Raw genomic sequence first — 1088281 nt, 5'->3', positions numbered from 1 at the left:
ATTGATTTTTATTCATCCTGGGCACAACCAACTACACACAATGCTAATCAAACAACCTGGCAACAGAAATATTACACAATGAAAGTGATAAGTAGACAGATGGTTCCATATTGGGTGTCTCAGGCAAACTTTTTTACTCAAATATAATATGTTTGTCCAACATACCACTCCTCGTATGACACTTGACCTGCTACTTCATTAAAATTAAGTCTGAATGAGGGTGTCCTGGAACTTGTGGGTCACAGACAGTTTACAAAGCTGTTTCTGTCAGTGTCCTGGATCATTCACCATTGAAATGAAATAGGCATGTCATCTTCAGAAGTTTCAGCTGCATATGCACCTATCTTTAAGCAGTGCTTCTTTGAGTATCTGTTCAGTGTAAATTAAATCATAATAAAGTATGCTGACAACACTCCATTTTGGTGATTAAAAGACAGGAGGATATAATCAAAAAGCAAAAAATTACCTGGATCGGAGCAGTCAGGACGATAGACAACAAGGCAAGATTCAGCAATAATTCATAAATTCATCGATTCCAAGGCCAGAAGGAACCACTGTGATCATCTAGTCTGACTCCTGTATTACACAGGCAATAGAACTTCCCCAAAACAATTTTAGAGCATAGCTTTTAGAAAAATAGCCAATCTCGATTTAAAAATTGCTATTGCTGGATAATCCACCACAATCCTTAACCAATTGTTCTAATGCAGGGGTTCCCAAACTTGGTTCGCAGCTTGTTCAGGGTAAGCCCCTGGTGGGCTGTGAGACACTTCGTGTACCTGAGTGTCCGCAAGTAGGGCCACTCGCAGCTCCCTGTGACCGCAGTTCGCCGTTCCCGGCCAATGGGAGCTGCAGGAAGCCGCAAGGGGAGCTAAGGGGATCCGCCGTGGCAAAGGTGCCCCTCAACAAGGCAGACAAGATCATCCAGCAGCTGGTGAAGAAGTGGCTGTTCCTTCCCCAGAGAGCCAGCAACAAGCTGGTCTGCATCGCCCACAGGCATGGCGGCGCCAAATTCCCCCGCATGGGCGACCTGTGTGACATCGCAGTGATCACCCACGCCTTCCGCCTGCTGGCGTGACCCAACGCCACGGTAAGGAACATCACAGTGAATGCCCCGCATGACGCGACAAAGAAGCGGATCCGCAGAGCCCCCTCCAATCAAGACATCGCCACCTTCCTGAGCAGCTCCCTGGATGGCGAAATCGCTTCACTCTGGTTCTGCGCTTCCAATGCCACTCGTCGCCTGGGGAAGCGCATCGGCTGCCGCTGGAAGTGGTGCGAGGAGCGCCAGGAGCTGGGAGTCCTGGTGCCGCAGATCAGGTCCAATGACAACACCATCGTCACCCCGAGCGCCAGGAGCATGCTGGAGAGGACCCTGAAGGCTGCATCCACTCGCTCTGTGTGGAAACCCTGAAGAGTAAACTGGACCAGGGTAAAGCCTTCGAGCTGACAAGCAAGTGGGACACCAGAAATCACTTCCGCACCGGGGGCAACTTCAGCCGTTTTGCTGATTGGTGGTTCATCCACTGTGCCCGGCTCAACTGCGTCCCACTTAATTATTTGCTCCATTATCTTTCCGAGTACAGAAGTTGACCGGTCTGTAATTCCCCGGGTTGTCTTTATTTCCCTTTTTATAGATGGGCACTATATTTGCCCTTTTCCAGTCTTCTGGAATCTCTCCCATCTTCCATGACTTCTCAGTGATAATTGCTAATGGCTCAGATATCTCCTTAGTCAGCTCCTTGAGTATTCTAGGATGCATTTCATCAGGCTCTGGTGACTTGAAGACCTCTAATTTGTCCAAGTAATTTTTAACTTGTTCTTTCACTCTTTTAGCCTCTTCTGATCCTACCTCATTTTCACTGTCATTCACTATTTTAGACGTCCAAGCACCACCAACCTTCTTGGTGAAAGCCAAAACAAAGAAGTCATTAAGCACCTCTGCCATTTCCACATTTTCTGTTATTATTTTTCCCCCCTCATTGAGTAATGGGCCTACCCTGTCCATGGTATTCCTCCTGCTTCTAATGTATTTGTAGAAAGTTTTTTTTGTTACCCTTTATGTCTCTAGCTAGATTGATCTCATTTTGTGCCTTGTCCTTTCTAATTTTTTCCCTACATACTTGTGTTATTTGTTTATATTTATCCTTTGTAATTTGACCTAGTTTCCACTTTTTGTAGGACTCTTTTTTGATTTTTAGATCATTGAAGTTCTCCTGGTTAAGCCAGGGTGGTCTCTTTCCATACTTCCTATCTTTCCTGTGCAGTGGATAGTTTCCTCTTGTGCCCTTAATAATGTCTGTTTGAAAAACTGCCAACTGTCTTTTATTGTTTTTCCCCTAAGACTTGCTTCCCATGGGATCTTAGCTACCAACTCCCTGAGTTAGTCATCCTTCTTGAAATCCATTGTCTTTATTTTGCTTTCTCCTTCCTACTATTCATTAGAATCATGAACTCTATCATTTCATGATCACTTTCACCCAAGCTGCCTTCCACTTTCAAATTCTCAGCCAGTTCAAACTAAATGGAAGGATAAACAAAAACAGATCTGTGACTAGGGTTTTTTATTTCAAAAGGGCTAACTTTAAAAAATTAAGGAAATTAGTTAGGGAAGTGGATTGGACTGAAGAACTTGTTAATCTAAAGGTGGAGGAGGCCTGGAATTTCTTCAAGTCAAGGTTGCAGAAACTATCAGAAGCCTGCATCCCAAGAAAGGGGGAAAAACTCCTGGGTAGGAGTTGTAGACCAAGCTGGATGAGCGAGCATCTCAGAGAGGTGATTAAGAGAAAGCAGAAAGCCTACAAGGAGTGGAAGATGGGAGGGATCAGCAAGGAAAGCTACCTTATTGAGGTCAGAACATGTAGGGATAAAGTGAGAAAGGCTAAAAGTCAAATAGAGTTGGACCTTGCAAAGAGAATTAAAACCAATAGTAAAAGGTTCTATAGCCATATAAATAAAAAGAAAACAAAGAAAGAAGAAGTGGGACCGCTAAATACTGAGGATGGAGTGGAGGTTAAGGATAATTTAGGCATGGCCCAATATCTAAACAAATACTTTGCCTCAGTCTTTAATGAGGAACTTAGGGATAATGGTAGGACAACAAATGGGAATGAGGATATGGAGGTAGATAGTACCACATCAGAGGTAGAAGCCAAACTCGAACAGCTTAATGGGACTAAATCGGGGGGCCCAGATAATGTTCATCCAAGAATATTAAAGGAACTGGCACATGAAATTGCAAGCCCATTAGCAAGAATTTTTAATGAATCTGTAAACCGTATGACTGGAGAATTGCTAACATAGTTCCTATTTTTAAGAAAGGGGGAAAAAAATGATCCGGGTAACTACAGGCCTGTTAGTTTGACATCTGTAGTATGCAAAGTCTTGGAAAAAATTTTGAAGGAGAAAGTAATTAAGGACATTGAGATCAATGGTAATTGGGACAAAATACAACATGGTTTTACAAAAGGTAGATCGTGCCAAGCCAACCTGATCTCCTTCTTTGAGAAGGTAACAGATTTTGTAGACAAAGGAAACGCAGTGGATCTAATTAACTTGATTTCAGTAAGGCATTTGATACAGTTCCACATGGGGAATTATTAGCTAAATTGGAAAAGATGGGGATCAATATGAAAATTGAAAGGTGGATAAGGAACTGGTTACAGGGGAGACTACAATGGGTCACAGCAAAAGGTGAACTGTCAGGCTGGGAGGAGGTTACTAGTGGAGTTCCTCAGGGATCGGTTTTGGGACCAATCTTATTTAATCTTTTTATTACTGACCTTGGCATAAAAAGTGGGAATGTGCTAATAAAGTTTGCGGATGACGTGAAGCTGGGAGATATTGCCAATATAGAGAGGGACCGGGCTATCATACAGGAAGATCTGGATGACCTTGTAAACTGGAGTAATAGTAATAGGATAAAATTTAGTGAGAATAGTGCAAGGTCATGCATTTAGGGATTAATAGCAAGAATTTTTGTTATAAACTGGGGACACATCACTTGGAAGTAATAGAGGAGGAGAAGGATCTCAGAGTATTAGTTGATCACAGGATGACTATGAGCCGCCAACGTGATATGGCCGTGAAAAAAGCTAATGCAGTCTTGGGATGTATCAGGCGAGGTATTTCCAGTAGAGATAAGGAGGTGTTAGTACCGTTATACAAGGCACTGGTGAGACCTCACCTGGAATACCATGTGCAGCTCTGGTCTCCCATGTTTAAGAAGGATGCATTCAAACTGGAACAGGTTCAGAGAAGGGCTACTAGGATGATTCAAGGAATGGAAAACCTGTCTTATGAAAAGAGACTTAAAGAGCTTGGCTTGTTTAGCCTAACCAAAAGAAGGCTGAGGGGAGATATGATTGCTCTCTATAAATATATCAGAGGGATAAATACCAGGGAAGGAAAGAAATTATTTAAGCTCAGTACAGATGTGGACACAAAAACAAATGGATATAAACTGGCCATCAGGAAGTTTAGACTTAACATTAGACGAAGGTTTCTAACCATCAGAGGAGTGAAGTTCTGGAATAGCCTTCCAAGGGGAGCAATGGAGGCAAAAGACATATCTGACTTCAAGACTAAGCTTGATAAGTTTATGGAGGGGGTGGTATGATGGGATAGCCTAATTTTGACAATTAATTGATCTTTGACTATTTGTGGTAAATATGCCCAATGGCCTGTGATGGGACACTAGATAGAGTGGGATCTGAGTTACTACAGAGAGTTCTTCCTGGGTGTCTGGCTGGTGAGTCTTGCCCAGGGTTTAGCTGATTGCCATATTTGGGGTCGGGAATGAATTTTCCTCCAGGGCAGATTGGCAGAGGCCCTGGGCGTTTTTCGCCTTCCTCTGCAGCGTGGAGCACGGGTCACTTGCTGGAGGATTCGCTGCGCCTTGAATTCTTTAAACCATGATTTGAGGACTTCATTAGCTCAGACATAGGTCAGGGGTTTGTTACAGGAGTGGGTGGGTGAGATTCTGTGGCCTGCGTTGTGCAGCAGGTCAGACTAGATGATCATAATGGTCCCTTGTGACCTTAAAGTCTATGAGTCTATTTGTCCCTTTATTTTTTTTTTTCCACATCCGCTCATTTAGATTGTAAGCTCTCTAAGGGCATGAACTGTGGCGAGTTGTACAGTGCCTGGCACATTTTGGATGCTATGTAATATAATCAGAAAACCTAGAAAACATATAATGCTGATATCTTTCAGTTACACTGATTGCAAAACATGGACTAATCTACATGGAAACAAACCATTTAAACTAGGCACCTATGTAGATATACTTTTCTCAAACTATTAATATATTTACAAGAGGAAATAACCATATATTAGTTACATATTTGATAAATTAATATTTGCCTTCACTCCTTAGAATCCCTTGAGATTAATGGAATTTTTTGCTTGTGTAGGATTGGGTCCTATGGAATCAGGTGACTCCTAGATAAATGCAGTATTTTTCTTCACTCATCAAGGACTTCTATGAAGAAAAAGCAAATTTAAAATAAAATTAGTAAAATTCTACCTAGGTCCACATACCTAGAGGAAATTTCTTTTGAATCATGGAAAGAATCCGTGGCTTAAATTATGAACATAATACAAGCATTCTACATTTTTGTTTTTTGGTTTTGTTTTTCCAGTAAGGAGAAACACTTATTTCCAAAATATGGTACTGTTTGAAGTTTCATTTCCATCTGTGAGACAAAGTAAAACAGCTGAAGAAAATCTTTAAACTGTCATGGAATATTTTTTTTAAAGGATATTGAATACGGACTTGGCCAGGCAAATTTCCCCTTGTTAAACTCATGACTTGATCAAGAAAATATGTTCTACTCAGCGCTGACACATACTGAGTTTTTCAATTACTCAGAGCTCTAGGTACAAAATACAGAATACTCCATAAAATATCATGCTTAAATGAAGCCAGCTACGATTTGCTTTTTAACAAGTCCCTGAGTTAATTTATTGATGTCCTCTTATTCATACAAATCAAAAACAAGAAATAAACACCAGGTGCATAAACATAATTTCTTTTCAATTTCTTTCCCATAGATAGCTTCAAATCTGGGGGATATTCAACAACTGAGCTGAACAACTCCACCATTTTTCCACATTAGGGGATAAGTGCCTTTACCTGGCATATAGTGCCAGGTTCTGTTTCCTCTGAATTATGGAGTGTTCCCTCATTTACCTAAAGCAGTATCAAGGACTTAAGGGCCACTCCTGCATGCCTTACTTAAGCAGAACTCCCAATTTTGCCTGAGCAAGGACTTCAGGATCAAGCACTTGAAATGGCTTTTCAGAAGTCTAAAGGATTTGAGTAGTTATTAATAAGCACTAGTATGTTAAGCCATTCTCTTAGCAGAAACAAATATTTATACTACTTTGTGTTTTCCTTATGTTCCAGATATTTCCTCTGGCTAAAGCTTTATGGAAATTTCACTGGAGAAGAAAACTGACTAATCCACAAAAATAAAACAGGAACTTTCCACTGTGAAAAGCCTAAAGGGTTGATCCTGCTCCCAGCGAAATCCATGGTAAAACTTCCATTGAATTCAGCAGGAATAGGATGTGGCCCCAAAATTTGAAACTGCAAATTCCACATCTGCACTGTTGGCATCAGTTATTATTATAATGCTCTTTAAAACTTGATTTTTCCTGACAAAGCCGTTGTCTTGTTTTCAAACTGTAGAATGAGAATAATTATTGGCACAAAAATCTTGGCAGTCTTTCTTCACGCCAGCTGCATGAATATGTAGAAACCTGGAACACACATTATTGTTTGGACAATTACATAGTACCTTATTGCATTAAACTTCAGAAGCTGCTCTTTTCCTAGTTATTAAACCCTTTAAGAATTTCTAAAGAATAAAAACAGTAAATGACAACAGATTACCATTTTTAAATTTCTTAGCTTCAAAATAGCCACCTTAGAGATACTGTACCATGAGTAGCGTTAAACTTGTAAAACAACACACAGTTTTGTTTTGTTTTGTTTCTTTCAAACCAAACATTGTCATAGCAAATCTGACAATTGCTAAAATTAAGGGTATATCACAATGAAGCCCAGCTGGTGTGTCTTAATCTAAAATCTCAAGTTGCTTTGGTACATTTCAAGGAAAATAAATACACAAGTATTTTTCAAACATTTTGTAGCCAGGATTCTGACCCTTTTAAAAAAAAATCATTTAGCTTTTAAGAGCCACATGCTTATATAGTATGGAGCTATCCTCCAGTTTTCTGTCTACAATTTTTCCCCCTCATAGAACTGGGGGCACAATCAAGCATAGATGCAAAGGACTGGATTTCTAGTAGATGTCTAATGTGAGTCTAATAGGTATCTGTGGGATTGCCAGTTCTCACAAATTTGTGGTGAATGTGAGGATGTATACCATTTCTTTTTCTGTAGTAGGAAGCCTGGCAGAATAGGGCTAAAAACTGCATTACCTTTATGACAGGTTTCAGAGTAGCAGGTGTGTTAGACTATATCCATAAAAAGAAAAGGAGTACTTGTGGCACCTTAGACACTAACAAATTTATTACAGCATAAGCTTTCGTGAGCTACAGCTCACTTCATCGGATGCATACAGTGGAAAATATAGTGGGGAAATTTTATATACACAGAGAACATGAAACAATGGGTGTTACCGTACAGACTGTAACAAGAGTGATCGGGAAAGGTGAGCTATTACTAGCAGGAGAGCGGGGGTGGGGGGAACCTTTTGTAGTGATAAGCAAGGTGGGCCATTTCCAGCACTTTACAAGAACAGGAGGAGGGGAAATAAACAAGGGGAAATAGTTTTACTTGGAGTAATGACACATCCACTCCCAGTCTTTATTCAAGCCTAAATTAATTGTATCCAGTTTGCAAATTAATTCCAATTCAGCAGTCTCTCATTGGAGTCTGTATCTGAAGTTTTTTTGTTCAAGAATTGCCACTTTTAGGTCTGTAATCAAGTGACCAAAGAGACTGAAGTGTTCTCCGACTGGTTTTTGAATGTTATAATTCTTAACCTCTGATTTGTGTCCATTTATTCTTTTACGTAGAGACTGTCCAGTTTGGCCAATGTACATGGCAGAGGGGCATTGCTGGCACATGATGGCATATATCACATTGGTAGATGCGCAGGTGAATGAGCCTCTGATAGTGTGGCTGATGTGATTAGGCCCTATGATGGTGTCCCCTGAATAGATACGTGGACACAGTTGAAAACGGGCTTTGTTGCAAGGATAGGTTCCCGGATTAGTGTTTTTGTTGTGTGGTGTGTGGTTGCTGGTGGGTATTTGCTTCAGGTTGGGAGGCTGTCTGTAAGCAAGGACTGGCCTGTCTCCCAAGATCTGTGAGAGTGATGGGTCATCCCTCAGCATAGGTTGTAGATCCTTGATGATGCGTTGGAGAGGTTTTAGTTGGGGGCTGAAGGTGATAGCTAGTGACATTCTGTTATTTTCTTTGTTGGGCCTGTCCTGTAGTAGGTGACTTCTGGGTACTCTTCTGGCTCTGTCAATCTGTTTCTGCACTTCAGCAGGTGGGTATTGTAGTTGTAAGAACGCTTGATAGAGATCTTGTAAGTGTTTGTCTTTGTCTGAGAGGTTGGAGCAAATGTAGTTGTATCGTGGAGCTTGCTTCTAGACAGTGGATCCTGTGGTGTGGTCTGGATGAAAGCTGGAGGCATGTAGGTAGGAATAAGGGTCAGTAGGTTTCCGATATAGGGTGGTGTTTATGTGACCATCGCTTATTAGCACCATAGTGTCCAGGAAGTGGATCTCTTTCGTGGACTGGTCCAGGCTGAGGTTGATGGTGGGATGGAAATTGTTGAAATCATGGTGGAATTCCTCAAGAGCTTCTTTTCCATGGGTCCAGATGATGAAGATGTCATCAATGTAGCGCAAGTAGAGTAGGGGCATTAGGGGACGAGAGCTGAGGAAGTGTTGTTCTAAATCAGCCATAAAAATGTTGGCATGCTGTGGGGCCATGCGGGTACCCATAGCAGTGCCGCTGATTTGAAGGTATACATTGTCCCCAAATGTGAAATAGTTATGGGTGAGGACAAAGTCATAAAGTCACCAGGTTTGCCATGACATTATCGGGGATACTGTTCCTGACAGCTTGTAGTCCCTCTTTGTGTGGAATGTTGGTGTAGAGGGCTTCTACATCCATAGTGGCCAGGATGGTGTTTTCAGGAAGATCACCGATGGATTGTAGTTTCCTCAGGAAGTCAGTGGTGTCTCGAAGATAGCTGGGAGTGCTGGTAGCGTAGGGCCTGAGGAGGGAGTCTACATAGCCAGACAATCCTGCTGTCAGCGTGCCAATGCCTGAGATGATGGGGCATCCAGGATTTCCAGGTTTATGGATCTTGGGTAGCAGATAGAATACCCCTGGTCGGGGTTCCAGGGGGTATGTCTGTGCGGATTTGTTCTTGTGCTTTTTCAGGGAGTTTCTTGAGCAAATGGTGTAGTTTCTTTTGGTAACCCTCAGTGGGATCAGAGGGTAATGGCTTGTAGAAAGTGGTGTTGGAGAGCTGCCTAGCAGCCTCTTGTTCATATTCCGACCTAGTCATGATGACGACAGCACCTCCTTTGTCAGCCTTTTTGATTATGATGTCAGAGTTGTTTCTGAGGCTGTGGATGGCATTGTGTTCTGCACGGCTGAGGTTATGGGGCAAGTGATGGGACTTTTCCACAATTTCAGCCCGTGCACGTCAGCGGAAGCACTCTATGTAGAAGTCCAGTCTGTTGTTTCGACCTTCAGGAGGAGTCCACCTAGAATCCTTCTTTTTGTAGTGTTGGTAGGAAGGTCTCTGTGGATTAGTCCTCTTGATAGGTATGATCAACTTTATTGCCTTCATCTTGATGAGCAAAACTAGCTGTGTTTTTTATCTCTTGACATGTACATTATGTCCAGCTGTGTTGCTTTCTTCTTTTAATGTTGTCGTCAGTAGCATTTCTTATATCTTGACAGGTATACCCAGCTGCTTTCCTTACCCCTTCACAGCTATGGCCAGCTGCATTTCTTGACCTTCAAAATATTTGACAAAATGTATATTTCTCCTTGAACATTGTAAACAGCTGGATTGCTTATCTGACAGGTATGAACAGCCACACTGCCGTAAGTAAAACAGAGTCTTCTTTCTTGACAATTTTCAGTCAGCTGCTTCCCTTGACAGATATAAACAGATAGTTTTTCTTACTCCTTGACCATTGTGACCAGCTATATTGTACAACCATTGACAGAAAAAAACAGGTGCATCACTTCACCTGTACAAACCCCCATTTTCTGCACCTCATACATGTATGATTAGATTATTTCTTGGCAGGTACAACTAATGGATTTCAGTATCATTTCACAGTAGAACAGTTGCAGTGTTTAAGTTTTCACAAACAGTTGCACCCTGTCTAGCTACAACAAATTGCACTGCATACTGATGGATTGGATACTGCAGAGACCTCAATTACGTATCCATTGACAGGTGAAATTGTTTCCCTACATATATACAGCCAAACTGCAGCACTCAACTTTTAAAAGATACAGCCACCTGCATTTAGGTGCAAAAAGCTGCACTGTTTTTTTCAAAATTATACAGGCTTTATGATATAACTTGATAAGTGCAACAATTGTGGGTTTTTTCATTTTGTGTGCTTGGTTCTGTAAGTTAAGGAGAGTCAACCCAACATCTTCAAGAATTTGAGATAACTGAGTAAAATTAAAATATCCTGCATTACAACAAATAATATAAGAAGCTTTATTGATTTTAGGTTTGTGTGGCAGGGGGCTTGGAGGGGCTAGTGGTTAGAGTCCTTGGCTTTCAGCCCCCTGCTCTGTAGAAGAGCCTCAGTCTTTAAGGCTGGGGGAGGGCAGGATAGAAGGACCTAGCCCTTCTTCCCTCTCCACCAGGTCCTAGTCCAGGGCACTGTGTGCGTCAACCCCTGAACAGAGGCAGCCCTCCCAGTAGGGAGTCTAAAGCCACTGTCCTGGGCTACTTCCTACCAGTGTCTGTTCAGTTTGGGGCATGGCACCTCTAGTCCAATTTGCTGGGTGGCTCGCTTGCCTCCCTTAGTGCCCTCCTGTGGATCTTGGGTGGCATCTTGCCACGGTCCCAGGCTTCCTCAGGCAGGGCAGCTGCAAGTTGGACCCCCCCAATATCTCTGGGCTTTGCTCACTCAGTTACCTCAGGTACCAGAGGCTCCTAGGTCTCCTGTGCAATCTCCCTTGGCTGGAGAGACAGTGCTTCCTCCCAGGTGGATGCCTTGGCTGGCAGGCTAGTGATCCTTCTCTTTGCCAGTCAGCCCTGAGGTGAGCCAGCTTCCCTCCTTTTCTCCACCCTCCAGACCTGGCGTTGGCTGCAGGTATAACAGGGTGGGGCTAGCTGGGCCCAAAGGCTCTCTTTAACCCTTGGTGTGCTGGTGGGTAGTTTCTCTGCTTCATCACAGTTTGTTTGCTTGTTTTGGATTGTGATGGCTGTGAGTTAGGTGTTTGTTTGTTTGTTAATTTTTAAGTGGCAGGTGTAGGGCTCCAGCAAGGCCTAGGCATAACTAAGAGTATGAACCACAGTAGGCGTTGGCAGAACAGTAACACCCTAGGTGTCAGCTAACCAAGTAAGCATATGCCTGACCAGAGAGAATGGTACAAGAACACACTGACCCCTCTTAAAGATAAGGAGGGGATGACAGGATAATGGATGAGGATATTTTGTTTGAACTAGCGGGAACAAGATACGAGGTGTAACATTTGTAATGTAATAAGTACACCTGTTTACATCAGTGTTTAAAAGGAGAAGTCATAAATCTGGCCAGGTGCCTTTGCCAACAAACTAAGCCTGTGGTCTTTCCTTATGAAAAACATGGAGGTCTGCTGAATCAACACGCTGCACTATCTGCTAGTTCAGCTAACACCAACGCTCCGAGAACAGCAGCATTAACAGCATTAACAACTCTGCAGCACTAGCAACGCTCCGCAGCCCTAACAACACTGGTGACCTCGAACATTGATTTGGTAAGAGGCAAGCTGTTCGTGCTTAGGGTCACAACCCGAGATGGCAGAAAACTTGGAGCTAGGGAATCCCTTCATCCCACCCTCAGCAAATTCCCACAGAGTTTGATAAAGGGTAACAAGTAAAGGCAGTCCATGTGAGTTCTAAAAAGAAAGTGGGGAGACATGGACTGAAATTTGTAAGGCAATGGCAGAGACGATAGCAAAGAAGAAGAGGGAAAAGAGGAAGAAGAAGAAATGTAAAATATTACAAACTGTGGCCATGGCTGTTAGATGGGTAAGACAACACCACAAAATTGGCAGGGCGAATAACAGAAACAAAAATAGTTAGAAGAAGCAACAGAAGCAACAGAGCACTGAAAAGCAGCCCAGACACAAGATATGTTACAGCAGGCACTGGAATAGAATAGAAAATTCGAAACCACTGTAGAGAATCTGCAAAAAAGAAATGCCAACCTCTGCTGTAAAGCTTGGTGGATAACAATAAGCTTCAGGTACTTAAATAGTGCCTGAAGGATGGGGACAGAAATGGAAAAAGGTGGCTCTAGCAAAATGGAGTAACTCAAACCAACAATCAGCAAGCAGTTCATGGGCAGGGGCCACCACACTGCAACCACCACCATATGATGAGAACCAGGTTCTGGAAAAACTTAAGCTGAAACCTAGAGAGGTACCTGTAAGAACAGAGAAAGTAAGTGCATAGGGAGAAATCAAATAATGTGACTAGATTAGTAGATAAGATGGACGAGGAAACAGTATAGTTAACAGAGCACCTCAAGAGAAAGGCCGTGACTTCTTTGCGGGTGGTTGGAGGAAAGAGGATATAGAAATAATAAACCGAATGCGAGCAGGTTAGAATAGATGCATTAACATATGGAATTAGGGTTCACAACCCTCCAGGATTGTCCTGGAGTCTCCAGGAATTAAAAATTAATTTTAAATTAAAGATTATGTCATGTGCATGGGTGGTGAGTTCTATGGGCACCACAGGCCCGGCTCCAACACTGGTCTCTCCCTCGGCCCCGCCTTCTCCCCCACCTGGGGCAATTTAAAATGGCCCAGGGCCCCCACTCACCACCGGCAGCACAGCGGAGCTGAGTGGCTTCCTGCCTGCTCTCTCCACATGGCTGCCAGCCCCTCCCTGCAGCCCCTGGGTAGGGTAGGTCTGTGTCCCGCCCCAAGCACCCCTGCAGCCAATAGGAAGCTGCGGGGGCAATGCCTGGGTGTAGCAGCACACGGAGGCCCCCAGCCCGCCCTGCCTAGGAGCCCCAGGTAAGTGCTGCACCCCCACCCCTTTTCCACACATCCCTTCTGGCCCCAAAATCCTTCCCAGAGCCTGCACCCACTCCCTCTGCACCCCCTCCCACCCACAAACTCCGTCTCAGAGCCTGCACCTCCTCCCCCTTCCCACACACCCCATCCCGCTCCCAAACTCCCTCCCAGAGCCTGCATCCCCACCCCTTTCCCACACACCCCCTCTGCCCCCAAACTTCCTCCCAGAGCCTGCACTCCCTCCTTCCGCACTGTCTCCCATCCCCAAACTCCCTCCCAGAGCGTGCACCCCTCACCCCCCTCCTGCACCCAAACTCGCTCCCAGAGCCCCCAGCACCCCCACCCCCTGCCCCACCTGGAGCCTGCACCCAGTACCCAAACTCCATCCCAGAGCCTGCACCCCAGACCCCCTCCCCCACCCAAACTCCCTCCCAGAGCCCAACCTCTCACCCGTCCTGCACCCCAATCCTCTGCCTCAGCTCAGGGCCTGCACCCCAGACCTCCTCCCCCCAGCCAAATTCCCTCCCAGAGCCTTAGGCAGGTGGGGGTGAAGTATGGGGGGGTTGCAGTTTGGGGGACGGGCTCTGGGTGTTCTGGGCACCACCAAAATTTCTACAAACCTGCTGCCCCGGTCATGTGATGAAATCTCCAGGAATTCATCCAACCAACGTTGGCAACTGTACATGGAATTGCCCAGAAATGGTTAACTGCAAAAGAGAAGGGCACTTCTGTAATCCATTTGACATGCAGACAAAAGCAACAGGCAGTGAGAGAACAAATTCAGTTTTGCGGGAGCAGGTAGCAACCCCTGTTCTCTTCCCAGAGACAGGATAAAAACCATCGGTCCAGGTTTCAAAACCCTCTGCTCCAACCCACAGAACCCCACTCACCTCTCAGAGCTAATAATACAACCTCCTTTCTCAAATATTATATCCTCTATGTTTTCTAAACTCATTGCTGCTGCTGCCCGTACTTTAAATTGACCTCACAGAGTTAGTCACTCTCTCTTGGCTCATGTCTCCCTCCCTTCTTAGGTTGCTCTACCCCTCAGCCCCACTCCTTCTGCCCTCTTTATTTTAAAAGTTAGAAGTTATAGTTATTACAGAAACACCCATTGCAGAAAGAGCTAAAGCAACTGAAAAAAAATATAAAACAAAGAAATCAAACAAAGTAAAAGCTTAAGATAAAAACATTACCTTTAAATTAGTCCAGTAAATTAACTATTTTAACCCTTCAGGAACAAAACAGCTGAAGAGACTGTTGAAGATATGGTTGCTAAACAACAGAAATGCTAGCTCTGCTTCTAACCCTAGCCATTAAATAATATCTGAACATGGGTTTCCCTTATTTCTAAATAGTAGCATTTCTAAGATTAAAGTAAAGTAACATAAAGGAATTAAATTAAAACAACAAAGCAGGCAAACAATTTAATAAGAATTGATAAAAAATCCTATTAAAAGTTTTAAATAAAAAGGTAATAACTTGCTTACTTGAAAGTTTAACTCTTTTGTTCACGTGTTTGTTTTCTAAAATGCATTACCTTAATAACTTGTATAGTTATAAATGCAATTCTGGCACCATTAGTCTTTAATTGTAAGTTTGTCATGTATGTTGTCCTGTGTTATGTGTTGTGTGTGTCACATGAATATTTTTTATATTGTTTTAATTTTGTTGCATCAAACGCCAATTTTATACTCATTTTTTAAAAATATAAGTGGTATCACACTATTTTAAAATTTTGGTTGTGTGATAACCATCATATACCCAATTAATTTTTTTTGCAAAGCTCAAAAAGGCATCAGTCATAAGTATATGTACATATATATCTGCATCAACAAACAATGCAATTGCAAACAAAAAGGGTTTTCTTTTATTAGTCACAGGCTTATTATTCAAAGGGAAAAAAACAGCTGACAACAGACAATATCAGAGCATGATAAAGAAAACCCTAGGCATCATAAGAAGAAAATATTAAGTGCTTTTAAATAACAAACTGGCCAATGATACATTATTCTACCCTATATGAACAATTAAGTATGCAATAAACTATAAAAATTAGCCAGGCCTGGTCCAACTGTTATTTAAATTGTATATTATTAAGCAAAGTGGCTTCATGTACCTGTGCTTTTAAATCTTTCTTACTGAAACATGGCTGAATTTGGTTATGGTGTAAAGGCAATGTCTCATTACTCTTCTTCTGCTTGCATGGCAAATGTGTAACTACTAAGGATGACGGGCTTCTAAACAATGATGCAGTATACTTTGTTTCTACCATTTGCATCATAAAGTTTTGAACCTTTAGAGTAGAATGTTTTCTACTTGTTTTTCCTTCCCTAGTGTTAGCTAGATAATACTTAGCCCTTCCATGAGTGCAGGGGACTGGACAAGATGACTTCTCAAGGTCAGTCCTATGATTGTTGCAGAGTTTATGGAGGAACACCACCCTTGCCACCATGGGTGTATAGGGATGTCAGCTCTCTATACACCGAAATCTCTCAAAACGGCATAGCTGCCTGCCTCAAATATTTACAAGACAATGGACAACCCTCAGATATCCACCCGAACACAGCATCAAATTCATCCATTTCATCCTCACCCATAACACTTTTATATTAAACAATAAACACTTTGGCTAAACTATAGGAACAGCCAAGGGTACTAGGATGGCTCCCCAATATGCCAATCTCTTCATGGGCCACACTGAAGAATAGTCTCTGGACAAATGCTGCACAAAACCAATGATATATGTGAGATACATCAATGATATTTTCATCCTCTGGACAGCCACTTTAAACTCCCTCATAAATTTCCACCACTAATTCAACAACAACCACTCATGTGTTACACTCTTTCTGGAACACTCCCCCACCACCATCATCTTCTTGGACACCACAATCAGCTTCAACAATGGAACCTTACAGACAACTATGTACAAGAAACGCACAGCTTGCCACATGTGCCTTGAGATCCAGTAACCACCCCAAACACACAGCCAGGCACTAAGAGACCACAGAATATGCTGCAAGGAAAAAGTCCATGATATACATCTTAACACATTCAAAACTGCCTTCACCAAGCAAGGACACTCCACCAGAGAAGTAGATCACGTCATGTAAAGTGTCACCCAAATACCCCGAGACAACCTGCTTCAGTTCAGAAATAAAACCCCTTCCAACCACACACCTCTAGTTGTCACCTACTATCCCAAACTGGAACCCATATGGGGTATCATCAAACAACTACAACCCATACTTGGTGGGGAATCCCATCCTGAAACAAATCTTTCCTGAACTGCTCTTCTGACCTTCAAACAATGCCCTCAACCTCTCCAAGCTCATCATCAGAAGCAAGCTCCCCAGAGATCAGGACACACCAACTCAAAGGGTCAGGACTTCTACAGTTACAACATCATGAAATTTCAGATTTAAATATCTGAAATCATTAAATTTATTATTTTTTAAATCTTATGACCATGAAATTGACCAAAATGGACTATGAATTTGGTAGGGCCCTGTCTATAACCCACTAACAACTCCCCCGCAGCTTCTTCCCCCAGCTTCTTTTCCTCCTTATGACTGGAGGGGTGTTAATGGGCCACTTCACCTTGAATGGTCCCTTGATATATGTGTTACCTACTTATGCTAAACAATCTGTTCCATCTTGTACTTGGCTGTGACACTCTGAATTAGTTTCCCAAACCTGAAGAGCTCTGTGTAAGCTTGAAAGCTTTTCTCTCGCACCACAGAAATTGATCCAATAAAAGATTTTACTTCACTCTTCTCGCTAATATCCTGGGACCAACATGGCTACAACAATCCTGTGTATTACAAAAGCAAATTACAAACAGGACAATCTCTGTGGAGCCATGTTGGAAGTTTTCCTTTGAACAACCAAACCTTACTTGTACTTAACTTGTACTGATATAGTTAATATTTTGCTGAAGTTTAAAGTTTAGAAGTGGAAAATTAATAGTTTTGTTTGCCTTTACTGCAGGAAATCCATTAGCTCCCTATCCTCTCACTGTTGGTTTGATTAATACATTTTTAGAACATCTAGTCTGACCTTCTGCATATTATATTCTACCAAATTTTCAGTTAGCCCCTCTGTTGAGACCAATAACTTGTGTTTGACTAAACCCAGAAAGAATTCAATCTTGATTTGAAGACTTCAAGGCATGAAGAATCCACCACTTCCCTTGGTAGTTTGTTCCCACAGTTAATCACACTCAATCACACTCACTGTTAAAATTTTGTGACTTATTTTTAATTTGAATTTGTCTGGCTTTAACTTCCAGCCCTGGCTAGTGATGACCATAGGCCCAGTCCTTCAAATTGAGGGATAAAGTAAAGGGGAGCATGAACTCACTTCCCTCCCTCCCTTAGATAAACAGCCTTTCCTTCAGCATCCCCCTGCTATATGGCTGGTGTGGTGAGAACACCAGACCCCATTGCAATCTATTTTAAACACTGCTTCAAACCTTGACTAACACAGACAGACCCACTGAAATCAGTGGATCAGATTCTGATCTCAGTTGTTCTGGTATAAATCTGAGGTAACGCCTCTGAAATGGATAGAGATCAGAGACTCCAGATTTGGGCCCTTATGCTACAACTTGTTGCACACAAGCAGAGACCTTCATGCAACAGAGCTACACTTACTTTACTGGGTAACTGCATATGAACAAGTAACAGGACTGGGGCCTTACACTGGAATACCCAAGAGCAGAAACTTGTCCCATGGGACTAGATGAACAAAAGATATTTCTCTATTTAAACAGATTATCAAGGGCACTGAGGGCCACTTTTATTAGTTGTAGGACAGAATGAGATTTTAAAATGCCTATTTCTTAGAAGACATTAAAATCTATAGGTCTTCATTTAGTTTATACTCAAAAAAACCTTACATTGAGGTGAATGGGAGTTTTGCCTGGGCAAGGACTTAATAAGGCCCAAGGATATTGCCCCAAGACAATACTTTGGAAGACTTTAAATTTCTGAAATTCTCAGCAAGAGCTTTTGTATATTGTCCTTGAAACTAATTTTTATTGGTGCAAAATCTACCTCAATTACGGTAGACTTGGATCTGAATATTTCAGTACTCCATTTTCTTGTACCGAAAATACTGCAGAATTTAGTTTTATTCCTATAGATCAGCTATCACTTCTAATACCTTCAAATTATGTTATCCTGCTACTTTAAATTGAGGATGGCTTTTCTTAAATTAAATTACTCTCCTCTTCTGCTTGCATGGTAAATGTGCAAGTACCAAGGATGGATGGCTTCTAAACAATGATGCAGGATACTTTATGTCTGCCATCTTCATCTAAAAGTTCCAAAACTTTAAGAAGTGACTATGTTTTCTACTTGTTTTCCTTTCCCTAGTATTAGCTAGCTCAAAGTTTCCTGCCTTTTTTTCTTTATGGGTGTGAACCTGGATCTGGTTTCCATGTCTGCAATGACTTGACCTCAGTCTGACAGCACATTATGAGAAGTTGCAAGATTTATTGGCAGGAGAGAATCCATTGGAAAAAAAGAAGCAGGCTAGTGGTAATTGGAGACTGAGTCTGTGTCTGGAGTCCAGCTGTGCCTTACCCACAGGGTTCCCTATAGATGACTAATTCCAAATTGTTCAACTATCCAAAGCTGACTTTTTTTAAATTATAGAAGAATAGACTGAACGTATGCTGGATAACTTTTCATTTAACAACACAACTAGATATTCTTCTTTAATACAACTGAGTTTAGTTGTACATAAAGCAGTAGAAAGTAATTATTATTCTTAATTTGTACTGCAGTAGCAGGTAGGAGCCTGAGTCATGACCAGGACTCTGTTGTGCTAGGCACTATACAAATGTAACCCTTCTGCCCATCAGAGTTGGCAGCAACAAGGGCTGGGTTCAGTATCTAGGGTTTCAGTTTCAATAACACAATGCAAAACCGGCTCGAGCCCCCACCCAGTGACCTGGGACAATTACATACCACCCCCCTGGGCGCCTCTTAGAGGCAATACTTCCCGTCTCGCAAGCACAGAGTCTGAGAGTAGCAAAAGCCTTCTAATAAAGGAGGGAAACAATGCGGCATTATGTTGAGGAAACACCACAAACAAGATTCATAACACCAACCATGAGCAACCGACCCACCCCCAAGTAAGTTTGGCAGTGTCCTTTTCCCCTCAGGATCTTAAGTCCAGCAACCCAATAGTCACCGTCAACCCCACACACACACAGTTTCTGTCCTTGGTCAGTGCAGCCCCCCAGAGTTCAGAAGTTCATCTGCAGAGTTTACCTCCCAGCCTGGATGGAAGAGAAGGGAAGTATGGGAGGCATCTTACATGCTCCACTGCTCAACAGCCAAGTGCCATGCCTCTCCATGGGGTTCTGCTGCAGTCTTCACCGCCAGCTGCACCTCTCTACCAGCTGTCCTGCTAGCCGCTCCTCTCCAACAGCCCCCCTGCTATTCACTGTGCTCCACTCTCCCCACCTTTCTGCTAGCCATCCTGCTGTCCGCTCATCAACTTGTCTTCAGGGCCTTCCCCACTTAACACAGCTTTCAGTGATCTCAGTTCTTAGTAACTTCAGTTCTTTAGTGATTTCAGCTCTCAGTGATTTTTATCTGGTAGTAGGGGAGCCTCAGTACTGGTACACCACTAGCCCAAAGAAAGCCTAATGCTTAGACCTAGATATTAGTGATTTCAGCTCTGCTATATGTAACAAGACTCCTAATGGAGCCAAAATTAGCTCTGTTATTACACAGTGAAAAGATCAAAGTAGTATTTCAGACCCTCAGAAGGGGACCCACGCTACCAGGTATACATGCCTACCTCCAACCTCTCACAATTCACTGGCTTTTGGAACCCATGTCCCTTGCCTAGCGAGTGCTACTTAGTTGAGGGCAAGTCCCTCCATCAGAAAATGCCAAATACAGTTCTATGTCCTTGATTCACATAACCAGGATAACAACGCTTTATTACTCCTGCCCCAATACCAAAGAGACTGGGGATCCCACAGCAGCCAAAGTGACCATTTGGGCAAGCAGTCCATCATGCTAGGCAGGGTGGGTGTGGCCATGCAAACGAGATCAGCCCCTGAAGTCCTTTTCCACAGCTCACCAACCAAATGTCAGAGTAGAGCTCATTCTGACTCTGCTTACACAAAAACATAACAAACAGACAGTCCCTGCCCAAAACAGCCTATAATCTGTTTGACCTAACCATCAGCTATGGTTCAGTTCTGTGACCTCTAATGTAGAAGACCTACAGCCTGATCCTATGGGGGTAATGAGTGCCTCCTGCAAAGGGCTAAGAATCCTCAATTCCTATTGCATTTGCGGGTAGTTCCAGATGCTTAGCAACTTTGAGAGCAGGCCCCAAGTCAATATTGTTATACTTGACAACATAAGACAAATCATAAGGCCTACTTCATCAATATTATAAAAATTACAATTGCAACCTACAGAATTCATAGTACTTTAAGCCAAAATACTTTTAAAGTCTTTAAAGGAGTATTACCAACTTGAATTTTGATATGTTGTAAAATCAAGCTCTTATCAAGCCAGAGATCAAAAGGTTTCCATGGTGCTTTTTTCTTTTAACATTCTAGTGGAAACATTTGTTTCTAAACAAATAAAACAAGCACCTGCAGTTTTTGCAATCCAAGCATGGCAGCACTGTGAACCTGCAAGTGAAACTCTGTCTGTAAACAAAAGTGAAATTGTCTTAATTTCATTGTCCCAAACTGAGAGAAAGCAAAAAGTAAATAAACAGTATAAATAGTGAAAAGTAGGTTGGACTTCTAAATTTATTTTCATTTTAATGATTTAAGGCACAGTTTCTCAAACCATGGTTTGCAATCCAAAATTGGGTCACCAGAATATGTCAAAGGGGCATGTGGGAGGCCCTAGCCTTGGTGCGGGGTAGGAGATGGGGGAAAGAGACGCATCCTGCCCTGGGGAGAAGGATGGAAGGTCCTGGTGGAATGGTTGCAGACCTCCCCCACACTCCCTCTGCAGTGGCAGTTTCTGAGGCTCTTGTCCCACAGGGTTGGCTGGGCTCAGCTCCCTGCTCTGGGCATTGCAACCTGTTGCATGGGGTCGCAGCACCACTCAGGTTTGGCCCAGCTGCTCCTCCAGTGAGTGGTGCTGCAACCCTATGCACCTGGTCACAATGCCACTCACACAAATTTGGCCTGGCTGGCCTGGCATTGGGGGGCCGGGCCAAACCTAAGTGGCCCTACAACCCTAGATGTTCCAATGCTCAGAGCAGGGAGCTGATCCCTGCCAGCCCCATAGGACAAGAGCTACCACTATGGTATGTACGATGTGTGTCATATGTACAGCTTTGGGTGCTACTGGTCCACAACAACCAGTGATTGTAAAGCCTGGTTCACAGTTTGTCTTGACTGGGGAATAATTACAAAGGCCATTCACTGAATTCATATGGTTAGCATAGCAGTTGCTGTGGAACATCGACAATTTAGAACCTGAAGTTCTTGCAACAAAAGCTCTATAATACAGTTATTTGAGCAGAAGCAGGTGTCAGTGATTAGCCAATCAAATGCAACATTCTGTCATTTTACTTGCAGTGGAGAGTTTGGAGCGTATTTTAGTCAGAGAAGTGAGTCGTCTAATCAATGAAATGGAGACATTTTTAAACTGTCCTGTTGCACATAGCAGTGATAGTGAGAATTCTTCACAGTGTGAAAGGAAAGTAATCAGAGGTAAGATCCTGCTTAAGTTTGGGGTTTTGTTTATTGAGGACTGAAAAGGTGAACCTAGACCGCAGTGCATGATCTGCAGTGACCATTAACTAACGAAAGCCTAAAACCGTCAGAATTATGCAGGCATTTGGAGACAAAGTACCCAAGCTATAAAGCCAAGGCAGTTGATGTTTTTCAACTAAAAAGAAAAACTAAAAAGATTTGGAAATGTCAAAAAAATTCTTGAATGTGGGTATGCCCTCCAGGCATACTGCATGCCTCTTACCTTGTTGCACACCACACTGCCAAATGTTTGAGCTTTTTTACAATTGCTAAGGAGTTACAAATGGATCCTGAGCCCTCAAAGGGTGAGACCCACTGATCTAAGGTAGTATTAGCAATAAGAAATTTGCTTATAAGATATGGTTTTTAAAGATGTGTCCCTTTAAACAAACAAAAAAAATCCAATTGCAATTTTGCGCTGCATAAGACTGGGCCAAGGAGGCTGCAGCAGTGCTGGATAAACCAGAAAAAGTTCACAATTAAATTTCAAAGTACAATGGATGAAGTGGTTGAGCTCTCATGAGATGCAGAAAAAGAATTTATAGAGTCAGCTGGGATTATCTGTTCTGGGAGAGCATTTTGAGGCTTCACACAGATATTCAGGCTCATGTAACTGCTAATGGGATGGAATATGAGTCATTTTCAGTTTGCAAAAGTGCAAGCCATGGGTGCCTACTTTCTTCTTTTACTTTTTGGTTTGGCCATGGAATCTGTCACTGTAGCACCATGTCAGAAGAATAGAATTAAAATTGGGGACCATGAGATTGAAGAACTGTGGTATGCTATATTTGTTACAGGCCCAAATTAACACCATTTCTGGAATTTTAGACCTAATTGATAATTGTAATAAATAAAACCAGAGGGTAAAGAAAAAAACAAAGATAATGAGTCCAGTCATCTCCAACCACCTTGTACCCCTCATATGGTGCAAAGTGGTCAGATTCTAGCTGTATGTAGCCACTGGAGAATTTTCATCAAAGAGCAAGTACCCACAGGTGCAAAGCCTCTGTAGACAAAGGGCCAGAAGAGATCTCAGTGCCGGAGAAAAGGGACCATCACCAAGACTCCTGTTACCCACACAAAAACTTGCCACCAGATAAAAAGTGGAAGAATTAGTTCCTCTAATCATCCTCCTATCACCTATGTTTTGAAATGTCCCCTCTCTGAGGGGAGGGTTCTAAACTACCCTTTCCTCAACTTGCTAAATAATTTAGTTAGAGTTCAGTTCTAGCCTGGATTTGGCCAAGTTTCAGTGCAGGAATCTGTCTTGATTTGAATCAAGCTGGTTTGCCCATTCCCAGTGGACACAACATGGACATTATATAGCACTCTCAATTGTATAAGAGTATGTCTGGGAGAGAACACACGCACACAAGAGGGTCAAATTCTTCCCTCAGGTAAACAATTGGAACACTCTTGATGTGAAGTGAGAGCGATTGCACAGATGTGATTAAGGGCAGAATTTCAGACAGACAGTAGGCTTCACACAAACACAAGTTCTCACGTCACCATACCCACCCTAGACTGAGCATAATGGCAGCTTTAATTATTCCAAATTCACACCAACAAGGGAAATGTGAAATGAGTGAATTCTTTTATTCAGTGACAAAAATGTATCCTCACATTTCTCTCTCTAAAAACCAGAGCAATACTGTGTTTTAGGAGAGAAATCAGTGCTGTATGTTGTTAGAGAATGAGCAGGGGGACCCAGAGGCGGATTGAGTAAATGGGCTTCTTTATTGCGGTACTTGTTCCCCTCGATCCAATTGTCGAGTAAGCACTGAGTTAATTACATCACACTCTTTTATCTAAGTTAATTTGTAAATATTTACATTCACTACAACACCCCCAAAACCCTTCTTGAGTAATATGAATGCTCATATAATGAATATTAATAGCTATATACTGAATATAATTATCCCCACCCCTGATTACTCTTTACAGCATTAGCATATTCTACAGATAATTGGACCTTGAAGATACATTTCTTTGCAGTAATTGCAGTCTCAAATTCCCTTGATCAGCAGTTTGCAGGGAAGGGAGGAAGGGGCCATGACCCCAAGCTCATTTATATGGCTGGGAAAGGAAAGGAAGGGGAGATATCACTGCTTTACATAAAGAGTATTCTTTAGATCCCCATATTCCTTATGCAGCTGCAACACTTATCAATCCTCAACAAGGGGCCTCGGGCGGAAGGGACAGGGCTGGGGGGTCAGAGCCAGCCCCGGCCCACCCTGTACCGGCAAGTGCCTCCTTCTCCCTCCCCGGGATAACAGCGGCAGCCGGGGGGGTCTGGCAGCGGTTTAAAGGGCTCAGGGCCGTAGCGGCGGCCGGAGCCCTGGGCCCTTTAAATCGTCCCCGGAGCCCCGCCGCCGCTTCCCCAGGGCTCCGGCAGCAGGGCTCCGGGGACAGGGCTCCAACCGCCCACTACCACCCTGGGCCCTTTAAATCGTCCCTGGAGCCCTGGGGAAGCGGCAGTGGGGCTCCGGGGATGATTTAAAGGGCCCAGGGCTCGGCCACCGCTACCGCCCCGGGCCCTTTAAATCGCCGCCCCAGCCCCGCCGCCGCTAGCCCAGGGCTCCAGCAGTGGGGCTCCAGCTGCTGCTGGGAGCCACAGGCCCGTTAAATTGTGCCTGGGGAAACCGATCCACCCCGGCACGGCGCACCGGCTCTTGCCGGTACACCGTACCAGGGCATACCGGCTTACTTTCACCTCTGCTAATACCATGTTAGCGGTTACCCAGGTTTTAATTAACCCTTACATACCCCAACATATATTGCTCAAGGATAGGAGAGGCACGCTTCAAAAAGAAAGACAACATAATAAATCAGAGGATAAAAATAAACTTATACCAATCTTAAGATAACAATCAGTTACCTAGGCAAGGAAACAACACAGAAAAGAAACCTAAAATGCATTCTACAGGGGCTACAGCACTAAACGTTAATCTGAGATAAGGAGGTCTCCAAGCACTAGCCTCACAAGTAAGACGTTGCATGAAAATAGCAACTGTCACCAAGGACATCGTAATTATGTAAAAAAACCGCAAAGAAACACAGATACCTCAAAAGGGAGTGAAGCAGCATTGTTTTCCCATTGCAACACTGACGTATAAAGTACCGAGCCAAATGGTGACGGCCATCACAAACCACTGACACATCCTCCACAAACCTCCTCCGACATCTGATATTTACCGTTCCATGACCGTGATACTGACAGAGCAGGTGCCAGCTCATGCCAAGGCCCCTAGGTTTCCACAGAACACTGAGAAATACATAGCTGGAACCAGTCTTGCTCACCTGTGCGTTGGTATTGTTAAACTAGATATTAGAGTTCTACAAATGTGTTTAGTGTTTAGAGTTTATGAAATGCTTGTATGTTGCTGCTGCATTAATCTCACTTATAATATCTGTATCTCATTATATAAGGTTATATTTAAGTGTTTGAATTATAATCCTCTGTATCTGTGTAAATCACCAAACAGAAGAAAGACATTAGCTAGTGTGAAACGCTAGCTCCCAGCAGAAGGTGTTACCTCCTGCCCAGTAAAGAAAGCTCATCAACACCAGATGAACTATTGTGGACACCAGAAGACAAAAGTCTTTGTTGATTGCTCCCCCACCCATGAAGAGGAGATGTGCAAATGAATTCCTCCCATCAGCTGAACTGACAGCTCAGTGAAGGGGGAAAGGGAATAAAAATCCTTGACAAGGAGAAACTGGATCTTTATGCTGCTTGGCCTCTCAAGGGCAAGGTTTTCTAGGCATAAGCAAGAGATCTCCAGTGTTTAGCCTGTGTTAGCCCTAAAGGACATATAAAACTTGACTATTATAGAAGCTTCTATTGCCTTTTGAAACTTCAGACTTCATGTTTTGTGTGTTTACCTGCTTTAACCTTGTAAATAACTCTATTTCCTTTTCCTATTAATAAATCTATATATAGTTTATTATAGGATTAGCTATAAGCATTGTCTTTGGTGTGAGTTCTAAGGTACAATTGACCTGGGGTAAGTGATTGGTTCTTTGGGACTGGGGGTAACCTGAATATTGTTGTGATTTTTGGTGTAAGGGACCATCTATCACAAAGGCAAACTTACCTAGTTGACAAGATAGATCAGAGTACCCAAGGGGACTCTCTGCGACTCCATAATTAGACTGTTAGCGTGCCTGAGGAGTTTACACTTGATACTTGACTGGTGAAATCTAAGTATAGAACTCACAGCCATTTTGGGGTTTTTGCTGTGCCCCTTAGCAGCCTGCCCTCGGGTTGGTACTCACGCTCTTGAGCCACTGCAGGACCGCTTGACAATGACATCCATAACATTGTACCTGATGAAGTACCAGCAAGCAAAGTTATTTATCTATTTGTTATTAATCTGCTTTAGAGCAACATACGTTTTATTTACAGTGGGTTTGGGTTGTTGGTTTTTTTGCTAATCATATTTTCAAAGTGTAGAACTACAACACTCTAGTTAGGAGTGGATTATTATAGGGAACTATTGTGATGGGGTATAAGGGAAATGGGTGAAAAAGTGTGAGGAAAAAGAGGCATCCTCTCTCACCTCCTCCCCATTTTAGAATAAAACATTGTAGCACTTTACCATAAAGGACAGCATGGCAGAAAATAAAATTTTTCCCTATGTGAATCCTTTACTGTTTTCTCGTAGTCCCAACTGCTCCCTTGCCAACCTAGTTTTTACCTCACAGTTCTTCTACCTCCCCCAAACACACACCTACCACATGACTCCATTTTCCCCTGCACTTAACCCTGCCCACCAGCTCAGAACGTCCCCAAGTCCTTTCATCTCCCTCGAAGTCAACCTTCACCAGCTCAGAAACAGCCCCCACACACTGATTAATTTATAAACTGAAAACTCTTCCTCTTCCTATCTAACCTCTCTACACCTCAGAATCACTTAATGAGCTTTGAGCTTTCTGCTACCCAACACCCCAGAGGGACAGAACACTGCTTCCTGCCCATCCCCAACACACAGGTTTAGGGCAGGGCTGACTTCATTGTCTACAAAGAAGTCTGTATTCCATGTTCTGTGTCTCCTTCATGTGATGCAATAATTCCAAGGGACGAAGGCTATAGGAAGCATGTGCTGAGAGCTTTGTACTCGGCCTTTGTGAGACAAGCGTGAATTAGGCCTATAGAAGCCTCTGTATTCTGCTCTGTGCTTCCTCACTATGCTATGTGCAGTCCACGTGCTGCACAATCAGATTCCTCCAGTGGTAGCCAAGTCTGCTGGGTCAGCTGCAATACCACTGATATCTACGATATTATCAGTTGAGCTTAGCCCCCTTTGTCCCCGTTGACCAGCAGCTCCCAATTAATCCAATACAGGGAACATTAAATTGCATATTCTGCACTGGTATTACCTCTGTTCCCATCCATCACCACTCAAGGGTATTCACTACAGCCCATTAATTTCTGTTATGTGACCAGAATGGCATGTAAGCATAGGCTTTTCTGAAGACTTGGAAATACTGCAATTGCAGGGAAGTGCAGTTATAGTTAACAGGCATAAAAATGCTTCCTCATCACCCAACAAGGGACACTATTTCATAGGCATAAATCAAGGAAGCACTAGCCTAAATTGGGAAGCTCAGTAATATCATTTTTAATAACAGGCAGCTGATACATTTCCTGCATGTTTGGAGTTTCAGTGTGTTAATTTTTGGTTTCTTGGCATGCCACAAGAGTGTATGACAAGCTGTATCCAAAATAAGGTATGAGGGGGAGGAAGAGGGAAGAAATGAAGAGCTGTGTGTTTTCTTTGCCAGTCATTTCATGCTATCTTCTCCATTTGTGTCTATTCAGTTGTATGCTTTTCAGGGCAGGAACTGTGTTCATTTTGTATCTTGTACAGCACTGAGCATACTATTGGTCCTTAAATAATAACAGTCACTCAACAGGAAACATGAAAAAGGGACAAAGAATCTTGGGTATCATGTATTAATCATTATCATGTATCAATCATTCTGATTAATGGTTTTGTTTTTTTCTTGAATTCATCCAAACAAAATAAATTAATTGTTCAACTTTTTTTTAAGAGTTGGAAAAAGAGAAGAGACAGTTATTTCTAGCAATGGGTTTCCCACCAAATAAGCCATGCTAGGCCAGAGAATGAAATAATCAAAGTTCATGGGGGACAGCTCAGATTTGGAAACATCTCTTTACTTGGAATTTGTCCTTGGCAGGCACAGACTTGCACTTCGGGGAGGTGCCGAGAGTATTGGGAGAGTTAGGGCCATGACTTGCCTGCTCTTCATCTTTCCCTTCCCTGTTGGAGAGACAGTTTGCACCTACAGAATGCATCTTGAGCAGTGCAGGGACTCCACTGCTGAACAGACAGCATAAAATTCTTCAACCCTGCCACCATTAAGTACCTATGAAGTGGTTATGTACAATGTGGCTCCCTATGCGCCAATAAGTTAATTCTCCTTCAGTCTGTGACAAAGACCATTCAGTGTCTTCCAAATTTGTTTTAATGTGTAGCTGCATCATAAGAAACATTACTGAGTTTAAAAAATATTACCATCAGTACTCAAATTTAAAGACTAAATAACAGATGGCAAGGGAGAGAAATTAGTTAAGCTTCAAAATCTTGACAGGTTGGCATATGAATAAAGCGTATCCAATCGAAAACATTTCATATGTAAAGAGCTAAACCAGAACAAGAACAGCCCACAAAGCTGAGATGCCTCTTCAGATTATCATGTTATGAGCTGTTGAATGGCCAGATCCTATGCACATGAAGATCCTGGCCTGTACTGTAGCTGTTTAATGGCTTGATTCTATTAGCATAGTTTTGCCTCCATTAAGATTGAAGGATCAGGATGGTCAGGATAAACAAGCCATAGCTAAGGCTATTTCCCCCATCCCCATTCCACAGCTAACCATGTAAGGGTTTACTCTTTCTAAGGAAGGATACCAAAATTAGCCCCAAAGCTTTGCCTACACAGAGAAATCCCACCAGTTTAAGTAAAATCGGGGTCATACTTTATAGGTACATTTAGAAATAGTTTATAAAAGGTTCATGAACTATTAATACATGTTTTAATAAATGATTACTAACAACTGATTGATTGGCTTATAACCATCTATAATATTTTGCTGATGTGCTTATAGCCATCATTGTCACACACAACTTATATCTATAACATGTTTATAGCATCTATTAATCGTTTACCAGTCCTCTTCATAAACAATTTGTAAATGTGCCCTTAATACAAAGTGCAACCACAATCCGTTCAAAATCCAATTTAAACGGGTGCAACATTCTATGTAGACACACTTACATCATGTAAGTGGCACAAAGTGGTCTCAAAACAGATGCAGATGGCCAGCAGAGAATTCCCCCTGCACGATGTCTATCTCTTCCAGCAAAAGGCTGGCACAGTTGGTTCTGCCACTTCATGTGCTAGCCAACTTTCACCTCCAGTTTAAGGAGAAGGAAGGGATGTGTCAGATGTGGGGTCTGGGAGGGACAGGGAGAGAAGATGCGTGGCAGAGCAGAATGGAGATACACCTAATTCTCCACTGATGCAAAGTCCATTGGAGAGTTCACATCACTGGCATAAGCCTTTCTTTTTCTTTTTTGTTTCAAAATTTGTGTGAGTCATTAAATTGCACCTAAAACACTGCATTGGCACAGCTGTATTACACTTAAGTGAAGACACCCCTAGACCAATGGGACACCTCCCATCGGTGTAGTTAATCCACCTCTGCGAGAGGCAGTAGCAATGTCGACGGGAGAAGCTCTCCCACAAACATAGTGCTGTCTACATTGGAGGTTAGGTTGGTATAACTGGATGTTTCACACCCCTGAGCAACAAAGTTATACTGAATTAAGTCTGTAGTGTAGACCTGGCCTAAGAAGCAAAGTCAAGAACATAATTTTTTTTTCTTCTATATACCATGTATCACAAAACTATTCTAACCATTATGTACCCTCACCTTCCTCTAGGTCAGCAGTTCTCAAACTTCATTGCACCATGACCCTCTTCTGACCAGAAAAATTGCTACACGACCCCAGTGCCCTGTGTTACTCAGAATAGTTAGTATTTTAAATAAAAAAATGCATTACAAGGCTGTATCCACAAAAAGTAGCCACTTAAATATTTTAATTCACAATATGCTTGCAAGACAATCTTTATAGCCATCAGTAAAAAATAAATATGCACCTAAAGGGAGGAGTGAGCTTGTGTGGATGAACACAAATCCTTGAAGCGGGGCTCTGTGTGGCTGAGATAAAGAGGGAGGTCATCTTCAACAGCGAGATGGGCCCTGTATTTGTTTTTCAGTAAAATCAGTATTGAAAATCCAGCTTCACACAGGTAGGTGGATGAAAATGGCATGAGCGCTTTCAGTGCTGCAGATGACAGCTCTGGATATTCTTCTTGCACAGAAATCCAGAAATTAGCAAGAGGTTGCTCAGAAAATCTCAGCATCAATGTCTCATCATAGGAAAAGTTAATTAATGTTTCTTTCACTGTCAGCAACATACTAGCGCTTGCCGTCATTTCTGCATTAAAGGGATTTCTAATCCATGCCTCTGTTTTCAGGGAAGTATTCCTGAAACTGCTTTCCAGGTGGTTGATGATAAAGGGTTGCCAGTAATGCTTTGGCAAGGCATTTTCATTCAAAAAGTCAACTAGTAAAAAAAATGCTTCAAAACTGCCACTGTCCACACGAGCATCCCACAAGGAATGGCTGCTAAGTAAGCTTGCAAAGCAAGTCCCTTGATAACTGCAAACTTTTCAGCCAGCGGGGAATCTTTGTCTGAAAGAAAAATTCTCACTTCCACTCTGGGCTCAAACGAATGATTGAGAACCTTTCCCCGAGACAGCCACCGAACTTCTGTGTGGTAAAGTAACTGATGGCACTCAGCTCTGATCTCATCACACAAAACTCCAAACAGACATACACTTGTTGAGCTACTCTTGATGAAGTTGACTGTGCAAACAGCTTCATTGAGAACTTGTTTTAGAATGGGTGGCAGGGTGGGTTTTTGGTTGTGGGGTTTTTTTTGGCAACTAGAGCTTGCCAGTGTATAATACAGGGAGTCCCAACTGCTTGTGGTGCAACAGCCTGCACTTGGGTGACTAGCCCGCTGTTTCTTCCAGTCATTGCACTGCAAATTTCTACACAGCGCTGCCTTTCCAAGCCAAAATCAGAGACAAAAGCATCCAAAAGTGGCAAGAGCTGTTCCCCTGTAGCACGCGGTGGTAATGGCCAGCAGAACAGAAATTCCTCTTGGAGGGGGGAAAAAAGGACTTTGCTTGATTTTGGCAATCACTTGTTCAGTCCAGTCATTTGCCATACTGTGAATGTGCCTGGTAATAGTGTCATTAGAGACAGGAATCAAATCAAATTGAGTTGCTCTTACTTTGCCCCAACATAATGAAAACCATTTTCTTGGCACATGGCAGAAAAAAGAATCTGCAATAGTGTGCGGTTTCCCAGTTTTAGCTATCCAGTATGACACAGCAAAAGATGCCTCAAGGGCTTTCTCATTTGCTGTAGCTGCCATTCTCCGTACTGTTTTCTGGCCCTTTAGCTCTCCCAGCTTTCACTGAAAAAAACAAACAATTTTGTTTGGAGGACTGTGCCATGGCTGCAAGTGCTACAGCATGCTTTTAAAGCTCTCCTTTGCCAGAACTTCACCACACACTGTGGCCATGGGTCCTCCTGAAATCCAACTGAATTAAAAAAAGAATAGCATATGTTCCTGGAGGATAGGTCCATCAATGGCTATTAGCCAGGATGATCGGGGATGCAACCTCATGCTCTGGATGTCCTAAGCCTCTTAAGTGCCAGAAGCTGGGAATGAATGAGAGCTTTTAATACTGTCTCTCACATGACCTTCTCATAAACTAACTAGGGAAATGCAACCTAGACAGAGCTACTGTAAGGTGAGTGCAAAACCATTTCCAGAGAGTAGTTATCAGTGGTTCACAGTCATGCTTGAAGGGCATAATGAGTGGGGTCCGGCAGAGATCAGTTCTGTGTCCAATTTGTTCAATATCTTCATCAATGATTTAGATAATGGCATACAGAGTACACTTATAAAGTTTGCAGATGATACCAAGCTGGGAGAGGTTGCAAGTGCTTTGGAGGACAGGATTATAATTCAAAATGATCTGGACAAACTGGAGAAATGGTCTGAAGTAAATAGGATGAAATTCAATAAGGACAAATGCAAAGTACTCCACTTAGGGAGGAACAATCAGTTGCACACATATAAAATGTGAAATGAGTGCCTAGGAAGGAGTACTGCGGAAAGGAATCTGGGGATCAGAGTGGACCACAAACTAAATATGAGTCAACAGTGTAACGCTGTTGTAAAAAAAGTGAACATCATTTTCGGATGTATTAGCAGGAGTGTTGTAAGCAAGACACGAGAAGTAATTCTTCCGCTCTACTCCATGCTGATTAGGCCTCAACTGGAGTATTGTGTCCAGTTCTGGGCACCACATTTAAAGAAGGATGTGGACAAATTGGAGAGAGTCCAGAGAAGAGCAACAAAGATGATTAAAAATGATTAAATGATTAAAGGTCTAGAAAACAGGAACTATGAGGGAAGATTGAAAAAATTGGGTTTGTTTAGCCTGGAAAGGAAAAGATTGAGAGGGGACATGATAACAGATTTCAAGTCTGTAAAAGGAGGAGAAAGAAAAATTGTTTTTCTTAACCTCTGAGGATGCGACAAGAAGCAGTGGGCTTAAATTGCAGCAAGGGAGGTTTAGGTTGGACATTAGGAAAAGTCTGGGTGGTTAAGCACTGGAATAAATTGCCCAGGGAGGTTGTGGAGTCTCCATCATTGGAGATTTTTAAGAGCAGGTTAGACAAACACCTGTCAGAAATGGTCTCGAAAATTAGTCTAGAAAAATCCTGCCATGAGTGCAGGGGACTGGACTAGATGACCTCTCGAGGTCCCTTCCAGTTCTATGATTTTATTATTCCATGACAGGAGTTGGATCATTTGATAATTTCCCTGTTCTGTTCATTCCCTCTGAAGCACCGGGCATTGACCAGTGTCAGAAAACAGGATACTGGGCTAGATGGACCATTGGTCTGACCCAGTGTGCCTTTTTATGTTCTTATTCTTATGTTTTTTATGGGAGGGGAGCTTTAACTTTAACAATGCTACACAGTGGCCCCAACACTAGTGGCTGTCCAGGACATGCACTAATTGAATTCAGTGGATCCCTACCCATGCAGTCCTGCCTACACTGGAGGCTGCGTTGACCAGGTCCATTTTCCCAGTGGAAAGGAGGTTGAGGATGGCTTGTGCTGCTTACCAATGTCCTGCCCAATCTGCAAGCTTTTCAGTCTCAGGGATGCTCTGCAAAAATGCAAAAAGAATAAAATGTCAATGGTTGGTACTGAAAAGGAACTACCCCAGATTCCCAATGATGTTTGATCCTGGCATAGGAAAGCCTTTCTAGTTTGCCTTGAATCCCTATTGTGACTCAGTGGCTATGTCTAAATTGCACACTTTTTTCAGTGGCATGTAGAGTATGTACCTAGCACAGGTTTAAGAGACAGTGTAGGTGGCTTAAGCGAGTAGAGTACAGACACGCCTGCCTTCCCATCTACAGCTCCCTGCTGCTAGAGCAGTGGTTCTCAAACTTTTGTACTGGTGACCCCTTTCACATAGCAAGCCTCTGAGTGTGACCCTCCCCCCCTTAAAATTAAAAACACTTTAAAATATATTTCACACCATTATAAATGCTAGAGGCAAAACAGGGTTTGGGGTGGATGCTGACAGCTCGTGACCCCTCCCCATGTAATAACCTTGCGACCCCCTGAGGGGTCCCGACCCCCAGTTTGAGAACCCCTGTGCTAGAGCCTTCCCCCACTGCAGGTAAGGACTCAGACAGCAGGGAGGCAGCAGGGAACGGCTCTGCCAGATCCCCATTGCTAGAGTCCCCTTTCCCCTGGCTCCTCCCAGCCAGAGCCTTTCGCTGACCCATGTAGCTACACGCTGCAGTGTGGATGCAGCTTGCTTTCACTGTGGTATATAGCTGCACATTTCCTACACACCGCCAAACCTGGTGTGTAGTGTAGATGTAGCCCGAGTGGCTAACTAAAAAAAATGCACGTATTAAATGATACTCGTTATAGCCAGCACCCTGAGGATGGGGATAAACTCCATTGTAGTCAGTGGGAATATTCCCATGAGTAAAAGCTGAAGGATCAGGTCATTAAATCTTTCTCGACAAAAAGCCCAAATGAAACACATTTGGAAATTCCATGATTGGGCTCGTGGTCTCTGACCTGAAAAGCTACCCAGAGCAAGGACAGTGGGAAAAACACCTTTGTTTTTGGACTCTTACCCTCTAATATAATTTTATTCAGTGTTTAGTACCACAGTGACAAGTGCTTTGTAAATACCTAATATTAGACAATTTTTTCTTACAGCTTTAATATTCTTTAGAGTATATTTAGTTAACTGCACTGCAGTGCTTCACCAGGAGTTCTCCATTCTTTCTATGGTAGTCTATGCTACAGCCACTATTTCCAACTGAGGAGCTTGCCATCACAGTTCAGGGCAACCACACCTGTATTCTCCCTCCGTAGGCCATGAATGAAACCCACTCTAGGCTCCCAGCTCCTCAGCCGTCACCTCTCTTAGGCACAGACCTATGTCTCTCTCCCTCCTCACCAGGGTTTTTCCAGGCTGCACAGTTCCCTGCTTACGCAAGAGTTCCCTGAAAGCCAGACTGTCTAAACAGGCCCACATCTGTGCTTTGCTTTCTCCTCAGAGGGTATAAACAGCATAATTGCCCGCAGTTATAAGTTATCACATAGCCCTGTCTAAACAAGTACATTTATTCTTAAGGTGAAAACATTACAGAGAAAACATATTAAAAACAATAAAAGCACCTACATGCATGCTCATAAGCTTATCAGAGATTGTTCCCCCTCCCGACTCCAGAAGGGGCTCTGGTCAATGTCAGTCCTTCCAACCCTTCCTCAAAACAGACTGGAGCCCCTCCTTGGACAGAAGGTCTTGTCCGTTTAATGAATCAGAAAGAAGGCCCTGCGTCAGATTCAATTCAGGCTATTTATCCAAAAGTCCTTTCTTTGTCTGTTGGTCTCTGGAGAATCCAGTCTGAACCAGTATACGCGAGCTTCTCCAGGTGGTGGTACCTCTCTGGAGGTGTTACAACCTGAGTGAATTTGCCTTATTACTGTTCTTAGTTCCTGGAGGACTGTGGTCACCCTCCCACATGGAATTACACACAATCCCCGGCCCACAATGGTACATAAATTTAATACAGTAAGATTCCCCAAAGATATTGGAGGATATTGCCATATCTGTCACACTTGCATTCTTAGGAATACCCCTCCCAACCAAAGCTGCTGGTAGATATAATACACTCCTTTTCCTCCAGGTTTGGGAGTATCTCCTCTTCAGTACTTCACTTCATGTTGGCTCAGGAGCAAGATATAAACCCAGCTCCCCTCACTGCAGCTCAAGATGATGAAATTCATCCTGATGCACTGGTCTGTGTTAGGGTTGCCAATTTTCTACTTGCAGAAAACAGAACACCCTTGCCCCCCACCCATCCCCCTCCCATCTGTTTCTCGCTCTCCCCCACCCTCGTTCACTTGCTCATTTTCACCAGGCTGGGGCAGGGGTTGGGGGGCAGGGCGGGTGGTGGTGAGAGCTCCGGCTGTGGGTATGGGCTCTGGGGTGGGGCCAGAGATGAGGGGTAGGGGTGCAGGAGGGGGCTCCAGGCTGAGGCAGGGGGTTGGGGTGTGGGAGGGGGCTCTGGGCTGAGGCAAGAGGTTGGGGTGTGGGAGGGGATATGGGCTCTGGGCTGGGGGGTGTGCTCCAGGGTGGGGCCAGAAATGAGGGGTTCAGGGTGTGGGAGGGGGATCTGGAATGAGGTAGGGGGTTAGGGTGCAGGAGGGGGTGAGGGCTCTGGGGTGAGTCTGGGGATGAGGGGTTTGGGGTGCAGGAGGGGGATCCAGGATGGGACAGGAGGTTGGGGGGAGTGAGGGCTGGGGGTGTGGGCTCTGTGGTGTGGCTGGGGTTTGGGGTGCAGGAGGGGACTCCGGGCTGGGGTCAGGGGTTGGGGTACTGGAGGGGGTGGAGGGGAGGGCTCCGGGTGGCACTTACCTCAGGCAGCTCCCGGGAAGCTGCCAGCATTTCCCTCTGGCTCCTAAGCAGAGGCGTGACCACGTAGCTCTGTGCGCTGCCCATGCCTGTAGGCACCACCCCCTGAGCTCTCACTGGCCACGGTTCCTGGCTAATGGGAGCAGTTGAGCTGGCGCTGGGGCTGGGGACAGTGTGCAGAGCCTCCGTGGCCATCCCTCTGCCTAGGAGCTACAGGAGATGCCGACAGCTTCCTGGGAGTCATGCAGAGCCGGGTAGGAAGCCTGCCTGCACCGCCAACTGGACTTTTAATGACACTGTCAGCAGTGCTGACCGGAGCCGCCTGGATCCCTTTTCGACTGGGCTTTCTGGTCAAAAACCAGACACCTGGCAACCCTAGTCTGTGTAGGCCTTCATGGCACTACTTTAACCTCATGAATGGGCTGTGCTGTGAGGTCTATGGGAAGAACAGCCCTGTGGGGAGCAATTGCAACCCCTGTGCACTATGAAGGGAGGTCTCTCTATAGGTTCTGTACAATATCTCTGCATGGGGCAGCGCAGAGGGTGGACTGTGGGCAGGGTGAACTTTGGCCTGGCTATGGGTGTATGGATTTTGTCCACCCCTCACAACCCTTGCACAATTCATTTATTACTTCTAGTTCAGCTTGTACAGCTTCTCTTCACTCTTCAGTATTTCTTGTGTAAAGTAAAATAGCACAGATATTTTTCACTTTTAGAGTTTTGTTCTGCCCTGTACCAGCCAAAAAAAATCAATCATCAATTTAAAATGTAACTGCTTCAGTGGTTCAGCTCCTTCATGACTCTCAAAGCACCATAAAGCTTGCTCTAATGAGCAGGTAGATATGGACAGTCAGGACAATGTCTGCCAGATTTTATCCACATCATCTCACTCCTCATGATCACTGCATGATTCCATGCATTTATTTGCAGCTTGTACATTTTCTGCAGCTACGGAATGTATAGAAAGAGCAGGCGTTTTCTCATCCATGTGTGTGATATCTCCTTTCTAACTTTCACTTCTCAAATTAGGGCCACCACTAAGCATTGGCCCAATCCTGGCATTTGCAAATGCCTTTCACCTGTGCTACCCCTCAAGAAAGCTTTAAGGGCCATATCATCCACCTTCCTTTCTTACCTAAGTAGTCCCACTGACCACAGTGGAGTTCAGATCCTGAGTTTCCCTTAGATAGATGTGCTAGGCAAATTGGGTGCTGTTTTCTTTACTGTAAGTGGGTTCTTGCCCCTTAAAATTCTGTTGCTATAATACAAACTTTCAGTAGTTCGCCTTTGCCTTACATATTTGGAAAAGGAAAGTAACGTTGTTGGTGGAACAAGGTTAATTACTTGAAAGGAAGGGAAATGGCCTGTTCATAGTTCTATCGAAAGGAAAATGTTACTGTTGTAACTTCAGCCATATTTTCCGTGGCAAGAGACTGACTAGCACGTACAAAAATATCACAAATATATGTACAATGGGGTATTTAAATGCTCACATATTCATTTGCATATGCAGTTCTGCTTAAGGTGCACATGGGTGCAGCCATGCAAATGCACAGATTTTGCGCATGGACCTCAACCAGCCCTCTTTGAGAAGAGTAGCTCTCAAGGTTCTGCTCATACTTGAGCCATATGCACAGTCTCTGTTTAAAGTGAGTAATAAGGGAAAGAATGTGGGTATTAGCAATCTCATAAACATTCTGATATTAATTCAGTCATTAAGGATCACTGCTCTGCAAACAATGTGGATGGTTATTGTGATCATTATAACTATTCAGTTTTCTTTCATATTTGATACCATGTTGTGGTTTTTCGGCAGGACAAGTCAAATATTCAAGGAAAAATATGCTTTTAGTTTTACAAATAGTAATAATGTCCTTGTACTATAAATTGTGCTAGTTTGCAAAAAAAAAATAGCTGTAGTTTATAAAGAAATTATCTGTTTTGATGCATTTCATAATCTGAAAGTAAAAATAGGCAGAGAATTTATAACTGTGTATGAATCATTAATTTCACTGTGAATAAAGGAAGACATGTAGTCCATTTAATTTCTCTCCTAAGCCTTCACCCCTCTTTTCAAAATATGACATTTGCCTTCAGTGATTTAGCTTCTTGATGAAGAAGTGGCAGATCAAGATATATGTGAATGTGTCCTACATTGTGTCTCTACATTGTCCATCTTCCTATTTCATAACTTCTCTATCTTTATTCTCTTTGACTCTCTTCTTTAAAGCGTTGCTATGACTGTCGGCTATAAAAACCTGGTAGATGAAGCGCTTCATTATCCCTCTATTAATTCAGCTACTGAGAACATTTAACAGAGACATTTTCTTTTTTCTCCTGCCACTCCTCAAGAAAAATAGACTCTTTATTTTCCCAATCATCTTCTCTGAGACCAAAATAATGAGGGAGAGATTTATCTGACTCTTATTCTCACAATTAGCTAGTATATTTCCCTATTATTTTTTCTCCTGGGGTAGTCAGAGATATGCAGTAGAAAAAAATCATTTAAATATTTTCAGTGTTGCCTATTTTAAAAGATTTTATTTAAGAATATTTCACTGACTTATTAAAATAATGTTTTATTTATGGTCCATACTGTATCATTTCCTATGCTGCTAATGTAATCTTTTACCAGGTTGTGCAGCCACTGATACAATTAAAGACTAAAACAGAAAGTAGACCAGTTGCCCCACCTACTTCAACCCTGGCACCGAGGCTCCAGACCCACTTAGGATCTATGGACCATATAAGCAAGAACCTCCACAAGCTCCTCCCATGGTGAGGACATCTTATAAAATGACCCCAGAAGGAAGAGACCCTGGGCAGCTCCAGGTGCAGCAGCAGCAATAGGATGTGAGGCAGGAAATGAGAAAGAATGAGCAATGAGGCCCTTCTTTCTTCTCTGGTCCCAGACCTAGCTACCCAGGCACCATGTAGGGTAGAAACCTAGTCAACACCTCCTCGGGTTTGGCCTATGAAAGACCCCTGCTGGGAGGAAGAGGCTGCTGGTGGTAACAGCATAAGAAGGATTTGAAGCACAATATGGTTCCCAAGAGCCTGTTCTCTCCAGTTGATATCACTAGAACTTAGCTCAGAAAGGTAAATTTCTCAGTCCTGAAGTAAAGGAAATAAGTTGAATAAGCCCCAGATGTTGTGCACCTATGTTCCCACAAGAAGGGTAGAAAATTTAATGTGCCCAAAACATTTAAATCAACAACACAAAAGAAAGCTGGGTTCCAGAAGAAAATCAGGATTTGGATTTAGATTTGGATTTTGAACACCTCAAAATTCAGGGGGTTTAGTTCATGCTCATCTCTAATAAAAATAGTAACAAAATTTCCAAGCAGTTAAATCCTTCTGTATAAGCACATATAGATGGTAACTAAATGTCTAAAGATGTGGATATCCAGTTCAAAGGCTAGGTATGCAACTGGCTACTAAATTAATTGGGATACTGTAATTTTTCTTATCTTGTAAAAAAAAATCATGTAGTTATAATTGGCCAAATTCAAAGCTGTTTGAACTCAGCTGAATGTCAGTTGAGGGAGAGAGGATTGGCTCCATGGATTTCAATGCATCAGTAAAATGTGGATTTTCACAGACACTTTCTCTACAAGTGTTTGAAGACACAGCATAGTTATTTAGCAGAAATTCAATGACTCGTGCTATTAAGAATTCAAGCACTCAATTGTATTCATTTCATCAAAGCTAGTTTCAAGGAAAGCCAATCCCTATGTTGATAGGTACTTTTTAGACAACCCTTTTCTATAGACAAGCTGGCGAACTATACTGCATTACCACATCTCTAGATAAAGGGCTGTGCAATAGTTTCCTCCTCTGTTCATTGACATTTTTAGTTGACAGCATATGAATTTTAGTCATGTATCCTTCCCTTTTGAAGGATAAGTTACACACTGTGCCTAACAGAGTTTGTGGGAAAATACTGTGAATTTGCTCTAGATTTACAGAAAGGTCTCAAATTATATGCATGCTACAGGAAAATAAGGAGACAAGATCTCTGACAAGACAAGCTTACAATATAGACAGTGTACAGATGATGGATAGGAAGAAACAAAAGTAAGTGATTGAGCATTGCTGTTCAGCGGTGACTTGCAGTTTCTTGGGATTTTTTGTTAGTTTGCTTTCATTTCCCTAATACCAGTTCCTTGAACAGATATTTTCACAAGTGGTAAGAGTTTCACTCCATTGGTATGCCACTTGTTTTCTAATTATTTTTATTATTATTTACTGAGCTCACCTGGGTAAATATGATCCCAGTTCCAGTCCCAAAGAGTTTACAATCTAGTTCAGACACACACACACACAAAAACCAACATTCAGGCAAAAAATTGTTTACATACATATACAGTACTACATTAGGAGAGGGTAAAAGTCTGAAGTTGCAGAGAAATCCAGCACTGGTCATTGCTGCACACTGTTATTGTAGCCATGTTGGTCCCAGGATACTGACCTCTGCAAGACTTCTCCACTACCTCTATTTTGTATCCTCCCTGATGTATTACATGTTCCATAGTCAGTTCCCTTTTCTAAATTTTGAATAATGGACAGGCTCTGCATATAAACTAGACCTCAAGTGTAGTATAACTCATTTATCTTGTTGTGGTTATGTGTCGGGCTAGGTGCAGACCTAGTATAAGTCATAATGAGACACATGCAAAACTGGATACCATAACCACCCAATATAGCATCCGAGGGGAGGTTGCAGGCACTTAATGACATGGCAGTAGAGTTTTCTCCAAAGTGAAAAGCAGTCAGAAGGAAAAGCTATATGTGGATCAGGTGTCCGAGGTGGAATATGGCCAGAGATGTATGTTGCAGACACTGTATGACATTAATTTTGAAATTTGTTTTTGTTCCAAATTGAAACAAAAACAAAAGTTCCAGTGAAACAACGTTTTTGAAAACATTTCATTTCAGGTCCACTGAAATGTTGCATTTCACCTGTTTATTATAATTTGCAAAATAATATACATTTTTTTTAAAGTTGTTTCGAAACAAAATTCAAAGCGTTCCATTCTGAAAATGTTGAAAGAAGAAGTTTCAATATTATCAAAACACTTCCATTCAGTTTTTTTCTAAACAAAATTGTGTTGAAATCAACACGTTCCTTCAGGAAGTTTTTATTTTGCCAAAATTGCATTTTCCAATGGAAAAACATTTAATTTGAAAATTTTCAACCAGCTCTAATATATATAATATATATTAAATATAAATCTTCCCCAAAACTCACCGTGTTATTTAACAGTAAAGGTTGTTCAAGAACAACCACCACCAACCCAAATATAAAAAGCCCTGGAGGAAATCCATGTCAAACGCAATACAGCAACCAATCAACAATTCATGGAAAACACAATGTTCGTCCAGCCACATTCAAAACATGTCTCTTCATCCATCACTCCCCTCTGATACACAGAACAGCCATCAGGACAATTCTACCAGGTAACTATGTCTGATGTTCAACCTCTACCAGGTAACTATGTTTGATGTTCTTTTCGGTGGTCACATAATATCGGTTTCACAGTATATTAAGGCATAAACCATAATAGTATAAATAGTAATAGACATAACTACATAGGTACAGGGAGGCACAGCTACAATTGCTGTAGGAAGCATCTTGGAATTTCATGTCTGTTGTGCAGTTATAGCTTCAACCATAATTTTGCATTAATACTGTTTTTTTGCAAAGAATACTAAACAAGCCAATGGAGAAACTTTAGCCATTCCTAATTAACACACTAAATCAAACATGTCAGAAAACAAATTACTAAAATACACTATTATTACAGTAAAATTAATGACGCTGTGCTTATTGTAGCAATATTTCAACTGTTACAATATGGAGCTTTAAGACCCAAATAAATTCTTTCTATACAATTTCCTAAGCTTGAAGTACATTGGCAATGATTCAGCTGAAATTAATATCATCCGTTGAATTTTTTCCCATTTATATAGTTTTCTATTAAAATTTAAAATGTTCCTATGAACAAAGAAGCTTGGACTAGACAATGTGGAACCTTTGTATTTAATCTGTATGCTATCATGGGCCTACCCTTCAGTTATGTTTAAACTGGAGAAAGCAACAAACTTTTATAAGTTCTAGTACAAGTGAGAATGAAAATGGTTCACTTGATAGACAAGAGAAATGTCCCAAAAAACCCAAACCAAAACCTGCTGAGTTCTGTAAAATGTGCATACATTTACTCTGGGAAAACTATAAAGATCTCTTCCTCTCTACTTGTTACGTCATAGTTTACACATGCAATATGAAGTATTGTATGTGAACTTTCTCACTGGGTACTCAGCTAAACAGTGCCCAGTCTGTGCACTACCAAGGGACATACTTGTAACTAGTGAGGAGTTCAAAAGACCTACTTAAATTGCATGTGTTATTCACATAAATTGTTCTCATATTTAAGTGCACACATCCACAATATGTGTTTGTGCCTTCCTTGGTAAACAAAGACAAATTGTTTGTTGATTGAGTTCACCTACAATAAAAACCTGCCATTCTTGTCCTGACCTAGTAGTTACAGGTATAGGGCTGGGGGAGGCCATGTGTTATGGCTTTGTGGGCTGCTTTCGACCTTTGTTCCACATGACAGATCCATGCATGGAATAATGGATGGCTCAGGGGACTGATAACAGATGAGTTAATAAATTTGTCCCCAAAGAGTCTGACAAAATTATGGCTATATAGCAGTTTGATAAAATCACAGATAATCAAGATTTGTTAATTGCATTATTTTCTTAACACTTTCCAGGTTCTGCATTTTCACTCCTGTAGAGATACAAGACAGTCTATCTATCTAGAGTCGTACAATATGCACATCACACGCACATCCTGGAAGCAGTGGCTGCGGGGGAAACCAAACTCCTGGGAGTAATTTCATCACCATAGGAGAATAGGAATGCCCTAACACAAGGCTGTCTCTTAAAGTGTGACCAAGATTTGATACTATCTGGTAACTGCTCGATGCCATGTGAGAAAGAAGTTAGTGGAGTTTAATTCAGTTGCTCTTTTGGATAGGAGAGGACATCATAACTGGCACAAATTAGAGCCTATATTGATAGCCTCCACAGAGAAGTAGAAGACTGAAAAAGCATGGAGAATAAATTACCCGCTCAGTTCTAGATGAGGGTTCTTTGGGGCACGGTTGAATCAGTGGTGTGCAAATGTGCACTGCTAATGTTTGTAATACATTAGTTCTGCAGATAGAGAGCTTCACTCTCCAACACTCAGTCTGGAACTCTTTATAAGCACTAAATTCAGTATGGGATTGATCATGACCCCTCTTATGCACCCATCCAGGAGAGTAAGGAACACTCTTATGCTCCACCATGAGCTACTCACATCAGTGGAGGCTGCTGGCCTGGGGAAGAGACCAGCTGCTGCCAGACATCTATTGTCTCTCTGCAGGTGAGTGGGTAGTGGAGCCTTGGTTCTAACCTCCAGTGTTCCAGACTACACACTGGAGCCAGCAGAGCGGAAGAAACAAAAGTGCTGGGGCAGGTATTTCCCCCTGCGACAAAGCAGAGCAGAAACCAGATTGTGATTCAGAGCCAAGCTACATGATGCCCTTTACCTGAGCTGGAATGTAAGATATTGGAATGAAGCTACTTCCCTCAGTCATTACTGTGCATCTTCCTTCCACCCTGGCTAAGCAGGAGGGATAGAATCCAGTCAGTGGAATCAATGGATGGCATTGTGTTACCTAGTTTGACATCCAGACAGGAGAGGGCTCCATAATCCCCTGAGTACAGGAAAAAAGATGTAACATCTTAGGGTTAGAGAGACCCTGATCAGGAGAGAGCCAGAGGCTGCAGGTGAGAAGGAGCAGCAGCTTGAAAGCTGGCTGCAGAGGGAAGGCTGGGTTGCAAGGAGCCTGAGAACTGGGACTGAAAGCTGGACGGGGAACCTCCTGTTGCTGATGGAGCAAGCAGTAGTTGTAGCAGGGGGATACAGAAGTGTGGCCTACAAACAGAAGGTGTAAGGGGGTGACTGCACATATATAGCAGTCATCAGTGTGGAGGAGACCGCAATGAGACTGTTACCTCTAAATGTCTGGGTTGGACTGGCCCTAGGGTCTGGGTTAGGAACCCTTAGGAGGATTTTTAATTATTTTGCCCACTGTAACACAACATTTGGTCTCATTTGCCAAAAGTATTTAAATTTTAGTAAATAAATGAGAATAAAAGTAATTACATATAAATAATTGCAAAAGGCTCCAATGTGATTCAGTTGCTGCTCTATCCCTACTGTGAACGGCACAATACCCTACTTGAAAGCTTTTTGATAATTATTATAAAGACTTATGCAATTTGCCCTGCACCACCAAGTATTTGTTTTAGCATAATCATTTACATCTGACTGTACTGGATCTGTCTGAGCAGTGCGAAGGGGGAAAAAGTAGAATTCAATTCCTTGAAATAGACAGGTTTTTGTATTTTTACTTATGTATAAAAAATATGTCTACAAATCAGTCTAAACCAAGTTTGAGGGCGCAGACACAACTTTGTGCATAACTTCTGGAAGTTTTATACTACTGAAAAGATGACACATGGCTGCAGGCAGTTTCTCTTACTCAACCCTGAGGAACAGAAAATCCAAAGTCCTAACATTGCCCGTCGCTGACTGGATTCTTTCCCTCCAGCTCAGCCAGGGTGGGAGGAAGATGTCCAGTAATGTTTCTGTAAAAACTTGAGAAGCACACTTTCATGACTCTGTCACTGGCATATGTGCTTAATGGTTGCCATGTGGTCCACATTCCGATCTCTATTTGTATTCAGTTTAAGAATTTGATAGAGCAGGATATTCTGAATCTCATAAATAAATTAAATAGTACAAAATATCAGTTTTGTACATAAGTCAAGTGCGCATAGTGATAAGAAGGCAAGGATGGGGAAGTAGGATATGTGGTTTCTATTCCTGGCTCTACTAAAGACGTCCTGAGGTGTTAGGGAAGTCAGTACTTCACATTCTTCATCTATCTCATGGGTCATTGTGGGGCTTAAGTCATTAATGGATGGAGAGTGCGCTGACTGATAAAAGATGCTGTAAGTTCAAAGTATTACTAAGTCTCTGAGAGAGGAAGTGGTGTTTCCATAGAATCTAATAAAGACTAGTCACTGCACCAAGAATAGCTTACAATTCTCTTTAACCAACAATATCAGTGTGATGGGTTACCTCCCTTAAGGTGCCATCTGATGTGCTGAGATACCACCGAGCCTGCCTGTTCTGCCAGCCTGGGCACCCCTCTTACCTGTCTTGCTGAGCCAAGCTATTAAGCCTCCTTCAGCACACACACAGGCAGGGCCACACCCAACTGCAGAACAAAACAGACACTGAGATCAGGTCTGGGAAGACTCAGCTTAAGGGACTTGCCCCAGCACTCAGGTGTCCACCTCCCTTGGAGTGCAGACCCAAAGGTATATTATGAAATCCGCCTCCGCCCTCAATGTAGAAGAAGGTATGCGCAGCCTTTTACCCCTTCCCCCCAATTATTAATTGTACAAATGGGGTTATAGTGTAAATAAGAAATAAGTTTATTAACTACTTAAAGTAAATTTTAAGTGAATATAAGAGATAACAGACAGAACAAAGCAGATTACTGAGTAAATAAAACAAAATATGCAAGCTAAATGCAATATACTTAAGAAACAGGTTACAAAATGTAATTTCGTACCCTAAATGTTATTTTAGGCAGATTGCAAAGTTTCTGTGGTTTAGAGTACAGTTATATTTCTTTTCAGACTGGACCCCTGTCTCAGTCTGGACTCCCCCCTTGCCTTCCCTTCAGGTGTCTTTAGCGGTCTTTCTTCTCGGGCAGACAGGCCATGGAAAGGAGGAGTCCCATTAACCTTCCTCCCCACCCTTAAATAAGATTTACATAAGGCGGGAATCCTTTGTTTCCCAAACTTTGTTTCCCAAACTTGACCCCCCCACACACCCCCCGTTCCCTCATTGAATCTCATTTGTATTCTTTGGCCTTTTTTTCTCCGAGTCAAAGCAGAACCAAAAAGCAACATGGAATTTTTACTCCTAAAATACATGGAAAATGAGAAGCTCCCCCATACAATGCATTATGACCAATATTTTCAAATGGAAGTGCCTAAAATTAGGCCTCTAAACAGAAATACCCTGAATTTTCTGGGTACTGAGCATCTGCAGCTCCCGCTGGCTTCAAGTCGGGCCGCAAGTGCCTATATACGGATTTAGTTGCCTATATTTAGAGTAAAAGTTTTGGCTGTAATTTCTGTCATCCCAAATCTTGAAAATCCAGTTTTACAGATCCAATCAGCCATGCTCCCTATAGAACTCAGTATAAATAAAGCCAATCTTTTGCTCTAAGGTTATAAACTCTGTGTCTTTCACTATGTTTTGTATATCATTAAGCACACATGGAAATGGAGACAGAGGCCAGGTTATCTATAGACTTATAGTGATATAACTACATTGCTCAGGGGTGTGAAAAATCCATACCCCTGAGCAACGTAGTTATATTGACCTAGCCACTGGTGTAGACAATGCTATGACAGCAGGAGAGCTTCTCCTGTCAACATGGCTACTGCCTCTTGTGGAGGTGGATTAACTATGCTGACAAGAGAACCTGTCCAGTTGGTGTGGGAACATCTTCATTTAAGCACTACAGTGACATAGCTGCATCAGTGTGGATGCACCAGTGCGGCGTTTTAAGTGAAGACCTACCCACCAGACATTAAAAAAACAACGGTCCCAGCCCTCTGTTCATCATCTGTGTATCTCCCCAGTTACCTTCTGGCTGTAAAGACTGGTCACAAATGTATTTGGTTTGATTCCTTGTCCAGAAAGAATTCTGTTTCCAGTTCTTCTTATTTCATCTTGAAACTCTGATTCAGAGATGCACTGTCCCATAAATTGATCTTCCTCGATAGAACTATTCAAAATCTGCTTTCCTGGAGGATGAACTGATAATACTATAATGTCCTTCCAAATACTTCATTTTAAGGTCTTTATTGATAGATTCAAAGTTACTTGGTGCCTCCCTTCTTTGTTAATTACATCACTCCAGCCTTGTTGTTTGTCAAATGTTAAACAAGAGTTTTCCAGGAGTTATCTGGAATTTTAGGAGACATTCCCTAATTGTTAATAAATTATTTTTATACTCAGTTTCTTCTTCTCAAATGGCCAATGCTTGAGATGATGGGGTGTCCAGGATTTCCAGGTTTATGGATCTTGGGTAGCAGATAGAATACCCCTGGTCGGAGTTATAGGGGTGTGTCTGTGCAGATTTGTTCTTGGGCTTTTTCAGGGAGTTTCTTGAGCAGATGGTGTAGTTTCTTTTGATAACCCTCAGTGGGATCAGAGGGTAATGGCCTGTAGAATGTGGAGTTAGAGAGATGCCTAGCAGCCTCTCGTTCATATTCCGACCTACCATTACACTAACTAAAAAACTATTTCCCCATGCTAATTTTTCCCCTACTGTTACTCACACGTTCTTAACTGAAATGGGCCATCCTAATTATCACTTTAAACTTTTTTTTCTCCTGCTGATAATAGCCCATCTTAATCGATTGGCCTCATTAAGTGTTGGTATGGCAACTCCCATTTCTTCATGTTCTCTGTATATCTATCTATCTATCTATAGATATATACATATATCTTCCTACTGTATTTTCCACTATATGCATCTGATGAAGTGGGCTTTAGCCCATGAAAGCTTATGCTCAAATAAATTTGTTAGTCTCTAAGGTGCCACAACTACTTCTCGTCCTTTCTCAAGCAGACTCTCATTGGATGCATCAGTACTCAACATCATTGGAGGCAGAGCAATAGCAGGAGGGTCTGAGAATATTGCATAAATCCCTGCTATACGAGATGTTTCAGTACCTCTGTAGACATACCTGTCTTTATGGACCATTCTTTCAGCACCTTCCTCATTTTCTTTCAACATACATGTTTGTGTCTGAAGTACACGGTAGCCAATGCTAAAGCTGGAAGCAAAGATTTCAATAACCCTAACCAAATTGGTTAATTTCTATTATGTCAGTTCTAATGCTGCCTTTACATGCTGCCACATCTCTGCTATTTTCATTTTCAGCCCTCAAGAGATATACACTGCATAGAACATGTATTTTGAATCCTAAATTTTCTATTGCCCTCACTAGAGTTAACAAAGATCTCTGCATATTTATAATAAATACTACTTTTATCAGTAAATGACTGATTGCCTGTACTTGATAACGCAACAGCTCCTCTGAATGAGCTGCTATCAGCATGTCATCCAGTTGTATTTACATCCTTTCTACCTAAGAATAGGAGCACAGAAACTACTGCCTTCAGCAGAATGAGAAATATTTTTGGAGCTGCCGACAACCCAAAAGTTATTACTTTCCACTGATAAATCATATCCTTCTTTTTGAATCCAAATTATTTTTTAAAAGAGCTGTGTACTGATACCCTAAAGACCGCAGTTTGAACATCTACAATATCTTTTTCTGAAAATCCAGTCTCTCTCTCATATATATAACAAGCACATTTACAGAGTTACCATAGTATTCACGGAAGACACAATTATTCCACGCTCAAGCTATTGGTAAGAGTGTGGCTGCCAATGCACCTCTATCTTGACCTTCACTGCTCCTGATATTCTAATCCTGGCCCTGACAGACAATAATATCAAATTGTACCATATGATCAGGTGGGTTAGGGAGTTGTGTTCCATTTTATGAGGACAAAGGGACATTATTATGAAGCTCCAAAACTCATTTTTATTCACAAACCTGTGACTCTGGCCTCCAGAGGTGAACAATTCTTATACTTCAACAATACCTTCTATCTTGCAATAACTACCCTTTAAGCCCTTTAAATTGTCCATCCTATAAAAAGACATTTCATTTTCTTTCTGTCTTCCCAGCAAGGTCAGGGAAGGCACATAAGTCCTTCTTCCCCTCTCTTGCATAGCCAGGCAGAAGGAGATGTCTCAACAGCATTATAACAAAGCTGGGAAAACACTAGTATAAAAATGTGTTAATAAAACAATAACAATACTTTGCACATCAAGAGCACCTTCCTTCAGGGGATTGCAAAACACTTAACAAATATTAATAGGCTAAACCTCACAACCTGCCCTCTAAAATTAATTAGGTTTATTACCCTATTTTATAGATGGGAAAACGGAAGCACAGATTGACTTGCCCAACACAGGAAGACCCTGGCAAAAGTCAGTAATAGAACTCAGATGTGAAGGACCTGGAAGACACCTGTAATATTTATGAATATTATATGTTCCATTTGCTCACTTATTGTGTTGTTGGCAGTGTGATTACCAAGGGTTAATTCCAACAGGAGCTGTCTTGCCCACAGGACTGGAAGGGAGACAATAAGTATCAGATAGTATCATTCACTGGGACTTAAAAGCACAATGCAGATGCCAATTCCTTTTAAGTTTACCTTTCACCATGCTGGGTTCAACACCACTGGCTTTGCACAGGGAGGGGGAAATCCAGGTGGGAAACTGAGACCAGATCTCCACTAAAAAGTTAACACAACCCAGCTTCAGTGCTCAGGGGTATGAAAAATCCACACCCCTGAATGACATAGTTAAGCCAACCTAAGCCCTGGTGTAAACAGATCTAGGTTGATGGAAGAATTCTTCCATTGGCCTAGGCCTTGTCTATACTATGAGGGTAAGTTGACCTAAGTTACGCAACTCCAACCACATGAATAACATAGCTGGAGTCGACGTAGCTTAGGTCGACTTACTGTGGTGTCTAGTCCATGCTGGGTCAATGGGAGACACTCTCTCGTCGACTTACCTTACGCTTCTCATTCCAGTGGAGTACCGGAGTCGAAGGAAGAGCAACCTGTGGTCGATTTAGTGGGTCTTCACTGGACCCACTAAATCGACCCCTGGTGCATTGATTGCTGCAGCATCGATCCCCGGTAAGTGCAGACATGTCCTTAGCTACCACTTCTTGATAAGGTGGATTAACTACAGTTATAGGAAAACCCCTCCCATCATTGTAGTGAGTGTCTACACTGAAGTGCTGCAGCAGTACAGCTGTGCCACTGTAGAAGTTTAATGCAGACATACCATGAGGCAAAGAGCTTTGGAACTGCTAACTAGACAACTCCTGAAAGCACAGGGAAGAAAGACATAAGTACAGACTGTCCTCCCAGACCTAGAAATGGGGTGGATGGAAAAGTTAAACCTACCTACATTTTAGGTAAGACAAATGCATGTAAACTATTGGGTTGTGTTAAACCCTCCTTACTTATACTTTGTTCCTTCTGTTGAGATTAAGTAATATTTTGTTTGGCAAGGCTGTTTTACGTCAATGCATTGTGTCACAGCTCTCAAAGGGAAGTCTTGCAGGGCAGCCAAATCCAGCTCACCCTGCAAAACAATGACAGTGGGTACACAGGGGTTGCTGCACCTGCAGCCCTGTCCAGAGGTGCTGACTTTCTACTGTGCCCAGCTGGGGAGGGGGGGGGGGGAATGCTCAACCCTCTGCTCTGCCCTGGGCCCTGCCCCCACTCCACCCCTTCCCCCAAGGCCCCACCTGTGCCCTGACTCTTCTTGCCCCTGCCCCGCGTCTTCCCACCCCTGCTGCATCCCCACTCCACCTCTTCCCACCCCATTCTGCCCCTTCTTGGTGAGCACACCCCACCCTTGCTTCTCCCCCTCTCCCTCAGCACCTCCTGCACGTCACAGAACAGCTGATCTGTGGCAGGCAGGAGGTCCTGGAGGGAGGGAGAGGCGCTGATTGGCAGGGCCGCCAGTGGGTGCTCAGCACCCACCATTTTTTTCCCCATGGGAGCTCCAGTCCCGGAGCAGTCACAGAGTTGGCACCTGTGGCCCTGTCAAAAGACAAGGTGAATGGCAGAATTCTGTCCCAGAGGGTAAAGCTCAGTGCCTATCCCCTGAAGGGGATGCCCTCAGCAACACTTTAAGGAATCAAAGGTGCAGCCAGCCTTGAACTGTGACATCAGGTCTCCTGATTTCCAATCCTTTCCATTAGTCATGAGACCATCCTTGTTCTCTCTGTTCTTAAGCTGAATCTACACTACAAAGTTTGGTCAACTGAAATTTTTTTGGTGAACAGCTGCTGGCTTTTGTTTGCTCAAGCGTGTGCAGACTTGGCTGCTTGCCTCAGTGCTATGCATCCTCACCACAAGTAGTTGTGTCAACAGAAGATGTGCTGTTCCATGGGGAGATATCTCAGTGTGCCAAGCACCACCATCTAGCCCAATGACTTGTGAGATATTTTTGCAATGCTTTGTGTTATACCAGCAATTCACCCAGAGATTTCTGTGAATGAGGAGTTAAGTTCCCACAATGCCATTTTCCCCATCCCATAATGTTTATTCCAGCCCATAACTTTCACGCCTTTTCAAAAATTCCCTGTGTTCAGAGTACCACTTTTCAGTCTCCACCATATCTGTAGCAGAAGCATGGACCCTGCACAGCTCAGCGCAGTTCTCATGTCCATTGCTAATGCAGGATGCAGGATTCTCCTGTTTCTGTAGGACTTCAATGACTTCTCCTACAACTGATGGTGCAGTGATGAAGATGAGATACCCAAGGATAGGGAATGGATTACAGAGACAGCAGATAAAAATGTCAGTTTGCTGCTGGCTTTCACAGAGTAGCTCCACACAGGGGATAGGCAGTTCTGGGTCCAAAAAACGAATACTGAATGGTGGGATCGCATTGAAATGCAGATGATGAGCAGTGGCTTCAGAACTTTCAGCTGTAAAAGGCAATAATCCTGGATCTGTGTACTTTACTCACCCCAGCCGTCCAGCACAGGGACCCCAAAATAAAAGCTGCATTGACAGTGGAAAAGCCAGTGGTGATCACACTCGGAAGCTTGCAGTGCCAGATAGCTATTGGTCAGTGGGCAATAAGTTCAGTTGGAAAACACACAGTAGGGACCACTGTCCTCCACGTATGCAAGGCCATTAAGCGTCTGTACAGGACTGTGAATATTAGCAGTGTGCAAGAAATAGTAGCTGGTTTTGAAGCAAATGGGGTTCCTGAACTGTGGTGGGACAATAGATGAGATGCATAACCCTATTCTGGCACCACCAGTGAATACATAAACCGAAAGGGATATTTTTCCATGTTTATGCAAGAGCTAGTGGATCACTAGGGACTTCACTTCACTACATTAATGTAGGGTGGTCAAGGAAGGTGCATGATGCTTGCATCTATAAGAACAGAGGACTCTTCCAGGAGCTACAAGCAGGGACATTCTTCCTTGACCAGCACATTCACACTGGTGAGGTTGAAATGCCTGTAGTGAATCTGAAGGACCCAGCCTACCCCTTGCTCATAAAACTGTATACTAGCTACCTAACATTGTGACCAGAGACCTCTTTATGCCAACTGTCAGAAGGCACAGGGGATACACAGAGTTTTACAGCAATCTCCTGGGTCAGAAATATGCATAATAGTTCACCAAAGGGTGGCATGCGAATCTCTACCAAGAGACTTTAGCCCACTAGTCATCATAATCATTGCAAAATGTCTGGATGGATAATAATTAAGGAGTTATGTATCTATACTGCAAATTATGTTCTTAAGATCTTGGAATTAAGGCCGGTCACCAGCAGATGACATGGCTAGGACATGTTCCTTTCAGGCAGGAGATAACAGATGCTTATTTCCCTTCTGGTCATTTGTATATTGTATGCTTCACAAGGAAGGCATATTTGCACACTGAGCTAAGTGCCAATAGAAAGATACAAAATCTACAAGCAAGAAAATCTACAGGAAGAAATAAAAAGGCGGTGATGTGTCCTGTTTTTAAATGAAGACAAAGGCTGGAACTGATATATCTTGGGGAGAAAAGAGACACACTGGATCTTTAATCTAGGAGGCAAGCTGTCAGTGTATCTGTCTCATAAAAGAAGGATCACAGCCAAGCCAGCAAAGTGCTGCAAGGATTTTGGGTTAGCATTATGTTACAAAACATGAGAGTATCTAGTTAATTAAGTCTAGGTTCTAGAATGCATATTATGATTTTATTTTATATGTAACCATGTGTTTCCAATATTTCCACTCACTGTTTCTTGAATCTCTGTGCTTTGCTGAATATTCTTATACTTGATTTCACTTTAAATATATTAAAATGCTGTGTGTTAAGCAGAGCGGTAGCTGACTGAAGTGACAACTATATATGCATTCCAAAACATTCATTTTAATTGTATTTTAAAAAGGCAACAAATCAAAAGTAAATTCTTTTGTGCTCTAAGTAGGCAGATGGGCGCCACTTTTAAATAAGGGAGAAGGTTGGGGTAGAGGTGGTTTTAGGCACAGAAAAGAGAAACAAATGTGCTTATAGGAACAGGTATAATGCGTAAAGTCAGTTGATATGCATGCAACAGTTTCACTGGTTGTCTTGGGAGATTAGTGTTGATTTCTGCAGGTGGTGAATGGAGGAGGGGTGTGCTGTGGTGGGGGCTATATGAGTTTGCAGTTATTATGTGTGCTGATTACGTTGTTGTGTGGGTGATTTGAAGAAATGTGGCAGTTGTGCCGTATAATCCAGCATCCAGTCTCCCTCATACTATTAGGGGAAACATTGAGATTGCAGCAAAATGCCCAGGCCACTGCCAATAACTGGAATATCAATTGCTACACTTATTGCCAAAAGCAGCGAAGCTCATAGGCCTTTGTAGCAGGCCTTACCATAACTAGGCAGGCCAGGAGGGGAGGGGAAGTGACAAGAATTGCACAGGACCCTGTGCCATCCTGTCGGGCTTTCTTTTAAACTGCTGAAGTATGAGGTATTGAAAGACAGGAAGTTTATCTACATTTGACTTCTGGTGTGTGTTTGTCAGAGACCATGAGACTGTAGACTCTGCAAAAACACATCTGTATAACAGCTTGAAACTTCTTAACAAACTGTTTGCTCCATGGTTATTGGTGATTGACAAGCAATGTGACGCTTTGAGCGTAAAAAGGAGAAAGAGGTCAAGCATTCACTTTGCTGTGAATCCATCTTAAGGTTCCAGATGGAAGGCTGGACACCAGAAAGCTGTCGTTGACCACTCCAGACTTTGGGGTAACTATTGATTTGGGGTTCTCGATAACCTATTGCATTTGTATATGCTTGAGACTAAATAAAGTAGAAGCTTTAAGTGAAAGCACTCTTGTTTGTGTTGTTTATATCAATCATGTTTCAGACTGATGTGCTGTGTCCCCATTGATTTATTCCCTGACAGCGCCTCGCAACAAGTAAAGTTACCCAAAGCTTTGGGTTCAGAAAAACCCTAAGTAACACTACAATCAATGAAACTGTTGCATGCAAATTTCATGTAAGGGTGGTGATTGGTTGAATTACCTCTGATATCATAATGATCGTAGACTCTTGGCACGGTACAGATACATGCCTATAGATGAAAGCCCATGCTCTCACAGGGTGTAATTCATAAAGTCAAAATGGTCGAGAATGTAAAAATTGGACAGTAAAAGGCCATGAATCTCAGTGATGATTGAATTTAGTGGTATTCTAAACAAAAAGAGCTCTCAACCATGCTTGCAGCAGTTTCCATTGCTTCACACTGGCTCAGTAGACATTCTAGGCTTCAGAGTGACACACAGACAGAGTGAAAATCTTGGAACCTTATTTTATATATATTATATAAATAATGCATCAATACACTTACTTTAGCTTCTTTCCCTTTCATCACCAGACTCATACAGTGCTCACCTGGCAGGACTTGCTCAATTCCAGTAAAGTTTCAAAAAGCTCCAGGATTGCACCCCCCTCTGCATTCCCTCCCCCATCTTCCTCTTTGCTTTGCACTGCAGGGGTTTCCACACCCAGCTCTCACAAAGAGTTCACAGTCATATTTGGGGTGCTGGTGGGGTCTCCACCAAGTATGGCATGCTTGGCATATTTCTCTGTAGAGGCAGCAGGTCTGTGGGGCAGCCCCATATTTCTTGTTGCCCTCCCTTGCCTTCTGATATGCCTGCCAAAGTCCCTTGGCTTTCACTTGGCTTTGCTGCTCATCCTTCTTGTGCCCCATGCTTAGCATCCTGTGACGGGTTGGACCCCCCTTCTGGGATGCCACCTGATGTACTAGGATTTCACTGAGCCTCTCCCGCTCAACCAGCCTGGGTTCCCTTTCCCTGCTTTGCTGAATTAGGCTCTCCAGGCTCTTGCAGCACACACATACAAGTAGGGCCACACCCCACTGCAGACAGAGACTGAAGCCAGCTCTGTGTGAGAGGACTCCCCCAGCACTCACGTGCACACCCCTTTTGGGAGATAAACCCAAAATAATACGGTCTTGCGCTGTATTGAAAAATCTGCACAGTGCAAGCTCATAAAAATTTGCCCTCTTCCTCAATGTGAAGAGAGATGTGCATGACTTCTTGCCCTCCCCCCAGTTAGAAATTACATAAACTGGGTTATATTATAAACAAGAAATAAGTATATTAACTACAAAAGGTGGATTTTAAGTGGTTAAAGATATAGCAAACAGAACAAAGCAGATTATTAAGCAAATAAAAACAAACATGCATACTAAGCTTGTTTCACTAAAGAAATTGGTTACAAATAGTAATTTCTCACCCTGATATTATAGCAGGTAGATTACAGAAATTCTTGAAAAGGCAGCTGCACTGGTCTCCAGCTTAAGACCTCAGGTATTATTACTCACAAGCTAGACACCCTTCCAGCTTGGGCTCAAACCTTCTCCCCCCCAGTTCAGTTTTTGCTTCTAGGTATGTTTCAGTATCTCTTTGGGTGGAGAGTCAGAGGAGAGAACCATGAAGATGTCACTCCCCTGCTTTATATAACTCTTGTGTAAGGCGGGAACCCTTTGTCTCCCAGTGGAAGAACACTGGCATTCCAAGGGGTGAGTCCAGTACCAGGTGACTCAGCCCCATGTCTCTGTAGGGCTGTGGCAGCCATTACTTGTAGGCTGTCTGGAGCATCTACAGGAAGACTAAGCACTTTTACAGTCCACTGTCTCTTCTAATGGCCCATTAGGCTGTCTGGCCTTTCCATTGTTGTACCTGAAGAGTTGGTTGGGGTGACACCCAAAGTAACATATTTGAAATACAGATGTACATAGATGTACAGATATTAACATAGTTAATATTCCTAACGTCAGATACAGATATGATACAGGCATACAAACTGGATAATCACATTCAGTAAATCCTAACTTTTCCAATGATACCTCACATGAGACATCTTGCATAAAGTATATTTCAGTTATGTCATATTCATATCATAAGCATATTTTCATAAAGAATATGGAATGAAACATCACACATCCCTTGCACAACATGTGTGTACATATCTGTATTCCTTCTGTTGCTCCATAGTTGGGTTTGCACAGCCTCTTTTCCCCACAGGCCAAGGAGATCCAGGTGGAAGGTCTAGGTGGAACTCTCTTTGTGCAATGAGTCAGCATGGCTGAATGCTTGCCCAGGTGGGCAACCAGGAAAAGGCATTTCCAAAGCTCCTTGAGATTTTTAAAGGGGAGAAGGGGACTTCTGGTCTATGTGACTCCACCCTGAGCAATGGAGTTAGAAAGTGTGATCACAGTAGCCACTGTCATGGAGATGAGCCATTGTGGGACAGCTGCTAGAGGACTGTTAGAGTCAACACAGATAATGTAGTGTAACGTAATGTCTACATTAGTACTACTGTCGTGGGTGACTTTGACCTACTTGTTTGGGGAAGTGGTGTTATTGTGTTGGTGTAACAGGGTACCTATGTTAGTAGGAGACAAATTTAGATGTGGATGCATGCAAAACTAAGTTGAAACAAGTCAAATTATGTTGACATAACTGTGTAGGGTACTACTCCTACTCAAGATTCTCCTGTTTATGCATCTCAAGACTGCATTAGCTCTTTTTGTCACAGCTTACCAGTGGGAGCTCATGTTTAGTTGATTATCTACCACAATCCCCAAATCTTTTTCAGTCACTGCTTCCCAGGATAATCTCCCCTTTACAGTAAGTACGGCCTTCTTTCTTTGTTCCTAGATATATATAGTTACATTTAGTCATATTCAAACACAGATTGTTTGCTTGTGCCCCATTCACCAAACTATCTAGACTGCTCTCAATCAGTGACGTGTCCTCTTCATATTTACCACTTCCCCAATTTTTGTATCATCTGCAAACTTTATCAGTGATGATTTTATATTTTCTTCCAGGTGATTGATAAAAATGTTAATTAGCGAAAGGCCAAGAACCAATCCCTGCAGGACACCACCAAAAACACACCCACTCAATGAAAATTCCCCATTAACAATTACATTTTGAGACCTATCAGCCAGTTTTTAATCAATTTAGTGTGTGCCATGTTAATTTTATATTGTTCTAGTGTTTTAATCAAAATGTTGTGCTGAGAACTAACAATGACAATTGGAATCACAATGTGAGTGTTGTTCTTTACATAATAAGTGCTATATAACATATAGTCTGAAAACTCAGGCCCTAGCTATCTCAAATTGGGCACCCAACATTAACAGACTCTTGACTTTAATCTCTCTGTACTTTGGTTCCCCATCTGTAAAAGATGCATAATAATACCACCTTACTTCATGTGTTGTGAAAATAGATTCATTTGTATCTGTACAGAACTGCAATCCTACAGTAATGAGCACCATAAAAAACATGAAGAAATTAATAATTGTGATTTCAAAGCAGGGTTTGTATAGTGTGCAAATAAGGCTGAGGGTCACACACCAAACAATGTGGATAATCACACATTTTAATAGCATAACTACACAATTCTTCACTTGTCTCTATGTTCAGAAATTAGCACATTTGAGATTTTAGTCATAAAACAGTTTCTCTCCCCTTGTCTGGTATTTTTTAAGGGTCATGAGAATGAGCGGGTTCAATATGATTCTCCATATTGTTTACTCTGGAGCCAGAAAGCATCACAGGGTTTATATCTACTAGACTTTTGAGGGGCCCTAGACTGGTCCTTACATTTCACACATGTGAAGCCTAGAAGGAAGGAGTCTCAGTGTCCAGATTAGCCTCTACAAACGCATTAGGTGGCTTGAGTTCACTGATAAGAGGATGGAGCTCAGCTGTTTTCAGTGCTGGCAGATGACAGAACAAGGAGCATTGGTCTCAAGTTGCAGTGGGGGAGATCTAGGTTGGATATTAGGATCCACTATTTAACTAGGAGGGTGGTGAAGCACTGGAATTGGTTACCTAGGGAGGTGGTGGAATTGCCATCCTTAGATGTTTTTAAGGCCTGGCTTGACAGAGCCCTGGCTGGGATGATTTAGTTGGTCCTTCTTTGAGCAGGAGGTTGGATGGACTAGATGACCTCCTGAGGTCTCTTCCAACCCTAATCTTCCATGATAATCCATTAATTCAAGTCACAAAGTCTAGTGAGTGCAACCCCATGCAGGCCAGGCCAGTCCACCTATACCGTCTCACTCTTTTGGATGGTGAGGTAGAGTCGGGAGACCACTAGACTGGGGATTAGGCAGGGCTCACTCTGACTCTACCTCTGGCATTTGGGGAGGATTCATCTATCTTTGGGAGAGTTTTCAAGCATTCAGATCAGCTCTCTCCATGCCCCAAATACCCAGCTGTGAGCAGCGCCCGCCCACCTACTCTCCTCCATTACTTTAGGGGCTGTTGTAGTTTAATGCCACACTCCACAGCCGGTTCTAGTTTATATAACGGGCCTGCACCAGAACCCTGGAGCCAACCTCCTCCGGAGCCACAACCCAGGTCCACCTCAGGGGCTGACCACAGCGAGGGAAGCCCAGGGGCCCTGCTCCACTTTACTCCCTGCGGAGCGGCCGCAGGGGCCGCCGCTGTCGCGGGATGCAGCCGCTCCGGGAGGCGGAGGCAACGGGCGGGGACCCCTCCGCGCCGAGCCCGCGGCCCTGACGGTGTTTCCGGGTGCGGGAGCCGGGATGTGCGTCCGGGTTGGGTTGGCTCCGCTGCGCGGCTTCCTCCCGCCTCCGGGTCTCCGAGACTGAGCCGCAGCCGCTCAGCCTGCAGCGGCCCCCCCGCTTCCCACGGCCAGCGCCTCCGAGCGGGTCGGTGAGCCACGGGGGCGGGGGGCGCGGCTGGGGTGCAGCACCGGAGGGGCGCGGAGCCGGGTTTGGGGGAGCGGGGTCGGGGCTGGATTTGAGGGGGAGAGCGGGGCTGGGATGCGGGGAGCCGGGAGCGGGGTCGGGGCTGGATTTGAGGGGGAGAGCGGGGCTGGGATGCGGGGAGCCGGGAGCGGGGTCGGGGCTGGATTTGAGGGGGAGAGCGGGGCTGGGATGCGGGGAGCCGGGTTCGGGGGAGCGGGGTCGGGCCCCCTGGGATGCCGTGGGGAGCGCGGAGCCGGGTGCGGAGGAGCGGGGTGACGCTCTCGGGTGCGGGGTCGGGGCGGGGATGGGACGGGAACCGGACTGGGCGCGCACAGCTTGGGAACTCCTGGGTGGAGGTGGTGGCGGTGCTGTTGCTGCCGCCTGTCGGGGTTGGCAGGCAGCCCCTGCGGGGACGGGTTGCCCTGCTCTGGGAGGATGCTACACGGCGCTGGGGATGGGCGCTGGTCGCCGTGGGGTCGCACTGTGCCTGATGGGCAGGGCCCTGCCTGCCATGCAGTTTGGGCGGACGGGGCGCGGCGTACGCTGGCTGGCTTGCCCTGGACTCGGTAGGGAACGAAAGTGGCTTGTGTGGGGTGCTTGATTTACCTAGGGAAGGGGAGCAAGTGAGTGTGGAAATGCCCTGAAAAGAACAACATAGGGAGGGGTTAAGGAGGCAGCATGTATTAGACCGGCTGCGATCATCCTGTTCCCGTAAGAGCGGTATTGCTGCAATGGGGAAGCGTAGGATTTATCACAGTTACACTTGGGACCAGCCTAAGCATCCTCTAGAAAGCCAATAGTACAAGCGTTTGGACGCTACAGTTTTGTTTGTGCAGATACCTTGATAGTTCTCCCAGATAAATGTCTTTCTGTATAGAGTATAAGCAGTGACTGAAAATGACAAGACAGCTTCCAATGTCTTCAATTTACTTGGAATTTTAGTTATTCTTTGTGATTATTCCCTAAAAATGTATACATGTGTCATAACTATATTTACTACAGTAAGAGATAGTACAGTGGTACTTAAATACTGCTTACATGCAGGGGTGCTGGAGATGGAAGAACTAAAGAGCCATCCCTTAACACTTTTTAGATGTGGGGCATGCCCCCTATTTTGAGAACCTGAACTCAGAAGCAGCACAATGGGGCGGAGGCCAGGGGTCCTGCCCCTGTCCCTTAGCCCCTGACCAGAGCTGGGTGGTGTAACAACTGACCCTTTCCCTTGGCCTGGCCACCTTTCTGTCATGTCAAGGGGGCGGGCGCTGGGCCAGTTTTGAGTGGCGTTGCAAACCTGTGCACCAGGTCACGATACCACTCACTGAAATTTGGCCAAGCTGCCTTATGGTCATGATGGAGGGGGGGAGGAAGGGGGCAGCCAGGCCAAGTTTGGCCCCCACACTTTTGCAATCCTTGTGGCACCACTGCTTACATGGATGAGAAAAGGGGAGGGGATCAGGCATTCCAGCTCTGCCAGTGTGTGGCCTTGGACAAGTCCCTTTATCACTCTATTTTCCCTTCTTTAAAAATGGGGAAATACTTTTCTCACAAAAGGTACTTAATATTATAGAAATGCTAGTTATTCATTTTATAATATCCAAATACTGCAATAAGCAGTGCTTTCATTACTCATAGGAGACTTTGCATTTTATGGGTGTAAATTCAGATTTGTTCATCACCACCCACTGCTAATTTCAAGTGTATGTGAAGTACTTGTTGCCACCTCAGAATGAAGCATGTTCAGAACATGTTTAACTTTAAATTTTTCTGTGCTTTCACATTAGAAATTTAGTTCATGCAAGAGCTGCACGTTACTAAAAATCTGTCTCTGAGCTTTGCCCATTTACACTAGTAATTTGGTCCTGTTTACAGTTATGGAAATTTGCATCATTGCCATTATGCTGCTGTAAACTCGTAATGAAGAGATGCTGCCCCAGAGCAAAGCTGATTTTGCAGTGGTGCAGCTTATTTTGGTAACATACCAAAGTTACCTTGATTTTTTTATAACTTTCTAAAGGGGCAATCTGTGTATAGTGGGCAACGCCTAGCTCAGTGTGGGTGCTAACAGAATATAAACAATAACTTTCACATGGGTTTGCATGGTAATTATTCCTTAATCACTTCACTTTTGATTTGAACTTTGTGGAGAGGACATTCTTTAAATTCAAGTCTGACTTCAGTTATTTTCTTGATATAAAATAATTCAGAATTCCCTAATATTTTAAAGGAAGAAAATACAAAATTGAGAAAGCATAGAAGCTATTGTGAAGTAAGTGCGGTATCATGATAACATTATAAAAATTGTTTGATAGAAAATTCTGCTTAATATAAAACTGCTATACAAACATGACAACACAATCCCACACATTATTTTTAAATATACTATAATAAATAACTTGAGTCTTGGTGAATGCTTATTACCATGTCAAAGGATAAGTAAACCATTTCAGTGCCTGAACTTGCCTGAAAATGGTATTTGTTCATTCCCTGGGAAAGAATTGCTGTTCAGACTGATTAACAAGAATCAGTATAAGGCATATGGCTTTGAATCAAAAACTTACTAATTGTATAGTCAAACATTTCCTGAGGAATCCGTATGAGATACATATGTGGGTATTAGAAGCAGAGATAGGGGAAATAGGTGTGAATTTAGGTCCTAATCCTGTTCTTATTGAGGTCAAAGGCAAAAGTCTAAATGAGTTTAGTGGAAGCAGTAGCAGGCCTGGTATACCTATTAGAAATGGAATCTGAGGAGTATAAGCTAAATACATCTCTTGTAACCAAAATGCAGGTATTTGCATAATAGAAGAATATGGTTTCCCCATTTACACAACCTGCTGAGACCAAAAGATCTTTTTTTTTCCGTAAACTCTCATTTTAGGCAGCTGTTGGCTTGGAGGCTGCCAAGGAGAAATTCTGTCAATAGGATACCACAAATTCAGTTAAGTTTCTAACTGTAAGAACAAAAGACACCAAAAACTCATGTATTTGCCTTTGTTTATTTTGGATGCATATTTCTTCCTTTTCATAAGGTAATACATTGTAGATTGTGTATTTGCCAAATAGCAGATTTGTAAAGTTCCTTAAGACTAATAGTAGCTCTAGCGTCATAAGCAACTTGTGGCACATAGCAACATAACTTATTTTTAGACTTTACACAAAGTACATGTTAGAATAGAAATAATGCTAAACTTTTATCATCTTTTGTAAAAACTGTGTGCTTTCAGCTCTGCCCTGTTGTTACTACGGCTATGTATTATTTGTATCATGGTAGTGCTTAGAAACCCAAACAGAGATAGGAACCCGTTGTACTGGGCTCTGTACAAACATAGTAAGAAACCATCCCCGCCCTTAACAGTTCAATCTAAATAAGCAAGACAAACAAAAGAAGTGTTTTTTATTAGGGTTGTCAAGTGATTAAAAAAATAATCATGATTAATTTCACAATCATGCTGCTAAACAATAATAGAATACCATTTATTTAAATATTTTTGGATATTTTCTACATTTTCAAATATGTTGATTTTAATTATAACACAGAATACAAAGTATAAAGTGCTCACTTTCTATTTATTTTTGATTAAAATATTTGCACTGTAAAAAACAAAAGAAATAGTAGTTTTCAATTCACCTAATACAAGTACTGTAGTGCAATCTCTTTATCATGAAAGTTGAACTTACAAAAGTAGAATTTTATATACAAAAAAACCCTGCATTCAGAAATAAAACAGTGTAAAACTTTAGAGCCTACAACTCCACTCAGTCCTACTTCTTGCTCAGCCAATCACTCAGACAAACAAGTTTGTTTATCTCCTGCAAATTGTAATGTTTCCTGCTTCTTGTTTACAAAGTCACCTGAAAGTGAGAACAGGCATTCACATGGCACTGTTGTAGCTGGCGTCGCAAGTTATTTATGTGCCAGATGCGCTAAAGATTCATATGTCCCTTCATGCTTCAACCACCATTCCAGAGGACATTCGTCCATGCTGATGATGGGTTCTGTTCGATAACTATCTAAAGCAGAGTGGACTGATGCATGTTCATTTTCATCATCTGAGTCAGATGCCACCAGCTGAAGGTTGATTTTGTTTTTTGGTGGTTCGGGTTCTGTAGTTTCCACATTGGAGTGTTGCTCTTTTAAGATTTTTGAAAGCATGCTCCACACCTTGTCCCTCTCAGATTTTGGACAGCACTTCAGATTCTTAAATCTTGGGTCGAGTGCTGTAGCTATTTTTGGAAATCTCACATTGGTACCTTCTTTGCGTTTTGTCAAATCTGCTATGAAAGTGTTCTTAAAACGAACATGTGCTGGGTCATCATCCAAGACTGCTATAACATGAAATGTGGGTAAAACAGAGCAGGAGACATACAATTCTTCCCCTAGGAGTTCATTCACAAAGTTAATTAACAGTATTTATTTTTTTAACGAGCATCATCAGCATGGAAACATGTCCTCTGAAATGGTGGCCGAAACATGAAGGGGCATACGAATATTTAGCATATGTGGCACGTAAATACCTTGCAATGTTGGCTACAAAAGTGCTATGCAAACGCCTTTTCTTGCTTTCAGGTGATGTAAATAAGCGGCAAGTAACAGTATCTCCCATAAATGTAAACAAACCTGTTTATCTTAGCGATTGGCTGAACAAGAAGCAGGACTGAGTGGACTTGTAGGCTCTAAAGTTTCACATTATTTTTTTTTTTTTAGTGCAGTTATGTAACACAAAAAAATCTACATTTGTAAGTTCTACTTTCACGATAAAGAGACTGAATTACAGTACTTGTATGAGGTGAATTGAAAAATACAATTTCTTTTATCATTTTTACAGTGCAAATATTTGTAATCCAAAATAATAATATAAAGTGAGCACTGTATACTTTGTATTCTGTGTTGTAATAGAAGTCAATATATTAAAATATTTTAAAAATCCAAAAATATTTAATACATTTCAATTGGTATTCTATTGTTTAACAGTGCGATTTAATGGTGTTTAATTTTTTTAATCATGATTAACTCAAAAAAAAATTAATCACGTGAGTTAGCTGTGATTAATTTACAGCACTAATTTTTAGCCCTATTTTATAGATGGAGAACTGAGGCACAGAGATACAAAGTGATTTTCCCAAAGTCACACAAGTCTGTAGAAGAACTGAAAATTGAAACCAGATCTTGAGAGTCCAGCCCAGTGCCTATTTACAAGACCTCTTTCTATTTATGATATTTTTATTAACATAATATTTACTTCAATTACAGATCTGGGAGATAAAATTCATGCTCCTGAAGTAACTAGAGGTTCTCAGCTGCAGAGATGTTGGAGGAGGATATGGAGGTGGCCATCAAGGTGGTGGTGGTAGGAAATGGAGCAGTTGGGAAGTCCAGTATGATTCAGAGATATTGCAAAGGAATTTTTACAAAAGACTACAAGAAAACTATTGGAGTAGATTTTCTGGAGAGACAAATTCAGTATGTATTCAGCAGATGTCATGCTACTTCTGCCTTTATTTTCTTAGTGCTGTTGTGTTTAGCAGGCATGTGGAGATTTGGAACTCAAACCATCTCCCAGACTAAAGCCTGGGGGATTTTTTGTTTTAACGTCTTGTTCAGAGGGCTAAAAGTGAAGCATATGCACAGTAATTGGATCACTCAGTTTTCCACGCAAATACAAGATTTATAATTTGAAATAAAAAATAAAACTCAACCTTTCAGACATACTTGATGACTTGTCTAAGAAGGTTTGTTTGTATATGTGGAACTACTGATTTTTATTTGCATTCCTTGTTTAAGTACAAGGAAACATTTGTTATAAGTTATGTGGTTAAAAATGAAAGCAGGAGTTTAGTATCTAAAATGGTTTCAAATAGCTGTTTCAGAGTCTTACACTATTGATAGTGTAAGCAGATGATATCTAATCATATTTAAAGGAGGGAAAGGTATTAAGGTAATGAAAAACATAAGTTCACAGATCACCTAAGTAGATAAAATAAATAAATGTGTTGAAGGAGCACTGTCCAGGAGCATAAGTTTTCTTTTGACACTGGATTTATAAAACCCAGTATGAATTTTAAAAAACATGATTTTTTGTCTTTGTTTTTTGTCTTTGAACATTTTCTGTACTATTGGAAATTTGAGCTCAACAGCATTGCACTATTCCACTCCATGCATCTGAAGTGGGGTTTTTACCAACGAAAGCTTATGCCCAAATAAATCTGTTAGTCTTTAAGGTGCCACCGGACTCCTCTGAGTCTCTCTATGGCTCATATGATTTAGTGCAATGCTAACGAGACTCGTCCTTTTTTCTCTGTCCAAGCAGAATGAAGTGCAAAAAAGTAAACAGTATCAATGATGAAAAATAAATTTTTATTTTCCATTCTCATCCAAAATACATTATAAAGAAGAGAAATATTTTAATACATGTGTGCTTTATTCTGAGTGTCTCTTCCGTCTTGAGTCTCTGTATTCAGTGTGTTGATGAAACATTTATTCCATTTATTTCAGAGTAAATGATGAAGATGTCAGGCTGATGTTGTGGGATACAGCAGGTCAAGAGGAGTTTGATGCAATAACTAAGGCCTATTATAGAGGTAAAAAACCCTATATTTTACATCTTGGTCTTTATTTATTTTTATAGGTAACTTGAGAAAAATGTAATACAGTTGACCTAATCAACTTGCTTTTTTGAGTAGTAGGGATGTTTTATATTTAACGGCAATGCAAAAACCAGTTCAGTTATCCACACCATTCCTCTTTTTTTCAAATGGGAGGGAACCTTTTCAGATTCTTGAGCATTTATTCCCAGACATGCAGTATATCAGACTTCATTAAGTGCCATTGAATGCAAAATTCAGAGCTCCCATTTAAATAGGATAGAATATAATTAGTCTAATGGCTGGATAGATTTCTGAAGCCGGAAGGATAAGGTGGGGGGGTGGGGAAGGGAGGATTTGGTGTCAGAACCTTTTTGTGTATGTGTAATTAAACAAGTCCTTCCAACACCAGAATTTATCATGGATAAAAAAAGAAAAACTAAAGTGGAAATAATATAGCTTGCTCCTATATCCCACTCATTTAAAAAATAAGTCACTCTAAAAGTACTTAGTGTATAGCGATTTAAATGGACTTCGAAAAGAATTCTGGTGAGCCATAGCACTCAGCGGAAAAATTGAAAGACATTGGCATAGACGCTTGTTTGATTCTATAGCCATCTTTCTGCATTATCCTGCTATGTGGCTGTTATTGGTGTCGTGTCATATGGCAGTTTGTTCAGGGGCATCAAAATGGATGATGATCTGCCTTGAGATGTGTGAGTGAGGAGTTAATTCATCTATATCTACCTACTTGTAATTTGTATTTGGTGAGCAGCTCTGTACTGTCTTTTCTTTATAAGGATTATATAGCATTTTGTATACCTTGGGGAGAAATTCTAAGGGTCTCTACTTAATTTTTATTCCAGCCAGCTCTTTTTGATATTAATAGGAATTTGCCTGAGTAAGGACTATATCTGGCCTTTTGAAGTTTTCAGTTAACTCTGATGCCAAGTTAAACTTTAGGCTGTATTTCAGCAATCTTAAAGAAAAATCACGTCTTCACTTGAGGACCCTTCCCTCCCACGTTCTCCCTTCAAAAACCTGTTGCAAGTCACCTCTGTGCTGTAACATTCAGAAGGAAATGGTGCAGGGGTCTCCCAGGAGTCCAATCTGGATGTGGGGATATCTTAAAAGGCTTCTGTAGCCACAGTAACTGTGTTAAAACTGAGCAAGATGTGGCTTCCACAAGGCGGTGCCTGCCCTGTAGCATTTCTGAGCTTCAGAGACCCCTAACTAAGGTAGGTGAATGGGCAACAAGGCAGATGAAATTCAGTGTTGACAAATACAAGGTAATGACACATTAGAGGGAATAATTTGATCTACACAAAGAAATAATTTAGAATCAAAAAAGTGTATCAGCTCAGGAAAAAGACCTGGACATCACTGTGGATACCTCAATTAAGACCACTGCCCAATATGTAGCTGTGGTCAAATAAGCAAACGAGATGATGTATACATAAGGAATAGGATAGGGAATAATATGGAAAATAATATAATGTCATTATATCTCTCAGTGGAATGCCCTTACCTGGTATACTGTGTGGAGTTTTTGTCGCTGTATAGGAAAAAAGATATAGCAGAAATAGAGGGGTGTTGAAGATGGGTGATGAGGATAATTAGGGTCATGGAAAAATCCTCAGGTGAAGATTAGACTGGAAAACTTGTGCCTGTTTCACCTTAGTGAGAAAATGAATAAGGAGGGACCTGAGAAAAGTATACACAGTAATGAATGGTTTAGAAAAACTAGATTGAGACATTCTACTTGCTCTCATACAATAACAAAGGGATATTCAATGAAGCTGAAACTTGGAAAAGTCACATTGATTAAAGGAAATATTTTTCCACAAAGTGTCCAGTTAGATATCTGCCACAGGGTATCCTGGAGGCCAAGCAGAATTCACAAAAATATTAAATATTTATGTGGATAACAAGTATCCAGCATTATAATCGTAACTATTAAACAGAATTTTTGAAAGGAATATAAATCCTCAAGGTTCCCTATGTGTTCAAGCTTGCTGATGCCTTTGGGCCACTGGATAATCAAAAGACCATTGACTCATATTTTCAGTAATGATTGTCAGCCACTTTACCAGTAACACATTCATTAGCCCATTGACAATCTATTGGCAGTACCATCACAATAGCAAAAGAGTTGCTGGCACTGTGTATAAATGTTGTAAAATTTTGGTCATTTCCTTCCAAATGACATGAGGGAAATGTGCATGAATTAGAAATTAACTTTTTTTAAAGCTCTTTGGGAAAAAATATTTGTTCATAAAACAAAACAGAATCCTGAAAATTTTAACTTTTCAAGCAAAAAACCTCCAAAAAACAAATTGCTACAGCATTTTTTCACCTGAATTTGTAATCTAAATGTAACAATCTCAGAAGTAGATGGCATACTTACAGTATGAAGTATCTTTACAGATATTAAAGATTACCTAGGTACTTATATGACTCTTACTGTAGTATCTGAGAAGCCTCCCATACTAGTAAAAATGAGCAACAGACAGACCTTTTTCCCCCCCCCCCCCTTCTCTGCCTGCTGGAGTAGCTTGAAAGGTAGCAGAATGACAACTATCTTGAAGAACAGTATTAATGACAAAATAAGATGACAGTCTATTAATCTTATTTTGAGGCTCCCTAACCATCATTTTGACACAATACAGTAATAAAACTCTGCCCTTCTGAAATGAAATGAAAAGCCACCATATCCCAAATATCTTTTTATAGGTTTGTCTTTATTTTTCTCTTTCTTAATTGATAATTGTCTTTGTTTTTAGGAGCCCAGGCTTGTGTGCTTGTATTTTCTACCACTGACAGGGACTCTTTTGAAACAATCCCCACCTGGAAGGAGAAAGTAGTGGCTGAAGTTGGAGACATTCCCACGGTGCTTGTGCAGAATAAGATTGACCTCCTGGATGATTCTTGTATAAAGAAGTAGGAGTTTCATCATATTGTCTTTTTAAATCAGAGGATTTATTGCAGTCTTTTATTTTTCAAAATCTATGGGAGTTGATGGTGAAGACTAATGTAATCATATGTTTACTAAATTTCCAAACCAAGGGCCTAATTCTGCAACCACGCTTGGATAATTCCACAAACCTTAGTGGTGCTACTCCCAGGAGTAACGTTACTCATGCACTTATGTGTTTGCCAGATTGGCGACATAGTGCTCACTTCAAGTTTTTTTTTTTTTTTCTGTTGTCTTTTAAGCACCTTCAAAAATGAGCAGGAAACCCCATAAATAGTCTGGTTGGGCCACAATGAGAAATTATTCCATTTTGTACTCAGGCAACTGTAAAATATGCCTTCTCTGCAGCCCAAATTTTACAATAGTTGTTAAACTCAGTTGTAGCCCAACCACGTTATATACTCTAGTTTGGTTAGTGAATGCACACAGTGGCCAAACTGTGTTAAACAGATTTTAAAATGTGCCTTTATATGTTTGCTTTTGTTTTCTCTTGAAATTGTTCTTTCATATACTCATGTTTTATCAAAGTACTGTATTTCCATATTCTAGAAATTTACAACCCATTAACATCCACAAACTCAGTCACTCTCCGCTCCCTCTTCCCTGCTCTCTCCTCCATAGACTGAGTTGTCAATTCATCCTGTTCCACTCTCTCCCTCGCCCTGGAATCAAACTCAGAAACTGCAACTCTCATTCCACCCAGCATCCACTTCCTCTACTCTTATTTGTGCCTGTGGAGAAAGTTGGATGACCACGCTGAATAATTCTACTATTAATTCAGTCTCCCCTCCTTTAGTTCTGCAGTTTTCCTGGTCTAGCTAAACTAGTTCTCCCTCTCATTGTTTCCTACACTGACTGTCCTCGCTTCCTGTTCTCCCCCTTTGATATCCTCCTAAAGCTCAACTTCCCCTTCCTTCACCCACACAGGATATTACTGATTTTCAAAGAGAAAATAAACAAGATCAAATGTGACCTCCTCTTTCATCCGTGTCACCAACACTGAGATTTCTCACTTCTTTTACTTCTGTAAACCTTCCTTCTCATCTCTTCCCACCTCATGACATCCCTTGTCCCAGTTTTCATGCCCTCTCTCAACTCCTTAAAATTTCACTCTCAAGTTTTCCCCTCACAATACAAGCATACTATGGTCTCCCCTTATTTTAACAAACCAAAAAACCCACCCTCATCCCTTTCCAGCTACTGCCCTGTCTTCTGCCTTTCCTCTCTAAACTCATTGAAATGTACCCTGTGTAACCTTGCCTCAGGTTTATTTTTTCCAGCTCTTTGGTCCCTTCCAATCTGCTTCCCCCCCAGCCTCTACTCCAGTAAGACCATCTCTAAGATCTTACTTGTCTCTGTCCATATTACTAAAATTTTCATTCAGGCCATCCTGATCTGTTTTCTTGATTAGTTGCAACCTCCTGCCCTTTGGCTTTTATGACACCCATCTCACTACTGCCAGGGAGGTTTTTTTAAAACACAATCAAATAGACATGAAAATGTAACAACTCTTAATTGAAAAGGAATGCTCCAGCAAAACATCTCATTGTTTAAAGTGGACAGGTCATAAAATAATTAAAGAGCAGCTACCTCCTCACCTGATCTTCTGACTAAATTAATTCCAAATAATTTTGTGTACAGTATTGATAAACACTGGTATAATATACAAATCAGTATTTACAAGTTTTTTCTGTTGTGCAGTGAAGAGGCAGAAGCATTGGCAAAAAAGTTAAAGTTAAGATTCTACCGAGTGTCCGTGAAAGAGGACCTAAATGTAACTGAAGGTAAGAGATGGCAAATATAGGATTCTATCCTGTCCTCTGCCATGTAGCATTGCACATCTGTGTAGCCTGGAAACTAATCTACTGGTTTTATAATGTTTTTGGCCAGTCTCATTTCCTAGCACTGCACTATAGTCACAGTAGGAATGACATCTTAAATTTGATTGTCACTTGATACAGTTATGTAACATTTTTTTCTTTACTTGTAGTTCTCTTCTGTTTTTCTTCCACACTTAAGGTAAAAGTAAAATTTTCAAAACTGCTTAAGTGATTTAGGTATCTAAATCCTATTGGCTTTCAATGGGAATTAGGCTCTTTGAAAATTTTACTGATAAAGATTAAGTATTTATGGATTCCAAGTTGTTCAACAGTGTACAGTTGAACGTAATTGCTGAAACACTTTGAACATGGATGCAGCTGTCTGTTAGTAATGTCGTACCAACTTCTATAATACTGCTATTTTTATGCATAAATTCAGTTTCATAATAGTAATATATTCCAGGCAGTGCCTTTCTGGCATTTATAGGGCATTCTGTCATTCTCATTTAATCTCATTTCTTATATCACCACACAAGATCCAGAAGTGCACTATCTATTTCTCCTTTTCACTTAGATTTTCATCCTGGTAAACAAATTTGCAAGGGAAAAATAAACAAATTTAAAAATCCACCTATTTGTGCATTATTAAAGTACATTACTAAACAACTGCAGATAATTGTTGATACTGTGTATGGCTTCTGAAAATTCCCACATATAGTAGACTACTCACAGTCCTATCCTCATCAATGTAGCAACAGTTAAATTAGTACTGAGAATACTCATTGCCCAATTTTTTTAAAATTCTCTTTAGATCTTGTTTTACATGATTGCTGTTATATTATAACACTTGCTGTAAGACCTATGTGTAGTAAATGCTTAAAGATGCTACCTTATTTTAACAGTATCTACAAGTTGTAATCTTTATGACAACATGTATGTACCCGTGCACTGTGGTATAAAGCATAACAAACTATATATGACCCTGATCTTGCAAGTGACTCCAGGTAGACCCATGTGGAAGTTAGTGATGCTCTGTACTGGTACAGCGATCTGCCTACATGGAATCTGGGACTGGGACCCGTAGTATCAAATCAGGTGCTTATAACTCAGCTTTGTTATCAAAATGAATCTGTAATACTAAGATGAGCTCATCTATTATGAAGCTTTGCAGAGATGTCCATGTGGAGATCCCTATCTTGGATCTCACACTCTAAGTATCTTTTTTTTTTTGTATTTCAGTTTTTAAATATTTGGCTGAAAAATATCTTCAAAAGCTCAAACAACAAACAGCTGAAGATCCAGAAGTAGTACATACAAGTAGTAACAAAATTGGTAAGTATGCAACAATAAACTGCAGCAAGTCAGTATTTTATGCTGACGAAGCCTGCTATTAATTACCTACGGAGCTGATCCATCTTCCATTGGAGTCACAGGGAGTTGATTCAGGCTCCTAATTAGCTTTTTTCTACCTTACTATGTTGTCTATTATCCTTTTGTAATATAGTCAAACTAATGTACTAACAATGCTGGCCAATGTTTGTGAACTACCCTTTTTATTCAATTCTTGGGAAAAACATTGTAAGGACTTGAGAATGGATGTTTCCCTGACACTTGCCTTTTTTTTTTTTAAATGTAATTAGTATTAGTGTTAGTCATGCTGGAGCAGATATACAAGAGACTCACTGTGGAAAGTTCTGGCATTTAATGAGAAGGGCTTTGTAAACTTTGCCTTTTGTGAAGAAACCTTGAACTTTAGTTCTTTAAAGGACTTTTGAGTCCACTGATTTTTTTTCTCCTTAACGCACTCTTTTTATACTACCCTTTTCCTCTCCTTTATCCCAACAAAGTTGCTAATTTAAAAGCTCTGTCATGTTTGTTTGTTATATTACTCAACTAAACATAAGTTTGTTGCCATGTGATTAGCATCTGAGTAAGTATGCTACTGTCCAGTTCCTTAGCTGTAAATTTTATGCTGGTATTAAACCTCACAGTGGCATGTATTTAACTCCAGCTGGCTCTTGTTCAGAAACATAGCTTATTGAACTCTAACTGCAAGTGACCACAAGAATAAATAACTGTTCAGGAAGAGCTTGTGTTTGAGATGTATTACTATGCATTAGTAAATGCTTTTGCTTAAGATTCAACATATAAAAGGTATAAAGAGATTCACAGAAATAGCTGCTTTTTTTCTTTAAATTATATAGGTGTGTTTAATACAGCTGGTGGAAGTCATTCGGGCCACAATTCTAGCACACTTAATGGTGGAGATGTCATCAACCTTAGACCAAACAAACAGAGGACCAAGAAAAACAGAAGTCCTTTTAGCAATTGCAGCATACCTTAGAACCACTTTCGGAAGGAAAACGACTGACAGTCATTTGGATGAAGTTGTGCAATTAAATACGGAATACAGCCAGCTATAGAGGTATTTTACCATTGCTCTTGCAAACCTTGCACCTACAGGATCCTTGATAGATGGTGGATTTAAATAATATTGCTGTTGCAATGTTTATTTTGTATGTAAAGTGAGACCCCGGTGGCAAAAAATATATATATATATATCGAACCATTGTTGCCCCTGTGCATTTTGTTTAAATTGGATGAGCTTTTCCTGTTTGAAGGACTGTACAAAACTATGTAATAGGTTTGGCTGAATTGTTAAGCATATTAAAAATGTAAGCATAGTGCTTACAAGTATTGGTACATACTAATATGACCCAAGGTGAAGTAGCTTCCTTCCAATTAAATTTACCAGAAAATCTGATAGAAGAGTGGTAGTCAACCAGGACTCTGAAAAGTAAAATGAGAAGCAAAAGCCAGACATCATATTTGTCAGATTACACTAATACATATTCTGGCAATTTTACTGGTGCAATAAGTTTTGTATATTATATGAATGTTAAGTAAGGTGTACACGTAGATATTTGGTACGAATACTCAGACCACACAAGAGGATACAGTATTGGATTAAAATAGCACCCTTAAAATTATTTTCACTTCTTAAAATTTTGCATTTCAAATAAGACTTTTTCCAAAGCAGTTCTGTTCATTAATTAATTAACTCACTACACTTTGGGCCTTAAAGCTTAGGTTTAAGAAGAGGTGTGCTAAAAACGTTTTTTCCTTTTTATCTTGTAATGCACTACAGATATTTTTGTAAAGTTTGTGTCAGTCATAAAAGGGTAAACAGTTAGTATTGTTTCTGATACTATCAGTCCTCTAAATGGAACCCATAAAATTTCAGTTGTATTCCTGTCTAAAAATATATTGCTGACATCTAATATGTTCATGCTACATGAACTATGAAAAGTATGTTGAATTTGCAGAGTGGGGTGTCAACAAAATGTCTTAGGTTCTATTGAGAAATAGGTGTAAACTGAGTTCTGGAGGATCCAACAAGTTGTAGCTGAAGACTAAATCATACATTAAACTAATGAGACCCTCTTTAATGCTGTCTCATATTCAGAGTTATGCCGGGGGTTAAAAATCTAATTCTGCAATATCAGATCTAAGGGGTAAAGTTTTCAGAAGTGACTTAGGGCTTGCCTACACAGCGCACCAATGCACATTAGAGGGGTATGATTCCTAAAGCACACCATGTTGCACCTAAGTGACCCATATTCCTGCTAGCATGAACTAAAAATTCCCTAGTGCACATTAAGATAGACGTGCAGTAGGGAACTTTTAGTTCATGTCAGCAGGGTTAGCATGCGCAAGTTAGTGCACAACACATTGGTGCACTTTTGGAAATGACATCACTCTAGTGTGCATTGCCATGCTATGTGGACATTCAGGCATCTAAGTCTAATTGAAAGTCAATATAACTTAGGCTTCTAAATCACTAAGATGCTTTTGAAAATTTTCACCCAGTTCTCTCCAAGCATGCATTTTAAAAATATCCATTTTGTTTGTTTTTGTATGGCGTTGTATAATTTTAATTTTCTAGGATTTTCTACAACAAAGCTCTGCCAGCAACAAATGCAAAAATATTCTGCTTTAAGATATTCAGAATTTTAATAGTTTTTAAACAGATGTATTAGAGTGAAAATTACATGACCTGGAGCTGTAAGTATTCAATATAGATTGCTACACAATTCCTATTAGTAACTGATTTTCATTATACATTAATGGGTTGGTTTAATAGTTATACTTTCAGTTTAGTCCATCATTTTTCTACTTTTTCCCAATACCATGGGAGAATTTCTTGTCAAGTAAACATATAATGCAGTAAGTCTGCACTCTTGTTAGTACTTTGTATATATGTTGGAGAAGGGACTTACCTTTTCATTAATTCATATAATAAGCGTAACTTGTTAATTTCTGAGACCTTGAGCATGAAAACTGAAATGTACTCTTGGTACCAGTCTGATATGTGGGTAAACTGTGTGCGTGGTGATACTTACAGACACTAAAATAATCTGAAGTGCTGCATTGTATGTTCATATAGTCTATTTCCTGTGAAGTATCTTGTTTCTGTGACAAGCTATTGCTGCATCTCCCATTGCTGGCAATGAGATGGGCATTGAGGCACTCAATCCCTCTTCTATTATTAAAAAAAAAAAATGGTTCTTACTGCAGTGTTTCTTACATACTCTGTTAGATAAAGGCCTTTATTTTTTAAAAGTGCATTTAATCATTGTATGGATGTATAAATGGGGCCAAATTTTACCTCTTGTCAATTTCATGAGTAAGATAGCAGGATTTGGTAAGGAAGAGAATCAATCTCATACATAATGTGACATCTCAACATTTTAGGATTTAAGTAGAGTGTATATTTGTGCAGAATTTTGTCAAACTTTTTTAATGTTGAAATTTTTACATTATGCCAGTAGCCTGCCAGTTTTACAGTTTTAAAAAAAACAGAACTGTCTATAACTTGAGTTTTTGCCTTATTTCACTTTGTACAAAGTACTGAAGAATAAGAGCCTTTATTACACCTAATTGCCATTTGTACTGTTATGTTTACGGTCTGTTATTATAAACCACTTTTTTCAGGATTGAAAACTTGACAAAAGGTTCTATACCAGGCTGAAACTTCTCAGACTTACCAAATATGAGGGAAGCTTAAATGTATTACAAGGAGACTACTTTCATGCTTAAAGTTAAGCACATGTGTAAGTGGTTGCAAAGTCAGGTAGTAAGTAGTATGGTTATTTTCCTTCCCACCTCTCACTGTAAAGTGGCTCTTCATTTTATGTTTTAACGTTGTGGAGAATCAGTTTGCAATATGGCTGGAAGTGATGCAGAATGCAACAAATTGACATTAGGATGATAGTCTATTGTGCATTTGTGCTAATTAAAAATTTAAAGGATTTTAACATGCAGATATGCAGCAGCAGACTAGCAAGTTGCAGAGTTCCTTGGGCACTCAACTCTCAGATGTAGTTTCTAACTCTGAAACCAGACATATTTAAATTATTAGTACTCATACAGCTCCATATGATTAGTTTTTAATATAAACTAATGTTACAAAAAAAGAAACACATTAATGTGCACTCTCAATTAAAATATTTTGGAGAGACAGTGTGGTTTACTTTCCAAAACTAAGACATACAGAGCTGGTAACAAAATGCTATCAGTGCATCTCATTGTGACAGTGTTGTAGAAAAGGATGTGGTCCTCTGTTAGAAACCTGCAGCAGTGGGTATCCTTACGTACTGTATCATGAACAACTGTTCCCATCTCAACAAATGAAGTTCTGTTCTATAGGTACAGTAGGAACTAGGCTAACTGCATTCCAATTACGTCTGGTGACCTCTCTTGAATCTCTGCACTGGGTGTATTACTTGGACCCTATCACAACTATTTGTGCTGCTATCGACTGATGATGAGGCCATTAAAGGAAAACTTCAGTAATTAGTTATGCCTTAGCTAAGTGAGTGTTTACTAAACTAGTCTATACACTACAGGAGCAATTTTTAGAAACATCTGTTACTATTTCATTGTATCCATTCAGCGAATGGGTTTGCTTCATTAGTAAGGCCTGCCTTTTTAATGATACTTTTCAGTAGGGGATGCTATTTGATGCGAAGTAGGATGGCTATGATTCATTTTCCTTTGGAAATAACAAAGCTCTGAGTTACAAGTTCAGTCATTTTAAATTTTCTCTTGGTTAACCCAACTTAACTTCTTAAAAATTATAGAATTTATAGCTCCAGAGCTTTCTGATTTTTCATTGTTTCCTAAAGGCAAAGCTTATCCTTTCAGTCCAAATGTGCATCACCATATTTTCAAGCTGATTTCCTGGTTTTTGTTTTATTACACTTAAACTTGTTTTACTCTTCTTTGTAATTAGTGATTAGACTATAGCTTATATTACACTGTAGCTTTTTTGGTCACTTCTACAGATTGTATCTTTAAAGGGAATTCAGCAGTTGAACACATTGTACTGCTAAGAGCTTGTGCCTATATACAGTGCATAATGCTCAGTGAACATGCACTTTGAACATGTTAATTCATAAGTCTGATGGTTATCAGTTAATCAGTAATATGAGAATTCATTATTTGCACTGGTGAACCTGCTTGTGGGTACTCTCGCTTACAACTACACAATATATAAGTTTATTGTATTCCAATGATAATACCAAAAACTGCATTAGGTTTCTAAATGCCTCTATAAAATTTTGCTCAGTAACATGAAGAGCAATTATGGTCCAGTTAGCTAGCTTCATTAAATTGCCTTACTATATTGCTATAAGGAAAAATCACTTGTACTGATCATTAATGTGTTCAGTAAAATCTGAGGCTCATAAATTCAAGCTGTACTGTATTGACAAATAGTATGTATTGTACTCCTAATACCTAATCAGAATGGGTAAGAAGAATTAACAGTGAGTCTTGCAAGAGTAATAAATTTAAGACTTTGCACATTATTACAGAAAGATGAGAAGTCTTTCAAACAATTAAAATTCAAAGGTTAATTCCTCTGTGTCTGATGGGAGAGACCATGACCTAAAAGCCAAGTGAACCTTATTTAGGTAATACTAAAAATAGTCTCAGGTTACCAGTAGAATTAGGGTAATAGTGATATAATATATCTAGTGAGCATTCCTTCTCTCTCATTTGAAACAATAGGCTGCTGACTAAACTTGGTCAAAATATATTAAACAAAAAATTAGTTTGCGCCAAAAGGGATATTGCTCTTATCACTAAAATAAAAATCCACTGTTACTAATAAGTGACTTATCTAAGTTGCATATTTCTATGAATCTGAATGGTTAAAACAAATCAAATGTATAACCTTTTATCACCATCATGTACCCAAGTAAATGGAATATACTTATTTTTTTAGAAATTCATGTCAACATGACCTATAGTTCATACTCAAACAAGTGGAAAAATAAATGTTTCAAAATGAATACTTTGTGTGTGCTATTTCTATAAAAACACTGAAAGTTAATTTTAACCTGTTTTAAGTGACATTTAGCTGTGTCACAGCAGTTTGTAAACATTATTTACTTGAATAGTGTTTGGGCTGCATAGCATGTTGCTGCTTCTGTAGGTACATTAAATAGTTGAGGCATCAAATTGCTAGAAACTGCTATACCCCTGTGGCTGTGTAACCAAGTCTGCATCTCCCTAACAGTCCCATGTGAAGCAATGCACTCCAGAGTCTGGTGTGACTGATTCAAATTAATATGCTGTCAACAGTGGAGAAAAAAGGTAGTTATCATAACTATCTTAACGAACAAGTTTAGGAAGAAAATCCAATAGAACCACCACTTGCCCTTGTTTTTAGATAGTGGAAGTTCTATGATTAGACTGGGATAAGACAATCGGCACAATGGAGGGGCTTAAATCACCATTTTAGATCTAGAAGCCTGTGACTGATAGATGTTTAGGGATAAGAAATGTTAGAAATAGAACAGAAGGATGTTTGATTCACTGAAAAGATACCTCCAGACTGATATGAGGTGAGCTAGCTGCTGAATCTCTGCTTGTTTTGAGCCTCCACAGACTGAATAGGGTCCAGGCACTGCTGCTGTCTTAGGGTACAGATCTCCTGTCAGGCACCCCCTCTGAGAGTTGCAATCAAGAGGACTGTGGTCAGGCCCTAGAACAGGGGTGGGCAAACTACAGCCCGGGGGCCGCATCTGGCCCTTCAGATGTTTTAATCCGGCCCTTGAGCTCCTGCTGGGGAGCGGGGTCTGGGCTTACCCTACTCCATACATGTCCCCTCTCCATCTCCTACATGTAGGGGTAGCCAGGGGCCTCTGCATGCTGCCCCTGCCCCAAGTGCACCCCCACCCCACAGTTCCCATTGGCCAGCAACTGGCCAATGGCGTCTCTCTCTCCCGCCACAACCAAGACAGGCTGAGTAAATCGGGGTGGAGGTGGCGCTGCCTCCCTGGACCTGCCATATGGAGCTGGCTTGAGCCCTGCTGGCCCCTGCCACCAAAATAGAAATCATACTATGCCTATGCCCGAAGCCCCTCCTCCCCTGGTGGGCCCTGGAGTTTTTATAGCATGTGGGGGGCTACTGCATAGTTCTGATTGCCATTGAACTGGCTTGAACTTGAGCAATTTTACCAGGTGTCCCATATTCAGCATAGGGAAATATGGTCACCCTGAAGACAAAGAGCTGCAGCTTCAAAATGGAATTTATGGCTTGGTAAAGGTACACAGAGTTCATAATCTCACTTAGAGTTCACAAGTTGTACAGACATATTCCACAAATTGTCACAGAGGCTCACTACTTTAAGAAAGATAGCTGTGCTGAGTTCTAGGCCTGGTTTCACCCTGACAACCTGAGCATAGGGTTGCCAACTTTCTACACGCACACAACTGAACACCCTCGGCCGGCCCCTCCCCGCAAGGCTCTGCCTCTTCTTTGTGGCCCCGCCTCTGCTCGCTCTGTCCCTCACTCTTCCCCACCCTCACTCACTTTCACCAGGCTGGGGTAGGGGTTGGGGTGCAGGAGGGAGCTGAGGGCTCTGGCTGCAGGTGTGGGCTCTCGGGTGGGGATGGAGATGAGGGGTTTGGGTTGTGGGAGAGGCTTTGGGGCTGTGGTAGTGGGTTAGGCTGTCGAGGGAGGTGGTGGTGAGGGCTCCAGCTGGGGATGTGGGCTCTGGGGTGGGGCCAGGGATGAGGGGTTTGAAGTGTAAGAGGGGGCTCAGGGCTGGGACAGAGATTTGGGGTGCAGGGTGCTGGGGAGGGAGTTGGGGTTTGGGTGCAGGGTCCTAGTGGCGCTTACCGTGGCTCCCAGGTCCCTAGAGTCCCTAAGCATATAGGCAGCCAGGGAGGGTCCACGCACTGCCCCTGCCCCCTTGTCCTTCTCCAGAGTTAGCCTTTCTCATAAAATCAATAGGTACATTGCATGATGTACAAAACACCTTTCCTCCACTTCCATGGAATGTTTTAGGGTACTGCTCTGCTTGCTGCTTAGCACTTAATGTTGCCACTTGGCTCATTTTTTTGTTTGCTGCTGTTCTCTTGGTCTTACTTCAAATAAATTGCTGTAACCCCTTCTTGTAGGAGATGTGTGACTCTTTTTTGTGAAATTCCACATTGCTCAGGGCCCTGGTTAGACTCCCTGGGCCAAGCAGAAACTGAGGAGTGAACCCTTAGAGAAGGCACCGTGACCTTTCTGGGGCAGAGCCACCGCTAGGCAGGAAAGTTTGACCCACAAACTGGATGGTGAGTCAGGAGGTGTAGAGGGTGCTCCCTCCCCAAGCCCCAACTCCAGGGGCCTGCCAGCCTCAGTTCCCCCACCCCCGAGAGAGCAGACAACTCCCACCTGCCAGGCGGCTGGCGGGCAACTCCTCTAGCAGTGGACTTGCAGCTCCTACCCCCTCCCCCCACAGCGGCTAAGAGCTGCAGGGGCCATGCAGCAGCTGCAGATGAGAGCAGCGGGCTGTGCCACAGGTGGCAGATGAGAGCAGCAGGGTTCCTGCCACCCACCACTACTCAGATTTGTGGGGCCCCCACTGGCTACCAGCAATGAGCCCACCCCCTGCCCCAGCTGAAAGCAGCAGCTAAGAGCTGCGGGCCCTACTGCCTGCCACGCTCTCAGAGCTGCAGGCCTCCCACCACCAGCCCCAGCTCACAGCAACAGGGCCCCCACCGTCCACCTGCCCTGGCTGATAGCAGCGGGGCCCCCGCCCATGGTGGCTAGGAGCTAAGGAGTCCGAGGGCTGGCAGCAGCAGGGCCCCACCAGTGCCATCAACTTTAGAGCTACCACCCCCCGCTGGCAGCTGAGAGCTGCTGCCCCTTCATGACTGCTGAGAGGTCTGGGACCCCAGCCGCCTGCAGCAGCTGAAACCTCCAGGGCCCCCTGCATCCTCCAGCCTCTGATGGCTTTGGCCCCACTGCCCCAGGCACAGGGCTGAAGCTGAAGAAGACAATGTCACAGAGGTATCTGCAAGAGCCAGAATCCATGACTTCCGTTACAAAATCTTATCCTTAGTGATAAGGTCACTGTCCTTGTGAGCAAAACCACAAACTGTGTATTATACCAATAACTGGGGTAACAATGGAACTTAGTTCTTTATTTCATTCCCCACCTCAAACTAGTGCTATACAGAGATGTTATTGAATATTTTACAAGCCCTGTTACATATGTTCTTGCTGATGGACATTTCTAAAAAAATCAAATACAGAATGCATTACAAACATTATAACCTCAGTGCATAAAAGAGATTAATTATGTTAACTTATCTGTAAGTGGGAGTTTTGGGAACAAACCTATGTGCTGCAGACCATCATTAGCAGTGGGTTTAGCTATTAGCTATTTAAAAAAGCTGGACCAGCACAAGTCCATGGGGCCGGATGCGCTGCATCCGAGAGTGCTAAAGGAGTTGGCAGATGTGATTGCAGAGCCATTGGCCATTAGCTTCGAAAACTCATGGCGATTGGGGGAGGTCCCGGATGACTGGAAAAAGCCTAATGTAGTGCCCATCTTTAAAAAAGGGAAGGAGGAGGATCCTGGGAACTACAGGCCAGTCAGTCTCACCTCAGTCCCTGGAAAAATCATGGAGCAGGTCCTCAAGGAATCCATTCTGAAGCACTTAGAGGAGAGGAAAGTGATCAGGAACAGTCAGCATGGATTCACCAAGGGCAAGTCATGCCCAACTAACCTAATTGCCTTCTATGACAAGATAACTGGCTCTGTGAATAAGGGGAAAGCAGTGCACATGTTATTCTTCGACTTTAGCAAAGCTTTTGACACGGTCTCCCACAGTATTCTTGCCAGCAAGTTAAAGAAGTATGGTCTGGATGAATGGCCTATAAGGTGGATAGAAAGTTGGCTAGATCATCGGGCTCAACTGGTAGTGATCAATGGCTCCATGTCTCGTTGGCAGGCGGTATCAAGTGAAGTGCCCCAGTGGTCAGTCCTGGGGCCGGTTTTGTTCAATATCTTCATTTATGATCTGGAGGATGGCGTGGATTGCACCCTCAGCAAGTTTGCAGATGACACTAAACTGGGAGGAGTGGTAGATACGCTGGAGGGTAGGGATAGGATACAGAGGGACCTAGACAAATTAGAGGATTGGGCCAAAAGAAATCTGATGAGGTTCAACAAAGACAAGTGCAGAGTCCTGCACTTAGGACAGAAGAATCCCATGCACTGTTACAGACTAGGGACTGAATGGCTCGACAGCAGTTCTGCAGAAAAGGACTTAGGGGTTACAGTGGACGAGAAGCTGGATATGAGTCAACAGTGTGCCCTTGTTGCCAAGAAGGCCAATGGCATTTTGGGCTGTATAAGTAGGGGCATTGCCAGCAAATCGAGGGACGTGATCGTTCCCCTCTAGTCGACATTGGTGAGGCCTCATCTGGAGTACTGTGTCCAGATTTGGGCCCCACACTACAAGAAGGATGTGAAAAAATTGGAAAGAGTCCAGCGGAGGGCAACAAAAATGATTAGGGGACTGGAAGACATGACTTATGAGGAGAGGCTGAGGGAACTGGGATTGTTTGGTCTGCGGAAGAGAAGAATGAGGGGGGATTTGATAGCTGCTTTCAACGACCTGACAGGGGGTCCAAAGATGATGGATCTAGACTGTTCTCAGTGGCAGCAGATGACAGAACGAGGAGTAATGGTCTCAAGTTGCAGTGGGGGAGGTTTAGGTTGGATATTAGGAAAAACTTTTTCACTCGGAGGGTGGTGAAGCACTGGAATGCGTTACCTAGGGAAGTGGTGGAATCTCCCTCCTGAGAGGTTTTTAAGATCAGGCTTGACAAAGCCCTGGCTGGGATGATTTAATTGGGGATTGGTCCTGCTTTGAGCAGGGGGTTGGACTAGATGATCTCCTGAGTTTCCTTCCAACCCTGATATTCTATGATTCTAGTGCATCTTACTGAACTATTGCTTCACTCAAACTTCAGAATGAATGCATTTAACAAACTCATTGAAGCATTTGATTTTTCTTGTTATTAAAATTTCATTTAATAATCAACTTCACCCAGCGTTTGACATTATGAAATAGGGTGTACAAATAGGAAGATCTATAAAAGCTTTCTCCTTTATAACAAACACCAGTGATGAACACGAAAAAGATGTCTGTGTTTTGGGAAAACAGGGTCTAACCTCCACTTTGGCATGAGCAGGAGCAATTTACATTGACTTTAATGAGAGCGGCATCTGCTTACATCAGAACTGAATATAATCCATTTTAAAATGTTTGTGGATCCAGCTGTTTCGCTTTGTTATGCTTCATAGAGGATTAATAGGAAAAAAAGTATCTTTGATTTGCAGGACATGAAAGCATTTCTGCATAACTCCTCTTTTAAGTTACTCTGAAATCATTAGCCCACAGTAGCCCCAAACTGAGCATTACTTAATAAACAGGCTAGAAGGCAGCAGCATCCAGTGGACAGAGCATGGAACTGTTAGTCGGAAGACCTGGGTTCTATTCCCAGCCTGCTGTGTGACCTTGTGCGAGTTATTTTACCACAATGTCTGTAAAATGGGGACAATTCTTATCCTTTTCTGTAAAGCATTTTAAGCTATAGTGCCAAGTACTAATTATCACTAACAAAAGTTACTCATTACTGAAAATAGAGTGTGGTATGTCCATTTTTTCTTCTTGTTTATTGCGTGACTTGTCTTTTTCTCATAAGTCTGTTTCATACAAAGTATTCACCAAAGGAAAAAAAATTTTCTAGGTGAAATCTTAGTACATGACACATCAGCTTAAGTTTTCAAAAATTTAAGAGAAAGAAATTAGATTCTGACTAGCTTTAAGAGTGCAGCAGAAATACATTAATTACAATTTGCAGCAGCAGTACCAATAAAGTTTAAGTCTAGAGGAGCAAACCTGATAGCAGTCTTAGATCACATCTTCATTGTGAAAGAAAATATCTATGTTCTTTCTGATACCTAAGGCAGTGCTATCCGTATTTATTTAATATTTGCACCCAGCACTCTAAAGTATTATTAGTTTAGTGCTAAAAAGTAACATTTTTCTTTGCATTCCGTGCAATCTTTATGGAGACTTAACTTTGATCTGCCCAAATAGCTATCACTACTTTAATCCCGTTCGTTGTTGCAAAGCTGTTGGACAGTTGATTTTGGATGTTCTAACAACGTGATTGACTTTTCAGAGTTTTCTGTATTTCTAAGCAGAGTCTCTAGTCTCCTTTTGATTTTCTTTTGATCTTCAATAGCGCATCCAATTACAACAGACTGAAATTTCTGATCAATGGGTCCAGATGGTACCTCAGACGTGCATGCACAATAAAGTGACATTAAACGGCTTTTGGAATCTTCCAGATTGTCAAGGAGTTTATTGACTACTTCATCAATCATCCTTGTGGCATGCAAAAGGGATTCCTGCTGCTGTGGGTTTCGTATTGTTTCTACAGAAACCTCAACAGTGAGGGTTCGGCCCATCAGACGACTGGCAGTCAGGCAAAGTTCTTCTCTTTCACCTACATTTAAAAATAAAATGTTCTGATTTACAAACCAGCCCTTTTAGGTATGAACAATTTCACACATACAATCAAATTACCCTAGTGTACGTAGTAGATACATATCTCTGCTGTTGGTTTGCAATAAAAATATTTTTAAAGCAGATCAGAAAGTTAAATTGGTGATTCTATTTTGAACAGTAACTAAAAATAAAGGAGTCCTAAATTTGTCTCTCAACGTTAGACCAAATGTGCTCAGTTTACAGGTGCAATCTAACTGCCGGCCTTTCTATCGCAGCCTGGTCCTTGAAAGTCAAACTCGGTTCCTCCATCTCGTGCATTATCTCCAATAATAATGGTTCTGCATGCTAAATTGGACCCTCATTGACACCTGGCCAACCTCATTCTTTCAGCTGGCTTGCATGCATATAACTGACTGGAACTTATTAGACAAGTCTGTTGATGATGCACAACATGGAATAGAATCCTGCTTCTTAATATTAGCTGTGTTGGCTCTGCAGTGTAAACAGCAGTAAAAAAAGCAGTAAAAGGTTATGTGTTACTGCAATGAGGCAGTATACTGCTTTTGTTCACTGAATAAGAGTGTGCCACTTTCACAGTCACTTTCCCGAGCTGAATTACACTTCAGTGCTTCTTTTTCTTCATGATAGGAAAACGTGAACTAAGCCACTAGTCACAGCATCTACGTAAGCTTCTAGCAGAGCTGCAAAAAAAAAAAAAAAAAAATAAAAAAAAAATAAAATTAAATTAAATAAGTATTTTGCTACATAAAATAGAACTGGATAAAGAGCACTTTACTGGAATTATTGCTTTAGTTCTTGCATGCTATGCAGTAGTGCAACTAAGTGTGGAGAGAAGGGGTAGATTGGTTTCTTAACTTATTAATGTTTGTTAATAAAATGAAATTTCAGGAAGGGGATATGATCTGACCTTACGGTGGCTGAGTGAACTGTATTTTTAGAGCACTACTCACAGGAATAACATAATAGATCCTTGTGGAACCCTACATGAGAGATTTATCAGGGCAGATAAATAACTGAGGCTTTGTCTACACAAGGAACTTATGTCGGCATAACTACGTTGCTCAGGGGTGTGGAAAAGCACTACGTGTCTACATTGTGTAGACAGCACTATGTCGACAGGAGGGCTTCTCCCATCGACATAGCTGCTGCATCTCAGGGAGGTGGTGTATCCACGTAGACAGGAGAAGCTCTCCCATCTAGCATCTTCACTAAATGCTACAGCTGCACCAATGCAGTGCTGTAAGTGTAGACAAGCCCTGACTCAGCATCACCCTCTGCAATCCTTCAATAAAAAGAATGGTACCACTAATAAGCCAGCCAGTTGGCCCCAGTTAGTGTCTGTTAGTTAGATAATATCACCTCATCAGCCGCTGTTTAGATTTTTTCAGAAGTCTTTAGACTCCTGACTTTTCCTTTTGGCTACAGTGGAAGCAGATGAAATATTTTCTTCTAATGGTATACAGCATATTTTAAGTTTGAGAAGCTATTCCCTGTACTTATAATGGGGAATACTGCTAGCACCAAAAATATCTTACTTTATGTTTTTTACTAATAGGTACATGCACCCATTGTATGAGTGGGTATCTAGTACAGTTTCCATGCCAAATTCTGTTTAAAAAAACAAATAAAATTAAAGTAACCAGGAAACCAAAGGACGATGTCCAGATGATATCAGCCTTGCTGTGTCACAACCTTCTTGATACTATTACATAAAAGAAGATGGTTAAAAACAGGGTGACAATCAGCAAGATCACCCCGGCAAGAGATTTGTTTCTTTAGCTGTCTGCTTAACAACTGCTTGTTTGACAGAAGTTGGTACCCTTTCTGATACTGGGGGACAGTATAGATTGTAACCAATGATTATCAGAATACTGTCCTGCTTGACTTTTAATGAACATAGCAGGCAAGGTCCCATTCATCCAATGGATGGTCACCTGAATATCAAGGTAGGTCACCTGAATATCAAGGTAACCTGTGAGTATTACATACAGGAAGAGACTGCTAAGAAACCTCTGTAATAGGAGAAAGGATAAATATGACTGCCTAATAGGCCAATTCTCCCCTTTCGAGACAGCTGAAACTCAATTGTGTCCATCACTTTCTATATGTCTAAATAAAGTCTTCCCCCACCAGGAGCACAGGTGAGCTGACCCTGACTTTGAAAAGGTGGTGATGGGCTGGGCATGCCAAAAGGGTAATTTTCACATATGCAATAATGCTTACAGTAGTCCTCTACACTGAACTAGGATATGAATTTGAATAGTCCGGTGTAAAAAGCTACTAAGGTAACAGGATCCATCTAACTAACACTACATTAGCTCAAACAGATTTACATTTATTCTGTTGCCTCACCACTTTCAAACAGTTCAACTGAGCTGCATGTAAAACAGATATACTAACTGTAATTTAGGATTGTGTCCACTGATTTCTCCAAAACAAGTTTCAAATGAGAATCTAGGAAAAGGCAGGCTCTCACCTTCACTGATGTGCCTCATATCTTGGCTGTTCTGTATACCATGAATCATTTCTAGCAGAGTTTCTTTTTCTTGTTCCATAGCAGATGCTGCATCACGCAAGGCTTCAACCCTGAGTAAAGTTGAACCAAGCAGAAGAAAAAAAAAAATCTATAAATAATAAAGTCATTTCAGCCACATAACATGCTCTCAGTGTTTCCTTGTTTTTTTCAATCAGCCTTGTGAGTTAGTTTTAGCAACACTGCAGTGTTGTTGGACAAGTCACATGTCTGCCAATTCAGGGCAATATCAGGTACACCTATACCATGATAAAAGACCCACAGCACACCCACTGCTAACCTCGGTCAGCTGACTCGGGCTTAGGCTGTGGGGCTGTAAAATTGCAATGTAGACGCACAGGCTTGTGCTGGAGCTGAAGATATGAGGTTTGCGATGCGGGAGGGTCTCAGAGCCTGGGTTCCAACCTGAGCCCAAATGTCTACGCTGCAATTTTTAGCCTGCAGCCTGAGCCCAGGTCAGCTGACCTGGGCTCTGCAAGTTGGAGCCACAGTTATTTTATCACAGTGTAGATGTGATAAAAGGACCATCAAGTCCTTCTATGTAAAAATTTGCTAAGAGAAAAACTAGGATTGCCAACCCTCCAGGAATTAAATATTAATCTTTAATTAAAGATTATGTCATGTGATGAAATCTCCAGGAATTCATCCAACCAAAGTTGCAACCCTAAGAAAAGCTAGAGAGCTCTCTTCAATTCCCTGTGCAGAAATCCCAGGGTACTACGGGGATAAGGAGTTAGCAGCTGCATGGAACATAAGGATTCCTGGGGCATCTTGGTTCCTCCACAGTTCTCAAGGCATCAGTGTAGAGTCACTGTCAATCACAGCATGGCTCTCTCATGAATATTGTAATCCTTGGTATCTCAACTACAGCAATACACCAACCAATCTCTCACCCCTCTCAAGAAAGAGAAAGAAACTATAGAGCCTAAGTTAATGCTGTTCAGCTTGGTATTAACTTCAGATGGAATTTCCTTCTGGATAACACACCTTTTAATAGGGGAGCATGCTGCACTAAATGTTTGCACCCCAGCTCTCCACATTGCCTCCACAATCACTGTTTCCTTAGCAGTAGGTGATGCAGAAGGCGATGCAGAAGGCAAGCAGTTGTAGGAAATGCATAGAGGCCTGTATTTGCCCAGTAGCAGCTTAGGCACGAGCTCACATTCCTAAACTCCAAATGATGCAGCAAACTAGGTTCCTCCTAAAAAAAAGGAGTACTTGTGGCACCTTAGAGACTAACAAATTTATTTGAGCACAAGCTTTCGTGAGCTACAGCTCACTTCATCGGATGCATGTAGTGGAAAATACAGTGGGGAGATTTTATATACATTGAGAACATGAAACAATGGGTGTTACCATACACACTGTAACAAGAGTGATCAGTAAGGTGAGCTATTACCAGCAGGAGAGCTGTGGGGGGAGGGGGGAAGGAAACTTTTGTAGTGATAATCAAGGTGGGCCAGTTCCAACAGTTGACAAGAATGTGTGAGGAACAGAAGGGGGAGGGGAATAAACATGGGGAAATAGTTTTACTTTGTGTAATGACACATCCACTCCCAGTCTTTATTCAAGCCTAAGTTAATTGTATCCAGTTTGCAAATTAATTCCAATTCAGCAGTCTCTCGTTGGAGTCTGTTTTTGAAGGTTTTTTTGTTGAAGAATTGCCACTTTTAGGTCTGTAATCGAGTGACCAAAGAGATTGAAGTGTTCTCCGACTGGTTTTTGAATGTTATAATTCTTGACCTCTGATTTGTGTCCATTTATTCTTTTACATAGAGACTGTTCAGTTTGGCCAATGTACATGGCAGAGGGGCATTGCTGGCACATGATGGCATATATCACATTGGTAGATGTGCAGGTGAACGAGCCTCTGATAGTGTGGCTGATGTGATTAGGCCCTATGATGGAGTCCCCAGAATAGATAGTTGGAAATGGGCTTTGTTGCAAGGATAGGTTCCTGGGTTAGTGGTTTTGTTGTGTGGTGTGTGGTTGCTGGTGAGTATTTGCTTCAGGTTGGGGGGGCTGTCTGTAAGCAAGGACTGGCCTGTCTCCCAAGATCTGTGAGAGTGATGGGTCATCCTTCAGCATAGGTTGTAGATCCTTGATGATGCGTTGGAGAGGTTTTAGCTGGGGACTGAAGGTGATGGCTAGTGGCGTTCTGTTATTTTCTTTGTTGGGCCTGTCCTGTAGTAGGTGACTTCTGGGTACTCTTCTGGCTCTGTCAATCTGTTTCTTCACTTCAGCAGGTGGGTACTGTAGTTGTAAGAACGCTTGATAGAGATCTTGTAGGTGTTTGTCTCTGTCTGAGGGGTTGGAGCAAATGCGGTTGTATCGTACAGCTTGGCTGTAGACAATGGATCGTGTGGTGTGGTCTGGATGAAAGCTGGAGGCATGTAGGTAAGTATAGTGGTCAGTAGGTTTCCGGTATACAGTGGTGTTTATGTGACCATCGCTTATTAGCACCATAGTGTCCAGGAAGTGGATCTCTTGTGTGGACTGGTCCAAGCTGAGGTTGATGGTGGGATGGAAATTATTGAAATCATGGTGGAATTCCTCAAGGGCTTCTTTTGCATGGGTCCAGATGATGAAGATGTCATCAATGTAGCGCAAGTAGAGTAGGGGCATTAGGGGACGAGAGCTGAGGAAGCGTTGTTCTAACCCGACCCTCTTTCTCTGGTAATCATCATCATACTACACACAAAATGTGTAACATCCTTCTATTTGGGGGACGCGCATGTCACATAAGCTTTGCTCTGTGTGCTCTATGTTTAGTCATATTTGGCCATTATTTGTGCTCCTTTATTCTCCGCTCCCCCTTTTGCTGTGTACAAGAGAGCTTGATCTGGCCTTCAGATTTGGAAATACTATACTGGAAACCTGGGTTTCAATCCTTCAGTTAATTTCCCAATCCTTCACCATGCCCTGAAGGTTAGGAGTTTCGAATTGATTAAAGTAATTGGGGAACACCACAAATAGACAGAAAATGCACAGTAGAGAATCATTAGCACTGGAGATAAGTGCCAGAAGATAAAATTTTCCCCACTCAGTCCTCCAGTTTCTGCACTTGCCTGAGTAATATTAATGTCATGGTGAAGAGCAGTGGTGGGCAACTCACAGCCTGCAGGCCACATACAGCCCACCAGGGTAATCCGCTAGCAGGCAGCCAGACAGTGTGTTTACATTTGCACGGCCGCCCGCAGCTCCCAGTGGCCGCAGTTCTCCATTCCCAGCCAGTGGGAGCTGTGGGAAGCGGCGGACAGCATGTCCCTGTGGCCCAGGCCGCTTCCTGCAGCTCCCATTGGCCGGGAATAGCAAACTGCAGCCATAGGGAGCTGCGGGTGGCCATGCAAATGTAAACAAACTGTCTGGCAGCCTGCCAGTGGATTACCCTGACGGGCTGTGTGCACTCCGCAGGCTGCCCACCACTGGTGCAGTGGGTTTGTTGAGATTTAACTGGCTGCTAGGATTGTGCAAGAATGACACAAACTCTGCTTTCCCAGTTCCCCCACCTGTCGTATGATGACCATCACATGAATGTGTTGACAGTTCTAGACTCTTCCAACAGACAAGGCAGAAATTTTAGACAATTCCCAAATTGAGGTCAGTTTCATTGTGTCTATGGAACTCTTTGTAAAAATCAAGAGAATCCAGCTATCCTGCAATGTTTATTAAACATACTGAAAAAATGTGATCTATTCTCTCTGACATTCACTTGGATATTAGCTACAACCAGAGTGCCAATACCATTAATATTTTTACCTAAAAAAATTCCTATCCCCTGGAAAATAAATACAAAGTAATTTATGATAGAATACAACAAATGGGCAGGATTGCTTGGGCCACATAGCTCTGCATAAATGACCACACAAGTACAATAGGGACAGGTTCTTTTACTTTCCCCCTTATGTAACTGCTTTATATTTCTAATTCTTCCATCTCAACTAAAGGTGGCAAAGGTAGACAGATAGATTTTGCTTCGTGGCACTGAGTAACCATTTAGGTTCCAATAATATCTTGACCAAATTCCCTTTACATAGTCCATTTTGCACAAACATGTGGCTGCAATTTTTCTGTCTTCTTTTCCTCAAAGTCTAAGTTTTTATTTGTTCTGTTTTTTTTTTTATTGGGTGTGGGAATTAAAATGGCCTCCCATGTATATCCCCATACTACTCTTGAGCCTAACTTCATTTCAACTCACCCTTCCAACTAAAGGCAGACAATGCCTGGGGAAAGGATGATGGGAGGATTACTTAATAGCAACATGATACATGCCTTTCCAAGAGAGATCAAATACACTATTTCTACAGATTTCCCAGACTAGGAACTTCAGCTACGAAATTAAATCCCTGATGTTCCCTGGCCTTACATCTCTGAGGTTGCAGAGCATTGTACTAAAATTACACCACTAAATTGTCCTAACTGCTATACATTTGTGGCATTCCAGTAGTACTGCTGTTTTTATAAATCAACCTTCAGTTGTAATTTTACTGACAAATTTTTCTCATCTATCCCAGTGTTCATTAACGATAGTACCAAGCACAGTCAGAACACAGCTCACTCTCTCTTTCTGACAGAATCCACCAAGCAGTCAAAATACTTTGTACTCTAGAGCATTACAGGTTGTAGCCACAAGATGGTGATCACTATTCACTGTTTATATGTGTCTGCAGTAAAAAAAGTTACACTGGTTTAACTCAAGTGATTTAAAATGGAGTTAAATCAGTGCAACCTCCTAATGCAGATACATTTAAACTGGTTTAACCTTTGCTCAAAAGGGTTTGATCTGCATTTAATCAATTTTAAATTTAAGTTTAGTTAAAATAGTACAACTTTTCTAACACGCAAGACATTAAGTATATTTATCTTGATAAACCTGTCATAGTACTAGAAGATGATATACAAATCACTCTTTTTACATCTTTGTAAGTTAAAGCTAGGTTGTGTGTGTGTGTTTGGGAGAGGGAGGCAGGATTATGATACTGTCCATCAAAAGAAGCTTACTCAAAAAAAGCAATTTTTCAACATTATTCCCAGGACCATTGTGCAGATGATGAATTCAATCTGGATGTGAGTACATAGGTGCTGGAACTAGGGGTGCTGCTGCACCCCCTGGCTTGAAGTGGGTTTCATCACACACAGGGTTTACAGTTTTGCTCAATGGCACTCAGCACCTCCCCTATACAAACTGTTCCAGCGCCCCAGTTAGTATACATTGGGAGAACTGGAAGCTCTTCAGGGCAGAGATTGTCTGTTTGTATCCAATACAGTGTGGAAACTGGTGATGGTATTAAACAAACACTTTATTTTCTTAAGTTTCCTGTACAGCGAATTCAAAGATGAAGGCATTTATGGTCGTCTCTGAGATAAACATGCATCTACATCACTGCCCCAAAGATTTCAGCCAGAAAATGAGTTGAGAGCAAAAGATGGCTGGAAAAAAGATAGCTTAGATAAAGGAATAAGCAAAAATTCATTTAGATTTTTTTTTCACTCTTAAGAGGAGACAATAATAAAATAATCCTGCTATGATGAAAATGCAGAAATATTTAGATACAAATCTAACCATTGTAAGTGAAAGCATATGTTTAAGACGTACTTAAACTTATTTTATTTATGTTTATTGTAACTGGTGAAGGGAAAATAATTTAATATAAATTCTTGACAAAGGCGTGGATTTTGGGGGGAGGGTGAGGAAAGTATTGTAAAGTGACTCATTTTCATCATAATAATAAAGATAGTAAAGCAGTGAATTGATTTTGTATCTGAGTTAGTTCCCTTTTTACGGCACTTTTACAAGGCCGTTTTAATGATTATATTAAATAACTCAACTATGCCTCTTTTAAAAAGACATTGGTTAAAGTATTTTTCAGAACTTTTGTTAAAAAGTATCCCTTCATTGTTGTTCCCCTGGAAACTTGAAACTAAAATTAAGAAATTTGGAGAGTTTTTAACAGATTTTTATAGTAATTCAATTGCACGCATACATTGATTCAACACACTCAATAAGAGCCTGATACAATTCCATCAAAGCCAATGGGATCCTTTTCAATTATGTCAGTGGTTTTTGGATCAAGTCCTACCATCTGACATTGAAAAACAGTGAACTGCATTACAGAAATGCATCTTGAATCAGTATAATTCTAAAGAGGATTTCTAAAATACCACTTCCTTAAAATACTGAGTGATTGTTATGTGATTAGAAGCTGACAGCTTAGTTTAGCAAGATTTTGTAGAATATCAGGATAATTATAAACATTTCATATTATCCAGTTGATAAAAATGCTCTTTAAAAAGTAATGCCTTGATAAGTGTTAATATCTTATGTCAAATCTGATAACTAGATGTTGAGAATTATTTTATTTGCAATAATTGCTGTTTAGTGGCTACTCTAGACATTTGTGTCTACTACAGTATGTTGCATCACCACAAAGTGGCACTTGTCAGCGAGATTTTTTTTTTTTTTTGGTATTATCTGCAAAATGCAAGGAATGCATGGTCCTGCAGAGTAATTCATGGCCTTCTCACCCGAGAGGTGACCTCTTGGGGTCAGGACTGAGACATGTTGTGATATTCAACATGGTACACTGCTGCTGCTGTTCATGCATTTATTCTTTGGATAAACAGAAGACTTCAGTCTCCAGAGCTATTAATCTGGAATGGCACAGCTAAGTATAGGCCTGTCAGCCTTACATCGATTCTGGACAAGATAATGGAACTGCTGATATCGGAATCATTTAATAAAGAATAAATGTGGGACTCGATTAGTAAAGAATTAAAGGAGGGTAATGTAATTAATGCAAATCAACATGGGTTTATTGAAAATGGATCCTGTAAAACTAACTATATCCTTTTTTTTTTATGAGATTACAAGTTTGGTTGATACAGGTAATAGCGTTGACATAATATACTTAGGCTTCTGTAAGGCACTCGATTTGGTTCCACACCACATTTTGATTAAAAAGAACAATATAAAATTAATACGAGACACAAGGTGGATGAGATAATATCTTCTATTGGACCAACCTCTGTTGATGAAAGAGACGAGCTTTTGAGCTACACAGAACTTTTCTGACCTGAAGAATATATTACCTCACCCACCTTGTCTCTCAAATATCCTGGGACCAAAACTGCTACAATGACACCGCAAACATAAAATTAACACAGCACATATTAAATGGATTAAAAACTGGCTGACTGATAGATCTCAAAAAGTAACTGTAAATGGGGAATCGTCATAGAGTGTTTCCAGTGGGTCCTGCAGGAATTGGTTCTTGGCCCTATGCTATTTAACATTTTTATAAACAAAATCATCACTGATAAAGTTAGCAGATGACACTAAAATTGGGAAAGTGGCAAATAGTGAAGAGTACATGTCTCTGATTCAGAGCAATCTGGATCGCATAGTAAAACAGGTGCACGCAAACAATATGCATTTTAATACTGCTAAATATAAATAGCTATATCTAGGAACAAAGAATGTAGGCCATACTTATAAGGTGGGAGATGCTATACTGGAAAGCAGTGACTGAAAAAAAAATTGGGGGTAGTGGTGAATAATCAGCTGAAATGGGCTCTCAGTGTGATGCTGTACCCAAAGCAGCTAAAGCAATCCTTGGATACATAAACAGGAGAATCTCAAGTAGGAGTAGAGAGGTTATTTTACCTCTATATTTGGCACTGGTGGAATACTGTGTCCAGTTCTGGAACTCAAAATTCAAGAATGATGTTGGTAGATTTGAGAGGGCTCAGAGAAGAGCCACAAGAATGACTGAATGATTAGAAAACATGCCTTATAGTGACTGAATTCTTTGAGTCTATCTATTTAGCTTAGCAAAGAGAAGGTTAAGGGGTGACTTGATTACACTCTACAAATACCTACAATTTGTAACAAATATTTAATAGTGGGCTCTTTAATCTAGCAGAGAAAGTTATAACATTATCCAATGGCTGGAAGTTGAAGCTAGGAAAATTCAGACTGGAAATAAGGTGTAAATTTTTCACAGTGAGGGTAAACAACCACTGGAACAATTTACAAAGGGCTGTGGTGAAGTCTCCATTACTGAATATTTTAAAATCGAGATTAGATGTTTTCCTAAAATATATGATCTAGGAATTATTTTGGGAAAGTTCTCTGGCCAGTGTTATGCAGGAGTTCAGACTCTATGATCACAGTGGTCCCTTCTGGCCTTGAAATGTATGAATCTATGAGCTCTAAAATATGCAACTTCTCATCCTCACCTTCAAGGCCCTGCACAACTTTGATCCTAACTTTGCTCCATGTACTTTTTATGATGAATTTCCCTTCCTGCATTAGTGAAAGGACGGGACATCAAAACCTGTTAAAATTCATTCGAACACAAGGCACGGCTAATTTTTTCAATGCAGTGGAAATAGCAGCATCTCAACCTTATGTAACAAGTGCACCGACTTTCATATTCAACTTGGAGAAGGGTGTGAATGTGTCTGGGAAGGAGGTTCAAAAAGGGAGACAGAAGCATGGAGAAAATGACTGCCCGCAAGTGGGAGGGACCTCAGTCTGACATGTAACCAGGCCAATACGAAATAAATCTTTCTAGCTTACTTAGGTGCATACATCTGGAATATCACACATTCAAAAAAATACATTATATCTACTAATCTAATACTTTTATTTATTTGGCAGAGGAGCAGATTCTCCCTGTAGTGCAATATAATCACTGTCAGGGATCATGGGATACTAACTTATCTTTTCCCACAATTCCACTGATGCTCCATGAATTGGTCCCAAAAAGAAGTATGGTAGTGAAAATTAACTTTTTTTTTTTTAAACAGATAAGGTATTAGATTTCTTTTCTCTCACAACATCTTCATAATCTTACAATTCTAATTTTCCTTTCCTGTGTAGTATTTAATGTAAATCAACCATAAAAAGAATTGTGTTAATAAAACAATTCCCTTGACATAAATTAAGTACTGTAACAACACATTAATGCTGATTTGCTAACACACCCAGAAGAGCTCAACTAAGCAAATACATTTTTAATCAAATTGAATATTTGGTACAGTACTAAGAGTGAAAATATTAAGCTTTAACACGTTTGAAAGGGTTCTGATTAGACCTTTGCCACTCAACCAAAACCCAATGGCACCCGACTACTAGTGTTGGGTCTGGGTCTGGTCAGGTGTAATCTGACTAGCATACATTCTGAGTAGTCACTTATCACTGACTGTGCCAACTATGCTATTCATCGGCAGTGAAAGCTAACTTTGAATGTGTGTGCTAAGGTGCACATGGGGGAAGAAGGGGCAGTGGGAGGCCCCAGTTGGAAGCAGAGAGGAGCAGAGGGAGTTAAGGGGTCGTTGGGGTGGGGGGGGAAAGCTGGGAGATATAAAAGGACAGTGGGAGAGCTCAGGAAGGCCTAGGAGCAGAAATGACACCTGCCTGGAAGAGCCCTTCCAGTCCCTACCTCCCACCTACTTGTGCCCAGTTCCTCAGGGGAACAACTCTGTCTGGGTGGCCCTGCTTTCCTGCCCAGTCCTGGCTGTAGCCTCCCCAGCTCCCTCTGTGCTGACCGCCACTGAGTGCCCATTGTCCAGGCCTGTTACCAGCACCTGACATCTCAGAGGACTCTCTGCAGCTGGGGAAAGAAAAGGCCTACCTGGAGCAGGACCAGCTCCCCACTACAGGCACTGGCATCAGGGCCCCGCTTAGCTCAGTTCCTACTCCCTGGTCTGATCCTGGGCATGGCTCCAGTCCCTCCGGTCCTGCTCTTGCCTCTGCCCTCATGGATGTGATGCATTGAGGCAGAAACACAGTTCAACCCCCACAATATTTCAACTGCAGGGAGCTAGCCCCCTCACCCCCCCCAAGTTCTGTTGCCCCAGTGCTATTATTTGCAATTTTAAGCCAGTGAGTCCTTCCTTCTTCATTATTTTCTCAGGCCAGGTATGAAAACAACTTGACGGTCTTGGGATCAGGTCAGATTGGCTGTGGTCTAGTTGGGTTTAGTTCAGGATTTAACATTAGGCCTGAGCAGACCTTTGCTATTCATTGGTTCCTGATCCTCCAGTGAAGGACATCTCAGTCAAAATAAAAAGGCTGCATAGAGTTCTCAAGACTTCTTTTCTGATCATCAGCTCATTAGAGATATAATAAAATCTTCCACTACGGAGCAGGAATCTAACCAGACTGTAAATCTATAAAAATACAAACTTGAACCCACTCTTTTTACATATATAAATTATTAAACAAAGTATTATACAGAAATGCCATTATACAAACTATAATAATATAAAGGTCAATAGTATACAAAATATTTTTATGCAGAATGAATATATATATGGATATATACACTATCATATTATTCCACTTACTTGTATATTCCATGATCATTTTTGTATAGCATCACTTATTCAAATATCAGTTTTTCACAACACTATAGAATGTAAATTAAAATATAAGTAAACTATGTAGATTGCAATAGTACCTGTAGGTTTAGTGGCTTGGGGATTCAAGAGCCAAGTATTGGGAAGAATGAGAGAGGACAAGGAAAAGGGAAAGCACACAAAACAATACCACTAGTTAGTTTTTGAGAGGTCTGAGTCGAAACACCTCACTTCACTGTCACCTGCTGTCAAGTATTTCATTTTGTATTTACTTGTTTGAGGAGCCATGGATTTTTTTCTGAATTTCACCCATCGTTCCCCCATATCCTGCTAGTATTTTCAGAAAGGTAACTTGGGCCCCCAATCCTGCAAATACTTATACACTTGTTAAAAATGTATGCATGTGAACAGCCCCACATGTGTAATGTCAAACAGATACATACGTGTTTGCAGCATTGGGGCTTTGATGTTGATTAACAATTTCAAGCAAATTCTTGTAGTTACAACAGTGACATAGTGTTTTTCTTTCTGTATTTTGCACTCTGACTTCCAATTTATTCATTGTTTTGAATATCAATTAAGAACACTACATAAAGAAACCCAGTTCTCCTTATTTCTGCTTTTTACTTGGCCTACAAATGATTGAAAGCAAGTGCAGTGTCTTCCTCTAGTACAGGGATGGGCAAACTTTTTGGCCTGAGGGCCACATCTGGGTATGGAATTGTATGGCGGGCCATGAATACTCACGAAATTGGGGTGAGGGCTCCGGCTGGGGTGCGGGCTCTGGGGTGGTGCCAGAAATGAGGAGTTCAGGGTTTGGGAAGGGGCTCTGGTTTGGGGCAGGGAGTTGGGGGGTGGGGGTGAGGGTTCTGGCTGGGGTGCAGGCTCTGGGATGGGGCTGGGGATGAGGGTTGGGGGTGCAGGAGAGTGCTCCGGGCTGGGACCGAGGGGTTCAGAGGGCGGGAAGGGGATCAGGGCTGGGTCAGGGGTTAGGGCACAGGAAGGGGTCAGGAGTGCAGGATCTGGGCAGTGCTTACCTCAAGCAGCTCCTGGAAGCAGCAGCACGTCCCCCCTCAGGCTCCTATGCGGAGGTATGGCCGGAGGGGGGACATGCCGCTGCTTCTGGGAGCCATGGCACATGCGGATGCAGCCCCCGGGCCATAGTTTGCCCATCCCTTCTCTAGTGCATGTCACTTATCTGACCACAACATTCCCCCATGGAACAGATAGGTCAGTCTGCACTTTTGTTTCCAGATGAGTAATTTGACACTTGCTTTTTTACTGGAGCTGTAACACTTATCTGTATTTTAAAGCATTTTGACTTATTCGAATTGCTCTATATAAAGGTTATGCAGCAAAATAAACTTTTAAATTAGTTAATAATTGTTGGTAGGTTTTGTGTGGTTCACTGTGCAGCCTCTTTTGAAACAGTGATAAACACAATGCAGCAACACAAAGTGAAGCTTTTTCAATGTAATATGATGAACTATTTAGCATCTCTGTTCTGAGGTATCCTACTTAATAAACACCTACTTAAGAAAAAAATTTCCCCTGTAGTTTCAGAAGGACAGAGACACACTTTAAGGGAAGCAATAGGGTACTGTAGGGAATGTGATTAAATTCTTAGCTTGCATATATTTTTAGAGAGCTCTTAATTCACTTACTTATGGACACCAGAATACCATGACCTATATATAGATGCAGATGAGCTTTTTTGGAGAAAAATGGAAGTCATGGCAATGGAAAACCTCCAAGCCTGTAGAAATAACAAATATCCAATTTTCTGGGTGGAACAATTCCTTGACAATCAAGCTAGCAAATCTAAGGCCTCGGATCGGCAGGTAGAGATCAATCTATCGGGGATCGATTTATCGTGTCTAGTGTAGACGCGATAAATCGATCCCCGATCCCTCTGCCGTCGATTCCGGAACTCCACCACGGCGAGAGGCGGAAGCAGAGTTGATGGGGGAGCGGCGGCCATCGATTCCATGCCGCGAGGACGCGAAGTAAGTGATTCTAAGTCGATCTAAGATACGTCGACTTCAGCTACGCTATTCTCATAGCTGAAGTTGCGTATCTTAGATCGATCCCCCCTCACTAGCGTAGACCAGGCCTAAACAACTTCTACCAATGGAGCCCAATTCCAACATATCCTCTCCCCTTTATCTCAGATTTACTAGCTTTTACTTTTGAAGCCTACCCTCAGAACTGGGGTTGGAATAAATTGGAAAAACTAGTTATGGGTTAAGAATTATATGATTAAGCTAATAATTTTATAGTTCTGTGTCCCCAATGTCATCACTTCAGTGAGAATGGTAGATTTGTACTGTGTTCAACTGCATTTCACCATTTATATTACCAAGAATAATCCAACAAATAGTTTTATTTCACTCAGTGCAATATGATGTATATTAAATTACACTCCCCAGCCACACTAACACCATTCAAAGAAAGATTGTTGGTGTTGCTGCCTAGAAGCAGCACTTCATTCTTTAAAGCAGTGACTTTTTTTTTTTTTTAATCCACTGACTACTCTTGTATGCAGAAACCCTACTGTTCTCACAGATTGGTGGGACGGGGGATAATCCCTAGTTGTAACAAAAGATGAACTAGTCAACAGTTTCATTTGTGGAACAGATTTTCTTGAACGCAGCAGGGAAGATGAGGAAACTGATATCACAGCAGGGTACTGTCTTTGGGGATGCGGGAGGCCAAGGAAAGAAATCAGTTGAAAACCGTATTCCTGTCTGACAATTTTCACTCCTGTAATTACAAGTAACATCTAAAATTACTACAACTAAAACAAATTGTGAAGTAATGCACACTGGAGGCAAAAACACAAACTACGCCTACACCTTGTACAGTTCTCTTAACTGGATCAGCTCAGGAAAGGGACTTGGTAATCATTGTGGACAGCTAAACAAAAACCTCTGCTCAATGTGCAGCTGTAGTCAAAAAAGCTAACAAGCTGTTATATGAATAAAAAATGGGATGAAGAACAATAGGGAAAATATATTATAATGTCGTATACCCTCATAATCAATGGTATACCCTCATTTAGAATACTATGTGCTGTTCTGATCACCCCACCTCTAAAAAGGATACAGCAGAATTAGAGGGGATTCAGGGACGTGGAAAAACTCATTTGAAGAGAGACTGAAAAGATTGGGACTGTTCAATGGAGCTGCCACTGGCCAAACTGCTCAGGACTGGGAGCTGCCTCCTGATCTGCTGCACAGAGGCAGGCAGGGGCTGGTGTCCCCCTCCTCCCGCCCATGTACCCTGTCTCCACTGACCTGGGGTGGGGGGGACACGGAGACTCTGTCTGTGCTGATGCCTCTGGCTCAGGAGCAGGAGCTGGGGCTGAACTGAGTGTTTGACTTAAAGCGACAGTGCACTCACACACACACACTTGTATTATAATTATTGTTGTTGATGGTGTTACTTTTTGATACTTCCTGTCGAAATGCACAATGCACATATATTCTCTAATATTATTCTTTCACAGTTCATTAAGGATTGCAGTACTGTTATTTTAGTTTTTTGACTGGTCTGTGCATTTCATAATTTTATTTCTCTCTTATGCTTAAATTTAATTATTTGAATAGTGAGTTCTAAAACACCTAACCTGTCTTGGCTGCAGTAATTATCTTTATTACTTTTATTACCATATTGTGCTTTGTCATTCTTTATTTAAAGTGGTGTAATCAAATAATAGTATCCTTCTAGAACATAAATCCAGCCCCAGAGCACCCACAGAGTCAGCGCCTATGAACATATATGCCAAAGTAAAGAGAAAAAAATGTAATGACATATGTTAAAGTAAATATGTTTTTAGTGGAGTGAACAACAATGGACTAAAATAGAGTAGATAATGGCAGCAACACAGAGTGTGTCTGTTAGAGAAAGTATGCAGATTTTAAGCAGATGTTACTTATTTTTATTTCTCTCCACTAAAGATAGTGTACAAAGGATCAAACTTATGTTTTGATATCTTTGTTAAGGCTCCAAAACTGATACCTCAGGGATTGGGAATATCTTGCTGTATTATCTCCTGATCGTACATATGAACTTAAAATATGGCTTTAACTAGTGTTTGTATATCTTTTTCTTTACATAGGAATTAGACACAGTGCTCCTGACAGCTAATTTCTAAATTATCTGAAAAGAAAAAAAACAACAAAAAAACCCAACCCCATAATCCTAGAGTTTTCATGTGCCTAACTAGCCCCTGCAATCAGTTAAATTTGCCCTCTCCTACTAAAACCTGAAATGGCACCTTGGCTCCACTGGATTATTGTATCTTCTGTGAAACAAGACGATTCTCTAAGGAAAATGGAGCTCCCCTTATAAAGCAAAGGGCTCCCCTGCTGCCTAACCCTCCAAAATTCAAATATGCTGTGTTCAGTAAGAAGTGTGACCACATGTTTCAGAGTAGCAGCTGTGTTAGTCTGTATCTGCAAAAAGAACAGGAGTACTTGTGGCACCTTAGAGACTAACAAATTTATTAGAGCATAAGCTTTCGTGGGCTACAGCCTACTTCATCGGATGCATAGAATGGAACATAAAGTAAGAAGATAGATATATAGATATATATACACACATATAGATAAGTTGGAAGTTACCTTACAAACTGTGAGAGGCTAATTAGTTAAGATGAGCTGTTATCAGAAGAAAAAAACTTTTGTAGTGATAATCAAGATAGCCCATTTAGACAGTTGACAAGAAGGTGTGAGGATACTTAACTTAGGGAAATAGATTCAATATGTGTAATGACCCAGCCACTCCCAGTCTCTATTCAAACCCAAGTTAATGGTATCTAGTTTGCATATTAATTCAAGCTCAGCAGTTTCTCACTGGAGTCTGTTTCTGAAGCTTTGCTGTTGCAAAATTGCCACCCTTAAATCTTTAATAAGTGGCCAGAGAGGTTGAAGTGTTCTCCTACCGGTTTTTGAATGTTATGATTCCTGATGTCAGATTTGTGTCCATTTATTCTTTTGTGTAGAGACTGTCCAGTTTGACCAATGTACATGGGAGAGGGGCATTGCTGGCACATGATGGCATATATCACACTGATAGATGTGCAGATGAACAAGCCCCTGATGGTGTGGCTAATGTGATTAGATCCTATGATGGTATCATCTGAATAAATGTGTGTGACCACAGGGTCTCTATAATGACAACTTTCAGAGTAGCAGCCATGTTAGTCTGTATCCTCAAAAAGAAAAGGAGTACTTGTGGCACCTTAGAGACTAAAAAATTTATTTGAGCATAAGCTTTCGTGAGCTACAGCTCACTTCATCAGATGCAACTGAGCATCCGATGAAGTGAGCTGTAGCTCACGAAAGCTTATGCTCAAATAAATTTTTTAGTCTCTAAGGTGCCACAAGTACTCCTTTTCATTATAATGACAACTGTGTTTTTCTACCCCCATGAGCCTGGAAACTATATTTAGGTCTCTCCCCAGTCCCCCCCTCCCGCCCGCACTGCAGTGGAAGCAGCTGTGCTCTTCACTCACAGCCTGTTTAAATTCCAGCAGGAGCAAACTTCTTTTTCATTCAAGTCCGGTGGCAGGAATAGACGCACAGATGGGAGACAAGAAATCAGCAACAGCATCAAACTACTGAGGCTTCCAATACACACACTCCACCGCCACTGGCTGAGCACATCTCTAGCAGGGCTCCTCTCCAATTGCAGAAACACACTTCAACAGTCCTTACTGGAGCATTAGCAAGACCCCTCAAAAAATGCCCTGCGCACTAGCAGGACACCTTCCCCCGCCCCGCCCCGCCCCCATACCCTGCCGCACTAGCAGGACGCCCCCCCCGCCCCAATATGCTCCCCCCCCCACAAAAAAATGCCCTACCGCACTAGCAGGACACCTTCTCCCCTCCCCCCCCAAAATACCCTGCCGCACTAGCAGGAGCCCCCAGCCCCCTCTGCACTGCCAGAACCCCGGCCGCGCGCCGGGCCCCGACCCCAGCCGGGCCGTACCTGAGCTCCAGCTCGTCCAGGTTCTGCAGCAGGCGGCCGGAGCAGGCGGCCATGGAGGTGGAGCGGAAGAAGCGCCCGCGGAGCTGCCCCGCCGTCTGTCCCTCGCTGGCCTTAGAGCTGACCCTGGCCTGGGCCATGGCGCTCCCGGGCCTGAGGAGCCGGGGCTGCGGCTGCGGCTCCGCCTCCCGCTCCCCCCAGAGCGGACCCCGCGCAGCGCCAAAGGAGGAGACCGGCCGCCGCCTCCCGCCGGCGTCTGGCCCCTGCCCCACTGGGGCGACCCCTCACAGGGATGGGGCGGAGACTCGCCTCCCACCACGGGGAGATGGGGCTGAGACTCGCCCCTCACCCCGCAGTGATGTGAGCCGGTAGCCAGTCACCTAATGGGGGTTGCCTGCCTGCTCCCTGCCAGGGGGATGGGAGAGACAGACTCAGAGTCGCCCCTCCATCGCATCCACACCCCGTGGGGCCGGGCGGGGGCGTGGCCCACAGCACCCCTCCCCAGCCATGGGGCAGGACTCCTTCTGCTGGGGAAAGTGACAGACTCTCCACCCGGCCTCCTGTAGAAGCCCAGGGCAGGTACCCTGCTAGGCGGAGTCTCCCACTGCCCCCCTGGAATAACTCTACCCACTGGGTGACCGAGGATAATCCCACCGCCTGCCCTTGGGACTAGGCAGAGACTCACTCCAGGGGATGAGCTCTAACCCAGCAATGCACTTCGCGCTGGGAGGGCAGATATCGGTTCACCCTGCTGCTCCTTTTGCTGCAGAGAGTTGGGGGCAGACCAGTGCTTAATTTACAATGAAAGGGGTGCTGGGGCTCAAGCAATTTTTTCACATTTGTAACCCTTCTGTCAGTCAGAAGTGGCAGCAAGAAGGGCTGGGTTCAGTATCTAGGGATTCCTTTCTGACAATACAACACAAAAGTGACTGGAGGCCACACCTAGTGACCTGAGAATTACACACCACCCCCTGGGCACCTCTAAGAGGTAATACTTCCCCTCTCACAAGCACAGAGTCTGAGTGTAGAAAAAAAAACTATAAAAAGAGGGAAATAACTTAGCATTAATTTGGGAAAACACCACAAACAGGGTTCATAAACAGAAACCATGAACTAAAGCCTCACCCCCAAGGAGGTTGGGCAGTATTCTTTTCTCTCAGGTTCTTAAGTCCAGCGACCAAAAGTCCCTTTAACATGCCTGTCCCTTCTCTGCACCCCACTCACAGTTACTGTCCTCGGTCAGCACAGACCCAGACTTAAGAGGTGCATCTGCAGAGTTCACCTCCCACCCTGGGTGGAGAGGTGTACCAAGGCACCTTATTCACTCTGCTACCCTGGCACTCGCTCCCCGCTCCTCTTTGCCAGCTACCAGATTGACACTCCATGCCTCTTTGCCAGCCGCCCTGCTGGTCAAAGGCCGATTACCACACCTCTCTGTTGGGCTCTGCTCCAGTCCTCTCTGCCAGCCGATTGCTAACCCATCAGAACGTCTTCAGGTCCCACCACTTAACACAGCTCTCAGTGATTTCAGTTGTTAGTAGAGGAGCCTCACTGCTGGTACAGTGCACACTACTCAGTCTCTTGTATTAGAGACACTATCCCAAAGCAGGTCTAATGCTTAGACCTAGATATCAGAGATTTCAGCTCTACAGTGTGTAATAAAACTCTCAATTGAATCTAACTTAGCTCTTTTATTATGCAGTGGAGAGAGGAAAAATCAGATTATGTCTAAAACCCTGATGCTGGCATCTCTCCCTGTGGCTTTTGGAACCCATGTCCCCTACCTAGCAAGTGCCATTTAGTTGAGGGTAAGTCTCTCAATCAGGGTATGCCAAGTACAATTCTGTTGCCCTTGATTCACATAACAAAGATAACAGCCCTTTATTACTCCTGCCCCAATAACAAGGAGACAGGATCCAACACCAGCCAAAAGTGATAATTTTGGCAAGCAATCCCATCATGCTAATGAGCACCTAGGTGTGCCCATGCAAATGAGATCAGCTCCTGAAGTCCTCTTCCACAACTCATTACTAGATGTCAGGGGAGAGCTCATTCAGACTCTGTATCAAGCCCATAGGTGCTGAGGCTATGAACTGCTAAGCCTAGAGATGCTGGGGCTTAGCCCTGGTAAGCCCTGGCACAAATTAAGCACTGGAGCAAACTGGTCCCTCTGCTGGTGTGTGTGGGGTGGGGGAGCATAATAAGCCAGACTCATGGCACTGGCGCACAGGGAGAAGACTGTCCCATATTCCCTAGTCCTGGAGGATCCCTCCAACCATACGCACCACCTCCATGGGTGCTCCAGGGCTGGAGAACCCACGGGGAAAAAATGGTGGGTGCTCTGCACCTACCGGCAGCCAAGCGCCCCACCCCCCGCTGCCCCATCTCACCTCACCTCCACTTCCTTCCCTGAGTGCGTCGCTTCCCCACTTCTCCTCCCAGCGCTTGCCACCGCAAAACAGCTGTTTCATGGCGTAACAAGCTCTGGGAGGGAGAGGGGAGAAGCGGGGATGCGGCGCAGTCAGGGGAGGAGGTGGGGAAGAGGCGGGGCTGGGGCAGGGATTTGGGGAAGGGGTTGGAATAGGGGCAGGGAAGGGGTGGAGTTGGGGCGGGGACTTTGGGGAAGGGGTTGGAATGGGAGTGGGGCAGGGGCAGGCGGGGCAGGGGTGGAGTCAGGGTGGGGCTGGGGGAAGGGGGGGTTGAGCACCCACTGGCGTCTGTAAAAGTCGGCGCCTATGCCTCCAACCCCCAAAAGGGACAATACATTTTACCCCCTGTGAAAGCAGCAGTTTCCACTTTGAGTCCTGTCTGCAGCAGAAACATAGAGCTCACTATCCTCTGCAGTTACTGCTCCAGGAAGGGGTGGGAAGCAAAGTGTCTGGTGATTATTACTAAGGTGAGAGAAGCATATCTCTGTCTGCTCAGATGAAGTTCTTTCTGCCATTGCAGGTACCTCTTTGTCCAGCTAGTGTTAGGCCTGACTCTGACACATCTTAATGTGACTCTTGCTGCTTACCCTACAAAAATGCTCTCTGCACTAAGCACTTCAGGTCCTCTTAGCTCCCTCCCAAGGCCCAGAGGTGGCCAGGCCAAGTTGACACAGCACATTGCCAAAGGAGGAGGCTGCTGCCTCCCCTGCAGCACCAGCCAGCCCCTCCTCAGTGACCCACTGGGACAAACTCCCATGAGAAATGAGCCAGAGTCACCCACCACCTCTGTCCCCAAAGGAGATGGGACAGATACTCACCTCACTTCCCCAGAAACTCTCTTTCCCGTAGCTTCAGTGCAGAAACTTCTCAACTCTGCTCTTGCTATCTCTACTCACCTCCATGCCTGAAGCAGCAAGAACCAGATACCAAAGGACCAAATCCTGGTCCCACTGAAGTCAGTGGGAACTTGCTCATGGACTTCTGGTGGACCAGAATTTGATGCAGAGTAGTATAAGGCTTTTAGTGACATCCTTAAAACCTTTGCTGCTTGTGTTGGGCTGAGTCAGGACTAGAGAGGGGAGCTATCTTCACAATAACATACTGGCCTTCCCAGACCAATTTTAAATTATTTTACCAAGGACCTGAATGAGTTATGGAGATAAAAAAAAAGCCCTGCCAAAAGGAGAAACAAGATCAGGCATCTGAGGGAGCAGAGGAGAAATAAGGGAGCGGGGGGGGCGGGGGGAGGGGAGGGAAGACTTTAAAAACCTCAAATTCTGATGCAAGAGAGGAAGCTTGGAGGGAGAAGAAGAAACAAAGAAAAGCACCAGTTTGGTGCCAACCAAGAAACAACCTCAAACTGTACTCCAGAAATAGACTTTATACTGGCTTGAAGCACTTTTACTGACATAAGTCTTTCTGATTCTAATTCTTAAGGGTCATGTCACCCTGTTAGTTAGCCACAAAGGAGAAGCATTATAATTACTAAATATTTCAGTCCAAGGGCCTGGGAAAGCCACCATCCTTAAAGAAGCTATTATGTAGTAGCATGCATAGTTTGGTAGATTGGGAGCCAAGGATCCTGAGTCCTACTCCCAGCTACACCACTGGTAAACTCTGAGACTTTGATTTAACTTCTGTGAGTTTCCCCATCTGTAAAGTGTGGGGACTCCAAAATGCTTATCTACTTCACAGAGACAGTGTGGATTAATATTTGTAAGTCATAAGAAGATAAGAACGGCCATACTGGGTCAGACCAAAGGTCCACCTAGCCCAGTATCCTGTCTTCCGACAGTGGCCAATGTCAGGTGCCCCAGAGGGAATGAACAGAACAGGTAATCATCAAATGATCCATCCCATCGTCCATTCCCAGCTTCTGGCAAACAAAGGCTAGAGCCACCATCCCCGCCCATCCTGGCTAATAGTCATTGATGGACCTATCCTCTATGAATTTATCTAGTTCTTTTTTGAACCCTGTTATAGTTGTGGCCTTCACAACATCCTCTGGCAAAGAGTTCCACAGGTTGACCATGTGTTGTGTGAAGAAATACTTTCTTTGGTGTGTTTTAAACCTGCTGCCTATTATTACACCATACACCACAAAGCCACAATTAGGCTCCACTGCAGCACTTACATGACAGGTGGCAGCTGAAGTGGGCAGGAGTCAGGGAAAACCACTTGTGGTAAATTAATATTGACTAAGGAAACTAACTTCCAAAGACCAGTTTGTACACTTGGGTTCTACAGTAACAGTGGTGCTGGTAGGTCAAGCCACGTGCAGGGCTCATTTGCCATCACTTTGTGTCTATGGAATATCTAGGGCAACAAGGGCTTGAAAACAAAGCCATCAGTAGGGGAACCCATCTAATCATTACTAAAAGCAGATTTGGGCAGATACTACTTAGCATTCCCTGCCAGACCAACTTTTGGCATTCAATCAATGGGTCTTGTGTTGCACATGGGTGATGTTTTCAGTATTCACAGTAGAATGAGCCAAAATAACTGTTCTCTCAGGCTTGTCCTTTCAGAAAGACATCATGTCCCAAGCTGTCTTGATTTAAAGTAAAATTATTGAGACATTTCTTTCACTACTTTTTGTCCTATGTTAAACTAATTGTGCTAGTTTTCTCTATACAACAGGACCACTAAGACTCTTTGTCTCCTTCTTTTCTGCTACTTACTTATTGAGATTTGTACTAACTAAATAAAAGAGCGCTCATCTCAGGTGGTAGGTGCCTTTGACACACACACTTAAAATACAACTCATACATAAAGTCAGCAATTAATTCTCTGAGAGTATACTCTGGCAGAGTAAAAATAACCACAATCTCCACCAAATCCTTGTTGGAGTGCTCACTGGTCTCCCAACTCCCTACTAGTCACCTACCCTAAAGGTTAAAATCCAACTGTTGCAGACTAGGGTCAAGGGGAGTGGCGAGTTCCACAGTTGTGTGGCTCTAGCAGTAAATACCAGCAACTCTTTTTTCTTTTTATACCAATGGAATTTCAGCTCAGATGCCTGCTCTGATCACAGCAGTGGCCTTGTCTCATGAGGAAAGAGGCAGTATCTCAGTTGTCCCAAGTCCTATAGTCCTTTATATGACAAACCAACCTTAAAATCAGTCCAAAAACCAACTGTTCAGATCATAGAGCACAGGTTCTATATGTTCAGCCAAATGACATGCTGAGTAACAATTGAGCTGCTGAATTCTGCACCAGCTGCATTTGCCAGATAGATTTAAGATGCAGGCCCAAGTACAGTGCATTGCAGAACTCCACGGAAACTTGCAGAGGGTATTTTTACACCCTCTTTATTGTTTTTCCTACCTCTTTTGTTATTTTAACATTCTCCTTCTGTCTACTGAGAATGTAAGTTACACTCATTTTGCACAGATACCGATTAAGAACATAAGAATAGCCATACTGAGTGAGACCATTGGTCCCTTTAGCCCAGTATCCTGTCTTCCAACAGTAGCCAATACCAGGCACTTAAAGAATGAACAGAACAGGCAATTGTCAAGTGATCCATCCCGTCGTCCACTCCAAGCTTCTGGCAATCAGAGTCTAAAGACATTCAGAACATGGGGTTGCATCCCTGTCCATCTCGGCTAATCACCACTGATGTACCTATTTTCCATGAACTTATCTAGTTCTTTTTTGAACCCTGTTACAGTTTTGGCCTTCACACCATCCCCTGGCAATGAGTTCCATGGATTGACTGTGTGTTGTGTGAAGTAGTACTTCCTTTTGTTTGTTTTAAACCTGCTGCCTATTAATTTGAGTGACCCCAGGTGGTTGTGTTATGTGAAGGAGTAAACAACAATTCCTTATTCACTTTCTACACAAGTCACAATTTTACAGACCTCTATCATAACCCATCTTAGTCATCCCTTTTCCAAGCTGAAAAGTCCCAGTCTTTTTAATCGCTTCCCATATGGAAGCTGTTCCATAACCTTCATCATTTTTGTTCCCCTTCTCTGTACCTTTTACATTTCCAATGTATTTTTTTTTTGAGCTGGGGTGACCAGAAGGGCAAACAGTATTCCAGGTGTGGGTGCACCATATTTATGTAGTGGCATTATGATATTTTCTGTCTTCCATCCATTTCCTAATGGTTCCTAAAGTTTGCTTTTTTGACTGCCACTACACATTAAGCGGTTGTTTTCACAGAATTATCCACGAGTCCAAGATCTCTTTCTTGAATGGTGACAGCTAATTTAACCCCACTGTCCACCTCACTGTTTATCCCTTTTTCCAGATCATTTATGAATATGTTGAACAGTACAGGTCCCAGTACAGAACCCTGGGGGACACCACAATTTAACTCTCTCATTCTGAAAACTATCAGGGAGTAGCCATGTTAGTCTGTATCCACAAAAACAACAAGGAGTCCGGTGGCACCTTAAAGACTAACATTTATTTAAGCATAAGCTTTTGTGGGTAAAACCCCCCACAACTTCAGATGCAGCTGAAGAAGTGGGTTTTTACCCACAAAAGCTTATGCTCAAATAAATCTGTTAGTCTTTAAGGTGCCACCGGACTCCTTATTCTGAAAACTGACCATTTATTCCTATCCTTTGTTTCCGATCTTTTAACCAGTTACCAATCCATGAGAGAACCTTCCCTCCTATCCCATGACTGCTTACTTTGCTTAAGAGCTTTTGGTAAGGGGACTTATCAAAGGTTCTCTGAAAGTCCAAGTACATGACATTCACTGGATCACTCTTATCCACATTTGTAACCCCCTCAAAGAATTCTAGTAGATGGGTGAGGGATGATTTCCCTTTACAAAAGCCATGCTGACTCTTAGATAAACATGATTTGTTGGGTATCTATGTGTCTGATAATTCTGTTCTTTACTATAGTTTCAGCCAATTTGCCAGGTACTGAAGTTTGGTTAATAATCTAATTGGCAGGATTGCCTCTGCAGACTTTTTAAAAATTGGTGTCACATTAGATAGCCTCCAGTCATCAGGTACAGAAGCAGATTTAAATGATAGGTTACAGGGTGCTGTTAGTAGTTCTGCATTTTCATATTTGATTTCCTTCAGAACTGTTGGATGAATACCATCTGGTCCTGGTGACTTATTACTGTTTATCAATTTGTTCCAAAACCTCCTCTATTGACACCTCAATACGGGACAATTCCTCACATTTGTCACCTAAACAGAAGGGCCCAAGTGTAGGAATCTCCCTCGCAGCCTCTGCAGTGAAGACTGATGCAAAGAATTCATTTAGTTTCTCTGCACTGGCAATGACCTTATCTTCTTTGAGTGCTCTCTTATTGTCCATAGATTGCCAAACTAATTCAAAACACAACATTTTCTCACACCTTCACCCCTGGATCTTACCAGGATGTTATAACTGAATTTTAATTTCTGCAAGAAATATTTAAGAAAACTAGAATCAGTTCAAAGATGCCAAGGAAAAGTAGATAAGGTAGATTAAGAACAGACTCTCTTGATTAACTTAGAGCTTGTCTATATGAAGTTAGTTCGTGGCATGCTGGGATTTCAATCTACCTCGCCCTAGCATGCCACATACTGCATGTCCATGTACAGCCTGCTGACGCACCTTAGATGTTCCTTAGTGTGCTTTTACTGAGCCCAACTTGAAACAGGGCAGATCAAAGCATGCTAAGGAACTGTTGTGCACATCAGCAAGGTCCACACCAATAGTTACTGCACAGCCGCTTCTGGGGGGTAGATTTGCGGTAAATACACAGTAGCTATTCATGTAGAGAAGCTGTTAGTGAAAAAGAGCCTTTGTGTCAGGTTCAGCTCCATCTGTTCTGTTTCTGTGTTAAATGAATTGTAAAACAGAGATAGCAGTTATTGTAAATATCTCTCAGATAGCATGCAAGGGTGATGGAAGACTTTCCTTTTATGAAAGAAAGTATGTTGTGACCTCATTAGTTCTGTAAACTTAACCATATTTGGTAAAGATTAGAAGGGCCTACATGTCACACAGTATTTACCACATAGAGCCATCTATAGGGATTTCCTCAGACTCCAAAAGGATCTGACCCCTATAAGTAGCTATAGTACTTGAGCATTAAGAAGTTGATACAAATAACCCTGTTTGTTACCTAGTCTACACAGCTATTACATATGAGACAAATAATTCACAGTTAAAAAAAATCCACAGAGGAGAGGCAGTGATCTTAGTTTAATCTTTACAAAAGCAGCCAGAAAGGGATCAAGCTTTAGTGGCCATAACAAGTTTCATAACAATTATTATAACTTATTTCTTATTTTCTCTATGCACCTGGCAGACAGAGAAATGCGTATGACCAAAGAAAAGTGTGCAACAAACAAAAATTGAGCATCAAAAGGTAAAGAACCAGTGGCAGGGATTTTAAAGTCATAGAACTAAGTTAATACTCAGCAGAGCAAATGTAGTTTTGCAAAATATCTGGAGTCACTAAATTCTTTTGGACATTATATACCATATCTATTCAAATGCTGTAACAACATTCAATTGGAAGGCAGAGAACACCTATTTGAATGTTACAACATTAAAATGAAAGGTAGGAATTGGCAAGGCAGAGTGGGGCAGTTTTTCCTTTTAAATAGCTATGTGAAAAAGCAAACAAAAGGACTTATTACAAGTATTCTGAGGGGGTGAGAAATGAATTCTAACAATCTTGTAAGTAAATGTCTAATGAACAAGTCACTTGTACTGCTTTATGTTACAAAGGGAAAGGGGCAGTCAAAATTCTTTCACCACATGAATTGCCACCACAATTGCAGATCCAGACCCTTCAATGCTGGGTGTCCGCATTGAGTCTGAGTCAGCTACCTAAGATTTATCAAACAATCTACTAGAAGCAATAAATTCTGAATCAGGTAGATTACAGAACACCTTGTTCTGATTGAAGAATAAAGCAGAGTCCCTTGATATGAAAGTGAATAATCTGGACACACACATTTTGTTGTTTTGAGACAACATACTTGTGAGAATGGAAGAGCTGGAAGATTATGCTGAAGGATGCAGTAACTGAGAAAGCTTTGGAGTGAGGCAGGCAGTCGAGAACTGTTTAGTGATCTTGGAAACCATGGGCAGAAATCAGGATAACCATACTTCTTGACATTCTTTATAACATACATGGCTGCCCTAATTATTAGAGCCTAATTGACTAGGTAGAGAATAGAACCACATGTAGCTAATGAGAGGAAAGACTGTCCCGAGGTTAGGACACTAGCCTAGGAGATGACACAAGAGGGTTCAATTGCCAACTATACTACAGATATTCTGTGTGACCCTGGGCAAGTCACTTAACCTTTCTGTGTCTTAGGTCCCATCTGTAAAATGGGGATAATAGCACTTACCTACTCATAGGCAAACAGGTATAGTCAGTCTTTATATTTACTGCAGCATTTGCTGGTGTGAGGGATAAAGAATGCAAGTTGGCAGCTGCTCAGAAACCAAGGTACCCGACTCTAGAGGGGAATAAACAGCTTATGTACTTAGGCTTACCCATCACTACGGCCCAGAAGAACAAAGTGCATCAGGTGAAGTAAGCTTTCATAATACTCCTCTATACAGTATACTCCCATGTATCTGAAACCCAAATGTACCAAATATCCGAATCCCTTCCTTGTCCCAAGTGTATCTCATGCTGGGGGAAAAGGAAGGGATACAGATAACATGAAACTTTGGACAACAGGGCAGAGACCCCTGGCCAAGAATTGGAGGAGGAAGAGGACAAGCCCCTGGCTGTAGGGGAGGCCACCCTGCTGCTGAATGACTCCTACAGCAGTACAGGAAGCCTCTGCAGTCCTGCTGTCACAGAAGTGTGAGAGGAGGCCATTACAGCAGAGCTGCGGAGGGCTCCCTGTGCTGCCAATCCCCACAGATGCAATGTACAGAGAAGGCTATAATCCTGGTGGTGCACAGCAGAGTCCTGTTCAGGGGTCTCTCTTTTGGCCCACATGGATGAGGTGTCACCAGCCCTGCAGCAGTGCAGGGAGCCCTCTGCAGCAGTGCTGTCATGGGACTGAGTGAATGGGGCAGAGCAGACACCCCAGCCAGGAATGCAAGAAGGACGACGAATCCCTGGCCAGGGGAGAGGCCCCCCGCTGCTGAATGTCTCCTGCCCCTTTGGTACTCTGAACTCCCGATTATCCAAATAAAATCTATGTGCCCCATGTTATCTGGATACTCAGGAATACACTATGGTTAGAATAGGACTTTCAGCCTAAAATAATTTTACAACCCATTATCTTTTTAGTTTGAAAAGCTCTTTGGGATGAAAGACCTCCTTTGAATGTATTTTATTCCGAAAGCTTGTTTAGTAAGACCACTTGTTCTTCTGGTGACTGAGTCTGGTGTTCAGGAGGTTGAAGAGCAGTGTCCTGAACCAGCTTCAAGACTCAAGTGGCACTTCCCTCAGATGGGAGCTGCAGGTGCAGATTTAAATGAGACTACAGTAAAATAAATCTTACCTCTGCTTTCCTAGTAACAGGGCTAATAGAGTAGCAATGTTCTACTTACATTACTGTCACATTCAGAAATTTTTTTCCCCCCAACAGCAGTGAAAACCCTTTCCAAAATGTTTACCAGGATTCAAATGAGTTGCATCTTTCAGCTACTTGTTTGATTGTTAAAGAGCTGTGAGATTCCTCTCTAGATGAGTGGCTTCAGGTCAGCTTTATTTGCAACAGAGATATCAGATAGCAAACACTGTAGTCCATGTCGCTATTTCATAGCACATTTTTGAAGTTTAAGGAATTACAGCAGTGTGTTATTTTTACTTTTTGTAAGGGTTTACATTCAGTAAAATGTTGTGTTCCTTTTTAATACATCTGGCTCATTTTTAGAGAACAGGTATTTCTGTATATGATGTACTTTAGAGTTACACCAGTTACAGACAAGCTGTCAAGTGCTTATGCAAAAATAAAATGCGGAGATGTCACTAAACTTTCCTTCATCTACAATCAACAGAAGCGAGATAAACTGGGTAAAGCCAGCTGGCATGCACAGGTATTTTTTTGTGGAGGAAAGGGGATCGAAAAGCTTGAGAAGGGAAAGGTAGAGGCATTTCTCTTAAAAAATTAAGGACAGCATACAAAAACAGTAATGTTTTTAATTATTGTCAAATATTGAAACACCACCTCTTTAAAAACCAACAAATGCATATTATAAAGAGGATGGAATACAGGAAGGACTTGCCTGCTTAAATTATTTCACTTGTACCTCAAACCAAGAGGGATTTTGAAAACAAACAATTTTTGCTTCAGTGTTTTTATTTACAAACTTTGCTTCAGCCTTAAACAAGACAGGGTATTCAGCTGACGAGATTTTTAAACCAACAGGAATAACAAGCTCTCATACTCAAATTAAAATATGCACACTCCTAAAAAATAAAAGTAAAGATAGCAGTAAACAACTGTACATTCTAGGACACCGACCCTGCAATTTACAACTTGTGGGCATACCTCTGTGCTCATGTGGAGTAAAGCTTTGTGCAGGCATAGGGGTGAGCCCATGAATCGTAAACTGCAGGCCTGGAGACTAAGCTTCTCTTTATAAAATTATCAGTAAGGCAAGGTGGTCTGAGATTAACTGAGGTTTACTATTTTTATCTGTTGCAAAGGGTACACTGAAAAAGTAAAATGAGACAATGACATTTTTACAATGGAAGAATTAAATGAACGACCCTTTAAAGACACCACAACATGTATAGGATCAACCTACCTCAAGTTACATGACTAGATCAGAACAAGAATTGAGCTTAAAGTTAGTCATGAATCATTAGAAAAGGAATGTGTAACGCTTTTAACAATTTATTTTCCTTTGTCATATACAGAATGTTGCAACACATACGTCCATAAGCTCCATTTGTCAATTTAGTTGCATGACACAATCAGCAACATATTAATTACAAGTTTAACCATTAAAGGAATAAGCACATTTTTAAAGCAGTATTTTCTGACCCTTTGTTAAAGGATGAACAAGCTTCCGCTTCTGTAAGCAGCTTTGATAGCATGCTATTTGCATACAGGAGTATCTTCATTTACATTTCCTCCAGGCTTCTTTTGATAGCTTCTTGTAATTCCACATCTTCCTCTAAGTAAAAAAGATTAGAGTTTCAAATTGTGGTTGGCAACCAACAAATAATGTACATACTCTATGCAACTGAGGAGTAGTTACATCTTTAAAATTGTTGTGTTCAATCATTGTCAATCAAGGATAGAGTACAAAAAGGTGAGCAAGCTAGAAGATACATCATTTTCTTGTTATGCCTCTTGCTATCTATTCATAATTCCAAAATATGAAAACAGCCTTTCACTGGATCAAACTAATCCTCATGTCAGGACATCTTTGGTTCAGGTGACAAGTACAAATATAACTATCTAGGTATTTGTTATAAATCATAGAATCACAGAACAACAGAGTTGGAAGGGACCTCTGGAGGCCATCTAGTCCAACCCCCTGCCCAGAGCAGGACCAATCCCAACTAAATCATCCCAGCCACGGCTTTGTCAAGCCTGACCTCAAAAACTTCCAAGGAAGGGGATTCCACCACCTCCCTAGGTAACGCATTCCAGTGCTTCACTACCCTCCGAGTGAAAAAGTTTTTCCTAATATCCAACCTAAATCTCCCCGACTGCAACTTGAGACCATTACTCCTTGTCCTGTCATCTGCTATCACTGAGAATAGTCCATCCTCTTTGGATCCACCTTTCAGGTAGTTAAAAGCAGCTATCAAATCCCCCCTCATTCTTCTCTTCCGTAGACTAAACAATCCCAGTTCCCTCAGCCTATCCTCATAAGTCACGTGTTCCAGACCCCTAATCATTTTTGTTGCCCTTCGCTGGACTCTCTCCAATTTCTCCACATCCTTCTTGTAGTGTGGGGCCCAAAACTGGACACAGTACTCCAGATGAGGCCTCACCAATGTCGAATAGAGGGGAATGATCACGTCCCTCGATCTGCTGGCAATGCCCCTACTTATACACCCCAAAATGCCACTGGCCTTCTTGGCAACAAGGGCACACTGTTGACTCATATTCAGCTTCTCGTCCACTGTCACCCCTAGGTTCTTCTCTGCAGAACTGCTGCCTAGCCATTCGATCCCTGGTCTGTAGCGGTGCATTGGATTCTTCCGTCCTAAGTGCAGGACTCTGCACTTGTCCTTGTTGAACCTCATCAGATTTCTTTTGGCCCAATCCTCCAATTTGTCTAGGTCCCTCTGTATCCTATCCCTACTCTTCAGCGTATCTACCATTCCTCCCAGTTTAGTGTCATCCGCAAACTTGCTGAGGGTGCAATCCACACCATCCTCCAGATCATTAATGAAGATAGATACCAGACAAAGTGTATAGAGAGGAAACTAAAAAGGAAATATTGTTTTTAAAATTTAAAGTTCCATAAAATAGACAAGCTTTCATATGGTTCAGCCCAGTTCTTAGTCAACAAGTATTGTAATCACAAGACATATAATCTAAGTTGGCACCATTGTTACAAGCCTCATTAGAGAGGCACAGGGATGAGTGGGGATGGAGACTGAACTAACTCTCTTGCTCCTAATGTAGTTCATCCAAATCCATCTCAGAACTTAACCACATTGGCAGGGCAGAATGAGAAAAAAAATGGTTACCCACCTTTTTCACAACTGTTGTTCTTCGAGATGTTGTTGCTCATGTCCATTCCATTCTAGGTGTGCGCGCGCCCACGTGCACGATTGTTGGAGATTTTTGCCTTAACGGTATCCATAGGGCCAGCCGTGGCACCCCCTTGAGTGCCGCGCTCATGCGTCTGTATATCAGGCACCGCCAGCCTTACGGCCTCTCAGTGCCTTCTTGCCGACAACCCCAACGGAGGGGCAGGAGGCCAGGTAATGGAATGGACATGAGCAGCACATCTCAAAGAACAACAGTTACGTGGGTAACCATTTTTTCCTTCTGCGAGTGCTTGCTCATGTTGATTCCATTCTAGGTGACTCACAAGCAGTATCAATGCAGGTGGACTCAGAGTTCACGGTCTTGCAGCTTGCAGCACTGCTCTGCCAAAGCCAGCATCGTCTCGAGCTTGCTGGGAAGCGCATAATGAGACATGAGCATGTGGACAGATGACCAAGTAGCAGCCCTGCAGATCTCTTGGATTGGTACCCGTGCCAGGAAGGCCGCTGACAATGCTTGTGCCCTACTCGAGTGTGCAATCACAATCGCCGGCAGAGGCATTTTTGCCAGCTCACAGTAGTAGCGAATGCAGACCGTGATCCAGGATGAAATCCTCTGAGCAGACGCTGGGTGACCTTTCATTCTGTCTGCCACCACAACAAACAACTGCGTTGACTTAGGGAACGGCTTTGTTCTATCTATGTTGAAGACCAGCACCCTCCTGATGTCCAGGGTGTGTAGCCTACGCTCCTCATCTGATACATGAGGCTTTGGAAAGAAGACTGGTAAGTATATGTCCTGGCCAGTACAAAACTGGGAAATGACCTTGGACAGAAATGCTGGGTGCAGTCACAGCTGGATCTTATCCTTGTAGAAGACCATATAGGGAGGCTCCGAAGTAAGCACCCTGATTTCGGACACCTTGTGGGCTGATGTTATTGCGACCAGGAACAAGACCCTCCAGGAGAGAAGCAGAAGAGAGCAGGAAGCCAGAGGCTCAAAGGGAGAGACCTCATGAGTCTCAACAGCATGACATTCAGGTACGGGGGGAGACGGGATCCCAGACGTGCGTGTAGAAATGCTCCAGACCTTTCAAAAAACACGCCATCATGTTGTGAGCAAAGATGGACCTGCCTTGGAATGGAGGATGGAAAGCCGAGACAGCAGCCAGGTGGACCTTGTTCCATGACAGGGACAAACCTTGGAGTTTTAGGTGCAGCAGATATTCCAGGATCTCCTGCTCGGCGTGAATATGCCATTCCAAGGCCCAAAACATGAACCTGTTCCATTTGGCCAAGTAAGTTGCTCTGGTGGAAAGTTTCCTGCTACCCAGCAAGACCTGCTGGACACAGGCCAAGCAGGCCCGTTTGTCCGTGCTTAGCCATGCAGTAGCCAAGCTGTCAAGTGCAGCGCCGCCAGGTTTGGATGTAAAAGACTGCTGTTGTTCTGTGACAGCAGATCCAGCCAGAGGGGCAGCTGGAGCAGGGCGGCTACCGAAAGGCTCAACGTGCCGAACCACTGCTGGTTAGGCCACTTGGGGGCTATAAGAATAACTCTTGCCCTATCTTGCTTGATCTCCACCAGGACCCTGTGAATCAACAGCACTGGTGGGAAGGAGTACATCAGTGCCCCCGTCTGACAAGGAGCCTCTGTCCATTTCCCAGATCTAAGAGAACACGTTGCATTTTCTGTTCTGTCTGGACGCAAGCAGGTCCACCTGGAGAATCCCCCATCTCTGGAAGATTATGCTGACCACCTCCAAATGGAGCAACCACTCATGACGAGATGAGAAAGTCCTGCTGAGGTGATCTGCCAGCACATTCCTGGTTCCAGGCAGGTGTGCAGCTATCAGATGAATGGCATGCCGCACACAAAAATCCCAAAGGCAGAGAGCTTCTTAACAAAGTGCCAAAGACCTGGCACTGCCCTGTCTGTTGATGTAATACAGTGGCAGTGTTGTCTGTCAGGACCTGCACCACCCTGCCCTTCAGATGGCGCAAGAAAGCCTGGCAGGCCAAGTGAACTGCTCTGAGCAACCTGACGCTGACATGGAGAGCCAGATTGTCCTGCAATCAGTGGCCCTGGGTGCTCAGCTCACCCAGGTGGGCTCCCCAGCCCAGGTCTGAAGCATCGGAGACTAGGGTCAGGGACAGGGTTGCGAAGAGGACTCCCTCCAGCACCGACCAATTCAGGAATGACCTGATGTGGTCCAGACCCTGACTACTCGATCTAGGTCATGGCCTGTTGGGGATGTAGATCGATGGCAGCCACGCTTGCAGGCACCAGAGATGGAGCAGAGCATGGCTGACCACATATGTACATGCGGCCATGTGGCCCAACAGCCCCAGGCAGGTGTGAGGCATGGTGAACGGATTGTTCTTTACAAGGGAGATCAGGTCCGATACAGCCTGAAAACGCGCTTCCAGAAGGAAGGCTCTGGCTCATGTGGAGTCAAGAACCGCCCCGAGGAACTCTATTCGCTGGATGGCCGTTAAGGTGGATTTTTTCTCATTTATTAACAGGCCCAGGTTGCAGCAGGTGCAATGCACCACATTGAGACTCCTCTGCACTTGCTCCTGAGACCTGCCTTTGATGAGCCAGTTATCAAGATATGGGAAGACCTGGACCCCTCGATGTCTCAGGTAAGCAGCCACTGGCACAATACATTTTGTGAACATCCTTGGGGACGATGAGAGGCCAAAGGGTAGCACTGTGAATTGAAAATGGCACCCGCCCATTATGAAACGGAGGAAGCGCCTGTGACCTGAGAATATGGAAATATGGAAATAAGCATCTTGTAAGTTGAGGGCAGCATACCAGTCTCCCGGATCCAAGGAGGGGATGATGGAGGCCAGAGAGACCATGAGAAACTTCAACTTTTTGAGAGACTTGTTGAGGCGATGCAGGTCCAGCATGGGTTTGAGGCTCCCTTTTACCTTTGGGATTAGGAAGTAGAAAGAATAGAACCCTTTTCCTTTTATGTCCCAAGGGACCTCCTCCATCACCCCCAGGTGCGGGAGGTTCTCGACCCCTTAAACGAGGAGTTGCTCGTGGGAATGGTCCCTGAAAAGGGTTGGGAAAGATTGGGGGGTGGGAGAGAGGGGCGGACAAAAATTGCAGGGTATAGTCCCAAGATACTATGTCCAGCACCCATCAGTCCGAGGTGACCTGCAACCAGGCCAAATGCTAGGGATGTAGACAGCCGAGGAAAGAACAAGTTGGTTCCTGGAAATTCATTGGCGTGTTGCTCTCGAGCCCACCTTCAAAATGAGTGCTTCTAACCCCTGGGATGCTTCGCCAGGCCAGGCTGCGCGGGTGAGCGGGAGGAGGAAGGGCGGCGATGACTAAAACATGCGTCTCTATCCCTTCTGCTTGCAGACCCCTGATGAGGCTGCCAAAGCCTTGGCAGTGGGGGCAGCCGGAATTGCTTCCATGCAGATTGTGGCGTATGCATGCCCAGTGGGCAAAGGGTGGCCCAAGTGTCCTTTAACTCATGCAGCCTTGCATCCATCTGTTCAGAGAAGAGTCCACTCCCATCGAATGGGAGGTCCTGGATCAAGGTCTGCATCTATTGGGAAAGGCCGGTGGTTTGAAGCCAGAAGGTGCGCCTCATAACCACCGCCGACATGATCACCCTTGCTACTGAGTCCGACGCATCCCATGCCATTTGGAGGGAGCACCTAGCTGCCGCGGTGCCCTCCTCTACCAGGGCGCCGAATTCTTGGGCCAAACCGTGCATGAGGGACTCCTTGAACTTACGGAAGGAGTCCCATAAGTTAAAATTGTATCTGCCCAAGAGGCCTGATGGCTTGCCACCCAGAACTGCAGGCTGCCAGTGGAATACATCTTTCTCCCAGAAAGATCTAGTTTTTTGGCCTCTATTTTTGGGAATTGAGCTAGTCTTGTATTTTTCGTTGGCTGCAGAGACAACCAGCGAGCCCGGAGGTGGGTGGGTATAAAGGTACTCGAATGCTTTGGCTGGGAGAAAATACTTCTTTTCGGCCCTTTTGGGGAGGGGGGGGAAGGGATGGATGACGGGGTTTGCCGGAGGGCGTTGGCAATTTTGAGGACCCTATCGTGCACTGGTAGTGCAACACAGGCAGGGGTTGAGAGGATTCTGAACAAGGCGTCCGCCTGCTTGGCCATCTCCTCCACCTCTAGGCCCAAGTTCTTGGCCACCCGTCAAAGCAGGGCCTGGTGTTCTTTAAAATCATCAGGCAGGCTGGACCTCGAGGGTCCCACGACTGCCTCGTCCTGGGATGAAGATGACTGTACCACCAGGGGAGGCCCCGGAGCATCATCCCCCATCGGGGAGGGAGGTTTAAGGGTGGGTTCAGTCTCCTCTACCCTGACCTCTGAACGCGACTCATGCACTGAGCCTGGTGCTGTTGTTGCCGCCAACTGTTGCTCCAAGTCAGTGGCAGTTGAGCGGTGTGAAGGGGGCACTGTCATGACCAGCATGTCCCATGCACTACAATAAGACCACTGTGCTGGTCATTGGCCAGGCTTCCAAGGCAGCTTCGGGTGCCCAGTCGTGCTGGTGGAGTCTGGGCAAGGGGCAGAACTGCCCTTCCATTCCAGAAGAATCCCCTTCCGGTGACCATGATGGGGCCGTCAACACCTGTGTCTGCCTGCTGACCGTTGATGCCTGGAGTAAGAGGACTGGCGCCAGTATTGAGGGGACTGGTGCCAGGGGGACCAGAGTCATGACGGGGAGCGCTCACACGGGGCAGGCGACCGAGAGCTGCGCTGAGAGGACAACTGGCGGGAGGGCGAACAGTACTGGTAGCATGGCACTGGCGCCTCCCCCTAGGTAATCCGCATCGAGTTGGCGGGGACCACGATCACAGTGCCGGTGACCAAGGGTGAGTCCAGAGAATCAGGGCTGTGACTCCGGAGATCTGCGGCGCGGAGGAGGAGAGCGCTGCCTTGTCTTGGGTGATAAGTGGTGTTCCACTGCCCCCTGAGGGGTATTAGTGATTGGCTTGCCCTTGTAGGGAACCTTTGCTGTTTCCTGTGGCATGTGCAGTGCCAGCGGTGCAGGTGCAGGCCTCTGCTCTCTTGGCACCAGGGAAGCTAGGGAAGGTGTCGATGCCGTCAGGAATCTGGATCCCCTACCACTCCCGGGAGTCGTTGGTGGATCCTTTAAGGGGTTAAGGACCCCATCTGGGGAGGTACGTACACGTGGCTCCAGAGTGGCCGGGCGGCCCAAACTGGGTCCTTTGCTCAATGTACCATTGCCCTTCTTGCCCAGTACTGGGGAGCTGTGCTTCTTTGTTTTCTTTTTGGGCACTGGCAATGGGGAGCGGTAATGGGCGGAGCCGGATGCCGGGGGGTGTGCGGAGCACCAAGGCCGATGTATTAGGTGAGTCTTGGCAGGACAGCTCAGAAGCCGGACGAAGGGCAGCCTCCATGAGGAGAGCCCGCAAACGAATATCCCATACTTTCTGAGTCCTGGGTCAAAAAATTTCACAAATACAACACTTGTCCTTCACATGTGATTCCCCCAAGCACTTGAGGCAGCTGCTCTGGGTGTCACTTACAGGCATAGGCCTGTTACAGTCTGGACAGGACTTAAACCCTGGAGACCGGGGCATGCCCCAACTGAGGCAAAGTCCCCACTGGGACTCTAACTTCTAACTACAATTAACAACTACTTAACATAACTACTATAGATAAGCTATTTACAAGGCCCTAAGGCTCGAAGTCAGAAGAGACAAAACCGCTAGCCCTAATCACCACAGGTGGTAAGAAGGAACTGAGAGGGCATAGGGCCGGTGGCGCTTGATATACCGACGCATGAGTGTGGCACTCAAGGGGGCGCTACAGATGGCCCTACGGATACCGTTGAGGCAAAACTCTCCGACGACCATGTATGTGAGCATGCGCACACCTAGAATGGAATCGACATGATCAAGCACTCAAAGAACAACTTAAATTCCTGTGGCCTGTGATTTGGATAAGGAGAAGACATTAGTTTCCAATGCTGCCACTGCAGCACAAAATTCACTAACAGAAAAACTGTGCTTGAGGTAACCCAAGGCAGTTTTAGTACTTGTTAAGATCATAGGTTAATGAAATAAACGACAATTTAATTTCTCCTCTGTTTAAGGAGGCCAGTCAGATTCACAAGCACATAAAAAATGGGACAAAGGTTGAATAATTTTTCACAGTGATGGAAATCTGATTATTGCCACAAAAGAAGAGGTATTTGAATTACTATAATACAAGTTTAAAATGTTTTCATTTTTATTCAGTCAGGTTCAGGTTCTAACTAAATCTAATATCCTAGACCCAGCACAGTAGAGAGTCAGGCCAGGCCATGGAGCTGAAACCGCTTTAGTGTCATAGATGGATGATCTCCTGCTGTCAATGGATAGAGGACAGACATCCACTCTCATCCTCCTGGACCTCCCTGCAGCACTCAACACTGTCACCCATATGATACTGCTGTCTCATCTGAGAAAGGTACCCGGGGTCCCGGTCAATGTGCTAAAATGGGTCCTGATGGAAAACTGTACCTCTACTACTAGGCCACTCATTTGTGGAATCCCACAAGGATCATTTCTTTCCCTGGTCCTAGTCAATATCTACAAGCAGCCAGTTGGTGAACTGGTCAGACTTACTGGTAAACCCTGATCATTCTCAGTCATTTTTCTAGTCATTCTTTATAGTGTGCCCTACAAATAAAGAATTGTTGACTATAGGAAAACAAAATCACTCCTCAGGGGATTTTACAATCTGTTTAAATAAAAAGAGCCTATTTCTTGTTCTATCACATCCCTAAGATCCACAATCATTTTCCTATCAATTTTATCTTGCTCTTAAGTATTGTCTACATGGCAAGCCAGAGTACGACTCTACAGCGCACCAGCTTGCCGTGAAGTACACTAAGCTGCGCTGGACTTCCAGTGCACTGTAGCAGTGCCTACATGGTGAGTTACTGCACAGAAAGCTGGTGCACTCACCCTGGCTTGCTGTGCACTAACCAGCCGTTTACACAAGCCCCTAGTTTCTCAAAGGGAACCAGTACAAAGCCAGTGAGCAACAAAGTGCAGAATGAACACACATATTCTGGAACTAAGTTAAGAGGAAAACGAGCTTTACAACCAACTGACTCCTACAACTCCATATGCATTTAAATAAGTGATGCTAATATAAGTATTTTTAAAAACAAGTCTAGAATGCTGACCAAGTTAGACTTTAGTAACAACACTTGGTAATATCTGGTAAATCTAATTAAACTATATGTACATTAGATTCAATTACATCTTGACTTTGTTCAAGTCTCAATTACAAAGCGGTCTTATGTTACTGTGTTGTTTTAACTTTCAATCCTCTTGCCTCCAACATACATGTATCAAACCTTTATGCAACATAGCACTTTGACAGTACATAAGTAATCAACAAAAATGAATAAGTAAAGTACAGCATGCGATGAACAGCAACAATAAGCATGATAGGGAAAGTATCAGAATTATTTACCAATAGGTAAGGTAAGATATATTAATTCAACCTGTTCATGTGTAACTGTGTGAGAGTTTACAGCTCCCCTTCCGGAGACTAGAGTGCCAAGCTGAGATATAGCAACTAACCCTGAACTGACTTATTAAGCCTGTGTAAATCAGTGGAAATAGATTCTTAGCCTGACACATACTTTTCTGGCTGGCATGAAGTTTTTTCTTTATACCTCAACACTATACTCACTACTCATGAGTGTTCAATAAAGCAAAAACAGATACAGTAACTCTTCGCTTAACGTTGTAGTTATGTTCCTGAAAAATATGACTTTAAGTGAAACGATGTTAAGCGAATCCAATTTCCCCATAAGAATTAATGTAAATTAGGGTGGTTAGGTTTCAGGGAATTTTTTTTCACCAGACAAAAGACTATATTATATTGACAGTATAAGTTTTAAACAAACAAATTTAATACTATACACAGCAATGATGATTTGTGAAGCTTGGTTGAGATGGTGAAATAAGAGGGTGGGCTATTTCCCAGGGAATGCCTTACTGCTAAATGATGAACTAGCACTCAACTGAGCCCTAAAGGGTTAACAAGTTGTTAATGTAGTCCCACACTCTACAGGGCAGCACAAATGGAGGGAGGGGAGACAGCATGGCGGACAGAGACACACACCGTGTGTGTGTGTGTGTGTGTGTGTGTGTGTGAGAGAGAGAGAGAGAGAGAGAAATGCGCATTGCCCCTTTAAATATGCTGACTCCACTCTAAGTAGATCAGCAAGTCGAGACAGCAGCTGCTGCCAGCAAGCTCCCTCCATTGACCCTGTTGTATCCCCCCCTGCTCTATAGAGATGGGGTAAGCGGGGGACAGAAGCAGGGGGACACCCTGACATTAGCTCCCCTTTTCCCCCCGCACAGCAAGCAGGAAGCTCCTGGGAGCAGCTCCAAGGCAGAGGGCAGGAGCAGCACATGGCACTGGGGGAAGGGACAGCTGAACTGCTGGGAACTGACAGCCTGCTGGGCAGCTGCCGCACAGGGAACTTAGGGGAGCGGGAAGCTAATAGGGGGGCTGCTGGTCCACCCTGGTCCCAAGCCCCAGTCAGCTAGCTGTAGCGGGCTGTTGTTTCTGCAAGCAGTGGACAGAGCACGCAGCTCCCAAACAACGTTACAAGGGAACATTGCGCAACTTTAAATGAGCGTGTTCTCTAATTGACCAGCAACGAAACAACGTTAACTGGGACAACTTTAAGTGAGGAATTACTGTACTTAGAACATTTTGGACAGTATTCTTTATAGGACATGTCACATAAAATTAAGTTACAGTTTAGTTTCTTGTACATTCTCTGTCAAAAGGTACTCACAAACACAGAAGAAAAATTAAAATTAAGACTACCTTCCTGTTTCTTTGTTTCTTGAAAACTCATTTGCACTGTTTTAATATCATCATCCTCTTCACTGTCTGAAACTTAAATACACAAATCAAACACATTATATAGTGCTTCTGAGAAAAATCTTTCTAGCAAGCTAAAGAAAAGCAAACACAGGAACTCTACATAGTGTTCTGTGCTACATTCTCCATGTTTTCCTATGTTCATTCATTTAAATACTTGATATTATACTCACTGCAAACTGTACTACAAAAAATTGATCACAATGGGTTGAACAGACTAGATATGCATATACAAGCACATGCTGGTTAAGAAGGATATTTGCTGCCTCTGTTTCCCAGTGATTTTGAACTGTAACCTATTATAATTCAATCTGCTAAAATGGAGCAAAGTGTTATCCTGCATTTAAACTATGAAAAGTGGTTGAGTTTAGCTAAGCCCAGTTAGGACAGGTTCTACGCAAATAACCTTCAAATTGCAAATGCACTGTAGGTGGTTTTCTTCAAAATTTGGGTCATTCAAGAGTGCATGTGCATCTTTTAAAATGTGACCCTAAGTGTCTAACACATATCATCATATACCTGGTTTGAATAACAACATGACAGATCCTTTCCTAATTAGGAACAGCGGCTTCAACAGACCCGGATCAGGAGCCCAAAGTGATGGCTGAAATACTTTGCTGCATTTATGCATCAGGTACTTGGGGATGGAATGGTCTCTTGCTCAAGACACTTGGCAGACTTAATGGGCAGCCCTGGAAAGGATCCAGAATATCTCTAGGTGGTGTCAAGAACGACTACCCAAAGTACAGCCCATTCCTGAGAAACTCATTAAATTCTTTATAAATGAGAGCTAGAGAAATAGGAGGCATTGCAAACTCTATAGTGGCTTCTCATTTACCAAACAACTCTTCTCTCTCAGACTGCATTGCATCCTTACCCATGCAATGTTTTTGGCACCTGCAAAATGATGAAAGAGTGGAATCAATTTCCCTCTTCAGTTCTTAGGATGAGTGTTACATTAGAATGGAGATGCTGAAGGCCTTGGTTCACAACTGAGATACATAAGTAACTACTAGATCAACATCTTCTATTTTAAGTCAAAATTGCTTTATGATAGCTTTTGTGTGTGCGCGCGGGCGGGCGGGCAGATTTTGCTTGGGAAACTTGACACAAGATCCTGGTGTATGAATAGGGCCAATTCATGATCATAGGATTTTAAAAGTTGCAAATTTCATGATTTTAGCTATTTAAATCTGAAATTTCACGGTGTTGTAATTGTAGGGGTCACAAGGTTATTGTAGGGGGGTCGCGTGGAGCACCGCTACCCTTACTTCTGCACTGCTGCTGTTGGTGGAGCTGCCTTCAGAGTTGGGCAGCTGGAGAGTGGCGGCTGCTGGTTGGGAGCCCAGCTCTGAAGGCAGAGCCACCACCAGCAGCAGTGCAGAAGTAAGGATGGCAGGTATGGTATGGTCACCCTTACTTTTGCACTGCTGCCTGCAGAGCTAGGCCCTCAGTCAGCACCCTCCACTCTCCAGCTGCCTAACTCTGAAGGCAGCAGAGCACAAATAAGGGTGGCATGGTATGGTATGGTATGGTATTGCCACCCTTACTTACACTTGGTTGGATGCTGCCTTCAAAGCTGGGTGCCTGGCCAACACGTGCCGCTCTCCAACAGTCCAGCTCCGAAGACAGCGCAGAAATAAGGGAGGCAATACCATGACTCCCCTTCAACTTCCTTGTGTGTCACGACCCCCATTTTGGGAAACTCTGGTCTCCCCCATGAAATCTGTATAGGATAGGGTAAAAGCACGCAAAAAAACAGATTGTGTGACGTGTTTTTCATGGCCGTGAATTTGGTAGAGCCCTATGTATGGGTGAAGCCAAAGATTTCAGACTGGTGACCTAAATGTAGGACAAAGGAGCAAGAAGCAGTACCAGTGATATTACAAAATGGTTCAGGGATTCGGTAGTCCCCTTTAGATACTAGCTGAAAGAGTAGGCTTGACGGGGCTGGCAGTGGAGTCATAGCTACCATTCCACCCCATAAGGAAGAGCCTTTAGTTCTTGTGTTGGAATGGCAATCCACTGACATTATCAGATCATGGCTAACCTTTGCAAAATCCTGGCTTTCCATGGTCTTCCCGTGGGCAAATGGGAAATTTGCTTCTTTCAGAGGAATGCTACAGAATCAGTGACTAAATGGGCTTTATTGATGATCAGTTGCAATAGAGGAGGAGAAGGTGGTACTTGGACTATTCCCATTCATATGTGCTGTCCACTGGCCTGGTAACAGTGTCTGATGTCAAGCGCCTAATGCTGTCCTGTTAAGTCCATCTTAAATAACAAGTTATCAAGACTAGGTAAATGCACCAATTGTGCATTGATATTTGCAGGCATAGGATTATATTCTGGAATATGAATTGGGTCATGCTAAGGAGAGACAGAGTTCATCTGTGGTTTTGTTTGGACATGACACATTTAGAACTTGTCTACATGAGAAAGCTTGACTAGTTATACCCATTTAGTTATACTGCCCTACGAGGACACTCATTTTGGTATAAAAGTGGCTTTTAGCTTAGTTTAACTAAACCCCTTCCCAAGCAACAAACTAAACCAAATAAAGCCACTCATATCAGAATAAGTGTGTCCACACTGGGGGCTATACTGGTGTAACTATGTTGGTTTAAATTCACACCTTAGATTATACTGAAAATTTTTTCCCATTTAGGAAAGGCCTTCCTTATGAAGGCCTCACGGGCACAAGATAGGGTCAGTAACATTTGGAAAAAACTTGTATTCTCTTGGAGCAAATCAGTAGTTCAAAATCTGTCTGATGGTGATTCCCACATATTCTGCAAATAGTCTTCCAAAGAATCATGTTCCTCCTGGTATGAATTGTTGAACTATGCGGGGAAAGGAGAAACCTAGACCCAAATGCATCAAGTATCTTGGCATGATTACTAATCCAGACTACTTCAAGGAAACAAAAGGCTGCCCTCCCCCAAAAATGGCAAACCCTGGCATGTGAGCTTCCAGCAAGCTCATTGATGAAAGTGTGCCTCAACTTCTCAGTGCATTCAGCACCTGTACAGTCCCATCAGCCATAAGACACACATTCCATAGACCACATATCAGTGAAAAGGTATTCTGAACTTGGTTTGACACATTGACTATGACAGGTCAATGGTGTCTGAAAAGCTCTAAGAAACTGGGACAGGTTGAGGACAGTCAAGATGTGCAAGGTAATCTCCAGTTTAGTGGGAGGGGAGTCGGGGTGAAACCAAACCTAATCTCCAAATCAGAGTCAAATGTGACATGGGACATGTTAAACTCTGCCATTCCCAGAGATTCCATCTCTGACACTGATGATCTGAAGTTCAGTTACCACTTGCAAGACATCTAACCAGCACTGTGGTGCTGAACTTCATGGAAGCAGACTGTTCTGGTGCAGGATTCCACCTCCCAGCAGGGCAGTCATTTGATCCTTTCAAATCTATGAGGCCTATACAGTCAACTTCTGAGGAGGCCAGGACACACCTAAGGTGCTTTGCCTGGGAACTGGTGGCTCTCAGTGATATCCTGGCACTGACCTCAAATTGCATCTTCCCTGGTGCAAATAAACTGCAAAGGGCCTTTTCCAAGCATAACCAATGCAGGGGTTAAAGCAGTTGAGTCAGGTATTTGGTAAAGAACAAGAATGGAAAAGTGCAGATTCTGAAAGGTCATCACAGAGGAAATCCTGAGACAGGACAGACAGACAGGGTTTCTCCCATGAGCAGAAGGAATGGAGAGTTCTCTGTGTTAGAAATACATCAATGAATAGCAGTAGGTAAGGAACAACAACAAAGTACAAACAAAAAAAAATTTCCATGAGGGGCAAGAAAAAATTGCAGAATGGAGCTCATCACTTGTCAGAGTAAAGGAAATGACAGTTGGTTCCATGGATTCCAAGATTTTAAGGCCAGAAGGGACCATTCTGACTTCCTGCATGATAGAGGCCATATTTCACCCACTACCTCCTGCACTGAGCCCAGTAATTTGCAGCTGACCTAGGCCATAGCTATTAGAAGGGTACAGTCTTGATATAAAAGCCTCTAACAATAAAAAAATCCATCTCATGCCTTGATAAATACACTGTGGTGCCATTACTATCTTCTCCCATCATTTGATGGCAAATGATACCTTTTTGATGAGGAGGTTTAACTTGAGAAATTCAGGAACGTCCTGTGTTTGTCTTATTTTAAATATGCATATTCCAAAAGGACCATTCTGATCCTCTAGTCTGACCTCCTGTATAACGCAGGCCAGAGAACTTCCCGAAAATGATTCCCAGAGCTTACCTTTTAGAAAAACCAGAGCTCCAAGAATAGAAGCACTGAGCAGCTGTAACCCTTTAGCAGCCTGGATAACGTTACCGCAGCAATGACATTCCAGCCCTCCCTTACAGGCCTTCCATCAATAATGTGGATGAAGCAGCCCAAAATAATTCCTCCTGGAAGAGTTACTGAGACTTACTCAATTCAGGAAGCGTTATAAGACAAGGAAAGGGAGACTTTTTGGGGGGTTTCTTTGGTGGGGAAGTTTTTTTTTTTTTTTGTTATTTTACACTTTTGTATCTAAACTGGTGTTTCCTAATTTATGTACAGAGCACCCACATGCTAGAAACGTTTAAACAGGTTGTGTTCTCTGGAGCAGGGAATATATCTTTCCCTGTGAGTGCAATGGACGTTACTGCACAACATAAGTTATTTTTAACATAAATAATAAAAGTCATATGATGAACATGAATCCAGAAGTATGGCTCGATTACACATCACTCACCTTTAGAGACAGGTATTTAAACAGGTAAATCAGGGATAGTTCAGACTTCTAAAAAGCGAGAGCACTCTCTCTCAATGTCATTAAACCTTTTAGCTTTTGAAAATTAACTAGTTAAATATAGGTTTCAGAGTAGCAGCCATGTTAGTCTGTATTCGCAAAAAGAAAAGGAGTACTTGTGGCTCCTTAGAGACTAACCAATTTATTTGAGCATAAGCTTTCGTGAGCTACAGGTAGCTCACAAAAGCTTATGCTCAAATAAATTGGTTAGTTTCTAAGGTGCCACAAGTACTCCTTTTCTTTTTAGTTATATATATGGAATTAGTTATTTCAGCAGACAATTAAAGTATAATCTTTTGACAACAGTTTTCAACCCTCACCCCCCAGCATTTTCTAGATTTCGAAATGCAGGAGATGAAGCTGCATAGCTATCTGAAGGACAAAGGCCTTCAGTCTTTAGTCATTTAAGCATTTACATGAGTTTAGGAGCCAACACATCCCTTGTTTCCCTCAACTCCCCACCCTTCAAGGAAAATTTGCTTTGGCAGCTGCTAACCCTGGCTGATGAAAAACAAGATAATTATAAAATATGAACAGCCCAGACTTAGGAAGGTAGAACTCTATTACTCACATCAATAAACACTTTAAACAGGTACATTTGAGCAGTACAACAAAGAAGCTACTGTATGAAAAATATTCAGGTTACTTTGGATGTGTAAGATTTCTTGTGGATTCAATTCTTTGAACAAGTTTATAACAGGGTTATAGAATTACAACACACATTGAGGCTATTATTCTTAGCTGTCTGTTACTCCCCTATAATTATGCAAATTGTATAATACACAATCAAAGGAACAGAATGAGAATATTTTTGTATTAGTGTCTTAATAACCCAGCTAGTTACTAAAAGATTTTTTTCATGTTTGAAAGAGAAATTATAAGTCACGAGGAGGTTTTCTAGAAAACTGTAGGTGTTTGATTTGATTAAACTGGATGTTCTGAAGTTAGTTAGCAAGACTTTCTGTTGCTAAGCATTGTTGGAAATCCCTACTATTAGTGCCAAAAAGTTAAATTATAAAGACAAACTAAAAAGAAAGCTGGCACCACATTTGTTCTCTCCTTTTTAGCCACCCTCCCCATTGATGCACCTCTCCTCAAAATTTCTATCTCCTGTGATACAACCCTACCTAGTGTTCCAAGGGGAAGCAATCATAGAATATCAGGGTTGGAAGGGACCTCAGGAGGTCATCTAGTCCAACCCCCTGCTCAAAGCAGGACCAATCCCCAACTAAATCATCCCAGCCAGGGCTTTCTCAAGCCTGACCTTAAAAACTTCAAAGGAAGGAGATTCCACCACCTCCCTAGGTAACGCATTCCAGTGCTTCACTACCCTCCGAGTGAAAAAGTTTTTCCTAATATCCTACCTAAACCTCCCCCACTGCAACTTGAGACCATTACTCCTTGTTCTGTCATCAGCTACCACAGAGAACAGTCTAGATCCATCCTCTTTGGAACCCCCTTTCAGGTAGTTGAAAGCAGCTATCAAATCCCCCCTCATTCTTCTCTTCCGCAGACTAAATAATCCCAGTTCCCTCAGCCTCTCCTCATAAGTCATGTGTTCCAGTCCCCTAATCATTTTTGTTGCCCTTCACTGGACGCTTTCCAATTTTCGCACATCCTTCTTGTAGTGTGGGGCCCAAAACTGGACACACTACTCCAGATGAGGCCTCACCAATGCCGAACAGAGGGGAATGATCACGTCCCTTGATCCTCTGGCAATGCTCCTACTTATACAGCCCAAAATGCCATTAGCCTTCTTGGCAACAAGGGTACACTATTGACTCATATCCAGCTTCTTGTCCACTGTAACCCCTACGTCCTTTTCTGCAGAACTGCTGCCTAGTTGCTCGGTCCCTAGACTATATCAGTGCATGGGATTCTTCCGTCCTAAGTGCAGGACTCTGCATTTGTCCTTGTTGAACCTCATCAGATTTCTTTTGGCCCAATCCTCTAATTTGTCTAGGGCCCTCTGTATCCTATCCGTACCCTCCAGAGTATCTACCACTCCTCCCAATGTCACTGGGTATTGAAATGTGGGGCCTCAGAGAAAGGAGGTGTGGGACAAATGTATTCGTGAGTCCACGGCTTTTTCTTCTCAAAACATCACACACACAAAAACCTCATTACTTCAGCAATACTCCAGTTGAGCCACCAGATGTCACTGTAGAGTGACAGACAGCTGATTACTAGGTATCCTCCTGCACCAGCTAGAAATTGTTACAGCAGGAGGGTTTTCTTGTTAGTGTTTATTGCTACCTTGATTTAACTGGGAGGAAAAATGTAGACAGAAAACTGTGAATGAAAATTGAGTTATTTAAGGAGAGTTTATTAGATGGTCAAAGAGCCAAAATTCCACAACCAAGAGAACAACTTTGGCTAAAAGCCCATCCTAGTTCAGTAGCAAAGTGAAGGCAGCAATTAGAAATAAAGGAATATTTAATAACAAATGGAAAAAGAGGGAAGATAACTTCTCATTTATATCAACTGTTTTGAACTGCAAAAAAATTGAGAAGTGAAGCTCAAGACGTCAGGGCAAATATCTCTGGATGGCAGAGCTAAAGCCAATAAGCTGTTTTTAAAAGTACATTGTGATGAACAAAAGAAATCATAGCAATGGTATAGAACCATTATTAGAGGAAGACAGTAAAATTGTTAATAATGATGAGAAGATGCAGAAATGTTCGATAAATATTTCTGTTCTGTAGTTGAAAAGAAGTAGGATGATGTACCTGTATTACATGAGGGTGAAGTACTTTCCAGTCCATTAGACATCATCTATTAGAAGTAAACATTTTAAAATAAGCAGGTACAGATAGCTTGTACCCAAGAATCCTAGAAGAGATGGCTGAGGAGATCTCTGACTTACTGATGTTAATTTTTAATAATGAATGCTGCATATTCATTCTGTTTAGCACTAGTGCTGTGAGAGGACCAAGTGAATCTTTGGAAACCAGAGGTGATAAAAGTCTACTGATCATGTGCCAACTGAGATTTTTTCAAAGGCTCATAACTTGGCCAAATTTGGATGGATTTTCACATGGACAGTTAAAGGCACATTCTTAATCACAATGGCCACTCCCCGGCCAAATTTCAAGTCTCTGCTCAAAAGCATTTCAAAGAAAAGGTCTCAAGAAATTTTTTTTTTTTTTTTTTTTTTTTTTAAAACACAGGAAAAATATTTTCCCCTAATTTCATTCTTGCAAACAGCTGAATTGTTTCGGCTGAAATTTTCCAGAAGCATTCTGCCTGCAGCCTACACCCAGAACGAATGTAGGCCCAAATGGTTAAAGTTTGGCAAAGTAATATGCAACTGAAAATAGGGTCTTATAATGGGAAGCATTGGGTAACCTTAATAATAGGCAGTGTTACCAGTCTGTCTGTTATCTGTATCCCAGACCATTTCCCTCCAGATGTATTAGTGTGTGTTTTTCCAATTTGAATCTCATTTTATTTTCTGTCCATAATTCCAATCTCTAGGATATGTTGAACTATTTCCTTCCTCATTGTTCACGCCTCCCAGTTAAGAATCATATTAGTAAAAAGTGCAATTTTAGCTGTAGATCAATTCATTAAATAAGAACGCTAATTAAAGAAACACTGGGTAACTGTATAACTGTTACTATCAGCAGCGATGTCTTTCTTTTATTGGTTGGATTCTAATTGTTTATGTACTACCTTTTGTAGTATCTGAAATGCTGTTTAGTAAGGCACACATCATATCTCCATCGATGTCATGAGGGTTTAGGATGTGAGCTGTCCGCTGAGTCTTCTTAAACTGATCCTCCAGTTCTAGAAAGCTTTTGTCTCCAGAGAGAATGGTGAAAGGAATTTGTTTGGGCAGGTGCTCATCCAGACGGCCAGCCTATGTGGGGGTGAGGGAGACATTAATCTAAATATTCAGTTACCAGGTAGCCTTTTGAAACAGAAAACTCCTCTGTAGAAGAAATTTTCCTTTAAGCATTATATTTATAAACCATTTCCCTTTTTCTCTGGTCAGATCCACTATCTGTTCTTCCCATCTGAAGTTTTATTACAGCAATTTTCATCATGACTGTTTTATAATGTACTGTACTGCACACAAATATACCATCCCCATGCACCTTATCACCAACAAAAAAAGTAAACCACAAAAATAGATAGAGCAATGACTTACATGCATGCAGAGTGCGAAGTCTGCTGCTTCCCTTCTGGTACCACAGCGTGGATGAAGGAAGAAACATCCAATCTTATTAAGGTAATTAAAGATTTTGCACTGTTCTGGAGGCTTCCAATTGCTGTGTCCTCCTAAGCAACAAAGGATAAAAGCTGTATAACACCACACCATCATAAGCAACAATCAAACAGCTCAAGGAGAGGAAAATGACAAAACAAATGAATAGGTCTGAAAAATGGAGCATCTTATTTTTGACTAAACTTTATATAAAACTAAATACTATTCTCTATTCTAAAAGAGGTTGATGTAGGGGGTAAACTGTGTCTGTGTGGTGCCTCTAATATTAATTTTTGTAAGAGTTATCTTCTCAGGATCAGAAGTGAAGAAAGTCTGAATATTGTTTCCATCAGCATAAATAGGTACATCTTGCATCAAAGGCTGCCTTCCACCACAGAAAGCGTTTAACACAACTTATCTGAGGGTCATAATCAGAGGTTTCCAAAAGAAAATATTAATATATTTGATACATTATTTATATAGGGGACCTCACTACAGTTACTATATAATGCGTACAGTCTGTTTCAACATATGTCTAATATAATTAAGGTATCTATTGGATATTAGTTTATGTCTCACATAAATCCACACATTCTGGAGTTTTCACAACCACTAGCTTGAGTACAAGAAAAGTTTTAATATTTTAAATAAGTTACAAGTATGCAATGCTGTGAGTCAAGAAATCCCTTATTGGTAAGTGTGAATTGTGGAAATGACCAAGAGGGATCCTACAAACCATTTTTCTTTACCTTCCTTTCACAGCTCTCAGCTACACATTTAAGTCAAGTCAAACTTCCAGTATGAGAGGGTTAGCTCAGTGGTTCTCAAAGCTGGTCCACCACTTGTTCAGGGAAAGCCCCTGGCAGGCTGGACCAGCTTGTTTACCTGCCACGTCCGCAGGGTCAGCCAATCGCAGCTCCCACTGCCCGTGGTCCACCGCTCCAGGCCAATGGGGGCTGCGGGAAGCGGTGCGGGCCAAGGGACGTGCTGGCTGCCCTTCCCGCAGCCCCCACTGTCCTGGAGCGGTGAACCACAGGCAGTGTGAGCTGCGATCGGCTGAACCTGCGGACGCGGCAGGTAAACAAACTGGTCCGGCACGCCAGGGGTTTTCCCTGAACAAGCAGCGGACCAGCTTTGAGAACCACTGGGTTAGCTAACATTTACGTTTTCTCTTAAGGAAGTTCTCTAGCTAACAGGCAGCAATGCTCTTTATTAAGTGGGTTTGTGTGTTAGTATTTTAGAACCCATCATCTTAGTTTTCTATAGGTGGCTGCCTGGGAAACACTATGTTGATGCAATAGAAGGTCCACTTTGGAATACAACGAGGATCCTGTTCTTTGCCCAGTCTGGTTCTACGATGTTGTTAGTGAATTTCTTTGGGTTTCTGTTAAGCCCTTCATGCTATTTTCTTAGATAACTTTTACCTTGAAAGCCCCAGACAAATGTCCCTTGGTTCAGGTTGGCTGGCAGATGAATGAAAAACCTTCCCCAGTTGTCTAAGTCCACCAGCACGATGTGAGTCATGGTGCGCAGATAGTCAAAATCTGGCAGTTCACTGTCTTCAAATGGATAAAAATATATATTTTAAATTTACCTCCATTTTTATCCAGCCTGTACATCTCCCAATTCAATTGTGCTTTCAAAAGAAATCCATATAATTTGCTATTCTGTAAGAAATTCTAAGCAATAACTCTTAAAAACTATAAAATATAGTATGATCACTAAATGTAATTATTTTCATAGCAATTTTTTTAACCACTTGAGGTAACTTTTAGTAATCTGTAAATTTACTAGGCAGAGAACCACACTCAGGATTATATATTTGATGCATGTAATAACCATTTGTTCGAGATGGAACTGTGTTCACAAAGCATAAAAGATGCCCTTTTTATGCTCTATCAAACTTCCTACAAGACATTCAAGCTGTTGATCATCCATTTAGTTTTAGAATTTACAACACATTAAAACAAAGTTAATTTTTAACAACTGGTCAACCCCATGACCAGCAAAGACATGGCATATAAACAGGGAGTGTTGGTCATATTATAACAAAATATCTAACATGCATTTACAGAATGCATTTTTTAGTGGGCAAAGAAAAATCCATGCAGTTAATAATGTAAGCTGTGTCAAGTTATTACACACACAAAACTATGTTAAAGGATCATTATTAAGATTGGAAAGTCAAGCACAGTGTGTGATCATGTAATAAAGGACCTTATCATAATGAACACACATAAGCGGGCCCAATGAAGGTTACAATAGTCTTAATTCTAGCATTTCCTAACGTTTCCGTGCTTAACTTTGCAACCTTAATACTGTCCCTTTAACGTAAGAAATCACCGACAAAAATTAAAAACTAATTAAAAACCTGCAAAACCAAATTCCATCATGTGGCTTCATCCTGACACCCACATGGGCCATCAGGTTGGAACCTTAAAATCCACTGCACAGACTTCTGCCACGTGAGTTAACAGAGTAACTGCCAGCTACAGTAGGTTTTCATTCTCTGTGTGGATCAGCTATTAGAGGGAGAGAACACAGACTTTGCTAACAGGTTTCTCTGATGTTTGCTGACAAGATGAGGAAAGGAGAAACTCTGGAATTCTGGGTTCCACGCCAGGCGGCACAGACTCTCGTACCTCTTTCCCTTAAGCTTGACCCTTTCTGCCCAGTCCCCTCCACATTGCTCCTGTCCCTTCCCACCCGACTCCTTGTCTCAGGCCCATTCTCCTCACCTAGCCAATCCTACTCTCTACTCCTCAGGCTTCTCATCCCAGGCCCAGTCTCCTACCCTCCCATCCTACTTTCACCATCTGGACTCTGCATCCCAGTCTCCTTGCCAAGCCACACCCAGTCCCCACCAATCCAGATCTTTTTGTTCCCCACCCTCTCTCCTTGCCCAGCCAGTCCCAGGTCACCTATCTTGGCTCCTCATCTGATCTCTCTCTTCCCTGACCCACTGCCAGTCCCTAGTCACCGCCATACCCACGTCCCTGTCCCCACTGGCTTCCACTCCCAGTTTCCCCCCATAAACTCTTCATCCAGTTTCAGCGTCCCCCACTCGCACTGTGCACTTGTTCTAATCTCTTAGCCCAGCCAGTCCCAGCTCCCTCTCCACATTATGGCTCCTGCTTGTGTCTCACCCCACTGGTTCCTAGTTCCAGCCTTCTTGGCCAGCCAGTCCCAAATTTCCCCTTTTTCTTCATCCAATCACGATCTCCTATCCCTCTATTTCCCTCCCTAGCTCCCAATATCAGTCTTCTTTTCCCCAGAGGCTTCTTGTCTCATTTACTATTTTTCATCTTCAGATCCAGCTCTTGTCCCCTCTGCATTTGATTCAGGTAACTTCCTCCTCCACACTCCATGGGCCCAGCAAGGGAGTCTCCTGCTCTTAGTTCAAGTGCCAGGACATGGACCCATCATGGACTGAAGCAGCCAGGAAATGCTGTTACTGAAGGGAAAGTCCTGCTCATCCTTCTTTAGCTCTGTGCTGGAGCATGCTCAGTGCAAACAATCTCTGGGGATTTTAGCTGTGACCCAGGATTAAGTGTCGACTGAGCACGTGCAATGGCTTATAAATTGGTTTTATTAGGATAGATTTTCATGGGGACAGCAAAAGGCACATTCCTGACACAAAGAACACCCCTTGCTACATTTCAAGTCTCTGCTCAAAAGCATGGGGGCATTTTAAAGAAAAGGTTGCCAGAATTTTTTAATAGGGCCATATTTCATTGCTTCATTCTCAGAAATAGTTACAGAATAATTTTTCAGAAAACTTCAGCGTGAGGCACACAACCTGTATAGAAAATTTCAGTGAAAGTGATTATAGTCTGGCAAAAGTTATAAGCAAATGAAACCAGTCTTATAATAGAAAGCATCAGGCAACCTTAATAATAGGCTGGGATACCCTGCATCACTGTGTGTGTGTGTGTGTGTGTGTGTGTGTGTGTGTGTGTGTGTGTGTGTGTGTGTGTGTGTGTGTGTGTGTGTGTGTGTGTGTGTGTGTAAATAGAAAAATCTCACTTATGTATGTACACACACACTTTGTATTCTCATAGGAGACCTTTCTTTACCCACCCTGGTCTTACAAGGACTTCTATTCCCTGTGAGGACTTCACATTGCAACCATTTGCCTTGGCCAAAGGGAGGGGTTTGGATAGGAATCTGTTTGGATCTCTTTACTGTTGGTCCTTTCATTATGACAGTGAATTTTTAAGTGATACCAAATGTTCCCAAGTCCTTTTTTATCTGATGAGCGATTCTGGGCTCAAGTCTCTCAAAGGGCATCTCCCACTGGGACACCAGCTGTTTGCTCGTTTTTAAACACCACTTAATAGTAGGCAGGGTAGAGCAGTGGTGCAGGTTACAAGTAGTTGCTTACGTACACCAAGTTGGGTAGAAGGAATGCTTTCCCTGAATGGCATCCATTTTGGAGTCAAAAACTACCCCCTCTCTCTATGTGGTTCTCACAGCTTCCTTGTGATTTTCCCTAACTTTGACTTAACCTACTACTGAAGTGTCTTCTCCCTTCATAGAAAGGGTGATTGAGAAAAGAAAAAGAGGACGAAGAGCAGCATCTGAAGTTTGCTGTCCAATTTCCAGCTAATTCCTGTGGTCAGTACAGAATTCCATGTTAAGCATGGTCCACAGAGTCTTGGTAAATTATTTGTATTGTACAAACAAGAAACAGATTTGATAAAGCACTTAGTAATACAAAGTTCAACTTTAGTTCTCGGGATTTGGCACCAGAAACTTACTAAAATTACAGCTTTAAACATATAACTGAGTTTACATTATTTCATATGTACAGACTGGATATAGGTGCATGGTATATTTACATGTTCTGTTGAACAATTTCTATATGAGCATATTACAACCGTATTTTTTTCCTACTGTGCATTAAAAAACAAACTAAAGACATAATTTCTACATACCTTCTTCACCATGCTCTTCAGAATATGCTTTATTCTCACTTCTTTCTTTCCTTCTATCTTCTTCTCTCTTTAGAGAAGGAGATTCTGACTTTTTTTGAACCTTAGTTACATTTGCTGGAAACTTTAGTTTATCAGGCTTCTTGTCCACACAAGCACCAGTGGCTGTAAAGTTGAAGACTTTGCTTTCTGATTCTGATCCGAAATGTTTTATATTAGGCTTTTGCAAGAAGCAGTGTTTATCATGATAGTGTTGATGGGCACTCACAATATCGTGGAAATTTTTGTTGCATGCACCACATCTCACAACATACATCTCTTCATGGCTTTTCCTTGGAGTGTGACTTTTGCTGAGATGATCATTCAAGTCTGTGAAATTTTGTGCCGTTGCTGAACAGAAGCAGCAGCGAAACCACAGATTGCCTTTTTCCAGTAGGGCTTTCTGACAATTCCGGTGATCTTCCTTTCTATTTACTCTGGAGATATACTCTTCCCGGCAGCCGCAGGTTAGAAAGTCACCTTTTTCTAATAGTGTAAGGTCGTCTTTATTTTTTATTGACTCTTCAGACACAAACATGTAATCTGTGCTATGGAAACCCTTATAGTGGACTAGAAATTCTTCCTCAACATCGAAAAAGAGATCACCACAAAGGCCACAAAAATATTTAACCTGTATCTCTTGGCTGTGCTGCTCTTGGCAGTGTCGGTATAGTGTTTCTGCTTTGTGAAAATGCTTTTTGCACAAGCCACAGCAATACCTGTGAAACTGATGGCTTCCTAAAGACATACAATGTTGTTTAACGCTGTCTTCAGACTCAAACATTTCCTCACAAATGCAGCATTGCCATTTTCCTAAAATAGGACTTCTCTCAAGGGACTGATCCACAGGGCTAGGAAGATGCTCTTCCCGTTTGGAGATATTGCACAGTGTGTCAGAAGAGGATGCCATAGGTTCATTCTCTAGAGCTTCCTGTTCATAATAGTAAGAATGTCCACCATGAAATTCAGTGACATGTGCCATAATGTTCTCTTCTCTCAGTAGGTCTGTATTGCATGCCCGGCACCAGAAAATGAAGTTAGTTAAGTGTGCCCCTCCATGGAACCGACTCATATGCAGACGGATGATGCTTGAGTTTTCAGCAAGCTTCCCACATACAGCACACTTGTGACAGATTCTATTTGCTGACAGAACGTGCTTTTCAACTGACTCTTCAGTAGAAAACTTCAGAAGGCATTCACAGAACCAGGCTTTTATTTTGCCTGTGTTGTCTTGACGTAGGCTTACTCCAGCCTCTTGATTTTTTTCTTCTAAATCCTTTTTCCGTTTTGAAATGGCAGACTCATTTTCACAGACAGGCTCACTCAAAGTCAATGGTCTCTTAAGGAGTGAAGACCTTGACTGATTTATAATCTGCCTCAGCTGACATGGGTTTTTATTTCTTTCATTAATATGGCAAAACATCAAGATGGACTCTTCCATTGTGGTAATAATTTTAACTTTGTGTTGAGTTGCATGGCTATGCTGGTTGATCTGGCTTTCATCTACAAAGAGTCTGTCACAGTTTTGACAGTGACCTCTTGCTTTAAATATTTCTGCAACCTGGGAGATGCTCTTTTCCGACAGTGATACAGGACCAGCATTACGACAACGAGTTCTAAATTGGATATAAAAATGACATGTTCACAGGTTTAATTATTCCAAACTTCACAGATGTAGCTACAAAGTGATCCTTAACCCTTGGATCTGAGAACAATGAAAAAGCATTCAGTTTTCTTACAAGAAGACTTTTAATAGAAATAGAAGTAAATAAGAGTAAAGGAATCACCCCTGTAAAATCAGGATGGTAGATACCTTACAGGGTAATTAGATTCAAAACATAGAGAATCCCTCTAGGCAAAACCTTAAGTTACAAAAAAGACACACAGACAGAAATAGTCATTCTATTCAGCACAATTCTTTTCTCAGCCATTTAAAGAAATCATAATCTAACGCATACCTAGCTAGATTACTTACTAAAAGTTTTAAGACTCCATTCCTGTTCTATCCCCGGCAAAGCAGCATATAGACAGACACACAGACCCTTTGTTTCTCTCCTTCCTCCCAGCTTTTGAAAGTATCTTGTCTCCTCATTGGTCATTTTGGTCAGGTGCCAGTGAGGTTACCTTTAGCTTCTTAACCCTTTACAGGTGAGAGGATTTTTCCTCTGGCCAGGAGAGATTTTAAAGGGGTTTACCCTTCCCTTTATATTTATGACACGCCCCCCAAATCTCAGCTAGGGTGAAACACTGGCTAGGATTTCTTCCTGGAGCTCTAGGAAAACAGAGTTAATAAGACACATGCATCTCTAAATATACTACCAAGTACATAAAGACTAACAATATTTTCCACATCTCAAGGACGATTTTAACCAGTTGATTCTGGGAAACTTTCACGGGAGAGTGCATCAGCCACTTTGTTAGAAGCTCCTGAGATGTGTTGGATGTCGAAATCAAAATCTTGGAGAGCTGAACTCCACCGAAGAAGTTTTTTGTTATTTTCTTTGATGGTGTGAAGCCACTTCAGTGCAGCATGGTCGGTTTGCAGGTGGAAACGCCGTCCCCAAACATATGGGCGTAGCTTTTCCACAGTGTAGACAATGGCGTAACATTCTTTTTCACTGACTGACCAGTTGCTTTCCCTCTCAGACAGTTTTTTGCTGAGAAACACTACAGGGTGGAATTCTTGATCAGGTCCTTTCTGCATTAAAACTGCTCCCACACCACGCTCGGACGCATCTGTGGTTACTAGGAACGGTTTGTCAAAGTCTGGGGCCCTTAGTACAGCGTCAGACATGAGTGTCGCTTTAAGCTTGTTAAAGGCCTTCTGACACTTTTCGGTCCACTGAACGGCATTTGGCTGTTTCTTTTTGGTTAGGTCTGTCAGTGGGGCGGCGATTTGGCTGTATTGCGGTACGAATCGTCTGTAATAACCGGCCAAGCCTAAGAAGGATTGAACCTGTTTCTTTGACTTTGGGACAGGCCACTTTTGGATAGCATCCACTTTGGCCTGTAGGGGGCTGATAGTTCCTTGACCCACCTGGTGTCCAAGGTAAGTCACTCTGTTTAGGCCTATTTGACACTTCTTAGCCTTAACAGTTAGTCCTGCCTCCCTTTATGCGCTCAAGGACTTTTTGTAGATGTTCCAGGTGGTCTGCCCAGGAATCCGAAAATATGGCCACATCGTCAAGGTAGGCGACTGCATATTCTCCTAATCCCGCTAGGAGACCATCTACAAGTCTTTGGAAGGTGGCGGGTGCATTTCGCAGCCCGAAAGGGAGTACATTAAATTCATACAGCCCGAGATGTGTGGTGAAGGCTGACCTTTCCTTGGCAGATTCATCTAGCGGTACCTGCCAGTACCCCTTGGTTAAGTCCAAGGTAGAGATGAACTGGGCCCGTCCCAGTTTCTCTAATAGTTCATCTGTGCGTGGCATTGGATAGTTGTCTAGGCGAGTTACAGCATTTAGTTCACGCAAAAACGTATTTCCCCATCTGGTTTGGGAACTAGAACCACTGGAGAAGCCCATGCACTTCCAGAGGGGCGGATTACACCCATCTGTAACATATCCTGGATCTCCTGTTCTATAGCAGTTTTAGCTTGAGGAGACATACGGTAAGGTTGGACCCTAATTGGGCGAGCATTACCTGTGTCAATGGAGTGGTATGCCCGTTCGGTCAGTCCTGGGGTGGCTGAGAACGTTGGCGCATAGCTAGTGCACAGCTCCTTGATCTGCTGTCGCTGCATACGCCCAAGGGTCATGGAGAGGTTCACCTCTTCCACACCACCAGCACTTTTCCCTTCGTAGTAGACACCTTCAGGCCACTCAGCGCCATCTCCTCCCTGGGCTGTAAACTGACAAACCTTTAATTCTCTGGAATAAAAGGGCTTTAGAGAATTAATATGGTACACCTTAGGCTTTCGGTTGGACGTGGGGAATGCTATGAGATAATTAACAGCTCCCAGGCGTTCCTGGACCGTGAATGGCCCTTCCCACCATGCTTCCATTTTATGGGCCTGGAGCACCTTTAAGACCATGACCTGGTTCCCTACTTTGAAGGAACGCTCTCTGGCATGTTTATCATACCAGGCTTTTTGCTCTTTTTGAGCATCCTGTAAGTTTTCTTTAGCAAGGGCTAAAGAGGTTCGGAGGGTGTTTTGTAGGTTGGTTACAAAGTCCAGAATGTTAGTTCCTGGAGAAGATGTAAATCCCTCCCATTGCTGCTTCACCAACTGTAATGGCCCCTTAACCTCACGGCCGTATACAAGTTCAAATGGGGAAAACCCTAAACTGGGATGTGGTACAGCTCTGTAGGCAAAGAGCAACTGCTGCAACACTAGGTCCCAATCATTGGAGTGCTCATTTACGAATTTACGTATCATGGCCCCCAAAGTTCCATTAAACTTCTTCACCATGCCATTTGTTTGATGGTGGTAAGGAGTGGCAACCAAGTGATTTACCCCATGAGCTTCCCAAAGGTTTTCCATAGTTCCTGCCAGGAAATTAGTCCCTGCATCTGTGAGGATGTCGGAGGGCCAACCTACCCTGGCAAAAATGTCTGCTAGTGCCTGGCACACACTTTTAGCCCTGGTGTTGCTTAGAGCTACTGCTTCCGGCCATCGGGTGGCAAAATCCATGAAAGTCAGCATGTACTGCTTTCCTCTGGGTGTCTTTTTCGGAAAAGGACCCAGAATATCCACAGCTACTCGCTGAAATGGAACTTCAATGATGGGGAGTAGCTGGAGAGGGGCTTTGACCTGGTCTTGGGGTTTTACCACTCTTTGGCATTCTTCACAAGACCGGACACAGACAGAAACATCCTTGCCCATTCCCTCCCAGTGGAATGACCCCCCCAAACGGTCTTTGGTCCTGTTCACCCCAGCATGGCCACTAGGGTGATCGTGGGCTAAGCTCAAGAGCTTGGCCCGATATTTAGTTGGAACTACCAACTGTCTCTGAGGATGCCAGTCTTCCTGGTGTCCACCAGAAAGAGTTTCCTTGTATAAAAGTCCTCTTTCTACAACAAACCTGGATCGATTAGAAGAGCTGAGAGGCGGTGGGTTGCTCCGTGCCGCCATCCAAGCTCTCTGGAGGCTTTCATCTGCTTCCTGTTCGGTCTGGAACTGTTCCCTTGATGCTGGAGACATCAGTTCCTCATTGGATTGTGGACCTATGCTTGGTCCCTCTGGAAGCGATGTAGGGGATGGGGCTGTTTCCGTTGACTGTGAACCGCTTTCTGCTGGTGCACTATGTTGGGATTCAGGCTCCGGCTGAGCCTCTTGTGTAGGGTTATCGGCTGCTGCCGGTTCAGATTCGGTGGGGCCCTCTGGTGTTGAGGTTGCAAGTACTGGATTCAGTGCTGGCAAATGGTCTGGTGCTGGTTGTTCCGCTGGTTCCGGTTCTGGGACTGGTTCTGTCTGGGTCTCTGGGACTGGATCCACTACTGCTGTTGCAGACATTGGCCTGGGGTCCGGGTCCATCACCTCTGACTGGGTCCTGATAGAAGTTTCCGGAATAGAGCTAGGCCTCACGGCTTGTTTAGCCTGGCTACGGGTGACCATTCCCTCCCTCTTGGCCCGCTTCACATGATTGGCCAAGTCTTCCCCCAACAGCATGGGGATGGGATAATCATCAGACTGCAAAAGTCCACGTTCCTGACCAGCCCTGGTACTGGACAGGCAACTTGGCTGTAGGCAAACTGAAAGAGTTGGACTTGAAGGGTTGAATCGTCACTTGGATCTCTGGGTTGATTAAATTGGGGTCCACTAAGGAAGCATGGATAGCTGACACTTGTGCTCCGGTGTCCCTCCACGCGGTGACCACCTTCCCACCCACACTCACAGTTTCCCTCCGCTCCAAGGGTATCTGGGAGGTATCTGGGCCTGCGGACCTCTGGTGTGATCCCGGTGCAATGAACTGAAATCTGTTGGGGTTCTTGGGGCAGTTGGCCTTTACATGCCCCAGCTCATTACATTTAAAACATTGTCCAGCTGACGGGTCACTGGGGCGAGGTGGGTTGCTGGAGAACGGGGTGGTGGGACGATAAGGAGTCTGGAGGGTTCTTTGGGAGGTAGGTGGGGGTTTGGGCGGCCCCCGGTGATAGGGTGTGGTCTGGGGTTGTCCCTTCTGGTCTCCGCTCCAACTGCAACCAGTTTTCTTCTTTTCGGCCACCTCCACCCATCAGGCTCCAATCTCTCCTGCCTCGATTACAGTTTTGGGCTTCCCATCTAGGATGTATCTTTCTATTTCCTCAGGAACACCCTCTAAGAATTGTTCCATTTGCATTAGGAAGGGCAAATTTACTGGAGATTCAACACTTGCTCCTGATATCCAGGCATCCCAATGTTTCACAATGTGGTAGGCATGTCGGGTAAATGACACGTCTGGTTTCCACCTTAGGGCTCTGAACCTCCAACGAGACTGCTCGGGTGTTATCCCCATTATGACTCTCGCCTTGGATTTAAACAGTTCATACTTGTTCATGTGTTCTTTAGGCATTTCAGCTGCCACCTCAGCTAAGGGTCCACTGAGCTGCGGCCTCAGCTCTACCATGTATTGGTCAGTAGAGATGTTGTACCCAAGGCAGGCCCTTTCAAAGTTTTCTAGGAAGGCCGCAGTATCATCGCCTGCCTTGTAGGTGGGGAACTTTCTGGGATGGGGAGTGGTACCTGGAGAAGGATTGCTAGGGTTTGTTGGTATATTCTGCTGAGCCTTTACCTTCTCCATCTCCAGTGCATGCTTCCTCTCTTTTTCCCTCTCCTTCTCCACATGCTTCCTCTCTTCTTCCTTCTCCTCCTTCTTCAGCCGCATGAGTTCTATCTGTCTTTCATGTTCCCTTTGTTTTTCCTTAGCCTGAAATCTGGCTAATTCCAGCTTTTGTTGAGCCGTGGATTTTGTCATCCTAACCTCTCTGTTTTTTAGCTAACTTTAACACCCGAGGTTTAGAAATAAACAAACAAAACTTGGCTGTAAAATTTTGCTGTGCTGGAGTAGAATACCTATTCTCTGATAGTGATTGTCAGCCTACAGAAAAAGACAATTCCCTTGTCTCTGCTCTGGCCCCAAATCAAAGCAAAAAACCTCCAACTACTTAGAAACCTGCTTACCAGCAGGCCAAAGGAAAAAAAAAATTCCTTTTCAAACTTGTGCTCCTTGTAAAAAAAAAATCAAAATCCTAAAGAAAACCTGGATTTGTGTTGGAAATGGCCCACCTTGATCATCATACACATTGTAAGGAGAGTGATCACTTTAGATAAGCTATTACCAGCAGGAGAGTGGGGTGGGAGGAGGTATTTTTTCATGCTTTGTGTGTATATAATAAGATCTTCTACACTTTCCACAGTAGGCATCCGATGAAGTGAGCTGTAGCTCACGAAAGCTTATGCTCAAATAAATTGGTTAGTCTCTAAGGTGCCACAAGTACTCCTTTTCGTTTTTTAAAATACTCCACAGACATCTCCCGCCACTAACTACATAAATTACTAAGGAAATACTAGAGAGACAAGGTGGGTGAGGTAATATCTTTTATTGGACCAACCTGTTGGCGAGAGAGAGAAGCTTTCGAGCCACACAGAGCTCTTCTTCAGGTCTGGGAAAGGTACTCCCAGTTTCACAGCAAAAGGTAAGGTGGAACAGATTGTTTAGTGAACATAATTAGCTCATATGCTAAGGCAGTGGCTCTCAACCTTTCCTGACTACTGTACCCCTTTCAGGAGTCTGATTTGTCTTGCGTACCCCCAAGTTTCACCTCACTTAAAAACTACTGACTCACAGCACACTATTACTGACAAATTGCTTACTTTCTCATTTTTACGATATAGTTATAAAATGAATCAATTTGAATATAAATATTGTACTTATATTTCAGGGTATAGTATATAAAGCAATATAAACAATTAATTGTCAGTATGAAATTTTAGTTTTTACTGACTTCGCCAGTGCTTTTTATGTAACCTGTTGTAAAACTAGGCAAATATCTAGATGAGTTGATGTACCCCCTGGAAGACGTCTGCATACCTCAGGGGTACACATACACCTGGGTGAGAACCACTGTTGTAAGGGACCATTCAAGGTAGAGTGGCCCGTTAACATCTCTGCAGTCATAGCACAAAAGTAGGGGTTAGTGGGTTACAGACTGTTTGTAATAAGCCATAAATCCAATGTCTTTCTTCAGCACATAATTTTTAGCGTCTAGCAAAGTAATGAATTTAAGTTCCCAGGCTCATTTTTTGAAAAGCGCTGTGTAAGTTTCCTTTGAGGATGACGCTAGGAATACCTTTCCCGGACCTGAAGAAGAACTCTGTGTGGCTCAAAAGCTTGTCTCAATCACCAACAGAAGTTGGTCCAATAAAAGATATCACCTCACCCATCTAGACTCTCTAATATCCTGGAAATGACACAGATACAACTACACTGCATAGGGAAATACTGCCCTTTTAAAATGCATAGTAACAGGCCCAGTAGATTGTCAAACTGTACAATGCCTACCAGTTATTTATGTAAAAGTCACTACACATTATAGAAAACGAAGTGCTCATTCCAGACAAGCGCCTTTGCCAGTGGTGGCAAAGAAAAGTCTTACCGTGGGCTAAAAACCCAGTTTTGTGAGATAGCTTTGTGGATTTCACACAGCCCTCATCTAAGGTGTTGGGAGGGATAGAAGACAGACGGTGGACTCTGTAGTGAAGGGCTAAGACATTTCCGAGAACTCCTGCAGCAAGATAGCTGTTTAGACTGTAGAAGATACACCAAAATCCATTCTACGCACCACTAGAACTCTTGTTTATTTATGCCTTATTCTTGTCTCACTTTTAGACTACTGTAACCTTTATCTTTCAGGCCTTTCTTTTTCTGAACACTTTCTCTCATAATGTATCCAAAATGCCTCAGCTAAAATCCTTCCTTTTAAGTAATTCTGACCCTCTTACATGTCTTCCCACACAGAATCCTTCCATTAGCTTCTCCTCTTCTAACCCAAATTCAAGCACCTTGTCCTCCCCACCATCAATGTCCTGTACAGTCTTGTTCTCACTTACATCACTGTTCTCCTTTCCTCCAACTGCTCCATGTGTCCCCTATGCTCTTTCAAATCCTCTCTTCTTACTGCTCCCTTGCTCTCTTTCATGACTTCAGCTATGCCACCCTCTGTGCTTCGAACAGCCTTCCATTTGCTGTCAAACAAGTCCCCTCCTTAAAACCCACTTTTCCAGGAACACTTCCTTTCCACTTCTCCCTCACTAATAACCCTCTTTTGCTTCTCCTTTCTTGAAAGGCATCCCATCTTGTAACTGTATCTTGTGTATGCTTTCTGGCTGGGAACACGTATTACTTAGTAAGGTTGTGGCACTATATATATATGATTTGAATTTAAATTATACATAATAATTAGCTTTTGACCCATTTCAAAAACAGAGTATGTATTTTCCAGATCTAAAACTATTAGAATCACAACCTCAAATACTTGCAGCCTTTTAATGGCCCTATGGTGCTCCCTGCCTATCCCCCGGCATTAGCAGTGACTGAAATACAATCCACCATCACCCCATTCAATTATCTGGGGAAAATGAGGAAAAAGGTGCAACTTGTGAGGAGTTTGATGCTTAACTTCTGTACTGGGCTACTAAGTATTTAAAAATCTCAGAGAAATAATACACACCTATGCAGTCAAGTTCACTGTATATAGACAATAGACTCTCACAAACCTGAAGTGAGCTGTTAGCTCCATATGCGAACGCAACTTCTGGTGGCAGGATGTGCACTTCACTTGGAATGGGACCTCTTTACATAAAGCTATCAGAAGTTTCTTTGCATAAGATGGGAAAGATAAAGGAAGTGGTGTCCCAGTTTCACCTGCAACATGAGATGGTGTAAAATGAAGCCACATATCTCAAAGTCAACATGTAGTATTTTATCTCTTAGAACACAACTATTAACAATATGTTCCTTGCCGACCATTATGATCATGTCACCTCTTCCCATTTAAATTCCACCACTTGCTCCCTCTCCAACCCTTTTCAAATTCAAAACTTCTTGTTGCTATCATCAAGGGCCTTATCAATTCCCCTCCTGCTCTTATTAATGTGTTTTAACCAAAAAAGGTATATAATGTGTAGAAAAAAAATAGGCCATATTACATTTAACAAGCGTTTACATGTTTTGATTGTCTCCATCTCTCCCATCTTTCATAATATTTCCTTCTTAGATGGTAAACGTTATGGGGCAGGAGGATTGGTGGGTATGTGCACAAAGTCTAACATGTTGCTGGCGTAGAGAATGAAAATAATAGTTTTTAATGTAAAACAAGTAGGAATAGTTTATGAAAATCTTTGTGGCCATCATTATACATCAAAGAGGCAACAAAAGTAATCATTTTCCCCCTTTCAGTTCAGCTTTCACATATGTAAGTAGTAACAACCAATGGGAAGAGCATTTCATGGAAGTTGACGCCAGGCCCAGAAGCATTAACTGCCCAGCATGGAGGCCAATATTACTATTATTAACTACAAAGATATATACATTCAAAGAAAGAAGCTGGAGTATTCAACCATTTATGTACCAAAATGTTTAAAATTGGATTGTATCTGATGAAGGATACTGTCTCCTCTTTACATTATTGGTCTTTTCATGGCAGTTAAAGAACAGTAAAACAACAGATTTGAAGATGGGTTTTCAGAGGTGATAAGCACCTGCAGCTCTCATGAGCCTCAAACAGGCCATTAATTTCCAAGGGCCCATTAGATTTAGAATACATATAAGAGATTAGTCAGTCAACAGCTTCATTGTTGAGTAGTAAGATTATATAACAGGTGACTGTACCAAATCACAATGGATTCCTTGTGACCATATGAACCTTAAAGTGCAATTCTACCATGAAAAATAACTATATTAATGTGGCTACTTCTTATTCAACTAGTCAACTGTCCATGTGTGTATTCAGAATCTTATTCATTTACTTTTGTCACAAAATAAGCGTTTACTGCTTATTCCTTGTGTTAGAACTCTGAAACCAACATAGCCCACATTCAATGAATGACCAAATCATTTCTTGTACATCAACATAACCGATGTCTAAGTTCCAATCTTTACACCTACGCAAGCCTACCTAAGACAATGGAGTTGCACAGATATCACGGAGGGTCTGATATTGCCTGCTAACCTTTGTTACTGGTGGTGTGTGACTAGGACAAAATCCAACTTGACTTTTAGAGACCAGCCTTATTTTCGAAGGTCTGGCAGTTAGAAAAAAAGCTATATTTGAAAATGGAGCACACTTGATATGGGAATCAGGGAGACACAGAGAAATATGGACTTCTAAAACACCTTTTTATACAATCTCTGTCAGAATAGAACAACATATTAACAAAATATTAATCTCAAATGAAGATAACCTGGTAAATGTACACAGTTCGTGTATCTTTTCCCCAATTTCAGACATCTTAAAAGAAATACACGTTTTTTCTCTAATTCACAGCTGAAAACATATTCTCCCACATAGCGCAGATGCATTATCAGAAGGATCTAAAAGATGCTAAACTCAAATTACAACATACCACTCAATTTAAAAACCTGAAGGAAGTGATTCTTTCCAGACATATGCTGCAGGCATTCATCTCTTATGCTGAAAAGGAGGAAGCAGTATGGACATGCAAAGCACTGAATAAGCTGTGGAGGAAGATTTCTTTTATGCCCATCATTTTCATTTATCTGAAAAATAAAACAAATCTGGTTAGTAAAAGGATCAACCTGATTATAAAAATATTTATTTTTCATTTAATAAACACACACATTTTAATGCATATTAGAGATTCTTTATAATTTTATTAGACTTTCTAAAAAACTTTGGACAGAGTTATAGTCACCATAATATAGTCCAGGTGAGATTACTAATTCAATGGAAATTTCAGAGGGCAATGAATTAAAAGTTTGCTTTGACTTTACTTTTTTTTTTGTGAAGTCATATTATTGTGTAAATACAATATGAATTATATATTAAAAAAAAAATCTATGTTGAAAGAAAGAAAGTTAAGGTTACAAACTCAAGCATTCAAAAGTTAGGAAGTACCAGAATTAAGGTTGGTCACTCAGACTTAATTCTGCCCCATTGTGCATTATAACAGAGCCTCTAATTACATGATCATATTATTTCCGCTCCCCCAGGACAGGCCCCCACCCCCAGGACCTATCCAGGACATTCAGTGCACAGGATAGAGGGTGCTCACTGAAAGCTATACAACATTTTGTTTTATCCTCATTGTTCAATTTTTATTGCACACTATTCAAACCTAGTACTCACTCCAGAATTATTAATTTCCTCATGGTCTTTTCCATGGCACTCATTAACCACAACATGGGTGTTTCACTAACATTAATGAATTTGCCTTCAAGAAATACTTGTGAGTTAGGAAGATATTATTCCCATTCCACAGATGGGGTGGGGTGCTAAAACACAGAGATTGAAGCCAAAATTGTCTGAAATTACTACTAATTTTGGATGCTCACTTTGAGATGCACAGGGCTTGCTTTTTCACTACTTAGCATTTTTATAGCTTTTTATGTATTTAAGATATAGCTCCCTTTAATTTAGTTGACATTGTGAGCTAAATTGACCCCAGAATCTCATGTTGGTCACTCAGAAAATAAGAAACACACAATTAGTGGCCACCTTATGAAAACTTTGGTGTGGCAGACAGGGAAAATATCCAATTCTCCCAGGTAGCATGCATCTGTATAAACCACAAGTCCACCCTGTCTCTTTCCAGAATCCCTTGCCTCATTAAGTACACATCTTCCAACTTTTGCAACAAATAAAAGAGGAGTTCTACAAAAAGCCTCATTCACTACACAACCCAGATTGACTCCCTAAGCACCACCGGAGCGATCGATCCGGGGGGTGTGGGGGGGGTGTGTGTGGAGGGAAGAGAGTTGTGTGGCTTCTGGAAAAACACTGGTAGATGGATAGATTTGTTAGAGTGGAACTCCAAGAGAGCCTTGGGTAATAATTTAGGATGTGGGCATAAAGAAACATTATTCTCGACGCATACTGTACAAGGGAGGAAGGGATGGAAAACTGGAATCAGACACTTATCTCCCAAACTCTACAGCTGACATGATGGCTATTGAAAAGGCTGGATTCATAGACAAATGGGAGTAGAGAACACGTTGCCATACGTTTGAATGGATGTTTCACAAAAGATAGTTGAGTGCCAGATGGAGGTCCCAGGTCAGGGTGGGATCTCTAGTCTGGGGGTAGATTCCTGAAATCCTTAACAACTCTAGACGATACAGGATGAGCAAATACGGAAAACCCCTCTATATCAGATGAAAGGCTGATATTGCAGCCAAATGGACCTTAATTGAGCTAATAACCCCAATTCCTTCAGATTCATCGGACAATCCAGGATGACTGAAAGAGGCACAGATCCAGGCAGGAAGTGGCAATGACAGCACCAATGGGAGAATCTCTTATTTCTGAAGGGAAGTAGTACAGGCTGACTTCTTTTTAGTATTCAATAACTCCTGTTGCACCTCCTCAGAGGAAGAGGATTTTAACCCTGCAAACTACCAAGGAACCACATCCAACAGTAGAGAAGTCCTAGATTGGGGTGAAGCACATGACCCACATCCTGTGAGAAGTGATAAGCAGTGGTCTTGAGAGGTGGATGTACACATAGCTGAAGCAGGTAAGGGTATCAAGCTTATCTCAGCTAGCTTGGATCTACAAGCAGAGTTGGAGGGAACGCAAAGAACACACCCTACTTCCAGGACAGAAGTAAGGAACCTCCTCACAAAAATAGTGCGTCAGACCTTCTCTTGAGCTGAAAAGAGGACACTTCTTGTTCCTGCAGATTGCAAAGAGACCCAGCTCAGTAAACCCCTCTCTTTGAAGGACTTGAGCCTAGCTCCAATTTGTTGTCCAGTGAGAAGTGCCTGCTGAGCACACTGGCTGTGGTATTCTGAATGCCTGGGAGGTAGACTGCTGAAATTTGGATTTGATGAGCTGTGCACCAGTTCCATAGGTTCGGCGCAGAGAGGGGAATATCCTCCCTGTTTTTGATACACAACACGCAGGACATTTTGTCTGTCATGACCCTGATTGATTCGCCACGATGAGGTAGGAAATGGAGGCAGGTGTTCCTGACAGCCCTGAGCTCAAAAAGATTGATGCGGAGATGTCCTGAGTTGTCCATCTGCCCTAAGACATGAAAGCACTGAGATGAGCTCCCCACCCCAACAGTGATGCATCTGTTGTTCAAGTTAGTGATAGAAGGCGGCAGGAGGGAACACCCGCACAGATGTTGAGTTGATATTTCCACCAATCCAGGGAGTTCCTCACCTGTAGAAGAACTGTCGCTTGTCTGTCCAAGATATCTCTGACAGGAGAATAGATCATTCTGAGCCAAAAAGCAGCAAAGGTGTACCCTTGCATGATTGGTCATGTGTCCCAGGAGCTGAAGATATTTCCTTATAGTGGTCCGAGGATTCCCCTGAATTATCTGTATCAAATCTGACAAGGTTACAAACCTGTCTAAGAGGAGATAGTCCCTGTCTGTCGAAGAGTCCAAAGAAACCCCTTTATATCTTCTTTATGGGGTCAACATGGATTTTGTCACATTTAGCTGAAGACCCAACTCTCGGAACAGAGCAAGGGCCGTCCAAGCAAAAGATAGAATTGCTTCGTAAAAATGGCCAGAATCTCTACCTGGCAGGGGCAAAATCAGCCAAAGCCAGGACTATTTGTCCTTGGAGAACTTTCTCCAGCTTTCTCCAGTTTTGATTGGACTTCCTTTGTCCTGTGTTGACTGGCTCTTGGCTCCAACCCTCCCCTCCCTCACAGTCGCATCATCTCAGCTTCACTCTGCCCATGTCACCTTCTCCTCTCCTCCCCTTCCTTTTCCATTTTTCTGATCCCCTCCTAAAAAAATAAAATATTGTGGAACTAACATGACCTTTGGCACCTTCACACTGTTCACTCTGCTGGTGTGTCACACCCCCTCCCCCCCAATTCCATGGGCTGGATTGTGTTTTTTCTGTTTGTACAGTACCTAGCACAAACGGCTCCTGATCTATGACTAGGGCTCTTGAGTGCTAAGATAATATGAATAAATGAATACATCAATAAAAGGAGTGTGGGAGATAGACTGGGACAAATGGCTTGCTTAGTTTTTTCTCATGTACCAAGCCAATTGACTTACATTCAGTAATAAATTAATACTCATGAATTCTTTGGAATTCCCTTCCTTCCACAGACCAAACTGAGTTCCAGGCCCAATCTAGTGGGATACAAAGATCAATTAGTGGTGGTCCATGGAGGTATCAGTGGAGTAAGGATAATGTCAGAATCACCATAGTTGCTTCTCTTTTCCATTGTTTTCTCTCCTTTTTAGCAGTCTGCTTCTTCCCCTTCTCCCATTAGTCTTTACTGCCAGCATCAGAAGAGATGGGGCAGGAAGGAAGGTTTCAAACCAGGTGAACTAACTTTCACATCACACTTGGAATACAAATCACAACTTAACTGTTAAGTTTTATGGCAATATTTACAGAAATGTTTTCAGGATAATTTGAACTCTAAGAGACACCACCACAATAAAAATTCTGTAAGTTAGGAAGGCTTAGTGAACTAGGGGCAAATATAGGTTAACATACAAGATTATCTGTAGCTATAGCTTTTGGAAATTCTACATTATATTCAGTCAGGTGAATACCTATCCATGAGTTCTTGCCTTAGATAAAAGGTGATCACTATACTGCTGTGAGGTGACAAATCTTTTGCAGCACACCACACAGGCAACAGCATTAGTTGGAGGTCCACGTAGTGTAATTGCTGGGTCACATGGAGAATGATCAAACCTATAAAGAAAATAATTACCAACATAATTAGCCCACTCTGTAAGTAACAGAGCAGGGGGTTTTGAGAGAAAAGTGTGTAATCTGAAGAATCAGGCAAAACCACAACCCAACACTACTGACTTTCCATTAAAACAGTGAACATGACAAGACTTTTTAATGTATAGCTTCATTTAATATTGGCTATGTCAATTCAAATATTTGTCAAAGACGTGGTCACAATGGAAGAATATTCACTTTAGGGCCAACTGGAGAGGGAAAAAACAAAAGTGCTTAACCAGGGGAAGAAACCCCCATTTTGAATTTTAATACAACTACAGAAAAATATTGGAAAGTTCCTAGCATCAAGTCTGCATAATATCTGTAATAATACACTGACATCCTCTCTTCCCAAGGAACATTGGGATTAAGGGACAGGATGATAGAAACTTGATGCAACATAAAGCACAGTGCTCTAGGATTAAGATGGATCAGTGGCGTTCTTTATTCTGATCTACAATAAATGTCCTTACCTTTTCAGGTGACCTAACAGAAGATGACCATTATCAAACTTCCTGTTGCAGTGCATTACAGGACATAAAATGGGATTGCTGTTGATTGGTGTTTGGCCGGTTCTGTGGGACACAGCTTTTCTTCCCATGTTAATGGTGCCTGGTTTGAGACCTACATTGTAGAACAAAATACCTAAGTACATACAATTTTGATTATATTTCAGAAGCCTTTTTTTTTTTTTTTAAATCAAACATCCAAGGACCAGATTATACTGGCAATACAATACAAAGTAGCCAAGCTGCACAAGAGGAAGCTCGATCTCTTTAGGGCTTTTTTAATTCCACTACTTAGATTAGTTTTACAGTTTTCAATTTTGTGAGAAAAATGTGATTTGTACACTGTACTGTATAAAGCGAACCTCTCTATTCAATATACACCATATGATTTAGTAGTGTTGCTCTTTGAAATCTTCTTTGAACTTCCTTGTGTCTGAAGTGTACTTACCAACACTTACATTTATATAGAGACAAATATTTCTCTTCTGGGTCTCTTACTAGTGACAGTGTCACAATACAAAGATTTCCATGCAACAATTCTGCCTTTGCAAGTAGCTATGTTACTGCAGTATTTTTACCACTGGGAATATCATACTCAAGTTAATTGTCTACAAAAACATTTTTAGCAACCACTGTGTGGAAAATTTTAAATGCCACACTGCACAAAATTGATTTTGGGGGATCTCTTGGGAGTCATGTATCTGTTCATTGCTGACATTGTTAATGCAATTACTGGGTGATTTATTGTGTAATGTAACATTTAAAAATAACCAATATTGACTGAAATAAAAGTGGTGTAAAACACGTTGCTGATAGTTATTTGACTTCATATTACTGGAGCAATGTTCACTGCTCTTATGAGTATTTGCTGTTCAACAGTTGTGAGTGCCATATTTTAAATCCCCACCTTTTCTAATTAAATACCTGGCATTTTTAGCCACTGGTCTACACACAATCTTGCTGCTTCTGTGTCACTATGTCCCCGGATAAATTCCAACTCCTGCAATCCATGAGCATGCTGGGAGTCCACTTTTTCCTAAAGGGTGAACATATTAGATAAAAAGACAATGAATGGTCTTTATTCCGATTAGACACATTGAATTAGCTCAAGTTAACACTCAGTACTCAAATGTGGATGAAAGTTTCTGATTTACAAGGAAGAGCCTAGAATAACTACAGTCCACTGACAATTATACAATAGACTATAGGTGCTCATACCAAGGTAAGTGAATGACTTATGGTTAATTTCCATGTCCTCAGCAAGATAGGCTCTTGAAATCTGACACACTCATTCATTACTGGCTACTGAATACAGGAAAAATGACCTCAGTTTGACTGCCATCCTTTCCATCATCTATCAACACAGCCACCATCTGTGGTACACTCACCATATGGAATTTTCTCACCTAAAATCCATTATAGACAACTTGTGACTTCAAATGACCTTCATTTCTTCTGAGAGACAGACATGTTAGTTATGAAACTTTCAATTTGGAGAAATTAAGATCAGAAGTCAAAAACTCCATTTCACGGTTCTTAGCTAAGAAAATTTAAGGTACGTGAATACACTGCAGGTGCCAATGCTGAAGAATACAATCCTGCTATGGAATTGGCTGTTTAGGTTTTTATATAACACTTATCACTGTGTTGGAGCGCTCTACAGAGGAGAAGAAACGTAAAACGTATAAATAACCTAGTGATGGTATACTGCTCTTCCTCAGTGATAGAATTACATCTACAATTATTTGAAAGGTGTAAACACCAAGGAGAGAGCAGAATTATTTGGGGTTGGATGGCGGGGGTATAACTAACAGTAATGGGATATAAGAAAGAAGGAAAGGGAAAACTCAGGCTGTTGGTAAATATTAGGAGAATCTTCCTGGCATCAAACGCCTGAGGTTGTTTACACCAGAAAGTTGCACTGGAAACATTTCCCCTCCAGGAAGACACTGCCTTGTGTCCACACACTAATTGTCTTGTGTCAGTTAATCTCACCACTCCATCTGAATCTACTTGCTTCTGTTTCTGTGGGAGTTACGCTGGTGCAAAAGCAATGTGGCTGCATTGCCATTCTGATATAACTACACTGATTAATTTAGTCTTCCCCATTGCTATGTGATACTGCATTGGTTCAGATCCAAAGTGATCTGTCTGGTCACGTGTCTGTACTCCATTGCTTCAGGGTAATCTGGACTGGATGTTCCCCTTCTATTTAAATGACACATCTGGGAGTCCAAAAGTCTCTATTTTGGACTTGCTTTTTGGTGCAAGTGCACAGATCCTGAAGCTGCTGCCACCACTACGGTTTGTGTTTCTGTGCAGTCCCATAGAGAGGTCCAGGATTCTCTTGTCCTCTTGGGAGAGGAGCACATCCAGACTCCTCTCTCCAAGAGCGCTAAGATTTAACTGCAGTCATCACAACAAATGAAGGACTTGGGTTACTCCCAGGACAATTTCCTGTGCTGAAGCAAAGCCAACGAGCTGTGACAAAAACCTGTAAAATAGAAAGGAACGCTACCTTTGGCACAAACACTACATGGGCCTATTCTGAAGAGCAGGATACGATTTTGCCTAGAAGGGCACCACTAATCCCTGGTTATACTGAACAGTCTCACGTGGGGCTGCAAGCAAGCCAAAATGGTAGGGGTCTGAACACCCCCTGGACTAGAGAGGATGTCACGTCCCCTAAATAATTAGGGCCTCCTTGAGACATCAGACAGCTCAGCAGCAACAGACAATGCTGACGAGGGGAACTCATCCTGTAAATGTCATTTTAATCAATATGCCCCATTGGTGTGGGTTTTGAGGGGTCCCGGGCACCTTCTTCTAGATTCTGACTGAGTAATGCCATACCTTTATAATCAGGTGAATTTAGCTACAGGAAAGGGCAGAAATAGAGTTCTGCTCAGTTGCTATTTTCCCTGCCTCCATCCTTCCCCCTCCCCAATAGATTGTTTGTTTTTGTTTTAGAGACCAAACAAAACAACCACCCTCATCACCATTATCCACTACACTCCCACATCGGTTAGGCTCCTCACGCCCCACAAACACCACGTGGCCGGGCACAAAATGGCATGAAAGCAGCAGGAAACATATGGTAAAACACACAACACATCAGAATCCTGTTTATCATGATCTCTCACTGGCCAAGGCATTTCATCACAATTTGGACATTGCCCTGAGCAGACATGGGATTTACAGGATTCAATACATTTATCATAGATAAAAAGACATCTGAATTTATACAGGTTATAAAAGGCAACTGAGGGTATGTAGTTGTAATGCATAAATCAGTTATTGAAAACATACCAAGCAGTAGTATGGTGCACGTAATAGGCTACTTGTTAAGGTAGCTCTTGTATCCCACACGCCACACCAGGACCACGTGTTGGACCCAGAGGATGTTCCTTCTTTTTAAAGAAATGTATTACTTGGTCGCTTCCTTATAAGCGCTCTTGGACTTGTAAAAAAAGTATATGCCTGTATCATGAGCACCTTGGATACTGTGCAGTATCTTTTGAAGGGTGGAGGTTCTTCTGGTTGATTTTGTTTGAGTATTATCAACAAATGCTTCTTTTCTTGGGAAGCCTGGAAATGTTGGCTTCCAAACTTGTAGATAATTTTCAAAGACATTTCAATAGCTTTGAAAAAACTCACATTAGTCTCACCACAAAAGGTTCACGTATTCCCATTATACAATTCAGCAAATTCCACGCTGGCTGACAAATGTTGGAAAATGGCAAGGATTAGCAAGAACCAAGCAATGTCCATTCTGCCTGTTATTCTCTTGTAACTATTAAAACTCCATATCCTTCCTCCCACTACTTCTATGATTCACTGCTTCCCGTTAGTGATGAATGAGGAGAGAAGCTGTGCAGCAGAATGAGACATTTCTTACCTCATCATTTTCTGCTAGCATGCTCTGACCTCATTCAACCTACCCTTGTAGTCTGGGAAATGACCAGAATATAATTGAACAAATTGAATTTTTTTCTAAAGATGACATGGACACACAATTGCCTAAAGGCTAATTAATATAGCGTATCACTTTGTTGTCTTAACGCTAAGAACTGGTTGCTTGAGAGTTAGTATAGCTTTGAAGAACTCGCCTGGTGGCCTGAGCTGAAAAGTGAGACTCTAGTTCTGGAGCCTCCAGTGTTGCTGGAGGCGCTAGAACTAGAGTCCCACTTTTCAGCTCAGGCAGAATGGACACTGCCCTACATAAAACAAGAGCTTTTTAAGGAATATTGTGAGAACCAGCCCATTAGCACCTTTCTACCGAAGGACGTCTCTGCAGAGAAATAGAAACAAACGAATTGCTATGCTGGCTTTGGAAGTGAGCATCAAGACACCTCAGCAATCTCAGCTGCTAATTCTCTAATGTTTCCCAGAACAGTTCTTTGCCTGTAAATTTAGATGCACAAGATATCTACTTACGATGACTGATTGGTATTCATGGGTGTGATTCCTTGTAGACACAGAGTTCTGAGCCACTGCTCTTGTCTCAGATCAGTTTGACCAGGACAGAACTCGAGACATCTCACTTCAAGCAAGGATCAGACCCCTCCATGAAGAGGCATTTATTTGCGATATAATAGGCTCTCTTTAATGAAGTACAGGAAAAACTTTTGGACTGAATGGCTATAGCTGCGGCTTTGAAATTGCTGTGCAGTGTGTCTACATTTTCATGGTTCCTGGGATCTTTTGGAAGCAAGTCCTCTTCTGAAGGTGTGACTGTATTTCAATGGTGGAGCTACTGCTTCACCAATCTTAGGCTTCCAAAATTTATCAAATTTCATTTTTTTAAATGCAACATTTTAATTTAACAATAGTTTTAACCAGAAGACCTCATTTAGATTGAATGATATCACCAAAAGAGGAGTCTATGGGAAACCAAGTATCCAATAAAGTTTGAAGGGGAATATATTTTATTAATATTAATGAGTTCCTTGTAAGCCACAGGCCTCCTGTCCTGGAAAAGTCCTACACTTTTTGTTTTTGTGGGTTTGTGTGTTAGGGTTGGGATTTTTGTTGGGGTGGGTTTTTTTTTTTGGTCAGGGGAGTGCATAAGGTACAGCTGAACCTCAGAATTATAAACACCTCAGGAGTGGAGACTGTTCGTAACTGAACAATATGTTATGGTTGTTCTTTCAAAAATTTACAATGGAGCATTGACTTCATGCAACTTTGAAACTTTACGAGACAGAAGAAAAATGTGCTGAACAGTATTTGCTTTTATTCTTTTGGGTCACTGCTGCGTGATTGCCTACTTCTGGTTACAAATGAGGTGTATGGTTGACTGGTCAGTTCATAACTCTAGTGTTCGTAACTCTGAGGTTCTACTGTACTTCTCCTGGATGTTTACAGGAGGAGGTAATAAGCTGGTCTGGGGACCACTCAACCAAGGAGGGGTGCTGGGACAAATACCTCAATTGTGAGAATAGTCTGCTAGATAGCCCCAGGAGCCTGAAAGAGTACATTTCTTCTCCTCCAGGTTGGCACGTAAATATATTAGGAGTGACCTAATAGCACGTGGGGCTTCACTCTGTAAAGCAGGAGCCATTTTGAACACCGGAAGGGATTTTTCACCTCCCTGTGATCCCATGATAGTGCAACTGCATGGGAAATGGAATTTCCATGTGCCTCTTCCCTGGTCATAGACTGCCTGAAGTATTCCTTAGGCTCTCATGTGGAGGTAGCCCATAGAGAAGGGAAGGGTTGGAGAGAGACCCCCTTTCAGATTCTGAGCTCTTTTCCCTGGCACAGTGAAGGGCCACAGGGAGGTACAATTCTGATTATACTGCAGCCTGGTGCAGGGCATCATAGGAGCAACAGAAAGAGCTGGGCAGGAACTGGATTTTCTGTTTTGCAGGAAATTCCACAATTTAATTTTTTCCCCTCATTCTGCAACAAAATAAAAAATTTAAAAATTTTTCATGAAATAAAATTGTTTGTTGATTGAAACATTTTTTTTGATAAAATAGAAAACATTTTGTTCTGATTTTTACTTTAAAATGTAAAAATTTGTGATGAAGTGCCATTTCAAGGTAGAAAATTGATATATTACATTACAAAAAAGTTCCACAACAGAATGTTTCAACTTTACTGGAAAGCTCCATTGCATTTTTTTGCCTAAATGAAATTTTGCTGAAGTCGACTAATTTCTGTGAAACAGTTCACTTTTGACAAATCAGCATTTTCTAACCAGCTCCAGTGACAGGCTTATCTCCATGTACAGACAAGCTTCAAGGTCAGGCTGGGGGTGGTGTGCCTGCTACAAAGCACTGTCAGGGAGCCTCTGTGAGGAGAAAAGCCCCAGCAAACACTCCCTCAGGGTGGGATGGCAAAGAAGAATTTAAACCTTGATTTTATTCCACTATCTCATTAACAATATAAATTGCTGCCTTATTTTTGTCTTTTTTGGGACTTGAAGTCTCTGGAGTTTGTCAGACTGTGAGGGGTTCTCCTCTGTGGGAATCCTCAGATTCCTGATCCAACTTCCCACAGTGGAGTCATGGCTTTAAGAGAGAACCAAATCCCAATGTGCCTTTTCAACTCAAAGCCCTGACAGAACAAAGACTGGTGGCTTTCTGAAGTAGGCCAATGATATGTCAATTTAAAATATACTTTTAAGTTTCTTTAAAATATTTAATAGATAAATATGGAACACACACTTGGGGCTCAAACTGTGCAGCAAATGTCTCTATTCAAACAAAATATCCACTGTACCTTGAAAGCTTTGTTTTTCTCTTCTTTTTGTTGTTTCTCTACCTCCACGTGGCGTGCTAGGCGATCTAGGGTTGAAGCAACCCTTTCCTTCTGATAGTCAATGTGGTCTTTACGCTTTACATTTCTCTACAATTAAAAAGCAAGCTTTTATTTTGTAATCTCTAGACAGTAAAAAGCTATAAGTGCAGTCACGCAGAGGTGGTATCCAGGCACAAGACGTAATTCAGTGCAGACACACCAATTTAAGTTTCTATGAGATACCTTGTGACTGGTCTTATCAACTTAGGAGCACCTGTAATGTCTGTAAAAGAAAGAGAGTTTACCCGAAATTAGTATTGGTGGTGCTTGCCCTCCCCTAAACTGGCCAGAGCACTGGAAAAGACAGTAGTTTCCAACCGGTGGCAATTTTAGCTTGAGAGAACTGTTGCCAACACCCCAGTAGAACGAAGTCAACCAGAAACAGAAGTTCAGACGTGATACAGTGAAGAGGCAACAGGGTCTCTGGCTTCTCCTTAAGAGGTCAATTCCTTCATCTTTTTACTTCATTATACTGGTTAAAAAAAAAAAAAAAAAACTAACAACAAAGACTAAAGCAAATCAGAAGCTTGAAGTAAATGCTTCCCATTTCAAGAAGGTGAAAATCATCCACAGAAGAAGCGAGTAGGATACTTTTGCCTTCAGCTCAACACTAAGAGGAATTGTAAGTGATTTTAGAGAGCTAGTTTAAACATTACTTGTCCAAAAACAAGATAATATCTATATGTTTTATGGAGTGTTGTAATCATTTTGGTCCCAAGATTTCAGAGACACAACGTGGATGAGGTAATATCTTTTATTGGTCGGTCCAAAACTCTCTGGACCCCACCTACTAATAAAAACCTCAGAGAAGACTCCACACCACTATTCACAGAGGAATTTAAGGGTATCATCAAATCCTTCTCCAAACAACTTCAGGAGAAACTCTACAACCTTACCCCTCTCCGCCCCCAATGAACCCGCCCCAAGGACCTTTCTACTTGCTTCCCAAGATACCCAAACAAGGGAACCCAGGAAGACCCACCACATCTGATCATGGCAGTCACACTGTAGGAATATCAGGACTCTTAGAAACCATCCTCAAACCACTCACCACACAAAAGGCCAGTTTCCTCCAGGACACAACCGACTTCCTCCAGAAAAGCCGCAACATTAACAACCTCCTTCAAAAAAACCACCCTTACACCATGGATGTCAACTCCCTATACACCAATATCTCTCTCTGTAATGGCATTGCTGACTGCCTCAAATACCTACAAGACAATGGACCACACTCCTATATCCACCCCAAACATCGCCATTTTATCCTAACCCTAACACTTTGTCTAAACCCTGGGAACAGCCATGGGTACTAAAGGATGGCTCCCTGACATACCAGCCACTTCATGGCCCACATTGAGGAAGAATTTCTGGAAATATGCACCATTAAACCAATGATATGACAGATACATCAATGAGATGTCCATCCTCTGGAGAGCTGACCTAAACTCCCTCACATATTTCTATCACATCTTCAACAACCAACACCCCCACACCAGCATCAACTTCCTGAATACCACGTTCAGCTTCAACAATGGAACCCTACAGACTATATACAAGAAACCCACGTGTAAGTGGGGGATTTGTTCCACCATAGTAGGGGAATTTCTCTATTCACACAGTACCACAGCTAACTGAGTGACCAAAAGATCTGAGTCTCTGCCCCAATTAACTTTATCCTGGTACCCGCCCACCTTGACTTTCCCTCTCAGTCCCTGTGTGAGCAGGACTCGCACCACACAGGGAAGGCTGAGCCTAGGAGTCCCTGGCTGTTTACCTTAGTCTCTCCATGGGCAACTCTGAGCAGGGACGAGAATGCCCCTACTCACTTGTTACCCTTTTAACCCATAATCAGTGTGTGACACATGGCCAGAAAGGATTAAGCAACTTGCAGACGAATTGACCCAGATTCAACCTTTAAAGACATGTTAGAAAAGTATGTGAATAGTAATTAGGGCCATTCCATGTTAAATAGGTTAGAGCTTTAAAATGTAAACTTGCATTGTTAAAGAATTTTAAGAAGATAGACTACTACAATTACTATGTTTACCTATATCTTTTTAAAATTTAACAATGTAACCAAACAATTCCTGTCTAGGGCTGTACTCTGTTAATTCAGAGATCAAAAGGAAATATTAACATTTAGATGAAACTTGGGTGAAATAATGTCATTGTCTATATGTCTCTTTAAAGTTTGTGTTAAAAGGTCTATAAACCGCTTAATTGATAATTACCTTGTGTTAATCCATGTAGTTAATTACCAGTGATGTTTAGGAAACAGGAGGTTACTTCAAAAGCCTTCACCAAGGACTTTGTATTGCCCGGGAACTGTATCAAGGACTCTTGGGACCTGATCCTTTCATCTCAAATCTGTATATGCTTCATCGGGGGAGCATGAGTTGCAAAATCGAGGTCTCCAACTTCACTTAGATCACTCTGGTATTGGACATTGAACTAAACCTATGGACTAATTAAGGTTGCCAACCCTCCAGGATTGTCATGTGATGAAATCTCCAGGAATTTGTCCAACCAAAGTTGGAAACCCTAAAACTAATTCTAAGAACTCTTTGCGACTCCAAAGCTCAGCATCATTACTATGAAACTGATCTCAGAACTGTACTTATGTCTGGATGTATAATGATCTTTTAACCAATATTCTCCCTCTTTTTAAATAAATTTTAGTTTAATTAAAAATTGGCTGTAAGGATGTATTCGGGTAAAATCTGAATTATTCATAAACCTGGGAGGTAGTGTGTCTAATCCTTTGGGATTGGTAGAGCTTTTCAAATGATGAACAAGATTTTCAATAATCTCCATCATATTTGGCTGGGCTGTCTGGGTGGGTACCTAAGGCTGGGTCGCTTTAAGGCAGCTGTGTTTTGGCTTCTGTGTAACCAGTAAGATCTTGTAGAAGCTGTTTTGTCACTGGCTTGAATTTAAGTATTAAAATAACCACCAGTTTTGAGGGATTGTCTGTCCCATTCTTTGCAGTTTGCCCTAATTGAGCATTCCCTCCCACCCCCCAGGACCCTGGTCACACACTGCAATTCACTTAAACATATATACAATTTATTTACACCAAAAACTACCTCTCTGGGGATTAAAGAGCACTTCACAGCATAAGCACTGCAAGGAGATGGCTTGGGTAAGGTTCAGTGCAGCAGTCCCTAAAGTGCAATAGACTTTACATGAACAACAAATTTTCAAGTCTGGTGTCCTCTTCCTAGACCTGGATGTGCTGCTGTGATGCTGCTGGTGTGGCACTCGCCCAGGATGGGTTTGGGCTCTGCAAAAGAACCTCTTCTCCACCTTTGGTTCTGGCCACATTCCCCTCTGGGTCTGGTGCTTATGCTCTCTCAACAAATTTTGGGAAAGGGCCTGTCTCCTCCTCCTCTCCGGCCCCCCAATACACAAGTACACATAAACCTGCCACAAGAGCGAGAGACTCAACCCAGCACTATCACTCCAATGCTGCTTCATCTTCAGTTACTGCTCTGGTTCCTTGGCTCTGGGCTGCTCCTCTGGCTGTTATACCCTCCCTGGTTCTGTTCTGGGCTGCAGCTCTGACTCTGGCCTGCTATGCTCTCCTTGGCTCTGTCTTACTCTGTCCTGGCAGCCCCAGCTCACACAGAGGACAGGCCCTGGGCTCTTGACTCCCTGCTTGGCCTGCCTACCCTCTCCATCCAGCTGACTTGGAGTGCTGGCCTCTCTCCACCGGTTCTGGCCTGGGGACCTGTCAGTCTCAAGATCCTGATTCCTCTTTGACCCTTCTCCTTGCTCCTAGTATTGGGAGAGGAGCAACCAAAAAACCCCGCTAAGTTTCAGTAAGGGGCCAAAAGCTCCCTTCCACATGGATCACCATACTTACCTGCACAGGTGCAGTAACCACCCTATGCACACCAAGAAATTTGTTGTCTACAGCCAGGCACTCAAGATACCACAAAATAGGCTCCAAGCAGAAAGTCTGGGATATACATCTTGACATACTCGAAACCGCCATCACCAAACAAGGACACTCCACCAGAGCAGTAGACTGTATCATGGAATGGGCTACCCAGATATCCTGAGAGAACCTACTTCAATACAGAAAAAAAATCCCACCAACTGCAAACCACCAGTTGTCACCAATCACCCCACAATGGAATCCATACAGGGTATCATCTAATATATACAACTCCTACTTGGTGGGGTCCACACACTGAAAAAACCTTCCCAACCGCCCTCTTTTGACTTTCAAACAACCTTGCCAACGTCATCAGCAGAAGCAAGTTCCCCACAGACCAGAACATACCAACTCAAAGCAGCACCAGACCATGTCAGACCAACAGATGCAAAACTTGCAGATGTATCTCCACCATTAGGTGGATCAACACCCCGCAAAACACACCTTTCAATGTCCCTGGGTCCTACACATGCCTAGCACAACATGTGGTGTACCTTATCCAGAGCATCAGATGCCCAAACAATAATTATGTGGGTGAAACAAGACAATCACTATGCTCTAAAATGCACTCTCACAGAAAAACGATAAGACAAAAATACCCTGTCACCCATGAGCAAGCACTTTTCACACAAGGATCACTCTGTATCTGACCTCTGAGTCCTCATCACAAAAGGAAACCTATACAACACCTTCAAAAGATGAGTCTGGGAGCTGAAATTCATAACTTTGTTAGACACTAAAAACCATGGACTGAACAGACGCTCTCATTACGACAAGCCATGATCCACTAACTGTCCTTTGTCATGTGATTGCAAAGGTGTTAGTTGCCCACTTCATCTTGAACAGTCTCTTGCAACCTATGTTAACTCCTTATGCTTAATTGTAGGTTCCACCATGTATTTAGCTATAAACACTCTGAGTACCTTTCCCAGATATGAAGAAGACTTCTGTGTAGCTCAAATGCTTGTGTCTTTCACCAGCAGAAGTTGGTCTAATAAAAGGTTATTACCTCACCCACCATGTCTATCCTATGATATGTTTTAGTCTGTGCATTTTGGGAATGCAGCACTGAAACATCAATAGGAATAAAACTGAGGATAAAAAGTTATTCCCATTCAAAAAAATCAAGCAGAAGAACATTTTACCCCCTGCCCATAAACATTTTCCAAAAGTGTAATGTACTAAATTGCAAACTTAAGTGTTGAAACTGAAATGTATTAACAAAGTTAATTGACAATTTAACTTTAGAATCTGTTACAGTACAACCATTTTCCTTTCCCCTAGTAATATTTTTATTTACACAAACATTAAACAAGCTGTAAATTTGCCATGTGCAAAGTCTTTTATGGATGTAGACTTCACAAAATTTCATTCTCTTTACAGCATGTTGCCTAAAATACAGTCAAATGAGATTCACAGTATATTACAATTCTACAAACCACTTCACTTAAATATGTCAATCTGAGCCAGAAGCTACAGTGTATTTAGCATTTTTGGAGATGCTTCAGCTATTCATGCTGCTTGTGCTAATGGACTTGCCCTTCTGTCTCTCAAACATACCATCTACTCAGTTTCTACAGAGTTGTAGATGGAGATTTCAGTAATTCAGGGTACGTCTACACTACAACTGGTCGGGTGCCATTGTAGAACTGTAGTGTAGATGATTGCTACATGAACAGAAAGACTTTTTCCATTTATGCAGTTAATCCATGCCTCTGAGATGTGGCAGTTAGGTTGATGGAAGAATTCCTCCATTGACCTAGCCACACTGAGGATTAAGTCATCCTAACTACAGTGCTCAGGGCATGAAATTTTTCACAGGCAACATAGCTAGCTTGATCTAATTTTTAAGTATAGATGAGGCCTCGCTTTGCTCCTTGACTAAGCACTAAAAAAGGAGATCAAAGCTAATCAACCATGTCCTCCCCACAGAGAGTAGGTGCCCCAACTCACCTGTCAAGCTTAATATGAATTGAAGGAAAACAATTTCCACATTAGAGAGACCATCTCTGCACTAAGACATGGGAAAAAAACATCGCTTTTCAGCAAAGCCTTTTCTTGTACTTTTTCTAAACTTCCCTTCCTTTTATTACTGATCACACTAACACACTTTTGCAAACAAAAGGTTCATCCTTATAATCAATTTTTACTTCCTGTTCAGTTTGTTAAAAGTCATACTTCAGGATTTGAGAAAATATTCCCATATAAGGAATTGATGCTGCAAAAACGACTGTGGACCAGTTGAATAAATCAAGAAATTAGGTATAGAAAGATGGGATTTATTCCATTTTGCACATAAGTATCTTGGAACAGTAGTAATGATGGCAAAGGAAATTTAGATAAAACACAAACAAAATTTTTTTCTGCTTGTTTTTAAACTAGCAAATTATATTTAAAAAAACAAATAAGCAGCACCTCTTTTTAAAGAAAATATCAGCAACCATGGGGGAAGGATGATCAGGTTGCTTTACAATGGGGTTCTATAAATGAGTTACAGAAGACACAGTATTTTTATTTGCACAGCACCAGCATACCAGGCCTACAACCAGTCGGGAGAAAATAGTGCAGTCTGGACTATGGAGTAAAAACATTTTCATACAGGGAATGACCATATATTAGCACAAACTACTAAAATTAATGTGATTCACAATACTCCTGCAGTTAGCTGAGTGAAACGGCATCCCCAAGATTAGTATTTATTAACTAGACAAAAGACAGCTGTGACTGCAAATCACCTTACATGTCTTTACTTTGGTTTATACGCAAACACTGAGTCTAAACTATTAAAATTCTACATAAAGAAAAATACAAAATCAGTTCTGAGTTTGTTTTGGAAGAATCATTTCAACTGATAATGCCCAAGAATGAAATATTATAACATACTCACATGAACATTGGAGCTGCTGCTAGGTTCTTCATCATCACTACTGACAAGGTCAATGCAGTCAAGCACAGGTCTTGAAGGCCCTTCCTAAAAGAGGTTTAAAAAAACACTGTTGTTTTTCTTTAAGTTAAATTTCTATAGACTAATATATTGGATCCAGTATATCACATATATGGATATACTGGCCAGTCATTTCATGGCATATTCAGAAATGCCATTAATGGGCTTCTCAAGCACATGCTGTAATATAATCTTTTTACTTAGCACCCAGAAGCCCGCAATTGGTCTTGGTCTTCCTCTTCTCCATTGCTTCTTCTGTATATAAAAGTCAAATGGTGTAATCAACTTGAAATTGTTCATTTTATTTATCACTCTTCTATTTGTCCCCTCACCACCTCACTTTCTATTACATTCCTTTTCATTGGTTTTTAGTTTACCATGTTCACATGCTTTAAGGAATACCATGTCAGTGAAACGAACATCCCACCCTATTTCTCCAACTGTACTCAGGCATCAGTCTATTATCAAGAGATGGAACGCTAGATCTCACTATACAAAGTGATACTCAGCCCACAAAACAAAGACTTCTATCAGAAAAGTTAAGAGTTCAACACTCAGAGAACAAAGCATTACCACAGATTAAACACGTAACACAGGAAATAGTACAGTATCACACAGTTGCCCTGCAACAGTTTTTTCAGAAGTCCCCATAACCATCTTCTGGAAGTGATATACTTCTTACATAATAAGCACTATATATTATTTCTGTCTACATGACCTGTACCCTGACATATGTTTATGTACACAAAAGGCATTACATAAGCCAATGAATAGAAAAAGTTTTCTTCATTTGTTTTATTAAACCTTTATCAGATGTAAGAAGGAATTGGATGAGACACCAGTATGTTATTACAGTCATAAGTGAGGATTCTGGAAAGAATGGCACTTGCCGATTGCCCACCATGGTAGATCTCTATCCCACAAAGAAAACTGACATGCCACTTGTGGCACCTTAGAGACTAACCAATTTATTTGAGCATAAGCCTTCGTGAGCTACAGCTCACTTCATCGGATGCATTCAGTGGAATGCATCCGATGAAGTGAGCTGTAGTTCACGAAAGCTTATGCTCAAATAAATTGGTTAGTCTCTAAGGTGCCACAAGTACTCCTCTTCTTTTTGCGAACACAGACTAACATGGCTGCTACTCTGAAACATGACATGCCACTGTGAGTCTGCACAATGTCAGCGTAACACAAACCAGCACAGAGATGAGGACTGCCAAGGAATGATATAAGTGAACTAACAAAGAGGACAGGAACAAAATTCCAAAGTACAATGCGGGAACAGCAATCAGTATCTTAAATAAAGGGAGTACGTCATTGTTTGGGGGGGGAAAAAAAAAAAAAAAAAAAAAAGGTCATCCAAAGTTAAGTCTTGAGCTCCAGGTCTTCCTTGTGACAAAACATTCATAGATTTTAAGGGAAAAGGACCATTATGATCATGTAGTCTGACCTTCTGAACAACAGACATAAGTACTGTGGTCTACAGTATCCCATATTGTTAGAATCATGCCAAAATAGGATAAGTAAACTTATATATGTAGCACATCAAACATTAATTTCTGCAGAATCTACAATCATTTTTTTAAAAAACGTCTAGAGCGTCTATATCTGAAATGATGCAAGATTGTCTTTTCAGTCTCCAGGCAGCTCTAGTGTGTCTGTAGCTATTAATAACTTGTCCCAGAACATTAGAATTTAATTAACAAAAAACTAATTAGTTTAACTGCTACTATTCAGAACCTTATTAGTGAAAAAAAACTCAGCTGCACTTTGCTTAGCCAGAAGGTGGTTAGAAAGACGCAGCCCTGGAGCAGCCTCTAAGAACTCCAGGGTACCTCCTTTTCAAGATGCTTTTGGAATAGTGGGGTTGGGCTTCACATCATCATTGCCTAAAACTTTAGAGGTGCACTTCTGCCCCTCCTGTTTTCTATCAGCCTCCGGCTAGCAGGTGTCTATTATAATTTTTCAAACCTTTTTGAAAATGTATCTATGTATGCATTTACGTACGTCATCAAATTAATACCTCAGAAACAGCCAGGGTGGATAAAAATCAATGATTTAAAAAATAAATAAATAAATAAAAGTTAGATTTTTTTTTTTTATTTAAATCTGATTTCTTTTTTAATAAAATGCTTTTTGAGGAAAAAAAACCTACCTAAAGATAGTTTTAATTAAGATACATTGTAGCTCAAAGATATCTCATCATGGAATAGGGATTATAAATTCTAATTATATAGTATGAGACAATATAGCACCTTATTTCAATGTGACTAGTTTGGAATGTGAGGGGGTGACCGGTCGCTTCCCAGCTTATAGCTGCCTCTGTCGCTTAGCCAAAGGCCTTAGCCTAAGAACAGGGCCTCAGACTGTCATAACAGAAGGACCTTACATCGGCAGACAGTGATTTTGATTCTCTCTTTTATACCTCTATAATTAGCCAAGTGATAAGAATACACCTAAATTCTTAGAGTACAGGCCTTTACAGCCAGGCCTGAATATCTATGTGTGATTGGAATAACAGAGACTTGGTGGGATAACTCACATGACTGGAGCACTGTCATGGATGGATATAAGCTGTTCAGGAAGGACAGGAAGGGCAGAAAAGGTGGGGGAGTTGCACTGTATGTAAGAGAGCAGTATGACTGCTCAGAGCTCAAGTATGAAACTGCAGAAAAACCTGAGAGTCTCTGGATTAAGTTTAGAAGTGTGAGCAACAAGGGTGATGTCGTGGTGGGAGTCTACTATAGACCACCAGACCAGGGGGATGAGGTGGACGAGGCTTTCTTCCGGCAACTCGCAGAAGTTACTAGATCGCAGGCCCTGGTTCTCAGGGGAGTCTTCAATCACCCTGATATCTTCTGGGAAAGCAATACAGCGGTGCACAGGCAATCCAGGAAGTTTTTGGAAAATGTAGGGGACAATTTCCTGGTGCAAGTGCTGGAGGAACCAACTAGGGGCAGAGCTCTTCTTGACCTGCTGATCACAAACTGGGAAGAATTAGTAGGGGAAGCAAAAGTGGATGGGAACCTGGGAGGCAGTGACCATGAAATGGTCGAGTTCAGGATCCTAACACAAGGAAGAAAGGAGAGCAGCAGAATACAGACCCTGGACTTCAAAAAAGCAGACTTTGACAACCTCAGGGAACTGATGGGCAAGATCCGCTGGGAGAACAACATGAGGGGGAAAGGAGTCCAGGAGAGCTGGCTGTATTTTAAAGAATCCTTATTGAGGTTACAGGGACAAACCATCCCGATGTGTGGAAAGAATAGTAAATACGGCAGGCGACCAGCTTGGCTTCACAGTGAAATCCTTGCTGATCTTAAACACAAAAAAGAAGCTTACAAGAAGTGGAACATTGGACAAATGACCACGGAAGAGTATAAAAATATTGCTCGGGCTTGCAGGAGTGAAATCAGGAAGGCCAAATCACACCTGGAGTTGCAGCTAGCAAGAGATGTTAAGAGTAACAAGAAGGGTTTCTTCAGGTATGTTAGCAACAAGAAGAAAGTCAAGGGAAGTGTGGGCCCCTTATTGAATGAGGGAGGCAACCTAGTGACAGAGGATGTGGAAAAAGCTAATGTACTCAATGCTTTTTTGCCTCTGTCTTCACGAACAAGGTTAGCTCCCAGACTACTGCACTGGGCAGCACAGCATGGGGAGGAGGTGACCAGCCCTCTGTGGAGAAAGAAGTGGTTTGGGACTATTTAGAAAAGCTGGACGAGCACAAGTCCATGGGGCCGGATGCGTTGCATCCGAGAGTGCTAAAGGAGTTGGCGGATGTGATTGCAGAGCCATTGGCCATTATCTTTGAAAACTCATGGCGATCAGGGGAGGTCCCAGATGACTGGAAAAAGGCTAATGTAGTGCCCATCTTTAAAAAAGGGAAGGAGGAGGATCCTGGGAACTACAGGCCAGTCAGCCTCACCTCAGTCCCTGGAAAAATCATGGAGCAGGTCCTCAAGGAATCCATTCTGAAGCACTTAGAGGAGAGGAAAGTGATCAGGAACAGTCAGCATGGATTCACCAAGGGCAAGTCATGCCTGACTAATCTAATTGCCTTCTATGACAAGATAACTGGCTCTGTGGATGAAGGGAAAGCAGTGGATGTGTTGTTCCTTGACTTTAGCAAAGCTTTTGACATGGTCTCCCACAGTATTCTTGCCAGCAAGTTAAAGAAGTATGGGCTGGATGAATGTACTATAAGGTGGATAGAAAGCTGGCTAGATTGTCGGGCTCAACGGGTAGTGATCAATGGCTCCATGTCCAGTTGGCAGCCGGTATCAAGTGGAGTGCCCCAGGGGTCGGTCCTGGGGCCGGTTTTGTTCAATATCTTCATAAATGATCTGGAGGATGGTGTGGACATTGCACCCTCAGCAAGTTTACAGATGACACTAAACTGGGAGGAGTGGTAGATACGCTGGAGGGTAGGGATAGGATACAGAGGGACCTAGACAAATTAGAGGATTGGGCCAAAAGAAATCTGATGAGGTTCAACTAGGACAAGTGCAGAGTCCTGCACTTAGGACAGAAGAATCAAATGCACCGCTACAGACTAGGGACCGAATGGCTCGGCAGCAGTTCTGCAGAAAAGGACCTAGGGCTTACAGTGGACGAGAAGTTGGATATGAGTCAACAGTGTGCCCTTGTTGCCAAGAAGACCAATGGCATTTTGGGACGTATAAGTAGGGGCATTGCCAGCAGATCGAGGGACGTGATCGTTCCCCTCTATTCGACATTGGTGAGGCCTCATCTGGAGTATTGCGTCCAGTTTTGGGCCCCACACTACAAGAAGGATGTGCAAAAATTGGAAAGAGTCCAGTGGAGGGCAACAAAAATGATTAGGGGACTGGAACACATGACTGAGGCTGAGGGAACTGGGGATGTTTAGTCTTCAGAAGAGAAGAATGAGGGGGGATTTGATAGCTGCTTTCAACTACCTGAAAGGGGGTTCCAAAGAGGATGGCTCTAGACTGTTCTCAGTGGTAGCAGATGACAGAACAAGGAGTAATGGTCTCAAGTTGCAGTGGGGGAGGTTTAGGTTGGATATTAGGAAAAACTTTTTCACTAGGAGGGTGGTGAAACACTGGAATGCGTTACCTAGGGAGGTGGTGGAATCTCCTTCCTTTGAAGTTTTTAAGGTCAGGCTTGAGAAAGCCCTGGCTGGGATGCTTTAGTTGGGGATTGGTCCTGCTTTGAGCAGGGGGTCGGACTAGATGACCTCCTGAGGTCCCTTCCAACCCTGATATTCTATGATTCTATGATCTATATCCTAACAAGGTGTACTATGATCTATATCCTAATCTAACTTAGCAGATTCACTAACTCTCAAGGACCTACTACTTGAGGTACTTTTTAAAGAAATAATTATCTTTATATATTTCAGCTATTCATTCTTCATATTCTTAGTTTCCCATCTTATAAATACTGAGTCCAGTAGGACTATCCCCAGAAGTGAGTGTTTGCAGGTTCTTTATGTCACTATCCTATTAGCATGACTTCGGATAGAGTTCCATTTTTAAAAGAATACTACATCCTGAATAACCTATTTTACTTTGCCATTCAAACAGTGTTCATGAGTTAACATATTAGTTCTACAGCACAATGAGTATGCAAGATGCTTTACAGACAAATGAAGGTAATTTCTTGCCCAGGGAAACTGACAGTGAGAATTAGACATCGCACTGTAAGGGCAGGTCTTCACTACCCGCCGGATAGTGATCGATCTATCGGGGATCCCCGAACGCGCCCCCGTCGACTCCGGAACTCCAGCTCGCGAGAGGCAGAAGCGGAGTCGACGGGGGAGCGGCAGCAGTCAACTCACCGCGGCCTCACGGCCAGGTAAGTCAACCTAAGATATGCAACTTCAGCTACATGAATAGCATAGCTGAAGTCGGTGTATCTTAGGTCACATCCCCGCCCCGCCGCCCCCCCCTCCCCCCGCAGTGTATACCAGGGCTTGGAGATAAATAATTGTTACGGAATTGTTACAGAACAAATTCTCTTTTGTGAGATACACACCCTGTTGATTCCTTTTTATTTTTCTTCTAATATATTATTTTTTGAGGGGGAGATTTTCAAAGGCCCAAGTGGCAGTTAGACCTCAATTCCCATTTGTCAACAAGAGCTGGGTGCCTCACTCTGTGCTTTCGAAAAAGCTCACTGAAGAAGCAAAATCAGACAGTTCAGAAGACTTGAGTAGAGGTCACCACAAGCCAGCTCAATTAAGTTAATAAAGCTTGAGGAGGAATTTGAAAGAGAGTACCAAGGTCAACCTCACTGTTGTTCTGGAGTACACAAGTTTCCTGTGATTCTGGAAAACCTCCATGTAAATTCTATGTATTCTGTCTTTGAGTTTTCATTCAGATTCTATACAACAGTTCCATCTACCGTACTGTAGAGCAAAGAACAAAGAAAGAATGGGAGAGAACCCAATGCCCCACAGAAGAGTTACAGTGTGCATTGTACAAATTCAGACAATTTCTTTCAGATAGGATCATATAGTGTCATAATTTAACGTCATATAGATATTAATTATATGTGGTGCTGCACAAGACGCAAAGGCCACAATCCTGCCAAGACTGACACACAATCTCAACTTTAAGCTGAGCTTCATAGGAGTACTTAGAAAATTAAACAGGTTCATAAGTCCTTGCAGGATCAACACCAAACTAAGGCCTGTACTTGCTCAAAGAACTTCTAAACTAAAAGGTAAAGATTAAACCGATAGGATTCTAGAAGATGGAATAATTAAGCTGTGTAATTTTTTACTGTGTTTACCCTTTGCAAAGATAGTTTTTGTCAAGAAGCCCTTAAGAGGAGTCCAAAGTTTTTTATTCCTTTTTCAATAATTTAGATATAATTGGTTTCATCAACTAAAAAGAAATAAAAAACAAAACCTTCATAAATCAAACTGCACTTCATTATTTGCTTTAAGCAGAGCAAACAATGTGAAAGAGACTGGGGATATGTCTAAGTCAAAGTTTCAACTCCATTTTGTTCCATGAATGACATTTTTAATTGTAACCTTAATGGTGCCCTTCACTTTGCATTGCAACTTCCATGTTGGACTAAGACATCCAGTTTGCGTTGAAAAAACTAACTTGGTTGTGACAAAGCTATCGTAGACCCTATCCTCTTCATGCTAAGGCATGGGATATCTCAGAGAGGTCTAACAACGAGAGCACCATCAGGGGCCATCAGTGTTGAATGACTTTCCCCAAGTCGAACAGTGGGTTTTCTATCTGTAGAGCCACTGACTTTGAATGACTCTCTGCAAGCCTGAGGGGGGCAGGACTGTAGCCTGGCATGTCCCCAGCTGAAATGCATGGGCAAAAAGGGGCAGAGACTTTTAAAACAGGGGTGTTTTCAGACCAAGGGGCCAGACCATCACAACATGCAAGACAACCAGCCTCAGGACACAAAAAGAAGGAAGAACTACCTAGTCTAAAAACACTGACCAAACCCAGGACTCACAGGAGGGATGAAAGTAAACTAAGGAAGGGTGTCCGTTCAAGATTTTGTTGTTTTCCCAAGATCAGTAGCTCTCTAATATGCTTTATTGATAGTAAAGTGTCTCTGGTTAAGAAATTCCTTTCCTAAACCTGTGCTCTTCACCCTGCTGTGACACTGTCCCTGATGGGTTGAAGAAACCAGAGCTTCCACAGCCAGGGTGACTCTAGAGGAACATGCCTAAGCAACTGCTGGCCCATGGGGGGCTAGGGCACTAATTTGGAGATCTAAGGCAGCCAGATCACAGGGTCCCACTGCCCAAGAATATGGATACGGAGTCTACACCTGGGTCTATGGATATGGAGTCTACACCTGGGAGTGCACTTGAGACACCCAGAGCTAGGAACAGTGACTGGTAACGACCAGACCCTGGGGTAGCTTAGAAGCACAAGGGGCCCAGGATTCAGGTCCGTTTACAAAAGACTGGTGACCGTTCAGAAGAGAGGAGTGGGCCAGGTTGTAATTATTGTAAATGGGTAAAAATCAATTATTACAAAAATAAAAGTTGGATTTTTTTTAATTGAAATTAAATACATTATCTTTTTAAAAGGCGATTTAAAAATTAAATTTGAAATTATGACCACGTGTACTAAAGCCTGAAATCACCATAATTATTAAAATTACGTGACAGGGTCGGGCCAGATGGCTACAGGAGAGTAACAGAAGGCAGATATATTAGCCCCAGGCTCAGTAGGTCCCTTTTCCCTGCGTAAGGTAACAAGGAAGGTTTCAGAACAATCAGGAACCTTTTGGAGACAATTAAGACAGGCTGATTAAAACACCTGCAGCCAATCAAGAAGCTGCTAGAATCAATTAAGGCAGGCTAATCAGGGAACTTGGGTTTTAAAAAGGAGCTCACTTCAGTTTGTGGTGTGTGTGAGAGGAGCTGGAAGCAAGAGGCACTAGGAGCTGAGAGTGAGAACGTGGACTGTTGGAGGACTGAGGTGTGCAAGCATTATCAGACACCAGGAGGAAGGTCCTATGGTGAGGATAAAGAAGGTGTTGGGAGGAGGCCATGGGGAAGTAGCCTGGGGAGTTGTAGCTGTTGCACAGCTGTTCCAGGAGGCACTCTAGACAGCTGCATTCCACAGGGCCCTGGGCTGGAACCCGGAGTAGAGGGCGGGCCCGGGTTCCCCCCAAATCCTCCCAACTCCTGGTTAGACACACAAGTAGCTGACCTGGACTGTGGGTTCAGAAAAACGGCCAAGCTGAGGGTTGCCGTGAAGCTCCAAGGCGAGCAAACCCACCAATAAGCGCAAGACCCACCAAGGTAGAGGAGGAACTTTGTCACAATTATTTAAATAAGAATTAGTACTAAATGTTTAAATATTTAAATAATAATATAAATTAATAGTTAAAAGTTTAAATGCAAAATCTGTTTTGCTCAAGACAACTATTTATTAAGCAAAGGATGTATTAGCTGTAGTTAATTGAACTGATTGTTTTGGGTCCTTCAAATTTTTAAAACTAGTGGATCTCATCCTCTCACACTCTTTTTTTTTATTCATAGCTTGGAAAAGTAAAACAAGCATTCCTACTTCTTCAGTTCCCAATTGGTTTCTTAACTTTGAATGAACTAGTCATTGAACTGAACAAACTGAAATGAAGAAAACTTCTTTCTATACATGCAGATGAGACTACTGCTGCTAAAGGCTCGTTTTGAACTTCAACAAATTCTGGTTGCAGGAGTTCAGCCAGTGACTTCCACCAGTTCAATGGTTTGACTTTCTTTGAAACTTCAGAGAAAAAAAGTACGCAGGAAAAACAAGATTCAAAATCAATTATTTAAATCAAGGTTCCCTACTTGCTGGTTTAAATTATGATTTAATTTGGTGATTGATTTGATTTAAATCAAAGCAATTTAAATCAATCCACCCTGATGTACACATGATTTTGTATTAGTTCAGTGCTCTGGGCATTAGGAAGAGTTTCCACACAAATGCATACAGTATGATTTCAGAAACTGTGCTTAAAACTTTTAAAGTACTTTACATTTATTCAGCAGGCGACAACCCCACATTTACACATTAAGTCTCTGATGAGCAGCCAATCTAAGTCAAGGCCAATGAAAATATAGGGTAACATCCTATATTTTAAAAGGACTGCTGTCACCACCCCTATTTTTCATATTCTATAGTCCTTTTAAAATTAACCCCAAATCTGTTTGGTTTTGTTTTTACTTGTTGTCCACTGACTATTTAAGTTTTTAGATCAAGTTTGGAGTTTGTGAAGCTGTCCATCACTTCCTGACAGAGAGCGAGGTTTGCCTGAGCACCTACTCATGATGACTGGAGCAGGAGAAAGAAGCACCTGCAGACAGGTCAACACCTGCTTACCAAGCTGATAACCTATTTTAGAAAAACAAAACAAACAGTCCTCCTCCCCACCCCATTCATGGATCAGCTTGTGTAAGCTCAAACAGGAGGGGGTGAGCACTTCCACTAAACACAAATGCAGATTAGGTATGTGAAACCTGGGCCCGTTGCTGGAGAATGGGCCAAGGTTAAAGTCTTTGATCCACCACTAGTGTGTAAAGGGAAAGTAAATGCTCTTCTCACAGCTAGTAGTAGCGCTTGCCCTCTCTGGGAGAAAGACAGGAGGAAAGATGTTGCACTAATAGTAGAGTTGCCAGGTACCTCCCCAGCCTGACAGAGAGAAATGCCTGGCTCCCAGACTGGGCTCCAAAGTATGTACTGGTGCCATCCAGGGGTGGGTGGGTAACAGCACAGGCAAAAAATAACATTCACTCTTTACAGAAGACACCCAGTGTGGTACCTCAGACCCTGCCTATCTGTTCCAAGTTACAGCTTCCTTCAGTACCAAATATCATTACTAGGTGTACACAGAGACCATGTCCTCAAACAACTGAGGACAAGAGTCACTAAAGAGGAGACTCATTAAAATCTACACCAGGGTTCTCAAACTTCATTGCACTGTGACCCCCTTCCGACAACAAAAATTACAACCCCAGGAGGGGGGGGATCAAAACCTGTGCTTGCCTGAGCCCTGCTGCCCCAGGTGGGGGCCAAAGCCCAAGTCCAACTGCCCAGGCAGTGGGGGGTGGAGGGAAGGGGCCAAAGCCCAAGGGCTGCAGCCCCAGGGAGTCTGTAATCTGAGCCTCACCACCCAGGGCTGGAGTCCTCGGGCTTCGGCTTTGGCCCCAGGCAGTAAGGCTCGGGCTTAGGCTTTGGCCCCGGCAAGTCTAAGCCAGCCCTGGCAACCCCATTAAAATGGGGTCCCGACCCACAGTTTGAGAACTGCTGATCTACACTATCCACTTTAGAATGTTGCGTATTACTGTTTTATTTAGAGTTTCCTCACACAGTCCTTGAATCTTCTGCCTACCCAAATCTGTACTCTATTTCCTTATTCGCAAAAAGAAAAGGAGTACTTGTGGCACCTTAGAGACTAACCAATTTATTTGAGCATAATTTTCCACAGTATGCATCCGATGAAGTGAGCTGTAGCTCACGAAAGCTTATGCTCAAATAAATTGGTTAGTCTCTAAGGTGCCACAAGTACTCCTTTTCTTTTTGCGAATACAGACTAACACAGCTGTTACTCTGAAACCTATTTCCTTATTGTGTGTGCGCAAGACTGGTCATAAGCTGTTGTCCTGTAAAGAAAAGTTGTCCCTCCATTCTTTCATATTTCCTTCCATCAAAGCATTGCTTCTTTGACAAAGGATTGAGGCCCACTGCCATGTAGTATTATACATGTCCCACTTTCCTCATAAGTTTAGCAATGCATGTTTCTAAAAGTTGTAGTCGGGCTCTGACAGCCTTAAGTAATATGCACACACAAACTACATCAGTGGTTCTCAACAAGGAGTCTGAGGCCCACTGGGGGCCGCAAACAGGTTTCAGGGGGTCTGCCAAACAGGGCCAGAATTAGACTCACTTGGGTCCAGGGCAGAAAGCCACCGCCCCACTGCATGGGGCTGAAGCCAAAGCCTGAGCAATGTAGCTTTGCAGGGCCCCCATAACATGGTGCCCCAGCCAACTGCCCTGCTTGCTACCCCCTAACGCGGCCCCTGGCTTTTATATACAGAAAACCAGTTATTGTGGCACAGTTGGGCCCCTGTGCAAAATTTGATGTCACAGGAAGGATTCAGAGTCAGAAGCCACACGACAGCATTCTATAATCCATTCTGCACTGTGTGTGTTAAACAGTACTCCACATCTTAACTAAACTGATATTAGGCTTCTACCCCTATTTGTCTCCCTTATCTCTATCAGGTAACACAGGGTGAGATTCTGGTGCCATTACACAATGAGCTGTACACCTTACTTCACAAGTAGTCTCATTGACTTCAGTGGATTACTCTTGGAGTAATATGCCATTCTACTACATTAAGGGTATCAGAATATGAACCACAGTCTATCCATATGCATGTCTGACCAAAACTAGCTTTGTTCCCTGACTCTCCTATTCAGCTCTAGTTGAGATGGGTAATTCATTAGGGCCCCAACCTGTAATGAGGTGTGCTAAGGCTCACTGTCTCAGCAGAGCCCACTGAAGCCACCCTTGCCCACCCAGACCCATATCATTGTAGGACTGGGGCCTCAAATCCAACCCCCTTTTTAATACAGATTCTCTTGACACAGGCATGTCAGCTCAGGTTGAGAATTAAACTGCTTTTTGAAAGCGAAAACTAAACTAGTATTTTCTTCTGCTTTGAAAAGCTAAGTTTTTAATGTAACACCAATATTTTATTTAACATTCAGTAAAGATAATCAACACTGCATATTCAAACCCTAGAACATTTTATATATTTAACTGGCAAAAGTATTTGCGGTTATTGAGCCAACATCTACTTACACAGATAAACTCAATGTCATCTTCACTTTCATCCTGCGTTGCTGATTCACACTTATGAGCCTTAGCGGAGCTGAGAGACTCCATTATCTGGACAAAAATAAACCAAAATATGCTTCATCATCGACTTCATTTTCTTCACTGCATAACCATACAGTTCTATAACATTTTGAATAGCTTTTCCCCCCCATCCAATCTGTATCCCAAAACAAAAACACTTCACATTGTTAAGTGGTAATAATTAAAGATAAACAACAAAAATAGAAAGTAGCAAGTGAACAAGAGAAAAGACATTCTTTGAGCTAAAATTTGAACTAAGTGTCTATTAATATCCGCATCTTCCAAGAACTGTGTAAAATATGGCCTTTTCTACATAAGAAAAATAGTAACTGGTACCTGTATTCCAGTGATAGCAATGCTGTAAGCTCTATGACAGACAGGGCTCGGGCATTTCTACTACCATGTTATGAAAACTCACTCAGTTGTGTTTTCATAACATGGTGGTATAGAAGACTGAGCTCTATCTCTACTAGCAACAGCATCAGTGCAGTTGCATCCTTGCTACAATACAGGTACCAAATTTTATAGTATCAATGCATCCTACAAGAGCGAAGTTATAACAAGTTGACAGCTACCTAGGGACTTCATGTTTCTCAGTATGACCACAGCCATTGTGAACTTTATGGCAACCGTAATTAACTTAGATAGCGACTCTTTTTGAAAAAATACAGGGTCTGGCCAGTTGAGCTAAAGGAAAAATTTCTCTATGAGCTTTTAACAGTAGAGGCCTGGGTCACAAAGGTGAGCAGCTTTGATACTAACAGAACAGAAAGAAAAGGAGTACTTGTGGCACCTTAGAGACTAACCAATTTATTTGAGCATAAACTTCCGTGAGCTACAGCTACAGCTCACAGAAGCTTATGCTCAAATAAATTGATTAGTCTCTAAGGTGCCACAAGTACTCCTTTTCTTTTTGCGAATACAGACTAACACGGCTGCTACTCTGAAACCTAACAGAACAGAGGTACAGATTAACCAGTGCACTGGACTATTAAACAGCTATAGTGGAGTTTGTAATTTACAATCACTTACCTGCAAGAAAGTATTAGCCTAGAGGGGACAGAGGAAACAATATGATGTGACACAAACTAACAAGGCACCAATAGTTCCATTCCAGTTCTATCAAAACACCTAACATGCTTAATGGGAGGATAAGCAGAGGGAGGGAAGGAAGAGGACAGGGGCAGCAGTGGGAAAGGAAAGCATGAGCCTCTCGCTGCCAGTTAGACAGACCCCAAACTGGTGACCAGGGCAGGTTGCTAAGAAACTGCCCCAGAGTTCATAATGCCGGACCCTCTCACCACAATGCTACGGATGCACTTGGCTGCTGATCGCCAGGCCCTGTCCACAGCTCAGCAGCAGATACGCGGAGACCGGTGGCTGCTGTGCTACAACTACAGGGGACTTTGCAGCAGCCAAGGCTCAGAGAGAGATCACGGGCCCCTTAAGCCATCGCTCACCAAGGAACGGTAGCGCCGCCAGGGCCCGCCCCGCCGCCGGACGCACCAGCTTCCTTAACTGCAAGCCCGCGCGCGCCTCGGCTCCCAAGCGGCCCACACACCCCAGCAGGCAGCACCTCCGCTTGAGCACCGGCCAGCACGCGCTCCGCTTCCTCCGAACCCCGGGCGGCGGAGAGCCGCGCTGCCTGCTGGGAGTTGTAGTTCCCAGCGCATCCCCGCCCCTCCCCACGCTGGAGCGGCGGCTGTCAGTTGCGGTCCTTAGCAGGAGTGGCGGGGCGGGGGCGCTGCCTGCCACTCGCAGCTAGGGCTCCAAACAGCCTGCTCCGCTCCTCCCTCCCTCCCTCCCTCCCTCCCTGGCCCGGCCCTCTTCCCTGCTGCTGGGACTTTTCCTTTCATAACGTGTCTCCTGTGAAGAGGCAGGCGCCAAGCCGCGGCCGGGAGCATCCTGCCTCCCTGCTGGGCGGGCGCTGCCCGCTCTGTGAGGCGCGTGGGCGGGGACCTGCTCTCCCAGCGGGCGCAGACACCCCGCTGAGAGCCTCGTCGCCTACGTGTGTACAGCACAGACGTCACAATGTGAGCGGACAGGTGCATCGGACCACCCTGCCCCGTGAGCTGTATTAACCTAGCCCTGAGGTGCACCGCATAAGGTGAGAGGTGCATCCGAAGTCAGAACCCGTCCCCAGCTCTTAGCTGTTGGTGCCGCTGCAGGATGTAAGCTCTCCAGTGTAGCCATGGATGTTTCTCTTTTGCTTACTACTCTGGCTCTGTCCCATTCTCTTCCCCGGAAAGTTTCACACTGTGGCCAGCAGACACTTTCTGTTCCCCACTATTATTCTACCAAACTCAGAATACATGGCAGTGTGTCCACAATTGTTCCACACACCACTGAAGTTTCACAGATGCAGATTCTAGATCCATAGGATTAGAAAGGCTTGCACGAGTCATCTAGTCTAACCCCCTGTCAAGATGTAGGATTTGTTATGTCTAAACTAGCAGTTCTCAACCCCCAGCCTGCGGGCTGCATGCAGCCTAATGGGCCCCAGCTGTGTGCTAAAGGCCACCAGGCCAGGGGGAGTCTGGATTCCCAGATGCGTGGCCACCCAGTGCAGCGTCGTCCGGGCTGCCTGGCCCAGCGTGGCAGGGTCTGGGGCTGCCGGCCGGCCCTGCAGAGTTCAGGGTCCGGGGCTGCCGGCCAGCCCCGCAGAGTCTGGGGTCCAGGGACTGGGCTCTGGAGCGGCCAGCCAGCCGGCCCCGCAGTCTCTGGAGCCTGGAGCTGCCAGCTGGCCCTACGGGATCTGGGGCCCAGGGGCTGCCCCATGTAGTAAACGGAGGCCCTGAAACATAAATTTTGTATCAGAGGCCCAGTCTGAGGCCTGAAGCCTGAACTAAAGAAAGCCTGAACCAAAGTACCTCCAGGCAGTGATAAGCAAAGCTGGGCTGTGAGCCAGAGGCAGGTCCCACTCACAGAAGTTGGCAAGAAAAGGTTGTTAGAGGCACGTGCACACACACACATAAGGGCTAATGAGAGAAACTTGTGCCAAGATGGCGGCAAGACACTCTGTAGACATAACAAGGAACAGGCAGGTGCATCTTAAAGACAGGGTCAAAAGGACAACATGATGGATAGATTTGTTTGAACTATGATGAGTAATTGGTCCTGCAACGGTATAAAAGTAGGTCCCGGAGCGCATATCTTTGACCAGCCTAGGGGGCAGTGGAGTGTCCCGCCGCTGACTGAGCTGTGTCCATTGCCAGGGAGCACAAATTCGTAGTATGCCCTGTAGAGTCTATAGGGAACTATTACTGTGCTTCATTTGACAATAAACCTGTGTGACAAAGTTCCTGCTCTACCTTGGTGGGTCTTGCGCTTATTGGCGGATTTGCTCACCTTGGAGCTTCATGGGAGCCCTCAGCTTGGCTGTTTTTCTGAACCCACAGTCCAGGTCAACTCCTGTGTCTGACCAGGAGTTGGGAGGATTTGGGGGGAACCCAGGGCCGCCGTCTGCTCCGGGTTCCAGCCCAGGGCCCTGTGGAATGCAGCTGTCTAGAGTGCCTCCTGGAACAGCTGTGCGACAGCTACAACTCCCTGGGCTACTTCCCCACGGCCTCCTCCCAACACCTTCTTTATCCTCACCATAGGACCTTCCTCCTGGTGTCTGATAATGCTTGTACACCTCAGTCCTCCAACAGTCCGCGTTCTCACTCTCAGCTCCTAGTGCCTCTTGTTTCCAGCTCCTCACACGCACACCACAAACTGAAGTGAGCTCCTTTTTAAAACGCAAGTTCCCTGATTAGCCTGCCTTAATTGATTCTAGCTCCTTCATGCCTTACTAGAGTCTGTGGTTTTGGGGAGTTCTCTTGGGGTCTGCTGTGTTAGCTATCTGTGCAGAGGTGGGGCAGCACACAAGGGGAACACGCACGCAGCCGACTGTTATCATCATTGAACAAGAGTGGAGCACCAAACCGGTAGCTACCAACAACACACCACGGGGTTGGGGGTTGAAGTCGGTGTCAGGGCTGCCGGCCAGCCCCGCGGGGTTGGGGTCCAGGCTGCCATCCGACTGCCCTGCCACCTGGCCTTGCATGGCTGGGTCCAGGGTCGGGGCCGCTGTCTTGCCCTGCACAGCAGGATCTGGGGTCCCTGCCACCCAGCTCCCACCCAGGGCTCCACTTCTGGCCCCACTCTGTGGAGGGGTCTTTGGGCAGGAGGCGCTGGGCATAGGGGTCTGTGGGGGAGGGAGGTTCAGAGGGGCGTGCTGTGATTCTCAAACTGCAGCCAGTTAACATATTGTGGGCCACATATGTGGCCCACAGTGATAAATAGGTTGAGAACCACTGGTCTAAACCATCCACAATAGATGGCTATCCAGCCTCCTTTTGAAAATCTCCAGTGAAGGAGATTCCATGATTTCCCTAGGCAGTCTGCTCCATTGTCCTACTGTTATTACAGTTAGGAAGTTTTTCCTGAGATTTAATCTAAATCTGCTATGCTGTAATTTGAACCCATTGCCTCTTGTCCTGCCTTCTGCGGCAAGAGAGAACAACTTTTCTCCATCTTTTTATGGCAGCCTGTCAAGTATTTGAAGACTAATATCATGTCCCCCTTAATCTCTGCTTTTCCAAACTTAAACATATGTAATTTCTTCAATCTTTGCTCATATGGCTTGCATTCCATCCCTTTGCTCATCTTTGTCACTCACCTCTGGATCCTTTCCAGTTTCTCTATATCCTTTCTATACATCGGTGACCAAAATTGAACACAAGATATTGGGCTTTCTGAGACAAGATGATTGAGGTGCCCATGTAACACTTAGCCTCCCATACAAGTCCCCCCTGTTTCCAGGGCTAGCTCCACTCTGCCAGGTTTCCAAACAGAGCAGCTGGGGCTGAGGAATGATATATGGGGAGGCACTAAGCCTCTACAACTGCTCCCCAGCAGATGGTGGGTACTATCTAGAACTGGTTGGAAAATGATGGGTTTTCTATTGAAAATGTTGATGAAAATGGAAAAAATGTTTTTGTCAAAATTTTCTATCAGAAATTTCAATGCTTAAATAAAAATTCAAATACAGAAATATTTTGCCAAAACAAAAATATTCTTGGAATTGCTGCTTGTCCCCATCCTCTATAAGTTAAATTTCCTGGTCAGACTGCATCTCCTGTGATTCACCACAATATCCTCTTTTGGAGGATTAGAGGCAGTGCATCATGGGAATCACTGGGCATGCTGCAGCATGGGACTTACCCAAAAGTGAATTTGTGATTGTAACTGTGAATTTTAAGAAGATGAAATAAAGAAGGGAACCCATATTTTGGAAAAAGAATCCAAAATCTCAGTGTTTCCAAAATTTCCAAGTTCATCTTTGTAAAAGTCCTGGAGCTGCTCTGTAATAATTTATAAATACTGCATATGAGCTGATTATTGGAATGTTTACTGTATGAATATGTTGAATTAGTTTATTAGCAGACTGTTGGGGAAAAAAAGCAGGAAGGTAAGACAATGGCTCCACGTAAGACACCTCCAAGTAAACACGACCGGGGAGGATTAAGAGACAATGCTTGAGCTATTCTAGCAAAGTTACACAGCATGTTTTTCAGATGCAGGGAACCAACAGATGAAAATGACTATAAATATTTACAATATCCAGAGGGGGGTGCTGTTGTTTGGGAGCTGCTCATGGGGAACAGACTGACAGACACAAACGCCCATGTGGAGTCTAAAAGAACTAGGCTTTCCTCAGTTTCCAGGAGGATGGTAAGCCTCAGGTGAGGGAGACGTGCATATAGATCATTTGTTGTTTTAAAAATCCTTTTTCTCTTTTGTTATCCCTTGTTTCTAACGTTAAGATTGAATTATACCTTGTTTTAAGAAGTCTGCTTTGGGTCATTGTATTTATCACTGGTCACATGCTCCCAAATGGATGAATCACAGGTATTCAAAACAGTTGAACCTGTTGGGAGTAAACACAACTGATCCATAGGGTACTGTAACCCAGGACCTGGTCTAAGAGTGGGAGAACTGTAGCATTCCACCCCAGGAAAGGCAAAGGCATGAAGTCTGATGTGAGTGGGTGCAGTCAGAGATCGCAGAGAAGGGGTCAGAGGTAAAGCTAGCTCTGTACCCATGATAATCATTATTGCCCACATCTGAGGAAATTGGAGGGGAGAGACTTTTCTACAATGGGAGACTTTTCTACAATGCATGAATGTATATTTTTTTCACTGGTCAATGAATACTACATATTATTGTCAGCAGTTTGTAACTCTACAATCTACAAAGTTAAGGAAAAAAATCCAAAGAATTTGAATCTTATATCTTAATAATTGTAAACAAACCTGTGAAAGTCTGAATGGTATTGTGGTAGTGCCTGAAAGCCCCATTATAGACCGGGACTAGGTGCTGTACAAACACAGAACAAAAAGATAGTCCTTGTCCCAAAACTGTTTACAATCTAAGTATAAGAAAAGAGAAAAGAGATGGATACAGAAAGACATGATTATTATTATTATGGGAGAGTACAAGGAAACATTGATAATATTGGTTAGCATGATAGGCTGCGGTATCAGCACACCACCTCGCTATTTGTTGTCAAGTTTTTTGTAGCTATCATGGCAAAGGAGAGTTTTAGGTAGAAATTTTAAGATTTTGTAAATATTTATAAATGAAGTGTTTGTTTACAAAATCAGCTACTGTTACTGAAACTATAGAAACAGGATGACAGAGTTAATACTAGTTGTTCGTATGGGCGTTTCATTATCTATTTCCTTTTAGGTGTGTATTGTTGCTGCCTATTAAAATGCTTTGTTAAATTGTTCTACTTCTCCCAGTCCTATTGTCCTGACCTCCTGCTTCACCCTATTGTGTTGGTGGTTACTCTTAAACACAAAGTAAACTTTGGTGTTTATGAGCACTAAACTTGCTCCAACAGGAGGTACTGACTACTAGGTAGAACTTCACCCTCCATCTGGCTGAATGACTCCTTGGATAATTCATAACCAGTAATGACCTTGCAATGCTTTTTCTCTTAACTGAAGTGCAAGATGAATGTGATATGCTGCTAAAGGCCTGATCTAAAGCCCACTGAAGTCAGTGACTTTAGGTGAGGCCCAAACTGCAGAGTGATATACAATCAGAGTTTCATTTACTGATCCAATTAGGAAAAAGGAACAAAACTGAAAAGGTGATTCTACAATGGTAGATATCTTCTATCTGAGAGTGTGTTGCGGGGGGGAGGGTTGCGAAATCCAAATGTCAGTGTGAGTTAGCAGTAGCGTGCAAAGGCTTCCAATTACCCCCGGGCCAATTCTGCATTGAAAACCACACACCATGTTGCATTGTGGAAGAGATCTTTTCTTCCTATGTTTGGTTTTTTTCCTCCTCTATAATAGTAGTTGCTGTGTCACAACAAGGTGATATTTAATCCAGTACCTGTCAAGTTAGTATGAGTTTCAAATACCCAACCTGAATATTTAGATACAACTGCTAGAGCAGATTCTACACATACACACAAAGGCAATCGGTTTTCAGCTACATAGGTGGATATTTATATTGTGGACTATCTCTGGTTGAGAACTGTAAGTAAGATGCCCTCCCTCAAAGTGTGACATATTCCTTTTAACAATTTCCTTAAATTCTAATAAAGATGTTTTGTAATTACTTCCACACCTATCTGGTAGGGTTACCATATTTCAAGTTCCCAAATAGAGAACATTGGTGGAGGGCAGGGGGGCTGAAGGAGGGGTAAAGTTTCTACTGTACAGTTTCTTTCTGCTTTGAATATCTAACATTTATAAATAACAACTGTAATAGCCTCAAAAATAAAGGTAAATCACATTTTAATGTACCTTTTTACATGCAGTCAGTCCTTTCCTACTGCACTTCTTCCTGTTGTGCTAATGCATATTTCTCTGTAAAGCATATCTTTCTCAGCAGTGGTTGATTGCTCATCAGGCAGCCATGCAAGTCTCTGCAAGATGTGTGCCTGAAGTTGTATTGTACAAGCAGGATCCCTTTCAAAGATTCAACAGTCAATACCGTGCTACCTTTACTTCTGCACTGCTGCTGGTGGCGGCGCTGCCTTCAGAGCTGGGCTGCTGGCCAGCAGCCACTGCTCTCTGGCCACTCAGCTCTGAAGGCAGCACTGCCACCACGCTGCACAGAAGTAAGGGTGGCAAACCAGTAAACACATACGCCCCTATTAGGGCACGCCAGGAATTGCAGATCTTCCAAAATCAATGTTGGAAAAAGGATGAGCAAGGAAAAATCATGGACATATGCTCATATTTCAAAAATCCACTCGGACAGAGATCAGAGGACCGAAATAGTATATCCGTATTAGACTTCTAAAATGTATTTACATAAATATCTAGAGCCTAGTACACAAACAACAACTTTGCCACGTTCATGTACCAAACAGTGAACTTGTAAGTATAACCCACACGCCTCCTGTGTGTGATGTTCTGTCCCATCTAGTGGCACCGAGACCACTTAGAGTGAGAGAGATTAATTACCATATGTAGCCCAAACACCTCCTGGGTGTGGTATTCTGTCCCATCTAGTGACACTGAGGCCACGTAGAGAGAGAGAGAGAGTTAATGAGTCTGCTCCACAGCCTGAGCTAAGAGCCATATGGCTTTTATCTCATGCAGTAGAGGCTCATGCATTTAGCTCCAGAGGTCCCGGGTGAGCCCCCACTTGTAACACCAACAGACCCCGGTCGTCGTCGGGTGGGATTGAACCTGGGACCTCTGGAGCTATAGTAATTGTATAGTAATTATAAAGTTTTTTCTTTTTTATTTAAAGTTGTGCATGTGCGACTAGTGTGGATGCTGAAACAACTGGTTATGTAGTACACTTAAATATTTTATTTAATTGTCAATGTAATACCCAGGGTGAGCCTATGTGAAAGCAGAAGATCTCAGAAGTCCCAAAGCCTATTTTGATTTTGTAAGGTATTATAAATATATACTGGGGGTTTAGGCCCTGTGTTATGTTCTTCATTTTAAAGGAAAAATAACAAATCTCTACTTAGTGATGTTAGTCTAGCTAGGGTGCATTGTAACTGCTGTGCTCTAACGGTTCATACTTAGAGTGTTGTACATAAAAAGGAATTTGAAATTTATTAATTCTGTGTGTGTGTAACTGTCTTATGGTGAAGACTGGTACTGGATTCCTAATAAGAGAAAGAAAGTCAATCCTGTTATAATTTCCACTTTAGTTTTTGAAAAGATTCCTATAAAAAATCCAGCTGTAGTCTCTTGCAAGGATAAGAATTCATGGTCTGCGCAAATACTTTGTCAGAGAAAGAAACTATGTAGCACAGAATTGGAAAATAAATTGATTTTCCTCCCCTCTACATAGGTTACATGAAGTGAACATGCTGTGAGATAAGAATTGCTTCTCAGAAGGAGGGTATGTATTTTCGTATTCTATTGCTTGGTCTTTAGACAATAAATGTAGCTAAGTTTGGTTACTGAGAATTAACTGTGAGTGTACTCAAACAATCTTTTCCTCAACAACTGTAACAGACAACAGCTAATTTGTGGCATTGCAATTATTATGGCATGAGCTGCTGATTCATGCTGTTTGGTGATGGAATATGACCTTGGCAAGATGTGTGAGCACACTGAGGTCATAGTAAAAAAGGATTAGCCTCCATATTCTGCAGTGCCACCAGCCTCTTTTGTCATTGGTTGCTTTGCGTGGAAAGTGGGGGCATATTCAAAAAATGTTACTTTTGGGAGTATGATGAGGACTGTGTGGGGCTAACAGGGGGTGCACTCTGCCCAGTGACAACCAGTCAGAGGGGCTGCTGGAGCGACCAATCAGGGACCAGAAGGGCCACCTAAAAGGAAGCAGCAGCACCAGAGCAGTCAGTTGCTGCCTGGAGCTGGAGAAGAGAGAACTGTGTTCCTGGTTGGCTGAAAGAGGAGCAGGACCACGGACAGCTCAGTGCTGGCAGGGACCGGGGGAGCAATGGAGCTCTTGGCTGGTTGCTGGGACTTAGCCTCAGACAGTTGCTGGCAGGGACCTGGGGAACAATGAAGGAGCTCCTGGCTGGCTGCTGGGACTGAGTAAGAACTGCGCCCAGGGAGGGACACAGGAAGGTAGTGTCTCCAGGGAGGAAGTCCTGGGAGTTTGGCCCCATGCCAGGGCTGGGACTACTTAAAGATTGAGTCTGGGAAGGGCTAGAGAAACACCAACCGAGGGGTACTGAGATAGGCCCCTGGTGGACTGTACACGCTGGAAGGGGTCTCTTCTGATTCACATACAGACAGTATGTGTGACTTGCCTGAAGGGCTTAGTCACTGAAAAAACACCTGAGAAACCACTGACAGGGGTCACTGCAGACAAACCCAACTAGAAGGGGGCGCTCATGAGAGATTGGTGCCACCCCATTAATCAGATTATGAATGAATATATTAAATAACACTGGTTCTAATGCAAATGCTTGGAGGCCCTAGAGCTAACAACTTTTGCCATGATGAAAATTGACCACCTATGCCTGCTTTTTGTTTTCAGTCGCTTAGACAGTTTCTAATCCATGACTATTTAGTTTTTTAATCATCTAGTGTAAGGAACTTTCTCAAGGGCTTGTTGGAAGACCAAATAAATTATAGCAAAAAGTTCTTCTTTATTCACAGTTTTGTTGTCATACTCAAACAATCATAGTAGATGGGAAAACACGTTTTGTTTTTTTCCTCATATAATACCTAGATGGCCATAATTTAAATATCATTTCACCAATTTTTCTAGTACTGAAGGCTCAGTAGTCTGTAATTCCCAGAGTCACCCCAACATCTTTTAAAAAATAGTTATAATACTTGCAACTGCCCAGTTCTTTTCTAGTGTAAGATGATTAATATGAGCATACTTTCATTAGCAGCTCAGCCACTACATTTTCAAATTTCTTCAGAACACTTTGTCTACCATTCATTCCTGTTGATGTTGCCATTTAGTATGTAGGTTTGTTCTAGAACCTCCTCTTTTCGCACGACGGTGTGATGTCACCTCATCTTTATAATTTGAAATGAGCATGTTTCTCAACATCCGCTCCATCAATTATCCTCCTGCCCCCCAGGAAAAGCATGTGAGAAGGGTGCCTGTGTCTTTCAGTTTGCCCTGAAGATCAGCAAATCTGGGTTGTTGTGGAGTGAGGAAGTCCTCCTGGATTCCCAGACCCCCTTCCCCATCATTATTACAAGGGGAACAATGAAGAAATGTGAATAATAAAAATGTACTAACCATGAAGTTGTGTATGTTCAGAGGAGTATCTCTGGCCCTTTATTTGAGAGGGAAAAGGAGTTGGCTCCACACATTACTTTGTTCCCTCCTAACCCCAGCGTGGAACCAAGAATTTCCCTGTTCTTCCAGCTCTCTCCCTCTGTATCCCAGCATCCTCACTCTCTCGCCACGGCCCTCCAAGTTTTCCAGCTCTCTTCCCTCTGCATTGCATCATTATCTCTTCCTTTGCTGCCCACTAGGCTTCTGGATTAGAAGAGCCCTTGGAAATAATCTTGTAGGAGTGTAGCATCTGAAGCATCTGTAACATCTTTCAGAGCTGTTATCTGCTTGTGCCAAGAGAAAGTCAGAGCACAGCTATTTGTGTTTGACTCCATCTGTTGTGCTTACTGCCTTCAGATTTGTAAAGCTCCTTGGCTGAACTGCTGCTGCCCATGTCCAGAAACCTGGCTGGCAGCTCAGCGAACAAAATGCACCACAGCCACAGGCAGCCTTTCAGGTCAGGGAGCCTTTATAATCCAGGCTAAGCCCTCCACTGGCCATGGATTTTGTGGGCCTCTAGTTTTGGGGCTTAGTAAGAACTACAGCAAATAGATGAGAGGAGTGTAGAGGACATAGAAAGAGACTGATGAAAGGAAATGGCCAGATGTAAAAGGAGAATGCAGAAGAAGAACAAAATATGACCGTAAGAACATAGTACGTTTTCATTTTTTTATTTTTATAGAAAGTTGCTTCAAAAATATGATTAAGTATATACATTAATAATGCAATACATACAGGTTCATGTACAATATATACACAGTAGCAAAACATCCTTTCACCTATATTTTATCTCTGGTGGTTAACACCATGAGTCAGAGCCTTCTGGCATGTTGTTTTATCTGCTTTCATCTTAGACCTATCTACAAGGAAAAGCATAGATGTTAAAGATGGAAAAGATCTATTAGAACACCTAGTCCATTCCCCTGCATATGCAAAAATCTTCTTTACAGTGTATTTATTCGTGCATTGTCATATAAACTGGGCTTTCAGCACTTTCCTTGGGAGACCCCAGTTCACAGCCTAATACATCTTACTGTCAGGACATTTTTTTTTTTTGATGTTCACCCTAAATATTTTCTTTCTTAACTTCATCCTGTTACTTATATTTATATCCCCTTAAACCAATCTAAATAACTTCTCTATCTCCACATTTAGACCCTAACATTTGTAGATTATTAGTATATGCTCTGATCCTTAGTCACTGCTTAGACAGGAAAAAATATATAGCTCTGTTAGTTTTTTCCACTGTAAATGAGTTCTTCAATAACTTTGTTTCTCTTCTATGAACTCCCTCCAATTTGTCAATATCTTTCTGGGAATGAGATGCTCAAAATTAAAAGCAATATTTCTGATGCTTCCTGCACCCAACCTTGCACTGGCCCATATGTCACTAACAGATTTCTTGGGAAGCCAGGAGTCAACAACAACAACAACAAAAACCCTGCAAAGAATTTTGGGAAAAGTCTGTCTCTAAGGTTTTCAAAGACAGAGGTCCCTCTCAATCCTACTACCCCTCCCTATCCTTTCCAAAGTCAAGCTGGCCTGCTGGCTGCTTCTCTTTGATCAGCCACAGTGGAACACTCATAATTCAGTGGACCAGGCTAAAGGGGGTGGTCAGCTCTCGAAGACAGGTACCATGTTTACTGAGGGGCTACAGCACCCACAGCAGGAACATACTTCCTGTTGTACTGTCTCTCCAAGTCAGACTCTATGGGCAGCAGCTGGTATCTTTGTCCTCCACAGTGCCTTCATCAAGAGAACTGCCCTCCAGGTCAAGAGAAGCAGGAGCCCCCCATGCCCCACCCCCATAACCCGCTTTCTAGTCCCTGGAGAGAAAGAGAAGGGACTCCTCATGTTCAGTAAAAAAAGGGATATTTGGGATTTGTGAACCAACTAAACTTTGTAAAGCCAGGGCACTGGCAGAAAGGAGCCCTGAAGAGGAGGTCATCCGGTGTCCATCTCCTGCACCTCCTCTCATGAGGTAAAACGGAATAGGGCAGGTGCAGAGAGAAGAGCCAAAGAGCCAGAGGGGGCTAGGTGAACAGAGTGGGAGTTGTGGGAAATGTAGTGGAGAAAGACACACAACTTTGTTGAAGTGACAGTTTTTCACCTGAGTGGTGCCAGGTGATTTTATCGGCCTTCGGGTTACTGTAATTTGCCTTTTCTCTCACACCCTTCGAAGAAATAATCTAAAATTCACCAGACCACATATAGAACCCGGTGGGGGCTAATATGGAGAACTGCCCTGGCAAAATGCTTACATGCTGGCAACCACACCCCTACTGTCTCCAGAGGAAAAAAGATGCTCCTGGTCCCCCATGCATCTAGGCCAAAAGAAACCTGAGTCTCCTCCCAACCCCTTAGAGATAAAAGTGAGCCTTAGCTCCTTCTTCTCCCTGACTCCCCTTAATAGGGCAAAAGAGCAGCAGCTCCTGAGGGAACCACTCCTGCTGATCCAATATAGTATCCTTAGCCTGGATCAACAAAGGGAACCCCTTTGGGGTTTAGGTGCCTAAATCTCTGTAGATCTGGGCCTTTGAGTCCCTGTTTTTTCATCCCTCTGAAGGCTAACACTATCTGCATCCTAACATTGCATTGTCTGTCCTTGTTTTAAACCACTCAGGGTCCCTTGGATTATAGTAAAAAACCTTCTTCTGTCTGGAAGACTAAAGATCTTTCTCTCATATACATAGATGGGTGTTTGGTCTGGGCTGTGAAGCTCCTCTTGGTTTTATTTTTGGCATTATCTTAAATAGTGTGTCCATTATCTGGTTATAGAGAACATTTGTATTATTTTGGAACAAGTTTTAATCCATTCTGAACTACAGTAGGACATGCATATATTTTATAATATCTTAAATCTGAAGATATTGAAGCATTTTGAATTTTTTTTCTATACTGTGGGATTTTCATTACAAATCAGAAAATTGGCCCCAGACCTCTATTCCTCTTCCAGTATCTTTGCCAACTGTTGCTAGGGTCTGAACACACTATTAAGTGTCACTTCTGTCTGCCCATTTTCTACTGTCCCTATCCTCCAGTGTCTGCCTGAACTGCTATGAAGGGTCCACTTTTACTTCTTGTCGGAGCTCCTGAAATCCTGTCTGGAGCCCTGGTTGGAAGTAGGAGCTGGTGAGTTTCTGCCTTGATGAGACTCCATGCTGAAAGAAGTTGGTGTGACACCACTTTGCTGAGCTTTTGTGCTGTGGGGAGGAGGAGCCAGAGAGCTGTCACCATGCTGAACTGGTGTGGGAGAAGCCAGTGAGTCATCATCCTGCTGCTCTTTTGCACTGGAAACAGGAGCTGATGGGATGGTGTCCTGAGTACTGGGAGGAGGAGCTGGCGAACCACTGTTGAGACAATTAATATCTAAACAAGGGGTTACTGAAAATAGTTTTGAGACTCCTACTGCAGCAGAGTCTGTTTGTTTATTTAACTTTAGCTCATGTCCTCCCCGGCACTGTCTCTTTTTCCTTGTGTCTCCTCAGCCTGATGGTTTTCAGATGAAGTTTTTTTCTCTCTGCTTAGGACCCAGTAGTGAAGCATTTGTAGATCTGAATTGTGGCCTGGATTTTGATGTGGTTTTTTTTTATTTGCTCCCTGCTGTGCCACCAGAATGAATTGGTTATTGGCCTGTGCATGAGTTGTTACTGTAGCATTACATTATCTGCTCTATTTTTCTTGGACTCCCTTCCCGGCACTTAATTTTGGGGACGTGTACTGAAGGGGCTACAGATCTACTGAGAACTTTTAAATCCCTCTTTTCTAATTCTGGAGTATGGTTTTACAGTCTCAATTGATCATTTTGGAAATAATTATCCTGAAAATATTTTTTCCCTTTGGGTAAGCAAATTTTACATTAGTGGAAATCTGGACAGGACAATGGCCTATATATATATATAATAGGAGAATTCAGAGGTTCATCTTGTCCCTACTGCCCAAATATAATATTACTGGAAACTGGTATCCAATCTTTAGTTCTCAGAGGACACCTCAACTAGCACTGTTATTTTATTTATGGCTTCTTCCTTCGTTGTTGTAACTGAATCAGTATAGATTTGTGTTTGACCATACAGATGTTGGAAGTACTTTTAAATCAGTGTTGATACAGCTGTTTTAGGGCCAGAAGACTTTAGGAACGAGTGATCAAAGAATAAAAAAAGACATGTTTGTCTTTAATTTTGTGTATGGCCCAATCCATGTAGGATATTAAGTACTTTTTAAAGGAAAAATAATCTCCATTATAAAGATACTGTGATTCTTAATTATATAATACTCTTTTTTGTTAATAAAATAAAAATAACAGTACTTAGCTCTTATACATTCTGATCAGCATCCACTGGATTAGTGGAAATTTTACCATTGGTTTCAGTGAGCATTGTATTGGATATAAATGCATTTTTTAAAAGAGATGGTAAGTATTATTGAAAAATACTTACTGCCAAAAGATCTTCCCTTTTAATTATTAAAAAACAATTGGGAAAGTTATGATGGTATTATATCTAGCACCATCTGCCATAGTTTCAGGAATACTTGTATTTTTACCGCAGCAGAGGAAGCAAGAAAGCAGCAAAGTTTGTGGATCATCAGGCCAGAAAAAAGAGATGGATATAAAAGAATCAATTCCCTGCCATTGCAGGGGCCTTGGGCATTGGTGCACTTTGATCCCTCCTATTCCCTGCCTGTGGCATGTGATAGATTAGTATTCTGTGGGCTGTAATACTTTGGTCTATTTTCAGTTCTTGGGTTTAGTGTACTGGTCTGGGTGGTGTTGGTGACCTGTGATATTCAGGAGATCAGACTTGATGATTTGGTGGTCCCTTCTGGTGTTAAACTCTATGAGCATTCAGTACTCACAATGGAGACCAAGTGTGTCTCCTTTTCTTATAATGTATATAGTGTTTATATTATTTTTCACAACCTGTGTGAATTTTTTAAAAATATACTTTCCAATTTTCATTTAGTTTTATAACATTGTTTGAGGCTACTGCTGCTTTCATGAAACAAAACAGAATATTATAGTGAACTGACACATGGTTTGTAATACAGCTAACAAAGGGCTAATCTACACATGAAGATTAATCCAGAATAAAGTAGTGTGTGAGTTTAAAACAGATAAACTATTTCTGATTATCTCCATGTGTAGATGCTAATATTCCAGAATAAGAGTGTTTTATCCCAAATTAACGTAACCCACTGTGAATCCATTTTGGAAGTGGATTAAGTTTATTTGCAATAAGGCACTATTATTATTCTCCATCCACAAATGGAGTTAATCAGGAATAACTTCCCGTGTAGACAAGCATAATGATTGTTTTAAGGGGCCTTCTCATCCTTGGGAGAAATAGCAAAAATATACAATACAGTAAGTTATATTCTATCCTTGCTGGTGTATTTATATTTTTTGGGTTACGTGTTGCCTTATTGGTTATCCAGTGAGGAAAAAACAAATATGGAAATTCTTTCACTTGCTATTGTCTCAGTGGTTCTCAAGTAGTAAACTGGTGGTCAGTGGAGCACTTCCATGTGGCTTGGTGAGTAATAGGTATCATAATAGATTAGTGCAGTGTCTGTTAGTTTTCAAGCTTCTTACAATTTATAGTGCAGTCACATACTGTAATAGGATTTGGATTATTATTGGACCAATTAAACTACAAAATATAGAGTACATCTTTTTATCCTATATGGCTGCTTCATCTCTTTCTTTGTTGGATATTTCTTTTAGCATAAATTCAACAGTGATCATATTTATAGAGGACACCAAAACTGTAGGGGCAGCAAATACATTATCCATACAGCTGATACTGCTAAACTCAAGCCTCCCTTCCTGGGGTTAATCTTTATTCATAATTAAAGTAACAAAACCTTAAGGCAAGACTGTAGTTACCAGTCTAGTCCTGAGAACTGTGTGAGTAAACCCCTATGACCAGTCACAGAATTGCAGGATCAGGGTCACAAGCCTAAGTCCCAAACCCTCCTGAATGGGGAGTATGGTCTGTCTCTGCTCGAAGTCCTGCTCCTCTGTGGATCCCCTCTTTTGTCTCAGAGAGACTCTGGCCTTTTCCATTCCTTAGTGAAGCTAATGAAATCCACTTGTTCTGGATAAAGAGCAGTCAGCAGATCAGCTCTACACTTCCGTGCATGGTTTTACAGCCAGACAACAGATTACAGTTAGATTGCCTCAGAATTCTATCTTCTACCTGACTGGAACATTGTAGGGTGAGATCCTTACCTCCTCTCCAGCCCCTTTACACCAGATACAAGGATCAGTGCAGCATAAAGCGTTCCTAAGGCTATGTCTACACAGCAGTGTAAACCTGGGCTTGAGCCTGGGCGCAAGACTAATCCTCCTTGCACCCACCCACTAATTGTATTAACTTAGAGCTCCCAGGTCCCACTGGATGGTCCGAGCCAGTGTTAAACTGGGACCTAAGGTCTGAGTCCTATTGCTTTCCTGTGTGCTTGACTCAGGTCCCGGAAGTCCTCCGGGTGTATCCCAGAGTTCCCTGTGGCAGAACAGCAGCACTGCAGGCAGCCAGAGCAGCGACTGAAGTGCCATTATTGCCTGGCCAAGCGCGCTCCTCATTCCTGCTCCTCTCGTGGTGGTAGCTCCAGCTCCTCCTGGCTGCTGTGCAGAACTTGCCCTGAGCAGGGAGCAAAGCTGACAAGTGGGAGGCAACTCCCAGCTGCTAGGACGTTGGGGTCCATCCCTTCTTTGGCTGTGCCGAGCCAAAAGCTCCGCTGCTTCCCCCTCCCTGCAGGGTAGCCACCTGGTTCCTGCTCCACTCTGTCCCTTGCTCCCGGACCCCCCTGGGGCTGTGTGTGCAGAAGGACCTGGACTGTATGCACTGTCAGGGTGCTGAGTGGGAGCCAGCCCCAAAACCTCCCCACAGCCTCCCCTGGTGGTGGCTCTGGCTCCTCCTTGCTGTGGGGAAATTTGGGGGCTGGCTCTCACTCGCCTCCCTGGCAGTGCATGCAGCCCGGGTGCTCCTGCACACACAGCCCCATGGAGGGCAAGAGGGGGGCCAGAGAGCGGAGCAGGGACCAAGCGGCTGCCCTGCAGGGAGTGGGAGCAGCCAGGATGTTGGGGCTCGCCCTCCTCCCGTGCTGAGCTGGGAGCTCTTCTCCCTCTCTGTGGAGGGCAGCTGCTTGGTCCCACTCCATTCTCTGGCCCTTGCTCCTGGCCCACCCTGGGGCTATGTGTGCAGAGGTGTCTGGGCAGCATGCACTGTAAGGGCAGAGAGTGGGAGCCAGCCCCAAAACTTCCCTGCAGCCTCCCTGGGAATCCTTTATCCCTGCCTGCCGGGGTGCAGCAGGAGCAGGTATAAGGTTCCCTGGGGTGTGCGGGAGCACACTGTACTGCACCAGACTGGTGTGTGTGTTTTTCCTCCTTTTTCCTCCTTTTTCCATGTTTACTTTGACTCATGCCTGTGCACTGCAGTGTGGACAACAGAGCCCTAGGTTCGAGCACGGGTCAGAAAATTCTTAACTGAGGGTTAAAATGCAATGTAGATGATCAAGCCCAGGGTTCCCTGACCTGACTTGAGTCCCACTTACCCTAGGCTTACATTGCTGTGTAGCATATCCTAAAAGTCTTGTATTTGGTTGCTGGAGTTCCCCTGGTGCAGATCAAAGACAGCTGTACGGCTGCTTTCTAAGGGCCCATTTGTAAGCCCTGGTGTAAAGGGCATGCCAGGGGTAGGACTGGTGAATGTAGAGATGTGTTAGAGGTGAGGCCATAATGTACAGTATTGCTCAGATAAGATTCTGAACAGCACTGTGGTTCACACAGCAGCGTGGGGATGCTGCTGTAACATAGACAATCTTCCAAGGTGGTCTAAATTATGCTGGGGGCCACTCCACTGGAGCAGCCCTGGATCAGGCAAGTCCTGGGCTGTGAATTCTGTGCTGCCCCTCTTAGAGGCGCAGCACAAAATCTCACCTTTAGTGTTTATTCATAGATAGGAGTTGACAATAGACTATATGTACTTTACTGTTAATGCTTTTATTTTTTCTCTGGGACCAGTGAGAATTTTGTATCTGTGAGTTTTTGGTGACTATGGATTGTGTAGTTTTGTTTGTACTACATTGTATGTAATCTCGGTTTTACTACCACACAGAATGTCTTGTAAAATATTCAGATCAGTAAAAAGTAAAAAGCCCAAACCCTCGATTGTTTGCCGCTTTGATCAATGTAATATGCAAACTGGGCTACAGAGGATGAAGGTCTGAAAGAATGACTTAAGACTCAGCGATGGAAAGGTTTCAGAGTAACAGCCGTGTTAGTCTTTATTTGCAAAAAGAAAAGGAGTACTTGTGGCACCTTAGAGACTAACCAATTTATTTGAGCATGAGCTTTCATGAGCTCCGATGAAGTGAGCTGTAGCTCACGAAAGCTCATGCTCAAATAAATTAGAGATGGAAAGCTGAATTTTGAAGTGGTAGCTACAGAAGAAACAATTGAAACCCCTCTCCCAGATCGAAATATGCCCCCTCCAGCGCTACACTTAAGTGAATAAAAATAAATTTTCTTATTATGTTTCAGATGTATTTACTGCCTGCTCACCTGCAGCCCCACTGTGATTCCCCAGAATCCCCTATCCAAGGCCAGAATTTTCATGGCATGGTGCTTCTGTCTAAGTTGAATATCTGTGAAACCCTGATTTTGTTTAGTGATACAAGTTATTAACATGTGCTGGGTATCTCATGTTTGCCAGTATTTGGGACTGAAGCTGGTTGATATGATATTGAATTAGTTTCCAAGGTATCTGTTAGATTGTAAACTCTTTGGAGCAGGACCCATTGTTTGGTTATAGTCTTAGCATTATATATTATCTAGTACAGATGGCCCTTCCAGTCCATAAATAGGGCCTCTTGGCACCACTGCAATACAAATAATGAATAACAATTGAATAATATATTCAGCAAAGCATTTCTGATAAACTTTAGAACTATTTGAATAGAGCAAAATACACCTGGAGAATAAATTATGTGACAAAAACCAGTAAATTTGTCAATACCTTTCATTAATATTGTATGACTAACTCTATTTGGTAAGGGGTTGCTTCTAATAATGAAACATAAATTTGGCTCATGGTGAACTTTCAGTCTGTGAAAACATATAACAGTGTTTCTGTCACTTTCTGAAAGGTTTATAGATAATGCTTTGTAGACTGTGATAGTTTGTAACTACATATAGTTTTTGTTACACAGTATCTAGATTTATGTAGATACTACTGTTCTTGCATTGTTAAGGCATACATTGTAATTAAGTTAGGGAGAAGAAAGCAGCTAACAGAAGACTGAATTCTGCAATAATCTACTAGATCTGAAAATGAAAAACATCTAAAGCAGAGGTGGGCAAACTATGGCCCACAGGACCCTCCTGCCTGGCCCCTGAGCTCCTGGCCCAGGAGGCTAGACCCTGGCTCCTCCCCTGCTGTCCTCCCTCCCCTGCAGCTTCAGCTCACTGCGCCACCGGCGCAATGCTCTGGGAGGCAGGGCTGCGAGCTCCTGGGGCAGTGCAGCTGCAGAGCCCGGCCTGACCCGGTGCTGTGCGGTGGCGTGGCTGGTTCCAGCCGGGCAGCGCGGCTGTAGCACCGCCAGCCACCGGTGTTCCATGCAGCGCGGTAAGAGGGCAGGGAGCAGGGGGGGTTGGATAGAGAGCAGGGGAGTTTGGGGTGGTGGTCAGGGGGCGGGGGTGTGGACAGGGGTTGCGGAGGTTAGAGGGTGGGGAACAGGGGGGTTGAATGGGGGCAGGGGTCCCGGGGGGGCAGTCAGGAAGGAGAGGGGGGTTGGATGGGGTGATGGGGGGCAGTCAGGGGCAGGGGTTCTTGGGGCGGTCAGGGGACAGGGAGAAGGGGTGGTTGGATGGGGCAAGGGTTCTGGGGGGCCTTCAGGAATGAGAGAAGGGATTGAATGGGGGCAGCAGGGGGCAATCATGGGCGGAGGTTCCGGGGGCGGTCAGGGGACAGGGAGCGGGGGGGTGGATGGGGCAGGGGTCCCGGGGGGGCTGTCAGAGAACGGGGAGGGTTGGATGGGGCAGGAGTCCGGGGGCGGGGCACGTCAGGGCAAGAAGCAGCGGGGGGGGAGGGGGCAGGCCATGCCTGGCTGTTTGGGGAGGCACAGCCTCCCCTAACCGGCCCGCTATACAATTTCCAAAATCCGATGTGGCCCTCAGGCCAAAAAGTTTGCCCGCTCCTGATCTAAAGTGAAGTAGGGACCCCATAGGTTGCTCTCAGAAGGTGGCTGGAAACATAGTGAGTTTGCACTTGGTTTGGTATGCCCTATGGTTTTGGAGTGTGGTGATGCCCTGGTGAGCAGCTGTCCTCCCAGCCCTCTCCCTGGCTCCCTAGTCATGGATCCAGTTCCTCATGGAGCTCTCACAAGAAGAGCTTCCATGAGGCTGGAGGAGAATGCTGAGGAGCCAGTTTCCCATGCCTGTGGAAAGTGAGAGGAGAATTTTGACCTACAGATTTTATTACTCGGGTACTTTGTGGCAATCCTACTCTATCACTTTTAACCCAACTGTAACAAGGACAGTTACAGTGCTAAAACAAAAATCCTTATACCACAATGCATCCCAGTTAAAAATAAAATATTCCAGCATTAGTAACATATTTTTTTAATTGAATGCAAAATGCCATGCAAATAAACATGGCCACTCAGTTTATGATAGTGCTTTGAAGACTGCTTGAGGCATCAAGAAGGCCTAGTGGCTTGAAACACTGGGGTGTGAATCTTTGATACAATTCATCTTGTCACTGCAATAACAAGATCGTTGGCACAATATAACAGCTCTGATAATGCCTAATCAATATTTCACATAAATTTAAAAGGTGGTGTGAGTCACAGATATGTAGTATTGATGCCGAAAAACAAGAGGAGTCTGACAGAAGTACTGTATGCAACACAGATGTGTCTGTTCCATTGGGCGTTTATGTGAATTGACTGTTTAGTGGTTGACAGTGATGTAGGAGAATGTGGACCTTTGGGAGGATATTTCTTTCCAAAAGTCCTAACGTAAGGTCAATAGTTTTGTCCCTCATTAAAGAGATTTTCTCCAAAAATCTCCACTCTTATTGACTTACATAGTGTCATATAGGTCTCACTTTCTATTAAACTCTATTTTTTTTGAATGACACCTGAAAACATTGTAATAGAAATTGGTGACTTCATTAAAAACAGGGACAGGTTTATTATTTTTAGACCATACCTATATATATATTAACTGAGAATAATGCTAATTATTATTAATAGCGCCTATATGGCATTTTTATCAGTAGATCTCAAATTGCTTTATGAAAGAAGTCTGTGGAGTGGGCTAAGAGCAGGAGAAACTACACCTGGAAGGATGGTGTTTCTCCATGACATAATCCCCTCCTCAAAAACACGGGTCTTTAACAGGTAAATTAATGCAAATCCTGTCAGTATTATCTTATCCAAGTAGCAGGGGTTTCCCTATCATAGCACTAGAAAATCTTGTTGAAGCACAGAACTTCTGACCCTGTGTCTTTTGGATGTCCTGAGATCTGTGCAGAACTTGAGATCCACTGATGTTGGGGGCTGAACCTTGTGGAAGTTCAAGTCTTATGCATTTAATTCATATGAAGAGGACAAAATGGCTTTGTAATAGGAAGACTAAATAATATAGACCCTATAATAGACATATTCATCAAATTAGTCTGTTACTGATTTTGAGGATGTTAAATCTTCTCTCTTTTCTTCCCTTAACTTACTTGCCCTGTGTGGTCTGTCTAGAATGAGAAGTCTGGTTGTGCTGCTATGTAAATAAAGAGTACTTTTGTATTTTGTAAAATTTATACAAGGATATGAAAGGATCTCCATATTGGGCAACTGTATCAATATGAACATATATATGAAAGATAATTTTGAGATGACTTTAGTTTCTGTTACTGCAATGACAGAGACACATATTGAAATACATTTGGGAGGCAGGCTTGATTTTTTTTTAAAGACTTACCAAAAGCTATGCTTCTGAAAAACAACTGAATTAAGATCTTTGCTTAAAATTGGCTTCTTGGTGCAATTGTTTAGCTTTTGCCCCATCATTCTCCTAATTAAAGCATCATCTGTATTTGGAAATAACTGTTTTGTGATTCCTGCAAAATAAAGAGATGACATTTATGAGACCTTCAAATCAGGGCCAAATCAGGGAAAATATTAAGTGTATGATCCAAGTTACATTATTTGGGCTTATGAAATTTAAACATCCAAAAGAGACTTATTCTACTCTTTTCTGTATTTGGCCTCTTTGCTCCCCTTTCCTGGTTTACCAATTTCCGGTCTGGTTTTCTCCTTCCATATTGCCAGTCCTGCTCTAACTTTGTTGGGCAACTCAGAAGGAAGTCCCATGACCTTGATGACTTCCTGTACTATATACTTCCTATATATACTCTGCCTTTCTTCCTTTATCTCTGTTCTCTTCCTGGCCAATTAATCCTAATCCTATCCTCTTATCCACTCTCATGACAGCTCTTCACCACCTTTGTCTCTACTTACTTCTTCCTCTTCCATTTCTGTTCCTCCTGTGTGCTCAGGAGCTGACTGACTTCTCTGAATGCAGCACTCACATGACCCAGCAGGAGCTCTCTACTTCCTGCTCCCCTGACTACCTCATCATCCTTATGTCTGCCTTTGATTTTATCTTCTTTTAACCATGTGTCCCACTATGAAATCTTCTAGCTTCTATTTTCCTGAAAACTCTTTGATTGGCCAGCTTGTTCCTATCTCCTCACACATCCTAAAACATCTGACTTGCTCCTCGTTCCTTCTCTGTCTCTTATCAGTTGCTCTCGCTATTTTGACTCCTTCCCATCTGCATTCAGTCATATTGTTTCCCCTCACCTAACGAAATCCTCCTTTGACTCCCGGTCTCTTTCTATAGTCTCCCCTTTATTTTTGAGCTGCTTGTCATCATCTTTCTTGCCACTTCCCTATTTGGGGTCAGTGACTTTATAATCTTCTTCCAAAGTTCATGATTTTATGCCAGGCTGTCAGGCAGATTGATCTCTCTGAGGTACATTGATATTCAGTCCACATACTGAGTCTTTGTTCTCCCCCTTGGTCACCTTCCAGCCACAATTATTTCAGGAGCCATCCTACTGATATAACTCTCCGGGCTCTGCTGGATATGCCCATACTAAAATAGCCTAGTCTCCCTCAACTTGTCTTCAACTGGAGCAACTCACATTAAGCCCCTTCTAAGTTCATTTTGTTTCCTATCACAGTGTTCAACCATTTGACCATCTCAACATCTTCATTTCCGTGGTGGGGAGCATGCTAATTTTCTTTTCTGTGGCTGTCCAAGTCTCTGTTCTGTACATTAAGGTGGGTTGAATTACATTTTATACACTCTACCTTTTACGTAAGAACAGCCATACTGGGTCAGACCAAAGGTCCATCTAGCCCAGTATCCTGTCTTCCGACAGTGGCCAATGCCAGGTGCCCCAGTGGGAATGAACAGAACAAGTGATCCATCCCATCGCCCATTCCCAGCTTCTGGCAAATAGAGGCTTAGGGACACCATCCCTGCTCATCCAGGCTCATAGCCATTGATGGACCTATCCTCCATGAATTTATCTAGTTCTTTTTTGAACGCTGTTATAGTCTTGGCCTTCACAACAACCTTTGGCAAAGAATTCCTTTTAACTTTATTGGCATCTTTTTGTCATAGAGAACTGGGGTCAGTGCCTGCCATTTGCAACATGCAGCTTTAGTACAATGCCTAGCATCTTTCAGGAAAGAACCAGAGTCAGCCATTGATCCTAGGAATTTAAATTTTTTCACCCTTCTAAGCTCTCTGCCTGTGATATCCTTTAAGGTGGGTCCTCCCTCCTCAGTCATTCTCTACTGTAGCTCTATTTAGCTTTGACTCTGGAACTCATTCCATCATACGTATCCTGGATAAGATGGACATATCCTTCTGGCACACTTCTCCATGATTGTACACTTTTTCTAGGTTCACAAAGACCTTACCCAGTGACCATCTCTTTTCTCTGAACTTCTCCATGAGGATTCATAGTGCAAATATAACATTAATTGCGCTCTTTCCCAGCATGTATCCATGCTGACTCATCCAAACCATTCCACATATCTTCAAGCTGCTTGTATAGCTGTCTATTCCCAGTGCCTTCATTCCCTCTCCTCCAGCCCTCTTTAGAATTCCCTCCTGTTTGACTTCTGCCCACTCCATTCCACTGAACCTGCCCTCACAACAGTCACTAATAATCTTTCCCATTCCAAGTCCAAGGTCTGTTCTTCAAACTCACTCTGCTCAACCTTTGCTGCTTTTAACATAATCAAATACCCACCTTTTCGTAACACACTCTCTTCCTTGGGCATGCTTAGCTGTCATTTTCTTCTTACCTGTTTGACTGCTCCTTCGGTGCTGCATTTGGTAGGTCCCCCATCTCCTCTCCCCAATATGCTGGTGATTCTTAGGGGTCTATCCTTTGTCCTCTCCCCTCCTGGCCCTCTCCCCCCCCCCACTGGCACTTGGAAAATGGATGAGGTCACCAAGACCTCTCCTCTTACCTCTGTTGATGGCTTCTCAATCTACCCACCCTATCTGTCCAGGCTTGCATCTCTTCCTAGCTCTTTGATACTTCAAGAATGGCCTCATGTTTTTTAAAAACAAAACATGGAAAAGACCTTCTAAATCTTTCCTCCTACAAACACACTTTCTCTATCACTTTTGACAACTCCAACTTCCCTGTCACCGAGTGCTAAAATCAAATAAACAAACAAACTTTGGAGTTATCTTTAGCTGCTCTTTTCTTCTTCTCAACTAAAACTAGGCAATTCCCTTATCTTGTCATTCCTCCCTCTATAACACTTCTAAAATTTACCCTTTCCTCTCCACATGTGCTGCCAAAATGCTCATTCATGCCATGACTCTATCTCACCTACGCTACTATAACCTCTTTCTCTCTTCCCAGATTGCTTCTCTCTACTTCAGTCTAGCCACCACTTGACAGCTAAAATAACCTTCCTCTCCTGCTATTAGAACTAGGTCACTCCCTCAAGTCTCTTCACTACCTCCCTCTCTCTTTTGGCATACATTTCACACTCCTTGTCCTCCCTTTTTAAAATGACAACCAGCTCTGCCCTGCCTACATCTCACTGCCTGTTGCTAACCATCTTTCCATCCTACACTTAAAAGAAACAAGGTAGGACAAATAGTTAATCTCCTGCTCCCTCTCTCACATTTGGGTCTTTTTTTTCCACATTACTCCTTAAACCTGAAATGAGCACCCTTTCATGGGCACCAACCATCTTCTGTCTTTAAACCCTTCTATTAAGCCCTACTTTGTTTGTCTTGCTTTCCATTCCTGTGCCTCACCCAATCCTAACCTCTTTCAAAATATCAGAACTTATCACGTTCATTCACTAAAGAATATAGCTGACACTATTTATATTTATATACACTCTTGTCCTCTCTTTGCCTACCCTTTCCTTTGTCCATTATCTTCAGTCTATGTTTGACTACTTTAGGTGGTATTTTTAGTTTCTGTAGAGCACCATGTAATATTACAGTGCTATATAAATGTTTAATAATAAATATTAATAATCCAAAATCCACATAATAGGAACAAAAGATATTTTGCTTTTTACTGATTCTTCATTTTTAACAGTAATGAGATAAATGTGAAAAGACCAAAACAAATAAAAATGAATTAGTAACATGAATGTGGCAGTTGAAAGTGTGATGAAAAATGAGACACAGTGCCATATCAAGTAATATAAACTAGTCATCACCTATGATTTCCTGAACTTCATTCTGATTCATTGCTGGTTTTGCTGCTTTATCCTTCGAAGAGGAGGATTTTGCACCTGTCAGACTATGCGTGGCCATGTATTCGTGTGTATAAAGGGCTTGCATCAAATCATTTATAAACTTTTGAGGCTTGCTCTTGTTACAAAGGGCAATCTGCCATTTTTCAATCTTGAACTGAAAAATACAATAGTCATAGACATGACTGTTCTAATCCTCACAAAATACAACCAAATATAATCATACTTTTCTTAAATTTTTCCCCCAACATTTTAACATTTTCAAAAGCAGCATCTACACCAGTGCGCTCAAAACTGGGTGCCCAGTTGTGTGCCCATCTAATTTTGGAACTGCACATATAAAATACATTTTGCAGATACAAGGGAGGGGCCAGATTGTGGCGCCTTACTCATGCTGGTGAACGTTTTCTCGAGCAGGCTCATTGGTTTCAATGGAACTACTTGCCTCCGTAAATGCTCACCAATGTTAGCAAGAGCTCCAAAATCTGGACCTAGGCTATTAGCTATCTAATGCACCTGCTGTTTACATGTAGAAATCAGAGTACCCTGAGCATGTGGGCAAGATTCACCAGCCAGATACCCAGGAAAGAATTCTCTGTAGTAACTCAGATCCCACCCCATTTAACATCCCATCACAGGCCATTGGGCCTATTTACCATGAATAGTTAAAGATCAATTAATTGCCAAAATCATGTTATCCCATCATACCATCTCTTCTATAAATTTATAGAATTTAATCTTGAAGTCAGATAGGTCTTTTGCCCCCACTGCTTCCCTTGGAAGGCTGTTCCAGAACTTCCCTCCTCTGATGCTTAGAAACCTTCATCTAATTTCAAGTCTAAACTTCCCGATGGCCAGTTTATATCCATTTGTTCTTGTGTCCACATTGGTACTGAGCTTAAATACCTCCCTGGTATTTATCCCTCTGATATATTTATAGAGAGCAATCATATCTCCCCTCAGCCTTCTTTTGGTTAGGCTAAACAAGCCAAGCTCCTTGAGTCTCCTTTCATAGGGCAGGTTTTCCATTCCTCGGATCATCCTAGTAGCCCTTCTCTGTACCTGTTCCAGTTTGAATTCATCCTTCTTAAAAATGGGAGACCAGAACTGCACACAGTATTCCAGGTGAGGTCTCACCAGTGCCTTGTATAACGGTACTAACACCTCCTTATCCCTACTGGAAATACCTCGCCTGATGCATCCCAAGACCGCATTAGCTTTTTTCACGGCCATATCACACTGGCGGCTCATAGTCATCCTGTGGTCAACCCATACTCCAAGGTCCTTCTCATCCTCTGTTACTTCTAATTGATGCGTTCCCAGCTATAACTAAAATTCTTGTTATTAATCCCTAAATGCATGACCTTACACTTCTCACTATTAAATTTCATCCTATTACTATTACTCCAGTTTACAAGGTCATCCAGATCCTCCTGTATGATATCCCGGTCCTTTTCTAAATTGGCAATACTTCCCAGCTTTGTATCTGCAGATTTTATTAGCACACTCCCACTTTTTGTGCCGAGATCAGTAATAAAATGATTAAATAAGATTGGTCCCAAAACCGATCCCCGAGGAACTCCATTGGTAACCTCCCTCCAGCCTGACGGTTCACCTTTCAGTATGACCCGCTGTAGTCTCCCCTTTAACCAATTCCTTATCCACCTTTCAATTTTCATATTGATCCCCATCTTTTCCAATTTAACTAATAATTCCCCATGTGGCACCGTATCAAACACATTACTGAAATCTAGGTAAATTAGATCCACTGCATTTCCTTTGTCTAAAAAATCTGTTACTTTCTCAAAGAAGGAGATCAGGTTAGTTTGGCACGATCTATTTTTTGTAAAACCATGTTGTATTTTGTCCCATTTACCATTGACCTCAATGTCCTTAACTACTTTCTCCTTCAAATTTTTTTCCAAGACCTTGTATACTACAGATGTCAAACTAACAGGCCTGTAGTTACCCGAATCACTTTTTTTTCCTTTCTTAAAAATAGGAACTATGTTAGCAATTCTCCAGTCATACGGTACAACTCCTGAGTTTACAGACTCATTAAAAATTCTTGCTAATGGGCTTGCAATTTCATGTGCCAATTCCTTTAATATTCTTGGATGAAGATTATCTGGGCCCCCCCGATTTAGTCCCATTAAGCTGTTCGGGAGTTTTGCTTCTACCTCAGATATGGTAATATCTACCTCCATATCCTCATTCCCATTTGTCATGCTACCATTATCCCTAAGATCCTCATTAGCCTCATTAAAGACTAAGGCAAAGTATTTATTCAGATATTGGGCCATGCCTAGATTATCCTTAACCGCCACTCCATCCTCAGTGTTTAGCAGTCCCACTTTTTCTTTCTTTGTTTTCTTCTTATTTATGTGGCTATAGAACCTTTTACTATTGGTTTTAATTCTCTTTGCAAGGTCCAACTCTACTTGACTTTTAGCCTTTCTCACTTTATCCCTACATGTTCTGACCTCAATAAGGTAGCTTTCTTTGCTGATTTCTCCCATCTTCCACTCCCTGTATGCTTTCTGCTTTTTCTTAATCACCTCTCTGAGATGCTTGCTCATCCAGCTTGGTCTACAACTCCTGCCTATGAATTTTTTCCCCTTTCTTGGGATATAGGCTTCTGATAGCTTCTGCAGTTTTGACTTGAAGTAATTCCAGGCCTCCTCTGCCTTTAGATCCATAAATTCTTCAGTCCAATCCACTTCCCTAACTAATTTCCTTAATTTTTGAAAATCAGCCCTTTTGAAATAAAAAACCCTAGTCGCAGATTTATTTTTGTTTATCCTTCCGTTCAGTTTGAACTGAATTAGCTCATGATCACTTGAACCAAGGTTGTCCCCTACAACCATTTATTCTATGAGGTCCTCACTACTCACCAAAATCAAATCTAAAATGGCATCCCCTCTTGTCAGTTCAGCAACTACTTGATGAAGGAATCATCAGCTATCGCATCTAGGAAAATCTGAGCCCTATTATTATTACTAGCACTTGTCCTCCAGTCTATATCTAGGAAGTTAAAGTCTCCCATGATCATACAGTTTCCATTTGTATTTACTTCATTAAAAACATTAAAGAGGGCTCTGTCCATATCCAAATTAGGTCCTGGCGGTCTATAGCACACCCCAAGCACTATCACAGGGGAGGTGCTAGTAGTTTTCTTCCCCAATGTGATTTTTGCCCAGATGGACTTGGTCTTATCCATTCCATTGCTTCTTATTTCTTTACATTCTACCTCATCATTGATATATAATGCTACTCCACCACCTTTACCTTTATTTCTGTCTTTCCTAAACAGCACATACCCTTCAATACCTGTAGTCCAGTCGTGACTACTATTCCACCATGTTTCTGTTATCCCTGTAATATCTGGTTTCACTTCCTGCACCAGTAGCTCTAGTTCCTCCAGTTTACCTAGGCTCCTCACATTGGTGTACAAACATCTTAATTTTTGCTGTTTGGCCTCGCTCACATTCTTTACACAATTAGGCACAGACATTCTACAGCCAGTATGACCTATTAGACTGGTATCCACACTGCCCTTCCTCCTTATGTCCATTCTCCTACCCACGGCTGTATCCTTTCTTACTTTGTTTTCTTCCCTCTTCATGCTAAAATACGGCGTGGAGATCACCTGGACATCTCCCAACCATCTCTTCCAAATTCCTAGTTTAAAACTCTCTTAATCAGTTGTGCCAGCCTCCATCCTAGAAGTCTATTTCCTTCCCTACTCAGATGAAGTCTATCCTGAGAGAACTGTCCTCTGTCCATGAATGCCTCCCAGTGGCCATACATCCCAAAGCCCTTCTTATAGCACCACTGCCTGAGCCATCTGTTGATAGTCATAATCTTGTCACACCTTTGTTGCCCTTCTCTAGGAACAGGCAGAATCCCACTGAAGATCACCTGAGCCTTGATTTCCTTAAGCGTCTTCCCCAACCTGGCATAGTCTCCCTTGATATGTTCCAGCGAGAATCTAACGGTATAATTTGTTCCCACATGAAGGACGATCAGTGGATTCTTTCCCACTTTCTTTAGGATCCTCTTCAACCTCAGGTCCACATCCCGTATCTTAGCACCTGGAAGACAGCACACCCTTCTATTCTCTGGATCAGCTCTGGTTACAGGCCTGTCCATTTTTCTCAGTAAGGAGTCCCCGATCACGTAGACCTGCCTTTTCCTGGTAACGGTGCAATTCTCTGGTCTATCCCCTGTTCCCTCTGGCTGCAAGTTCTTTCCATTCCTATTCTCCCTTGTAATCCTCTTCAACACATCCTGTATCCTCCAGGGGCTGATATTTGGCGTAGTCTCCATTGACTCTTCCCCTTTTCCTGTAGGACTAGCTGCTCTTCTCTTCTTCCTTGCCCTTCCACCTTCAGTGACCACCTGCTGAGCCCCTTCTTCATTTTCCAACTTTGCAAACCTGTTCTTGAGCTCTATTTCTCCTTCACTAGCCTGTCTTTTCCTCTGCCTGGTTCTCTTAGTCACATGCTTCCACTGTCCATTTTCTTCACCCAGCAGTATTCCCTCAGAGTTCTTCAGTCCTGCTTCCATCTGCAAGGCTGAGCTTTTCCCTTCAGCCTCCTCATGTCTTTGCTCCAGATTCCGCTCGGACCCCCTTCTAAACTCAACCAGACTTTCCACCTGCATCTCCAATCCTCTGATCTTTTCTTCCATCAGCTCTATCAGGCAGCACTTCATGCAGATGAAACTCTTTCCAGGTACCCCCTCCAGGATCATGTACATACCGCAGCTTCCACATCCAGTCATCTTCATTGTGTCTTCCACTACATGGGTCACCCCCACTGCTGCCTCTGTATCTGTCATAGCTTTCTCACCTAAATCCTGTTAATCTGGGAAACACAAACCACACCAAAATACCAGCACCAACAGCAAAAACAAACCCCAAACAAGCACCGCAATGCAAACTCCCCTTTCAAACTCCCCTGTTTACCGCTCTGTTTGCTGGCTCCCGTGCCGCTGCAGCTGTCTGTGCCACTGCCTGACTGGCTGGCTACCTTTATAGGACCCCTAGTCAGAGAAGCCCCACTCCCTAATCAGGGCTCAGCTTCTCTCCCAGCACATTTTGTACATAACAGTTGTCATATTTAATAAAATCATCATCTCTTAATAGTTTTGAATGGATTTTTCCTGATTTAGGGACATGTGAAATACAATCCGTACAACTGATCTGTATGGATTGGCATGACTCAGTACATAGAAACGTTTATGTAAATTATGAATGCAGAAACTAATGGAGTTATTCTTTAATTAAATCTTTAAATTGATATTTTTCCTGTACAGATTCTGTGCCTGTGATCTCTTGATAATGCTCTATTACTATAATGGAACATCTGGGACCCAGGTCGCTCCATCCAAAATCAGAGTAACTCCAATTAACTTCTGGCCAATCTCTTTAACGTGGACAGAAAGACACCCTTTCCCCCTCATTTATTTATTTATTATTTAAAAAAGAAAGATTTAGACCTTCTTTCATAACTTTAAGGTCATATTTTCCCCTCAGCTGTTTGAAGTCAATCAAAGTCCCTCATGCACAGCCAAGCATAGGATTTATTGAAATTGAATGAAAAGCATTTCATACTGATCCATGCTCTCCTCACCCAAAGACATGAAAATCTAATGAAGTCAAGGGAGTTGCAAAATTGCACCTGAGGGCTCACTGTGATTCACTGTGTCTAATGGGAAACCTCTCGCACACAAAAGGATAATGATTATTTATTAATAAATTCCTCAACTTTCCTAATTACTGTCTGATAATAAAATTATCATTACTGAGGTTTACTTTTCTTTACATAGTCTCAATAAATGTTGCAATATATCAACTTTTATTTCACTCTTATTGCTGAAATAAGCTTTCAGCTAACCTGTTTCTCAGGCTGTTGCTCCTCTTCCTCCATGTTCAATGCTATCGGTGAATTGGAGTTACTGTGGATAGTTGCATATGAATCTGATAAAGAACTGTTTGATGCTTTCCAGACAGTGTGTGAATGAATACTGGAGGCAGATGTGGTCACTCCCCCTTTGAGCAGGGCCTCAGCCATACCTACCAGTTCCTCAAAATGTGTGACTGCCTGTGGCAACACTGAAATTAGAAAGAGTAATCACTAAGAATAGCCACTGATGCTACTAAACTTTGGTTTAGTTTCATGTATACAGGTATTTTTGTAACCAGACTCTTGTCACAGTAGTCAAAAGAACAGGACTTGCAGTCTCCTTCTAGACCAACCCCAGCAATCAGCAGAGATATCATTAGAATGCTGCTTCCTTTTTTTAAAATTCCTTCCCTGCCCTGTCATCAAATGAACCCCACAATGGAGATCAGGCTTCCAGCATAAGCAATGTGCTAGCTGTCTGCGGATTGATAAAAGGAGCCATTGGTTAACACATGCCCACCGTAATGCTGACCTGGCTGTTTTTCTTACACTGTTTTCTCAAAATATGTACAGCACTACAAGATTGAAGAGTATGGGCGAAATTCAGAATAGTTAGAAGCAGGTCCAATTCTATTCACTAGAATGGAGGTATGTCTGGCTCCATCTGACCTTTTATTTCTTGTTATAAGAAATCCTTTAAAATGTCCCCTTATTTGGTCAACATATTATTTACACAGATGAGCTTTTCTGGAGTGAGTCCATTACAGAGATTACATTCAGCGGAGTGGCAAAGCATGATCTAATGAAACGCTGTAAGAGATAAAGAGGAAGCAAAAAGCACAGTAATTAAACTAATAGAAATTATACAGCAAAGGGGAAATGTAAGCATTCAAGAGGAAAGTAGAAATTGACCTAGCAATTTAAATGAAATGGACAGATATTAACAGTCTTTTACTGGACCAATTTCTGTTGGAGAGAGAGTAAGCTCTCTCTGGGTAAGCGCAAAACTTGTCTCTCTCACCAACAGAAGTTGGTCCAATAAAAGATATTACCTCACCCACTTTGTCTCTCTACTATCCTGGGACCAATACGGCTACACCACTCTATTAACAATATCCGATTCAACCTGAAATATTAACAATATCAGATATTAACAATATCAGATTCAACCTGAAAAAATCCTACTGATACATTTAGAGAAAAACAATCCAGAACACAAAGGTCAAATAGGTGAGGGAAGACTGAAACAAAGTAACAATGAGAGAGGACTAGGCAGACAATGAACTGAATTGAATATGTGCTTGCAGCATCATATGGTGACCAAGGGGGAAAAAAAGCAATGTTATACTGGGTTGTACATTCGGTGGCATCATGTTACTGATAAGGCAGGTCACAGACCCTATTTAAGGGACATTTGTTCATTTACATTTTGAATGCTGCATACAGTTTTGGCTGCCCATATTAAGAAAACAACAATGAATTGGAGAGGGATCTAGAGAAGGCCAACTAAGGTGACTAAAGGCTTGGTTAAAAGAGCTAAATGGATATAAATTGGTTAAAAGATTACAAGGCATCTCTTAGAAATAACTGATGATTTTCAAAAGGAAGAAATTATTTGGTTCAGGGATGAATAATTAGAAGTTAAGGGATAGAACTAAGTAGGGGAAATTTTAGAATATCAATAATTGCCGAACAATAACATCAGTTAGACTTTGGTCAGTGGAGTCCCAGTTGCTGGAGTTATTCAAACTTGACCTACACCTATACAAAGCACATGAAAATGTTCTCTGAGGAACAATCCAGCTGATTTAACCAGTTTTTTTTCCATCTTTAAACTCAATGATCTCACAGTCTCTTTTTAAGTTGATTTCATCTATGGGCCAACTGGAATTAAATGCTGTAGTAATACAGAAATGACTTTTTTTTACTAATTTGGGGCTAGATATTGACAGATGCTTCAGCACTCACAATTCTCACGTAAGTGTCCTCACAACAATCAGGACTTTATGTGCTTGCAGTTCGCCTCTTCATCAAAAAGTGTCCATTTCCCCACAGTTTACCTTGAAGCATGACCAGTGACTGCCGTAGGCGACAGTTTTCTCTCATGGTGTCTGTCAGTTTCCTTTTCAGACTTTTTATTTTGGCACGTAGTTCCACTTTGGATAACTGAAACAAGGGCTCCTCATCATCACTACTGCTTTCGCTGTACAGAAAGGCATTTCCAGAATACGGTTCTCTCTGAAAAAAATAAATTAGGCTAAAAAGCAACAACAGAAAATAAAAGTATCTACTATTAAACTGTTTGGCTAAAGGAGGATATTCTCTTTACAAAGACACACAAAATATAAATATGAGTTCACCTTAATAATCAACTTAACTAACATTGATACTGTAATTCAACTAACTGGTTGACTACAATATTAACAATACTTAGCTCTAATACACTACTTTATATCTCCCAAGCACTATATGAACATATACAAAGATAGCATCTTTCATTGGCACTAATTCACTTAAAATTTTAAATAAATTAATTTTTTTTAAATGTGAACCTCAGCTTTGTTGTGCTGCACAGCTGCAAATTACTGATGACAAGATGTTTTACCTGTTTGTTAATTAAAGATGTTTCAAGTTGACTCAGGATGTTGGCAGAGGCAGAGGCCTGTAATGATTTCTTTCTTTTTATACTCTTCATCATTTTCCCCTGAAAATAACCACATGATAACACATTTTCACTCACATAGTGTTTTCTATCAGAAGATTTCATTGTACACTACAAACATTTATTCATTTTGGCCTTACTATGTCCTTTGAGTAGAAAAAATATGTCTGTATCTTTTGTCAGTTCTGAGATCCATGGATTCTCCTGAGTAATTTGCAGATCTTACTCCATGGCAGACTTCAGAAGCCATGACCCTTGCCCACTTTATGGTGTTATCAGAGCCCTTTCTCATTGGGGATGATGCAGTGTAGGTGCACAACACCCAAAGCTGTGAAGATTCTACATACATTTTATCCTTCTGCAACTTCTGATAAGGATGGAGGGAAGATCTGGACCCGTGTTATCAATTACCCCAACATGTCATTGAGCTAAGGCATGATGTGAAGATTGCCTTTGTCTCCACTGCCAACATACACATACTGTGTACCCAGAAAAGTCACGAGCAATGCACTGGAACATTATATTAGGCATAAAAGTAACAGGTTCACACTTGGGAAAACAACAGAGACTGAAAACCCACCTGCTCTTTGTCCAGGTCACTATCTTCACTCTCTGAGAATATCATCTCAATCCTCTTCCTCTTGCCTTTTCCAACAACTTGTATTTTTGTAATTTCATCCGCCTGCAATATCTTCTGCATCATCTCAACTAGCTCTTGAGGGTCATCTGAAGTGGAGAAAAGAGAAGTCCAAGCAGATGATACTATTCTGCTAGTCAGCTAGCGACATCTGAAATTGTTATAAATGGGCTGCTTTGCAGATGGACTCACCACTCATGTACACTACTTTTACTAAATGTTTCTCTGTCTTCCTTTCTCCCACAGGCCAGTTAACTAGCACCTGCTCATTTGGTTTCAGGAGTCCTTCTAGTTCACTGTCATCATTGGGAAGATCCTGAATCCATGAAGTCTCTCCAATTTGTAACGAATTATCATTTACAAAATCGAACAGCGTGAACTTTTTCATTTTTAAGGGATTTCCTTGTCACACAGCCACAGCCTGAAGAATTTCATAGGAAAAATAATTGTTATTTCATCATGTCACTGGTGTACATGAAGTTTTATAAACAGATTTTTTTAAAAAATCCAGCCCTCTGCTCCTAGAATCTTACAATCTGAGGGCCTCTCTGTGTGAAAATAACCTGTATAGGGGAAGAGAAAACTAGCCCAGTCTCCTGTGAACTCTTCCTTCAAAAGGGGAGAGGGGAAGAGTTTGCCCAGCATACATACAGCCACAGAAGTGGAAAGAGATTTGGTCTCAATGTGCAGCAGCAATCAAAAAAGCAAACAGAATGGAAGGAACCATAGGGAAAGGGATAGATAATGAGAGACAAAATATCATATTGTCTCCATATAAATCCATGGTACACCCACACCTTGAATTCTGCATGCAGATGTGGTCGCCCCATCTCAAAAAGATATATTAGAATTGGAAAAGGTTCAGTAAAGGGCAACAAAAATTATTAGGGGTATGGAACGGCTTCCATAAGAAGAGAGATTAATAAGACTGGGACTTTTCAGCTTAGAAAAGAGACGACTAAGAGGAGAAATGATAGAGGTCTATAAAATCATGACTGTGTGGAGAAAGTAAATAAGGAAGTGTTATTTACCCCTTCTCATAACACAAGAACATGGGGTCATGAAATGAAATTAATAGGCAGCAGGTTTAAAACAAACAAAAGGAAATATTTCTTCACACCATGCACAGTCAACTTGTGGAACTCTTTGCCAGAGGATGTTTTGAAGGCCAACAGGGTTCAAAAAAGAACAAGGTAAGTTCATGGAGGATAGGTCCATCAATGGCTATTAGCCAGGACGGGCAGGGATGGTGTCCCTAGCCTCTGTTTGCCAGAAGCTGGGAATGAGCGATAGGGAATGGATCACTTGATGATTACCTGTTCATTCCCTCTGGGGTACCTGGCATTAGCCGCTGTCGGAAGACAGGATACTGGGCTAGACGGACCTTTGGTCTGACACAGTATGGCCGTTCTTATGTTCTCCAAACCTATACACTACAGAGGATCCACTGAAGAAAAGGGGCATTCACACAGAGGATCTCTGCCTCCCCACTACTACCTGGTCTCCTTATCTGTCTGCCGCAGCCTGACTATTATGCCTGGAGTTTGCCTCACCTTATAGTGTCCTGAATGCAGAGGTAAAACCTCTGTGAGATAATACAGACTCAGAAGGCTTAAAGGTACAAAGATGATAAAAACTTCAGACAGTAGTTTACCCTTGCAACTTGAGGTGTATGTATTGTGTATGCTATTTAAAGGGATGTATGACTAAAAGACTATTAATCATCCTTTGGGCAACAAGATGTACAGTACAATTACAGTCATATAGGAGCAACCCAGAACACCAAGGATAAGTGAGTGGATGAAGTCTGACACATCCTGGCAATGGAAAAGTTGACATATATAAGAATTGACAGTCTCAGGACTATTAGACAGTTGGGCTGCCTTTTATGAACTACAGAATAAAAGCTATAAGGAGAACACAGAACCAACATTTGCATTCCCCCCCCCCTTTTTTTTACACTAGACTCTTAAAGCAAAGGAAGGAAAGGACTATTTTAATCCTCTTGGCAGTACTGAAAATTCATGGGCAGGGGGAAGGGAAGGAACAAAATGCAAACTGAAGTAGTTTGTATTTTAGTTTGTTCTGTTAAAAACAATGTGACATCTAGGCTGAGAAATGGAATAAGAATTATCATCAGTACTCTGTGAAGAGTTTGTTGGGTATGATATCAGTAGTACTGTATAGGACTGGGTTGTATTTCTATTTTACATTTTTTCAAGGAAGTGCAATTTCATGAGATTATATTTTCTTTAATATGAATGCAAAGTACTCCACTTAGGAAGGAACAATCAATTGCACACACACAAAATGGGAAATGATTGCCTAGGAGGGAGTACTGCAGAAAGGGATCTGGGAGTCATAGTGGATCACAAGCTATATATGTGTAACAGTGTAACACTGTTGCCAAAAAAAAAAAAAAAAAAAAAAAAAAAAGCAAACATCATTCTGGGATGTATCAGCTAAAATGTTGTAAGCAGGACACAAGAAGTAATTCTTCCACTCTTCTCTGCACGATAAGGCCTCAGCTGGAGCATTGTGTCCAGTTCTGGGTGCAACATTTCAGGAAAGATTTGGACCAATTGGAGAAAGTCAAGAGGAGAGCAACAAAAATGATCAAAGGTCTAGAAAACATGACCTATGAGGGAAGATTGAAAAAATTGGGCGTGTTTAGTCTGGAGAAGAGGAGACAGACAGTTTTCAAGTACATAAAAGGTTGTTATAAGGAGGAGGGTGAAAAATTATTCTCCTTAACCTCTGAGAATAGGACAAGAAGCAGTGGGGTTAAATTGCACCAAGGGAGGTTTAGGTTGGATATTAGGAAAAACTTCCCCATTGTCAGGATTTGTTAAGCACTGGAACAAATTGCCTAGGGAGTTTATGGAATCTTCGTCATTGGAGGATTTTAAGAACAAGTTAAACACTCCTCAGGAATGGTCTAATTATCAGGTAGTCCTGCCTTGAGAGAAGGGGACTGGACTAGATGACCTATTGAGGTCCCTTCCAGCCCTATACGTCTATGATTCTCAGAGCAAATACAAAGCCCCAGATTATCTGAAAACACCCAAAACTTTACACGTAAAGTCTGGGGAAAAGGAATCCCCAAGTCATGAATCACTAGGATCCTGATTCTGCCACCCTTACACACGCTGAGTAGTTCTTTAGTCCACAAGAAGGAATCACTCAACATTGGTGTAGGTGGCAGAATTGAGCCCTCAGGTTGTGCTCCTGCTCCCAGTGAAGTTTTGCCATTGACTTCAATAGGAACAGATGAAGTCCAAAATTCACACTAAAATCAGGCCAATGGAATAGAAATTTGGTCAAAGTGAGATATACGAAGTGCAGGGTTTAAAAGAGGTCTGAGTACATGTGCATGCTCTGACAAACCCACCCTGCCTGACAGGGATAATTAGAGCTTTATCACAGCAGTCATGGACTCTGTAATTTATCATTATTTTTAAAAAATCTGTGACTTCTGAGGATTTTTGCAAGTGGTGGGTGGATATGAGAGTAAACAACTGAACCTATTTCACTGAGAGCCTGCCAACTTAAAAACATGGGACTCTGACAGAAATTAGAAAATAATATTCAGGGCTAGAGATTTGTCACACAGTCATGGATTGCATGACTCCTCTGGTTTTGGGGGGAGAAGTCACAAAGCTTTCACGGCTGCTTTAAAAGGCATCTGTGCTGTGCTGCTGCTCCTGCTGCTTTTGCAGAGGCTGAGGCAAGAAAGCAGTGCTGAAGAGGTGGCAGAGGCTCTCTAGCATCCCTCTGCTGCTACTGCAGCACTGAATCAGCATGCAGTCCAGCTGTTTTAAATATATTAGACATGAAATGGTTTAAATCAGTCTTATTGCAACATAAAGGACACGGAGTAAAATAACACAACCTTGGATTTCTTTGGTATTTTTCTTTCCCCCCACTGATTTCTTCACACAATTTACTGTGACAAGCTAGAGACCCTCAGGGATAAATACCTACCTGTCTGTTGGCATCTTCTTGAGAAAGTAATTAAAGTGGTTGGAAAGGTAGAACGAAATGTCTGTAATGAAGAAAAGAAAAAGTCCAAGATCCTCCACCTATAGAAGGAAACATCAGGGCCAGTCTTGCAGTTCTTTCACGTGCAAAATTCTCACTGGGGTCAGTAAAAACAACAAGGAGTCCGTTGGCACCTTAAAGACTAACAGATTTATTTGGGCATAAGCTTTCGTGGGTAAAAAACCCACTTCTTCCGATGGAGTCAGTGGGTGTCTTGCTTGAGTAAGGACTGGATGATAGGATGCATCATCTCCAGGAGATGTTCTCTGACAAAACAGATCACCACAAATGTAAAACAAATGTGTACACACCCTGATTAGGGCATCTAGTTGCTGCTTGGGCAGAATAAGACAGAATAATAGTAAAAACTGCCAAAATTTTTCATTTTAAAAAAATGCTGAAATGTGACATTTTGACAATTTATAAACTTTTTTTTCCTCAAAACCTTTTCTAAATGGGAGATTTGTTGAAATGGATCTTTTCCAGCAAACAGTTTTAGTTTCAATGGATCAGCATTATCCAATGAAAAAATGTTTAGTCAATAAACTCCAACCAGCTCAACTCATAAGCCTGCACTGTAGAAGAGGGCAGCTTTATAATCTGATCCAGCCTCCAGTAGCTCCACGGGTATAGAGCTCCAGAAAGAGGCTATTTAGGCATCTCCCAGCTGACTTAGACCTGTGGTTCTCAAACTTTTGTATTGGTGACCCCTTTCACACAGCCAGCCTCTGAGTGCAACCCCCCTTATAAATTAAAAACACATTTTTTTTATATTTAACACGACAGGCAGTCCTCGACTTTATGATGTTCGAGTTATGACAAACAGCACTTACGGCGTTTATAAATTGTCATTGTGGTTTGACTTTACAACGTTGGTTTTGACTTCACAATGCTCAATCTGACACTGTTCCTCTGGGAAATGACATTTTCGACTTAAGACGTGATTTTCAGGAACCAATTGTGTCATAAGTCTGAGGACTGCCTGCTGGAGGTGAAGCGAGGTTTGGGAGTGGAGCCTGACAGCTTGCGACCCCCACGTAATAACCTCATGACTCCCTGAGGGGTCACAACTGCCAGTTTTAGAACCCCTGCCTTAGACTGTCCCATCCTGACAGGGTCCTGGCCACTTTTGAGGCTGTACCAGCTAAGTCCAGTGCCCCCATTTCTGCTGGACTTTCTGCTTTTGGAGCCTGGCGTTTAGAATTTATCAGTGTAGAATGAATCTGGTCTTGTGTTCTCAATCTTTTTTTTCTCTGCTTTGGGAGGCTTTATGTCAGAGTCCTGACATTGAGAGTTTTGGTGGATTAAATCATTTTAACTGGGAGAGATGTAATTGTTCACTAATATTACAGTGTGGAGTTACTAACTACAGAAGGGGGTTTTGTACCATTTATTAAAATCCACACTTGCAGGCTTTTGTAAGCAAGATACTTTACAACTGCCAGATTCTCCATCTGAAAACACAAGCTACCCATTTCAGATCTATTGTTCCTTACATTTATTGTTTATTTCTCTTGAGAGACCCACATCTATCCCTAGTTTCTCTGAAATCAGATAGCCTGTAGAAGAAGAAAAAAGGTGGAAGCAGCCATTTACATGCTGTGTGGAGGAAACATATATTAATTGGATCCCTAATTTTTGCAAACATGCTCACATCTCACATCCTGAACAGATATTAAATATACAATTTTGCACATAGGATACTGTTACTAAGCAACCAGGAAAGCCAGAATAAGAAAAATAAATACAAAAGTCTTTGTAAAGACATCTCCCTCCCTGTGGCTGACACAGTCTGGTCCAGCTCCATTCAGCAGGAGAGCTGGCAGATACCACGATGAGATCACTACTTCTCTTTCCTCTCAGTAAACGTAAAGTATTACAAATTTACAACATGAGATTTTAGCCACTCACTTAATCTGAGTCTGTTCTCCCTGAAGTCAGTGAGAGCTCTGCTATTGATTTCAACAGAAACAAGATCAGGCCCACAATATACAATCCTATACCGTATACCTGTTTCCTATATTTCCAGGATTAATGCCTAGAAAGAAAAGACTAAAATCTTGGTATTGTAGTGAAACGTGATCATTCTGAAATTCATACATACTACAATTGTTAACATTTTATATTCACTGCCTTCTGGGTCCAGCCTTTACTAATCCCAGTTCTCACTGGAAAGTCCCTCTGCTAACCAGTTATCAGCAGAAAGGGAGGAAGCTGGGTCTGCTGCAGCCAAAACCACTTCACTCCACACTAGGACACTGGTCCTATTTACAGAGTTTGGTTTCCATTGCTTTTTAAACTGAATTTCCCAAGAAAATTAAAGATATGGGTGCAAAATACCTTGGACTAAAATAAAAACTCAAGAGAATTTAAATGGTCTCATAACAAATTTATAATTAAAAATAAGGCCTTATTAACTATTTTATTTTTCCAGTTCTATGGTCTAATTCTGTTCCCACTGAAGTCAGTGTGAGATTTTATCATTGACTTCAGAGGGAGAAGAATTAGGCCTTTCATGAGGAATGCAGAAGTGCAGTTATTGCTCAAGAGCTTTATAGAGTGATATCATAGTCATTTTATGGGAAAGAATGACTTATGTAGAAGCAAAATCCACAGCTCTCAGGAAAGGTTTACAGAGCCCAGACTTCCCAGAAAAAACAGAGATATTGTGTTGCATGTTTAGCTGTAAAATTAGGGGGAAATCTTTCAGAATATCACTACAGAACTTTAAAGATTGTGTAGATACATTTAAAATTACCCCATATCCACTATCCCAGGGGTTCTCAAACTGGGGGTCGGAACCCCTCAGGGGGTCGCGAGGGTATTACCTCGGGGGTCACAAGCTGTCAGTCTCCACCCCAAACCCCACTTTGCCTCCAGCATTTATAATGGTGTTAAATATATAAAAAAGTGTTTTTAATTTATAAGTGGGGTCGCACTCAGGCTTCCTATGGGAAAGGGGTCACCAGTACAAAAGTTTTAGAACTACCGCACTACCCCATATCCACTTTCTTTACATAAAAGAATAAATGGACACAAATCAGACATCAGAAATTGTAACATACAGAAGCCAGTAGGAGAACACTTTAATCTCCTTGGACATTCTATAATAGATTTAAAAGTAGTCATTCTTCAACAAAAAAACTTCAAAAACAGACTTCAAAGAGAAACTGCAGAGCTACAATTCATTTGCAAATTTAACATTATAAATTTGGGCTTGAATAGGGACTGGGAGTAGCTGGCTCGCTACAAAAGCAATTTTCTCTCTCTTGGTGTTGACACCTCCTCATCAATTATTGGGAGTGGTCCACATCCACCCTGATTGAACTGGCCCTGTCAGCACTGGTTCTCCACTTGTACGGTAACTCCCTTCTCTTCATGTGCCGGTATATTTATGGCTGCATCTGTAATTTTCATTTCATGCATCTGAAGAAGTGGGTTTTTTACCCACGAAAGCTTATGCCCAAATAAATCTGTTAGTCTTTAAGGTGCCACCGGACTCCTCGTTGTTTTTATGGATACAGACTAACACGGCTACCCCTCTGATATTTAGCAGGGGGTATAACAGTGAAGTAAATTTTCAGGGCAATGTGTGAGGGAATTTAGCTACACAATTCTTACTATCAGTATCTATCAGCTGTACTTCTCCATAACTTAATTATAATGGATGGTTAGCCTGGTATAACTGGCTGTGAAATATTTTGAGATACTTCTGTGTGAACTGATGCTATTCTCAGTAAGCCATATTATCTTATTTACACAGGTAGTCTCACTGATTTCAGAGTCCCATTGGCATTTGAAGTCTGCAGGGTTTGGCCTATACCTTGTACTGGGTGTCAAAAATCTCCTTGAGGAATCTGTGCGATGATTATTATTTTTCACTGGAGTTTCCTGCATGCTGTGGGCTTCAGCAACCTAGAAATACCTTGAAATATTAATAACTCCTAAGTATATTAATGTCCACCACAAGTACAATTCTGTTTTTAATTATAAGGTTGAAGGATTTTCTTTGAAAATGCTCTAGTTCCTTCACCAAACCATCTATCTTCTTTTGTAATCCTGAGAGATGACAAAGGAAAAATAATGGATTTACTAAGCAGAACTATTTAGTAGCTCAAGGATTATAAAAATATTTTAAAATTACTAATTCATTTAGCTAACAGCTCAATATGTTGTGCAGACTCACAGAGACTGTGGAGATGCCTTTACTGAACTCAGAGGTTTACTTTCATTAGTCGACTTTCAAAGAAACTATCAAGCAAAACTAGTAACACTACAAAGAAAGGGATGTGGTACATTATCTTAGTTCTGCATACTGGATAAATATCTTAAATAAATAGATATTTGACAGCTCTATGATGGTATGTCTACAGTCATGTCTACAAGTTCAACATGTATTTGCTCAGGCACAAATTGACAAGGCCATCACAAATACCGCATGGCAATGGGTACAGACAGGCAACCAGAGTAACACTGTGAATAGGAGTGTGCAGATGTTCCTTCCAAAGTTCTTCCAGTGGAAGGGCAATGTCACCAGGAGAAGTTTAACCACAGCCAAAATCAGGCACAAGATATAAACTTAGCACTTGCTCTGAAAAATGGCCAATCAAGAGCCATTTCTCTAAACTACCTGTTATAGAATCTGTTCTGGAAAGATGAATAAAAGGCTGAAGAAAACATCAAAACATCTTTCCACACCCTACTAACATACTTTAAAATTTGTCTGGTAAGAACCTATGATGAGACTTTCTGAGGGAGTTTAAAGCTGGTACAGACTAAATACAGTGCTTACCTCCATCTTTCATATCCCACTACAAAATATAGGTGCTCAAATAGTATGGTGATGACTGCAGTACAAGAATATACATAGAACAGAATAGAATATTCTAAATGGCCCAGCCCTGTTTTTACATGACAACAGACGTTATCCTATTTTGCTGAGCTACTCCATTTTAAAGCTTTATTAATAGTGACCTACTCCCTTCAATTATAAGAGCACTGCAGCAAAATAGGGGCTAGCATATTCAAGGGTGTGCTCATGTCAATATCAACAGTCCAATGGCACTTTGACTGCCTACACTTATGCATTATTTTTTTGGCTTCCCTTGGTAAGTGATTATACATTTAGAAAGGCTGCCTGGTTAATACTTCCAGTGTCTTCTCTTCTATTCCAAATCCCCTGTCCAAAAGTCCTCTTCGTGGCACAATACCAGCAGTAAGGGATTGGTTAACTGGTGGTGATCAAGCCTAAGAAAAAAATATTCTGTCCCAGTACCTAGAAGTAGCAAACTTTTTACATGTATCCAAGTCAAAAAATAAAACATAAAAGTGGTCACACTTTTGTTTTGCGTGACCAGAATCCTGCTTTTGTGGTGCATACATGGAGCAGACGCAGCAACGATCATCACTGTAACTTGATGGAACATAAAGGAGCCATATCCTGGAAAGTGTCATTGTAACAGGGTGGCTTGCCTTTAAGAGCTGGAGGGCCTAGGCCTACTAACCCTGATTACAGTGGAGTCACACCTGGCTATAAGAGTAGCAGAAAGCTACAATGAAGAAGCTACAGAGCGAGAAAGAAAGAGAAGATGCAGTGAAGGGAATTTTTGTGAGAGTTTTTGAGATTACCAGAGGTGGGAGGCGTGGCAGTATGCTGTGGAAGAGACACTTCTTAGGTCATAGATCACGACTTGCAGTGTAATTGCTTTGTTGTTGTTTTCAATTGTGTGTTGCTGTATTGGGAACATGAAAAAGGAATAAAAGTCTAGCCAGAAGGGCCTGGAGACTGAAGTCTGGCCAGATATGGCTGACTGTTTGGTGGGCATGTAATGGGAAAGCCCTGGAGAAGGGAGAAATTGTTAGCAAAGTACTGCAATGGCACCTCTGGTCATGGGGCGTGCTGAGTAAACGGCAACCCTCTACCACTAGTGTAGCTGGCAAGATTCGCAACTCCCCTCCCACCAAAAAGGAAAGTGGAAACTGAAGGGGTAACAATAAAAAAAGAGATGAAGGACACTGTCCCATTATTCACAGAACAGCAGCAAAAGACTCAGACCCTGCTGCTGACTTTTGCCAAGTGAACAAAAGGTACAATTTTCCACTCAGCAGCAGTGGCAGGAGTCTCAGTGCCAAAAAGAAGAGCAGTTTCTGCAGTAACTGGAGACATTTACAGGGATGAGGTCAGGGCAGGCCTGGCCCGACATTGGCAAAGCTGGGGTTGGAGGACAATATTGAGGCCTTTCTCTGTACCTTTGAGCGGGTTCCTTGCCTTGCTGGCTGAGAAGACTCCACTTGGGTGGCGAGGGTGGTACCATTTTTGACTGGACAGGCTCAAACCACATTTAGAGCTTTCAGTGACACAGTCAACTCATACCCTGAATGGAAAGCAGCCATCTTAGATTAGGACTGACACTAGAAGCGTATTGGCATAAATTCTGTATCGAGCCATTTCAGCGGAAAGCCCAGCCCCATGTGGTAGCTCACAGGTTGCAGGACCTGGCTGATTGATAGCTGCCAGAGAACTCTCTGGGGAAAGTCATGGACCTAATTGTTTTAGAGCATTTCTTGCAGGTTCTGCCCATGGGAGCTCAAACGTGGGAGAAGCAGTTTAAAAGCTAGCATCAGTGGCAGAAGCAGTGGAAAAGGCAGAGATCCTAGAAAAAAAGAGATTGCCTGTGTACTATGTTGAACAAACTGGAAGGGGAGAGAGCCTGGACAATGCATTCACATGGTTGGCAACACACATAAATTGCAGGAAGATGGGGAAGTTCTCTTCAGGTAGACTTTGCCCTGGCAAGGCTTTAATGGGGTTGGAGTGGGGAGTGTAACATGGTGGCTAGATCTTAAGGGCTGGAGGGCCTAGGCCTAGTCAACCCTGATTACAGAGGAGTCACACATGGGTTGGATCAGGTGGTTCCACTATAAGAGCAGCAGGAAGTTGCAACAAGGAAGAAGTTGGAGTGCGGGAGGGCAGGCTACAGTGAGGGGGCTTTTGTGAGACTGCTAGAGGCAGGAGGCCTGCCAGTAAGCTATGGAAGGGATACCCTGGAGGACAGAGCTCAAGACCAGCAGAGTAATTGCTATGTTGTTGTTTTCAATTTTGGTTTGGCGTATTGGGAAAGTGACAAAGGAATAAAAGCCTGACCAGAAGGGCCTGGAGGCTGAAGCCTGGTCAAAAGAGCCTGTGAGAGACTGTTTGGTGGGAATGTCATGGGAGAGCCTCAAAGGGGAGTAATTGTTAGTAGGGCATGGCAGACACACCCCTGGCCACGAGGGGGTGTCCAGTAAATGGCAATCCTGCTACAGTCATCAAGCAATACTTGGGTTTCCTTCTGAAGGTGATCAGCTTGTTGTCATGTTGTCACTCAGTCTCTTAGAGCCTCATGTGTGTTGAAATCACTTTTTTCTTATCAACTACCTACTTAGTAGCATGTTGCAGTAACTGACAAACTTCCACATTTACAGATTTGGTGGAGGCATTATTCCATGCTGTGGGCTTAGTTTACGGAGCATTATCAGTGTCTTCTGCATTTCAGGAATTTTGCAAGAGGCCAGCACTCCACTCACTAGTGACTACCGTACAGCTTTAAACCTTGCCACTCCTATCTAACAATTAAAAATCCTTTTTTAATATACCTCATTAAATCTAATTCAAATCAGTAAAATGGTATATGTATTTTATATTTGCTGTATGTAACTCCTTTAATGCTAAAGGATCCCAAAGCATTTTACCATTACATACATACGGTACTTCTGAAGTCCAGTTGCCTTGGGGCAGACAATTGCGACAAATGAACATAGCACAATAACGTAGAGAGTGGACAAATTTTAACCAAGGACACAGACACACACAACTCTAATAAAAAAACAGCATAGTATCTTTAGTGGTATATTTTCTGCAGGGCTTAGACCAGCTTCTCCGTGTGGAAGCTTAACTTGTATCAGCATTTTTGCAGTCAGAAAATGAATTGTGGGTGCACAACTGTATAAATGCACCTTTATCTGATTTGCACCCATGATCAGGTTGTTAGAGGTGCTGCCTTTTAGATCTGCACCAACAACTGAACTGTGGGCATAAAAATTCTGGTACAAGTTCGGTGTGAGCAAATGGAACTTGCAACATAAGGCCACCTGTCTGAAAAGCTACCCTGTCATGTCCATGGAGAGTAGACAGGACCCTGTTTTTTAAAGTGTCATCTGGAAGGCCTACACATTGTACTGATGGTTTTCCAGAGGCGCAGTGGTCTGGAGGGATGAGCAAATGTATGGTGTTCAGATTATGTGGCCTGGGGCAAGTCACCTAACCTCTCTGGTTTAGCTTCTCTGGCTGTAAACTGGGGCTGGCAATACTCATTTACCTACTTCACAGGGATATTCAGAGAGTTACTTAATGATTGATTAATTAATTAAGTAATGTGCTCTTTAAACATATAAAAACACTGCACTGAACCCTCAATTTAATTGTCTTGAAAGAATGAAGTGTTGAGGTGACCCTGCTGAGATTTGAACCTATAGTTTCACATAGCATAATTTTTAAAACGTTAAGGACATTATTCAGTAATGTGAATGTTGGAAGAATCCACACAGAATAGCACTTTCCTTTTTTGTTTTTGTTGTTTGTGACTTCAGGTTTTCTAGAAGAAAGAAATGAGATTTTATTTAAATGATTAGATAATAATTCTACCAGGTAAGGAATCTTTTAAACAGGATATAGTACAGTTAAGGGTATGTTAATGTTTACTGCTTCTGATAATAAATTACATTTTAGGCTTTGTATTTTTATTTCTTATCTGTTCAGCAGAAGTTGAATAATCAGAACTCAGAGAATTTCAAATTTTGGCAGTGTAGTTTTTATCAGGTCCTTTAAATAAAACTCCAAACACTCCCCCAGAGACTTACTATACAACAAATAAAGTCACAGTAATATATATGAAAGAAAAGGATTGTACTTTTTCACTTACTCAGGTTTACAGTAATCTTAAACATATCAGTTTCATACATCCAGGTCACCAGATCAGCCAATTATGTGACTTTTTTTTTTTTTTAGCAGGGAGTCTTATTACTGCAAACTGAAATATACAGGGCCTGAATCTGTAAGATGCTAAGTGCCTCTTGTGAAATGCTGAGTGCCCTTATCTCTCATTGATCTACCTCTATGATGATCTTTGAAGGCACATGCATCCCTTCATCTATGTATAAATTATCAAGGAACACAGGCTAGACTGTGCCTTGGACTTACAGGCCATCATGTGGGGCCAAACGGGCAGGGAAAAGGGTGGAAACTTGATCCCAACTTGTCAGCCAGTACTGCCCAGCCAGCAGAAGGGTGTGGGGGGGGGGGGGCAGGAGAGGGGTAATAAATTGCAGCTGTTTAGGTCAGCAGCAAATTACTACATGTCTGGAGGCAGGAGGATGCAGGGAAGGAATCGTGCCCCAGCATCCCATGCTCAGGGCTGTACTTAAAGGCCCAATCTTCCCATATAACTTTTTTCCCCTTTTTCTTTTGCAAAGAAAACCAACTTTTGGATAAACCAACTGTGTGAAATTATCTAATGAGAATGATTCCAATGAGGGGACCTCCTCCACCACCACCCCATCTCCCTCCTCCATTAAGAACTTCCGTTTGCCTTTATTACCCATAATAACCATGGAGTCCCTGGCTGGAACTTGTCTTGTCCTCCCACACTGCCAACATGAGTAAAACTTTTATTGCCATGCATACCCCACTACTTCCGAACACCTCTGCTGAAATCTTCCCCCATGCCTTTGTTTCCTGTCACCTTGGCCGTTGCAGTTTCCTTTCTCTAGGACCCGCACTAGATGCCAGCTGTCTAGATTCCAGCATGTGCACAATGCTACCTCCAACCTTATACATATAAAGAAGTGCAGCCACATCATGCACATCCTAAAACACCAGCTCTTCCCTCCCTTCGTTCCAATTCAAAATTGTTCCCTTGTTCATAAAACCTTTCACAGATTTGCTTCAGCCTCTCTCAAGGGACTTGTTTCTCAGTACTTCTTGTCCCTGCCCCCTCAGCACTGGCCTCTGTCATTCCACACACTGTTGCTACAGTTGGCCCGAGAGACCTTACCCTGCATCTCCTGTTCTGAAACAGCTTTCAGTATCCCTCCACGTAAAGCACTCTCCCTCTGATGTCGAATCTCACCTGAAAGTACAGCTTTTCTCTTGATTTCTTCCCTTTATTTCTGCCTCTTTTCTCCTATCCGATTCTAAAACTCTGTAATTGTATTAAGACTACCTCTCTGAAAAGCATTTTTGAGAAGAAGTTTGTATCAAAGCTGCTGTACAAATAAATATGTTCTTTTTATCTTTCAGATACACACAGGAAATAAAATGGTATATTTTCCAAATAACTAATAACCTTGTTTCAATTTTTTTTTAAAGTGAAATCCCTTCAATGACTTAATTCTTATTGACCATTATAAGTAATGGTAATAATGTTTTAACTCCTGTACAGAAAAGGAAAATGCTTAGCAAAAACAGAATAATGATGTAATATAAATATTGACAGAGGCAGAGCAGAGGCTAATGTAAATGAGGGGAATGACCCAGTTTGCTGGGGCTCAGAAGCCGACAGCCGTCACTATCTGACATTTGTGCAGATATTTCTTGAAATAAACTATTCTCTTTTGCATTTTTCAAATGCAAATGCAAAAGAGAAGTAGATGTAATGAAATTCATCATGCCTCTTTGGCAAAATAATATCCTAATGTGAGGATTGTGCAATAACCCTTAGGAAAAAAATTATAGCTTTTGCCTTCTAAATGAGCCAATATTACAGATTTACTTGCAGCCAGATGCCTTACTTGCAGCCAAATGCCATTTCTATCCAGAGATAACGAGAAAATACCAACATTCCATGGCTCTTATTCACATCAAGGCATTGTGTGGTCATTGTTACAGTACACTTCCAAGGATCTCCCAAGATCTTTCAATAAATCAATACAGAGTGAAAGGAAAAGTTTTTTTGTGACAGCAACATAGTGCAACAAGACATAACAGTAGGGCAGTGTGCTGTAATGGAGAATACATCAAGTTGTCTCGTGCAAGTGAAGCAACGTGGACCTTTTTAATAATCTCCAAGTAATCTGCATTAATACAGCCTTACTGCAGTGTACTGCGGTATCAGGAAACATTTCACTGTTGCATCATGATGCAATGCAACCTGATCGCATCTGTTATTTCGCAGATAATGAAGAATGTACTCATGTACTCTCAGATAATGCCTGTACCCTATGCTGTTAAACTTTCTATTTATAATGTAATACTACAGAATAATTCTATCACATTATTAAAAAGGTGGGATGAAATATCTCATAACTAAAAAACCACCACCACCACTATTCTTTTTCTGGGTTAGACACACTACCCACCATCAGTTTTATCCAGGAAAAAAAACCTAGATCAACTAAAAATGGATTTCCACAATCTTAAAAGTCTACTAAGGAGTTATACAACAATTTAGTGATAAATAGGCTGAATTCCATATATTATTTTACCCATACTTACTCAAGGAATCACAATTAGGTTTCTCTCTATAAACTTAGATGGTCTTGTAGTGTATTTTAAATCTAGGCACACACTTGTATCCATACCTTTTGTATCCATACCTTTCCTATATAAAAGCATAAACAGCACTGCAATTTGATTTACATAAAGTGCATTTGATTATTAATAAAAAGTTTGTAAAATATTTCTCTGAATTGTGTGTGTGCATGTAAGCCACATAAAATGAACATGAATTTATTTACCAATGAATCCTAACTTTTTAGGATCATACTGGTAAATATTATTGCATAATATTACCTAAATGTACATGTACTTTTCATGGTGTATTTTTACAATTTATAAGAGATTTGTATTGTACTTGTGCATAATTTCTGAAAGATAATTCTTAAAGTATTATGCCTTCAGTTACAAATACTGAAACATAGTTGTTATATACATTAACAGTACATAGGATCCATTTGGTTTCTTCATCCCAACGTAACAGTGTGCAGTGAAGCTCACTGGAGGTGACATTTGCTGCAGCATATTGCAGTTTACTGCAGGAAGCCAGCATATATGGTATTCTGATATAATTGATTTTGCTGCAGCACCCCACAGCACCAGGGAATTTCCCAACGGGCTTTAATAGCTAAAATATTTTAGCTAACTATGTAAATTATACCTCTCTTACAATATACGCTGCATGTATTTTATAACACTAAAACCCGATATTCTGTATGAATGACAGCTACACAATCTCTTCAGTACTCAGTCAGTTATTGCACTAAACCAGGCAACGGAAATAAACCTCCCTGCAAAAGATGAGGTATCAAAATGCAGTAATATACATAACAATTATTAATTTAAAATATTTTTTCAATTCCGTGTATATCGTTATAGACCTTTCAGGAAACTGGTTTTGACTTGTGTCCCTGCGTTTGCTCTGTACCCTGCACAGCAAACCTTGTAGCAGTGAAAAGAATACCAGACACTTAGTGAGGCTCTCCCCTCCCCCCAACATTTGCTTAAAACAGAATTGACTCTGAATCCAAATCGAAGTTCTTGGGAATGAAGCTCACACACCAGCACCCTTGAAACCTGCGAACACAGAGAGGGCAAGTGCAGACAAGCTATTTTTTTTGTTTTGTTTTAGGATGACACTAAGATAAATCTGCCCCTACCAAAAGGAACTTCTCTTAACGCGTGCCAAAGGCAGAGAGTGGGAGACAAGCGGTCGTAGTGGATTTACTAGAGCAAGCAATGCTTTCGCTGAGCGAAGGGGGGAAAGGAATGAAGGGCGATACGCTACTTCACCGTGTTACTTTCTTGCTTGTGGTTCCGCTTCCCAGCGTCTTGTCTCCTCTTCCGAAGCCGCAAGTGGAAAGATTTTCACCTCCAGAGGGAAGGAAGCAGCCTGCGGGCAGATGCTTTGTCTGGCTGTTTCTCTCTCCACGCCTGGCCGTGGTTCCGCTCGCGGGGCTCTCCGGCTCCGGACACTGCCCCCACACCGTGCAGCGCGCTCTGCCCGGCTCCCGGGAGACACTCCTCCTTGCACCTCCTCTTCATTCCTTACTGTACCTCGCCGCAGCCATGTTCGCTCTCCCCTCTGCAGCAGCTGCAGCTCGTGTGATGTCATCAGCCACCAGCCAGCCAAGTCCAAACCAAAAAAACAAAATCCCCTTGATGAGCAGCCAGAAGCAGCAGCAGCAAACTTTGGGATTCAGCCCCCTTCCTCCTCCTCCCGCCCCTGCTGTAAACTGCCAACCGATGGGCAGCCATCGCCTCAGTGTCAGCACCAGCATTAAAACAGGGCATTTCTGGGATGCAGGAGCTGGAGGTGCACAGCACGGTGCAATGCCGCGAGACCAGCACAAGCGGGGCCCCCCCTCCATGTTCCAGGGCAGGACTGCGGCTGAGGGCTGCTGATCCATCTGCATCGCCTCGCTCCGCTCGCCCGCTGCTCTCACTTGTGTACAAGCCAGCGGAAAAATCCCCGTTGCTGCTGCGGCTGCTGCCGCCGCCTCCCTCTCGTCTGCTGAGTCATGGACTGAAGCCCTCTCCCCGCTAACTCACTAGCACATCGCAGCAGCGCTGTGTCTGTCTGCTGCAGCCATTCCGGATCCTGATTTCAGGAGCGCGCGGACCAGGAATCATGCAGCTCCTGCTGCCTCGATAAGCAGCCTGCCCGGCGTTCCCCTCCGGGCTGCTCTGCGCTCCAGGCTCAGCCCCGCACACACGCGCTGGAACCATGATCGCCGCAGCGTTCCTGGTTTTGCTGCGCCCTTACAGCATCCAGTGTGCCCTCTTCTTGCTCCTGCTCCTGCTGGGGACCATTGCTACGATTTTATTCTTCTGCTGCTGGCACCGCAAGCTCCAGAAAGGGAGGCATCCTATCAAATCCGTCCTTTCAGGGCGCTCAAGGAGCCGAGGTAAGAGATGCAGCGCCTTCCTTTCCAAGGCAGGAGGAATCTAGTCTCTTTAAATACAAATAAATCCCTATCTCCCTTCCCAGGTGGGCTCATTTTCTACCTTGGATTTTGTTTCTAAAACGACCGCATAGAGCGCCTTAGCCTCAGTTTATTAGGGCAAAGGCTTTAGAGAATTCAAGCTGAGTCCAGGACTGCGGCAGCCTAGTCTCCACCCATCCCTTAACGAAATCTCAGCTGGTGGGAGGAAAGTAAGGGACTCGAACCTCCTGATTTCTCAAGTACACCAGAACTTCGCCATCCACTGCTAGCAGATGAATTAAATATAAACGCCTGAGACTGCTGCAAGTTGGGCTTGGAGACTCAGATCTCACTAAAGAATCTGCACAAAACAACAAGCACTGAAATCAAACTCGTTAATTTAAGTGAATCTGAAACTAAGCCAGATGCAGTCCTATGTCTTTCTCTTTTCCTTCCAGATGCTGTAATGAGAACTCATCACTGTCGCTCCGAGGTAATTTATTTAGCACGCAATTTCAAGGTCAGAAGAAGTTCTCTTACATGAGTACAAATTGTTAAAGTCTTTATATAAAATCACTTGTTCACTTTTTATTTTGCACGAAAATCCCTATTTCGCATGAAAATCCCTATTTTGCACTGAAGCCTTTCACAGAATGTGCCAGTGGTTTATTTAATATTAATTGATATTAATTAATATGAATTGGCCTATTTAATGATCCCTAAGCAATTGCTTACTTAAATAAGAGCATTGTTTGTTTCATGTACCTGTAATAAGAATGATAGGTAAATACATAAAAAACAGTTGATGGAGGCAATATAAGAGATATGCGTGGCTGGTACATATTGACATAGCAGAGCTTCCATTACTTTGCTGTATTGTCAGTGGTCACCTGTGTTTTGCTGACTTGATATTTCAGAGCTGCCCCCTTCACCTGAAAACTCAGATGGAGCTGAAGATCAGTACTTCAAGTTAGGAATAAGACTTGACAAAATTTTATTTTCAGTCACCATAATTGTATATTAATAGGTCAAGGGTCTCCCAGCTCTCCTGTTTTAATGGTACAGAAATTCAGAAAGAGTTGATTTCCTCTAGCCTGCTGGCACCTATTCATATACATCTTGCGGGAGGGAAGGAAATTCTGTTTCTGGCCCACCTCCCCATAGAGAACCTTGCATCTCCCTCAGACAGAGAGTTTCCACTCTCTTTTCTCCATACAGTGCATGAGCCAGTGCTGCCGGCAGCTGAGTTCTCAGCAGAGTCCCCTGTTCTCTGCTTTACAGGAACAAACTCCCTGTGTGCTAGGTTGCAACTCCAGTTGGCCCAACTACCCATCTGGATAAGAGGGGCAATCAGGCCAAATTTGAGTGGTCTTGCAACCTTGTTCATCAGATCACATCGCTACTCATGGAAATTTGGCCTGGCTGCCCTTTGGTTTGTACAAAGGGACAGTCAGGTCACATTTCAGTGGCGCTGTGTCCATGCAGCCGCAGTGACACTCCAGATTATTCCAACAGCAGCCATACTGGTTCACTATGAAACTACTGTTTAAAAGTGGTCAGGCCATGGCCCCTCTGGCTCCGCGGCCTAGAGAACATTGAGCAGGCACTCCTCCACACCCCAGTTGGTGCCAGGGCTCTAACCACAAACAAGGAACATTTTTAGAAGAAGGAAAATAGTATTATCCCTAAAGCTGCTCTCTCTGTGCTTCACTGTAAGGCTTCTGCCTAGAATCTTCCCCAGTCCCTCTCCTGCCTGACTTACTGCTACAGATTTAAAGAAACAGTAGACATAAGTTCATACCCACTTCTGAAGGTACTTGTTGGTTTGGAGCCCCAGAAAGAGTTTTGCATGGACGGACCTATTTTGGTGTTTGCATCCCCCTCAACCTCCCCAACACACATTAAAAACATGGGTAAAATTTTCAAAAGCACCTAGGTCTCTTTTTCATGAGGCTTGGATTTCTAATTCATATAGGCCTGGTCTACACTTAAAAGTTAGATCGACCTAGCTGTATCACTCAGGGCTGTGAAAAGTATAGCACCCTGAGCACTGTCCTTAGGCTGGTTTACCCCTGTGGCAATGCGGCTAGGTCGACAGAAGAATTCTTCTGTCAACCTAGCTATCACCTCTTCATCCAGTGAAATAATTGGTCTCCATGTTTAAGTATGTCTCCCAGCTAAGACTGGAGAGTGGGTAGGAACTCCTTTAATGTCTTACATTGAATTGAGAGACATCTTTTCAGCTTACTATCTTCTCTGTTACAATGGAAATATGTAGGTATTCAAGGGGTTGTAAGCACTACAGTAATACAAATAATCATAATAATTCACAGTGTAAAGTCAAAACAACAAGGAGTCCTTCTGGCACCTTAGAGACTAACAAATTTATCTGGGCATAAGCTTTCGTGGGCTATAACCCACTTCATCAGATTGTTAGTCTCTAAGGTGCCACAAGGACTCCTCCTTGTTTTTGCTGATACAGACTAACATGGCTACCCCTCTGAAACCTGTAACAGTGTAAAGTGTTTAATGCTATTATATTAACCCTGCTGTGTCTATTTGCATTTTACCTAGTGCACAAACTGCATATTTTAAAATTTCCTCTAACTTTTTACTTTACTGGAATCTTATGAGCTGGAATATGAAAAGCTGTATTTTGTTTTTTTACCCCTTTCCATATATGTTATAATTCAATATCCCCATCACTACTGTTGAACATTATGTTTGTCAGTAGAAATGCAGTTGTTTTTCCTCTTGATCAGATTAAATTGACCTGAGATTTTGTAAACTGAATTAAATTTAAGATTCTTAGAGAAATAAATTGATTAATTTGACATCATGAAATGGCACTATTTTAAAAATGTTTGAAAATAAATATTTATTTTAAAGAATATTAAAAATTGCTGAATTACAAAATATAATAAGGATCCTTGCACAAACGTTAGCAATGCCATATAAAACAAAGTTTAGCATTCTCATTAGTTTAGCAAAGTTTAGCATTTTGTACTATAGCACAAAATATTATGGACTGTACAGATCAATTCACATAAAATCTGACAAAAGACAAAGAATTGTATTTCGAAAGTTGGAGTTTGTAGTTTCTTGCCCAAAAAGTGAATGTAAAGTCATACTACTATGGTTATAATTTTCTACGGCTGTTGCTGGCTGGTTCTAGTTGTGATTAGTTATATATTAAACATAGCTATATATGCCTTAATAAATGAGGATGAAAGACAGGATCTGTGGTAAATAGCAGAATGGGTTTACGCATTAGTTATTCACCTTCTGACATTTACATTCAAATGTGACTTACGTCAGACATGAACATGCATTTGGTGGTCTGATTGTAGTCCTTAGAAAATAATGATTACCATAATCACAGAACTACTGGCAAATTTTGAATGATTGGCAGTCTTCCAGGAGAGACTCAGATTTGGAAAAATGGGTGTTGCAAATCAGTATTGAAGTTCATTGTCAGGACTATAGCTTGCATGGTACATGCCTATTATGACTGTCTCTAGTGAGCACTATTAATCCCTTGCTCTCTTTAGTACTAAAACATCCCCAAATTAAAAATTAATGAGGATAGCACACTGTAAAGCAATATAATCACATCTCTGATGAGGTAATAGAAGGGTAGATACTAACTTTGAACAGTTACTTATACTTCATAACTCATCCTATGCTGAATTTTGTGTTCTGCTGATAAATTTCATGAGAGTACCGTGCTCCTTTTGGGGGGTAAAATTACCTCCAAGTTTTGAAAGTCTTTGCAAAACACATATCTCAGCAGTATATTATAAGCACTACACAGATATTTCAGATTTTTGTTGTTGGAAAAAAATTACATATTAGGTCAAAGTAAGACGTAAATTGGCGTAAGTCCTCGTGAAGGTAAATTGGTATGACATACTCCCTAGGGGGTTAAAAGGAAGGATTGCAGCAGGAAAAGCAACCAGCTGGAAGATAGGAGTAGTTGTAAGATACAACAGATTCCTCTCTCCCCACCTGCCCTGCTGACACTCATTTACAACCAATTTAAGCTGATTTTCAGTTGTGCAACTTTCACTGAGCCCGATTGGCTGTTTTGGCCTTGATAGTTATTGGAACACCAGTTCTTTAAAGCTGTTGTTACTGAGGTTGCCCTTAACAGTTTCACTCCGTTTTGAAGCTTCTACCAGTTTGAGTTGGACTCTCTGTTCTTAACGTGGGAAACACCACTGGAACTGGAAATGGAATAAACTTGTAAATTGCCTCCTCTAGTCACAAGATCACGAGAGACCAGCTAATTTCCAAGGGTCTGTATACTCTGCATGAGTACAAAAATCAGGCTTTGCTTGATGCAGTTATCCTATCTATATGTTTTAAGAAAATTTCAGAGAAACAGCTAGAGAAGCAAATATTTTGGGTTTCATCCCTGCATTCCTTACTGACCCAAACTGCCAACAAAGCTCAATGGGAGTTTTACCCAAGTAAGTATTGAGAGGCATTGTTTGTTTGTTTATTCATTCATTCAAAACTCCAAATGACAAACCATTCACTTATTTAAGCCGGTTCTGTATTCAGTGGGAGTTTTGGGATCTCTCTCTAAGTAAATACCTCAAGATTGGGCCCATCAAGCCAGTCCATTTTATGCTAGCTTATTTTTTAAAGTTAGATTGGATATGGTAACCATATATTCAAGGATCTAAAATCGATCATTTAAAGGTTTACATTTGACTTGGTAGTGTTGCCAGCTCTTGAGATTTTATGCCAAGTTGTGAGGTATTTGGGTTTTTCTGATAGCTTCAGCTCCTGGAGTCATGAGATCGTGTGAGAATCCCACCTTTCATTTTTGAAAAAGTAAGCATCTGCCTCTCATGGTTGTGGAGAAAAGCTTGAAAACATGAATCCCAAAGGCTCAAAAACAAGAAGGCAAATAAAATGAAACCAAATTTATTATTTTAAAAATCTTCTGATTTTTAGGCCACTGAGGATGTGTCTGGGTGGCTGGCTCTTGATTTTTGAATATGTGTGGTTGGCAATACGGCAAAGGGAAAACAATCTTTGTGATAAATGCTACAGTACTGCTTGATGTTTTTCAAATATAGAGCAAAAAGAATACCATAGATTTAAATCTTTTCTCTGAATATTTTCCCATTTTCTCCACCACTGAATTAGAAAACATGTGGCCTCCAAAATCCGTAGTAGGGATAAATGTACTTGTGCCAGAAATTTCTGCATATAGGTAGCAATGCACTGGGTAGTATCATCAGTTATTTATTTATGATGAACCATCTATCATAAAATATTTGGGACCACTGGCCAGGGAGTAGTGCCACTGAAGTTGATAGGCCTGATCCTGGTCCCATACAAATCCTTTGGAGTTTTGTAATTCATGGGGAGTTTTGAGTTCAGTGGGATAAGGTGCAGGTCCAATAGAACTAGTCACAGGAGTAAGACAAGTAAGATTTGATCCTTTATTAAGAGCCTGTTTATGGAAGAAGGCAGCATATGTTAACCACAGCTTTAGCAACTGAATAACAATTTGAAGTTTTGATTTCACAGACCTTATATTTTCAGCTTAGAATACTGAATAGTCACTGTCGCTGCAGGATAATATATATTCAGTCTGTCATTTAGATAAGACACATGTGTCTGGTGCTAAAAATAGGTCAGCCAAGTCTAATGGAAATTTTTGTAAGAAAAAAAACAAACAGAAATGTTAAAAATGCTTTTTAGTATTATGAATACATATTATACCAAAACAGTGAGTCCTCAGCAAATCTGTACATTACCTTTGCCAGCAACTGTTGTCTTCTTCATTCACATAAAGAAATCATTACTGTGTTTAAACATTTTTTTTTTTAATCACAATCATCCCACTGCTGAGTCTACTTGCAAGACAACTAGCTAAAAATACAGTTCTGGATATTCTTAAAAACGATAATGAATAGTCTTTGAACACTTGTGCTATAATTCATCACAAGAGTTCTACAGCTATTTATAAGCTGCTGAAGATACACACTGCTCCAGTGAAGAGAAAAATCCGCAGAGCCTCCAAGGTGAATTACAGTCTTGTATTTGATTGGAGGGAGTATATTCAAGGATAGACAGAAGCATACAATAATAGAGAAATGGATGGATTCACCTATTCAAAGAATGTCTCTTATCCTCGGAGAGCTGAATCAATTTGAAAATATTTTTTCTGTTGTATTTGACATGTTTTCCCCCCAGGATATTTAAACTATTTTATATTAACTGTTGAAGAGTCAAGGAATAGTGTGATGGGAAAACAAAATCAGAGACAAAAATAAAACATTTTCATACGCATGCATAAAAACATTTGTAGGTGGGAAGATGACAGTGAGCAAATAACTAGCAAATTATGTACCATTGACAATATGCATGTATCTTGTATGTCCATTTTTGTTTGTCTGTCTTGTATAGATAGATTGTAAATAGTATTTGTATAGTGCCTATCACAATGGGGCCCTGATTTTGACTAGACCCTTCGGACACTATCATAATAATTATAGTAATGATTAATAGCATACAGTCAGAGGGTTTTCTTATGTGAAGAATCCCACATAGAGGCCAGGAAAATTTGCAAGGTTCCATTTATGGAGTTTCCTCTGAAGGTTCCCATGGGGGAGGATGAAGTTTGCCTTCCTTTGGAAAAAGTAGGCAGTTCTGTGTCTCTGTGCTGGCTTCTAGCCTCCTTGCCTCCTGGAGTGCTCTCCTGGAATGCTGCTAGTGTGGCAGCCTGACCACAGCACACTGAAATGCCGGAGGGGGTCTCTCAGTTGGCCCTTGTTAAAGTATTGACATTGCATCACTGCAGCAGCAGCCCCCACAGGTCTGCACCTCCCACCCTTTGAAAGACGATTGCACTAGAGATGCCTGAACCTCCGTCATGAGTTCATACAGCCCCAGGATCCTTGCAGGTAAGGGATACAATGCCTGAATAAGGAGAAAAGAATCTGGCCCTTAATTAGCTGCTGTCCCTGTTACTTCATTTTCCATACATGCAGCTTTATAAGTGCCCTCTCAGGTTTTGTAGATGTTTTTACAAAGTCACGTACATTCCTCTAGTAAATCCCATTGTTTCCTTTGCTAGAAAGATATAATTTTGATGAAGTCACAACCTAAGTTATACTGCACACCAGTTGATAATACACACTGAGCTCCTAATACCACAGGTAGACCCTTGTAACACAGTGGCTACCACCCAAGCACTGCCTCATGGCCAGAGGTGCCTCTGCAGTGTCCTGCCTCTGTTTCCCCCTTCATCAGGGCTCCTTAAACAAACCTCCACATGGCATTGCTCATCCAATCACAGCCTTTCTGGCGGGTTGGTTTCTTTATTATCAGAGAGTTCCTAAAACCAAACACAGAAATCAAATCTACCACCCAGCCTTAAGCTGGGTACAGCCCCTCCTCCCTAGGGTAGTGTCCCTTCCTGCTGTCTGGGCTGCTGGAGAAGATGGAAGGCCTGATCTGCCTTTCCCCAAATGAAAAACAAAACTTTCAGCTGGGTCTTCTTAGCTAATCCCAACTCCCTTCTTCAGGGACCACTGCAGGAGACCTTCTCTTCCTATACCTTCAGTCTGCAGTTCCCCTTTTAGCTCTGCATATCTTTTGGAAAAACATGCAATCTTGATTTAAAAATTGCCGATGACTGAGAATCCACCACCACTCTTGGTAAATTGTTCAGTGGTTAATTACTCTCACTGTAGAAAATTTGCTCCTTATTTCCAGTCTGAATTTGGAACTTCCAACCATTGGATTGGGTTATACATTTCTCTGCTAGATTGAGGAGTCCAATATCCAATATTTGTTCCCCATGTAGATCCTTATAGACTATAATCAAGTCACTCCTTATTCTTCTCTTTGGTAAAAGAACTGGATTGAGTTCCTGGAATCTATCACTATAAGGCATGTTCACTACTCCTCGGGGCTCTTCTCTAAACCGTCTCCAAATTATTAACATTCTTCTTGAATTGTTGACACCAGAACTGGACACATTATTCTAGTAGTGGTCACACCAGTGCCAAATACAGAGGTAAAATAATCTGTTTACTCCTACTTGAGATTCCCCTGTTTATGTATCCAAGGATCACATTAGCCCTTTTGGCCACAGTGTAACACTGGGAGCGCATGTTCAGCTGATTATCCATCCTTTCCTGAAATCCTTTTCAGAGTCACTGGTTCCCAGGATAGAGTTCCCCATCCTGCAAATATGGCCTACATTCTTTGTTCCTAGATGCATACATTTACATTTAACCATTCTAAAACATATATTGTTTGCTTGTACCCAGCAAACCAAGTGATCCAAATCACTCTGTATCAGTGACCTGTCATCTTCATTATTTACCACTCCCCCAATTTTTGTGTTATTTGCAAACTTTATCAGTGATTTTATCTTTTCTTCCCAGTCATTAATAAAAACATCACATAACAAAGGGCCAAGAAACAATCCCTCCAGGAGAGGGACACACCCGCTTGATTATTCCCCATTTACAATTACATTTTCAGATTTATCAGTTAGCCAGCTTTTAATCCACTTAATGTGTGCCATGTTAAATTTTATATTGTTGGAGTTTTTCAGACAAAGTGTCTCCCCCGACTATTCACTTACAATTAGGTGACTCCTCATATTTCTGTTAAATCTCGGGTGAGTTTTCTAGCCATTTTAGTCATAGCAGGGTTATGAGAGGCCACCCATATTTGCAAACTGGGGCATGATGAAGCTCCTCCCTCACCAATAACCTTTCAAAAGGCAAGTACTGGACAGAAGTGTTCCAGACTAGCCTGTTGGATGTGGGTAGCTAGCGCAGTAGCTATGTATTATTACATAGCTATGTAGCGCAGTAGCTATGTCTTTCATTCTGTGTTACATCTGAAATGTTTCCTTGGTCCCTTCAGTGCTGTATTTTTAACACTTAAAATTCCAAGTTTAATTTATAAAAGGACAAGTTTGCTAGTGAATCCCTCACTCCTGTTTCATGATGCGTACCAGGAATCTCTCAACACTAGGAGAAAAAAGAAAAGGGCAGTAACAGAGGACTGAAAGGCCACATTATAAGGGCCTGTGCAGGGCCAGCCAGTAGGCAGCCTACGTGCAGAGGCCACATACCAAATTGTGGTCAGGAGATGTGTAGTGGAGTCAGGGTTGAGGTGGGTCAAGATACCAGAAAGTCAGGGTCAGGCACAGACTTACAGACAGGGCGCAAGTAGTGGAATCAGGAACAAGCTGGGTCAGGATGCCAAGAAATCAGGGTCAGGTGCTGAGTTGCAGACATGAGACAAGTAGTTAAGCTGGGAATGAGCCAGAGTCAGGAGCTGGAATTTAGGGCTCACAGCAAGTTCTGCAGCAGAGCAAGCAGGCCGCCTGCACTGTTGCAGAGACAGCTTCCTATGCTGTCTTCCTGGTTAATATACCAGCATGGGCCAATCAGTGGGCTGCTCAGTCCCCACTGGGCAGTACTTCCTGCAAGGTCTAGCTTCCCAGGGTCCCCCAGCAGAAACCCAGCCTCAGCATCCCATGGCAATGCAGAAACGTTAGCAGCCTGGAATCCTCATGAGAACAGGTTCTTACAGCACTTCCGTCTTCAGGTCCCCCTCTTGGGGTGATGCCTGCTTAGGCTTGTTGGGGTGAGTCCTATTGAACAACCTGACTAGATCAGGGAGATGAACATGGGAAGCCGGAGCCCTCCAGTCTATGAACTAATACAGGCAACCATGTCTCTGTTGGGAATCAAGGATGGCATGCTCCTCATAACCCTGGATTTTGACTAGTGAAGGCAGGGGTGTGGTTTGGTCGGGAAAGATGCTCTCAGTATAGAGCTACCAAAAGGAAACATAAAAAAGTGGGTGTATTTTGAGGTATTGGGGAAGCTGTAGTTTAAAGGTAACTGGGTTGATCTGTTGGCATATCTAGAAGGGTCCCAGGAACTGGTGGCCCAGTTTCCAGAAAGGTTGACTGGTCTGGAGATGCTTTGTGGCGAACCTTACCTTCTGGCCTATTCTGAACACCAGAGCTTCCTACATGTCTCTACATGGTCTACATGTCTCTTGTAAGCCTTCTTCACCTCTTCTAGGTGGTTCTTGAGCTCCTCCTGTATGAGATGGATGGCTCTGTTGGACCCAGTTGGTGGCGGCTGGGTTTGGGGAGGTTGCTTGTAGTGCCCAGTGAAAATGGGAGTGGAATCTGAGGAATGGGCTCTGACCTGTAGAGGCATGGTTGGCATCGTTATATGAAAATTTTGCATATAGCAGGAGTGTGGACCAGTTATCTTGGTGATAGTTCACGAAATGTCTCAAGTATTGTTCCAGTACTTGGTTCACCCTTTAGGTTGCCCATCTGTTTGGGGGTGGTATGTGGTGGAAGTTGATAGGCAGACATGCAGTAACCAGAATGCTTAGCACCAAAAGTGAAAGGTAAACTGTGGGGCTTGGTCTGAAATTGTGTATTCTGGAAGTCTGTGAAGATGAACCAGCTCCTGGAGTTTGGCAGTAGCCTCGACAGAGGGTAGGTAGTTGCAGGGGATGAAGTGGGTCTTTTTAGTCAGACTGTCCACAGCAATTGCTGGGAGTTCCACAGTGAAGTCTAAGAGGATGGCAGACCAAGGCCTAGTTGGAGTTTCTCGTATACGAAGGTGATGAGTGGTCTAGTCTGGAGCATCTTGCTGTGTGCACAGTACTCACAGGAGTCCATGTAAGTTTGGACTTCAGACTGCCAACAGAAAAAATGGGCAAACTGACCCGCCAATGGAGTGTCATGGCATAGCTGTAGCACCTCCAGTCAGGGGCACTATGGGGGGGACATCTATGTGCTTGTCAAAGTATGTTACCCCATCCCACATGGAGCAGAGCATCTTAGTCTCTAATGGCATAGACTAGATTCCTTGGATGAGTGGGTCTTCTTTCAGGGTGGACTGGATGGGGGAGCTCAGGTCTTGATGAATTGTGGCATTGACAAATTTACTAGGCTTGAGGGGGCAGGGGACTCAGAAATAGGTTCCTCGTTTCCACCACCCTCTCTGGAGCGAACGTGATGTGGGTTGTCAAAGATGGTCAAGAAGGCTTGCAAGAAGGTGTCCCAGTCAGGGAGCACTGGGCTGCTCTGTGCTAATGTTGGGGGAGCCCAGTTGAGCTCTTAGCTGGTGAGAAGGCTAACTACCAGTCCCACCCTTGTGTGGTCTGTGGGGTACATTCTGTGGTGGAGCTGGAAGGACAGCCTGCATTGACTCAGATACCCCTGGAATTTCCAAAGGTTCCTGTCAAGCCGTTTGGGCAGTGGGACCACGGGAGCCTGTTCAGGCGATGCTGGTTTGCTCAGGTACCTAGTGTAGCTGCTTCTCCCTGGGAGCAGGGTAGTTGCTCATGCAGGGTCTGTGCTTCTGTTGCAGACTGTGTAGCTTGGCTCTGTAGTTCGAGGTTCTGTCTGCAGATTGGTGACTTGGTCTTGCAGGTTCTAGGCCCACGGGGAACTGCTGGTCAGAGGGCAGCCCACCCCTTCCATCTTCTATGAAGGATAGGGTTGCCAGGTGTCTGGTTTTTGCCTGGAATGTCTGGTCAAAAAGGGACCCTGGCAGCTCCAGCACTGCTGACTGGGCTGTTAAAAGTCCAGTTGGCGGCAGGGGGATGAGGAGGGAACCTGCAGCAGCTCTCTCTGTGGAACTCGAGGGTGGTGCGAGCCCTGGCGGGCAGGGGGTGGATCCCAGTGAAGGGGCTGGGAAAAGCATTCGGCTGCAGGCTGGGGCTGGCAGGCAGTGGCTGGGGGTTCCTTGCAGAGTGGGCATGGTGGCCTTTAGGAAGTGCCTTCAGCCCCCTCCCTGCCTGGCCCACTGCTCCCCGGGCACTGCTGCACTAGGCTCATCTCAGGACCATGCAACTAGCAGATAAGGGGCTGTGGGCTTGTCAGACTCCTCGCAGAGATGAATGAGCTGCACGGAAGCATGGGACTAAAGTTGGACTGCTCTCCCTGGGAATGGGTCCGAGCAGAGTTGGACAGCAGCTGGGTGCGGAGGCTCCAGCCAGCGGCTGGCCTGGGGGGGATGAAGGAGAGGGGCTGCTGGTCATTGCAAATGATGCGGGGATGAGGAGGGAGCCTGCTGCAGCTCTCTCCCTGGAGCTGTTGTGATTTGGGCTACACAGCGAGCCAGGGGCAGCAGTGGGGTATGTATGTGTGTGTCACTTGTGTGGAATTCTCTCCCTGTCTTCCTCCCGCCCTCCCCCCCGCATTCCAGAGAACAGGAAAAAAACTTGCCCTCAGTGTGCTGGCCGAGCCATGTGTCCAGGATTCATGGCAGACAGAACAGCCTCTGAGGCCTGGGAAATGGCAGGGCAGCACTGGTGTGGCTGCTGTTTAAGGAGCTACCTGACATCAGCACCTCCCGGAGCCCCCGTGAACTGCACTAGCCAGAGCTGCCCGGAGCCCGAACCCCATCCCGCACCCAAACTCCCTCCTGGAGTCCTCACCCCCTCCCACACCCCAACCCCTTGCCCCAGTCCTGAGCCCCTCCCACACTCTGAACCCCTTGGCCCCAGTCTGGAGGTCCCTCCTACACCCCAAACCCCTCATCCCCAGCCCCACCCCAGAGCCCACTCCCCCAGCAGGAACCCTCACCACCTCCCACACCCCAACCCTCTGCCTCAGCCCGGAGCCCCCTCCCACACTCCAAAACCCTTGGCCCCAGCCCCACCCCAGAGCCCACACCCCCAGCCGGAGCCCTCACCCCTTCCCATGCCCCAACCCTCTGCCCCAAGCCAGTGAAAATGAGTGAGTGAGCGATGGAGGGAGGGGGAATGGAGTGAGTGGGGGTGGGGCTTGGAGAATGGGCAAGGCCTTGGGGAAGGGGGCAGGACTAGGGTGTTCGGTTTCCCTCAGTTAGAAAGTTGGCAACCCTAGTGAAGGAGTTGGAGGGGCAAAGGGGGTCTGAGCAAACTGTCAGGCCCAGAGTCAGGGCTGGGCCGTGGGTGACCTTGGCCAGTTACAATGTTGCAGTCAGGAGATAAGCTTCCTGCAGTTTGTAGCTTCCCAGTGTACCCCAGAAAAAAACAAGCCTGAGCTTCTGGTTGCACTGCAAAAGTATGAGTGGCCTGGAGCCCCATGGTCCCAGCTTCTCATCCAGCAAATTCTGACTGATTTGGCTCAGGAAATATTCTAAGCTACTTAAATTCATTCTAGCTCATCAGTGGCCATTGCATCAACCAGATCTGACTCTTTGCTTTGTAATTTTTTAAAAAGATTGTACTGAGGGTATCAGTCCCTCATGTAGGTTTTGAATGCACCAGGGAAAGGGGGAAGACACTTGGACAAACTGTAACAAAGTCAGTGAAGAAATAGGGGACAGGACACCCTCTCACCTCTGAGATTTTTTTAGGAATAACTTGAGAACAGGCAAGCTTCTAAAATGGCCATACATAGGTAGCTGCCTGATTATTATTAGGATAATTTTAAGTTACTTAGGAAGTATGCAAAAGGTGTGACTACCTGGTATTTTACCACCTGCTTACTCATCTCAATTTAAAGTAAAATTCCACTTCACTAGTTTTATATATCATGCTTGTAAGGAATTTGAAATAGAAATGATCGTATCCTTAGTGATTCACGTTTTCAGATCACATCTCTTACTGAAGAGTTTTGGGGTCACGAGGCCGAATCTCATCTCACCCACTTTTTGCTCACTAAACTCCCTTGATTTAAATGGACTTCTTATTTACATCTCTGCAAATGCAATCTCAATAAGGACCATCAGCTCTACTTAAATACACATGTACTGTTCTGTACCTGAAAAATTCATTCATATCCCATTTAAACTTCTTGGCTTGAAGTGTACATGCGTCACCTCAGGAACTGGAGTCCTGATTTTCTAATAACAAATATACTAAGTGCTTCAAAAGCATAATGCAGTTAAGCATCACTTCATATAAAGCACCTATAGGTGCCTGTACTTCAGTGTGGTTATTAAATAAGATATCCTAATCCAACAGTTAGATCCTCAAAGTATCCCATACCTATGTGTTTTGTTTTTATTCGCCCTGCAGACCCAGTATAAGTAAGCACATCTTCACTGCCAAAAAAGGTGTGTTCTTAAATAGCAGTGAAGACAGGGCAACTCACCTTTTAACTTGTGTTAGCCGCTTAAGTTAAAGCCAATCGGGGAGCCTGGGGATGAACTTTGGCTGCTAACCCGAGTTAAAAACTGAGTTGCTATATCTTCACTGCTCTTTTAATCCAAGTTAGCTAACACACATTACCTAACCTGAGTTAAGAGCATATATTTTTTGCAGTGCAGAGAGTGAGCTGGTTTCTCTTCCATAAATAGAATTATGTACTAAGTTGCAATGTGCAAGCCTCCAAGCAATAGTATGGCCACTGGTGTCACTAAAGGCCTGATTTGGTTTGCAGCACCTTCATTATGAGTGACCATGCATGAGAAAGAAAGAATTCAGTTTGAATCCCAGATCATAGGTTGAGTTTGCAGGGCTGAAAGTTAGATACAATATCTTTCTATTTGTAAACCAAGCACATTCAATGTGTAAATCACTGAGGAACAATAAAGTGGGAAACCCAGAATGATATTTTTACAGTCACTTTTCAGAGTTGAACAGCTCTTTAAAATACACAAATGCACAAAAACTGTATATATAATGATAACTTCCTATGCACTTGAATGAATAGCAGGAAGGCTCTTCAAACTTTCAGTTGGCTGCAGAATATGGTACATTGGAGTTATTTAATAAGACTCCTGCCTTGTTAAGTAGTTACTTCAAGAAAAGTATTTAATTCCATTTTTGCCCATATTCAAGGTTGTTCAGAACTCTGGCGTCTTGAGAATTTTTATTATGGTATGCACATTAGTGTTTCTGGGTCTTAAGAGTTTTTAGATTGCATACACATGAAAGTTTCTAGGCCTTAAATAGGCAATAACTGACAATTCAAAGACTGTTTTTGAGGCCATTAGTTGACAGTAATAATAGATAACAGTTCTCATTTGTGCATAACCACTGTCAAAAAGGGAAATCGCACTGTGCTGGGTATTCCATTTGACTTCCTTTGATTCAGATATTCATTAGTGCTATTGCAAAAGTGGCTTAAGTCTGATGGGCTCACTCTGATGTCTGGAAAAGTATTTGCAAACACAACTGAGGTCTGTTGCCATTCTTCTTAGTGCCCTCAATGGGCCTGATACTAACCAGCCGTTTTCCTGTAGACTACTGAAGCTCTGCCATAAGGCTTGGGCCCTGATCCAATGCTCATTGATGTCAGCGCAGAGACTTCCAGTTACTTCAATGGATGTTGGATAATGCTCTTAGCGACTCTCCTAGAGTTAATGTTTAGTGCCACTGCAAACACACACAAGCTTAAAGTCAAGCATGTGTTAAATCAGGTTATATTTGTCTCCCATCCAGAATACTCCCCATGGAAAACCCAGGTACTCCCTGGAAAAATCTAGGAAAACAGTATAATTTGTTTTCAAGCCCAGAAATAACCAATAGCCTAAAATGAAGGAAAAGGAAATGGCTGAGAGAGAGAAAGCCAAAGTAAATAAATAAGATGGCACATTGAAACTATGGAACAGACAAAGATGCAATTCACTAAAGCTACCAAATGAATTGGTGTTAGTGGTACATAGTCATCCTTACTTCTTATGAAAGTGTTATTTAGAATGTCAGAAGATAAGAAAAAACATATAGTAGAAATGAAGGAGAGGGGGGAAAGGTACAATGCAATATCCAAAACGTCCTCATATGTAAAATATTAACATGACAGCAAAAAGTAAGATAGTTATGAGTCTGTCCACCAAGGTTTAGTGTTGTTTATTATATTTATTAATGATCTAGAAAGGGGGATGATAAGAGAGGGACCAAAATCTGTAGATGTATGAAATATGTGTCACTGGCTACTGAGACACTTCTGAGCTACTACGTCTTTAAGAAAGAAAGACTGTGCAGGTCCTTGTGCCCGTTCAGCCACTATATTAGTGTTTAGAAGAAAACTGATCTTTTTTTTCTCTTGTTTTAAAATACCCTGATACTGCTGTGCTTAATGCAAAAAGGCTTCTTTGTTAAGAAACTAAGGAAGAAGCTGTTTGAAACACTACAACTGCTAGCTATTTCCCTCTATCTCAATAATGCAATAAACAGGCCTCCTGTGTGTCAGAAATACATTATTTAACCTGAAATATAAGGCTTGCCCTTCTGGAAGGGAAATCACAGTGGAAAAATGAGAATCGCACAGGAATTAGTATATTAAAGACAACATGATTCTAGATGTTAAATCAGAGCTCTTGGGAATGTAGCAAAATGTCCCACAGCCTTCAGTGAGTTCATGGCAGAGGATGTCCTTATGTGTATGTGTCTGAGACCAAATCACCAGGGAAAAACAGAGATGCTAAGGTTCATCCATGCAATGTAAGTCAGTTGCACTCTCATTGATTAGCACTTTGCAACTCCCTCTAGCATGTCTGTTTCGGTTCCACTGTGCATCTTTTCTTGTTCTTTGGGATGAGCTGTAGTTGCAGATTCCTAGACAAAACCTCTACTTGTTTTTGTTTTTTTTTTTACCCTGTACATAGGAGGCCTGTTTATTGCATTATTGAGATAGAGGGAAATAGCTAGCAGTTTTAATTTTCAAACAGCTTCTTCCTTAGTTTCTTGACAAACAAGCCTTTTTTTGCTATAAGCACAGCAATATCAGCTACATGAAAAAATATGCTGACACTAAAGCCGGTATATTGCATTTTTTCTTTCTTCATTTTTTTATAACTAACGAGCCAAATCTTGCAGTTCTTATCCCTTACTCTAGCAAAGTTTCCACTGCAGGACTGAGTAGGCACTGAAGGTTTTGGCTCAAGGACATCTCCTGTCTTTCACTCTCTTTTTTGATAAGGAATTCATTTCCCCCCTGCTTCGTACTTCCCACCTGAAATCATAGTCCTTTGCATTTATCACATCATAATCCTCTCGAGAGCAAGCAGTTGTGATACTGCAAACAGAAGATTATGACTTTAAGTGGAGAATAAGCTCAGAAGCAGATGAGGTCTTAAAGTGACAAAGATCCTGTTTTCTTGCTAATATCCCTACCAATAAACAAGGGAAGATACATATGAGCAGCATTGCCCATAAACAAAATATATTATAGCGTTTTCCAAGAGGCATCAGTGGGTCTTTAATATTTAAACAAAATATTTAGTTATTAAACCTAGAAGCTCTTTTGACATGAAGTCATTCAGTGAGAGAGAGCCACACACTTAAATCCCTCTTTGGCACGCATCTCTAAGCACTTTTTGAGCTGCTTAGCTTTTACCAAATATTTGTGTTACATAAATATGCAATCCTGGAGAATTGTATCCGGCTCTGAGGGGACTGGGGGAATGGCTAATGTGCCCTGCATATGACCAGGATTCAACCAGTAGCCAGTCCTGAATCTGTAGCTAAAATTTAGCATATATTTGGAGTTCAAACTCATTCAGAACTCAGAATGGGTTCACTAGTCATATCATCTTTAAAGATTACTTTCCTGATAGTGGATTAAAATTGCTGATGCATATTCCTGTTTTTACAGAAAGAGAAGGTCCTCACCTGGAAACTAAAGATTTGAACAACTGTATAAATAGTTCTGTTTGTACTATATTATTTTTCCTTAATTCATTTAATTTTCACTTTGATTAATTTGACTAGATATCGTAAATTGTTTATATTTGTTATTTATTTCATAGTGCAGGTGAACAGAAACTGGGGCAAAAAGATTTTTCCCTTGCAATAGTATGACATAGCCTTATGGATTTATATCTTTTAATATTTGTGGATCACACAAAATCCACAAGCTGCATTACCTTACATTAGGCTGTTTTTTGCTAGCCACTATGGATATGATCCCTCTCGTGTTGAAGGAGTTGGGGATCAGATTCTGCTGTAACTTACACCCTGTACAATTGGAATTGGATAGGGTATAATTAAGAGCAGAATTTGGCCAAAGAGTTTTGCCTTTGACTTCAGAGGGAGCAAAATCAAGATCAGTGATTTTTATAAACACCCTGCCTACTCCACAGAAATGAATGTTCTTTAAAGGAAGGTTCCACAGTTTAGTTATAAAAAATCTCTCTTTCTCTCACATGCAAAAACTATATTAAAAGAATGTCAGGGTGGCTATGTCAAGTATCTAAAAATCAGGAAATGTCAGAATTAAGGTTAGCCATGGGACCTCATTTCAGCTCCTTTCGCACATGTATTATGATAGTCTTGTTCCACATCAGATACGAAGTCTGAGGTTGAACCAAGAATAGAGCCCAACTCTCAAGTGTCCCAGTGGAGTGACTGAAACACAAGTGTAATTCCTTTCTCTTCTTTACAACTCTCTGCTTCATTCACTGACCATCCTGTGCATTGAATGAGGCGTGGGTAAGGGAAAACAAATAATATGTGATCATGTAATGAAAGACTGTATCAGAATGCATAGGAACAAAGGGAGCAAATTAAGGTTGCATAGGGATCCGTAATTCTGGTCTTCCCTAACTTTGCTTGAATTTGCCACCTAAATAACATTTTTAACATCATTTTTGTATGTAATAAACTTGGTTTTTAAAAAATAAAATTGAAAAACCAGAAATTACACCCTATGGAACTTTATTCCCCACTCAGCCCTGCATGGGACAAAAGCAGGGTTGGAATCCAGGACCACAGTACAGACTTGCTGGTAGCAATGTTGTTTTCTACATGGGCCAGCCATTACAGGGTGATGAAGCACACACACTGGCATTAGCTCACACAGCTATTTTCTAGACATGTTAAGAATGTTGGGAATTAGGAATTCTTGGTTTTATTTTTGGCTGTGAAATGGAACATGGTCTTTTGGTTACAGATAACACAGCCAAGGATGCATATGACACATGCATTGTGAAAAGCAGTGTGACTAGGTGGATGAGATGATAAATTAGGGACCTGGGTTCTATTCCCAGGCTCAGTAAGAGCTGGGAACATACTCAGTGCTGTTGGTGTGTGTTGGGTTGGAGCACGGTCGGTGTGATTGGCTTGTAGGAGCTTCATGATACTGGGAGCATGCTTAATGCAGTTGGCATGTAGGGTTTGGGGTGTCAGCCTGGGGGGTGTAGTTGGCCTGTGGGAATGAAGCTTCATAGGGCTGGAAGCATGTTCAGAGATTTGCACAGCAAGCCTCTAATAAGCTTTACTGAGCATGTCAAACAACAACTTTCAGAGGCCCATAACTTGAACAAATCTGGGTGGATTTGTGTTGTGACAGCATATACCCCTTGACCTGAGGAATATTCTGCTGCCAAATTTCAAGTTCTTCCGCCAAACCCTGGAAGTGGTAGAGCTCTTAAAAGAAATGGTTGGCAACAAATTAACATTGGCAAATACTGAACTATTTTTGCTGGAATTCTCCAAAACAATTCAGCCTGAGGCAGAGAGCAGGTATAGAAAATTTTAATCTGAATAGAGTTTGGCAAAGATACAAGCAACTGAAAACATAGGCTTATAATGAAAAATGTTAAGCAACCTTAATTAAAGATGTAACGACCAGCTCTGCCTATAATAGTTATAATCTATATCTATATATAGAGAGAGAAAGTGATGCCTAAACTACTTAACAATGTTCCTTTACTGCTGCATGCTAATTTTATTATTACAATATTTGTAAACCTTCATCGTCAGTGTGTTTTCTCTCTAATCCTAATAATTAATAAAATCCTCTACGATATTTCTTTTTGTTACGTTCCTGCATTCTGAGAATTGTCAAACATTGCTATTGCCTTTTCTATGTCATAGGGTTTTAGACCAAGTCCTCGTCATGCTAGAAGACGTGTAGCACCTCGCCTTGAAGAAACACAGCCTCTAGCAGAAGTACATCACTTGAGTGAACAAGAAACTTCCATAAGGAAAAGAAAAATCAAGAAAAACAGCAGAGTTCAGCCAGAATTTTACCATTCTGTTCAAGTCACACCAACTCGAAAACCTGTGAGTATTCTACTTTTGTAGTATAATGACACACAAAATGTCAGATTGAAGCATGGAATATATTTTTATTTTGTGAGATGTGTATGGGCATTACTCTGTTTATCACTTCAGAAAACCCCCAAATCTCATGACCAACAACTGCATATATAAATTTGTTAGTGTTTTTAATGTCAATGCTTAACTGATTGTTTTAACCCAGCTGTGAAGGTTTTTATTTAGAATTTTGACTCTTAGTCAAAAATTAAGTACTGAAATCATCCTAACATAATTTTTGCATGTATTTTTTGACACATGACATATATTCTGATGAAATGCCTCACAGGATTAGACCTGTCAAAGATTCTAGGTAACTGTGCTGAAATTTTGTTTGGTCTCAACACCAGCTACATTTGTACAAAGACAATTTAGAGGTCTCTTCAGCTCTATGCTACGGTTGCCACTTTTCTGTTATGCAAAATTTGGATCGAGCCCCACCTTTCTTCACTCCAAGGTCTGGCCTACACACTTTTTTGTACCAGTGTAACTATTTTGGTTAGGGATGATTTTTTACTGGAATACTTATGCAGGCACAACTCCTAGTGTGGACATGATAGACCAGTATAAAGGTTCTTTATACAGATACAGCTTATTTCCCTTCCTGTATGGGAATGAGCTGTACTGGTGTAAGCACCTTTATATGAATATGACCTGCATCCACAATATGGGGAATTGTACTTTTTTAACTAGACTGGTATTGTTAAAGCAGTACAACTTTGGTGTGTAGACAAGCCCTAATAAAGCCCCTGTCCTTGTTCCTCTTACTAAACTGCATCCCCTAGAACAAGCTATATACTTCTAACACAGAGCCGAGATGGGCAGGAATGGTATCCCTAGCCTCTGTTTGCCAGAAGCTGGGAATGAGCAACAGGGGATGGATCACTTGATGATTACCTGTTCTGTTCATTCCCTCTGGGGCACCTGGCACTGGCCACTGTCGGAAAACAGGATACTGGGCTAGATGGACCTTTGGTCTGACCCAGTAGGGCCATTCTTATATTCTTATGTTCTTAATCGTTATTAAGCATGATAATCAGTGTGAGATCTTCTAGCAGATCTCTTAGTCCCTTCTATCCTCTCCCTTTTACCTTCCCCCAGTTAACTCTCTTATCCCCACTTGTTTCTCTTATCCCCTTACTATTCTCTCTTTTCATACCATTTTAGTACCCCTCTTTTCCACTGTCCTGTATTCCTTTTCCTCTACTTTCTATTTACCCGAGTCCTTTTTGCTCCGAACACCATCTTGTTCTCACTCTCCTATGCCATACTCCCTTTGTCATTTGGTCTCCCTTGATTTACAGTCCTTTCCCCTTTGCCAGCTCTACCATTCTCTTCTCTTCCCCTGCTCTGTCCTCTTTTAGTCCTTTCCCCCCTTGTTCTCAGCCCTTCCTTCCTTCCCTCCCTCTCTTTCCCCTTTCATCTGCCCCCGCTCCACTTTTCTCCCTTTTCCAGATTCCCCTTTCTGCTGCATCATTCTTTACCTCCTCCTAACCCGCATGGTATGCTTGTGCTGAAGGAGCACTTAACTATGGTGCTACTACATTTCTGGGACTATTGATTGACTACCTCTGATTGCCTGCATGGAGAGCAGAGCACCAGAAGTGCTGGATGAGTGAGTGCCCAAATAAATTTGTTAGTCTGTAAGGTGCCACAAGTACTCCTCATTGTTTTTGGACTAGCAGTGTGAACTTGCATGAGCAGCAAGCTCATATTGCAAGAAAGAGTTTTCTATGCAAAACCAGCAACACACCATGGAGACCTGGGAACCAGACAAAGGGATACAACAAGACAAAAAACCAGACGGAGGGTAATCTTACCATGTGTCTTTGCCATCCATCTTATTTTAGTGGGTCTGTGCAATATTCTGTAAAACCAGCCATTATGACATTAATACTGTAAATCCCAACTTTAGAGAATATTTCCCTAGGTGCTGTTATGGTTATAGGATTAATTTGATATTATTTTTGTACCCTATAGCCAGTGCTGTGTCTTTGAACTGTGTCCGGTTCCATGTTTTCAGTAAGAACACATGATATAAACATAAATTAGCCCTTTAACTTTATTAAACTGCATGCTACAAGGAAAATTTAACTGACAAAATCAGCTTTTTCTCTTTCATCTTAAATTATGATGAAATTGTTAATAAGTTCCTAATGACATTATGAATAGGGTTGTTGCCATGACATTGCATTGCAGTTTTGTGGTGTTTTATGGAATCCCAAAAATTACTTACGGAGATGGAAAGGCTTGTTATGCCATCCTGTCATGCATTTCCCTGTCAGTTCAGGCTTGTTCCCTACAGTACATTTTCTAATACTTTGTTGAGTCTAGTTTTTATGTCTCAAATACTGATGCTTCTACCACTTCTCTTTGGATACTATTCCACATTCTAATATACAGTAATACTGCCAGGAGTTTTCTTGATCTTCAGCCTCCAGTTTTCTTTCTGTATTTTTATGTTGTCGCTCCTAGTTATACCTACTTGTACTGCCCTTAAATAATTTTTCTGCCTTCTTCGTGTTTACACACTATAAATATTTGTAGACTCTTGTCATGTCCCCGCTCTTCCCGCTAGTCATCACTTGGACATCTTATACATATTTACTGTTTTAATCTCTCCTCAAAAATGGTTTCCTCCAGCCCTCTGATCATTTTTATTGCTTTTCTCTTAACTTCCTCTACTTTGTCAATATGTTTCTGTCAATGAGGTGCTTTGCTATGTGCACAGCATTTCAAGTGTGGTCACGCCAGAACCAAATAGAAAGAAACCACCCTAGAACTTTATAGAAAGAGATTACCAGGGCAGAAAAGGTCGGGGAGCTGCATTGTATGTAAGAGAGCAGTCTGACTGCTCAGAGCTCCGGTATGAAACTGCAGAAAAACCTGAGTGTCTCTGGATTAAGTTTAGAAGCGTGAGCAACAAGAGTGATGTCATGGTGGGAGTCTTCTATAAACCACTGGACCAGGGGGATGAGGTGGACGAGCCTTTCTTCCGGTATCTGACGGAAGTTACTAGATCGCAGGCCCTGGTTCTTATGGGAGACTTCAATCACCCTGATATCTGCTGGGAGAGCAATACAGCGGTGCACAGACAATCCAGGAAGTTTTTGGAAAGTGTAGGGGACAATTTCCTGGTGCAAGTGCTGGAGGAACCAATTAGGGGCAGAGCTCTTCTTGACCTGCTGCTCACAAACCGGGAAGAATTAGTAGGGGAAACAAAAGTGGATGGGAACCTGGGAGGCCATGACCATGAAATGGTAGAATTCAGGATCCTGACACAGTGAAGAAAGGAGAGCAGCAGAATACAACCCTGGACTTCAGAAAAGCAGACTTTGGCTCCCTCAGGGAACTGATGGGCAGGATCCCCTGGGAGAATAACATGAGGGGGAAAGGAATCCAGGAGAGCTGGCTGTATTTTAAAGAATCCTTATTGAGGTTACCAGAACAAACCATCCTGATGTGTAGAAAGAATAGTAAATATGGCAGGCAACCAGCTTGGCTTCACAGTGAAATCCTTGCTGATCTTAAACACAAAAAAGAAGCTTACAAGAAGTGGAAGATTGGACAAATGACCAGGGAAGAGTATAAAAATATTGCTCGGGCATACAGGAGTGGAATCAGGAAGGCCAAATCACACCTGGAGTTGCAGCTAGCAAGAGATGTTAAGAGTAACAAGAAGGGTTTCGTCAGGTATGTTTGCAACAAGAAGAAAGTCAAGGAAAACGTGGGCCCCTTCCTGAATGAGGGAGGCAACCTAGTGACAGAGGATGTGGAAAAAGCTAATGTACTCAATGCTTTTTTGCCTCTGTCTTCACGAACAAGGTCAGCTCCCAGACTACTGCATTGGGCAGCACAGCATGGGGAGGAGGTGACCAGCCCTCTGTGAAGAAAGAAGTGGTTTGGGACTATTTAGAAAAGCTGGACGTGCACAAGTCCATGGGGCCGGATGCGTTGCATCCGAGAGTGCTAAAGGAGTTGGCGGATGTGATTGCAGAGCCGTTGGCCATTATCTTTGAAAACTCATGGTGATCGGGGGAGGTCCCAGACGACTGGAAAAAGGCTAATGTAGTGCCCATCTTTAAAAAAGGGAAGAAGGAGGATCCTGGGAACTACAGGCCAGTCAGCCTCACCTCAGTCCCTGGAAAAATCATGGAGCAGGTCCTCAAGGAATCAATTCTGAAGCATTTAGAGGAGAGGAAAGTGATCAGGAACAGTTAGCATGGATTCACTAAGGGAAAGTCATGCCTGACTAATCTAATTGCCTTCTGTGATGAGATAACCGGCTCTGTGGATGAGGGGAAAGCAGTGGACGTGTTGTTCCTTGACTTTAGCAAAGCTTTTGACACTGTCTCCCACAGCATTCTTGCCAGCAAGTTAAAGAAGTATGGGCTGGATGAATGGACAATAAGGTGGATAGAAAGCTGGCTAGATTGTCGGGCTCAAAGGGTAGTGATCAATGGCTCCATGTCTAGTTGGCAGCCGATATCAAGTGGAGTGCCCCAAGGGTCGGTCCTGGGGCCAGTTTTGTTCAGTATCTTCATTAATGATCTGGAGGATGGCATGGATTGCACCCTCAGCAAGTTTGCAGATGACACTAAACTGGGAGGAGAGGTAGATACACTGGAGGGTAGGGATAGGATACAGAGGGCCCTAGACAAATTAGAGGATTGGGCCAAAAGAAATCTGATGAGGTTCAACAAGGACAAATGCAGAGTCCTGCATTTAGGATGGAAGAATCCCATGCACCGCTACAGACTAGGGACCGAATGGCTAGGCAGCTGTTCTGCAGAAAAGGACCTAGGGGTTACAGTGGACGAGAAGCTGGATATGAGTCAGTAGTGTGTCCTTGTTGCCAAGAAGGCCAATGGCATTTTGGGATGTATAAGTAGGGGCATGGCCAGGAGATCAAGGTACGTGATCGTTCCCCTCTATTCGACATTGGTGAGGCCTCATCTGGAGTAGTGTGTCCAGTTTTGGGCCCCACACTACAAAAAGGATGTGAAAAAATTGGAAAATGTCCAGCGAAGGGCAACAAAAATGATTAGGGGACTGGAACACATGACTTATGAGGAGAGGCTGAGGGAACTGGGATTGTTTAGTATGCAGAAGAGAAGAATGAGAGGGGATTTGATAGCTGCTTTCAATGACCTGAAAGGGGGTTCCAAAGAGGATGGATCTAGACTGTTCTCAGTGGTCGCAGATGACAGAACGAGGAGTAATGGTTGCAGTGGAGGAGGTTTAGGTTGGCTATTAGGAAAAACTTTTTCACTAGGAGGGTGGTGAAACAATGGAATGCATTACCTAGGGAGGTGGTGGAATCTCCTTCCTGAGAGGTTTTTAAGGTCAGGCTTGACAAAGCCCTGGCTGGGACGATTTAATTGGGGATCGGTCCTGCTTTGAGCAGGGGGTTGGACTAGATGACCTCCTGAGGTCCCTTCCAACCCTGATATTCTATGATTTATTAATTCCTCCTTGTTCCATGATATTTCTGCATATTCAGCCCTAAATTGGATTGGCCTGTTTTGCTGTCATATTTCAGTACATGCTCAGGTGCATTACTGTCCACTATCCCCGATAGGAGTCTTGCACTATTATTGCATTCCAGGTTTCTTGTTTTTGTTGAAAACCAGTATTGTGCATTATTTTCACCCAGATGTATTAGCTTTCATTTTTCCTAGTCAAATCTTGCTTTTGCTGTTTCCTGCCCTCGATCTAATCTCTTTAGGTTCACTTGGATTACTTCTCTCTTCTTGTTAGTAGTCTTAGCACCCTCCAGTTTAGGCTTTGATCCTAAGCACTTATGAATATGCTTAATTTTGCGACTGTGAGAAGTCCCGTTGAAGGCAGTAGGACTGCTTCTATGTGTAAAATTAAGAATGTACAAGTATTTGCAGGATTAGAGCCTCTGCAAGGTCCACGCATATATTGTTTATTCCTTCTTCAAGATAAATAATGAAGATAAATAAATGTAAATCAAACACTGATGCCTGCAGTACTCAGATTCACAAATGGACTTAGGTGCCTAACTGCCATGTTAGGCATTTAAATCCCAGATTTAGGTGACGCTGGTATTCACAAAACCCCTGCTCAGCTTCCGCTGAATGCTGTAGGCACCTAATCTCACTCAGTGCCTTAAGTTTTCAGGATAAAAGTTCTCTAGGTGCCTATGGTTCTGCCTCTGAGCATGCTCACCGCTCCCTCACTATACGTGTCCAGACACCTATCTCCCATCCAACCCTGGGGGAAAAGAGGCATTCGTTCACCTAACTCACCTTCAGGGCTTGATCTACTAGGTGTTCTCAGAACACGCCTACCTTCACACAAATCAGTTGGAGTGAGGGGGAAAGAATGACTCTATAGTTTGGTGGTAAGCGTACTCGCCCAGGATGTGGGAGACCCAGGATCCAGTCCCCTAGTTCCAGTGACCCTCTAGTTATTTATCAAAAGTGAAATGCCTTCAACAGGAAAGATTGAGGGAGCCCCACATCAGAATATCCCACAACTCAGTAGTTAGGACACTCACCTGAGAGGTGGGAGACCCCTATTCAAATGCCTTCTCATTAGACAGAGGAGGAATTGAACATGAGTCTCCTGCATCTTGGGTAAGTACCCTAAACACTGGGCTAACAGTTATAAGGAATGTCCTCTTCCCCTGGCCTCTTGCAACAAGTGCCTGAATCCAGGAGAGGTTTCATAGCTGAAACTCCCAGGCAGAGATAGGCACCTCCCTCTTTCCTGGATATAGGCACCGAACTCCCTGAGTTGGGCAGGGCTTAGGGAACACCCCTCTCCTCTACATCCCCCATGGGCTAGGTTAGGTGGTTCCTTGCACAGCATGCTGGCTTTTGTGAATCCCACACTTGGGTTCCTGTCTCCGCTTGTAGTATAGGGAGTCTGAGCATCTAATTCAGGCTTTGTGAAGCTCAGTGGTTTTCTAGGCACATAAAAGTTAGGTGTTGTGATACTCAGTGTCACAATTCCTAAGTCCCTTTGTGAATCTAGCTCCAGATACATTACAACATTGTGTTGGAGGTTGGTTAACGTGCTTCTGTTATGGTGTAAGACAAACAATAACTTTTGTGTCCAGTGTGACCCTTAATGGCATCAGTATTACCTTGTGGAGACATTCCCTAAAGGTGGCAGTATTATCTTATGTAGGCTTTAGGCCATGGAAAGCAAACATACATTTTGTTGAAGTGAGCCTTTAGTGAGGTTTTGGACAGAATGTAGAAATCTTGAAGAGAAGTGGGACCTTATTCTCAGGTAGTGTAAACTGGTATAGCTCCTTGGAAGTCAACTGAGCTATGATAATTTACATCTCCTGAGAATATGGTCTGTGATAGACAAGTTTTAAAAATGTAGGTACCTAAGTAAGGGGCCTGATTTTCTGAGGGAATTAAGATCATGCAAGAAGATGAAAAAGCCTGGCTGCTACTGTGGATTTACTTCTCCTAGGGAGGTCTTTTTCCTGGCTACTTTGTTAGTGTTTTAAAATCTTTGTTTTTCAATTACAAGGGGTTTTGTGAATCTTACCTACACTTGTAATGTTGGTATAACCCCATCCTATGATTTAAAACGCTTTAAAAAGTTGAGATTTGCTTCTTTGTTGGTATGGATCCAAGATAGTATAGGTAATGAAGAGATTTCATGGCTACTGTGCTATGGGGCCAGCTGGATGTGCAGGTCTCTCAAATCATAGTTTCGTCTACATCACCAAACACTTCCCCAGAGATGGATCTCTTGGCTTCTACAGGCAATGGGAAGTGCTTACAAGATGGCTGACTCACATAAACCTAATCAAGCAGTCACCAGGCTCATTTGAAATCTAAAAGCATTGAAACAACACAAAAATGCATGCTAACATTTATCATAACAGGATAATTACAAGACCAAATACTATACAAAGGATGCTACACAAATAACAGTGCAGGCAGCGATCCTCCAAACTCTTAAGCATGTGCAGAAATTTACGGATGTGAAGAGCCCTACTGGGCATCAGTGAGGCTGCTCGGAATAGCAGAGTTATATACGTGTTTAAGGATCATAGCCTAAAGCAAAGCTCACACCCAAAGGAGTATAGTGATTATGGTAGGGATCCTGACAGCAAGGCTTACCTGGTTGTGGTGTCTGTAGAACCATGAGCTATGCATGCACATCTTTATTCAGATACCCTATGGTTTTGTTTTTATGTGTGAATTCAAGAAAAAAATTTGTAGATATTACATGAGGAAAAAAGTGTATGGAGTTTTTTAAACACATTGTTTGATGTCAAGAAATTTATGGAAGTGCTCAGTGTGTTAGTATACAGCTGACTTGTCTTTAATTTATTCATACATTGCAATCTTATTAAGTTATTGTAAAAGTTGGCACCTATCTGAATCTTTAGGTTCCTGAATACCTTTTGAAAATCTGGCCCCAAGTGCTTAATCCAAAGACTGCCCTTGACTTTAGTGGGCCAATTGGATCAGCCGCTAAGACCTCCATGTACTTACTGAGAGACTCGTTATGTCAGTTTTCTTAGGTTGTATTGTTTTTCACAACTAATGACTCCACACTCAAAGTCTCCTCTCCTGACACTCTGTTTGCTCCAAGACTTTTGTTTTCCTGCTGCTCCGCCAATGTCTGCAACCTCTTTCCTTGTTGCTTGTCCCTGACTTCCTCTCCAGCTGCTCTTTCCTCTCTGCCCTGGAGTTCATTTATTGCTACTCTAACTATTTCTCTGCCATTCTTCCTGCTTTATACATTGCCCCACATTATCTCATCTCCTATTCCTGGGCAGTTTTAATTTTTTGAAGATACCTTTTTTTTTTTAAAACGTGCACATGACTGTGGACTTTACTAGGCCAGGACTGTGGCAGTTTCTAGATATTGCTCTGTGATTATTTTTTTTAAATAAAAAAGAAGAAGAACAAAAAGTCACATTTTGATTTCACTATCATTTATGGCTCCTTCCAGTATAAGCATTCCATGGGTGGGATATCAAAGCCACAAAATATAATGAAATAATAATAAATATGTTATACAGCTCGGAGGTCGGCTTCTGATCTCAATTCTATGAGTAATGCATCTGGAGTAACTATTGACTCCAGAGCACTGGGGCCTACTCTACTAATGCAAGGTACAAATAACTCCTTTTGAGATCAGTGGAGTTATCTATATCTTGTGGTGGGACAATCAGACTTTAGTGGATTTACTCCTCATTTACAGTGGTGGAAGTGAAATCAGAATCTGATCCATATTGTCTTTCATGCATAATAGCCTTAGTTGATCCCACACCTGTGAATAACAGAGAGGAAGTACAAAAGAATATGTTTTGTCCTCAGGAATTAAACTGGTTCCTTAGTTTCCATTGCTGTCTTTATCAGTTTTCCTTCTGATTATGGTCATGTATTTACTGAAAATGTGCTAAAATTTTCATCTAGAATTAACTGTGTGTGACCTAAGATGCTGAAATTGGGCCAGGCTGTCTGGCCCAAAGTTCCATCACCTTGAAGCTAATACTGTTTAGGGAATTAAGGCTGCAGTATGCTCTGCAGGACATGACCTTGCGCTTCCATCATTACTTTGTTCTGCCATAGGTACTTCAGTCTTCAAAAGAGAGAGCTGGGTGCATTTTGACCTCAGTTACATTTCTGTAAGTTGTAGAGCAGTGTTTCATCTGAGTTGCACAGCTTTGATATCACATCCCAATGTAGGGTGATCAGATGTCCTGATTTTATAGGGACCGTCCCGATATTTGGGGCTTTTTCTTATATAGGCACCTATTACCCCGCATTCCCTGTCCCGATTTTTCACACTTGCTATCTGGTTACCCTATCCCAATGTAATGGTTTGCCATTTTAAAACTGCTGATTACGTTATAGTTCAGGTTGCAACTTTGGCTGTGTACACTGTCCTGCAGATCAGTCTAGCGGGGTGCGAATATCAGCACTCACCAAAGAGCTGTACTGTAATTCCCCCAGGTGGATGCTATGGATGTGAACTAATGGTTTCTAATTTGCATTAATGTAGACTCTGAACTAGGAACCTTTTAGTTCACATCCACAGCATCCACACGGGGGTGTTACAGCACAGCACTTTGGTGCATCCTACTATTCACACCCCCATAGTCTGAACCGTGGGGGCAGTATAGACATAGCCTTAGGGCATGGCTACACTTGCAGATGTAGAGCGCTATGAGTTAAACCAGCCCTCGCAGAGCACAGTAGGGAAAGCGCTGTAGTGTGTTCACACTGTCAGCTGCAAGTGCACTGGCGTGGCCACATTTGCGACACTTGCAGCGGCATTGGGAGCGGTGCATTATGGGCAGCTATCCCACAGAGCACCTCTTCCCACAAGCCACAGCACCAGAATGGGAAGGGGGTTGGGGGTGCGGGGCATTGTGGGTCCTGTCCCAATGCCCCGTGATGCATCGGTTCACATCCCAGCAATCCCTCTGCTTCTGTCCACATTTGGCACCATCTTTCAAAGTTTTTTTGTACTGTGTGCTCTGTCTTCCCTTTCGTTCGGCGGGAATGGAGCCCGAAGTGCTGAGGAATATGCTGATGGGTCTCACCAGCTCATCACGTTTGGCAGTTGAGTTACTCCTTAAGATACAAACTGACAGTGAGGAATCCGATGATGATGTCGACTCGCGTAACACATATGACACGAGATTGCTTGTGGCATTCATGGACATGCTCACCACCGTGGAACGCTGCTTTTGGGCTTGGGAAACAAGCACTGAGTGGTGGGATCACATCGTCATGCAAGTCTGGGATGACGAGCATGGCTGCAGAACTTTCGGATGAGAAAAGCCACTTTCATGGGACTGTGTGAGGAGCTTACCCCCACCCTGCGGTGCAAGGACACGAGATTGAGAGCTGCCCTGATGGTGGAGAAGTGGGTGGCTATTGCAATCAGGAAGCTGGCAACTCCAGACAGCTACTGATCAGTCGCTAACCAGTTTGGAGTGGGAAAGTCGACCGTTGGAATCGTGCTGATACAAGTTTGCAGGGCCATTAATCGCATCCTGCTCAGAAGAACTGTGACTCCGGGTAATGTGCATGACATTGTGGATGGCTTTGCACAAATGGGTTTCCCTAACTGCGGAGGGGCGATAGATGGGACGCATATTCCAATGCTGGCACCAGCCCACCTAGCCTCCGAGTATGTTAATCGGAAGGGATATTTCTCCATGGTTCTCCAGGTGCTTGTGGATCACGGTGGGCATTTCACTGACATTAACGCAGGCTGGCCCGGAAAGGTGCATGATGAATGCATCTTTCGGAACACTGGCCTGTTCAGGAAGCTGCAAGCCGGGATTTTCTTCCCAGACCAGATCACCGTAGGGGAAGTCAAAATGCTCATTGTGATCCTTCGAGACCCTGCTGACCCTTTAATGCCATGGCTCATGAAACCCTACACAGGGAGCCTTGACAGCAGCAAGGAGCGGTTCAACAACAGGCTGAGTCAGTGCAGAATGACTGTGGAGTGTGCTTTTGGCCATTTAAAAGGCCGCTGGCACTCTCTGTATGGGAAGCTGGACCTGGTCAATGACAACATTCCCGCGGTTATATCCGCATGCTGTACTCTCCATAACATTTGTGAATGGAAGGGTGAAAGATTCACTCAGGCGTGGAACTCGGAGGTTCAACACCTGGAGGCTGAATTTGAACAGCCAGAGAGCAGGGCTATTAGAGGGCCCAGCGCAGGGCTGCAAGGATTAGGGATGCCTTGAGGGAGCAATTTGAGCCTGAAAGCCACCACTAATGTTTGGTGCCCTGCACGGGAGTGAAGTGCAGTGGTTCCAATGTTAGTAGGAATCTGTGTTTGCTACACTGACTTGCAGTGCCTGTTGCTTTCCTGGGCTAAGGTATCTTTTACTTAATGCAATAATAAAGAATGTTTTCAAAGCTAAAAAAGCCATTTATTTAAAAGAAAATTCATTTATTGAAAAGAAACACAAGTGCTTGTGAAACAGAGAGGGCAAGGGGGTGGGGTGGGGAACGATTCAATCACAGATTTGCATATGTCCTGTTCTCATATTCAGCCTTCCTGTCTGGAGTGCTGTATAATGAGTGCTGCACTTCAGGCTGGCTAAAGTGCATGATGATAGGGGTTGAGTGCAGTGGGTAAGGGTCGTAGTTTTCAGGGCTGGGTGGTGAAGCTACAGGTGTTGGAGGCAGCTGATGGCGATAAGAACCCGGATGTTGGGAAAAGTGGGTTGGAGGTGACATGGGGGCACAAGGGAAAGAGTTTTGGGACAAGGGCTGCAGGGCAGGGGGGTGGGCGCGGTAGTGCTCCGTCTGCATGGCTACGAGTGCCTGGATCGAGTCCGCTTGGCACTCCATAATGCTTAGCAGCCGCTCCATGCTTTGGTGCTGGCGCGCTGCTCTTTGGTGCCGGTGCTCCGCATTCTGCTTGCAGAGCCTCCTTTCACTCTCCCTCCTCTCTTGCGCTTTTTGATTTTCATTAAGGGACTGCTGCATTACTTCATGCAGCGTGTCCTCTTTGCTTCTACGTGGCCTCTTCCTAATTCTTTGGAGTCTTTTGGCCGGTGATAACACAGACAGCTGAGATCTCAAGGTTGCAGCTGTAAAGGCAAAATGCAACACTTAACAGAGGCAGATTGTTCACACCAGACAGAGCAATGATTCGCCCGTACTTAAAGACAAGCACAGTCTACACAATAGCAGAAATTGCCATTACCAAAGTGAGCACACATAACCCACAGGAGCCCCAAAATGGTGAGTAAGCACAGGGCCAAGCGTGACTGATTGTTTCACAGCTGTACTGTCCTCTGGGGTTCTGTGCCTTGGGGAGAGCCAACAGCTTCAGCGGGCCCCTATACTGAACACTGTCCCCACATTTTCCACAGGAGTTTGTCCTGGAAGATATCTCACTGCTGAGGGTGACCTGGGAACCAAGGGAGAGTCTTCTACTACAATGCGGCTTCCGCCCTGGCCCATATACAGCTTGCCTGTGTGCAGCAATGGTCCCCCTGCCCCCCACGGCACAGTGGTGTGGACATGTTAGCCTGACTGGGACAAGGAGTACAATAGTGCTCCCAAGGAACCTGCGCAAGCACATTGCACAGCTTCTGCATGAGACCTTTTAAGAGATCACTGAGGCTGATTACCACGATGTGAGGGAGCACATCAACACCCTATTCCACATCTAGGCATGCATGCAGCCCTAACCCTCCTTGCCCCAAGAGCCCGCACCGAATAACTTCCTTCCCAAAATAAAAGCCGCTTACCAGGCACCTCCTCTGGTATTTGTCCTTCTCCAAGCACCGGCCGCTGCGACGAGCTACCTTCTTCCTGGCTTGAGAACAGCTCCTGGCTGCATGCATCTAGGGATGTTGGGGTGTCTTCCTGCTCCTCAGCACCCTCGCTCCCGCTTTCTTCCTCCTCCTCGTGCCTTGTTGAACTGGGCTTTGAAGTATCCATGGTGGTCCTTGGAGTGGAGGTGGGGGTCGCCCCCAAGTATTGCATCCAGCTCTTTGTAGAAATGGCAGGTCGCGGGGGCAGCACTGGAGTGGCGGTTTGCCTCGCGAGCTTTGCGGTAGGCATTCCGCAGCTCCTTCACTTTAATCCTGCACTGCAGTGCGTCCCAGTCATGGCCCCTTTCCATCATGTCTCTTGATATCTGCCTGAAGGTATTGTAATTCCTACGGCTGGAGTGCAGCTGGGACTGGACAGCTTCCTCCCCCCAAACACTGATGAGGTCCAGCACCTTGCCACTGCTCCATACTGGGGATCGCCTGGTGCGTGGAGGCATGGTCACCTGGAAAGATTTGCTGAGAGCACTGCACACCTTGCTGAGCAAATAGGAAGGGGATTTTCAAAATTCCCAGAGAATTTAAAGGGTGGATCTGACGGTTGGTCACCGGAGGGCAGGGCAGTAGAGTTCAAAGTGATGACCAGAGAGGCTAGAACAAGCATTGTGGGACACTTCTGGAGGCTGATCAGAGTTCATTAACAGACCAGGGCGTCCACACTGGCGACACGGCACTCCAAGCCAGCCAAGGCGCACCAAGCGTTATGCCTCTCGTCGAGGTGGATTACTAGGAGCACTCCAGCCACGGAGTCCGGGCGCTCTACGTGCCTTGCCAGTGTGGATGCATTGTGAGTTAGGGCGCCCAGGGCTGCTTCAATGTGCTCTAACTCGCAAGTGTAGCCATGCTCTAAGTTTCTATTATAAACCTGATTTTATGTCATCCTCTCTAAAATCCACATTGAAAATCATATTGGTGTCAAAATTGGTAGGTTAGATCAGGGGCCGTGGTAGAAATTTTCTACAAAATTAGATGTGACTGGGACAAGGTGCTCCTGAATTGTGACTCCACAAAAATAGAGATGCTAAACTCAGTTCCAAAAGACTTCTATTACTTTTCTGCCACTTTGTAGTAATGATTTCTAACAATTAGGCTGTTGTGCTCACTCAAAAATGAAACTATGCATTATGGATGGATAAAGTATTATGTTCTGATTTTCTCTGGATGTTGCTGTGATGGGGAGATGGAAGATAATTGGAAAGCCTTGTTGAGAGATGCAATTTTAACTCTGCATTTCCTGGATTCTTAAGGTTTTGTTTTCTTTTTTTCTAACTCTGATGTTCTTAAAAGATAATAGTATGCATTCAGACCACTGATATGTGCTTGCAATCTTATCATCTTGAAGTTTATTTTGTTTCAGGGTGTCTTGGTGTAAATAATCATCAGAGGATGATAAATGCCTTTCAGCAATAGAAGCCACAAACATGAATACAAAAATCTCACATCAGTTTTGATCATATTGTTATGTTTAATGTTTTCTCAGCACACAATGGATGGTAATTGTTTTGCAGATGCAAAGTGACTACAGAGTCTAATTGCAGACGTTTCCTCTTCCTTGATTGCCATTGGCATCATTCTTTAGGAGTGGACTGTATAACATCCTATTGTAGCTTTTGAACAGTATCTCTTTAAACAGCAAAGAGAACACTTCATACTACCCACCCACGTATATTACATAATTAAAAATAATAATATTTACAAATGGTTAAACATTAATTAATACTAATATTAAAGGCTCCAATCGTGCAACTTTTTTGTGCTTTGTAAAACTGGTTTGGAACAACTTCAGAGGAAAAAATAAATGTATAATTACAAAGGTAAAGCATCAGGTTTTGAAACCTTAAAATCCATCACTGAAAAGACCTGTTCAGGGTTTTCATTGTATTATTGCATCAGTTTCTTCAGTCTGCATTAAATTGTATTTATTATTTAAGCTACACATATTCTGCACACTTAAGAGTTTCAAACAACATTCTAAGACCTATTTTGTGCTTTTGTGTCCTATTATGATTTGATGTACTGGAATACACCTTTTATGGCAGAAACTATTAAGTTTACTGTTTAAAAAACCCACAGTTGTTTATTCTTTGGAGATGAACTGCTCTAGTGGGTTGAGAAAAAACCTGGAAGCTAGATGATTTCTGTTCCAGGCCCTTGCGCTGTCCCTTGATCAAGTCACTTATATTTCTCTTTTGTAGTTGCCTCATACGTAAAATTACAGAGTACTAGGGAAGACTGTGTGAGACATTTGGGCTGAGTATATGAAACTCAGTTCTGTGTCCTCTGCTCGAACCTGGGTTATACAGTTTCATTACCTTTCTAGCACCTGAGGGCTCGTCTGCACTTACAGCATTGCTGTGGCACAGCTGCACTAGTGCACAGGGAAGAGACTACCTATGGGACAGCTTCTCCCAGCAGCATAGGTACTCTGCCTCCCCAAGAGGTAGTAACTGTGTCAACAGGAGAAGGCCTCCCATCCGCAACGCACTGTCTACACGTGGTGTTAGGTCAGTATAAGTACATTGCTCTGTATTTATACTGACATAAGTTTGTAGTTTAGATCAGGGCTCAGATAGAGATCTGCATGGAAACAAATTGACTGCAGTTCAAGAATAAGACAGAAATGATATTTGTTGGCAGTGGGAAGCATTTGCAACTGTAGGTGGAGATGGTGCGTGCACCATCTGTTTATGGTATGTGCCTGCCTTTTTGCAAAATGGTTCAAAGTTTTGGGGTCCTATGAGATCTATCACTGATTCAGAATTTTTAGATCCTTCCCCCATTCATATCAAAACGATATATTAATGCTGAAACCTAATAAGAGTAAATGAAATGACAGTGTTATTGCTAACTGTGTTGCTGAGGATTTTAGCACAAATATCCCCCAGATGTTCCTATTCCACAATGCAAAATCACCTCCTACACTTTCCCAGGTGCTAAAAGCTCTGAATATTGTTTACCCATCTTCAAAACCTACAGTTTCTCCCAGGCAGCTTCTATAATGTAATTAGGCAATTTCAGCACCGCATTCCGCAAGTGCATTGAAAAACAGTATTTAGGGGCCGCATAAAATAAACTGAATTTGATATTGAATTAATTAACATAGATGACACTATATTAATTATTCATTTTCAGATTTAATTTAATGACTTAATGACCTATTAAAAAAAGTAAGGCTGTTGCACAACATATAAAGGGCAAAAAAAGAGAAAGCTGGAGGAAATACTGTGGGAAAGTAAATAAAGATATCAATACTTCAGAAGTATACAAGAAACTTAGGAAAATAAATTGAATAAGGACTAAGAGCAACAAATGCCAAGTGTTGCAGTGGAAGACCATGGAGTAATAAGCTCCAACAAAGAAAAAACAGAAATTCTGGCTGTCATGTTTCAAAAAGTCAGTTATGCTGAGGATTGGAGGATAGAAACTAGGGAAAGGAAAAGAACATTCCTTAATGATAATTATGAGATGATGAAGAGGTTGAAGGAGGATGTGGATCTTAAATGAACACTTTGGTATGAGGAAATTTCAAAAAGTGATGATAAGAAGCAAAAGTACTGCACCAGACCAGGATGAAATAATATTTGATATATGCAAACACCCAGGTGACAAAACCCTGAGGTTAATACTAAAATAATACAATAGCATATGCAGGAAAGGGAAAATTACCTAGGGACTGAAAACATGCAGTCATTGTTCCAGTGAGGAAACCAGGCAAGATGCGCTCTAGGTCTGAGCAATACAGCCCTGAAAGCACATTTTGGTAAAACTATGGAAAAAACTGGTGACAGAGAGATTAGTACAGGGGTGGGCAAACTACAGCCCGCGGGCCACATCCAACCTGCCAGCTGATTTTATCCGGCCCTCGAACTCCTGCTGGGGAGCAGGATCTGGGGCTTGCCGTGCTCCAGCCGGGGAGCGCGGTTGGGAGGCACTCGGCACGGCTCCCAGAAGCAGCGGCATGTCCCCCTTCCAGCTCCTACACGTAAGGGTAGCTAGGGGGCTCCACACGCTGTCCCCAACCCAAGCGCCACACCCACAGTTCCCATTGGCTGGGAACTGTGGCCAATGGGAGCTGCAGGGGTGGCGCCTGTGGATGGGGCAGCACGCAGAGCCGCCTGGCCATGCCTCCACGTAGGAGCTGGAGAGGGGACATGCTGCTGCTTGCGGGAGCTGCTTGAGGTAGGCGCCAGCCAGAGACTGCACCCCGACCCCCTCTTGGGCCCCAACCCTCTGCCCCAGCCCTGATCCCCCTCCTTCCCTTAGAACCCCTTGATCCCAGCCCTGAGCATCCTCCTGCACCCCAAACTCCTGCCCCACCCCAGAGCCCACACCCCCAACTGGAGACCTCACCTCCTCCTGCACCCCAGCCCAGATCCCCCTCCTGCAAACCCCTCGGTCCCAGCCTGGAGCACCCTCCTACACCCCAAACCCTTCATCCTCAGCCCCACCCCAAAGCCCGCACCTCCAGCCAGAGCTGTCACCCCCCCACACACCCCAACCCCCAGCCCCCAGCCCAGATCCCCCTCCTGCACCCTGAATGCCCACATCCCAGCCAGAGCCCTCACCCCATCCTGCACCCCAACCCCAATTTCATGAACATACATGGCCCATCATACAATTTTCATACCCAGATATGGCCCTTGGGCCAAAAAGTTTGCCCACCCCCAGATTAGTAGCACACTTAGTAGGCTCAAAGATAGAACACAAAGTGGATTCTGAAGAGGTCGGAGCGTGACTGACCACATTGTATGCATAGAGACAAAAGCACAAAAAAGCTTGAGAACTGAAGAGTACATGATCGTAACCTTCCTGGATGTAGAAAAAGCTTAAGATGTGTTATGGAGAGAGGGACAGTTATATCAAGTGGCAGTCACGGGTACTGCAGGACGAATGTACAGATGGATAAGGGATTTCCTAAACAAAAGAACTGTACAAGTCTGGGTAGGGAAGACCTTTTCCACTGTATATTCCATTATAAATGGAACTCACAGGAGAGTGTCATTAGCCCAACCTCTGTTAACATCATGAACAATCACCTTCCAAAGAAGATGAGTGCAGGAATAGGCTTCACATTATTTGCTGATGACTGTGACATATGCACCTGTGACGGGGCAGGGTGATAACACTAAGCTAATATATACTGATTGTTGGGAATTCAGTGGAGACTGGGTAGGACAAAATCTCAAAGTTCCTCATGTAAAGAAATGGATAAAGTTTCTCAGTGAAAAGAAAGGCTTAAAAGAGGACAAAATGTATAGCTATGGGAAAATACTCTATCACTGGAAAACCACCCCCCCGAGACAGACATGGAATTATATAATAAAATAAACAAAAGGAGAAGAATGATAAATATAATGATAAATGATAAATACAAAATACAGCAAATCAATATATCTGCTATAAATGGCAACACTGTTGTCAAATGTGCTCCAAAGGGGAAGGAACAGGTTGAGTGGGAACAGCTTTCTGTGTGCCCACATTTGGACTCAAGAAAGTAGCAAGTAACTAACTTTATCTCTGACTTCATGGCTGAGCTAACAGGGATATTGCTGGCCCTAATTTGGGCCTGAGATGTGCGGCCAGCTGCTGTGGCCATTCAGTCTGATTCCTTATCAGGATTGCAGGCACTGTAAAATGGCGAGTCTGACAGCAGAAATTATATACGTAATGAAATACTATTGCTAACAGCCGAATTGGTACAACTGGATATGATCATACGAATAGCATGGATCCATGCACATTCTGGGATAGCTGGAAATGAATTTGTAGACAAAGAGGCAACGATGCCATTCAGCATCAACAGGTTGATCTTAAGCAAACTAGAATTCAAACACTTAATCAAAAATGAGCTAAGGAAGGAATGGCAAGAACTGTAGGCACATGCAACGAAGGGGAAAAATTCCATGAAGTATGCCCAATAGTTGAAAATGCTGATATAATGCAAGGCCCTGAAAAGAAGAGCGGAGTGGTTCTATTCAGAATTTTAACAGGTCATTGTGGATTAAATAGTAATCTATTTCTAGTAAACAGCATAAGGATGATAGATAATCTCTTACGTAATTGTAAAGCCTGTGCCAGGGAAAGGAGCTATTTCTGTGGAAAACTCAGAATCCTTGGAGTAACAAAATTTTCTTTGCAACTCCTGTCCAGAATAGAAGGAAAATGAGGCCCACTTAAAAAAGCTGTTCTTTAAGAATACTGGGAAGGGTGACAGACTTTAAGTCATAACCTATATACCAAATTTAGTGAATGGTGGTCATCGACTCAGGAACTGAGTCTGCTGCACCACAAAACCCAAGAAGGAAGAGAATGGTGGGAGTTTGCCCAGTAGCAGGAAGGCTGCTAGGGACTACTAGTGAGCTCCAGTAGCAAGGGGAGCACAGCCCAAGGCAGTGGCCAACCTTTCCTTCAACCCTCTGCCTCCCCACACACACTTCAGTTAGGGCAGACTGATACTATGAGCTTCATATGGGCAAGTGGCCCTGGAGGGCTGCTTCACTCCAGCAACCTAGAATGGGACTTGGGGAGCATCTCCAGTTACTCCAGACAAGTGAACTATAGATGAAGTCTAAAAAGACCCTGGGAGTGAGCTGAATTCCCTCTGGGAACAGTTACATTGTGTAGGAGTGGGGCTCCCATAGGGAACCCAGGGTAAGAGACTCAACATGACTAGGGCCGAGCCCACGCTGAGGGTCGGCCAACTACAATTGGTGGAGAATGCGAGCAGGAAGCCTTACACCTGATACAAGGCCTGGAGACAGAAACAGTCCTTTGAGAGGGCTTGTGACGGGGTGTATAAACCCCTCATTGGCCAGGAAGGGGTTAAGGAGGCCCCGTAAGCATGCTCGGACTGAAGCGGGGTTTAAAAGCCAGCTAGGCAGCTCAGGTTGGGGCTGACCAGCCAGAGAGGAGGACGTACCCTGGGAGCTCCCAGGGAGGACTGGAGCGGACCCTGCTTTGTGCCAGTGAGCAGGAGAGACTCAGTACTGGGAAGCAGGGCACCCAGATGTTCCCCAGAGTCAGGCGGTGGCCAGATGGGACCCGGATTGGAGTAGGAAGTGACCCAGGGAAGCTGATGAGGGGCTGGACACCCTATGGAACAGGTTAACAGCTGAGTCAGCCTCCCAAGGCCCTGGGTCGGAACCCGGTGGAGTAGGGTGGGCCTGGGTTGTCCTATTCCCGCTGAACTCTTGTCATTGGGTGGGCCTGCTGCCCACCAACTCTTGCCATTGGGTGGGACTGTTGCCAACTATACTATCGCCATTGGGCAGGACTACCGAGAAGTGAACTATTGCCATTAGGCAGGACTGCTGCCAATGGAACTCTATCCACTAAGCGGAATTGCCACCACTGTAACTATAAGCACTAGGCAGGGGATCCCTGCACCAACACCCCCACGCTCAAAGGGGGCTTCAGCCAAGATTGACCCTGAGCACTGGTGTAAGTGGATGGCGGAATGGCAACAACAGTAGCCCAAGCAGAAACAGCAATTCCAGCAGCAGGTGTTGCAGCAGTGGACAGCCTAGCGACAGGCCAAGCAGTGCAGCAGCAGCAACTGCCAAAGAAGATTGTGTCCCAGCAGCAAGAACTCCAGAAGGACTTTCTGCAACTGTTAAGACCCCCCAGCCACTGCACAGGGATGCCCTGCAGGCCCAAGCCACCAGGGGGAGCCCTGCCACCTGTGCTGGTGAAGGTAGCTAAGATGGGCCCCAAGAATGATCTGGAGGTGTTCCTCATCACCTTTGAGAGAACAGCGCTAGCCTCTCAGTGGCCTCCAGAGCATTGGGCCAAGCGCAGCTGGCCTACTGCAACTTTGATCCAGAGCAAGTTAGAGACTACAGTCAGGTGAAGGCTATTTTAGATTACCTGGATATCAGTGAAGAGACAAATCAGCAGTGCTTTAGAGCTGAGATGTACCCCAAATGGGCATGCTCCAGAGGGTGATGCAATGATTAAAAAGCATCGCTGGCAGTGGTTTTGCCCTGAGGAGTGCTCTGGGGCCTAAGTTGCAAAGTTGGTCCAAACAGAGCAGTTTGTATCCATATTTCCATTATGGAGCTGGGAATGGGTGCTCTGGTATTGCCTGTAGTCATTCTCAAACATGGAGAATTTTCTCATGCCTGATGGGTTGCTAAAGATAGGACCCACACGGCACCTGCCCACTCACCAACTAGGGCTACTGACAATGCCAGATGTCCGCTAGGGGATGATGAACCCTGGGTACGACAGAAAACATGCAATCCAGAGACCCAAGCTACCTGCATAGAGAGAGAAAGGCCATGCAAGACACAGGGCTGAGAGGAGGTATTGCCTGGATAGCTGCTTGATGATACAAACAACAGGGCTGGAGCCCTTGAGCCGAGACACTCATAATTTAAACCCACTCCCCACCAGGAAAGAGCCGTTGGGATACTACTCCTGTGACCCACTACTCCTGTGGGTGAAAGGAGCATATGAGGAAAGAGTGCCCATTGATGAGCAAATATGCACAGTCTTGGATGGCAGGAGAGAGGGCACGCAGGAGCATTCCCCCCAAGTTGACATTCCCAGTAAGGGTCCAGTGGAAGGAGTTACTGGGGCTTGTAGATTCAGAGTAGAGTGAAACAGTGATGCAGGTTGGCTTAGCAGGCTAGATGATCAACCCAGATAGGACGATTGGCTTGCATTGTGTACATGAAGATGTAAAGCCCTATCCCAGTAGACAACTGGAGCAGATAGTGCAGACCCACACCAATTCGAATTACAGTAGCACTAGCCAATAAATTAGCATACCTAGTGATAATAGGGCAAGATTAGCCCTCCCTTTGGCAAATCATTAATGAACTGACCAGTGCCACAGCCGAGCCCTGTGTGAGGCCCTGGTCTGCGAACACCATGGACCTAGCAGGCCTGGGCAACTCTGATGACCTCTAGAAGGGGACATCATGGGGACAGGGCCAGCCAGAGATGTCTGAACATCTGGCACCTATCGTGGACCTCAAGGCCCTACTGCAGGTGGGAAGCTTCATCCAAAAGCAGCATGATGAGGGGACGCTTTGCTGTGCCTATAAACAGGTGGTGTCCATGGAGCAGCTGGAACAGTACCCCCACTTTGTGCTAGAGAAGCTGCGGCTATATCATGTAGAGCAGAACCTGCAGTTGGAGGTAATAAGAATGCAGCTGCTGGTACCCCATAAGTACTGCTGGGCTGCAATCCAGCTGGCACACGATATTCCCTGCATGGGGCATCAAGGGCAGAAGACAACCCTGGACCAGTTACTGGACTGCTTTTTCTGGCCAGGGGTGCACCATGAGATTAGAGAGTATTGTTCTTCCTGCTCCAAGTATCAGTATTCAGCAGCTAAGAATGTCTTGAAAGCCTCCTTAGGCCTAGTGCCATTAGTGGAATCCCCATTTGAAAGAACAGGGATAGACACGGTTGGGCTTTTAAAAAAGAGCTCCTTGGAAAACCAATATATACTTGTAGTGAAGACTATACCACTTGCTGTCCCAAAGCCATCCCCTTACATTTAGTTATGGCGAAAGCCAGTGCCCCTGAGATTTATGAAACCCTTTGCCAGTGTAGGGTTCCTGTGGGAAATATTGAATGCTCAGTTCTCCAATTGTACCTCACATGTGATGCACAAGCTATGCTCCCTCTTAAAATCAAGGCACTTGGAACATTAGTGTACCAGCCACAAAGGGACAGTCTTGGGGAAAGATTTAACAAGATGTTGAAGGAGCTGTTGAAGTGGTTGTTTGGACTGAGCCTAGGCACTACGACAACTCTTCCTGCTGCAGCTGTTTGCTGTGTGAGAGGTACTCCACACCTCGGTGGGATTTTTGCTCTTCGAACTGCTCGATGGATGCTAGCCCTGGGGAATCTAGGAAGAAGATTGAGAGAAGACTGGGAGGACCAACATGCAAACATACTCGGTACAACCCTGTATATCATCTGCCTACAGGAGCATCTTAGAAAGTTGAGCATTTTCACAAAAGAGAACCTCGTCTGCACTCAATAGAGGCAAGAATTGGGGTATAACCAAGGGGCAAGCCTACAAACTTTCTACCCTGGAGACAGTATTTTCTTACTATTACTATCCTTGGTGTCAAAATTGATGGCCCACTGGCAGGGCCCATTTGAGATGCTTAGACAAATGAGCCCAGTAGATAATGAGATCAAGCTACCTGTCAGGAGAAAGAAGGAGAAGGTTTACCATGTATATTTTCTCAAGCCATGGAAGCCCCAGGAAGTCCTTCTGATACATCCCTGGCTCACGAGCCCTGAGCTAAGACTAAGGTAGCTACTTGCCTGGAACTGGGGCCTGTAATATTAAGTGAGGACCTTTCATTGGATCAGAAGATTCAGTTAGTGCAAATGAGATTTTGCTATGGTCTTCTCCACAAGTCCAAGAAGAACAAATGTGATACAATATAATCTGGAGACAGCACCACGGTGACAGGTTAGGGAGGAGTCCAAGAGCAACTGGAGGAACCCAATAGTCCTGGTCCCCAAAGTGGATGGCATGGTACAATTTGATATTGACTTTCATAAGGTTAATTCCACCAGAAAGTTTGACACTTACCCAATGCCAAGGGTGGACGAGCTGTTAAAGTGAATGGCCCCGGGGCAATACCTCAGCACGCATGACCTTACAAAAGGCTATTGGCAGATCCCCCTGTTTCTGTCCTCCCAGAAGAAAACCTTGTTCTCGACCCCATTTAGCCATTTCCATGTAAAAGCATGCCATTTGGCCTGCAAAGGGTGGCAACAACTCTCCAGAGCCTTATGAGTTGAATCATTAGATCCTACCAGCAATATGTTGCAGCTTACCCTGATGACATCTTAGTCTATAGTCATATATAGGAAGACCACCTATGTCACCGAAGAGCAGCACTGATTTCCCTACAGGATGCTGGCCTTACAGCTAACCTTGCCAAGTGTAAATTGGCTGTGACATAAGTGACATGGGGTACCAGGCAAGAGGACGACTTGTGAAAACCATGCTAGATAAAGTCCATGCCTTAAACTCATGCCCCACATGTCAGACCAGAAGACAGATATGCTACTTTGTGAGCCTGGCGGGATATTATTGCCAGTTCATCCCTAACTTTACATCAATCACAGCTCCCTTGACTGATCTACTAAAAGGCAAAGACACCAAAAAGTTCAGTGGTTCAACAGGTGTGATGAAGCTTTTGATACCCTGGAGGCATGGCTGGGCCAGCTGCTTGTCCTTGCCAACCTGGACTTCTCCCGGGAATGCCTTCTCTATATGGAGGCATCCAATTTGGCCAGGGAGTAGGCTGTTCCAGGACTTTGAGGGTGAAGAGCACCCAATCCTACGTATAAGCAGAAAGTTGGTCCCCAGGAAGAGAACATATTCTATTATTGAGAAGGAAGCACTGGCTATCAAGTGGGCTGAACTCCTGATTGCCTAGGAGTGGAGACCAAGGGGCAAGAGACTTAACAAGATTACGGCTGAGCCCAGATTGAGGGTTGGCTGACTGCAATATGGAATACGAGGAATAAGATCTCTCACTCTTCTGCTCCTTAAACACATTTCAGTGCAATTTGAGCTACATAAAGTGGAAAGCCTGTTGGCCCTTGCTATACCTCCTATTTTTTTATTTAGCCTTCAAGCCACAAGAGGATGGTGCCACTACAAACCGATAAGTATTTCAGGTTTGACATATCCAGTAGAGGGAAGTGGTACAAAAGCTATTACAATACGTTATATAGTGCACTTCCTGCTACCTCCACTATAATTGTCTTTCATCTTTTTATGTATTTCTGTTGTGTGTCTCATTGCCGTGACTTGCAGGTCTGTTCTGGGATAACATGATGGATGGTCTGTTGTCCCTTATATTTAAGTTAAGGACTGAAAATACATAGTAATTAGGGGGGAACCCTTCCCCCCAAACTAGTGACGTATAAAAACTAGGGCAGTTAACTCACACGCTTAACTCAAAAAAATTAATCATGATTAAAAAAATTAATCGCGATAGATCAGAGTTTTAATTGCACTGTTAAACAATAGAATACCAATTGAAATTTATGAAATATTTTGGATGTTTTTCTATATTTTCATATAGGATTCTGTGTTGTAATTGAAATCAAAGTGTATATTATTTTTATTACAAATATTTGCACTGTAAAAATGATTAAAAATAGTATTTTTCAATTCACTTCATACAAGTGCTGTAGTGCAATCTCTTAGTTGTGAAAGTACAACTTACAAATATAGATTTTTTTTGTTTGTTACATAACTGCACTCAAAACCAAAACAATGTAAAACTTCAGAGCCTACAAGTCCACTGAATCTTACTTCTTGTTCAGCCAATCACTAAGACAAACAAGTTTATTTGTATTTACAGGAGATAATGCTGCCCTCTTCTTATTTACAGTGTCACCAGAAAGTGAGAACAGGCATTTGCATGGCACTTTTGTAGCCGGAATTGCAAGGTATTTATGTGCCAGATATGCTAAACATTCATAGGCCCCTTCATGCTTTGGCCATCAAGACATGCTTCCATGCTGATGACGCTCGTTAAAAAAAAATGTGTTAATTAAATTTGTGATAGAACACCTTGTGGGAGAATTGTATATCCCCTGTTTTGTTTTACCCACATTCTGCCATATTGCAGTCTTGGATGATGACCCAGCACGTCGTTCATTTTAAGAACACTTTCACTGCAGATTTTACAAAACGCAAAGAAGGTACCAATGTGAGATTTCTAAAGATAGCTACAGCACTCGACCCAAGGTTTAAGAATCTGAAATGCCTTCCAAAATCTGAGAGGGACGAGGTGTGGAGCATGCTTTCAGAAGTCTTAAAAGAGCAATACTCTGATGCGGAAACTACAGAACCCGAACCACCAAAAAAGAAAATCAACCTTCTGCTGATGGCATCTGACTCAGATAATGAAAATGAAAATGCGTCAGTCCGCACTGCTTTGGACTGTTATTGAGCAGAACCTGTCATCAGCATGGACGCATGTCCCCTGGAATGGTGGTTGAAGCAGGAAGGGACATATGAATCTCTAGCACATCTGGCATGTAAATATCTTGCGACGCTGACTAAAACATTGCCATGAGAACACCTGTTCTTACTTTCAGGTGACACTGTAAACAAGAAGTGGGCAGCATTATCTTCTGCAAATGTAAACAAACTTGTTTGTCTTAGTGATTGGCTGAACAAGAAGTAGGACTGAGTGAACTTGCAGGCTCTAAAATTTTACATTGTTTTATTTTTGAATGCAGTTTCTTTTACATAATTCTACATTTGTAAGTTCACCTTTCATGATAAAGAGATTGCAGTACAGTACTTGTATGAAGTGAATTGAAAAATACTATTTATTTTGTTTTTATACAGTGCCAATACTTGTAATAAAAAATAAATATAAAGTGAGCACTGTATACTTTGTATTCCGTGTTGTAATTAAAATCAATATATTTGAAAATGTAGAAAACATCCAAAAATATTTAAATAAATGGTATTCTATTATTGTTTAACAGTGCAATTAATCGCAAGTAATTTTTTAATTGCGCGATAGCCCTAGTAAAAACAATGAAATAGTCAAAAGCAATAAAATTTTAAAATAGGCAAAATATAACAAGAACAAAAGGAATAGGGAAGGGCATTTAATAAACTAAAAATATACTATATTGCTGGAATTAACATCCTAGATCTGTTGTCACCTTGATCGCTGTACTTGTATGTTGTATCTCTTTACCCTGCCCTTTGCCTGTCTTGTCTACTTAAACTGAAAGCAGTATGGGACAAGGACTTCCTTTTCCTATGTGTTTTTATTGTGCCTAATACAATGGGGTCCCTGATCCTAACTGGGGCCTTGGGCACTGCCATAATAGAAACAAATAGGAAATTATTATTAATGATTATTATATACTCTTCATTCCCACATTATCTGCCTCCCTCCTCTTCCTTTTCCTCCTTCTGCCTTTGTCCTTTCAACTCCCTCTTCTTGCTGCAAGATCACTGCTGGATGGTGATGCTGTGATTAAAGGTAAATCAGTCACTCATACCTCTCTCACTTCTTCTTCTTCTTCTTCTCTTTTAAGTTCATTTGCACAGCACAATCCTATTGGTTAAATCTTATTTTATTTAAAAACCTTTGATCAATGTTTTGCTGATGGCTGCACATTGACAAGCAAAATGTCAGATTTAAATAACCATTTTTAATCCAGACTACAACTAAACACAATACAAGAGGCAGCATCAACCACTGCATAAAGCACAGGAATGGGAGCTAAGAGGCTTGGGCCCTGCTGTTTCCAATACTGACTGGACAAGTTCAAGGCTTAACTTTGCAATAACATCCACTAATTTTGGGTGCCTCAGTTTCAGAGTGCCTGAGAAGGTCCTGATTTTTAGAGGTATTTCACAGCTGCTGCTTTGATTGGAATTGTGAATGCCATTGGTATCTATAGCTGGACACATCAAAATTGAGGCACCTGAAATTAGAGACTACTTTTGAAAATTTGGGCCTCAGTTTCTTCATTTGCACAATATTATTACTCTGTGGCTCCATCTATAAAGCATGGACATCCTTCGCTGCTCGCAGATTTTGTCCCCATCTCTTTATGTCAAGGGTATATTTTCCCCATTGCTGGTAATTCATATTAAGAGCTCTTAGATCTTGCTCCTTATTATCCTCCATCTTCTTCTCCTTGACCAGCCACAAGGCTAGACACCATAAGGAAGTTCTTCCAAGAGATGCTTGGCTGGTCTGTCTCCTATCATCCTAACCACATGACCTGCCCACTGAAGTCATTGGGATATCACTACATTTACTAAATTTGGTTTTCCACAGATCTCCTGCAGTTCCCTATTTAGGTCTTCTTCTCCACACATTTTTCCCTTACTGGCCCAAAAATTCAGCTCAACACTTTATTTTCAAGGGTATCTAGCTAATTCTCACATCCATTTAAAGCACTAGGCCTTGTAATGGTCTTCTATATCTGAAGATTGGCCTTTCTCAGTAGTTGGCTGGGGCTGAGAATTCTATAGCGAGAAAAGTAACAAGCATTCCTGCTTTGTAACCATGCCTTAAGTTCATCCCTCACCAAATTGTTATTGGTAATTAATGCTTCTAGGTATTTAAGATGTCTAGCTTGTTGATATCCATGGTTATTGATTGCTAGGTAAGCTTGTCCCAGATCTGCTTGTTGGTTTACAACCATATATTTGGTTTTATTTTCATTGATCTTAAGTCCCATTTTTCTTGCCACTTCTTGCCTTCCTTCCCTCAGTCATTTTTTGAACCATATCATCTGTCTCTCCTACATATCATGTCATCTGCACATCCAAAAAGTTGGTGCAGGCCATTTAAATTCACCGCATCCTGAGAATTTCAGAATGATCATATCACCTTTTTCATAGCCACATTAAAGAATTTCAGGAACAGTACGCCTCCCTGCCTTAGTTCAGAATTGAGGTCAAATGGGGCAGAGATTTCACTCCCTACATGGGAATCACTCACAGTTGTACCATCCCAATTTTGTCAGGGATTCCAAATTCTTTCATTGCAGCCCAGATGCCATCTCACAATATCCTATCATATGCTTTCTTAAAAGTTTACAAAAATTAGGTGTGTATTCTGATCATATTCCCATGTTTTCTTGAGTTGACACACTTAAATATTTGATCTACAGTGGACCTATCCTTCTGGAATCCACACTGATAATCTCTACTATCTCTTCTGTGTAAGGATTGCCAAAAAGAGGATTTTACAAGATGTAATGAGGAGGGAGATGCCATGATAGTGTGTCATCCTTTATTTAAAATTGGGTATCTGACCACCTCCTTCCATTCCTGTGGACTTTTTTCATACCTCCAAACTAACAAAATTAATGTATAAAGTCTCTGACATAACTTATACCCTCCTGTTTTAATAATTCAATGGGAATGTGGTAAAGATTTGTGGTTTGTTATTCCTGACCATTGTGATTGCCCCCTGGGATCTCTTCAAAGCTAGGTTCTTTCACAAGTGGCTCACCTGTCTGGCAAATGGCCATTTGTGATTCGCCTTTATCAACCTGCTCAGTAAGGGGTTCATTAAAACATTCCTTCCATCTTTCTATAATTACATTTTGTGACTAAAAGACTTCCGTCTTTCTGCTTTATCAGACTCTCTTGAGGTTGAGGACCTTTCTTTCCTCCATTACCTTGATGGGGCGGAAGGGTTTATGCACGGCACTGAGAGCTATGTCAGCAGTAGTTTTGCTACCAGTAGGCTCTCCCGAGCTCAACAGGTTGTAGGATAGAGCTCATTATAAGGAGCAATCCACTGGTCCTCCAGGTTCAGCAGAAAGTTAACACCCTTATCCCATAAAAAGTACAGTTGGTAAGAAACTCTCAGATCAGCCTTGGAAAAGCACAAATGATGCATCTGCAGTATAGTATTAAGTAATATTCACATACCTCTCCCAAGTGTTGTGACACTTAATTCATTCATGTTTGCCACAAACTGAGATCCTTAGAAGGAAGGCAGAAAAAATGCAAAGTATTGTCATAGAAGCATTCAGATGGGCCATTGATCATTATCGTGTAGCATAATTTTATCATTGAACACCCCATAGATTTGCTTATCAGCAGCAAGCAATATGTCTTCATTCTTCTATATGTGTAATTTTCATGAAATTTAATTGGTCAGATTTTATTTTGTTTTTGCTGTGTGCAATGATGTAAACATTTTTGGCAATATCCTCTGTTAGAAAGCTGTGCATGCATATTTCACAATTACCAGAGCACCTTCCTATTTAATCAGGGTATGTATCAATTTGAATTCCCTCTGTTTGGAAGGCAGAATTAGGTGCCCTGGGTCAGGGTGTGTCAAGGTTCCTTCCCCACTCTGAACTCTAGGGTACAGATGTGGGGACTTGCATGAAAAACCCCCTAAGCTTATTTTTACCAGCTTAGGTTAAAACTTCCCCAAGGTACAAACTATTTTACCTTTTGCCCTTGGACTTTATTGCTGCCACCACCAAGCGTCTAACAAATATATAACAGGGAAAGAGCCCGCTTGGAAACGTCTTTCCCCCCAAATCCTCCCAAACCCTACACCCCCTTTCCTGGGGAAGGCTTGATAAAAATCCTCACCAATTTGCATAGGTGAACACAGACCCAAACCCTTGGATCTTAAGAACAATGAAAAAGCAATCAGCAATCTTCTTAAAAGAAGAATTTTAATTGAAGAAAAAGTAAAAGAATCACCTCTGTGAGATCAGGATGGTAAATACCTTACAGGGTAATCAGATTCAAAACATAGAGAATCCCTCTAGGCAAAACCTTAAGTTACAAAAAGACACAAAAACAGGAATATACATTCCATTCAGCACAACTTATTTTATCAGCCATTTAAACAAGACAGAATCTAACGCATATCTAACTAGATTGCTTATTAACCCTTTACAGGAGTTCTGACCTGCATTCCTGCTTTGGTCCCGGCAACACACACACACACACACACACACACACACACACACACACACACACACCTTTGTCCCCCCCAGCTTTGAAAGTATCTTATCTCCTCATTGGTCATTTTGGTCAGGTGCCAGCGAGGTTATCTTAGCTTCTTAACCCTTTACAGGTGAAAGGGTTTTTTTCCTCTGGCCAGGAGGGATTTAAAGGTGGTTAGCCTTCTCTTTATTTTTATGACAGGGTGTGGGAAGAGTTTTTGGATCTTCTCATCTAAAACCATGTTAGCATGGAACCATTTTCCTAGGATGTTGAAAACAGCTGCTCCTCCCCTAAGTACATGGAGTGCTTATCATTTTTTCTTGTTCAAAGTATCAAAGTAAAAAACTGTTTTGTAACAACATAAACAGGAGGCAGTTTGATCTAGAACAGTAGTTTTCAACCTTTTTTCATTTGCAGACCCCTAAAAAATTCCAAATGGAGGTGTGGACCCCTTTGAAAATCTTAGACACAATCTGGGGACCCCAGGTTGAAATTCAGTGTTCTATGGTAACAACAACCTTTCGCAGATCCCTTAGACATAGTCTGCAGATCCCCAGGGGTCTGCAGACCACAGGTTGAAAACCACTGATCTAGAAAATAAGATATTTTAGTAAGTATTAAGTGGTAGCTATCCTTAATGATTTAAAAATAATATACAATAAAAATAAAAATATATGTAAAATAACATAAAATAAATTAATATTTTGAGTATTATACGTCATTATATGATGTAATATTATTATGTCGGTAGCAGTGAATTATAACACATGTCCATATTATGACAGCTTGACGTAATGTTACATGTCTTCAGATGCATTACTACTGATGTGTCATGAAATACTGTAAAAATAATAAAACTATTCCAAAATTAAGTTTTTTAAATGTAATTAAATTTAAATTTAATTTAATTAATTTTTAAAATAACATTTTCCAAAACAAAAAATGTTCAAATTAAATTTTGGGGAGCAAATTTTGTTGAAAGGGATACGATTTCATGAAACATTCTTATTCAATCCAAGTAGCATTTTTTGATGGAAAACAGCTTTGTTTAAAACTTTTGGAGCAGCTCTACTGTGCTCTTGACAGAAGATGCCATATTTCATCTTAAATCTGCTTTAATCAATTATGCCATTTGTTTACTTTTTGTATTTTATTCAGATTGGACAGTGAAAATAGATTAGTCACTTTCATTTTTGCTGTTAGGGTATTTCATTTTCTGGCTGCCATTTACCAGCAAAATGCTACAGTGTTTCAGCTGCAAACATTTCAGGGAAACATTCAAATCCAAACCAAACTGTTTCATAATTTTTTTTTAAAATCCTGTAAATATTTCTATTAAAATTTGATTTTTTTAAATATATATTTTTTAAAATCTAAATGGTGGCTCTAAAAGTATCTAAAATTTTCCCTTTTACATCAATTATTTTAGAAGAATTATAATTGAGAGCAATATAAATCTAGTACCTGAAACACTGTCACACTGGTGTAGTTTGTAAAGTCATGTGTTAAATAAGCCGAAAATGACTGACAACTCAAAAATTGGATCCTTGAATCCCAGGGCTGATTAAACCTGGTGAAATTCTAAACAAAAAGAGGTCTCCATTATGTTTGTAGCTGTTTCCAGCACTTCATACTCAACAGGCATTCTAGCTTCAGAGTGACGCGCAGGCAGAGTGACAACCCTGAAATCTTACTGGAGAGATTATCTGGGACATAAGTAATTTATTTTTATAGGCCTTTTTTTCCTTTTACAAGTAATTCTTACATCTCGTATTGGCTGTAGGCAACTGCTTATTTGGGTACACATTGTTCAAAACTCTGACACCCATGTGTCATGTGGCTCTTAGCCACTCACCAGACTGGCTGCTGGACCCAGTGTGTTTTAACCCTCCAGAGTCTAAACAGAGTTGAGTCACTGTCCCAGGCTTGGGGTCCCTGGGCACACTCTTGGGGTGCAGATCTTCTATCTGGCACCTCTTCCTGAGAGTTTAGATCCCATAGCCCACTGCCCAGTCCCTGGAATCAGTGCTGACCCCTCATATTATCCTGTATCTGAAACACACCTTCACCTAGAATCCCACTGAAGATGTGAGCCTTCTGGATTATAGTTTAACTTTCTCAAGGACTGTGCAATAAGGTGGTGCATATAGCCAGATAGACTTTTCCCTGGATTCTACAATGCTATTTGCTCTTTTCTTAATCACATGAGAAATACACAGCTCTAAAATAATAAACCCTACATGCATTTCCTATGTCAGTTTCCTCACCACTCCAGAGCATTCTTTGGGATTGGGTCAGTATTGAATGGCATGTAAATACAAGAGTGGCAGCCAAAACAATTACATTAATAAACTGGAAGAGTGAGACAATTCTCTGCATTGATTTGCAGATTACTGTCCTTCTGGATGTAGTGAAATGTTTGAGAACTATCTTCATTCCATTCTCACTAATAACATAGCATTACAATCTCATCTGGATTTCTGGACTTCATATGAATGCTGCTTGGATCAGCATTAGCTCTGAAATGGATTTCCACTAGGAAAACCCCTACTGCTCCCTGGCCCTGAAACACCCTTTCCCAAACCTTGGTTGCTCTGATATGATTGTTCTAAGAGAAGAAACAGAGAGAGATAGAGTCTTTGTCTATTGTAAAAAGAAAAGGAGTACTTGTGGCACCTTAGAGACTAACAAATTTATTTGAGCATAAGCTTTCATGAGCTACAGCTCACTCACGAAAGCTTATGCTCAAATAAATTTGTTAGTCTCTAAGGTGCCACAAGTACTCCTTGTCTTCTTGCGGATACAGACTAACGTGGCTGCTACTCTGAAATATGTCTATTGTAGGCTTTATATCCTCAAGTGCCCTTTTACTCTTTTAAATAGTTGCCTCTTTAAGACCATTTCCTGGGTGACTGACCTGATGCCATCTAATAACGACCCTATATTTTCATGAAGAGGCCTGTGGAATTCTTTGAGCTTGCTTGGTGGTGTCTTTATGACAACAATTATAGTATAAAACTCCATGTTTGTTGTGGTGGAATAAGGTATAGAATATTAGGGTTCAAAGAGACCTCAGGAGGTCATCTAGTCCAATCCTCTGCTCAAAGCTGGACCAACACCAACTAAATCATCCCAGCCAAGGTTTTGTCAAGCCGGGCCTTAAAAACCTCTAAGGATGGAGATTCCACCACCTCCCTCGGTAACCCATTCCAGTGCTTCGCTACCCTCCTAGTAAAATAGTTTTTCCTAATATCCAACCGAGACTTCCCCCACTGCAACTTGAGACCATTGCTCCTTGTTCTGTCATCTGCCACCACTGAGAACAGCCTCACTCCATCCTCTTTGGAACCTCCCTTCAGATAGTTGAAGGCTGCTATCAGATCCCCCCTCACTCTTCTCTTCTGCAGACTAAATAACCCCAGTTCCCTCAGCTTCTCCTCGTAAGTCATGTGCCACAGTCCTGTTGCCATTAGAAAAGGAGACAGTAAATTCCCTCTACTGAACAGTAATTTGCCCATATGGTTGGTGAGCCTAAGTGGACATGAAGGTAATTTAATGTTGAATTAGGCCATTGATGTTTATGAATTTTAATTTTAGCATTTTTTCCTTCTGTCTTTCTGCTTGTTGCTTTATTGAATAAAATGGAAAAATCTGTAGACAGATCTATGTGGCCTGATCCTGAGCCACTCTGTGTCTGGATGTCCGTTACAGTGATCAGGACACACATACGGAAGAAAAATAGATGGATATTCATATAACATGATTGGGTCTCTAATATGTGAAGTTTTTCTACTCAGTGTTCTTATTATGCTTTTTTGAGAATAAGACCATTGGTTTTACATTGCCCCTGTTTGTAGCCCTTGTTTGCACTGTAATTATTCCTGACACCAGGCATTCCCAGGTGGTTCACAAGAGCTGATCATACACCTTTGCTGTTTTGTACTTTGCATCCGCCTCTCACAACCAGGATTTATGTGGTAAATATTTAACATCAGGAACACTCAGCTTGGTCTCATCTTATATTTATTAAGCTACTTTAGCAGACATTTCTCAGTTTGAGATCTCAATTAAAATAAAATGGACAAAAGTAACTTATCGAATGCTAACAGACTCACTATTCTCCAAACAGGAGCCTTATGAAAATATATTAATTTCCTAAAATTATTATTCAAATATTAATTTTTATTTCACAATTCCTTTTATCTGTTTCATTCCTTTATTTCTGGTCACATTTATCTGTTGCCCTTAAAGAACTTGACAAAATAAAGGCAAAATAAAAAAAAAGTGTTAGTGATTCCCCGTTAGTTCAATATTACTGAAATATAAATAATACAGGACTAGATTAAAGTTTTAGCCTCAGCCCGGAGTGAAGGGCAGCGTATAGTTGTGCTTTCAGCTGATAACCGACAGCCTCACGCTGCATGAAGGGTCCCCCAGTGGTGGAAAGTCTGTTCGGAGGGAGGCTGTGAAGGTGCAAAATGCATACAGTAACTGCTCCATAATGAGCCTTGAGCCAGCACAACTCCAGAAGTAGTGACACTCCCAAAGGATGGGGTGCTTGCATTGATTCAATACAGTCCCTGGACAGCTTCAGTCAGCCAGAATTAAAAGCTGCTCTCCCCTAACAGAATCCCCACTGGAATAGCAGTACATAACCCACCTTCTTTTTGGAAGGCTAATCATTGAGTGTGCAGTTTCTCTCTCTAACATCTGGTGCTACTGTGCCTCAGTTTCTCTGTGGCTGGTTAAATGGATTTTGGTAATTTTGATGCTTTGGATCTCCCTTCCAGAGGGAAAAAAAGAGCCCAGATGAAGGCAAATCCAAATGAAACAAGTTCTTCTACCTTCAGGGGCTTTCTCAATTGGCTTGTCCTCCTTTAGCAAATAGCTTTTTTGACCCTCAGGGCAGAGGTTTCTGCACTACCTGCCTGTGAGCATTATGAGGCATCGATCTACAAGCTGCAGCCCTGGACCCTAAATCTTGGGGTCTGTCCTAAACCCAAGATTACCTTGCTGTATAGTTTCCCTAGAGCCACTTGCAACAGTACCCCTCTATGGTTAGACCTTTTATCTGGCCTTTCTCAAGCAGTCCTCTGTGAGGCCTTGCCCAGGCTCTGTCTCATTCTTCCTCCCCACAGGGAGCCTTTCCCCAAACCCTGGTTACAGGAAAACTCCTTACAGCCCTCTCCCTTGCTGAAAACAGGCTTCCTTTTATATGTCCCAGCAGACCTGGCTCTCAGTCAGTTGTTCTTAGTCACATGGTTTCAGAGAAAAACTCAGGCACAGCTCAGAGTTGAGAATTGAATGCTTAAATGCTTGTTAGCCCCGAGACAGTCCCACATGGGAAGCAGCTGCCCAGAATTTGTGTGTGCAGTTTGCATCCACCTGTGGTAGTGAAGGTGTATGGACCCACTGAGATCAACCATGCGCTTCTAATGCAAGCGGAACTCCTATTAGATTTGCCTGTGCATGGACTACAGAATTGGATGTGTAAGGAGTTAGATATATAATGAGAGCTATGCTAATTCAGTATTTCACCACTGTTCAACAGTAGACACCACAAATAAGCCTTCAGTCTAATGAGCAGAATGAATGCATAATCAGAGGCATAGAATAAAGCAGCAGTATCATCTTGATCTGTGACCCCATCAGCTCTCAAGCTAAGCAGGGTCAGGCCCTGGTCCTCATTAAATCTCTAAAACTAAGTTGAGCAGGGATGTTCCTCGTCAATATTTTAATGGAAATCCTAAGGTTCTTCACTCACCTGCCTAAAATATTGTGTATTATTATAATTATTGTTTCTCAGTTGTATAGAGCAAGGTGTTTTACAGATACATAATAACTAAAGTGACTATATATTTTGGTTTGATAGGACATCCTGATTTTTCATATGCTGTTCTGATGTCCAAGTAACTTCTTTCAGGACACCTGAAATGTCCTGTTTTTTTTATTGTATCACTTTTTCATCATACCTACAAAATGTTTATTTAAGACTTATTGCTATGCCAAGGGGAATGTGCTTGCTGGGACAAACAGTCCAGTGGAATGACTTTTGAGTGTGATGAACAGTGGCTGGGGTGAAGGGAAAAGTTGAATGAGTGTAGACTCCTATCAAACCTGTTCTTTTTCTCAAAGAAAATGTTAGACACTTGGTCAGTGTTTCATGATAAACTCACTCAGAAAACCAAGGTACTGGAAAAAAATTCTCCATACTGAGAAATAAGCATAGGTTGTGTTGAGTCAGAAACTAGCAGTAGCAATACCAGTCCAGCACACATTTATAGGTGTACATTTGTAGGACTGTTTTAATACCTAGACAAATCCTTTCCCCCAGTCATCCCAGTTTTATTTTGAAAATATGGTCACTTCAGTAATAGGACAGTTGTCCTGAAGAGTTTATACACTAATGAGATAAAATACATGCACTTGCTGAAAGACAGCTAATCAGAAGACATGCAAAGGGTGCCATGCCCCCACCTGTTCATCTCCATAGCTGAAAGGGTTGGACCCTCCTTACATGGGTGGTCTGCCTCCACTGTAGGGTTACCAGTGCAGGATGACTGCCATGTTTCACCCCAGGAGTGGCTACGTTTCAGTGACATGGGGGGAGGGAGCAACATTTCTAATCTCTCAGGATGGAAGGAACTCTAAAAGTATTATTACTATTATTTAGGGCCTTAAGCGTGGGGTTTTGAAGCAGAGAAAAACTGAAAAGTTTGTCAGGGCTCAGTCTAGGAAACAGAGAACCCCGTGGGATTAGCAGGAAGACAGTAACTCAGCGATGAGTTAGAGCTTTTTTTTCCAGAAAGCAGCTATAATAATAATTAATATAATAAAATAATAATAAATATTCATAGCACCTATATTTCAAGCGCTGTACAAACAGTAACAAAAATACTATAATCCTTACAACACACTTGAGATTATAAATGAGAAATAAGGACTATGAAGCAGAGAAATTAAGAGTGAAATCAGGATGATAAAAACCGATGATCTAAAAAAATTTGACTTTTTTTAATATAAATTGGGGATTTTGTAATTTAAATTGGATTTTTAAAAATTTAAGTATTTAAAATTAAATGTGAAGTTCCAACCTATGTTAAGGTCTAAACTTTTAAAAATCTTTTAAAATAATTTACATTAATGTTGGGATTCCCTCCAAAACTTCTTTCCAGTTGGCTTCCCAAAAACTCCAGTTCAACTCCACGTTTCATCACACAGGTATTTTTATTTGGCATACAGCAAAGCTATGCTGTGTTGCTCAGACTCAAGTGTAGGAGGTGGGTATAGGGCATACCACACATCCAAAGTTACACAGAAAACCTCTTCCTTTATATACATGTACACATCACATTGCATTTACTATACTGTGCATCACATTTTGGGATTGACTTGGTTACTTTGTAGAAACCAATCCCTGTACAGCATGCTCTTTCCATGCATTCATGCATGATCTGACCTCTACCTTATCTTACATTTAGGCTCGTTTATTAATACCAGGATGTTCCTGCTGATCTTAGCTAGCTATCCTGACTCCAGCATAATGATTGTTATGGCAACTTAACCTTCCCAATGATGCCCACTAAGAAGTGAAGCAAGATACTTATGTCAAGTCAGGCCTGCAATTAAATGTGAAAATAATATTGATCAGTACACGTTTGCTGTCAAGTTTTGAAGAAATACAACACACTGAACTGGTGGAAATCATTGGTTAAGAACCTGGAACCACAGGTTTTTGAAGTACTGAACCTGTTTTTGACAGTAAGTGTAGAGAAAATATTTTAAACATTTCAGTTTATTCATCTGGTTCAATTCAATTACGTGTTCACTAAGAACGTAAGAATGGCCATACTAAGGTCAGGCCAATGGTCCATCTAGCCCAGTATCCTGTCTTCTGACAGTGGCTAGTGCCAGATGCTTCAGAGGGACTGAATAGAACAGGGCAGTTATTGAGGGATTGATCCATCCCCTGTCATCCAGTTCCAGCTTCTGGCAGTCAGAAGTTTAGGGATACCCAGAGCATGCAGTTGCATCCCTGACCATCTTGGCTAGTAGCCATTGATGGACTTATCCTCTGTGAGCTTATCTAATTTTTTTAACCCAGTTATACTTTTAGCTCTATAGGAATGTGTGGCCATCCCTTCCCGTCAGTCTTGGAAAGAGGCCACACCCCCTCGGGCTCGGGTCCCTACCAAGGCAAGGGTTATTGGGGCAATTAACAGTCTCTAAGACCCCGGGTGTCTAGCCAGGGTCAGGTGACAAACAGTCCAGGGCCATGGTCTCAGGTGGGACAGGGCAGAAAGTCTAATGAGCTCAGGTCGTCAGGCAGGGTGGGGCACCAAACAGTCAAGGGGGCTCAGGCCCTCAGGCAGAGCAGAGTACAAAACACACGTCCTGATGTTCTGGCTCTTGCGGACAGCAGACAAACACAGGCCTCTTGGCCTAGAGTGGGGAGGCTGCCACCCCAAGGGTGGGATTGGGAGCAGAGGGGTAGGGGAATCTGGGCCCAGCCCAGGGCCCTAACAGTGGCGTAGTGTTCAGCCACTGGATCAGTGGGGATTCAGCTGAAACATGCTGACCTGGATTCAGGCAACGACACAACCAGACGATAGTCTAGTGTTCCAGGGCTACTTCCTACATGCCCTTAAAGTGTATCTGTGGCTCGGGGTCGTCCGCAATCTCCCTGGGGTATACTGCTAATGGCAGTCCTAGCAGCTCCTTGGTGTCCCTGGCGGCAGACAGCTCTGGCAACTTCTCCAGGTCCTCGGCACTGTAGCAGTCTCTGTCTGGCTCGATACACAGCAATGGACGAGAGACATCCATCACCTCCAGCGGATCCAACCCAACTGAGCTTCAGGCCCCACCATTTATACTTCCTGTCCTTACCCCTCTGCTTCCGGAGGAGTGGAAGGGGGTTCCTCCCTGTCAGTCTCGGAGAGGGGCCGTGCCCTCTCACTATAGGCCCTGAAAACATCCTCTGGCAACGATTTCCACAGGTTGACAGTGCATTGTGTGAAGAAGTACTTCCTTATGTTAGTTTTAGGGCTGTGAAATTATTAAAAAAATGAATTGCTATTAATCACGAGATGAAAAAAATAGTTGCAGTTAATTGCAGTTTTAATCGCACTGTTAAACAGTGTGATTAAGTGGATGTTTTCTACATTTTCAAATATACTGATTTCAGTTACAACACAGAATACAAAGTGTACAGTGCTTACTTTATATTACTATTTTTGATTACAAATATTTGCACTGTAAAAAAGATAAACAAAAGAAGTAGTATTTTTCAGTTCACCTCATATAAGTACTGTAGTGCAATCTCTTTATTGCGAAAATGTATAATTATTTTTTTACATAACTACACTCAAAAATAAAACAATGTAAAACTTTAGAGCCTACAAGTCCACCCAGTCCTACTTCTTGTTCAGCCAATCGCTAAGACAAACAAGTTTGTTTACATTTACGGGTGATAATGCTGCCCACTTCTTATTTACAATGTCACCTGAAAGTGAGAACAGGCGTTCACATGGCACTGCTGTAGCCGGTGTTGCAAGGTATTTACGTGCCAAATATGCTAAATGTTCGTATGCCCCTTCATGCTTCGACCACCATTCCAGAGGACATGTTTCCATGCTGATGACAGGTTCTGCTCGATAACGATCCAAAGCAGTGCAGACTGATGCATGCTCATTTTCATCATCTGCCACCAATGGAAGGTTGATTTTCTTTTTTGGTGGTTCAGGTTCTGTAGTTTCCGCATTGGAGTGTTGCTCTTTTAAGACTTCTGACAGAATGTTCCAAACCTCATCCCTTTCAGATTTTGGAAGGCACTTCAGATGCTTAAACCTTGGGTCAAGTGCTGTAGCTATCTTTAGAAATCTCATATTGGTACCTTCTTTGTGTTTTATCAGATCTGCAGTGAAAGTGTTCTTAAACTGAATAACATATTCTGGGTCGTCATCTGAGACTTCCATAACACTAAATATATGGCAGAATGCGGGTAGAACCACAGAGCAGGAGACATACAATTCTCCCCCAAGGAGTTCAGTCACAAACCTGCAGGGCTCAAGTAGTGTTTCTAGCTTTTGCAGTTTTTCGAAATCCTTACTTGTTGGCACTGATAGTTTTTGCTTTTGAAGAGCTAATGTGGCTGTGATAGCAGCTTTATTGCAAAGCAGGTGCTGAACCATACCCAATGTGGAGTTCCATCTGGATGAAATATCTTGAACAAGAGGTTCTTGTTTCTGTCCCTTTGCAGCTTGTTGTATTCCTAGCTCTGTACTGTTAATTGGACTGTGTTTGAAATGGCCCACAAGTTTTCTACATTTTTCCAGTATGTTTTCAAAACCACCATCACTGAGTGCGACTGTAATGGATCGTTGCAGACTATGAGCGATACATGTCATGTGTTCAAAAGGCAAACAATTGTCTGCTGCTATCATATTATGTGCACTGTCAGTGCTAATTGTTGTTACTTTTTCCTGAATATTCCATTCTTTTGCAACATCCAAGAAACACTCTGCACATGATTCAGCATGTCTCTCTTCAGTATGCATTACTGTTAAAGCAAATGACTGCAGTGTCCATGAAGCATCAATCAGGTGTGCCGTGACTCCAAGATAGTTGTGATTGCTCAAGGATGTCCAGTGATCACCAGTCAAAGCAACAGCTAGTGCATTTTTCAAAAGCTCCAACTTGGTAGTCTTCTCGTTGTTATATAGATCATGTATTCGTGATGCAATGGTTCCTTCAGAGGGCAAGGTGTATAACTGATTGGAAGATGCAATTTGAATAACATCTCTTAGCCCTCTGTCATTTACAATGTTGAGTGGTCTGCAGTCCATAGCTATCCACTTTGCAATAGCATTGGTTAAGGTGTTGTACTTTGTTTGGTCCATGGGCTTGTAGCGATCCTGAAACTCTGCAAGCGTACTCTGTTGCGGCTGGATGGATTCATTTGCTGTTGGTGGGTTATCTGTAGCACAAGAACTGGAGGCAAAAGCATGTTTAGCACGTAGGTGATACTGCAGACTTGAAGTACTTCGATGGTATTGGAACTCAGCCTTGCAATAGCTACAGATAACCGTTCTTTTATCCAGAGAACCATCCGAAAATTTTTTAAAAATAAACCTCCCATTCAAAAGACCTGATCTTTTGCTGCTTTGCTCCATTAACTTTTTCTGATATTTAATCACTCTGGAGCACAAGAACACAGTAGAACTGTGCCAATTTCTGGAATAATTCAATAAATTCTGTATAATCAATATATATTTGTGTCTTTGCTGTTGATATGGAAAGATTTTACCTCAGGATTTTAGCATTCAGTAGGGGAGTGAATTGTGCAGGAGGCTTTTTTCCCCTGCTGCTGCTGGATTAGCCTTTATTATTTATATACACTATTTTGTATGTGTCTCCTTTACAGGAGTCTTGGCTCCTTGAAGGGGTAAGATTTTTATCTGAGAAAGTCAGTATTCTGGAGCTGGGAGAGGTGTGAGTTGTGCAGGAGAAGGGTGGATTCTTGATGCTGCTCCTGTTGGGTTGGGTTTCTTCTGAGCTTGTCAGGCTCACCTCCTGTCCAAAGAGGAAGAGTTTCATCTTAGAAATCTGCATTCATTGTTCGGGGGGACAGGGAGGGTGGACTGGGGAGGAGGAGAAGAGGACAGGGAGGAAGCAAGTAATCGCTTGTGCAGGAGGAGGAGGAGGGAGGTGTCCTGCTGCTGCTTCTGGAAGGGTGGTTTCTGGTACTGGGCTCATCAGGCTTCCCTGCTTTTAGAGAACTAGGTAGACTCCGTTCAGCTGAGTGAGCCCTTGTCTGCAAGGGAGGGTGGATTTTACTGCAGGAACTTGGCATGTGCCAGGGGAGGAGAGGCTGATGCAGGGAGGCTGAGCTCACCAGGCCCCTGTTCTCTATGTGGTACTCCTCACTTCCCCCTCTCAGGAGTCCTGAGCAATCCCCTTCAGCAGCAGGGCCGGCCTTAGGGAAAATGGCATCCTGGGTGTACTTGTATTTTGGTGCCCCTGGCCGCCATGGGCATCCCCCCATTACCCTGGCACCCATGGGCTCCCCATCCCTCCATTACCCCTGGTCCGCAGGGGTTCTCCAACCCCCCATTACCTGCAGGCCCTGCTGCCTCCCCCCAGTGCTTAATTTGTATTGAAAGAGGTGCCAGGGCTCAGTCCCGGACCAAATTAAGCACTGGCTGGGCGGCAGGTGCTGGCTGGGCACCCAGCTCTGAAGACAATGCTGCTGCCAGCAGCAGCCCAGAAGTAAGGGTGGCATGGTATATGGTGTATTGCCACCATTACTTCTGCACTTCTGCTGTGGCTCGTGGTGCCTGGCACTCAGCCTGCAGCTCAAGGTGGGTTCCATATTGTTACCCATGGCCATCTCGCAGCCCTGTAGTCACTCCTGCCTCACCGGGGGTGCCATTTCAAATTCTGCTTTGGCATGAGTGTGTGTGTGTGTGTTGGGGGAGGAGGGGAAAATGTGTGTTAGGGGAGCCCTGTCTCTTTAAGCAGAGCACTCAGGAGCCTGAACGCTTTTTCAGCCAGCCGCAGCTAGTGTCAGCAGCACTCACTCCTGAGCCAGCAGCGGCAGCAGACAGACTCACCCTGTTCCCGGACCCCAGCTCAGCAGCAACTGGGTAAATGGGGGGGTATACCCTGACATCAGCCCCTTCCACCTCCTGCTCCCACTCTACGGAGCAGACAGGAGGCAGACTCTTGGTCTGGAGCAGCTTGGCCAGGGGCGGCTCCATGTGGGGCGGGGAGGAGGCAAAGCAGCAATGGAGCAGGGCGGTGGGAGAAGAGGCACCTCTGCCCCAGAGGAGAGGCAGCAGTGGCGCTCCCCGGGTGGTGGCCCCCCACACCCACACCTAAGCCCAGCCGTGTCCAGCAGGGAGGGGATGGTGCAGGTGGCGGGGGGCCGGTCTCCTCTCTCCCCCCTGGAAGGCTTTTAACTGACTCTCCCAAATCACCCACAGACTAGAGGACCGGGTCATGATTGATAAGTGCAGCAGGAAGAGGGGGAGATGGCTGGAGACACAGAGGGATGGGGTCCTGTGGCAATAGTTCTAAAGTGCCTTTTCCCTGCTTTGCGACCTTGTGTCTGCTGGCTATTGCCCGTACCCCTCCCCTCATATCAATAGATCGTTGTGGGGGGAGGGAGCGCATCTGGTCTGCATATTATGGAGTCTCTTGTGTCCGGCTGCCTCCTGCTGGCTGCCACAACCAGTGCCTCTCTCCCCACCGGGCCGCCGCCAAGTCCCATCTCCAGAGGTGTGTCAGTAACTCTTGTTAAAAAAAAATGCGTTAATTTGTTTTGAGTTAATTTCATCCGTTAATTGACAGCCCTAGTTAGTTTTAAACCTGCTGCCTATTAATTTCATTGGGTGATCCCTGGTTCTCATGTTATGCAAAGGGGTGAATAACACTTCCTTCTTAACTTTTTCCACACCATTCGAAACTTTATAGATCTCTATCATAGTCCCCCTTAATCGTCTCTTTTCTGAGATGAACAGTCCCAGTCTTTTTAATCTCTCCTCACATGGAAGCTGTTCCACACCCCTATCATTTTTGTTACCTTTCTCTGTACCTTTTCCAATTTTAATCTTTTTTGAGCTGGGACGACCAGACCTGAATGCAGTGTTAAAGGTGTGGGCATACCATGGATTTATATAGTGGCATTATGGTATTTTTTGGTTTTATTATCTCTCTCTCTTCTAATGGTTCCTAACATTCTGTTAGCTTTTTTGACTGCTGCTGCACACTGAGCAGATGTTTTCAGAGAACTATCAAAGATGACTCCAAGATCTCCTTCTTAAGTGGTAATAGCTAATTTAGACCCCATCATTTTGTAAGAAAATTTGGGATTATTTTTTCCAGTGTGCATTACTTTGCATTTATCAACATTAAATTTAATCTGCCATTTTCATAGAATCATAGAAATTTAGGACTGGAAGGGACCTCAAGAGGTCTTCCAGTATAGTCCCCTGCACTCAAGGCAGGACTAAGTATTCTAGACTATCCTTGACAGCAGTGGAGGATTATCACATAGGCCAATAGGGCCAGTGCCCAGGGTTCCCTGCCAATTTAGGGCACCTGGAAAAGTCTCCCCCTCCTGCAGCCCTGGAGTTGCAGTGGGGTCGCTGAGCTTCTTTCGTCTCGGGGCTGCAGCGATGGGGGCTGGAAAGGAGTGAGTGGGGGAAGGGGCGGAACAGGGTGGGGTCATGGCTGCGGGGGAAGGAGTAGAAGGGGGTGGGGCTGTAGGTGAAAGTGGGCGGAATAGGAGCAGGACCACAGACCCAAGGGGTGGGACGAGGCCACAGTTCTGGTGCCAAGGCCCCCACTTGCTCCGGATCAGGGCCCCAGGAGACCTTAATCAGTCTCTGCATGACAGGTATTTGTATAACCTGCTGTTAAAAACTTCCAATGACGGAGATTCCACAGCCTCCCTAAGCAAGTTATTCCAGTGCTTAACCACCCTGACAGTTAGGAAGTTTTTCCTAATGTCCAATCTAAACCTCCTGTGCCACAATTAAACCCCATTGCTTGTTGTCCTATCCTCAGAGGTTAATGCCAAAAAATTTTCTCCTTCCTCCTTCTAACAATCTTTTATGTACTTGAAAACTGTTACCATGTTCTCTCTGTCTTCTCTTCTGCAAACTAAACAAACTCAAGTTTTTTCAATCTTTCCTCATAGTCATGTTTTCTAGACCTTTAATAATTTTTTGTTGCTCTCCTCTGGACTTTCTCCAGTTTGTTCACATCTTTCCTGAAATGTGGTGCCCAAAACTGGACAAAATACTCCAGTTGAGCCCTTATCCGTGCAGACTAGAGCAGAAAAATTACTTCTTGTGTCTTGCTTACAGCACTCCTGCTAATACATCCCAGAATGATATTTGTTGTTTTTGCAATAGTATTACATGCTGACTCATATTTAGCTTGTGATCTATTGTGACCCCCTGATCCCTTTCCACAGAACTCCTTCCTAAGCAGTCATTTCCCCTTTTGTGTGCAATTGATTGTTCCTTCCTAAGTGGAGTATTTTGCATTTGTCCATATTGAATTTCATCATATTTACTTAAGACCATTTCTCCAGTTTGTCCAGATCATTTTGAATTTTAATCCTATCCTCCAAAGCACTTGCAACCCCTCCCTGCTTGGTATTGTCTGCAAACTTTATAAGCGTGCTCTGTATGCCATTATCTAAATCATTGATGAAGATATTGAACAGAACTGGATTCAGGACCAATCCCTGCAGGACCCTACTTGATATGCCCTTCCAGCTTGACTGTGAACCACTGATAAGTACTTTCTGGGACCAGTTTTGTTGCCCGTTCACCCTATTTTGTGAGATCCCTTTGTAACTCTTCACGGGCAGTTTTGTAGTTAACTATCATGAGTAATTTTTAGGGCTGTCAAACGATTAATCACCGTTTTAATTGCACTGTTAAACAATAATAGAATACCATTTATTTAAGTATTTTTGGATGTTTCCTACATTTTCAAATATATTGATTTCAGTTACAACACAGAATTCTAAGTGTACAGTACTGACTTCATATTATTTTTTAATTCAAATATTTGCACGTAAAAAAGGTAAAACAGTATGAAGTGAATTGAAAAACACAAGTATTATAGTCCAATCTCTTTATCATGATGTTCTGTCTCTTGCGGACAGCAGACAAACGTATGCCTCTTGGCCTAGAGTGGGGAGGCTGCCACCCCAGGGGTGGGATTGGAAGCAGAGGAATAGGTGAACCTGGGCCCACCCTACTACACCAGGACCCAGCACAAGGCCCTTACAGCGGCAGAGTGTTCTGCCACTGGGTCAGCGGGGATTTAGCCGAAACATGCTGACCTGGATTCAGGCAACGACAGCCAGACGATAGTCTACTGTCCCTGGGCTATTTCCTACATTCCCCTTAAGGTATACCTGTGGCTCAGGGTCATCGTCTGTCTTCAGTGTACAGTGCTCACTTTATATTATTATTTTTGATTACAACTAACTGTAAAAAAGATAAACAAAATAAATAGTATTTTTCAGTTCACCTCATACAAGTATTGTCGTGCAATCTCTTTATCGTGAAAGTGCAACTTACAAATGTAGAATTAATTTGTTTTACATAATACTGCACTCAAAAATAAAACAATGTAAAACTTTAGAGTCCACAAGCCCACTCAGTCCTACTTCATGTTCAGCCAATCGTTAAGACAAACAAGTTTGTTTACATTTACAGGAGTTAATGCTGCCTGTTTATTTACAATGTCACCTGAAAGTGAGAATAGGCGTTCACATGGCATTGCTGTAGCCGGCGTTGCAAGGTATTTATGTATGCCCTTTCATGCTTCGACCACCATTCCAGAGGACATGCTTCCATGCTGATGATGGATTATGCTCGATAATGATCCAAAGCAGTGTGGACCGATGCGTGTTCTTTTTCATCATCTCAGTCAGATGTCAGCAACAGAAGGTTGATTTTCTTTTTTAGTGGTTCAGGTTCTATAGTTTCCGAATTGGAGTGTTGCTCTTTTAAGACTTCTGACAGCATATTTCACACCTCATCCCTTTCAGATTTTGGAAGGCACTAGAGATGCTTAAACCTTGGGTCGAGTGCTGTAGCTATCTTTAGTCATCCCATATTGATACCTTCTTTGTGTTGTCAGATCTTTAATGAAAGTGTTCTGAAATCAAACGACATGCTGGGTTGTCATCTGAGACTCCCGTAACACAAAATATATGGCAGAATGCAGGTAAAACCACGGAGCAGGAAACATACAATTCTCCCCCAAGTTCAGTCACAAATTTTATTAATGCATTGTTTTTCTGATGAGCATCGTCAGGATGGAAGCATGTCCTCTGGAATGATGGCTGAAGCATTAAGGGGCATATGAATGTTTAGTATATCTGGCACTGAGTGGACCTGTAGGCTCTAAAGTTTTACATTGTTTTGTTTTTGAGTGCAGTTATGTAACAACAACAAAATCTAAATTTGTAAGTTGCACTTTCACAATAAAGAGATTGCATTACAGCACTTGTATGAGATGAATTGAAAAATACTATTTCTTTTATCATTTTTACAGTGCAAATAGTTGTAATAAAATAATAATATAAAGTGAGCACTGTACACTTTGTATTGTGTGTTGTAATTGAAATCATAGAATCATAGAATCATAGAATATCAGGGTTGGAAGGGACCCCAGAAGGTCATCTAGTCCAACCCCCTGCTCGAAGCAGGACCAATTCCCAGTTAAATCATCCCAGCCAGGGCTTTGTCAAGCCTGACCTTAAAAACGTCTAAGGAAGGAGATTCTACCACCTCCCTAGGTAACGCATTCCAGTGTTTCACCACCCTCTTAGTGAAAAAGTTTTTCCTAATATCCAATCTAAACCTCCCCCATTGCAACTTGAATCAATATATTTGAACACATAAAAACATCCAAAATATTTAAATAAATGGCATTCTGTTATTGTTTAACAGTGTGATTAAAACTGTGATTAATTTTTAAATCAGGTTAATTTGTTTTGAGTTAATTGCTTGAATTAACTGAAATTAATTTACAGCCCTAGTAATTTTGTACTATCTGCACCCCTTTTCCAGATCATTTATGAATATGCTGAACAGCACTGACCCCAATACAGATCCTTGGGGGACCCCACTATTTACCTTTCACCATTCTGGAAATTAGCCATTTATTCCTACCCTTTGTTTCCTATCTTTTAACCAGTTACTGATCCATGAGAGGACCTTCCCTCTTATCCCATGACTCGTTACTTTGCTTAAGAGCCTTTGGTGTGGGACCTTGTCAGAGGCTTTCTGAAAGTCCAGGTACACTATATCAACTGGATGACCCTTGTCCACATGCTTGTTAGCCCCTGGAAGAACTGTAATAGATTGTATCAGAGGGGTAGCCATGTTAGTCTGGATCTGTAAAAGCGGCAAAGAGTCCTGTGGTGTCACAGGACTCTTTGCTGCTTGTAATAGATCGGTGAGGCATGATTTCCCTTTACAAAAGCCATATTGACTCTTCGTCAACATATCATGTTAATCTATGTGTCTGATAATTCTGTTCTTTACTATAGTTTCAACCAATTTGCCTGGTACTGAAATAAGGTTTACCAGCCTGTAATTGGCAGGATTGCATCTGGAGCCTTTAAAAAAAAATTGTGTTATACTAGCTATCCTCCAGTCCTCTGATTCATGCAATAGTAGTTCGCAGTTAGTAGTTCTGCAATTTTATATTTGAGTTCCTTCAGAACTCGTGGGTGAATATCATCTGGTCCTGGTGACATATTACTGCTTAATTTATCAATTTGTTCCAAAACTTCCTCTACTGGCACTTCAGTCTGGGACAGTTCCTCAGATTTGTCACCTAAAAAGAATGGCTCAGGTGTGGGAATTTCCCTCACATCCTCTGCAGTGAAGACTGATGTTAAGAATTAATTTACTTTCTCTGCAATGGCCTTATCTTCCTTGAATGTTCCTTGAGGGTGCAGTGGGTCCACTGATTGTTTGGGAAACTTCCTGCTTCTGGCATATTTTAAATAAACTGTTTTTGTTAGTTTTTGTTGTCTTTTGCTAATAGCTTTTCAAATACTTTTTTTGGCCTGGATAATTATGCTTTTACACTTGACTTGCCAGAATTTATGCTCCTTTCTATTGTCCTCGGTATGATTTGACTTCCAATTTTTAAAGGATGCCTTTTTGCCTTCTCACTGCCTCTTTTACTCTTTTATTTAGCTATGGTGGCATTTTAAAAAATCTTCTTACTTTTTTTTTAATCTGAGGTATAAATTTAGTTTGTGCCTCTATTATGGTATTTTCAAATAGTTTCTGTGCAGTTTGCAGGCATTTCGCTCTTGTACTGTTCCTTTTAATTTCTGTTTAACTAGCTTCCCCATTTTTGTGTAGTTCCCCTTTCATAGTTAAGAAACCAATTGGAAGTTGAGAAAGCGGGAAGGCTTGTTTTCCTCTTCCAGTCTATGAGAGGATGAGATATACTAGTTCTAAAATCTTGAAGCACATGGTGACCAGAAACAATCTTTTCAATTCACTAATTACAGATAATATTTCCTTTGGTTAATAACTCAGGTTTAAACGCAAATCATATTCTGAGAAAAAAAGTTTATATATTCAGCACATTTAGGATAGTTTATTTAATTTAAAAATTAAAGTGCACAAAAACAGCAATTTAAAGTGAATTTGAATTTCTAGCCAAATAAAACTTGACAAAAATTACAGATAATAATTGTCATCTGGGACACAAAAAATTAATCATTCACCATTTTGTAACATCATCAAAATGTAAAAATTAAGCATCTGAATAAATGCTGATGAAGTGAGCTGTAGCTCAAATAAATTTGTTAGTCTCTAAGGTGCCACAAGTACTCCATTTCTTTTTGCGAATACAGACTAACACGGCTGCTACTCTTGAAACCTTAAATACATGTTTATCCTCCTGGTTATCAAAGAGAAGTACCAAATTTAGTGTAAATGTTATATTTAGTTGCAAATCGACATGTTTTAGTGGTTAACAACCAATGAGAATCAACCTTTCATTTGCAATATAACTAAAAAGTACAAATGTACAATATGATTACAATCAGAGATCAAAATCAAGATTTCCTGCTTTTTGATTTAATTAATTATTAAAATAGGTGATTTAAGTCTATCCAGCCTGGGGTCAATCCTCTCCCCTTCTCCACAGCTGTGTGAGGAAGCTGAAACCGCTGCAGAAACTGGTGAAGGCCCAATGTGTGTAGGGGGAATGGGATATATGGACCCCATGCATGATGGACGTGGCTAGTTGGAAACCATGGAGCTGAGGCCCTTGAGGACTTCTTTTCATGTTAGTTTCAGAAAAGTCTTTGAAGCTAAGGTCAGGCCAGGAGAAACTGAACTCATGTCAACACAAAATTATCTATTAAACCTCTTGTCTGCCAGGAATTGACTAAACTTCCTTACCCCTGCAAGGGGTGCACATAAACGGTAGGGATAGGGCACCCGTACCTCTACTCTGTGTCCTTTTGGGAAGAATTCCATTTTCCATCAGTACTACAGGATTTCCCCTGCACCAACACCAGTTAGACAGAGAATCATAGCTCTGATTAGATCTTTGAAGCTTTCTGACTCCCAGCACTGTTCAATCTCCTACACCATCATGTTTTAGTGAACAATGCAAGCATTTAGTGAGAGAACTGTTCAAAATTATTGTTTTGAATTCAGTATTTTTTCTGTAAGTTAACAGATGGACCTGTACAATGATAGAAAAGGGAACTAGAGTACACTTAAATATGACCACCCACTAATGTTTGTTCACCCTTTATTTAGAGGATTATTTAACTGTGTAGGATTGCAATTTAGGCTGCAGCATAAAATTTTCATTGCATTATTCAATCATTTATGATTCTGGGTTGTGCAGTTTTGATTTTTAAAAAATACCTAAAATGCCAATCTAATAATAATATATCTCGTCAACCAATGCATGATTACAGTGAAAACTATCGAAAAACATTTAAGAACGTGAAAGAAAAATTATCACCAATAATAATTGAGCCGCAATAAATTATGTTTTAATTCAATAGGGGCACATCTCAAGCCCTTCTAGAGGAGGCAGGCGTCCAAAAAACCCCAAGTTGAAAATATTAGCAGGCATTTGTATCGTCACAGTTTCCTGATCCAAGAAACAGTGGAGTCTAGAAGGGCTGAAAATGGACTCTACAAAATAAAGAATACTAATATATAAGAAACCAGATTGAGAATAACATGCCACGAAAAATTATTGCCACTAAAATCATACCCTGGGTTGGAGCCAGATTACACAGCGCAAGGACTATTGTAAATCTCCATCTTGAATCAGCAAGTATAGCCATTGTTTTCCAACCAGGTGCACTGGCAAAGCCCCAAACATCCTCAAGTAGGAAATGCAGAGAAACAAATAGGAAGGCACACGATCCCGCATCAGCTCCCCAGCACTTGTGTGCGAGGGTCGATCCTGAAGATTTGTTTACCAAATCACCAAGTGTAGACTAAACTGCCACCATTTAAGCATCTCATTTTCCCACTTCCTCTAACAGGGTAGGGAATCCAGAAATGGCACCGCCGGTTCATGTCCCTGCACTGCATCATTTTTATTCCCGGCAGTGATCCGGTTCTGCGTAGCTGCTGTCTGCTCTGTTTATTAGGAAAGATAAACAGGCATAAAGGATATAAACGGAGATCAAACGTTTGTTTACTGAAGCTGTCTCAGCGAAGAGCTGCTGAAAACCGCCATTTGTGCACCCAATGATTGGAGACGAGGCCGTTCGGAGAAACACACATCCTCTCTCCTTCCCTCCTAATCAATGCATTTTATGTGGGAATTGGCTACTCTGATTAGAAAACTAGGGCTAGAAAAGGGAGTCCCGGAAGATCGCGGGTACCGGAGACTTACCAGGGTGTGGTTTCGGAAACCTACTTGCAGTAACAAAGGCTCAGCATCCTGCGTTTGTTGGTGGGGTTTTTTTTTTTAGACAGAGTTACATTAATGATTTAACCAGCAGCCTGGGGATGGTAAATCTCTTCCTTGGCCTGGCGGGGGAGCCAAATGCTATCAGTTTGTAACCGGGAAGCTTTTTGTTGCTGCTGGGTTTATTGTTGGGCAAGTCCGAGATCATTTGTGAGCTGGTTGCCTGACCGCAGGCCACACTTCTTCCGCATAAACCCTCCTAAATGCAGTGTCACTAAATCAGGATATTTTGGGAGTACCATCTGTGGAGTTACACACACATACCCATATAAATATACAACGATGGTGAGCGACCTATTTTGTTCAGTGTTTTTATTTCTCTGTGGGGTGTTTGTAAAACACTCCAGGCGGACTGGGCTGGCTGTATGGCGACCACACTATATGTTGTATATCCATGCAGTCTCTGTGTATCTCTCTTTCTGTAGAGCTCCGGAAACGCCTCCTACCGATGCTCCATGTCTTCCTCTGCGGATTTCTCCGATGAAGATGATTTCAGCCAGAAATCTGGCTCCGTGTCTCCGGCACCAGGGGACACGCTGCCCTGGAACCTGCCGAAACATGAGAGATCCAAGCGGAAAATTCAAGGCGGCTCCGTGCTGGACCCAGCCGAGAGAGCAGTGCTTAGGATAGCCGGTAAGACCAGGCTCTAGGCAGCCAGTGAGACCCACCAACCCGCATGTGCCCACACCATGGGCTTGCATGAAAGAGATCATGGCAATTATTTATGCCGAGGGGGTTGTTCATTGGCGTTGTGAATATAGCCTTTAAAAATCCTGCAGGGCCGTGGAGAAGTGACTGAGCTATTTGGCCATGTTTTCCGGTTGGGTGAATTAATGCTTGTGGGAAAGGAAAAAAAAAGGATGAAAAATGTGCAGGTGCTCCCATTAAACTTTCATGTGAAAACGCATTAGCAGTGAGCGGCTCGTTCGCAATAACTCTGATTTCACATTGTGTCTACATCTTGATCGGTGTACACAGAGGCACACTTAATTGTCTTTTGTATCTTAATGGCAGAGAGGCCACATTAAATCAATGGAGAGGCTGGGATCATCCAGCTGGGCTCTAAATATGCTTTTAGGCGGTGTATGTGGTAACAGTGTCTGTGTAGAACAGCTCTTTGTCCATGTAGGCACATTGGGGGCCGTGCCGCTTAGGAGCCCCTCGATTGAATAATGTAGGAAAGGCACTAATGTGTTCTGATATGTAGATGGTCACTTACAGTGGCAACGAATGGCATTGAAACAGGGCAGATGCCTTGTTCTCCCCAGCTGAAAATTGACAACACCGTGTAAATTAATTCTGGGGAAAGGCAGTGGCCATCTGTGTTATCCACAGAGGTTTTTTTTTGTCTCTCATCCCTTCCCTCTTCGGGGTTTATTTCAAAGATGTTTTCACCTAATGGGGCGATTGTGAGGATGCAGGGTCTCGGACCCTGTGTGGGGATGGTTGGTATAGCAGCCAAAGGTCTTTGCTCCCCATCCCGCTGGGTAATCGCTGCCCTTAGCCGGTGTAGTGTGAAAAACTGCTCTGTCTTCATTTGCACCGGCACAGTGCAGAGCCACGGTTTCTCCAGACCTTGTGTCTGGCGGAGAGGTCTCGTAGGATCCCTGCTGCTGGTACCCGGAGATGGGAGGGGCAGGCAGCAGGGAGCTGGGAATCGGGCAGACAGACAGACATCCGCGTGGGTCTCATAGGAGTCCTCGGAAATTCAACCGACTACGCCCTACCACGCGGCTGCCCCCTCCCCCCGGCCATGGGGGCAGAGCACCCAGGGGCTTGCGCTCGGCCTGGGTGAGGGAGGTAGCAGGGGGTAGGGCCGGACTACGGGCTCTGAGTTGATGGCGAGGCGGGGATGGTTTGGGCACCACGCAGCTGCCCAGCCCGGCTGTACATTTCTGCGAGGCGGGGGGGGGGGGGAGGCGGTCTGGAGCCTGGGTCCTGCGCCGCTCACTAGGGGCCGGGAAAGCCGCCTGCGTGTCGGGGGTGTTGCACGGCGGGGTTAGGGAGCCCGGGATGCGGCGCGGCACAGACGCCCCCGTGAGGCTTTGCAATGGGCAGGGCAGAAGGGCCCACCCCGCGCGGACAGGCGCGAGGATCCGGGGCTTGGGGAGAGGGAGGCGGGGGAGAGAGGCCGGCCGGAGGCGCAGGCGCAGTTGGCGCTCCCTGACACGGCGGCGCGTGTGAGCGGCGGGGACACCTGCTGCAGCAGCCGCGAGCCCCTGGCCCCGCTGTCCCCCGGGCAGTAGGGGTGGGAGGGGGAAATGGGCGCTGCTGCTGAGCATCCCTAACACGGGGGTCCCGGCCGCGGGATTCCCCACCCCCGGCGCTGCGGCGGGGGAGGCATCGCGGGCTGTGCCAGCCTCTCTAGTCCTGCGCAGCCCACGGTGGTTCAAAATAGAAACCCCCCACCCCCGCGTGGCACGTCTCGGGGGACGGGGCCCTCTGGCAGAGCAGAGGGGCGGGCGGGCGGGCGGAGGTGGCAGCTTGCTGCTGTCCTCAGGCTGTCCGGGCTGGGGCGGAGGGGGAAAGCGGCTTCCCGGGGGTTTGTATGGCAACCGAGACTCGGGAAAGGTCCTGGCCCGAGAAGGGTGCGCGGAGGGAGGGACCCCGGGCAGCTGGCGGGTTCTTAGCGGCACCCTACTGAGCTTTGGAGAGAAAAGCCGGGCCAGGGCCGCCGAGCCACGCACAACACGACAGCTAAACCAGAGCCAGACAGGGAGCCAGACGCCCGGGGAAGGGAGGGCACACGGAGCAATCTCCGGGAAGGGCTCCTGCTGCAGCTCTTATTCCGGCAAAACCCTCAGTGCACTTGCACAAACGGGGCCAGCAGCAGAATCGGGCCCTGCGTGATCACCCAGGAGCGATTTAACTGTCAAGAGGGGTAGAAATGTCTTCATGAAGAAGGATCCGGAGGTCACCTCCATGGCCGGGCTGTGGCGCCCATGGTGTCCTGGAGCTGCTGCAGCCCTGGCTGCCTTCCTGCTCTCAGGCCGTTAGCCGAGCGCAGGGATTTGCTGCTAATGAAATCCGAGAGGAAGCCCTTGCTATTGGAGCCACACACATGCTCACACACCGCTCGGGAGGGGGCATGGGCGTTTCCTCGGCCAGCTTGCACAGCACCCCTCCTTCCTCCCCCTAGCCTTTTTTTTTGCAGTTCCCAAGGCTTCGTGCTGTCTGCAGCCTTGGAGTGAACTGGTCAGTGTTACCCTCTAGCCATGGCTGGTTACCTCTCCCCTGGTGCTTACCACTATACCGAAGAACAGGAGTACCTACAGGCTTACGAAGATGTCCTGGAGAGATACAAAGGTACAGTAGATTAGCGCTGCAGCATGGGCCATGGGTTTATTGGGTATATGCTAATAGTGTAGGGCTTACTTTAAATAGCACTGGTGGTTGCAAGTAAACAAGGGTCAGAATCAGATCCTCTGGATATCTGCTATTCCAGTCCCCTACCAACAAGAGTTTGAAGTCGAAGGTACTGAAACGTCCTTAGACAAGAGCCATTGCCTCCTGGAGCGGGCCATTTCTTATGGAGCAGTCTGTTGATTTCTTTCACTAAAGCTCTTAAGTGACACTGTCCTTTTCTTGCTGAGTGTGAGGACACCACTGACATTTCAATGAGATTATTCTAAGACTACTGATTGATGCTTGTCTGGGGTGAGAACTAGTAAATAAAACTGTATCCTATGGTCCTAATAAATCCAGTAAAACGCACCACACCGTTTTTTGAAAGATCCTTTTGTGCTTAAAGCTCTAATATATGTTGTTCTTTTCTATAATTATGTAAGAATGACTGCTTCGTGCAACATTATGAAGCTTTTTCATTTAGTATAGGAAGAAAGATCTTTCTAATGTACATAAGATATAGACAATTCATTTTATTCTATTAGAAATGTTGCTTGTATTATTTTCTTATCCTTGATGGTATGGAAAAGGTACATAGGACACAATTCATTATTTTATATTTTAGTGCATTGTTAATATTAAACCTTAATTAAGATCAGATCTTAAACATTGCTTTGATCTAGTTTTTAACAAGAGATGGAATTAAACATACTGAATCTTCATCCTGAAAATAGTCCCTGTGTGTACATTGCAGCATATTTGGTATTTGCTGTTTGGAATGCTTTTGCAATACCTCGGGCCCTGATGGGCTAGGTGATTTCAGTTTTATAACAGAAAGTCTTGACTTTGTGATTTTAAGATACCCAACAATAAATTTCCAAAAAGTTGTAAGGGTGTTAGCTACTGAATTCCCACTTAGTTTAATGGGAGTGGCATAGTTAAAGCAGTTTTATTTGGAGATGTGTTAATTTTATTCTATCCTGATTGTTAATGGTAAAATTAAAAACAAAAATTAATTATCTTCAAATGAGATTTATTAGGTCTGAGAGTGCCTGATTCAGTTGTAGGTCGTGTATCATTAACACTATTGACAAATGACTCCTTTGTGTCTATTGTGTCAATGTACCTAGGGAGCATGTATGCTATTTCTGTAATAAAATTCATTAGAACATTTTAAAGGAGAAATAATTATTATGTTTATTAGATCCTTTAAAAAAGGAAATGCTTGTTCCACTCTATTTTTCATCATCAAAAGTGATTTATACACATTTCTGACTAATTTTTTTCCAAATGTTGATTTTTAAAGCAAGCAGGCTGTGTTCAGATTATCAGATCAAAAGTGCTGAAAACCCTCAAGTGTATTTATTTTTTGCTGCTGTGATTTAAAATTTAGCTGAACAGATTTAAATTAATTTTAAAAAACAACAACAACAACAGCAAAAAAACCCCACCAAATTTGCTCCCAGAGACAGATCTGTAGGTTTCAGTCTAGTTTATATAGTCACTTGATAAACACAGGACAATTCATAATGGATATATTATTTTAGGGCTTGATCCTACCGACCTAAGTCCCCTGATTTCAATGGTAGTTTTGCCTGACAAAGGGCTACAAGGTTGGGCTACCTATTTATTTTTTTAGTGTATTCTGTAATTGTTGAAGTTTGCTACCTTATCTGTGGGGAGGGGGATTGGACACATTCATATTGTATTTTAAAATATGGAAAACTCCTTAAAATGTTTTAGTAAGCATCCAGTTTCTTTTGCTTTCATTTTTTGGTGGTGTACTTAGCTCATCAATATACTGTACTTGGCAGCTTGTTACATTCAATCACTAGGAAAAACGGTAAAGATTTTAGCTTGTTTTAATGATGAAACATTGAAAAACTGGAAAATACATTATTTTCCAATGTGTTTTCAAGCCGGTTATGATTTCCCATCAGAGTCCCAGTAGTATGACTTCACTACAGTGATTGTTATCCTGATGACTTGCTATGGGAGCTGATCTAATCAGAAAAGAATGGCTGCAATATATGCTTTAAACAGGGAGTGCCATTTCACAAAACTTTGAAAGAAACTGCATTTGTTGATTTTTTTAAAAAAACCTAACAGAGAAGGTAATAACTTCCGTTTTTGCTTTTTCAAGGTGAAAAGTCTTAATCACTTTAATTCAAACATTTTTTTTTGCTTACAGAATATGCTTGTGTTCATTTTGGACGTTATCAGGGTGCCAAATTATCTATGCCCCAGCTGTTGAATACTGTAACTAGCAGAGTCAGCTGTAGAAAATTCATTGCCTCTCTTGGAAGGCATGGAATCATATGATGCCGTATCATTAAGAAATTCTGGCTATTTGATTTAGAAAAAAGAGGAATCGAAAAATAAGTCCTGTTAAAGTGTAACTGCAAAGTTTTGATCTTCACCTTTTTATATAACCAGGATAGACCACAGTTGTGGAAGACCTTACATAAACAAGAGCTTGATTGCTTTAACAGTTGAAACCAAGGTATCTTGTGTGCCTTGCAAATGCTGCTGTTGACCATGTCTTTAGCTGCGATAGTAAATAATTGGGCAACTGTTCACTAAATCCGAGGTAGCACAGAAGAGCTGTTTGCTGTGGGAGAAAAGGGTGTTGTGTCCTGATTCTTGGTCAGTTCAGTCTCTGAGTAGTCAGTTGTCTCTGACCATCCTTTTTTCCCCATTGATCCTTTTAAAGCTGACTCACAGCAGAATTTCTAAAGCCTTCTGATGAAAAGTAAAAAATCACCTTACCTCAGCTGATACAGAAATCATATTGAATAAAGCCACTTATTCATGGGAAACATTGCTTCTTTGTTCGTAGTTCCTCTAGAAATGGTCAAAGGCAATGCCTTTGTTGTGATGGTGGATATAAAGTATCCAGTACATTTTATACAGAAACATACAACATATTTGTCTTGTTTGTGATTTAGCATGGAAGATGCAAAATGATACAGTATAGGTACTGATTAGCATAATTACTAATAGCTATGGGTTTTGTCCTTCAATCCAGCACTGACGTTAGTGGGTGTTCCGTGTGCAGAGAAGTTGCAAAAGTGGTCTGTTTTTACCCTTTAAATTATCTTATCAACATGTCTGAAAATGAAGACTGATCAAATCAATCATCTAGTACATCAGTCCTAACCATATATAGTTAATTTGCCATGATGGTGATTAACCTGTTTTTCCATTATCATTTTGTTTTTAATGAGAATCATTTCAATCTATACCAGTGGTTCTCAAACTTCTTTTTTCGCAGACCACTTGAAAATTGCTGAGGGTCTCGGCGGACCACTTAATGATCTTTCCAGATGTTGTTTGTACCATTAGCTAACTATTGTAAAGTGCTTTGGATAAAAGCGCTATATAAAAAAAACGCTTAATAATTTATTTTTTTTGTTCTACAAATAAAAGCACACAACTCACATTTTAATCTCAGTATTCTTATCTTCCTAATGCAATGGATGTTTCCTCTCTCCCCCGCCTCAGAAGTCCCATAGCTAGGGCCGGGAAGGAGGGGGGTCTCTCCCCCGCCTCAGCAGCCAGAGCTGCTGAGGCTGGGAAGGAGGGTAGTCTCTCCCTGGCAGCTGCAGCCCTGGGGCTGGTGAAAGTCACTTCTTTCTCTAGCCGCTGCAGACCTTCACGTCCCAAATTCCCTGACCCCCTCTTCTCACCCCACTGCCCCCTCCCACCTGGCTCCTGTTTCCCCCAAGGCCACCACCTCACCTTACATGTGCGTCTTCTCCAGGGTCCAGGCACCTATTTGGGTGGGTGGCCCTTCATTCTCTCATGTGCAGCTGCCCAGGTGTGCACCTTAGAGGGAACTATTCACGGACCACCTGAATGGAGCTCGCGGACCACAGTTTGAGAACCTCTAATCTGTACATCCTATGTATATCATTTTAATTTACCAGACACTATCACTGTGAATTACTGGGATGGATTGTTCCATCTAACAAAAGTAGTTTAAATGGGGTCTATGTCTTTAAATGCATAGCTTTTGAGAAGAGTTACTTTGGTGTAAAACTGGAGTAATGCAACAGGGAATCAGGCCCTACATTTGTAATCCGTCATATTTTATTATCTTTTCTTCTCCCTCTCTTTTATGGTATGTTAATTATAAATAATTGTTTCATAAAAATGAATTTAGTTTAGTTTTTACAACTATGTAGGAAAGTTTCCTCCCTTATATCACTGTTGAGGTTGTGTCATCTAACAGCTAGTGTGTGTGTCTATTCTGAAACAAAGAGAAAATTCTTAAAACGTTTATAAATACATAGTAATTATAAAGGAACATTCTCAAAAAGATATGTTTTTTTAAATAAATGTACACAGCTTCCTGGGCCATGCAGACTCCAGAATGCCGTGGATCTTGGCTGGAAAGGAAGCTGCTCTATGTGACAGAAAATTCAGCTTGACAAGGCCATCCATAGAAAAACAGTCCTGCTGCTCTGGGGCTGGAATTTGCTGGGTGATGGTGGTGTCATGTAAATAAGTTCTCAAAACCTTCAACATTTGATTACTGCTTCCTTTAAAGTCCATATGAATGGCTGTGGAGCAAATAGATTTTTCCCATTTTAAACTGCAGTGTCTGTTCAGGGGAGGAGGATCATGGATGGGGAGAGGATGGCAGAATTTAGTACACCATCCTACACCGTCAAAGACATCTAGCATCTAATCAACTGCTTTCCTAGATCTAGATTTGGACTCTATCAGCCTCAAGAAAACTGAAGTGTTTTACTGGCCTGCTCCAGGAAAAATGTTTTTTGCCCCCTAAATTGCAATTGATGATACATTGCTAAATGTGATAAGAAAAATTTTGCTATCTTGACAGCACTTCCGTAATGCCATGATCGATGAAGAAATCACTCAGTGCATTTCTAAAACCAGTTCTGCCTGTGGTCGATTTTGTCACTGCCTGTAGTGTGTGAGAAGCGTTCAACTTCACACCAAGATTAATGCACGCCTACCATGCAATCCTGCTAAGCACTCTTCTCTATGGCTGTAAAAATGGCACTTGAAGCAACTAGAAGATTTTCACATGCATTGTCTGTGTCTCATCTGTAACATCAAGTGGTTGGATAGGATACCAAACACAGGAGTCCTGGACCAGTGCTGTATGACGAGAGTTAAATCCCTAATCATACAGGCTCAACTTTGTTGGTCTGGTCACCTTGTATGTATGTATGATACGCAACTTCCCAATTAAAAATGGAAGCACATACGGTGGAAGGCCAATGAAAATGATACAAGGACACTCTCAAAGCTCACCTAAAAGCTGGGCGCTTTGACCCAAGCACATGGGAAGCTGCTGCTGCTGACAGGTCAGGTTGGCCACAGACCTGTTGGTCTGTGGCTAAACCTATGTAGAATAGCAGAACAGAAAAAGCTAAAGAGAAATGTGAGCAAAGAAAGCAGGCTCTGGCACGAATATGTGGCCATGTCTGCCTGATGTGCGGGATGCATCTGCGGATTCCTCACTGGTTTATATTCGTACAAGAAGATGTGCTGAAACAAACTGACTCCTGTATGTCGACTATGTTGGAAGGCGCCAATACTTCTGTGGGTCTCCATGTATGAGAAAAGTAATCAGAGTTTGGCTCTTTATTTGGAAAACTAATAAAAGTCTCTCATAGATTTTCTGGTACTTCCCAATTCCAACTGGCTCAAAAATACTAAAAGTATTTCATCCTGTCGTGTGCTTATGGTCAGAAAGAGGAGATGGAACGGCATATGAAAAATTATAATTATAATTTCTCTTAAAAGGCTTGGTTTGGGCTCAGTGCACATTTTGGGTGACGATTTTGGCTGGTTCCTATATAGCTAATTCACTGGTCCCTAATGATAACATTTATTTCTTTTTCATACAGACTTTGATTAGGATTATTTTCTTGCCATTTCCATTAGTTAAAGCACACACTTAAATTTAAGTATGAGCTTAAGTTCCATTGATTTTTATCGTGCTTAAAGTTATGCACATGCTTAAGTACTTTGCTGAATAAGAATGCTTAAAGTTAAGTTTAACTACTTTGTTGAATTGAGGCCTTAAAGAATAATTTTTTTGTAAATGTCAGACATGAATGCAGCCTTATTGCTGCATGCCTGAAATGTTTCTTGAAAAGAATCATTAGAGGCTTATAATTTAACAAAGCCTTGATTTTTCTGTAGTGGGTGAAAATATTCATCTACTGAATGCTTGTAGTCAACCAAGCTTTCAGACAGGTGAAATAATGCTTACAAAGACATTACAGTTCTCAAGTAAAATCTTGAAGTCCGTATGAAGAGCCAGATCCTGCAAGTAGATGGGTGTAGGCGGACTCTTGTATCTGTGTGATGACCCAGGGACTTCAGAAGTCCATCTGTGCAGATCAGTTTGTAGGATTGGGGTCTAAGTTATTACTCAAGTCCTTATTCATGAAAACTCACTTTGAAATTACTTGTCCTCAGGACATTGGAATATGACCCTAACTGAACTGAAAATGTATTAAAATAGCTCTACATTTCTTATAATATTATTTAATAATTAATAGCATTTGTGCACAAGTCATTTTATCGGTTGATAAGTAATGTCGCAATTTTTAAAATCCTTGCATGTTAAGTACAAATACAGTTTTACTGATAATAATTAGAAATAATTTATTGAAAGGAAAAACATGTTAAGGATTATATTCTGCTCACTGCAGTCACACAAGTAGTTCCATCAATGATATTGAAACTGTGGGAATAAGATGAGCAGGTGTAGGCTTCTGATGGGTCATATCTATATCTATATATTCTATCAAATATGGCATTTCAAAAGAGTGGGCCAAAATCTGCTGTTAGTTGTTGAACTTGAAATGTCAGTATATTATAAGTGTAATTTCATAATTTATATGCAAAAGTAACTATTTTTCACTCATGTAATGTACCATATGCATTGAAATAGGACAGCAATCAGCTATCCTTCGGGTTTAGTACTCTAATTGTGTCAGAAAAATTCATTGCTCTAGACTCAGATTCAGGTAGCCAGTAATCTGCCAGCTGACACTTTATACCACTTGGGTCTAAAATTAGTAGATGTCCTCTGTATTAGGATTAGCAGAAGTGTATATGTTATAGTTCACAAAATGGGTAAAAGCCAGATTCCTTTGTACATGTGTTTGAATTGCCTCTCCAAACAAATGCCATTTGAACATTTAGTGGGATAGAAAAGGGCATAAAAGCCGTGGAAGTGAAATGGGTATTCTTTCATCCCATTTGTGATCTTTTGCTCCAGCTGATCTGGTTACAGTCTAAATGTTCCTCATGTGATCAGATCTATTCAGCAGAGTAGAAGCAGCTAAAGATTGACAAGTGTCTGTGATATTTTGGACAGACATTTTGAAATAATAATACAACCCACAAAGTGCTACTAAAACAACTTTGGTGAAGCAAATGACAGTCCTGATCCTGCAGTCTGTAGTCAGGCAAAACTCCCATTGACTTCAGTGGGAGTCAGGATTGTAGGACTGGGCCCCTGATGTTTTTTAATCTAGAGATTGGCAATTCACATATATACTGAAAATTAGGTGTGCCTAAAGCATTCATTTTAGAAGCCACTGCAGTAGAGTCACCCATTACTTATGGGGGTAGAGTATTTTTATCAAGATAACTCTTGTAACAGAGGTGGATATTTTCAAATGCACAAATAGCAGTTAAGGGCCTACTTTCATTTACTTTCAGTAGGAGTCAGGCTCTTAACTGCCATTTGTGCCTTGAAAAATCTCCAGAGAGTATAGTTCAGATTAGAGCTTGATTCCTGAAAACATATTATATTCTGCTTTGCTGATTAATTGTGCAGTTAAGGCTAAGTTTGTTGGAGGGTTTTTAATCTTAAATTTCCTTTGGAGGAACATTCAAGATCATCTCCAGAAGGATGGTAGGTTTCATAAGGAAAAAGGGTATCAGAGTTCTCTTTGGTGTTTTAGAGCAAACATTTTTCTCATTACATGGCTTTATGAATTCTACCCGCTTGCTGAAATTTTCAACAAAATAATTAACTGTGGAGAAACATATTTTTGTTTAGATGTAGTTTCACTGACATAGTTATGTTAGGGTGAGGATAGGATTTGGCTGTGTGTAGGAGGGAGGGAGGAATGGGCAAAGCTAATTTTATTGGAAGACGGTCAAAATGGATTAGGTTCCTTGATAAAATTATCTGATCATAAAATAATAATTGTTGTCATCATAATGACATTTTGGCACAGTGTTCTCTAGTTCCATTTTTTAATAGTTAACCTTTAATATACAAAAATTCATGTTTGAGATTTTCAAATCTGTCTACACAACTGTTATTAATTTCAGCATGTGGCCAAATCACCTAGCCATCTTTGAAAATCTCAACCCATATGCATCTTCAGTACTGTTTTTTGTTAAGAGTTCCATTAATGAGAAACAGTTCACTTTTTCTACATATCCGGTTTCTTCATGTAATCCTTATATATTTATATTTAAATTGTATTGTATTTTTTGCTTCTACAGCAATAGGCATGGCTGTGCTTCAAGGCTTATATTAAATTGAAAGATATAAACTATTGTAGTTCTAAAGAAAGCCAGAGGTCTGATGTGTTGATTCAGAGTGGGTTTAGAATCATGTGTTGAACGATTGATTCTTGCTGCACGTATCATGAGTTCTTTTCATTTGTAAAGATTACATTAGCGTGCCTAAAACAATGCATTGTTTATATGTCCTGACATTTACAGTGTCAAATTGAAACATTTGTTAGACTTTGGTAACCAAGTAGTACCCAAGGGAGCTTAAGGAATGCAGTATTTTTACTGAGGAGTAAATTTGTGTCCACATTGACTTGGAATCTGATATCAAATGTATGGATTAAATTAAATAGCATGAGAAAATAAGAGAGATTCCTTATATTAACCATGAAAGCTTTCTGAATTTGGGGGATTGCATATTAGAAATGTACTGCTGAGGCTCCCCTGGCTTTAGGCAATAACTTCAGTGTACAATATTATAAAGAGCCTTTTGAAGATTTAGGCATCTAACTTTAAAATGTCAATGGATCTTTTCATATTTTAAGGACAGTGACGTTTTTGCTTATATCTCCACCAAACAATGTATGCTTCTCCCTGACTGACTCTGACATGTCTCCATCCTCTTGTCCTTCACTTCCCTCCTCAAAACTTATTCATGAAGCTTTCAAACTGTAGTCTTCTCTTCTTAGAAATCGTATAAATGAAATGTGGAAGAACAATAACAACAATATAATAAAAAAAACCCAAACAGAAAAAACCCTGAAAAGCAAGACTCTGAACCTTGATAATGTGTATTTAAGATACAGTGTGACAATTTATTACTGTTACCCTTGTCCTCCACTCCCCCTTCCACCCAGGTTTGAGATCATTACTTTCAAGTTATATTTGGGGGAGATTTTGCACTGGCTTTCTCAGGTGCTTCAAAAGAGGCAAACTCAGCCAGGATTCCTCTTGGGAGCTTTCAGTTAGTGCACACTCACTAAGCCACTGTTGGGAACTGGTATCACGAATAAGGATCTGGGAATAAGGAACCAACCTCCCATCTGTTGGAGAGGGAGTAGCATATTTTCCCTCTGCACTAGTGGTTGGTTGGGAAAGGGGCAGACCCATATTCCTACCCTCACCCTGCCTTTTCCTGCCCCTCATAAAACACAGAGTGGGGTTGGAAGGAGGGAGCAGAAACCACAGATCTTTTGGCATTCTGGACAGTGAATCAAGCAGCTTGAGAAGCATTTAACCTCTTCCCTGTGCCTTGTGCCTCTGCAGAAGGGCTGGCCACAATCCAGTAAACTCAGCAGTTCAAGTTCCTTAGATCAGATTCTGATCTCCGTTACGTGGGTGTAAAGCTGGAGTAACTCCACAGACTTAAGTGAAATTGTGCCACCTCCACTCTTATCTACTTGGATCAAAATCTGGTTTGTCTGTTAAATAAAATTTTCTGGAACTATATAAAGAATTACATTAAAAACACAAAAAAAACCTGTTAGAAGAATGTTAAGGTAGTAAAGTCAAGCACTCAAAAGTTAGAAAATGCCAGATTTAAGGATGCCTGTGCAACTTTAATTTGGACCTCTTGTGTGTTTGGATTATGATACAGTTTTTAAACGTGAACACACGCTGTTTTGTTCTACAGAGCCCCTGCCTCTCTCAGTGAATGAGTAATTATTAAATATTACTTTTTATTATCATTCAGTGTGTGGCCACATGCCTTATTTACTGCACACAATACAAACTGTACACTGAATACAAAATTATTAACCTCCTGGGGTATTTATGGTGGTTTTCAGCATAGTATATGGGAATACAGGCACGGAGAAATTAAGGCCAGAATTATCAAAAAGCATCCACTAATTTTGGGTGCCCAACTTGAGACAGCTATGGCCTGATTTTCCAGAGTACTTGCATATTTATAGAACATTATATGTTCAAATCACAGCTCCAGATGTCTTCAGCTGCAGTTGTGAGTGCTCAGCACTTCTGCAAAACTGTCTCTTGACCTCAATGGACACCCAGAAAATGAGGAACTCACAACTAGTGATTAACTGAACACTTTCAGTGAGTTGCCAATTATCACACAGAAGCAGAGATAGAATTCAGTTCTCCAGTATGGCACTCAACTGCCTTAACCCTGGTTAATGAGGTAGGAGATTGCAGTAAGAGAAAGTTGTTATTGTTATTTTGCTCTTAAAGACATTGTCATCAGTCACTCCTCACATACCAGATGATTACTTGTAAATACATTCCATTACAACCGTTAAAACTATCTTCCTGTAAGTATTCCCTGCTTCATTCACTACACATCTTCCAATTTCTGTAGCTCAGTGGTTCTTAAACTTTTGTACTGGTGATGCCTTTCACATAGCAAGCCTCTGAGTACAACACCCCTTATAAATTAAAAACACTTTTAAATATATTTAACACCATTATAAATGCTGGAGGCAAAGCGGGGTTTGGGGTGGAGGCTGACAGCTCATGACCCCCAATGTAATAACCTCACAACCCCCTGAGGAGTCTCGACCTGCAGTTTGAGAACCCTGCTCTAGCTAATGAGATAGGGGTCTTACAGACAACAGCCTTATTCAGAGCACAGCCTGGATTCATTCCCAGAGCACTGTCCATCTATATATTGAATGAGGCAGGGGTCCTGTAGAAAAAATAGTATGGGATCATGTAATGAAACAGTCATAATGTGCAAATTCAAGGTGTCCAAATCAAGGTTGCAAGGGCTAATTATCACAGCTGTTGTGCTCCTATCTGGATGATATAATGAAGGATAGCAGAGGGTCCTCATTGTTTGAGCCATATATTGGCCTGCATGTGATCTGATTATAAAAGACATTTTCTAGTAGCAAACTCAACAAGCAGTTTCCACTCTTCAAAAAATACAGAATGAGTAAAATCTAATATAGTGACTTTTTTTATGTGTATGCATGTGGCCTTGAGGCTCCAATCAAGTTGCTGATGTGTTTCTGCAATAATAAATAAAGTCACATTCTGAAGAGTCAATCCCTGCAGAGTTTAATTCAGTTCAATGAAAGCTGCAACGGAGCAAAGTGTTAACGATGCAGAAACTTAAGGCAGGGAACTTGTTGTTCTTGCTCTCCCTTCTTTTTTAAAAGATCACAGTTCTCCCAATCAGAGCTTTAGTACTGTAACTCATATATAGGAACATAGGGGTTGCCATAAAGAATCAGACAGTTGGTCTGTATCGTCCGATATCTTGAATTACTTGTACCTGACACAGCAGATGACAGAAAACATCCCCACTGAACTTGGCCAAGTGTCCAATGCTCTGTAGAAATATATCCTGCTGAGGTATATAAGGCATCAGCATAAGCCTCAAAGACGTGATTTTCTGTGTATTATCTTAGTAACTGAACATGTTAATACTGGTAAAATTACTTATTCATTAAAAAAATCCTGTTACAGTATTTATCTCAATGATCTCCCCATCCTGGCAATAAGTAGCACAGGTTGATTACATGCTGTGTTAAGAAGTATATTTTGTTTGCAGTTTACTATTTTATTATGGCACAAAGTAAGAAAAATAGTCTGATTTATGTTTTCTGCAGCTTCATTATTTTGTGTATTTGACTGAGGAGCCCTTTGGTTCTTCTCCACTAAAGGTTTAATAATCCCAGCTTTTGCAGTCTCTTCGCATATGTAAATCCCCTTGCACCATGAAGCTGATAATCATTTTACTTACACTTCTGTGCACTTTTTAATCTCAGTGATATCTATTGCTTGAGATGAGGCAACCAAATTGAACACAATACTCCAGGAATTATTATTATTTTATAATGTAATACAACAATATTGTCTTTAGTATTTTTAAATCCTTTTGAAATATAGTCAAGCATTTTATTTGCTTTTTGCATCTTTGGAATGAATTAGGTAATCAGCTTTACTGATCTACGTGCAATGACTAGACACTGTTCCTATCAGGACACTATTAGTTCAGACTATCAGTTTGCCTGAGTCACAAATTGAATGAGGTAATATCTTTTATTGGATCAACTTCTGTTTTTGAGCTTAGATTCTGCAAAAGGTACTGAGAGTGTTACTGCTAAATACAAGGTGAAACAGATCATTAAGCATAAGAAGTTAACACATGTTGCATGAGACCATTCAAGGTGAAGTAGGCAGTTAACATCTCTGCAGTCCTAGGACAAAGGAGAGTTAGTGGATTACAGATTGTTGTAAAGAGCCATAAATCCAGTGTCTTTACTGAGCCTGTGATTTTTAGTGTCTAGCAAAGTTATGAATTTTAGCTCCCAAGCTCAGCTTTTGAAGGTGTTTCCTTTCAGGGTGAAGACTGAGAAGTCAGTTATGGAGTGATCGTTTTGTGAAAAGTATTTGCCCATGGTTGATATGGTATTTTTATCTTCTCCGTTTTTCTTGGTGAGCTCATTCAGGAGATTGTCTGGTTTCACCCACATAGTAGTTATTGGGGCATTTAGTGCACTGGATGAGGTATACCACATGTTGTGATAGGCTTGTGTAGGACTCATAGATCTTAAAAGGTGTGTTGTGCAGGATATTGATCATTGTAGCAGTGAGATAATGTCTGCAGGTTTTACATCTGTTGTTCTGGCAGGATCTGGTGCCGTTTTGAGTTGGTGTGTTGGGAGTTTGCTTCTGATGAGCTTGGCAAGGTTGCAAAAGAAGGGGTTGGGAAATATGTCTTTCAGGATGTGGTTCCCACTGAGTCTGGGTTGTAATTGTTTGATGATATCCTTTATGGGTATGTGTTCATATGAGTAATTTAGATTTTTATTTCCAAGACTTGTTAATTTGCATTTAAATTAAATTTCATCTGCTGCCTTGCTGCCCTATCCTCCAGTGTGAGCAGGTCCTTTTCAGAGTCTTACCGGTTCTTCGCAAATTTTCCCAATATGAATTGTTTTCTGTCACGAGCAAATTTTACCACTTCATTGTTTACTTCCTTCACATCATTAATATAGATAGTAGCTCTGGTGTCAGTGCTGCTGTCTGGGATACCTCAGCTTTCTTTCCATACTGAGAAACAGCCATGGTTTTGCTTTCTGTCCTGTGAATTAGTTTTCAGTCCATAACAGGATTTCACCCTACCCTTTTGTTACTTATTTTTATTGATAACGTTTTGTGAAGAACCTTGTCAAAGCTTTTAGAAATCCAAGTAAATTATATATAGTGAAAACAACGAGGAGTCCTTGTGGCACCTTAGAGACGAACAAATTTATTTGGGCATAAGCTTTTGTGGGCTAGAACCCACTTCATCAGATGTGTGGAGTTGAAAATATAAGAGCAGGTATAAATACATGAAAAGATGTGAGTTGCCTTACCAAGTGTGAAGTCAGCGTATATATAGTGAGTTTTTCCTTCAGCCATTATTTTTAACTCTTTCAAAAAAGTCTAAATGGTTAGAGAAGCTTGATTTACCTTCACAGAAACTGTGAGGATTTGATTTTATAATAATATTTGTCCAAATGTTTTATTGTTCTGTCATTAACTACACTTTCAAAACAAAACAGAGTGCCTGTTTCTTATAAAACATAGTTTCCCTTGTTACCCAGATTGAGTGCATTCCAAATGTTCCATATAATGTACAAATAAGATATATATGGGAGCACAGTTGTTTTACTTTTAGTTTCTATTGCTTATTTTGTGAGCGATGCACTTCATTTATACTATATTTTATGCTGTTGTACTTGAGTGTATCTATTTTGGCTTAGTTTTAAAATAAGCAATTTATAGACAAAAAAGCTTGTCCTTTTGAAATTAAGCACCATTCTTTTCTCTTTGGTAGCTAGTTCCGTTAAGGTTTTCAACTAAATTGCCCTGTGGTCATTGGTGCCCAGTGGCTGTCTCTTACACAGCCTCCTGAACCAATTCTTAGATTCCGTCCAAAATGAAGACAAGAACACCCTTTTTACTGTGCTCCAAAATGAGCTAATCCAAAATCAGTCATTTTAGATATGAACTATAAAAAATGGCTATGTTAAAGTAAATCATTATTGTTTTGGTAAGTTTTGCTACATTAATAATTTTTGTGGGACACATCTTGAAGTAGTTTGACTCTGTAAAGTCTGAATAACAACTGAGTAAGGATCTCAAGATTTGGCCCATTAAGATTAGTAACATTATTTATTACTCTTCTGATTTGGAAGCCTATAGGGTAGTGTAACACACTATTTGCATTTTTATTGCATGCAATGACTATACATGCTGATTTTCCTTCACAGTTCCCCATGCTGAATAGCATACTTCATTAAAAATGACATTCTCTCATGTCCTAACCTGTACACCAGTCTTGAAAATAATGACAGTATTTGATTTCTTATGCACAAACCAAGTTTTCTACCTCACCAATTTGGGTATTTAAGCTTGTGACATTAGTGTAAAGACATCTGAACATTTTATTCCAATTGGTATGGCTGTTCTGTGGCTATTAGGTTCATTTTGTGTGGTCCCAATTTGGCTTCATCTAGTTCCTGAATGTCTTCTTTAAATTACCCTTCAGCTACTAATTATTTCCTTTCTTTGGCCTCTCATTTCATGCACAGTAGCCTTTAGCATTAGAGTGCATTTCAGCACCTGCTGGCTTTCTGCCAACTCCTAGTTTGAAGGCATACCTTCCTTTAGCACCAGTTGTCCCTGATCAGCTCCTGTTTAAAGTCAGCCATCTGATGAAGCTATTCTTTTCTTCTGTTGAAAGACTGTTTTCTGCAAACACAGTATCCATTTTGGATCAGGTGAGAAGAATATATCATTTGAGGCAGTTTCTGTAAATATGAAATGCAGTGAATTTTGAGATACCTTGATTGAAATTTTCTTATAAACAACTGGATAGTATCTTCTGGATTAGATTATGGAAAGCTTTCAATTTGGGGGAAAAATTAGGCCTTTTTCCTTCTCTGGTCTTTTAATTTCAGGAAGCAGTATTAGAGATCTTAGTCATAGGACTGGACAGATTATATTCATAGATAATATACTTAAGGACATTTTTCTTGTTAGTCCCTGGAGAAAATGTATGAACAAATAACTTTTTCATCATTTGACCAGCTTTGTAGATCAGATAATATTAATCAGATAAACTAATCACAATGTTTTTGTTTGTCAAATAAATTTATGCGTATGCTTTTGCATTGCTTAGCCATCTCTAGTTAGTATGCTTATCTACATATGACCTCACAAAGGCTGGATACAATAAAAATTTGGCATGTTAAACAAACTGATTTTTCTTCTAAAAGCATACTGGACAGCTGTTCCCCTTTTCTTGTCTGGTGGGAAGCGCAGTTGCATAAAACCGCTCTTGTGTTTTTTTTAATTTTTAGGTCTTATGGGCACAGTTATGCAGTTGATGAAGAGTTTCCTGAATGCTAAACCTGATGAGCTAAACTACCTCGATTTTTGTGTGTATGTTGTACAGAGTGAAAAAACACAACAACATTAATGAAGTGTTTCATTCAGGAAGCTTAGATCTGTGGAGAGGTACTAAGAATATGTGTAAGGCAATCAAAGTCTAGGAGGAAATGTCAAAAACTTGAGATAAAGCACTGCCTGCAGGACATAAAAAACCTGTGTGTGGGAGCTTAACAGAAAGATCAAGTGAAGATATAGTTGAAAGTAATGGATGTTGTTGTTATTAGTGGAGATTAATTGCTTCAGACTAAGACAGTTACAGAGATGCAGCAGCTATAAATTTGAACAAGTCCATTCTATCTTGTGTCGTAAGACTAATTTTAACGGAAAGATGTGTAAAACTCAGGAAGCTAGACAGCTCCCTCTCCAAGCAGCCTCATACATGTTCATTAGCAATTGGCAAAACAATTAGTTAATGTTTAGAGAACACTGAAACCCCTGGAAGAAAGGCAAAATATAAGTCCAGTGTTTTATTATGCTAATTTCAAGCCCAATACTCACACGCCATCCCAGGCATTGGCAATTCTTCCCTTGAATGGAGGGCTCTGAGGGTTGGTATGCCTCACAGAACTGTTGAGGCTCCTCTTCCGGGACATTATTCATGGTGCTGTGGCACCAGGCTTCAAAACCAGAGCTGAGACGTGACACTTCTGCATTGCCATTCAAGGAATAATACTCCTCATCACAGTCACCAGAGTAAGCCTTCTCCACAGTGTTGAGCAGGGATACTTCCCCACTACTATCTGAGAGTGACCTTAGATCCCGTACCAGAGCTACATTTGAATGTCCTGGAGCTCAGGGCTCTCAGATTGGCCTGTGTGGCGTTCCTACCAGTCCTTCAAAATTAAGTTCCAAGACGACACAACATCTGTGCATTATATAAACAAACAAGGGGGCACCTGCCTCTCTCTCCTCACTCTCATGTCGGGAGGCCATTATGTTTTGGGCTTGGTACCATCAGAATGGGGGTGATTCTGATAGCCCTTCACATTCTGGGAGACAGCAACAATCCAGCAGACTTCCTGAGCAGACAATCTGTGACCAACCGTGAATGGTCTCTGCACATATCTGTTGTGCAGGTAATATTCAATCATTGGGGATTCCGCTTGATAGACTTGTTTGCCACCAAGGACAAAGCCAAATGTCAGAACATTTGCTCCAGATGTGAACTGAGCTCAGGATCATAGATGCCTTCCTCCTTGAGTGGAATAGAGGCCTTCCCACCTATTCTCCTGGTTCCATGGTCATCACCCAGATCAGGAGAAACAAGGCCGTAGTCATTGCCCCATATTGGCAGAGACAGTTTTAGCTGATAGAGCTCTTACAAATATTAATTCAGCTTGTGACCTAGCTCCCAAACTGTCTGGACCTGATCTCACACAGCTTCATGACCAGATACATCAGATTCATGTCAGAGTAGCTGCTCCGACAGCATGGTGGTTTGCTAGTTAAGTACCACTGCTAGCAACTGCTCCCCATTGTCCAGGAAATTCTAGTTCAGAGAATGAAAATATCTACCGGATGGATGTATTCATCTAAATGGAAGAGGTTCTTGATATAGTTACTAGCATGGTCTGGCCTCAGCTCAGGCCTTGATAGAGAAGATCCTTGAATGCCTTTTACTCTTGAAGCAGGCTGGACTTAAGTTCAGCTCTACTGAAGTCCACCTTGCGGTGATTTCAGCTTGCACCCACTTGTACAGTCCATCTTTTCTCACACCACAGTGTTGAAATTTCTCAGGGGACTCTTAGATGCCTACCTACAGTCAGAGGACCTGCTCCTGCATAAGACTTCAATTCAGACCTCCTGAGCCATATGGAACTTCCATTTGAGCCTTTCAGAATGTTCCCTTCCCCTTCTCACTCTGCACTCTGTCTTCCTGGTGGCTGTCACTTCAGCCAGCAGAATGAATGAACTTCAGGTGTGTATGGCTGAACCCCCCTACATGATATTTCATAGGGACAAGGTAATGCTGAGACCTCCCCTGAAGTTCATTCCCAAGATGGTCTCAGACTTCCCGCTTACACAGTCAATCTACCTTGTCTTCTTCCCAAAATCAGACTTGGCTTTGGGAGAAAAGAAATGACACACACTCAGTGTTTCCAAGGTTTTGGTTTGTTATTGATAGTACCAAAACATTCAGACTGTCATCCTATCTCTTTCTAGTCATAACTGGACATTCTAAAAGCCAAGCCAGCTCCTCACAAAGAATATAAAAAGGGATAACAATGTCTTTTTCTGTGTTACCAGCTGGCATATGTACCTCTGCCACTGAATCCAAGGCTCACTGGATCAGAGAGCAAGCAACATCCTTTGCTTGTTTCAGGAATGTGCCAGTATCAGAAATCTGTAAAGTAGCAACTTGAAGTAATCCATTAACTTTTTTTAAGCACTATGGCGTAGACTTACTTGCCAGATGAGATGCCACATTCAGGAGAGCAGTACTACAATCACAGTTCAACTGATGCAGCTGGACCTTCTCATTCCCACCTGAGAGGATATTGCTTGCCATTCACCTATAGTGGGATCCACACTAACATGTACTTGAAGGAGAATGAACAGTTACTTATCTTACACTACCTATAGTACTTTGAGACAGGCAGTGTGGATCCTGCAATCTGCCCTCTGTCTCCACTTTTCAGAATCCTCAGCTGCCATGGGCTTTGAATTGTGAGGGAACCAAGGGAGGGTCGCAGCTACTCTGCACTTCATGCCCTTGTACAGGAGCATGAGGAGGCACAGGGTGCATTTGTGTGTGGCCCCAGTTGCTAATGCTACTCAGAATATGCTCTTGTTCTCCTGAGGTGCATGTGTGCCTATGTTGGGATCCACATTGACTATATCATCTCAAAGAACCACTGAAGGGTAAGGAATAGTTTTTTACTGTTTTAGAAAATATTAGACATATTTGAAACTGGCAAAGGGTAGAATCATGGAGTATGTGAAAGTCTTCATTGTGTTTTGAAAGCTGAATTACAAGGCGTGGAACAGAAGCTGGTCATGTATAGCTTTTTCTTGCGAGGAAAATACCACTATTAGGATATCATAGGGATTAGAGTTGGACATTTAGTTTTTATTCTGATTAAGTAATCAGTTTAAATGTTAATATTGAAACTGAGAGTTCCTGATTTCTAGATTGGGGAAAAGTATATTGTCAGATACAAAAAGAACTAAAAGTTTCTATTTTGGAAACTAAGTTTTGAAAAAATATTTCCAAGTCAATAAAATGCTTTTTATTTATTGTGTATAACTCAAAAAACACCCCATTCTTCTCACTTCTGAGGCATAGGAGATCTCTGTATAAGTTGGTTTTCATACCTTTGACTTTGGTCTAGCTATAGATATGATCTCATACCTGAGGATATTTTAATGCAAGGCTGTAGCAAACTCAGTACAAAATGAGATGATGGGAAGTATTGCAGTAAGAACATGATATAAATAATGGGTGTCATGCCATTACTAAGTACTCTAAGTAATACATAAATAATAAAGAAATCAATATGTAATCATTTGGAAGAAAACAGCTTGATGAATAAGAATTAGCCTGGGATCATAAAACGTATTGTCAAACTCATGTCAAACAAAGGTGATGACTTTCTTTGATGAAGTTTCAGGTTTAATGGGCAACGGAGATGCATCAGACATAGTTATATAGATTTTAATAAGACTTTTCTATTGTCAGTAATATGAAATCTACAGGGAATTCGAAATAATGATGGCTATATGTGGTACAAAATTGGTTAGCAAGCCAAAAGTAGAGAGAAATAATTAATGATCTAGCTGAGTTCCCACAGAGATCAGTACTAAGAGCAATACAATTTAGTAGCAATTTGGGAGAAAACACAAAATGGTTATCAGTCAGATATACATGTCCCACTAAGGTCTGTATCCTTTAGTGACTTCCACAGGGTAAATGCTAATGAAGCAACAGATAAGTTTACTTATCTTGATTGTGATGCAGAAATGTAACTTCTTCACATGCTGACAATAAGAGGATTTTGCAGTCCGCAGAACACATATGCCATGGCCCAAGCCGATCTCCAAATAGGGCAATGGTGTTGGAAGTAAGAGAAGATTTTAGTCCACTGCCTAATTGATACAGATCCTGCTTTTCCAAAATTGGTGAGAATGGCGTGTTAATCCTATACCATTAAAGCAGAGTAACTGCTGATCACAGAGGCAGAGAAACTAGGCACTTGATCACATGGCTACATACCCAGTCACCCTCCCACCCATAGATGTGCCATATTAAAGTCAGTAAGTAAACATTGTCATCTTCAAACCTAATTAATTTAACTAAGTGCAAAAAGTAATCTCAGGTACTTGTCTTTAACCCTCCTTTTCGCTTCTGCAAAATGTTTTTCTCTCTCTGGTTGCTGTGTGGAGGGGAAACTTTGTAACTAATTGACTGTACAGGGAAGTAGTGAAAATGACTATGCTCAAAGTGCTGTCAAATGCATAATGTAAATACATATATTCTATATGTTATACGTAAATCTTCCAGGTATAGTATCTTAGAAGTTACTTGCAACAGTAGAAGGTTAAAAAAATCAGACGGAAGTGTGATTTTTAATTTGATAGTGACCCATGAACAGTGAAGAATATTAAACTGATTACTTGTGGCACCTTAGAGACTAACCAATTTATTTGAGCATAAGCTTTCGTGAGCTACAGTTCACTTGAAGTGAGCTATAGCTCACGAAAGCTTATGCTCAAATAAATTGGTTAGTCTCTAAGGTGCCACAAGTACTCCTTTTCTTTTTGCGAATACAGACTAACACGGCTGTTACTCTGAAACCTGTCATTAAATTGATTGTGGACACTCCCTATTCTCCAGCAGCTTTCCCCTCTTCCTTCCCTTCCCTTCCTCCCCAAAATCATTTTGGTTGTCTGAGAAAATACAGTTCCAGTTCTCATTTATCTCATGCTAACCTGCTGTAAAATACACTTGTGTCTCTGTCACTGGCACTCAGAAATACCGAGTTATTTACCTCTCAGCTTGCAGAGATGCAGAACCGTAGATGAAAATGACTGTGCATCATGAGTGAAATATTCACACCCTAGTGAGGAGCCAAATAGGGACAGTCGCCTGTAACTATTTTCAGCCACTGCGTCTGAGGGAACCCCATGTTATCACAAATATTATCAGTAATATGACAGTTTCTGGGGGGAATGTGCCATGCATGCCAGTGAGCACAAAAAAATATGTGGCTTTCCTTGCACTGTAAACTGTTACATTCACCAACTCACGTTCAACTCATGGAATATAAAATCTTTGTCAGCATATTGCAAACTGAAATCACACGTTTCCAGTCAGTGATATGCCACATAATGCATATTACTATTCTTAGAGGAAGACACATAGATTGTTTTATAAACTACAATAAGTTTGTGTTTGGAAGCATTGTAACCATCTGAAAGTATCAAATGTTCAAATGTTTGCTAGGAAATATCCTGAGACATATTCAAAGAGAACAGTGTATCTTCTAAAGCAGTGAGAATGACCCTGTCATTTTAAAGAGACATACAGGGATACTGTTTTCAGCTATGGGCTGAAAAATATCTGGTGAGAGTTTTGGATAGACTCTGAATTCCAGAAGAATTTCAAGTAGCTCTAACAAACTGCAGAAATGGCGTGACTCACACTTCGTTGTATTTGTAACAATTGATATCTTTGAGGAGCATGTTTACTGCCAAATTAATATTTCTTTAAGTTAATGAAGTAGCACTGTGTGGAGCATGTGTGTTTGCATGTGTGTGAGGACCCATACATAATTGAAGAATGAATTAGAAGAGGCCATTTTCTTTGGCACAGAGCCTTGCTGATATGTGTTGGGGCAAAGGTTTGCTTCCTGTTATGGTGGGTATTAGTTCATATGATCAGTGTTACTTAGTTTATGAGATGCACAATATGTTTGATCTTATTGCTGAAATTTACTCTTTTTGTTTTAATTATGCACAATAATTAGTGTGTGCAAGGTTTTCAGCGACTGGATCTAAATATTTAATACCAGTGACTATACCTGATATACAGTACTGTATATTTGTATCATATTTGCCTAATCTGGGATAAAAGATGTGTAGGTCTTCTTTATAATGACATCACACTATTTATATCTAACTGTACTTGCTGACTCTTTTATTTAACCACAGGTAACTTGTGCTAGGTGTACGCAGGCTATGTCTTCACTGTGGCATTAACTTATCTGTACTCAAGTTAACTCCTGTTGAGTTAACCTAGTTCAAATGAAAGTGGCCACTTCACTTGAGTGACACAGAATTCACAGTCATTGTGTTAGCAGCTGAGGAATTGTGCTAACTCCTGAAGCCATACCTCCTTAACAGACCAATCAACTCGAGTTAAACGTACCCATCACATTTGAGTACCACCACGTTTGTGAGTTTGGATGGGACTACAGTTAGGGGCAACACTTGAGTTAGAACTCAAGTTAACCCTGCAGTGAAGAGAAGCCATCCGTTGAGAGTGGGGGAGTGGTAACTAAAGAGTACATAATATATATGTGTGTCAACCAAAATACAGTACCTTATCAGAAACATATGTTAAAGATGATTTCCAGATTGTAGGCTAACTGTGGTTTGAATTCTGATCACCAGGCAGGCCAGGAAAGACATGGATTCACTTCCCCAGCCCTGCTGCTACACAGTTATTTCACTAACTTTTGGAAGATTTGTAGGCTTTTCTTCCTGAGAGGAGGCTATAGCCCAGGGGTGGGCAAACTTTTTGGCCTGAGGGCTACATCGGGGTTCTGAAACTGGATGGAGGGCTGTGCCGTCCCCATCCGCCTTCTCCCACTTCCCGCCCCCTGACTGCCCCTCTCAGAACCTCTGACCCATCCAACCCCCTCCTGCTCCTTGTCCCCTGACCACCCCCTCCCGGGACCCCCGCCCCAACTTCCCCCCCAGGACTCCCCCAATCCAACCGCCCCCCCCCCCCATTCTCTGTCCCCTGATTGCCCCGACACCCTATCCACACCCCCACCCCCTGACAGGCCACCTGGGACTCCCACACCTATCCAATCACCCCCTATTCCCTGACTGCCCCCCTGGACCCGACTGCCCCTTATCCAATCCCCCGCTCCCTGCACCCTTTCCATACCGCTCAGAGCACCAGGACTGACAGCCGCACCACCCGCCTGGCCAGAGCAAGTCACACCACCGCACAGTCTAGAGCACTGGGGCAGACTGGCAGCTCTCGCAGCCACGCTTCCCTGCAGGAGCTCGCAGCTCTGCCGCCCAGAGCACTGGCAGCACAGCGAGCTGAGGCTGCGGGGGAGGGCGACAGCAGGGAAGAACATAAGAACAGACATACTGGGTCAGACAAAAGGTCCATCAAGCCCAGTATCCTGTCCTCTGACAGTGGCCAATGGCAGGGGCTGGGAGCTAGCTTCCTTGGCTGGGAGCTCAAGGACTGGGCAGAATGGTCCCGCGGGCCGTAGTTTGCCCACCTCTACTATAGCCCTAAATTAGAAGGAATTGCCAAAATGGGCAAGAGATCCAATTTAGATAAATGTTAAATTAATACTCTTGAGAAGAATAAACATGAAGCAGGAGTTCAAAATGGGAGAATGCATTTAAGAGGGCAGCAGAGAAGAGAAGGGTCTGAGAGTTGTAGTGAATATGGAGATATGAACTCAAAGTACCATGCTGCACAAAAAAGGCTAATATCATTCAGGTATGTATTTATAGAAGTGTATGTAGTAGGAGCAGGGAAATATTTTACTAGAGCTCTGTTACAGTTGTATTTGTAGTACTGCAGACAATAATATAGAAAAATCCCCAAAAAAGGGTAAAAACACAGTGTAGCTCAGCTTTAGGCTTTGATGGATTTTCTGTTTCAACATTAGTTAATTTTTTCATCAGTAGTTCTGTATTTTCAGAAATGACATTAAATGACATTCTTTGAGAACTGTGACAGAGAGGGCATCCCCTTGTAGAAATGCTGTGATCACACAAGTGTTTAGTTCCTCTTTTGCCCAGAATAGTACTCCAGAACTACACAGTTAATAGAGTTAATAACAGATATGCACCAAATCCTTAAAGAATCCTTATTGAGGTTGCAGGAAAAAAACATCCCGATGTGTAGAAAGAATAGTAAATATGGCAGGCGACCAGCTTGGCTTAACAGTGAAATCCTTGCTGATCTTAAACACAAAAAAGAAGCTTACAAGAAGTGGAAGATTGGACAAATGACCACGGAAGAGTATAAAAATATTGCTCGGGCATGCAGGAGTGAAATCAGGAAGGCCAAATCACACTTGGAGTTGCAGCTAGCAAGGGATGTTAAGAGTAACAAGAAGGGTTTCTTCAGGTATGTTTGCAACAAGAAGAAGGTCAAGGAAAGTGTGGGCCCCTTCCTGAATGAGGGAGGCAACCTAGTGACAGAGGATGTGGAAAAAGCTAATGTACTCAATGCTTTTTTTGCCTCTATGTTCACGAACAAGGTGAACTCCCAGACTATTGCACTGGGCAGCATAGTATGGGGAGGAGGTAACCAGCCCCCTGTGGAGAAAGAAGTAGTTCAGGACTATTTAGAAAAGCTGGACGAGCACAAGTCCATGGGGCTGGATGCACTGCATCTGAGGGTGCTAAAGGAGTTGGCGGATGTGATTGCAGAGTCATTGGCCATTATCTTTGAAAACTCATGGCAATCAGGGGAGGTCCTGGATGACTGGAAAAAAGCTAATGTGGTGCCCATCTTGGGGGAAAAAAAGGGAAGAAGGAGGATCCGGGGAACTACAGGCCAGTCAGCCTCACCTCAGTCCCTGGAAAAATCATAGCAGGTCCTCAAGGAATCAATTTTGAAGCACTTAGTGGACAAGAAAGTGATCAGGAACAGTCAGCACGGATTCACCAGCGGCAAGTCATGCCTGACTAACCTAATTGCCTTCTATGATGAGATAATTGGCTCTGTGGAAGAGGGGAAAGCAGTGGATGTGTTGTTCGTTGACTTTAGAAAACTTGTTAAATAAGCAGTTTCAATAGTCAAGCAACAGGCTCCTTCTGATTATCGATTAACCAGGTGTGGGTTTTTCCAGAGTTTGCAGCCTTGAGGCCCCAATAGACATTCCTGGGGCACATCCTGCTCTTCTAAGATGCATGTATCAGCAACTTCAACATAATTCTTATCAGGAAGGACGCGGGGTCAAGCTGCCCTCTCTGTGGCACCCAAAAACCCCCCTCCCTTCCTACCTTGGTTAAACTAAGCCTGCTGACTTGGCTAATTGTTTCAGGCACTTTGGTTTGCCAAAGTCTCCCCGTACAAGGGGGCTGGAACACATGACTTATGATGCAAGGCTGAGGGGACTGGGATTATTTAGTCTGCAGAAGAGAAGAATGGGGAGGGGGGAGGGATAGCTCAGTGGTTTGAGCTTTGGCCTGCTAAACCCAGGGTTGTGAGTTCAATCCTTGCGAGGGCCATTTAGGGATCTGGGGCAAAAATTGGGGATGGGTCCTGCTTTGAGCAGGGGGTTGGTCTGGATGACCTCCTGAGGTCCTTTCCAACCCTGATATTCTATGATTCTATGAAATGAGATGTCTTCACTTTAGAGAGGTCACAATAATTTCTAGCATGTTGCTTCTGTTTTGTCGGTTAGGATTATAATTCTAAATATGAATAATGTGCTCACTGATCAGTTAATACCTGCTTCTGAAAAAAAATCTCTGAAAAAAATGTTATGTACGGAATGTATGTAACAATAACAGGAAGCCAGTAGAACAAATGAAGCATAAAAATTCATGCAGTTGATTCTGTGAAAGGACTTAAACCCCCTTCTATATAAGTTACTGTAGTTGAGTAGACATATCCAGTCATTTCTGTCTCACTCTGCTTTTGCAGTTACACACAGCATAACTGAGAAATCCCCACGTTGTGTTGAGTGCATGTTGTAGATAGAGGCTCATTGAACTATGGAAAAATAGGCTGAACATTACTTGATACTTATGCACTGAGATTTATTGTTCGAAAAAGAAACAAATGCCTATATGTGCATCTAGGAGCCTTTAACATAGTAAAACACATTCAACTAATACAATATAATGAAACACAACAGCTTTTTAGAAAAAGGAGTAAAACATGAGAAATATGCAGAAGTTCATTTTTGTTTTAGAATTAGAAATTGAGTTTTAGTCTCATAGTCCAATGGTTTACATTAGAAATGGAGCGTTTATCTTATTGCGGTATCAACCTTATCATAAGCAATACTTTTTTTATTCCTAGATGTGATATCACAGTGAGCAGATATACAAAAAATATACAAGTATTTCCTTTATAATGTAAACCGCTGATTTTATATATATATATATATATATATATATATATATATATGCAAGGTCCTGGCACTGAGGAACTTCCATTATAACATTAGACAAGAGACAGAACTGGTGACAGACATGGAGGAATGTGGGTAGGACAGCAGATAATAAGAGGAGGTGGGTACAGAACTTGATGGCATAGTTATCAGCAGAATTGAATGAGAGGCAACTTGCTGGCAGCTTGGATTTTACATTAGTTAATGTTATTGTATTGTGGTATTTTAGAATAAAACATGAGGGAATCATCTATATGACAGTGGATGATTTGAGTTGATAGGCATGGCAGAAGTTGTTAATTTTAAAGAGAATTGTACATTGTACTAGGCAACAGTTTTCATGCACTTGTTGAATGCAAGTCTAATTTACTTTATTTCTTAAGAGCATTTTAATGAATGTACAGAGCTTTTAAATTGAGGATCCTGAAAAGGATTGGAATATTTGCCCTATTATTAATTATTCTTGTTGTTGTAATGCTTAGAAGCTCGATCAGAATCATAGTCGTGTCATGCAAGGTGCTGTACAAACAGAGGTAAACATGGTCCCTGCCCTACAGAGCTTGCAATCTAATCTAGATGAGCAACAATCAAATAATTGGAGAGAGGGAGACTATCATACCCATATAGACAGATATAGTTAAAACACTTTTGGTTATATGAATAGATAACTATCAGCATTTCCCAACTGCCCGTTTCAACTGCTCCCATCCTAGCTATTGAAATATTGGCTGATTTCTCATAGTCATTATGGCAGCAGTGGATTTTGAAGTGAACATTCATAGTTAATGTTTGAGCTTGAGAAGTATATTTGTCTTTGATATTTCTTTGCAGTAAGTTACTATAGTATGTGCCTAAATGTCCAATCTGTTTTCAGAGTTGTTATTGGAATATTTCATAACAAACATCTATTGTCAATTCAGTTTTGTTTATGGATGGAGGGTTCCTCCACATCTATGCACAGGTTTTCTGGGGCAAAGTATGTAAAGAGCTGTGTTTTGTACAAGTGAATTTCAAAGACATGTATGCTAGAGTACAGGTGAGATATACAAGTCTTTTAAAGGTCTTTACTCATAATAAATAAAACATTAGTGAGCACTATTTCAGACATAGATTTTTAAACTGTCTTGTTGCTACTTGTTTTAGAAAAATCAATTATAAATAATTCCACTGCACATTCTCTTCTCCCCACCGCCAACAACTGGGTTTATTTTTATATTGCCCTTTGGAATAAACCTGGATATATGGGGATTGTCTTTTTGGTCAAGTTTACTTGGCAGTTTTGCTGGTTTCATTTAAGAAACATGCAAGGAGTAGCAAGGATAAAAGGTCAAATCCCACATGAAAACAATATTAAGGTGGAAAATTCCAACACATTTAGGTTAAAAAATTCCAAAACCTGAAGATTTTCCTCAGAACATCCCATGGGGTGGATTGGTTTGTCCCCTATCCCACTGAGCAGATGAGGTATATGGCCTGTTTAATCTATGGCTGTTTTGAGTACCATGGGGAAATCATAAAGATGTCAGGGCATATGCAGAGGGCTAGGGTATTTGCATAGGGGCCCAGTGCCTCCAAGTTATTCCCCAAGCCTCCTATAATATTTAGGATCTTATGAGAGCCACGAGCTTGCTGATTTTCCATGCATGGTTAGATCCATGCTCCTCCTTCAAGGGATTTGTGTTTAAGAGGATGGAGGATAGTACAGACAGAGATGGCATAACATCATAGTGGGAAATAGCATGGGTTTGGAGCTGGATGATGTCACAAAGAGCAACACTCCTTTTTTCATCTTCCTCCAGGGGTCTGCCCCCAAAGTGGTGGTGCCTCAAACACAGATTTTAGAATTTGTTTCTTTACAAAAATCCCTTGCATCACCAATGGGCTTAGTGCTTTAATGGTTGTCAAAGAATACTTGGTTTCATTGTGCTGGTAACCATATGAAATAACAGCATATATTTGCAACAAATGATATAATGTGGTGGTTATTTATCTCACAAAAACATGGTTATAAAGCAGAAAGGAAGATCAAAACCAGATGTTTTCACAATTCATCACCCCAGGATCATAAATTTAGAGAGTTGGACTCCAGGGATAGGAGATGAGGGTGGCATTAAATTTTAAGCACAGGAAGCAGCTTATATTCTAAAAGCTTCTAGATATTTATTATAGAAACATAATATCGGAGAAAGCAGACTGTTAACCCATCAAGCTCCGACCCTAAAAGCCTCAGGATACCTTCCATCATCCCTGCTGTCCTAAAGGAGTAGATTCAGTCCCTTCCTTAGAAGCAACTTTCTCTCACCACTGAATTCTCTACCCACTTATAGGAGCTTTTTCTGGTATGCTTTTCTGCTAGCAGGTCATTTAAACCTGGGGGAGAAAAGCAGTTGCAGCCCTTCGATGGCCATTTTACAACTGACTGCTGTGGACTGCAGCTCCCTCCCTCCCAACTGCCAAGTGTTTTTAGCTGCACTTATGTTTTTGATTTTCATTTTCCCTTCTTCCTGAGAAAATATCACATCCTCACAAGGCTTATCAGTGAGGTTTTTTATTCACATTATTATATTATCTTTTTAAAGCATCCATGGTAATTAAGGTGCTCTAACCAACTGTCTGTCTGACTTTGTCTATCAAATATTATTGCAGTATGTTAAATAAGGCTTGAAAATTCACTGTTGTTCTCTCAAAATATCTCAGAAATTCCTACAAAAAACATGGAGAAATATTAATCTTTGAGAGGTGGTGAGTTTTCATTCAGTGGAGCAATTTTACCTTTATTACATACATACTGTCACTTTGAAGCCTTGACATTGTACTGATGTAACTGGTCGTAGAAATTGGCCCCATATCTTTGGGCACATACCGTGCCATCCATTAAAAATAGTGGCAGCTTGCAGAAGAATGTGTGGGATACCCTAGTCTCACAATCACTGTCAATCCAAAAATTACATGACATGCAAAATTTGTACTTTTTTTTTTTTTTTAACAAGCTCCCTTCACTTTTAATTGGTTGCTCTGTATGTTTAAGATAGTCTGCACTGAAAAACAACTTCAGGCTTAGCACACACAGGATTGGTCATTAGTTTGGAGAACTCTGTTTTGGCGAAGACCTCCTCGTTCTCCCCCTGTGTCTGACTAGAGTTGTCTGCAATATTTACTGCCAATTGTTTGTGCCCCTTCATCAGTAGAAGAAAAAATGGGTTGTGGAAAATAACCTTGCATAAAATTGGCTTCAGCAAGTGCAATATTTTCCATTTGGAAGCAAGGTATTGTAATTCATGCAAAAGCTTATGAGGAATTTTACAACTGGAAATTTTCCTTGTGGTGTGAGAAAGTGTGCTTCCAAAGGAAAGGCTTTTTCATTCTGAGATTTTCCACTGCCTTCTGAGATCATGGCACCTCAAGAGAATTTAGGAGGGAAATAGCTGAAGTGGACCAAGATGCTTCCCTCTGATAATGATGTGTCAGGAATATTTTAAGAAGGAGCTCCCACAACATTTTTTTTTAATAACTTGTTATTAAATTATGTCTGTCCACCTGCCTGTACTCTCAGAGAGGTGGCATAGGAGACTGGGGGAAGTGGGAATCTACTTGGTTGTTTTCCCCTTTGAACAAAATCTGTTTCCCATAACCATAGTCAAGGAAGAAGACGGCACTGTCAGATAAACAAATGTGTGGTAAGTGCACTTGGTTGGGAAAATTGATACTTTTGGTGTATCTGTTCAGGAAAGCACCTAAGTATCTGCTTACTTTTAAGTACATGCTTGAGACCCATTGAAGTTCCAGTCGAACTTAAGAACATTCATGCAAGGACTGTCTTTTTTTCTGTGTTTGTATAATGCCTTGCACAGTGGGGTCCTGGGCTATGACTAAGGCTTCTGGCGTTACTGCAATACAAGTAAATAATAGTCATTAATAAACATTCTCCCGAATAGGAATGGTTTCCCTGAAAATGGAGCTGGAGGCACATTACAGGAAAATATTTAAGCAAATGCCTAACTTTAAGCATATGAGTAGGGCTACTCACATGTTTAAATGCTTTATTGGATTGGGGCTGGAATGCTGAGCAGCTTGCAGGATCAAGGCCTAAGTAATTAGTGTCTACAGTATTATTAATGTTCAGGACAGATATCTTTACAGAACCAGAAGAAGAAAATGTAAGTGTCATACATAATAAAAACACACCACCGAGTAACTTACATTCAATAGTGAAAAACCTTTTTATTAGGATATTGATAATACAGTACTGTCAGCGTTATTGAGAGCTTCACTATTTTTTGTTTCCCTCAGTTTTCCTGGAATTTTGTTTCCTTTTTATGAAGATGACAAAAGAAACAGTGCCTCAAGAATATTTATAACTTTATCCTGACTAGGTCATGCCAATTAAACATTCTAATATTGGTTCTGAGGGATCCCAGAAATCAGAGGTCAGTTTCTTACCCTAAATTTTCCATGGAAGCACATTTTGCTTTGCCTTGTTTTTAATCTCTTCTTTCCTCCTAGCTGTCTACAATGGCTAGAATACCAGCGTTGAATCTTCCCTAAGGTTCTAAGATGATTTTGTTTTGTATCTGTGACTTCACTAATAGTGATAACCACTATCCTATTTATAATTATAAGAAAGAAGCAGGATATTTACTAATTCCTTGCTTTGCACAGATTTCCGCTGTCAGTATGGAAGACAGCAGCCTTACATTCTTCTCTTCTGCTTCACTGCTTTGACTTCATACAGAGCTCTCTGACTTGATTCAGTGAGAAAGACCTTTTGACACCCACTACATGTAACTTAAGCTAATGCTCATTCAGCAAATATGAAACCACTTGTCTCATATTGAGTTTCAGTTTCAACTGGTAGCGGACATTACTTTTCTTAATAACCAGTCTTTGATTAAAAGTTTACATATTTCAGTCGCAGAACTTGAAAATGTTTAGCTGTTTGAAGTGTACACTTGACAGCCAAAAGCATGTAGTCAGAAAATATATCTTGAGCATTACAGAGCAGTTAAACAAGCACATCTTCAACATTTGTCTTCTCTATTACATTTGATAAAAAATAATTATTTAAAAATTGTAATATTTGATGTTATGAATTGCAGTATGCTGCTGGCAGAATTTCAGAGAAGCAGCTGGCAGCATTCTAGCCATAATATAACATAAGTTGATTACATATTGTACTAAGAAAGAGAGGATTGCTTTTTGTGTAGGAGACTGTTCTCACTGAGTCAGTGAAAGTAATATCAGGCCATAACAGGAAAACATAAAGGTCAAGAAGAGGGAGAAAGATTGAGGGAGTTTGAAACTGTGTACATCATTGGATTTATGTGGTGTGTGGAAGTATACTGTATTTTAGGACTGTTTCCAAACTTAAATTATAGCATTTACACGTAGCACCTGGATAATAGAAGATTGCATTTTTCAACTCTTTAATGGAATTAATGTTTCATCCTTTCTATTTATGCCCCATTTAAATTCAAAGGGCCTTATTCTCCACTCAGGAAATTAGGAAAGCCATCTTATCTTCCCCCTGAGAATTACTTCTGTTCAGGGGACTCCCCAGATGGCACCAAGTTACATTGATGACTTTATGCCATTCTCCAATGGCACCCAACATAGAGGCTTTGTTCTGGAAAAGTGGGCATGGCTCTGATCTCCCATTTCTGGAATGGCTCCTAGTTTATGCCAAGGTCTCGGCTGGTCCCTATATTCAGAGAGTTTAAAGTCACATTTGCTTCCCACCCTCTGGTCCTCCACAGCGTGTAGCTGAACTGGAAGTTTTGCAGTGGCTTCAGTTAAGATTAAGAAACTAGCACTTTTCCTCTAAATACATGAATGTTTAATAAGCAGTGTTTATATTGGACTTTGAGATTTTACAAGTCCACAGACACTTTTTCACCTTTCATAGAAGTGCGCTTCAGGAAGTTAGGACAGCTGCTAACTTCACCTGACAAAAATAAACTTTATTCTGTAGTCAAAGAGATACAATATAAATTACGGTTAATAAGTGAAGAAAACTTACTAACTAACAAGACTTTCACCAATCTCAACTGACAGTCTTTTGAAATACGCTGGTGTAAATCAATGACCAAAGTCCTGCTATATGCAGGACCTGTGGCAAAGCCACAACAAAATATTTGTGGTTTTTTAAAGTATGTCTTTAATTACATTTCAATGCTATAGTCAGGATTTTGAGAAATATTCTTGTTTTGAAAAAAAATCTATAGAGCGAATCACTTTGTGATGGAGTATACAAAGCTCACACTGGGCCCGAAGGGTAGCCCCGCTCCTCCAGACCTGCAGAGCATGCTCCAACCGGAGAGGAAGCTTAAAAGGGAGCAACTCAGCTTAGAAGGGAGAGGAAGACAGACTTACCCTGAGGACTGCTGAACTAGGGTGCTGAAGAAGCCTCCTTGTGCAGAAGAAGACTGCCTGCTGAGCCTGATTGGGGATGAAGTTGTCTTTTCTTTTGTTATCTTATATTGGGCTTGAATCAGTGGGAAGAGATGGATGGTAGGAAGTGACCCAGGTAGGTAACTCCTAGGGCACTCCAAGGTGCTGGACACTGTTAGGCCCCAAGATGGAGTACGTTGGAGTGGGAGGGCCCGGGCTCCCCTACTAGCTGCCCTGGATGCAGGAGAGGTATAAGCCTAACTTCCACCCAACTCCTATTCTAGCAAGGAGAGGAAAGGACATTGAAAACCTGAGGTGAAGCTAAGCCCATACAAGGGTTAGGAACTGGATTGAAAGCCCTTCCTGCTGGGAGTTGAAGCTGGAAAGTGAGTATGCTACCCACTAGGCCACCTGGCCCTCCAAGGACTCTATTACACATTTTATAAACTAATTGTGGAAGGATTTATGTAATGCTCTTGAAGTGGAAGAATAATTGCATGTCTAGATCCAGGCATAATGACCTGACTGGCACTGACAGTGCTTCCTGTTCCTGACACACTACACCTTTGCCGTTCTAACTCTGAAGCTCTCATTAATGGATGCTGCCAATCATGCAGAGTTGTGTGTTGCTTTTCAGGAGGACAGGTGACCACTGGAGACTAGGATGAGACCACCAACCACACCTTCACATCATTCATGTGATCTGATTAGAATAAAAACAAATTTCTCCATGTGAGAGAGTCAATTCACTTCACCAACTATTCTCTGTTCTCCCTCTCCTCACTGATGGTGAGATATTTCTAGTTTATTTTTCTACATACATTCATATTTTAATGATGAGTATTTAAAAATAGAAAATACTAGAAGCTTCATTTAGAGAAACTGCTGTGTGATGGTTCAGTAATTTTACTGATCGCTGTTAATAATCCAATTCCCAAATCCATTTATTTCCATTGTAAACTTCCTTCTTGGGTAAGTATTCCTAAAAACTTGGGAACTCTTTAGTTCCCAAGTTCTGCTTAACAGAGATAAATTGGTGAATATCTTGTGAGAAATGTCACATTTAAAAAAATGTATCTTTTTTTCTTTCCCCTTGTGGCAGAAGATGGTTTGTTTAATTCTGGATTCCATTTAACTGCCAGAGCAAAATGATAAAGATCACTATCAGCATATGTCCTCTGCTGAATACGTAACAGAGGTACTAAATGGACTGAACATTTTGTGGGCAAAGAGGAAGGACATTGAAACTCTATATTCCTATTGTGCTTTCCTGGGGTAGTGAATTCCCAGTACACTCACGAATAAATTAGGAAAATTGGAAGGCAGAAGCTGGCAGATAAATATAAAGACAAATATATTTTGGCCTTACACATGGCTAAAAGAGAGATCCTTAAAACTGGAAAGCAGAGAGACATACCCCTGGGGAAAACCACTCTATATGACTAGATGCAAGATAGAGGATTTTTACTGTATCTGGGAAATCATTTATAGTCTATTACCATCGATCTGAGGATTCAAATGTTCTATCGCCTGCACCTAATTTCCATCTCAGCCAACAAACAATAAATGAGACTCACATAGAAAGCCATGATCAATATTCATTTCTTTTATGCTGTGTTTAAAAATAGCATACTAATCTATACAGGTTTTTATACCATGATCATCACCATAGCATCTGAGTTCCTTCCAGTAGTACATAGAGTGCTACTGGGGGAATTCTGCTCCAAAAAGTTAAAAGTTCTGCATACAATATTTTAAAATTCTGCCTAATTTTGCATATTTTATTTGTCAAAACAACACAATATAACCACACCAGTTTCAGCTATTTTGGTAATTTATTTCAAAGTATGTAACAACAGACAACTAAAAAGATTTCCCCGGGAGTAGAGAGTTACAGAAGCCCATACGACAACCCAGTTTCTATATCTCCATTATGTTTTTGTTGGGCACCTCAGTCTGGGTATGTCACATGTGCCAGCTGGGCAAGTCTTGGGGAAAAACTCTGCCCCTCTGGTTTCAGATACTTATGCCCCCTCCCACCCAGAGCCCAGATGCGTGCCCCCCGCCCCAGGCCAGACAGTCACACCCTCTACCTCATAGAGCCCAGATGCAGGACACTCTCATCCTAGACACCCACACCCCCTACCCTCCAGAGCCCAGCTGTGGGGCACCCCCCTTCCTGGACACATGCATCCCCTCCCCACAGTGGTGAGACACCCCACCAGCCCAGACACCCGCATCTCCAATCTCCCAGAGCCCAGGGCACCTCCCCAGCACAGACATCGGCACCCTCTACCCCCACAGCCCAGCCGCGGAGCACTCCCCCAGCCCAGACACCAGCACTCCCTATCCCCTAGAGCCAGGAACCCTCCACCCTCCTCCTGCTTCCTCCCAGAAGTGAGCTGAAGAGTTGGGTCCTGCTGGGTCCAGCGCCCCTTAGTGGTGGCCAGCAGCTCTGAAGAACCAATTCTGCGGGGGCAAATGAAATTCTGTACAGAACATTCGTTCTGTACAAATTCTGCATTTTGCAGTGGTGCAGAATTCTCACAGGAGTAATTAAGCAGAATTATTATAGGCCTGAGAGCACATCCGTCTGTGGTGTTGTTTGTTCTCTGGTACACAGAGTTAAAATGGAGCCTGAAGTATTTCTGTTGAAGTTAACCTTCTCTTGATATTATTTATTTTTATCACAGCAGTCCATAGAGGATTAAACCCAGATTAGGGCCCCATTGTGCTTGGTTCTGTACAAACACAATAAGAGACAGTCCCTTCTTGAAGTGGGTTTTCTCAAACAGATTTTGAAAGAACAGCACAAGCTGAAATGGAGAATTCAGTTTTTGAAATTCCCATTTTCAAAAGAGAACCCGTACCTTTCTAGGAGGAGGTATCTCTTACCTTATAGCCTGCTTTTTTGTGAGTAAGTGTAAGGGACTGCGGAAGACTCTGTGACGGCCTAGCTAGTGAAGAACGCTTTCTCATGCAGACGGTTACTATCGGTCAGTGTTGGACACGAGGAACCGGTCGAAACCGGTCCTCAACCGGCCTTGACTGCCTCGTGGGGCCCCTTGCCAGTAAAGGAGCATAATCCCTTAGTAATTATACATGAGCTAATAATGTTAAGTGTATAATGCCTGCTATCCGCCCCTTCATTGGACTCCGTCCCAGGCATTGCTCCGGTGCGCTGGGCTCTCTGCCTCCATGACAGCAAAGCTTGGAGTCCCCGTTGTGGGTGTGTCACTTACCTTCAGTAAAGCCAATAATTCGCTGCTTTGCCGCGTTTGAGCCTCGCTTTTTCGGAGCACCCCTGCCAGGCCTCCCGGGTCTAGAACAGAACAGTAAGGCTGTATGCAAAGTCATTTTATTAATCAATCTTGTTGTTATACCACCTTCTGCAGTCTCTGGAATCTATTAATGAAATGCACAAAGGGTGTGATCTTGTGGCCATTGAAGTGATTCTCTTATTATTTTAATTGTAGCTTGGCCATTTTATTTGAATGGCACAAGATCAGGCCCAGAGTAAAACATTATAGACCATTGGATGAAGCCACATTACTCTCCAGATAGTATTAGATCACATATTCAGAAAAACAGAAGCATAAAAATGTTTGACTACTGGATCATAATATGCTACTTTATAGTGATCTGTTATTCAGATAAAGTAACTAGGGAAAACTGCTCTGATATATTTTCATGATGGTTTGTTGGGATTTATACGTTTTTGCACCCTTGTATGCATGAAAGCATATTGATTTCATTAACCTTGCTGTGCGTATATTTCTGAACACACAGTACTGGGCAATTTCAGTTAGTCTAGAACAAAAGTATTTTTCATCATCTGTACTTTTATCCTGCAAGCCATACATTTTTACCCTCTTTATATTAATTGTATTCTAAGTATTATTTATATGGCTATTTGAGTGTTCAGCGTATAGCTTTGGGAACTCATAAAGGTCAAAGGATTTGCAGCTGTAGTTTTGTTTTACCCACAGCTGAGGTACAGTAGAGAAACCGTCCTCTGGCAGCCTATATTAGGGTGCGTTCCCACTCGAGAGGTAATATTTAATTGTCTGGTGAGGCTAGCTGAACTGTCATTTTGCTTAACCAACCTGACCATATGGAGCATATTTGTCATGACTAGGACGTGGGCAGTCTGACTTAGTGTCAGAGTGGGAGTGGGGCGCCAAGAGGCAGGCTGGGTCTGGATACCAGGAGACTGGAATCTGAGATGGGCCACAGGGCAGACTGAGAGTCAGGTGTCAGGAATTAGAGTCAGGTTACTGGGAGATCAGAGTCCAAGACAGGCCAGAGAGCAGACTGGGAGTCAGGGCCAATAGGCAGGCCAGGTCAGGATACCAGGTCAGAGTCAGGCAGCAGGTAGCACAGGGGAGGCAATCCTAAGTAGGGAAAAACCCAGTTGCACAGACAACTTCCTGCTCCTTTGCTTGGTTTAAATAGAAGCAGGGGACCAATCAGGGCCATTGGAGTTTTGCCAGTTAGATCCCAGGACTGGAGTCTTCTGCCAAAGCTGAGCTTTGAATTCTGTCAACAGGTCACTGAGTGGTGCGTTGGAACATACTGGCTCCAAAGAGCCCTGTGGAATAAGGTTTGAGACCCAGGCCCTCTGAGCTTTAATAGTCCAAAGATTGCACAGGCTTTCGCAAAAAGAAAAGGAGTACTTGTGGCACCTTAGAGACTAACAAATTTATTTGAGCATAAGCTTTCGTGAGCTACAGCTCACTTCCAGGTGCCACACCAAGTGTTGATCTTTAAAACCTTATGTGATTTAGATGATAGTTACCCGAGATATTGCCTCTTTCTCTGTGCACCATCATGACATTTGAGTTCAGCCGATCTGCTTGTGGTTACAGTCCCTAGATTTGAATGTATGGGGGCTGCTGGCCGGGAATTCTTCTGGCAGGTCTTTGGAAATTGCTTCCTCCCAATTCTGACAGATCCGGAGTCTGTTGACCTTCTGGGTATAGTGTAAAGCCCAACTATTTCCTTAGACTTTTGTGTGAGGGGGTGAAGATGGGTTATATGTATGCTTCAAAGCTAAATTATGCAGATGAACCTATTTTGGTTTTTGTTAACATTGTTCAATATTTATCTGTGTTGTATTGTGGCTAAAGCTTTATTAATAGTTACCCACAAAGGATTTTTTTCAAGTGTGTTTGTGTCCTTTCTTTATGCTGTGTAAATAAGGTCTCAAAGATTATTTCCTGTTTGCATTTTTATTTAGAGACATCAGGAATGTCAAGTCTGGTCATCCCTAGTTTTGCTGGAAGACTTCTTGTAGGTCTCAGAGATGCTCATCATGAGATCGAATTCCTTAGAGAGAAGGAACCAGAGGTGCTATATCTCTAACAAAGACATCCCTTCTCCCAAGGCAAACAAAAGAACAAAGAGTTGTAAAGTATCTGACTGAAAATCCCTTCTCCTTTTAGAAGATCAACTTTCAGTCAATTGTAATGCCACTTCATTAGTTCTTTGGCACAGTAGAGATTTCCATGATAGACAAGATCTGAATTTCTAATGGAAATATAAGCAGAAACTGCATATTTCCCTTGGCCTTCCCACTGCCTTTTTTTCCTGCTTCCATGACACCAACCATAGGGTTTTTTGGAAGGAGGGGACTGTGTGGAATTTAGAGGTCAGGGATGGAGGTTTTTGGAGTGTGGAGAATGCGAACTGCCAAGTTGCTAACAGATATCCGAGCAGTTCTCTCCACTGCTGCTACTGTGGAGCCATGCGGCTTCTGCCAGTGACAGCGTGGCTCATTTAGGACTTGTGCTGCCTTCTGCCAATTCTGTCGTCCTTCAAGCCCCTCCCCTTTGATGGGAGGCATCTTAGAAAACTGTGTTAGGTAACTAGACAGTCCATTTCAACTGTTTTTTCAAGGGAGTGAGTGAACTGGGTCACATTGACTTCTTTGTACAGTTGTGTATATCTATTGCATTCATTACATGTTGTATCTTCTTCACTGAATCCACTTTTCTGGTGATACTGCTTCACATATGACTCAAACTGCTCAGATCAGGTTCTTGAACAAGGGATCATTCCCATTCCTGGCTATTTCTTTATCCCTTTCATTAGCATGTACTATGTCAGACCAGTGCCAGATTTCCACTAGACTAAAACTTTTACAATTTATAATATTAACCCCCCCACCCCACCTGAACTTTCTACATTAAAAATACTCAGCAGCATTTCTTGTATTTCATTTACAAAAATCTAAATAAAAGGCAGTGAACTGAATATAAATTTTGTAGATGGTAGAAGGCTGTGCTTTCCTTTGTAAATGTTCTTGTTGTTTTTATTTTTTCACTAAGGCATGAAATTACTGTGAAATAGATTTGGTGCACAGTAACAAAAAGTCTGCTATAAATATAAACCTTGTGAGAAGGCAGTGGGAGGAGGACTGAGTTTTTTTGTCCATGATTAGTAGCTTGAAACATTTGAAAGATGAACAGTATTAAAGTTAAAAAAGAGAGGATGATTTCATATAGTGAGAATATTGTTGGTCACTATTTCACAAGAATGCTTTAAACTCAGGAAATTCTACTTAAAGACCAATTTCTAAGATTTAAATATTACTTTAAGATATGATTTTTCCATTGGGTTTCAGCTGCCTAATTCATTGTTTTCCTAGCAGACCATACGCCTTGTTCTGCTTTCCTTTTGCACCCAAAAATACTGTTGCAGACAATGGGAGTTTTAGGTGTCCAAGCATTGAACCCCAAATGAAAAGTACAAAGAATGCAGAATTAAAAACGAACCCATTCAAGATTGCTTTGAAATATATTTTATCTTTCTTTACCACCACAGTAGGTTTTGTCTGTGTGCTATTTGTTTATTAAATAATTTATGTGCATTTATGTAAAGATAACATGGATAAGGTGCCATCAATTAGGCGGATCAGATTCAGGTATTCTTTGCCTATTGGCTACCAGCCAACAAATAAAAGGTAGGTAGAGTGACTTTAATAGTCAGTCTGAAACTTTAATAGTCAGTGCTCCACTGTACCCAATCCTCCCCTAGCCTAAAGTCCTCGAGGCTGTGGCTGTGTCTACACTTGAAGGGTTTTTGTGCTGTCAGTTTCACCAGAGATAGTGAGCTGGTGAAAGAAAAGCACTGGTTTGTGTACTCACTTACTTCCACAGGCATCAGAGAGTGTTTACATTTGCAGCACTTCCATCGCTGATGAGAGCAGCGCACTGAGGGCAGCGATCCCACTGTGCAGCTCTCTCCATTTTGAGGATTGGTCTTGTGGGAAGGGGGTGTGCGATTGCGGGGCATCCCCGGTCCGTGCACAGCCTCCTCTCCCCAAACACTGATCAGCTCCAGTAGCTCAGCATTGCTCCAGGCAGTGAATCGTTTGCTACCTGGAACAACCATTGTCACCTGGCCACATGATAAGTGAGCACTTGCCAAGAAAACAGGAAGGGGAGTTTCAAAGTTCCTGGGGCTTTACAAAGGAGGAAGTTGATGTCTGTTTACCTGGCATCAGAGCAGCAGAGCTGCTGGCCAGAGTGGTCACCTAGGCACTGTGGGATGTCCTGTGGAGGCTAAAAGCTGTGTAAACAGGAAGAACGTGTCTTCGCTTGCACATCACCGCAAAAGCATCACTGGTAAGAGCTGTACGCCTCTCATGGAGGTGGTTTTCTTTTTGCGGTGAAACTCCTGAGTTTCACTGCAAAAAGTCATTGGCAAGTGTAGACGCTCCCACAGTTTTTGCGCAAAAAAGGGACTTTTTCCGCTTTAAATGACAAGTGTAGACATGCCCTGTAACTTCCCTCCCTGCAGCTCTAACTTCCACAAGGGCTGGGTGGTTCAAGATCAGAGAGCCATAACTTGCTCCCTACATTCTCCCCCCCCCCCCCCCCCCCGATTGGGTGGGGTGGAGAATCTGCCTCATAAAGATCAGTGGTAATATAAAAGGTGTTGTCATTTTCACCTTCCTTATTTGATTATAAAAAACATACTTGTAATAAACATGCTATTTAAATATAGATTTGAATGTCATTGCTGGGTTGTACACTTGTCACTACTCTTCTTCTCTGAATCATAACCTCATTTTCCAGCTGCTACAAAAAGGCTTATTGTGTGCCCATCACTAAAAATATAATCAGTGCTATTATCCTTCACTTCATAAGTGATTGCTGTTCTAAGAGAGACAAGGTAAGTGAGGTAATATCTTTTATTGGACCAACTTCTGTTGGTGAGAGAGACAAGCTTCTGAGCTACAGAGAGCTTTTTTTCAGGTTTGGGAGAGCGTCACAGCTAAATACAAGGTAGAACAGATTGTTTAGCATAAGTTTCAGCGTAACAGCCGTGTTAGTCTGTATTCGTAAAAAGAAAAGGAGTACTTGTGGCACCTTAGAGACTAACCAGTTTATTTGAGCATGAGCTTTCCTGAGCGACAGCTCACTTCATCTTTAGCATAAGTAGTTAACACATATTCTAAGGGACCATTCAAGGTGAAGTGGCCCATTAACACCTCTGTAGTCATAGGACAAAAAAAGAGGGTTAGTGGGTTACAGATTGTTGTAATACGCCGTAAATCTTTATTAAGACCATGATTTTCAGAGTCTAGCAAAGTTATAAATTTAAGCTCCCAGGCTCGATCTAAAACCGTTAATAATTGACACAATATGCTTTTTCTAGTCACTGTTACTAAAAGGATACTTTTCTGTCTTCTATGGGATATTTTATTCTGACACAACAGCAGAATTGTTAGAGTGTGATATTGAGCTTCCGCTCATGTTGGAAAGTTCCTTCTGTTCCTCTCTCTCCCAGCACCTTTCATTCAACAGGGTCAGGTCCTTTCAAAGGGCAGTAGGACACCAGTATCTTTGGCCCATTTGAAAATAGTGACATTCAGTCAGCAGGGACAGAATTTGCCTCAGTGTCATTCCTATCATACCAATGGCCATATAAGCCTGGAATTTACCCCTGGGCAAGATTCAGTCTCTGTGGTTATGCAGCTGTTGTCACTGTTAATGGTAACTATGTCTGATGAATAATGAGCAGCTTCCATGAGGTGATATTTTTCTAAATAGAACAGTTAGGGCCTGATCCAAATCCTAATAAAGTCAATAGAACCCTTTCCAGGGCCGTCCCTAGACATTTTGGTGCCCTATGCAGCTCCCCCCCCTGTGAGGGTGGGGATGTGTGGCTCCAGGCCTCCGTGGGGGGGGAGGGGGGAGGAGCAGGCTTGGGGGGCAGGGAGGAAACTGCCCCCCAGGATGAGCTGGCGGAGCGGAGTGGGTTGGGGCCGGGTTGCTCCACTTCCTGCCGTCTGGTGAGTGCAGGGCAGGCCCGACCCCACACTCATGGGGTGGTGGGAAGTGGAGTGACCCGACCCCAGCCTGCTTTGCTCTGCTCCCCTGGCTTGGGATTTGGGGGGGGCAGGGAGAACCGCCCCCCAGCACTCACCAGTGGTGCGGCTGGCGGCGTGGAGTGGGCTGAGGCCAGGTTGCTGCACTTACTGCTGCCCGGTGAGTGCGCTTAGGGGAAGGGGTGGAGTGGGGGTGGGGTGGGAAAAGGCAGGGTGGGGACATGGGAAAGAGGTGGAGCAGGGGCCGGGGACAGCTTTCCTGGGTCGATCAGGCTGGCCGTTGGAGCAGCATGCAGCTGCGTTGGGCACAAGGAAATTTGGGGCAATTTGGTGCCCCAAATTTCCTGGTGCCCTACGCAGTTTTGTACTTTGCGTATGGGTAGGAACGGCCCTGACCCTTTCCATTGACTTTAGTAGGCTGTGCATCAAAGGCTCTTATTATTTTAAGGAAATAGTCATAGAAGGGGTTTTTTCTCCGTATCAGGGTTTAGTGACAACTGTTGATAATAGAGATGGTATGAATGCTACTGTTCAGCATTCAGCCAGATACTGAGGAATGATCTCCACAATGTTACAATTGTTTTACATGAGCGTGACTCCACTGAAGAAGCTCCTAATTCCTGCTCCACCCTTTTGGCTTTCTCAGAATTTAATGGCAAAGCCTTCCAAACATAGACCCTGGTCCTTAGACCCTCCCTGTCCTCTTTCTCTAACTCTCTAAGTTCCCTTGTCTACCCCCACCCCACCTTCACCCTGTTTCTCCTTCACACTTCCTCTCCTCCCATTTTCCACTCATGCAGTAGCAGCAGCTGCTTTTGCTGGGGCCCACTTCTGCAACTCCATTCAAACACTCCAGTTCTCTGAAGCCCTCAGAGTATTTTGCTTTAGCATTTCATAACCATGTTAGATTGTGCAGCACTATCCGCCGCAAGCATTCAAACATCATCAGGCAGGCCCTGAAAATCATGAAATTGGCTTACAAATCATAAGGTTTTAAAAATAATACCTTTGGGATTCTTTTTATTTGCCTTCTGGTATTTGAGCCTGTAGAATTCATGTTTTCAGGCTTTTCTCTGCAACCATGAGGGCTAGAAACTTAGTTTTTAAAAAACATAAGCTGAGATTCTCATGTAATCACATCACTCTAGGAGTTCAAGCTTTAAGAAAAACACCAAATATTGTGAGACTTGTAATAAAACTGTAAAAGTTGGCAGTGCCAGTATAGCTTATACTTATAGTTCTTCTGAGCAAAATAAGCTTTACCCGCAAAACTGCCTCTACACTTGGGGCTTTTGCCAGCACAGTTGTGTTGGTTAGGGATCACACCTCATCACAGCCCAGTTGATACAGTTTTTCTGGCAAAAGTTTGTAATGTAGACCTGGCCTGAGAGAGTGCCTGTGTGTCCGTGGAGTCTGAGGGTATCTGAGAAGCTACCTTATTGTCTCCCGCAACTTTGGGGCCAGATATTAGCCCACCGCATTTCCCCACACATAATAAAGAACTAAAAGAGTTGGCATTGGAAATGAATATAAACAGCAAAATGATTTCACACTCACTGTTATTACTCATTCCTAAAGTGAGAAGGACTATTTAAAACTGCAATGAATGTACAAAATATCAGACTCTGAGCAAACTTAGGTTAAAAAAAATAGTTTAAATTTATATAATTACACAATTGTTTAATTTAGAAACATTATATGAAAAACATTACACATTTTAGAAACATGCTGGTGACGATGGGGAGACTCTTGTTTATTTTAGTGAGAGCATGATGGGCCCATTATCTAGGCCCTAGATTTTCTGGGTGAAGTAGAAAATGGTCAAGTTATTAAGCAAAATTAAGGGAAATCAAAGTTTCACCCAGCTATTAAAACAGGTGCCTATTAGTTTAAGTTCTGGAATAACATAAAGGCACACTGCCTAAACCTGCAGCAATAAGTTTGTGACTAGCTCTTCAGCCCTATTGATTGATACTAAAAGCTGCATTAAACCTGCCCTTGCTGCTGATGCCCACCACTAGACCTCAGTAGGCTGGATTAATAGTTGTCACGCATAAGAAATTTCTGCAGTGCTTTAAAATCTATAATATTATCTTACATGTACATATACTACCATGTACCCAGCACACCTCAGGCCAATCTCTGCATGCACCAACAATACAATACATGAGTCATTAGAGCTTATATGTGCCCTTCCTTTAGGTTGTATGGAGGGGAGTAAATGGGCCCAGCCAAAACGAATAAAGGGCTAAGGAAGAACAGACTGAGGATAAAAACAGCAAGATGGCGTCATCCCATGTATTATGTAGCCACCACCAGCTGCTTCTTTTTTGGCCTGCCTAATTATATTTCCACACTTGACTTGCCAGGGTTTATGCTTCTTTCAGTTTTCCTCAGTAGAACTGAACTTCCAATTTTTAAAGGATACCTTTTTGCTTCTTTCCCCCCTTCTTTTATTCTGTTGTTGAGCCATGGTAGCATTTTTTTTTGACCCCTTACTGGTTTTTTTTGGGGGGGGGCGGGGGGGTCAGTTGGTTTTATTTGGAGTATACATTTTAGTTTGAGCCTCTATTATGGTGTTTTTAAATAGTTTCCATGCAGCTTGCAGGCATGTCACGCTTGTGATTTCCTTTTAATTTCCTTTTTACTAGCTTCTTCTTTTTTGTGTAGTTCTCCTTTTAGAAGTTACATGCAAAGGCAGTTGGTTTCTTTGACATTATCCCCTCTACAAGGATGTTAAATTTAATTACATTGTGGTCACTGTTACTGAGCAGTGCAGCTATATTCATCTCTTGGACCAGATCCTGTGCTCCACTTAGGACTAAATCAAGAATTGCCTCTCCCCTAGTGGATTCCAGGACAAGCTGGTCTAAGAAGCAGTCATGAAGGGTGTCTAGAAATTTTATCTGTGCATGCTGTCCTGAGGTGACATGTACCCAGTCAATATGGGGATAGTTGAAATCCCCCCCACCCCTATTATTGGGTTTTCTGTTTTTGTAGCTTCCCTCACGTCCCTGAGCATTTCACAGTCACCGTCACCATCCTGGTCAGATGGTCAGCGGTATAATCCTACTGCTATACTCTTATTGTTCAAGCATGGAATTTCTGTTCATACAGATTCTTTGGTGCAGTTTGATTCATCTAACACTGTTACTGTGTTTTACTCTATGCTTTCTTTTATATAGTGCCACTCCCCCACCAGCATAGTCTACTCTGTTATTCCTAAATTTCAGAGTAGCAGCCGTGTTAGTCTGTATCCGTAAAAAGAAAAGGAGTACTTGTGGCACCTTAGAGTTTTTTTGTTGAAGAATTGCCACTTTTAGTTCTGTAATCGAGTGACCTATACCAGAAACCTACTGACCGCTATACTTACCTACATGCCTCCAGCTTTCATCCAGACCACACCACACAATCCATTGTCTACAGCCAAGCTCTATGATACAACCACATTTACTCCAACCCCTCAGACAGAGACAAACACCTACAAGATCTCTATCAAGTGATCTTACAACTACAATACACACCTGCTGAAGTGAAGAAACAGATTGACAGAGCCAGAAGAGTACGCAGAAGTTACCTACTACAGGACAGGCCCAACAAAGAAAATAACAGAACGCCACTAGCCATCACCTTCAGCCCCCAACTAAAACCTCTCCAACGCATCATCAAGGATCTACAACCTATCCTGAAGGATGACCCATCACTCTCACAGATCTTGGGAGACAGGCCAGTCCTTGCTTACAGACAGCCCCCCAACCTGAAGCAAATACTCACCAGCAACCACACACCACACAACAAAAACACTAACTCAGGAACCTACCCTTACAACAAAGCCTGTTGCCAAGTGTGTCCACATATCTATTCAGGGGACACCATCATAGGGCCTAATCACATCAGCCACACTATCAGAGGCTCGTTCACCTGCGCATCTACCAATGTGATATATGCCATCATGTGCCAGCAATCCTCTTCTGCCATGTACATTGGCCAAACTGGACAGTCTCTACATAAAAGAATAAATGGACGCAAATCAGACGTCAAGAATTATAACATTCAAAAACCAGTCGGAGAACACTTCCATCTCTTTGGTCACTCGATTACAGACCTAAAAGTGGCAGTTCTTCAACAAAAAAACTTCAAAAACAGACTCCAACGAGAGACTGCTGAATTGGGATTAACTTGCAAACTGGATACAATTAACTTAGGCTTGAATAAAGACTGGGAGTGGATGTGTCAGTACACAAAGTAAAACTATTTCCCCTTGTTTATTTCCCCTCCTACTGTTCTTGTAAAGTGCTGGAAATGGCCCACCTTGATTATCACTACAAAAGGTCCCCCGCTTCCTTCTCCTGCTGGTAATAGCTCACCTTTCCTGGTCACTCTTGTTACAGTCTGTACGGTAACACCCATTGTTTCATGTTCTCTGTGTATAGAATCATAGAATATCAGAGTTGGAAGGAACCTCAGGAGGTCATCTAGTCCAACCCCCTGCTCAAAGCAGGACCAATCCCCAAATAAATCATCCCAGCCAGGGCTTGGTCAAGCCTGACCTTAAAAACTTCTAAGGACTTGGTCAAGCCTGACTTAAAAACTTCCACCACCTCCCTCCCCTATTATTGGGTTTTATAAGGTAACACATTCCAGTGTTTCACCACCCTCCTAGTGAAAAAGCTTTTCCTAATATCCAACCTAAACCTCCCCCACTGCAACTTGAGACCATTACTCCTTGTTCTGTCATCTTCTACCACTGAGAATAGTCTAGAACCATCCTCTTTGGAACCACCTCTCAGGTAGTTGAAAGCAGCTATCAAATCCCCCCTCATTCTTCTCTTCTGCAGACTAAACATTCCCAGTTCCCTCAGCCTCTCCTCATAAGTCATGTGTTCCAGACCCTAATCATTTTTGTTGCCCTTCGCTGGACTCTCTCCAATTTTTCCACATCCTTCTTGTAGTGTGGGGCCCAAAACTGGACACAGTACTCCAGATGAGGCCTCACTAATGTCGAATAGAGGGGAACGATCACGTCCCTCGATCTGCTGGCTATGCCCCTACTTATATATCCCAAAATGCCATTGGCCTTCTTGGCAACAAGGGCACACTGTTGACTCATATCCAGCTTCTCGTCCACTGTAACCCCTAGGTCCTTTTCCACAGAACTGCTGCCTAGCCATTCAGTCCCTAGTCTGTAGCGGTGCATTTCCAGCAGATTGAGGGATGTGATCGTTCCCCTCTGTTCGGCACAGGTGAGGCCTCATCTGGAGTACTGTGTCCAATTTTGGGCCGCACGCTACATGAAGGATGTGAAAAAATTGGAAAACATCCAGCGGAGGGCAACAAAAATGATTAGGGGACTGGAACACATGACTTATGAGGAGAGGCTGAGGGAACTGCAGAAGAGAAGAATGAGGGGGGATTTGATAGCTGCTTTCAATGACCTGAAAGGGGGTTCCAAAGAGGATGGATCTAGACTGTTCTCAGTGGTAGCAGATGACAGAACAAGGAGTAATGGTCTCAAGTTGCAGTGGGGGAGGTGTAGGTTGGATATTAGGAAAAACTTTTTCACTAGGAGAGTGGTGAAGCACTGGAATGTGTTACCTAGGGAGGTGGTGGAATCTCCTTCCTTTGAAGTTTTTAAGGTCAGGCTTGACAAAGCCCTGGCTGGGATGATTTAATTGGGGATTGGTCCTGCTTTGAGCAGTGGGTTGGACTAGATGACCTCCTGAGGTCCCTTCCAACCCTGATATTCTATGATTCTATGAACAAATACTAATTCCTATGAAAGATTTTTCCTTAATATTTGCAGAATTGTTTTGATGAATAATTTGCAGTCTGTGGGTTGTTCACAAATGGTTTGCTTTGAATATTTGGTGTTCATTATTTGGGTCATGTGACTGGTCATCCAGGGCCCATGTTATTTCTGCTCCCTATTTGGACACTGTTTTTAATCAGGAGAATGATGAGTAGTTGACAACACACTTGCAGTACGCATTTTGGATGGATAGTTATTTGTGCTACAATTCATGACGCTTTCTGGATTCATTGAAAGGTTGAGGAATGCCCATTGGTTGTCTGAGTACCATGACTCCACAAATCATAGCAAAATAAACTTGGTGATTTTATTTGAAAAAATATTTGAATCTGTTTTTTTTATTCTGTTCATAGGAATGTCATTTAAGAGCTTAGGCCCCAATCCTGCAAACTACTCATCTTGGGTGGCCAGATGATGCCCCACTGGCTTTTTAAAATTTATGTTTTTCTGTCATTCCCCTGAAAAAGCACAGGATAAGGTATGAGTCCCCTGCATGTTTTGTTCGGGGCAGAATTAGCACCCGAATATACTAACTGAGGCTTTCTCCATGAATCTTTGAAAAGAAAAGGAAGCTGTTCCCTTATGGTTTTATTTGGATTCTATAGTAAAACATGCCTTTAGGTTATCCCCTCTTACGGGGCTCTCCTTCAAAGTGATGGTCAGGTAGGCAAAAATGTGCCTTTTGGTTGATCTGTTTTGTTTTGTTTTGTTAGTAACAAGTGTAATTGACCAGAGTAAGTTGCAGTAAAACAGACTAAGTTGATTGCTATATATAGCCCTCTTCTGTCTTGCAAACCACATAATCAATATTTAGGCTGCAAATGAAGCAGTTTTAAGGTTTAACAGATATCGGGAATATGTTTAATTCTCTGAGGAGGTGAATAGAGAAGCCAGTACTTCATACCAGTCGTTGTGAAACAGATTTGTGTTCTAAGTGAAGCATAGATTTTTTTAAAAAACTAGTTTTGGGTTTAGTACTTTTGATAATGTGACAGCATAAGGACAGATTCTGCCAGCCTTACTTACACTGAGTAGTGCCTTACTCTGTAGATTGTCCCATGGAAATTAAAGGGACTATTAGAAGAGTAAAATACTACTCAACTTGAGCAAGGCTGGCAGAATCAGACCCTGTGTGAAGACCTCTTTCATGAATGGAATTGTGCAAACTAATAATTTGCATTTACAGAGCATCTTGTGTTCAGTATCAGAGTACTTTACAGAGGTGGGTAAGTATTATTGCCCCATTTTACAGAGAGGGAATCTGTAACAGAGAAGTAAATGAATTGATCCAGGTCATGGAGACTACCAATAAAGCTACTGTCACTAAGAAATAACATAAACTAGCTCCTTATGCCATTAGAAGCCTGGTGTTGCTGCCCTATTCACTAATAGCAGTGTGTCAGGAATTCCCAATTGATGTTTTGTTACAAGAAGTTACATCCAATGAATCAAACAAATGAGCTTCCAGGAAACATTACTTAAACCATCCACAGGAAATAGAAAAGAAGGAGAGTGAACAGATCTCAAAATGATTAAAAAAATAAGCTTAAAATTGCTTGATGCAATCTAAGGATGCATTGGAACAATACAAATTGTGCTATTGCTGGATATAATAATACTAGGTATATTTATATAATTAGGCATATTTGTAACTTGACTGCTGACTGTTTGCACAGTGCTGTAAAACCTGGACAAAGACACAGTGTCTACCTTCAAGAGCTTCCAATTAGAATTTGACATGAATGGGACAGTTTACACACAGACTATACAAAGATTAAAGATACAGAGACTGCATTTTAAAAAAAAAAATTCTCTTAGAAGCAGAGCTCTTGGTCTCATTGACAGTTAAAGTTGCCTGACACTTTGCATTATAAGATCCCGTTTTCAGTTGTTTATAATTTTTCCAGACTTTAACCATTTGGGCTGAAATTTTCCAAGCTACAAATCTATTTTGGGTTGAATTTTGAAAAATGTCAGATAAAAAGTTTCAACTGTTTTCCAAGAATGAGATTAGGGAAAATTACATTGCTTTGTTTCTATGAAAAATAATCTCACAACTGTTTTATTGAGATGCTCTAGTACAGTCGTTCCCAACCTATTTATCATTGTGGGCCGCATATTCAACCCACAATGTGTTACGTGGACCGCAGGTTGAGAACCACAGTGCCCCCCCACCATCCTCACACAGTCCCCTATGCCAAGTGCTCCCCACCCAGAGACCCCTCCAGAGCGAGGCCAGGAGCGGTGATCTGGGCATGGGGCCGGGCAGCTGGGACCTGAGGTGTGGGGCCAGGAGTGGAGCCCCATGCAGAACCTGGGGGTACTGCAGCACCCCCACAAACCCCTAGTTCTCACCCCTCACCCCTTCACTGACCAGAGCACCCCCCCCCAAAAAAAACCTTCCCAGAGACCCACTCTCCCACATCCTCCCTCCTGTGGCACTCATCAGCCCCCTCCTGGCAGAAGTGCTCCAGCAGTCTGCTAGACGCTGTCTCCCCCTGAGCCAGCCCGGCCCCCTTTCAGACCAGAGCAGCAAATTTTGATTTATTTATTTTTTTTTTAAGCATACAGCTGAGCTGCAGCTGTGTGCTAATTGGGCCGCCTGCGGGCTGCAGGTGGAGAACCACTGCTCTAATACTTCTCTGTGTTAGAGGAAGGTCTAGAAATATGACAGCGAGGTTGCCCTGTTGTCAGCGATGTGCCTTTTGCCGTCCCCATGAAAATTTGTCCAAATATGGCTAATATATAAGCCTCTGAAAAATCTCAGTTAGCACATGACCAGTAGAGATTTGTCAGAGTTTGGCAGCTAAAGTCGCCCAAGATTCCATCTGCACTGAGCATGGTGCAGCCCAGGGTGACAGTGGCTGAGTAGGACTTTCCCTGTAATTGCTGGGGGATGCTGGGGCACAGGAACTGATATCACGGAGACAGTTTCTCCTGGGCTCTCAGTGCTCCTCCAGCTGATGCCCAGGCAGCATGGAGGAGAAGAAAGAAGAATCCTGATTGGAATGCAGAAGGGTGAGCAATGATGCCGTGGTGGTGTGTGTGTGTGTGTGGGAGGGGAGGGGCGTTGGAGAAGACAGAAGGTGGGGAGGAGCAGGGGGCATGGAAGGATGCAGAGGATCCAGAGACAGACCGGAGCTTGGGAAGGTGCAGCAGAGGGTGAGGAGGTCAGGAGCTGGTGAGAGTGGTAGTGTATAGGAGCATAATGGGAGGGGCTTGGAAGCTATATAGGTGCAGAGGCAAGGGGGCAGGAACCAGGAGATGTGGAGGTAGACAAGAATGTGGAGGGTAGGAAAGGTGGACAAGAAAACAGGAGAAGGGGTGGCATGAGCCAGGACTTGGGGGTTGGTGGGTGGATAGGTGCAAAGGAGCCATGGGATGGGCGGTACTACATTATTGTAAATTCGTGACCTTTAAGTTCATGTCTGCAGCCTCCACATGGGGTGTTACAGTGCAGCACTGTGGTATGCACTGCCGTTCAGACCCCCTTAGTCCATACAGCAGGGCAGTGTAGATATGCCCTATGTAAGAGTCTCACTGTCCCATAGGCTTGTTCCAGGGCATTTTTCTGCTGTATCAGACACTGGAGATGGGTGAAGCTTGAGAAATTGCAAGCGGGTAAACTGCAAAACTGGGAGGGCATATCTAGTGGGGTCCCACAGGGGTTGCTCCTGGGTCCAGTGCTAGTCAATATTTTCATTACTGACTTGGATTATGGAGTGGAGAGTATGCTTATAAAATCTGCCACAGACCGCAAGATAGGAGGGGTTGCAAGCACTTTGAAAGAGAGGATTAGAATTCAGAATGACCTTGACAAATAGGAGAAGTGGTGTGAAATCAACAAGATAAAATTCAGGAAAGACAAGTGCATAGTACTATACTTAGGAAGGAAAAATGAAATGCCCAGCTACACAATGGGGAATAACTGGGGAGGTGGTAGTACTGTTGAAAAGGATCTGGGGATCACAAAAATGAATATGAATCAACAATGTGATGGAGCTGCAAAAAAGGCTAATATCATTCTGGGGTGTATTAACAGGAGTATCCTATGTAAGACACAGGAGGTAACTGTCCCAATCTACTTGACATGGTGAGGCCTCATCTGGAGTATTGTGTCTAGTTCTGTGCACTTTAAGAAAGATGTGGACAAGCTGGAGAGAGTTTAGAGGAGAGCAATAAAAATAATAAAAGGTTTAGAAAACCTGACCTATGAGAAAAAGGTTAAAAATATTGGACATGTTTAGTCTTGAGAAAAGAAGACTGAGAGGGACCTGATAAGTCTTTTAATATGTTTAGGGCTGTTATAAAGAGGATTGTGATCAATTGTTCAGCAATCTGCAGCAAGGGAGATTTAGGTTAGATATTAGGAAAAGCTTTCTAACTATAAGGGTAATTAAGCTCTGGAATAGACTTTCAAGGGAGGTTTAGAATCCCCATCACTGGATGATTTTAAGAGCAGGTTAGACAAACACCAGTCACGGCTAATGTCTAGGTTTACTTGGTCCTGTCTCTGCACAGGGGGCTGGACCTGATGACCTCTCGAAGTCCCTTCCAGCTCTATATTTCTGTGATTCTATGAAATTGCAAACAGGACACTGAGCAGACGCTGATTGATTGTCCATGTCTAGTCAAGGTCAGAGCAAAAGTAGATGGCAAGATAGTACACATAGGAATTGGTGCTCTGGGGCTTATGGCCCCAGCTGCACGCCCAAGGCGCCTCCCCCCCGAGACTGTCACTGGTCACTCGAACCCTGCCGGCCCCCCACTGGAGGCTGTTGCTGGTCACTTGAACCCTGCTGGCCCCCCACTGGGGTTTGTTGCTGGTCACTTGAACCCTGTCGGCCCTCCAGTTTATATCCATTTGTTCTTGTGCCACCGTTGGCCCATAACTTAAATAACTCCTCTCCCTCTGAAATATTTATAGAGAGCAATCATATCTCCATTCATCTTTCCTTTTGTTAGGCTAAACAAGCTAAGCTCTTTAACTCTACTCTCATAAGGTAAATTCTCCATTCCTCTGATCATACTAGTAACCCTTCTCTGCACTTGTTCCAGTTTGAATTCATCTTTCTGAAACATGGGAGACCAGAACTGCATGCACTATTCCAGATGAGGTCTCACCAGTGCTTGTATATTGATGATAATAACCCTTTCCAGTATCACGTGGAGTGTGTGAAGGAGAAAACCCACAGTTGAGCTCAAGTTAAGTCTTCAGTGAAGACAAGCCCACAGCCTGTGTGGGCAGATCATGGCCACATTCTGGGGACACCAGCAAGTCATAAATAAATGTGGGACAGTGTCATGCTGTCTGGAGTGGTTCATGGCTGTGAGTGCCAACCTCAGGTAAACTGTCAAGTAGCAGGGCAGAGACCCCAGACTGATTGTGTTCTGCAATTAGATTGCACCAACACAGTAACAAATGTCCCTGGAGCATTCCAGTCTATCTTGTCCCACAGACAAGCTGAACTTAGTGATGGTTGGTTGGTCACAAAGTATTCAAGTTGCTCCCAGTCCCAAGAGACCAGTCACTTACCCCAGGTCAATCTGTACCTTAGATCTCTCCCTAAAGACAACCCTTGTAGCGAATCCTATAGCAAACTAACTCGAGATTTATTAACTTGGAAAAAGAAATGGGGGAGTTACTACAAAATTAAACCAGGCAAACATACATACACAAATGAGTTACAATCTATGGTTTGAAAAGGTGACCGAGTTGTAGTAATCTGTCAGCACTGAATGTATTTTACGGATAACCCAGGTTGACTCTCTGGATTTCTGCTTCTCTTTCATAGCTTCAGCCCAGTGAGAGTCCAAACAGCAAAAGAGAGATCACAGATTTTCTTGTCAGCTATTTTTATTTCTTTCTTCCAGAATTCAAGCTGATGGGATGAGTCCTTTTGCATGGGAGCCTCTTCATGGGTATAAAGGGGCAGTTAACAAAGTCTTTGTATTGTGATGTCCCATAATGGCTCATTTAGTTTTGATGGGCCTTTGATGAGCAAGAGAGGATTCCTCCTGACTGGTTTCAGAGTAACAGCCATGTTAGTCTGTATTCGCAAAAAGAAAGGGAGTACTTGTGGCACCTTAGAGACTAACCAATTTATATGAGCATAAGCTTTCGTGAGCTACAGCTCACTTCATCGGATGCATACTGTGGAAAGTGTAGAAGATCTTTTTATACACACAAAGCATGAAAAAATACCTCCCCCCACCCCACTCTCCTGCTGGTAATAGCTTATCCAAAGTGATCACTCTCCTTACAATGTGTACGATAATCAAGTTGGGCCATTTCCAGCACAAATCCAGATTTTCTCAACCCCCCCCCCCCCCCCCAACACACAAACCCACTTTCCTGCTGGTAATAGCTTATCTAAAGTGACCACTCTCCTTACAATGTGTGTGATAATCAAGGTGGGCCATTTCCAGCACAAATCCAGGGTTTAACAAGAATGTGGGGGGGGGGGGGGAGGGTAGGAAAAAACAAGGGGAAATAGGTTACCTTGCATAATGACCCAGCCACTCCCAGTCTCCATTCAAGCCTAAGTTAATTGTATCCAATTTGCAAATGAATTCCAATTCAACAGTTTCTCTCTGGAGTCTGGATTTGAAGTTTTTTTGTTGTAATATCGAGTTTCAGAGCAAATTTTTTTTACAATTATAAAGGTATAATTATTACCTTATAGCATGTGATAAAGATATTATAAGTGAGCCTTTAGGGTGCAGTGCTTAATGTTTTCAAGCTATTCTCAACCATAAGAGCTAGGAACTTCCTTTTAAAAACAATGAAAGCTGAGATTTTCATACAGTCTCTCGATTCTTGTAGCTGGGAGTTCTAGAAAAACATCAAATATTGTGAGACCTGGAATGGGGATTTGCAATACTGCTATTGTGATCTGATCCAAAGGAGCAGGGTAGAGGTTGATGAAAGAAAATGTTACATTTTTAACTTTGTTCTAGGGACAATAAAAATAGCTAAAATGAGTCCCTTTGTTTTGTTTTACCTGGTAGAAAGTCCCCTGAATGTAATGGAAATAATAGATACATTTTTCAAGGCAGATGCACCAACAGCCAGATTTCTAAAGCACTGGGAGTTTTTTTATAAAGGTACGTCCACTGTTCAGTGTCAGGCAAGCATTCTTGCTGAGCTGATGTAAAACTGTGGATGGAAACATCGTCAGAGCAATAAACCTGTAGATCTTCGGCATAACACTTCCATCAGAGAACATAACATGAAATAATTCCTGCTAATAGGGTCATATATATATATATATAGAGAGAGAGAGAGAGAGAGAGATCAGTACAGGGTTCATGATGAAGTTATGTGAAATAGTAACTGCAAGCTATGAAGGTTTGCATCAGGAATTGGTATAATTGATATTAAGGCCTCTGTTGTTATTTTACAGCCAGAACTACGATGTATGAGTCTGTGGCTGAGACAGACCAGCAGCAGTTGCTGAAGGCATTCTGCCTGCTGACAGCTGAGGTGGTCAGAATACCTCCAGGAATACTTGGTGCTCCTCCAGTAGCAGTGTACAACTGTCATCAAGTTCACAGGACACAGGGCTTTGGGTATGGAGCTCCTCTGGCCACATGGGCTTGTTTGCCCTTTCTCCTCAACCAGCAGTGGCATTCGGAAGGGAAAGGAGGCCAAACTCACACTGGCTTTAAAAGGGCCTGTGTGTTCAGCATCTCTGAAAATCAGGCTAGTTTCTATAGGGGCCAGATTTAAAAATCTTGGGTTTTCGGTCTAATGCTGTATTTCTTAGGCAAGCAAACCCGTCACTGCTTGCCATAGATCTTCAGGAAAAGGCACGCTGCAATCATAGGTTTGCTTTATATCTCTCTCTCTGATTTCACTGGGTAGTGCCAAGATGTTAAAATATACATCTTGTTTTATGCTGTGTCGCCTTGTCTAGTATTATTTCATGATATTCCTTTTTATTATTTGGCAGATTGTGTGGTAGTTTGAGGATGAGTACAAATGGAGGCTAGGAGATTTATTGTCATCTTTATTGTAACCTTTCCTGGTTAGAGGACGTGGCTTAAAGAATTATGGTTTGTGAACTTATTTGTCCAAAGGTAAAAAACTCACTGGGGTAGGAACAGTCTTGTTCTGTTTGCACACTGTCCCTAGCATAATAGGGTACTATTGTATGACTGGGGCTCCTAGACACTACTGCAGTACATAACTAAAAGTAAAAACGAGGAGTACTTGTGGCACCTTAGAGACCGACAAATTTATTTGGGCATAAGCTTTTGTGGGCTAGAACCCACTTCATCAGATGCATGGAGTGGGAAAAAAAACAGTAGGCACGTAAGATGGGAGTTGCCTTACCAAGTGGGGCGGGGTCAGTACTATCGAGACAATTCAATTAAAGTAGAAGTGGGCTATTCTCAGCCGTAGAATACCAAGGGAGGAAAAATCACTTTTGTAGTGGTAATGAGGCCAATGTAAACAGGGTGGCCTATTTCAAAACATTGACAAGAAGGTGTGAGTAACAGTAGGGGGAAATTAGTTTTTGTAAAAAGAAAAGGAGAACTTGTGGCACCTTAGAGACTAACAAATGTATTTGAGCATAAGCTTTCGTGAGCTACAGCTCACTCCATCAGATGCATCAGATGCATCTGATGGAGTGAGCTGTAGCTCACGAAAGCTTATGCTCAAATACATTTGTTAGTCTCTAAGGTGCCACAAGTTCTCCTTTTCTTTTTGCGGATACAGACTAACATGGCTGCTACTCTGAAACCTTAGTTTTTGTAGTGAGCCATCCACTCCCACTCTTTAGTCAGGCCTAATTTGATGGTGTCCAGTTTTCAAATTAATTCCAGTACTCCTCGTTGTTTTTGCTGATACAGACTAACACGGCTACCACGCTGAAACCTGTAATAAAGCAGTATCTTACTCTGCTATCTATGCTCATCCTTCTCCCCTAACTTAAAAAAATCACCCTAATTAAGTTACATGAAAACAAGTGTTAAAAGAAATACATACTATAGTGTTCCATAGGACTGAGCCTAACAATGAAGCAACAGATGTAGACAAATCAAAGTTACCATAAAAGAACAATAACAAATACAGCCAGGCATAAATATAGCAATCATGGTTTCCAGGAAAATGTTCAATGAATGAGAGAGAGAGAGAGAGAGTGAGTGTGTGTGTGTGTGTGTGTGTGCGCGCGCGCGCATGCTCTTGCTTCATTTAATATCCAGCTAATAATAATAAATGAATATTTGTATGAGCCTATCATAAGTTGTATGAAAGAAAACAAGAGAGGATCTCTACATGTTTGCTTTCCTCAGTTGTTTGAGAAATAACTTGTCCTGAAGGGGTTAGTTTAACTTTCAGTGTTTTTTGGCTCAACCTTGGCAATATTAGACAAACACTTTTAGACAAAAACTGTAGCTCACGAAAGCTTATGCTCAAATAAATTTGTTAGTCTCTAAGGTGCCACAAGTCCTCCTTTTCTTTTTGCAGATACAGACTAATACGGCTGCTACTCTGAAACTTTTTATTCTGTTGACAAAATATTGTAAAATCATTTATCATAGCCACTAATTTGCGCTGTTGTATCAGTAGTTTCATACATATTTACTACTGATGACCGGTAGGATATTTGTTCAGTAAATTGCAATTTTCCTGCAAAATAGTAGATTGATAGCTAGGTTACACTCAACACTTCATTCCTGTTCCTCTTCTGACCCCCTCACCTCAATTTTCTGTGTTTATTTTGGGTCAAATTATGGGTCCTTTTTAGGATTATATTAGATATATTTTATATTTATATATATTATATTTAGGATTATAACATGATTATAAATCATCCTTCTGTCTATATATATCTCTTCCTTGAATGTGATCTCTTTGAATTCTCATCATCGAAAGACCTGAATTCCCAGTGAGTGTAAGAGGTTGTTAGCGACCTCTGATTCTTCTCCAGAATTTTTAACATTGCAAAAATGATAAATTTCAGGTCATTTCAAAGTGTCTAGTCTATAAAATGCTATTCTCAATTTTTTTGCTTCAGTAGAGTTTCATATTGTTTAACCTAAATCTGTAAACCCTCTTGATTATTTTAACCCTTAGTTTGTTACTGGAGCTGTTAACACAGTACAACATTTTCACGCTATATAAGTAAGGAGGCTTTATGCAGCTGTCCTGTGTGGGATTTGATCACACCTACAGTGACCATGTTCCCCTGAAAGCCAGGTATGTGAGCATTACAGGCTAAACAACAACAAGGCACATCTCTGGAATTTGTGAACAGAAAGTTCCACTGTCTGAAAATGCATCCACAGTCACACAGACTGCTTCAGATTCTGGAAGTGTCTTCCCCCAAATCACTACAAACTAAAGGATTAAATAAATAAATAAATAATTGGGTCTCCTGGCCTTACCTTCCATGAAAGACTGTCAGGACAGCTTGGCTACCTAAAGGTGTCTCCAAATATTGTGCAAAAGACAATATTTATAGGCTTCTCACACTATAAATCATGCTTTCCCAGAAGCTAGGAATACTAACATGGCTGCCATTGTAAACTGCATTTCCCAGCCTGCCCTGCTTTCCAGGGTCTCAGGACAGTTTCCATGAAGTGTGTTCCTCTCCCCCAGCATTGGCACCCTGTGTCCCACAGGGATTTTTGAGGCAGCCCTGGCACAAAGTATAATTGCCAGGGAAAGGTTTTCCTGATAAGTCTCAAGGGACTTGTACACCCTGTCACAGTTCTTGTTCTTCTGACCTGCTCTTTAAACAGTGTTAGTTTTACAAAAACAGTGTTTTTTGCCTGCCCTTGCTGACTGGCCACCTGAAAGCCTGGAAATATGGTGTAAGTTTTTAACTGCAAGAGTATGTCGATGCAGCAAAACAAAAAGCAAAAACCCCCCGTGGCAGCAGGTCTCAGAGCTGGATCAACTGACTCAGGCTCATGGGGTTCACAGTAGGGTCAACTCAGTTAATTCAAAAATCATGAGTCGCACTCCCCAAAGCCTATGAAATTGTCTTAAAAATCATGTGATTCTTATAAAAGATTAAATCATGATTTTTTAACCCACATTCTGCCTTTTGATCTCCCCATCTGTTCCCAGTGTGTGTGACTAGCACAGTACTGCCTATTCAAACATATTTATTGAGAGGAAGAGGATTTTGACTCCTGCTGCAGGAGCTCTCAGAATAATGCAAAGAGCTCTTACCTTTATGCAGTTATGATCTCAGGGCCTGCAGGTCCCACTCCATATTTCTTGCCCTTCGTGGCCTGGGCAGTCACCTGGTCCAATAGCTGCCAAAGTTTGTGCAGCTTCATGCACAGTGTGAAGAAGTCACTAGCCTCCCCTAAATGGTCCCTGTCACTGTTTATGGGGAGGGGGGCAGGGCAACTACACGAGGAACATTAAAGACTTGCTCACTCATGAGGAGCTTCATGCATGGAGCTGCAAAAAGCTTTACTTCCCCCCCAGAAGTCAATGAATGCCCCATACCTTTTGTGGCCCTACAGTTGCCTCATATCTGCTGCTCTCCTGCAGAAAGCCCTCACAATTGGGGGATGCAGAGGAAGGTGATGGAATCTTAACTCTGCCTTGCTCCTGATCAGAAGCAGCAGCAGTGCTCAGAGCCGGAAGGAAAACTTGGGGGAAATGAGGAGGCGGTGTTTGTGAAAGCTGAACAATTTTGGCTTCCAGGAGAGGTAATGTGCAACCATGGCAGAGGAGGTGTATTAAAGTGGCTCTCCAAAACTGCGCCTCAGGGCAGTGGAAAGAGGTGGGGGTTGGAGGGTTGAGCCAGGGCAGTGGGGTGAGGTGGGAAGGGGCAGAGAAGCTTACCTGAAAGTGGGAGCCCTGCGGCTGGAAAAAAAACACCTGACATTTGAGAGTTCTATCGTGAGAGCATGAGTCAGGCTTAATTTTACTTAGAAATCTTGTCTCTCGGGATTAATTTGCAAGAATTGGCATGTCTGGATTCAGGGGTCGGGGCTAAAGATAGCCGTGTAGATGTTCAGGCTTGGGTTCTAGCCTGGGCTATGAGACCCATCCCCCTCACTGCGTTTCAGAGCTGCCAGGGATTTTTTTTTTTCTTTTTTTCTGTGCGGACATACCTAGTGAGCGCAATTAACCATTGGAACAACTTATCAAAGGTTGTGGTGGATTAGCCATCCCTGGCAATGTTTAAGTAAAGACTGGATGTTTTTCTATAAAATATACTGTGTCGTTCACGCAGGAATTGTTTCAGGGAGTTTTGTGGCCTGTGGTATCCAGGAGAGCAAACGAGATGATCACAGTGGTCTCTTTGGGCTTAGAATCTATTAAAATAGACAATTGTTCTCAAAAATGTTGCTATCCTGCCCTCCTTGAAGTCTCCCAGTCAGACCAGGCCTGCCTAACCTCCAGTGTGTGGAGAGGAGTGGGCACCCTTTTCTCTCTTCCCCTACTCAGCTGCTAAAACCTGCCTATATGCACCTCTCCGATCAAACACAACCCCTGTTCCAAAAATCTGACTCCAGTACATGTGTCCTAGTTTTTCACTTGGAAAATCTGGTCACCCTAATCACACTTCAACACAGCAGCAGGGCATGGGGCACTGTTGTAGCCGTTGCTCCTACATGCTCTCTTTTCAGAGTCTCAGAAATGCCATGCATAAGTGTGGATAAAACATTCTCTTTCCTGACTCATGCCAAATACTTTCCTGCTCAGCGGCATATGTGGAACTAGCGCGGAATCCACCTCTTCAGCTCCAGGGTGTAAAATCTCCCTGTGCATGGGCTCTGCCCAAACTGATTCCATCCCTGGTTCATGGGCTATCTCTGACAATGGGCAAATTTCACTTATCAAATATTTTTATTAGTATTAGCAGAAAACCCCTGTGATGCATACTAAAGCTGTGATATTGAAACTACCGCTTCCATGCTGTGAGCTACCTAGGAGCATAAAGGGGCAAAAGTTCATCAATGTGAATCTGACCCAGATCAGTTTTCCTACTTGTTGATTACAAAATCTCATTTTGTTGCCATTATTTTTTTCAGTCTTAATGGTAAAGTTTTGGATGTATCTGATATGTTCTCTGCACAAAGGTAACAACGTTGTAAAATTAGCCAATTCATAACTTGTCAACAATTTGTAGCTCAGCAGACTAGCTTCTTTGGTTACAATAATTTCAGATTAATTAATTTGATCCTTTTTTTTCATACAGTAACTATTTGAGGCATACAAGCCAAAGTTTGGGTCTTTTGCCAACTCATTATGTAATATCGTCTCTTCCCTTTTTTAGAGGAAGAACCATAGATTCATTGGGCACAATCCTGAATCTCTTTCTCGTGTGCATAATCTCACTGAAATCAGTCGGACTGATTAAGGGCTAGATCGTGCCTATAGCTACAGCATTGCATAGGGGACAGAGTGAGGCTGCACCACCTCAGTGGTACATTTGGAAACACTGCCTAGGGGAGTTCCTGGTGTGCATGAGAGCCACATGCTGCTTCATACCTTTAAGAGGTTGTGTGTACATCCCCCAGCACATTGCTGCCTGGCATGTATCGGTTGCAGACATGGTTCCATCTATTCCATATCCCTCCCCATCCTCTGCTGGCTGTATTGTTCCTGAGCAGCACCATAAGTGCAGGAGCTGCACTTCTGGCCTTATAGAGGCTGTGCATGGGTTGTGAGGCTCCTGACACCCTCTCCACACTGCCTGGCTACAGGTGGGTCCATAATCAGGCCTTAAATGAAGATGAGCTGCAGATCTGGGACCACAGGAAATAGTTAGAAAAGACCTGTGAGCCCAGACCTGCTGCCATTAACATCAGTGGAAGTTTTGCTACTGATTTCAGTGCGGGGGAAGGGGGAATCAGGCTCTGTCACTGAAGATCATCTTGTCCATCTCTTTGCCCCATGATTGCTGGTACAGCTTATAAAAACTTTAGTTTTGTGCACTGGAATATTGTTGAATATTGGTCCTGTCTAATTTTAAATGACCTTAGCAGTGAGATCTCCACCACTTTCTTTGGGAGTCAGGTCCACAGGCTACTAGACCATATTATTAAGATGTTCTCCATGATTTTTAACCTATATTTTCACAAGATGATTTTTGCCCCCTTGCTCCTTGTTCTACCTCCTTATCATCTTACACAATTGTTGTTCTTTACACCCATCAAATACTTGTAGACAGTTACTAAATCCTTGCCTTTTAAACCAGCTGTATGTGTTTTCCCCTCATCTTCCCCACATCTTCCCCTCATAAGTCTAGACCTCCACCACCATAATTATTTGTATTGCTCTTTTTTGAAGTCCCCACACTGGTCAACTTCTTTCTGGTACTAACAGACTCAGAACTTCTGTAGGACTTTGTGTTTGGAACTTCATCTGTGTGTAGTACCCAGTGTCCCACAAAACCCACCTCCTGGTTGCAGGACACCTTTAAGCATCCTCCTAAAGATGGCCCAACAGCTCAATTGTACTTGCAGTTTCTTCTCTTCGCTAGACTTCTGGAGTCAGTCTATATTCACAGCAATATAATTATACTCCAGATGTGGTTTTGTTCCATCAGGCACTACCTTCAGGTATACTACTGTTTTCCAAGTGGGAAGATCACATAGACATCCACCCCAAAATGTGGCTATTTTCTGTTGCTGCACTTATCTTTTCAATGGGTATCTTCCCTTTAAATCTCATTGCTAAGTGGACACTGCTTTGGATTTTACTGATGAACGAATACAAGTTTTTACAAACTTAAGGCCAAATCCCACTTTCATTGAAGTCTATTAACACTTTACTGTAGACTTCAATGGGAACAAGCTCTTTGTTTAAGATTTCATTTTTCTTAAATCCACATTAATGTGTCTGTTCAGTGTTACAGTAATAATAAAAAGCTGTTAGAACAAAATCTACGTGTAATTCAGTAGTAGATGCAAAGACTAAAATATATATCCTAACTTGGACAGAGATTCAATTTCGGTCTGACAACCCTATTCTCAATCAACTCCTCTCTCTGAAATAGATTAGTTGCATGTATGTGAGTGAATCTGAACTTGGGCTTTTACCCTATTTCTTTCACTTTCTCTCTGTCTTAGAGTACATTGGCTTGTGAGGGTTGTATTTCATGCTTGCTAATATGGGAAATGTCCTTTGTGTTATAGGTCTCTAATGATTTACAGAAAGCCAAGAGTAGCACAAAATAACTGCATTATTATGGTAATACCGATAGTGATGTCTGTATTCAATGTTAAAGAAGAATTTCCATTCTACCACTGTTGCTATATGCGCATAACTTTCTGAAATAGTCACCTTTTCAGCTGTTTGTTCTCTGTCCAAAAAGTGTGTTAAGTTCCTATAGCTTTTATGGAGTTGTAAAAGAGTTACAAAACATTTGTCCACCTTATAATTTTTTTCTGACCACGCTTTCTCCCATAAGGATAATTCAAATAAAATCTGAAGTTTGACATTTCAAAGTTGGGGCACAGTTCTGCTCCCATTGAAGTCAATTGCAGATTTTCTGTTAATTTTGTGGGAGCAGAAGTTGGCCCTTGGCATGTAACTATTCTAATGAGCACTATATATTTCTCTAAGTTTATTAGTATTACTTTTAAAACACATGACTGAGTATGTGGAGCAGGAAAAAAATTGGGTACAGGAATCTACAAGCTCAGCTGCTGAAGCAGGAGACTATAGGCTCATGCTGCTTAATAGATTCAGAGCAAGAGGAGGTGGAGCTTGAAATTGCAAACAGTCACTTAACCTCCAAACAAAAAAAGAGGCTTACCTTTGTGCTCTACTAGCTGTGCAAAAAGGGCCGGGTAACATCTGCCAGTCAAACCATTGGAACTTATTAGCTGTGCAGCCAAATAGCTGTACAAAAGAGATGGTGTTAGTTGTGTATGCAGAAATTGTGTACAGGTAAACCTTTGGCCAGCTAGCTCTAAAGTAGGAGCCGTCAGGGTATACTGGAGAAGCTACAGAAGATATTACTTGAGAAACACAATTTGGTGCAATGAGCTGATTTTTTTTTTTTAACCGATTGAGCTGATGCAGTTTGTGAACATTGCCAGCTGATTAATGCTATGCTAAGGATATCATAAGATATGCAAGACTTCTTCTGAAGTTTCAGTCCTATGGAACTAAGAAGTTCTGCATGATCTGAGCTTCTGTCAAACCTTGGGGACATACATAGCCTTTGGATACCAGAGTTTTGGTTAACCAGGGTTCACATAATTGAGGTTTGTCTGTAGCTGCAGTTTAGGGAACTTACAGGGTCCCTTGGTTAAGTTTTAAAAAGCTACATTTTTCCTTTGATTTTAAAAAATAAATCAAACAATAGCCAGAGAAATAAAAGAAAAACACTGGTATTAATGTAACATTAAGCTTGCAAAATCAAACATTCAGAAGTCAGAAAATTCCCTGAGTTTCTGTTTCTCCTGCAAATTAACATGGCCTCCTTACACAGATGCAGTGTTTCATATCTTTATCTTTGTTAAATGCAAACAGTAAATTATTGGCATGTTATTAATGCATGCCATGAAATATGTAAGTTGGGCATTGCTAGGAAGTGGAGGGACTGGTGATGCAGAATCAACATGGAGGCACAGAGCCTCCATGAAGATAGTCTTAGTGTCCTACTCAACCTGAACGTGATCTTTGGGGTTTGTGAATGGACTTCATGCTCTCTGGCACAGGAATTAAAACCCTGCCTTCCCTGGAACCGTTAAGGACAACTCTTCAGGGGGAGCACTTTCTTGAAGAGTCCTCCTCTTTAGACTGTTTCTGCAGGAGAAAACAATTGGGGTCTAGGTTATTAAAATGTGAAGGTAAAGCCACCTTCAAGAGGATTTTAGATATGTGACTACATACCTTAATTATTGCACTGCAGTTACAGTAGCTCTTAAGTGACCCAGAGTTCCCCTGTTACATTGCAGAGTATAGAGTGCCATCCTGGCACCTGCTTTTTGCAGACTCATTTGGTCATATACCAGAACAAGGATTAGCTTGGTATGAAAACAGTGGCCGTATATGAAGGGATATCATATAAAGAAATGCACATCGTTTATTGTTCATTTAAAATTGTTTTAGGTTCCAAACTTTCTTGAACTTGTAAACAAACTGTAAGAACCTGCAGTTATTCTTGTAACGTTAAAACTGTTTAAATGTAGTTTATCCCAATTCATCATACCTTTTTAATAGTGGTGCTTCTGTATGGTACAGTGTGTGTGACTTATACACTTCAACATTAACCATGTCAAACCTATGGGTATTCAAAGATTAAATGAAAAAAGGGTTATTTAGAACATCATAAACATATCTTCTGCTGTGTTCATATTCTCCGTCCCATAATTTGCTGACATATAGGGTGAAATCCTGGGCCCAATGACATCAATGGGAGTTTTGCCATCAACATCAATTGGGCCATATAATACAGAGTCAGTCTGGATGGTTTAGAAACTTCTTTTATGAGATTTCTGGCATTGTCCACACATTCTTTTTCATTACATGCCTCAGAAAGTGTTTGTGGCATGATCCATCATATATTTTTGGTTTAAAATGATACACTCTTTAAAAAAGTATAGGAAATAGTCTAGTTTTGCAACGACACTCAGACCCGTTAGAAAAATCTAGGAGCTTGACCCAAAGCCATTAGACATCAGTAGAAAGCTTCTGAACCTCCCAAGTATATTAGAGTGTTCAGAATTCTATTTGTTGGTTGAGTATTTGCCTATTAAGTTCTGATGTATTTTCTTCGCTCAACATCCCCAGAACTTGCATGAATAAATATGCCTCTTCCGGTACACTTATACTGTCATTAAGTCATTAGGTATTTATTTGCATAGTAACATGTGGATGAATGCATTTGAGAATCCAGGTGAGTCTGTTTGCTCCTCAAAGCAGGGTAAAGAAGCTTAGTCATGAGTAAAATGGGGAACATTTTAGGTGCTGTAATAATGAATTGCCTTTTTTTTTTTTTTTTGGTATAGACATGACCTCTGTTTCCCTTCCCTACATTTCAAGTATTAGATTACCTGCTCTGTGTTTGTTTTTGCACTATGATAGGTAGAGGGTATTTTGATTCTAGCACTTAGCTATTGATGACTGCTTTCCACATGAAATGTATAGTAGGTATTTTGTTTTATAACTGAATTAGCACATTTTGTGAATGTTTGCTGTATCTATGTGAATCACTAGTATATTTGCATATTTTGAAATGAGCTGTTTTATACTTTTCTGATCAGGCTTCCAACTGCTTTATTTGAAATAGACCAGAGAAATATCATAGTGAGTTATACACAGACCACAGGAAAGAAACCAGTACATTACACAGCTGGACTGTTTACGTAAGACATGGATTTTATTTTATTTTCCATCCATTTTTTGCACTGTTGCTTAGGAAATTACTGTGGTCTTGTATTTTTATTCAATAATTTGAGGAAACATACATTAAGGCTGGCGACAAAATTGATATAAGAAAGGAATAACATTTATTTTGTCTTGTTTTTTATTAGCTCTATGCAATAACTAATAATAATGATTTCTGTGTGGAATTATAAAACATTTGGGGAGGGAATTGCTGTAGTTAGGTCTTGCTGTGGTGTACATAAAGTACTTACAAAAGCAAAGGTTCTGTATCTTGAAAAGAAATTTAGGTTCATCTTTCCAGACTGTGCTTTATCTTTACGTCAGTGCTCAGTCAGCCATAGTATTACCAGAAAGATCTGGATCTTTGGAGGGTAATTTTGTTGGTTGAGAAGTAGCAATACAAAAATATCAGTCAGAATGACAGTAGTGACATTTACCATAGCTACAATTTTATGACTCCTCAATTGTAATATACACAGCTTATTCCAGTGAATGACAGCTTGGTTTTATTGCTGGCACTGGGAAATGTACAAGTCCAGGAAGTGCTATTGTATATGTCCTTGTTTTAAACCCATTTCAGTATTTCAAGTGTAACTGTTTCTCTGTTTTAGAAGTTGCTACTATTAGTCAAATATGGCGGTGATGGGTAAACACTGAGCTCACTGTGCAGGGGGTTTGGTCTTTCAACATTTACATCTCAGCAGTTTAATCAAAAATATTAAACAAATTAAATGTGTTCTTACTCATCAGTTTTTTTGTTTAAAAACATTAAAATATATCTTTAGAAAACTTAAGGCTTAGATGTAATTTTCTGTGTGTATTCTGTTTAAAGTCATCAAATATTTTGGCATGTGATGATACGTGTCACTTTCAAAACTGAACTCCACATCAGATTTTTCCTTCTAACTCAGGATTCCTCCTCATTTTTCCTATTCTCTTGTCACTGCTGACACTGCCTTTCCATCATGGAAATCATCTTTGACTCCTCCCTTTCTCTTGTCCCACAATTCCAAGTTGCATCCGTATGTTAGAGCTACATAATGCATCTAAGATCTCACCTTTTCTTTCTGTCCACACAGCTAAAACTCTTACCCAAGGCCCTTCTCTTCTCTTGTACTTACTACTATGGCCTCCTTCTTTATGGCGTCCCAAACACCCATGTAATTGCCCTCCAGTCAATTCAGCTGTAGCTACTAAAGTCATCTTATTTGTCTGTTGTTGTGACTATTTCACCCTCTCCTCTTCTACCATAGCAGGTTCAAACTTCTTGTCCTTACCTTCAAAAATCTTCACAACCCTGTCCCTCACTACTTATCAGGTCTTATTTAACTACTCCCCCTCTCTTCCAGCAATGCCATTCTTGAACCCTGTGTTGTCTAACATCAATGTTCACCTCTGAGTGATGTAGTTATACCAGTGTAAACTTATAGTGTAGACCTGGCCTCAGTGCCAAGTCAGTTTTTAAAAGGCTTTTTCCTATTTTCTTCTCTCAGTCCATGGTAAAGCATGGTTATTCAGAGTGGGGAGATTCCCTCTTGGCTAGATAGCCTGGGTATCTTCAATATCTTCCCATTAACTGTAATGGTCTATCACTGTCTTTTCCTGGGCTGGATAACGGATGGTTACTTGGAGCCCATTTTGTGTAAATAATTGGCTTTGGAGGTTTTCTTTCCTGCTGTGAGGTATAGTTGAAATTTTAGTGCAGGGTTTGAGCACAGTTTTCTATATACAGTCTATATGCATATCTCATAATGACCATCAAGTCCAAAACATTACAAGCTTTTATAAAATACTTTACTTAATATACTTCTATAGTACAAGAATGCTGTATGCAATCAGTTGGTTCTGCTGCTCATTTTGGGGATTGAAATCTTTTGCTCCCCCCATGGGGTGTCTGAATCCTGATTGTCACGCTTCCCAAGATCCACTTTTACTGGGCACCTGCAAGAAATTACAAATGGCTCAGTAGAGGGACTGTTACAGATAGTTTATTTATATGTTGTGTTTTATCCCGGTGTGTCATTCCCCAGGGTACAATTTGGACTGCTCAGCAGCTCTGTCCCCTCAATTCTCCAACCTGGAGTACCCTTTACACTGCTTCGCTGTGAGAGCAAACATTCCTGGCCTGCTCACACACAGCCTCTAGCATATAAATTACTTCCAGTTCAGTTATATGAGTACTTTTAGCCAGCCGCTCCTGAATTATATTGCAGAGTGACACCAGCAAATTCCCAGTCCGAGATTTGTCCCCTGAAATCTGTATCTCGTACTTTCCTCCTGGACAATACAAGCTCATAGAAAGTCCGTCATTTTAGTAATTAAAAATGATATGCACAAACCTTGTTATCTCAAATGGAGTTTCCCAAACACTTCCATCCAAACCCATGCTGGTTTAGATAAAACAATAGAACAAGTTTATTAACTACAGAAAGATAGATTTAAAGTCATTGCAAGTAATAAGGAATAAAAGTCAGAATTGGTTACAAAGAGAAAAGGTAAAATGCGAACTAATACCTAACATAAGCTAAATGAATTCAAAGCAAAGTGTCTCATCACATGATTCTGCAGTCTTAGGGACTGCATGCCTTTCAGCCAGGATCCCTCCCCCAGTACAATGCTTCTTTCATTGTGCTTCAGACGTTATGGATGTCTTGATGGAGATGAGGGGAGAGAGGTGATTTGGGGTCTTTATTCCTCATTTTTATGTATTTTCCTTCTCTTTGAGGGGCATCTCCTGCTGGGATCCCAGCACTAGCAAGTCTGTTTGCAGTCTCTAAGGTGGCACAAGTACTCCTGTTCTTTTTGTGGATACAGACTGACAGGGCTGCTACTCTGAAACCTGTCATTGTCAAGATGTAAATTTCTCGCTCACTTCTTTCTGACAAAGATAGTCCCTTTGGTTATGCTGACACCTGGCTGTTGTGCTGGCTAGCCTTTGTCTCCGGGGAACTGGTTTGAAGCTGTTTCTCTAGACTTGGAACATACCTTATGCAGTGGAATTTTATAAGTTTACATACAATGTTGCCACACATATTTTACCAGGACAATAATGATCAGCAAATTTTGAATTTTCAAATGATATTTTCAAGGCATACTTTGCACAAAATTTATCATAGTCTTATAAAAGTGGTAAACATAAGGCTACAGACTATATCATTCATATATTAGTTTTCTTCTTAGATTGCAAACTCTTTAGGGCAGAAAATATGTGGATAACATCTAACATACTGTGATAGCTACTTTGGTACAAACATAGTAATGGTAATAATAATGTGAATGATTTTGGAGTAAAAGATTCCGGAAGCTAAATTACATCCTTAGGTATATCTGTACAATCTGTTTGTGTTCACCTGGCACTTGTTAAAATTTCTGTTGATGAATCCCAGGTCAGAAAATAATCTAATACACCCATCCATGGCTGTATTGGCTTTCACAGAATCATAGAATATCGGGGTTGGAAGGGACCTCAGGAGGTCATCTAGTCCAACCCCCTGCTCAAAGCAGGACCGATCCCCAATTAAATCATCCCAGCCAGGGCTTGGTCAAGCCTGACCTTAAAAACTTCAAAGGAAGGAGATTCCACCACCTCCCTAGATAACGCATTCCAGTGTTTCACCACCCTCCTAGTGAAAAAGCTTTTCCTAATAGCCAACCTAAATCTCCCCCACTGCAACTTGAGACCATTACTCCTTGTTCTGTCATCTGCTATCACTGAGAACAGTCTAGAGCCATCCCCTTTGGAACCCCCTGTCAGGTCGTTGAAAGCAGCTATCAAATCCCCCCTCATTCTTCTCTTCTGCAGAGTAAACATCCCCAGTTCCCTCAGCTTCTCCTCATAAGTCATGTGTTCCAGTCCCCTAATCATTTTTGTTGCCTTCCGCTGGACTCTTTCCAATTTTTGCACATCCTTCTTGTAGTGTGGGGCCCAAAACTGGACCCAGTACTCCAGATGAGGCCTCACCAGTGTCGAATAGAGGGGAACAATCACGTCCCTTGATCTGCTGGAAATGCCCCTACTTATACATCCCAAAATGCCATTGGCCTTCTTAGCAACAAGGGCACACTGTTGACTGATATCCAGCTTCTCGTCCACTGTAACCCCTAGGTCCTTTTCCACAGAACTGCTGCCTAGCCACTCGGTTCCTAGTCTGTAGCGGTGCATTGGATTCTTCCGTCCTAACTGCAGGACTCTGCACTTGTCCTTGTTGAACCTCATCAGATTTCTTTTGGCCCAATCCTCCAATTTGTCTAGGTCCCTCTGTATCCTATCCCTACCCTCCAGCATATCTACCTCTCCTCCCAGTTTAGTGTCATCTGCAAATTTGCTGAGGGTGCAATCCACACCATCCTCCAGATCATTTATGAAGATATTGAACAAAACTGGCCCCAGGACCGACCCTTGGGGCACTCCACTTGATACCGGCTGCCAACTAGACATGGAGCCATTGGTCACTTCCCGTTGAGCCCAACAATCTAGCCAGCTTTCTATCCACCTTGTAGTCCATTCATCCAGCCCATACTTCTTTAACTTGCTGGCAAGAATATTGTGGGAGACAGTGTCAAAAGCTTTGCTAAAGTCAAGGAACAACACGTCCGCTGCTTTCCCTTCATCCACAGAACCAGTTATCTTGTCATAGAAGGCAATTAGATTAGTCAGGCATGACTTTCCCTTGGTGAATCCATGCTGACTGTTCCTGAACACTTTCCTCTCGTCTAAGTGCTTCAGAATGGATTCCTTGAGGACCTGCTCCATGATTTTTCCAGGGACTGAGGTGAGGCTGACTGGCCTGTAGTTCCTAGGATCCTCCTTCTTCCCTTTCCAGGCATCTGCAGTACTAAAAATTTGTTAGCCCATAATCTAAACATATAAAGCTCTGAATACACAAAGGAAACAGATCTGAGGAGTAAGACAGAACCCTTTTTATATAGTCCTTTTCAGAGTAGAAAAACATTTGGTACTATCTTAAAATAATTGTATTAGTGTCTTCAGATGTAAGTGAATAAATGTACAGTATTTTTCCTGTCTCTTCATATTGAATTTTCATCGTGTGCTCCTAATTAATTACAGCAGCAACACAGCTACACACAGAAATTAAGTTATCTGCCTCTTCTATTAGGGCATATAGTGTGTTGGTTTCATAGAGACCAGGAATTCTGTGATCATACAAAGTCTCACGTGTCAGCTAGCTGTGAATGTTAATGGCAGCGGTACATTTTCACTTAGACTCTGACAAAGGGGTGGCCATTCCTGTGGTACTAGTTAAAAAGGGTGATCGGGAAGCTGGAAAATTGCTCAGCAACTTACACATATTGGAATTCTTGAATCACAGAATGGAAAGGAAAAATGGAAAAGATCATTGGGTCCACCTGCTTGCTAGCGTAAGGTTTTTCCCTAGAGCATGTTTGTAGTGCTGCGACTTTAATTATGTTGATTTATATTTGTTTAATTCTGTAAAAGCTTTCTAGTGGTTTGGCTCAAGGAATCTGTATGACTATATACTGTCTGAGCAGACTCGCTGATTGGTGGCAATAGTGGTTCCGCTGAAATGTCTCTAAGTCAGTACCGTAACACTCCGTGCTTATGCCATAACTAGTATGAGATCATTCCTCAGTCCTCTAGTTAATAATTCACATAGTTGTCCATTCAGCAGAGGCATTTTGCCCATTGCCTCAGGGCGACTCAATTAGCTGGTTCCTGTTTAGTGACAGGAGCTGATAAATAATGGATCTGTTCTTTGCGCTTTGTAAAGTGGATTAAGAATGTGTAAATACTTTTAGTGAAATAAAAAATGTGTTTGAAACATTTCAGATCGGTGACACTGTTCACTTTAGTTCTGTGTGGGAATCAAGAGTAAATTGGACAGGAATACTTTCTATGTGAACTGGCAATAAATCTTTATAATCCATGTGGTTCTGATGATAATTTCAGGCTGTATGGTGTTCTTTGTCTGCCTCTTATACTGAGAAAGTCCTAGTATTTATTTTTACATTTCTTTGTTATACAGCAGAATCTTTGATTGTTCATGAAGCTGAAAGAACAAAGAGTGAAGTGGGTTGATGAAGATTAGTGCAGCAGGAATAATAAAATATGTATCTGTGGGATAAATGTCAGCTAGGATGTCTGATTTGTGTCCTAATTATCTTGATACTATATTTTGAAAATAAGTAAATCTGAATTACATTGACTGCTGCCTTAGGGCCATATCATCTCTCTTTTAATGTCAGCAGATCAGGGAGAGATGCAGTGAGTGGAGGAGAGCAAGGATCCACTGATTTAGCCAGTGCCCACACCAGGGATGTATGGCCTGACCCCTTCTCTTTCAGTCCTGTCACTTCCTTGCCCCTACTTGCCACACTGATATACTCTGCATGTGGCATAAGTGTCTCACTGTGGTAGCTGTTGCTCTGAGAAAATAACACTGTAATCTATGCTCTTTTAAGAGGGCAAAGTGCCAAATTGGATCATGGCTGTTCTCCATCTCCTCCCTCCGTGCCTGAAGGATGCTTGGAGATGAACAAATTCACCACAGACATGGAAGATCAAAAGGTGGCTATGCATTTGATGTGCGGAATACTACTGTGTAGATATTTTTCTTCTCTCATGAGCTTTCCATTGATTTCTTGGAATTTAGTTCCCTTCTGTATGGTAAATAAAGGAGAATGTGAAAAATGTGCCATGGCATGATGTAAGGGGATGAAAAAAGGTCAGAAATCATTATTTGAAGTAAAAGGAGAGAGAACAATATGAAGAAGGAAGAGAAAAAAGAGGCTGAATAAAGAAACACAATTAGAAAAGTGTCTCAGAAAGAAGGAAAGATGAGAGAAGGAATCCTTTAGGAATAAATACATGGAGAAGAAGCAAAGTGGAATGAAAAAGCAAAAGAGTATGAACAAACACACCAGAAATATTGGGCTTGATTCAAAGTCACTTGAAAAGCATCCATTGACTTGACTACCGGTTATTGTGTGTTGGGTTTGCACCAGAATGGTTGAACAGAATATGGCCGAATAAATTACACTATCTGATTGTTTATGTGTAGTTTAAATTCAAGTGATTCTAGTGGAGAATTTTAGGTAAATAGGATCACTTGTTTATTGTTTGCATAAAATATTTTTAAAATATGTTTAGTTTTTAAAAATACATAAAATATCATCTGGAATTTCAAAATGGTCAGGGGGAGATTCCCTCAACTTGTCAACTGATTTTGTAGATTCCAGTAACCTACCCCAAATTTCTTCTAGTCAACTCTTAAGTGTTGGCCTGTGTGGTTATTTGACAAGGGGCTATAGGTATAGGTCAAAAGAAGCAGTAATATGCACCCCCATATCAGAGAACAGTGTTGAGTCCATAGCTATTTTTTGTTCCTTTAGATCAGGCTTGAGGACCATGATTTTACACCAGTACTACAGTGGTGCTACTCCATTGACTTCAGTGGAGTTATACTGTTGTGAATCTGGTGTAAAGGAGCAGAGAGTCAGGCCTGTTATGCCAAGGAAAAAGGTCAGAGCCAAACAAAAGGAGATACAGATACCTTAAAGTCTATGAGCTTTAGTAATTTTGCTTACAGAGTATTATGCTAATACAGCAATTATGTTGTTGTTGTAGTTCTCTAAAGTTAGGGTTTGTCTACACCAGGGATTGGCAACCTTTGGCACGCGGCCCATCAGGGAAAGCCCCTGGCGGGCTGGGACGGTTTGTTTACCTGAAGCATCTGCAGGTTTGGCCAACTGTAGCTCCCACTGGCCGCGGTTCGCTGTTCCAGGCCAATGGGGGCTGCGGGAAGCAGTGGCCAGCACGTTCCTTGGCCCACGCCACTTCCCACAGCCCCCATTGGCCAGGGACAGCGAACTGCGGCCAGTGGGAGCTGTGATCAGCCAAACCTGCGGACGCTGCAGGTAAACAAACAATCCCGGACTGCCAGCAGCTTTCCCTGACGGGCTATGTGCCAAAGGTTGCCGATCCCTGGTCTACACTCTTACTCTCAATCCCCCCTTCCTCACCCACCTCACCTTTCTGTGGCTTAGGCCTCCCCCCACTCACCTTTCTGTGACTAGTTTTTTTTTAACTACACCTCTGACATGAAATTTCTGTACTTTATGATTAGATGGCAGTTTGCTACCTAGCACGGTAGCATTGCAGTTTGCACAAATGCATCTGTCTAGCTGGTAGACTTGGACCAGCTTCCAATGCATATAAACTTTCTGAGGAGTTCCCTGCACAGCCCGACAGCAAGAGTTCTCACGTATGAGCACGGAAATGCCAAAGTTGCACCCATGTGATTCAGATCAGTATTTGGCCTGTCCCTAAATATAAAGGGAAGGCTAACCACCTTTAAATCCCTCCTGGCCAGAGGAAAAACCCTTTCACCTGTAAAGGGTTAAGAAGCTAAGATAACCTCACTGGCACCTGACCAGAATGAGCAATGAGGAGACAAGATACTTTCGGGGGGGGGGGGGGGGGGAGGACACAAAGGGTCTCTCTGTCTGTGTGATGCTTTTGCCGGGACCAGAGCAGGAATGTAGGTCAGAACTCCTGTAAAGAGTTAGTACGCAATCTAGTTAGATATGTGTTAGATTCTGTTTTGTTTAAATGGCTGATAAAATAAGTTGTGCTGAATGGAATGTATATTCCTGTTTTTGTGTCTTTTTGTAACTTAAGGTTTTGCCTAGAGGGATTCTCTATGTTTTGAATCTGATTACCCTGTAAGGTATTTACCATCCTGATCTTACAGAGGTGATTCTTTTACTTTTTCTTTAATTAAAATTCTTCTTTTAAGAACCTGATTGTTTTTTCCATTGTTCTTAAGATCCAAGGGTTTGGGTCTGTGTTCACCTATTCAAATTGGTGAGGATTTTTATCAAGCCTTCCCCAGGAAAGGGGGTATAGTATTTGGGAGGCGGGGGGAGACATTTCCAAGTGGGCACTTCCCCTGTTCTTTGTGTAACACTTTGGTGGTGGCAGTTTTTAACCTAAGCTGTTAAGAATAAGCTTAGGGGGTCTTTCATGCAGGTCCCCACATCAGTACCCTAGAGTTCAGAGTGGGGAAGGAACCTTGACAGGCCCATTGGTTGTAGCTCTGTTCACTGAAGATCCAGGTAGAATATTTTCCCTGGAATTTATAGGTCTTGCCCTTTTCACACTACGTGCATAATAAGGATCAGTTACTGTAAACCTATGCATGCTCAATGCAGATCCTGTTCTCTTTATTCCCACGAGTAGTCCCATTGAAGCCTATTTATTTGCACATAGGACCTGATCCCACAAATAATTTTCATAGTAGGTGAGAATTTGGTCCAAAATGCATAAATAGAGATACGTGCAGTTTCATTTTGGGCGAGCTGGGTGTGCAATTAGCAAATATTTTGGAGAGCTTGAATGATTTCAGGGCACAAAGCATCTATTTATCTTGTCCCTGAACTGTGGTTTTATTTCTACCTTTCACACTTGTGACATGGAATACAGTGCACTATATCCCATCAAATGCCTAATAGTAAATTGGTCACTTTGTGTTTTTTGTTTGTTGCACTTCTTTTCTCTACAATTTGTCCCTCTGTTTGTTTTGTCTTTTGAGAGTAAGAGTGAAATGCTGGCTCTACTGAAGTCAATGGGAGTTCACCCTAAGTTCTTTGGAGGAAGGACTGTGTATTCTTTTGATTGTACAGTGCCTAGCACATTGTGGGGGCAATAGAGAAAAAATAATAAGAATATTCCATTGTATGCAAACACTCCTCTGTTCATACAAATACGTATCCCCAGTGAATGTCAGACAGAAGTGTAAGTCTGCACTGACAGTAGGCTAGACTCTACAATATGTAATTTAGGACAGGTCTGGGTAATATGGAGGTCTAAATTATAATCAATGTGCTAGATGCGTAACTGGTGTACATGTAGTGAAACTGTGCTGATCTACATCTAGAATCTGGCCCTCTGTTTAAGAATTAATCTGTGAGTAATGAGGGTATATACAGCTGGTGGGAATGTATGACTAATCTTGCATGTCTTTGTGACTTGTACTTGCTACATTGACTAAATGCTTGAATCCTAATAAGCGCATCCAGTCATTTAACAAATATTTTGTGGTTATATAGATGAAAGTGTTACATTATATTTTATTGTATAGCTCAGCAACAAAATTGCATACAGACCATAGTCTGTATTTTACATAGTATTTTACAAGACGTGCTACCGTGAACAGGAGGGTTTATATAACTCAGGACACCATCTTATAAACAGTGCTTTTTTTTTTTTCTGTTGCAAGGATATTGTTAAAATGTGGAAGCAATTAATTTCATATGTGTATTCCACCAGGTGAGGAAGCCTTTTTAATAATAGGGTTGAAGTCTTTGGACCACCAAGGATTACATTTTTGAAAAGTTAAATACTATGATAGCAAAATAAAAACATTTAAACTTTGATCATAAATTAATCTTCTCTCTCTGCAAGTTAAACTGCAATAGAATTCCACTACTGCAGTGGCTCTGCTGGGAAGCTGCTGAAGTCAATCATTGCACTCCAGAAAGCAAGAGGACAAATAGATACTAAATAAAACTGTGATGAAAGAATAATACCTTTGGGCCCCTTTTGCAGCTGCTTCAGTCCCATTGACTTGATCGGTGGCCCAATACAAGGAGGGACTGCAAAATAGGGATCTATGAAAGTAAAACATAATAGGAAACTCAAATTGTCCAACTTGTTTGCAGCCCACACATTCCCTTAAAATTACGTTTTCTGGTATTGTAGCTACTTTATATGACACCCCATTGCCAAAAACCAGGGATCACCTGATGAAATTAATAGACAGCAGGTTTAATACAAATAAGGGGACATACTTTTTCACACAATACACGTCTGACCTGTGGAACTCATTACCATGGGATGTTGTGATGGCCAAAAGTATAACTAGGTTCAAAAAAGAATTGGATAAGTTCATGGAGGATAGGTCCATCAATGGCTATTAGCTAAGATGGTCTGGGACATGTCCCCATGGTTGGAGCAACATGATAACTTTTGACCACCCGAAGCCAGGAGTGGAAGGCAAAGTTGGGTCATTCCATAATTACCCTGTTCTGTACACTCCACCTGAAGTTCTGGTATGGGCCACTGTCGGAGACAGGATATTAGGCCAGATGGACCATGATGTGGTAAGTATGGCAGCTCTTATATTCTTATAAAATATGAGTACCTCAGAGTCTTTAATGTATTGATCTTCACAACAAATTGTTTTCCTGTTTTGCACATGGGGAACTGAGGCACAAAGAGAGTGACTTGTCCAGGGTCACACAGGAAGTCTGTGGCGAAGTAAGGAATTAAACCCATGTCTACCAGGTCCCATACTTGTACCCAAGGCATTGACTGGATGTTTTCGTTCTGGAGCTTCTCTAGACCAGGTTTTCTTTCCCTACGCTGCTTTTAAAATCATGTATAGGAGTTCTACTGTGTGGATTGCAAGTTACAGCAAATCTCTCTCCCTAACATTTTTCAGTTCAATACACCTTCTAACAGCAAATGAAACCAGTCATTATGCTAAGGAAAAGGGATATGGATTTTTTAAAATATTTAAATGGTCATAGCTAGATATACTTTCATAAAAATAATATGATTTAGAGAATGCAAACATAGCACAATAATCTATGAATGGCAGAGAGGCTATAGAAATATATTATTTGAAGAATTTTTTGTAGATCATAAATATCCATTGGGTTTTTGTAGTAGAGGCCAAATCCAAGTCCCTTAGAGGTCAATGGGAGTTTTGCCATTCACTTTAATGAGCTCAAAATTGGTCCTGTATGACATTACCTTTAATTCCTGGAACAAATAAGGAATTGTCATTTCTAATTAACTTAATAAAGTTCTTCTTCAACCACAGATGGTTAACTATACAGTTTTACATAAGTATAGTGTAACAGAGTGTCAGTTTCTAGGATACAGATGCAGAGCTTTTCTGCAGACTCATCCCTAGAGCCAGAACTCATGGGTACATCTACACAACAATTAAACTCCCAAAGCTGGCTGAGGTCAGCTGACAGGGGCTTGCGGGGCTCAGGCAGCTGGTCTGTAAAATTGCTGTTTAGACATTTGGGCTCAAGCTGAAGCCCGAGCTCTGGGACCCCACGATGGAGGAGGCTCCAAGAGTCTGGGCTCCAGCCCGAGCCCGAACTTCTACACTGCAACTTTTAGCCCTGCAGCCTGAGCCCTGTAAGCCCGAGTTAGCTGACCCCATCCCAGTGTAGATGTACCCCATGTGTTTGTTAGCTTTCACTCTATAGTATATACAGTTTTGATGGTTTCTCTGGCTCAGAGGGAACTAGGGAAGAGGGACAGTAAGATCTTTCAAGGAACAATCTGAGGAACAGGCAAACTCAGGAAAAACTTGCGTGGAGGTTTGTGTTCTGTTGCTTTTGAAGCTAACAATGAAAGCAAACCCCAGGAAGGCAGTAAGGTTGAATCATCTCCAGTACCTGTACTGTGTTACTCAGTAGTATAAAGCTGTAGAATTTGTTTAGATTCACTAATAAAAGACAGGAGTCTATCAAGTGACACATAGATTCATGAGAATAATTTTCTTCTAAAAGTAATTTTCAGATACTTCCTCTCACACAATTTTGGGTGTATATGATCATGGTTACACATAAAATGAAGTCCAGTGAGATGTGGCAGCGCATCTAGCTACACAAGAATGCACTGGGAGCCACCCTTTAACCCAGCAATGAAGAATCAATGCATACTTCAGTATTTAGAGACAATAAATGGCTAAGATGCCTTTTCTGGGAGGGTACATGCCAGATCTTGGCAATTGCCAAATATGCCCCATTTATGGTGGTAGCTGTTGGCTGTGGTACTTGAAAAGAAGAGAAGTCAAGAGGTTCAAGACTGCAATGTAAGAAATTCTCCTAACATTTATATATAAAGGGTGTATATTTCTGGTTTGAGAACAATTCCATTAGTCTTCCCAGTTTTTGATGGGAGGTCTTCATATGTTGCATACATTTCCTTTATGTCATTACATTCACTGCCGTTTTAGACGTTTTGAGTAGCTTGAGGCTGTTTTCCAACTGGCCTACTTAGAGAAACAATTTGTGACACTTCTTTCTTTCTCTGAAAGGGTCCATTTCTATTTGTGTTCTGGTATAGTTATTGACACAATACTACGGGTGTGTGTTGCACTTCGCAGAAAAATAAAAAGGCCAGGTCCCTGCCCCAAAGAATTTAAACTAGACATAAAAGAGGAAGAAATGGCAATCGAGAAAGAGTGAGGAGAAGTGTAATGGAGGAGGTTTATCTAACTGATATATAAATTTAAAATGTGAGTTAGATCACCTTTCTTTATTAAGAAATGTACCTAAATCAGGTGGTACATTTTCATATTCTGCCTGCTAGTTGTTAGCATTCATTTTTGCATGCACATCTGTGCTTAGTAAGGCAGCCCCTTTGCCTTCATGGGCTCTGTTTAGTCCTACATCTCTCCATGACTTTCGGATAGTTCCTCCTGGAGGTCTCATCTCTCTTCAAAATCAATATACATACCCTCAACATTAAAGTTCTTCCCATCACATAAACTCATCATCTTGTTGTCATCTCTGACACTTCACTTAGCCTCTGCCCCTCACATCCACACCATCACCTTCCTCCTTGCCCTATTTTTTCCTCTTCATTTTCCAAAATGTATTCCTTCCAGTCTGCCTCTGATGCAAAGACATTACTCCATATTCTGCTAATTTTCTGTTTGGCAAATGAGACCTTCTTCCCAACAGCCTTCTCCAGTTAATCCAAGTCTTTCTCCTCCATTCAGTCCTTGTAAAAAAGAAGTAATGAGGTGCAGTCTTCACGCTGTGCTGTGCTAACAATGTTGGAACATAAGGAAAAAACAAACAACCTTGTGAATTTCAACTCGATAAAGTGGGAGGTGGGGGGAGGAAAACAGCTCAGGTGAAAGAGGAAAATGTGGTAGGAAATAAAATGTTATTTTGAAGTTCCAAGACCTCCTCTTGTACTGCAAGAACAGCAGAGTTTATAGTGTGTGTGTATATATATATACAGGATACACCCGTGTTCGAAGAACCCGTCACAGAATAGAAAACTGGACTGTCAGATTGGATAATTACGTGTTGTTTTTTGGAACATAACAAAAGGAACTGGCTGCTGATGTTCTTCAGAGGAGAATCCAGTCTTTCCTGACAAACGTTGCATTTGTATAGACTTGTTTATTACTTTTGAATGACTGTTGAATATTTTATAGAGGCTTATTTTCTTTAAAGATAGAAACTAATTTGAAAGTGTCATGTGGTTCTGTGTTTTCCTATAACACTTCTCTCTAAAAATACTTCATTCCGTATAGCAAATGTTAATCCTACCTACATAGGGCACAGTCCTGCAGCCCTTACATGTGCAATGCTTCTTTCAGTTTTGATGAGGGCATTGGATGTGCAGGGATCACCACATCAGGCCCCTAATTTATTTTCAGAAAATAGTTTTGAGCTTTTCCCGCAAAATCTCCAGGGCACTGATAGTTTGTTAGGTGTGTGAATCCCAGTTTATTTCAGATTTTACTAGTGAGCAAGTATACAATATGGATTTTGATTGTTGCAAAAATATACAGGATTTGGTCCATATGTGGATTAGAATAACAGATAATATCTCAGAGCTGCATTGCACAGATATGTATTTATTTACTTTACCATTCAGTGTGTGTTTGAGTTTTAATTTGATTCAAGTTTGTCCAGTTTAAAATAGCAGATGGGAACTAATGTGATTCCAGTACTTCATAACTATGGTAAGTTCAATTGAATCACTGTTTCAGATAGGTAGTAAATTTCCAGTCCAAGGAGTTGACATACAAGGCATGTAGAAAGACTGTACATAATAAAACTCATCCTAGAATTGAGAGTACTCAGCAAGGGATAATAGGCAGGGATAGTAGTGCCACCTATTAAGGTTTCCCAACATAAAACCCTGTGTTCAGTAGCTTATAAATATCCCTAACTTTAACTGGTCAAACTTTAACTGGCGCATAGGGTCGCAGTGCCACTCCTTCAGATTTGGCATGCCCTCCACCCAGGGGCTTGGATCAATCCTAAATGGCACTGAGAACCAATGCCCAGAACGGGGAGCCAAGCCCAGCCTTCAGGACAGGAGCCACTTCAACCAGGATGGGGGTTTTGTGGGACAAAGCAGGACAGTCCTGCAAAACTTGGAACTGTTTGACAGGAAGAAGGCAGTTGGTGGGGGGAGAAAGTGATGCTGGGACTGGTTGGGCAAAGAGCCTGGGGCTGGGAAGTCATGAGGAAATGGTGGGGACTGGCAGGACCAGGATACAAGGACTAGAAACCATTGGGGCGGGGGGGCAATGGAGGCAGGATCGTGGGGAGACAGATCTGACCAAGGAGTTGGTGTGCAGGGGAAGAACAGGGACTGACTGGGCAAAGAGACTGAGACGTGATCAGATAAGGGACCAGAACTAGCCCCACAGTTCTCTATAACTTATCTGATCAGTCCCAACCAGCTTCCTCTTCCTGGTATGATGGATGGCCATCTTGGCCAGCACCAGGAGGAAGTTGATGAGGCAGTCCCATGACTTCCTGGGGGCCATGGATAGGGTGTGCATAAATGAGGACATGGGGGAGAAGTGCAGCCAAAATCTCAGTAAGAGGTTCCGGAGGAAGGGAAGAGGGGCTGCAATCTGATGCACCCTATGTAGATGTGTACCAGGGTCTATTTCTCACTGCAGAATGGACAGGTGTCATGGGAGTTTATGAACCACGCCAGGTACATACCCATGCTCACTGCTCCATGGAGGAGCCACCAACTAATATCCCTGGCAGGTTGTGGAACCAGGATGGAGTACAGACTAGCCCATAGGGGTTCCTCACCCTCCTTAGGTGACAGGAGGTCCTGTCACTTAGTGTTGGGGAAGGAACCATGGCGAGGAAGTGGATGGTATGAAGCACAAATATACAGATGCTCTCTAGGGTCATTTTGGAGGCAGACTGGATGGATGTCGCTCAGCCAACTCAGGCAAGTGCCAGATTATGAGCTCCAAGGATGAGGGGTGGGTGAGGAGCCTCCTCCAACAGGACTCACTCATGGAAGGCAAGGGAAGTAAGAAGCAAGGCTGCCCTCACCTCCTGGAGCACATGACAGGTGACATGCAGGATAGACAGCCCCATGCATTGGTCAAACGCAACAGGGTCCACCTAGTCCCTCCGATTGCAGTCAAAGAGGTCTCCAAGTCTGGTGGCACCAACCAGGGCCATCCTCTGATACATCAAGGTTAAGGCCATTGAATGCTGCTGTGGAGAATTGGATTCTACCCCTGGTTCTGCCATGGAGTTCCTGAGTAATGCTAATCAAATCACTTAAACCAAACTTTTCACAGGTGGTCACTAATTTTGTGTTACTCATTTTCTGGTGCCCAAGTTGATACTCTGAGGTCTGATTTGAAGAACTGCTGAGCATTCACAGCTGCTGTTGAAGTCAATGAGAGCTGTGCTTTGAAAGTATAAAGTGATAAATAATGAGAAATATTCAGAAATACCAGGTGGTGGGTATCTCAAATTGGGCACCCCAAAAGAGTGGATACTTTTGACTGTAATCTCTTGTACTTTAGCTCCCTACCTGTAAAACGGTAACAATACCTCCTCACCACTCAGGAGTGTTGTGAAGATAAATTAATGTTTGTGAAGCATTCAGATACTACAGTGATGAGCACCCTAGAAAAATCTATGCGGAAATTAATAATTCTGTCTTCAGAGCAGAGCCCTGAATGAGGCAGGGGGTACTATGCCCCTTGCACAGGCAACGTTAATTCTGGAATTTCCTCGCTTCTGAGTGCTTGAATTTGCAACTTTAATAATGTTCTTTTAATATTTTTGTGTATCTATCTATCTATCTATCTATCTATCTATCTATCTATCTATCTATCTATGTAATTAGAAATTAAGGTTGTATATGCAGAAAAAATGGGTGATGTCATACACAAATAAGGGAGAAAGGGGAATCAGAACTCTTTACATCACTTGGATGAATGCAGAAGCTCCTGTCCTCAATCTGAGCATTCTTACAGGTGAGAAGAAATCCGTACAGCAGCAGAATGGTTGAGCGAAGCAAGGAGATGTCCCGGAAGTGATTGGGTTCTGTGACTGGTGGGGGTACACTGACTTTCAATCTCTCTTCATCAGTAGAATGAAGAAAGAGGTAGAGAAAGTCTTTAGTCAGTGTTGAAAAATAGAGATAAGGGGCACTTTTTAGCTATGCCCTCCTCACTTCCTAATTACAAAGTCTCTAGAAAATCTAAGACTGATCATACTTATTTACCCTGATCAGACCTGGTTCACAAACCCTCTGTCCAACTCTTTCAAGCTGTTGTCCAGGTTGCCTCAGATTCTGGGTCAGTTTGTTATTTGGCCTGTCATTCAAAGCTCGGTGGATAAATTATCACAGCCTGCCAGAAAGCTTGGCCCGGCATGCTGAATATGTTATATCTTAAGAAAAGCTACCTCCTGGATTAACTCAGAATCTTCCTCTGAGAGGGAAATTTGGTCTTTTTCTATAGCAGACCCTATGGGTCTCATTGTGGATGCATTCTTGGATGTGACTGGGAAATAGTACAGAGTGCTGTGATATTTTATGCCTTGCCAATTAGTTCAGTTCTGCGGCTCTCCCACCGTGTTTCTCATACAGAATATTAATTTAGGGTCAGATACTTGATTTCTGGTAAGCCCTTTACACTACTGCCTTGTCTTAACACATAGCGGAATCCTCAGCTGTTTCTCCCTATGCTGGCATCAGGGATATTCTGGGAAGTGTCAGGTGGGGGTGATCCTTGCTTGTGGGATAGCTTCTTGGGAAGTTGTTCTAACTTTCAGCAGTGGCTATTTAAGTCCTAGGCCGCTCCCGTGACAGTTGGAATGGAGCAGAGAGATGGCAGAAAGCTGCACTGGTGTACCTGGGGATAGCGTCATAGAATCATAGGACTGGAAAAAATGTCGAGAGGTCATCTAGTCCAGTCCCCTGCACTCATGACAGGACTAAGTATTCTCTAGACCATCTCTGACAGATATTTGACTAACATGCTCTTAAAAATCTCCAATGATGGAGATTCCACAACCTCCCTAGGCTATTTATTCCAGTGGTTAACCACCCTGACAGGATATTTTTCCTAATGTCCAACCTAAACTGCCCTTGCTGCAATTTAAGCCCACTGCTTCTTGTCCTGTCCTCAGAGGTTAATGAGAACAATTTTTCTCCCTCCTCCTCATAACAATTTTTTATGTACTCGAAAACTGTTATCATGTCCCCTCTCAACCTTCTCTTCTCCAGACTAAACAAACCCACATTTTTCAATCTTCCTTTATAGATCATGTTTTCTAGACCTTTAATCATTTTTGTTGCTCTTCTTTGGACTTATTCCAGTTTGTCCACATCTTTCCTGAAATGTGGTGCCCAGAAGTGGACACAATACTTGAGCTGAACCCTTATGAGAGCGGAATAGAGCAGAAGAATTACTTCTTGTGTCTGGCTTACAACACTCTGGCTAATACACCCCAGAATGATGTTTACTTTTTTTGCAACAGTGTTACACAGTTGACTCATATTTAGCTTGTGATCCACTATGACCCCCACATCCCTTTCTGCAGTACGCCTTCCTAGGCAGTCATTTCCCATTTTGTATGTGTGCAACTAATTGTTCCTTCCTAAGTGGAGTACTTTGCATTTGTCCTCATTGAATTTCATCCTGTTTACTTCAGACCATTTCTCCAGTTTGTCCAGATCCTTTTGAATTTGAGTCCTATCCTCCAAAGCACTTGCAACCCTTCCCAGTTTGGTATCATCTGCAAACTTTATAAGTGTACTCTCTGTGCCATTATCTAAATCATTGATGAAGGTATTGAACAGAACCAGACCCAGAACTGAGCCCTGCAGGACCCCACTTCATATGCCCTTCCAGCTTGACTGTGAACCACTGATAACTACTCTCTCAGAATGCTTTTCCAACCAGTTTTGCACCCTCCTTATTGTAGCTCCATCTAGGTTCTATTTCCCTAGTTTGTTTATGAACAAACTAAGGGATCTGGCCCTTTGAGTTTATCTGCATGGATTAGTGGATTTGATGATCAGATGCATCTTAACTGCAAAATCTGTGGTTTTTACAGATCTCCTGATATGAAATCTATGCAAAATGCTAGTATATTGTAGCTTGGGATAGTTAAGGTGGATGTTGGATGGATCATTCTATAGAAATTTTTCCTGGAATTTGTGGAGAGAGAAACTGAGGAGCCTTTCAGGCATAGAAACTCATCCGGTGCTGTGGATCTGTATGCCTAGTTATTGGGGGGACACGGAAAAGTCTGTCCACTAGAACTGGTGAATTTGTAGAAACTCAGTTTAATTTAATGAATTATTATTTATTTATCTATATTATGGTAGATTCCACAAGTGGCTAGGTACTGTTCATATGTACAGGAAGACACAGCCCCTGCTTTGAAGAGCTTGCAAACTGAACTCTCATTTGTAATTACAAATTTAAAGTTAAAATAAGAAAAATATATTTAATGTAATATATTTCATTTTCTTATGAATGAAATTCATAGGGCTAGTATTCTGCCTGCTCTAACAGCAGTCAGGACGGATGTTTGTTATGTTTGTTTAAAAAAGGGGAGTTGCTATGTTTCCGTCTGCCAGGAGTAGCCTCAGTCGTCACTCAGACTTCTCTTTCCTGCAAAGAAAATACAGAAACCCTTTGACGTTTGAAAGTGAAGTTTCGGGAACTTATCTGCAAGTTTTTGTAAAGAATGATGGGACAGCTCTTTAAACATGGGGAGGAATGGAATACAAAACTGTTGGAACTAATGTGCTGTATGGGTTAGTAGTACAGTATATATGATGGTTTGCATTTTCCAGACTTATAGTACTATGTTTGCTTTGGAAAGGAAAGTTATAAGACCTGCATTAGGTAGCATAGCAGAGCTGTTACACTCTGCAAAATTTATCAGAAATCATGAGAGAGCAAGTGCTATCACTCTTTAGAGACTTTCATACAGCAGGTTTAATTTCATTTCTGAATTTTATATTTGTACCACAGTGTTTAAAGTTGTCGTAGTCTTTAATCATTGCATACAGTATGCCTAGTTTGCTATGTTTTGTTTTGAGATCAGGTAGGTTAAATGCATTTCTGAAGAGGTTGGTCTTTACCAAAGCTAAATTACAGTTGTTTGCCTCTATCTTTTTCATGTCTTTAACAGCTGACAGTTTTCTATCACACCACATTTTTTGTTCATCATAGCTGAATTGACAATGCATTGGTACACAAAATTGTCCCTTAATTAAATAGTTTCCTAAGGAGTATATATTATAGGCAGCAGTCTTTTACATGTTTTAATATTTAAAATAGACTTAAAATTAACAGGCAGTACAGATTGTAACAAGGAACAAAGTACTTTTTTTTGTCATATTGTTGCGATGGTAGCATTGTCCTAAAATACAAACTTTTGTTGTAGTCATAACTGTTTCATGCAAACCAAAACAAAGACACATCTTTAACCTGGGAGCTGGAATATTAAATCGTGTAATCTGGAGAACTCATGTTAATTTTAAATAGCTATCCATAACAAAATAGTTAAAACTGTTAATATTTCTGATTTTGTATCATTTCTGAGTCATGCAGTTTTTTATACTCTACATTTACCAAACCAGGGCTTCTTGCTTATTATGGTAAATTACTGACACCAGGAATGCTGAATCGCTAAATGAAGGTTATAAAAAACTGTATATGTGGGAAAGAGACCAATTAATTTGCCAAGGTTTTTCCCTCAAATACTGTGTGTTGTGCCCCTTACTTTCGTCACACATCTTGGGGGCCCATTTTGCGTGCACATCAGGGTCTGGAAAGCTTGAGAGCTTTGTATGAACTTTACCTATATACCATATATCCACATTACATTTCAATCCCCACCATAATCACCTACATTTAACAATGTCTGTTTCAACACTCAGAATGTTTCATTCTCTGGGTTGCTGTTGTCCAAATGGAATGCTTTGTTTTTCACGTGTTACTTAAGTGCTTATATGTCAGTTCTGGTGCCTTAGACTGTCAGAATCATAAAGACTCTCATTAGCCCTCTTGGTCATGAAAGTGGCTGAGGAAGAAACCGTGCTCTGATATCGGCCTCTCTGCTTCACATCCTCAAACACACTATGAATGGTCCCAAATCAGTGAATAAGCGGCAGTTCCATTGTACAGGGGGCTCAAGGGAGAGAATCTCTGAAGCTTGCACAGGTGGTATGCATTCCTGTCTACCATGAAGCTCCTGCTTCATGGGACCCCCCCTGCTGTGTTGGATTGTGGATGGGGCTGACGGATCCACTCCTGAACAGATCTATTGGCCATTGACCTCACATTACGGCTGTGAAGGATACATTTGCTCTGAGGCTAGACTAGTGGTTGCAGGACAGCTCTACAGTCTTTGGTATGTAGAGAAGGATTTCTTCACCCCGATTACTGCCAAGACACCCAACTTCTGGGTGGGCCCTCTCATTAGGCAAGACATTATGAGCAGCATTTGCTGTAATGAATAAGAACATTTGCTATGTACATAGCACCTTTCACATGAAGATCCCAAAATGCTTTATAAAGGTGGCTAAGTATTATGATTCCTGGTATAACCTGACCCTGATGCACACACAGGAAAATGACTTGCTGAAAATCACGTTATCGGTAAGAAGTAGAATTCAGGTCTCCTAATTTCCAGACAGGATTCACTTTCCCTAGACTAGAAGATAACTGAGGTGATAATTTACAAGTCAAGGTCTGAGCTGTGGTGAAACTAAACATACCTGATTCCTTGTTTTTCAGTTCTATAGTTTATTAATTTCAGGGTAAAAAGAGAGAGATCCTGCTGTACATACACATTTTATTTCCTTCTAAGCACAATATACAGATCATCATCAGTGTATACATTGGTTATGCTTGTTATTTATTAATATGTGGCTTTCTTTTCAGAGTTGCTGAGCACCCACAAATCCCACTGATGTCAATGGGAACTAAAGGTGCCCAGCTCCTTTGAAAATCAAGCCAATGATCAAAAATCTCAGATCACGTAATTAAAATTAACTCAGCTCTGCATATTGTTTTATGGCCAGTTGAAGTCAGTGTAGATTTAGCAAAGGTAAAATCAGATCATGTCAGGCTCTGAGTAGGATATGGCGTAGAGCCAATTTACACTAAGGGAAAGTCCAGCTGGAGCATATCTTCTGTGCAGCCTGCTCTCCCATGGTAGGCCAGCTCCAGTGATTGGTGCATGAGAAGTCAGCTTCACTGCTTCACCCACCTTTTGCAAGAGGGCAGCCACCGCCCAAAAGTTATAACAAGGGTAACAACTGTGTCCTTACCTTGTTCATGGGCTGAAAAAAGAGGTAGTGGCTCCTGGCACCCTCCTCCATTTTGCAGGCCTGCTCAGGCCAGAATAATGTTGTCTAGTGATTACACAGTATGTTTGAGTCTGCAGTTCATATTAGATTTCTGCTTGGATTTTAGTTCTATTTTGTATTGGTCGGTAAAGTCAGTGATTGAGGTGGGAAACCTTATCTTGCTCTTTGTGCCTAGATGTAGGAAATCTGTTCTGATCAGTGATGTGAAAGGGAGCAAACATTAAAGTGAGATTTGAACAGTTTGTTTTTGCTATCTATCTTTTTAGGAACCCCCCTCACCACCCACATACCTCTTTTCCTTTGTAGCCCAAAACGAAAGATCCTGATTCTTTAATGTGACCGTTCGGAGTGCCTGTTCATGCTTTCCATCCGTAGATGGGATAAAATTTTACTGTTTTATTCTGTTGCTTCTGTCCTGTTGCCTCAGTCTTTTGGGGAAATCTGCTAATACTAACAGCTCCCACCTAAGAAAGTACTGGCAGCTGGAGCATCATGCCAGTGTAGTGAAATCCATGCCTGCATTTTGGGATGGAAGAATTCAAGACTATACAACCTTTAAATGAAAGCGCCTCACACCCCTGCATATTGGAACAGGAGGGTCCCACGATCAAAAAGTATTTTGCTGTCAAATAACTACTCAGTAGTCTTTCTGTTGGTAAATGGTTTAATGATTAAGTAGATTTTACAGGACCTACCGCAAGTGGTCATGGCTCTTAAGTGCACCTCAATCCCTTTAGTGGAACCTTGAGAATGGAAGGCCAAAGACTTTGTTCTGGGGAGTGATCTTCCTGATAGTATTACTAAGAACAGAAGGAGACATGCTGATTTTACTGTAGAGGAAACCTGATATTTTGCATACAAAAAGCTTTAACTTGACTTGGCCTAACCAAATATTTTGTATTAAAATGAGATATTGCAAGAACATTTGTACACAAAAACACTGCTGTTATATATAGTGCCACTTAAATTAGTTCATGTATCTGTCTCAAAGATTGTTTCTCTGTTCTAACATTACTGGAGTGTTTATTTATAAATATTAATAAAATCAGCTATGCGGAACCTTTTGCAGTGCTATGTTATTTTAATGAAAACTCTTTTTTTCCTTTTTCCTTCCCCAGATGAACGGGACAAAGTACAAAAGAAAACCTTCACAAAATGGATAAATCAACACCTCATGAAGGTCAGTTTATGTTTCTGTCATACCAATGACATGGAATATTACCTTGGGTGAATGTGGGTTTTACTAAACATTTGAAATGAGACCGCAGCAGTGTTGCTGTGGAATAAAGAACTTGATAGAGGAAGATTCTGAGGTTTTGGGGGGTAATAAAGAAAATGAAGTATCACTGTTGTTTACTTTTTTGGTCCTAGCAAATGTATTTGCCCTAAGTGCTAGAGAATCTCAGATGGCAGGGTGATTTATTTGAGTGATAATGTATGAAATTAAAATGATTCAGTTTTCTTTGGAGAAGGAACTAAGTTGGTTAATTTGTGAGGAGGGAAGTGTCCTTGAACTTTATGAATTCGGACCACTCGAGGGGCATCAGTGTGCTGTTCACTAGAAATAAATGCTTTCTAAAGATTAAAATATTTTTCCAGCAGCTTTCTTGTGGATGGCAGTGAACTTAGCCCCAGGGATAGCACGTATCATTTTAGCAAGATGTGCAGCTTTTAGTCAACGGAGAGTTGAAGGCTGTGAGTTCACCTTCACAGTGTTGCCCTTTAGCTCTAAATTCAATCCGCTGTTTCATTGCCAACCGTCTAGCCCAGACATTTCTTTGGAGGAACAGATTGTGTGGTTGTTTCATGTAACTTTTTTTGCTTTTAGTGTATGGCAAAGGTTGAATTCATGTGTGAGTCACATTAAATTAAAATGCGTCTGCAAACTGTCAGAACTAAGGTTTAATTAGTGAGTGTAATATTGAAACACCATTGCAAAGGTTTGCTTATGTTCACATTTTGTGAAATATGTCGTCTAAATTTTTCTGGCTTATTTAATCATTTTGTCATCTCTCTTTGCTGTGGCTGCACTGAGGGTACTGGTGGAGTATTCGACACTTTCTGCCACAGAATTGGAAGTGTGTTACCAATCTTTGCAATCGATGCCCTTTACATTTTTTCACTTGGGCTCCCCGAGTTTTTAGAAGATGTAACTGAAACCAAACCTGCTGATGAATCTGAACACGTGAAACTCTGAATCCTAATCGAGATCTGTTTTTTGTATCTTCTAAAAAAACTGAGCCACACAACCTCCCATTAAGTGAGCAACCTGGCAACTCAGTAGAGCCCAGACGTCCACAATAAAATCTGATCAAAATCCTGTGGAACCCAATCTTTCCTTCAAAGCAGATTTTTCTTCTAAGCTGTTCCGTAAGTCCTTCCTGGCACCATGACTCCCTCAGGAGCTGTTCTGTCATTAGCTTCCCCATTGCAGCTGTGCACTACCTCTTCCTGAGTAGGGTGGGATAGAAGTCATGAACGCTGGTCATGCCAACAGTATATTGCGGCTGGATGGCCTCTTGTAGATGTGCTAGACTCCGAGGAAACATGCTCCGGTTAGCAGCTGCTTCACAGCTCCCCGTTCACTTTGACACCTCAACCCCACAAATCACCAGATGAGTATGTGTCCCTGCAGAGGGACTTCTGCCAGCTAATGAGTAGGGGCAGCGTGCTGCAGAGTGGCTACTCCCCCTTTTGTGATGTTATTGTGTATGTGAATGTATAAGAAATGTGCCCATTGTCCCAGGGTCTCGGCAACCCCAACATACATTAGTAACAGACTGCCAACCATTGGCAGCAAAAAGGCAATCCTCAGATTAACTGCCATTCATTTGTCCCTACAATTTTAGATAATTGCTGCCTTGTTTCAGAGGCTGTTAATCTTTTTCTATACTAGAGATGCATTTTAAAGATATGGTTTTAATTTTGTGTGTGGGGTGGGGGAGGAGAGAGTTCATATCTGGGGTCTCTTCAAGAGTGTCCTTTAATACAAAATTTAAAGTCATCTCTGTTTGTATTTACAATATCTAGTAAACAAATGTTTATCAGAAATTGTAATTAAATACATCCTACTATATCATTCTCTTTAAATGGGCCTTAAAGTTTAAGACCTCACATCTGGATTTTGTAAACATAAAATTTAAATAAATAAGGTTTTAGTCTAAGCTAATAAGGCTAGAAATAGTGGAAACAGTTTTTCTTTCTTTAGCTGAACATTCACTTGCAGAGCTGTTACCGTTGTAGTACTTTTATGGGAAGAATAATGACTTGGAGATTTATAAACTGCCTCTTGGAAAGATAAATTTGAAGTGATTCAGGCCCTGCTTCTGCAAAGGGATATGGATAAACAGACCCAATTAGTCCGATTGAGAGCCTTTGCGAGGTCAGTGGCCTAAGGCCATGATCTTGCAAACACTTCTGCAGGTGACAAACTGTATGCATATGTGATTACAGCAAAAGATGCTTAATATACATAAATACAATTTTTGGCTATATATTTTCTGTTCACCTGAACTTTCTGACATCATCTCCTTCATAACTCAGGTGATATATTGATCAAATTTATCAAAGTTCTGTTTTACTCCAGTATTTCTAAAGGCAAGTGCTTGCATGCAGATATAAAAATAAAGAGTGACATAAAACATTCTCTTAGGACAGCACAGACCCAAGAACATATTAAGGAAATCTTTTATGTGAAGGAAATACAGCTAAACGTACTGGCAGCGTATATGGATGTACCTTGAGTGAAATCATAGAATCATGGTGAAGAAATGTTGCCTCACTAGTCTTAGAATCATAGAATATCAGGGTTGGGAGGGACCTCAGGAAGTCATCTAGTCCAACCCCCTGCTCAAAGCGGGACCAATCCCCAATTAAATCATCCCAGCCAGGGCTTTGTCAAGCCTGACTTTAAAAACCTTTAAGGAAGGAGATTCCACCACTTCCTTCAGTAACACATTCCAGTGCTTCACCACCCTCTGAGTGAAAAAGTTTTTCCTAATATCCAACCTAAACCTCCCCCACTGCAACTTGAGACCATTACTCCTCGTTCTGTCATCTGCTACCACTGAGAACAGTCTAGATCCATCCGCTTTGGAGCCCCCTTTCAGGTCGTTGAAAGCAGCTATCAAATCCCCCCTCATTCTTCTCTTCCACACACTAAACAATCCCAGTTCCCTCAGCCTCTCCTCATAAGTCATGTGTTCCAGTCCCCTAACCATTTTGGTTGCCCTCCGCTGGACGTTTTCCAATTTTTCTACATCCTTCTTGTAGTGTTGGGCCCCAAACTGGACACAGTACTCCAGATGAGGCCTCACCAATGCTGAATAGAGGGGAATGATCACGTCCCTTGATCTGCTGGCAGTACTCCTACTTATATAGCCCAAAATGCCGTTAGCCTTCTTGGCAACAAGGGCACAAGTCAAGAGAGCTGTACCTGCTTATGTATTATGGGCGAGTTTGACCCATAGTTTCTAGCTTTGTTATCCTGGATTCAGTACAACATACTTGCATATATACCTTCCATAATCTGTTGCAGAAGGTAGCTATATACTTTATCTATTGCCATATCTGGCCCCTAATTCAAACTGAAAAGAAAAGATGAAGAGAGGCCAAGAGAAGCATTTGAATGTGATAGTGGTATGGAATCCTGACGATAAGTGAGGGGACTTGCCACACCTTTCTTCATCTCTTCCTTTCCCCTTCTTCTTACTGCTTCCTTTCTTCCTTCTTTTCCCTTCTCCTCTGCTCACTTATTGCCATGCTTTCCTCCTCCTCCTTTCTCCCCAGGAGAAATTAACCAGAATGTCCTTAGTGGAATGTCACACTTTTACCTGCTCAGTGTACATCCCAAACAGATTCACTAAGAGTAAGTCAAAAGTGTGATCCTCACACTGGCTTCAAAACCCTGTTATCAGTCATCCAATGGAAATTCCTTAAAATTTGGTAGGACTCTAAGAAGAGGGTGGGAATCACTGTCCCTTTAATTATGTCCAGGTATGTAAAATCTTGGCACTTAGGCCTGGATTCAAAGCACCTAAGCACATGCTGAACTTTAAGTCTGAGGGCTTGTCCACATGGAGGCTTAAGGCAGGTCTACACTATCGCTTAAGTCAATCTAACGTACATCGCTCAGGTGTGTGAAAAAGACACCTCCATGAGCGACCCAAGTTACAGCGGCCTAAGCGCTGTCCACACCAGCGCTATGTTGGCAGGAGACACTACGTTGGCAGAGCTGCATCAGTCTTCACCAGACACACACATCGGTGCAGCTGCGCCAGTGTAGCACTTCTAGTGTAGACCTGCCGATTAGTGTGTGGCAAGCTAGGATGTGAATGTACAGTGCCATAGCTTGCCACACAGCAGCAGGGTCCACATGGTGACTTACTGCTTGGTGTGCTAGTCAGCTGTAAATATACCCCCAGGCTTGCTCTGTACTGTCTCCATATGGACACGTTCTGAGAGTAATCCCATCCCTATTCAGCAGAAAACCTAGGCATGTGCTTAAAATTAGGCATGTGGTTAAATGCTTTGCTGAGCTAGGGACATAGTTATTACCAAGGTAGGCACCTTAGAAATTCCTGAGATAGTTTAGATCTAGGCTCCTAAATAAAATAATTATATTAATTGCAAATGTAAAGTAAACTTTTCAAAACATTGACATATTTCACAGTTACTAGAGCCAAAGGGATTGCCATTCAGTATTTTGTAATGCTGACATTCCTTTCGTTTCAGTTCATTATCAATCTGATAGAGCTGATTAGAATACTGTTTAAAAACTAATGGTGGAGCTTTGTTTAAATATTATTTTTTAAACTGTTGACATACATTCTGAAGAAGTGAAGTCTTGGACTTTATACTCAACTAATACCATGGAATATATTTCTTTAACAAAACTCACATTATTTGTTAGTTGTTCAGAGGAGTATTCATTTTATGCAATAACAGCCACAGTTATTGACATTTGGATGAAGGTCTTGAGCTTTTACTACTTGAAAGATTTTTGTGGTGTAGCAGGTGTTTTGTCTTTTCTACAGGAATGAATAGTACATTGAATCACATTACTTTTCTATAGTGAATAGTCAACAACTGACACGCCAAAGTGGCTAAATTTGTTGGACTCAGAAGTTTCCTTCTCAGACATCTGTAAAAATGGCCCTAGACATCTGGGGTGAGAGTCAATGTACTTTGGAGCCAAAGACTGTTTCCTGAGTTTAGTGAGAGTTGGCTCTGAGGCCCCTGATGTCTCAGGGCACAGGGAAGAATTAAAAAAAAAAAGGTGATATGACAGGCTTGAAATGAGAAGGACGGGGAAAGAAAAAAATGAGTAGGTAGGGGCAGAGAGTAGGATTAAAGGAAGGAGTAAACGCATGAGAGAATAAGACCACTTTGTCTCCCCCTCTTCTCTCTCTTTCTGTATCTCCTTTCTGAAACACACATTTAAAAAAAATTCTGCAGCAACACGCACCTGCCCCCCAAGAATAAATGTGTTATTTTTAAATAAGGTGCTCCAGGGTTTCAGCATCAGAAATAATGACCCAAGTATTGAAAAACTGGGCTTTAGTGCTAGATAGCAAAGAGCAATTAGACAAATATTTTCAGAGGTCCTTACTTTCAAAGCAAACACAAACATATAGCACTTGAACTCCAAAATATCCTCTCCAAAAAACAAAAACCAGAGAAATGAAACACATTTCAGTCTTACCATTTCTACTAGGCGAAGAGGTTGTAGAGCACCTCTTTACAATCCTTGAAGAAGCAGGGTGGGACCCCTACCTCAGCAGAACACTTGGGATGGGAACTATTTATCACCTGGCTAGAACACCACATCCCCAAGTATTGCTACCATGTGACCAGAACACAGGCTATCATTGACAGTAGTCACTTGTTAGGTGCACACACAGTAGAGTGAATTATGCTTTATGTCCCCCCTGGATTCTCCATGGATTGTGCCCCAACCAACAGGATCCTGGACGTACTAGCTACCGTCCCTGAACAGATGTGATAGAAATTGTCCCGCAAATCACTATTTTAGGTCTTAGTGACAGTCAGGTGTACCTGTTGCACAATATACTTATAACACTTGTTTTGTGATTGTTTTTCATAATTATAAAAAATCTACAATTCCACAAAACACCATCATTGTACCATACCAGAAGAAAGAAAGAAGTGCTTTGTAGATTGTAGTGGCAGTCTGTAGTGCTGCAAAGATTGAATGAATAATAGAAATGTGACTCTATTGGTTCCTAATACCCCTAATATAGCACATGGATTGTACAAGGGCACTTGGATCAATGACTTCATGGAATGTGTCGGTGGACATTTAGCTTCATAGCTTCCAATACGATGTAAACATTTCCTTGCTGAAAGTTTGCATTGCAAGTACACTGCAGCTTATCGAAATGGATAACATTGGTCAGCAGTATTTTCTTTTTAATAGCTTCATTTTGAAAATTCCAAATAAATACAAACGTTCACTTTTTGGCTTTGCAAATATTTATATTGTACTTATTTTAATGGGTGGGGTTTTCCAACACACTCAGTGTTGGTCTAACTCTGAGGACATGTTTCAAAAACTCCATCTCATAGCTCTTCATCTTCTAAATATGTTTTATAAAATCAAGTTTAAATTTTGTGTGTGAGGAAAAAATGGATACAAAAGACTTCTGGCTATGCAACAGGAAGAAAAAGCTACCCTAACTGAGCAGAGAAGGATTCTTCTCAGCTGGTGTTGCAGCCGTGTCGGGGGTGTGGCCTGAGCATGCTGTGCTCCTGCGACCCCTGTCAGCATAATGGCCTTGTCAAGGTTCCTTCCCCACTCTGAACTCTAGGGTACAGATGTGGGGACCTGCATGAAACCTTCCTAAGCTTATTTTTACCAGCTTAGGTTAAAACTTCCCCAAGGTACAAATTATTTTACCTTTTGCACTTGTACTTTATCGCTGCCACCACCAGACGTCTAACAGATATATAATCGGGAAAGAGCCTGTTTGGAAACGTCTTTCCCCCCAAACCCCCTTTCCTGGGGAAGGTTTGATAAAAATCCTCACCAATTTGCATAGGTGAACACAGACCCAAACCCTTGGATCTTAAGAACAATGAAAAAGCAATCAGATTCTTAAAAGAAGAATTTTAATAGAAAAAAAAGTAAAAGAATCACCTCTGTAAAATCAGGATGGTAAATACCTTACAGGGTAATTAGATTCAAAACATAGAGAATTCCTCTAGGCAAAACTTTAAGTTACAAAAAGACACAAAAACAGGAATCTGTATTCCATTCAGCACAGCTTATTTCCTCAGCCATTTAAAGAAAACAGAATCTAACGCATCTCTAGCTAGATTACTTACTAAGTTCTAAGACTCCATTCCTGTTCTGTTCCCGGCAAAAGCATCGCACAGACAGAGAGAGGCTTTGTTTTTCCCTCCCCCCAGCTTTTGAAAGTATCTTGTCTCCTCATTGGTCATTTTGGTCAGGTGCCAGTGAGGTTATCCTAGCTTCTTAACCCTTTACAGATTAAAGGGTTTTTCCTCTGGCCAGGAGGGATTTTAAAGGTGTTTACCCTTCCCTTTATATTTATGACAGGCCTCTTGAGGACTGTTACAAATTGGCATAGTTCATAGCACTCCCAGGGCTGCTATAAACTATGCTGGGTATAAGACCAGTTGAAAACTGATCTAAGGAACAGATAGCCCACATATAGCTCTTTGTGCCTATCCCCTCCAGCTCTGCTTCCCATTTATTTACAGGGTATAGCTGAGAATTCAGCTTTTTTTTTAGTCCTTTCCAATGTTTGAATAGTTCAGCAGGACCTACTGGCCTCTAGGCAGATGGAGAAAAGTTTTAGTTTCTCTGCATTAACTTATCTATTACGTGGTTAGGCTTCACTTCAGAAATCTTGTCTGGCTGGAATTATTCCCTTTGAGTGCCATCTTCTCCCAAAAGAATGTAAGAATAAATTCCTGAGCAAATTTGTCATCAGCTGTTATTGGTTTAAGGCATGTTTGCCTTGCTCTTTCTTTCTTTTCCCTGCAAATTTGCAGACTGGTCTCAGAGTAGAGCACCACATTGTGTATCCTAGTTATTCAATAGTCTGTCACTCAAAGTAAAATCAATAGCATCTCCATTTTGTTTCACAGAATGCATGTCTGTTTGAGACGCAGATGGAGAGCAACCTCAGAACTTTATTACAGGTTGATGGATCTTCAGCATTTTAGAAAATATTAAGGAGGATGATTGGATAATTGTGAGGCATTCCTACAGAATGCCAGGGGCTGATTCAGAGTGTGAGATTATACAGAATTGCAGAGGCCTGCAAATTATAACACACATCAGTAACATCTGCCTACACTCCAAATAAATAAAAATTACGCAGTCAATCAGAGGTTAATTTTATCATCTTTAATGTATGCAACCTCAGTTAGGAATTGGGATTAAGATGGAGTGACTGAAAGAGAGATGTTAGCTAGCCTTATAAAATGTGTTAAATAAATGTATATTTCTACAGTGTGCAACACTTTTGCTCCATTTGAGTGTCTTATGACCCTTGTTACTGTTTTCTTTAATAACTATTTTTATGTCGGTGCTCAGTTGCTTAAATGAATTAGAATTGAATTAATGTATATTAGATGCACAAGCATATCATGTAATTGATTAAAATCTGATGGGACAGAACCTTCAGCACAAATAATATTTTTCACCTGATTGTTGGCTGTGTGTTTAGCTGCTGTGTGGAAGGTTCCTATGTAGCAGTTAGCCTGGTGTCTTTGCTCTTTAATGTCAGTTTCTTTGAACATAAAATCTACCCATTACATGGATATGTGATTATAGAATCATGTCAGTAACTTCCTTATAACCCAAGGTTCTCCCTTTTAACTCTAGTAAGTGTAAAAAATAAAATACTTGGCCAAGTGAACAAGTACAGCAATACTTTGAAAAGGAATGTAAATTCTTCTCCACCAAAAATACCTAAAGACTTCTATAGAAGCTTTGAAAGATTTCCCTACCCGACTTAATATTGACACCAAGGGCTAAATGAAGCTCGATGGCTGTACACGAAGGAAGAATTTGGCCTTCAGTGTTCATTCACTGGATTACTTGTCTGTCTATACCTCCTTTTTCCATTCTGTGATCTCAGCTAATCGACCTACGTTTGATTTTGACAAGTATCAGCATTCCCTGCAAGTGACCATGGACCAATAAGAGGGTCATATTATCCACATCTAGGTGAAAAGTGAAAAATTTGGAGAGTTACATTATGTTATAAACAAGAATGTTTGTTTCAGTGGGTACAGTAATTGTACTCCTACTGGGAGTTAAATTAACCATTTTGAAATATTAGTTAATTGTTTCTTATTTTCTCAGCACTAATATACTTATCTATAGCAGGCTAAGATATTAATTTATTAATTCATTCTCTTTTCTATGCGTTTATTATTTGCAATTAAGACTTGGTTAGCATGGAACTTAATTAAAATTTAATTATTTACCTTCTTGTGGTTTTAACAGATAAGATATAATTGTACCATCTGCAATTAAGTGTTGGTTTTTTAATTAATTGTTAAATTATTTTATTGAGTTATACTTTATCTATACACTTCTGATCTATGCAAATGTAGCTACTCATTTATTTATTAGTTTAGAAATATACTGTCTTGATCCTGCTCCCACTGGAGCCAATGTGAACTGTGCCACTGATGCCGTTGGGAGTCGTATAGGTTGTTATATTGGTACTCTGTATAAAGTGACATCGAACATCTAACATTTCCCATACCACAGTATTTTACTCCGCAGCTATATTTCCTAGACTTAGAGGGCCCGTTTTTGTTCTCAGTTACCCTGAGAGTGACTGTAGAAGTGAGCATAGGGGAAGAATGGGGCTCAGTATTAAACACATTTATAACCCATGGAGAAGTAAATATTGAATTTTTAAGGGTGCCCACTGTGACTTGAATATCTAATCACTTATGTAAATGTATAGCTTCGTTATGGGTTGGCTTTACAGAATAAGAATCTCAGTTTAAAGAAAGACAAATAATATTGGAAATCTAGCTTTTAATTTCTAGCTAATTTCCCAAGAAAAACTACTATTTAAGTCAAGTGCTTTAACCAGAATAAAGTCTTATCTGTTGACCTCATATTGTACCTGTGTAGACCTCAACAAAGTGACATGTTGTTTAGCTTTTCAAAAATGAGGCATGGTTACAGTATTCAGCCATTTTCTAATTTCACAGTTGCTTTTTCATGCTGTGTGAATACCACTAAAAAAGTAAATGCCCTAGCTATTGTGCTGCATATTCCAGGGGGCACGTTCCTGCATTTCTTACATACATACATACACACCTCTTGTGGAAGTGAAGGGAAGTTTTGGGTACGCAAGGAATGCAGTATCAGGCCCTATACATGGGAAATATTGTGTTCAAGTCAGTGCAGTATTTGCTTACTTCTTAATGGTGTCCAGTCTAGGCATGTAATAATATTTGCCTTACGTCCTTTAAAGTTCTCATAATGTTTAACTTTTGATAGGAGTCCATTAACATTCCAGTTTAGTAATTTAAACAATTCATTTCCGATTAGTTACGCTATTATAGGCCCCATCCAGCAGTCCTCCTCTGGCAAAACAGTTTTCAAACGTTGAATTCTTATAGTTCCTCTCTGCAAAGATAGTTTGTAAGACTTATATTAGTAATTTTGTTAACACTAGTTAAGTCATCCTCTTTAGTGATCTTCAATCCCACGATTTCTCTTAGAATGTCCTAGAGGACCAAAACAACAGGCTGGGCTGTAATATGAAACCTGCTGATGTTTGCATAGGTGTTAGAACTAGGGTGGGAGTGCTGCAGAACCCCCTGCCTGGAAGTGGATTCCATTATATTCATGTTTCAGAGTAACAGCCATGTTAGTCTGTATTCACAAAAAGAAGAGGAAGACTTGTGGCACCTTAGAGACTAACCAATTTATTTGAGCATAAGCTTTTGTGAGCTACAGCTCACTTCATCGGATGCATACTGTGGAAAGTGTAGAAGATCTTTTATACACACAAAGCATGAAAAAATACCTGCCAGCAGGAGAGTGGGGTGGGGGGAGGTATTTTTTCATGCTTTGTGTGTATAAAAGATCTTCTACACTTTCCACAGTATGCATCCGATGAAGTGAGCTGTAGCTCACGAAAGCTTATGCTCAGATAAATTGGTTAGTCTCTAAGGTGCCACAAGTACTCCTTTTCTTATTATATACATGGTTTACAGTTTGGTTCAATGGCTCTCAGCACCCCCATTATACAAATTGTTCCAGGACCCCTGAATGTTTGGTTGACATTCTTTATTAATCTATTTATATGTCCCTTTTTTCTGCCCTTGTGACTAACACACATTTTAAAAGGGGCAAAATTAATGTCACAGTTCTATCTTTGAACCTGATGGCATCCCACACTTCACTTCTCTTCATAATCGATATGCTGCAGGTAATCATTAAACGAGCAAGTGAAAAGATGATTGTGAAGTGTATACTGACAGCTTTATAATCCAAATGTGAGATAAAGTGGGGGGTTTTTAACAGTAGCTTTATAAACAGATATGCAGCTGAGTATCTGAAAAAGGGACTATGAAGTGGGAAACAGGCAATGGGGGTGCACCTGCTGGGAAGAAAATGTTGCACCTTGTAAGCATTAGTGATGTGAGTTAGGAGCACTGGTAGAATTGCACTAAGTAACCAAGTGTACATGCCCTGGCATACTTCCTCCATGCCTCATGTTCAATCAGAACTATTTGTAAAGTAGATGCTGTTTTGGTGAAGTCTGCTGGTACCAGAGCTGGTGGGATGCTTCTATCTCACACCGAAATTAATATTGTAACACTTTGGTCTATGGATTTTTATCCATTGCATTTATTTATTTCAGTTAATAAAAATATACCAGAATAAAACATACTCTATGGGAATCAAGACTTTCACGCTTCTGATAGCATTACTGTTCTTTATAGATTGTGGGGCAGGGAATGTGTCTTACTCTGTGTTTGGAAACTGCCTTGCACATGTTAGGTTCTACTGTAGTATATGTAATAATTAATAATCTTATGAGAGTTTCTGTAAATACATACTCAACGAAGAGTCCTTTGGCTCTGCATAGCCTTCATTAAGTGCTAAGGGGAGGGAAGTATTTTTACTGAATAAGGCCCCAGTCCCACAAATGGATCCATATGGGTAGACCCCATTGAGTTCGATGGAGTCCACAAAGGCAGATGTCTGCTCGTATATGGAGTCCTACTGAATTCAGTGCGGTTCTTCCCAGGGAATGAGGCCCACTCTCATAGATCTGATTGTTCCAGGGCCTGTAAAATTATTAGTATTTATATTGAGGAAAAAATGTGATGGTATGTGACTTGTCTGACTCACCAAAGTCGAGGCTAGCTCAGAATCTCTCTCCCTTGCGCTTTAGGTCTGGGATCCTTCCACCACCTTTAAAAACAAAAACAAAAAACCACAACCCCCAAAACCTGCATGTGAGATACAGGAAACAATTGCTAATTGATTCAGTTAAAGGGCTACCACTATCTTAAAAATCATACTTCTTTCTATATTTTTACCTACTCTTGTTACAGACAACTTCTAGGATTACTGTAGCTGAAAGAGATGAGAAAAATATTTTCTCCTATTTTTTTTCATGTTGCTTGCTTTGTGCACTTTGTGTACAGTTAATTTCACATTAGCATCGTATAGTCTTTAGTTAATTTTCCCTACATCAGTGGTTCTCAAACTTTTTTTTCACGAACCACTTGAAAATTGCTGAGGGTCTCGGTGGACCACTTAATGATCTTTCCAAATGTTGTTTGTACCGTTAGCTAACTATTGTAAAGCGCTTTGGATAAAAGCGTTATATAAAAAACCTTAATAATGAACTTTTTTTGTTCTACAAATAAAAGCACACAACTCATATTTTAATATCAGTAGTCTTATCTTTCCAATTCGATGGATGTGCCCTCTCTCCCCAACTGCAGCAGCCCCCAAACTGGGGCTGGGAGGGAGTGGGGTCTCTCCCTGACCACAGCAGCCACAGAGCTGAGGCTGGGAAGGAGGGCTGTCTCTCCCCTGCAGTTGCAGCCCTGGAGCTGGGGAACATCACCTCTTTCTCTGGCCGCCGCAGCCCAGCACGTCCCAAATTCCTCCCACCCCCTCTTCTCACCCCACTTCCCCCTCCCACCTACCCCCTATTCCCCCCAAGGCCACCACAGCACCTTATGTGTACGTCTTCTTCAGGGTCCAGTCACCTAATTAGTGGAGCCAGCCTGCGCGGCTCCACTAAATTAGGTGGGTGGCCCATCATTTTCTAGTGTGCGGCTGCCCAGGTGTGCACCTTAGAGGGAACTATCCGCGGACCACCTGAATGGAGCTCGTGGACTACAGTTTGAGAACCTCTGCCCTACATTAATGGGTCTTTCACACAGGATGAGGGGAGAGAAAAATATTTTTAAATACTGGAAAATGTGATTGGGCTATTGTCGGAAATTGGCAGTGGGATTCAGAGGCATGTGTAGTAATTGAAACTTCTTTTACCTGATTTTTAAATAGATTAGGTTTCAAATTGAATATGTAAGCAATATTACATGATTTTATCTAAGCAATGGATAGTGTCTATAAAGAGAATTGGCATGGATTTTTGAGCAACAGTGCTTGTTAACTAACTTGAATTCCTAGAATGTATTATTATTATTATGCTATATTTTAAAAAGACTTTTTCTAATTTACAACATCAAAGCATGTGCTAAGGTGAAGAATTGCAGAAAAAAGTTGGAAGAGATTGTTGTGTAAAACCTAAAAACAAAGCATTAATAACTGCAGCTTGTCCAGCAAGTCAAGGATGACAAATGGAGTATTTCAGTGGTTGGTTTTGGGAACATTATTATGATAGTTTTAAGTTATTTGGCTGACAATAAATAACTAATGCGAACTGTGCTAACCACTTACATAATGGTCCTGTTTAGCCTGCTGTGGTTCCCAGGATTTCCAGGTGCTGATTTTGACCTACTAATCTCTATGTAGTTTGAGTCCACCTCTCCCCCTCAAGTACCAGCGCAGTTGAAATCAACTGAGCAGCTTGCAGAGTTTAAATAGAATGGGGTTTGAGAAAGCATTTTCAATTAGTAGACTTTGACTCTGGAACTCGCTGTCTTGACTGGTTCAACAGAACCGGAATTCGTTGATCTTTCAAGCTCTCTGCGTAAAAAAGGTTTAGGATATGTGAATTAGATGGATCTGAGGCTCTTTTTTCTGTAGGTGAGCTAGGGAATTGGAATAGCTGTCTTTCTGACATGCAGCCAGTTGGTAAAGCTTTTGCTTTGTTTAATTATTACGTTTCAGATATCATACGTGTACTAAGGCCCTTATCCAGCATGGTCCTTGTACACGGTCATATATAAGTTCCATTGACTACTCATATGCCAAATGTGATGCGTATGCTTAAATTCTGTTGCTGATTTGGGGCCTCTGAGGATATCTGATCTCATTTAATAAATCTAAATAAATGTAAGAACAAGATTTGCTAACAGCATCAATGTTGGAAATAGAGCAAGAGTGTATTTACCTTAAGGCACAAAGATTTGTATGTTTTGTATGAAGGACTTTGTAAGAGAGATGCAGAATAATGGAGAAAATGCAACATAATAAGATTGGAGGCAACAATCTTAAATAGAGAGAACAACAGAAATGGAGTAGTCTGGCAGTAAAGTGATGTGGAAGGGATGTAGAGGTTACTGTAAAAAGGAAAAATCTTGAGCTATCCATGCAAGACTACTGTGATGGATTGACAAGGGGGAAGAATGTAAATCCACTGTTGCAGATGTACAAGACATTGGGTAGGTGAATGTAAATTGGGGCAACTAGGATCATACCTGTCTTATAGACTTCGTTATGAAGAAAGGTCGAAGAGATTGAATTTTCAGTCATTGTAGAGGAGAATATTTTAAAGATACTTAATAAAAGTATTTGGAATTATGGAGGGATTTTGTGAAGTGGAATGAGATTAATTGTTCATGCTGTTGAGGAGTTCAAGGGACAGAGTCAAATAGCTAGGAAATTACTCTTAAATATGGAATTAAGGCAGAATGATTTTCACTCCCTATGCATTTTAAATACTCAGTAGGGACTAGGTTACCAACTCAGTCTAGGACAGACAAATAGTGCAAGTGAGTTTAAAGAGACACCGTCAAGGCCACCAGGTCTAAAATTGGACTGATCAAGTTTAGCTTGCCAGCATGTAGACATACAGAAAAAAAGGTGAGCATGTGTGCCCTTTGTGCTGTCTCCTTTGCCCTACCTGTCTGTCCTGTTCTTGTGAACAGATTGGAAGAGCAGGATTTGTGTATATTTCAACACCTTTATTGCATGTAAGATCAGAACACAGGCAAAGAGTGGAGAAACAGCGCCATCTATACCAATGTGCACTTATCACATTCACTCAGACACCTGCAATGGTGGAGAAATCCAGAGCCTGGGTTTACTGTTCTGGGAGTGCACCCAGCAGTTTAACTATGCTGCGGGAAAGGTTTAGATTAGGAATGAGTAAAAACAAAATGTAGTTTTAAAAATAATGTAAATTTGGAGCCTGTCAATCCTGACTATATCCCTTGTAAGAGAAATGTTGATGGTTGGAAAAAGGGATTCTCTCTGGCACAGCTTCAGTATGGTAACGGAAAATGGCAAGGATCTTAGATGTGCTAAAATTCTATTGGAATGTAAACTAGATGGATCAAACAGCGCTATTGTATATCGAACTGTACTTACGTACGTCACCTAGAAAAGTCTGGGCAAGCCATATAGTAGATAGGCAGCAATCAGGTCTTGTCTAGCAAACTAGTCATGCAGGAGAATGTTGGCAAGTGTGATATTCCCACAATTACATGCTGAATTTAAAGCTAGGATCCTGTTACAGCTGGCAAGCAGCTTTTTGAAAAAATCAGATAAATCATGCCTTATGTCCTGGCATGGTAAGCCTTGTTTGTATAAAAGATCAAGGAGATTACTTGGGTCTGAATCTTCCTTTTCTAAATCCATGTAAAATAGAGTTATCTGTAGACTTGTAACTAACGTCGCTACTGGTCCTTGATTGTCAATGTTCAAGAAATATGACTCTCTGCAGTAGCAGCATTCAGTTCTTTGGCTTCTGGTCCAGTATTTAAATAATTTGGTTCCACTATTTTAAAAATTTCCTTTGAACTTAGTGAATTCAATTTTCATAGAGGATTGCCACAGCTAATTTCATAGCATTACCATACCTGGTCTCCTTTAATATGTAAAATAATTTCTTTCTAGTCTGGAGGGATGGTTTGATCTCAGTTTTCACTGGGTTTCCTCGCTGATCCTGAAATGATTCAGGATACTAAGTTTGTTGGCAATGTCGGATTGAGTGATTTATCTTTCTCCCACGTAAATATATCAAAGAAATGCTCTTTAATTGCCTGATATGCTGCTGGCGTCTTTGGCTTTTTGACTGCACTCTGTTGCTTGTGGCGGCATAAGAAGGGACGCACATATATGTTTCTTTTTGGTTCTTCCTTGTTAGTGATATTAACAGTAATAATAAATTTTGTGTTTAGTTGCTCTTTGTTTGGAAATAGGTTTAAGGACATACACTTTCCGGTTTCAGAGTAGCAGCCGTGTTAGTCTGTATCCGCAAAAAGAAGAGGAGTACTTGTGGCACCTTAGAGACTAACCAATTTATTTGAGCATAAGCTTTCGTGAGCTACAGCTCACTTCATCGGATGCATGCAGTAGAAAATACTGTGTGTATGGTAACACCCATTGTTTCATGTTCTCTGTGTATATAAAATCTCCCCACTACACTTTCCGGGAAGTTGTGGAATGAGGGAATCCCAACATGATGTTAGGAGCTTTCTGCAAAGGCCACACAAGTTTCTCATCAGAGAGACTTGGCTGTTGGTGACATTTTAAATTGAATGGTGTAATTATAGTAGCCTTTGTAAGTGTCCATGTGAGCCTTATCTCAGAGAAGCTGTAGCTGAAAGGTGGATGACTTCAGTATGTTGCCTATAACTACTGTTCTGAGTACTGCACATAGGGCCTGATCCAAATCCCATTGAAATGAATGGGAGTCTTTCCAGTGACTTAAATTTACTGGGGATTAGAGCCTTAAAAATTAAGTTTAAATCTGTTGTAAATCTAACAGTGAGAGGGCAATAATTGGTCTGATCTAGTTGAAGTCACTGAACTTCAGTGGATGTAGGTTTGGACTCAAAAATCAGTGGCAGTTAAGTGTTCACATTTTTTTCCAAACCAACCCCTTATGGTTCTGACTTCTTGAGTTCTAATCTAATTTGCCTTTGGCAAAGTGGGAAAACATTTTGAAACCATATTTGTGCACTTAGTTAACTTTGCTTCCAGATCTGTTGCTTGTAAAGAATCCCAGGTCATCTAGTCTTAAAAACCACCTCAGCTACTTTTTTAGCCAGATATTTCCACTGCATAATTCAGATTCTTTCAGGAAACATGTTCTTATTTTAAATCTACATTTTTATTTTAGTTTCAATTCACTGTTTTCTCCTTTAATCTACCACATTCACTCCATAAACAATGCCAAGAGGTATCTGAAATATCTGTGAGACATATGGCAGTACTCTGGAAAAGGTGGTTTACTTTGCAAGATTGCATTTTTTCTCTCTCAGAAAGAGCCACCTGAGTGATCATTTGGTTTACATGGCAAGTACTGAATATTTATTATATCATTATCATAAATTAATTTTCCAGATAGATTCAAATTGCCTGTGGGTTTGCATAGATAATTTAAATCAAACCACTCTTCACATTAAAAAAAATGCAAATACATAGCAGATTTCAGCCTACTGTTTTATAATAACTGGGTTTTGATGTAGTTGCTGTGTCATGTACATTCTTTATGTATCAGGTACAAGAATAAGCTATAGAACACAAGCTAGAACTATGCACCTATTTATTTTCAGCAGTTTTGGGAATTGTATTTGTCTGTCCTCCTCTGGTGCCTCAGTTCATGACATGTGCTTTGCATGCTTTAGTTCTGACTGAAATAAATTTTATTTGCATCTTGCAAAGTGCTCTTCTTCTTTGCCTTGGCTGCTGTCTAATACATACTTTGGATTGCCATTTTCTGGTAAAAGAATAATATGGTTTCAGTTCTTACGTCTGATCATGTGTTCGCGACTGTGGCACCGGAGGAGGAAGCGCTCTGTGTCTTAGAGAGCTTTCAGCATAGCACAAGAAGACTAGAGTTCCACAATCTAAGAGCAGTCAAAGTACAGCAACTGAAACTAAAAAAAGAAAGGGAAAATGAAGTACATAGATTTTAGGTGAGTTCCCTTATAGACCGCACAGTATGTTTGTGGTAGAACTGAAACAAGAACCTTCTGATACACAGTCCCTTTTCTCTAACCATTAGATCACACTGTCTCTTTGTGCTTTGTATAGTTCTGCATTTTGACGATGGGTGAGAAGAAGGCTCAGGCTTTGTGTAAGATGGGCACAGGTGAGACAAATCCACAGGAAATAAGAAATGAAAGAAGAAATAGGAGACAGTAAAAGATTAAACAGGCTTGTGTTGGGGGAGAGGGACTGGAATAATACCCCCCCAACCCCCCAAAGCCACAGATATTCTCTGTTACGTGAAAAAGAGCAAGTGGTTGAGGTGAAGAATTAACATCAGTATGTTCTGGTCCCACTATTAGCCCACTTATAAACTGGGCAGCCCTGTGACTCTGCAGAGTAGCGCTGAAGGGAGTGTGTATGATATGCTGGTGCCCCTGACTTTTTATGTTTCGTTCCTCTCCTCCCAGCGTGCACCATCCCTTTTGGCTGGCAGTACTGCACAATAGATCTGCTCTGTTCTGGAGCTCTGTTTGCACACTGGAATAGGGTGTACTTGCTTGTGGGACCATTCTCTTCAGGAGTGCAGCTACATCTTCCCCCCAAATTATCTGCCTTTGCCACAAACAGTTTAGGAAATAAGAATTGGCCTTTTCCAACCACCGTGGTATCTTGAAAGGAAAATAAAACCCAAAGTTCATGTATTGATTTAATTTAATATAAAAAGCATTGCACATGTGCAGCACAGCATAGCATGCCCCAAACCCCCTGAAAATCCTCTAGGCTCCGTAGACCCTGTCACGTATTTGTCCCTGCCCTACACTGTTGGTGTCAGACAGACACAACAGCATCATTTATTTTGAGAGTGATAGTGATAGAACAGCTGAGAGAGGTTGCTGCATGTTCTTTTAATAAATGAGCTTACTTACTGGTAGACCGAGTTCGGTTTGATCTTGGTGAGAAAATGAAATAATATAATGCTTGAACTTGAAATTCAGTTGTTTAGAACAGGGGTTCTCAAACTTCATTGCACCGCGACCCTCTTCTGACAACAAAAATTACTTAACGACCCCAGGAGGGGGGACTGATGCCTGAGCCCACCCAAGCCCCACTGCCCCTGGTGGTGGTGGTGGGGGCAAAAACCCGAGCCCCACTGCTCTGGAGGGTTTGGCGGGGGGGCAAAGCTGAAGCTCAAGGACTTCAGCCCCAGGTAGGGGGCCTGCAACCTGAGCCCTGCTGCCAGCCCTTGGGCTTTGGCTTTGGCCCTGGGCAGCGGGACTCAGGTTTCAGCCCTGGGCCCTAGCAAGTCTAAGCCAGCTCTGGTAACCCCATTCAAAGGAGGTCACGACCCACTTTGGGGTCCTGACCCACGGTTTCAGAACTGCTGGTTTAGAATGTTAAAAGAAAATCTCCAAAAGTATATTTCTGTTTTATGCATATTCCAGCAAGGTTTAACTCACTGATCTCAGTGGAGTTCCTCCTGATCAATACTGGTGTAAGTGAGATCAGAATTAGCTCTTGTATTTCTGGACTTGTAGGTTTTACTGTAAAAAAAAATTAGTTGTTTGGTGATATTCCCTGCTATGTGAGGGGGGTATTCTCTTGGGAAGTTTTTGGAAGCAGATTTCTTCGTGTGGACACAGAGATGGAAAAAATAGGTCTCTCTGTGTTCCTTAATGAAAGCAAATAGAAGAATGGATGAAAACTCTAAACACAGACATTTAACTAAAGGCAACAAAATAATGACATTAGCTATATGCTGTGAATTGTGATTGGTGATGGAAGAACCCTAAAAGGTTTGTAGGTTCATTTTCCAAAAGTTTGGAAGTTTTTGCCTTCCTGTCTCTTTGGTTTGCAAAAGGGTCCGGTGGATAGGATGCAGGACTGGGGCCAGGAGGCCTAGGGGGAATAAATGCTATGTTGTGCTGCCTTTACACCAGCTATGCAAAGTGTCTGTATGAGTGGGATCAGAGCCATTCTTATAATGTAAATGTAGACTGACCTTTCATTGGTCTCCATAGGAGAGGTCAGAGGTCCATAATAAATATGTGTTCCAAACTTCAAAATTTTAGCTCAATAGAAACATCAAAAAATTCAGACATCTTGTTACAAACATCAATCTGCATGATGTTATATTAGTAGATACCTAAATGTTAGGCACACTGTCTTCACAGAAGGGGATGGGGAGCGCAAAATGGACAAGACTCTCCAGAGTCTCTAGAGTAGTGACACTCAATTAGATCTACTTAAGGGCTGATCTGAGAATTTCATGACTAGAGGCAGGCCATTTGTGCAGAAGCCTGACCAAACCCCTTCCTTCCCCCCCAAAAAACAAACTTCAATTGCCAGTGAATGAAGACCTTGATTGCAACATAAGTATTAGCGTTTCTATCTTTTAACAAAGTTTATAAATCAAAATTTTTACCCGCGTTTATGGGAATATCTATTGGAGAGGTGACATGGATGATCTCTGGTAAGCTTTGTGAAGAGTGGCTTGTAGGAGGTCATGGCCATAGGTGCTGACTCCATGGGTGCTCTGGGGCTGGAGCACCCACGGGGAAAAATTAGTGGGTGCTCTGCACCCACCAGCAGCCAACCTCCTGTCCCCTCCCCGCCTCCACCTCGTCCCCTGAGCGTGCCACGTCCCTGCTCCTCTGCCTACCTCCCAGCAGTTGCTGCTGCCAAACAGCTGTTTGGTGGCGTAGCAAATTCTGGAAGGGAGGGAAGGGGGAGGAGCAGGAACATGGTGTGCTCAAGGGAGGAGGTGGGGAAGAAGCAAGGCCAGGACAGGGATTTGGGGAAGGAGTCAGAATAGGGGCAGGGAGAGGGCAGAGTTGGGGCGGGGACTTTGGGGAAGGGGTTGGAATGGGGGCGGGGCTGGGGGCAGAGGAAGGTCGAGCACCCACTGGCATGAGTAGAAGTTGGCACCTATGGTCACGGCAAGGCCCATGCACTGATGAAGATATTCATCTCTTCAGGCGATTACAGTATTGGTTTTTTATATTGTTCATGGTAGAAAACCTAGATTCGCAGAGGTACACTGAGCCCAACATCATTAAAAGATCTAGATGGCTAAATTCTGGCTATTTTGAAACTGGTCAGCATATTGAGTCCAGAAATCACAAAGTCCCACTTCTCTGAATTTTGCCTTCAAGACATCTGAGCTCTGGAGCCTTACAATTTCTTATTGAAAGGCATATTCATAAATTGAATCAAGAATGTTCTTTGCTTCAGGAGGGCAAGGTCCATCGGCATAGACAACAAATGGCTCATGAACAAATAAAAGGAAATTCTTTGGAATTTTAAAATTTTTGATCAAATTGTTTAGAAATTCTTGCAGCATTTTCATCTGTAGCAGCAACACACAGTGTTGGAAAGTGCAACATCTTTCCTGTTAAGACTGTTTGAAAGATTTTCAAGATTCCTCTGAAAGGCACACACTTTTTCAAACAGATCCCCAACACTGCTTTCATGGCCTTGGAGCTGCAAGTTGAGGGAATTCAAGTGACCAGTAATATTGCACAGAAAAGCTAGTTGTGACATAGAGGGGACATAATTCATAAATTCCAGGAACTCGCAAGCCTTATTGGTCTTGTGGTTTCAGAGAAATTCTATTATTTCTTTTTGAAGGGCACAAAATCTCTCTTGCGTGCACCCCTTACTTAACCAGGGAACGTCATTGTGCTACAACAGGTCACTGTATTCGGCTGAAATGTCTTGTAAAAGAGCTTTTAAAAGACGATGTTGCAAGCTAGAAGTTGAACGTATGTAGTTCACTAATCTCATCACAATATCCATTGTTTTTTTTTCAAGTCCCCAGACAATTTACCACACAAAACAGTCTGGTGAATGATGCAGTGAAGTGTGTTTAATGAAGGGTGTATCAGTGCCAAACATAAAAAAAGCCCTTCTTTTTTCCTGTCATGGAGGGAAGCAAGTTTGTAAGAAGTAAGTTTACTTCCTGCAGATCTAAATCATTTTTTTCAAAAAGGCCTTACCTTTGCAAAAATGCTCTCTCCTGTGGTGTAGGTTTCTAATCGTATTAAGCACAAAAATTCTTCCTTGAAAATTTCAGCATCGTAAAATCTAAGAAACTGCAAAAGCTAGATAGTGTCACTTATGTCACTTGATTTGTCCACTGCAAGAGACATGTATTTGGTGTTTTTTAAATCGGAAAGCAGTGCTGACAGACAGTCCTCGTAAATTACCTCCAGTGTTCCCACCTCTGTGGAATTGGGCAGAGGAACTTGCTTCACATGGTTCACAATGTCATCTTTGTTTTTATCTCTAGCAAAAACCTCCTTCAGCATTTCCGACATGCACTGCTTCTTAAGTTCAGCATCCAGGAAAGGCTTTTCTTTTTAGCTAGTATGAGAATTTAACCTCTTTTTACAATTGACAATATATCTACCTTGATCTAATGTCCAGAAGTAGAATTACATTGCCTTTGCTGTGTGGATGTGATACGCAAGTATCTCGGAAAACATCAGCAGTAATTCATTATGGAAAAATCTTCCAGATGGCTTGTTGGGACTGGTTTTCAACATAAAAATAAATGTGCTTCTGTTGTGAGTCCCACTTAAGATGATAGTCTTTGTAAATTGCAGTAGGAGTAAGGTACCTTGAACTAAAATACATTTATTTAAACCTAGCAACAAATATGTTAATTATTTGTTTCATAACAAGGATATACAAATCTCTCCCACAGCCCAGATCTAGTTCCCTACTGCAAGCAGAAGAGGAATTGGATTGATTCCTGATGCTGTTCTCACGCACGCAGATGTGCTGACAGTTGAGAGATCATCTCATAGATCTCATATTGGCAGAAGAATTTAGCCCCTGTGGCAGGATTAAAAGCCTAAGAAGAGGCCGTCTGCCCTTTTGCATGCCATAATCGGACAGTACTCTGGAAACTCAGAAAGCTTTCTGTAAGACAGAGGTCCACAAACTGTGGGTCACGCTGCCTGGGGGGTGCTTAGGAACTTTTGGGGGGGCGCAGTGGGGCCCAGGCCAGCCCGCACAGGGTGCAGGGAGGGAGTGCCACCCAGCCACTCCCCACCCCCAGCTCTGTTCCGGTCCCGCCTGCAGCCTCATCCCTGGCTCCAAGCCCTGTGCCTAGCCCCGTCCCCAGCCTCGGTGGGCCTCTACTCCCGGCCTTGCCCCAGCCTCAGCCTCTGGCTGCAGCTCCATTCCTGGCCCAGGGCTGAGACTGGGGACGGGAACGGGGCAGGGCTGGAGCCGCACCTGGCCGTGGGGCTGGCTGCTGGCCCTCACTGCGTGCAACTGTGGCTCTGCTCCCACCCCTGGCTGTGGCTCCAGCCGCACCCCAACCCCACTCCAGGTCCTACATCCACCCCCAGCTTAGGTCCCAGTGTCAGCCCCCTATCTGCATTCCCCTGAACCCCAGCCCCACTTCAGAGTCTGAAGGGGGGACAGTGCAGACAGGGTAAGGGGGGAGGACTCTCAAAATTTTGGGGAACGCTGCTGTATGGTGTTTTAATGGGGACCCAAAATGAGGACGTAGACGAAAGCCCTACAACCTCTGCCATGGCAGGCAATGTCAAAAGTCTCTGCCTCTATGAGAAATGAGAGCCTCTGTGTCCCAATTTAGTAGGTTGGATGGCCTCTCTTGTGCCAAAATAATCCAAAATCAGAGCAGTTAGAAATGTTGAAAGTCCTCTCAGAACTGCTGAATCTTAAATCATGGCCAAATTCTGCCCTTGTTTACACTTGTGCAGCATAGTTGACATTGTTCTTTCATGGATGTAACTGAAGGCAGAATCTGGCCTAAGGGAGAGCGTGTTCAGGTTAAAAGTTACTTTTTGAAGTGGTGCTAAAAGTACTGTTTGAGGAACCAGAACTCAGTGGGTTAGTTGAATATAATGATTCATTATAGCAATAAGAAAAGGAGTACTTGTGGCACCTTAGAGACTAACCAATTTATTTGAGCATAAGCTTTCGTGAGCTACAGCTCACTTCATCGGATGCATACTGTGGAAAGTGTAGAAGATCTTTTTATACACATAAAGCATGAAAAAATACCTCCCCCCACCCCACTCTCCTGCTGGTAATAGCTTATCCAAAGTGATCACTCTCCTTACAATGTGTATGATAATCAAGTTGGGCCATTTCCAGCACAAATCCAGGTTTTCTCCCCGCCCCGCTCCCCCCCCCCCCCACAAACCCACTCTCCTGCTGGTAATACCTTATCTAAAGTGACCACTCTCCTTACAATGTGTATGATAATCAAGGTGGGCCATTTCCAGCACAAATCCAGGGTTTAACAAGAACGTCTGAGTGGGGGGCGGGGGTAGGAAAAAACAAGGGGAAATAGGTTACCTTGCATAATGACTTAGCCACTCCCAGTCTCTATTCAAGCCTAAGTTAATTGTATCCAGTTTGCAAATGAATTCCAATTCAACAGTTTCTCGCTGGAGTCTGGATTTGAAGTTCTTTTTGTTGTAATATCGCAACTTTCATGTCTGTAATCGTGTGACCAGAAAGATTGAAGTGTTCTCCGACTGGTTTATGAATGTTATAATTCTTGACATCTGATTTGTGTCCATTTATTCTTTTACGTAGAGACTGTCCAGTTTGACCAATGTACATGGCAGAGGGGCATTGCTGGCACATGATGGCATATATCACATTGGTGGATGTGCAGGTGAACGAGCCTCTGATAGTGTGGCTGATGTGATTAGGCCCTATGATGGTGTCCCTTGAATAGATATGTGGGCACAGTTGGCAACGGGCTTTGTTGCAAGGATAGGTTCCTGAGTTAGTGGTTCTGTTGTGTGGTATGTGGTTGCTCGTGAGTATTTGCTTCAGGTTGGGGGGCTGTCTGTAGGCAAGGACTGGCCTGTCTCCCAAGATTTGTGAGAGTGTTGGGTCATCCTTCAGGATAGGTTGTAGATCCTTAATAATGCGTTGGAGGGGTTTTAGTTGGGGGCTGAAGGTGACGGCTAGTGGCGTTCTGTTATTTTCTTTGTTAGGCCTGTCCTGTAATAGGTGACTTCTGGGAACTCTTCTGGCTCTATCAGTCTGTTTCTTCACTTCAGCAGGTGGGTATTGTCATTGTAAGAATGCTTGATAGAGATCTTGTAGGTGTTTGTCTCTGTCTGAGGGGTTGGAGCAAATGCGGTTGTATCGCAGAGCTTGGCTGTAGACGATGGATCGTGTGGTGTGGTCAGAGTGAAAGCTGGAGGCATGTAGGTAGGAATAGCAGTCAGTAGGTTTCTGGTATAGGGTGGTGTTGATGTGACCATCGTTTATTAGCACTGTAGTGTCCAGGAAGTGGATCTCTTGTGTGGACTGGACCAGGCTGAGGTTGATAGTGGGATGGAAATTGTTGAAATCATGGTGGAATTCCTCAAGGGCTTCTTTTCCATGGGTCCAGATGATGACGATGTCATCAATGTAGCGCAAGTAGAGTAGGGGCATTAGGGGACGAGAGCTGAGGAAGCGTTGTCTTAAGTCAGCCATAAAAATGTTGGCATACTGTGGGGCCATGCGGGTACCCATAGCAGTGCCGCTGATCTGAAGGTATACATTGTCCCCAAATGTAAAATAGTTATGGGTAAGGACAAAGTCACAAAGTTCAGCCACCGGATTAGCCGTGACATTATCGGGGATAGTATTCTTGACGGCTTGTAGTCCAAACTGTTGAATTGGAATTTATTTGCAAATTGGATACAATTAACTTAGGCTTGAATAGAGACTGGGAGTGGCTAAGTCATTATGCAAGGTAACCCATTTCCCCTTGTTTTTTCCTACCCCTCCCCCCCCACTCAGACGTTCTTGTTAAACCCTGGATTTGTGCTGGAAATGGCCCACCTTGATTATCATACTCATTGTAGGGAGAGTGGTCACTTTAGATAAGCTATTACCAGCAGGAGAGTGGGTTTGTGGGGGGGAAGCAAACCTGGATTTGTGCTGGAAATGGCCCAACTTGATTATCATACACATTGTAAGGAGAGTGATCACTTTGGATAAGCTATTACCAGCAGGATAGTGGGGTGGGGGGAGGTATTTTTTCGTGCTTTATGTGTATAAAAAGATCTTCTACACTTTCCACAGTATGCATCTGATGAAGTGAGCTGTAGCTCACGAAAGCTTATGCTCAAATAAATTGGTTAGTCTCTAAGGTGCCACAAGTACTCCTTTTCTTTTTGCGAATACATACTAACACGGCTGTTACTCTGAAACCTGTCATTATAGCAATGGGATGGATAAAAAAGCGAGCCTTGGGTAGATACATTGTTTAAGAGGGAAAGCTGAGAATGATGAGATACATTCTTGTTGATTAATGAGTGATAGGTTTCTACTAATTTTTTGCTGTATTTGGTTCATGGGCCAAAATATGGGTTACATTTTTGCCTGGATCCAACCAATTTGCATGGGCTGTAAATCAGGGCAGGATTTAGCTCTGTCTTTTTTTTTTCTGCAATTTATTCTGACTTGGGTGTGAACTGTGTCCTCCTTAATTGATCCTTATATAGGCCAAAGTAGATAGGTATTAGGCCTCAGTAAACATGGTAGGGATTACGCCTTTGTTACTTTGACAATTTGTTGCCTACCTTGTGGCTTTTCCACTGTTCTTCTTTCCATATTTAATAAAATATAAGAATATAGAAAATGTGGAAGAGGGTTGAATATAAGTTTACATTGCAGCTAATTTTATTTTTGTATTTCTCTTGGCATAGTGACTGAACAAACCAAAAGTGGCATGTTGAGATATATAAGTGTGTGTACATTACAGAAAAACAGCATTAAATATCATGGTGAATTCTTGGAAAGATACAGCATCTTAAATTTCATTTCTCTCTCCCTCTCTATTTCTGCAGGTTCGCAAGCATGTGAATGATCTGTATGAAGACCTGAGGGATGGACATAACTTGATCTCCCTTTTAGAAGTCCTTTCTGGGGATACCCTGGTGAGCTTTTTTTAATCACTGTGCAATAATTTCAGGCCATTATATACCCATTTATGCAGTTTGCTAACTCTTCAGATGTGGGCTGTTAGGATTCTCTTTGATATATCCCACACTATGCCACTGTTGATCCCAGAGGCATAAGTTGTATTTCTTTTGATACATACAACTCCATGAACAGTGTGGGGAATATGAACTATTTTTGTCAGGCTTCTTCTGTGATCATGAAACTTCTTTCTTTTTATAGATTAATGTACTAGTTCTTTATCTCATTTCCTTTTTTTTCTTGGATTTTCTTTAGCAAATGTTGGATGGTTAATATTATTTCACATTAAAGAAAACAAAGTACAAATAGCAAGGAAAAAATGTCCCTGAAATTGTCTAATACACTCCTCGGGTGTCATTTCCTTTCTTTGTGAGCATTACTTCCCTTGCTTGGTATTTGTTCTCTTCATTATGTTCTTCTGTTCATGCTCTTCTCTTCATTTGTGGTCTGTCTTGTGTCTTTGCTGTCCTATCTTCTGTCTGTTATATTCATTAGCCAAGGGAGCGAGATTTTTTGAAGACCTTACGGTTGGTGAGTTCAACAGAAGCATGCGCGTATGAACAGCATGAGGATGTGGAGGATGAGGATAAGGGGGTACGTGCCGACCCCCATAACTATACTAACTTAGTATTTAAAGTGTGGTGACTGCTAACTTAAAAGTAACCTGTTAGTTTGGTGTTCTGCCGTAGTTCAGTGGAAAGGACAAAAGAACTCATGCTGATCAACCAGGATATACTTATTCTGGAAAAGACTGATAAGATGGAGATATGGACAAAGATGTTTTTTTCATTCAGTTCATTTGCAAACAGTGACATGCAAAACTTTAAGATCTCCATTTATTTTCAATCACTACACTTACAAAAGTTGTACAAATACAACACTATGTAGGCGACAATCAAAATATTATGTAATTATGTTATTTTATATTCAGTTACACTAAGATTTCTTTTTATTTTCAATTACTGTAATTTATGTAGCAGTTATGCAAACAATATAAGCAAAGGGTGAAATCTTGGCTCCATTGAATGGAGTAAAACTCTCATATACAACATTTGTACAACATAATATTATGTGGAATTATGGAATTTAGATTAATTATGAAAATATTCTTTTATAATCACAAAGATGGTTGATCTGATTTAACTATGTCACTTTTCAAAGTAGATAGTGCACAGTGGTAGTTCTCATAGCTATGTGTAGTGCTTCAGCTAGTAAATATATTGATTGCTTGTAGGGCTTATTTTATGGCAACAGATGCTGAATTACCAATTTTTTGACTGATTTATGTCATCCAGAAGGGAAGTATCTACTTAAAAACTGTAAAATGTTGAGTATTGGCTGGTCCAAAGGAAGTTGTTTCATGCCTCTGTAGAACCAGCATTGCTAGTGTTTGCTAAAGCAACTTTGTATGTTGGGGTCCAATTTCTATCCTTGGATGCACAGTGTGTCATGCTGCTCTTATGATTTCATTGGAATTTGTATGCTTTCATCTAAGGGCATAATGTGTCTCAAGACACTTGTACTTTAGCTGTATAATATTTCCCCTCTGTGATCTTATATTGTTACTTTTTGACAGTCTGGACTTCAGCAAACTCTCCTTGTTTTGGAAAGTAAGATGCCAATTCTGTAGTCCTTAGTCCCACTCATGGAAGTTATTCTATGATTAAAAACTGCAGGGATTGATCCAAACCTTTCAGTAGTTTTAAAACAGATTGAAATCTTATATGGTAACGTAAAATTCCATTTTTGTGTTTTAGTCTATGCTTCTTTTCCAATTGCATTTCATCATGTTTCCTCTTGGCAAACACGTGATATTCCATAGGGGGGAAAATAGTTCAACTAAGGAAAATCTATGACTGTCTGACTGTTTCACAGAGATTGTCTGAGGAAATACTCATATTCATCGCTGAGCTGTATAAGTGGTTTGTAGTATGCTTGAGCATATTACTGTGACAGTTTGTGAAAAATCTGAAATAAGGAAGAAAGATATTATATTATGATGACATAAATTTAACTACTTTCCTATGGTTGATCTCTGACAGCTAAGTAAAAAACTCCTTTTCTGTGTAATTCTTCCTGTTGGTGATTTTACACTAACTGCATGCTGTTTTGCTATGTTTCCATTAACACACCATGCATAATTGTTTTATAGTTTCTTCTTTGTTGATTTGTTTTTGCTTTGGGATGAGGGGGATCCTTAACTTTCTTCATGCCTCGCTTGCATAAGTGTTCACATAGTAGATCACACAGTTCTGCTAGAACAGAAGTTAATGAAGTCCTACCTGAGGAAGGAGTACACAGGCACTAAGACTGTTATAGGATTTCTATTGGTAGGAAAGAGTTTATTTTCATGACATGTTTCTAAATATATATTTATTAATATGTAGTTAAAACACAAACAAAATCTAAACACACATCACACCTGCATACTAAGGTAAGTTTTCTTATTACATTATTGCCAGAGTCATTAATTGGACAGCTCAGAGGTACACATGATTATTACTTGTGATTTGGTTTAACTGAAATGTTGTAAATCTTTTGTTATGATGCAACATCTAGTTATTTCCCACTATGGCTTCGATCCTGCAATCTGGTTCATATGGGTAGGCCCCTGCGCCCATGAGGAGCCCTCTTGACATCAGTAGCACTTGGCCGGGACACAGGCACCTACTATAATGATCAGATTACAGGATTGGGGCCTTTGATTCTGCTCTCCACTAGTTGTGCAAATAAATTTCAACTGCAATGAAAACAGGCTTTCTATAAATTCATAGCTCAGTTACTTGTCCTTAAGTTTCAGTTACACTTTTGTAATAGATGTAGAAACATTAGTGTTTTAAGGATTTAAAATGGAAACCTTTAAATCAGATTTTTTACCTTGTGGGAGTTTTGGTCTTTGGAAAATCTCATAACTTTCATTTTCTAATTTTAGCCCCGAGAGAAAGGCCGGATGCGTTTTCACAGACTCCAGAATGTACAAATTGCACTTGACTATTTGAAAAAACGCCAGGTATGGTAATAGTTTTAATAAATAAAGCTTAAGTGAAAATTGCACTTATACAGGTAATAGAAGCTTGATGAGGGAAGGAACAGCTATGCTATTTGTTCTTTTTTAAAATGCACACAGTAAAAATGGTTAGAAACAAGGATCTGATTTATTGTGGTGCCTGAACTGATGGTGGTGGACATTTGGTGATAGGGGAGATGTCGAGCAAAGGTGTAAAGCCATTTTTGTTCCTCCCTTGTTCTGAGGGGGCCCTCAGTGTCATCTCACTCCCAGCAAAGCAGCTGCAGATATTGCCCTAACTTACACCCAGCTGTCGATGGCCCCAGGCAGCCATTCTCGCATCTGAGAATAGCTGGAGCACAGTAGCACTCAGGCCAATGCTCCCTTTTCACAGGAATTCCCCCAACCTGCATCCTATGATGCCTCCATGTTCTGGGGCAGGTAATTTGTTGAGAATTCCCCAGTAATCACTTATGGCGGCTTTACAGCCCTTTGGTGCTGGCAGAGCTGGCATGAAGAGTCGTGAGCTGTGAACTGGTGCTAATAAGCGTTTTTTGCTGGCTTTAAACATTGGCTGGAAGAATAGAAAAGTGACACAATAGCAATACGTTTGTTTTAAATAAGAAATGCCACCTGCTGACATCTGCGCAATGAGGATTCAATCCCGTACCGCTGGAGTCAATGGGAGCTTTGCAGCTAACCTCAGTGGAAATAGGCTCTGCACTAAGAAAACGAATGGCCACACAGGCTGACAATCAAAAATAACATATTTGTGCAGCCTAGACGCTGGTGGTTTGGTAGTGCTATAGCTTATTTCTAAATGGGAGACCCTGGTTCAATAAATCCATAAGACATGCAATGCGCAACCATGTTCCTTTTTATTAAGGTGCAGCAGTCAATGGAGATTATAGGTCTCAGCATGCAATGATCTGTTATGATCTGAGTATTCAGGACTCTTGAATCAAGGCAGAATATTGTATGGTGGCATCGGTGGTCTTTTCATCCTGCATGTCCATATTAAATAGGATGGCTACTGTGCAGTCTCCTCTATTTTACACAGCTTAGGTGCAGCTCTTGGGACCTTGGCAAGTTACCAGTGTGACCCTAATTTGTGTAAGGTTTCAGTGCCCCTGCCAGAGGGACTGCCAGTCTGGAGGAAGATGATACTTGCACACAAGTGGTTATCACAGACTTCAAGGATAAGGGAACTTTGCCAGCAGTTGGGGTAGCTCCCAAGAACCCTGAAATAGAGAAGGCACATTTTAAAATGATATTTGGAAAACATCTTGCAGAAGATTGGTTGGGTGACTTCCCGTTGGAAATAGTGTATTGTGATTTAGGTTAGATAGGCCCCAAATATCCATAATTGTGAGGGTTAACTTTGGAAAGGCAAATGAGTAAAATAAAAGCAATATGTGACTGTAGGGTACATTTTTGTCAAAACTGAACAGTTTTTATAATGTAATAGGAGGGGAAAAATTAGGATCTCTTAATTTTTTTTTATAACTGTGGGATATATTTGTGTGTATATATATATATATATTGTTCCATGGGGAATGCCTACTGACAGTAGTTATACCTATGTGGGGAGTCAAGAAGAAAATATGGCCTTGCATATTAAATGTTGATGCAGTGTGTATCCTAAAGAACATACACAAATAATTATTGATTAATATAAGCATCAAGTGCATTTTATTTGGGTCATCTTTCAGTTGACAAACTAAATAGGCACATTTTATACATACATACATATATATGCTCTTGATGTTTATATTATATATATGTATATATGATGAAGTGGAATAATATATATGAAGATGATAATAATAGGTTACCAAAAGGTGTCAGTAACCCATTCAGAATGAGAGATTATTGGAGTTGCAAATATGATTGACCATTGATTTTGAAACTTCAGTTAATAATTTTAATCCTGTTCATTAGTTAAGATGTGAGAAACAATTTGAAGGTGTGAAGTGCTATATATGTGCTTATTTATGATTAATTATTATTAGAAATGTAAACATTATAAAATATTGTCATTGGTTTAGTGGGTCAAATTCTCTCCTGCAGCTGAGCTCTCTTTGGTGCAGGAGAGTGGGTGGAGGGGGAGGGTGCCAGGGAGCCAGTTATAGTTCCCTCAGTCTAAGGGCTGTCCTGTGTTGCTCTCGGCCCTGGGATGATTTACAACAGTCCACTCTTGTCCGTACCCTGATGTACTACACCCCTAACACAGCCTCTCTATTTCTGACATGCCCTTTGCACCGGGATGCGGGACACCTGGCACAGGAACCTTTCTAGCTGAGAGTTCCTCCCCGCTAGTGTGGTTCTCAACTGGCCAGTTACGACCAGAAGCTGGGTCCTTTGCACTGCACAAAGGAGACAGATTGTATTGAAATGTGGCCTAATATGTTTGTTACTGAATACATTACGGATTCAAGTAGTGTTTAGTTTACAGTCAAACCCGAGTGGTGGAATAAACGTTTTCAGCACCAATTTGTTTCAGCTTTTACATTTATTTTTCCACAATGGCAGGTGAAACTGGTAAATATTAGAAATGATGACATAACAGATGGAAATCCCAAGTTGACTTTGGGGTTAATATGGACCATAATTTTGCACTTTCAGGTAAGCCTTGTTTCTCTTGACAATATATGTTCAGTCAGATACTGTGTTCTCTGGTAGGCAATTATCATGAGTGCACAAATCAGTTGCAGTAGGAATCTGTAGAAACTGTATAATGTGGGATCTCTCTTCTCCAGTGTTTGAAAATTCTGATGACTTATATGATCAAATATACACACTGAATCATAAGCTACTTAGTTAGACATCTCATTCCCTATTTGTAGAGAGATTACAAAAATAGCCAATTTTATGGTTAATTTTATAAAGAACAATGCTTTTTGTGCATTTATTTCAGTTCTAATAAAAGGTTCTTGTTTTGTTGCTCACATACAGGCTTCTTTTGTTGAATAATAAGATCAGAAAAATACAATTGTTTTTGCATCTTTTGGAGTTTGTTTTCTGCTGATTTTGAGAACTGAAAAAATGTTACTTCTAACATTTTCTAAAAATACGAATCATTTAAAAACATTTAATTTTGAAGGCAATACATTTGATGGTAGTACTGGATCACACTAGGCTGGCACTAAAATTTTTCCACAGTGATTGGATTGTGTACAGTATAATTCATCTTTACAGTATGTGGTATAGAATTGCTTCTCAAAATTAGGGTTAGACAATGGCACTGGAGGTAGATGATGTAGTGCGGATGACTGTTAAACCTCATTTAGTGTGACTACTGCAGTATTGTTAGAAACCAATTCCTTCTGGTGCAGGCATTTTAAATGATCAGAAGCCTGCATAATCAAATAACAATATGTGGCATAGCATCATACTGTTACTGTTCAGGATTTTTGGTTAAAAACTGTATTACCAAAAGCCTCTTACAGTGTAATTTAGCTTTCTAACTATAAATCCTAAACAGGAATAGGAAGGAGCATAAATATATAGGAAAAATGCTATGTTTAAGTATATGTATTTATGAAAATTGGAACAAGTAGGGGTTAAGTATACTTACATTCACTGGAACTACTCATGTCATGTGCATAAGCACTTTCAGAATTGGCCTGTTGGTTATCTTGTTATCAGTATTGTGAAGCACCGAGGAGAGTTTTGGGTGTATGTAAAAAGACAATGAAAGTAAAACCCTCAAGTAACTGTCTCTATCTATAAAGAATAGTGAGGGAAATAAATTTATAAATTATGTGAACCACTTTGACAGGGTGTTTACCATTATTTTCCATGAGCTATTTTCCATTGCACAAGACTTAAATAGAAAACTTCTTGAGTTGCAGTTGTAGGTCTAATTCAGTCTCATTTAATGTTTGTTTCCACCAACCTGTACATTATGTCATACCAATATGCAGTAGCTGTGATCTAATGTGTGAGACTTGAACAGAACTAGAGTTTTAAAAATAAATAACTATTAAACCACTCTAGGAAATATGAAATAACTAAAAATTAGAAAGTCATATTGTTGGAGTTCTGCCTCTTTACACATGAATGGGTGCACTCTCTGGACCAAATTCCGAGGTGATTTTTAAGTTAAACCCCTTTGCTCTAATATAGACTTCTTTACACATTGGAGCCTGATCCTCTCATCAGTTGCCTGCATACAATTTCTTTTGGAGTCCATGGTAGCTTGGTGCAGTTGATGGGATAACCAGGTTCACTTGATGTAAACAGATCCAAGGGAGAGCGAATATGAGGGATCTGACTTCTACACCTTACACATTACTTTTGAATTTTACCTTGTCTTTTGTTAAGAAAGTTTGCTGATGCTGGCTGAATTGGAATCAACAATTCTCAGTGTGAAGATATTGCACTATGCTCTGTTATTTATATTTGTTCTAATTACATTGCAAGCTGGGAGGTTTGCAAGGTAGCAGGGATTTTTTGGCTCTGGTTAGTGTTCTAAGTTGTTTGCCACAGTCATGATGCTTGTTTGGGGGATAATGAGATTTCACCAAAACAGAAAATGGTTCTAAGGGCTTTTATACTAGAGGAAGGCATCATATGCAAAAATAAAACATACAGTGTACATTTGAGGCTCAGTTCTCTCCTGCATCTGAATTATGCTTGGTTCATTGGGAGAGGAGATGGCTGTAGTGCGCTGAGTCAGCACCAGCCTAGTCCCAGATCAGCATAAGTTCTGCTCTAAAATATGTCACTGCCTTCTGCGGCCTGTGCAAATCAGAAGGTTGCAGCTATATTCTGCTGGATGGAGCCCTTGGTAATAATACATACAGGGGGTAGAAATGGTAGCATATTGCTTTTATTAATTTCTTCTGCATGCGTTGCTGGGCATATATGTTGCAAGTTATTCTGCCCTTTTGGTGCGGAAAATACACAAGGCATATATATTTCCAGGATATAGTCTTTGTTTTATTTGTGCATTTCACATATTTTTGGGGGGAAACAGTTTATGGTTAATTTTTAAATTCAAGTACATAATGCAGTGTGGACTATTTTGTGTGGTATTATGTCTAGAACACTTAGTCAAACTAATAATGTGCAGAATTATATACTGTATATACACTGTGCAAGATTAATTATAATTGTATAGATTGTGTAGCAAATTCTTCCTTCATACCTATACACCTCCACTGAAAATGGAGTTGCACAGGTATAAATAAAGGTAGAATTTGGTCCTCTAAAAATATGTACAAATTTTGCAAAATAGCATCTACATAAATGCATGAATTTTTGTTTCCAAAGTCCTGCATTTAAAAATATTTCCAGCTGACCTGCACTCAGCTTAGTTACATCTGATTTAAGAAAGAAGGAAAATAACTTCCAGGTTAAAAAATCCCAAATCTGCCAAACTTCAGGAGTCTCAGGCACTTCCAAACTGTCACCCAACAGATTTTATCTTCCTCAGCTTCCCATTGTCAGACTCATTTTCACATGCCACACATATCCTTAACCTTTGTCCCATCCCAGCAACCCATGTTCCATCCAGCCCTACACACCCTGAATGATAAAATGCAGAGAAATCATCATTCTCTCAGATGCAGTGTGGGCTGGCATCATCTCTTTCCTCTAATCAGCAAGCATGTGTTTTTGCCACTGGTGTTCTTGCCTGTTAGGGTATGTCTACGCTGCAGCTCGGAGTGTGCTTCCCAGCACAGGTAGACAGACAGGTGCTAGCTCTGCTTGAGCTAGCATGCTAAAAACAGCAGTGTAGTGGGGAGTAGCACAGGCAGTGACTCAGGCTAGCCCGAGAACATACCCTGAGAATCTGGGTGGCTTTGTACTCAGGCAGCTAGCTTTGAGCCGCTGCCCATGCTAACCCTGGCTACACTGCTAGTTTTAGCATGCTCGCCTGAGCAGAGGTAAGGCATATCTGTCTGTGTGTTCTGGGAAGCATGCTCACAGCAGTAGTGTAGACATACCCTTACTCTGGTCTCTGCTCCATGCTAATCTGTTTGCCAGTCAATTCTTCCTCAGTCTGTCTCAAGGCAGTCTGTTAGTCTATTGGCTCAGTCTGTTAGTCTATTGGCTGTTTTTCTTGCAGGCAAGAATAGGAATGGCGGTCTCATGCAGTGGTTTTCAAACTGGGGTATGAATATCCCTAAGGGTACGCAAGCTCCCATCAGGGGATATGCGAGAAAAATCCTGTAATGGTGGACAACACACTTTATTTAGTAAGATTTGGCATTCTAATCATAGGTATATTATGACCCTGCTCAGATGGGGATACACTGTAAACTACATTATTTGGAAAGGGGTAAGCAGCCTAAAAAGTCTGAAAACCTCTATTGGATACAGCATCAGGTTGAGATGCAGGAGATTCGCCCCATCTCCTTGAGCAGGAACCCTCTTTTTGTTCTGTGTTTGTACAGCAGCTAGTACAATGGAGTCTCGGTCTATGACTTGGGCACTTAGGTGCTAGGGTAATACAAATAATAATAAAGATAAGGAGACCTGTGTCCAATTCCCAACCACTCTGGATTCAGCTTCCCACCTCAAATACAGATTTACTGTGTGATGCCATCCCCCATCTTTAAAATGGGGATAATAATCCCTTACCTCGCAGGGGTGTTTAGAGGATAACATCCACTGATAATTGTGAAATGCTCTGTTGTCAATGTGGAGAAGGACATATGAGCACCTGAATAGACAGACACACATGAAGACTGCCCAGTTACTGTGATCTTCCCATTTCCTTTATCAGGTTACTAAATGGTCGTAATGTGAAATTTTGACACCCAGCATCCATGTGGCCTCTTCTGCTTTGGTTATTCTGACTCCTCCTCTTGGCTGGCAGCAGTCTATGAGGCGTGCTGCCTGCTTTTCTGCCCTCTCTGCTTTGATCACGTGGATATCGGGGGGAGGGATAGCTCAGTGGTTTGAGCATTGGCCTGCTAAACCTAGGGTTGTGAGTTCAATCCTTGAGGGGTCCATTTAGGGATCTGGGGCAAAAATTGGGGATTGGTCCTGCTTCAAGCAGGGGGTTGGACTAGATGATCTCCTGAGGTCCCTTCCAACCCAGATATTCTATGATATGTGATTGAGATTCTGGGACTTGGGCTGTTCCTCCTTTCATGCCTATTTTTGGTCTTCTAGCATAGTTGGCTGGCCTTGAACTCACCCCAGACATTGGGCTACCGTCACTAGGATTCATGTTTAATCTGCTCCTGATTTAAAACAGCCAGTGGAAGGTCAAGGACTGATCTTTTCAAAGATTTAAAGATGGAGTTAATACAGTCAGTGGTCTAATCTTTGGCTGTTAGAGGGGATAAATTAAGCTACATACCCTGGGATTTTTTATTCCCAATATGAAGCATTGGAGCATAAAAGACAGCTTTTAAAGGAGATACTTGCCCTATTTTTGTCCCCCAGAAGAACTCACCTCCAGCAACTTGTCATATTTGCTAAACCTCAGCTAAAAAAATTGGTCTGGATTTTCTGGAGTTGTTGCAGCTATCAGAATCACAACAAAGGCAATATGCAATGAAGAAGAGCTCTGTGTAGCTCAAAGTTTGTCTTTCTCATCAACAGAGGTTGGTCCAGTAAAAGATATTACCTCACCCACCTTGCCTTAGCAAAGGCAATAGCCACTTGAGCTGTTGGACTGGACAGTCATATTTAGACTGCGCTCCTAAACATGGTACATTACATTGCCATTTGGCTCATCTGGCTGATTCTCTCCAGCTGTAGGTGGGTAGGCCTAATAAACTCACCCACTAAGAGCATGTTCCTTTTTTACTTTGCCTGAAGTCATCTCATTGGATACCTTCCATATCCCTCTCCTGGGTCCACCTCTGTTGCTGACGTATGTGAGCTGTTGGGTACCTGCACAGTGCCCACAAGCTTAACAGCTCTTTCTGATTTTGAGGCACTAATTGCATGAATAAGCTGACACAGCTATGGAGATGAGCTTCGGTTTATGTTGGAAGGTAGTCCTCTTGGTTTCCTTTCTGGAGCCCTTCTTTGGTGCTCAGATAAGCAATTTTAAGATTCAGGTTGTATTTGGCATAAGTTTAGCTCTTTGTGTGGAGTCCTGTATGTGGTCTGCTTTGTGCTGTGCTACTCCTGGCTGGTTTCTGATAAGAAGGTTGCTGTTGAACTGAGAACCAACACTTTTAGTTATCTGCAGCAAGGTGCTGATTCTCCACTTCATCTGCTGTGCTGTAGAGGCAAAAAGAGACCATAAAGAAACAATTTAAAAGTCTATCTTCACTTATTAAAACCCAGTTTTGCTCAGGTTATTTAAAGACGGTAGACTCTGGAGTCAGTTTAGAGTGCAACCTGAGTCTACTTTATTCCTGCTAATGACAGGCAAGGAATTATAAAGAATAAATCAACACAAGAACTCTGTGTATAAAAACTGGGTGAACACAGTGCTGCAAACTAATGAACCACATGGCTTTCTGCTGGTGATGTCACCATAAGCAATAACACAGCAATTCAAAGTCAATAAAAGAATACAAGTTAGGCAATCACATAAGGATATTCTTGATTATAGTAAAAGGAGTCTGTGTTTATATACCAGTAAACAGATGAATGCCATGAGTTAAGTAATAACCTTCCATGGCCGTTTGATATCTTAATCTTAACCTCTTGTTTGCACACAAGCCTCGCTCACAGACACAAATCAAGTTATAGTTAAGTATATTGATATTAATAGTTTAAAGACTTTATCTAATCCTTTTGTCACCTAGGTATAGTTTTCACCTGTTGATGGGTTCTTGTGTTTCAGATAAACTCTGTCTGTAGTCTCTCTTTAATACTCTCTGGGGAAATTCATCCTTAACTCTAGTGAGTTTGAATTTGGCCCTTTGCTTTGTTTTTATCTAACATCATATAGCCACAGGTGGCCACTTGGGTACCTGGGTCTTCATACTTGGTGATGGTGTTCAGCTTCACTTCAGGTGTGGTCAGCTTGTCATCATGGTCCCGGTTGGCTTCTGTCTAAGGTCTTGTGACTGATATCATCAGAGTCCAGGTTTATTCCCCAGGTTTTCACTTGGAGTTCAGTGGTAGCTTCCTGTTATTCTTTAGGATAATCATATTTCTAAGTCTTTGCTGTTTGGTTTAGAGGGAAGCAGTTTCCCATTTCTGAATCTCCAATTTAACTGCACGCTCTCTGTCACCTTCAGTGACACAAGTCTCAGGAAGCAATCAGCCTTTTTTTCCTGTTGTTTCAGTCTTTGTCATTTTATCTTTGACTCGCTTACACTTTCATTTGTCCTATGTTAAGACAGGATGGCATGAATGCACAGTTGTGAAAGCTCTTTTTACTTGTAATGGCTGATTGTAAATTATCTTTGACCTTGACTGTTTCACTGGTTCAATGAAAATAGAAAACCTATGTAAGAGAGTGCTCTTAATGTTACTCTTCTTTAGTTTATGTAGAACAAAGAATAATAGAAAGTATTGTAAATGGGGAGGTGATGGCCTTGTCTCTCACTCAAAAATATTGTTAGCTCATTATAAAATGAGTGTTGAACACGCAGGTTTCTTGTCTATCTCTAGGAAGATTACTTTAATACATTCAGCAAGTATTAATAATAATCACTTCAGTTGTCTTTGCAATGCAGCTATTTTCATTAACATTAGAGAACGGTAGATTGTTATACATAAGTAGTACATTAACGAGCAAAGCAGCCACATTAAACCACAATGTACCTTGCATATTCAGCAGCACTTGACAGTAGTCAGAAACACTGAATTTCTTAGCCAGTTGTCTGTATTCTTTTTTTCCCCCAAACCTTGATCTCTTCTTAGGGAGTACAAGAGGATAGCCTGCTATTAGGAAATGTGTGTGCCATATAGGGCGAATTCTTAATTCCTGAGGTTAAAGGGACTCCCCCTGAGTAGGGCAGAGTAAGAACAGATAAGGCCTATTTTTATAATTCAAGCAAAAAACCACAATGGCCAACATTTTCAAAAGTGACCATTGATTGTGGCTACCTTAATTTTTGGATTTCCACTGTAAAGGGGTCCAATTTTCAGAAAATGATGAATACTCAATTTTTGAAAATTAGATGAAAATTAAATTGAATCACTGGTCACTTTTGGAAGTCTTGACCAGTATGTCCACCGGGTGAAGGTGTAGAAGGAGGGCTTGTGATGACAGCAGAAGCCATTATGTGCTCTTTTTTTGTCCCTACTGTCTCAACGTAGATCTGATTCTACATTCGCTAGACATCAAAAATGCCCATTGAAGCTGATTGGCATTTTGAGTCCCCAAGCAATGCAGGAGAAGGCTTTCAGTTTATAAGAAGATGGCATCGGTGTGCTTATTCAACAGATTTTAAAAAATACATAATATACAATATTTTAAAATTCTGAAAATTTTATTTGTCAAAATAACACTACATAATCACGCCATTTTCAATTATTTTGATAATTTATTTCTAAATACCTGTTAGCAAGTATGTCTGTAACAATACAGACACACACAAAAATTCCTCCAGGAGTAGAGAGTTAAAGAAACCCCTTTGACAGCCCAGTTCCTGTTTCTCTGCCCCCTACTTACCCCTCCCCTACCCAGAGCCCAGCCACAGGCCCGCCTGGCCCAGATACCTGTACCTCCTGCCCCCAGAACCCAGGGATCCATAGGGAGAAACAGCCTGATGCTCAGTCCCAGGCTTGCGTGGAGTTTCCTGTGTGCTGCTGTCTCCTTCCCTCAGGGTATGCTGGGCACTGCAGCTGCCAGGAACCCTCTAGCTCAGGGGTGGCCAACCTGAGCCTGAGAAAGAGCCAGATTTTACCAATGTACATTGTCAAAGTGCCACAGTAATACATCAGCAGCCCCCCATCTGCTCTCCCCCACTCTCAGTGCCTCCCACCCACCGGCAGCCCCGTCAATGCCTCCCCCTCCTTCCCCGCACCTCCCAATCAGCTGTTTCAAGCCATGCAGGAGGCTTGGAGGGGGAGGGAGAGGAGCAAGGGCATAGCAGACTCGGGGAGGGGGCGGGAAGGGATGGAGTGGGGGCAGAGCCAGGGGTTGAGCAGTGAGCACTCCCCAGCACATTGGAAAGTTGGCGCCTCTAGCTCCAGCCCTGGAGTCAGTGCCTATACAAGGAGCTGCATATTAACTTCTAAAGAGCCACTTGTGGCTCTGGAGCCACAGGTTGGCCACCCCTGCTCTAGCTTCGTCTCCTTCCCCTCAGCAGTGTCTTCTATGTGCAAACTGGGCTCTGCTGGGTCCAGCGGCTCCTAATGGTGGCCAGCAGCATGGCAGCTCATTTCTGGGTGGGTGGGGGTGGGGGGGGAAGGAAATTATGTGCAAAACCAGTTAATTTCTGCAAAATTCTGCATTGCGTAGTAGCGCAGAATTCTCCCAGGAGTAGGACTCCTTATACCCCATAGCTGCTGGATTAATTGACTCATCCAGCTTCCCAGCCTGATCAGCCAATTAGCTTGCACATCTTCCATCAGCTTTCTTCAGGGAAGCTGATAAGTCGCCAGAGTGCTGGCTCATCTGCCAGCTTCCAGCACTCTGTCCCAAGATGGTATTGGTGTTTTGTTTGGAGTCATACCATTTTGCATTAGAACCTGTTACTTGTCGGTGGATAAGCCAGGTTTTATATCTAATTGTGCTAAATGAAATAAGTGCCAGCCAATCAAATTGCTGAATCTTGAATCTTCTTTCCTGAGAAAGGAAAAGATGGAGGGTTACATTTGCAAACAGTGATACAGCAGTTTATTCATATAAATATATAATCCTTTCTACAAGGACAATACTTTTATTTTTAAAAAAATTGAATTTCAGTTCACAGTTGTGCAAACCCCCCTCATGGAAGTGGTGTTGAAGCCAGTGGGTCTTCTGTGAAGCAGGGGATGCAGGATTAGGCCCTATGTCTGTTTTGTAAGATAATTAGAATACAGCTTTTATAACCAGTAAGTGGAGCAACTGTCCATATGAACAGGAAGCATACGAATGGCTGTATTCATATACACCAGACTAATTCCCCCCAAAATGTGATGTATAATACAAATACTAATACAAATAAAGTCCATGGAACAGGATGTTGTCACAGTATAAATATCTCCCACTTTGAAAATAACTCTCTTGGCATTGCATCTACATTTATTTTTGATAAATGTCTTCTTACCTAGCAGCTGGTAAGCATTATCTCATGACAGCATTCTATTCCACCATGGTTAGGGGGTAAATTTTCTAAGCATTGCTTTCAGTTTTTAATCGAGGCACTGCTTGTTAAGATTTGTCAGGAGTGGGGCAGCTATATCCTTGTCCAATTCTTTGAAAATTAGTAGCATCTTTTTAATATTTCATAGGATGTCTTCAGTAAAATATAAAATGATGTAAAGTGCTTAGGGTTATTGGCAGACATGCCAAACCCGTGAAAAAAATGCAGATATTGGGCTTGTTTCTGGCTTAATTGGCTTGTGAGTTGCTTGTTGGCTAGTTTTTAGCTTTTTGCTTGTTTGGCTTGTAGCTTGTTGCTTGTTGTACCTTGTTGGTTCTTTTTTTTGATTGGCTGCCGGCAAGCAGGGCAAGGAGGGGAGAGGATCAGGGGTGCACAATGGGCCCACCACAGTCCCAGACTGCATGCCTGGATGGATCTAGTCACATAGAGCTTTGGAGTTCTTAGGGTTTGGGTTGTATCTGCCTTTGTTTTGGCCTTGTTTTGGCCTTTGTTTAGCTTGATTTTTGGCTTATTGTAAAAGTCGGGGTGCTCATTGACCGCGTGAAAGTTGGCAACTGTGGTTATTAGGGATAAATTTTGAAACATTTCTTGGGTTTTAGCAATGCAATTCCTGTTGAGGTAAAAGGAGTCATTTGGCTGAAACTGCTAACCTTGTTTTTTAAGTGTTTTTCTGCACCTTTGTCTCACTATAAGAAGCAAACACAGCTTAGCCTGTTGATAGGTTTCCATCTAAGTAAGTTATTCTGCAAGTTGATTGGAAAGTTCTTTTACTGGGTGCAGTATTTAAGCAAGGTACTGAAGTTCTCACACAAATAGTTTTAACTTGTATTACAACATGTCATACAGTTTAGGAGACCTGATTTTCACAGTGGAACAATAAGATAACAGCAGTAGGAGAGATGGAAGCAGCATAGAGGAGGTAGAGTCAGAAAAGCATCCACAGTAAAGGACATTTGCTAGGGGTGTGGGAAGCTGACTGGATGGGCTTACGTGGTCCTGGTAGCGATATGCAACAGGCCCAATTAGGAGTACTTGGGAGTCGCATATGCATTCAGTTTCACTGACTTAACTGATATTCAGAGTTTGTAGGCATCCAGACAGAACACCTGTTCTTGTAAACATTACAGGGTCACTGGGCCAAGTCCTGAAAACCGAGATGTTCTCAGAACATAAGAACTTGACACTTGACAAGTCTTAAACCCGTTTCCATTATAATACTTTACATTTCTGCCTAGATTTGTTATATAGCTGTAAATTTAGTGGCTATTTTATCAGTATACACTCACAGAGTAGGGGGAGGGGAAGAGAAAATATATTTTTTTCAACTGAAAAACCAAAGGAGATTATAAGATTATACTTTGCTCTGTTTTGCAACAACTTAATTGATATTTTTCTAGGCAGATTGACTCTTTGAACTTTCACAACGTTTTTTGGTTGAAGATTTGCCACTTTTAGGTCTGTAGTCGAGTGACCAAAGAGATTGAAATGTTCTCTGACTGGTTTTTGAATGTTAGAATTCTTGACGTTTGATTTGTGTCCATTTATTCTTTTATTTATTTTAAACTTTGTGACTTTGTCCTCACCCATAACTATTTCACATTTGGGGACAATGTATACCTTCAAATCAGCGGCACTGCTATGGGTACCCGCATGGCCCCACAGTATGCCAACATTTTTATGGCTGACTTAAGACAACGCTTCCTCAGCTCTCGTCCCCTAATGCCCCTACTCTACTTGCGCTACATTGATGACATCGTCATCATCTGGACCCATGGAAAAGAAGCCCTTGAGGAATTCCACCATGATTTCAACAATTTCCATCCCACCATCAACCTCAGCCTGGTCCAGAGAGACAAGAGATCCACTTCCTGGACACTATGGTGCTAATAAGGGATGGTCACATAAACACCACCCTATACCGGAAACCTACTGACCACTATGCCTACCTACGTGCCTCCAGCTTTCATCCAGACCACACCACACGATCCATTGTCTACAGCCAAGCTCTGCGATACAACCACATTTGTTCCAACCCGTCAGACAGAGACAAACACCTACAAGATCTCTATCAAGCATTCTTACAACTACGATACCCACCTGCTGAAGTGAAGAAACAGATTGACAGAGCCAGAAGAGTACCCAGAAGTTACCTACTACAGGACAGGCCCAACAAAGAAAATAACAGAAAGCCACTAGTCTTCACCTTCAGCCCCCAACTAAAACCTCTCCAGCGCATCATCAAGGATCTACAACCTATGCTGAAGGACGACCCATCACTCTCACAGATCTTGGGAGACAGGCCAGTCCTTGCTTACAGACAGCCCCCCAAACTGAAGCAAATACTCACCAGCAACCACACACAACACAACAGAACCACTAACCCAGGAACCTATCCTTGCAACAAAGCCCGTTGCCAATTATGTCCACATATCTGTTCAGGGGACACCATCATAGGGCCTAATCACATCAGCCACACTATCAGAGGCTCGTTCACCTGCATGTCTATCAATGTGATATATGCCATCCTGTGCCAGCAATGCCCCTCTGCCATGTACATTGGTCAAACTGGACAGTCTCTACATAACAGAATAAATGGACGCAAATCAGACATCAAGAATTATAACATTCAAAAACCAGTCGGAGAACACTTCAATCTCTTTGGTCACTCTTTTACGGACCTAAAAGTGGCAGTTCTTCAACAAAAAAACTTCAAAAACAGACTCCAATGAGAGACTGCTGAATTGGAATTAATTTGCAAACTGGATACAATTAACTTAGGCTTGAATAAAGACTGGGAGTGGATGTGTCATTACACAAAGTAAGACTATTTCCCCATGTTTATTCCCCTCCCCCTTCTGTTCCTCATACATTCTTGTCAACTGTTGGAAATGGCCCACCTTTATTATCACTACAAAAGTTTCCTCCCCACGCCCCCGCTCTCCTGCGGTAATAGCTCACCTTACCTGATCACTCTGGTTACAGTGCATATGGTAACACCCATTGTTTCATGTTCTCTGTGTATATAAAACTCCCCACTGTATTTTCCACTGTATGCATCCGAAGAAGTGAGCTGTAGCTCACGAAAGCTTATGCTCAAATAAATTTGTTAGTCTGTAAGTTGCCACAAGTCCTCCTTTTCTTTTTGCGGATACAGACGAACATGGCTGCTACTTTGAACTTTTGTTTCTCCTTTAGCTATCTGCTATTTTAAAACCTCTGCTGAATTCAAGTACCTTGTGCATAATGCTGCTGACCTGAGCAAGCTGTCATGCCTTTATTGCAATAATGAAATGTAGGACTATTTATATCTGAACTATCAGTGATAATTTCCTACCAACTTCTTGAAAAACCCCCCACAAATAAAAATCTGCACCACAATGCACCCTCTGTTCATTAATCTTAATACACATACCATTGAGTCAGAGGTAGAAGAATATTCAAGGTTTTAAGTTTGCAATACAGTTTGCTAATTAAATCCCTCTTGGTATTTGCTTTGCTGTTTGTTTTGGATTTGCAGCTCTGGCTAATAGTTTCAAAGGTTGCTGCACATTTTTCAAGTTTATCTTATTTGAAACTACCAAATGGAACAGGAAGTTAAAATGCAGATGAGACTTTTCCATTGCCCATAAGTGCTATGTCATCTCTGTGGAAGGCCATGAGCGTTGCAGTTTAATGCTGAGGCAATGATGTTTGTTTAAGAGGATTGGTGTCCAGAAATAAGCCACAGTGTCTAATCAGACACAGGGCCTGCCTGGGCAAAACGCCATGACATTTATTGTGTGTGCATTTCTCATAAGCAAAATGGCTACTTACTGAGGAGGATGGAAGTGAAGTCTGGAAGAAATTAGGATGCAAACTGGAGTTCCTGATTTCCTGAGAAGGATTTAAGTGTACGTAAATATACTGAAATAAATGAGTCTGTGTGGCTGTAATTTACTGTGAGCCAAATGGGGAATGTCTGTGGATGTGTAAGGGCTGAAAAGGAAGAACAATGTTTAGATCCTGCCAAAGCTCCCTTGAGTCCTGCTAAACATTCCCCTGGAAGAAAATATTTCAGAAGGAAAACGAGAAAGAAATCAACTGAGGAGGGAATAGAGTCAGAACAGATTAAAAACAATGAAGAAAAAGTCCAGAATGAAACACCGATTTCAAAAGACACAGAAATTCTTTCCTGGGGGATGGCACTGGGCGATTCTTTTACACGGAGGATGCCAGTGGACAGTAATGTTCTGCCTGTGAGTACAGACATTTCAATTGATCTTGTTAAAGCAAAAGCTTTGCCGAGTGAAGCAAGGAGTGATTCTTTCAATGGGGATAGTTCTTATGTTGAAAATCAGAGATTCACAAAGTCTGATGAAACAGATACATGCTTAAATGAAGAAGACGAGAGGAGTTTACAAACAGGCTGTGTACAAAAGAGGAAATATTTGCATGATGACAACACAAGAGAACCAATATTCCAGAAGAAAGTTGGTGGTTTTCATTTTGCAAAAGCAGCTAGCTTGAACTCTGTTAACCACAGTAGACAGTGTGAAGAAATTGGGTTAAATGAAGTTTTTTTCAGAGTTAATGGAGATGTCCCTGAAAGTAAAAACTTTGAAAAGTTGCGCCTGTTTCTGTCTGAAACCAGAATTGATCCACAGTTTGAACAAAAAGGATCTTATTCTTCTGATGCTGGCTTTCCTCAAATACTAAAGGAAGTGGCATTTTATAGCATTCCACCAAACAGGAGCAAGGTAAATACCTTCTAGCATTAGAACATTAAAAAGTTAGCTCAGTAGAAAATACTTCAACAATGTCTTTATTTAGTTGCTAAGAAATCTTCCCATCCTCTCTGTGTAGCTCTGTTATTACACACACTGTCACCCTGCATACCATCATAGTACAGTACACAGTACTTGATCTTTTTATCCATTCACTTAAATAATATTGTTCTAGTTTTGTACTAGTTTTCTGTCTGTAGCCTAATTTCAGATGTTTCCTAATTTTGATTTTTGAGAGAGGAATGAAGTAGCTTTTAATATCCATAGTAAATTTTCTTTTCTGTTCTTGAGAGGCAGTAAGCTTATGTGTTACATCAAGGATTGTAGCAGATGGATTGGAGCATTTATAATTGATTTCATTTACTGTCTATTGAAAACCTCTTATATATTGCTTTTAATAGAAAAGGTCAGTGCAGATTGTATCAACATTGCACTTTTATCTGAAAATCTCAAGATGCTTCACAAACATTAAATAAACTTTACAATACCCCTCTGAGATAAGAAAATATTATTATACTCATTGTACAGATGGGGAAACTGAGGTACAGACTTAGTCTAAGGGAGTCGGAAGCAAAGCTGAATTTAGAATCTAGGGCTCCAGATTTCTGGTCTCTGTGCTTGAACCACGTGATCTTCTGTCCCACCCTGTTCAACAAATTGAAACATACCTGTATGGGCCAATTGGCAGTCAAGGATCTGAGTGCAGGGTCACAGTTAGCTCATTGCTGCTGAAGGTTTGAGGGGTTTGTCTAGCTGATATAACTGGAAGTGTTCATGGACTGCAGAATTAGTCTGATTCCCATTTGTGAGAGGGAGTGAATAGGGACTTTGAAGGTGTGTATGTGGGGCTGTTAGTGAATGGGGAAAACAGGAATATCCTCGGTCTTCTTTCCACAAAGAACTAAATATGAGCCCATAGTTTGTGTAACTTACCTTTGTAAGGAGTGCCACTACATTACTCAAGATTTTAACAAAATGCCATTATCGGTCTAGCAACGATATGGGATTCAGTCTTTGTCAACACAAACAGGATGTACTGCTTTGACTATATTGTTATCGTTAAATTGGTAAAAGCTCCCTGGTGTGATCTCAATTATACTGGTATAAGTTTACTTATGGTGGTATAACTTCCTCCTGTATGGATGGGGAAGAAACTATATTAGTGTAAAGCATTGTTATATGGGTATAAATGCATCAACACTAGGGGTTGTGCCCCAATAGTTATTTTGGTAAAAAATCACACCACTCACCTACGTAGTTATACCAGTACAAAATCTGTGTGCAGAGCAGGCCTAATATATGATCTCAACAGAGCAGATGGGTTGGTGAGGGAGATTGTTTATGTTCAGATGTCTGGTGGGATTCTATTGCAAAACAATTTGTAACCACACCTGGCTTTTACCTGAAAGCAGGTCCAGACAGGGGCACAACCTTCTTCCAACTTGCATTCTAAAGCCACTCCCATTTCCCTCTGATTACCCCTTATCACTAAGGAGGTGCTTGGACAAAGGGGACAGGTGTCTTTAACCCAGATGTTAATATAAAATAGTCTATTAATGGAATTAGACAAGCAGATTAGAATCAGAAATTAAATATATTTCAGTATGCAACACAAGAACTGTTCATTGCACAAACCCACCAGCTCCTTACTGTCACCTCTAGCAGATTTTACCTGCATGCTATTAGTGATCTGTGTTTGCAACTCCCATCTGAAATCATTCTTCATAGTATCTAGTGGGTCTCAATGACAGGCTACAGGCTGCAATACGTGTGTGTGTGTGTTGTTTATGCCAGCAGGAGAAAGAAAACCTCTGGCCCCTTTAAGGAGCACCCCATCTTCCTTTTCGGCATTCAGTCCCCTTGTAGTCTTGAGGAGCAGAGAAGGTGGATTCTAGGTTGATTAGTGGGACACAAAGGTGTACTAGAGCCTGTTGACATCTGCACACTTCACAGGAGGCTTATAAACCGTTCCCCAAGCCCTGGGGGCCATTCTGCACTGAGAGAATAACTTCCCTCTTCCCTCTCGGTATTAGAGTAGGACTGGGTCTTTTGAGCTTTGCTGTGAGCATTATGCTAGGCTTGGAAGGAATTTTAACTCCTTTCCAGTTTGGCCTGGGTAGTGTGGGGTTACACCTTTTTCTCAGCAGGCCAGGGACCTGGTAGGTAGGTTAGGTTGTAAAATTCATTTTTGTTGCAACTTGCCAAGTGCCCAGTGCAGGTAATCATTTGATAGGGGGTCCGGTTCTCTGATAAAGTAGATGTGGAAATAGATTAGGAGACGGCATTTCCTAAAGGAGGTGGGGAATGAGGTTGGGACTCGTAATTAGTGGTATGGCAAAGAAGCAGGCCCTTCCTCCCCACCCCATTAACCCTCAGATAAGGGAGGGCAGGGGTCTCAGCAAGGGTGCTGGGATGAGGTTAATTGTGTAAGGGACTGATGGCAGCCTTGGTGGTGTGGATTACAAAGGAAGGATAAATTGCATTGGACAAGTTATTGCCAGATAGCTCCCAGATGTGTTTCTTAATAAAGTTGCAGCCTAGTTAAAGCACATTCCTGGTGTCCAGGACAATGTGGCTCTTGGCTCTAATGCAGAGGGACTTAAGCCAGTTGCTAATTATATTAAGCTTCCTTGCACTGCAGCCTAGATCCAGTATTTTACCCGCTATAGGATTAGAACCTTTAGTTTGGATCCTGATTTCCGGGACACTAATCTGCCTTTTCCTAAATATGTATTTGGAACAATATCAGTCTTGTAGTTAAAGCACAAGATTAAGAATGATAGATTTGGTTTTGATTTTCAGCTTTGCACTTGGTCAAGTCTCTTTGTGCCTCAGTTTAACCACCTGAAAAATGGGGGATAATACTTACTGAACTGGCACTGTTAATTCATTAATATTTACAGAGCACTTTGTTATGGAAGTATTGTTATATAAATAATTTTGATTAATTTCATTTCAGTCATGAATCTGTATGTAAATATCATATGTTGGGCTGTATCTGATATGAATGTATTATCTTGTGCTGGATATGCTTTATATTGTGTGACATGCTGTCCAAACAATAAGCCACAGTAGAAAAAATTTACAGGGATAATGATGACATTTCTCACCAGATCCAAGTTACTTTTAAAAAGAAACCTCAAAACTTTTTTTTCTCACATTTGGAAAGTTCAGCATGGGATCCATGACAGTATACAAGCTGATATCTCTGTAGAATTTGTCTCTATAAAAGATAAATTCTTCTTGGCCCAAAACTTCACATAGTTTTTTATTCATTCGGTTCTTTTTCGTCATGTATAGCTGTATGGCACTATAGACGTGTATGCATCAAGTATAGAGCCACATGGAATTCAAAACAAATAATTTCATTTGGCCAATTTAATTTGACCAGAAACCATTTTTTTTAGATTTTCAGGTAGCTGAAAAAGTAAAAAAACAAAAACAACCCCCCCGCCACCTGATTTCACATTGACCTGAAAAGATTTTTGTCTTCAGTTTTTCAGTTCAGCTACCAAACCAGAAAATTTGGTTCTATGCAGAGCTCTAGTTTGTACAGTGCCTAGTACAATGAGACCCTAATCTAATTTGCAATACAAATAAATAATAATTATTATTTTTCAGGACAGAAAGGATATCAGGACAGAGGTAGTATATACCTGAAATACTTTTATTTACAATACGTATTGCTATTAAATAAAAGTTAGTGTTTACGATAGCAACCAATGCATCTGATAGAACAAATAGTTCTGGGATAGTATTCAGAGTAGCAGGTAGTAGCAGACTAACACGGGTTAGTCTGTATCCGCAAAAAGAAAAGGAGGACTTGTGGCACCTTAGAGACTAACAAATTTATTTGAGCATAAGCTTTCGTGAGCTACCGCTCATTCCGATGAAGTGAGCTGTAGCTCACGAAAGCTTATGCTCAGATAAATTTGTTAGTCTCTAAGGTGCCACAAGTCCTCCTTTTCTTTTTTCTGGGATAGTAGTAATGCATTTATTGCATAGGTCACACATCGTTGCTGTCAAGGTTCCTTCCCCACTCTGAACTCTAGGGTACAGATGTGGGGACCTGCATGAAAACCTCCTAAGCTTACTTTTACCAGCTTAGGTTAAAACTTCCCCAGGGTACAAATTATTTTACCCTTTGCCCTTGGACTTCCACTGCCACCTCCAAACTTTATCTGGGTTCCTGAGAAAACGTAGTTTGGACACGTCTTTCCCCCCAAAATCCTTCCAACCCTTCCCCCCAAAATCCTCACCAATTTGCATAGGTGACCACAGACCCAAACCCTTGGATCTTAGAACAATGAAAAAGCATTCAGTTTTCTTGCAAGAAGACTTTTAATAGAAGTAAAAAGGAATCACCTCTGTAAAATGAGGATGGTAGATACCTTACAGGGTAATTAGATTCAAAACATAAGAGAATCCCTCTAGGCAAAACCTTAAGTTACAAAAAAGACACACAGACAGGAATATTCATTCTATTCAGCACAGCTATTTTCTCAGCCATTTAAAGAAATCATAATCTAACACATACCTAGCTAGATTACTTACTAAGTTCTAAGACTCCATTTCTGTTCTGTCCCCGGCAAAAGCATCATACAGACAGACACAGACCCTTTGTTTTTCTCCCTCCTCCCAGCTTTTGAAAGTATCTTGTCTCCTCATTGGTCATTTTGGTCAGGTGCCAGCGAGGTTACCTTTAGCTTCTTAACCCTTTACAGGTGAGGGGATTTTTCCTCTGGCCAGGAGGGATTTTAAAGGGGTTTACCCTTCCCTTTATATTTATGACAATTGCAAATAGCTCTGAGATAACAAAATACCTTTTAAGTATTTCCACTATCACGCCAACTCCTGTTATCTGCTTTTACAGTATTACAGTTTAAGTGATGAAAAAGTGCCAGTATTTGTCCTCCAGAATCAGGTGTAAAGCACAAAGTGCAGGGTTCATTGATTAAACTTGTTGACATGAGCTCTCCAGCTTACTCATAACCTGATATTGCTCAACAGAGATCACCTGTGAAAACTCCTGAGTGCCAGCTGGTAACCTTGGGGTCACTCTCGAAGTTACACCTATGTTTGATTTCTGTGCATAGATCCATGCTTACCTAAGCACAAGTCATTGTCATTCACATAAGTGTTCATTTTTTCTTTCTGAATCACATGCCCAGTCTCCTCTTTAACTCACATGGAAAACACCTGTGGAGAAAAAAAACCCACAGCCTTCTCTCAGCACTGAGTAATGCTCTGGTTCTGGGAGAATCTGAAAATCTCCTGTTGACCCCTGTATATCTGTCTTCTCTCTTGTTTTTTGGTTTCCTCTTCTTCAATCCTCAAGTTTCAGGGTATAAAGACTTCACATTATATCAGGGTTCACACTTTCCTCTGTATGTGTTGGCAAAAGGATACTGTATTACATGTACCATCCGTGCACTTGGACATTTAAAGTCATTTTCATCTTCACTTCTTCTTTGTTTAATCTTCCATAAAGAGAATAGAGAAAATGTATTCCCAGTCCTCCAGCAATGCCCCTCTGCCATGTACATTGGTCAAACTGGACAGTCTCTACGTAAAAGAATAAATGGACACAAATCAGACGTCAAGAATTATAACATTCAAAAACCAGTTGGAGAACACTTCAATCTCTCTGGTCACTCAATGGCAGACCTAAAAGTTGCAATTCTTCAACAAAAAAACTTCAAAAACAGACTCCAACGAGAGACTGCTGAATTGGAATTAATTTGCAAACTGGATACAATTAACCTAGGCTTGAATAGAGACTGGGAGTGGATGTGTCATTACACAAAGTAAAACTATTTCCCCATGTTTATCCCCCCCCCCCCCCCCCACTGTTCCTCAGACGTTCTTGTCAACTGCTGGAAATGGCCCACCTTGATTATCACTACAAAAGGTCCCCCAGCTCTCCTGCTGGTAATAGCTCACCTTAAGTGATCACTCTGGTTACAGTGTGTATGGTAACACCCATTGTTTCATGTTCTCTATGTATATAAATCTCCCCACTGTATTTTTCACTGAATGCATCCGATGAAGTGAGCTGTAGCTCATGAAAGCTTATGCTCAAATAAATTTGTTAGTCTCTAAGGTGCCACAAGTACTCCTTTTCTTTTTGCGAATACAGACTACCACGGCTGCTACTCTGAAACCAGTCCTTCAGTGCTACTTTTGGGCCCATGTGTTCTGTGATCCTCCTTTTGGAGTTGATGCTGAACTAGGGTGACCAGATAGCAACTGTGAAAAAACGGGACAGGAGGTGGGGGTAATAGGCGCCTATATAAGAAAAAGTCCCCAAAAATGGGACTGTCCCTTTAAAAGCGGCACATTTGGACACCCTATGCTGAACCATTGAAGCTAATGGGAGTTTTGCAGTTGACTTCAGTGAGAGCAAGCTCAGGCCCTTTGACCTATTTACAGCTGGTGTTTTACTGTGAAATGCAGAGGGAGGAACTTACAGGCAGGATCAGCTGCAGCAGTAAGGGTGAATCAGTTCTCTCAAAACGGTAGAATCAGGAAATAGGCAGCACATCACGAGGTGCCCCAAAAAGCCATTGTCATTGGGAGGCCAGGAATGTCCAAAGCATGAGCCATAGCACTTTATCTCTGTCTTCCCCTCTTAGGAACCCTGCTGCTGCCTTTAAAATCTGTTTAAGCTTGCATTAATCCAGGATTTGTTTTCTGGTCCTGTTTGACAAAAGCTGTGTCACTGGATTGGTACTGTAAACATGAAGAACTTCTCCTTTAATAGTTTATACCAATAGCACTTTTGTGGGATATAAAAAATGGATGGTGAGCATACAACATTTACTGTTGAAAGAAGAGTTCTTCTTCGAGTGCTTGTTCATGTCAATTCCAATCAGGTGTGTGCGCACTGCGTGCATGACAGCTGGAAGATTTTTCCCCTCCGTAGGATCGGCCTGGGTTCCCACCTTGAATCACACCTTCATGGTGCCCAATATAGGGCCTTGCTGATCCCCCGCCCTCAGTTCCTTCTTATTGCCGTTGACAGCTACCTGGAACTTCCCTTGCTCTTGCTTCTGCAAGCGCATTTAGCATTTTCCTGTGGTATTTTGTATATAGTTAGTTTTTGTATTAAGTTAATAGTAGTAGTAGGCTAAGTTTTCATTGTGGGGGTTTCCCCCTCCCCACGTTTCTCCCCCGCCACCAGGGTATGCCTCAGTCACCGGGGTTCAAACCATGTGAAGTCTGCAGAAAGTTGATGCCAAAAAGTGACCTGCACGCTTCTTGTTTGAAGTGCCTTGGTGAGAGTCACCAAAAGGACAAGTGCCACATTTGTAAAGGGTTTCAGCCAAGGACCCTTAAGAATCATGAGCAGAGACTCAGGCTTATTCTCATGGAGGCAACCCTCACCCCGCAATCTGAAACTGAGTTGGTGGAGCCCGTGCTGACCACCTCCTCCTCAATGCGCAGTGCACTGGCTCAGATGGGGCGCGAGTGGGCTCCTAGAAAGGAGACTAAGGATTCCCAGCACTGACATGGCGCCAAACATAAGACTTCTGGTAGGCACTGATCTGTATCCCCAGTGCCCCAGAAGAAAAAGAGGCAGAGACAGCAGCATGGAGACCTCAACCCACCCAGCCTACTTCGGGCCCGGCAGCGCCAAGGGGCTTGTCGACTCCTGCCCTACAAGGTGTCCAGTTGAGTTCGGCCCACTACCATTCTCTGGACCGTCATGGTTGGGACATTCAACTCCCCTCCACTCCGAGATGTTTGAGGCAGTGCAGGACCTTATTCGCCTGACGACTCCGCCTTCTCCAAGGAGGGACCAGGCACCAGTGTTAGCCAGGCCGCCTATTCCACCTAGGGGCAAGCCGGCAATGATGTCACGACGCTCCCCATCTCTGGCGTGCCAGTCCCCGGCATCGACTGCCCTTGGGGGGAGGGGGGAAACCACATCAGGAAGCCCTCATGCTGTGGGACTTCTGTGTAGAGCACTCAATACACCTGCAAGCATCGTACTTCCCTGAAGTACAGAATGAGTTGGTGGACCATCTCATCAAGTTGTTCCCTGGCCACGAGCAGGGTGGATTTGATTTAAATCACTAGTCAGGAAGACTCAATTTAATCATGGATTTCTACATAAAAGTGCATTCTTGTTGGTTATAACCTTAATACGTATTCTTCACAACTCAGAGATAGATGTAGGTTTCATTTTTAGAAGGTACACCCTATACATTTTTTATGTGATTTATTTTGAAAACTTTTCAGAGTAGTTTTACAGCTATATCAGAAAATGAATGATTGTTTGGTTATTTCATTTACCAAAGGTACTTGAAGCTGATATTTATGAAGTCATCGGGAGCTGAACTATCTCCAATTCAACAGATTAATCATTAATATTTAGAGGATTTTCTTGCCATGCTCTATTAGGAGGAGAACATCACCAGACAGACATTTAAATTGTTTTATTTAACTAAACAACGTTATGTATTCTGGATTTTTTTCTGCAACAGCAAACATATAATATTTTAACAAAACAAGCACATGAAGTTTTGAATTTTAAACATTCAAGTTTTTTAAAATCAGGTTTTTGTAAAAATTGTTTTTAACTAAAATAGTTAAATAAATTATTTCAAAACAAAACAAAAATTAAATTGACTATGTCAACCAGGTCAACATGAGAAACTTAAAATATTGGCTTCTGCAGCTAACTCAGTCATCTTCACTTTCATTTTACTGTTTGTTCATAATTTGGAAAAGAAAAAAAGCTTTCCTGCTTTTTCAGGTCCCAAACGATTTCTCAATTTGGAATGAGTTAGTCCAAAGGAAGAAAATATTCTTTCTACACCAGCAGAAGAAGCTACTGCTGTTAAAAGTGAGATTATCACTTCAACAGTCTCTGAATCCAAGTGCTTAAATGTGGTGTGACTTTATTTAAAACATCATCAGCAAACATGTATTTCTTGAATGGTTCACCCTTAGCTCTGAAGTTTATCATAGTTGGCATTATGGACGGGGGATTGCTGGATGTCCATGTCATAGCCAGCTCCTCTTCTTCAGCAGTTAAGGTTTGACCCTGGTACCGAATATTAAGAATATGCAAGAAAATAAGCTGGAGATAGTGCTTGTCCCATTTGTAATTTAACTCAGTCATTGCATATTTCTCTTTTTAAGATCTCACTCAGTTCCTTCCAGATTTCAAAAGCGTCAGCAGTAGAACAGCTATTTCCCTGCACTTTGTTCAAGGCGACAGAAATAGTCTTCAGGGTACTCAGCCTGTGTTCAACATTTCTCTTAAGCCCAATGTTGAGAACTTTGGCTGTGACAGTGCCATCTATTTTTTCATGATTTTGTTCACAAATTGTCATCAGATTAGGCCAGTTCTTGATATAGTGCTCAAAACAGTCCACTGCTCAGTTCCATCGCACGTCTTATGGGAGAGTTAGCTTGGTTCCTCCCACTTTTTTCAGAGCAGCTGCTGCAAAGTGGTTGTTATGGAAGTATTTTGGAATTTTGTCAACATTAGCCTTTATTTCTGGAACACTGAAGTCTTTGGCTAGGAGGTGCATCAAGGGGGGAGGTTGAGCATTGGCCTGCTAAACCCAGGATTGTGAGTTCAATCCTTGAGGGGGCCATTTAGGGATTTGGGGCAAAAATTGGGGATTGGTCCTGCTTTGAGCAGGGGGTTGGACTAGATGACCTCCTGAGGTCCCTTCCAATCCTGATATTCTATGAAATGAGCACTGCAACTGTATGTTATTAGCTTGGGACTCTTTTCTAAATAATTTCTTCTCATCTTGGACACACTTGCAGCATTGTCTGTGACCAAGCTGCATATGAGACATTTGAATTTTTTTTCACAGTTTGTTATAGCTTTTACTGCTACTTCTTGTAAGTATTCTGCTGTGTGTGCATTTCCTGATGTATCAGTTGTTTCTGTAAGGAAGACATTCCCTTCTTCTGTAGTCACACAAGCACATACAACAGGATCATTGTGGACATTGCTCCACCCATCAAGACTCAGGTTAACAATTTTACCCTCTAGACCTTTTGCACACTGCTCAATTTCTCTTTCATACACTTTATCCAGCAATTTGCCTGCGGCATCTGCTCTGTTGGGTGGACTGTTTACTGGTTTTAATGACTGAACCATGTTAATGAAGTGTGGCTTCTCAATCATATGGAAAGGAGAGTTTGTTGCATAAACAAACCGGGCAATTTTTTCATCAATTACCTCTTTTTGTAATCTGCTGGTTCTTATCACAAATTTATCTGTGGCTGTTTCTGGAAGATGAAGATTTTTTTTTCTTTTTGCTGCAGGTGATGTACTGTGGCTATGTGACATACATGATGTGACTGAAACACTGTCATTGGCAGATAACTTTGAAACTATAGAAAATGATGGTGATCCTGAAGGTGGATAGTCTTCAGAATCCTATATGTTGAGGATGGATTCTCCTAAACAAAATAAGTCAATGCAGTTATTTAATTATTATTACCATAATGCTCATTTAGTATTACTCATTGCATTCACTGACACTCTTTACTACTTTAAAGGTGAAATTGTAAAAGGAAGATCTGCCTATTTCAGCTATTTATTTTTTATCACAACTGCATCTAAAATGATAGTACCATCGAGTCACAACTATATTTTTTGCTCAAACATGAGAATTCAAGAATAGTTCAGAAGGAAGATAGGCAGTCCTTAAGAAAGAAGTATGAAATAAAAAAGTTTACCAACCTGAAGATCCTGAATGTTCAGATATGTTCCTTTTCATCATCTTCAACTCAGCTTCCTCCTGAGAAGGAACACTTCTCATGATGTCGTTTCATTCGGGCAACCAGGACTTGCATTTCTTTGTTGCACTGTTTGCATTTTGTATGCATGCCTGTCTTACCCACAGACAGAGGAACTTCATTCAAATATTCCCAAATTGAGTATCTTTTACGGCCTGCTGCCATTATAGTTTTTCCCTTCTAGTGAGAGAATGGTATGGTAGACCTCAAATCAATGAAGGCTACACTCAGAAAGACCTCAAGACTTCTGGAATATGCTGCTCAAACAGTTTCACTTTTGTTTCTACTTCCTGTCCCTCCCTTCTCACATTTATCTCCAGACTTCTTCTCCTTGTCCAGATCTATTCCGCCCCCAACAATCTTCTATTCATTGAACTTTTTGAAACTTTGCACTTTTAGAGAGAGGTAAGGGATTGACTCTATGTACACAAATTTGCAGAGGGACAGTGGGGTTGAGGTCTGTTATTTCTCACCTGTATATATTATTTATTTATTTTAAAACATTTTTGCTGTTAACAAGCATGTTATATCTGGAGATACAAATCCACAGTTTGAGAACTGCAAAACTAAGCATCTCTGATGGTATCTTCTAGACTGAGCACTGAGTCCCATTGGGTAGATAGAAAGATTAACCTAAATAATCTATACAGAAGCCCCTGGAACCCCATAAAATTGAGTCCCTAATCCATGAGCTATTGGAACTCATTTACAAAACTTTTCTTAAACATTACATTAGAATTTATATTCCCTATTCCATGATGAGATATCTTTGAGCTACAATGTATCTTAATTAAAACTATCTTTAGATAGGTTTTTTCCTCAAAGAGCATTTTATCAAAAAAAAAAACTGATTTAAATAAAAAAAATCAGTTTTTTTTTTTTTAGTTTTTTTTAAAAATCATTGATTTTTATTCATTCTGGGCACGAGCGGTCCCTTCGCCCGGAAGTTGCGAACTCAATCTTCCATCAGTGGGGCTTTCCTGTTCGCCACATGACGCAACAGGAAGTGTCAGCAGTTTTGCTCCTTCCTGAATCACAGCCCAGGCTCCATCATGGATGCATTCCTCCTCCCATGGGGAGGCCATCTCCTATAAGTGTTCCCTCCCATCCCTCTCATTCACAAGATGCTCCTCAAGATTCAGAGGGAACGAGCTTTGATGATACTGATAGCTCCAGCCTCGACCCACCAGCACAGTTACACATCACTGCTGGAAATGTCTGTGGAAGCTCCAGTCACCTTGCTGCTTTTCCCAGACTTAATAACGCAGAATCACGGCCATCTCCAACATCCAAGCCTTGAGTTGCTCCACTACACGGTGTGCAAGCCCCATGGCTGAACCCAGTGGAGCTTTCTTGCTCTGATCAAGTCAGACAAGTTCTCCTTGGCAGCAGGAAACCCTCCACAAGAGCTACCTACCTTGCCAAGTGGAAGAGATTTTAAATCTGGTCAGCGCAGCACCATTTGTCTCCGACGCTCACCTTGGTGCCACTAATACTGAACTACCTTCTCCACCTCAGTCAGCAGGGACTGCCTATGTCATCAGTAAGAGAGTTCACTTGGCTGCCATCTCTGTCTTCCACCCAGGCGCAGAGGGACGCTCAGTCTTCGCCAACCTGTTGGTCAGCTGTTTACTTAAAGATCTCAGCTTTACCCGCAGGTCCGGCAGCCTGTCCCGGCTTGGGACTTCAATTTGGTCCTATCCAGACTTAAGGGGCCACCCTTTGAACCACTGGTGACATGCTCCCTGCTCTATCTCTCTTACAAGGTGGTGTTTCTGATGGCAATAACCTCAGCTAGGAGGGTGTCTGAACTCAGGGCCCTAACGTCAGAGCCCCCTTACACTGTATTCCATAAGGACAAAGTTTAGTTCAGGCCTCATCCGGCTTTTCTCCTGAAGGTTGTCTCCCATTTCACATCAACCAGGACATCTTCCTCCCTATATTCTACCCTAAGCTGCACTCGAGCAGCAGGGAGAAAAAGCTTCACTTACTGGATGTCCACAGAGCACTAGCCTTCCACATTGAGAGAACAAAATGGTTTCAAAACGCTGATCGGAGCTGCCAGGGTCCCTTTTCAGTTGGGTGTTCCGGTCAAAAACCGGACACCTGGTCACCCTAGCCTCGAGGCCTAAAGTGCAGAGGCTGCCACCCCAGGTGTTGGGTTGGCATCAGGTGGTAGGAGGACCCCGGCCCACCAACTCCACCAGGTCCCAGCCCTAACAGCAGTGGATGGTTCCGCCACTCGTCAGCGGGGAATCCAGCCACAGCACGTTGTCCTGGATTATGGCAGCAATGCAGCTGGACTATATTTGGCTGTTCGTGGGCTACTTACAACCCTCCCCTTGGGGTATATCTGGATCCCAAGGTCATCCTCCATCTTCCTGGGATACACTGCCCATGGCAGCCCAGCAGCTTCTCAGCGTCTGGGGTGTCTGACAGCTCTAGTAGGTCTGGCGAGTCCTCAGCACAGCAGAGGTCCTCTTCAGGTTCCCGCTCCACCAGCAGGCAGGAAGCATCTGTCTCTTGGTGGCTCCAGTCCAACTGAGCTTCAGGGCCCACCTTTTGTACTTCCTGTCTTGCCCCTCCACTTCCAGTGGGGCAGGCATGACCTTCCTGGCCCCGCCCACCAGGAGGTAGTCTGTGATTTTCTTTGTCAGTATCAAAGGGAGGCCATGCCCCCTCACTCCAGGCCTATTCAGTCATGTTTCTTCTGCTGAGACTGCCAACCAGGGTGGGGGTTAGTGCCAGAACGTTTTTTGTGATGAGAACACCTGGCCTCTGGGAAGTGGATTGAGACAGCCAAATGCCTTTCTCATCCTTCCAGAATCTGGACAACACTGGAAGCATGAGTGTCAAACAATCTCAATTTAAAATAAGATTTTTTTCTCTTTGGTTTTGTGTCCATGGCTACACATGCCATTTGTACGTGTCACAGATTTAAACATGATCTTCTGAGATTGCCCTGAAAACCACTCTCTTGTGGCCCGGGGAATCTAATGTGCTGCATTTGTGCTCTGTGTTGTTCCAAATCTACATAACTGTTGCAACTCAATTAACCATGGAGTGGGCCAAAGGTCTGAGTTTGTATGTAAAAATGGACAGAGAAAAATTATAATGTCAACTTACTCCTTTTTTAAAGAAGTCATGTAAAGACTAGAAGAGAACTATGTTCATGTGGACAGAGACACAGAAATTGTTTAAAGTAACGGGAAAAAGAAAACTGTATTTTTAATATCAGACATTAGGCCTTTCCAGTTGACATCACCTATTTAATAAACTCTCTCCAGTAAAGTGGCATATGTTTGATTTGATTTATAATGTGGTCTGGTTGTTGTGAATAGAAGCTGAGGCTGCTGAAAAAATATTTTGCTTGCTTGCATAAAAGAAAGGGAACTTGTATTTCAGACAGTACTTTTCCATACACCTTAAAAATAAAGGAAACAAACACAGGTATTTTAAATTAGCCTTTTGTCATGTAGGCTTCTCCATTTTCTTCTATATGGCACTATTCGTCTTTATATAGGCACTATACTTTCACCTCTCTTCTAATTTCACACTGTCATATGACATCTGGAAGTAAATAGAAACTCTACTCAGCATATCTTTTCTATTGTGTGATTTAAACAAATACCACAGAGTGTTGCCCTTCCTGTCTTTTCTGTGGCCTTCCATTAAAGGCGTATCTACACAGCAGGATTCTTTTGGCAGCATGAAGTGTACATACATGCATAGCCCCCTTAGCATGGGTATAAATAGCAGTACAGATGGTGAGGCACAGATTAAGCCAGTAAAGTAAAGGCACATCTGAAGGGTGTGAGTATGTACTGGAGTACATACCCTACACATTCTCTACTGGCCTAAGTTGTGCCTCCTGGCTACGCTGCTATTTTTAGCAGTGTATAGTGTCCCACAGCTGGAGCCTTTCCCCTCTACAGGAAAAGGCTCTGGCAGCAGAGGGTAGTGGGGAAAGACTGTCATCTCTCTGCTGCTGGAGCCTTCCCTCTCCCCAGGGAGAGGCTTTGGAAGTGGGGGATGTGGGCAGCGGGGAAGCTCACCAGTTTTCCCACCAGTAGATCATAGAATCATAGAATATCAGGGTTGGAAGGGACCTCGGGAGGTCATCTAGTCCAACCCCCTGCTCAAAGCAGGACCGATCCCCAATTAAATCATCCCAGCCAGGGCTTTGTCAAGCCTGACCTTAAAAACTTCTAAGGAAGGAGATTCCACCACCTCCCTAGGTAACGCATTCCAGTGTTTCACCACCCTCCTAGTGAAAAAGTTTTTCCTAATATCCAGTCTAAATCTCCCCCACTGCAGCTTGAGACCATTACTCCTTGTTCTGTCATCTGCTACCACTGAGAACAGTCTAGAGCCATCCTCTTTAGAACCCCCTTTCAGGTAGTTGAAAGCAGCTATCAAATCCCCACTCATTCTTCTCTTCCGTAGACTAAACATCCCCAGTTCCCTCAGCCTCTCCTCATAAGTCATGTGTTCCAGTCCCCTAATCATTTTTGTTGCCCTCCGCTGGACGTTTTCCAGTTTTTCCACATCCTTCTTGTAGTGTGGGGCCCAAAACTGGACACAGTACTCCAGATGAGGCCTCACCAGTGTCGAATAGAGGGGAACGATCACGTCCCTCAATCTGCTGGCAATGCCCCTACTTATACATCCCAAAATGCCATTGGCCTTCTTGGCAAAAGGGCACACTGTTGACTGATATCCAGCTTCTCGTCCACTGTAACCCCTAGGTCCTTTTCTGCAGAACTGCTGCCGAGCCATTCGGTCCCTAGTCTATAGCGGTGCATTGGATTCTTCCGTCCTAAGTGCAGGACTCTGCACTTGTCCTTGTTGACCCTCATCAGATTTCTTTTGGCCCAATCCTCCAATTTGTCTAGGTCCCTCTGTATCCTATCCCTACCCTCCAGCGTATCTACCTCTCCTCCCAGTTTAGTGTCACTTGCAAACTTGCTGTGGGTGCAATCCACACCATCCTCCAGATCGTTTTTGAAGATATCGAACAAAACCAGCCCCAGGACCGACCCTTGATACCGGATGCCAACTAGACATGGAGCCGTTGATCACTACCCGTTGAGCCCGACAATCTAGCCAGCTTTCTATCCACCTTCTCGTCCATTCATCCAGCCCATACTTCTTTAACTTGCTGGCAAGAATACTGTGGGAGACCGTGTCAAAAGCTTTGCTAAAGTCAAGGAACAATACGTCCACTGCTTTCCCTTCATCCACAGAACCAGTTATCTCATCATAGAAGGCAATTAGATTAGTCAGGCATGACTTTCCCTTGGTGAATCCATGCTGACTGTTCCTGATCACTTTCCTCTCCCCTAAGTGCTTCAGAATTGATTCGTTGAGGACCTGCTTCATGATTTTTCCAGGGACTGAGGTGAGGCTGACTGGCCTGTAGTTCCCAGGATCCTCCTTCTTCCCTTTTTTAAAGATGGACACTACATTAGCCTTTTTCCAGTCGTCCGGGACTTCCCCTGATTGCCATGAGTTTTCAAAGATAATGGCCAATGGCTCTGCAATCACATCCGCCAACTCCTTTAGCACTCTCGGATGCAGCTCATACAGCCCCATGGACTTGTGCTTGTCCAGCTTTTCTAAATAGTCCCGAACCACTTCTTTCTCCACAGAGGGCTGGTCACCTCCTCCCCATGCTGTGCTGCCCAGTGCAGTAGTCTGGGAGCTGACCTTGTTCGTGAAGACAGAGGCAAAAAAAGCATTGAGTACATTAGCTTTTTCCACATCCTCTGTCACTAGGTTGCCTCCCTCATTCAGGAAGGGGCCCACACTTCCCTTGACTTTCTTCTTGTTACTAACATACCTGAAGAAACCCTTCTTGTTACTCTTAACATCTCTTGCTAGCTGCAACTCTAGGTGTGATTTGGCCTTCCTGATTTCACTCCTGCACGCCCGAGCAATATTTTTATACTCATTCCTGGTCATTTGTCCAATCTTCCACTTCCTGTAAGCTTCTTTTTTGTGTTTAAGATCAGCAAGGATTTCACTGTTAAGCCAATCTGGTCACCTGTCATATTTACTATTCTTTCTACACATCGGGATGGTTTGTCCCTGTAACCTCAATAAGGATTCTTTAAAATACAGCCAGCTCTCCTGGACTCCTTTCCCCCTTCTGTTATTCTCCCAGGGGATCCTGCCCATCAGTTCCCGGAGGGAGTCAAAGTCTGCTTTTCTGAAGTCCAGGGTCCGTATTCTGCTGCTTTCCTTTCTTCCTTATGTCAGGATCCTGAACTCGACCATCTCATGGTCACTGCCTCCCAGGTTCCCATCCACTTTTGCTTCCCCTACTAATTCTTTCCAGTTTGTGAGCAGCAGGTCAAGAAGAGCTCTGCCCCAGTTGGTTCCTCCAGCACTTGCACCAGGAAATTGTCCCCTACATTTTCAAAAAACTTCCTGGATTGCCTGTGCACCGCAGTATTGCTCTCCCAGCAGATATCAGGGTGATTGATAGATGGGGAGTCCCTGCTGCCTCCTTCTGCCAGAGCAAAGGCTCAGCCTTTCCCAGCTGCCTTTCCCACTGCCGGAGTCTTTCCTCACTGTAGTGGAAGGCTCTGGTAGCGGGGAACAGCTGAAGCCTTTTCCCCCTTTCACTTAGTCTGCTTATGCCGAGCACTGGCTTTGCACAGAAGTACTGTTTGCTTTTTAGTACTGGTACCTGTATCTGTCGCTTACATAAAGTAAAATAGTATCATTGTGATGATCTTTTATATTTATCTGACCAGCTGGCTACACAGTGCAATTTGGTGGATACTTTGATTAGGGAATAATCTAAATTAAGTTTTTACTGGAACTAAATGAACCTATAATTTAATGTTTAAATCAATACTTGTAAATTCACATCTTGCACTTAAAGTAAAGAGTGTGTAAAACAAAAAATCAAACAATACATTGTGGGACCCACTCTTCACTAACTTCATCATTAATATCACATTCTGATTAAATGCCCCTTCCCCTCCCATCAGCCTAGCTCCAAGCGCTTGGTACATCCATTGTTATGTGTTAATTTAGTAATGTTTGTGGGAAAGCCACATACTTGTTTCTACCACCGCTGTGGTTCCACTGAAAGAAGAAAATTTCAGTTTGCAGCAGGTTCCATAGATGCCCTCTTGGCAGAGGCTAGCTATCCAGGACACATCCTTGAATTTAGAAGAAACCAGTGTGATCACCTAGTCTGACTCCATTAATGCAACTCCCTGGGTTGCACTTGAATAGATGTGTTTGAATTAGGGCTTGTCTACACTTGAAATGCTACAGTGGCCCAGCTACAGTGCTGCAGCTGTGCTGCTGTAGCACTTCAGTGTAGATGCTACCTATGCCAGCAGGATAGGTAGGTACTCCACCTCCTTGAGAGGCAGCAGCTAGGTTGAGGGAATAATTCTTCCATTGACCTAGCACTGTCTCCACTGTGGGTTAGGTCAGCTTCGCGTATGTTGCTCAAGAGTGTGGATTTTTCACACTCCATAGCCACGTAGCTGGGTCAACCTAACTTTTTCATGTAGACCAGGCCTTTGTGCATCTCCATGGCTAAGCCTCTTCCTTTTCCTCCCTTCCTCCCCAAACTGATTCTGTCGTTCGGCTCTCCATCATAGTGTTGTGTATGACTTCTGCTCCCCTCTTAGGGTGGACTTTCCCACAACCATGCCCTGAAGGCCATTGGTGAAAATGAATGGAGTTCATTTGGTATAACATCCAAATCCACTGTATTTAGGTTCTTTTATGGTGGCTACAACCATGGTATTTGAGCACCAGAATATGTTGTTTCTTTTCATATGATTGGAATATTCTTAATAATATCAAGATGTTATTATATTAGCAAGATTAACATAAAATCAAAGTTCAGAAGTGACAAAGTATACAGTACTGTATACAATATCCTATATATAGGCTTTTATCCTCTCTGATCCATCCTGCAGTTTTGCTATACACATGTTCCATATGCAGACTGGGGAGATGTCTCTTGGGTGCTGTGCTTCACTAGCTACTTTTCCTCGTGGGAGAAAAGAAATTAATTATTTTCATGACCTTCTTGTGTATTTATGCACTGATCATTTTCTTTGCACAGGGGTTAGGCTCCATTAGAGACTAATTAAACCAATTTTTAAAATTTCAGCATGAAAAGATTTTTGTAGTACAAAATATTTTTTTAAATGTAAAAAGCACAGGTTTGGGGGGTTTTTTGTGTGGTTTTGGTGCTGCCTGTCAAAAGCCATCCCTAAACTAATTATTTTCAGATAGTACAAAAACAAATCTCCCAGATTTGGGGAAAAATTCTCTGATCCACACTCTCTGATCGATATACTACTGTGTATTATACACATTTATATTCCATATTGCACATATCTCACATACAGAACAGTTAGTTACTATATATCAGTGGGCAATGTAAAAGGGGAATGTATGCACTTTGGATTCAGAGTAAGGATAACAGATCCAAAGTGCTTATTAGAGTAGAGAATTTTACACTTTGAACCTTACTGTTAGGTTTCAATCTGTTTGGATTGTTGTCTTGAAGTGATATATAGCCCTGGACATTAGAGGCTATAATTCCAGCTCTGTTTATAACAGAGCTATTAAATATTGTTCATGTTACCTATATAATGTCAAAATTAATATTGTTTTGGGATAATTTGTCTTATATAACAATTTCTAATAAAAGTTCAAAACAAGGATATTATATTGTCAAAAGAAATTCAGATATTGATGATTTAGTAGTTTAGAAGATTGTGAGTCTAATAATTGTATATTTCATAATGAAGACAGCAAAGATACATAACAATTTTAACTGAAATAAAAGTGTGGTATACATTTTGTACCCTTCTCCTGACCCAAAGATGCACAGTAGAAATATCCATAATAAGGAACGGTTGAGAGTTTCTTCTGTAATATTTTCAATCTTTTTTTAGTCCTTAATAAATGGATTTATTATATTTATATTCATTATGTTTTAGATATCTGACATCCATGTTACTGGACAGTCAGAGGATATGTCTGCTAAAGAGAGGCTACTCCTGTGGACACAGCAGACAACTGAGGGTTATTCTGGAATCCGTTGTGAAAATTTCACTACCTGCTGGCGAGATGGAAAATTATTTAACGCCATCATTCATAAATACAGGTAATTGCACAGTTTACTTTGTTTTCATCTTTACACACCTGGAAATATTTATTTGGGCATTTTAATATACATGAAGAGGCCATCCAGCAGAAAATGGGCTCTGTGGTTTTTGTCTTGCGGTAATACTACAGATGTGGAGACTAAGGGCTTGTCTACGCTATCCGCCGGATCAGCAGGCTTCGATTGATCCAGCGGGGGTCGATTTATTGTGTCTAGTATAGACGTGATAAATTGACTGCTGAGTGCTCTCCTGTCGACTCCGTTACTCCACCAGAATGAGAAGTGCAAGTGGAGTCGACAGGAGAGCGTCAGCTGTCGACTTACCGCAGTGAAGACGCTGTGGTAAGTAGATCTAAGTACATCGACCAAAGCTGCGTATCTTAGATCGACCCCGCTTGGTAGTGTAGACAAGCCCTAACTATGAGTTCTCTTGGGAAATCCCTCCCTTCTGTAGCCAAGAGACACATCTTTCTCAGAGCAGTCTTAATTCCAACCAGCCTACCTGAAAATATACCATGAGACCCCACCAAATATACTCAAAAGAATGCCCATATAGCCCATAATGCATTCGTTCTCAACCTTCATCATCCCAGGGGCCCCTTTTGCCATATAAGAAACCTCTGAGGCCACCATCTCCCATCTAGCCAGGTTTCCCCTCCATTTAGCAATGTGTGACAGGTCGTGTGGTGTTAAGCATTCACATCTGTTCATAACTTCCTTGTTCATAAGACTCCCAAGCAGAGGGCTTGTCTGCATTTACCGGGGGATCGACGTGCGGCGATTGATGCATCAGTGATTGATTTAGCGGATCTAGTGAAGACCCGCTAAATCGAATGTAGATCGCTCTCCTGTTGACTTCTGTACTGTACTTCCACCTGAATGAGAAGTGCAAGGGGAGTTGACGGGAGAGTATCTCTCGTCGACATAGCATAGTGTGGACCCCACGGTAAGTAGATCTAAGTACGTCAACTTCAGCTATGTTATTCACGTAGCTGAAGTTGTGTAACTTAGGTCAGTCTCCCCCCGTAGTGTAGACAAGGTCTGAGACACATAATCTAATTCAGGGGGATTTTGTACTGACTAGATGTCACTCAGCCAGGAAATAGTTTTAAAAGGGCTATGGACAGAGTTATTTTCTGAGTGTTACTTCCATTCAAGTAGAATCATAGAATCATAGAATATCAGGGTTGGAAGGGACCCCAGAAGGTCATCTAGTCCAACCCCCTGCTCAAAGCAGGACCAAGTCCCAGTTAAATCATCCCAGCCAGGGCTTTGTCAAGCCTGACCTTAAAAACCTCTAAGGAAGGAGATTCTACCACCTCCCTAGGTAACGCATTCCAGTGTTTCACCACCCTCTTAGTGAAAAAGTTTTTCCTAATATCCAATCTAAACCTCCCCCATTGCAACTTGAGACCATTACTCCTCGTTCTGTCATGTGCTACCATTGAGAACAGTCTAGAGCCATCCTCTTTGGAACCCCCTTTCAGGTAGTTGAAAGCAGCTATCAAGTCCCCCCTCATTCTTCTCTTCTGCAGACTAAACAATCCCAGCTCCCTCAGCCTCTCCTCATAAGTCATGTGCTCTAGACCCCTAATCATTTTTGTTGCCCTTCGCTGGACTCTCTCCAGTTTATCCACATCCTTCTTGTAGTGTGGGGCCCAAAACGGGACACAGTACTCCAGATGAGGCCTCACCAATGTCGAATAGAGGGGAACGATCACGTCCCTCGATCTGCTCGCTATGCCCCTACTTATACATCCCAAAATGCCATTGGCCTTCTTGGCAACAAGGGCACACTGCTGAGTCATATCCAGCTTCTCGTCCACTGTCACCCCTAGGTCCTTTTCCGCAGGACTGCTGCCTAGCCATTCGGTCCCTAGTCTGTAGCGGTGCATTGGATTCTTCCATCCTAAGTGCAGGACCCTGCACTTATCCTTATTGAACCTCATCAGATTTCTTTTGGCCCAATCCTCCAATTTGTCTAGGTCCCTCTGTATCCTATCCCTCCCCTCCAGCGTATCTACCACTCCTCCCAGTTTAGTATCATCTGCAAATTTGCTGAGAGTGCAATCCACACCATCCTCCAGATCATTTATGAAGATATTGAACAAAACCAGCCCCAGGACCGACCCCTGGGGCACTCCACTTGACAATAGTCAAGGATAATCAAGATAGTCAGATAGTCAGAAGGAACTGCATGAATCATGCATTTCTCTCTATTTCTTTTAGTAACATTGGAAAGGTAGAGGGAAATAACCGTAAAAAAGCTGCCCTGAATGACTTTTAGAGCAAATGAATCAGGCAGGATAGAGCAGTAAGAACAACATGCATGGCCTGAGCGTGTATGAGAAAAGAACAAAAAAATCTCAGAGATACTGGAAGACCCAACGAGTGGGAGAGGAATGAAATAGGGCTGAAAGGGAGGAGTTTAAAGAAACAGAACAGCAAATTTTGTAAAATGGAAAATACTTCCAGGATCTTCTTCCAAGTCTCACATCACCAGTGCTATTGAACAACATTTCAGCCTCCACAGCTTATTAATTAATAGCTGTGATACGGTTTGATTAATAAATGGTTAAAAACTTGAAACATACATTGCAGTGGTAAAGCAACTTTTTCCTATTTTGGTGGAGGGCTGCCTCTGGCTCCAGGGTCAGCATTTTCCTTTAGTCACAGGGTTTCAGTTGGGAATGGGGGAACAAGGGCCTTTGTCACACATATATTACATAAAGCAAATTACTCCATTTTGGAGTCCTTGGACATATGCAGAGTTTTATTGCACTGTCCTTTTTCAGCTATTTTCCCTTTATGCTATGCTCCTCCTATATTCACACATACTGTGTCTACCCGTATACACGCCCTTCCCAGGAGTGTTTATGGCACTAATTTTGTTGCTAAGAGGGTTGTTACACTTGTGGGACCTATTCCTGCTCCCGCTGAAGCCAATGGGATTTTTGCCAATGACTTCAATGAGCTCCGCACCTCTTTCGCTCTGTATGTTAAAGCATTAAAATAAATATCCTATAATGTCATTCTGTGTTATTATTCACAGGAGAGGAACGTTTTTCCCAAATATATACTGGAGCTTCTAAATACACAATTTCAGGGAAGTCTGTTGAAACTCAGTAATAGAGTGGCTGCCAGCTGAAAGTTAGGCGTTGCCAACAGAGAGGCCAAGCAGTGATTTCTAAGACATTGCAATGCAGGCCGAGTAGGGTGCAGTACATAGCTGTGCTGCAACAGGAGTAGGGCAGAGACCAAATTGTGATTCAGGTCCCTTCTGCTCCTATGCTCCATGGGAAAAGCGAGCTATGCCAGTCTTTTTCCTGGTACAGCTTACTTGCATTTTTTCCAGGCACTGGCTCAGGTTTACTATCAGGAATGTGGTGGAGGAGGAACCAGGTATGATGCTCCTCAAGGGTACCCAGGGTTGTGAGGCATCTCACCATCATCTGCCCTTAATATTCAGCAGTCTTGTCTCTGCCTGCTGTGGATCAGCTCTAAGTTTATAATCAAAGAAATAGAGATTCAAGTAATGATGAGTAAAAGTATTGGAAACAAATGATTACATATAAAACAAAATCATAACAGGCTTTCTAGAGACTAAAGTTTATTAAGGAGTTACTCTCTTGGCTAAAGAAGTTTTTCTCCCCAAAGTTCTTTTCTGCATTTGCAGCCAAGCCTGGTGGAGACCCCCCTTTCATGAAGTAAAAGTGCTGTCTGTTTACTGCCTCTGTGAAGGGCGCCAGGGTGTCTTCTTTGCCTCCTAAATATAGTGGAACAAATCTTTGATGTAAATCTCCATATAGTCTTAGTGGAAACTGAAGGTCAAAAATTGTCTTGTTACTTTAGAGTTATAGCTAAGTTTTATTAGAATTAATAAAGAATTAGAATTATTAGAATTAGGGATACGTATGAGTATAAGGAGCCACCTACATGGATGCTGTTGCAGGATTTGGGCCTTGTTTTTGTAAGTAGTACTCTATGATTTTTTTAAAAATAGACATATCAAATATCTCCCAAATTAGACCATTGATTAGTTTAACATTGAACTTTGCAGTGTTTATTAGCTGGGCATACTTTTTAAAATACAGCTCCTTTGTAGTTATTTTTTATTTGAACCTCCCCAAATTTACATGAAGGTGTAATCTGGTACTTTTGTAAAATTCACTTATTGTTTCCCATAAAGCTCTGGGATATTTCAGTGTCCTGTACAATTTTATAATTGGACTTTTTGTTTTTAAGTTTTTGGTTGAAGATGTGTGTTATTTGCTTGAGTATATTGTCTATAAAAAGGCGGGATTATACTTGTTCCATTTCAAGATGTGTTCTGTCACACAAGGGCTAATAGAATAAATTATGGATTTACAGTATGGCTAATAAATGTATATGTCTAAAATCAAAGCTAAATTTCAGTTACAAAAGTAACACTGAATGGTAAAAATTTAAAGAAATATCCAACGGAACTATATGTACATAATCATAATTTTATTGAAGATTTATCCTGCATGAGCGCCTGGAAACTTCTGTTACCATTGTGGCCCCTTTGTGCTAGGTGCTGTACAAATACATAGGAAGACACAGACACGGTCCCTAACCTGAAAATCCTACAGTTTAAGAACAAAAGTGAGATAAAGAGTATAGAGAGACACAGTCAAATATGTACAATGCTCATATATATACACAAACACATGAAACTCACCCAGAGGTGCTGAGGATCAGTTTAAAGCCCTATGAAGCATTTAGGTGAAATTCATCCCTATGCAGGAGGCCAGTGCCAGACCTATGTACCATGTAAGCTACGTTTTGAAGGCTTATGTGAGACTGAAGTGATGCATGGGCCTTGTGCTTTCCCACAGCTCAGGGATGAATTTTACCCACCATATGAAATGAAAAGACACTGGTTAGGAAGAGAGTCTGGTTAAACATAAATTAATCAACTCACTGTCTGGTGGCAACTAGAAAAGCAAACAGAACCCTGGGATTTATAAACAAGGAAATAGACCATGCAGGAAAGAAGATCACTGTGGTGCTACACAAAGGGTTTAGGAGACTACACCTGGGCTAATGTGCACAATTCTTGGCATGACATTACAGGAAGGATCTTGAAGGATTGGAAATGCTACTGAAGAGGGAAAAAGAATGAGAAGAGCTCCAGGGATTGCATCTATAAGGAGGAGTTAATAAAAATAGGTTTATATAAAATTAGGAAAGAAGCGTTAGGGTCTGATCAAAGGCCATTGAAGAGAATGGAAAGATATTAATAAGCCCTTAGCAAGGTTCATAAGTAGGGCATATAAAATTTTGGTGGGCATAGGGAAAGTGGCTATCACAAAATAAAAGGAACTGAAGCCAACAAAGGACCATACACAGAAGGTATTTAGGAGAAACTTATTTACACTGAGTAGTTCACACAGGGAACAGAGTAATACAAGCTGCAGCTGTGAACGTCTTCAGAAAGGAAGTAGGAGTAAGACATTACAAAGAACAAATGCTGGATAGAAAGGGTGGAATCAGTTTACATGTGTCATATGACTTTGTTTTGAAATATTTCTGTGTATTCTTTCAAAACCAGTTTGCTGCTGATTTCAAAGTGGGATAAAGCATTTAATAGGCTGAATCTTCTAAATTCAAGCCTTGTTCTATAGCAAGCATTTTCAACTCTATAAAGCAGAAGCTTGCCAGGCAAGTGTTGTTACAAGCTAAGCTACAGGACAACAGTGCACACGGCACCACAGTAATGTTAAAACATGTTGCAGGTGATCAGGCACTGACACGAATGCGTTCCTTGAAGGTACAAAGAGTGGTGCCAGAATGTGCAATAACATGCTGAGCAGCTTGAGGGGATGATTTGAAAAGAAACTAAATATTACATAGTGTCAAGCCTCAAAATGCTTGGGGGTTAAGTTTAAAATAAAAAAAAGATTATTTGTATCTTCTAGTTTCTGCTTGCCATTTTCTAACTCATAATTTATTGTTACCTTCTTTTTAACAAAAAGAAAATCTCAATTTTTTAGTTCATTTTGTATTCTCAGACTTTTTTTTTTTACAATTACCCTTCATAGCTCAGATGGAATTAAAGGCCTGACAATTAATATTGTGCAGTTTGGGAAAAGAAAAAGAGTTTTAAGAAAGATTTTAAAAATATTTAAGTGGGCAAACATTCTTACTTTTAATGTATTACCTGAGTAAATATGATATAGCTCAGCATTTAAGCTATTTTGTTTTAACTTAGATTTCTGTATTTTGGAAGATAGCTGCAGCTTTAACAAGGCTGCCACTTGATGGTTAAGTTGATAATGTTGCGACTTCCATATTTAACCAATACTGCTGTGTCTATGTCTAACTGTTATGGTTATTCACTCTTAAATGTTTGGGTTGCTAACAAAGGTGGAACTCCTGATATCACACTGGTTTCTGAAATACTGTTCTGGTAAATGTAGAGAAATGCAGAACAGAAAGTGTAATCTGAACAGGTCATGTATATTGCTGGGCTCTAAATTAATTGTAGCCAGTTTGGAAAAAGACCCAAGTGCCCTTGTGTTTAGCACAGTGAAAGCATCACTTCTATGCCCACTGATAGTCTTAACAGTAAACAAAGTGTGAGGATGTCTAAAGAATAGGACAGGAAATATTTCTGAAAATACTGGATGGGCATTATGTGAATGGATCGTGCATCATCACCTGCTATACTGTGATCTGATCACCGCATCTCAGAAACGATACCAAGAGGCAGGGGACATCCAAAGATGTACATAAGAAATATGTAGAAGCATAAGACTTCCATATGAGGAGACTCTGAAAAGATTAGGACTATTTAGTTTAAGGAAGAGATGAATAAGAGAGAACGTGATAGAGGTAAATGAAGTAATGAAAGCATGGATGTTTGTAGGAAGGCTTTTTTCTTTTTACAATACAAAGGAAGACAACTGACAAAAGGAAAAACCTTTACACAAACACACAGTGAACCTGTGGAATATACTGGCTCAAGGTCTCAGTGAGGCCAAGGGTTTAGTAGGATTCAGAAAAGAATTAGACTTTATATGGACAAAGATAAAATCCACGGCTATATTATGTACCAAAAACAAAGGCCATGGGCTGTGAACCCTCATGCTTTATGGCATAACCCAACCACTCACTGCCTAAGGTTAGGAAGACGCTTCCCAAATGAGCAGGTCCATTACGAGGTTTACTGTACCTTCTACAACAGGGATGGGCAAACTTTTTGGGCCAAGGGCCACATCTGGGTGGGGAAATTGTATGCAGGGCCGGGGCAGGGGGTTGGGGTGTGGGAGGGAGTGCGGGGTGTGGGAGGGGGTGCAGGAACGGGCTCAGGTCAAGAGATTAGGGCAGAGGAAGGGTGTGGGGTGTATGAGGGGGCTCAGGGAAGGGGGTTGGGGTGCAGGAGGGGTGCGGGGTGCAGGAGGGGTGCGGAGTGCAGGAGGGGGCTCAGGGCAGGGGTGCAGGAGGGGTGCCGACTGCGGAAGGGAGCTTAGGGCAGGGGGTTGGGATGCAGGACGGATGTGGGTGTGACAGGGTGCTCAGGGCAGGGAGTTGGGGTGCAGGAGGGGTGCGAGGTGCAGGCAGGGGGCTTAGGGCAGGGAGCTGGGGGATGGGGTGCAGGAGGGGTTCGGGCTCCGGGGTGGCAGCGGCTTGTACCGCAGCCAGGGCAGGCTCCCTGCCTGTCTGCCCTGGCCCCATGCTGTGTCACTGTGGGAAGCGGCTGGAACCACGTCCCTGTGCGGCCCCTGGGGGAGGAGGGGGCACAGGGCTCCGCGCGCTGCCCTTGCCACGTCTCCAGGTACCTGCTCCGAAGCTCCCATTGGCCACAGTTCCCCGTTCCTGGCCAATGGGAGCTGCAGGGGGCGGTGCCTGGAGGCAAGGGCAATGCAGGGAGCCCTCTGCCCCTCCCCGCGGCCCAAGGGACATGGTGCCGGCCGCTTCTGAGAGCGGCGCAGGGCCTGCAGCACCATGCGGGGCTATCCCGTCGGCCGGACCCAAAGCCCTGAGGAGCCGGATCTGGCCCGCGGGCCATAGTTTGCCCACCCCGTTCTACTAAGATCTCAGGTACTACTCCATTTCAGAGATGCAGCACTGGACTAGATGCTTCACTGGTTTGATGTGTTATGACAGTTTCTTTGTTCCTATATCTTGTGGCTCAGAGTTAAGAATATTATTGTAATGTGTAAGACTGAATGTTCATGTCAGTATTGTCTGTAAGTCTATCGATAGTATTGTCCTTAGCACCCATCATTGTAATACCTAAGTACAAAACAAAACTTATTCATAAATTCCCAGGCCAGAAGGGATCACTGTGGTCATCCAGTTTGATTTCCTATATAACACGGGCCACAGAATTTCCCCAAAATTATTCCTGGAACAGGTCTTTTAGAAAAACATCCAGTCTTGATTTAAAAGTTGTCAGTGATGGAGAATTCTCACTGTTAAAAATTTACACCTTATTTCCAGTCTGAATTTGTCTAACTTCAGCTTCCAGCCGTTGGATTGTATGCTGCCTCTAAAATACTAGAGTATTTATTTTTACTTGGACTAGTACTTGGAAAATTTTTATGACTAGTTTCTCTTGATTTGGTTAAAATATAGGGTTTCAAAATACTTTGAACATTCTTTCTGATTTTAAACCTACAATAAGGATTTTAAAATAATGAGCTCCCAAGTCACATATTATGCAGGTTTATTAGTTTAATGGGGCGCACTCCATCCCTGTCCCTGGACTCTGTGGAGTGACAACTTCCTGTGATTTTGTTTACATTAACATCACCAACACCAATACAATCTCATGCAGCAATATCATATACAGCGCTTCTCTACCTTTAGCTCTTTCCTGCAGAGCCAGGGAGGGACAGAGGTCTCCCTTCCTCAAGATCTCTGCACACAGAGCGTCAGTGAGCTGTAAGCCCTTATGATTGGACCACTTTACATGTCCTTTCATAGTAATAAGGGAGTTCTGAGAACACATCCTAAATTCATCTCTGAATATTGGTGTCAGAGTTTCACCTAAATTAAACAATTAGCCTTCCAGTCTTCTTCTCAAACCTGCATTTGTTGCTAGGAGAGAAGAAGCTACATACTTTGTATGTTTCCAGAGCCTTGTTCTATTACAATGACAAGACTAAACCTTTCAAATTGTCTCCCTGGTTCTTTATGACTATATCCAACTTGTTGAAAGACGAAGCCATCTTGTCACAGAGAATCTCTAAATGGATTACATTCTGGGTCTCCCCCAGTTATTAACTGGCTGGTGAGCCCCTCCCTCCAAACGTCAAAATGCATTCCATCAGGGCACAAGTAGCATCGTCAGCATCCTTCTGGAATGTGACACTATCGGAGTTGGGTAAAGCAGTGATTTGGAGCAACCTACTGACCTTTGTTAATCGTTATGCCTTCGACCTGGCATCTAAGTCTGCTGCCAGGTACAGTGGTATTTCAATCTCTGTTTGACTGATACAGTTGATGCTCCTCCATCCCACCATCCAGAGAGGATGCTGCTTGGCAGTCACCTTCACAGAGAGCCAGACTGACACATACTTGGAGAAGAGAGAAGAATTACTAACCCTACAGTAACTGTGGTTCTTCGAGATGTCACAGTCAGTATGGATCCCATGAGCTGCCCTCCCCTGCTTTTTAGGAATCCTCAGCAATTTGAATTGCAAGGGAACTGAAGGGAGTGGGTCTGGCCACCCTACCCTTTATGCCCTTGAACGAAAGCACATGGAACCACAGGGCACATGTTCAATCCCTTCAGATGCTGCTATTCAGCCCCCACCCCCAAATCTCATGTGTCTGAGGTGCATGCACACCTATGGGAGATCCACACTGACTTCTGCAAGAACCACAGTGTTTGTAGGGTAAGTAACTGTTCTTTATGATACGTGGATCTTGTAAGAGTGTTCTAGAGCTGTCTAGCAAATAGTTCCCTGTCATAAATATGAAGGGTAAACACCTTTAAAATCCCTCCTGGCCAGAGAAAAAACCCTTTCCCCTGTAAAGGGTTAAGAAGCTAGGAGAACCTCGCTGACACCTGACCAAAATGACCAATGAGGAGACAAGATACTTTCAAAAGCTGGGGGGAGGGAGAAACAAAGCCTCTCTCTCTGTCTGTGCAATGCTTTTGCCGGGGACAGAACAGGAATGGAGTCTTAGAACTTAGTAAGTAATCTAGCTAGAGATGCGTTAGATTCTGATTTCTTTAAATGGCTGAGAAAATAAGCTGTGTTGGAGGGAATGGATATTCCTGTTTTTGTGTCTTTTTGTTCAAAAGATCAAAATCCTTAACCCCCCCCCCCAAAAACAAAAAACAAAACAACTAACACCTTTGTCTCCAGGCAAATAGACAGAAAACCCCTCTAGTTGCTCTTAGGTAAAAAACAACTTCAGGTCTATGAAGACTTGTGAATTTCCCTGCAGGAGGTTAACTACCCTGCCTTTAGGTAGAGAAAACTCCAGCTCACAAAAGACAATTCCCTTTTGTCTCTGCTCTGGCCCCAAAGCAGAGAAGAAAACCCTCTAACTGCTTTCAACCAAAAACTTGCTTTTCAGCAGCCCAAAGGGAAAAAAAAATATTTCCTTTTCCAATCTGTGCTTCTGGTTTAAAAAAATCTCAAATTGATCTCAAAATGATCTCAAGTTAATCCCACCGCTCTGCCTCCATGTCAAGGTTCCTTCCCCACTCTGAACTCGAGGGTACAGATGTGGGGACCTGCATGAAAACCTCCTAAGCTTACTTTTACCAGCTTAGGTTAAAACTTCCCCAAGGTACAAACTATTTTACCTTTTGCCCTTGGACTTTCGCTGCCACCACCAAACATCTAACACCAGTTACTGGGAACAAGTCTGTTTGGAAACGTCCTTCCCCCCCAAAATCCTCCCAAATCTTATACCCCCTTTCCTGGGGAAGGTTTGATAAAAATCCTCACCAATTTGCATAGGTGACCACAGACCCAAACCCTTGGATCTTAAGAACAATGAAAAAGCATTCAGTTTCTTAAAAGAAGAATTTTAATAGAAGAAAAAGTAAAAAGAATCACCTCTGTAAAATCAGGATGGTAAATACCTTACAGGGTAATTAGATGCAAAACATAGCGAATCCCTCTAGGCAAAACCTTAAGTTACAAAAAGACACAAAAACAGGAATATCCATTTCCTCCAACACAGCTTATTTTCTCAGCCATTTAAAGAAATCATAATCTAACACATACCTAGCTAGATTACTTACTAAGTTCTAAGACTCCATTCCTGTTCTGTTCCCTGCAAAAGCATCACACAGACAGAGAGAGAGAGGCTTTGTTTCTCCTTCCCCCCAGCTTTTGAAAGTATCTTGTCTCCTCATTGGTCATTTTGGTCAGGTGCCAGCGAGGTTCTCCTAGCTTCTTAACCCTTTACAGGTGAAAGGGTTTTTCCTCTGGCCAGGAGGGATTTTAAAGGTGTTTACCCTTCCCTTTATATTTGACATTCCCCATTAAGGAACTTCTTTAAAAAACAAACAAAACCTGGGAAATTGAATACCAACAACAAAACGCCTCCATTAAAAGTCCATTAAAATTGCATTGTGAAGCACTTAAATTCTGAAAATTCTAAAACCAGTTTTGCTCCTGGTGCATAGGCATTATTTTGAATTATGTGATAATGTTCTATTATTCTCATAGGATACCTATATCATTCCATGTGGAGGGTGCAGTGAATGAGACAGGTGTCCTCAGGATCTGTACCTGAATGGGAGGCAAATTGTGCATGTAGGGTAAACTTCCATGGACTTACTCTGCATGTACACTGGTGCGATGAACAGCATTTCTGAACACCCTTTAGTGGACAAGGTAGATGGTGTACAGTGAACGAGGTGGACTATGTAGTAAATGAAGCAAGAGTTCAGACACTGAGTAGTGAGGATAAATATTAAACATCTCATTTACTCTGCATTATCTACCCAACACAATGAATGAGACAGAGGTGCTTTATGGCAACAAATAATACTATATAATCAGATAAGTAAGGTTTATATTGAAATGTACATGTATAAGGGGGGTGAAGCTAAGTTTACTTGGACACCCTTACCATTAGCATTCCCTAATTTTTCAGTTATTTTCTGTGCAACCATAATGTTCTTTAATATAATTTTCAAATTATTTGCTAGGATTCTTCTTTTGCCACTCCCTTCTGAAATGCAGGATGGACCCTACCTGATTCAGAAATCTTGCAATACTTAGTCATTGTTTTATGATCACATGTTCTGACATGATCTTTAATTATTTTAGTAAATTTTCTTCCTTCCCTGAGGAATATATGGCTCTTTCTGGCATCTGTCCTGTGTTATTGTCTGTGAACACCGAGGAAAGAATTCATTTAATATTTATAGGCGTTTTCTCATTACAGCAATTAAAAACCTAGCTAGATTATACTTAGATTTTCACTTAACTCTACATCTCCTGTCATTTCCCTTGTGTTGCTACTTAGTGAAACTCATACAGAAATATAGCTACTTAATATAAGACAGAGGTGGGTAAACTATGGCCCGTGGGCCACATCCGGCCCGTGGAACCGTCCTGCCCAGGCCTTGAGCTCCCTGCCGGGGAGGCTAGTCCGGCCCCTCCCCTGCTGTCCCCTCTCCTCTGCAGGCACAGCTGCCAGACATGGTGCGCTGAGTGGCATGGTAAGGGAGCCTGGGCTGCGGGGTCCCGGGGGGCAGTCAGGGGACAGATAGCAGGGAGAGGTTAGATAGGTGTGGGAGTCCCACGGGGCCTGTCGGTGGGCGGGGGTGTGGATAGGGGTCGGGGCAGTCAGGGGACAGGGAGCGGGGGGGTTGGAAAGGCTTGGGAGTCCTGGGGGGCCTGTCAGGGGGCAGGGCTGTGGATAGGGGTCGGGACAGTCAGGGGACAGGGAGCGGGGGGGATGGATGGGGGTGGGGTCCCGGGGGGGCGATTGGGGTGGAGGGTCCCGGGGGTGTGTGTCAGGGGCCAAGGAGCAGGAGGGGTTGGATGGGTCGGGGTTCTGAGGGGGGCAGTCACGGGGTGGGAAGGGGGAGGTGTCGGATAGGGGGCGGGGCCAGGCTGTTTGGGGAGGCACAATCTTCCCTACCCACCCTCCATACAGTTTTGGAACCCCAGTGTGGCCCTCGGGCCAAAAAGTTTGCCCACCCCTGGTATAAGACAAGAAATATACCTCTGTTGTCTTCTTTACTGCTATGGTTTAGTCAGACACCATTTTGATGATTTTATTAAATCTGCATTTCCCAAGAATTAAATAATTTAGTTTCTGTACATGAGATCGTTTCATACATGAGTCATCCTGTTGAACTCATTGACACCAGTGACATGTGTGAAGTTACTCATGTGCATAAGTATTTGCAGGATCAGGGCATAACTTATTTTATTAAAGATAAACAGAATTGATGACAGTAAAGTTGTCTTAAAACAATGAAAAAGAGGATATCATTTGTACAGTGTAATTGACTAGGGAGACTAAAGATAGATAAATATCTTTTCCACATTGAAATACCATGATTCCATTTAAAATTTGCCAAATACTATAGTTTCTAGTTTGGATCTTGACATTTATTTCCAAGGTTTATTAGATTCCAGTTATACAAAAACCTACATGCTGTGGGTAGCTCCATTGATTTCAGTAGGGCTACTCACAGACTGTAAAGCTTAACACATGTGTGAGTCATCCAGGATAAAAGCCTTGGTTTCCTTGCAATGTTATTGAAGTATTATTCTCTTATTCCTCTTCATGGATCTATATATTAAAATTGTTTTCTTAAACAGGTATTAATTTTGTCAGTTTTTAACACAAATTATATCTAATTTCTAACACCTACTCTAAAATCTTTAGTGGTAGAAGAGGTGTGTTTCATCAATAAAATAATTAATGACTCACTATTTGGAAGCTGAGCACCTTGATTTGGGTGTGTTTCTAACAGAGGCATCTATTTTGTATGGAATGTTCCAACTTTTTGCATGGTTTGTATTGTTTATGCATCTTTTCCAATGGCAAGGACCCAGCTCTGCTGAAAAATCAGCCATAAAATGAGTCACAGTATTATGTTTGAAGGTGAGGTCATTATCATTTTTTGAAGTGCATTTAGTTTCATTTGGTCTATACTATGTAGAAAACTGCTTAATAATTCTACACAAAATTATGTCACTTTATATTTATATAAACCTTTATACTGAATGCAAAATAACATCCGCGTTTAAAGCTTATGGGTATTTTTATTTATCCTGTCTATTTTATTTGTGTTTTACTTTTAGAAACCAAAATGCTTGTCTCCCCGGATGCTGTCTTTAACCCACTGATCTTCCCAGATTAAGCCAGTTAAATTAATCTAAATTAGTAGGATATGCATTATAACTGCAGTATAATCAGTTCAAGTTAGTAATGACTAAGAACTCATTTGAGAATAAATTATTGTTTACATATCAGAAGCATACATAACATATACTCTAAAGCTGTGCAAAACACTGCCCTCGCTTAGGGACAGATTTTGCAACCCTTACTGGTACAATGTAGTACTTTACTACAGAGAATTCACAGACAGATGATCACAAGGGATGACACACAGTATCTCTACAGCTGGAACTGGGGAGACATACTCACACTTCCTCCCATCATGGGTTTCTAGGATCTCTGATGGGCATGTATTCAGGGTAGCTAGCCCATCCTGCAGCTCGTGTTGCTGTGGCTACATTCTGTTTTTAGCACACGAGCTCCGTATGCCTTCTTGAGATGGGAGTCACACACCCCATTCCAGGTGTACACATACTCTCAAAAGGAATCTTCTGAGCTTGCCCAGAAAGAACTGCCATACACTAGGTTGAGGGACAGGGGCTTTTGGTGAACTGAATGGTAATAAGCTTATGTCTGGAGAGCAATGAGGTGCTTAAAAACCACAGGAGAAACTCTCTTTAAAGAAAAAGGCAGTTTTTTATTGATTTCATGGCTCTTTTGTTCATGTAGGGGCTGGGGTCAGAAGAAAAGTCTAACTGAGATGAGGAGGTAGGCACCCTTTTCTCTGGCCCTAAACTTCACTGCGACTTGTCCTGTTTGGAAAGAAGAGATGGTGACTGGCTAGGGATGGCGGCTTCATCTCCCCTCCAAAGTTTCAAAATATTTCCATTTGCACTTCTACTCCCCTATAACAGATGCACCCTTGCTTTTCAGTTTTAAAACCTGTTTTTTCCCTTGTCCAAGTACCAAAGGAACTCATTTTCAGTTAATCAGCCTCCAAGCTATGTTTCTGTTTCAATAGGGGAGACAAGGACAGAGCCAATATGCTGTCTTCTGCAGTCTTTTCTGCTGAATGGAGCCTTTAGATAAACATAAACTAGTTATTGTAGGTAGGCAAAAAATGTATGAGATATACAGCTGATTAAAAATAGGATGACTTTCATTGCAAATTTGTATTTTCATAAAATGAGGCTATGTTGTCTAGTGGATAGGGCAGTGGAGTGGGACTCAGGAGATTAGAGTTCTGTTTCCAGTCCTGTCACTAGTTTGGTGCATCATGTCTCTCCTTGTGCTGTAAGTTTGCCCATCTGTAAAATGAGGATAATTATACTGACCTCCTTTGTAAAGCCCTTTGAAATCTAAGGATAGAAGATGCTATATAAGAGCGAAGTATTATTATTATTATTTTATTTTATTCTAATGGGGATATGAGTACCCATGTTTTGTGCAGGATTTTGGATATAGGACTGTATGTATAAAATGTGTGGTATTTCACATAGATGGTTGTTTTAAGTTTTGGGATGCAGTAGCAGCATTTACCCAAAGTGATTGATGAACGCTACAACAGTTGTTTTTATTAATTTAACTATGTCACCATAAGAGACATCTTCCATTTGAGTACTTCATAGATTTTAGTCAGTGTATTGGAGTTTATTTTTATTGTGAAAAAACAAGGCTTTCACACCAACTTGCCCGATCTTGTTCTGCAAGTTGACAGCTGAATAGGTGTCCTTTTGTATTTCATGCTGGTTTTACCAGCAAGTGTGAAATGCTTGAAAAGAAAGCAGAATGAAAAAAACCAACAATATATGTTTATACAGAAAATATTTTTTCCTACTATATGTTGTGAAGTAAATCTTTATTAATCCATAATCTGCAGCAGTGTGACCATGACATCGATTAGTGTGTTCCTTTTTCAATAATTATTTATACCTTTCTGTTAATTGTAGTGAAATTCAAAGAATAACGTGAGCCTGATTCCGCTCTCATTAAAATCAATAGGGAAAACAAACTCCATCAGGGTAACAGTAGTTTAGGATTATGATCGATTTTTTATGAATGTGCCCTCAAGAAAGCACAAGAAAAACTGTGATTCTGACTGCCTGCAAGAACTGTCTTTTCGGTCACATGGGGTGTAGCAAAGTTAATGTAGCTTTTGGGATGGGGGGATTGGTGTGCTGGAAAAACACATGATGTAGTTATTGGTTTTGAAAAATGTGAAACATTTTGAACTTTTTGCTTCAATTTGTTTCTATTGCAAATGTCTTCAAACTTTGCCTTTTGGAATTGTGTGAAAATGGGCAATTTCTGCCAGGTAGCATTTACATTTCTCCCCCTCAAGTATAAAAATGAGAAAATTGAGGGTGGGAGCTGATCCCTAAAGCTGACCCTCACATAATTTGTTCTATGGGATCTGGGTATGAAGAAATATAAATGTTTTCATATTTTGAAAGACTTGGGTGGGCAACTTCTTTTTTAATGTTAACTTTCTCCTCCTGCCATCAGCACCATCAGCTTTATAGGAAGCCATTCAACTGAATTTCAGAGATACAGCTATGACAAAGACATGGTTTCTGCTTCTGGTTTATTTCTTTCTCTCTCTCGCTCTTTCCCCCTCCCCCCATCTCCCTCTGCTGCCATTTGGGTTGCTGATTTTTGTTTTGTTTTAAACATGGGCCTGGTTTATTGGTGCAAAGCACGTATTACTCCAGTTGAGTTCAGTGGGAGCTGTGGGTGCTCAGCATGTTTGAAAATCACCTCTTCTTCTCATTTGCTAAGGCTGGCAGTGTTCTCAGTGCTGTACAAGGCAGACACTAATGAAGACAGTCCCTGTGCTGAGGAATTGACAGTACATACGCGGGAAAATGAAGGAGCAGTGCTAATTTTGACATGTAAAACATAAAATATGGGGATAGCAATGGTCTGATGTTGGCATGAGTTAGTATTTGTGGACCTCATAAAAAATGTGGGCTTACAGGAAAGCTCTGAACAAGAGATGGAATTGAAAGACATTAAAATAGGGATGTTGTTCCAAGAATGAGGGATGGGGTGGCCCATGAAAGAAGACATGAGAGAATGAGGGAAGTGCAGCAAAGGGAGCAAGGTGGAACACGATAATAGACCAGAATAGATATGTAAGCAGGAATATACAGACACTTAAAGTGAGGGCCAGAGTCTTAAGCTTGCTTTGGTAGGTGAGAGGGTGCCAGAAGAGGGGAATGATCAGGCTGTAGTTGTCTGCTGCATTGAAAAAATTATTGTTCAGTTTTTATAATCTAATAAACAGAAAGTTTTTTTAAAAAATGTGAAGCAAAAATGGATAGGTGTGCACAGCTGTACTTATTATTAGTTACCACATGCTCTTAAAACAATTTTTTACACTCTACACTCATTGTAGAGACCTTTTTGAAGTACTGCACTGTTCTGTTACAACAATTAGATTTTCAAACACATAAATACTTACGGTAATTGTTGTTTTTGTTTTACAGGCCGGACCTGATAGACATGAATACCGTTGCTGTTCAAAGCAACCTTGCAAATTTAGAACATGCTTTTTATGTAGCAGAAAAACTTGGTGTCACCAGACTTCTGGATCCGGAAGGTGAGTTGAGTCTTAAAGACTTCACTGCAAAACAAGGTGGCATCTCTGCAGTGCTTCCAGTTCTGTGCTTAAGGCCAGTTAGGCAGAACTGCAGGGTCTTGATGCGTGGGTGAGACAATGGTGTTCAGAGAAGGGATTTAGGTTGATTAGGAACTGGGGAACCTTTTGGGAAAGGAAGAGCCTACAGAAAGGATAGGCTCCACCTAACGCAAAACAGAACAAGATTGCTGACCAGTAAAATTTAAAAGCTCATAGAGAAGTTTTTAAACTAAGAGCTGGGGGAAAGCCAACAGGTGCAGAGGAGGACATGGTTCAGAAAGAGACATCCCTTAGGGGAGTATTTATTAAAGGGGATTCTCTATATCCCAGTAAAAAGGAGAGTATAGAAGTTGATAAAGTACAAGTAGGAGCTGAAGAGAAACAATCAAATAAAAGAGTCCCATTGCATTACGTCACATGAAGGCAGACAACTAAATATTGATACATTTTATAAGTGCTTGTATATGAATGCAAGAAGTCTAAAATGGGTGAACTCGAGTGCCTGGTAATAAATGAGGATATTGATATAATAGGCATCACAGAAACTTGGTGGAATGGTGACAATCAATGCAATATGGTAATACCAGGGTACAAAATATGTAGGACTGAGAGAGTAGGTTGTGTTGGTGGGGGAGGGGCATTACATGTGAAAGAAAGCATAGAGTCAAATATAGTAAAAGTCTTAAATGAATCAAACAGTACCATAGAATTTCTATGGTTAGAAATTCCATGCTTGAATAATAATAATAATATAGCAGTAGGAATATAATACCGACCATCTGACCAGGATAGTGACAGTGATTGTGAAGTGATCAGGGGGATTAGAGATGCTACAAAAACAGAAAATTTAATAACAATGGGAGATTTCAACCATCCCCATATTGACTAGGTATGTGCCACTTCAGGATGGGATGCAGAGATAAAATTTCCAGGCACCATTAAGGAATGCTTCTTGGAGCCACTGTTGGAAGACAGGATAATGGGCTAGATGGACCATTGGTCTTTACCCAGCTGGTCATTCTTATGTTCTTATGTTAAAATATAATCTAACCATCTGCAGGCTATAGAGTATTTGTGAATATTCTTCACCACAGAATTTGTTCTGTTCTTAGATGTTGATGTCTCCTCTCCTGATGAGAAGTCAGTAATAACTTATGTGTCATCACTTTATGATGCATTTCCCAAAGTACTGGAAGGCGGCGAAGGCATCAGTGCAAATGTAAGTAAGCGAGTAACACCTATGAAGCATGGCAGCTTCATTGACATGGCTTGATTTTAGAAGGTTTCAACTCAGTACTGCAATTAGCTACATTCTCCATAGACTGGTATAACAATAATAATAAAATAATACTACAAAATAACACAATTGAAAGTTTTTTCATGTTGTCAATAACTCAACTCTTGGTTTCATGATCTAACTGGGAGCTCCACATGATTAAAAAGACTAAACAAATACTGTATTTGATTTGTAACAATACTGCACTTGCTTTACAGATGAAGACATTGAAACCGAGAGCTTAACTAATAAATAATGATTTGCCCAAAGCCACAGAGAGTGCTAGAATCAGAGCTGGGATCATGACTCAGAATCTTTTGGCTCCCAGTCCTGTGGTCAGACCATTAGGTTACACTCTCTGTTTATTATCTCTCTTGAATGGTATTAGAACTAGGAAGCTTCAATGTCACCATTAGAAATAGTTGACGCCAAATCCTATTGGCCTTACTCATGCAGGTTTCTCAATTGATTTAATTGGGATTTATTTTATGTTAGTATGATAAAGGGACCAGAATATTGTGAATGCCATTTTGGAATTGCTAAGCTTGGGAATTTATTTTGCTGTATGCGTCTGAAGAGCTGCATCCTTTTAAACCGAGACTACAAAAGAAATAGAAAAAAAGAAGTTGTTCTTGCTTTCTGATCTGCTGACTGTGATGTGCTTTTCTAGGATGTTGAAGTCAAGTGGGTTGAATACCAGAATATGGTGAACTACCTCATCCAGTGGATCAGGCACCATATCACAATAATATCTGACAGAACATTTCCAAACAATCCTGTAGAACTGAAGGTGAGACACTGCGTCATACATGTACTTTGTTTGAAGGACAGTAGAAAAAAATGAAGATTCTTATTTTATGCAGTTAAATCAAAGAGCAGCGTAATAACGTGGGTTTTCATTTTTTTTTTTAAATTTAAGAAACCTTATAGCATTCCTGAGACCCTGTGTTCCCAAAATTAAGCATGGGAGAGTATGATATGGCGCTGTTCAAATTATTCATAGGACTCCAAATGTTTATTTTTTAAAAAGATAAAATGATTTAGGCTTGGAAATATGAAATATGCAATACATATGGGCCAGATCCTCTGAGCTGCTAAGGTTCCTTTGTGTCCCTGGAGCAAATGAGATGCTCAGACATGTTAGGTTTTATGCAAATTCTGTCACCCACCTGCCAGCCACCTTCCCTACCCCCAGATGTTAGCTTGTTCTTTGCATGCATGCATGCAGATGGTGGCCAGGATGAAACCCATTGAAAATCCTACCCTTTGATTGTCACCCCTCTTCCCATGCCCCAGCTACATGAAATGTTTTGCTTGTGTCTTAACCTGCACAAGCAGATTTTTCACTGGTGGGCAAAGAATTTTTTATGCAAGTCTTTAATAGAACAATATAAGAACATAAGTCTATTAAACATAATGGAATGTGGTGAAGAAGTAGTAAAATACTCCCTTTTAGGAAATAGCTGGTGATATGTATTTATATTTCTCCAGGCACTTTATAACCAATACTTACAGTTTAAGGAAACAGAAATTCCACCAAAGGAGATAGATAAATCAAAAATTAAACGTCTTTATAAACTGCTGGAGGTAAGTTGTACTTTTTGTGCTTTATTATATTCACTGTATTGTATTTCTGGTTTTTTGTTTGTTAACCAGCCATTATTTGTTTTTGAAGGTCTGGATAGAATTTGGACGCATCAAACTCCCTCAAGGCTACCATCCAAATGATATAGAAAAAGAGTGGGGAAAACTTATTATTGCCATGCTGGAAAGGGAGAAAACCCTTCGACCTGAAGTAGAACGGTATGCTAGGGAATGTTTGACACGGGTGGTTTATTTTCTTTCTGCTCTTTTGCCTTACATTGGAAACTATATTGGATGTCTTTTCCATGCTAAAAACAACATTATTGTTTTAGCTTGAAGAATGCTCACAGATTTTTTTCAGCCCTGTAGATCTTTTTCTGATGTGTAGTTTCAGGATCCATATGGTAATGAGTTGGGGGGTCTCAGCCAGTCCAGAATGAATAGTATCTGTGCCTCAATCAAAGTACTTAACTTGAATGAAATTCTCCCCTATGCAAAAGGTCATGACAAGGTCTGTGCACCACTTAAATTCCATTTAAACCTTATTTTGAGGTCTTAAGGAGAATTTAAGTACGGCTCTAGCTTTTTGCCTGGGGATTAATTTCAGCCTATGCACACAAGCATATCTGAAGCTTGTTTTTTTTGGGTCAAGTGAAACTATATTGCACTCAAGTATATACAAAGCATTTAAACATACAAAATATTTGAGAGCAATCCTGCGTGAGTAGTGGAATATGTGACCTGATGTCTTTTCAGTTACGAATGTCTGTGATTATGTGTATGTTGAACATTACTGAGATCTTGGGCCAGGCCTAAGAACAGATTTTGTTTTTGCAGGTACAATTTTGAGACCACAAAAAATTGCACTGGCACAAACAGAGTCCATCACCAGAAATCAGGCCTATTGTGTTTTAGAGGAGTTTTCTAACCTGGAATGGGCTCCTGGCTACTAAGAGTTTGGGTTAAACTCATCCAAGTGTATGCATAGACCCCTGCAGCAGAGAGTCTGCAGGAGAGAGATTAAAGTGGCAGAGGAGGGGCCAAAGGCAGCCAGGTTTGACTGACATATAAGGCTGCTGAATGAAGAGGGAGCATGGCTAAGGTGGGTGAGGATGTGCTGATTCAGAGCATCCTCTGCTGGTGTGGTTCCTCTGGAGTGGAATGTAAAGCTGCCCCCAACGGGCAGAGCAACACGTAGGAGGACAGTGGTGGAAACACTGACCTGTTCCTGATGTGACTTGAGGGTGACTGTGCTGAGGTGTGAGGGTGTGTGAAATTGGCCTATAGTTGTATTCATACTCACAAAAAGCTTTTATCATATTTTCAAATTGATTAAGACCTCATAAACATAAACTTCCCTCCATCTCCACGTATTTTATATTCATCAAATACATTTAAATATAATCAAGTTGTCAGTTATGGGGCTCACCACTGCAAGATAAGGAGAGAAATTAATAATCTGGTAGTGTTAGATCACTGAGACATTTATATTATTGATTGGGCTGGGAAACAGGAGTCTGCTGCCTCATAAACTGATAACTAGTATGCATTGCTGGGGCATATTGCTCTTTGGTACAAGCATGGACCACTGCAGCCTGAACTGCAGAATGGAATTTAATTGTGGCAAAAATGATAGCTGGGCTGATACTCAAATATAGTTGTGAGTGAGTGGCCACCTCTGGAGCACCCCCTTAAGGCTTGGGCTTACACTATAGGCATCCTGCCTCAGTTTCCCCCGAAGGGGATTCTTAAACTCCACACAACCCATTTCGTCTATTCACAATACCCTTTGCCATTTCTTGGAATCTGAGTTTAATCAGACAAAATCTTTATTAATGATCTGGATGATGGGATTAATTGCACCCGCAGCAAGTTTGCAGATGACACTAAACTGCGGGGAGAGGTAGATACGATGGAGGGTAGGGATAGGATACGGAGGGACCTAGACAAATTAGAGGATTGGGCCAAAAGAAATCTGATGAGGTTCAACAAGGACAAGTGCAGAGTCCTGCACTTAGGATGGAAGAATCCCATGCACCGCTACAGGCTGGGGACCGACTGGATAAGCAGTTCGGCAGAAAAGGACCTGGGGATTACAGTGGACGAGAAGCTGGATATGAGTCAGCAGTGTGCCCTTGTTGCCAAGAAGGCCCATGGCATATTGGGCTGTATTAGTAGGAGCATTGCCAGCAGATCGAGGGAAGTGATCATTCCCCTCTATTCAGCACTGGTGAGGCCACACCCGGAGTATTGCATCCACTTTTGGTCCCCCCACTACAGAAGGGATGTGGACAAATTTGAGAGAGTCCGGCAGAGGGCAACAAAAATGATTAGGGGGCTGGGGCACATGACTTAGGAGGAGAGGCTGAGGGAACTGGGGTTATTTAGTCTGCAGAAAAGAAGAGTGAGTGGGGATTTGATAGCAGACTTCAACTACCTGAAGGGGGGTTCCACAGAGGATGGAGCTTGGCTGTTCTCTGTGATGACAGATGACAGAACAAGAAGCAGTACTTTCAAGTTGCAGTGGGGAGGTCTAGGTTGGATATTAGGAAACACTATTTCACTAGAAGGTTGGTGAAGCAGTGGAATGGGTTACCTAGGGAGGTGATATAATCTCTATCCTTAGAATTTTTTAAGGCCCGGCTTGACAAAGCCCTGGCTGGGATGATTTAATTGGTGTTGGTCCTGCTTTGAGCAGGGGGTTGGATGAAATAGGTGACCTCCTGAGGTCTCTTCCAACTCTAATATTCTATGATTCTATGAAATAAACTCAAAAATAAAACTCAAAGTCCCAAAACAAATTCCATCTGTTTTACCCTCTTGTCAGGTCACTCCCAGGTCTTTCCTGCCTGTAGTCTCAGTCCCACATCCCAGGACTCTCTGCTAGAGCCTGCTCACTTCTAGCAGACTCTAATCTCCCTAAGCATCCTTCCTTCATTGCACCCACTGCTGCTTTCAATAGGGAAACCACCTGATCTCTCTCCGGTGTGCCTCTTCAGCAGTTAGGGTTGGCTTGACCCAGGCCTCCAGATGTAAGGGGCAAGCCACCCTGTTACAATGGTAAATTGCTAAAACCCTGTCCCTTCGGCTGGTAACCATTAGGAAAACATCAGTATGCATGGGTAGCTAGTGGCAGGTTGGAACGTGGGATCCCAGTTAATATGTGGTGGGTGAAGAAAGCCTGGTAGCTTGCCTTTAGTGGTCAAGGGCCAAACTGGGGTTCCTATTTGTCAAGCTAGTGGGATTAAAACCATCATAGAGATAAGCCTGCTCAGTCTCTGCGAGGGTAGCCTGTGTCCTTTATATTCTTAAAGCAGCAGCGCTGTAATATGGATGTAGTTTTATAGCGGGCTGGAAGCAGGAGTTAAAATGGGGAAATATTCAGTTAAGAATGAAAGGCTGAATGAATTTTATATTCATGTATTTATACATAAAAACCAAGAAAAAGATTGGTTTTGCCTTCTTTTCCTTATGGTAAGAAAGCCTTGGCGCTGTCAGGTCAGAATGCTGAAGAAAGTAAGGTGATGTCTTCAGGATTACAGCTTGGTGGGACAGGGGAATAAAATAAACGGGCTTGTCTGGACAGCAGAATAATAGTAATGGATTGGACAGTGTACAGGGGTATAGAGTTTACCAGTTATGGGCCTGATAGGTTACTCCTGTTTTACACTGGCGTAACTCCATTAAAATCAGGGGATTTACACCAGCATACATCTGGAATTATACAGTGCTGAACCAAGCTCTTTTTACTTCTCTTAATGTAACTTTTAATTCAATATTTGCACAACGCTGTAGTGAGCTTATAATATAACTTTTGATTGACTATTTGAGTAACTGATATTTTCACCTTTTCTGCATTTTTTTTCTTTAGTTAACATTTCTGGAAGAGAATACTGTACATTACATAGAATTCAATATAATATAATTATAAATATAATTTAGCTTGTTGAAATTGGTTGAGACTTATATTAAATATTTGGCACCTCTGTCTCCCAGTGACGCCCTAGTCATTCTGTTTAGTCCATACTTGCAGAGCTTTTTAATGCAACGTAGGGAAGCCAAACTCAAACTAGCATACATAGCTCTAGGTAAAATCCTTTGAAGAGCTATCAGAGTATTACTTGCTGGGTGTTGGATGTGCATGTTGAAACCTATTTAAAGAAGGAATGCTGGGTGTTTCAAAAGCCAGTAGAGAGATTTCATCCCTGGAAGCTGTACATTTTGCTGGAGTTTTTACCTTTTCCATTTTCTAATAGATGTAAATGGCCAAAGGGACAGTGCTCCTGGTGTAAAAATGAACAGCAGTAGTTATGGCTACCACAGTAGCGATTCCTTGTTTAGCAACAGCACTGGCACTCAAACCAGCATTGACTCAAATGAGAATTTCCTTTCTGTGAATTGTGGCCCAACACTGATTAATTCTTGTATCAGCTTTAGCAATGGCACTTTAGAAGAATCTAGGTACACTGGCATAAATACTGGCGTTTGATGCAAGATATTTTCTTTTGCATTGCAATGTGGATACTAAAAAAAGTTTTTTTAAATATTCTGTGGTGTCTTTTAGGTTGGAAATGTTGCAGCAGATTGCAAACAGAGTTCAGCGGGACATCCTGGGCTGTGAAGACAAACTGATACTTGCTCGGAATGCTCTGCAGTCTGTAAGTCAAATATGAATTCTCTTTTTGGGTGTGTTTGTGAACTTTTTGGCACTGAAACCTTTACAGTTTTTTAAATCTTACTTTCAGAACTTTTGATTGACTATTTGAGTAACTGATATTTTCACCTTTTCTGCATTTTTTTTTCTTTAGTTAACATTTCTGGAAGAGAGTACTGTACATTACATAGAATTCATTCTGCTAGGGTTTTACTAGTAATTATTTAAGATAAAAAAATAGCTTACAGTGAAAGTGAAATTTCTACAAAGTACTTATCCAGTTAGCTGTAGGATTTAATTGCTGTTATTTATCATTCCAAAACACAGGATGCCAAGCGATTAGAATCAGGGCTACAGTTCCAGAATGAAGCAGAGATAGCTGGATATATACTTGAATGTGAGAATCTTCTGCGCCAGCATGTAATTGATGCCCAAATTCTTATTGATGGAAAATATTATCAGGCAGATCAACTGGTACAGAGGTATTTCATACTTTTATTTAAGTGTATAAATACAGATTGTGTATGTGTATTGTAGCCCAGAGTGTCACACCTAAATGCCTGTAGTTAAGCTCCTAAATCCATAATTGGCAATCCAAATAAAAATAACTGGATGTTCAGAGGTGTTGAGTGCCCACTACTTTTATTGAACTCAGTGGGACCTGCATGTGCTCATGTACTCAGCACCTCTGAAAATCAGGTCACTTATCTGGGTGCCATTTAGGTGTTTAACTTTATTAGACACCCAAGTCTGAACATTTTGGGCGTTTTTATTGTGCTTAAAATGGTTACCCTTAAAATGTACTAATTTTGTTCTAGATAAATAGAAATATGATTTGCGTCAGTAGTTCCAGCGTACCCGGAAAGGTAGTAGCAGGCTAACGTCGGTTCACAAACAGCAGTTTGTGCAACCAGAAACCTACACTGTAGTAATAGGGTGTCATTTTATGGAAAAGCAACATGTTCCCAAAGAGTGGCAGAATTTAACCTGAATCTGGTGAGAGCAAGCATAGGATATCTGAGCTGTAAACAAAACTCTGCAGCTAATCAATCCACCCCAGCATGTAGTATCCTGCCTTGCAACAGCAAGATTTCTCTTTTGCTGGTTGTGTCTGGCTTTGCATTTGGTACATGCTACTGCACATGTTAGGTTGGTTTTCTGCGTTATTGCCAGGATTTTGCCCATACTAACACACACAAGTATGCATGTATAGGGTGACACAGTACATACAAGTTACTTTTAGAGCTGTTTACTAGATAATATAAATGTGCTAATATAGAAAGCTTATATAGGAACTAGTGTAGTGATAAGTAAAGTCTATAGTAAATAATAGTACTGAGGTACTAATAGTGTAAATTTATGTTTAGAATATGTAAAGCATACAAGATAGCTTTCATTTATATTGCTATAGTTCAATTAATTATATTATTTCATAAAAATGCTTTCACAAACTGTCAGTGAGATTGTTTGTTTTGTTTTCTTTAGTAAATGTAATTTCTTTATAGGGTTGCTAAACTTCGAGATGATCTTATGGCCTTAAGGACCGAATGTTCTTCAGTATTCAGCAAGGGGCGCACACTGACAACAGAACAGACAAAGCTGATGATTTCGGGAATAACACAAAGCTTAAACTCAGGATTTGCACCAAACTTAAACCCTGATTTAAACTCTGGAATGACCCAGGGTTTAACACCTACTTTGACTTCTTCCAGTCTGACATCAGGCCTTTCATCAGGTCTTACTTCAAGACTGACTCCGGCAATCACACCAGCTTATACACCAGGCTTTCCACCACGGCTAATTCAAACCTGTGTAACAGGAGTTGACACCAGTGCACTGCAAACACTCAAGCTGATGCAAATCCGAAAGCCCCTCATGAAATCAGCTTTTGTTGATCAAAATTTAACGGAAGAAGAAGTCAACCTGAAATTTGTCCAGGACCTCTTGAACTGGGTAGATGAAATGCAGGTAATGTCTTTATGCAAACACCTCTTAGTCTACCTTAGTCCTTTCCTTTATTTTCTGAGGAGCTTTGGTTAATTTTTCACTTTTGTTTATAAGGTTCAACTCGATCGAACAGAATGGGGTTCAGATCTGCCAAGCGTTGAAAGCCATTTAGAAAATCATAAAAATGTCCATAGAGCTATAGAAGATTTTGAATCAAGCCTTAAAGAAGCTAAAATCAGTGAGGTACACCACTGTACTTTTTATTTCTTGAGGTTACTTTTTTTAATTGAATTACTCATGAGGTAATTACTGGTTACACAACTGCACTTGGATTTCAAAACCTTTCTTTGGTTTTATGTATGATTGCCAGAATTCGCATTATACAAATTAATCTAATATTTGAGAATAACTGTTAATGTGGCTAATCTTTTTGTTGTCCTTTAACCTTATCTACTGTACACAGATCCAAATGACTGCCCCTCTTAAACTCAGTTATACAGAAAAATTGCACAAACTGGAGAGTCAGTATGCAAAACTCTTGGTAAGATCATTATATCTCTTTGATGTTCAACTTTTAAATGTGTGTTGCTTTGATAATGGCAGGGTTTTTAAATTAATTTTTTTTTAAGAATACATCAAGAAATCAGGAAAGGCACCTTGATACCCTGCACAATTTTGTGTCCCGTGCCACTGGAGAGCTTATATGGCTGAATGAAAAAGAAGAGGAGGAGGTTGCGTATGACTGGAGTGAAAGAAATTCCAGTATATCAAGAAAAAAGGAGTACCATGCAGTAAGCAATGCTAATGTAATCCAAAAGGAAATAATTAAATTACATTTAATAATTTAACAAGTTTCTAAAATATCTCATTTTTTTTATTTGAAAAAAAAAAAAGGATTTAATGAGAGAACTTGATCAAAAAGAAGAAGTTATTAAATCAGTTCAGGAAATAGCAGAGCAGCTACTCCTTGAAAATCACCCTGCAAGGCTAACTATTGAGGTAAGTCAAGAAGTATAGCACACAAACTGGAAACCAATATTGTGATTTAAGTCTTCATGACTTTTTGCTGATGGGATATTCGTTAATAAGTTCAGACAATAAGAGTTTTTTCTTTTCTATGTCCTGGTGTGGCTCTCTGCCTCACTTTCAATGAAATAAGTGTTTTTAAACATTTATGGCTAAATCCTGGAGTCCTACTCGGTTTTTACTTAGGGCTAGTCTACACTACCTCTTAAGTCGATGTAATTTACGTTGCTCAGGGGTGTGATTACGACCTGAGCGATGTAAGTTACAGCTTCTTAAATCGGTGTCCACACCACGCTATGTCAATGGGACAGCGCTCTCCCATCACCATAGTGTGTCTTCACTAGATGCACTACAGTGGTGCAGCTGCGCTGATGTAATGCAGTCGGTTAGACTTGCCCTTAGTCAAAGCTCCCATTGAAATGTAAGAAGAAGAATTAAGGACTCCACAATGGGCCCTTGCAACCATATTTTGCCTTCAACTCTCACATGCAATTTCCATTGATGTTAATGGGATTTGCACATGCAGATTGAAGGCACAGAATAGCCCTCAATTTGTTTTTCTCTCCCTTTGAGCTGGAAACGGTATCCCTAAAGCATTTCTAGTCACAAATAGTTTATCATATTGCTTCCTTTTAAGGTCTGGGGTTTGGTTTCATGACCTTATTGTCAATAAATTACAGAAATTGTATTGACATTGGAATGTAACAAAGTGGCCTGATTTATTTTGGACTTGAATCAGGCTCTATATTGTAGGTAATCAGTTTACAAAAAAATATTGTAGCTGCTGTAGGTGCTTTTACAAGCCTCCAAAGGAGAGTGTCAGATTGTTTTCCCTTCAGAAACTCATGTCAAGAATAGACAGTAAAGTGGTGCTACAACAGGACCAATGAAAACAGTTATAATACAGGAGGATGAGCTAATCCATTCAGGGATCAGTACCAACTCTTGATTTTATTATTCTTTGGTTTAAAGAGTTTATTTTTCATAATATGGAAACAAATGAAGAAAAATCCTTCCTTCCCTTTACTTTCACTTAAATGTGGGTAATGAATGGTATTTTGGTAGTGTGGGAATTATTTTCTCTAAAATGGTATGCTGTTACTAATATACGTATCACTCAATATCAGTCTAATAAACATATATACCACAGAGACAAAGCAGTATGGTGGTAGATAGGTATGTGAACATTATAGTCTTTACATTAAACAGTACAGGGTGTGTGTGTGCGCGTGCGGGCACACGTCTGTAATATATTTAAAATTACTGCCTTCTTAATTCCCTAGTATGTGCAGATAACAAGACTTCAGAAAGTGTCTTTTCATATTAATCAGGCACACTGGGGTGTTCGCCAAGCATTAATGGATCAATCCACCCAGTCACTGGAAGACCTCTCTGCCTTCCGTGCCAGTCGGATGGGTCTGGCTCTAAATGAGACACTTCTGATTGACTTAAAAATATTTAGAGCACCCTCTGCTGGCAAATGTTAGGGCAATGCACCCAGTTTTCTATAGAGGTGGTAGTAAAAACATTGTTTAAGAGACAAAGACATTAGTAAAGTTAAACTTATTTTTAAATGTTATGAAAAAGCATATATATGCACACATTAGGGCTTCAGAAAACTTTTTTTATTGTCCATGCAGCACCACATTTTATGTCTGATTTTTTACTCTATACTTAGGCAAAACTCCTACTGTCTGAAGGACAGTTGTGCCTGCACAAGGAGGGCAGGACCAGACTCTTTTGTTTGTAACACTATTCTTATTTTTTCCTAAAGTCTGCAAGAATGTACATGTTTTAATTTCTGCACTCATTCCTAAAATGCTTTCTTTTTTCATCTTTAAGGCCTATAGAGCTGCAATGCAAACACAGTGGAGCTGGATTTTACAGCTCTGTCACTGTGTTGAACAACACTTGAGAGAAAATGCTGCTTATTTTGAGGTAAGTAAGTCAAACAATTAAATTTGTAATACTTTAAAGCATGATTATAGTCAGAAAAGTGTCAGGAAGAACAATCAGTCTAGAATATTGGTTAGCCTTTCTCAATAACTTTCAGATCAGATTTGCTCAATTTTTCCATTTATAACTCAGTACATGGGCCAAATTCCAAGGTAGTGTAAATGGGTGTAGCTCCATTGTCTTCAGTAGAGTTATGTCAGTTTACACCAAGGGAGTATTGGGCCAGGTTGTTTTTTTTTTTTTAAATGCCAGAGCTGAAAATAAGTCCAGGATCTGAAAAAGAGGCAGTGTTCTTTCTTCCTCAGACATCATAATAGTTAATACAGCTTCTGCAACTGGATTCAGGTTGTCAGGTTTGTTGATGATGGACAAGGTAGAACAGAATCGAGCTCATTCTTTCAGGGCTGCACAGACAACAGGAGAACATGCGTTATTATCAGTATAGGGCAAAGAAGGCCCACAGGGAGCTGATGAGTTGACTAAGGTTTTGCCATTTTTAGTCATCTTTCTCACTATAGCTCCTCTTAAATGATTAGTAAATGATCATTAATCTACTAATTATTATACACGGTACTGGAAGGTCTTAGTATGCATTGTCTGATTTAGAAAGAACTCTGTTATTTTTTATATTTAATATAGAGAGAGTATTCTCAACAGTCTTGAACCTTGTGGAGTCATTTATGCTAGTGCACATGAGAGCAAAATGAATGTAAATTGCAACAAATCAAAATGGTAGGGCTTTATAGCTCACCCACTTTGTATTCATGTAAATGGCTACAAAAGGTAAAAAGGCATTGGAGAATCAGGTTCCATCTAATCTGTATAATGTTCATAGGGACATACTACTTTGTATAGTTTGTTTGCTACATTTAATAACTTTTATTTTATAATCTGTTTTTTAAAACTTAATAGCTGTAAATTCCAGGAGTAGCAGAATCACTGTTTGAAAATCATTTTCACAGGAACAGGTTTCAGAGTAGCAGCCGTGTTAGTCTGTATTCGCAAAAAGAAAAGGAGTACTAGTGGCACCTTAGAGACTAACCAATTTATTTGAGCATAAGCTTTCGTGAGCTACAGCTCACTTCATCGGATACAAATTCATCCGATGAAGTGAGCTGTAGCTCACGAAAGCTTATGCTCAAATAAATTGGTTAGTCTCTAAGGTGCCACTAGTACTCCTTTTCTTTTTTCACAGGAACAGTAATTAACTAATGTACAGACATAGGGATACTGATTTTGTTTTCAGATAACGCGTGCAGTAACTGATTTTCCATGATGTTTCAGTGATGCATGTCTGCCTTTATGAGATCAGGAGCAGGTACTTAAACTGCAAGAACTCAATCCCTTGAAATTCAAGCTACTTTAAAATATAAAACAGCTTTAAAACCATTTAGTGGTTTCTTCAAACAACAATTTTGGCTTAACACTTAGTAAACCTTTCAATGTTGTTCTTAATTAATCAAAATACGTGTCTTACCTTAGTTTTTCAATGATGCCAAAGAAGCCATGGACTATTTAAAGAATTTAAAAGATGCCATACAGCGAAAGTACAGTTGTGATAGGTCCAGCAGCCTTCATAAACTGGAAGATCTTGTTCAGGAGTCTATGGTAAGAATTCAAGAATCTTGTCAAAAAAATAAGATTAAACAAGAGTTGTGTAACACCTATCTGGATTTAAAAATCAAATTTGTAAACAATTTACCCAACTAAAGGGAAGTAATAAAATTATAAAATTTAATTTCAGAATGTCTAATTAAACGAGTTTATCCATTTGTCCTTGTTTACGGAATACTTCCATGCCTTTAAAATATACGTTTTTAAACAATACTGGATATTAAAGGAAACTGATTACTTCATGGAGTTATTTCTGTTCATGTGAAACATGTTATTTTTCAGAGACAAAAGCTTTAAAAGCATTAAAGAAGCAGCATTGAGTTCTGGCCACCTCTGATTTTTGTTATTTTCTTAATTGCTATTTAGGAAGAAAAAGAACAACTCTTGCAGTATAAGAGCACAGTAGCTGGCCTTGTGGGGAAGGCAAAGGCAATAATTCAGCTGAAGCCAAGGAATCCTGATAGTCCACTCAAAACATCCATCCCAATTAAAGCCATCTGTGACTACAGACAAATTGAGGTTAGAACTTTGAATTTCCTAAAATCAATTACAGACGTGAGGAGACAGCTAAAGTTTCATTAATTACATGTTCCTGGAAAACACAAGACTGTAAATATCTTCCACCCTAGTAAACAGAGCAAAGGCTTGTGTTCTGCATTGTTGTTTTTTGTTGTTGTGTCACTTATTTGGTGACACCATTTACAAAAGTGCTTTGTAAGAATAGTTTATAATGCTTAGCTCATTAAATTATTCTGCTTTTCTGTTAAAACTAGATAACCATTTACAAAGATGACGAATGCGTATTAGCGAGCAACTCCCATCGTGCCAAATGGAAAGTCATTAGTCCAAGTGGTAATGAGGCCATGGTTCCATCTGTGTGCTTTACAGTTCCACCACCAAACAAAGAAGCAATAGACACTGCAAACAGGTAGAAGCAAACTAAAAACAGCTGAAAGTGTGTAGTTCCTGTAATAAATATCTTGGTTGTTTTTAGTTTTTTAGGGAGGGAATACTGTCTTGTGATTAGGGCAGAGGAAGTCATTTTCATTTGAACTTATTTGTGTAGGCAGCTTAAAAATAATTCATGCTCTTTTTGTTTTCTCCCCTTTTCACATGGGAGTACAATTTCAGTCAGTTTTTCTAATCTAACTGTGTTTGTACGTTTCAGAATTGAACAACATTTTCAGAATGTACTGGCCCTTTGGCATGAATCACATATAAACATGAAGAGCGTGGTTTCCTGGCACTACTTGACAAATGAAATTGAAACTGTTCGAGCTGGTAATGTTGCTTCGGTAGGTACTGCACCAAACTGTGTCCATCTGAGTGTACACTGGTAACTTACTGTTACTTAACTTAACTTACTTTCTGCAACTACAGAAACTATTGTAAACTGGAGAAGTTTTTAGCCGCTCACAACTTCAATGTGGAGAGAGGCAGCTTACAGTGCCGTCTCCATTTTACTGTGTGCAGTACTCCATCTTGATCTAAGCAGCCTTCACTCTGACATATAGTTTTCTTATGCTGCAGCTTCACCTCCTAATGATTGGGGCAATTGCAAGCCCCATGTTCAGTCTCTGAGGCCTGCATAAGGGTGCATTTTAGTTACTCCATGCTACAGAATTGTACCCTGATAGATAGTCTATATTATTTCATTATTAAAGAGCTGATTAAGATTAGTTTGTTCTAAACAAAATACTGATTTAAATCAAAATATCAAACACTTTGGCTAAAACAATCTGTCAGACCACTGAACTACGTAGTGTCTGCTTCTGTAAATCTTGTTTTACCTTTATATTACCTGAGACTGTTTATTACACAATACTTAATATATCTTTCTTCAATTTGCTGCAAATAACACTTGCAGTACACATATTGAGGGGTCATCCTCACACTTCTCACCGTTTCTGTTTGATACAAATGAACCAGCAACCTCCACCGAAAATGCCCTGCTTCTTACCCATGTTTGGGTCAGTAACCATTTCCCCATTGATTGCCACATGGCGTGGGAGGAGAAATGGTCTCTGGTATAACATAGGCCTATCCCATTGCTGGCATAAAAGATCAAATATGAATTTGGAATAGAATGCATGAACAGCCAGCTGTTGTTATGATTGTGATTGTTGTTTTGTGAGGGCCCAGGAATACCAATGGCTCCAACAGAATCTTAGAACTGCATACTACCTTGACACTACCTTATTCACACCCAGATGTAGCTTGCGTTTGATGTTTGGATCCAGTTTCCTGTGTTGGAAGAGAAAGAAGTACAGAGCTGTGAATCATGAGTGCACTGAAGCTTTGGAAGCCCATGTAATCTCATGGGTGTCCATTAGCACATTTACATAGTCATTGACACAATTTCCCCAAGAGATGGCAGGACTGACTTCCATATGAAAATGCTTGGGGAAGAGGAACAGCTGTCTGTCTGGGATCTGTTGAGGGGAATGAGCAAAGTCAGATTAATGCAGCTCCATCCCTTTATGGTTTAGTAAGTGGGTCAGCAGCACCTCTGATAAATAGTGGTAAAGGCAACAGATAAATAAAGCATAGATGCTTCTCCTCTATCCATGGACATGTGTGCTGGAAAGCCAAATGTTTAATTGGACTGTAACTTGATCATCACACATCCATACACAGATGATGGTTTGAGGGAAAAATGGACAATGAGTTGGGCTCAAAATATTTATCTCAGAATATGAATGGGTTTTGGATGCTTAGTTATGGTGCTTTTTGCTCATATGCAACTGGTTACAGTATTGCCCAATTTCAGACTGGGAAGGAATTTTCACTCAAGTCATATTAGTAGGGTCCCTGAGCTTTTCCCTACGTTTTGTGGAGCAGGGGACATATGTTAAGATCAGGTGGGCCTATCCCACACTATCTATGATAGTAGGACAGGACATTGATGAATCTAGGGTTTATATAGGTTCCTCCCCCCATGTTTCTAACAGAGAAAATGTGAGTAGTGCAAACTGCCAGAGTTGATTTCAGCTGTGCTCCCAAATTGTATTTGCTCTTCTGAATCCTGAACATAGGTGATAAAAAGCATGTGCTCTGTTATGAGAGTAATATGTTCTGTTATTTGTATTATAACATGATCACATTGAGCCCATGAAAATTTGTGGTACATAGGGTGCTTTAGCAAACACTTGAATAATTTTTTACTGACCTATGTGTTTTGGCTCTCAGTGAAGCGTTTGCAGAGAAAGGACACAAGCAACTGTTACTATACAAGGTCATTGAAAAGGCTAGAATATTTTAGAGTGCTTCACAAGAGAAGCTTTTTTTCCTGCATTTTCTACTCCACTACTTACGTTGCATTGGTATCTCACAAATTCCTCAGTCCAGTGGACATACAATCCTCTTCTACTTCATAATGCACATTCCCTCCTGAAGCTCCTTCTAGGGTGATATGACATTACAATCCCTCAACCCTGCAAGTACTGTAATGGCAACATCTGCCCCAAACCATGTTGAATTCAGTATATGTAATTAGAGAAGTTGTATCACCTTTATCATCTGTACACTTGACAAGAATGTCTGGCATTTATACTGATCTGTTCTCTTTTTTAGATAAAGACAATGTTGCCAGGAGAACATCAGCAGGTTTTAAGCAATTTACAGTCCCGCTTTGATGACTTTCTGGAAGACAGCCAGGACTCCAAAATCTTTTCAGGCTCAGATATAGCACATCTGGAAAGGGAGGTTAATGTCTGCAAGCAATACTATCAGGAGCTTCTTAAATCTGCAGAAAGAGGTAAGAGCAACTCATTGGGAAATATGTAAAAGTTTCCTTAAAAGAGGCTTTATGATACCTGATGAATCTTTTGCTTTCCAAATGTGAACTTCAGTGCACTGCATGTTTTATTATGTTAACATCATTAAGACACGCAGCTACAATAAATGAATAAAGAGCGATCATTTAGACAGGTTGCGCTGTAAATTCTACTAGAGTTGAAGGTGATTTATTAGTACTACTCAAAGGTGTGCAAAAAACATTTTTCCTGGAAGAATAATTTACCCTCTGGAGTGCAGCTCATCATTTGGTCTAGCTTTTCATAGTCTTATTTCTGATGGATTGAAATATATCTTGAATATCTTACTGAGCTCAGAACAGAATTAGAATAGTATTTGACTCTGTTACACAAGAAAAATGTCTTACACATTCTGTCCTAGTGTTGCAAAATACCCCATCACCACTCTTTAAAAGCTACTATCATAAGGCTGCTTTTAAGATGCAGAAATATGAAAGCTTAGGTAAATCTGAAAAGATACCTTATGCTGTCAAGTAACTATTGACTTACAGAAGTGAAATAGTTTATAAAACTGATTAAATTGCCACTATAGTTTGCTATATAAGCAGAGACATATTGTACTTAGTAACTAGAATATTAGATAGGTGATTGTAGTACGGTGGCCATTTAATGAGCCCCCGTTTGTGACCAGGCGTCACTTTGCAGGCACCCTGCCCCTTTTAGCCCCCTGTTTTGGGCCCCTTAAGAACTACATGCAGGCTTTTACATGAATAACAACACCCTCTGCCTGGGGCTGATTTAATAACAGAAATAGTTCTTAACAGTCCAGAGAGTCCCAAAATAAAGTCCATCACCACATAAAAATCCATTCTTAGCTCTGGTGTCTTCTGTCTCAGGTGGAGCTCTTTTTCTGTCCCAGTCTGTTCTCACAGCCAATCCTCCCAGCTTTTTCTAGCTGGAGCTTAGCCTTCTGGCACTAGCCGCTACGTCCCCAAACTTCTAGGTTCAAATGCCATCTGGGTTTCCTCACAGGAGCTTCCTGCTCCCTGGGATCCTGCTGTCACAGCTCCCTTGGCCTCAGGATCTTCCATGCAGGAGCCTTTCACACTGCAGTTTTTCTACAGTTTCCTGAGCTTCCCCCCTTCATTGCAGCCTCCTGCTGCTCTCTGTAGGGCAATCATCCTGATCTCAGGTGTGACTCATTCTGTAATCAGGGTTGGCTAGCCCAAGTCCTCCAGTCCTTTACTGTATCCCTGTTTACAGTGATGAAGAAGAAATCCATTAGAGGTTAGCTACAATAGCAGTAATGAAATCATCTGGCTGGAAGAAGTATAGTCATTCACTTCACCAGTGTGCATGCAAAGGGGATGATGGTAGCCCTGACGGTTGAACATGGGGAATCATCATTGAGCAGGTCTGTTTTCAGTGGGGTCCCTCAGGGATCAGGTTTTGGCCTTACATTGTTTAACATCGTTATCAATGACCTGGAAGAAAACAAAAAATCATCATTGGTAAAGTTTGCAACTGATACAAAAATTGCTGGAGGGGTGAATAACAAAGAGGACAGGTCACTGGTTCAGTGGAATCTGCATCATTTGGCAAACAATATGCAAGCAATATGAAAGCAAACAATATGCCTTTTAATATGGCTAAATGTAAACATGTACATCTAGGAACAAAGAATGTAGGCTTACAGGAACGGGGGTTCTATCCCAGGAAGCAGTGACTCTGAAAAAGATTTGGGGGTTGTGGTGGATAATTAGCTGAACATGAGCTATGTGGCCAAAAGAGCTAATGCAATTATGGGATGCATAAACAGGGGAATCTTGAGTAGGAGTAGAGAGATTATTTTACCTTTATATTTGGCACTAGTGCAACCACTGCTGAAATACTGTGCCCAGTTCTGGTGCCCACAATTCAAGAAGGATGTTGATAAATTGGGGAGAGGGTTCAGAGAAGAACAATGAGAATGATTAAAGGATTAGAAAACATGCCTTATAGTGATAGACTCAAGGAGCTCATTCTGTTTAGCTTAACAGAGAAGGTTAAGGGGTGATTTAATTATAATCCATATGTATGTACATGGGAATAAATATTTAATAATTGGCTCTTCAATCTAGGAGAGAAAGGTATAACACGATCCAATGGCTGGAAGTTGAAGCTAGGAAAATTCAGACTGGAAATAGGGTGCAAATTTTTAACAATGAGTGTAATTAACCATTGGAATAATTTACCAAGATTTGTGATGGATTCTTCATCACTGACAATTTTTAAATCAAGGAGGATGTTTCTCTACAAGGTGTGTTATCGGAATTATTTTGGGGAAGCTCTATAGATTGTGTTACATAGGAGGTCAAACTAGATGATCCCTTCTGGCCTTGAATCTATGAATCTGATAGACATTAATTTTGGAAGTGCAAGGAGATGATCTAGTAGCAGCTAAGGACTACGGGTTTGATCCAATTCCCATTAAAGTCAATTCCTGTTGGCTTTTCTGGGAGTAGAATCAATCCCTGAAAGAGCTGTAATATTCTGAGGTATTACAAAATCTGTTGTTAGGAGGAGGAGAAATATGGCATGGCAATTTAGATTCATTTCCTAAACAGCGCCTTTGGTTACTTCAACAGAGGAGCAGGAGGAATCCATTTACAATCTGTACATCTCAGAAGTCAGAAACATCAGACTTCGCTTGGAGAGCTGTGAGGACCGTTTGATCCGACAGATTCGGACTCCGCTGGAGAGGGATGACCTACATGAAAGTGTGTTTAGGATCTCGGAACAAGAGGTGAGTCATTCGGAAAGAATGGTTCAACTAGGAAGTGGTGGTTTCCCAAAACAAATAGTTTTCTCTTGAAACAAACGGACCCAGATCCTTGCATGTTATGGTTCAGCTCAGAAGGGTGGGGTGACTACGTGTTTTTCTCATATATCGGTGGAGGTAAAGGAACTAATCAATAGCCAGTCTTCCATCTTTCTATGCTGCACATACAGTCCTCACTTTTTCAACAAAGAGCACAGAAATAAAAAGAATATTAAGAACAGAAGTTTACTCTAAGTAATGTCTAGGATATATGAACACTGTCAGGCTGATGTAGAATAAATAAATACTGTCAATTGCCTTCCATTTTATAGACACTAAAGAAAGAGCTGGATCGACTCAAGGATGATTTGGGAATGATCACAGATAAATGTGAAGAGTTTTTCAGTCAAGCTGCTGGTTCACCTTCTGTCCCCAACCTTCGTTCTGAGCTCAATGTCATCATTCAGAATATGAATCAAGTTTACTCTATGTCTTCCATTTACATAGAAAAGTATGTACTAAACCGTCACTTCCTACTTGATGCATTTTAATGTACACCTTTTTTGCCCCAAATGAAAGTAAATAAAAAAACCCAGTAAAGTTATAAATATGAAAATAATACTGATCAAGGGTAAGAGAGTTATCGAAGTCATTACAGTGAAAAAAAGGATTACTAGTTATCAGATATCACACAGCAAGACTGAAAAATGTGAGCAGTTTGAATATTATCAATACACGATTAGTTAACAAGAGGTTACTGTTTCAGGTTAAAAACTGTAAATTTGGTGCTGAAAAACACTCAAGGAGCCGAAGCGCTAGTAAAACTTTATGAGACTAAACTGTGCGAAGAAGAAGCAGTCACTGCTGACAAGAATAATATTGAGAACCTTATGGGTACATTAAAGGTATGAATTTGCTATATTTTCTTTATAGGTAAATCGTAAAATAATGTATAGTAAAATAATTGTCTTTTTATAATAACCCATTGGTTAGACTACATTTGCGGTGCAGCCAAAGACTTCTTTTCTACTTTTAAGCAGACTGTACATTTTAAGATTGCTACATTAGACAAATCTGTATCCTTTGGGCAATTAGGATAAGAAAATAAATGTATTATTTGGTAGGTTAAAATAATTCTCACAGACACTTTATACTTACAGAAGTTTGCATTTTGCATACACATATAACTCTGGAAATGTTAGTATGAGTTGTGCACATAACATGCAAAACAGAGTGCTAATGCACCTCCTAAGTGCAGAGAGAAACACTGCAGAGTAAGTGTCTTGAAATATCTGAGGCTCCAAAGGTGTGTGGTTGCAACAACAAGAGAGTTAGTTACCTTTGTCTTTTATTGGAAGATTCCAGGCAACATTAAGACTGGCTGCCCTAAAAACCTTGCCACTTTCTTAAATTAATAGAAAAGCTTCCTTCAGTATTTGTACAGTCCCTTATACTTTCCATTTAAATACTGCAAGCAGTGAGCTAATGTTATTTTACAATTGACAGATTTTTTAAGTGACCTCTGTAGTTTATTAGACAAATATTAGCTTGCTAATTTGCAAGCCATGTGCTTGATTTGTGTGGGCATCGGGACTCCTATACCCAGAATTTTCAGTTCACAGCTGTTTCATAGTCATTTCGGTATTGGAGCAGACTGAACAACCAGAAAAAATTGGATATGCAATGTGTTGATTTACACACATAGTGCTATACTTTGTTTACTTATCCTCTATTACATATTAGCTGTGGAGGTCTGAAGTGGATGAGAAAAGAGAGGTATTCCATGCCTTAGAAGATGAACTGCAGAAAGCCAAAGCGATCAGTGATCAAATGTTTAAAACGCATAAGGAACGCGATCTTGACTTTGACTGGCATAAAGAGAAAGCTGATCAGCTGTCTGAGAGATGGCAAAATGTTCATTCTCAGATTGAAAACCGGTTCGTACCACTTCATGTTGTAGTGTGTTCAAAGCATCTCTTAGGCTATTGATGTTGTTTCTTAGCTAATTTATCTTCTGCTTAAGCAATAAGAAATGAACATTATCGTGGGTTGAAATGTATTTCTTAACTATTTAGGAAACTTGCTAACATGGTGGATGCTTATCTTTTCTGTGCTGCTGCCATTGTTCCCATGATCCCCTGCAGTTTTTTCTACAAGAGCCACAACTTTAAGTGTGTGTAACATCTTCAGTTTAACACTACGCTATATGGGCTTTACCATAACACTTAGTAGTTAGCGAGATACAACACAGATATGCTGTCCTTTTCCCCTAGCAAAAATGCCTGCAGAACAGGGCCTCCTGTCTTAGGGAAGTGCTTTCTGCTGCCCCCTAGTTAGTACTGATAGGTGGGAATGATGAGATAACCTTCACTTGTGAGTTGCTGGTCAGATTTATGTTTACTTCTTGATAAAGAACATTGGGCCTAAGACCTCAAGTCCTTAGTCCTTAACTCCCATTGACTTCAGTGATAATTTTGTCTGCATAAGAACTGAAATAAGGACTTTAGGTTTTGGCCAAGAACCAGTAATTTGCCCCTGGAGTATGTCCTGTTGACCTTCCATTATGTTCATGCAATATCATGATGCAACTCCAGTTCATTTGTTCTATGAAATGTGACTCTTTGATTTGATTTTGGTGATGTCCCTGGATAATATTACTCAAATATTTTTATACATATGTACACGCGCACACACAGACAAACAGTAATGTATATAATATACACACCCACACACAGTATTCTGGAATGCGCTTATCCATTGTTCTCACAGGGAAGAAGTTCACATCTTAATGCTTTCCCAACCAACCTCATATCCGTTTGTTTTCAATCTCTTTAATTCTATCTGCCTAGAGCTAAGGACAAATTAAGGGAGAACAACATTATTTGCAAACTAAAACTATTTTCTTTATTTTAGTTTATGACCCTGGAATCCCTGAAGAGAAGTATCAGAATACTGCTGTTTATATGAAACAATGCTGTACAAGGCAAACTTTCATATTTCTCCCCTCTTAAAAGCAGATGTCCTTAGGTTATTCCACCAGTTCAAAAAAGAACTAGATAAATTCATGGAGGATAGGTCTGTCAATGGCTATTAGCCAGGATAGGCAGGGATGGTGAACCCTAGGTTCTATTTGCCAGAAACTGGGAATGAGTGACAGGGACTGGATCACTTGATGATTACCTGTTCTGTTCATTCCCTCTGGGGCACCTGGCAATTGGCCACTATCGGAAGACAGGATACTGGGCTAGATGGACCTTTGGTCTGACCCAATATGGCAGTTCTTACGTTCTTAGTCTAATCCATGCAGGAACTGATAATCAGTTAACTAATCGGATATAATTAATTAATTTTATTGCCTCTACCTCTAATTGCCAGAAACTAAAGAAGGGATTGGCAAGACCTGGTCAAAAATGCATCTAGTCAAAGAAAACAGTTTGAATGTCAGTATGATTATTAGCCTTCAAGCTACTGGCTTTCACAAAAACTATGGGGAAGAGCACTTTCCTTCTGTTTTTGAGTATAAGAAACTCAATTGGCGTGTGTAGCCTTTTTTGGCTGAAATTAAACTGCAGTGTATGTATCTTTAAATTTCACTCTTAATTTTTTTGTTTTCTGGTAGGCCATGTGTAAACAAAGTGATATATTTAAATGAAAAAACAGTAGCTTTCTGAGAAGCTTAAGTGTCCCTATCTGCTCACAAGGCAAACATGAACCGAACACTCTCCTCACATGACATCTGTGCAGAATATGCTGACAGATTATTGTTAACACACAGTGACTTCTAGTGTAAATATGACAGCTTGTGGTAGTTGCAATTTGTGGCAGTAAACAGACTGTTTTCTGCAAATGTTCACCCTCCTACTTCCTAACTGTTTGACAGTGACACTCACTATACACATATATTTGTCAATATTGGCTCCAATTAAACATCTTTCCTTTTCTTTTTTCCCCACCATTTATTGTTATTTTGTTTACTCTGTTATTTGTTTATATGTATACCAAAATATAATTCCTCGAATGCAATACATAATCACTGTCACGCTCGCTCTTTTTCACACACATACATGCACAGAGCATGCCCTTAGCATTATTGAAAGTAAGGCAGATTCAAAAGTAGGTATTACAAACCAGAATACCATAGGGTTACAGACAGGCAGATTGCTCTGAACCCACGTCTCTGCTGTCTCTTTGGTTAGTATATTTGTATGGCTTTTAGGCACATTGTTTGGACTACAGCAGATGAGTCTCAAGCACTCTGAACACTCCAAAATCAGTTCGCAGGAAATAACACAGGTTGCCTTTGTTTGCCCCTCTGCTCCCATTTAACTGCAGAATAGAAGAGTCTTAACCAGTTTCCACTTCGGTCTCTGTGCCTGTTTGGTTTAAATGGCAGGCCCACAGACTTGAGTGAGTTTTCATTAGTTTCCAGAATCATATGGTTTAAAGAGGGATTTACCCCAAAAGGATCATTGACATTAGCATTTTTGGACAGCTAAAGACTTTGCCTTTGTGCCAACTCCTACTTGGCTTGGGAGGAGTAGAGGATGTGGTCTGCTGGTCTCCTTCAGTGCGGGTTTTGGCCCTCTTGGCTCATGCTCAGAACCAAACCTACTGGTCACACCTTAAACACACCCACTTCTCGTCCTTCTGCATGGCAGTGACAATTGCTTCTGCAGAGGCTTCCTCACAGTGTGCTAGGGAATGTTGTGTCTAGTGCATGGTCTTTCTGCTTCTGGGCTCATTAATTTAGGAAATGTGCAGTGTTTCTGCTGTGACTGGACCTTCCCTGAACACAAAGGCCCATTGAAGGCTTGATCCATAGTCAGTTGTTTCTAGTATAAATGTTCTTTCCCTCTTCCAAGTGTTCTCTAGTGTGAAAATCCTCTTTAATCTTTATGGAATGTCATTAAGCTGGGGATCTCTGTGGTAGAAACTGCCATTAATATATTTTAGTAAAAATTATTAAATTTCCTGTTATGATGATAGATGGAGCTAGGACACCTGATATCTTAAAGGCTATGTTGACTTACATAATTTTTTACAGTACCTTCTCCCCAATCACATCTCTTGTTCTCAAATTAAACCAGGTTGCGTGACTTAGAGGGTATCAGTAAATCTCTGAAATATTACAAAGATACTTACCATACACTGGATACCTGGATTCAGAAAGTGGAAGATACTCAGCGAAAGATTCAAGAAAACCAACCAGAAAACAGCAAAGCTTTGGCTAAACAGCTGAACCAGCAAAAGGTACAAAAAGGGAATCCCATCCTGGGGAAATGTATTGAAACTAATAACTGGAGCCCCGTTATTTTTGAAAATGCAAAATACAACAAAATAAAACAAAACAAAGTATAAACCAAACTGAAATGAAAAAATCACCTCACAGAGCAGCTCCTGTCCCTCAGATCTGGGCCCAGCTCCCTGCTCCAGTTATGTAGTGTACAGGGTCACAGCATCACTTGTGTAAATTTGGTCCAGCCGCCCCTCTGTAATCATGATGGAGGGGAAGTGCCAAGTGCCTGGAGCGGGGAGGTGGGCCCGGACTCATGGACAGGAATCGCGTGCTACTGGGTGAGTGTGGGACAGGCTCACTGTACAACAATCCTTCCCCCCTCCAGGGCCTCTCATCTCCCCCGGGCAGGACCCCTTTCCTCCACCTCTTCGCATGGATAAAATTGTTAAAATGAAATTCCCCAAAAATATAAAATATAAAAAAAATTAATGGGACTCTACTAACAAAAGAAAAAAATATAAAGATCATTTTAAAGCAATGATGTCAATCTCCCTTTAGCTATCTCAGATATCTCTGTGACCCCTAGTAACCGAGCATGCCAGTCTTTTACCTTCACAACACCTCTTTGAGGTAGGGAAGTGCTATTAATCTTATTTACAGATGAGGGTCTGAGGCACAGAGAGTCAAAATGACTTGCCCAACATCATGCAGGAAGTCTGTGGCAAAGCGGGGCTCTCCCAACTCCCAGGCTAGTGTCCTAACCTCTGGGCTATCCTTCCTCTATAATGCCATTGGGAGTGCATCCCAACTTGCCACACACCAGCGCTCCATAGAGAGCTGCCATTCAATAGCAAACACAGTTAGCAAAAACTAATCACATTCCTGGAATGGCATTGTCATGAAGGCTACTCACCTTGTGTTGTGACTTCAATAGGACTGCTTGTGTGCTTACAGTTAAGGGAGTGCTTTAGTGCTTTACTGGTTTGTCACCAGAGTGCTCAGCACCTTACAGGATTGAGACCAGGAAGGACAGCCATTCCCTAAATGTTAGGCAAACAGAACCACTTTGTGTGAATGTTCAATAATAGTGAATAATAAAGGGGTATGAACATGCCACAGTCAAACAACTGGGTGGCAACCAAATGTTTATGTAATCCCCTGATAGTGTGTATTTCAGGTCACCATCTGTGCCTGATCCACAAAGGAAGTGAGTCTGTGACAGCCCTCATTAAAGAACCTGTCTCTTTAGCTACAAATGTAGCAGCTTTTAGCCTTGCAGGTGTCCAGGATGCAGACACTATTTTTACAGTATTTTACCAGCGGGCTGGATCTAAATCACATGGAACTCAATAAGAACATAAGAACGTCCATACTGGGTCAGACCAAAGGTCCATCAAGCCCAATACCCTGTCCTCTGACAGTGACCAGTGGCAGGTGCCCCAAAGGGAATGAACAGACAGGTTGTCATTGAGTGATCCATGGCCTGTCACCCAATCCCAGCTTCTGGCAAACAGAGGCTAGGAACACCATTCCTGCCCGTCGTGGTAATAGCCATTGATGGACCTATCTTCCATGAATCAATCTAGCTCCCTTTTGAACCCCGTTATAGTATTGGCCTTCACAACATCCTCTGGCAAGGCGTTCCAGAGGTTGGCAAGGCGTTGCTTGAAAAAATACTTTCTTATGTTTGTTTTAAGCTTGCTACCTATTAATTTCATTTGATGGCCCCTTATTCTTGTATTATTATGAGGAGGAGTAAATAACGCTTAGTTATTTACTTTCTCTATACAACTCATGATTTTATAGACCTCTATCATATACCTCCTTGGTCACCTCTTTTCCAAGCTGAAAAGTCCCAGTCCTATTAATCTCTCCTCATACAGAAGCCGTTCTATACACCTAATAATTTTTGTTGCCCTTTTCTGAACCTTTTCCAATTCCAATATATCTTTTTTGAGATGGGGCAACCACATCTGCACGCAGTATTCAAGGTGTGGGCATACCATGGATTTATATAGAGGCAATATGATATTTTCTGTCTTATTATCTATCCCTTTCTTGATGATTCCCAACATTCTGTTCGCTTTTTTGACTGCCGCTGCACATTGAGTGGATGATTTCAGAGAACTATCCACAATGACTCCAAGCTCTCTTTCTTGAGTGGTAACAGCTAATTTAGACCCCATCATTGTATATGTATAGTTAGAATTATGTTTTCCAATGTGCATTACTTTGCATTTATCAACATTAAATTTCATTTGCCATTTTGTTGCCCAGTCACACAGTTTTGTGAGATCCTTTTGTAGCTCTTCGCAGTCTGCCTGGGACTTAACTATCTTGAGTAGTTTTGTATCATCTACAAATTTTGCCACCTCACTGTTTACCCCTTTTTCCAGATCGTTTATGAATATGTTAAATAGGTCTGGGCCCGGTACAGATCCCTGGGGGACAGCCCTATTTACCTCTCTCCATTCTGAAAACTGACCATTTATTCATACTCTTTGTTTCCTATCTTTTACCAGTTACCAATCAATGAGAGAACCTTCTCTCTTATCCCATGACTGCTTTTTTTTCTTAAGAGCCTTTGGTGAGGGACCTTGTTAAAGGCTTTTTGAAAATCTAAATACACTATATCCACTGGATCTCTTTTGTCCGCATGCTTATTGACCCCCTGAAAGAATTCTAGTAGATTGGTGAGGCATGATTTCCCTTTACAAAATCCATGTTGACTATTTCCCAACAAATTATGTTCATCTATGTGTCTGACAGTTTTGTTCTTTACGATAGTTTCAACCAATTTGCCCAGTACTGAAGTGAGGCTTACTGGCCTGTAGTTGCCAGAGTCAGCTCTGGAGCACTTTTTAAAAATTGGCGTCACATTAGCTATCCTCCAGTCATTTGGTACAGAAGCTGATTTAAATGATAGGTTACAGATGACAGTTAGTAGTCCTGCAGTTTCACATTTGAGTTCCTTCAGAACTGTTGGGTGAATTCCATCAGGTCCTGGAGACTTATAGACAATGGGAGTCTTTCTATTGACTTTCTAGGATTCCAATCAGGACCCAGGATTCCAACTAGCTATAGGACAGTGAAATGCAAGCAGTGCTATAAATAGTTCGATGGTGGGAAAGTTAGAAATTCTTATAATAATAATATTTATCAGCCGTAACAAAGGGAGAGAAAAGCATTATTATTATGATTATGATTATTATTATTATTATTATTATGCTGAAGATATACACATATATTTTACAGATGCTGGTTTCTGAAATTGAAATGAAACAAAATAAAATAGATGAATGCCAGAAATATTCAGAGCAATACTCAGCTTCAGTAAAGGTAAGAAAAATTATACACATATAATAGAGTTTAATTTGATAATGTGTCCTTTACATGTATACTGGTATTGTACAATGGATACAACATGCAAGCAGTGGTGCTCTGCTGCTAAATTGCATTATAAATACGTTATTTAATGTCAGTGTGATAGAGAGTGCTGATAACTTTTCTGACTGCATTATTTTTACAGGATTATGAACTGCAGACAATGACATACAGGGCTATGGTTGACTCACAACAAAAATCTCCAGTGAAACGCCGGAGAATGCAGAGCTCATCTGACTTCATTATACAAGAGGTAACTGGATGTTCTTTGACAGGGAAATGTGCATTCATTTAGCAGCCTGTTGTAGAGTGGAGGAAATGCAACACTGGGATTTATTAATAATTAAATGTAGTAACCCCACACATGATCTTTACTGTACATAGACAAATCCTGATGTAAATATACTGTTATACATCTCACAGTATCTGATTATATATCTGAATGTCGGTGTTGATAAACAGTTAACAAAATACCCATGAAAAGCTTGGATGAGAAACATAGAAAACAGAGAAAAATAAAACTGTTTATTAACATGGTGAGACAGATCATGTCTCAGGCTGCCACCCCATGGGTAGCTTTCACCATCACTGTGGTGCCACAAGGCTCTGTTGTAGCAGATTCAGAGGCTATGCCTCCCTGCAGCCCATTTGTGCATGCAGAGGTGCAATTTTGTCCCCAGAGGACTGATTGAGTACAAGAGTGAATGGGGCAGGTTGGCCTGGAAGTGACTCTCTCTAGCTGACAATTCTGAAACAGGAGCTGATAGCCAGAAACAAAGACTTAGGCTTATCGGGATGAAGATACTCTATCTATCCATCCAGCTATCAAGGGGTTAAGATTTTGAAGCCCCTCCAACATAAGATAGGGACCTTAGGTCCTTTCACTCAGGCTGGAGTACTACTGGGGATAGTACAGCTCTAGGGGGTGGAATTTTCGAAAGCCCCAGGGTGACATAGGAGCACAAATGTCATTCAAGTTACTTTGGTACTTTTGAAAATTCCACTCTAGTGCTACAGTACCAGAGGAGTTAGGATCTTTGTGATTAGAAAGATTATTTCCTTGAGTTTGTTCTCCCCACATTCTTTTGTCCCCCAGAGTTCCACCACACCAGTTACCCACCTAGCAGATGCAGGTCACTTCCATTCAGCCTCTTACATACCAGGCTGACCATTCTTAGGGTCAGTTGGTCCTGTGAACAGACTGTTTATGTGGTTCTTTGTGACTATTATGTTCCTTAAATCAAGATCAAGATTTGTCTTATTACGAGCTCTGTGCCATATATAACTTTCGTAAAGGCCAGTTTAAGTCTAGAACTAGTTCTTGGACATTATTTGAATGCATTCCAAGTCACTGTGAGTGGTACCATTTTCCTCTTCCCTTTTCCTCTTCTGTTTCTATGCAGTTCATGGATTTACGAACACGCTACACTGCCTTGGTGACCCTGATGACCCAGTATATTAAATTTGCTGGTGACTCTTTGAAAAGACTAGAAGAAGAAGAGGTAGGTTGCAGGAAAATAGAAACCATTTTGCTGGGGGAAATAAAATAACTATTGGACTTGGATCATAATTTTAGCTGAAAATACTAAGAACTGAAATTCCTTATATACTGCACATACATGGGAATATATGGATATTGGACTGTGTGGCTATTGTTCGTATAAGCACTGATGTCTATCTGCAAAGTCCTCACATTCCATCAGTCCTTCCAGATGGGAGGGTCACATTACAGGGACCCACTGTGATTCACTGAATTCTGCAGAGAAGGAAATTATCTATAGGACAGGAGAAATTATAATGCACCGGGACAGTTTTACTTAAGACCTAGCACAAATTAGCGGGTAGTGATGGGTCCCTTTGAGTCAAACATTTTTTTAAAACTTTTTTATTTCTAATAAACAAGGAAAATATAAAAGTATAGCTCTATAAAGAAAATAATTTAAATTTCCACCAAAAGCTGTCCATCTTTATAAATCATAATTCATCATCTATATTCAGACATAGACAATACTTGCTTTTTAATTTTTGAAAATTTAATTTGCAGTTTTATTTTTACCACAAAAACCACACTGGATGTTTGGAATGTGAACTGTATTTATTTGGTGTATATTTTAGGGCTGGATATATGCTGTACTTACAAATGCAAGCTGAAATTTGCCCCTGTGCAGAGAGCCAGCCCAACTCCCATGCACTATTAATGTCCTATTTAAGTCCTAGTTAGTGTGCTTAAATGGGACCTAAGTGGTGCTTAGGTCTTCCATTATCCCTCTGCACAGGGTTGAATTTCATCTGCAGCATGCACACAATCTTGCTTTTAGTGCATAAGGAATTTCTTATTTAAATAGGGGAGTGCAATAACTCCTTCACTAATTTCTTAAGTTTGTTTTGATGCCTTTTAAATGTTTAGGCTTCTTTTTTCTTTTGTCATTCTTCTGCATTGATTCTTTGAGGCAAATTAACTTTTTTCACAGTGAGTCTGAGGTCTCGTTAACAAGAATAAATGGACTATAAAATATTTGTTCAAAAATACGCAGTTTAAATCAATGCTTTAAAGATTTAAACAGAGAATATTATCTACTCTTCACTTTCTTTAAAAATATCATGTGTTTCTAAAGCAATTATATATTTACTCTTTAAGGATGATAGGGTCTTAATTTATACACTGTATCCTTATAGTTTTCTGCCAAATCATATACTGTACGATTTGTCCAGTATCAAAAATACATAAAACAGGATTGGAGTTATTTTTAACAAGTTTTAATTTTTAATATTTATTTACGTAATCATTGGACAAGACCCTGGATCCTTAAAGGGATGTTAAATAATCTTGCTGCCATCTTTGTCTTTGCTGCATGTTCTTTCTGTCACACACCTCTGAACAGAATAGCATAAGTATGAAAAGTGTGCATCTTTTTTTTTTTTTTTTTTTTTACCATGTAGCATCCGTTGCATGAGATATCGCTTTTTTACAATCTAAGTAGGCTTTATGTTTATAATTCATGCTGCTGGTAAAAATGAAAACAAAAAAGAAAAATATCTAGAGACCAAGACATTTGTCGGGTTTGACTGGTTGGTTTCACGTTTCTCAAGAATAATTGAATTTTATAAACCATTTTTGTCTGTTCCGAGCTGTGTCTGCAAGACTGTTTTTTACAAAATATATGCAGAGTTCTACTTCCTTGATAACTTCTTAGTAGATAATTTAAGGTTGCTTTCTAATTGCAAAGCAATATAATAATTCCTTTTGGAATCAAAGTAGTGTATCCTGGAGCTTTTCCATTTCAAAGCAGAAACAGTCATCAATTTTTCTGGGATTGTACTTCTAATTTCTTCCTCTGACATTCAGGACTTTATTCTATTCTTGTCTTTGTTAAGAATTCTGAATGATGTCATTAAGAGTTTGGTGCATAGAAAAAGGATAAAATAAGGTCCTTGCTATGAAGTCTTTGACATTTAAAATCTAAATTTAAACCTGTGTGCTGTCAGCTCAGAGTTTATCCACTGAGCCTGAATTCCAGAAAACCATGATGGTAGCTGTAGTTTTTGAACCTTTGGGATGTGATGAAGCAGTTGAACAAAGACAGAAAAACACAGTAGGAGAAAACCCAATAGATGAGAGAGATTTGCAGAAAGATATTTCTCATAGTATATCTGAGAGTAAGTTGGAAATTCAAAGAAAAGAATTTGATACTGACATACATGATAAAATCATAACGGACAGAACATCAAAGCAACTGTTGAAGCCTCATGGTCAAGAAAGTGCTGGTAGAAATAATGGAGAAGAGCAGCTACATACAGGAAAGGAAGTAACCACCCTTTCTGGTAAACAGCATCAAAACACAGAGAATGGTAGAAATCTCAAATTTGTGTCATTGTTAATATAAATGACGATTCTGGTTAGGTGTAAAATCAGCCAATTGTTGATGGAATGAGACAGGAAACAGGGGGAGAGCCAAAGAAGTTTTATGAAGTATTAGTGGAGAAAATGCATGAATTCAAAGAAAAAGATGTTTTAAGAAGAGCAAGGAAAGATGCTCCACCAAAGGAGAAACGTGGGTTGTATTCAGAAACTAACTTTAAGCTAATGATGAAGAGAGATGATGTCATTCAAAAGACTGGAAGGTATGCTGTGGATGCCAACCCAAACAGGCAACAAGAACAGCTTTCAACGAGACCACTTAATGAAAATCTACTATGCTAAATGCTAAAGATCATAGCCTCAACGGAAGCAGTGACAATGTGTCTTTAAACTTTGAAGACAAGTTGCAAGAGAGTGATGAAACTATATCAACTGTAAAGCAAGAAACCACCCCCAGAGAGATGAAAGTGTTACAAGGGAAGTGAAAAGACAACAAAGCTGAATTTGCAGCCTGTGAGGAAGATAGCATTTCTGATGCAGATGAAGAGAACACAAACAAACTCCATAATGCCCCTTTTGGATGACAGCTGTTTTGTAGCAGAAAACAACTCTCCAGAAAGACGAACTCTAAATCCAACTCAAGCACAGAATATAGTTCAAGCAAATATTGCATACCTGTTTGGTATTTCTAAGGGAAGCAGCATATAGAAAATGCTTCAGAACGACTTATATTAAATTCTGAAAAGTCACGAATACACAGTGGTCCAGGTTTAGAGGGACAACTTTTAGGGGAGACAAATGTAAAAATAACCAGTTCAATGAAAGAAGTAATTCCAAGGGAAGAGAATATTCTTCCAGTTTCAGAAGCTGAATTAGCAAACATACAATTTGGAAATGACAGTAGAGAAAATAAAGAGAATTTGACACAGACTAAGATTCATAGTTTGGCCAATACAGGCATCAGCTTGAACAAACAGAGTGCAGAGGATGAATTAGATCAGTACCAACAAACGGAAGATTTATTGCTGGTTGCAGAAATGCAGAGTAAAGGTAAAAATCCTAGCACCAAGGTACCTGAAATAGACAATAAGCTCCAGACAGTAAAATGAAAACACAGAAATGGAACATTAATTCTGGGGAAAAGCAAAGCAAATAAAAAGTAATGACATGGGTGATGAAGAGAAAAAGAACAGAAAAAAATATTGAGGTACCAGAAGTTTTCTCTTAATGCAAATCAAACTCCAATTAAAAATAATTACCATTCAAAAATCAATCTAACTCAGTATTTGAATCTTGGACAAAAAGATCTGAAGGTGGAGCTGATTTAAAGTTGATTGAGCATAACTATAAATTAATATGTTGTTGTTCTATTAATCAGTATAAATTCAGAGATGGCAAAACAATTGATTTTTTTCAATAATTTTGAATTTGTTTAGTCAATTTTTAATGTTATACTAGCAGGTATACCTCCCAGCTGATGCCTCACATTGCTAATCAGAAAGAGTGCAAGATTGCATAATAGCAAAATTTAATTTGTGATCCTAGATGCAACTGCAATCAGATTCTCAATTTTAATTGTCTAAAAACACTTTACATTTAATACGTTTGTTGTGTAACTGTCAGCATAAAAGGAGATGCTCCTAAACTGATCCAGTTTAATCCCAACATCTGTAAGGGTGTGTCTGCACTGCAATAAATGACCCACAGCAGCAAGTATCAGAGCCTGGGTCAACAGACTCAGGCCTATGGAGCGCATGCTGCAGGACTAAAAATGGCAGTGTAGATGTTCTGGCTTGGGCTGGAACCCGGGTTCTGAGACCCACATCCTTGATGGGGTTGCAGAGCCCAGGCGCCAGCCTGAACCTGAACTTATACAATGTTGTTTTTAGCCCCACAGCTTGAGTTGATCCAGGCTCAGAAACTTGCTGCTGCAGGTTGTTTTTTATTTTTTTTTCAGTGTAGACATTTCCTAAGTGTTTACTTAAAATCATCCAAGTGAAGGAGGAAAAGAGGGAATGAAGCTGCCTTTTCATTAGCACTTCTTGTGATATGTAAGTGTAGTCTCATTGCAACTGAAATCAGGCAAGTTTGTTAAAATAAAATAACCTTCTGTTTATTAGAAAAATTGCTTGCTTTTTACCTCACACTAGGCCTTGCCTTCACTAGGAAGAAACCTGTGTTCTTACCTCATATTAGCGAACATGATAAAATTCTAGTGAAGACAAGGCAATTGTAGTTTGAACACGTTAGCAGGTCGAGATGAACCCTCTTCTCCCTCCTGTTGTCTACCTCCATCTGCTAATGTGCGGAAACTACTTCCTCCATCTGCTTATGCGTGGAAACTACTATCTGCCCTCTCTTCATTAAGAGTTTACTATCTCCTAGTTGACATGTGTTAGCTAACACGTGGTAAGAAAACACCTTTTTTCCTAGTGTGGACACATCCTGAGTGCAGCTTCATGTATTATTTCTTTTCTTGGGCAGATTTCCAAATTTGTGTTGTATTATGTTAGTTGTAAACATAAAATGCTTTAAATTCCTACTGAACCAAACTGGAAATGCTGAACTTCCTTGACCTGTGTGATCCTTGCATATTGTGTTTTGTTCATTACTTGTTATAGCTATTTGTTTTGAGCAAGATCATATGCAAGTGGCTGTCTGACTTTTCTAACCATTTAGTGCTTCCTGAGTAACAAAAGAGATTCTTTGGGACTTCTCCCCTTTGTGGATTTCTTTATGAAGGATTTTTTCATCGTGAACTAATGATTTCTTGTCTGAAGCTTACTATGTAAGGAGAAGGTGATGGTGGTGGGAACTGCTCATCCTACTGTATTGACATGCCGAATATACGTTAGTAAGTATTTTCAACTATGTCTTGAAAATAATACAACAGATTTCACATGCTATATTAAAAAAGAACAGATTTAAACATATTTGTATATTTTAAATTTTCTTATAGATTATAAACAATGAGGCGGCATCAGCACGTGCAGCATACTCAGATCTGATGGCGCAACAGAAGTCAACAATTGATGAGAACAGAAAACTTATGGGAAAGATAAATGAGCTTGAGAAAATGTTAGAGGAGTTGAAGAAACAAAAGTTCCGTGTAGAACAGGAACTCCCCAAAGTGAAGGAAGCTGCAGATGATGAGCTGAAGAAACAGCAGAAGTATGTGGAAGAGATATCTTTTCAGAAAACCAAGGCTGAGCAAGAGGCAAAGCGGTATCAGATAGAGCTTGAGAGCATTGCTAAAGAGAAAGTATCTGCAGAGCAGGAGTTAAAACATGTAAGGCAGCTCACCTTGCAGGCAGAGGCTCAAAGAAGTGTAGTTGAAGAAAACCTCAGAGCTTTTAGAACTCAAATAGAGGAAAGTACTGCTGCTAGAAGAAAACTTGAAGAGCACCTGAGAAGGAAAGACACAAATCTTCAGGATTTAGAGCAGCAGAAAAAAGCTTTAATGGCAGAATTGAAGAAAAAAACAGAAGGAGAGGAAAAGCTTATGAAACTAATAAAGCAAATGGAACAAGGTTTTGAGTATCAAGGGAATCTATCAGAAATAAAGCTCCAAGAAAAAGAGAAAACTGAAGCTAGAAGGCAAATAGTTGAAAGCAGATATTCCTTAATAAGAGAGAATGTGCTGCCAACTTGCACATCTGTGCAAGATAAGCATTATCGGGTTGATTCTGAAATTATAGGTTTCCAGAAAAAACTAGAAATAAAGAAAGTAGAGGAGCTTATACAGCAGGTAGATGAGCTGACTATTGCCAACAAAAAGGCTGAAAAAAACATTAAAGATCTAAAATACGAACTGAATGATCTTGAACTTCAAAAAGTATCAGCTGAAGAAAAGGCTCGTTTACTAAAAGAGAAATTAGATGATGCCAATAATACACTTAAATGTCTGAAAATTGAGTTGGACCAAAAAGATCAGGTAGAGCAGGGATATTTGCAACAGTTGAAAGAACTCGATAGGCAGCTGCACAAAACCACAGGTAAAGCTGAAGAGGTAATGCAAGAGGCCATAGATCTTAAGAAAATTAAAGTAAATTATCAAGAAGAGATGAAATCTCTTCAGCAGGAAAAGGCACAGTTAAAAAGGGAAGTAGAGGAATTGACTAGATCACACACACAAATTGAAATCACTATTCAGCATTTAAATTCACAAATCAACTCTCTCCAGAAAGAGAAGTTGATAGCTGAACAAAGAACACAGTCATGCAGAGGAGAAGCAAATAATCTGCAAGAACAGTATAAAAAAATCCAGGAACAGCTGCTTCAAAAGACAAGAGCAGAGAATGAAAATCAACAGAAGATTCAAAAGGTGAAAGACGACTTGGCCAAAAGCCATCATTTGGCAGAATCATTGAAACAAAAGGTAGAAGAGCTTACCAGATCGAATACTGAAACCAAAATAACGATGCAACAAATTCAGTCTGAATCAGAGAGGGTAATTCTGGAGAAACAAAGTATTCAGAGAAAAAATGATGCCTTAAAAACCCTAGCAGATGGTTTTAAAGAGCAGCTACGTACCACAAATGAACAGTTGCACAAGCAGATAATAATTGAGCAAGAATTCATAAGTAAAGTCAAAAGTCTAGAAGATGACCTAATAAAAACAAAAACATTAGCCAGTGAATTTAAACAGAAGTGTGATAAGCAGGGAGCTTTCAAACTGAACGCTGAGATAGAGGTTAAGAATCTAAATGCACAACTGAATTCCTTCACTGTTGAAAAGAGGTTGAGTGAGCAGAAAATACAGCTACAGCAAACTCATATACAAGAGCTAAATAGTAAACTGAAGAAGCTGCAGGATGAATTCCATCAAAAGACCCTAGATGAGCAAACGGCACGCAAAAAGATGGCTCTGTTTCAGGAAGAGTCCATTAGGTTTAAACATTCTGCAGAGGAATTTAGAAAAAAAGTTGAAAAACTACTGGAATCCCATAGCATCACTGAAAATGACATTTCGGGTATAAGACTGGAATGTGTCACTCTGCAGCAAGAAAAAGATATGGCTGAAGAGAATATTAAATTGTACAAGATGCAAATTGAAGATCTGCAAGAAAGACTTCAGAAATGTCGTGAGCAACTACAACAAGGAAATCATGCTGAAATGGATTATTTTCAGAAATATCGGAAACTTGAGGAGGAATTGGAGGTACAGAGGCGCATGGTGGAGACCCTAAAACAGGATATGGACATGCCAATGAAGGAACGTGAACACCAGTTCCTAATGTTTCAGAATGGAGTTAAGCAACATAATAACATCAAAGATTCTATATTCAAATTGGACTTTGAGAAGAAGGGAAAGGAGTTTAATTACCTGGGAGAAACCTTACCTAGAGATTTAGAACAACTTCATCCATGTGCAAAAACGACTTCTTCATTGTTCAGACAGAAACAGGAGAGACAGGTTGATATAAACATTGCGGGGTTTAAAATGGATCGATTAGGAGAAAAGGAGCTGCACCTGGGTGCTGATGATACAGAACCAAAAGAGGCGCAGCTCCAGTTGTCAAGAACAAACCAATCCCGAGATGATACAGGCCAACAGTCTTTTACAGAGTTTGTTTCTCAGACAAGCACCCAGCTCCAGATAACTTTTGATAAAACAAACCCCATGACAAGAATATCAGAAATAGACAGATTAAGAGATAAAAACTTTCACACTTCCTGGCAAGCTACTAGGCATGAAGAAGAAAAACATGGAACAGGACTAGTAAAGCTCATGCACCCTTTGGAGGTATAATCTGAGTTTTGTTGACATTTGCCTTGCTGGTGCTGGTTTTTATTATTCCATTCTTTAAAAGTCGGTATTGCTGTTCTATGCTCTCTGTTGTATACTCTTTTTATTCTGGTGTATGGGGACCTCTTCTGCTTATCTATGGACATTATAACAGGTTTCAGAGTAGAAGCCATGTTAGTCTGTATCCGCAAAAAGAAAAGGAGTACCTGTGGCACCTTAGAGACTAACAAATTTATTTGAGCGTAAGCTTTCGTGAGCTACAGCTCACTTCATCAGATGCAGTGAGCTGTAGCTCACGAAAGCTTACGCTCAAATAAATTTGTTAGTCTCTAAGGTGCCACAAGTACTCCTTTTCTTTTTATGTACATTATAGAAATTCACATACAATGATTATACTCAGTTATGGTTAAAAGTGCATTGAGTGATATCAATAAGTGCAGGTAATAAGCACAGAATAAAATTTCTACTTTGCATTTCATCCACATTCCCATTAATCTATCCTTTCTGAGATGAATATTTGAGGTGTACCATTTAAAAAAATATATAGTTAATTATATTCTGTGCAGTCCATGCTAATAAAATTTCTTATTCATGATTTCTGCTGTTCACTTTCTCCATTGCATTCTTCTGGTGGTGGACTTTGGCCTGAATTATGTAAAGTGCAGATTACGTTCTCCAGCTCTGTTGCTCATTGTGTCAAAAAATTCCTGTTTACAGATAGTGAAGAGCAAGCAATATGATGTGCTTGTTGAAGTTACAACATTAAAACAAGAAAATGACAAGAATCTTGGTAATGAAGACAGGATGTTTGAGGGATACCAAACGTCTGAAGGTTTAAGGGGAGAAGATTTTCCAAAGATTAGCTCTTTCTTAGAGGGCAAGGATGTGAAGAATGTTGATATGGTTCACTATGAATATTCTGCTGGGGAAGACGATCTTAAATTTCAAGGTCTCCGACATGATGTAACTGCCAGGCAGTTGGTTGAAGTTAAGCTGCTAGACAGGAGCACAGTTGAACAGCTTCATTCAGGGCAGAAGTCAATTGATGAGGTTCAGAAAAGTCTTGAAATGTTTTTAACTAAACCTACTGCTATAGCTGGGCTGTACTTTGAATCCAGCAAAGAAATAATCTCTTTTGCTTTAGCAGCAAAGAAAAGAATAATTGAAAAAACATTAGCATTAGCATTTTTAGAAGCCCAGGCTGCCACGGGTTTCATCATTGATCCCACAACAGGTCAGAAATATTCTGTTGATGACTCAATTGTTAAAGGACTTGTAGATAATGAATTCAAAGGTAGACTACTTGAGGCAGAGAAAGCAGTTTTAGGATATTACTGTTCTGGTAAAATAATACCGGTGTATCAAGCTATTGAAGCTAGAATCCTGGAAAGACAAAAAGGTAAAAATATTCTTGAAGCCCAGGTTGCAAGTGGGGGAATTATTGACCCTGTAAGAAGTGTTCGTATTCCTCCAGATGTCGCAGTGCAGCTAGGCTTACTAAATAACACAATTTTAAAATTTTTACATGAACCTTCTAGTAATGCAAAGTGTTTTCAAAACCCAAATAATAGGCAAGCCATGTACTACTATGAGTTGCTGAAAATTTGTGTGTTTGATGTAGATAGCAAATGTGTTCTGCTTCCAGTTGGGGACAGAAAAATTACTAGCCCATCAGCAGAAAAAGTTAATAAAATTTCCGTAGTAGATATCAAAACTGGAACAGAAATGACTTCATATGAGGCTTATCAAAGGGATTTAATTGATAAAAGTACATATCTTGAGCTATTAGAACGGGAATTTCAGTGGAAGGAGTCTACATGTTTTGATTCCTGTGGAAACTCTTCTCTTTTGCTAACAGATCTCAAAACTGGAATACAGTTTAATATTGAAGAGTCATTAACACAGGGTACAATTGACAGAACATTAGTCAATAAATATAAGGAAGGCCTCATCACAGCTAATGAGTTTGGTGATATTTTGCTTAGCAGTTCACGACCATGTAAAGATATGAACAGCCCTATTGCAGGATACTGGCTTTCTGACACCAATGAAAGAATTACAGTTCTAAAAGCCTCACGCAAAAACTTGGTGGATAGAATTACTGCCCTAAGGTGTCTTGAAGCTCAAGCCAGTACAGGAGGCATCATTGATCCATTTACTGGGAAAAAATACAGTGTTTCAGAAGCTTTGCAAAGGGAGTTAATAGATGAAATAAGTGCTAAGCAAATTCAGCAGTGTGAGGTAGTCTTTACTGGGATCATTCATCCTGTAACAAACAAAATTATGTCAGCCATTGAAGCTATGAATGTAAATGTCCTGAACAAAGACACAGGCATTCGCTGCCTGCAGTATCAATACTTGACTGGTGGACTGATAGATCCAAAATCTCAGTGCAGGTTGTCTATGGAAGATGCTATTAAGAATGGCATTATTGATGCTATCACAGCTACAAAAATGAAAGATGACAAGTCACATGTTAAAGCCATTACATGCCCCAAAACAAAAAAGAAGTTAACATACAAAGAAGCCTTGGAAAAATCTATTTTTGATTGCCACACAGGGCTACGATTATTAGAAGCAACTGAGCCTATTAAAATAGGAATTTCTAGTCTTTATTATGCTTCGTAATAGAACAGTGATTTTGGTACTCACTTTTGGGCCAGATCCAGAGTCCATTCAATGAAAAGACTCCCATTGATCATTAGGCTGTTGGTGGGGAATTACTAATACTATTGTGTAATCATGTGAGAGTGATAACATACTATAGAAGTTAGACACAATAAAGGAATAAAGTTCATAATAGGCATGAAGTGCTTCAGTGTTTACATGATTTCATTAGGCAAAAGTCCCATTGACTTCAAAATAGGAACTGTTTTGAGTATAATATTACAATATTTCATCCAGCCATGATGGCTTCATTTAGCATTTCAAACTGCTCTTAAATCTTAAAAAAACAAGTATTTTATATTACAAAGGTATCAAAATGTGGTACAGAGATTTAGGCTTAAATCTTTGGAACACTTACGCACACGAGACTACTCACATGCATAAAGCTACTCACATATATTTAGTTTTTGCATAATTAGGTCATGCATTTGTAGTCTGGAGTGGTATTGTTTAAATTTCTCATCAACATGATTTTCCACTGATTTCAGAGGAAACTTGAATCAGTGCAGTTAGTTTTTTATAAAGCTCCAGTATGTATGAGATAAGATGTATTGTTATGAAATGCTTAGGTTTTTTTTAACCATTTTAAAATGTTCTTTCCTTTTTTCTTGTGATAAGTGAAAGCGTTTCAACACATTTTTAAGTACTGAAAAGTTTCCAACTACTATAAAACACTGGTTAAAAATCATGTGCTATTTGACACAAACTACAAATTCATAATATATTTATTGTGGACAAAATAGTGACACCTCTGTGATTATTTTTCAGTATATCTTGGTTCAAAGTCTATAAAAACACTGTACTTCCTCTTAAATGTAATTTAGTAACCTATCCTAGTGTACTCTGGCAGTGTGATACCCAGTGCTGGCTATCTGCATATAAGGCTAATGCAAAGGCAGCAATTCAAAGATGCTTTAGCTTTTCTGACTACAAGCATTTAGATTTTAATGACTGAGTAGGGGCTGGGAGGGTTAATATGTTTCTGTACTGTCTATAAAATGGTTCGTGTGTGTGTGAATATGTATGTACTGTAGCCATTTTAGAATCTGTGCAAATATCTTGGAGGAATCACCTCTATTAATGTCTTCAGTTATTTCTTATATACATATATATATTTTCATATAGGTGACAATAATGCATAAGGTAAAATAAATAAATAAAACTACTCAAACTATAGTAGCTTTTGTGGTAATAGTGGCATTGTGAGAGGATTGAGAGTTTGTGGGTCTTGCAGTTTAATATCTCAACAGTTTAAATAAATGTATTTTTTACGATGCACATTACCCCCCAGAAGTCAATGGAAGAGGAAAAGAAAGAACACGTTGAGAAAGCTGGGGATTTACTGAAATGGGTGTCAGGCATCAGCAAGACTCTCAGCAAGGGAGAAGGAGAAAAGGCTGAAAAGGCAGACTTGCCTAAGCAGCAGGTACTCAAAGATTTCTTGATAGAGCATCACTTTTTTTTTTTCTCTTTGTCCTGGTTAATATGCACAAGGATTTCCATAAATATTTTTGTGATACTAGAAAGATTTAATCTCACATTTGTTTCTGAGGGAAAGATTTTAAAACATTAATAAAATACATTTACAAATATGAAAACATTTAAGAGAATAAGATATTTTGGAGCACTCTTAAGAAAAAAATATAGGCTGCCCTGTGGGATGTGAAGATCCCGAAATGCGGCATGTTCCGACTATAGAAGGCTGACATATCCAGAGGTAAAGTCAGGGCACAAGGTCACTAATATAGAAGGAACACAACTCTGAACCTGGGAGCTGCAGAGCCAACTGGGTATACAGCTTATATAAATGATCTCTGCCTTCTGCACAATGTACATTCAATTCTGGGTCTGTTTCCTCATCTTGCAGGAGTTACTACAGTGCTAGTAATACCCACGCTACCTCCAGTAAAGAAGAAATGGGAGTGGGGAAAGGATGGGATCCCAGACCAGTTTTCATTTTCTTAAAAAATAAAAATATTTTGAGTTGGAATAGGTGAGGGCTACTCTCATCCATTGAGCATTGGAGGCAGTACATGAGTCTTCAGTTGAAGGTGACTCCCACAAGAGTGCTATTTTAGGGAAAGGCGATACAGAGTGGGTCTGCTGGGATCCTTTCCTATCCCACACTGCGCTCTTTGAGTGAGACTTTGATGGTCAGATTGCCTCACTTATTTGCATTTTTTCCTTTGCTTGACTGTCAGTTAGCAAAGGAAGAACCCATTAACATGTTAAGACACCAGGGGGAGACAATGAGTAATATTTCAAAGCTTTTCTGATTGTCTGTCTAGGACTGGACTTGACCAGTGGGACGGGGACACATTTGAGTGGCTACATAAGGGTCAATGTTTGTATTGTGTGTAGCTGGTTCTTTTTCGAGTAGTGTCCCTATGGGTGCTCCATTTCAAGGTGTATCCATACCTGTGCACGCTGGATCAGAGATTTTTCGTCAGCAATGTCCGCGGATCCATACTTCCATCCTAGACATCCTGTCCTCCAGTATGAGGGCATATAGTGAGAGGTGGAACTGCTGCCACTCCAGTTCTCTCTCAACTGCGTGCGGCTTGAGATGACCATTGCGGTGTCCTCCAGCTAGCCTAGTGCCTTGCTATACCTCTCACTAACATTTCTGTATTTTCTAAGTATTTTTTCTTTTTTTTTATTTAGCACAATTTTCACTTAACAAAAGGGACAGGGGTTCCACTTCCCTTTTTTTGGCCTGAATTGTGCTTTTGTTTTTCTCAGGCCTTTGATCCATGGTCTTAAGTGCATGCTGTGCCCAAGAACTCAGGCTTTGAACCCTGCCATACCTGCCATAGGTCTTTCCAAGGCAGCATTGGACATTAAAGCTGGCTTGAGTTGTCTCACATCCCCTCCAAATTCAAGATCTACTCAGGGTATAAGAACAGGTCTAATACATTGATGGGGGACAGGCTCAAACTCTTGTTAATGGAACACTCACTGACACCAACAGGATCTGAGTCACCCCCCTGTACACTAGATCCTCAGAGCTGTGGTGACCATCTCCATTGCGATGGTAAGCAAAGACCCAGGGTGCCCTTCAGAACCATCTTAACCATCAAAGAAGAGAAGGGTTCCTTCCCCAGAACAGGAAACGAGAAAGGGAAAGTCACCCACTCGATCTAGGTCTCAGGAGACCTTGCATCTCATTATGCATACTGCTGAGGCTCCCATCCCCTCTGCTATTGAGATCATGGCACTTGCTAAGAAGACCATGCCACATACCGAGAAACTGTCTGGTAAACTCTGTTAAGCAGTACCTACATTGGCACTGAACTCTACGGCTTCAATAGATAAGGACTCCAGAGCCAGGCTGAAATCATCTATACCATTTCCAGCAACCAGACGTAAAGGACGTACTGATTGTACTTCAGCACCATCTATGGTACCTCCAGATAGTCTGACTCCCGATATTTCCTACTCAGAGTCCCTGGTACTGTCCAGTCTTTTGACTAATGTGGAGCTTCAGATCCTGGAGCACCTGAGTCACCATTGCTGAGGAATACGGAGAGACACTCTGCACCAATACCGTCTCACCTGCCAGAGCCTACTTACCCTCTCCTACCATTTTCAATGATGTCTTGGCCCCCAGTCCCTGATAAACTCTTTGAGGGTACACAGACACATTTTCAGCCAATCCCAACTCAGCACCATCTGGTATCTTCCTATCAACAGTCTCTGATACCCATGCATTTACAGGACCCCTTTGGGGCCCTGGTGCCAACTTAGCCACTGGTATTGACACCATTTGTCCCTCCAATTGGCACAGGACATGATTCCTCATTAGATTCTGAAGTATCTATACAGGATTTCCCTTTTCAACCTCCTTCACTCGGGGTACACTCTAGCAAGGAATACACCCAACCCTAGCAAGGATAACAATGGGGTCTTGCCCCAGTCCCTTATACCCCACCAAGGTGGGTGTATTGGAACCTCTAGGCCCCTTATGGTGATTAGTTTTACAGGGTACCATCTCATAAAAGGATACATCAAGAGCAACAAATGCCACACTCTGGTGCCTCCACACAGCAGAATCATACAAAGGACAAGAGCTGTGGAGGATGAAACATTAGCTTCCCACAAATCCTCCTCATCACCAAATGAAGCTGTCATGCCTCCCTCACCATCTTATGCTGATGATTTCAAGGCCTTTCTGGACCTTATGAAGTGTATAGAGGAGATCCTATATATCCCATTGAAGGAGAAAGAACCCCAGTACTCCTTGTTGGACATCCTTCATACATCTTGTCTGAGCAAAATCACCCTGCCCATTATTGATGCTCTGTTGGCCTGGGCACGTACGTTGTGGCAAACCCCAGCTACTGCACTGCCTATGTGTAAATGGTTGGACAAAAAGTATTACATCCCACCCAAAGGATTAAAATATTTCTTTTCCTATTCTGCACCCAACTCTCTGCTCATGGAAGCAGTCAACGAATGGAATAGACAACATCGATTCCATTCTACACCTTCTGATAAAAAGCAAAGAGGATTGGACCTTCTGGCATGGAAAAACTTACTCCTCTGCCATGCCACAGTTCAGAGTAGCCAATTACCAAACCCTGCTGATGAAACACAATTTTACAAACTATTCCAAATTTTCATCCTTTGTTGAACACTCGCCCCAGGATCAGAGGGAACAAGTTCAAACTCTCGTAGCAGATGGCCAGACAATTGCCAGGACATCTCTTCAGCCCTGACTAGATGCCCCCAACACACAGCTGCTTGCTCCATGGCTGCAGCAGTAATCAGGTGCAGAGCTTTTTGTCTGCAATCCTCTGTGAGGTACAAAACATGATTGATGGTCCCACCCTTCAAGAGACCCAAGTTATTCAGCAATGCCATGGATGGGTCACTTCACTTTCTTAAGGATTCTGAGTGAAGCTACGATCTCTGGGCATGTTTACACTTACGGCAAAGAAAAAGTACAGCAGGCCACAGACAGCTCAACGATCTCACTCAGTCCACTACCAGCTCATGAGAACAGCCGAGCCCTTCAGGAAGAAGCCCAGGTTCTAATAGAAAGGACTGCCCTGTACTGCAACCTTCCAACTGGCAACATCTTTGAATGACCATTTTGACCCACTGATGAAGGGTCACAAACTCTTTCCTGTTCCAGATTTTATGCTTCACATATCCCCCCTCCACCCTGGTGGGGCCTCTCTCTCTCATTCCCTACCTTCCTGAGAGCTCATCATCTAGGAGAGATGGATCTTGGAAGTGATATTTACAGATTACTCCATCCGGTTCAGCTTCTACCTCCTCGCCTCCTTCTCTCTGCAGGGACCGCTCTCATGAGAATCTCTTGAGGCAGCAGGTGCAGTCCCTGTTAGCACTGGGGGCAATCAAACCTGTGCCACCTGACTAAGTCAGGAAAGGATTTTATTACATATATTTCCTGGTTCCAAAGAAAAATGTGGGATGGCAACCAGTTCAGGACAGTAAACAGCTTTGTCCACACTTAACAGTTCAGAATGGTAGCAAAAATTAGCAGTGATCAACAGGAGCAATAATTCCCGCTCTGGACCTAGGAGATTGGTTTGCTGTCCTCGACCTTCAGGGCACTTATTTCCATATAGCTATGCCTCCTTCACACAAATGTTACCTATGTTTTATGATGCACAGAGACCATTACCACTATTGAGTTGTACCTTTTAGCCTTTGCACTGCTCAAATGGTCTTTATCAAAGTTCTGTTGGCTGCCACATCCCATCTTCGTCAGATGGAAATAATCATTTTCTTCCACCTGGATGATAGGCTCCCGAAAAGCTGGTCATTTCTCGAAGCACAGACAGCAACCAGAAGATTTTGTCTCTGTTCCACTCACTGGGCCGTCGCTTCAGTGTGGAAAAGTCTACTATCACTCCCACCCAATGAACAGATTTCATCAGAGCTACTCTGGACTCCTCTACAGCCAGAGCATTCTTGCCCAAGGGTGAGAAGAAGAACTCTTGCTTTTTACCTAGACAGGACTAGGTCCATTAGGGCTTCACCCAGACTTTTTATCTCTAGTGCAGGGTGCATGAAAGGACAGGCGACTTGCACTCAGATGGGTTGCATGATGCATTTTAACCTGGTACAAAGTCTCAAGGGTTCACCCACCTCCAAGAGTTATTGCTTACTTCACCAGGGTTCAATCTACCTCTCTTTCCCAGCTGAGAAATAAACCTATCCCAGAGATCTGCAGAGAAGGCACCTGATTTTTGATATACACGGTCTCCCAGCTCTACTGTCTTGTGACAGTTTCCAGAGCTGATGTGGCTTTTGGTGATACTGTTCTACAATCTTGTGTCGAATCCACCTTCTCAACACTCTTCTCTATGATGGAAGGACTGCTCGGAAGTCTCCTGATCTGGAACACCCATAGGGACATCACTCGAAGAAAGAGAGGGTACTCAACTTATGCAGTAACTGGAATTGTTCGAGATGTGTGTCCCTGTGGGTGCTCCATTGCCTGCCCTCCTTCCCCTCTGTCTCAAAGTCTCTCATGGGACTTTCTTGGTTAAAAAAGAACTGGAGTGGTGGCAGATGCACCCCTCCCTATATACCCTTGTACCAGATCATGAGGGCATCTAATGCACAGGTGCGGACACTGCTGACAAAATACCTCCAATCCAGAGTGCACAGGCATGCACATATCCTGATGTGGAGCACTCATAGAGGGACACATCTTGAAGAACTCCAGTTACAATACAAGGTGAGTCATCTCTCCTTCAAAAGGAGAAGTGCACTTTAAAATAGAGAGTGATCTGTGCAGCCCTTTGATGTTCATGGAAGCAATCCTGGGCTGGGCCTGGCCCTTTATGAGTCAGGTGACTACCATTTTGAAAAATCACAATTTGCTAAAAATTTCCACACTGTTAGAGACCTTATTTTAACCCATTCATAGATTAGGAAACCACTGTTGTACCTCAGGTAGCACTCTTAGATAACTGTTTGCAAATATTGGCTATTTAATGGCAACCAGTGTATCTTCATGTCTTTCATATAGGGGAAAAAAAGGGAGGGAGCAAACCTGGGGTCTGTTCTGTAGACCATCTTAACTACACCAGCTCTCTCCTATGCCCTCCCCTCCTTCTACTCACTTTTCAGAAATAACATGTACACTTTAAAGTTAAGAGGTTCCTACTTTTCTTGCTGGCCTGCATATCTGCTTCTCTCCATCCATTATATTCTGTAGGAGAGTCTCTTACAGCTGAAATGCTAATCAGTACACAAGAAGAGGTTGATAAGTGTGTAGTAGGAACAGTGGAAAAATTATGAATATTATTGTTGGCAACCAACCCTAACTTTTAAAGGAAACCAAGATGGTGAAGAAATGCATGGTTCTTGCCATATGCTTTCTTCTCAAAATGGCAGTGGGTAGCTTGGACTCTGTCCAGATTAGAATCAGCATTATGCTAACCTGGTTTCCTAGAGTAGTGTAGATAACGATAATTCATTATAAACCTGTTATTGCTAGTTTGTAAGCTACCGTGTTATATATTATATTAATATTATAACATGGTTGTAAGAAAACAAGAATCTCTCTCCACTCTGGTCAGAGACTCTGTGCTACACAACCTTTTGTCTGTTCTTAGTGTTAAGAGACCTGATATAGTTTTTGACTTGCTTCATTATCAATTGCCACATTGATAATGTTCATAAAGTCAGACATAAAAATAGAGCACCTGGTCATCTGTACTGGGGTGTAGTGTAAGAAATATAGGGTGAAATCTCCTTAGTCAGCACCTAAAAAGCTTCACTCCCAGTTAATTGTAAAATTTCCAGGGGGGGAGGGAGGGAAGCAATAGTTTTTTTAATATATTTAGCTACCAGATTGCTCGCTAGCCTCTGGAATGGGCCTTTGTTTCAGACATTTATTTAGTGCAGTTAATGGGTGTAACGTGGTTTATGTGAATATAAATTTCCAGTTGTGAAGTCCCTTGTTCACTGCATGCTGCTTCCCTGCTCTCTTGGGGCTGACCTGGCTGGATGTCATATGAGCAGCCGCAGGGTCATATGAATGTTTTATGACTTAGTTTAGTTTATTTAATTATCCTTTTAGATCAGAAAACACATAACAAACCAACATCAAACATAAAGCTTTGGCACTGTCCTTATTGTCGAGCTCACAAAGCTGTTCATGTAGGATATGCCGACCATGTAGTACAGATTCACAGATTCGTTTGTGTAGGACCAATGCTAGGGGCTTGTCGACACTACTGGCTGGATCGACAGGCATCGATCAATCCAATTGGGTTGATTTATTGTGTCTAGTATAGACACGATAAATTGATCACTCTAGCATTGATTCCGATACTCCACCTCAACAAGAAGCGCAAGGGAAATCGACAGGAGAGCGTCTCCCATCAATACACCACAGTGAAGACACTGTGGTAAGTAGATCTAAGTACGTTGACTTCAGCTACATTATTCACGTAGCTGAAGTTGTGTAACTTAGATCGATTCCCCCAACCCGCCCCACCCCGGATAGGGTAGACCAGCCCTAAGTGTTACTACGGTTTCATAGTCCCAGTTTAGTTTTTACTATTTGGTCTACGAAGTATCAGTTTGTACAGCAGTGAGCTTAATGGGTGGGATTTTCAAAAGCACTCAGTGTTGGCATATCCTCCGTTCCCATTGAAGTCAACAGTAAAAGTCATTGGCAGAATAAAGCCAATGCTGAGCGTGTTAGTAAATCCCAATCCACATTAATAACTACAATTTTGGGGTCTATTGTGACCTGTAAGCCATAGCTTGTAGTTGTGGCGGTTACAGAGGTGCACTATCCTGGGGATATTATGCATGTAGAAGGCATAATGTCCCTTCAGGCACTGAGGGAGCGCACACACAGCATCAGCCACTGCTACACTTCGTAACAAGGTGAAGCATGCAATCCCATGCCAGCTCAGCTCCACGGGCTCATGTGGAAGGGGACTGGGGGCTGTTGCCCTGCCCCACCCTATCCCCTTTGGGTTTTTCATAGTTGGAGCCGGTGCTAGATTCCTCTTTGTCATAGCCATGATATTCAGGACACAATCTGTGACTTTCAGGTATTTTTTCTGAAGTCATGATCTTTGTCATCTCGGTCAGCAAGCTGCTGAACAAGACTCTTTCATCAAATCTGCATAAGGTTGGCTTTCCATACGTCAGGTGTAGGCGAATACAGTTTTAAATAATTAGTTAAATGCTATTATATACTTTTAAATAAATATTGTAAAATAAAGGATATTTGGTTTCCCTAGTAATTGTCCATGACAAAGAGCTTAATTCTAGACAAAAAGATTTGTGCTGTGGGTTTCCCCTTTTAAAAATGACAGTATTTTTGCCATGACAAACAACTAGCCTTATCTAGGCCTAGTCCACCCAGAAATGCCCAAAGTTTGCCCAGCATGGCTGGGTCAAAGTAATGGAGTTGTGTGTGTTGGCTACTTTTCTATTCTCTCTTTTTAACCATATGCACTGTGGAGAACTGAATTTTGGTTGTATATTTTTCAGATTTCCGCTGATGAAATAGCAACCAGGAAAGAACAAATATCTGAGGCTTTGCAGACTACACAGTCATTTTTGGCTAAACACAGTGAAAAGTATGTTAAATTTTGTCACAGCATTTTGTTAATATAACTGTAACTGAATTAGTGCATCATATTTGCGTATAAGGAACAGACTGATATTCTCATCTTACAGTTACAGTGGGTAATATTTTATTTGTTCCTTTTGTTTAGTTTAAATGTAATTGTGAAGAGAACTTGATTAGGTGTATAAAAGATTGTGCAATTGTTCAATTTAGATGGAAGTAGGGGGCTCAAAGCATTAAAGGTGTCTGTCCAATTATTAAACAGTGTTAAACAAGGTTCAAGGTTTGGTATATAGAGACCCCAGTCTACTTAGTACCATGGTAAACACATCGTTAAAATCCGTTTAAACTTTTATTAGAGATACAGATAGAAAACGAAGCTTCTGTCTCTGATGTTGACTCTTACTTGCAGCCTAACTGCCGGAAAAACACAGGCACAGCACAGGGTCATATCAGCCTCTCCCAAGACCTGGCAAACCTGTACCTGCATTGGGCTGTTTAGGGCATTTCTTTTAGCTTCCTCTTTCTGGTAACAGGCTTTCAGCAGTGTTTCAAAATATGCAGCCTTAGTGGCTACACCAGACTCTTATTATACAGAAGGCAAAAGGAAGGAGATAGGAAAGAGAAGAAATAAGGTGGGGAAGGAAAAGGACACAGGGGGCAAGAGGGGTATGTGTAACAAAAATCTCACATCCTAGATGGTGTTTCAGGATTTAGCTGTAGCTGGTGGAATGGGAGTGTCATCTGGCTCCCTCTCTGTGGCCTGGTCTGTCAGGACATTTTTCAGGATTGGGATGAAGAAGGTCCAGGGTCCCAGGAGACTGTGGGGGTGGCAGCCATGATGGTGAAGCTCTCTCCAGTAGCCAATTTTTCTCCCTAAAGTCTCTTTTTGAGGATTGCAAAAGGGGCGCAACGGGGGGAATAGCTCACCCTCTCGTTATTTTGTCTACCTATTAGGAATAATTTCTGACACACTGATTTGGGTTTATTGGTTTCTGGGTTCCTCACTTTTCTTATCTATGAGGCATGATTTTAACACAGTCCTTGCATTATATCAGTAAGCATTTTTTTTAGTCTTTCTGAATTGTTTTTGTACCTTTTCCCATTTCCTATTAATATTTGTTGTTATAGGTTATTGTGACATTTCATGAACTTTCTCACAGTTTTTCCAGTTGAGCCCATAATTGAGGTAAATTTGGAAGCCCAATTTTCACAACAGCTCCCTGGATTAGGTGACACAACACATGACAATACTTTTATATTTATACAGCACCTTTCATTTGAAGGATCTCAAAACACTTTAGAATATTAACCAACTAACATATAAGTTATATAGAGAAGGTTTGTTTCATCCATCAGGGAAATTAGTAGATGTAATATACTTGGATTTTAGTAAAGCATTTCCCATGGTTCTCATGAGTGCTTGCTATCAAAATGAATTCACATTGGCTTCGCTGATGATCAGTAAACAGTCAGAGGCATGGAAAACTGGCTGACAGACCATAAACAATAGAACTGAGGGAATAATTCACTAAAAGCATTTTTCAGTTAATTTTGCCTCATTTTCTGATCACAGATTGACTTGCAGTTGACTTAAATGTATTAATTATTCAGCTGTATCTGATGAATTTTTTCATACAGCTTTTTTATCATATGTCTTAGTATTGGCCCAAAAACACAAGTCAGATTTTGTTCTCATTTCTAAAATAATTATAGTATCTAGCACTTTTCATCAATAGATCTCAATGCACTTTGCAAAGGAGGTCACTATCATCACCCCCATGTTACAGATGGGGAAACTGAGGTACAGGGAAGTGAGGTGACTTGTTCACATTCACCCGGCAAGCCAGTAGCTAAGCCAGAAATAAAACCCAGGTCTTCTGAGAACGAGTTCACCATTTGACTTGCTAGATCAGAGGCGGGCAAACTATGGCCCGTGGGCCACATCCGACATGCGGGACCGTCCTGCCTGGCTCCTGAGCTCCTGGTCCGGGAGGCTGCCCTTCCTCCCCCGCAGCCACGCCACCGCGTGGTGCAATTCTCTGGGTGGCAGGGTTGCAGAGCCCGGCCTGACCCTGTGCTCTGTGCTGCGTAGCGTGGCACGGCTGTCTGTCCTGGTGCAGCTGTGCTGCCAGCCACTGGTGCTCCAGGCAGCGCGGTAAGAGGGCAGAGACCGGGGGCGGTGTTGGATAGAAGACATGGAAGTTTGGGGGGTGGTCAGGGGCGTAGATAGGGGTTGGGGCGGTCAGAGGGCAGGGAACGGGGGTTGAATGGGGGCAGGGGTCCTGGGCAGGGCAGTCAGGAAGGAGAGTAGGGGTTGAATGGGGTGGTGGGGGGCAGTTAGGGGTGAGGGGTCCAGGAGAAGGGGTGGTTGGATGGGGCAAGGGTCCCGGGGGGCTGCCAGGAAGGGGGGGCTGGGGCAGCGGGGGGCAGTTAGGGGCAGGGGTCTGGGGGTGGTCAGGGGACGGAGAGCAGGGGATGGGTGGGTGGGTGGTGCAGGGTCCCTGTGGGGCCGTCAGGGAATGGGGGGGTTGGATGGGGCAGGAGTCCCAGGGGGGCCATCAGGGGGCAAGAAGCAGGGGGGTCGGATAGGGGGTGGGGGTCCGGGTCATGCCTGGCTGTTTAGGGAGGCACAGCCTCCCCTAACCGGCCCTCCATACAATTTCAGAAACCCGATGCGGCCCTCAGGCCAAAAAGTTTGCCCACCCCTGTGCTAGATCATTCTGCCCCCTGAACACACATACACAGAACTCACAACCAACAGAAAAAGCAGAACTTGTCATCGACTGAAGTTTTCAAATCTGATAATAATTGTTGTATCTATTTTTTTTTTTTTTTGGTAGAATGACAGATGGAGAGAGAAATGAAATGGAAAAACAAGTGAAATCCCTACAAGAAGGTTATAACCTATTATCTAATGAAGCTTTGAAACAACTACAGGGGGCACAAAATTTAGGGGATGAAAAGATGGAGGAAAAGGTAATAGCACAGAAAATGTTATTGTGTTTCTAGCTGTAGTACATTATTCTTTTGAGATTTACTGCATGGTTGTGGAACAATATATTAACAGTGAAAGGAGAAACTGTATTTGATTGTACGTATCAATAAGCTGAAACCTGAATCAAATGACTGCAGTTTCTATATATTTGTATAATATATGTAGTTTTACATGTGCATATGAACATTCTGTTCATCAGAACTTGCGTGAAGAGTCTTAATACCATGTGCCTTGCATGAATAAAGATAAACAAATCATCCATCTCTTAACTCTTCTCTTTAAAAGCCATCCTCTGATTGCTAGATAAGTTTGTGTGCTGCAAAAATATGACACCATAAAATAATATGGGTTAATCTCTGCCATGTACTCCCCCAGAGATATCCCAGAAGATATAAAGTGTTCCAGATTTTCCTTAAATTCCAATTGGGTATATGGTTGGGACCACATACAGTAACTAGTTATGAGGTACCACAAGTACATTTTTTATAAACCAATCTAAATCTCGAATATTGAATTATATCAAAAAGGTATTGTAAATGTATGTGTGCATATACAAGTAGAAGCAATGGCTTGTATAATTATTTTAAAATAATGTTGCCAACCTGATTACATGCTTTCCATGCAAACTAGTTGAAGTATTTGGGTTCTATAATATCCAATTCCATATGTTTGGGTGTCTGCGCAAAAGTGCTGTATGCTGTAAACATGAGTAGCATGGTCATTTTGTATCACATACTATTTTTGAATCTTCTAACCTTTCACAGACACGTAGAGCATGACAGATTGCCTTCCAGGTATATGTCTTATTGTTCACTATATAATCATCTATTCTGCTGCCTTCCACTAACCCTATTTATGTATGCAGAGCATAGGTTTTCAATTCACAGATGCATGTTGATTTTAAATCTTTTATTACATCGTGTGCTGTTGAATCACTGACATAGATCACTTGCGCATTTGAGCTGCTAATACTCACAGCATTGTCCCAGTCCTGGTAAGTATATGATTTTGTGTTTAATATGTATTCAAAAGCAAAAAAAAGTTTAATATGTACAATTATAAAATGACTTAAAATCATTCTTTATATTCCTTTTTAGGTGGATAAAGTTATTGCTGGTATCATTGATCAAACAACTGGAGAAGTCCTTTCGATCTTTCAGTCTGTTTTAAAAGGTCTAATTGACTCTGATACTGGCATTAGATTGCTTGAGAATCAGCTGATTTTATGTGGGCTAATTTCACCAGAGTTAGGAATATGTTTTGATCTTGAAGAAGCAAAAGTCCATGAACTTATTGATGAACAAACTCTACTGCAACTACAGGAATTAAATAATGCTAAGAAAATTATTTCAGAGTCATCATTCACAAATCTTCCAGCTGTAGCTGCTTTAGAACAAGGTATAATTCCAGAGACTCTTGCCATTAAAATTCTTGAGATTCAGCTTTCCAAAGGATATCTAGTTATGCCAGCTACAGGGGAGCAACTCACTTTGCACAAAGCTTTCCAGAGGAACTTGGTTTCTGCATCTTTATTTTCAAAGCTATTGGAAAGGCAAGACACATGCAAAGATCTCCTAGACCCCAACACTGCAGAAAAGGTTTCCCTGGAGGAGATGGTTCAAAGAAGCATAATAAGTGAAGAAACAGGGTTAAGACTTCTACCTGTAAGACCACAAGAAAGAGGTAGAATAACACTAAAATGTGGAAGGAAGTTAAGTATTTTGAGAGCAGCCCATGAAGGTTTCATAGACCGTGAAACCATGTTCAGGTTGCTGGGGGCTCAGCTACTGTCTGGAGGTATAATCGAACCAGACTCAGGGCGTAGAATGTCTGTGGAAGAAGCCATGAGACAAGAGTTGATTGATCAGGACACTGCTTGTGGTATTCTGACTCATCAGATTCAGACTGGTGGGATACTATGTCCAAATTCATCCAAACGTTTAACTGTAGATGAAGCCATACAGTGCAGCTTAATTTCATCTAGCAGTGCACTCTTGGTACTAGAAGCACAGAGAGGCTTCATTGGCCTCATTTGGCCTCATTCTGGTGAAATATTCCCCATATCTACTTCTTTACATCAAGGGATGATAACAAATGAACTGGCAAGCAAAATACTAAATGGCAGGCAAAAAATAGCTGCAATTTATATTCCAGAAACCTGTGAGGTACTCAGTCTGGATAATGCTGCACAGTTAGGGGTAATAGATGGTAATACTGTATCTGTTTTGAACAATGTAATTTTACCTGATAAAATGCCTAACATGGAGGATTTAGAGTCCTCTTGTAAAAATGCTGCAAGATGGTTATCATCTTATGAATTCCAGCCATCTGCATTTCATGACTACAGACAGGAACAAGAAGTTTCAGGTACAGAAGAGCCCATGCCTCATAGTGTAGAGCAAACTAAAAAATTATTCATGTCTTATCTGATGATAAATAGTTATATGGATGCAAACACAGGGCAAAGACTTTTGTTATATGATGAAGACCTGGATGAAGCTGTCAGCATGTTGTTGGAAGGTGATGATTCTGTGTCCAGTACTGATGTGACTAAAGGGGGATTTAGTAACACATATGTAAAGTCAAAAAGAACTGATCTGAAACAACCTGACAGTGTCATGTTTAATAATGTCACAAGCAATGTCCTGCATGAGTATACAGGTGTACAGAATACTTTTACTGACAGCAACTTAAAACAACGTGAAGAAGATACTCAGAATAATAAATGTTCAGAGAGAAATGATTTTCACAGTACAGCAAATGTCTTTAATGCTAATGGTTTTGAACAGTCAGAAGGTACATTGAATTCTTCGTTGTCTAAACCTGAAGCAGAAACTGGAAATATAGTGGGTAGTACTCAAAACCCTGAGAAAGAGAATGCATTCAAAAGTTTTCAAGGATATCCTGAACGAACACAGATGGAACAGTGTGAGCATGTGTATCAGCAAGCAAACTCTGGAAGTGTGGAAAGGCATCTTCCAAAATACTCACAAGGATACTCACACCTTATTTCAGGAATAGATCAAGACAAACCCAGCATGCCTGATGGAAGAGAGAGCCTGGGTAGGGAAAGCAGGACTTTTAAAACTTTAGAAAATCCCTTGGGTGTAGATGATTTGTTTGTTAATAGTGAAGTCAGTGCAGTTCAAGAAAACAATCCAAAGAGTGGCTCTCACATTTTGCAATCTGATGATGAGAGTACGTTAACTGATAAAGATACGAAAAAAATTGATTTTCAGAGAAGTCTCAATTCATTCAGCCACACAGATATTGAAAACAGACTTCTAGTAGAACTTTCTGGTAAAGTATTAGTGAGTCAAAATGTTTGTAATGAGTATAAGCATGGCATACCACAGTCTAAAGAGAATGAGTATGGCAGGCCATCCCTTGGGGACTGTACCAATATGTCAGGTGGACCACTCCTGGAAGACAATAGTGATGTGCATTACAGGCCTCTGTTGAAAAAGAGTACTGATACATGTGTCAGGTCATCACTGGGAGACAGTACCGGCATGCAGGGTGGGCCCCCCATTGAGGACACTAGCGATGTTCATCGTAGGGCTCTGCTGGATGACACTACTGATACACCTAAAGGGCCATTGCTGGGAGACAGTACCAGCATGCATGGCAGGCCACTTCTGGGAAACAGTATCAGTCTGCACAGTGGGCTACTCCTAGGGGACAGCGATGCTATATATGGCAGGTTACTACTGGGAGATAATAATTATAAACCTGGTGGTTTGCTGCTGGGAGAGAGTGACGGCACTCCACAGTGTGAAAATGACTGTTTGTATCATGAAGATGAAGATGATGCCTACTACACTCCTCAGGTTGATGATGAAGATGATGATGCCTACGACACTCCTCAGGTTGATGATGAAGATGACGATGCCTACGACACTCCTCAGGTTGATGATGAAGATGACGATGCCTACGACACTCCTCAGGTTGATGGGGAAGATTCTTACGACTCTCCTCAGATTGATGATGATGATTACGATACCTCTCAGCTTGAAGATGATGATACCCCAGAGCCTGACAACATACCCTTAGGTGTCCAAGAAAGAGACGGGCTACTAAATGTGAGGGAAGAACTAAACACTTTTCAAGATGTGAGTAACACTGGAGATAGTGTCCTGTGCATTAGTGAAGTAAATCAGACAGATTCCTTTGAGATGATAAATATGGCTTCAGGAAGTGCCGGAATGTTGGAAGCCATCTCTGAAGAGGAGACAGAAAGCCTAGGAAAGGTGAAAGATAAGGAGCAGACACTACCAATCATGAGAGAGAGTGAAGAAAGTGAGGAGAGCGGCTTTAATCCCTTATTGAGATTGCATGAAGCTGAAGTGCAACGAGACCGATATGAGGAATGTGAAACGCAAACAAAAAGTGACTCTAATGAGGATGAGCATGAAGGAATTCAGGAGGAGGAGGACGAAAATTATGATTATATGGATTCTGAAAGTGATAGTTATGGAACTGATGACGACAACGATGATGATGATGACGACGATGATGATGAAGAAGAAGAAGGAATAATGGATATTTATTACTCACAGTGTCAGGATAAAAACGTTGGTGTCCAGCTGTTCGCTTCTTCCAAAGAAATGGAAGATAGTGATGAATGTAATCAGAATATTGATGCCTTGGATGCTTATCTTCTTTTAAAACACATGGCAGGTGATAATATTTTGCAGTTAGATTTCAACAGTCAAAAAAGTAACCTATGCTCTGAAAAATCCAATTTAAAAAAATATAAAAATATATCTGATGTTTCTGAAGAAGGATATCTTGATCTTACAGATAAAACCAAAGAGGAAGGACAGCAAGAAACTGACAGTGCTTCTGAGGATTTGGTAGAAAGCAAACATATGTTAGAAGATATCACTGAAAATATCCAATCTGAAGGCATCATTGGCACTGAATGGATGTTATCTAACAGTGAAGAAAGTAACCTCACACAGCATATGACTGTAACGCCTGATCTTGGCATGAATGATACCATGGCAATAAACCAGGCAATCATTCAGGAGGGATGTGTGTGTGCATCCCTGTCTACTATTGCTAAGCAAGCTGCTGCCGCAAACATTCAGACTCAGATAGACTTCCTCCCTTCAGAAGATCTGTTACCAGTTCATATCATAATGAAAAACGAGAACAATATATCTGTGCCATGTTCAAATTATGAGCAAAGACAGAACACAGAGGAAGACATATTCGTGAAGCACATGTCAAATAATGTGACTGGCATAGAACTGCTTAAGGTAAATTCATCCCAAATGGATAATAAAGTAGTTAGATATGTGCCTTATGTGAATGACAGTGATGGTCTAGGTTCTCTCACTGACTTAGTACACCCAGTTACAAGTAAAGAACTTGGTCAAATAGAAAAAGGTATTGAAATCCCTAAACAAAATATAAACATGGTGACTATTATAAAGGAAAGTCATATCCAGGAATTAAGTAAAAGTCCTATTCATATGGAAAGCCTTGGAGAAATATTTGATGGAGCTATTAAAACAGATTGTGAAATTGTTGTTTCAAATGAAGAAAAAGTAAGTGTTAGACAAGCCTCGAGTGATGCTAAATCAGGACATTACAGTGACTTTGATACAGTGAAATCAGATGAATTTATGGAAGAGTTTGACCTTTCTGCTTATTTAAAACAATGTGCAAAAGGCATAAAAGCAAAAGATATTTCAGGTCTGAATAAGGCTGATTCTCCTTACCTTAAGGAAGGTGAAACTGACGAACATTGTATACAGAATGGAAAAGAGTTAGTGATACCTGACTATATTATTGACATGGGAGCAGGGCATCCAAACGAATTAAACTCTAATGCTCAATCCTCTCCTCTAACAGTTACAGTAAAATCAAAGGGAATAAATGTTACCAAGGAAAATGAGGCTATCATCTGTCAAGAAACTGATAAAGTTCTTAAAGACACTTCAGAAAATGACATGATATTTAGTCATGAATTTGCCTTTAAGAAAGCTGACACAGAAGAAAGTACTGAGAATGTCCAGGACTCAGAGGACAGGGCTGAAACCAGACATTCTGGGAACCATAGAGGGGCAGCAGACTTTTCTTCTAGATCTTTGGGTAACAAAGGTGATAGATTGGATAATATTGTGCAGAAGAAATGTGAAACACTGGTTTGTTACAATGGAGTAAAAAACATTACGGAACAGAATACTTTAACCAACAAGACCGATTTAATTGAAAGTGGTGTCAGGAAAGAAAAGCCTGTAGAATCATTTCACAAAGAAGTGATGCTCCCCAAAGACTTGCAGATAGAGGAGGGTATATCACATTCTCCTGAAGTATCTGACACACTAATTGAAGATTTAAAGAATATTTTAAAAAAGAAATTGAAAGATGGCCATGTTTTCTGCAGGCAGGAAGGTGAACCTTTAAATTTCTCTGACACAAAAGTTTTAATGCAAAATTTACTTAAAATGATTAGTCACACACACTTGGAGAATGAGACTTCCAGTGAGTCAAATATCAAGCAAACATGTGATGACATTAGCGCTACACTTATGGCTATCCCTTCGTGCATAGATCAAAAGGACTATGATAACCTTCAATTAACTTGGCCTGATAACAGGAGTCCTGACCTCCTCCTTGATATACTGAAGCAAAGCCACTGCAACCAAAAGACTGATAATCCATATGAAACAACAAGTGAAGAAGCCCGGAATGAAAGAGACCAAGAGGTAAAAGCTACAGCTCCCAAACTTATTACTTCTCAACTTGAACAAATCTTCCAAATCCCACCTGGAGATGAAAGTTCATACAGATTGGAGGAATCGATGAGTGATTTGGCAAAAGACTTGTTTACCATCTCACAGGCTGCTGATATCCCCACAGATGATGAGTGTGTAGGCAAAGCAGAGGAGCTGGGTACTCTTTTCTCAACAGAACTAACAGAATTTGGATCAGAAACTCTCAGAGGGAATTCACTGGTTCACAGCACAGCTGTTATTTTGAAAAATAACCAGCAGCCTGAGAAGTCAGACAGTCCATCCAAAAGCTTTTCTGAGGATGTTCTGCAAATGAAAGAAGCTGCCCCAGAAGACAACCCAGCAGGCGTGGTAAGTAACAACTGGCACAGTTACACATTTTATCTTAAAGGAGTTGCATGCATCCTTTTAAATATTGGAGATCATTATTAAACCAAAACAAAACCAAAAAAACAAACAAAAACACACCCACATATCAAACACTCCAATTGTAAATTTAAAACAAATTGTAATGAAAACAAATGTTATGTTTCTCTATTAGATCAGAAAGCATTTTCTGATTGTTAAAACTTATTTTCAGAAGTTCAGTGGAGTACAGCAGTGTTTAAAGTATACAAAGAAACTGCGAGGACATTTGACAATGGTTCAGAATATGAAATTCCACTTAGATAATCAGCAGCCTATTAGTAACAACTTGGAAATGCTAAAAACCCAACTTGAACAATTAGAGGTAAGTATAATATATTTCTTATTTCTATGGTATACTAAGAAGCACATAGATAATACAGTGCAGGATGCTATAGAAAGCCCCAATATAAAGAGAGAGATCATGTGGTTCAGATTTTAAATACAATTACATGAATTTACTTTTAAACCTGTTTCTCTTAGTAAATTTAATGCATCTTGCTTATATTTTGTTTGCAGTCATTTGAATCAGGGCTGGCTACTTTTGCTGTTGTTCTAAAAAAAGATATGAAGTTGACAGAAGAGTGTTTAAAGTCTCTGCACAAAGATGGTCCCAAAGAACAACTTAAAGAACTAAAAATAACCTATGAATATTTACAGAAGGCCTTTTTTGTGGTCTGTGATATGTCTTCAAAGCGTGCAAAGCAAATAGTCTTTGCTGTTGACTCTGAAATGGTATGTTTCTATTAAACGATTTTGTGCGTGTGTACTTGCTTCACTTTACTTTAAAGTAGTTCAGTTAAAAATAAATATTTTGTTTTGGTTTTATTTTAACATAAATTAGGTGTCAGATTTTTCTTTCATTTAATATCAGATTTGGCTGGTTAGACTATAATACTGTAAATAAATATATAACTTTCCTTTCTAGTCTAAGCTTGCAATATTGCATCAGGAACTTCTAAGCAGACTTCAGAAGTTTTCAAACTGGATCACAGAAAACAGTAAAACTGTGAACAACCTGACAGTGGATATTAGTGATATAGAAAATGTGAAGCAAAGCTTACAACTGCTAAAGGCAGGTATCATTGATGTTTAATGATAAAATAGTGTAACTAATTATCAGAAAAGATAATGTAATGTTGGCTCTGCTTACATCTATTGTAAGAAATCTGGCCCCATCTGATGTGTAATGCAGGACTGCAACCTATCCCAATTACTATAATTACATCCAATGCTTAAACTCCAATCTCTTCAATGAGTTTAATGTACATTTCCAAAACAGCTATGGAGGATGCTTTAAAGAAACAAAAAATCCAAAACCATGAATTCACGTGCCTCCTAAACACCCTCTTCATGTGATACCCGTTAAGACGTGAACAGAACCAACTGTTCAAATGTATATATGGAATGTAAAATGTGCAGTGACTTAATTGGGGTTTGAATAGGGTTGCATGGGTGTAACTGAGGGCAGAATTTGCCCACAGGGTGGGGAGGAGAGTGGGGTGTCACTCTAGGTTGCAGAGGAAGGCAAGAAAGCCAATCGCAGGAAATACCTTCAGTAAATATTCTCCCATTTCTAGTTTTTGCAGAACTGCTCCTCCAGTTAGGCGAATGGCTCCCCAGTAGTACCTGTTCAGTGTTGATGGTCAGTCAGTTAGTCCTCTGATGTGTAAAAATAAAAAGGCAAATAAGGAGACGACTTTGAGCACCATCATTATTTGGAAGTTGATATATAAACCCCTGATCAAGAGGGCAAAACATGCGAAAACCCAGCCAGTTGCCTTGTCTTGGAATACAAGTTTTTAGATTAATTCCTTCTTTTGGTTAAAATTTTCATCAAAAACATAGTTGAACATTGAGCTAGGGATAGTATTATTTCTCTCTGAAATATGCTTTATGAACACTGAACCTTTCTTTACGATCAGTCATTTCCCCTTGTTTTATTTACAGAACCATTCAAAAGAGCTTGGCTGTATGAAGATGCAACTGGACTCCATAGCATTTGATGTTCAGTTCTTCATTTCTGAACATGCCCAGGATCTTTCTCCTAATCAGAGCAAACAGCTGTTGAGGCTCTTAAATAGCACTCAGAAGTGTTTTCAGGAAGTACAGGAAACCATCACATCTCAGATGGAAAGTTTAGAGGGACTGTTACGGACAGCACAAGATCTTGGTGATCAGAAGGTTTGCCTTTCTGTGACAGTGTGTGCTTAGTGTTTTATCGATATAGATGAGGAATTTGAATACTAATATGTGATTATGTCATACCAGAAATGAGCTGCTTGGGAAGCATTGTCTATAGGGTTAAATATGTTATAATATCCTATACGTTTTATTATATTTGCCTTCATTATTCTACAAAGACTGTATCAATCAAGTTTGATAAATAGTTGTTATGGTCTTTCTGTGTTACGACCATACTTTTTAGTGCTATCATATTAGGAAGTGGTTGGATACTTGAGTTTTCAGACATCATTATCGACACAAAAGCGAGGGGATCAAGTCTAGTATTTCTGTCAGACTGAAGGAAAAGTATTTGTGATTGCTTACAATCATGAATAGTGTAGCAATTGTGTTTGTAATTAGCTAAATGATTACAGTCAGGGCTGATTTAGAGGAGACCTCAGTATACCTGTACATCCCTTCCTCTCATAGAAGCACAAATGTAAGTCTCAGAAGTCAACAATTCACCCACTACTGATGCATTAGGAAAAAGTTATTTAGAATCCTGAGGCTTTGTAACATTCTAAGGAAGATGTTGCCAAGGTGCTATGGCAGAGAAATATATACAAATGGGTGAATGAGAAGCATCTATAAGAATTTGGTAACAATAATGATCCTGCATGTTTTTTTCTTCTGTATTGCTTAAAAGAGGCAAGCATTTTCTGCTCAGGTAACATGCATACCAACTGAACTAACACACCCGTCACAACTAACCTCTGTTTTGGTATCCTTTTTCAGAACTAATAGTGTTTATCACAGATTTCAAGCAATTAAGAGATGTGGATTTTCACTTCTGTTGGTTGGAGGTTTCATTTGTACACGTATGCATGGCCAGATTTCTGCTGGGCAATTCCGTCAATACACGATCTCTTTTTACTTACAGCATATGTAAGGTTTATGATCCATAACTTCTATATATTCACCTTGCTCAAACTGTGTACCACTGCTATCATGTTTACAGCATACTTTTAAAACGATTGCCTTGCAATATTGTTGTTTAAAAAGTAGTTTGTAAGGGAGCTTCTGATGATTCCTGTGCAGAATTTTGTGTTTTATTTTTGCTCCAAATTAGGATGTGGCTGAGCAGCAGCAGGAATACAAGGAGAAACTACAGGAAATATGTGATCTCTTTACACAAACAGAAAATCGACTCATTGGTCACCAAGAAGCTCTTGTTATCGGAGACAGCAAGGCTGAGTTAAAGCAATACCAAACCAAACAAGAGGTGAAAACTTGACTAAACAGCAGCAACCTAAGTAATCTTATAATGTATTTTTGATTAGTTAGTCCATAAAGAAACCAATCTGAGATTAAATTAAGAAGACTAAGGCAGGTTTTAGGTCAACAGTAGCAAGCACTGACTGCATGTGGGAATGTAGAAACAGGAACTGGCTCAGGATCTCATGCTGGCCCTGTGCAGAAAAGAATTATGGCACTACTGATAATGTGCTTGGTTCTCTGCAAGGAGAAGTATTGAAGAGTGATTTCCAGATTTGTTATGTAACACCCTGAGTCAGCCAGTTCACACAGAAATTTTGACAGCAGCAATGGAGGTGGCCTCTCAGTTTGCCCAGTGATTTGGAAATCAGCACAACACCCCTGGGGACAGAAAAACAGGACAGAGAGAGAGGGAAAGAGGGAACAATAAAAAGACACAAAACCATGCCTTGTTGACCGAAGCCAAGGGATTGAACCTGTACAGTACTCCCATTCAGGGTGGCTTGATAAAAAGCAAATGAATAGACTGTCCTGCGATGTACTGTATACTTTCAGAAACAATCTTGTAGCATGCTTCAGATCTAACATGTGATTCTGCAGTTCAAAAGCATTCTTGTCAGATGTGAGAAAATCACATGTAAGTGAGCCCAAGCTTATTATGCCAAAATCATATGTTACCTTTATAACTGGAAGCATGGAGTGTTTATTCTGCTCACATCGTTATTGAAACTTCTTTGTAAAAGGATTCTCTACCATCTTTTTTTCCCCATAAATGCTGTCCCTCTAGTTATGGCAGCAGATTTCCTGGGTGCCTTTTTATAACTTTTTTTTCACTGTGACAAATTTCCTGCTCTACCTTGGTGGGTCTTGTGCTTATTGGCGGATTTGCTCGCCTTGGAGCTTCACGGCAGCCCTCAGCTTGGCCTTTTTTCAGAATCCCCAGTCCAGGTCGATGACTCCTGTGTCTAACCAGGAGTTGGGAGGATTTGGGGGGAAACCGGGCCCGCCCTCTACTCCGGGTTCCAGCCCAGGGCCCTGTGGAATGCAGCTGTCTAGAGTGCCTCCTGGAACAGCTGTGCGACATCTGTGCGACAGCTACAACTACCTGGGCTACTTCCCCGTGGCCTCCTCCCAACACCTTCTTTATCTTCACCATAGGACCTTCCTCCTGGTGTCTGATAATGCTTGTACTTCTCAGTCCTCCAACAGTCCACGTTCTCACTCTCAGCTCCTAGTGCCTCTTGCTCCCAGCTCGTCACACACACACCACAAACTGAAGTGAGCTCCTTTTTAAAACCCAGGTGCCCTGATTAGCCTGCCTTAATTGATTCTTGCAGCTTCTTGATTGGCTGCAGGTGTTCTAATCAGCCTGTCTTAATTGTCTCCACAAGGTTCCTGATTGTTCTGGAACCTTCCCTGTTACCTTACCCAGGGAAAAGGGACCTACTTAGCCTGGGACTAATATATCTGCCTTCTATTACTCTCCTATAGCCATCTGGCCCGACCCTGTCACATCACGTTCAAGTTATAATCTTGTGACAATATGTACATCTGAAAGCTTTTTGTTTGGTTTGTTGTTAGGCCCTGTCCTTGTGCCAAAACTTAAACTTTTACTCTGTTAATACTGAGGGAGAATTCCCATTGACATCAGTTAAGATCTTGCCTCAGTGAGGACTTTAGGATTTAGCATGTTATGTTTTTTATTATTATTTAGTATTTATATTATAGTAGTGCATAGTAGTCCCAGGAGATCAGTAGCCCATTTTGCTGAACAAAGGTAGACTCATTCCCTGAATCTAAGAGTTTATAGTCTAAGATTACCAGCAAAATTCCAAGGGAAAGAAAGAGGGATAGACCAAATTATTATGTACAAATATGTATTTGCTTTATAAATATCCTCTATCCACAACTGGCCCAAAGCCTAGCCCTCATTTCTTGATTGATGTCTTGTGGGCATCATGGTAGAAGCAGATCTTGGGAGGGGATTTGAAGGAAGAAAAGGTTCCTTATGGATCAGTTCAGAGAGAGCATTCCATGTATAAGGTGGGGTATGGAAGAAAGCTCAAAGATTTTGGGGGGGAGAAGCTGTATCTTGTTTAATATAAAATATTTACTGTGCCCAAAGGAAGGGCATCCAAAATATTTGTTAGTGCATTAAAATGAACTGCTCTTTCTCAAACGAAGTATCAAAAAACAACTGCAAAACCCACAAGCCCATGTGAGAGTCCAAAACTTTTTATCTAGTGGCACCATAAACATCACCCTGCTCTTAAGGCCCTTTGGCTTATGATTCTCCCTGTAATCCTTTACATTAATGTTGACCTACTGTGCCAAATTCAGAAATGAGGTGTAAGGGTTGAGATGTAATTACATATTGGTAATTGGATGTGAATTTAAGTGAGTCTAAAACTCTCTGTGGCAGTCTAGAGGGAGTCTAAGTTCCTGCAACACACACATTGAGAGGAAGGGACCAAAAGAAGGTAGACATCAACCAGTTTAGACTCCCTCTAGACCTGCTTCAGCTCTGGACTTGTCCCAGGACTGTTATGCAGAAATGCATTATTACTATGGTCTATGGAACATTTGACTTATCCCACTCCAGATTGTTAAATGAGTTTGTCTTTAATACTTTTAACAATAGACTTCTTTGCTCTCCAAACTAATGACTGGTACCACACTTTTAATCTCTCAAGCTGCCAAGGCTCAAATATGAGATATTGTGGGGGGTCAAAATCCCATCTGAGAAACAAAAGCATAATTCATCTGAACTAATTTATAGTAATAAAAGTGCATTTACAAGAAAGTGTGGGATAAGATGAGTTAGGCTGTCTCTCAGTGAAGGACTTCTGAGAAGTTTGAAGTGAAGTAGGGGTAGATAATTTATCTACCTTCTTTTGTTGTTTTCCCCCCCAAGGAGTTACAGAAAGATATGCTGGCAAGTGCACAGGCACTGGCAGAGATTGTGAAAAACACTGAGATGTTCTTGAAAGAGAATGGAGGAAAGCTGTCACAAGAAGACAAGACTATTCTTGAACAGAAACTTAATGAAGCTAAGACAAAATGTTTGCTGCTTAGCCAGAAGGCAGAAGAGTCCAAAAAAGTGCTGGATAAAGCTGTGACAACAGCTATTAAGCAGGAAACAGAAAAGGTTCTTATGCAACAACTCTACATCTTTATTTGAATTTTTAAAAAGTCTTGGGGGAATAGTCTTTCCCCTTATTACAATGAGAGATGAAAGTCATATTTTACTTGGGTGACTATCAAAGTAATTAGTGCATGTTTGTTTTACAAATACAGCAAATTCTCAATGTGTGAATTAACAGATATTTTCAGATTTTAACAACATATTTTTATGTTCAAATATCCACATTTGAAACTATGTAAAGGCTAAAAATGATTTCAGATTTCAAACTCTGAGCTTTCAATGTGTAGGTTGCTGCCATAGAACAACTGGAAGAGAGTAAAAATACGATTGAAAATCTCTTGGATTGGCTGTCAAATGTGGATAAGGCAGCAGAGCATGGGGACGAGAAATGGACACTGGCAATAGAACAGAATGGAACCCATTTTAAAGAAGGGGATGTAAAGGCTTTGGAGGGAGAAGAGGATGAAGTCAATGGTAACCTGTTGGAACTTCAGCAACAGATTGAAACCCATGTGGATGGCAGAGTAAAACCTACAGACAATAACCTCAACCAGCAGTATCAGAAAGTCAAGGTACTATATGCACATGTTACCAGCTATGGCAAATATTCAGCACTTAGGTACTATGGTAATAGGTCCACTGAAGTCAATGAAAGCCTTTCTATCGGGCTTCAAAGAAATACATAATGTACATTGATAGATGTTATGTGGAGACGGCATTAAAAAGTGTCAGTGTTCGTCAATTACCACACAGGTACCCAGTTATTTCCTGTTGTAAGAATGGGAGAAACTGCAGGGTTCTCAGTGGCAAATGTTGACATCTTAATGGTGATCACAGTGCCCTTTATTTTCCTAGGCTGAAATGAACACAGTACAATGTTTATTGTAGATAAACAAAGTACTGTAGGCAAAAACACAGCTTCATAATCTTTCCTGATCCTTGTCAAAGATAAATTATTTGGTCTGACATGTTTCCCTTTGCTGCTGAACACTGATTGCACACTGCTACCGTTATTGGATTGTTGAGATTATTAATCTACATTATTCTCACTTTAAAAGTGACAAATTCCAAGAGGGTAAAGGACCATATTATGAAGGCTTCAGCAGGAGCTGCAAAACTCAACAACACAGCAATATTAAGATGTCTGCTTCAGCCAGCATATTTAATTATGACAGCCTTCTGTATGCTTACATACAGTTTTAACAGCCCAAAGCCCTTTTAGATTCCGAGTGATGGAACTGATGAAGGATCTGCAGAAATTGATCAAAGGAACACTCCGTATTTTGGAATAGCTTCCATGTAAAACCTTCTTAAAGAAAATGGAAGTATAGGTGGTTTTGTTTGTACCTATTGGTGCTCTTTAGAAAATAGCATTAACAGAGGGCTCAAATCTGATCTTCGATAACTGTCTACCACACATATATGGAGAAGCACCTTAGCCCATTTTACAAAATACATAGTCATTGTTTCTATAGGAAATGAGGCACTTCAGGAACTGAGGTGTTTTAAAATATATGGTCTTTTTTCCCCCAGAGCCAAACATGGTTTACATCACGTTCTGTTAGTGTGTATTTATAGCTCCTGTCATTTATTAGTTTTAGCTTGGTGAAATATATATGGTATGTAATGTGTATGGATGTTTTATGCCATAGAATGGCAATTTTTCTGTAAGGAAAGATATTTTATAAATCTTGAGAACTATTGATTAAAATCCAAAAATGGAAATATAAAAATTAGCAATAACTTTTATTCACTCAAAATACATAGGAAATATCTATTCTCCCTTTGGTATATCTGACCCCTGGTTAGAACCAGTAGCTACTGTGTGTGCAACAGGTAAAGGAATACTTACACTTATAAAAAGCTGCCCATCATTTAGCATGTTATATAATGAATCCTATCTTGAGTGATCACCCATGGAATGAGGAAAAAAAAGATCTGGGGAAAATTTAAAGTGGTTGTTTCTGATGGGGCTTGCCTGTCGATGGCAATCCATGCAAGTCACTGCACTGGGTTGTGTTAGAAATATAGGGCTGGGTCCTCAGCTGCATCAGTGTTTCTCCAAATTCCATTGATGTCAAAAGGGCTTTGCCCATGTATACACTAGGGTCTGATCTGTAATTACCACTAGTTATTTCTTACAGTTTGAAAATGCTATAGGTAAACAATGAATAAGAGTGGCATTTTTATTGAGCATCTTAGAATGTTGAAGGGCTTTATCACATCTCTTCGGATTGATCAGATAACAATTTTTGAGTAATCTCATTTAAACATCCCTTCTCTTCATTATTTACATTAGTCACAAATTGTTATCTCATCAATCAGAAGAGATGTGGAAAAGTCTTCTAACATTCTGAGCGGCTTTGTAATTTTGGTCCGTGTTGTGCTATCAGTTTCTAGACAGAACTCCTCAGTGATTTCAGTGGAGATTTCTGATTAAAAAAAAATTTGCTTTGATGGAACCCTACAGGAGGATACCAGTCATAAATATTTTAATTTTTTTCTTATAGGCTCAACATGAGAAAATTATTTCTCAGCAACAGGCTGTTATAATAGCAACTCAGTCTGCCCAAGCGCTACTTGAGAAACAAGGCCACTACCTTTCCCCTGAAGAAAAAGAGAAAATGCAAAGGAACATGAAAGAACTGAAAGTCCAGTATGAAACCGCTTTAGCTGAATCAGAACGGAAAATGAAGTTAACGCACTCTCTGCAGGACGAACTTGAGAAATTTGATACAGACTACAGTGAGTTTGAAAGCTGGCTCGAGCAGTCAGAACAAGAACTTGAAAATCTGGAGGCTGGTGCTTCTGACTTCACTGGTATCATGACCAAGCTCAAAAGGCAAAAGAGTTTTTCAGAAGATGTTATTTCTCACAAAGGTGACTTACGGTACATTACAATTTCTGGACACAGGGTGTTAGATGCTGCTAAATCTTGTAGTAAAAAAGATGGTGTCAAGGTTGACAAAGATGGTATTGATACTTCAGCGACTTACACAGAGGTGCAAAGTAAACTGGATGGTGCTTCAGATCGATTCAAATCTCTTTATACTAAGGTATGTTTTATTTACATCTGAATGTGTAAGGGGAAAATAGTTGGCTCACCAAATATTTATGTGAAAGATGATTTACCCTTAGAGCAAACTAGAAAGGAAGTGATAGATTCTCCATCTCTTGAAGTCCTCAGCTCAAGGCTGGATGCCTTTCGAAGAGAGATACTTTAGTCAAACACAAGTTATTGGAGTAACTGGGTGAATTGTATGGCCTGTATTATACAGAGGTCAGACTAGATGATATAATGGTCCCTTCTGGTCTTAAAAATCTATGAATCTATGAAAGCAGAATTTCTGAATATCATTTTCGAATGGAAGGAAACTCTGTGGTTCCTCTAGATTTGTCTACCTAGTGCATCTGCCTATCATTTGTGCCCTGTAATTTTTCCTTCCAAATGAAAACCAACCTCTAGTCTCATTAATAAAACAAATACAATAAAAGCCAGGGCCTGCCACGATTGCATTTGAAATATTAATTTGATAGAAATCTTTAATCTATCTGTGGCCTATTCTAGTTTTTCCTAGTCTGACCTCCAAAGTTGGCAGTGGGCTCTCAGAAACCACTGCCTTTAAGGAGCAATTCCATTCCCCAATGAGAGCTGTGAGGATGGTGCTGTGGGCAGGGACAGTGTGCAGAGCCGCCTCCCTCCACCCCCTGCCAACGGCCACAGAGAAATGCCAGCAACCGGCCGCTTCTGGGAGCGGCGTGGGGCCACGGCATGCAGGCACCCTGCCTGACCCCTGCTGCATTGGTGCCCCCCTGGGCCCTGGGCTGCAGCTCCTAAAGCCCCAGCATTAATCTGGCCCTGCTTTGGCACTAATCCCTACCCCTTTTCTGTGTGATTGCCTGCAGAGCCCCTGCAGAGCTGGACTTTGTGTTGCAGAGATGGTGCAGACTCCCTTCACAGCCTCTCCATATCCCGGCACAACCTATGCAGAGGAGGTGAACCAGTTTTGTAGTCAAAGGGCCCTCCACACCTGCAAAGCAGAGGACAGAGTTTCCCATTCTGTGCTTAAAGAATCACACTAAGATTTTTAAATTTGTGCTGAGTGTTTGAAGTAATTTTCTATGTGCATTTTTAAGTGGAACTTCATTACTTTTGAGAGGCGTTAGATTAACAGTATCTTAGACTTGTTTTTCACTAGTCTACTGGAAAGGTATAACATGGGTGGCAGCAGTGCTAGCTTCTCCACGCTCCCTGCCAGCATGTCTCAGTGCTGTCCTGGAAGGTTAATTTCTAGAGGAGGGAAATGAATTCTGTGTCTGTGTCTTTCACTCTGAGGACACCTATTCACCAGGAACCACACTAAATCACCAACTCATTTCACATCTGACCTATGAACAACCTTCAGATAGGAACAAATGTCACTCCATTTGCTGTTCAGCATGGATAGCACCATTATAATTTTAACCTTCACAGCTGTAACGCAGAGTTGCATTGATCTGTTTAAGGGAGATTTGTGTGTCACTGTAGCTCTGTTCAGCAGTCTCATCCCTGTGCCAGATGTTCATAGGCTTAACCCTGGGCAGAAGCTGCTACTGCTGCAGTGTTGCGTGGTAAAAGGTGCCATCTTTTGGCTGGGATGTTCCTGTCACTAAAGGCATGTCTACACTACAAACGTAAGTTGACCTATGTTAGGTCATCTTACAGCCATTGCAGTAATTACTGCAGATTTACATGTCCACACTACCCTCCTGCTGTTGGTGGTGCATGTCTTCACCAGGAGTGCTTCCACGAAGTGAAGTGGGGGATTTCGAGCCAGGCTCTCAGCTCTGCACGGAGCTCTCTTCTGGGAGCCCAAGCCAGGTTCTCAGCTCTCCTGTCTTTGTTGGGAGCCCAGCTAGCACCCAGGCTCTCAGCTGCATGCGGAGCTCCCTGCTGGGAGCCCAGCAGCTGCCCAGGCTCCAGGCACAAAGGTCCCTGCTCAGAGCTGGGAGCCTGGGGGGACAGCCAGGCTCATGATGGGGAGCTCTGTGCCTGGAGTCCAGGAGGCTGCCGGGCTCACTGGGGGGAGCAGGAAGCCCAGACAGCAGCCTGGCTTGGAGCTGGGAGCCTGGGCAGCAGTTCAGTTGGGAGCGGGGACCTGGGAGTCCAGGTGGCAACAAGCAACAGTTCAGTGCGGAACGGGGGAGCTGGGAGCCCGGGCAGCAGTTCAGTTAGGAACAGAGGAGCTGGGAGCCTGGGTGGCAGTTCAGTTGGGAGCTGGGGGGCAGCTGGACTCTAGCTGGAGCCCCCCAGCTGCCAGGGGTGACAGCCAGAGCTGGGAGCCAAGCGCAGGATTTTCAGCAAGGAGCCTACTAACCTTTCTTGTCAATTTCAGGGCTCCAGAAGGGAGCCATGAAATTGACAAGAATGATGCCAACAGCTGATGTAAGTAACACAGTGTCTACACAGACACTGTGTGGTTCTAACTACACGGACATAAGCGCTATGCTGGAAGTGGAGTTACGATGTCGGTGTTGTTGGGCATTTACATTGGCAGGACCAAGGCTGTAGCATAGACACTGACACAATTAGGTCGACATAAGCTGTAGTGAAGACCAGGCCTAAGACTCATTTTTGCTCATCACTTTTTGTTCTCCAGGTAGGTGTTATATAATCTCTAGCACTTTTCAACTTGTTTTTCTGGCCAGCATTCCTTTTCTCAGTAAAGACTTTGTACGCAAGATTTTCAAGAACCTCTGTTCTGGGCATGCACACAACCTACATCCCAGGTGCAGATGGACATTTGTGTGCACATGTGGGTAACTCACCAAGCTGCCCTGTGCATATGCACATTTAGAACACACAGCCTGAAGGCTCTTTGAATGTTTGACCCTAAATGTTCAGAACAAAAAAAGGCCTAATATATCTTAGACATTTCTTCATTAAATTATGCTTTCCTAAGACTGGAGCAGTGGGACTGAACGCCGGGTCTCCACAGCATGGGGGAGTGTTCTAACCACCAGACTACATAGTTATTTTCAGGTGTGTCCTCTCTCTCTTTCTCACAAATGACTCTTCAATTATTTATCCAAAGTGCAACAGCTTCAACAGGTGAGATTGAGGGAGCCCCACATCAAACTATCCCGTAGCTCAGTGGTTAGGGCACTCACATGAGCGGTGGCAGATCATTGTTCAGATCTCTTCTCCTACTCATGCGGAACAGGGACTTGAACCAGGAGTTTCCCGCATCCCGGTACTCACCTCTGGGCTAAGGATTCTGAGGGAGCTCCCCCACCCCCCAGCTGTTTTGTGTGAACTTGCCTCGGGGTATGATCAGGTGTACTCAAGAGGCTGCCTACTGGATTGGGCCCCGCACATGACTTAGGCAGCCGAACACCTATCTTCCCTAGTTTGTGACTCTCTCTAGGATTAGGTGGGAGATAGACATCCAGACTGGAATGAGGAAGCCATGCACATGCCCAGAGATAGAAACATAAGTGCCTAGGGAACTTTTACTGCAAAAAATTAGGTGCCATGTTTGTTCAGGCACTTGTAGGGTTCAGCAGGAGTTTTGTTCATCACAGTGGTCCTAAAACTGGGGCTAGGTGCCTAACTCCTTCTGTGTATCTGGGCCAGAGGGTCTTTTTAATTGAGACTTTCCAAATTTTGTTTGTGTAATTGATGGCAGGAGTAACTAGAGCCTTGGAGAGATGCTTTTTATTCTTTGTATAAATCTAAACAAATAAATAAATCAAGTTGTAGATCTATTTTTAACATACGCTGTTTTGTACATAATTATACCAAGGGCTCTAGTCTCCTTTCAGATAAAAGGAATACCTTGTAATGTTTGGCCACTAGGTGGAGACTAAATACCAGGTGTAAAAGATACAATTGGAATATCGTTTTTCTAAGCTTCAGAAGATAAATATTTAAAGCAACTATTGGTAAATGTTATTCTCACTTTAAAAGTGACAAATACCCAGAAGGTAAAGCACCATATTATGAAGGCTTCAGCAGGAGCTGCAAAACTCCACAACACAGCAATATTAAGATGTCTGCTTCAGCCAGTAATCCCAGGCCTCCTCTGTCTTTAGAGACATAAGTTCTTCAGTCCAATCCACTTCCCTAACTAATTTCCTTAATTTTTGAAAGTCAGCCCTTTTGAAATCAAAAACCCTAGTCGCAGATTTATTTTTGTTTATCCTTCCATTCAGTTTGAACGGAATTAGCTCATGATCACTTGAACCAAGGTTGTCCCCTACAACCATTTCTTCTATGAGGTCCTCACTACTCACCAAAACCAAATAAAAAATGGCATCCCCTCTAGTCGGTTCTACAACTACTTGATGAAGGAATCCATCAGCTATCGCATCTAGGAAAATCTGAGCCCTATTATTATTACTAGCACACTCCTCCAGTCTATATCTGGGAAGTTAAAGTCTCCCATGATCACGCAATTTCCATTAGTATTTACTTCATTAAAAACATTAAAGAGGGCTCTTTCCATATCCAAATTAGATCCTGGCGGTCTCTAGCACACCCCAAGCACTATCACAGGGGAGGTGCTAGTAGTTTTCTTTCCCAATGTGATTTTTGCCCAGACGGACTTGGTCTTATCCATTCCATCGCTTCTTATTTCTTTACATTCTACCTCATCATTGATATACAATGCTACTCTACCACCTTTACCTTTATTTCTGTCTTTCCTAAACAGCACATACCCTTCAATACCTGTAGTCCAGTCATGACTACTATTCCACCATGTTTCTGTTATCCCTATAATATCTGGTTTCACTTCCTGCACCAGTAGCTCTAGTTCCTCCAGTTTGTTACCTAGGCTCCTCGCATTGGTGTACAAACATCTTAATTTTTGCTGTTTGGCCTCGCTCACATTCTTTACCCGATTAGGCACAGTCATTCTACAGCCAGTATGATCTATCCACACTGCCCTTTCTCCTTATGTCCATTCTCCTACCCACGGCTGTATCCTTTCTTACTTTGTTTTCTTCCCTCTCCATGCTAAAATCCGGTGTGGAGATTACCTGGACATCTCCCAACCATGTCCCCCAAATTCCTAGTTTAAAGCTCTCTTAATCAGTTGTACCAGCCTCCATCCTAGAAGTCTATTTCCTTCCCTACTCAGATGAAGTCCATCCTGAGAGAACTGTCCTCTGTCCATGAATGTCTCCCAGTGGCCATACATCCTAAAGCCCTTCTTATAGCACCACTGCCTGAGCCATCTGTTGATAGTCATAATCTTGTCACACCTTTGTTGCCCTTCTCTAGGAACAGGCAGAATCCCACTGAAGATCACCTGAGCCTTGATTTCCTTAAGCATCTTCCCCAACCTGGCATAGTCTCCCTTGATATGTTCCAGCGAGAATCTAACGGTATAATTTGTTCCCACATGAAGGACGAATCAGTAGGATTCTTTCCCACTTCCTTTAGGATCCTCTTCAACCTCAGGTCCACATCCCATATCTTAGCACCTGGAAGACAGCACACCCTTCTATTCTCTGGATCAGCTCTGGTTACAGGACCTGTCCATGTTCTTCTCAGTAAGGAGTCCCCGATCACGTAGACCTGCCTTTTCCTGGTAACGGTGCAATTCTCTGGTCTATCCCCTGTTCCCTCTGGCTGCAAGTTCTTTCCATTCCTATTCTCCCTTGTAATCCTCTTCAACCCATCCTATATCCTCCTGGGGCTCATATTTGGTGTAGTCTCCATTGACTTTTCCCCTTTTCCTGTAGGACTAGCTGCTCTTCTCTTCTTCCTTGCCCTTCCACCTTCAGTGACCACCTGCTGAGTCCGTTCTTCATTTTCCAACTTTGCAAACCTGTTCTTAAGCTCTGTTTCTCCTTCACTAGCCTGTCTTTTCCTCTGCCTGGTTCTCTTAGTCACATGCTTCCACTGTTCATTTTCTTCACCCAGCAGTCTCCCCTCAGAATTCTTCAGTCCTCCTTCCATCTGCAAGTCGGAGCTTTTCCCTTCAGCTGCCTCATGTCTTTGCTCCATAATCCGCTCGAACCCCCTTCTAAACTCAACCAGACTTTTCACCTGCATCTCCAATCCTCGGATCTTCTCTTCCATCAGCTCTATCAGGCGGCACTTCATGCAGACAAAACTCTTTCCAGGTACCCCCTCCAGGATCATGTGCATACCGCATCTTCCACATCCAGTCATCTTCATTGTGTCTTCCACTACATGGGTCACCCCCACTGCTGCCTCTGTATCTGTCATAGCCTTCCCACCTAAATTCTGTTCATCTTCTCCTCCGACAGAACTCCCACTCAAACTCCCCTGTTTACAGCTCTGTTTGCTGGCTCCTGTGCTGCTGCAGCTGTCTGTGCCTTTGCCTGTCTGGCTGGCTATCTTTATAGGACCCCATAGTAGAATTACACCAGTATAAAACCAGTGTAGATCAGAATCAGGCCAGAATGAGTTTAGATCTGATCAGTGAGATCAGAATCAGGCCCAATATTAGCAGATCACATAAGTGTCATCTTATGTGTATTTTTGTGCACATTAGCTAAGGTCTCAGAAATCCAACTGGGCAGACTCTTGCACCTGCTCAGATCTCAGTGCAGATGAGGGCTCCATCACAAAACTTCTACTGAATAATCCCTAACATTTTATCTTATTTGCAGCATGTGGTTTAGGCAATCCCAAAAACAATTGTCTTGCCCAGCAACATCCCCATACAAAGCATCCATTTACTACCAAAGCAAACTTAATTGTTTTTATTTTAATTCGTTTTTATTTTATTTTTATTCTAGTAATTGTCTAAATTACATTTATTGTAAACTGCTTTAGCCGCTGCTTTAGCTGCTGGTCAGAGTTTTCAAACTTGGGTACTTGAAGCTAGGTACCTACATCTGTATTTTTATGCACATAGAAAAGGAGTCTGTTTTTTTGAGATACTGAATATTTTTAGCCCCCAGTGACTACATTTTAAGGTGGCTAACTGTAGACATCCAAATTTGAAATATTGGGCACTGTAGATTGAGAAAAATCTTTTTATGAGCACAATATGTTACTGTGAAATCCCTAAGAAATCCCACTCAGATGAAATAAAGTATACATTTTAATGTCCGTTTTTTTCCTTCTACTTTTTTTAGTGTGGTATCCTTGGAAATAACCTTAAAGACCTGGTAGATAAATACCAGCATTATGAAGAAGCCTCATCTGGGCTTTTGTCAGGTCTCCAGACCTCTGAAGTAGCTGTGAACAAACAACTGTCTGAGCCAATTGCAGTGGATCCTAAAAACCTCCAAAGGCAACTAGAAGAAACCAAGGTAAAAAGCCCCAACAAACACAATAAATCACCGCTTATTGTTGGAAGGACAGAATAGTCTAACATAATTTAAATGATTAAGGCCAAATTCTTGTATCTTATGTATATACGTTGCTCCTATTGGCCTTGAATTTGACTGTCTGAAGTCTCATCTGAAAATCTTTGTGTTAAGAATAAAGCACATGGCAGACTTTTGCAGAAACTGGCTTACGTGATGAGGAAAAAATGCCATTGACGGTGGGAGCAAATAACTTCTTAGTCATAGTTATCAGGTGAGGGGGTGAAATCTGGAAAATTTAGCAGTTTGGTGGAAACTCAGTGATTCTGATAGTTACTGCTGTAAATGCTTGGTAGCAGGAGGGGTTTGGGGCCGTGGTGGCTGTTGGAGAAGGGAGCATCATCTCTCTGTATCTGACTTCCTGCTCTGCGTTTTTTTCTAAAATCTCACCCCTTTCCTCTTCTGCTGGGATATTATTACATGTGATCATAGGAATGGTTACAATGGATTAGACCTGAGGTCCGTGGATTCCAGTGTCCCGTTTCTGATACTGTCCTATATCAGATGCTGCAGAGGAAAGTGTAAGAACCTTGCAGTAGGCAGATGTGGAAAATCTGTCCCCTACATTAGGTCCTATCCTAATCTTTAAGACCTTCCCTGGGGGAAAAAAATCCATGTTTTTGCATTGAGATAACTAACTCAAGATATCTGTCTCGATGTGAAATCCTAGTGGAGATAAGGCAATATAGTTTCCTAAGTTGTCTCTAAGCTGAGTGGCCACGTGGCCGTGCAGCAGCCTATTAAGCGCCACGCAGGTGCTTAGGGCTGCAGTGGGGAGAGATGCCTCTCCCCCAGTCCTGGACCTGCTACAGTGCCCCTCCCACGGCCCCAACCCAGCCCAGCCCAGCCCAGCCTAGACAGTACTGGGTTTATAATTGCACCGCACCCACGCTCCACTTTACTTGTGCTGCAGCCCAGCAGCTGCAGTGCTGGCTCCTCTCCGGCCCCTCCTCCTCCTCTAGGTCTGCCAGCCCAGGGCTTCTCTCTGCTCCTCCTCCACCCCGCTCTTCTCAGCTGGCTGACTGAGGGCTCCTCTCTCTGCCCCCACTCTCTGTCACCTGCAGGGGAGGAGGGTGCGGGGAAAGGAGCCCACAGCTGCTGCTGCTCCTCTGAGCCACCAGTGAGGGACTGTCCGCTGCTTCGGGCTCCCCGCTCCCCCACCCCAAACCCCTCATCCCCACCCCCATGCCAGAGCCCATGTCCACCTGCACCCACCTCAAACCCCTCATCCCCAGCTCGCACCCTCAGTCCAAGCCTTCACCCTCCCCGCACCCCAACACCCTGCCCCAGCCTCCTCCTGCACCCCAAACCCCTCATCCCCAGTCCCACCCCAGAACCCACACCCCCAGCTGGAGCCCTCACCCGCTCCTGGACCCGAACCCTCTGCCTCATTCCTGAGTCCCTTGGCCCCACCCCAAAGCCCACACCCCCAGACGGAGTCCTCAACCCTCTGCTCCCCAACCCTCTGCCCTAGCCCTGAGCCCCCTCCCACATTCCGAACCCCTCAGCCCCACCCCTGCCACATCACCTCCATATTGGTGCACATAACAAAATTCATTCTGCACATACGTGGGAAAAATTAGAGAGAACACTGGTATCTTAGAGGGAACACTAATATAGCTAGTTGAGGTAAACCCCAGGCTGCAGGTTGACCTTATTAACTACACTGAGGTAAAAAAGACCTGTGACTGACTGAATTTTCCATGCTTTATACAGCAATATGAGAGGAATCTCATGTGGCTAGGCATAGTAAGTACAGTAGAACCTCAGAGTTACTAACACAAGAATTACAAATTGACCAGTCCAGCACACATCTAATTTGGAACCGGAAGTATGCAGACAGACAGCCGTAAGGTCCCACACCTCGCCAAAGACAAATACAGTACATTACTGTGTTAAACATAAACTACTAAAAAAATAAAGGGAAAGCAGCATTTTTCTTTTGTCCAGTAAAGTTTCAAAGCTGTATGAAGTCAATGTAAACTTTTTGAAAGAACAACCATAGCATTTTGTTCAGAGTTACAAACATTTCAGAGTTCTGAACAACCTCCATTCCCGAGATATTCGTAACTCTGAGCTTCTACTATAAGCAGTTTTCCACAGGAGCTGGTTCTGTCTGTGTGGAATCACAGGTTTGGGAGCCGGTATAAGGTACGTTGTACAAGGGATGATGAACTGTGTCATCTTTAAATTTACGACTAAGGGTTGGATTGTCCTCCGCTCGCACAGGAAGGGTGCACTTTGCACCCTTTTACACTAACACAGGCAGCTGTGCTCAGGGTGTTCACCACAAGGTCAGAACAGGCAGTGATTGTTCTGTGGCCCTGTCTGGGGTTTCTGCCAAGCAGGTTGACTTTAAGTCATTGCCAGGACTCCATAGTAGGTCAGCCAGTGAAGACCTGGGAATGTACTGAATCAATGGACCCCGACAGGGCTATGGTTATGCTCCCTCCTTAGCCAGCACTGCTCCCTGCTGGGGTGGTGCTGAGTGGGTTCTGGTGCCTGACAGGGCTGTGAGTGCTTTGTACCAATGTGACCCACTCTCTAGGCAGATGTTCTGTCACCAAGGGACTCAGGCCCTTGGTTACATCAGCAGAAGCCAGTGGTAACCCAGGCGAAATCGAACTCTTAGAATTTGCATATCCAAACTATTGCCACATGTTTGTGTTTCTGTGAGATACAGTGAAATCTCTCCAGGGCAGGGACAGTGTCTTCTTCTGTGTTTTGTAAAACATATATTTATAAGAATATATGCATGTTCTTAAAATAGGGTGAAATCCTGGCTCCATTGAAGTCCGTGGCATAACTCCCATTAACTATCGTGGAGCCAGGATTTTATAAAAATTGTTAAGCTGTCTCATAATGTAATTATAATTGAACTGGAATATTCTTCATTCATTTTCCAACTGGCAAGATAACTGCTTGGCTGTAATTTCTCTCTCTTTGTTTGTCTCTGTCTCTATCTCTGTCTGTCTGTCTGTCTCTTTCTCTGCCAAATGGAATATTCAACATACATTTCATAATATAATTATGAATACCTCAGGATACTAGTAATCATGTATGAAAGCCCCAATTGAACCTATATTACCTTTCTTGCACTTTACAAATAGTTGTCATACCAGCTAAGTGTTTCCTTGAGTTAGAAATCTGGACAAGCAGGCTTTATTGAGGCACAATAGAGTCACCTTCCTCCTGGGAAGTGAATGCTATACCTGTCGCCAGTCAGAACAGTCTGGGAAAAAACTTGTCTCTCCCACATGGCAGCACTGAAAACTGCCACTTTGGCACACCAGAGCAGAATGATAGATGACACTGTGATATTATAAAGATCATCATACTTTTAAAAAAGTAACATTTGTTATTTTATAATTAAAAATGTACATTTTGAACTCTGAATTTCAAACTGATTTAGTTACATTTGTGCTTCTGAGTTTTAGAAAAGTAGGAACAACACTGATTACAATCTGAAGCTGTTTTTAAACCCTTTGTTCCCTAGTCCCAAATGAATTATATCCGGTATAATGCCAATTTTCATGCAACTGACACAAAAGAAGTGCGGACTGTGGCTCCTTTATGAAACTCCTACATGGATTGCTTGCAGCACAAAAGAACACTCAACCAGTATGTGCTGAGAAGGAGGGGGAGGTGCACAGGCTCAAAAGAGTCAAAGGAAGAATAAAAACACGAGGTTCAGACTAGAATGAATAAAGAAGGCCAATTAGTGAATGCAAAACAAAAGAGAATTTTTGAAAAAGTTAGGTGTTGTAAATTAAAGCTGCCCCTTTCAGCCGACACATGCAGCTGATAATCCATCCAGACACTGACCTTTGCAGCATGAGGATAATCTTTTTACTGGGATTAACTGTTCTTCAAAATATTCTTCAGTGCCTTAGGCACAAGCTTTCTTTCTTTCTTTCTATCACCATCTAACGTCTTCTGGTTCATCCTATTTTTTATTTTATTTTTTTATTTTGTAAACACAATATTTGTGGCCAGTGCAAGGAAAATACCTCTTCATTTATGTTTGAGTTTCTCTATAGCAACTAGCATATCAGCTGCCACATTGAACTATATTGATGACATCCTCTTGATAGCAATGCCTAAACTAAAATGGTAGTGTGTTCTGCACCAGAATGATTTCCTTGTTTTGGTATGGAAAGAACTAAAGTGCACCTATCTTCCAGCTGCCTGAAAGTGTGTGGAGGTACCATCAGTAAAGGATGTAAAGGATGATTAATGTAGCATCGTAAGTGTATGTAACATTGCAGAATAGGTAGGACATGCCAGCATCAGAGTTCCTGCCTTTCAGAGCTTACCCTCAGTCTAAAAGCATGGGTGAGCACAATAGAGTATAAAACAATACAGACCATTATCATATAGGTAAACTCAGGGTGTGTGTTCCACTGTCAGTAGAAGATTCATGGCACCAGGCGAGGCAGGGTAAAGTCCATGAAGTGTTCTTCCTGATTCAAGGCAATTTTGTGGGTTCCCTGGTACCAGGTTGTGTTCAATACAACCTGATGGGGACTGTTCCTTGATTGCCAAATGCTGTACATTCTTCCTTGTACTCTTAAACTTGCACAGTTCTTTGATACTGTGTTGATAAATTCATTTGTTTTTCTTTTTGATAACTGATATAAAGGCAGTGCAAATGGTCTTAAAAGAATTCATCAAAAGGTATATGGCAAAGTTCTACATCAGAAATCAGTGACTAAGATAAATGTCGTAAAACAGAAGGTCAGTAGGATGTTGGATATACTAGCACAAGATGAAAAGTTTTTCTGTCAGGAAGGGATCGCAGATTAGGTCAGTTTTATCCCAGAAGTAATTTTTTTATCTCTCTCTAGTCATAGTTATAGCAGGAGTGGTGTCAACTGCTCTAATTAAGGGTTGTTGACAAATTACAGTCCACCGATGTGGCATATTGTGTATATTAATGGTCACTGTGCAACAGGAAGAATGATATTGCCTTCGGAATGGTACAAATAAGGATCATTATTGTGATACCCAGTCTCAGAAATCTACCTTACAAGAAAAGATTTGAGGGTTTGAGTTGTACTTCTTGTAGAAAACTAAAACTGACACTTTGAAGTTAACTAATAATTCTCAGGACGATAGAAGGGATTGAAATATTCTTAGCAATGCATTGTTCGCTGTGTTTGAAGACTTCAAAAAGTGGGAAACAAAATAGGAACATTGAGAAACTATGAGTGAATAGAAATGCCCTGGAAATGGAATAAGCTACATGGTCAGATAAGTGAAGTAAGTTTATAAAGGAATTCCACAGGCATCTAGATTTCTAGAAGAGAGGGATAAAACTGGCAAAAAAGCAGGAGTATGTGCTTAGGACAAACCCTAAAAGGCATCCTGTTTTCCTGTTTCTAAAAATAAAGATGTGTGCATGAAACAGTCCTTTAAGAACTGACCTGTAAGTAGCCTGAAGGCTATTGCAGCTCCCCTTACCACTGCTCTGTTCTACTTTTTGCTTGCTCACGTCAGGCGTATTCAGCTTTTGTATGATAAATAAAAGTTCAGCTCTGTCCACCAAATATACCTCATTGCAATTTTCTCTTGTGTGCTGAGTATGTGACTTTTAGCTTTAGTGAACAGTATTGAAATTTAAAGCAATGCAATTTTACAGGTTCTCCAGGGGCAGGTGTCTAATCACCAGGTTGCTGTAGAGAAACTGAAAAAAGCTGCTGAAGTGCTTTTGGATACCAGGGGAACTTTACTACCAGACAAAGATGAAATCCAGAAAACACTGGGTAAGAGTTTTATTATTTCCCAATCCCGTCCTTTGTCTCTCAAGTCTGCACCCACGTGCTGGACGAGAGAAGGAATGAATGTTCCACCCTCCCTTGTCATTTTTCATTTCTATGTCTTATTGGGCCATATGTTGCCACTACTTAGTGACTTTATTGTAGCTCTTAAAAAAAAGAAAATCAATTCACAAATGAAATAATATTGCCATAGTAGTGTTCAAATAAAGAGCTTACAATCAAAATTGTAGACAGACAAAGGGTAGGAGAAAGGAGTTATTGTTGTCCCCATTTTGCAGAAAGGGACCTGAGATAAAGAATGACTTGTCCAAGGTCACACAGGAAGTCTGCAACAGAGGGATAGTTGAGAATCATGAATATCCCCCAGTGCTCTGTGTCATGACTCGAATTATTTAAAAACTACTAATTATTTAAAAACCAGTGAAAACATTTCCCCCTTCACTTAAGTATTTTTCTGTCGATTGCACTGCTAGAACATGCCATTTACCACAGCCTGGAACTTCAAGACCTATGTGTGTCTCCCCACTATCTCTTCTAGTAATTTCATAAATAAAATGCAGAGTAGAAAAACAAATCATAGAGTGCCTGATCCCACACCCACTGAAGTCAGTTGCAAAACGCTGTAATGCACATTTATTTATGTGTCATATAGCTTCATATAATTTAAAATCCCTGTTGTCTTTCAGCTGCAATAACATCTATTCTTAAACAATAAAAAAAATAAAACCAGAATGGCATTCTTTCCCCTATCTTTAAGCACATGATTAGTCTCAAATAAAGTATCGGGGGTAGGCGTGTTAGTCTGTATCCACAAAAACAACAAGGAGTCCGGTGGCACTTAACGACTGACAGATTTATTTGGGCATAAACTTTCGTGGGTAAAAAACGAAATGCATGGAGTGAAAATTACAGATGCAGGCATTATTATACTGACACAGTGAAGAGAGGGGAGTTACCTCACAAGTGGAGAACCAGTGTGGGCAGGGCAAATTAAATCAGGGTGGATGTAGTCCATTCCCAATAACTGATGAGGAGGTGTCAATTCCAGGAGAGGCCAAGTTGCTTTTGTAGTGAGCCAGCCATTCCCAGTCCCTATTCAAGCCCAAATTAATGGTGTTACATTTTCAAATGAATTTTAGTTCTGCAGTTTCTCTTTGAAGTCTGTTTCTGAAGTTTTTTTGTTCAAATATGGCTAATTTTAAATGCCCTATGCTTCACTAATCCCTAGCTGCTGTTTCAGTCCTTTGGAGCTGTTAACAGCTAGCATAAGTTAGAGTACCCAGGGACCAGCCCTGCAAACAGTTGCTTCAGGAATGGGAAGAGCAAAAGCAAGCTTTAAGCCACCTTTTGCCCCCACCCTGAGTTGTCCTATGTGCTCCTCGGCCATAACTTAAGATCCAGCCTTTTGATTGTGTATTGTCAAGGGGCAGATCCTGAGGTCCTTATCTTGGCAAGTTTGCAGTGAAGTCTGCCTCATAAGAACATAAGAATGGCCATACTGGGTTTGACCAATATCCTGTATTCCATCAGTGGCCAATGCCACATGCTTCTGAGGGAATGAACAGAATGGGCAATCATCAAATCCCACCTCATTCTTCTCTTTTGCAGACTAAACAATCCCAGTTCCCTCAGCCTCTCCTCATGAGTCATGTGTTCCAGTCCCCTAATCATTTTTGTTGCCCTCCGCTGGATGCTTTCCAATTATAATATATATTTTTTTGAGATGGAGTGACCACAACTCCATGCAGCATTCAAGATGTGGGCATTCCATGGATTTATACAGTGGCATTATGATGTTTTCTGTCTTGTTATCTATCCCTTTCCTAATGGTTTGTAACATTCTTTTTAGCTTTTTTGACTGCCACTGCACATAGAATGAATGTTTTCAGAGAACTCTCCCCTGAGGACTGAGCAAAAACAGAGTTAGAACTGTAGGTTTGGGCTCAGTGATTCTAGGAGAAGTAAGGAGAACCTTTTAGTGATTTCCTTTCTGTTTATTTCTTTCAGATGACATTGTTGGCAGATATGACAGTTTATCCAGGTCTGTGAATGAACGGAACGAGAAGCTCCAGATAACGCTGACTCGTTCTCTTAGTGTGCAAGATGGTTTGGATGAAATGCTTGACTGGATGGGAGGTGTTGAAAAGAGCCTTGAAGAACAAGGTCAAATGCCTTTGAATTCTGCTGCTATTCAGGATATCATTAGTAAAAATATTGTAAGTAGCATTCTTTGAAGGAAACATTTACCTGCTAATTGAGATAATGTTTAACAATTTCAAGAAATAATTTCAGTCTCATTAATCTTTTAATGGATACAAAATAAACTTTGAAATCAGTGAAGTTACCCTGGTTTACATCAGGATCTGACTGTAACTATTTCTTCTTAAGTGCTAGGTAGGTATTGTTGTTGTTATTCCTCAGTATTACATCATGGGGATTTTAAAAAAACCAAAACCAAATATCTTTCACATATTATCCTTGAAGCATAAAAGGGGGAAAGCGACTGTCAAATTCCCCATAAGCCACCAATAAATCCTGACGAGGCGCTGGCTCCATAGGTTTTGGCGGCCAAGAGTTTTGGTAAACCCTCCATGCACTTGTTCTACTCTGACTTTCCTTAGAATTCTTACATTGCCTGTGAGCACTGTCTTCCGGAGGTCACTGATCACGATACCTGGCACTTCTAACATGTAGAGCCCTGTGCGGATACAAATTTATATCCGTGGATGGAAATTGGTATCTGCTGATCCGCAGGGCTCTCCCAGGAACTGCAGCAGGGAAAGGAGCAGAACGTGGGGCCGTCGCTCCCAGGAGCCAGCTCCCCACCCTGGCAGCTCCTCCAGCGCAACTGTACCACCCCTAGCCCCTCAGGGCGCAACTGTACCATCCCTTCCGCGCAGCTGTCTTCATAACTGCATCTCCTGTCTGGGTCTGTACAGCCACGCCGGAGATCAGGGCTGGGAGCGGGGCTGGGAGCAGCGTGGTACAGCTGTGCCGAAGGAGCTGCTGGCACAGGGTGCTGGCTCCTGGGAGCGACGGCCCCATGTTCTGCTCCTTTCGCCACTGCAGTTCCCAGGAGAGCCCTGCAGTTAAGCGAATACTGATTTCTATCTGCGGATATAAATTTGTATCCATGCAGGGCTCTACTAACATGTTCTTGAGCTGCTCATTCATATCTTTAGGGATCGCTCCAAGAGCTTCAGTAATCATTGGGATCATCTTTATTCTAGTTTTCCATAACATTGCGCTTTTTGACAGAGTTCTTCGTAGTTTGCTATCTTCTCTTCTTGTTTCTTTTGTATATTTCTATCTGCTGCTATGGCAGTATCTATTAACATGGTCTTGTTTGTCTTCTGTTCTACAACAACAGAGTCTAGCCTGTTTGGTTTGTGACAATTGCCAGATCCCTAAAATATTTGCCTCTTCATTTTCTAGAGCACTTTCAATTCAGTGGCCATAATACCACATGGTTCATTTCCATACTTGCCACATAGGCTCCGTTGAATATACTTGGCGACCTCATTGTGTCTTTTCATATATTGTCTCCCAGCCCAGCTCCTGCTGCTGCTCAACACATGCTCCACCGTCTCTTCTTTTTCGGAACACATTCTGCAGTTCAGGAAGCAGTTCTGTCAGTCAATTTTGTTTTGAAAGCAATTAAACCTTAAGAGCTGCTCTTGTGAACTCATAATGCGGTTCTCTTTTGACATACCCTTCTACAAGTGATGTGTTTGTTAAGCTTCTATCACGAATGGGTTCGATCTCTCTCCACTTCTGTCCTTGCATTGATTTCTGTGTAAACTTTCAATCTGTCCTCACTTCTTCTTTGACTTCTTTGTGTTGGAACTGTGACAGTTCCCTGATTCCAAGATACTGGTAGGAGCCATGCTGACATACCTTGGATGGTGCCTTCTTTAACTTGTATGCCACTGATTGCACTGGTTTGCCCCTCTTTACAGATGCTGACACACATTTAGCCAAATTAACCTGTAGCTTGATATCTTCACCAAACTTTTCGACATGTGATCAGTCTCTGTATATCCTTTTATGACTGTCCATATAGTTTCAGATAATTTATTTATAATTACTGGTTAAGTGATTGTTGCACTTTGCTGATATGATAATCACAATTTATCCCACAGAGCATTCATTTCAGCCACACTGTGTTGCTACCATGAACAGCACTGGCGATAAGGAATCCCCTTGAAAGATTCCGCCTTTAATTTGGACCTCATCAATGAGAGTCCCCTCCAGGTAGAGTCGAGTGTTCCAATTAACCATAGATTGCTGCAGAAGAGAAATGATCGTTGGATGAACTTAATGCATTTTCAGTGTCTTGATGATCCACACATATTATGTGCTTTTGGGTAGCCTAGCCACACCATTTCTAAGTTTGCTTTTTTTGTTTCTTCTGTGATCCTCCTTTTTAGTGTGAGGTGGGTGTTTTGTCCCTTTCATGTTTACTGTGCAACCGTTTTGCTCAGGAGGCAGCATTCCATTACAAGCTAGTGTTATCAAGATCTTTTCTGCGAGAATTGCCAGTAGAAGTTTCCACATAGTTGGTAAACACATGATTGATCTATAATTCATAGGGTCACTGCTGCCGTCTTGCTTTTTTATAGAGGACGGTTCTCCCTGTCTCCATCCATCTTGGACATCTGTTCTTCAAACATTTATTAAGTTGTTCAAGCCACAATCCATGCACCCCACCTGGTCGGGATGCTTTCCAAATCTTCATTCCTCCAGTGCCTCATCTATTTCTTTCTTTGATATTCCTGTGTATTCCTCTATTTTGTGATTTTTAAATTTTTCTGTCACATTTTTAATGATTATTTGTCTTACTGTTCTTCTTATATTATTATTATTATTGTATGGTGAACCTGAGTTATCAGTGTCATTTCTTAAGACTTCTTTATAACCCCTCCACAATAATTGTTGCTTGTTTCAGATGCTGGAACAAGATATTGCAGGTCGCCAAAGCAGTATAAATGCTATGAATGAAAAAGTGAACAAATTCATAGAAACAACAGATCCATCCACTGCATCCTGTCTGCAGGCTAAAATGAATGAGCTCTCTGTACGGTTTGCTAAAGCATGTACCAGACACAAAGGGAAACTTGCAAAGATGGAGGAATTGAAGACCAAAGTGGAGTTGTTTGAAGGCCTGTCAGAAAAACTTCAGTCATTTTTAGACAAGAAAATTCAAACTCTCAACGAGACTGATGCTCCAGGAAAGGATGTTACTGAAGTGTCTCAATATATGCAGGTATTATACAGCTCCATTTGCACATAGTGTAGATTTGTGCCCTCACTTACTTACCTCATGGTTGCGCAGTCAATATAACAAGCTGGTTCCCCAACTTTAATAGAACAGCTAAGATCAAGGATTGAATTTTGAACAACTGATCATAGAGCCCAATATAAAACTGGCACTTTCTGTTCATTTCTGCAGGAAACTAGTACAGCGTTGGTGGATCATAAAAAAGATCTTGAAGTTTTGCATCAGCTTCTTGAAGAGCTTTCTGTTCATGGTCTCCCTGGGGACAAAGCATTGGTTTTAGAAAAGTTAAATGCCTTGACAAAGAAGTTCAAGGAAGTGGAAGAGACTGTGAAGGAAAAGTTAGTACAATAATCATTAACATATTTCTGCTTATTATATGCAAGCGATACAATATACATTTTGTAATGAATGTTATGCTTTTGTACGTAGTGCACGGTGCTGATTAAGAAAAAGATAGTCCTCATGTTTGAGAGCACACTGTAGGCTGTTTGAAGGTAAATGGTTCAAAGGTGGTATTGTCTGCAGAAAAGAAAGCAACCCTCACCTCCTGCCATGGTATTTGCAGCAGTGCTATCAGTTCTAATAGTAACTACTGCACTGCTTCTCAGATGGAATACAAGGATCTGCATGTGCAAGCTGCTGTAAAGTTACGATTGGAATGCAGAGTGTGAACAGAAAACTAAAAGAATGAATTTTCATTATGATTGGGCCATATGTACAGAGAAATTAGATTTTCCAAATGTTGCTCATACCCACAAAATATGTTTGAGATCAGATTAATGAGACAAGGACACAAATGCTTCTGGTTCTGGTCCAGTCCAGAAACTGGAAACCAACCAAGTTGCTGAGGCATGTAAAATTCCGTTTTAAATGAAGTGATATTCAACATGATGTCACAAAAATAAAGTAGTTACACGATGGGATAGTGTCTCCTCTGTGTGCGCATGTAATTGATCACAATGACAGTGATCACGATTGATCATAATTGATTGATCACAATTGATCACAATGATCAATTACAATTGGGTATGTTTCAGAGTAGCAGCGGTGTTAGTCTGTATTCGCAAATAGAAAAGGAGTACTTGTGGCACCTTAGAGACTTAACAAATTTATTGGGTATGAAAATCATGCTTAGATATTGTACACTATAGCCACTATAGAAAGATAGCTAAGCCTTCCCAAGAAACAGATTTTTAAACATTGTTATATAGTGATTTTTCAGAATCCCAGACTTTCTGATGATCTAGACATCACTCACTCAGTTCTCTGGTTGTTATTTCACAGTGGTATCAAACTGCTGGGATATGTACTATCACAAGTTTCCTTCTTAGAGCAAAATTCTTATTTGCTCACTACTCTCTCTCCTTGTTTAATCTCTCTGTATTGCTGCTGTCAGTGACACTTTTTCTGTTTATTTTATGTATATCTCCCTTTTCCGCATCCCTCCTTCCACTGTTGAGTTTTCTTGCAACAGCACAGCATGAAATTGTGATCTTCAAAGCATTGGGTCTCACACTATCCTTGCTTTTATTGCATAGGATTATGTATACTTTAACAGCACAACTGAAATATCACTTCAGGATTAACTAATGTTTAGCTATAATGTATGTAAGTTACAAAGTATATTTAATAAGTTCCAACACAAGAGGATATAATGGAGCCCTCATAAGTTTTGCTTCCCAAACTCTCATCATCTCAAATTGGATCACTGAGGTTTTCAGCTCCACTGTTAATTATCTGCCTAGCTGAGGCAGTTAACGTTAACAAAATTTTACAGTTATAAGAGTAGTTTTGAATTATACTATAAATTCATGGGCCTCTTCCATACTCATTGAAGTCAATCACTTAGCTCTCATTGTCTTCAATGGCAGAAGGATTGGGTCAAAAATTACTTAGTTCTGTTGATATAATTTCAGAATGATTAATGTTTTTCTGCACTCAAGTTCTCTTGCTGTCTTTAATTGTCTAGAGAAGAGGATGTATCATCTTGTCAGGAACAAATGGGTACTTTCAAACTCCTTGTAGAATCTTTAAAGAAATGGATGAACGAGACAACAGATAGGATTCCAGCTGTGCAACCATCTTTAAATACAGAGGATTTAAAGAAACCATTGGAAGATATTAGGGTGAGAGACTGTATATAAGAAGGGATACTATTGCTAATGGAATTTTGGCAGCTGTTAATAACATGACAGCATGAAGTTAAAAGACAAGATTTTCAATTTGTTTCTAATATTGTGCAGTGTCATTTATATATATATGTTTTGGGGGGGAATATTCTTTTAATTGGCAGGCATCAGGTGTTAGTATTTTCCATGCTGATACCCACTCCCCCGTAGATTTTGAGGTGCCTTATATGCCACTTTCCCCCTTTTACTCTGCTAGAGTGAGGAGCCTGCCATATTCTAAAATACATAGCCGTCAGGATAATAGAGCATGCAGTCTGACACTGCCGGTAATACCATTCTTTGGGTTTTATGATGCGTGACACAGGCCAAGAGCCCAGTATCTTCCCTAAAGACCTTGTGCATCCTTTTCTCCATGCTAAGTATTTCACATTATTTTTTTCCTTTTAAAAATGTAATGAACAAACTGAAATATTACATTTTGGTTACTCAGAAATTAGAAGAGGAATGGACTTTAAAAGCACCTGAAATTCAGAAAATGAAGAGCAAAGGAACATCATTATGTAACCTAATCAGTGCTGTGATTTCCCCTGCCAAATGCAGGGCAGCTTCAAAAGCAGGTATGCATTTGTATGATCAGCTAACCCCATTTATTGTAAATGTTCAATTTAAAAATAAAATTTCTTGCTTTTTGAATAAATGTGACATCACTGGGTTTGCTTAGTAAACTTCATGCTTTTGTAAAATCAGTCTCCCACATGGATACATTGATTGTCCGGAGCGCTATTTGGCTTGACTGTCATTTACACTAAGGTTCTGGCAGTTTACATTTACTTCGACTCCTTTACACTCCCAGATTGATGTAAAGGGGCCTTAGTGTAAATGAGAATCAGGCCCTAAAGTCCTTGGTGTATTCACAGAACAGGCACAAAATGAGCAGTGGAAGTGCAAGCTTCTTCATCCCACCAATAAGCCTGTGTCTTATTAGTGGGACACTTCTGGAGGTAAAAGGGTGGTTTAGTCTGCATGCCCATTCAGTGCTTGTCAAGGTTCCTTCCCCTCTCTGAACTCTAGGGTACAGATGTGGGGACCTGCATGAAAGACCCCCTACGCTTATTCTTACCAGGTTATGCTAAAAGCTGCCACCACCAAAGTGTTACACAAAGAACAGGGGAAGTGCCCACTTGGAAACGTCTCCCCCCCAAATTATCCCCCCAAACCCTACACCCCCTTTCCTGGGAAGGCTTGATAAAAATCCTCACCAATTTGCATAGGTGAACACAGACCCAAACCCTTGGATCTTAAGAACAATGAAAAAAACAATCAGGTTCTTAAAAGAAGAATTTTAATTAAAGAAAAAGTAAAAGAATCACCTCTGTAAAATCAGGATGGTAAATACCTTACAGGGTAATCAGATTCAAAACATAGCGAATCCCTCTAGGCAAAACCTTAAGTTACAAAAAGACACAAAAACAGGAATATACATTCCATTCAGCACAACTTATTTTATCAGCCATTTAAACAAAACAGAATCTAATGCATATCTAACTAGATTGCTTACTAACTCTTTACAGGAGTTCTGACCTGCATTCCTGCTATGGTCCCAGCAAAAACATCACAGAGACAGAGAGGACCCTTTGTTTCCCCCCTCCAGCTTTGAAAGTATCTTGTCTCCTCATTGGTCATTCTGGTCAGGTGCCAGCGAGGTTATCTTAGCTTCTTAACCCTTTACAGGTGAAAGGGTTTTTCCTCTGGCCAGGCGGGATTTAAAGGTGTTTACCCTTCCGTTTATATTTATGACAGTGCTTGATATCGCCTCTGAGTCTGCCAAGCAGTGCTAATTTAGACTCTAATGCTGCAGACACTTAGGCACATGCATACCTTTGCTCCATGAGTACTGTTGACATCAGTGAGATTGCTCATATATGTAAAGTTAGGCATGTGCTTGAGAGTTTGCAGGATCGTGGCCTTTGTGGTGGTGAGAACACTTGTCCGTTTAAAAGATGAACTGAGATGAGCACGCTCATTTCACATGTAGTAGAGCACTTAACAGCAACTAGATAACAGCAGTTTTCAATAAACATCAACATGAGTTGGAGCTGAACCAACAATATGGAGGAGAAAGGACTCCTTATCGTATTAACATTCTCCTGAACCAACCTATCCTGCCAGGTTGCAGCTTCAGCTTTTCTTCGTAATCTAATTTTAAAGAGAGTAAATCTCTGTATTTCAGAGTTTGAAGTACTACCCATCACAGTAGCATGTCAGTGCTTAAATGTTGGTTTGTTTTACAGACACGGGTAAATATTGTTAACCGGAATTTAAACAATTTGGGCAGAATATACATAGGGTGACATAACGGCAAGAAAGGCATTCTCAGTCAGGGCCCCTGACTTTCTGAACTTGCTTCTGGATATGGTCGAAAGAGGCTCTGACTTGTCAACCTTCAAAACATATCTTCTTAGAGCGGCTAGTGGGGAAAGGTGTATTGCTTGTGGGGCAATGTATGGCAAGAGTGGGGCATTTTTTCTTCTCCTTTGCTGAAAATGGCGGTAGTTGCTTCGGGTTTTATCCTGGTTTGGTTTTTCAATAAACTGTGAAGGGTACCTAGATCCTGGGATGGGAGACCTTTTTCTTCTCTTTGCCCATACATCCAAATAAATACACGGGACAGCAATTAACAGCCAGTGTATTCCTCTGCTCTCACCAGGCAAGTGCAGTGTTGCAGATTACTTATAAATAACTGTAAATGCAAGAGCCCCTTGATGAGCAACGCTGCATATTCTCTGGGATTGTGTGGCAGGAGGGGAGTACAGGGATAGAAAACTTCTTTCTTAAGGTGGTCAATACTTATTTTGTTGTATGTTTTATTTTGGAGAGTGCACATATATGGCCTGTTTCTGCTCCCCTCGAATCAACGGGAGCTTTGACACTGGGAACAGAGTTGAGCCCATAATGGGCAGAGGTGCAGTCATTAAATATCTGCAGTTCTTGCAATCCAGATAAAAGTTGAAGCCCTGTTGTTACAAAAAAAATGTGAAAATGATGTTCACTTGTAATCAGTATACAGTTTTATCAACTCATTGTTTTTCCTGATGAATATGGTTTTCTGTATGAAGAATGCAGATATCTGATATTCTGTTTGTACTAGTGAAAATTCTCCAGGCAACAAAGCATAGACAGATCCCATCATTGTGTTATAGGGGCAACCGGTTTTCCTCCCTGATTTATTTTCTCTAACCATCCCACAGCTGCCACTGTTGTGGTACTCACTTTCCAGCTGGTGGTCAGGGATGAATGCACAGCCTTCTCCAAGGCAACCATTAATTCTGCTCCATTAATTGGTCATCTGGGAGTACTCCGTATACATGTAGTAAATACTGGAGGTGACTCTCCTTCCCCTCCTCATTTCTGTTTTGTGGTTTTCCTGCTTTCCAGAGGCCCAAGGTGGTTCCCAAACCTCTTTGAACAGTTTACAGAGATAATCCCACTGAAATCAGTAGGACTACCTGTGCGAGTAGCTGCTCATCAGTGGGAGTAAAGGCTCCATAATCTGGCCCTGATTGTGGGGTCATTTGCACAACACCTGATCAAGATGAGTAGTATCTTACTGAGAGCCTGGTTCTGAGTGACTTGTCACACTGAAATCAATAGAAGTTGCCAGTAGACAACCTGGACTCAGTGTGAGTAAAGGTATCAGAATCTGGCCCTAAGAAGTAGTCTCTGATTTCAATGGGATGATGTGTAGGGTTCAATTGTGCTTATAGTGCACAATCCACAGGAAAAGGTGGCGCAGATCAATGTAATAGGTATGGAACAAACTAAATCAAAGATACATATCCCAAGTGTGATATGTCTGTGTGGCATTCCATGTTGTTTTAATATGATAAAGAGAGCTGCATTTCATATCTGAAACTGTTATTTTGTAAAGAATTGTGATTTTGGTGTGAGAAGGCCTCAAATATTCACAGAGGTTGGAGAACTGAAATTGCAGCTCCTGTGAGCACTGCATTGCTAATTTTCTCTCTCTCATCTGTAGGTGGAATAGTATTAAATGGTGAAGGAGCAACTTCAGGAACTCAAGGTTTCCTGACAAATAAAGGTGAATAATTACTAAATAAGATTCTCATATGTGACAAAGACATGTGATTGTGCACTAATGTGTTTAGTCATTGGCGTGGACCACTCTGGAAGATTAGGGTTCTTCAATAAGAAAAAATTACAATGTAATCCATAAATGTAAATAATTTAAACCAGAACTATAATGAGAAAGCAGATTTTTTTTTTGCGAAACCGTATTATCAATAACTATTTTTAATATTTCATTAAAGATGGAGGGCCAGATTCTCACTTCCCATTGCACAATATGCATAGCTCCAGAAAAGTGGTGTAAATATATATAACATACCTATTTAACATAAGCTGCAGTGTTCAGAAGAATCATACAAGTGTGTCCATGCATAAATGGAGGTTTCAAAAATTGCTTAACAAGTACATCCACCCACCCACCCTTCCAGCATCTACTTGTACCGCGTGTGTGATGTACCCCATCTCCAGAACAAACTATTTTATTTCGATTCTGCATACAAGAGTTATATATTCACTTTGTATGTAAGCCTGGATAGATCCGTACTCCGTTTTAGGTCTACAGTGTCCACTCTTACCAAACTACCGTCTACTCAGCTCTCTCAGTAACACAACACTTCCACAGCGGTTCTTACGTACATAGGTGTCGACTCCGTGGGTGCTTGAGTCTTGGTGCACCCACGGAAAAAATAGTGGGTGCTCAACACACACCCACCACAGCTGTTTGGCAGCTGACGGGAGATGCTTGGAGGAGGGTGAAGAGCGGTGGGTGGGTGGCAGGACTTTGGGGGAGGGGGTGCAGCCGGGATGGGAAGAGGCGGAGCGAAGGCAGGGCCTTGGGGGAGGAGGCGGGAAGAGGCAGAGCAAGGGCAGGTCCTCAGGGGAAAGGGCGGAGTGGGAGCGGGGCCTTGGACAGAGCAGAGGTGGAGCACCTACCAGGAAAAATAAAAGTCAGCACTTATACTTGTGTATGATCAGAATTAGGGAGCAAATGCTTTCTGGAGGCATTTTCTCTGCTACATTTATGATGTTCAAGTATTTGTGAGTTTCAAACCAGAATTTGGCCCTAAATATTTACAATATTACAATACTCCTTAATTTAGCTACTAAATATTTTACTTTTTCAAAAATGAAATGTAATCACTATAATGTTAAGGATATTTTATTGATAATCGAACTACGTCCAAACATATGTACAACTTTATAGTTTGAAACATTAAGATAAAATTTGCCATTTCAGAAGCTCTTATAGAATATGTACTAAAATGAGGTCACTCATAAGTAAGGTTACGATTTGGTCATGGAGGTCCGTGACTTCAGCCCGCAGCGGCTGGGAGTTGCAGGGTACCCCCAGCTCCCGTGGTAGCCTGGAGCTGCAGGGGACCCCTGCCGCCCGCAGTGGCAGGGGTCCCCCACAGCTCCCCAGATACCGTGGGCGGTGGGGGATCCCCGGCAGCTCCTCAGCCAGCACCAGCAGGGGAATCCCCCGCAGATCCGCAGTTCCTGCGGGCAGGGGAATCTCCCAGAGCTCCTCAGTCCCCACTGGCAGTGGGAGATCCCCTGCAGTTCCTCAGTCCCCTCAGGGGAGATCCTCCATAGCTCCCCAGCTGCTGCAAGCAGCAGGGGAACCCCCGCAACTCCCCCACCTGGGGGGAATCCCCCAGAGCTCCCCAGTCCCCGGGTTGCGGGGGATCCCCTGCAACTCCCCAGCCGCCACAGGCCGGGGTCCCTCCCAGCTCCCAGCCATAGGGGAGGGGCCGCAGCTCCCAGCCACAACAGGGCAGGATGCAGGACCTTCCTCCCTCCCCTTTTTGTCATGGGCATTTTTAGTAAAAACAGGTCATGGCTTCCATGAATTTTTGTTAATTGCCCATGACCTGTTTGTGATTTTTACTAAAAATGTCCATGACAAATTTGTAGCCTTATTCATAAGTAGTGTTGCCATGTTAAGTTTAAACTAGGGCTGTTGATTAATCGCAGTTAACTTACGCGATTAACTAAAAAAAATTAATCACAATTAAAAAAATTAATCGCGATTAATTGAAGTTTTCATTGCACTGTTAAACAATAGACTACCAATTGAAATTTACTAAATATTTGTGGATGTTTTTCTACATTTTCAAATGTATTGATTTCAATTATAACACAGAATACAAAGTGTACAGTGCTCACATATTTTTTATTACAAATATTTGCACTGTAAAAATGATAAAATAATTCTGCATTTACAAATGCAGAATTATGTACAAAAAGGTACAAAAATAACTGCATTCAAAAATAAAACAATGGAAAACTTTAGAGACTACGAGTCCACTCAGTCCTACTTCTTTTTCAGACAATCACTCAGACAAACAAGTTAGTTTACAATTGCTAAATGCTGCCTGCTTCTTATTTACATTGTCATCTGAAAATGAGAACAGGCATTCGCGTGACAATTTTGTAGCCGGCATTGCAAGGTATTTACGTGCCAGATACGCTAAACTTTCATATGCCCCTTCATGCTTCGGCCACCATTCCAGAGCACCATTCCATGCTTCCATGTTGATGACGCTTGTTAAAAAAATAATGCATCAGTTAAATTTGTGACTGAATTCCTTGGGGGAGAACTGTATGTCTCCTGCTCTGTTTTACCCACATCCTGCCATATATTACATGTTATAGCAGTCTCAGATGATGACCCAGCACATGTTCATTTTAAGAACACTTTCACAGCAGATTGGACAAAACACAAAGAAGGTACCAATGTAAGATTTCTAAAGATAGCTGCAGCACTCGACCCAAAGTTTAAGAATCTGAAGTGCCTTCCAAAATCTGAGAGGGACGAGGTGCAGAGCATGCTTTTAGAAGTCTTAAAAGAGCAACAGAGCCCAAACCAGTTTCTGTGGAAACTACAAAAAAGACCAAAAAACCACCAAAAAAGAAAATCAACCTTCTGCTGGTGGCATCTGACTCAGATGAAGAAAATGAACATGCGTCGGTCCGCACTGCTTTGGATTGTTATCAAGCAAAACCTGTCATCAGCATGGACGCATGTCCTCTGGAATGGTGGTTGAAGCATGAAAGGACATATGATCTTTAGCACATCTGGCACATAAATATCTTGTGATGCTGTCTACAACAGTGCTACACGAACACCTGTTCTCACTTTTAGGTGACATTATAAACAAGAAGCAGGCAGCATTATCTCCTGCAATTGTAAACAAACTTGTTTGTCTGAGTGATTGGCTGAACAAGAAGTAGGACTGAGTGGACTCATAGACTTTAAAGTTTTCCATTGTTTTATTTTTGAATGCAGTTATTTTTGTACATAATTCTGCATTTGTAAGTTCAACTTTCATGATAAAGAGATTGCACTACAGTACTTGTATTAGGTGAATTGAAAAATGCTATTTCTTTTATTTTTTACAGTGCAAATATTTGTAATCAAAAAGTAAGATAAAGTGAACACTGTACATTTTGTATTCTGTGTTGTAATTAAAATCAATATATTTGAAAATGTAGAAAACATCCAAAAATATTTAAATAAATGGTATTCTATTGTTTAACAGCAGGATTAATCGTGATTAATTTTTTAATTGCTTGACAGCCCTAGTTTAAACTACAAGTGGTCATAACATATTCAACTGTCTCAGTGTATTACATAGATTTTTTTTCCATGGCTTAGATATTGTAACTTCAGATATTTCTGAAGTCCTGTACAGAAGTCCTTCAAAAGGCCTATATTTTTTAACATATATTTCCCCCACTTCCTCCCGCAGAACTGACAGCTGTTCAACAGGCTATGTCAGATGTAAGTCACAGTTACGAAGATTTGGGAGCTTTACTGAAGGAAAAGGTTTCAGAACTGGAAAGCATGCTTTCGAAGATGCAAAATGTTCAAGAAGAATCAAACTCAGTGATGCAGTGGCTGCAAAAAATGGATAAGACTGCTGCAAGCTGGGAAGCAGCTCCTACTGATAGTGAAGCTGTTAGAGCACAAGTAGAAGAACATAAGGTACTCTGTGTATATGAAGCAAACTGTCAATTAAGGACCATGTGAAATTTTAAACAGAATTCCCTGTTGAAATTAGTGGGGGAGTTCTTCTGAATAATTGATGCCACAATACAGCCCCATATTAGCACAATATATAGAGATTTTTTTTTAAGTCCCATAAATATGCCAAACAAGGGCAGAGCAAATCTGGCAAAATATATAGCTAAAATAAAAGAAGAGCAATTGTTCATGTCAGAATAATTTTGAATACAAATTTAAATAGATGAGGGTGTACTGATCATGCAACATCCCTTCGATTTTGAGTTTATTTGCTTGCACATAAGACTTGAAGGGCTCTATCTAACAGAAAGCCATTTCTGCAACTGCTAGTCCACTACAGCTCCACAGATCTTTCACACTGTGGTGCTGCAGAGACTTACTCTACATGTAGGCAGCGGTTTCCTCGCAGCCGTCGTGTCATACTTGTTAATTTATATGGCCATTCAAGATCCCCCCCCCCATTAAAATTATTTTAAGAGAATTGCTAAAGCAGCACTAGGCTCCCAGCCCTCCTCATCACTGGGGACAGAAGTTCCCCATCTCCTCTCTAACAATGATAGGTAGGGTAAGAGCACACGTATTGTGTATGGGTGCACATTTAAAGGAAAATGCACTCTGCCTCTGGGTACAGCTACCAAAAGGAAAAATCCTGCCCTCACCTGTGACTGTGAACATCCAGTATTTTACTGAGGTTGCAGTGAACGAAAACAAAATTTGACCCAATTTGTATACTTTTTCAGAATTAGTTGGTCAGCATTAAATGTTCATAACTTTACATCTGGTGACCAGAATTTCCTCAGATTAGACTGGTATTCAGCCCTAAAAATGAAACCAAGCTTTGAAAAGATGTGCTCATTTGTTTCTGAAACTGAACCTTCAGAAATAACAAGCACTGGGGCCTCCTTAACTCATATGTACTTAAAGTAGTGTGTGTGTGCACACGTAAATAAATGAGTACTTAGCCTGGATGGAGTCTTGCCATTGGCTTCACTGTGCTTTGAAGTGGGCCCTAATTACAGAGTTTACTAAAGACAGAGAGACCTCAGCTTGTCCTTGCCTTTGACTTTGACTTTGCCTGGTAGGAATAGAATCAGGGACTTTTCTTTTGTCTTTTTCTTTCTTTAAAAATGGGTGGAAATTTAATGTAAAAATCATTCTAATGTTGAGTTAAGCACTCAAAAGTCAGGAAATAGGAAAGATAAAGCTGAATGCACAATTTTAACTCTGGTTACTTGTAGTTTTAGACACAGTTTGGGGATCACACTGATCAGTAATGGGTTCTGTCACTGCCTGCCTTCTCCCCTGGGTGTGTCTGGACCCTGATTGTCATACCCAACTCACATTAATATAGATTCCTTCTTTTGAAATGTTTCTTTTAGTGCATTTAGGTAAACAACATTTTGCACTATAATACAACGTTTTGGCTATTATAGAATATTTATACTAGAACCCTTTTCCCCTCTTGGGGCTTTTGTCATGTATAGGAGCTCCTGTGGGGATTTCAGTCTCAGTGGGGGGAGCAGGACTTGTTCAGCCTAGGAAGTTTGCCACATGAGGAGAGATTAATAAGACTGGGACTTTTCAGCTTGGAAAAGAGACGACTAAGGGGGGATGTGAAAGAGGTCTATAAAATCATGGCTGGTGTGGAGAAAGTAAATAAGGAAGTGTTATTTACTCCTCCTCATAATACAAGAACTAGGGGTCACCAAATGAAATTAATAGGCAGCAGGTTTAAAACAAACAAAAGGAAGTATTTTTTCACACAACACAGAGTCAACCTCTGGAACTCCTTGCCAGAGGACGTTGTGAAGGCCAAGACTATAACAGGATTCAGAAAAGAACTAGATAAGTTAATGGAGGATAGGTCCATCAATGGCTGTTAACCAGGATGGAGAGGGATGGTGTCCCTAGCCTCTGTTTGCCAGAAACTGAGAATGGGCAACAGAGGATAGATCACTTGGTGATTACCTGTTCTGTACATTCCCTCTGGGGTACCTGGCTTTGGAAGACAGGTTATTGGGCTAGATGGACCTCTGGTCTGACACAGTATGGCCGTTCTTATGTTCTATGGGGATTTGAGGACCTAGTTTATATGAGTTCTCCTCATTCCAGGGTCCTCTGCCACTGTTGTTAATATTAGGGATTATACAGCAGTCCACTGCTTGTTTTTAATAAAATGGCCTGTCACTGTATACATGACCAACCTTTGTAAAGTTCTTTGAGATTTGAAAAGCACTGTGTAAGTCCTAGATATAATTATGAGGATTTTTGTGTTTGTCATAATCATATTTTGGAATTAAAAAGATCTGTGCAATATTTTTAGTTTTCTGCTTACTTAAATTTATTGTTTTACTTCTTTGTAGTTATTTGAAACAGAATTGAAGCAAAGTGAAAATAAGGTACAGGAGCTGAAGGACAAAGTGACAGAGCTGTTGGAGAAGAATCCAAATTCTCCTGAGGCACCCAAATGGAAACAGATGTTTGATAAAATAGGTATTGCAATGTACTTGTACTAGGGCTCAGACTGATTTTGAAATTGCTACATTTTTAGTCATTTCAGCATACCACCAGTCACTAGAATTTTGATTATCTTGCCTGTTTTCTCATAAACGCTGCTCAAAATTCCACTTTCTGCACAATATTGTAAATCTAGAGTCTGAAGTCAGTGAACTTACTCTGATTTATACTGGTGCAACAGAGAGCAGAATTTGACCCCCTGTTCTCAGAGGCTTTATAATTTATCCATTTCAAACTCTGTGAGGCTAAGCTTGAAGGTCAGTTGTTGATGCGTATACTGACACCTTTTGAAGAATATGGATATGAAGGATATGAAGAAAATTAACTTGGACAAATCAATTTCTAGAGCATTAGTATAATACAAAGAGCACTTGGGGCTGTTTTTAAAGCTTTCCTTCATGCTGTTTTTCCATGCCCTAGTGGGCTTTTGTCATGTATGGTTTTTAGTGGCTTACTGCCATTTTCCAAAACAGATTCCTTAAATTTTGCCCCCCAAAATTTAAATTTCCAATTTTGGACAATAGCCACTGAAGTTATGCCCTATATACTTTTCACATTTTTCAAAAAATGGATTTTTTATGTTTTAAAATAAAGTTTAGTTTTGCAATCGCTCACTGATTTTAATATACATTTCTGTAACATCAGTATTTATTCCAATGGTGGTAAAATGTTAGATTGGAAAAATTATGAAGGAGCTCAGAAGAGGTCCAAAGGCCATATGATTTGAAAGAGAATTAAAACAGCGCAAGCAGGGCTCAGAGAGAAGTGGCACAGTAGGAAGGTGGAGCAAAGGCATTACATATAGGCAAAGATGACGTGAAAGAGGAGAAACATAAGATAGATTTGAGCGATTACACAAGGAGCATAAGAAGAATCCAAAGAACATGAGTATGAAATAAAACATTAGCGCCAAGGAGAAAATAAAACAGCGCCAAGGAGAAAGCATAGAAAGAATCAGAGTACCACAGAAGGAGGTGACAGAGTATAAGAGCTACACAAAAGGGGATAGAGAAACAAGAGCTGGAGAGGGATAGGAATTGCTTATAGGAGCAGAGAGCGTGTCCGACATAGAGGAATTAATGTAACACAGAACTGAACCTGGTAACAGCAATAAAGCTACGCTGTTTCACACCAACTGATCTGGGACAGCTACTTATTTTGAGTTCTTACTCATTAATTTTAGAGGCATTTTTAATAACTTCCTTATCCCTTATTTTATGTTAGCCATAGGTCTTACTAGTGCCTGGTGGAACACTGGCAGCTCCACTAATGAAAATTACCATGATACAGGAACTCCTCATTTAATGTCGTCCCGGTTAACGTTGTTTTGTTGTTTCGTCCCTGATCTATTAGTGAACATTCTCATTTAAAGGTGCACAATGTTTCCTTATAACACGTTTGGCCATGGGGGGTTGAAACCAGGGTGGGCTGGCAGCCCCCCAGCGCCTCCCACCTCGCAGCCGGTCCCATGGATCGGATCAGCAACTCCCCTCTCCTTCCCCGTACCTCCCACCTGCAGCAATCAGCTGTTTCGCAGCTTTCAGGAGGCTCTGGCGGGGGGTAGGGGGAGGAGCGAGGATGTGGTGCACATCCTTCCACCTCCCCCCCTGAGCCTCCTGAATGCCCCAAAACAGCTGGTGGCTGCAGGTGGGAGGCGCGCAGCCTCCCCACTCCCCCACGCCTCCTGCCCACAGCAATCAGCTGTTCCATGGCGTTCGGGAGGCTGGGGGGAAGAGGGAAGGAGTGAGGAAGCGGCATGCTCGGGGGGAGGGAGTGGAGTGGGGGTGGGCCTGGGGCAGAGGGGAGGGTTGAGCACCCGCCGGCACTTTGGAAAGTCGGCACCTGTGCAGCCGTATATGCGCTGTCCGGAGGAGGGAGTGGTGCGCTCCAGCGGGATAGCGTGGGTTCATCATCACATTAAGGTTTCCTCAGAGAAGTGTTTGCAGCTTCTGCTGTGTGTCTATTGTGTCTCCTCCCTCCTGCCTTCCTCGGTGCTGCCTTGTAGAGTGTGAGGCTACATTAACCCTTGAGGGCTCAGCTGAATGCTAGTTCACCATTTAGCAGCAAGGCTTTCCTTGGGAAATATCCCACCTGATATCAACACGGTTGCTTTAGAAGAAGCTCAGGGAGCTCATGACCAGGGCCACAGACAATCCTCTGATTAGTGACTGCAGGGAGATTTGGGGAAAGGGGAGTTGCTGCTAACATGCATGAGCAAGAAACAGAAGGGGCTCAAGGAACTGACATAGGATATTGTTGCAGTGGCCCTGTGCAAGGCTGTTTTAAACGTAATGGTGGAGGGCGGAAACTACTATAGTAGACTATAGTCAACAGCCATTGTTGTTTACGTTGCGTCAGTACAAGTACAGTTTTCCCTGAACATTTCTAGCTCGTTGTGATTGTTCAGTATCACCCAGCATCATGAGTCAAAAATGCCCAGCAAGTGATAGTGGAGTGCCTAATAGTAGCAGTACCACTAGCCGTAAGAAAACCATTACTTTGGGTACTAAATTAGACGTTTTAAGGCATTTTGATGCAGGTGAACATGCGGTAGACATTGGCATTGCTCTAGGTCTTACTCCAACCACTGTGAGAACAATTCAGAGTAATTCTGACAAGATCAGGGCTAGTGCTCAGTGTGTAACACCACTTAGTGCTATTAAAATAAGTCAGTCATGAAGTAGTTTGATGGAAAACATGGAGCGTCTTCTCTCAGTGTGGATAGAGGACCAAAACCACCAGAACATACCTCTAAGTTTGCTAGTGATACAAGCTGAGGCAAACAGGTTGTATGACAATTTGAAGAAAGACCAAGGTGAAGGATCACAGACAGAGACGTTCACAGCAAGTCGGGGATGGTTTGATCGGTTCAAGAGGCTCTTCCACTTGCATAACATCAAGATGTCCGGTGCGGTGGCTAGTGCCGATATTGCAGCAGCTAAAAAATTCCCCGACTATCTCAAGAAAATAATTGAGGAAGGTGAGCCTTCAATGTTGATGAAAGCAGGGCCTCTACTGGAAGAGGATGCCTGAACAGATTTACATTTCCTGAGAGGAGAAGACAGCGCCCGGATTTAAAGAAGCTAAAGACCGCCTAGCCTTGTTTCTTGCTGGTAATGCTGCCGGAGACATGAAGATGAAACCACTGACGGTGTACCAATCTGAAACACCATGCGCTCTCAAGGGATTTTAAAAGGAATACCTTCCGGTCATTTGGAGATCCAATAAGAAGGCATGGATAACAGGAGCTATTTTTTCAGAATGGCTGACTTTGTATGCCGTCCCTGTGTGGAAGGAATACCGTGCCAAGGAAAATCTTGATTTCAAGATTTTATTACTTATTGATAATGCACTGGCTCATCCAATCAACATGGAGGACCTGTGCAAAAATGTCAAAAGTGTCTTTCTGCCACCTAACACCACATCACTCATCCAACCCATGGACCAAGGAGCCATTGCTGCATTTAAGGCTTATTACTTACGCTGTACTTTTGACCAGCTCCTCAGAGGCACCAATGGGGAAGGCATGCCTACAATTCAGCAATTTTGGCATGGCTATAACATCCGCAAGTCCATTGGTAACTTCGGTGAGTCCTGGGCTGAAGTCACTCAGGCACGCATGAACAGTGTGTGGGGGAAGTTGTGGCATGAATGTGTCAATGACTTAAAAGGATTTAAAGATGTTGTCCCCGCTATGAAGAAAGATATCCTCAGGTTGGCCAAGAAAGCAGGTTTTGTTGAGGTGGAAGAAGCCGACGTTACACAACTTCTGCAATCACATGGAGCAGAACTAACCAATGAAGATCTGATGGAACTAGAGGTGATGAGAGCAATGGAAGAAGCGGGCCAAGAAGTAAAAGAAGACCAACCCATCGAAATTTGACTCCCAAACACCTTTCTGAAGCTTTCCAAATGATTGAAGCTGGCTTGCAAATCCTTAGTGATGACGATCCTAACAGGGAACGCAGCTCTAAAGTGATTAGGGGAGTTTGTCATGTAATGAACTGCTATAAAGAAATTTACCAAGGGGGGAAAAAAAGGAAAGCAAAATAACAATCTCTAGGTGTGTTTTTTCAAGTTGGGAAACTTCAGCAAGAGGAGCACCTGGATGATCCACCCTCTTCCACCCTCTGACTCCACCACCTCACCCACATTTCACAATCATTATTGCTGAGTACAGTATTAAATTGTTTAAAATTGTTTAAAACTTATACCTGTATTACATTGTTTGTTTAAAATCGTTTAAAACTTTTACTATATATGTATATAATGCCTTTTGTCTGGCAAAAAAAAATGTCCCTGGAACCTAATCCCCCCTATTTACATTAATTCTTATGGGGAGATTGTATTCGCTTAACATTGTTTGGCTTAAAGTCGCATTTTTAAAGAACATAACTACAACGTTAAGCAAGGAGTTACTGTAATGATTTCTGCAGAAATATAGTACCTATATTGTATTACTTCAATTGCAGTGTAATTCAGAAGTTAGTAATAAAAAGTTCAAAGGAGCATTTATATCCATCTGTCTTACCTAGCTAGCTCATCTCTGTTTAAGAAGAAAGTCTAAGGGTAACATTTTCAAAAACACCTAAGTGACTGAGGAACCTACGGTAAGTCCAGTTTTCAAAAGTCACTTAGGCACTTTGGCTCTTAAGTCTCATTGACTTTCAATGGGGACATAGGCTCCCAGGTGACTCACACTTTAAAAATGGGACTTCGGCTTTTAGGTCACGTAGGTGCTTTTGAAAATGTTAACATTTAAGTCTAAATTTGAGCTCTTGGATTTATTTGATGGGATGGTGACTTAGTCCTGCAAATACATGTATATTTACTGTGCTGAAAATTCCCCACATAACTAAATTAATCAGAGGGCTTACATTGAGGTATACACTATGGGTCTAATCAAAGAAGAGTGCAAATATATTGTATATTCTGAGTCATTGCGCCAAGGAATCTGGTGTTAATATGCACAAAGCATGGTAGTGTTATTAGAAAGAACTGTTTATATATTTTGTATACAGTCTTATATCTTACAGACATACATGCAATATGTTATTAAAATTATCACTATTTTATGATAGATTCCAAATGGAAAGAACTCAATCAGGTTACAGCTGACAGACGACAAAATCTCGAAGAGTCCTCAAATTACCTGACCCAGTTCCAGACAACAGAAGCTCAGTTAAAGCAGTGGCTTATCGAGAAGGAGCTCATGATCAGTGTGCTTGGACCACTGTCAATTGACCCAAATATGCTGAATACACAGAAGCAGCAGGTCCAGGTGAGTTTTGGTTGCTAATATATGTTAAGTGAATAACATTTTCTGATCCCTTTGCTAAGGTGCTTTTCATTTGAACTTAGTGTACACCACAGCAGAAGTTTGTTACAACAAATTATCAGTAAACATCATAACTAACTTAGTTCAGATGGCTACAATATTCACACACATACACACAGACAACAAACAAAAACAACAGTAAATATTGTAACTAATTTAGTTCAGATGTCTACAGTATTCACACACACACACACACACATAGAAAGACAACAAACAAAAACAAAAAAAACCCCAAAAGAACAAAGAAAGATCAAAAGATGTAAAAAATGTGCAGAACTTATCCCTGGGGAGATACCTGAGAATACTGAGCCTCAAATAAACGTTTCTGTTTTAACCATGTTGTGGTTTAACCATACTGTTGTCAAATGGTCTTTTGAAGTTTTATTAATTTGAGTGTGTAAGTAGCTAATAACTTTTTATGACCAGTTCTCTTACAAAATTTATATTGTTTAGAAAGTGCTCTTTTGAGGTTTTGTCCCTTTGATTGTGCCTGTAGCTAATAAACATTTGAAAACAAGTAAAATGCAGGACTGAGAAAAGGCAGTTATAATTTACACACTGAGAAACAAAGAAGGAAGAGAAAGTATAGGGAAAATCCTCTAGTTCCAGAAATAGAGTGAAATGTGACTGCATACACCAGTAAAAAGAAATCAAAGTTAAATCACACAAAGGACAGAGTAACAGCCGTGTTAGTCTGTATCCGCAAAAAGAAAAGGAATACTTGTGGCACGTTAGAGACTCTAAGGTGCCACAAGTACTCCTTTTCCTTCTTCACACAAAGTAGCAGAAGCTAAGAATTTTGATTCAAAACATTGCTGTTCCTGCCAGTTAATCTAAACCATGAGGAGATGTTATAATCCTATTTTGCACAAAATGTGATTGAAACTGACATTTCCATGTAAGTTATCAGTGATTAGAAGAGAGTTTAAAAAATGAACTTTCTTGTTATACCTTTATGAAAAAAATTAGTCAGTCTGTAAACAAACAACAAAAATTAAAAATCTAGACAGCCAGCATGAGTCTATTAGGTATCACTTAACAGTCATTAAAAGTTGAGCCTGATATGCCTTCAAAAGGAAAGGTTTGCAATATCTGTAAAATGAAACTGTCATATATGTCCCTTCTTCTCTAAGCATTGTGACTTATTGCCAAAAAAATTAATACTAAGAGCCACAGATATAACCTTTAATAAATCTTACAATATACATTCAGTACTTCTGTGAATCAATTCAAATGTTCTCTGTGCTAAAAGAATATATTCCAGTATTATGTTACTATACACCTACTTTGATGTTAGGACAAATTTCAGAACTGCCTGGGAAAGAAAACACCATTTGAAACAAAATGCTGATTATTTTACTTGGTACTGTTCCTTAATTTCTATAATATTAACAAAATTCAATGTTTGTGTCTGCTGATTGAACTCCCATTTCGTAATGAGGTAAACTATGAAAATGTGCCTTATTTTTTTCTATAACTCCTGAAAGTTTCCTCTCTATAGCGACAGAATTGGCTGCCCAATCGATTCCCTTGATGTAATACTGGTAAAACAACACTTTCATGGTGTGTATTAGAAATTAATTCACTTGCTCTTTAAATTGGGAGACTTATGGCTTAATAATGCACACTAGCTACTGTTAATGAAAACAAATTTAGTTTGGTTGCAGAGGTTTTTACTTAACATTTTCTGAAGTTAATGACAGGTTTCAGAGTAGCAGCCGTGTTAGTCTGTATTCGCAAAAAGAAAAGGAGTACTTGTGGCACCTTAGAGACTAACAAATTTATTTGAGCATAAGCTTTCGTGATGCATCCGATGAAGTGAGCTGTTGCTCACGAAAGCTTATGCTCAAATAAATGTGTTAGTTTCTAAGGTGCCACAAGTCCTCCTTTTCTTTTTTCTGAAATTAATGAATCTTTATTTACTCTCTCCTCAGATTCTGCTTAAAGAGTTTGATACCAGAAAGCCTCAGTATGAACAGTTAACCACAGCTGGTCAGGGGATACTGAAGAGACCAGGTGAACATCCTCCCTCTCATGAAATTGTGAAAAAGCAACTGGCTGCTGTGGCACAAAAATGGGACGGTCTAACAGGACAACTGAGTGACAGATGTGGTCAAATTGACCAAGCCATTGTCAAAAGCAAAGAGTATCAAAGCCTTCTAAGAAGCCTGTCTGAGAAGCTAAGTGCCTTGGATAATAAACTGAGCAGCACCCTGGCTGTGCGTACACACCCTGATGCTGTGAAACAGCAGTTGGAAATGGCTAGAGAAATGAAGCAGGAAATAGAACAGGAAATGAAAAATATAAAAGTGGCTCAGGCCCTTTGTGAGGAGCTGTCAGCGCTGGTTGGAGAAGAGTACTTGAAAGCTGAACTTATTAGGCAATTGGAAGGCATCTTAAAACCATTTACGGATATTGAGCAGAAAGCAGGTTAGTATTAAGGGGGAAGAAAGTAATGTAGAAATAAAGCAAAGCACTAATGGTTAAAGTTTTCTGGTCATTTAAAAATATCTTGTGTTTACCAAAATGAGCCTGAGCCATATTCCTAAATACAACCAGCCGCCCACTGTTTTGGATCCAAACTTTGTAGCTTGTTCCTGTGTCTATAAGAAGCTAAAACAATACCCTGGATCTTCAGGGGGCCAAGCTGAGGTGCAGGGGAACCAATAGTTGTATTTTTTAAATCTCTGCCTGCAAACCCAGCTCCGCCAACTTGAATCACCAGAATGAGATGCTATTCACAGTAGATTCTGCATATGTTCAGAACATTAGCCAAACACAAGTTATGCTTTAGTTAAATATAAATCAATACAGGAGTATCAGGGTGATATGTAATGGCCTGTGATATACCAGAGGTCCAACTAGATGATCTAATGGTCTTTATTGGCCTTGAACTCTCTGAAGCATGATCATCAGTGGGGCTCAGATACTTTGCCAGGTTTTGATGCACTCCTTAGGCTTGGTTACCCCATGGTAGGGGGCTTGGTTGCCATGATTGGCTCTGCAGAACTCTCTGCATCATGGTGGCCTCAGACCTCGGCTGAGATCCACTCCTCTGGAGTTTGTTTCTGATAATGAGACATTTTATTATCCTATACACTATTTTGTCTGAAATTTGACTCTCCGTGTTAACCAGCAATTTCTAATGAAGAATGATGTGTAATAAAATAAATTGGGCAAACTACTATAAATATATATTACTCAGAACAAAAATATTTTCTTTTGGTTAGAAATTACTCACCACAATTTTGGTCAGTAGCTAGTTGTAAAAATGACACTGTATATTACTTTGTTTCTTGCAGCTAGTCATGTTCAGCAACTTCAATCAGCATATGCTACTTCTTATCAGTTCCAACAAATGTCTAAGGACTTTCAGACCTGGCTGGACAAAAAGAAAGAAGAACTGAACCAGGCTCACCCTATATCGGCCAAGCTTGAGTCCTTGCAGTCATTAATTGGCGAGCAGAAAGATTTTAAGCAGACCTTGTCTGACCAGATTAGTTCCTATGAAAAAATTGTTGCAGAAGGTGAAACTCTCCTACAGAAGACTCAAGGAGCTGACAGAGCAGAGTTGCAATCTCAGCTTGGCATGCTCAAAAATAACTGGGATGAAATGAATAAGCAAATAAGAGAAAGGCAAGATAAGTTAAATAATTGTCTGGAGAAAGCCCTCAAGTACAAAGAACATGTAGAAAACCTGCAGCCCTGGATAGAGAAGTGCCAAAACAACCTGTCTGAAGTAAAGATTGTCATAGATCCTGTCGAAATAGAGAATTCTATTGCTCAGGTGAAGGCCTGGCAAAAGGACTTGGACAAACACCATGGCATGGTGGAATTATTAAATAATGCAGCTGACAGTTTGCTCAATGCCAGTCAAATAGATAAAGAAAGCATTACAGAAGAGAAAGTGGCATTGAACCAGAAAGTGGATATGGTCACAGAACAATTACATAGTAAGAGGGAGTCCTTGGAAAACATGGCACAAAGGCTAAAAGAGTTTCAGGAATCATCCAGGGAAACCCAAAGGCAACTTAAAAGTGCCAAAGAGCACCTGGGAGCTCATGATGCTCTTGGACCCCAGGCTTGTAGTAACAAACACTTAACAATGTTGCAGAGCCAGCAGAAAACACTTCAGACTTTAAAGCCTCATGTGGACTTGGCAAAAAAACTTGCCCAGGAACTGGTTGTAGAAGCATCCAACTCAGAAGGTGTTTCTGACCTCTTGTTGCAAGCTGAGTCTTTAGAGCAAGAATACAGTACAATCAGCCAGCAGGTTGAAGGCAAGTGTTCATTCTTAGAGACCAAACTTCAGGGAATTGGCCATTTCCAAAACAACATCAGAGAGATGTTTTCTCAGTTTGCAGAGTTTGATGATGAGCTCGATAGCATGGCTCCAGCAGGAAGAGATCTAGACACTCTGCGGTCACAAAGAGAGGATATCAACAATTTCCTCAAAAAGCTGGAAGATCTTATAACAAGTAATGAAAATGCCAATAAAACCTGTAAAATGATGTTAGCCACTGAAGCGTCTCCTGATCTAGTTGGTATTAAAAGGGACTTAGAGGCTTTAAGTAAACAATGCAATAAGTTATTGGACAGAGCAAAAGCCAGAGAGGAACAAGTGGAAGGAATTATTAGTCGTATTGAAGAGTTTTATAGTAAGTTAAAAGAATTTTCCAGTTTGCTTGGGGGAGCTGAAGAACATGAAGAATCTCAGGGTCCTGTTGGAATGGAAACAGACATTATTAATCAACAGCTGAATATATTCAAGGTAAGAAGAACACTTTCTTATTATTAGAGTACTGTACTACAAAACAATTTCTGAGTAGAACACTTTGTAATCCTTCATTTAATGTTGTGAAAGGGGTTGTTTTAAGATTGGAGCTCGAAGGAGAAATCTTCCTACTCCATGTCAGTCCCATCACTATGTCCCGGAGCTGCTGTTTCTGTCCGTCCTCGGGTCCTGCCTTTCCTCTTTGGCACATCTTGGTGAACTCTCATCCCCCTGCAGCCCAGCTTACCATTCCCGCATGCCAACTCCTGTTCCCTGACCCGTTCTTTCTCCAGGCTCCAGTGATCCTCACTATCCCTATTTCCCTATCCATGCAACCCACCCACCTCACCTCCCTAAGAGGCTTTATCTTACTGACCTCCACACAATCTCCAGGTAGGTGCTTCACTAGACTTACCCATACATCACATGGACCCACTGCCTCCCCCATGGCTGCAGTTAGCTCCAGTCCTACAAACATGCGTGTGCTCAGCTTTACTGTCATGAGTAGTCTCATCACTTGAGTGGGACTAGTCACAGTAGTACAGTTAAGCACGTTCCGTCCTCAATTCCAGCCTTTCACTCCAACTGTCCCTCCAGCTAGGCTCTACTGACATCCTCTTCTCTTCTGCAAACATCTGCAAACCACATCCACCACTCTAGCCAGCGCTAAGTTGGAATCTTGTGTAAATTAATTCAGGAAATGTCATTAAAATCTCATTTTCTTCCAATAAAATTAAGGTGTTTATCTTGAAGTCCTTATCCAAAATCCCCTTCCCCACTACTATGTATAGTTGTACTGTGTTCTCATTGGTGGCTGTTGTCCAGGTCAGAAAAAGCTGCATTTCAGTGATGTTGCATGTATATAAATTGTAAAGTGCTTTGTGATGAAAGGTGGTACATAGAATATTATTATTATTAAACTTCAGCAAATGATATTTCAGCACTCACATAGTTGGATAAAAGTGGGCACCCTTGGAAAAACATGGCTACAGAACATTATATTAATCATATATTTATAAACAATGTTTTAAAAGGTCATATATTTTCTAGTGGCAGTATGGCAACATTCTGAATTTTCTGTTTAGCTTTGCAACATATGGTTTCAAATTCAATCCAGTATTGACTGCACAGTTTGTATGACTTATGTTTGCTTGCTTGCTCCGGTTTACTTTATCATAAAACAGTCCTCTATAACATGAACTAAGTTGTATTGTCAAAAAGAGAACTAGAACTGAAGAAAAGTAATTGTACACCTTTCCCAGCAGAGGGTGCTTTTTTGCTTGTTTGGACTGAACAGGACTGTGTCAGGATATAAAACCGGATTCATTTTACATGCATAGTATGAGAGTTTCAGTTTTACTGTTGAATTACTTTATCTTCTATGAACTATGCTGATCTTTCAAAATGTATAAATGCATACAAAAGTGTTGAAATAATAGTTATATTGTGAAAACATTCTAGCAGATTGTTAGGATTAAAATTGTTTGCAACTCTGAAATGACCAGTATATATCAATTTAGAAACAGAAACAAATTGCTTCTCTTTGAACAGGGTTAGTAAAACACTTGGAAAACAATAAGCAAAAGGATTGCGCTGTAATTGCTATGGCTTAGATTGGTGCAGTTGAACTGGGGCTATGATTTGTGATCTATATCAGAGGTTCTCAACCTTTTTCTTTCCGAGGCCCCCCTCAACATGCTATAAAAACTCCAGGGCCCAGCGTGGGATGGGGTAAACGGGGGGCTCTGGGACAGGGGTGGGCCCTCAGGCATAGGCATAGTTTGACTTCTATTTTGTGGGGACAGAGGCTTGTGGTGGTTGGGCGAGCTCCACACGGCAGGGTCCAGGGTGGCAGCGCCACCTCCACCCCCTGACTCACCTTAGCAGACCACCCAGCCTGTCTGGGATGTGTGCGGTGGCGGGTTCAGCTTGAAAAGTTTGAAAATCACTCAGGGTACGGGGAAGGGGTAAGTAGGGGCTGTGAGTGGGCAGGGGGTAGCTCAAGGTACAGGGAAGGGGTAGCTAGGGAGCTGTGAGTGGGCAGGGGGTAGCTCAGGGTGCAAGGAGGGAGTAGCTAGGGGCTGTGTGCAGGCAGGGGGTTAGCTCAGGTTTCAGGGAGTGAGTAGCTAGGGGATTTGTATGGGCAGATGGGTAGCTAGGAGCTGTGCGTGGGCAGGGGATAGCTCAGGTTACAGGGAGGGGGTAGCAAGGGGATGTGTATGGGCACAGGGGTAGTCAAGGTGCAGGGAGGGGGTAGCTAGGGGCTGTGTGCGGGCAGGGAGATAGCTCAGGGTGCACGGAGGGGTAGTTAGGGAATGTGTACGGGCAGAGGGGTAGCTAGGGGCTGTGTGCAGGCAGTGGGTAGCTCAGGTTGCAGGGACTGGGTAGCTAGGGGCTGTGTGTGGGCAGGGGGTAGCTCAGGGTGCAGGGAAGGGGTAGCAAGGGGCTGTGTATGGGCAGAGGGGTAGCCATGGGCTGTGCACCAGGAGGGCTCCCCTGTGGTTACTGCTCCCCGAGGGCTCTGCCGGCCACAGAGCTGGGTCCCCCTGCCTGCGTGGCTCTTACCGGCTGTGTGAGCTGAGGAGCAGCCACAACCAGGCTTCCTGCTCCATGGCAGGAGCCAGAGCAGCAGCTGCCTGCACTGCAGACTCCGGCTTCTGGCCTCTGACCTGGCCAAAGGGCGGGGCCCTGGGGCAGGGAGAGGAGAAAGTAGGGGTGTGCGGAACTGCCATCAGGACTGCTCCACTTTGGCATTGCACAAGGAGGGGCAACCAGTGCTTGGGGCTCAGCCCCGTGGTTCCCGGCTTTAACCCTGCGGCGGGGGGCGCCAGGACTCCTGGCTTCAGTACCGTGATGGGGGCGCCGGGGCTTCCGGGGGGGGGGGGGGGGCCCGCAGGGGCGAGGCTCAGGCTCTGGGTTCCAGCTGCAGGGTCCCACAGCCTCCCTGAAACGGCTTGAGGTCCCCCAGGGGGCCACGGGCCCCCAGTTGAGAACCGCTGATCTATATGATATTTCTATATCTCTGCAACTTTCAAAAGTGGTCGCCATTTAAATGGCTCCAGGTCTCTTTAACCACAAAAAGTCTACACCCTGTGGTACAACTCTGAACAAGCAGGGCCTTCATGTGGAGGCAATCTAACATGCAGAAAGAAGGGAGCTAGAAGATAGTACTTCCGGTCTTGTTTTTTGCACTCCTATATGCCTTGTGTCATTTTTACACCTCTGGGCCAGTGGGCTCAATACCACTACAGTGGAACAGCAGATATCCTTGTAGAGCAACTGTAGCAGCTTTGGACCACTTTATAGCTGCTCTTGCACAGGTGTATGATAGGTAGGCCCAAGCAGTCCTTCACCTTCAGGGTGCAACCTAAATGCCAGTGCTTGTACTCCCTGAGAGGAAGAAGCAACAGGCTAATGCAGCCTGGAGCATTCCACACTCCAGAGACACTATACAGACCTGTGGGAAGACAGAGTCCCTGACCTGAACAGCTTGTAAACTGAAAAAGTGTGATAAAGAAGTAGAAAATAAAGTATCTGCTCAGGGTGATAGCTGGCACAAATACACACAGAGATATAAGCTGAAATTTGATATGTAAGCTTGTATATTTTACTTATAACAATTAGTTTTATGTTTGTTAGTTGGTTTTGGGTGGGCACACATTAGCATTGAAGTGGGAGTGAAGAGTTGTGGAAAAGATTAAGGGGTTATGGGAATAAGAGGTGAGCACGAGTGCGGGGATTAGGAAATTTGAGGGGAGAGGAAAGGAACAAGGGAAAAGGGAGAAAGGAGGGTAAGAAGAATGGGCAGGGAGAGTGAAGCTGGGCAGTTGAAGGGTTGCACTGGTAGGAGAGGCATTAGTAGTGGCATTAGTAAATAATAAGAAAAATAAACCTAAATTACAGACCTGAATGAAGATTAGGATTGGTTGGAAATTTTTGATCAAAATTTTTTATTTTGATTTTGTTATTAGAAAACTGAATCCTTGAGTAAACAAAATGTTTTGCAGAAAGTGGGTGTCTGCTTCTGTCATATTTTTTTTATTTTATGTCTGAAAACCAAACACTGAAAAACTGTGTTCAAAAACTATAAAGTTTTCAGCAGTTTGGGAGGATTTCCAAAGGTTCTGCCCTTTTTGCAAGCTCCTTCACACTGCTGGTGGGGTAACACCTATGAATTTTGAATAGGAAATGGGAAGCTGTTCGGCTTGTTGCCCCGGGCAGGACCTTCTGGTTCTGGTCTGGGGCAAGAGGAAGCAGGAACAAGAAGGCTTCCTTGGTGCTTCGAGGAAAAAGCCCCATAGGCCTGGAGATTTCTAGTCTGCTCCTGCAAGCTCCTCCTGACTGCTGCTGTTGCTCCTCTTGTGGAAAGAAGGCTGCTGAGTCTGGTGCCCCAGTGTCCAGCAGGAGTGGGAGCAGGGTTACATGAACCTGACTGGGCAGGGTAGGGGTAAAGGTATAGCCTTGCCCAAGTCCCCTTTCACACCCGGTAATATTTAGGGCTGGCACTGTGGGCTATGTAAGCGGCACCATTACAATTGATGATGTACTTGGTTGTCCTCACCAGGTTCCCATAGGGCTGTTCTCCCTGACTCAGCAATCCATAGGCAGAATGGCTCCAGCAGCAGCTGCTTTGAATGGTGGTGCGCTTTCAGGCACATCCACATCTCATCACCTCCTCTGAAGTGCAGCTGTGGCTGCAAAACCACAGTCTTGTTCTTCATGGCTTTAGCTTCTGTGGTGGACAGAAATTTGCTTCTGTGTGGATAGACTCATTCACTCCTTATGCTCTTGATGGAAGGATCTTGCAGAATGGGCCAAAAGGTGCTTCTGTGGTTTGGCCAACTTTTGCAAGTAAAGAATAGAGCTTTGTGATACTTTCTGGTATCTGATATTAAAATTCACAATTGTTAAAGAAAAACTTATAGGTGAAGTGACTCGTATTTGTATTTCCTCTTGATAATCTGCTTGTTTCAGTCACTGTGTAGTGTGATATCCAAAATGGGTACCACCAACTTTAACCGCCACTAGCAAATGGAAGTATGGCTTGCATTAACTTGAAATCATGTAGTTTATTGCTTACTTTTAATGTGAAATGTTTACATTTTGGATGAAAGATTTGCTTTCTGTATGGCAGTTTTGTAAAGTCTAGTGGAGTTCATTAGAACGCAATACCAGAATTGCTGCTTCACAGAATAAACCAGGAGAGAGTTATTTTGGACTTACATCAGTGTAACTGAGAACAGAATTTGGCCCAGTGACAGTAAAACAGGCAAAGAAGATTCCTGTTGGTATTCAGAGAAAAGTGATTAAAAAAGCAACAACAATTTGGTGTTTCTGTTCGAAGCTGTTTTAATCTCTTACGGTAGCTGTCATTTTGTGTTTTATGGCATTTGTTTCATTCAGCTTTGTCACAGATTTTTGTTTCAAATAAAGGATGCAATGAATGGATCTGAAACAAAAGGGAATTCCAGTAGGTGGACTTGCTGTATACGCTGATTCTACTTTCTGTTTTCTTTAAAAACAAAACAAAAAAATTTTAAAGATGAGCCTAAACCAACCTCCTGGCTTTGGGATCACCCAGAACTTCTAGCATTTAGATCTGAATTCGTAGCTAGGTGCCATCTAAAAAAACAAAAACCTCATTCAGAGAACCATCAAATTATTTCACTCCTCAAAATCTTTCCAAAATGCTTCATAAATTTAATTAACAAACCTTCCCTACTTTCCATTGAAAATACGTAGAATTGTTGTTTGCTTTCATCAGTGGATGGTTCTTCCCCTCCCTTTCCCCATCCCCAAAAACAATAGTAGCTGCAACTCTTAAAGGTTTTCCTTCATATTTGCACAGTGTGCCTAGAAAAGGGTGGTTTCTAATTGGACTTCATAGAAATCTTAACCTTGCTGAATATTCTTGTTGATGAGCTTGAACTAAGAGTTTAATTGGTTTATGGTGGTTGTGTCGACTGTGTTCCCTATGACATTGAAGCAAGATAGTGTTTACTCAAGAATCTGAGGTTTATTTTCATATATTTAACTAAACAGTTAAAATCTAGGGATTTTTTTAATGTACTGATTTGCAAATATTGCATAAAACGTCTTAGATCCCTTTCATAAGGTTGACCTCTCTTTACAACATATGGTAAACAAAGAAAATAGGGTAATTAATTGATTATTAATCAATCCAATTTTCTAAAAACAACAACATGAGAAAGGAACTAATACTTATGGATGTAAGTTATTCAAAAAAGGTCTTCATTTTACCTGGTCAAAAATGGGAAAACCTTTTACAAAAATGTTCACAAAAAGTATTCCTATTTTTTCCATTGAAAAATCAAAACTTGGAAATTCCAGCCCTGACTGTGCCCTTTTAAAAACGGTACCTTTTCCTTTGAATTCAGTGGGATTTTGTTTGTGGTTGGTCTGGGTGGGAATACACACAATTGGTGGGACGTCAGAAGAGTAACCATTCAGGTTACATTTTTCTAATTTAGATAAACCTGAAACTTCAGTTTTAAGATTAATCTCTCTTTGACATAATTTAATATGTCATGGTAGTGTTTAATTTTATGGGCACTGGAGACTTTATTTTCTGTGATAGCTGTACTTACCAAAAAAAGGCAAAATGTATGAAAGAAAAAGGACAGAATTTGTTTCATACCCTTTTACCTTTTGGTAGATAGCTGATACATATCTTTATGACATTTTTTTTTCTTATTTTTAAAATGCCCTTATAACAAAAATGTATGTACTGTTTTTATTTCCTGTTCACTGCTTATTTAATACAACTTTGGTAAATTTTTATTCAATAGTTCACTGTTAAGTTTTAATACCAAATGCCATATGCTGTCCTTAATCTATGATTAAAACTCTCACTAAAGTTGATACCAAATATCAAGAGCAGTACAGGGCCCTGGTCAATAATAGTATGCAAATTAGGGCTAATGAAGAAGCATCTTGTACATAACCTCTTTAATCAGTGTGTTATGTGCCAATCTCCAACCACTTTGGATTTACATTTGTTTTAAATTGATATTGTCAGGTAGTTTAGACACAAAATGTAGGATTTCCTTTAATGCCTGTTTAACTCTTTGGGAATCAGGACCCTAATATTAAAACAAACATTTTCACTATTTTTTATTTTAGTTTCAATAGAAATAGGCTTTTTTTTGTTCGGACTTAAAAGTTCCCCATATAGCATTTGCAACTCAGACATTGCAACACTGTGCAATTGTAGGAGAGTTAGAAAGTGAAAATGAATAGAAACAAAGCTGAAATTGATGCTGATTTATTTCTATTTTCCAGTTTGAGTGAAATGTAAAAACTATACAGACAGACTAAATAAAGTCAAACTTGATTTTTTATAAATTTTTTGTTATAATTGCAGATTTTATAAGTAAAACAGAGAAAGACACATATAAAGATTTAATTTTTAACATAACAGTATCCCTTTAAAAGGTGACACTGTTGGGCTGTGTGTTGAACTGCAGACTGTGCTTAAAAATTATGCATATCATCACCAGAAATCCTTGATGAACAAATGAGAGGTTATATTTCTGTTAATTCAACATACTGCACTGGATTGTATTTATATAATTAAGCAAAATAGTGCTGTTTCTGGCTGTTTGAAAAAATGTTCTGGAAATTTGGTATGTGTGGTGTTAGGTTACCTAGCTAAGCTGTGCCTTGTCAGTTTCAACATTTTGAATTAATTAACAGTGTTTCATAAGCAAAACCAGGTCCTCCACAATTAAAGAATGCATTCTAATTTACATGATGTCATCACCAGCTAGTTTGTTATAGTTTGGTATGTTGAGTCTGGAGGTTCCTCCCACTGAAGCAGCTTAGTCTGTTTCAGAGACAAGACAAATGGTAAAAGTGAAAAGATGACTAAGAAGTTAAGTCATGTGGGGCAGAAAACATAAGGGGGTAGAGCTAAGAGGTCAGGCACCTACTAATGCTTGGCCAGAGTAATATTCTGAGAACGAATGGGATAGTAGCAGATGTTGCCTAAAGAAAAAAAAGGGTGTTTCTTTAAGCTCCGTGTTGGTAGGATGCCTGTCAGTTCGTAAGAAACCAGGGAGAGCTGGAAAGCTTATCAGCTACACTGGATGGTACATGCAGGCGTTCATTGTTGGATTTCCTTTTATGCCTTCTTCTCTACAGCTGCACTTCAAAATGAAGACAAAACGGTGACCACAGTCTGCCAACTACGGTTTATAGTTAAGTCTTGCTGAATTTAAACGGAACATAAATCTGCTGTGCCTTAGGAAAAGAAATGCTGTAGTTATTCTGCGCTGCAGTTGCCTTAAACAGGATAACAACTTTCCAGGAGGATATTTTGAAAATGAATTAACAAAATTTGCTTTTCTAATTATTAGTTTAAAGGACTGTTAGATTGCATTCGCCTGACTACCTAGAAAACTGTTTTTCTATGGAACTTCTGAATACGCCACAAAGAAACTTAGTACAAGAAGAAAATACACTGCCTTTCAGATTAAGGTTATTTATAGCTACTGCCAAAAAAAGTAAAGGACTGTTTTACTATTCTTAGTATTCTGGATTTAACTTATTTTTCCCTGAAGATTTTCTTTGTGCCTTGGTCTAAACTGTACACAACTACTGTGGGTTCTTTCTTTTGAAGCTTCTGCACCATGTCTTATTTATAAAGGGAGATGGAATTCTGCAAACGATTTAAATGGATTATAGTTAATCGGTCACCTAAAAAGGATAATGTGCTGCCTACTATAATGCTTATTCATTTGGAAGGCTTAATCTGGAGATTTAAGATACAAATTTCGACCTGCAAAAAGAAATGAAACGTTCTATGGAATGTTATGCGAATTTGAGACACTGTTGGGTTTTTGCTTTGTTTTGTTGTTATATTGACAGACTTCTGCTCCTTACTTACAAAAGCACTTTATATTTTAGGAATAAAAATTAAATAAATCACAGCCTGGTAAAGTTATAGTTGCTTTTGCACTGATTATGACCTTAACCACCTCATAAATTATGACGTAGATTTTGTATATATGCTAACGGCAAGTTGACTGTAGTTGTTCAGTTCAATAATGTTTTTCATTATATGTCACACTTCCTGAAAGCAGAGGCATAGTAGTATATTTCTGTAAATACTTTCAAAATGGGGAAGCCGCTTAGCAGGCCAGACTGTTTACGTCAGAATCCTCCTTGTGTAGGGAAGGGTGAAGAAGATGAAGATCTAAATATTGAAGACTGTTACGTTCCTCAGAGGTCAATCTATGACACAGTGAGACTTAATGAACAGATTGATTCAGGCTCCAAAGGCAGCCTCTCCTCAAGACATTTCACAGATCGGACTTTACCATATAGTCATAGAACACTGGATATTAGTACTTTGTGCCCCAATGGTGCCCTTACTTCTTCCAGTGTATTTGAGCTCAGAGGTCGCGAAGTTAACAAATTAGATGAAAAAATGATATTTGATGCACTTAAACTGAATAGTGACATAATTCGAACTGCTGGATTACCCAAAACAAAATCTCACACAGAAAAGAAAGAACATAGGAGATCATGGAGAATGTTTGTTCCACCCAGTTTTGCAGACTGTGCAAATAAGAGTGAATGCTCATTTGTTGAAACTGCTGATAGATCAGATATAGCAAAAGCAGGCAAGTGCAAATGGGGTACTAATTCCCTCACCTCAGAAGAGGATGACTCTGGTCTATGCAGCCCTCCAACAGAAAGAGAAGAAAAACAAGATCCATTATTATCAGGAGAGCAAAGTCAAGGCAGAAGTATACCTTCTGCAGAATATATCCATGTAGTAGGTCAATTTAGACAATTTTTTCCTGCTATTTCCAGTAGTGAACAGCACATCCCATTGCTTGATTGCGGTAGTGCCCCTATTGAAGAGAGCTGCAGATTGACTTTACATAATGTTTCACAAACAGAAAAAATAGTGCAAAATAGTCCTCACAAATGTGAAAATGAGGAGACAGGGACCAAATGTTGTTACTCACAGAGTTCTTTGAAAGAGAACATCATGTCAGATGCAGAACATCTCGAAGGTCATGGAGAAAACCATTTTACCGCAGAGAAAGGAAAGGTGGAAAATGAGTGTGAAGCTGAAGAAATGAAAACACATGTCACAATGATAGAGGGGGACTGTGTGGATGATGCACCTCAGCATTTAAGCATGTATTATGCAAGTATTGCTGTTAATGCTAGCAACATAGATTTAGCAAAATATGAGATTTTGTCTGATACAGAGGAATCTAGTATAACACATACAGATTCAATGGAAACAACATTTTCTGCTCAGGAACTGGAGTTAGATAATACCATAAACTGTCCACAAGCTAACCCAATGAGAATGAAAAGGAATGTCTGGACTACAGGAACCCACATGGAAACCTTGGATACAGTCTGCAATGGTCTGTTGTCTAATAAGGTAATTCAAAACAAAAGGGTCTTGGAATCATTGCAGCAAAGGCCAAAAGCTGTTTGTTTTGTTATCATCAAAGTGACTGGTAGAGTTTCTGATTATGAATTATTAATGCATCTAGAATTTTATTTTTTATTTACTAAGAAAATCAGGTTACTAGCATAATTTGCCTAACACATTACAAGATGTCAGAAACTGGTGAGATGCTCACTTTAGTAAAAGAATGAGGGGCAGTTTCTGACAGGGATGATTTCTTCCAGCTGTTTGGTGCATGGCTATTATTGTCCAGATGGTGTTTGTTACTCTTCATTTGGAATGCTTCCACTGTGCACTGATGTTACCATTCAGTTTTTACACAAATTGTGGTTAAAGGCAATGCTATGCAGTGACAGTTCTGCCTGATTTATTCCACTTGACCAGTCTTACTCATAAAGGTACAAATAATGGTATCAGATTATTGTGGTTTCCAAAGTACATAGATTAAAGATTTGTTGCATGTACTGAAGCCCTTTTTCCTGAAGCTGCATGCCAAAAAGTGGATCTGAAGTTCCAGTAGTGTTTTACAAGCACAAGATCTTATAACATTTTCTAAGTGGTGGATGAGGAGAGAAAGTAAAGAGTAAAGCTTTGTAATAAGTAAGGGGTGTTTGTCAAGTCTGTAATCTTTTTCTGCCCACTCTGCTTGATGTTTGAACTATTTCAGGGTTTGTTGCTGAACCATTCTGGTAAATTACCCTCAAAGATCATTTTAATTTATTTTAAGCTTCTCTTTGTAAACAATGTATATGTTTTTAAAGGACAGGTTAAGGCAAAAGGCTCAGCCATCCGTTGTAGTGCATTGCCTTTGAAAGATAAGGAGTTTTGGAATATAAAGGAAGTCCTCGTTATATATACATATATATATATATATATATATATATATATATATATATATATATATATATATAGTGATTATCCCAAAGTAGGAAGAAATGCTTGCTCCTTCCCTTATCTTGCAGCAAATGGGAACAGCAAGCTTGTTGCTAGTTGTAAATATTCACCAAACTGCTGTACAAAGTTTGTAGTTTGCTTGTCCATTGTGATTAAGGTTTTGAAAGGTGAGTGTAGGCCACCAACTGTCTGATATTGGACCGACCTGGCTGTTTTTTTTATGGTTTTTCCAGTTGCCAAAAAAATAATTTAATCTGCCGGGTTTTTTTATAACTTAATCTGCGTGGGTCTAAAGATTTGTATTATAACCACAATACACATGGATATCTAATGTTAAAAGTTTCTGTGTCCAGCTAAAGATGCTGCAGTGCTCCCACTTCACAGGTTAAGTGATAACAGATCAAAACTGTTAAAAATACAGCAGCTGTCTGCACACCAACACGCAAGCACATCCTGCATGTGTGTGAGGGAGGGTTTGTGTCATGGGAAAGTGAGGAGACATGCAATTTGTCAATCTTATCTATATGTGTTATATCTCTAGATATTATATAAGTGGCTATTGAAGGGAAGCTCTTGGAGTTGCCTTGTGGTTGAAGTTGCATTGGGCTTGCCTTGTGTGTGTGTTGGGGGGGGGGGGGGGGGGGGAATACCATGGTTTTTGCATTTTTGCATTTCAGAGGTGGTAACCCTAGGTGTGCATAAACCCCAGTGCTTTCTCCCAGGTGCTCAGTGTATTTTCTGCAGCCTCTACAGTGGCATGTCAAGCACATAGAAATTTGCTCCGCCACGTGATATCTGTATCTTTAAAACACATAATTTACCACAGGGTTCTTAGTGCCAGAAAAGGAGAGTAACTGGTATGCTGAAAGAGCTTCCTGCTCTTCAGGCAGCTGAAGAAGGTTGCTTTGAAAGCACTAAACCTAAAACAATACTGTTGCTGAATGCCACTATAAAAGGATTTAGGGTCAAAAGTTGAGCATTCTTTACCATTGTTTGTTCATCCGTTATTTTTCACTTGTCTGTGTAATTAATTCGGGGGCTTTTGGCCAGTTTCTGAACTCATTGACACTGGAGTCACTTCAGAGTAATTCAACTGAAATAAATTGAGTTAGCCTGAATTTACGCTGGTATCACTATGATAATAGTCTGGTTCTGCAAAGCTTAAATACAATCATAAAGAATAGAACTGAGAGAATTACGCAGAGCCCATGCAATCTGCAGAACTGTCCTGTAATATATAATAATTATGGCTACGTTTTAGTCACGAGTATTTTTAGTAAAAGTCATGGACAGGTCACGGGCAGTAAACAAAAATTCACGGCCCATGACCTGTCTATGACTTTTAGTAAAAATATCAGTGAATAAAACTTGCAGGGGGTGGGGGTGGCTGCCAGGGGCCCCGCGGATGCTGTGGGAGGGCGGCCTGGCTGCTGGCGGGTGGGCGGGCATGCAGGCAGCAGCACATGGCCTGGGAGCCCGCTGGGTTGGGGGAGGGTTGTCGAGGCTGGCAGACTCCCTACTTGGCTCCATGCCTTTCCCTCCCAGCAGCAGCAGAGTTTGTGTGTGGGAGGGGACAGTGGGGTGGGGCATGAGACGGGGTGAGGTGATGTGGGCTCTTGGGGGCACTTACGTGGGGGGCTTCCCGGAAGCGGTGACATCCCCCTTGCGGAGGCATGGCCAGGCAGCTCTGCGCGCTGCCTCCGCCTACAGGCATCGCCCTGCAGCTCCCATTGGTTCCCAGCCAAATAGGAGCTGCGAAGCCAGCGCTCTGGGTGGAGACAGAGGGGGCGGGGATGGTGGCCCAAGACTGCCCCAGCAGTGGCCGGTGCACCTGGCGCAGGGGCTGCCTGAGCTGCCCCTGAGCCAGGCGCACTGGCCACTGCAGAAGTCACGGAGATCATGGAAAGTCACGAATCCCTGACCTCCGTGACAAACTCGCAGCCTTAATAGTAATCGGTATCTGCTGTTGTGCTGTGCACCCACCTCCATATTCTAGAACTCATTTGCATTTACTAAAACCTAACCTAAAATGTTTCCTTCCCTAACTTTAGGCTGTGCCCCTTGTCCAACATTCAGAGACATCGCCCAGTTTGCTCCCTTGATGTATATTGTTAGTTTTCCATTCTTTTACTTGCTTACATACTTTTACATTGTCACTTTAGCTATGGACTGTGTTTCTCTCTTTCTCTATGAGTCTGCTTTATTATTTTCTAGATGAATCTCCCACTGTCTCAGGAGTTCTTGTATCAGTTTGGTTGCCCTGCTTTGTATGTGCTCTAGTTTTCTATTCTCCTCCTGAGCTGTGTTAATGTGAACTACATACAGTGGCCACATTATGCCTAGGGTTGCCAACTTTCTAATTGCAGAAAACTGAACACCCTTGCCCCGCCTCCTGCCCTGGCCCTTCCCGAAGGCCTTGCCCTTGCCTCACCCCTTATCCGAGGCCCCGCCGCCACTCACTCCATCCCCACTCCTTCCATAGCTCGCTCTCCCCCACCCTCTCTCACCACTGGGATGGGGCATGGGATTGGGATGTGGGAGGGGGTGAGGGCTCTGGCTGGGGGTGCAGGCTGTGGGGTGGGACTGGGCATGAGGGGTTGGGGATGCAGGAAGGGGCTCCGGGCTGGTGGATGGGGCTGTAGGTTCAGAGTTTGGAAGGGGGCTCAGGGCTGGGACAGGGGGTTGGGGTGCGGGGAGCGGGCTCTGGGAGGAGTTTGGGTGCCAGAGGGGGTTCCGAGCTGGGACAGGGGGTTGGGGCATGGGAGGGGGTTTGGGTATGGGCTCCAGTTGGCCCTGGCATTTCCTGGGGATGGAGGAGGTCCGTGCGGCTCCCAGGAAGTGGCAGCATGTCCCTCTGGCTCCTACATGGAGGGGCTGCCAGGAGAGCTCCGTGCGCTGTCCCCCACCCCCAGCGGCAGCTCCACAGCTCCCATTGGCTATGGAGTTCTCAGCTAATGGGAGCTGCGGAGCGGCGCTGGGGGCAGTGCGTAGAGCCCCACTGGCCGCCCCTGCACCTAGGAGCCAGAGGGTCATGCCGCCACTTCCCAGAAATTGCACTGAGCCACCAGGCAATGAGCCTGCCTATCCTGCTGCAGCCAACCAGACGTTTAGCAGCCCGGTCAGCTGTGCTGGCTGGAGTGCTAGGGTCCCTTTTTCCAGTCGAAAACTGGATGCCTGGCAACTCTAATTATGCCTCATGAAGGCAGGCACATTTGCACTGTGGAAGTTGCACTATTTATACCAGGATTGAATTTGTCCCCATGTCCCAGCTGCAATCAAACCAGGGTGGTTGCTCACATCCTAGTTTTACATGAAAATCTCCCTCTAAACAAAATACAGCATTTGGTTTTAGAGGTACAGTACTATAGTTGGTTGGTTGGTGGTGTACTGTCAGCTTATATTTTTTTCAACTTTAATGGCATTCATTGTTGTTAGGATTTTCTTTACTTCAATAAATATCATTTCTTTTTAATAATGCTATATAGCTATATATTAGTTTTCAGTACTAAGATTTTACTTCTAATATCCACATCACAGTTGCTTATATTCCACGTGTTATCAAACATAATAGTTCAGATGTGCCTTTGGTTTTCCACCTGCAGGTATTCCAGAAAGAAGAGATTGAACCTCTGCAAGTTAAACAACAGGAGGTAAATTGGTTAGGTCAAGGCCTTATTCAGAGTGCTGCTAAAAATGCGAGCACCGAGAACCTTGAGCATGACCTTGAAGATGTTAACACCCGATGGAAGACTCTCAATAAGAAGGTTATTATTTTGCATTTCACAAAATCAATGTTTGTCTTTCTTGTTTTGTATTTTCTTCTATTTATTTGGTGTCATCTTTCAAAATACAGAACATTAAAATATGTTCATGATGGTCATGGATTCTGTTACCTTAATACAGTAACTTTCTTTGCAATTTTCTTTAAAATATTTGTGTCAGTAGCTACCAAAGTATGGTTGTAATTTCTACAGTTCTGTCCATTTTTCTGTAGGTTTATTCCTGGCATTCTTAGCCAGGAAAGGTTCCCTCAGGACTCTTTGCTCCCCTCTGCATATGCAGAGCAGGGAGGAGTTTAATAGCTCAAGTTGTGTGGAGAAGGGATGGAGGTGAGACACATACATGAGAAAGGTAGCTACATGGATTTTTCTCAACCACGTTATAGTCACTTCTCTCTCTCCTTCATCCACTATGATTCTTTCTGTATTCACATTCACTATGGTATCAGAGAGTCTTTTCTATCATGTTCGTATTCACCATGGGTATCTGAGCATTTTCCAGTAGTGCACTAAGTGGCAATAGGGCTCAGCTATGTGTTGTCAGTGGCATGTTCCCTTTAATGCGCATCAGGGTTTATGGTGCTTTAAGAATGGTAAGTTACCCCGATCAGAGGAGCAACTTCCCCCTTGTGTCTTTCCTATGCCATGAAAGGTTCTTGGACAGCAGGTGAGGATGGGATGTGGCAGGCGTGGGAGGCAGGAAAGGTACACATTGTCACAGGCTTCACCTCGCAGGAGCATTGATGCAGTGGAGCAACAGATGTCCATGGTTCATGGTTATGTCTTCTACTTTCATGCCTTTTAAACTATGAATGGAGAATTGTCCCTAATGTGGAGTGCAATTTGGGTCCTTGGCTGAGTGCTGTTACAAGGAAGCCCTTGTAAAACACACAGTTCCTAGAGGCATGTTTCACACGACTGTATTTCACCATAGTATCACTGGTTTCAGAGTAACAGCCGTGTTAGTCTGTATTCGCAAAAAGAAAAGGAGTACTTGTGGCACTTAGAGACTAACCAATTTATTTGAACATGAGCTTTCGTGAGCTACAGCTCACTTCATCGGATGCATCCGATGAAGTGAGCTGTAGCTCACGAAAGCTCATGCTCAAATAAATTGGTTAGTCTCTAAGTGCCACAAGTACTCCTTTTCTTTTCATAGTATCACTGTAGAACATAACTGTACAACACAGGAGTATTATTTCTACTGCATTGTTGGGATAATATAGTTTACTGGGAATCAACCTCATGCCTTTAAATGGAAGACCACAGCCTAAGAGATAAGTGCCCTAGTTCATAACTACAGTGGTGGAATTTTAAAATGATGAATGTGAATTAACTTCTGCACAATGATGAAGAGGTATAAATATGAAAATACACTACAGTAATAGAGACAGCCATTCTGCAAACCTCAGTTAATTGGCAGAAGTAGGAGGGGAAAAAAAGGAAAAGTGATTAATACTCTCTCTGTCTTTCTTTCAGGTTGCTCAACGAGCTGCTCAGCTGCAAGAAGCTCTTCTCCGCTGTGGAAGGTTCCAGGATGCCCTTGAATCTCTGCTTAGCTGGCTCATTGATACAGAAGATCTAGTGGCCAATCAGAAGCCCCCATCTGCCGAGTTCAAAGTTGTGAAGGCCCAGATACAGGAACAGAAAGTAAGTGAAACTTATTATTGTACATTCAGATTCTCTCTCTCTGCTTCAGTGATGATAATGAATTCCCAATCTTCACTGAAGCAGAAAATCTGCTCAAGTGTACTGTATTACAATCAAATGTATTGAAGTATTTAATGCAGCTGTGCTTTCCATACTCTATCTTCTGGAATTATGTGGAGGGGTGTGACATTTCATTTTAGAAACTGGGCTCTGATTCTCCTTCATCTGTACTTGGATGCAAGTGCAAAATCTAGCAAGTTAAAAACAAAAAGAATCAAGGCATTTTAGACACAAAGCAGGAGGAAAAAAATCAATGTATGGTTAATGGAGAAGCAGAAAATGAGAAGGGATAGAATTTTCGTTTTAAAATTTGCAAAGCAGTATTACAAACAGTGGAGCTAACCACTCTAGGCATGAGCAGCATGGAGTAAGTGCCTAAATCCCACTGTCTTTGCATCCTCAGCCAGAATGCTGGTGCCGCAATGCTGGTCATCTCCAATGTAGACAACACTGTGGGCTGGTATAAGGAGGTTATAATCGCTCCTAGAATTTTCATAACTAGAGAAGAAGTGGGCATAATGCAGCTCAGGGACCAAACCACTGCATGGCATTCTACAATATGGCCCAAAGTCATTCTCATATTTAACATAGAGGCACAGTCTATGAAGCCTAAAGGTTGCAGCATGCAGTAGAGCATTGTGTGCCGGGAGTATTGCAGAGACAGAGGGATGGAGTCCCTCCAGCCAACGAAGGAATGGTGGAAAAAATAGGGGGATCATCAAGTTTTAGACAGAAATATGGAAGATTCTTGGGGGAGAAACTAATTTACTAGGTGATGTCAGTGAACCCAATTTTCAGACATCCCAGACGTGATCAGTGGAAAATGTAACTGTACATGATCAGAGCAGTTGAATTCCATTTTTTGACATAATTTTTCAGATAATAGTGTATTTTGAAGCATTTTTTCAATTGCTATTGATTTAAATTTTTAGTTACACAAACTTATGGGTTTCAAGCATTTTATTTTTATCATTTACATGTTCACAGCTGTGTGAAGCAATGCAGGGGCAGACAATAATTAATGACAGTAGATGTTGAGATTCACCAAGTTAAAGCTTTATAACCATTAAAACACAAATTGCATCACTTGTCAAAATATACAAAGTAAACAATATCCTTAAATCAAACTGCAGTAAGTTCTCAAGGAGCATTTTTCTTACTTTGCCTGTCTATAAATTTCAGTTATTATCAATGGAAATATTTTTTCATCTCTTTGTGTATGTAGGGTGAAATCAACAGTTAGGGGTAAACATCTAATCCTTCCAAGCCTATATATGTTATCTGCACCTCTGCAAACATGCAGTTTTTCTATAAATGCTCACACAAATTATAATAAAAGCTCATTAGCAAATACAGTGGATGTTAAATGTGACATTTTCCCATATGTGTATGCACCAGTGTGGGCTGCCACACATCTTCGTCACACAAAAACCAATTAATACACTCATTTACAGGGAAAGGTCTTTTGTGGGGCGAGGACTTGGTGGACATCTGCCACTTTCAGTTTACAGAGAAACAACTAACTAGCTCAAGTCAGAATTAACTCTTTTTACAATATTGGCATTTTCATGGTAATACAAGCATCTAATATTTCTTTGCTACTGTCCTTTTAAGCAGAGCGTACGTTATTAACAAGATCTTGACAAATGTGCCTCCTTACATTTCCACAGCTTTGTGTTGATTCAGTTGTTTCCTAGCAATTTGATTTTTGATTGCTTTATCTCCAGCTTCTCCAGAGGTTACTGGATGACCGCAGACCTACCGTTGAGGTAAGCAAGCGCGAAGGCGAGAAAATTGCAGAGTCAGCAGAACCTGCTGATAAAGTGAAGATCTTGAAGCAGTTGAGTCTCCTGGATAGTAGATGGGATGCATTGCTCAGTAAAGCTGAAACCAGGTATTTGACATTCTTTCATTCCTTTGAGAAATATGAGTTTAGCAGGGGATAGATGGCTAGAAGCAGCATGTGGAACTTCATAATCTGAGACTTCATAAGCACTATTTTCTTATTGCTATGTCAAATGTATTGTGCCTTGGTGATGATATATATAAAGCTGATTCGTAAGAAAAGCAAAGGAAAATAGCTTGAACAGGTCATTAGCTATAAAAAAAAAAGTTTTACTATACTGAAAAGCTAAAAGGGAGATCAACTGCACATGCATCTTCTGATTATCTGGAACACTACGTCTGCATTAGTATAGGCAGAATGTAAATTCCTTGGTGGAGAAACCAGATTCTTGCTGTTCTGTATGGCACAAAGCACACAATCAACTCTCAATAAATAATAGTTCCTTAGAACTCTTTAAATCCTGAGTTGTGGCCACAAAGGGAGAATATTGCACTTCTCGTTTTCAAATCAGGGTTATCTGAAGAATTGGATCATTGGTCCTGATCCTGTGAGTTGCTGAGATCCTTATGTAAGGTGCTGGGCTCCCTCAACTCCCAATAAAGTTAAAAAAAAATAGTCCCACCATCATGCTCAGAGCTGTGCAGACAAAATAAGATAACACAGTTCCTTCCCCGAACAACTTCCAGTCGAATTCTAATATCACTACAAAATTCAGATACACATAACACAGGGGAAGACAAGTTAACATGAATAGTGCAAGTGTCTTTGGAGGGCACAGTGTTTGAAGGGTTTTGCTGAAGAAGTGTGCTTTCAGAGGGAAGATCTGAAAAGAGGTCACTTAGTGCTTGAGAGGAGGAAGAGAGGGTGCTGTAAGCATGGGAGATAGCATGGATGAAGGCACAAAACTAAGTGGGGAGACAGAGGCAAGGAGGGTGGTTAGGGAAGACTGAAAAGAGTTTAAATCTATAATGTTATGTATTGCAATGCTAAACAATGAAATGCTTTTATCTGTATAGTGTATTATTGGGATTGAGATTCTGGCATTAAGTTTGTTTGGACTCTTCTGACACTTCCTCATCTTTTTGGCTGCCCCCATCTATGCCTATTGTTATTTAAGCCCTCAAATGTACACCCATAATAATAATAATAAATAATTAATAACCTGATTACTTAAAGAAATTAGTAGATTCAGTTATTAGGCTATTATACCATTCTGTGTTTAAAAAAAATACAAGGATCCATGACTCATTAATTGAAGTAAATGTTAATCTCATTTAATTTAATATTATCATACGAGTCTGGTGAAATATATTTTCAAATCAAATTACAAGTCTGTTCAGTCCATCTGTTTAGATACAGGTTTGTCTCCATAATTCTTTGATTACACTTCTGAAAACTAAAATGACAAAAGACATATTTCTTTTTCTTGGGAGGGAATCACCATTATTCATAAATGGCCCTTAATGTTTAACACAGGATGAATTTTTCTAAAGTCTTAAAAATAGAAAGCACTAAAATAGTCTGCCTTGGGTGAAATGTATAGGCGAGTAGGACTGAGAAAAATATTTTTGTAAGGGTGGAATAAAGAACAACAGAACAGAACCCCATCAAAAACGTTGGACATCTCAGAGATGTTGTAGAGATTGCCACCTTGCATTCAGGGGCAAATCTGTATCCTTATAAGGTAAAACTGCCACTGACAAAAATGAGTTTTTAACTTGAACAAGGAGTGCAGGATTGGGGCTGTACAGTTCATACAACGTCACTGAAAAGATATTTAAAGAATTTATTTTACAGGTTGGAGTGAGCATGATTACATGCCCTGATTCAGCAGAGTACTTCAGTATGTGCCTAACTTTAAGTGTATGTATAAGTCCCATTGAAGACAATAGGACTTAAGCATATGCTTAAAGTTAAGCAGAAGTTGAAGTACTTTCCTGAATAAAAATGAGCCCATGTATTTAAGCGCGTTACTTAATGGAGCCTTAGGTTATTTTTAACCAAGTGCATATGAATGCAGTAAAATTTATTTTATTAACAAAGGATATCAAGTATTGGACTCTCTTGTTCAGCCAGTATGATTTTTGGAGTCTTTCTTATTAACTGTACTTTTATATGGTTGTTGGTTTACATTGTTTTTCTTCCTGTACTGTGGAAGTATATCTGTTTCAGCTTGTGGCTGGCTTCTACAATAATGTGTAGAATATTTTTTAGCTGAGAGGATGAAGGGTTTTATTGAATCTCTCACACGCACTTCATCGCAAAAATGACCTTTATCTTGGCATGTTTACAGGAATCGTCAGTTGGAAGGTATCTTAGTGGTAGCACAGCAATTCCATGAAACTTTAGAACCCCTGGTTGAGTGGCTGACCACCACTGAAAAAAGGCTTGCAAATTCTGAACCCATTGGAACACAAACTTCTAAACTGCAGCAGCAGATTTCTCAGCATAAAGTAAGATATAAACCAGACATTTGTGTCATTCATATGGGATTTTTTTTATGTGAGATTGTGAAATACAGTAGAACTGGGATCTCTGTTTTTTCCCCATTAGTCCAAATTTGATACATTTTTATTTGTAATAGACAATAAAACCATTATATTTCTGTTGTTCTATAGTTCCATTTGTATTTGCTTTTGGTTTGTCCATTTTTCTTTTCTTTCTTCATTATTTTAAAAACTTCATTTAGGTGTTAGAAGATGACATCCTTACTCGCAATAAAAGTTTACATATGGCCATTAGCATTGGTCAGTCTCTTAAGACTATGAGCTCCAGAGAGGATAAAGATATGGTGCAGGAAAAGCTAGATTCTTCCCAAGCCCGATATATTGAGATTCAAGAGAAGAGTAACAGCTGGTCTGAGCTGCTCCAGCAAGCCTATTGCAATGCTCAGATTTTCGGGGAAGATGAAGTTGAATTGATGAACTGGCTGAATGAAGTACATGACAAACTGAGCAAACTGTCAGTCCAAGATTACAGCACAAACTCACTCATGAAACAACATGCTGATCTACTGGTATTTTTATTTCTTTTCCTTTAAATTTATTTATTTATTTATTTATTTATTTATTTTACTTCATTTTTATGTCCACCATTTATTTATTTCTCATTAATATATTTGATTTGAAAGGTGATACAACTATTTAAACTAAAAATAACTTGATCTGTAACCTCAATGCTTACGCAAATGGCATCTTCTCATAGGTGCTTCAGGAAGAGATTCTGCTCAGAAAACAAAATGTTGATCAGGCTATACAAAATGGCTTAGAGCTTCTCAAGCAAACAACAGGTGAGAGCTTTTAGGAAATTAATGATTCAGCAGCCTTTTCCTCATACTTGTAAGTGATTATGGGAAAAATAAGCTGAAGCCTGTAAATATTAGCCTTTAGTCACTGGCTAGATTTATTCACTTGATTTAATTGTTTATTCTAATAACTATTGAAGTCACGGTACGTTGCGTCTTTGGGCCAAATTCTCTGCTGGTGTAAGTGAGCATTGAAGTCAATGGAGATGCACCCATTTAGCCACACAGAGAATTTGGCCCTTTATTTTTTTTTTTTGGTTGATGGAAAATTATTTTTGTGAACCTCCATTTTGTTCCTACTCGCAAGTTATGAACATTACTCATGGATGTAGGACTATTTGGCATAGGACACAGCCTTTTTTCTATAGAAGCCCAGAAGTGAAGATATTAGGCTACCTTTTGCTGTTAGAGAGCAGATCAGATCAGATCCAGATCAGAGCTAGTATTGCGGGAAAAGTTGCATTCCAATTGCACACAACATGTCTGGTCTGCAGAGGAACATCTATCTAAATGTTCCAGTCCTCCGAGTATTTCAGCTCTCAAAGACAGAAGGGAAAAACCCTCCTCTGTTACCCAGTTAGAAGTTATGTTATGGGATTAAATCTAAATATATTGCAATAGGTCTATTACAGGAGTCTCTCTCTGCATTTTGACTCTTGGGCTGTGTGTGTGTGTGTCTAATGATTGATAATTACACTGTATGGTTCAAAGAATAATTCAAATTATTCTTTGAACCATACAGTCTAGTTATCAGTTAATGATGATAAATAAATTGTAAATTAATCATGTAAATACCATTTGGTATTTTGCAGCTCCATTCTTGCACTTTTATTGATACATTTCATAACCTGTGTCAACCTATATAAAAATGAATGTAAATTTAAGGTTTTTATATAGTTTGTGTTTGGGTAAAAAGTATGTAAATTTTAATGTTTGCCTTTTAAAGAAAAAGAGAACAAGAACCAATTTTTATATCTCCAAGGAATAACACTAGAAATGGGCCCAATCCTCAAAGCTTGGGTCCAGATCTCCACTTGTCCAGAGTTTGGAGTGGTAAGAGAAGAAGGGACAGATCCAGAGTTGTTGTAAAGTGTTATAGCTCCACGGCTTCACTGGACAATTTACACCAGTCTGTGATCTGTCCCTGGGTCTTGTCTGGGTCACTCTGCACTTAAGAAACTAAAAATATATTACTTATTATTGAGGTTTTTTGTTTTGTTTCGTTTTTGGTTTTTTTGCATTCATGTGAAATAACATCCCTTTGAAATTTTAGGTGATGAAGTTGTAATAATTCAAGATAAATTGGAAGGCATTAAAGCAAGGTACAAAGATATTACTAAATTGAGTTCTGATGTATCCAAGACTTTAGAGCAAGCACTGCAGCTTGCAAGTCAACTGCAGTCCACTCATGAGGAACTCTGCATATGGCTTGACAAAGTGGAGGTGGAATTGCTTTCATATGATGCTCAGATCCCCAAGGGAGAAGAATTAAGTGAAGTACAAGAAAGACAAAAAGTATGTTCTAAAAGCTATAAACTGTATATATTGCTTTGTTATTTTTCATGTAAAGATTTGAACTAGTTAAGTAGGTTAGCTTCTCTTTGGCTGGAGGATGCCTTGCAAACGATCATAATTTGGCACCAGATCAGCTCTCTGACTAGGAATAAAACAGTAAAGAATCACAATCTCTTTCTAGCAGTCACTGATGAGATTTGGCTGAGGTTTATTATTAGGTCAACAGGAGAAGAGCTACATTTTGTTCTAGTTCAGTAAGCTACCGATCACTGGGAAAACTCTTAAATTGTCAAACAAAGTTATTTTTGTTCTTTAGTTGTGTCACAGACAAATACAAAACCTTAAAGTAGGAAAAGAGCCTGTATTTAAGAGACAGTATTAATTTCAGGCTAGTAACAACTATTTGGAAAGAAACTGTAGAGTGTTAGTAGAACACTAATAACACCATTACATGAAATAGGTTACTAAATTGCTAAATAAATACACTTATTTTGGAAACCAGATTAAAAAATAACAGAAAATCAAAATATGTTTGCATGTGGGAATAAAAAGGTCATTTTTCACTGCACTTGTAATGATTTTGATTGAATGGATTGAATTCAAATGTTCATTTAAAAATTCACTTGAATTTAGACAATATTTTGCGTTATTTCACATTTGATTTTACTTGCTGGTGAATTTGTTCCATAGAAAGATGGTTGCAGAGTGCAAAGAATATGTGTTTGCTTTCTTCTCTTTGTTTGCTTGATTAAAGACTGACAACTGTATTGAATTCCAGAGAATGACAGTGTACCATGCTGATTGGAGGAATATATTTCAGTTCTGTTCTGTAGAAACTTCCCTTCAGGAATCACCTGCTTTTCTGTCAAACAACTTAACAATAACAAAGGCTAATGTAACTGAGCTGAAAATAAGTGTGCCAATTTATCCCTTTTGTTCGCCTGGAAAATGTTCCAGTTCTTGCTTCTTAGAGTAGACAGAAGAATAAAAATATGTGCAAGCTGTGTGTGTTTGGCTCTCATGCTGGCATGTTTACTTTAAATGGCCTTTTTCAGGAGTTGAAAAAAGAAGCAAAGAACAACAAAGGCTTACTGGACACTCTCAATGAAGTCAGCAGTGCCTTGCTGGAATTGGTGCCATGGAGGGCAAGAGAGGGGTTAGACAAAATGGTGACTGACGACAATGAGCGGTACAGATTAGTGAGTGACACTCTAACTCAGAAGGTGGAGGAGATTGATGCTGCCATTCTAAGATCACAGCAGGTACTTAACAGCTGTTTTTGTTCTTTGGGCAATAAAAAGTTTGCCTCCAGGAATCTGTACCTGAACAAAGGTTGTTCGTTAACAATGTTGCCGTAAATTTGCTGTGCTTGAGCAACTAAAGGTCTGTTTGAATAGAATGTGACTGCACTGTTCAGATACAAGTGCCAGAGCAAAACTAATCTGTACATTGTTGTAGCCATCTGCCTCATTGTTAACACAAACCTTAGAGATCAGTCTTGTAGCCAAAATCATTGGGAGTATGAACCTGTGGGGTTTCAGTGAAAGTTTTGTCTGAGTGAGAACTACAAGCTCAGTCAGGCCCTGTATCATTTACATTTTATGCTGTAATATATACAATATGGCCCAGATCCTCAGCTTGTTTAAATAGGTGCAGTTCCTCTGAAGTCCATTTATACCAGCTAAGGATCTGGCCTTGTGCTTTTGTATTTTCTGCAGCTAACATGTTGGACCAACTTACCTTAAATTGCACTGAAGGACTGAGTTAATGGTGTAATTTGCATGCAGCTGCAAGAAATAAGTTGTTGAATATGTGTGTGTGTTTCTAAAGTTTGATTAGAAAATAATTGAGTGATCTTTTAGAATTGGCACTTGCATTTCATAGATGTAAATCTGTGTGGTCTCACATCTAGCTACCTGATGATGAGAGAAAAGCAGAGCTGCAAATTCTCCAATTTCTGCCTGAAGTTAATTTTACAAACACAAAAATATGAATGGAATTTTTTCCAGTGCCCATAGCACCAACAAACAGAATTGGCTTCAGCGAAGCTGAAAGTATATAGGGCATAGTTTCAAAACATTGTGGAAACTGACTGTAAGAGGGTTGGTGATAATGGAGGGTCCTAAGGTTATAAGTAATTTATAAATATTCTGACTATCTTTTATGGCATTCACTCTGAATATTTATCTTATCTCAGCAGACACCTTTATAAAATTGAGGGCTGGATCCCCAGGGGCATGTGACCCATGTGTATATGTGGGTTTCTACCAACTTTCTCCCCCACATTTATCGTAGGGAGTAGTCAGGAACCAAACCAGCCCATAGCGCAATTTAGACGGCTTCAGGGCTGCTCTAATTTGCACTAGTGAATAATAGTTCCAAAGGGCTGCTGCACCAGACAGCATCATGAGGACACATTGCACTCCAATCGTGATCCCTCTTCTCCTGCCACACCCAGACCACCTCAGACTTTCTTATGTTGGGGAAGCCAGAATGGGCTGATGTTAGGTATGGTAACTCCAGGAGCTACGTATGAGGAAAGAGCCAACCTCCTGCTCAGGGGAGTAGCCACAGGCAACCACCTGAAGTGTTATTTGGGCAGAGATGTTGGGGAGGGATGATTGTAGTCGTAATTTAACAGTGCTGCAAATACTTAGAGGTTTTGCAGAGGGTCAAAGGCACCAAGAACACGTGGGCTAGAGCATAGGTGCTGACTCCGTGGGTGCTCTGGGGCTCAAGCACCCACAGGAAAAAAAAATAGGGGGTGCTCAGTACCCACCAGCCACAGCTGTTCAGCGGGGTTGTCGATCATCTGTTTGGCGGCTGGCAGGAGACACGTGTGGGAGGGCAGAGAGCAGCGAGTGGCAGGCAATCAGGGTGTCTCGGGGGAGGGTGCAGAACAGGGGTTGGAAGAGGCGGGGCGAGGGCAGGGCCTCGGGAGAAGGGGCGGAGTGGGGGCAGTGCCTTGGGTAAGAGTGGGGATGGAGCTCCCACCGGAAAAAATAAAAATCAGCGCCTGTGGGCTAGCGGGTAAGGAGGCACTGGTGTGGGGTTGGGGGGACATTTTTGGCCAGTGACAAAAGAGCAAGGCATGGGAAGAGGGCACCTCAAAGATGTGAAAGAAGAGTCCTGACATGAATGTCAGATTGGAAATTAATCCTAACTGGTCCAAAATGATCCCAGGTGTAATGCAACAGAAGTCTATGGAAGTACCCCAGTTATCACTTCAACTCCCAATATTGAAATTATTTGAGTCAAGTTCTACCCTTGTTCCCTGGGAGTTCTGTGTAGAAATAGAATATAAAATTGCCCATTATGTTTGCACTCTGTGGGTTCAAAAGGAAGGAAAGATTTATTCTACACTCTTCTACTCTAGTTCTGCCAAAGAGGATGCTTTTCAGAGTGTTAACAAAGGAATTCTTAATTATTCATCACATTAACAAGTTCTCCTTTTCTGATCAAACAAAATAGCAAATAATATGCATCAGGAGTATTAATTTGATGGTATCAAACTGATGAATTCTGACTTGCCCAAGGGTAATTCAAAGCTCAGAATTTACTCTGTCCTCCATAATGGAAATAAAATGCCATTGTGAAATCCTGATACAAACACTACCATTTTTATAGTGTTCATTCTTTAACATACTGTACATACAAATCTCACCTAGAAACTCAACCTGAAAGAACCATTTAGTTGGCAAATGGAGCTGAAAAATGATACCAGATACAGGAGAAGCGCAGAGTTACGAACACCTTTGGAATGGAGGCTGTTCGTAACTCTGAAATGTTCATAGCTGACCAAAACGTTATGTTTCCGAGTAGCAGCCGTGTTAGTCTGTATCCATAAAAAGAAAAGGAGTACTTGTAGCACCTTAGAGACTAACAAATTTATTAGAGCATAAGCTTTCATGAGCTACAGCTCACTTCACTGGGTGCATGCAGTGGAAAATGTAGTGGGGAGATTTTATATACACAGAAAACATGAAATAATGGGTGTTACCATACAGACTGTAATAAGAGTAACTTAGGCTTAAATAAAGACTGGGAGTGGATGTGTCATTACACAAAGTAAAACTATTTCCCCTTGTTTATTTCTCCTCCTACTGTTCTTGTAAAGTGCTGGAAATGGCCCACCTTGATTATCACTCCAAATCCCCCACCCCCCACCCCCCCGCTGGTAATAGCTCATCTTTCCTGATCACTCTTGTTACAGTCTGTATGGTAACACCCATTGTTTGCATCTGATGAAGTGAGCTGTAGCTCATGAAAGCTTATGCTCTAATAAATTTGTTAGTCACTAAGGTGCCACAAGTACTCCTTTTCTTAAAACGTTATGGTTGTTCTTTCAAAAGTTTACAGTTGAACACTGACTTAGTACAGCTTTGAAACTTTGCTATGCAGAAGAAAAATGCTGCTTTTAACCATCTGAATTTAAACAAGAACAGAGTTTCCTTACTTTCTCAAATCTTTTCTTTAACTTTCCCTTTATTTTTTTAGTAGTTAGCGTTTAACACAGTACTGTACTGTATTTGCTGCTGCTTCTTTTTTTTTCTTTTTCTTTTTTTTTTTTTTGGTCTCAGCTGCTGCCTGATTGCGTACTTCCGGTTCCAAATGAGACATGTGGTTGACCAGTCAGTTTGTAACTCTGGTGTGCGTAACTCTGAGGTTCTTCTGTAGTTGTGTCACAGCATTCAGACATTCCATTGCCATGTTTGCATCATAACCTTCTTCAATTGGGTATTTATTCAATATTATGACATACCCATGGCAATGGTACATTTCAAGTAATCTGTAGTTCTCTATAAGTCCATTCACTGTCATCTGCCCTTCTTCTGACCCCCTACTACCATTGCACACTTTTAGAGGAAACAAAGCAGCCTCATTATGTTTGCTTAGCATATCCTGAGATGCCTTGCAAAGCGTGTCAGACAGTGTGAGACACACACCTGTGATAGCATTGAGACCCCTGCGGAGTAAGATGAGCTTTAATCAAGTGGGTGGACTTCAGAAGAACGGGGCCCAAAGAGCCACATGCAGCTCTAGAACCATGACTTGAATACCACTGGTGTAGTACACTAGTTTGGCAGTAATATCATAATGCAGACTGAGTGAGAGTATACTTTTTTATAAAGTAGTTGCAAAATTTAGGACAAATTTACCTTCTATCACTATAAATGAGAGATTACATCTTGTGGAAAAATGTTTGTGCTCTGTTTCCTATAACAAATGGATTAAAATAAGGATGAAAAAGACTGACTCATAAGGGAAAAATAAATTTCAGGCCTATGCATGATTCATAATTAAGCACTAAGACACAACAGACTTAGTGGTTAAAGTACACCTGAGGTACGTTGGAGGTGCAGTGCAATGGTGGGTCTGCAGCTACAAACTTGTAAACTGTCGGGTTTCTCAAACTAAGTTGGTGTGGTCAGTGCTGGAACAGGGAACCTACAAGGAAAGCTTACAATGCATGTGACAGGTTATGACACAGTACCTTTTGATCGGTTTTCAAAAGAGCGCAGGGAAAGAATTTCAAATGCTCAACACCCACAACTGGAGCTGGATTTTCAGAAGAATTCAGCTGTCATTTAGGGTCTGGCTGTCCTGGAGTGCAAAGGTGTAAATTCCAGCTCAAGGAGACATACCTCCACTAGCTCTGACTAAGCTAGCACACTAAAAACAGAAGTGTTGCAGCTGCAGTGTGAGTGAGGGGAGGGGCTAGTATGTACCTATGGTCTCAGGCAGGATCATTCTCAGGGTGGCTAGCCCATCCTGCCCTTGCTCCACTGCCACTACACTGCTGTTTTTAGCACACCAGTTCAATCAGCGCTAGCATGGGTATGCCCCCTCAAGCTGGGATTTACACCTTCCAGCGCTAGTGTTGACATACCCAGCATCACCTAAATATGAGCCAGATTTTCAAAACTGCTCAGGACCCACCAGCTTCTACTGTGACACTTGTGGACAGATTTTCAAAACAATTCAGCATCCAGCATGTTGCTTCTCCTTGGCTTCACCTCAAAAATACCCCTAAAACTGTAGTGTCCAAATGCATGTTTGCCCAGAGGGTCGTGAAGGCATGGGTTGATTCTGGACTATACTGTGTTTGATCTACTGTCCCCTTTCTACAGGCTTTAGGGCCCCTTGTACCTCTTTTCCTGGTCCATTGCTCCTTTCTGCACAATGTAACAAAACATTGCCTCCTACTCAGAAATGCTCTGAGATATTTTTTTAAAACATCAAAGTATTAACTAATTCTAATGGAAAGCCAGTTCTTCAGGAACAGAACAGGCTGTGCCCAAATTCAAAAAGAACATTTTATCACTTAATCCACCAGCAAGTCTTCAGGTGAAATCCTGTTTCCACTGAAATCAATGGGAGTTTTGCAGTGGGGCCAGGATTTCAACCTGGTCATCTAATATTGCATTAATTCTTCTTGGACTCATTAAACTTCTTAATGTCATAGGATTATATTGATTTGTCTTCAGATAATTGCAATAAAAACATTTTTAAACAGATGGAAAAGATAAGTGAAAGTTAGGGTCATCACTAGCAAGGACAAGTAATATTCAGTGAAAGATTCTAAATGTACTACATTCTCTTTGATCTTCCAGTGTTGTCTAATAGAGGTTTGTACGTTTGAGGAAAATATGTTATGCTTCTCTTATTTTGCTGCTGCTTTGTCATGCTTATGAATTAACCTGATTTTATTAAAGCCCTCAGTACTATTTTGAGCTCTATAGTTCACATATAAGTGAAATTATATATAGATATGGACTGTTATCTTTTTAACAATTCAGCATTTGCATTTTTTAAAAATGTGGCTTAACTACCTAAAGACAGTCAATTCAAGCTTCATAATATAAAACTGCTGAACTAATTCTTGTCTCCTTTATTTAGTTTGATCAAGCAGCTGATGCAGAATTAGCCTGGATTGCAGAAACAGAAAAAAAATTGGTGTCTCTGGGTGATATTAGGCTTGAGCAAGACCAGACTGCTGCTCAGCTGCAAGTTCAAAAGGTAAAGAAATACATTTCCAACTGTCATGTTAATTATTGGCCAGTGCTTTCTTGGTCTAGAAAATGTACTAGCGTGATTTAATTTTCAGTCCATCATAATGCACTTCGAACATAGTTTTCGCTTCATGTACTCAACCTTTATTGCTGACCAGTATTTATTGTGTCACAAGGCATTTACCATGGAGATTTTGAGGCACAAGGATGCTATAGATGAACTTGTTGAAACTGGGGATGAGATTATGAACACATGCACTGAAGAGGAGAAACAGTCCATGAAGGTAAGGTACCATAACCTACAACTGGCATGATGGCTTTGAATCTCTGCATTTACAGAGCCACTCCCACAGGATCACCTTTCTTTTTCCACTATTATTGATCGGGCAAGTTAATCAGTTGTGAATAGGAGATCATTTGATCTGAGCAAACAATGATACAGGAAGGGATACTCTTGAAGCACAAATTCCCTTGAGACTTCTTTCCTTCGAAATGTTCGACAAGTAAGCACTGAGTATTTACTTCATTGTCTTCCATTGATTTTTAGGCCTGATTTTGCCACCTTTACCCACCTTTGAGTATTATGAAAGACAATGTGACTATCTGGGTGACTAAGTAGCGGTCCACATGAGTAAGTGCGGCAGAATTGGGCCCTTTATAATCCACAGCAATGTGGTAAAAGCCTGTTAGGAATCCTTTAACGGTGTTACTATTTATTAACGGCAGTCTGCATTACAGCTAAAATCCAGATCCCAGGGTTTGGCTTGTGTTGCTGGGTTAGACAATCAGGAGATGCGCCAAGGACAAGTAAAGAGGAGTCTTCCCTCAAAGGCTGTGGAGTCCTTCAGCCCACTGATTCAAAGCCCACTGAATGAGAATCTTTCCATTGATTTTAGTGGGCTTTGGGTCAGGCCTCAAACAAAAGGTAGGAATAAATGGTCAGTTTTCACAATGGAGAGAGGTGAACAGCAAGGTCCCCAAAAGATGTATGCTGGGACTCGTGCTTTTCAACATGTTCATTAATGATCTGGAAAAGGGAGTGGACAGTGAAGTAGTGAAGTTTGCAGAGGAAATAAAAATATTCACAATAGTTAAGACCAAAGCTAACTGCAAAGTGTTGCAAAGTGTCACAAAACTGTGTGACTGAGTGACAAAATGGCAGGTAAAATTCAACATTGATAAGTGCAAACTAGTGCACGTTGGAAAGAATAATTCGAACTATACATATATATGTGTAAGCTGTTATCACTCAATAAAGAGATCTTGGAGTCACCATGGATAATTATCTGAAAATTTCAACTCATTATGCAGCTGCAGTCAAAAGCCTAACAGAATGGTAGGAACTATTAGGAAAGTGACAGAAAATAAGACAGAAAATATAATGCCACTGTACACATCCATGGTGTGCCAACATCTTGAATTCTGTGTCCAGTTCTGTTCACCCCATCTCAAAAAGTATATATTAGAACTGGAAAAGGTTCAGAGAAGGGCAACAAAGATGATCAAAGGTATAGAGCAGCAGAGAGACTAAAAAGATTAGGGTTGTTCAGTTTAGAAAAGAGATGAATAAGAAAGGTATATGGTACAGATATATAAAATCATAAAAAGTGAACAGGGAAGTGTTATTTTTCCTTTCCCACAATATAAAAACCAGGGGTCACCTGATGAAATTAATAGGCAGCAGATTTAATACCAGTAAGAGGAAGTACTTTTTCAAACAACACACAACCCATGGAACTCATTGCCATGGGAAGTTGTGATAGCCAAAAGTATAACTGGGTTCAAAAAAAGAACTAGATAAGTTCATGGAGGTTAGGTCCATCAATGGCCATTAGTCAAGATGGTCAGGAATGCAACCACATGTTCTGGGCAACCCTAAACCTCTGATTGCCAGAAGTTGTGAGGAGAATACATGAGTGGATCACTCCAACTGCCCTGTTCTGTACACTCCCCTGAAGCTCTGGTACTGGCCACTGTTGGAGACAGGATACTGGCCTAGATGGACCATTGAACCCAGTACGAAAGTTCTTATGTTCTTATCTGTGTGGGCTATTTCAGCCAAGTGGCTAAAAGAGCCTGATAGGGATTGTTCTGCCTTCTCTTCTACAGTTCTGGGGATGGGAGGATCTGCATAGGGTAGATTCTCCAAGCCTAAAGATACTCAGCTCCTTTTTTGCTGGACAGTGGTGAGCAAGGGGGAACATGAGTGCTCACACCTTGTATGGCCCCCCCCACTTCCAATGTATCTCATCCTTCTGCAGCAGAAAACCACCAGTTCAGTTGCATGGGGGATCTCTGCAGCTGGGGAAAAGAAGGCTGATTTGCCCCTAAAATAAATAAGGAATGCTTAAGTAAATGGCTGTAGAAGTAAAAGAAGATGATTTCATATGAGCTTTTGTTAAATATTTGTAATATACTTAGTGAAAATTACCATTTATCTGTGCATTAGATTGTGTATTGTCCTCTGGATAGCCTCTTTGTAACTTAATTTACACGCAAGACATAATAAACTTAGGATAGCTTGTTTGTCCAAAAAAAGACACACTATTTCACAATCAACAGTTTATTTATATATTTATTTATTTTCCGGGCTAGCTCTTGTGTTCACTGTCTCATATAATCTTTCACAAGAATGATAACATGGACAGGTTTCCATGGGAGAAATGTATAGCTACTTGCTATCTTAATTTTTTTATTACCACTTACTTAAATGTGAGAGATTTATAATTTAAACTGTATATGTTTAACTGTCACATTATGAATGTGATAACATCACCATTAGTTAATATAAGCTAAAATATAAAAGAAGCATGTCACACGTTCTGCTGACTGTGTATAAGACCAGCCATGCCAGCTGAGCCTGTTGCCTCATCAAGTCTTGTAAACAAAGGAGTTTTGTGCCTAATCAGTAACACTTTGATTTGAGAGGTCCAAGGAAAACTCAGGCTCTGCCAAGAGTCTTGGTGTTGATTCTGTAGATGACAATCTTCTCCCAGACTGAGCTGTACTTGTGCCGCAGTACTGTACTAGTAGCCAGTGTGCCACTATATCTTTCAGATAAGACTTAAAACCAAGGTCCTGACTACCTATAGTCACTTAAAGGTCATATGGCACTCTTCACCAGAGCAGGGGTTTAACCCACGTTTTCTGGCCAAATTTAAACTTCAAATTACAATCCACATATCTAAAATTCCACTTATAGTTTCAGTTGCACAAGCTATACTTCATATTGCCTTCTAAAGCTGCTGTGCAGTGTTCAGAACAACTGCCATGTTTTATGCTAGAGGTGGCTGAATTTTAATGGAGAGTGAAAGATAACTATTTATTCAGGGCCTTTATGAGGCTATGTAGAGGGAGGGAATAAGGAACCTCCTTCCTCTTTGCAATGCCTGCATAAGGGCTGGCTAGAATAACAGTCACAGCTATGACTCTAACCCCATTCCTCCCACATGCCAGCCAGTGGGCTGGGTGGACATTCAAAGGAGAGTATGCTGCACTCCTGACAGGATGACACGGATTGCTTACCCCAATGCTCCCCAGTGTTCCCTTCCCCTCGGGGTGGTTTGGTGCCAATGCAGGGCTGTGCCTAAGAGTCACGATCAAGCCCACAGTTTGTAAGTTGTTCTGGAGCCATCCGAATGAAGCCTAGAAAAATACAAGACATCACTAAAAATGTGTTTGTCTTGAAAACAGTGTGTCAAAATCTGTGTAAATTGGATTCACTCTATTAACTTCAAGTACCATTGATTTACATTAGCACTACTAAGAGCAGAATTTGGGCTAGCTTTACTTAATGGTGGTATAATAAATATAATAAGATGCTTAGATACCTGGGTAACAGACATTGTGTAAATACCTAAGATTGAAAGAGAGATAAGTGCTGCTATTTCTTGCTAATGTTGTTTTAGAGAAAACTGGAAAGCCTCTTACAGAAATATGATATGGTCTGTCAAATGAACGCTGAGAGGAACCTCCAACTGGAACGTGCTCAATCCCTGGTTAACCAGTTCTGGGAGACTTATGAAGAGCTTTGGCCGTGGTTAACCGAAATAGAAATGGTCATCTCGCAGCTCCCTGCTCCAGCTCTTGAATATGAAACTTTAAAGCAACAGCAAGAAGAGCATCGGGTAAGCACACTGCTATTTTATAAAACAAAGCTTACACAAAGATCCAATACATTGCAGCCTGTCTCCTTAGTGCTGTCGGATTCTCAGATTCAAACGCATTTGATGCAGCTGTACACTATTAAAGAAAAGTTATGTAAAATGATAATCGAAAATAAGTGCTCTTTATTTAAATCCTGTTACTGTTTGCCAAACTGCTTATATAAACAAGGTTTTCTAGTAGAGGAAGTGAACACTAGAAACACGAAAGAGACTTGTAATTATAGCAGCAGATTTGGAATGTACAAGAGTTAAAGAGCTAAGAAGTAAGTTTAAAAAGTTCACACAGATGTTGGTGTTAGAACAAAGTGAAAACATAAACAGATAAAAAACAGAATTGGGAAAGAATAGGCAAGAAACAAGAGAAGAGACGTCTTGACTATCATAAGAACTAGAGTACCTGCTCTGAATCAAACTACCAGACTGATCCAATACAAGTAGAATCTCTCAGATGTTTTCTGAACTATGAGAATACTGTGGTCTAAATAGGTTTAGTAAGCAAACTGCATGTTCAGGGGGCTCACTTTGAAGATGTCTACTCAAAATGAGTAGATTTCTCATAAAATCGTAGGATACTTGGAAGTCATTTTTTTTTCAGAGTAGCAGCCGTGTTAGTCTGTATCGGTAAAAAGAAAAGGAGTACTTGTGGCACCTTAGAGACTAACAAATTAATTAGAGCATAAGCTTTTGTGAGCTACAGCTCACTTCATCGGATGCATACAGTGGAAAATATAGTGGGGAGATTTTATATCCACAGAGAACATGAAACCATGGGTGTTACCATACACACTGTAACAAGAGTGACCAGGAAAGGTGAGCTATTATCAGCAGGAGAGCGCCCCGGAGCGGGGACCTTTGGAGTGATAATCAAGGTGGGCCATTTCCAGCACTTTACAAGAACAGTAGGAGGAGAAATAAACAAGGGGAAATAGTTTTACTTTGTATAATGACACATCCACTCCCAGTCTTTATTCAAGCCTAAGTTAATTGTATCTGTTAGGGGCTTATTCCTTCACCCGCTTACTTCCCTGGTCCTTCTCAATGCACAGCTACAGACTAGGGACCGAATGGCTAGGCAGCAGTTTGCGGAAAAGGACCTAGGGGTTACAGTGGACGAGAAGCTGGATATGAGTCAGCAGTGTGCCCTTGTTGCCAAGAAGGCCAATGGCATTTTGGGATGTATAAGTAGGGGCATTGCCAGCAGATCGAGGGACGTGATCGTTCCCCTCTATTCGACATTGGTGAGGCCTCATCTGGAGTACTGTGTCCAGTTTTGGGCCCCACACTACAAGAAGGATGTGGATAAATTGGAGAGAGTCCAGCGAAGGGCAACAAAAATGATTAGGGGACTGGAACACATGACTTATGAGGAGAGGCTGAGGGAACTGGGATTGTTTAGTCTGCAGAAGAGAAGAATGAGGGGGGATTTGATAGCTGCTTTCAACTACCTGAGAGGTGGTTCCAGAGAGGATGGTTCTAGACTATTCTCAGTGGTAGAAGAGGACAGGACAAGGAGTAATGGTCTCAAGTTGCAGTGGGGGAGGTTTAGGTTGGATATTAGGAAAAACTTTTTCACTAGGAGGGTGGTGAAACACTGGAATGCGTTACCTAGGGAGGTGGTAGAATCTCCTTCCTTGGAAGTTTTTAAGGTCAGGCTTGACAAAGCCTTGGCTGGGATGATTTGATTGGGGATTGGTCCTGCTTTGAGCAGGGGGTTGGACTAGATGACCTCCTGAGGTCCCTTCCAACCCTGATATTCTATGATTCTATGATTCTCGCATGAACAGAGAGCAACAATACCCGAAGTCCAAAGGTGCAAACAATTCAATGTTTATTGGGGTGAACTTCCAGCAAGCATGATTCCACTTTCCTTCCTTAGTGTCCCCCTTCCCAGCTCTGACACCACAGAGCCTTACAACTGTGTCCCTGTTCCCATTCCTGCCCTTAGCAAAACATGATTCCAATTCCCTACCCCCATTCCCTGTTCCCATTTCCCCCGCTTACTTCCTGATTGACTGCAGACTATATAGTAAAACTTGAGTTCTGTTTAGCTATACCTGAACCAATCATTTTACTGAAATTTAACTAACCAATCCTAACATATTGTAACATGATTATTTAACCAATTATATCCCACCACCTTAATTAGTTTACACCCAGCAAAATTAATTATGCAGCAGATCGAAACAATCACAAAACCAGGCAGAGATTGTACAGACAAACAATAGTGAAATGGGGACTACAATGATAGAACAACACAGAAATGAGGATTTCACAACTACGTCTATAAAGACTTAAGGGTTTCCCAGCTGTGTCTATTGATAAGTGAGTTCTTGCCAGACAGGATGCTATCAAACTAAGTTTCCTTTTACATTTTCTAGGCACTTCCCTTTCTCTGGAGGTGATAGGCATGATCAGAACAGGATCAGGACAGGAATGTATTCCTAACAGCCCAATAGCACCTTATTTCAATGAGACTGGTTTGGAATGTAAAGATGTGACCATTCGCTTCCCAGCTTATGGCTGCCTCTGCTGCTTAGCCAAAGGCCTTAGCCTAAGAACAGGGCCTCAGACTGTCACAGTAAGAGAAGGCCCTTACACCGGCAGACAGTGGTTTTGATTCTTTCTTTTATACGTCTATAACTAGCTAAGTGATAAGAATTACACCTAAATTCTTAGAGTATAGGCCTTTACAGACAGGCCTCAATATCTATATCCTAACAGTATCCAGTTTGCAAATTAATTCCAATTCAGCAGTCTCTCTTTGGAGTCTGTTTTTGAAGTTTTTTTGTTGAAGGATTGCCACTTTTAGGTCTGTAATCAAGTGACCAAAGAGATTGAAGTGTTCTCCGACTGGTTTTTGAATGTTACAATTCTTGACATCTGATTTGTGTCCATTTATTCTTTTACATAGAGACTGTCCAGTTTGGCCAATGTACATGGCAGAGGGGCATTGCTGGCACATGATGGCATATATCACATTGGTAGATGTGCAGGTGAACGAGCCTCTGATAGTGTGGCTGATGTGATTAGGCCCTATGATGGTGTCCCCTGAATAGATATGTGGTCCATACTACTGTTCTTTAAACTGTTCTTGTAAACTGCTGGAAATGGCCCACCTTGATTATCACTCCAAAGGTCCCCGCCCCGGGGCGCTCTCCTGCTGGTAATAGCTCACCTTTCCTGATCACTCTTGTTACAGTGTGTATGGTAACACCCATTGTTTCATGTTCTCTGTGTATATAAAATCTCCACATTATATTTTCCACTGTATGCATCCAATGAAGTGAGCTGTAGCTCACGAAAGCTTATGCTCAAATAAATTTGTTAGTCTCTGAGGTGCCACAAGTACTCCTTTTCATTTTTATTTGTTCCTTAATTTCAGATTAATAATGCCTATCAGTAGTTTAGGTGCTATGTATATATAAAATATTATGTAGATATGCAACATTTCTCTCTTTTTTTGGTTATTCCTTTGGAGAGCTAATCTTATTTTTTTAGGAGCCAAGAAGATAATGAGACAACTAGATTTTCCAGTGTTACAGACAGAGAGGGCCAAGCATACAGCACTTTGGTTCTCGTGGATAATTTATGTGATTTCTAATACATAAAATATTTTTAGACATTTGCTATGACACTGAATGCAGGACTCAAGTGTGGATAATAAAGTCACAAAATAAATGCTACGTATTAGTTTAGTGAGCTGAATATGATCTTGCCTACAGACAAGATTGTTTGCATTTGGTATAGAATATATCATGTTTTGTACATTAACTATTCAATGTTCATATTATATTCCTCAGTGCACTGATTTTACAGTGGATAAATGTACTTAGTTCCATAGATTTACAATTTTAGCGACTCACTGTTTTGTTTTCTCTGAGACTTTAATGCAAATGCACAGCTCAAATATATTGGTTGATGTACAGTGGCTTCACCTAATTGCCTTCAAACTATGTGTATTGTCCACCAGAGACAAACATTTTCCATTAAGAGATTAAGACTGGCTATATTACATCATCTTTGCAAAACATGTTCCTTAGTTACAAGCCTAATCTTGCTCACTTTTCTCTCGCAATAGGCCCATTGACTTCAGTCATTCTGCTTGCATGAGGCCCGTCATTTGTATTTTTACTAGATCATTTGAAGATTTGTTTGTTTAGCAGAAGACTAATGTTATACAAGTTTTTAATGAATAATGGATCTAAACTGAAATACTGATTTTCTGGAATTGTTTCCAAAATAGTTTGCCATGAGAAAGACCTCCTAAATCATATCTTGCCCTATTTTATTTTTATTTTAAAGCTTTAAATGTTACTACAGTGAACTGTACTCCATTTTATTTTTTATGTTATAGTTAAATAGCATTTGTTTTATTACATCTAGAGTCATTTACTGCATTTAGTTAATCCTATTTTAATAACACAGTAAATCAATCTGGGTGAAATTTACTCCTGAACAAAGAGCTGCCTCAGCACCTGTGCACCATTTAAAGAGGACGTAAGTGGATGCATGGATCTTGTGGTATTCTGATGCATAGGGGTAAACTTCCCCTATGAGTATGCAAAACCCAGATATCTGAAATTTTGTAAAACCCTTTTCTCATTACTATAGCATACCCACTTATTCACTGCTTTTTATCTTTTCTCTACCACTGCAGCTTGTTGCAAAGGATAGGAGTGCAACATACAGTCACTACTGATCTGGAGAGACAAGGTGGGTGAGGTAATAAAGATTTGCCTCACCCACCTTGTCTCTTTAATATCTTGGGACCAACACAGCTACAGTACTGATATGGAGTCAGTTTTATGGAATGATTAGGATTGAGACAATTGGTCTCTTTGCTGGTCAGTTACGTAGAATCCAGTGATAGGCAAAACCGAAAGTGTTCCCTGTGGATAATCATCCAGAAGTTCAGACTTTACTGAACTATCTGAACCTTTGAGGACCCCAATCATGCCGAGCAATCCTCCTTCCCCAGATCCCACATTACTTGCCTCTCCTACATAAGCTTTGGCTTTCATTGAGACATCATTATTTTGGGGAAGAGACCTGGTTGTCTCCTACCCCACCCTAGGTCTCATTCTTTTTCTAGGGAGAGCAGATGAGGTACAATTCAGGATTAAGATCTCCTCTGCTGAAGGGGAAGAGATTTATTTGCAGCCTGACCTAGCTACCCCTCTGTTGGGTCCTCACAATGCATTTTAAAATGTAAAAGAAAGCTGGGAATAGGAGCAGTGTTTTTGCTTGTTCCTGGCTTTCTGTCAGGGGATAGCCTGCAGCTGAGCCAGTCTCCTGGCAACCCAGTGGGTGAAGCTGGCCCTGATGGAAGCTGTCTGTTTGACCGCACTACCTGATGGATGCAGGAATCTGCAGGCTGATACTTACGCTCAGGAGCAGTCTAGTGGCTGCTTGCATTCCTAGCCCACAGCTGCACATGGTCCTGCACCTGCCTATACTGTCTCTAGTCTTGCTCCTGCCTCTGCCCCAGCCTGTACCTGCTCTAGCCCCAGCCACCAGCTCCTTCCTGATCTCTAACTGCTGGCTCAGACTCTCTGCTTCAGACTGTGACTCTGGCTAGCCATTCAGCTTAGGCTTTGGTTTCTGACTTCTGGTTCTGACCCTCTCCTCCACCTTCTGACTGTGACTCTGGTTAACCCTTCGGCTTGGCCTTTGGTGTCTGATGCCCAGCTATAACCCTGGACTTCAGTCCTGGATCTCCCCCATCTGGGTTCAGCTCTGTCTGATAAGCCAGACTCTTGCTTCAGCCACTTGGCTAGATCGCCCACGACTCAGTCGCTGACACTTTGAGCAGCCCAAAAGATTGAACAAGGGTGGATAAGCAGCAGTACTGCCTTCAGATGGATTCCACAGAGGCAACCATGCTCCTGCTGGACACGGTGGGATTCCTGCAGACCCTACAGGCCCAGGTTATGGTTTTGTAGGTACACACTTGAGACCTACAGGCTCAAATCGTCCCGCCCATAGCTGTTGCCCCAGCTTCTAGAAACTGGAGATTCCAATGCTGGATAAAATTGATGGGGAATGTAACAAGTTCTGTAGTTTCATGAACCAGTGCCAGCTCCTGTTCATGCTACAGCCGCAGTCATTCTCCACTGACCAGACCTGAATAGGACTTATTATTAGTCTGCTAACTAGGGAGGTCCAGTGTCTTCCCTCCTGGAGACTTCTAGTCCCATGCTGGGGTAGTTTGGGGTAGTTTGTTCGAGCTGTGACATTTGTGGTTGATGATCTGGATTGCATGGAGTCCACCAAGAATGCACTTAGAGGGCTGCATCAGGGAAACAGGTCAGTTGCCAAGTTTTCCAGAGAGTTTCATTGCCTGGCAGTAGACACTAAATGGGATGAGGTGATGCAGCACTACTGTTTCTGATATGCCATAAGCAAGGAAATCAAGGATAAGCTGGCACTGGTGGAGCAGCCACCTGTCTTGGATGTCTTGGTCAAGTTGTGTACCAGTATTGATGATTGCCTGACTGAACACCTCTTGGAGAGAGAGTCGAGTTCCTGATCCCTTTCCATGTGCTCATCACAGGGGCCCAGGAAGATCAGCTGGGTTCAGACTTGCCTATCTGATGCAGAGAAGGGCTGGTGGTGTGCTTCAGATCTACACCTGTATTGTGGAGAATTTGGACACTAAGCCATGGGATGCCCTGCTAAGAACTGAGCTGACCACAAGAATTTTGAATATCTTTGAACTGCTTGTAACCTTAACCAGCGACAAGTGGCAGATCTCTTTTCTTTGCCAGATTTGATTTTGTCATCATGTACCACCCTGGATCACGGAATGGGAAGTCAGATACCCAGTCCCACAAGCACATATTTGCCAGGTCAGGCACTGCTCCCTTGGCTACCATTGTACAGCTGTCAAATTTTACTCATGGGACAGCAAACAGGATTGGATGTTCCTCATCCCATCCCTCTTTCCCCCGACCCAAGCTACTAAGGTCTGTCAGCCCCTAGATGCTTCTAACATTCTGCCCAGCTCATGGTTTCATTTGAAGGATGGTCTGCTTTATCACGGAAAGTGCCGTTATATCCCAGAGGTCCAGCCCAGAGTTGAGGTGTTAATGATGTGTCACAATATGCCAATTGCCTGCCATTTTGTCTGCTTCAAAACCCAAGACCTAAGTTATGTTATGGAATTTCTGGTGGCCAACATTGACTACTGGTGTTAAGAGGTACGTTAATTCATGTGATCTGTGCTGTCGAAGCAAGTGCCTATGTACGGAACCACTCGTCCTCCTTCATGCTTTGCCCATCTCAATCCTGGTCCTCGGTATCCTTGGACTTCATCATAGGCTTGCACCATCATCCTTGTCACCATTGATGTCCTCGCTAAGATCGTGCACTTTATTTCCATTCACACTCTCTCAACCACCCAGGAAAGGGCCCACCTTTTTCTTTTTCTGGATCATGTTGTTCTGGCTCCATGAGCTGCCAACGATAATCTGAGATAAATGTTTGCAATTCATTTCCCATTTTTTGGTTCAAACTCTTGAGAATGGAATTGCTTACCTCCTCACCTTATCTCCCATAGACCAACGGGCAGACAGAATAACTGAACCAGGTACTCAAGTAATACCTCCATTGCTTTCTGAATTATCGTCAAGATGACTGGGTCATCCTTCTGCCATATGCAGGGTTTGCATACAACAATTCCACTCATGCATCCACCCGAGATAGCCCATTCTACACAAACTACGGTTTCCATGCTTGACTTCATTCAGCTGCACCTCCAGACTCCCAGGTCCCTACCACAGCAGATCTAGTTGCCCACCTTCACTGGAAGCACCAAGAGCTTATTGAATCCTTGAAGGTTCAAAGGAGCCATACAAATATCATACTAACCAAAAATGCCAACCCTAGCAACCCTAGCAGTAGGAGATACAGTCTGGTTGTCCTCCAAACATCTAAAATCCACCCGTTCCCAAGCAAATAGGACCTTCCGTACGTAGGCCCATTTAAGGTCATGGAACAAATTAACCCTATAGTGTTTAGGGAATGCTGGAACATTTGAAGGTCCACCCGGTTTTCCATGTGTCTCTTCTGACACCGTACATGGAGAATCCCTTTCATGGCCACTCTACTCCACCACCACCTCCCATCAGTATCCAGGGACAAGAGGAATATGAGGTCTGGAAAATTCTAGCCTACAACTGAGTTTGAGGCAAACTCTGTTATCTGGTGGACTGGGAGGGCTATGGACTGGAAGAGCAATTGTGGGAGCTGTCAGAAAATGTCCATGATCTAGAACTCTTATATGTCTTCCATCAGAAGTACGCCCTGAAACTAGGTCCTACGGTCCCTAGGAGGCACACTTGAAGTGGGGGACTGTCAGGAACCAGCTGCAGCAGAGCCAATCTCCTGGCAACCCAGTGAGTGCAGCTGGCCCTGATACAATCTGTCTGATTGACTGTGCCACCTGATTAGCTGCAGGAATCTGCAGGCTGAGACTTAAGCTCAGTAGCAACTGCAGTCCAGTGGCTGCTCAACACATTCCTAGCCTGCAGCTGTGCTTGGTCTCATCTCTGGTTCCACTGTCTCTAATCTTGCTCCTGCTCCAGCCTATGCCTGCTCCAGACCCCAGCTCCTTCCTCACCTTATATGCCTGGCTCAGACCATCAGATCACCCTTCTGACTGCAACTCTGGCTAACCTTCAGCTAAGGCTTTTGTTTCTGATTCCTGGTTCTGACCCGCTGCTACTCCTTCTGACTCTGACTCCAATTAACCCTTCAGTTTAGGCTTTGGTCTCTGACTCCGGTTATGATCCTGGGGTTCATTCCTGGATCTGCCCCATCTGGATTCAGTTCTAACTGGTAGGCCAGACTCTTGCTCCAACTACTAGGCAAGACTGCCCATGGCTCAGTCACCTACACTTTCACAGCTCTGCACAGTGTACTCTGGAATGTAACTCCAAGGATCTTTTCAGTTTCAAAGTAGCTGATCAGTGGGACCTTATCAGGAATTACTAGGGTTCACTGCAACAGGAAGGGGTGAGTCTTCCCTGCCAGAGGATGGGACCTGATTGGACAGGGAGAGAGTGAGCCTTCAGGTAGGATAAGAAGTCATATAGGTGGGGAGAGTGGGATACTCACACAAACCCTTTCACCCACTATCCAGAAGATCTGTTGTAAAAAGTAGTAGAGCGAGTGGGAAGGCATAGGGGCTAGGTTGGGACTTAGTCCCAAAGACTTTAACTGATTTTCCCTAAACGACTGGATTTTATTTTCAGGGATAGGTCAGTTGGGCCCAAATTGAAGTGCTTGTCTCTGTCAAAAACTTAGCATGTATTTATAAATCCTGGGGTTGGGCAGACTGTGGTCTTGTGACTGAAACAGAGAACTGGGAAACAGGATATGTAGGTTTTATTCCCAGCTCTACCACTCACTCATTTTAACCTCTCTGTGCTTCAGTTTTGCCCTCTGTAAATCCAGGATGATAACACTTTCCATATCTACATCACAGAGTGCTTTGATGCTAATATAATGTTAGTGCCGTACTCTGAGGTGGTTCGATGGAAGGCACTATGTCAGTGATAAGGATTAGTACTAACCTCAAGGTGCATTATGTCAAGAGCAGATATCCAGTGTTTTTATGCACATATCTGTAATATTACTGCCATTGCAAGAATTACAGACTCTAACATGAAATGGAGTCTCCATGGCCAGTATCATATGCACAGTTAGCATCTTGGATATAATAATATGTTCTATTATTATTTACTTCATCAAGCTTCCTAGTATATCTTTAAATGTAACATTTTGTGCCTGGATAGCTATTCAGTGTTGGAAAGAGAGCCATTACAGACAGGCCAATGACTGACTATATTCAATGTGATTTGTGCTGTACTTTAGGATGAAAAGTATTTGTTTAGAATTCCTTGCCAGCTGGATGTGTTAGAAGTGCAGACAGCTGTAATGTGGAGGTGTAAGCGTAAGAAACTGATAAGTTATTTGGTTTGTTATAGCAACTGCGTGAGCTGATTGCTGAACACAAGCCTCATATAGATAAGATGAACAAAACTGGCCCTCAGTTGTTGGAGTTGAGCCCAGGAGAAGGTTTTTGTATCCAAGAGAAATACGTGGCGGCTGACACCCTTTACAGTCAAATTAAAGAAGATGTCAAAAAGCGAGCACTGGCACTGGATGAAGCCATTTCTCAGTCTACTCAGGTATCAATTTAAACTCAAAGTAACTGGGTTCATTCAAATATATATATATTGTTATTAGGCTATCGATTAACTATAAATGGCAGGTTTATCTACCGTACCCACCCACATGGCCTGTGACTGCTCAGATCACTGCTCATGGCATTGCTTTTCTGTTAGTCAGGGGATTATAACTTTTTATATTGATCAATGTACTTACGCTGTCCTTGCAGCATTTTATTGCCACATGGCAAATCATTTAGTCATTATTTAAGGAACATCTGAATGCTAAATATGGGATGTTACCTTCACCTTTGTTCTGGGCAAACATTTTCTCTTCCATGCATATTAGTTATCCATGCTGCCCCCAATATAGGGACACCAGAGTCAATCAGCTAAGTCACACATACACAGTTGGAACTCACAACATTCAGCTACCAATGCAGACCTCTACCACTGAAGGTGAAGGAAAATCTCCATTAAATGTTAGTAGTAGAAGGGTTTACATCTTCTTTGTAGACCAGCCATTAGAGAATGAGATAATCACAAGCACTTGAACATATGTACAAACTGCTACCCAGTGTTTTATAACTAGAGTTTTTGTGCAGTCATCACAATGGAACCCCCAGATTTTACCAGATTTCACATGCCATTACAAACGTAAAAAACTCTGATCGGGTTCCTAGGAAAATGAACTAAGGTTCAGTGAACCTGAGTTGGTGTATTATTATGCATCAAATCCTTGAGACATTTGAGATTTTCCATGGTTTCACTTTTGAACTCGCTGAAATTCTGTGTTTTTTAGTTTCACTTTGACATTTTTTTTAGTTCACTCAAATTCAAAACAAAACTCGCTGTGTGTGTGTGTGTGTGTGTGTGGTGTGTGTGTGTGAGAGAGAGAGAGAGAGAGAAAACCATACAGCCCAAAGCCAGAATAAAACCACTCCATTTTATACAGCTGTACTGACACTACAACTTCTCCCTCCTTCCGATGCGCTGGGGAACAAATAATAGTACTGATAGTCTCTCCAGATCTAGAATACTTTCCCAAATGCTTCTCTAAGTAACAAACTTTCAAGTGCTCCTCAGGATATGTCTTTATATACTTTTTTTCCCTGGGGTCATCTCACTATGTTTCCAGACTGCTGACGGTGTGTGTAAAAGCCTGTGAGCAGCCCATATCACCAGGTGATATCTCAATGTACTATTTCCAGTTATTGTGTTGGCCTATCATACTTTTAAGCATTCTAAAACAATCAAATTACACATGCTGCTGAAATACAACCAATTATTTTAGATGGAAACATTGTTTTGTACTTTAAGGGTTCAGTCCTGCTGCCATTAAAGTCCATTGGAGCTTACCTCTATACCTTTAAAAATCAGGCTACTCACTTTCTATTCCAACCCCAATATTGAGTGCCAAATATATAAACACAAAAGAGTTTCTCTGTGTAAAGAAGACCATCATAGATGCATGCTCCTTTGTAACATCCAGAGTATCAGTATGTTGAAAAGCTGCTTACATATTTTAAAAATGTGTTGAGATTAAACTTATATATGTTTATAAAAATGTACGTACACATGAGAAAAAGAAGACAATAGAATTTGTTTTGATATAATCCCTTTTTATTAAGATATACCAGAGTCTATTGTCATAAATATGGTGGAGTTGTAAGCATCTGCTTACACAGTCTTGGAAGTATCAGTATCTAACTCATCAATGTGTAAAGTGCATTAGGCTATCTTATGCATGAAAGGCACTGTGTAAGCCCAGAAGATGTACTGTTTTATAGACATACTATATTCCCTATAAAAGTTAAGAGCAAATGTCTCATTCACTTCAGTAGGAGCAAAAAGAGGCCTAACGAGTTCATCGGAATTTTAATTTTTTTGTATAATTAGAGCAGAGTAGAGCAAATTAAAGAAGCGTTAAACTAATTTAACTTCAGTTTTTATTACTTATATGGGATTTGGTTTCCTAGTTTCACAATAAATGTAATAGACATCTGAATATAGTAACAGCTGCATCTCACCCTTAATATATACTTCACAAGCATGTAGGATATTCACACACATTCTAACAAATACACCGCAGTTTATTAACATCATTCACACATTCTGTTGAGAAGTCAGATGTATAGTGAATCTGCCACAAGAAAGGGGAAATTGTACTTTCATTGGATCCATGTTCTTTTCAGTGTAAAGGAATTGCTCTTTGTTTCGCTTCAGATGACCCTGCTCTCTCAGGTTCTTCCACAGTTCTTCCAGGTGTGTTAGATACTGCTTATAATAGATATCTGGACTTACTACCACCACACAGTTAGTTCATAGCAATTACCTGACACATCAAACCCTTGTCAGTGTTCCCAATGTGAAGCATTATAATAATACATATCCTTAAAATAACACAAAGCTTTGTATTGAATACAGTCACTTCATATACATGTTAAAAGATGGAAGTGGAAAACCCATGGTTCTCTAAAATTTGGAACAAAGTAGTCTATTAATTAAACAGGACTATAGTCAGGTAAATGTTGTTGGCAGGTGTAACAATGCCTCTCTATGGGTGAGCTGCAGGGACTGTACCCAGGACCTGTGGATCCAAAAGAATGAATCTCTGTTGCTTGACCTAAGGACCTGGTCCATTTGTTTAGAGGCAGTAGCTGTCTCTCACAGAGCTCTTTGTGTAGTCTAGTCATTAGAAAGGAACAAAGAGCTGCATGGTATTAGAGCACACCATGCAACTAGGGGTGTTTAATATGTTAGTTTATCAGTTCCTTTCTTTTCAAGGAAATGGTCAGATGTAGATCTTTTAATTGTTTTGTCTTTCCTCCAATTTCCTTTCCTCCTCACCCATCCCTCTTTTATTCCCCCAGTTTCATGACAAGATAGATCCAACCCTGGAGAGTCTGGAACGCATAGTTGAACGTCTGAGGCAGCCACCTTCAATCTCAGCGGAGGTTGAGAAGATTAAAGAGCAGATCAGCGAAAATAAGAATGTGTCAGTAGATCTGGAAAAACTTCAGCCCGTGTACGAGACACTCAAACAGCGTGGGGAGGAAATGATAGCTCGCTCAGAGGGAGCTGATAAGGATATATCTGCTAAAGGTAATAATTTATCTGAGAGAGAAAATTTCTTTCTAGTTGAAATAAACAAAGCTGTGGTAAATAAAATCTTCATTTTTTTGGTTATCAGCTAGCTTATTTTTGAATGTTCTCCTGTAGTAGGGCCTTAAGGTTTAAAAAAAGCAATCTACCTGCTTTATGAACGGATGTCATAAATCAGACCTGTGTTTGTTTGTTTTTTTGAAGTGCTCTGTTAAATTATTCTGTTTATCATTGTTGTGAGTATTTTACAATCTGAATTAAAAAGCTAGTTGGTTTCCTCCATAAGGAGTATACATTTGACATATGTATGCATGATGTATCACTATAAAAGTAAACATAAATGTTGGTTGCCCATGTAATAGAGTCCATTTGCCTATTTAGCTGTTCAGGATAAAATTAAACAAATGGTCTTCATCTGGGAAGACATCCAGGCCTTGACTGAGGAAAGGGAGGCCAAATTGCTGGATGTGATGGAGCTAGCTGAAAAGTTCTGGTGTGATCACATGGCTCTTGTAGTCACTATTAAAGATACTCAGGATTTCATCCGAGAACTGGAGGGACCCGGAGTTGACCCCTCTGTAGTCAAACAACAGCAAGAGGCTGCAGAGGTCAGTAGAAAGTTTGTTTTTTTTTAATGTTTAAAGGATTTTTTTTTCCAATACAGAGAGGAAATGTGATATTTTTACAAAATTACCATGAAATACAACAAGAGAATTCCTTCGGAAACCAACAGGGATAATTACATAGAAATTAACTATAACAGTATTTCAAGACTGCATGGCAAACAATTAGTATATCAGCACTTTTGCTTTTTGTGCATAGATGTTTCAACATGTGAGTGCCTATAGACTTATCTGTGTCTCTCTGTATGTATGTTAAATATATAATACATATTTTAGATTCTCTGAATATTATGTAGCATTTAAAAGAAATGAAATTAATATGCTTTCTTCCAAGCCTGCAATCAGTTATACTGATTATATAACAACTTAGCAGCAGGAATGGTGACCACTGAAAAACAAAAACAGCAGGTTGAAGAACTCTAAATTATTAAAGCTTTCTAGGCTGTACTTTTTACTTTTGTACAAAATCACTTATAAGCCTTGGTTTTCATTTAAATGAAGGCCACTTTACACCACTCTGTCAGTATAAAGGGGCATTATAAGTGAGCATGCATTTATGCTTACTTCAAGGTCCTTTCACATTGCCAGAGAGATGTTACACTTGTGATCTTAGTATAAATAAGAATCAAGGCCGATAATGTTGTGCCTTAAAAGCAACTGTATCTACGTTCTTGAGTTTTAAAATATAGCAACATTGAAAATTTAATTTTTTTCTCCTTTTAGGCTATCAGAGAAGAAGTTGATGGACTGCAGGAAGAACTCGATATGGTGGTAAACTTAGGTTCTGAACTTATAGCTGCTTGTGGAGAACCTGACAAGCCTATTGTCAATAAGAGCATAGATGAGGTACAAGTAACATAAATGCATAATACTAATATGTTATAGTGTTTGCGTACTGTAGAATGGATAGTCCATCAGAAAGTACTTAGAAGTAGTGTAATATTAAAGTTTTGGGGCCAGCTGAACTCAGTGACAAAATCCATTGACTTTAATTAGAACAAGGTTTGGCCCTGAAGTATCCAAAGTCTGACTGAAATATTTCACTGTTTAATTGCAGCTGAATTCAGCTTGGGACACTCTAAACAAAGCATGGAAAGAGCGGATAGACAAACTTGATGAAGCCATGCAGGCTGCTGTTCAGTACCAAGATGGATTGCAGGTAAGATGGTTATGATGTATCTAACAAAGTCTTGAGTAAGAAAGGTTATCATGTTTTATGTCTTAGAAAAAACACCATATTACTGGGTAGCTGTCAGTTGCTGTCATCTGTAGAATTATGGTTAACATTTTCTTCAATAAACTGAAGGATTTTCACAGATTTGTTGCATAATATCATAAATATGCTGGTTTACATTCTTTGTGTAATTATTTACTTTTCATATTGTGTTTAGCTTTTGAGTTAAAGTTTCATTGTTTATTACTAGAGTGAGAGCAGATTTTATTTGTTACCACACATTTTGCATGGTAACCCTGCTGATAGGCAACATTCCATTGTGATACATTCAGTGCTTCAGTTAATATGTAAGTTGATGCTGTGTCACAATGTTTACATGAGCTAGAAGGGAAGAAAAAAAAACAAATTAAACAGTTCAAGTCCTAAGTGCTGCAATTTTCCTGGGAGAGAAGACAAATTCAAGGAACTCCATTTTACTGCAGATCTTTCATTTATACAATAAGTACAAGATTTTGCATTTTCTGAATTAAATATGTTATTCATTTCCGTCGTGCTGTGTTTATATAGTTTTTTAGTACATCATTTTACCCAATCAGAACACCTCATGCATGTAGCTGATTTACTTCAAAAAGTCTACAGATAAATTGCCCATCTACATACAAAGTCTGTCTGGATTTTTGTCTGCCAAGAGTGCAGGATTGCCCATTCTTGGGAAACTGTCCTATGGTGGAGAGCCATCCTCCTTCTTGGCTAATGGCATGGGGGCCATAATACCAGTTCAGAGCTGAGGCATTCTTTTCCCACTGCAGGCCCTGGCTGCTGTTACAGCCCTCCAGGGCTGTTGGCATAAAGCAGAGCACCCTTCAGGCTTTTCTACATTATGTCAGGAGCAGACAAATTGGCTGGAAAGCCTCAATATTGGGAGGAGGCATAAATGTAACTTGAAGTTACTTTTACACTTCCCTACTGAGTTTGATCAGTTGCAGCAGTTCAGACACAGCCCAGCACGGAGTCTTAGATGTACCAAATGGGTCTAATTCCACGCTCTGTGTACAATTAAAATTCTCATTGACTTCAGTGGGATTTATGCCTAATTAGTAATTAATAAAAGCCAAATTTCATTCAGTGACATCAGCTATAAAAATCAATCTCAATAAAGGATGAGAACACTACAGAAATAGCAATTCTGTGCTGTGCATTTGCTGTAATAGAGGTCTCATTGAAATCAGCGCAATTACTCAAAGTAAAGTACTATGTAATATAAGTAACTATGAGAGAATCTTGCTGTTAATAAAAGTCCAATCCTGTATCTCTTACATACGTATTCCTGGCACTGAAATCAGTGGGTTTTTTGTATATTTAGGTGTTGCAGGATGTCATTGTAATCAATATTCGCTGCCTTGGATTGTCAACACACTTTTTAATAACTTGATTTTTTTCCAGATTATTTTCTTTGAAGAGGGTAATGGAGTTATTTCCTGCAGTAGCAGATAAACTCAGCAATATGCACATGAGAATTATACTTGTATTGTACATAGCTTTCAAACTGTACCTCATGACAAGATTTATCATACTGTTTCACTTATATTATCTTATACTGCAATTTAATGTTGTGATTTTCAGGCAATATTTGACTGGGTAGATATTGCTGGCAGTAAATTAGCTTCAATGTCACCAGTTGGAACAGATCTAGAAACAGTGAAGCAGCAGACTGCAGAACTGAAGGTATGAACTAGCTGTTTATTTTTCTTATTTCATCATTCTACGTATTTCAGCAGCCAAGTGTAGTTCTATAAAAACTTCCAAATATCATAATGCTTTTGCAGTAAGTAGCTTATTGTATCTGGGTGAAAACCTTTCCCACTGAATTCAGCAGGGCCAGATTTTACTCTATGTAAATATGATATGAGAACTCTGAAAAAACATTTGTTATAACATTGATTTCTGTTAAAAGGTTATTTGACGATATTTTTCCCTTCACCTTTTATTTTTCTCACCCCCCACCCCCCGTGTCAGCCACCTTTGGGGCACTTGACCTCCATCTGGTATGTGGGTGGCAACTTCCTCCAAAGCCTCTGACTCCTGATGTCATGGACCATGCCTAAATACACAAACTGAGATCACATCATTTCCACTAGACCCCACTGGGCTATGAAATAAAGTTCTAAGCCAACTCTGAATCCCACTGTAGGGAAATATGACTCATTATGGTCATGACACCAGCATGTTGTTATGCATGTTTTAAATAGGAAGCAGGGATGTGCAGTGGCTAGTGTGGGAGTTGGGAGTCAGGAGTCCTTGGTTTAGCTCCTGACTGTTACTGACTCAAGGAATGGCCTTAGCCAAGAGGATTAATATCTTTCTTTCGTTCTTCTTTTTTCCAATATCTTTTCACTTTTTGTATGAATTGTAACCACATACCTTGCACAAATCTGAGTGAAAAAAGAATCAGCTTGTTGTCTCAGTTTGCCTTTCTGTAAAACCGGATAACTGACTACTGAAATTGCTTTCAGATTTTTCAGTGAAAGGTTCTATGTAAGTTCAGAGTAGTATATTATCTCAGCCCCAGTAGCCAGAAATTACTGTTGCCTTTGCCGCAAACCAGAATGCATGATAGTAAACAGTCTTACATTCTTTATCTTCCTATGCACATGATTACCAAAGGGAAGGAGAGTATTTTGGGGAACTTTAACACTTATCTTTGTCTTTTCAGTTAGCTGGGATCTTCTTGATTAAAAGCATACTGTATATAAATATTGAATCAGGAAATACATTACCATGGTTTGACAATTATTACAACACATTAGAACAGGAAAAAGAAAATTTTAACATCATGGCAGCTGACAGTGCTGCATGTAATATTTTAAGCACTAGTATTTCTACTGTGTACAAATGGTTTTCTGTATGTTTGTATTTACATCAGCAATTTAAGACGGAGGCTTATCAACAGCAGATAGAAATGGAAAGGCTAAATCATCAAGCAGAACTGTTGTTGAAGAAGGTTACTGAAGAAAGTGACAAGCACACAGTTCAAGAACCCCTCTCAGAGCTCAGACTGATGTGGGTCAATCTAGAGGAGAAAATTATTAACAGACAGGTGAATGAAGTTGGGATGGATGTTTGACAATGTGATGCAGAAATGCCAGCATAGCTTTTTTTATGCACTGTGTTTGTACCAGCCCATGTAACATATTCTTTCTTTTAGGGATTACAAAATTACAGGAAGAGTATTTCACATTTTACTGAGTTTTACTTTACGATTTTCAAACACTTGGCAGCATATCATTTCCTGTGTCGAGTATCAAATCAAATCCTATTTGTTTTTTCATTTTGTTTTTTGATGGCATTTTATTGGCAGTTGAAAACTTGTAAATACTCACAGGAGACCAAATACAAAAATAATGTGTTGAACACCTCTTTTTCAAACTTACAAATAAGTCACTTCAGTGTTCTTTCCAAAACACTAAATTATCAAAGTGACACAGGCAAATTGAAAAATGCAGTGCTTAGAAAAGTGTATTCATTTCTAAATTGAACCATTTCATTGAAAAACTAAAGCTCATTAAAAAGACCTCGGACCAAGTAGCATTTAAGTTCAAATCAAAATCTAAATAATGAAAAATACAATTATTTCTGTGCTGAGATAGCCTACATTCTGTACCTTGTTTTATAATAGGATCTGGAATGGCCAAGAGTTTACAGCTAGAATTTAAGGCTGTATAATGGAACTGCCAACTCAGCTTTAGCTATAGAGCGGTTGCTTGAGCTAGGATAATGTTGCTGCTCTCTGATTAGTGCTCTGACTATTGGACTCAGGCTCCCCATTCGGTGAAAATGGAGTCTAGTGGCATTCTATGCAGTTTAAACCAATTGGATCATTAGCTTCATAAAACAATTTCATTGTTATTTTTATTTTATATTCACTATAGCACAAGCTGGAGGGTGCCTTGTTAGCTTTGGGGCAGTTCCAACATGCCCTGGATGAATTACTGACATGGCTGACGCACACAGAAGACCTGCTGAATGAACAGAAACCTGTGGGTGGGGACCCCAAGGCTATTGAAATTGAACTTGCCAAACATCATGTATGTAATTATACTGTGTTCACGGAGATATTATTTTGATGTTTATCTTAAGCTATGTTTCTTATTGTAAAGCTTTGTTCTTGTTAAATAATTGTCTTAGAGGTTTTCAAGAGACAGATTAAGACTGAGAGTGCCCATCTAGAAGCTATAATGACTGCTGCATGAATAATGTTACTGTCTCTCCTCTGGCCTCTATTCTTCCTTAGTATAGGTGGCATGTGTTCAAACACTGAGCCTGGCACTCCCTCCAGCTCCTCCTTCACTTGCGCCAGGCAACTCAGGAAGGGATTGTACCTGGCACTTCCCCTGGGGCTGAATGATTCCACATTGACCCTTATTCAGGGCCCATGAAGTATACTTCAACCCACACACAGCTGTGCCCCAGCCTCAGAAGAGAACAAAGAATCAATATTTTTGGAACCTACAAAATTGCACCTCCTTTGGCTCAGACTATCATGTGCTCTGCTGCTCCCATACACCCACCGGCTATAGGGGAACCTATACCTTCGCCGCTGTCTCTCTGCAAAACATTATTGATTGTTAATTATTGTTATAGCACCTTTGGACCCCCATCAGGAGTCCATTGCGCTAGGTAAATATGAAAGATCCTTCACTTTCAAGAGTATCTTCTTGGCGGAAGAATTCTCAGCTCTTTTGTGTGGCAAAATACTGTTTTTGAAGGCATGCTTTCATAGGTCATGCAGATTTCATATCAGGTTCCAATCCTTAAGTGTCACCTCTCCTTCCTTCAGAATAGCAAAAACATGCATTTTAAATTATGTCTTGCAAATAACTTCAAAAACTACTCAATATTTTAGTTCAAAGTCCTCTCAAGACCAGACACAATGCACTAAAACTGAATGCATCTGATGAAGTGAGCTGTAGCTCACGAAAGCTTATGCTCAGATAAATGGTTAGTCTCGAAGGTGCCACAAGTACTCCTTTTCTTTTTGCGAATACAGACTAGCACAGCTGCTACTCTGAAACAGAACTAAGACATTTTTCTCATATACATGACCAGCTTCAGAATGGGGCCCTCTTAAAACCATTACAGAAATCAGAGTCTGCTCCATATGTCTCTCGCCTTCTCAGAGGAAGTGTTTTACCACCTTAATAGCACAGCGACATCACTGATTACTCAATCTACCTTGAAGGAGTTCAGCAAACACATTACACAGCATTCTTCCTGTTCTTAAACTGGAGTTTATAGGCTAGGGAGTTCACAGAGTGCTGCTTCCTGTTTTAGCATGGAAAAACATCCATCTCTTGGAGAACTTGGGAGAGAATAACCTTTGTCCTGAGTGAACTTCATCAGGAAGGAAGGGATAAGAGGCATCTGCTTCTGGGAATAACCCTTTATTTTTCCTGTTGAGGGACTTATTTAAAATAACTGTGGTTTCCCCCGGGCTTAAACAGAAATAAGGGTGATAATATGAGACCCTTCCTATACACAAGGACCACCATTGGCTTAACGATTCTTCCTTCCACTGAGTTTGTGCGATTGACCTCTCCAAGTATTTTATTTAAAGATTTTTTCAACTTTTTATCTTATCTCCATATTCTAACACTTTTGGAGGTGGCTGGACACCTGGATCTGAGAAAACTCAAACTTGCATTTTGCAGATTGGGCCCATTGTTTACTTTTTTACCCCTTCTCCCCACCCCCACTTTCTAATTTTCCTTATTTCAGGTTTTAAAACAATTTCCCTCAATTTTAAAAACACGTTTTTTCACCGTCTGAAAATAACATGCCTTCCCAGAATGCACTGCCAGTGCCATACATGATTTCAGAAGGCAGGATGTTCTGTGTTCTATTTACCAGCCTGGAGTAGTTGATAGGAAGTTATATGACCATTCCCCAGCTCTCAGGGAAGTTTTAACTGCCATGCTAGTTTGGTATAACATGAAAGATGACACTGAGATGTGGAAAAAAGGCAGCCTCGCAACCTCGGCGCTACAGCTAGTGCTGCTATGGGAGCCATCAAAGGACCTCTTTTTCTTCCTCTTCCCCTTGTCCTTTCTGGCAGCCATCAGCAGTGCCCACCTCACCCAGGTCCTCATTAGTCCCAGGTCTTGTCCTCCAAAACCACAGGCACCACAGAAAAGTGCCATTAGAGGCAGGGTCGAGGGAGGGAAAGAGGCATGAAGTGACACAGCAATCTGACTACTGGGTATCAGTGGTACAAAAAGCATGTCCTAACTTTGCATTGTTATTCAGAAGGAAAGGGTTATTTTATTTGAGTATAAAACTGAAATGTGTTGCTTGGCTCAATGGCTTAATATTGCTTTCAGTCAAAGTGAGATTCATTTATACTGCCTTAATTAGGTGCTAAAACCTGTGTTGATTGTGAATATTATCTCTAAATCATACCTGAAAGAATTCAGTGACTATAGGCACCTTAATTCAATTAATTATAAAAATGAACAGGCCTACGTGTTGTTTTTTTTCCTCTAGGTGCTACAAAATGATGTGTTAGCTCATCAGTCCACTGTGGAAACAGTTAAGAAAGCAGGAAATGACCTGATTGAATCAAGTGCTGTTGAAGAAGCAAGCAATCTACAGAGCAAGTTGGAACTTTTGAATCAGCGCTGGCAAAATGTGTTGAAAAAAACAGAACAAAGGAAACAGCAGCTGGACAGTGCCTTGATCCAGGTGAGCAGGAAATGAAAACTTAAAGGGATAACTAGGAAAAAGAACTACTTGCATTAAATATATAGATCTGTGTATTACGCGTGGGTCTAAATCAAAACCATGGATGCAAAAATACCTGTTTGGGGGAAAGTTTGGGTCCATATGTGTATGTCACAGTTGGCCACTATCCTTTTACAATGCTGACCCAGAATTCTGAATTTTGGCCTGCACTTTTGAGAATTGTGCACACTATCTGCACAGAAGTGGATATCACTCTGTGTATGTGAATTGGATGTTAGGCTTGGTCTCAGAATTATTTATGTAGTCTTTATTTATGTGGTGTTCTCTTATATAATAGTTTTATATGTTTGGGGTTTTCAGGGATATGTTCAATGGTACACCGTCTTTTGAATTTTATGTTGCAACTTTAAGTGCAACTTAAAGATCTTTGTTTAGGAATTTTCTTTACTTATTGTAAACCTGTGATTTAGTATGTTGCCAAGCTTCTGCGTCTGAGCTGCTATCACAATTAAAAACATTTAAATATGTTCTAAAGTGATATGGTGTAATTTAGGCCCAAGGTTTTCATGGTGAAGTTGAAGATATGCAGCAATGGCTGACAGACACTGAACGTCAGCTGTTGGCATCAAAACCTGTTGGAGGTTTACCAGAAACTGCAAGAGAACAGCTTAATACCCACATAGTAAGTATCTTAATATTAGAAAGTTTTGCAAATGGTCTGTGTTTCAGAGACTAACAAAGCTTCATGGGCATTTATAGAGAATAGAAGGCATGTTTTCTATATCAGAATGTCTGTATGGGATATTAAGAACTTCTACTAGCAAAAACTAAATTGTAATTTGCAGGGTTGCAAAAGAAATCATTTAGCAGATGCTCAAAGTTAATTAGTTTTCACTGTTGATTAACATTGTGACAGTAGTGAAAAGGGTTTTGGGGGCTCTCGTTCTCAGCAATAAATGTAGAAATGTTTACTGTTTTTGCAGTAAAATTTACATTTCTTCTTTCCTCCCTTATCCTCAAAATTGTATCTTTAATTTCCAAAATAAATATTCTTAAACAGGGATATAAAGGATGAATATGAGAATCATCTACATTCTCTATACACAGCCTTGAAATAGCTGGCTCAGTCTTGCATTCTTTACCCATCCAAAACTCTCACTGAACTCAACAGCAGTTGGGATTGACTAAGGACTTGCGGATCACACACAGAGCCTATTTTATTTAGAAAGGGAAAGTTAGCCATGATGCCTGAATTCTTCCCTTCCTCCCTTTGTTAGAGAAATCCTATGAAAAGATTTTTCCCCACATAGACAACCAGTAGAAGTTAGTTGAAAGATGCCTTGATTTAATACCTCACTCCAAAGGATGGCATCTCTAGTAATGCATCATCTATGTAATGCATCTCTAGTAATGCATCATCTGTTATCCTGCATTGTTAACAGTGGATATGAGCCCAAGTCCTAATGTTTAACTTGAACTCATGATCTTCTAGCTCAACTGTGAGAGTGATACCTATCGATCTGTATATACTTAAACTATTATGTGTCGACACAGTTTCCATTATAAATCCCTATTGTCATATGTTCATACTTTGACTGTAAGAATTGTGAAACAATATAAAATATCTTTTCCCAGGAGTGATTTTTGTTTCAAAATGTGATAATTTGTTTTTGTATGTTTGTGAGATGGTAAACTATATGAGAATATTGCTTTTCCAGATTATTTATAGATGTGCACAAAAATAGCTTACTATTTTAGAATTGATTGTCGGAGACTAGAAGATAATGCAAAGTAAAACATGGTATTCTGAATAAAAGAAATACAAACACCCTAATAATTTTCTTTATAAATAGAGTAGTATCCTTTCTGGGCCTGATCCAAAGCCTCACACTCCACATTTAAAATGGCTTCCTGTGTCTTTACCAGATCATTATATCTGTTATGGGTTGCTGTGTAAAATATATGAGTGACACATATATGTATACCATAAACAGGAAAGTAATAGAATATTTCACTTGAGGACTTCAAATTGCAATTGAACCTTACAGCACCTATGTGAGATATATTTAGTGTTATCCTCATTTCTGCAGATCGAGAAAGTGGGAAACTGAGGCCAAGTATTGTTATTATTATTATTATTGATTATATCTTGCAACCTCCAAACCTGCCATTGTGTGATACAAACCGTGGCAATTTGTGACAAGTGATCATGTTTGTCACACCAAACCCCTTTTTTAAGGGCAAAGCCCTTTTTTTAAGGATGTGTATAAAATAAACTAGTTCAGCTGTGGGGGATAGAGAAGAGCAGGAACCCCAAAGCTGCCAGAGGATCATCTCCTCCTCCTCCTTCCCCACCAGCAGCTCCTGCTTCTTGTCCTGTGGAACTTTTGCCCTAGTTTGGGAGGGAGAATCTGCTCTGATGCAGCACATGTGTTACAGTCAAGTGTGTTACGCTTGAGGGGCCTATTATTAATTATTTGTATTGTGGTAGTGGCCCCGCCGTCATATGTATGCAGTGTTAGGAGAATAGGACCCTAAATATAAGTTGGTCAGAAAAGAAGAGTATGTGGCAGGTACAACTATGTTACTTATGCTGATACTGCATTCAGTAGATGTGCACAGTTATATGCCTAGTGGGTGAAGAGAGATGCAGAGGGTAGAAGATAAAGCAACCCTTCCATGCTGTCCAAACCCCTTTTGGGGATATGTTGGATTGCTTCAGGCCTCCTAAGGGTTCCAGGTGGCTTACCTATTGTGTTCCTGCTCCACATGTACTTTAAACAACAAGAGACCTAGCAAACCTTGCCCAGTGAGTTAAATGCATATGATATGTCTGCCAAACTTAGGACCTGAGTTAGGTCCTAAGTATATATATCCTGGAAAAAGTCTAAAAAATTATTTGACACATCATACAAATTCTCATTTCTTGAAGAATTGGGCTCTTTTTTTCTGATTTGGCCTTTTATGCATTATATATGCTTTCTGTCCTAGTTTTAACAATAATGCCTCCAATATATAATTGATTTTAGATGCTAAACTTTTTGAAGGGTATTGAATTCCTACCTGACTGATATTTATATTTCTTGTTTTTTCCTTAATATAGGAACTCTGTGCTGCCTTTGAAGCCAAAGAAGAGACGTACAAGTGTCTGATGCAAAAAGGCCAGCAGATGCTTGCAAGATGCCCAGGGTCTGCTGAGACAAATGTTGAGCAAGATATAAATAACTTAAAAGTAAAATGGGACTCAGTACAAACAAAACTCAGCGAAAGAAAGGTGTGTGGTTTAGAATAAGGATAGAAATGTAAATAACATATTAAGTACCTTAATGTTGAATTATTTCATATGTAGAATATCTATACTTGATTGCTGGGACCTGGAATTTTTTGTTGTATGACAATGATTCAGATTTCACTAGTGCTTTGATCAGGAGTCATGGACCCACAGGTTAATGATGTAACATCATTTGTGTGGTGAAAATCTGTTTGATAAAAATGTATGTAAGTATACTGGTACATATTTATTTTGCAGAGTGAGGATATTTCTGGTTTGTATTAGAGATCATAGATGTAAGAGAAGGAAAAGTCTGATTAGATCATCTTGTTAATCTCCCTGTCAGTGCAGGATTGTGGCATTAATTTTACTAGAGTTATGACCAGTATAGTTTTAAAGGTTTCCAGCAATTGGGTTTCTATCAATTGCTTTTGGAGACTATTTCTAACTTCACTACTTCTCAGCAGAATGATTTTATTGATATTAAGCATAAGTTTTCTTTTCCTAGTTTCATTTAGTTTTCATTACATCATGAACCATAGCGGAGTTGTTTTATCTCAGTCAAACTGTAAATGATATTCATTATTACAAACAGAGGTAGCCGCACGCAAATGAATAGCACTGACATAATTACAAAGAAAAATATAATTAACAAAATCAGCTTTAATTTAAAACAAAAATGTTTCTTAATGTGCCTGTATAATGCAACGATATCAGAGTAATTAGTTTGCAGCGTGAGGCAGCCTCCTTAGGGCAAGTTATAGGGCTGAATGGAATGCTTGGCGAGCCCCACAATCTGATTAGCTGAACATCTCTGAGTGCTTTTCTAATAGCTCATAAACATTCAAATGGCAAACCGAGCAGCATGGCCTGATTCAGGCAATCAGACCCAAATCTGAACATTACGTTTGTTTCCTGAGCTCTGTCTTGAAACTTGTTAACTGTGTTGTTCCATTATGTGAACCATTCAACACCAGGAGATGGGATGTTCTGGTGTATAGAAACACACCCTTGGAATTGGATATTGTGTTGTCTGCTCAGTCACCACAGTTCTATGCCTATTTTTCCATTGCAACTCCTTTGCTATTCTTTATCTATATGCTGTTATTTTGAAATACAGAACACGTCAACGCTGAGTTGAAATAATATGACAAAAATAGGGGCTCTCTCCAAGATATATTCTATTAAAATGGTTTATTCAACAAAGCACCAATTAAACATTAGCTGTTACTAAATAACTATATTTCTTTATAGGCCAAACTGGAAGAAGCCCTGAATTTGGCTATGGAGTTCCACAACTCACTTCAAGACTTCATCAACTGGCTTACCCAGGCAGAGCAGACTTTGAATGTGGCTTCTCGGCCAAGTCTTATCTTGGACACTGTCTTGTTTCAAATTGATGAACACAAGGTATGTAAAGAAACAGATGTGTTGTGTTTTCCTCCAGCTCTTTGGAGGTACTGTATTAATGTCCAAAGCAACCCTGTAATGCTGTCAGTCAGAAAATCTTTTTATGTCTTTTAAGATGTATTTTATAGTCTCTCCCACCAGAAAGTCCAGAACCACATCATTATTTTTCCTGTGTTTGTTACATGAGTGACCAGTGTAACATTTAACTGTGGTTTTCTTCCTTTTGCAAGGTCTTTGCTACGGAAGTGAATTCTCACCGAGACCAGATCATAGAGCTGGATAAAACTGGAACCCATCTGAAATATTTCAGTCAGAAACAGGATGTTGTCCTTATTAAGAATCTGCTGATTAGCGTACAGAGTAGATGGGAAAAAGTGGTTCAACGCTTAGTGGAAAGAGGAAGAGCTTTGGACGATGCAAGGAAACGAACGAAACAGGTAATTTGACAGTTGTTCTACAGCTCTTTGAACTTAGCTCTAACTAAATCCAGACCCATGACGTATATGGTGCTTTAAAGCATTGTTAAGGAAGCCTGGAGTTAATGTAACAGAATCTATTAGCCTGAGCTAGTGGAGCAATTTCTGTGATTCAATCATAGAGCACTTCATTTGGAAGGTGAAAGCTTCACTTTCAACCCAGCAGCAACTTCTGTCAGCAATGTAATATAATCTGTAAAGGAAGAGAGTTGCAGTATGGCTTCCAGATGTATAGTAGTGCCTTTTGCCTTCCAGAAGAAATTACAAAATCAACTTTTTTACTGGAAAGAGTGTGATGGACCCATTTCGGTATTAGAGAGCAAGATATTGTCCACTGTTTTCTTTTTAGTGGTGTGTTTTACCCTAATAATGTTTAATTCTCCCTGCCCTTATATTGACCGCTATAACAATATCTTCTGTCTGGCAAGGACACTCTGCTGACTTACTGTGAGGAAGAACTTAAGAAATGGGAATGCTCATACATAATTCACCTCTACAGGAATTGGTCATTTAATCTCTGATTCATATGACCCTCATCAAGGGACATATGTGATAGATGGGGAAGTGGAGTTTAGTGTGTTCAAATTTCAACAGGGAAGTGTTTATTTATTTTATTGAAATGGAGTCGTGTCCATGTTCACAAGCCAAGACACATTCTTGTGTTAATTGTTGCCACCACACAACTGGGATGACACGAACTGTTAGATGTAATAAATTGTGCAATCCTATAATAAAATACCATTTATTTTCGAATAACGTCTCTCTCACTCACTCTCTCTCTCTCTCACAGACACACACACAAATCTGCAGGAAGATGTGTGGTCGAGAGAGAATACTTTGCAGAGCTGATCACAGTGACTCCCAGACAATCAGAAAGCAGAAACAATATAGGGAGATGGAGAGTAGTATAACAGTATAGCTGAGTGCTGACATCAAGAGCCGGGTCCCCAGCCCCGATCAGTGCAGGGCCCAAAAGGATGGAAAGGGATTCTAATTGTTCTATGCTCCCACTCCTTGGCCAGCTGGGTGAGGAGACAGACCGATGTCAGGGAAAGGAAACAACAACAGGGATTTTCTGTACAATCAAGAAGATTTAGTACAGGCAGCTCAGAAGAAGTGGGGACCATGAAGAGAGGAAGGCTCCTTGGATTTGCTCCTTGATTGCACCTCTCTCTAGCAGCTGGTCACACGCTGGCCCTGAGATGGCATGTCAGGTTTTAATCTTTTCTGAATATTTTATGTACTAACATGTTTATACATTTGTGTGAATCCAAGTCATGCTTTTCCACAGTTCCATGAAGCCTGGAACAAACTTATGGCATGGTTGGAAGAGTCAGAAAAGTCATTGGATTCAGAGCTCGAAATTGCAAATGATCCAGACAAAATAAAGTTGCAGCTTACACAGCATAAGGTAAGTCATGAATGATGAAATGCAGGATGTCCAAGTCCAATGGCAGGAAAGTCTATCAAGCCTGTACTATTTAATCAGCAGAGAGCAATAGATTTATGGCTTCGCTATGCTGAAATGTTTGCCAGCATCAAATTAAAATGCTGGCTCATTTCCAGATGGAAAAATTAGTGGGAACGAGAAGGGCTCTTCCCAGTCACTGTTCATCTGTGGAGAAGAAGTTAACTGTGAAGAGGAAAGACAAAATAATAGGGAACCATGGAAACTGTCAACAAAGAGAGAGAGAAATATTTGATGAAAAAGGAAAATATCCAAAGAGATTATATTATATGCTTCTTTGGTCTTTAAAATCACAGTTACCAAAATTACAGTTACCAACAAATTGCTTTGATGTGTATTGTGTTAGGATGATTTAAAATCTGCTTTTCACATTTTAGGATTCCCTCAAAAGTAAGAAATAATCTTGTATTTTGACTGGCAAATCCTTCATATGTCAAGTAGAAAGATTAGTTAAATAATTTGAAAAGCATCAAGTACAATGGAATTGACAGTAACAAGGGTGAAATGTGTAAGAGTAGGAGAGAGAACTCTCTCTGCTTGGGAACCACAGCTCTGAAACTCCTTTCAACAACCCCAGCTGCTTTCAGCTGTAAATGTAAATCTCACCTGATTGATTTGGCTTTTCCATAACTAATAATAGTAAGGTGAAAGGGAAAAAATCAACTTCAGTCCCCACAAAAGACAGAGAAAAATCCCTGAGGAAATCTTTACTTTGACTTTATTTTTTAAACAGCCCAGGTAACATGATGATGGGCATTGCACGGATGGATGATAGAATCCTCTAACGTAAAGTTGTGTGGAAAAGTTTAACTTGGAAGAATTTTCTCAGCAATAAAGGCATGCTTGTGACTGTAGGACAGTTGGTTTTTCTGCAATGTTGATATAGAATTGTCCTGCTCTTTTAAACTATTTCCATGGTGTTCCCCAGCCACTGCTATTCCTTTGTTCCACATGGTGTTCTCAAGAGATTGCACCTCCACATTTCCGCCCTTAGTCTAGCTCCTTATAATGATCGCTTTATACCCCCGTAAAGTCCTTGCACTATACTGTTGTGTTTGTTTTCCCCTACAGTCTCCAATTAATTTTTTTATCCTCTCTTATTTTCCATGATGGCTTAAGCTTTGCATATCAACATGGAAAATATTTTCCTTTACTTTTAGAAAGTTGGCAGCATGTCAAGCAACACTGGCTTTACCTTCATTTGCTCTTGAAAGCTTCAGCTAAACTTGTGCTAATGTTCTTGCTAGTTCTGCATTTTAGTATGCTCTGGGGTTTGCTATAGTTGCCAAAAATTAAAATCATATAGAATTAGAGCAAAATGCAGGCATTATGATCATCCTTTTTGCCTATTCTGATCACATCATCCCCCTATGAATCCCTCCACTGCTATCCTTCTCCACATCATCAAGTTCAAACTTCTTTTGGTGTCCTTCAAGGCCCAATGTAACTGCCCCTCCTACTTCCCTGCTCATGTCTTTTATTGGGTTGTCTGCCATCCCTCTCCTCTCCACCAGTGAAACTACCCTCCATGTCCTATTTGTCTGTTTCTCCCACAAATAATATGGCACCTCTTTCATGTCTCCACCCTTCCTCAAACTGGTGGGCAAACTCACTACCCTCCTTATTTAAATGCCTCCTTCAAGTCCCCCTTCTTCCAAAATGCCTGCAAGAAACTAGCTGCCTAAGTCATCTGCTTATTAATTTTATTTAAATCTTATGAATCACATCTATGATGAGGGATGGAGTGCAGTGTGGCATAAAGACACTGTGATTGAAGCTGGCAATTGTTTTGGAGGCTAGTGAGGGACATAAATGATAGAAGGAGGACAGGAGATGATTTCAGTGTGTTTAATCATCAAGAAAAACAAAAAATTCAACCAAATTTGTATTTAATAAGCCAGGTGCCTCTCATCATCCTGCATTTCATCCTGCTCATATGTTGTCTCTTTCCTCCCATCCGAAGTCTGTCTTTGTCTTTTCAGACCAGGAATCTGTGAGCCAGCCTTTTCTTGTTCTACTTAGTTAATGATATTATTATCTGAACTGATGGTGTGCACTGAAGTTGTGTGTGTGTTGTCTGCAATAACTCTGCTTCACTGCTTGCCAGGTTATCACTGCAAAAAATTTAATAATAATAAAATTCCCCTCAACATCCCCCACGAAAAAATGTTCTCTCTCTCTCTCGCTCTCATATATTTATTTATGTTGCCAGGGATTTGGATGGTTATTCATGGTCTGTTTATTAGTTATTTTTTTCTCCTTTGTATATTATTTTTAGAAGTCAGAGATGGAAAAACCCTATTAGGTCATCCAGTCCATCCTTGACCTAATGCATATTTATTCCTTACATGATTTGGCTCGCTTAACCTGTGAATATAAGTACCAATCTGCCATGGAAAGAAAGTACTGTAGATAATTAAATATTGAAGGTTTCATTCACCGATCTACAGTTAATATCTGAGGTGACTTAAACCATGGGCTAAAAAACTGCTCTCAGTTACACCTCAGTGAAATCAAGTGAAAGTGGAATTTGGCATTATTTATCTAGGCTAACCCTGGAAGAATGAATTAACTAAAACCTTTTGTTCATCTCTGACTCCACTTTTACTGTATAGTCTTTCTCCGGCAGCTATTTCATTTTGTCTGTTTGTGAAAATCAAGCAACACTACATATGTAGCGCTGGGTGATTAACAGCCCCCACCAAAGAAAATATAAATTCATGAACAGTTTAAACTATTTTTTAAAATTTCATATGAAAAGGAGCTTTTTTATTCAGAGTTTTTTGTCTCCCCCATACTTCCCCTCCACTTTGAAAGTACTTTGAAAAGATCTTAGTTTATCCTAGGGAAAGATTGTGTGTGTGTGTACAAGATTGTTTCTCAAAGGGTGCAGGTAGACTACTTCAGGTTTCTTAAGGGGTGGAAAAAGAAAGGGAGATGAAATATTAAATTATAAAATAAATGCAGCGGTAGGGCCATGACCTTGATTTCTTTGTGAACCCCAATTTGCCACTGTCATCCAGGAGAGTTTGGGTGTTGACGGAAGGTACACAACAGGACCTTCCAGTAGGGGGTTTGAATATGAGACTTCAGAACTTGGTGGACTGTTACATCCAGGTTGAGTAGTGTACAAAGCTCAAGTCAGCAGTGACTACAGGGCTTTCTCCCTATCCTTTTCTGTCTTCTGAGAAGGTCTGGTTCATATCATACTTAGTAGTAATTCCATAATGAAAGTTGTAGCATTATTTCTATTGTAGGCCCAGATTAGATTCTCTTTCAACAAACTCTGCCCAAAAGCTCTTTTTGGTTTGTGATTCTCTTGACACAGAAAATTTGTTTGGTTTTGAAGGTGTGAGTTTAATGAACCACAGCCCCTCATTTGTCACTGTTTGTCCATACATAATTCAAAAAGGCATGGGTTAAAACACAATCATCTCACTGATTTTAAACCTTGCTGCTGTCAGAAAATTGCTGGAGAGCGTTGTGGGATCTTTTGGCAGTCTCCTTTTAGTTAATTATTTACTATGATGTTCTATTAACCGTTGTGGGGTACCAGGTGATTTGCATTTGCCCATGTTCCTTTGCTGGTGGCAAGACATTGCCAACTGCAGAATGCAGCTCTATAGAGAAGGCACGGTCAATACTGACCAATCTGATGGGAGCTTTAATCAGGTCTCACAGTCCTTCTTAGTCCCTTACTCACAGACCTGCCACCAAAAGGCATAATTCCCAGCCTAAACGACATTATTCAGATTCCACTCGTCTTTTCAAGGGGCCTGTGTCTGCACTTCCTTTGCACACAGAACTCCCAGTGATGATTCTCTGGATCAAATGACCGCAAGATTAGGCCCTTTTATGTTAAGAACTTTGCATCTCTGGAGCCCATATCCTCCAGTCTGGACAAGATTTGCTGGGCTAATGAACCCCTTTGCAGCCCCTGGATCCTGGATTCAGTCTACACCAGCCTGGGCCCTCAACACAAATTAGTGCAGATAGAGTAATGCTCTATTTTAATCCCTCTGTCCATACTCCCGAAGGGTTGTTCCAGATAGCAGGGTTACTCTGGTCATTCCCCTTTCCTTGTGCTGAGGGATAGGAAGGTGGTGGTGTAGCAATTGCTATGGCCAGCTCTGTGCCAACTGCAGATTCCTCAGTTCAGGAGGAATCCTCAACGGGTTAGTTAAATCAGATTTCAGGCTGTTCATGCGTGCAGAACAGTGCAGAGGAGCTAGAGCAGGGGAAAGGATCTGGCTCCAGATCTCTAGTACTTTAAGCTTCATCATAACACTAGCAGACCAGAAATCTTTTAATTTCACTTGCATTTTAATATGATTTATGGGAGATACAAAGATTTTCTTAGTGTCATTTATAAATGTATTTATTGGTTCAAAAATTATATGAAAAGAAAGAATTAGCGAAAGCTCACGAGTACCTAGTACTATACAGGTGTTTACTTTTCCTTCTACTCCTACAGGAGTTCCAGAAATCTCTTGGAGCCAAACATTCTGTGTATGACACCACAAACAGGACTGGACGCTCCCTCAAAGAGAAAACCTCTCTGGCGGATGACAATTTGAAACTGGACGATATGCTGAGTGAGCTCAGAGACAAATGGGATACGATCTGTGGAAAATCTGTGGAAAGGTAAAATGAAAGGCCAAGTTTCCTTGTTTTAAAGGAGACTTGCAGAGGTAAAGAAGAGGGGGTTGTGTTCTTTTTGTGCTTCTCTGTGCTGAATAAAGAGGAACAGAAGTTGCTTGTTTGGAGTCTTTTAAATGGGGGAGCACAAGCACTGCTCCTTCCTAGTATTCCTGGTGCTCTGGTCACCGCAAAGGGAAAGATGGGCTGGGAGATGGCCTTGCTTTTCCCCGGCACCAGGCATCCTTGCTGAGGGGAAATGCACTAAAGTGAGCTCTACTCTGCATCCTTCCAAGAGGTGGTGCAACGTGTATGCTCTCCTTGCATTCCAGGGAGCTCTGAGAAGCCATGCCCATCCTTCCTCTCCCCACAGACTCCCACAGTGACCCTACGGTTTTTTTTTCTTTCACTAGCTGCTGAAAAAAATCGTTATCTATTAGCGACTGTTGGATGCTGTCAGTTATATTGCAGGTTTCCTTAATGAATGTGATTGATTTTTTTCTTAGTGGTTTTTTTTTCCCCCAGACAAAACAAACTGGAGGAAGCCCTGTTATTTTCAGGACAATTTACTGATGCTCTGCAGGCTCTAATCGACTGGCTATATAAAATTGAACCTCAGTTAGCAGAAGATCAGCCAGTGCATGGAGACATCGATTTGGTGATGAACCTGATTGACAATCACAAAGTAATTACAAAAATATTTTTCTAATTATTATTAATTAATATCAGACTGTGGGCAGCTACTTCAATATAATTTTTATTTGGTCCTTCTGTAATTGTAAAAAGAAATGTTTTCTTAGAATCTGAAGAGAACCATTTAACCTGGAATGTTTGGACATCACAAAGCTGCTGACTACAATGGAAAATGCTGTGAAATCAGCACTATTAAGTGCTACCGAGGCTCGATCTGCTGTAGCTTGGAGAGGGGTTTTGTGAAGTGAAGCTTGACGTGGATCCAGGACATAGCCAGTGAATCTGTCACTCTGCAGGCCCAGCCCAGCACTATGGTGGAAAAAGCTGCTGTGGAGGCCGTTGTAATCCAATCATTGTAGCTGTGGTGCAGTTGAGTGTGGAATGATTCCATTCCCTTCACATCAGCCACCACTGTGTCCCATTGTCAGAAGTCTGTTTACTCAGACTTTGGGCAGAGGAGAAAATATCTGGCCCTTGCATAAGAGATGTATCTTAGAAACATAGACATGTGTGTCCTGGAACCAATGCTGCAGTCACATTGTGCCCTTTAACTAATATATCAGCAGTAATGCAGTGCACTGTAATTGTCATATCATGTAAAAGGGTCTTGAAAGTGGATATTTTTCCAGCTGTGAACCTGAACATGCAATCACTTAAATATGTGACATAATCTATAGCCCATCCAGTCAAATTACCAGATGGACTTTTATTTATATTTTACTATTTTAACCCTGCTTCTTGATGTGCACTTTATCTGACTGCACTGTGATTTGGGACAGACTTGCACATTCATCATTGTGTCAGTGAATCGATTGCTTTGAAGGGCTTAAAGCCCGTATGTTAAGGTGACCATCTTTTTGTGCATCGCAGTGGGTCAGGTAGTTCAGAGGGTCTAATTACAAATATACTCCCGTGTTTCACGAGGCTAGGCAACTTTTTCAGGTTGAGTGAGCCTTTTTGCCAGTGTAAATGAGCCAGTGTTGAAGCGTAGAGGGCTTTCTTGCAGAAAATGCGCAAAAATATGGAGCCATTTAACCCCAGTTGAGAAGAAAGCCAAATGTATGGTGTAAAAATCTTAATGTGTGCATTTTAGAATGTTTAGATTGAGGTATTTTCTGTGAAACTAAACCCTACTTTAGTCTTCTCCATATCCCCACTAACTAGGTCACACATGAGACACTGAAGCCATGATAAATTGAACATGTTAAATGTGTGTGTGTGGTCCCCAGGTCTTCCAGAAGGAGCTGGGGAAGAAGACAAGCAGTGTCCAGGCTCTGAAACGCTCTGCTCGAGAACTCATAGAAGGCAGTCGTGATGACTCCTCCTGGGTAAAGGTCCAAATGCAGGAGCTAAGCACTCGCTGGGAGACTGTCTGCGCCCTGTCCGTATCCAAGCAAACGCGACTGGAACAGGCCCTCCATCAGGTAAAAAGGATAGGAGAAGCAGAGAAAACACAGACAAATTTACTGCTTGAAAACTTAATGTTATAATTAAGAAAATTGTCAAAAAAAATTCAAATATTTTTTCCCCTAATTTTATACTTTTTCACTACAGGGTAGGTTGTGCCTTCTCTTCTTTTTTCTTATTATTATTATACTGGGTTAGCACCTAGGAGCCCCAGTCATGGACCAGGGCCCCTATTGTACAAACAACCAGCAAAAAGAGACTATCTGCCCCAAAGACCTTACAATCTAAATAAAGCCTTTTAGGCACAGCCCTGAGTAAGGGCTGGTGTGGAGATGCCCCACCCCAGAGGATGCTTAAGTGGGAAATCATACATTCACTCCTTGAGCGTCCTGGTGCTTAAGAGGGTGCATCCTTTAGGAAGGGACAGCTTGTTCTCACTGTGTGCCAAGCCCACTGTACCCACTGCCTTCTTTGGGGTATATGTTCCCCCAGGGAGCTCAAAAGAAGTAGTAATGTGCTACCTCTAACCCAGGGACTATGAATATAGGTAGTCTTTATACGGGGTGCCCACGGATGGGCTCTCCTTGTCCTCTCTACCCACATAAGACTTACTCTGTTAATCTTTCTTAAGTAATGATTAAGGCTACTCAGAAGGTATCATTCCCATCTCTCCAGCTGGTACATGAAAACACCTCCTTCGGCATTTTTCAGAATGAAGGCATGACATTCTGAGATGAGCTGCACATACACTATAAATCAGAAGGTTAAAAGCATGAACAGGCTTTTAGGCTTCCTACAATTTTTGAGATGCATGAGACATTTTTACAGTCATGGAAATGTAGTACTGTATATCATTGACTTTTTAATGGAAAGTTAATGTGCCTGTACTGCTACATGATTAATGACTCCAAAGCTGGACTCAGCTTCATTGTTCAGGGGAAGAATCCAAAGCCGAGTGATTTCTGTCAGATTCCCTCAGAAAGGGCTGTGGTTTTTTTCTTACAGGCAGAGGAATTTCACTCTGTTGTGCATGTTCTTCTGGAGTGGCTGGCTGAGGCAGAGCAGGCCCTTCGTTTCCATGGCATCCTCCCAGATGATGAAGAGGCTCTGCGGACACTAATAGATCAGCACAGGGTAAGTAAGATAATGGAGAGGATGCTGACTGCTGGACTTGATTTACTGAAAGGAAATAAAATGAAACCAAGCAAAGTATCTCTAGCATAATCACGTTCTGCAACAAGACTTGTTTTCTAGAATAAGAAATTAAAAGTTCTGTAAATTTGAGGGTTCAACACCCATTTTTAGTTCAGGCTATCTGTATATCAGGGTAACATCTCACTAGGCTTTAAAGCCATTTTGTCTTACTAAGAAAATAATGCAAAAAATTGCATTTTTAAAGGAGTTGTATAAAATTAGAGACTGGTTCAAAAACTGTCTTGCAAGCAACGTAATTTGGTAAGCTTTGTTGATAGGTTTTAATACCGACAGTATAGCTGTTCTCCTAGCAATTCTGAGTGAAACCACAATACACTGTTTTTGTCAAGGTCATCTATATATGTCATCAACATGATGTATTCAGCCATTAACCTTCTGTCATGATGAAACACCATGTTGACATGCTTCACATGCATTATGTATTGAAATATTACAGTGACAAAGATACTGGAGATGTTAGGTTACGAGTCATCAAACTGGATTTCAACTAATGAAATGTGAAAATAACTAAGTTAATGGCACAGCTAAGGAAAAATTCAGGGGCATATCTCTTCCCATTGAGAAAGTTACCTCCCAAAAAACCAAAACACCTTCCATGCAGTTGTAGTAGTAATAATAATAATAGCAGCAATAATAATAAAAACTTGTGTGCAGTTAACATGAGAACATAAGAATGGCCACTCTGGGTCAGACCAACGGTGCATGTAGCTCAGAATTCTGTCTTCCAACAGTGGCCAATGCCAGATGCTTCAAAGGGAATGAACAGAACAGGGCAATTATCGAGTGATCCATCCCCTGTCATCCAGCCCCAGCATCTAGTAGTCAGAGGCTTAGGGACACCCAGAGCATGGGATTGCATCCCTGACCATCTTAGCTAAAAGCCATTGGTGGACCTATCCTCCAGCAACTTGTATGGATTTATATAGTGGCATTATGATATTTTCTCTGGTATTATGTATCCCTTTCCTAATGGTTCCTAAAATTCAGTTAACTTTTTTGACTGCCCCGTACATGGACAAGTTTCAGAGTAGCAGCCATGTTAGCCTGTATTCACAAAAAGAAAAGGAGTACTTGTGGCACCTTAGAGACTAACAAATTTATTTGAGCATAAGCTTTCGTGAGCTACAGCTTACTTCATTGGATGCAAGCAGTGGAAAATACAGTGGGGAGATTTTATATCCACAAAGAACATGAAACAGTGGGTGTTACCATACACACTGTAATGAGAGTGATCAGGTAATTGAGTGATGTCGGAGAACACTTCAGTCTCTCTGGTCACTCGATTACAGACATAAAAGTCGCAATTCTTCAACAAAAAAACTTCAAAAACAGACTCCAACGAGAGACTGCTGAATTGGAATTAATTTGCAAACTGGACACCATTACGTTAGGCTTGAATAAAGACTGGGAGCGGATGGGTCATTACACAAAGTAAAACTATTTCCCCATGTTTATTCCGCCCCCTACCGTTCCTCACACGTTCTTGTCAACTGCTGGAAATGGCCCACCTTGATTATCACTACAAAAGGTTTTTTTTCCTCTCCTGCTGGTAATAGCTCACCTTACCTGATCACTCTCGTTACAGTGTGTATGGTAACACCCATTGTTTCATGTTCTCTGTGTATATAAAATCTCCCCACTGTATTTTCCACTGTATGCATCCGATGAAGTGAGCTGTAGCTCACAAAAGCTTATGCTCAAATAAATTTTTTAGTCTCTAAGGTGCCACAAGTACTCCTTTTCTTCCTGCATATTGAGCGGATGTTTTCATAGAACTGTCCACAATGACCCCCAGGATCTTTTTCTTGAATGGTAGCAGCTTATTTAGTATATATACATTTTGTATGGATATTTGGGATTATGTTTTCCAATGTGCATTACTTGCATTCATCAACACTGAATTTCATCTCCCATTTTGTGGCCCAGTCACCTAGCTTTGTGAGATCCCTTTGTAACTCTTTGCAGTCTGCTATGGACTTAACTATCTTGAGTAATTTTCTATCATCTGCAAATTTTACCATTTCAGTGTTTACCATTTTTCCATATCACTTATGAATATATTGAACAGCACTGGTTCCAGTAGAGATCCTTGGGAGGCCCCTCTATTTAGCTCTCTCGTGTCTGAAAAATGACCATTTATTCCTAACTTTTGTTTCCTATCTTCTAAGTACATGAGAGGACCTTCCTTCATATCCCATGGCTGCTTACTTTGCTTGAGAGCCTTTGGACAAAGTATAGTGTACTTTGACTTTCAGAAAGCCTTGTGAAAGACTTTCTGAAAGTCAGAGTACACTACATCCACTGGTTCACCCACATGTTTGTTGACCCTCTCAAATAACTCGAATAGATCAGGGAGGCATGATTTCTCTGTACAAAAGCCATGTTGATCTTCCCCAACAAATCATGTTTATCGATGTGTCTGATCATTCTGTTTTTTGCTATAGTTTCAACTAATTTGCCTGACACTTTAGTTAGGCCACGACAGGAATGATAATAGTAATGTAATGTAATAGTAATGTATTTCTTGACTACTGTGAGGGAGAAAATAGTAACAAAACTTCCATGCAATTGAGGGTGCAAAAAAAGCATCATGTTTTTACCACTCCTTGTGGGGCTGGTATCAGCTGACAGGGCATGACTGTCTAACTATGCATAACTCAAGAATCCTCAGAGTATCCTGACTTCAACCAAACAGTTCTCATGGCATCCACATGTAGAATCTGTCCCTTCTAGTGCCTGTCATCACCACTGGCAGCATGTCTTGTTCACTGTTGTGCTGCCACTGGTTCCCTCACTGTGCCTGTTCACTGCTTTCCCACCTGAAGGATCTTCAACACAGGAGGGAAAGTTTCAACAACTGCCACTGAGTTGTGTGGCAATTCGCAACTTAATTTGGAGCCACTGGGAATGTAGTGCTTTGTGCTGTGGCTCCCTCGCTCCATCCTCCTCTGTCTGGCCACATCTTCCCCACATATGTCACCATACATTCATAGAATCATAGAATTGCAGGGTTGGAAGGGACCTCAGGAGGTCATCTAGTCCAACCCCCTGCTCAAAGCAGGACCAATCCCCAACTAAATCATCCCAGCCAGGGCTTTCTCAAGCCTGACCCTAAAAACTTCTAAGAAAGGAGATTCCACCGCCTCCCTAAGTAACCCATTCCAGTGCTTCACCACCCTCCGAGTGAAAAAGTTTTTCCTAATATCCAACCTAAACCTCCCCCACTGCAACTTGAAACCATTACTCCTCGTTTTGTCATCTGCTACCACTGAGAACAGTCTAGATCCATCCTCTTTAGAACCCCCTTTCAGGTAGATGAAAGCAGCTATCAAATCCCCCCTCATCCTTCTCTTCCGCAGACTAAACAATTCCAGTTCCCTCAGCCTCTCCTCATAAGTCATGTGTTCCAGTCCCCTAATCATTTTTGTTGTCCTCTGCTGGACGTTTTCCAATATTTTCACATCCTTCTTGTAGTGTGGGGCCCAAAACGGGACACAGTACTCCAGATGAGGACTCACCAACGTCGAATAGAGGGGAACGATCACGTCCCTTGATCTGCTGGCAATACCCCTACTTATACAACCCAAAATGCCATTGGCCTTCTTGACAACAAGGGCACACTGTTGACTCATATCCAGCTTCTTGTTCACTGTAACTCCTAGGTCATTTTCTGCAGAATTGCTGCCTAGCCATTTGGTCCCTAGTCTGTAACGGTGCATAGGATTCTTCCGTCCTAAGTGCAGGACTCTGCACTTGTCCTTGTTGAACCTCATCAGATTTCTTTTGGCCCAATCCCAAATTTGTCTCGGTCCCTCTGTATCCCATCCCTGCCCTCCAGCGTATCTACCTCTCCTCCCAATTTAGTGTCATCTGCAACCTTGCTGAGGGTGTAATCCACGCCATCCTCCAGATCATTAATGAAGATACTGAACAAAACCGGCCTCAGGACCGACCCTTGGGGCACTCCACTTGATACCGGCTGCCAACTAGACATGGAGCCATTGATCACTTCCTGTTGAGCCCAACAATCTAGCCAACTTTCTTTCCACCTTATAGTTCATTCATCCAGCCCATACTTCTTTAACTTGCGGGCAAGAATACTGTGGGAGACCGTGTCAAAAGTTTTGCTAAAGTCAAGGAATAACCCGTCCACTGCTTTCCCCTCATCCACAGAGCCAGTTATCTCATCATAGAAGGCTATTAGAATAGTCAGGCATGACTTTCCCTTGGTGAATCCATGCTGACTGTTCCTGATCACTTTCCTCTCCTCTAAATGCTTCAGAATGGATTCCTTGAGGACCTGCTCCATGATTTTTCCAGGGACTGAGGTGAGGCTGACTGGCCTGTAGTTCCCCAGATCCTCCTCCTTCCCTTTTTTAAAGATGGGCACTACATTAGCCTTTTTCCAGTCATCCGGAACCTCCCCCGATCGCCATGATTTTTCAAAGATAATGGCCAATGGCTCTGCAATCACGTCCGCCAACTCCTTTAGCACTCTCGGATGCAGCTCATACAACCCCATGGACTTGTGCTTGTCCAGCTTTTCTAAATAGTCCCAAACCACTTCTTTCTCCACAGAGGGCTGGTCACCTCCTCCCCATGCTGTGCTGCCCAGTGCAGTAGTCTGGGAGCTGACCTTGTTCGTGAAGGCAGAGGCAAAAAAGCATTGAGTACATATGCTTTTTCCACATCCTCTGTCACTAGGTTGCCTCCCTCATTCAGGAAGGGGCCCACACTTTCCTTGACTTTCTTCTTCTTGTTAACATTCCTGAAGAAACCCTTCTTATTACTCTTAACATCTCTTGCTAGCTGCAACTCCAGCTGTGATTTGGCCTTCCTGATTTCACTCCTGCATGCCTGAGCAATATTTTTATACTCTTCCGTGGTCATTTGTCCAATCTTCCACTTCTTGTAAGCTTCTTTTTTGTGTTTAAGATCAGCAAGGATTTCACTGTTAAGCTAAGCTGGTTGCCTGCCATATTTACCATTCTTTCTACACATCGGGATGGTTTGTTCTGGTAACCTCAATAAGGATTCTTTAAAATACAGCCAGCTCTCCTGGACTTCTTTCCCCCTCATGTTATTCTCCCAGGGGATCCTGCCCATCCGTTCCCTGAGGGAGTCAAAGTCTGCTTTTCTGAAGTCCAGGGTCCATATTCTGCTGCTCTCCTTTCTTCCTTGTGTCAGGATCCTGAACTTGACCATCTCATGGTCACTGCCTCCCAGGTTCCCATCCGCTTTTGCTTCCCCTACTAATTCTTCCCGGTTTGTGAGCAGCCGATCAAGAAGAGCTCTGCCCCTAGTTGGTTCCTCCAGCACGTGCACCAGGAAATTGTCCCCTACAGTTTCCAAAAACTTCCTGGATTGTATGTGCACCGCTGTATTGCTCTCCCAGCAGATATCAGGGTGATTGAAGTCTCCCATGAGAACCAGGGCCTGCGATCTCATAACTTCCATTAGATGCCGGAAGAAAGCCTCGTCCACCTCATCCCCCTGGTCCGGTGGTTTATAGCAGACTCCCACCACGACATCACCCTTGTTGCTCACACTTCTAAACTTAATCCAGAGACTCTCAGGTTTTTCTGCAGTTTCATACTGGAGCTCTGAGCAGTGCCATTAATGCCATGGAAGGGCTGCCAGCTGCTTTTCTGGTATCTTTGAGGGAGTGAAGTATGCCTGTTATCTGCCTGTCCTCTCTAGCTGCTCCAAATGGTTCCCTTTTGGTTTTTTTGCTCTCCTCTGTGAAATCCTGGCCCTGCTGTAGTCAGTGTCAAAACCCCAATTGATTTTAATGGGGCCTGCATGTCATCCTGTGCCACTAGACTAATAAAATAATTCCCACAAAAATAAAACTTAGCTAAGATATAGTTAAGATTGCTAAGTCCACTCTAAGAGAAAATGTACCATTAATCACATTATTTTTTGTAAAAAAAGAATAAACATTGAAACTATGGAGTTCACAATCTAAGAACAATTCTGACAGCATCCTTAATACCCGATGCCCACATTAATAAATTGAAAAAATTCTCACAGGGTAGCACAGTACACTTTTGGGCTCACCAGAGTTACTATTCTCCAAACGTTAATAACCAATTTTCAAATGCCACCTTCCGATTAGAGGTTAGGGAGGAAGGGGCTTATACAGCAGCTCTCACTGCAGCCTTAACCAGGGGCTTCAACCAGTGCCTTCCTAATAAAAAAAACTGTAACGGTATTAGAGCTGCTTACTTAGTCTCGTTAGATGTTACTTTACTGGGGGGTTAGATTCAATCTTTTAATTACTATCTATTGGTGATGATGTAAATTTCAAATATGTACCTAAGTACCTAATTTGTTTCCTAAACTTGGTATAAAGAAAAGAAGTACTTGTGGCACCTGAGAGACTAACAAATACTTGGTATGTGTGTTGTACCAATTAATATTGCAAAGGATGACTTGCTTTTGAAATCTGTACAGCATTACCATTTGTGTTATACATTGTTAATTTGATAATGAGTGTGATATCTCCAATGTATATATGAAATTTTTAGGAGAAAAAATGAAAGGTAGGTAAGTGTGGTATGTTACATAAATTTAAAACATCATCTCTCTTCCATCTGTGTTGCTACAATATTATCCCAAATCACTTATTAGATTATAATGACTGCATTATTGAGGTAAATGTTAAATGTGTCCTTTATTCACAATGCATGTTATAATTCCTGTAAAATGATTTTAATACCTTTGTGTCGAGCCACATATTGAAAGCTTTTCATTTGTAGACATTTAACCTCAAAGGTCCATTTTTATGTCCCACTATTTAGCTTTTTTCTTGAAAACTGTACATGATTTAATGAAGGGTACATGTCACAGACAATTTAAGTTTTCTACCAGTCATCACAGTCTCTGGGGGACGAAGAGGTACAGTAGGTTAATGCACTACATTAGGTAATAAAAAATATGAATTTGTTCTCAATCTGTCTCTCGTGTAGCACTAAATGACCACAGAGTTCAGCACAGCTTGGGGAAGCTCAGTATTCCAAACATCTAGGCTGTTGCAGATCAGGGTTTTGAGGTTCATTTATAGAGTTGTGTAGGGAAGGTTGCATTATGTTTGCCAATATTCTGCCTGGCTCTTGCCAATGCTGCCAGTTTCTCAGTGTAACAAATACTAAAATACACTGTATATGTACAGAAACCATTTTGAGCTTAAATTTCAAGAATAGCTCATGGGATTTCAACACAACCAGACTGGAAACATAACCCTGATTTGGTCTTAGAGTCATATACTTGTTTAACCTAATCCAGATTCAGGTACTGCCTACTCTGCCCAAATCAAGTCTAACTACACAATCTGCAAGTTTCAGGAGGTAATTAGAAATTGACAAGAAGCTGTTGGAGCCTGAGCACCCCACGCTCAGCTTTCCCCGCAAGCCCAGCTGCTGGAGATGCTGTGGGACACGTGGGTATCCAGGGCGCCCAGCTTCCCTGCCATTTCCCCAGCCCATCTGCAGCTCCCCAACTGCCTACCAGGAAGGTTCATGTCAATTTCATTTTCTCCCTGCAGACAAAAAATGAAATTGAGGAGAGCTTTCCAGGTGGGCAGCCAGGGAGCCATCATTTCAGTTTTCCTGATGGAAAATCAAATTTTTCTGGCAAAATTGAAATTTTCTTTGGGGAAATTTCAATTTTGAAAAAAGATATTTTTCCATTGGAAAATAATTCTCATGGAAAATTCCCAGCCAGTTCTGCTGTCTGGTTCTTTATAGTTTGTTCTTTCAGCACCTGTTAAGGAGCTTTTACCTGGGTATATTGTAGGATTAGTATTGATAAACAGGCTAGGTCTCCTGAAAATTTTCTAGTAGTGGCTCCAACCCCACAGCACATTTGATTTACAGTATCTTATCGAGTGGTATGATTTTTTTTATAGGGTCAATTATACCACAAGCATATACAACGTGTTGCATTACTAAAGAGTTGCAGGCTAATATGTTATATATTTTAAATCTTAATTTAGTTCTTTATATGGAATAGGTTTTTTAAATGTTCTTAACTTTTTTTGTATGTAGTGGTGGTGTAGCAGTGTTGGTCCCAGGATATTAGAGAGACGAGGTGGGTAAGGTAATATCTTTTATTGGATCAGCTTTTGCTGTTGAGAGAGACAAGCTTTCAAGCTACACAGAGCTCTTCTCCAGATCTGGGAAAGGTACTCAGAATATCATAGCTAAATGCGAGATCGAACAGAAAGTTTAGCATAAGTACTTAGCATGTATTCTAAGGGACCATTCAAGGTGAAGTGGCCCATTAATACCCATGCAGTCATAGGACAAAAAGGGGGGATAGTGGGTAATTGTTGTAGTAAGCCATAAATCCAGTGTCTTTATTTAGACCAGGATTTTTAGTGTCTAGCAAAGTTATGAAGTTAAGTATCCAGGCTCATCTTTTGGAAGTGTTGACAGTTTCTCAGACCTTAAGAAGAGCTCTGCATGGCTCGAAAGCTTGTTTCTCTCACCAACAGAAGTTGATCAAGTGAAAGACATTACCTCACCCACCTTGTCTCTCTGAACTTTTCTTATAAGAATTGGACTTGTCTCATCTCTTATTCTTTTTCCCTCTGCCCATTGAATCAGTTCAGGCTTTGAATGATCCAATAGAGAACTTTAGCCTTCCAGATTTGGCCAACACTCATTGAAGTTACTCAGATTTTTCTTTCAACTGGTGCCAGCAACTAACTGAAATCTTTGTTTCTGCTTTAGGAATTCATGAGAAAGCTGGAAGACAAAAAGGCAGAACTAAATAAAGCAGCAGGTATGGGAGAAGCCATCCTGGCTATCTGCCACCCAGACTCCTTCACTACCATTAAGCACTGGATAACAATCATCAGAGCCAGATTTGAAGAGGTCAGTATGTCTCATGCAGCCTTCATAGTAACAGACAATCTTTGATAGTTTGGAACATAGCTGGCAATTAACAAGTCTGTTACGTTGGAGGAAATGATCCAGCTGTTGAGAACGCAACTGTTTAAAATACCCAAGCTGATATATGTGAAGAGGCCAGGTTTTACTCTGCTTTTGAGAAGTAAAAGAATAACTACAGCAGCTGGTCAATTTTTTTTTTTAGGAAATACCACCCCTCATTTCTCCTCAGCAAATTCATAGTCTCAAGAGAGAGACTATAATGCTTTAAAAAACAACAATCAGGGTATGTACAAAGTAGTCTAAAGAACGAGGAGTACTTGTGGCACCTTAGAGACTAACAAATTTATTTGAGCATAAGCTTTCGTGGGCTAAAACCCACTTCATCGGATGCATGCAGTGGAAAATACAGTAGGAAGATACATATATACACAGAGAACATGAAAAAATAGGTGCTGCCATATCGAGAGTAATCAGTTAAGGTGAGCTATTATCAGCAGGAGAAAAAAAACTTTTGTAGTGATAATCAGGATGGCCCATTTCCAACAGTTGACAAGAAGGTGTGAGTAACAGTAGGGGGAAAAATAAGCATGGGGAAATAGTTTTAGTATTTACTATTTAAGTAAATATTGGAAATATTTAAGTAAAGATATGGAAATATTCATGGACTGACTTTTTATCAAGGTATTAGCATGGGCAAAGCAACATCAGCAGAGACTGGCAGGAGCCCTGGCTGGACTTATTGCTAAGCAAGAATTGTTGGAAGCCTTATTGTCCTGGTTGCAGTGGGCAGAGACTACTCTTAGTGAAAAAGATAAAGAGGTCATCCCCCAGGAGATCGAGGATGTTAAAGCACTCATAGCCGAACATCAGGTAAGGCATGAAAAATGTGAAACATGTCTTAAGGATTTTGTACAGATACACGCATCTTAGATTTGCTACATAATCAAATATGAGCCTGTTTTAGTTCTTTACAGTATGTTTAATGATCCAGTTTCCAGATTCCTGATTGTATTGTCCCTGTGATTGATCCCAGCCTTGCTCAAACAAAGCAAACAAATGAAAATGCAGCGATGTTTTAAAAACATGCACCAGCTTGTTAGGAATAAGGACACTGAACATTTAAAAACACCAGGCAGTTCTGCTGCCTAGAACCAGCATTGCATTGTCTGCTTTGCTAAGTGAATTTCAAAACATGTTTTATGCAAGTGACCATCCTTGCTTTATGTCAGATCCTAATTGACTCTCCTCTGAGCTGTTGTTGATTAGTCTGGACAGTAAAGGACCTAGTACTGCTCTTGAAATCAGGGTCTTTTGCACATCACACCCGGTGCACCAAGTTCAGCCAACGTATTTTTAAATGTAGACTTCCTTTAGCAGCTCTGCCATAATGTAGATAGAAGTTCATACAGGTAATATTTCTTAGCCACAAAATATTTATTTTATATTTAATTGTAATGACAGGATTATTTTAGTGAAAGAGAAATGTCTCTTGTGTCTTCTGCTGTAATTTTCCTGACAGGTAGTTGCCCCCTCTCTGTAACTTAGTATTCTGTTTTCTTTATTTGTCTTTCTTGTCCATTATTCTTGTGCATTGATAATTAAAGCAGCTACCATTTAATTGCAGACATTTATGGAGGAAATGACCAGAAAACAGCCTGATGTGGATAAAGTCACAAAGATCTACAAAAGGAAGGCAGTTGAACCCACACCAATACAGTCTCATATTCCTGTGCTAGATAAAGGGAGAACAGGAAGTAAGTAATGGGATTTTTTGGGGAGGTCGCACATATCATTGCTTTTCCAATATAAATGATTGATTTCTCATAAACTAATACTGTTAGCTGTCATTACTATCAGAACAGTCTGGTAAAACAAGGTGAAATTATTCCTCCATTGGTTTTTCTAACTACTTTGTCGTATGTTTTTTTCATTGAGAGGAACGTGTCTATTTGGTAACAGACTTTGTAGCTAATTGTGCCAAAATATAACAAGGCAAACATGTCACCTCCTGTAATTGTGTTTGTACTAATTCCTTCCCAAAATATAGGGTGAACTATTTTAATTTCTCTTCAATAAGACTCGAATACCTCTTAACCTTTTACAAGCAACTGTCACAAGTGATCAATGTATCTTTCCATTCTCACATAGTGGAAGAATATGATTTCTTTATTAGAATAATTGCAGAAAACCAAATTTTCATTTGATAAATAAAAATAATGAGGCATTCCACTATTTGTGCTTCATTTCATCACATTGCTACTGCTTTTTATGATCTGATGCTAATTTTATACATGCAGGTTTGTGTGCACTGTGCTTTCCTGTGCTAATGGTAGATTTTTGTAAACTCAAATATAGAATTGACACCTGCAAAGCATATGTATATGCCAATTATGTGCCAACATATGACCATTTTGGGAGTGCTAATCGTTTTGCATGCAAAATTGTGGAAACAAAATTAAAGGCTGGACTGAGGCTTCCTTGAAAATTGCACTCTTAAAGTTTATTTTTTTTAACCCTGTTGTGTTTTAACACTCCCACTCTTGCAAAAAGTGTCAAGAGACCTTTAATGGTCTTTAGCTGGTAAAGGTGGATTGTTTGTTTGTTGTTGTTTTTTGCTGACTCATCCAAAAGATGAAATACCGAGCTGCACAAGCAGCACAAGACTGTACTGATAGGTTATGAAGAGCACCACCTAATGAGTTCCCTCTCTCCTATCCTGCATGAAACGACATGGATTTTAGTAGGTCTCCCAACTGAGTTTCATGTAAAGTGAATCCTTAAGTGAGGAGATGGTTTAAATTTCTGTATCTCTACCTCTGCCTCCAAAATGAGGCTGTTTGTTCCGCAATGCTCTCTCAGACCTTGCTTGCAGTGGGAATATTTATAAACATTTTTCTGTGCTGGTGCCGATTCACAAGTATGGCCAGTAGCGGAAGGTATCATGTAGACAAGGCCCAGGTGTTTTAACCATTGTGTTGTCTTTCTCTGTCTATGGCAAAACTCCCATTAACTACAATGGGGAGGCTAGGATTTGGCTCATTATTAGTTGCAGAAGGGAGTCTTTTTAAAGAGGTTGATCATCATTCACATGAAAATATGCTGTGTTTTAAATTGGTTGGAACTTGGAGAAAAATAAGCCTATGCTAACTTGTATTCTGTTTTAATAGGAAAACGTTCCCCAACAGCAGGCATGTATCCATCAGGAACACAGGCACAAATAGAAACCAAGAATCCAAGGGTAAACCTATTAGTCAGCAAATGGCAGCAAGTCTGGCTTCTGGCCTTGGAAAGAAGAAGAAAATTGAATGATGCTTTGGATAGACTAGAAGAGGTCAGCACACAGCATATATATTATATACTATGTATATTTTTGTTTAACCCTGCATTTCCTGTTACAAAGCGATAGTAATGCCAGTCTTACATTTTTGTTATATGATGTATAGTTAGATGGAAACAGCTTGATATGTGCATGCAAAAAGCAGCTAGTCCTATTTTAATAGTGAATAGAATCAAACCATTTCAGTACAAATGTGGGCATTTTAAAGAGCCAGTTATTTAAAAGCATGCTGATGTGACTTCTCTTACCTATTCTGTAAGTGATTCAGTTAAACTTGAAAAACATCTCTCATCTCTCTTTCCTCAAGCTGAGGGAATTTGCCAACTTTGATTTTGATATCTGGAGGAAAAAGTATATGCGATGGATGAACCATAAGAAATCTCGAGTAATGGACTTCTTTAGGAGGATTGATAAAGATCAGGATGGAAAGATAACGAGGCAGGAATTTATTGACGGAATTCTTTCTTCAAGTAAGTTCTAAATTAAGTTACTGATCAGATTATGAGATGCATCTAATATATTGGCAACATATTGTATCTGAGGTAAGTCTTGATGTGGTAAGAGATCAGGTTTACCTTTAAAGAAATTATCACTCTGTGATAAATGTAAAGTGGTAATAATTGCTTTACTTGAAAACATTGATAAAATTTAAACACTCCTTTCTTGAGTGAGTCAGATTATGACACAAATTTTTGTCCCTATGTTGTGTGTAATACACTGGCTAAGTGTGTGTGATCATGTTTCCCTCTAGTGGCTGGCCCACATAAAAGATAAGAGCCTTCCACTTCTAACAATTCCTTTTGCTCAGGTGGTGGAGACCTGCGCTTTTTGTGTCAGAGTGTCAGGGTTCTGTTCCTGCTGACAGCACCTGGTCAACACAAATGGTAGCCCTTGTGCAGATAAGAACTCCTCTGCACCTGAAATAATCAAAATGAGCTTCCACAAACATGGGGTGTGTGTAACATACAGTATATGGGTATGATCATGTCTGCCTCTCATGAGTGTCCCACATCTGAGGATAAGATCCTGCTACTTCTACCAGCTGAAAGAGCTACCCTGTTAGCTCAAGTGGTGTAGGCCTGTAGTTGTTGAATGTCCATGGCACTACTGCTGTTGATCAGTCATGCGGGATGTTTATATATTGTAATACTTTATTTATCTCCCTGTACAGTCTGTAATTGAGCAGTGAACATGCTGCTGCAGGAGTTCTCAACCAAAGAAGGGTTTCAGATTATAGAATTCCATTTTTAAAACAATATCAGAAGCTTCTACGCATTGCATTCTAAATGTTGAATTTGTCTTTAAATTCTTTATGACCTTGCCCCAGTAACAACTTGACTTGTTGATTTGTGGTATTCTTTGCACTTTCGAGGTCAAGCATGCTACAAGACTGTAGAACTGTATGTCATTTGAAAGCTTTTTCAACGTTCCATCTGTTGCTAGGCGCATTCAGTACTGGGCTTCTCTCCCAAAAATGCACTAGTGTCTTCATTATTAACCATAATCTAGCCAACATTGGAGACACACCACCTCTTTTCAGAGATTTGTTTTCTCTGAGCATACTTGGTGTTTTAGTATACATTACCTGTCATTAATGCCTAAAAATTTTGAGATTTGTGATAAATCCAATGACTCTAATGGGACTGAAAATCCGTAAGGTTTACCTCCTGGTGATGTTTTTGGCTTACAGAATTCCCTACCAGCCGACTTGAAATGAGTGCAGTGGCAGATATCTTCGACAGAGATGGTGATGGGTACATTGACTACTACGAATTTGTTGCAGCACTTCATCCAAACAAGGATGCATACAAGCCTCTTACAGATGCTGACAAAATTGAAGATGAGGTACTCTCTCTAGAGTTATAGCTCTCAGATAACTAATATATTCTACTGGAATCACACACTTAATAGTATAATTAATTTTATTTTCCTTCCTATATAACTTGAATTCTGCCAATTATTTAAGGCTTCAGAAATGTGATAATTAGCATTAAAATAATTATTCCAATTGTGTTTTTGGCAGGTTACAAGGCAGGTAGCTAAATGTAAATGTGCAAAACGATTCCAGGTGGAGCAGATTGGGGATAACAAGTACAGGGTAAGTCTTCACAACACCTCCATGGTTCTTTCGGTCCAAACATTCTCAAGGCAACAGGACTACGTGAGCATTTGGGTTACATTAATTTACAGAAACTTTGTATCATATACTTATGTTTGCTCAAAGTCAACCTGGAAATTATGTAGTTTCAGCTTAACTAAACTTTACATCAGTAATTTGTGTTAGAAAATATAGACTAATAACGTATTTAACTTTCCACTGAACCTACAATAAAACATTTTTCTCAGTATTTAGAGAGATTTGTATATCTAAATAGCAAAATGATTTAAACAGTAGCTGGTCCTGCATACCAGTATATATTGATTTGTGAACTGATTGATTTTTTACACCTGAGTAAAAATGGATTTTTCCAAACAGATTCAGATTAAACACATGGGACTGTATTGTAATTAGAATATACTTTGGTCAAACATTTTTATCATCCTCATGCCCTCTTTTTACTTTATTCCAGCATACTGTACCTTCATGTAGTAGCTAGACAGGAAATGTGCCAGGTATCCTAAAAACAGTTCAGGTACCAGAGATGAATCTGCCATGTTGCAGACAAGGTCATTTGTTACCCTCTGGTTCAATAACAAGAACGTTTTCAGATGAGGTGCTCAATATTTGGCTAAGGCAGACTATGGAACATCTTCAGATGATTTTAAAAGGGAAAAAAAGGACCAGGAAGGTAACAAAGGACTTATGAATCATTCCAAGTTCATACTCTGGATAGTTAATTACCTGCACATCTCTAACCTAGATCCTGTATTTAGAAGTTTCAATGTGTGTGTTAGTTTGCATGTGTTCTCAAGTCATACAAAGAATTTCTTGTTAAACTAATTGTGTCTTTCTTCCATTTTTCATTTCTTATCAGTTCTTCCTGGGAAATCAGGTATAAACCAGCGTAATGTGTTCTGAAGTTTCTATTTTTTTTCTAATGCATAGTCATTTAAGCTTGCAATGGCCACTCTTTTTCCCATACTTTCATCCTGAGCTAATTCATTGTTGGTCAGCTGTGGTGTTTCTGTAAATGCTCTAAAGTGTTCCTGGTTTCAGGATCTCCCCCTCCCTTTTTGTTTTGCCTTTTGTCTCATTAAGGAGATTACTTTTAAGGGAACCAGATAATGGACAGCAACAATTTGTATGATAAGTGTCTTTGCATTTCAGTTGTGATTTATGAATAGTGTTAATTATTCTACTATCCAGAGTTTTTTATATGTAATATATTACAGCAATATGCCTCAGAATTCTGTTGTCATATTACTCAGTCACTTATTACCATTCCATTTTCAAAAATCGCAGTGCATTAAATTAGAAATCAAATGAATAGATTGATTAAGAATCAGTTCACAATGTCTTGCACATATCTTTAATACAAAACTGTATGGACTGAGTTGGCAGAATAAACTTGAAGTTCAAATTTGGACTGCTTCTTTCCATTCCCCTGTCAAAAATATTTTTAAAACATGCCATCATACCAATGCTATGGTGTACAGTAATTGTGTTTAAAAATACATCTAGCTTGTTAGTTTGGTCATCAGTATCTCTGGTTGTGAAAGTGCCATACAATACTAATTGGAAGAAATGCAGATAAATGACTCCTTCGTAGGATGGACACTGAAACACAATCTGTTAAAATATAGAATCAGCTTGCCTGCCTTGTAAATACATGAAAATATCTAACACTAAAGTTACCACTAGCATCTTATTCATGTTCTTGGAAAAATAACTATATGAATAAATGATTTTAGGTGTTCTAATGCTAAAGATACTACAGAAATTGTAATTTTGCCTTGGCTTTTAGAATGTTGTTAGCAGAGATTATTATAGCATAGTGTGTGCTCAGCAAACAGTAACCTTCACCACCTACCTTTGCCAACCTACTTCTGTGCTAACTTTGTAAAATGAGTTACTATATAGAAAGAGAGGGTCTTGATTTGGTAAGTCTATTTGAAAACTATGCTCATCCTGTGTCTGAGAAAGGAAAAGTAGAGTATCTATTGTGATTAACTGAAGTTTATTGCTGCAAGAAGCTTCAAAACATTATTTCAGCAAAGGATACTAAATTTCCTAAAGAAGCTTAGCCAAATTCTGTTCTGGTACCAATGGATTTACATGGCTGTAACCAAGAGCAGAATTTTTTCTTCATAGACACTACACAACCTATAAACTAATTTATTAAACTGCTTGTGTTTCTCATTTCAAGTTAGGTGAAACAATAATAAATATTGACCAAAGAAAGTCTGTACCCAAAATATTTTAATAAAAATCTGGAACGGGATTATTATGGAAGCAGCACGTTGGAAGTTGTGCTATTTGGCAACAGCCACGCTAGCTGAACAAGTTGCAGTATAAATAGGTTTCAAAGGAAGTATACATGCCTCAGTCTGGCTGCAACGCAGAGCCTAAATGGGGTATTAAAAAAGCTGAAAGCAAGGGGATCTTTAAGATTGCACAAAGAATAAGAAGAAGCCTCCTCCTTAATAGGCAAAACAAAATAGTTAGTGTAGACTTGTGGGCTACATGCTGTCTCATTGATTTGCATATCTAAGAAAGTGGTTCCTCATTATAAAGTCATTTAATGGTTTAAAAAATCTAACATAGAGCTCATTTAAATTTACATTTTACTCATTTAGAACACAATTTTCTTTGATTATTAAACTTGTAAGCTTCCTATTGTTTGGTTCCCAGAAGTAATATTCCTTCTGCCCTCTCTTGCCCACTTTGCTTAAACAGTGCTAAAGGTCTTTTAACAAGTAAGGAGCACATTTGTGTGATTTGGCTTTAACATGTTTCCATCACTTCACTGGAGCAAGTAGGTACAGTTACTCCAGCAGTCAGATTCTACCCAAGATATGTGCATTTGACTACGATTGACTTCAGTGAGATTCTGCATGCATGCAGACCGGAGGTCAGGATTTGGCCTCAGGATTGGATATCTAATTAAACATATGCCATCAGCTAGAAGGTGCTGGATCCCTCTGGTTCTGTTTTCATGAGATTGTGAGATCCTTCGGGAAATTATGAGTGTTAAGTTAATTTAGATCTTGTGGAAAGTTTTGGATTGATAACACTGGAAAGCACAGTCTGTTCTGTTTTTCACATAACAGCATGTTGTCACAGTTGTGCAAACCTCTCCACAATAATCCCTCAGCTAAACAAAAGTGCTTCACACCTGTTTTGAGGTTAAAACTTAGTTCACTCCCATGCTAACTAAATGCTCGGCCTATGCTGCAGAGACTGCCAGCGGATGTGCCAGTTGTGAAGGCAATATTATTTGATGATGTGAACCTTGGTAGGAACTGGATCAAAGCAGCCAGCTGTTTTCACAGAGGTCACCAAATAATTAGAAGAGTATATCTTTTGGTCACTACTGACTTAATCCAAATTTGATCCAGTGATGTTCAGAGGATTCTGCAGGGTTTTGAAGGTATTTCATACAAACTACACTGAACATTTTTCAAGACCATACTACGCTTTAGGCCCAGTCTTCAGCAGCACGAAATAAGCACTCAGCACCACACAGGAGGGGTGGGAAGGTGGCTTTAAGCCACCTTTGTGCTCCTGTGAATCATGGGTGTGCTCTGCACACAGATCAAGATTATTCTAATTTGTGCTAGCTGCCAGCTGCCCCAAGGGGACAATATAGCAACGCCAATTGACAACCCCTTTTTACCAGCTACGCCACCTTCACCCAACCATGGGGAGGAGGGTGGCTTAGAGCTGTTAAAATGACTCTGTAAGGTGTTCCTGTGCTCAGCCGATGAGTGGAGCAATGTAAAGCTCCCCTGATTTATCTGAAATTCTAGCCCACTGATCTATCATTTGAATCGTTTTCCCACACTTTTCAGCTGAAAGTTTCATATCTTTGAAAACTGTATCCTTGCTATTGCAAAAAGAGTTCAGTAAAAGTTTTCATGCTGATTAATTCGCACAAATGCAGAACATAACCAATTATTGTATTACTAATTTTGCTGCTTTCACAAGATTAGACAAAATCTTGAGAATCAAGCATAAAGTTAAACCTGGCAGCCTTTTTTCACAATCCTACCATATTTCTTTGGATTAATACAGTGGTGTTCACCTAACAGCATAAAAATTCATATTTTAAGAGTTTACTAATGATTAGAAATTAAAACAGAAATTTTGAATGGATGATTTTAACCCATCAGAGCTGAAATGCATATTTTATGTGTGGAGAACTGTTGAAAACCTTAGCATTTTGTTTCATCTTTTTACAGTTTGGTGACTCTCAACAGCTGCGTCTTGTTCGCATCTTGCGAAGTACAGTAATGGTTCGTGTTGGAGGTGGCTGGATGGCACTGGATGAATTCTTAGTGAAAAATGATCCTTGCAGGGGTATGTAAGAAGGTTGTTTTAGAATGGACATTAAAATCATTAAAGTCACTGTCAAGAACTGTTTGGGATTTTTTTTGCAGGATAGAAATTGAACAGTATAAAACACCTGTTGTTTATTTAAACAATGACTCACTGCATACCTCGTAGTTCTGGTTTTGTGTATTTTAAAATCCGAAGGGCCAAACGCAGCTCTTTAACATCTGTATAAATCCAGAGTGACTCTGATGCCTTCAGTAGAGTTACTCCAGGTTTATACTGGTGTAACTAAGAATGGAGCTTGGCTAAGTGCAGTACACGGCATGTGCACTGGTGGTATGATTAAGCAGAAACGAAATGTAGCAACAGTTTTTAAAATCTGCTCAGTAGGAGTGCAGTTTTAAAGCCATAAATCAACACAACGTAATCAGAACCAAAGAATCACAGCCACAAGTTCTGACAGACCTAGGGACTCATCCTTTCCTCAGAGTCTGCTTGTGTAACTCTGCATTCTCACTGGCATTCTCCCCAGAAGCTCTTCTTATAGCTCTGAGCCTTGCATAGAGAGCAAAAAGAGCAGCTCTGTGCTCGGAACTGGAGAGTGACCCTTCACCTTTCTTCTGGCAATTGTATACAACATGTTGCTTTATCAGATTTTACTTCACAAACTGGCAACAGCTTAATGAGGGATGGATGTTTGCAAGAAGTCCCATCCCAAAGGGATAGTGGGTTCTCTGTGGCCAAGAGGAAGTTAGAGGCTGACTCAGGAATAGCAGGAGCTAAAAGAGAAAGGGGTGAAATAGCTAATTGAGATAAAAGACAAATAGTAGCAAGAGTGGTAAAGTTAGAAAATTGTAATAGTTACTGTACCTATTCAGAGTGAGTTAAAAGCAAGTAACTTTATGTAGTTCTTTATGTAACGAGTATAGTTGCTAATGTAATAGGATCAGATAACAATAGAATAGGAAAGTTAAAGGGAAAGGTGAGGAAAAACATAAGTCACTAAGGGTTGGAAGCATGCTCATTGTCAGACTTACACTGGTAAAACTCCTATTGTTTGCCTAAGACCTGCTAGGTTGGACCCAGGATTATAAAAGTTTAATAGTTAAATACCTTGTGCAGATAGATGACTTGTATTTTGTAGTTACTTTTGCAGTAGGGTAGGTAAAGTAGACAAAAAGAAGAAACTTCCAGGGAACAAAAAGTAACCCATCAGCAATAACAGTAGATGCCATTCACAGATGGAAATCTTCACCACAATAACATCATTTCCTATTTTAAGTACTGTAAATGGAGTATGACAAGCAGAGTAGAAAATGTCAAAACTGAGGTGCTGTAAATGTCTGTTTTTAATGGTATTCCAAAAAAGTCCTGCTGCCCACCAAAACACAGGTATTTCATATCCCAAGGAGAAGTGAAGTGTATTGAAGTTCCAGCTGAGACTGAAAGCCTGATTCTGCACTGGCTGGAAGTCAGTAGGGTCATTTACACCTTTGCTACCATTCTTATTTGCTAGCATTTTACTCTCACTCTGCATAGAGTAAACGACTCCACAAAGTGCAAGGCAGTGGAGAATTAGGTGCTGCATGATTTCACAATGTCCAACAGCATTCAGGAGATACCATCACCACATTTCCAACTCTACTCTCAGGACTCTTGTGTAGGGCTGGCCAGAAAACAATTATGTTTCATTAAAAATGTTAAGGTTTAAAAATTGTTTTTGTTCTAATGCAGAATGAACAGAGAACTTTTGAAATATTTTGCAAAGAACAAAAAAAAAAAGCAAAACTCATGAGACACCCCCCCCCCCCCCCACATACACACACCAGCCAATAGGAGGTGGGAGAGTCACTGCTCCCACCTCCCATGTGAGAGCCCTACCCACCCGGCTATACAGTCACTGTGTCTCGCTCTCACCAGAAATTCCATCCTGGACCTGAGAAACTTTCCTGATGAAACTTCTGTCAAAAATGGATCCATTTTTGCATAACTTTTTGATATTGACAAAATAGCATTTTTCAATGGAAAAAGGTTTGTCGAAAAATGTTTTGACCAGCTGTATTCTTGACATGCTGTTCACTGTGGTTCCACGTCCTATTCAGTTTGTAATTGACTGCTATTGTAATTAATAAACATCTGATTATTAGAATTCTTTATTACTTCCCCTCAAAGAGCTGGTGCTGGTCCTTGCCTCTCCTGCTCCCTAATTCGGACGTGTGTGTGAAAAACCCTCTGTGTAAGTCCTGCTGCAGGTGTCACTGTGCCTGGGCCCCAATTCTACAAGGTGTTCAAGTACATGCATAGCCTAAAGCATGTTAATTCTGAACTCTTTGGGATGTTCACCTGCTTAAAATTACACCGCCCATTGAAGTCCGTGATAAAGCTGTCATTGACTTCAGTGGAGCAGGAGCAGGCCCCTCCTTAAGCCTTAGTCTCTGCTAGGAGCTACTCACACACTGCATATTTCATAATGCTCTCATTATATACAGCTTAAAATGTATGGTAACTATATGTAAAACAGTTTAATCTTATATCACCTTCTTACGATGGCAGATAACCCCCTTTCTTACACAAGGGGACTTGTCACTGCAGCTAAGTCTATTCAAGCACAGTTTTTTGCTTAGGGGAACTTTTGAGAGCTTTTACACTCAGTTCTGTCTTTTGGCTTGGTGCTCTGAGTCTCTTGCATATGCAACTGCTGTACTTAATTTCTTCTCCTGCTAACAATTTTCTTTAATGTGATCCATATCCTGTGTCATTTTTTCTAGTTCATCATCATGGGAGTAAAATGTTACGTTCGGAATCAAACTCTTCAATTACCACTCAGCCTACCATAGGTTGGCAAACCTCTCTCTTTGTCTTTCCTGCTCTGTCTTTGTCTTCCTTTCTTTCCTACTCTTGCTTTAATATATATATTTTTAACAATATGTTTAACTCATCACATTTGGCTTAACATTTTTCTACATGGGCTGATGCTTTACACACTAATTTTTTTTGACACTCTTGAAAAGTGTTTCAAAAACAATTGTCATTCATGCTGATACAATAAAATACTAACATGCTACGCATCTGGTTCTTCTGGAACATTCTCTCGTATGTGCCTGTTTGTCTGTGTGCGTGCTTAGCCATCGATTACCTCATTATAGCTTGGGTTTTGTGGTCATCATTGCATGTTGCTAAACTACTGTAATGCATAGTTTAGAATAAATATATTTGCTGCTTTCCTGCCATTTGTTCTTGGCAGTTTTTTCTGGACCATCCAAGCAAGTGTTATTTATTATGAGTAGTTGTAGTGTTAGTTAAGCAGATCATCAGGTTGTGTCTATGTGTTAATAGTTGGTTGATTAACAGTGACTTAGCATGTTGAGCATTCCATTATCATGCTCACTTACTTGGACAGTGGTTCATTCCTGCTAGCTTAAAATGCTAGAATAAGCATGTTCTACACATGAACTGTCGTGCGTCCAAAATGAATGCATTACACAGTAATGCATTCTATTTGTTGTCATACTGTGCTGGAGATGGCATGACAAAAGAGGAGACAAACGGACATGTGACTGATCTGCATAGCTGACTTCTTGCTCCCTCTCTTTGATGTGCTGCAGCTAAAGGGAGGACAAACATGGAGCTGCGTGAAAAGTTCATTTTGGCAGATGCTGCAAGTCAGAACGTGGCTGCTTTCCGACCAAGAGGTCGTAGATCACGACCTTCTTCAAGGGGTGCTTCTCCCAACAGATCTACTTCTGTATCAAGTCAGGCTGGCCAGGGAGCTTCACCGCAAGCAGTTGCTACAAGTACACCCAAGGTATGACTAAATACATGACACTACGTTAATCAATGAATGGGATATAGATTGTTCCTTTTTTAAACACTGTTAACAAAGAAGAGAATTTATAGGAAAGAAATATCTATATTTTGCATCTTCTTCTTCCTGAAGGGTGTTTTCAGTATTGTTCTCACACTTGCTGCTCTCTTGCAACACTGGAAAAGACGCCCTTACATTTATGGTGCCGTGTGGGCAAATCAGCAAACAAAAAATGCATTTTGAAGGAGCAAATATGCACCTCTCCACTGCATTTGAGAAATAAATCATACATCCTCTTTTTATGGATTGTTTGTCATCAACTCTTTCTGCTTTGTTTTGATTTGGTTTTTTTCTATATATATTAACTGTGAAATGTGGTCTCTGTACCCTGGATATCCCTCTCCAATACATTGTTTTCCATCTACTGTCCTTCATATTTTGATTTGCCATTGTTTCATACAGACACCCCATCATTTAACACGCAATTATGGTAAACCATGGTTGACAAACAGCAAAACGTCAACTCCTTCTAAACCATCAGAGTCCTCAGAATATCAAGGGTCATCTTCAGAGGTACAGTAAGGACAGAGATTCTAGTCTAATGAACTTCCTTCACTAAAACTATGAACTCACTAACAGTCATTACAGTTCTCTGCACAGCTGCACTGTACCTTGCATATTAATACACTCTCTTTTAGACCGCTGTCAAATATTTTATATCCTTTTTTCTGAACTTTGATTGATCTTTTATTTAGTGTCTTTAAAATATTAGAATCTTAAGAAAACTCTCCCTATGATTCTTTGTTGAGTATAACCTTAAAGTATAAATGATCAATAATATTAAGCTATAAAGTGGCAATTAATATGGTACCAGTTGGGATGATGAAATTTAGAAAAATCCCCCTACCTTTCACTTTGGTTTATCGATGGCATTTCATGAACTCCTTTCCTGAAATTGTTTCCTCTGTGCTTCTAGTGTACTGTGCACTCATACTGTGCAGACATGAGATTAGTAAATTATGATCTGCAGTACGAAGTTTCTGACTGAGGAAATGCCACTCCCTTGTGATCAGGATGGCATAAGAGATTGGTAATTGGATCCTTTCAGCAGCTGAAATTCACTTTACAATAGTCATGACCCACAATTGCTATAATGAGATCATGGTTCGGTGACTCATGGAAAATGAGTCTGATGGTCTCGTTTCCTGTGCACATTACAAAAAAACCCACTAACGTAATATTTAGCACCCAAGTTGGCAGTCGGACTGTTTTGAATGGACATGGAGCCTAAGTACCTGATCCAATACCATTGAAGTCAGTGGAACGACTCCAGTTGTATCAGACCCCAAATTGTCTTCTCACTCCTAAAAGTTGTCATTCTAGGTCAGGTTAAGGCACATTGATTGGTTAGTGTATGGAAACTGGCACTACCACTGCCTCTGGTATATTTGTTCTAGATATAAATAGAGGACTTGAATGTCCAGTGCTGTCAGCCTGGCACTTTTCAATGCTAAATTCACATAACTCTGTATGGCTTTGCTCAGTGATGCATAAAGCATATAGAGATCCTTTTCACTCATTCCTTGTATAATATTATATATTACTGTACACATTTAGGTCTATTGCTTTAAAATATTAAAAATATTTAATCATAATTCAGAATTTAAACAGCTGTTAATTTCTAATACATTTGCTTTCATTTTCTTTGATCCCTTAGTTGTTAACTGAATAGCCATATAAGGTTGATTGATGGTACTTAAAACCACAGCTGTGGGAAGGAATTTGTAGTACAGGAAGACCAATGAAAAGTCATGTTTTTGCTGAATTTGCAATCAAATGACAACCCATGGCAGTAATTTAAGAACTTCCCCGTGTGATAACTGCCACTAGCAGTGGCTGGAAAAACATTGCAGGAAGTGTTATTTTATTTCTTAGTGATAGTGCCCCTGCAGCCCTCCAGGATGGCTGTCGACTTGTCTATTCTGTAGGTCTTGACTGCCTGGTGGAGTAATGGGATGCTACATGGTGTCTCCGTGGCCAGTGGTATGTCTGGGACAGAGCTGTAATGGCCTTTACTACATCTCCCAGCTGTTGCATGTACTGTCTATAGTTTCAATGAATTTTTTTTAAATGAATATTTCAAAACCCAGTGCTTTTGAGGTTGCAGGGGGTAATGCATTTCTCAGGCATTCATAGTGAGTGATAGGCTACATCTTTAGCCTGTTTTAGTGGGTTAGTCCTTTTATGTTGACTAAGTCAAAATGGTTGTTGTGGTTTTCCCTAATGACTGGTGTGATGTGCAGATTTCATTAAATAAGGCATACGTGGCAATTAGATGGACTACTCCAGTTGTGCCTTATCTCCCCCTGAATAAGCAAAACAAACTCCATCCAGGGCAGGCCACCAACAGAAGAGTTACTGCAGGGCCGCCACTAGTTCAGGAGCTAGAAAACCAGCAATACAAGAGTGTGGGTAGAGACATTGTGAACAACATAAGGCCACGGAGAAAACAATTATTTTTAAACTAAATTAGGGTCTCACATTTGCTTGTGCTCTGGTGCAAAGAGGTTCAAAATCTGGTGATTTGGGGCTTTTCAAAATTTCATAAGTCTATGCTTTTTGCACCAAAATCTTAAATGAAAACGAAAGCATTCCACACCTATAACCGTGGGCAGATGGTTTAGGCCAGCTAGGCACGTAAAATGAAGCTGCTTCTCTCTAGTAATATGCTAAGTACTATACCCTCAACTAACCAAATATGCTAAGCTAATTAAAATATACAGTGGTAGCATCTTTTTTAAAAAAAAATACATTGATACATATATAAAGAATGTTATAATGTTGATGCTAAGTAGACTGAATGATTTTATAGCTGGATCACTGTAGGCACTACATGTTAAAAAACGGTTCAAGTTATTCTAATTACTGAACATTTCTATGATGATTCCAGCCAAGACTTGGTATTTGGCCTGCATGTTCTGAAGATGATGATAGAATTTCAAATTCAGAGCCGCTCAATACATCTCAGTGATGACAGATGAAACAACTGTATTTGTCTTATGTAGGGAACACCAATACAAGGGAGTAAACTTAGACTGCCGGGATATCTGTCAGGGAAAGGTTTCCACTCTGGAGAAGACAACAGCCTAATCTCAACAGCAGCAACCAGAGTTAGAGCGCAGTTTGCAGGTGAGTGATTTGAGAACTTAATACAATGTACGCTGCAAGGGTTGCCACGACTGGAGAGAATACCTGGGGACAAACTGAGATTTCTCTGTGATGTGCCCATTTGTGCTAATGTCTGAATTGCAACACCTGTAGTTTATAATGGTTCCCCAAGCAGCCACTAAGGAAATATTTAAAAGCAAAAGAGCAGATTCTTGACTATATCTTTGCAGAGCTGAGATGCATTGGAGAGTGGCTGGACATCAGGGATCTAGCTGTGGCCCCCTGATCATGAGCCACCTGGCCCTGATGAAAATAAGAATTGCAGGGGAGTAGCTGCAACTTGCACCACTGGTGTAAGGGCCCTCAGGCATATTACACTAGTGGATAAATGGGAGTATCTGAGCTCTATTCTGCCCTGCTGCCCCCAGCGCACCTCTATGCAAGGATGAGGTTGAGTGGTTGGCATAGGAGGCAGCAGAGCCACTTCCACCTGCATTCAGCACTTATAGAGTACAAAGCGGTTCCGTATTCTTAAGCTATTACCATTTTCAAGAAGAAATAGTTTAATGCACATGTTTAGACCAGGCTTTCTTTGCACTTACAGTAAGCCAGATTTGTTGATTATTTAATAATTTAAATGAAACTAGAAAAGGAGGACTTGTGGCACCTTAGAGACTAACAAATTTATTTGAACATAAGCTTTCGTGAGCTACAGCTCACTTCATCGGATGCATTCCTAATAATAATGCATCGGAATGCATCCAATGAAGTGGGCTGTAGCTCACGAAAGCTTATGCTCAAATAAATTTGTTAGTCTCTAAGGTGCCACAAGTCCTCCTTTTCTGTTTGCGGATACGGACTAACACGGCTGCTACTCTGAAACCTTAAATGAAACTGTTACTCTATATAACTTTATTCCATTTAAGATTCTTGTTGTGATTTTTCCACCTGACACATGAACTGCATTGCCACAAATGAAGGATGTCATGCATGTATTGAATAAGCAAGATTTCACTTTATCAGGCCTTGTATACATTGATTTCTTCATCCACTGGAAAGAAGGAAATCATTTTAAACAGTACGAACATATTGCATGGCTTATTGTTTGTTTATTTCCCGGGTACAAGTGGTGCATTGTGTCTTACAACTTGGAGTGAAGAAGCAATTTACAATTCTGCTAATGCTTAATACATAAGTCAAAAGAGAGGCCCACTTTTTTAAAAGGGTGGGCAATTCTTTTTCAGTATCCATGTTGCCTGTGTAAAATTCCTGATGAGCATGTAGAAGTCAGAGACTGACCACATCTAGATTTGGAAAAACTTAGAAAGCCAAGGATTGGCAATTAGCCAATGGTATAATGTAAGACTAATGAGTTGATGGAAGCTGCCAGGATAATATATTTTTATGAGAAAAGCAAGCAGCTGAATTTATTACACCTCAGTATTTAATCACACATTCCTTTCTCTTTATTAGGAGAAATAGCATTGTTTTCTAGACTCAGAGATTTTCAGGTCAGGACCATACGGATCATCTAGTATGATCTTCTTCATAACACAGGTCAAAGAATTTCACCAGTAACTTGTGCATCAAGCTACATGAGCTAGAGCACCATTTTCAGAAAGATGCCCTGTTCTATAGGATTATCAGAATGTTTGCCTCTGTGCTCATTTCCTCACCTTAAGGAGCCAGCCATGCAATCCCTCAAGCAGCAGTGCTCAGCACAGGCGGCTTGGAGGATCAGACCCTACATATTTTCCCAGAGGGCTACATACTGACCTCACTTCCTGTGTGCCAGTGGGAGTTCCAGGCGTGGCTTATGAAATGTTTGAGGTCCTAAATGTGTAAAAACACCCACTAAATGTCACTCGTTCAATCCCATCTCCCTAATGCCAATGGACATCTTTCCCCTCTCCTTACAGACACCAGAAGGACTCCAAGTAGACCTGGAAGCCGAGCAGGAAGCAAGGCTGGCAGTAGGTCAAGTAGTCGCCGAGGCAGTGATGCATCTGACTTTGACATTTCAGAAATCCAGTCTGTGTGTTCAGATATGTCAGAGACTGTTCACAATGCAAGCAGACCACAGCCCCGAGCAGGTTCTCGGCCAGCATCCGGCAAACCTTCCAAAATTCCAACTCCCCAAAGGAGACCACCAGTCAGCAAATTGGACAAGTCCTCTAAGAGATAATGTGATCAGCTCTGTAAAGGTCTTTGCCTTGTGCATTAAATATTTAAGTTTGTAAGATGTAAAATATTATGTAGAAATTATTGTGAAATATTGCAAGAGGTGGATTTTTAATTCTGCAGATGGCCTTATTTGTGTATTTGTCCTTTTATTTTGTGTGTATAATTTTTGTCAGATTTTGTTTGTTTGTTTATGCCATATCCTATGTGAAGGGGGAAAGAGTTTTAATCTAAACTAACAATTGTACACAGTAATGTGTAGAAAGTACACTAAAACAATTCCCAAATGTGCAGTGTACTGAATGTACAGTTAAGTCTCTGCAACCTCAGTCAAATAGGCCTATCACTCCATCATTAGTTAACAGGAAAGGATACCTCATAATTTTTCTTTTAAAAAAAAAATAATGAAAAGCCAAAAGACACAATTACACATTTTGAGCTAACTAAACGAACACTAAAGGATGTATGTCAGACTTACTAAGGAATAAAAAACACATTCACACTACAATTATTTATGCAGCATCTCTTGGAGAACTCACAGAAAGTTACTTAAGCACTTGCCAGTCATACAATACTCCAATATCTTGCAGCATTTCTGTGCCATTGCTTTAAATGAGGCCAGACACACTCTGGATATTAGAACTACTATACTGTAAGAATTCAATATAAAGTGCGTTCATGTAAATGTGAGGTTTTTTTTTTGCTTGAGTGGACGGTAGCACTGTATCATTGAACTCATTTTGTATCAAAGCAATTTTGCTTGCAGAAAGCTATGAAATAAAACATGTCCCTTAACTTTCTTGCCATTGTATTTCTTTATTTCACAGGGAATTAGTGTTCTGCATTACATTTTAGGGAATAAATCATTTGAAATGACCAATAATTACCTTAGAATCATACACTCTAATGCAATTTTCCATTTGCAGCAGTCAAATTTTGGTCATCTACTGTATTTATTTAATAAAACATTAACTTGTACCTGTCAAATAACATGAAATTATATGTAATTTATTTTGTGTTGAGAGTTATTTTCTTTGTATTGGAGTATGACACCACTGTGCCATGAATGAAAAAGAGGGGGGCTAGGAGAGTGTCAAATAATAATTTTTGAATTAATTTTGCTATTCAAAGATCACTTTAATAGCCATAACGGTCATTTGTTTTAATTGGAAACGGATGGAACTTTTCCCATAAACAACAGCAGAATAACAGACAGATGTTACCGTAACTATTAACTAAATTCCTAGAAATTTCAGTTGCCTTTTAAGGACACAATAAGTTGCCACTGGAAGCATGGGCCTGGATTCCTCACTGGGATGCTGGGATTCTATACAAGAAAACTCTGTGCCCTTAGAGTGCCTTCTGTAAGGCAGGACTGAACTATATGCAGTCCTCGATGGAAACCTGGTCAGAAGTGAGCTACCTCTCAGGTGAGCCTGCCATTCAGTGATATAGCTGAGAATCACTTGTGGCTATTGGTGATGCTATTTGGACTCTGATCGTGTGTGCAGTTGGGATGTAAGATTACATCAGCTCCTAAGCTGATCTTGCACATATTCTCACGTGGGCTATCCACAGGTACAGAAGTTGAGTCACAGAATCAAAGTTCATAAAAGATGAAAGAATATAATAAAATTCAAGCAGGGTAAATCCTGGCTGCATTGAAGTCAGTAGCAAAACTCCAAGTGTGAGTGCATAGCCATCCAACTAGAAGTAATGTTTATGGAACAGAGATAGTTAAGCACACCTATAGAAAACCCTAACAGAGGAATGGAGCAGGAGACACAGCAAGCACAAGCCTTGATTCCTTAGGGAGGAGGCAGGGAATACAAGCTGGGAAGAAGTTCCACTACACTTCCTCAGTCCTTCATTTAACAGGTGTAACAGCTACTCCAGGAGCAAATGGACCAAATAAGCAAAGGAATTTGTGTAAGTGGTTCCGATGGTATCTCAGCCAGGAAGTGAAACAGCTTTCACAAGAAGGGGTGAGTGCACATCAGACAGGAGACTTCAGGCCACAGTGCTCAGGCATGATTACTGGCTATCACAAACCATGGCAAGAGTGGGCCTTCCAAACTACTTGGATGTCATAGAGACAGATAATCACAAGAGATGGGATGCTTATATTACAGACAATGAGTGTAGTGGCAATTCAATTCCTACATCTATTCCCCCAGCACTACAGCTCACCGTCTCCTGTGCTGCGTTAGCTTTCCCCACCTGACCTGCCCTACTGCTGCTACCCACTCAGTCACTTCTCCTCCTCCCCAAAGCACTGAAGACAAATCAGGAGCAAGTGTAACTACTTTAGGAACTTACATGGCTCTTACTACCTGCGTATCTGAGCACATCACCATTTTATGTTTATCCCCGCAATGCTTCTGAGGTAAGGAAGGGCTCTTATGCCCATTTTACACATGTGGAGTTGAGGCTCAGAGACACTAAGTGACTTGCTCAAGATCAAACAGGAAGCCTGTGGCAAAGCACTCAACCCCCATCTCCCAAGTTCCACAGTAGTGGCCAGAGGTGCTGGAACTAGGGGTGCTACCGCACCCCCTGGCTTGAAGTGGTTTCCATCATATACAGGGTTTACAGTTTGGTTCAATGGCTCTCAGCCACCCCGGTATAAAAATTGTCCCAGCACCCCAGTAGTGGCCTTGCCACTCTTCCTCTCTGCTGAATGATGATGAAGAATTGTCAGCTTTCACTCCCATTGCTGTGTGAGTCATTTCTCAAATTCAGTGAAGGGTATTTATCTGAGTTTGGGTTGAGCTGCTCAGAAAAGAATATTAAAAGAAGGAGGGAATTTGAGTCGACTCCCTTCTAAGCTTATCTGTAGAGATCATTAATATAAAGTAGCCTACCTAGATAGGTGGTAATACTCCAGATGAGACACTTTCCTTCCTGCCTTCTGGCACATTTCAACTCTTTCAGTAATTTGAAAATATCCCACATTTGGGATTAGCATACTAGGTGTGAAGTGCTGTCCTGAAGTGCAGGGGGGAAAGGGCTCAACGCCCACCACCAAATTCATCCTCCATTCAGTCAGACTAGAAGAAGAAAGTAGAGAAGAGAGAGACTGGGTAAAGATGAGCTCTGCTGACAGCTTCCAGGGCAAAGATGCATTTTACCCATTTGTGTTCCCAGGCTGCAGCAATGGTGGCTGATCTCACATCCTACCAGGCCCTGAGGTGGCTAAAGGTATCTCTTTTGCTGATATTATTACATATATATCTTGTGTTCCTCCTGTGCACTGAATGAGCTATGAGTCCTGTTGAAAAAAAAAATCATTGTGGGAGATAGTGTTGCCTAGTGGTTAGGACATTGGACAAGGACTCAGGAGACCTGGGTCACTACCTTGCTCTTTGGTTTGGTGGGTGACCTTGGTCAAGCCACATCCCCTCTCTATGCCTCAGTCTCCCTATCTGTAAAATGGGGATGATAATACTCCCCTCGTTTATAAAACATGTTGAGCTCTATGGATAAAGAGCACTAGGTATTATTATATGAGCTAGGCATTCTTATAGCACCGTAGAAATGAAGGCTGGTTATATACATGAACTGGTGGGAAGGTAACTTAAAATTACCTTGTATGCATTATGAGACCATCTTTATTTACATGATAATATATTAGGCAACCTTAATTCTAGCATTTGCTAGCTTCTGAGTGCTTCACTTCGCACCGTAAATGATTTTCTTTAATCTTGGGAATTTGTATACATAATGTTCATATTTTTTTTTAAAAAACATGCCCCTCCTACTCCCATGCAGCATCAGGGTTGGAACTTTGAACCTTTATCATTCCAACACCTGCAGCTATCTCTTGAGCTGCAGGACTAACTAGCTAGTACTTGGAGAAGGCTGCTTTCACAGAGGAGAGGCTGGAACAGTCCTTGTATGCAGAACACAGGCTGAGCTCCCTCTGCCCACCTCTTATCTCCCCACTACCCTGGGAGGTGGGAAGCTCCTGCTCCACATGGTATCTAGAAATAGAGGATGGGCTTCTAGGGTCATATGCATGCTCTGGAGAGGGAGCCTGGTGCAGCCCAGCCCTCTTCCTTCCTGCTGACATTTCATTATAGCTGTACAGGCAGCTCCCACGTGTTTCCATTGTAGTATCTGCTGTTGCTACTTGGGCAGTAGCATAGACCCACCTTTAAAATGTTTGCATTCAGTTATTATTTTGGCAGCCTTCCAAATTTTTGTTATATGCAAATCACAGCAGGAAAATGGCAGTGTTAAAAGTTCATATCTCATATCTCAGCCAGACCCGAACAAAACTTCATGGGAGGGGGAGGGGGGAAGAAAAAAAATCTGTCTCTCTCTCTCTGTCTCTCTCTCTCTCTTGCACAAAAGGACTTTCTCTCTGCAGAATTTCAAAGGCTTTCTGCAAACTTTGGAGTGTGAGAGCACCTAGAAAAAAAGGTATCAGAAATCTGTTATAAGGGACCTGATAGAAAACCTGAATATAGTGGCTGCTACCAATTCAGACAATAAGTTTTTTATGTTTTGTTACAGAAGGGAAAACTGAGCAGAAGAGGTAAAGTAATCAGAGACAGTGCATGAGATGTAATCATTCAAATTATACTTTTTTTGTATCAAAATGCTTTGTGCCTAACATTGCTGAGCTATTCTCCAAGCAGTTTGATGCTCCTTGCATTAAGACACGCTCAGCATTTGGATCTTACGCCTAAGAAATAAGGACCCGTAACCTTAAATGGAATTTAGTAATTCAGTGACTATTTTGTTTTGGATATGATTGTTTGTAAATTGCCTGAATTGCAGCTTGTAATGATAAGCCTTGTATTTGGAGGAGATAATGGGTTGTGTGATTCAGCTAGCATCACGTCTGAGTAATTGAGGCTAGGGTTAACAGACAGCTTGATTGAAAACTAGTGGATTTTTTGCTTAGGCACTTTTGGAAATACAACTCCAAATATAGAGATTTATGAAGCAACCTTCCAGTTGTCATTTAAGCTCCATGTCACACCCATATTTAGTGTAACACCAGTGGAAATTTAATGGGAAGTTGTGTTCCTAAATCCCTTAGGCATTTTGAACATCTCTCCGCCCAGGACTCTCAGCAGGAAATTCAGATCAATGCATGGCCACATTCTCTACTGCTTTGCTCCTTGACTAGTCTTTGACACCTGCACAAAGTGGCTATGAAATGCTACTAACTCTGGATTCTTTATTCACTTACACTGATGGGAGCAAGTATGCACCCACTTTACAGGGGCATACATGACTACACAATGTGCAAGGCAGGGGGCAGTCAGCCTCAGGTGTCCAGAGGACCTGACCCACTCAAAGTTTTATGTCATTGAAGGGGTTACCTCATTCTTTTCAAATGTCCTATAAAAGCCCAATGAGCTACAATAAATAGAATTCCCCAAAAGCTTGAACAATTAATTGCATTGTTTGTTTCTGTTGGGTCTTTTAGGCCCAGTTGACCTTGGGCTGTTGATAAATGGCTCCTGCCTGGAAGGCAGACAGGGGAAAACAGAGAGACAAGGTGAGCGAGGTAATATCTTTTATTGGACCAACTTCTGTCGGTGAGAGAGACAAGCTTTCCTTCACCCACCTTGTCTCTGTCATATTCTGGGACCAACATGGCTACAACTGCACTGCATACAACAGGGGAAACAGGTTGTTTTAAGTTCTGGGCACAATTCATATTTACTTTCTCTGTATTGTACAGTACACAGCATCTGAGCGAACATTGGCAGAAGACGGCTGCTAGCAGCAGAGCATGCTACCTTTCCTCAGCGAGTTATTGCATTTCCTTTACTGAATCTATTTTCATCATTTGGTGGGTTGGTTTGAGCTTTACAGTGAACCTGCAGCATTTTGAATTTAAATGAGCAAACAATTTCCCATCCCATATGTGTTGCTCTGTAACAAAAACACAAATGATGTTTTCCAGAAAGAGATGGCCATTAGGCTGGGTGAGCTTTGCTGTTCCTGAACCCGTGCTGAACTTTGCAACTTCAGAATGACTCCACTCTTTCTGCCCTGGTTGTACTGTACAGCTGCCTGCTAGTTCGGGATTTCAAAAGTGGCCCTTCGTGATGTGGTTGCTCATTGGTTCAGATAATGCTCTAGGGGATTGTTAGGCTGACTGCAGTGCTTTCAGAATTTGAAAGGCCTCCTTGGGTCCACTGATGTGGTTACTTACTGAGACAGACAGAACATTCTCTGTGGTTTCCTTTCACAGCATCGTGCCCCACACAGTATTCACCTGTTGACTGATCCTGAACACTGGGGATATGAAATAGCAAAGAAATAAACCTTCCTTTTAATCTCATTTCCTTTCATATTGTTTCCCTTGTTGTATTGTTTTTGCCCAGCTAATGAAGTCTTGTGCTCACTGATTCTTTCCAGGGTTTTGTTTCTGTTCTTAATAATGCAAACAGATTTGTGAGTTTAAGAAACAGGGTGTACACCAATGGTGAAAGTTTAAACCCTTGAATGAGCACTTTTGTGTTTTCCATGCAAAGGAGAGGCTTCTCCGCTGAGGTCTCACTCTGTGTAAAGTAACGTGCTGTAACACTCCAATAATACATCTGTGATCTCATCTGGTAAAGTAAACAAGGGTAAGACTGGCTCAAATTCTCAATTATACAGTAAGAACATATGAATGAAACATTGGCAGGACCCTTTGCTAATTGCAGGAGGAATACCCTGTTTTCTGACTTGCTAACAGCAGAATTCCCAAATGGGTAGATCTGTTGGACAAGACAAGATATACCTGCGCTATCTACCTGGTTATGAAGAGAGCTAGTGCTACTGAAGAAGACTAGGAGGTAGCAGAGTGAACCTGGCCCACTTTTTGGGCAAAGTTTTGGAGGCTCTGTCATCTGCTGTTTTGTCCCTTGCACTTAGGATTTGATCCTGCAAGGTGTGGGGTGTCCTCAACTGCCAGTCAGAAGTCAGTGGCAGTTGGGAGTGCTCAGCACCTCTGCAGGGGTACCGGCACCTCAAAGAAACAGGCCTCCTGCCAGATCATTTTAGAATGGGAAAAGCCTTCCATCTTGTACCCTCCATTTCTGCCAGTGAGATGGCCGGTTCAGAGACACAAGCTGCTCTGGTATGCTGAGCAATGCATTATTTCAGCTTGTTGCTGGATTATTATGTGATAGCAGCACATAGCTCCATAGTTCTCCTGGCATTTCGGAGGTTAACGTGAGAAATTGGCCAGTGGACACAACCCAGCAACTTCTGCATCACATCCCTGGCAGAGAATCTGGATTCCATCGAAGTCCATAGGTGACTGCCTCGTGAGAATTTAGCTCCAAGTTCCTTATAGGGAGATCAGTTTAAAGGAATCAAATAACTCTCATATCTTGCTTTTGTTATTTACAGTGGCTGGGTTGTGTTTTGTTACTGTGGAGGGTCATTGAAGAGGTGATGTACTAGAGGTGCCAGGAAGTGTAGAGAGAGGATGCATTGTCTAGAAATACAAGATTTTGCTCTTTGCACTGTAAAACTCAAATTCATTTCTCTCCTCCTTTCTATTCTCTTCTATACAGGTTTTTATCCCTCCCTCATGACCATAATATCTGAGCGCCAGTACTGCAATAAGTGACTTAACTAATATCTGTCATGTGTGATTCATTCTTTTCCTCACTCTCTCTCTCTCTCTCTCAGGGGAGAATTGTGTGTGCAGTGTAGAGTTTTGTTTTGGTAGGACTCTTTTTCTTTTGTTAGTTTATACTAGAGAAGGCAGGTCAACGAAAAAGATGTGCACCTTGTTCTTGGAGTGGAAGGTGGTGAGATGTTCAATGGACCTTAGTTGCTGTGGAGTTCATATCACAGCCTCAGAGCAGCTCCTGAGAAGGTGCTGTCTCCTGCAGAGGTGAGCTTTTCCTTTGCTGCAGAAAGTTCGATTGTTCCAGAGGAGTTGGGCCTCATCATGGATCTGTAATTTGAGTTGGATTAGTATTGGTAGAGTGTAAAGACTGATACGATATGCTAATGTAACCCTCACACCTCTGGTGTGTGGTGTTCTTTCCCAGCTAGTGGCACTGAGACTACTTAGAGAGTCTGCTCTACAACCTTAGCTAACAGCCAGTTGGCTTTTAGCTCATGCTGTAGAGGCTCATGCACTAGGCTCCAGAGATCCCAGGTTTGATCCCGCCCACCGATGACCAGGGTCTGTCGGCGTTATAAGTGGGGGCTCATCCAGGATTTCAACTCGGAAGACTCTGAAGCTCGGGATGTGCTTCCTCAGCTAGGGGAAGTATGTAACCCCTACACCTCCAGGGTGTGGTGGTCTGTCCCATCGAGGGGCACCAAGACCACTTAGAGAGAGATAAAATGAGTCTACTCTACAGCCTTAGCTAACAGGCAGTTGGCTTTTAGCTCATGCTCTAGAGGCTCATGCACTAAGCTCCAGATGTCCCAGATTGGATTCCGCTTGCCAATAACCGGGGTCTGTTGGTGTTACACTAACTCTTTCTTTTGATTTCATGATTTTCTCATAATAGCACATGGAGACATCTGGGATAGGAGATGCTAGCCAACTTGAGAAGACTACAACAGCTCCAGAGGAGGAAGGAGAACCGGCTGCTCTGCAACAAGGGGACTAATTCTTCACTATCTTAGGCAGTAGATAGTGCTCCACCCCCTGCTCACATCTTCCATCCTTTGAGGTCAAGAAATCAGTGTGCTGTACTGGCTTTAAATGGAGAGAAGCAGATCCCAATGGCTGGGGAAGAGGAGCCACCCAGTCACCAAGGCTAGGAGGCTTATGACTCGCACCCTCACGGAGAGGTTTCAGAGTAGCAGCCATGTTAGTCTGTATCCGCAAAAAGAAAAGGAGTACTTGTGGCACCTTAGAGACTAACAAATTTATTTGAGCATAAGCTTTTGTGAGCTACAAATTTTTCTATACTTATATGTGGGCTTTTGTCACCTGCCTCCTTTGAACCAAGTCTAAAGCCTCCTCCGTCCCACTAGGGTTGGTGAATTGGTGTCAGAAGATGCTCTTCCCTTCTTTTGCAGGTGGACTCCATCTCTTCTCAACTGTTCTCTTTCCCAGAACACGATCTCATGGTTGAGAAAGACAAAGCCAACACTATCTGAGCAGCAATGCATTCATCTCCAGGATTTGTCTGTCCCTGCCTGGGCCCTTAACCTCAACCAGCAGGCTGGACGATACCACCACCTGCACTCTGGCTCTTTCACCCTCACTTCCAGAGGCCTGTAAGTCACTGCTGATCTGTTCAGGATCATACCTGGCAGTATCATTAGTGCCCAGATGGATGAGCAGCATAGGATGGTGGTCAGAAGGATGGATGGGCCTTGGCAACCTTTCGATAATGTGTTGGATGCAGGCTCCTGGCAGGCAGCACTCATCTTGGGATGTCAGATCAGTTTGCAGATGGATGAATCTTGATTGGGACAAGTCACCACCACCCTTCATCTCCTCTCCTTGAGGGTAAAAAGAAAAGGAGTACTTGTGGCACCTTAGAGACTAACAAATTGACCTTGACAAAACTTGCCTGGAAGTTAGGGGGCAGAGAATGCAAAATTACAATAGGGTAATAGGAGCAACAAGAGGAAAAATAGTGCAGGAATCTGCTCAACATCTTAGTGAAAGGTGGTGAGATATTTTGCTTGAATCTAATATAGTTCAAGTCAGTGGTTCTTAACCAGGTACCACGTACCTCTCAGAGTACGCAGAGGTCTTCCATAGGTACTTCAACTCATCTAGATATTTGCCTAGTTTTTCAACAGGCTACATAAAAAGCACTAGCAAAGTCAATACATATTAAAGTTTCATACAGACAATGACTTTATATGCTCTGTATACTATATGCTGAAATGTAACTACAATATTTATATTCTAATTGATTTATTTTATAATTATATGGTAAAAATGAGAAATTAAGCCATTTTTTAGTAACAGTATGCTGTGACACTTTTGTATTTTTATGTTTGATTTTGTAAGCAAGTCTTTTTAAGTGTGGTGCAACTTGGGGGCACTCAAGACAAATCAGACTCCTGAAAGGGGTGCAGTAGTCTGGAAAGGTTGAGAGCCACTGGTTTAAGTTATGCACTACTAAGCGCTTCATCTTTATTTTTCTTGTAACCATATTTGACTTTTATTCCTTGTATTACTTATATTCATTTAAAATCTATCTCTTAGTTGTTTATAAACTTGTTATTTACTGTTTTATCTAATCCAGAGTGTTTAAGCTGAAGTGTCTAGGTAACACTTTAAGACAATAAAATGGCATATTATTCCCTTAAAGTAATAGTGGACTTAATGTATTTGTACTGTCCAGGAGAGCACTGGTAAGTATAGAACATACATTTCTGGGGGAAAATCTGTGACTGGGAGTGTACTGAGGTCACTTGCAGAATAACCAAGGCCAGTGAGAAGCAGAGTGTAGCTGGAAGTCTGCAGTTACACATAGGCGTGTGTGGCTTGCCAGGTGTGGCTTGCATGCTGGAAGGCTGTTTGTGAGTAGTCCAGGTGGGAGCTACTTCAGCAAGGCTATTGTAAGGCACCCATGAGCAGGGGTGACACAGTTCCCCACTGGTCTGAATTGTACCCCATTATCTCAAAACACAACCACCAGCTCTAACACATTAGGAGACAGCAACACCCACTAGAGCTCCGTTACCCTTAATGAGGCGCTCCTTGGCACAGCAAAGAGTGTCTGGCAAACTCCTGCTACCATTCATTCAACTTGCAAATGGGCAGACAAAAAATATTATGTTCCCCCCAAGGATTCCGCTTTTTATTCTCTCACCCACCACCTAATTCTCTCATCATTGCAGAGGGCCAGTTATTAGCCAGGATATCTTTTCAAGAGTCCTTGGATACCACAGACACTGCTGTTAGGTCCATTGCAATACTGGTAGTTATTCACAGTGCATCATGGCTCCAGCTTTTGGGATTCCTGAGAGAGCTTCAGAACACCATTGAGGACCGCCCCTTTGATGATCAAAGGTTGTTCTCAGAAACCATGGACAAGTCTCTTCACACACTAAAAGACTCCAAGGCCCTGTTAAGATCTCTGGTTATATATACTCCTATGAATAAAAGATGATTAGTAGGCCACAAATTGCCCAGATGTCACTCTGCTCAGATTTCCAGGTTTCATGGATCCACTGAACCCCCTAGGAAGAGACATAAGTTCCAGAGAAAGAGGCTTGCTCATCCTCTTTCCATGAGCATCTAATCATCATTGAAGCAACAGTTTTGATGGGTCAGTTGAGGGCTCAAATTCTCCCATGTCTCCAGTTCAGCAGCTATAACCCTTGGCCCACCTCCCCCTTTTGAAGACTGCCTTTCTCATTTCTAATGTGCTTGCAGGCAGATCACTACAGACAAATGGGTCAGAGAGGTCATAAAATTGGGCTACACCATCCACTTTATGTCCCTCCCTCCCTTCCATCTCCCTTCCCCATCCTTCTTCAGGGACCCATCTCCTGAGCTTTTACTGAGGCAAGAAATAGACTTTCCTTTTCAATTAGGAGTGATAGAACTGATCACAGCTCCTCACTGAGGAAAGGGGTTCTATCAGAGTTATTTCCTTGTGCCAAAGAAGGACAGAGGGTGGGGACCAACTTTTGGATTAAGACTACTGAACAAATTCACAAAAGCTCAGAAGTTCAGGATGGCGCCTGGCAACTATAATCCCTTCACTAGAGGCAGGCAGTTGCTTTTCAGCCCTTGACTTACAAGACACCTATTTCCATATAGCAACACATCCAACTCACAGAAAATACCTATACTTTACTATAGGCCAAGAACATTTTCAATACCAAACACTTTCCATCAGCCTCTCCTCAACTCCAAGGGTGTTCTCAAAGGTCCTAGCAGTAGTGGTTGCTTACCCTGACTGGGAGGTGATTTTAGTCTTCCCATACCTCAGCCACTGGTTGTTCAAGGATCTATGTTACGAAGCAATACAGTCATCCACTTAAATGGCCCTTTCTCTTTTCCAGGAAATGGGTCTTCAGCGTAGCACAATGTAAGAAAATCCAAGTTAAAACCTGTACAGAGAATACAGTTTATAGGAGCGCACTTGAACTCTGACAGCCAGAGTCTACCTTCCCATGGGCAAATTCATAACTTTATCAGATCTAGTCAGGTCCATTCAAGGGAGTCCTTGAACCTCAGTAAGGAACCATCTACAGTTACTGGGTCATATGGCAGGTTGCACCTTCATGACCAAGCATGCAAGAGCATGCCTCCGTTGCTTCTGGGACTAGCTCAGAACAATCTATTCACCAATCAGACAGACTGGACAAGCAAGTTGCAGTTTCCCTTCCTGTAAAGAACTCTCTAGATTGGTGGAATAATCAACTCAGTGTTGGTTCAGGCATTCCTTTCATTTGCCCATCTCCAACAATAACCGTGACAATGGATGCATCCCTGTTGGGAAGGGGTGTTCACCTCAATACTTTCGCCGCTCTGAGCAGATAGTCACCTCAGGGAACCACATCAATCTGTTGGAACCAGGCGCAGTCAGGAATGCTCGTCTTCATTTCCTGCCCTTGATGAGGGCCAAATCAATCAGCAGCATTGTGAACAATGTGGCCTGCATGAAACAAACAAGGAGGAGCAAGATCCCCCTTCCTGAGTGCCAAAGCAGTAAAGTTATGGAACTGGTGTTGAGCCCCTCAGCTCCAAATTTCAGCTGTCCACCTCCCCGGTGTTCAGAATAATACAGCTAATACTCTCAGCTGGCAATTCCCCCAGGACTATGAATGCAAACTGGACTCTCAAATTCTCCATGGTATATTCCAAAATTGGGGACTTCCAAAGGTGGACCTCTTCACTACCTACAGGAACAAAAAGTGTCTGTTTTGCTCAAGAACTGGGTCAACACTCTCCGAGAGATGTCTGTGATGGGTTGGATCACAGAACTCCCCTGGGGGCTGCCAACTGATGTGCCAGGACTACTTCTGCCCCTGCTTTCCCTGCCAACTTGGGACTCCAGAGTTAGCCAAACCCTGCCTGGATGTGCCAGACACTCTTGCCAGCCACAAACACAGACCCAGGTCTGAACCATGTCCCACAAACTTAATTGAAAGCAGTTTAAGACGTGTCTTTAACACTCAGATGCCCAACACCCAATGGGGTCCAAACCCCAAACAAATCCGTTTTACCCAGTATAAAGTTTATACAGGGTAAACTCATAAATTGTTCACCTTCTATAACACTGATAGAGAGATATGCACAGCTGTTCACCCCCCCCCCCCCGGGTATAAATGCATACTCTAGGTTAATTAATAAGTAAAAAGTGATTTTATTAAATACAGAAAGTAGGATTTAAGTGGTCTAAATAGTAACAGACAGAACATTGGAAAGGTCATGATTCACTGAATGTGCTTATCCAATTTGTTTGCATGTATCATTTCTGTATCTGAAGCTAGGAATATTGACCATGTATCTGTATTTCAAATGTATTACTTTGGGTAACACCCACAACTAGCCCTTCAGGTACAACAATGAAAAAGTCAGACAGGGCTGATGGCCCATCAGCAGAGACCCAATGGACTGTGAAAGAGCTTAGTCTTCCTGTGGACGCTCTAAACAGCCTGCGAGTAATGGCTACTACGACCATGCAGCAACATGTGACTGAGTCACCTGGTACCGGACCCCACCTTGGAATGTCAGTGTTTTTCCACTGGACAACAAAGTGTTCCCGTCATACACAAAAGCTATATAAGGCAGGGCAGTGACATTGTTGTGGTTCTTCTCTGCCTCCCTGCCCAGAGAGACACTGGGAAACACCTAGAAACAAGAACTGAACTGCGGGGAGAAGAGTTGAGCCCAGGCTAGATGGGTGTCCAGCCTGTGAGTGAAAATACTTGAAGTTTCAAACTGCAGGCCAGTGCAGCTGGCTTTCAAGAATCTTTGTAATCTGCCTGAAACAACATTTAGGGTGAGAAGTTACTATTTGTACCAATTTCCTTAGTGTATTAAGTTTTATTTGCTCAGTGATTTGCTTTGTTCTGTTTGCTATCCTTTATAATCACTTAAAATCTGCCTTTTACAGTTAATAATTTTTTTGGTTTATTATTAAACCCACTTTGTGCAATTTCTGATGGGGAAAGGGGGGACGACAAGAAGTTGTGCATATCTCTCTTCACACTGAGGGAGAGGGTGAATTTTCATGAGCTTGCATTGTGCAGATCTTTCTATACAGCACAAGAGAGTATTATTTTGGGTTTATTCCCCAAAAGGGGTGTGCACGTGAGTGCTGGGTGAATCCATGCACACAGATCTGACTTCGGTCTGTGTCTGCAGCTGGGTGTGGCCCTACCTGTGTGTGTGTGCTGCAAGAGGCCGGAGAGCCTAATTCAGCAAACAGGGAGAGGGAATTCAGGCTGGTGAAGCAGGAGGGGCTCAGTGAAACCACAGTACATCAGGTGGCATCCCAGAAGAGGGGGGGTCCAACCTGTCACAACCTAGACTGTTTGTTTTTATCCCAAACAATTCAAGGGGGTACACAATCTCTGCCTAGAGACTTTCTATGGCTCTCTGTGTGTATTGCCATTTGTTACAATGCTGCTGGCCCTTTTGGGGGGGAAAATGAGTGATAGCACATTCTACCAGATCACTGGCAACGTCCACAACATTACTCAAAAACATTCCAGTATCTGAGATATGTGATGCCACACATGGGCTTCAGTACATACATTTGCTAAGCACTGTGCCTTGATCCATGTCTCCAGATGCAACACTTGGTAATGCAGTTCTATCTTCAGTTCTGGATTGAATTCTGAAGCTCTCTCCTCCCTGTTGGGCTATTACTTGGGAGTCACCCGAAGTGTCCCATAGGGACATTACTCGAGGAAGAGGTTATTCACCCTGTGAAGTAACTGTGGTTCTTCAAGATGTGTGCCCCTGTAGGGCCTCCACTATTCACCCTCCTTTCCCCCTGCTTTGGGCTTGTCTCCATGGTTGTTGAACTGGAGAAGATACTGAGGGTGGTTTGCAAGCACAGCCCTATATAGCCTCAGTGCATGGCACAAGGATCTATAGGCCATGTGTGAGTGCTGAACGGACACTGCTAAGGGGAAATCTCTGATCAAGGGCTTGAGAGGTACATATGCACCTAAAGTAGAGCACCCATAGGGGGACACAACTTGAAGAACTGGATGAGTAACCTCTTCTTTAGATGAAATTACTATAAGATGGGTGCACAACTGCTTGAAAAAAACATACTCAGCGTAGTTATCAGTGATTCACTTTCAAACAAGGAAGACATATCTACTGGATTCTCCCAGGGGTCAGTCCTGGGTCCGGTATAATTTAGCATTTTCATTAATGACTTAGTTAATGGAGTGGAGAGGATGATTATAAAATTTATGGATAACACGAAGGTGGGAGGGATTGCCAGTACTTTGGAGGACAGGATTTCGGTTAAAAAAGAACCTTGACAAATTGGAGAATTGGACTGAAATCAACAAGGTGAAATCAACAAAAACAAGTGCAAAGTGCTACACTTAGGAAGGAAAAATCAAATGCCCAAAATGGGAATTGACTGGCTAGGCAGTAATACTGCAGAAAAGGATCTGGGGGTTATAGTGAATCACAAATTGAATATGAGCCAAGACTATGATGCAGTTCCAGAAAAGGCTAATATCATTCTGGTGTGTATTGAAACATATGGGAGATAACTGTTCCACTGTACTCGGCACTAGTGAGGTCTCAGCTGGAGTACTATGTCCAGTTTTGGGCACCACAGTTTTTAAGAAAGATGTGGACAAATTGAAGAGAGATCAGAGGAGAGCAACAAAAGTGCTAAAAGATTTAGAAAACCTGACTTATGAGGCAAGGTTAAAAAAACTGTTAGTCTTGAGAAAAGAAAACTGGGGGGCGGGATCTGATATCAGTCTTCAAATATGTTAAGGCCTGTTATAAATAGGATGTTGATCAATTCTTCTGCATGTCCACTGAAGGTAGACAAGAATTGAGAGGCTTAATTTATAGCAATGGGGATTTAGGTTAAATATTAGGAAAAGCTCTCTACCTGTAAGGATAGTTATGCTCTGGAATAGGTTACCAGGCTGTGGAATCTCCATCATTGGAGGTTTTTAAGAACAGGTTAGCCAAACACCTGTCAGGGATGGTCTAAGTATTTTTGGTTCTCAGGATGGGGGGATGGATTAGATGACTTCTTGAGGTCCCTTTCAGCCCTACATTTCTCTGATTATATATGCTTAGTTAATATAGTTTTAGAAGAACACCAGGGATATTAGACTGTGGTATGGGAATTTCACAGATATCAAGATGGTGAAGGAAGGATGGCTAGGCACAAGCTAAAGAGTCTTCTCCAAAAAGGTGTCTTCCTTTCAGCACTATGGTTTGCTGGATGACCATGAACAAGAACAGAGTTTTTAAGGGGCACAAGTTAACAGCTCTGTTTGTGTCTGAAGCCTGCTTCTCCCCTTTCGTGGCCTCCATGGCAGCATCCTCATCAGAGGAACTGAGGACAAGGATTGGCAGCAGCATCAGAACTGTTGCCTGCATGGCCTTCCACTGAGCTTCTAACACCTATAAGTTCCTCTCTGATTGCATCTTGGTTTTGGTTAGGTTTTCTAAACTGAAGACAAGTTTGATCAGCTGGTCTCTGCGGTTTTGTAAACAGCCTGGTGGAGAGGTGGTCAATGCTGAAGAATCTAAGGTGATTGCTTAGTGATGCTCCCTAAAGGGGACCAAGTTCTAGACCTACTCTTTGGGCCCTTGAAGCCCGACGGACTCCTTGTTTGACCCACTCAAATGCCATTGCTAATCTTACTTCAATTTGTAAGAAATATTCTCATCCCTTTCCATTTGGGAGATGACATTTAAAATAGAGTATAAACCAACCAACCAGTAGGGTTGAAAGTCTGTCATGGTAGTTTTCCCTGAAAACCTTTGGTTATTCATGACCCCTTTCACCCTACAACCACTGAGGGCCCCTTATTGCGACCCAGGAATCCTATGAACATGGGTCACCTAATCCATCTGTGGCTTTGAGGGTACCAACCGGGTTTCTGCTGGCAGTTCTTGCCACAGGTTTTACAATGTGGATTAAGATATATAACCCCAAATTGCAACACCATCTCTGCCTATAGCTGGGGCAATTTACTTAAGGAATAAGTAGGATTGGAAGGATTAGCTTTTAATCAGTAAAGGTCAGTAAACATGAATTTCATCATACACAGAAACTGATGAAGAAATTATTTCCTGCAATGAAAATCAGAATTTACATATAGGCAAAGTAAGAAAAATGCTGCTTGAGAATTTATTAGTCAAACTCCAGTAATCTAGACTTTTGAATTAGGCTTGTTAAAAAAGGACTATCAAATGAATAGTAAAGACAGGTATGATTTGATTTAAGGCTATTTACTTCATATATTTTGACAATTTGTGGTTTAATGATTTACAAAGTTTTAACTTTTTGAATTACAACATCTATTGTCATTAAATAAACTGTCGGACCCCTCCCCATAATTTCCCAACTATGAACATTTTAATTGAGAGAAAATAATTTTAAAAATGCTTAAAAATAAACATTGGTCTTATCCATCAAAATTATAAAAAAATTCAGATTCCGCCACAGCTAATAATAAGGCATGTCAGGGAGGGAATAATAGTATAATTTACTTATGCCCACTACATTCACAGAAATTAGGCTGAATTCCAGCCACCCTCAGTGACATTATTCTGTCCCTGCTTGCACCTTGAGGTGCCTTATCACAATTGCAAAATACTTTTCCCCAAAAGAAAATAGCATCAGCCTTATTAAAAAATATTTTCCAGTTTAGTTTTTCTGTTGTTGTACTAAAAATGGCACCACTGAGATGAATACTAAACCAGAATATGATTTTTTTTTAAAACTAGTGCTGACAAAACTATGTGAAGGCATAACCACAAAACACAGCTGGTTTTTCTTGACGCTCCCTGCTCTGTGGGGGGCATAGTGATTGATTGTATCAGAAAGGAGAAAGATGGTTAAATGGAGGTTCCTTCCGCATTATAAAGTAATGGTTTAGATGTATTTTCTGGAACAATTTTCCTCCACTCCCAGCTTTCATGAAGGGAGACAGGCCAACAAGAAAACAGAAAGGCTTACAATTAACACCATATTTTGTAACAGCCATTATTTGGCATGATCTAATCTGGCAGTAAAACAACATCTGAACAGTGGTTCTCCTAATTGCTATAACATCAGGAGATTCTTTAGTTGACAGAGAGACATTGTATCACAGTGTAAAGAAGTTAACTAGCATTGGTTTCAGGCTGTGTGATACCAGGACATTCCTTAAGCTAATATTTCCTGACAAAGTTTCCAAATGTGCAAATATAAAGCAGTTGTGTTGGTACTGGTAGCAGATAATAATAAAAAAAAAGGGACACCAGAAATTATCAGAAATCTGGAAAATACAGTATGTGGTACCCTCCCGGCCAGCCTTGGTTTGCCTCAGAAATGCTTTGATGACTCTTTGTGCTTCCAGCAAGCATTTAATGTACCAAATCCCACTCAGTTTTCATCATTTTTAATGGTGAAGGAATCTGTCTTTTGAATTGCTAACTTTTCATTGGCTGTGTCTTCTGAAGTGGTTATGGCTGTCTGCCCACACATTTTCCCCCTAAACTGAAGTCTGTAGCTACAGCAATGAGTGGTAAACTTGGTATATACATATACAACAGATGACATCTTTCTTAGTCACAGAGTACTCACCCCACCTAATACATCTTGGCTCTGGGTAGGACAGAAAAAAATTTAAGAAAGTTCAAGTACCTCTCACTGGCCTAAATTACTTGGAAAGTTTGCTTCTGGGTCCCACTTTGCAAATTCAGAGCAGTGTTGTGAACTAGATTAGATTAAGCTACTCTTGTCTTTAAAAAAAAGTTGACATTTCTTGGGAAAATCCTCAGCTAGAAAGCAGATCAGCCTGACCTGAGTTTGTTAAACTCCAGTCCAAATGCACAAAGAACTACACTAATAATACACTTCACCGTGTATGTCAAATGGTTCTGCTATGGATTACAGGCTCAAAGGAAACACAAGCATGAATGCAAATTTATCTTTCGGCTTGGAACCTTGAAATGTCCCTGTTTTAATAATGTTCTAAAAAAAAATCAAAACACTGAATGTTTCCCAGCACAGCTATAAATAGAAATTAGGCACTTGTGTTGTATTATGCTCAGAGCTCAGCTGCAAGGGGACATTGTGCATGCAGTGAAAAAGTCCAATCATGATGCTAAGATTTTACTCATTGTATCTCAAAACCATTACAATTTTTGGTAACAAGCAGCTGTTGTTTTCTCCTTTGTGTTTTCCACACAGTTATTTTGTTCCAGTGTGGATTGTTTATTTTTCTTTTTTCTGGTGGGAGGTGGGGATGTTGTTTTTTTTGTAATTGGAGGTTTTAGAATGTTGTCTGTATTTATCAGGTTCTTTTGGGGAAAAGATATAAAGAGCTTCCTATATTTAGAAGAGCTTTTTGCTGCTCAGTGAATCTTCATGGAGGGAAATACAGTATGCTATGAATACTGTTTTGAACAGGGCTTGGGGATGAGGAAGAGGAGCATAAGCAACATCATGACACGGCACAAGCAAGAAAAATGAAAGGTGTCTGACATAGCTTCACAATCTCTCCCATCAGACCAGAGGTGGAGACAACTCAAGGCCTAGGTCCCCCTCACGCAGCTGGAGTCTGCCCAGAGTGGAACCAATCTACTATGGACAATAGCCATGTTAGAGGTTTGCTCCTGACCTACATCAGATTAATTCAATATAAATACCAATCTGAGCCTGAACTTTAGAATCCCTAGAAAATACTTTATTCTAGAAGATTATTATTATGCATTTGTGCTACAGCAGCACCTAGAGGCCCCAACAGAGATCAGGGACCCAGTGCTAAACTCTGTATGAACATAGTAAAACAGAGTCCCTACACCCCAAGAGATTACAACATAAACAGATAGATTAAGGGCAAACAGAGGTGAAGTAATTTACCCAAGATCATACAGCAGAACTGGGACTACAATCATGGTTTCCTATCTACAGGGCCAAGCTACCACATCAAAGTATGCTCTGGATTCTTGAACAAGATCCTCGTGTGTATTGACTATACTGATACAGATCTGTATATACCCATGAATCAGCCCTGCCCTCTTTATGCATGCCTACACAAAACAGATAGCTCCATTCTTGTGAGAACCACTTCAAAGCTATATTCACAACCACTCATGGAAAGTGTGACATCTCTGAACATGTGTGAAAGAAAGCTAGTTTCATTGGCTGTAAAGGTGACTGGGAGTCAGATTATGGCTGGCCTCCATGCAATGACTGGCCACAACTGCCGTCCCTGTGCTCAGAGTGCAAGCCAGGGCAAAAGGGATAAGTAGGTTATCTTTCTCCCTCTGGGCTGGTGACTAAAGCTGACTGGCATAGAAGACAGCACATTCTGAGCTCCTTTGGAGGGGTTATCCATGGTCACTGTTCCACTGCAAGCCAGACATCTCTGGGAAGTTTTATGCCTAGCTGGCTATGACTACTCTGCAATTAAAGAAACACAGCTGGCCTGGGTCAGCTGACTTGGCTCACGGCTCTTGGGCTAAGGTGCTGTTTAACTGCAGTGTAGATGTTTGGGCTCAGGGATCCTCCCCACTTTTGGGGTCCCTGAGCTCAGGCTCCAGTTCAAGCCTGTGCGTCTACACTGCAATTAAACAGCCCATTAGCCTGAGCCCCGCAAACCAGAGTCAGCTGACCTGGGCCCGCGGCAGGTTTTTAACTTCAGGGTAGACATACCTTCTTCACGATATGGCAGTGTCCGTGTATGATACACTCCTATATAATGAGACTCTATATATGGTTAGTTCCAGTTGTTTCCATGGATAGTGCAAATTGTGCCTCTAGTTTTAGTGACTTTCTGCTCACAGCCTGTATCCTCTGCCCAGCACTGCCCTGCATAACAGGGATGAGTGCTGGGGGACTGCAGAGGGAATCCTCCCTCAGGTCACACAGTGGAAGCAGTGTTGCTCCCTGACCCTTACTTTGCCTAGAAAGACCAGAGGATGGGCACAGGGATGATCCTCTGACCCCTCTTCTGCCTGTTCCTAAATCCCCACTCAGATCCAACAGTGCCTAGTTGATAGCCCATAGTGATTCCAAGCTGAGACCCACATAACACAGAGGGTATGCATGCCCCAAGTGGCCTCTCCAAATCGATCTTATGGAGAAGAATTGTATCCATTCAACTCTCTGTGTACAGCCCTCAGCAACTGCTGATGTCGTGGCTGGATCGACTTGTGTCACAGGCCACATTTTCACAATGTGAGCTCTATTTGTGTGTGAACAATATTCGAGTACTATTGTTTGTGCTTGCAGCAGAGAGGGTAGCACAGTAAACGGGTTTGGCTTATGTAAATTTTACTACTTTGTGTGCTCAACAGGACAGAGTGAAAAAATGCCTGCAAAGGTGAGACCCCTTTGAGTAGTTGGCTCTCCAGACTCTCCAGCATGCATCCTCAGCTTCCACTGACTTCCAGGTGAACCATTCAAATACAAAACTTGGCCTAAGCTTTTTTTAGAGCAGCTTGCTTCATGACATAAGCTGGAAAGGAATAAGGGAGCATATTCTGCTGTGGCATACATGTACATAACTCCCATCCTCGATGTGGAAAAATTCATGTGTGTTCAAACAGAAACATGGAGTTTTAGTTTCACTCAGCACCTTTGCACACTTGCCATGTGGTACTTGATTCATTTATCTTTCCTTCCTAAAGGCTGTTTGTTGCATGCCTTCCTAATTAGGCAGATGATGGTTCGTAATCAGTAGTGCAAGAACACATCCATGAAGAAAGTGAGGAGGGATGGAAATCGCTACCATTTGACCATAGATGCACTTCCTTTGGTCTTTTAAAAATATATGACCCTCCATTTAAAAGCCCTGATTTTTCTTTGCCGTTTTATCTGTTGCTGTTGCATTCTTCCTTTGTGAAATGGAAGGAACTGATGTAATTGTTCTAAATCTAGTACAATGAAGTGCTGTAGAATCACTGCCAACAGTGTATTTCCTGCCAGTGTCTGCTCCTCCAATGAGTTTAATTATGAGCAATTGTTTGGAGTGCGCTGTGAAGAAATATTAGAGAATGGAAAAAAGAACATACTTCAGGCCTTTATTTTTCAACTGATTCATGGTTTGGCAGGAACCATTAACTAGATTTTATGCTTTACAACACTGTAATAGTATCACTGTGGATCAACCTTCCCATATAAGCACATAGAGCACAAATCCACCATTTATTGTGACAAGGTTCTAATCAAGGCATTTGAAAAATGCTGAGATAATATCAGCCATTGACTATATTTTTGTGCTAATCATGTGCATGTTCTTATCCAAGGGATCTAAGTCAGCCATTTAAAACTGGCCATTGTTAACGCCTCTGCTATTTAGCTCTCATGTCAAACTTTAGTGATGATTTTTCTATTGTTTGACACATATCTCACTTCTTGCAGCTACATACCTCAAGAATTAATAATACAGTGTTACTTTGTAATCCTAGGCCAGTTTATTATTTTTGACTATATAAGCTTAGTGCAAATGGTACTTTCCTGACTATGCAGCACAGCTCTCCTCCACATTTTTGGATGCAGACCACTTAAAGCACCAGCTGGATTGCTCAAGGAGTGGATGCTGAGATACAGAACCCTTCACTGCGAGTTGAGTGGTTTGATTGCAGACCAGGTAGAGACGAGAAGTGGTTACTCTGCTAGTCCAGCACTAAACACGTCCCTGGTCTTACTCCAGCTCCCTAATGGACAAGATTCCACAGGACGAACACCATTATTTGGCACCCTTGTTGGCAGTGTCAGGATAGCTGTTAAGCACTGAAGAAAAAAGCCTCCCTTCTAGAGATGGTGTGCTTCTAATAATGATGGGACAGTGTCAGAAGCTTATCTAGCCACAAAGTATGCTCTGGTGCTGTCAAGGACTCGGTGCTGTCCTTCTTCTGTGAAAAGAGGAGGTTAGTTTCCAGGGTTGTCAGTCTGCGATATTACATGCGCTCACACACTGGGGAAAACAGTTCTGGAACACAGAAAACACATTCTTTTAATAGCTTTAGTCCTGCAGCAGGTGTTAGTTTTCATACACTGATGCCTACATGTGATGTATAACATGCTACTGCTGCATGCCCCATCAGTATCCTGACCCAGTCAGGAGGCTGTTGCATCAGAAGACAAGTCCATTTGTGTTAAAATTTGCTAGTGAAAAATGTTCCTTTTCCACTCTCAACAAGCACCTTTGTGTTTGCTGTGATCTGAATTAATTTTGGGGAATCTAATACATCCCTACTTCCACCAGACAGAGTTGACTAAGGACAATGAAATTACATGTCTCCTCTTGCCCTGGATAAAGAAGCCATCTCCTTGTTGCTCCATGTGGCATTTTTAAAAGAGAACCTCCAGCTGAAGTTGCTGTGTAGTGTTGTTGGGTGTGTTTTTTTCCCCCTCCCACAGAGATAGCCTTAACTAGCAAAGTTCAGAAATGGATCCACATTCAAACTTTTACAGGGTTTGGGGGTATTCAGTTCTGTGGTGATAGTTTGCTCCATGGCAGTTACTAATGTGAAGTTTTGAACTTGTACAGATTTAAGGGATGGTCAGCTCTGGAGTTTTGGACCTATCTTTAGTTCTTGATTTTTTATATACCCATGCAAATATCTGTGTTTGCAATCTACTTTAACCTGGAGGAGCTATAATGTAAGCATCTTACAAGGAGATGAGGTCACATCTCTCATGGTCATGTGGCATAGCTTTAGCTCTTTAATACTGAGCAGAAGAGTCAGCATCCATGATCAACTCATGTTGAGTATAATATTGTTTATAGCTAAATAATTGGTAACTGCAGGGCTTTTAACTGCAGAGCTGCTTTATTTTTATACAGCCCTTTGCTAATAACATACTGGCTGCAAATGTCAATGTAGGACAGAGAGCTTGTTTGTGGTAGAAGAGTAATTTCACCGCTGGAGAAAGAGGAGAAAGCTTTCTCTTTCTGTAACATTGCTGCAGAAAGTGAAGAATTTCTGAAGTGGCTTTGGAAAACTAAGCCATAGCATTAGACATGCTCTTGGGAAATTAAGCAGCAAATCAGAGAAGTAAGACCAGGAGGGCAATAGAAACCAAGGTAGGCAGGCTAGAGGTTCTCTCGCAGCTATGACTGGAGTTGCAAGGTCAGAGGGGAGAGGCTAAACATGCACTATTTGGAAGACAGGTTAATGGAGTAGCACCATGACAAACCTTCCATGGGGGGTCCAGTGAAACAACCAATCAGCAGTGGGAGAGCCACATAATCAACAGCAGTGCAAATACATTGCATTTTGACAACAGCTAACTAATTTAATAACCAATAAATGTTGCTGTTTTTAGAGCTGCTTTTCATGTATTTTATGACATGTCAATCATGGTTGGCCTCCTTTCATCTGTGAGAGATGGTGGGAATTGCAGCCTATGATGTAGATGATTTGCAATGTCTCATGTGACTGAATAGTCCAATCCGAGATTTGCATGATCTTTGGCAGTTATTGCAAATGTATGTATCTTGGTTCGGAGCTGCTTGCTTCCTACAAGCTCTTTTCTCTTCAAGATATCAGAGCCAGCTCTTGTCAAGGACTTTGATGTCCTGATGGAGATGATGGTGCCACTTGTTACGATCACTTGCCAAGATTTCCCATTGGTCAGGATCAATTCCAAATTCCTTCGTATCTCACTTGCATGTGTCTTTATAGCAAAGCTTGGGACATTTTGTTGTTCTTGTTCCCTCTGATAGCTCCCCATGTAGCATGTCCTTGGGTATGCATCCGTCTTCCAACCTACTCACATGGCCCAGCGAGCACAGCTATCTTTGCTTGAGCAGGGCTGTCACACTTGGTAAATTTGCCCTTTAAAGAACCTCTGCATTGGTGACTTTATCCTACCATTTGGTCTTGAGTATGTGGCATAAACAGCGTAGGTGGAAACTGTTTAACCTTTTCTCCTGATGAGCATAAGTTGTCCATGTTTCCCCACCTTACATGAGACTGCTGAGGATGCAAGCTTGGTACACTAGCATTTTGGTCTTGATGGTAAGCTTTGAGTTGTTCCATGCTCTTTTAGTTAGTCTGCTAAAGGTAGTGGCAGCATTTCCAATGCAAACATTTAGTTCTTCATCCAGTGAGAGGCTGGTGGTCACTGAAGAACTTAAGTAGCTGAACTTTTGGACTACTTCTAGCTGGTTTGCATTTAAGGTGATTGAAGGATCTTGCGGAACCCCCGTCCTAATACAACCATTTTCTTGATGCTGATGGTGAGAGCGAATGCCTGATAGCCACTTGAAAGGCAGTCCATGAGTTATTGTTGTAGATGTTCATTGTGAGCAATGAGGGCAGCATCAGCAGCAAATAAAAGTTCCCTGATCAGCACCTTTTTTACTTTGGTCTTTGACTTAAGTTGGGACAGGTTGAAAAGTTTTTCATCCGATCTTGTGTGGAGATACACTCCCTCTTTCATGTCCTTAAACAAGCAATTCAGGAGTACCCAGAAAGAAATTCCAAAGAGTGTAGGGGCAAGAACACATCCTTGCTTCACTCCGCTTTTTATCTCAAAGCTGTCCGAAGTGGACCCGTCAAACTGGACAGTTGCTCTCACGTTATCGTGGAATGAACATATAAGACTTAACAAGGTTGGTGGGCATCCTATCTTTTCAAGTAGTGTCCAGAGTAGTAGTGCACGATAATGCTATGTCAGGTTATATGGGAGCCAGAGGGGAGACTAGATCTGGGAACTGGTAAGAGAAACAGGGGGACAGTTGCTGAGAGGAAACGCTGTGATCTTACAAGGAGCTGGGTGGAGGTGGGGTGACTGGGACTAGCTGAGATTAGGAGCCATCGTGTTTTGGGAAACAAGGACAGAGAAGAGAGGAGACAGACATGAGAAGAGACTAGGACAAGGAGCAAAGGAGGAGTGGGGAAGGAGAAAGATTGGACGAGGAACCCTGAAAGGGAATGTAGCACTGGGAACAGTTTGCAGAGGGAGAGGAGAGAGGGATCAGATGAGGAGCTTGGAGTGGGTAACTAGGCCTGGCTGGACATGAAGGCTGGGGACAAAGTTTTGGGGGGAATGTGCTGGGCCAATAGATTGAGACTAGATTTGTGGACAGGGAGGTTGGGACTTTGACAGTTAGCCAAAGGCTGGGTGGGGTGAAGGGGGTGTCTGGGATTGGCTGGGCAAGGAGACTGGGCCTTGGTGGAGAAGCCTGAGTTGTGGAGACCAGGATTGGATATGCAAGGAGAATGGGACTGGGACAAGGAACTAGGGCTGGGTCAGAATGCATGTAAACTTGGGGGGAAGGGGCAGAAGAGTCTGTGTCCACTTGAGCACATTCCCCTGCAGAGCCTGGAGTAGAACTCAAGGTTCCTGAATTTCGCCATTCCTCTGCTGTCAGCAAATATCTATGAAATCCACTGGCAAAGTGTGTGTTTCATCCCCTTGTAGTGTTGGTCCATATAGAGGATGACACCCAATCACTCCATTAGTTGAAATGACAGATGACCACGCAGTGGATCTAAGGTTGTAACTCTGCTGATGACCTATGTGGGTGTCAATATGATGTCACGTGATGGAATTTGTGTTATTTTCAGTTTGCTTCTTTAAAAACCTAGGAAATTACACATAAAACTGTGTTAAATAACTTCATTAAGTCAAGCACTCAAAAGTTTAGAATTAATACCAGAATAAAGCTTGTCTTCCCCAGTTCAGCTTGTGATCTGTGTGTCTATATTGAAGAGTGTAATAATCTGTTTGAGGCAGGGACTGGCTTTGTATTTGTCTCTTATACATTTCCAGTATTTAAAAATGCTGCTGATTATTAGTAATAATATTGTTGCTCTAGCCAGTCTTTCTTACCCTGTAAATCCCCCAATGACAATAATTCAAGGTTTTTGAAATGTTCCTACAATCAATATAACTTCATAAATAGTAGAAAACAGCACATTCTTTTACTAGCTGTGAAACATTTTCCACTAGCTAAGTAATGGAAATACTCATCTGGAAGAAACTAGTGTTTTTGCTTTTGGGGGGGTATTTCAGATTTAACTCCTCTGCATGAGCTCAATTCCTCTTGCCAGTTTGCCTCATATGAAAGGAATTCTCCCTTTGTTTTCAACCTGCTGTCTAGTTGGAGCTGAGCAAAGGCCAGTATCCTGAATACAAGAGAGCGCTTTTTGTGATATTGCCCACAACTGGGTTTTTGATCAGGTTTTTGCTTCACAAGCGCAGATCTCATTCCTTTTCTAGAAGGTATTGTGTTTCTGCAGTATCTTCTTTTCACCTTTGCTTGTCTTGCTCTGGCCTGATTCTAGCCAGGCTCAAAAAACATCCTTAGTTTTAGTCTTAGTATGTGTAGCGGGGTGACACCCACTCCTGCCCTGAGGGGCTTAGAACAGCCCCAGAGAGCGCTGTGGCTGGGGACAAGAAGCCTGGGCTGATTGGGGAAGGCAGCAACACCTGGGTCCATGCCCCAATCAGGGCCAGCTGGCCCCTGTAAGAGGCTATGAGCCAGGAGTCCAAACAGACTCTCTCTGCCTGTAGAGAGAAGGGCCTGGTTGCTGGGGAGTCTAGCCAAGTGCCAAGAGTGGAGCAGGGCTGAGGGAAGGCCAAGGCAGCTGGGGAGCTCTGGCCTGGAAAGCCCCCTGGCTGTGGCCTAGTTGAAGGCCAGTTAGGTGCTGGGGTTGCAGGGGACAGCCTGCGGGTAGGCAGAGGCAGCAGGTCCAAACCCCCCTTGCCTGTGATGCGTGGCTTATATACTGCAGTCAGCCCCAGTGAATGGGGGCTAGATAGTGACTGGGCAGTAGCCAAAGATTGAGGTGAGGTGGGGATTCCCCTGGGTGGGGAGACCCTGCAAGTGAGGGGTTACTGCCAGGGGGCAGCACCCCAGCGTACAAGGGGCACCAGGTCTGGGAGGGACACAGGGGCCTGGCCTAAGTGGGACACTGGCCTGCAGAGGATGCTCCAAGGCTGGAAGTAGAGCTAATTCCCAGGAAACCAGCAGGAGGCACTGCAGGGGTGAGTCCCACATGCTTACATTATGTCATCAAAGACACTCCATGCTCTTAATGTTAGTGCTGAGCCAGGCCTAAAAATGTGATTTTAAAGTGATTAAAAAATTAAATGAAATGTTGATATACTCTAATGTACATCTCACAGGCTTCCACATGGCTACAGTAAGTTGTGCCAATATTGTGCACATGAGCTTTGTGAGCAAAAGAATCTTGGGGAGTCTTAAAGCATTTGTTCCAGGGTGCATTTCTACATCTGTTGTATTTTTTTATTTTTACTTTTTCCTCCTCAAAGGCTCCTCCTTAAAGGCTATACAAAGGGGAAAAGTTAAAAGGTGCCAAGAAGTGATTGAGTGAAAAGACATAATTGCAAAAAGAACAGGAGTACTTGTGGCACCTTAGAGACTAACAAATTTATTTGAGCATAAGCTTTCGTGAGCTACAGCTCACTTCATCAGATGCATAGAATGGAACATATAGTAAGAAGATATATATATAAAAATACAGAACATGAAAAGGTGGAGTAAGAGGCTAATTAAGATGAGCAATTATCAGCAGGAGAAAAAAGCTTTTGTAGAGATAATCAAGATGGCCCATTTAGCCAGTTGACAGGAAGATGTGAGGATACTTAGCATGAGGAAATAGATTCAATCACTCTTACTCCATCTTTTCATGTTCTCTGTATTTATATCTCTTCTTACTATATGTTCCATTCTATACATCCGATGAAGTGGGCTGTAGCCCACGAAAACTTATGCTCAAATAAATTTGTTAGTCTCTAAGGTGCAACAAGTCCTCCTGTTCTTTTTGCAGATACAGACTAACACGGCTGCTACTCTGAAAAAAGACATAATTGGTAAAGCTTGTTCACCAAGAGAAATGCAGTGTAAGAGGTACCATATGTATGCAGAAGCCAATCATCTCATTTGCTGTACAGCACATGAGATCAAAGGGTTGCACATTACATCCATTCCTCTTTACACCATGTTACACCAAAGATGCTAGTTATCCTTTTCTCCTCTCAAGGCTGGGGGTGGGTAGAATGCATTATACAGGTCACTTGTTTCTCATTCCTATTCTGCAGTGATAGTGTGTACAGTCTTCCAAAAGGTGGCATGGTCATTGCCAGTTCCCTTAGTTGGTATCTTTCCACACAGTACGGTGAGCACGGGTACTCTTACCTTGCAAGATTTCCATTCTGGTATCAGTGTGGGATGCTTGTCCCAATGGGGGATCACAGCTTCTTGAGGAGACTGTATTTCCTGTAGCTGCATTTCCAGTGGCACGTGTTAATGAAACTAACATTCCATCTCTAACAGGCATGCACACATAAAGCAGAATACATACTATATACGAAGCACTACTAGACCTGGTATATACTACAGGTGTTTTTATATGCAGTCATATTCTATTCAGGTGAGCATTTCTTCTTGAGCACCAGAAGCTGGGAATGGGCAAGAGGGGATGGTTCACTTGATGGTTTCCTGTTCTGTTCATTCCCTCTGGGGCACGTGGCATTGGTCCCTGTTGGAAGACAGGATACTGGGCTAGATGGACCTTTGGTTTGACCCAGTATGGCTGTTCTTATGTTAATTTACTTTGTAAACATGCAGAGTATCCACGCAGTTCAAAATAAAAACTACTGACATGTAGTAGAGTCAAAATGTCACCTCTCCTGGGGTCTCTATTAGCAGAAAAGGAATCCCATGATAACAGCATAAGCATAGGCCTGGCTGTTCTTGGAGCCTAACTCCCTCTAACAGAGGGTTAGTCCTACTTCCTTTGCATTCAGGAGGGTGCAACTGAATGAGCTTTGAGAGCCTCAGTGAGTCAGCAGTGTCGTCGTAGCCATGTTGGTCCCAAGACCTTTCTCAGACCTGAAGAAGAGCTCTGTGTAGCTCAAAAGCTTGTCCGTCTCACCAACGGAAGATGAGGTGGTCCAATAATAGACATTAGCTCACCCACCTTGTCTCAGTGAGCCAGCAACAGTTAAACTGCAGTTCCATGCAACGTGGAGCAACAGGAGAATCCCACCATACCGTGGCATACCTCACTTGTGTGGGTTAGTTTCTCTCCTCTCTGCACTGCAGGTCCATTTTCCAATCCCTTTCTATACTTTCCTATCTGTATTCCAGCTTCTGCTGATTCTAGCAGCTGCCAATATCTTTGTACAAGGTATAATAAAAAGAAAAGGAGTACTGGTGGCACCTTATAGACTAACCAATTTATTTGAGCATAAGCTTTCGTGAGCTACAGCTCACTTCATCGGATGCATCCTTTTCTTTTTGCAAATACAGACTAACACGGCTGCTACTCTGAAAGGTATAATAAAAATCTTTCACTTCTGGGCTGATTGGTAGAGTTATATGTATGGAAGCTACTGTGTGGTATTACTAGGACTTGTAAATGAGGCTTCTTCCTTATAGTACCAATTGTAAGATTGATGGGTTGCTGTGTCCTGTGTTCTCCACTGTACTGTATGACCCAGTCAAATATGGTATAATCCTATTATCACTTCCTTAGCATTTATCCCTTTGAACTATTTGCTGATGAAACTCTGCATATCAGTGACACCCAAATTTTCTAATTTAAGTTTTTTTTTATCTTTCTCATTCACGGAGTTCAAAATCTAAGCTTGCTCGAGATCTTTTCATTAGGAGGTCTTGATGTGCCTTATAAAACTCAGTTGTAAAGGCAGTATCCTCCTCAACCCAATGATTATGGCATCCGTTGCCCTTCTCGGCCAATTTGAATTCCACAGTTTGTAGGTATTACCATCTCAGTATAAAGAATGAACAGATGCTGGGGCAGAATGCAGCCTTTCTTTGCTCCTTCCCTGACTTTAAACCATGTTGTGCCTCTTTTGTTCTGTCTGCTGCTTTAGTGTCCCCAAAGAAATCTGTAGGAAAGCTCATTTCCAGGAAAACAGCCCAAAACATTAGATAAAAAGTCAACACACACACAGTCCTCAGTTAGAAATTTTTTATGATTTCAGAAATAATGATCTTGTATTCCACCCCTCACACTACTTATTTCATTTGTGGATGACCCTTAGCTGTACTTTCCATGAGACATAATATTAAAGTAATTCATATTATTTTAGAATAGAATTATACAAAAGAGTCTTGTACAAACAGCATAATGTCATAATAATGTGCTTTAAACATGGCTTCTATTCTAGGTCACAGACTTCAAAATGTCTTATTAATGTTGTTCAAACTCCCTTTTCTATTAAACAAAAGCTGAGATAACATATCCTCATAGCATGTGATTGATGTAAGTTGATCTGTGAGCCAGTACTGCTGTGGTGGAGAGATGCTATTGGATATGTACCACTGCTCAATTAAAAGCAAGTTTTCCTCAACAAGGATGCTAATTGGCTGCTGCTGGGTAGCACTTTACCACCCTCCCCACAACTCATATATTGATTGTCATCAATTATGAAAAATGGGAATGCCACAAAATTATTTATGCAGAAAATATTACTTTTTAAGGTATAATCTCTGTATGTGAAAATAGCCTTAAATATCCTAAAAAGGGTACTTCTAATTTCAAAAAAGACCAAACAATCACATAAACCAAACAAAAAAGGATTTAACTCTTTCAAGCTTTTAGCATTTGTTGAGAGACGAAGTAACAGTAACTGAATAAGGAAGCTCTTTGTAAAATCCTTTGGTGCCCTCTAGTGGGACAACATTGGAAAACACCTTGAATAATTTTGAGATCTGAGCAGATCCTTTTCCGTTCATCGCACTATTTTAAGATTAGCTGAAGTAGGCATTAGATTGTATTTTGGAACAAGATAACAAACAGGAAGAAGTGCTGCCTGCTACGGGTGAATGGATTCAGTAGATTTGGAACATTCATACCATGGACAAATATACTCTTTGCTTAGCAGACAAATATCAGACCAATGTGTGTGTAAGTCCTTCTGTAAGTATGTAGAAAAGATATATTCCACAATACAGAAAGACCTAAGGACTAAAAATGACTGTCATCTTTCTTTGATCGTGCCATGCTATTGTTGTTAATGTCTTGAGATACATGAATATGATAAGGCCTACTAAAAACACCGGGACAATTCTATCTGTTCAGATGAAATTCAAACTTGGTGTGATTCACTGAAGTAAACAGCTTTATCTAGGGACATGTGGCCATTCTGCAAGGGCATAATGCCTACTGCTGCTGCCATTGTGATATTTGAGAGCATGTAGCTAAGGGCAATGCAGCTGGGAGCTGCTGTATAGCAGGAGGAAGTTCCAAAGTAAGGCTCCAGGAGCCACCCATCTCAGTCTCTTTGGCTCACCTATGCTGGAGAGAGAGGAAGGGGGAAAAACAGAGAGGATGAGTTCATGCGGAAGGTTTCCTGGCCCCTATCACTCCGCTTCCAGAAGTGATTGCTTTGAAGCAGGGGAGCATAGAGAAAAGTTGGCTCCGGTTCTTTGCAAGGCATCTGCCCCTGATGCAGCGAGCAGTAGGAGAGGCTACGATCTTTGGACAGAGAGGAAGACTGGGAAAGCCATTGGAGAAGGAAGGGTAAGCAGTTAACAAAGGAACAGGAGTGATGCGGTAGTGTGCAGAGAGGAAAAAACGGAAGTGGCACCAGCTATTGAGAAGGGGGTGAGGCGCAGTGCAGCTATTTGGAAGGAAAGGTGACGTGAATTTTATGTGAATGAAAGGAAAGGTTGGTTGTGGGGAACTAGCAAATTTCAGAGGGAAGGAGATTACTTCTAACTGCTGCTTGACTGCCCATCCAAATGGTACCAATGGTACTTTGATCTTTGTTTTTAACCTTCTGCAAGGAGTCCCATCTGAGATACTTGTTTCAGTAAAGTTATTCCTTTTGTATCTATTGCTGCTAGAAAGGTAGATTAGTGACCCTTTACTTGAGCAAAGTTTTCAGATTGTCTCTATATTTTAATTTCTTTTTATCTCTTATTCAGACAAGTGGCTTGAGGAACAAGGGAACACTCTCCCGTCTATTGGCAGATATAATAATTCTGGGAACAGAGTTTGTTATTTTAACTTTGAATGTTAAAATTCAAGAGATTAATTAAAATCATACTGCACCTGTCAAACTGCCAAGGTCATACAATGCAGGGCAGGCACTCAAAATGAAAACATAAATCAGGAGCCTCAAAATTATGTGGGCTTAATTTCTGTAGCATAATAATTTTCTATCAAGTTTCACGATTGTGTTTTTTGCTGTAGATAATATCCAATAATAAAAGCAACGTAACACTAGGTGTGTTTAGGAGAGTGGTAAATTGAGGTCTAAAGTGAAAGATGTCACTCATGACAAGGAGCCAGAGAGATCTGAAATATTCTGTTCGGTGCTAATTGATTACATGGTCACAGAGGATGCTTGATTCATGTAATGCAGGGGAAGAGTGAACAGCTGTCGCAGCAGCAACCCTATTAGGGGCTTCATGCTAAGGAATCTGCTCTCCCAGGAAGAAAGTGTGTAGAATTTAAATCTTGCTGGAAGTTGACAGTAATTGCTGCTAGGTGTGTCGTACCCTAAAATATTTTAACAATGGATGAAAGCGAAAAATGCCAAAATCTTTTTATAGTTTGATTTTATCATTCTTTGATCTTTCTGGAAGTCGTCATAGCAGCAAGCATGGAGATGGATTTCTTGAACTGATGAAAACAAGGTGCGAGTTAGGGTTATACCTTCCAGATATATAGTGGTTTTGAATGAATGGAGACTGTCCCTTTTTCACATATTATTCATGTGTAATGTGCATAAAATAGGAAAGTGGGTGTGGCACTGGAATGGGAGTCAGGAGTTCTATTCCTGATTCAGCCGCAGAATTCCTGTGGGTCCTTGGGCAAGTTAGTTGATCTTCCCTTTTGCCTCATGACAGGTTTTAGAGTTGCAGCCGTGTTAGTCTGTATTCGTAATCCATTTATAAAAAGGGAATAGTATCCCACTCCCTCACAGGGACGGTGTGACGGTTAAATCCACCAATGATTATAGAGTGCTGATATTATGTTGATAAGCGCCATCTAGATAGATAACTAGAGTACAAACTAGACATCTAAACCCCTTTGATCTTTGGAAAAGCTTGGCTGTAGATCTGAACTTGGTTGTTTGGCCCATCTCGGCAACCAATTGGATTTGGACACCGACTCACCACTTCTGCTGCATACCTCCCAACTGATTCAGTGCAGAACTGGTGCAAAGCAAATGTGGGAAAAGTGGCTTTTGTACCTCTGCAATTACCAAGAGGAGTGGTATGTCAGCTGGCAAGTCACAGCTCCCCTTCTGCAAAGTTCCAGAAAGAAGGCAATCCTGCACATTACATCAGGGGACCAGCAATGTGGTTTTAAGGCCACCATATCCCAATCAAAGGAGACAGCAGGGAAATCGTAATGGCTGGCAGGAAATCCGTCCATCTATTCTATCTCCCACCGAGATTCTCTGAATACAACAATTTAGGTAGCATTAGTAATATGAGCATGGATTCTTGGATCCTGCCCCTAAATTTCTCCTGCTAGTTGTTGTCTCTTTGGAGGAGAGGAATGCTGCTCTAGTTAGAGGAGCTGGGGAGAAGCTCTGTTCAGCTGGAGGCTTTAATATAGCTATGTGTCTACAAAGTTAGATCCTTGGCAGTTAGCAAAATACCTTAGCTAGACATTTCTATGGAGACTGAGTTGAGAACTGGGGAGAATTCATTAACCAAACCTCAGTGAAATAACTGCTCATCTATGGGGAAATAACAGGCCCAAATGTAAGCCTGACCAAAGGCACCAACTTTCTGCTTTCCCTGGGGATGCTTCTCCCCGACTCTGCCCCGAGGCCCTGCCCCCCCACTCCACCCCCACTCTGCCCCGAGGCTCCACTCCCATTCTGCCCCCCTCCCTGAGCATGTTTCGCCCTCGCTCCATCTCTTCCTGCACCTGCTCTTCCCCCTCCCTCCCCAGTGCCTCTTGCCCACCGCTGATCAGCTGTTCGGCAGTGGGCAGAAGGCACTGGTGGGGGCGGGAATGGGAGGAGCTGATTTTTTTTTTCGTGGGTGCTCCAGCCCCAGAGCATCCACAGATTTGGCACCTATGAGCCTGACCATAAGGATGTTAGATTAGGCCAGGGAGAAAAGGGTATAGCTAAGTAAATGAGATCAGTGAGGTCAATGCATCTACTACCCTCCTCCTACCTGCTGCGTGTTCGTGTTTGTCTCTCTCTCCCTCCCTTTCCCTCTCTCTCCCTCAGTCCTCCTCCCTTCCCTTCCAGAGAGAGACTCCCTTCTGCTTTGCTGAGCAGCCCTTTATATATGGCCCTGATTGGCTGCTCCAGCGAGCCTTCCCCCTGTTGGTGGGATCAATAAACCCTTTCCTGATTTATGGGTTCTGCACAGTCTCCCTGGTGCTGATTTTAACCCCTTCTTCTCCCTGTGTAGAGCAGCCACCCCACCACAGCCTATGACTGGGGAAGTTTGGTCCCAGGCTGGAAGATAGTCCCCATCTGTGTATTGAGGAACTGTAACTTGCTTGTACCATCTGTCAGGGTGAAAAAAGCTGTTAAATTCAACGCTTGCTTAGACTAAATTTAGGATTTGGAAAGCGTATTTATTTTTTATTTTCTTAAGGTAACTCTGACCTTTATGCCTGTCTTTATGTCAGGCTTCTGACCAGTGTAAGATGGATGTAGGGCTGCAGCTGGGGGCAATAGGCTGGAGCCTCCCTATTGATGATTCATGTGCGGCTGGGAGACCATTCATGTAACATAGTTGGGTGTGTCCCTGCCTGTGGATGGCTGTGTAAGTACAGTGCCTGTCAGAGGCTTGTAGCTTGACATTAGCATCACAGTGTGAGGGATACCCCAGGCTGGTTGGTTTTGGAGGTCTCCGCTTTCCCACAGTCCAGTTTGCACCCTGGGATCGTGTCACACTCTCCCAATACCAGAAGAAAGGGGAAGGGCCAAAAAGAAATCAGGACTCACTCCAGGGCCAATGGGGAGAAGCTTGCACTCTAAATCAGCTGGATTGACAGGGTGGGCAGATGTTAGGCAAGCCCATAGCCAGACCATGGCTGCCCACTCAGCTGCCATAACTCCCCCTCTCCCCCCAGAGGAGGGGGGACAGGGCCTGCTCTGCCTCCACAGTCAGGTCCATGTCTTCTGCCTCCAGGCCCTGCAGAGGTCCTTTATGGTGCAGGTCGTCTGGCGTGGAGTGCGCTGGCACACGCCTTTCTCCTACACCTCCGATGGCTCTGTTACGACCGGCAGCTCTACCTCCATCCGAGGGGTCTTCTGCAAGACCTTTCCAAGCTGCCGGTCTTCTATCAGGACCTCCTCCAGGCCTGGAAGCTGGTCTTGGTGACCAGTCCATGGCAGCCACCAAGGTGGGAGATCTCCTTATGAAGCCCCTGCTACACAACTTGGTGGGCAGGTGGCAGGGTCCCCCCCTCAGTGTCTGGGAGGTTGGTCCTGGCAGATACCACCAGTATCAGAGATCTCTTGGACTATGACTAGTGGGCCTGGGTGGACCCCTTGGTGCTCAGCAGTGCATGGGGCTTTCCACCCCTCGTGTCCCCCAGCGTATACTCCAGGAGGCGAGGGCGGGCTTACAGCCTGCCTCATGGACCTTCTTCAAGCTGGTCTTGCAGGAGGGTGCTTCCCACCCGTCCCTCACCCTTGGCCCTCCAGACCTCACCATTGGGCCCTTCCCTGTGAGCCCCCCTGGTCATCATCTCCAAATCACACGAGCTGGCTGTGCGACCTGCAACTGGTCCATTTATGAACTGTGAGAAGGAAACAACTGTATGTACTCGTGCTCCATGCCCTTCATTTCCTCACCCTCGTGTCCCACCCCAACACCAAGTGGTGGGATCTCCCTACCACCTGTGAGAGGTGAGGAAGCATGGTGGGCCAGTCTGTATTTCATCCTGACCCCCTGGCCCACAAGAGATATTAGTTGGCAGCTCCCTCATGGAGCCATGAGCACGGGCGAGTACCTGGTGCAGTTCGGCCCCCTCCCCAACACTTGCGCCTTCTGCAGTGAAAGGGAGACCCTGGTACACATCTACCTTGAGTGTGCCAGGTGCAGCCCCTTTTCCAGCTTCTACAGAACCTTCTCCTTAGGTTCTGGCTGAACTTCTCCAATACCTCCTGATATTTGCACACGCCATCCGTTGCCCCATGAAGTCACGAGGTCACCTCATCAGTCTCCTCCTGGCATTGGCGAAAGTGGCCATCCATCATACCAGGAGAAGGATGTTGGACAGGGAGCTTCTCTGTGACCACGGGACCTATTTCCACTCCTCCCTTAAGTCACGTATCTGGGCAGATTTCCTTTGGGCCACCGCCACTGGCTCCCTGGATGCCTTTTGAAGAGCAGTGGGTGTTGTCTGGGGTTTTCTGCTTGGTGTTCCCTTCTGGTTCCCTGATTTTGACCCTGTGACCTTTACTCCTGTCTGCGTTTTATCATTTATTGTCCTCGATATTTACTTGGGATCTGGGTTCAGTAGCTCCTTGGGGGAGGAGGCCTTTAGATGTGCCCACATTCTCAATAGGTGCCAGCAGAACCTGCAGTAACTCATCACTGACACTCAAGCTGGCTGCAGCAACTCAGCTGCACTGACTCATCACTTAAACAGAGCCTGCAGTGACTTAGCAAGCAGTAACACTGTGGCTGCCTATTGCTGGGCAGGGCCCTGGTCAGAGGACCCCCAAGCAGAGATACACTGACCCTGCTAGAGCTGCAAGTTCATCTGTGCAATAGCACCACTTGGCTAGGAACCCTCCAGCTGTCTTGGTGTTACAGACTCCCTAGCCTTCCAGCTTGTTCTTGACCCTATTTCTGTTACTGCCCTGAGCCTTGCCTTGCCCATGCCCTACCCTGACTCCACTCCAGCCCTGCACCTGCCTCCTGACCTTTGGACTGACTCCAACCTGGCTTCACCCTTTGGCCTGCTTCCTGAATCCGACTACAATCCCAGTTTGGCTTATCCATGGACTCTGACCCCAGTTCTGACTCATGACCTGTCCCCAGACTCCAATTTCAGTATTGCCCTTGACCAAGTCCTGACTGACGATACTTTGGACTTTCAGCTGGACCTTTGTTACTCTGAAAGGGGACTGAACTTAAGAGGTAACCTGGCCAGAGAGCCAGGTCATTGCAGGGCTGAGAAAGTGGTCAACAAGGGGTGCAAGAGAGGCGAAGACCCTGGCAACAGAGTTCCCTGTTCCCAGAGTCTCCTACGGTGGTAAGAGCAACTGCATTACAGGGCCACAGGCAGCTGAGTGCACTTTAGGACCACGGTAAATTGCAGTGGGGCTGAACTTGGACTTCAGGACTGGGGGAATGCAAAGCCACCTTTGGACTCCACTCCCATCAGACCTGTGCTGAAAACATCTCAAGCAGAACAGACCATCTAGGCCAGAGAGTTCAATGAGAGGTCAAAACTTCCCCTTAGCTATTTGACAGTCTCTTATCAAAGTGTGTGTTTTATGTAACGAAATGCTTGGAAAAATTGCATGAAATATTTCTGTACTGGTGTCTTAAGGATATTATATACAAACCATATGATCACATCTTTGCAATATCCAAGAAGATATGTACTCTTACCTTCAGTTTCCAAATATAAACCCGTTGCAAAGGAGTATGTTCAGGTGCTTACCTAATCAGAAGGTAATCAGCAACAAAAGAGGCCACAGATGCAATTTGAATAAAAAGAGAAGCTTTTTTTTTTTTTTTGGTGAGCTGAACAGCCTTATATACTGTTATAGACAGAGGTGAAAATAATATCAGAAGTTTGTCAAATTCACTGGGTCTTATACTAAACACAATGAGTTAGCTTCAATGCCTGCTAAAGTCAATGGGAGTCTTTCTACTGATGTGAATAAACTTTGGAGCAGGACCCGTTCCTTAGAGTGGGTACAAAAACAGCACGAAGAAGAACTCTTCTGTGAAAGAAGTTTTTAAACTATGCACTATCTCTGGGATTCAAGCAGCATAACAGCTGCAGTATACAGGGGATGCTTCAGAATCCATTTTGTTCACTGGCGATATATTTGTCTTAGGTCTGTCAACTCCTTGTAAAATATAACACCCTGTTGCTATGTAGTGTCTCTCACAGCATGAGTAGGAACTTTGCTACAGCAAAGTTCTACATTAACGAAGAGAATCTCAACTAAAGAAGAGAATCATACAGTACGGATACATATTGTAGTTCTGTATATGTCTTTCATATATGTCTGATGATTGATATCTATAACCTCTCACTAAACGTGTAACTAAAAGTTCTTTGAGTGGTCTCTGCATTGTAGTGATAGATTATTGAGGTTATCTATAATATATAGAAATGAATAAACAACCAAAGAATTTTAGTTACATCAAGTCTTACAAGATATCATGAGCAGCAATTTTAAACGCTATACTAAAACTAACAACAAAACCCCATTTTGAAACACATTAAACTAAAACATATTTAAAACCCGCAAACCTAACCATTGTTTTAAGCCCAGTGTTTGAGTTTGCCATGATCAGAACCTTGAGAACAAATTTGTACATATTGGGCCTGACCCAAACCAGTGGGAGTCTTTCTCCAGTTTGTGGCACACTGTTCCATAAATTATGCAATTGTTGATTCATTTAATAATATTTTATCAGGTGACCAAATGGTGGATGCAATGGATTATACTTATTTATTTATACTGGTCTGAGATCACTTCATGAAGGGCTTTTATGCAAATATCTGTTTCTCTCATGAAGAATATGATCTTAGCAATAAGTAACAATCAGTATTACTTACAGGTAGATATAGCAGTTCAGCATTATGCAGACGATGTCCTTTATGTATAGGACTACAAGTGGAAGTACTTAAATATAATATGAAAAGCCTTTTTTTTTTAATGTACCACTAGCCCTGCAAATAAAGGAGAAATGGAAATCTTAATAGAAAATCTGATCAAATGAAGCTTAGAGATCTAAGGGGATCAGGCAAAGCTGGATAAAACAAATCATAGAAATACTACACTTCTTGCATGCTAACAAATGTTCATGTATTCAGCCCCTCGGTAAGCTGTCACAGATTTGAAAGTTCTGGTGACAGGAGGTGGAGGGACAAAGAGAGGGAATCCAGACACCCGCCCTTCAGCATTTGTGAGATTTTCCAAGAAACTCTATTTGGGGAGTGACTGTCCTATCAGAGGCCTAAAAAGCTTGTGAGAGCTACTATATGATCAGACAGCAGAGCCTCTAGCCATTATAGGGGGAGCAAAGAGGTTACTGAAAGAAATGGCTGATATTGAAGAAAGTATTTAGCGTGAGGAATCTTTAGCTCTATTTTGTTCAGCTTCTCCACGTAATTTCTCTTGATATTCTTTGTGTTCCAGCAGAGTCTATCTAAAGCTTTGTGACCTCGCAGCTACATTGCTCTTCATTCACATTTGTTGCTAGAAAGAATGTAAGTTTTCTTCTTATCGCTTCCATTTGGAATTGTACCTTCTTATGAGACTGAAGCACTTTATCCACTGTATCCATGTACCTGTGCTTTCTAGTTGTGATATGTACAAGCATATTATGCACTGTGTTTTTTTTTTTTTACCACACACACAAAAAAGTGCTTGCTAACAAGTTTCATTATACCTTAGCTATGAAGCACTTAGTTTTCTTCCCTATGTTTTTTTAGTAACATGAGATTGCATTCAGAATCTCCAGGAAAAAGCAGCAGCTACTTGAAATGCAGTTTGTATAAACATGTCTTTTGAAATGTTGCAACATACTAATGTTAGAATACATTGTCTGTCTATGATAGTCAGGAACTAAATACCTATGCCACTTTTTAAAGAAAAAATATACTTTAACAAAGATGACTTTTTAAAATTACTGAATTGTGTAATTAACATTCTTACATGAAATAACAAAGAGAAAGTTAAGGGTGACTTGATTACAGCTTATTAGAATCTACAAGGGAAAAATATTTAATCGTGGGCACTTCAGTCTAGCAGAGAAAGCTGTAACATGATCCAATGGAAGTTGAAGCTACACAAATTCAGAGTGGAAAGAAGACATACATTCTTAATGGTGAGAGTAATTAATCATTGGAATAATTTACCCAGGGTAGTGGTGGATTCTCAATCACTGACAATTGATTGGATGTTTTTCTAAAAGGTCTGCTCTAGTGATTATTTTGGGGAAGTTCTATGTGTTATACAGGAGGACAGACTAGATAATCACAATGGTCCCTCTGGCCTTGGAATCTATGAATCTAAGAATAGTCTCTTGCTTTTATGTCTAGTTACCAAATGTATGGTATATTACAAATATTGTGAAGGATTTGGTGTAGGACCTGATCCTTCAGCCTATACTCAAATAATTTCACTGATTTCAATTATGTTACTCACATGAGTAAAGGTTACAATATTAGGCTTTAAATGCATATGATTATTGCTGCTGATGTATCCTAATAATATAGGCATATTGGTATGCTGTCCTTGATACTCACTAGAATAATATGTGTAAGTGCCTTGCTCCTCTGTCTTTTAATTTCTTTTTTTAAGAAATAAAGGAAAAGGATAATGCATGGTTAGTTCAAATTAATTGTTGCAGGACTAACAATCGCATGGCTAGCAGACTTGCTAGTAAAAATGGTTAGGGATTAGCTGAGTAGCGCAATTTGCATCTAACTACAGATTTGAAACTTTCCCAAAAGTCTAGATGTCAGAAGACAAGGGTTGGTTCTTTCTCCTCTTTAAGAAGATATTTTTTATTGATTTACTGAAAGTAATTAGAGTGACCAATGCGTTTAGAGTGACAGCGTGTTGTGAAAATCTTCAAAGATGCTAACAAGGGCCCTGGTCCTAAACCCCTTAATTTCAGTGACAGCAGGACTGGGCTGTAGATTAACAAATAGAAACATATTTCACTATGTATAATTTTGAATCTCATTCTGCTTCAGGTGAGGTCAGTGACTAAACTCCATTGACATCGATGACTGTAGGATAGATCTTTAGATTGAAAACTGTAAGGAGTAAATCTTTTTAATGGGATGATGCTGTGTAGATAATATCATCCAAGTACTAGTCTTATAATTCATGGTCTTATTTTTCACATAGATTGTTTTCTCTTTAATGTTTTAATTATTTAATCACACATGCATACATCTAGTAAAGTAAAAAGCTCCATTCTTAGAATGGCCTTTCACAGCAAACTGTAAGGTTCAATATTTATCTTTGTCACTCAGTAGAGGATGATTGAATTGCACATATAATTCACCACTGTTGCTTGTATCCATAATGTAGTTAAAACTAACTAGCCAATATCTTTGTAACAAATACTTGTGCATAGATATCTAGTTATAGAAGGTGATTTGGGGTCATTTGTGACCCTTTACGTGATTGATAATTATTAGACACATATTTTGAAAATAATTACAATGCATATTTTAAGTCTTTAGTTTATGTATGCAGTGTCTGTGCGTATACTTATTCATATATACTGTGTATATACATACTCATATTCCCCAGCTGTTGTGGGGATTTCCTATCACAGCAAACCCAGTGCTTTAGGGACTATTGAGTGAAAGTAGCAGATTAGCATTAATAACAAACGGATCTAACAATTAAATGTTCCTTTCATAGGTGCATGTATTCAAGAAGTCCTACAATGAAATTTCCAGTTCTGATGGTCCTGGTGACTCTCTCCAGCATTTTCCTATGTCAGGATTTACCAAATACTGTAGGTATGTGAACATACTCCTTTCATAGTTGATACATTCAGAGCTGATTAAAAATATTTTTCATCAAATATGCTGACCAGCTTGTTACAGGAAAAAAAATTGTGAAAAGTACCACAAATTTTTTCCTGGTTTTTTTTTTTTTTTTTTTAGATCAAAATAAGTTTCAAATGGACCTTTTCTAAGCACTCTTTTACTAACTAACAATATATTTCTTCAGAGAGAATTGGCCTTGATTCTTGTGTAATGAAAGAAGTAATCCCCTCCTCCATTATAGTATTTTGCAGCGATTTGACTCTGCATCGAAATAAGTGTGTGTGTGTGTGTGTGTGAGAGAAATGGAAAAACAACCTGAATAACAACCTTCATCTCTAAGGTGTAATTTAACATTACGCTTATTTTATTTATTACATGCAACAGTACAAAAAAGTTGCCATATACAGCTAAAAATTATGCTATTGCTTATAATAAAGCGCACACAACATAACAGTGCAATTTGTTCTCAAATCTTAAATAACTGTTAGTTGGAAAAGCATTCTGGATATCAACATGCAAATATACATAATAAGTGTCTCACTTTGCTTCATAATTCCTACAGTAGCTCAAATACTGTCACAAAGCGCAGTTTGAAATCTGGCGTCCGATGACACCTATATCAAGGCATGGGAAAACAAAACTATGCAGCAGAAGGTAGACACCTCAAATGGTGGGCAGTACTGAAGCTTAGCTGCTAAATAACTAAGTGGTTGGAATTTTATTTTTATCTAGCAGAGTAAGAAACATTTCCTGACAAACCATTCTCATTACCTATGGAATAAGCAATTGTGTAAAATAGTTATTTTCCAGGAAGCCACTATTAAAATATGGGAAGGAAAAGGCTCATAGTTACCAACCAATCTTTAGTTTTGAAAAGACATGAATGTAGAATCAAATAGCAAAAATAAATAAATATTATGTTTCCATAAAAGATAGGTCTCTACTGGAAATACCTCATCTGATGCATCCTAGGACTGCCTTAGCCTTTTTCATGGCCGCATCACATTGACTGCTTATAGTCATCCTGTGATCAACCAGTACATCCAGGTCTTTCTCCTCGTCTGTTGCTTTCAACCAGTAAGTCCACAGCTTATAGCACAAATTCTTGTTAGTCCCTAAGTGCGTGACCCTGCACTTTGCACTATTAAATTTCATCCCATTTCTATTACTCCAGTTTACAAGGTCATCTAGATCTTTTTGTATGGTATTCCGGTCCTCCTCTGTATTGGCAATACCAACTTTCTATCATCAGCAAATTTTATTAGCGCAAACTCACTTTTTGTGCCAAGATCAGGAATAAAAATATTAAATAATATTGGTCCCAAGACCACTAGTAACTTCCCTCCAGCCGGACAGTTCACCTTTCAGTCTGACCCATTGTAGTCACCCCTTTAACCAGTTCCTTATCCACCTTTCAATTCTCATATTAATCCCCATCTTCTCCAATTTAACTAATAATTTCCCATGTGGAACTGTATCAAGTGCCTTACTGAAATCCAGGTAGATTAGATCTAATGCGTTTCCTTTATTTAAAAATTCAGTTATCTTCTCAAAGAAGGTGATCAGATTGTCTCACATGATCTACCTTTTGTAAAACCATGTTGTATTTTATCCCAATTACTGTTCACCTCTATGTCCTTAGCTACTTTCTATTTCAAAATTTGTTCCAAAACCTTGCATACAATTGAGGTCAAACTAACAGGCCTATAGTTTCCTGGATCACTTTTTTTTCCCCCTTTCTTAAAAATAGGAACTATATCAGCAATTTTGCAGTCATAGGGTACAATCCCTGAGTTTACAGATTCATTAAAAATCCTTGCTATTGGGCTTGCAATTTCATGTGTCAGTTCCTTTAATTAAGATTGCCTGGAGGCCCCAATTTAGACTCATTAAGCTGTTTGAGTTTGTCTTCCACGTTGGATGTGGTAATTTTTACCTCCATATCCTCATTGCCATTAGCCATCCTGCCACTACTCCTAAACTCTTCATTTGCCTCAGTTTTTAATGAGGCTAATGATTTGTTTAGGTGTTGGATGATGCCTAGATTATCTTTAATCTCCACCCCATCCTCAGTGCTTAGTGGTCCCATTTCTTCTTTCCTTGTTTTCTTCTTACTTATATGGCTATAGAACCTTTTACTATTGGTTTTAATTCCCTTTCCAAGGTCCAACTCTGCTTGGCTTTTAGCGGTTCTCACTTTATCCCTACACTTTCTGACCTCCAAGAGGTAGTTTTCCTTGCTGATCCCTCCCATCTTCCATTCCTTGTAGGCTTGCTGCTTTCTCATCATCACCTGTTTGAGATGCTTGCTCATGCAGCTTGGTCTGCAACCCTTCCCTATGATTTTTTTCCCCCTTTCTTGGGATGCAGGTTTCAGATAGCTTTGGCAACATTGACTTAAAATTATTCCAAGTTTTTCAGATCCTTGAATTCTTTGGTCCAATCCACTTCTCTAATTCCCTTAATTTATTAAAATTTGCTCTTTAGATCTGCAACAAGAGTCCTTGATTTCAATTTTTGTTTATCCTTCCATTTAGTTTAAACTGAATTAACTCATGATCACTCAAACCAAGGTTGTCCTCTACCACCAGTTCTTCTGTGAGGTCCTCACTACGCACCAATACCAAATCTAAAATGGCATCACCTCTTGTTGGTTCAGCAACTATTTGGTGAAGAAATCTCTCAGCTATCACACCCAGGAAAACCTACTATTACTAGTAGCACTTTTCCTCCAATCTGTATCTGGGAAGTTAGTCTCCAATGATCACACAATTTTCAGTAGTATTTATTTCTTTAAAAACATTAAAGAGGTCTCTAACCATAACCAAATTGGATCCTGGTGGTCTGTAGCGCACCCCAAGCACTACATCGTGGGAACCTATAGTAGCTTTCTTCCCCAAAGTGATTTTGGCCCAAACAGACTCTGGTTTATCCATTCCATCACTTCTAATTTCTTTACAGTCTACCTCATCATCAACATGCAATGCTACTCCACCACCTTTGCCTTTATTTCTGCCTTTTCTGAACAGCATATACCCTTCAATACCTGTACTCCAGTCATGACTACTATTCCACTATGTTTCTGTTACCCCTATAATATCTGGTATCACTTCCTGCATGAGTAGTTCTAGTTCCTCCATTTTGTTACCCAGCCTCCTTGCATTGGTGTATAAACTTCTTAACTGATGCTGCTTGGCTTTGCCCACATTCGTCGCCCAAGTGGTTCTACAGCCTATCTGACTGGTATCAGCACTATCCTTCCAATTAATGTCCATTCTCCTACCTGCTGCTGTTCCTTTCTCTATTGCTGTATCCTTTCTTACTTGATTTTTCCCCCTCTTAAAATCAGGCATGGAGATTACATGAGCATCTCCCAACAGTCTCCCCTGAGTTCCTAGTTTAAAGCTCTTTTAATGAGTTGCACCATCCTCCTTACCAGAAGTCTATTTCCTTCCTTACTCAGGTGGAGTCCATTCCAAGACAACTGTCTTCTGTCCCTGAATGTCTCCCAGTGGTCAGACATCCCAGAGCCCTCCTTATAGCGTCAGTGCCTGAGCCATCTGTTGATCATCATAATGTTGTCTCACCTTCATTCTCTACTCTAGGGACAGGCAGAATCCCACTGAACATCACCTGAGCCTCCATTTCCTTAAGCATCTTCCCCAGCCTGGCATAGTCTCCCTTGATATGTTCCAGCAAGAATCTAGAGGTGTCATTTGTTCCCACATGAAGGACAATAAGTGGATTCTTTCCTGCTCCCATTAGGATTCTCTTTAGCCTCAGGTCCACATCCCTTATCTTAGCTCCCGGCACACAGCACACCCTTCAGTTCTCTGGATCAGCTCTGGTGACAGGCCTGTTTGTTCTTAGTAGGGAGTCCACAATCAGGTAGACCTGCCTTTTCCTGATCATGGTGTGATTCTCTGGCCTTCCTCCTGTTCTTTCTGTCTGCAAGTCCTCTTGTCTTTTTATTCTCCCTTGCAATCTTTTGTAAGTCATTCTGTATCCTTCTGGGGCTCTGAATTCTGGGTATCTCCACTGGCTCTTCTCCTTACAGGATTATCTGCTCTCTTCTTCTTCCTTGCCCTCCCTCCTTCAATTATAGTCTGCTGTGCCCCTTCTTCATTTCCAACTCAGCAAACTTGTTCCTGAGCATTATTTCTCCGTCACTAGCTGGTCTTTTCCTCTGCCTAGTTCTCATAGTCACATGCTTCCACTGGCCTCTTTCCTCACCCAGCTGTCTCCCCTCCCGGTTCTTCAGTCCAGCTTGCATTTGCAAGTCTTGACTTTTCCCTTAAGCCTCCTCTTGCCTTTGCTCCAACAGCTGCTCAAACCCCCTTTGAAACTCAACCATAGTTTTCACCTGCATCTCCAGGCTTTGGATCTACTCTTCCATCAGCTCTGTGATGGGGCAGTTCATACAAATGAAATTCTTTTCAGATACCTGCTCTAGGATCATGTACATCTCACAGCTTCCACATCCGGTCATCTTCATTGTCTCTTCCATGGCTTCAGTCACTATCACTGCTACCTCTGTACCTGTCATAGCCTTCCTGCCTAAATATCTGTCAAAGGGGAAAAAAACCCAAAGACCCAAACAAACACCAAAAGAAAACCAGAACATTACAGACCCAAACCCCAAGTCCCCTTACAAACTCCTGCTCAATCTCCCCTGTTTGCTGCTCCTGTGCTGCTCGCTGATTATTTGGATTCCTAATCAGAGACGCCCACACCCCCTAATCAGGGTTTGGCCTCTCATAGTACACTGCCCCCTACCAGCTTTTACAAACTGAACAAGGAAAAAACCCACACAAGACAAAAAAAAAAACCCACACAACACCCACAAAAAACTCCCTCACTGCCTCAAAGGACCAGGGGCTTGTTCCTCCCTTCTTCTCCAACAGAACTCCCACTCAGACTTCCCTGTTTACACCTCTGTTTTCTGCACCTGGGTGTGTGGGCCAAACACAGGATGACTGTGAGCCACCAATGTGATGTGGTTGTGAAAAATGCAAATGTGATCCCAGGATGTATCAGGTACAGCATTTCCAGTAGAGATAGAGAAGTATAAATGTCATTGTACAAGGCACTGCTAAGATCTCATTTGGAATACTGTGTACAATTTGGTCACCCATGTTGAGGACAGATGATTCCAACTGGAACAGGTTCAGAGAAGAAATACTAGGATGATCAGGAGGATGAAGGGCATAACTTATGAGAGAAAAGTGGAAGATCTTGGCTTGTTTAGTCTAGCACACCAAAAATAGACTTTCTATAAATACTCAGGGTGGGGAACACTAGAGAGGGTGAGGAGTTATTTAGTTATTTAAGCTAAAGGACAATGTTGGCACAAGAACAAACGGGTATCAAATGGCCATGAACAAATTCAGGCTACAAATAGAAGAAGGTTGCTAACCATCAGAGGAATGAGGTTCTGCAGCAGCCTCTCAATGGGAGTTGTGCAGGCAAATGACTTAATTAGTGTTACAAGAGAGCAGGACAAATTTATGAATGTGATTGTATGATGAGGTTGCTTGTGATGGCGTGGGGCAGAGCTCAGCAATTCTTGGCCTCACTTCCAGTTTATATCTTATGTTCCTAAGAGCTCATGCTTCAGGGCTTCAGCCAGCTGCCTCTAAGGCAATGGTTTTCAAACTTTTTTTTCTGGGGACCCAGCTGAAGAAAATTGTTGATGCCCATGACCCAGTGGGGCCAGGAATGAGGAGTTCAGGGTGCGGGAGGGGGGTCAGGGCTGGGGCAGGGGGTTGGAGTGTGGGGGGTCAGGGCTGGGGGTGCAGGTTCTGGAATGGGGCCGGGGATGAAGGGTTTGGGGTGCAGGAAGGGGTTCTGGGTTGGGGGGGCTCAGGGCTGGGGCATGGGGTTGGGGCGTGGACTTACCTCATCAGCTGCTCCTGGTCGGCGGCACAGCCGGGGTGCAGAGGCAGGCTTCCCGTCTGTCCTGGCACCGCGGACCGAGCTGTGCCCTGGAAGTGGTCAGTGTTAGAGAGCTTATTCCTTCACTCTCCCACTTCCCTGGTCCTTCTTGCATGAACAGAGAGCAACAATACCCGAAGCCCAAAGGTGCAAACAATTCGATGTTTATTGGGGTGAACTTCCAGCAAGCTTAAATACAAGTTCCTTTTTCCTTATTTTTGAATCCCAACTTACTTCCTGTTTGCCCCTAATTTATATAGTAATATTCTTAGCTATACCTTAACCAATCATTCTACTGAAATTTAACTAACCAATCCTAACATATTGTAACATGATTAGCTAACCAATTATATCCCACCACCTTAATTAGTTTACACCCAGCGAAATTAATTATACAGCAGACAGAAACAATCACAGAACCAGAGAGAGACCATGCCAATAAACAATAGCAAAGTGGGAACTATAATGACAAAACAATACAGAAGTGAGGATTTCACAACTACATCTATAAAGACATAAGAGTTTCCCAGCTGTGTCTATTGATAAGTGAGTTCTTACCAGACAGAAAACTATCAACCTCAATTTCCTTTTACATCTTCTAGGCAGTTCCCTTTCTCTGGAGGTGATAGGGGCTATCAGGACAGGATTGTATTCCTAACAGCCCAATAGCACCTTCTTTCAATGTGACTACTTTGGAATGTGAGGATGTGACCGGTCGCTTCCCAGCTTATGGCTGCCTCTGTCGCTTAGCCAAAGGCCTTAGCCTAAGAACAGGGTCTCAGACTGTCACAGTAAGAGAAGGACCTTACACTGGCAGACAGTGATTTTGATTCTTTCTTTTATACCTCTAACTAGCCAAGTGATAAGAATACACCTAAATTCTTAAAGTACAGGCCTTTACAGACAGGCCTGAATATCTATATCCTAACAGTCAGCAGCAGGTCTGGCTCCAAGGCGAAGGCGTGCAAGTGGCTTTGCGTGACTCTCGCCCACAGGCGGCACCACCTCCCCCTGGTTCCCAGCCAATGGGAGTGCGGAGCTGGTGCTCGGGGGCAGCGCATGGAGCTCCGTGGCCCCGCTGCTGAGAAGCTGGACTGGCTGCTTCCAGGGCGCAGCGCGGTGTCAAAACAGGTAGGCACTAGCCTGCCTCAGCTGAGCAGCACCGCCAACAGGACATTTAACATCCCAGTTGGTGGCGCTGACCAGAGTGACCCAGTGCCTGACATGCCGTGACCCATTGCGACCCGAAGTTTGAAAAACGCTGCTCTAGTGGGTCACGAAAGGATTTTTCCCCTCTCCAGTATATTCTGGGGTAGGATTCTTTGTTGTTGCTCTTTTCTCTGAATCATCAGGGATGGCCATGGCTGGAGATGGGATACTGGACAGGGTGGGTAGGCTCTCTGAGGCGGCACCCAGCATTCTGTCTTAGTTATTTGGCTGGCTGGTTCTTGCTCACTATATGGGGGTTGGGAATGCATTTTCCCCCAGGTCAGATTGGCCAGCGACCTGTTTTTCGGTTGTTGGTTTTTTTGCCTTCCTCTGTGGTGTGAGGGTGCAGGTCAGTTGCCAGGATTATTTCGATATATCTCACTTAATCATTCCCTGCTACTGCAGGGGCCTCAGGCACTGGTACACCTCAATCCCCCCTGTTCTCTTTTTGTGGCACATAAGAGGCTAGTCTCCTGTTGGCTGTAATAATTTGGTCTAATTTCGGCTGCTGGGTTTACTGTGTGGGTGCTAGGTGCTGTTGGTGGCCTGTGAGACTAGATGATCTGGTGGTCCCTCAGATCATATGTCAAGGGAATGCAAGCAGAAGTGTTCTGATTGCCCCTTTCACAAGTGCCCAAGCAGGAGGAAAGGGCTCTCTTTGTCTGCATCCTCCCTCCTTTGATGAGCCAGAAACCAAACCTGACCACTTAATAATAATTGCACAGAACCAACAATGAGAAACCAGTTTTTCATCGGCAGCACTAACAGGGCCAGTATCTCAGTGACCGTAACTTGGCTTCACTCCATTGGAGTCAATAGTTCCATGCCAATTTCCCCCACGAGAGTTGTTTTTATAGAAAAATACCAAGCAAATTAACTCTTTGGCAAATGAAACTAATTATAATTATAAAAACTTTTTAAAATTGCAGAGGTTGATCTTCTTCAGGAGTTCAGATTGTCCAAAGCATCGGATCTAAACATAGTTGAAGGATCAAACTCAGATTTTTTAGTTTACCACATTAATCCTACCATACAGCTCAGGAAAAACACCAGGTACGCCATAAATTAAACTCTGTGTGCTTCTTCCTTAAAACTAAGATTTTGCTGAAGAAATGGATCATAGTTAACACAGAATGTGAGTAAGATTTATGGGCTATATTGGGACTGGTCTTTGTGCAGATGCATGAGCGGAGGCTGCAAAGAGGTTTTCACTACCTTAGACCTACCATGCAAGAGTCACTGCACTCACTTGAGTTTCTCCCTGCACCTTGATGCTGGCTAGCTTGCCAGGTGCAAAAAGGAGTTGGAAGGAAAACACTGCACCTTGTGAAGGAATTGTGCAGTGGGTGCACTGTTGTTTTCAGTGGAAGTCTGCCTGAGAGCAAAATGTAGAATCTTTGGAAGTAATAAAGTGTGTGATCTCATTAACATTATGTGGACAAATTCTTGAAATGCCACTCTTAAAGTGCACCCCTTAGTGACTCTCTAGCTGACTCTCTACCACACTACAGCACTGTTAAAATAATAAATTTTAAATGTTTTAGAGATGAAATTTGTTGAATGGGATTTGGTTTACATTGTATCTCAATATGTAGACTTTAATTGGACTGCATGTGTTCTTGTTTTAGTGGTGTTCATCCAGATTGCTTGCCTTCAGAATATTCCATCATTGCTATGTTTAAGATGCCAGAAGACACTCCACAAAATGTGCAAAATTTATGGCAAGTTAGTGATTCTGATGGCAAAAACAGAGCTGGTATTCGCTTTCTGGGAGACAAAAAATCTCTGGATTTCTTTCATGCCACTCCATCCGAAACACTCATGTTCAGGACATTCAGCAATGTGGACAAGGCTTTTGATGGTTCTTGGCACAAGCTAGCATTAAGTGTGAAAGGCAAGGATGCAAAATTATTGATTGACTGTCAGGAGGTCAGTGCAGTTCCAGGAAATGAACAGAGCGGTGTTTATGGAAATGGATACACTTTGCTGGTAAAAAGATCAGTTGAAGAGTCTCCTGTTTTGGTAAGTAGCTCTTCTAGCTTGAGTAATGTTACTACACAGTGTCATCTACTGGAAATATAAGAGAAGAAAGCCATTAGGCTAAGTCCGTGAACCTAGTTAGTGTTCAGTGTTTTTCTTCTAAGTGTTTTTCTGATTCTTTTCCTAAATACAGTTGTTTATAATTGCTCATCTTGCTACCGGTGGGATTCCATTCAGACACTAACTATCCTCTGTGCACTCTCCCATAACGTGAAGTTTTCCTTAGCTACAGTTAACATCCTTTTGTTTGTGAACCTTTCAAATGGATCTGTTGAATTTAAATTCCCTCTGCCCTTTAAATTTAATATCTCCAGCAGGTTCCTTTTTTTCTCTCCACTTGCTCCCACTGAAATCAATGACAAAACTCTCATTAATTTTAGAGGTACAGGAGCAGGCTTTTAATTACATTTCATCCGATGAAGTGAGCTGTAGCTCACGAAAGCTTATGCTCAAATAAATTTGTTAGTTTCTAAGGTGCCACAAGTCCTCCTTTTCTTTTTGCGAATACAGACTAACACGGCTGCTACTCTGAAACAAAATTAGTAGTAACTTTTCATACAGTTATCTCTGAAGATCGACTCAATATTTTTCCTGTAAGTGGCACACAACAATACTTTATTACTTTCACTAGAACTCCCTCTGGTGGTGAGCATGTGACTCAAAATTGTTGTTACTATTTTGTGCAATAAAGATTTGTAGTTATCAGCATTCAGAATAGCAGTGAAATACTTCCTACATGTAAATATAATAACAAATGCAATTACTGGCCTAGCACAGGCTTTATGCTAGAGGTAACTGTATTTTGATTTTGTATTTCTGTAGACTATGAATGGAAGCAAACATAGAGTGAGAAAAGCCAATAAGATTTTTAAAAAAATTTACACTTGGTCATTTTATTAGTGGATAATAGAGCATACAGCAAGTATTTGACTTGAAATTTTGCCTTGTACAAGGAAATCAGATTGGGTAATTTAGAATTTAAAAAGAGAAAAGCAGCAGAGATAGAATTTGCTCTTTTAATGGCAGTACTCCAATGTGAGCCGGATTCTGCAGCTACTCCGGATGCAGAATTCATTGGTGAGGGGCGGAAAAGAATGAGGGTGGAGAGGAACAATTGGTCAATGTCTGTGGCTGTGCAAATGTGTCTGTGATGAGGAGCACAAAGTGGGTAGGTGTGAGTTTGCGCGCGTGTGCACTAAGTTTTCTTAGCACATTTTTGCTATTGCTCACATTAGTTTAATCCAATGATTTTGTGTGTCAGGTGGATTTACAACAACTTGAAATGCACTGTGACGCAGATAAAGCTTACTCAGAAGGCTGCTGTGAGCTTTTGGATATTGTGAGTAGGCTATGCGCTTTCTTTCATGAACTCCTTTGCTTCAGCACTAACCGACAGAGTGAGCACAGGTTTTGCAGTGTTCTGTACTAAATGAGATAGACAGGGCCGCAGGGAGACTTCCCCAAATCTCATGTTGCATGGGGGCAGGGGAAATGTTTGGCAGCTGGGTGGATCAGGATGTGTTTTGCTAAGGGACTGAAGAAGGGATAGAATGGGGCTCAGGGTGTTGTCATTATTATGCAGATTCAGAAGGGCGTCATCATCTGGAAATAGGGCAGGGCATTAGTAGCTGAGAGTGAGCTTCAGGGGTGCTGGAACAATTTTTATAGTGGGGGTGCTGGTGATGGAGACAATGTATTTGGTGTTTGTTATTACTACTTCATAGAATTGGAAGGGACCTTGAGAGGTTGTCTAGTCCAGTCCCCTGCCCTCAAGGCAGGACTAAGTATTATCTAGACAATCCCTGACAGGTGTTTGTTCAACCTGCTCTTAAAAATCCCCAGTGATGGAGATTCCACAACCTCCCTAGGCAATTGATTCCAGTGCTTAACCACCCTGACAGTTAGGAAGTTTTTCCTAATGTCCAACCTAAACCGCCCTTGCTGAAATTCAAGCCCATTGATTCTTGTCCTATCCTAAATTAAGAACAATAATTTTTCTCCCTCCTCCTTGTAACTTTTATATACTTGAAAACTTATATCATGTCCCCTCTCAGTCTTCTCTTCTCCAGACTAAACAAACCCAATTTTTTCAATCTTCCCTCATCGGTCATGTTTTCTTGACCTTTAATCATTTTTGTTGCTCTTCTCAGGATTTTCTCCAATTTGTCCACATCTTTCCTGAAATATGGCACCCAGAAATGGACACAATACTCCAGTTGAGGCCTAATCAGCGCAGAGTAGAGTAGAAGAATTACTTCTCGTGTCTTGCGTACAATTCTCCTGCTAATACATCCCAGAATGATGTTTGCTTTTTTTTTTTTTTTTTTTTTTTTTTTTTTTTTTTTTTTGAAACAGCGTCACACTGTTGACTCATATTTAGCTTGTGATCCACTATGACCCCCAGGTCCCTTTCCACAGTACTCCTTCCTAGGCAGTCATTTCCCATTTTGTATGTGTGCAACTGATTGTTCCTTCCTAAGTGGAGTACTTTGCATTTGTCTTTATTGAATTTCATCCTATTTACTTCAGTCCATTTCTCCCGTTTCTCCAGATCATTTTGAATTTTCATCCTATCTTCCAAAGCACTTGCAACCCCTCCCAGCTTGGTATTGTCCACAAACTTTATTAAAGCCAGGGGTGTGGCAGCACCCCTAGTTCCAGCTCCACTGGTGAGTCTGGGCTTGTAGAGTGTACCTCTCAAGGTATGTAGGGGGTTCCCTACAGGCCACTAAATTCAGGTTCTGGTTAATGTGAAAGCTGACAGAGCAAGAACTCTCAAACTATGCACCTGATGTGTGTGCCTAGCGCCAGCTCTGTTATATGATTCAGGAACATTTTCTAATGCCGTTTGTGGAGAACAGAGATGGCAGCTCCCCATGCCATCAAATCAGTCATGTTCCTCAACTCACTCTTTGCCATGCAGAAAATAAAAAAACATGTATCTTCATTGTCAGTGCGGAGCAACTGCTCAGCAGGGTCTTACTGGAAACCCAGCATGTAAATGTGCCCATGGGAGACCAGGAGATCAAGGAACAAGAGGGCCCAAGGTATAATTTAAAAATCAACTTTCTATTTGTGAAGATCATTTTTAATTTTTGTGTGGAAATGATGTCCCTTTTTCTACTCCTGTGCCAGGGGCAAAAAGTGGAGAAGGGAGAACAAGGAAAGTCTGTCAGTGTTGGAAATCTGGTAATTACGATTTATGCTTTGTCTTTCATATTAAATAAGACAACATGCCTTCATTTGTATAGTCTACATTGCTCAGTAATAAAGATAGGTGGCTTTGAAAACATGTTCACCATTGCTGTACATGGTGGACAAAAGGGAGCTTCAACAGTAGTAACATGAGGGAGGGGCAATGATCTAGCTCAGGGGTGGGCAAACTTTTTGGCCCGGGGGCCACATCGGGGTTGTGAAAAGGTATGGAGGGCTGGGTAGGGAAGGCTGTGCCACCCCATACAGCCTGCCTCCCGCCCCCTGACTGCCTCCCTCAGAACCCCTGACCCATCCAACTCCACTTGCTCCTTGCCCCTTGACTGCCCCCACCCCCTCTGCTCCCTGTCCCCTGGCTGCCCCACCTCCTATCCACACCCCTGCTCCCTGACAGGCTCCCCGGGACCCCTGACCCATCCAACCCCCACCCACTCCTTGTCCCCTGACAGCCCCTTCTGGGGCCCCTGGCCCTGACTGCCCCCTGGGACCTCCTGCCCCTTATCCAACTCCCCTTCTCCCCGCCCCCTTACCTTGCTGCTCAGAGCGGCAGGACAGGCTTACTTGAAAGCCTGGGAGGTGGACGGGTGCAAGCCGCGCTGCCCGTGCTGCGGCGTGCCTGCGGGGGAGGGAGGACAGCAGGGGAGGGGCTGGGGGCTAGCCTCCCCGGCCTGCAGGACCAGCTCAAGGCACCAGCGTTCCAAGCAGGTGCTTGGCACGGCAGTCAGAAAGAGGCAGCAGAGTTTCCGTGGTGGCGGCAATTCGGCGGCAGCTTCTCCGTTCCGCCGGCCGCGGCGGCAATTCGGCAGCGACAGGTTTTTTCAGTGCTTGGGGCGGCAAAAACGGTAGAGCTAGCCCTGCCGGCTGGGAGCTTGGGCCAGACAGGACGGTCCTGCAGGCTGGATGTGGCCTGCGGGCGGTAGTTTGCTGACCTCTGATCTAGCTGCTCCTTCCCTTCCTAAACCTAGTGACCAAGGGATTTTGCAGGTTCCTTAACCAAAGTTTGTTCAGTGGTCTGTGGTTCAACCCTTTCCATCCTGTGATCTTATGTTACAACAGAAACTAGTTTCAGGACCCCTTTCTAATCTAGCCAAAAAGAAAAAGAGGGTAGTCACGACCCCCTGATATTGCTGGGGATCATGACCTGTGAGTTGAGAATCCATGTTCTATTGTTTTATGTTCTCCGAATACTCACAGAAGTTAGATAAAAGCATAAATACTATTGCTGGAAGGTTGCAACCTAATACTACTTTATTTCTTAGAATTCAGAACAATGTCACACAAGAACCCCAAAACAGAGAGAGAGAGAAAACAGGCTGCTCACTTAGGCAGCAAGGCATAGGTCACCTCATCCTGCTTTAAGCTGGCTCTTTCTTTACTGACTCTGTACTCATGCTTTACTACAAGCAGGACCAGGAATGCCACCCCACTCTTAAAGTAATAACATGCAATTCTAACACAGTGCCACATATGGGAAATTTAGTTTTAGTCTCATTCCTAAAGTGCAGAAGTCCCTCTTATGACTCAGAAAAAAGACATATTCAGTTTCATGTCAGCTGTCTGAACTTGTCAAGTTAAACCTAAATATCACCGGTTTGAATTCAGTAGTTTTGGTGTCACTTTATGATGTCACCTCAAGAGAGTAGGCACTTCAGGAGCCAGTCCCAAAGTATTAGAAGATCATCGGTAGTGACTTCTCTCTTGCCATCTGACCAGATTCCTTCCTGCACCCAAGCTCCAATTCCAGTGCATGAACCCTGTTGAGCTTGCATTGTACCATTTGAGCTGTAGCGTGACGATATCCTCATGCTTTAACCCAACTGTGCAGTTAACACTGGAAATTCTTCTAGGTTGCCCACTCAGTCCCAATTACAATTGCCACTAGTTGCTGTTGCAAGATTCAGTAGAGAAGCTAAGGGCAGAATGACTATAGAGGTCTTCAATCTCTTAGCTATAAAGGTATTTCCTTTAGGACTGGCTTAAAGATCTCGATTGGCAGCAGGGGGAAACTGGCGTTGACTCTGCCCATGCTGTAACTTTGTGTGGATATAAAAAGAACTTCAGATCCCAATGCAGTCATTCCAATGACGCTCACTAGCAGGCTATTCACTTAAAATTAAACAGTGAAATTGTTTTTCTTGTTAATAGGGAGTTCGTGGTAACCAGGGAAATTATGGAAACACTGGAGAGCCTGGTCCAAAAGTATGACTGATTTATTGTTCAAGTATATAAAAATATCTGATTTTTTTTCATTTGTTTATACCATATATTTTATTTTATTTTCCTTCAAGGGTTTAGTGGGCACTAAAGGTGAAAAAGGAATGAGAGGGTTACATGGTGAATGGGTATGTATTGCATTATATTCTGCATGAAGCCAAAGTTCAGAATCAAACAGGAAACTAAGCAGCCTATTAACTTTTTTGCCGTGTATTTGTATGTGAATTATTAAAGGGAAAATGAACAACATACTTGTGATCTGAAGGATCCCAGAGACATGTTGCCATTGCCAAAATATTGAACAGAACACTTCATCTGTAAATATGAAATGTTAACCATGAATCTGCTATCAGAAATAATTTAGGGCCATAGCTAATTTAGGGCATAGCTTCTTTAAAGTCAGTAGAGCTACAGTGATTTACTGCAGCTGAGGTTCTAGTCCATATAACTTGTTCATGATTTGAAGTAGTAATATCCGTTGGAAAATGCTAGGAAATCAATATGGTTTACAGGGAAATCACCATCAAACTGATCTGGCAGCAAACTAGATTGATAAACTGACTTGTTGCAGTTAGTGCAAATGTATTTTCTGGGTTGATAATGTTCTTTTCTTTTAAAGGGTGATCAAGGTCCTCCAAGTCTCAAAGGATTATCAGGAGCAGAGGGCTTCAAGGTAAGTACATGTGTCTAAATGCTTTAAATCCTCATGGAAGTATCTCTGTGTGGTGCATCTCGTAGTGTATCATCTTGTCCAGGGTATCACAGAAAAGCAAGACACACTATGGCAATGTCTGCACTGCAGTGGTAATCATAATGGTAAATTTCTTATTTATTGGAAGCAGTTGTTAGTACTAACTACTTAATTTTTCTCTTAGGGGGTATCTGGAACACCCAGAAACAGAAGAGAACCTGGGGCAAAAGGAGAAAAGGTTGTTTTTTAATTTCTCTCTCAAGTTGAGCTTGCCATTTTCTCTGCTGTATCATTTCACTATGGCTGTGATCTCAAAAGCAAAGGAAACACATTCCGACCTTGTTGGTACGAGGATGGGAAACCTTCATGGAAAAAACAGGGTGCTGCTGAAAATGACAATGATGACTCAGTAGATGGCAGCATTTTCTCCAAGTGGAGGCTGAACCAATTTTCCAGTATGGTTCTACAGGGTAATGAACTGCTGATTGTTTGTGCTCTTTAAATGATCCCATAGTGTCTTGGCCAAATTCTTGGGTCACTTGTTACGCTCTGAATAACTAAAATTTTCCTAATAATTTCAATTGAAAGCATTTTTTCATCCCCCCTCCTAAAAACTGCTCTGTTGTGTTGTTGGTTCAGTAGGGTTGCTATGTTCCACCCTATAGGCGGCTGCATTTCAGTAGTGAGTGAGTGATCCTTGCATAGACAATACATAAAGTGCTATAGTATTTCAATTATAGGCGCGGGATTCCTATATAAAGATTTCTATGTAAAGTGCATTGGGATCCTTGATAACTCATTACTATTTAGTGCACTTCTGTTTTAGATTTCTGTTGGAGATTTACACAGGCATACTACATGAAATAGAGGTTTTGTGTATTAAATGTTTGTGGCCAGTACTGAACTAGTTGTTTTTTTTTTTTTTTAAACATTTCAGGGAGAACCGGGGCTTGTGGGAATCATGGGATTCCAAGGAGTGAAGGTACTATGCTTTAGCGAGAGAACAATATTACATACACACTGCAAAACAATCTTGCTATACCTAGAATTGAACTGTCCCTCACGCAGTATTTTGAATGTGTTAATATGCTGTTTAGGTGTCTCTGCTATATCAATAGACAAAAAGAAACTATGTATCTTCACCCTAAAATGACTTCTATTTAGGATTAAGTTTCCCTAGGAAAAACAGAAGTGAAAATCTTAATGAGGTAGCACAGAATGTCTCCCCGATAATTAGGGTTGCCAACTTTCTAATTGCACAAAACTGAACACCCTTGCCTTGCTCCTGCTGCACCCCTTCTTTGAGGCCCCGCCTCCCGCTCACTCCATCTGCCCTCCCTCCCTTGCTCGTTCTCCCCCACTCTCACTCACTTTCACTGGGCTGGGGCAGGGAGTTTGGGGTGTGGGAGGAAGTGAGGGCTCCCCATCTGGGGGTGCAGGCTCTGGGGTGGGGCTGGGGATGAGAGGTTTGGGGTACAGGAGGGGGCTCTGGGCAAGGGCCGAGGGGTTCAGAGTTCAGGAGGGGGCTATGGGCTGGGACAGGGGGTGGGGATGCAGGAGGGGATGCAGGCTCTGACTGGGGGTGTGAGCTCTGGGGTATGGTGGGGGCCTCAGGGTGGGGCAGGGGTTTGGGGTTCAGGCTCCCAGAGGGAGTCTGGGTACGGAAGGGGATTCGGGGTGTGGGCTCCAGCCGGACAGCATTTATCTCAGGTGGCTCCCGGTCCATGGCACAATGTGGCGAAGGCAGGCTCCCTACCTGCCCTGGCTCTGCGCAACTCCTGGGAAACAGCCGACATGTCTGGCTCTGAGGTGGAGGCTCGGCCAGGGGGCTCTGTGTGTTGCCCGTGCCCACAGGCACTGTCCCCAGCCAATGTGAGCTGCGGAGCCAGTGCTCAGAGTGGCAGAAGAGCACGGAGCCTCCCTGGCCACTCCTGCACCTAGGAGCCAGATATGCTGGCTGCTTCTGGGGGCTGTGCAGGGCCAGGGCAGGCAGGGAGCCTGCCTTAGCCCTGCTGCACAGCTGACTGGACTTTTACTGGCCCGGTCCATGGTGCTTACTGAAGTCACCAGCGTCCCTTTTCGACTGGGCATTCTGGCTGAAAACCAGATGCTTAGCAACCCTCACTATAATAGACTTTGCAGTTGTTCTGGGAGGAAAATGGCAGCTGTTTAAAAATTTTGAAGTGCAGCGTACAGAAAACAAAGGCATCACTTTTCCATACCTACATACACCATAAGGTGATTATCTTACATGTTGAGAACTCAATTTTGTCTTTGTCTGTTGTTTTTGTTTCTAGGGTGATGAAGGCTTCTCTGGGGCTGATGGTTTACCAGGCCAAGAAGGACCTAGGGTAATATTAACTAAAGCACATACTTACAAACATTTCTTTAAATCCACTGGTTAGGTTTAACGGTTAAGGTAATTAGCATTGGAACAATTTACCAAAGAAGGTGGTGGAAATCTTTAGATCAGGATTGTCTTCCGAAGATATGCTGTAGCTGAACCAGAAGTTATGGGCTTGATGCAGGAATCACTGAGTGAAATTCTATGGCCTTTGTTAAGCATGAGGTCAGGCTACACAGAATCATAGAATATCAGGGTTGGGAGGGACCTCAGGAGGTCATCCAGTCCAACCCCCGCTCAAAGCAGAACCAATCCCCAACTAAATCATCCCAGCCAGGGCTTTGTCAAGCCTGACCTTAAAAACTTCTAAGGAAGGAGATTCCACCACCTCCCCAGATAACCCATTCCAGTGTTTCACCACCCTCCTAGTGAAAAAGTTTTTCCTAATATCCAACCTAAACCTCCCCCACTGCAACTTGAGACCATTACTCCTTGTTCTGTCATCTGCTACCACCGAGAATAGTCTAGATCCATCCTCTTTGGAACCCCCTTTCAGGTAGTTGAAAGCAGCTATCCCCCCTCATTCTTCTCTTCCGTAGTCTAAACAATCCCACTTCCCTCAGTCTCGCCTCATAAGTCATATGTTCCAGTCCCCTAATCATTTTTGTTGCCCTCCGCTGGACATTTTCCAATTTTTCCACATCCTTATTGTAGTGGAAGAACTGGACACAGTACTCCAGATGAGGCCTCACCAATGTCAAATAGAGGGGAACGATCACATCCCTCGATCTGCTGGCAATGCCCCTACTTATACAGCCCAAAATGCCATTGGCCTTCTTGGCAACAAGGGCACACTGTTGACTGATATCCAGCTTCTCGTCCACTGTAACCCCTAGGTCCTCTTCTGCAGAACTGCTGCCTAGCCATTTGGTCCCTAGTCTGTAGCGGTGCATGGGATTCTTCCGTCCTAAGTGCAGGACTCTGCACTTGTCCTTGTTGACCCTCATCAGATTTCTTTTGGCCCAATCCTCCAATTTGCCTAGGTCCCTCTGTATCCTATCCCTACCCTCCAGAGTATCTACCTCTCCTCCCAGTTTAGTGTCATCTGCAACCTTGCTGAGGGTGTAATCCACACCATCCTCCAGATCATTTATGAAGATATTGAACAAAACCGGCCCGAGGACCGACCCTTGGGGCACTCCAGTTGATACCGGCTGCCAACTAGACATGGAGCCATTGATCACTTCCCTTTGAGCCCGACAATCTAGCCAACTTTCTATCCACCTTATAGTGCATTCATCCAGCCCATACTTCTTTAACTTGCTGGCAAGAATAGTGTGGGAGACCGTGTCAAAAGCTTTGCTAAAGTCAAGGAATAACACGTCCACTGCTTTCCCCTCATCCACAGAGCCAGTTATCTCGTCATAGAAGGCAATTAGATTAGTCAGGCATGACTTGCCCTTGGTGAATCCATGCTGACTGTTCCTGATCACTCTCCTCCCCTCTAAGTGCTTCAGAATTGATTCCCTGAGGACCTGCTCCATGATTTTTCCAGGGACTGAGGTGAGGCTGACTGGCCTGTAGTTCCCAGGATCCTCCTTCTTCCCTTTTTTAAAGATGGGCACTACATTAGCCTTTTTCCAGTAGTCCGGGACTTCCCCCGATCGCCATGAGTTTTTAAAGATAATGGCCAATGGCCCTGCAATCACATCCGCCAACTCCTTTAGCACTCTCGGATGCAGCGCATCCGGCCCCATGGACTTGTGCTCGTCCAGCTTTTCTAAATAGTCCCGAACCACTTCTTTCTTCACAGAGGGCTGGTCACCTCCTTCCCATGCTGTGCTACCCAGTGCAGTAGTCTGGGAGCTGACCTTGTTCGTGAAGTCAGAGGCAAAAAAGCATTGAGTACATCAGCTTTTTCCACATCCTCTGTCATTGGGTTGCCTCCCTCATTCAGTAAGGGGCCCACACTTCCCTTGACTTTCTTCTTGTTGCTAACATACCTGAAGAAACCCTTCTTGTTACTCTTAACATCTCTTGCTAGCTGCAACTCTAGGTGTGATTTGGCCTTCCTGATTTCACTCCTGCATGCCCGAGCAATATTTTTATACTCTTCCGTGGTCATTTGTCCAATCTTCCACTTCTTGTAAGCTTCTTTTTTGTGTTTAAGATCAGCAAGGATTTCACTGTGAAGCCAAGCTGGTCGCCTGCCATATTTACCATTCTTTCTACACATCGGGATGGTTTGTCCCTGTAACATCAATAAGGATTCTTTTAAAATACAGCCAGCTCTCCTGGACTCCTTTCCTCCTCATGTTATTCTCCCAGGGGATCCTGCCCATCAGTTCCCGGAGGGAGTCAAAGTCTGCTTTTCTGAAGTCCAGGGTCCATATTTTGCTGCTCTCCTTTCTTCCCTGTGTCAGGATCCTGAACTCGACCATCTCATGGTCACTGCCTCCCAGGTTCCCATCCACTTTTGCTTCCCCTACTAATTCTTCCCGGTTTGTGAGCAGCAGGTCAAGAAGAGCTCTGCCCCTAGTTGGTTCCTCCAGCACTTGCACCAGGAAATTGTCCCCTACACTTTCCAAAAACTTCCTGGATTGTCTGTGCACCGCTGTATTGCTCTCGCAGCAGATATCAGGGTGATTGAAGTCTCCCATGAGAACCAGGACCTGCGATGTAGTAACTTCCGTGAGTTGCTGGAAGAAAGCCTCGTCCACCTCATCCCCCTACATGATCATGAGGGTTCTATTTAATGTTAAACTCAATGAATATCCTCTATTTATTCCCGTGAAGATCAATCTGTTGAGTGTAAATCACTGCTCAGAATCTGTCTGTGTATTTTTCTACATTATTTAACACTTTCATTAGCTTTAGTTATTTGTTCTTCTTAAATTAGTGAAATAAATGTCATGGAGCTTTTCCGATTTACTCTTGCTAAACTCCCCCTGGTGGATGCTCACCAGACTGCTGCACTGGATCCAAACCTCTGGATCCCATGGGCTTTTCAATTTACTGAGTTGCCACAGCATTCAGACACTTCTTTTCTATATCTGGCCTTTGAGGCATACTCCTAGAGTACAGTCTCCAAGACTGGTATCGCTTCTCAGGATGGGGGACTCTGTGGTCCAGCTACCCTGTGCCCCAAGATCAGTGCTGACTCCCAAATCGCAAGATTCACAATTTGTGGGTGCTCTAGATTAGTATTTCTCCCTTCAGGGACTTTGTGACATTTAAAGCAAGTAGTGGTTCAGCAGCAGGGTTCCTCCCCCTCCGGGTCCATGGGAGGCCAGTCCGCCTCACTATGTCTCTGGGCGTTGCCTGTATTGGGGAATTAGTGGCACGGCAAGAATCTATAGCTCAGGCCTGTATTCAGGGCCCAGCAGCAAAAGGCAGTTAGGTGGCCCAGGCCCTAAGGCAATGAGTCTATAGTTCGGGCCTGTTTCAGGGTCGAGCAACAATGGAAATTAAGTAGCCCAGGCCCTCAGTCACAGTGGGGCAACAGGAGTCTAGGACTCAGGCCCTAGTGGGAGACTGCCACCCCAGAGTTGGGGTAGCGGGAGGGGAGGGGCGCAGGCCCACCCACTCCACTGCACCCTGGCCCAGGACCCTAACTGTGGCAGCAGGATTTGTCAGGGGGGATCCTGACCGTAATACGCTGATCTAAACTCAGGCAGTGCTGCAGTCAGTCTTGAGTCAGCTGCCCCTGGGCCACTTCCTAACTCCCCCTTGGGTTGTACCCTTGGGTCTGCAGAGGGTTGTCGAGATCATCAGGGTAGAAGGCCTGTGGTACTCCTGGCAATCCTCCGTGGTTGGGTCAGCGTACGGCTCTGGCCAGTCCTCAGCCCATGATGGCTTGCAGCAGTCTCCCAGCTCCAGAGCAAGCAGGAGGCATCTGGCTTCCCTGGTAGCTGCAGCCCAACTGAGCTTCCAGACCTGCCTTTTATACTTCCTGTCCCGCCCACTGACTTCCAGCGGGAGGGTTGAGCATGGCCTGGCTCTGCCCACCAGGGCTCAGTGAGGGCTTCCTCCCCCTCCAGGTCCGTGGGAGGCCATTCCGCTTCACTACACATATGGACTACTAAATCACACACACACTTTACTCTTAGACACAGCACAAGAGATATACAGATATAGGGAAAAACAACTAATACCTGCACACAAGACCCTTCCTTATTCAGTGGGTCTTAGTTAGTGTCTTCCAGGACACCTAAGATTATTCTGCATTCCTTTTTCTCCTATGCAGTCTTGTCCTCTGGTTTGGAACTGGTCTTGGTGCAGAGACACTTTCAATAACAAATTTTAACATCTTTGTCTCTTGATGCCCTCCCCCTGGGTTTTTCCATTCTCCAATACTCTGTTTGTTAGAGTGGATCATTAGGAAATCAATAGACTTGGGCCAGTAGTCTCCCCTTGGACTACAATTCTTGATACCTGTATTGCTTGGTTAAATATTAGCGATTGGGCTGTCTGTATCCACTGTCTGCCATCCTGCAGAGGAGGACTCAGACTATGTCTATTCTATAATTACTTTGGTATAATTTACATTGCTCAGGAGTGTGAAAAAGTCACCTCCCCGAGCAACATAAGTTATACTGACCTAAGTGCCGATGACATAGCTACTGCTTCTCACGGAGGTGGAGTTATTAAGCCAACAGGAGAGCTCTCTCTTGTCTGCTTACAGCATCTTCACCAGAAGCACTACAGTGGCACAGCTGCACTGATGCCACTGTAAATGATGTAGTGTAGACATAGCCTAAGTTAATTCTTTGTCCCCCGGTGGCAGACATCATCCTAGTCAATCAAATAGAAAAAGATGTATATAATATTCATAAAAAATAATACAGATATCTCCCATGTTCTTCACACCCCTTTTATTGCCGTCCGATAAACACCACACAGATTATTACAACGAATGTTCCAGTGGAACCAAAATATTTCCCATTATTCTTATAATGCTTACAGGCTTGACCCTGCCTTCCTTCTGTCTCCAAGACTCCATTATCTTCAGTGATTGTTACATTACCAAAAATCTACTCAGATATGGAGTACCAGTCACTAAAGAATGGCATATGTTGTTCGTCACAGTAAAGATAAAAATGTACCAGATTTGTTATGAGCAACTTTTTTTAATCTTACACCTGAATATACAAGCTGAAAAGGATGAATTAACTTTGTGCTCCTAGTGGACAGCAGTGCATCTTGCTTGTATGTGGTAATTTTATACAGGTTACAGTTGCACTGATAATTCATAGTAGAAGTTAGTTGTTCATGAAAGCCGATACCTCTTTTTACACAATGCAGGTATTTGTGTTTGTTAATTGCAGGGCCCCGTTGGTGTTCCAGGGGATTTTGGTCCACCCGGACCAAAAGGAGCTACAGTAAGCTATGTTTCTGCTTTTCAAGAACTAACAACTCTACTGTATCTAAAGCTAGACTACTAAAGAGAGAGGGACCATATGGTTTAGAGCAGTGCTTCTCAAAGCCAGTCCGCCACTTGTTCAGGGAAAGCCACTGGTGCGCCAGACTGGTTTGTTTACCTGCCGCGTCCGCAGGTTCGGCCGATCGCGGCTCCCACTGGCCGCAGTTTGCCGCTCCAGGCCAATGGGGGCTGCGGGAAGGGTGGCCAGCACGTTCCTTGGTCCGCGCCGCTTCCCGCAGCCCCCATTGGCCTGGAGCGGCGAACCGCTGCCAGTGGGAGCCGTGATTGACCGAACCTGCGGATGTGGCAGGTAAACAAACCAGTCTGGCGCACCAGGGGCTTTTCCTGAACAAGCGGAGGACCGGCTTTGAGAACCACTGGTTTGGAGGATTGGTATATGGGAAATGGAGTCTTTTACCGACAGGTCACCAGTTCAAATGCATCCCAAGCTGCTAGTGATTAGTCGCACAAGTTGTTTCCATACTGACGTTAATTGACTGGTCTCTGAAATGAAATGACCTTAGTCCAATTCCCACTAGACAGTGATATCACAAGAACCATTATCATGATTTGCACTCATTAGCATTGATATTGGCAGCCTCAGTAGAGAAGCTTAGAACTGAATAGATAGTGACCTCACTCTCCACACATAAGAGAATCATGTAAAATTCACAAAAGAAGAACAAGGGGCTGTCATAGGGACATGGCTGCTCAGAGGTGCTCCCTGTTGGCCAAACATGGTGCTGTGCACTCCCTGCCTCAGTTTCCCTCCCCAAGGTGGATCTGCTTCGCTCTCTGCACACTAATCTGTGCTGGAGATGTGGCTTAGCCCTCCAGCCAAGTCACAACAAACAACACCTTCTGGGGAAGCAAGAGTCCAAACTAAAAAGTCCCACCAAATAGAAAAGTCCCTCACCTTCTGGGCTCAGTGCCTCATGTCCTTCCTGGATCTGGTATAGAGCCTCATGCTGGTTCCCCTGGACAACCCTTTTCCTTGCAGGACCTATCACAGAAGTCAGCCAACCTGAGTGCCTGCCTGCTTACTCCTTGTGCTTTCAACTTTTGACTGAACTCACTCTCATTCCTTTTACAAGGGCCAGGTTTCCATTAGTCTATCATCTGACCCTCCTTAGTCCCGCCCCTCAGGCTGTGTAACGACTGGTGTGTCTGTTACCTTCCTGCTTATTGCCTCCTGCTCCCTGTTTCTGTTTGTTTTCCTGGTTCCTGCTCCCTGAGCTCAGTGTTCCAGGGTCTGTTTCTGTGCATGTACATAGTGTTGGGTGTGTGCAGTTACCCAGGCCCTGCTGCTACATACCTGACATTTGGACTGTTCTGTTTTGTTCCTACTGTTGCTAAGTTAACTGGTTTATGGTTATTGTATGTTTTGATTGACCACTTACCTGCCTTTCTTACTTCAATTTCCTTGTGGTCTGGGATTGCTGTTCTGGGGTGCATTGGAGTGTGATATTATGGCAATGAGTGCTTCTATTCTGCAATCCATGCTGCCCTCACACCCTCCAGCTGTTGACTGTCGGTACTTCATTCAGAATGTTCAGAACCATGTGCAGATCCTGCAACTCTCCAAAAGCTGTTGGGTTATCCTTGCTGCAGAACTGCTTAGGCCTGGGCCATGACAGCATTCTTATTTCTGATGGAGTCCTGGAAACCAAGTTCTCCTTTGATGCCGCCATGTAGTGCCTTAATGAGTATTTTGGGACTGGAGATGCTGTTCTGCTTAAGAGGAGAACATTTTTTGAAGGTTGCCAGCAGTCCAATGAAACCATACATGAGTCTGCATGTTGTTTGCGGCAGTTGGCCCAGAACTGTGAATTTGGGGAAATTCTGGTGATCATGCCCAGGGATATTTTTGTGATTGGTATAGCCAATGACTGCCGGGGCAAATTGTTGCTGGCTGAAGATGCTAGAGTGCTAATTTTTGATACCATGGTTGCTAAGCATGAGGCATTTGAGGGGATTCCAGCTGAAAGTGGTTCTATGTCTCAGACTGCTGCTACCTTTGTGCCTTCAATTAAACTGTCAGCTGCTCCTTCTGCTTCCATTGCCCAGAGATGACAACACTACCTACTCCAACTCCGCAGACTTGGCAGCAAAAGTTGCTATCTCCTCAGTGTTTCTGCTATAGTACTGCAGGTCACTTGGCCTATTTCCCTGCCTGCCTGCCTAGAACTGCTATGTGAGAAGGACAGCGCATGAAACATATTGGTATCATTCAGGAAGTGGAAGGGGCTATGGACTGGAGCTCACACAGAGTTGTCGTATAAAGGAAGAATGGCAACATTTGAATGTGCCACAGATTCTAGAGCACTTAATAAATATAGGAAACCTGAGGAGTTTCAACTGCCAACCTTTAAATGGGTGATATGCCAAGTAAGTGGATCCTGGACTTTCCCTGAGTTGGATTACCGATCCATTTATTGGCAAATACCTGTGGCTAAAAGTTCACCGTTTTTATTGACTTTCAGTACACCCTTTGGGAGGTACTGCTATCAATGGCTCCCTTTTGATGTAGTTACTGCTCCTTGGTTTTTCTGAGAGTGATCTGTCAGCTCCTTGATAATATCCAGGATGACATTCTCATCTTTGCTAAGACCCTTCCTGAGCTTAATGCTATTCTGGACCAGCTAGACCAACTCCAACAAGTTGGCATACAGTTGAATGCAGCCAAGTGCAATTTAACAAAAGATGCTGTATAGTTTGTAGGGAATTCTGTCGATGATGTGAAACCAACATCTGAATGGCTACATGCTGTTGCTTTGCTACCATTACCCACTGATGGTAGCAGTTTATGTTCATTCCTTGGCCTAACTCAATATAGAGGTTGCCATGCTTTGCCACATTTTAGTATCTTTGTCAAGCCACTGTGGGATTTAACCGAGGGCCAGGGCCAGTTGGTTTGGACTAAAGAGACAAAGCAGGGTTTTGAAACCCTGCATCAAGTCCTCTTTGGGATCCAATCCCATGCTTAATTTGATCCAAGAAAGCCTGTAGTGACTGAGACTGATGCATGCAATAGGGACCTCGGTGCAGTTTCCATGCCTACACTCTGTCAATGTTACAGATTATTATTCACTTTATCTATTTGCATTCATAATTTCACAAGACACGTGAAAGCAGCTCATTTCTTGCCTAACCATTTTATATGCGATGTTTGGCCTACCAGAGAGCCTTGTTTCAGATAATGGGACACCTTTGGTATCAAGATGGTTTGAAGGTTTTCTGAGGAATATTGTTAAAGTACATTATAAACCTGGTATGTACCATCCCCAAGGAAATGGGATAGTGGAGAGACTGCATGGGACTCTGAAGAAATGTGCAGCTTGCATGCTGGAGGAATGTCCAGATACATCCCTCTCTATTTTATTGAGTCATAGCTTATATGATATTTGGAGTATACCTCATGAAAGTACTGGAGAAACCCTTATCTATTGGCTCTTCACCAACCTATGAGAACCACGTTGCCTCTGCTGATGGAAAAGTTTCATCCCAACCCTTCGCCACCCTCAAAGCCAACTGATGGGACTAGGAAATATGAGCTTTAACAAGCGCATCTGTGCAAGACTCCATGTGTTCTATCCTGGACAAGCATCATATGTTAGGTGAGGGTCTGGAAGCATTTTTTATGTTTGTGTCGTGATCTTGGAGGCTGAAGGATACAGAGAATGGCAAGGGCGTTTATCACATGGAGAACATGTTGTTAACCCGCGAGATACACTGCATGCTGAAAGGGAAACAGATAGGGAAGAGGACACTTTTTCTGAGTATGATGATGTCATATGGCTAATTGGGAAAGTTGCACCAGAGCAGCAGCATCCACCCCCTGTATTTAATCAGAGGTATAACCTATGGCTCTGGGATCACCCCTAGTTACCAGCAAGGTACTGTTGAATGTTTGGGGGGGAAAAAAGAGGGAAATTGTATGACTCTGTGTGTGTGTGTCCTTCCTACTTATTGCATTCTGCTCCATGTTCCTATTTCTTTCCTGGTTCCTCCTCCCTGAACTCAGTTCAATGTTCCTGTTCGTGTGTGTGTGTGTGTGTGGATGGTTACTCAGGGCCTGTTGCTACATATCTGCCATTTGGACTGCTATTGTATATTGTTCCAGCTGTTGCTGACTTAACTGGTCCATGGTTATACATTTTGATTGACCACCTACGTGTTTTGCTTTGATTTCCTTGTGTCCTGGAATTGCTGGTCTGGGTGCATCAGAGTGTAACAGGCTGTGAAGCAACTAATTATAGTACAGGTGTTGCTGGCCCCTATATACTCTTAAAGGGGACAGTCACCTTGTGATGGGGCCTATCCTGCTCCCATGGATCTCTGTGTCAAAACACCCATTGACTTAAGTAGAAGGATTGTGCCCTAAATAGTAATAGAAAAATACAATTTGAAAAATGAGTGGAAAGAATGACTACGGATAGAGGGAGCAGAAAACATTTACAGAGAAGAAGTTTTATGTATGGGATGTTACTTTTTGGCAAACAAACTCTAAAACAATTAGGGCCAGATTTATTAATTGGCTTCAATAGAGCTCCACTGGAATGAATTTGCCACTAAAATTTCTCAATTATGGTTTTGTATTAGTGTTGGAAAGACAAGCTTCCCATACGAGGCTGGGTTGACAGCTTGACCCAGTTGAGTAAGGGGCAACACACAATTAAGTCCCTGCTTTCTCCTTGTTCTGTGGCGAAATAAGATGCACCAGTGTTTTTCCTGGTACTTCCTCCTTTTGGTCAGCTCAGCTCCACCTACTCTATACCCCTGCCTGCCTTTCCCTGCTCACCCATATGGAAGGGGAAATAACAGCCCACTAATGGCTGCTTTCCTACCATTGATGAGATCCAGCTCAACTTGTCAGTACTCCACAGCCCAGCCTGTTTGCCTCTAATCACTCCTCCCCATAAACTCAGTTGGTTCCTGGACTCCAAGGACCAGACTGAGGTTCTGAGGGATGGAGAGAAGAAGGGAACCAAGGGTCCCAAAGCTTTCAAGGAAAATCTTCTCTGCTTGCTCCCTTTCCTGTAGTGCAGTGGGGTTCGGAGGCAGAATCTTCTTCGACTTGGAACTTAGCACTTTATGTGGTACAATTGAGATGTCTGGCTCTACCTCCCTATGAACGAGTCAGTGGAGTTGGCTGGACATGGGCAGCAGGAAGTATGCTGTGATCTGTAAAGGGCTGTAGTAGATTACTCTTCTTAGTCTCATTTCCCCAGTATAAGAAAGCAGTACCAGAAGAACTATGCCCTCAAGGTTTGAGTGAATTTGCTGGAATCTAGCAAGGTGGAACAGCTACCCACATCCCATACTCAGGGTTGTGCCTAAAAGGACCATCTGGTCACATAATAATACACACTATGCCCATTTAATGTATTTACAGAATGGGGCCTTTAACTATGAAACCTTAGAATACAGTAATTGGGCTATTGATACTGAATATGTGCTAGTTTATTGTACTAGGAAAATATTATGATTTTGTACTATTATTAAGGAAGCCAAATAGATTCCTCTGTGTGTGTGTGTGTGTGTGTATGTATATATATATATATATATATATATATATATATATATATGGCTGATATTTTAAAAATTGGGAAAATAGGATTAATAGGCCCTGCCAGAATTTCATTGGTTTCTCAGATACTAGGTACCTATCCCTGCTCGTACGCTGTCATAGTTATAATGTCCACAGTTGGTTTTTGTGGGTTTTTAAAAAATCTAATAAAAACCAATGCATTAATTGTTTATCTAGGGTTTTACTGGACCTCAAGGAAGGAAAGGTACACCTGGTCCAAAGGTATCGTATGAATAAGCCTAATTTGTCCATCTTGCTAAACTGCACAATCTGTTTTTGTATGTTTACTTGATGGGATTTTGTTCATTTACAGGGAATACGTGGAGATCCTGGATTGCCTGGGCGAGAGGGGGATCCTGGTATAGAGGTAAATGAGATGTGGAGTGTTGGGACTTTGTGGTTCCCAATAATAACCAAATGAGTCAGATGCCGGGCAGAATCAAGAGTCTTCAATATTTTAGTCAATTCAACAAGACTTTATTCAGTGTGCACAAGGGGAGAGCCCCTGGTACAAAAATCAGCCAGAGTCCCTCCAGCAAGGAGCCCCTCCCGTTGCTATTTTATAGCACGTGGCAATTATATAAGTTACATAACACAGACCTCTAGCCAATCATATTTAAGCTTTCCATTTATGGAGTTGTTCGTCACATGCTTATACTTCTCCACTCCACATGTTGAGCTCACCTCCCTCCCCTTGACCTTTTCTAGAATGTTCCTAGGGTGGTGAGCCACAGCATGCTTCTTTATGCATACGTACCTTCTAAATCACATTTTGTTTAAAATGAACACAAGCATACCCTTCAACCCCCCCATTTGGTTTTGGGGCTAAGAACAATTCTTAGACCCCACTAACACCACTTCCTTGTATTTATTAGGAGCAATAATTGACTTTATCAACACTTAATTAACTGCAATTTTGGTAACAAAATTAAATAATACATAATAATATCTACAATAAAAATAATAATAAGTCCCCATACCCACTGCAAGAACACAGCCCAAATCCATCCCCATGGAATCTCTGTTTCCACAATAGCAAACTCTTCTATTCACTGAATCACTGTAATTGCCCTACCCCTTCTTTCATAATATCTTCTAATAGGCTTAACACAATAGGAAGAACAAGATGTTTAAGCAAGGCTTGCCTGCCAAAGTTAATCACCCAAATCCACACCAGGTAGTGGAGTCCTTCCTCACTGTTATATCATCCATTAAATTAAACATTACATGCACCATTAAGTCAGGTCCCAACGTTTGAGATGAGGCTTGTCCTGACTTCAGGTTTCCCATTCACAAAACCCATCCTCCCAGGATGAACACTGGTCCCATAGGAAAGCTATATAGTTATATATTATTACATACCCAGAATTCTTGATGCTACACAGATGTCTGTGACATGAGAATGGGAGTGGGTGGAAGGGCTGAGCCTCCAATTCTGAAGCCCAACCCACAGGAATTAACACTCCTCCAAGGGTGGAATGACCATCCCAACATGCCATGTTATCGATATGAACCACTCCCCTGTCATCGTCCAAGGTGAAGACATTCAGTCTTTGAGAACTGCAGCTCTCACTCAACAGGGCACCTGTGACATGAGCAAGTCTCCTATCAGGGCTGCAACTTTCATGTTGAACACCATGCCAGAATGATAACACAATTCTTCCACATGCCTAGACCAATGCTTGCTCATATATTTTAGTAGTTTTTAATAGATGGCTGAGTACAACAGTGAGGACCTGACCAACTGTGTTGCTGAGTTAATGTGATATCTAACTTGATTAGACATGAGCCCTACTCTCACCACAATAGACTGTCATCCCTGCTACTAACAAATTTTCAACCCAGTCCCTATTATTAGATTTGATAGCTTGAGTAATGGCATTTACAACTGATCCACTGGCTCCTCCCCAGGTGATTACATCAATAAAATACTAAAAGCCACTGCAGCATTATTAAGATGAGACTTCTAAAAGAACTCTCAAGTCTCAGAAACCACTCAAAACAATTAATAGACCACAAAAAATTCCTACATCAATTTTAAACTGGGAACATCAAATGAAAACACTTAACAATATTGAGAATGGCTCTCCAGGAGTCCATAGGGTAAACAGGGATTATTGTGCCCCATGTTGAGTCTCACCTTTGTATACTGTTATTCGTGACAGGTGCACCCAAACTGGAATTCCAGTGATCCAGGCTGCTGAAGGAGTTACCAAGAGAACTGTGTGAGGTCCAGTCTAGGCTGGTTCAGAGGTTCATTTTCTATAGGCTTTCACCAGCACCTGATCACTGGGCTGCACCTCACACGTGTCCTCTTTGCTGGCCTTTGGGTCTGGTTCAGTTCGGGGGTCCTGTGACACACACTGAGATAATTTGCAATATTCAGCAAGCTGGTCACCCGTGACATACAATTCCTCCCCACACCCCAATGCACAGATTTCCTGCAGTCCTCATCGACCACCCTGTCAGCATTTCAAAAGGAGATAAGGAATGTGGATTAGTAGGACTGGCTCTCAGACATGAGAACCACTTATTGGTTGGTGACCCAGTCTTTCCCTGTAACAGAACAGCTGTTTGGTTAGTTTGTTTTTAATGGTTCGGTTAGCTCTTTCTACTAATCCTGAACTCTGGGGATGGTAGGGACAGTGGAATTTCTGTTTGATCCCCAGTGCCATGCATACAGTTTTCATCACCTTCCCTGTAAAATGGGTACCTTGGTTACTATCAATGAAGCATGGAAGTCCCCATCGGAGAAGTATTTCTGTCATCAGTATTTTAGCTACATCAGATGCAGTGGCCTTGGCCACTGGGAAAGCTTCTATCCACTTAGTAATGTGATCCACGATCATCAGAACATATTGTTTCCCTCTGCACCTTGGCAGGGGCCCAATGAAATCTATTTGTAACTGTGTGAAGGGCTGTGTTGGTCTTGGCTGATGTCGCATTCTCACTTTCGCTGTGGGAGCAGAATTACATTGAGCACATGTTACACGCCTCCTCACATAATCATGCACGTTTGCATTAAGCTTAGGATTCCACCAGGTGTCCCGACATCTGGTGGATCACCCTCTGTGCTCCATCATGTCCCAACATGTGATACACTTGGATCATCGTTTCCATCGGCACATTTGGTAACACTAATGTGTTCCCTGGACCTCTCCAAGTGTTATCATCACACAGTTTGCCCCCATTATCCATCCATAACCACTTCTCTGCCCTTGGTGCAGCGTGTTGGATGTCCTGTAATTCAAAAAAGTTTGGGGTTTGTACGAGAGGCTGTGTTGCAGCAATCAATTGTGTCTCTTTACCTTCCACTGCTGCTTGTTTTGCTAGTTCGTCTGCCCTTTGGTTTCCCTTGCTAGAAGGGTCTGTCCCTTTTGTGTGGGCCCTCGCTTTTATCACTGCTACTTCAGTAGGTTTCTGCAGGGCTGCATGAAGTTTCTCTACTATCTCCCCATTTTGTATTGGGGATCCTGTACTCGTCAGGAATCCCTGATTTACCCACAAGTTAATATAATCATGTACAACCCCAAACGCATATCTAGAATCAGTGTATATGTTTACAGCGTGACCTTTCGCAGCTTCACATGCTGCAACGAATGCCTGTAGTTCTGCTACTTGTGCAGATGCCCCAGGTAAACTGCCGTCTGCCACCAGCTGCCCATCCTGAGTACAAACGGCCCATCCTGTGTGTCGCTTGCCGTCCACATAGAAGGAAAAAACACCCACATATAGGCAAGGGGCACCAGATATTTCAGCTTCTTTTACCAATGGAAGGTCCATGGGCTCTTTCTCAAGGCAACAATGATGTGGGTGTCCCTCATCTGAGGTAGGCATGAGGGTGGCAGGGTTTAGCGATGACGCTCATTGCAGATGTACCGAAGGCGTTAGCAAACTTGTTTCCCATTGAGTCCATCTTACCACATGGACTGCCGAAGATTTATTTCCTGATAAAATAGCAAGGACAGCTTGAGGCACGACAGTATTTACATCCTGTGAACCAACAAGTGATGAAGCCTGACTTAGGGCCATAGAAGCTCCTTCCACTGCCTGGAGGCATGGTGGTATTGTTTGAGCGACAGCATCTGGTTTAGAAGAGTACTATGCTACTGGGCGCTGTTTGTCCCCATGGTTTTGTGTTAACACTGCTGCCCTATGTCCCTCACTGACATGCGTGTACAATGTAAAAGGCATTAATGGATTAGGAAGTCCCAACCCTGGGGCAGTACTTAGCCTCTGTTTCAATGTGGTAAATACCTGTTCGCATTCAAGTGTCCATTCAATTGCATCATGTAGTTCACCAGCACACGTCAGGAGATTATTAAGGGGCTGCACAATCCTTGAATAATTTGGGATTTGAGTTCGGCAGAAATTGAATAGCCCCAACACTTTCCTAACTCCCCTGACCATAATTGGTCATGGGCATGCATTAATAGCCTCAATGCGGTCTACAGTTAAACGCTTGTACCCTTTGGATATTAGACACCCCAAATATGATACTTCCTCCTCTGTGATCTGAGCCTTTCTAGCATTACATTTTACCCCACTGTTGCCAAGTGCTGCAGGATCACTTCTAAGTCTTTCATGTGTGTGTGCTGATCTGGTGAGGAGATAAGAAGATCATCTACATACTGTACAATACAATAAACCACGTCTGGAAGCTTTGCCAGCACATCAGCTAACACTCTGTGAAACAAAGTAGGTGAGTTATGAAAACCCTGGCTTAGGCGAGTAAAGGTATAGTGCTTCCCTTTAACAGTAAATGCAAACCAAAATTGACTGTCAGGGTGCCCAGGAACAGACCAAAAGCCATTGCTAATGTCCAAGGCTGAAAACACTATGTGATCATTAGGTACAGTGGAAAGAATAGTACTAAGGTCAGTGACTGGGGGGTGAACCTGTCTGCATGCATGTTAATATTTCGATAATCAATGGTAAGCCGCCACGACCCATTTGGCTTCTTAACAGGCCAGACAGGTGAATTAGATTTTGACTGTATTTCTTTTACAACTCCCCTCTTCATCAACTCTTTGACTGTACTTTCTACCGCCATCAGGGCCTCTGGCTTAATTGGATAGGGACGTGCGGGAGGGGGAAGATTTCCTGTAATCACCACTGGTGGGACATTCATCAAACCACAGTCGAGTTTATCGGCTGCCCACACTCCCTCTGGTCCTGGCAGCTCAGGGAGAACCTGCACAACGCACACATGCTCACCTGGAGAAGAATAGATCAGAGGCACATTAGCACTAGACTCTTGAGATGGTATTTGCAACGAAGGTGACTCACCCAAATTTAAATGAGACCCCAATTTTCGTAACATATCAATTCCCATTATTGTACCTTCGGCTTGTTTTGGCACATAATAAAATTGCCCCATCCAAAAATGTTCTTCTGTCTCGATTAAAAGGGGCTTTGTCAGATATGCTCTCATACTTGCTCCCCCCAACCCTGTTAAAGTAGTAAATTTAGAAGTCAAAGGTAATCCTGGAATATCAGTGATGGATACTGAAGCTCCCATATCTATAAGGATTTTACATGACATGCCCCCAACCGTAGCATTTAGATACCGTCGTGCAGATGAGCCATAGTGGCTCGCTGCAATGGGGGCCGAAAGCCCCTAATTGGAGGATTTTTTTTCATGGAGTTGAGGATTTTTATTAATTGGTTCCAAGACATAGTCTCAAGAGGGTCTTTACCCTTGTTACTAGAGCAATTCTTGGACCAATGTCCTGTCGGGTCACATTTCATACACCGATCAGCTCTTCCACCCCCTTTCTTATAACATTCCTTTTTGTTATAGCCCAACATTCCTCAGTTACTACAATTACCACCTCCTACATTTGCTGCTTTAACTGCAGCAACAAAGCTATCTTCCAAACTTATATTCAATTTTTCTTTTCCTTTCTGTCCTTGGGTTTGCATTCTGTGCACCTTTTTCTCCTGTACCCTGTTCCTGATTGTATTTGCTAATGTTTGAAGCCCATGTTAATAATTCAGCATAACCTGGAGGCTGAAAGCCAGTTTTCAGGGCTGCCTTATACAGGCCACATACCCCATCAAGTACCTTCCCTATGGATATAGCATCTTCATGAGTAGCATTCTGTTGCCCCCCATACTGTTGATATAATTCAAACTTGTCTTCCACACATTTTTCAAAAGGCTCATTTGGATGCTGTTTTCAGTTAGCATATAATGAGTACAATTTAGTACCCAGCCCAAAAGCCACCATTACCGCCTGTAGGAAATTCTGCACTGCGGTTTCCATATCAGCTGAGGAGGCGAAAATAGCAGTTGCCCATGCAGAGTTATTAAAACCAATAGCAATCCTACTCCAGGCTGTGCCAGGACATTTTGCTTTTACCATGGTGAAAACATCAAAAGCATGTAAGCCTCCCACTACCATCTACTCCTGTACCTTTTCCCAGAAGGGTAGGTTTGGGTTATTAAGCTGCAAAGATGGCAATTCTTTTAACATGCTCTGCAAGTCAGGTGGACTCATAGGAGTGTGCTCTAGGCGACTAACAGGAGCAGGGTCCCCTTTACCTTGATTAGGATTAGGGACAGTGCGCATTCTCATCGGAGCCATGAAACTAGACTGATATCCCCATGTTCCACATGTAGGGTCCAAAGGTGCTGAGGGACAAGATCTCTTTCCCTGTGAGTCTGCTGCTTTATACTTTTTTGCTTCTGCTTGCAGTTTTTCTACCTCTGCTTCTAACTCTCCCACCCTTTCTTTTAGCATATTACACTTCCTAACCAGCTGTTCATAATCAACAATTAAACACATACTAGCCATTTTGTCCTTCTCTTTGCTGTTTTTTGACCCCACACACCAACAGGCAACATAATATGGATGTTTAGTCGCGTAATCATCATGTGTTGGATATCCTTGTTTCAATGCCTTGTCATACTGAGACAGGGCAGATTTTACAGCTAGCAACCTTACATCTACACTGAGGACATCGTCTTCCTCTGATTAATATTGTGGTTTATGCACAAAATCAGTGTTGCCCACCTGTAAGGGGGTGGTCATCCTTCTTTATTTCAGTCATACAGCCAAAATATCTCAACAAGAAAACTAATAAACTTACTGCTACAGTAGTTATAAAAGCACTAATTATACACTCTTCATATTGTGGATCACTATATACCTTTATCTTTCCCTTTTTTTCTTTTTTAAACTAAATATCCTCCAATCTCCAAATTTTTAAATACAATTCTGTTTACAGACTAATAAAAATGTATTCAAATCAAACACCCCAGACTGGAATGCCCAGTCAGGAGATTGATCCTTTTTCCAATTTATTTGATCTGCACAATTACAATTTCTGATTAGGAGATCTGGGCCAGCCAACACATACCTGCCCCTACACTAACTGTTGGTGCTTATGGCCTCTTTGATTTCCCACTTCAACAACACTTAGTCAGAGGAACTTACAGCTTAACAGCCCCCACACTAAGTACAATGTCTTAAGACTGTGACCTAAATGTTTCAGAACTGCAACAAACCCCTTGAATTCCCCAACACCAAGACTTGCTCACTACAAAAGATATGAGAGTCACCAGTCAGGTCAGAGACACACAACCAAATAAAAAATGAACAAACTCACCCTCTAATTTGATTGTAGGTTGTGATTCTGAAGGATATTTCTCACGCTGCTCGCTCCGCCAAGAAACTGTTGGGATTTTGTGGTTCTCAAAAATAACCAAATGAGTCAGATGCCAGGAAGAATCAAAGGTCTTTGATACGTCAGTCAATTCAATTCAACAAGACTTTATTCAATGTGCACAAGGGGAGAGCCCCTGGTACAAAAATCAGCCAGAGTCCCTCCCGTAAGGAGCTCCTCCTGTTGCTATTTTATAACACATGGCAGTTACATAACACAAACCTCTAGCCAATCATATTTAACCTTTCCATATATGGATTTGTTCATCACATGCTTATACTTCTCCACTCCACATGTTGAGCTCACCCCCCTCCCCTTGGCCTTTTCTAGAATGTTCCTAGGGTGGTGAGCCACAGCATGCTTCTTTACACATACATAACTTCTGAAGGGTATGCTTGTGTTCATTTTAAACGAAATGTGATTTAGGAGTTATGAAGTAACCCGTATTTTGTTTCTGTAATCTTAAAAATTAACCTCTTTGTCTTAATTGCTTGTTTTCTTTAGGCCTATCAAGGATCTCAAGGGCCAGAGGGTGGTCAAGGTACTTTGGGTTTAAAGGTAGAGTTTTAAAAATCTGAATGTATTCCCTCAACTATCTATTATTCATGTATTTATACTTTTCTATGTAGATTAAAATAATCTGTTTTACCCTTATGTAGGGGGAGAGAGGATTTCTAGGAGAAGCAGGTCCTGACGGCCCCTGGGGAAAAACCGTAAGTATCATTCTCTTTGTGAGGGGCCTGGTCTAGTTGCTCAGTGACATGGCTTTCTGGGATACACATGCATCAGAAGGCAGCGTATGGGAGCTGTTCCTCAGTCAGGTTGGTGACCCAGGGCTGAATCCAGTTTGCCTTTATTCAAACAAGTAGTTCCATAGAAGTTAACTGGAATACATACTTGAGTAGGGCAATAAGGATTTGGATTTTGGCCCCTGGCCTCAATATGTAAAGACAGAAGCAAATGAGATTCACCAAGCTAGTTGTCTATAGAAGTGAAGCTATTTGGGAGTAGTCTGTACATATAAATAATTTCCCTGTTCCATAACTAGTCCTAGACAATATTTGAGTTCCTCTCTCCTAACTGTTGGGGCTGTGCAGAGGACAAAAGTTGCTGTGATTCTAGGACTCCTGTTATAGGGAAGAAAGTAAGTAAGAGAGAGAGATCCTTCTCCTTGGTGGGTTCTTCTTCAAACACCATTTGCAGGGATGATGAGGAGGAAGGATTCTTCAGACTGCTACAGCATCCTTGCATCTGTCTGACTGACAACTCTTTCTCTGTAAGGGAACTATCAGATAGAAGTTAATCTGCAGCCCATATAGCCCCTTTAAAACTCTTCCAAGTGACTAATCAATTAGCTAGGAAAGAACCCAGCCCAGCTTAGACATGCAGAACTGTTCTCAGTAGACTTCCAGCTCAGTTTTCACATCAAGGTTTGGGAAAACTTGGAAATGTCTTGGATAAATATCCAACCCAGTAGCTGAGTCCTAACTCTGCAGCTCTTGAAGGTCACTCATTTCCCAGTCTGGATGTGGATTAAATAATAGATCTTAAAAAGAGAAATCACACGAATAACCAGTTAATGTACTAGACTTTAGCAAAGCTTTTGATGCGGTCTCCCAAAGTATTCTTGCCAGCAAGTTAAAGAAGTATGGACTGGAAGAATGGACTATAAGGTGGATAGAAAGCTGTCTAGATCGTCAGGCTCAATGGGTAGTGAGTGATCAATGGCTCTATGTCTAGTTGGCAGCTGGTATCAAGCGGTGTGCCCCAAGGGTTGGTCCTGGGGCCGGTTTTGTTCAATATCTTCATTAATGATCTGGAGGATGGTGTGGATTGCACCCTCAGCAAGTTTGCAGATGACACTAAACTGGGAGGAGTGGTAGATACGCTGGAGGGTAGGGATAGGATACAGAGGGACCTAGACAATTGGAGGATTGGGCCAAAAGAAATCTGATGAGGGTCAACAAGGACAAGTGCATAGTCCTGCACTTGGGACAGAAGAATCCCATGCACCGCTACAGACTAGGGACCGAGTGACTAGGCAGCAGTTCTGCAGAAGAGGACGTAGGGGTTACAGTGGACAAGAAGCTGGATATGAGTCAACAGTGTGCCCTTGTTGCGAAGAAGGTTAATGACATTTTGGGCTGTATAAGTAGGAGCCTTGCCAGCAGATCGAGGGATTTGATCATTCCCCTCTATTCGGCATTGGTGAGGCCTCATCTGGAGTATTGTGTCCAGTTTGGGGACCCACACTACAAGAAGGATGTGGAAAAACTGGAAAGAGTCCAGCGGAGGGCAACAAAAATGATTAGGGGGCTGGAGCACATGACTTATGAGGCGAGGCTGAGGGAACTGGGATTGTTTAGTCTGCAGAAGAGAAGAATGAGGGGGAATTTGATAGCTGCTTTCAACTACCTGAAAGGGGGTTCCAAAGAGGATGGATCTAGACTGTTCTCAGTGGTAGCAGACGACAGAACTAGGAGTAATGGTCTCAAGTTGCAGTGGGGGAGGTGTAGGTTGGATATTAGGAAAACTTGTTCACTAGGAGGGTGGGGAAGCACTGGAATGGATTACCGAGGGAGGTGGTGGAATCCCCTTCCTTAGAGGTTTTTAAGGTCCAGCTTGACAAAGCCCTGGCTGGGATGATTTAGTTGGGGATTGGTCCTGCTTTGAGCAGGGGGTTGGACTAGAGGACCTCCTGAGATGTTTTCCAACCCTGATATTCTATGATTCTTACTCATCATACCAGTTCCCAACAGTGGCTCAGTGAGTGTGCCAGTGTGCACTAACTAAAAGCTCCCAAGAGGAATCCTGGCTGAGTTTGCCCCTTCTGATGCACCTGAGGAAGCCAGTGCAAAATCTACCCCAAATATAACTTGAAAGTAATGATGTCAAACCTGGGTGGAAGGGGGAGTGCAGAACAAGTGTAACAGTAATAAGTTGTCACACTGTATCTTAAATACACATTATCAAGGTTCAGAGTCTTGTTTTTCAGGGTTTTTTGTGTTTTGGGTTTTTTATTATATTATTGTTGTTGTTCTTCTTCCACGTTTTATTTATATGATTTCTAAGAAGAGAAGACTAGAGTTTGCAAGCTTCATGAATAAGTTTTGAGGAGGGAAGTGAAGGACAAGAGGATGGAGGCATGGTAGAGTCAGTCAGGGAGAAGCAAACATTGTTTGTTTGGTGGAGATACAAGCAAAAACGTCACGGTCCTTAAAATATGTGTTACCTAGGGAGGTGGTGGAATCTCCATCCTTTGAGGTTTTTAAGGTCAGGTTTGACAAAGCCCTGGTTGGGATGATTTAGTTGGGGACTGGTCCTGTTTTGAGCAGGGGATTGGACTAGATGGCCTCCTGAGGTCCCTTCCAACCCTGATATTCTATGATTTTAGGAGGAAATGGCAGAACAATCCTCTGATCACTCATGTAATGGAGAGCAATTGTGTGGGCTGTCCAAAAGGTACCATCCCTCAAATTCAACGATGGGGGCCAGATCCTCAACTTGCGCAAGTTGTTGTAGCTCAATTAAAGTCAATGGAGCTATGACAATTTACACCACCTGAGGATCTGTCCCAGAGTAACTATTACCAGGATTTAATATCAGAAAGACACACACAGAAAAATATAGCAGAGTGGGGAAGGTATTCTGCTGCCATCCATGGTAACGGATAGCATGCCTGTAATGGTTGGGCTAGGATTGGCATCTGTAACAGAAGTGGCTTGACGAAGACCCAAGACTGGAGAAAATATTCACCCGCTGTGTGGTGGTGGTGATTTTACAAGCACAGTAAGTTGGAACAGCTGGTAAAATTGCTGTAAATGTTTAAACATGACAAAAAAGCAACAATCATAAACTGGATATTTTTATCTTTGAATTAATTTTGGTCTCTGGTCTCCCATGTCTAGTTTTCCTTCCTGAAATAATTAATATTTTATTATTAAAGATAATTTAACAAAAGACATAAATCAGTGTGACAGTAACTTTCCAGATCCACATTTTAGTACCATAGTCTGTCCAGCTTAACATTTAACTTTATTATTTAACATGGGCAAACTATGTTCTGAATAACACATAAAGAGAGGATATCAGTCTTTAATAGAGGGCTTAATTAAAGAAGACTGTGCTGATTATTAGAGATCAATATAAACTGGATCATGATAGTGAAGATGCTATTATAGTAACATGCATGAATTAGTTCCTATTAGTTAAAATTACTGGACAGAATCGTAGAATATAATGAGTAGCAAACAGACTGGACTTTTGAAGAGGAAGCTAGGTACAACCACATTTTATATGTTGTGTTTGTGGGTGTGTATTATAAAATATATCTGTGCATGTGCGCACGCGCACACACACACACAAAACCTTTCCAGCTCTGTTTACCCAGAGGTTTGAGAGGACACACATCACCTTAGGTTGGAGATCAAGAAGGAGCTGGCCATCGGGCTCTGAACAACTACACTCTGGGACATCCCTGTTTGAATTGCTTGCACTCTGGGAACCTAACAGACAGAAGAAAATGCTGGAGGTTTTTTGCAGACTGGTTCTCATTGTGATGAGTATCACAGAAATCCCTTTATCTAAACAAAAGAAAAAAATACTGGCAGAGATATATCTAAATTTATTTACCTGGGCTTTTTAGTTTCTCTTCCTTTTTAAATATGTGATAATATAAAGCAATAAGCATGTGGTCAAGGTGGGTGAATTTATTTTTAATGATTCAATGTTTCCTGGACAGGGTGATACTGGTTCAAAAGGGATTGCAGGAATTCCTGGTAGGCCTGGCTTCGCTGGTCCCCCTGGAGCTACTGTAAGTTTCATTCTTAGTAACTGTGGCCATGATTTCCCACCCACTGAAACTGATGGGAGTCTTTCCATTGACTTGAATGGGTAGTGCATTCAGGTCCTAATTGTATGTGGATGATTGTCTGTATATTACTTGACAGTTGTCATTTTCTTTTCCTGCTTTCTACAGGGTCATATAGGGCTACCAGGAACTTGTGGATTGAAGGTACCCTTTTGAAACTCTTTTACTGGAAATCTTGCTTTTTGTTCAAGAAGTAAATGCTTCTAGTTTGATTCTTAAGGTTGCACAGTAAGCACAGGGCAGATTATGGAAGTAAAGGAGAACTTCCTTTCAATGAGGTAAATAGATGTGGAAAAAGATTACAGGCTCCTGGAAACTTATCCAAATTCTAACTTTAAATGCATGTGGGTGTAGCAAAAATTATAACTGATAATAATCACAGCCCTTTTTTTAAAAAAAAAATTCAACCACATTCCTGGAGCACCTATAAGCATCCAGACTGAGCAGGCGGTGTGCTTGCTACACTCCTGATTCTGGGATCTGACTTACTATCCCCCAGGCATAGGTCTACAGCAGTAGCACTGCCTTCTTCCCACCCCCTCCCTTCCTACCTCCTTTGGGCTGCCATGTGCCTCTGTGGAGAAAGGATGGGGCAGCCTTTGGTCCTCTAAGACAGGCGGGAAAGCTCCTTTCTTTCTTCCCTCATTGAATAACTATGTAAGAGCCAGGTTCTGCCTGGCTCTTAATACCTGGCAAAACTATTTTATTTCCATCTGAATCACAAAGAGATAAAGGTTTTAATTTTCAGATGGCCTCAGTGTTGTGCACATGGAAAATTGTATATTTGCCAGAAAATCAGGTAACTGAATGTATAACGTCCTGCTCTGCATGCAAAATATGTGAGTTCTGCACGCACAAATGTGTGCAGCATGCAGGTGAAAATTTTGTGCAGGCACTGAATGACGGCTAGTTGAGAACTGAGCAAAAATGAGTTAAGAGGTAGTTACAGAACCAGAGTTGGTGGCTCAAACATAGAATACATATACAATTTAATGAGGCTTGGCAGAATTCAATTTATATTTTTTTTTATAATTTCAACATCTGTTTATTTTTAAGCATTTTTTTCTATTTTCATCTTTTTAAATTTTCACAGTTGCAGGAAACTAGTGGGGGGAGACAATACTTATTTAATGACAGTAGACAATGAGATTCAAAAAGTTAAAACTTTATAACCATTAAAAAACAAACTGTCAACATCACGTCAAAATATAGCAAGTAAATAGTGTATATCCTTAAATCAAACTAATAAGTTCTTAAGCAATATTTTACTTAATTTGGCTATATAATAATATTTGATTATTATCAATGGAAATATTTTTTCTTCAGTTTACGTGTGTATGGGGAAGCTGACATTTACTGATAAAAATCTAAACCTTCCGAATCTAGGTATAATGAAAAATTTTAAATTAGGATAATCTGAGATGAAAAGTAGCAAGTAGCTTCTGAAATGTTCTTTTTTTATACATAATATAGCTTTTTTTTAAAAAAGAATTTGTATTATTTTCTTAAATAGCAATTAGTAGCAGTAAAACGTATTTTAATAATATAGGGTATGATTCTGTAACCCTTGCTCATGCTTGATAGCAGCCTTCTACTACTTGAAGGGGGGTTCCAAAGAGGATAGAGCAAGGCTGTTCTCAGTGGTAGCAGATGATAGAACAAGGAGCAATGGTCTCAAGTTGCAGTGGGGGAGGTTTAGGTTGGATATTAGGAAAAACTATTTCACTAGGAGGGTGGTGAAGCACTGGAATGCGTTACCTCGGGAGGTGGTGGAATCTCCTTCCTGAGAGGTTTTTAAGGCCTGGCTTGACAAAGCCCTGGCTGGGATGATTTAGTTAGGGTTGGTCCTGCTTTGAGCAGGGGTTGGACTAGATAACCTCCTGAGGTCTCTTCCAAACTTAATCTTCTGTGGTTCTTTACCTTAACTCTACAAATGGTCCTATGCTGGCTATGCAACACCTGAGCATTCGGCAGTCCCCTTAATAGAGTCTAAAGGCTACTAATCACCTTATTGGTGCTGAATATCAGTCATTTGAAAAGAAGAGACCCCTGCTGAGATAGCAGTATCGTCTAGTCCAGGGGTTCTCAACCTTTTTCTTTCTGAGGCCCCCCTATCATGCTATAAAAACTCCATGGCCCAGCTGTGCCGAAACAACTATTTTTCTGCATATAAAAGCCAGAGTTTGGGGGTAGAAAGCAGGGCAATTGTCCAGGGCCCCATGCCACAGGGGGCACTGTGACACTCCGTTGTTCAATCTTTGGCTTCAGCCGTGGGTGATGGGGCTTGGGGCCCCGGGCTGCAACCCTGCGTGGTAGGGCTTTGGCTTTCTGCCCTGGGCCCTAGCAAGTATAATGCTGGCCATGCTTGGCGGACCCCCTAAAACCTGCCCATGGTCCCCCAGGGGGCCCCGGACGTCTGGTTGAGAACCACAGGTCTTGTCTAGTGGATAGGGGACTGAGACTCTGGAGATATGTGTTCTGTTCCCAGTGGCCTCCTGAGTCACCATAGGCAAGTTCCTTCACCCTCTGGGTGTAAGTTTTCCCATCTGTAAAATGGAGATAATTGTACTGATCTCCTTTGTAAAGTGCTTTGAGATCTGCTGCTGAAAAGAGATAGATGTTGTTGTTTATTAACATGTTATGAAGACATTGCAGTGTGCCAGGACCGAGAATGATATAACTGTCATTTATTAGCATAGACTAGGTTGAAGAAGTGCACTTAGTATTTGAAATGGAAAGTGGTGAGGTTATTACGCTTTTGATAATGCTCAAAAAATGAATATAAGAATTGAGTCGTCTTGTAACTATTTTTAAAAATATATAATTATAATATTTGTGTGGGGTTTCTTTCTCTGTGCAGGGAAATGTTGGTGTTCCAGGCATTAAGGGTCAAGAAGGTGACAAGGTACAGTAATATATGACATATTTGTAATTGAATATTACATGTAACTGGTTCATTGTTTACACTCTTGGCATTATTATAGTTTTTATAAACTTCTACACACTCATATTAGTTTCCTATAAATCTTAACAACATCATAGCTTTTGACTTTACTGTTTTTATGGTATGTGGAACTTTGCACTGGTAAGTAAAATTAAAGGAAGCATCTTGCTAGCAACAAATATTAGTTACTGATGTGTTGGTTTGCCGTTGACTTCAGTGAGAGCGCAGTGCTCAGCCTCACTGAAAATGTGGCATTTTATTTAGGTGCCTAATGTTGGACACTCAAAATTTGAGAATATTGGCCTAAATGTCCCATGCAGAAACAAGTGGGTACTGCAGTCAAAATTGTTCATAGTCATTCAAATTTGAAAACTAATTGTAATTCAGCCCTATTTACAGCACTTCCACATTCACTTTCCACAAGCATTCAAGCATACAAGTTTTACTAATGCAAGTGTTCATGAAATGCAGATGTTTAGCTTGTGTCCTTGAATATTCTCCATTGGTGATTTTTTTGAATTTTATACTGGATTGTAAACTGCACAAGTTGCGCTACATTATATAAATGTGATGGCATTGTTTCAATTCCCTGAATGACCTACGTAGCTAGTCAGTACAGTGCAGACTGTGAATATTACATTTCAATACACAATCAGATATAGGCCCAGATTTTTAAAGTTATTTAGCTGTTGCTGTACTCAGTGTTGCAATGCCTAACTGATTTAGGAGACTAAATCTCATTTTCAAAAGGGATTTAGGTACATCCAAGCTCAAGATCTTGGCTCCTAAGTGCCTAAATCCCTTTTGAAAATGAGATTTAGACTCTTATATCAATTAGGCATTGCAACACTGAATGCCATAATGCCTAAAAATCTGGGCCATACAGTAGAAGTAATCTCAACAGTGTGTCTCAACAGCTGCTATGCAAACTTGGGTCAAAGATGGGTGCATGCTGGGCTGAGGATTTGGCCTTATGTGAACATACATTCTATGAACAGAAGTTTAGAATTATATGTCCAATGACCCCGTGTACTCATAGTTTGTAATTTGCAAACTGTATTCTGGATCTGGATGAAAAGTGCTGCATAATTGTAAGGTATTAACATTCTTACTTCTACACAAGGATAACAAACAAAGCAATGGGAAATATTATTGTATGAATTTCAGTGCCAAAAATAGTATTTGTATTTATATTTAAAGGGAGAAAAAGGAGTTAAAGGACCAAAAGGAAGTGTAAGTAAAAACACCTTTTACCCCCTTGCTGTTCTGTCTTTATCTTAGTATATTTGTACTGCACTCAAAGTGTACAGTATTTGAACTTCTTCGTGGAAAATTTGTAATAAAGCCAGCAAGAGCAAACCATAATTGATCAAAGACGATTCTAAGAAATCTTCACTTACAAAGTGTAAGTAAAAGTCAAATCTTTGTTTTAGGTTGGAGACAAAGGACCAACAGGACCAGAGGGTGTTATTGGTAAAAGAGGTCCACCAGGAGAGACTGGATCCCAAGGCCAACCTGGAGAACAGGGTGTTCCTGGAGATGAGGGTCCACCAGGAAATGTTGGATCAGTTGGACCTCCTGTAAGACTTTCAGTTCTTTTGACCTAAAATATAATAGAAGAAACTAAGTACTCAAGAGATGTGAGATGGTGTATCAAATTCTGCTCAGTTACATGCATGCTGTAATAAATATGCTTGAACATGTGTAAGTAGGATCAGAATTGGACAAGAAGGCCACATTAATTCCTTGTGTTAGTGGAATTTATAGAAGGGATGAAGTTGGCTCAGTAGTTCTAAATTTTAATTTTAAAACTAAGTTAGTCCATCTGAGGTCCATCAGGCATTTTCTTGTAAAAATTGCTTGTTTTTGTAAAATAATTGTTTAACAAGGATCATTTGTTAATATGCTTGGAAATCACCTTTTTTAATGTCATCGTAAAATTAGCTGTACAGTGACAAAGAACAGCACAGCCAAATGTTGTTACATGGATAATTACAGGAAACTCAGGAAGTGTTTCAGCGAGTTATGCTATTAATGGAACTCTGCCGCATATTTTATTTTTCTGATTGTTCTCATGTTCTTCTCATGCAGGGGCTGCCTTTCCCAGCAGCTCATGTGATAGAAGTGTGCAAACGAATTGTCTTAGAACAAATGTCAATGTTTGCCAATAGTGTTGGGAGGAAATGTGCCAGCATGTGCCCGCTTTATGGAGATGTGCCTATGGGGCCTCCAGGACCTGTTGGTTTGCCTGGACCCTCTGGAGAAGAGGTAAGTATACAGGAGGAGAAAAACAAAGCCATTTCAGAAAATTAACCTGTTATTGAAACACTGAAAACATTGTTAAATGAAGTTAACACATGAACTGAAAAAATAGAAAACGTTTTTCCATGTGGCAATATTGTGCTTGATCCTGCTCCCATAGAAATCAATGTGAGCTTGCTATTGACTTCAGGAGAGGACCCATTTTTCTCCAACAAGTACAACACTACTATGGAAGAAATTCACACATTGGTAAAAAAAATTGAGATTGTTGCTCTGTTATCTTAAGCTTAAAGAAATATGTAGTGGAGCTGTAGTAAAGTATCAGACAAGTACATTTAATACAATTACAAACTGAACAATAATTTAATGACCTTTTTTCACACGTAATTGAGCTGCTGAAAAGTGATATGAAACAGGGTTTTTTATTTCGTGCTATCATGATGTTTGTCAGCTCCAAAGGCAAATTCTGACTCATAACCATGGCATTCATCACCCACTAATCTATGAAATATTGACCTTTGGAGGACCATAACTTCATTGTGTACAGCGCAGTAGTATTTTCCAGGACCTACAGTACAACAAATGCGTAACTGCCTCAGTAGTTCTTATATCAGAGTTATCACATTCATTATTGTGTTGCAGCCAATACCCTTTCACATCATCTAAAATAACACGGTAAGAAACTTTTAAAAGTTTAAGATTTCATGGTAATACTTCTGAGCTATTCCTTTTCATCTTCATGGTTCTTTAGGTATCTGTATTATTACACGCAAATAACTGCCTGCGGTATGAAGTATTCTAAATAAAGAGAGATTTAGTTTCATAACCTAAAGCTAAATATCAAGCTGGGGGACTGCTATATTTAGTGACCTTTTCCACAGATGTACAAATTAATCTTTTTCTGAACAGAATGGACTAGTACGATACCGCACACAAAATTTGAATATCATGCCCCCTCCCCCCCAAAAGCTTGTTTCAATGTGAAAGTTTAGGTTAATATGTTGGATAAAGGTTAATATCACCAAATAGAAGTAATACACAAATAATAAACAAATTAAAACTTACATTTTACTAATGCCTTCAAATATCTTTAAATGCCGACTTCTCCTTGCTGGTGACCCCAACTCCCAGAGTACAGTGCCAAGCTGCATGCATACAGTGTTGCCTCAGTTTTTTACCTTCTCTACTCCAGAGTATACAACTGAAGATCTTCCTAGTGTTTCTCAAATCTTTGTGAAGCCTTGTTCCATCTTATTTATTTGGCCTAATCACGCTTTGCTCTCCCACTTCATTCAGTTGCCTCTGAACTCCTTTCAGTTTACCCCATTCACCCTTCATTGTTGATGTATAAAGTTACTTATGCAACACACTTCTTTCCCCTCCCACAATTCTTATCTTCACCTTTTCAAACTGCACTGGTGGGTAAAACATACCTCCCAAACACACAGCCTATTTTCAGTAGCTTTTGGGTTTTCTCCACTAGCAAATGTAATGATTTTTAACAGTTGAGTTAGGTGACATGATATTTACCATTGCTGACTGGCTGATATGGAAAAGGCAAGTTGTGTTTAGAATCCACTCGGTTGTGTGTAAACCCTACTGGGACCAGTGTTTATCCATAACTAAACAACATAATACTACCCAACAATTTGTCCTTGTGCCCTGGCCCAGTCAGCTGTGGTCAGCAGCACCAAATCAGATAATTTGATTGTTAAAAATCAAGTTTAAACACTATTCGATCTTTGAGTGAAATTGAGGCCTTTGTGGATGCCTTAATCCTTATCCTCATATGACTTTTTATCTAGTTCAAATATTCTTGGCTCTCACCTTATTATTGTGGGCATAATGAACTAAAATAGGAATTTTCCTATGTAAAAATGGACTGCGTTTTTTTTATTTTTTACAGATTTTTCATTTTACTATGACTTCTAATAACCCTTAGTTCTTTCTTCATTTATGAATTGAATTAAATGTTTTATTGTTGGAGAGTAGGAAAGTTTATTGAAGTCAAATACTTAACTTTTGATTTTTAAGGTGACATTTGGACTCTTCTACTTTCCGTGTAGCTAATCCTTTAATTTTTAATTTTAATATAGTTACAGTATTTTATCTGATGGTACTGATTCGAATTCAACAACGCAAAAAAATATTGAGTAGTTTCATGTATGTAATATTTTTAACATTTCTATAGGGCAAACCTGGGTTAAATGGAGCTGATGGAGAACGTGGACCTAAAGGCTTTTATGGCGATGTTGGTGACCCAGGAAAACAAGGACCAAAAGGTAGAATGTTTTCAAAATGGAAAATAATTTTTTTTTGCAATATTCGGTTGAATAAATTACAGCAGTCACAAGTGTGAAAGTGTTGCTGTTGACAAATATGGTAGTTATTTAAAGACACTTATTTTTTTTAATTTTAGGTGACCATGGAGACAAAGGAGATAGAGGTGCCAAAGGTTTTGTATTTGCTGGCTTTGAAGGCAATCAAGGCCTAAGAGGTACTCCTTTTTGCTCTTGTAATCTTTCTTGCTATAAGTATATTTCTGCATTCATGTTGTACAGTATGTACTGTTTTATGGTAGGTTTTGGTAAACACTTTAATGTGGTATGGATGTACGAGATGTGTCCTGTGAATTGATGCTCATATGATCCTGTATATGTGCAATTCAAAACTGGGGCAAACCTCTGAGAAGATATATAAAAGGCACCATGTAAAGCCCAAATAGATTGTATTTTGTACTACATCCTGTCATGGCAGATTTAAAAAACTTCTTAATTGAAAACACTTTAGAGTAAATTATTAACATAGTCTGGTTATTTAAATAGTGAAAATTCTACATAATTGGTTTTCTCTAAATCAAAAGCAAATAAAGATCATGCAGCTTTTCTGACCAAATTGGATACTTTCCAAAATCCATATAAAGAACCTTCCTATAAAGGCTGTATCATGTCAGGCCAAACTGCACACGGCTGCTTCCACATGACCTTCCCTGTCCACCCTGCATATGGCCAGCCACACTTTCAGTCCTTGAGCATCAGAGCTTAATGGAGGTTGGTGGAGACTCAACGTCACTGCTGGTGCCAGATCACCAGTTAGGCGAGAGAGATGGGCCAGGGGAACCACAGGTCCTTTCCATCTCTAACCTCTATTACTGTAATTGCCTTTTCAGCATAACTTAGAGATTTCTCTTGCTCACTGCCCCTTTCTTAAGGTGAATGTGGAAGAAGTGGACTAGCATTCGATGGACTTCCAGGTCAGCCTGGCCCACGGGGACATATGGGACAGTCTGGTTTGAGAGGATACCCTGGACTTAGAGGGCCTCCAGGTGTATGTAAAACAGGGTGTGATCCTTATCTTCCAAATGATGTAGATCAGCAAAGTGAGTCGTCATCTTCTTTCGTATGGCAAGCAAAGTGAGTGAGAGAAACATCATGAAATCCTTTGATGTGGAAGAAAACGAGTGTAAATGAATAAAGTACACGTTTGCTCCCTTTTCAAAATTGAAACCTTTTGAAAAATACATATGAATTACCGTTTAATTTAGAAGCCAGTTCACTTTGTGAATTTTTAGTGTAAACTAATAACATGATAATCCTACCTAAGAAGTGGTAAACCATTTCACTTAAATGGCACCTTATGGGGTTCAGATAGAGGATATTTGTTTTTAAAATACTACATTTGCTTTTTAAATGTCGAGTACATTGTACAACTTATATTAATATAAAGCAATGCCATGTTTTATATTTGACATCCAAACAACTATTTCTTTTTTGAATGTACCTGGGAAATGTTTTTTATAATAAAAGTTGAAAAACATTACACAATTGTTTTAATTTTATGGAAGTCAATCTTTTATGGTGCCAAACTGTATTTCCATCCTAAGTAAAGATATAGGATCAGGGACCTGTATGAGGGTTCTTAAGCCTTTATACATTCCTCACAGTTTGGATTCATGACAGGAAGCCTGAAGAAGACAGCCTGAAATCAGTCTGCCCTACATTAAGTATTTATGACATCTGCTGATGATAAGCTAATCTAGCGATTGCATATCTTCATGACCAAGCAATTTATGCACTAATTCAAGGAGTAAGAGATGCTGCTACTTGCAGCAGAGGCTAAATCCCATCTTGCAAAGAGTTAGCCAGGAATAATTCACCTTTTACCCATACCATAATATGCTTTGGCTTACTCAAAGTGGGAAGGGAGACTGTCATTTACTTTTCATGCTGTTCTTGCAAAAAAAATCATATATTAATATTCTATTTGAGTCCCAAGATAGGACCGATTGTTGGTTTACATGTAGTTCCACTGCATCACGAAGCTCGGCTTCAGCTTGTATTTGGATATAAGTTCTTTGCTCCCTGCCTCAATCTTCTTGTTATGTGTTGTGACAAAGCTCTGTCCTTGTCTCCGTGGGTCCCGCATTTCCTAGCAGATTTCGCTAGCCTCAGAGGCTCACTGTGACCATCCACGTAACCCTTCTCTCTCTAGAGACAAGGGTCACAGTCTACTGAACCATTTTCATCGTAAGCCAGCGAGGGAGGTGAGGAGAAGCTATTCTCCCTTGCACAGTCTCTGTCTCCCAGTCTCAGTGATTAATTGGGGGGGAGGGCAAAGGGGGGAGCCCGGGCCCGCCCTCTACTCCGGGCTCCAGCCCAGGGACCCTAATAGTATCAGCTATTTTAGAGCCATGACGCGTACAATTCCCTGGGCTACTTCCCCACAGCAGCCCCCACTTCCTCAAGCTCCACTTCACCCTTACCTCAGGGCCTCCTTCCTTGTGCCTGATATGGTGTGTACTGCTCAGTCTCTCCAACAGCACAACTTCCTCCCACAGCTCCTGACATCCACACCCACCTGACTAACTGGGAGGCTTTTAACTAGTTTCAGACAGTCCGTGATTGGCTTCAGGTGTCCCAATCAACCTAGCATTCTCTCTGCCTTGCCCCATCACAGTATGTACAGCATTAAACCCATAGGGCCCCAGCTGGGGATTTCTATGTAGTACCGCAGTACAAAGAACTAATAATAATATGCTGACAGTAGTATGGAGGTCACCAAGACTGAGTGCATTTGGAAACTTTAGTGCTCACATGATAAGTCTTGTGAGTGAACTCAAGATTTCATGGCCCACAGTACATCCAAGGGATTGTCTCAGGCTATTTATAACCATACTTAAACTCCAGATCCAGTATTTGGGGTCAGACTGAAAGTGTAAGGAGTTGAGATCACACCTATGTGCATAGATTAGGCATTATCTCCATTCTTTTGAGATCAGGGAACGTCTAAGCTTTTGGAGCAAAGGCTTGTTCTGATGGTCCACCTGGAAAGTCTAATGGATCCTGTAGGATTTCAGAGGGCTTTCAGAATGAATACTCTTGTGCCAACAAACTACTTTTTAGATGGCTTGGTAGGGCATTTTACCCAGTTTTTGTCCTCAACTATTGATCTAGTAGTTATTAAACCTTTTTTCATTGTCTTTAGCCTAATAGTTAACAATAGTGTTCAGGTGACCTGTGACTGAAAGAGGGGAAAGTTAGAGCACCAGTGATGGAAGTCTTCGATGCAATGCCTGTTCAGGAAGAAAACAATCATATCTTTACCTCCACAACAGCATCTGCAAAGAGCAGCAGGACCACTCCAGGAGGCAAACAACTTGATTAATCCCAGGTTCCTTACATCCAATAACAGAGTTCAGTGTTTCTCACTTTGAGGAATTTTCATAATTTGTGGATAAAATTACTTAGCTATCAGAGTCCATGGTAGAGGAGGAGTAGTGTCTTCTGAACCCCCCCCCCCCCATCTTTATTGCTTTGGCTTCAGTGCTGGGACTGTTGCAGACTATGACCTACAAGTTACATCATCCCCCCTTGACTGGAGAAGGGAAGAGGAGCATACTGAAGTCAAACTGGAACTGATTATCAGTACTTTATTTTGGAAAGGCTCTTTTTAGGGCTTGATCCTGCAATGTGCAGAATGCACCTGTGAAGTACTGAGCACTCTCAACCTCCTCTCCCCGACAGTGTCTTTAGTGGAACTCGAGTGCTTAGTGCACAGCAGGGTTGCCTGCTTCTTAGGAAGATAGAGAGAGGCCTTTTATTCTCATCTCCTGACTCTCCAGTTATACTAACAGACAGAGCTACAGTAACTTTTTTTAATGGAGATCTATCTTTGATAAGTCTCCCCTGCTTTACATGATTCAAGGAAACTGCTATGCATGAGGGATAACATCCTTAATGTACCAAACAGCTTTTATATGCCAAGCCTATTGGCTAAGTTGTTATGGCTCCAAATAGAGGATTTTGAACCCAATAATGCTACTAATGGCTTGTGGTCTGTTTCTGTGTTAGAAAAGCCAAACAGATATGCACTGAGCTATTGAGAGGCCCGAATGACTGCTAGAGCTTCCTTTTCCACGTGAGCATACTGCTGCTCAGTTTCTGTGCAGCTTCTTGATATGAAGGCAAAATCTCTCTGGTCTCCTGCCTGCTTTTATATGAACACTGCTCCTAAACCATATGAAGATGTTTCCACTGCTACTATTGCATAGTTTACCAAATATTGTGCCAAAACAGTTGGAGATGTCAGTAGTTTTTTTTTTATTTTATTAAATACACTTTGTTGTGAATTACTCCAAATCCGCATGTTGTGACCAAGATCTCTTAAGGGTTTTGTTAAATGAGCTAAATTTGGTAAGAATTTCACAAAATGATTTGTCGTGCCCAGGAAGATTCTTACGGCAAAAACATCTTTGGGTTTGGGTAAGGCGAGTAATGCCTTCAGGTTTGGCTGACTCCAAATTCACATTTCTCATTCAGAGTGAGGTTGGCTTGTTGGAAGTGTTTCTAAACTACGTGTGGTTGCTGATGGTGTTCATTTTTTGTCTCAGCCATATACCAACATCTTGTAGAATGCCAGGTAAACATGACACGGTCTGAGAGAGTCTCTTTTGGATATGTTCTGGTGCTGAAGATATGCCAAGTGGAAGACAATTGAAATAGTACTGTCCCTAAGGGATGATGAATGTAGTTAACGGTACAGATTCTTTAGCAAGAGGGATTTGCCTGAAGCCTACAGTGACATCTAATTTTGAGAAGACTTTTGCTTCTCGTAACACTCCAGAATGAAGATGGGTTGCTGATGCCAGGGGAGAGTGGCCCTGTGGCGGGTTCCTGGATGAGCAATAGAGGACTAGAATAATTGAAGAAAGGAGCGGGATCTGGTGCAGCCAGGAGTTGGGGGCATTTCAGCTGATCTTTAGAGTAGAGATGGGCTCTGGGGAGATTAAGGGGTGGTGGAGTGGCAGGAAGACAAGGGTGAGGAGGGGGGGAATGGTTTGGGGATGGTTGGGATTGGGGGACAAAGAGCAGGAAAAGTTTGAAGAGGTGGGTTTATTGGGGAATGGAGCCTGGGGGATGGTGAGCACTGGCAGGGGCAGGTTTCCACATGGTTGTGATTTATTGGGGCACTTGTTAGGGTGCTTGTGAGATGGGGTAGGTTTATTTGGGGAGATGGGTTGGTGTGGTGGGGAGATGGGATGTGAAAGGAAGAGGTTTTGAGGAGTTTAGGTTTATTGGGGTGGGGCTGTGGGTTTATTTGATGTGTATATGAGGGGTTGAGATGGGTTTAAACTGGGACTGGGGGCTGAATGGGAAGATTATTGAGGGGTTGGATAGGGGCTGTAGGAGGGGGGTTGAGGGGTGGTTGGTGAGAGCTGTTGGAAGGATGGATTGGGGGCTATGGCTGAGGGCTGTGAGAGGGACAGGTTGGGAGTCTCTGGGGGATTAGTTAGGGGTCTATGGTGGGGGGCAAATGCCAGTGGCTGCAGCTGGCTGTGGCAGTGTCTGCCTTTGCCTCGCTCCTCTGCAGCCCCTTCCCCTCCTGTCTCATCTTGTCTCCTCTCATCTGTCTGGCTCTCTCCCTTCCCTCCCTCCTTTCATCTGTCACTGGCACCAGCTCCAGCTATGATCACAGGCACCAGGAGGCACAGACTCAGTGGATGATGGTCACACTTGGGACAGACTCTGCCAGGTCTACCATGCCAGAGCCCTGTGGACTTACCTTACCTCTCCCTGCTCATCCTGCTGCTGGGCAGCTAGGTGGCTCAGTGCCAAGCTGGCCCGGGTGCCACTGGAGACACAGCTTTCCTTGTTGAGCACTGGGCTGTACACATGGGCAGTGGAGTGGCTCAGATTTGGAGGGGGTGGCTGAGCCTTCCCAGCCCTAATCACCTGCTACCTATGACAAGGATTGTCATTTCTATATGTTCATACAGTGGCTAGCATAGTGAGGCAGAATCTTGTTGAGGCCAAGAGGCTCTACCACAATTATAAATATTCAACAAGTCTAATAATCTTCATGAAACATCAAGCCCTTGGGTCAAAATCTTTTCACTATGCTACATGCAGAATTACCAGTAACAAAATGAGACATTTGCTTAAAAATCAATAGCAAGATTTGGACTTTGGGCCCAAATCCTGTTTATTGAGCCCAGCCTCAGTCAGAAGCTTACTTGATCACAAGAGAAATTCTGCAATAGGATGGGGTTGAGGAATACTTTTCACCAACCCAAGGTATAGTGTTGCCCACAGAGCACCTCTGTTCCTATCAGTCTATTTATGTAGACTTTATCTGGACACTTTTATGGCAAGAGTCACCGGATGTTGCCATTTAAATATAGTCTTACAAGTTCTTAGAGTGCAAGCAAGTTTTTAGTCTTGGAAGAAATTCTGTAATGGTTTTTGGTGATAATTTCTTTGGACGAGCGGTGTTAAATGGTGAAGGAATATGTTCTCTGCCCTCGTCCATTTAACTGGAGTCAGTTCTTGAGACAGGCTTCCTGCTACCTGAGTATTGGTATTTGGGCTGAGATCCTAGGAACAGGAGATTATTCTGCATGCTTTTTATGATCAGTCTGTTCCAGGACTGGTGTAATTAAAACATGTTAAATTTAAAATATACCTAGGCACCATGTCACTGATTTCTCCTCCAACTGGAAAGTAATCCACAAGGATAATCCAAATGCCTTCTAATGGATTAGATTAGGCTCTGTAGTCTTAATACCTTTCTCTTACCTACCACGGTGAAGAAGGACCAGTGGATCCATGGCATGGTAGGCACCCCTCCCTCTAAGAGGTACCTAACCAATCAATGTAGTTAATTAAAACAAAAATAAATGCATATTTCAGAGATAGAAGCTTTCCTACATGGTATCAGAACATGGACTTCAGGAAAGCAGACTTTGACTCCCTCAGGGAACAGATGGCCAGGATCCCCTGGGGGACTAACACGAAGGGGAAGGGAGTCCAGGAGAGCTGGCTGTATTTCAAGGAATCCCTGTTGAGGTTACAGGGACAAACCATCCCGATGAGTCGAAAGAATAGTAAATATGGCAGGCGACCAGCTTGGCTTAATGGTGAAATCCTAGCGGATCTTAAACATAAAAAAGAAGCTTACAAGGAGTGGAAGGTTGGACATATGACCAGGGAAGAGTATAAAAATATTGCTCGGGCATGTAGGAAAGATATCAGGAGGGCCAAATCGCACCTGGAGCTGCAGCTAGCAAGAGATGTCAAGAGTAACAAGAAGGGTTTCTTCAGGTATGTTGGCAACAAGAAGAAAGCCAAGGAAAGTGTGGGCCCCTTACTGAATGAGGGAGGCAACCTAGTGACAGAGGATGTGGAAAAAGCTAATGTACTCAATGCTTTTTTTGCCTCTGTTTTCACTAACAAGGTCAGCTCCCAGACTGCTGTGCTGGGCATCACAAAATGGGGAAGAGATGGCCAGCCCTCTGTAGAGATAGAGGTGGTTAGGGACTATTTAGAAAAGCTGGACGTGCACAAGTCCATGGGGCCGGACGAATTGCATCCGAGAGTGCTGAAGGAATTGGCGGCTGTGATTGCAGAGCCCTTGGCCATTATCTTTGAAAACTCGTGGCGAACGGGGGAAGTCCCGGATGACTGGAAAAAGGCTAATGTAGTGCCCATCTTTAAAAAAGGGAAGAAGGAGGATCCTGGGAACTACAGGCCAGTCAGCCTCACCTCAGTCCCTGGAAAAATCATGGAGCAGGTCCTCAAAGAATCAATCCTGAAGCACTTAGAGGAGAGGAAAGTGATCAGGAACAGTCAGCATGGATTCACCAAGGGAAGGTCATGCCTGACTAATCTAATCGCCTTTTATGATGAGATTACTGGTTCTGTGGATGAAGGGAAAGCAGTGGATGTATTGTTTCTTGACTTTAGCAAAGCTTTTGACACGGTCTCCCACAGCATTCTTGTCAGCAAGTTAAGGACGTATGGGCTGGATGAATGCACTATAAGGTGGGTAGAAAGCTGGCTAGATTGTCGGGCACAACGGGTAGTGATCAATGGCTCCATGTCTAGTTGGCAGCCGGTGTCAAGTGGAGTGCCCCAGGGGTCGGTCCTGGGGCCCGTTTTGTTCAATATCTTCATAAATGATCTGGAGGATGGTGTGGATTGCACTCTGAGCAAATTTGCGGATGATACTAAACTGGGAGGAGTGGTAGATACGCTGGAGGGGAGGGATAGGATACAGAAGGACCTAGACAAATTGGAGGATTGGGCCAAAAGAAATCTGATGAGGTTCAATAAGGATAAGTGCAGGGTCCTGCACTTAGGATGGAAGAATCCAATGCACCGCTACAGACTAGGGACCGAATGGCTAGGCAGCAGTTCTGCGGAAAAGGACCTAGGGGTGACAGTGGACGAGAAGCTGGATATGAGTCAGCAGTGTGCCCTTGTTGCCAAGAAGGCCAATGGCATTTTGGGATGTATAAGTAGGAGCATAGCGAGCAGATCGAGGGACGTGATCGTTCCCCTCTATTCGACACTGGTGAGGCCTCATCTGGAGTACTGTGTCCAGTTTTGGGCCCCACACTACAAGAAGGATGTGGATAAATTGGAAAGAGTCCAGCGAAGGGCAACAAAAATGATTAGGGGTCTAGAGCACATGACTTATGAGGAGAGGCTGAGGGAGCTGGGATTGTTTAGTCTGCAGAAGAGAAGAATGAGGGGGGATTTGATAGCTGCTTTCAACTACCTGAAAGGGGGTTCCAAAGAGGATGGCTCTAGACTGTTCTCAATGGTAGCAGATGACAGAACGAGGAGTAATGGTCTCAAGTTGCAATGGGGGAGGTTTAGATTGGATATTAGGAAAAACTTTTTCACTAAGAGGGTGGTGAAACGCTGGAATGCGTTACCTAGGGAGGTGGTAGAATCTCCTTCCTTAGAGGTTTTTAAGGTCAGGCTTGACAAAGCCCTGGCTGGGATGATTTAACTGGGACTTGGTCCTGCTTTGAGCAGGGGGTTGGACTAGATGACCTTCTGGGGTCCCTTCCAACCCTGATATTCTATGATTCTATGATTCTATGCTAAAAAACACCAAGGAAATCCCACTTGTAAATCAGTTGTTACAGGTGAAAAGCACATTAAGTGGGTTTTCATGTGAGTTCCCCACTGGGTGGCAGAAGCAAACCAGAAAAAGACTGTAGCTGCATTAAAAAAAAGAAGTAAATTTACCATATAATTCTCACTGTAATTTAAGCCCTGTTTCATGACAATTCTGCATAAGTCTTCCACTGGGTGGCGGATACACGCCAAAAATATTACTGATTCATACATACATATCTTTAGGTAAGATACTAAATTATAAAATCTCCTTTCCTCTCCTCTATCCTATCTACCCACTTCTCCAGGTGAAATGCTGTGAAAGGCCGGGTGCCCACCACCTCGGCAACTGTAGAATCATAGAAGATTAGGGTTGGAAGAGATATCGAGTCCAACCCCCTGCTCAAAGCAGGACCAATCCCCAATTAAATCATCCCAGCTAGGGCTTTGTCAAGCCAGGCCTTAAAAGCCTCTAAGGATGGAGATTCCACCACCTCCTTAGGTAACCCTTCCAGTGCTTCACCACCCTCCTAGAGACATAGTTTTTCCTAATACCCAACCTAGACCTCCCCAATCGCAACTTGAGATCATTGCTCCTTGTTTTATTATCTGCCACCATTGAGAACAGCCTAGCTTCATCCTCTTTGGAACCCGATTCAGGTGGTTGAAGGCTGCTATCAAATCCCCCCTCACTCTTCTGCAGACTAACTAAGCCCAGTTCCCTCAGCCTCTCCTCATAAATCATATGCCCCAGCCCCTAATCATTTTTGTTGCCCTCTGCTGGACTCTCTCCAATTTTTCCACATCCTTTCTGTAGTGGTGGGGTTGGGGTGGGGCAAAACTGGATGCAATATTCCAGATGTGGCCTCACCAGTGCTGAATAGAGAGGAATAATAACTTCCCTCGATCTGCTGGCAGTGCTCCTACTAATGCAGCTCAATATGTTGTTAGCCTTCTTGGCAACAAGGGCACACTGCTGACTCATATCCAGCTTCTCGTCCAGTGTAACCCCCAGGTCCTTTTCTGCAGAACTGCCACTTAGCCAGTTGGTGCCTAGCGTGTAGCGGTGCATGGGATTCTTCTGTCCTAAGTGCAGGACTCTTCACTTGTCCTTTTGAACCTCATCAGATTTCTTTTGGCCCAATCCTCCAATTTGTCAAGGTCACTCTGGACCCTACCCATACCCTCCAGCATATCTACTTTTCCCCCCAGTTTAGTGTCATCCGTGAGCTTGCTGAAGGTGCAATCCATCCCATCACCCAGATCATTAATGAACAAAGCCAGTCCCAGGACCAACCCCTGGGACACTCCGCTTACTACCAGCTGCCAACTAGACATCACGCCGTTGATTACCACCTGTTGAGCCTGACAATCTAGCCAGCTTTCTGTCCACCTTATAGTCCATTTATCTAATCCATACTTCTTTAACTTGCTGGCAAGAATACTGTGTGAGACCATATTAAAAGCTTTGCTAAAGTCAAGGTATATCACGTCCACCACTTTCCACATATCCACACAGCCAGTTATCTCATCATAGAAGACCAGACTATCTTGTTCTCCCTGCGGCCTGCCATGATGGGGGAGGAAGCTGATACTGAGTTTGAGAGCAAGGGCGGCCCCCCCCACATTTTGGTAGGTGATTGCTGCTGCTGAAGTTGAAGGGGAGACTGTACCTCTGACCATCTTTGCCCATTTCTTCCTGCTTTTGGGAGTAGGCTAGGTCCTATTTTGCTTTGCCCTCCACTGATGCTGTATCCATGGTAGGTCGGTACTACCATTGCTGCGGGTGGAGGATTCAGATCCATTTTTTTTTTTTTGCCTTTCCTCATGTGCTGGGTGCCTGCAGCTGAACCAGCTACTTTACTGAGTTCCTTCCTTAATAGAGGAGTCAGCCCAGCTGGTCAGTGCTTAGGGAGGAGATTTCAGTAGCCCTAGTATTGTTAACGACAGCCTGGTTAGTCTCCCAGTCTGGATTAGTCGAGAAGTAAATGAGAAGTCCAAACTGATTTAAATGCACAAAGGTAGTTGTTTGCACAAATGGAGAGTCCTGGCTGAGGCAACTTTGAAAATTTGACCCTAAAAGTTATTTCACCAGATTCAGCCACTATTTCAACTGTAACAAAAACTATGAGCTGCACCAGAACAGTGTGAAAATACTGAGTTTGTTCTTAATTTTGTAATCATTTTGTATTGCAGCAGCACACATTATATGGCACTTTCCAAACACAGAGGAAGAAATAGTCCTTGTCCTGAGAGATGGAAAAGACAAAAAACAGAGAGGAAATAGATACAAGCAACTGGTAAGGGTGCAGGTTGGTGTATTTTGTTAAATTCAGTGGGTTTGTGTGTGGGGTGAGAATGGAAGGTAGACAGGAAGTAGCGGGAAAGTAGAAAAGAGTAAGTATGGAAGTGTGATGAAAGGAGGGGGATTGAAGGGGAAAGCAAAAGCAGTCATAGGATCAAGTATGTGATCAGAGCAGAGTTCAAAGTCTGACAGTCCAAGTGTACATGCCCATTCTTATAATACCATGAAACTGAGGATTGGGATGCTGCTCTGGGGTTGGAGGGCTTCTATAGAACTGCTTTTGACACACCCCCTTCTGGTCACATGGGTGGCAATTGCTGGGGATCATTACCTGGCTGTGGTCTGGGAAGGGGAAGGGCTGGCAGGCCCTGGACTCATTCCTGCAGTTGCTTGTACACTCTTAAAGAATGGGAAGCATTCTACCCACATCTGCTCTCGTTACTGAAAAATGACACCGAAGCATTTCCGAATCAATTTTTTTAATTTGTGGTTTGTCTGTCCATTGTTTTAAACTTCTTTTAGATGTTTGAAAATAACTCTTTCCCCTATTTATTCTGGTTATTCTTCCATTCAGCGAATATTTTCTCCTCCCCAACTTGTGTTTTAAAGAGCACATTGCCAACATGGCTGTGTGGTATTGTCAGCACCACTACTGTCATTAGCCTTGGCAGCACAGTATTGCTGGCTAAGTGGTTTTCTTGTTTGTTGGCCCAATCCTTTTTTGAAGCAAGGAATCAGCAACATGCTGAGGCCCAGATCCCCAAAAGTATTTAGGAGTCTAACTCCCATTGAAATCAATGGATGCCTAATACCTTTGAGGATCTGGACCTGAGTGCCTACAACACTCCATGATTTCAAGGACCTGCACTTTGCTGCTTCATGGCCTAATTCTACTTCCACTGAAGTCATGGATGTAGGAACAGAGAGCACACTAATCAAATTTGCAGATGAAACAAAACTAGGGGAGTTGCTTAGACTTTGGAGGATAGAGCTAAAATGTAAAGGGATCTTGATAAGCTGAAGAACTGGGCTAGAGACAACAAAATGAAATAAAACAAAGACAAGTGTAAGGTGCTACACTTAGGGAAGAAAAAACAAATGCAAAAATACAGAATGGGTAATAACTAGCTTGTCAGCAGCACTGCTGAGAAGGATCTGGGAGTTGTAGTGGATCACAACCTCAACATGAGTTACCAATGTGATGCAGTTGTAGAAAAAGCAAATGCAATTTTGGGTTGCATTAACAGAGGCATAGGATGCAAGTTACGGGAGGTGATAGTACCTCCTGAGTATCTACTCAGCACTGGTTAGGCCTCAGTTAGAGTGCTGTGTCCAATTTTGGTCACTGCTGCATAGAAAGTATGTAGAGAAACAAGAAAGGATCCAGAGGCGAGAACAAAGATGATCAAAGTGTTGGAATGCAAGTCATCTGAGCAAAGGCTGAAGGAACTGGGAATGTTTAGTTTGGGAAAGAGATTAAGGTGGGGACATTATAGTGGTCTTCATATACTTGAAAGACTGCCATAAAAAAGATGGCGAACAGGTGTTCTCTCTTGCTACAGAGGGCAGGACAAGAGGCAATTGACTCAAATTAAGCATAGCAGATTTAGCTTAAATCTTAGAAAAACTTCTTAACTGTAAGAAAAGTAGGACAATGGAACAGACTGCCTAGGGAGGCTGTGGAAGCTCCTTCACTGGAGGTTTTAAAAGGGGACTGGCTAGCCATCTGTCTTGGATGGCTTAGACACAACAAATCCTGCATCTTGGCAGGGGGTCAGACTAGATCAGTGATTCTCAGCCATTTAGCACCCAGGACTCATTTGTAAATGTTTATGGCCTGTCACAACCCAGTAAATAGTCTGGGGGTGGAGGCCCTGTGGTGGTTTTGGTCAGGTCCTACCAAACCCCCCCCCCCCGGGGGGGGGGAGGGGTTGAGACCTGCCCGGCACTCACCCCACGTGACAAGCTGCCACGCAACTTTGTGAAACACTATGGTAACCCAGTTTTGGGTCCTGACCCACAGGTTGAGAAACCCTGGACTAGAGAACCCTTGTGGGTCTCTTTTCACCCTATGGTTCTATATTCTATGATTCAACCCACATCCCTTTTTGCCATTAGCTTCAGTGCCTGTGAGGAATACCAATATGCTGCAGCAGCAGAATCTAAGAGCCCGACAGAATATGATGGGAGCTGACAGTTTCAGGACCTCACAAACGATGCTCAGCATTGTCCCCGAAAGATCCTGTAGATTGGTGAATTCAAAATTAATCCGAGAAAAGCAACAAGAATGATTAGACTTCTAGAAAACATGACCTATGAGGGAAGGTTGAAAAAATTGGGTTTGTTTAGTCTGGAGAAAAGAAGACTGAGAGGGAACATGATAACAGTTTTCAAGTTCCAAGGCGAAGGGAGAAAAATTGTTCTCCTTAACCTCTGAGGATAGGAGAAGATGTAATGGGCCTAAATTCCAGCCAGAGCAGTTTAGATTGGACATTAGGAAAAACTTCCTAACTGTGAGGGTGGCTAAGTACTGGAATAAATTGCCTAGGGAGGTTGTGGAATCTCCATCACTGGAGATTTCTAAGAGCAGGTTAGACTAGCACCTGTCAGGGATGGTCTAGATAATATTTAGTCCTGCCATGAGTGCAGGGGACTGGACTAGATGACCTCTCAAGGTCCCTTCCTTTCCTATAATTAAATGATTTTATGAAAATATATTTAGGTTACATGTATAGCATCTGAGGGTATCTCCCAAACATATTTAGAATCTGGTTTTCAGAGAACAAAGCATGCCAGATAATAATTAGAGCTAGATTGTATATCAGGCCTAAGCTGTTTGACAGGGCTGTTTGAAACATGTGTTGTATGTGGGGAAAAAAAAGCTCTAAGCAGTTGAATCTTGTTCTGATGTGGCTTTTAATTTATTTTTTTAATTACTGTTGCTTGAGGCAGTCTAATTCTATTTTGGAACAAGGATATACATAATGTTTTGAATATTAAAATGTTGCAGTCAGAGTTCCTGAACCACAGAGTATCCGGTTGTTAAAAGATAATTGCTACAGTTAATCTAAACCTGAGTCCAAATTATATCAAAACAGTGAAAGTGAAAACTCCCTTTGCTTGTATATGGTGTAGGGTTGCCAAGTTTCCAGTTTTTCAAAACCAGACACTACAGGCCACTCTGCCACTTGCTCTTCCCTCCCCTGGGACTCACCTGCCACCTGCAGAGCTGGGATGGGAGGAGCTGACTTAGGGTTGCCAACTTTGGTTGGATGAATTCCTGGAGGTTTCATCACATGACATTATCTTTAATTAAAGATGAATCTTTAATTCCTGGAGACTCCTGGAGACTCCAGGACACTCCTGGAGGGTTGGCAACCGTAGTGCTCATGTGGAGCCTGCCTGCTTGCCCAACTGGGGCATGGTGCAGCAGAGTGGGGGTTGGTCCTTGGAGTGAGGGACAAGAAAGAGTGAGGATCCCTGGAACCTGCGAAGGCGGGATGGGTTGTTACAGGTGATGAGCCCAGCTGCTGGCTTCGCTCCTCAAACACTGCGTGCTTCTCTCCATCAGCTGAGCTCTTCTAGCAGCAGCTGCTCTTCCCACCCTCCCAGTGACAGAGGCCGATTGTGGTTACTGTGGTAACTGGACTTTTGGTGTCCGGTCAGCAGTACTGACTGGACACTGCACAGGTCCCCTTTTGACCAGACTTTCCAGTCAAAAACCAGACACCTGGCAACCCTAATATGGTGGCTAAATTGAATATTCTATATTTTATTTCATGTTCATATAAATGATGATGTGCCACTGTATGAGACCCAATAGCACAGGTGAGCAACTAAAATTAAGCTGCCTGCAAACCTGTGGTGCTATGTACAAATGTCAAATAACAATAAACAATAATTAATTAATTACTTAAGTGTTTGTATATTTGCCGAGCCAATCAATAGAGTTCTTATTGGCCAAATGGAGCTCTGGGAGTCACCGCTGAATTTGGTTAGCGGGCACTCCTCAACTATGTGATCTGTGCCACAGCTGCAGCTTGCCTTGTCTCGAAGACCCTAACGGTGCTGGCTGGCTTCACGGAGGCCTTGTCCAGTCCGGAATTGGTTAAGAAGAGCCCACTGATGATGTGGCAGGTCAAAACTGAGTGGGTGAACAGTAGGGTCTGTGACAAGGAACTGATTGGTGGTAAGCACCAGTCTCCTGCCACAGGGACTCTGTTGTCATGTCCTGGCATGGCAGCCTTGACCGCAGTGGGTGTTGTGATGAAAGACGTGTGGCTGGTGGGCTAAAAAGGTTGTTGAACAAGGGTAAATGTGGGTTGGCATGTACCTTCTCAAGCAGCTTGCCAGCTGCAATCTCCCTCCTGATGTAAGCGGGAGCAATGTGGCTCAGAACTGGAAGCCATAGAGAGTGAGTCAGTCGGCCACTTCCTGTGATGATGCGCATTGTTGAGTTGCACATTAACAAGTTTGTTGTGTGCCGACCCACTCCATACTGGCATATGAGTATGAGATGGCAAGGGCTGAGGTCCTTAGGGTTGGAGCATCCACTCCCCATGAAGAACCTGCCAGTTTGCTGAGAAGTTTGTTGCATGTCTTGACCTTCACTGCTATCTTGCTCAGGGGGGCTTTTGTATCTCATACTTCGGTTGAGGGTCACAGCTAAATAAACTGGGTATGCTTCATGCTTCAGTCTCTGGCCACTCATTATGATGTTTAGTTCCCTTTTCACACTGGCTTGGTGGAGGGTGCTAGAGACTCTCTTGCTGGTGCTAGGCTGAAGGTGCCATGTGTTGCAATAGTCGGCTAGCTTTGCAGCATCTTTGCAGGGCTGGAGCACCCAGGGGGGAAAAATAGTGGGTGCTTAGCACCCATCAACCACAGCTGTTCAGCAGCGCCACTGATCAGCTAATCAGGGGCGCAGCCAAATAGCTATTTGGCAGCTCAGGAAGGGAGTTGGGGGAGGGCGGAGAGTAGTGAGTGGTGAGCAGGAGACTCGGGGAGGGGGTGGAGCAAGGGCAGGGCCTCAGGCTGGACTGGGGGTGAGCAGCCCTGGGGGAAAATAAAAGGTTGGGGCTAGAACAGACCCTGAGGTAACCCATTCATCTGTTTTTTTCCAAGCACTTGTTTTCTCACCCACATGCACCCTGAATTATCTGTCTCGGAGTAGCAGGTCGATGGCATCAGTAACCCAGGATGGGAGCACGCTTGATGTTTTAACCAGTAGACCCATGTGCCCCACCGTATCATACGCTGCAGAGAGGTCAAGAAAAATAGTGCCTGTTTTCAGGTTTGTTTCTTTGACAACTGTTTTCAGTGAATGGGGTTAGTGCAAGTACTTGGTTGCATAATTAATGATCTCAGGCCTAAATGAAATGAGCTATAGAGACAATGCAAATTGTAAGAATATACAGGCAATAGGAAAGTATATCAGTGAGAGATTTGTGTGTGCACACAAACACTTAGGTATCTGGAGTATTTGTGCTCAGAACAGGCATAATTGATGCAGAATGCTTAGAACCCAGCTGACATATATAATACTTTGGAGGTAATGAAGTTGATTAAAAAAGAGAGAGCGAGGATAATAGGATTTAATCAGGGATTATAGTGCTCTTTGATTCTTCAGCTGTAGAAAATGCATTGGAATTACAGGTCATGTGTAGATTTGGTCGCAGCAGTAGAAGATTGAGAACAAGGAAGCTATTGATAAACTGCTTCTCTCTCACCATACCAGCTATTCTGTTTGCAGTGTTTGGAGGAGGAAAAGGCTGAAGGCTGGCTGCCCATCCCTCTCTTAGGTGGGGTCAGCAGATTCACGAGGGAGGAGGCTGACTTTTTTTTTTTTTCCAACACAGGCTTAAAAGGTAAGGAATCCATCACAATTTGCTGCAGAAATGACCCAAAATATTCTCCAGAGCACTAAGGGTCTTGGCCTAACGCACAGAATGTCTTTGATTTATTCCCCAAAAATGTTCCTTCATATATATATTTTTTTTTACGAAAAAGTAATCAAATTAACAAAGGCCAAATGACTTTTTAATTGCCAATTTGACCATTTTCACAAAGATAACAAAAAGTCTGTACATCCTGCAAGACGCATTAAAAAGCTGTAGAGAATACTTTACTTCCACAAACGCCGCCTAGGTTTCTTTAGGTTATCTCCACATCTCTTGGATACTTCTTAGATAATCCCTATTTTTTAAATTTGAATGAAGACGAGCAAATTACTTTCCAACAAAAAACAAACAAAAAGTCCTAATAAAAATCACAGAAAGCAGATAAGAAGCATATAATGGAATGTTTCTTTTGTGACAACACATTTTTGCTACCAACAACAAAGATACATTTCTATATTTAATGTTATGTGATAGTGTATCCCTTGCCTTCAGTGAAAGGAAATTATAAGTTATTAGATGCTTTAAAAAGCTAGAGGACATTAAATATATCAATAAAAGAAGAGAGAGGTCTGGGACTGATTTTATTTATTTATTTGGACTCAGAACAGGTGGAACACCCTACAGGATTTAAGTACTACCCCATGGTCAAATATGGTTTTCACCATGGTCCTTTGTAGTGAGGAGTATATAATTTAAGACAAACCACAGTCAATTATGGGGATGGAAAAAATAACTCCTTATTCAGGGAACGCAGGAAAATATTTTTATTTCTTCTGTTCTGCAACTACTTTTAATTTCCATTTGAATACTTACAGAAACAGCAACTGAAGACAATTAACGATGTTGGGGCTTCATTGCTTTACACAAAGTGCACGTTATTTGTGAAAGAATGCTCATGTGCTAACAATACAAGTCCTTAAAAATCATATGTTAATCATTTTGAACTGGAGGTAGACAAGGCCTATAGGAGAACGCTAATACATGAAGTGCAAACCCACATATATGCAGTTGCAACAATATACCTATTCCATAGGAACACCCATCGTGTACTCAGAACTAGAATTCATGTTGATTCTCAGAGCTTAATAAACGGTGCCTTTTCTTCAGTTTGCTACACTCAAAATGGTTGCCAGAAAGGAGCAACCACAAACGCAATTCAGCTGTTATTGCGGCATTTCACCAGTCTCTTCTGACTACATAGACAACTTTTACTCTTCGTTCCTTAAATTAGAACTGAACTTAGTGAGGTGTGATGTAAAACTCCAAGCCCACAAAAAGAGAGAGAGAAAACACGTGAGGATCAGATGAAGCGACCTCAGCAGTTTTTGAAAAGTTTATACAACAATTTTTGAGAAATCCCCATCCTTTTAAGATACATCTGACTATTATCCATGGTCATCACACCCCTACACATGTACCATTAGAACTCCCCCCTAAAAAAAATTGGTCAGTGCACCCTCAGAATATAAAGAGATCTGCAGTCATATTTCCCAGATCCTAAAGAGCAGCCTTGAGTGACCATAGCAAGAATGTTAATAACCGTTGATCTTTGGGGAAAGTATTATTATTATTACAGGCAGTCCTCGGACTTATGACACAGTTGGTTCCTGAAAATTGCATCGTAAGTCGAAACATCGGAACCGCAACACACTTCATTGCGGGACCGAGTGTCGTAAAGTCAAAACCAATTGTCGTAAGTCGAACCAGGGAGTCAATATAGAAATGTCATAAATGCCGTATGTGTTAATCATAAGTTGAATGTCATAAACTCGAGGACTGCCTGTATTTACATTTTTAAGTTCCCAGAACTGTGGACCCCAAAGGCTGGCACTGAAAAATCTTTGTGGGCTGGAGGAATAATTCAGTTGAGTCACGGAATGAATATATTCCCTTGGACTGTAATTGGCAAGACTTAATTATGCCTACAGCAGTAGCACTCAACATTGCAGAAATGAACAGGAAATTAGGGCATGTTCTCAGGACTTCTGGGGGTCAAGCACTTAATCCTCAAAGGAGTCACAGAGGGTCACAAATAATCCTGGACTGATGTCTATATACTGAAACTTGTATGATGCAAACATTGCACCACAATGTCAGGATGTCATTTCAGGATTATTCTGTAGCGCTCTGACACTCTGTTCAACATTAACTACTCTTTCCTCCTTCCGCCCAATCTTCCTCAATCCCCACCCCTCCCTCATGTAGACTTCTTAATTTCGGAGAGAGATGAGGAAGAATCAATTTGCTTGGTGCAAACTTATGTTTGAATTAGGCAGAGTAAGAGAAGCACTAATCAGTTATGGAGGAGACTCCACAAAAATAATAGATTTTTTTCAGTTCAGTCACTAATGGGAAAGATTAAATTCAGACCTGGGCCTTGAACATTTGCAGTACAGCATGTCCTGGTTTTCTATCTGTGGGAGTTACTGAGTCACTAGTGTAAGCTGGTGTAAATATATTGATGCCAGTGGAGTTGTCTGCTTATCCCAGGTCTGAATTTGGCTCACAGAGTTTATATTCAGTAATGCACATTGTAATGATCCACCAAAGGATGGGAGAAGGTAATTTATTGCCAGGTGGAGCCTTATGAGATTATAAATTCCCCACCCATTACCTCATGCAGCTGAATACTGGAACTTTCTCTGCATGTAGGCTTCTAACTGCAATAAAATGGTTCTGGTGTTGTGATGTGGTTTTTTTGTTTTTTTTGGTAAACCTTAAAAAGAGACAGTCTGAATCACCAACTGAGGGACTACCTGAAGCCTCCACCCTAGGAAAGGAAAATACTTAGGGTCAGATTCTGACACTCTTACACCGAGTATCATACTCCTCAAGAAGGCCTATAAGTTTACATGGGACTACTCAAAGATAAGGGTATCAAAATCAGTCTCTTATTTATATTTTAAAAAACTATAGAAGTACATCATGGCCCAGAAAATTAACCTCTCTTTTAGATTAAAATATTTTTAATAATATGATGCTGTATGTAATTATCACAATTAGAAAAAGTTATATGCGCTGGCACCAGATTCAAGATTTTTTAAAGGGGTATTTTTCCATACAGTGTCTGTGTTATGAAGACACCTTAAAATATACTTTGTTTTTATTATTTTCTGTATAACTTGAAAACAGTTTTATCTACATATAACAGCAACTGTCTCCCTGCCTGACTCTCTCTTTCTGATGGCAAGGTTCTTCGATTCTTACTGAGGAAATAAGTGCCACTGAAGTTAACGAAAGTTTTGCTCGAGTAAGGGAGGATGAGGACTGCAAATCTTACCAATCTGTTTCAGAGAGAACAGACATAAAAGAGCAGGTTTTAAATGTAACATTTTAAATCTCAGTGAGTAAACCAAAATCCAGCAATATATCTAACACTGATTTAATTTGATATGCCAACTCCTAAAAGTTTCCACAGAGAAGTTGTCTATTCATGTAGGCTTGGCTAGTATAATCCATTTGTGGGATAACCAGAGACTTCAGATGAAACCACAAAATTTAGAATTTAGAAAAAAAAGCCATGTATTTTATATATGATTTGATGAGTGTGGCAATGTAGCTGAGACTGATTCTAAGTGATCTAGTTTTTCATCTCCTGCACTCATATATTTGATTCTCTGGATCTCCATTTAATTTCATATAGATGTTCTCCACTGGACATCACACTTTGTTTTATATCTCACAGATATACCATTACACTAGCTACCCCACCCCTTTTAACATTCAGCACCTGGGTGAAAACTTATTAAAGTTAAGGGCCAAAATCTGCCATGTTGAAGATCTAATTGTGTGAGATGTTTTCATGGAACTCTGAGCAGCATGAGGACAACATAACTTACTTGAGCCTATATACTGAAATCTCTTACTCATGTATAGTACTGGCATGAGTTCTGGGGAATACTTAGTCCTGCCATAACTGGAGGGGAGTGGACTAGATGACTTCTCAAGGCCCCTTCCAGTCCTACTATTCTATAGTCCTTACTAGCATGAACAGCCCCAATGAAGGCCATAAGGCTTCATTAGGACTAATCCGTCTGACTAGGTAATAGCCCTACTGAAGTATTGTTGACCTTCAGTGGGTCTATTCATATAAAAACTACTCAGTATTAGGACCCCTGGCTAGTTATCCTTTCCAGAAGGACTGCATTTATGGATCTTGCTGAAACCAGGATTTCCCTCTCCAAGCATTTTGCCATCAAACGTTGTAATGTTTTAAAGTAGATTCTTCAGTGTAGGCATCATTTTTTATGTAACATACAGCCCTGTTGGAATAGAAGCATCATCATACCTCTTGTAAATGATTAATATACAGACCTTTACATGATGCAACTTCATTATGCTTGAGGGTAGGGTGGAAATAATTTGATGCTGCTAAAAGATGTAAAGATACATTTTATCCATTGGAATAATGACCTGGAGGTGCTGAGTATTAGTAATAGGAAATTAGGTATGCCAAATGTCCTAAATTGTAAAATATGTTCCAGTAAGGAGGGGGCCACTCTTGCAAAATAAAGTGGACCAAATGTATCCCTAATCTAACTGTGCTGAAGGGATGAATCTCCTCTAATAAGGGGGGAAGATGTGAGCAAAAAGATAGAAACAAAATATGGGGAATAGTGTATAGTGACATAACAAAACCACCAGTGCAACATATAACCTGATATTTCAGGTTTCAGAGTAGCAGCCGTGTTAGTCTGTATTCGCAAAAAGAAAAGGAGTACTAGTGGCATCTTAGAGACTAACCAATTTATTTGAGCATAAGCTTTCGTGAGCTACAGCTCACTTCATTGGATGCATTCAGTGGAAAATACAGTGAGCTCCCTGTATTTTCCACTGAATGCATCCGATGAAGAGAGCTGTAGCTCACGAAAGCTTATGCTCAAATAAATTGGTTAGTCTCTAAGGTGCCACTAGTACTTTTTTTTTTTTTTTTTTTTGCTGATATTTCAGATTAATTCATAGGGCATACATCACCACTCATCAACTACTGCCTTGTCTCTAATCTCCATTCTGGGGAGACATTTACTGAGAAGGTTCTTGTAATATCTGGAGTCATCAGTGTTGATTGATGCCTGTCCGTCTGTTTTTTTGCGGATTCGGTATAGTGAGGAGGCTGCACTGGTCTTCTTGTTGATCAACAATATCCTCTTAGTGATGAGCAAAGACCAGGTGTCCGTACTGACTCTATTAGATCTGACATCAACTTATTTTACTGCTGCTGTCATGTGTGCAGTCCTTGGCAGGGTTAATGGCACCTGACTGATTCTTTTCTCTCTGAGAAAACTGTAGGGTAGTCATGGACTTTATGATGGGGTTCCCTCAATGCTCATGGCACCTCCTCCTAGCCATCCTGGGGATTAGCTCTGCCAGGTACTGCGCCCTCCTCAGCAGTCTCTCTACCCATCTTCTTCTCTCAGTCTGCAGTCTCTCTCACTCTCAGAGTGGCAACTTCCAGTCTGTGGCTTGGCCCTCGGACAGCCTCACAACTCCCTCCTCTCAGGGAGTGACTGCAGCATCCCTTCCTGTAGCGCCCCCTGCTGCTCATCACTCCTGGCCTTTATACAGGCCCCAGCTGAATCTGCTTCTAATTAGTTGCTTGCTCCGTGGCTCCTCCTCTAGGTCTGGCCTATGGGGTTAATTGGCCTCCCTGGCCACATTAACCCCTTCCAATCCTGTGTGGTGTAGACACCCCATCACAGACTTGTCCTCCCGAAGGGCTCTCTTATGTGAAGTACCACAAATTTCTATTCATATGTTCCTCCTTTTCAATATGTATATGAAGCCACTAATGTAGTGACTTGGACTGATTTACAGTGTCACTAGCGCAGCTTTACATTTCTGTTTCATTGGTCTCAGTTTTTCAAGTTTCTGACCAAGATCCGGACAGGAAGCAACTAGTAGTGATATCAGGTTCTTCAGTTGAAAGTTAAGTGACTATCCTTCTGTGATGAGATTTACAGTCTACATTTTATAGTGCTCTAACTTGTTGGCTCAGAAGTGTGAAAAATCACCCCCCTGAGTGCAGCAAGTCTGAGCACTTTGAAGCGCTAGTGTAGACAGGCTCCGAGCGCTGGGAGCTAATCCCCTTGTGGAGGTGGATTACCACGCATGACCACACTCGCACTTCAAACCCCTGCCGCAGGAGCATTCCCATGACAGCGCTTTGAAATTTCCAGTGTAGCCATGCCCTAAGTCTCTACTTAACTTTTTCTGGATAGCTAGGTAGCAGGGCAAAGGGTGATTTTTTTTTTCCCATTTACACTTGGCTGGAAGGTAGCAATTCTTCCTCTCAGAAATGGATTTCACCACAGTTATCCAGATTGGATTACTACATTATGCTCTTGAGACTACACCTGAAGACCATTTAGACACTTCTGCCAGTGCAGAGTTTTGTGGTTGGAGCATATAACTGCTGGGCACTAGACACTTCACTGGCACTCAGTTTGTTTCAGAGTACAGTAACTCCTCACTTAAAGTCGTCCCAGTTAACATTGTTTCGTTGTTACGTTGCTGATCAGTTAGGAACATGCTCGTTTAAAGTTGTGCAGTGCTCCCCTATAACGTCGTTTGGCAGCCGCCTGCTTTGTCCACTGCTTGCAGGAAGAGCAGCCCATTGCAGCTAGCTGGTGGGGGCTTGGAACCAAGGTGGACCTGCAGCCCCCCTATCAACTCCTCGTTCCCCCAAGTTCCCTGTGCAGCAGCCGCCCAGCAGGCTATCAATTGCGGGCAGTTCAGCTGTCCCTCCCCCCACTGCCATGTGCTGCTCCTGCCCTCTGCCTTGGAGCTGCTCCCTGGAGCCTCCTGCTTGCTGTGCAGGGGTGGAAGTGGGAGGCTAATGTCAGGGTTTCCCCCTCCCCCATGCTCCTGCACCCTGCTTACCCCTTCTCCATAGAGTGGGGGGGATGGGACATGACAGGGCTCAGGACGGAGGGAGCTTGCGGCTGCTGTCTCAACTTGCTGATCTATTTAAAAAGGCAATGTAAAGGGGCAATACGCATCTCTGTCTCTGTCTGCCATGCTGTCTCCCCTCCCTCCATTCCTGCTGCCGTGTAGAGCGTGAGGCTACATCAACAACGTGTTAACCCTTGAGGGCTCAGCCGATTGCTAGTTCATCATTTAGCAGTAAGGCATTCCCTGGGAAATATCCCACCCTCTGACTCCACCACCTCAACCAAGCTTCACAATCATCATCGCTGTGTACAGTATTAAATTGTTTATTTAAAACTTATACTGTGTGTGTATGTATGTATATATAAAAATACAGTCTTTTGTCTGGGGAAAAAAATTTCCCTGGAACCTAAACCCCCTATTTACATTAATTCTTATGGGGAAATTGGATTCGCTTAACATCGTTTCGCTTAAAGTCGCATTTTTCAGGAACATAAATACAATGTTAAGCGAGGAGTTACTGTACAAATAATGTGTTGATTTTAATCTGTAAGGTCCTTATAGCTTGGGTCATGAGTTTCTGAGAGATTGCCTCTTTGTGTTTTTTCCCAGCAGTTGAGATCAGCTGGGACCCTCAAGCTAACAGTCCCCATCTGGATCCTGGATGTTCTCAGTTAAGGCCCCTCAGATTTGGAATTTGCCTTCAGTTTGGTGTTCATTGTCCACAAACACACACATCTGCATGTCTAATGCAGCAGGCACAAGTGATGCTGAACAGGATCCTGGACATGGGCAATGTTCTGCATACAGCAAAGAGGATGAGAACCCCCAAGAAGGGACAAGAGAAGAAGAGCAATCTTGCTGTGAATTGTTTCCCTCAGTGCCCCCTAGTTCAGGTGCAAACTGTGTATGGTCTGGAGAATATATGTTCTCTTCACATATTTTATTTCTTCCATTCCCTGCCTTGAATAAGCCATCAGAGATAGTGGGTATGCTCTGCCCCTCCCTGCTGTACACCTCACATATAAGGACATCATGTCAGCAAGCCAGGAGTAGCACCCAAGTCTTAGCTTGTCTACATCTAGGCGAGGTGCCCAGGGAATCTACTTTAATGAGCAGTGTAAGTAAGAGTCCACAGATCATTGTCTTTCATAACTTTTTTTTAATTTAAAAAGGTACTGTCCTATTTGTAATCCATTTCTAATTTTCTTCTCGGGTATTGCTACTGGACTAATGGTTTTCTCCTTTTGTGGTTCCTTCCTAGGTGCCATCCTTGTCAGTGATAATAGCCCTGCTCCTACACAAAGATTGCTCACCCGGCCTCTGCATCCCACCCAACATGTTTGCCTTATAACCTTTCATTCCCTTCCAGTAATGTTCTCTGGGCTTATGTTGCTCCCTTTGTGGGGCAGGGGAGTTAATGGTGTATGGGGCAGTGAGTACATTTTTTTTAGGATGTTTAGGGAGGGGTTGACTGGAGCTAATATTGTGTGTCATCCCTGTTCTGAGTTCTCTAGTTAAGCCCAAATTACAGGTGAAAATGTTTCTTTGAGTGGGGGTTGGACCATTTGGACAGTCCCCAGTAATTTAAAAGCAGTTTGGCCTATTGCTTTCTATTATCCCTTTGTTCTGGGTGGATGCATAGAGTTTTGGTATGGGTAGGAAACGGTGAACCCATGTATCCCACCTGTGTGTGTAATTTCAGCCCTGTATAGGGAAACATGTGAAAAACAGTTGCTCCTCCTGACTTATGCCATGTTGTCAACTCTCACAATATTATTGTGGTTCTTGGGAGATTTGGTGTTTTCTTAGTCTGCGTTCCTGGATGCATGTGATTAAGTAAGACTCTCTCTGCATTTATTTACAAAAAATGTAAGTTTCTAGACATCATGACTGTGGAGAAAAGCTTGAAAATGTGACCCAAGTGTATCCTAGAGTCTAAAAAACAGATGGCAAATGAAAACAACTCAATATGTGTTATTTTTTCAACCAAAATGTGATTTTTTTGTGGCTACACTCATCAGCCATGGGATGCTGTTCTGAGAATGAGCACTGCTGGGAAGAGATGGGATCCATCTGACCAAGAAGAGGAAGAGCATCTTTGTGTTCCAACTTGCTAACCTAGTGACAAGAGCTTTAAACTAGGTTCAAAGGGAGAGGGTGACAAAAGCCCACAGGTAAGCATAAAAAGATTACCTGAATAGAAGGCTAGATATGGGGAGGAGGCATGGAAAATTACAATAGGGTCAGGGGCACACAAGAGGGAAATCAGTGAGGGAATCTGCTCAACATCTTAACTGTCTATCCATCAATACAAGGAATATGGGGAATAAAGAGGAAGAACTGGAACTATTAGCACATAAGCTCAATTATGTCTTAATTGGCATCATAGAGAGGGGGATAAATCTCATGACATATTGGTATAGAAGAGTATATCTTGTTCAGAAAGGACAGGCAGGGAAAAAGAGAGATTTGCATTATGCATCAAGAGTATATATACCTGTTTTGAGGTCCAGAAGGAGGTGAAAGGCAGGCCAGTTGAAAATCTTTGGGTAAAGTTAAAAGGGAGAAAAATAAGGGTGACATCATGGTAGGTGTCTACTACAGACCAGCAAATCAGGAAGAAAAGGTGGATGAGGCATTTCTAGAACAAACACCACAAATATCCAAAACCTAAGATCTGGTAGTAATAGGGGGGCTTTAACTACCCAGACATCTGCTGGAAAAATAAGGAAAAACACAAAATTTCTAATAAATTCTTGGAATGTCCTGGGGACCACTGTTACCTCTAAGCTGTGCGTGTGTCTGCGTGCACACAGATCCTAAACCCCGTGCACATGGCGGAACACTGCACGCACAAAAATTTGCACAGAAGCACAACAATTTGCACAGAAGAAATTTTTTGCGCACACGGCCTGTCAAAAATTTGCACAGAAGAAATTTTTTGTGCACACAGCCTGTCAAAAATTAGAGGAAACGTTTCTGGGGACCATTTCTCGTTTTAGAAAATGGAGGAAGTAACCAGGGAGACAGCTATTTTAGACTTCATTCTGACCAACAGGGATTAATTGGTAGTGAATCTGAAGATGGAATGCAATTTGGGTGAAAGTGATCATGAAATGATAGATTTCATGATTCTAAGGATAGGAAGAAGTGAGAGCAGCAGAATAGGGACAATGGACTTCAAAAATGCAGTCTTTAACCAACTAAAAGAACTATTAGGTAAAGTCCTATTGGAAGAAAATCTAAGAGAAAAAGGAAGTAAGGATAACTGGCAGTTTCTCAAGGAGACAATATTAAATGCAACTGCAAACTATCCTGATGCAAAGGAAAAATAGGAAGAATAGTAAGAGGCTAATAGGGCTCCATCAAGAGCTCCTTAATGACCTGCAAATCAAAAAGAAATCTTATAAAAAATGGAAACTTGGACAAATTGCTAAGGAGTAGTACAAAATAATAGCACAAACATGTAGGGACTAACTTGGAAAGGCTCAGGTACAAAGTGAGTTACACCTAGTAAAGGATATAAAAGGTAATAAGAAGAGGTTCTAAAAATACATATGGAGCAAAAGAAAGACAAAAGAAAGTGTAGGTCCTCTACTTAGGCAGGAAGGAGAGTTAATAACAGCTGACTTCAAGAAGGCTGAATGATTAATGCCTATTTTGCTTCAGTCTTCACTAAAAAGGCTAATTGTGACCAGATACTCAACACAATTGATATTAACAAATAGGGGGAAGGAACACAAACCAGACTAGGGATAGAACAGGTTAAAGAATACTTTGAAAAATTAGATGTATTCAAGTCATCAGGGCCTGATGAAATTCATCCTAGGGTACTTAAGGAACCAGTTGAAACAAACTTGGAACCTTTAGTGATTATCTTTGACAACTCCTGGAGGACGAGTGAGGTCCCAGGGGACTGGAGAAGAGCAAACATAATGCCTATCTTTAAAAAGGGGAACAAAGAGGTCCAAGTGAATTACAGACTAGTCAGATTAACTTCAATACCTAGAAAGATGTTGGAACAAATTATTAAACAATCAATCCGAAAGCACCTATAGGAAATAAAGTAATAAGGAATAGCCAGCATGGATTTGTCAAGAACAAATTATTACTGAGATGGCAATTTCCTTCAGTATCCTGAACAAACCTTACTGAATTAAATTAAACCTTACTGAGTTAAATTTGAATATTTTCGAAGTTCATTGTATTAAAAATGCAAATATTTATGCATAATTGTGGGATTTTATGTAATGTTTAGAATCCTGGGAAATGTTATGAGCATCAAAGCACGATTTGAAATAATGGGTTAAGATAAGAATGAACTTTTAAAGTTAAGTAGGTTTCCCAGAAAATCTCTAGGAGGAGGAATATGCAAGTACACCTATTTTGGTTGTAGAAGAACTCAGCCTTTTGAAGCTTCATCCTGAGGAGGACACTTTTTGTCGGTTAATCACCTGTTCCGTGAAGATAGTTTTATTGAGGGGGGAAAAGTTCTATTCTAACAGATTCATAAGTGTTCTTGTTCTGAGCTAACAGCTGTGATGAACTTGTAACCACTGAAAAGCCCATTGGTGGGGTTTGAAGGACTGTTCACCAGCCAGAGACCTTGTTGGAGTCAGGGGGTGACCTCTGGTATGCTTATTAGCATGTGTGTAAGTTCTCTTATTGTTTTTAGTATGTTTTGTCTTTAATGGTTTTACCTTAAGAATAAGTGTGCTTGCTTAGAAAGAACTATGTGGTAACTTGACTACGGCAATTACACCATTTACCGTGTCTGAGGAGAAAAGTAAAGCAGTCCTGCATTTTCATTGTCTTTACTGGAGAATTCATTGTAGGCAGGGAACTATGCAGCCTGGAAATACCTCTGCCAAAGAGAAGCAAAAGCTTGGGAGCTGGAAACCTAACAGTGGGTGCCCTTGCCGGACCAAATTGGGGGACTGCAGATTCAGTTGCCCTGGACTGTGACACAAATCATGTCAAACCAACCTAATTGCCTTCTTTGATGGGATTACTGGCTTAGTGGATGGGAAGAAGCCATAGACATGATATATCTTGACATTAGTAAGGTTTTAGACAAAGTCCAATTTATCATTCTCGTAAGCAAACTATGGAAATATGGTCTTGATGAAATTACTGTAAGAAAAGGGGCACAACTGGTTGAAAGACCATTCTCAGTAGTTATCGTAAAGAGTAGTTATCAATGGTTCATTGTGAAACGGTGAGGGTGTATCTAATGGGGATTCACATTCACTATCCACATCTACTACCAACATTTTCATTAATGACTTGGATAAGGGACTAGAGCGTAGGAGAATATACTTATAAAATTTGTGGATGACAGCAAGCTGGGAGAGGTTGCAAGCACTTTGGAGGACAGGGTTAGAATTCAGAATGACCTTCACAAATTAGAGAATTGGTCTGAAATCAACAACGGGACATTCACTAAAGACAAGTGTAAAGTATTATACTTAGAAAGGAAGAATTAAATGTTCAACTACAAAATGGGGACTGACTGACTAGGCAGTAGTACTGCAGAAAGGGATCTGGGCATTATAGTGGATCACAAATTGAATGTGAGTCAACAATATGATGGAGTTGTGAACAAGGCTAATATTCTGGAGTGTATTAAGAGAAGTATTGCATGTAAAATGCAGGAGGTAACTGTCCAACTCTACTTGGTACTGGAAGGTCTCTGCTGGAGTACTGCGTCCAATTCTGGGGGGCCATGCTTTAGGAAAGATGTGAATAAATTTGAGAGAGTCCAGAGGAGAGCAACAAAAATGAAAAAAGGTTTAGAAAACCTGACCTATGAGGAAAGGTTAAAATAAACTGGGCGTTTTAATTGTGAGAAAAGAAGACTGCAGGGAGGGAGGGGGCAGGACGTGATAACGGTCTTCAGGTATTTTAAGGACTGTTTGTGACAGAGAGGCCCATTTCTAGTTCACTACTCACATGTCAGACCTGACAAGAGCTGCTGACACAAAGACATCATTGGAAAACCTGTAACTCACAGATCATTAATATTCTTCCATGAAGTATGCATGGGATGTATACAAAAAGTTATGAATTATGTGCTAGAATATGTGCTTGGACACTTCTGGGCACATTGTTTTGGAAAAATTTGGGACTGGGAATGTGTTGCCAACTTGTTAACCCAGGCTGGTAGAGACCAGGGAGTGTGAGTGGTGTGTTGCTGTCAGGCTCCTGGAGTCAAAATTGCTGATTCAGGACTGCACAGCGCGCACACACGCTCAGAGTGTGACCTACATGATTATCTGCTGGCGTCCAGGCTGAGAACCACAGCAGCAGAGCATTCTGAGGCACTCGGAATTACAGGGCAGGCAGCAACAGAACCCCTGTCTCGCTGGATTGCATCCCAGAATGTGACACTGTTATAAAGAGGATGGTAATCAATTGTTCTCCATGTCCACTGAAAGTAGGCCAAGCAATAATGGGCTGAATCTACAGCAAGGGAGATTTAGGTTAGATATTAGGAAACCTTCTAACTATAGGGTTAGTTGAGCTCTGGAATAGGCTTCCAAGGGAGGTTGTGGAATCTTCATCATTGGAAGTTTTCAGAACAGGTTGGACAAACACCTGTCAGGAATTAGGTTTACTTGGTCCTGCCTCAGTGCAAGGGGCTGGACATTAGGACTTTGGGAGGTGCCCGCCAGTCGTTCATTTTTATGATTATATTAATGCTGGGAGATCTGCAATGCTAGTTATGTATGACTGGCTCCTAACTTTCCTCAGCAGGTAGAGGGGGTCTATGGGTGCTTCTGAAAATCCTTAAGGGATGCCTTAAGGGTGCACACAGCACCCAGGGTCACCAGGGAACGTGGAGGAATCACCTGCCTTTAACTGCGCAGCTTTTGGGGCACACCTGCTTTTGAAACACTGCGCTAAATTTCCACTTCACCCTCCTCCATTCAACCCCCACCCCTCTTTCCCTTCCCCCCTCCAGCTGCCCTTCCTGCGGGGAAACTGCCTCTCCCTGGTGGGTGCAAGCTGTAGAAATGACAGGGTTGAGAGCACAGGGGCTTGCCAGACTCCCAGCTGGAGGTTCAGGCTCCGCTTCCTGGAAGGGGCGGCTGGGACTCCTGCCCCACGGTGCTCAGACCAACCCCTCCAGCCCCGCACCCTGAGGGGATGCGGTGTGGGCCACGGGCCGGGCGGCCGCTGGTCTTCTAAGCAGAGCCCACCACGGTCCCAGCTGCCTCTCCCCTCCTGGGGCCAAGTCCATGCCCGGAGGGGGAGGGGCTTCTGGGGCCAGCTGGTGCCCTGGGAAGCGGCTCAGCCCCCGGCTGTTTGCGGTTCTGGCTGCAGCCCCGGCGGTGTCCCTGGTGGTTCGGGCTGCGGCGAGGGGCCGGGCCAGCCTGGCGAGCTGCAGCTCCGCTGGGCGGGCGTGGGAGGTCTGCAGTAGCTGTTGGCGGGTCCGTAGAGCCGGCTCAGACACTGCTTGATTTAGTACGCGGCACGCGCAGCCCCACCCGGCACCGCCGCTTAAAGCCCCAGGACGGATCCTCCCCCTCCAGCCCCACAGAGAGGGGGCTCTCGCCTCTCGGGCACTGCGGGAAGGGGGCGGAGCATGGGTCATAAGAACCGCCCCCCTCCCTACCTCTAACCAATCTCCTCTTTGGGCTGGGGGTGCACGGGAAGGGGGAGGGGAGCCCTTATCTCCTATGCTCCGCCCCTCGCCCTGGGGCCGACTAAAACAGTCTGTGGGCTGGGCTGGGCTGGAGAGGATGGGACCCGCAGGACAGGCTGCTGCTGCATGAGACGGGCGGGGACGTGGGAGGCAGGCTCATGCTGAGAGCACTTTGGGTCAGGCTGCTCCATTGCTGCCCATTGCCCCTCTTGGTAGGATCTGCCTGTCCGTGCTCAGCAAGCCCTGCCGTCTGCCTCTGCCGCGCAAACCAGGTACGCGCCCAGGCTGGCTCCAGCGGGCGAAAGCGATTTCGCAGGTAGTTCGCGAGGAGCTGCAGACGCTGTGTCACAGCCCCTGGATCTGCTTTCTGTTCGTGCCGTGCTCGCGGCTCCATCCAGGCAGGGGTACAAGAGGCAGCGATCGCATGGGAAGGGAGCTGGCTGGGTACGGGCTCCGCGGGGGCCTCCGCTCTCAGACTGGGCACATGTTGAGGTGTTGGGAGAGGTAGGAAGCTGTCTCTTGTCGCCGCCTCCGTAGCTCCCACACCACATGGGGACCAGCCCTGCTGTCCTGGTTCAGTCAGTACGGAGGGAAGCAATTCTGAAACCAGTGGGCGTTTTGCTTGAATGATTAAGGACTGCAGGGATTTGGGTTATAAACTGATGACATGAACTGGGGTGATACTTGAAGCACAGGGGAGCAGAGACCTCCCTGTATATCTTTTAGTTTCATTCTGAGGAGAGAGTAAGTGGGGGGGAGCTTGTCTTTGAGTGGCAGGTGCAGATTTCAGGACTGGCCTAAAATCTGTGACTAGTTACAGACTTTTTTAAAACATGCAGCCAGTTTTCCTCTATTGAAGAGGCTGCCTAGAGGGGTAGGGATTGAAATAACCTTGGAAAAGTGCAAGTGTAAATCTTATGTAATCTATGCATTTACCAAAACAGAAATGGGACTGGAATGTGTTACTGATGGATTTCTCACTAGTCACAAAAAGAAAAGGAGTACTTGTGGCACCTTAGAGACTAACCAATTTATTTGAGCATAAGCTTTCGTGAGCTACAGCTCACTTCATCGGATGCATACTCTGAAATAACTCGGCTGTTACTCTGAAACCTGTCACTAGCCACAGTGTTTGCATGTGCACTGGGTTGTACAAGCATGACTTTCTGGCTCAGTTTATTTGAACAAGATGATACGATCGATATAGCATCATAACCTTTTAGTCTCCTAGTTCTTTTTTCTCCTGTTTATAGTTGAAAAACAAGCCACCTCTTTTGTGCAAATTTAAACCTGTTTGGTAGCTAGCTTCTTAGTACAGGAATACAGAAATTTCAATAATAAATAATCTAGTTACAGTATAATTAGCAATTCACATTCTCAAAGCACTGTGCAATGTATTTATAGCACAGGCTATTTTAGTTTTATAATTCTCCAAATCACTTGGTAAGACAATTCCTTTCTGTGGGCCATCTCTAATGGTTATTATTATTTGTATGGTTATATATATTCAGTGTAAGAAAGGTTATCAAATTCTAGCCTTCAGTTACTTCATTTTTATGCCAGTTTCTGTGATGTGATTTCTCTTCTCTAAAATTATATATACAGTTACCAAAACTAGAACCATACCTATTGTAATGTGCTAGTACTGATACCAACTGTTCAAAGGAAATGTTTCTAAGGGCATGTCGACACCATTTAAAGCAGAAAAAGTCCCCTTTTGGCGCAAAAAATGTGGGAGCTTCTTCACTTGACAATGACTTTTTGTGGTGAAACTCAGAAGTTTCACTGCAAAAAGAAAACCACCTCCGTGAGAGGCATACAGCTCTTACCGGGGATGCTTTTGCGGTGGTGTGCAAGTGAAGACACGTTCTACGTAAACATAAGAATTACTGTATTGGATCAGATCAGTAGTTTGTTCAGTCCAGTAATGTATCTCAAACAGTGGCAAATAATGGATTCTTCAGAAGAAGGTGTAATAAAGCCTGCAATAAACAATTATAGAATAACATACAAATAAGGAAATTTTTTTCACCATGGCTGTAGGTAGAGAATAAGTCTTCCCTCTACAAACCAGTGATACATATATGTGATGCTTTAGAAGGGTTGGTTTCACAAAGCTGAAAACAGGTATGAGCCAAATCAGTTGGATAAAAGAAGTTAACAGAAAAATGTGAATGATAACTGGGATTTGTTTAAGAACATTTTACCAGCCTCCAAAAAAGTTAAAATCCCTCAGTGGAGAAACAAGGGTGCACTGATTAAAAAAACAACTTGGTTACAGTGGAAGTGAAGGCATCTATACAAATAATTTTTATAATCTAGCTATAGATATAAACACATGGAAAAAACTCAGTGTTGACAGTAATATAATATAAATGAGAAGCTAGGAATTGTAGAAAATTGCTAAGGGAAGCAAAACAACACAATGGGAAGAGTTAAGGACAGTAAGGAATTTTTAAAATATGTTAGGAACAAAAGGAATCCTAACAGTATTGGTCCATTACTAGATGGAAATGGTTGAATTGTCAATAATGCAGGAAAGATGGAAGTGTTCAATAAATATTTCTGTTCTATATTAGGGGGAAAAACAACCATTTCCATTCTAATAGTAACTTGGGAGGATGTTAAACAATAGTTACTATTAGACATTTTAAAATTGACAGGTCTGGGTAACTTGCATCTAAGAGTTCTAAAAGAGCTGGACCATGAATATTGATTTCCTGTAACTCTAGGAACACGGGCAAGTTTCAGAAGACTGGAAGAAAGCTAATGTTATGCCAATATTTCGAAAGGGTAAACTGAACAACCTGGGTAAATATAGGTCTTTCCATCCTGTCCTGGGTAAATATAGGTCTGCACAAAATAATGGAATGGCTGATATGGGACTTGATTAATAAAGAATTAAAGGATGGTAATGTAATTAATGCCAATTAACATGGATTTATGGAAAATAAATCCTGTCAAACTAACTTGATTTTTTTTTATGAGATTACAAATTTGGTTAACAAGGTAGGACTAGATGATCACAGTGGCCCCTTGTGGCCTATTAGTCTATGAATCTTCACTGAGCTGTCCACAGTGATGCCCAAGTGTTTTTCCTGAGCTGTTAATTTAGAACCGAGTTAATTTAGAGCCACTAAGGTATATGAGTAGTTCAAAATACTCCTAAAGTTCGTTGCCTTGCATTTGGCCACATTGATTTTAATCTGCCATCATATTACCCATTCATCTAGTTTTAAGTTTTGCTGAAGCACCTCATAGTTTTAAACTGAAAGATTAATTAATTTTATGGATTAAGGATGACATTCCTTTGACTTGCATAAAGTTCCAGTGTTTGGGCTCTATGAGGGTGGAGTGCGGAGAAGCTGGGAGATGAAATCCACCACCTAGCCCAGGGTCAGAGTTGCAGGGCAGCCTGATGTGCAGCCCAAACAGGGCTTAAGTGGTGTAGATGGACTTGCATGGCCATCTGCACCACAGATGAATGTTTCTCTTTGAGTCAGATGTGGTTGTAAGTAGTCATTGCTACTCATCCGAAGTAAAACCTCATGTGAAAAAGATCATTTAAGTAGATTACTGTGCTGAGACAGTAGCATGTTGATGTGTCAAATGGAAAGTCCAAGTTTTTGGAGTTTATTTGTAACCCTCGTCCATGACTTAGAGAATAAAATGAATCCTGGCTGACTTCTAAATGATACTGCATAGAACTGGACTGGTTATAGCACTGAGCAATATACTGTGCAGAGCAAAATTGCATTGGCGGGGCATGGACAAAATGACCTAATAGATGGAAAAGACCTCTAATTTCTATGATACTGGAGTACTGTGAGATGTACAAAGGAAACTTTTCTTCCATTAATCTGTATAGGCATTGGCCTAAAGTAATACTGATTGGTTTAGTTTTCCAGGGTTGTTGCAAGCAGATAGAAACCAGGGAGGTGAGGAGTGTTGATGATACTGAGTAGTGAAATGAATAGAAATAAAGCATTATAAAGCAAATAGATATCAACTTTCTAGTATTTTATGCAGTGTAAATCATTCCAATGAAGGATAAGATGATTCATCTCTTTTTCAATGTGTTATGCTGTAATGAAACAAGTTCTTAAATGGTAATGTAAAAAATTAAAAACAACTCTAAGAAAAACATTTTGGCATTGGAGTCGACTGGCATGAAAACGTAAATCCACTATAATTTACAACTGACATAGAATGCAAGGAAATTTGTTTTGAAATTATATCTCTGGTCTCATGAAAAATAAAATTTTAACTCATATTAATGAGACTTATTTTAGAGAATTACTTTGAATTCATTATCCGTTCAAAGTAAACTCTTTTAAGCAAGCCTCACATTACTATCTAGAAAATTTATATTTCTGCATTACATCAGTATTTGGTTTGGTCAGAAAGTCCTTTATACTTGAGGTCCTGAGTATCCCTGAGATTATTATTTGGTTGTGGCAGTGCCTGGAAGTCAGAGTCCCATTGCATTAGACACTATAAACATAATAAAGGGATAGTCCATGCTTTCCGTCCCATGTTTTAATCTGGCTGTTTAATGTGTTGGAATGTCCCTAGATGTGTTTGTCTGAGGACAGGACATTCTCATTAGAGGGCCTGGGACTCTGAAATATAATACACGTTCCATGGGTGGCCAAAACCTAAGTTTATCAATTTTCAGAACATAATACATGGGTTAATTGGAGGGGGAAAATTGAATTGTTGGAGTGGGCAGAGTCCCAGTTTTTGTGGGTGGATTTTGCTTTAGTGTTGATATTTGGTAAATTTGTAGTGTTTTGTATATGTTTTAAAGATTATTTACAATACCCAGATCACAGGCTAAGTACATTTTATTAGTTGAAATAAATACATAAAATGTTTGGTTTGCATTTTCCAAACTATCTTTATATACTTCTCTTCCTTTTGTATAACAAACCTTTAGAGTTGTGGCGATGATAAAACGTGTTCTTTCTTGCTTGAGCACAGTTATACCCTACATCAACAATAGCTTAACAAAATTGAACTCCAGCTTGAGAATAAGCCAACATTTTTTAAAGCATACCTTTATGTATTTTCCAAAATGTTTATAACAATCTGTACTTTTCTTCATGAAACAGAGTTAATGGTTTCCAAAAATTTAATCTCCAGTGTCCACGATTGTAGCATTTTTGCTCTGTATTTTTCAAATGTATATATGAAAGTGGGTTGACAGAAAAGATAAATACTGTTTCTGTGGCAATTACTTGCAAAACACAGAATTATCAATTCGTAAGTGGACAGCTGATATGTCTTCATAACAACCAGACCAGAGTGCATAAGGTCTGTTCCTAGGTGGTGCTAAGCAACCACATTTCCTATTGACCTCAGTAGAAGTTGCAAAAGCTCAGCACCATAGGCATAGTTAGACTTCTATATTTGGGGGGTGGCTCCAGTGAAGCCAACTGTGGGGGAAATTCCCCAGTGTGGGGGAAATTCTGTGCCTGTCCACAGGGGCACCGTTTCAGATTGGGCAGGGGGGTGCAACATTAATTGTGATTCGAGGGGCTACTTAGGCAACTGAAAACTCTAGTATTTTTGCATATAACAACTTAGAAATATCTGACAGGAGTATTGTATCTAATTTCTATATCAAGAAAGAAAATTAAATAAATAATAGCTCTAATACAAGACATGTCAGAACATCTTGTTCTTGTATTAACATCTTGTGACAAGTGACTTGTGGGACACTGGTTAGGTTTAAAATTGTAATGTATATTCTTACTCAGATACTCTTGAATTCATCTTTCTTAAACATGGGAGACCAGATGAGGTTTCATGAGTGCCTCACATGATACATCCTAGGACTGCATTAGCCTTTTTCACAGCTGCATCACATTGAAGGCTCACAGTCATCCTGTGATCAAACAATACACCCAGGTCTTTCTCCTCCATTTTCACTTGCAACTGATATGTCCCCAACTTATAGCAAAACTTCTTTTAGTCCCTAAATGCATGACCTTGCACTTTGTACTATTAAATATCATCCAATTTCTATTACTCCAGTTTACAAGGTCATCCAGATCGTCTTGTCTGGTATTCCAGTCCCCGGTATTGGCAATACCTCCCAACTTTGTGTCATCTGCAAATATTATTAGCACACTCCATTTTTTTTTTGTGCCAAGGTCAGTAATAAAAATGTTAAATAACATTGGTCCCAAGACTGATCCCTGAGAAACTCCACTAGTAACCTCCCTGTAGCCTGATAGTTCACCTTTCAGTATGACCTGTTGTAGTCTTCCTTTAACCAGTTCCTTATCCACCTTTCAGTTCTCATATTAATCCCCATCTTCTCCAATTTAACTAATAATTTCTCATGGGGAACTGTGTCAAGTGCCTTACTGAAATCTACTGCATTCCCTCTGTCTAAAAAAATCAGTTATCTTCTCAAAGAAAGCTATTAGTAACTTTGTTACCACCTCTTGAATACAACAATTGAAACAATTGTAGAAAAATCTACTATTACTTTCTATAATTTAGGCTACTTACTTTTTGAAAAAAGAAAAGGATTACTTGTGGCACCTTAGAGACTAACAAATTTATTTGAGCATAAGCTTTCGTGAGCTACAGCATCCGATGAAGTGAGCTATAGCTCGTGAAAGCTTATGCTCAAATAAATTTGTTAGTCTCTAAGGGGCCACAAGTACGCCTTTTCTTTTTGCAGATACAGACTAACATGGCTGCTACTTTGAAACCTGTCATTACTTTTTGAAGTTCACTAAGCTTGGAACAGATCATTTAACTTTAGGAAACATTGGAACAGCCATTTCTTATCTTAATCACCTGTTAATCACTCTGTTTATAAACAAAATTCTGACTCCCTGCCTCAGGGGCACAAGCTGGAAGCAGCATGTCTCCTCTGCAGAACTCATTGCATTGCACACTCAGGCTGCCTGCCTGAGGCTTGCAATCTGGGGGACAGTGCTCTCCCATGCCCCACCCCTGTCCCCCAACTCCTCCCTTCTATGCTCAGTACTTCCTATGATTAATTTCCAAGTTCCATACAGTCTGCAATTTCTGATGAAGCGAGATTATGAAAAATAGACAGCAGGGTTTGTTAAAATGTAAAATAGTCAGGACCAGCATTAAGTTTTGCATGTATAGCCCTCTGTCTAGTTGAACTGCACAGAAAAATTGCATACAGTTTTACCATACTAGGAAAGACGGCAGGGATCTTGACCACACGCTACCAGGATACCTCAGACAAGCCCTACAGGTGGCTAGTATAACAATGACACATGCACTTTGGATAAGATGCAGCAAGTATTTGCTTTGTTTTAAACCAACCAATTTTTTAAAAAAAGTTTATATAAATGTTCAAATTACACAGCAAATCTAGCAACTTCTCTCGTAATTTTCTTTCCACACAGTCCTTTTATGCCAAATTCCCTGGAACCTTCTGGATCATTTTCCTGTAGCCTCTGGCCTGAACTCTAAGTGGAGCTGTTTGGATAATGGCAGCCCTCTTACTAATTACAACCACAGCTCAGCATGTTCCATCTTACTTGCACTTGAGAGAAGAACTGATGGAAAAGGGAAAATTTCTTCAGAAGTAGAGAAAACAGAGTTAAAACTTCAGTAAAAATAGGGGAGAGACAGAACACAATAGAATTTAAAATATAAGCACATTGTAATATTTGAAATCAAAGAGTCATCATCTGTATGAAGAAAAGGAGTACTTGTGGCACCTTAGAGACTAACCAATTTATTTGAGCATAAGCTTTCGTGAGCTACAGCTCACTTCATCGGATGTCTGGATGTCTCGTGGGCAGGCCAAGTCTGCTGTACTGCCCAGGTAGGTTGGAGACTGTGCGGATCAGCTGACACAGTATCCCTAGCCCAGTTAACGTGACAGCCTGTGGTGGATTTAGAGTTAGTGGGGCCCCCTGGCCCTGTGCTCAGCTTCATTTTTGGGGCCCCTCCTTGGGACCCAGCCAAGAAAAAGAACAGTCTCTTTTATCTCCTCCCGCCCCCATTTTTCATTCTTTTTTTCTTCATCCTCCTATAAGTAATAGCAAGTAAATGAAAATAAAGTGAGGTACTTTGATTGTTCTTGTAGTCTAACTTATTTTTCCACAGACCACTTGAAAATCATGGAGGGTCTCAACAGACCACTTAATGATCTTTCCAAATATTGTAAAAAAAAAAAAAAAAAAAATGGGGTGTGGGGTCTGCTAGGACCAGGAGCTAGGGTGAGGGAGGGGACTCAGGGTTGGGGCAGGAGGTTGGTGTGTGGAGCGCTTACCTGGGGCAGCTCCTGTTTGGTGAGAGGGGTGCAGGTGGGAATGAGGGCGGGTGGATGCAGTAGCTCCCGTTTGGTGCTCTGGATGGGGGTGGGGATGTGTGGGGGGGTGCAGGAGTCAGGGCATGGGATGGGGGGGGCTGGGTATGTATGAGTCAGGGCAGGGGGCTGGGGAGGTGTGAGGGGAGGTGCATGGGGCAGGGCAGGGGGCTGGGTGTGTGTGTGGTGGGGTCAGGGCAGGGAGCTGGGGAGGTGTGTGTGGGAGGTGCAGGGGTCATGGCTAGGTGTGAGGGGGTGCAGGGGTCAGGGTGGGCAGAGGGCTGGAGGTGTGGGTTGGGGTCATGGGGGTGCTTATGGCAGGGGGCTGGAGGGGGTATGCCCCAATTCCAGCCCCTTCCCCAAGGCCCTGCTCCCGCCTCTTCTGCTCCTTCCCGCCGGAGTGGTGAGTGCCCTGAGGCTCCGCTCTTCCCTCTCCCTCCTGCCAGCAAACGGCTGATTGGCGGCAGGGAGGGGGGAGGGGCAGAACGCAGCATGCTGGGGAAAGAGGCGGGGGAGGAGCTTGGCTGCTGGCAGAGCCTGTCCTGCTGCAGCAGAAGCCTGCAGCATCAAGCTTCTGTCCCCACAGGGGAGAGAGGAGGTGGAGAAGAGGGGGCCAGGCCCCCTTTGGTACTGCTCTGCACAGCACTGGTGAGGTCTTAGCTGGAGTACTATGTCCAATTCTGGGCACCACACTTGAGGAATGATGTGAAAAAATTGGAGGGAGTCTGGAGGAAAGCAACAAAAATGATAAAATGTTTAGAAACACTGAGGTACAAGGAAAGGATTAAAAAAGGGTATGTTAGTCTTGAGAAAAGAAGACTTAGAGGGGACCTGGTAACAGTATTCAAATAAGTTAAATGCTGTTATAAAGAGGATGGTGATCAATTGTTCTCCATGTTCACTAAAGATAGGACAAGAAGTAAGGACAAGGGCTTACTTTTAAGCAAAGGAGATTTAGGTTAGATATTAAAAAAAATCTTTCTAACTATAAAGGCATTTAAGCACTGGATAGGGAGGCTGTGGCATCCCCATCATTGGGGGTTTTAAAGACAGGTTGAACAGATACCTGTCAGGGATGGTCTAGGTTTACATGGCTTTCCCTCCGTGCAGAGGGCTGGACTTGATGACTTCTTTAGGTCCCTGGCAGCCCTACATTTCTATGATTCTTTGATTCAGAAAAAGAAAGGCATGACTTCTGCACAAAGTGAAACAGGAGCTACTAATATATCACCTAATCTTTTTAAAAAAAAAAAAAAAAAAGTCTTGAGGAACTAAGGTACTTGAAAACAGAACTGGAAGAGAGAAAGCGAGATATACCAGAAGATTCATTTGGAATTTGTATGAAAGAAGAATGGACAAAAAGTCATACTGGAAGCCAAAGCGAAGAAGGTTGAAGATGCTGATACATAGCATATCAAGAGACCAAGTAGCTGAAGAATAAAAAGAGTGCTTAAAAAGACTCAATAAAATACAGGAAACATTTGATGGATTTCCAGAAGAAAAAATAAAAGGTATGTATGTAGAGACTGCGAGTGAAGTGCTCAACCTAACTGAAAGGGAGTTCCCCTTGACTTTCAATATGAGTTGGGCACCTAACTCATATTTGTGGCTTTTAAAATTCTCCCCTTTAAGAACAAGTAAGGACCCAGTGGCAAAAATTAGACACAGAAAAAATTAAAACTGCTGTTGGGGAAGTGCTGGCTGTGGGTTGACAGTACAACAGAGAATAGACAGAACCAGGAAGAAGAATACATCCTGGTTCAGGGTCACTTAAAGACACCAGGGGAAACAAACCCAGCTCCGTTCTTCATGGGATAAAGTTGCTCAAACCACCAGAAATCATAAAACTCCGATAGTAAAATGCCTCCAAATCACAGCAATCCACTAATAACTAGGGCCCTACCAATTTCACAGCAATGAAAAATGTGTCATGGACCATGAAATAAGCCCTGCCCTGTGAAATCTGCTCTCACTGAAATCTAGTTGGGGCTGGGGCACTTGGGCTCAAGGCTTCTACCCCCACTCCCAGTGGCTCCTGGCAGTGCTCGGGGCTTCCACGGTGGGGAGTGTGGGAGGGGGGTCAGGGATGGGGCAGAGGGTTGGGATGCAGCGGTCGGGGGGTGGTGAGGGCTCCGGCTGGTGATGCGGGCTCTGGGGTGGGGCCAGGCATGAGGGGTTTGAGGTGCAGGCTGCCCCAGGGCTACAGTGGGGAGAGAGGACTCCTCCCAGCTCTCTCTCCCGGCAGCAGCACCTGGGCTGTGGGGGAGAGGTGCCTCTCCCCACTGCGGCAGCTCCGGGGCTGGGGATGCAGGATAGGCACCTCTCCCGCAGCTGTGGCAGGTCTGGGGCTGGGTTGGGGCCTGGTGAGGGGCGCCTCTGCCCCCGGCTGTGGCAGGTCTGGGGTTGGGCTGGGTTAGGGTTGGGGGAGGGGTGCCTCTCCCCGCCTCAGCAGGTCCAGTGCTGGGGGAGAGGCATTTCTCCTCACTGGAGCCCTGAGTGCCTGCGCAGCGCTTAAGAGGCTGCTGCACAGCCGTGTGGCTGCGCAGCTTAGAGTGAACTTAGCTTACAACACCACAACACCTTGACATTTCAGATGTAAGCATCTGAAATAGTGAAATTGATCAATTTAAAAACCCTCTGGCAGTGAAATTGACCAAAATGGTCCCTGAATTTGGTAGGGCCCTACTAATAACCTATGAAAACCTGATTCCTGTATAATAATTTAAGATGAGTGGATAAGGAGCCTCTTGCTTTTGACTATTGCAAGGAAAAAACATTTGAAGAAATTTTGCTAATATACTTTTATAAGAACCAAACAGTAGAGTTTTATGTTTTATTCCATGGTGAGTATGTAAAGAATAGACAGAGAAATGTAATTGTGTTTCTCTTTGCTGCCTGTGACTTTATTGTGAATCCACTTACTGTGAAGAGGGGACCCTATGATTATGGAGTACTCATGACTCACCTTCTGAAATGAAGGTTAGTGACATCTTCTGGGAGAGTGGGAAGCTAAAACGCAGATTTCCTTAAGGAGGTCAAAACAGGGGGAAGGGACAGCTGCACCTAATTTTCAGAATCACAGGGCTGTGTTCTAGGAAGACTGCTTGTACTAGGAAAACACCTCCTCTCCATTTCCTGAGAAATTACTGCAAGTATATACACATCTTTTGTTTGCATGTTTTTATATTTTGACCTTGGCTGAATAGGCAGCCCAGAGGAATTGGGGGCCTCTGTTTACTTTAGGTTGGTCTCTAAATATACCTTTCTTCAAAAGAGCGGTTTTCCTCTATAGCTAAGTAAAATCTTCTGTTTGTGAGGAAGACTTTTGGAACTGGGGCCAATACTGTTAGAGAAAACTGCAGGCTACTGGTGCGGCTAATTAAATAGCAACCTGTACCTGTGTGTGCGCATGGATTTATCTTTGATGAAACAGTATAGTGATGAGTTGTCCATGTTTCATTTCGGTGTACCTGGCTGTAGCTGGAAAAAAGGTGCCATTCTGCTCTGTAGCCATCCTGGGAGCTGCCCAATAGATACTCCTGGGGGAATTCTGCATCAAAAAATTAAAAATTTTGAGCACAGTATTTTAAAATTCTGCAAAATTCTGCATTTTTTGGTCAAAATAATGCAATATAATCCAGCTAGTTTCAATTATTTTGGTAATTTATTTAAATTACAATACAATGGATGGAGAATAGAGTGGGGAAATCCTCAAATTGGAGGAAATCCTCAAACCCCCTTTGTCTAATAGTAATGTAGCTAGTATTGGCCCTTTACTTCTAATTATTAATCAACAAATATGTGCAGCCATATGCTCAGTGTTACATCATAGGCAACTGAAGAGCATGGAAGGCAACTGAAGAGTAAGGGCTGGGGACTCAAACTCAGAATTTATACTGGCTACTGACCATCTCCAAATAGGTCAGTAGCAAACAGTTCATGGAACACATTTTGATAGGAAATTTTTTCAGTCCAAAAATTTAGATCAGTTCTAATCACTAAAGCACCATAAGCATTTATAAGGCCACACTATCCTTTACAGTAAGGCTCCTTTACACTGCTCTGGCAGTGTAAAGGAGCCTTAAAAGTTTTACACCTGTTTTATACTCCTGGGGGAATTCACTAAGAACAATGGGAACAATTCACTAAGTAGGCAGGCTGCTACATTCTCCTCTGCCAGAGGGAACAGAGCCTGTCCTATGCCTACCTCTTCAGAAATACACCAAAGCTCTGCCCCTCCATGCTGAGCATACTGCAATAGCGAGTGAGAGGGACAGAGTCTCTCTCTCCCTCTCTCTCTCTTCCCTCTGGGTGCCCAAGCTGACCAGTCTGCATTGCCAGGAAGTGGGTGCATGACTGCTCTTGCTGCTTCCCTTTGCTTCCCCATCAGAAGTCATTTTTCTGCAGGTAAGCAAAGAAATCTGTGGGGGCCATGAATTCTGCGGACACACAGAATTCCCTCAGGAGTAAATAGAGCTGGATGACGTATAATTCTGTTACAAAATCCCAGTGCTATGCATACAACAGGAGTCTGGGTACCCCTCAAAATATCAACCATTCACAGTTCTGGACTTATTTTGCAGTGTGTCTAGATGGGCAGATAAATCTTTGAAAATAGACATTTTTTTGCTCCCACAGAACTGTAGGCACATACAAGTTGCACTGTACATAGATGTAAGCTTCTTTTGAAAAGTTGGAACTCTCCCCATCAGCTTACAAATATTCTCATCCTGAAACTGTGCCCAGAAAATAAAAAGGGTTGGAAACTATGGAGTGGAGTTTGTAGGGAAATAGCATCATGCCACACTAAGTAACAATGAAATACCATTCAAATATTAGTGCTGAAAAGAAAATTGACCTTTTAAGAAAATGTATAGATATTTTAAGTCACTGATCTTAAATAAGAACTTAATGTAAGAATGGCAATACTGGGTCAGACCAATGGTCCATCTAGCCCAGTATCCTGTCTTCCAACAGTGGTCAATGCCAGCTGCTTCAAAGGGAATGGACAGAACAGGGCAATCATCAAGTGATCTATCCCTTGTTGTCCAGATCCAGCATCTGGCAGTCAAAGGCTTAGGGACACCTAGAGCATGGGATTGCATCCCTGATCATCTTGGCTAATACCCTTGATGGACCTATCTTCCATTAATTTATCTAATTCTTTTTTGCATCTGTCATAATTATAAAGGGAAGGGTAACCACCTTTCTGTATACAGTGCTATATAATCCCTCCTGGCCAGAGGCAAAACCCTTTCACTTGGGTTAAGAAGCTAAGGTAACCTAGCTGGCACCTGACCCAAAATGACCATTGAGAGGACAAGATACTTTCAAATCTGGAGTGTGTGTGTGTGTGTGTGTGGTGGGGGGGAATAAAGGGTTAGTCTGTCTGTGTGGTGCTTTTGCCGGGAACAGATCAGGAATACAGATTTACAACTCCTGTTAAGTTAGTAAGTAATCTAGCTGGAAATGCGTTAGATTTCCTTTTCTTTAATGGCTGGTAAAATAGCTGTGCTGAATGGAATATGTATTCCTGTTTTTGTGTCTTTTTATAACTTAAGGTTTTGCCTAGAGGGATTCTCTATGTTTTGAATCTGATTACCCTGTAAGATATTTACCATCCTGATTTTACAGAGGTGATTCTTTTACCTTTTCTTTCATTAAAATTCTTCTTTTAAGAACCTGATTGATTTTTCATTGTTCTTAAGATCCAAGGGTTTGGGTCTGTGTTCACCTGTACAATTTGGTGAGGATTCTTATGAAGCCTTCCCCAGGAAAGGGGGTGTAGGGCTTGGGGGGGATATTTTGGGGGAAGACGTCTCCAGGTGGGCTCTTTCCCTGTTCTTTGTTTAAAACACTTGTTGGTGGCAGCATAGGGTTCAAGGACAATGCAAAGTTTGTACCTTGGGGAAGTTTTTAACCTAAGCTGGTAAGAATAAGCTTAGGGGGTCTTTCATGCAAGTCCCCACATCTGTACCCTAGAGTTCAGAGTGGGGAAGGAACCTTGACGGCATCCAATTATAGTTTTGGCCTTCACAACATCCCCTGGCAACGAGTTCCACAGGTTGACTGTGTGCTGTGTGGAAAAAATACTTCCCTTTGTTTTAAACCTGCTGCCTATTAATTTAATTGCATGACCACTGGTTCTTGTTTTATGTGAAGGGATAAATAACACTTCCTTGTTCACTTTCTCCACGCCAGTCATGATTTTATAGACCTCTATCATATCCCCCCTCAGTCCTTTCTTGCCTAAGATGAATAGTCTCGGTCTTTTTACTCTCTCCTCATACAGAAGCTGATCCAGATCCTTAATTGTTTTTGTTGCTCTTCTCTGTACCTTGTCCAATTCTAATACAGCATTTTTGAGATGGGATGGCAAGAACTGCATGCAGTATTTAAGGTGTGGGTGTACCATGAATTAATGTAGTGTTATTATTACTTTTACTGTTTTATTATCTATCCATTTCCTAATGGTTCTTAACATTCTGTTAGCTTTTTTGACTGCTGGTGCAGATTGAGTGGATATTTTCAGAGAACTATCCACAATAACTCCAAGATCTCTTTCTTGAATGGTAATAGCTAATTTAGATCCCATCATTTTCTATATATATTTGGGATTATGTTTTCCAATGTGAATTACTTTGCATTTATCAATATTGAATTTCATCTGCCATTTTGTTGCCCAGTCACCCAGTTTAGTGGAAATCCCTTTGTAACTCCTCGCAGTCTGCTTTGGACTTAACTATCTTGAGTAGTTTTGTATCATCTGCAAATTTTGCCACTTCACTGTTTACCCTTTTTTCAAGATCATTTATGAATAAGTTGAATAGCACTGGACACAGTACAGATACCTGTGGGACACCAGTATTTACCTCTCTCCGTTCTGAAAAATGACCATTTATTCCTACCCTTTGTGTCCTGTCTTTTAACCATGATTCATGAGAGGACATTCCCTCTCATCCTATGACTACTTAGTTTGCTTAAGCGCCTGTGATGAGAGACCTTGTGAAAAGCTTTCTGAAGGTTCAAGTATGCTATATCCATTGGATCATCCTTGTCCACATGTTTATTGACTCCCTCAAAGAATTCTAATAGATTGGTGAGACATGATCTCTCTTTAGAAAAGCTGTGTTGACTCTTCCCCAACAAATCATGTTCACCTATGTGTCTGATAATTTTGTTTTTTTACTGTAGTTTCAACTAATTTGCCTGGGAACTTTGCCTGAAGTTAGGCTTACTGACCTGTAATTGCCACCCTTGGAACCTTTTTAAAAAATTGACATCAGGTTAGCTATTCTCCAGTCATCTGGTAACACAGGCTTATATAAGTGATAGGTTACACCACAGTTACTAGTTCTGCAACTTCATATTTGTGTTCTGTCAGAACTCTTTAGCACCTCAGTCATCACGTGGCTCCACTGATTGTTTGGCAGGCTTCTAATGTGCTTAAAAAAAAATTGCTGTTAGTTTTTGTGTCTTTTGGTAGTTGATCTTCAAATTCTTTTTTTGGCCTGTCTAAATGTACTTTTACGCTTGACTTGCTAGAGTTTAGCTAGTCCTTTCTATTTTCCTCAGTAGAATTTGACTTCCAGTTTTTAAAGGATGGCTTTTTGCCTGTAGCCACTTTTTTTTACTCTGTTGTTTAGCCATGGTAGCACTTTTTTTGGTTCTCTTACTATTCTCTTTAATTTGGGCTATATATTTATTTTGAGCCTCTATTACGGTGTTTTAAAAAAGTTTCCATGCTGCTTGCAGGCATTTCACTTTTGACTGTTCCTTTTCATATCCATTTAATTAACTTCCTCATTTTTGTGTAGTTCCCCTTTCTGAAGTTAAATGCTATGGTGGTAGGCTTCTTTGTTTTTCTCCCCTCCACCCCCGGATGTTAAATTTAATTTTATTGTGATTACTGATACTGGGCAGTTCAGCTGTATCACCTCTTGGATCAAGTGCATTTCAGCTGCGGGGTGTCTGGTGCCCGCCACAGTCTTCTGGGAATAGGAATGTGCTATTCCCACAAACAGGTTGGGGACTACTGCCTTATGGGTTCCGGGAGTAGCCGCTCCAAGAAGCGGTCAATGATGGTGTCTAGAAACTTTATTTTTGCATCCTGTCCTCAGGTGACATTTATGGGGATAATTGTGAAATCCCCCATTATTACTAAGTTTTCTATTTTTGTAGCCTCTCTAATCTCCCTGAGCATTTCACAGTCACCATCACCACCCTGGTCAGGTGGTTGGTATTATGTTTCTACTGCTATACACTTATTATTCAGGCATGGAATTTCTATCAACAGACATTGTATGATACAGTTTGATTCATTTAAGATGTTAACTATGTTGACTTTATGCTTTCTTTCACATATAGGTCCACTCCCCCACCTGCATGACCTATTCTGTCATTCCTATATATTTTGTACTCTGGAATTACCATGTCCCATTGATTGTCATCATTTCACCAAGAGTCTGTGGTGCCTGTTATATCAATATCCTCCTTTAATACCAGACAGCTCAAGTTCACCTGTCTTAGCATTTAGACTTCTAGCATTTTTGTACAAGCACTTATAAAATTTGTCCTGTAATTGAATGGGACTCTTTTTCATTTGACTATTTCTCTTCAGTTTCTACCTGTACTTTATCAGTTTCTATCCTCTCCTCTTTAATAAGATAGAGAATCCTGTTTAATAGATACTCCCGTTGGGATATCTCTGTCCAAACCACATGCTCTTCCGCACCTGTCTGTTTCCCCCCAGCCCTTGGTTTAAAAACTCCTCTACAACCTATTTAATTTTACATGCAAGCAATCTGGTTACATTTTGGTTTAATTGGAGCCCATCGTTCCTTTATAGGCTCCTCCTTTCACAAAAGGTTCTACAGTTTCTAATAAAGTTGAAACCCTCCGTCCCCCATCATCTCATCTACGCATCGAGACCCTCAGTTCTGCCTGGCCCTGCATGTGGAGCTGGAAACATTTAAGAGAATGCTACCATGGAGGTCCTGAAGTTTAATCTCTTACCTACCAGCCTAAATTTGGCCTCCAGGACTTCTCTCCTACCTTTCCTATGTCACTGATACTTCCTTTTACGATGACCACTAGCTCCTTCCCAGCATGGCGCATAAGTCAGTCTAGATGTCTCGAGAGATCCACAACCTTCACACCTGGCAGGCAAATTCACCATGTGGGTTCTCCCTGTCATCACAAACCCAGCTATCTGTATTTCTAATGATCAAATCCTCCATTCTGAAACCTATCTTGAAGCATCTCTTCTGATTTTTAAAATTCATGGTAAGGTGGGGGAGATAACTCTTCTACTCTGGAAATGAATAAACCTGGAAATAGATAATTCAGTTGTGTATATATTTATTGCTGTTTGAAAACCTCCTTAATTATCCTTGAAGATAGTGCCAGTCACTTCAACGATGAAATATTCATATGTCTTTTGTGATATAGATGTAATGCTCTTTTTCCAAGGAAGACTGATATGTTTTAAGTACTATTTATTTGTCATTTTTCTTTGTGTGTTGTGAAAGGATTTGCACTTTTTATGTAGGCATATTCGACATTTGTTTGGTCTTAGCTAATATTAAAGGATTTTATAGCAAAACAATGTGAATTATTAGAAATATTTCTTTACTGAATAAGAAAATCATAAGTCATTGGGTGTTGAGTATTGGTGGCTGCATTACAACTAGTATATTTAAAATAGCAACTGTTCTTCTATTAGACAGTAAATAGGCAACTCTGCCAACAAAATAGATATGTTTTAAGAAGATTGATTTTGCTTTTTATTTCAGTCATAGCTGAGCAGGTTAGCTTCAGATACATTTAGTCTGCTCAGAGGGCCATGATTCTGTACCTCTAATGCTGTAATACCCTGAGAGCTGAAGACCTGACTCTTTTTTTTTTTTTTTTTTTTTAAACACATGTTTAAGGTAACTTTTGTTTAGCTTCAAAGAGTACTGTATAAACGTTAATTTTAATGTGTGTTTGCCTTCCTACAAAGATTGAAAATATAAAAAAATCCCTTTGGTTTAATTGCTAAATGTCTAAATTCCATCCTGCCCAAATGAGTTAATTGTGAATCACACTGTGTTGTAAACCATACAAAGAATAGTACATATGGTATGACTAGAGAAGAGGATAACACGTGTTAATATACGGCTAAAAATGACAAACAACTTCAATCAAGTGAGGTTCAATTTCCTGTGGCACTACCGAAGGAATAGTGGAGTGCACAGCAGGCCATATACTATGCTCTGGATTTAGGTATTACACATCAGAGGATGAGTTAATTCTTTGGCACTATACAAAACAATTTTGAATTGATTCATGAAATTTATACAAGTAACTAGTTCTTTGTGTAGATGGCTAGAGCACGTTGAGAATTTGAGTTACTATCTAAATCCTAAGAGCGATAGAATTGTAGTGATCTGTCAATTCAAAGTGTCTTTCAGGGCAGCCCCTGGGGATTTTTGAGTTCAGTGAAGAACAGTGGTTCTCAAACTATTTATCACTGTGGCCACATATGCAGCTCTCTGTGTTATGTGGGCCGCATCCACACAATATATATATATATATACTGCATGTATGGCCCTGAGGATGTCACATGGGCCGCAGCAGCTGTGTGCTGATTGGGCTGCAAGCAGCCCAGGGGCCGGAAGTTGAGAACGACTGGTGTATAGTCTCTGGCCCTGTCAGAGTTAAAAGAGCCAAAAAGATGGAACATTTTTCTGTGACTTTGTTTTATTCCCTTCATTCAGTTTCTAAGTCCACAGGATGAGCTTCCTTGTGTGTAGCATTTCCCAGGTGTGATGTTCCTTCATGGCCCACCTGATTTTGATAGTTCTTTTGGATGGGTGGCAGTGAGGGGAAGGGATGTGAATGTGATGATTCCCCTGCCTGAATTCACAAATTCAGAGCAAACGTTTTCAAAGTTATAAAGCACAACTTACATATTTTCTTATAGCATGGAATACAGATACTACAAGTGAGATGAATGCATGCAGCTACTTACAAGGATTTCATACAGTCTAAACACTAAATACATTCTTATAAGACTAAAACCTCTTTTGAGCAAAACTAACATACAGATGAACCAGTCTGGTCTCCAGCTATAAATTTGTTGATTCTCACCTTATGCCTGCAGCCTGGCCAAGAGCTGTGTTGTAGTAGCCAGGCAAGGTACTAACAAACTTCAACAGGACTTTATTTTTTAAAGTGGAAGCCTCTTTTCCAAGCTGCTGCTGCACCCTCAGTAGCTCTCCCTCAGTCTCTTCAACTCCTCCCCACTCCTTCCTGTTTCCTGTCCTTTCAGACTCCCAACAGCCAGTGCTCCCAATTCTAATAATTACAAGCAACATCTAAACACCACATTCCCTCCTCTCTTAAGAAACTCTCCCAATTACAATAAATGTTGTTCTAACCACAGGAACAAATAGGAAACAAGGCATTATACTGTTGACAGAGTTATTACACTAAAAACACTATAGATACTACATAACATAGTTTCTAGTCCAGACAGGTGGTTGTCTGGGCCTGATAGGCCGTCTCTCAAGCTCCAGTTCCAGTGCAATGTCTTGTTGAGTTGATACTACGGTGAAGTCATCCAATGCAGATTGGGGGTTGGCATAATCTCCTCTTGGTGCATAGGCAGGTGCAAGATAAGAAGCATTCCATACCCGCCCATCAGAAAGTCGATAGGTGTAAGGTCCCTTCTTCTCTATGATTTTAAGAGGAGCTGTGAATTTATGGTTCCCTTTGCGTAAAATTCCAGGTTTTCGTATTTTAACGAAGGAACCACACTGAAACTTGGGTTCCTTAGCACCCCGCCGCTTGTCTGTGAAAGCCTTATACTTCCTCAGGTTGTGCCTTTAACAATCCAGCAATGTTCAGTTTAGTATTCATCTGTTTCCATGCAGTAACTCTGCAGGTGATCTTTGCGTTGTGGCATGTTGTGTAGCCCGGTATGCTTGCTTTTCTGCAAAGGAGTCACAGCCTGGACTGTGCCTCCTGTATCCATGCTCATTATTTTGGCTTCAGCTGTAGCTGACTCAATCTGGGTAGCAATGGTTATTGCTTTTTCTAGTGTAAGTTGTGGTTCTAGAAGTAAATGTTCTCTTACACGAAGCATGGTTGTTTTCTCAATGAGCTGGTCTCTAGTCATCTCATCTGCCATATTCCCAAAGTTACAAGTTACAATCAAGTTACTCCTCAGGGAAGCAATATACTGCATTATAGTCTCCCCTGATTTCTGCTCACGCTGGCGAAATCTGTAGTGATTAGCTACTACATTCACTTTTGGTACAAAAAAGTTCTTTAATGCAGTGAGTGCAGTCTCATTTATAGTCTGCAAGGGGAAAAGTGTAAAATATACCCTGCCCTTCTGCTCCAAGGCAGAGCATGCTTTCTTACTTCAGAAATCTCTGTGAGACTTATCTTCTTGCAATCAATGCTAAACATATGGATCCAGGCAGTAAAAGCAATTGGAGGCTCACCTGGGCTTTGCAGAAAGGGTGCAGGTGGGTTCAGAGGCAGAAGAGCCGTCCTCGTTGCCAAAATGTTGTTGTAGCCAGGCAAGGTACTAACAAGCTTCAACAGGACTTTATTTTTAAAGTGGAAACCCCTTTACCAAGCTGCTGCTGCACCCTCTGTAGCTTTCTCTCAGCCTCTCGGCTCCTCCCCCCTCCTTCCTGTCCTTTCAGACTCCCAACAGCCAGTGCTCCCAATTCTAATAATTACAAGCAGCATGTAAACACCACAAGCTGGCATCTGGCTTGCCAGTGTCACAGTTACATATAAAACAAAATCATAACATGCTTTCTAGACACTAAACTTAACCAACAGGTTAACCTCTTGTCTAAAGAAATGTGTCTCACCCAGTGTTGTCTTCAGTATTTTCAGACAAGCCTGGTTGAAATCCCACTTTCATGAAGCATATCTGCTATCCAATTATTTCCGGGTGAGGGATGCTGAGGTATTTTTCTCTGTCCCCCAAATAAAGTAAAGGTACTTTTCCCCTCACTGTTTTTTCTCTTCCTCTTAGTTTCCTTATCTTCTGATAATTCTTCATCTGTATTCAGTTCAGACTGGTAATAGGAGACAAATTGTGAACAAGAGAATACTTAATTTATATGTAAACAGACAATGAAGAAACATCTCTTGTCTGACAGAAAATCAGGTTTTCACCTTTGCTGGTGACCAATACAGACTTAAAGAACATTTTCAACATAATGCCATACACAACATCCAAACATGTTTAACAATGATATTGATGACCAGTGTGAAACCAGCCTTTATTTGAGACTTCACATGGCAATCTTTGGTGAACTAGAATGCACGTAACAGACTTAGGAGATTCTTAGGAGAGAACTGCTCTGCATCTCCTTACCAGTTAGCATTAAGATGTTCTTTGGTCACATCCTCCCAGTACCATTCCTTTTTTTTTTTTTTTTTTTTTTTTTTTTTTTGAGAGAGAGAGAGAGAGAGAGAGGTGGAGGGGGAGCACTGGATCTAACATAGCATTCTGTAATGTGGAACAGCCATTATTTAAACTTTTATTTCAGGTTATGTTTGTGCGCATGCTTTTTGTTATTGTTCGTATAGTTTTATCTGGAGGCCCAATCCTGTAGACTCTTACAACTGGCTACAGTTGCCCGAAATAGTCCCATTAAAGTCAATAAGAATACTTAGGTTCCAGTACTGCAAACTGCAATACATGTGCAGGCTGCTGTGTTTGTTTAGAGCGTGGTGTGGGTGTAGCTGTTCACCTAGGCATTATAATTTGAAGGATTGGGTCTTTACGTGGTAAGTACAATGCCTGGTTGGGTATGATCCTGCAGATACTAGCGATAAGATTCTTGAGATAAATACCATGTTCTCTTTTAATTTTTTTACAGCGTTGAACACACCATAGGTGATAACTGCTAAATGTGTATTATGCTCATTAGTGTTGTGTCACAAAACTTTATAATAATTTTTATCTACTTAAAGACTAATGCAATTTTCAAAGCTGACTAGGGCATATAGTCACATAACTCCCATTTATTTCGATGGCAGTTGCATGGCTAAATTCCTAGTTGTCTCTGAAAATTTCAGCCTAGATTCTTAGTATACGGTGTTATAATAGCCGTCCCTGTTCCAGGATATTAGCGAGACAAAGTGAGTGAGGTAATAACTTTTTATTGAATCAACTTCTTTGGTGAGAGAGACAAGTTTTCGAGCGTACAAAGAGCTCTTCTTCAGAAGCTCTGTGTAAGCTCGAAAGTTTCTTTTTCACCAAGAGAAATTGGTCCAGAAATTACCTCACCCACCTTGTCCCTCTAGATTCTTAGTAATTATTCAGGGTTTGAATCTGCTCCCATTCGCTGGGGCCTGGATAGCAGTCTCTGCCTCAGATACGCCTCACTGGTCGCTTGTCACTCCTTCGGTCACTCATCGCTCCTCAGCCTTAACCAACCTCCTCCCTGTGCTGAGGGGACCTGGAGCCTGGTTACGTAGCTCCGGGGTTAGAGCAGTGGTCTCGGAATCCAAGGGCTGCATGTTCTTATGGACTGACTTTGTATGATGCTAAGTACTTTCTGGGAGGTACTGAGCAACTTCAGCTTTCACTAGTCAATGAGCACTCAGCATGTCTCAAAACTAGACCTTTTGTTTTGTTTTGGACAAATTCTACCCTCCAAACCACACTGTAGTTTAGATTAATTGTAGTTTAGGGGTAAGGGAGCAGTTTTAGACCACTTGCACAATTTTTCCAAATATTACTTTTCTAAAACTATGGCATTTCACCTGTCATGAGGAGTGCAAGTGAAAATTGATACTGAAATGATTAACCTCCACAGTCCTTCTTTATGTGGAATCAATCACGAATTCTATGTGTAAGTTATATATGTTCAGCTGTACTAATACAAGGCTTCCAATGACAGTCTCTGAACTAGAGTGTCCCAAGTGATTACAATGGTTTTTAGAGTTTTTATTACTGGACCCAAGAACTGTACCCATTTTTCCCTGACCACTCTGACATTTAAAAAATAATAGTACCTCTGAGCTTGAATAAAAGCTGAAATATGTTTGAAAATGCATTTGGCACCTTTAGAAATGTCAGATTTTTGGCATGAGCAACATACCATATTCTTTACACTTTTTAAAGAACACAGAATAAAAACCACTTTTCTAATTTTTGAGAGGGTTACAGTATTCTACAATCATACATCTGCTTATGGACTGAGGCATTCCCTCTCATCTATGTCAAGTAAAGGAAGCAGTGCTACTGCACAGAATAGACAGCATGTCACAGCCTACTGGAGTTGTGTGCCATCTCCTTGTTTCTTTCTTTTGAAATGTACCTGCTTGAGTGAACAGTAAACATTAGTTAATGGAGACTACGGAAGAGGAATTACATGTGTTTTATCCATTTTGAGAGATATGACCTTTTTGGAAAACATCATTTGCGATAAGGTAGTATCAACTTATTTTTATGTTTCCCAGATTTGCCCAAGGACCCACATCACAGTCTAGTACATATGTCTGACTTTGTCACACACTAACAGCTACAAGAGAGGAGTGGAAGGTAAATACAGTAGAACATCAGAGTTACTAACAACCTCCATTCCCGAGGTGCTTGTAGCTCTGAAGAAAATATTACGGCTGTTCTTTGAAAAGTTTACAACTTAACATTGACTTAATATAGCTTTGAAACTTTACCATGCAGAAGAAAAATGTTGCCTTTAGCCATCTTAATTTAAATGAAACAAGCACAGAAACCGTTTCCTTACCTTGTCATATCTTTTTTTTTTTTTTTTTTTTTTTTTTTTAATTTCCCTTTATTTCTTAGTAGTTTTCATTTAACACCATACTGTGCGGTACAGTATTTTCCTTTCTTTGGTCTCTGCTGCCTGATTGCATACTTCCAGTTCCAAATGAGGTGTGTGGTTGACCAGTCACTCTGAAACACTGGTGTTCATAACTCTTAGGTTCTACCTTATATCAGCCCTAGAATGGTATTAGGCCCTGTTCCCTATGAACTGAAAAGAGGTTTAACTGATACACCTGATTCCAACTAAGGGAGCTGGTGACCTTTAAAACCCCTTTTTCTTTTGAGGGAGGGAGGAGGAACAAGCTGTAGCAGGGTTAATAGCAGCAAGGAGAAATGGCTTCTCCTGGATGCAAGGCTACTCTCCTCCCTATAGGGGAAACAGCCAAGTCTGGCTGTTTGGGGAAGGACTGGGCTCCAGAAGCCAGCATACTAAGGTGACACCCGAAAGAAGGAGCAGGGAAAGGTATTTTGTGTGTGTGTGTGTGTGTGTTATGAGTGTGTGTCCTTTGTTTGGCTTAATAGAGTTACTTGGGCCTACCCTAAGGCCCACTTTGTAAATACTGAAAAATGAACCAGAGTGAAGAATGAAAACCTCTGGAGTAGGACTAACTTTCTTCAGGCCCCCTGTGCCAGAGGGAGAAATGGTGGGGCTTATGAAGCAAAGGAGATGCCTTGCCCAATGAGCCAAACATGCTATTAGTACCATGACTGTGCAACTGTAGTAGAAGGAAGCGTTTCTCAAATGAGGCCACTGTGGCCGCATGTGGCCACCAAAGGTTTTTCCTGCGGCAACAACAGCCTCCTGGGCAGAGATGGGCAGGGGGCAAACCAGCAGCCCTTCCCTGCAGCCCCCTGCTTCCGGCTTCAGCCACTGGACTCTGGGGGCAGGCTTCAGTTCAGGGCAGTGGGGCTTCAGGAGGGCTGGCCTTACTAGGCACTGTGGTCAAGAAGCAGGATGAAGCTGGGGTGTGAGGCTGCAGAAGGGAGCTTAGAACAATGCGGGTAGGGGGGAGGGGAAGGGGGAGCAGCAAGGCCTGGGGGTAATAGGGAGCCCATGGATGGTGGGGGGCGGGGGAAGGCAGCAGGGGTTAGAGATGATAGGTGGGGGTGGGAGGAGGAGCAGAGGCCAGATGCACCAAAATACAATTGTACATGATTTTTATTACTAAGTCTGCAAAAGGTGCCCTACATAAATCAGTTACAATGATTTGGATGTGTATAGAATCCTAGGACTGGAAGGGACCTTGAGAGGTCATCTAGTCCAGTCCTCTGCACTCATGGCAGGACTAATTATCTAGACCATTCCTGCCAGGTGTTTGTCTAACTTGCTCTTAAAGATCTCCAATGATGGAAATTCCACAACCTCTCTAGGCAATTTATTCCAGTGCTTAACCACCCTGGCAGTCAGGAAGTTTTTCCTAATGTCCAATCAAAAACTCCCTTGCTGCAACTTTAGCCCATTGCTTCTTGCCCTATGAGGACAAGTTCAATGACTTATGAGGAGAGGCTGAGGGAACTGGGATTGTTTAGTCTACAGAAGAGAAGAATGAGGGGTGATTTGATAGCTGCTTTCAACTACCTGAAAGGTGGTTCCAAAGAGGATGGATCTAGACTATTCTCAGTGGTAGCGGATGACAGGACAAGGAGTAATGGTCTCAAGTTGCAGTGGGGGGGATTTAGGTTGGGTATCAGGAAAAACTCTTTCACTAGGAGGGTGGTGAGACACTGGAATGCGTTACCTAGGGAGGTGGTGGAATCTCCTTCCTTAGAAGTTTTTAAGGTCAGGCTTGACAAAGCCCTGGCTGGGATGATTTAATTGGGGATTGGTCCTGCTTTGAGCAGGGGGTTGGACTAGATGACCTCCTGAGGTCCCTTCCAACCCTGATATTCTATGATTCTATCCTCAGAGGTTAAGAAGAACAATTTTTCTCCCTCCTCCTTGTAACAACGTTTTATGTATTTGAACACTGTTATCATGTCCCCTCTCAGTCTTCTCTTTTCCAGACTAAACAAATCCAATTTTTCAATCTTCCCTCCTAGGTCATGTTTTCTAGACCTTTAATCACTTCTCTGGACACTCTCTCCAATTTGTCCACATCTTTCCTGAAATGTGGCACCCAGAACTGGACATAATACTCCAATAGAGGCCTAATCAGCGCAGAGTAGAGTGGAAGAATTACTTCTTGTGTCTTGCTTACAGCATTCCTGCTAATACATTCCAGAATGATGTTCGCTTTTTTGCAACAGCGTTACACTGTTGACTCATACTTAGCTTGTGGTCCACTATGATCCCCAGATCCCTTTCTGCAGTACTCCTTCCTAGGCAGTCAGTTCCCATTTTGTATGTGTGCACCTGATTGTTCCTTCCTAAATGGAGTACTTTGCATTTATCCTTATTGAATTTCATCCTGTTTACTTCAGATCATTTCTCCAGTTTGTTCAGATCATTTTGAATTTTAATCCTATCCTCCACTTGCAACCCCTCCTAGCCATTATTTAAATCACTGATGAAGATACTGAACAGAACCGGACCCAGAAGTGATAACTGTGGGACCCCACTCATTATGTCCTTCCAGCATGACTGTGAAACATTGATAACTACTCTCTAGGAACGGTTTTCCATGCAGTTTTGCACCCACCTCATAGTAGCTCTGTCTAGGTTGCATTTCCATAGTTTGTTTATGAGAAGGTCATGCGAGACAGTATCAAAAACTTTACTGAAGTGAAGATCTACCACATCTACCACTTCCCACGTATCCACGTTACCCTGTCAAAGAAAGCTATGAGATTGGTTTGACACGATTTGTTCTTGACAGATCCATGCTGACTGTTACTTATCACCTTATTATTATCTTCCAGATGTTTGCAAATTGATTACTTAATTATTTGCACCATTATCTTTCTGGGTACAGAAGTTAGCTAACTTGTCTGTAATTCTCTGGGTTGTTCTTATTTCCTTTTTTATAGATGAGCACTATATTTGCTCTTTTTCAGTCCTCTGGAATCTCTCCCATCTTCCATGACTTTTCAAAGATAATCGCTAATGGCTCAGGTAGCTCCTCAGTCAGCTCCTTGAGTATTCTAGGATGCATTTCATCAGGCCCTGGTGACTTAAAGACATCTAACTTGTCAAAAGAATTTTTAACTTTTTCTTTCCCTATTTTAGCCTCTTCTACCTCATTTTCACTGGTATTCATTATGTTAGACGTCCAATCACCGCCAACCTTCTTGGTGAAAACTGAAACAAAGAAGTCATTAAGCACCTCTGCCATTTCCACATTTTCTGTTATTGTTTCCCCCCCCCCCCCCCCACACCGCGCTTCATTGAGTATATGTGCATATTTATTTGTTTCTCCTAAAGTTAGTCAAGTATTTTAGGAAAACTTGTCAGAGCAGCAAGAGTTCGTGGCCGCACTCTGTGGCCGCCAAAACTTTTGTTATGAGAACCTTTATAGTTTCAGTGATTAGTGTATCAAGACTTCAGACACATTTGTGGTGAGCTCAGTTCCACCCCAACTTCCCTCCTTTCCCCCTCTCTCCCCCCCTGGCACTGACTTTCTGTGGTATTACAGACCCCTTATGTGATTATAAAATGCAATTAAAAAAAACATTTTGGAGGCATTTTGTAACTTTAACTTGATGGCACCTGTCATAAATATAAAGGGAAGGGTAACCACCTTTCTGTATCCAGTGCTATAATCCCTCCTGGCCAGAGGCAAAACCCTTTCATCTGTAAAGGGTTAAGAAGCTAAGGTAACCTCGCTGGCACCTGACCCAAATTGACCAATGAGGGGACAAGATACTTTCAAATCTGGAGGCAGGGGGGAACAAAGGTTCTGTCTGTCTGTGTGATGCTTTTGCTGGGAACAGATCAAGAATGCAGCCTTACAACTCCTGTAAAGTTAGTAAGTAATCTATAAGTAATCTAGCTAGAAAATGCATTAGATTTTCTTTTGTTTAATGGCTGGTAGAATAAGCTGTGTCTTTTTGTAACTTAAGGTTTTGCCTAGAGGGATTCTCTGTGTTTTGAATCTGATTACCCTGTAAGATATTTACCATCCTGATTTTTACAGAGGTGATTCTTTTACCTTTTCTTTAAATAAAATTCTTCTTTTAAGAACCTGTGATTTTTCATTGTTCTTAAGATCCAAGGGTTTGGGTCTGTGTTCACCTGTACCAACTGGTGAGGATTCTTATCAAGCCTTCTCCAGGAAAGAGGATATAGGGCTTGGGGGGGATATTTTGGGGGAAGACGTCTGCAAGTGGGCTCTTTCCCTGTTCTTTGTTTAAAACGCTTGGTGGTGGCAGCATAGGGTTCAAGGACAATGCAAAGTTTGTACCTTGGGGAAGTTTTTAACCTAAGCTGGTAAGAATAAGCTTAGGGGGTCTTTCATGCAAAGTCCCCACATCTGTACCCTAGAGTTCAGAGTGGGGAAGGAACCTTGAACGCACCTAATTCTGGCTGCTTGGTATGCATAGGAATATGCTAGAAACATATGGGCAGAAAATTTTTGCCCCAATTTTGGCTCCCCGAAAATGTGTAGAGAGGCAGTTCCACAGGCCTTCTGTGATGAGAACTGGAGGCACAATCAGAGGTGGAACCTATGTATCCCAGGTGTGGTCCACACACTTAATTCATATGCCACCTGTTCTGGCAGTGGCCACTGTGAATACCCTCTTCCTGCTTAGATAATCTATGCAGTGAGCTGTGTTTCTGGTCACTGCTGTCAGAATTTGACTACATGTTAATACTGTTTTTGCAGTGTGTTTTGCAGTGGCTAGAGTTTTTTATTCCTGCCTCATATATACTTGAGTCTTGTGTGGTGTTTCCTCTTCGGATTTCTAAAGTTTGGGGTGAGAAGTTCCACACACCATTTTTCTGCCCATTAAAAATGTTTGATTAAGCGAACACAAGATTGTAAAAGACTGTTCAAAGCAGATCAAAATCAGACTGAACGTTTTAAAAGGTTTGCAAATTTCATAATAGACTTTAGTTTATCTGGATAACTTTCTTTGTTTTAAGAAAAATCTGACAAGTAATCTACTTCAGCTCTGATATAACTAGGCTATTGTGAACTGATTTCTGTCACTCAAGGCAGAAGGTTGCAGTTCCCAGCCAGGACTAGACAAATCATTTTCACAAATATTCTTGTCCTCCTTCAAGGAAAAAAGAATTTGGAGGAGCAGGGAGCTAATCCTGCAATATTGTGGGGTGGCCAAATAGAGGTATTGCAGATAGTCCTACAAGTTTTGCTTGATTGAATGGATATGCAGCTGGATCTTGGAGAAATGCTAGTAGTCGTTTTAAGGGGCAGGCCTCTTTAGATGCTGTTGCGTGCTCAAGTAAAAGTTCTATTCTGCCTGAGCCTAAAACCTTTTCTTAGGTATAGAGATACTCCCTAAAGGTTATACCCATGCGAGCAAAGCAAACACATTATGTGTTGCCAACCATACAAACCTCTCCTTCAAAGCAGTTTGCACATAGATGCTCAAACCTGCACTCCAGATTGAGAAGAAAACGTTGCAAAAAGTCTCAGTGTTGCCAACTCTCATAATTTTAGTGCAGTTGCTGTGATATTTTTTGTTTTGCATAAAACGGCAGTTCCTACGCTCTTGTGGTGATATGAGTCTCAGCTATCTTTCTCTTTTCTTTCTTTTTTTTTTTTTTTTTTAAAGGAAGTTTCTAGCCCTCAGAGTTGCACAGCAGAGCTTGAAAACATGACTCAAAGGCTCCAAAGGTCTCAGAAATGAGAAGGCAAATAAAAAGAACCGCAAATGTGTTATTTGTTTAACTCATGATTTTTAAGCCACTCATGTTTTTTGGGGCCCGACCCATATGTTTGAATGTTTGGGGTTTTCAATTCTGTAGATAACAAAGCTGTCCCATAATCACAGGAAAAGATGAGATCACGCTATGACAAATCTACACTTTTATAGAAACGTTTGTATTTTGCTCCAGCAAAATAAATGGAGTATGTTCAGTTTGTGCAATATGAAATCAAGGGCAGGGAGGAAAATAATCTCTACTAGGAAATATTGTTAATTTTAGCTGCTATTTGGTGCAACCTGCTTCATTCCGAAGGCTAAAAGTGCTGTTCAGGAGCTTTTTTTTTTTTTTTTTTTTTTGAGCTCCATGGATACATCTTCTTCTGTGGATACACCCTTGCCAGAGAAGAATTTAATTCTTGCAGAAACTTGGGAACAATCCCAAACTTCCTGTCTGCTACTTAGAATTTTAGCAAGGGGTTCCCAGAAGGCCATAGGAATCCCCAAGAACCCTCTCCAGGAAAACACTGACAGGATTCCCTATAGAAGCTACTTAAAAACCATAACAGCCACTTCATTTGATTGTTTTTACACTTCCATATTCCCCTAAAGTAATGGGAGATCCAAGCCATTCTGATCACAAATATAGTGTAAGGCAGCAACTTGAGGGAACTGGGCAACTCAAAAGTATCTTTAAATGTGAGTTATCTGTACAAAATATAACTTTAATCAACTCCTTCTTCTTTAGTGTCAAAGAGAAGCCCAGGATAAAATTAATCTCTTGCTCTTCTGAACTGAATGAGGGCAGAGGGAGTGGATTGATAGCTGTGGAATTGGATGTTCTTCAGCCATGTATTCTGCCTGTGTAGAGCAGAATGCCTCAGGATGGCCTGTGTGGTTAGCCATGCTTTCAACTGCAGCTCTGAAAAGAAGTGTGTGCTCCCTACCACCTATGACCAGATGTGCCAAACCCACGAAAAAAACACAGAAATTGGGCTTGTTTTTGGCTTAATTGGCTTGTGATTTGCTTGTTGGCTAGTTTTTGCTTTGTAGCTTGTTGCTGCTTGTAGCTTGTTGGTTCCTTTTTTTTTTTTTTTTTTTTTTTTTTGATTGTCTCCCGGCAAGCAGGAGCAAGGGAGGGCAAGCAGGGGCAAGGGGGAAAGAGTCAGGGGTGCACAGAAGGTCCACCAAATTCCCAGACTGCATGCCAAGAGGATCTAGTCACATAGAGTGTTGGGGTTCTTAAGAATTGGCTTGCTTTGGCCTTGTTTTGAAATGGGATTAGCTTGATTTTTGGCTTATTGTGAAACTTGGGGTGCTTATTTACTGGGAGAAAGTTGGCAACTGTGCCTGTGACCTGCTAATTGGTAGAAGCCAGTATGCAGACATGGCATGATCGTGACTCCTTGAGGCCAGAGAGCACTGCCAAACTTAGTAGTTGGACCTCATCCCTAGTGCACAAAGGTCTGTTGGGTTCTATCTTGATCTGTTCCTAGATAGGTGCAAGGAGGAGGGAGGACAGAACCTTCTTGCTCTTTCTCTGCACTGTACCACACAAAATTGGAGCCAAATTTTTCTTCCTTTCAGTCTGTTTTACTTTTAATGACTAAGCAAATGTTTGTAAAGGCAGAGGGAAAATTCATAGGGTGCAGTCTCTGCAGCTTTACATTTTGAGAGTCTCTGAAGCGTTCTAGCTAGCGTTCTTATATGGCTCTCATTACTGTAGTTTCTGAGCATCTCTGTCTTTAACGTGTTTCTCTTCACAACACCCCTGGGAATAGGAAAGTGCTATTATCCCCGTTTTACAGGTAGTCTTTCTCTGTGCCTCAGTTCTCTAAGTGATATGCCCAGGATCTCACATTAAGTCCATGGCAGACGGAAGACTTGAATACAGTTCTTCTTCTGAATCCCAGACTAGCACCCTAACTGCTGAATCATCCTTCCTCTCAAGTGTGTGTGTGTGTGTGTGTGTTACTAAATGATTTTAAAATGTATTGTTCAAGTGCTTGACACTATTGAAGTATTGCCAACCTTAGTGATTAAAAAAGCATGAGTTAGATACTCCCCCCCCCCCCCCGCCCCAAATCATGAGATTTGAAAGCCCATCAAATCATGTTTTTTTGACTTCCCTCTACTCCTCTGCAATGTGTCTGAGATAATATCAGGGTGAAAAGTCAACCTTAAATGCCACCTCTCTCTGGCTGCTCAGATGGAGGCTTCACTTACCCTTTCCTTGTCCTTGAGATATAGGGAGTGGACGGCAGTTCTCCTTACTGTCTTGAATCTCTCCCCTCCTTGTTTATTTCCTTTGATTAAAAGAAGGGCTGGATGGTAAATAGTTTGAGAACCACTGACTTAATTAAATGCATCATGATTAAGCCTAAGATTTTGTCATGGACATTTTTACTAAAAGTCAGCGACAGGCCATGGGCAATAAAGAAAATTTCACAGAAGCCGGTAATCTGTCCATGACTTTTAGTAAAAAAATATCTGTGACAAAATGGGGAGCTGCAGAGCCCCCACACAGCCTGTGGCTGCTGGGCAGCTGTGGGGGCCCCCACTAGCAGCTCCAGAGCCCCTACCGCCTGTGTGAGGGCTCAGAGCTCCAGGTTCCCCCTGCCCTTCCCTGCAGCGGCCGGGAGCTGCTTGGCTTGGAGCCCCCTGTCCCCCTCGTGGCAGCCGGGAGCTTCCAGCGGCGGGGGTACCCCGCAGCTCCTGGCCACTGGTGGTGGGACCCTGCAGCTCCCAGCTGCCACACGCTGAAGTCACGGAGGTCTCTGGAAGTCACGGCTTCTGACCTCTGTGACATAAACGTAGCCTTAATCATGATTCACAGCCACACATAGGACTCCTATTACCTCTCAGGGTTGAGGAGTTACAAATATACATATTAAAGAACTTTAAACGGATACCTATCATTCATAAGAAATAAGGTCAAAGTAAAAACAACATGGGCTTGGTTTAGCCTTTTCCCAGTAGCAACATTTCTGACTCCCAACCCGAAACGTCTCTCTGCTTGAGACTGGGCAGCACTCACCACCCCGTACTCTGCATCCTATTCCATGCAGCTCCTAAATCTGCTTCTTGCACCTCCCCATTCACCTTTCTCAGTTTCTCCTCATAGTCCCATTATACTACCTGGCCTCCTGAACCATACAATGGCAGCCATTTGGTCTGCTGGCATGGCTACAACTTCACCAAAACTAGCTAAAGTTGGCTACCCACTCCGTTAAGGGAAGCCTCACTTCCACATGCAGATAGACTCTAGGGAAATGATAGCCATTGTGCTAGCTTCGGTTCAGTCCCTTTGACAGTAATAGGAGATGGTGACTGTTTTTTAAATAAGGGAGAATGTCAACTGGCAGTCTTTCCTCATGCTGTCTTGAAGTAGGTTAAAAAAGTTGCCAGAGTTGTGATTAAAATCAAGAGAGTTGGCAATCCTGCTACTGTCTGCTACAGTAGGCTCCCCTTTCCTGCCAGGTGAGGGAATGGTGGTGCGGCTACTATGTCAGGAGGTGCATTTACATCTACCGCCACTGCATCTGTGGTGGGGTTTGTATGGTATGTTACCAACTTGCACAATAGTTTGCTTAACACTTTGTCTAAAAATGGCCTTTGTGAAAGCAAAGCAAAGTATGCAGGACTTTCCTGAAACTAGGGTACCAGAAATAAAATATTGTGTACTGAAGGGCAATGACCCTTTCTTTCCCCCTTATGAATCTGTAGATCCTTTTTAGTATTAATTGTAAGCGTTTCTATCTACGTTTGCTAGTTATAGAACACCAATTGTTATCTGATGGGCTAAAGGAAACAGCTATATTTTGGGGGATCTGGGAAGAGTAATTTGGAAAATCAATACAAGTAATTCTCTTTGGATAAAAATCATGTGGGATACAGCATATATTTTGACAGGTTTCAGAGTAGCAGCTGTGTTAGTCTGTATTCACAAAAAGAAAAGGAGTACTTGTGGCACATTAGAGACTAACAAATTTATTTGAGCATAAGCTTTCGTGAGCTATAGCTCACTTCATCGGATGCATTTGGCAGGGCGGGGGAGACACTGGGAAGAAGGATCCTACCACTTAGAGCCTGAGAGCGTGTGGCCACCTCCAGAGCAAGTGTCCAACCCACAGCATCCCTACAGCACAGCCAGGGCCTGAGAAGAAGGCCTGAGACTTACAAGGAACGGACTGTGAACTGCCCTGACATTCCAGAGACACTGTTTGTGATGTTCCTTGCCACAGAGCGGGTTGATGTGTTTCCTTTAACCTTTCCCATTTTCCTTATTCTTTTTAAAATTAATTGTTGATTAAATAACTTGCATTTACTTTAAATTGTATGTAATGGTCAGTGGGTCAGAGAAGTGCCCAGTACAGAGAGAGTACCCCGGAGTGGGGACACCCTAGCCCCTGTCCTAGGTGATCACAGCAGGGTTGGGGGTCAAGCCCCCCAGGAATCCTGGGCCCAGCCTTGTTGGGGTTACGAGGACTCTGCCAGACAGGAGAGTGGAAGGGGTGTCCTCAAGGGCAGGGAGGCCACTGGGTAAAGGAAGTGGGAGCAAGGACTCAGATCCTTTTGCTAGCCTACTTCACCAGGGTAGTGCAGAAGCCAGGAAAATTCCCCACAATAGCGGAACTATTCCCCCACTTACACTTGGAAGTCAACTCAGTCTTTAAATCATCTTAGTCTTTGATTGTACTGTATCAGAAACTGCCAAAATATCTCAAAACACTACATTTTGGATATATTTAAAACAATGAATGCACTGTTCTTGCTGTAAACTTATTTTCTCCTGTGAGCATGAATGTGCTAATTTCCTTGTTTTCAACTCCCCTGTCCACTTCTCTGCTCCCCCTTCCCCTCTCCCCCCAAAAATAGTGTAAGAAAGTTTAAGGGCCAGCTCCATTGAAGACAATGGGAGTCCTTTCATTGATTTCACTAGGGACTGAAGTTCCTAAATTCTCAAAGATGGGTTACTGCCATTTCCATTCCCCCAGTCATCACAAGCCCTCTTGATCACTGGATCATTGTTTTTCAATAAGGATAAGACACAGAAATAAAAACTTAGGCTTTGTAGTACCCTGTAGTTTAAACCAACATTGCAAAATCCCATTCATCCATTTGGCTGGGGTGAGTAAATTTTGTTTGTTTCTCTTATGTATTTTTGCTTGCAGGCAAGTACACAGTTTCAGTATCATCATCAAAGTAAACAATTCATACGTTTCATGCTGAGCTACTCAAACATGATGTTTTTGCCATGCTTGTCTAAAGCCTCCCTGAATCACCATTTTCCTTCTTACATCTACTAGTAAATACTAAGGGCCCAATCCAGGTCCAACACTACTGAGACAAAGTGGTCTCTTATTCTAATGCAAGTGTTTATGTGGAGTAGTAGTTTAACTTTCCACTTTTATGTTTACTAGAAACAAATCTTAAACTTAGAACTTTTTAGGTTTTAGTAGAAGGAGGCACTTTAAACATTTGTTACTTGGAATCATTCTGGGAGATGTTAGTTAACTTGGATCTATGCTGTGTGTCAGGTTTAGTCCTATTGATTAGCTGTTTTGTTTTCCTTGGATCAATCCATGAAGGGAAAACACTGTGAAATATCAAATTCCTTGATAAAGGGAGAAATAACAACATGGGCTTTTCATACACTGGCTGAAATCATGGTTTCCAGGGAGACCTCAAATTTGCTTGTTGCAGCCAAAATCTTGAACTGGCAACTGTGGCAGATTACATAACTTGCCCATCCTATACTGTATATTGTTTTCCCAAGCATTCATGCATATCAGTCCATGATCTCAAATGCTGTGGTAAGGCTGCCTTTGCCCTTCAACCTTTAATAACTAAGTACCAGCATCACCTGGCACAATATCATCTTGAAGTGGGGACAAATCCAACAAACAGTGTGAGGTGCCAGAATAAACTGGATTTAAAAATGCAGGCATTCTGTGACTCTTCAAATGTCGGAGCCTGAACACAAACTTCCTCTGTTGTAGACTGGAGGAGTCTGTGGGTTTGTTAGCTTTTACTGAATTGTATCAAAAATAATCTGTCAGTCCATCCTTTCCAAGTAATTACTTTTAATTTCAGAGATTTTTTGTATTCATGTTAGTGTATTTTAACTGCTTAGCTTTTTCTTTGACGTTTGACATTGGATGAACCAGTTGTATGGTTTCTCATGAAAACCAATCTCTTTTGCTGTACATTTGCTACTTTCAGACCCATCTTTACATAACTAATTCTTAGTGCGTAAGAGCCTGTTTGCATGAAGCCTTTTTTTCCCTGACTTCTCACTGACATTTGACCATGACTTTTTTTTTTTTTTTTTTTTTTTTTTAAATACTATGCTGCAGTTCTATCTGTCCAGTTTTAAACTTGTCACACAGCATTAGTTTTCATTCATAGAACATGTACATAGTATACTTCGGGAGTAGTGAAAGCTATAATTAATTTTACAAAAACATTTCCAGTAAAACCTCCATATTTTCTTAACTATCTGCAAATTGTCATTTTGAGATGAAAATTTCTGCAGTAAGTCTTGACCAATAGTTAAAAGTTGTTTTTGATGTTTCAGCCAGCCATTTTTGAGTATATTGAGGTTGACAAGAATACTTGTAAGTAGGTTATGGCTATAGCAAAGATAACTGAAATGTGAAATGTTGCGTGTGAAATAGTCCTTAATGTGGACTAGTGCCTTTATTTTAATTTTTTCTCTTCCAAATTTAGTAAAGTTATGAGTGATGCATGCTCACGTAAAACCTAAAAGTTTCAGCCGAAGTTAGTGAAGACCTACCTCTTTGTGTGACCACCCACATGGAGCTGGGGCAAATGCACATTCACATGGCAGGCACAGGGTCTGCTGCTATCAGATTGCTGGTGGCAGGTCTCTCCTTAACCTTTTTAGGTTGGAGTGCAAATCAGTTATTGCACACACATACCCCAGAATGGAATACATTCCCCCTTCTTGCACCACTATACACAGGGCCAGCCTGAGGAAGATGTTAGGGTATATCCCCCCAAAAGCCGTATGTACGTACGTGTGTGTGTGTATGTGTGTGTGAAAATGTAATTTAATTACTTATTTTGTCTTTTCTACTGGCACTCATTATCTGAACACCTTCCATGTAAAATCAATAGCAAAATAGTCCCTAAGGGACTTCAGACAATCTCTGGCACTTCTGTCATATTTGGGTAAAAACTTGGAGTTTGTTTTAGCTTTTACTTAGATCTTATTAATTTCCTCTTTTTGTTGTTGTTAGCTGGGTTTTAGTGGATAGAAGGGGGCTTTCATAAGGCTGCCAAGTGTCTCACTCTTGTGACATGTCTGCAGCACTCGCCCAGGTTGGCATACATCTCAGATGTATTCTTATATATCCAGATTAGCTGTGGGCATGCAAAACGTGTTAGCAGTTAATTGTTCCTCCAGTCCACTGGTGGCCACTGTGGTATCTGCACAGCCTGTAGCTAGGAACAGTCTCTCTGTTTAGTGTCTTGGTGCTTCCCTGATGGATTGAACTAGTAAGGAGTAGCTGTGTGAAGGCAGCACAAGGGGACAGGCCCATTGCTGATCCTAGTTGGCCCATCTCAGTTGCATTAGGATTCCCTTCATCAGAACCCCTCCGCTACCCTTGCATCTACTCTATCTACTCTAGCATCTCCAGACACTCAGTCACCTCACTAGCCAGCTGCCCCAAGCTCCCAGCTAACCCACCATCAGCCCTCAGCTGTTCCAAGAACCCACACAGTTATCCCAGGCACCCAATCACTCACCTTCAGGCCACTGCAACATCTCCCTTGAACCCACAGTCACCTCATACCAGAGGGAAATTGCAAGAACAAACTGGCGGAAATTCTATTCTATATAGATTCTTATATGGTGCAGGATAAATTTGGGGAGCACAATAGGTGGTAATGGGGATTGAAGAGGATTAGATGTGGCGGGGGGGGGGAGGAGGAGGCAAAATAAAATCAACCAACCAAATCTTGACCTCAACAAAAACTTCTGGGGCAAAAAGCTGGCTCTGGCTTGAGGGGAGACTGTGAACAGTCACTGAAACACATGTATCAAAATCTTCTAAAAATTCTGCCTTTGGGAACAGGAAAAAATCTTCAGGCAAAAAACCAACCAACTAAACATTGGTGGGGAGGCCCTCAGTGGAAGATTACTCTGCAAGAGTCATTTTCACCTGCTTTGTGGCCCTCTGGTGCTCACAGAGTGGCGTTAGTATAATTGAGAATTGGGACCCAAATCTCACGAATAATTTTTAATAACTAATACACCTGCTGTAAATCCTACCTCAACGTTGTGCAGCAGTGACTCTAGGTGCTCAACAGTGATGGTAGCGGAGTGCATTCTCCGGCAGGTCTAACCATGCTATCAAGGTGTCGGACTGTCAGCCCAGCTAAATTGAGGAGGTAAACGTGCCACTGACAGCCTAGCCAGCAGGTGACTGAAAACAATGGGTAAAACAACATGGAAAACGAGTTCTCTGCACGTTCCTCTGTCCCCACTCCAGAGGCAGTGAGGCATTCAAACGACAAGAGGCTGCAAAGAATCTCAGGTGCCAGGTCACCAAAAGGAAACCGGACAACTCTCTCAGTATGTACTTATAACTGCAAAACACTGACGAGGGAGGAATCGATAAACTATCTCATGGAGGAAAAGGCAAAACCAGCCTACAATGTGCTGGGTGTTTGCGAAACATGATGAAAGAAGGAGATGGAGGTCAGCTGGAGGGATGGAAGCACGGTATTCTAGGAAAAGAAGAAGACACGAGGACAGTTGGAGTTGGATTTATCATAAACAAGGAATGATCTTTGAAAATTGTCTCATGCCATTTGAAGTCATCACATATCAGGGTGCCTTACCTCCGATTGAACCGAAATAGTACCCTCAAAATCATCCAGATCTCTGTTCCCACAAGTCCATGCAAAGATGATGATGTAGAAGGATTCTATCAGGAACTGGAGGAAACCCTCGCTCAGAGTTCCACATATACGATTGTGATGGGAGATTTTAATGCCAAGGTTGGAAGAGGAAGAGAGGGCGAAAAGTTCATAGGAAGGTACGGTATCAGAGAATGAAACGCATGAGGAGAACGGCTAGCTATATTGGCAGAGACTAGGAGAATGTTCATTGGTAACACCTGGTTCCGAAAGAAGGCCGACAGAAGATGGATCTGGATTGCATCAATCGCGAAGACAAAAAATGAAATCAATTACTTTCTGATCGATAGACGATGTATCGTGCAGGATATTTCAGTAGTGGCATCTTTCAATATTGGTAGTGATCATTGCCTACTGAGAACCAGACTCACGTTCACTGTGAAAGTGGAGAAAAAGGCGCTGTGTATGGCAAACAGAAGGCACCAACCGGTAGCTTTCGACAAGGCAATCCTGAAGGAAAACATTTCTAGGGAAAATTGGAGCCTCCTCAACGACTGCAACGACTATTACGAGAACTTCAGTAAGAAACTGAAATGGTGTGTGAAATCAGCTGATCATGAAAGATCAAGAAGAGCTAGCGGAAGAATCTCGGAAAATACAAAGACTTTATTGGAGAAGAGGAGGAAAATGAAAAGAAATGGCAGCAACAGGTGTGAGTACTCCCTTCTCTGCAATCTCATATGAATGAAGTTGAAGGAAGACTTTGAGAAATTTCGAACCAAAAAGCTCCTAAAGGCTGCTGAAGATCGTAAAAGTCTCAAAAAATTCACATGGAAACTGGCGTTGTACAGGTCATCATTATCAGCTTTGAAGAACAGGGATGGAGAATCAGTTACCGATCGAACAGAGATGGAGGCAATCTGCAGGGATTTCTATACCCCGCTGTTTGCATCCCGTATAGACATCCCAATGCCAGCACTTCAACAAAATGATGAGCACATACCCCCGGTTCTCATCAGTGAAGTCCGTCATGCAGTGCATCAAACGAAAGAGGGGAAGGCTCCAGGCAAGGACAGTCTGACAGCAGAAGTGCTTAAGGTGGGAGGTCAGGAACTTTGGTAAGCTCTCGCCCAAATGTTCAGCCGCTACCTGGAAATCCAGAAGATACCGTCCAGTTGGAAAGAGTCCAATACTATCTTGCTGCATAAGAAAGATGATTGAGAAAATCTAAAGAACTATCGCCCGATCTGCCTGCTTTCGCATATCTAAGTTCACTAAAATAATAACAAATTGACTGTCGTGAAACTTGGATGAGCAGGCCGGCTTTCGAAGGAATTACAGCACGATAGACCACATCTTCACTCTAAACCAACTACTAGAGCATTCAAGGGAATGTAAGTTCCCTTTGTGCATTGCCTTTGTGGACTATGAGAAGGCATTCAACAGCGTAGAGACGAACGTCGTTCTTGAAGCTCCTTCAGAACAGGGCATCGGCGTAAAATAATATCACATTACTAAAGGAAGCGAACTCTGGTTGCAGCATGGACATATCGCTGTTCGATACTCCTCTCCGAATCCCCGTTGAGAAAGGTGTGAAACAAGGAGTTACAGTTTCACCAAAATTATTCACAGCTCATCTTGAATTGTTTTTTTGATGAGCAGACTTGAAAGGCGGATTAATATCAATATCAACGGTGAGTGGCTAAACCATCTCAGGTTCGCAGATGATATAGTGCTGATAGCCAAAAATACAGCCCAGCTTGAGAGAATGCTTAAAGAACTGAACGCGAAAAGTAGTCAAGTCGGATTAAAAATGAACCCGTCGAATATGAAATACATGAGATCAGATGTTCTGCCAAGAACCCAAATAACTCTTGGAGGAGAGCAGATCCAAGAGGTTGATAAATACATTTATTTGGGCCAGGAAGTGAACATGTGCCAAGATCAGAAAGGCGAACTGTCCAGCAGAAAAAAAGCTGGATGGTGTGCATTCAATGACATCAAGGACATCCTCCAAGGAAAGATCAGCAAAACAACTCTTATGAGTCTTTTTAACTCGACCGTGCTTCCAGCGGTGTCCTATGAAACATGGTTGCTGACGAAGATTGAAGAACACGAACTGTCTGTCACGCAGAGGGCAATGGAATGAACGCTTTTGGGCATTTCACTCCGCGATCACATCCCCAACGAAATAATTAGGCAGCAGTCTGGAGTGCGAGACGTTGTTGAAAGCAGGCTCAGCAAAATGCAGTGGGCGGGACATGTGGCCTGACTCAGCGACAACACATGGACCGCAGCTATATCCGAGTGGTATCCGCGAGAACAGAAACGGCCATGCAGCTGGCCTCCAAAGAGGTGGGATGAACAGGAGGGTGAATATTTCAAACACTATGGAGAAGGAAAGAGCAGGCAGGAGAAAGCCCAGCGAGAAAAGGGGAGAGAGATGCACCAGGACATGATGGACTTTTTTGGCACCAAACACAGATGTTGCAGAATCTTGTTGACCTATACGTGTGGCTTCAACATTCATGGGCTTGCCTGTTGGGGGTGTGTGGAGAGGTGGTAAAATGGAGCTCTCCATTAATGGCAACCCCCAGTCCAAATGGCATCAGGGGCCACTTCCCTACTTCTACGACTCCATGTCAGGGGACTGTAAGGACAATCATGGCTTCACAGATGAGTGTATGTGTAGTCAGAGTGGACTGAACTGGACATGAATGTTTTTTCCCCTTGTGAAATTCTGTTCCATTAATTTATTTCAGAAGTTTTTATTATTTTTTCAATTGTGTGTAGTTTTCGCCCGCTCCTTCACTGGTCTGGTATGCAATAAAATTCTCTTCTTTAAAAATTAATTCATCTTTATTATTTCACAACACATGCTGCAGAACACCTCGTGGTACTGAAAGCACCCACTACTTGTTATTGTACAGGGCAACAGAACTCATGGGATCAGTGACAATCACACTGTAATAATGTACAGCAAGCACTGAAAAACGAATAGCTGAATTAATACTGTTGTATTCATAAATGTACACCAAGCCCCATACAATTCCTAACCGGTTCCAAATCTTCAGGGCCAAGTAGAGCACAGTCCACCATACCAAATTACTGCGGCTGACTGATAAAGTGCTCTGTCAAGGGCCTCCCTCAGCTGCGTAGCTCTGTATTGAGCTCTTCCTGTAGCTCTTGTGTCAAACTCAGCAGACAGCTGCTTTACCTCTCCCTTCCATATTGGTGGCAACTTTTCCCCGCCTTTGCCTCACAGATATTTAGGACACAGTGGGCAAGTATAACCATTGGGATATTTTTCTCACTGAGATCCAATCTTATGAGTAAACACCACCAGTGTCCTTTCCGTCTACCAAAAGCACATTCAACTGTCATTCTGCACCTGCTAAGCTGGTAATTGAATCTTTCCTTGGTGCTGTCCAGGTGGCTGATGTACAGCTTCATAAGCAATGGGCAGGCTGGTCCTCCAGGTTCCCTGTTGATATTTCAACATCATAAAGGTAATCTGATAGTCAGGAAAGAATGCCTCTGCATGCATCTTTCTGAACAGTCCTGTGTTCTTAAATATGCAATTGTCATGCTCTTCCCTGACCAGCCCACTTAAGTGCAGAGTCCTGCACTTAGGACCGAAGAATCCCATGCCCTGCTACAGACTAGGGACTGAGTGGCTAGGCAGCAGTTCTGCAGGAAAGGACCTAGGGGTTACAGTGGATGAGAAGCTGGATATGAGTCAACAGTGTGCCCTTGTTGCCAAGAAGCCAAACAGCATTTTGGGCTGTATAAGTAGGAGCATTGCCAACAGATTGAGACGAGATCATTTTCCTCTATTTAGGCTGACCAGACGTCCCGATAGACTGTGTCGATTTTTAGTTCTTTGTCCCGCTTCCTGACCGATGAACGGTTGGGACGTCATTTGTCCTAATATTGTGGCTTTGGCCACTCTGGCGGTTGGTGTGTGTGTGTGTGGTTTTTTTTTTTTTTTTTTTGGCTTTCCCCCATGTGTCCCAATATTTTGTCCATTTCATCTGGTCACCCTACCTCTATTCGGCATTGGTGAGGCCTCATCTGGAGTACTGTGTCCAGTTTGGGGCCCCACACTACAAGAAGGATGTGGACAAATTGGAAAGAGTCCAGCGGAGGGCAACAAAAATGATTAGGGGGCTGGAGCACATGATTTATGAGGAGAGGCTGAGAGAACTGGGATTATTTAATCTGCAGAAGAGAAGAATGAAGGGGGATTTGATAGTTGCTTTCAACTACCTGAAGTGGGGGTTCCAAAGAGGATGTATCTAGCCTGTTCTCAGTGGTAGCAGATGACAGAACAAGGAGTAATCTCAAGTTGCAGTTGGGAAGTTTAAGATGGATATTAGGAAAAACTTTTTCACTAGGAGGGTGATGAAGCACTGGCATGTGTTACCTAGGGAGATGGTGGAAACTCCTTCCTTTGAGGTTTTTAAGGTCCGGCTTGACAAAGCCCTGGCTGGGATGATTTAGTTGGTGATTAGTCCTGCAGTGAAACATCCCCAGTGCTTGCATAACCATAGAAAAGTAACTCTTTCTTTCTGTTGATGTACTCTGTTGCAAGGTGGGCTGGTTCCAAAATAGGGAACCCTATTGCAGCAAATCCATCCACTGTGTCCTGCACACTAATGAGATTCACAGTCCTGAGCAGCAGGAGACAATCAATGGCCTTGCACACTTGCATGACACTGGCCCCCCACTGTGGATTTCTCAACTCCAAAATGATTTCCCACTGAGTTGTGGCAATCCAGCATTGCAAGCTTCCACAGTGTATTACCACTCACTTCTCCGCTGTCAGTGGAGGTCTCATTCTGGTGTTCCTGTGCAGGAGGGCTGGGGCAAGCTTGGCACATAGATCCAGCAATGTGGCTTTTTGCATTCAAAAGTTCTGCAGCCATGGGTGGTGGGTATTATGGGCTGGGGGACAGCCAGGCTTGGCCCTGCCCACGCTCCACCCTCAGTTCCCCTGCTTCCCACTCTATGGTTCTATTCCCCCTGTACAGTGGCCCCAGCTCATGCTGGGGCCACAGCGCTCACCCTCCTGAGGCTGGGAGACCTGGGGCTGCAGCGCCCGCCCTCCCAGCACTCTGGGGCTGAGGGCGCTAGCCTGGGGTGGGGGCTGGCAGCTCTCGCCCCCATATGGGTTATGGATGGTGGTATGGAATGGAAGAAGCTTCATGATGGGAACTTGACCCCTTTCTCCCAGGCACCTCTGTGTAACTTGTTTCTGCACCACCAGGTACGTTGCCGAAATTTCCCAAAATACAGTGTGCTGGATGATGGTGAATTGCACACTGGGATACCTACCCAGGGTGCACTGCACTGTATTGACACACTTACTCTTAGTGAGTACGTGCAACACCGATACAAGGAACCAAGTGTGTGTACACACACACAGGATATACTAACTGGGGCTCATTTATGCCAACGTAACTTGCTTCGACCAAAGTTTGTAGTGTAGACATGGTTTGAAGTAGTAATGAGGTATTCTGGCAGGTCTTCTTAGGACACTTACACTTCTATTGCTTGTGCTGTATCTTTTATGTAGGTGATAAAGAGAACTTTGGTATCTAGTGCTGTTGGTTGGCACCTATTGTGACCACTAAAAATTCAATTCCATATTATTATTTTCTTTAAATTTACAATAAATTTAGTGGCTGTGTAATTCCTGGAATCTGCCTGCTGGACAAGCCACTTAAGTTTTGGGTAATTTCCTTTTGAATTTTGGTTTCTGGTAACAAATCCAATTTGGAGTATTGAACAGATTTTTGGCTTTAGACTTATAAATGAGATTTTTAAGTGCTCTGATTTCTTCTATCTTACAGGAACCAGATGTTCTTTTTGAGAGTTGTAAAGGAAATACAGAGGAACTCTTTAAAAATTTGTATTTAGAGAAATAGCTTTGTTGCGAGAATATATTTTTATTCACCAAACCAAAATACATTTAGACCTACTGTTAAAGCCTTTTTGTTACTGGACAAATTGATTTAAAAATAGTCTTCCATTGCCCACTATTTTGTTGACTACCTTTAAAGAACTCTTCTATGTTGGAGAAGTATGGTTTTCACTTACAGAAACCCTTCCCCTGTTTCATTGTGTTTAGGTATTCAGTAATTTTAAAAATAATTGTAGCTAGTACTGCAGTAAGGCTCATTTATCTGTAATTCCCACAATCCCATCTAGTGACATTTCATAAAGCAGTGGTCCCAAATGTTCGGGGGTGGGGCGGGACCCTGGCGAGCCCCCACTGGGGACGGGGAGAGCGCCACCCAGCCGTGCTCTGCCCCCAGCTCTGGCCCTGCCCCAGTCCCAGCTTGGGCCCTGGTCACGGACCCGCTCCTGGCCCCGGTGGCGGCTCTGCTCCCAGCTGCGGACACAGCTGCAGCCCTGGCTCTTGCCCGCAGCTGGAGCTTTGCTACCGGCCATAGCTCCAGCCACAGCTCTGGCTGTGGCCCGCGGCTCTTCTACTGACCCCAGCTCCCGACCATGGCTCTGGCCCCATTGCCGACTGTGGTTCCTGAAGGGGTGTGTGGGAGGTGAACAGTCTCTATTATGGGTTGGAGGCGGGGGGACGTGACAGAAAAAGTTTGGGGATCACTCATAAAGGATAAGGATTTTTACCATATAGTGCAGTAACATGCTGTACATGAGACTAGGTACACTGTAAGGCCATTTGAAAGCTGATCTGCATAATGTAATTGCCCACTTATGTAGTTTCCTACTGTTTGCATATTATGTTCATGCTCAGTGATGCCCACTGGCTGTCTGTTAGCTTTCAGATGGAATTTAAGGTGTTGGTGTTTAGCAGTCGAGCCACGAATGGTTTGTGAACTGGTTCTTTTTCTTCCTGTAACATACTTTTGCAGTTGTGCTGAGTAGAGACACTTGAGCTGGTGTTTTCTCAGTTTAAACAGGCTAGTGCTTCTATATGAATTACTTTCTGAAGGTTTCTTGACTTTTTAATTTGCTCCCCTCTTCTCCTTTGTGGTTTTAAATAATTATTTTCCAATAGCCATCTTTTTGCAGGGTTTTTAGGAAGAGGACAGTTTTGGGATGGTTAGTGGATGTGTGTAATTACATCCTGAGTGGTTTATAGGTGGACTGCGTTAATTTTTTACTTGTATTTTATGAATTTGCTGATTTTTAATTTTTATAAGTGGAAAGGAAGCACAAATTCTAAAGAAACAAATATTTTCTTTAGCCATTTCATTCTTAAGGTCCTCCATCTCCAGAACCCGTGGATGAATACTGTATAGTTATTATGATTTCTTCCAATATTAAAATTATCAGTGTAGTCCATCTCTTCTTTTTATGCCTCCATCTCTGACAGTGACTTAAATTTAGTACCATAAAGACTGTGGGAAAGACTGATTGATGCAGAGAAATCATATCCCTTCTCTGCAATATATTTATCCTCCTTAATAAACAAACCATTAAGAGAGCCACCAGGATGTGCACATACCTAAAGTGAGTATTTGATAGAGTCCTTCTCCTTGCTTATCACAGCCCCTCTCAGTTGCTTGTCACCTTCCTTTGTTCGTTCTTGTGTAAAGTTTAGATTTTGTCATCTTTGGGACAGTTTTCTGTGAAGATCCCAACTCACCTTTGAGTGCAATGAAATAATAATAATTGCTCCCCTTTACACTCCGAAGACCTAGTGGCCTCTTTCTGATATTTTCTTAATTCATTTTTCTGATATTTTCAAATAATGTATTTCTAGGGTTTTTTTGTGTCTTTAGTTATTTGCTATTCAAATTCCCTCTTAAATCTTCTGTTTCTTTTGGTACCACTTGGCCTTAGTTTTCACTTCTTGAAGGATAGCTTTTAATCTTGCCAAGATGACATCTTGGCATGGTGATTCTAAGGTTATGTATTTCAAAACCATCAGGTCTGGGATTAACAGCTTTCCAATGGTATAAATCTTATGTTTCTGTCCTTTCAGCTTTCTAGATATAGAATCTTAAATTCACAGTGTTTTGATTACGTTTCAGCTTTTTTTTCCCACACAGTTTAATGGTTTTAATTGCCTCTCTTTCAAATTGCTAGAAATTAGCACTTAAATCTGTTTGAAATAAGACTGGCATCCCAGCATTCAAATGGAATCAAACAATAATTTTTAGTTTGAGCGGTATGTGTGATATCAGCAGATAAAGTAAGGTGAGAATTGAAGTGGGAGCAGGGAGAGGCAAGATCGTAATCATAAAGAATTATTTGATTTTAGGATCTGCAGTGTTATTATTTGCCAGGGCTAGAAACATTCTGGTCTTCCAGTACAAAAGAGGGTAAGTAAACTTTTCTACTACTAGATCAGGTTGAAAGAAAATTCCTATCTTAGCAAACCTAACAAATGCAAGCATAATAGGTAATATATATTAATGCATACAGACTTTTATTCACGTATAACAGGTATGCTGTCTTTTGTTTCTTAAGTTCTGTTTGTACTTTGTAAGTAAATGTAGTACATTTTTAAAAAAAACAAACCACCGGAGATCGAAAAGTTTTTGAGTTGTTTCCTTGACAGTCTGATTATAGATTTCTTTGGGACTATGGTAGTTATGGTGGGGACAGAAGGGAAAGTAATTTGTGTTCATAATGAAGTGTGCACAAATCCTCTTGGGAAGGGACGTTCTGTGTTTGTACAGCACCTAGCAGAATACGTTCTGGTCCCTGATTGGAGCTCGTACATTCTACCACAATACAAATAATAAATAAATAAAACATGTTGCAGAAAAGTAGGTTTATTTGAAAAAGAACACGATCGTGTCAGCTTGTCGTATCGACTTACGTACACCATAATAATTTGAAAGAGGTAAAATAAAATAGGTTTCTTGCAAGTGTTAACATTGCCTCTTCTTTGCTTGTTATAAGTTAACTAGCATTTTTGGAAGCTGATGTTTCTTTTGTGCTTTGTTTTTAAGTCCCTAGTATTTAGCTTCAGCTCAGGTCAGAAGTCAGATTTCACAGAGGTTGTGTATGGAGGAAATTAAAAAAAAAAATTGGACTGAGATGAATGCCTTGTAAGTAATAGAAAATGCAAGAAGCTGACTTAGAAGCCAAACTACAGCAATGTACTGCTTTTGGCTCATATGCTAGAGTAAGAAAAAATCCCCAAAATAATGGAAAAATTCTGTGTTTGATTGTTCAAGTTGCACATCTTTCATTTAGTACATAACTATCATGAATCCACAGAGAATAAACTTGAATCTGAAATTCTTACCTTTTCAATAATTTTTGCCTTGTCCTTAAATCTCAGTAAAACTCCCCTCCCACATCATCAACCTAATAAAAACTTTACATCTGGTAGTTTGGTATTTGTGGGACCAAGCATCTATTAAACTGTTACAGAATGTAGATTCTCTACTGATTCTCTTCTGGATGCCTAGTACTAACACGGCTGCTACTCTGAAACCATTCTTTTCATTGTACTCATTTGGCTACTTTTGGTAAAGGGAATAATTATTTGTTTCCATTTACCTGCTACTTGTGGCACTTCTCATATGTCAAAACAAAATGCTGCATGCCTGTATCCAGAGTGGGTGTTCTGTAGTACTTAGAAGTTTCTTCACATCTAATCGGTTTCTAATTATTACCAGGGTGGGAGATGCTGTCTATACATATAGGAAGACCCCTTTTTTTGCACTGAAAAGTTTACAATCAAAGGAGACAAGCAACATACAAAGGATGAGGGAGAAGGACAGTATACATATATGTACAAGTGTTATACATTTAAATAAAGCACACTGACATTTTATTATGTTGTTAAACAAATATATTTCATTTACATCCAGTGGCGCCTCCACCTATGTATTATTTGTAGGCCCATTTCATGTGTGAATCACTGAAGACATGGGTCTTGAGGAGGGATTTGAAAGAGGATATGGTAGTGACCCTGCAGATCAGCTCAGGGAGAGGATTCTTGGCAAAAAGAATGCAAAGATGTTTGTTAGACAAATGAACAAGTGGATGGTCAAGACCAACATGGTTGACAGAGGAGAAGGGTGCAGGGCCGGAGGGCAATGTCTATATTAGTCTGGTCTTATTCTGAAAAGTTCTAAATTCAGTGGTAGTTAAGGGTGTTTAGCATCTTTTAAAACTGGGCCCCCGTTTAGTTATTGATTTTCTTGCTGAAGAGATTAAAAAAAGTTGTCTGACCAACTACTAGTCAACAGAGGACTATGTTTTGTATCAAAACCAAGGAATTCAGTGGATATTGCCACTGTCATGACACACAGGAGATGCTGACAATATATTAAGCAGAAAAACAGCCTGCAGATTTATTAAGACTGTGCACACAGATAAGCAGGTGAGGATCAAATTTTGTGCAACCAGACTTGACCAAATTCACTTGCTTGTGCCAGCAGTGCATTTTCGCCACTGACCAGAGGTTTGCATTTTGTAACTGAGAACAGAATATGACCATTAAAGATATGCTTGTGTTCTAGAAGGTGAAAATACACAAAGTAAAGATTTAAAGTCTTTGTCTCCTCTGTGTCTTGAAATTAGTTTAAAATTAATTAAGAGTAAAGTATAATATTCCAAAGTAGCCCTATTTCATTTTTATTCATTAGAGTCCTATTTTAATACATAACGGACATGGAATTAAGCAAGGAGTGTAGTTATCAGATGTGGTTAAAATAAAATGTATCGTGTCAACAAATAGGTGCAAATCAGGGGTTGGAGCAAACAGCAGATGGGAGAGAATATCCAGAGTAAAAACTGGAATGGAGAAAAGGCAATATGAAATTTGTCATGGCAAGTTGCATCTGCTAATATTAGTGGAAGCAATTTAGTGATAACGTGCATTACTGCATGGCATTGTGCTCATCTTATTCCCCCTCTAATGCACAACTCTACTGTAACGCATTTGGGACAAGATTCTGATTTCAGTGACAGATTAAATCTGCAGTAATGCCACTGAAATCGGGAGTATCACCCCCAGGTCTACACCACAATCATTGAGATCAGAGTCTGACCCTTTTTCTTTGAGTTCATAATAGCATATGAAATAGTGTAAATCACAGAAACCAACATTATTTTGGGGAGGAAAACTGCATTTCTTTTCCTATTATAATTCCAATAGCTAGGTATGGTGAAGGGGACTACAATCATGCAAAGACCCATATTGTGCTCTGTGCCTCAGACAATTTGTCCCCTCTTAAGAGGAATGAAACAGCTGTGCATCCTAAGTGAATTACATTTCATGGGACAATTTCAAATTTGTGGCTTTTGGACATAATGTACTTGTTACTCTTATATAATACCCTATAGTAAAATAATAGCTGTTTCAGAGAATACCTAGGAAATGGTTATAATTCTAGAATAAGGGTCAAATCTTTCTCACATTACTTACATGGATAGTACACCTGAAGTTATGGAACATAGTCAATAGGACTACTAGCTGGATTTGATCCCGAGTCATTTTTTATGCACAATTTGCAAAGCATAACTGTTCAGCTGTATTTTCGTTTGATAGAACTGTAATATATTTTCTTTTTACAGTTTAATTTAGGACTCAAAACTTTGGAAATAAAATATACATGGCACAGAACTTAAAGTTTCTTCAGACAATTTTAATTCTGCTACTTCAGGATTACATCTCGGCTGAAGATGGTGAAATAAGAGCAAGTAAGAGAGATTTATTTAATTGTATTTATGTGTCCTGGCTAGTTAAAAACAAGTGTAGCATATTCAGGGGACTGGATTATGATATCTGTATCCACATCCACATATAGTGCTTACTAGGATGAAATGTCAATGGTGAATCGAGGAAGGGGAAGAACATATTTGGATACAGACTGGCTAACCTAGTGAGGAGGGCTTTAAACTAGGTTCGAAGGGGGCAGGTGACCAAAGCCCACAGGTAAGTCAAGAACATGGAGACCTAGGAGAAAGTTTGGAATTTGGGGGGGGGGGGGGAGTATGGGCTGTTAGAGCAGGGATAAAGGAGAGACAAGACAGAATGGGGAGGGTGGGGAATCAAATCAGTATCGTAGATGGCTGTATACTGATGCAAGAAGTATGGGGAATAAGCAGGAGGAACTCAAAATGCTAGTAAATAAACAACAATGACATAGTTGGCATCACAGAGACCTGGTGGGATAATACGCATGACTGGAATATTGGTATAGAAGGGTACAGCTTGCTCAGGAAGGAGAGGCAGGGAAAAAAGGGAGGAGGTGTTGCCTTATATATTAAAAATGTATACACTTGGACTGAGATTGAGATGGAAATAGGAGACACACTTGCTGAAAGTCTCTGGATAAGGATAAAAGGGGTAAAAAACAAGGCTGATGTCATGGTAGGGGTCTACTACAGACCACCTAACCAGGTAGAGGAGGTGGATGAGGCTTTTTTTAAACAGCTAACAAAATCACCCAAAGCACAGGACTTGGAGGTGATGGGGGACTTCAACTACTCAGACATCTGCTGGGAAAATAACACAGCAAGGCACAGATTATCCAATAAGTTATTGGAATGTATTGGATACAATTTTTTATTTCAGAAGGTGGAGATAGCTACCAGGGGAGAGGCTGTTCTAGATTTGATTTTGACAAATAGGGAGGAACTGGTTGAGAATCTGAAAGTGGAAGGCAGCTTGGGTAAAAGTGATCATGAAATGATAGAGTTCATGATTCTAAGGAATGGTAGAGGGAGAACAGCACAATAAAGACAATGGATTTCAAGAAGGCAGACTTTAGCAAACTCAGGGAGCTGGTAGGTAAGATCCCATGGGAAGCAAGTCTAAGGGGAAAAACAATAGAAGACAGAGGGCAGTTTTTCAGAGAGACATTAAGGGCACGAGAGGAAACAATCCCACTGTGTAGGAAAGATAGAAAGTATGGCAAGAGACCACCCTGGCTTAACCAGGAGATCTTCAATGATCTAAAAATCAAAAAAGAGTCCTACAAAAAGTGGAAACTAGGTCAAATTACAAAGGATGAATATAAACAAATAACACAAGTATGTAGGGACAAAATTAGAAAGGCCAAGGCACAAAATGAGATCAAACTAGCTAGATGCATAATGGGTAACAAGAAAACATTCTACAAATACATTAGAAGCAGGAGGAAGACCAACATCAGGGTAGGCCCATTTCTCAATGAGGGGGAAAAGTAAAAACAGAAAATGTAGAAATGGCAGAGGTGCTTAATGACTTCTTTGTTTCGGTTTTCACCAAGAAGGTTGGTGGTGATTGGATGTCTAATGTAGTGAATGCCAGTGAAAATGAGGTAGGATCAGAAGAGGCTAAAATAGGGAAAGAACGAGTTAAAAATTACTTGGACAAATTAGAGGTCTTCAAGTCACTAGGGCCTGATGAAATGCTTCCTAGAATACTCAAGGAACTGACTGAGGAGATATCTGAGCCATTATCGATTATGTTTGAGAAGTCATGAAAGAAGGGAGAGATTCCAGAGGACTGGAAAAGGGTAAATATAGTGCCCATCTATAAAAAGGGAAATAAGGACAACCCGGGGAATTACAGGCCAGTCAACTTAACTTCTGTACCTGGAAAGATAATGGAGCAAATAATTAAGCAATCAGTTTTCAAACATCTAGAAGATAATAAGGTGATACGTAACAGTCAGCATGGATTTGTCAAAAACAAATCGTGTCATACCAATCTGATGGCTTTCTTTGACAAGGTAGCAAGTCTTTTGGATGGGGGGTGGGAAGCGATAGACATGGTATATCTTGATTTTAGTAAAGCTTTTTATACTATCCCCCAATGACCTTCTCATAAACAAACTATGGAAATGCAACCTAGATGGAGCTACTATAAGGTGGGTGCAAAACTGGTTGGAAAACCGTTCCCAGAGCGTAGTTATCAGTGGTTCACAGTCATGCTGGAAGGCCATAACGAGTGGGATCCCTCAGGGATCAGTTCTGAGTCCGGTTCTGTTCAATATCTTCATCAATGATTTAGGTAATGGCATAGAGAGTACACTTATAAAGTTTGTGGCTGATACCAAGCTGGGAGGGGTTGCAAGTGCTTTGAAGGAAAGGATTAAAATTCAGAATGATCTGGACAAACTGGAGAAATGATCTGAAGTAAATAGGATGAAATTCAATAAGGACAAATGCAAAGTACTCCACTTAGGAAGAAACAACCAGGTGCACACAAACAAAATGGGAACTGACTGCCTAGGAAGGAGTACTGCGGAAAGGGATCTGGGGGTCATAGTGGACCACAAGTTAAATGAGTCAACAGTGTAACGCTGTTGCAAAAAAAGCGAACATCATTCTGGGATGTATTAGCAGGAGTGTTGCAAGCAAGACACGAGAAGTAATTCTTCCGCTCTACTCTGCTCTGATTAGGTCTCAGCTGGAATATTGTGTCCAGTTCTGGGGGCCACGTTTCAGGAAGGATGTGGACCAATTGGAGAGAGTCCACAGAAAAGGAACAAAAATGATTAAAGGTCTAGAAAACATGACCTATGAGGGAAGATTGAAAAAATTGGATTTGTTTAGTCTGGAAAAGAGAAGACTGAGAGGGGACATAACAGTTTTCAAGGAGGAGGAAGAAAAATTGTTTTTCTTAACCTTTGAGGATAGGACAAGATGCAATGGGCTTAAATTTCAGCAAGGGAGGTTTAGGTTGGACATTAGGAAAAACTTCCTGACTATCAGGGTGGTTAAGCACTGGAATAAATTGCCTAGGGAGGTTATGGAATCTCCATCATTGGAGATTTTTAAGCGCAGGTTAGACAAATACCTGTCAGGAATAGTCTAGATAACTAGTCCCGCCACGAGTAGATGACCTCTCGAGGTCCCTTTCAGTTCTATGATTCTATGAATTGTCACTGATGAAAGGTTCCTGATGTATGATCCTGTAGCCATAATATTTTACGTCTCCTGCAGGAAGGGAATGTCTGTATTTTTAAAAAATGGGAACTTATTGTTGTTTCAAGGAAAATTCCTTAGGAGCAAGCTGAACTCTAATAAGGCTCCAAGACAATGACCACTCTTTATTAGATGCATATGGCTTACTTATTCCAAAATTGTCCTTTGTACGCCTCTCCTCCAGAAGTCACGTGATTCAGATAGCTGTTTGTATAGCAACAATAAGAGAGTAAATATTGAAATCTATGCAGCTGTCATTATGCAATTGCATTACACTTTATAATAAAAATAATGCACCTCCTAACTAATATGCCCATAAACACATGCTCCACTCTTCTGTTATTGAGCTCAAGTGATTTGATGACATCTCCTTGAAATATAATGGGCTACCAGTGCCATTCAACAGAGTTAAATGCTCTATAATTGTTACTGTAGGTGCTTGGTGCCAGTGTCAGAGAAATTTTACAGTGGGGTTGTGATCAGAAAATGACTGAGGGGGAAAATACCTTGCTGCTGAAATTAGCTGTACCCTGGCCATGTGTGTTTTGTGTCAGATCTGCTTTTTTTTATTGCTGTCATCATTGTAGACAAATACAGGTATGGAAGCAAAAGCTGCATTCTTTTCTATCTCAGGCATCAAATGCAATTGCCAGCTGCAATTCTGATTCCAGAGTTTTTATTGTTGGTTATGGATGGTGATAATGTGCAAAACAGAGCACAGCTTGATTTTTTTCAGGTGCCAAGTCAAGTCTGCAGGTCTGACTGAAAATAGCTTGTCTTCTGATAAATTTAGTAGATTTTTTTGATATGGCAATTATAAATGAACAATTTACAAAATATTTTGGCCAGCTGACTACAATATAACCAATCACTGATAAATGAAAAAAGGATTTCTTGCAGTAGAGAAGACCCCCATTAAAAGTATTGCTTTGATTTTTGTTTTTAGGTTGCAGAACTGCTCCAGCGGATTTAGTTTTCATCTTAGATGGCTCCTACAGTGTTGGCCCAGAAAACTTTGAAATTATCAAAAGGTGGCTTGTCAATATTACAAGAAATTTTGACATAGGGCCAAAGTTTATTCAAGTTGGAGTAGTCCAGTACAGTGATTACCCTGTACTTGAAATCCCACTAGGAACTCATGATTCCACTGAAAATCTAATCGGAGAAATGGAATCCATACAATATTTAGGTGGAAATACGAGAACAGGAAGAGCGATTCAGTTTGCGATTGACCACCTTTTTGCTAAATCCTCAAGATTTCTAACTAAAATAGCTGTTGTTCTCACTGATGGCAAGTCCCAAGATGAAGTCAAAGATGCAGCGGCAGAAGCAAGAAAAAACAAAATCACTTTGTTTGCTATTGGTGTTGGCTCAGAAATTGAGGAGGATGAACTTAGAGCTATTGCCAACAAGCCCTCATCAACTTATGTATTTTACGTTGAAGATTATATTGCAATATCCAGAATAAGAGAAGTAATAAAGCAGAAACTCTGTGAAGGTAAGCCATAATATATCTTTGGAACATAGATAGTTGCAAAGTCTTGTGATATGTACTGCTGTGTGCATATTGCAGTATTTCAGTGGTGTCCTTTTGGTAGGTATATAGCTCAGCCACTAATGAATAATAACAAGTTTTGTTAGCTATTGTATGAGCTTCTCCTGATTTTGATGCAGTATTATTTTTTTCCTAATAAAAAAGGAAGCATTTTTGAGGCGTGATATGTTAATATGTTGTATATTTTCATCTCCGTGTGTGTGATTTTTATATGAAAATCTTCCCTTTGCTTTACCAGAATTTGAAAACATAAATCACTGAAGCTCTTTGCATTAGTGCTGAAAATATTGAGGTTAATTTTAATGCGTGTTGAGTTAAACCTTCAGGGATTTAAAAAAAAAAAGTGTGAATACTAGTTCTGTATTTCCAGTTACATTTGGCTTAAGTCTGCAACACTGTTTATCACCTCTTCTTAACAAATGGGAAGAGAGGTTCATGTTAATAATAGGAGTGCTTCTACTAGCATGTGCTGAGAATCCCAGAAGAGATTTAGAGGCTTTTGTTACAATTCCAGTGGATTTTCCCAAAACATTCTGCATAATTTTAAATAGCATTTTTTGTAGAAGAATTAGCCAAAAACAGCACTTTAAAGTGACTTTTAAAACTTGAAATGTTAAAAAAATAACTGCTCACTGATATTTTTGTTTTATATAATAACGTTATGAAACACTTACAGTCCTCTAAAAAGTTAGCATAATGCTTCCAAAACCCACCACAGAGAAGGACTTTGTTTGTTACAATGAATATAGCATGCGTCAGCAGCATGTTTGTTGTGCTTGTCATACTATTAAGAGTTGATACAAGACATACTTCCGTGGTACAATGTTTCTACATTTAGCAGGAGCAAAATAAAAATATTTTCCTGTGTTTTTATCTTGAAGTATGGACTTCATTGAAAAAATGTGGTAATTGTTTATTGAGATACAAGTGTTAGTCTCTTGATACATGAATGAAAATCACAGTCATCCAATGTACTGTAGTTGATATACTGTAACTTAAATAGTGGGGGGGAAGCCAATCTAAAAAATGACTGAAGTCTGTTTAAACATTATGTAAAGATTCTTTAATAAAAAATTGATACGGGGAGAACTTTCCCAGAGTAAAGACCTGTAGATTATTTTCTTTACATACAATTTGCCAAGGTAGACCCATGGTCTGTCAACTCAGGTATATTGATGGAGGATACTACTGCCTAAATCTGATTCTTTAGAAGAGGGTCAACCTTCCCAGTAAACAACCTGGCCAGCTGTGCACTGGTGTATGTACAGGACTCCTTTCCTGAACCCTGTGTTAATCAATTACTGTCCTGAAGTATGTGATTTAGGTACCTGCTTTAGAAAATATATATATATATATATATATATATATATATATATATATATATATATATATATGTGTTACTAATGGCCATAAAATTATCTAGCTCCTTTTAAAAATCTAGATGCTGTATTTCTCTCTTAATGGGGATTGTGGGGAGAGAGAGTTCTGTGACACGAGCATTCATCAATAACACAGAAGCAATGAATGGGCAGCACTCAACAACATCAGACCTATTCAAGCTTTTATTTCATGTGCAAATAAGTGTAAAAACATGATTAAATAGCACAAGACTACCGACTTCAATAAGTCGGTTTAAGTTTATTGTGTGAGCACACTCTGTTGCCAAATAGAAGGCCAAGGTTAGAAACTGGCTATAGAACTTTCTCCCCATGCTGACAGAGGCCTTGTGTTCCATGACTTGCAGGTGATGTGCTCGGTCTGGCAAGGGAGCGAGTAAGAAAACTTTACTGAACACTTTTCTTTTGGGACTCATTGTCCAGTTCATGGCTTGTCCTCCTGTCTGGAGGGAGAGGGAGAAGTTGTTTCACAGGGCACTAGCAACCTGGGCAAAACTGATAGCCCCAGGGTAAATGATACACAGTTTTCTGCATTTGAATGTCTGAGATTTTACCAGCCTTAATATAACAAAGGAAGGATTCTTTCTCTTCACTTTTAGATGCAATCTTTGCATGTCAGTAGTGTATTAAAAAAACAATAGTCAATGCAGTGATTTAGCGGTACGTGAAGAGAGATTATGAGGGAGAGAGGGATCAATTATTTGCATTAACTAATGAGACTGAACAACAAGTAGTCTGAGGCTGCAGCAAGGCAAAATTAGGTTAAGTATAAGGAAAAGTGACATAATGAAGCAAGCTGTCAACGGAGGCTGTGGAGTTGCCATCACGGGCAATATTCAGCGTTGAGTCCAGGTCTGCTCCCAATGAAGCCCCCAATAGCAAAACTACTACTGCCTTCAGGGAGAGCAGGATCATCTATTGTGGATGGTGTTGGTATTATGAAAACAATCCTGCCTCAGTGGAATAAAGGTCTGTCTTAACCCACATAATTCTTTTATATCTCTTTAATGCATGAAATATGTATATGGGAATCTCAGGGTCAGGTTTTAATCTTGGTTACTTCAGCATAAACTCAGAGTAACTCCAGTTACTTCAAGGGACCCTTATTTCTGGATTGAACTAATTAGGGTGATCCTGGATTTCCACTGCATAACTGAGATCAGATTATGGCCCTAGTTCTCGTGTCAGCTAGTATGAATGTCTTGTATCCATAGTCATAGTAGACGCACTTGGTCAACTTTGGTGTAACTGAGTTTAGAAACTGACTCAGTGATTTTGCTGCATGTGCATGTTTTTTAATCCATTCAAAAAGACCAGCTGAAGCAATAATTTATCAATGTTCTTATTTAACATCAGAAGTATGTTGACTCAACCTTGCTCCCATGTTTTGATATGAATAAGAACACCAACTATGTTTGTGCTGTGTAAATAATTGTTCTGGGATCTTCCAGACCCTGGATATTTTATTTTCCAGAGTGTAAGTAGTGCATGATTTCAGTAATTCTTGGCTTTCAGAAAGAGATGGAGGATGGAATAGCCATTGACTAGATGGCCATTTCATAATGTCTTATTGAATGTTGGGGGAATCCAGTTATGGCTGGCCTCTGAGAGGGCAGGCAGGGGTGCACAAGGGGGAAAAGGTTTCTTACTCACATGTTCAAGAGAGGAAGAAGATGTAAGGGCTAGCCATGGTCTAGACCTCCGTGCTGATTATTCTCTGGCATCAAAACTTGAGTTCTCCCTGTTAGCACCTGGCCCTAACCCACGGCTGGTCCAGATGGAGATCTGAGAATCCTCCAGCCCTTTTTTGGAATGTATTTCTAACCTCTTTCTTGACTATGAACTGATATTTTCCTATTGAACAGTGGAACATTTGAATAGTGAAAATGTATGTACAATAAATAGTTTAAGCATATATTATAACAAGGAAAATTGTCTGTTTTTAATAAGATAATATATATCAATGAAAAGAAATGTTGGCTTTAGCACATAATTCAATCGTTTTTTACCATTTTAGGTCCATTGCCCAGTATCGTTTTTGTTTAAAAACAAATAAACACAAAAAAAGGTAACATTCAGCCAACTTTAAGTTCAACAGAAAACATATCACACCATATCTGTACAATGAAAAGAGCTTTAAAGCAGACTTGATAGATCATAGTTCATATTGAGTGCAAAGAAGTCAAAATGCAATTGTTGTAACTCAAAAATAGTTATAACTTTACCCCTATCCTATTTCACTCTGATTTAAGGTTGATTAATTGGAATTAATCCAACTCTAAGGCACTAAACACCCAAACTCATGTTACTCTTTGGTACCATTTGTAAGGCTTTTAAAAATTAATTCCCATGCCTTTGTTATCAGTCAAAAGTAAATACGCTCTTTACTTACATAAGTCCTTTACATCTCAAAAAATTCTTCACACTAGCATTACATTTTATGCATTTAGTTGTGAATTGCTAAAGTAAATGAAGGAGTGCTTTAGAAAAGAAAGCTTCAGAAGTAAGTGCGTACTGGAGCTACTTTTTGACTCTCTGTATTAATAATGAAGAGTGGAAGATTTTCTGCACATCTAATTGTTTGTTTGCTTTTCTGTTACAGCATGTGGAGAATGTTTTTTTTTTTTTTTTTTTTTTTTTAAATACGTAACAGCTTTTTTTAATGCTGTATTATTAAAAAGGGTTTGATTACAAATAATGGAAAATGCTGCTAGTTAATCCATGACTCTTCTCCTCAGTGCCCCATCATCTCTGTTTGTAAAGTGTGAAGGATTGTTCCCAGAAAGCTTGTCTACACAGTGAATTAGTGCACGGCAAGCCAGAGTGTCAATCTACAGTGCACCAGGTTGCTGGGCACTAACTTGCTTTGTGGACACTTATACAGTGCAGGGAAAGTCTTGAGTGCTGCTTAGTGTGGTGCAATATGGTAGCAGTGTTCATATGGCAGGTTAGTGTTTAGCAAGCTGGTGCACTGTAGATTCACATGGTGGTTTGTTGTGCACTAACTTGCTGTGTAGACAAGCCCAGAATGAGCAGAAAGTTGATCACATCAGAGATCCTCATGTTGTTTTTCACAGTTAAGCATCATAGGAATAAAATAATGAAGATACTGGGATTCCTCCATGTAGCCCGATATTTTAGTACCAGTCACCAGAGATCAGTGATGATCTCCCCTCACCATCCCTGTTGTGAGCAAATGACTCCATGTACATTAGGGGGGCAGCCTCCCTCAGTCCCCACATTCAGAAGGAGCCACAAGACTCTTTGGCCTAATGGACATCTTTCTTCTGTCTATGTCCTGTACCAGAACCATCATCTAGGGATAAATCCTTCTCTCTTCACGCTTTATTTCTATAACACACACACAAACTAGTGTCAATAGGCAATTAGGGGATCTCATTCTCATGAATCCGATCATTGAGAAGGGACCAGTCTCAGCCAGCTATGCCCTGGATAAACCGGCAAGAGCTGCACATCTACCCTCTTGAAATAGGAAGCTGCTTCTGTAGCTGGATATCTAGGGTGCCCGTGTGTATCTGAGTAATGGCTGTGATAATCTATCCCTAATAAAAAGCTTTACAGAAATGGAGATTGTCAAGGTTCCTCCCCCCACTCTGAACTCTAGAGTACAGATGTGGGGACCTGCATGAAAAACCTCCTAAGCTTATCTTTACCAGCTTAGGTCAAAACTTCCCCAAGGTACAAAATATTCCACCCTTTGTCCTTGGATTGGCCGCTACCACCACCAAACAAATACTGGTTACTGGGGAAGAGCTGTTTGGACACGTCTTTCCCCCCAAAATACTTCCCAAAACCTTGCACCCCACTTTCTGGACAAGGCTTGGTAAAAAGCCTCACCAATTTGCCTAGGTGACTACAGACCCAGACCCTTGGATCTTAAGAACAATGAACAATCCTCCCAACACTTGCACCCCCCCTTTCCTGGGAAATGTTGGATAAAAAGCTTCACCAATTTGCATAGGTGACCACAGACCCAAACCCTTGGATCTGAGAACAATGAAAAAGCATTCAGTTTTCTTACAAGAAGACTTTTAATAAAAATAGAAGTAATTAGAAATAAGAAATCCCCCCTGTAAAATCAGGATGGTAGATACCTTACAGGGTAATTAGATTCAAAACATAGAGAACCCCTCTAGGCAAAACCTTAAGTTACAAAAAAGATACACAGACAGAAATAGTTATTCTATTCAGCACAATTCTTTTCTCAGCCATTTAAAGAAATCATAATCTAACACGTACCTAGCTAGATTACTTACTAAGAGTTCTAAGACCCCATTCCTGGTCTATCCCCGGCAAAGACAGAATATAGACAGACCCACAGACCCTTTGTTTCTCTCCCTCCTCCCAGCTTTTGAAAGTATCTTGTCTCCTCATTGGTCATTTTGGTCAGGTGCCAGCGGGGTTACCTTTAGCTTCTTAACCCTTTACAGGTGAGAGGAGATTTCCTCTGGCCAGGAGGGATTTTGAAGGGGTTTACCCTTCCCTTTATATTTATGACAGAGATATAATAATGTTTTACATATCTGTACTGCCTTTCATCTGAGGAGCTCAAACTGTATTAGTGACAGTGAGTATGTCTCCCACACTAGCTATGTCTACATTGCAGCTGGAAGCAAGCTTCCAGGCCAGGATAGACAGGCTGGTGCTAGCAGGGCTCGAGCTAGTTTGGTAAAAATAGCAATGTGGTTGGTGCGGCTCCAGTGGAGACCCGGGCTAGCCACCTGAACCCAAACCCAGGGGGTCAGATGGGCTTGAGAACCCAAGCTGCCACCCAAGCCACAATGTTCACACTGCTATTTTTCGCATGCTAGCTTGAGCCCTGCTAGCACAAATCTGTCTACCCGGGCTGGTAGTCTCACTCACAGTTGCGATGTGGACATACCCCATGTTCCTGCTGCAATATCCATCAGGTCCCCAGGAGAACAAGCTGTGCACATCAGCTATTTCCACCCACAAACTCAGAGATCCAAAAGTTCAGAGCTGTGTGGAGGGGATTTGGAGGACACCTGGCAAAGAGGGGAACATGTGACAGGTTTTGCTTCCAGGTCCTTGTATTTTGAGGCTTTTCTACTCCAGTTTTCATTCATTCATCGCGTCTGAATCCTGTAGCATGGAGAAATATTTGACCTAAAGACTTTCAATATTTCTTCCATCTTGTCTTGTTTTGGTATTCAAACAAAGAAGTTGAGAACTTTAGACTAAAATCTTTCACAGTTTAACAAACAGATGCAGTATCAAATAGCAGTTTTAGTGTTTTCAGAATTGATTGCTGTCAACTATTCTGTCTATTGCTTTATAGAATCTGTTTGTCCAACAAGAATTCCAGTGGCAGCTCGAGATGAAAAAGGATTTGATATTCTTCTAGGATTAGGTGTGAAGAAAAAGGTTAAAAAGAGAATTCCGATTCCATCTTCTAATGCAAAAGCTTATGAAATAACATCAAACGTTGACTTGTCAGAATTTACAAGGTACTTCGTTGTAAAAAGTTATCCAGTTTGGGATAAAAATGTGGTTTATTAGAAGTGTATGGGATTTGTTTCAGACTATCCCATTTAGAATGTGTGGGTTTTTTTTTTTTTCTCCCCAGGAATGTGTTTCCGGAAGGTCTTCCTCCATCGTATGTGTTTGTCTCCACTCAGAGGTTTAAGGTCAGAAAGACATGGGATTTGTGGAGGATTCTAAGCCTGGATGGGAGGCCGCAAATAACAGTTACTGTAAATGGGGAAGATAAAACATTATCATTTACTACAACAAGCTTAGTAAATGGAACTCAGGTTGTCACTTTCACTGCACCTCGTGTAAAGGTAATGAGTACATTGATCCTATATTGGAATATTCATGAAAGTACAGGTTTATTTCCTTGAGTCTTTACCTTTGTTAAGATATACTAGCTCACTCTTGAATTTGTAAATATTTTAAAATCGCTGGATGACGCCTCATACTACATGCTGGTGTAAGTTGAAAAACATTATTTGGTATTTATTACAAAGATAGCATCTCTGTCACTTAGTAAATGTGTTTTAATAAAAATCTAGTTTTAGAGATGGATTTTGCCACTGTATATGTAGAGCAATGGTTTTCAACCTTTTTTCATTTGCGGGCCCCTAAAAATTTCAAATGGAGGTGCAAGCCCCTTTGGAAATCTTAGACATAATCTTCAGACCTCCAGGGATCCTCAGACCACAGGTTGAAAACCACAGTTCTATGGTAACAGTAACCTTTTGTGGACCCCTTAGACATTGTTCGTAGACCCACAGGAGTCCATGGACCACAGGTTCAAAATCCCTGCGGTAGAGGTTTCAAATTCATTAATTATTTTCCATTTATTTATTTTATTTTATTTTTTTATTAAAATAATTGTTTTCTAGTAGATTGGTTAGAAACTTGTGAATGTCAGTGCAACCTGGTTTATCCAATGCTGTGTCCAGTGAAAATGCCCTCATCTGGTTGTTTTTTTTTTATTTGAATAATAGACAACCTACACTAAATTTATTAGAACGCTTGTTTATCCAAGGACCTTGGAGTCCCAGAAACATTTTAGATAAACAAAGTTGTACTTTACTGGTACCTAAAACATTGGATTGGATATGAATGCTCATAAGAATAAATATGAAATAGTCTCTGGAGATCTTCTCAGACTCTCCAGAGAGAGTAACCATTTCTGTGATCCCACGTGGCAAAATCAAGTTGAATTTTTGACCATCATTTGAAATGATATACTCATTCCATTTCTTAGAAGACCAATAGCACGTGATAAGGAACACCATATAGCCAACTGGAGTCTTAGATCATATTACTTTTAATATTGAAGAACCTTCCCACTTTAGAAGTGGGGAAGAGAGCATTGCCATGCCAGAATTGTAACAGTTGTGTAGGTCAATCCAACATTTTTTTCTTTTACAGTTAAATTTGCTTAAAAATGTTGTGTGTTCTTTGGATATTTTTTCTGATCATTTTTAAAAGCCACAAGTGAAAAGCAATTCTGAGTTTTGAAAAATAGTCATTTATTTTCTTTACACTTGTGTTTTCTGCTTAGTATCCTCAAGCTGAACAATAGTAGTACTTATATAGTGCTTTACATATTCAAACTCTGGCAGAGCGGTTGTTTTGTGAATGCCAGTGATACCTAAATGTTGGATTTAGGTACCTAAATTTGCAGTCAAGCACCTAAGTCCCTTTGGGAATCTAGCCCTTAGGGTACTAAATCCAACTGTATTTTAATGAGATTTAGGGTCCTAAGTGAATGAAAATGGGATTTAAGCTCTTTTGACAATTTTATCCATGGTCTTTATCACCTTGGGTAGCTCACTGCTGAACAGGATTCCTCTATAAATTTTTACAAATATGGCTTTCTCTCTAGATATATATCCAGCATAGTGGTCTATGGTCTATGGGAAAGTGATTTAAAAAAAAAAGATTTTAAACTATTAGTTAATAATTTTAAATGGCTTAGCAGAATCTTGATTGTAAAATAAAGGTGATCTTGTGACATTCTGATTTTTTTCTATATATGTATGTCTTTACATTTTTTTTCCCTCTGATGGAGCCATGACTTTTGCAGTATTTTGCTATCACAACCAACCAGCCTTATTAATGGATAAAAACAAGTGGATAAATAGTTGGGATCAAATTTCATAATCCTTTAAATTTAGGAAATTATATTTTAAAGTCTCTTATTTTCTCCATTTTTTTAGACATTGTTTGACGAAGGCTGGCATCAAATTCGTCTCTTGGTAACAGAAGCACATGTAACTTTGTATATAGATGATCAAGAAACAGAAATGAAGCCATTGCATCCTGTTTTAGGTATCTACATCAGTGGACTAACCCAAATAGGGAAGTACCCTGGGAAAGAGGAAACTGTACAGGTGAGTCTAGAATATTGTCAAATGTAACATAGTTTGATACTATACCAGTTCAGTAGTACTGTAATTGTTAATCGTTTACCTTGGATTTCAATTGCAGCCTTCTATTTCCATGGGGTTATACTTTCTAATATAATTTCTTCTGGGCTGACATTTGAGATAAAAGTTTTAGCTAGTAATTAAAGAGATACAGAAACATTAAAAAAAGGTCACTCTTTAGTCTGAATTTCTTTTTCACCACAGCTGTTGCAAGTAATATCTAAGATTATGGTAAGTGAAGGAGATTAGGGGAAAATAATTTTCTCTTTCTTCAGGTTGTTTAATTTTCATGTTTGACAATATATGTATACAGTCAGTTTTCCTTCTGTACTGGCAGTTGTCCCTGATGTTTGTACATATATTTCACACAGCAACAGTGTAGAGAAAATCATTCTTGCCATAATGGCATCCTTGAGTACTCAAGAAGAATTATGTTATAGTAAAATGAACAGTTTGTTAAAGCTATGTTTTGGCAATAAACTTTATTTAAACTACTGGACTCTAAGGGAAGGGGAAGAATCTTTTTTGATGCAGCAATAAAACAAATGAAATAACAGAGATGAAAGTTCTGTATTGCTATTCATACAGCAGCATATAGTGTTTCTCTTTCTCTTCATCATGGAGGGCTCTGAAATGCTTATTCTGTAATTAAGGTGTTCCCAAATGTAGTGCTACTGAAACTTATTCCACTGGTATTCCACTTTGAGTCAGGACATCCAGGTGACTGGCTGTGGCATAAGCAGGAGCAGGCAGAGGCTGGAGCAGGCAGCTGGTAGTACAGTATCTTCGATGAGGTAGTGATGTTGAGCAGAGTGGAACATTAGGAGGCTATACACCTGCTTTAGGATCACCTGGTTAGACTCTTGCTTGTGGATTGGGTGGTCCCTTAAGACTCACAGGGAATTACCTCAGATGACTCATGAGGCTCAGAACACCCTTCACAGTACCCCCCGGAAAAAGATGCCTGCCAGGCATCCTTTGACCTGATTTATCACGGTGTGACTGATGGAATTCTCAAAGTAGGAGGTGTGTGTGTATGTTGTTGGTCGGCTTCCACCAACAATAAACCACCCCATAACTCTCCCAATCAACAAGATACATGAGCTTCCCCTGGCAAACTTTGGATCTACTTCACCAGGTACTCCTCATGTTCCTGGACAATGATGGGTGGAGGTGGTAGCTGAACTCATCTGGGAAAGGAGTTGTCAATATGGTCTTTCAGAAGGGGTCATGGGACACTTTCAGAGGGGGTCATGGGGTATGTTTTTCATCATCCTGGGCAGTTGGAGTTTGAAGGCTACAGGACTTGATCTGCTGGATGACCCAAAATTAGCCAAAGTATCAGTAATCTAACTTTTGTGAAGGTTGGGGTGAGCCAATGTGCTATGTGAAGAGCCATTCTTTATCTCCAACTATGATATGAGGGGTTCCCTGGTTTGTAATCCCCTATGGCCAATTCTAGGTGGGCTTTCAACTCCTTGATGCATGTGTTGAACTAGATTGAAGGCTCTGGGTACATGGGAGACTTTGTGGCATGGGTGGGTGGAACTGGCAGTGGAAACCTTGTTGGTATAAAAATCATGGTGATGGCCCAGAAATGTGAAATTAATTGCAATCCTTGATCAGATGTAATATTAGATGGTAGACCAGGGAGTTTGAATACATGATTGAAAAACAGTTGGGCTATGACCTCCGCAGTGGAAATATGAGTGCCTGGCATGAAATGGGACATTTTTGTAAGTAGGTCGACAAAAACTAGCACAGTTTTGTGTGGCCCTGGTAATTGGGAAGGTAAATGGTAAAGTCCACAGAGATGGACACCCATGATTGAGATGGAATTGGCAGTGGAATCAAAGTGCCCAGGGGTTTGGTGCAGGGAGTCTTCAATCAAGTGCATGTCACAGGAGTTGATGTAGGACTACATGAAAAAATGGCCATCTGAAATTTCAAGAGCCTCAACGTTTTCCGGGGGGCTGAAATGGCCAACTGGAGTGAATGATACCATAGCCAGAGTATTGTTAGATGTGGCTGACTGTTTGAGGTATAAATCCAGTATTTTAATAAGAGGATCTCTTTTTCAACTGAGAATATCAAGTCAGAAGCTAGATCTGTACCAGTTGCCATAATTTTCACTGCAAATAGATCGAGGAGTAGGAGGACTTCATGAGAGACAGCAAGTTGTTCATGGTGACATTGGCAAAATGGCAGGTTTACCATTGTTGGCATCTGGGCAATAGGTTACAGTGTAATTGAACCTGGAAAAAAGGGACTGACAGATATGGTGTTGATTGAGAGATTTACAGTCACAGGTACTCTGTATACTTGTGATCCATATATACCTGGACTGGGAAAGGTACACCTTCCAGGTGATGGTGCCATTCTTTAAAAGTGGCCTTGATGGCCACCAGTTCTTTGTCATAGATTTCGTAGTTTTGCTCCACAGGCATCAGTTTACGGGGATAAAATGCGCAAGGATGAAGAACTCCCTGAGGCCTATGCTGCTGTATTGAAACTGTTCCGATCACATAATTGGAAGCAACTTCTTTGACAACAAAGGCTTTTGCCAGGTCTGGATATAGCAAGATGGATGCTGATCCTAATGAAATACAATTGTAACTTATGTTAAAAAGGCAACTATAGACCTATATGACTATGGCTTATTCACCAAAAAACACTTTAATATGCTGGCCCCACATAAGCTAATGGTAATGGCTTCATAAATGCTGACTGCTGTTGGAAATGTAAGTCCCTTAATGCTAAATTAGCTCATATGTTTTGAAAGTGTCCGCGTATTAAGAATTTCTGGTATGAGGTGGGTCAAATGACCAGTTGGATACAGGATGCTAAATTGGATCTCTGCCCCATAAATTTCATTCTTGGATGTATTTCTGAAAATTACCTGGTAACAATATGCAGCTTTGGTCACTAAAAAATTAATTCTACAAAAATGAAAAAGTCAATTCCCACCAAATATTGATGCCTGGCTCAATGATATGGTTGACCTTGCAGCTAACGAACGACTGGCATTCCATAGAAAGGGATGCATGAAAAATTCAAAGCAATTTGGACTGAGTTTTCAGACATCTATGATTAATGTAGTTATGTCGCTTCGCTTCTCTTCGCTTCCCTTCCATTTATCCTAACCCTATTTACTTACTTTATATATTTTGATGAATCTGGTATTTTGATGTATTTGGAAAAAATTAATAGGAAATTATAAATAAAAGATAGGTGCTGATGTAAGTGCTTCCTTTAACTAATCAAAGGGGGACTGGGCTTCTGGTATCCAAGCAAATATAGTATTCTTCCGGAGCAGCTGGGCAATTGGGGTCACCACCTTCGAACACCCTCTGGTGAACTGCCGTTAAAAGTTGGAAGACTCCAGGAAACTCTGGACATCATGGATGTTCTTTGGGCTGCCCATTCCATGACTGTGGGCAATCTTCAGGGGTCCAGCTGGGGGAAATGACATAGCCAAAGAAGTTGACAAAAAGTCGACCAGATTTATACTTCTCGGGTTTCCCAAACAGGCCATTTGCTCAGACGTTCTTGTGCACAAGGTGGATGTGTTGGTCATGAAGGACTTGATTTTCTGAGAAGCAGAGGATGTCATCCAGATAGATCACCATGAACTGGTCTAAAATATCCCTAAAAATGTCACTGGCAAAGTGCTCGAATATGGCTGGGTCACTGGAGAGACCGAAACGGATAACTAGATAGTCAAAATTTCCATGACGTGCAAAACACAGTTTTCCATTTGTTGCCCTATTGTCCTGATGCAGTCTAGGTTGTAAGTGTCAAGAATATCGAGCTTGATAAATACCTTGGCAGCACAAACCCCTTTCAACAGCCTGTTGATCCAGGGCTAGGGGTAATTGATCTTTATTGTGCATTGAACAAAATCGCTATGATCTACATAGAAACACAAGGAGCCATCCTTCTTAAAGAACAAAATCAGGGTCCCAGTGGGAGACGTGGATGGAGAAATGAAATTTTTTGGAAGATTCTCATCAATGTGTTCTCGTAAGGCCTTGAATTCGGATTTTGATACAGAATAAATCCATCTGAATAGAATTCTGGTGCCTGGGTGGAGGTTGATGGGGCAGTTGTATGGTCTATGTGGGAGTAAGATGTCAGCATTTCTTTTATCAAATACATCAGCAACATTTTGGTACTGTTGTCTCCTTGAATCTGCTGAACACAGAAGGTAGTGGACTTTTCCATTCCTCCTCTTGTTTTCTGGGCATCTGACTCGGCTAGATGCAGTTGGTGGCAATAGCTTTCCTTGAATTGTATCTCTTCCATCTTCCAAGAGATGTTTGGATCATGCACTGAGAGCCAAGAAATGCTGAGCATAATCAGGAAGTGTGGCAAGGTGATTATATTAAATTGCAGAGTTTCCTGATGGTCTTGGATTTTTGACTTGAAGGGGCACAGTTTCATGCTACCATCAATTGACTTTACTTGGTTTGGTGTGAGCGTCTTCTGCACTGGAAGTTGATGAGCCCATCATCCATAAAATTACTAGAAGCTCTGGAATCCATGAGCACAAGCTGAGTGCAGCTCACTTCAGGTCTAATCAGGATTAAGAGGTGGAGAAAGACCTGCCTTGTGGAGCGTGACAGTTTATGGCTGCCAAGATACATGATGGCAGAAGATGGGGCTTTTGTGGAGGACTCAATTTCTTGGTTACATCCAGCCACAACCTCTCTAACAGGGCTGGACGTGGTTGTTTCCCAGGTTTCCCAAGGGTCTAGATTTAAGGGGGTACTCAGTAACTAAGTCCACCATAAAATAGGGAAAGGCTGTTCTATCACCAATACTCCTTTTCCTGATCCATGAGATGCCTTTGCATCACATCAATCTGCATACGCTCCTGTTATGGAATAATCCTTGGGGTTGGCTGGAATGGAGCAGGTCTAGGCTGGAGTTGTGACTATGTCCTCTTCTTTTCGTGGCGTCGCTTAGACAGATGACTCTCGATCCAGATGCACAATTCCATACGAGTTCAGAATTGTGGGGGGTTCGACCTGGGCCAGTTAATCTTTTACATTGTCATTCAGACTCTGGTGGAAATGGGAGATCTGGGCTGACCCTCTCCGTGCCGTGTTGGCAACCAGATGCTGAAAGTGAGCAGCATATGCCGAGAGGCTGATGGCCTTGTCTGAGAAACTACAAGGCGGATTCAGTAGTGCGATTTAGATTGTCGATAGTTACCTAAAAGCCGTGGATGAACTCATCAAAATTAGTCAGCATTGGGCCCATCTGCTCCAGAAGCAGTGATTCTCAATCTAGGGTTTCACCAGCCAATAAATGGTTGATAAACCCAACTTTGGTCTGGTCATCAGGATACATTGTGGGACAAATCCAGAACAAAAGGTGGCACTGGTTAAGAAAACCGTGGAATGTCCGGCGATTCCCATCAGATCTTTCTGGCAGTGGAACCTTTGGGCCGTGTTTCAGAGGGACCATAGCTGGTAGTACTGGAGGTACTGGAGATACTGGGATTTGTGAGCAGAGAGAGGCATTCTCCAGTTGCAGCTCGGCAAGTTGATCCTGAAGATGGTGGACCAACCATGCCAGGCAACCAGCCATGGCTTGAGCAGCAGCAGGGGCAGGCTGTCAGCACTGCTGGGAGTATCCCCAAAAGCTGGTGTGACAGGGTCAGGCCAGATGGCTACAGGAGAGTGATAGAAGGTAGATACATTAGCCCCAGATTAAGCTGGTCCCTTTTCCCTGGGTAAGGGGGGAAGGGATAGCTCAGTGGTTTGAGCATTGGTCTGCTAAACCCAGGGTTGTGAGTTCAATCCTTGAGGGGGCCATTTAGGGATCTGGGGCAAAAATTGGGGATTGGTCCTGCTTTGAGCAGGGGGTTGGACTAGATGACCTCTTGAGGTCCCTTCCAACCCTGATATTCTATGATTCTACGATGATTCTATGAAGATAACAGGGGCAGTTTCAGAATAATCGGGAACTAGCTGGAACCAATTAAGGCAGGTAGGCTAATTAGGACACCTGGAGCCAATTAAGAAGCTACTAGAATCAATTAAGACAGGCTGGCTGATCAGGGCACCTGGTTTTAAAAGGACCTCACTTCAGTTAGTGAGGGGCGTGCAGGGAGTGGGAAGTGAGAGGACATGCTGCTGGAGGACTGAGGAGTACAAACACTATCTGGAATAAGGAGGAAGGTCCTGTGGTGAGGATGAAGAAGATGCTGGGGGTGACCATGGGGAAGTAGCCCAGGGAGTTGTAGCTGTCACATAGCTGTTACAGTAGATGTTGTGGACAGCTGCTGTCCACAGGGCCTTGGATTGGAATCTGAAGTAGAGGTTGGCCTGGGTTCCCCCCTTCCTCCCCCAGACTCCCTGTCTGACACAGGAGGAGTTGACCTGGTCTGTGAGACACACCAGAGGGGAAGGTCTAATTTGGAAAGGGATCTGGCCTGTCCCACCTTGTGGGTCGGGGACAATAGAGACTGCAGAGATTGTTTTCCTTTCCCCCATGCTGGCTAGCGATAAGGTTAGCTGAGTGAATGGCAGGTTTGTATCACTAACAAAAGGAGCCAAACTGAGGACTGCTGTGAACTTCTGAGGCCACCAAATCCACCAGAAAGTGTAGGATCCACCAAGGCAGAGGAGGAACTTTGTCACACTGGGAGTATCCCCAAAAGGTAGCTATGTTGAGCAGAATGGGGTGGCTCAGGCTCGGAACACTCAGGGTATGTATTGCAGTTAAAAACCCACGGCTGGCCTGTGTCGGCTGACCTGTGTCAGCTGACTTGGGCTTGCGGGGTTTGGGCTGCGGGGCTATGAAATTGCAATGTAGATGTTTGGGCTTGGATTGGAGCCCAGGTGCTGGGACCCAATGAGGGAGAAGTGTCCCAATGCCTGGCCTCCAGCCTGAGCCCGAATGTCTACACTGCAGTATTATAGCCCCACAGCTTGAGTCAGCAGACATGGGCCAGTTGCATGTGTTTTATTGCAGTGTAGAGAAACCCTCAGGCTCAGAGATGACTAATCAGACTCAGAACACTCATCACACTTTGCTTGCTGTCCCCACTTGCATTTCCCCTGTATACAAACTTAAAGCTCAGCTGTTGCTTGGCACCCATTTGTTTGTGAACATTTTAGTCTCCATTCAAATTGGGTGTGTTCCAATCCCAGTCTTGCATAAACTAACACGGTGGAGAATTTGGATTGCCTTAAAACCTATTGAATGAGAGGTGGGCAATGGCAGTACTTTGGGACCCAGTGCAGAAAAGGGACCTTGGCTTTATTGCTAAAAGTTGTTTCTGCCAACCTTACAGTGCTGCCAAATGCCATAAATATCATGGGACAGCCCTGACATGCCTGCCTACTTTCCAGCTATGATCTCAAAAATGTAGCTGGGCTGCAAGTAGGGAGCAGAGTTTTCCTAACAACCATCTAGGCTTCCACAATTCTGGTTCTGGTCCATGACTGGGACTCGTAACTGCCATGGCAATGCAAATAATAATAATAATAATAATAATTAATAATAAACTTGATAGCTGTGCCCTTCCTCATGCTGAGAAGACCAACTGACGGAAGGGGAAGGTGGTTGCTAGTTGAAACAGCTGAGATGTTAAATTAGTGTAATGACAGTTGCCCTTCAAAATTGGGAACCATTTATCTAAAGAAAGGGTGCCTGATCTCTTCTTGATACTTTCACATAATTTCCACTAATGTCAGAGGAATTACATGTGCGTATTGAGGAGAGAATAAAAGTTGCAAGCAGCTACTGTCCCATCATTGGGTTACAGGAAGCATAAAGCACATGATATATGAAATTATGTCGCTGCTGTGCTGCCTTTATCATGCTTGCAACTTGTCAATGTTGTGTTCTAGTCTGCCAAAATAAAATATGGAAAAGCCTGTAAGTATTTTTGATCTATTTAAGGAACATAAAACACCTTTTTTCAATAGCTATGTGCTACCACAAAAAAGTAAGCAAAATTTCAGCTTTATAAGTAATTGCTGGCAATAAAACTACAGTACCTTAAGCGTTCCAGATGTTTGCTAAATAAATTAAATCCAGTTGTTAATTTCTTATGATTTCCTGATTTATAACTGTGTGGTACAAGACATTACTAATTAGACTGAGAATAATAGCGGTGACTCTGGGAAATATTGAGTTACTTACATTTAGATTAATTTTTTTGGTTTCTTTGAAAGATATATTTTCTTTTGTTTTCTCTCAGCTGTTTATATTAAAAGATGCAACAAGTTAAACAGTCAGACTTTTTAAAGATTTATTACGTTTTTCATCATCAGGGTGCTTGAACATGCACAGAGATTAAAGCAGAATGTTACAGGGTTCCCACTCACTGCTAGTGTGCCTCCTTGCGTCTAGATCTGGGAACGTAGCTCTTGCTGCATGGGTACCCCCTTGCTGCTCCTTGCTCACACTGCAACAGTCTCTCTTGTGATAACTCTGCCTTCTGGCCAGGTTCCCATTTAGTCCATCCCTTTAAGGATTACAAAGTCCAGGAAGACATCTATCCAAATGCCATCACTGGAAAGGTGTTCAGCCCCTCCTTGGGCTCTGTGCTACTATTGCACTGGCTGGCAGGGGAATCCAGGCCCATCCGCTACACCAGGTTCCAGCCCAGGGACACTATAACCAGCAATCCAGGTCCTCAGTCCCTGCCCCGTCGCTGTTTCCCTGGGCTTCTTCTGACAAAACCTCCCTGTCTTCTGTTTCCTGGTTCTGGGTTTCCACTGGAGCTTACTCTATTCCCCATGACTACTTCACTCCTCCTAGCCTCTTGCCAGACTTCTTACTCCAGGACAGGCTCAGAGTCCTTACTCTCCTCCTGTACTTCCTCCTTGTCCCTGGTGACCTCCCTCATCCCAGGGAGTTATGGAAGACTCTTTCCCCTGCAGCCCCATTCTACTCTCAGTTTCTTGGCTTTGTGTTGGCCCAGCCCTTTCATAGGTGGTTTATAGTGCTGGTTCAGCAGGGCTTCACTTTCACTTCACCATGGCCCTCCTTCTGTGAGGTGACGCCAGCTGACCTAATTGGCCTCTCGAGCCCTAATTAACCCTACTGAGGCTGGTGTGGCGCCACACCCCATCACAAATAAATTGTCTGGTTTTTAGACCTTCAGTAGTTCTCTGTCTGGGTATCCTGCATTTTACTTATTTTCAAGAATGCTTGAGACCTCTTTTTTATAATCTCTTAAACAAATTTTAGGCAACTGGATGATCTGTCTGTGAGTCAGTGTTCCCAATGAGATTTTGTTCGTGCTGTAAAATGGTTCTCTCCAAGAAAGACTGGATTGTGTTGCAGATTTCTTGTAGAATCTCAGACATTTATTTTTACTGGAATTAGAGATGGAAGAGATATACAAGGTCATCTAATCCATCCTTCTTGACAAATCAGCATTATTCCCTACATTACATTTGAATAGCCGTGTGCAATCTAATTTTTAAAATAGCTTCAGGAATGGGGATTCAACCACTTTCTTAAGAAGGCTGTTCCTTCGTTAATAAATGACACTGCCAGGAAATTTTGCCTGAAATTAAGAAAAGATTTAGGAATGTGGAATTATGTGAGACCCACTGCCTGAGATATTTAAAAGTAGCCTGGAAGAAGCACTAGAAAATATACAGTAGGGAACAATTTTGCACTGCCAGAAAGATGGTCTTTATGACCTAAATGTTTTTTGTTTTCCATCAGCAATTACTGAGATTCTATTTCTCAACATCATGACACATCTTGTTCTACAGTAACAGTCAGTTTGGTGGAACATTACTATATTAAAATCTATTATGAAAGACTAGAAGCTCCCATTAAATGGTGCATTTCATTTTTTATTGACAATGTATTCTGAAAGCCTCTACTGAAAGAAGCCTATTGGATCTGAATCAGAAGTATGGGAAGGGAGGCCGATTTCACAATAATCTAGATATTATGGATACTGGTACTGCACAGAGATAGAATAAAGGAAAGATTTACCATAAACAATTTAGTATATTGTACTGTGCATTCCTCATCCACGGCCAAAGATTGGGGCCAGTGATTTCTACTGTTTTGAAAATAAATGAGATTGTTTTTTCCATAAGTAGTCCTGTTGCTTTTACCCATGAAATGTCAAAGTAATGCACTCATTTGTCAGTGGGAGCAGTGTGGCTAAAATGCTATCACTAACTACATTCGGTCATTGTCTGACAACCTTACGTGACTTCAAATGGGTTTAAAGATTTTTTGTTTGTTTATATTATCAACTAAGACCATTTAAGGGGGACTGTATTTTAAATTCATTTGATGTAATCTCAAATGATTAACATTTAATTTCTCCCGAACAATGTATTTGGCTTTGAATTATAGTTTGATGTCCAGAAACTAAGAATCTACTGTGACCCAGAACAAAACAACCGAGAAACAGCTTGTGAAATCCCGGGATTTGTGAGTATGATTGATGAACTTTCAAGGATTGTTTGACATTTTATCCAAATAACTTAATACAGGGGTTATCTTAATAATGAGCTCTTAAAATAAACATTCCTGCATTTATTCAACTACTGTAAACAAATTCCTTCTGGAATTTGAGGAACTAATTCTATAATGTTCAAACAGGTAACAGCTACATGTCGGTCATCTAGCAACCTAGTTTTAGAACAAACATATTTTACAAGACTTTTGTATTTCCTCGAAAGACATCCTTAAAGAGGTCTTAAAATATTATTACTTACTAGAAGGTGTAAATGGGAAATCAGTACAAAATGAACTCTAAATCTTGTGTGACAAATGCTTTGAGATACTAAGTGCCTTGATTCTATTGATGTAAGATCTATCTACTTTAAGTGCAAAGTATTTTTATTACTACACTCATCAGTAAATCCCCTAATCTCTAAAATCTATTATCTGTTCAACAGAACTATGTTTCTAGCTTTTTAAATTAGAATTTCCTGTCAAAAGTATCCCCATTGAAGTTGGTGGCAAAATTCCAATTGACTTCAATAAGGCCTGGATTTCATCCAATGTGTTTTGGATGAGACAAAACTGAAGTCCTAATCAGTTCATGTCCAGGTTCATGGAGCTGAAGAGTGACCTAAAAGTGGCCCTGTCCTTACTTGGTTTGTTGGAGTTCATTCTATATTGAAATGTTAGTTGTTTGTAGAATGGTGCAGGGAAGTCTAAACCACATGGGACCAAATGTTGTAAAGAGTTCAGCTCCTATTTCAGAACCTAACTAACAGCTTGATTTACAGAACTGTGCAGTGTCTAGCAGCTGCCACTGTGATGCTTATGGTCAGTTTTTTGAAAGAGCTCAACTCCTACTTAGACCCAAATAAGTAGTTACGTTTTCAAAAGAGCTCAGCTTATTAGATACTGAGCTGTTTGGCAAGCCTGGCCATAGGCAATGATAGATTTTAAAGAGCTATATATCCAGCTCTTGTTTAGGCTCTTAAATGGGAGTTGAGCTTCAAAGCCTACGATAAATTTAAACTTATTGGATATAATTCTCTCTATAAAGCTTTGTCAACTTGATTGCAGGATTGCATCATCTTGATATTTATAAATTGGTAATGGGATTCAGAAAATAAACAAATGCAAACCCACTACATTCTGCATGATCAAATCCAGACAAAAAGATCCCTTTTTGCCAGTTTTGTTTCACTTGTTTTTTCATAAATGAAATTTATATATCACTGTGAAAATCTGAAGGTGCAGTGACATGTCAAAGGGTGCATAGCACTGTGGCCATAGCACTTTGGATTCTGGTTGTGTCAGAGTTTGTAAGCTAAACATGGTTTTGCTTGGTCAGCACTTGCATGAGGATCCTACTAAAGGTAATAGTGTGGTAATTCATTCCTGATGTGCTAGGAGATTTCAGAATGTATCATTCTGTGCTATTACAGATACCAGAAACCTCATTGCAATTATACAACCCATGGGCTAGTGTGTGGCTGCGTCCTACACAGGCCAAAGGGAGGGAAGGGAAAATAAGTCAATCCTCTCCACACCCTTGCATGGCCACACAGAATTTACCCAGATCTTGAGTTAGGAGATGAAGAGGGCAGGGACTTGACACCTGCTATTTGGGAACTGGTTATAAGAAATTATATTTTCCTTTACAAATATTGTGACATTCTTAAACTGTTTCTTTTCATTTCAGAATGGAGAGGTAAGCTCAATCATAAACCACTCAAACTCAATTTAAGGTAGTATTTACTTTTTTATAAACTCAGTATTATGCCATCAGCTGGTAATGTGTAGTTGGTTTCAAGAGATGGAAAGTGGTTTGCAAAAAACTAAAAGCAATGGAATTCAGTTAGTCAAAACTGTATCGTCAATGGGCAAACATTTTCAATTTGGGTGTCTAAAGTAAAACATCTAGTTCTAAATCCACATGTGGGCACTGGAATAAGTGGCCTGATTTTTGGAGGTTCTGAGAACTAGTGGCTCCTATTGGCTTCAGTTCAATTCCAGTTGTTTTTGACAGAAACTAGACTTTTATATTTCATAAGTGAAAACTATCAATTTCACTCTGAGAGAATATTCTACTAGGAGCCCTCTACTAGGAACCTTTAAAAGTCCGTGTTACACAACATCTTGTAAACAACAACACAACATCTTACAGATTAAGGTGCAATATATTATTTGGAATATGTAAATAATAAATGCTAAATACAATACAAAACCTACTCTTGCATAGCTCAGAATGCAAACCCCACAACCTCAATGTTGGGAGGGAGCTTTGTCTGGACTGGCAGAAGAAAGCGTATTGGCTCCCTTTTCCTCCTCCCTCAGGGGCTGGGAAGAGGCTAGCCAGGAGGAGAGGGAAAGGCATCGCCTGATCGGGGGCTGGGTTTGACCTCCAGCTTGAGCCCCCTCTCATGCCCAAGCAGCTCAGGGACCTGTTAGGGGTAATTCAGGTTCAAATTGTTATGACACAGCAGGTGGCAGGCATCCAGTACAGGTACTTATCCCATAGGGGGTTCAGTTCTCTCATAAACTGGGGTTGGAAGTGGGCTTAGGGGAAGGAATCCCTTAAAGAATCTAGGGAATGGGAATTGGGCTCCTAATATCTGGTACAGTGAGGAGGCAACCGCTTCTCTCCAGCTCCTTAACCTTGTTCCTCCTGCAAGGGGAGGGTGGTGAGGTCCCAGCAATGGGGAGAAACCAGCTGTGGAGGGGTCATGGCTGATGGCAGCGCTCCACCAGGTTGAAATGGTTAAGGAAGAATCATGATGTGCATTGTACGTGTTTTTGCCAGATAGTTCCCAGATATGTTAAGTCAATAAAGTTGTGGTCTAATTAAACCACAACCCTTGCATCATGTCTTTCTTCCTGTGTGTATGGGACAATCTAAATCTTCAGGTTTTATGTAACATCATTTGAGCATTTACTCTATGGGAAGCCAGATATGTTGTGTATTTTTTGTAATGAATTTGTTTTTTGTGTAAGGAATAATGGGCCTATTTTTCATTCAACTGAAACTAATTTTAAATGTTGTAAATCAACTTACTTCTTTGTGGTTATTTCTGATTTTTATTCGTAGACATCAGGGGAGACTCAGGCCCAGTATTTTTAGGTAAAAAGTATGTTTTATAAGTTAGGGGGTATTTTCTGCAACCCTTATTGCATGCACCCATGATTACTTGTGTGCACTAGTGTAGTCACAATAGTTCATAGATCACAAAATCTGGTCAATGTGATGCATATTTTGAATGTTGATTACTGAAAATACTCTGAAGATCACTATGAGATTGTTCTTAAATTTTATGAGGATGTAGATATAAATAGTCTTGTCTATAAATGGAAAAGGGAAAAAATATCAGCAGAGATGTCTGGAATGAAGCCATCACTATTTCATAACATAAACTTGGCTGATCTTCAGCATCAGATATCTGAGCAATTATTAGATGTTCCAGATGAAGTACTTTGATGTATCATAAATGAAAGCCACAGTGGTGACATGTAAAATTATTTAACAGATTTTTTACTAATCTTTAATGATTCATGTAACTGGTGATTGGGATCTTTCTGAATGATTTAAAAATGGAAAAGAGACTTCATTCATTAACTAATTTATTCCCAAAGAATAATTTGACCAGCTCTATTTGTAGCTGTAATTTCTTCAAAAAAGAACACACTTTAACTACAGTAGAAATCTGTTTTTTTCTGAATGGTCTAAGAGCTATCAGAGTTTTGGAGAGGTGGAACAAAAATTCATGGCTGCAAAGTTGCTCGGAGACATGACTGGTATACATTTAGGGAGGAGTTCTGATTAAACAAATGTTAAATAACTCAGAGCTGTGCTATATATGAAATAAAAATAAAGTCAGTCCTATATTTTGTCATGTTAATGCAGTTAATTGTAATATATTGATTTATGATTTTCCATGTATGTTGATGATCATTTTTATTTTTGGTAGTGTATGAATGGCCCTAGTGATGTAGGCTCCACGCCTGCTCCTTGTATATGTCCTCCAGGAAAACAAGGGCCTCCAGGCCCAAAAGTGAGTAGGGTTTTCTTTAATTTTCTTATTTTTAAAATCTACTTTTCATTGGTGCTTTTACCTTCTATGTTATAAGGTCATTGTGTAAGGAAGAAGCCACACTGAGCCTAATTCTGCTCCCATTGAAGCCAATGGGAGTTGCTGGTAGTCGCCAACTTGCAAGATCAGACTCTGACAGATGCAATTAATTAGCTACTGGTTCCATAATTTCCATAACTTCCATAAGCCAAATGTCATTTACATTTTTTAAGAAAATTAGATGTTCATTTACATTCAAATTTCGTAGTTACTCTCCAGTAAATAACTTCACCCCCCTTACGATCATTGTCTAATAATGAAATCCTAACATGGTTTGACATGGAAAAATCTGATCCTGGAGAAATGACAATTTCTCAACTTTTCTTAATTTGCAATTCATATTTAAAAATCTACTGGGGGCTGCTTTGGGTTTAGTTGACCTTTATAGCCTCTGAGCAGTGGTGAAGTGCATGTTGCATCAACTACTAGTGGCTGGTCCACACTGAAGAGAACAGCTAGCAGTTACTCCATTACCTCAAGTGTATGGGCATTTCAGCTGATGATCCATTTCAGGAGTTGTTATAGTTTCACGTGATAGAATTTCTTGTTTTTTATTTGCATTTTTAAACAAAACCTAGGGAAGTACTTACAAGAACAGTAAAGCACTCAAAAGTTAGGAAATGACAGAATTAGGTGGCCCAAGCAATCTTAATTAGGTCCCCTAGTGGATATGCAAGCTTGAATTGCATGACCATATACTATCTGTTCTAGCAGGAACCCTGCTTCATTCAGTGCACAACTGGATAGCGCATGAGGCGGAGGACTGCAAGAAGAGAAAGGAATTTTGCATTAGGACCCAGTACAATGAGGTCCTAATTAGGTCCCAGTACAGTGTGATTTTGTTCCTGGCTGTGTCACAGATTTCCCATGTCATGCTGGACAAGATTATCCTAACATCTGGACACAAGGAAGCTGAATTAAGATTGCACAGGCAACTTTAATTATAGCTAGAGCCCTACCAAATTCATGGTCTATTTTGGTCAATTTCACAGTTATAGGATGTTAAAAATTGTAATTTTCATGATTTCAGCTTTTTAAATCTGAAATTTCACAGTGTTATAATTGTAGGGGTCCTGACCCAAAAAGGAGTTGGGGGGGGGGGGTTTGCAAGGTTATTGTAGGGGATGCTTGCGGTACTGATACCCTTACTTTTGCACTGCTGCTGGCAGTAGCATGGCCTTCAGAGCTGAGCAGCTGGAGAGCAGCGGCTGCTGTCCAAGAGCCCAGCTCTGAAGGCAGAGCTGCCGCCAGCAGCAGCACAGAAGGATGGCATGGTATTGCTACCCTTACTTCCGCGCTGCTGCCTGCAGAGCTGGGCCCTCAGTTAGCAGTCACCACTCTCCGGCTGCCCAATTCTGAAGGCAGCAGTGCAGAATTAAGGGTGGCATGGTATGGTATTGTCCCTTACTTCTGCGCTGCTGCTGGCGGGGTGCTGCCTTCAGAGCTGTACGCCTGGCCAACAGCCACTGCTCTCCAGCCACCCAGCTCTGAAGTCAGCACAGAAGTAGGGGTGGCAATACCATGACCCCCTAAAATAACCTTGTGATTCCCGCCCCCTGCAACTCCCTTTTGGGTTAGGACCACCAGTTTGAGAAAGCTGGTGTCCCCTGTGAAATCTGTATAGTATAGGGTAAAAGCACACAAAGGACCAGATTTCATGGGGAGAGACCAGATTTCACAGTCCGCGATGTGTTTTCAATGGCCGTGAATTTGGTAGGGCCCTAATTATAGCATGTCCTAACTTTTGAGTGCTGGACTTTACCACCTTAATATTATTTTAATATTGTTTTTTATTTGTAATCTGAATATGCAGTAGTACCAAATAATTAGTGGCTTCTTATTTAAGACACTTTTTGCAACCCTCTAAATTTTTATATGGCTGTTTCTAAATCCAGTTGTTTTCAATCCATTGTCTATTATGTTATCTAATAACATTAGATGCTCTTTACAAAAAAGCAATTTTATTTTTGGTGGTATAACCACTAAGACCAAAATTAGTCATTTTAAATCCTCATTAGGCACCTAAATGAAAGTGGCCTAATTTTCGAAGGAGCTGAGGATCTGGAATTCCCAGTGGAGTCTGTTACCCTTAGTTCAGCACCTCTCAGTGTCAGACCACTTTTACTTAGGTCCCTAAATGTAGATTTAGTTGACTAACTTCAGAATCTCAGTTTTGAAATATTTTTCAAAGGTGTACTTACATACTGTGACTTTGTATAAATGACATTATTGTGGGATTCTATATTCTTTGTCACTGAATTCAATATTAAACTTGCTCAATTTACATGTTGTCAAATGACTTCTCACATTTCCAGTTCAAACTAGGCTTTAAGACTCAATCTGTGATCTTCCTCTTCCTGTATCATCAGGAATTTACCTGGTAATTTTGCTGACAATGTGTGTGGCTGAACACAATCTGGTTTACTATTCCAGAACTGCATGTGCTATAGTAATAGTAAACTGTTGTTTGGAACCAAATCTTTGTCCTTTTTAAAGTCAATGGGAATTTTGCCAGTGATGTTTGGGACAAAGGACCAGGATCAGATCCTTTGTTGGTAAATTAAACCGAGAGCGTTCAAATACAGTGAGCTAATATATTGAGTAAGAATATTTTTGGTGGTTTTGCTTTGTGATCATAAAGATGGTCTAGTTATCTTTGGGGAACTGCAGTTTTCTTTTTGCTTTTTTTATGGGCCTGATCCAAACCGCATTGAAATAGTTGGAAAGACTCCCACTGACTTCTGTAGGCATTGGCTAAAGCTCTAAGAGGGGTTACAAAGGATAAGCACCTTGAGGCAGTAGCTGTTGATTAAAAGGTTTTAACCATGTCCATCTTGGCTGTTTCACTTTAATTAGAGCCAAACTCAATAAAAATCTGGCATCAGGATAATCCTTGGTAGAGACCTACAGACAGATGAAGTTTGGTTCAGGGTGGTATTGACTAACATATTTTATAGAGTTTTTTTATTTGTTTTTATTTCTACTGTTTTCTTTTTCATGTTCTATAACATCCTAAATATGGGATATTATGGGCTATCCTTAGGGCCCAATCTTCCAAGCCCTACATAAGAAGTCAGTGGGAGTTTTCCCGTAGAGGGATTACAGGATCAAGCCCTTTGTATTATAGCAATTACTCTTCCAAAAAAATTATCTGGGCTTACAGCCAATGTTCTGTGGAACGATATTCCTTGAAGGCCCGAGTTCCTGAAGCTCAGAAATATGCTTGGATAAAAGTTACTTTCAACTAATTGTAAATTTCTCTTTCATATTTCTTTGTGCTCTAATGTATAACTTCTTCACAGGGAGACCCTGGACAACCTGGGAATCATGGTTATCCTGGACAGCCTGGTCCAGATGGTAAGCCTGTGAGTACTAAAAACTTAGTCATATAAAGTACTGTAAATGCAAAACTAACGGTAAAGGAAAAAATCTTTAATATGTCATGTTCTACAGCATTATGAATTATAGGCTAAGATGCATCAGAATTTAACAATTCTATGAACATTTTGATTGTTAGATTAAAAGCCATCAGAATGATAGCATGAAACTAAAGACTTGCCTGAATGAAAACCCAGGATAGGAACATCCCTAAATTTGTGGGACATTTGAATCCGAAGTTCAAATCTTAAACTGATCTCTTCATGTGACATGCGTGGATACAATGGCTTAAAGCAACAACCCATAAGGAGTTTACTTTTTTCTCAGTGTCAATATGACCCTTATATTGTGCTCAAAAATGTTTAGGGTTTCTTGTGCAAGAGTATCCCAGAATTAGAATTAAAAATAGTACTCTGCTTTGAAATACAGATGACTGAAAAATACTGTATATTCCCACACACTGCAGTTTGTTTTTTAATTTACTATTGTTCGTTTATGAATGTATGGTTTATGAAAACAGTAGGTGAATGACAGGTGTTCATATAATGAAAATGTCAAATTTGGTGATGGTCAGTTTGGTTTTTAGTTTTAGAATTGTTTTTAAATTGTATTAAAAATCCCCAAATAGTAAAGTACGCTTAGGTTCCATAAAAGAAATTAGGACTCTGATGGAAGTGGAAGCTTCTGAGAAGTTGACACCCACATCTTAATCCTCAGTAAATGCGTGGTGTTTACAGTTCATAGGTTTCATTTTGTGTTCCTGAGCCACTGGTGTGTGTGCCTGAGGTGTATTGGGAGGATAAAGGTGAAAGATTCAGAGACTTCGACCACCCAAATTCCTGGCCTAAGGGTGTAGACCCCAATGTGGCTTCTTAGAGTTTGTTGTAAAAAATGCAAAAGACAGTGGAGGGCATTAAAAATAGTTTAATTTTGAAAAGAGAATAATTTATCTGGCAGCTACTATGACCTGAAAAAATAATTCTAGTGAAAGAAATGGAAGAAATCTGTGATATACATGTGTACGCCCGCACGCATTCCGACATGCACATACACACAGACACCTATATTAGGGGTTGTTAATCTTTAATAATGTTTACCCTTTTGTTTTTACTGGGGAGGAGTAAATGATCAGCTGTAAATGGATCCTTGGACATTAGGAAAGACTTGTTAATGCACATCACTAGCAACATACATATCTTAATATGAATAATGATCAAACTGGAAGTGCAAACACTCAAACAGGACATGGAAGATGATGGTGAGGGCAGAGGTTATCTGGAATAAGTCTTCAGTTTTCAGTATAAATGGGTTGTCCTTTGGAAACTAATATTGTAGGATGAAAACTGATGAAGAATACAAGCTAAGAATAAGGCTATACTGCAATGTATTGAGTTTGCAGAAAATGTCTAGTGGGTGTACCACAGATCCAGTCTTATTTAAAATCTTCCTTGTTGATGTGGTAGAGGAGGAAATATCATGTTCACAGCATTTTCAGGTGGTACAAATTTGAAGGAGTTGCAAACATCATTAAGGATGAAGATAAAAAGGGGACTTCAGAAAGATGGGCAAAAAAGGGGTGGAGGAAGTTGGCTGCAGAGAAGGCTAATACAGTTTAAGCAGTGGCACCATGCTATGGAGATAATGTTCTACAGTTTTGGTGAGACTGCAGCAGGAATATTGTGTTAAATTTCCACTGTATTATCAGAAATGGACAAACTGGAGAGAAGTAAGAGATGAGCAGTGAAGAACTAGACTGAGGCTTTCAGCTCAGCTCTGTATGAGAGTCACTATGTAGCTGTGCCACCCCAGGAGAAGAACCATGAAGAACCTGTGATTCAGAGTCAGAACTCCTCTCCAAATTCCCTCTTGTCCTGGGAAACTGAGGGGCAAGTATTGCAAAAAATCCTTTACAAGTGAGAGTCCTAGTTGTGTTTAAGGGCGATATAGTTGGGTCCTTAAGGTTCAAATAATTTACCATAAATGATTGGGAAAAGGGGGTGAAAAGTGAGGTAGCAAAGTTTGCAGCTGGTACAAAATTACTCAAGATTGTTAAGTCCAAAGCTGACTGAGAAGAGTTACACAGGGATTTCACAAAACTGAATGACGGTGTGACAAAATGGGAGATGAAATTCAATGCTGATAAATGTAAAGTAATGCACATTGGAAAACATAATCCCAACTATACATACAAAATGATGAGGTATAAATTAGCTGTTACCGCTCATGAAAGAGATCTTGGCACTTTGTGGATAGTTCTCTGAAAATATTTGCTTAATGTGCAGCAGCAGTCAAAAAAGCTAACAATGTTAGGAACCATTAGGAAAGGGATAGATAATAAGTCAGAAAATATCATAATGCTACTATATAAATCCATGATATGACCACACCTTGAATACTGTGTGCTGTTCTGGTTCTCCCATCTCAAAAATTATATATAAGAATTGAAAAAAGTGAAGGGAAAGTCAACACAAATGATTAGGGGTGTGGAACAGCTTCCATATGAGGAGAAATTAAAAAGTCTGGGACTGTCCAGCTTAGAAAAGAGATGACTAAGGGAGGGATATGATAGAAGCCTATAAAATCATGACTGGTATGGAGAAAGTGAATAGGGAAGTGTCATTTACTCTTTCACATAACACAAGAACTATGAGTCACCCAATGAAATTAATAGGCAGCAGATTTAAAACACACATAAGGAAGTACTTCTTCACACACAGTCAGCCCGTGGAACTCATTGCCAGGGGATGTTGTGAAGGCAAAAAATTAAACTGGAGTAAAAAAAATTAGGTAAATTCATGGAGGATAGGTCCATTAATGGCGATAAGCTAAGATAGTCACGGATGCCTCCACATGTGCTGGGGCTCCCTAAACCTTCAACTGTCCAAAGCTGGGACTGGAAAACAGGGGATGGATCACTCGAAATTGCCCTGTTGCGTTCATTGTCTCTGAAGCATCTGGCACTGGCCGCTGTCAGAGACAGGATACTGGGCTAGATGGACAATTGGGCTGATCTAGTATGGCCGTTCTTATGATGTTATGTACCAGGTAACTAGAGATGGGCTGAAACCAAAATTCTGATAAGAATAACTCAGATTTTGGCGAAGTCTGTATTTGGATCCAAACTTTGCAGTTCTTCTTATTTTTTTCATGTATATTTTGATCAATTTGCTTTAAAAAAGTTCTGCAAATTCTTCAAAAGATTTCCACAGATTTCGGTATATCTCCTACAAGTTTCCTGGGCTCTCATTAAGTGATGTGGCCTTGGTCTTTGTTACTTTTCATAAAACATTTAAAATTCTGTGTTTAGTAAGAGCTTTAAATACCGATAGTAGTACATTTAGTTTCTGTGTGTTGAAAGAATGAGATTAATACTTGTTTGCAACTGTAAAGCTTATTAATTTTGCAATTTACATAGAAAAAGCTCTGTGCTGCACTTTATAAAATGTCCACTGATCTGAAGTCCAGGACTTGGTATATTAAGTCCTGGAGCAATGTTAAAATAGCACTGATGATCCAAGGGACCACTGACAAAATTTCAGTATCTTAAAAAGCTGAGATTCTTATCTTTCATATGTTCTGTAATTCTAAACATGTTTTATGTTGGATATCTCTTCCTGATTCTCAGAATTCTGGGAGTGCCTTTGGGGGAAGGGATAGCTCAGTGGTTTGAGCATTGGCCTGCTGAACCCAGGGTTATGAGCTCAATCCTTGAGGAGGCCATTTAAGGATCTGGGCCAAAACATTGGGGACTGGCCCTGCTTTGAGCAGGGGGTTGGACTAGATGATCTCCTGAGGTCACTTCCAACCCCTATATTCTATGATTGTATGAATTACCACCAGATTGCAATGGCTATTATTCTGAAAGCTGTTAGAGCTAGAATTAATACTTACACTCTTTGAAAGGTGAGAATCCTAGCTTTTGAATGGTCTAAAGCAGAGGTGGGCAAACTACAGCCTGGGGGCCACATCCAGCTCTCCAGACATTTTAATCCGGCCCTCTAGCTCCTGCCAGGATGTAGGGTCTGGGGCTTGCCCTGCTCCGGTGCTCCAGCCAGGGAATGGGATTGGGGTCTTGCCCCATTCCGCACGGCTCCCGGAAGTAGCAGCATGTCCCCAGTCCAGCTCCTATGTGTAGCGACAGCCAGGGGGCTCCGCATGTACCCCAAGCACCACCCCTGCAGCTCCCATTGGCCAGGAACTGCAGCCAGTGGGAGCTGCAGGGGCAGTGCCTGGCTGCTCCTCCTCATAGGAGCCGGAGAGGGGACATGCCGCTGTTTCTGGGAGCTGCTTGAGGTAAGTGCTGCCCGGAGCCTGCTCCCCTGACCCCCTCCCATGCCCCAACTCCCTGCCCCAGCCCGGATCCCCCTCCCGCCCTCCAAACCCCTCGGTCCCAGCCCAGAGCACCCTCCTGCACCCCCAACTTGTCATCCCCAGAGCCCGCTGCCTCATCTTAGTAATAGCCCCTGGAGGCATTGTGACTTAGACACCTTCCTGAGGCAAAATTTCCTCATGGTTTCTCCCTTGTTTGAGGGGGGTAGTAATTTGCTGCTGTCCTATACAAGCTGCAAATTTTCACATCCGAGGGCTGGCCAGTGGGCTAAGTCAAGGCTCTGCCCATTCCTCAGTCACTCAGGAATTAGGTATAATTCCACTCTTTTCCTTGAATGTGCATTTTCTCTGCAAAATCATTAGCAATCTGTACCATTATTCTGGCCACAACCATCCTTATGTTCACAACCCTGTGTATTTAGTTCCTTCTAAGAGTAGGAATAATCTGTGCAGAAAGATGTTCATAGAAATTCTTGACAAATATATGTGCCATAGCTACTTAGGAGACCTAGTGATGGCCAGATGGATTGTAGACAACATTCTGGCACTCTTTCTTGCTTTTAGCTGCTGACCACAGGTTTTCTAACATGTCTCTGCCCAATGTCAACCAGAATTTGACTCTCTGTATTTTATTTATTCTTTTTATTGTGGTTTAAGATTTTCAGAAAACAGATATTTCTACAATGGTATACATTTCCTGACTGTTTCTTATTGAAGAAACAAGGATTACTGGTGTAGGCTCTGTTAAGATGTACTCAAAGCAATTTTGGGAAACAACTGTTGTCATTTTTGCATACCCTTTCATGTTTCTTGGTTTGTTTCAATGCGATTCATCTTCCCAGGAGCATCATAACTTGTAATATAACAAATTATGGAGGAAAAATAACTTGATTCTAAAGTCTTTCTGTAACCTTGGAATTTGGCAGTCATGATTTTTTCCCTACTAGTGAGTCATGATTTACAAAGATGGACATTCTGTGAACATGGGAAAGATTTACAAAACTATCTCAAAACATTAGAGGAGTATTGTGAACCTCTGATAATGCAGAAAGTGAGAGATTATAAATTGCAGCAATTTGTTGAATTGAAACTCATATTAATTGAAGTAATTTTGATTAAATGCTTCAGTTTTCTGAACTGACTTATTTTGTGAATATTCAGCTGTCGCTATTTGCACTTGTTCTTTGTAAGAACAAATCGCAGACCTATTAGGTCATCTCCAACCCTAGCCAGTGCATTGTTGTTTCTTACAGTAGATTCTTGAGTGCTTTCCAGTCTAGTATTTTAGACTTGAATGAGGGGACTTTTACCCATCCATGTAGGAGACCTTTGTTCAGTTTAATAGACCTCTGTATCTGTCTATATTCGGTTTTTCAGTAGTGTCCCTCGCCATAGTATCAAGGACCTTAGTGTCAGGAAATGTGTCTTGTTGTTCCGGATACCTTTTCCTTTGCTCATTTTAATCTTGTTATTCCTGATTATATCCCCTTGAGACCCCCTAAGGCTTTTTGGCTCTTGCCCCATAATATGCTTGCAGATGGTTATCATGTTATTTGTTTAATCAAATTATGTGTGTATGAAAAACCTGAAGTTATGATGTAGTTTTTATAATCTTTCCTGGGAAGCGAATACTTCCAGCCCCCAGATCAGTTTTGATGCTTATCTCTACACTCCCTCCAGTTTGCGTCTCTGAACTGTATGGTGGGGCAACAAATGTTGCTTGTTTCTTTGTTTACAGATAGTACGTAAGGAATGTATTTAATTTCAAATAATTATAGTGAATTGTCTGTGGTATAAAGATCATGCATGAGCAGTTCATTGCAGCTGTTCAATATTCACAATTTAACTGTTATTTAGTATTGGTTGGATATAGAAATCATAGTGTATGTGTATATCTTCTAAGTAGATGTGTGTATCCCTTAGAATTAGGTTTCTTGTGTTAGACAAATTCAGAATTTGCTTTTCATGAATATTCTCAAACATTACTCTAAAATTAGATGTTTCCCTGAATATTTCTATAGTAAACTTGTTTCCTAGAATATTAATGGAAAATGAATGTAAGTGGGATTCAAACACGCTCAAAGTACATTTGTTAAATGTGAAAAAACAGTCGCTGAAATTCTCTGTTTTGTTTGTTTTGCTGTAATCACCAGCTCTACTTAATGTACCCATTCCTATAGCTTAAAGTTAGTTGAAGTAACTAAAATGAGCATGGCTGGGCCCAATTATACAGTCTTCACTCACATGAGTAGTCCTATTGACTTCAAAAGCACAGAAATGAGAACCTGTAGTACCATAATAAAAAGAAAAATATTTCTCCTCACTCAATTTCTTGACCTAAACTATCACAATAGAAATAGCTTCCGTAAATGAGTCTAAAATTTTATTTTAATCTAAGTAGTAATTTTAATGGGCTCTTATCCAGCTGAGAAAGCAGCCTGGAGTAGCTGGCCCACAGAACATTCAAGGGCCCCCCTGACTATGCAGTCCCAAAGGCTGCTCTCTGTTCCAAGGGATTCTTTATATTTGTCAGGGAAGAACTCAAAATATTACCATGATAAAACAGCATCTTCTGCTCTTACGCAAGGGATACTTAAGGGCAATAAAGAAGATAGGTTATTGACCTGCTTGTTGAAAAGAATGCACGAAAACACTAATTCATAAAATTTGAACTCTGAACAGATGGTTGACAAATCTGGGCTATTCTCCAGTCCCCTATTTAGCTTCATTCATGGAATTTTAAAAGCTTTTATTGTCTTCTTACAGTGTTCAGTAAGTGATGAAGAACTTTAAAACTGGCAAGGTTGAGTTTACTGAGATATCTAGCTGCAAACTCAGTATTCAGATTACTGTTCTTGACATTCTTAAAGCTATCAAAAGTCTCACCTAATAAAGTACCTTTTGAAGGTTCTCTTCTTGAGCTGCAGGATTTTGTTACATGCTTACTATCCAAATGTCGCTAATATTTGTGATTATTTAATACTTACACAATGAACTTTGTATAGTAGCCAGATACATCAACAGCATTTTAAAAAGAAAAAAAAGTTAATAGTAACCAGTGAGAGTTAGGTGTCTCAGTATCTTTGAGGATCTAGGCATTACTTTCTTATGTACTTGGGACCCCTCTTGCCATCCACCTGTGAGCATGTGGTGGGCTTGAATTTATACTTTGAGCTCCATCCAGCTTCTACAGCTGCTGTCCTATGAAAGCTCCACAATCCTTAATGGCTATGCAGCTGCAAATGCTGCCCTTGATTCCAAGAAATAATTACTTGGTAGTGCTATACGGCCTCATGCGACCTACCTCTTCCCACAGGAAATATAGTTGCTAAAATATCCCTAAGTGTCAAGCACCATCCCCAATGTTCTGAAATTTCCTTCATATTAGGAAATTCGTACTATAAATTAGGCTTCTTAAACACAACATATTTACTTTGAAGGCAGAGAGGGGCCACTCCAGACCTGGATAGTTCATTACCATTCTAGATTATTATTTTAAATAGCGTACACATTCATTTCTGGATTCTTTTAATGAACATGGCCTTGTTTCTAGAAACTTTCTGATCTGTATAGCTTAGCCTTTCATGAAAGTAACACACAATTCCCCTCTTGCTTATGTGGCGTATGTCCTTATCTGTCACAAATGACTGCACCACAACTAAAGGTGGGGCTGAATTTGTATGGGCTTACCCAAAGAAGGACAGCTCTGCTTTGTGGTTGGGGGGGGGAGGAGAGGGAGAGAGGAAGAAGGTCAGAAACTGCTGCAAAAGGTGCTCGGTGGTCAACTTTGCAGCAATGACTCATCCCACCCCCCCCCCCCCAGGAATGTGCATAAAGGAATGTGGGGCAAGTCTCTATGCATAGTTATTCCTTTCTGTGTATTCTCTAGTGTAGTGGTTACCAGAGTGATTGGTGGTCTGCAGAGCACTTGGTGGTGGTCTGTGGATGATGTTGAGTCTGCTCCTTGTTTCCACCTCTTTCAATAATGTTCAGGATCTTCACTACAGTAGCAAACCTGGAGGCCTGTAAAAATAGCTGGAAATTAGGAGCCAACTTAGACCATGTCTACACTAGCACTTATGTCACCTGAACGTTTGTCTTGCAGGGGAGTGAAAAAACACCCCTCTGAGTGATGTAAGTTTTGCCGGCATAAGTGCTCGTGTGCACAGTGCTATGTTGGCAGCAGACTCTCACCAATCGACATAGCTACCGCCGCTCTTTGAGCTGGTTTTATTACGTCGATTGAGAGCTCTCTCATCGACATACTGCAACTACACGAGCGCTCTTACAGCGCCACAGCTGTATCTGTACAGTAGAGACATGGCACTAGATAGTACTCAGACCTATTGCTATACAATGAGAGAAGAGGAAACGGGAAGTTCTTTTGCCATTTTGGGTCACCAGTGGAAGAAGAATGTGCAAGGGAGAAATGAGCAAGGCCGTTGATCAAGTAGGTCACGGGGAGAAGACCAGGTAGCTGGGCAACATGTCAAGAAGAGCAAGGAAAAAGGGAAACAAGAAGTAGACGATATAGAGAAGGAGCAGGGAGGGAAGCAGAAGGGAGATAAGGTAACAGAGGAACATGAGCAGAGGTTTGGGGAAGAGAGAACATAACCAATAGGAGGCAGAGATTAAAAAAACAGCAATTTTTAAAAATAAATGGTCAAAACAGCTATCACATTCAACAAAATACATCAAATGCTTTCCTAATATTTTTTGCTGAAGCAATTACTTCCATCACCATGGGAATTCTGTGAGTGAGAAGGGAGGTCATCCTTATGATTGTGAGTGTGGATGTAAATGGGAGGTGTGGTAGTCCACAAGACAATCTCTCCATTAAGATGTGGTCTACCTTATGAAAAAGTTTGAGCTCCTCTCTTGCAATGTTTTGTCTGGTCTTGTTTTCTTCAGCTCCTAATTATTGTATTGCTCTTCTCAGAGCCTACTGACTGTCAGCAGCAGCATTTTTTGAGTAATAAGGTCCCAAGAATTGATGTTGTATTCCCAACACACTCATCAGAGCCTTACATTTTTTTATTTCCCTTTCCTCTGATGTTATGTCCCTGTGTGTGCAGTGTAAACCTGCATTGTCCTTTTGCTGCCTTACTGCATTGCAAATTTGTCCTTACTCCAGATGTGCACCAGTGCAGCAGAGTAGTGATTTTGTGTGTGTGTGTGTGTGAGAGAGAATAACTTGTTCATACTGGATAAGTGTGTGTGTGTGTGTGTGTGTAAAAGTAAGTAAGCAATGGATTATGGGAAAACCAAGTCTTACAGGTGGGTTTTGCATTTAATTCTGAATGTGGCAAGTTTAGTGATCATTTTTAGCTCCTCTGGAAGTGAGTTCCATAGCCCAGGCCCAGCTCTTGTGGAAGTTCTCTCCTGTGTTCATGAGGTGTGTAGCAAAGCGAAGACTCACTGGTGTGGCACCTCCTGCTGGTCATCTGGGAATTAGCTCTTTTCCAGCTCAGAATGCCCTCTGCTGGCCAGTGACTCACCTGCCGCAGGCCTCATGTCCCTCCCGGACCCTGGTGCCACTTACTTTGGGGTTCTGCCCCAGCAGTACCCCTGCTCTGGGTCTCCGCTCCCAGGGAACCCACAACCCTCTCACCCTCCTTGCTTCAGTGGCTACTGCCAGTCGTCATCCAGCCCCTGCTCACTGCAGCAAACTGCAGTCTGTCATGGCCACTCATCATTGGCAAGGAGGTTGGACCAGCTGCCTCTGCCTATCTCTGGGCTGCACCTCCCAGCTCCAGTACCTGCATAGGCCTTTACCAAGGCCTCAGCCTGGGGAGTTGCCAGGCTGGAGCTCCTCAGCTCCTCTGGCCTTTCCCCAGCCCTGAACACTCCAGATACCCTTTCTCCCAGACAGCCAGGTCCTTCTCTCTCCACAGCTAGAGAGAGACTGACCCAGTTCCTCCCTCAGTCCTTATAACAGAGCCAGGTGTGGCCTGATTGGGGCATGGCCCTAGCTGTGGCTGCTTCCCCAATCAGCCTAGCCTTTCACAGGAGCGGGGTTACTGCCCCGCTACAAGGTTCCCCCTGTATTTGACACTTTTGTGCTTCAAGTGGAATGTCATTGTCACGATAGGCCATGGTCATAGAGGGAGAAGCAATCTCTTAAGTAGCTAGGTACACTCTCATTGAGGGCTTTGAATATCAGGAAAGAGACATTGATTTGAACTCTATATTCAACTGGGAACCAGTGCAGAGGTTGGAGTTTGAGGAGTTATGCTGATGGCCACCTGTGTAGAAAGTAAAAGGGTTGCTGCATTTATTGCCCATCTTGGTCAGTTATGAGTAGGGCCCTACCAAATTCATAGCCGTGAAAAATGTGTCATGGACCATGAAATCTGCTCTTCTGTGTGCTTTTACTCTATACTATACAGATTTCACAGACCATCGTTTCTTAATCTGGGTGTCCTGACCCAAAAGGTGGTTGTGGGGTGATTGCAAAGTTATTTTACGGGGAGTCACGCTATTGCCACCCTTCTTCTGCACTGCTTTCAGAGCTGGGAGGCCGGAGGGCAGCGGCTATTGGCCAGGCGCCCAGCTCTGAAGGCAGCGTCCTGCCAGCAGCAGCGCAGAAGTAAGGATGGCAATACCATATCATGTCATCCTTACTTCTCCGCTGCTGCCTTCAGGGTTGGGCAGTCAGAGAGTGGTGGCTGCTGACCAAAGGCCCAGCAGCAGCACAGAAGTAAGGCTGGCAAAACCATCCCATCCCATCCCATCCCATCCTTACTTCTATATTGCTACTGGCAGTGACTCTGCCTTCAGAGCTGGGGTCCTGGCCAGCAGCCACCACTCTCTGGCTGCCCAGCTCTGAAGGCAGCATCGTTGACAGCAGCAGTGAAGAAGTAAGGGTAGCTGTAATGCAACCCCCCCCCCCCCACAATAAGCTTGCAACCCCCCACAACTCCTTTTTGGGTCAGGGCCCCTAAAATTACAACACTGTGAAATTTCTGATTTAAATATCTGAAATAATGAAATTTATGAAAAACCCTATGACTGTGAAATTGACTAGAATTGACCATGAATTTGGTAGGGCCCTAATTATGAGAATTACCCCACCATGTTTCATTTACACCAACTAGATTATGATCACTTCTCATTTCTGTTACTTCTTGGTTTTTTAATCCATTCTCTGTGTGTTGATCTCTTTCTCTGTGTGTAGGTTATGCGGCTTGAGGGTAGTCAAATATTTCAATAAAGTACTCCCTTCCTGCAGGATAATTTAACTAACATGCTATTACAAAAAGAGTGCCAGTGTATTAAAGCTGATCCTGGTAATTCCAGTTTCCAATGTATCTGTAGTCTATCAAACCAACTTTAGGTTAGTTCTGCTCTGGAGGTTAATTCTTGTCCTCTTAGCTTTGTGTGGACCTCCTTTTGAGTTTTTTACTTTCCATTAGGTCAACCTTTTTCAGAGCCATTTGTTCTGTTTGCAGTGAGATTATGTTACAAGGTCTATCTCTGAGCTAAATTTGCCATTTCAGAAGGCCAAGATGGTGTGAGGACTCCTCTTCTATCTTCCATTCATAGCCCTGGTCTACACTAGGACTTTAAGTCAAATTTAGCAGCGTTAAATCGATGTAAACCTGCACCTGTCCACACGATGAAGCCCTTTATTTCGACTTAAAGGGCTCTTAAAATCGATTTCCTTACTCCACCCCTGACAAGTGGATTAGCGCTTAAATCGGCCTTGCCGGGTCGAATTTGGGGTACTGTGGACACAATTCGACAGTATTGGCCTCCGGGAGCTATCCCAGAGTGCTCCACTGTGACTGCTCTGGACAGCACTCTCAACTCAGATGCACGATTGTTTGCCATTGCTCTGACGCAGGGAGGGGTGACTGACGACACGGCTTACAGGGTTGGCTTACAGGGAGCTAAAATCAACAAAGGGGGTGGCTTTACATCAAGGAGTATTTCAGGCAGGACTTCACGGAGGGTTCCAATAAGAAATGGTGCACCTAAGTTATTGTTCTTATTGGAACAAGGAGGTTAGCCTGGCCTCTGATTGATACATGGCTAGATTTACCTCGCTGCACCTTCTCTGAGTGACTGCAGTGTGACCTAGAGGAATGAGTCCCTTAGACGGGGGGCGGGGGGTTTGCAAATGAGTACAAAACAAATCTGGTCTATTTCTTGTTTTGATCCACTCCATCTATCTTTTACATCTTTGGCTGGCAGCAGACGGTGTAGAAGGACTGCTAGCCATCCTCATCTCTTGCCTGCCCGGCAGAAGATGGTACAATAGGACTGCTAGCCATCCTCATCTCTTGCCTGCCCAGCAGAAGATGATGCAATAGGACTGCTAGCAATCCGTATCACCTGCCTGCTCACCATAAGATGGTTCAATAGGACTGACTGTAGGACTAAAGAGAATGACTTGATCAAGTCACTCCAAATTTAGTCCCTGCACCCATGTCTGCCCAGGCGCTCCTGATCGACCTCACACAGGCAACCAGGAGCACCTCGGACATGACGATGACGGCTACCAGTCCTATTGCACCGTCTGCTGCCACAAGGCAATGGATGGCTGCTGCTGTGTAGCAATGCAGTACCGCGTCTGCCACACCCAGGAGACATACAGTGACAGTGAGCTGAGCGGGCTCCATGCTTGCCGTGGTATGGCGTCTGCACAGGTAACTCAGGAAAAAAGGCGCAAAACGATTGTCTGCCCTTGCTTTCACGGAGGGAGGGAGGGAACGGGGGCCTGACTATATGTACCCAGAACCACCCGCGACAATGTTTTAGCCCCATCAGGTATTGGGATCTCAACCCAGAATTCCAATGGGCAGCGGAGACTGCGGGAACTGTGGGATAGTTACCCACAGTGCAACGCTCCGGAAGTCGACTCTAGCCTCGGTACTGTGGAAGCACTCCGCCGAGTTAATGCACTTAATGCACTTAGAGCATTTTCTGTGGGGACACACACACTCGAATATATAAAACAGATTTCTAAAAAAACGACGTCTATAAATTTGACCTAATTTCGTAGTGTAGACATACCCATAGAGTGTATTCTGAAATCAAATTCAGCCAGGAAATTACTCTTCTCTCCCTATGATCCTTCCCAATAAGAAAAAGGAGGATAGGAAATTGCATTTCTTAGATCTGAAGAGTGCACTAAAGGTTTATTTATATACGACTATTTCTTATAGGAAGTCAGACAGACTTTTTGTTTTTCTTGGATAAGAAATAAAGAGACAGATAGGTTTTAAGGCATCTTTGGCTAGTTGCATTGTTTCATCTACGTTTGAGGCTTATAGGCAAGCTGGGAATGCCCCTCCATTTTCAGTTAAAGCTTATTCTGCTAGAACTATCTCTGGGCACTAAAAGGGAAAGACTTGCTATAGGATAGATGTGTGACAGGGGCCTAGAGTTCTGTTCCCTGCTTTGTTAAACATTACCAGTTTGGACTTTAGGGCATCTGCTCAAATTTCTTTCTGGAAAAGGGTACAGCAAGCATTGTCTCAGCCAGTAATTTTGGCTTTGTTTATTAGTTACATGACTTGTACAGAACACAAATAAGACTTATAAAATGGTTCTGTTAGTTCTTCTTTATCAGTACAGAGATTTGGTATTAGAACTTTGTTTTAGTGAATTTGGGATTGTCTATCTTCTCAGCATTTTTAGTTTCTCAAAATTGGAGGATCGATTGTTATGGGATTCATCCCATTTAAATTAAACAAAAGAATATGGGACCTTGGATTCAGTTTTGGCTGCTTCAACTGATGATTGAAGGGACAGAATTTTACAGTAGAAGTAGTCATTTTACAGTTTGCAAAAATTCCACTTCTTTTTCTTCCTATTCTGTCAGAGGACAACTCCTCCTCCTATATTAGGCCATATCCACACTAGTGATCTTAAAGTGGCACAACTGTACCGGTGTAGCTGTGCTGCTGTCGGATTGCTTGTATAGACGCTATATGATGACAGGAGAGAGCTTTCCCGTCAACCTAGTTAAACCACCTCCAATGAGCAGCGGTAGCACTGTCCACATCGGCGCTTCTGTCAGTGTAACTTATGTTGCTCAGAGGGGTGGTTTTTTCACATAAGTTATACTGACAAAAGTGCTGGTGTAGTCATGGCCTTATTTTGTATGGTGGAAGCATATGTTACTTCATCTGAGTCAAATTGAAAGCTCACCTTCTCTTCCTTCCCTGCTTATGTTTAACGGCTGCCTGTAAAGCCCTGCCACTTTTAAACAGGAGGTCACCTCTCATTGCAAAGCTTTGTGCATTTAAACTCATTTCTGTACACCAAGGCCTGGTCCAGCCACTGTAGTAGTTACTCTTAAGTGCTTCTTAGGTGGAGCAGGTAACCCTTCCTGTGTGTGTGTGCGTGCGGGGAGGAGAGCGTGGATTTAAATGCTGGCCAAGCCACTCTTGCAATTAAGGGGGCAACTCCCTTTTCTGTTAAGCCAGACAAAGAGCCACATCGCTTAATATGCCATGAGAGCATTGTTTCAGTAATCTCTTCTTGCTCCAGTGCCAGTTGCTAGTGAAGGATGTTGGAGATTACCATCACTGAAACTGTCTTAAATTCTTGTTCCTATTCCTAATCCCCCTTGCCTCATGTCACTTGTTCCCTGAAACAGTGCCTGCCCCTGCTCTTAAAGGGCCAGCATTCCCTGTCACTTATTTTTAAGTTTATAGTTGACAGCTTAACAGAATTTTCAAACTGTAAGTGCTCAATGCAGCATTATTATTATTAACTGTTATTTTTAAAGCAGTTATTTTAAACCTAGCAAAGCAAAGTCTCTTCAGTAAGGCTTATTTTCTATAACCAAATTTGAGTTTCAAAGTTCAGCCAGTTTTCTATTAGCTTCATATAAAAGACCGGTATGTGTGGTTTTTTTTTTTTTGTCTTTTTACAATGTAAAAATTAAAATGTTTGATACATTCCCCTCCTTTCTCTTGTTTGTCAAGAATTCTAAAGCAACTGACGGGGTTTTGCTTACTCATGAGAAAAATTCACCTTTAGTGAATATGGAATGGCAGATTTCAGCCCCAGAAGTGAAAGACTTCACAAACCTGAAATATGAGTCTCAAACATTAGCTTCTAATAGAAACTGTTGTTGTTCTGCAGCCTTAACCTTAGACCGTGTGACCAACTCAATTGATGTAACTAAGATATTTTAAATAATTGTTTGCAAACTTCTGCATATAGTTAGCTGTAATGTCTTGGTTTTTTTCTTAGGGATATCAAGGAATAGCAGGAACTCCAGGTGCTCCAGGATCCCCAGGGATTCAAGTAAGCTCCTTTTGTCTTTTCTACAAAGTGGAAATCTAAGCCAAATCCTGTAAGTACTCATACTATTTCCATTTATTTCATTGAGAGTCCAGAGTGTGGAGCACTTGCAGGATCTGGTCCTTATCTGTAAAAGAAATGAGTAAAAAAACTTAAATGTGTTTATTTTTTTCTCTCTTAGGGGCCCCGTGGCTTACAGGGTATCAAGGGAGAGGCAGGGAGAGATGGTACAAAGGTAAAAAGTTACTTTAATATTTGCAATCCTTGCTTAGTACAAGTAAGGGCCTTGGTATTTCCATGTGAAACTAGTTTAAAAGTTGTTTACTACCAAGACAATAAAGCCAGAACTGGAATTCTATGCTTAGGATATTATTTCCATTCTTAATAAGATGTATTATCTTTAAAACATTGGGGTGTGTGTGTGTGTGTGTGTGTGTGTATATATATATATATATATATATATATATATATATATATATATATATATATATAATATATAATATAGAAGTTAAGACCTTTAATGTGACTGCTAATTTCATTTTTAAAAAGTGTAGCAGATGGAAAGTGATATTGACAACCTGCTATTCAGGCATATATCTATGATTAATGAAATTGCTCTTTTCCATCTCTCTTCTTTCTTCAGGCCCAAAGATAGCCCTAATTCAGCAAAGCAGGTTGTTCAATCTTAAGGCACCTGTTCAGCAAAGCACTTAATCATATGCTTCAAGTTAAATATGTGCTTTGCTTCATTGGGGCTCTCATGTTAAATAAAACTGTTTAGTTGGTAATGGGCAATATTCAGTAATGATTGTATTCCTTTTTTTCACATTTTTCCCATTTCAGAGAGTTAGACATTAAAGATGAAAAAGTCTATTCCCCTGCCACTGGAGGATTGTCTTAAAATATATTTTCTCATGCTTTGTCCAGCCTAGCTTGAAATGTGCCAAGATGTGGGGCTTCCACCACTTTTCTCAGAAAATTTTTTGACTGTAGAGTAGTTCTCACCATTAGGAATGTTTTCCTGATATTTGGCCTAAATTTTTATTTCTTAATTTCATCCCAATACTTCTAGGTGTTTCCACATTGGCTAATTTAAAGCTAGGCATTTCCGTTGCTGACTGTTTTAGTTAATCCATAATTAAATGAACATAAATTATGGCTACATTCACTTTTAATCAAGGCAATGGAAGTATGAAGATTGTTTTTACAAGAGCTGCAGATACTTTATTCTTAAATATGTACAGTTAGTATTTAAAACTGCCTGTTTTAAACACTTAATTACACGTAGGAAGACATGCCTGATAGTATGATCTTATAAATTATTATTACTAGAGTCAGCATCCTGTCATATGTGAATGGGTGGGTGGACCTGTGCACCAGTGTAGAGGCCCCCTGGACTCTGCACAGGCCCAAGTTACTGCCTGAATGAACCTTGACATTTAAGTCAACTTCTTCATGAAGAAGGTCCCTTTCCTTGTGTTTTTCTGTATTTTATTGCTTTTAAGAAAGTATTTGTCTATTCTTTTTTGATTGTGGATCAGTGTGGATCCCATTGTAGTTGCTCCTGCACATGAAACTGGATTATTTTCACTAGCAGTGTCCATCAGGGCTCTGCATGCAATCTGTGCCATTTGGTGCACCCACATGAGAGCATAGAGGGTGGGATGACCATGATCCTTCCCTGGTTCCATCTTACTCCCCGTGACAGCAAGAAGGAACCTGGCAGTGTCCCTATCTGCTGAAAACTCTAGCATGAGCGATCTTTTTCTAAACTTCTGAAACGTTTCAGAACAGCCTTCTCTCCTTCACTTACAATTTCTTGGACTGAATAATCCTCTTCTGGATGGCAATTTTAAACAGATATGCCTTGGCCATAAAGACCTCTTTATACAATGACTTCAAGATGGTAGGCTCAGAACCTGTGGACTTCAAATCTTGCTAATTGGATGGACTAACTTTTCTTAAAGGCTAGCATAGCAAGTGTCTCTTCTGGGCAAATCCCACATCCCAAGCAGATGCCTTTTTGTTCTTCACGCAAACCAGAAGGTCACAATATGCCAGACTCAGGTTGCATCTCTTAGAACAATCTATGAGAGCGGCATTGGACTCCAAAGATCTGGGCTCAAAAACTCCATACTGGTCAAACCATCCAATGCTCCATAGAGAAGGCAGGATGATTACTAAGGCTTCAGTAAAGAAATCAGATCTAAGTAAGGAGCTGATACTGACAGCAGGATCAAATCTGGGTATCACGACCATCAGTATTGAAGATGATGCTACAGATTTCGAAGAAGGCTGTAGAAAGAGGCTGCTCAGAACACTGGGGCAAGAGCTTGAGGAAGAGCTCTGTCTTTTCACTTAAATAGAAACAGGGAGGCATTGGAAGATTAATCCTCCAAAGCTTGTCTGGCACTGAATCAAAGCAAAATGGAGCAGACTGTGATACAGCAGACTCCATCAGTACTGGACCCATGGCACTACTTATGGAGGAGCTAGATCTCTCATCACTGTTGCGAAGACATCTGTTCTTGCCAGCATCAAATAAGGCCTGTCCCCCATATAGTCCATGAGCGGTACTGCCTGAAGATCATAGATAGCTGGATTATCAGTCTAAAGAGAGACCAAGCTACAGTAGAAGACCTTAACCTCCTCAGCTCGAGCCACGCACTCCACTGTGACCGCATGGCAGCTAATTTGATGGCTCAGCTGAGAGCCGCACAAAGACCAGTCGAGTGAGTGCTTCTTTTGGTAGCTGCCTCGCCTTGTTACACTGGATGTGGCTGAATGTCACCAGTGACAAGTCTGGTAAACAAGAAAATGAGGTGTTTGTATACCAAACCGCAGAACTTGTTTAACAGTGTTTAATGTTGGACAGTGACTAGGTTACATTAACACCTGTGGCCTATATATTCCATCTAAATTAATATAACAGAACTATTTACCAGAGCTGAGAATGCCAAATGCAGAATCTTTTGTTCCAGGGGCAGCATGGGTCTAGGATCTCTGCTGGATACTTTTTTTTTTCTCTGCTGGTCTTGAGGTTTCCTCTTCACCTTCCCACCAATCCCCCTGATCCCCAGAGACAAAGCTACTGTTATCATCATAGCCCCATACTGGCCGAGACAGTTTTGGCCATCAGACTGACTCTGAATGGGAGGTTGACTGGACATTTGCTTTCCTTCTTGACCAGACATGCTGTCTCAGGACCACAGTTACATTTAAAAATGTTATTAAAGCTAATGTTAAAAAAAATTATATAATACATAGGTTGGGAAAAGAGTGTCTGTATGTCTGGGTATAGTGTTTAGATTATCCACAAATACAAAGTTATGGTAGTTTTTAAAAAGTCATATGATACACAGCGGATATAATCAGCAACAACCCAAATTTAGGTTAATAGATTTAACAATACAGTTTAGATATTAGAATCCGAATACTCGGTGTGGCGAGGCGAAGACTCACCGGCGCAGCACCTCCTGTGGTTATCTGGGCATTAGCTCTTTCCAGCTCCGGAGTGCCCTCTGCTGCTGGCCCCATATCCCTCCCGGACCCCGGTGCCCTTTACTTGGGGTTCTGCCGCAGCAATACCCCCACACTCTGGGTCTCCCCTCCGAGGGGAACCCCCAACCCTCTAAACCCACCTTGCCTCAGTGGCTCCTGCCAATCATCATCTAACCCCTGCTCATTGGGGCAGATTGCAGTGTAATGGCCACTCATCATTGGCAAGGGGTTAGGACCAGCTGCCTCTGCCTATTCCCAGGCTGCCCCTCTGCCTTTCTGGACCTTTACCAAGGCCTGCAGCCTGGGGGTTTACCAGGCTGGAGCTCTCCAGCTCCCTTTGCCCTTCGCCAGCACAGCACAGCTCTGCTCTGCTCTAGGTACCTTGCTCCCAGGCAGCTAGCTCTTCCCACTCCAGAGCTAGAGTGAGACTCCTCCAGTTTCTGGCCCACAGCCCTCTCATAAGGGCCAGCTGGGCCCTGATTGAGCTGGCCACATCTGTTCTAACTCACAGCTTCCCCCAGCTGTTCTCACTCCTCTTCCCCCAGCTGCAGCCCTCTCCAGGGCTGCTTTAACCCCTTGAGGGCTGGAGCGGGGTGACCACCCTGCTTCACTCTGGTACATCACTCATGAAAAGTTGTACAGAGATTTGGTTGTGGAAAGCAAAGTATATCAATGAGCGGAAATTTTCCCTCAGTAATTGAGAATTGGGTAGGTTGTCCATTTAGAAACTACAGTCCATGAGGAAAGTATTTGTTACTTTCCTGACTGCGCTTCTCATCGGCAGTCCAGCTCATCCTTCCTGGTATTGCCGATGTCCAATGACGTGTTCTAGGCAGATGTCCCTCGACTACCTGATGGTGTCTGACACCATGAGTTGCTGCATCAGCCAAGCGTAGCGGTGACTGATTCCGCATTCTCTCAGCACTCGCTCATTACTGTGGTCCCATGCGCCTGAGGCTCCGATGATCGGTGCATGTATCTGGACCTGGTAACCCTTAGCTCTCAAGGTTTCAACCAGAGGGGCATATTTCTCTACCTTTTGAGCTCTTGTATCTCATGGAGCTTTTTTTCAGAATGTTCACTGTATCACCTTACTGTCAAGATGATCTTCTTTGTTGTCATCACATTGGCAGAGTCAGCAACATCCAAGCACTCATGGTGTTACCCCCTCAAAATGGATTTTTGGGCATTCCTGGAATAACCTATGTATTGCCCCCTTAAGTTGTCCTTCCTGAGATATAAGTTTCTGGGATTGTTAAGCAAAAACATTAGAAGACATGGGTACAACCTTCCGATAATTGTCACAGGCACTATTCTTTTCCAAATCAAAGTTTATTTTTATGAATGTAGCTAATAATCCCTAATACAGTATATCCTAAAAATCCTAAACAAGGCACAAAATCTCTTAACATAAATCCCTTATTACAAGTTTAAAGAGCATTCAGACTACAATAGCATATAGTTTAAGTGATTCTAAGCAAAGCACTTTGTTACAAATGGCTAGTTTGGAACAAATCACTGACAGCCAATGTTCTCTCTAATTTTTTCCACCCATGTGCGGAATAAATTTTGTTATGTGCACCGAGGTAATGTGTGGATGTGTGCCACAAGTAGAAACAAAAAACCTATATATATATATATTTTTAAAAGGTTAAGTAGGGATAATTACTCCAGCCAGGACAGGTTTGGCATTTTAGAACTCACTACTCAAAGAATTAAATTTAAATATAAGAGAAATAAAAAATATGAAATGCATAGACCAGTCAAAACACAAAAATAACACACTTTTTGAAAGAATAAAATGACAGAGAATATATGTGCATTGCAGGAAGTACCAAAAAGTGTGTGTTGGTAGGTGAGTGTGAGAAAGAGACTGCATGTGTGTGTGTGAGACAGAGGCTGTGTGTGTGTGCTTGACACAGTGTTTGACACTGTGTGTGTGACACAGACAGTATTTGTGTGTATGTGTGACAGTGCATGTGACAGAGTATGCAACAGTGTGATACAGAGAATGTGTGTGTGTCACAGGGACAGTGTGTGTGCTAGCTGCTGGGAAAGTTTGAGAGACACCCTGCGCTGTCTCTCTAAGACACTCACTGAAAGCTCTCCTGCTCTGTCCTGAGCCCTGTTGTCTCCCCTCCCCTGTGGAGATGGGATACATGGGGAAGGGGAGAGAGAGAGTGTGTGTGAGAGAGAGACAGAGACTCTGTGAGCAGACTATTGGGGAAATGTCAGAAACAGTGCACTGTCTCTTTAAGAAAGGCACTCAGACACTCACCCTTCTGGGCATCAGCTCTGAGTCCTGAACCAGGCTATGTCCCCTGCCTCTCACCTGCTCTGCGGAGATGGGGTACAGGAGTGGGAGGACACCCTGACATCGGCACCGTCCCCCCCTCCCATGCTCTTCACCACCAGCAGGAGGGTCCTGGGAGCAGCAGCAGGACAGAGCAATGTGGGGGAGGGCACCTGAACATGTGCTCCTAATCAGCTGGGCAGCACTTAAATTTCCTGCACAGCCGCTCAGGCGCGTAGCTTACAGGGAACACGGCTGACAGCAGTTATTAAGTTACTCCTGGGGGAATTCTGCACCAAAAAAATTAAAAATTCCGCGCACAGTATTTTAAAATGCAGGGAAAATTGCATATTGTATTTGTCAAAATAACACCATATAATCATTTCAGTTTCAATTATTTTGTAATTTATTTCAAAATACTTATCAGCAACTATATGTCTGTAATAGTACAGACACAAAAAAAAAATTCCCCCAGCAGTAGGGAATTAAGGAAACCCATACAACAACAACCCAATTCCTGTTTCTCTGCCCCCATTCCCCTAAGAGCCCAGCAGGGGGGCCAGACACCCACACCCCCTACCTCCCAGAGCCTACCTGTGGTGCGACCCCAGCCCAGACATCCACAGCCCCTCCCCACTAGAGCCGAGGATCCAGAAGGAGAAACAGCCTGATGCTGGGTCCCGGGCTTGTACAGTGTTTCCTGCACACTGCCTTCTTCCTCCAGAGCATGCTAGGTACTGCAGCTGCTGGGAACCCTCCAGCTCCCTCCACGTCTCCCTGGCAGTGTTTTCTATTTGTGAGCTGGGCTCTGCTTGGTTCAGTGCCCCCTAGTGGCAGCCAGCAGCTCTGCAGCCCATTTCTGTGGGAGGAAAAGGAAATTCTGTGCATAACATTAATTTCTGCGCAAATTCTGAATTGAGCAGTGGCTCAGAATTTCCTGAGGAGTATTAAATTGTACTTGGTTTTATTTAAGTAAAGTACAGTTAAGACACACGCAGATTTCAAGCATACATATCAAATACTATGCTAGACTATACTAAAAATTATATTTAAAAACTGGCAGGCTTACTTTATAAATCCTTTGATATCCTTTATAAAACCTTTGTTGTTGTCTGCTGCCGCTGCTCAACTTTGATCAGTCAGCTTTGCTCTGCTCCAGTCTTCTTCTTTATCTCTCTCTGTAGCAGCTTCCTTGCATTTGTCCAGTACCGATTCTCTCTCTCTCTTTCTCTCTGATCCCATCCTGCCTGCTGGCGGCTGACCTTTTATGCTGCACTCTGTCTCTCTTCTAATATACCTCTCCATTCTTAGAAGGAATTACCTCATTCGCACATGCTCAGTATCAATCATTACTCTACAGCTATGACTGACAGCTCTGACGTTTAGGATAAGTTGTAACCAGTATGAGTAGACTCTGGCCAGCTAGCTGATTAGCTAACTGACCTCTCTGTCACCCAGTAGTGCAGATGCTCAGTAGTCACCAATTTTGCACATGCTCACTGCTGTTTATCTCAGAGCTGTGATTCTGCTGATCCACACACACACATTTGGCCTTTTGCCAAGGCGCCATCTTAGTCAATTGGCAGAAAGTCCATAATTTCTGTCAGCAGCTTCTACCTTAGAGTGAAGTAGTTCCAGCTTGTTCAGAATAGAGATCAGGCAGACAAAGTGGAGGCTGGAGAATTTCTCTAGTAACAATGGCTGGACCACCATACATGTCATTTCATGGGGACAAGGTGTTGATGAGACTTTGCCCCCAGTTCATTCTTCAGGGAGTCTTGGAATTCCACCTCAGTTAGTCAATTGCCTTATGGTGTGCTCTGAAACCTCACTCTTCTCCAGGAGAGAGGAAACTTCACACACTGGAAGAGTTTCCAGAATGCTACTCTGCCGCCTAGACAGGACTAAGCCCTTCGGGCTCTCTTCCAGTGTCCTTGTGATCATATCGGTTGTATCAAAAGGTCAGGTGATCTCTTCACAGACACTCTCCAAGTGGGTTACATGGTGCATTTTACCTGTTACCAGCTGGCTGGTGAGGATCTCTTTCCAAAAGTCAAGGCACACTCCACCAGAGCACAGGCAACCTTGTTGGCCTGCTTCAAAAATGTGCCTGTATCAGAGATCTGTAAGACAGCCACATGGAATAACCTGCTGACCACTTGCTGCAGGGACTTGATGTGGGAACCAGGGAAGATCCTAATTTTAGAAGAGCAGTACTTCAATCTTTATTGAACACATCTGATACTCCTCAGATCCACCATCTGGGAGAAGATACTCCTTGCCAATCACATACAGTGGGATCCACACTGATACATACTTGAAGAAAGAACAGTTACTTATCCCACAATAAGTGTGGTCCTTCAAGATGTTAAAGTCAGTGTAAAACTCATGACCCTCCTTACACCCTCGCACGGGAACTTGAGGAGCATGCACAACCCTAATGGACACTGCTAGCAAAAAGAATCCAGTTGCAGATGCATGAAGTGCATTCTCACCTACGGAGCCGCAATGACTACAACTTGAAGAACCACAGGTACAGTATAGTAAGTAGGTGTATTATCTTACATGGTTCAGAATGGTTTTAACACCTCTCAGGGGGTGTCGAACATTTCTTCAGTTCAGGCCTATTGTTCATACCTTCTTATCTTATACCTGAAATATTACATAAAATCACTAAGTGGGCAGCATAATTTAGTCTAAATTTTCTCCTCTGTTGTCTAAAACTAATGTAAATGTGTTCAATTTAAAGTTAGTGAATTTAAGTAGAGACAAGCCATGGTAACTGGCCATGAAAGTAAGTGTTCAAATGCTCTGTTGCCTGATTAAAATAAAATCCATCTACTGAAATATCTTTCTCCAGCTTTTTAAGGTCAGGTGACAGCGAGATACAATTTAGCCTCTGTTAGAATAGTTCAAGTGAGCTTGAAAATAATAATCAAATAAATATTTCCAGTATCAATAGCAAAATCATTGAGAGTCCTGACATCTGGCAGTTGCAATGACAATAGGAAGGCCAAACTCATAAACCAAAGCTAAGCTCATGACGCTTTCCTACAGAAATGTGGACAACTTAATTTTTTTATGGCCAATTGCTTTTATCACATTTTTTTTCTGTAAAAAGGGAACTGCTTATTTCAACTGCCTATATGTTTGTTTGTTTTTAAAATGTCTCTAATACTGTACATGCTCACAAATGCTCACCCTTTTCACTAGGGGGGTGGGGTTTTGATGAGATCAGCAGGGAAATGAGCAGCCAGGATCTTTGATAGTGTCAGGTGGGGTCTATGTGTATGAAAGCATGCCTCCTACACGGCACTTGCTCCCCATGGCATAGCAATGGACAGAATTGAGGGCAGGACTCTGACCATTCCTAGGGGCTAAGATTGGCTAATGTGTGTTTGTGAGATGCTGATGAGCAGCGTACAAAGGGTGATGGCAGTATACAATTGTTGTAAACATATGTCTGTTGGTTACATGCACATACATGTGTTCATATGTACAATACATAACTTTAGTTTTCTAATTACATAAAGAAATGTAAACTGCTAACTATCTGAGGCAGTATAGGCATTGTGGGCCTTGAGGAGAGAACTAATGTAGCATTAAAAATAATTATCAAATTCATGTAAAATTGGCATCACTAACATCATGTTGTTCAGACTGGGTCTTCTCCAAAGCCTCGGGAAGTCAGTGGGAATTGTTTCATTTACTTCAGTGGGTTTGGATCAGGCCATTTCGTTTTAAGTCTCTTCCTGGTTTGTTAATCACTTGGGTTATGAAAATATTATTTTATGTTATATATACATATTTTAATATATTTGTTGTTTTAGGGTGAGCATGGATTTCCTGGTTTTCCTGGATTACATGGGATGCCAGCATCAAAGGTTGAAATCGAAAGCTTCTTGTAAAATATCCATCCATTTTGGATTATTCCAAAACTTCTTTTCATAGCTTTTAAAAGTGATTTTAGTTACCTCTATGTGTAATGTTTAAACTTATCTATAAACACAGATAAGAGGCAAGACTAATACTGATAATGTTTTATTTCTGTTGGCTTTGGATCATGTTGTATATGAATTGCTTTGAATTTTGATTTTAATAAAACTAAGAGCCCTCTTCTCTGCAAATAGTATCCAAATGATAGAATCATTGATTATACTCAAGTTCCTCAGGTCATTCATTTGACCCCCAGCATTTTGAAGAACTTTCTTGCACTAATTCCTTGAAAGTCGTATTTAACATGTTTTACAATGAAGTTCTCTCAATTACATCCCTTGCTAGTGTGTTCAACTGCCCAATTGATCTTACTCCTTAAAGCTCCTCCTAATGTCTATTTTAAACTTTTCAGGACAGATTTCAAAAGAGTGCAGCACACACAACTGTTCAAAGATTTTCAACTTTTCAAAGATTTTTCAAAGATTTTAAACTTCCATTTAAGATCTCAAGGAATTGACCAGATTTCCAAAAGTGCTCAGTACCCAGCAACTCCCATTGGAAACACAGACATTAAACCTATGAATAGTTGAACATCTCCCCAGAAATACTAAGCATGTGGTACTTCATAGGCCATCTGTACCTTGCAGAAGATGCTCACTGTCATGCAGAATTGTGTCCTTTGTTGGCAAGAGTTTGCCACTCTGAAATCACATTTAATTTATCACCCTGAACTCTTTATCAGACTGTTTTTCAGATAGTCATATGCCCATTTAGATCTGAGCTATGCATTTCTTAGTTTTGTCAGAAAATATCACTTTGGTAAAACAAAATGTTTTGCTGAATCTATTACAGATTTGACTAGACTTTTGTCAAAATACAGCAGAGCGTGGGCCACTCTGCCTCCTCACCTTCCCCTGCTAGCTCTGGGGAACTGAGACGCACATTGCCTCTCTGGCTCCCAGAGCTAGTGGTTAGCAGGGAGGAAGAGTGGAACTGTTGAATTGACAAGACATTTTCCTGAGGGCAGCTGGGAAGCCAAAAAAAGTTCCATTTCTGTTCTCCTGAAACAGAATTTTTCTTAATCCTTTTCTGTGAAAATGTTTGTTTTTGGTGTTTCATCCCACTGTGAGAGAGCTTTTCCTCAAAAATGCAAACAAAATTAATGGAAAGGGATTCCCTCTTTTCAGCCAGTCTATTTGTTAAGCAAACAGTGAGTTGGAATACATCATGTTTGTAGCTGTATATAATTAGCTCAAATTCTAAAAGCAAAATAATGTCTTTATGCTTATTTTGTTGTAGGGTGAAAGGGGCCCTAAGGGAGATCAAGGACCACCAGGAATTTACGGGAAAAAGGCAAGTGTGAATTGAATATCATAAAAAGACGTGCCAGCATTTTTCTGATTTGTTCACATTGTAAAATGCCTTTTATTTACATAGATTGAATCCGACAGTGCATTCTCAAGCATACTTCTGTTGAAGTCAATGTTTGGAACAATATCTCTGCTCCAATACGAGCTCTTCATTCAGATACCTCCTGAAAACTCTTTTTCCAGCTAATAAATTCTAGTCTGTCAATATAACACAGTCACCACATACATACATACACGTGTAAAACAAGCAAAAACATTCTAAATTACAGTCTTATTTTTTTCAGATCTTTGTCTGTCTAAATTCTCAGCCATTTGAAGCAGGGTTGTTGCTTGATTTCTGTGTTTCCCATTTTACACTTCAATAATAATGGCCTTTTGCCTGCGTAAAGACTACAGCATAGGGTCCATAGTCTTTTATATGTAGGAAATTCCATTGCAAATTTTCATAGAAATGAAAGCAAACAAGTGTGTGAATTTCAGATTAGTTGTGCTGAAATCGTGTAACTGAGTTTGAGGATACTATTTAAATATCATTTTCCTTGGTTTTTTTTTGTTTCTTATATTTTTCCAGGGTGCTAAAGGGGAAAAAGGTGATCCAGGTTTTCCAGGAATGCCAGGACGATCTGTAAGTTCTATAAGGACAATTTTGCCTTTAAATTTACTTTGTTAATACTACTAATAGTGTCATGTTACCTGTTGCCACAGGGGGAACCTGGGAGAAATGGGAAGGATGGATTACCTGGAAGCCCTGGCTTTAAGGTATTTACATATTCATTCAATAAATTGTATTTTATTTTTGAAGTGTCAGTAACTTGCCAAAGCCTTACATAACATTGTTATAGGTCTAGTTATTTCTAGGATGTGTTTTGGGGGTAGTAACTGGAAATAAAAATTGTGTCTAGTACTGGTAGACATTAGTCAAAGCCATTGGGGTTTCAGTGGGCTTTGGATCAGGGCCCAATTGCTGAAGAGCTGTTTTGGGAATGTATTATTAGTGATTATCAAAGACTGCTTAGCATTAATCTTGTTCTTTCCATTTCCATATGTATTCCTCTATTTCTGTGAATAATTTAAAGCATCAGATATGCATATATATATTCTTCACAGAATTCTTTCCTATACAGGCAAATGATAAAGAGTTTTTATTATGTTATTATATTAAGAGTGATTATTATGATAGCTATTGAAAGGGGGAAAATGGCCCAAAACACTGCGTACACATGTGCAGGCACTATCTAGCTCTAAACCTGAAATATGCCTCATATTTGACTAATTTAACGCCAAGAATCCACCTCCATCAGTTGGCAGTGCATGGGAATTAGTAGGTTTCATGGGAAACAGAGAGAACTACTTCAGCACATTACAATTATGTTGTCCCAATTCTTCACAATCTTAGCTAAATATATATCTGCCTCCTAATAGTAGATGGTACAAGGAACAAAGCCTGATCTTCAAGCTGGGGGCTGTGGGTCATGAGCCTATTACATTATTGGTTTTCCCATTACTCTGAGATGAAATAAGGAAGACACTAGGCATTTCAATTTTTAATGCAATATGCAAGCTGGTTTTCAGTGTCTGATATAATAATGAAGTTTGTTTGTGTCAAATAAACTACTTCATAGTTCAGTTCCATAAAATAATCCTTTCAGTATCGACAAGTTCATTGAATTTGAGTGATCATCTACAACAGTACTGGTGGTCATACTATGTTTAGAATATATTTGGCAAGGAGAATACATGTACGGTGGTGGCCTTGAAAATTTGAAACTTGCCTTTAATAATTAAATATTTGCAGTTAGGTACTTCAAACAGTGCAGATATTGAGGTTATTTCCTTTAGATGTTATAGGGAGGAAGTACAAGGGAATAATGAAGATACTCAGCTTAATCTTAGGTCAAATTGGCAAGTTTTGGGAGCCATAACTGTAATAAGCTTATTTGATTTAGTCTTTATTTTCTGATTTCTCTGCACCTTTCAAAAATGGGTAGAACAAACTGGGTAAAGTTAGAAAAGATTCTGATGATAGTTTATTAAGAAATTACTTCATGCTTCAGCAACTGATAGTGTTTTGGATTTCTCTAGTATTTAAACATTTCACGTTTTTATTCACCATTCAATTTAGTTTTCAGCATTTTTGCATGCACCTGACTTTGGTCTGAAAATCCCGTTGATGCATGCAAGTCATAATTATTCACACATATCTGAGAAATCACCCAACTTTGACTTGTATAAAAGCATCAGGGGATTTGGATTTGGCATCCAAATTGAGTGCATACAAGAGTATGGAATCCCATTTGAAAATGTATGCTGTATATTGTAGTATGAAAAGGAGCTGTTTCCCTGCTTCTGAGACTACTTGGGGGATAAAATCAAATATGCAGCATCCCAGAACTCTCATTTTATCAGAACCAAATGAAACTCAATCTCATAACTTTCTCTCATCCCTGGTATAGGATAAGATGGGTTTGGTTCCAGTTAAACACTTAGTTTGACGCAGAGTTTTCCACAAAATTTCTTACAAATGTATATGTGCTTATGGCCTGTTCAAGAAATGTGTGTCTTTGAAAAACATGAATTTTGAGAGTATATAATCTGCCTTCACTCTTACAGTAAACCATATGATTAAAAAAAATGTAAATGTACACATTCAAACTAAAATACATGTATCTTTTTTTCTTTTAATTAACTATTCTAGTATAAGTGTATGATAGGCCCAAAGTTACTACTTTTTTCATCTCCTTTTGTAGAATATTCTTGAAATAGTTGTGTGTGGAAAGTCTCATTTACTCCCGTCACTCACCAAGTTAATTTATTATGGAGTGTGAGAAAGAGTTTGTGCCATAATTGCTTCAGAATGTAATAGTTAACAGAAGTCTTTTATTACTGCTTCATTCAAACATTTTATCAGCTTCCTTTTGCCATCTGCAGTATTTCATTCTGGCTCCGTTGTAATCAAAATCAGAGGATTAAAAAAAGTCTGTCTTTGTTGGAGCTTTTCTGTTCTCTTACAAAATTTCATAAACATATTTGTTCTGGGAAAGAATGTGATAGAAATTGTTGCTGCATACCCAGGTTTTGTAATTTAAATTGACAGCAACTTATTATATGTTAACTTGTAGACATATTTTATTTGTGTACACTCATTTCTGGAACTTTTTGGGTTTTTTTCTATTTCTTTGAGTTTTTAGTAAGGAATAACATGCATGTTGTGAATCAGAACATAATTATTTGGTCATTGCTTGGTAGTGCAATAGTTCAGAAGTGCCTTGAAATAATTTTCAGAGGACTACTCTTAGTAACAATGGCAGCTGGAATCATGCCTGCAATTAACACTAGAAAGGGGCAGAGCCGGCGCTGCAGCATAGACATGCAGTCCAGCACGGAGCGTAACCCATGTCCCCAAGCGGCAGCCCGACGCTGTCTACACCAGGGCCTAGGTCGGCAGGGGGGTGAATTTCACACCCCAGACTATGCAGCTGCGGCCAGCTAATTCACCAGCATAGACCTGACCTAAGACCAATCCCTTTTCGCTGTCTGGGGTGCAGCTGAACCCTGGGTGCATGAGGACAAGCAGCCGGAGAGGGGCTGTCACCCAGCTGGGGCCGAGTGTGAGCTCTGGAGTGCGTGGGATGATTTCAGTGCCAGGGTCCTCGTGTCCCATGGCTGGGCTCCCCGCTCTGACCCTAAACGTGGCTTATTCTCATGCTGTCTCACCCCAGACCCTGCGGGGTCAGGCAAGTGGCATCCTGGGCCAAGTGCCAGGCGGGGAACGGCGGCTGGGCCCTGCGGCGGGACACTTGGGGGATGGCGGGTGCCTGTCACTGACTGTCCGGCGAGCAAGGCCTGCGAGCAGCACTGGTGCTGGCAGGTTCAAGGAGCCGACCCACGCAGGAACAGCCCAGGGCACAGGGTGACCAGGAGGCACCACGCAGCAGTCGGGGGACACTAACAATGGCACTGGACACGCAGGGCCCTAGCCAGCCCCACTACTGCCCAGCTGAGCCAGCCTAGCCAGGGCCCAGAGAGACCTGCAGCGGAGCTGGCAAGATGGGAGTGGGTGGGAAGCAGGCAGGACTCACCCTCTTCTTGAGCATGGAGAAGGTGGCTGCGCAGTGGGTACAGCTCCCTAGAGGAGACAGAGCGAGGGGTCAGGCTGGGCACTGCCTGGGGCTGAACTGCCTGCAGCAGGGGGGGACATGGGAACTCAGCCTGGCACCAGTCCCTGCGCCCCAGGGGCCGGGGCGATGCCCTGGCCCAAGGCACCCCTGCCTGGCACATGAGGCCAGGCAGCCTCAGCTCAGAGACCAGCTTCTCTGCTGTCTGCACAGCCTCCCCTAGGGCTGCCTGGTGCTCCTGGGAATGCCCCAGCTCTGGAAGCAGCAGCCGCCCACGCCCTGAGCTCCCACAGCCATGTGCCCGTCGCTGCCGCCCGGGAGAGTGGGGACCCAGCTCGGAGCCCCAGGTCCAGCCCAGCAGGAGCCCTAGCTCAGGGGATCTCCCAGGGGCTCCAGCCTGGCTGCGGAGGCCAGAGCTCCAGCTGGCAGGGCCCGGCACGGGGCACCAAGCATCCCCCTGGCAGCCTGGGCTGTGGGCTCCCATTACCCATGGGGGAGCCCCCCACTGCCCACAGCATGGCTCAGGTCCGGACCAACCTGGCACCCAGACAGCACAACCCAGCCAGTGCCCGTTCCCAGCTCCCTTGGGGCAGCGACAACCCAGCCACCCCCAGCCCAGCACCTGACAGACACAGGCAGGGGAGGGGCTGCCTCGCCAGGCAGGCGTTCGGCAGCCCCCCTCGCCAGGCTGGCGCTCAGCTGCGCCCCCCTGCCCCGCCGGCGTTCACCAGCCCACCCCCCCGCACCACCCCTTCCGAAGTTATTGCTGGGGTAGCGCTTGCGCAGCTGCTCGGTCAGCCACAACACCTTGCTGCGGATCACCTCTTTCTTGCTCATGACGCTGCTGTCCGGGAGGCTGAATAGGTGTCTCATTATTTTACATCTAAAAATGTTTTACCATTTGAATTCACTATTCTTTTTGCACAGAAAGATTATTTATTGGTCTTGGCTGAGTTTCCTATTCAACACTCTTTTTTTCATTTTAAAGGGAGAAGTTGGGAAGCCTGGTCCTACAGGACCAGAAGGACGTCGGGGAGACCCTGTAAGTGTTTTAACTGCTGAAATATTGGGCATGATTTATTAGTGAATGATTTAGTTGATATGTTAACTGTTCCAAGTTTGAAGAGTTTGCTGTATTCTGAAAAGGAGTAGGAAGATCTGTCTTTAATATATAGACAGTAGAGTCTTCATTCATATATATGAAATTTGATTTGAAGACTGCAGTCTCTCTGTCTCTTTCCATATATACTATATACACACACACACACACACACACACACACACACACACACACACACGTATAGATATAATTTTGAAGACTGCAATAATTTGACATACAAAACCATCGCTTCTTTTCTGTCAGAACAAAGGCATAGTGAGACATAATTGATGTTCTAGTTAACATTTTTGATTAAATGGTATAATTACATATATTACTTTCATGTGGTAGAGAGAAAGTTTATAGTTAAACCTAGCTGTTTTTGAATTATTTTCAAATAAACATTAGACACATTTTTTTAAAAAAAAACACAGTTTAAGTCTTAAATTTGTAGTGAGTCCTAAATCAAAAATTCTTTCTTCAATTTCTTAAATAAATAAATAATTCTCGGAGTAGAACAGAAGACTTTTTACAGTCTGCTCACTGGAACGTCTATTAATGCCATTGTAGTCACAAGAAATCTTCCTTTGTATTCCATCATTTGTAGTTAACATTGACTTTTGGTCACTATCCTAATCCATACTTCTGACAAAGTAAAGGTGCTGCAGCTTGTTAACTGGTCCAAGCCGATCATAGGCTGCTCAAGGTAGAGCATAAAAGGAAGGGGAAAGCAGGAGAGATGAGGAAGGATGTGTTTTCTCCCCTGAATCAAGTGGAGAAAGCCTCTTGGGAGTTGCTGCCCAGTATTTTTCAGTTGACTTACTTTTTTTTATGATTGTTTAGTGGAAATTTAATAAATCCATTGAAAGGACCTTAAAACAACATAGGCGTGAAGCTTATTTCCATTCCCTGACTGGTGAAACTGTCCACCAGTTCACAGTACCATATAACATGAGTCACCTCTCAGGATGCTAGCTGTAGCACCACAAAAGTTTCTAAACTTGTAAAATGGTGTGTTTTTAATTTTTATCTGGAATACAATCTGTCTGTAAAGCAGTGTTCTCAAACGTTGTCCATTTACCACTCATGGTCAGCGGAGCACTTACTAGTAGTTTGCAGAGAGCTGGCTTTTTCTGTTTTCCATGCTTTCAGCTGCCTCTACAGATATCTTGGCTCATCATTGCAAAGCACAGCCTGGTGGCCTGGAAAACAGCTGGAAACGAGGAGCCAGCCTAGCTGTCTCTACGGACAGCTGCTACGTGAAGCGCAGGAGAGGAAATAGGAGCCACCCTCAGGGACATGGAGCTGCCAGCCACCAGCAGATGGGGAATGTCCAGCAGAATAGGAGAGATGGGAATGAGGCAGCTGATTAACGTGTCCCCAAAAGTTCAGGGCATTGACACTTCAGTACTGTCATGTGCTGTAAAGATTTATTTGGGTACAATCATGCTTTGTGCATGCAGCTTACAGAAATGGGTGGTGTATAAGACCCCAGAGGGAGCACAATTCCTCAGAGAGTCACAATCCCCCCTGGACTCTTCAGTTGTACTGGTGGAGGGATAATTTGCCAACACTCATTTAAAAGATGTCACATAGTCCCTCATCCCCACTCAACCAGTGAGTGCCACAGGTAAACATATGTGGGTGAGGAGGCCAGAGCTATGGTTCTGTCTGCTAGTCTGCTCGTTCTCCACTTATAGATTCCAGTCAGCTGCAGTTATAACTGACCCCTATGAAGCCACTCTAAGGTGGGTGTGGGATAGGATCCTTATTCCTTCCTATTCTTTCTGATCCACCTTGTCGTTGCTAGATAGAGTCTAGCCCTTTGCTTTTTGACAAGTACAATCTCACCATTCCCTTCTGCACTCGGAAATTACTGCAGCGCACAGCTACAAGTTAAACGGCTTCCAGGGGGTCCAGTTAGAGCTACATGTCTTGGTTGCAGAGCGAGGCTGAGCTGACAGCCAACTGCCTCCAGCGTCTGAGAGGTGTGGTTATATTCTATATACCACACGCACTGGAGTATTATTTCTTTTATTAATCACTGAATTTTTGAGTAGGAAAAAGTAGTTTGTAAAATTAAGTATGTATTTCCAAGTGATATGTTTGTTTTTGCATAATAATACTAGTAGGGCCTTAAGGTAGCCAGATATGCTGCATCCTTGGTCCTGCCCATTTTATGAAATAAAGTAGCCTCCAGAATGTATAGATTTATCAAGGCAGGCTCCTTTCTCGGAAGTAGGTGGAAGGCAGTGTGGGTGAAAGCGATCATGAAATGATAGAGGATTTAAGGAATGGTAGGAGGAATGGTAGCAGGGTAGGAGAGAAAACAGGTGAATAAACACAATGGACTTCAGGAAGGCAGAGTTTAGCAAACATTAGAATGGGTAGGTAAAATCCCATGGCAAGCAAGTCTAAGGAAAAAAAAGAGTTCAGGAGAGTTGGCAGTTTTTAGAGACACTCTATTCAGGGCAAAGACGGATGGTAAAAGATCAGGAGATCTTTAGTAACCTGAAACTCAACAACAGAGTCATCCACAAAGTGGAAACTATGTCAGATTATGAAGGATGAATATAAAAGAAACAACACAAGCATGTAGGGACAAAATACAGGGTAACAAGAAAACATTTTGTAAATACATTAGAAGCAAGAGGAAGATCTAGGCTAGGGTAGGCCCATTACTCAGTGAGGAGGGAAAGACGATAACAAAACCACAGCAATGGTGATACTGTTAAATGCCTTTTTTCTTTCAAAGCGGCAAAGAGTCTTGTGGCACCTTATAGACTAACAGATGTATCGGAGCAGAAGCTTTCGTGGGTGCATCCGACGAAGTGGGTATTCATCCACGAAAGCTTATGCTCCAATACGTCTGTTAGTCTATAAGGTGCCACAGGACTCTTTGCCGCTTTTACAGAACTTTCCCAGAATAATTCCTAGAGCATAATAAACCCACACATGAAAACTCTTAATTAGGGTAGTTTTGAGGCTCATGGGTGATGCTGTCAGGATATTTTTAGCACTGTTTTAGGCCTGGCATATGTAGTGCTGTCACCAGCACCATGTCTAAGCAGTGGCAGTAGCTGCAATAGATCCTACAAGTTGCCTGTTTCTTATAAACATATACACAGCTGAAAACATTCAAGAACTGGTAGACAGTGTGCTTAATATTTGGGTCACAACACAGCATCTCAGATATGGATTTTTCCTCGTGTACGATGGTAGCAATATAACAAAGCACTCAAATTCTGGTTAATCCCACTGGTTGACCTGTTGTCTTGTTTGCTTGCCAGTGAATATCAACTGATAACTGTGCTAGGTATGACAAGTTTGTGCCCAGTTTTAATCATTCTAAAGAGTTTGTGAGTGTCTTACTGGAATCTTGCTAAGTAAAAAACCTTTTGCTTGAAAAGGTCACTCAGTATATACAAACAATAGGGAATTATGTATACCGCAGGAATGAATGTATTCATCATCAGAAAGTAGAAGCCATTGACTGCATCAGGTATAATGATTCCAGTCTGTAGGAACTGCCAAATATATCATTCAAGAAGGAAACTCACTTTCATATCTTGAAATCAATATCCCTCTAATCCACTTGCTAGAGAAAAAGCAGCCAAAAAGTGGAAAAACCGTGATCTCGGGGGGGTTGGTAATTATGTGATGGTGCCTTATACAGAGAATATTTTGGTATTTCCACCTCCCACCTTCCAAGTAGAATGATTCCCCCATACCTTGTTCCCACTTTCAGATATCCCCATCTCTGCTATGCCTCTCAAGTTTCCTCAGTGCTCTTACTCTCTCAGGACCCCTCTGTGTAGGGAACTTGTATTTTGGCCATCAAGGCTTCTTCCGTAGCCTGTACTGCAAGTGATGGAGTCTCAGAGCATGGAGCCTTTTTTTCCTACAGTGAAACACCTCCTTGAGCCACTGTGCTGCCTTGAAATGTAGTGCCAAGCTAGCCACGAAGCTTGCTTATGTCTAATGTTGTCCTAAAGCTAATCTCTACCTTAGATAGCAAATAAGAAAAACCTGCTTGCTTATATGCCCATTAATGAAAAAAACATTAGCAGTCCACATCATAGGTATGCTAGTGGCCTTCACAAAATCCCTTGCTTTCAGGACATTTTCCAGGGGACACTAAGCACAAAGGAAAGCTTACAGACAATTTTTAATTGTTGAAAAAATAGACTTTGATATTTCCAATGATCAACCTTCTCCTTATCCAGAAGTCATGTTACTGTACGTCACTGTTCTAAACAGGGCTGAGTGAATACTCAATATAAAAATAAATTCTGCAGATATTAGTTCATATTTAGATAAATTACTTTGACTGCAGTTGCAAACCCTTTGTGCTTCTGTCCAGTGAACAAATTTGCTGACAGAAATGCTTGATGACTAATAAGTGAATATTGAATAATATTCATGAGAAGCACATTTTAAAATTCATAATGAAGATTTTTTGCAATAGATACCTGATCTTAACAGCTATATTAATCTATTCTGGAAAACCAAAACAGCTCAAATGTTGTATCTTGAATAGTCAAAATAAACACTAGAATCGATCGGTCTTCAGCTGTCGTTAAGACTGCGCCGATCACAACACGTCTGCCATTCTTCTCGCACTCTTGCCTTTCTTCTCCACATTCGTCCGAAACGTTTAACAATGTCATCTTCCCATCTTCTTGGAGGCCGACCAGGTGATCTTTTCTGTTCTCGCGGGTACCATTCAGCAATGATTGCGGTCCACCTATTGTCTGTGAGCCATGCTGTGTGGCACGCCCATCGCATCTTGTTATGTCTGCTTTCCACGACAGTATCTTTCACACTGCTGTGTTCTTTGATCATTTCATTTGGGATGCGATCCAGAAGGGAAATTCCCAACATAGCTCATTCCATTGCCCTTTCAGCTACCGACAGCCGCTGTTCTTCTCTCTTCGTCAGTGCCCACGTTTCACTGCCATACAGCATGGCTGGCAGCACTGTTGAATTGAAGATATTTGTACGTGTGGTCTTGTCAGTTTTTCCTTTGAGGACGTCCTTGATGGAATTAAACGCACGCCATCCTGCCCAAAGCCCTCGCAAGAGTTCTCCGTTCAGGTCTTGGCGCATATTTCATTTTGCAGCGATTCATTTTCAGGCTGACCTGACTGATTTTCTTGTCGAGTCTTCGTAGCACGCTCTGCAGTTGGTTGGTGCTTTTGGCAATTAGTACGATATCGTCTGCGAATCTGAGATGGGATAATCATTCTCCATTTATGTTGACACCACTCCTCCAGTTGATCTTGTTCATAACCATTTCGAGGCAGGTGGTGGTGAATAGTTTTGGTGAAATCATATCTCCTTGCTTTATGCCTTTCTCGATTAGGATGCGGAAGGGAGTTTCGAGGAAAGTAATGTCTGTTGTACATCCAGTATTTGCTTCCTTCAACAAACTGATGTGTTAATGCCCTGCTCTGCGAGCGCCTTTAATATTGCGTTAAACTCGATGCTATCGAAGGCCTTTTCATAGTTGACGAAAGCAATGCACAGGGGAGTTTGTATTCCCTCGCTCTATTCTAGGAGCTGGCTAAGGGTAAATATATGGTCGATCATGCTGAAATTTCTTCAAAACCCTGCCTGCTCTCTTGGCTGTTGTTCATCCAGACTCTGTGAGAGTCGGTTCGTTATCACCTGTGTAAAGAGCTTGTAGATGTGAGAGAGCAGGCATATAGGGCGTTAGTTCTTAAGATTTTCTCGATCGCCCTTCTTGTGCAGCAGGATGGTATTCGACTCCTTCCAGCTTGATGGTATTTTTCCTTCTTCAAGATATCTACTAAATCTTAAAGTGAGGGCCTTCCAAAGTTTTTCGCCTCCTGCAGAAATAATTTCTGACATTATTCTGTCTTTGCCTGGAGCTTTTCCCTTCTTCATCTGGTGTAGTGCACTTCGGACTTCGCTGACGTTTACTGGGGGCGGGGGGGGACGACGTGTTTTTCTGACTCTTGGAGCGTTGGGAAAGGGACGCTGATTCTTGATTTGAACGGTTCTGTATAGAAGTCCTTGCAGACCTCCTCCATCCCTGCTCTGTTGATTACTGTCTCTCCATCCTTGTTCTTCAATGCTGTTACGCTCAGTCTATGCTGCATCAATTCCTGCTTGCATGTCCTGAGGCTCTTGAGTGATTCAGCTGTTTTGAGGAGCTTTTCTTTCTGGAAGTTCTCAAAGTTGTCTTTCAGTTTTCGCTATATAAGCTGGCACAGAATGGAGTACTCGAGGTTGTTATCCGAGCTCCTTTTCATGTTTCTCTGCCTCTCCAACAAGCTTTTTGTTTCATCAGCTTTTCAGTTCCAGCTGCTTTTATGCAACGTCTCAGCTTGTCAGCAAAGACACTATAGTTCTCATCACACTTTTCCGTCTGGCTCCAGTCAAACCCAGAAATCGCTTTCTACAGCTTTGCTTCATTGAATGTCTTTGGCCGCTGTTTTCTGTTTGCCATCTGTAACGCCTTCTTTTCCACCGCTTCATCAAAAATCAACTTCGCTCTAAGCAGGTGATGGTCACTGCCAGTGTTGAAAGGCTGCACCACAGAGACGTCTTGAACGATGCGCCTTTTTACTGACTAAAATATAGTCTATTTCATTCTTGCTCTTAGTGTTTGGCATGTCCACGTCCACCTTCTTGTGGTCTTCTTTTTGTACCAGGTATTTGCCACATACAGTTCTTTTGTTTCTGCCATCGCTACCAGCCTTTCTCCTCTTTCATTCCTTTCACCACTGCCGTATCTCCCTATGAACTTTTCACCAGCTTTCCCTCGCCTGACCTTGGCATTGAAATCTCCCATTGTGATAGTGTAAGTGGACTTTTGTGCAAGGGCTCTTTTGAGCTCTCAGTAGAATTCTTCCGCTTTGTCCTCATTTGCTCTTGTGGGAAGGTAGGTTTGGATGACCTTGAGTGTAGCTTTTGACTCCATCTGAAGATGCAGCTCACCAATACGTGATGATATTAGGTGGCATGATATGACTTTCGAAGACCAATCCTTACTGACGATAAATCTGTCTCCTCCAACATTTCTAGCACCATCTTTCCGAGCCTCACAGCGCTTCCATCCTTCCAGTTGACTTCCAACTTCTCCTTTCGTTGGGTTTCGCAGACACCAAGGATATCTCATCTTATCCTTTTTCTTCTCTTCCATGAGATGGTTTAACGTTTCCTCCCTCGCCAGCGACCTACAATTGTATGTACACACAGCGAGGGTTGTCCTTTTCCATGTTGGCCTAGCACCTGACATTTTTAGCAACCTCTCGTTGCTCAATTTCTGCTCCACCACCGTAGAATGGTTCGATGATGCGCAGGGAACTAAGACCCATTTACTTGTGTTGTTTTAGCCGTTAACTTCAAGCCATTCCACTGGCTAGGCGGACAGGCATGCATATCTCCTCCAGCTTAGCTAGCCTTCAGCCTCTAAGGAGAAGGAAAAGCGCTGTTTCCTCTGAGTGAGCAATACCCCTCCCTGGATTGGATAGTCTAACACCTTTGTAGCATGGTTAGACCTACCAGGGCATACGCCCCGCTACCATAGCTGTCAGGTGGCCTGGGTCACCGCTGCGCCACGATGAGGCGCTGAGGTAGGATTTTGCAGTGCCGGCTGAGATGGGATCCCGAGGCCACTAGGAATTAATCAACAAAATTATTTGTGAATAACTTCTAATACTAAATAAACTTGAGAAAGTTGCATACCATTTTTGGATAATTCACAATCAGAAAAAGAAGCAACATTTACTGAATACATTAGTTGTTATGGATTATTGAATTCAGCTCTAATGCTGAATGTAAATGTGAATAAAAGAGTCAGATAATGGAAACTGAAACTTTTGAGTGCATAAAGCTGCTCTTGAGTTGTTATGGTGACAGTTTCTCCTGAATAAACTAACACTAGCATAAAAAGGATCATCTGCTCTACTGATATAATTTCATTGAAAAGCATTTGTCCAACACTAGTATCTCATGTCTACCTCTATCCAGTATTAATTCTGAAATACTTACTAGTTACTCAGAAAATGTCGTGACAATGCAATTAGAATGAAACCTGACAAAGCTAAAAGAAGCATATCAATACAATGCTCTTTCTGACAAAGATCTTATCTAGAAAGTATATGGTTTGGGTTATTCTGCTAAACTGGTAGAAGTGTTGTTTGAGTTATAACATTGACTTAATTCTAGTTATGGCTGGATGTGGGACAGAAAGGGGTAATTTGAAATTGTTGCACACCAAATAATTTTATTTTAAAATTATTAAAAGTATTTAGTTTACTGAAACAAGAAATGGGTAGGCCAGCTCCTCCTAATTGTTTCTCTTACAGCCACCTTATGCGTATGTCTCCCACTATTTAGTCTCTTACATACTTTAGAAAACACCATGATTAAAGCCAAGCAAAATCATCACAATTAACAACCATGGATATTTCATTATTAAAGAAAGGAAAAAAGGGAACATTATACAAAACACAAATAACCAACCACAAAAGAAAAAATGTTTTTTTTCTGTTACAATCTCGTCTATATGTCTCTCTTTCTGTGGAGAGCTTTTAACATAGATTACACCAGGGGTTGGCAACCTTTGGCATGCAGTCCATCATGGTAATCCGCTGGCGGGCCGTGAGACATTTTGTTTATGTTGACCATCCACAGGCATGGCTCCCCGCAGCTCCCAGCGGCCACGGTTCGCCATTCCTGGCCAATGGGAGCTGCGGGACATGGCGGCGAGCATGTCCCGCAGCTCCCATTGGCCGGGAATGGCAAACCGCGGGCACTGCGGGGGGGCCGTGTCTGCAGATGGTCAACATAAACAAAATGTCTCACGGCCCGCCAGCGGATTACCCTGGTGGACCGCATGCCGAAGGTTGCCAACCCCAGGATTACACTCTTGAAAATGACAATTTCTTGGGTGGGTGCTTTTAACTTGGGAAAGTAAGACCAAAATATATTGTTTGCTAAAATTATTGTACATCTGTTCTTTAGTATATCCTTAGATAACTAAGAATGTTTATAGATGGGCAAAATAATTTTGTTTCAGGGAAGGGGAACCTGTTGGTTATTAATAAATAACCAGCCAGTTTATAACTATATACGATGAAGCTGAAAAAATATTTAAATCAGTTACTTAGACGAAGCCATTTAAGGAGCTGTCATGAGACAGGCCAGTTAACCAATATTAAGAATCTTACATCCAACATCTCCAGTGTTTCCATATTTACCAATATTTAGCCACTGTCTCCTCTCCAGGAATACGTGATCTAACTATCTGTGATTAACACGAGAAACTGTTAATATTCTAAGTTACAACAGCAGTTTCATATCCCTATAAAACCATTACAAGAGTTTAAATCTAATCCCTTGGCAGTATAACCTTCTCTCACCAATCCACTGTGATTCTATGTTGAAGTCTTGGGAAGACTGGGGGTCAGTTTCTTCTTGAGTGTCCTTTATTGTTCTTAGCTGTCTGTGGCAGCTTGCTTTAGGAGATGGACAGGATGAGTTGTGAAGTGTTTACTGTCTAAGCTGGGTATCAGAGGGTCTGTGCGTGAGGGGTGCTCACTTCTCAATTTTATACTCTTCTTCTTCCTATTGCCATGAAATTACAATTGTTTATATTCAAAGCTGGTAGCTGTCACCCTTTCATTGTTTCCATGTCTTCATGGGTACTGTCTTCGTCTTATGAATGTGTAGTTTATTAACATTGGGTTATAATTCTTTCTTCACAGTTATATTTCCTTTGTTTTTGTGGCAGGAGAACATCTTTAAGTTTTAACTCTTTCTTTTATTCAGTCAGTTTTCTGAGATATGCCTTTTATTCCATCAGGGTTTTAATAGGAGTTGAAATTCTGTTTCCGATGAGTCCAAACACACTCCTGTTCTCTTTAAAACAGTTAGCTCTCAAAGTAGTCTTTTTAAATTAAATTATCTAAGAAAGTCTTTAAGCTCAAATGGTCATAAAAAATGTATCATCTCTTCTTTTTCCCAGTCTTTGAGAGGTTTGAGTAATTAATTAATTCCCTATTAATATCAATATTCTCTATTTCTATGGCTTTTTACATTAGTAATTAGTTTAACATCAGATGATCTTGCTAAATGATACATCAAACATCTTACTATTGATAGAACAATGATATCAGGCTGTTGTTATGTGAAGGTTTGTATTCACATACAAAATATTTCCAAATATACATCTCAAAAGAAGCTTATGTCATCCTAAGAATTTGAGAGAAACAAAGGTTTTTACCTTCATTGGAAACATGAGTTGGAAGTAACCAATATCTTTTGTAACCTTTTTCCACCATAAATGTTCTCCAAATTTGAAGAGTGAATACTTTTAATATTTTTACAAAAGAAATCAATTTCAAAAAGAATATTTTTCCAATTCTTAGTGTGGGTTTAAACTCAGGTTTTTCTTTGAAAAGAAAAGTGGGGGGGGGAGGGGTGGGAGAAGGGGAGGAGAGAGAGAGAGAGAGTATAGGTTTACTTTACCTCTATATTTATTGCTCTGATAACAAAACCCTGCATTCCTTTTCCTAAATCATGATTGTTTTACATGGTTGGTGTTTCTTGACCTCCCACGCCTTAGAGTTACAATTGTTTGTTATTTAGAATAAAGTACACATTTCAATAATGAATACATTTTTTAACCATAGCATAAAAGAAAATAGTATAAGGTTAAGCAAGGTAAAGTTTAAATTGCAGATATGTCTGAGTCCATATAAAACTTATAGGGGTCATAAACATAGTGTATGGCCAAGGAGGTGATCATCTTGGGGTTTGCTTGCCCTTGGGAGACAGAACAGAAGCCTGAAATTTCTTTAATCAGCCCGAACATTTTATGACCAACTAACTGAATATGTAGAAGTATTATTGTATTTTTAAGCCTCCTGGCTATAACACACTTGTATGTTCAGATATTAACATATCTTAATATATAGTAAAGCTGCAAACAAGTTTGCAGCAACCAAAAAAAGTTATAATAATTTTATTAATATAATAGTTGCTTCTCTTGAGGTCACTTACATGGATTTTCAAATTTTCTCCTCAATAAATGGTTTAAACCTTATAATCCTCTTGGCATCATGTGAAGACAGATTGAAGACCGAGGCTTTAGTACCAGTGTCATTGGATATTTCCAGGAAACAGACAGAGCAGCCACTGGGACTAGAGCAGGCTCCAGTGAAAAGCTCTGATAAAAGTCCGGATCTGAACTATCAGAGAGACACCCTGGGAAGTGCTCAGTGGAGAAACTGAGCAGAGAAGGATAAGAGTTTAAGCTTGAGTAGGGTAGTGTGATAGACTATTAAGCCCTTGTCCTGCACCATAGAAGTCAATGAAGTTTTGGTGAGTTGGCTCAAATTTGTCCATAATTTACACTGATGGAGTGTGGTAAGACTGGACAGAATATGTGTCCTCCTCCATAGTCTTTAAATGTCTTATACAATTTCTGGTCACTTTCATTTGAATTTTCGTTTTATCATCTTATAGTTGGTTATTTTAAACAATTTTTCAAATAGTTTCATTTCAGTCTGCTTGTAATCTTCAGTCTGTCTGACAAATAATGTAGTTCATTCCATAATCTGTTTTTATCAGATTTTCTTCAGAAGGATCCTGTAGGATAGGGGTGGGCAATGTTTTTGGCTCAAGGGCCACATCTGGGTGGAGAAATTGTATGCAGGGCCATGAATGTAGGGCTGGGGCACGGGAGGGTGTGGGAGGGGGTACAGTGTGCAGGAAGGGGCTCAGGGCAGGGGGTTGGGGATTCAGGGTAGGGGGTTGGGGTGCAGGAGGGGTGCGGTGGGGACTCAAGGCAGGAGGTTAGGGGGCTCAGGGCAGGGGGTTGGGGAGCGGGGCATATTTATTTCCAGAGGAACTAGGGACTTCTAAAACAAATAGAAAAGTATAATGTGAAGAAAAGATCTGGCATTTAGCAGAAACTAGTTGACATATGCACTGGTCACACACATTAAGGGTACACTCATTAATAACTTATAAAGGGTTAATAAATGATTAGCTACAAGCATCAGACAAACATGAATAGCATGCATTATAGTTGGGTATAAGCCAGGGGTGGGCAAACTACGGCCCATGTGCTGGATCCGGGCCGCCAACTGTTTTCATCCGGCCCTCGAGCTCCCGCTGGGGAGCAGGGTCTGGGGCTTGCCCCGCTCCGGCGCTCCAGCTGGGGAACAGGGTCAGGGGCCACTCCACGTGACTCCCGGAAGCAGCGGCATGGCCCCACGGCTCCTATGGGAACCGCGGCAAATAGGAGCTGCAGGGGCGGTGCCTGCGGACTGGACAGCACACAGAGCCACCTGGCTGTGGCTCCACATAGGAGCCAGAGAAGAACCACACCCCTTCTTCTGGGAGCCATTTGACGTAAGCGCCCCAACCCTGATCCCCCTCCCGCCCTCTGAAGCCCTTAGGCTCAGCCCGGAGCACCCTCCTACACCCCAAACGCCTCATCCCCAGCCTCACCCCAGAGCCTGCACCCCCAGCCGGAGCCCTCACCAGCCCTCCCGCCCCAGCTCGGAGCCCCCTTCCGCACCCTGAACTCCTCATTTCTGGCCTCACACCAGAGCCTGCACCCCCAACCAGAGTCCTCACCCCCTCCCATACCCCAACCCCAATTTTGTGAGCATTCATGGTCTGCCACACAATTTCTATTCCCAGATGTGGCCCTCAGGCCAAAAAGTTTGCCCACCCCTTTTATAAGCACTTTAGTAGGAGCACATCAGTAGAAAGTGTTATAAGTGGTTAAAATCTACCTACTAACCTCTAGGATTCTATTACAATTCATACCCATTTATTAAAACATCTAGTTTCTTCAAATTTCTTACCTTTTTGTACTTACCACCATCTGTTTCTTTATGAAAATCAATACAAATTAATAATAAAAATATATAAATAATTCATTCTTTAAGGGAACATTGATAAATAGTTTATAGTGTAAAGCGTGATCATTGCAGTCATGCGAGAGTTTGGTTTTATACTACCTGAGATTAAATGTTTAAAAGCTCTTCAACAAACAATGTAAAGCACATCTTTTGTTAGAATATGTAGTACCAGTACTTCCATACACCAAGTCATGGGTGTCTCCTTTTATTTATTTATTTGTATTACAATAGCGATCCCAATCTGCTAGGCCCTGCCGACACACAAAATAAGCTATTGCTGTGAAAAGTTTATTCCAATGATTAACTAGTTTATCAAACCACAGGATAGTCCAGCCATGGAAAACATTTTAAGTATGAAGGGAGAAACTTATGCCAGTTCTCTTCCCTTTGTACTGGACAGGGGTGTTCTCTGGGCCTTCCTCTTGCTCCAGAGTCTCCTTCTCCCACTCACTACCTAAATCTCTTGTTTTCTGGCCCATCATCCCATTCCTTGGGAGCTCCTGCAGAACTTTTGGCTCTCTGCACTCTCTCTGTCATTGAGAGTCCCATGCCTGCTCTCTCTGCCCCTTTTCTGACTCAGCAAATCTTCTTCTTCCCTTTAGTACCAGGTGCTTTCTCTTAAATGCAGCTGAGCTTAGCTCAGCAGTCACAGGTATGCTGGCTTCTTGCCTCTTAAAGGGCAAGAGCTACCTTATGACACTGTGCGTAAGTGTTTGTTGCATTGGGGCCAGGGAGACCTCTTTATCAGCTGCCTAGACTATTCTCACAAATATCACTACTTGTTTGTCCTCCTCAGTAATGAGATTTGGTTAATAATAGCATTGCAGTTAGAGGTGGTTGGGAATTTTTCGCCACAATGGTTTTTCATCGGAAAATGTTCATAGGAAAGGGTTGGTTTCTGAGGTTCAGGATCACATTTCTGGGGAGAGACAAAGGCTGCCAGAATAGCCAAGAGACCGACGGTTATGGCATTCACCAGGGATGGGGGAGACTCAGGTTCAAGTCCCTGCTCTGTCTGATTTGGAGCAGGGACTTCAACCTGGTTCTCCCAGATCCCATGTGAGCACCCTGACCACCAGGATATTCTGTCACACACATATGCACACACTGGTGAAAACATCTGAAAGGTCTCATTTTCATCCCTGTGCAGAACAAGAAAATATTTTCAAATCTGAAATGTTTACAGGATGGGAGAACTGTTTCCCACCCAGCGTAAATTACAATATCTTGTTGTACAGGTATTACATTTGTATTTGAACACACTTTGTAACTGATCTATATTGCACAAATTATTTTAAAAAATTGGGGGAAATGTTCCACTCACCACAACAGATAATAATTTTGAAGTCATTTTGATTTATTAGTTCAGGATATTTTAAGATTCTGATAAACAGATAAGCTTTGTAATATGTCAGCCAACATAATACTGCTTAGGTTGCAAACAAGGCTCTGAAAAGTTACTGAAACTGATTACCCACATGACTGTGGGAGCTGAGGGGTTCATCCACATACACACATAGCTATACATGCTTTATCAGAATTTTCTGAAATCCTGCATCTCATCCTGAAATGTAAATGAATATAGAACATTTTAGAGAGACAAGGGGAGTGAGATAATATCTTTTATTGGACCAACTAGTGTTGGTGAGAGAGACAAGTTTTTGAGAATCACAGTGCTCTCCCCAACAGAAGTTGGTCCAATAAAAGATATTATCTCCCCCACCTTGTCGTTCTAATATTTTGGGACCTACATGTCTATAACAACACTGCATGCAGAATGTTTTGAGATTTACAAAATATACATATATAATTTTGTAAAAGTCAGATTCTACTATGAACAAGTATCTGTGACTCAAGTTGAAAATGCAGAATGGATCAAAGGGTGCTTAAATTACTCTTTGTTTTCCCCTTTACAATACTAAATTGAAGTCATAGTTACACTGGTATAAAATCAGTAAGTGAGAAAAGAATCAAATCCACAGTGTACTATACTATCTGTGGTATTTGATTTGTGAAAATGCTCAGCATTGGATTGAATTCGCTCTCATAGATGTCAGTAGGAACAAAATCAGATCAATGCTGAGCACTTCAGAAAATCCCACCCATGAAGTCGAGACTGTTCCTCCAGTTGGAGACGCTTGAAGTGCTTGGACTGCTGTCTGCCTTGTGTTGTATTGCGCTGACATCCACCATTTTTGTGCCAGGAAAATCAATGTTCATATTCCCAGTAAACAATGTTTGACATCTGCTGATTAATCTAGTAACATAGAAACTTCTATCTATTATTCAGACCTTGCAATTTACTCATTAACTATCTCAGTTTAAAAATCCACCAATAACGTTTGAATATTGTGTTATAGTGGTTTTCAAACTTTTTTCATTCTTAGACCCTAAAAAATTTCGAATGGAGATGCGGCCCCTTTTTGGAAATGTTAGGCATAACCTGAAGATTCTCTGTTCTGTGGTAATGACAACCTCTCCTGGACCTCTTAGACACAGTCGGTGGACCCTCCCACAGGAGACTGTGGACCACAAGTTGAAAACCATTGCTACGTTAGAAATGGTTTGATAAACAAAATAGATTCATAGAACTATAGAACTAGAAGGGACCTTGAGAGGTCATCTAGTCCAGTCCCCTGCACTCATGGTAGGACTAATTAAATAGACTATTCCTGACAGGTGTTTGTCTAATCTGCTCTTAAAAATCTCCAGTTATGGAGATTCCACAACCTCCCTAGGCAATTTATTCCAATGCTTAACCACCCTGGCAGTTAGGAAGTTTTTCCTAATGTCCAACCTAAACCTCCCTTGCTGCAATTTTAGCCCATTGCTCCTTGTCCTATCCTCAGAGGTTAAGAAAAACAATTTTTCTTCCTCATCCTTGTAACAACATTTTACATACTTGAAAATTGTTATCATGTCCCCTCTCAGTCTTCTCTTTTCCAGACTAAACAACCATTTTTTTCAATCTTCCCTCATAGGTCATGTTTTCTAGACCTTTAATCATTTTTGTTGCTCTTCTCTGGACTCTCTCCAATTTGTCCACATCCTTCCTGATATGTGACCCCCGGCACTGGACACAATACTCCAATTGAGGCTTTTTCAGTGCAGAGTAGAGCAGAAGAATTACTTCTCGTGTATTGCTTACAACACTCCTTCTAACACATCCCAGAATAATGTTCGCTTTTTTTGCAACAGCATTACACTGTTGACTCATATTTAGCTTGTGGGCCACTATGACTCCCAGATCCCTTTCTGCAATACTCCTTCCTAGGCAGTCATTTCCCATTTTGTATGTGTGATTGTTCCTTCCTAAATGGAGTACTTTGCATTTGTCCTTATTAAATTTTGTTCTATTTACTTCAGACCATTTCTCCAGTTTGTCCAGATCATTCTGAATTTTAATCCTGTCCTCCAAAGGACTTGCAACCCCTCCCAGATTGGTATCATCCGCAAGCATTATAAGTGTACTCTGCATGCCATTATTGAAATCATTGATGAAGGTATTGAACAGAACTAGACGCAGAATTGATCATTGCGGGACCCCACTCATTGTGCCCTTCCAGCATGACTGTGAACCACTGATAACTACTCTCCGGGAACAGTTTTCCAACCAGTTTTGCACCCTCCTTATTGTAGCTCCATCTAGGTTGCATTTTCCTAGTTTATTTATGGGACAGTCGTGCGAGACAGTGTTCCTCAACACAAATATTATGCCTTGCACCAGAAAAGCAAAAACAGTCTGGCAGTGCTACAAGTAGCAGAACATAAATGTATAGCTCTGTGCATGAAATGCCTGTGGATGGGACCGAAACTGCTGACCACCAAAGCATCCCACAAACCCTGTCAGAGTGCAATACCATCAGATAGTTTTTGGCCTCACTTAGTCATAATGTACCTTTTCTTAACTAAAATACATAACATGTCAGAAGGCAATGAAGCAGCATTCTTGAGGTCCATGAGGAAGCTCTTGATGCTTTCAGGCTAGCTGTGGTTCGACCAGTGAGGACTCTGCCTGGAAAAGGAAAGGGCCACCTGGGTTGTGGAGGTAAGTCAATGTGCCTTAAATATTGGGTGTGTTTTCTAGTAAAATATTCTGATAACTCATACACTAATCCAAACTACTACTCATTTATGAAATCATGATAGAGAAAATGTAACCTGTTGTAAGGCCAGTCCTTGAGTCCCTTTCCTGTACATTTGGAACTCATACAAAGCCATAAACAGAGATGACACAGCTACAAAAAATAGGATGGAGTAGTAGTTGCTTTATTGGGTCCAGCTATCTCTTTGTAACTCATCAGTCAACTGTGTCGTCTTCCTTTCACAGCAGGAATTCATGGTGGGGTTATGGAGGCTAACGTTAGGTGAGGAGGTCTCCCTCTACGGTGTCTCACTTTAATGTGTGAATAATATAGCAACTTTACTTAGCTTCTACTGGACTAAGTAGTCACATGACTGGGTTGTGGCTGAGGAGCTATGGGTGAGTGAGATTCCAGAAATCTATGTTTTGTATTCAGATATTTCACAGCAAGTCAAACCATCTCTATCATTTGTGTAAACAAAGCTTCTCTTTGCAAGCATGTTTCAAATACAGAGTATGGTGGGCCTCCATTTTAGCATGTGCTGCGGGAATAAAAATAATTAATAAAAAATAAACTGGCATTTACAAAGAACCTCTCATCCAAAAATCCCAGTACACTCAAAAATTGATAATGTCACTATAAAGTAGATAAACCAAGAATCACTCCCTTTATCACTGTAAAGCAGCCACTTCTAGGATGCACAGCAACTATGCACATCAAAACTAACAGTAGTTCAGGATAGCAATGTGATGTGTATAGGCTACATTAAGCCACATTGTTTATTTATATAATCACATGCACGGATGCATCTAATGCCTTGTGGATGAATGTGCTCTAGCTGGCAAGTAAGTAAATATTGTGCTAATTGTGGCCTTTTCTCTTTGTTAGGGGTTAGAGGATGAACCCTAGAAGATCAAGATAGATCTGGATGCTTTGAGAGTGCCTTCTCTTGCCTTGCAAAGTGATAACCATGAAACCTGAAATATTTGTCAGAAAATTAAATTTTTTAGATCATAAAGGATTTTAGAGAGAAATATATTTATTCATCCTGTAACCCTATTTTGGTTTCTTCCCCCTCCTTACACTCTGTAAATCATGTTTGATAATAAAGCTGATTTTTTTTCAATTATGTCACTGATAATTTTGTTCCATCACAGGCTAACACTTCAAAAGCCAACTTTTAAAAACGTGACTTGTATCTTAGTGTATAATTTTCAAATATTTTCACTTTTGTGTGCACATAAATAAATTACATATACAAATCAAACACCAGTGGGTTTTCTGTATATAAAATGCACCATTTGTTTTCAGGTGTAAAAGGGCACCGACACTGTGCCCTACAAGTGATTTGTTTGTGCAAAGTTGTGTACCTGCATCAGAGACATGACCAGATTTTCAAAGAGGCCACGTATTTTCTTATTTGTATTCAAACCTGCACATGGTCATGCAGCCATAAGACTATTTTTATTATTAATTGGGCATGATAGGCATTCTTGGTGTTTTACAAACAGATAAGAAAGCTATCTATAACTGAGGACAATTAAAATCCAAGGGCTTATCTCCACTACCCCCAGTGGATCGATCACTGCAGCCATCGATCCGCTGGGGGTCGATTTAACGGGTGTGGTGAAGACCTGCTAAATCAACCGCTGATTGCTCTCCCATTGACTCCGGTAAGTAGATCTAAGCTACGTCGACTTGAGTTACACTACTAATGTAACTCAAATTGCGTAGCTTAGATCGACTTTTCCCTGTAGTGTAGATCTGCCCTAAGTAAGAAATCACAGAGAGGAATAGAGGAAGGAACAGAATCACAAATCAGGGAGAGAAGAAATCATAGCCTGATATGGACATTTTAAATGCAATTTCTTATTAATGAATTGCTGACATTGAGCTGTTTTTTTTTGTTTTGTTTTTTCAGATTAGGGCCAAATTCAGCACAGGAATGCAGTGCGGGGTTGGGAGGAGCACATCAAGAACCTCCCTCCTCTTCATTGTACAGGCCAAATAGAACTGTAGGCCCTGCATAGCCATGGGCTGTTCTGCCCATGTGCCACTTTGGGTGAACAGTGTCCCAAGCAGGGTGGAGAGGAGATGTTTCCACTGGTCACCCACTCTCCCTGGCCCACACAGCTATACCCTGTAAAAGGGTGCAATGGTAGGCACACCGTCTCTGCACATCTATAACTTCCAAGATGTACTTTGCCTTTATGGGGCAGAATACCGATCTGTGCTTCCCTTACGGTGGTGCAGCCCCATGTTGCCCCTGCAAGGCACAATCAAGCCTTTAAATAAATCTTTCTCTCTCTCCCTCTCTCATGCCTGAATCACTTAACTGTAGTAAAAGAACTTTTCAAAGATGCTTCTGCATTAGAGATCGCCATCAGATTATGTAATTGTCTTCTGTAGCAGTGGTTGTGATACTACAAACCTCCAAAGTAGTATGAATTGGACCCAAATAGTAGTACTTATTAGGGGGCAGAGTCCCCCCTGCATCTATGCTCTGCTCAATACATTGGATTATAGTGATGGTGAGGTGTCAAGATGCTAGTTACAGCTCCCTGGCATGAATTTCCATATGCCATTGGAGGATCAGAGGAACCATGTACTCTTCCTATTCCCAATATGCTACTTTCATCCCCCAGCACACTCCCTGTGCCAGAGAATAGGGTTGTGGCTATTGGTTTAGTAGGATGGAGTTATTTAATCCAGTGGAGACTTCCCCACTGCAGACTGACTATGACCAGAATCAGTACATAAGAACTGGGGGCTAAGTCCATGATGCCGTCCCAACATCGAAAGCCCAGTTAAGGTGTGACCAGGTGAGTCAGTCTCAATCATTACATGGAGTGCTATTTAAATATTTAATATTCCAGCTGGTTATGTCTGCTTTTTAATAGTTCTGTTCTGTATTTCTTAACCTGTACAATAGTTTTAGGGTCAGATACTCAGTTCCATGATATAAAGGGGACTTGGCTGCTTTAAGGCAGCTTTGATGCAACATCAGAAAGGGAAAGGATGGCATAGTCAACCCTGTGCCACTACCTCTTCCTCCACCAACAGATGGAGGAAGGGCATGTCGGGGATGCAATGTGCTGCCAAAATCCTGGCCAACAATATGATTCCATAAAAGCCCCTATCCATCAATTCAAGTCACAGCTGCCTTAAGGATTGTGGGGGAGAAAAGTGATGTAAAACTACCTCTGCCCTTCTCAGGATCACCAGTGTGGCTATCCCACTGTCTGTAATCTCTAAAATGACATAAAAATGAGGCAGGAGTAAGAAATTAGAAAGAAGTGTTGCAGAAAGGATTGCATTGTTGTGAACACAAAGAATCCTCTTGCTCGTGTACCCATTAGTATCCATCTAAGTCTAAGGGTTGGATATAACAGCACAACACTGCTGGCAGTTACCCCTGTTATGTCAGGTTCTGTAAGGGTGTTTTATTATGTAAGCTCAGAAATCTGATTGATTGTGTGTCTTTGCTGACATTAGTGGAAATTCCAGTTGAAAATTGCAACTGGTTCCAACTGGCAACCAGGTTTTGGAACAAAGCAGCGGATTTCTCATTATATTGGTTCAAAGTGTCCGTCAGTAGAAATCAACCAAAACCTTCTGAAGGGTTCTAACAGAGTCTACTGGAATTTCTATTCGGAACATTTGAATTGCACAAGATAAATGGCAGTGTACAAACATTTTATATGAATCAGGAAAGATTCTGTGATGTTAAATAACAGCAAGGTCCAAATTGTACCCTGACTTGCATCCCATGCAATAGCAATGGTCCAAATGCTTATCTCAGTTTTACTGATATAAATCACTTATAAATATGCTTATAATTTTTAGAAATTCTGGAATGTGGTAAGATTGACAGAATTTCTTTGAGAGGGAGAGCTACATAGAAAAGCTCCATGTACTTCATATTTCTGTTCCTTGGGCCAGAGGAAGTGAAATTGCACAGGGGAGGGGGTATTATTATTACTGTTATTTATTTGTTCAGTGTTGATAATTTAGTTAACACTGTACAAGACATGAAATAAAGATAGAGCCTGCTTACAATCTGAAATAAAGGGATTGTTTCTTTCTGTGACTCCCTTTGGAGCATTGACTTGTCACTGCTTTGTTCTCCTGTGTTAACATCCCTGTTTCCTCCTCCTTCTCTGGCACTGGCTACGTATAGGCCTCTCCAGACAATCTGGCTACTGTTGGTGCTAAAGCCTTCTCCTCAGTAGCTCCTGTTATCTAGAACAGACTTCTTTTGGGGGGGGGGGGGATATGGTATTTTCAGTGTTAAAAATGAAAGTATTACTGGGCATAGCTAGTGTACTAGCAATTTTTTGCAGAGTAAATGCCTGCTTTATGCTTTTTGTAGTTAGTTCTTTAGTTTTGTAGACCTTATGTCTGGCAAAACTCCAGCTCCATTTTTGTCTGTGCTATCTAAAATCTGGTTTAATTAAAAGCTTCTGGTAAGGTTATAAATACTTCGGAAGCATAGCAACAAGTGCTGTGAAATTTGCTAACAAAAGTAAGTCTGTGTTTTGTATTTGCAGTGTATATCACTGGACTAGATAGCTTTATTGAGAAGCATGCTGGGGCCAAGATTTGTTTGTTTAGAGAGCTGAGTTTTTAATATCAACAGTTAATGCCTGACTATGGCTGCAAAGATATGATACTTTACAAACCAAATTTTCCTCAGGATTGAAGAAGCCCATAGTGCTTGTAGGCTGACTGCTCTTCAGTCAAGATGGAATTTTACTGAGGCATCAAAAAATGGACAGTCATGTTCTGCCCCCCTTATTCATATATATTGGACTTAGTTACTACTAGGAGATGCAGAAACTTTTCAACAATTTACAGCAGCTGTGTTTCTAGCTCACTATCAAAATGTACCCTCTCTGGACTTTGGTTTTATTAGCAAATTAAAAAACCATATCGAAGCATAAAACTCATCTTAAACTTTCTCTCCAGACTTGGGAGTCCCTGATATTGTTCTTTCCCATTCCTTCATTTCTTCTTCCCTGGAGAAATGCTCCAGTTTCTTCCCTGTCCTGGGTGAAGCCAACAAGCTCGGTCAGCAAGAGGCAGCAGAAATTACTTCTGTTAGCGTTCTAGTGCTTGAGCTATGGATGGGTGTCTGGAGAGGAGCCAGAGTGTTAAAAACTATTACCTTGTTACAAATCCTGTTTGTTTATTATAAAAGCCTTTTGTCCACTAGAGAACCTTGAAAACTGAAGTAATATTCCTCTGTCTTTTCTTTAGTGTGTACAATGCCAGTTGTTTTCTTTTTTTTCCCCATAGTTTCACTGTCTGAGCCCAGTTATTATTTGTGCTGGTTTCAAGGATAGCTATGATAAATTGTGACAGCAACTTGACCATCTGATAGTACAATAATGTAGTTCTTATGTCTGACTAATATTTTCAACTTTCAATTATCATTCCCTATGTAGTTCTCAAGGAAATACTAGCTACCACGTGCATTAGGAGTGCTTTGTGATTATATATGTAATAGTCAATCTGCCAACTATAGTGTTTCAAAAGGCTTTGTAACTCTGAGTGTCGGGGTGCCTCCCACTCTCTTGCTCTTACTTTGAAGCGGCTTGTTCGTGGGACTACTACTTAATGTATTTTTCCCATATATTTTTTCCTTTATTGATTCCCCTACCTGAAAACATATCCACTACTCAGTAGCAACAGAAGGCACCACTTCAGCTTTCTTTAACATATATTTCTTCTGCTGTTCCCAATGTACCAAAAAACTTTCCTAGTACTGTTCCAGATCTTTTATCCAAATTAATTTCAGACTCCCCCCATTCCATTTGGATAATCCAGATTTTTCTGTAATCGTATGTTTTATCCAGTCTGCCCTTGTGTTCTTATCCAAAATCTGAGTTCGCTTGACCTTTTTCCACATTCCCAGTAATTCTCAAATGCATCATCAAGGATTTCTGGGAAAGTAAAGAGGAGTTATACATAAAGAATCACGTTTCGCAGGTGCTTAGATGCTACTGTTAAGGCCATCTTTATGAGAGTCTGTTTTGTTTGTGTTTGCCTTTTTCTGTCTGCACATTGCTGTGGTTGCAAAATTCTCAACATTCACTGAACAATTTAATTGAAACACAGGTCTGTGAAATCACTTGCAGTAAATTAATCTTTTAACAACAGTTATTTTTTGTGTGGCTTAACCTAACATTTCACCAGCTGATCCTGATTTAAGGATAAATATAAACGGAATGATTAGGATTGCCCACAATACTGTTAATTGTGACTATCTCAACAGAGATCCTGCTGAGACTGAACTGCCCACTAGGTACTTCTGAGGGAATTCTGCGTCAAAAAATAAAAAAATATGTGCCAAAAATTAAATATGTGCACAATATTTTTAAATTCTGTAAAATTCTGCAAATTTTCTATGTCAGTAAATAAGTGTGACTCCAGCATGGCAGTGGGGAGCACAGGTACACTGGCTGCATTGAGGTGGGAGATCACCCTGAAGCCCCCACCTCTCCTGGTACAAGGACTCGGCAGTGAGGCTGCATCTGACCCTCACACAGGGCTGACACCTGACCCCAGAAACACCCCAGGGCTCTGCCCCTCTGCACCACGTACTCGAGGTGTGGGTGGGCAGGCTCAACCCACAAGAATCCAAGTGTGGAGAGTCTTAGTGTGGGGTGAGAAGTTTCTGTGTGGGGCAGTCTGGATGCGGGTGGCCCAGTGGGAGATCTGGCTGCACGGGGGCTCATTGAGGGGTTCTGGGTGCAGGGGCAAGGGGACTCTGCAGGAGATCCAGGTGAAGGTGGTTGGGGCTCAGCGGGGGGGGGGGGCGTGTCTGGGTGTGTGTGTGGGATCCGGTGCCTGGGGAGTGGGGCTTGATGGGATGGGGATCCAGGTGCAGCTGGTTGGGGATCAGTGTGCCCCCTATGCTTCACCTCTGTTTGGAGGAGGCAATCCCTCCCAAAAAACTGCACTCATGGGTGCCCTCCACCCCCATAGATTCCCTTTGCTTCCCTGCCATTTTCTGCAGGGAAGAACAGGAATTCTGCATGGTGAGGGGGGATGTGTGTTTTCTGTGGGTGCGCAGTCAGAATCCCCCCAGGAGTAAAGAACTCATTAGTGTATTGGTGGGAGAGATTATAGCAAAGCTTGCATTGCTACCACACATACTGTATGTGCACTAAGGAGAGAGCACTTTAGTTTTGTAATTGAGGGAATCTCCATCCTTAGAGGTTTTTGAGGCCCAGCTGGGATGAGTTAGTTGGTGTTGGTCCTGCTTTGAGCATGGGGTTGGACTAGATGACCTCCTGACCTCTTCCAACCCAAATATTTTATGATTCTATGACTGACACAATGTTACCATCCTTCAACAGAAATCTCCAGGTAAATATTTTCTGGAATTATTTTGGAAAACCTTTAAAATAGATATGGTTGAAAACAAGGTTGAGTAGAATGATCAAAATAACTTTGACACAGTCTCATCAGAAAAAGTCAGTTATGAAAGGAGATTCTTGGGCCATATGCTGTCTTTGGCAGCAACAAATTGCATTGGTCAGTGTTGTTGGCAATATTCTCTAATGGCAGTGGAGCATCTGCCAGATTTTGCTCTTTGATATTTGCAGAGAACTTTTTCAGAAATACATGGTGCAATGTTAAACTACTAGTTAGCTCCATAGTTAGCTGGCTTTTAAGCATTTTCTTCATTCAAGATTTCTCATTATGGATTAAACAGACAGTAATGGTCCCCTGTTAAATTTTCGCTTGAAAGCACAATGATCCTCTTTCAATCTGGAAATAGGTTTATTTCAAACATTTTTGTGTTTTTATTGAGAGAATGGATAGTTTGAAAAATTATTCCTTTGTGGATTGTCTTAGACAATATTTATTAAATGTGTGACACATTCATAAAGTTTAGATATACAGGATGTAAAAGGAGGTCTGTTTAAGGCTGTATGCTAATATAGCACAGAGATGTGAACTCCTTGAACAGACTTTGCCTCAACATCAGCCTGGCACCCTGTAACATGGTGAGCTCCATTCATGCCCTCTGATGGTTAGAAGTCATTCAGGCTCTCTGGTGAGTGGCATCTCCACATTATATATTTATATCCCCACCACCAACCCCAATACTGCAAAGTATTTACAGTGATTTCTTGTTCTGTCCCATAGGGCCAGAGAGGAACAGAGATATCCCTCCCTTGGGATCTCATCACATAGTGGACTCAGCTAACCCACTCTCTCATCCCTTTACTTCCTTCCTGTGTTGTCTTTTATAGCCCTCAACTGATGGCTAATTAGTTCCTCTGCTCCCCTAGACAGATCAGCTAGTTAGCTGCATATTCCCCAGTCAGCCTGCTCCAGGGAACTAATTGGTGCCTAAATGATTATAGGGCTGGTTTATTTGTTAGTCTCCAGCAGTCTGTCACACACCCCTTCAATGTTTTCAGTTTTAGCATTGTCTGCTGGAGGAGCCTGGTTGCAAAGTGTTTGCCCATAGTGGAGAAGTATCATTATCTTTGGAGACTTTTTCCACAAGGCGTTTCCTTTCTCCAGCCATAAAAGTTTCATGGGGACTTCATGTATTACCTATAAGACTGAGGATGTTAAATGACTAGTAACAGAAGATGGAGAGAGTAGAAAATGATAATTAGAAATAGAATACTTTCTCTGGAAGAAGATGTAGTCTCTCCTGTTATTCGGAAGCATAGAGTTTGGCATAGTGAGACATAAATGTGTTTATACTACTGGTTATAAAAAGTGGAAAAATATTTGGTTTGAAATGAGGCTCTTGTTCAAATTAGCTTGGACTTACTTCATTTGAATACATAAGATAGCAATCAACTCCCTTAATTGGGACATACTGCAGAGTTGCATGGAAAAAAACCTAACTGTGTGGTATGATCCAAAACCAAAAATAGGGAATTTGTGATTAAGGAAAAGCTGCACATTGATTTTTCAAGGACCGGAAAACCATGTGTTTTTTTGCAGCTAAATCCATTAAATTTGCCAGATATTATCAAAGGATGGAAGATTCATTTAAATTGGCAGATAACTGGGATAAAATGGTACATTTATTTTAAGTAAAAATACATGAGAATTGAAACCATTATGATAATGGAAACCAAGTTGATGGTTCAGTACATAAATCACATAGGAAAGCACATAATTTGGTATGTACAAATTTGTTACAAATGTTTTAATTAAGAGAGAATATACAAGCCTACCAAGAATCTCTTTACATGTCTAACATTTTGTTGAAAAATAAAACACTTCCATTAAAAGAATTTAAGCCTTAATATTTTGGTATATTTTATCTTTCTATTTGTAACATTTTCCTGCTAGTTGACAGGCAGAAAGTACCAAAATACTAATCACAATATTTTTTTAATTAATCCTCAAGAAAATATGGCAACAATAAGACAACTGCAACTTTCTCAGTAAAGGGCTTAGGCCCTTGACCCTGCAATTGGATTTATGCAGGTTGGACCCAGGCCCGCTGACAGCAATTCCAGGTCCCAGGGCCGAACAGTCAATTAGCCTGACATTTAGATGGTTCTGTGCCTGCGCTGGCTGGTGCCCAGCTTGCTGCCGGCTGTGCTGCTGGGTGCGCTCTTCCGGCATGATGAGGGCTTCCACATGCCCCCCCGGCTGCCTTTGCCACCGCCGGTACCACCCTGCGCATGCCAAGGAGCCCTGCGGCCCGACCAGGTGATTTAAAAGGGTCTGGGGCTCCCAGCAGTGTTCCCTTTAATTTTTCCCACCCATGTGCAGAATGAATTTTGTTATGTGCACCAATATAGAGATGATGTGTGACACCTCACCTCCATATTGGTGCACGTAACAAAATTTATGTGGTGGGGTGGGGCCGAGGGGTTCGGGGTGTGGGAGGGGGCTCAGGACTGGGGCAGAGGGTTGTGAGGTGTGAGGGCTCTGGCTAGGGGTGCAGGCTCTCGGGTGGGGCCAGGGATGAGGGGCTCAGGGCTGGGGCAGAGGGTTGGATGCAGGGGGTGAGGACTCTGGCTGGGAGTGTGGGCTCTGGGGTGGAGGTGGAGATGAAGGGTTTGGGGTGCAGGAGGGTGCTCCAGGACTCCTCCCAGCAGAGCAGCAGCACCTGTGCTGTGTGGGAGAGGTGCCTCTCCCTGCTGCAGCAGCTCCAGGGCTGAGGCTGCAGGACAGGCACCCCTCCCCTGGCCCCAGCAGATCTGGGTCAGGGCTGGGTTTGGGCTAGGACGGGGTGCCCCGGCCGTGCCTGGGGCTGGGCCGAGCTGGGCCGCCCGGCTGAGTCTGAATCTGGGCCGAGCCAAGCCGCACCACCCCTGGTTCCAGGCACTCCGGCTGTGGCAGGTCCAGGCCGCAGCAGAGTTGGGGTCAGGGCAGGGTCACCCCAGCCGCAGCAGGTTGGGGGTCGGGCTAGAGTGGGGCTCTCCCCCAGTCACAGCAGGTCCCTGGGTGGGTTACCTGAGGGCCTGCGTGGCGCTAAATAGGCAGCTGCGCGGCCTTGCAGCTTACAGGAACTTAGGCCCCCGGATCCTTTTAAATTACCCCAGGCCCTGGGCAGCTGCCCCGTTTGCCCGTCAGTGAGCCTAGTTGGACCCATGCTCACATTGAGTTCCAGTGAAGCCGATGGGGCTCCCCACGATTCCAAGGGGTCCACCTATGTCCATCAGAGTCATATTTCATAAAAGGTTATATATTTCTAGACTACTGATTAGTGATTCTGTGCCTAGTCCAGTTTTCACTTAGAGCCAAATACTATTTCCAGTGTAGTCAGTGGCGAAACTCCCATTGATTTTAATGAGATCAGGATTTGGCACCTAGTTTTCCAAGTGCTCTTTTAACAGTTTGCTGCTGGACCATTAGATAATGTGCTATCTACTACTGTACAACCTCTGTAAATGGTGGATCACTCATTTAGAAACAATTTGGTATGGTTCAAATATTATTACTTATTATTTATTAATTTTATATCTTGTATTAGCTTTTAGAGACCTCAATGAAAGACCCGTTGTGCTAAATACCATGCCAACAAGTGAAACCAAGACAATTCCTGCTCCGGAGAATGAACAGTGTAGGATTATACCAAGATGGAAACAGATGGGAAGGACTGCTACATTTACACAAACTAGTAGTCTGAATCTTTTTAGTCACAGATGGCTGCCAACCTAACTAGTGTCTGATGACAGTAATTTCTAGGCACCATGGCAAAAATAGGTGGTAAGGATAGATATAAATCCCGAATTCAGCAAAGTTCTTAAACACATGCATAACTTTAAGCACACAAATAATTTGTTGAAGTCAATGACTGCTTACATGGTTAAAGTTACACATGCACTTAAGTCCCTTGCTAGATCAAGATCGAAGAGAGGATAAGGAAGTGGCTTTACAAATGTTGATGGGGAGTTCTTCCCATGTTAAAATGATGACCTGGAGGAAAACATGAAGGTACTCATAGGAAAAGCAGACAAGTGGGCAGTAAAGGCTAATGTCTCTGGAAGAGTGAAGGCAGGGGTCAGCCTTGCAAGAAATTTGATAGAAAAGGGATAGCTAAATGTGGAAGGGACTGACAAAAGAAGACACAAGCTTGTGCTTGATGCAGAGGAAAAGGGGGGAGTGAGTGGAGGGATGCAAAAAGGGGGTAAGATCAAAGTGATGGACCACTTTTTAAAGCTCAATAAGGCTTTGAGATTTTCTGAGTTTAGTTATAGTGGATAGAAATACAATGCTAAATTTTATTGGGGTAGTGATCGTAAAAATGCACTGTTAAATTCAGACAGTAAAAAACCATGTTTTCTGACCATAGGAAGAAAAAAGAAAATTAAAATAGAGAGTTGCCTATCTTTTCTCATGTATTACTGACAAAAAAAAATTGCTTGATTCAGTTAATTGTGCAAAGGACATCCCCAAAGGCCATATTTTCTAGGCCAGTGAATCACAAATTATTCCATAGCATTCATTCTATCACTCCCGGTGGGTGGCAATTTTCCCATTTGTAGTGATTCCAAACATTGTGTTTCCCTTAGTGAAAAATAGCATGATGGGTCTGTTTTATATTAACTTCTGATTAAAGACAGGCATTCATTATAGTTCTAGTTTATACAGCCTTTACAGGAAAGGTTACATTTTTGTTTTGCAAATTGAATTAAACTAGATTTGTCAGCTCACACTTTAAAGTAGTATTAGATCTTTTGATCATTACAGTAAGGTTACTGTGATAGTTTACTTAATGGTATGTCACTCTCTCAAATATAACTTCCTATTATAAGTGGTTTATTACTCATGTTGTTAAAAAAGTAAAATAATTCAGGTTCTGAAGCTTTATGTTGCATATGAAGTATCTGCTTAGGAGCGAATTTCTAACACTTTTCCAAAACTTGGTTTGGCTTTTAACCTAAAAGTTAAAAAGAAAATATAGGATGTCTGAGAGGCTTTTAAAACACTCTCCTCTGGGTAGTTTCCAGTAATTTTGATTGGCATGAACACAGGTTATGCATGAATAGGGAAATAGTAGAGTGAGAATAGATAAGGAAATAGAGATTAAATTAAATTTTCTAGGCCTTCGGGACTCAGTCCTACAGAAATTAGCCATTCCAGCTGCTGGACCGTGGAAGGTTTACCGGAAAATAATTATTGTGGGGAAAGCCCCTTTCTTCACTGGTCATTACATGCCAGATTAGTCATTTCATACTGCTCCTTATGTGCCAATCAATATGTGGTGAATGACTTTGAAGAACTCCACTTAGTTTGCTCAGGGAATCCCTGAGACAGATGAATGTGAGGGGCAGATTCATTTTCAGCTGAATAAATGTCAGTGAGCCAAATAAGGACATTAAGAATCTGATCCTGCTCCCACTGAGGTCAGTGGCAAAAATCTCATTGACTTCAGGGATACAGAATCAATCCTACAGGAGCTATGGCTGGATGAAGTTTATTTTCTTACAATCTTTCATTGCTATTGATGTGGAGGTAAAAGCAAAAGAATGGTATAAATGGATCCCTTCAGCCAAGGAAGTTTTTTAAAAGGACCTAATTGGGGCATTAAGAGTTTTTCTAGTGTGTGTGTGTGTGTGTGTGTGTGTGTGTGTGTGTGTGTGTGTGTGTATATGAGATTAAATAATCTGAATGAATACAACCTGGAACAGTATAGTGTGCTTCTTCCTTGCTGAGACTATTTTGGGAGTTTCAGATCCTGTGGCAAGATATTGAGTGGAGAGGCCCCTACCAAACAGTTCAGAACTCTCCAGTCTGTTTCCCTCCAAAATTCTGTGTGGCAGCGAGGAAGAAGTGTCCTCTGAAAAGGAAGAGAGAAATCAAGAAGCCTGCTCAGAAAAATCTTTTAGAGAGTGAGCTGTACTTCCCTCCCAACATTCCTCTGCTACTTCCACAGAGACATCAGAGTTTTGGGAAGTGGTGAGGAAATTCAATGCATAAATTATTTGTGCTGGCCTCCGCATAAATCTCTTGCATTTTACCCCTTGTCAACCTGCCATGTAATTACAAATGTAAGCAGTGTAGTTGTAGCCATGTCGGTCCCAGACTACCAGAGACAAGGTGGATGAGGTAATATCTTTTATTGGACCAACTTCTGTTGCTGAGAAAGACAAGCTTTGCTACACAGAGCTGTTCTTTGGGTCTGGGAAAGGTAGTCAGAGTGCTACAGCTAAAGACAAGATGGAACAAATGTTTAACATAAGTTGTTATCACATATTCTAAGGGACCATTCTAGGTGAAGTGTCCTGGTAACACACCTGTAGTCATAGGACAAAAACATGGTCTTAACGAAGACACTGGATTCATGGCTTGTCACAACAATCTGTAACCCATGAACCTCTACTTTTTGTGCTCTGACTACAGGGGTGTTAACAATTATTCTCATATATTGGTTTGTGGGTTTGGGAGAGTCATTTACTTTTTCGAAGTGTTATGACAATACTTGTAACTCCCCTATGTGTTAAATGAGTATTCATTTATAGATGGGGGAAACACAGAGGATATGCAACCTGTCCAAGGCCACACAGCAAATCAGGATCTTAGCCAGGGTTAGGATTTAGGAATTCCTGGGTCCACCTCATTCTCAACCCACAAGACCACACTATCTCTCACAGTCTACAATTTCACAATAGGTATCCTCTCCTTACAAGCATTTGGCCCCATCTACATCATTTTTCAACTACGGTAGTCTGATGAGACACTTTACTAGTCTAGCACAACTCATCCCTAAACACTGTCACCATCTTGCTAGCAAGAATTATGTCCAAATGTAGTTGTTGTGAATTTGGTTCCAGCATCAGTGTAAACAGGCGGTCAAGGGCCAGCTGCTTAAGTTTGATGCCCTGGCTTCCCTCATAAAGTTGTTCCGCATTGTTGTGCAAGGATGTCAGGTGAGGGTGCGATTGTTTGTCACCTCAGCTGATTACTTCATTCCCATCCCTTGCCCATATCTTAGTACTTAATCAATGTCAATATGTGGTATAATATCCAATTTTCTTCTACTTCTGTTTGGCAATTGATACATTTATTTTCACTCTTTTCTTTGAAACATATATTCTGGATGTTACTTTGATGTAATCTCATCAAATAAATTGTAAACTGAAAAAAAAAAAAGCAAATGAGTGATTCTGAAAGTCTTATTGTTTTAGCAATTAGGTGTGAATTTGAATGAGAAACCTTCCCACGAAATGTATTTACACATTAGTCCTGTTCTCAAGGTTTAATGGGTTTTACTTTTTATTTTATATTCCATTCTTTTTGTTCTCAGGGTTAAATTAAATCCACATGCACATCATTTTAACCAAATCAGTGGTTAGAACCTATTATTACTGTCTTCATAAATTTTTGTTCCTCATTAGTGGATAAAGACCCAAATTTTCTTCTCAGATCCACATAATGCTTTTCTGAATTTTGGAATAAGTTGGTTGTTTGAAGGGGTACCATTGGTATTTTGGTAGCCTCCAAGACTCTTTGCTTGTGCTGGTATATTACCAAAGGGCTGTGTGTTTTGCATCAAAATTAACTCCTTTTGGGAGGAAAAAACAAAACAAACAACAGCAAAATGCCAAGAGCCATTTTAGTAAGCATATATTACTGTACATATGACCCTGGAATAATTAACTCCTGCTCTGACCCTCCTTACGTTACCAACATTTTTTGTTTATTTGTATATTGTAGTATCTCCCAGAGGACCCAATCAGGATTGTGTCAGCATTGTGTTAGGTGTTGTACAAACACATATGAAGATACTATCCCTGCCCTGAAGATTGTGTAGATGTGTAGCCAAAAGGAAGTTATTAGCCAACATGAGTTTCTGTACATCTTTCCAATATATATTATCCTGTTTCTGAAAAAATCCTCTGATGGGTAGTATATGGAATATATTGTGTTAATAAAGTACAACTATTTAGAATTCATGGACAGGACTAATCTCACCTACATTTATTTAAAACCATGTCTGGTTATGGAACTCTTACAGCCCAGATCCAGCAGGTCTAATATGGTTTTGAAATACTGAAATATCTTGACAGAGCAATAGTTTGGAGAGAAGACTTTTATATTACTCAACATGAGTAAAAGGTGGAGGAATCAGGCCTTAATTATCCAGTCAGCTTTCTAGTGTAGCTTTCTGTAATATTGTGTCATTGCTTTCTCCTGTAATTGATACCAAAATTAGAACCTTGATGTCTGTCAAAGCCCACAATGTGTCATTATTAAATATACCATGAAGATAATTCTGTTAAATGGAATCTGTATTAGCTAAAATTAAACTAGAGTTTAAATATAGTGTAAACCATAGAACAATTACAATTCTAAAGTTTGTTGGCCTATCCCCTGTTCACATGTTGATGTTACACTGGTGTAATTCCACTGATTACTATGGAGTTATTCCTGATCTACATTAGTGAAGGGGAGATCAGAATCATGCTCATAGTGTGGAGCAGAATGAACTATCCTGATGCTGTGTTAGGCATTTCATGAAACCTGGATTTCCTTTGCTCTATCACTTCACCCTAGGCTTCCCATTATTATTTTGGTTTCCAGTGACGACAATATAATGCTAAGGGAAGAGCTTAATAGTCTTAGAATTAGTAGGTCTTCATTAGTAACAATTTAAGAACTTATGTCAATGTGTTTTGACTGGAAGCGGTTTTACCTATGTGTGTCTGTTATGTCCAGGACATCTCTCTACTTAGTTCCATTGCAGCATATTATGTTAAATATTGGACAAAATAATGAAGTCAGTGAGCCAAATTCACAATGGACTTACTCTGAATTTACATTGGTGTAACTGAGAACAGGATTTGGTCCACTAAGGCTGCATAAGGTGTAACTGAGAGCAGAATTAGGCTGATTACACATGTGAGAGTTTTGTTTCCGGGATGGATTTGAGTAGTCTTTCATTCATTATAACACTCTGTGCTAACTACATGTAAAAAAAAAAATGCAGTCAAGTTGACCATCTTTAGTCACTGATATTGGCCCTCCTTAAAGCCAGTGGAAACCCAACAGTCATGTCTGAGGGCAGAAACTGGGACGCAAAAACCAATCATCTCCAGTGTCCCTCAGAATCTGATCGCTACAGGCGAGACAGGAATGTAAAATTTGCTATGCTGGATTGGATGATTTATCCATCATATTTGGTGCCTTTTTTCTCTGACAGTAGTCAGTAGCTCATGCTTTGTTGAAAGGTGAAATGAACCTAGATAATTGTGAAGTATTTATCTCTCTGGCAAATGTTTTAAATGCTGAAGCATGAGGTTTCATTTACTCTGTTTTTAGCAAGCATAACTACAAATGATAGAGTTGGAAAAGAAAATATTTTGCATGAAATTTCAATTTTTGTTTCCACAAAGTGCTAGCCATGTAAACATGTCATGATAGATTTAAAATCAGCTAGTTTATTTAAAACTGTGATCATGCCAAAGCTGGCCTGTACATTCTGTAACAGGAAATCTTATGGGTATTTCCTTCTCTGCATCGTCAGCATTTTCACTCCCCCGTTCCACCTCGGTGGGGCAAAGATGGGGACATGACCCTGCCCACCTGTACATTTGCAAATACTGGCAGGAAAGTAGAGGGGAAGGCACTGAATTCTTTATTTCAGTCTATATCCTCCAGAAGCGTTAGCTTGCATGTTTCCAGGTTGTATCTTATTTCCTGGCTATGTTTCTAACCCAAATTAAAAGAGAAATGTTTACAACATTTTTTTGAAATAGTCTTTTTATATATTTAAAACTTCTTGTTTTTTTCTCTTAGGGAATCCCTGGAATCCCTGGAAGTCATGGAACAAAAGGACAAAAGGTATTCATAATAGTTTAAGATACAATTAAAATCAGTGCAAATTTAGGGTGGGTCCCAGAGGCCAGGCTGTAGACCGAGCCTGAATGTCTACACTGCAAGTTTATAGCTCTTGGCTAAGCCACACAATCTCAAGTCAGCTGACACAGGCCAGCCGCAGGTATTTTATTGCCATGTAGACATACACTCAGAGACAGAAAGGACTGGATGTTATGCTGGGTGTTACAGATTGCATGGCCCCTTCAGTCTCCAAGATACTACCCTGACCTGGGCCTTAAAGATGTTTTTCAGACTCCAGGTTTGGTTGATCTGAAATAAGAGCCTTATAAACTGGGTTAAGCTTCCCCTGACCCGACCTGACTCCAAAGGGTAAGGGAGAAAGCCTATCTGCCTCCTAGACCAATAACAAGGAATTCTGCTTGCCAGGTTTGGTTTGGAGGCCTTCCTAAAGGGGATATATTTTTTCTTAGTTTGGTTTTGGCCTTCCCTGTCTTGGATCCTGTACAGGGACTCATGCTTCTAAATCTTTTATGCACATTGCAAATCTTTTGGTCTATTTTTTGCATTCTGTGATTAGAGCAATCAGTATGGGATGTAAAAGGCTAACATACAATTAATTGGATCTCCTAACACTTTGAAATCAATCCTGGTGAAACTAATCTGTAGAATTAGGGGTTTGTAACCAAATTACTTTTTTATACCAATATTATATTTATGTGAGATGTTTTCAATTATAGGGTGAAATTGGACCTTCAGGGCAACCAGGAGCAAAAGGATCACCAGGGGCCGCTGTATGTTTTTTCATGTAATTTTCTAGGTTATTTAAAAAGAAAAATCGAATTCTGTTATGTGTAAGTGTAATGTCCTGCTTTGACTGCCATCATTAGCAAGGTTTGACGCTGGACATTCTGCACTGCAACATAGACCTCTACCACTATAGCTAAAGAATGGACTAGAATAATTGGTAGCAAGTTGTTTTCTGCTGTGGAGTGGCCACTAGAAGATGCTGCATAATACAGTGAAACAATGGGTTACATCAGCATGATTGGCTCCATGTTACAGACAGCATAAGTTGTTACCCGCATAAAATTCTCTGTTACTTGCATGCTGTAGGGGCACCCACCCTTACCATGTTCCTAGGGCTCAGGCGTAACCCTGTTAATTTAGGCATCTAACTTTACCCCTCCGTAGGCTCCGGGCTCTACTCCTCTGGGGTCCAGGTAAACACCCATTCCCACTGGAGTCAGGGCTTAATCTTTTGTGGGTTTATGGGGTCTTTTACTAGTGAGAGAGCCTTACACAGTAATACCCTACTTAACTTCTATTTATTAATAAAACAGAATGCACATGCTACATATACAATGCTCACCACTCTCAATAAGATGGATGAACTTTTCTTGATGGTCACTCAGGATCAGGTCATCTGGGGGACTCCAGTTTCTGTACAGTGTCATTGGCAGAGTGTTGTGGTCTGGCAGTTCTGATCTTGGGGCTCTGTCCTGGAGCTGGTTCCCAAAGGTCTTCTCTTTGGACCCTAGTTTATATAGTGAAACTTGAGTCCTGCTTAGCTGTACCTTAATCATTTTACCTAAATTTTACTAACCAATCCTAACATATTGTAAAAAATTCTCTAACCAATTATACCCCCCTACCTTAATTAATGTACACCTAGCAAAATTAATTATGTAACAGACCGAAACAATCAAAGAACCAGACAGAGATCATACAGACAGACAATAGGGAAGTGGGGATCATAAAGATAAAACCACAACTATTAATAAGTAGTTTCTTGCCAGGCAGAATGCTATCAAACTAAGTTTTCTTTAACCATCTGAAGATCTGTTTCTTTATCTGGTGATGGTGGGTGCTATAAGGACAGGATCCAGGGCCGGCTCTAGACACCAGCAAAACAAGCAGGTGCTGGGGGCGGCACATTCCTAGGGGCAGCGTTCCGGCGCCGGCCCAGCTGAGTGCGCCGCCGCTGCTCGGCTTCTCCCTCCTCCCTCCCAGGCTCGCTACGCGCTTTTGTTACTTCCTGCATTCCCGTTACTTGCCCCCGTTACTTCCTTCGCTCTCCCACCACCACCCTCGCTCCCCTCCGCTCCGCCTGCTCCCTTGAGTGCGCTGCCTCGCCCTCGCCTGAGAGGGAGGGGGGAGAAGAGGAGCGGCGGCGTGTTCAGGGGAGCAGGCAGAGTGGAGGTGAGCTAGGGCAGGGGATTGCGGGGTGGGGGGGAGGGAGCCGCAGAAAGCCCTGGGGGGGGCGGGGTGGAAATGCAGCACACCCAGAGAAGGAGGCAGGGCCGGGGATTTGGGGAAGGGGCGGAGTTGGGGCGTGAAAAAAAAGCCAAAATATTTTTTGCTTGGGGCAGCAAAAATCCTAGAGCTGGCCCTGACAAGATTGCCTTCTTAACAGCCTGATATTACATTGTTTTAATGTAATTTAGATGGCATGTGAGGATGAGAGTTTCTGCTTCTTAGCTAATGGCTGCTGCTCTCCTAATGTGGCTGCAGACAAAGGCCTTAAGCCTTACAATGTGGCTACAGGAAAAGACCTTGTCCTTACAAAGTGGGAGTGTGCTAATAAAATTAGCACATACAAAATTGGGAGGTATTGCCAATACGGAGGAGGACCAGAATATCATACAAGAAGATCTGGGTTACCTTGAAAACTGGAGTAAGACAAATGGGATGAAATGTAATAGTGGAAAGTGCACAGTCATGCATTTAGGGACTACCAACAGTAGTTTTTGGTATAAGCTGGGGATGTATCAGTTGGAAGTGATAGAGGAGGAGAAAGACCTGGTGTATTGGTGAATCACAAGACAACTATTAGCCACCAATATGATATGGCTGTGAAAAAGGCTAATGCAATGCTAGGATGCATCAGAGGAGGTATTTACAGTAGAGATACAAAGTGTTATATTATCATTATAGAAGGCACTAGTGAGACCTTATCTCGAATACTGTGTGCACTTCTAGTTGTCTGTGTTTAAGAAAGATGAATTCAAACTGGAACAGGTGTCGTGAAGGGCCATTAAGATGATCAGAAGAATGGAAAACATATCTTACAAGAGAAGACACAAGGAGCTTGACTTTAGCCTAACAAAGTGAAGGCAGAGGGGAGAGGTGATTACTTTCTATAAATACGTAAGAGGGATAAACACCATGAGGGAGAGGAGTTATTTCAGTCAAGGGCCAGTCTTGGCACAAGAACAAATGAATATAAACTGACCGTTAACAAGTCTAGGCTTGAAATTAGACAAAGTTTTCTAACCATCGGAGGAGTGAAGTTCTGAAACAGCCTTCTAAGGGGAGCAGTGGGTGCAAAAATCCTAATTTGTTTTAAGACTGAGCTTAAACCTCACTTGATAAGTTTGTGGAGGGGATGGTATGGTGAGATTGCCTACAGTGGTATGTGGTCCATCTGCGACTGCTAATAGCAAATATCTGCAATGGCTGGAGATGGAACACTAGATGGGGAGGGCTCTGAGTTACTACAGTGAATTCTTTCCCAGGTGTCTGGCTGGTTGGTCTCGCCTGCATGCTCAGGATCACCGTATTTGGGGTCAGGAAGAAATTTTTCCCCAGGTCCGATTGGCAGAGACCCTGAGGGGTTTTTGCCTTCCTCTGCAGCATGGGGCATAGATCACTTTCTGATCTACACTAGATCCTCTAGACTAGTGGATTCTTTGTAACCTGAAGTCTTTAAATAATGATGTAAGGAGTTCAGTAACTCAGTCAGAGGTTATGGGTCTATCACAGGAGTGGGTGGGTGAGGTTTTGTGGGCTGCAAAGTGCAGGAGGTCAGACAAGATTATCAGGATGGTCTCTTCTGGCCTTAAAGTCTGTGAGTCTATAACTGAGTACTAAGGTTTGTCAGTGTTTTGCTGAGAGACCATGGAGATTAAGTAGCTGAGCGCTGCATCTGCCACCTCAGAAATCTGGGTTCTGTTCCCAGTTTATATAATCTCTCAGGGTATTTTGATGGGTGACAACAGGAGGAGGTTCATCCATTTTGTCTGTCCTGACTGGAGGTTCTTTATATGTGGCACACTTAAATAGGTAGTGAGCAAGACACTAATGCGAAATGACAATTTTCTGGAGCTCATAGCTCAGCCAGTTCTGCATCTCTCTGATCCTGGGAGAGTCTCTCAGCCAGTGTCAGGTTCTTGCTGCAGATGAGAGTGCTAGGAATTTTTATAATGGAAAATGTTAGACAACCTAGGACCCTCTACCTCTTCCCCTATAAGTACATTATAGGATCCTTGGGCAGGCACCCAGCTTTATTTTATATGACAGGCAGTGTGGCCTCTTTGATAGAGCATTGGACTAGGTTTCAGGAGACCTGCTTTCTATTTTTGACTCTGCCATTGGCCTGCTGGGTGACCTTGGTCAAGTCATTTCCCTGCTCTATGGCTCAGTTTCCATCTGTGAAACGGGGTAATGGTATTGACATCCTTTGTAAAATGAGCTATGGATGAAAAGTGTTATGTAAGAGCTAGGTATTATTTATTATCACATAGTGACTTTATTTGACTACAAGGTTAGGCAGCAATTGAGCAGGAGTTTTGTGAATGCCGGTGATGCCTAAATATGGGATGTAGGCTCTTAAGTAATGTAGGTGCGTCTGAAAAAATTGCCCAGTGTATTTATTCTCACAACACCCTTGAGAGGTAGTGAAATATTATTATCCTAATGGATAAATAGTCTCTGTCCCTGTTCTCTAACAGCCTTGCACCAGGTCACATAGAAACTCTGTGGCAGGGGAGAAACTTGAACCTCTATCTCCCATGTCCAGGCTAGTTGCCTAACCACTGGCTCAACCTCTTAGCCTCTGTTATATCCGTATAAAATGCATATAGGCAAGACTCTTATTCAAGAAATATCTACATCTTTTTTATGTAAACCCTAATAGTATTTCCTTACATTTAATGCTATGTAACCCATTTTTCGGAGATTTTTAAAATCATGCACTAATCCTATTAGTGACTCCTACAAATGGTTCCTTTTTCCAGAGTATATGGAAATAATTTTTAACAGATGGTAGCTTTCACTAATGGAAATCTGAGTTTACTGCAAGAGATAAAAATGTTGCTTCTTTCGTTTTTAGTGGAAACAAGCCTGAGTACTTTGGAGAATTCTTTCTCTTTGAATTAAAGCTTTGATTTGTTTTATGGCTTTTGTTCATTTAACTTATTTTCTATAAGACTCTGGCAATTGAGATCAGATGGTCTTACTAAATATAAATTCCCAGATCTGTGGATGCTTCCTTCTTATACATGTGAGCATCATAAATACTGCTTTTAAATGGTTTTTAACTGAAAATAGAAACATTTCAATTTTATAATAAAAATAACTTGGGTTTCTAGGCCTATTTTTATTCTGAAATGTATTGGCTTTTTATGCAGGAGTTTACTTTGTTACTTGTCTTAGGCAGTGATTAAGTTAGATCAGAACTATAGAAGTCAAGAATTTAATGTGAAAGCAGCTGCTATGGTTCCATCCTAGCCAATACTGAACTTTTTAATGGTTACAGATTTGTATTTGTAGAATCAGCCCAAACTTCAGTTTTTGGTCCCACATGTCGGAATCCCTCAAGCAAACTGTCCATTTTCGTGCTTGGGATTTCTTAATTAAAATATGTCATCGGTTAAAATGAATAATTGAGATTCTGTTCTGTGCCTCTCGGAAGTTCCGCACAGAAATTCACAGGCCAGGAGGTAGGAAGGATAAGGGAGATTTAAGCCACCTTTGTGCCCTACCTATTCAGTACATGCAATCCCACCACTAGAGCTTGTAAGGGGCCCTGTGTGCACAACACCTGCACTGGAGGAATTCACCTATGGCCATCTAAGGAACTTTTACAGCCCTTGTGCATTGTGGTGGGAAGAAGAGTATCTCCCAAAGAATATCCAGTTATTTCTTGTCAGATGTTTAGAGGAAAGAAATGTTATCTGAGTAGGAACAGAGTGGTTCTCAGGCATTCAAAGCAGAACTTTCACTTTACCTTTCTACCACATTCTTAGTACAAGCATAATCTACTCCAAGGCAGTACCTGCATACTCTCCTTCCCACCTGTGTCTCTAATATTCTTTTATTGCCTATTAGTAGAAATAGAACATTTCCACTTCTCTTTCTTTCTGAGATGAGGTGACCAAAATTGAACAATTGTTCAAGGGGGGAAGGCTTTATCAACCATTTTAATAGAGGTACGTATTTGTGTGATTCCTCATTTACTTGTTGTTATTGGGATGTGAAGGAGCATGTGCTACACTGGGTTTCCTTATGTTTGTATATACACTCAGTCTACTTGGTTTGTGTTCTTGGTTTCTGAGTTTGCGTAACTTTGTTCCATTTTTGAGTTTCTGGATGGGTTCCTTTGTAGTCACCTTGTCACAGCTTCTAGGTCTGCAGAATTGAGGAGTTTTATTTTTACAGTAACTCACCTACCATACTTTGTTCATATTTTCTTTGGAACACATAGATGAATGCCATCTGGTCCTGGTTATCTGCTGGAATATAATTTCCTGAGGTCTTCAATCAATTTGATTTATCATATCTCCTATCACCTGATTGAAAAATAAGTCATTGATGCATGGAAGATTTGAATGTTTTGAGTAACATAGGGAAATTCAACCAAAAAAATAGAGTGGACTTTTCCTTGTATTAGTCACACTAAATATGTTTGTTCCAGAGGGGGAAAAACAGATGGAAGCCTGTTGATAGTTTATGCCTAATACACTGGGGAAACTATTCAGTAACAAGTTCTTCTTAAGTAACAATTATCCCAATTACACTGCCAACATCAACAATTTATTAATTTATCTGCCACATAAATATAGTCAGCCCTGGAAAAATAGGGGAGTAACATTAAAGTTTTAGGACATAGTCTCCTCTTTTAATTTTATATGCCATAATCTTTGGATTTGTTCAGTTAAACTTTCCCCACGTTGCATCAGAAAATTGTTTTATTTGCAGAATATCAGTTCTATGTAAGATCATGTTCTTGTAATTTTTGTGCATGACATAGGTAAAATATTGTTTCCTGATTTAAATCACAAGACTGGAAATCAGGACACCTGGGATTTATTTCTCTCTAGGCTGCAGACTTTCTCTGTGACCTTGAATAACCTCACTTCAACCTTGCTATCTCTAAAGCAGTGTATAGATAGATATAGATATATATTTTAAAGAATCCTACCACATTACATTGCATACACAATTTCCAGACTGAGAAGTGGATGAGAAAGAGAATGAACCATTTTCAATCTGAGGAGCTCAAAGTGCTTCAGCAACGTTAACAAATGAACCCTCTGAACAGCCCTGTGATATAGACAAGTATTATATATCACAGGACTGTTCAGAGGATTAATTTATTAATGTTGGTAAAGCACTTAAGCTCCTCAAATTGAAAGTGCTCCATACATTAGAGACCACTATCAAGTCAGTAATGATTAGTCACTACTGTACAGTGACCACACCATAACTCCTAGTCTAACTATGGGGAAAATGTGATATTTCAGTTAAAAATCTGTGGGACCTGTTGATAAATATTGAATTCCTCATGGTGACCACTTTAAGCACGAAGTATTGTTGCTATAAATTATGCAGAAATTAGTTTAAATATCACATGTAAGTCCATTCTGCATAGGTTTCTAAATCTTGCCACAAGTCTAATTTGCCTTTAATTGATAACAGTGACAGCTTAGTTTTACATTTTACTGAAGATGCATTACAATGTTTGACTTAAAGGTAGCACTATCATATTTAAATTGCAGGGATGTAGACTGGAATACTACATATGATCTTGGGCTCATACATAATGCTAATGCTGCAGCGAAGCACTAACGGAAGGGATGCCATATGACAACTGCTGTCCTTCAGACTAAACTAAAATCCTCTCTGTTTATCTCTAGTAAATCACTAAATGAAAGTTTTAAACCCCATGGAATTTTAGAAAAAGAATAGAGGTAGTTTCATTGCTCAATATCCTCTGAATAAAAATAGGTTCTAATGTTCAGTACTGTATGGAAGCGATTGCTTCCATATTTATGAAGAAGATAGTCATTTGAATTACAGACCATCCACAATGTTCTTATAAACAGAAAATTTTTGTCTGAATGTTCCTGGAAATAAGAGTAACAAAAAGAGGCATTGGAAAGACTGGATAAGAATAGGAATAAGATTTCATGAATATGAAAATATATTTTCCAGCTATTTGACGATTTCTGTGTATTGATATGCTTAGATGACAAAAAGTATCTCATTAAGGAGACTTTCCTTTATTAACTCTTATTTCCAAGTGTGTGTGTGTGTGTGTGTGTGTGTGTGTGTGTATATATATATATATATATATATATATATATATATATTTTTATTGATACAAAAGAAAGTAAGAAGTTGTGAGAAAAACATATATTAACACTTGACGTGAAAAGTACTGTAAATGGGAATTCCCTCTTGGAAAACATGATTTAAAAATAAGATTTATCTTTTCCAAAATACATTTGGGAATAACTTTATATAGAAAAAAGAGAAGCCCAGGCAGGGGCTTAGCAACTATTAGTTTTTAGGTTTCATTTGGAACAAATGCAGTTGTGGATTTCATTATTCACGCATTTCTGTCACGGGAATCTGGCAAAAGAGGGGGGCATTCTTTTATAGGCTCTACTTGAGCCTGTGTGCTGAAAGTGTTGTATTTTAAAATGATTGAAGTTATTGAGTTGTTAGTGAATGCTCCAATCCTGAAGTCTGCCAGTGGTTATATGGCCCACTGATTAAATTTTCCCTCCCCAAATCCCCCAGTTAATGGGAGAGGAGGGAAGCACATTTACAGTGGCAATTGGGGAAGGCCACATCCTGTTTTCTCATGATCAGGAAGTGGAAGGAACACCCTCCAATCCCAGTTCTGTTTGGGTTTTTAAAAACTTGTACTGCAGGCTGAGCAAAATCTTCCACCTCATCATCTGCAGTTGTGCAGGGGACTGGACTAGATGACCTCTCGAGGTCCCTTCCAGTCCTATGATTCCTCCACTCACTGGACAATTAAGCCTTATATAGAATGTTCAGACAATGCTAAAAATCAGACCACAGGAAGTAGGCTGCTGATTTGATGAGGTGTTCTCCCATGAGCAAATTAGAATTTATCATCAGAATTCTTTTTTTACTGAGACTTCCATGGCAGACTCACCTTTCCCCTGAACAGGTTATTCCACATCCTAGAAGGCCCCGGGTGTATTGTGTTTGGATCAGGACTTCAGTGAGTTCTAAAAGATAACATTCTCTATCTCTGTATTGTGTCGTAATCATATGGTGAGTTCATCTTAGGGTACGTAAGGACCTAGCTGAAGCAATCTTGGAACCATTAGCAATTATTTTCAAGAATTCTTGGAGGATTGGTGAGGACCCAGAGGACGGGAGAAGGGCAAACATAGTACTTTTCTTTAAAAGGGGGAACAAAGAGGAGCCAGGGAATTTTTACCTATCAGCCTAACTTTGATAGCTGGAAAGATACTGGAACAAACTATTAAACAACTTGTAAGCACCTACAGAATAATAGACTGATAAAGAATAGCCAGCATGGATTTGTCAAGAACAGATCATACCAGACCAACCTAATTTCCTTATTTAACAGGGTTGCTAGCCTCGTGGCTGTTGGGGAAGAAGTAGATGTGATATATATCTTGATTTTAGAAAGGCTTTTGATACAGTCCCACATGATATTCTCAGAAGCAAATTAGGGAAATGTGGGCTAGATGAAATTACTATAAGATGGGCACACACATGAAAATCCACACTCAACGTGTAATTATAAATGGTTTTCTGACTAACTTGGAGGATGTAGCTAGTGCGGTCTGATACAATTAAATATTTCCATTAATGACTTGGATAAGGGAATGGAGATCGTGCTAATAAAATTTGCAGATGACACCAAGCTGTGAGAAGTTGCAAGCACTTTGGAAGATTAGAATTCAAGAGGACCTTGAAAAACAAGATAATTGGTCTAAAACCAACAAGATGAAATTCAATAAGGACTACACTTAAGAAGGAAAAATCAAATGCAGAACTATAAAATAGGGAATAACTGGCTAGACAGTAGCTCTGCAGAAGAGGATCTGTGGGTTATAGTGTATCTCAAATTGAATATGAGCCAGCAGTGTGATGCATTTGCTGAAAAGGCTAACCTATTTCTGAGTATATTAACAAGAGTGTATTATTTAAGGGAGGTAATTGCTACACTCTACTCCGTACTGATGGGGCCTCACCTAGAGTATTGTGTCCAGTTTTGGCTGCTGCACTTTAAGATGGGAACAAATTGGAGAGAGTCCAGAGAACAACAAAAATGATAAAACCTTACCTATGAGGATAGATATGTTTAGTCTTCAGAAAATAAGAGTGAGGGTGGGGGACCTGATAAGTCTTCAGATATGTTAAGACAGCGATCTATTATTTTCCACGTCCACCGAAAGTAGGACAAGAAGTATTGGGTTTGATCTGCAGCAAGGGAGATATTAGATTGTCCTGCTACCTAACTAAAAAGGATAATGATAAATCGATAAGGATAGTTTAGTACTGGAATTGTTACCAAGGGAGGTTGTGAAATCCCCATCATTAGAGATTTTTATGAACAGGTTAAACAAACACTTGTCCAGGATGGTCTAGGTATACTTGGTTCTGCCTCAGCATAGAGGGATGGATTAGATAACCTTTTGAGGTCCCTTCCAGCTGTATTTATTTACGATTCTATGATAAATGTAATAAGCAATAAAACTGGGCCAGCTGTCTCTCCCTTAGCTAATTTTAGAAATGTCATTTTTTCTTTTTAAATAAATAGGGAGTGATGGGACCTGAGGGATCATCTGGCCGACCTGGAACATCTGGGCCTAAGGTAAGGTCATTTACTCTATTTTACTTTGAATGGGACAAATGACGCCAAGAGTATTCATTGCCCTATGGATCATTATAACAAAGTTATAGTACTCTGTGTCATGTGCTTGTTTATTTTTATATAAAAACACTGAAAATATAACTATAATTTCATATATATATCACTTGTATGTGATAGTCCAATTTCTAAGCACAAGAAAGTCTTGGTAAGATGTAGCAACCATTGCCTAACATGTTATGAGGAATTGGAACTTCTTCAGAAACAGTTTGGGGTACTTTGTTTGAGCCTTGGAATCTTGAAAAATGTTCCTCAGTACTAGGGGCAAAATAATACTTAGTATAAACCAGGACTTTCTGCCTGTTTTCCATTTATTTATATTTTAATTGTGTTAAAGTGATGTGCTGCTCTTTCCATCTAACATTGAGCCAAATTTATTTCAGATGTAACTTTACTGATTGCATTAGAGTTATAGCAGGAGTGAATTTGACCCAAGTACTTATGTAACTAAAATGGTTGCTATATAAATCCAGATTTGACTGTTAGGATTACCTTCAGATTTAACATGAATGAAGTTTTGGCTGAGTAAGCACTACATGATATGGCCCTCAAAACTTTTAGAAGTTGAGTCTTAAATCTTCTAGTCTTTGTGTCTCTATCCGTATACACATGCTTTCGGTTGTATAAATCATGCTTAGAAGTATATAAATGTTATTTTAAGTCTTATGTTGCAGGTGGATTTTCAAAAGTGCTCAAAATTGGCTTGACTCTGCTCCCATTGACTTCCGTGGGAGTACAGTTAGGCCAAGAATGAGCACAACCAAAAATAAATACATTTAATTTTAAAATGTGATAGAAGTTGCTGTTCTGAGAAAACAGTTGCATTAGTCTCTTATGCTCTATATATGGAGCTGGATCCTGCAGTGCTTCAACAGGAAAAAACTTTTATTGATATTATGCACAGCCAAAATTGGGTTAATCAGTAACTCCTCTTTAATTTTAACTAAGATCTGAGAAGCTGAAAATGTGAGTTGTTCTATAGGACCAAAATATTTTTGACTCAGAGAAGTCCTAGGATTTGCAAGGCCCTTTGCTAAGTAATATGTGTGGGAACATATTTGCATATATCGGCTTGATCATAGTATATTTGGTGAGGGAAGGTTTGCTGCTGGGGAAGGGAAGGTCAGTCATTGCCACTTGGGGATAGAGGCAGTCATAAGTCTTTTGGCATCCGGGAGGGGTTTTCAGTGCACTTGTCACTGTGGGAGGGTTTAAACCTCAAGGACATTAAGATGAATTGGGGGTTTTAAGGTGGGCCAGCGGGCAGGAGGGGTTACAAATGCATGTTTAAAGTAGGAGTACTAATCATTTAGAATCCCCCAAGCTTTGGAGGGCTGGATTGTCACTGTCACACATGTACGTGCCCTTTCGTGATAGAAAGTTTTCAAACAGGATCTCTTTATATTTGATATTCTCAACCACACAGTTACGTTGTTTTATTAATAGGGCTATAAGGGTGAACCTGGAATACAAGGGAAACCAGGATCATCAGGAGTCAAGGTAAATATGGTTTACCTTCATCTGGAAATATTCCAGTCAAGGACATTATGATTACAATGTTCCATGATTTACTTGTTGGTTATAAGGTAGTTTTGTTTCAAAATGGAAACAATAATTAACAAATTTACTCCAGATTGGATTTAATGGGTGATTCTTGCAAATATTGGACCAGATCCTGGAGTGAAATCAGCGAATCTATGCCATTTTACAGCATCTTACTGTCTGGCCCGTTGTTACATTGCATCTGCACAGATAGTTTGTTCTGATCTGTACTATGGAACTTTACCTACAGGCATATATGTAGTGTAAATTGTTTCTTGCTACTTGTGTGTACCAAAGATGTAGATAATACGTTATCAGTATTTGCTGGTGCTTGCTCATATTTTTAGCTGAAGAATCCAAAAAGTTAGCAAATAACAATGCAGATACTAATCAGTGACCTAATGGTACCAAATTATGATGTCCGAGGGAAGATCCAAAATACCTGATCTGACTGGAAAGCAGAACTCCAGAGTGGCCTAGTTTATCTCTTGGTCTAAGGATAACTTTGTGATCTTTGTGTAATACAGTCCTTTGGGAGGGTCAGTAAAGTGCCTTGTCAAGAAGAGCGAAGGGAAGGGAAGGATCAAAGGGGAGAAACTGTGGCTTGTCAAAAAATTAGTGTCTTAGACTCTTATCTTCAGCTGAATGTTGAGCCCACAAGCACTCTGTCTGGGAAGAAATCAAATGGAACTTGTGCAGATTATTGAAGATTCACAGTAAAACGGGGAGAGTCAAAAGTGCAATCGTTTCTGAGGTACATTTTGGGTAAACTCTTTTACATAGCTATAGGTTTTAGAAGTAAACATAGAGCCTGGCCATCAGTCACACTGGTATAAATCTGAAGTAAGTTCAGAGAAGTCAATGAAGTCATGGCAGTGTTAAACCAGTGTAAGTAAGATGAAAATCAGGCCCAATATTCTGGAATGGTACATAATGAATATAGTCAAATGCATGTGATAAGATGCATTTACTCTAATTTTTAAAGTGAAGTTGCTGAAAACTAAATCGCTTGGCATTGCCATTACTAGGAACAATGTCATTTGTGTAATATTACAAAGAAAAAAATCCCACCTAAGTAAAAGTCAGGGTAAGTCTTTTGCATGTTGGATGAATGAGTTGAGAAATCAAGAGTAAGAGCATTGCTGTGGCTTTTAGGCAGTATAGCTGTATTCAGCATACAAAAAACAATAGAGGTTTCAGCTCAATCACCATCATAATATAGAATCTCAGAGTATCATAGCCAAACCTGAAGAGATCTTGAAAAAACATACAATCTGTGTTTTTACACACAGCACATCAATGATACTTATGGAGCTATTGTATTACTCAGGGAGAACAAGGAGGACCAGGTGCTCCAGGTGAACCAGGGTTCCCAGGCATGCCTGGGACACATGGTGTAAAGGTAAGTAGTTTCTGTGGCTTTAATATCCATTACAACTTTCATTATGCTTTTTCCATAAAGGGTAAATGGGTTTTTTAGGCAATACATTTGGAGAATATGTGGGTCAGTGTTAACTTCCAGTATTATCAATAAAGCTGTGATGGCACAGGTGGTAAAATGTGTACAGTGTATGATTGTTATAAGTGCTTGATGTGAAATTATCTCATATAAAGAGTTTTATTATATGTATATATCCTTTCATAAAGGAGTCCATAAGGATTGTAGGAGCAACCACACCTAATCAGCCATTAAGGGGAGTGGGGGCGGGAGCGGGAGCGGGAGGTGGGGTTTAAGCACTCTATGTGGATGCAGCCAGAGCCATAACTAGGGATTTTACTGTCTGGGGCAAACAAGCATATTTGTGGCCCCTACCATTTTTCCGGTCATTTTCTGCCCCATTTCTCCACCCCCCATGGCTTTGTGCCCTCTTGCCCCAACCTGGTTACAGCCCTGCATCTCTGCCACTTGCCTCCTTTGTGATCTTGGGCAAATCATTTGTTCTGGTGCACCCGTTTTCCCTTATACAAAAGCGTGATAGTGATACTTACAGAGGGATGGTAGGAGGTATAATTCACTGGTGAAGTGAAAGGCATTATAAGAGTGTAAACTAGAGTAGTTCATCTCTCCAGAATGTGTACATTGGAAAAAAAGGGAAGCTTCCCCCGTAAATCAGAGATCACCAGTTAGGAACCCTTACAGAAAGCAATGTTGCAGTGCTCTGCAATAAAGATCTCTAAGGCTAGGGTTTACAATGGAGTGAGTCACTACAAAATTTGGGACCAGTGATGTAGTGTCTATTTCATAAAGATTTCAAATATGCCTCTTTAGAACTTAATCCTTTCCCCTCCCTCACCCCCCAAAATCTATGCCCATGTGTGGTTCCCAGACAGAGAATCGCTGCCTGCTAACACATGTCCAAGGAGTGAATGGGATCCATCACTGTAGCTGGACCCCAGCTGGGCCCCTCGTACTCTGTTAGAAATCTGCCTGTCCCACCCTAGCCCTTGGGAGCTAACTGCTCTCTTCTGGGAGGCATTCCCGAACTCATGTCCAGCAGGCATAAAAACGTCTTCCATCAGGCAAAATCAGATCAGTGTTTTGCTTCCAGCAAAGAAACTGCAAGCTTTGTGGTGAAAGTAATTTTCCTGTGTCCTGATTAACAACAAACCAAGGCCCACAGGCTGGGGAAGAGAACAGAGCTTAATTGATTGAGTTTTGAAATGGGGTCTTAATGATTAGGTTCAAATTAGCCAGCATCACCTTTTCATCCTGGGGAATTGAAATGAAATGTGTTTCTCTGCAGCAGGCTATGGCTAGTCCAGCTCCCACCACACATAAACAGCCCTTTTAAAAAATGTCTCGGCTAAAGTAGGTATCTTCCTCTTTAACAGCCTCTCTTTTTTTCCTCATTGTATTGTCTGAAGTATATATTCTAAAGCTCCCTCTCTTTCCCCCCTTCCCCATGTCTGAGCCAGTGGTGTTTTACCTGCAGATCAAGAGGAGGATGAGATCTGGGGGGGAAGGAAAACAAAAAGAAATTGCTTTGGACTGTTTTTTGTTTTTTCGGTGAAATGATAAAGCCATGTTCCAAAGCAAATGAACAGTGTCTCAGTGTCAAAACAGCAAGACATGATTGACCATCAGATAAGGCGCAGGGCTGCGTGATAGGAAGTGCAAGTGGGAACAGTGACACCCCAATAATAGCAATAATTAATACCTGGCATTTCCCATGGCAGAATTCTGCAGTAATGGTGCAAAACACAGCAAGAGCACTGTCAAGGTTCCTTCCCACTCTGAACTCTAGGGTACAGATGTGGAGACCTGCATGAAAGACCCCCCTAAGCTTATTCTTACCAGCTTAGGTTAAACGCTGCCGCCACCAAAGTGTTACACAAAGAACAGGGGAAGTGCCCATTTGGAAAAGTCTCCCCAACCCAAAATCCCCCCAAGCCCTACATCCCCTTTCCTGGGGAAGGCTTGATAAAAATCCTCACCAATTTGCATAGGTGAACACAGACCCAAACCCTTGGACCTTAAGAACAATGAAAAGCAATCAGGTTCTTAAAAGAAGAATTTTAATTTAAGAAAAAGTAAAAGAATCACCTCTGTAAAATCAGGATGGTAAATATCTCACAGGGTAATCAGATGCAACACATAGAGAATCTCTCTAGGCAAAACCTTAAGTTACAAAAAGATACAAAAACAGGAATATACATTCCATCCAGCACAACTTATTTTATCAGCCATTTAAACAAAACAGAATCTAACGCATATCTAACTAGATTGCTTACTGAGTTTTTACAGGAGTTCTGACCTGCATTCCTGCTCTGGTCCCGGCAAAAGCATCACACAGACAGAGAGAACCTTTGTTTCTCCCCCCACCCCAGCTTTGAAAGTATCTTGTCTCCTCACTGGTCATTTTGGTCAGGTGCCAGCGAGGTTATCTTAGCTTCTTAACCCTTTACAGGTAAAAGGGTTTTTCCTCTGGCCAGGAGGGATTTAAAGGAGTTTACCCTTCCGTTTATATTTATGACAAGCACTGATCTCAAGTAGGGTCTACTGGGCTGGGTACAAGTCTGGGAATCAGATATGCCTCCCAGTTCTAAGCACTGCAGCAAGTTACTCTGCCTGGCATGGGCGGCCGGTGAAGCTTCCGTCTGGGGAGACTAGCCCTGTGTCACGCCTCTTGCAGCCGAGGCCCTGCCCCCACTCGCTGCTCTCAGCCCTGCCATGGCCTCGGGCCAGGAGCTGAGAGCTTGGCCCTGGCCGGGACCACAGCGAAGCTTTCTGCACTGGCTGGAGTTCCAAGCCTGGATCCCCTCCGCCATTCCACCCCTTCTTCTTCAAGTGCTTGCTCATGTCCATTCCATATTACGTGTGTGTGATCACCACATGCGTTGGTGCCAGAAGTATTTCCTCTCAGCAGTATCTGTAGAGGACCAGCTCTGGCATCCCCTGGAGTGGCACCTGCATGGCATGATATTCGGGATGCCACTGGCACCCCCCTCTCTCAGTTCCTTCTTGCCGCCAGTGATGGTGCAATATAGTTGTATATAGTTAGTAGTTTCTTAGTTACCTTTAGTAGTAGTTCTCAACTTTTCATTAGTCCCACATACCAACTGCCTGAGGTGTGTAGGCGAAGAGCACATAAGTGACAAGTGCTGTATCTGCAAGTCCTTTAAAACTAGGACAAAGAAGGAGCACGATATCCATCTGAAAGCACTCCTAATGGAGTCGGCACTCACTCCGGCACCAGGGCAGCGGTCCGACTCTGCACCAAGCTCCATGGCCTCCATGCGCAGTGCTCGGCTGGTGCTGTCCACGAGCTGGCACCGGTCTCCCCTATGGCTCCAGGGAAGATCTCCTTCCTCCCGTAAAGGAAGGAGAGGGCTCGGAGTGAGCCACGACCTGTGCCAGGCAGCTCAACACATGCATTGGGAAGTTGGGCCCCAGCTCAAGTCGAGCGGTGCAGCACATGCCATGCTTCATTTGTGACCCCAGATAGCTCCCAGTGCCACCCATGCTGGCTGCCACAGCACCCCAGTCTCGGGGAAAACCTGCGTTGGGACCTATGCATGTGTCCCTGCCTCAGAAGTACCGATTCCCATCAAGAGGGATGTCCCACCAGCGTTCACCCGCCTGAAGCCGTCACGCCTCAGGACTGGAGAGGCAGGCTCAGTGAAGCCCTCTTCAATCCCTGCACCAGGGGCACCGATCAAGGAACTCGAGGCATATCTCGCTGGTAGACTGGCACAGACCCTCTGAGGCACACGCCACCCAGCAAGAACTCCGGGACCAGCCCCGACCATCTCCAAGGGTCTGGTACTGATCCCGGGACCAGTCGGACACCAGAGACCTCCGTCATCACCTGTCCCCAAGAAGGAGTTTGCCCTACTCAGGACAAGCCTCCCGGCCTAAGAATGCCATCCACGAAAGCCAGCACTGCTGTTCCCTACCTAAGCTAGGCAATGTGAAAGGCTGACACAGGCATGTGTTAAACCCTGCCCCTTTCTCAGAGATAGGCACCTACATTCAAGCTGCATGTAGGCATATATGTCAGTTTAGCAATCCCCAGACAGGAACTACCCACCTGGAATCAGACAGCTTAGGCACCTGCTTTGTGGATCCTACCCTCTGAGAGCTAGAAAATGCAATCTAACAGCTAAGCGTTATCATAAACTGTAATGCTGTGGATCGTGCTGCAGAACAATTTAGCTCTTTATGTCCTCAGCGAGATCTCCTGAGGGAAACAGTAGAAATCCTATTGCTTGGCGCATTTAAAACTCGCTTGGACCAAATACTAATACATGCACAAGTGGGCACAATCCTGTGTAGGCAGGGAGAAGGACTGGATGGTCTAACTGGTCTTTTTAATCTCCAGAGTCTGTGATTCACAAACACTGATTAATGAATCCACAATTGTCCAATGTGAGTCGACTGAGGAATGGGGTTTGAGGGACATCACCCTAGTGCAGCCTCGTTATTAAGATGCATGGGTGCTGCACGGCAGTGTGGCTGAACAGAGTGGGCATTGGCCTGGGAGTCAGGAGTGCTGAGCTCTCTTCCTGGCTATCACTAACCCACCATGTAATCTTGGGCAAATCCCTTAAACGCTCTGTGCCTTAGTTTCCTCATCTATAATTACACTTACGCACATTTGTAAAGTGCATTGAGATCTTTCAGTGAAAGGTGTGATGTAAGTGCTGAGTATTTATAGGTAGCTAAAAGTACAGGGGCCCTGCCCCAAGTAGCTTACTAAATCAGAAGCACAATAAAGATGCCAATGGGGGGTGTCCTAGGGAGGAGGAGGACAGCAAGAGGCTCACACAGAGAACAAACCATACTTTTTGCACTTACTCCTTGCTAATTATTTTCCAAACAATAAAGTTTTACTGACTAATGGAAATGCCTAAAAAAAATTCTGTGCAAGTTAAAAGCAAATACATTAAAACCTTTATAAATGTATGGAACGGAGTATAAAGAAGGGGAAGTAACATTCATGTCTGTTTTAGCCACGCATACCTCAACCGTTGCTCTCACAGGTCACTGGATGTGAATTTGCAGACGTCCTTCATGTCCCTGGTGTAGAGTGGTAAAGTAGGGATGTAGCTCCCGATTCTGCATGGAATGTTGAAGGGGTGGGGTGTAAGGAGGTGCTGCAAAGGGAGGCGAGCATGTGATTGTTGAACTTGTTGGTCCACAAGAGTCTGCAGCATCTGTGTTTGTTACCGGAGAAATCCTTGGTGCCTCTCCCTTTCCTTTTCCTACTGAGCCTCCTGGGCCTTTCTCCTTTCCCTCTCTATACAGCCTGCAATATTCATTCTCCAGACCCTCTGTTCATGGTCTGATAGAGCACTTGTTTGCAGGATATAGCAGAACATGTTATCCCAAGTCCTTTTTTTCCCCCCACATCTCATCTGGCTCAGGCGTTCTGCAGAGGGGGAAGACCTCAAGGCCGCAATGGCTGCAGCTACAGAAAAAAACATGCAGACGTACCATTATCAGTACAGTCGCAATGGAAATTGAAAGTTAAAATTCAAAACACTCTTCCCTTGCTCTCCTAGAGTTTTAAACAAGACTTTGTTTATTGTCAGTTCTGCTTCACAGTGATTGTGCATGGCGCTACTCACAGCAGCAGCCCTGGTAGTATGATCCACCAGAGGTGAGGGAAATGAGAGGGGAATTGCTCGGTTGCATAAAGCTATAGAGGATAGCATAATGACACTGAATATTGGCACCATATTCTCCAGGCAGTGGTGATTTTAGCTGATATCTCACTCCTGAGGGTAACCAGGTCAGAGAGAGCACAGCTTCTGTTCCGAAGCCACCTGGGCCTGTATACTGCTAGATGGTTTACTGCAATGGTGCCTGCCAAAGTTATCGATGACCAGTGTTGGAAAGTGGCCTACTGTGGAGGAAGAAGTAAGACGGCCATCCCTAGATACCTATGGGAGAGGACTGCAGAGTACCTCCCTGGAAGTTTCATCAAGATCTCTCAGGAAGATTTAAGGGACATCCCTGTGTACATAAACAGATGGCGGCTCATGGATTCCTAACACTAGAGGTGAATGATAAGCAGATAACTCTACCTCTTTTTGTTGTACAGCTTCCTCTCCTAGTATGAATAAATTAATGAAAAGTCTATAGCAGTGTCCTGCTAAGTTGGGGGAAGCATCACTGTAATGGGAAATAAATTTACACGCTCACCCAAGATACCTTTCCCTGCATCAGACTCACTCATGTTCAACTATCTGGACTTCAGTGGTCCTGGCTTGTGGCATAGCTGGACCTCCACCACACCCCGTCACATATCCCATATCCTCTTCCTCCTCCTCATCCTTGCTGTTCACACCAGGGCCTGTGAGTTGGGCTCCTCAGAGGTCTCCACAGTGGTGTGCGGGTAATAGTGAGGTCTGACCCTAGTATGGCATGCAGTTGTTTGTAAAAGCAGTGGGTCTGCGACTTGGCACTGGATCGATTGTTGGCCTCCCTGTCTTTCTGGATTGCCGGACAAAGTTCCTTCACTTTCACTTCGCAGATTCTTGTTATGTCCCTTCTTCTGCATCCCCTGTGCAAATCTGCTCAGAGATGTCCACGTTTCCACAGCTGGTTCGTGGTTGTGCTTGCACAGTGTCTTCTTCCCACAGGCCCAGGAGATCTAGCATCTTCTGTCTAGTCTAGGCTGGAGTGAGTCTGGAGTGCATAGCTGGCATGGTCAGCTGGGTAGTTGCACATAACAGTGGAGAGCTATTAGAGATGTGTTCATCAGGATGGACAATCAGGAAAAGGCATTTCAAAAATTTGCATTGTTTTAATTTGCATATGTAGGGGAAGGGGGTTCTGTAATCCCTGGGCAGTGGCATTAACAATTGTGTCCAGAGCGGTCAGTGTTGTGCATTGTGGGACAGCTGCTGGAGGACTGTTAGGGTCAACATAGGTAACTCAGTGTCTACACTCATGCTGTGTCGACATCAGCATATCGACCATGGTTCAACGCTGCTCAGGGAGGTATGTCGACATAACAGAGAACTTTCATTGGTGGGAGATAAATTTAAGGGTAGACACATGTACAACTAGGTCAACACAAGGCAGCTTAACATCGACCTAACTTTGTAGTTTAGATCAGGGCTCAGCTTGCACCCAAAATCACAGCACTTTTGGAAATGTAAGCACACAGGTTTTGAATTAGTGAAAGATATAGTTAAGTTTGCATATATGCTTTCATTATAGTGTCCTACTCTTACATGCTGATAGCTTTCTCAGAAAATTCTCATTTGAGTCTGAAACTTTTCATTTTTGGTCTCAGTCAAGAGGTGAGTTCCTTCAGTTTTCCTGGAAGCTGCGGGGGGGAAAGCCTTTTAACGTTGTTAGCTTTAAAATATTGACCTTTCTCCCCCTGAGACAATCAGAGTCCAGACACCCACAACAGGAGTTCTGAACCCCAGAGAATAAGCAATTGTATCAACTAGTTGTATACAAAGTGAGCTGTTGCTCACGAAAGCTTATGCTCAAATAAATTGGTTAGTCTCTAAGGTGCCACAAGTACTCCTTTTCTTTTTGGAAAGACATTGAAACTAGAAAGAAAACCCCAGTTGTGGAAAGGAGGGAATTTCCCCTGCTGTGAACATCCATGAATCATCATGCCAGAGAAAGATGGGAAAACAAAGGAGAGGAAAAAACTTTTAAAAACAGGCTTGGGATTGAAAGTTGGTAGCTGAAAACTGAGGGCCAGCATCTAAGTAGGGTGCTGTCTGTGAAGTACTGGATCTCCTCTAGGACAGAGGGCACACTGGGAAACTGTTCAGAGGCAATACGTAACTTGTATTAGAAAAGGGAAATTAACTAATATAGAAGTGTAAAACCTGAGATCACATCTTTTTTTTATTTTCTGTGTAACTTGTATGTATTTGCTTTTCCTTACTATTTCATCTTTGAATGTGTGATTTTTCTATTATATAAACTTTTTCTTTATTTTTATCACAAGCAGATCTCTGTTATGTAAACAGTGTAGAGTGCGTGTGCCAAGGTATCATGTCTTTGGGGGTGATGAACCAGAGATGAAAAGTCTGAGTATCTGGTAGTTAAGAAGTTGCGGAGACGGATTTGGGGGTACTCGGGACCCGAAGGGATAATGACGGTCACCCTACAAGAAGTAACTAGGCTGTGGAAGTTAGTGTGGGACCTTATGCTTGCCGGCTGGCTTTTGGTGTCAGAGCACTGAATCATAGCAACAAAACATTAAGATACCCAAAGTTACAAGGCAGGCAGTGACAGAACCTTTATTGGTCTGAGTGATCCCCAAAATGTCACACATCCCTCGGCAATAACTCACAAAACCTCTGTGGCAAGTAATTTGGCCTCCCTGAAGAAATACCAGCTATGATTCTGGATATGGAGTGGAACTTTAAAACCCCAGAGTTATAAGTGATTCAAAAATCATTTCTGCGCATGCTGTATGGGCATCTAAGATTTTTAACAGTGCTTAATGAAGCCCTGCTCCTTAGATGATGTCCTGCTGAGAACAGCCCACTCCCTCTGCATAGCTTAACCAGGGAACAGGGAAAGGACTTTTCATAAGCTATAAGGTCACTTTGCATGCAGGAAGTTGTAAATGTCTCAGGAAACACATATAGCAAAATGTCCGAAAACTGCCTTAGCAACACACGTAGGAAAAAATCCCAGGCATGAAAATATTGCAGCTGTCACGATTAGAAATGGATGTATTAGGCTGGATGTCAATATGTGTAAGAACAGTCCCATTGAAGTAATTCTGATTACTTTGATCTGGCCTGTTATGTGTATTTAATTATGTTTAAGTGTAAATGGAAATCAGAAATCTGTGCAGTGCAGGTGATTCAGTATAACTCTGAAAATATTGACTTCTTGGCCTTGTCTACACAGGTTTTTTAGTCATTTCAGTTGAGAATCTGATTATCGACCAAACCAGTTGAATTGGTATTACCCTAGTGTGCAGTTTTACCGCTACAAAAGTAACTTATATCGGTATGGCTTATTCCTCTTTCCTAGGAACAAGCTATATCAGTGTAAACACCTTTTATTGGTAGAACTGCATCCGCATTAGCGGGCTTGTACTAGTATAGTTAAAGTGGTACAATTTGTATATAGAGAAGACCTTGATTTCTTGATTTTTGTGGATTTAAATGTACAATCTTAAGGAGAGGAGATGTGCACATAGTTTTTTCCTTTCATATAATACTGTGGATTTCCTGGAAATTAGATCACTCCCTTGCTTTCCAAGATATATATATATATATATACACACACATATTATATATATATATGTGTGTCTTATGGAAGAGGACACTTTACAGTGAGAGTCAAGGATGTACAGGTGGTGTATAACCCTAGAAAATATGGTGGGTGCTAGTGTATACATTATCCATCTGGCCTTTTTCCAGTTAGTCTGTGCCAAAGAAGTGAGAAGTGCTAGCCTACAGAGTTATATTAAAGGGGATTCCCCACTAACCATGACACATGACTATCATAAGATGATTAAATGAGTTTTACAGCTCCCAGTGTTTTGAACTGTGGATTCTTTGCTCTTCATTAATGCTCCAAAACTTGAAAAATCAACCAGTGATTTGGTTTTTTTTCTCCTCAGTGTTAGTTTATATCACTATCTATTGTTTTATTGCCTTTGTTCCAAAATGAGCAGTCTATAGTCTGTGTCTTGGCATTAGTAATATGTGCTGCATTGCGGAATCATTTACTAATGCATTTATAAAACCAGTGGATTTTAGGTGCATCATTCATTTGATGCGCTTAGTTACCTACTTTAAAAGGTGTCTTCTAAAAACTGAAATACATCATATCTATGGTTGTATAAAACATGCAGCGATTGAAACTCCTGCTTGACACTGAATGTCAGGAATAAACGTCGGGAAGCAATACTGGAAGGGGGACTGGGCTTTGGGAGAGAGAACACCAAGTGGGGGAAGCAGGAAAAAAGAATCAAGATATGAAGGGAAGTCAAAAGAGAACTTGGGTGAAGCAACAGCAAATGAGGAGAAAGAAGGAGGTCAACCAAGAATGAAGGTGAAGGGGAAAGGGAAAAACTGCAAAAGAGGAAGACAGAATGCAGCTTTGGCCTGTAAGCATGAAAGGGAGAAAACTATCTTGCGGTGAAAATAAAGGAGATACGGAGATGCATCGTAGGAAAAAGTTTAGAGGAAAATAGAGAAATAGAACGGTGGGGGAACTGAGAGAGAAGAGAAGAGAAATGGAAAAGAAAACATGGTAGAGAAAGAGAGAAACTTGTCAAACATTGAATTTAGATGTTATTTTATCTTGTTGCTATTACCTTCTACATATTAGTGTGTTTCTCTTGAAAACCCCCCTATCTCTAGCCTAAAGCAAATTTTAGAAAAATATATTGTCCTTGATAGGTGTGCATTCAGCACACTTTCCCTGATCCCTGATTCAGAGGTCTTCAGAGTCCTGTATCATTTGTCTAACAGATGGTCTCCTTTGCTTGGGATGTAGTTGACTATGACTATCAGCACCCACCTGGTTTAATTCAAACTAAGTGAAATTTAAAAACTTACACATACCTTTTGGCAGCAAGTGTCTTGTGAACAAAATTTTGATGTTTTCACATAGCTCGATTTTTTTTTTGCCACAAAAATTATTGAAAAGAAATTTATCTGCTGAAATGTGTTTTCCTAGTATTCAAATGCCCTTCAAGATATGCTTTTCCATTTTCTGCTAACTAATTCATTACTCTTAATTTTTCTGTATTTACACTCTACTTGTCTATTATACCTGCTAAACCTGTATGACTGCTAACATGTCTGTGCCACTTTACAACTCTAACTATGTTTCTGTGGTCATTACCCCGAGTTTGGCTGTGACAAATTTCTCTGTAACTAAATCAAATTGCAAGGACAGGATAAGAACACAGTGGGAAATTCTGTAAAATCAGCAGCGAGTCGGATTAAGGAGTTCAATAAAAACACTCCCCTCGTTGAGAATAAAAATGCACACTTCGTAACTTACGTAGGCTGAGGACATTGTTCATATCAGGGGCTCTTTGCATTCCTCCAATTCCTACCCTTATAAGCTGCAAGTGTGCCACCTCCCCTTCCTGTCTATTTCAGGGACTCCCTGAACCTCCCCTCAGCCCTCCATCCTGCCAAGGGCCCTGTATTCCCCATTTATGCCTCCCCCACGCCATTATCCCCATTCTCTCTCCCATTGCAGGGTCTCTGTGTGCTCCCCTCTCCCCCATGGCAGAGTCTCTGTGTTCCCTGCTTTCCCCTCCCCATTCCCACTTCCCAACACTCTGAGTCCCTGCTTCCATCACCACCACTTCCCCCTACACCCCACTCCATTACATTGCATATCCCTTCTTTACTCCTTTCTGCCACATCCATTTCCCCCCTGCCCACTTGTCTCAGGGTCCCTGCTGCCACCACTACTGCCACTCACTTCCAGCCCTCTCTGGGTTCCTGGTTTGCCCCCCACCACTACCCCATCACTCCATCACCCTGCTCCTTCCCACCCACCCACAATTCTTGCTGCCTCTCTGTCCAGGTCTCCATTTACTCCCCACATTCTGCTCTCCTTCCTCCTCAGGACCCTGCCTCCAAGCTACAAATCCTCCCTGTAAGGTTCTCTTATTTCGGTTAGAGTCAGGCTACAGATAGGAAGTTAAGCTGCTGCCACTGATATCTGTAGGCAGGTGCAGGGGCTTGCAGAGAAATTCCTCTGTTTGTAGCACCTGTGTGTCTGGGGGCCCTGATTTTCCTTTGAATCCAGCTTTTCCAGTGTTCTCATTTGCACAAGAATCATTAAGGTTCTGCCCGTAGAAGCCAAGAACATTCCCTGAAATACTGGGAGTGGATGGGTCATTACACAAAGTAAAACTATTCTCTCCCCCTTCCCCCCTACTGTTCCTCAGACGTTCTTGTCAACTGCTGGAAATGGCCCATCTTGATTATCACTACAAAAGGTTTCTCCCCCCCCGCCCCCACTGGTAATAGCTCACCTTACCTGATCGCTCTCGTTACAGTGTGTATGGTAACACCCATTGTTTCATGTTCTCTGTGTATATAAAATCTCACCACTATTTTCTACTGCATCCGATGAAGTGAGCTGTAGCTCACGAAAGCTTATGCTCAAATAAATTTGTTAGTTTCTAAGGTGCCACAAGTACTCCTTTTCTTTTTGCAAAAAACAAGGGGAGACTGTAATGCCTAGTTACAAGCTATGTAGGAAAGACAGAGTAGGCTAAAGAGCTGGAGAAGTAGTGGTGTAGGTAAAGGATTCTATGGAAAATTCTGAGTGGAGGGGATCACAAAGTTGAACCTATATGGATACAAATTCCAAACTGTATGAATATAAATGCATTGTTGGTGTTTTAATACCAGCCTCCTGATCAAGAAAAAAATTGAGTGCACGGTGTTGAGAGAGATTAAAGAGGCAGAAAAATGTAACAAAATTCTAATAATATCGGACTTCAGATACTCTGTATGTGTACACTTCGAGCCGGGGGTGTGATTCCCAGCTGGAAGAGATGTCCTTATGCTAGTTCTGATTGAGCCAGCATACTAAAAATAGAGTGTGGCTGCAATGGCATGAGCAGTGGGAGGGGCTAACCACCCCAAATATATACCTGTCTGAGACCATAGGCATGAACTGTAGGGGGCTAGGTCCTCCCATCACTCACAGATAGACTCTATTATTAGTAGGCTAGCTCGATCAGAGCTAGCATGGGTATGTCTCTTTGATCTGGAAATTAAGCCTGCAGCTTGAAGTGTAGACATACCCACAGACTAGTCTAACAACATAACAGGACAGAGTTTAGAGAAAAACATTCTTGACAGTTAGTGATTGCTTCTTGGGACAGCAAGAAAGGACCTAGGGGTTACAGTGGATGAGAAGCTGGATATGAGTCAGCAGTGTGCCCTTGTTGCCAAGAAGACTAACAGCATTTTGGGCTGTATAAGTAGGGGTATTGCCAGAAGATCGAGGGATGTGATCGTTCCCCTCTATTTGACATTGGTGAGGCCTCATCTGGAGTACTGTGTCCAGTTTTGGGCCCCATACTACAAGAAGGATGTGGAAAAATTGGAGAGTCCAGGGGAGGGCAACAAAAATGATTAGGGGTCTGGAACACATGACTTATGAGGAGAGGCTGAGGGAAGTGGGATTGTTTAGTCTGCGGAAGAGAAGAATGAGGGGGGATTTGATAGGTGCTTTCAACTACCTGAAGGGAGGTTCCAAAGAGGATGGATCTAGACTGTTCTCAGTGGTAGCAGATGACAGAACAAGGAGTAATGGTCTCAAGTTGCAGTGGGGGAGGTTTAGGTTGGATGTTAGGAAAAACTTTTTCACTAGGAGGGTGGTGAAGCACTGGAATGGGTTACTTAGGGAGGTGGTAGAATCTCTTTCCTTAGAGGTTTTCAAGGTCAGGCTTGACAAAGCCCTGGCTGGGATGATTTAGTTGGTATTGGCCCTGCTTTGAGCAGGGGGTTGGACTAGATGACCTCCTGAGGTCCCTTCCAACCCTGATATTCTATGATTCTAGAGCACACAGGAAGAGAGATGACTTAATCTTACCTAACACAGGCAAAAAGAAAAGGAGTACTTGTGGCACCTTAGAGACTAACAAATTTATTTGAGCATAAGCTTTTGTGAGCTACAGCTCACTTCATCAGACACATTCCTTTGAGAGTGTGTGGCACAAGCTGTCAGCATAGTCTGTGTGGTATGTAGATTGTAATGGATTTTTTACCTTGAGTCCTTTTGGTATGATGTCCATCTGTTTGCATTTGGAAAGGAAGATGATATCTGTCTGTATCTGTGCGAGTTTTTTCATGAAGTTGATAGATTTACACTCCCTACGGCTAAATTCAGTGCCTTGCATAATGACAGGTTTCAAAGTAACAGCCGTGTTAGTCTGTATTTGCAAAAAGAAAAGGAGTACTTCTGGCACCTTAGGGACTTAACAAATTTATTTGAGCATAAGCTTTCATGAGCTACAGCTCAGGCACTAACTCAACATGTGACAGGAGCTGAGCCACTAAGTAACAGTGACCACGATATAATTAGGTTCGACATCAAAGGGGCAGCTAGGGTACCAAAAGTGATGAGTGACACTAAACTTTAGAAAGGGTGATTTCAATACAATGAGAAGTTTAGTCAAAATGGCCCTAAAGTTAAAAGTGAAGGAAGCAAAATCCTCAGAGATGGCATGGATGCTACTTAACAAATCAATAATAGCGTCTTAAAAGATAGGTATTTCTTTATAAAATGGCGCCAGGAAAATAAGGAGTAAACGAATATGGCTAAATGGCAAGGTCTGAGAGGCCAAATAGAAATCCTTCAAACTTTGGAAATCTGACCCAGCTGACACCAATAAACATAAATTACAGCAGGTAGTAAGTAAGAGGGAAATTAGAAGTCTACCAACACAGTTTCTGCAAAGGAAAATAATGTTACTCTAATCTCTTAAAATTCTCTGAACAGCTCAATAAGATAGTATCTAAAAGAGAACCAACTCTTAAAATTTCTTTAGATTTCCAAAAAGCCTTTGAGAAGATCTTCTGCAAGAAGCTGATAAAGAAGCTAAGTTGTCATGGTGTAAAAGCAAAATACTGTTATGGATCAAAAACTGCTAAGAGGCAGAAAATGGAGCGCTTTGCAGTGGACATACTCCTTTAATATTGTATCTGTGAGTGGAATAAATAAGAATACGTATTGCAATTTAACTATGCAAATAATTAGTGTGTGGTAAGCAGGGATGCAAATCTACCTTTGCAGTAGCCTGCTGCACAGTCCCCATCCATGTGAACCTTGCTACCGAGCACTAAACGTTCCCTAATTTTGATCTACTCTTGTTCCAAACAGGAGTACATCAAAGCACACTGTGGAACTCTTTTGTGCACGTCAGCATGGTCTACATGGACCACATGTCAGTGCACTCTAGAAATCACATCCCCGTTGGCATGCTGTGTCAACATTCCTTGAGTGTGCAGCAGGCTAATGTGAGATAGATATATGCCCCCAGGTTGCTAGCAACTAACTATTTGTATAGACAAGCCATGCGGTTATAACTTAGTATTGAGTAAAACAGTATCTTATCCATCTGAAAAGCAAATAACTCAGAGAAAGGTGTAGTTTGGGCATGTGACAGGAAAATAGATGAGCTTTGGTTTTATCATAGTTTATTTTTAAAATAAATACTAAACTAAAACTGAAACTAAACTAAATAACTTATGTATTGTTGGATCTGACAAAAGCGTACTTAGACCTTTTAGGGTTTTTGTTTAGCCAAGATCTCATTAATACTGTTAAACACTTAGCTAAACATTAAAATTATTTTTCTGGAAACAAATACTTGGATCCAGCTAGATACATAAAAAAGAATAAAATGAAATAGTCCCTGCCTTCTTTAAAAATTGCAGTTTGGCCCTTTCTTTCCACTCCCCCCACAGTTCCTCCCTTTGTATGTTGTCATCACTCACCATATTATGTCTATTCAGGACCTCAGTTCTTTGTTCAAATCTGCTAGCTCAGACCTCCACGCTTAGGCGAAGCCCCATTGAATTTCCGGATCAGGGCTTAGATTCTAAATGCCCTATGGCAGAGACTTGTCATTGTACGTCTGTAAAGCACTATGTATACCTATGGTGCTGCATAAATGATAATAATTAGCAGGTAATATTATACATAAGGTGTCAGATGTGCAATGTGGCTGTTGGATTACTTCAGGGGTTTTGCAGTTGAGTTAACACTGTGGGACTAATTCTTATTTGAGTTTACATCAAGGTAAACTGAATGCATCCGGTGAAGTGAGCTGTAGCTCACGAAAGCTTATGCTCAAATAAATTTGTTAGTCTCTAAGGTGCCACAAGTACTCCTTTTCTTTTTGCGAATACAGACTAACACGGCTCTACTCTGAAACTTAAAAGGGAGATTTTATGGTGCCAGGCACTGTATTAAAAAAATACATATTAGTATAAATACAAATAGTATACAGATATAGGGGGAGATTTTTTATGCCTTTGAAAATCTCCCCCATGTAGATTAGATAGAAACTCTATTTAAGTTGAACCAGGATAAATGCAAATGAATCAGGTTTTGTAGGTAAGTTATGGGATTCAAATTCATATATTAAAAATACTTTCTGATTAATTCTCTGTTGGTTACCATAGAATATCAAGGATACGTGTTATGCATTGTATTGGGTTAGCTGTCATTTTTACAGAAATTATTTGGGCTTTGCTCACCATGAATGAAAGAAGGTGAACATCTATTTACTATCAGAGTTGCACCTGCTTACATCTGCAATCAATCTGGTCTTCTGGTAAAAGCAAGGCCCAATTTAACTTCTATTAAATCAATGGTTGAACTCCCACTGACTTCAACAGGATTCCCAGAAATCTCCTAATTTTAATTTGACATGTCAATATTACTGTTCTTAATGATAGTTATCTGCACAGCAAATTCCCTACTTATTATGGTCCTGTTCCTGCAAAGCTGGTAAGCATGTGTTTAATGGCTTTATTGGATCAGGAATTATGAACATGCGGATAGAATATTTAGTTTTCAATCACCATCAATGTACTCCACTAGCTGCTTCTCTTGTAGTTACTGAAATAAATTAAAACACAAACTAATGTTTGTAAAATGGATTATAATGGAAATTTTATAATACCTTAAAATATTTTACAGGGGGAAAAAGGAAACCAAGGTGAAAGAGGTATCCAGGTATATTAACTTTGTTTTTCATTAAATATCATTTGGCATGCCATATGTTAAAAATTAATTCAATTTGAATTAAAATAAATGGGAGTCTTGCTTGACTAAGGACTGCAGGATATAGTCTTAACTCAGTAAATCACTGCACAATATGAACTCACCAACACAATGTTATGAAAGTTAGTTTGAGAGAAAGAATGGGATTTTCAAAAGTACTCTAAAATGGCTTAGCTGCTCCCACTAATTGTAGGGGGACAGAGTTAGGCTAATGATGAGTGCTTTTGAAAATCCACCATAGGTCTCTAAATCTGTAATGTCATAAAAATGAGGACTTTCCTCAATGCAGTGCTAAAGCGACTGAAATAGGCAGGAACAAGGGAGATCAGCATTTGTCTCTGTATGTTCAGATCATAGGCTTACTCCATTGTGTCTACAGTCGAAATGTATGTCCAAACTACACAGTTTGGAACTGAATCTTGAAACACCTCTCTGTCTGCCTCCCATCAACAAACTCGGTGATGGTTGGATCCAGGTTTTTGATTGAACCCGTTATAAAGATGGGCCTTTGGTTAGGGCTTATCTCTTTACATTATTTTGACCTACTTAATTTGTTCACCTAAAGAAATATGTAGTGTTCAAGAAAGTCTGTTTCTTTTCTGAAGGGACAAAAGGGAGAAGGAGGAAGACCAGGAACTCCAGGCCAACAGGTACCATTAAAAGAATACACAGTTTAAGAAAACTGCATTTATTTTGCTGCTTCAGAAGATAAATGCCATTTACAATGGTAGTTCTTTGAATCTAAAGAAATACATTTGATATATTTACAAGTAAATAGGATTGTATTGATTATTTAAAATGTCATTAAAATATAGTTTAAACTTTAAAATAGTTAACCCAATGAAATGAAAAATAAACCGTATGTTGAAAAATAGAATAGAAAGCAGAGAGAAAGAACAGGATTGTTTATATAACGAGGGCAAAAAGGCTGAGGGGAGAGTTCTGCAAAGGTAAAATCTAGTTGTATCATTGCAATAGTAGGAAGAAACTGATTCCATTTTTCAAAGTTTTTATTTAAATCAGTTTATTTTGCAATATTATTGATAAAACAATAACATAAACTCCACATAATGTAGTAATGGAAAAATGGATTCAAGCTTCTGAAAGTCAAGCCCAAGACTATACAAGCCCTCCAATCACTTTTGTATTTATCATGCAACATTTTCATCAAGTATTGCATTTAAAGATTCAATTACTTTCATACTGGAAATCAAGTCAGTGTGTTAGTATTTTCTGTACTCGTAAATTACAGATGTTTCCTGTTTCAGCTGCAAATCAGCTAACTTCTCCTTTCTTTAACCTTGTTCCAGTATATTTTGATTGTGTCATATTTGGCTATATTAACATACCATAAGAAATAACTGTTAGTTGTAAGTGTAAGAACTTGCTAACTACATGCTTTGTCATGTCTAAATTGCAAAGAACTTACTAGCAGTACAAAGTTAAAGCTAGATTGTGAAGAAAATAGCAGTGAAGATTGTTCTCACAATCAGTGCATTGGTACTATCACAACATGCCTGGTTGGAAAAACAAGGAACCACATTCAGTGAAGCTGGGGTAAGGAATTATATACCCCAGACTGACCTTCAAAACCTCAGGAGGATTTAACCAAAAGGAGGCCAAGCGGTGCTACCTCCTCTCTCCTTTCTCAGGGATTCTACCTGACAGATGAGATGCAACTTCATTTTGTAGCAACGCTCCATAGGAGTCCCACCAGTGCAGACAGCTGAGGCGATGTGCCCTCTTGCCATGCTGCTTCACACCCAGCGACATTGGTGTGTGCCTTTTGGCAGACAGTAGGTTGTTAGTCATTTTCTACCACTGCAACATCCTGCTCCAAGACTGACATTATAACTCAAGGGCCTGGATTTCTGGCAGCCAAAGCCAATTTAAACACAGATTGAATCTGGATGTCAGTGTGTAAAGTCTCTGGGCCATTTGGTTACACAATAAACCTGTTATTTCTTTAGCTTTTTATTGAGGCAGTACTTATCAATCAGTGTTTCTTGTAAGAAAACTAATGCAAGTGCATAACATACAATGTGTATGATAATTTACCTAATGATCTGCTAGTACATTGTTCATATATATTAATTTTTAAGAAGTTAATTAATGTTTGTTTGCTGTACCTCATTTGCCTCGTATGTAAGTATAAGAATTCAGATGTATTTTGAAATAAATCGTAGTTAATTTCCAGATTTAGTAAAAGAATGATGCATCATAATGGTGGCTCAGTTTGATTTATACTTTTTTCCACATTTGATTTCTAAAGGGAGCAAATGGATTGAATGGAGTAAATGGAGAGGTACGTGTTTTCAAATCACAAGCACCATTTTTTAATTCTCTTTGCCAATTGTGTGAATAGTGACTATGTAAAATGTGTGCTAAAGGGCTTGCTTTTGTCCTCATTGGCACAAAAATGAAAGGGGATGATTGGATGCAAAGTCAGGTGGGAGGAGGCATGAAAAAAGAAAGATTTAACAACAGAGTAGAAAAGCAACGTTTTGGGAAATCAGTGACTGAAAAGACAAAGAAATATTGTTTAAAAAGAGAGAAAGGAATATAGATTTTCTACAGAACTCCAAGTAAAACAGAATCTGAAGACAAAAGAAGGGGCTACTTAGAGAAAAACAAACAAGTAAGCAAGGGATTTTAAAAAAAGAAAAGAGTAATTTGTTTTTCTGGAGACTCAATCCCCAACTCTTCATTTTTAAAAAATGTTATAATTCAATAAAATGGTCCAAGAGATACCCTTATTTGGTGACAGCCTGTTTTATGAGACTGACCCAAACTATCCCCAAATCCAGTGGGCCTGATTTTGAACTCACTTCCGTTGGTTTTACGCTAGTATGACTCACTCGGGTCAATGTGGAGCTCAAAGATATTCTCTTGAGGGGATGGGGTCCTCTGAGGGATCCTGGATTTTGGAACTCGATCCCTTCCTTGATCTGCCAAAGCTCAGATTTTTTAGCTTTCTGGGTACGCTGCAAGACCCATCTTTTTTTCTTCTTCTCTTGGGCTGCAGAGGAGAAAATGGGTTGAAATGGATATATTTATGGGCAGTCCTTTTTTAACTTCATGTTGTGCTTTTTAATTCATGGGACATCTGCCCAGAGCACTGGATGGGTGCCTATAGTTCTGTTTATAAAAACTAAAAAAAAAATCTTATTAATCAGCTTCATTGTAGTTGTTCCTGGTTCCGACTCTAGGGTAAATGAAATCAGTGTACCTGGGTCCATTCAGTAGAACTCTGTTTCATCTTTATTAGGAAATTCCTTTACACAATCAGTTTTTGGCAATCCCTTGTTGGGTTTCGCTTAAAGAAGGTTTGTTGTATTTCACTAGCTGAACTTGTTCTTTAGGGCCCCACTTGAGCTGAGTACTTCAGCAAGTGTGCAACTGTGAGCAACTGAATAATACTATAGGCTTCAATGGAACTATAACGAGCCTTAAGATTACACTTGTGCATAAGTATCTTGCTTAATCATGGCCTAGCTCAGTAAAAGATTGTCATAGAACCATCCATCTGATAGTTTCCTCATCTGATCCTCCTGCGTTTTCTAAATCACCATAATACTGGGGTATACTTTCATGGGATATGGACATTATTTACATTTTTCTAATACTCTTGGTAATACATTTGTACAAATAAATATGATTTCATTTTGTGTACTTATAAGAGCTGTACAATTTACAATATAAGCTTATTTTAGGTTTTGGGGTTTTTACAAAATATTTTTATTTTAGTACTTGTTGTAAAGGAATTGTTTTAATATAAAATCTCTCCAACCAGTCTGTTTCAGCATTTGTTAAGCACCTCTCTTTTTCTTGATTGTCTCTGCCAATAGCAAGGGTCAACAAACAAGGCCACACACTGGATGTGGCTGGCCATTACAAGACCAAGATTTGCTGCAGAAAACATTCTTTTAGCAGTTTCATCTTATTTTTTGGCAGGTTCGACAGGCAGTTGTGCTGATGATTCCAGTATTTTGTCTTGGTTTCTTACGTTGGCTTGCTTCGTTCTACAGTAGATGCCATTTTCTCTAGGTTGCATTGTTTTTTAACATTTCACAGCCCTTTTAAAAACTTATTTCAAAATAAATCAACTTACAAGTAATTTATAAGTCTCTAAATATGCTCTATAGCTATAATATAATTAAAATAATAATAAATTATTCCCAAGTACCATAAATATTTTCTTGTGTCATATTTCCAGAAATGGGTTTCTAGATTTAGTCTCTTATATACATTTTAGATACCTAAAAAAGTGGTCTGATTTTCAGTTATCAGCGTACACAGCTCCTGTTGTAGTCAAAAGCAGTTGTAAGTGCTCCACACCTTAGCAATCTCTAAACCAGGGATTGGCAACCTTTGGCATGTGGCCCATCAGGGAAATCTGCTAGTGGGCCGGGATGGTCCGCAAGTTCGGCGGATCGCAGCTCCCACTGGCCGCGGTTTGCTATTCCAGGCCAATGGGGGCTGTGGGAAGTGGCAGCCAGCACATCCCTCAGCCCACACTGCTTCCCGCCGCCCTTATTGGCCTGAACGGGAAACCGTGGCCAGTGGGAGCTGCGATCGGTCAAACCTGTGGACGCTGTAGGTAAACAAACCGTCCTGGCCCACCAGCAGATTTCCCTGACGGGCTGCATGCCAAAGGTTGCCGATCCCTGCTCTAAACCTTAACAATCCCGTGAAGATATGTTAAAGTATCTGTTAAACAAAGATTTATAACTGCATCATACAAAGAGAATACAAATTTAAACAGTCTTAACTAAGAGCACTGTTTTCTATAAAACAAATTTTGAATTGAGAACAGTGGGTAGAATTCTGTGGAATGCTTGTCAAAGTCTGCTGTATAGCTGATCAGAATTTAGTCAACAATTCATTTGTTGATGCTGCATAAGAAAAATACCAACACTGTGTTTCTTTACTCTGTTAGCTGCATAGAACTAACAAGTAAAGAGTCATAATTTCGAAAATAAGTCAAAATTTAATTGCAAGTATACATGGAGTGATACTCTGCTGAGTAGGAAAGTGTCATTTTTATACAATTAGTTTTCTGGATAGAACTATCAAATAAATGTATGAGTGAGATGAAAAAGGCTTTGGCTTTCCATTTGCAGAAAAACCTGAGCTAAATGACTTTCTGTGGGTTCACTGAACTTTAGTGCTTACTAGCCTTAAAAATGTTAAGGGACAGATGGTGACTGGCTCATGTGTGGCTGTTCCCCCTCATCCTTCTTGCACTCCACTTACAGAGGTCAAGCATAATCACAATTCCCTTTAGAGCCCCTGGGATGCACCCCACCAAAGGCAGCAGGGTCATGAGCCTGTCCACCAACCTGCTCCACACCGGCCAGCAGAGTTGGCCAAGTACAGAGTAAGAAGCATGCTACACTGTCGTAAACGATGGTGCAATGGCCATGCTCTTCCAGCATATAGGGAAGCTCTGGGAGGTTTATCCTTCCCTATGGTGGTGAAGAACTGCACTGCTGCTACATGGGGCTGTGCCAAATAGGTTTGCGTGAGCTCTAAAATTCTGTTGTAGGATGATCTAATAATATACTTACTGTACAATGAAATAGAATATAAGACCTGTGGCTGCTTTATAAAAAAATGTTTGACTAAGGACCTCTTAAACTTTCTTCCTTTGCCCAAAGGAATATCATTTATTTAGCAATATATAGTCTGTTGCTTTGTTTCTGCACTTCCATATAGCACATTTGGAAAGGGTGAAATAGATTTATAAAGCTGCTGTTGAAAATATACACTAGTCATATAAAAACTGAAAGGAAAAACTCATAAGGGAACAAAGATTAGACTAATTTTAAATCTGGGAGTGTACCATATTCCACTGCAATAGAGGTTTGTTGGCTCCAAGTTTGGAAAGTAGTCCAAATTAACGAATGTGGTAGGTAGTCAGATGTAGAGGAATCACTACTTAAATTAAGTTTTCTTATTTCAAAATGTTTCCCAGTATTGGCTTAATCTTACTTAGCAGATTGTCTACTGTTGTTGCCAATTAATTTGAGAGTAACTGAGGTCTGGAAAAAAGAAGTAGCACAAATCAAACTCAACTTCCTCCCCGCCCTCCTGTCTTCCCCCCTGGTCCCCCCCTCCCCACCCCATCCTGGATGGTAGAGACGTAGAGTGAACTTATGTCTCCTTTGTAGTCAATGGAAGTTTTGCAATTTACTTAAGTGGAGCCAGAATTTCACCCTTAGGCTATATCTTCCCTTGTGGTTGCATGCAGAGTATGTAATGCAAGCTCCCCTAGCATGGGATAAATAGCAGTGTAAACATGAGGCATGGGTTAAGCGAGTAAAGGCACGCCAGAACTTTCAGGTAAATACACGGCTCTCCACATGCCCAAGCAGTGCCCAAACATATGCCCAAGCTGTTTTTAGTCGTGTATTGTCCCACTGCCTCCCCAGTGCTGGAGCCTTTCCCTGCGATGTGTAGCTACACACCGTAGTTTGGACGCAGCCTGCTTTTCACTGCAGTGTGTTGCTACACATACTCTATATGTCTCCATTAGTGTAGACAAGGCCTATAATCTTCCAAGAAGATTTTTAATGTCCTGTATTAATATAACTGTGGTATCCTCAAAAAGAGGACAGAGCCATTTAATATTTTTCTTTTCCTTTAACTGTTATATAAAATAGTTCTGCCTAGGATTAAAAGTTTGGTCTGTACAAAGAAAAGTAAAACTGTTCTCTGTAATGGTAATTTATTGAGTAAATTTTTCTAGTAAGCATACTTGAATTAAAATATTATTCACAAAAATCCAAAGAATTCAATGAATTTTTTTGTAGAGATGGACCTGTTAATCAACATCCTCTGTCAAGATGATCCCCACAGATAAATTAATTCAGATTGATTTTTATGAATGCATCGTAGTGAAGGTGCTGCCAGCTCCTCACAATGAAGATTAATTTTGAAAATTAATTTTGAAAAATCTAGGTTACGGTTTTTGTTGCCTTTGGTTTCAGAAAGGTGAGAAAGGAGATCCTGGCATTAGAGGCCTCAATGGACAGAAAGGAGAATCTGGTGTTAATGGTTTGGTTGGACCTTCTGGTCCAAGAGGACAACAGGGAGATAGAGGGCACCCAGGGCCACCTGGAGCAGATGGAAAACCTGTACGTACAGAACCTGACATTGTAGTTTTCATGCACTTTTAAAAAAACTTTCTGTGCATTTTTTATAACTCTTCTATATTCAATTCAGGGAAGGGAATTTTCAGAAGAATTTATTCGGCAGGTTTGCGCAGATGTACTGAGAAGTAAGTCCCAGAGATTGCAATGTATTCTTTATTTATTTAAAATGCTCTGGCTACTTTCATGATAATTATAAAGATGTCCTGTTCTCAGAAAAATCAAAATTACTAACACAATGGACTGTCTACAGGTTCTTATGATATAAGTTCACACTATAGTGATAATGTCTCCAAATCTTTCCAGTCTGTGGGCCTTAATACGTCACCACTGCCATCTCCTCCTCCTCCACAAAAAGCCAGATATTTTGCTTTTGGTGATTATATAACAAATGATTTATCTTAAATCCTTATTAATGTAGTTTGGCATTTGGTTATTTTTATCTTGCATAGTAATATTATCTCAGTGTCATTCTCAGAATAGTCTAAAGCATTTTCATTTGAATTCTCCTAGCCCAGTTGCCTGTTATCCTTCGGAGTGGAAGACTACAAAACTGCAACCATTGTCAGTCCCAAAGTGCTTCCCCAGGACGTCCTGGTCCACCAGGTCCAATAGGCCCAGAAGGTCCTAGAGGTTTTTCTGGTTTACCAGGAAATGATGGTGTTCCAGGTCTTCCAGGAGCTCCTGGGAGTCCTGGTGCCCGTGGGGCAAAAGGTAACTGCCTGGGTATCTCACAAAGCAAATAACATATAGCTTTTACTTTTTTTACATGTTCAGTTCTGAATGGTACTTGAGTGGGTAGCAGTAGAGGGTCGAGAGGAGTCCACACCATGTAGTTCGGTTTAGGATACAGAACTCATTTCCGAAAGTTGAGAGATGTTTGGTTTAATTTTTCTGGTTCCGACCATTTTAGAGAGAGGCTACAGAATTGAAATCTGGATCTGAGTCAGAAGGTTTTGGAGGGGTGGTTTCAGAACCAGCGTTTGGGTCCAAATGCTTTGCTGAAGTAAAAAATTGTGGCCTTCTACCAATTTAGCACTATATGGGATTTGACCTTGTGCCTAAAGTCCCCCACAGTTTGTCTCTTTAAGGGCTCAGTCATGCCTTATAGGCACAGTCTTACATTAGGGGGTAATATAGAGCAGCACTTCTGTGAGGGAGAGTGCCTCACAGAATTCCCTGGCATATAGTGGAGCTCATCTGCTGCACCATGCCTTAAGGGGGTGTGTGGAACTATGACCTAGCCTTGCATAGTCCTTGCACTCAGGTGAACTCACATGGGCCTTCCTAGATTTCACAGCTGCAACTGTGCCTGACCCTTGCACGGTGAGCACTTTGCAATCATTTAAAGATGTTTTTCTTTGGCTGACCTCAGGGATCGACCTGTCAGCAAGGAAAGTGCTCACCTGCACAATGGGCCATTGCTAGACCCAGTGGCAGATTAGCTACTGGGCCAATGGGGTCAGTGCCCAGGGGCCCTGACCAATTGGGAGACCCCGGAAAAATGGGCGATCTGATCCGCTCTCCTTCTGGGGAGCGGGAGTGGGGTTGGGGCACAGGGGCTTGTCCCGCTCTTCCCATCCAACTGGCGCTTCTGCTGGGGAGTAGGAGAAGCCCCCGCACCACGCTCCTACTCCCTGGCAGAAGCACTGGGGGGAGGGGGCGACAGGGGGAGACTGCAGGCGGACGGGGTGGGGAAGTGGCCCCCACTTGCTGTGGCCCAGGGCCCCCCAAAAGCATAATCTGCCTCTGGCTAGAGCTTGTCAAAAATTAGAAGTTCTGTCCTGTGGGAAATTCTGCTATGTTAACACATACTGCTTTGTCCTTACTCAGGATGAAAAGTCAAAATATTGAAATTTTTCACAGAATAAAACGTTCAGAAAAATTTTGATTTGCAAGTGTCAAAACATTTCATTTCAGCTCAGCTCAGCAGAGAATTGAGAACAAGGGGCATGAAGCACTGTGGAGGTCAGGCAGCCACAGATTAATAATGAACTGGCCCAAATGTTTTGATTCTATTCAGCAAATCAAACTGTGTTGAATTGGGAAGACCCAAAGTGAAAGTAAATATTTTGTTTCAATTTTCCTAACAGGGAAAAAAATCTGCAATATTAAAATTTCCTGTGGCAAATTTCAATATGACAAGAATCACGTTTACCACTGGAAATAACATTTTGACAGAAAATCCCCAACCAGATATAACCATTTCCTTCTAAATTACTGCCAGATATAAAAATGAAGCTGTTTTGGTTCTAGTGTATCTAAGAATATCTGTCATTCTAGTTTTCTTCCTCTATGAGAATAATGACTGCTCTTAAAGATTTTATATTCAATGAAACCAGCTTTAATTGATCACTTCAAGGAACAATACAAATTGGTTCCTCGTTCGAGATTTTCTAATATAGATGGATCAGAAGTGTACTCCAGTGGGCTACATTCCAAACTGATTTATACCTTGTGTCACGTTACTGCAGTCAAGGTGGTAGCACTAGGGCTATGTCAGGTCCGAGAAAGACCTCTTTGTTCTACTATTTTGGGGTTACTTTTGAATGGTCTCAAGAAAATAGTTGCCTAATTCAACTATGTTCTTGGAAAGGTTGAACTGTCCTTTACGTCTTGTCTGGTGGTTATGCTCTGTACTTTTAATTGGGACACTTGGGTTTGATTCATGCTCTTCTTACCATTTCTCACTTCAGTAATCAAACCAGTTTCAGTAAATTCTGCAATAAAAATCACTATTCAGTAATCGTGTCAGCTAGGCTTGTGATCTTGTCAAATCTCTGATATTAACTAAATTAGGCCTAACCTTTATGAATCCTCCATAGGAAAAAGAAAAGGAATCTGAACCACTATCAATGGGCTTTTTTTGTTTTATTCTTTCTGGGTCCTTTTTCCTGGGAATTTTTGGTCTTTTCTCCCTTATTAAAAGGCTTGCAGTCTCTTTTAGCCTCTTAAAAATGCAGAGTCATTCTCCATCTTTGCTCCTTACTTCGTTTCCACAGACAATTTCTTAGGGGAACTTTTTAAAATCTCTGTAGTAGATTGAAATTTTCCTTCACTATTCTACTTATTTGGAGTGGCTGGGCTTAGGGATTCTTTAACTCGGAAAGTCTGGGCAAAATGCCATTATCAGCAGAATGCATGAAAGCCAAGATACAATGTTTCATTATGTGGAAAAAATGAATGATCTTGGAAAAGGAGGAACCCCTAGAAAAGATATTTTTAATCTTGTAAAGAACATTTTATGAACCTCTGAGCTCAAATTTTGGACAGCAAAAGATTCCAAGGAAGCTACAGTTTGTACTGTATTCTTACAATATGTACTGAAGTGATTTAGTTACCTTGTATCCCTTAGACTTCACCTTGATACTCTGGAATACGCTGTTGCACACAGTTAGTCGAAGATTACACAAGAACATGATTATCATTTGAGACTATTAAGGTGTTTCACTTCTTATAAAAAGTGCCATACTAACATTTGAGGATATAAGGAGGCAGTGTGACTTTCCCAATAAAATCAACTTCTATGTCTAATTGTTTTTTCTCTTTGGTGTATTGTTTTTCTTAGTGTCTAATTATCTTTTTTTGCATTTGAAATAATAATTTTTTGACTAAATACATTCAATATATGTGCATTTCACTTAGACTTGTATCCCTTTTTACAGCAGGGCTGAATTTGGTGTGTGTTTTCTAAACTTCTTCACTTTCTAGTATTTTCTTTAGATTTCATTACTTGCTACTTGTTTTGAGCCTATTACCCTCTTGAATAATTTTGTGGCATACTCTTTTGAATTTTTTATATTTTCTCACAATTTAATTTCTAATGAACATTAGCCTAATTTTCCTAAACTTTTACTTCAGTTACAGCTCAATAGCTTTTACTACCCTTGTTACCCTGTTCTGTAGCTTTTCTAGTTTCAGTACCCTTTCTGTAATATCAGCCACAATCCAGCAAAGCATGTAAGCCTGTGACTAGCCCCATTGATTTCAGTGGGTCTACTTACATGATTAAAGTTAAGTACATAGTCAATTTGGATCAGAGCCAAGGTGCATGGTAATGTCCAAAATATGTCAGCTTGGGTCTCAGCAACTATTATGTTTCTACAGCATCAAAAGAATCTCTGAGAAGGGTATGTAAAGCAGGATGCCAACTGTAGATCAATGAACATTTTGAAAATCCTCTGACATTTTTGTCTCTGACCCAGAAAACCAGATTAATTTCGGAGCACATTGAAGTTTTGTCTTCAGCAGTTAGATACTTTTATATCCATTAATACTGATTAGTCTTCTTGGCTACTCAGCAAAGGGTGAAAAAAGGTGGCAATCTTTTTCACCGAAGAAACTGAACACATTAGGCCATAGGCTGACACGTGTAAGCACTGAATTTGGCTTGGTATCTCTTGTTTGAGAGAGATTTTAATTTCTGACGTAAATTTTGAAAGATCACCTGTATATTTTCTGTTTCAACTAGAGACCATGTTCAAAGCATCAAATCCTTTTTTTCATGTGACCTATTCAAAATGCCACCAGTGAAAGGCAAGCCAGAATTAGCCTTCACCATCAATCCTGCCTATTATCTACACCCCTCCACCCCCACACTCCCCTTCAACAGAAATTACTTGCCATTAGTTCTTAAATTGAAATTAGGCTGATAAATAAGGCAATTACACTGTTTACCATTGAACAATCACTCATCCAGCTCACCCCTTTTTCAATGTCTCAAACAAAAACAATGCTTAGTGTGCATGTGTGTGTGTGTTTGGTATCCTACAGGGCCACCAGGAAAAAATGGAGAAAAGGGCAGCCAAGGAACTGGGGTTTCTGGAATACAAGGCCCCCCTGGCCCTCCAGGTATGGCCTGAGTTAGCCATGTAGATTTCATTACGTGTTAATTATTTTTAAAATGTTGGTTACTAAAATTAACCTGATTGGATTAATCTTAAGTAGTTATATTTTACACAGTGTAAATAGTATTCCTTTTATGCTGGTTGCTAGGTAGGAAAACACTCTGGGTATGTGTGTTTTTATTGCTTTTCATTTGAAGCAGAATATATTATTTACTATAGGGTAGGTATTTATAGATATAAGTGACTCAAATTCCTATTCCTTGGTAGACTGAGATTTAAAATTAGCAAAATTCACTTGTGTAGTGAAGGAAGAAATAAAACGCAACAGGTCAGATTTTCAGAAATGTTAAGAACCCACAAACCTAATTGCCACCTATAGGAGCTGCAGAGGCTCTGAAAATCCAGGTTGATATATTCATGAAATCACACAGCAATTTCTTTTTAAAGGAAAGCTGTTTTTTTGAACAATAGTATGCTCTGTCAAAATATAAAATTGATCCTTTGGAGGAGATGATAGGGCCTGATCCAAAGCCAATTAAGTCAATGGAAAGGTGCCTATGGACTTTGGTTCTGGCCCACAGTGAGCTGGACTATATGATAAAGTAACAATACACCAAAGCCAATTTTTAAAAGTTTCTTTTAAAATAGCTTTTAATTTTGATTTGATTTTCAATCTATTCTGCTATTCATCTTGATTGTTTGTTTGTAAATCTTGATGTTCAGTAGATGACATAGGTAATATGATTATTTGTAACAAACATTTAATTCATGGTATATAAACTCTAGTGCCAAAGAAGTCCTTTCTTCTGAAAGTGAAGTTTTGTTCTGCTTAGTACAGAAACAGGAGCCAGATGCAAAATTCTGAACTTCCTCAAAGTTCTGGGATGTTTGAATCCAGTATTCAACTTGGACCCATCTCTAACAGTATATATACAGCAAAGTCTAACTTCTTGTTGTATATATGTCAAGGTCCTGAAGGTCCACCTGGAATGAGTAAAGAGGGACGTCCTGGAGAATCTGGGCAGCCTGGTAAAGATGGAGATCGTGGAAATCCTGGAATTCAAGGACAACCTGGACCCCCAGGAATTTGTGATCCATCGTTATGTTTTAGTGTAATTGTAGGAAGAGATCCATTTAGAAAGGGACCGAACTATTAATTTGCAATGAGTTAGTCCATGAAATAGGTATGGTGCTTGTCTTTTATGGTCTTTCAAGTCTCAGGAAGATGACCAGAAATAATAATCCCTTAAACAGGAACAAAAGTACCTCTGGTTTGGTAAAGCAATAAAGATCACAAAGGTTAGACATTCCATTCAAAAAGAATCTGCATTCATATTGGGCCTTTAGATGCATAACTAGCATTGATTAAATATCAAGGGTTTCCAGAGAGACAGTCAATTTTACCATGAATAAAATTAACCATGACATTTGATTTTTAATATTTAAGTGCCCACTCATACTCCTGCTTCCATGGAAGTCCATTAACATTGCTAGACAACTTCTGTTGACTGTAATGGGAGCAGGATTTGGCGCTAAATGTTTATTGATCAGGTTTTCAATCACTGTGAAATGTTTCACATTTAGCCTACATATACAGTAATTGATTTTGAAAGAAAGTGTCTAGCTGTTACTTCATATGTGTGTGAATTTTATTGGTTTATGTACATTTAATATTTTATAGCTCAAGGCTTTCCATTAGCAAAAGCATGTGTCTGATTTTTACAACATTGAGAAAAATATTTGGCTTTTTTATGCCAGTAATTTCACCCAATCTATCTTCAATTAATTTAGATAAAGGTCAGTGTGAAAGGGAATAGCAATTTGTCTAAGGTCAGGTTGAAATGGAATGCGGCGGAGATTTCACCCCAGAATGACTCATTCTAACTAAAGAAACGAAATGAGTTATAAATTAACTGACATTAAACATTGCATTATTTTAAAAATAAACTTTAATTTGTTTGCAACTACAGTCTACAAAGGTTGAAAATCACAATTTTTTACAACGAAGTTTAACAAACTTAATACATTCAGTAAAATTACAGATCTAGCTCCATCCCCTTTGCTGTGCTCCACAAGGACTGTAGGTGTCAAACATAAACAGGATTACAAGAAGAAAGGTCTTTGTGCTTGCTAACTAACTGCAATGTTTGTTATGTTACTTTGTTTTCCATTTTAAGCAAGACATTTGTATGCTAATTTTCATTGTATGCAACACTAGCAAGAAGTACTTCTTGCATTCTAAGTAAAAAAGCAATTGCACGGTTCCCATTAAAATTTGAGTACATTTTTAAATGAATGCAGAGAATCTTTGTATTGCACTTAACCAAAGCTTTATATGACTTTTTTGATGTGCTGTTTTTCTGTTGTTGTGCTACAAAAATTTGGTAGTAAGCTTGACATTCAAGGTAAAATAAAATTTTGTAGAGGCTTGGTGGTGATGTGATGAATAAATGCAAGAGTTTTTTAATTGTCTGTGCTCTGTGATAGCACAACAGAATATATATTATGCTCCTAGGGTAGGTATTTATACCTGGGGGCTGCTCTCTGATTTGGTATCCTTCCATCTTCTCTAAACAAAACCCAAAACAGAAAACCCTCTAAAAATAAGAACAAATCTGTCTCACTCTACCCCCACCCTGAAATCCCCAAATCCATCTAATCATGTAGAACCTGAATGTCATACCCTTATTCACACTGCGTAGCTGATTACTCCGTGAGCGGTCACACTGACTTAAGTAAGACCAACTGTGGAATTAAGGTACTATTCAGTCTCAGTAAGGGTACCAGAATCTGTCCCATAGAAATGGCATAATTCCATATGTTGTTAAAACCCTAATTTTAGTATTTAAGTGCCTACTTAACATGTCGACTTCCAGGTTTTCTATATTAATATCCTCAAATGCTGGGTTTTTTTCAGTAAAAACAATGAGGAGTCCTTGTGGCACCTTAAAGACCAACACATTTATTTGGGCATAAGCTTTCGTGGGATAAAACCTACTTCATCAGATGCATGGAGTGGAAAATACAGTAAGCAGGTATAAATATACAGCACATGAAAAGATGGGAGTTGCCTTACCAAGTGAGGGGTCAGTGCTAAAGTAATTTTCCCTCTGTTGATATTCACCCCTTCTTGTCAACTGTTGGGAATGGGCCACTTCCACCCTAATTGAATTGGCCTCATTAGCACTGCGCCCCCCCCCCCCCCCTGCACTTGGTAAGGCAACTCCCATTTTTTCATGTGCTGTATATTTATACCTGCTTACTGTATTTTACACTCCATGCATCTGATGAAGTGGGTTATATCCCATGAAAGTTTAGGCCAAAATAAATTTGTTAGTCTCTAAGGTGGCACAAGGACTCCTCGTTGTTTTTACAGATACAGACTAACATGGCTACCACTCTGAAACCTGTCACTATGTTTTTTCAGTTGAGCTCACTTCAATTTGAGATTTTCAGTCACCTGATTAAACAGGAAATAGAATCACTGAAGCCAGAAATGGAAAAGTCCTACTAGATTATATCTTCTCTATCTCCCTGCTAATAATTAAATGTTCCTATTGTTTATTAAGTACTCCCCTCATATGAGGATCCATCTCTTGCAGAGGAATAAACAAAAGCCATTCTAGTAATCTTCTTGAATTATATTAGAATACTTTGAGCGTGCCTACAAAATAGGGGAAAAGGAGAACTAGTTAATATAATTTATATGGACTTCCAAAAAGCCTTCATGTCTCTCACAAAAATATATTAAGCAAACTAAATAGATGTGGAGTGAGAGAGAAAGTATGTCATATTCAGAAACTGGCTAAAAAATAGAGAAGATAAATCATGAACAAATTATCTGTATTCAAGATCGGAAAAGAGTAAATGCGGTGCCCCTAGCTTCCATATTATGTACAGTTTTTAGTACATTTATTAATGATCCAGAAAGGGGAGTGAACAGTAAGATCAAATTCACAGGTGACAAAGTTTATTTAGATTAATCAAGAATAGAGAAAGCTGTGAGGAATTACAGTGGGACTCAACAAAATTAGATGAATAGACAGCAAGATGGCAGGTGAAATCATTGTTGACAAATATAAAGTAATGCACATTGGAAGGAATATTTGAACTACTTATACACAGACTTGGAAGGATTAATTTTTATCAGTATATATCAGTAAATCTCTATTTCACTCTACACACCAACCAACAAAAATATTTCTGTCAATAATCAAATTTTACAGATAGGCAAAGTAAGAAAAACGCTGCTTACTAGAGTTTAATTTAAGGATATTTACTTTGTATTTTTTGACATGTGATGTTGACAATTTGTGTTTTAATGATTATAAAACTAACTTTTTGAATCTGTGTCTTTTTTATTTATATAATTGTCTGACCCATAATTATGCACAACTATGAAAATTTAAATCAATAAACATTAAAAATGCTTAAATATACATAAATATTATCCATCAAAATGATCAAAAATTAAAATCTCCTTCTGCTAAGCCTACTCCATGCATATTGCTGTACCTAAACAAACTATAACCACTGAGGACAAAGACCTTGATGCTATTGTAGAGAGCTCAATGAAAACAACTCAATATTAAAGCACATTCAATAAAGCAAACAAAATGTTAGGATTTTAAAAGAACAAGAGAGAATCATATTTAAAACTTTAAGTCCTACAAATTAATGGAACACACTCAGTTTAAATATTGTGTATTTCAAAGAGAACATAGCAGAAACTCAGGGCATTCAGAGGTGGCTGATGAATATGATTAGAGGCATGGCAAGACATTCTTATGATGAGAGATTGAAAAGATTAGGTTGAGGATGTGAGGGAGTTTCCCAAACCTTAGCCATTCTTTTTAGGTGACAAATCTGAGGACCTGTCCCAGATTGAGGTGTCATTACAGGAGGTTTTGGAACAAACTGATAAACTAAACAGTAATAAGTCACCAGGACCAGATGGTATTCACCCAACAGTTCTGAAGGAACTCAAATGTGAAATTGCAGAACTACTAACTGTAGTCTGTAATCTATCATTTAAATCAACTTCTGTACCAAATGCCTGGAGGATGGCTAATGTGATGCCAATTTTTAAAAAGGGCTCCAGAGGTGACCCCAGCAATTACAGGCCAGTAAGCTTGACCTCAGTACCAGGCAAACTGGTTGAAACTATAGTAAAGAACAAAATTGTCAGACACATAGATGAACATAATTTGTTGGGGAATAATCAACATGGTTTTTGTAAAGGGAAATCATGCCTCACCAATCTACTAGAATTCTTTGAGGGGGTCAACAAGCATGTGGACAAGGGGGATCCAGGGGATCCAGTGTATTTAGATTTTCAGAAAGCCTTTGACAAGGTCCCTTACCAAAGGCTCTTAAGCAAAGTAAGTAGTTATGGGATAAGAGGGAAGGTTCTCTCATGGATTGGTAACTGGTTAAAAGATAGGAAACAAAGGGTATGAATAAATGGTCAGTTTTCAGAATAGAGAGAGGTAAATAGTGGTGTCCCCCAGGGGTATGTACTGGGCCAAATCCTATTTAACATATTCATAAATGATCTGGAAAAAGGAATAAACAGTGAGGTGGCAAAATTTGAAGATGATATAAACTACTCAAGATAATTAAGTCCCAGGCAGACTGTGAAGAGCTACAAAAGGATCTCTCAAAACTAGGTGACTGGGCAACAAAATGGCAGATGAAATTCAATATTCATAAATACGAAGAAATGCACATTGGAAAACATAATCCCAACTATACATAATAAAATGATGGGGTCTAAATTAGCTGTTACCACTCAAGAAAGAGATCTTGGAGTCATTGTGGATAGTTCTCTGAAATCATCCACTCAATGTGCAGCGGCAGTCAAAAAAGTGAACAGATAGGAACCAGAGAAATGTACATTTGGTTTACGACCATGAAAGTAAATACGTTTGAAGTCAAAGCTGGAACTGCAGGTTGCCCACACTCACCTACTTTTGTAGGTTCTCAGGACAGTTTATAATATTACTCTGTATTGTACAGCATAACAGTAAGTTATGGACTATCAGTCCAGAATTACAAGCCTAACACTGATTCTCAATTTTGTACCAGCAGGACGTTCTGAAAACACAAAAACAAGTTATCCAGTATTAATGGCAGCAGCTGCAGAACATAGGATTTCTGGATAGATAATACCAAGTAGAAATAGTTTCAAGATTTTCTCTTCCACCCATTTTATTTTACTATTTCCCTTTGTCACCCAATCTGTTGCATCAAGAGGACCATGCTAGCACTTTTAAAACAAACACACACACACACATTTTCTTTAACTGAATTAAAACTCATATGAACAAGTAAAAATAAAACTATGATTTCTTAACCTCACGTAATAATAGAGACATACTGTGGATGACAACTCCACTATAGTACCTATTAATCTCTATTTTATATCCAGCAGATGGCACTAAAGCAAAATCGTACTGCACTAATTCTACTCAAACTGCACACATTCATCCTAATCAGCTGCAGGGTAGAGTGAGCACTGCTAGATTCAACCATAAACAGGATTACTGTCACTATAATCCCCATGAAAGGCCATCCTGCTACAGCTGCTGCTAATAACTTGCTTAATTGACATTCCCCTTGTAACGGGAAGTAAGCTGGATTGCAAATATGAATTTAAGAGCAATAGGAAACTCTCCAAACTGATCCCAGAAAGATGCACATATACTGGCTGAAAGTAGACCGGGGCTGTCCTTCATGTATGAGCATCTCTTCCCAGAAGAGCCACATTAATGACTTAATGTATTGTGAACAATCAGCAGCCCACGGCTGTATTTTTGGCACCTGATCGTAGGCACAAGAGCCTGTCAGATCAGTTGAAGGAGAGCCTTACAACCACATCTCACAGGTCTATCCAATCCCATCGATTTTAGCAGAGTGGGAAGCTGATCCTCCTTGCTAAATAACAGAGATGGGTGAAATTTTTCAAACAAAATTTTTTTTTAATTATTATTATTTTGCCAAAAAAAAGGAGAGAGAGAGAGCCAGATTTGGCAACTCTGAACCATTTCCTCAATTTGTTTACATTTTTCCAAATGGCTTTGATGAAAAAGCACATACATACAAAATATTAACACAATCAAAATGTTTGGTTTTGATGCTTTCTAAACAAAACCTTTTTATTCAAAATAACTTTCCTTTAATTTTATTTTTTTAATTAAATGATTTAAAAAAAAAACAAGGCTCAAAATCTAAATGAAACATTTCATTTCAGGTCAAACTAAATGTTTTGTTTGACCCAAAGTGATTTTTTTCAGAAAGGACTTGCCAGCAAACTGGAAAATCCATTTTTCACCTGGCACGATTAAATCATTATTTCTCAGCTCTATCAAGAATCAAATTTCCGTTGCATGCCTAGAACCTTGTGTCCAAAACTAATCTGACCTCTTGGATGTCACCTGTCTCATATGATAATTGTGCTTGGTGATCCACACCTGTAGGGTGGGGCCTGAAAGGGCCAAAGAGGAAACAAAAGGATGTCAGGTAGAATTCTATCCGAGTCCAGTGGTTATGACTAGAGCTGGTCAAAAGTTACAGTCTCTATCCCACAGAAAATTCTGATCTTTTGAAATTTTCTCTTGATCAAAAATCAAAATATTAAAATTTTTGGCAGACTGGAAAGCTCAAGAATGTTAAATGCTGAAATACTGAAACATTTCATTTTTGATCTAAATGAAATAACATTTCAGAATCGTATTGTTTCATTTTGTTTTGTCCGTCAATATGCTTCATTTCAATTTGATTATTAATTAGTATTAATCTGTATCTCCCAGAGCCACTATGATACTTCATGGAGTTATAGTTCAGATGCCTCATGTCCCCATTCCCCTCTAAGGACTGGGCTCCCTAGAAAGATAATATCTTTCATGATGCACTCTGGTTATTTCACTACCATGATGCATTGTGCTGGTTCCATCAGAGGAGCAACTATAGTGCATCATAGAAGCTTTAGTCCAGCCAAGAATCATAGAATCATAGAATCATAGAATATCAGGGTTGGAAGGGACCTCAGGACGTCATCTAGTCCAACCCCATGCTCAAAGCAGGACCAATCCCCAACTAAATCATCCGAGCCAGGGCTTTGTCAATCCTGACCTTAAAAACTTCTAAGGAAGGAGATTCTACCACCTCCCTAGGTAACGCATTCCAGTGTTTCACCACCCTCCTAGTGAAAAAGTTTTTCCTAATATCCAACCTAAACCTCCCCCACTGCAACTTGAGACCATTACTCCTTGTCCTGTCCTCTTCTACCACTGAGAATAGTCTAGAACCATCCTCTCTGGAACCACCTCTCAGGTAGTTGAAAGCAGCTATCAAATCCCCCCTCATTCTTCTCTTCCGCAGACTAAACAATCCCAGTTCCCTCAGCCTCTCCTCATAAGTCATGTGTTCCAGACCCCTAATCATTTTTGTTGCCCTTCGCTGGACTCTCTCCAATTTATCTACATCCTTCTTGTAGTGTGGGGCCCAAAACTGGACACAGTACTCCAGATGAGGCCTCACCAATGTCGAATAGAGGGGAACGATCACGTCCCTCGATCTGCTCGCTATGCCCCTACTTATATATCCCAAATGCCATTGGCCTTCTTGGCAACAAGGGCACACTGCTGACTCATATCCAGCTTCTCGTCCACTGTAACCCCTAGGTCCTTTTCCGCAGAACTGCTGCCTAGCCATTCGGTCCCTAGTCTGTAGCTGTGCATTGGGTTCTTCCGTCCTAAGTGCAGGACCCTGCACTTATCCTTATTGAACCTCATCAGGTTTCTTTTGTCCCAATCCTCCAATTTGTCTAGGTCCCTCTGTATCCTATCCCTGCCCTCCAGCGTATCTACCACTCCTCCCAGTTTAGTATCATCCGCAAATTTGCTGAGAGTGCAATCCACACCATCCTCCAGATCGTTTATGAAGATATTGAACAAAACCGGCCCCAGGACCGACCCCTGGGGCACTCCACTTGACACCGGCTGCCAACTAGACATGGAGCCATTGATCACTACCCGTTGAGCCCGACAATCTAGCCAACTTTCTACCCACCTTATAGTGCATTCATCCAGCCCATACTTCTTTAACTTGCTGACAAGAATACTGTGGGAGACCGTGTCAAAAGCTTTGCTAAAGTCAAGAAACAATACATCCACTGCTTTCCCTTCATCCACAGAATCAGTAATCTCATCATAGAAGGTGATTAGATTAGTCAGGCATGACCTTCCCTTGGTGAATCCATGCTGACTGTTCCTGATCACTTTCCTCTCGTGTAAGTGCTTCAGGATTGATTCCTGAAGAAGTCCAGTCCCAACAGGAAAATGAGGCACCATGGTAGCTCAAGTGGACATAGATTAGTGTTGAACTGACCTAAAACAAAATCTTTCAATTTAGTTCGACCAGATCTGAAACAAAATATAACATTTTGATTTTCCCAGTGTAACTGGCATTTCCTTCTTAGCCTGATCATCTTTAAACATGGAGCATGGGCTAGTATTTAAGCATAGGACTGGAATAGAATCATAGAATATTAGGGTTGGAAGAGACCTCAGGAGGTCATCTAGTCCAACCCCCTGCTCAAAGCAGGACCAACACCAACTAAATCATCCCAGCCAGGGCTTTGTCAGGCCAGGCCTTAAAAACCTCTAGGGATAGAGATTCCACCACCTCCCTAGGTAACCTATTCCAGTGCTTCACCACCCTCCTAGTGAAATAGTGTGTCCTAATATCCAACCTAGACCTCCCCCATTGCAACTTGAGACCATTGCTTCTTGTTCTGTCATCTGCCACCACTGAGAACGGCCAAGCTCCAACCTCTTTGGAACCCCCCGTCAGGTAGCTGAAGGCTGCTATCATATCCCTCCCACTCTTCTGTAGACTAAATAAGCCCATTTCCCTCAGCCTCTCCTCATAAATCATGTGCCCCAGCCCCCTAATATTTTTGTTGCCCTCCGCTGGAGTCTCTCCAATTTGTCCACATCCCTTCTATAGTGGGGGGATCAAAACTGGACACAATACTCCAGGTGTCGCCTCACCAGTGCTAAATAGAGGGGACTAATCACTTTCCTCAAGCTGCTGGCAATGCTCCTACTAATACAGCTCAATATGCTGTTGGCTTTCTTGGCAACAAGGGCACACTGCTGACTCATATCCAGCTTCTCATCCACTGTAATCCCCAGTCCTTTTCTGCAGAACTGCTGCTTAGCCAGTTTGTCCCCAGCCTGTAGCAGTGCATGGGATTCTTCCTTCCTAAGTGCAGGACTCTGCACTTGTCGTTGTTGAACCTCATCAGATTTCTTTTGGCCCAATCCTCCAATTTGTTTAGGTCACTCTGGACCCTATCCCTACTCTCCGTTGTATCTACCTCTCCCCCCAGCTTACTGTCATCCGCGCACTTGCTGAGGGTGCAATTAATCCCATCATCCAGTTCACTAATAAAGATGAACAAAACTGGCCCCAGGACCGACCCGATCTCACTTCTGTTCTTAGCACTGCCACTAACTGGCTGTGCGACAATGGCAAAAATTTAGGGTTTGATCCAATGTCCATTGAGGTGAGTGGAAAGACTACATTTGACTTCAATAGATTTTGGATCAGGTCTTTCAACTATTTCTGACTCAGTTCCTCTGCCTGTAAAATGGGGATAATAAAACATACTCACCTGACTAGGGTGTTGGGAGGATTAATCCATTAATAGTTTGAACTATTCAAATATAAGGTTGGAGAAGTGAAACGTATTATAGCTATGTTATTTATTATTGAAAACATAATGCTGAGTTTAGCCCTCTGTGCCCCTGAGAAGTCATTCTAGGAAAGTTGGAAGTAGATACATATGGACTGGTGTCATAAGTAAAAGGCCAGATGTCATAGTTGGCTTCCACATGTGAAGTATTTACTTGGCATATATGTAGTTCACAACTCTCAAATTGCTTAACTGGCAGACACCAGTCTCCCAATAAAAAAAACCCTCAGAGTATGGACGTTGCACTAACCGTCAAGATAGCATAGTCCTGCTACCGTTGGACTTCATTTTGTGAGAGGTTGATTGTTATTCTCTGCTCCAGAAAAAGACAGCGTGAGCTGAGGGTGAGCAGTCACTCACAGGAGGGACTGAGCTCCCTCAGCTCAGCACAGGTTGGACTCCTGGTGAGTGGCATATGATGAGAGATTTCACTACCTACGTCCCGGATGCAATAGGATAAAACTTTCAACTAGTGTGACCACCTCTCTGACAGGTTTGGCTGTATCCTTTGCCAGTTTCATTTTTATATCAGGTACTCATACGTAGCTTTTAAGTAAACCCCAAGAAAGAGAGGGGATCTTTATATCCAGTATAGAAAACATGAAGGATGAACCTGAATGCATGTCAAGAATTTATATTAGATGGGCACAATAATCCAGATCAGAAGCTGTTGCTGGGGAGGAGAGTTAGAGCCTGATCAAAATCCACTGAAATCAGTGGAAAGACTCTCATTGACTTAAATGGGGTTTGAATCATCAGGCCTTTATTTAACAAAGTCCACATGAGGGTCCTGATCCAGCAAAACACTTACTCACATGATGACTTCAAAGGGACTGCTTGTGCTTAAAGTTAAGCATGAGCTTCAGTGCTTTGCTGGATCAGAACCTAGAATCAGACATGAAAAGGACTTCTTTAGTTTCATAATGCTCTTTCAGTAACACTTTGTACTTCATTTTGAGTCTATCTAGATGTTCCGTGGATAGAAAAAGTTAAATATACTCTAGAAAATATTCACTTTAAAAAGTATTTACTGCCCATTTTCCAATGTACTGGAATCCTGCTTCTATGGCATTCTTTCAATCATTTGACATATTATAAGGTAACCAAAATAGTTTCACAAATACTATTACAATACATAAGGGTGTGTTGATGAATCAATAACAACTTGAATTAACAGGAAAAACGCATTAGAAATGGGATTTTCCTCTGTCAACAGGCACAGCATAAAAGTTAACTAGTTGTTCCCTGCAAATTTACCAGTTGCTGAACTGTTGTTGTGCAATTCTTTATCTTCTCTTTTCTTTTGAGTTTTTTTTCCGGATATTTACTGTATTTGTATTTAGTGCTTTTTATTAAAAACAAAAACAAAAACACCCCACATTTTTGGTGATGTGCCAGTATATTCTATCACTCCAACTTTTTTTTTCTTTTTTACTTTCTTCCTTTCTTTCTTCTTGGATGGCAAAAAAATGCCTAATGTCAGAAGATACTGTCACAGAAATTGGTTGCTTGGCAAACTCTCAGACAGTTATGTGAGCAGCTTTGTTGTCTGCCATGTGATTATTGTACTCTCTGTGTACTCAGACTTGGTTGTCTCACAGTTTTTGACATCATCTCCTTTTGCAACCAGTGAAAGTACATACTATGCTTCCAGCTGAAGAATGATAGCTGAGACTCCTTCGTAAGATTTAACCTTGAAACTTTCATGGCATAATCTATCCATATTGTTTGTCAAAAATATTTGCCTTAACTCATAAATTCCATTCTGTGTTCCATTTGTTTTTTTCAGTTTGTCCTTTGTGAAGCATGAAGGAAGTGACCTGCAATGACATGTCAGAATTGCATATTGTATATTGTACAAAAATGGAAAATGACTAGAAATCATGTTTTGGCCAACAGACTTTTTTTAAGTGTTGGAAAAAAATACAATGCTAGCTGAGGAGATTAAGGAACTAGAGGGCCCTGATACAGTTAGGGGCTTGATTCCTCAAACCACCACAAATGGGAATGCTTCATCAAGCTTCAAAGATAAAAGAGAAAGATACTGAAGAAAAAAATATAAGAAGATATAAGGTGACCTGTATATACTGTAAAGGAAGAGAAGATGGTCATAGCGCTTCACTTCGTATATCAACTCTAGTGTGGCACACATTTTGTTTCATGTTTTTTGTCCATAAATGCAGAGCCATACATTTGTGAAGGGAATAATTAACCCCTTGGCACCAGGAGTTGGGCCTCCCAAATGGCAACTGCAAATGAAAACTGTCTCAGAGCTGACTGCTGGGAAATCTTGGCATCCAGGAGTAAGGTCTGGACTACAGTGCAAGAAATCACAACAACTGTCCAAGCCTAGTATTATCTAATTTCTACATTGGAAACTGGCAAGAAATACTAACTCCCAAATGGGGTTTGTTTTATAAAAGTTGAAAAAGAAATTGTATATATTCAGTAAGTGCTTTCATAGTACTTCTCAGAAAAAAACAACAACAAAAAACGAAGACCAAAACATAGTCCTGGTTCTGTGATTATGATCCCCTAGAACTTGCTTTAAATATATATAAAATACACTGAATCAGGGAACTCTTTTAATTTGCTTTTCAGTGTTTTAGGAGGAAGGGGCTGAACTGACTTTTACAAGAAACTTTCCTTTGCCCTTTGTGGGCAAAACTGAAAGTGTGCTTAAGGAATCCAGTAGATAGCAGCTTATCCAATGGCAGCTGGGAATTCCTTCCCCAAACACACAGATCCACAACATTGGATATTGCATTTATACTCCAGATAGTCACCAAAACACAATACTTCAACTCATAAAATCCAAGTGCACAAGCTACTATGTATTAGACCCTATTGGTCGTCGCTCAAAGTACTGAGTTATAAAGTCAAAACCCAGTTACAAACTCTATTATCAATTTGCCTTTAAGGACTTTGGGGGATTTTATATACACTGACAAAAACACTAAGCCTTAAGAAAAAAATCCTCAGAATAATTCGCTAATGACACATTGGGTAACATAGGACTGGTTAGGACGTTGATAGAACTACATTATCCCATGTTGAATCACAACTCACTTTAATAATGGCCTGATTTAAGGGTGGGTGCTAAACAGATATTTGATGATCAGGCAGCAAGTTTGGAGACAAATTTGATAATGATGATAGGGGCTTTTGGTGGCTCCTGGAGGTCACACTGCAGGCTTTACCATGCTCACCCCAGTGGTGTCCCTAAGAGGAGCTCCTGCCAACCCTGCAAATGCCATGAAGCCTGAGGGGTTAATTTCCAGCCAGGATTTTGTGGCAGATCAAGAATGCACTGCCAGCTGGGAGCTGATTTAGCACACTTGAGCCAATTTAGAAGGGCATTATGCAGTAAGAAAAGAGAGGTGGAGGTTGGTGGGTCGTGCTGACTAGATACTAGAGTAAGGAACTCTGTAGAAACAGGTGAGTTTGGGGTTTTTCCCCTTTTCTATTAAGGCAACTACATGGGAAGAATCAACCTGGAGACTTTTGCCAAATTTGTATTTAGTATTCTGATTTAGTAGCAGAACCTTTCCAATAAAACACTACAGAATGTGGAGAGAGTGGTTCCAACCATGAGCCTGCAGTGAACTTTCATATCTGTTGTTCTACCCCAAGCCTCTTGGCAGACCCATATATCTTCTGACCATGTGGAAAAATGAATATCTGGTTGCAGTCTTTTTTGCAAACCAGCGTATGAGACTACAATGGGTTATAATATTGTGGGTGGAGTTGATGCCAGTGTATAAAAGAAATCAGAGTGGTGTTAGTTACCATAGGTAAAAAAAATTTTGATTTTGTTATTTATGGCTTTTATTAAGCATATTTCAAATCATTACCATTAAGATCTGCCCCCTGCTTTGACTCTGTAGCACTTGGAATGCATTAGGGGAAAACATGCATGAAATGTTTTTATAATTATAATTTAAGGCTTCTTCAAAGGACTTTAAAAGACTTCTAAAATACTGTGCTAACTTCCCATGGAAGAGTCAAGTAAGTGGTGAAAATACCAGGTGACTACAGTCACTTCTAATATGAGATTAGACAAAAGTTATAGCTCTATGGACTCTTCCATGTGGTATGTTACATGATCTACTGTAAGAAATCATTTGTTAGTCAAATAAAATAAGCTGTTCAAGTGGAATTCATGAATAGAAAGAATCTAGGTGCATAGAACAATTTATTTTTGCTATGAATTCTATGGTCAGCTCAGTTTTTAGATGAGAAAGTTAAGCAGGTATGACACTTTCAGAGTTAAACTGTAACATAGATATGTCCCTTTTTAGATAATTGTTCCTGGGAGCAATCATATATATCTTGAGGCTGGTCAGAAAAGAGACTTCAACAAAAGTGTTTATTAATGTAATTGAAAGAAGCAGAATACTTTGGTATCTAGAATACTCAAAGTTACAAAGGGTATTTCTGTTCAGCCTTCAGGTAACCCATACAGATCCCTTACTAGAAGAGTGGTTGCCATTAAAAAAGCAGCATTGCCCACAGTTAGTCCATAGAGGTATCTGAGCACTTATGGGACCAGGAAATAATGGTGGCAGCATTAAGAATTAAGACTTACATTATTCACTATTTAAAGTAATTCAGTATTTTCTATGAGACTACTCATAAGCTTATAATTTTCTTACCAGCTTTGTATCCATGAACTTCCTTTTTTTATGTTAGCAACTCCTTTGCAATATCAATTTTTAAAACTGAAACTAGGTGGACTGCTGTTTCAAGAATAAACTAATCTACCAAAGATAAATCAAACCCAGCCTGGAAGAGCTTAGCCTAACTCGAAAGCTTGTCTCTCTCACCAACAGAAGTTGGTCCAGTAAAAAATATTATCTCATGCACCTTGTCTCTCAAAGATAAATCAAGATAGTCCAAACAGCTGAACTCAAGTTAACATTACAGCCGTTTTAGTTTAAATAGAAATTTGTCTAAAACTTAGCCAAGAACAATGCAGGGCTTAGACTTGACTTCAGTCTAATTGTTTCACTGGGGGACTAATTGTGAAATTTATTTTATTTTAGACATGCTGCACGGCTTAGGTTGCCATTCGCTTTGTAACAGTGCACCAATACTCTCCTTCACCTAGCTTCAACTCTTTTAAAATGAATAGATGTATAAATTCTTCCAACTTGCATTGTACCTTGTTACTTTGTTTGTTCTCACCTATCTCTGCTGGCTTAGTATTTAATGTTTGGTTGATGACAATAAGCTAGTCCTAATCAACGCATTAAATGTCAAAGGGGATTCCAACCCATTCTTAACTAGGGCTGGGCTGCAAATGGTTTTCCTGTCCCACAAAATTAATAGTGATTTCAAAAAACTATCCTGTTTGGCATCAGGACAAACCTGAGACCTTTCAAAGATCTTGAAATAAAGAGACTGCCAGAATAGCCAATAGCCATAAGGTAAAGGCACGCACCCAGGACATGGACTACTTAGATTCAAGTCCCTGGTCCCTCTCTTGACCAAAATCCCATTCTGGACCTGAAAATTTCCCGATAGAAGTTTAGTCAAAACTGACCTTTCCTCAAACAAACATCAGTTTCAACAAAATGGCATGTTTCATTGAAAAAGTGTCATCAAAAAATTCCTGACCATCTCTATTCAAAATCCAGTGTTGCCAGCAGCAATCCTGGTAGGGAAACTGTGTGCTCTATCTCAGGGGCTAATGTATGCTGAAAATTTTTTTTTTGTCTTTCCTGCTCGGTCCTTCAATTCTGTCTCCTTCCTTCCCTCCCAAAGTAAAATAAATTAGTCACCCATACACATAAAATACAATTGTATTTCTCTTTCATCCAAATCTAGCTTTGGGCTGTTATCAATAAGGTAAATGATCTTTCATTTTCTGGCATTGTTCTGTTACCACCAACCCTCCTGTAACAGCATGAGATGGATTTGGGTATGTAACACAGAAGAGTGAAGGAAGGTTCTTCTTGCTTGGGAGGGAAGTGGTGGTGGTGTTTCTGTGTGGTGGGGGGGTGGGGAAGAGGGGGTGTTTTCCATATCTCTACTGGGTGGACTGTCTGTTTCGTTCAGTTTCCAGCAGCATTGGGGATGTTAGTATGACATGATAAAGGTATAAAAACCATCTTTCAAGCAAATGTAAACAAAGCTTACATCTTGTTTTTTGCAATAGACTTCAAGACCTGATGTAACATCTAGTCTTTTGTATAAAACAGACCATAGAAGTTCGTTTAGATTCATAGATACTAAGGTCAGAAGGGACCATTATGATCATCTAGTCTGACCTCCTGCACAACGCAGGCCACAGAATCTCACCCACCCACTCCTGAAAAAACCTTACCTATGTCTCTGAGCTATTGAAGTCCTCAAATCGTGGTTTAAAGACTTCAAGGAGCAGAGAATCCTCCAGCAAGTGACCTGTGCCCCATGCTACAGAGGAAGGTGAAAAACCTCCAGGGCCTCTTCCAATCTGCTCATTGAAGGTCTTTTTTTTTCCCTCAAGGCTTGTTTGCATCTTGTCAGACACTGTCCATTTTTTGTTTTGTTTTTTTACTAAAATAAACACTACTTTTATTTTTCTCTCTTCATATCACAAAGATACTACTTTTTGTTTTAATTCTGCCTCTTTGAGATCTTTCCTCATTACTTATTTTTTACATCCTCATTTTTCTTCTCTTCCTTTTTTTTTAAGCTTCTGCATTCTCTGTGCTACATTTCTTTTCCTTTCTGTATTCCTCCTTCCAATGCAGTAGTTGGTGAATTTATATAATGCCCATTAACATACTATTTGAGAACCTCTCCTCAGAGCTGGCAGGCAGGGAAGTGTTATTACCACTGTCCCCATATTACAGAGGGGGAATGGAAGTACAGACTGACTAATCCTAAATCACACCTTGTGTTCAACCTGGATTTTCTGAATCCCAGGCTGCTATTGTAATCACTGGACCATCCTCGCTCTCTCTTCTCCACTTCCTGTCTCCTGGTCTTCACATATGTCACCACTCAGCATACCACATAGGAGAGCTGGGAGTTGGTGGGTAATGGGAGGGGGAGTAGACAACCACTAGAGGTGATGGGAGGGGGCTCCGTTTGCTTCAGTGGCATGATACTGACTTGCAGCAACTAGGAGTTTTTCAGTGTCTCTGCCTCTTTGAGAATCTTAACAGTGTTCTTTGTATCAAATATTCAAAATGGCATGGATAAAACACTATATTTGTTTTGCTACTCTTCACTAGAGGTGCCTTTGGTTTACTAGATGGTTCAGTGGAGGAATGATAGAGATTATGAATGGAGGTGTATTCTCAGTAGTAAAGCTGGCAGGAGAAGGGATAATTCAGGATTCAGCTGAGCAGGGATATAATGAGGAGGCAGCAGAAAAGGAAGCGTGTACTCTTTCTCCTTCTGTCTAGTCAGGAAGTGCCTACATCCAGAAGAACAAAGGAAATGGCATATGGACCCTATTGGTTACCAGGGACTTTCTGAATTAACATCACTTGGGACTTTTGCCCTACAATCACGGTAACCTATCCTTAGCTGCTGTCTTGCTCTTTTTTGTGGGGAGAGGGAGAAGGAAAATAAGGTTGCAGAAACCCCAACATGTTGGCCATGGTGCATAAATTATGAACAAAAATGTGGGAAAAGTGGAAGGACACAGTAGTTTTGATTGATGTGCCCTTTTGCTCCTCTCCTATTGCCCATGGTATGTTCCAGGTCACACAGATACAGAGATGTGCCCAGGTGTGTAGTGTACTAAACAAGACCTGGATTTGGGGGCATGTGGAGGGATGGTTTGGAGGCTTCATTTTCTGCAGAGCAATAGTGTGGCCCTGGGGGAAGTAGGTTCTGTGAGAAAGGGTAGATGCTTTTGATCAGGAAACTGGAGGCCATTAAAGGAAGAGATGCAGAGAATCCTAGGGCATGGAGAGGGGGGACAGCAGATTAAAGAAACCACAGAAGAGAACACAGAATGGAGTTGCCTTTTATTAACATCAAAATCTTTAAAACTTTACATTTTCTAAATGCAAGTTGAAAGTCTGGCTCCATTGAAATCAGAGTTTTGCCATAGACTTCAATGGGACCAAAATATCACCCACAAAACTTCTAGCCCTTAAAGGTGTTACTGTGGATGAAAGCATCTCCCAACTCCTGTCCATTCTCCTCCAAAGACCAGTAGCCCTGTGTACAGCTCAGGTATAACTGCCGTCCCAATATATAAACCTCCTGTGGACTAGTTAACAACTGCAAGGGGGGTAGCCTCGCATTGGTGGGCCTCATAACATTTGCTAGAGGATAGGGTTGCCAACTTTCTGGTTGCAGAAAATGCAACACTTTTGCCCTGCCCCTACCCTGCCCTGCCCTGCCCTGCCCCTTTCCTGAGGCCCTGCCCCCACTCACTCCATCCCCCCTCCCTCCGTCGCTTGCTCTCCCCCATTCTCGCTCACTTGCTCATTTTCACCAGACTGGGACAGTGGGTTGGGGTGTGGGAGGGGGTGAGGGTTCTAACTGGGGATGAGGGGTTTGGGTTGTGGGAGGGGGCTCAAGGCTGGGGTAGGGGGTTGGTGTGTGGGGGCAGTGAGGGCTCTAGCTGGGGGGTGCGGGCTCTGGGGTGGGGCCAGAAATGAGGGGCTCAGGGTGTGGGGGAAGGAGACATCTGGATCCCTTAACTAATTTTCTCTGGATCTTTAACTTCTTTAAAAAATGTTAAGTATAGAACTTCTTCTAGTATTTTTGGGGGGCAATTGGGACTCCACTGAAACCTACTTCCAGACTGAACTTATTTTTAATAAGTCTTTGGGAATCTAATCCTAAAAAGCATTGATCTCTGGATAATGCACTCTCTCTAATATTGTATTGATTAACTTTATTGCTTGTGTGTCATCCTTATTCTCAACATTAAAAGATTAATTTATAAAGTTGAACAAAGTGAGGAAGTCCTGGCTGTGAAATTGGTAGACTACCCTGAGTAAAACAACACAGGACAGTTAATTAAATCAAATACTAAAATGCCTGTAGGAGAGAAGTTTTATGATCATCCTAAAAAATGATCCAAGTGAATATCTCATATACCCTATACATGATTTAGGATGGTGTAAGTATCTGTCCCATATAGTTTATGCAGTATGTCATACAGCGTGTGCTGTTACTCCAAGTGCCACCAACCTCACGCAGGCAAAAGGAGTATTAATCTTGTTTTAATTATTCCCAGAATGCTATAAAAAGGTTTTTTTATCAACATGTCTGTTTTACTCCAGCTGTTGTGCCAGTATGTCAAGTAAAGAAACAGAGCTTGGAAGAAGTTAAACTTCAATTTCCAGAAAAAATATTTGGATTCTGTACAACTTCATATATACACATAACAAAATGTTCCTGCATATAAATGTTTAAAACAAATGTTTAAACACTTTAACAGATAAAATGCCCAGATTTAAAGTGTTCACAAATTAAAATGTATTTTGCATAATTTGATCATGGAAATTATCTCATGGCTATGGTTGATGTTCCAGCATGCCAGTGAATATCAGAAATCTGCTTTGTAGTGCTGTATTATCGAAGAAAAGCTACTTGCTTCTGCACCCCAGATTCAAATAATAAACTCATCTGCTTTTTCCCTTGTACAGGACCTGTTTCTCATCAAACATTGATCAAAAGAGAAAATAACAAGCCCATATTTTCCTATATTGGTTTTTGAGTCAGTGGCTCTTTGGACTCCACCTTGAGCCCCTCACTTGGAACTTATTTCAACTTGGAACTTCAATAAGGGGTTGCCTATTTTCATGTCTGCATTACTAAACTTTCTCTTACTTGATTTTTCTTTGTTTACTCCTTTTTGTAGTTCCTCTGCATACATCCACTTGGACTCCATTAAGCTCTCTTACACTTCAGTGGTCCAAATTCAGATTTGATGTGTTGTGGGTATGCAAGTATAAATTATCCGGTGATGAGTGGGTGGAAGCCTAGAGGCAATCTACACATGAAGGTTAGAGGATTGGGGAAGAAAATAGAAATTAAGACAATTTTAAGCCTTTCTGATCACTTTCTGAGAGGCGTTTGGATGAGATTTTTATGTAACTATGTGCATAGTACCAAAAAATGAAACCACTAGGTCAGCATATTTATGGCTAGTTTAACTCAGGGCAATAGATTCCTATTAGGGAAAATGAGCTGTATTGTGTTTGAGCAGATGAATGGAAGGTGAGGACATAGGCTCGGGATTGTGCAACGTATTTCTGACACTGGCTTCTTCTGTGTCCTGGTTAATTTTGTGGTGGCTGAATTTAGACTAACATACAGAAAAGACATATCACTTTAAAAAATAATTGTGTTCTCCTCTTTATTTGACTTGGCCTTGTGTTTTGTTAGAACACATGGATGGTTTCCTGATTGTCTGCACCAGGTTACAAGGGGCAATGAGTATACTTCCTTCCCTCAGTTGGAGTGGGCCATATTTTAATGTCAGATCATGCCAAGAAAGAGTTAATCTGCCTCTGTGGTTTGTTACCAGATGTCCACAGGGGCCTTTACTTTTGGGTGTCCAAGTCTAGAAACCTAGCTATGAACATATACAACCCCAGGGGAAGTCAGTGAGATTGGTCAATGCAAGTATTTAGATCTGGGAAGGACAAACCTTTTGGCCCGAGGGCCACATCTGATAATAGAAATTGTATGGCGGGCCATGAATGCTCACAAAACTGGGGTTCGGGTGCGGGAGGGGGTGAGGGCTCTGGTTGGGGGTGCATGCTCCAGGGTGGGGCCAGAAATGAGGAGTTCAGGGTGTGGGAGGGGGCTCCAGGCTGGGGCGGGGAAGCATGGTCGGGGGGCTGAGGGCTCTGGCTGGGGGTGTGGGCTCTGGGGTGGGGCTGGCGAAGAGGAGTTTGGGGTCTAGGAGGATGCTCTGGGCTGGGACTGAGGGGTTTGGAGGGCGGGAGGGGAATTAGGGTTGTGGCAGGGGGTTGGGGCATGGGGAGAGGCTCAGGGTGCAGGCTCTGAGCGGCGTTTATCTCAAGCAGCTCTTGGAAGCAGCGTCATGTTCCTTCTCTGGCTCCTACACAGAGGCATGGCTAGGCAGCTCTGCACACTGTCCCGTCCACAGGCACCGCCCTTGCAGCTCCCATTGGAGTGCTGGAGGGGGCCATTGGGGTGCCTAGGACCCCGAAGGGGGCCATGCCGCTGCTTCTGGGAGCCATGTGGGGCTGCCCCCAACCCTGCGACCTGGCTGGAGTGCCAGAGCGGAGCCATGCGGCAGCTTCCAGGAGTGGTGTGGAGTTACCTCCGGCTGGAGTGCTGGAGAGGGGCAAGCCCTAGACCCCGCTCCCCAGAGGGAGGTCGAAAGCTGGTTTAAAATGGCTGGCGGGCTGGGTCTGGCCCGTGGGTTGTAGTTTGCCCATCCTTGATTCAGATTGTGTAATGGAGCATACTGGCCCTTTAAGAGTGGTGGGGGGAGGGCAGAAGACCCCATTCCAGGGAGTTGGAATGAACAAAGGACCAGGAAATGGCCTGATAGCGAAAGAGAGAAAGCAGTCCCAGGGAATTAGGAGTTGGATGTTGGGTGAAGGGCAGGGGCGAACACCGGGATGCTGTTCTTTTAAGGACCCAGGACCAGGAATCCTGTAGTGTGGGGTGAGGGTGACTCTCCTTTCTTCTAGACAATTGGGAGGCACTCTCTGGAGGAGGGCAGTATATAGACTGCCTTCTCCCTCAGGCAGGGCAGACAGTGGCAAGGGTACAGTATCTAACAGTTCTTGTACACAAATCTTCATGGAGTTACCAATCTGATGGCTCACAGGAGTCCCTGACATTGCAGACTCTGGGAACACTCCGTAGGGTCAACAAACTCATTGCTCGTTCACTCCTGTGGCAGAATTCATGTCCTGAGATGGCTGCTGTATCATTTTGTCTGAATAGTGGAGGGATTCTCAACATTTTGTATGCTGGCATCCTTGTCTCCCCACGACACACACACCTCAAACCAGTAATCTGACCAGGGCAAAGTAGTTACTGCTCCTTGATGTCTACTCAAATGTTGTGACCATCTTCCCCCTGTGTTGGCAACCCCTGGAATAGCCTGTTGAGTAAATGGAAGCTGGATTTGAGCCAACTAGTCAAAATGATTGGACTGTCACCTCTTTCTCCTAATGAAGTGTTCACAAACATGAATTTTCTTGAATGTACTTATTAAAGATTGTTCATGATCTGCAAATACTTAATATTCAAAATATGAGCTGTTTAGATTGGAGTCAGGTCATATTGTGTGGTCTGTGATTGGATAAGGTGAGAGTCCTAGAACTTCATGAACTGGAAATTCACTGTCTTTGACTTAATATTTATGTCGTGATATTTTAGCAAAAATCCTTGTTAGTAAATTCACTTGTTCTAATATTCAAGGAGTGTGAAATTCATCCCTAAGCCCAGTCTTAACAAAGAGATCAATTTCTTCTGAGAACTTGACTGGGACTTACGAGGTATATGGGCCTTTCACACAATTGTGAATTTCACCAAGAAATGAACACACAGGGGAGTGAACACAGTTACAGCATATGCATTTAAAACTCAAACATATTCCCAGAATTTATTTCACTGTATACACTCAGCTCCAATAACATTATATTCCATGTACATAAAAGAGTTGTCAGTGCTGATGCTCTATTTCTCTTTATAACAGATCCTGAATTCTCATTTGAAACGAAATTTGATCTTACACAAAATTGCTTGCAGATATCTGCCTGAAAAGTTAAATGGATGAAATGTGACATCCTCCCACTCAATGGTTCTTGGTCTTTGACTCACTCCCACTAAGTAAAATCCTGCTGGGATACAACATCTATAGTTGCATGTGCCCTTTCATGTAAAAAACAAACCCAGGAGGTGGAAATGCAAAACATACTCTAAGACCTACTCTGAAACAACAGAGCTTAAAATGCCCCTTAGAATTGGGACAGAATGAATACTGTAGGGATTGTTCCCAGGATTTAGCAGTGGGCACTTGGTGATGGAACTTGCTATTTGTAGAATTCTGTGTCTAGCCTTTCCAGATTAAACTATTAAGTTGGTCTCCCTTGAAAATAGGGTATAACACAGGTCCAGAGTGAGAGAGTCTGTTAAAAATACCATGAATGAGGTTACACCCCCCCCTTCCACCTTAAAATACAGTTAAGGGTAAATAATTTAAGAAAAAAATACAACCCAGACAAACTGGAGACAGGAGATAAAACTTCCCCAGGTGTAGAGGATGAAATAGTCAAGAAAACAGCAGAGCAAGCAAGTAAAATGTCACCTGAGAGCTATATCAAAACTCACCAGACATCTGTGAAATAGTGTACCTGAGCAGTGCAAGGTTTCAACAGAGCATATTCACTTTAGTTCACTTGAAATAATTTCTTCATCTCTATAGGGTGGCACAGTGTTTGTGAGTGTCACCTAGATTATCCAAAGCTAGAGGGGAATGGCCATGTTTTTAGTTCCCACGCCAAGAACTTCACAATCTTCAGCAAAACAAAAGTCCAAAGAATCTTGCAGACGGCAGCACACTCTAGTCCCTGAGCTAATAGGTGACTGTCTCCCTGGTTTTCAGCAAGATAGGAAATCTGTAGCCTGTATTCAAAATGATAAGGGTACTGGGATGCAGCCTTCATGGCACACAGATTTCTTGGTTCTGCATTGGCTGTCTCCATATTCATAACTTCCTTGTGCTGATTGGCTCAGCTGTCAGATGGTGAATATATGGAACTTGTAAAAGTGCTTGCCTGTAATGAAAACTTTCTGTACTATTGAGCATGGCTAGTAACTACTACTCCCCTTCTCTAGATGTCTGTGCGCCCTTGTTGCTAAACTGCCCTGCTCATTTTCTACATGTCTCCAGACAGACAACTCCCATGTCTGCTTCCCACTTTTCTCTCCCTTCATTTGGGCTTAAAAAAATATTAAAAAATCAAATGCTGCAGTATAAGCTTGAGAGTTACATTTGCTGGAGCACTCATGGAATAGGTAGATCTAATGAAGAGTGAAGTTCTAAGAGAAGGGTTCCTCTTCATTACATTAGGCCTGAAACAGGCTTAGGCTTGCTTTCTGGTTGATCACTTTTCCATGCCGCTAGCAAGCATCCCAAAAGAATAATCAGATACTCAGCAGTAACTTTAGAGCTAATGTTAGCACATGGGAGATTTCTACAATCCTCTTGTCAAGGAGACCATGGCAAATTTACATTGTTGGTGTAGGAAGAGGAATGAGGAGGAAATCACCTCTGGAAGGTAGTGGAATATCTTGTGTATCTATGGCAATAAGTGTCTCTTATTGCTGTCTTAGAGTAGGAGCTCCCAAAGGCAGATGTCTAACAATACAAGCCTGTCTCTAATTCTACAGTCCCCGTGAAGCCCTCCCTCACAGATCCATTGTCGGAGAAACAACCAGACAGAGACCTTGGCTCAAACATGAAGTAGTCTGTGGTAGGGGACTTCTAATGTCATAGGTATTTTTGTTATGCTTATTACCCTATGGTGGCCAATGTGAGCATAGCTATTTACCATTAGAAGCCCTAGGCAGTATGAGCTCGCTGCAGACAGCATGTGAGGAATTTTTCCTAAGATGAAGGCTGCTTAGTGGTCTGGGTCAGTGTTTCTCAACCTTTTTGATACCAGGGACTGGCTTGCTGTCTTCCTAAACTGTCAGGGAGATCTCAGGGACTGGTGCCAATCCGTGGATTGGTCATTGAGAAACACTGGTCTATGTAAATCAGTCTGGAAAAAAGATCTCCCTTTTCAGTTCTAATGTTTCTGGGTCTTCATATGCTACAAGGCTCCCCTTTCATCACAAAGGAATCTGTCAGTTCTGGTGAATAGTGCTAGAAATGTGGTGGCATAGTGGAGGGATTAGGGTAGAAGGACTCCTCCATGTGACAATCTAGCAGACAAGAGATGAAGGAAAATCACTGAGGAGAGGAATTAAGGCCTATTTAAAAGGCATTCTACGGATTTACATTTGAGTGCAAAAATATTAGTTTAATTCACCTGACAAATCAGACAAAACTCTGGATAAAAAATTCAGACGTGATTAAGTCTCATTACTCTTTAGCACTTTACTTCCCAGTTCATTAAAGTAAATACTCTTTATTCCCTGTCAATTTGAACCTATTGGGAAGCATTTCAGAATGTTTCCTGTAACTGCAGCATTTGCATCTCAGTACTAGACTTGAACAAAAGTTTTTTTGTTTTTTTTTAAGTCTAAGAAACACGAAGCAAATCCAGGCTTTCAGTTGGCTGAAGAATACAGTTCTGATGGCTGAAAAAGTAAGCAATTAAAAATTATCTAAGGAGGTGTGGAGATGAAGTTTGGATTACTTAGATTGTAAACTGTTTGGGGTTTGGTACGTGTTTGTACAGCCTATCACACAATGGGGTCTTGGTTAGATCTGGTTGGAAAAATTCCATGAACATTTTTTGTTGGAATTTGCTAATTTGTTGAACTCAAAACACTTTGGGGAGTTGGTCTGATTTTGATGAAGTTCCTCGGAAACCAGGCAGCGTTCTGTCCAAACTCTGTGTGCCAGGCAGCTTTTTGAAACCTGTCTGATTTCCTGCCAATCTGCCTACTCAGCATCCCACTGGTAGGCTGTGGGAGGGCTCAAACTTCCAGGAACAGAGCTGGGAACTCCTGGCTTCCAGAGTCTGTGGCTCGGGGAGCTGCCCAGCTGGCAAACTGTCTCTGAGCTGGGGACCCTGGGACTTTCCCTTCCACAAAGAATTTCAAAAGTTTTGGTTTCATACTGAATTGGAAAGAAGTCCTCCGTGAAATGGAGTCCATCTTTCTCTGCACAGCTCTAGTCCTAGTCTAGGCTGGCGCTACTGCAATATGAACAATAATGGCTGTCGATGGTGAAGTAGTGAAATTTGTTGTGCTTGTAATTCAATTTATTTTTATTTTTCGCTATAAAGAGGGTTCATGTTACTTATCCTTGCTGGAATTGTTGTAGCTCCTAGTGTGAAAATAATGAACAATATTTGCTCCATGAACACAGAAGTTTCCAACTTAAGGCAATGAAGAGACTCAGAACATCTTAAATCCACAAATCTTTAATATTTTCCCTTCATTTCAGTAAAGAGCATCAATTTTGTTTTCCATAGAAAACGTCAAGTGGCATGTTTTATCTCTAACTGCAGCTAGTTTACTCTGTGATTTAAAGATATATCTAATATATTCACACACTGTAAATGTGATAGTTTTGTCTAACTGCAATAGACATATTGTCAATGTTTCTGAACATCTCTAAGCTCCAAACTCTGTTCATAAGGATATTCTGTGCCACAGTAACACATTGTATATTTAATATTAAATATAGAATAATGTTGAATTCTCTTCCAATTGCGTCTTAGTTCTAAATACTTGAGTGGGTGGGGAAACCAGCCCAGGGGCCATAGTGGCCACTTTCGTTTAGGGATAATTCTTGTCAGTCTCCGTAGAATTCAGTGACTTAAATATACCAAAAAAAACCCCTATGAGGAGAACAAAGATTAATTTAGATCTCCAACTCTCAACGCTGCATTTAAAGTTATGACACAAAATGCATATGGGGTATTGTAGGTGATACTTCAGATATTTCTGCCTACCTCTGATCTTTAGGAAATTGGATATCCTGGAACTTGCATTGCCTTAGATTTGGGGGAGCAGTGGGGAGACTGTCCCAGGGAGTGTTTCTAGCTTCTTCTGAAATGAGTCCTGACTTGATCCCACTTACTCCTCTCGCTTCCTGTGAGATACGCTTCCTACTACTGGCTTCCTTTCTTTACGTCACAAAGAAGCTGCAGATACGGTGTTTCCATGCATGGTGGTGAACCTGGAAATGCTGTTTGCTTCATTATACTAATTTACTATCTATCTTCTGGGGTTAGTAATGATATGTTGTTAACTGCACACCAGAAGTTATTAGCAATACACAACAAAAACATTTTACGGAATATACTAAATTACTTCCTATTCCTATGTGCCAGTAGATTATGCTTTTTCTATTAGTTATCTGTGTATTTACAGACAACTCTTCTATATAGAGCACTTGGTAATGGATGATGCAGGGCTTTGTGTCCGATTCAACTGGGGAGAGGGAGGAGAAGGCTGAGTTCATGACATGATGAAAGAGGAAGCTAGAATGTATGGGTCGGGTAGAATCCCAAAGGATAGGAACAAACAGGCTGAGTTATCAAAAAGGAGAATACCCCCCTTTTGTTACCCTGAAAAATGGATTTTGGAGCACTGCTACAATAATCTGCCTAATGCCCCCTTAGTCTGTTTTTCTTGAGGTAAAAGTTCACAGGGTTGCTAAGGAAAACACTGAAGGACACAGACAGAACCTTCTGATGAAGTAATCGATACAGGCAGTATTCTTTCCAAAACAAAATATTTTATTGATTTATCTAATAATCTCTAATACAGTGTATCCAGATAAGGCACAAAATCCCTCTGACACAAATCCCTTATTGCAAATTAAAGAGCACTTAAACTACAATGGCATATAGTTCAAATGATTTAGGCGAAGCTATTCGTTGCAGCAGATCTTAAATTGCTTTAAAGTTTACATAAGTAAAATATAATTAAAACACACACATTAAGTATATATATTATCCTAAACTATACTTATACTAAAATTATAATGAAAAGAATATTAAGTTTACTCTCTAAATCTGTTGCTCCTTTCTTTTAAAAATCAAATCACTGCTGTTGCTGAGCTCTAGTCAGTCAGCTCTGTTCCACTCCAGCTTTCTTTACTCCCTTTGCAGTGGTTTGTCGTTGGCTTCTCTTGCTGGCTTTCTGGCTCTCCCCGCACGCTTCTCTTTCTCAGATGCAGCCTATGGACTCTGAAAACGTTGCTTGCAGCTGGCCTTTTATGCTACATTGTAGCTCTTTTTTTATATACCTTCCTACTCTTAGCAACAGATATCTCACTTGAGCATGCTCCGTCTTGACCATTATCTCAGAATTCTGACCGACAACTTGTTTTAAAGGTCAGAGCTATGTCCAATATGAATGGTTTCTGACCAGACTTTCTGCTTACCTGACTAACCTCTCTGTCAAGGTCCCCACAGCATCCGTCTCTGCTTATTCAGAATAAAGATCAGAAACACAAAGTAGAGACTTTCTCTAGTAATACCTTCGGTGCAGAGCAATGCAGATAACTATACTGTCCTGTATAGTAAATGAGATAGAATAGTGAAAACAGCAGCTTTTGGGAACTCGCTCTTTATATTATCCTAACAGGCTAGTAGAGGCTCCAGTTCCTCTACACAAATAGTAATCTGGCTTTAAATGAGAATTGGATGTTTTTAGTTTAGAGCAGCTGAAATGCTGGTTATAGCAAACCCCACAGCTGCTGAACCAATGTATGGATTTGAACGTGTTCTCTGCTGAACTTTTTGTTTTCTTTAAGTGAACGCTTTGCTACTTTGAGAGCAAAGACTCTCTCTCTTAAATTTGAGTTTATAAATGCTATATCCCCCCTTCGGAAGTCACTAGAAACAGGCTATGCTGTCAGTATTATTTTTTACACTCTTCCACTATTCACACAACAGCTAATCCAACTCTCATTTCAACGATCTACCTCTCTCTCAGGGAAAAGTCAAAATAGTTCCTCCTACTTGAGCTCTGAAAACTTAAATTTCACATATAATGGATGCACCAACTGAAGCTCCATAGTTTAAGTTGGATTAAGTTTTGCAGCTAAAGCAGGCATTCTACCTTTGTTACTTACGGAAAAACATAATTTCTTCTCCCAAAATAAAGCAGTTAATGGGTATAGAATAAATTTTCTGAGGGGAAAAATAAAAAAAATGGGTAGGGGATTAATTTGGGAGGTGGGAGACCTAGGTTCAAATCCCTATTCCTCTCAGGTACAGTGGGGATTTGAACCTGGGTCTCCCACATCCTGGGTGAGTCCTCTGGACTATTGGGTAAAAAAGGAGGTGGTAACTGCTCCTCCTTCATTTTGTGCAGGGCCTACTTCAGCAGGCATGTTTATAAGTAGCCTCGAGCACAGATACTGGTTTGGGTGAGATAGGAAAGGTAAAGCCCACTTTGAGGATCCCATTGGGGCATAGAAGTGAGCTGGGTGTCAGGCCTTAGGCAGCTCTGCACATGCCCACTGGCTGACTTGAAGGCTCCAAGGGACTTCAGGTAGTAGCCGACTGGGGGTTTTGAGGATCTAAATTTTGATACCTAAAGTGGCAGTTTGGTGTCTAACTCCCTTTATGGATCTAGCCCTAAGAGTATAATAAAATCAGAATTGCTAGTCTTCCAGTAGAAGTCTCTCTCAAATTAAAACACTTGAATAATGTGACTGGATCCAGGAATCTGTGGTCTATTAGATGCAGATTTAACTGTAGTAAAGGGGCTGATTTTGAGTATGAGTAACTTAAACTCCCCTTGAGAAAGAAATAGTTATGATGGACATTCGCTTGTCAAACCATATGAAGAAATTCTAAGTGTCCACCAATCCTGTACTTCACCAAGAGTATGCACTCTGTCAAATGGGGGTGAGTGGGAGGTGGGGGGGAATGAGTCCCTTTAAGGACTCTTTAGCATTGACACTGTATGTGTATTTAGTGATTTTTATAAATGGTCTGCCTGTTTGCTTGTTTTTCTGATTAAGATAGGAACTCAAGTAGCTGTCTCTTATTTTTAAAGTGACATGTTGAACTAATGCTCCAATAATCATGAAAAATTCTGCAGTTGTATTGCAGTAAGTAACTTTATCTATTAAAAAGCAATAAATGCAGAGGCTATTAAATAGGAAGATCCTTAATGTGTAATGATGATTGTGGCTGGGAAGGAAAATAGTTATTTTATAACACATACATTGGTTTTAGATGGGTGGTTTTCAATTTAGCTGTAAGAGACTGTTTCCTGAGGACTGAAATTTTCTATAGAATCTATTATTTTCCTTTTAAAATATTCCTTCCTTCCCCAGTCTTCTAGTTCTGGTTACAGCTTCTGAATGTAAATTGCTGCTAAAATTAGGATTACTGAATACTGGTTGATAGATCATGTGCCCCAGAAGGATGGACTGCTCCTAATGTTGCTGTCTATGGTACATTTGCTTGCCCATGGTGGCCAAGAAGTGAAGAGACAAAATGACTTAGGGCTTGTCTACACTTACTGGGGGGGTTGGTGATTGATGCATCTGTGGTCGATTTAGCGGGTCTTCACTAGACCCACTAAATTGACCGCAGATTGCTGTCCCATTGACTCCTGTACTCCACCGGATTGAGAAGAGTCGGGGGAGTTGACGGGAGAGAATCTCTTGTTGACATCGCGTAGTGTGGACCCCGTAATAAGTAGATCTAAGCTATGTCGATTTGAGTCACACTATTCACGTGACTCAAATTGTGCAGCATAGCTCAAATTTCACCTGTAGTGTAGACAACGCCTTAGCTACTCCCTCATCTTTATTGGTAGCCCTTCCAGGCAGAGATGAGACATACTGTCATGGCAGTGCGAGGAAGCCACTGGCTGTATTGTACCATTTGCTTGCCCATGGCCAGCTCTGATTTTTATAAATGTTGGGACACTAGTTAGTTATTTTTAATAAAAACATACAATCCTATCATCATCGGTCCTTTATTCATAGACTGACAGATTTAAGCCTCAAAATAATGCTGCTTATTTTGTAATTTCACCATAACTTAAAACTCTCAAAAAACCAATAAAGGTAATATCTGTGTCACAAGAACATGCTGTTGCATATACCTGGCTAAGAGTTGTGGTGAGTATTGGCAGTGCTTAATGTCCCTTTTCTTACATCAGTATTTTGCTACTAACCTTCTAAGATCTAACCATGAGTAAATATGCTCTGCTGCAATGTGTTTCTTTTTTAATTTTAATGTAACTGTGTAATCAGGTATCCAAAATACTTATGGAGAACTTCTTGACTAAATTTACATAAGAACGGCCATACTGTGTCAGACCAGAGGTCCACCTAGCCCAGTATCCTGTCTTCCAAAGCCAGGTACCCCAGAGGGAATGTACAGAACAGGTAATCACCAAGTGATCTATTCTGTTGCCCATTCCCAGTTTCTGGCGAACAGAGGCTAGGGACACCATCCCTGCCCATCCTGGTTAATAGCCATTAATGGACCGATCCTCCATGAACTTATCTAGTTCTTTTTTTGAACCCTGTTATAGTCTTGGCCTTCACAACATCCTCTGGCAAGGAGTTCCAGAGGTTGACTGTGCATTGTATGAAGAAATACTTCCTTTTGTTTGTTTTTAAACCTGCTGCCTATTAATTTCATTTGGTGACCCCTAGTTCGTGTGTTAGGAGAAAGAAAGTAAATAAGGAAGTGTTATTTACTCTTCACACCAGTCATGATTTTATAGACCTCTATCATATCCCCCACCCCCTTAGTAGTCTCTTTACCAAGCTGAAATGTCCCAGTTTTATTAATCTCTCCTCATGGCAGCCGTTCCAAAGCCCTAATAATTTTTGTTGCCCTTTTCTGAACCTTTTCCAGTTCCAATATATCTTTTTTGAGAAGCAGCAACCACATATACCCAGTACTCAAGATGTGGGGGTGCCTTGGATTTATATTGAGGAAATATGATCTATCCCTTTCTTAATGATTCCCATCATTCTGTTTGCTTTTTTGATTGCCACTGCACGAGTGGATGGTTTTGGAGAACTATCCACAATGATTCCAAGATCTCTTTATTGAGTGGCAACAGCTAATTTAGACCCCATCATTTTATATGTACAGTTGGGATTACCTTTTCCAATGTGCATTACTTTGCATTTATCAACATTGAATTTCATCTGCCATTTTGTTGCCCAGTCACCTAGTTTTGGGAGATCCTTTTGTAGCTCTTTGCAGTCTGCTTGGGACGTAACTTAAGTTTGACCAATACAACTGGTGACCTGAAGATGACCTTCATTTCTCCAAACTGGTAGCGTTATAGCTCACAGAAGGAATTAATATTAGTTTTGTGAATTGTTGCCCCTAACTTCACAGGTAAGGGCATCTGAAAAGTAAAATAAATTTTTATGTAACGATCTCTGATGGAAAAATGGTCAGACTTCAGATTTGATTCTTTTTATGCACTCAGCACACCCATAATAAATCGGAGTACCACATTCATGGGGGCGGGGGGAAGGGGAAGTAAGTAAATGGCCAGTCAGCAGGTGACCTATTACAAACATTGGTATTTTATGAGATTGTACAAACTTCTTGGGAGCATGTGTTGATTCTGATGTTAGTTCCAATTGACTTTGGTGTAGCTAAAATCAGAATCTGGCCCCAAATAAAAATTTCCAGTAGGGCCTCATTTCCATGCCTGAAGGTAAAAGCTAAAGCAGCCAAAGACACAGTGCCTTGAGCATCATGCCGGGCCATTGATTCACTACTGGCACAGTGAGGACTGTACGAGGTACAAGTATCAGGGGGTAGCCGTGTTAGTCTGTATCCACAAAAACAACAAGGATGCATGGTCTGAAGAAGTGAGGTTTTTACCCACGAAAGCTTATGCTCAAATAAATCTGTTAGTCTTTAAGGTGCCACCGGACTCCTTGTTGTTTTTGTACTAGGTACAGGGATTCATGCATCCGATGAATTGAGCTGTAGCTCACGAAAGCTTATGCTCAAATAAATTTGTTTAGTCTCTAAGGTGCCACAAGTACTCCTTTTCGTTTTGTGAATACAGACTAACACGGCTGCTACTCTGAAAACTGGAATAGAGGTTTCGCACTTAAGTATTGACAAACTAATCCTGCTTAATTGTAAAGAATTTATGTGAAGTGAAGCAGACCAAGGTAGGTTAATATTTAAACATCAGTTTATGATTAAATGTTATAAGGTGACTGAAAATTAAAAATTGATCTCAAAACACCTGATGTAATTCTCCAAGTGGCTTAGAAATAATCAAAAACTTTTTGATTCTTATTAATTTTCACCTTCAGAATTATTTGTTCTTAATATATTTTTGGTACTTTTTTTAACTGCTCAAACACATTGACAAAAAGCTAAAAAGTTACTTAACATATGTTGTTTCAAACACTCGAAATTGCCAGGAATCATCTAATATCTAGCCAAATTATTTGCACAGTTTGTTGAATTGGAAAAAATATATGCAGCTGACAGAATTAAGGAGCTTCGGTGTGCAGCTGATCTTGGGAGATTCTCATTTGAAACCTGTGAGCTAATAGAACTACCACATGTGTTGGCTAGTAAAATGCATCTTGTTGCTATGATCCTTGCTTTTGGAAATTTACTCTTCTGCCTAATGTTAAAGCATGACACTTTATGCTGTAAACATGGTAAGAAGAACTGGAAACTCCCTTGCTGAGAGATGATATAGCTGTGGGGCCTACGTTAGCAAAATGTGCTTTAAGTTCTCTAGCACTGATGTGTTTATAAAATCTAGTGTAACAGAGAGAGACAAAGAAGTAAAGCAAACATTGCTGCATGTTAGCCATGTTACAAAGGTAGTTTCTAATTATAAATACCATTACGACCTTTTAGAGAAATCAAGATTTTAAACTCCGATAAATTCTTTAAATGATGCAATCCATAGTGATTTGGATAGCCTGTCAAAATCTTACTACTAGTCTGGGAAGACACAAACAATACTGCCAGGGGTTATTTGAGGGCACAGCCTTATTCTGGGGGAGTGCAAAAGGACTGTACCCTTTGCAATTATGAGTAGGCAGGGCAGCTAGAATCTTTGACTCCTCCGCTGTTAATGCTCAGCGGGACTGTTTTATCATTACCCTTCACCAGTGGGAGTTATTTACTGCGGTGCAAAATAGCTGTGTGGTGAACTACCAAATCAAAATGGCAGTATTTTCCACCTCTTTGCATTCACTTTGCACTGATGTAAATGATGTGCAATATGATGTATAAAAGGTGCAAGTTTACAGTTAATTGGGGCCACAGAGCACATAATGGCGCTAGATAACCCCTGTAAGGCCAGATAAGTGTATCCATGGCATCAGCCCACCTTCTGTACTAGTTGGCTGTCCTGGGCATGAGGAGCACGTAGTGACCACTCTAAAAGGTTGTAGATGTTGGTGCACCTATGTGTTTTCTCCATGATTTCCAGAGAGGGGCAAGTAATGTGGCCTGGTGGCTACAGCACAGATTCTTCCTCAGGAGACGTTGGCTCTATTCCCCTTGTGGATTTGACTTTGAGCAAGTCATGCAACTTTTCTTTGCTTCAGTCTCCCTGTTTGTAACACTTGGGATAGTTGTGATACTTACCCTCTTTATGAAATACTTTTTGACCTGTAGATAAAAAGTGCTACATAAGAGCTAAGTATTCTTGTTTAATTATTGTCTGCCTTTGCCCACTACTCTCATAACTGGGAAGTAAAATTCAAAATCTAGTATAAATTAAATGGGAGTATATATGTGGGGGAGATGGCAGTGACATTTAATATATATATATCAATGAGGGCACCTCAGGAAACTAAAGGCGTACAGCTAGGTAAAACCCTTGGTTATGGCTTTTGTTATGGTCTGAAGCCAGGTTCCCTGAGGATTGCCAATCTTTTGGTGTCTTTTTGGGTCAAGTTGCAGCAAGTTTGGGCCAAATTGTAAGGAAGCCTGAGCTGGATTTTAATCAAACATTTGGGCAACTTATGGTTTTAGGCAGGACTTATTCAAAACTTGGTTTTGATCTGAAACCAGGCAGAATTAGTGGTTTTGGCTGAGTTTCATTTGCAATTTTCTGTCCATCTGAATGTACTAACTTGATTCTGAAACTCAGGGGCATAAACCCAAGGGGAGAAAAACTGAGGGGGAGTGTGTATGAACCAAAACTTCCAGCTGACTTTACCTATTTCTGCTAAGGATAGAATGAGCTGAGTAGTTTTGTTCCATCCTCCACTGTAAAATCACCATGTCTAGGGACTGATAACACCACACTTGTCTCATGACAAGGTTATAATATGGTCTAGTGTTGCACGGTAGATAAGACCCAACTATGTTCTAGAATTGTACTATTGCCTGAGTCTAAACCCCTGCACCCGTGGGGAACTTCGCTGAGTTTAAATAATCCTCTATACGTGTAGAACAATTTGTAGTATGAGGCGTTAGGCTCTGCAGCGTTGTAGCCTGGTTCAGACAAGGTAAAACAAGGCAAAGGACAATGATTTGGAACAAATATTTTTATTAAATAAACGTTTGTCTCCTGCTTTATTTCACAAATTGTCTGTGAATAAGTTGTTTGCTGCATTGTTCCCAGGATATTAGAGAGACAAATGGGGTGAAAGAATAAGCTGTGGCTAAGCTTGAAAGCTTGTCTTTTACCAAGAGAAGTTGGTCCAATTAAAGATATTACCTCACCCACCTTGCCTCTGCAAACAAGCTGTCATTTTCTCAAATGGATTCATTATTCTGAACTATGTACTAAGAAAGTTCTGAAAATAATTTTTGATCTGTAGCTTGTACTTGATGAGTCTGTTGTGAGTGTCTGATAATCAAAAGTTTGAGAAGTTTTTAAATTAGATACAGATGAACATAGCCTGTTTTCATTTCCTTATTGGATGAGAGTAACTCTTAAAATCAGTTAGGGTTTCAGATGCATCTGCATCTGATTACAAATTCTTAATTTGCTTTCTATTAATATTCTGTGTAACATACTTCAGATTTGCTGTATGGGGAAAATATTCCTGCTTTTGTTGTCTTCATATCTGTTGGATTTTGACAAAAGACGGAGGCCTCAGAAGGGGTTGGCCACTGTAAAGTCTGGAAGGAGGGCCTGGTCACTCCTATGGCAGGGGTAGGCCAAACACTGGGGAAACTGAAGCAAAGTTGATGCAGCCAGAGGCCATGTTGGTGCAGCAGTTTTGCTACACTTATTTTCAAAAGTGACTTAAGCACTTACAAGGCCAAGTCCCATTGAATTTCAATGAAACTTAAGCTTCTGGGGTCAGATTTTAAAAATATTTAGGCTCCTAAGACTACAGATAGACATAAATATTCAGACTGTGATTTCCTTCACAGGGAGTAATGCTGTAATTTACAAATTCCTGCATTAGTGGAGATTAATTTGGTTCATTACTGATACTTCTACCCAACTATCTTTTTCTCTCTCTCTCCCCCCCCCCCCCCATTATAATTTTTGGCTTCACTTCTGCCCTTAATTATGCTTTAACCAAGGTTGCAAACATTTCACTGAGACAGAATTCAAATCTCTTGCATTGGTTAGGGACACTATTTGGTTTCACACACCCACACCCACTGTCTCTTTATACAGACACAGATGCTTTTGATGTAAAACCTAATCTGAGACACGGTCAATTAAGCCTAGCAGTGAGATTGCGTTTCCAGCTTCCAGATCATGCCTTGCAAAATCATTTCCACTGGAAAGCAGAAGTTTTGTTTCACGTACAGTGTGAGCTGCTGGAAAGTGTAGGAGGTTTATGCTTCAGGGTGTGCTGGGTCTCGAGGGGGATTTCCTGGGAACATCCTTATTAAATTATTGTAACTTTGTGGTGAGATTTGCCTCACTAAGCATCAGTTGCCTACACTTTTGGCACTCAACATTGGAAGTCAGGCTTTCAGCAGCTTACAGTGTCTTCAGTACTTTTCTTCAGTATGCAATTTTTAAAACTATTCTGTGGAGGTAATAATGGTGCCTATTCTTGTTGTAGAAGCTGAGGGCATGTTGGATCTTTTGAGGTAGCCTCTAAACAAATAATCAAATCAATACTAAGTTATAAAAAAGGCCTATTTCGATAAAAAGGGAAATAGGGACAATCTGGGGAATTACAGACCAGTCATCTCAACTTCTGTATCAGGAAAGATAATGGAGCGAATAATTAAGCAATCAATTTGCAAACATCTAGAAGATAATAAGGTGATAAGTGACAGTCAGAATGGATTGTCAAGAACAAATCATGTCAAACCAACCTGATAACTTTTCTTTGACAGGCCTTGTGGATAGTGGGGAAGTGGTAGACATGGTATAGCTTGACTTTAGTAAAGCTTTTGATACTATCTTGCATGACATTCTCCTAAACAAACTAGGGAAATGCAACATAGATGGAGCTACTATAAGGTGGGTGCAAAACTGCTTGGAACCAATGGGTCAGTCATGCTGGAAGGACATAATGAGTGGGGTCCTGCAGGGATCGGTTCTGGGTCCGATTCTGTTCAATATATTTGTCAGTGATTTAGATAATGGCATAGAGAGTACACTTATAAAGTTTGCAGATGAAACCAAGCTGGAAGGGGTTGCATGTGCTTTGGAAGATAGGATTAAAATTCAAAATAATCTGGACAAACTGGAGAAATGGTCTGAAGTAAATAGGATTAAATTCAAGAAGGACAAATGCAAAGTACTCCATTTAGGAAGGAATAATCAGGTGCATGCATATAAAATGAGAAATGACTGTCTAGGAAGAAGTACTGTGGAAAGGGATCTGGGGATCATAGTGGACCACAAGCTAAATATGAGTCAACAGTGTAATGCTGTCACAAAAAAAGCAAGCATTATTCTGGGATGTATTAGCAGGAATGTTGTAAGCAGGACACAAGAAGTAATTCTTCCGCACTACTCTGCGCTGATTAGGCATCAACTTGAGTACTGTGTCCAATTCTGGGCACCACATTTCAGGAAGGATGTGGACAAACTGGAGAAAATCCAGAGAAGAATGACAAAAATGATTAAAGGTCTAGAAAACATGACATATGAGGGAAGATTGAAAAAACTGGGTTTGTTCAGTCTGGAAAAGAGAAGAGTGAGGGGACACATGATAACCATTTTCAAGTATGTAAAAGGTTATTTACCAAGGAGGAGGGAGAAAAATTGTTTTTCTTAACCTCTGAGGATAGGCCAAGATGCAATGGGCTTAAACTGCAGCAAGGACGGTTTAGGTTGGACATTGGGAAAAATGTCTTAACTGTCAGGGTGGTTAAGCACTGGAATAAATTGGCTAGGGAGGTTTCGGGATCGCCATCATTGGAGATTTTTACAAGCAGGTTAGACAAACACACCTGTCAAGGATGGTCTAGATAATACTTTGTCCTGCCATGAGTTCTCAAGGTCCCTTTCAGTCCTATGATTCTCTCTGATTTTGAAGGGTGTCCTCTCTGGGGAAAACAGAGAGGAAAAAAACATGGGGTATTAAAGAGCAGCTCATCTGGATTCTTAGGCAATCTGCTCTAATATTATCTCCTTGTCAATTCTGTTGACAAAATTGGATCAGGCCCCAAAGCGTACTGAAGGCATAAGAAAAACTCCATGGGCTTTGATCAGGGCCTAATACAATGGCTGAAGGATTGCATAACTGAGGGGATTTGGTGTGGAATGTGGCACTTTTCACCTGTTTGGCGACTACCTACATCCTCACATGAGCTTCTTTTAGAAGCATACGTAAAATGACATGGTAGTGTCTGCCCTGGTTCCTAGTAGCCTTCCATTTGGAATGCCACCACTTCTACAGTCTAACTGTAATGTTTGTAGGCAAGTCTCTTCTTGGTGGCCAAGAAGTGAAGAGACAAAATGACTTAGGGCTTGTCTACACTTACTGGGGGGTCAGTGATTGATGCATCTGTGGTTGATTTAGCGGGTCTTCACTAGACCCACTAAATTGACCGCAGATTGCTGTCCCATTGACTCCTGTACTCCACCGGATTGAGAAGAGTCGGGGGAGTTGACGGGAGAGAGTCTCTTGTCGACATCGCGTAGTGTGGACCCCGTAGTAAGTAGATCTAAGCTATGTCGATTTGAGTCACACTATTCACGTGACTCAAATTGTGCAGCGTAGCTCAAATTTCACCTGTAGTGTAGACAACGCCTTAGCTACTCCCTCATCTTTATTGGTAGCCCTTCCAGGCAGAGATGAGACATACTGTCATGGCAGTGCGAGGAAGCCACTGGCTGTATTGTACCATCTGTTTGGTGAAAAAATTAAAAAAAAATATTCAGTAAGGATGACCTTTCCAGAGCACTCTATTAATTAAAATACTGTGGGCAACTGCAAACTATCCTAATTTCATTATAGAGCAATTTAATAGCAGAGTCAGATTTCTGAGAGATCCCCACCCCACACTGAATTTTGTGGTATAAGAACATAAGAATGGCCATACTGGGTCAGACCAAAGGTCCATCCAGTCCAGTATCCTGTCTGCTGACAGTGGCCAATGCCAGGTGCCCCAGAGGGAGTGAACCTAGCAGATAATGATCAAGTGATCTCTCTCCTGCCATCCATCTCCACCCTCTCTGACAAACCGAGGCTAGGGACACCATTCCTTACCCATCCTGCCTAATAGCCATTAATGGACTTAACCTCCATGAATTTATCTAGTTCTCTTTTAAACTCTGTTGTAGTCCTAGCCATATGCTTGGGTAACCTTTGGGGCGGGGGGGGGCTAGAGTTCACTTCATTGCCCTTCTTCAGTGCCTAAAAAAACCCAACTCCCATAGAAAGTAGGCGGAGACCCAGAGTTCAGTCTCTAAGGATTTTCAGCAACGACTGCACAGGGTCAACCTCCCCACATTCAAGTCCCCAAAAGGACTAAAGAAATGAATTTTAATCAAATAACTTTATAAAATCTTATGATAAAGAAACAAATAATTAATTTTTATAGCATAACGTGGCTATTTTATAATCCAGACATCTTCACAGTTATACATAAATAAAGAAAACCGATTAAAATCTGTCGAGTCCCCACAGAAACACAGTGAGAAGAAACTGAGAGTTCCCAAAAGCTTAGGTTTAGTTCACCTAAGTCTCAGTCTTTGATCCCCAAATCTATACAGTCTGAGTCTAAAACAACATCTTCCCTCCACTTGCTTGTGGGAATCTTCAGTTGGAATCCATGCAGAATCTTCCTCTGCTGAAATCACTGGTAGCCAGTCAGCTACTGATTAACCAACCAATCAGTTAAGTGTATAGATTTAAAGAAAATCCTGTTACAAGAAAATACAAAACCTGAGAATAGCAAAATATAAACGACACTTTCCCCATTACTACATTTAAATAAAAGTTGGTGAATCAAGCTAGTTGAGACAATTTAACTAGAAGAGTTTGACTAAAATCAAAACAACATTCAAAGCATACAATTAAAATAGAAGTTATTTTCCCTCCCAATTTCCCCTTGCTATAATTAGCATTGCCTATGCTTTCCTGTTTGAGGGTTAACAATATCACTGGCCTGCTGCAAAATGCTTCAGAGTTAAGGACAACAGCCTGCTTTCCCAACTCACACAGGACACGTGGCTCTTTGTAAAGCAGCTGCCCTGACCGCTTGCCCTCCTGGAGTCTGACCCCAGCAACAGGGAACCTATTGGATCATACTCAAAACTACCACACCCAATTCCAGAAGCTTCTGGATGTGGAGTACTAAATCTGCCTAGCAAAAAAACAATGACCCAGATACAACTCACTCTTACCTTCCTCTCCCTCACCTTATGGGTCTCTTAAAGAGATATCTCCCTATTGGGCACATGGGTTACACTTGTATCCAAAGTTTCCACCTGTCTCTGTCTGAAGGAGTGAATTAGTATTGCCTTCACTATGGGCCTGGGAGAAAAGCTCAAAACATAAATGTTATGGAAGGGCTAATTATCTCCTCTTAGTCTTCTCAAGGCTGTCCTGAGCCTTTGCCCTGACACACACAAACTGTCCCATTAAAATCAATGGCACTACAAGTGAGGACTGTGAGAGCCCTTCATAGCAAATTTGTCTTCTAGTCTTGCTAATGGGTTTATAAAATGGTGGAAGGATTGTAATACACTTCTGAGATGATAGTGGAAAATGAAACTGTGTGGGGTGTAGTTTTATTTTTCTTCTTTTTGGCCACTGTTTCTAGAAGTTTTCAACCTCTGACGTTGTCCCATCTATGTGCCGATTTTCAGTTCAGATATTGTAACCTAATTATACTTGAGCTTTGAGTTCAGCTTGGGATTTTTCCCAGTGGACAATAACTTTTAACACGTCTGACATTGTTTGGATTCCTGTTTCTAATTTTTTTAGACGCTCCAGCTTTCTCAGCATTCTTGTCAAGATGTTTTGCAGGATAAAAGGGAAATGATTAAAGTAATAAAACTGACAAATTTTATTCCAATTTTTAGTAAACTTTTAATGAACTCTGATTCATAGAAAGGTTTTTATAAGTTATTTGTGGAAAAGGGGACTAAATGCTTTAGCTTAATTATTTAACTTGCTCTTTGAGATGCCTCATCTGAGACTTTCTTGTTCACAATCAGATACATTGGGCAACACACAAGGAGTTAACACAATTTTATGTTGTGTGTTCTGGATATAAAGATTCTGACGTCAACATTCGTGCATTCCTATTTCTATAAAGAGGTACTTCACCTGTTTCTCTCATCTTCCTTTCTCATTTCCAAGAAACATATTTTATTCAAGCGAACCACTAATTCCTGCCTAACACGATTATTTTGCTTAGCTAAATTTTTGGACCCTCTTAATAAAATGGAAATAAATCCTGGCAGTAAACAAGGCAGATCTTGAATTAGTTGTATGGATCCATTTTTACACTCCTTTTAAAAGACTAAAGAAATATTTCAAACAAGTTTAAAGAGAGATTAGGACTTTTGATACAAATATAATTTTATGATGTGATTGGGAATAGAAAGTAAAATGCAACATACATGTCTTACTATCAAGCGTAAGTAGCTTTGTTTTTATTCTTCTTCTTGGTATTTTCTCTCTCTCCCTTATGATGGAGTATGACTTGTCTGCACTTATGCAGCTCAGTTGACTCTGGCTTTGGTTTGTTTATTTAGTTATGTGGTTCTAAGTCCAAAGTGGATGTAAAATATTATTCAGATGGTTAGTTAGTTTAGCTCAAATTATTTTAAAATGGATCATGGGCAATGTTTCATGTTTGGTGTAATATTTGGTAATTACAACCAAAATAGCACATCAATACTGTGCCTTATCCTCTGACATGCTGAGTATACTTAACTCCCAATGAGCCAAAGTGTTAAGAAAGTAATAGAAAACTCCCAAAGGCTAGTGTTAAGAAAGTAATAGGGTTTATGACTAATTCTCCATTCATGGGGAATTTGTGTGAATGTTTTCTTTTGTTCTAATGCAGCTGATTTCACAACAATCCATCTGCTTTAAATTTCAGAAAGTGAAAGGTAGAGGAAACTACAAAGATTCACCTGGCTTCAGTTTGAATCCATAACTCAACCTCAGTTTGTTCAAAAGTAGGGCAAATTTTCTGAGAACTTGAGCAAAGATCATCCAAGCCTTTCCATTTACCTGGGTGAGATTTTTAATTCAAAATGAAACTTGAAACTAGGTGGCTGCTTGCAGAATGGAAACTTTACACTAATGTAACTGATTCTTGGGAAGGTGTGAAAAGAGGAGAAATTGAAGTCTTTGCCACTTATTTGTTACCCGATGAAGTAGTAGTACTGATACTTATCGCTTGCTATGATAGATCACGAATGTAATACAATGAAGAGCCATATGGTAAATTTGCTTTTTTCCTCATTTTGCCTTCTAATGAAGCTTTCTGAGCCTCTCTCTAACATGGGGGGGAAAAAAAGAAATGGGCAGATAGTCAGACCTCAGATGACATTTTGAAGAGTATGTGTGTGTGTCTGATGCAGGGAGTGCACTTATGTTGGTGGGCCCCATGAAGACTTCAGAGGTAGCCACTTAGGCCTAGGTCCTCAAAGGTATTTAGGTGCTGAAATACCTCAGAGGATCTGGGTCCAAGTCACTTTCTGAAGATGTGGTATAGGGGGAAAAAATCCGAACAAGCCCAGATGGCCTATTTTAAAATAAACTTAACAGAGTTTAAGAGAGAGAGAAAAGACCAGAGTATAGGAACCAAAATGAGAGAGAGATGGTTATAATTGTGCAGACACTTGTTATGGGCAAAGTGCTTTCTACTTGGAGTGGTCCTATTGATTTTATTGCAACTACTCCTGGAGGTAAACGCTACTTCCTTGTGGGAGGGTGTTCTCAGGATCAGGCGCTTTGTATATACTCAAAATAATAACTGCAGATTTTCATTGTTTTATCATCTTATTAGTAGCGTTTAGCAAAATGAACTAGGCTTTTGCAGGCTCTTCCTTTTATTTGAAAACAAACTACAATATATCACATGTCTAGAGGGGCCTAAACAAATGCACATGTTCCACACACAAAACAAAACTACACATGATATTGCTGTCTGACCCAAATAATGCAAATTAAGTTGTAATATGATATTTTATCTTTAATATGTAGACTTTGTCATAGGCGCCAACTCTGTGGGTGCTCCGGGGCTGGAGCACCCATGGGGGGAAAAATTGGTGGGTGCTCTGCACCCACCGGCAGCTCCCTGCCCTTCCCCCCCCGCCCCAGCTCACCTGCACCTCTGCTCCGCCTCCGCCTCCTCCAGGAGCGTGCCACATGCCCGCTTTTTCCCTCTCTCTCCTAGCACTTGCTGCCGCGAAACAGCTGTTTCGTGTGGCAAGCGCTGGGAGTGAGGGGGAGGAGGAGGAACCCAGTGTGGTCTGGGGAGGAGGCAGGGCCGCAGTGGGGATTTGGGGAGGGGTCCAATGGGGCAGGGAGGGGGCGGAGTTGAGGCAAGGACTTTGGGGGAAGGGGCTGGAATGGAGGCAGGGCCGAGGGGAGGGGGGGCACGAGCACCCACTGGTGCCATGAGAAGTTGGCGCCTGTGGACTTTGGGTTCATTATTTCATTTTGTTTTTAAGCTGGAGTCCAACCTGCAATTGTTTTGTCTGACGTAATAAGAGCTCAGATTTTGAAAAATTGGAATCTCAAGCTGGGCTCCAAGAATCATATTTTGGCACTAGGCCGTGCTTATTTTTTTTTTTAATGGGATCTGCTGACTGGTGCTCAGCACTTCTAATAAACCAGACCCTTTTTTTGATGTGAAAATATGGATATAGGAACCTAACCTTGAATTCCAATTTTTGAAAATCTTGGCCCAAAATTTTGGAAAAGAAATTGGTGTCCAGCAGAGAGCAAAGCTATTTGACCAAACACAAGACCATGGTCCCAAAGGAGGTTTAGGGACGGGTACATATAGGCTCATATGTAATCCCTCCAATCAAATTAAGTCAATTTAAGACTTTCTCAAGGCATCTGTACATGAAACTGACCTTTTCCAAACTTGTCATATATTTTTCTGTCAAAGGCAGCTTTTTAAGAAGCAATAATCATTTCTATTGTGCCAACAAATGAGGACATTTCTTTTCACCTGGATGTGAAGACTAAATGAAATATTTATGTGGACAAGTGTTTGTCTCCACTATATCAGCTCCTTTTGCCACTTCCCTTTACATTGTTGACAAGTTAAAAAGTCAATCTTTGCTGAAAAGATACCACACAGTTACCACAGATATTTCATATTTTACGTATAGAAGAAAAATATTTTATTTTAGCTACAATTGTTTGCCAGTGCTGATGTATTAATGGCAACCACTGAATTTAGAGGGGACTGGACTATAGTTTGCATTGGGCTGCAGCCAGGAAATTGAAGGGAAAATTAAGGCTCAGGTCTCCTAAGATATTTAGGTGGCTAACTCCCATTGATATTTTTGGGCCAAAGTCACACTTCGTGAATGACTTATTTTGTGCACTCACATAATGTATCCCATTTAAGGGAACTACTATGACCTCTTCTGCAGGTGATGGGGAATTTAGAATGTTGTAAGTAGAGTGGAGGAGACAGGGAGGAAAGATGTAGCATTCCTGTGGACTGTACTGGATTTAATTAACTAGAAATCTTACTGCATTTTAGATGTTTTAGATTTCGTCTACTGCCATGATTGATACCGGCCTAGAAGGTCAGAGTGCAACAAACTGCAGTCAATGCTATTTAACTTTAATGTCTCTCACAGCCATTTGCAAGGGTCAGCTTTTCTTGTTCCCTTTATAGAAGAGTAGTCATCATTCTGTTGGTCTTACCACATGATAGCTGAAAGGAAAGCCATTGTTTACAGATAACTTTGTGGGAAAGGATCTGGAGTTTACCTTCAACACTCCTAGTATAAAAGCAATCAGAATGGTCATAATTTATAAACAAGAAATCATTATTTGGAACATTATAGGCCACAAAATGCACATTTGAAATTTCCTAAAAATGCACATTTGAAATTTTTTCCGCCAGTGTTACATATTTGACTTCATCATGGCTGAACATGTGATTTCTGAAATAAATACTATATCACACTGTGGCATTTTTTTGAATTAGGAAATGTTGTTGTTAATTATTTTACAGCAAATCATCGGGTTTTATGTGCCAATATTAGTACTGGTTACATCATTTTGCCATGATGCAGAGTGGTAAACAACATAATTCTATGATTAAAATGAAAGGAAACATGCTCTCTTTAGATGCTCATTTGGTACAAAATGAATCTGATCCTAATAAGCTTTGGTAAATGACAGTGATGTGAATGTTGAGCTATTCTAGGTAAATGCCATGTTGTGAACACCACCTGCCAATGTGTTTAATGCCTAAATAGCCTAGATACTTTCCACTTCTGATACCTAACGAGTCAGACATCCTCCACTTCTGATCTTAACTAGTGACAAGGATATTTCTAACAACAAGCTCGATTGTACTATCCAGTTATAGAAGAGGCTGAACCTTTTGGAAGATGGAATAGATCTATTCCATTAACAATTAAAACAGGAAGCAGATTCCAAAAGGACAGCTCTTCTCTTGAGTTTCCACATGTCAGTCTCTATCACAGCCTGAATTTTGAAACCTGACCAGTAATTTTTGGTGCCCAACTTCAGAAAATTTAGAGGAGAATCAAGGAGCAAGCCCAGGTGAGAGAGCAGGACCTGGGATTCTCTCCTAAGTAGAGAAGTCTGGCAGGAGGTCAGGAGAAAGATGAAGCAACAGGCACCACTGGTAAGCCTGTGTAAGGGGACTGTTGCCCGTGTAAGGGGACTGTTGCACTAACATTCAGTGCGGGTGTTTTGGTTGGCTAGCTCCCAGTACTAAAAGGGGAAGGGTCTATAGGAAACCAGGACCCTGAGACTGATAGTCCCCAGGAACAATGGGGAGAGGCCAATGCTCCTGGTCAGCCTGAATGACAGAGTGGGCAGGCTAATCAGACAGTCAGGAGGCCAGGGAGGTCCCGTCCTCTGTGTGAGCTGGATTTGCCTGGGTCTCCGAGCTAAGGAGAAAGCAGGGGCCCAAGCTGAGCTGGGGAGCAGGGCTGTGCCAGATCCAGAGGGACCAGAAAAGCAGCCCAGAGAGAGCAGACCCTGTCCTGGGAGCAGAGCTGCAGCCCCAAAGCCAGAGGCACAGCCCAGAGAGAGCAGACTTGCCCTGGGAGCAGAGCTACAGCAACCAGAGCCAGAGGGGCCAGAAAAGCAGCCCAGGAAGCAGGTCAGTGCTGGGAGCAGAGTCACAGAAGCAGCCTGCAGAGCAGACCTGTCCTGGGAGCAGAGCTGTAGCAACCAGAGGCAGAGGGGCCAAAGAAGCAGCCCAGGGAGCCGGAGGCAGAGCAGCAGCAGCAGCCGTGCAGAGACAGAGTGGTGGAGCTGGGGCTGGAGCAGTCCGGAGCTGGGTGTGGTGAGCAGCTGGGGAGAGCGAGGGGGACCCTGGGCAGTGGGCCCAGCACAGGGAGACGCCTCAGCCAAGAGGCTCTGCAGGTCAGGCTTGGATCGTAACCCCAACAGGGCGGGGGCGACACTGGGAAGAAGGGTCGTACCACTTAGAGCCTGAGAGCGGGTGGCCACCACCAGAGCAAGTGTCCAACTTATAGCATCCCTACAGCACAGCCAGGGCCTGAGAAGAAGGCCTGGGGCTTACAAGGAACAGACTGTGAACTGCCCTGACATTCCAGAGACACTGTTTGTGATGTTCCCTTTAACCTTTCCCATTTTTCCTTATTCTTTTTAAAATTAATTGTTGATTAAATAACTTGCATTTGCTTTAAATTGTATGTAATGGTCAGTGGGTCAGAGAAGTGCCCAGTGCAGAGAGAGTACCCCGGAGTGGGGACACCCAAGCCCCTGTCCTAGGTGACTGCAGCAGGGTTGGGGGTCGAGCCCCCCAGGAATCCTGGGCCCAGCTTTGTTGGGGTTACGAAGACTCTGCCAGACAGGAGGGTTGAAGGGGAGCCCTCAAGGGCAGGGAGGCCACTGGGTAAAGGAAGTGGGAGCGAGGACTCAGATCCTTTCGCTAGCCCACTTCACCGGGGTAGTGCAGAAGCCAGAAAAGTTCCCCACAATAGCGGGACTATTCCCCCGCTTACACCTGGATAAAAGGGCAGGAACTGGATTTCCAGGGGAGAGCCCTGGGAAGCATTGTAAGTGGGAATAGAGTAAGGGAAACTAGAGAGAGAGATGAATGGTCAAGCCCCAGGAGGGTGGAAGTGGGTTTAAGTTTATACTTTGATGATGGGATTTTGTTGAGGGTGGGTCCTGAGAGAAGGTCTAACCTAGAGAGGTTGAGAGGCTGAGTTGGGAGAAGTCTAGGGGGACAGTTGAAAAGAGTTGGACAGAGAAGTCCTTGGCACACAGCGGGGCTAAGGAGGGCTCCCTGCTTGCCCTGGCCCCACACCGCTCCCAGAAGCAGCTGGCACCATGTCCCTGGGGAAGAGTGGGGGGCAAGAGGGCTCCGCGCACTGCCCTCATCTGCAGGTATCTCTCCTGAAGCTGCCATTGGCTGCGAACAGCCATTGGCAGCTTCGGGGGAGGTACCCGCAGGTGAGGGCAGCGCACGGAGCCCTCTTGCCCCCCACCCTTCACCAGGGGCCGCAGGGACATGGTGCTGGCCGCTTCCGGGAGCGGCGCGGGGTCAGGGCAGGCAGGGAGCCTGCCTTAGCCCTATGGCGCCACAGGGTTGGTGATTCTGCAGACTGGATCCGGCCTGTGGGCCGTAGTTTGCCCACCCATGGTCTAGAATGTGGGAGACCCAGGTACCACTGTGGTCTTTTGTCTGACTTTGGGGAAGTCACATGGCCCTTCCTGTGTCTCAGTTCATCATCTGTAAAAGGGGGATAATATTTCCCTACTTGTCAGAGGAGTTATGAGACTAAAAAAATTGAAGAAGACGGAGGTGCTGAGATACTGACATTTAACATATAATATCTAACTCTTATATAGCAAAGAAAAGTGCATTACATATGATTGTTTTATTGTAAGTTGCTGTGAAGCAGGAGATGGAATTTTATTGAGTTAGATCAGAAGTAAGGTAATCTTACATTATGGACTGAACAGAATTAATTAGCCTTTTACAGTTTGTATGGCAACTTCCCCCTTCTGTGTGTGTGTTTAATATTTTTCTTACTACATGTTCCATTCTATGCATCCGATGAAGTGGGCTGTAGCCCATGAAAGCTTATGCTCTAATAAATTTGTTAGTCTCTAAGGTTCCACAAGTACTCCTGTTCTTTTTGAGAATGGTGAGAGATGACTGAATTCAAGTACTAGACATGCAATCAACTGCAATTACATCATCCATACAAATAAATTTAGTACACTTCCTCACTTAACTTTATGCGGAGACATTTTCTTTTGTGGTTATTTGATGACTGATCTGATTCTGGATGTGGGTGAAAACTTCTACATGCTGCAAACATATATTGTCTTTTTTGTTTATGGGCTAATTTGCTAATATGTTTGACTGTGGTAATGGGTGAGTTAGGTTATGTAAGTGAATATTCAGCACATCATACTTTTGTAAAGTCTGGATTTTTTTATCAGTGTCTTCAATTTGTATCTTAGTGTAGAGCATCACTGGAAGTGCAGGGTGTTTCCTTGAGGTTAAGGCATAACATAAAAAATATTAAATAATATACCTTTCATTACTCTGTTACAACTGAAACAGCTGTGACCTGCTTTTTTAATACTAGAAATTGGTTAGAGTTGCAATACCAAATACCTACTATTTATCCTCATAAGAGATTATTTTAAAAACATACTGAATATTGACAGTGTTGTGTCCCCCAACATAGTAACATCTAACCATGATTTTTATGGTGCAGCTGAATTCCGGTAACTACAGAGAGCAGCCCTTTTGGATAATATAGTAAAAAAGACATGACAGCACCAATTCCTTGTCTAGAAGGCACAGCTGACACAATGTAGGATATACTTCTCCACTGCCTTTCACCCTGAGCAGTCTCTCACACCTCTGCAGAGTGTCAAATACTACCCAATCAGAATTTTCTGCTCCGCCACACCACTGCATTATACATCCTCTTTGCACAAACATACATAACTATACACAAGAGGCAAGGCAGTGTTATATTGGATTAATTATTAACTCCTTACCTTCCTTCACCTAAACTCTGCATGATTTCTTCTCAAGAGGTACTATGGCACTAAAGTATAGAGATAGGAGCCAGAAGAAAGTTTGTGGTTTTGTTTTGTTAAGGGCAATAGAATCCTTAGAGGATATGCAATACATATTTTAACAACTTTTTTGAAACTGAAAATGGGGGGGGGGGGTTATTTTCCCTCTGTGGGAAATGACACAGAAAGCAAAATATGCAAACGTTACAGTGCATCTTTAGCACATTATAATAGAATCTATGAACAATAGGGCTAGCTCTGCCATCAAAAGAGTTAACTCCAACTGATTTCAGTGGGAGTTCTTGATTGCATAACTGAAGGTAAAATTGGGTCAAATATTTTTTTTTCCTATTAATTGCTTCACAGAGGGAAAGGCACAATAAAATTTATATTTACTCTTCAAATAAACTGAACTATGGTACAACAGGGAATTTATTGGAAAATATTTCTAAGTGTTCAGGGAAATCCTAACCCATCCATATGGTGAATATATGTGTACACTGGCTTAGAGATGTTGTTTCCACTATCCTGCCATATAAGTCTGTTGTATTAAAATATATTTTTCTGTTTAGTGCATTTATTTTTTACAAAGAAGTCCAAAGCTCTTAATGTATTGGCTCAACTAAATGATTAGCATCAGCTACTATAGTAGCAAAATAGGAGAACAGAATTCACCGGAGCTGGGTTCATAAGTGCAAAAGGGCAGGAACTGGACTTCCAGGGGAGAGCCCTGGGAAGCATTGTAAGTGGGAATAGAGTAAGGGAAACTAGAGAGAGAGATGAATGGTCAAGCCCCAGGAGGATGGAAGTGGGTTTAAGTTTATACTTTGATGTTGGGATTTTGTTGAGGGTCGGTCCTGAGAGAAGGTCTAACCTAGAGAGGTTGAGAGGCTGAGTTGGGAGAAGTCCAGGGGGACAGTTGCAAAGAGTTGGACAGAGTAGTCTTTGGTGCGCAGCGGGGCTAAGGAGGGCTCCCCGCTTGCCCTGGCCCCACATCGCTCCCAGAAGCCGCTGGCACCATGTCCCTGGGGAAGGGCGGGGGACAAGAGGGCCCCTTCAAGATTTAATATTAAGTTATTGGGGCAAAAGAATTGGAAGCAGAAGAGCTCAGTTTGCTGATACTGTGGAAAAGTGGCAGAAAAAACAAAAGCAAAGGAAGTCTCTTGAATTTGGAGGAAATTTTAACCAGTGGAAAGTATCCTTATTTAAGCTGCCAGTGTAAAGGCACTCTGTAAGCTTTCCCCATTAAAAATGAATATAATTATCAGTTTATATCTAATTTCTGACCTGCAGCAACCCTATTATTCTAGTCTTCAGCTGGTTAGTCATACAGATGTCATGTGATACAAACAGATGTGCATTGGGATCTGGAATGAAGTCACTGACGCCTTCCAATGTTACTGCTGGGGTGGTACCTCACCTCTACCTGCCCTTAGCAGGAAGCAGTCTTGTTTGTGCCTGCTGTGGCCCAGCTCCCTGAAACCGACAGCCTGTGGCAACACAAGCATTGCCTTCCAGTCCTTTGCAGACCTCGTTTTCTCTATGCACGTTACCGATAGGCATGCACCAACCCCCAAGTCCTTGGAGCTCTCCTGGCAAAGTCCAGCCCTTAATCACTGGATGCTTGCAGAAATTACCAGGTTTGCTATCCCAAAAGGGATAGTGTACACACTTGCCTGTTTGGTTCAGCTAAGGATCAACTCCTATAGCACAGCACAGAGATATATTTACAGTGAAAACAATCGTAAGTTTGTTATCAAAGGCTGAGATTTAAGCGAGAGTAAGAAGGATAACTATGGGAACAAACAGTACAACATGTTTCCTAGAGTATAAACTTACACTATTTTATACAAGGATTTTAGCTTGTTAATCTCACCTAATGCAATCTTCCAACATGCCTGGGATTCCTCTTTAATGAGTGCAGAAAGTGCTATCCTTTTTGCTTTCTCAGTGAAGGATCAAGAGGTGTCCTTTTGCCTTTTTTTTCTATCCCCACAAATTCATTGTTTTGTCTCCAGAGTCAGGATGACCCGGTTGTTTGTTTCCCAGTGTGCTGACTCCATGAAGCCTTCATGTATCCGGGTTGACTTCGTATACAAACATGGCTTCCATTGCTTTGGCTTGCAATGCTCAATTTATGTTTGAACTTAGGCAGGCAGGTGAATATACATCTTTTGGGAAAAATCTGTTTGTCAATAGTGCTTTGAGTCTGACTTTAAAACATATATTCCAGTGTGTGTGTGTATGTATAGACTTAACTCCTTACATAATTCCAATATGTATATTTCACAACGATATTAATGACCTGTGAGATCCTGGCTTTCATTTAAGAACTTACATGACATTTTATTTAAGAACTTATGTGACCTGATAAAGATTGTGAAAGCAGCATGCTAGGTGTAGTGAGTTTGGCAGGCCTGATAAGAGTTGGTGTTCTAGAAGAGTGAAACCTCTGCCAGTTGGCATTGAAGTGGTTCTTGTGGTTACACTTACCAAGCAAAAGATGATTGATGCTAAGATAAACTGAGGAATTACTTGGGGATAAAGTAAAGAGATCTCTGACACCATTGTGTGAGAAATAAGCCTAACTAATATGGCAGTGTACTACATACATTACTACATTAGCTTTCAGCACTAGGCTTCCATCTGTAGCTTTCTAGTAAGTGAAGGGATGACAGACAAGTAACTGGTTCTGTATTGTCAATGTCAGTAAGGCTTAGCTGTACTGTCACTGGTGGAGGAAGGACTAAGAAATACTTATAGAGATATCCGTTCCACATGTGTGGCTGGAGGCCTGGAGGCTTCCCCGTGCCATCACATGCCTTGCCACCTTCCCCTTGCGCACACTGCTGCACATCTTTCTCTGGCAGGTGGATATGCAGTGGAAAAGCGAAGATTTCCAGGGATTAATATTACCCCTATCAAATCATCAACATAGTTCTTAAGGAAACATGCATCAAGGGACTAGAGCTTTCAACATCAGCCATTAGGGAACTGATTAGATAAATTATGACTAAATATCAGTACAAATGAAAACTGAGCAACAAGGATTTAGTCAAAGTTCATCGCTGCCAAGTGAAGCTCATTGGACTAATTCACCTTCTGCTGAGATGTTACTTCTGTTTTAGTCCATTCCCATGTCCGGAGAATTGTTTTAGCCGGACTGTGATTGTCCTTTGAAAAAATCCTACAATACAGGTGATTATACAAGGCTGAGACTGCAAGTTAACCAACTAGAATTTTATATTCTATCTAGAGACTGATTCAGATTAAGAGCGGAATCTCCAAAGTTTGATGGGATATTAGAATCCCTCCTACTGAAATGGACTTAGGCTGAGAAGTTCAGATCTAAAACTAGATCTTCCCAAAGGTCAAGGCTGTATGGATCAGGTGTTCTGGTCTGGCCACATTTCCCATCATATAGTAATGATCAGAGTGGGCAGCATTTCCACCAGTAGGTGGAAATTAGTCTTAAGTTGTTGTCTTGTATTGATATTATGATGTTTGTCTTGGTTCGGCGGGCATGGGGAGGGGTTTGGAGAAAGTTTAAATCCTGCCTGTGTGTGTTCCAGTTGTTACTTGCACTGTTCCAGTAAATGCTTTGACTTTTTTAAAGCAACTATTACAGTATATTAATGGGTTGATCTGGTTTTAAGAATACGCAGCAATGTTTCCAAAGTTACCTTAGCACATACTGTTCTCTGCAAAGTTAGCCAGCTTCTCCAGACAAAATACAAGATTTTTATATAAAAAGCAACTCAGCTGGCCATTTTAAAGAATACATTGCCCCCTGGTGTACAAAATGCTGAACTTTTCTTGCTTTTACTATTCAAAGGGTACTGTCTCTGAGGAGAGTATCTTCCACCATTTGACCGTCTTACCAACATCTTCTGTAGTTTGCAGTGTTTGTCCAGTCATCGGGGTCCTGTAAAGACTTGTAAGTTTTAAATAATAAACTAAACAGTTCAGTCATACAGGGATGCTACTTGGCTAAAGAGTAACTTTTGTAGCTATCTCTCTTGGTTATTTATGATTTGAGAGGAAAGTGTAAGGAACCCTACCTGGTGTAAATGCCCTGATCCATGCTTCTAGGAAGACTGTAGATTGGCCGGGGCATGGTATGGTTGGAATTGAATTGAGGTTCGGTATAACCAAGTCCCTCCACATCTTAGACAGTGACACTTAAAAATATGAGGATAGCTCCCCAGAGTAAACTGGCCTAAGCCCATAAAGTCAGATATGGTGCAGGGAACCCTTGTGAATGTCAGCAATTGTGAAGTTACAAGATGTTGAATTAAAATGACTGTCCAGTGTAAGATATCAGTCATAAATTATGCTGTGTCAATAATAAATTGCTGTACTGTAAAGAGAAGTTGGGTAAATGAAATATGCAGATGCTGGAATGTTCTATTGACGGCCATCTAGAGCTTATCCTGCTAAGAATATGTACTAATTAGATACACTGGAAGAGCTGCAAAATACCTCTTATAAAATGGTTTTGAAATGGAAATGTGAACTATCTGCAAACCCCAGATTGGATCCACTTTCAGCAGAGAGGCCCAACCCAGAATACCAGTTCCAGACTCCAGTTCTGGATCATCTCTAACTTATAGGGTGTAAAATCCTATTTAACTGTCCTCATAAGGTGAAAAGAATATAACTATATTGCATTTTAAAAAATGATTCCTGTTTTGTTTTGTTTTTTTGCTGAATGCTGTGTATCTCTAACAGTGTTCCTCAAATAGGGCCACTGTGACCGCATGCGGCTGCCAGTGGCTTTTCTTGCAGCCAGAGCCTTGTGGGCAGTGATGGGGGGAGGTGGAGTGCAGTGGCCCCTCTCCCAAGGCCACCAGCAGGGATTGGGTCCTGGCCACTTTTGGAGCAGGCTGCTAGTGAGTTCCCCACCTTCCCTGGGGTGGTGGGCAGCAGGGTCCGGCCCTGGGCTCACCCCCATCTGTTCCCCACTGCCTCCCCCGGCCCTCCAGCCATTCTCCCCATTGCCTCTGGCCCCCACTGCCTCGCTACCCACCTCCCCATCCAGGGCTTTATTTGTCCCTGGGCTTGTATATTTGTTAATATTATTTTTCACAGCAGCAGACTTAGTAGCTAGCAAGTTTTGGGGAAAAAAGCAACCAAAAAAGCAAAATAAACCACAACAAAAAAGACAAGAATGTGCAAAGCACCTTATTTGTGTTTCTATTCTGTTGAGGTCCAATAAATAGAGACAAGTGTACATTATTTTTATTATTGAGTCTTCAAAAAATCCCAACATAAATAAATTGCAATGATTTGGACATGTATATGTGCATATTTATTTGTCTTTCCTAAATTTAATTAGGAATTTTAGTTAAAATTGTAACCATGGCCACCAGCAAGAGTTGGTGGCTGCACTCAGAGGCCACCAAAAAATTTGTTGTGAGAACCTCTGCTCTAGAAGCTGTTATAATGGCCTCCAGCCAATGTTGATTTGTCAGGGACTGGCTACTACTTTGTGTTTGTACGGTGCCTCGCAGAATTGGGTCCCATGCTTCCTTGCTCCGTAGGCACTAGCGTGATTATTATTAATCTCTTATTTTGTGGTCTTGAATACCTTCTGTGACCTTATTGACATGAACTGTGACTGTATAGATCATTGTTGCAACCAAGGTCCTATAGTTGCACCAAATCTTGTACAAAGGAGGTCAAGTAAGGTGTCTATGGAGAGGTTGTAATTTGCTAGTTATGATTATACTGTCTGTATGTGTGTATCATTTTTGTATTTGAAGTTATGAAGATTGGCTCTGTACTTGTATCTGTGTGTTTGATTCTAAGTAGCGTCAGTGAAGCATTTGGTCAGCTTCTTGAGAAAGGACTATTCAGAGTAAGTGCCCAATCAAGAAACACTTAGCTGACAATGGACTTTTGGGAGATGACAATCCACATCTGAGCTTTCCTGGGAACATTCAAACTAACATGTAAACAGTGGCATCAGCCTGCAAAAAGCTGAATCATTCATGGACATGTGGCTTGCCGAGGTGGCTTCAAACTCCATCTTTTTGCTGTGATTTTGCACAGAAGAACAAGGGGGTTTCCGCCCACAAGAGAGAAAACATAAAAGGCCCTGGAAGCCTCTCCATTTTGTCTTCAGCTGGCTCAAGAGATGGCCTCTCCACTCCCAAGAGATGCCTGAAAGAAACTGGAACAAAGGACTGTAATTACGGGGTGTGTGTGTGTGTGTGTGCGCGATTGCTGGACCGAGGCCATAAACTACAACGTTGGTCTGAAAAGGATTGGGCCCAGAGCTAGTCTGTGAAAGAAGCTTATTGAAACATCTGGGAGGATGAGATTTGCTGTATTCAGTTTCCTACTGTATTAGGCTTAGAGTTGCATGTTTTGTTTTATTTTGCTTGGTAACTTACTTTGTTCTCTCTGTTATTACTTGAAACCATTTAAATCCTACTTTTTATACTTAATAACATCACTTTTGCTTATTAATTAACCTAGAGTAAGTAAGTAATACCTGGGGGAGCAAACAGCTGCACATATCTCTCTACCAGTGTTCTAGAGGGTGGACAATTTGAGTTTACCCTGTATAAGCTTTATACAGAGTAAAACGGATTTATTTGGGGTTTGGATCCCAATGGGAGCTGGGAATCTGCGTGCTGGAGACAGGAGCACTTCTTAAGCTGTTTTCAGTTAAGTCTGCAGCTTTGGGGGTGTGGTTCAGACCCTGTGTCTGTGCTTGCAGCAGGCTGGCATGTCTGGCTCAACAAGACTGGGTTCTGGAGCTCCAAACTGGCAGAGAAAACTGGCTCAGGGATCGTCTCAGCACATCAGGTGACTGTCCCAAGGGGGTCTCTGTGACTGAACCCGTCACACTTTCTTTTTTTTCTTCTTTGGGAGTCTGAACAAACACATTAAGTTACTGAGTTAGGCTCTGGTCCTTCTAACAACAAACATGGATTTGTTTCATTTATCCATCAAGATCTGTTTGGCTTTACAAACATACTTCCATGTTCGTCTATGGTGACTTAATGGGTTACGAAAACGGTCACAAAAAGTAAGGTTATAGGAACAATTCTCATTCATAATGGCTGTATGCTTTAATGTGGCGTGGGCTGTATTCTAAAATATATTTGTGTGATTAAATACGAATTAAAAGTATTCAAAACAACTTTAAAAAATTACATCCTTAAACCCCAATTCTTTACCTTCCTATAGATCAGTATGACTTTCTTGGAGCCTTACGGCTCCATCTAGATTATTATTAATTATATTTATTTCTTTGGTACCCAGGGCCCCTAGTCAGAGACCAGGACCCCTTTGTGCTAGGTGCTGTACAAGCACAGTCGATTTCTCAAAGAGTTTACAATCTAGAGTTAAAGCAGTGGTCACGATCAGTTTAGATGTCGACAATGCTTGGGAAATACTTCTGTTTCTTGTCACTGCCACCATTGGTGCAACTTGTGACATGTTTTGAACAGGTCTCATCATCAAATGAGGTTTAGAAAGTTTAAATTGAGAAGCAAAATAGTGTTCAATAAGGAGAAATGACCTGGCATGTCTTGGAGAAACTTAGTTTAATTTTGATTACGTTATGAGTATTTGAAAATCAGACTCTGTTGATATATGATATTTTGGGAATGATTGTTTAACACCTCCAGGCAAAGATGGACTCTACTGCATGTCAGTGTATGCACATCAGTGCCTCTTCTAAAGTGCACATTAAATGAGGCATAATTTGATAGAACTCTGGCTCCTTAAGGCTGCATCAGCTTGGGCTATTACATACTCTGATGTGCACCTTTGTGTGGGATGCAGTAAGGAAAGCAGAAGAAACAAAAACCACCTAGTTAAGAAATTCAGTTTAAAAACCTACATTAAGAAACAGTTAAGGTGAGTGCCAAAGTTCAGATTGAGCACCCAACTTTAATTCCTTGGCTGTATGAATTACAACAGTTTTTAATTACATGATCTCAAATACTACACCAAGTCATAATTCCCCCCAGCCCTGACATCCATGTAAGGCACATGAGGAGTAAATCAAAAGGCGTTTTTTCCTCTCACTAAAATGCCTCCTTACTTAGGAGTGTGCCCATAGCTGAAAGCTATGATGTCTTCAGTTCTGTTTCCACCTCTCTGCTGACTAGTTTTAATCCTTATTCACTTTGCAACTCTTACATAATACAGTTTTGAAGCATGCTAGAAGAAGGCAGTAATATAACAACTTCTCGTTACAAATGGGGTAACTGAGGCACAGAGAAATTAAGTGACTGTGGTGTCACAAGTAACTTGTAGCAGAAATGGAAACAGAACCCAGATCCTTGTATATGTCATAGGTGAGGGTTTTTTTTTTTATAAGTAGCCTACACTGTTCTCAGAACAAATGTTTCAGAGCAGCGTGCTTCATTAGATGTGTAAATTGGGCTTATTTATGCTTCTCCACCTTTGACAAGTGCCTTGTGAACTAGAGATGGAAAAAGTTTTTTATTTTAGTGCCCATTTTTGATATTGGAAAGGCAAAATGATTAACCTAGCTGGCACTATAGTTCTGAAGGTCTGTATTCAGTCTTTGACCCCCATTAACCAGTGTTCAGCTCCTGATTCTGAAATTAGAAAAAAATTCTGGCTTTTAGGGGTTTTGGAATTAAGTTGCAGCACTCAATATTTTATTAATAAACTATCATCTGAAGTAGACTTACTGATTAATTCAGTTCTGCACTTTGAAAACAGAAGCACACAATTTTAGGAGCTAAAGGAAAAAGTGAACAGGATGAGAAGTAGTGGGCTTAATCTGCAGCAAGGGAGATTTAAGTAAGATGTTCGAAAAAACCTTCTCACTAGAACAGAAGTTGAGCTCTGTAATAGGCTTCCAAGAGAGGTTGTGGAATCCCCATCATTGGCCGTTTTTTAAAGAACAGGTTGGAGAAATCCCTGCAGGAATGGTCTGTGTTTACTTGGCTCTGCCTCAGAGCAGAGGGCTGGGCTGGACTTCTCAAGGTCTCTTCCCGCCCTACATTTTGATGCTTTTATACATTAGAAATGTATTGACAGCTTTCAAATTAGAAGTGTAAGCAGTGTCAGGATGAGCTCCACCCTGACATCTGGCGTTGAAGTGTGGCAAGTTGTGGAAAAGAACTTCAGGGGCCGATCTCATTTGCATAGGCACACCCACCCCACCTAGAATGAGGCCATAGCTGCCCAAATGGTCACTTTGGCTGCTGTGGGATCCCCAGTGTCTCTGTTATTGGGGCAGGAAGAATAAATTGTTATTACCCTGATTATGGGAACTGTGCTTGGAACTGTACTTGGCCTTTTGTTATGATGGAGGGACTCACCATCAACTAAGTAGCACTCTCTAGGCAAGGGTCATGGGTTCCAAAACTCTGTGAATTGAGAGAGGCTGGGGACAAGTATTAATACTTGGTGGCATGGGCCCCTTGGTGAGGGTCTTACATGCTAATTGCACTTCCTCCTCTCTCCACTCTGGAATATCACAGCTAATTTTGATTCCATTAGGAGTCTAGTTACAGGCTGCTGAGCTCACTTTGGGCTAATGGTGCACCAGGACTGAGGCTCCCCTACTACAAGCTGAATTCACCAAAGAGCTGAAATCAATGAGCGTTGTGTTAAGTAGTGGGGGAGCCTGAAGATATATTGTGGAGCAGTTTGTGGGATGGCTGGAGTGCCTTGTGAACAGGCTAGTGGAGCAGTTCATAGGATGGCGGGAGCCGCTTGTGGGACGCGGAGCGGAGCAGTTCGTGGACCGGCTGGTGGAGCAGTTCGTGGGACGGTGGGAGCTGCTTGTGGGCCGCAGAGCGGAGCCGAGCGAAGCAGTTCGTGGTGCGGCTGGCGGAGCGAAGGCCTATGGAGCTGTGGGGTGGTCAGCTTCAGATCATGTAAGATGACCCTTACCTCTCTTCTCCCCCCCCCCATCTCCACCCAGGTTGGGGGGTAAAGTTCTGCAGGTAAACTTTCGAACTCTGGGGCTGCCCTGACCAGGGACAGAGACTTTTGGGACTTTGGGTGATTTGGGGTTGCTGGACTCAAGAACCCAAAGGGAAAGGGTATGCCCCAATTTGCTTGGGGTGGGTTTTTGCTCATGGGTTGTGTTATGAATCCTGTTGGTGGTGTTTCCCCAACATAATGCCATATTGTTTCTCTCTGTTATTAAAAGGCTTTTTGCTACACTCAGATTATGTGCTTGCAAGTGGGGAAGTATTGCCTCTTGGAGGCGCCCAGCGGGGGTGGTATATATTTGTCCCAGGTCACTGGGTGGGGGCTCGAGCCGGTTTGCATTGTGTTATTGGAATGGATCCCCTAGATACTGAACCCGGCCCTTGTTGCTGCCAACTCTGACGGGCAGAAGGGTTACAGAAGCATGAATGTAAAAATTCTGTACAGAATTTTTCACTTATTAAAGAAACTGTTTGAATTTATTAAAGAACATCCAAATCTCTCAATATTTGAATTTCATTATGTCAGTCTGAGGATATGGCACATGAAAAATGTACTTCTACATGAGACCTAGCCAACCATGAAATGATAAAAAATATACTTAGTACATCTGTGTCCATGTATTTCTGAGAAATAACTTCTAAGATGCTAACACCTGGATGAGGAGCAGGGGGATGCTGGCGTGCAGGGCACCAGCTGCCAGGGGCGGGGTATGGTGTGAGAGAGCACAGGACGCTAGCTACTGGGAGGACAGGAGTACAGGGGACACCCATCCACCCCTACTGAGACTAAGTAGCTCCCCTTATTTTCCCTGAACCCTCTCTAATCTCCCACTTCTCTCTTCAGAAGAGAATCTCTTTTGTTACTGACTCTAGAGAAATTTAGGACTGTTTTCAAATATATACAGATCAGCATGTGTCCTTTTCATATTGTACCTATAAAAGCTGCAAAGAATACACACATTCTTTTGAAGCACTTGGAGGAGAGGAAGGTTATCAGGAACAGTCAGCATGGATTCATCAAAGGCAAGTCATGCCTGACCAACCTGATTGCCTTCTGTAATGAGAAAACTGGCTCTGTGGATATGGGGAAAGCGGTGGACGTGATATACCTTGACATTTTAGCAAAACTTTTTATATGGTCTCCCACCATATTCCTGCCAGCAAGTTAAAGAAGTATAGATTGGATGAATGGATTATAAAGTGGATAGAAAACTGGCTAGATTGTCGGGCTCAACGGGTAGTGATCAACGGCTTGATGTCTAGTTGGCAGCCGGTATCAAGCAGAGTGCCCCAGGGGTCGGTCCAAGGGCCGGTTTTGTTCAACATCTTTATCAATGATCTGGATGACGGGATTAATTGCACCCTCAGCAAGTTTGCAGATGACACTAAGCTGGGGGGAGAGGTAGATACGCTGGAGGGTAGGGATAGGGTCCAGAGTGACCTAGACAAATTGGAGGATTGGGCCAAAAGAAATCTGATGAGGTTTAACGACGACAAGTGCAGAGTCCTGCACTTAGGACAGAAGAATCTCGTGCACCACGACAGACTTGGGACCGAATGGCTAAGCAGCAGTGCTGCAGAAAAGGACCTGGGGATACAGTGGACGAGAAGCTGGATGAGAGTCAGCAGTGTGCCCTTCTTGCAAAGAAGGCCAATGGCATATTGAGCTGTATTAGTAGGAGCATTGCCAGCAGATCTATTCGGCACTGGTGAGGCCACACCTGGAATACTGTGTCCAGTTTTGGTCCCCCACTACAGAAGGGATGTGGACAAATTGGAGAGAGTCCAGCGGAGGGCAACAAAAATTATTAGGGGGTTGGGGCACATGACTGAGGAGGAGAGGCTGAGGGAACTGGGGTTATCTAGTTTGCAGAAGAGAAGAGTGAAGAGAAGGGGGGATTTGATAGCAGCCTTCAACTACCTGAAAGAGGGTTCCAAAGGGGATAGAGTGAGGCTGTTCTCAGTGGTGGCAGATGACAACAGAACAAGAAGCAATGGTCTCAAGTTGCAGTGCGGGAGGTCTAGGTTGGAAATTAGGACACACTATTTCACTAGGAGGGTGGTGAAGCATTGGAATGGGTTATCTAGGGAGGTGGTGGAATCTCCATCCTTAGAAGTTTTTAAGGCCCGGCTTGACAAAGCTCTGGCTGGGATGATTTAGTTGGGGTTGGTCCTGCTTTGAGCAGGGGATTGGACTAGATGACCTCCTGAGGTCTCTTCCAATCCTAATATTCTATGATTTTGTATTAAGACTGCAAAAACAATTGTCCACTAGGTGGCAGAAGACACTTTGGGCAAGAAGATAACTCATAATGAGGCTTGGCAGAATTAGGGTGGTTCTGTTTTTGTTTGTTTGTTTGTTTGTTTTTTTTAAACAATTTTGACAGGTATCAATGTTCTGTTTTTAAGACCTTTTTGATTTTTATCCATTCAGATTTTCACAGTTGCACAAAGTTATGATTTTTAAGGTTTTTTAATTTATAATCTATACTTTAATAGTTCTGGTAAACTATGCAAGGGTCAGACAATTATTTAATGACAGACACTGAGATTCAAAAGTTAAAATTTGATAAACATTAAAACACAAACTGTTAATATCATATGTCAAAATAGAGAGAGTAAATATCCTTAAACTGTAAGTTCTCAACAGCATTTTTCTTAATTTGCATATCTATACATTTTGATGATCATTGATGGAAATATTTGTTTGTCAGTTTGTATGTGTACAATGAAACTGACATTTACTGATTTAAAAATGTAATCAAGCCTAATTACAAAGAGTTTTATGAAAATGCCAAGCATTGTTGGATTTAGATGCTGTTTTCACTCCCATAATTTGAAAGAATTCCTGTAATAAAAGTATTTCAGCCATTAGTTAGTTTAGTGCTTTGGGGTAAGTAGGCTCCCACTCCTCCATCTAGCTATTGTATGTATTGCATATTATGGGCAGGGCCTGTTATAAAGGTTGTCCAACACTTCAATTCTCAGACCCTGCTTACAGTTGCTTATAACTTTTTTGCCAAACTTTAACCATTTGGGCTAAAATTTGACATTGTGGGTGTCTACATCAGACTGAATTATTTTTCTGAAAATTTTCAGTCAGAATGGTTCAGCCATTTCTGAGAACAAGCCTAGGTAAATATATTTTGCTGTGTGTGTAAACAAACTTTTCTTTGAACAATTTTACTGTCCCCATTCTTTGAAACAGGGACATGGAATTTGGCATGTGATAGCCTTTGTGTTAGGGATGTGCCTTTTTGATATTCCTGTGAGAATCCACCCAAATTTGGCCAAATTATAAGCATTTGAAAAATCCAGTTTGCACATGCTCAGTAGAAACTTCTAGCAGCTAAAATATCTGAAGATTCCATCCTGACTGAGCATGCTCCGGCCTTTTGCAATGTCTAGTGCTTCCCAGACTGCATGCACCATTCCTACAGAGCAACTGAGCATGCTCCATCTGTTCACAACTGCCATTGCTGAGTAGACTGCACATGTGCTATTTCCACTGAGTGACTGAGCTTGCGGCATCCCCTAACAACTCCATGAGCAAGATTGTGCATATGCTATCTCCACAGAGCACCTAGCATGCTCCAGCCCCGGACTACAGGGCACAGCTGGACTTTCCCTGCAGTGGCTACTCTGACAGTGTTTTCCCCAGGAATTGAAATTAGGGGGGATGTTCAAATTTTCAGGGTGGGAGGTCAGGGCCGATGAGGGGTGAGACCATGAGGGTGAAAGTGGGCTGTATGGCACCAGAGTAAAAACTGAAAAATGTTTCATGACCATTTTATTAGATTTAACTCATGTTTTAAAATCCATCACATAAATTAAAGTTGGCTACTCAAGCCTTCTATGAAGCACTACATCTACATCCTTTGTGGCTTCTTGTTATAATTTTGCACAACTCTGTTAATGAACTTCTTGAATGCAGTGCATTCATCTTTGGTGGCTTCTTGTGTGTCCAGTACTTTCATTCCTTCAACTGATATGCTCATTAGTTCATTCACATGATCAGGCAGAAGGTGACTTCTTTCAGAACACACAATTCTGTTCAATGATGAAAAAGAACACTCAACTGTAGCTGTTGTGACTGGGAGTAGCAAGAGATGAATTCCTACTTCTTTCGTCCCAGGAAACATATCACTAGTGTCTCGAGCCGATCTTTGTGCTGATAAAAAAGAAGTTGAAGTCAAATCTTCATTCATTCGTTGTGTGATATTCCACTCTATGTTCAAATTCTCTATTCTGTCCTGAGCACATGGCAGTCCCATTGCTGGTAGTTCCTCACTTCACTCAACTGTCGGTGTTTTATAGGACAGGGATCTGTAAAAGCTATGTAGAGGTTGAGTAGAATCTAGAAGTTGCTGTTGTAGATTTTTAAGAATCAAGTTTGTGTACTTCTTCAGTTGCCTTAACAAACACTTGTCCTCTTCATTTAAGGATTCAATATAAATGACTTCAGTCGAGAAGCTGACTAATGACTTTGATTCTTCCAGTACTTTTTCAATGGATAGCTCTCTGATCCAAATGTAGCTTCTATTGCTCGACAAAGATCTACTACTGTTATAGCCGATGCCTGGATGGCATTGTTTAATGACCCAAGTGGTTTCAACAGTAGACTTACAAGAAAGAGAATGGGAATAGTCTTCTCTGAATGTAGTAGCAAAAGTAATCCACCAGCCTCACTACTTAGATCCATCCCATCTTGGTAGATACTTTCCAAAGCCAGTACTAACGGCTGGAGTAATTTTAAGACAACAGCCAAGGATCGCTCATGAGAAAGCCAGAGGGTTTTCCAAGGCTGCACTAATTTGAACTTCAGTCCCAGTGTATCTTTTATATTTTCCAAGATATTCAGTCTTTTTGGACTCTGGCTGAAAAAAGAATATAATGAAGACATTAAATGTATAGCTTTTTAAATGTCTTTTGAAGAGTCTGCAGCTCGTCCTAGTGCTAGTTGGAGTAGATGGCCTCTGCAGTGTGTATAGGAGAGATTAGGGTTACACTTTTCTCTGAGCAAAGTTTGTACTCCACCATGTCTTCCAGAGAAGTCTGCAGCTCCATCAAATGAACAAGCAGCCGTCTGTTTGGGGTCCAATTGACAAGCATTTAACTCTTGTAAGATGTGGGTTGTCACAGATGAAGCCGATGTGTCTTCTATAACTTGAACATCTAGAAATGCATCTACTGGCCGACCACTGACATCAAGATAACGTACACAATGACTTAATACTTGATGCCCATTTGCTTTGGTGCATTCATCAGCCATGTATGGAAATTTTTTGAATGTGGTGAGAGAGTTCTTCACTTTTTCAACCGTTGAGTCTTTCACTGTCGCACCACATGCTTCTAGCCAGTCAGCTAAGTTTCTTGAAGAAAGATAGTGAGCATTTGTCTTGTTCAGAACCAGTGTTCAACTTCAGGATGAACAAGTGACAATGAACTTAACATTGGCCTCCAGTTTGTAGTGTGTGATCTCTTGCTTAAATAGAAAGTATGATGCCGCAGCCATGTGTGTTCACATGAACTGTGTTGTGTCTCCAGAATTCTTAACAGCCTCATTAACACTCACCGGTGTTGTCGTTGGTCAGCGGAGACTCAGAGTTCAGAGGTGCTTTCACATGAGTTCACCCAGGTGGGGGCAAGAAGGCACCTTGCTCATTCCTCCAGCTGCTCACTGTTCACTCTGGCCACTGTTGTTCGTTGTGCCACCATTCACTCCATCGATCTGTTGCCAATGGCCCTGTGCCGTAACCTTCTGCTACCACCTGCCAGTGTGACCTCTGTGAGTTGGTCTCTTGAGGTTCCACCAGCTCTGTGATTTCAGCTCTCAGTGGGGGAACCTCACTGCTAGTGCAGGCTGGGCCGTCTCTTCCACAGAAACACTGTCCCAAATGAGGTCTAAGTGCTTAGACCTGATTATCAGTGATTTCAGCTGTGGTCACTTAACAAAACAAAAGATTCTCTATGAAGTCTAATCAGCTCTGTCTTTAAACAGTGGAGAGGGGCAGGTCAAATAGTACTTGTGACGCAAGCAGACCATCAAGCAAAACACCTGTCCCCACCCTCTCTAGATGTCTTCAATCAGCACAGGCTAAGTACAGTTCTACTGCCCTTTACTCATACAATAAGAATAACACCATTTCATTACCCTCCCCCCACATTCAAGTGATTTGTAACCCAACCCCAGCCAAAATCTATCACTTGGGCAACACAGCTCTGTTTGCTGGATATTTAGGTAGATTAGGTGTGAATGTAAATACAATCTGGTCCTGAAGCCTGTCCCCCAGCTCATCACTAGCTGTCAGGAAGAGCTCATTTAGACTTTGCTTACAAATCAGAATTTGAAATTATTAGGTTGGCCAACATCACCGAAATGAATGCACTGACATTGTCCTAGAAAACAACAGCTGTATAAAGAAGCTAGTCTATGTTCATACTTCTCAAATCTATTATACTTTTTCAGATACATGTATTTTATCATACATGTTGTATGCTTTTAAAGTGTGTAATAAAGTGTGTATTTCAATTTCAATTCAAATTTCCAAACAATCACTAAATTGGCAACACTGCATGTAACTAGTTCACAAAACTGGGGGGGGTTGGAGAAATTCGGGGGGCGGGGTGTAGGAAAATCCCTGGGCTACCCCCAGCTGCTCTGGGCTGGGGTGGATTTGAGCACTGGATCTGAAAGCAGGGGGCTTGTCTCCTCTGCTTTGTGACCCCCTGCTGGCACCCCGGTAGCATGCAGGAGGAAGCCATTTAATTTGAATGCAGAGGGGACAAAAGCCAAACCAGGGCAGAGGGAAAGGAGTTGACTGCAACAAGGAATCTGATGAGAGTGGGTCCGTAGTTTCTGGAACTAGGTTTCCATCATATACAGGGTTTACAGTTTGGTTCAAAGGCTCTCAGCACCCCACTATACAAATTGTTCCAGCACCCCTGACTGGGTCTGGAATCAGAGAGGGAACCTGGGACTCTGTCTGTTTGGGCAAGGTATCATGTCCATGACCCTGGAGGTGACGTAGCCATTGTGTAGAGTAATGATGAAACCAGATGTGAGTTGCTGTGTATATTTTTGGTCATGACAATACCAGACATTCTGAGAGGAATGAGAAGATACTCAGATAAAGCAACAAAAATGTGAATTGGGAGCTATAGGGAAAGATTAATGGAACTAAATATGGTTCGTTGATCCATGAACATACATCTAATTCTTCAGTACTCTGATCAACAATAGGTCTTTCATTCCAAGTAGAAAACCTGGATTGAGAGATACTTGTGGATATTGAGAATGTTGTATGTGGCTTCAGTAGAATTCCTTTCTGTGAAAGAGGTTACAGTATTGGACCTAAAGAATTTTTTTTCTTTTCACTAACAGATTTAATTGAGAGTAATTATCTGGGTGAAATTGACTAATGGTATTTCTTCTATCCCTGACCATCACAGGAAAGTTTTAAGGATGTTCATGGACCTCCTATGAGAGTTTCTTCTCATGAGAGTTTTACTTCATTTGAGATCAGTTGGTGTTCCATGTGTGGGGTGGTTACAGAACTGAGTCCTCTATGACTGAAGATAAGGGCATTGGAAGACTCTCTTTAACAGTGATATAGATGTAAGCAGATTTTGGTGCCTTTCATATCACATAAACAGCCTGAGAAGACTTGAGCTAGAAACAAGTGGGAAAAAATTTCAGCTTGGTCAACTGAGGCTTTATTTGCCTACAGTCTTTTTGTCACTGTACAAGATAATACAGCCCTTCCTTAAAAAATGTTTCCTGTCCCCCATAAAAGCCGTGACTCTCAGTTTGCTCTTTTTGTTAGCAAAAGACCATTATTTCCAACTGTCGTGAAGAATCAAAGACGCTTAGCAAAAATCGTATCAAATAAATCAAATTGCTTTGGTCTTGATAGAACAAAACAAAAACACCATCCCATCCATGTCTGCTCAAGTTTCAATACAATCCTGGGGTAGAGAGCAGAACCCTACTCAATGTGAAAAGGAATCCTGTTATTGGGGTTAGTAATCAACCACCTGGGAGAGTATAAAACTAAAATTATAGGTGGCCACGGAGACGCAGCAATGCTGCCAATTTTAAAGGTTTAAATCCAAATAAAACGTTATGGTAGTCTCAGGTGGTAGCATCTGTAGAAATTTGGACCTCATTAGGGGAATTGTAAAGCTTAGAGCTGCTTCCAGTAATACTCAATTTAGTTGGCTAAATTAAAACTGAACTAATCTCCTTTCCATAATGTGTTTTATGCAAGTTGCATAAAACTCCTCCATTAGGACTCTTGTAGGAGAGAGAAGCGGGGGTATTATACTTCAGTCAGTCAAAACACAAATTCTGTGCTCATAACTCTGAAATCTGGCCATTCCCAGTTAGTTTGGTAAGGGCATTTCCATATATGTTAGAATGATGCAAGACTTGACTGTTTCAAATCCATATAAAAGTCATAGACTCATAGAATATCAGGGTTGGAAGGGACCTCAGGAGGTCATCTAGTCCAACCCCATGCTCAAAGCAGGACCAATCCCCAACTAAATCATCCCAGCCAGGGCTTTGTCAAGCCTGACCTTAAAAACTTCTAAGGAAGGAGATTCCACCACCTCTCTAGGTAATGCATTCCAGTGTTTCACCATCCTCCTAGTGAAAAAGTTTTTCCGAATATCCAACCTAAACCTCCCCCACTGCAACTTGAGACCATTACTCCTTGTTCTGTCATCTGCTACCACCGACAACAGTCTAGATCCATCCTCTTTGGAACCCCCTTTCAGGTAGTTGAAAGCAGCTATCAAATCCCCCCTCATTCTTCTCTTCCGCAGACTAAACAATCCCACTTTCCTCAGCCTCTCCTCATAAGTCATGTGTTCCAGTCCTCTAATCATTTTTGTTGCCCTCCACTGGACTCTTTCCAATTTTTCCACATCCTTCTTGTAGTGTGGGGCCCAAAACTGGACACAGTACTCCAGATGAGGCCTCACCAATGTCGAGGGACGTGATCATTCCCCTCTATTCGATCTGCTGGCAGTGCCCCTACCTATACATCCCAAAATGCCATTGGCCTTCTTGGCAACAAGGGCACACTGTTGACTCATATCCAGCTTCTCGTCCACTGTAACCCCTAGGTCCTTTTCTGCAGAACTGCTGCCGAGTCATTCGGTCCCTAGTCTGTCGTGGTGCATGGGATTCTTCCGTCCTAAGTGCAGGACTCTGCACTTGTCCTTGTTGAACCTCATCAGATTTCTTTTGGCCCAATCCTCTAATTTGTCTAGGTCCCTCTGTATCCTATCCCTACCCTCCAGCGTATCTACCTCTCCTCTCAGTTTAGTGTCATGTGCAAACTTGCTGAGGGTGCAATCCACACCATCCTCCAGATCATTAAGGAAGATATTGAACAAAACCGGCCCGAGGACCGACCCTTGGGGCACTCCAATTGATACCGGATGCCAACTAGACATAGAGCCATTGATCACTACCCGTTGAGCCCGACAATCTAGCCAACTCTCTATCCACCTTATAGTCCATTCATCCAGCCCATACTTCTTTAACTTGCTGGCAAGACTACTGTGGGAGACCGTGTCAAAAGCTTTGCTAAAGTCAAGGAACAACACGTCCACCGCTTTCCCCTCATCCACAGAGCCAGTTATCTCGTCATAGAAGGCAATTAGATTAGTCAGGCATGACTTTCCCTTGGTGAATCCATGCTGACTGTTCCTGATCACTTTCCTCTCCTCTAAGTGCTTCAGAATTGATTCCTTGAGGACCTGCTCCATGATTTTTCCAGGGACTGAGGTGAGGCTGACTGGCCTGTAGTTCCCAGGATCATCCTCCTTCCCTTTTTTAAAGGCACTACATTAGCCTTTTTCCAGTCGTCTGGGGCTTCCCCTGATCGCCATGAGTTTTCAAAGATAATGGCCAATGGCTCTGCAATCACATCCGCCAACTCCTTTAGCACTCTCGGATGCAACGCATCTGGCCCCATGGACTTGTGCTCATCCAGCTTTCCTAAATAGTCCCGAACTACTTCTTTCTCCACAGAGGGCTGGTCACCTCCTCCCCATGCTGGGCTGCCCAGTGCAGCAGTCTGGGAGCTGACCTTGTTTGTGAAGACAGAGGCAAAAAAGCATTGAGTACATTAGCTTTTTCCACATCCTCTGTCACTCGGTTGCCTCCCTCATTCAGTAAGGGGCCCACACTTTTTCCTTGACTTTCTCCTTGTTGCTAACATACCTGAAGAAACCCTTCTTGTTACTCTTAACATCTCTTCCTAGCTGCAACTCCAGGTGTGATTTGGCCTTCCTGATTTCACTCCTGCATCCCCAAGCAATATTTTTATACTCTTCCCTGGTCATTTGTCCAATCTTCCACTTCTTGTAAGCTTCTTTTTTGTGTTTAAGATCAGCAAGGATTTCACTGTTAAGCCAAGCTGGTCGCCTGCCTAATTTACTATTCTTTCTACACATCGGGATGGTTTGTCCCTGTAACCTCAATAAGGATTCTTTAAAATACAGCCAGCTCTCCTGGACTCCTTTCCCCCTCATGTTATTCTCCCAGGGGATCCTGCCCATCAGTTCCCTGAGGGAGTCAAAGTGTGCTTTTCTGAAGTCCAGGGTCCGTATTCTGCTGCTCTCCTTTCTTCACTGTGTCAGGATCCTGAACTTGACCATCTCATGGTCACTGCCTCCCAGGTTCTCATCCACTTCCCCTACTAATTCTTCCCAGTTTGTGAGCAGCAGGTCAAGAAGAGCTCTGCCCCAAGTTGGTTCCTCCAGCACTTGCACCAGGAAATTGTCCCCTACACTTTCCAAAACTTCCTGGATTGTCTGTGCACCGCTGTATTGCTCTCCCAGCAGATATCAGGGTGACTGAAGTCTCCCATGAGAAGCAGGGCCTGCGATCTAGTAACTTCCATTAGATGCCGGAAGAAAGCCTCGTCCACCTCATCCCCCTGGTCCGGTGGTCTATAGCAGACTCCCACCATGACATCACCCTTGTTGCTCACACTTCTAAACTTAATCCAGAGACTCTCAGGTTTTTCTGCAGTTTCATACCAGAGCTCTGAGCAGTCATATTGCTCCCTTACATACAGTGCAACTCCCCCACCTTTTCTGCCCTGCCTGTCCTTCCTGAACAGTTTATATCCATCCATGACAGTACTCCAGTCATGTGAGTTATCCCACCAAGTCTCTGTTATTCCAATCACATCATAATTCCTTGACTGTGCCAAGACTTTCAGTTCTCCCTGCTTGTTTCCCAGGCTTCTTGCATTTGTGTATAGGCACTTGAGAGAACTCGCTGATCGTCCCTCTTTCTCAGTATGAGGCAGGAGCCCTGCCCTCTCGCGTGCTCCTGCTCGTGCTTCCTCCCGGTATCCCACTTCCCCACTTACCTAAGGGCTTTGGTCTCCTTCCCCTGGTGGACCTAGTTTAAAGCCCTCCTCACTAGGTTAGCCAGCCTGCTTGCGAAGATGCTCTTCCCTCTCTTCGTTAGGTGGAGCCCGTCTCTGCCTAGCACTCCTCCTTCTTGGAACACCATCCCATGGTCAAAGAATCCAAAGCCTTCTCTCCGACACCACCTGTGTAGCCATTTGTTGACTTCCATGATTCGACGGTCTCTACCCAGGCCTTTTCCTTCCATGAGCAGGATGGACGAGAAGACCACTTGTGCCTCAAATGCCTTTATCCTTCTTCCCAGAGCCACGTAGTCCGCAGTGATCCGCTCAAGGTCATTCTTGGCAATACATTGGTGCCCACATGGAGAAGCAGGAAGGGGTAGCGATCCGAAGGCTTGATGAGTCTCGGCAGTCTCTCTGTCACATTGTGAATCCTAGCTCCTGGCAAGCAGCAGACTTCTCGGTTTTCCCGGTCGGGGCGGCAGATAGATGACTCAGTCCCCCTGAGGAGAGCGTCCCCGACCACCACCACCGGCCTCCTTCTCTTGGGAGCGGTGGTCGTGGAACCCCCCAACCCTAGGACAGTGCATCTCATGCCTTCCAATTGGCAAAGTCTCCTTCTGTTCCCTTCCCCAGATGTATCATCTAGTCCGCTCTCCTCATTAGTACCTGTGGAGAGAACATGAAAACGGTTACTTACCTGTATCTGCGTTGCTGGTACATGGACGCTCCCCTTTCTTCTTCTGGAGGTCACATGCTGCCAAATTTCTTCACCGTCCTCCTGTCCCTGCTGCGCAGCCTGCTCTGAATCTTCAGAACAGTGTGCCTGTAGAAGCATATCCTGAAGGGTGTATGGCTTCAGATATATCCTCTATAATTTTGCTGAGGAAGATGAAAGATGATTGCTTCAGTGTAAAAGAGGCGGTGTTAAATCTTTCATCCTCCATTTTGTGGTGTCCTCCATTTATTCTTCAATCACAGAAATGGTGTCCTCAGCTTTCAGGAACTAATCACTCAACTGCTCAGAGAGCTTGTACAGCCTCTGACTGGCCAGTTACAATATGCCAGTGACAATGGAGAAAACTACCCCCCAGAATGGAGTCAGCAACCAAAGATATTAAACAAATAACAAGTGAATATTAATTAATATTTGGGGGGAGGGATAGCTAGGTGGTTTGAGCATTGCCCTGCTAAACCCAGAGTTGTGAGTTCGATCCTTGAGGGGGCCATTTAGGGATCTGGGGCAAAAATTGGGGATTGGTCCTGCTTTGAGCAGGGGGTTGGACTAGATGACCACCTGAGGTCCCTTCCAATCCTGATATTCTATGATTAAGTTTAAAAAAAACAACCAAACTTAAAAAACAAAACAAACAAAAAAACCATCCGGTTAAAAATTGTTAGGGATGGGATTATGGACAATGATCTTTGGAAGTACATGTGAGATTCCACATTCTACAAGCAATAGTCACACACAACACAACTCACTGTAATACTTTCAAAACATAAGTGTAAATATTTATTCATAATTAAGCTTGCTCAATCTCATCATCTATCTGCTTTTTTGGTTTTAACTTGGTGCTATATTTGGTTTTCTCCATTCTTTATATTGTTTTGCAGTTTTCCATAATTGTTGAGAAGTAATGGTCAGTGACACAATAAATGTTAGAGTGGCTAATTTGTGTATGTTCAAATTTACCATGTATTTTACTGTAGATTTCATTATAATGCTACAGCAAACACTGTGCCTTTTTGTAAAAAGTTGGGTGTTCTGGCCTCTGTGCAGTCACAATAACTCGATTTGTGTTTGCAATCTTAATAATTGCACATATCTGAGTTTAAATAAAACAAATAAACAACCTCCCTCCACCAAAACAACCCCCTCCCCACCCGCCATAGTGCCCTTTTGGCTTTTTTTTGTGTGACTTACTGGTTTCCCTAGCTGGGCCTGGAGTCAGTACAGCACTTCAGGTGCTTGAGTACTTTGCTGATTAGGGACCCTATTTACTCTGCTGGTTTTGTGTCTTGTTCTTCAATAGGTATGTGATTTGTACATGGTTTCTATCACACTTTGTAACTAATTTCTTGTGCTTGTCACCTTTGTTTCTCTTGCAGCTTCACACAATTTCTGATCTCTGAAAGTACTCTTTGTATTGGTTGGAAAGTGTGGCACTGCAAAGTAAGAAGGTGGTTGTCCTGTGAAAACCATCTTACGTCAGGGCCAAGAAGTAAGATGTGCAGGGATTGACTGGAACAGCTGAGTGTGTGGAAGGACTGAAGTGATGGAGCTGCTTTTATCCTCTGTGGAGTGAGGAAGCTGTTTACTTTCTCCAGCATACTGTTAATCAGGCAACATGTCAGACGCTCACTTCCTCCAATTTAACCTGCCTGTAGTGCACAGAATCGTATGGAGGGTGAGAGGTCTTTAAAAACAAAAATGAAAAAACCCCACAAAAGCTAAAAGATTGCCTTCCCTGATATCATCATTAAGGACCCATCATCATGCAGACTCCACCCCTAGGAGGGGGAGGCATGAAAGGCTGCATATGCCGCTGCATATGTCCAGCTCCAGTTCCTCTCGCTGAGCGCTGGTGTGAGGATTTGGCACAAATTGCACACAGCCTTGGGAAACTTTTGAATCTCTTTTAAATTTTGTTTTTTTTTAAATGTGGTGTCAAGGCATGGGAAGTCAAACAGAAGAAATACATTAAATATTGTTAGACATGATTTTAAAACAATACCATAACCAGAATGTTCCAAGTCAAAATTTCCAATCAGATCCATCCTGCTTTTCTTACTGTAACAATTGTAACAACTGCTACCATTCAGATCCCTAAAATTACCCTCTGTTAAGTAATCTCTGCATTCATTATTAGATACAACAAGATGGATTCAGGACACAGGTGATTCACCCCATACTTAGCATTTTGGTAGATTTTGCCAGTAGACCTGATGTCAATACAAGTTGTATACAACTTAATAGGAAATTACTTTGGTTGTTGCTTAGTCCCTGCCTTCCACCCTCTTCCCTCCCTCCCCCCCGCCTACTACAGAAATTGACCTATGAGGTTACTGAACGGTTGAGTGTGGTTTTTTATTTGTTTATATGTTTTTGTAAAGAAGAGCTATTGCTCCAAGTCTGCTTTAAAGCTGACACTAATTATACTAAATAATAAATGTAACAATGCAATCTAACTTTCTTAAAGATAATCAACTAAAATCAAGGACCTGAGCTAGCATTTTGTGTTCAGGCAAAACTCTAATCGACTGCAGTGTGGGAGTCTTGTCTGATTAAAGGTATGCAATACTGGGCCCCAAATTATAAAATCATAACATACTTTCATTGTAATGAGAGCTTGAAAGACTGTTAATCCAAAAATAAAATTATATGAACAAATCACTTACTGAATGGCTACGTTATATTTTCAAAACTAATATATTTTTTTATGCTTCATTCATATCGTATTGAGGGGCAGGGTTGTGTTTTTTTTCTGTTTTTTGTTTTTTGTTTTTTTTAAAATAACCATGTATGGTTCTCCTAAATGGCAAGAGTCTCTTTGGAATATATCTGTTTATTTTATTGTGCACTGTTTAGTTATTCTAGGGGAAAAAAAGTTACAGATGCATAATTGTAGCCATCTGTTGTGTTTTAAGTCCATTCTAGACCAAAAGTCTAAAAAGTCATGGCAACTACTTATAAAAACAATGGCAATAATATGAACTCACTATGGTTACTGGTGAAACTTTATTTTCTGCCCAAATGAAGTAAGTTTCCTTAGAGAATTATCTTAACACTTTATTTTTTTATTAAATTTGCCCATAATATGATCAGCATCTCAGATAAGATTGTCATATGGCTGTCTACTTGATAGCAAACCAGCATTTCTCTCAGATGTAGGA

General features: G+C 41.6%; 8 protein-coding genes and 3 long non-coding RNA genes across 63 annotated transcripts; 7 read left to right on the top strand and 4 right to left on the bottom strand.

Annotated features, from left to right (window-relative positions):
- Positions 1–58740: 58740 nt before the first annotated feature.
- RAB23 (RAB23, member RAS oncogene family) lies at positions 58741–77960 on the top strand. 5 transcript variants are annotated; one of them, XM_043542425.1, is made up of 8 exons: positions 58900–59201; positions 62119–62179; positions 64492–64701; positions 65734–65819; positions 68606–68762; positions 70498–70580; positions 71856–71948; positions 72821–77960. In XM_043542425.1, exons 3-8 carry the CDS (start codon positions 64547–64549, stop codon positions 72958–72960), a joined length of 714 nt encoding a protein of 237 aa, XP_043398360.1. In that variant the 5' UTR covers positions 58900–59201; positions 62119–62179; positions 64492–64546; the 3' UTR covers positions 72961–77960. The 5 variants fall into 5 exon arrangements, with proteins under 5 accessions (XP_037750184.1, XP_043398360.1, XP_037750182.1 ...); XM_037894254.2 differs by having other exon boundaries at positions 58900–59205; XM_043542426.1 differs by having other exon boundaries at positions 58904–59061.
- Positions 77961–82783: 4823 nt separating this feature from the next.
- Positions 82784–103827, bottom strand: BAG2 (BAG cochaperone 2). Its single transcript, XM_037894253.2, has 3 exons — positions 103405–103827; positions 86989–87098; positions 82784–84489 (listed from the first exon to the last, which is right to left on the bottom strand). Exons 1-3 carry the CDS (start codon positions 103539–103541, stop codon positions 84089–84091), a joined length of 648 nt encoding a protein of 215 aa, XP_037750181.1. The 5' UTR covers positions 103542–103827; the 3' UTR covers positions 82784–84088.
- Positions 103828–114900: 11073 nt separating this feature from the next.
- Positions 114901–184672, bottom strand: ZNF451 (zinc finger protein 451). Of its 19 annotated transcripts, none has more exons than XM_043542408.1 (17): positions 184306–184493; positions 183878–183895; positions 182789–182875; positions 170399–170482; positions 163494–163619; positions 157689–157800; positions 156729–156879; positions 156093–156219; positions 155565–155642; positions 151923–152076; positions 150075–150222; positions 140339–141990; positions 136826–136960; positions 135345–135475; positions 134867–135053; positions 126317–126388; positions 114901–115901 (listed from the first exon to the last, which is right to left on the bottom strand). In XM_043542408.1, the coding sequence occupies exons 3-17, from the start codon at positions 182870–182872 to the stop codon at positions 115849–115851; spliced, it is 3294 nt and encodes a 1097-aa protein (XP_043398343.1). In that variant the 5' UTR covers positions 182873–182875; positions 183878–183895; positions 184306–184493; the 3' UTR covers positions 114901–115848. The 19 variants fall into 19 exon arrangements, with proteins under 19 accessions (XP_043398343.1, XP_043398344.1, XP_043398347.1 ...); XM_043542409.1 differs by having other exon boundaries at positions 184407–184471; XM_043542412.1 differs by having other exon boundaries at positions 184422–184438.
- LOC119565753 lies at positions 184663–233562 on the top strand. Of its 2 annotated transcripts, none has more exons than XR_005224601.2 (3): positions 184663–184952; positions 192167–192217; positions 232665–233562. It is a non-coding gene; the product is annotated as an uncharacterized LOC119565753 (long non-coding RNA). The 2 variants fall into 2 exon arrangements; XR_005224603.2 differs by lacking the exon at positions 232665–233562 and adding an exon at positions 202635–202772.
- On the bottom strand, positions 194740–236160 carry BEND6 (BEN domain containing 6). Of its 4 annotated transcripts, none has more exons than XM_043542423.1 (10): positions 235973–236101; positions 223098–223420; positions 219306–219534; positions 219057–219202; positions 218420–218518; positions 217875–218052; positions 215806–216023; positions 209870–210062; positions 206073–206211; positions 194740–197439 (listed from the first exon to the last, which is right to left on the bottom strand). In XM_043542423.1, exons 3-10 carry the CDS (start codon positions 219499–219501, stop codon positions 197163–197165), a joined length of 1446 nt encoding a protein of 481 aa, XP_043398358.1. In that variant the 5' UTR covers positions 219502–219534; positions 223098–223420; positions 235973–236101; the 3' UTR covers positions 194740–197162. The 4 variants fall into 4 exon arrangements, with proteins under 4 accessions (XP_043398358.1, XP_007059957.3, XP_037750171.1 ...); XM_043542424.1 differs by lacking the exon at positions 194740–197439 and adding an exon at positions 202850–202972; XM_007059895.4 differs by lacking the exon at positions 223098–223420 and having other exon boundaries at positions 235978–236160.
- Positions 236161–236448: 288 nt separating this feature from the next.
- Positions 236449–699167, top strand: DST (dystonin). Of its 15 annotated transcripts, XM_043542397.1 has the most exons (104): positions 236912–237092; positions 237569–237603; positions 256890–257078; positions 309839–310046; positions 402419–402480; positions 429483–429572; positions 430111–430209; positions 432548–432625; positions 435155–435247; positions 469331–469497; positions 487230–487342; positions 488494–488600; positions 489328–489447; positions 490149–490244; positions 490333–490460; positions 494806–494899; positions 495223–495377; positions 496401–496863; positions 496957–497085; positions 497306–497383; positions 497472–497633; positions 497737–497841; positions 499711–499806; positions 501307–501432; positions 501805–501957; positions 502212–502366; positions 502607–502733; positions 505012–505195; positions 507821–507978; positions 508326–508504; positions 508760–508898; positions 509737–509930; positions 513081–513243; positions 516485–516568; positions 516759–516866; positions 518017–518115; positions 530180–530314; positions 538387–538475; positions 541309–541444; positions 542561–548560; positions 548790–548939; positions 549134–549349; positions 549543–549689; positions 550565–550798; positions 551910–552062; positions 554970–555203; positions 555488–555772; positions 557711–558256; positions 565299–565475; positions 571174–571297; positions 573320–573528; positions 576261–576578; positions 576765–576931; positions 578563–578719; positions 579213–579339; positions 582759–582821; positions 586564–586799; positions 589202–589331; positions 594437–594636; positions 596628–597123; positions 597996–599464; positions 614423–614584; positions 616079–616249; positions 618037–618203; positions 620449–620608; positions 620845–621171; positions 621360–621444; positions 622733–622974; positions 624030–624236; positions 629875–629994; positions 630164–630271; positions 633896–634114; positions 644143–644346; positions 647199–647430; positions 647812–648038; positions 648777–648899; positions 649111–649212; positions 650851–650952; positions 652151–652324; positions 653157–653312; positions 655768–655965; positions 656519–656647; positions 659069–659239; positions 660491–660646; positions 660877–661083; positions 662414–662533; positions 667065–667234; positions 667754–667913; positions 669151–669345; positions 670334–670462; positions 679279–679422; positions 680122–680310; positions 681065–681194; positions 682608–682771; positions 683085–683247; positions 684468–684622; positions 684801–684875; positions 685753–685770; positions 689120–689237; positions 691982–692050; positions 692819–693018; positions 693481–693591; positions 696084–696207; positions 698106–699167. In XM_043542397.1, the coding sequence occupies exons 1-104, from the start codon at positions 236912–236914 to the stop codon at positions 698369–698371; spliced, it is 23964 nt and encodes a 7987-aa protein (XP_043398332.1). In that variant the 3' UTR covers positions 698372–699167. The 15 variants fall into 15 exon arrangements, with proteins under 15 accessions (XP_043398336.1, XP_043398337.1, XP_037750167.1 ...); XM_043542398.1 differs by lacking the exons at positions 236912–237092; positions 237569–237603; positions 256890–257078; positions 430111–430209 and adding an exon at positions 309492–309698; XM_043542399.1 differs by lacking the exons at positions 236912–237092; positions 237569–237603; positions 256890–257078; positions 309839–310046; positions 430111–430209 and adding an exon at positions 311833–312719.
- LOC122464963 (E3 SUMO-protein ligase ZBED1-like) lies at positions 295012–309487 on the bottom strand. 2 transcript variants are annotated; one of them, XM_043542422.1, is made up of 3 exons: positions 309339–309418; positions 308706–309079; positions 295012–299474 (listed from the first exon to the last, which is right to left on the bottom strand). In XM_043542422.1, exon 3 carries the CDS (start codon positions 299072–299074, stop codon positions 297317–297319), a length of 1758 nt encoding a protein of 585 aa, XP_043398357.1. In that variant the 5' UTR covers positions 299075–299474; positions 308706–309079; positions 309339–309418; the 3' UTR covers positions 295012–297316. The 2 variants fall into 2 exon arrangements, with proteins under 2 accessions (XP_043398357.1, XP_043398356.1); XM_043542421.1 differs by lacking the exon at positions 308706–309079 and having other exon boundaries at positions 295104–299474; positions 309339–309487.
- Positions 699168–725944: 26777 nt separating the features above from the next.
- On the top strand, positions 725945–791360 carry LOC114018264 (collagen alpha-1(IX) chain-like). 4 transcript variants are annotated; one of them, XM_043542393.1, is made up of 27 exons: positions 738103–738841; positions 741018–741118; positions 749221–749344; positions 749920–750313; positions 751593–751670; positions 753286–753378; positions 753467–753520; positions 755690–755743; positions 755833–755886; positions 756378–756431; positions 756634–756687; positions 757387–757431; positions 758747–758800; positions 764121–764174; positions 769983–770027; positions 770119–770172; positions 777980–778033; positions 778135–778188; positions 782217–782288; positions 782454–782489; positions 785206–785250; positions 786490–786522; positions 786723–786869; positions 787381–787557; positions 789743–789833; positions 789971–790048; positions 790763–791317. In XM_043542393.1, coding segments are annotated over exons 1-27 (2307 nt in total). In that variant the 5' UTR covers positions 738103–738839; the 3' UTR covers positions 790969–791317. The 4 variants fall into 4 exon arrangements, with proteins under 4 accessions (XP_043398331.1, XP_043398328.1, XP_043398329.1 ...); XM_043542394.1 differs by lacking the exon at positions 755833–755886 and having other exon boundaries at positions 790763–791360; XM_043542396.1 differs by lacking the exons at positions 738103–738841; positions 753286–753378; positions 755833–755886 and adding an exon at positions 725945–726437 and having other exon boundaries at positions 790763–791360.
- Positions 791361–806859: 15499 nt separating this feature from the next.
- LOC122465330 lies at positions 806860–816035 on the top strand. Its single transcript, XR_006290079.1, has 3 exons — positions 806860–807128; positions 814665–815169; positions 815314–816035. It is a non-coding gene; the product is annotated as an uncharacterized LOC122465330 (long non-coding RNA).
- Positions 816036–821752: 5717 nt separating this feature from the next.
- LOC102937775 (collagen alpha-1(XXI) chain) lies at positions 821753–1015656 on the top strand. 6 transcript variants are annotated; one of them, XM_043542389.1, is made up of 31 exons: positions 821753–821972; positions 831291–831525; positions 872013–872138; positions 876301–876852; positions 883627–883795; positions 883915–884131; positions 886022–886195; positions 896582–896659; positions 898374–898382; positions 900637–900720; positions 904101–904163; positions 919717–919770; positions 919949–920002; positions 929392–929445; positions 930797–930850; positions 931439–931492; positions 931573–931626; positions 935971–936024; positions 970316–970360; positions 971095–971148; positions 981192–981245; positions 982749–982802; positions 984175–984246; positions 1000984–1001019; positions 1001673–1001717; positions 1003340–1003372; positions 1008060–1008206; positions 1008295–1008349; positions 1008735–1008935; positions 1012995–1013072; positions 1014038–1015656. In XM_043542389.1, the coding sequence occupies exons 3-31, from the start codon at positions 872051–872053 to the stop codon at positions 1014223–1014225; spliced, it is 2874 nt and encodes a 957-aa protein (XP_043398324.1). In that variant the 5' UTR covers positions 821753–821972; positions 831291–831525; positions 872013–872050; the 3' UTR covers positions 1014226–1015656. The 6 variants fall into 6 exon arrangements, with proteins under 6 accessions (XP_043398324.1, XP_043398323.1, XP_037750152.1 ...); XM_043542388.1 differs by having other exon boundaries at positions 831283–831525; XM_043542390.1 differs by lacking the exons at positions 821753–821972; positions 831291–831525 and adding exons at positions 863968–863992; positions 865753–865858.
- Positions 1015657–1027162: 11506 nt separating this feature from the next.
- Positions 1027163–1087781, top strand: LOC122464962. Of its 4 annotated transcripts, XR_006289431.1 has the most exons (6): positions 1027229–1027268; positions 1028132–1028171; positions 1039030–1039096; positions 1066883–1066984; positions 1080438–1080603; positions 1086497–1087781. It is a non-coding gene; the product is annotated as an uncharacterized LOC122464962 (long non-coding RNA). The 4 variants fall into 4 exon arrangements; XR_006289429.1 differs by lacking the exon at positions 1028132–1028171 and having other exon boundaries at positions 1027226–1027268; XR_006289428.1 differs by lacking the exons at positions 1028132–1028171; positions 1039030–1039096 and having other exon boundaries at positions 1027163–1027268.
- Positions 1087782–1088281: the final 500 nt, after the last annotated feature.

This window comes from Chelonia mydas, chromosome 3, assembly GCF_015237465.2.
Source record: "Chelonia mydas isolate rCheMyd1 chromosome 3, rCheMyd1.pri.v2, whole genome shotgun sequence".
Classification (NCBI taxonomy): Eukaryota; Metazoa; Chordata; order Testudines; family Cheloniidae; genus Chelonia; species Chelonia mydas.
This window is presented reverse-complemented; position numbering and strand designations above follow the sequence as displayed.

Bases quoted from the DNA above. Each gene is read 5' to 3' on its own strand.
- RAB23 (XM_037894256.2), top strand. From the start codon at position 64,547: ATGTTGGAGGAGGATATGGAGGTGGCCATCAAGGTGGTGGTGGTAGGA. The intron at 65,820-68,605 runs GTAAAAAACCCT...CTTTGTTTTTAG, and splicing joins AACTAAGGCCTATTATAGAG to GAGCCCAGGCTTGTGTGCTT. The intron at 68,763-70,497 runs GTAGGAGTTTCA...TCTGTTGTGCAG, and splicing joins GATGATTCTTGTATAAAGAA to TGAAGAGGCAGAAGCATTGG.
- BAG2 (XM_037894253.2), bottom strand. From the start codon at position 103,541: ATGGCCCAGGCCAGGGTCAGCTCTAAGGCCAGCGAGGGACAGACGGCG. The intron at 87,099-103,404 runs GTACGGCCCGGC...AACTTTACTCAG, and splicing joins CTGGACGAGCTGGAGCTCAG to GGTTGAAGCCTTGCGTGATG. The intron at 84,490-86,988 runs GTGAGAGCCTGC...TTTTAAATGTAG, and splicing joins TATGAGGCACATCAGTGAAG to GTGAAAGAGAAGAACTTTGC.
- ZNF451 (XM_043542407.1), bottom strand. From the start codon at position 182,872: ATGGAGTCTCTCAGCTCCGCTAAGGCTCATAAGTGTGAATCAGCAACG. The intron at 156,220-156,728 runs GTAAGGACATTT...TTTTCTTTATAG, and splicing joins CTGTTAGGTCACCTGAAAAG to GTTTGATCATTCTCCATGTG. The intron at 155,643-156,092 runs GCAAGAACTCAT...GTATCCCACTAG, and splicing joins GTGATCACCTTTTATCTAAG to ATTGGGCCTGGAACTCAGTT.
- BEND6 (XM_007059895.4), bottom strand. From the start codon at position 219,501: ATGAAAAAGTTCACGCTGTTCGATTTTGTAAATGATAATTCGTTACAA. The intron at 218,519-219,056 runs GTGGGTTTTCAG...GGTTATTTTCAG, and splicing joins GTGACCTGGACAAAGAGCAG to GGGAAAATGATGAAGAGTAT. The intron at 218,053-218,419 runs GTAAAACATCTT...TATTTTTTTCAG, and splicing joins CATCTTTAATTAACAAACAG to AGAGAACCGTATTCTGGAAA.
- DST (XM_043542397.1), top strand. From the start codon at position 236,912: ATGATCGCCGCAGCGTTCCTGGTTTTGCTGCGCCCTTACAGCATCCAG. The intron at 548,940-549,133 runs GTAAGTATAATA...TTTTGTTTGCAG, and splicing joins CCCAACTTGAACAATTAGAG to TCATTTGAATCAGGGCTGGC. The intron at 620,609-620,844 runs GTAAGATATAAA...AACTTCATTTAG, and splicing joins AGCAGATTTCTCAGCATAAA to GTGTTAGAAGATGACATCCT.
- LOC122464963 (XM_043542421.1), bottom strand. From the start codon at position 299,074: ATGGAGCAAAGCAGCAAAAGATCAGGTCTTTTGAATGGGAGGTTTATT.
- LOC114018264 (XM_043542393.1), top strand. The intron at 778,034-778,134 runs GTAGAGTTTTAA...ACCCTTATGTAG, and splicing joins AAGGTACTTTGGGTTTAAAG to GGGGAGAGAGGATTTCTAGG. The intron at 787,558-789,742 runs GTAAGTATACAG...ACATTTCTATAG, and splicing joins CTGGACCCTCTGGAGAAGAG to GGCAAACCTGGGTTAAATGG.
- LOC102937775 (XM_037894224.2), top strand. From the start codon at position 872,051: ATGGCACAGAACTTAAAGTTTCTTCAGACAATTTTAATTCTGCTACTT. The intron at 886,196-896,581 runs GTGAGTCTAGAA...TTTGAATTATAG, and splicing joins GGAAAGAGGAAACTGTACAG to TTTGATGTCCAGAAACTAAG. The intron at 929,446-930,796 runs GTTGAAATCGAA...ATTTTGTTGTAG, and splicing joins ATGGGATGCCAGCATCAAAG to GGTGAAAGGGGCCCTAAGGG.